At 50.3% G+C, this 1,143,823-nt stretch overlaps 22 protein-coding genes, 1 long non-coding RNA gene and 2 pseudogenes across 29 annotated transcripts; 18 read left to right on the top strand and 7 right to left on the bottom strand.

Moving 5' to 3' along the window:
• Positions 1–931: 931 nt before the first annotated feature.
• On the top strand, positions 932–3,070 carry LOC127201105 (lymphocyte antigen 6D-like). Its single transcript, XM_051159444.1, has 3 exons — positions 932–1,115; positions 1,969–2,067; positions 2,886–3,070. The coding sequence occupies exons 1-3, from the start codon at positions 1,064–1,066 to the stop codon at positions 3,068–3,070; spliced, it is 336 nt and encodes a 111-aa protein (XP_051015401.1). The 5' UTR covers positions 932–1,063.
• Positions 3,071–14,077: 11,007 nt separating this feature from the next.
• Positions 14,078–19,787, top strand: LOC127201869 (cytochrome P450 11B2, mitochondrial-like). The gene is made up of 9 exons (XM_051160564.1): positions 14,078–14,606; positions 14,993–15,148; positions 16,709–16,908; positions 17,022–17,225; positions 17,496–17,650; positions 18,568–18,734; positions 18,975–19,053; positions 19,139–19,327; positions 19,593–19,787. The coding sequence occupies exons 1-9, from the start codon at positions 14,368–14,370 to the stop codon at positions 19,704–19,706; spliced, it is 1,503 nt and encodes a 500-aa protein (XP_051016521.1). The 5' UTR covers positions 14,078–14,367; the 3' UTR covers positions 19,707–19,787.
• Positions 19,788–27,745: 7,958 nt separating this feature from the next.
• Positions 27,746–33,464, top strand: LOC127201868 (cytochrome P450 11B2, mitochondrial-like). Of its 2 annotated transcripts, XM_051160561.1 has the most exons (9): positions 27,746–28,022; positions 28,416–28,571; positions 30,248–30,447; positions 30,561–30,764; positions 31,035–31,189; positions 32,106–32,272; positions 32,513–32,591; positions 32,677–32,865; positions 33,264–33,464. In XM_051160561.1, the coding sequence occupies exons 1-9, from the start codon at positions 27,784–27,786 to the stop codon at positions 33,375–33,377; spliced, it is 1,503 nt and encodes a 500-aa protein (XP_051016518.1). In that variant the 5' UTR covers positions 27,746–27,783; the 3' UTR covers positions 33,378–33,464. The 2 variants fall into 2 exon arrangements, with proteins under 2 accessions (XP_051016518.1, XP_051016519.1); XM_051160562.1 differs by lacking the exon at positions 32,677–32,865.
• An 11,550-nt stretch (positions 33,465–45,014) lies between these two features.
• Positions 45,015–48,909, top strand: Gml (glycosylphosphatidylinositol anchored molecule like). The gene is made up of 3 exons (XM_051160528.1): positions 45,015–45,135; positions 48,615–48,666; positions 48,726–48,909. Exons 1-3 carry the CDS (start codon positions 45,015–45,017, stop codon positions 48,907–48,909), a joined length of 357 nt encoding a protein of 118 aa, XP_051016485.1.
• Positions 48,910–87,201: 38,292 nt separating this feature from the next.
• LOC127201867 (secreted Ly-6/uPAR domain-containing protein 2-like) lies at positions 87,202–94,498 on the top strand. 2 transcript variants are annotated; one of them, XM_051160559.1, is made up of 3 exons: positions 87,202–87,260; positions 90,626–90,724; positions 93,850–94,498. In XM_051160559.1, the coding sequence occupies exons 1-3, from the start codon at positions 87,206–87,208 to the stop codon at positions 94,059–94,061; spliced, it is 366 nt and encodes a 121-aa protein (XP_051016516.1). In that variant the 5' UTR covers positions 87,202–87,205; the 3' UTR covers positions 94,062–94,498. The 2 variants fall into 2 exon arrangements, with proteins under 2 accessions (XP_051016516.1, XP_051016517.1); XM_051160560.1 differs by lacking the exon at positions 90,626–90,724.
• A 10,136-nt stretch (positions 94,499–104,634) lies between these two features.
• Ly6d (lymphocyte antigen 6 family member D) lies at positions 104,635–105,535 on the top strand. Its single transcript, XM_051160558.1, has 2 exons — positions 104,635–104,989; positions 105,154–105,535. Exons 1-2 carry the CDS (start codon positions 104,785–104,787, stop codon positions 105,378–105,380), a joined length of 432 nt encoding a protein of 143 aa, XP_051016515.1. The 5' UTR covers positions 104,635–104,784; the 3' UTR covers positions 105,381–105,535.
• A 6,538-nt stretch (positions 105,536–112,073) lies between these two features.
• On the top strand, positions 112,074–112,978 carry Lynx1 (Ly6/neurotoxin 1). Its single transcript, XM_051159730.1, has 3 exons — positions 112,074–112,229; positions 112,485–112,586; positions 112,742–112,978. The coding sequence occupies exons 1-3, from the start codon at positions 112,178–112,180 to the stop codon at positions 112,936–112,938; spliced, it is 351 nt and encodes a 116-aa protein (XP_051015687.1). The 5' UTR covers positions 112,074–112,177; the 3' UTR covers positions 112,939–112,978.
• A 4,704-nt stretch (positions 112,979–117,682) lies between these two features.
• On the top strand, positions 117,683–121,708 carry Slurp2 (secreted LY6/PLAUR domain containing 2). Its single transcript, XM_051159731.1, has 3 exons — positions 117,683–117,792; positions 120,963–121,067; positions 121,329–121,708. The coding sequence occupies exons 1-3, from the start codon at positions 117,741–117,743 to the stop codon at positions 121,463–121,465; spliced, it is 294 nt and encodes a 97-aa protein (XP_051015688.1). The 5' UTR covers positions 117,683–117,740; the 3' UTR covers positions 121,466–121,708.
• An 8,108-nt stretch (positions 121,709–129,816) lies between these two features.
• Positions 129,817–132,353, top strand: Lypd2 (LY6/PLAUR domain containing 2). 2 transcript variants are annotated; one of them, XM_051160557.1, is made up of 3 exons: positions 129,817–129,965; positions 131,541–131,660; positions 132,046–132,353. In XM_051160557.1, the coding sequence occupies exons 2-3, from the start codon at positions 131,543–131,545 to the stop codon at positions 132,249–132,251; spliced, it is 324 nt and encodes a 107-aa protein (XP_051016514.1). In that variant the 5' UTR covers positions 129,817–129,965; positions 131,541–131,542; the 3' UTR covers positions 132,252–132,353. The 2 variants fall into 2 exon arrangements, with proteins under 2 accessions (XP_051016514.1, XP_051016513.1); XM_051160556.1 differs by lacking the exon at positions 129,817–129,965 and adding an exon at positions 130,298–130,452.
• Positions 132,354–138,891: 6,538 nt separating this feature from the next.
• Slurp1 (secreted LY6/PLAUR domain containing 1) lies at positions 138,892–140,369 on the top strand. The gene is made up of 3 exons (XM_051160555.1): positions 138,892–139,040; positions 139,399–139,518; positions 140,055–140,369. Exons 1-3 carry the CDS (start codon positions 138,983–138,985, stop codon positions 140,207–140,209), a joined length of 333 nt encoding a protein of 110 aa, XP_051016512.1. The 5' UTR covers positions 138,892–138,982; the 3' UTR covers positions 140,210–140,369.
• Positions 140,370–142,149: 1,780 nt separating this feature from the next.
• Positions 142,150–145,704, bottom strand: Them6 (thioesterase superfamily member 6). The gene is made up of 2 exons (XM_051159729.1): positions 145,098–145,704; positions 142,150–143,368 (listed from the first exon to the last, which is right to left on the bottom strand). The coding sequence occupies exons 1-2, from the start codon at positions 145,608–145,610 to the stop codon at positions 143,258–143,260; spliced, it is 624 nt and encodes a 207-aa protein (XP_051015686.1). The 5' UTR covers positions 145,611–145,704; the 3' UTR covers positions 142,150–143,257.
• A 3,851-nt stretch (positions 145,705–149,555) lies between these two features.
• On the bottom strand, positions 149,556–151,877 carry Psca (prostate stem cell antigen). Its single transcript, XM_051160554.1, has 3 exons — positions 151,460–151,877; positions 150,174–150,281; positions 149,556–149,808 (listed from the first exon to the last, which is right to left on the bottom strand). Exons 1-3 carry the CDS (start codon positions 151,566–151,568, stop codon positions 149,597–149,599), a joined length of 429 nt encoding a protein of 142 aa, XP_051016511.1. The 5' UTR covers positions 151,569–151,877; the 3' UTR covers positions 149,556–149,596.
• Positions 151,878–158,651: 6,774 nt separating this feature from the next.
• Positions 158,652–161,278, top strand: Jrk (Jrk helix-turn-helix protein). The gene has a single exon (XM_051159728.1). The coding sequence runs from the start codon at positions 159,207–159,209 to the stop codon at positions 160,878–160,880; it is 1,674 nt and encodes a 557-aa protein (XP_051015685.1). The 5' UTR covers positions 158,652–159,206; the 3' UTR covers positions 160,881–161,278.
• An 11,839-nt stretch (positions 161,279–173,117) lies between these two features.
• Positions 173,118–173,961, bottom strand: LOC127201280 (60S ribosomal protein L7a-like; annotated as a pseudogene).
• Positions 173,962–194,429: 20,468 nt separating this feature from the next.
• Positions 194,430–197,957, top strand: Arc (activity regulated cytoskeleton associated protein). Of its 2 annotated transcripts, none has more exons than XM_051159727.1 (3): positions 194,430–196,481; positions 196,727–196,863; positions 197,055–197,957. In XM_051159727.1, exon 1 carries the CDS (start codon positions 194,659–194,661, stop codon positions 195,847–195,849), a length of 1,191 nt encoding a protein of 396 aa, XP_051015684.1. In that variant the 5' UTR covers positions 194,430–194,658; the 3' UTR covers positions 195,850–196,481; positions 196,727–196,863; positions 197,055–197,957. The 2 variants fall into 2 exon arrangements, with proteins under 2 accessions (XP_051015684.1, XP_051015683.1); XM_051159726.1 differs by having other exon boundaries at positions 196,724–196,863.
• Positions 197,958–234,678: 36,721 nt separating this feature from the next.
• LOC127201824 (maestro heat-like repeat family member 5) lies at positions 234,679–261,340 on the top strand. Its single transcript, XM_051160527.1, has 26 exons — positions 234,679–234,781; positions 234,994–235,032; positions 236,833–236,981; positions 237,966–238,058; positions 238,264–238,380; positions 238,621–238,740; positions 239,999–240,121; positions 240,215–240,291; positions 240,812–240,947; positions 244,180–244,275; positions 245,279–245,383; positions 250,654–250,789; positions 250,982–251,076; positions 252,289–252,438; positions 252,900–253,054; positions 253,978–254,122; positions 255,313–255,497; positions 255,635–255,772; positions 255,945–256,056; positions 256,236–256,379; positions 256,929–257,105; positions 258,301–258,456; positions 259,377–259,499; positions 260,697–260,799; positions 260,996–261,070; positions 261,240–261,340. Exons 1-26 carry the CDS (start codon positions 234,679–234,681, stop codon positions 261,338–261,340), a joined length of 3,153 nt encoding a protein of 1,050 aa, XP_051016484.1.
• A 15,284-nt stretch (positions 261,341–276,624) lies between these two features.
• Positions 276,625–348,606, bottom strand: Adgrb1 (adhesion G protein-coupled receptor B1). Of its 2 annotated transcripts, XM_051159720.1 has the most exons (31): positions 348,310–348,606; positions 334,850–335,862; positions 326,237–326,398; positions 325,315–325,425; positions 324,757–324,921; positions 324,503–324,667; positions 324,047–324,211; positions 323,463–323,627; positions 323,250–323,351; positions 321,385–321,491; positions 321,038–321,232; positions 320,531–320,599; positions 319,809–319,917; positions 317,150–317,293; positions 316,549–316,624; positions 316,274–316,376; positions 314,336–314,379; positions 301,184–301,325; positions 295,928–296,031; positions 294,202–294,304; positions 293,475–293,625; positions 292,789–292,858; positions 291,420–291,486; positions 289,696–289,781; positions 284,799–284,970; positions 283,074–283,169; positions 281,651–281,690; positions 278,740–279,440; positions 278,010–278,045; positions 277,734–277,841; positions 276,625–277,391 (listed from the first exon to the last, which is right to left on the bottom strand). In XM_051159720.1, exons 2-31 carry the CDS (start codon positions 335,631–335,633, stop codon positions 277,194–277,196), a joined length of 4,740 nt encoding a protein of 1,579 aa, XP_051015677.1. In that variant the 5' UTR covers positions 335,634–335,862; positions 348,310–348,606; the 3' UTR covers positions 276,625–277,193. The 2 variants fall into 2 exon arrangements, with proteins under 2 accessions (XP_051015677.1, XP_051015676.1); XM_051159719.1 differs by lacking the exons at positions 323,463–323,627; positions 324,047–324,211; positions 324,503–324,667; ... (3 more) ...; positions 334,850–335,862; positions 348,310–348,606 and having other exon boundaries at positions 281,636–281,690; positions 323,250–323,370.
• On the bottom strand, positions 316,789–1,076,612 carry Ptp4a3 (protein tyrosine phosphatase 4A3). Of its 2 annotated transcripts, XM_051159722.1 has the most exons (6): positions 1,076,321–1,076,612; positions 1,074,106–1,074,198; positions 1,072,373–1,072,503; positions 1,071,709–1,071,783; positions 1,070,818–1,070,939; positions 316,789–316,801 (listed from the first exon to the last, which is right to left on the bottom strand). In XM_051159722.1, exons 1-5 carry the CDS (start codon positions 1,076,423–1,076,425, stop codon positions 1,070,822–1,070,824), a joined length of 522 nt encoding a protein of 173 aa, XP_051015679.1. In that variant the 5' UTR covers positions 1,076,426–1,076,612; the 3' UTR covers positions 316,789–316,801; positions 1,070,818–1,070,821. The 2 variants fall into 2 exon arrangements, with proteins under 2 accessions (XP_051015679.1, XP_051015678.1); XM_051159721.1 differs by lacking the exon at positions 316,789–316,801 and having other exon boundaries at positions 1,070,501–1,070,939.
• Positions 424,732–457,148, top strand: Tsnare1 (t-SNARE domain containing 1). Its single transcript, XM_051160526.1, is given in 12 exon segments — positions 424,732–424,762; positions 428,404–428,507; positions 429,577–429,915; positions 429,917–430,127; positions 441,864–441,941; positions 442,492–442,543; positions 449,893–449,964; positions 450,666–450,684; positions 450,747–450,826; positions 451,641–451,695; positions 456,709–456,741; positions 456,743–457,148. Coding segments are annotated over 12 exon segments (1,335 nt in total). The 3' UTR covers positions 457,004–457,148.
• Positions 595,171–595,594, top strand: LOC127201276 (60S ribosomal protein L37-like). The gene has a single exon (XM_051159723.1). It carries the CDS (start codon positions 595,301–595,303, stop codon positions 595,592–595,594), a length of 294 nt encoding a protein of 97 aa, XP_051015680.1. The 5' UTR covers positions 595,171–595,300.
• LOC127201822 (glyceraldehyde-3-phosphate dehydrogenase-like) lies at positions 723,187–724,038 on the top strand (annotated as a pseudogene).
• On the bottom strand, positions 987,486–991,126 carry C17H8orf90 (chromosome 17 C8orf90 homolog). Its single transcript, XM_051159724.1, has 2 exons — positions 991,046–991,126; positions 987,486–987,955 (listed from the first exon to the last, which is right to left on the bottom strand). Exons 1-2 carry the CDS (start codon positions 991,110–991,112, stop codon positions 987,495–987,497), a joined length of 528 nt encoding a protein of 175 aa, XP_051015681.1. The 5' UTR covers positions 991,113–991,126; the 3' UTR covers positions 987,486–987,494.
• LOC127201821 (maestro heat-like repeat family member 5) lies at positions 1,003,308–1,069,172 on the top strand. The gene is made up of 31 exons (XM_051160525.1): positions 1,003,308–1,003,366; positions 1,005,208–1,005,392; positions 1,006,359–1,006,504; positions 1,007,253–1,007,381; positions 1,023,739–1,023,898; positions 1,025,011–1,025,063; positions 1,031,968–1,032,075; positions 1,032,371–1,032,487; positions 1,033,200–1,033,319; positions 1,034,160–1,034,306; positions 1,034,948–1,035,070; positions 1,035,707–1,035,786; positions 1,036,975–1,037,146; positions 1,037,932–1,037,947; positions 1,038,772–1,038,941; positions 1,039,847–1,039,951; positions 1,041,278–1,041,413; positions 1,041,684–1,041,882; positions 1,044,296–1,044,476; positions 1,045,365–1,045,519; positions 1,054,266–1,054,425; positions 1,055,414–1,055,598; positions 1,062,721–1,062,861; positions 1,063,293–1,063,407; positions 1,064,223–1,064,366; positions 1,066,755–1,066,931; positions 1,067,481–1,067,636; positions 1,068,125–1,068,247; positions 1,068,404–1,068,506; positions 1,068,651–1,068,725; positions 1,068,970–1,069,172. The coding sequence occupies exons 1-31, from the start codon at positions 1,003,308–1,003,310 to the stop codon at positions 1,069,065–1,069,067; spliced, it is 4,038 nt and encodes a 1,345-aa protein (XP_051016482.1). The 3' UTR covers positions 1,069,068–1,069,172.
• A 10-nt stretch (positions 1,076,613–1,076,622) lies between the features above and the next one.
• Positions 1,076,623–1,080,341, bottom strand: LOC127201278 (uncharacterized). Its single transcript, XR_007832188.1, has 2 exons — positions 1,080,037–1,080,341; positions 1,076,623–1,077,256 (listed from the first exon to the last, which is right to left on the bottom strand). It is a non-coding gene; the product is annotated as an uncharacterized LOC127201278 (long non-coding RNA).
• Positions 1,080,342–1,130,121: 49,780 nt separating this feature from the next.
• Positions 1,130,122–1,131,990, top strand: Gpr20 (G protein-coupled receptor 20). Its single transcript, XM_051159717.1, has one exon. It carries the CDS (start codon positions 1,130,798–1,130,800, stop codon positions 1,131,944–1,131,946), a length of 1,149 nt encoding a protein of 382 aa, XP_051015674.1. The 5' UTR covers positions 1,130,122–1,130,797; the 3' UTR covers positions 1,131,947–1,131,990.
• The last annotated feature ends 11,833 nt before the right edge of the window (positions 1,131,991–1,143,823 follow it).

Here is a 1,143,823-nt window from a genome sequence, read left to right as displayed (position 1 = left end):
CAGTATCCCCAGCCCACTGACACACAGCATCCCCAGCCCACTGACACTCAGTATCCCCAGCCCACTGACACACAGCATCCCCAGCCCACTGACACTCAGTATCCCCAGCCCACTGACACACAGCATCCCCAGCCCACTGACACCCAGTATCCCCAGCCCACTGACACTCAGTATCCCCAGCCCACTGACACCCAGTATCCCCAGCCCACTGACACTCAGTATCCCCAGCCCACTGACACCCAACATCCCCAGCCCACTGACACTCAGTATCCCCAGCCCACTGACACACAACATCCCCAGCCCACTGACACCCAGCATCCCCAGCCCACTGACACTCAGTATCCCCAGCCCACTGACACACAACATCCCCAGCCCACTGACACACAGCATCCCTAGCTCACTGACACACAGCATTCCCAATCCACTGACATATAGCATCCCTGGCCCACTGTTCTCTATGGTGTCTCCTTTCTTTTCTGATTATGGAGTGAACATCACTATGGATTCCTTTTCTGTCCCCTGGAAGGTCATGGATTTATTGAAGGAGTCAAGGGACCAGAAGGAGCCCTCAGGACATGAGGCGGGGGCGGGAGGGGGGGGGGGGAGGCAAGAGGGAATGTCCTCTACACATCAAGGAATGGGGCTTTGAGTGGATGTTCCCTATGAGCACTGTGGTCTGGGGCTCCTTACTCCTGCACCACAAGAAGACACTTTTCTGGTGTTTCAACCATGCCTGGACCTTTTCTTAAGATTGGCAAGGAACAGACAGATGATGGCCTGGCAGGAATCATAGCAGCACAGCTGGCTGGGTTTGGGGTTGGCGACTTCTCGGGGAGCAGGAGAAAGAGAGGATGGGCATTGGGGAGAGGGGTTGGAGCGCTAGACAAAGCAATCTTGGAGTTATTTACCTTCCAACCACACACCCAGAGATGACACAGGTAGGTAGTCAGGGGTGAGAGAGGGACTAAAGCCCCACCCATCATAGCAAGAAGGACTATAAAGACAGGCTGATCCAGTGCTAGCTGGACACAGACATAAGCTCTGCTTGTCTCCATTGCTCAAGATGAGGACTTACCTGCTTTGGCTATTGCCCCTGATTCTGCTGGGATCCTCAGGTGAGCCAGGAAGTAGGTACCCCTGTCCTAGGTCACCAGAGCCCCTGAGGACTTGGGTCGCATCCTGAGGGGGGATGACCTGGCTGCACCTGCCCCCCAGATGATGTGGTCTTACTGTCCAGAGGAGGTGCTGGCTCAGGAAATAGGACTTGCTGGAGGTCCCACAGCCAGGCTGCCTGAGCTGAGAGTAGGACCACAGTCCAGCCATGGAGTCATTTCTGGGTACCTTTACTCACCTTAAAAAATTCTTTTATTTATTCTCTCTCATTCCCTCTCTCCTTCCCTCCCTCCCTCCCTCCCTCCCTCCCTCCCCCCCTCCCTCAGTGTCACAAGTGCAGTGCTGTAGGGAACTGCTACAGGCCTATCCCCTCTCTCCATGTATATGTAAAGTGTGCATGTAGAGGTCAGATGACAAGTTGTTGGAACTGATTCTCATCTACTCTGTGGGTTTTGGAGATTGAACTCAGCTCTTCAGGCTTGGCAGCCAGTTCCTCTACCCATTGAGCCATCTCATGGTTCCCTCTCACTTTTTCTATTAAGCCTAAATGCTCTACTGAACTTGCTGTCTCTTTTGCAAAGTTTTGCGGCATTAGCATCAATTGGCTGGTGACATTTTTCCCATGGCATATGACCAGCAGCATGGATTGCTGGTTGCTCAGAGCCTTGGTCTCCTGTCCCAGGACAGGGCCCTATGTCTGGTGCCTTGGTGTGGCTGCCAAGAGGCTGTCTATGTCGGAGGTTGGAGAACAGCCTGGGTTGCTTGGTGGTCATTGCGCTCCATGGAGCTGGGTCCCATGCTGTCACGTGTGGTTATGGAGTACTTCTGTCTCTGACCCCAGCTGTGTCTCTCCAGCTCAGGCGCTGCAGTGTCATGAGTGCAGTGCAGAAGGGAATTGCTACAGGCCTACATCTTGCAATGACATGACCCGCTATTGCTTGACCAGCTGGTACAGTGAGTATCTCGGTCCTAGGTGCGGGGGTTGGGGGGCAGAACCTGCATCTGGCACCTGGGAATGCCAGCATAAGACAAAGTCTTCTGGTAGAATTGGGAGAAGCTGGGAAGATATGGCCCCGAGACCCTCCTGCGTTTGTTCAGGATAGTGTTTTCAGTGCCCTGTCCTCCCTTCAAAATGGAACCAACACTGCTGCCTTAGAAAGAGTGGATGGGATATCCCAAGTTAGCTCCTGTATGACACACGCAATTGTGTGAAGCATGCACTTCTAACTGTTGTAAAAAGTTAAGGAAAAAGTGCTGTTTAGGCCGGGCTTGGTGGCACATCTCTTTAATCCCAGCACTTGGGAGGCAGAAGCAGGCAGATCGCTGTGAGTTCGAGGCCAGCTTGGTCTACAAAGTAAGTCCAGGACAGCCAAGGCTAACACAGAGGAAAAAAAAAGTGTTGTCTACTCAAAAAAGAAAGGACAGGGGCAGGGGAGAAAAATAGGGGAGTGGGTAACCCTAGTCACATACCTGAACCCTGACGCCCCAGGTCCCACATTGAGCCTTGATTCCGGTCTCTCTCTGAACCCTGATCCTGATCACGCTCTGAGCCTTGATCTTCCTGAAACTGAGCCCTGACCCTGGGCTATGTACTAAGCCCTAACCTTGGCCACATACTGAGCTCTGATCCTGGTCACAATCTGAGTTTGATCCTACTGACATCTTTCTGTCTGTCCCTTTGAACTGGAGGTTGTAGGTAACCTGGGTTTCCTGATGGAGCCAGGAGGGATCTTATAGGTCTCAGTAAATGTCCCTCTGCCCTCTGTTTCCAGCACCCCCAGGCCAGCCAATGAATGTGATAAAAACATGTGGGTACACCTGTCCCGACGTCAATCAAAACCAGACCTACACCAAGAGCTCCTGCTGCAACACAGACCTCTGCAACAGTACCATGAGCCTCCATGCCAGCTGGGGGCTGCTGACTCTCAGTATATGGTATATCTATCTCAGCCAATAGGTGCAGAGCTTCCACACAGGCTCACAAGCTGCAGAATTAGGAGCTAGGTGCTACCCTGTGACTGGAGTATTCTGTATGTAGCCCAAGGCTTGGTGCTTCTTTCACTCCAATCAGAAGGATTCAAAGAGAAGATGCCTTAGGCTGCAGAGACCCTCACCACTGTCCAGGGTGCTGCATTCAGAGCTCTGTCTGCAAGGTGGCCATCTGCTGGCCTTCAAGTGCTGGTGCCAGGAAGTCCTGGACCAGTTACTGGGGCCTGAAGTAGGCTCCTCAGTAGGCCCAAGGAGCTATTTTGGGACCTTCTTCTTTAACACATTCCATGGCTCCCTTTCTCTAACTACCTCAGAGGACTTAAGCCTGTGCATCACCACTTCAAAAGAATTGAGCTCCGCAGCACCATTACATGCTGACTCCAGGCCCCGTAGTGAAATGTGCTTCTTTAACCTGAGTCCGAAAACCCTTGGGAAATGGAAACCCAATGGAGAGACCTCCAGTCTGTCTGGGACAGATTTGCTTGAACAAGGCTTGGGTCAGCCCTGGCATCAGCAGGTTTGTTGCATGCAATGCCAGCCATGTAACCTACAGCTCCAACATAACTTGCTCCTGGGATGGACTCTGAGGATTCTATCCTGGAATGACAGCAATCTCATCAGGACTTCAGGAGCCCTCGTGAACTCCAATCTGTCTACTCTAGAGCAAAGAGAATCCAGAACTAGGAGGGTGAGGAGCAGGCTTGGCTCAGCTGTGAGTGAAGCCTGAAGCGTTTCCTGTCTTCTCTGCTTGTGGTCCAGCTCGAGGACCCCTATCAGTCAGCCCTGGTGATTGTACATCCTCCATCGAGGAGAAGCTGCGACCTTTCAGTGCACGTCTGCCTCTCTCCACACACCTGAAAGCCTGGTCAATGCCATGCCCCAGTGAAGAAGTTGGATCTGGGAACTAAATCCCAAGCTGGCAGGAGTTTTGGTGGGTGACCCCATTGGCTGGATTCTCCCTAACTTTCTAGAGCAGAGAGTGGGTTCAGGCTTGTCATTCCCTTCACACCCTGTCCTACCCGTTACAGGTTCTTTCTGTGGTGCTTTCCTAGATTGTGCCTAATGGAGACCTGATCACAAGGCCACATGGTGCCACTACCTCCTTATCGCACAAGGATGTGCTGTGAGGTGCCAGATCAGTGCAGTGGGGACTGAGAGAGGGCTGAAATCTGATGACCTTCCACAGGTCACTTCACCAGGTTCCAAAGACTTAGTGGGCTGTTAATGGGCTGTTCCTGGACATACGACTTGTCAGGAAGGACAGAGCTGGTGGATGCGCTCAGAATCTTACTTTGTGCAGGTCTCGAGGGTCCTAGAGGAAAGCAGGTGAGAGCAGGGTGTACTGTATGGAGCTGCATGAGAGGCCTTGTTGCTCCAGAAATGGAGATTTCTATGAATACCCTGGCTGGTATCTAAGTTCCCCAGGTTGGTGGGCTGCTTGTACAGAGCATCCTGTGGTTGGGGGCCTCATCAATCATACTTTTGGCAAAACCCGGGCATGCACTGGCTTCCTTTGCATGTTCTGGGGACCCACGGCTTCTGAGCTGTCCATATCCAAGGCTGATGCCACAGAGCTCCAGAGACTGGGTTAGGGGCTGGTATTCCATAGACTCCAGGGGGCCTGTATAATTTACTTTATTATAGTATCCATCCCACAAGCATCCACTAAAGGACAGTCTTCCATTCTGCCACCCACAGCCCGCTACCCACTGGTAGGACCCATCCAACCTGGGAAGGGGCCACCCCATGCTGCCACTTACTTCCATGTCCTCAGGCCCAGACTTTAATTTTTTTGGGCTTTATAATAAATCGAGAACATGAGGCTTTGTGTCAGAAACGTAGAAACAACAAATTAAGGCTCAAGGACATGGCTGAGATAGCAGAGAGCTTGCTTTGCATTCTGTGGATCTCTGGGTTCCATCCTCAGAGCTGTGTCAACAGACCTTTGTGGTGCCCACCTGTAATCCCAACACTCGAGAGGTGGAAAGCAGGAGGGTCACAAGGTCAAGGACATCTTTGGGTTCATAGGTCTTTTGAGGCCAACCTGGGCGATACGAGACTGTCTCTAAATAAAGAAATAATTAAACAAAACCAAACTATGCCACCATATAGTCTCATCATGTCTCACTCGTACACCTACGTGCTAACCTGTCACCTGTTGTTATGACAATGTTCCTTAACTTCTTTTAAGATCTCTGCAGCACCCCTTTGCAGATTTCTGGAAATGATGAGGACTAGAGGGGTTGGATCACAGAGTCAGGCTGCTTCTAGAACTGAGCGTCTCGTAGACGGTGTGTGCAGCACTGAGCACCTCTGATGAGTGCTCGCGGACTACCCTGTGTGTGCATGGTGTGCGGAGCTGCAGGTTAGTGGGTTAACCCTCTGTCTGGTGACGCTAGTCTGACACCAAAGGTCAAAGGTTTCTTGGTGCAGATGCTGATCCCAGATTGTCCAAGGAGAGGAGCCCATGTGGGCTGCTGAAGTCACCCAAGCTGGTGGCAGTCCATCACTGTTTATCTTCTGCCCAGAGCATTCGTCTCTTGTCAGCTAGTATCTATGTGAGTCGGGGCAATTGATTTCTCAGTTCTCTTGAATTTCCTGTTCCTTATCTTATCTATGATCATTTTTCTTTTCTTTCTTTTTAAAGAAACTTCTGAGGGTTCTTGAGATGAAGGTCTTCTGATTACCAAACTGACTTCGTCATTTGTTTGAAATGTTTTGTCCCATCCTCTTGAATAGACACTAAGCTGAACTTAAACTGCCACACCGATGGCCATGTCCCTTTTGTACATGTCTTGTATTATGCCATCATCTGCTGACATTCAATGGCTCTGCTAAGGCACACTTTAGGCCATTTGCCTTTGCTTTCTTTGGACTTCTAATACATTTGTTCCATTATTGGCCTTCTGTGCAGAAACTACAAGAATGCTCGCTTTTATAACACAGTTGCTCTTGGCTTTGGGCAAAACTGCCTAAACCACAGCCTTCTTTATATTGACATATTGGATTGTTCATGTCAGTTACTGAACATAGAACTAAAGAGAAGAATAGAATGTTGTGTGGAAATATTCACACTATCACAAAATCAAGACATTATAGGCCCAAATGTCATGAGTCAGGGGTGTCTGGGTATTGTGCCTGTAGGGTGTATTTGAAAAGATATAGGCAGGATACTCTCCCACACCACTATATTACCCTGTTTACGACACTGTGAGCAATAATCTGGTTGTGTGTCCACATAGAGTCATCCTTCCTGGTGTCTGGCCTACAGAATGGGTGGTGCTGTACCCTAATGAGCCCTCGTCTTACCGCAAGCAACTGCATCCTGTCTACATTTGAACACCGACAAAATAATTAGGCTCATTGTGCAAGCATACCTTTCCATAGCTAAGCTTGACAGTGTAGAGTCACCCCTGAAAGACTCCCCATTTCACTGACACATAACTTAGTGCTTGGTACAGATTATTTCCCAGCAAGTGCATGTTGGCTGGGCACATAAACAGGTGGGCTTGGCTGCTTTAGGTTTTTATAGGCAATGACACAGCTGACCAATATTCTTCAGACACCAAAGGCTGATGAGCAGCCATTCTTTATATATCTCCATATTAATTTATTCATATTACATGAGCAGCCATTCTTAAAATGGGGTCAGATTTCTACAAGGAAGGCTTGGAGGATGCTTAAAGCAAGGAGGCTTCACTCACTGAGGCAGATGCTGCCCCTGAACACCTGTCTCTCCACCGCAGCCATGGAGGCTCTCCCATGGAGACTGCGGCCAGTGCTTTTAGGGTCTTGGTGAGGCAGAGACTCAGAAAGGGCCGACAGTCTTCCCACATCTAACAATTTCAAATCTTCAAAACCATGTCAAAATGCACCTCTTTGCAGAAAGCACACAGCATCTTCTGGAGCCCACAAGGAGGAGGGATCCGGACAAGGGGTCAGGCAACACAGGAACCAGTTTAGCGAGTCTCTGGTGTGGGCACAGTTCCAACCTGTGTCTCATGGCCTAATATGTTAGGTGAATGATAAGGGGTTGAGATCGAAGTCAGGTTCAAATTTGGAACAGAAACCCCACAGACGGCCTATAGCCCTCCAGGACTGTGAATTCCTGAGAAGGCAGAGCAGCAGCATCTATCCACCACAGAGGCAGAAGGAAGCATCCTCCTTCTTAACCAGGAGTGATAGCCCACCCCTTTAATCCCATCCCTCAGGAGGCAGAGGCAGAGGCAGAGGCAGAGGCAGAGGCAGAGGCAGAGGCAGATGGATCTCTGTGAGTTCAAGGCCAGCCTGGTCTACTGAGTGAATTCCAGGACAGAGAAACCCTGTCTCGAAAAACAACAACAACAACAGAAAATCCAACTCAAGGCATCAGGACGATTAAGACCCTGCACACTGTTAGATGCATGCTGATTAGTCAGAGGAGACTCTGCAGTTTGCATAGTAGAGACAGGAGGTGAGACCTGTGAAGATTTTTGACTTTCTGTGTCTGTGTGTGTCTGTGTGTGTGTGTGTGTGTGTGTGTGTGTGTGTGATTATAGGAAACAGAAGGTTTCTCATTGTTTCTTCTAAGCCCTTGAGGTCAGAATGAAACCGTGTCATTATCTTGGGTGGCCTATTTGGGAGTAGCATACTGTAATCTCCTGCATAGGCGCTCTCTCCGGTTACTTCTGCATTGATCTTCTTTCTCTTTGAACACATTTAGGATGTAGCATATTAATATTTTCTATTCCTGGGGCATGGTAGAACACAGGCTGGTAACAGGAAGAAAAAGATCATCACCTAGGAAGTATCCCTGACCCATGTCTGGCCTGTGTGAAACTTCAGGTGAACCTACAGAGAGCAGTCTGCTACGGCAGCAGTTCCCCTCCCCCCAGCACCAGAGGCTTGTAGCACAAGGCCTCCTCAGAGGTGGGAAAAGGCCAGCAGTTCACAGCGCAGGCTGAATGGCTCTTGTACAGTTCTTCCCCCCAGCTCCTGAGCTGAACTTACAGCTGTAACTCAGTCACCCCTCTCTTACATCTGTTATACCTCTTACAACCCTTTGGATGCCTCTGTCGCTCCCTCATGCTATGAGTGTCCTGAGTCTGGGGTGTCCTGAGCTTTGTGCCACTCAGGAAGTATCTCAGCTTGACTCCAGATAGTACTAAGGGATGCAGATGTGTAAAGCCGACATCAAAGGAAATCCTTTCTGATTGTAGCCATAGTGGCCCACAGGGAGTGCAGCCCCTGAGCGCCTCTAGATGGAGACCCGGGGCAGTGTGCCCGCTGAGGCTGCCCTGGAGTGCCAGTTCTCGGGGGCAGTATGGAGCCTTAGGAACCTCTGTGCTGTCAGGGCTGATGGAGGAGTTGCCTAGTAGTTTCTGAAGAATGGAGAAGCTGATGGCATAAAGCTTGGACAGACCCTCTGAGAAATAGGTAGACCCAAAAATGTAGTCATATTTGCCAAGGCCTAACCTACCTTGTCTTCAGCCCACTGGGAGCTGTACCATTTCTAGGCAGGTGGTCCTAGGCTGTATAAAGAGGCCAGCTGAGCAAGCCAAGTAGCAAGAGCCAGTAAACAGCACTCCTTGATGCTTTCTGTTTCACTTCCTGTATTGACTTTTCTCAACAATGGATTGTGAGCTGGAAGTACAAGTGGAAATAAATATTTTTTTCTCCCGTAAGTTGTTTTGGTCAGAGTGTTTTATCACAGATAATTAGAACACTTCCTTAAAAAAAGAACCAGTTAAATAAAACCAAAGGTCATGAAGGAGGAGCTTTTCTGATAATAAAAGTTGTCATGATAAACTGTTTAGAGCCATGGGGGTGCATAACAAACGGAAACAAAACGAGGACAAAGCCTACTTGATAGTTTTAGAGAGCTTCCTAAAATACGTACATATACAATACACACATATACATACATGAAAAGAGCTTAAGTGGAGTTAGTTACCTTATAATAGGAGCACAATACTGTTGTATTAATTAATTAATAATATTTAATATTGGTTCATATAATTATTAAGACATACGACAGTTTTTCTATTAATATTAATTAAAGCTAGTTATTAATATAGCAGCAGTTATTCCTTAACCTGCTATTTTCCACATAAAAGACACAGAGGCCTGTTAGATTTAATACAAGCCTTAGAGTTCTGGGCAGATAATCAACCCTCTAGGCTTGTCCTGTCTGCTTTCCATCCCACAATGCTTGCACATGTTCCATTTGGGCTGCTTTCCTCCATCATGCCAATCTTCGGGGCAAGCTGCTCTTGGCTGTGTGCTTCTTGTGCATGCTAACCCATGGAGACCTGCTGTCTTCTCTCTTCCTTGTGGCTCTCCTGCAAACCCTCAAAGCTCATGAACCTTAGCTCTGTCTCCCTATCTTCTGCCCAGCCCAGGCAGAAGTAGGTAACTTGGTTTGCCAACCAGGCATAGTTTGGGAGGCAAAGTTCATACAACGTCATTTTGGATATGGGAGAATTTGCTCATAGGACATTAAGGATCTTTGGGAGCAAGCTAATAACATTTGAATACAGAGTAGCTCCAGATCATACCCAACATTTCCCCTTTTCTGTCTAAATAAAAAAGCTATTGTTTTTATATATAAGAAACTACATACAGTAAGAACAATTATGAAACAACCAGGAAAACTGTATGTTATGTTCACAATGCTCAGTTTATTTATATTTGGCAACCTTGAAGAAAATACTACCTACTCTGTCTTTTTTTTTTCTCTACCTACTCTGTCTTGATGAGTCTAAAGTTCTGCGTCTAGATCATTTTCTATCACATCTTGAATTTATTAACCTAAAAACATCTTTCTAGACTTTAAAACAGTTTCTTAAATCCTAAACAACTTAAGCCTAACTGGGAAACTGTAACTATCTAGACTTTAACCCCATCGGAGACTTGAGAAGAAATAAAATTATTAACTGAGTAAGCAGGAAGTGCAGGCAAGCAGCTTCCAGAACTATAGAGATGATGCAGACAGTTGACTGCCTGGAAAGTCCCATATATTTTTCTATAACATTGGAGTGTCTTCTTCAGCCTTCTGACCCGGTATATCTGACAGGCATAATTGTGAAGCAGGAACTATGAAGGACTTGCTTGCCCTATCTTGGGAGAGCTAGGCAGTAGACTTAGCCTGCATCTAACTGCCCATTTTGGACAGCATTCTGTCTGTAGTTGAAGCTAGGACATTTTCTTTGTCCAGTGACTTGCTTGCCACTAATGAAGCTATCTCCAAATGTAGATTTTTTCTTTTTCAATGCTCATGATCTTCTTTCTAGTTGAAATAAGGTGCTGCCAGGAGCTGACATGTCTCAGGTCAAGAAAGCTTTAAATTAATAAAAATATCTTTAAATGCCTTATTCTGTAGGTATCTGAGGCTTTTAAAGACCGTTATCTATCTATTTGTATCTACATAGTGTTAAATCATATCTATCTATCTATCTATCTATCTATCTATCTATCTATCATCTATCTATCTATCATAAATATGAACAGGCAAACATTGTTTATTTCTAGCCATTTATTATCTCTTCAACCTAGGATGTATATTTCTGTGATAAACTATACTAGTATTTGACATGTTCATGAGTTTGATTGAATAACTATTAACTGATATGTTTTTATTTCTGAGACAGGGTTCAGCCTTTGTAGACCAGGCTGGTCTTGAACTCACAGAAATCCACCTGCCTCTGTTCAAAATGGTAAAGGCTTGAGCCCGTGGAGGGGGCCAGGGATGCGTGGGTGCTATGGACACTCACTCTGCCTGTCAAGTGACACAATTATTTGAATGAGGATTCAGATTAGTTTTAATATATATTTTCAACTCCAAAATAATTGCTCAAAGAGAACGGGGAAAGATGTGGCTAATATGGCAAGACAGAATAAAAAGACTTATACAAAAGTAAAAATTTCAACTAAAACCAGAAATGATAGAGAGAGAGAGAGAGAGAGAGAGAGAGAGAGAGAGAGAGAGAGAGAGAGAGAGAGGCACTAAATGTAAGAGCAAATAATATAGGCAATGGATGGAAAACCAGCCATTAATATGGCAGATATTAACTCAACTATTCCAGGAATCTCTTCAAATATGAGTGGCCTAAATACACCAATCAAAGGATAGGACCTAACTGGGTGCCATCTGTAAGAAACCTGCATTAAAAATTAAAAGTAAAGAGATGAAGACAGTGAGGAAAGGGCTCAGTGGATAAAAGTGTTTATCTGATGACTTGAGTTTGATGTTTTGATGTCTTGATAACTTGACTATGGAACTAACATGGTCAAAGGAAGGAACTAATTCCTGTGGGTTGTTCTCTGACCTCTGTCCTCCACCTTCCCCAGGGGAAAGACACCCAGCGCCAACCTTTCAGAATGGCACAAATGCAAAACACTAATGTTAAACTGGTAGAGATGTTGTGCACCAAGGATCTTCATTCATTTTGGATGAGACCTCAGTTGCAGCCACTCTGGAAGACGTGTCCAAGACAGGTGACAGCCTGAAAATGTGCATCTTGGCATTTATTCTAATAAATTGCAAGTAGGAGCCACAAAAACATTGCCAGAAGCCTTATTCCTGGTTATCAAACTTGGGCGAAGTTAAGATGTTCTTTTATTGGCAAATAGACAAATAAACTGTAGCTTATACAGGGCCTGGGGTGTTACTTAATGCTAACAGGAAATGGTGGGTCCACCAAAGAAAACCCGAATTACTACAAGAAAGATGCCAATGTTACAAGGCTACAAGGTATATGACTCAACGCTGTGAGGAAAGAAGACAGTGAGAAAGGCCTGGGGTGGCTCTGCAGGTGAAGTGCTTGTCCTGCCGGCCTGAGGATCTGAGTTAAATTCTGAAGCCTGTGTTTTTAAAAAGCTCACCCTAAGGCTGGAAAGATGGCTGTGTGGTTAAGAGCACATTCACTACACACACACACACACACACACACACACACACACACACACACACACACACATACACACATACACACACATACACACACACACACACACACATACACACACACACACACACACACACACACCATACACACACATACACATACACATACACACCACCACACACACATACACATACACACACCTGCACACACAATACACACACACAATACACACCATACACACACATACACACACATACACACACATACACACACATACACACACATACACACACATACACACACATACACACACACATACACACACACATACACACACACATACACACACACAGAGAGAGAGAGAGAGAGAGAGAGAGAGAGATGAATAAGTGAGTGGGAGAGTAGAAAGGTCAGTGATTGGCAGAGATGTGTGAAGGGGGATGAGCAGGCAGAGGCAGACATCTAAGGAAAGCATCCTATATGAGACTCCTATGATGTCGCCCTACAGGTGTCAATCACACAGTGTGTGGAGTGTCAAGCCCCTGTGGAAGCTGAGGTCATGCATTTATCTACTATGAAGAGTGCTGCTGAGGCTGATGGGGGGGGGCAACATGGGGGGTATGCCTGGGGTGAGGTGTACTCATGGGAATTCTCTGTACTTTCTGGTCTTTTTCTTTTTTCTTCAATAAGCCCCAACAGTTTTTTTAAAAAGATTTATTTATTTATTATGTATACAATGCTTTGTCTGCATGTACACCTGCAGGCCAGAAGAAGGCATCAGAACACATCATAGATGGTTGTGAGCCACCATGTGGTTGCTGGGAATTGAACTCAGGACCTCTGGAAGAGCAGACAGTGTGCTCTTAACTGCTGAGCCATCTCTCCAGCCCCGCCCCAACAGTTCTTAAGGAAAGGTCTAGAAGTCACTTGTCTCATTATAGGGCTTTCATTGTGCCAAACAGAATACCCACTTTGTTGCAGGCAATCCTAGTATATGTATTTGCCTGGGACTCTAGACATTGGACACGTTCACAGGAACATTCCCAATACTTTGTGTGTACTCTGACCCACTAACCCTCAGTATTTGTTTAGCTAGTGAGAGAGCAAATGAACAGATTCTGAGTCCTGACATTCTTAAGAGAGAACCAAGGGCTGTGTTACCATGAGTCCCGAGGGTTTTCTCCAGGTGTGGGAGGTGAGGAAACTAGATTATGTCTATCCCCCTCCTCATAAAGTCCCAATGACAAGCTAAAGTACAATTCTACCAGTGTGTACCCTCCCAGGGAACCAAGGAGTTTACTGGACTTACTTACAGAGCAATGGTTGAGGGGTTTTGGGGCAGGAGCATAGATGGTCTGCACCCAGCTAGGATGCTGGCCTCCCCCATGGCTGTGTAGATGGAACCTCTCCCCTCATTTTTCCTATCATATATACTTTGGCTTCTCTCAGAGACCTGAGGCCATTTGCAGTCAGGTACAATGACATATAATGGGTTTGGGGGCGGGGTGATGTAATACCCAGGTGAGGAAGCGGGTTGGAGGGATGAACCTGGGTATCAACCCAGGTGAGGGAGTGTTGATAGTCAACAGGCTCAGATGTAAAGACCTTCTGTGATCAAGCCCAGTGGAACTCCTGAAGCTGGTGAGGTTTGACTTGGAGGACAGTCCTGTACAACGCCATTGTGCCAAGAAAGCACACACCCTGCAAACTAGAGGCTCTGACAAGTGTGAGGAGGGCAGTTGAAAGTTGAGCACAAGGCTTGTTTGCCCAGGACACAGACGGTGCAGAGGACAGTCCTGGCCCATGAGCAGACTTGCTCTCAGGATACCCTGTGCCACTCTGATATCACCACCCGGATGCTACAAGTGTTAATCTTGTTTCACATGCAGCAACCACAAAAGGGGTTCTTCCTTTTTTAAGAATCCGAATTCAAACTTGTTGTGGAAAAAAATTAGAACGCTTTCTTGTTCTTTCTAGGTCTTAGATTTATTTTCACTAAAGTCACTAAAAAAGAGATGGTCTATTAAAAGAAACCAAGGCCTTCTGACGATATCTTCAAAAGACAAAGGAGCTATCCGTCTTCCTTTTGGCACGTATAAGGAGAAGAGAGAGATCTCAGCCCCCCTCCACCTCAGTGAGCATAGTCCCCCATGTGGGCACTGTACCTCCTCTCAGTTTCCACCCACCAGAAGGCTTTGCAGGTGTTAAAGAGCTGGCCATACACTTTTACTGACAGTTGAGCCCCAGCCATGATCACAGCCCGGATCTCTCAGGAAAGTCCAGGGACAATTTCTTCCATGACGTGATCAGTTGAACAATACGGTACTCAGGCAGGATAAAAGGCTGTGAGCTGAAGAGGAGAGAAGGAGGGAACGCGGTAATGACACTTAGAGTGAAAGCAGACATGTGGCTGGCGAGACCCTGGTGGCACCTGCCCAGGACGAGGGCACTGGGCACCACAGCAGCACTGGCCCCCAAGGCACTGCAGCCCTTTGAAGCCATACCGCAGTACTCCAGAAACACATGGCTGAAGATGATACAAATCCTGAGGGAGCAGGGCCAGGAGAACCTGCACCTGGAGATGCACCAAGCCTTCCAGGATCTGGGACCCATTTTCAGGTAAGGGGCCTTCCTGACCCAGAGCTGAGCACAGACAGTTTCCTGCCTCCCTGGTTGCTCAGGCTCTGTAGGGTATGAGGTGCTACATTCCCCAGTAGGCACCAGCTGTTCCATCCTTAGCAAGACAGGGAGGGAGGACAGTAGGTCATGGGCCTGACTCATGGAGACTGTGGCTGTCCATGTGGACAGAGAAAGGCAGTGCTCACCCAGAGTGCAGGGGTGCTGAAGTGGAGAGGAGTCAGGCAGACAGTGGGAGAGCCCTCCTGTGGGGACAGCAAGGGCTAGGGGAGGGTGAGGCGAGGGAGCACCCTGACAGGGCTGGTTTTTCAGGGAGCTCAGGTGGAAGGCATTCCACCCACAGCAGAGCTCTGTTCTTCACCCCACAGGGACAAAATAGGAAGAACCCAGATAGTGTCTGTGATGTTGCCAGAGGATGCTGAGAAGGTGTACCAGGCGGAAAGCTCACACCCTCGTCGGATGCACCTAGAACCCTGGTTGGCTCACAGAGAGCACCGTGGCCTGAGTCTAGGCGTGTTCTTGCTGTGAGTGGACATTGAAAATGAGGAGGGAGGTGAGATTGGTGGCCCAGAGATAGGATATAAATCCTGTTTGGGTTGTTACTGTGCCATGTAGATCCTTAGGTCTAAGGAGGAGGGAGATGGTAGAGGAATGCCTTTTAGCCTCCAACTCCTGTTCTGAGTAGGCTTTTCCAGGGTGTGGCTCTCCTGTCTACCAGTTTCAAAGTTGGCCCAGGAAGGGGAGGGAGCCACTGGCTCAGGGCTATGGTGAGCTTCGGCCACAGCCTGATGTCCAGCAATGCAGTCTCCCATTTGCAGGGGCAGTTTCACTCACAGAGATTTGAAGTAAACTCTTCTGGGCATAAAGGGGCAGAGAACCAGAAGTTGGAGCTCCTGTGGCCTCACAATCAAACAGTCAGGTGGTAAGAGAAGGGAGAGGTCCCTTCTGCAGCTGGATGCACATCTGGAGAGCTAAGCAGAGGCTCTTGGTGCTTGGAGTGGATAGGCTGCAAAGAGGTTGCTAGTAGGTATAAGGAATTCAAAGGGAAGTCAGGCTGCATGCAGGCACCACCAGTTCATGTCAGAGGAAATTCTTTTGTTAATAAAATTCCTTTGGGAAATGGGCACATGGGTTAGGCAATTAACAAAGGGAGTCTGGCAGGGAGGGCACATGCAAATGACAGCTGTGGGCAACATGTGAGCATGTGTCTTTGAGAAAGCAAGGAGCCTGTGTGTGTGTGTGCATATGTGCATCTGTATATATTCTTGCATGTATGTGAATATGTGACCATGTGTGTTGTCTAGATATGAAAGTGTGTGTTGTCTGCATCTGTGACTCTCCCCCCCCTCTTTCTCTCTCTCTGTCTGTGTGTTTGCATCTTTGTGCGTGGCTGTTGTCTTAGTTTTGTGCACACAAGGACTTGAGGGTTTACACACATTTTGAGGTTTTGTGTGTATATGTATGTGCGTGTGCATGTGCATGTAATCACTATCAATGATTGCAGGCTTTGACACACAAAAGAACATGCTTTCTGCTTGTGTGGCTCAGTGTGCAAGCTCCTCCCTGTCATTTAGTGGAGAATCTCCACGGGAGCCCTGTTCCCTGCACCAGGTGTCCTAAGCCCTGCACCCTGTACCTTGCACCCCTTGCTCTGCGCCCCACAGGATGTTGTGAGTGGTCCTCTGCTGAGGCTCTTGCCCTAGGGAAGATGGGATCCCTTAGCTGAGATAGGCAGAGGCTGATGTCTCAGAGACCACACACTCTACAGGACTGACAGGCTGAGTGAACTCAGCTAGGGCTTATCCTCTGTGGGCTGGTGGTATAGGCAAGGTGGGCAGAGCTTGACAACAGATTCTCTCTTCTCCCTGGGTGTGGATGTGCCAAATCCACCTTAGACTTAGTGACCTCTGCCAACATATGGAGGCTGCTTTGGAAGAAAGGAGTGGGGTAAGATGTGCAGAGTCTGCCTCTGAGCCCAACATCTCTTTCCTCCAAGTTCTTTGAGGGTCAGGGAGATGGGGCACAGGGCTGGACCAGGCCTTTCTTGGGAGGTGTCTGCAGCTCTGCTCTACTCCCCTCTGCAGAAATGGGCCTGAATGGCGCTTCAACCGACTGAAGCTGAACCCAAACATCCTGTCACCGAAGGCCGTTCACAAGTTTGTCCCCATGGTGGACATGGTAGCAAGAGACTTTGTGCAGAACCTGAAGAAGAAGGTGTTTCAGAATGTTCGTGAGAGCCTTACCATCGCTATCCAGCAAGACCTCTTCAACTACACTATAGAAGGCATGTGGCCTCGGAGAGGCTCCAGCTTGAGGGAGTCAGGAAGGGATGTGTGGGAGGGAGAGATGAGGCAGTCTTGAGGCCACCTTGTCTCAAGGATACCATTCTTTCCCCAGCCAGCAACTTTGCGCTTTTTGGAGAGCGCCTGGGCCTCCTTGGCCATGACCTGCGTCCTGGCAGTTTGGAGTTCCTCCACGCCTTGCAATCCATGTTCAAGACCACCGCACAGCTCCTGTTCCTACCCAAGAGCCTGACTCGCTGGACAAGCACCCTGGCGTGGAAAGAACATTTTGATGCCTGGGATGTCATCTTTGAGTATGGTGAGAGCCACTGACCTGGCCAGTGCCATGGGAACCGGGGACAGCAGTCGGCTAATTTCTATTCACTTTTACATAGAGCTACACCGGGGCCATCTCAAATGATGGTGACTGTTGCTTCCTGTTCTTCTAACACATTCCTACCAAGCCTATTGGTTGAACTGACCCAGAGATAACGGGAGAAGAACAGGGATTGTCATTGGTCATGAGGGTGGGTTGCACAACAGGGTACTGGAAACTGCTTGTATTCAACTTTCCATCTCACATCTCCAGCCAACAGATGTATCTGGAAGGTGCACCAGGAACTCAGATTCGGCAACCCTCAGAAGTACAGTGGCATCGTGCCAGAACTAATATCTCAGGGAGTTTTGCCTCTGGACGCCATCAAAGCCAACTCTATGGAGCTCACCGCTGGCAGTATAGATACGGTCAGGCCATCCTGTGGCTATCCCTTGTGACACCCCTGTCTCTGTCCAAGCATTTCCTATGAACTGCATTCCTAGGTTGTTTCTTCTAGAAGCCTGGTGCCCTTGACTGAAGGCTGTGTGTACCCAGAGGCATGCCAGAAAGAAGGGGGGATCTTTAGATGAAGGCGCAGCAGCAGCGCAGAGAACAGAGAAATGGAACCCTTCAGGGTAGAGCCATTTGCAAGCGGCAACACAAAGCTCCTGGGGTGGTGGCTGCCTAAGGGGAGACACAGGGAGAAAGATGAGGGCAGCAAGGGTGGGGGTCCCACCAAGAAAGGCCGTGCATCAGGTCTTACGACAAGTTAGATGAACACAAAGTCTGCGTACCCAGGTGGACCATGGCGGCAGGCTTGTAACATCAGGGAGAGATTTAAGAGGCTGTTCCTGTGGGCTGCGCCATAACAAGAAGTGTTCTGGACATAAGGGCTTGGGGGCTCACCCTGGAGCTTCTCACTGAAGCAGAAGGAGGCAGGGTTGGAAACTAGGACCGATTTTAGGCCTGGGCAGTGAGGGCAGTGCTGAGGAGCCTGTGGACAGCCAATGTCAGTCAGACAGTGGGAAAAAAAAAAGTAGATATGAACATCAGAGTGTCCCCAAGTGAGACTGAAGCCCTACCACACTGGGTACCAGAGCAGGCTGTGAGCACCAGACCCTGAAGATGCAGCGATAGTGGCCAGGGCTGGGATGGAGGCTAGGTCTGTGGCCTGTCCCTCAGGACTTAGAGCAAGGATTCCGGTCAAGCATTATGGCAAAAAGTCACAGGTTCACAGGGTCCTACCCTGCTCTGGCCATACACTTCTCTCAAAGAGGGGCAACCTCATGGTAGGTGTTCCCTTTGTGAAGGACTAGAGAGAGTGAGATTGCTCTGTTCCCTGCAGACAGCAGTCCCCTTGATAATGACCCTTTTTGAGCTGGCTCGGAACCCAGGTGTCCAGCAGGCCCTTCGGGAGGAGAGCCTGGCAGCTGAGGCCAGCATCGCTGCAGATCCTCACAGGGTTACATCAGACGTGCCCCTGCTGCGGGCTGCCCTTAAAGAGACCTTGAGGTAGGTGCTGGCTGCCCCTCCCCTGCTGCTCTGTGCCCTCTCTTTTCTGAAGCCAAGGACAGCCATGTTCCCTGTCCTTCTTCCTAGGCCTGCTGGGTGCTATTGCTCTTCTGGAGGTTGCCTGCTGCTCAGCAGAGCCAGGCACCACAGATCCTCTGGAGGATCTGAGGGAGAAATGCAGATGTGGACAGGAGAAGCCCTTCAACTCTGAGGCCTCTCTCATTGCTTCCCCTTCCCCAGGCTCTACCCTGTTGGTCCCTTTCTGGAGAGAATGCTAAACTCAGATTTGGTGCTTCAGAACTACCATGTCCCTGCTGGGGTGAGTGATCCTCATATAGCCACCACTTGGCCTGTTGTCCATCATCTCAGAGGCAGCTGACCTTGCCCTTGACATTTGTCCACAGACGTTGGTCCTAATCTATCTCTACTCCATGGGCCGAAACCCTGCAGTGTTCCCGAGGCCTGAGCGCTACATGCCTCAGCGTTGGCTGGATAGGAAAAGGCAGTTCCAGCACCTGGCCTTTGGCTTTGGGGTTCGCCAGTGCTTGGGGAGGCGCCTGGCAGAGGTGGAGATGCTGCTCCTGCTGCACCATGTAAGCGTCTCTGAGTGGGGCCTGTGGGGTACGGGGTGCTGACTGGCAGTATTTGGACCAAAAGCACAAGCCTTCAGGCTCTGTCTGGATTTCCTGTGTTTGATGAGGTGTCTAGGGTGGGGATGGACCCTGAGGCCTCTACAGGAGGTCCTCTTTGCAGCATAGTGCCAGCTCTGAAGGGCTCAGCAGATGAGCCAACGCTCTGCCCGGCTGAAGAGGCCAGATAGAGACACCTCCCTCCCCTTCCCCCCACATTATGTTTCAGGTCCTGAAATCCTTCCAGATGGAGACAATAAGGCAAGAGGATATTCAGATGGTCTACCGTTTTGTTTTCATGCCCAAATCCAGCCCCCTCCTCACTTTCCGTCCTGTCAGCTAGTCACTTTTGCATCTGCATCTGGGGTCCCAGTCAGGCCACTAGCCTACCTCTATCCTGACACCCAAGGTCACACTTCTTTGCCAACAGGATTTTTTTGGGGGGCGGGTGTTGTACTGTCATCCTTCCACACCTGCACAAAGTTCACAGCTGAAGACCTCAAGGGTCTGGGACTGGCAAGGCCAGGGAAGGGACTGGGTGAATATTGGGGGCAACAAGCAGTCTCTGCTGGGTGATTTCCCTATCCTTTCCACTCGTCACTCTAGGTACCAATGACCTTCCAATTGCCTTAGAATAAAACCAGGAGCTATTCTCTTCCATTTGTTCCCCATTATTATGGCATGAGCCACAGAAACACATCCTACATTTTCACAGCACACATATGGGTTTGTGGGGGCAGAAAGATAGATGATAAATAGATTGATGATAGATAGATAGATAGATAGATAGATAGATAGATAGATAGATATCTCTGTGTTCTGGTTGAAGTGACTCGACAATGGAGTTGGAACATATGAGCTGGTGACTCTGTACAGCACATGTAAGAGTAGAGACATCTACACTTGCTAAGGACTGGGTGGGGGTGACATCAGAGATGCAGGCAGGAGGACTTGCTGGAGCCTTATAACATGTGAAGTCCCTACAGGGATGGTTGTCTGCTTTGAGGTATTGACTGACTTCTGCCAATACCCCCTTGGACAAAGCTTTAATCTCCTGAATTGTGAAAGTGGCTCACAACACAAGCATTCCGCAGGTTTCCTTTCAGCTGTAATAATTTAGGGGACAGGAGTTTTGGCCAAGAACAACTCTTTCATAGGATTTCCTGTGCTCAGTACTGAAGCGCATCTACCTGAGTTCTGTGTGCCAAACTCCAAAGTCTAGAGCCTTTGAGTATGAGCCAGTGTGAAGACAGAGCCTTTATCTAGGTAATTCATGTGAAATGAGGCTACTGGGTTGTACTTAATCCAGTCTCCCAGAGAGCTTCGCAGGAAGAGAGTGAGGTCACAGGTCCACAGAGGCAGCCTCCATGTGGAAGACAGGACCTAGTCAGTCTTCTGCAAGGCAGGAAAAGAAGTTGAGAGTTTCTTCTCTGTTAGCTCCTTCACTCAGTCTCTCACCTCCTTGGCTATGAAGAATAAACTTCTGTTGTTGAAGTCCTAGTTTGAAGTCTTTTGCCGTGATGGTCAGAGCCAAGTACTATGACCTGCTAAACAGGAAGTACCTATGGCTTAGTAGTCCCCTAACACCAAGGTAAAGGGCCCCAGCTCATGGTGCTACTGAATGGTGGTGGAATCTGATGGGATGTAGTTCAATGGAAGGAAGTCTGGGTCTCAGGGATGTGTTCTTGAAGGAATTATTAGGATCTGTGACTCGGGTCTCTCATTTCCTGGGAGTCACAGGGTGAGCTGCCTCTTCTACCTGCCCTCTGCTCGTGCCATGTTGTCACATCTAGGCCTAAAACAACTTGCCCGTGTGCTGTAATTAATTCTTCAATATTAGTATTTTTAAAATTGGTACGCAAAATATTGGTTCCATCGTGATGCTCTCACACACACATGTCCTCATAGTGGCTGATCTTGATTTTCCACTAAGAGATATGGTTCTCTATCTGGGAAAACCTAAAGACTTCACAAAGCTCTGAGCTGGCAGGAATAGTGTGCATCCACACTGAACTTGCTCAGGCAAAAATCACAAAATCTTTTCATTCACAGTCACTCAAAATACCCCTTAGCCATGAATTAGCCAAGGAAGTGAAAATTGGCAATAAAAATTACAAAAAAACCCAACTGAACAAGAACTGAGGTTAGTGATCTGCATTTAGAATTTCTCTCTGCATACTGATCTTGTTGCTTGCTGAGTTTTACTGTCTTGTGTTTTAATGTCCTTTTGGGTCAAACATTTTCTGATTTCCCAACTCCAACTTTAACTATTGGTATCCAGTTAGTATGTGTTTACCACGTTATTTGCATTTGAGAGTTTCCATTCTTGCTTGCAGCGGTTACTTCTAGTTCTTGTTTTCCTTTGTGTCTAGAAGGGACATGTCTATACTCTCATGAGATATTAGTGTTCTTGATCTTGGACTGTTTATCTTCTGGAGCTGTCATCCACAAGTGTCTAGTTTAAGTTCTCTGGCATGTTTTGAGGCAGTGTACCCAGGCTACCACACCGACTGACATGCATGTAACGTAGTGGAGGAGCAGAAGCCAAACTCAGTCCTTATTCTTCAGCTGTTGTCAGCGGAGCACCTCTCCATGGCTCCTTACACCATAATCTGTAAATAAAAATCACTTTGAGCTCTTACTTCCACGTAGCAATAGGGAAAAACAAACAAACAAACAAAAAAAAAAAAACAAAAAAAAACAGAGCTTTGGATTCATAAGCGAAAGTACAGCAAACTAGAAAAAAAAAAAAAACATATGCAATCACAAGGACCCTACTAATGGCTGTAGAGACAATCTAGAGACTGGAAGAAAAAGAGCCCCACATACCTCCCAAAGTATCACAGCCTCCAAACATAGCACCACCAACTGGGGGATCCAGGGTTCAATCAACTCAATTAGTAAGAAAACAAATGACAAGGGTTGGTAAATGGGATCTGAGCAAACAGTCTTAAAAAGAGACACCAATGATAGAGGGTACATAAATGATGCTCAACCCCACCAGTCATCCAAATTCTACCCACTGGGAGAAACACCTGATGTTTGTGAGAGTGACAGCTATGAAAAAGACAAAAGATCACAAGCACTGAGGAGGGAGGAAGGAAAGGGGAGACCTGTGCCTTGTTGGTGGGAAAGTAAATTGTCATAGCTACAGGGAAGAGAAGGGGAACCTCAGAAATCAAGCCCAGAGCCCTCACACATGCACCAAGCCCACAGTTTACACCCAAAAGAAAGAAAATCTTTATGTCAAAGGGAGCTCTACGACCACCGTAACTGTAGCATCACGTTCACAGAGCCAAGACATGCCCACAAACCAGTGAGTAAAGAAAACAGTCCAAGCAGGGCAGTAATGGTGCACGCGTTTAGTCCCAGCACTCGGGAGGCAACAGCAAGTGGATCTCCGTGAGTTCAAGGCCAGCCTGGTCTGCAAAGTGAGTTTCAGGACAAGTAAAGCTGTTACACAGAGAAAATTTATCTAAAAACAAAATAAAAGTAAAAAAAATTAAAAAGAGAAAAGGAAGAAGAAAGAAAGAAAGAAGAAAACAGTCCATACATAAGAGAACACTACTTGCCCTGAACAAAGAGGAAACTTAACATGGCATTTGCACCAACATGAAAGGACCCAGAGGATGTTAGGTAAAGCAAGCAAGGCACAGAGAGACTAAGAGTGGGCATATAAGGAGTAGGTGAGCTGAAGAAAACTACACTTACAAAATCAGAAATCTGAAAGTCAGTAGAAACCATTGGTTGGGGCACTGGGACAAGGTAACTGTTGGCCAAAGGCACATAATGTTAGTTAGCAGAGAAAATAGGTTCTAGATCTTGCACAATGTAATCACATGTTGTGTTGTACATTTACAAATTGCTAAAAGCCAGACTAAGTTCTCACCACAAACAGTTGCATGGAACTATGTATGTATATGTATCCTTAGACACTTGCTACTCTTAATCAGAAGATCTGATAAAAGCACTTAAGGGAGGGGACATTATTTAAGTTGATGGTTTGAAAACTGTTCTAGCTTCATTCCAGTTGCTGTGATAAAACAGCTACACACACACACACACACACACACACACACACACACACACACACACACACGGCATAACAGGGTTTATTTTAGCTTAGAATTCCAGGTTACAGCTCATCACTGTGGGAGGTCAAGGCAAGGTAAAAGAGAAACAAAGGTATGTCTGTTCACTTGCCTGCTTTGCTTGTGTTCACGTTGATTTCTTCACTTTTATACAGTGCAGGACTCCCTACCTAGGGAATTGCCCTGCCCACAGTGGGCTGAATCTTCCCACATCAATGAACATAATTAAGACATTCACCCATAAACATGCCCACGAACCAACCAAATGTAGACAATTCCTCACTGAGACCCTCTTTTCAGTGGGTCTAGGTCCTGCCAACTATCACAAGGGATAAAGTTTCTTGTGTTAGGGAAGACACAGGAATAGGTGACTCCATGGTGGCAAGAGCTTGAGACTTGAACTCCTTACCTCCTTATGTCTTGATGGAACAGAAAACAGAAAACACTAATAAACCACACATGGGCCAAGCTATAAATCTTAAAGCCTTTCCTCTGGATTTCCTCTTTCCCAGCTAGGACTTACTTCCCCAGTGTTCTACAACTTCCAAATCCAGAGCCATTAGCTGGGGACCAAATGTTCAGATACATGAGTCTGTGAGGATGTTTCTCAGCCAAACCATAGCACTCTGTACCTGAATCCAAATGCCCATAGCTCACAACCCAAAGTGTTTCCAGTTCACTTTAAAAGTCCCTGTGACTTGGCAGTTGCAACACTGTTCAGAAGTCCAAAGTCTCTTCTGAGACCCAAGGCTATGTCTTAACTATGATCTCTTATTAAAACAAATAAAACAGAACAAAACAAAAGCAAATCCAAAATAAGTAATGCACTTCACATACAAAGGCTCAGAGTAATGGTCTCCAGTCTAAAAGGGAGAAATAGAGCTATCCTCATTTCATTTCTGTTGCTGTGATAAAAAATAACCTGACAAAAAGCAACTTAGGAGAAAAAGAGTTTATTTGGTTTACAATTTCAAGTTATACCCTATCACTGAGGGGATGTCAAGGAAGGAAGTTCAAATGGCTAGTCACATCAAATCTACAATCAGGAGCTGAAGCTCATGCGTGACTGGTCCCTTGATTTCTTCCCAGGAAGATAGCTTAGGCTCCCTGCCTAGGGAATGATACTGCCCACAGAGGGCTGGGTATTCCCGTATCAATAAATTTAATCAAGACCTATTCACCCACAGACATGCCCACAGGCCAATCATATGTAGCTAATCCCTCATTGTGACCCTCCTCTCAGGTGGTCTTCGGTAGTGTCAAGCTGAAGCTAACCATCACTGGGACAAAGCAGATGAAATTCAGGCCAAAGTGAGACTGGAACTCAGCAGGGCAAAATTCAAGATGGCACCACCTGGCCTCAGAGGACTTGGCAAGGCCCATCTCTCTAGCTCTGACTGTAGCACGTTATCCCTATTGACCAGGCTCTAGTCAGCACATGTGGCTTTCCTTGGCCGACATCCATGTTGCTGGTATCTCCAAAATCCTGACATGTTGTAACTTAGAATTCTTCCTTATTGCTCCCTGCTAGGCCCACACAAGAGTTTCTCATTTGTCTGGCCTCAGCAGCTTTCTGGAAACTTGGCACAAGCCTCTTTCACTCTCTCACTGGTGTATGCTGCGTGCTGCATGCCAGCAAAGTCAGCATCATGTGAATGATGTCAGAGTTCTGCTGCCAGCTGGAGATATAGCCAAGGGCCCCTTCTATTACAGTTACAGTAGCCTCTGAACACCTTGCATGAAGCTGGGGAAAACCTTTTCTTGCTGGAGAAAGATGTCTTGGGAGCTCTCTGTAAAATCCCTTTCTTTTGGAATGAAAGTTTTCCACACGAGTCTGCATTCTGTCCTTAGTCTCAGAAAGGACTGCACTTTTAAGCTTTCCAAGCATGGGATCTTAGCTTCTAGATGCTGTTTCTCTTATTCAAGTGCAAGAGTGAGGATTCTCCTTAAGTGTCAATCTCTCTAATAGGCATACCTGCTTGACCAAACTAACCTTGTCTCCCCTCTGTACAACCCTCTTCTTCACCCAAACCACTATACATCTGACTAAGAGCAGTGAGCAACCTGACCCAGCCTATATGTTGTGTTATCTTGAAATTGCGTCACCAGACAACTTAGTCTATTACTTTTGATTTGGCCACATTCAAATTTCCAAGGCGTGAGTAGAATGTAGCCAGATGCTACCTAGACTATAATTCAATAGCCTCCAGTCTCAGTCACAACAGTCTTTGGTCTCCTCCAGAGACTCACAAGCAACAGGAGACAGGTTTTATATTAATATTCTGCAAAAGTGAATGTCAGGGTGGAGAAAATGCAAAAGTGGCAGGCATGAAAGAGTGCTTTTTATAGTTCCCAAACTAAGATCTATTCCTACTGTCTTCCCCCCACCACACACACACAAAGTGAGGAAAACTCCAGAGTTACAGTCTTCTCATGCTGAGTAGCATAGCCTCACAGCCCCCAAAGATCCTGTCTTCCTGGGGCTCAAGATTCCCTTCCCTCCCTCCCTCCCTCCCTCCCTCCCTCCCTCCCTCCTTCCCTCCCTCCCTCCCTTCCTCCCTCCTCTCCCTCCCTCCCTTTTTTGGACACACGCGTTCAGTCACGTGGCAGACTGTCTACAGCGCTTAGATCCTAAGATAAACAGAGAGGCACCAGCTCCTAGCTCGGGAAGACAGGAGCCTGATGTGCCCTAGTTATTTGTGATTCTCTGGTGGGCTCTAAACGAGCCTCCTCTTGAAAGCAGAGCATCAGGATTCATTTCTTATATGAGCAGAAAGAACCTGGACAGCACAGTAGTCGTGACTGGGCCTTGATGTGGGGGCTCAATTAGGAAAGGGCTAGGGGAGCGGACATGACTGGAGCTGATAGGGCCACAGAGGCTTCCTTTCAAAAGTCTGGACGATGGCTCCATTTGAAACTCAAAGTAGGAGAAATGAGAGTCAGCTGTGACACACAAAAAGGTCAAGGAAGAAGTGGGAGTCTGAAAGAGAAAGAGATCTTCAGAGATATCCCCTGAACAAAGGAAGCACCCGATTTCTAAAGCTTTTCAGAGTGGGGATAGGAAATAGCGCTCTGAACTCAGTGCCAAGGACCCAGATACTGGATAAGACCACAAATTCCTCTTGTAGCTCTGAAGGGAAGGGGCTGGGCCTGCTTTTGTCCTTTCCCAGATCTCTGTGCTCTTTCACAGCAGGGACTTGTCTGCTGCTGGGCATAGCTTGCTTTCTGGGAGCAAAGGCAGTTAGAGCATCTGTGATCTTATAGAGCTTGGTAACAAGCAACCTGGTCTACAGAGTGAGTTCTAGAACGGCCAGGGCTATACAGAGAGACCTTAAAAAAACAAAACAAAACAAACAAATAAACACAACAGAAAAGAAAAACCCTTCTTCTGCATCAGGAAGGTGTATGCAAATATATACACATGTATATGGGAGAGAGGTTTGACTGTGTGTGTGTGTGTGTGTGTGTGTGTGTGTGTATACAGGGTTTTGTACTAAACCTAGACTGTTCACATTTGACTATAGACACTCTGGCATCTTCCTTCCTTGTCTTTCCCAGCGCTGGGGTAATGCTCTCACACTGATGTGCCTCACTTTTACAAGGTTCTGAGGGATTTGAACTCGGGTTCTCAAACTTGACCCACTAAGCCATCCCCTATGATAAATATGCTTTTTATTTCCCAAGTTGAAAAAAAAATGAGAAATTTTTAAAATGCAGATGCTTAAATGTGAATCAGGACAGTTAGTAAAAACCCACCTGCCTCAGGGCTGGAGAGACGGCTTAGCTGTTCAAAGCCTGGCTCAAACCTCAGCACCCACATGGCAGCTGACAACTGTCTCTAACTCCAAGATCTGATACTCTAACACAGACACATCTGCAGGCAAAACATCAATGCATAAATAAATAAATAAAAATAAATAAACAAATAAATAAATGTTTAAAAAAAAAACCCACCCACCTTATCTGGCTAGCGATCTTCAAGTCAGGATGAATCACTCAAGGCTTCACAATAATTCAAAATATGTCCATCTGACGGCTTTCACCTTGGGAAGGAGAAAGAGGGCTTTGCCCATTAGTGGACAATTTTCTAGTGTGCATACAGAGTCTGCACTTGATCTCAGCTCCCACCCGCCAGTAGGCATTGCAGGGATAGGACTAGGCAGAAGGCCATCTCCTTCCTCTACCTCTGGCAGAGCCATCAGCTCTGAGTTGATTTCTAGGGCAAGTCCAGGGACATATCCTGCGGTGACATCGTCAGTGGGCAGTTTATGTCCTCAAGACAGGATAAAAGGCTGTGAGCTGAAGAGGAGAGAAGGAGGGAACGCGGTAATGACACTCAGAGTGAAAGCAGACATGTGGCTGGCGAGACTCTGGTGGCACCTGCCCAGGACGAGGGCACTGGGCACCACAGCAGCACTGGCCCCCAAGGCACTGCAGCCCTTTGAAGCCATACCGCAGTACTCCAGAAACACATGGCTGAAGATGATACAAATCCTGAGGGAGCAGGGCCAGGAGAACCTGCACCTGGAGATGCACCAGGCCTTCCAGGATCTGGGACCCATTTTCAGGTAAGGGGCCTTTCTGACCCAGAGCTGAGCACAGACAGTTTCCTGCCTCCCTGGTTGCTCAGGCTCTGTAGGGTATGAGGTGCTACATTCCCCAGTAGGCACCAGCTGTTCCATCCTTAGCAAGACAGGGAGGGAGGACAGTAGGTCATGGGCCTGACTCATGGAGACTGTGGCTGTCCATGTGGACAGAGAAAGGCAGTGCTCACCCAGAGTGCAGGGGCGCTGAAGTGGAGAGGAGTCAGGCAGACAGTGGGAGAGCCCTCCTGTGGGGACAGCAAGGGCTAGGGGAGGGTGAGGCGAGGGAGCACCCTGACAGGGCTGGTTTTTCAGGGAGCTCAGGTGGAAGGCATTCCACCCACAGCAGAGCTCTGTTCTTCACCCGCCCCGCCCCAGGTACAAAGTAGGAAGAACCCAGATAGTGTCTGTGATGTTGCCAGAGGATGCTGAGAAGGTGTACCAGGCATACAGTATATACCCTCACCGCACAACCTTGGAACCCTGGTTGGCCCACAGAGAGCACCGTGGCCTGAGACGAGGCGTGTTCTTGCTGTGAGTGGACATCAGGAATGAGGAGGGGGTGGGGGAGGTGAGACGGGACTCCTGAATACAGGAGAAAGAACTGGCTGGGGGAAGAATGTGAAGACCAGTCACCACCATGCATAGACTGGTGCCACGTCATGGAGCTTATGGGTCTGGGGAGGAGGGAGATGTTCAAAAAGGTGCAAGAGAAGCAGTGATTCTCCCTCTGGCAGTAGGTTTGAACAGGCTTTCCTGACAGTGGGCTACAGAGCTGTTCCAGGAAGGTCGGGTGGGAGATCCGCTGGCTCCAGGCGGCCATAGCCTGATGTCCAGCAATGCGGTGTCACTTCCCTGGGGGCGGGGCTTTGGTCTTAGAGATTTAGGGTAGAGAGTCCTGGGGACCAAGGGACAGAAAGCAGGTGGCTCTTGTGGGATCACCATCAAACACTGAATGAGGTAGTGGAGAGAGGGAGGAGTTTCTTCCTGCAGCTGAGTGCACATTTGGAGAGGCAAGCAGAGGCTTCTGGTGGCTTAGGTTGGATGATCTGCAAATGAGGTTATTCCTACTGGGGGTGAAAAGGAAATCAGTTGTGGGCAGCTCCCTGAGACCACATCAAGAGCAGTATTTTCTCAGTAATGGTTTAGAGAAACGAGTTCCTTGGAAACTTGACTGAAATCATGTAGAAACAAGGACATGCTCAGCAACAGGGCAGAGCCATGTGTAATATGTATGTGCACACCCCTTGCATCTGTATATTTGTGGTATTTGACTTGTTAGTATTTACTTGAAAATATGACCCTGTGATGTGCCCAGATAAAGGATTTGACTCTCTGAAGGCAGGTGCACTTGCCTCAGTGTGCATGGCTGTTTTCCTAGGTTTATGCACACAGGGACTAGGGTACTCACACATGTTTTGTTTTGTTTTGATTTGGTTTTTCGAGACAGGGTTTCTCTGTGTAGCCTTGGCTGTCCTAGACTCACTTTGTAGACCAGGCTGGCCTCGAACTCACAGCGATCTGCCTGCTTCTGCCTCCTGAGTTCTGGGATGAAAGGCATGAGCCACTATGCCCACCTCTCACATGTGTTTTTTGACATCTTGTGTGGGTACATGTGTGTATGTGCATGTGATTATTGCCAATGGCTGCAGGCTTTTACATACCGAATAACAGGCATTCTACATGTGTAGCTCAGTGTGCAAGCTCCTGCCTGTCATTTAGTGGAGAATCCCCATGGGAGCCCTGCGCCCTGCCTCTACCTTCGGCCCCCGGTGCCTGGGCTGTGGTTTGTGGATATTGTGAGTGGTCCTCTGCTGAGGCTCTTGCCCTAGGGAAGATGGGATCCCTTAGTTGAGATAGGCAGAGGCTGATTTCTCAGAGCCACACACTCTACAGGACTGACAGGCTGAGTGAGCTCAGCTAGGGCTTATCCTCTGTGGGCTGGTGGTATAGGCAAGGTGGGCAGAGCTTGACAACAGATTCTCTCTTCTCCCTGGGTATGGATGTGCCAAATCCACCTTAGACTTAGTGACCTCTGCCAACATATGGAGGCTGCTTTGGAAGAAAGGAGTGGGGTAGGATGTGTAGAGTCTGCCTCTGAGCCCAACATCTCTTTCCCCCAAGTTCTTTGAGGGTCAGGAGATGGGGCACAGGCCTGGGCCAACCTTTCTTGGGAGGTGTCTGCAGCTCTGCTCTGCTCCCCTCTGCAGAAATGGGCCTGAATGGCGCTTCAACCGACTGAAGCTGAACCCAAACGTGCTGTCACCAAAGGCTGTTCACAAGTTTGTCCCCATGGTGGACATGGTAGCAAGAGACTTTGTGCAGAACCTGAAGAAGAAGGTGTTTCAGAATGTTCGTGGGAGCCTTACCATCGCTGTCCAGCAAGACCTCTTCAACTACACTATAGAAGGCATGTGGCCTCGGAGAGGCTCCAGCTTGAGGGAGTCAGGAAGGGATGTGTGGGAGGGAGAGATGAGGCAGTCTTGAGGCCACCTTGTCTCAAAGATACCATTCTTTCCCCAGCCAGCAACTTTGCTCTTTTTGGAGAGCGCCTGGGCCTCCTTAGCAATGACCTGAGTCCTGGCAGTTTGGAGTTCCTCCACGCCTTGCATTCCATGTTCAAGACCACCACACAGCTCCTGTTCCTACCCAAGAGCCTGACTCGCTGGACAAGCACCCTGGCGTGGAAAGAACATTTTAATGCCTGGGATGTCATCTCTGAGTATGGTGAGAGCCACTGACCTGGCCAGTGCCATGGGAACTGGGGACAGCAGTCGGCTAATTTCTATTCACTTTTACATAGAGCTACACCGGGGCCATCTCAAATGATGGTGACTGTTGCTTCCTGTTCTTCTAACACATTCCTACCAAGCCTATTGGTTGAACTGACCCAGAGATAACGGGAGAAGAACAGGGATTGTCATTGGTCATGAGGGTGGGTTGCACAACAGGGTACTGGAAACTGCTTGTATTCAACTTTCCATCTCACATCTCCAGCCAACAGATGTATCAGGAAGGCGCACCAGGAACTCAGATTCGGCAACCCTCAGAAGTACAGTGGCATCGTGCCAGAACTAATATCTCAGGGAGTTTTGCCTCTGGACGCCATCAAAGCCAACTCTATGGAGCTCACCGCTGGCAGTATAGATACGGTCAGGCCATCCTGTGGCTATCCCTTGTGACACCCCTGTCTCTGTCCAAGCATTTCCTATGAACTGCATTCCTAGGTTGTTTCTTCTAGAAGCCTGGTGCCCTTGACTGAAGGCTGTGTGTACCCAGAGGCATGCCAGAAAGAAGGGGGGATCTTTAGATGAAGGCGCAGCAGCAGCGCAGAGAACAGAGAAATGGAACCCTTCAGGGTAGAGCCATTTGCAAGCGGCAACACAAAGCTCCTGGGGTGGTGGCTGCCTAAGGGGAGACACAGGGAGAAAGATGAGGGCAGCAAGGGTGGGGGTCCCACCAAGAAAGGCCGTGCATCAGGTCTTACGACAAGTTAGATGAACACAAAGTCTGCGTACCCAGGTGGACCATGGCGGCAGGCTTGTAACATCAGGGAGAGATTTAAGAGGCTGTTCCTGTGGGCTGCGCCATAACAAGAAGTGTTCTGGACATAAGGGCTTGGGGGCTCACCCTGGAGCTTCTCACTGAAGCAGAAGGAGGCAGGGTTGGAAACTAGGACCGATTTTAGGCCTGGGCAGTGAGGGCAGTGCTGAGGAGCCTGTGGACAGCCAGTGTCAGTCAGACAGTGGGAAAAAAAAAGTAGATATGAACATCAGAGAGTCCCCAAGTGAGACTGAAGCCCTACCACACTGGGTACCAGAGCAGGCTGTGAGCACCAGACCCTGAAGATGCAGCGATAGTGGCCAGGACTGGGATGGAGGCTAGGTCTGTGGCCCGTCCCTCAGGACTTAGAGCAAGGAATCCCGGCAAGCATTATGGCAAAAAGTCACAGGTTCACAGGGTCCTACCCTGCTCTGGCCATACACTTCTCTCAAAGAGGGGCAACCTCATGGTAGGTGTTCCCTTTGTGAAGGACTAGAGAGAGTGAGATTGCTCTGTCCCCTGCAGACAGCAACCCCATTGGTAATGACCCTTTTTGAGCTGGCTCGGAACCCAGGTGTCCAGCAGGCCCTTCGGGAGGAGAGCCTGGCAGCTGAGGCCAGCATCGCTGCAGATCCTCACAGGGTTACATCAGACGTGCCCCTGCTGCGGGCTGCCCTTAAAGAGACCTTGAGGTAGGTGCTGGCTGCCCCTCCCCTGCTGCTCTGTGCCCTCTCTTTTCTGGAGCCAAGGACAGCCATGTTCCCTGTCCTTCTTCCTAGGCCTGCTGGGTGCTATTGCTCCTCTGGAGGTTGCCTGCTGCTCAGCAGAGCCAGGCACCACAGATCCTCTGGAGGATCTGAGGGAGAAATGCAGATGTGGACAGGAGAAGCCCTTCAACTCTGAGGCCTCTCTCATTGCTTCCACTTCCCCAGGCTCTACCCTGTTGGTCCCTTTCTGGAGAGAATGCTAAACTCAGATTTGGTGCTTCAGAACTACCATGTCCCTGCTGGGGTGAGTGATCCTCATATAGCCACCACTTGGCCTGTTGTCCATCATCTCAGAGGCAGCTGACCTTGCCCTTGACATTTGTCCACAGACGTTGGTCCTAATCTATCTCTACTCCATGGGCCGAAACCCTGCAGTGTACCCGAGGCCTGAGTGCTACATGCCTCAGCGCTGGCTGGACAGGAAAAGGCAGTTCCAGCACCTGGCCTTTGGCTTTGGGGTTCGCCAGTGCTTGGGGAGGCGCCTGGCAGAGGTGGAGATGCTGCTCCTGCTGCACCATGTAAGCGTCTCTGAGTGGGGCCTGTGAGATGGGGCGGGGTGGGAGGATGCTGGAAGGTGGGTGACTAAGACAAGGCCTTCAGAGTTTATCTGAGCCTGGGGTGTCTGGTTCACCAGAGCAGGCTCCTAGGGAGGGGGGAGCCTTAAGAATAAGGTTGAATAGGATGGGACTTGCAAACTAGTATGGGCTAGCTGAACCTAGATAGGTCCTTAGTGGTAACTTGGTGGGATAGGATGGTTTCTAGAACAGGGCTAGGCTTTCAGGGCCCCACAGGGGTCCTCTTTGCAGCATAGTGGCAGCAGTGAGCAGCTCAGCAGGTGAGTGTTGAGACCAGCTGAGGAGGCCAGATGGAGTAATCTCCCACTCTACCCCACCCCACCCTCAACCTTGTGTTCCAGGTGCTAAAAACCTTCCAGGTGGAGACACAAGAGCACGAGGATGTTCAGATGGTCTACCGCTTCGTTTTGATGCCCAGCTCCAGCCCCCTCCTCACTTTCCGGCCTGTCAGCTAGTAACACAACCTTTCTTGGTGTCTCAGGAAGTCAGCTCTTCCTGTTCCCTTGATGTGCTCCCCTTCTTTTCTCCGTCGGGGTCCTATGCCTGTGGTCATGTTAGCCTCTCATTTAGAATCTGACAGGCTGTGATTAAATGCCAGGGAATGGCTCTGGTCAGGGGCAGGGTTGCTGCCCCTTCACTGTCATTTCTCAGCCTCCTACTGCGGTCATCCAAGTGAGTTTACATGCTGGCTTCTTGTCTTGGTCCCAAATGTCTTCCTGACTCTTCTAAAATTTCTTTGTATTGTTTGAGTGTTGTGCAAGAGAAACTCAACATCAGAAAGGACATCTCATGTAGGCAATTAAAGCCCATAAGATCACATTGTCACATATGACGAGAGACAGAACTGGCCACGCAACTAATGTGTGTATGCCGCACACCCCAGATGCCAGGCACAGTGGGTGCTGAGAGATCACCTTCCCAGTCCAGACTATGTGTGGACCCTGGGGATGCTGAGACAAGCCAAGGGCCTCAGGTGTGGCGAAGCAAGCTTGTAGAAATGTCCTGGTAACACAAGGGTCAGAAATTGGTTAGCTAATTTCATAATGGTTTCTGTTTGTATCTTCTCTGGTAACAAATGAACACAAGCCAGACTCACTTGAGCCATTTGGAGTGGCCTTTTGGAGTGGCAGTGTGTAATGTCTTTCAGGCCTCATGTCCCTGGTAAACACATACCACTAGCCAAAGCATAGTGCACCATTCAGGTATGAGATATGCCCTGGGTTACAAGCATACCTAGGCACACTCTCTTTGTCTCATTCTTTCTTAGTTGCCCTGATAAAATATAAACTATGTCTCCTTCTTTTAAAAAGTCTCTTATAAACAATAGAAATGTGTCTGTTTTTGCATTGGAAAAAAATCAGTCCACTCATCAATTATTCAAAACCCAACTAGTAAAAATATTCCAATTAGTAAAAAATTCTTATAACATTCAGTATAAAGGTTTTAAAGCCCTCAATATTTTTATATCACTTTAAGGGCTAGAGAGTTGGCTCAGTGGTTAAGAGTACTTGCTGCTCTTGCAAGATTTGGGTTCGGTTCCCCCACCCCCCACGCACAGCGGCTTACAACAGTCTATGACTCCAGGTCTTCAGGATATGACATCCCTTTTGAACTTCTTGGACACCTGCCATAAACATTTAGGTAAACATTAAAGAAGAAAAGTAGTTTGAGAAGGAGAGAAAACATCAAAACCCCATGGTAAAAGAGTAAAAATGCACAAACAGATAACAAACACACCTGCAAAGAAAATACAAAGTAATCTCTGGCTCTTCAGCTCTGAGTGTGCTCTCCCAGATATGAAAGCAATCTACTCACCAGAAAGCGCGCGATGAGCCCACATCCACTGATGTGCTGCAGAACACCTGAACAGAGCTTAAGGTATCAGTCATAAAGCACACAAAAGAGAACGGCCTAGGACATACACTGACCACACACCACAAGAGGTATCTTGGGTTGGACCCTAGAAGCAAAACTAATGGATGTTACTGGAAAAATTGGTGAAAATAATTGTTTTCTATGATTCAATTAATATCATTATATAAAAGAGGTGTGTATGCACACATGCATGTATGCTCATGAAGACAGAGTGGCCACTGGGTGCCTGCCTCTAGCGCTCTCCACCTTATTTATTGAGACACGGTTTCTCACTGAGACTAGAGTAAAACAATTGGTAAAACTCCCCCACCAATGAGCTCCAGGGATCCACCTACCCTGGTCTAGCTCTTATGCAGATACCGGGGGGGGGGGGGGGGGTCCAACTCAAGACCTCATGACAGCGTGCTAGGCATTTTGCCAATTGTGCCATCTCCTCAGCCCATCACAGCTAATCTTTTTTGTATCGATAAATACTCCATGATTACATGAGATATCCGCTCCAGAGCAAGTTAGGAAAATGATGGGGAAAATTCTTGGTACTTGTTACAACTCTTGGGAAATGCTAAAATGACTTCCAGTTGACTAGGAAGAGACACAGTTTAGTAATATGAGCTGCATATTTATATAAAAGAGAGTGGTGGAAAAAATGATGGTTGGTCCTCAAACGGCTGAACCTGCAGCTTTTTCTTGCAGGGAACAAGATGAGGTAGGTCAGAGACCAAAGTTTTCTTCTCACCTTTGAGTCATCTTTACATCCCTGATCCGACCATGACAGGACATGGTTTGGTTCCCAGCACTCATATGTCAGCTCAAAAATATGTATAACTCCAGTTCCAGGGAATCAATACTCTCTTTTGAACTCATATGAATCACATGCTGGTAAGCCACCTACACACATGCAGTAAAAGAAATATAGAAATAAAAATATGTATATAAAAACATACGCCCACACACATAGGTACACAGCTTGAACCCAACTGCAGGGCGCTTTATAACTGAAACAGTGCTCAGATCTTATGACACATCTTGCTGTTTATAACACGCATCAAATTCAATGACCCCCGTGTGACAATCAGACACAGCTCAGACAAAACTCCACATAGTTTTAAAAATGTAAATCTCAACTTGTCCATTTCTTCTCTTGTCATCTCAAAGTTTTTAAAATCAGATTCCGTTGGTGTTACCATGAGGAAGTTAAAATAACCTGTACTAAGCAAGCACGCTTCAGCACTTACCCCTACTGCAGGCATGAACCAGACAAGCCTGTCATTTTTAACATTCGACCCTTTTAAATTAATCTTAATGTAATGAGACTTAGTGATATTATCAACTTAACATATGAGCCAATTAAAAGAAAGTTGTACCCAAACGACAGTCATCAGAAGAGGACTACATTGACGATGTTAAATACTTTTGGGTCATAAACTATCTTGTTACCAAGAAAGGCACAGGCGCTTGTTCAATTAAAAGTTTTTGAAAACAGCTGGGCGTGATGGCGCACGCCTGTAATCCCAGCACTCCGGGGAGGCAGAGGCTCTCTGGGAGTTTGAGGCTAGTCTGGTCTACAAAGCAAGTCCAGGACAGTCAAGGCTACACATAGATACCCCGTCTCGAAAAAACCAAACTAAACCAACCAACCAACCAACCAACCAACAAACAAACAACAAAAACAACAAAAAACCTGAAAACAAGTTTTGTGAACAAAACCATTACAGTAAAAGAAAACCCCTAAGAAGTCAGTTCTGAAACACCTAAGGAACCTTTAATAGAGGTTTTATTTGTTTTTCAAGATAGGGTTTCTTTGTGTAGCCCTGGCTATCCTAGAACTCAGTCTGTGGACCAGACTGGCCATGAACTGTGAGATCTGCCCACCTCGGCCTCCCCAGTGTTGGGATTAAAGGTGTGCAACACCACCACCCAGTGGCAAGTGTATGAGTTCAGGTGTGATCATAAGTCTTATCATTCACATTAACCTTTTTAAAGATAAAACATAAATGTTAAACATGAAACAACAAAATAGGTCATATACTATGTGGTGAATGCTTGCTAGCAGAAAGAAGATAGTTGATGATAATTACTTACTTGGTAGTGTGGGCAAGAATCCAGAAAAGAAGCTGTGTAAATAAAGACTGATTAAAACTGCAGTTGGGGCTAAAGAGATGGCACAGTGGCTCAGAACAGTGACTGCTCTTCTGGAGGACCCAGGTTGAAACCCCAGCACCCACATGATGGCTCACCATGACCTTTATTTTTAGTTCCAAAGGATCGGACACCATTTGACCTCCACTGGCATGGCACACACATGGTGTATAGACATACATGAAAGCAGAACACCAATGCTCATGAAAAACAAAACAAAACAAAAATCAATACAAATACAAATAAAAATGTAAAAAACCTGCAGTGATGTGGAGAGTTTATAATGTTGCAGCTCCCGAGTCTAATTACCTATCTTTGACTAGCTTTAGTCCCCAAATAGCATATCCTTGACTACCTCTGTATCAGAATTACTATCACGTGACTAATAGACCAAAAGCTTGGCATCCATTAACTTAGCAAGTTACCAGCTTCCACAAAACCAAAGTCCAAGCGCTGATCAGATAGGATCTTGGGCCAATAGAAATGCTTCTTTCATTTGCCTGTAGCCCCCTCTTTGTAGTACTCACCAATATATTTAAGCTTCCCTTGATTCATTACTTCCTTTGTTCTATAAATCTATAAAACCTTCACAAAACTGCTTCCCTGTTGAAACATGAACCTAGTAGTAACCTAAATACATGTTCCCAGGCTGTAGTCACTAAACAAATGGCTTAGACAGAATAAATTATTTTTATTCCCTTTGAGATCAGAGCTGTGGGGAATTTTCTGTTGTTGTTGTTGGTTTTTAGCTTTTCAGGTGGTTTTTATTTTTTATTTTTTGGCACAAACAGGAGCAACCCTCTGAAGAAAGTCATGATTAAGAGTCATTATCATGGGTTGGAGAGATGGCTCAAAGGTTAAGGAAACTCACTGTTCTTCCAGAGGACCAGAGTTCAGTTTCCAGCAACCACATGGTGACTCAAAGGATCTATAATGAGTTCTGGAGCGCTCTTCTGCCACGTGGGCGTACATACAGGCAGAAGACTGTATATGTAATAAATAAATCAATAAATCTGAGAGGGGGGTTATCACGCATTTTTGGGTTCCTTTTCTGTAGATACACCCTTTTCTTCTTTCTTTTCTCTGTGATATCATCCCTCAGTCCCTTTTTATATAAACAAAAAGCTGGGAACACAAAAAATGTGATGCTGGAGTCCAGCTGCTGCCGAGGCCACAAATGCATACCCAGGGGAGCCCTGCCACTCTCACAGGTATGATGGGCGCCCTACAGACACAGTGTGTCCATGGTCCCTAGCTACAGACTTCCGGGTACCAGGATTTCTCACCTGGGAAAGTGAATTTACATGAAATCAGATATTGGTGGCTACACTTCCAAGAGGTGAAACTTGAAGACATTATGCAAGTTGAGAGAGATTATATGCATGTATATAATTATGTGTACGGTTATACATATTTATAATGTATCCTTAATAAATGTATGTATGGATGTGTATATATACATATGTGTGTGTAAATATGTATATGTATGTGTGTGTGTGTGTATATATATATATATATGTATGTATGTATGTATGTATATCATAGTGCAATGAGTTATCAAAGGCCAAGCATCATGGAAGGCCAATCGTAGGTGATGTCCAGAACATAAAAATCTATACAGACAGGAAATGCAGTAGTACAGGCTGGTTGGTTAGTGGGTAAGGACAGCCTGGACGGTTCAGGAAAAGGGTCATGAATGGTCCTGAGGTTTGTTTTAGGGAAAAGCATTTGAAAATCGACTGTGGTGGAGACTGGCATAGCCACAAACACAATATGCAAAACACCTGAATTTTATGTATGAAATGGGTGAGTTGTGCATTATGTGATTTGTATCTTACAAAGCCATCACACCTAATGCCAAATGTTGCACAAAACAGGCACGGAGCCCTCTTGTGTGTGGACCGACGTGGACGGTACTACTAAAAAAACAAACAAACAAACACAAAAACAAAAAACAGAAAACAAACTACAAAACAAAAACAAAAATAAAACCCCAAAAGCCAGACAGACATAGAGGAACACAAGATAATCAGTGCGAAAAGTGATAGTCCTTGTCCTCATCCACTTACGTGTGGTCCCTACTACGCGTGGGAGGCAGCCTCATCTGACTGCTCTGGCTATGGTGGCTTGAAAATGTGACTGACCTTACGTCCCTAGACTTCCCAAAGATGGGGGGCTTCGGTGCAGTCTGTTGAGAGCCTGGTGAGCAAAGACTGAGGGACATTCCGACGAGATTCTCCTCAGGACACTGTACCCTAGGCACTCTGTGTTTCTATCCTGTGGGTTGCAGCATTTGGACTCACGGCTGGCTGCCTTGTCAGTCCTGAGCTGAAGCCATAGCCTGACGCCCTGCCCCACCAGCTTAGATAGCCAGGCCTATCACAGCCATTTCTCTGCCTCTCTCTACCATACTCCGCAGTGCATTTGTGTGCGTGCATATGCACAATTCCCGAGCATTTTAGAGGTGGAGGCCCCCTCCCCGCTCCAAAAGAGGGCCACGTTCATGCATGTAATAAAAATTTTTAACTTAGTGGAGACTGCCAGGGGTTAACAATGGGGAAACATCCTGCCACTTCAGTGACAGCAGGTGGTGGGAAAGAGGCAAGCCAGTTCCCAAGGAATTTGTCCCACAGCACAGGGAAAACACAGGTGTGACTGTCAGGTCCAGTGGGCCAGGTGGCTCTCACTGCCAGGCAGCAGCCCTGTTCCCTTCTCCCAAGACTGAAGCCTGAAAGGATTGTGCAAGAAATTAGGTCCTCCCCGCTCAGCTGGAACCTTTCTTGGGAGCCCGTGTACTCACTGGGCTCAGAACACTTGCGAGGAGTCTGCGCAGAGAGCCCAGGCTGAGTGTGCCAGCACAGCAGGAAAACAGTGGCCAGGGGCGTTTTCAACAAACAATGTCTTTATTTCTTCCTTACAACAAGCTTAGGAACACTGTCCCTGCTTCTCGAGGAAGCAACAGAGAACCAAGTTGCTTTCAACTGTGGGAAGACGAGGACACCCCAGAGAGGGGGCTCTCAGGCCAGTATGCCGCTGGAGAGTATCGAGGCAAGGCTCAGGAGAAGGTTGAACTCCCCCAGACACACAGCCCTCTCAATCGTGGTCTCCTCAACCACCGCGTCAGGTAGCAAGTCCCTCTCTATATTAGAAGGTCCTACATTGTTGCAATTGTGGGTCACACAGCAGTGGACATAGTAGAAGCTATTGGTTTGGGTAAGCCTCCTAAACACCGGTGGAGGCTCGTGAACTTTATACACGAACGAGCAGTTCTCATTGCAGTTCTTGTAGGTGAGGAGTTCTCGAGAGTTCATACCTAGAAAGGAGGCCGTCAGGACAGTTATCTACCACCTTCATATTTTCATTGCAAACTCACCACCACAGCCGACCACAACTAGCTGGCTCCAAAACCTTATTAACTCGAGACATTGACAAGAGGGCCCGACTGCTCCGGTACCAACTTCTGCACTTACCTTTCTATGCATGCTACCTACCATCTTTACATCTGTCCCTGTCTCTCCCCAGTTGGCATCTTAGTCACAGGACATACAGATATGCAGATGACATATCCTGTTCGGTTTGGGTTCTCCTGTTACCCTAAGCGTTCCTAAGTTCTAGAACGGAACAGTGACCGGAAGCGGTGCTCCTTGAGACTCTAGAGAGGTTTTCACAGACATGCCCACAGCCACGACTCCAGAGTGAACTCCTTCCCAACCCTCTACCTGGCTTTCCAAGCTTTGGCACCTGTGGACGAAGCACAGGGGCCCCTGAGGACTGACATGTTCTCTACGACAGACAGATTCGATGGCCCATCCCAAGCAAGGCTCCATAGAGACCAAGATGCCATGGACACTGGCTTCAGCCCACTAGAGCTGTCTGGCTTGTGTGGAGGAATGCCTTGAGTGGATGTAGCAGTTGTCAATAAAGTGCTGCTTAGCCAATCAGATGGGCAGAAGGTCAGGCAGTGGAAGGCGGGGCCTCCAGGAGAGGAGGAGGAGGAGGAGCTGGGAGTTGACACTTGGGAGGGAGGGGACAGTTGGTGAAGAGAAGCTGCCTTAGGAGGATCACATTGGCAAGTGACTGGGATATAGCAGGTTGTGAGGACACAGGATTAGAGTCGTTTAGTTTAGTTTCCTAGTAGATTAGCAGTGGTTTGGATTCTGCCCAGCGTAGTGCTGGACGCTTTAAAAACGGATCAGTTATTGGTTTCCTTGGCCATACAGACATGAGCCCCACTGGCAACACCTGGCTAGGACCCCTGGGCTGAGTGAAGTCTTGAGGCCTCGCTGCTCCTTATTGGCCTCATGGTCCGCAGCTATTATTTAGCTCCTCCGCTGTGGAACTCACTCTGACTGCTTCCGCATCCACAGTCCTGAGACTTGCCCGGCGCCAAACACACAGCGGAAGGAGCTTGCGGTCATGAACCGATCGATCCATTGATCGATCCATCGATCGATCGGCCGCCTCCTCCACATAAACTCCGTGTTACTCAGCAGTTGAACTTCAGCTCTCTGTCAGGGCTCTCGACTCAGTCCTCTCTTTACCAATCGTTGAGCTCCCAATATTTCCTCCTTCCGGGGTGGCTTCCCTGTCTATTCGGGAAAGGGCCTTCCTGTGTGAAGGAGCCGACAGGCCCTACCCTCGCAGTAATGTACAGGTTTTTAGTTGTACTGTGGTGGAGAAATAACTCCATGTAGCGCCACTTGGGAGGTTTTAGTGTACTGCTGTAAAGGCTCCAGCCCTAAGTGGGATAGAAATAAGGGAAGAATGTGCTGAGAGTGGCAGGTTTAATTGTGTGAAAAGGGTCGGAACATGAAGAGAACACACCAAGAGAGGGTCGGAGCCTTTACAGCAGTACACTAAAACCGTTGGAGCTCCAGGGGTTAGAAGACGGTTTCAGAACCTTGAGAGAAGCGCACCAAGCGAGTTGGAACCCCGAAGGAGAGGTACCAATAGATAACTGGGGACACAAAGGCAGGTCCCAAGACAAAGTTAGAACGCCAAGGCAGGAGCACCAAAAGACGTCTTAAGGGAAGCGCCAGAAGAAATATTTGGAGCCCTGAGGCAAGGATCTGAAGGAAAGGTGCTAGGTACCCCGAAGGAGAAAAGGGGCATGTGTAGAGGATTAGAGCAGAGGGAAGGGAAGGCGCCAAGAGAGATGGGGGGCGGGCACAGGGGAAAAGGCACCAATACTAAGTTGGATGCTTGAGGGAGGGGCTCCAGAAGCGGTGTTAGGTACGCAAAGGAGTGCCTAAGAGAGTGGAGGCCTGAAAGAAGGGCTCCAAATAGGTTTGGAGGCCTGAAGGACACTGAGGGTTGGGGGGGGGGGGAGAGAGGGAGAGAGGGAGAGAGGGAGAGAGAGAGAGAGAGAGAGAGAGAGAGAGAGAGAGAGAGAGAGAGAGAGAGGTCTTGAGATCCTTAGTGCTAAGAGGGAGTGGGAGCGGTGTGGAGAGAGGGAGAGACATGAGGTGGGGCACCAAGGGAGTCAGATTTCTGAGGGAGGAACTTCAAGAGAGGGTCAGAGCTTTGAGAGGTTGCCAAGAGAGCTTCAGAGAGCCCTAGGGAGAGATGCTAAGAAAAGAGAGGCCAGCAGGTGGGTTTGATAGTCAGAGGTCAAAGAAAGGGCACCAAGAGATGGTTAGTACCCTTAAAAGAAATGGTGAGGGTGAGGGGAAGTCTGAAAGGTCAGGAAATGTCACCAAGAGGGTTGGAACCAAAAAAGGAAGGGCACCAAGAGATGTGTAGGGCCTTGAGAGGGGCCCCAAGATATACTGTGGGCACTGAAGGAAAGGTGCCAACAGAAAGTTGGAGCCTTGAAGGTGTGGTTCCCAGAGATTTGGGGCACTGAAGAAGAAAGAGCGCAAGAGAGTCTTGGAACCCTGGGGAAGGGAACCAAGAGAGTGAGAATACTCTTAAAAGAGCACCAAGAGAGGTTGACAGAGATAGTAGGAGCCCTGAAGTACACCAAAGAAATGACTGTAGCCTGACGAAGATACGATAAGAGAGGTGGAAACCCTGAGAGATGGAACCAAGGGTCAGTAACAAGAAAAGAGGCTTGAGTGAGATGTACCAAAAGAGGCCCGGAACATTGAGAATAGGGTACCTGAGGTTGGGGCTCTGAAGTAGAGGCACAAAGAGGGAGCAGCAGGCCTGAATGCAGGGAGGTGGAAGTCTGGAGGGAAGAGTCTCAGGAAGGGATCAGATCATGCTAAGAGAGGGCCATATGCCTTGACTGAAGTGGTCCTAGAGAGCTTCTGAGCAGTGAGGGAAGGGCGCTAAGAGAAGGTTGGAGCCCTGAAAGAGGGGGCCCCCCAAGAGGATCTTGAGAGAACTGTATGCAGAGGAGGGTCATTGGAAGAGAGGGTTGGAACCCCAGGGGAAGTGTACCAACAGAGAACTGGAATTTGAAAGAGGGGCCCCAAGAAAGCATCTGAGCACCGAGGGAAGGGTTCCAAGAGGAGTTTTGTTCACTGAAGGAGGGGCCCAAGAGAACTGGAGCCCTGGGGGAAGGCCCTGGGCCCTAGGGGAGAATTGGAGCATTGGGGAAAGGAAGGGAGCTCTGAGGGACGGGCACAAAGTGAGTGTGAGAACTTTGAGAGAAAGACATCAAGAGAGGGCAGGAGACCTCTTGGAAAGGCACCATGTGAGGTTCAAACACTGAAGGAGGGTAACAAAGAGAGAGAGAGAGAGAGAGAGAGAGAGAGAGAGAGAGAGAGAGAGAGAGAGAGAGAGAGAGAGAGAACAATGAGCGAAGAGAGCCAAGAAAAGGCCAGAGCCCCAAGGATGCCAATAGGTCGGATACTTAGAGGAAAGGGGATGAAGAGATGTTCTGAAGCTTGAGGGAAGGGTAGCAAGAGAGTGGGAAGCCTGCAGGAAGGGTATCAGGAGCTGCTTAGAGCCCTGAAGGAAGGGGTCCAAGAGAGGATCCCAGTTCAGAGGGGAGAGAGCAAGAGAGGGCCAAATTTCTGAAGGAGGGGCACCAAGAGAGGGTCAGGATCCAAGGGAAGGGTACTAAAGAGAGAGTAGGGGGAGAGACCCTCGAGGGAAGGGCACCGAGAGAGGTTTGAAGCTCTGAGGGAGTGGTGCCAAGAGTTGGTCAGACGCTTGAAAGAAGAGCGCCACTATTCAGAGGCCTGAGGAAAGGGCACCAAGAGATGGTCGGAGATGATCACAGCCTAAGAGCAGAGCTCCAATAGAAGGTAGCCCCAAAGCAGAGGCACCTAGATAGAGGCCTTGAGGGAGAAGCACAGAGAGAGAGTCTCAAGGCCTGAGTGTGTCTCAAGGCCTGAGGGGTGGCAACAATAGAAATTCAGAGCCCCGCAGGAAGAATAGCAGGTGAGAGGTTTCCATGTTGGGTGAGTCACTCAGAGTGGTGGTCAGAGTTGTGAGTGAGGAAATGGTGCTCCAGACTGTGAAGCCTGAAGGAAGGCGTAGAGGTACAGTGGCCCTTGCATGGAGAAAGTCTTCAGGGTGGTCTCCAGAGGGAGCATGTTGCCCACCTTCCTCAGAAAGGACCTTCTAGAACATTCCCACGAACACAGACAAGTCCAGTGGGGTCAACAGCTAGGAAGTACTATCAGAGCTTGAGTAACTAGCCTGGAACATTCCAGAAGGGCACATTAGATTCCAGTGAAGCAGCAAAGTTCCAGATACAAGATAAGATCTAGTCCCATGGGCCAGTTGCATAAGGAAAAGTCAGGGCACCCAGCAGGATGATTCTAGAATGGGGAAGTGGGCAGATGAGGAAAGGGTTCTAACAAGGGTAGGCTAACCAAAGCCAATGTCAGGTTGGGAGGGGAGGATGTGGGCTATGTCCATGGGAGCAAGAAAATCTAGAAGGGGGAAGATGACTGAGCCATCAGGACAGTTTCAGAAGTGGGAAACAAGATGTGCACACACAGCCGAGGAGGATGAAGCAGGCAGGACCTGAAGCTCTCCGTGGTAGGACCAATAGGACAGGCTGCTGAAGCTGTGGCTCTGTGCATTGATGCAGGGGGTGTGGACCTGCGGCAAGGAGCCTTACTGCCACTGATGGGGACATGTCTCTCTTCGCTTTCAGGTCCACCTGTCTGTTGGAAACGATGCTCCCCTTCTTCTTGTTACTTCTCCTGGGGCTCCCACGGGTGGGTACTACTGTCAACAATGCCACTGGGTTGGACAACAGTACCAGTGGCTTGAGCATTGACATCGAGCCTAGGCAAGGTAAGTATGATCCCAAGACACCCAGTGTGCTGGATGGAAGGACAATCCACCTAGAGTTGACTAGGGTTATAAGAAGGCTTGCTTGGAATTGGGCTCACCAGAACCAGGTGGCCTGAGTATTGTTGTGTTAACTTGAGACCCAAGATTCAACAGTGGATTGTTGAATGGACTGAAGGCTCCAGCAGAGAGCTGCTGAGCAGAAGACCCAAGGGAGGTCTGCCATAGCACTGCCCCAGCAGGGACAACAGGGGCCAAGTCCAGAGAAGCCCTGGAGGGGTGCCACAGATGGATGGACTTCTCTGAAGTGTTCAGTTGTTATGCATGTGACTGGTCTTTTAGGGCAAGGAAAGATCTTGGATGGGGTCGCTGCTCTCCTGGGAGCTGGTCTAGCCCTGCCTTAGACTACGCCAGGATCTGAGCTCTATAAGCCTTGGGGTGGCTTGTGTAGACAACTGCACTGGGAAACAGCCCTGAGAGAGGAAGGGCTTGGGGTGGGAGTATAATGGTAAAAAGTCTTCTTGGGGCAAAAGCCCACCACTTGTATTTCCTTCCTCAGAGGCTGAAAGACTGACATGCCACCACTGTGCAGAGATGAACACCTTCAATTGCCCAAACACTAAGCAATGCCGAGAAAATGATAAACATTGTATAGTACTTGCCGTACGTAAGTATCTGCGGTTTGGTTGCTTACAGTGACTAAGCCTACCTGCACAGTTTTAGGGCGTGGGGTCGGTCTGCTCTCTCTGGAGCTATCTCCACCCCTCATCTGGCACTCATCTGTTCACAGCCCTCTGGGCTCAGCCCTCTGACAGGGCAAGGCTCGTCAGCTCATGGAGCCAAGAGCCTGTGGTTGGTGGTAAGCCGACAGTCTAGACAGCCCAAATATCCAGGGAATGAGACTGCTGTGGCCCCTCCAGGCCTTTGTCCCTTGAGGGGGTTTCTTGCTATTCATGTAGGCAGTCAGCCAGGCTCAGCTTTTGTGAATGAATCTGTGCACACATACTGATTTCTGGTCTTGTGCAAGTCACATCTTGTGTTAGTTACTTTTCCATTGTTCTGATAAAACAGCACGACCAAGGCCATTTTTAAACTAAGACATTTAATTGGGTTTGTGTTTTCAGAAGGTCAGGGTCTATGGTGGTGGAAGCAAGGCACGATGGCACCAACAGCTGAAAACTCACACCTAGATCTGCAAGCAGGAAACAGAGAGAGCTAACTGTGAAGGTTGCTAGTCCCATGAAGCCTCAAAGCCTTCCCCCCACCCCCTGAGTGATGAGTGATGAGTGACCACAAGCCCCTGATAAGGCCACGCAGTCTAATCCTTCCCAAACCATTCCACCAACTGGGAACCAAGTATTCAAACATAGGAGCCTATGAGGGACGCTCTCATCCACACCACCGTACACCCCAGCTAGCCAAACTCAAGCACTGAGGTGCCTCAGTTCCCCAAGGTGAGGCTTGAAATCTGAGATGGAAAGGCAAGAGCTGGATTAGGGCGCCCACACAGGCAAAATAAATAACCCTTAGATGAGCAGGGATGCTTTGTGGAGGCGACAGGACGGATTGCAGTGAAGATGTAACCTTCTTCAGTGCATGTACATGGAGTAACTGTGATGAAGACAGCCACTGGGCTGGGAAGGGGGCAGCAAAAGGGACAGTGTTTCTAAAACGCAGGCAATCAGGCAGTTCTGAAGTCCCCAATTTAAACGCCCCCTGCCGTGGTGTCTAGAAGTGACAGCACGGAGGCTAAACTCACTAGGTCTCTAGATCTAGGAGGAAAGAACTTTATCTGGAAAGGATGAGACAGCAAAGGTCTTAGGCCTCGTGCCTCTTGTCCAGGAGGAAGTCGCCCTAAGACGACACATCGCTGATTTGTTCTAACAGGGGTTTGTTTCTGGAGGCAGTTGAGGGCCTGGATTTGCCCCCTCCTGAGGCTTTACTTTGCCCACATCTGCAAGGGACAATCTGACAACACTGCTAACAAGTGGGAATCCCCATAAAAGACCAAGATAAAAATGGCCACATGCTCACATTTCCCGTGACCGCACTCGTGCCAACGGGATAAATGGACGGGTGTGGTAAGGTCCTCCCAAATGGCGCTACTTGGAGTTATTTCTCCACCACAGTACAACTAAAAACCTGTACATTACTGCGAGGGTAGGGCCTGTCGGCTCCTTCACACAGGAAGGCCCTTTCCCGAATAGACAGGGAAGCCACCCCGGAGGAGGAAATATTGGGAGCTCAACGATTGGTAAAGAGAGGACTGAGTCGAGAGCCCTGACAGAGAGCTGAAGTTCAACTGCTGAGTAACACGGAGTTTATGTGGAGGAGGCGGCCGATCGATCGATGGATCGATCAATGGATCGATCGGTTCATGACCGCAAGCTCCTTCCGCTGTGTGTTTGGCGCCGGGCAAGTCTCAGGACTGTGGATGCGGAAGCAGTCAGAGTAAGTTCCACAGCGGAGGAGCTAAATAATAGCTGCGGACCATGAGGCCAATAAGGAGCAGCGAGGCCTCAAGACTTCACTCAGCCCAGGGGTCCTAGCCAGGTGTTGCCAGTGGGGCTCATGTCTGTATGGCCAAGGAAACCAATAACTGATCCGTTTTTAAAGCGTCCAGCACTACGCTGGGCAGAATCCAAACCACTGCTAATCTACTAGGAAACTAAACTAAACGACTCTAATCCTGTGTCCTCACAACCTGCTATATCCCAGTCACTTGCCAATGTGATCCTCCTAAGGCAGCTTCTCTTCACCAACTGTCCCCTCCCTCCCAAGTGTCAACTCCCAGCTCCTCCTCCTCCTCCTCTCCTGGAGGCCCCGCCTTCCACTGCCTGACCTTCTGCCCATCTGATTGGCTAAGCAGCACTTTATTGACAACTGCTACATCCACTCAAGGCATTCCTCCACACAAGCCAGACAGCTCTAGTGGGCTGAAGCCAGTGTCCATGGCATCTTGGTCTCTATGGAGCCTTGCTTGGGATGGGCCATCGAATCTGTCTGTCGTAGAGAACATGTCAGTCCTCAGGGGCCCCTGTGCTTCGTCCACAGGTGCCAAAGCTTGGAAAGCCAGGTAGAGGGTTGGGAAGGAGTTCACTCTGGAGTCGTGGCTGTGGGCATGTCTGTGAAAACCTCTCTAGAGTCTCAAGGAGCACCGCTTCCGGTCACTGTTCCGTTCTAGAACTTAGGAACGCTTAGGGTAACAGGAGAACCCAAACCGAACAGGATATGTCATCTGCATATCTGTATGTCCTGTGACTAAGATGCCAACTGGGGAGAGACAGGGACAGATGTAAAGATGGTAGGTAGCATGCATAGAAAGGTAAGTGCAGAAGTTGGTACCGGAGCAGTCGGGCCCTCTTGTCAATGTCTCGAGTTAATAAGGTTTTGGAGCCAGCTAGTTGTGGTCGGCTGTGGTGGTGAGTTTGCAATGAAAATATGAAGGTGGTAGATAACTGTCCTGACGGCCTCCTTTCTAGGTATGAACTCTCGAGAACTCCTCACCTACAAGAACTGCAATGAGAACTGCTCGTTCGTGTATAAAGTTCACGAGCCTCACCGGTGTTTAGGAGGCTTACCCAAACCAATAGCTTCTACTATGTCCACTGCTGTGTGACCCACAATTGCAACAATGTAGGACCTTCTAATATAGAGAGGGACTTGCTACCTGACGCGGTGGTTGAGGAGACCACGATTGAGAGGGCTGTGTGTCTGGGGGAGTTCAACCTTCTCCTGAGCCTTGCCTCGATACTCTCCAGCGGCATACTGGCCTGAGAGCCCCCTCTCTGGGGTGTCCTCGTCTTCCCACAGTTGAAAGCAACTTGGTTCTCTGTTGCTTCCTCGAGAAGCAGGGACAGTGTTCCTAAGCTTGTTGTAAGGAAGAAATAAAGACATTGTTTGTTGAAAACGCCCCTGGCCACTGTTTTCCTGCTGTGCTGGCACACTCAGCCTGGGCTCTCTGCGCAGACTCCTCGCAAGTGTTCTGAGCCCAGTGAGTACACGGGCTCCCAAGAAAGGTTCCAGCTGAGCGGGGAGGACCTAATTTCTTGCACAATCCTTTCAGGCTTCAGTCTTGGGAGAAGGGAACAGGGCTGCTGCCTGGCAGTGAGAGCCACCTGGCCCACTGGACCTGACAGTCACACCTGTGTTTTCCCTGTGCTGTGGGACAAATTCCTTGGGAACTGGCTTGCCTCTTTCCCACCACCTGCTGTCACTGAAGTGGCAGGATGTTTCCCCATTGTTAACCCCTGGCAGTCTCCACTAAGTTAAAAATTTTTATTACATGCATGAACGTGGCCCTCTTTTGGAGCGGGGAGGGGGCCTCCACCTCTAAAATGCTCGGGAATTGTGCATATGCACGCACACAAATGAAATGCACTGCGGAGTATGGTAGAGAGAGGCAGAGAAATGGCTGTGATAGGCCTGGCTATCTAAGCTGGTGGGGCAGGGCGTCAGGCTATGGCTTCAGCTCAGGACTGACAAGGCAGCCAGCCGTGAGTCCAAATGCTGCAACCCACAGGATAGAAACACAGAGTGCCTAGGGTACAGTGTCCTGAGGAGAATCTCGTCGGAATGTCCCTCAGTCTTTGCTCACCAGGCTCTCAACAGACTGCACCGAAGCCCCCCATCTTTGGGAAGTCTAGGGACGTAAGGTCAGTCACATTTTCAAGCCACCATAGCCAGAGCAGTCAGATGAGGCTGCCTCCCACGCGTAGTAGGGACCACACCTAAGTGGATGAGGACAAGGACTATCACTTTTCGCACTGATTATCTTGTGTTCCTCTATGTCTGTCTGGCTTTTGGGGTTTTATTTTTGTTTTTGTTTTGTAGTTTGTTTTTTGTTTTTGTGTTTGTTTGTTTGTTTTTTTAGTAGTACCGTCCACGTCGGTCCACACACAAGAGGGCTCCGTGCCTGTTTTGTGCAACATTTGGCATTAGGTGTGATGGCTTTGTAAGATACAAATCACATAATGCACAACTCACCCATTTCATACATAAAATTCAGGTGTTTTGCATATTGTGTTTGTGGCTATGCCAGTCTCCACCACAGTCGATTTTCAAATGCTTTTCCCTAAAACAAACCTCAGGACCATTCATGACCCTTTTCCTGAACCGTCCAGGCTGTCCTTACCCACTAACCAACCAGCCTGTACTACTGCATTTCCTGTCTGTATAGATTTTTATGTTCTGGACATCACCTACGATTGGCCTTCCATGATGCTTGGCCTTTGATAACTCATTGCACTATGATATACATACATACATACATATATATATATATGTATATATATATATATATATACACACACACACATACATATACATATTTACACACACATATGTATATATACACATCCATACATACATTTATTAAGGATACATTATAAATATGTATAACCGTACACATAATTATATACATGCATATAATCTCTCTCAACTTGCATAATGTCTTCAAGTTTCACCTCTTGGAAGTGTAGCCACCAATATCTGATTTCATGTAAATTCACTTTCCCAGGTGAGAAATCCTGGTACCCGGAAGTCTGTAGCTAGGGACCATGGACACACTGTGTCTGTAGGGCGCCCATCATACCTGTGAGAGTGGCAGGGCTCCCCTGGGTATGCATTTGTGGCCTCGGCAGCAGCTGGACTCCAGCATCACATTTTTTATGTTCCCAGTTTTTTGTTCATATAAAAAGGAGATGAGGCGGTGATTTCACAGGAAAAAAAAATAAAGATGTTTTTATAGAAGTTATTTTAGAGCTGGAGAAATGGCTCAGAGATTAAGAGCGTTGCCTGTTCTTCCAGAGGTCATGAGTTCGATTCCCAGCAACCACGTGGTGGCTCACAACCATCTATAATGAGATCTGGTGCCTCTTCTGGAGGCCAGGAATACACGCAGGCAAAATACTGTATGTAATAGAAAATTTTGTTTAAAAAGAATTTTATTTTATTGTGTCTCTAGAGTTTTGTTGTTTTCTTTTTTCTCTTTAATTTAGTTCTAGAAAATGTATTCTTTTTTCTTTTATTTTCTTTTTAATGCTCAGTATTGTTTTTTCTTGAACTATACTGTAATTTTTTTATATATTAGTTTGTGAGGGTTTTTATTATAAGTTTTCCTTCATTCTGAAGCATTTCATGCATTTCTACAATGAAATATAATCATATTTACCCTCTTTCCCTCCTTCAAGTACCCTCCATCTCCCCCCAACACATATATCTTCTAAATTATTTTTCCTTTATTTATTTACTTAAAGACTTTATAGCCTGATCCCAGCTTCCTTCCTCCACTTCTTCCAGTCCCAGCCTCATGCCTCCATCCCTCATCTCCTTCTCAGGGCAAAGGGGGCCCTCAGTGAGTACCAACTCACCCTGTCATCTCTACTGACAGCAGGATTAAATGCATCATTTCCCACTGAGGCCTGACAAGGCAGCTCAGCTGGGGGAAAGGGATCCAGAGGCGGGCAACAGAGTCAGAGACAGCTCCTACTCCCGTTGTTAGGGGACCCACATGATGACCAAGTTGTGCATATGCTACATATGTCTAGGGTATCTAGGTCCAGCCTGAGCATGCTTTTTGTTTAGTGTTTCAGTCTCTGTGAGCTAATGGCCAAGAAGCACTTAAAAATGTTCCACATCCTTAGTCATCAGGGAAATGCAAATCAAATTGACTCTGAGATTCTATCTTACACCAATAAGAATGGCTAAGATCAAAAACTCAAGTGAAAGCACATAGTGGTAGTGCAAACTTGTACAGACACTGTGGAAATCAATCTGGAAGTTTCACAAAAAAAAAAAAAAATGGTAATAGTTCTACCCCAAGACCCAACGATATCACTCCCGGGCACATACCTAAAAGTTGCTCCACCATACCACAAGGACACTTGCTCAACTATGTTCATAGTAGCTTCATTCATAATAGCCAGAAACCAGAAATAATGAAGGTACCCCTCATCCAAAGAGTGGATAAAGAAAATGTGGTATATTTACACAGTGGAATACTACTCAAGTATTAAAAACAAAGACATCATGAAATGTCCAGGCAAATGGATGGAGCTAGAAAAGATCATCCTGAGTGAGATAACCCAGAGCCAGAAAGACATGCATGGTGTGTACTCACTTATAAGTGGATGTTAGCCGTAAATACAGGGCAACTGTGGTACAATCCACAGACTCAAAGAAGCCAAGGAGGGCCCAGGGAAGAATACTTGAATTTCACTCAGAAGGAGAAATAAAGTAGACATTTGAAGTAGATGGAGGGAAGGAACTAAATAGGAGAGGGGGTGGGGAGGAGAACAGGGGTGAGGATCAAGTGTGGGGAAAGTGGGGGATGGGGTGGGAGAAGACAGAGAGAGACAGAAAGGATATTGGTAAAGGGGGGGGCGTTTCTGGGATGGGAAGGCTCCTGGAAGTCTACAGGAGTGAACCTCTCTGAGGCTTGTAGCAGTCGGGAGTTAAGGAGCCCGAAGTTGCCACCTCCTGTAGCCAGGTGTGACTTCTAGTGGAGGGAAGGTAATACCAAGCCACCCATGAAACCTTCCACCCAAAATTTGTCTTGCTTACAAGAAGTGTAGGGATAAAGATGGAGCAGAGATTGTGGAAATGGGCAACTAATGACTGGCCCAACATGAGACTCACCCCATGGGAAAGAGCCAGTCCCTGTCACTATTCATGATACTCAGTAGACAGGAGCCTAGCATAACTGTGTCCTAAGAGGCATCATCCAGCAGCTGATGGAAACAGATGCAGAGACTCACAGCCTAAGAAAAGGCTGAGCTCAGGGAGTTTTATAGAAGAGTGGGAGGAAGGACAGAGGGAGCCAAAGGGGTCAAGGACACCACAAGAAGACCTACAGAGTAAAATTTTCTCTTTATTCATTGTTTTACTCTTTAATCATTCAGCAATGGGTTGCTTCATCTCCATGAGTTTGTAAGTGTCTAAAGATTTCCTTTGGTGTCAGTTTTAAATTTTATTGCATGGTGGACAGATAGAGTACTTGATGTTATTTTAATCCTTTTGATTCTTAAATTTGTTTCGTTCCCCTAGATGTGGTCTGCTTTAGAGAGGCCTCCATGTGCTGCTGAGTAGAGTGCCTTTAGTGGTGTGTGTGTGTATGTGTGTGTGTGTGTGTGTGTGTGTGTGTGTGTGTGTGTGTGTAAGTTTCTGTAGATATCTGTGAGGTTCATTTGGTGCATAATGTCATTAAATTGTGGTGTTTTCTGCTTAAGTTTTGTCCAGATGCATGTTTATTGAAGAAAGTGGGGTACTGAAATCACCTCTTATTGAGTGCACTTCATATGAAATTTGGTGCACTAGAGTGTGGTGTATATATGTTTAGGATAGCAATGTCTTCTTATTTAACTGTTATCTTAATTATAATCAAGTGTCCCTCTTCATCTCTTCTGACTAGTTTTAGTTTTAAGTCTGTTTTGTCAGACAGTAGGATAGCAGTACCTTCATGCTTTCTGATCCCATTTAATTGGAGAACTCTTATCTATCTTTTCACTTTTAGGTCATACTTATTGTTAAAACTAACGTGTATTTCTTGTAGAAAACAGATTGATTTTGTTTCAAGCCTTTTAGCCAGCCTATGTCTTTTGCTTGGAAAAGGGGGACATTAATATTTAAAATTATTATTGAAAGTGAGTGTTGATTGCAATCACGGTGTTGTTGACCTTTAGTGGTAGTGGTATTTTGTGTTTCAGTAATTATAGCTTTATTGCCTTTCTACAGTCTCTTGGTTATGCTTGCTTTTCTCTCCAGCTTGAAATATTGCTTCATGTGTTCTCCTTAGGCTTGATCTTGTATATAAGTTTGTTGGCTGTTTATATCACGGAGAGCTTTTCTCTCTCCTCCTTCATTGATGGCAGATTGTTTTATTGAGTGCATTAAAATAGGTTGCCAGTCACAGTCTTTTAGGACTTGGAATTCATTGCTCCAGACTCTTCTGGCTTTCAGAATTCCATTGAGAAATCAGCTATTATTTGATGGGCTTTCCTTTATGTGTGACTATGTGATTTGTGTGTGCAGCTTCCAATAGCCTTTCTATATACTTTGTGTTTTAACTATGCTGTATTGTGGGAGTTTTCTTTTCTGGTCATGTTTAGTTGGTGTTCTGTATGCTTCTTGTTATCTGTGTGGATGTGTCATCCGTTAATTTAGAGACTTTTTTTTCTATGATATTGTTGAAGATCTGTCTATGCCCTTGACCTGGCATTCTTCTCCCTCATCTATTCCTATAATTCGAAGGTTTGGTCTTTTCTCCATGTCCCACATTTTCTGTAGGTTTTTTCTTGTCGTTTTTTTTTCATATTCTTTGCTTACTTCATCTAGATATTCTACTTTATCTTCAAGCCCTGATATTACATATTTTTATTGATTTCATTCTATGTGTAAGGATTTCCCTTGAGTTTCCCAGTTGGGTTATTGAGTTTTTTTTTAAAAAAATATGTATTCATTTCAGTTTGAGCTTTCTTCAGTGCTTTTCTTTATTGAAGTTTGTTTCAATTCCTGGCCTGTCTTTGTCATTTTTTAAAAATCAGTTTTATGTTTGTATTTTCCTGGGATTCATTCAGGTGTTCGTTCTCTGAAAGTTCATTGAGCTGTTTCTTTGTGTCTCTTTAAAACTCCTTGAAATCTTTGGTGAAGCTTATGAGTTCTCTTTCAAAGTCTGTGCCCTGGCTTTCATTTAGGTAGTTCTCATTGGCTAACATTTCCAGAAGACTGGTGGTTTTTCTGGGGAAGATACTGCCCTGATTTTTCATATTTTCTGTATTTTTACCATGAAGTTTGGACATAGGGACTTCTTTGGTCAGTTCTGTATCTGATATAGACAGAACAGGTTTGGCTAGAACACAAGACTGGTGGACCAGGTTGGGCCTTAAGCTTGGATAAAACTAAGAATGAAGCCAAGGAGACACAGGAAGCTAGACTGGTGTTTAATGTGCATCCTGATCCAAGCCTGGAGTTTTGTGGGTAAATCTGAGGATTAGGGAGGGGTCATGAAGGAGAAGGTCAGGAGGATTCACCCAGTTAGACTCTGGTACAAGATCTGCAGTATCTGAGAAGGGTTAAAATACAGTGCAAGAGGGGCCTATAGCATGAGAGTGGATGAGGTGGGTCCTGGCCCAAGCCTGGAGGCTGAGGACCATGCAAATAAGGGTGAACAAACTAGGCCAGGGCACTGGATGAGGGACCCAGGCTAGATCTGAAGGGTTAGGGAGAGTGCAGAGTTGGAAGGATCAGGTGGATTCACCTGTCTTCATTCCGGTGCAATATATGCAGGATCTGGCTGGGCAGAGAGAATGGAAAATAGGACAGTTGCGCACATTAAAAAAGTATTTTATGTGTATGGGTAATTTGGCTTTATGTATGGCTTTGTACAAGCAAATACAATGCCTAGGGAGGCTAGAGGAGGGTATCAGATCTTTTGAAATTAGAGTTATAGATGTCTGTGAGCCACTGTGTGGGGTCTGGGACTAGAACCTGATCCTTTGGAAGAGCAACCAGTGCTCTTAACTTCTGAGCCATCTTTCCAAGGTAAGCATAGACACATCCTAAGAGAAAAAAGGGGGTTTGTTGTTGTTGTTGTTGAAACACACACACACAAACACACACACACAGGGGGAGAGAGAGAGAGAGATAGAGATAGAGAGAGAGAGAGAGAGAGAGACAGAGAGAGAGAGAGAGAGAGAGAGAGAGATAGAGATAGAGAGAGAGAGAGAGAGAGACAGAGAAACAAAGAGACAGAGAGAGAGAGATTAAAATGTGCAGATAATGAATTTTAATTACAGCTTCTGTTTACAGTGTATTTGTAATAATAACTAATTTCTGTTATGTGCTATGAGCCATCATTTCTTTACGAAGAGATATAAGAATTCCAATTAGTCTGTGTATTTTTGTAAAGGAGCTTTGAGAAGTATGATACTTTTTACATAAAAGAGTTTTCATAAGAAATTTATAAAAATTGGTTATCTTAAAGTTCCAACTGAGTCCCACTTCCATGGTTCCTCTTATATTCCCAATTCCTCTTATACTGAGATATAACTGATGTTAACCCTGTTGAAACAACATTTCCTTTTTGAAGTATTGATCAGCTTTTCACAGTGTTTACAAAAATTGACTTAGAAAACCAAGAATCTTGTTTTATCTTTTCACCAAATCAGATATTTGAGACTAGAGTTTAAGCTTCTCCAACACCTACTATGTTTTCTTCTTGAGTAAACCCTCACTTGTTAAGCCAACACTGAATTGATTTACAAAGAATGATTTCCTTCTGGAGTCACTCCTACTAAATTATTTAATGATCGTGCTGAGCCGCGTCCTTCTCTCCACGCTTTTCCCAATGAAAGGGTCAACTGGAAATCATCTCCAGGTGTCTCCAATGGATTAGTATTTAGTGTTTGGTGGTCTTGTGGAGAAGCCAGTCACTGCATACGTGCTGTCTTCCTGAGGCCGGCCTTAGCAGCAAGTGTAGGAGGAGTGAAGGGGTGAGTCCAGGGAAAGCAAATGGACCATATGGGGGGAATGCTGGTATTGAGACTGGGCATGTGGTCCATGTGGGAAGTCCTACAAACTGGAAAGACCAGGGGGCCACTGTATTAGTTATCTCTGTTGCTGTTAGATAACACCAAGTCCAAGGCAACTTATGGAAGAGTTTCTTTTGACCTTACAGTTCCAGAGAGTTAGAATTCATGATGGTGGAGGGGAAGTGGCAGGTGACAGATGTCTGGAGCAGCAGATGTGATCTCACAGCTTGAGCCACAAACAGGAAGCAAGGATCACACTGGGGATAACATGAGGCTTTTGAAACCTTAAGCCCAGCCCCAGGGACACTCCTCCTCCAATAAGATGGTTCCACCAACTGGGGACCAAGTAGTCAAATGCCACAGACTATTGGGAAATATCTCATTCAAACCATCATTTACATGAATTCTACAGCTTGGCCCAACTTAGGTTAGCAGACTAAGACCCAGCGTCACTGTTCTTCCTTCCTGAAGTAAAAGGCCTGAAGCTGGAAGCACTTTGGAGTTCATTGGAAAGAGTTCGACACCCACTGAGCTGCAATCCCCTCCTTTTCTGACTTCCCTAGAATGGGTCTCCTGGGTAGGAAGACAGGGCAAGATACTTCCACATTTGCTTCAGTGACTACAAGGCAAATGACTCCTCTAGGAAAATGTCTAAATATCAGGCTACATTGAGGGCTTGGAGGAGGGGTGTTTCAGGAGCAGAGTGCCTGTTTTCTCCTGTTGCCTGTCCTTGGTGCTTTTGTGGGCTGGGCCCAGGCCAACTTGCTTCCTGGAAGGGAATCTTTCCTCAGGTCCTTGGGGACCAAGCCAAGTTCCTCTGACTGCCTCTTCTGTCTCTCTCCTCTTTCATGGTGGCCATCTGTTGGTAAGAGTTTTACCATGTTTAGGGGTCAGAGTTCAATTCTTCCATCTATTCTTTATAAGCCAATTTATAGTAAAAAGAAGAGAGAACAAGATAGATAGATGATGGATATATAGACATAGACAGACAGACAGACAGACAGACAGACAGACAGATGTGGGGATATGAAATAGGACCACATTGGGCACAGAGACAATGAATTCCATTAAACCAATCTGGTCAGTCTTCAGGGTCCCAAAGTTTAGGTTTGTGTAGAGGCTAGAATTATGCTTCTTTAAGCAGTCCCAGTCAAGATGTGGCCCTGCTCATCATTGTCTGAGTCACAGTCTCTCCGTTAATGTATTCCAACAAGTTGTCAGCACTGTGGGAAATCTCTTTTCTTATAGGCGAGTTGCTTCTTTGGTTGTCCCTAGGCTTTAGTCTTTTTTCTTCTTGCCAGCATGAGATTCGTGAGGGGAATTCCAATTTCTTGGGGTCACCTGATTCATGTGGACCAGAGACACGATATAGTAACAAAACTTTATTATAAAAAAGTGTCTAGGGAAAAAACCATTACAGTGTAATGTGACTAAAAGCAACAGATTTCTATTAAGCTGGTCAGAAAATCAAACAAGGGGTACTAAGAAAAACACCCCAAACAAACTCAGACAATTAAAAAAAAATTATTTACTAGACTGAAGATTCAAGACATCCTCAGACATACATATACAAACTTACTGTGGCTGTGGGCCAGATAAGAGCTCAAAAAAAGGACTCTTAAGGAAACAATAGTTCTGGATGCCCTCTATCAGAAATTGTTAGAACATGTGTTAACCTACCTTATGTTTTGTTACTGGAGAACTTAATGATTGATTTTGATTAAAAAAAAAAAAAAAAAAAAAAAAAAAAAAAAAAAAAAAAAAAAAAAAAAAAACTTTAACTGTAAATGTTACTTGTACACTTACAAATTGTGTTTTTGAGTAATGGCACTCAAGTTATAGTATTTCAACAGCCTTCCTTTGTTATGATCCTAGTTAATGTTTCAGGATTTTAGTATAGTGATAAGGATTTACAAGTTTTAGAGGAGCCAATGATGCTTTAAGCAGACCACAGAAAACAATAAGATTAATTATAGCTATGATTTCTGCTTTAATTAATCCTTATAGCTACCAACACCACTGCTACACTTGCTTTGTCTCAAGAAGTGCAAACTGCCTCCTATATAAATCAATTATCTAAAAATGTTACTCTGACACTTAAAACTCAAAAAAAACCATAGATGTTAGGCTAGATCATAAATTTGATGTGTTGTGTGAGATGTTACACTTTTTAAGAGATAAGGTTCTAGAAGTAAAAGTTAGAGCTCATAAGTTGGGCGTGGTGGCACACACCTTTAATCCTAGCACTCAGGAGGCAGAGACAGGTGGGTCTCTGAGTTCGAGGCCAGCCTGGCCTACAATGCAAGTCTAGGACAGACAGGGCTGTTACATAGAGAAACCCTGGCTCAAAAAAAAAAAAAAAGTTAGAGTTCATTTAAATTGTCATACAGACTATGATTGGATTTGTATTACTTCTAAAGTGTGTAATAAAAGTGTGTATAATTAGAGTTTAGTTAAAACCCACTTACAGAGAGTATGAAATAATACAAATATTTCTATAGACCTAATATGGCTGCATTAAACAATTTTAAACTTCACAAATTCTAACCCACTCAAATTTGACACAGCTTCTAAAGATATTCTACAGATTGAGGGCCACTCTTCCTTCTTGGTCATCTTTTACCTCTCTCTTAGGAGGGGTTGCAACTTTAAAAGTATGTGTTTTACTTGGCATCTGTATATTACCAATTTTGGTCAAAACAATGCCCAATTCCTTCTGGAAAGTTTGAGCTGAGGTGCACATGTCAGATTGCAAGCATTGTCATAATTCCTCTGCAGAGGCTGGTAGTCAAAGATGGGTAAGATCCATTCAAAACCTAAGACAGGGCATGAACAATGAAATTCATGTACTAATGATGGGGAAAGGTCAATACCTCAAATAGAACAACCTAAGACAGGCACAGTCATTCTGTGCCTTAGCTGAGAAAGCTACAACATTTTGTAAATAAAAAAGGGGCAACTGTTGGGAGTTGTACAAAGGCTCCCTGCTATTAGGCATTGCTTTCGTGCTCTGCTCTGGCATAAAATATAAATTGCTGAGATTGTGATAAACAAGATGTTCTGCCAAGTATACAATCAAGGTCTTCTGACTCTTGGATAAAATACACTGTGGCCTCTAGGTTGAGAGTTGATTATTCCTTGACCCAAGGAAGAAGGACCTGGGTTCTCGAGGTTGCATTGTTTTTAACCATGTGAATGTCAGCATTATATCTTGAGAGCAACCTTCTGTTTTGTTTCTCATTCCTGAGATGTGTATAAATTGCTCTGATTAATAAAGTCATCTTGGTAGTATTTGCTGACCATCCTCCTGAATCTATTTCTTGTCTCTGCTTTCTTCTTAATCCTCACTCCTCTCTCAGGTACTGCTCAACTTAGCTAGCAGGCTCGGATACCCCAACCATATAATTATTTTTGTTACCACTTCATAACTATATTTTGGCTACTGTTATTAATTGCAATATAAGTGCCCAATATGCAGGATGTATTTTCATTGTTACAAGCTGACCCAAGGGGGCCAGAACCTGCAGGTTGAGAACTGATAGTCTACTTTCATTTGTTCTTTGTTGACCAAAGGAATCTGTAAGAGAGAATTCTTTCTCGGTGTTTGTGAGTACATTAAGTTGGCAGATCCCAGAGAATTTCATAGTCAGTCCTGGATCCCAAATTTAAGCTGAGGAATGTTCATCAGGTTTCATCTGCTGCAGGATATTTGATCCCATTGTGAACTCTGAGATTGTGAACTGTAAAAACCTGTTTCTAGTTATGGAGTGGCTCAGCCATAAGACACACCTTTAACCCAAGAGCTTTCTGTTTGCTATAAACAAGTATTTTTAGTTTTGGCTCACCCTAGCTCATACCTTTAATCTAAAAACTATATAAAGCCAACTGTAGATCAAGAAGCAGAGCTTTTGGTGTTTAGCTTTTGGCTTTTTCCAATGTGAGCTGAATAAGAAGGTCAGCTGGATGCTTTCTCTGCCTCTCTGAGCTTGTAGGCTTTTACCCCTGCATCTGGCTCCTGAGTCTTCCTTGGTAAAATTCAACAGTTGGGGTTTTCTTTCTTTATAGCAGCATCCACCCTTCAAGATGGTCAGCATGGTGGTGGCATCTATATCCGACAATGGCTACCGCTTCATTGTAGGTGTCCCTCCAAACTACATACACACAGGCACACACACACTCCCCCACACATTCACACGCTCACACTCACATACACACTCTCTCACTCAAACACACTCACACACACAGGCACACACACACTCCCACTCATACTCACATACACACTCTCTCACTCAAACACACACACATACTCACACACACACAGGCACACACACACTCACACACACACACACACACACACACACACACACACACACTCACACACACACAGCCTTTGTGGTAGCATTGAGAGGTGAGAGGTGAAGTCCTTGGAGATTAGTTAGGCCATGAGGGCCCCTCTTGGGCATGGGCTCGCTGTCCTTATAAAAAGGCTGCTGGGTGTGAGTCCAACCCATCTGCCTTTCAACCATGTAACTGAATTTAGGCAGTACCATCTAAAAGCCCTCAGCAGATACCTTGATCTCGGAGCTTCCCAAGCTCCACAGCCGTGAGACATAAATTTCTGTTGTCTGTACTGTCCTTCTCCAGCATTTAGCTAGAATTGCCTAAGGAGGCTGGGACATATGCCACAAAATAAACATTCTGCTTGTTAAAAGTATTGGCAGCAAACAGGAAGTGGTGGAAAGCTTAGTTTTCATCATTAAGAACAATAACAACAAACTAATCTCAGCTTAAATAGATCAATAGGGAAATACACCACAGACATGCATAGAGGGGCTACCATAAATAAACAGATGAGTGCCTAGGTACTGATAGCCACTAGAAACAAAGATACTTGACCAACCCACTTCATTAAATGTGGAGACTAAAAATTGCACCAGGATTCTATTTGCATTGACAAGATAGTGAGAATCCAAAGGGTGAATAAGAAGTTTTTACTTAAAAAATAAAAATAGTGCATGAACTCATACATTTGTCTTTTTGGTTTGGGCTTTTGCTTGTTTGTTTGTTTTGTTTTTTTGGGTTTTCGTGACAGGGTTGCTCTGTGTACCCTTGACTGTCCTGGACTCCCTTTGTAGACCAGGCTGGCCTTGATCTGCCTGCCTCTGCCTCCACGTCACCACACCAGGCTTGTTATTCTTATTTTAAAGAAGACTGTTTAAACATGCTGCGCTAAATTCCGGATAGGGAATACATGCAATTGTGTGTGTGTGTTTGGGGAGGGGGGGGGAATTAAATAAAAAACATTACCACAGAATTGTGGGGGAGAAAGCAGGGTAAAAAGGAGGCTAGAGGGAATTGGAACGGGTTTGGCTGGAGTTCTTTATGGGACCACTCAGTGACACATCTGCTGCAGCGCTTCGTGCGCGAGGTGGAAGGTGCTGTGTTTCTTAAAACCTGTCGTTTTGGTAGCGCATACGTGCGTTTTCTTTCATGGAACTAAAAATCTAAATACAGCCAGACTCTTAACATCACATCTGCCTCAGATGGCATAAGGAAGGTCAGAGTGAGGCTGTTTGGTGTCTGGCCGCCCAGGGAAAAGGGTCTTTCTGAGTAAAGAAAGAATAGTTGCAGTGGAGGCAGGCAGAGAGAGCTGCTTGTCGGGTGTCGCTCAGACCCTGAGTCGCCCTCTCTGGGCGGGCCTCAATGAAACAGTCGGACTGGTGGGCTGGAATGTTCCAGAAGGAGCACCAGTGGCGCCCTGTAGGGGGCAGTGTAGAGAGCGCGACTCCAAACCAGTCGAGTTTCGGACCTTCCTAGTCAGATGCTGGGACTCATGGACACTCTGAGGCACGGACTGCTGAAAAAGTGAGTGTGTTTGGGGGTGTAGGCTGATTAACTTGGGCCAGAGCGACGACTATTTTGGGCAGACGGTGTGAGGAAGATTCTCTGGGGTGTGAGGGCTTGGAGAGTGGGGGCACCAGCTGAACAAGGAGAGAGTGAGGCCGGGGCTGGGGTGGGGGTGGGGGCGGGGGTGGCGGTGCGGGTGGGGGTGGGTTCGGGACCAGGAGAGGGTTCCCTGCCGTGCGGTGCAGTGCGGGATGGTGGGGGGGACTTTAGTGGGCAGTGCTAGCCACTCACTTCCATTCTTCGACAGAACCAAGCGCCGTCTGGAGATGGTGATCCTACTGGTGTTCCTCACAGTCATGGGCTTACCGTTGGTGCAGCCCTCAGGTAAGATACAACATGGTGAAGGTTAGTGGCGCCAGACAGAGTCCATTGAGGTAGTGTATGCTGAAGTACGCTGAGGTCGTGAAGGCTACACCGTGATCGAGCTTTGATTTGGAGTTTTCCCTAGGGGCAAGCATGGGTTACCCATTCCCGCGGCTCTTGGTATGTCTCTCCCACCACTCTTCCTTCTTGAGGAAGTTCTAGAAAACCAAGCCTTGTCCCGCCCCCCCCCCCGCCGCACCCCTCCCACTCCCGCACTGAGGAGAGGGAATTAGTGGGGGAAAGGTACTTCATTGTCTTCCCCAAACTGGAGCTGCCCTAGTCCTGACCCAGAAGAAATTCTAAGGTGGGACCTGGAAACCAGGAGGCTTGCTCAGGACCAAGGGTGGCTGTGGAGCCCTAGGGTTAAAAGTAAGGGCTAAGGATGGCCAATGGAAATGAATAGCCTTTGGCACCTAAACACTAGAGTGTCTGCTTGAGAATGTGGGTTCATGAAGTGTGCCCAGATGTGAAGAAACAAATGAAACACCCAGTGGAAAGGTGAGGGAGCCTCCAGACAGAAGCTGAGCTCTCGGGTGGCATGCATAGACTGTGGGCATGAGGCGAGTGGGGGCTAACTGGACTTGGCAGCCACTTGAAATAGCATGGCAGGTTTGGTACCATACTGCAAGGAATTATGGTCTCAGTTTTCTCCTTTTTTTTTTTTTTTTTTTTTTTTTTCCTTTCCAATCCCTCACTCCTGGGCTCACAGGCCTCATCTGCCACGTATGTGAGGAGGAGAACACCTTTAACTGCTCGAATCCAGAGACGTGTCCTCAGGATAAACAGTTCTGTGTGATAGCTAGCACACGTACGTGTTGGTTAATTCTGGGGTATCCCTAAGGTCCTATGGGCAGAATAACAAATGCTTTCAGGAATAGGAGCTGCCAATCAAAAGTGAACTTTAAAACAAAAAACAAAACAAAACAAAAAACCCCAAAACATTGGAGAGGAAAAGCCATGAGAGTCAAGTGCAGGCTTCAGCACAGGGAAAGTGTGAGCCAGGCAGGAAAGCATGCAAGAGCAGCCGCTGGTCAGAGGTATTAGATGGGAGAATAATATAGATTTATCTCTCTATATTTTTATTACAAAACAAAGTTCTAATGCTGACAAATGCCTTACTGAGAATAGCATCTACATTGGCTTTTGGGGGGGACTCATAGGGATAGAGTTACAGCTTAATGTATGTTCTTAGAGAAGTGGCCATTGCTTTGATGTTTGCAGACCAACAAAGTCTTCCATGACTCATTTCAGAAATTCTGGATACAAGAAGAGCTTCTCAAAGTATTCAGGCAACGCATAACATTCTACCGACAGCCGTATTTTGTTTCTTTTTGTTTTCACTTGAACATTCAAATTCAGTCACCACCACCACCACCACACACACATCCCCGGTCTTTCTGTATTCTGAGAGTTTGTGGGATGCCAAAGCAGTAGACAGGACTTGGTTCAGCCAATAGGAACTTCATTTATTAATATGAAAAAAAAAAAACACCCCACTATCTGGGCAATGCAAGATGAGGTTCAAAGACTAAGCCTCCCACCTGCATCTAAGCCAGGATAGCCAGAGGTCCTTGCCATGTGCTTCTGTCTGATTCGATCACTTGAGCCAACTCTGTGTTTAAGTGACTCCAAGACAGCCAAGGCTAACAGAGAGACTCTGTCTAGAAAAATCAAAAAATAAATAAGAAAGAAAAGTTGAAGGTCAAAGACCCTGTGTTTCCAATGGAGCCCCAAGTTCCCATAGCATGTGGAAGACCACACAGTCCACCCTGAAGCAGCCCGGCCTTCTTCCCCCTGGGTAGTGACCCTTGCGCCTGACTAATGTTCTTATTTGACAAGGCGCAAAGGGGAACAGGGAGGCTCTGGTTTCAGAGCTTTTCATAATATCTTTCTGTTTCTTTCCCATTAGGACTCTTTGAACGGTTCTTCTACACATCAAAACAGTGCACCCAAACCTGTCTGACTCCTCCAGTTTTGCCTCTGGAGGTTGACAGTGATGCTCCCTCAGAACCACTCAAGCCTAAGCATTTTGTGCTTGAAAAACCCCTGCCGTTCTTCTGGTCAAGGTGCTGTAAATGGGACTTGTGTAATTCGGATGGGCCAGCAGAAACCTTCACGATGTTCAGAGAGCAGCCTGGAAAAGCCAGTGAAAGAAGACCCAGATACACTGAGTTCTTCTTACCTGGCTTCATGGTCCTTACTGCTACTGGCTTCCCAGACCTCAGCCTGCTGTAAGCCACAGAAGGACCTGGAACATGCCTTGTGGGGCATGAGTTCTCTGTATCCTGTTGGACCCTTCTAATTAAATTTGTTTTCCTTTGTTACCTCTTGGTTTGACTTCTGAGGTCTCTGGATGGGTGGTGGCATGTCAAGCTCCATAGCTACCAGCCTCAGCAGCTCCTCAGCTTCCGTAAGAGCCAGGCTCAGGTCGTGACACTGTTTCGCTGGTCAGTGTCTCTAGAATCAAGCCTTGCCCCTCCCCTTTCTGTTCCACTGCCTCTGAGTGCCTCTGAGTTGAGGGGGGCAGGAACCCACACTTTATCCACAAAGACAACATGCACAGTGACTCAGGATCAAAGGGAAAGATGAAATAATCAGAGGTAAACATCCTGAAGGAAAAATAACTCTGAAGTGTCTAGCCCACTATCCAACACATGTGCACACATTTGCAAGTTTCCACCCATAGATTTTTCTGCCATCAGAAGCTTGGGCCAGATAGACAGCAGCAGGTGTAATGCCCTTCATGTTTTCAGTGACCTCTGCCAAACACAGTCTCCTTGCCATGGATTTTACCTAGCGTCAGGGCAGGGCTTCCTTATACACTCCATCTCTTCTCTGGCCTTAGATAGCTGGGTGGGAGAAGCGTGGTGAATCTTCTAGAAAAATCTCTGTACTGATCTGGCATCTCAGTCCTAAAAGCCAAAGGTCGATTTAGGGGACAGGGATTAGGGAGAAGCCTGAAGGGATGGACAGTGTCTTCGGGACTGGAGTTGACCTCTAATACATCTATCTGTCACAGGCTATAAGCTTACATCTTGCCTCTGACCTGCCCAGTGACAACAGCCAGGCCATTCCCACACCCCTAAGTTGAAGTTCAGGGGTACTACTTTTGTTGGGGAAGATAGTTGGAGCACTCTGAAGAAACAGGTTAGAGGGTGCTTGGTGAACACATAAGAGAAGTAATACGGTGCCCCAGTAAAGGTAGTTGGTTGGATTTGTTTTGTTGTTGTTTGTTTGTTTGTTTGTTCTTGGGGAAACTTCAACTGAGAAAATGCCTCCATCTGATTGGCCAAATGGGTAAGTGTGTGGAGACATTTTTTTTTTTTTTTTTGATTAATGGTTGGTATGGAAGGGCCCATCCCACTGTGGGTGGTGCCACCCATAGGGTCCCAGGTTGTATAAGAGCAAACTGAGGATGCCAAGGGAAGCGACCTAGGGAACAGTTCTCCTTGGTGATTTCTGCCTCAGTTCCTTTCTCTAGGCTCTTTCTTTGAGTTCCTGCCTTCCCCACATGGTGGACAACTGTAAACTGAACTCAATCTTTTCCTCCCATGTTGATTTTTAGAAATGTTTACACCCTTTTATCACAATAACAGAAAGCACATTAGGCAACATGGCAAAGTGGTGTTGGAGTTTATTTAAATGGGAATAATCTTTGGTAGAACCTAGCTTGGTAAAACTAGACATAGCTCCATCTTCAATTTGGAACTGGTGGGCCTTCAGCCACTTTAAGAAGAACCACTTCCAGCAACTTAATTGTGGTTGTGATTGTACCAGACTGACATAGGAATGAAGAACTAGAATGAAATTAGGATATGTTGCCTGCAAGTGTTATATACTCTTTCTAGAAGGGTCTCTGCAGAAGGAAGGAGATGCAGAGGTTAGAGTTTAGGGAAGTTGGCGACTAGGATGGGTACTACCTTATGCAAAAGCTCATTAAGAGCAAAGGCCTAAGAACTGCACACAGCCCCGCTGGTCCAGGGGCAAGCAGTTATGCAAGCAGGGAGGAATGGGGACACGTCTTGAGTCAGATATTATAAAAGGGCAGGGAACTCTTATATCAACCTGGCAGAGTGATAGGAAGACACAGGACATCCCCAGTACCCCCCCTTGGTGTGTGTGTGTGTGTGTGTGTGTGTGTGTGTGTGTGTGTGTGTGTGTGTGTGTGTTCAGTAGATGACATTGTTAAATTAGATGGCTGGAAAGTAGAAAGAATCGCCCTTTTGGAGACAAGGCTTCTCCTTCTATACTGCAAGTAGGCTTGGAATTTGTCATGTAGCCCAAGATAGCCTCAAACTTGTGACTCTCCTCCCTCAGCTGCCCACGTGCTAGAATTACAGGTGTGAGCCACCATACTTGAGAAACACATTTGTTTCTGACTGCCGTGCCTCTCTGGTTGTCTCAGAACAAGAGCTCAAAGGAGGCAGGTCTTTGAGTAGCATGGTATCAGCCTGGAACATTCCTTGAGGGCAAGAAATGAGGGAGGTCATGGGACTGTGAGGCAGGGAGCAGCCGTTGGGGAACCCAGCACTGTGGATGTAATTGAGTGCTGACTTTCCCTGATAGCAAGTCCATGGACACTAGTGGGGAAACAGGTGGCTGATGGTGTATCTAACTGACCACTCCATAAAGCCACTGAGTAACTGCGGTTTCCGCCGCAGTCTCAAAAGAGTAACTTCCCTCTGTTTCAAAAGAGTAGTCAAATGGACTGGGTGTGTGGGTGTGACAGCTAATGCTGTCAACTGGACAGGACCTATAATCATCCAGAAGACAGATCTCTGTGAGAGATTTTTCTAAATTAGGCTAACTGAGGTGAGAACTACCTGTGTTGGGTCCATATCTGTAACTCGCGTGTTACAGTAAAAATGTATCGGTTCAGCCTAAAATGCTAAATAAAGACACAGAGTCTGAAGCATACTTTAAAGCTGCTAGCACACACTGGGCAGAATCTAAACTGAACAAACTTATTCCTAAATCTAACATAAACAAAGCACTCTAAACCTCATATAACACTTATACCCCAAGCACTTATCACTGTAATGATCAACAGGCCATTAATTCCCCTTTGTCCACCTCCTCAGTCAACTGCCAAAATCTCCTCCTCCTCTCCAGGAGGTTCCGCCTTCCAATCCCTCATTCTGCCCAGCTCATTGGCTAAACAGTGCTTTATCGACTGTTCTTACATCCATTCACAATACCTCCGCAATTCCCCTTTTTAGTCTAATTTAAAAAATTTTTTTACCCATACATTTATATCATTACACCAATATACAATATACATACATAAGAACAACCAAAAAATAATTATATTTATGTTATACATATAATGTTTTGCTGGTTTCAACCCCATCAGAGACTTGAGAAGGGATAAAATTAATTAGCTGAGTAAATAGGAAGTGTAGGTTAACAGCTTCCAAAATAAAGAAATTACAGAGACACCTTGCTGCCTGAACAGTCACCCAAAGCTTTCTAACACATTGGAGCATCATCTTCAGCCTTCTGGCCCAATATATCTGACAGACATATTTGTGAAGCAAGGACTACTGAGGACTTGCCTACCCTGTCTTAGAAGAGTTTGGCCATCAGCTCTACCTGCATCCAAGCTTGCCTATATCAGGCAGAAATCTGTCTGTGGCAAAAAATAAGGACATTTTTGCCCAGTGGTTGGTTTGCTACACCTGAAGTTACTTCTGTAAGAAAATTCCTCAATGCTCATTACCTTCTTTGAGGTAGGCTGGGTGTTGCTAGGAGTCAATCTGTCTCATTTTCAAAGAATCCTTAAAAATAAATAAAATTTCTTTAAATGCCATATTCTGTAGGTCTATGAGGTTTTTGAAGACTTTATCTAAATATTTTACCTTATCTATTAAACCTAGGATGTATAGTCTTACGATAAAATTCAGTTGTACAATGAATTAAAAATGAACTTAATTTACATCAATATCTAATATTCTATTCAAATGAATTAAAAATAGCCTTGTGAGTAACAACTAAGGCCTTACATTGAAGAGTAGATTGAATAATCTACCTTTTGTCCTATCATTCCTATATATTTCTATATTCTCAGAGAAAAATCCCTGAGTCCAACCTCATTCTCTTCAGAATAAAATCAATAATAATACAACCAATTCCCAATGAAGATAAACATCTATAGCCCAAAACCTCACTCAATTCCCCTTTAAGGGAAATGGGACAGTGTTCTCTTTTTAAGGCTTCTTCAGGCTGATTTGGGATGAGTAATACCTATACAGGGGCCCAAATAAAACTAGGAAAATGGTTAAATAAGCTGAGATAGCATTTGTGGTCCAGTCTCTAAATGTTGAGAAATTCAGGCTTAATAAAAGTCCTGTGTGGAACGATCTGAAATGCTGGACCAGTTGGAATCAGGAGCTTTCTCCAAAGCTGTCCTGGGAGATGTTCTGTTCTGATGACAACAGCAACCAAAGCATTTGTGGATGGAACACGAGGAATGCAGGATGTCCACATCTCAGCATGCTGGAGGATGAATCCTGTTGGGTCTGATCCAGCATCAGTGTCTGGTACTTTAATTCTGAAATTATATAATTTCTCACAAGCATTATACAATTCCAAAACTATAAATACATGAGGTGTGCAGGATGCACAAGCATTATACAAACTAGGCTAGTACTGTAGTTTGAATTCATGTACATATAGACTGACTTATCAGTAGTCTCCCTTTCATCCAGGTCTGTTTTATTTTGGCCTCTTTCAAAGAGGAAGTATAATATTACCATTACCAAAGAACCTACAATCATTATTTAATTGAAATCAAAACAATATTGTATAGTTCTTAATGCCCTTCTCTGGGCTCTGTGGCACCTGATGGATAGGCCAGGCTGCTACCTGTCTCCCAAGGAAATGCACCCCGTTTTAGAGACAAGCCAGTTGCCCTGAGCAAAAGAAGAGGCTTAGCTCTAATTAAACTTATGCACACCCTAGGCATTTAGTGCCTGGGTTTTACATTTTTTGAAGGTGTTTTTGTCTCATCCCTTTTTTCCATTGAGGATGGACGCCTTCACCTTTTAAACTTTAAATAAACTCTCATTTCAGAGTTTACGTATACCCTAGGCATCTTGTACCTGGGCTTATACATTTTTGAAGGTGTTTTTGTCTCATCCCTTCTTTCCAAAAGGGATGGACACTTCCACCTTTTAAACTAAATGTCCTTTTAGGTATATAAATGTTAGCCTTTGAGTTTTTTGGATCTAAATAGGCTGACGTGTACTTTGTCACCTGTAAGTCCTCAATGTCTTTTTGCATCTGGTGTGACCGCCACCTGTCCCCCCATGAAGGTAGCTCACATTTAGAGGGATAAGCCGGCTGCCAGAGCAGTGACACTTTAACTCTGCAAACACAGGCTTTTCGATGTGGAAGGCATGCAGTTAGCATGTCTGTTAATGAAAACTTTGTTGGTTAATGAAAATTTTGTGTGTTTAAATCCTAGGCTGTTTCGCAAGTAACTTATCAGTAAGGGGGTCACACCCTGTGGAGACCAGCTGGTCTAGAACTCATAGAGATCCACCTGTCTTTTTCTCCACTGTGTTAAGATTAAGGGTGTATGTGTGATTTTCAGGAGCTCTTCCTCTATCATATCTAATTTTTATCATTTTTGATGGAACCCACAATTTCTCTTTTCCTGTATGAACATATGCAAAACCTCTACCCCATAATAACACACTTCCTGTTCTCCATTCTGAGAACAGGATGTCCTTGAAATCGACAGACTGATCTAATTCAGCAGATTTTTCTGAAATCCAGTGTCTCTCTGCAGCTGTCGTGTTTTGTTCATTAGCATTCAAGAGATTCAAAGTCAATAAAACATTATGTAATCTATCTCTTGGGGTCTTTGATACCCCTTTTTGTTTGATGAGCATTTCTTTTAAAGTACGATTGGATCTTTCAATGACTGCTTGTCCTGTGGGATTATGCAGTATACCTGTAACATGTTTTATGTTATAATACACTTTAAAATGTTTCATTTTACTGGAGACATAAGATGAAGCATTGTCAGTTTTAATTTCTTTAGGTATACCCATAATTGCCATGACTTCTAGTAAATGAGTAATAACGGAATTAGCCTTTTTAGAACTTAAAGCTGTTGCCCACTGAAATCCTGAATATGTGCCTATAGTATGGTGCACATACTTCAGTTTTCTGAACTTTATAAAATGAAATACATCCATTTGCCAAATTTCATTTCTTTGAATACCCCTAGGGTTACTTCCTGCAGGTAATGGAGTTTGGTTATATATAGAGCAAGTAGGACGTTTTTTCACAATTCCCTTAGCCTGTTGCCAAGTGATAGAAAACTCCTTTTTTGAACCTTTGCTGTTAACATGGCATTTTTTAAATGAAATTCTGAAGCTTCTAACACACTTGTGATCAATAGTTGATCAATTTCATCATTATTTTGTGCTAGAGGTCCCGGTAGACCTGTGTAAGATCTTATATGAATTATATACAATGGATGGTTTCTATTTCTGATCATTTGCTGTAATTGAATAAATAGTGAAGTTAATTCAGAATCATCCTGAATTAGGTCAGCTGTTTCTATATTCAACATAACTCTTCCAGCGTACTGAGAGTCAGTAACTATATTAAGAGAGTCTTCAAACTCTGATAACACCAGCAGAATTGCATATAATTCAGACTTTTGAATGGAATCATAAGGACTTTCAACTACCTTACTTATATTTTCTGATTTATAACCTGCTCTTTTTGATTTATTGGCATCAGTGTAAAATGTAGGAGTACCAGAAGTTGGAATCCTCTTTACTATACAAGGAAGAATCCAAGTAGTTCTTTTTATGCATTTAAATCACTTGCTTTTGGGGTTTCTGTTGTTAATTTCTCCCAAAAATCCACTACAAGCCCTCTGCCAATGTTCATTGTCTGCCCATAATGAGGCAATCTCAGCATTAGTAAAGGGTACCACCATCTCAGCTGGATCTATTCCAGCTAACTGGCAAAGTCTCATTTTTCCTTATACAATCAATTCAGAAGCCTTTTCTATGTTTTTAGTTTTTAGTTTTTTACTTTGTGTGATAAAAATATCCATCCTAAAATATAATCTTCCCTTCACATAAGAATTCCTGTGGGAGAATGAGTAGAAGGGAAGATAACTAAAATCCACGCCTTGTTTGGATCAATGTGGTTGATATATGAATCTCATAATTTCCTTTCTACCAGAGCCATTTCCTTTTCAGCTCCAGCTGGTAGCTTTCTTAAATTATTCAAGTCCTTATCACCTTGTAGGGTTTGAAATAAATTACTTAATTCTTGGGTGGTTAAACCAATTGTAGGCCACAGCCAGTTAATATCTCCCAACAACTTTTGAAAATCATTAAGAGTTCTTAATTGATCTCTCCTGATCTGTACTTTCTGTGGTCTAATTTCCTGCAGGCCTATTTTGTATCCTAGATACTCAACAGAGTTTCCTCTTTGTATGTTTTCGGGGGACAATCTGTAATCCCCAACTAGGCAAGGTTTTATTTATTTCATCAAAAAATCTGTTCTAATATACTTGCATATGAATCAGCCAATAAGATATCATCCATATAATGGTAAATTATGAATTGAGGAATTTTTTTGCGAATTATCTCTAATGGTTGTTGTACAAAATATTGATACAAAGTAGGACTGTTTAACATACCTTGTGGTAAAACTTTCCAATGATATCTCTTTATTGGGCAGCTTCTATTAAAAGTAGGCACTGAGAAGGCAAATCTCTATCATGTTTATGTAAAAAAAATTATGAAAAAGCAATCTTTTAGATCAATCACTATAATAGGCCATTCCCTAGGTAACAACGAAGACAATGGGATTCCAGATTGTAAATTCCCATTGGCTGAATAATTTTTATTAATTGCTCTGAGATCTGTTAATGTCCTCCATTTCTCAGATTTATTTTTTATGACAAATACAGGAGAATTCCAAGGGATGTTGGACTCCTCTATATGATGAGCCTCCAGCTTCTCTTGGACTAACTTTTCTAGTGCCTACAATTTTTCTTTATTCATAGGCCACTGTTCAATCCAAACAGGTTGGTCAGTGAACCATTTGAGTGACAAGGCTCTAGGTGTTTTATCAACAATGCTTTCCCAATATAATTTAGAAAAATCAGCTTGTGTTGTATCTTGTTTATGGACAGCCTGGACAGACAGACTAACTGTCTTAGATAATTTCTTTTTATAATTTTAATTTTCTTATCAGGAGTATCACCTGTTTTATCATTTGTTACTGGAATTGGAGGGATATTACTTGGGTTTTCCATTGTTGTAACAGATCTCTGCCCCATAAATTTATGGTAATATCAGCCATGAATGGCCTTAATTTTCCTGTTTGACCTTCTGGCCCTGTACATTTCAGCCATCTGACACTTTGTCTTATTTGAGATAATGTTCCAATCCCTAGGAACTGTGTAGATACCTTTTGAAGTGGCCAAATTGGATCCCAGGATTCTTGGGAAATTATACTGACATCTGCTCCAGTATCTAGTAATCCTTCAATCTCTGTGCTATTTAATTGTAATTTTAACCTTGGTCTCTTATCATTAATTATAGTTTGCCAAAATATTTGTTTTTTAGTATCTTCAGTACCTTTTTTTTTTAATCTATGCTTTTAGAATAATCCTTTTTTGGTGAACAGAAAGAGTATGGCTCATGTTGTTTTTTGATGGGCCTTGAGCTTAGCCCCTTAGTCAGTTTTCTGAATTCAGGGAATTGCCTTGGGTATCTGTGGATGATCTACATTCATGAGCCACATGACCATTTCTTCCACATCTTCTACATTTAACAGGAAATCTTCTCCCTGAATTATCATTGTAGAATAATTAATCTTTAGGAATGGTTTGTTCAGTATGATTCAAATTTTTACAATCACAGCAGTGAGCATTTTGTGTTTTGATGTCTCCTGTATTTTGTCCAGTCATAACAAAATCATGAGTATTTACTTCTATGTCTGAAGTAATTTTAATCCATTCATGAAGAGGTGCAGATCTTGCCCTCAAGAGCCTAATAGCCTTTTTACATTCAGCATTTGCATTTTCAAAAGCTAGAGATGGAAGTAGAATTTCTCTAGCATTTGGATCTGCTATGGTCTATTCAGAGCTTTAATTTATTCTCTGTAAAAATTCAGTAAAGGCTTATTTGAACCTTGGGTTATTTTTGTAAATGATTCCGTTTGTTCCTGTTGCCCAACCTTGTCCCAAGCATCCATGGCTATTGCTCAGCATTGTTCTAAAACAGCATCATCAAAGGCAACCTGTACTACTAATTCAGAATATGGGCCTTCACCTAGTAATTGATCCCTGACAATATCAATACCTCTAGTCCTACTGCACTGCTCCATAAGTGCGGACTCATCTTTCCACCATGCCAGCCATTGTAATTGGGGACCCCGCTCTAAAATGCCAGTCATTAAATCTCTCCAATCTTTTGGAATTACATGATTCCATGTAGCCCAATTATTGAGTATATGTCTAACATACGGTGAGTGTAAACTATAACTGCTTATTACCTTCTTAAACCCTTTTAATTCTTGTGCCTCTATAGGTTGCCAAGCAAAACCCTGATAACCTTGTGGATTTTCCACATCTCCTGATAATTCCCTTATAAAGGCTGGGAAAATCATTTTTGGTTTTTTAACAAATAATGACTGCTTTGTAGTCTTGTTACAAAGCCGTGTCATATGTTCTAACCTTTTTTTCTTCAGTTTCTCTCTCAGTATTGTTAGTCTTAGTCATAATCCTTTCTAACTTCTCTTCTAAGGCTTGTTTTCAAATTTCATATTTTTCATTTTGCTTTATCTCCCATACCCTAGTATTTTCTTCAGTCCAATCCATAAAATGTAGTAATTTCTTCTCTAAAACCTTTTCTTTTGAAGACTTATAGAAATCAAGAGTAAGGAAAACAAAAATCGTAGTCACGATTTCTCTCTCTCTTATGTGTAGCATAGCATTATGTAAAAGAACATTTAACAAGACCTCAAAACTTTGTGTTAGTGTGCATTCTATCTCTAAACCACCAAAGTATAATAAAGTATAACTTCTTTTTGGGAGCTATTCTCCACCAAATTATAATAAAGTAACCTTTTTCAAGGGTGTGGATACACTACATATGCTGGGAGCCAATTTGTTACAGTAAAAATGTATTGGTTCAGCCTAAAATGCTAAATAAAGACACAGAGTCTGAAGCATACTTTAAAGCTGCTAGCACACACTGGGCAGAATCTAAACTGAACAAACTTATTCCTAAATCTAACATAAACAAAGCACTCTAAACCTCATATAACACTTATACCCCAAGCACTTATCACTGTAATGATCAACAGGCCATTAATTCCCCTTTGTCCACCTCCTCAGTCAACTGCCAAAATCTCCTCCTCCTCTCCAGGAGGTTCCGCCTTCCAATCCCTCATTCTGCCCAGCTCATTGGCTAAACAGCGCTTTATTGACAGTTCTTACATCCATTCACAATACCTCCACACTCCCACTTCTGTGGGAAGGAAATCTGGAAGCCGCCAGAGCTCATTGCCTAGCCGGCTTAGCTATATCAGGGAGCTCTGGGTTTGTTAGAGACTGTGTTTTTTAAAAGTAAGGTAGAAGGACTGGAGGGATGGTTCAGTGGTTAAGAGCACTTGATACTCTTGAAGAGAGCTGGTGACTAGCATTGGGCTCCCAGTACCCTCACGATGAGAAATAGTTGTCTCTAACTTCAGTTCCGGTACCTTCTTTTGACCTCTTGAGGGTACCAGGCATACACATCCATCCAATGCTGGCAAAACCTATAAACATAAAATAAAAATAAGTTAATTTAGAAATATAAGGTGTGAAACAAAACACACACACACACACACACACACACACACACACACACACACACCGTGCACTCACGGTGTGTAGGAGAAAATGCAGGCCCGACCTGGTGGCCAGCCTACCTGGCGCACTGAGCTAAATACGAAGCATGGTGCACCGTGGCCCCAGAAGTCAGAATACCACATGCTGAAGGAGCAGTGAGTAGCCGGTAGCTGGCCAGTAGCAGACAAGTCTTCACTCTTCCCGTCTCTTTTAACATGCTCCTTCCACACAGAGATCTTGGTGGTATGAGTACTCACTGTCTGATCTGAGGTAATGGGCTAGCCAAGGAGCTAACTTCAGTTCCGGTTCACAATCAATAGGCTTCCACTATGTATGTGGTGCAATACAGCCGCTGCTGATCCTTGAAGCCATCTCTGGAGTTATCTCCTCACCTTTTACTGAGCCATGGGCATTTCAGTATTGGTTGGGGACACCCTAGGAACAATGACGAAGGTGAAGGATGTTCAAAGAACACACCTGATGCCAACCTCTGGCCTTTACATCTGCGCACCCACACATACTTGTGCACCCACCCACCCACCCACCCACATGCACACATACATGTGCACCCACTCACCCACATGCACACATACATGTGCACCCACCCACCCACATGCACACATACACGTGCACCCACCCACCCACATGCACACATACATGTGCACCCACCCACCCACATGCACACATACACGTGCACTCACCCACACAACGTACACACTCACATGCACACATGTGAGAAAGCATACACATACACACATGCACTCACTCGTGCAACATGTAACACACACACACATACACACGCATGCATATTAATAGTGCAGAAATCTACTTTCTGGGATAGCCACATTGTGGAAGCACAAAATGCTCTTCCAGAGTTGGAAACTCTTGTCCAGATCAGCAGAGAATTCACCTGAATCACAGGCTTCCCACAAGTGTCACCTGTATCACCTCAGTTCCAAAATTACCACTTTGTGACACCATTTGTGTCCTAAGAGATGGTTCCCTGTGGGTGTGACAAAACATCCGTGAGGTCTTGTGACAACCAGTCAGAGTTGTGGCTGACACACTCGGATGTTTGGATATTTCAGGTCCTTTGCGGTTATCACGCTCGGACACTTCATATGTCAGGTCCTCTGGGCAAGGAGAACTTGTAATGAATTTTATCTAAGAGGCACTCTTTTCTATTAAGAAAATATTTTGGCTTGTGACTCTTTAATTCATGATCGTGGCACTGACTTCAGGCCTGCCCTAGTGAGGCCACCTTCTGGCAGATGCTAGAGATAGCATTGGGTGCAAGAGAAAAGGGTCACCTGGCAAACAGGAAGCAGAACTGTTTGGAGCCTGGCCTTGCTCGGCTACAGCAACTCACTCTGTGAGAGCTACACAGGCTATCAGGAGAACTGCTTTCATTTCTTTTTCTTTTTTTAATTAAAAGTTATATTTACCTAATTTTTAACGTGTGTGTGTGTGTGTGTGTGTGTGTGTGTGTGTGTGTGTGTGTATTTTTCCTGCGTGTATGTCTCTGCACCACATGCATGCTTGGTGTCCCTGGGAGCCAGAAGAAGATGTGCGATGCCCTGGAATTGGAGTTACAGATGATTGTGAGCCACCATGTGGATGCTGGGGGGTCAAATGGGGGTCACATGGAAGAGCAGCCGGTCTTCTTGCTGGGCCACCTCTCCAGGCCTGCCTTAATCTGTTTTGAAGGCAGTACCCATCAGTGACCTGTCTCCAATATCTAAGAGTCTACCATCTCTTAGCATCACCACTGTAGGCTAGGCTTCCAACACATGAGGCTTTGGGGACACACTTAACCCATATTTATATCACAGCACTGTGGCTACACGTACAGAGAGAGAATCTGTCAACCACCTGGAGATCCCCTGACAATTCCTGGGATGGTCGTTGTGTATGCTGCTGTTGCTGCAACACAGACACCTTTGTGCAGACTCTGTAGGTGCTGAGTTTGGCTCCCATGGAAGCTGGCCATAAAATGAGGGTGAGAGAGCAAGTGGTTTATGCAAGGGTGGACACACATGTCCTAGGGAACCAGGGAGGAGATGGGCTGTTCAACAGGCCACCACTGTAGGCCAAGGCCTCACAGCTCTGTGGGAAGGCCAACTAGAATCACCCCTGTTGAAAGAAACAGACTGGGCAGTGTCACCATCTGGAGACTCTAAAGACATCAGTTTTCTGCTGCTCCTTCTATGCCCAGACTGGAGGAGATAGAATCCTGCTAATCACATGCCAGTGTCAGGGTGGGCAATCAGGCATGGCTCCATGGTGGCAGGCAAGTGTCCGGTGCTGTATTTTATTATCATCTCACTCAGCCAGGACCTCCAAGGCTGGCTGCAATGAACCCCCGTGGAAACCATGGAGATAAGTGGTGTCTCTGAGGCCATCCAGGGTACTCAGGAGAAGCCCTAAGAGAGCCTGGTCCTTGGATGACATTCATACGAGGCCTGTCCTAGCCTTCCAAGTGTGCTGGAGCCCATGAGATGACAACCCTCTAGCCCATGTGATGGATGAAGCTGAGGTGAGGCAGCTGAGCCTGCCCCCGTATCAGCGAATGAGAGGTATTCTTACTCAAAATGTGACTGAGACTTATGCTGACATGGGTGTGCGTGGGAACATCCGAATGAATGCATAAGTGTAAAGTGTACTTGCAAACACACACACACACATTTTGTGAACAAATACGTGTGTCATATGTACAGGAGCACGTGCTATTGTCTATGGGAATACATGTCAGCATGTGCATTATGTAAGGGTATATGTGCATGTGTGCATCTGTGTATGAAAATTGATATCGTGTCTGCATATGAATGCCTGTATAGGTGTATCCCTGTGCAAGAGTCTGAGCATGAATGTGTGAGAGCATGTGCAAGTTTATTTTTTATGTGTAGCTGAGTCCGTAGAAAACAGTCAATTGTGTATAAATAGGAGCATAGTAGTTTGTGTGTGTGTGGACTGTGCATACGTGTGTGGATGTTATTACATACATAGGAGTTTTTAAATATTTATTTTAATATGTATGCCTGTGTATCATATGTGTACCTTACCATGGAGGTCAGAACAGGTATCCAATCCCCTGAAACTGGAGATACATATGATTGTGAGCTGCCATATGGGTACTGGGAACCAATCCCAGGTTCTCTGGAAAAGAACTATGTCTCCAGTACCATGTGTGTGTGTGTGTGTGTGTGTGTGTGTGTGTGTGTGCACGTGCGCGCGTGCACACACATAAGTAATTGTGTGGGCATAGGTTAAGGGCCGAAGATGAGGTGGGCTTCTCCCTGTTGAAAGACATGGCATGTCTTTTCTGTTAGTTCACATAGAGTGACAGGATTCAGCTGTGAGAGCATTTTGGGGACATTCTTGTGAAAGATGGGAGGGTGTTGAGAGTGAGGTTTATGAGGCCAATGACACAAGGCTGATGGGTACAGGAGAGAGGCCCCTGGAGAGTGAGGCCATCTGAGGTGTTGGACAGACCCCTGACGCTCCGGCCAGATAGTTGTATGACAATCATCTCGTGAAAGTTGGGGGATGCTTTTGTTTGGATACAAGGCACTCCCCGAAAAGCTCATGTGTTAACGTCTTGGTCTGCAGGTAGTGGCAAATGGATTGGCTCATGAGGGTGCTAACTTCATCACTGATTAATCTGCTGATATGGTCACAGTTGAATAAGCTGCTACGAGGTCACAGAGGGAGCAGGTCAGGGGGCATGTGTTCCCCTACTTTTCTTGCCTTCATGAGGTGAGTGATTCTCATCCACCATGTCTTCCCACAATGATTTTATTTTGCCACAGACCTAACGCCCATGCAACCATCTGAACAGTGGCTCAAAACTGACGTCGTGAGCCAGAATAAACCTTCCCTCTCCTGAGTGCTTTGTTTTGGGTATTTTGTAACAGTGATAGAAAATCTATTAACACAGCACTTGGAGGGGCAGTAGCTGGGATCTCTGTCCACTTCACTCTCAAAGCTTGGAGGCGCCATGGTTGCCCAGTCAGGGTGCCGGTTTGCAGTCAGCCTGGGCTTAGCTCTGGCAACCCCTCTACAGGCCATGCTTCATCTTGGCCACCAGGGGGTGCTAAAGGAAATCTGGACTTTGGTGGTAACCACCCATCCCTCAGCCCTGCACTAAGCAAGAAAACCCAGAGCCCTGTCCAGAAGGTGCCAACATTTTTATCTGGTAATGGGTAAAGAAACCTGATGGGTACCACGACCTGGGAAGGGAACCGAGGTGAACTTCTTCTAAGTCACGGCCTCATTTTCCTAGTTCTCTGGCCCGGCCGATGAGTTCTGTTTTCCTTTTCTGGCCCACCTTCATGGTCCCTGGGTGAAGACTGCAGGATCCTCAGCCTGTGTATCAGTCAATAGTCAGGTCATCCCAAAGAGTGCTGGGAAGTTGGAGGGCAGGCAGAATGCCTTTGTTTACACAGCTGTCTCCTGCAAAAATACCAGCTTCTTTCCCCTCAGGAGCACCATGGCATCCTTGCACCCCAGCTCTGGCTGGACAGACAGGTCAGGACTGGTGCAGCCAGCCACCCCAGGCACCCGGAACGAATTATGTATGTATGTCCTTACCTCCCACCCCTGTCTCCCCACCAGAAGCCAGCAATGCTTAGGGAGTGAGCAGCCAGGACATGCCTGGGCAAGCAGGAGCCAACGTAGCGACTGTAGTATTGAGTGAACTGGGAACCAAGACAGGATCCCTCAGAAGGGGGTCGGGGAAGCTGGTGCCCAGCACTGCAGGAAGACAGAAGGCAGCCAAGATGCTATGCACAGGAAGGAAAGGAGAGGTGAGACAGGATTGGCCAGGAGTAAGCACCCAGATTCCCTGTCGCTGTGCTGTTCAGAACCTCATGCTCTAAACCCCACATGTCCTTTTGTCTACTGTGGGGTACTCTATACACCTTTGTTTCTTCCAAGTTCTGTTCTGAGATCTGGGATGTCTCTCAATCTCCATGACCTAGACCAGGGCTCTGTGTGACAAGGACTGTGACCAGGATAAGAACTCAGAGTCTGGCCAAGCTCAGAGCTCAGAGTGTGTAAATAGAACCAAGGCTCAGTATGCAATGAGGGCCAGTGCTCAGCTATGACCAGGATCAAGGTTCAGTGTGACAACAGCTCTGATCAAGATCAGGGCTCAGCTGTGACCAGGATAGGGGCTTAGGGTGTAAACAAGGTCAGGGCCAGTGTGACCAAGCCCTAGGTTCAAGCGGACCCAGCATTCAGGATATATACTGTGGATTAATGAGAGATGGCCTGAATTGTGGCCTTTGCTTCATTATCTCAGCATCTTATCTGCTAAAACAAACTATTTCTTTGCCTTCTTCAGGCTTCTGGAGAGATCCTGTCACTGCCTGCAAAACAAAACCACTCCTGAGGGACTGATGGGCTGCCAGGGCAGCAGCCGCTCCCACTGTGTGGATACGGGAAGGGTAGAAGCTGCCCAGTAGCTCCTTTGAGAACTCAAAACACCCCTTGAGTCCCTGGCCTTCCCTAGGCAATGCCACCTTTTAATATCACATTTCCCTTTTGTAGTAGTTGTAGACTCACAAAGAATTTGAAAACAGTATAGCTGTATGGTACCCACATTCCCCAACCCCAGCTTTCCCTACCCCCAAGTCTTAGCTTCCTGTAGTCTGTTCACTGTGGTTAATGGATCAGTATTGGTGATGTTTTTTATGCAGTTTTATTTGGTTTCCCCCAATGTCTTTTTTTTCTCCGCCAGAATTCTATTGAGGGCCCCATCTAATATAGTCACCATGACCCCTGGAAAGAGGTGACTATAGACTTGCCTTGGTTTTCAAGGATCTTGTCAGCTGCCAGTACTGGCTAACAGTAGAATGTCCCTCAGTGTGATGGTGTGGTTGGTCCAGGTGCAGGTTTTTGAGAAGATTGGAGGAAGCAAAAGAAATATGCCTTTTCTGGTGGCTCCTTATTTGCAAGACTTTTTTGTAGGCATTGGTCTTTTTAAAACCTACTTTTTTGGGGGGCTCTTTAATGCCTCTCCTTTCCTTCCAACCCATGTACCATAGATAGAGAAAGGAGGTTAATAGGAACAGGAGAAGTAGACCTTTTAAAGACTCAGTTCATTGGGAGCAATTCCACTCTTCTGGCATCAAGATGCCAGAAGACCCATTAAACAGTAAACAGCACAAGCAACTGCAACAGCAGCAGCCAGAAACCCAAAGTGTTCTCTGGAGTGTTCTCTCTAGGAGCATCTTGAAGTAGAGCGTAAACAGCCAAGTGATTGAAAGCAATGCAAAAATGATTGACCTTTGTTATTTGAACTAGATGCTCCCATAGTCCATACAGGATGTTTTGCAACTGGCAAAGACCATGCCCTCACACGAGGCAGTTCCCTTTATAGCAGAGCAAACATTCCACACCCTCTCACAAGTCTGTTTCACATCTCACACTTGCGATCAAACAAACAAACAAAAAATGTTTACATCCATTACAACTTTTCACTGTGGATGATTTGACTTAGGCCTCCAGAATACCAGCTACCTCCCAGGTGCTGTCCTTCAGTGTTCCCATGGCAAGCTCTTTGGAGCATAGTCACTGAATGAAGCCACAACTGAAATGCCACCTGGGCTCTGTCCTTTCAGAGCATGATGCCACATAGCTAAGTAACTCATGGAATTCTCATGTACAAATGAATCTCCCCTTCTGTTTGCTTTCTATTTATAATTTCATACAGTACTGAGAAATGACTCTTGGATCTTGTACATGCTAGGCAAGTGCTTTATTGATGACCTATATCCCTAGTTTAGATATAGAATCTCATGATGTATCCCAGAACCTCCCTCGTGCTGAGATTGTAGGGACAGGCCACCACACTTAGTTTTTACCATTTTCTTAACTGCTGGTCCCTCATGCCTTATTAGCTGGCTCAGTCCATGGAGGGAAGACTACTCTGTCATAAAAAGGATTGGTGTGCTGCCACATGCCACCACATGGGTGAGCCAAGGCCCATGTGTTATATGATTCCAACATATAACATCCAGAAGAGGCAATTCCTTGGGGATGTAAAGCAGACCATGGGTTTCCAGAGGCTGAGATGGAGACTGCTGATGGGACAGGATCTGTTTCTGGGCAGACATAGATGTTGGTGAGATATGAGGATACCCAAGTGACTGAAGGGGTAAATTGTGGGCATGTGACTTACATCTGAAAACAGAAGTCTGAGCAAAAGTGCCTTGGCCTTTGGCTCATCACAGTCTGCTCTGCTTCATCGGCCATTTCTCTCTCTCTCTCTCTCTCTCTCTCTCTCTCTCTCTCTCTCTCTCTCTCTCTCTCTCTCACACACACACACACACACACACACACACACACACACACCTCATTTCTCTCACTACAGAGCTGTATCGGGAGTCAAGAGTACTGGGAGGCTGTGCAGCATGTTTGACCAGAAATCAGTCTGTCTGTCCAGTTCGCAAACTCTAATTGGTGAGGCTCTCTATTTGCCATCAGGATTATTATTGATCTTGATCTTTCAGATGCCAAAAAGGGGTTGGAAAGACTCGGGACAGACATGATACCTCACAGTGTGGGTGCATATTAGCCCAGGTAGCTCTCTAGACCTGAGGAAGAGCCTAGGTCTCCTGAACTTCCTCTGACTCATCCCAATATAGGCCCTTTACCCTAAAGCTATCCTTTCCTCAGAAGAGTCCCCTGTGGGGTACCTTAACATAGGATCCAACCAAGCCCATCTTCTCAATTCCCCAATTCCAGAACCTGTCTGCTAGCTGAGGGGCCTGACTTTGAGTCCTAATTTTTTTTTCCTCATTCAGACTCAGTTTACCCTTTGTGAAGGGAGAAAGGATTTTGGGCTGACTGAGCTCCATCCAGGTCCTTCCCTAACTCGACAAAGCTATTTTTCTCAGGCGCCCACTTCCATCTTACTGGTTTGCCAGCCATGCGTGAGAGGGGTCCCTGGCAGGTCTAAGGGGTACAGAAAGGTCTGAGAGTGCGTTTGGCAGACATAAGACCTATGAGTGCACAAGAGCTTGAGGTGCTGTTTACAAAGTACAGATGCCCCTTGGTATCTGTATTCATAGGCTTCATCTCCTTGTATCCAACTCACCTAGACCAAAGCTCTTGAGTGTGTGGGGGCGGGGTGGGTGGGTGGGTGGTGGGGGATTGCATCTGCCTAAACGTCCAGACCTCCTTACCTCCTTCCTTGTGGCTATTCCCGTAACGAGAAACAACAATTTTCCTGGCATCTGCACTGGGTGGACCACTCTAAGCAACCAAGAAATGGTTTGCTGTGAATTGCTGGGCAGGCATGGATCGCATGGGTCATAACACACAAACACTGTGTTATCTTACATAAGGGATTTAAGCATTTCAAGATAAGATGTGGAATGTACCTCTGGATGGCTGTGCTGGATCTCCAGCCTTGTTCTCATCGATGGAGTTCAGACACTGTGAGCAGCACAGGTTGGAAAAGGCAAAGTGGAAGGATAGGAGGAAAACAGGGTCTCCAGACAGAGTATACAGGGGCAGACCTAGGCCCTTGGTTTACAGGGAGGTCCTGGCCTCTTGATGGGGATCCAGAATTCTTCTGAAGTGGGCTTGAGCTCCATGGAACTGGCACAGAGGGTTGGCCCATGCCAGCTTCCTTCATCTGTCCTGCACTTCCCAGGAGTGGGAGCCCTGTCCCCTGTTGGCATCTGTGAGTCGAGGCTAATGCCAGGATAGAAAGATATGCGTTAATTATGGGCAAGCTTGGAGAGTCTAAGCTATAACTAGCACCTATCCAACTGCAAGAGAGGGCAATCAGATGTTTCATTAGCTTAACAAGAGACCATCACAGACGGGCTGCAGCCTCCTCAGTGTCCGCAGCCTCCAGCCCCACCCCAGCAGGTCCTACCCCATGGCTCTCCTCTTCCCACTGGTAGACAGTGTAGCACTTTGCCCCATGGACACTATGGAACCTTTGTTCCTCTAAAGCTCTTTGGGATTGGTTGGGGTCAGTGTTCATCAGTTCGTTCTTAAAGGACACACTGCCCCTGCAGATCTCCAACTTAGCGACCCTGGTTTCAGAGCCATCCTCTGTGATCCAGCTGACATTGCCAGCACAGTGTTTTCAGAAGCCATCAGGTCCTGGCCTGTTTTCTGTGTCACACTGCCTAGCTTTCTACTTTCAAGATTCCACTCACACTTTGGAGTGCAGATGCCTTGCAGCTTCTCCAGGGAGTGCCACTGGCTCCTGGCCCGGCTGCCATCTGACCTTGATATCTTCTACTAATATGGGTCCTAGCACACATGTGCACACAGGCACCATCCCAAGCCCCTGTGCCTGCATTCTGCGTCAAGCGTTCCCAGCCTGACAGTGGCAAGTTGGATCACTGCTATGGGCAGGGGTGAGGTCAGTTTTGATACCTCTGCCTCACAAGGCCCCCCTCCCACCTTAGAGAGCCCTGTGGTTGCATGGGTATATGGAGAGAGAGAGATGCTAATATGTGGGCCCAGGTTTCAAGGAGAGGGAAGAGAGAGGTGATAGTGGTAGCTTACCTATTCCAGGAAGCAATATACCTCCTGATCTATGGGTGCCCATCTGGGGTCCACCCATAGGAAATATTAAGCCTGTGGTCACAGCCCTGGGCTTACCACTTTTCTCTGGTCTATGACCAGGGTCCATATACTGTTGGCTAGCACCAGGTTTGGCCCATCACATCACTCCTAATTGCCTGGCCAGCCAAGCAAGGAGACTCCCTGGCTTGGGAGAGAGCTTTATGGTATCTCAGGAGGTTGAGTCCCAGCTCCAGATCAGAAAGTGTGGAGGCAGTTGTGTGCAGCTGGGCCCTGTAGGAAATGCCCAGCTCAGAGGATTCACAAGCCTGTGGAGCGGGTAAGCAGGACAGTGGCTGGAGAACTCCGGGGTGGGGGTGGGGGTCACAGCTAACACCAACTCATTGGTGCGCAGCATATCAAGGCCCTTGGGACAGGGAAGTGGCCAGAGACCAGATCATCACAGCCCTCCCAGGGTCTGCTGTATGCTCCTGACAAAGGTCAGTTCCTCTGTGCCATTTGGAGGCTGAGAAAGATGGAAAGAAACATGCCCAAAACCCATGAAGGTTCTAAAGAATTGGAGAAACCATTCAAATAAGACATCAGAGCCGCCCAGAGCATGTGACGTGAGGTCAGGTTCTGACTCTACAACCCTGGTGCTGAGGCTGGGGGAGAGTGAGGGGGGGTGGAGTGGGGCAGGTTAACTACCCTCTTCGCAGGAGCAGATTCCCTCTTCTGGCCATGCAACCTCACCTCTTCCCTTTCCTTGGCCACTACCATTTCCACTCATAGCCCAGTGAAGCCTCCAGCACCTTCATTCAGCCTCAAGGGAGACAGAGGAGAGGCTCTTGAGCTTCTAGACCTCTAGAAGACATCTAGAAAGGGGTTCAGGCTCTATGTAGGTACCTCCTAGGCACAGGCTAGGGCAGGGGCTAAAACAAATGTTTTGATAAAGGTGATTTGCCTGTAGGGGTGTGCTCTAAGCACAAGGCTAGGTCTGGATGAGGGTCTTACGGTAGGAGGGAGTGGCTTGTACTAAGGGCTAAGGGAACCAGAATCTACTTGGACAGGCACACAAAGCCAGGGGAGATCAGGGGGCCCAGACAAGAGATCTGGGCAAGGGGAGACCTGGGCAGGGGCAGCCATAAGATGGGGCAGAACAGATACTAGGAAATGTGGGCTCCCATCTCTGAGCCTCAGACCTCAGCAAGACCTCATAACCAGCATAAGAACGAGTCATTTCCTATCTCTCCTGGGAACTCTGGTCCTTCCACAGCTCCCAAGGTGGAGGCCAGAGATAGGGATGGGGTGTGCCCCAGGCTGCCTAGTCTTTGCCCTGATGAGGATCCTGCTCCAGATCAGCCTCTGAGTAGGTAAAACGTCAGCCTTGACCTCCAAGTTAGAATCAGCCCTTCCACCCCGGTCCTCAGGAACTGTATGCACGTTGAGATGGAAGGGGCCAACTTCAGCCCGTAATACAGCAGTTTCACCCATTAACTTGGGTTCGGTGTCTTTCTGACTGCCCAATGTGAGGGGAGGGCAGAGGGGGAGAGACTGATGCTCAGAAGAGACAGTTTTCAGAACCCCCAGGGCAGAACCACGTACTTCTCAGACTAAAAGACAGGGATGTCACCACAGACCCTCTCTTTCCTCCCTAGTGCAGCTGGGGTCTTTTGGTAACTGCCAGAAGGGGAGGCCGAGGGGCACCTTAGAGGTGGGGCTGAGGGAGCCTGGGTGACATGAGTCAGGCCAGCCAGCTTTGCCACCCCAAGCTCATCCCCCAGCCAAATTACCAGGTTTCCCAGGCACCCAGTGCCTTATAAAGGCACCCACTCCCTGGTGGCTCCCCAGTTCCTGGTGGAAATCCATGATGAGGTCCCTCCTGGTACTGATGCTGCTGGCTGCTGTGTGTGCTTCTCTGGGTAAGGCGCTGGCTGCACTTGGTTGGAGGGGAGGCAGGCAGCCTCTGGGAAGGGTGCAGGTGTATGGGGCTAGTGGGGCTTCTGAGCTGACAGAGAGGGTACCATCTAGGGCACTAGCCTGGTAAGGAGGCTTCAGGGAGTGAGGAAGAGGCTCCTACAGTGGCTTCTGCCCAGCCAGATTGGGAAAGCTCTTCCTTTTAGATTATTATGTAGGACTTTCTTGCTCTTTGTGGGGTAAGTGAGTAAAAATTAGGGTGAGAAGGCAGACATGCAGAAAGGGGAGATACCCTGGGTACCACTTGTGAGTAGTGGGTCCTGGGATTTAGCGAGAATGGCCAACTCTGCCCCCTCTTCTCAGGATGAGGCACTCCTGGAATGCAGGACTCTTGGTACTAAAAAGGAAGGAAAGACATCAGCAAGACAGACTGCATGGGTCTCATCTCTCCATCCCGCTCTGCCCTGACCCTGATGACCTGGTTTAGGGACAGAAATGAGGCCGGGAGTGGGAGGAATGTACTTCAGCCTGTGATTATCAGTAGAATAATTATCATCTCCAGGATAATTAGCCCCATCAGCTTCCCCTGAGCATGGGGAGGGGGCGGAGGAAAAAGAAGAAGAAGAAGAAGAAGAAGAAGGAAGGGCCTTGGGACACAGCCTAGCCATCAGGTGCCCATGTAGGAGGTAGAAAAGCAGGTGGAGAGACACTGGGCAAGGGTGGAGGCTGGCCTGGAGGACAGGGAGGAGATCAGGGTCAGGTTGGGGTCATTGCTTAGCAAACATGGAGAGGAAAATACTTAGGAGCCCTCAGACCAGAGACACCCATTAAGCAGGAAACCCCCAGCCTGGGAGGCAGGAAACAGCTACAGGGCAGGAGGGTGGGAGGGCTGAGTTAGAAGGTGGGGACACTGGCTGGCTGGGACACTTTTGTCCTCAAGGCTCAGCTTTCCTGGGAGGTTGATCTTAGAGCATTCTTGGAGGACAGTGCCTTCTGGGAACTTGTTAAGGCTCTGAAGGCTTAAGGAGTGTATCCCATTAACTCTTACCAGCTTTTAGGGCAGAGGGTCTCTGGGGATTGCAATGAGGAAACTGGGGTACTGTGAGGTCCTTGTCTAGAATAACCTAGGAGTGTCTCCCCAGCCAAACAGGACTGGGGACTAGTGTGCAGAGGTTCTGCATGGGGTAGGAGATCAGAGCCAAGAGACATTCTCAATGAAGGAGGCTTTTTTTTCCTGAGAGTTCCTGAGACCCTAGCCTGGAAAATGTATATCTCTTATCCTAGAAAAGATTGCCAAGTGACATGGACACCTCCCAACTCTCAACACAGGCCCATCACAGCTTCAAAACTCATGGCCCTTATGTGGGAGGTGTAATCATCTCATTCCATGTGTAAATTTGACTAAGGTCCAAGCAGGTATGCATTGCCAAGATCGCCTGGTACCCAACACTCTTACAGGGAAAAACCCCACAGGACACTCCCCAGTAAGACACTCCTGCAGGACACACCTGCTATTCAATACCCTGAAGTGAAACTCCTACAGGACACTCCTTACAGGACACCCCTCCCAAGGTCTAGCCACAAAGACATCTTTCCCAACAGCCCAGTGTCTGCACCAGGACCCCTAGCATGTCTTGTTGCAGTTGAGGGGTCCTTGCAACCCTCCAAGCTGGCTTTGTCTCTGCAGTTCTGCACCTTTGGCCAATGCAACTGTTCTCAACCACACATAGAAATTCACTCACATGGGCAAAGATGGAGGGCTCCCCCGGTTATCCTGCCCTCTCACAAATTATTTTACTTCTCAGTGGGGGTCACCATGGAGTAATCGCTGTGCCCTCTGCCCAAGCCATCCTTACAGGAGTCTCACTGCTCAGTGAGTCAGTCATGGGTAGGCAGCCTGTGTTCTCTTGAGGGCTCTCTTGTCAGTTTTGTGGTTGGAAGCTGTGGCCAGTGTCACAGTATCTCTGTCACCTTCTCAGCTTCCTAGCACTGCTAGTCTTTTGCTGAATCCTCTGAGTTCAGCCTGGAGGTGAGGGACACCAACAGGTCTTGGAAGGAGTGGGGCAGGTCCAGGCTGGTCCTTGCCTCCGGATGAACAGCTCTAAGGACTTCATGATGCTTAGAGACACAACGTTGTTAGAGCCAGACTGCCCTGGCTAGGGAGTTGTCTCTAGGAAGGCAACTGTCCTAGCCCTGGAAGGTCCATTCGGTCTTCTTCCCAAGGAAGAAAGGGACAGGAGCCATGTGCATTATGAGCTCTGTTGTTTTATCATCTGAGAAAGCCAAGAACACCATTATTCCCACATTACAGGTGAGGGCACCATGGATCATTTTCTTCTTGATGCTCCATCCCTTCTGCCACCCACCACTACCTCTCTGGAAATTCATGCACCTACCCACCCATCCACCCATGTATTCATATATACCTCCATCTGCCCATGAACCCTTCTACCCATCCATGCGGACACCCTTTCACTACTCATCTGTTCATCATCTGCCCATTCCTCTGCTCGTCCACTCACACATGCATTCATTCACTTATCTATCCATCTAGCTATATAACCACACACTTATCTACCCATCCATTTGTCCATCCATCCATCCATCCATCCATCCATCCATCTGTCCATCCATCCATCCATCCGTCCATCCATCCATGCTTTAAATCATCTATCATTTTTCCCATCTACCTATCCACTCATCCAACCATACATACAATTCCCACCTCACCCATATTCTCTCATCCATCCATGCAGCCAGCCAGCCACCCATTAGGCATGCATGTTTTAATTCATCTACCCTTCTACCCACCTATCTATCCACTCATCCAACCATACATACTTATTCCTATCTATCTATTCATTCACCCATTCTCCCACCCATCCATCCACCCATCCATCCATCCACCCACTCTTGTGTATATACATACATACATACATACGTACATCTACCCACCCATTTGATCTCCTCCTGCTTTAGCCGATAAAGATCTCCTGCACTCACTAATGTTCTCTGTCTCCTTGACAAAGAGATAAACACAAAGCAACGAGACAGATAAGTGTGGGAGTTCATAGGTGCCAGAGAAGCTTTAGGCAGACTGCCTCTGAGTCTAACCTGAGGGTAGCATGCTACCACACCCCACACCTTCCTGCAGCTCAAGCTGACACTTGGACACTGACACACACAGGGAAGATCGTGTCATAATGACAGCCATGAAGTTCTTAGCTTTTCAGACTCTCCCAAAGGACTGGGGGAACTCCTAGAGGGGAAAGGAGGATCCCAGCCTATGACTTTGAGTGGGCCACTAGGCAGGTGGCTGGGCACTTAGCCCCAGCCCCAGCCCAGACTGATGGCCTGTGCTTCCCCCCAGCCCGGGCCCTGCACTGCCATGTGTGCTGTGGGCACGAGAACTGCGAGTCTCTCGTGGAGTGCGCCTTGACGGACAAGTACTGTGTGATCACTCGGGCCAGTGAGTACCCTGGGCCATGCAGGCCCCATCCCGCCCCACCAAGCACTACACAAGTGCTCTCCGGGACCCTTTGGCCTCTCTCCATCCTCCGCAATGGAAGCCCTCAGTAACCCCACTTCAGACCCTAGAAACATCATCATCCTCTAGTTTACAGTTTAAACTAGGCTGAAGATTAAGTGGGATAAGGGTTGGATGTAGGTTGACATATTGAAGATACTGGCATTGTAGCCTGGTATTTCAGGCTCCTCTGGATAATTTACTGCTCACCCAGATCCCTGTCTGCCATAGCCTTTGCCCCTGGGTGCTATGCCCCATGACTCTAGAATTCAATCCTGCCACTGTTGAGATTCCCTTGAACTTGCCAGGCTAGGCCCTCTCTTTTCTGCATCCCTCTGTACATCTGGTTCTCTCCTGAGCAGAGGGGCTGAGCTGGGACCTAGAGCTTGTGTATTGGGCTGTGATGGTGGCTGTGATGGGGTTCAGGCTTGGTGCTAAAGTAGCTAAGGGCACGGAGTTACTAATCTGAAGTGATCCCAGAAGAAAGTGTGGGTGTAGCAGAGAGGCCAGCAGACCTATCAGACTCTGAAGATCCAAGTGGACAGTGTCACGTATAGGTCCCAAAGGGTTTGAGGATCCTCTCTTTGATGCTGCCATTGGAGCTAAGTCATGAGGTCTTTGGCCCCAGTGAGTGGAAGTTGCTATGGTCATTAGGCAGCTTCTCCTAAGATACCATTCTGGGGAGAGGGGAAGGAAGCCAGATGGGTTCCCATTGTGGCCTTGGGATGTCCATAAGAACACACAGTTTCAGAGGTGACATGGGCCGGTCTAGCTCAGACTTGAAGTCATTTCAATTTTATGAGACAGCAGTGTCTGGTACAGCCACACAACACCCAGTCCAGACCCTACAAGAACACTCCTGCCCACACTCTGGCTGGCTCTTGTGCTGCTTGGCTTAGGAGCTCAAGGAGGAAACATTATACACTCCTCCACTGCCTCCAAGACCCTCCTCACTCTGCAGAGGAGCGTCCTGTCCAAAGGCAGCTGCCAGTAGCTATTCACAGCTGTTCTGCAAAGAGGTAAACACCTAGTGGGCTAACAGGCCCAGCGATTGCCCAAGGGCACAAGGCAAGAGCAGTGAAGATGAGATCTTTGCCCAGCAATGAGTGAGTGCCACATCAGGGGCCAAAACCCAGAAAAGACCTAAGCAAAGGGGTCCAGTTGAAGCAAAGATGGAAAACAATGAGGGCCCTGAGGGTACCCTGGAACCAGAGCTCCCCATAGTTCCATCCCTGGACAATGGCTTCTCTCAGGGACCCCAGGGCTCCTGCCCTGCCCTTGCCCCTTGCTGAGCATGTGTCTATCTGACCTGTAGCCTGTTCATCCATCTATGCAAGTGAGATATGTGAAACCATTCCTGTACTCTAAGACCTCAGAGGTCTCAGGCGAGTGGAGTTGAAAGATATCCTTTAGAAAGCAACAGAAAGTTCCCTAGAGAAGCAACATGGGCTGGGGACAAGCACTTTTGGTAGGAGAGTTCATTGTGGGCAGAAAGAGGCCCTTGTCCATTGAAGGTGAGAAGGCCAAGGGGGTGCAATGATATGAGTGGTCAGCATCAGACCCTGAGCGTCAGTCCCATGGGTTTGGGAATGCCTCTAGCTGCTGGGTTTCCAAGGAGAGAGGACAGATGGAGTACCAGCATCAAGGCCTTCTCTCTCTAAGCCCTGGGCAGGCAAGAGTGCCACAGGGACCATAAATCCTAGCAATTCTTCACACATAGCCCCTGAGGCTGCCTTTCTTCTGCTTTATCTGGGATAGTAAAGGACCCTACTTTAGAACTGGGCACTTACTGCAGGATGTGAAGTTTAGCATCCCTTTTGCCTTGGGAGAAGGCTGCATCCTCACGGTATTTCCCAGGCCTGGACAGGTAGAAGCCACTTACAGCACGTGCCAGAGGGCTTGGGTTCTGTCTTGTTGAGAAGCAGCTGCAGTCTATTCTGACCCTGTGCTGCCAAGGCCAGGAGAAGACTATTCAGAGGTGGCACCGAGCTTGGTCACTTGCCAACTAATGATTAACATGTTACCCACACTCTCCTCGTGCCAGTGTCTATCAAATTATCCACACATTTCTCATTATCATAAAAAAGGGCCAAGGCGAAGGCAGGTTCCACCTTTATTCTATGTTTTCTAGGTGGGGAAACTGAGGCACAGGAAGATCAAGCATCCTGAGATAGTTAAGCTTCCTCCATCACACAGTGTCTGGGCCAACTCCAGGCTACAGGCCATTGCTCACAGGGCTGGTGTCACTGCTCCCAGAACCTCTGAACAGTGCCACTTGAGGGAAGTAACTTATATCTCTGGGGCTAATGTGGTCTCAGGAGCCCTGCTGTCCCCATTGTGTGTGTGTATAGACACAAAGCAAATCATCCCCATTGTGCGCACACAGGAAGAGTGCAAAGTAAGTCTTGCACAGCCACCCCATGCCAACCTCTCCCTTCCCTGGGACCCTTGCAAGCCTAGCGTCTCATGGATTGTGAGACCTAGAAGCCCCTGTGTGGGCCATGGAGCTTTATGGTCATTCAGCCTGTCTAGGATGTCCTAGTCCCAAGAGGTGTGAGATCTAACTAGGGCCCAAGCCTGTCTTCTGGTATCTGAAACCCAGAGGAGAGATAGGAGAAGAGGAAGGGAGGGGAGGGAAGAGGGGAGGGGAGGGGAGGGGAGAGGAGAGGACAGGAGAGGTGGGGAAGGGAGAGGTGGGGAGAGGAGATGGAAGGGGAGAGTGGAGGGGAGGAGAGGGGAGAGGGGAGGGAAAGGAAGGGGAGGGGGGAAAGAGGAGAATCATCTGTTTCTCAGGAAAGGGAAAATAAAGGGAGTGAGGGACCCACAGACCGATGGAGAAAGGAATCTTGTCCTCAGATGTCACAAAGCCCAGTCCGTCATAAAGAGGATGCATTCTCCACAGGCACTGAGGAATGACACCCATTCATGAGGCTCTTTGGGAACACCTCCAAGTTGCCACCTCAAACACTCAGAGTCCCAGGCTGCAGGTTCCCTGAGGGTTGGCAGAGTGATGACAGCTTTGAGGACTGTAACCACAATACCCATGGCCATTCCTCCTGTTTCCACAGCCAATCCTGGAGGCATCTTGGTCATGAAGTCCTGCGCCCCAACCTGCCCCAACAGCACCGTGTCTTCAGATGGCCGTGCCCTCTCTGTCTCCTGCTGCCAGGGCAGCCAGTGCAACCGCAGTGCTGCCTCAGGTCTGACCAGCAGCCTTGGGGCTCTATGGGCCAGTGCCTCTACCAGCCTACTGTGGGCACTGCTTCGAGCTGCCTGGTGAGGGCGTGGGTGGCCTTTCCCTGTCATCAGGGATCTGTCTGCAGCCTCAGCAGTGTCCCCCTCCCATCCCTACCCAGCCCAGGCTGTTACCCTTTCTCCCCATTTCCCCTCAAGACTCATCCAGTCTTCCTGTCTGTCACAGAAAGGAAGTAACAGCACCTGTCCTAAGGTTCCTGTTCCAGAGCCCATCTCTCCTCCTGCCTCAGGAAATCCTTCAACGGGGCACAGGGACACACCTCCACCAAACCCTCACCTCTATGGGCATGCCAAACTACCCTTAGTAGGAAAAGCCCCCATTTCCCCAACTCCATACACCCTCATTTCAGGAGCTTTGAACAGACCTTAGGTTTGACAGTTGTACTACCCTCTACTCAACTGAAAGGACTCTGTATATGGCCATCTGGACCCCTGGGCTTCTTCTATGTGTGAAGGGACCCTGGTATAGGACATGACTGTAAGGTTTGGGTACTATCAAACTGAACATGAACTTTTAAAAATTTCCCTGACTTCCGTGTGTGTGTGTGTGTGTGTGTGTGTGTGTGTGTGTGTGTGTGTGTGTGTAGGGGTGATGCAGATCACCTTGGTCTTGGTGTTAGGTGATGGAATGGATGTCCATCCTCTCTGAGCATAGGGAAACTGCTTTGTCTCCCTGGCAGCACTATCTTGCCAGCCCTTCCCTATGCTGTTCTAAGAGAAGAAGAAGAAGAAGAAGAAGAAGAAGAAGAAGAAGAAGAAGAAGAAGAAGAAGAAGAAGAAGAAGAAGAAGAAGAAGAAGAAGAAGAAGAGGAGGAGGAGGAGGAGGAGGAGGAGGAGGAGGAGGAGGAGGAGGAGGAGGAGGAGGAGGGGAAGGGGAAGGGGAAGGGGAAGATGCAGCAAGTCTGCTTGGCCCAAGGCATTGGTCCTGAGGGGTTTCTGGTCCTTGGTCAACCTCACCCTCAGAGACAGGCAGGGACACCTGAGTCAGGGCCAGGTAGAATCCTTAATGAATAAGCCCAGGTGCAGGAGGGGTGCCTCTGCTTTGGGCTCAGATCTCCTGTATCTATACTGGGTCCCCTTGGCCAAAATTGAGGGAGCAGACTCCTATCACACCCCAAGTGGGATACTCACAGGGGTCCCCTGAGAGCCCTTCTGAGCTGTGATGTCCCTGATGCTGCTACCGGGGAGATGGTCACATCCTTTACAGTGCCCCCAGGTCCCTAAAACTCCATACCCCTAGTTGGTGGCACGGGAAACCCTCATCTTTCTGAATAGTCATCAGGACCCAAGAGCATATGTCCTCCAGGGCTCTTCTTCAGGGGCAAAGGCAGAGTCCCTCAACTCTGGAGAGTTTTGTTCCTTACCTCTGCTGTCTCTCCTGTCGCTGTAATAAAACATCCTGACAAAAGTGGTCAGAGAAAGAGTTTATTTTGGCTCATGATTCAAGGTCTAGTTTACCATGGTAAGGAGGTCACAGCAACCAGGGCTTTAAGTATACCATCAGACCGCATCCTAGAACAGAGCAATGCTTGCCTGCTGTGCATCAGTGTTTCCTCTGCACATGGGTCTGTGTACCACATATGTGTCTGGTACCCAGGAAGATCAGAAAAGGGTGTTAGATCCCTTGGAAGTGAAGTCACAGACAGTTGTGAGCTGCCATGCGAGTGCTGGGAACCAAACCAGGGTCCTCTGGAAGAGCAGCCAGTGCTCTTAAACACTGAGCCGTCTCTCCAGCCCCTACTCCAGTTTCCTTTCTCCACTTATACAATTCAGAGTCCCAGCCACGGTGCGTCTTCCCACCCCAGTTAATACAGTCAGCATAATCCTTCATGGACATGGACGGAGACCCATCTCCCAAGTGGTTCTGGACTCTTTCAAGTTGACATTTAACAGTGTTACACCTGCTCAGAGCACCTGTGCCTGAAGAGCCTGCTCTGCCTTGTTTGAGGAGCTCTGGAGCATGCCCAGGCCTGGAGCTTGGAGCCCTAGTTTTTCCCTGCCTCCAGGCCTGTGAGAGCTGCCTGTCAGCCTACCTATCCAGCCCCAGGGAGGCTAGAAGATATATGTCTCTTGACTGTTCCCTACTTCTTTACCAATTTACATTTGAAGATGGAGATACAGCTCAGAGGTACCGTATTTGCCTACTGTAAAATTTTGTTCCCCATATCCCTTTCCAGACAATAAGAACAAACACTCAGGACAAGTAAGTGACAGTAGGTCTCCTATCTGCCTAGCAGGGGCCTCTTCCATCACCTGGAGTTGGCTCAGAGCCTTCCCAGAAGGTGTTTTCCTCTTCTTGAAGAATGGTACTTGGCCCTCCATTCAGCCTCCCTTCCCTCACCTGCTGCAACCCTAGGCAACGGAGCCAGGACACACACACTCATTCCCTGCTTGCTACCTCCCACCTACCCACAAAGCCCCTCCACCTCCCTCTATGTCTCCCCGCACATCCCAGAAGACACCACTAGCTTCACAGGGCCACAGTCCCTTAGTGTCTAGACTCTAGTGCCCTGCCCCACATGCCCTCAAAGACTGCCCAAGTCAGGACTACACACTGGGCAACACTTTGAAACACTAGTTCCTAAGTCTTGAGAGCAGTGAGCTAGGATGGTGGCGCTGGCGCTCACCTCGGTATACTCATGCAGCTGTGAAGGACAAGAAAGGTGGGGAAGACTGAGAGCACTGAGTAAGCTAAGGGTACTGAGCAAGACCCTTAAAGCCTCGGCATACCTCAGCCCCTGAGTGGCCAGCCTACTTCTCTGGAGTTTGGGGGTGTGGGGTCTAGGGTTATGAGGCAGTCGTACAGGGACCACTGGGGCCCTCTCCTATCTGACCAATTTTCCCAAAGTCTAACCAGAAGAGCCTCGCCCTTCAGTGCAGCCATTCTGCACTGTGTGTTTGCCACACAAAGCTTGGAGGTGGCTTGAAGGGCCTGAAAGAAAGTGGAGCCCTGGGAGAGTGGGCAGTGGAAAGTGGGAGTGGCCAGCCTATGTCGGACTCATGAGCAGGGTAGGGAGACAAGGCTTGAATCAAAGAGCACTAAGTCAGCAGAGAAGGGATCCGTCCAGCAATGTTTCCGCCGGTGCCTTGGCTGTAGGAAAAAAGTGAGGTAAGGATGATGAGGATGAGGACATAGGCACAGACTCCGAGCTTGGGAGACAAGTGGTTGGCTGAGAGGCAGAGACACCCAGGTAGGAACCCCAGGGTCTGAAGAGGGAGTAGATGGAAGAGGAGGTTGATGCACACAAGGGAGTGTCACTTTGAGCCCTGTTGAGGCCCTGGTTGCCCTCCCCCCAGGTGCTCAACAGAGGCAGGTGGTGGTGGTCGGGGGCGGGGTGTGAAGAAGCAACTGGAAAGGAGCTCAGGCTGAGATTCAACTCATAGTGGAACCAGAAACGGAAGGCCAGCCCTGGGGTTACGCCCACTGTGCCAGCCAGTGGGGAGTTTTGGAGTGAAGGCAGGTGCTGCCTATGTCTTTTTCATCTGCCCAGCTGGCCATCTGACCTAGCCTCTTGCGTGATGTTTCTTCTACTGTGGGCACTGGCATGTCTGCACTCCAAGGACCTTCCCATTCCCGCCCTCCTTATATAACTTTGGGTGTGCAGAGAGTATACCTCTTGATCCCTAATCTCTTAGGATTAGCAGTGAGCTCCCTAGCAGGGCAGCTTAGGACCCTCCTTCTTGCCCCGGGCTGTGCCCACACCCAGAGGAGACTATAGCACCAGGCAAACTCCTCCTCACAACGAACACACCCTTGCCTTGGATCCAGCATCAAAGTGGGATCCTTGAGGGCAACTGCCTGATCCACGTGATCCAGGTGAGGATGAAGGAACAGAGGCCAGCTTCCTGCCCTAGTCATGTGAGGACAGTCACCAGCTCCAAGGGTAGCGCTGATGACAGACAAGTTAGTCAGGCAGCAGCGTAGTGTTTTCCCTCTAACGTAGGGCTGGAGTTGTTCTTGTCAAATCCTCTCCCATGCCCAAGTCACCTGTGTGTCACAGGCTCCTGAGCTGCCACCCTCAGCCTTGCTGACTTTGACTCTCACCCTTCATGATCTCAGCTTCCTCTTGCAGGGTGACTTCTTATTCTCCCGACAGCAGATCACATCAGGCTAGGGACAAAGGCCCAGGGGGCAGAGATGCTGCTGACCAAATAACCCTTTCCTGGGACAGGCTGAGACCTCACTTCCTTGTGGAATGCCTCTGAGAGCAAGTCTGCACTGAGTCATAGGGGAGGGGCTCGTGGGTGAGGTAGGAATTCACCCACAGGCTCTGGAAGTGTCACAGGGACCATCAAGACCTCATCCTGAGACTGAGACACAGATGAAAAAGTGGAGAGCGCTCGATGCAATCACCCTTCCTGGGGTTATGACTAAGGGACCATCCTGGAGTTATCACATTACTTACCTCACAACTGAACTCATCACCGGTCTTTCCCCATTGTTAAAAAAAAAAATCTGGCCCACTGGCTCTTCCTGGACCACTCAGTGGTCCAGCACAGCCTCCATCACTCCACCTGCCATCCTAACCTATTGGTCTTCATGAGCCTTGTTCATACTTTATGTCTTAAAATTCAGTTTGCTGACTTTACTGAATGGTGTCCTGGAAAATCTGAGCTCTGTCACATTAGGACTCTGCCTTGTGTGTATCTGTATTCCCAGGCATCCAGCATGGAGACATGAGCATGGGTGATGCTTTGCAACTCATACCTATAGGATGGATGGACAGACAGACAGATGGATAAATGGACAGATGTGTATAGAAGATGGGAGGAAAAGGGAACAGATGGAAGGGTCAGTAGGTAGCTGGACAAGTAGATGACTGGAGGATGAATGTGTCGACAAACGGGTAGTTTGGTGGGTGGGTAAAGAATGGGTAGGTGAGTGACTGTGTGGAAAGATAGATGGGAGGATACGTGAATATATATATATATATATATGGTACATGCATGGATGGATGGATTGATGGGTAGATCAGTGAGTATGTAGATAACAGGGGATGGTTGAATGATTGATAAATGGATAGATGGACTGATTGAAGGATGGAAGAGTGAGAATGGGTAGACAATGGAGGGGGCATGAATGATGGTTAGGCTGATGAGTGAACAAGTGGATGGATGGACAGGGAGAGGTAGATGGTTGATTGATGATGATTGGTGAAGTAATAGATAATAAACAGGTGATGGGAAGATGGGTGGTTGAATGAATGAGTATAGGATAGATGAATGGATCATGAATGAATGGTTGATAGGTGAATTATGGAAGGAGGTGCCTCTAGAGAACTGCTGTTGGTGGCCAGGGTCCTAGAGAGCAATTCAGGGCGCAGGAGGGCTATGCCAGGTGTTAGACAGCGGGTGAGCAATACCCATGTGCTGAAAGGTTATTAACATTTAATGTTAATTCATATAATCATTAAGGTGGCAGTTATTTCTTAACTTGCTATTTTATAAAGAAAAGACACAGAAACCTGTTAGATTTTAATAAGCTTTAATGTACTGGGGCTGGGTTGATATTAGCCCTCTAAGCTATCTTGTCTGGCTCCCTAGCCCAGATCCCCATAAATACTTGCACATTTTCCATTTGGGCTGCTTCTGCTCCATTGTGCCAATCCTCAGAGCAAGTTCCTCCTGGCCATGTGTTTCTAGTTCACACTAACCCATGGCGACCTGCTCCTGCTTCCTCTTCCCTCTCTCCTTCCTCGTGGTTTCTCTCCCACCCCCAAAAGCCCAATGACCTTGGCTCTGCTTACCTTTCTCTGTCCAGTCCAGGCTATAGGCAATTTTATTTAGCCAATAGGGATAATTTGGGAGGCAAGGTTTACCCCAAGTCATTTTGGATACATGAGAATTTGCTTGTAAGGACCTTGGGAGGCAAGCAATTAACATTTGAATACACAGCAGCTCCAGTTCAACCCCAACACCCTTGCCTAGATTTGTGTCTCCTTGTGTAAAGGTTATTTCTTGTGCCAGGAGAAAGGGTTGTGGAGAGAGAGGCCCCAGGTCCAGAGGCCTGGCCCAGCTATGGCTCCTCTTCTAGAGTGAGGCTGACCAAAGTTCTGCCTGTCTCTGTGTCATCTGTGGCTCTACCTGTGTGATTAAGGACAGAACGGGCCCCAGGGAAACACTCCTCTCTCCGCTGCCTGACTCACTGAGCATTTGCATGGCCTTGCAGAAAAAGAGATAGACTAGGGTGTGGCATGGGAAGCCAAAACTCTGGTGTCCTTGTCTAGAGCGCTCTTCACCAGCTCATGGCCACCTACCCTCAGGTCCCAGCTTAGACAGATCTACATAGGCCAGTCCTCCTATAGTGCCTCAGCCCCCTACCCCTCTAGCTGTCATTCAATATACAACGCACAGCAATGATATTTGTGTCCCTCTCTCCTACTAGTCTGGGCATAGGACTGGGCCCTGCCTCTCCCCTCCCTCAGTGTCCCTTATGCCAGTAGTGACTAAAATATAGTAGGTCTTTATAAAATATTATGAATGAATAAGTGAATGAATGAATGAACTGCATTGAAATATAGGGTGGCTTGTTGGGGGGCCCAGCTCTGGGGAGTGTCTACTTCTTATATCCTAAGGTGTTTGGACGCCTTCCACCTAGGGAGCTGACCTATCTACCGAATGCCCTCTTCAGGCCAGGAAAGGGCCTAGAACTGCACTTTCAGAAGGCTCCAGTGCTATGCTGCGCCATCCCTCACCCATACGCCTTCTCTCTGGGCCACTCACACTTTTCATGATCTCTGTGCCACAGATGTGACTGCAAGGGGGAAGGACATGAGCAGGGAGACCTCTGCTCCAGAGAGAGGTCCAGGCTTGTCCCTCAACTTCCTGGTCGGCCTGCTGAGGTCAGGGAACGGGCAAACTCGAGGGGCAGGTGACAGCGGTCTCCTGCTCTGTGTTCCTCTCTTCCCACTTCCTGGGCAATAGTCCTCTGCCAACATCTGAAAGGTAGAAATCAGGTCTCAGCCCCAGCCTCAGGAGCTGTAATCAGGTCCTCAGTCCCAACCTCAGGAGCTATGATCAGGTCTCAGCCCCAGCCCCAGGAGCTGTGATCAGGTCTCAGCCCGAGCCTCAGGAGCTGTGATCAGGTCTCAGCCCCAGCCTCAGGAGCTGTGATCAGGTCTCAGCCCGAGCCTCAGGAGCTGTGATCAGGTCTCAGCCCCAGCCTCAGGAGCTGTGATCAGGTCTCAGCCCCAGCCTCAGGAGCTATGAAGAAAGACTAGGACGACCCAGGCTGTCGACGCAGTGGCTCCGCATGAAAGAGGCGTACAAGGCAGACATGAGGCACATGATGCCCCACCCCTCCCTCCACCCACCCCCACCCATCCGTGCCTATTCCACCTTGCACTGCCTTAAAGTTCCATCCTGGCCACCTCCAACAGGACTGACTGCCCTGGTAGCCCCAAGAGCTCTTGCCACCGGGATCACCAGGATCACACACTCTCCTAAGGGCAAATTTAGAATGTGGCTGTTTGGCACCTTCTGCTGGAACCCAGATGGGGAGAGGCAGCTGGCACGTCCTCCTAGCAATCCTGCTGAGGACAAAGGCCCTTTCCACCATGCATGTGGGGCCTCACCTACGGCCTCCAGATCCAACCCCTGTGTCCATTATGGAGCCTGAGCCCCTGGGGACAAGCCAGCATGAGGATACTGCCTCCTACCCAGGGCGTGCATGTGAAGTCTGTTGTACAGTGTTCTCAGTCTCAGGCCCAGACCCCCAATTCTTTTTGTGCCCTTCACTCCCAGACCCCACAACTCCATTCTGTCCAAGGAAGAAGCTCCAAACCTGTTTTTCCAGCGCTTTCTGTACCTTTCCCAATGAGTCATCTCCTCCCCCGATTTGCCAACTCCACCGTCACCGCCCTGTCATGGAGACCTGAGTTTTGTTCTCGAGGCTTAAAAATTCCCTCCTATCTCCACCCATCCATTCTCCCTGTGTCTAATGTATTCAGGGAGGCCCTGGAGCTGGGTGGGACTTTCATTAGTTTATTTATTTATTTTTAGAAAGCAAGGATCCTGAATTTCAGGCCTTTCTGGTGACATTCCAGCTGTTGCAAGCAAGTCCCAGGGAAACCAGGCACTACCTAGCAAAACAGTGGAAGGCATGGGACAGAGATGGGTCTTCTTCACAGGCTTCTATCCAAGCCCTTCCCAGATTCCATGTCCTGCCAAGACCAAAACCCACTTCAAGAAGAACAGCATGGTGGGTCTTCTAGCAAGTGGAACAGGGACTGTCTCTGGCATGGACTCTGTTGCCTGCTTTTGAATCCCTTTCCCCTGGCTGGGCTGCCTTGTCTGGCCTCAGTGGAAGAGGATGCTCTTGGTCCTGATGTGAATTGATGTGCTGGGGTGGGTTTGAATGGGAGGGGGCCTCCCCTTTTCTGAGGAGAAGGGGAAGAGGGAAAGGATGGGAGGGTGGAACCTTGAGAAGAGAAGGGAGATAGCTGCAGTCTGGATGTAAAATGAATAAATAAATAAACTTAATAAAAGAAGAAGAGCCAAATGGAAGAAGTTCTCAAGGCACTTGCCCTCTCACCTCAGCAAGCAGTCATTGCTTTACCCCATTTGATTCAGTTCAGGAGCCAGTTAACCCAGGGAAAAGCAGAGAGGAGCACCCAGGGGTCTTGAACCCAGATCTGACTGGCCCAAAGTCTATAGAGTTTTAAGAACCTCAGCCTGGCCCAGGCCAACCTGAAGCAGGCCCTGACCTGCCACATACTTGGTACTCTCCATCTGCTATGCAGAGATATTAGTGGAACAGGCCGAGGACTGACCTCTGTCTATGCCTAGCCCTTTGTTGACTGTTTGGATGCCCAGGACAGGAGCACAAGGCAAACTCCATAAGACCTATCCACGTTACCACCAGACGGAGTAGCCAGAGCCAGCAGTTAGGAGGTAGCTACCTTTTTACCAAGAACTAGAGTCATAGGGAGAAGAATGTCTCCTATGCATGCAAAGAGAGCATAGGTGGTGTCCTGGGGCATGACAGAGCCCTAATCAGCACCTGCCTGGGGCCCTGGGCTCTGAGGTCAGCCCTGGAAGCTCTCAGAGACAGGGGAGCAAGGCAGATATGCACAGCAATAGTTATAAGGAGAAAGAAGGCAGTGTTCTCACTACCATTGTGTGAGGGATGGGGGGTGCAGACTCATTGGGAATAGGGTCTGAGGCCCAAGCAGAGGGAGAAAGTGAGGGAGTGGAGGAAAGCTCATGTCTGCCCAGCAATGAGCTGCTCCTCCGTTGATACTATCCAAACCTGTCTCTATCATTTCCTAAGATAACCAAACTACTACAGTCTGGGGTCTTTATATCCCTAACTTGGCCATACCCAGCACACACACACACACACACACACACACACACACACACACACACACACACGGACCCTTGCTTCCCTCCCGATGCCCCACAATTTACCTCCACATCATGAGCAAGGACCATTTGCTTCCCTGGGGGTTCCTTGATCCAAGGCTCCACTGGGCCTGTGCCTCTTGACCTGTGGGTATTGAGACATCTAGCCTGGGCTGTGACTGAAGGAATTTCCCAGTGGTACTTGGGTAAGGAGAGTAACAAACAGAAGTGGAGAATCAAAGACAATGTGACCCAGGAATGGGCAGGCAATCAAGAAGGAAACAGGTCCAGAGAGAGTGGCAGAGACATCAGTGGGAGAGATGAAGACTCAACAGCATCCAGGGTCTGGAGCAGGAATCAGAACAGTCTGGGGAGGCTACTGCCCACTTCCAAGCCTCCTCAGGGAAGCCGCAGGGATAAAGGGGCCAGGAACCTCAGTCCCTCCGGGTGGCAGAAGCCAGGCTTGTTCTGGGTTTCTGGGCATGGGGCCAGGAAGGGTGGGGTGGGCCCTGATTTGCATGCTGCTGTCTGGCCTGTCCCCACTCCTCCCACCATTCCTGCTCCATCTATAAAATCTGGGGGAGAGGAAGGGCCCCCACTGTTTCCAGACAATCCTTAGGATGAAGACAACTCTGCTCCTTTTTGCCTTGGTTGTGGCCACTAGCCCAGGTAAGAGGCTGTGCCTAGGGACTGGGAAGGGGTGGGTTGCTTTGTCTAGATACTGGGCAGTCAGCCCCAGGCAGGCTGGGCCTGACTGAAGGAATTTAGACTCTGAGAACAGGGATGTTTAAGGACGCTTGCCTCTTGAAATGTGAAACAAAACTAGTTTAACATCTTTTTAAAAAAAAAAAAGATTTATTTTATTTATTGTATATGAGTGCTTTATCTGCCAAAGAATGCATCAGATCACATTATAGATGGTTGTGAGCGACCATGTGGCTACTGGGAATTGAACTCAGGACTTCTGGAAGAGCAGGCAGTGCTCTTAACCACTGAGCCATCTCTCCAGCCAAGTTTAACATCTTAACTCAATGGAGTCAGAGAAACGCAATTATTTCAGAGTCATGGAATGTTAATAGGAACTCTTAGAACTGGGGCGCTTTGAGGGAGGCGAGAGCTGGAGCTATCTTAAGAGGCTTCCCCACCACCATCCTCACCTCACATCTCTCCTGGACAGCACTGGGGTGGCCGCGCCCCTCTTCTTCCAAGCTCTTCAGGAACTCAAACCTTTGGGGCTGGGGACAGCTGTGCCCTTAGCAAAGTCCAGGCACATCCTGAGGTCCTCAAAAAGTGCCCTCTCCACTCCGCACTCTCTCTGCTTCCTCACCTCTTCCCAGGGGTGGCATAGGATAGAACACCCTCTCTAGGGCTCCAAGAGACACCCTCTGAAATAAACACAAGACATGAGCTTTGTAGGGTCTAGGGCAGGAGTTGGGGTGACAAATGTCAGAGGACTCTGTCATGGCAAAGACCTTTTCTTGACTGACTCACTAACCCCTCCTCCTCCAGCCTGGGCACTCCGATGTCACGTGTGCAGCAGCGCCACCAACTGTGAGGAAATTCAGACCTGTCCAGCCAGCTCCCGCTATTGCAAAACTGTCACCACAGGTGAGTGGCAGCCCAAGTCCCTCAGGACCAAGAGAGCAGCCCTAGGCGTGATACTGGGGATGGGTCAGTCATGGTGAGGATGGTGCTTAAGAGTGGAAGATGTTCTGTGGGAGCCAGGGTGTATGGTAAGCCAGGCCTGATGCCCTTTTCTTTCCTGTGTGCAGTGCAGGCCCTGACCGGAAACCTGGTGAAGAAAGACTGTGCAGACTCGTGCACCTCCAACTACAGCCAGCAGGGCCAGGTCAGCAGTGGTTCCGAGGTCACACAATGCTGCCAGGGTGACCTGTGTAACAAGCGGCTCTACAGTGCTGCACCTGTGCCTGCCCTGCTCAGCAGCGCCACCCTGGGCCTGGCAGTGAGTCTGGGCCTCCTCGCTCTAACGGTTCTGTAATACACTGCTTGGAATTTCCCTTGCCCCTTCCCTTCTGGCTCCCAGGGTCCCCGTGGACCATCCTTGACCACGATGGAGGGAGCAGATGCTGAGGCTGGGGACTGCTCTTAAAGGCTGGGTCTGGGTCCTGGTGGGCCCCAAGAGCCGTTGACATGGCCCGGGACGGGAAGATGTGGCCTGCTCCCCAGCATGGAAGATGGGTGACAGACACAATCCATCCCCTCTGATCTTGTACTCGTTCCATTTATTTTTTTCTACTTGAACCTCTACATGGAAATAAATGATCTAAAAATACTGTATCTGTGTGGAGTGGTGAGAGGGCCAGTGGGACTTCTGCCACATGTTAGCCTAGACAAGCCTTGGCAGGAAGCAGTAATGGTTGGTACCTGGCCTGAAAGGCATCTCCATCCTGGAAGAGGCAGACTCTTGCCAAATTCCAGGTGGGGAGGAAGGACACTGCATCCAGGCCTCAACCCTGAGATTCTGGTTCCCCGGGGCTGTGAAGAGACTTAGAGTTATAAGGCCACTGCACATAGCTCCAAGGTTACCAGGACAGGCTCATTTGTTTCTTAGGAACTCATCCAGATGTGTGTGTTGGAGTGTGAGATATGGCTCAGCACAAGCTGACGAGAAGCAGGCTTCAGCAGAGCACATCCCTGGGGGCCCTGCATCTAGGCTCACTGCCTGCTTTCCCATACACTGGGTTCCTGCTGCTGCCTAGGCTCCTGTGTGCTACTTGGGTTTGGGCCGTTTCCTGAATGGGGTGAGGCCGTGAGGTTGAATGAGAGAGAGGCATTCAGCAGATACCCATACATGCAGCCTTCCTTGCTGGTAAACAGGCTAGCCCATTCCACAGCAGCCACTATCCTGCAAACCCACAGAGATGGACACAGGGTTAACGCCGTGGCAGGTGTGTGTGGCAAACCCTGCCCGTGGCAAACCCTGCCCGTGGCAGATGACAGAGGCAGGATGAGGGCCTCTCTTCCCTTTATGCATCTACACCCTGAACCGTAAGGCACACGTAACCACTCTACTTCCAAAAGAGGCTTGTGAGAGGTGTGATCCAGGCTACCTATGCCATGGAGCCTCAACGTCTAGGTAAGGAACTACTTGGTCTGGGGTGAGCCCTGTTACCTCCGCCAAGTGAGTCTCTTTTTCTGCCAGGTCCTTACTTGGAGCAAGGTGTTGGACCTGCTGAGCCTGGGATTTTTTTTTTACACAGACTCCCACACTTAATCACCACAGTAGCGGGCTAGTCGGCTATATAGCCACGACCCTGTCTACCAGACGCTGTAGGACATTCCTCCACCGTGAGCAAGAGAGATGGAGAGAAAGGCAAAGAGGAACGTGCCCCAAGCCCAGAAATTAGGAAGCTTCCTACCGGTATTACCCTTCCCTGGGTGCTGTGTAGCTGCTGTTCCCCCGGGGCTACCATTCCTGGAGCTGAGAGCCAAGCCTGATGCCGGCGCGCCACCTAGTGGCCGGTAGAGTCAGGCAGGGAATTCTTTGCCCCACTCCTCTCTGCCGGTGCCCCGAAGTATCCAGGCCACAGAAAGCCACCTGGACGTGGGAGCCAGGCAGAGAAGAGGACTAAGAGAGTTCAAACGGAAGCCCTAGCCATTTCCAAGTGTGGAAACAGTCTGGGAACCTGGATAGTGACTCCCAAGTGTCCCCCATCAGAGCAAACATAGGCAGAAAAGAATGTGGCCCTACGCCCGAAATCAGGAAGCCCAAGGAACCACGTAGCCCCAGGACAGAGGGCACAACCAGTCTCACCAGGTGGGTTTTTGATAGCTTCCCACCGTTGACATATAAAGCAAGGACAGCTGTTGTGCATACTTCTCTGGTGAGATGTGAACCTCAGATAGGGCACTGAAGGAAACACAAAACAAAACAAAATTAAAAAACAAAACAAAACAGTTCCACCCAGATCCAGTGGAGGCGGCTTATAGTCATGTGTGTGAATGGTTACTTTAAAAAGCACAGATGACTCAGAGGTAGCCATGACACTAAAAGCCCCACTCCAGCCTGGGGAACAGCTCAGGAAAGTTGCATTCTTACAGAGCCTCTAGTCTCCAGCCTGGAGAAGCTTGGGGGAGGGGCACTGATGAACCTCGTGAGCCTCAGGGGGACTTAGAGGTTTTACTTAATTTGGGGGGCGGGGCTTGTAAACTCCTTGTATGCTGGGAATCTCCGCTAGCCTCCCTCCTCCATGTTCCACTTTGTAAGGAAAAGGCTACACAGCCACCATCACAGAGTGGAGTGAAATGTGTACAGGCTCGGGGCATATGCTGGGAAAGGGGGCCAGCCTGCACATATCAGGAGCCCCAGGCTTCTTAGGGAGCACAGCACCATCTGACGCTGGCCAGAGGCCAGAGACAAGCTGAGAGCTGTCAAGTCTCCCAGCCTAGCTCTGTCTTCTAACTGGAGGCCTACAGGCATCTCAAAGCCAGCTCTCTGCCTTCTCCTGTATGATCCCACTGGACAGCTTCTCTGCTACTCCTAGACCTAACAGCACCGCCCCCCCCCCACCCCCACTGACTAGGACCCACCCGGTCACAGGCCTTGTCAGGGTCTGAAAAACGGAAGCCCTCTCCAGCTACACGCAACCCTGTGGATGTGGACAGAGTCCGGGGCCAGTGGGAAGCCAGCAGTCCTGTCCCTCATTCCTGGGGATCCCTCCTGCAGGAACCCAGGCCCAAGGCCTGCACAACAATGTGGTAAGGTGATGACAAAAGCAATAATAGGGGTAGAAGGGACCCCAGTGGTGGTCCTAGCTGGAGTCAGGAGCAGGAAGGCATTTAGCAGCTCCAGAGCCTGAGAACCCTGGGTGCCATCAGATCTGGAAAAAAACAAAACAAAACAAAACACAAAAAGGTCTGGGCGGATCTCTGACCCACCTAGGACAGAGAGAGAGAGACACTGTTCCTTTCATTTCAGCAAAAGACATGCCATGCACTCAAGCACAACTTCGAAAAAACAGGTAGAAGACTTCAAAAACACAGCTGATCATATCTTCTAAGATGGCAAGCCTACCCAGAACATCTCTTGTCCTCAGCATCTCAAAGAGTGTGACCTATAGCCTTGCTGGCAGCTCATCCTAATCGCCCATTTCTTACCGAAGACATAAAGGCCGCTCATTGCCAGTTCCTCTAGTCAGTCACCTGGGTCTGGCTTCTGACAAGCCCTTTCTCTGACCCAGCCATGAACAAAAAGGGGCTGGTACGGGGCCCCTTCTGGGCACTCTCATAGTAATGGCTTCTGACTTGGTTGGTTCTCTTAATGTGTTGACTTTTCTGTTCCATTGATTTCTTCCTTTTTTCTTTTTTTGCTTTTAGTATGTATGTATGTATGTATGTATGTATCTGTCTGTGCAAGTGTCTGAGGGTCTTCCCCTACTACTCTCTATCTTCTTTTTTTTTTTTTTTTTAACACAAGGTGTCTCGTTAAGAAGTGGCACTCACAAGTTGGCTAAACTGGCTGGCCACAGAGCCCCAGTGATGCTCCAGCCTTCACCTCCCCCAGCACTGTGGTTTCAGGCAGAAACCACCTAACGCACCTTTTATGAATTTATTTTCTGAGTAATGGGACCTGTTTTGTTTTACCAAACATGGGAGTCTGGGTGTCTCCAAACATTGGTTCATAGTAACATTTCTTGAGGCAGCCCCCTGTGTTTTAATAGTGTGTGGACACTCTGTTCCCACAGGGTTTAGCCCAGCTTCTCCGTGTGCTGGGGATATGAATGCAGGCCCTCACAGTCACACAATAAGCACTTCCCTCACCTCGAGCTCTGCTCATGTTTCGCCTTATAGTACCTCCTTCGGATTTAATTTCTGTTCTAGTTTCTGAAGGTAGAAACTCAAGTCCTCATCAGGGAACCTTTCTTTCTCCCAAAACAGAGCACTTCTGTGGCATCTCCCTCCTGTACCAGCTGTAATGGCATCAGTGGCTTGGATGGGCTGTGTCTTCCTCATCTGCCAGGAATATTTCCTGGCTTTCTGATTGATGTCACCTTTGCCCCATAGGTTACTTAGAAATGTGTTGTTACTTGGCATCTCTATGCTTGTACATTTTTTTTTTGCTCATAATTTTTAAACCTTTGTTGTTGATGATGATGGTGATATTACTATTATTTGGAGGACAGTGCAGGTGCACACATACCACAGCAGAGGAATCAGAGAATGACTTTCAGGGATTTTGTTCTATGCTTCTGTGGTGGGTCCCAGGGATCAAACTCAGGCGTCAGGCTCATGTACCAAGGGCTGTTACCCGCTGCTGGCCCCACTGCTGAGGAGTCTAATCAAAGTCCATTGCTGTCCACAGCAAGTACTGCTGGACTCTGGTCCTTGTCCGTGTATGCCTTGAGGTTTATTTGATGGCTCAGAATATGGTCTGTCTTAGTTTTTTTTATGTCTGTGACAAAACACCATGACCAAGGCAACTTATAAAAGAAAATGCTCAATTCGGCTTACAGTTTCAGAAGGTCAGAGTCCATGAGTGGAGGAGCAAAGACATGGTAGCAGGAACATCTGGAAGCTCAGCCTCGATCCAAGCAGAAGGGAGAGAGAGAGGAGAGAGAGAGAGAGAGAGAGAGAGAGAGAGAGAGAGAGAGAGAGCGCTAATTGGGAGTGGTGTAAGTCTTCTGAAACCTCAAAATCCACCTGCAGTGGCACACCTCCCTCCAACAAGAGCCTCCACAAACATCCCCACCAACTGGAGACCAAACATTTCAAACACATGAGTCTGTGGGGGCCACTGTCACCCACGCTGCCACAATGCCTCTATTGATGAAAGCTTGGGGAAACAAGTATGTTTTCTTGGGGATTAGAGTGTGTTGGTTGTTTGTCTCGGTACTTTTTCTTTTCCTTTGGTTTTTCTTTCTTTTTTTTTGTTTTGTTTTTGTTTTTTGTTTTTGAGACAGGGCTTCTCTGTGTAGCCTTAGCTGTCCTGGACTCACTTTGTAGACCAGGCTGACCTCAAACTCTCAGCAATCTGCCTGCCTCTGCCTCCAGAGTGCTGGGATTAAAGGCGTGTGCCTCTGGACCATTTGTTTCAGTTCTAAGGCTCCTTATATGTGCATGCACATGGGCTGGAAGAGTGACATATCTGCTCTTTGCTGTCACTGCACATTTCCTCATTTTCTTCCTCACATGACAGCAACAACAAAAGTAGATTTTGTGAAAACCCTATTAAAGTTTGGCTGCTTTTGAAACAGAATAAAAATAAAATACATACTAATTATTTAGTGGTGGGCTTTTGATGGTGAGATCTGCCTGTGAGTCATGGGATTCCTCTAAGGCTTGCTCGCAAGCATTGCTAGTGGATCCTATGTAAGGACAGGGGTGAAGTGAGTGCGTGCCCACCCAGAACAGTTTGGTCTGTGGGAGCAGGGCAGCAGGGGTAAGGAGAGCTTCGATGAAACTTGAGGAGAATGTCTAGGAGGTATACACTTGCCTCAGGACTGCTACTGTGTCACTGTGAATTTGCACATAAGTGGGCACATTCTGATGCCCAGGCGATGCCCAGGCTTTACTCACTAGGGCCATAACCAGAGGAGCTTCCCCTAGCGACTGAGCTTACAGAAGACAGCCTAGGGGCGGGGTTTGAGCGGCCTCGGGGGCGGAGCATGTGTCCTGCGGGGCGGGGCGGGGCGGGGCGGGGCCAGTAGTGAGCTAGCACTGCAGGTCTTTGCGGCGGCTGCGGAGCCTACCAGGCCTGGGATGCGGTACAAACGCTGCGGGAAGTGTGCACAGATGCACAGTCACAAGGCAGGAGGTGCCTGGGAGCGGCTACGGGTGAGTTTCTATGGCGACAGGGCTTGTGATGGTGAAGGGCAAGGGCGAGGTCACCCCGCACCCAACCCTCCCCGGGAGTCCTCCCTAAACGAGACTGCAATTTTTTGGGCGGAGCTCCCCAGAGGGGCCAGGAGGTGCCCGACCTGCAGGCCTGGTCTGATTCAGGACCTCAGCATTCTGGGCTGGCACCTGGGAAATGGGTCATGAAGGATGGGTTGTCTTCCAGGAGTGTATTTGGTACTTCCCAGCAGGGGCCGGCTCGAGTTTGTAGACAGCAGAGACAGTATTGGTCCACATCCCTCCAACAGTCCCAAACATCAGGCTCAGCCTTTGGAGCTCTGTCTTAGGCAAGCATCATCCGGCATGCAACTGAAGAGCCTTTAGGTAGGAGCTGATCACTCAAGTCATGGCCTCTTCCCCTGAAGCGAAGGACTCACACAGCAGGGCCTATACTTTCCTGCGGGCAGGGAGGGGACTTCACAAGGGGAGCGAATGAGAGAGGGACCCCTGCCCTAAGAAGAGACTAACCCTGGCTTCCAGTCTTATTCCGGCCAGCGTTCTGCACTTTAGGCTCTGCCAGGAAGAGACTGGTGCTCAGTTTCCTTAGTGTTCCTGAAGAAAAAAAAAAAAAAAAAAAAAAGCCCCGTGGGTGAAGTCCTCTTTGCTTTTGACATTCAAGGTCCCTGGGGCCTCCTGATTTTTAGCTCCCTCCACCCTAGCTTTTCGTTTGCTTTCGGCCTTCTGTTGGAATATTGCACATCCTACTCCTTCTCCCTCACCTCCAGATAGCTGAAAATCAGTGGCACCGGCTGAGCTGGGAGGCTTTTGTGCCTGCCCCAGTGCAGCTGTGATCACAAATCTCTGCCATTGTCTATGCAGGGTTGCTTTACCTCTAGGAGCTCAAGCGGGGCCTCTGTGCTCTGCTTCTTCCCTGGCCGGAGTTGGATCCAGGACCAGCTGCTGCCCAGCTGTTCACTCCCACGCTGTCCTCACCTCTCCATCATGGCACCCCTGCTCACGGTGTTCCTGGTGGCTCTGATGGGCTTGCCTGTGGGTAAGGTGGACAGAGGCTAGTGGGGACCCAGTTGGAACCTGAACCTGGGACAGGCAGGTGGAAAAAGGGGCAGGCTGGCTAGAGTTCTCCTGCCTTCTGGCTGTCCTAATCTGGTGCTCAGTGGGAGTGGGAGGTTGGCTGGAGACAGCTGGAGTCTGACTGACAGGACAAAAATTTCTTCCTGTTCTTTGATTCCCCACCCCACCGCCCCCCATCCCCCACTCCCACCCCCTCATCCCCCCCTCCGGCTCACAGCCCAGGCTCTGGAGTGCCACGTGTGTGCCTATAATGGAGACAACTGCTTCAAACCCATGCGCTGCCCAGACATGGCCACCTACTGTATGACCACCCGTACTTGTGAGTCTGGCATCCTAGAACATAGAGATAGGGAGAGAAGCTCCCACCTACCCTGGGGGGAGGGGCTGGGGGGGGGAGTGTAGACCTACAAGCTAAAGTTGAGCCATCCATGGTCCTGAACCTCTTACTGCAACCTTATGTCATGTCCCCTGCAGACTTCACCCCATACCGGATGAAGGTGAGGAAGTCATGTGTGCCCAGGTGCTTTGAGACCGTGTACGATGGCTACTCCAAGCATGCATCAGCCACCTCCTGTTGCCAGTACTACCTCTGCAATGGGGCTGGCTTTGCTACCCCAGTGACCTTGGGTCTGGTCCCAGCACTTCTCGTCACCTTCTGGAGTTTGCTGTAAAGCTCTGCCCCCCTTACCCCCACCCAGCAGATCCACTCACACACAAAGCTCTTAAAAGACACAGTTGCACCCTCTCACCCATTTGCTTCACCAAGCCCTCTTCCCTCTGAGACTCCTAGGCCACAAAGAGGTCCCATGGCTATCTACAAAAGGACTGATGACACCCAGATACCTCACTCCAAGGCCATATACCCTTTCATTTTCAGAAGGCATCTGGGTGTGTGGATCTAAGCCTTTGTGATGTGCCTGGCCATGGGTGAGGCAGGCTGGGCCCCTCCTCTACCCATCATCAGGGGCATCTTGGGAGAGTGCTAGAGTTTAGAGGGGTTGGCATCATTAAGTCAAGGTATACTGATTTGAAGGAATTAGTTGCCAAACCCCACCATCATGGTATCAGGACCCTGCCTTGGTTTACCCAGTAGAGGAGAGTTCTGCTAGAAGGGGACAAAAAAGATCATGAACTGCCTAGAAGCAGAGAAAGGCTCAACAGAGCTGTCTCCTACTAAGTCCAGCAGCTGCCCAGGGCAAGTGTGAGGTGGAGGCCTTGTGATTTGTTATTTCCACTTCTTCAGGCACTCTTCCAGACTGGGTGTCAGGGCAGCTCTTGGCCACGGGTAGCTAGCAACAGCTTTCTTTCCATAGGCCACTGAGAATCTTCCAGCCCCAACTCAATGGGCCTCTTGACCGCCCCTACTCCATCCCCTGAGGCTGGCAGGGACATGGGGGCAGGTGGCCCGGCTATATTTTGTCTGGCCTGTACAATGGCCAGAGCTATTCTGGGCATAGCAGGAAGGGGACAAAGGCAGGTCAGAGCAGGCTGCTAGTATGACTAAGATAGGGAAGCAGACTTCAGCCAGCTCCCCAAGTCCTGCAGGCAGCGCCTGCATCCTTCAGTCTCGGTAAATTATGGGGAGCCAGCCCAGGTCGTAGGTGACTGCCTGAGGTCAGTTGTGGCTGAGTATTGCTGGGTATCAAGACTCCAGGTCGTAGGTGACTGCCTGTGAGGTCAGTTGTGGCTGAGTATTGCTGGGTATCAAGACTCCAGGGAACCCAGCCCAGATTTGGGATATACCCATCAACCTTTTATGCAGTGTGGGTAGCCTACGGAGCCTTACCCTCCACTCTAACTAGTACCCCCCCAACTCGTGCCAGTGAGGAAGCCCCTCAAGCTGGTTCGGACCAGGGGTGAGGATGTGGATCAGTGTTCATGTTGTGGGTTTATCCATAGAGAGTCCTAATGGTCCCTGCATTCTACTGGTCACATCTTGAGTGCTTTTTTTTTTTCAGACCCTGCCCCCCCCCCCACCCGCACTGTAGGTTCTCACAACACAGAGGCCCATCTTGGAGACCTTCCTCCCTGTTCTCAGGCAGACCTGAGCTCTTTCTGCTGCTGGAACTGATGTAGTTTTCTGCCTCAGTTTCTTTCTCCCAAGACAGGCCACTGGAGGATTTAGTAGGTTGGGGAGGATCCAGACCCTCAGGAATCTGTGCAGCTTTATTACAAAGGTGAATTGGGTGGGAGATGGCCTGGACATGAGGAGACATAGATTATCCAGAGGTAAGATGAGCCTCTTGGGAAGCCAGGAAGTAGGAGGAAGGAGCACACGTGCATATGTGCACACACTGTCTACAGAAGACAGCACTGGCTGCTATGTCCCCTGAGGCCTAGGCAGGATATTGGGAGGAAGCCAGTGCTGCCCATACCTGAGCTTGCATGGGACACACACACACACACACACACACACACACACACACACACACACACACACACACAAACCACCACCACCACCACCACCAGCAAGCAGCCAGCATTGGGACTGACCTATACACGCCGCCACAGAGCACCTGCAAGGAGGGTCAGAGGCGGGCCCCTGACTCAGTGGGTGAGGCCTGGGAAACATTATCCTGTTACCCTGCTTGTGTAAGTCCACTGTCCCCAGTCAAGTGGCATCCTAGGCCAAAACTGGGAGAGGAGCCTGGGACTGGTCCTCCCTTCCACCACAAAGGGTGGGGGGGGAGGAGGCGGATGTAGAAGAGGCTTGATTACCTGCAGCCCCAAAGTGAGGCACTTGAAGGCCTCAGTGTGGGGGGCATCATCTTTCACCTGTCTCCTGACACCAACCAGATAGGCCGCACAGTGACCACACTGCCACCACCCAGCCCTACAGGGAGCACTGTGCCTAGTTAGCCCATCCTTGCTGCTTAGCACAGAGCCCCAGAAGGTGCTCAATTAATACAGGGCCGAGCCTGCTGAGCCTGCCACTGGGAGGTGCAGATTAGGGCAACAGCACCAGATGGCCTGTCCCGAATCTTGTCTGGGATTGTATAATAAACATCTGTCCAGTCCACTGCAGGTGGTTCTGCACACTCCACAGCAGCTCTGCAAGGTGTCTGGGGTAGTCATTACTGTACCCCTTTGCAGGTAAAGACACTGAGGCACAGAGGAGTGAAGCACTTAGTGGTCCTGGGCCTCCTCATCTTTCCAGTACCAAGCCATTCACCTATGGGTGTTCTTTCAGCAGCTGGGGTTCTTTGAGGCGGTCCACCCTCAAAGGTGGCAGTGGCTTCATTAACCAGAGCATTTCAGAATGTAGTGTCATAAAAGCATATGAACCTGAAACCTTAGAAGGAAAAAATAAGAGCTGAAAGTTTGGGGGGCCGGGCTGAAGGGGTAACCAGCCAGGGGTGTCCAGCCTTGTGTGTGGATACAGAGAAGAAACATGGGATGGAGGGGTGGAGTGAGGAACAAAGTAAGAGCAGACATCACACAAGCTGTCCCTGCCTTAGTCGGTGGGGGGGGGGGGAGCAGGACTAGGGCACAAGGCAGTGGGTGTTCTCACCTGGAGTGTGTAGAGGGGCTGGTGGTGGGAATCTATGGAGTCGCAATCTGGAGGCAGCTTGAAGTCACTGGAGAGGCTGCTTGGTGAGACAATGACACCGTGGAATGTGTGCGCTTCTGTGGGATTTGATGAAGCCAGGTCAACACCTGAAAGCCAAGGCACACTTCGGGACACAGTGGGGGGTCTGGTCTAGCCCACTAGAGAGGAGCCGTCGTCCGGTGAGTCATGCTCTGCCACCATCTCTGTGATCGGCTTCCCCAAACGCTGGTTAAGGAGAAGAGGGACCCAGAGCACCTGTGTCTCCATCTTCTCCAGCAAGGATACGAGCTCACATTCTGAAACTTGAGAGAGATTTCCATGAGTAGGGTGGCCCTTCGCTTCAGTACTTAATTACTTCCTGGCAAGCAATGTGGCGTCCTGCAGCACTGCGTGCCCTGGGCTCCTCAAACATGGATGGGCTCACACTCCAGCCATCTCATTGTTGAAATGACAATGACGGTACCTATTCGGATGGCTCTTGGCCTTGGGTCTGCACAGAGGAGGGCCCGAAGGATGCATGGATACAGGATGCCTGGTGCTTCCCTTGCCTGTGTCTCTGCCGACCCCAACCTCTCACCCAGAAAGGACATGAAACCCACTCTTATGCCATAGCTCCCTTCCCCCGGCCAGTCCCATGTACCCACACTTCAGAGTGGTCCTGTCAATGTCAATGTCCTCCACTGAATGAATAAACAAATGAAGAACAGGTGTCTATCTCCTGACCGTCTTCTAAGTTTGGACTTTACCCACGCAGATGGTTGATGGGTCCTCCTGATCCTGAAGTGTCCTGGCTCCTGTCCTGATATTTAAGCCAGCCAAGGCAAGAGAGGTATTAGCAGGACAGCTGGAGCATCGCTGAAAGTCACCTCCGTTCTGTGGAAAGAGGCAGACCCACCAGCTCCCATCAGGGGACTGACAAGCCCTAGGGTAGGCTGAGGGACTGGCTGGGAGAGACAGGACCCTAGGCCCTACCTGCTCCTTCTGCCTTCTTCTGGCTTTCTGACCTGATCCCAATTCCTTGCTCCTTCTCAGACAGTCTGACTCTACCAGACTCTCTCTCAGGATCTCTGGTCCTTTGCTCTTCCCAACCCCCAGGTTTGGGGGGATTCCATAAAACATGGAGGCAAGTCACAATCACCTGGACAGCCAGAGCAGACAGATGTGGCCTCCCACCTGGCCTCAGGCTCAGTCCATCAACAGAATAACCCCTGCCCTGCAATATGCCACTTTTGTCTCTTACCCCAACCTGGGAACTTTTTAACACCAAAGGCTTTGCTTCCATCACCACCCCCGCACCCCTTCCCCCCCCCCCCACTGCTGCTACTGAGCAAATACTACCGGCAGGACTCAGTTTCCTTGGTACCATGCCAGTACAATCCCGTGATAGATTAACACTCACGCCTTGGACCTAGGATCATGTGTGCAGCCATGCTTCTCCTGGCTCTCCTAATCCTGGGAGGGCCAGGTCAGGACTGAAGGCTGCTTTGGCAGATGAGGAAACTGGTCTCTCAAAAGCCTGCCCACCATACTCCATCCAGAGTGAGCTGCTGTGGAAGACACCTTGGCTTCGCCTGGCCCACGCTCCATTCACATTTTTGAGGGCATGCTGCGCCACACCCTCCACGGAGCTGCAGGGTGAGGAGGACCTCTCCTGAGCTTCTGGCCTGCACCAGGCCTCCCTTGAAAGCCTTGGGCCTGATGGTTAGCTCATCCCTACTCCATGGAGGAGGGAAGATGACTTGTGAAATTACACCAGGCTCCCCAAGGCCACACAGCAGCAAGCTCTGCCGGCTCCCGTCTAAACCAGGCCGCAAGTGACTCAGGGCTGGGAGCCAGTGACAATGGGAGACAGGGGTGGAGTGGGAGCCGCAAGCAGGTATAAGGGGTGGCCAAGGAGTAAGCCTCCTCCTTAACACAGAGAACATGAGGCTTCCCTTCTGGTTCCTCCTGGCCGTGGTCTTGAGCATGGATCTAGGTGAGTCAGGGGTGTAGCCGCCTTCCCTACCGGCCTTACTTATCACTGTCCTCTCAGCCTGGGCCACCATTGACCCTTGGGATACTCCTTTTCCTGTCGCCTCTTCTCATCCTGGACGCCAAGACCTTTCCTACCCAGCAGCCTCTGTCCTCTGCTGCTGAACTTCATGGGTTCTTCAACCCTCTTCACACCACTCAGGACTGTCCTCACGCCTACTTCTCAGTTTGAAAGCCACCCCTAAACATCTCCAGTTCCATAGCAACACTCTCTCGCACGCACACACACAAGCATGGCACAACCTCTGCCACTTTGCCCTTATCCAAGCCCCTAGAAACTCCGGCTGACCTGTTTTCTATAGCCACCCTCTAATACCCGCCTGCCTGCCTCCTTGCTTAGGTTCTCTCTGTTCTACCTTCCTAGGGCGATTGCATCCACTTGACTTTAGTGCCCTCAGACTTCTATAGCTTCCAGGCTAGTGAGTTTCATCTGATTCAGTCACAGGAGCTTTGGCCTCAGTCCCTGCTGATGGCCGCCCAGGGACATCCCCCCCCTCCCCAATATCACTGCCTATGTCTGGCGTTGACATCATTTAGTGGAGCCCACATTGTTCCTATATCCAACCCCGATCAATGCCCAAGCAAAGAAACAGTTTCCCCTGTGGCCCAACAGCAACCCATGCTCCAAACTAAGCCCCAGGTCCCAGAGGCCTCACCTAGCAAAACCTCTGTTTTCATCATGGATGGGAATGCTCCAGGACCTGTGGTCCGGCTGAGGTGTGGCATCAGAGGTCCATGAGTACATCTCTGGCTCTAGTTCGCCCTTCTTGGGCCAAGCCTCATGGGGACTCTGACCTGAGAAAGTATAAACTATTGACCCCCTAAAGTGCTACCTAGAGCTTTAGGACAGGCCAGCTCCACTTTGATGGCCCTGAGCTCAAAGTTTAGAGACCTTTTGTCACCGACAGGGCTGAGGTATCAGAGGGAGTGCTCAGCCCTGGGCCAGCTGCCCTTTCTGTCCTAGCCAATGCCCTAAGTATCTCGTGAGCATCAGTGAGCTTGAGACAACTCTCTACCCTGGAAGCTCCCCGTCCCTCCCCTCCATGGAAATCATACCTGCCCCTCAAGACAAAAGCCTGGCTGGTTAGAAGTTGGAGGGGGTTGGGCTCCATTAGCCTCTCCCAGCACACTTCACGTCCTGCATCTCTGCTGGGTTCTGGCTCTGCCACCCATGGGTCATGCCATCTCACTCTGGGGCTCAAAGCAGTCTGCGAATGGTGGATTGCATCCTAAGCTGACCCCCAGAGTCAGAAAATAAGACCAGAGGGATTCAACTGTCCCTGGCAACACTGCAGAGGGACTGGACCTAGTGGAGTCTGTTGTCCCGGGGTTTATCTCATTATCCCTCCTACCCTCTTCTCCAAAGCCCCCTCTCTCTAAGCAAACGCTGATCCTGTGGCCCAACCATTGTCCCCAAAGTCAATTTCCTTCTGGGAGCTAAACCTTCCTGGCTTCCTTGATGACAACACAAAAACCCGAAGACAGACAGTATTTTCTTTCTCTCAATGACCCAGCTCTTGCCTCAACTCCTAGTGATCATTCATTCATTTACTACTTAAACATCTCTTGAGCCTTACCAGTGCAGCAGGGTTCAGAATAATGGATGCTTTGGGGGGGGCGCTGGGGAGTGGGAAGGGATCCCCATACATCTCCAGAACCCTAGTAACCAGGTGTGAGGAGGTGGCCTTGAGCACGGACATAACAAGGTCAGCTGTGGTGGCTGCATCAAAGGACGGCCTCTGCTCCTGAGCTGAGAGGCTTTCTGGGCAGAGATGACCTATGAGCTGGAGGCTTGTGTATGATACATAGATAATGGAAAGATGAACCTGGGTAAAGGTAGGAGGATGGAGAAGAAGAGGAATGGCCGTTGGTACCAGTCCAATTCTCCCCAGCACCTTGACTGTCCTTTTGGTGTCTCAAGCTTATGCCCTTCAGTCAGCTGCTGTCTATGCCCTTTCCTGTCTGGGGAAACTAATGGTCAGTCTGTTTTTAACATCCATGGAATAGCTACAGATTTTTTTTTTTTTTTTTTTTTTTTTTTGCTTCTGTTACTTTTGTGGCTTTTGTGTCCCTGGCAGGGTCACAGGTAGGGCTTTTAGGTAAAGTTAGTAAACAGTCAAGACAAGTAGTGGGGACCTTGCTGTGGTAGAGACCTCCTGTCTGTCACCTGCTTCATAGTACATAGGATGAAAGCCTTTGAAACTGCCTGGAACTGACCAGCATACTTACAGGTGAGGTCTGGCAGAGGTATGGCTGTAGTTGGAGCCACAGGGAGGAGCTAGCCTCCTATCTCAGACACTACTCAGTGGCCCAAGTGGGATGGAACAAAGTCTCGGAGCTTCCCCCACTCAGTGTCAGCTCAGGACTGGTACAGGTACTGGACAGTACCCAGCACTGGGCATGGGGTTAGGGACTTTGTAATCTAAGGAAGGGAGCTTAAGGAAGAAAAGAAGAGAGAGAGAGAGACAGAGACAGAGACAGAGACAGAGACAGAGACAGAGAGACCAGGAAGAGTCAGGGGGGCAGATGAGGGAATCATCTGAAAGCCAGAGAGAGCAGGCATGGGCTGGACGCAAGACCTGTGATGTAGTATTTGCCAGGAAGTGGCCAACAGAAAGAACTCAGTGGGCTCCCCTTCCTTCTGCCTGGCCTTGCCCTGGGTTCCTTGCTCATGGAGTGAAAGCTCTATTATCTCAACCCATAGAACAGAGAGCCCTGGGGGTATAAATGATCCTCCTCAGGTCTCTGGAGGTAAAGGGGGGCATGCTTAAAGTATCTGGCCCCCAACCCTCCATCCCCGGTCTTCAGGAGTCTGAACCTGTACTCCCCTTCCCCAGGAGGTCTCACCTCTGCTCCCCCAGGCCTTGGAGCTCTGGGCAGAGGAGCACAGAGAAGCTCTGGTGTAATCACTTGTATCTCACACAGCGGGAGGCTGAGCACCAGGGTCTCACTTAGCCCTTCCTCCAAGGTCTCGAGGGGCCTCACACCTTGAGGAGGAGTTGGGCTACAGAGCTATGGCACTGGCCCAAGAATGGAAGCGCAGTGCTGGGTCCAAGAGTGGGTACCATCCTCTGAAGAAGTTGCTCACCTGCTGCCTCTGTCTCTGCTTGTAAGCTGTAACACAGGGCCTGCGGTGCCACCTGTGCAAGGGCTTTGGAGGCTGTTCCCGCCAGTTCACCTGCCCATGGAACTCCACCCACTGTGTCATCATTGCCACCCGTGAGTGTGGTGGGGGTGGGGTGGGCTGGACACACCCTTCCTGCACAGAGAGCTGGCTCACTGGGCAGGTGGAGCCCAGAGCCCATGCGGTGCCCATAAGATCAAGAACAGAGAAGGAAGAAGTCTGACAGCCTCTACCTGGGACAGGGACCAGTGCTTGGCGGGGTGGGGGAGTGACTCTCAGTACAGTGGCTGATAGGACAGAGGTTTGGGAAGCTTAGAGTTTCAGGACGCACCTTGGTCTCTCTTTTATCCCCCCAGGGTCTCCCATCAGCTTTAAAGAATTGCCTCTGGTGAAGAAGATGTGCTACACTGGTTGTCCTGACATCCCCAGTTTGGAATTAGGTCCTCATGTATCCCTTGTTTGCTGCCAGTCCGACCTCTGCAACAGGGACTGACCACCTTCCTCCATTACCAGCTGGCTCCACAGAACCATACCATGCCTCTCACTCACGCCTGGTTCTTGGAGATTATTCTGGTCCAAAGCCCCCCAACTCATACTTCTGCAGGAAGTTCCCAATGGAATCTTGCGTAAATCCACTGTGGAACATACTAAGACCCTATCTGTGGACCTCCCTCAGGATCAACAAATCTCCCAATAAAAACTACCTGGATCACACAGTATGAGTTGTCCTGTGGACGGAGTGCATCAGGTGCTAGGCTTGGCCACAGAAGGAATTAGATTCAGACAATTCCTTATCCCCTCCCTGTCTCTTGTCAGCCATGGCCTCCTTGGCCCAGGCTTTCTACTGTGCCTGCTACTGACCTTCTTCTCTTCTATTAAGAGCCTGCTATCTCCGGGTAGGCACAGGGCCCGAAAGGCACAGGGAGCTGCAGGTGGCTGCCTCCTCTGCTATTGAGCAGGCTGTGCGGAGTAGCTGAGTCTGCAGGCATTTGGAGAGCACCCCAACTTGAGGCTGGGGCACCTGAGTATTACCCTGACCTGGGGCTGATATGCAAAAGAGTACCCCGAACTTGGTATTCAGGCCAAGGAGCACCCAGCCTTGCAGCTTAGGGCCAGAGAGCACTCTAAACCTGGGGTTGAGAACACTTACAGAGCACCCTTGATGTGGGTTTTGACATTTGAGCAGCACCTTAATCTGGCCTTGAAAGCACAAAGGAACCCAGATGTGAGGCCAATAAGCACTTTCCCTCTGAATGAGACTCTGGAAGCCTCCTACAGGCGCACAGTGGAGCAGGTGGAGGAGGAGGCCTCGGCAGAATAAGGATGGTGTTCACTGACCACAGGCCTCTGAGGACGATCCACTTCTGTTGTTAGTAGCTGTTGGAGAAACCTGCTACCTTGTTGGCCTTGTGTCTCTGGCAACTTGTCCTGTCCTATCCTATCCACCGTGTCCTTACCTGGTTCACTTCTCCTATGTCTCCCAGAAGGCTGCCCACCTACCAAACCCTGTGTAGCCCCGAGCAGGAACTCCGCCTCCAGGTGCCCACCAGCAGTCAGCAATGGGAAAGCTGTGCCTTGGGGCAATTAGATAGAGCTGCCCAGACAGCAAATCCACTCACCTTAGTATGGACATGGGGAATTAAATGCTCAGAATTTGTGCCCAGTAAATATTTAAACTCCAGCTCCCAACCCCAGGCCTGGGGATAAGTTTCAGGCTCTTGGTTTCGGAGACACAAAAGCAAGTCATGGTTGGTACTTGCCAGGAAACACAGGGGCAGGGCCAGCCCTCAACTTGCTTGTTCTCAGCTTGGCAAGGCTCTCACCAAAATAAACACATGCAAAAGGTGACACCCATGAGGAGGACAAAGCACAGAGTAACTGACAGAAAGCGGGGGCCTCAGCCTCAGCTAATACATGGAAAAGAGGTAACATGTGCTAGCAATGCCTGAATAAGCATTGCTCAGGGTAGTGGGGAAGGACAGTTAGCTGCTATACTGGTACCCAGAAGTAAAATCGAGAAGACATGGGTCCAGACAAAGACCTTTTGTGTGTTTTGAGAACTGGTCTCACTGTATAGCCCAGGCTGGCTCCTACCTCAGCTTCCTGTGTGGATGAAAAGACAGTCTTTAAATGCTAGCCAATACAGAAGATAAAAGGCCTCAGACATGATCCTGATCTCATAAGGGATTAATCGAGTGATGTGGAAGGGGCACCCTGGACGTATACATAGAAGTAGAAACATGTCTATGGAAACAGCTACTCACAGTGGCCACAGGGTGGAAACACACACATGCCCATCACGGTGAATGAACGCATACAATATGACATATTTAGGCTATGAAAATCCTGGTCACCAATATACAGGAGGGAGGTACTGACCCACACTTCTGCAGGGCTGACCCTTGAAAACACTACAGAACACTGTGTGCTTTAGGACTCTGTCTGCAAGAAATGGTGGGAATTGAGGGCATACTGGAAACAGATAGAAAGGGTACAAAGGGCAGGAGATGACATGACGTATGCTCGGTTAATAAGTTGTAATAAAATATATTGGTTAAGAAAATCGAGCCCCATGTTGGGTGCCACTTGTAGGCTCAATTTTCTTAACCAATATATTTTATTACAACGTATTAACTGAGCATACGTCACGTATAACCCGACTAACCAAAACAATAGGAAAAGAGAATGAAAGAACACAATAACAAAACCGTAAGGATATCAGTTCCGAGGAATGATTCTCCTGGTGTAAACAGCGAGATTTCTTCTGCTGGAACCTGGAGTAACCAGAACCTGGAACCTTAGCAGGAGCTGGAGCCCTGAAGCCTTCCTTTGAGCGGTTCTCTCTAGGAGTGTCTCAAAGTAGAGCGATGAACAGCCAAAACTATCCCAAGTCTCCAAAAGCCTCGCCTCCAGTTCTGGGCTCCTTTATATAGCTCCTCCCAGAGTCTGTTCTCGGGATCTTTTCAGCTGGCAACAATTAAGCTCCTGCACGAGGTGGTTGGTCTTCTAGTGGATTAACCTCACCTGTTCTCTCACAAGACTGTTCCAATCCCACACTGGGGATCGTAAAAAACAGGTTTATCTCTCTTTCAATGACATCCAAATTATTTCCTTCTAATGCACCATTTAGCATCTCTGACCACCAAAATGCTTGTATGTTTAAAAATTCTCCAAGAACGATGTTTATTTGGGGATGACAGAGCGCTATGATGGGAATACCCCAGGGAGGCTATGGTAGGGAGAAAGGCAAATGGGGAAGTATGCCTAGGATTCTCGGGGAGCAGTCTGTTGGTCCTAGAAATGTGGGGGCAGGGCTCGGCATCTGTGGTTGGTGGAGGTGCTTCTGCTGTGATGTCCTATACACCTTGTCTGCAGTTACAGAAATCTGTGTGTCATGTGTTGGGCGTGCAAAGCACAGGGTGCGTGCAGAGCAAGGAATCTCTGGCACGGCTCCTGAGGAAATCATTGTCCCAGACAGGTGGGCAGGAACCTTCCCTTCACAACCTCTTTCCTCTGTCTAGTTTTACTGTGTCTGAAAAGAAAGTTCTCGTCCTGGGAGCATCAGCTTTCAGGGCTTTCCGTCAGCCAGCAGGCAATCCCACGGTGGCTCCAGCTGGCAACTTCTTAGGTCAACACAACCCAGACACCAACTGTGTGTACCCCACATCAGATCCAACCAGTTTAGGGCTCTGTCCCCCAAGGCCATTCATTCCTCTCTCACATCCTTCACTCTTTCTCTCTTCCCATGTGGTGTTTTGGAATCTTTGGTCATTGCCTTGATTTTTGTTTGTTTGTTTTTCAAGACAGGGTTTCTCTGTGTAGCCTTGTCTGTCCTAGACTCACTTTGTAGACCAGGCTGGCCTGGAACTCACAGCGATCCACCTGCCTCTGCCTCTCGAGTGCTGGGATTACAGGTGTGCGCCACCACACCCAGTGTGCCTTGATTTTTTTTTTTTAATGGGTAAAAGTGTCACCTGAATTTTTGGGGTCCCCCAAGGAACAACAGTCCCTCTATGCCTTTCAGGTCATGAGTAATTTCTCTTTATCTTCCTAAGAAGCCCAGAACCTTCTGTGTTAAGCAACCCAGAAGCTGAGCCTTGTCCTTTTTGGGGTTTCACGGAGGTTTCCTTGTGTGGCATGATTGGTTACATCATTGGCCACTGGAGATCAGCTCAGGTTCCAGTCCTCCTCTGCTTTCCAAGGAGACTTGGGGGTGGGGATCAAAGTCCCCACCCTCGTAATTGTGCAGGTATCTCTTAGGTGATCAGCCCCGTCCCGGAACTCCTGAGGGGCATCCCTCCACTTGTCATTCATCAACCTATAAAAGGCACTCTTATTGCTACAGAGATTCCAAGGACTTGAAGGAGCTGCGTGTCAAGAAACTTGGCTGAAGACCAACAGTGTCTGTCACAATGTCACAAGAATGGAGGGACAGTGTGATTGCTAACAGAATGGACTTCCTTTTGGAAATAATGGAGCATGTCAGCTCAGCTAGGGGGCTTTGCCAATGTCTGTGGCTATGCCAAAACTGTTGATCTCTGTAGTGTGCTCTCCTCATACCCTCTCTTCAGCATGTCACAGTGTAGCCCAGGCTGGCCTTGAACTCATGACAATCATTTCTCAGCCACACAAATACAGGGATTATAAGTAGGTACCACCGGACTCTGAAAGTGATATACTTTGAAATGTGTGAGCTGCCAGGTATGTGAGATAGTCAACAAAGCCACTGAACATTAAGAAGGAAAAATAACCAGGTGGTGGCGGCACATGCCTTCAATCCCAGAACTCAGGATTGAGCAGAGGTGGGTGGATTCCTGAGTTCAAGGCCAGCCTGGTCTACAGATTAAGTTCCAAGACTGCCAGGGAGACACAGAGAAACCATGACTAGAAAAACAAACAAGAAGAAGAGGAAAAAGATAAGCAAGATGCAAAATCCAAATTAAAAGCCACATGTTACTATATAGAAATCTGTAATATATATATGTATATATATATATTTATACATATATATGTATAAACCACAATATATTGTGTATACACAAAAGCCTCGTAGTACTAGGGAGGCTGGAACTGAAGGTTCAGGTAAGCCGGATTACATAGGGAGATCCGGGAAAGGAGACTGTTAGCCAAATTGAAAGACAAAAGACCAAGAAGGAAATATTTGTCCCATATGCCAAGAACTACACCACCCTCCATGTGTGCCCACAAGGCAGGGCCACAGGAAATGGTCAGAGAACACTTACACGAGGAAGGCAAGAAAAGAGGAGTGCTGAGGTGGAGGTGACAGGACAGAGCCTCCTCACCTTATTATCAAGGCTGTGACACAGGTACTAAGTGGTGCCCGATGAAAGATGCAGTGGGCGAGGCCTGTGGGAGGGGTGGCCTCTGGGCCTGCTCCTTGGAGGACAATCGACGGAGTCTGAAGTGGGCTGGAAACTGCTTCTGTAGATGCCTTTGTCTCCTGTCTAACCCAGTTAACTTCAGCGCATCCATGCCCCCTGCTGTATGGCCAGAGGTTTTTTTTCCTTTCTTTCTTTTTGGTTTTTTGAGACAGGGTTTCTCTCGTGGTCCTGGCTCTCTTGGACTTGCTTTGTAGACCAGGCTGGCCTCAAACTCACAGAGATCTGCCTGCCTCTGCCTCCTGTGTGCTGGGATTAAAGGCGTGCATCACCACGCACGCTCGGCCAAAAATCCGAAGTTTCAAGGCAGACTTTCAAGAAAAAGGCTGGCTAGGAGGCTGAAGTACAGTTTGGGAATCAGAGGCCAGAAGCCCGAGTGTGGAGTTATCATTAATGGTTTCTTCTTAGAGCTCCATAGGTCCTTTGGGAAGGGCTTGAATTAAACCACAATCACTTCCATGTTCCTGGAAGTCCCCAGGAAAAGTCGCACTATGGCAGTGAGGACTAGGGTGGGTTCTGACGGCAGGGACAGTAAGCCTGTGGAGGGGTGGTTCCAGTCCCCCTGGGACCAGACACTGCCCTTCTAGAAACATTCCTTCGATGTCTGGCTGCTTGGTGCAAAGGGAGGGTATGGAAAAGATATCTTCTGCCCGCCCCCCTCCACAGGATGAAACTGTGACTGTCTGTTGCTCATGGGCTCAGATGCTGCTACACAGGAGCTCATTGTGCATACCAGCATTCTTCTGGAAAGATCCTGGAGGAACAGGGCACAGTGGTCGGCTTTCCTCAATGCCCCTTTCCAGGGGACAGAAGAGTCAGGACCCAAGGGGTCCTGGCCTTCCTGGAGTCAGCAGAGCCTGGCTGCGGGGCAGAGTAGGGGTGGGTGGGGACAGGGGGCACATGGCTACCTGGGGAGGAAGGCATGTGGGTATTATTCCCACAATGGGACGGTCTGGGTTGAGGTTGAACATGGCTAACCTTTAGTGGCTGTGGGTTGGGTACAGGATTACAAGTTGCCCCGGCATGACCAGCCTTTCCCAGAGAGGCCAGGGCATCAATGCACAAAGCAAAGGTACTCACAAGGTATATAGGTGGTCCTGGGAGATGGTGTAAGAGGACAAAGGAAGAGCCACAATGTCCAGTGCGGACAGGGACTTTCCTGAACTTGAAAGAGCATCCATCCAGACCTCCCTCCATAGCTTGTCCTGGGCTCAGGCTGGTAACCAATGCTCCTTTTGCCAGGCACCCAGAGCCAAGTCTCTGTTGCTGATCTCCATCACCTTGAGAGGCAAAGGCAGGAGTAAGTGCACTCTGAGTCCATCCTGCTTGTGGGCTTCTTCCTGTCCACCACACCATGGCAGAGCCCATTTCATTAGTACCACAACCGCAGAGGGAAGGGGTCTAGACAGCTTAGGGAGAAAGTCTCCACTGCAGAGTCCTGGTGTGCCCAGAAAACCAGTAGCTGTGCAGTGTGAGGGAGGCTAAAAGGTGGAATCTGACTCCTGAGTCACAGCTGCAGTGTGACTTGTCAAGGTCAGTGGCCCCAGAAGAGAAGTCACAATGTCCTAGCATAGTACCAGTGCCATAGAAGTTCTCCATAGTCACCCTTTGAGCCCTAAGCCCAGACGCACATGAAGCCTGACCCTAGCCCTACACTGAACTGATCTGGGTTATATACTGAGTCCTGATCCTAATCACCGTGCCTTATTCCTGGTTATAATACTCTGTGATCTGATCTTGTTCATGCTCTGAGCCCTGACCATGATCACACACTGAGCCCTGAACCCTGATCCTGGTCTAAACCCTGATCCTAGTAACACTCTTGAGCCCTGATCCCCTTACACTCTGAGTCTTGATTAGGCTACGCTGTGAGCCTTGACCCTACTCAAACACTAAGCTTTGATCCAAAGGTTCCTGGAATTGAGAAGATGAGGGTGTGAGCCTCTCCGAGCAGAGGCCTCCCAGACTGAGCCAGCTCAGACCCTGGCTGGGCTACATTCCTCCTGGCACCAAAGTGGGAATTTCCCAGGTACAACCTGGGTCTCCCATTGAAGTGGGTGCAACTCTAGGAGGAACACCTAGGGGCCAGGTATACTCCAGGGGGTAAGGCAGAGGTAAAGGCCCTGCACCTAAGGCTAGGAAAGAGCCGAGCTCAGTTGGGTGTGGTGGATGACTTGGGTTTGACCTAAGGACACACATGGGTGCAAAGTGAGCGCTCTACTCCAGTTAACCTCGCCACAGCCATCCCCACAGCTGTGCAGTCACGGCCACGCATGGTGAATGGTTTGCAAAATCAGACAGGCTTGGGATGCTGCCTGGCTTGCTAGGTGACCTTGCTTTAGTCAATTAGCGTCCTGGAACCTAGTTTCTTTATCCACACTAAAATTAATTAGTGGTCTGTCCCTCCAGAACTGTCATGAGGAAAAATACAGTTGGTAGGCTGAGTCTCCGGGAAAGCCCTGGGAAGCACAGTGGTTGGCCCAGTGCTTAGGCAAATGAGGACTTCCCACACAGGGTGAAACCAGACCCCAGTGGAGCTGCTTAGCAGGAAATCCCTGGCACCATAAAAGAGCCATAATGGAGACTTCCAAAGATCAATCACTTCAACAGGAAGGGCGGGGCCGAGGCAAGAATGGACACCCCTTTATTGTGGGGCTCAGGACAGAAGTGAGGTTTGGATGCCCCACAAAGAGACTCTTGGGAGGCCTAGTAGCAGTGTGGTCTTGACCACTAGCAAAGAGTCAGGCAGGCAGCTGTGCCCCAAACCCTGCATGTCTCAGCTGGGGCTAGGGTGCTCTAGGGAGCTGCCTGTGGGTGCTGCCAGGTCATGGGGATGGCTGTCACAGCATCCTGTCTGGTGCAAGGACAACAGAGAGAGAGAGAGAGAGAGAGAGAGAGAGAGAGAGGCAAGCAGGCAGGCAGACAGACAGACAGACAGACAGACAGACAGATAGATATTTTTCCCTTCCTCCAACCCAGTGGTTCTCAACCTTCCTAAATGCTGTGACCCTTTATACAGTTCCTCATGTTGTGGTGACCCCAACCATAAGATTATTTTTGTTGCTACTTCATAATTGTAAGTTTGCTGCCGTTATGAGTCATAATGTAAATATTTTTGGAGCTGGAGGTTTACCAAAGGTGTTGTGACCCACGGGTTGAGAATCACTGCTCCAACCCCTTGGCCTTCTCAGGACGGAGGTAGGAGGAGGTAGATGGGGCCCAGGAAAGTCCTGCCTGAGATCAACCTCTGAGCCGTTTGAGACCAAGGTGTGCAAACAAGCCCAGAGCGAATAGCCCTCCAGGAAGCGTAAAATAGTGTCCCCCGCCAAAATAGTGTCCCCCGCCAAAGCAACTCTAGGTCCTCCCCACCTCACCCTTCCTCCAGAAACCTTCCTGTTGAACAAGCAAGTTTTGTGTTTGTTCCTTAGGCCTTTGAGCAAACTCTGGGCTGGTTGTCAGTGGCAATTCAGCATACCTCACCTTCCCACTGACCACTTCAGAGGAGCTGGGAGGGGCAGGATCGTCTTGGAAAGATTCCAGCCAAGAGCTGCCAGGCCAGGACTTTGCTTGCAGACAGGAGATGGCGGCCACAAGGTAAAATGTCCTTAAGATAGCTGGAAGTGAGCAGAGGCACTCAACCCTCACTGTCCCATTCTGTACAGCCTGGAGACCCCTGATCTATCCCAGATGGAGAAATCTGGAATATTCCCTGGCCTAGGAGTTGCAGGGGTGATGTGGAAGGGACTCCAGTGGGAAAAGAACGCATCCCCACCCCCATCCTGTGGGGAGAAGAGGGGTCAGGGGATGGTGGAACACAGCTTTGAGTGGTGGAACTGGAAGCACAGTCTGAGAATGCTGGATAAGGTCAGAGGGAGCCAGAGGAGTGTCCTGAAGAATGGCTGTTGGTAAAGAGGCAGGACAAGCCCTCCGGAAATCTGATCCCCCTCTAATCTGCTCAGCCAACCGGTCAGACCACCACTGTAGGCATTTCCCCACCAGCAGGCCAGAGTGAACACTGGAGCCATGCAGGGGGCCTGGATGGTGCTGTTCGCACTGGTGTTAGGCACCTTCGGGGAGCTTGGTGAGCATGGGGGAGTATGGAAGTGGTGTGGTCTATGCTCCTCAGGATTCTCTTCAGAGAGAAGAGTAGCTCATGGGGGAGTTTCAGAGAAGAAGAAGGCAGCCCTGGGCGTTGGCAGGTGGGCAAAGGCTAGCACCAAAGCCCTAAGTGCCAGCTCGGGAGTTAGCCAGTATTAGCATGTTTGCTAGTGAAAGCCTTTGAGCTGTGGAATAGGAAAGATCTGGGGTGCTGAGGCAGAGGGTCTACGACTCTGGGCAAAATGGAGATGTAGAGGGGGAAAGGAAACCCAGAAATGTCCAGAGATGGGGTGACCACTGGTTTAAGAGAACAAGTGGTGCCCACAGGATGTTGACACTCAACCAGTTACGAGCTCAGTGGTGAGGGTTCAAACCAGGTTGTTCCACACATTTGTTAGAAGAAGAGATTGGCTGGACCAGAGGAAGAGACCCTACTAGGTCACTGGGATGGGGGAGGGGAGTAGGTGATGTCCCTGTGTGTCTGGATTGCTTGGACCAGTCGGATACAATCAGGACTACAGAGGCTTCTGGGACTGGGTCTGGAATGCTGGCAAGATGAAGGACAGACAGTGCCTTTCAGCCAGGCTCTGTACCTGTACCCCTCCCCTTCAGGAGGACACCTTTGCCCAGCTGGCACCTGTGAGTTCCTAGGTGCAGCTCCCACCCAGCGATCCAAGGACCTGCTTGCCTGACCCCAGGACAGGTGGCATTTAATCAGAGAAGGCCAGTTGGTCATGAGGAAGTGGAAGGGCTCCTGCCTTAATGATGTCTCCTTAAAACTGGCCTGTGGCTGTGGTGTGTGTGTGTGTGTGTGTGTGTGTGTGTGTGTGTGTGTTGATCATTCCAAATCAGCTGTCCTCATCCTGGCCACAGGCTGAGCCCATTGATGCAGGGCCACATGCAGGGTCACGGTATCTTCCCTGAGCTTAGTTACTAGGCGTCTGGCCCCTGGCTAGTGTCCTTGTCTCTCTATACTAAGCCTCCATGGCACAGCTGGGCATTGCCTGCAGATGTTTTGGGGTTTGGGAACAGGACGACCTGCTCACTGCCCTCTCATCCCTTCTCTCCCAGCTATGGCCATACAGTGCTATACCTGTCAGGATCCTGTGACCGTGTCCAACTGTGTAACCACCACCACCTGCCACATCAATGAAACCATGTGCAAGACCACGCTCTACTCCCGGGAGATTGGTCAGTAGGTTCTGGGTGGGGCGGAACTGGGACCCCAGTGTCGTAACACCAGCTGGCCTTCCACACAGCCTGCACCATCTGCCATTTCCACCAAGACATTTTTCTATCCCGGCTGTCATCACTCCTTCTTTACCCTTCTCCCCTCATGGTGGGAGGTCCCTGCTAAGGACTGGTTGTCTTACAGCTTGGGTTTTACATTCTCCGTGACATATAATCACCCCACAGACCAGTGCATACAGTCCCTTGTATGTCACAGGTATTCAGTGACCCTGGTGAATGGGGAATCCAGGCTGGTGGGTTATTGGCCTCAATGTGGGTAGCCCTCGGGCTGGAGGCACAGAGTAAAGGCCTGGCCCTTATTATTGAAACATTCCATGTCCTACAGTGTTTCCCTTCCTGGGGGACTCCACGGTGACCAAGTCCTGCGCCAGCAAGTGTGAGCCTTCAGATGTGGATGGCATTGGGCTAACCCGGCCAGTGTCCTGCTGCAACTCTGACCTATGCAACGTGGACGGGGCAACCAGCCTGAGTAGTCTTGGTGGCCTGGTTCTTGCCCTGGCACTTACCTTTCTCTTGGATCTTCTGCTGTAAAGCCATGGCCGTCTTGCTCTGTCCCCTTGCCCCTGACAGCCCAGTTCCCTGATGCCTTGAAGAAATACCATAGCCACCTGCATCGGCCTCTTGAGTCTCCTTTTTGGGTACCGGCCTGCCTCGTGGGCGGGGAAAGGGGGCCTCCTTGCTACATCTGTGACTCCATCCTTCTCTCTGTCAGTCTCTCCTGTCTCCTAATGTTTTATGTCATAAGCAAGGAGAGTCACCGGGCCTGGACCACCCATGCAGACCAGGGTTGTTGACATCTAGGTCTTAGGGTGTGTGGGGAGCCTGCTAAGTAGGCAGAGGCTGGGTTCCAGGAGAAGCTCAGCGGGTAAGACTCCCCTCTCCTGCTGGAACCTGCTTCTCCACCCTGATCCACAGATAGCTCTGCTGCCCCCCACTGGCATCACCCCACTTACCTTCCCTGCCCTAGGCCTCTGGAGGAGTCACCCCTTCATTCAGCTGGTGGCATCTCCAGCGAGGCTGCATGAATGTCACTGTCTTGTTTCCATCATTGCCTTAGTCCTTGACGCTGGTCTTTTGGTCATGACTTCCAGGGGTAGCTCTGGTTCTAGGCTAGGGTCCCATGACCAAGTGCCATTGAAGACACCCCATACCTGGAGAAGGGGAGACTGAAGACTTGTCCCTTGAGACGTAGGAGTCCCCATCCTTGTCTCCTGTGGGGCTCTTCAGTCCTGGGCCAGCTCCTGACAACAGGGTTCCCACAGTCTAGTGAGATTCAACACAGGTTTTGATGTACAACTAATCCAAAGCGTTACTACTCTGTCTGGAGGCCTCTGAAATGAAAATAAGGTAGACTTCCAGAATGGTGATAACGTAAATCTACAATTCTTGTGCTAGCTTGTATGCCCACATCTGGGGATGTGATTCTGATATCTGACTTCGTCAACAGGGGACATGGTCCTGTCACCACATCACACTTTCTCACTTGACTTTCGTGTATAATATGAGCCTTTACAATGCACAGCCATTCCACAAGCCACCACAGAAACTGAGGGCAAGGCCCATTTGTGATGAGATATCTGGACTGTCTATGACCAGAGAGCAGGGCTCAGTCTATGACCAGAGTGCAGGGCTCAGTCTACGACCAGAGAGCAGGGCTCAGTCTATGACCAGAGAGCAGGGCTCAGTCTATGACCAGAAAACAGGGCTCAGTCTATGACCAGAGAGCAGGGATTAGTCTATAACCAGAGAGCAGGGCCCAATACCAGAGATTAAGTCCAGTTTATAACCAGGGATCAGGAAGCTATCTAAAACTAAGATCAGCCTTGTCTGTGACCAGGATCAGGACCCAGTGTATTGCCTGGAAGGGGTTAGTTTGTGGTTTTTGTCCAGGTATAGGATATATGGAACTTATACCATTCTTTGACCTCAGCCTCATGGGCTATGAGCCTCTCTTCTGGAGATTTGTCCCTGTCTTTGGACTAGCTAAACCCAAGGCTGTTAGCCAGTCCCCTCTCTAACTCACTGGTCAGAAAGTGATGTGCTTCAGCAGGGGCCCAATCTTGACCAGGGGTCTGATCCGTGTGGCTATACAGGAAAAGAAAAAGCAATTTGGGTGTACAGTGGCCCACTCTACCCCAGATCTGGTTGATATGGTAAGTTCTAACCCTCTTCTGGGGCCTGCCAGCTCCAGCACACATACCTAACACCATCCCTCTGGCCTTGAAATCATTAGTAAACAGAGCACATCTCTATGCCTCCAGCCTTGCTCTTGCCCTGAACAGAGAACAAAATGTAAGTTCCCAAGCACCATGCTCTTAGACAGATTTCTTTCAGGGAACCAGGGCAGTCCTGAAAGGAGGTGAGCTCTTCAACCCTGGGGTTTCCAGGTATGTGCTAACCGAGTTATGAAAAAGGCTAAAAGAAGGGCCATTTTTACCTTGGGGAGAGGCCAAACTTAGTTCCAGGGCCGAGTAGTCTTGGTGGCCTGGTTCTTGCCCTGGCACTTACCTTTCTGGTTGGGCTATAGATAGCATCATCTCTTCAGGAGAATCAACAAACCTACAAATTAAACTGCTCACAAACACTACCACTCATCCATCCTTTTACCCTTCTATCTACCAGCCCATCTGCAGTGACAATTCTGAAACTTTGATTTCTTAAAAAAGACACACAGATGTTGGGGTATGGGGCTGCTTCAGACTGTCTGCAGCAAACTCTAGCAGAGGCGTGGTTTTGCCAGCTGCAGATAGTTTCTGCGATTGTGTGACATTTGGAATTCTGGGAATTTTTCAGAGGGTATATAAATACTAGGGCCCTGAGAGGTGTGGTTGGTGGTTGGTGGTCCGTGGTTGTTTGGGAGTGGGGGTGTGGTGGATGAGGTTTTGCCAGCTGCAGATAATCACTGGGATTGTGTGACATTTGGAATTCTGGGAACTTTTCAGAGGGTATACAAATGCTAGGGCCCTGAGAGGTGAGGTTGGTGGTTAGTGATTGTTTGGGGGTGGTGGGGTGGTGGGGTGGTGGGGTGGTGGACGAGGTTTGCTAGTAGTCGTGCTCAAAGAAGAAACAAAAAGAAAGTCATTGTTACTCTCTCCCTCCCTCTATCCCCCTCTTATCTAGTGTTGGGGGTGAGATGTGGGGAGCAATAAAGAGAGGGAAAAAGAAAAACCCAAAGTAGTAAAGAGCAGCTAAACCCATCCATCCATCATCCATCCATCCATCATCCATCCATCCATCATCCATCCATCCAGCCAGCCAGCCAGCCAGCCATCCAGCCAATCTATTCTATTATTCGCTGATTTCCCATCCATCTTTTATCTTCTCATTTACCCATCATCCAATCTAGCTATCTATCCTTTATTCTATCCATTGTTCATCATCTTGTCTACCCACTTGTCCATACAACTAACCACAAATCCTTTCACCCATCTTTCCTATCATCTATCCATCACCCACTTACTCCATATATCCATCCGTTCTTCACCCTTCAGCTATCGCGCCTGTCATTTCATCTCCCCATCCACTGTTTTTGAGGCAGGGTTTCATGCAGACCAGGATGGTTTCAAACTCACTATGTAGCTGAAGATGACCTTGAGCTCTTGACCCTCCTACCTCCACTTTCCAAATATCATTAGCCTGATGGCTACCCATTCTTTCATCTATCCATCCATTCATTTACTTGCCCATCCCATCCACCTTTTTTTTTCCCCCTCGAGACAAGGTTTCTCTGTTACACAGAGCCCTGGCTGTCCTGGACTCTCTAGACCAGGCTGTCCTTGAACTCACAGAGCTCCATGCCTCCCAAGTGCTGGGATTAAAGGTGTGTGCCACCAATCCCTGATTTATTTATTTGTTTGTTTGTTTGTTTTAGGTCAGGTGGTGGTGACACACACCTTTTTTAAATTTAAATTTTATTAATTTATTCAGATTCCAACTCAATTGTTATCCCATCACTTGTATCCTCCCGCTCCTCTCTCCTTTCTGCTTTCACCCAATTCCCCTCCCCTAGGTCTAAGACCAAAGGAAGGGGACCTTCTCCCCCACTATGTGGTCATAGGCTATCAAGTCTCATCTTGGTACCTTTAATCCTAGCGGCCCAGGGTCTCTTCATCCCATCCATCTTCCCTACCTCATCTGTCCACCATCCACCCATCCATCCTCCTTTTCAACCATCCATCCATTCATTTACCTACCCATCACTTTATCTATCTACCTACTGTTTTCTTCACCTTCCACCCATCCATCTATCTTCTCATACCATCCATCTATTCTATGCTCTATCTATGCAGCCATCCTTTTTCCATTTCTCCCTCTCTCCTCCCTCTCAACAGTCAGCATGGCTATGTCTGGGTTGGGGGTAGGAAGGGACTTAGAACAATGGAAAACACCTACTCCTTCATTTTCAAAGCTGACGCTTCCGCAGGAGTCGGAAAGGGCGGTGAGCATCAAGTACCAAGGGGTGGGGCATTCTGTCCTGAAGGCAGTAGAAAGCCAGAGAAAGTTCCTAAGGAGAGGAGCAAGTGGTGCGATTTGCATTTTAGCCCGTGCCTTTGGAAGGTAGAGGGTATGGCTGAGGAGGAAGAGCCAGACTCCCCCAAACAGACAGGGTGATCTGGCAGACAGCTAAGGATGGACAATGGCCAGATGGATGGGAGCAAACAGGCAGAGGCCATGGCTCCAGCTTGCATAAAAGTTGGTGGTTGCCTTGGGTACCTGGCTATATCTGGAGAGGGACCTAGGGATTCCTGTCAGGACAGTTGGCAAGAGAGGGGATTTGAGGAGATCTTGTCAGAGGCTCTGCTGGCTTCTGCCTGGCCTAGGCAGGTTTAACACACATTCCCTCATTTCAGCATCTCAGCAGCCCCAAGGGCTAGGACAGCCATAGTCACTGTTCCAATTTAAAGCTTAGACTGGCTCAGACAGAAGAAATGACTGGCCCAGAGCCACAGCACAGGACCCGCAGCACACGGGTCCATGAAGAAACTCTGTCCCAGGGTCAGAGAAGTGAGCTAGCCCTCCAAGTCACGTGCTAGCACATCCTAGGCTCAAACCTGGTCTCCTGGGTCTACCCCAGGGGCCAATGGCAAGGGTGTGTGGACTCATACAAAGAAGCTGCCAAACAAGGCCATAAATTCTGCCCTGCCCAGCAGTGTCGACCCAGACATGGCGCTGTCTTCCTGACCTTACCAAACAGGGGCTAGAGGAGTGGCATGGTAGCCTCTGAGGATGCCGTGTGTCCTCTCCTGGCTGTCCCACCCAGCACCTCCCTTGGCCATCGCTGACCTGTGAAGTCATCCCTCTTTTGCAAAGGCAGGACAAGTAGCCCCTTGAGGCAACCTCAGCCTCCCATCAGTATCTCCTGTCTTCAGTATACATGCCTCCCCAACCCTGAGCTCCAAGTTCACCTGCACTGCAGTCCAAAGGGCTTTGCAGGGCCCATAAAGACCCGGTTTTGCTGAGCATGGTGCAGCAGATGCTTATGTGCTCAATTTACAGAGGAAAGAAAGGGAGATTAGAGTGAGTGCTTGGGGAACAGGCCTGGGTCACCCAGCAGCTGCTGGCCAAGGCTAGGCTCAGTCTCTTAGGCGGCAGAACCAGACATCCCGTGGCTCTTCTCCCAACCTCTGGGTGTGGTCTGTGGCCAGAGCCCCGGGGATGAATAGCCCCACTTGTAGGAACAACATTCCCTCCCTCTGTAAGCCACGCCTTCTCTTTACTTTTAGACAAATCTTGTACAACTGGTCTCACCCTACAGTGCTAGGTCTCTTCTCTCCTAGCAACCTGTAAAGAGTAAACTGAGGTCTAGAAGGGCGGGGGGGGTACCCCAAGGCCACACACAGAAAGAGCTGAAAGGCCAAGAGAGACACTCATGCCTCCTAGGCTCCTGGTCAGGAGCTCCTTCTCCATTCCCAGCCTGTCCCAAGGTCAGGCTGTAATTTTGCTGTAACAGAGTCTATAAGAGGTAGCCGGGAGTGGTGGCGCACGCCTATAATCCCAGCACTCGGGAGGCAGAGGCAGGTGGATCGCTGTGAGTTCGAGGCCAGCCTGGTCTACAAAGCGGGTCCAGGACAGCCAAGGCTACACAGAGAAACCCTGTCTCGAAAAACCAAAAAATAAATAAATAAATAAATAAATAAATAAATAAATAAATAAATAAAAAAGAGGCGGTCCACTCACCAGCACTCACCAGTCACTGACAAGAGACACAGCCGCAGGCTGCCAACCTGCCTACCTATGCAGTCACAAATCTATCATCAATTTTTAAAGCCAAGTGTTTTCCATTCACCCTGCATCTATCCAATCACCCATCCTCCACCTAGCCACCCCATCATCCATCCACCCACCTGTCCTTCTACCCTTCCGTCATCTGTTGACACCCTATTAGAACCCTGGAGAACAGAGAAAACAATGAGACCTCACCTGGGGAGGGCTATGGAGGATAAAGACCTAGATGGTCCTTATGGCACTGGTAAACAGCCTGTGTGCCCATAACGAAAGGCCCAGCACAGGAAAAGGCCTAGGAAGCCCGAAGAGACTGACTATAAGGTGAGGAGGCCAGGAGTTTGGTAGAGTCTTGTCAGAAGTAAAGGCAAGAAGTCAAGCTTGGTCTAAAAGCCATTCGTCTGTGGTCAGGGGACTGGCGGTGGAGGTGGAGGGGTCAGCCTAAAACCCGTATCTGCCTCGATCCTCACAGCACCTACACCTCATCAGGCACCCCCTTCTTTCCACACTGGCCCAGCCTCTACTTTGTGGGTACATCTGGGTACGGAGTAGATCAGTCTTAAGCACTGGGTGGGCAGACAGGGAGACAGTTCCTGTGAGGTTCCCTGCAACAGGCAGATCTAAGGAAGCCTTGCACCTGGGCCTCAGGGGTCCTCAGGACTGGGCTATCGGGCCTATCGGAGTCACTCAGACATAGCTGGGTCAAGAGGCTCATCGGAGGGTCAGCTGAGCCTGGCTGTAATAGGCTTCCTCAGTTGGAGCCATGCTGGGAAAGCTGGGCAGGGCGTCTTGTACTGGAGGTATGCCAGGAAAAGGATGACCAAGGCTCCCAGACAGGGGCTCTTGAGAAGTCCGTAGAGGGGGGCCCCACCCCGGGGTGGTAAGTGGTGAAGGCTTCCACCCACCACGCACATCCCCAGCCCTGTGCCACCCTACTGAGTCACACTGGTCCTGCCAACACCCAAGAGCCGAAGCCGGAGGCTGGCTATAAATCCTCAACATGAGGCCAGCCAGGGCTCCCAGCTCCTGAGCACTGAAGAATGACTTTTCGCTGGGCCGTGTGGCTGCTGCCCTTGGCAGCGTGGAGCATGGGCTTTGGTGAGTGGCTAGGAGTGAGGCTAGCAGGGGCACTCTGCTACGGGCCGCAGTTTACTCCATCTCCTAATGGGAGAGAAGTGCTGGGAAACTTGGTGGCCAAGGTATCCTCTGGACCCTCGGTGCGCTTCCTGGGTCTTAGAACTCAACTCTCCCCTGGGATAGGAGTCACAGCCGTGGCCTGTTCTCTAGGGAGGAAGGCTGGGACATGGATGGTGGATGTGATGTTCAAGTCTGTCCATCAGCCATACGGGTCTTGAAGAATGTCAGGTCACTTTCTCTTTCACCCACCTGGCTCCAATATGGGCCTAGAGCCAGGTGGTGAGTCTTGTCCCCCGCCCCTGCCCTCCGCCCTTGCTAGGTGAAGCCTTCAGGTGTTATACATGTGAGCAGCCCACGGCCATTAACTCATGCAAGAATATTGCTCAGTGCAAGCTGGAAGACACAGCCTGTAAGACCGTACTGGAGACGGTGGAAGCGGGTAAGGTTGGGCTCTGGCAAGGGTTGGGGATCCACCTGGGGTCAGGCTTACCTCTCCCCCCGCCCATGCTCCCTCTCTTTCCACCACTGTTCTGCTCAGCCTACGAGGCAGAGGGCTAGGAATAGTTGTATGGTGTGTGTGTGTGTGTGTGTGTGTGTGTGTGTGTGTGTGTGTGGTCAGAGGGTTGGTCTCCCACCCTAAAGATGGTGCCCACAGTTAGAGGCACAGACCCGAATTGAGGTAGTGGGATGGGAATATGAGAAAGGGGGCTGGGTAGGAGACAGCAGCTGGCTTTAACCCTAGCTCTATCAGGATATGCTACTGTGGCTTAGGCTAGAGCTCCATCTCAGGGCCAGGAAGTGCACATGCTCCATAGAGGCTAGCGCTATTATGAATGTATACGTGCCACAGCTTGGGGCTGGGCAGATCTGCGATTGGGCTGCAGGAGGGGTTTGGGAAGGCAAGGGGCTATGGGAAGGGCATGTGCAGTCAGGAGCTGCAGTGACTTTGGGCTCTGATGTCTACCCATCCTGCAGAGTTCCCCTTCCACCACAGTCCAGTGGTGACCCGCTCCTGCTCCAGTTCCTGCCTGGCCACCGACCCTGATAGCATTGGAGTTGCCCATCCTGTCTTCTGTTGCTTCCGTGACCTCTGCAATTCAGGGTTTCCAGGCTTGGTGACAGGCCTCTAGCCATGCAGGGGGCCTTGTTCCTCCTGTATCCACTCTCCTGGCAGGGCCTGGTGCCACCTGCGGTTAGCTCTGCCTGCACGGCCCTGTGAGCAGAGCTTACTGAGCCCCAGGGTACTCACTGTCTACAAAACTTGTGGGAAATAAAATAAGCTAAGGATGAAGGGGCCTCTGTCCTTGCTGGGCACTGGGGACCCAAAGAGCTGGACTGCAGGGTACACAGAAGACCAGCAACCTCTCTACCCTCGTCTCCCTGGGGTGTCCATATACACAAATCTCTCTCTCTCTCTCTCTCTCTCTCTCTCTCTCTCTCTCTCTCACACACACACACACACACACACACACACACACACACACACACCCTACCTTATAATGGCCTTGAGACAGCTGGGGGATCAAATGAGACAGCAGCCAGTGTCTACTTATCTCCAGACCCAATGCCATACTGGGCCCAGGGCCAGTGGCCAGGGCTGCTCCTGAGGGCAGAGGATGGAGGGGACAGTACCCACTCAGGCACTGACTCTCCAGCCAGGAAACCAAGCTCCTTAGGACCTAGGAGCCTCTGCCTTGTGGCTGCTGTGTCCCTCTCCCAGTATAGCTGCCCCTTCCACAGTGCTCTGTCCTCTGTGAGTTGCGTGGCAGCTTTGAGGCCTGAATTGCCCCCAGGTACTAATGCAATATCACAGAGCACTTCTTGGATTCAACTAACTGGCAACCAGGACTGCTGGGTTGGGTACTCTGAAGAAGGTGGCAGGCTGCCCAATAGGCTACAAGGGCAGAAGGGAGTAACTAGGGACAGTGGCAAGAGTACGCAGGACCTCTGAGAGGTTGTGTGAACCGCCCCCCCCCCCCCCCCCCCCCAGCGATGTATGTGAGAGACAGATTTGTGGACAGATACTTCCTGTGTTGCCAGCCTGGCCTCCTAAGTCTCACCAGTTAGAAGCATTTCTAGCATCAAATCCATACCTGCAGGTCCCCTCCTGAGGCCAACCCCCCCTTACCCCCACCCCCGCACTGCCACTGCGGGCTTATTTTCATAGAGCCTTGCTTGGCTCAGGATTTGGAGGCAAGAGGCCAGGGCTACCGGTTCTTTGTGGAGACTGAGCAGATGTCACCCCCCAGTGGAACAGCTGTGGTACTGCCTCAGTCCTCTACAGAGACCAAAGTGGGAATGGGAGAACTCTGTCAAGTCTAGTCTTGGTCTTGAGTCCATGAGGAGGCAGGAGAGTTGTGGCTCACCACCCAAGGGGCCCCACTTACAAAGCCACAAGCCTGGCTCAGCTACCTGGCTCTCAGGGACAACAGGGAACTGCAAAATCCCTTGCCCCATGGTTGACCTTGAAGCTACCTACCTATGAACACACACAGATACATGATTTCACATCTAGGTTATTAAGCAGGGAACTCTAAGTCCAGGCCTGGGGGCAGTTGCTAAATCAGACACAGAAGCTCCACCTTGCTCCCACCACTTCTATCTAGAGTCCCAGTGGGGCTGTCTGGCAGCACGCAAGATACCTGCTATGATCCACCCAGACATCCTCCAAGGACCCTCCCCTCCAGATTACCCTTGGCCTTTTACTCACTGCCCACCTTCTGCCCTCTGCTCCACTAAACCCTGAAAGAGGAAAACCTTTTCCCAAAGCCCCTGAAATTAAAAGACACCTCTGTGGGCCACCTATAGGACGGGGGATGGGAAAGGCAAAGGTGTGGGACAGGTCTTCCCAGGGGCACACTTACTGGCTGGCCGCATGACCTCTCCACCCGTGTCCCATCACGGAATGCTTATCTACATCCCCACCCCAAGTCAGACCCTCAGGTCTCTGGACTGTGCTGGGTAGAGCACAGCCCTCCTCCCAACCCCCCATAAAACACTTGCTCTAAGTCTTAAGGATCCTAGATTTCCTGCCCACAAAGGGCATGAAGCACAACCCTGTGCTGCTGCACCCCCACTTTCTTCTTGATTTCCTAGGGCCCTTCTGGGACTCTTAGGAAGGGGACAGAAAAACTGGGCCAAGTGCATGAGACTAGGGCTCCAAGTTTCATAGGCTCGGGGTAGACAAGGTAGGAAGGCCAGCTGGGGCTCTAGCCAGCTGCTCACTCTTGGCCTCAATCCTATGACTCATCAGGCTTAGCACTAAATTCATAGGCGCCCACAAGCCTGGGCACCCTATGACACTCATGTTCCTCCTGAAGACTTATCCAGGGAGTGGGTAGGTCTGTGCAGGGGTGGCAAGGCTGCAGCAATGAGAACCTCCCCAGCACACATGCCTTTAAAACTCTTTTTAATCTTGTGCTTTCTTTAAATAAAACAGACTGCAGCCTTCCCTTCGGTAGCACTAAGGCAAGCAGAGCAGCATGGGGGCCAGAGCGGTGCAGGTGAGGGTCTGAGCATCTCTGAAACTCTGGGCTCTGCCTCCAGGTGTGGTTCCCAGAGAGGTAGCATGGAGGCAGTTCCTAGCTTCAAGCAGCAGTTCTCTCCCTGAGCTGACAGGGCAGAGGCTAGGCAGGGTCATGGGACCCCCCCTACACCAGGGCTCCTGGCCTTGGTGACCTGGCTAGACAGGGTACATCAAGAATAGTGGGCATCACCAGAATCTTAGCCAAGGGCCAGCTTCCACTTGCCCTTCCCTGGGCTGGTCCTAGCCTATCTTCCCTGCTATAAGGTGACCCCCCAGAGGGCCCAATGTCCCTGAGTAAGCTGCAGGCCCCAGAGCCAGGCCATAAGGGCCCCGGCCACACCTAGGACTCCTCTTGGCCTGCTTAGCCACAAGCATCCCTGACTTCTGGTTTTGTGCTGGTCCTTCTGCTTCAGAATCCTGAGCATCTGGGCACAATACAACAGTCTTGCTATAGGGACCCAGGAGGCAGAGCTGGGCCAGGACAAGTGTCCACCCTGCCAGCTGCCCAAGATGAGGCAAGCACAGAGGAATGTCAAGCGGGTTAAAGGATCCAGGCTTGTCCAAGGCCACTCTGGCTAGGAGTGCATCCCAGGTGGCCCATTCTGTGGGACTGGCTGACAGGCAGGGCAGGGAGGGTGTGCAGAGGTGGCAGTCACTCGTCCTTTTTGTCACTGAGCCCACTCTCGGCCCGGAGCAGCTGGCTGCTGGTCTCATTGTAGGCGATCCAGTGCTTCAAGTCTTCTGGCAGCTCAGGGGGCTCCACCTGCAGGGAAGATAGGAGGCTGAAGCTCCAGAAGGCCAAACTGCTGCTGCTGCATGTTGAGGGAGAGACACTGCAAGAGAGACAACCAGCCAGGCTGCTGCCTTCCTGCTTCTGGGCCTCTGCCTATTTCATGGCCTAGTCTGTAACCTTGCAGGACCGTGGCCCCCCCGCTCCCCCCCACCTCGTTGCAACACCTGCCCAGTGCCTCTCCAATCCCAATCCCTTCGAACCTATGCCCTCCTCCCTTTTTCTTCCAACCCATCTACTTCTGCCAGGTCCCGTCAGCAGAGCCATGTCTGTCTCCAGACAAGGGTCTGTCTCCAGAACCAGTCAAAAGCCTGTGAGGTTGGCTGGTTGACAGACCACCAGCTGTCTGGGGTGGGGGTGGGGAGTGGGGGCGGGCACAGGTAGGGGAGGAAAGCAGGAAGTGGGGCAGGGCATGGGGAGGCACTCCTTCTGGAGAGTGCCAGACAAAGCTGTGTCCCAGGAGTTCCTTGCAGATAGGTTCTAAGGGCTGAGAGAGTGAGGGTAGAGGCTAGATAGATGCCCTCTTCTTGTGGTGAGTGCAGGTAGGAACTGGATCCTTTCCGGGTACAATCTACTGTCAGGGTCACTCCTTCCTGCTACATAGCCCAAGACCAGCACCTCAGCTTACGGAACCAGCCCCAGGCTCAGGCTGTCTTGAACCATATCTGCCTCTGCCTGGGACCCGACCTGGTCCAAGATATATGCCAGTAACCAGGGAAACTCCCAGCCGACCCCCTGCCTCCGCTTGATTTTGCCAGGGTACTTCAGTTCAACTTCCTCCACTCTGTCAACTGCTTGCTGTGGCTGCACTTTCAGCCCCCTCACCCCTTACACGCACTGTATCAATCATGACCAGCCAGCCCCTAGGAGTTCATGACTCAAACCCAGAAAGCCAGGGAGCCTTATCTACCACCAATCGCTGTGCAGACTGAACGAATGGCCACCATCCCTCCGTGTCCGTGTTCCCCTTCACTGATGTAATGTCATCCTTGTGCTCTAGAGGAAGCACTGGCCTAAGACCAAAAAAGGGCACAATAGGGTAGGGCATGCCCTGGCATCTTTCAGGAGCCTGCCCTAGCAACCATCACTACCCTGGCTGTCTCCAAGGTCACAGTTGCCATACTGCAGGAGCTAGCTCTGCCACCACGCTGGAGGAGTGGGCCCTAGGGAGGGGCCTTGGGTCCCTGCAGGCATAGGACTCTCCTTCCTCCAACCTTGGAAAGGCACAAGGCTTGTGGTCCCCTGGGGTCAATCCAACCCCCGGAGCCTCTCAGCTGCAAGCTGTGCAAAAGAGGCTCCTCAGGTCCACTAGAATTCCCAACAACTGCTTCTAACTGACCATCCTTTTGTTTCGTGCTCAAAACCAAAGGACCAGAGAGGGTGATGCAGCACTCTAGACCACACAGACCTAGGACTCAAACTCCTAGTGGTGAGACCTGCTCTGAGCATCTTGAGAAGGAAGGAAAAACCCTGGTGTTGGGGCCAGATTTAAAAATGGCTAAGTCTGACTGTAAAGCCTTGACTCATAGATGCTGGGAACCCTAAGAAGGGTGTCATCGTGGACACAGAGTGCAAAAGCGCAGTCCCAAAACTTCACAAAGACGTCTTTAGAAAGACCAGTCCCAGAGCTTCAAAGAGCTCTTCCTCATGGGAGGGGCCTGGAAGACGAACAGGGCCGGGGCATCGGGGTGGGGCTGCTCACCCTGCGCTTGCACAAGTGCTGTACTACGCGATCCGGCGAGGTGCCCAGCACGTGCTGCCGGAAACGCAGCAAGGCGCACACGAAGCCATCGCGAAGACTGACAAAGCGCGCCTCCAGGTAGAAGGCGCGGTCATCCCAGCCTAGCAGGCGGGTGCGCACCTCGAACGCCTCAAACAAGCGCAGCGAGCGGCGATAGCGCGCGCACGAGGCGGCCAGCACCGTGTGCGCGCTGAGGTCGCGCAGCGCCCCTAGCACACCGCAGCGGGTCAGATGTGCGGCGCGCGCTACATCGGCCTCGCGCAGGTAGCGCGCGTTGTTCATGTGCAGCAGCAGGTCCAGGTCCGAAGGCAGCACCCGGCCCGCGTACCGTTGCTCGGCCAGCAAGTCACGGACGCGCGGCTGCAGCAGGCGTGCGCGCAGAACCGCACACGGCACGCGCACCAGGTACCAGCCGTCCAGCAGCGCAAAAAAGGCAAGCGCCAGGCCTAAAGACGCCACCAACAACCCCAGCATCTTGGCAGCGGGCGCCCGCTGCCCAGAAGCCCGCTGCGCAGGTGCCGGCAGCCGGCTTGCGGGAGAGCTTGGGAGCTTCGGGGACCAGAACGTACCACCGCTTCTAGCAATCCGAGGGGGAGGCGCGCCGGAGGCAGCGGCGCCGCCTGCTGGAGTCGCACGCTCGGATCCCGGTCACCCCCACGCGCGCCTTCATTGGTCTGTCCCGGGTCCTCTTCACTAGCGGCTTTCGCTTTTCCCGGGGCGGGGCGGGGCGGGGCGCGGCAGGATTCGGGGAACGGTACAGCGCCCCCTGGCCACCACGCTCGACCCTGCAGGTTTAGGAGCGACAGGAAAGCCTGCTCCCTCTAAAGATATAGTCGCCCAGATGAGCATAGCTAAAGATTTCCAGAACTTCCCCGGAGAGTCTGAGGAACTTTGCCAGGAAAATGGGCAATGCATCGCCAAGGATGCTGCTTCTGCGAGACTGATCGCGACCCACAAGCTTGTCCAAACATTCGGCTTCCGCAAGGCTCCTGAGGCGTTCGCGGTTTGTCAGAATTAGATCTGGTCTTCTGGAAGCATTTCAGCCCCACTCTGCATCTACATTACTTTGCCCCAAGTACTCACTCCCTGTCCACCAAAAATCTTGATCACCCCAAGTGCACCCCAATAATTCCCAGCCTTTTCCGTTTTTAATGCAAGTAACATTCAAAATGGAGGGGAAGAAGTGGGGCAATGGAAATGGGGCGCGATGAATGTAAGAGACTTATCCAGCCGGCTAAAGGTGCAGCCATGGTTTGTGGAATGTGGTACAGTGAGTGCCTGAGGTTTCCTTGAATACACCGAGAGGCAAGGACTTCACTGCCTATCAGGATAGCTCCAAAGGTCTGGAAGAAGAACCTTTCCCACATACTGGTTACACTCGTACCATCCACCTTGCCCTGGTCTGCACCCTAGCATGGGGAGGGGCAGCCCTCGGGAGGAAAAGACTAATGCTCTTTGAGTCCGTTGCTCAGAGAATAGGTTTTCTGTCACCTACTCTGTCCACTGTCTCTCTCATTCATGCCTCCAGGGGAGAGACCCTTGGACTGGTAGCCAGGCCTTTTACACAGAGAAGGACGTGAAGGAACACCTACCACCAGGGCCATCTCTGCTTTGCCTACCTTGTTTCATTCCGAGCCTTTCTGCTGGCTGCACTCGGCACCAAACACTGATCACCTTGCTCCCATTTTCCTCTCCCTACCCTAGCCTGGACCACATTGGCAGGGTCCTCACGCAGGGATCTGAGCACAACTCGTTGTAGTTTCATGCATAAGCTGAACTCTGACTGGAGGGCCTGGTCGCCCTAACTGACTGCAATATCTACAAAAGAAGGCAATACGATGTCACCAATGACCCAATACTCTCTCCTTCTGCCAGCACTAGGTGTATAGGAATACTAGGTCCAGAAGCTTTCACTCAGGGACTCTCGGCTTTTCGGGGCTAATGTGTTTGCCCTAGAGGCAGGTCGGCAATTCATTTTGGCTACTGGAGAACACACAGCACAGGGGGCAGAGCAGGCCCCAGCAGGATGATGGACCCTAGACCCCGCCCCATCCTCCCCTGGCTCCGCCCCCGCTAGATGAACCCCTTTACACTCTTGGCTGAAACTATGCAAGAGTTAGAGGCACATGCCAGGTCATAGGCTTGATCTTGGCATCCAGGGCCTCCCTCCTTCTCCGGGCACCTTCTGCCTTCTACTCCCCTCACCCTAACTCTAATACTTCATTGCAATGACGCCTCCAGGGTACAGTGGTAAGGCCCTTTGTCCCTCTGCCCCTGGGTATCCTTAGCCTATAAGACCTTGTGGGCACCAGCCTCAGGGAGAAAGAGACTTGGCTAAGGGGCAGCTGCTGTGTGGTCCCTGGTGGCTGAGGATTATCATTCTGTGTGAGGCAGCTGTGCCACCCTCTTTCCTTTGCTTTCCCAGCTCATGTGTTAAGAAACTGAATATTTATTCCATAGTTTGTCATATTTTTCTGAGTCTGCTGTCCTGCAGGCTCCATGGTTCTAGGGTATCCAGGGGTGCCAAGGATAGCACACACAGATACACAGACACACACACACACGCTTGTGGCTGCTGTTGGACCCAGGTCCTGCACCATGTTCCTGGTAGACGTGATGTTCTGCTGTAAGACCTCTAGATCTTCCGTGTCTTCCTGAAAACACAGGGCCTTCTAGAGCCTGGACTTAGCTCTGGGCAAGCTAGCCTTGTATGTGGGTGAGGAAGGAGGCAGATTTGGGGAGGGCTGGGGGGGAGGGGACATTGGCATTGTCACTTGGATGACAGCCTAGAAAAGCTATACTGCCTCTACATGCTCGCTTTACCCTAAGATTGAGAAGGAGGCCTCCAACCTGAGGTCATACACAAAGGCCGAGGGCATCAGCTCCGAAGAGAGCCTAGAACCTCTGGCCAGACTCACCCTCAGCGGGACTCCTGTGGTGCTGGCCACTGGGATCCCACTACCACCACCACTGACCCCTGACCCGGCCTCTGACCCCTGGCTCAGTACACAACCGAACCCTTCACTGATCCTCTTGTCATCTGTGCCTCTTCCTCTCAGACAGCCACAGCTCAGTCTGTGCAGTCACTACTCGCTGTTCAGGAACTCAAAGCTTTATCAAAGGCCTGTGATCCCTGAGAGAGGGGTCAGAAGTCTCAGTGACTAGTCTCACCTGGAAAAAGCCCGCTGGACACTAGACTGGAGGGAGGTGCTTCCTTGACTTCCTCATGTGGCTATCTCAACAGTGATGCTGGGGTGGGGGGTGGGGGATCAGGAGTCAGCTACAGAAATAGGGGCCCCATGCAGGTCCCCACCGAGGGTGCAGACTATTCCCAGGTGTAAGACAGGCTTCCTTCAAAAGGGTTTTCCCAGGAATGGAAGGGATGGGCATGCCCTCCTGTAGGCAGCCCCTCCCCTAACTGCATGGACACAGACTCCGCAGATGTAGTTCAGGAGTGTGGGCCAGACACTCCGGGGTGGTGTGGGGGCAGCTGATTGGCCACTCGTTTTGTGCTTGTACTTCCTGTGTGTGTGCACCATGTAACAAATGATGTTTGTTTGTTTGTTTCGAGACAGGGTCTTGCTATGTAGCTCTGCCTGGCCTGGAACTGCTATGTAAACCAAGTTGGCCTCAAATCCACAGAGATGTGCCTGCCTCTGCCTCTTGAAGTGTGGGGATTAAAGGCGAGCGCTACCACGTCCAGCTAAAAAAAGTTTTGTAAAATGCTCTTTCCCGGGTATCCTCTTATCTATGGAAGTTCTGGGCACACTCTTCCACAGAGAGGGCAGGAGAAGGGCACACGGTGGGGTGGGGGTAGGGTGGGGGGTGTGAGAGCAGGCGCTCTGATAAGCTTGGCAATGTGCCTGAGTCTGTACAGCAAGTGCTGGCTGCCCTGAGCTATGCAGTTCAACATTCTGCCAGGTGCCACACCTGTCTTCCTACCAAGACCAGGGCTCTAGCTCCCAAGGTCAATAGAATGTCGGTGACCCTTGATAGACATTGCTCAGGTGGAGCCCGGGCACATCATGGACTGCTTAAAGACACTCTCTCCACTTACCCAGCAGATATTTATTACAGGGCTACTGTGTTCAAAGGCCCTATAAACATGGGGCAGGTTCTCCACCTGGCAGGCGTCTCCCAGGACTCCCAGTCGCTCACACCCACCTCCCAGCGTCACTTCTGCTCAGTCCGTCTCATTTCAGCCTTTACCAGGCCCTCCCCAGGTGCTGCTGTGCAGATTGGCTCAGGTCACGGAGAGTGGGGTGGCGAGGGAGTCCTGCAGCGGAAGTGCTTGAGCAGAACTAGTGGGGCACCGCGCTGATGGAGGTGGGGGCGGGCAAAGCGCCAGCAGAGAGGAGAAAGCCCCAGTGGGACAGGGTGAAGGGCAGCCCTGTGTGGATGTTAGGAGTGTGTGGGGGCATCCCCACACAGTAGGGGTTGTAGTGGGGTTCTCCTAGAGTCTATTGATGGCTAGAGCCCCACAGCACCAGGCTGCAGAACACAGTGAGCAGCCCCAGGGTGGTGGCTGGCTTCAGGGTGTGGGCCCCATTGACATTGCACAGGTCGGAGTAGCAGCACGTGATGTTCTTCTTGCCCACGTAGTAGTTCTCTGACGTGTCCTCGCAGTTTGAGCTGCAGCCCTTACTGATAACTCTCACGAGTCCGATGGCCCCTGGAAAGATGGGGTGACATCTGGAATAAAGCCGGGCCTTGATATTCACCTCTCTGCCCCTTTCCTGAGCGTACTAAAGGTCTGGATCCACCCCCCACCCCACCCCCCATGGAGTACCAAAAATGTTTGGCGAGTGAGTGAGCAGGGAGAGGAGGGTGTGGAGGGTAGGAAGGTGGAGATGGGTTTTTGGATGCCTAGGCAGGAGTGTGTAGATGCACGGGTAGGTGGGAGGATGGACAGAGGAAGAGCTGCAGCAAAGCCGGAGGCCTAGGTTCTTTGCTGCCTAGCTGGAGGAAGGGGGAGGAAGGCTGAAGGAGCAGGACAGTTGAGCCGCTGGGCGGGCGGCAGGGCAGTGGGGCACTCACGGACACGTGATGTCCAACAGCTGTTCTGGTCGTCGGTGCAGTTCTGCACATTCAGGCAGTCTCTGTTGCTTACCTGTGCTGTGCATGAATAGCACTGCAGGGCAGCACCTGTGGATGAGGCAGGAGGCTTGAGGCTTGAGGCTCAGAGGCTGGCCAGCTGCACTTCAAGGGAGGCCTGCCTGACACTCTCATCCCCACACAGAGTGGAGAGGGACATCCCACTCCCCTCCAGACTGCTGAAGCATAGAGGGGACAGAAGCCCAAAGTCCTCTGACACCCTTCACAGAGGGCTCTGGGCCAGCTTACCTCCCCTTGGCCACCCAAAGCCCTCAGTCTCTGCTGTTACTCACTATTCAGGAATTTAAAGCTCTATTAAGTGCCTGTCAACCCTGAGAGAGGGGGAAATAGGTCCTGGTGCCTGGTCACATCTGGAAAAAGCCGCACTGGGCACTAGGCTGGAGGGAGGCTCTTCCTTGACTCCCCCCGTGCTACTACGCACAGAGGCCTGCCTGTCTTTGCTCTCTAAGCCCAGCTTGCACTCTCAACCCCTCCAGGGCCTCCACCATGCTGTGTGGCAAAGGTAAGACCCCTGGGCCCATCCTGCTCCGTGCCTGGAGCAAGTAGTCCCAGATATCAGGATGTGTCGGTTTTCTTCTCTCTTCAAAAACGACAAAGCTAGGGTTAAAGTCACATCTGGAGGAATAGGTGCTTAACGCCTGACTTCGGTAGCTACAAACTTTGTCCTGCTTAGGTCTCTAGTGGCCTTATGGACAGTTTTTTTCTCTCTCTCTTCTTGTCTGGAAGAGGACACTGAGCCTTTAAGAGTATAGTGACCTTTCTGGGGTCCCTTGATGGGAGGGCTCAGCACACTAGATCATCACAGACTGCCCACCCCGGCAGACTCACACACTGGAAGGGAAAGTAGCCAGGGATTGACCAGTGAGTCCCCTTCCAAGACATCTGGAGTGCCCTTCCCTGTTTCTTTCCTTCCCATTCCCTCTGTGAAACTTCTCGGGTTAAGAAGTTTGGCCCCTGGGGCCTCCCTGACTAAGGCCCCATGTGTCTGTTCCTCAGTGGCCTTTCTGGAAGCCCATCGGTCCCTCCTAGCCCTCCGCCCTCTGTCTCTCTCTCTCTCTCTCTCTCTCTCTCTCTCTCTCTCTCTCTCTCTCTCTCTCTCTCTCTCTCCCTTCCTCCCTCTCTCCTTCCCTTCTCCTAGCCCATCATCCTCTTTGACATTTCTCCTTCACTCCTTCCCTAACCCTGCCTTGTGGCTGTCTGTAGCTTACCTGGATGCAGGGCCAAATAAGTGGCCAGCAGGATAAAGAGGCCAGTCTTCATGGTCACAGTGAGCAGCTGCGCGCGTGCCTCCGGAGGCTTTATATGGCTCCAGCTCATAGGGGAGGCTTGTGTTACTCACAGTCAACAGTGACAGGTTCCTTGGAGCCAGTCAAAGCCCAAGGGCCAGCCCATTCCAATCTGATCTCCCACACCACCCCTCCCAATGCCTTTGCCCTTCTTTCTGGTTCTGGAGGGCACAGCCCTCCCATGGTGGGGCTCGCTATCTCTGTAGAAGCCCTTTCTTAGCCACCCACAGAACAAGAGCTGTCAGTCCTAAGGCACCTGCACTGTGCCTGCCCTTCTCAGGGAAGTGGGGTCAGTTCTAAAACGTTACCTTCTGTTCTCTACTCTCCTAACCATTTGGCCAAGAAAAAAGTGCATCCTTAGGGCCCCTGGTGCTCTGTATCGTCTTCCAGGGGCCTGTACCCACGCCTGAGGAGACAGGCCTGGATTGAAAGGCAGGAGACATAGTACAGGTTGACTGCTATGAAAGACAATGACTAGCTGCTAGAACGTGTCACTGAATAGGGGCTCTTCTGAGGTTGCCTTCCTTAGCTATGGGACGGAAGAGCCAATGAGGAGTGTGGGTAGCCATGAGCTCATGTCCTAGAGCACTGGAGTGTGCCAGGCCCTGGACTAGGACCTAGCTTCAGTACCTTGTTTAACACCACCTCCACCACCACCACCTCAACTTGGAACTTTACCCACAAGAGAGTCAGAAAACACAGCTTCTGGGAGCTTTCCCAAGGGAAAGAGGAGTGGGGAGCCAGCCCCCCCCCCCGCAACTTTGTTCTGCTGTCTGAGCAGGTATGCCCCTGAGTCTGATATGTTCTGCTATGCCCAGATCCACTTTGCATACTGCCCTGTGGCCTGGGAGGCATTCAGCTGACCTGAACAAAGCAGGGAGGGATGGAGATCAGGCCGTGCCTCCTTGTGGCAGCCTCACTGCTGTGTTGTAGTGGTGGGTTGGCTGCCTCTCTTTAACAGAGGCCACAGATCTTATTGGTCGGTCTTCCCCAGCCAGCTTTGATCACAGATCCAGGGGCCCAGTGCTCCCTGCTGTTGCTGCTGCTGGCTTTGTTGTTGTTGTTGTTGGGTTATTTGTAGTCTTTGCTGCATGTCCTCAACCTGAGGCTCACCTACATTTACCATCCTTCTGCCAGCCTCTCTTGGGAACCCTACTGGGTACACTGTTGTTCTGGCTGGCAAGGTGCCAGTGGGTAGAAACGATAGCCATGACCACCATCCACTTGCCTACCACCAGGGACAGTGCTCTCTGACGTTCTTGTGTCCTTGCTGAGATATCCCTGATTACTCCTTCACCCCAAAGGTTCCTTGAGATCCGCCTGGCATTTAAGACACAGGAGAGTGTTAAGTGTTTCCCTCTACCCTTCAAGGAACCATCCCATGCCCCACCATGCCTGGACCACAGGCAGTAACAATGGATTGGTGCAGCCCCAGTCCCTCTGTGATCTCCCCTGTTCAACTCTCTAGCACTCCTGGCCTGGCCTCTTTTCACTGGAAAATTTCTCCTTTGGCAGTAATGAGCCTGTGGCTCGGGGGCAGGATGGGGGGAGGGGCGGGGAAGCGGGGCACGACAAGATCCTGCCCAAAGTCACACAGGGTAATGGTGCCCTCTCTAGAATGCTTCCCTGCTCTCTGCCCACCTAGACCTTCCTCTTGGAACATCCCCTCCTGCCACAGGCCTGCCAGTCCAGGGAGTGCTCTAAGTGCCCACAGCTTGGTGGTGCCTATGTATGGCTGTCTCCTTGCTCTTATCCACCAGGGTGGCTGCCGTTGGAGACCTTGCTTATCTGTCTCAGGACTGGAGCCACCGGCACCCAGCACCAGCTGGAACAGTCACTCTCCAAATATTTACAGGTGTGTAAATGTTTGTTGATTGTGTCTGATATCAAAGGAATACTCTAAAGGCAGTGGGTCTTGAATGCAGCAAGACTTCTCTTTCCATATCAATGCCCAGAGGCAGTTTTGGTTGTCTCAGCCCAGGGGCACAGGCCAAGATCTGTTCAATACCTGCAGTGCCAGCACTTAACAGGACTGCTGGGCCCCAAACACCAGAGGTGCCCAGAGTGGGAGTTCTGGCCAAAAGGTGGCTTACTAGCCTCACCTCAAATATTAAAGACCATGGCTCTGATCTCTCCTACAGCCCCACCCTTCACCACAGGCCTAACTATGACCTCAGCCCAACACTGAACACTCATTCTGGTGACTCTGATCTCCAAATTGGGCAATACTGTGGTCACACCCTGAGTCTTCGCTATGCCCATCCATGAGCCTGGTCATGACCACATGCTGAGTCCTGACCCTGGTCACACACTGAGTCTTCAGCTTGCATACATACTGAGCCCTGATCCCTCTTCCTAATCCTGGGCACACAGTGAGCTCTGTTCCTGGTTACATAATGATCCTGACCCTGGTTGCAAGCTGAGACTTGACCCTAACCACCCACACACTGAGTCTTGATCCTGGTCATACTGTGTGCCTTTACTCAAAGCACACACTGAGTGCTGACTTTACTTATACACTGAGCCCTGATTCAGCCCATACACCGAGGCTGATACTAGTTACAGTATGAGGCCTGATCTTGGTTATCCACTACACTTTGAACTTAGCCACAGGCTAACCCCTGACCCTTACTGTTCATGCTAAACGCAACCCTGTAGCCTGGACCCTGTAGCAGGGAACCCCCGGTGATACACTCCCCCCAAAAGGTCTATCACAAATGCAGTACTTCCTCCATGACTGAGAGTGGTAGAGGTGTAACCTTGACATGACTCACCCTTAGCCATGCTCCAGTGCCCGAGTCTCTAGTTTTTCTTGTTCTCTCTTTTCCTCCACTCCCCACAACACTCCCCAGAGAGCCTGCCTGTTCACATAGCGAAGAAGCTACTGTTCCTTGGGTGTGGATTCTCAAAACTATGCCTTTTTACCACACCTCTACCTCTTCTTATGGGGCCGTCACAGGGTCCCCTATTTGGACACAAATCATGGTTGGGCGGAATTGTAATTTTGTACATAGGTAGCTTTTCAAAGTAAAGTCGGCACATGGACTGCAAACACACAGCTGATTTCTGTTCATGCCACTGCAGGCCTTTGGAAGCACGGTCTCTCAGGTAGGGAGGGCTATCACACATGTGCCTCCAGGCCTCCAGGGAGCTGGGCATCCTCTCCCACTTGGGTCCCCATGTTGGGTCCTGGAAGTCAAAGCTACTCTTTGCAAGCTCTGTACGGTATGGAAACCTATGCCATATGAGAGAGTGTGGGTATAGATCAAATGTACACTATAAATGTATTGTGAGCCTAAAGATATGTACAGATATGAAGTCTGGGAGCTGGGTCCCTGGAGTTAGCCCTTGGACAGTGTGCTGGAGACCTGAAGCTCCATGGGCCCTGCTGACTCCTGGGGCACTTCCCACTTTTAATCTCTATGGTACCTGCTTACCCAGACGGAGCACTACTCATGGCTTTGTCTGCAACATTCCTTCCCACCAACTCCCAGCTGTCACCACCTAGCCTTCTGCCTTAAATCTCTGAGATGTCCCTGCTTTTCCCTATTTTTCTTCACATGACCACTCCTCCTTGGAGACAGGTCAGTGAGCTAGGGAGGCCCGAGAAATCTTGTGAGGAGGAAGCGGAAGTTTGTCAGTTCTCCACTTGAGTCAATGGCACTGCTGTAGTCCAGGCCTCCTCCTCCAGGCAAAGGCTTGCTGATCTCGGGAACAGTCTTTCAGGTATGATCTAGGGGCCTGGAAGGTGACTGAGGTAAGCCAGACCATGCATAGACAAGTGATCTGTCCAGATTGACCCTTCTCCAAGGCTGTTTTAGATAAGGTGGGAGGGCAAGTCTGGCTGGTGAGGGAGCTGTAATGGTATAAATGTGATCTCAAGTGCTTAAGTCTGTGGATTAGTGGGAGGGAGGGAAGCCCTTAGTGCCAAATCCAAGGGGACACGAGTCTTCCTCCCTTTCTGACCACTTACCCACTGTGAGAGTGAACCCAGTCTTTGAGGTAAGATGAAGGGCCCTGGAGCCACGTGCCAAGCCCTAACCTTAGAGAAGTGTGTGATCTCATGTTTACATGGTGGCAGGAGAGAGCCACATGTAGGGACAGAGCCAGCCATGCCAAGGGCGTCCAGGAAACTCGCAGAAATATTTCTAAGGGTCCTGGGTGTCATGTGCCTGGTATCCTTTGTGACTCGGTTTCCTCCCACATCGCATACATTTAACTCTATCATGCAATTCACAACCTTCAGTCATGTGCTACAAGACAACAGCCCCTGTTTGAGGACAGCTCACAGCGCAGCAGCAACAGGTGACACTGAGGTAAGGGCAGAACAACAGGAGCAAGCAGGAGGCACCAGATGACCAGGGTACTGACTACAGGTCAGGCAGATGAAGGAAAAGAGGAAATTTAAGGGAAAAAAATGGATTTATGGGGCAAGCCAATCAGAACTTGGGCTGATGGGTGTGAGCTGTGAGGGAGAGTTCAGGGTGACCCTCAGTGAGTAGGAAGGTGGAACATCTGAGAAACGTTATGGGTAGAGCCAGGCTGGTCAGGAGGCTCACTGATCTCCATTTCAGAAACACCATGTTTGAGGTGCTTGTGGACAGCTATGTCCAGGTGCTGGGCAAAAGACAGAAGTGTGGCCATCAGGGTGGAGGTTCTGGGAGGAGACGTGTATTTGGGAGGCAACCAGCCTTCCTCGGTATTAGAACTCTTATACTAGAGATCCCTAGGAAGTGCGAGTGGAGAGGGCAAAGGATCCAACAGGAGAGGGTGGGGACAGGCTGGCAGAAGGGTCCTCTGGGCTCAGGCAAGGCTGTGAATAGGGAGGAGCAAGTTTCCACAATCTGTGTTCCTATGGCGCCTCTGACTAATGACCCGAGTGTGGAGGCCCAAATCAACACTTCTGCGGGCCAAGATACTGAGATCAGGGTGTCACCAGGGTCGTAGTCCAAAAGGGGAATGTTCCCTGGCCTTTTGGAGTTCCTATAAGACACGACACTTGCACTTCTTGGCTGGTGGCCTTCCTCCGTCTTCAAAGCACTGGGCCCCCAGTCTCTGTTGCCACTTCACCATCTTCACTACAGTTTCCGCTCTCATTTGATGCTTTGACAACGAATACTGTGCTTACATGAGTCCCGTGAGACAATCAGGATAAACTTCCCACCTCAAGGTCTTAACTTAGTCACATCTGTCAAGTTTCTTTTAGCTACTAACAGTAGCCTGTACTCACAGGTACAGGGGATTAGGCATTGGGCACCCTCATGGGTCACCACACAGCTCACGACTGCACACTTTCCAGTCTCCAAAGATTCAGGTATGTTCCGTATGAAAAATGGCTCCTCTCATTTCAAGGTCTCTCAAAGCCTCCACGCTGCACTACGTTTCCAATCTCATCATCAAAATCGTCTAAATTGGGCACGTCTTTGAACTCTAAAAGGAAAGGTCACAGCGATGCAAAGGGGTCCTGGCAACTGGCGGACCTTGGGAACCTCCTACCGCAAGGTGGCGCTGTACTAAGCCGCCCGTCCGAGCTCGCTCGGCCATGGCTCCCAGGACTCCCAGGACTCCCAGGAAGCTCCGGGCTTCCGTTCCTCATGAAATGCGAGGCTCCCTCTGGCCTTCGTTGTTCTACGGGCGGGGAGCTGCCCGCCGGGCCACTTCCTTGCTCAGACGCGGTGTAGCAAGAAAGACAACACTGAGACCGAAGCCACCCAGTGGCCTAGAGCGTCTCCGGAAGTGGGTCAGGGAAGGCCGGCGAGGAGCGGACCGGTGGAGAGCTGCGTGTCCGGCATTTCCGGCCTGTATCCGGGGCTCAGGGCCCACAGGTGAGTGGGGCCGGGCTGGGGATGTCGCTGCCGCCTACGCGAACTAACTCCAGGCGCAGCCTGCTCTCCCGCCGCAGAGCCCGACGCGCGTCGCCGTTTCTGCTGCCGGGAATCGAGTCCAACTCGGAACTCACAGATCCCTTTTCAGGAGCTCTTCCCTACCGGGATCGGGACCCCTCGGCTCCTAGCGCTCCACCAGCACGCGGACCCGGCAAGCTCCGTTGCTTCCGTCCCTCCCAGGACCCTTCTTCATTCGTCTCTTGCCTTTGTTTTGAGTTTTTCTTGCAGCGCGTCCTTCCGGCTGCAGCCAGGTAGCCAGTTGTTCCGTCCTCTAGACGCCTCAGGACCGACGCGAAGAAATTTGCTTCTTCCATTAGGAGCTTCTCCCAGCTTATACTCCAGCCCGAGAAAATGGTCCTTTAAACCCCTGATCAAGTGACCCTGGGTCATCAGCACTCCTTTTGAAGTCCCAGGGTTAGAAGCCGCCTGTATTTCTGCAGCCACATTTATAGGTCCTAAGAGTGGCACAACATTCAAATGTCCCCACTTCTTATTTCTTTTCTCCCTTCCTAGCACTTAGCTGGGCAGCCCAGGTTGGCCCTGTACTCAAAGCCGTTCTTCCTCAGTGTCCCAAGTGCTAGGATATCAGGCATGGGCCACTACTACACTCAGCTTGGCAGAATTTCATTTCTGGAGTGGGTGTATTCAGCCACTCGACCCCTCTCAACATATCTGCAGACCAGGCACCAAGAAACAGTCATCATGAGCTGAGGCTCCTGGAGGCTTGTCTGGCCCTCAGGTTGCTGCAGAATTTCTCAGCTGCCTAGGTTTGGTATTAAACATCTCCCTGAAAAATAGACCGTGGCTTTGATTTTCCTCTGCTCTACAGTGATGTGCACACAGCACATGCCATGTGTACCAGTGGTATGCACCCTACCCTCACTATGCCCAGAGTGGGCAACCCTCGTAGACAGGCACCGAGTTCTGCAGGCCACGAGGCTGACTTGAGAGAGTAGGGTTACACAGCTGGCTGGTGGCAAGTTGGCTTTCCCTGGCTCTCTTTGGTGCTCTTGCACATTTGAATAAATGTCTCGTGTCTCTTAGATTGTGGTCTCGGGTGCGTTTTGGTGCTGCTTATGGAAATAACTGTGTGGCCTTCTGGCTAATTGCATGCTTGATTGGAGGGAGCAGGCGGAAGCCCTTCGGGAGGTGTTGTGACTCCCGCTTTTTCGGAACAGCTATGAAGGTTGCTGGTGGTACACACTCTCAGGGCTGCAGAGGTAGGGCTGTTAACAGACTGACTAGCAGACCCCAGGCCCAATGGCACTGATATTTGAGGTTGACGCTTTCCAGTGACTCTTAAGCACATGTTGAGTGCTCTTGGTAACTTTTCTCTTTCTTTCTCCTCTGCGTCCCAGTTGCTGGAGAGTATGGGTAAGACAACGTTGTGAATCCTGCTGAAAAGAATCCCCAGCTCCGGCCATCAAAGCTTCATCAACCTGAAAGCTGGACGCTGTTGAAGGGGAAAGTCGCCATCTATGTGGAAGCCATAGACTCCAGGCGCAGCCCAGCAGCCCAGGGTAGCTCAGCCCTGTCACCTCCCCTGAAGAGAACAGTTAACTACACTTAGGATCTGAGGCCTGAGTGTGCTGGAGTCCCGATACTAAAGGAAAACTGAGGCAAGAGACTGCAGTGGGACAAGGACAGAGCCAAGAATGAACTTGCCTTGAGCCTGGCATCCGTTCTGTGGGCAGGCAGAGGAGACGGAGAGACTGTGGCCCAGGGAGCCAGCGAGAAACATCGGCAGGGAAGGACAGGCACAGCCCAGGCTGGACCATCTCCTCATGGCCTCCAAGCAGGCTGCAGCCAAGGGCAAAGGGGAGAAGCGGAAGCGAGTGGTGCTAACTCTGAAGGAGAAGATTGACATCTGCACTCGGCTAGAGCGTGGCGAGAGCAGGAAGGCGCTGATGCAGGAATACAATGTGGGTATGTCCACTCTCTATGACATCAAAGCCCACAAGGCTCAGCTGCTCAGGTTCTTCGCCAGCTCAGACTCTCGCCAGGCGCTGGAACAGCGGCGTACCCTGCACACGCCGAAGCTGGAGCACCTGGACCGAGTGCTCTATGAGTGGTTCTTGGTAAAGCGCGCAGAGGGCATCCCTGTATCAGGACCCATGCTCATCGAAAAGGCCAAGGACTTCTACAAGCAGATGCGGCTGACAGAGCCCTGTGTGTTTTCTGGAGGGTGGCTTTGGCGCTTCAAGGCCAGGCATGGCATTAAAAAGTTAGATGCCTCTAGCGAGAAGCAGGTGGCTGACCACCAAGCTGCCGAACAGTTCTGTGGCTTTTTCAGGAGCCTCGCAGCTGAGCACGGGCTGTCTCCTGAGCAGGTGTACAGCGCTGATGAGACTGGTCTTGTCTGGCGGTGCTTGCCAAATTCTACCCCGGACGATGGGACTGTGCCCCGCTTCAAACAGGGCAAGGACAGGCTGACTGTCTTGATGTGCGCCAATGCCACAGGCTCCCACAGGATCAAGCCTTTGGCCATTGGCAAGTGTGGCGGCCCCAGAGCCTTCAGAGGCATCCAGCACCTGCCTATTGCTTACAAGGCCCAGGGTAATGCCTGGGTAGACAAGGAGATTTTCTCAGACTGGTTCCATCATATTTTTGTCCCGTCAGTGAGGGAGCACTTTCGAACCATAGGCTTACCGGAAGACAGCAAGGCTATCCTCTTGCTGGACCATTCCCGGGCCCACCCCCAGGAGTCAGAGCTGGTGTCAGAGAATGTCTTCACTATCTTCCTGCCCTCCAGCGTGACCTCCTTACTGCAGCCCACAGAGCAAGGCATTCGCAGAGCCTTCATGAGGCTCTTCATTAACCCTCCTGTGGCCTTACAGACTTTCCCCACCCGCCACAGCATGAACGATGCCATAGTGAACGTGGCCTGTGCCTGGAATGCCGTGCCTAGCCGGGTCTTCAGGCGGGCCTGGAGGAAGCTGTGGCCTACTGTCACATTCACTGAAGGCTCCTCCTCTGAGGAGGAGACCGAGTGCTGTAGCATCAAGCCTCACAAGACTTTTGCCCACATCCTCGAGCTTGTGAAAGAAGGGCCTTCCTGTTCCGGCAGCAGGCCTCAGAATAGCAGGGCTGAAGAGCGGGTTGTGGCAGGGAGGGACATGGATGAGGCCCCTGCTACTGTGGCCCCATCCCAGGCCACTGAGTATGCAGAAAAGTCAGAGAAAGATGCTGGCGAGGATGAGGAGGCAGCCTGGGAGCAGGCAGCCATATCCTTCGAGGCACTTAGGCGCTTTGCAGAGCAGCAGCCATGTTTCACCGTGCAGGAGGTGGGGCAGTTGCAGGCACTGCACACAGTGTTCAGGAGACAGCAGCAGCTGAGGCAACCCCGAGTGGCTCTCAGGGCAGTGATCAAACTTGAGGCCCTTCAGGAGCGCCCTAGTGTGTGCGTGGCCACAGGCCACTCTGCCTTGCCTTGCTCATCCACAGCAGGTGACAACTGAAGTACCTTGGTTACACCTGCTGGCCCAGTGCAGCTCTGCTGTATAGCGTGTGCCGCTGTGGGGCACAGACTGCTTGCTAGGCAGGAGGGCGTTCTCAGATGGGTGAGAGAGCAAGCACAGACTCCAGTGTTTATAGAGGGCTCGTATGTTCTGGCTAGTGGTTTTACTGTATCTCCTAGCACAAAGAATATGTCATTTGAATGTCAGGAGACCTGTGCCCTCTCTCTCAGTATTCTGGAGCCTCCCCTAGCTGCAGCTGGGTCCAGTGGGCCAGTTCTGCACCTGGTGTTGGAGGACTGAGCCACATTATCAAGTTGAAGTGCCTTGGAGGGTGCACCTCTAACCCTTAGGAGGCTCACTTTCCTCAACTGGTGGACCCCCAAGCCCAGTCCTGAGGGCACTGGCTTCAGCCTCTGACCTCACATCCCTCACTACTAGTTGCATAGGCACCATGCATCCTCTTGGCCTGCACCCACCTCAGCCATCATCAAACAAATTCAACAGCAAGACTCTGTAGTGTCCCTATCAGCAGCAGGCCCAACCTCTAGGGTCCAGGTCCCACGGAGACATGACATGCTAGTTTCAGCATTGCTCAGAGGCCAACTTGCCCAGAAGGTCAAAGCAACAGCCTTTATGTGAACAGTTTATACAAAGTCACAGAACAGCACTTGATGGCTTGGAGCACCATGACAGCTGCAGTGCCCATGACTCCTGGTGCCCTTTGTCTACAGTGATGAGCTCTGTTCTTTCGCCATGGCTTTGTCCTTGACCCCCATTCCCTGTGGGAGTGTGGCTGAATTGCCACAGTTTCCATTCCAGTGGTGGACAGCTGCTTCACCGAGACATCTTTGCCGGAACCTCTAAAAGGCAGAGGGGCTTGGGAAGTGTTGGTTCGTGTTTCTGTCTGTGTCTGTCCAAACACTGAGGATGGTCATTGTAGACAGGGCTAGTTGTGGGTGGGTGTCTTCTTACTCTCCCTGCATGTGTGAATATTATACCTAGGTTGTTTTTAGACGTCTCTGTTGTGATTCTTTGGTCCCTGTTGACTGCCATGCTTCTGTCGCCACTGTTTTCTGTGTCTGGGTGACATTTGCATGCTCACCTGCTATGGGTTCTGGCTCATGATGGGGACTGCTGTGTTACTGTTGCAGCTACTTGAGGGGAGGTCATACTTGCCTGCAGTATCAGATGATGGGCATATGAAGGGGATAGTTCCCACCGTAGGAGGATGGGGCAGGGCTTGGGGAACTCCTGGGTCCCTAAGAAGGTTTGTGCCCATCAGATCACATTTTAGGACCAGAGCTGGCTGACCTTGAGGGCCTGCTCCTGCCACCTACTGGTGAATGATATCTGTCCCCAGGGCACCTTCCAGAACAACCGTGGTGGGCAGCCCCCTTTGCCTTCATCCATGTGTTCCAGAGGAGAGATCCCTTTGCCCAGTGGCCGCTGAGACCCTCAGAAAGCCCCAAGCTCTCCAGGGCAGAATGTGCTCTGGTCCCCCTTATATGCTGTCTACTTCCTCATTATGTCCCTCAGATACCCATGTAGCTCAGGCTGGCCTAGAACTGGCAGCCCTGCTTCAGCTTCCTGGGTGCTAGCATCATAGGCCCTTCCTGCTCCCTACCACAGATCTTGTGCGTCGGAGTGTCACAGTCTCCTGGCTGCTCCTTTGCCACCATCAGAGCCCTTCTCCCTTTTGTATTTTTCAGAGGCCTTCCAAGTCATCTTTCACTTCCTGGGAGGACGCTAATTTGTCAGGTCTGGCCCCATGCTTCAGGGAAACTGGGAGGATGTCAAACCATGTGTCTCAGCAGGGCCAAGTAGGACTGCTCCTTCATTGCCTCTAGATGGCCACAAGGAGCTGGTGTCCATGGTGGCTTCTTGTCCAGTGAGAGGCGGATGTTATTTCCAGGGTATGGTTACCTGAGCCCTATGTGGCCCTTTGCAGGTGTCCAGGGACTATCATCCTGCTGGCATCTCGTTGGAAAAGGTTGTCCCTGCTTATGAGGGCCTGAGTAGGACAGTCCCCTCAGTACCTGCCACGTGATGGGAGAGCAGAAGCATCCTGTCACCGCCCTGTATGTTGTCTCCACTCAAGTACATCTACAGCAAGACAGAAAGCCACAGCCTTTGTCCTGTGGGTGGAGAATGCTGAGCAATGGGGTGGGCAAGTTGGTGGGTTAACTGGGTGAGTGGGTAGAAGAGGAGGCTGCTGCCCTGACCAGTTACCTAGGTGGAAGTCAGATTCCATTGGGAAGCAGCTCAGACCCTCCATGACCTGATGCACAGGACCTGGGTACCTGTGTTTCAGACCAGGTAAGGCCTGGGAGAGAAACTTGGGTGAGGCTGTGATGGCTGCTGTCACCTTCATTAAACCGGGCTCTGAGGTTAACTAGAAGAGGACCCTGAGGGAGGGTCCAAGTCTGGGAACTGGATCTGGGATCATTCGTTCCTTCATGAGCCTGGCCCTTAGCTAGAGGACACCCTGAACTCAGTGAGGTGCTAGCTGTGACTTGCGGGAGATGGTGGGGCTATGCAGTGGACTGCCATTGGTCCTGGCTCCAGCTCATTCACATGATGGCCTTTGGCCTGCTTGTCCTCACCTGCCACCAGTTCCCTCCCCACCCCCCACCAGAGCATTCCTTGCATCCTCAATGAGTGTCATGCTGTCCATTATCATGGGGACAATAGGTTTTTAAGTAGGGAGTTCAGGGCTCCCTATTGAGTGACAAGGCCAGGTACTGGCTGGCTGAGTATAAGGGATTAACTATTTTTTATGTTTCCAAAGATGTAGCCCCTAGCTCTCCTCACTGTTTAGCATGTGCTTAATAGCAGAGAGCCTTAGGCTCCAGGGGAGGGAAGTAAGCCAGGGTGTGGTGCCCAGTACAGGGAGCATCCTTGGGCTGGAAAGCCATTGGGAGCGCTTGTGTGGTGGGGAAAGGGTCCTGAGGTCCCTAATGGATGCTAGACCTGGGTGGGGTTGATACAGCTCCCCTTGTAGGCCTCCTAGGCCAGGGTTATCCTCTCACTAAGCCCGCCTCTTGTCCAGCACCCTGGCTGCTTCCTGTCCTTGCATCATGGATCATATCCTCAGCCTTCAGCACCAGCCCATGGAGGAGCTTGCCCAGCTGAAGGGAGCTCCCTCTGAGAGATGGAGAGCTCTGTCCACAGCTCACAAGTGACAGGAAATAGAAAAGCTAAAAGTTGCATTCTGCAGCTAGATAAGTGAATAAAAATCCTTCCATGGAACTCAAATAGAAACATCACCCAAATGGAACTGTGTCCCCACCTGCCATCTCTAGTAGTAGTAAATTCACTGTGTACTACTCAGCCACTACAACCTCCATACGTGTGTTCTTTGTGATCTCTTGAGTCAGGACAGGCATCTGGCCCTAGTGCTGAACCGACTGTCCCACCACTGGAAGCAGACATGTGCCCTGTAGTCTGGGCTTCCTAAGAAGCTGTGGCCTCTTGCAGAAGGATTCGGGGAAGGTTGGAGGAACATCAGAGCAGCACCCATGGAATCCCCAAATGGGCAGAGAAGCAGTGTGGAATGGAAGGACGGGCACTAGAGGGCTCTCTCCCTACATGCCATCTCTGTACAGACATGAAGCCAGAAAGTTTGATTGTGCCCTCTGCTGGCAGGGCGGACTTAACCTGCGATATAAGAGAGCCCTTGCTCACCTCTGCTAATATCCCATCCACAAGGCCATGTGCACAGATGTGCTAAGAGACTATTAGGATTGGTAACTACCTCCCCCCCACCCCCCCCCCACCAACTCATTCTCCTACGGGGACACCCTACATCTCACAGCCCTGTAAGGCTAGGCAGGTTTGTGCTTGCTAAAGACTGTCATCTGTTTGAGGTAGCAATTATACAAGCAAAACTGAGCATGCCAGAGACCCCCCTGAAGCCTTGGACATTCTGCAGCCAGCCACCTACCTGCCCCTCTTCCCAGGAACTGCTGCCCCGGTGTATATTTAGAAAGCGCTCCTGGCTGAAGGGCCCCCCAGCTCTTGGTGCCTGTTTACTATAGGCTCTACTTTGGCTGCCTGATCCCTATATAGTGTGTCAGCTCTGTGTCAGGCTCCACACTGTAGCTTGGCCACTGCTCCATCCAGCCACAAGGTCATACTCTGCTAAGCAGCGTCCCTCATGGTGGGGAAGCCAGGCCCTCAGCTGCCGTTCTGGTCAAGGGCTTTTGAGCCTTTCCTATTAATTGGATTTTATTTTCTGACTCTAAGTGGCACTATGGGCTGACAGGCCTAACTTCTTACTTGACAAATGGGATCAGAATGTCATTGTGAGTCCTTTAAAAGCTTTATAAAGGATGGTTATGCCTGTTACTATGCCCAGCATCTAACCTCTGGGCTAACCTCTACAGGCCTGCCATGTCCTCTCTTACCTCATCTCCCAGTGACCTGACAGCATCCAGACATCTACCAGACCTCTTCCCTACAAGCCTGAGTAGGGCTAGTACTGTTGTTTCCTCAGTAAGGCTATGGGTCATTTGCATATTGATTCCTGAACCATCTGCTTGGTGAAACAAGCTGGGCACAGGAAATTGTGTGGGGTCACCATCTATGAGGCATCTCAGAAAGACTCGATTCCCAGGACAGAAAGAGAAGTAGAGGCTGACGGGGCCTGGCAGGTGGAACGCTGGAGTTTAATGAGGCTACAAGTTCTGTTTCGGAAATCTGTAGTAATGGCTACATAACCCGTGACTACAACAGTGGCTGAAATGTTACCTCATGGTATGTGTGGTTTAACTAGCTAGACCCAAGGAGGAGGTGTTCACTCTGGAGTCTGGCATGGGGATAGGAAGCTTGAGGGGACAGGCTGGGGCCACCAGAGGCCCTAGAACATCAGGAAGCCTTCAGGGGTGAAAGAGGAGACAGTCACCCATGGGAGCTGGAACCACTGCTTGAGAATTCGCACAAGGCAGAGAGGGATGGAAGAAATGCCTGCCTGTGCTTCCACTCCTCACTTCCTGTCTCCCAGTAGCTGTGCTCCTTAGGAAGGCTTATGAGAAGCCAACAAAGCAGGTTGGGAAAGGAGTGAGAAGGAATATAACCAAGAGAAGGGAACACTGAATAAAAGTCACTCCAAAGGCTGGATGCGCATGTGCCTGCCAATGGCTACAGCATCAGAGGTGACTGGCTTTGTCTCTTTCCTTGAATTTATGGAGTACCTACTAAAGTTCATGCCTTGGAGATATCATTGTACATAAGAACATCCACTATGGCTTGGGTACCAAGTCAAAAAGCAACATGGGGAGAAAAGCCTTGACCCCTTGTGTGTTTGCCAGGGGCTCAGGGGAAGGCAGGTATCAGGTGCAGGTGTGAACAATATTTTCACGGACACATTGCCACACCCACTAGCCTAGTCACCCACCCATCTGTTCATTGATTCACTCATCACCTATACATCCACCTAACCCACTACACACTCTTCTATCTACCTGTGGATCTGTCTGTCCATCCATCTATGCAACGCATGTCCTCATCCATTCATCTATCTGCTTGCTTATCATCATCCATCCATCACGCACCCATTTACATCTGTCATCCAAACATCATCTTTCATCCATCCATCATCAGTATCTATCCATTCACATATCATCTGTTCCATTCCATTCATTTATCTATCTGCTCATCCATCATTCACTGATCCATCCATCCATCTATCCACCTATCTATTTCTCAACCATCCACCATCTCTCCACCCATTTATCCATGTCTCTGATTATTCATTTATCCATCATCTAACATCTGTGTACCATCCAGTGTAGTGGAAGTTTTGCTTTCTTTAAAAACATAGGTAAAGAACACGCATGCCTGGGAACAGCTTTGGGGGACTTGTTCAGCTTAACGGAGAGAAAAATGGGGTCTTTATGACCCTAAGTGGGTGGGCAAGGTCTCTGGAGCAAGGTTTGTATGGCCATGTAAAATTGGCCAGGACAGTGGTGATGGAAGATACTTTATCTGAATACTTGGGAGCTAGGAAGCCCGAGGCAGGGAAATCCTTATAAAGTCAAACAAGGAGTAAGGTGGGATAACTTTCAGGGTAATAAATTCTAACTAGGGGTGACAGTGGGGCAGCCAACTTTCTGGCACCAGGTTGGGAGAGGGGAGGGAGCCAACTCCTGCTATACTTACTTGTGGCATCAGGTTGACGCTGTCTCGACTCTTCCTCCATTAATCCTAGGCCATTATGGTCCCACAACCAGACCAGTGTCTGCACAGATGGAGTCACACCCAGCCTGAAGGACAGAGATAGGCAGTGGGCCTCGGGGGTGGGGTAGGGCAAAGGGCCTTTTAGTGCAGGCAAGACTAGGTCTTGGCCGTTTACTCATATAGGGTTGAACTCCTGACAATTAGCCCATCTCCGTGGACCACAATTAGAAAATGCTAGAATTGACACCCCACCCCCATAGAAGTGCTGCCCAGAGCAGGCATCAGTGGCTCCTCTGAGGTGGTCCCTGCCATCCAACCACCCCAGAGTCACCTCCTGGTAGAGAGGTCACCATGGGTCTCTACCTCCAGCTCTGCCTGCTCTCACTGGTCTGGCTCTCCTGTCACCTGTCTGCTGAGAACAAGGCAGGGCCACAGTCCCTCTTGGAGACTTGGTCATTCTCATAGGCTTTGATTCCCTCTGTTTTCTTCATTAGTATTTATTGATACTTTCTGTGTGCCATGTCCCAGTATGGGTACTGGAGCCCTTCTATTGTTCTGTGATGTGAGAAATGTAGATCTCAGGACAGCAAAGTGCATATGGAGGCTGGTGTTAATAAAACACTTGTCATGATGACTTCAAGGTCCAGGTTTCTGTCCTGGCTTCCTATCCCATTAGGTTTGGGCAAGGTGAGGCTCTTTCCTTCTGGTAGATGACAGAGTAGGGTGGACTAAGCTTTTGGGGCCTCTGTTGTTACCCATGAATTAGGATCCATAGCCAGCTTGGCTCAGACTGTCTCTGTCCACCCTTTGCTTGGGGACAGACCTGTTTGTCACACAGAAGTTGGACTGTGCCATAGGCACACATATATCATTGACTGGGGCCAGGCTTCTGGGGCTACCTCATTTTCAGAAGGAGGAATTACAGGCACTGCTGGACATGTTCTTATAAGGGGAGAGGAAATTTAACCTTGCTACCAGGCTACATGACCTTCTTGGAGGGGAGGCAAATGTGGAGGCCCAGGGCTACGTGTGCCAGGACATGCAGTCCCCGGGATGGGGGTGTGGGAGCAATTCTACTCCTGCCAATCTCAGGACAAGATTCCCAGGGGTGGACACACCCTGACCCCACTCTTCTTCCGGCTTGGCTCCCTACCCGTGTCCCATGGCTTCCTGGCCCTACATCTCCCCCTTTCATTTTATAAAGGGGGGGGGGGGATATCACCACAGTCATCCGGCTCTAGGTGAGGAGTGGTTTGGTACTGAACCAGAACCTGGTTGGTAGTGACTTCGCCAATGTTGCTCACTTGCCATTTTATTTATTTTTTATTTTTTCACTTGCCATTTTAAAGAGTAGATGAAATGGGGACCATGAGGAGGAAGGTCCCAAATGGCCTCTATGGATTGGGCATCTCAAAGGCTCCTGGTACCCTTTTGGAGAGAAATCTGTTCCAACAACTTTGTTGTGTCTATAAGAGGTTTCTCTAACCAAAACAAAACACCAAACAAAAACTCCAGTGAAAGATCTGTGCAAAGACACAAACAAAACCCCTTCCTGCTATGAGGAGAGGGTCGGGTCCTTTCCATATTCTGGTCTAAGGGATCATGCCCTCATATCAGGATGGGGGAGTTACTCCTGTCGTGTACCAGTGGAGGGAGATAGTAGGATGTTTGGATCTTTTGTAAATATTAAATGTAGTCAGAGTGGCTAGGGTCAATGTCCATTGTATGTTACAGGCGTAGGCGAGTGCCTTTTGTTTTTTAAGTTGGAGTTCGATGTGTTCTTTTTATGATTTCCTTGGCTCTGAGAATTGTAAGGAATCCCCGTGTGATGGGCAATCTCCCATTGTGAGCAGAAGGTTTTTAGTTGGGAGAGAGTACAAGCAGGGCCATTATCAGTTTATATCTGTTGAGAAATGCTCATGATGGCAAAGGTGGAGAGTGTGTGGCTAATTCATCTTTTCGAGTTTTCTCCTATTTGGGCTGCAGCCCATATGAAATGCAAGAATGTGTCAACAGTAACAAAGACATATTTTTGGCAGCTGAATTGGGAAATGTGGGTGACATCAATTTGTCAGAGAGCAGTGGTTTTGAGAGCTGGGGGTTAGTGCCCATGGATTGCAAAGCTGCGGCAGTAATAACAGGCGCACAAGAAGAGCATGTTATTATTATCCTCTGAAGTTGAGCAAGAGGGACATAAAGGAAACTGGTGTGAAGCCCTTTTATACTTGTGTGTGTGTATGAATGGATTTGGCCGGCTTGCTCGACGATGGAGGCTGTGAATGGTCCTGGAGAGGCAGTCTGATCAGCGAGGGTGGGCGTTTCCCTCAGATATCAGCCCTGGCAGGGGACTGTGAGAGCTGACTGTGAGAGGGGGAGTGGCCTCCTCCCTGTAAGAAGATGGAGACAGGGATGAGCAGAGGGGGATAGTGAGTTGCCATCTAATTTGACAAAGGTTCTTGATAGCCAGGAAAGCAAATTAGCAACATATACACTGTCTGAGGAAAGATTAAAGGACCCACTGACTTCGTAGAGGGCTAAATAAATAGTATATTAATCCTTATATTGGGGAGAGCGATGAGGCAACTCTCTGAATTGAATAATGGGGGGTTTATCCCTCGGGGAATAGTATAATATTGCCATGGATCCCCTCTTTCCTCCATCAGTAAATACTGAGGGGACCTTGGTGAGGGACTCCTTTGTAAAGATGTATAGCCACCATAACAGAGGTAGTAGAAATCTATCTTTCATTAGGGTAATGATTATCAATTTGTCCCCAGAATCCAATTAGGCTAATAGCAAGGTGGGAGTAGTTTCTGAGTAGCCTTTGAATATTGAAGAAAGAGAAAAGGGTGACAAAGATATCGAGTTCTTTCCCGAAGGTTTACATGGCTCCATCTCTGCCACTTCTAATCACAACAGCGAATGCATTAACCTCCCTTAGAATTCTAGGTGCACCGCCCACTGGAGTGTGGAGCCACTCTAGCACTCCCTGGGGCTGATACAGTACCCCACAAGAGCAGGGGAGGGGTTAAAAATAAGAAGCTGGGTCTGGAGAGATGGCTCAGAGGTTAAGAGCTTTGACTGCTTGCTCTTCCAGAGGTCCTGAGTTCAATTCCCAGAAACCACTTGGTGGCTAACAACCATCTACACTGTGATCTAATGCCCTCTTCTGGCATGCAGGTGTACATGCAGACAGAGCACTGTAATCATAATAAACAAATAAATCTTTTTAAAAAAAATAAGAAGCTGTATGGACATTGTTGGATCATGACTAGCAAGTGCCGTGTCTTTTAGGGCAGACACCTAAAGCCTTAACTGTCTTAGAAGAGAGAGCTGTCGGGGAGGAAGGGATATTTTATCTCCTCTTTGGGAGATTAAAGAGAGGTAGCAGGGCACTGGTGGAGAAGGAAAGCGATGCTTGAAGCCATGCTTTAAGCCAATTAAGGTTTCCCAGAAAGCTTTGGAGGGAGGTGAGAGTTAAGGTTTGAGGGAAGGAAAGGGGTGTCTCTAAGAGGGAAATTTCCATTTCCAAGAATTCGATGGGTGGAATAAGCTGTATTTTGCAGAGTTATTTTAACCCCTCGGGAGGATAGGAAAGGTTCGAGGGGGAGGGAAAAGAGTCTCCCCACACCAAGATACCATCTATGCCATGATAAACATGGAGACCTTTGTCTAAGCAGGGCCTTAATGCTGTGGCAAAGACCACCTGACAGATGGTGGGACTGTTTGCTGGTCCAGAGTTGTTAATGGGGGCATTGAGAACGCAAAGTATTGGCAATCCCATGGGTGGAGAGGAATAGAGAAAAAGCAGTCTTTAATGTCTATTGCATAGAGAGGGACTTTGGCAGGAATGTGAGATGAGAGGTAGCCCCGTTTGGAGGGACATCCAGACCTGGGTGCCTGGTTTTATTAATTGCCCTTAAATCTTGTAGCAGTCTCCATGCCCCTGAGCTCTTTTTTTATATCAAACACAGGAGTGTTTGATGGGCCAGGGGAGGGTGAATAGGGTGAACTGGAGTTGTTCTTCCTCTGTGTGAGTGCTTCAAGTTTCTCTCTTGATAGAGGCCATTGTTCAACCCAGATGAGCTTGTTGGAAAGCCAGTCAAGGCAGGGAGTGTTATATTTAACAGTGGTCCTTAGAATTGGGGGTAACCTGGGGGAGGACTTTTATGAATACAATTATTACCACAAGTATAATCATTTATCTATTGTAATTTTCTTTCGGCTGACCAGTAAGAGCCTCCAGGATCTCTTCCTAGAAGATTGGTGGTGATGTTGGCCACAAGAGGGCAACAGCGTCCTCTGTAGCACCTTTCTCAGGGACTGTTCTGAGTCTGAACCTCAAGAGTTCAGGACGTTTTCCCACTCTGCTTCAGAAGGAAGACACTGAGTACAATTCTCTGAGTCTAAATTATGTTAGCTGTATTTAATAGCTAAGTCCTATTGCTTCTCATCAGTATGCTTATGAATTATGAAAGACGACTTTGTCTTCTGTGCCAGTTGGGCATAAGCTTGGAGGTTCAGAATCATTATGATGAGTCTCAGCGCGTGCAGTGTTTCACTGTTGGCTAAAGGAAGGCCAGCAATAGGCTAACACATGGCTTGGAATTCATTAGTCTTCTTACTTTGGACTGACTCTTCAGTTCAAGAGTAACAATTTTTTAATTTTGCACCGTTTGATAATAGGCCCCTTGATGATTGACACCATGGTTTTCATTTAGGATTCTAATCAGTTCAAGGTTAAGAAGCAAAGTGTACACTGTTTTACTATTTCTGTGCTCATTTTTATATCAAGAACTCTCATAGCAAACAGTAAATTAAAGTAGCAAAATCCAAAGTTTTAGAAACCAAAGTTTGGGGCCTAAGAGAAACACTGTCCCAGAATTGGAGCAGGAGCTTTAGTTTTTTGAAAAACTCAGTTATGTTATGTAAACATGTTTTTGTTTTAGTACCAGGTGTGGGATATGGGGCTGTTTCAGATTGTCCACAGCAGATTATTTGCCTCATGTGGGCTCTGAAAGGGGCATGATCATCGTCAGCTTCAGATAGTTTAATTCTGGGGACTATGAGAGGGCATAAATGCCACAGCCCAGAGAAGGATGGAAGGGAAGGGGTGCACGCTCTGAAGAAGGCGGCGGCGGCTGCTGCTCCCCTCTGCTGCTGCTCCCCTCTGCTGCTGCTCCCCTCTGCTGCTGCTCCCCTCTGCTGCTGCTCCCCTCTGCTGCTGCTCCCCTCTGCTGCTGCTCCCCTCTGCTGCTGCTCCCCTCTGCTGCTCCTGGTTGCTGTTCTTTGATGAGACAAAGAAGTTGGAGACATCCCAAAATGAAGATTGGACTTGCCCCAAGGAACACAATGACCCTAAACAGCAGGAAGTGGTCTAAAGAGACTTACACTGCCCCCCCCCCCAGTGTTGTGAGGTGGGGATGGTGGAAGGGATTAGGGTGGATAAGAGTTGGAAGGAAGGAACCCCAATAAACTAGTTTTAAAAATACAAGAAGACTTAGAGCACTTTCCATCCTACCTATCAAGATAATCTAGATGGTTTGAACTGTGTTGCCCTTGACTCAACACCATTTCACCTGTTCTTTCTTTCCTCACTGAGGAACACTGTAAAAAGGTTTTAGAGTTCATAAATGTGAGTGCAATGGCAAAATGTTCTAACAAGATATCTGATGCCACTTGAAGTACTCTTATGAATTTATCATATTGGTGAATGTTTTCCCATCAGTATTAAAACAACAGATTTTTCTACCACGCACACTTTTGGAGCATGAGAATACATTAATTGCAGGGCAACTGAGTATCAGCCTAGGTAAGTCTTCTTGCAGTTTTATGTTTGATGGTCCTTCTTAGATTAAAAAAAAAGTTTGAAGTAAGAAAATTTTGATTCTCAAAGTACAATGTTAAAAAATTGTAAAAACGCTTTCAATTAAAATATGATTATATCACTTCTGTTTCCTTTCTTCACTTTAATTCCTGATAATACAGAATTAACTTTACTATCCATGTTACTACAACAAACAACTCTGGATAGAAATTATTTTTTTGAAGATAATTTCGTAATTATATTTATGTACAGAAAACTTAGCAGTGTACATTTAGCCCAGCTTAGTGGCGAGTTCTTTAGCCTTTGCCTTTTCTAGCTTGGCAATGCGAGCCACAGATTTAGGACCCAGGACGTTGCCTCCCCAGTGGCGACAGATCTCATCATATCTGTCGTTGTAATTGGTCCTGATAGCTTCCACCAGCTTAGCCAGGGCACCCTTGTCTTCGGAGTTAACCTGTGTGAAGGCAACAGTGGTGCAAGTCTTCCTGTGGACCAGCCGCCCCAGCCTGGCCTTTCCCTTGATGATGCAGTAGGGGACCCCCATCTTTCGACACAGGGCAGGCAGGAAGACCACCAGCTCAATGGGGTCCACGTTATGGGCAATCACCACCAGCTGAGCCTTCTTGTTCTCCACCAAGGTAGTGACTGTATTGACCCCTGCTCGAAGGACAGGTGGTCTCTTAGTTGGGACGTCCCCTTTCCCAGCGGCTTTCTTCTCCGCTCGGGCCAGCAGCCTTATCTTCTTCTCCTGCTTTGTCTCTGGCCTGTAATTGTGCGCCAGCTTCAGCAACTGGGTAGCTGTCTGCCGGTCCAGGGCCTGGGTGAACTGGTTAATGGCGGGAGGTACCTTGAGCCGCTTGTAGAGGATGGCCCTCTGCCGTTGCAGTCTGATGTAGCGGGGCCATTTGACTAAGCGAGTGAGATCTCTTTTGGGCTGAATGTCCTGCCCGATGCCGAAGTTCTTGGGCCGCTTGTCAAACAGAGGGTTGACCACCTTCTTGGCCTCCTGTTTCTTCACCACGGCGGGGGCCTGACCACTTTCTTCCCCTTGGCTTTCTTTCCCTTGGGCATCTTGCCGGGCTGGAGGAGAAAGCTGGATAGAAATTATTAACTGTATATCACTCATATTCAGTCTCATACTTGATTGCTTGAGCCATTAGCAAAATGAAATGAAATAGATCAATTACTGATAGAAAATGTGCTGAAAGCTTCAAATTTTCATTTAAAAGATCTTATTAATAGTAAAGCTTAAAGAAAAAAATTTCCATTACTTGGCATGGCAACAAGCTGAAGAAGTTATTTTAAAAATTGTCCTATTTGTCCTTTGTATAATCAAATTCCTTAACCTGAAGGTAGTAATCCTAAAGGTACACAAAGAAATGAAATTTGGCAAATTGGTGTATTTTATTTAGCAGAATTTAAACACACACACACACACACACACACACACACACACACACACACTATACATACATAATATATATATATATATGTATATATATATATATATACATAGATAGATAGATAGATATAGATACATGTTCTGGGTTTCAATGAGCATCTGCATGGAGTTCTGAAAAGGCTGATTCTGTAATTACACATTTATCAGAAGTAATGGCTATAATGGGGCATATTGATAAAAACTAAAACCTGTTCCTGCTTATGTTTCTAGTAAAATAAAACATTTTTTTGCAACACACATTACAAGGATACTGTACACTGAAAGCAATTGCTGAAAGATCTGTTCTCACTCTAAAAGAGATGCTTATAAAGCAAAACGGGGGTATATGAGGACTCTCAGGGATAGATTGCATAATGCTTTACTAATTAAACAATTTTTAAATGCTAATGAAGCATGGACAACAGCTGCTGAAAGGCATTGGATTGTGGGAGGGAAAACTGCTGAACTGGGTCAGCCTGTGTACTACAAGGATGTTCTGACATCAGAATGGAAGCCAGGGACGGTGTTACGATGGGGCTGAGGTCACGCTCATGTTTCTGTAGGAGACAAGAAGTTGTGGATACCATCAAATTTGATAAAAATTTGACATGACCAAGAGAATTTTCTTGAACACTTAGGCTGCCTACATGGGTGACATAACTCCGGGAAGGAAGAGCTACAGAGAGCCCTTGACGCGGATGGATGATCCACATACCTGGGGACAGTTGAAGAGATTGTCTGATAAAAGGGGAAGCAGCAGTTCAACTGGCTGGGGAACCTTTGATTAACACACCTTTGTTCCCTGCTATGGTGTCTGTGGTAACTGTACAGGTAACAGGGACCAATCACACACATTGGGCCTATATTCCCAACCCTCCAGTTAGCATAGGAGGAAGTTGGGGAGGTATGGGTTTCCCTGTGGTGGCTAATGAATCTTGGCTACCCGGTCCATATGACCACTGAGGTCTGATAAACCTATGAAAGAAGGTAAGGAAATCATGAATTATAATGCGGGAGTACAAGTAATTCCTAGTTATATGGGTAATGGAACTCAGTGTCTAAATATAACTTGTCAAGGGTGGTTATCTATAGCTAATACTACCCAGGATTTTCATAATAAGCTTTTTTTTACCCTTTACTACATCTAGTTTTAAGGGACAAGAAATGAATGTTTCTAGTTCCACAAATCTGTGTCTTGTGAAATGTGGGTTACCAAAAAAGAAATCTGACCGGATGCACTGGCAACAGTGTGAAAGTGAGAAGCCTTGGGCACTTTGTTACTGTCTCCCATGGAGAAGTCATTGATCAGACCTCTTAGGGCTTTCCTCAAAGAAAGTATTCTCACTTGGGTTCAAGATGGCAGCGGCATCATTTGAATGAAACAGCGGAACTCAGATCCATTCTTTACAAACCTGGTCAATGGCATGGAGTTGGGAGGGCAGGTCCTCCCTTGCAAGTTGGCAATTCAGTTCAGATTAAGTTGTGGAAACTGGCAAGCACTTTTTGCCATCTGAAAGCGTGGAAAGAGAGGTCAAACGTTAATGACGATAAGGTCACTTTGTGCTGTAGCTTAAATCAAAGTCAGCCCTTTGTAGATAGTTAATAATGTGGCTGATTTGAGACAAGGAATAATACTAACAGGGGCGTGGTGGCACACACCTTTAATCCCAGCACTCGGGAGGCAGAGGTAGGCGGATCTCTGTGAGTTTGAGGCCAGCCTGGCTTACAAAGAAAGTCCAGACCGACCAATGCTACACAGAGAAACCCTGACTTGAAAACAAACAAACAAACAAAAAACCAAAAAGAAATATTGAGGAAACAAATAAAATGAGATTGGAATGTTACATGCTGTTGTATTACACCTTTAAGGTTTAATGACAGCAACTATGATTGGATGAAGGTTAAAATGCATTTGATTGGGTCATCCTAATTCTTCTCAAATGATTTATGATTTAGAACAAGAAATTAACATTCTTTAAAAGACTACCTGATATGCCAGGAATGGATGTTATGGATGCCTTGCAGATATTTTAGCTTCTTGCAACTCTATGCATCATTTTGATAGATTTCTTGTTCTAGCAATCATTATCCTTGTTTTTGTAGTAATAACTCTACAGGCTTTGAAATATATTCTGGCTTATTTGTGTAAGATTGTGTGACATGATAAAGAAAAAGTATTCACTGTATGGCTACATAATCTTCAGCATAGTTATAATCCTCAGCATCATTAAATAGCTTAAACAAAAGGGGAAATGCAGTGGGAAATTGAGTAGAGCCGTTGTACCTGGCAAAAACTCTAGACTGATGCCGCACCTAGGCTTTGGAGTAATTTTGTGTGTGTGTGTGTGTGTGTGTGTGTGTGTGTGTGTGTGTGTGTGTGTGTGTGTAAGTATTCAGTGATTGTTATCTGTGATTTTTAGAGTTGTTTTTCCTGTGGGAGCTTCAGAAGCTTTGTATGACTTCAGTCACAAGACACTCCTGGCAAACCAGGAAGTCGTAATGGCTGAGAATTGCTTGGATAATGGCTCCTTCAGACAACTCCTAGATTAGACCAAAGGCTCTGGTTTGTGGAAATTGACTTGATAAACATGCCTTTTGTGGAACAATCTGTTGGAGGGCCCTGCTGCTGAAGGTTGCAGCCTCCATGACGGGACATCTCTCTGAGCTTGGCACAAGATGCAGGGCTCCCTGTTCCTAGTTGGGTTTCCTGCTCTCTGTCCTTACCTGGAGAGTGTCCCCCAGCTTGATGTCTGGCTTACTGTAGAAGTAACCTCTGAGACAGCGTTCTGCAGATAATGTGATATTAGGTAGTGTGTTCCTGCAAAGGCGATAGGATTGTGCTGTTTAATGCAAATTAAGTACACTGTGAACACCTATCTGAGTACCTCTTGGCTGCTCCCCTTTTCCTATATATTTTTCTCACCCCTGGAATAAAGTTGATCTGCCTCCCTGCAGCTGGTCCCAGATGCTATTCTGTCGTGCTCATGGCTTTCTGAATCCTGCGCCCAGCCTCTGCCCCTCCTGCCCTTGTCAACTGGTGGCCAACAGCCCCCAAGGGAAGAGGAGACCTGCAACAATAAATAGAAAACACCTCTGCAAGGTCGCTCTGGGTTCAATGTGTGAAACAGTTTACTGACAATTATGTCTTCAGATGTCTGCTTCATAAGGAGAAAGGCGGAGAGAAAAGGCAGTGTGTTTTACTGTTCTGTACCAATGGGATCATCCTGATTGTGACTCTGTACAGACTGGCAGACACTGAAAGGCAATCCCAAGAGATCATATTTCAAACGTGTAGTCAAGTCTACAGGTTTGAAAAACCTACAGGAAGCCAGGCATAGTGGCTCACGGCTTTAAGCCTAGCACTCGGTAGGCAGGAAGGCAGATCGCTGTGAGTTTGAGGCCAGCCTGATCTACCAAATGAGTCTAGGACAGCCAAGGCTACACAAAGAAACCCTGTCTCAAAAAACCAAAACAACAACACAACAAAACAAAGAAAAAAGAAAGAAGAAAGAAAGAAAGAAAAAGAGGTAAAGAAAAACCTACAGGAAAAAAAAAAATCACATGATTTTTTGCCATGAGGAATAACACTAGAGTTAAATGCTATGGATGGATGAAAATGGCCCTCTTCTTTTGTAGTAAAAGGTGAAACCAGTCTATCCATGCCTGATTTAAATTCTCTTTTTATTGTGTGTGATTAAAATCTGTGTACTAAACATTGAACCTGAAGCCACCACTACAATAAGATAGTGCTTAATTTTCAATCCATAACTGCAGGTCATCTTTTATCCTATTTTTCAGGACAGGTTCCCTACCACTCAGGCGTATTCCCAGTCTTCACTTTCTATGGGAGGATTCTTTCTCATAGGCAATACCAACAGAGCCACAGTTTTATATTAAATGAAAAACAATTTTCTATCTTATTATGGAAAGTTATTGGCACATTCTGAAAGTTACGGTGAATTAATAAGATATATATATATGCACATACCATAAGCACATATTTACATACGTGTATATAATTTCATATCAGAAAATTCATTCTACTTCTCTATATGAGCAGTGTGCAGAGTGGATACGTCTTAAGGCAGTGATCTTATCAGGGGTTATTTCCAAGGGTGGCAAAAATAGAAAGTGAGGTTCTACCTTGATTGCATTACAGATAAGAACAAGATTTGCATCCAAATCTGAGAGAGCACATCTTTGCCTAACCTGAGACGATCAGGGAGGATGGGCAGCATTGATTTCACCTTAGCTCTCTTCTTTGAGACCTTGCAAGTCTTTGTGAACGCCATTATCCTGATCAGTTTCCATCCTCCGGAGGAAAATTGAAAAGTGCAATGCTCACCGATCCTGGTTCTCTCTGATTGGTTGCTTTATCCTTAGCTGTGAAGATGCAACAGAATTACAAAACATTTATACTGTCTTCACATTGTCCCTAGTGCTATTACTCCAGAAAAATTACTCTCTTTGCTTGCTATTTCTGTTGGAGGAAGGTCCAACTGTGTTTTCAAATGCTAATCTCAGTGCCTTGAGATCTGGTTACTGCCCTGCTTTGGGCATTGCTATGAATGTTGAACTATCTCCTGTAACCATGCAATAATAAGGAATGTTCCCCAATTATCTCTGATTAGCTAAATAAAGATGCTGAAGCCTATGACTGGGGTCGAGAAAGGAGAGGAGAGAGGGAGAAAGTAGCATAGCAGCAGGAAAGGAGGAAGCCAGAGAGAGGAGTCACCATAAGGCAAGATAGCAGTGATCACATGGTTGTAAGGACAGACTGATGGAGCAGAAGCCACCAGTGGAGTCATCGGATTGGCAAGTGATTGCCTTTTAGGTGGGTTTTAAAGGTACTAGGATTAGAGCAGCTCAGATTCTTCCTAGCATAGTGTTTATAGCTTAGTAATAAATTAGTCTCTCAGCCTGTAATCCCAGCATTAGGGAGGCAGAGGCAGGCGGATTGCTTTGAGTTCAAGGCCAGCCTGGTCTACAAAGTGAGTCCAGGACAGCCAAGGCTATAGAGAGAAACCCTGTCTCAAAAAACCCAATAAAACAAAAACAAAATAACAGTGTCTCTGTGTCAGCTGATTAAAGAAAACTGTTGCCATAATAATTTGCTGCCTTATTTAATATATAAAACTCATCTTTCCACAACATAGTTGTTATAGGTACTTATTTCCATAGTGATATTACTTTCTGTCAGTCTTATACTTAGTCAGGAACACAGTCATTGTAAATGACTTCATTTTAGACATCAGATACTAATAATCTCCTACATTCTTTTATTCAACAAATCCAAATAAAGTGAAGATTTCTTAATGAGTTAATTACCTATCAATAACATAGTGATTAGTTACCCAAGAAGCTGCTTCAGTTATAAGTATTATATTTTATAGATTAATATGTCATAAAATATGTTTTACTCTTTCATCAATCACAGAAAATCATCCTGAAGACCTCTCTCTGCCAGGACATAATATAAAAAATTTTTTAAATGAATGCTAACTGGTAATTCAAACCAGGAAAAGGAAGCTAATGTTTGTTGGATGTTCTACTCTGAATAGGATTCAATATGATTCACTTACATGATATGTTTACACCAAAACACAATGTACATTAACTTTTTATATCATTGTAATTAGTGTCTTACTAGTTAAGCATCTGTCATCCAGAGAGTTTGATTATTCCAGGATCCCACAGTTAACAAGTAGCCCAGCCACGACTTAACCGTCAGCTTGCGCATTCCTATGCTCCCCTGAGTACACTGAGAGTGCCCTGAGTAGAAAGCAGATTTTACTTTTCTGTCAACTCTGACATAGCTTTTTCCTGAGATTTCTACCTACAGTTCAACAGTACATCTCAACGTCTTTTGGCAGTTGCTGTTAGTCGATGCGTGGGTACACTGTACTGCCATCAAAGGTTGGAAGGATGACCTCACTTAACCGTGTGCATAGAGTCACACTTGAAATGAGCAAGGTGAGAGGAGTCTTGGAGAGGAATTACTTCACATGAAGTGTAGAGCATTGCATGTACACAGTGAAATACTTAACGTGCTCAGCCTTTACTTCAAGGACATTATTCATTTATTCTCAGTTTTTTTTCTCTTCAAACTACTTCCTGCCCAAGTACAGGAAGTCTTTCTTTGCTTAATTGAGCTTTTTGTTTCCCCACAGCACTCATTTTCTTGTACTTTTTACTTTCTTCATGTTTCCATGTATTTTAGAATTTTTTGTTAGCCAAGTATTCCTTTTTTTCTGTAAAGAACCTTTGACTCCAAAAGCTTTGAGATTTCAAGGAATCTTGGTACACCAGGGGCACTTTGATTAGTTTTCAAGTTTGGCTCAAGATCATAGGGAAATAGTTATGTTAATGCAGCACCCAGAGCTAACAGTATTCGATGGAGGTTGAGATACCCAAGTTAGGCACAAGTGATCCTGGCATAGGAATCCAATTATCTTCGTTGCTGTCCAGTGTGTAGGTGGGTGATTTAATAAGAGAAAATAGAGTGAGTCATGTTCCAGGTGGAAGAGGATAAGAATGAAATTGAAAAAGTGAGCCCAGTGGTGGAGGACCAGAAATGAGTTAACAGAGGAAGAGCGATTTCAAAATGGAGCAATGTGGGGTTCAATGAGACTAAGGGATTGGCCTTATGACAGGTTTTATAAAGACAGTAATATTTGCTCAGCCATGTTCATAGCAGCCTTATTCATAATAGCCAGAACCTGGAAACAGCCTAAGTGTCCCTCAGTAGAAGAATGGATAAAGAAACTGTGGTACATATACACTATGGAATACTACTCAGCTATTAAAAACAAGGAATTCCCGAAATTTGTGGACAAATGATTGAACTAGAAATGATCATAATGAGTGAGTTAACCCAGAAGCAGAAAGACTCAAATGGTATATACTCACTTATATCTGTATACTAGCCCAAGGGGCATGTCCCATGAAAGTCTTCACTTACCAGGAAACTGGGACAGAGGGGAGGACATCCTACTGGGACTTTAGGTGAGAGAAGCATGGGAGAATGGGAAATAGAAGGATCCAGAGGGTTCTAGGAACCTATAAGAAGTACACTATGATGGGCAGATCTGGGCCCAGGTGTCCGGCGCAAACTATGGCACCATCCAAGGACAATATGTGCAGTGAACTTCGAACCCCTACCCAGATCTAGCCAATGGATAGGATGCTCTTTATAGTTGAGTGGAGAGTGGGGTCTGACTTTCACACGAACTCTGGTGCCCCACATTTGACCACGTCCCCTGGATGGGGAGGCCTGGTGGCACTCAGAGGAAGGACAGCAGGTTACCAAGAAGAGACTTGATACCCAATGAGCATATACAGGGGGAGGAGGTCCTTCTCAGTCACAGTCATAGGGGAGGGGAGTAAGGGGAAAATGGGAGGGAGGGAGGAATGGGAGAATATAAGGGATGGGATAACAATTTAGATGTAATATGAATAAATTAACAAAATATATTTTTAAAAAGACAATAAAGGATGTGGGGTATTAAAACCATTTAGGGTTAAAATAGAGTCTGTGATCTGTGCCTATAATTCAGCATTCATGGTGCGCGTACTGAGGTGGACCCCTGGCTGCAAGCCCAGCACTCATGGAGCATGAACTGTGAGCCTCGTGCTTATAACCCACACTTTCACTATCCCTCAGAGAGGGTGATAGGATCTCCTTATATTCAGAGTAAATGGGTTCTGGGTTATGCAAAGTGGAACCAGGCGGGAGGTCACAGTTGGGAGATATAGGCTACGCTCCCACAGATCCAGGAACCCTTCTGCATCTTACCAGGTAGATGCACAGTTAGCACAGTAGCCGCACAAGTGGCACTCAGGCCAGACCCACAACCCTGACACTCCCCAACGGTTTCCTGTGAAGACTGGAGTGTGGCTCAGTGGTATAGCATTTGCCTCACATTTAGGAATCTCTATTCAATTCCCCAGTTCGTTCTCTTTCCCTCCCCGTCCCCCCTCACACACACACACCACTGAGAAGAGAGATTGGAGGCAAGGCACTCTTCACACCTTCAGTGGAGGCTGCTTGTGCCGGCCTAAGAGCACCTCGATTCTTGGACGTCCTCCCGCTGGAGAGGAGAAGCCCAGCTCCCCACGGGTTGTGTGAATGCAGTCTGGCTAATGAACAGACTGATGGAAGAGTGTCCTTTGGGGACTGTGACTTCTTGTTTGTCCTCTTACTCCATGTCTCTCTTTCTTCCCTACCCTTTCTCCCCACCATGAGTGGAGCAGCACAGCCAGCAAGCAGCACAGCCAGCTCTGGGCACGTGACCAGTGTAATTCAGGACCTAAGCCCACCAACTCTTTCAACTGGGCCTAAAGGTGAGCCTCGCTCAGGAGAGGCTCAGAGAATGGTTCAGCAGGCTGGGGAGAGCGGGTGATCCCTTATCTGGATTGCAACAGGAACAAGGATACAGTGAGTTCATGTAGTGGTCCAGCCTGAGGTCCCTGCAGCTCTGGGTACCAGTACTGGTCTAGAGTAACAGGGTACCACTGAGGCAGCTCTGGTTGGGCAGAAGCTCAATCTATGGACCCCACTGCTCTCTCAGGGCTCAGCTTCTAACTTTCTTTCCCTGGGGTATTTGGCTGGTTTCTGGCAGCTACCTTTCTCTGGTGCCCATCCCAGGGCATCTGCCACTCCCATTCCCTAGGCTTCTGCAGCACTCAGAACTTCCTGATAAGGGAAGAGTCGCCTATGAACAAAGATCTGACAAGTTACCTCGGGGATTCCCCCAATAAGCAGTCATGGAAGGAAAACATTGATGGAGAGCTACTAAACAGAGCCAGGCCTGGTGGCTCGTGTTTGTAATCCCAGCAGAAGCAGGTGGATCTCTTTGAGTTCAAGGCTGGCCTGGTCTACAAAAGCAGTCCAGGTTACACAGAGAAACCTGGTCTTGAAAAACAAGAAAGAGGAGGAAGAAGAGGACGAGGAAGAGGAGGAGGAGGAGGAGGAAGAGAAGGTACTAAAGGAAAAACCAAAAGCTATCACTCAGTGGGAGACATGTTAACAGCACAGCTGGAGTGGGGCCTGGCTGGAGCATATGGCGCCACCCCCATCTTGCTCCTAGTGCTGTGTCTTTCTGGCCTCCCCACCTACTCGGAGAGGACCATGGTCAGGTTGCCCAGGCAGGTATCCTCACTTGGTAAGACTCTCACTGCTTGCCTAGTCTCATTAGCTCTGCAGGGCCAGGCCATAAAACCAAAGTAGCACATAGCCCAGCTTCTAAGTTAAGGTCTGAGCATACTCTGGGAGCCATTATGGAGTGTTATCCCAGAGATCTGTACACACTAAGTCTAGTGGGGTCTGAGTGCTGTCCTAACCACCCTGTGTTTGACAGGAGGGTGAGTGAGGGGCAGAGGCTGTGTGGGAGCTGGCTGACTAAAGAGTGGAAGGTTAGGGTAGAGGTGAAGAAGAAAGGTGGATGGGGAATGGCTGTCTTGAAGGTGGGGTTGTCACTAGACAGATGAAGTGATGAGGGTAAGGCTGTAGCTATGATAATAAAAATGCCCTCAATGAAGCCGGGTGGTGGTGGCGCACGCCTTTAATCCTAGCATTCGGGAGGCAGAGGCAGGCGAATCTCTGAGTTCGAGGCCAGCCTGGTATACAGAGTGAGTTTCAGGACAGCCAGGGCTAAACAGAGAAACCCTGCCTCAAACACCCCACCCCCACAAATGCCCATAATGGCAATAGGTCAGCATTAATGAAGATGATATGACGATAGTGGTGATGATAATCTAGACAATTGTGACATTGTGAAGGCACCATTGTGGCAATGGTGACAGCAACAGAGTAATGAAATAATGGGGGAAAGGATGGTAATGGTGATGATTATGACAGTAGTATTGAGGGAGTTAAGGCTGATCGCCCTGTTAGTGATAGTGACAACCCTGATGACAATGTTGATGAAGATGGTAGCAATGATGATGGTGGTTATAAGGATCAGGATGGTAAGTGAGGATAGTGGGCACGGAGAGACCAAGGATGGTGATGATGGCAATGCTGGTGATAGTGGCGATGGTGCTGATGATAACCATAGTAGTGGTGATGGTGACAGTGTTGATGTGATGATGATGATGATGATGATGATGATGATGATAATGGCAGATGTCTTAATCAGTGATAATGGTAAAGTCTCTGATGGTGACAATGGTGGTAATAGTCATGGTGTATTCAGGGTGCTGGTGCTGGTGGTGGTGGTAGCCGTGGTGACATTGACAATGGTCAATGAGGTGGTGCTGTTGATGGTGGTGAGGCTAATGACGGAAATTGCATGGAAATATCACAGGTGTTTTGGGGTGACGTTGAGTGTTAGCATCGATGTCAGGTTGGTGATGGCGACATTTTGTTTTGATAGAGGTAGTATGTTGGCTGGCCAGTGAGGGTGATGAAGATTGTCAGGCTCAGAGGTCCTGAGTGGAGTGGTTACTTCTCCTAGCTCTGGTGCCACATATGAGATGTCAGGAGAAACCAGTTCGTATATGGTAGAAGTTGTCCCTGATGGGTGCTATAGCCTGGCTTGGCCACTCCTCTTTTCACCTGAAGGATGATGAGGAGTTACAAAGGTGCTACAGTTTAGCACTCCAAAGGCCACTGAAGAAACCTGAGTTGGGGGAGGGGGCATGAGTAGGCCAAGCCCAAAACTGGGTCGCTGCCTTGGGATGATTGTAAGCCCTCCTGTGTGGTGGGCTCTCCCTGGATGGGTGTCAATTCCTGGGCACTGGGTCCAGCTCTGGCCACATTCCCCATGAGCTGTGGTCCTGTTCTCTGGGGCTTCCCTAGCAGAGCAGGGAGATGTGGGAAGCCCACACACATTTCTTTTCTTCTCTCAGTCCATGAAAGGTAGATAAGGAGGGTGGGAGGAAGGGAGGAATGGGAGGGGGATTGGTTCACTTGGGAAACAGCTTGAGCTTCCAAGCCATTGTGCTGTGAGAATGAGTCTCCAAGCCAGGCTCCAGCAGCGTGGGAATCTGCTCCCCCTCTCGTTTTATTAATAAAGCTGGGCAGCAGTGTCACTTGGCTCTCCTCATAAACGTGTCACTCCACTGACTAATTCCTTTTTTAATTAGAAACAAGAAAACAAAAGGATTCATCCTTGAAGGCTGGACAACATGGGTTTCACAAGGCTAAACTGTTGTGCCCACCCACTGTCCTGGCATCCCTGCTCCCTTCATCTTCCTGGAGGTCGGGCCCAGCCAAGGGGCCAGGGCAGCAGCAGGTCAAGTCAAGTGGCCTTGCAATCCACTTTGGACAAAGACACTACAGCAGCCACAGCCTCTGGGTGGGTGCGGGTAGCTATGATGGCACCTCTGGTGGAGGCCATAGGTCTACCAACTGTACTCCCTAAACATGGCCCTGGCACTAGTCATATCGGAAGGACAGGCAAGGACCCCATAGCATGATAATTATCTGAGAGACACTGGCATTATCCAGGGACCAGGGTGGGAAACATCTCTGGAATCAGGGATCCTGTGCATGCGGATGGATGAAGCACCCCAAGGGAAAAAAAAGCATGGGCCACAGATCCCCCAAATGACCCTCATTTCCTCACCCTCCCATCAGCTTGCCCATGCTATGTGTCTGCCTGGGGCTGGGGAGGCTTGGTGGCCTGGAACTTTCTCAACAGAAGTCAAGCCTGATCCAGCACAAAGCTGCCTGAGTAACAGCTGAGGTGGCACACACAGAGAAAGGTGTTTCGCGTGTGCATCCTCCCTGCCCTCCTCAGTGCCCGCTGCCACGGCGGTCAAGCCCCACAGTGCTGCAAGCTCTGAGTCATCACAGTGCTACTTCACGGCTGAGGTGAAGCCAACTGGCACACGGGAGCTGGCCTACCCCGTCTCTCTCAATGCTGACAGCAGGGAAGCCCCCTGGACCTAAGGGTCACGACTACAAAGGTGGTGGCGGGTGGCATTGGCAGTACAGATATTGACAGTGGGAGCACTGGTAGGGGGAACAGTGATGGTGTTGTTGGAATTGGCAGTATGGAGCTCAGGGTGGGGGTGAAACTAGGGATGTCAGTGTTGGAGTCAAAGTGGAGGGGGGTGAAGCGGGGACCTGCTTGTGGTCATGGGTGATGCTTGGAGCTGTGGGGACAATAATGGTGAGGTGGTGGCTGGGATGTGGTAGCAGTTGGGGTGGTCACACCATCAGTGAAGGAGGTCACGACTGAGAAGTGCTTGTGAAGGTCATCTGCAATGTCTGCCCAATTTCTAAAAAGTCCCTACGACAGTGGGCTCCTCCCCTATCCTTAGACAGAGAAAGGGCTAGCTAGGTATGGCGGGCTGTTGCTCAACTGGGCCGTTTGGGGCAGACCCTGAACTCAAGGCCAACCTTTCCAGTGAGTTCAAGGATCAAGGATCACCCTTGGTGCCTGAGACCCATCAAAGGGAGAGACCGGCTTGCCTTGCTAGGAAACTACAGGAAGCAGAGAGTCAGTCGACCTGGGAAACTACAGGAAGTGGGGGGCTGGCGGGGGTCAACCTGGCCATCCAGGTGGTCTGCAGCTACACAGCTACCCTGGCTGTGAGTGGTCCACCAGTTTCAAAGCCCAGGACAGAGGCTTGAGAACTCAGCCCAGGTGGCCTGTGGAGGCAGACAGGTTGTCTCAGGAGGAAACATCAGAGGAGGAGGCATCAAAGAAAGATACGGGTTCAGATCCAGTCAGCGCCACCCCTCCTCACCCTACCCCCACCCCTGCACCAGAGAAGGAAAACGGGGGATTCACCATCCAGAAGAGGATAACCATGATTGAAGACCATTAGGGAGGCAGGAGAGAGTGGAGAGGGACACGGCACAGGCTTCCCCTGCCCACCCTGGGCTCTTCTCTGCCAGGCCACCGTCCTCCTCCAGGAAGTCCTTCTGATTTTTGAAATCCCTTGTCTCAGTTTGGACTCTTCCAGAGCACTGTGCTTTGTCCCTATTGGTTCCCCTCTCCCCTTTGTGACAGAATGAGAAAAGTCAGGCACATGCACTGCAGTCATCCTTAGGTATCCTTGGGCGTTAGTCCATGCCCAGATTCAAAGCTCAGACCGTTAAGCCTGTACACAGTCCTTAGGGATTTAAGGGGCTTAGGAACTACTGCCCAGGGCCAGGACCATCGGCTTTTTCTGGGTACAAGTAAACAAATACTTGATACAAGGTCTAATTTGTGCAGGTCTAGGTTTGTTAGAGTCACAAACCTACCAGCGGTAGGGGCAATGTGACCAGTCTCCGGCCTCTCCCCCAGGGCAGGGGCAGAGGAGGTTCAGGTCAGGGTGGGCCCTGGGTGGCGGCAGGCTCAGCGCAGAGCTGCGGTGCTGCTGCGCATAGAGCCTTCCTGCGTGGGGAAGCTCCTTGCTGCGTCATGGCTCAGCTATTCTCAGCCTCTCTCCTTTTATGGTGCCGGAAGCAAGGCGGATGCTGCTGGGCTGGCTCTGGGGAGGTATTTAAATGCAATTACAGGGAACAGCAGGAAAAACGGCAGCCGCCAGGGTGGGGGTGGCAACCTTGGATGCCAACCTCTAACTGGCATGGGCATCTGAACTCTCAGCTCTGGGGGTGTCTGCATGGGCCAGCTGGCAGCAAGCCCCCCAAAACCTGATGGAGGGCTGGTCCTGCATGATCCGTCCCAGTGGGCACACAGGGAGTTGGTGGGTGGGCGTTCAGTCTGGCTAGGGCCCCAGTGGAGCAAAGATGGAGGGGGGTGGCTGCCAGCCTCCCACCTCAGCCCAGCCTTTCACGGCTCCTGCTGATTCTTGGTCCCTACCTCTGCCCCTGCTTCCCAGGTCAGCACAGGATATCTGGATGTAGGGGACCCTGTTAGCCTTTATTCCTGCCCCTCTTGGCAGCCCTAGTTCCTGGGCCTTTTCTCCACACAACAGGAACACCAAACTCGAATCATTTCCTCGTATCCTGGTCCCTTCCCACCCTCTCTATCCTCCTTGTCCTCCTTAGGTGGAAGAGGTCTTGGTCACACTAGGCCCTGGCTGGAGGCTGCTATATTGGCCAGAGTGAGGGAAACCCCGACTTGCCCTGAAACCTGGTTTCTGCTACCCTCCATGTTGTGGCCCCAGTGGACAGAACCCACTTGGGCCACATTGCTGCCCTTGACTCAAAGTATCGCCCCCCCCCATTCATCCAGCAGTCCCTCCTTATCTCTGACTCTTGACTCCTGCATACTTAGAGACCCTGAGCACCTCTGCCCAGGCTGGCAGGCAGCAAAAGGGTGCTATGACTGTGACATATATGGTTACACACAAAACACATTCCCAGACCTGCATGGACACTAAGATTGGCCACTCATGCTCAGGGACTCTGTGGGGACACACACAGGATGGGCCAAGGCTCAGGACTCAACATCTGCTGTCCCTGGGGACCCTTCCTATCGGCACAGAATACAGAATACAGCAGTAGGAAGCCACGTCTTTCTCATTTTTAACACTGAGTTGGTATTTTGTCAACTGAACAAGTGAGTGGAAGCCTCATCGCCACAGGTCCAACCAGCTCTTCCTCACCCTTCACCTTGAAGAAGGGCCCTAGTGGCCACTTAGTACAGATTGCTGGGTTGTGTGAATAAGTGGCATGAAGTCACACAGAGCCTCCAGGAGATGCAAAAGGAGGGTTCCTGCCCACCTCTTTCTAGAGTCTTAGCCGGGCTCCGGCAGGCTATCTGACACAGACCTGAAGGGGCTTCCCCAGGCCTAGCCTGTGCCCCATTTCTACACTCAAACTTGCCTCCTAGCATGCAAGTCCCAAAATCCGTACCTACATTACCCACATGGCGTCTCCTCCCTTGTTCTAGACTGTTCTAGCTTAAACAATAACCATTAGAGGGGCTAACCTGCTTCCTGCAATATGAATCCCTAGGGAGGAAATGCTGAGTGTTCTTTGCTAAGTTCTGAGGCTCTGAGCAAGGCCGCCCACTGCTGTTGACAAGTTGCAGAGGACGGAAGCACAAGCTAGAATCACAGCAGAGGACCACCAGTGGGGAAACTGAGGCCAGGGAAGAGGTAGGGCCTTAGGGAGACATACTCACCTTCACATAGCACAAGGACTACATGTTTTACATAACGACTCTAGGAGCCTAGAGCTCTCCCTCAGACCTCCCTCTATCCCCGTTCCTTCCCTGCCTCTATCCTTATGTGGCTTGGGTAGGTTTCTGGCCCTCTCTGTACCTCTGTCTCCCTTATGAATAATGGTTGGGCTCAGTGAGGAGTACAGGTCTCTTGAGGACAGACTCCCACAAACCTGTGTCCTTGTCCACTGCCAGGTGGGCAGTGGGAAATGCCTGGGGCACAGGTAGCGTCAAGACCTTGCAGAGTCTGTGGAAAAATACCAGGTTTCCTTAGAGGCTGGACTGGAGGAGCTGAGGCAGGAGGCAGGAGGGAGAAGGGAGGAGGGAGGAGGGAAGAGAGAAGAGGGAGGAGGGTCTGGTGTGTGGGGGCCCTGAACGAAGAACAGGCTGCCTTGCCTGTTCCAGGGACAAGGATGTAGCACACAGCCTGCTAGACGGAAGAGGAAGGAAGGAAGGAAGGGGGGTGGGGAGGGGCAGAGAGAACATGTTCTTGTGGCTCAGGAAGGAAGGCTGCTGGAAAGGGAGCGGAGCTCTGGGCCCTGGGGAGAACACCTCAGTCTCTCAGGGCCGCAGGCTCTGGCTCCAGTTCTTCCCCCATGCCCTAGCCTGCCTCTGTTACTGGCTAGCTCAGTGGTCTGAGGCAGATCCCTCACCTTCCAGAGACCCATGTGGACACTAAGTGAGAATGCCTTTGTGGGAAAATTAACAGCAGCCCTATCTTTCCCAGCTTCCCCACCATCTCCTTCACTCTCAGCCCCCAAACCACTGTGTGTCCTTGTTTCCTCAGTGGGAGGTTGAGACCCTCAACTCTCAGCTCCTGAAGCTGTCATCACCAGCCACGATGGTGTCCAGAGACTGGCTATGGGGGTGACCGGAAGTCATTCAGCCAGCAGAAGGCTGGTGGGAGGGCCAGGTGTCCTCCCTCCTGCTGGTGGCTCATTCATATGTCAGCTCAGCTTGAGCTTACTGGGCCTTAAGACTCAGTAGGCAGTGGCTTTAGGAACCCCACAGAGCCTCCAGGGGTCCCTTCTCCCTTCTCCTGTCCCATGCTGACACCAACAGCCTTAGGCTTGGTGGAGCTTTGTTCCCCCCACTGCCACAGAGGCAAAGGTGAGGCCAGGTGATTAGAAGGGGAGGTGGAAAGGCTCCCCCCTTTCTCTTTCTTAGATACATGTCAGATGACTGCTCTGGGCCCTTATTTTCAGGTGCAGACCTGGATGGAGTTGGACAGGGTACCAGGACATCAGCCAGGAGCCAGGAGCCAGGACCTCTGGTCTAAACAGCAAAGGACATCTGTGCAAAGTGGGTGGCAGGAGGCACCTGGGCCTGGGGCTAGGTAGGAGTTCCTTCAGCTAAGCCAATCAGAGGGCAGAAGCCTATAACCTCACCAGTGCCACACAGATGAGAGGTCTGTGGGCAACCAATCAGACAGCCTGCTATGTCTGTCTTTGCTGCCCTGACTTCTGGCTCCATAAGGAAGGAGGTCCCATATCCTATAAGGGGGGGGGGCGGGGGGGGGGGGATGATCAAGGTGTGTGTGTGTGTGTGTGTGTGTGTGTGTGTGTGTGTGTGTGTGTATGTGTGTTTTCACGGGTACAGACATGCGCTGGTATGATCACAATATACCTTTGTGTGCAGATACAGGGATGGCTCTAAGCTCTGTCCTTGAAGGAGCTACCCTCTTACCCTCATTACTAATGGATGTCAACTGTCCAGCCTTAGAGAAAACATCTGCTGGGAAGACCCCCTGGCCAGACAGAGACAGCTGTGCCCTACAGCAGCCATGAAGAGACTTCAAAGATATCCTATGAGGGACAAGGAGGAGACTTACTGGATCCTAATTCCTGCCAGGAATCTCCGGTGGGGTGGGGGTGGGGCAGAGGGGAGTAGAACAGTGCTAGAGGCTGCAGAGAGAGAGGCAGGATAGGAGGCTAAAGGACACTCCCTGGATACATATCAGGACATACTCTCACTGACATATCGGGATGAGAGCCTCATCCTGGACCAGGCAGCTTAGCATGACAGCATCACAAAGTGAAGACTGTGAGGGCAGAGTCCAGGGTATCTGGAGTCCTGGGGAGCAAAAGGCGGGACCAATGGGGGTTGGGGCTGGGGGTTGGGGCTCCAGAACCAAGGTCACCTGGATCTTAGCACTCTAAGGATTCACCCAGGCCCACCCCCACCCCCCTTCCCCGAGGTCTCCTGCTTTTCATCAGGCAGCTTGGCTTTGATAAACGCCAGGTCCTTTCCTAGCACAGGCCCAGCACCCAGCCTCCCTAGATCCGTCCCCAACCTTCAAGGGGGCTGTGGGTGGCACCGATAGGCCCTCTTGTGGGCAGGATCAGTGTGAGGGAAGGACTAACTGGAGGAGTGTGGGTTAGAAGTCCCCCTCCCTGGAGGCAGGGAGCCAGCCTGGCCGCTGTTCCAGCAGCAGATTGTAGCCCCAAGGCTGCAGCGGGGGCGTTGCTGAGGGTTTCTGGAGTGATAATTGGGCAGCGATTAGGTGTTCCCAGAGGAGCAGTGGCTGTAGCCTGTTCCTGTCACCTGTCACTGGGCTCCTGTGATCACAGCTTCTGAAGACCTTGAAGGAAGAAGCAGGGCTCCATGTGCCCCGTCACCCCACTGGGGCTCAGAGTAGCGTCTTAGGGACAGTGTCCTGAATGGACTGCCCTCTATGGGAATGGGGGGTGAGGTGGCCGGATGGGCCATAGAACCTCAGCATTGGAAACTTCCACACTACTTGGACCCAATTCCCTCACAAATAGAGGATGGAGGATATGGGTTGTTAGGCTACAGTGCAGCTCATGGTGTCTGCCAGCCTTGCTACCACCAGGCTGTTTGCTCATCCCCAGCCTCACCACTTCAGGGGGCTGCCCACTAGCTTCTGCTGTGGGTGCCTAGAGGCTGACTCTGCCCACCAAAGGGCTGCCGCTGCTGGCACACTTACATGTGTGCAGACAGCATGGGGTCCAGCTGACTCCTCAGCCTGACCCCATGGCACAGGACCTTGGCCAGTTACTTCCAGACTCAGCTTCCAGTCCCCAGGAATCCTCCATAGGGAGACCCTAGCTGGTCCCTATTCTAGCAATTTCTCTGCCTGGTTCCTCTCCCTGCGGTGGTGCCCCTCTGCCTGCCTTCTGCGTCCGCCTACTCACCTCTAATTAGAAATGCCAGGAGAGCCATTTTGGGAGAGGTTTTTTTCCCCCCAGAAAGACATTCCCCTCAGGGATGGAAGCCCCATGGGGGGAAGGAAGAGACAGTTTGACTCTAAGAGAGGCAGGGCACCCCAAGACTTCCTGAGAGCAGGGGAGGGGCTCTGAAGGGTACAAACTTAAGGGGTTTCTGTAGGTGAACAAGAGTGGGATGGGGGGTTGAGGTATCAGTATGTGTGGATTACAAGTGGGGGCCACTAGTGTGTGTGGAAGGCTGTGAGTGGGGGGCATGAGCGTACATAGAAGGCTGTGAGTGGGGGGCATGAGTGTACATGGAAGGCTGTGAGTGGGGGGTCTGAGTCTGCATGAAGGGCTGTGAGTGGGGGTACTAGTGTTCACATAGGGATGTGATTGGGAGCATGAGACTCCATAGAGGGCTGCGAGTGGGGGGGGCATGAGTGTATATAGAGGGCTGTGAGTGGGGGGGCATGAGTGTACATGGAAGGCTGTGAGTAGGCTAAATGTTGAGGGGGCTATGAGTGTTGAGTGTATATGCACAAATGTGAGAGAGGGGGAGCTGGCGGAGAGGGAAGAGTATTCTTGCTGGCGCCACATGTCTGTGGGCTCCTGCAGGCTTCTGCAGTGGGCAGTGATACGTCCCCAGGTAACATCAGAGGACGGGAGACCCAGACCCGTGTATGTAGCTTGGAGTAAGCGAAGAAGGATGACCTCCCCCACTGCAGCACAGCGCTGTTGCCAGGGAATCGGAAAGGCCTCCCTCTAGAGGGAATCTCAGCTTCCGGAGCCCCACTCCTTATATGGTATCTTGCTTTTTCTCTGCCAGCTCCTTCTCCTCTTCCCCTCTTCCCCCTCCTCCCTCCCTCCTTCCTCCAGTCTAACCTCTTAGAAGTCTTGAAGCTCTTGGTCCAGTTCTAGCTGTGTCCTGGGGGGCTTCAGAGCTCAGCAATGTTGTCTGCACCTCCTGCTACCTACCGCCTATGCCATAGCCCAGTGTCCACACAGCTACCTACCCCCTATGCCATAGCCCACAGTGTCCACGCAGCTACCTACCCCCTATGCCATAGCCCAGTGTCCACGCAGCTACCTACCCCCTATGCCATAGCCCACAGTGTCCATGCAGCTACCTACCCCCTATGCCATAGCCCAGTGTCCACACAGCTACCTACCCCCTATGCCATAGCCCACAGTGTCCACGCAGCTTCCAGGGTTATATCTGCTTCAGGGCACTGCAGTCCTGTTCAGCCACTGACACATAGACAGGGTCACTCAGTCTCCATAAACACACCAATGCAGGGGCCCAGAAAACTTGCCTCAGTGGAGCTCCCTAGGTTGGGAAGGAGGTGTGTGTGTGTGTGTGTGTGTGTGTGTGTGTGTGTGTGTGTGTGTGTGTGTGTGTGTATGTGTGTGTGTCTGAAGTGAGAGGTTCCCACCAGGCTCTTCTGAGGTTGTATTCTGTGTAGTCAAATTGGGCAGGGGTCAGGGATATAGTATCCAGCTGCCCCCTAAGGAAAGAGATCATGAGACCCTGGGGGCAAACATCAGGTAATAACCTGCCTTAGCCTCATCTTTGCTTCCCAAGACTAGGTAGAGGAGGGTGTCTCTGGTCCCCATGATCCCTCTAGTCCCCCAGCTCCCGGTGGGAGGCGCGCAGCAGAGCACATTAGTCACTCGGGGCTATGAAGGGGCGGGTCCTTGCGGGCATCCGCGGGAGAGAAGCGAGTAGGCGCGAGGGAGGCGGGGCCTGCGGCAGGAGAAAGCGCGGGCGGGCGCTGGCGCGGAGCCTCGGCGCGGCCAATGAGAGCCAGGGCTCGGCGAGCTGCCGCCCACGGGACCCCCGCGCTGCATAAAGAGCCGCAGCCGCCGGCTCCAGCGCAGTGCTCCGGTGAGTAGTCCTCAGGCGATCACAGTCTCAGGGCCTCACGAGCCTCAGCGGCGGAGCGCCTGCCACACTCGCTAAGCTCCGCGGACCACCCCACCGCGCACCTGCTACTGCCGCTTTGCGCCCGCTGCGGCCGCCGGCTCTGCTCCCTTCCCGCTTCTGCCTCGGAGGAGTTCTTAACCGGTCCGGAGCCGCAGCACAGGCGAGGAGATGGAGCTGGACCATATGACGACCGGCGGCCTCCACGCCTACCCTGCCCAGAGGGGTGGGCCGGCCGCCAAGCCCAATGTGATTCTGCAGATTGGTAAGTGCAGAGCTGAGATGCTGGAGCACGTGCGGAGGACCCACCGGCACCTGCTGACCGAAGTGTCCAAGCAGGTGGAGCGAGAGCTGAAAGGGTTGCACAGGTCGGTGGGCAAGCTGGAGACCAACTTGGACGGCTACGTGCCCACTGGAGACTCCCAGCGCTGGAAAAAGTCCATCAAGGCCTGTCTGTGCCGCTGCCAGGAGACCATCGCCAACCTGGAGCGCTGGGTCAAGCGTGAGATGCACGTGTGGAGGGAGGTCTTCTACCGTCTGGAGAGGTGGGCCGACCGCCTGGAGTCCATGGGCGGCAAGTACCCTGTGGGCAGCGAGCCGGCCCGCCACACTGTCTCTGTTGGTGTGGGGGGTCCAGAGCCCTACTGCCAGGAAGCTGATGGCTATGACTACACTGTCAGCCCCTATGCCATCACCCCGCCACCTGCCGCGGGAGAGCTGCCTGAACAGGAGTCAGTGGAGGCCCAGCAGTACCAGTCTTGGGGGCCAGGTGAGGATGGGCAACCAAGCCCTGGCGTGGATACACAGATCTTCGAGGACCCACGGGAGTTCCTGAGCCACCTAGAAGAGTACCTGCGGCAGGTGGGTGGCTCCGAAGAATACTGGCTGTCCCAGATCCAGAACCACATGAATGGGCCAGCCAAGAAGTGGTGGGAGTTCAAGCAGGGCTCGGTGAAGAACTGGGTGGAGTTCAAGAAGGAGTTTCTGCAGTACAGCGAGGGCACGCTCTCCCGTGAAGCCATCCAGAGGGAGCTGGACCTGCCACAGAAGCAGGGTGAGCCACTTGACCAGTTCCTGTGGCGCAAGCGGGACCTGTACCAGACACTGTATGTGGACGCTGAGGAGGAGGAGATCATCCAGTATGTGGTGGGCACCCTGCAGCCCAAGCTCAAGCGCTTTCTGCGCCACCCACTCCCCAAGACACTGGAGCAGCTCATCCAGAGGGGCATGGAAGTGCAGGACGGCCTGGAGCAGGCAGCTGAGCCTTCGGGCACCCCGCTGCCCACAGAGGATGAGACCGAAGCCCTCACACCTGCTCTTACCAACGAGTCAGTAGCCAGTGACAGGACCCAGCCTGAATAGAGGGGGCCAGCCCAGGGTCCCCAGCCTGCCTGCCACACCCAGCTTGTGGCTTTTGCCAACTAGGACTTGAGCTGGGGCTGACTCCCAAAGGGACGTCCAGCCAGACATCTACCCTCCCACTGGCCTGACTCACAAGACAACTGCTACACAGCCATGCTACTTGGACCGAACATCAAGAAACCCCTCTCCCATAGGGTTCTCACCTGCCACCTACCCCTCACCTGTCTGCAATGGCCCTGGCCCCAGCCCCACTGGTCTCACTCACCCTCTACACTCTCAGAACCATCCCAGAACACCTTGGGCTTCCTCATTCTGCTCCAGTGCCCAGGGGCCCCTTTCGGTAATCTAATCAGGAAACCCAAGTGTCTGGGCGCAAAGAACAGTAGGCACCACACCCAGGAACATCCCAGGGCAGACGCTAAAGCAGAATCCACGGTGCTGAAGGAACCTTAACTTCCCCGGGGGTGCAGCCCACTCCTACAGACACAGCAGCAGATCCAGCTGGTACGCTAGCTACCTCCCAGAGCAACTGGCCAGACTTGGGCAGCATAGCTCCCCTCCCGTGGGTGAGCTGAAGCCGCAGATGCAGCTGAAGTAGCAGACCTGACATCCCAGCACCTCCTGGCCTCCAGGTGAGTCCTGCCCCATGTGTCTTAAGAGTTTGGGGACAGAACCAGACCCACTTTCCAAGAAGCCTTGCAAGGCTTCCTTAGCAGATTAGCTGCAGGGATGGAGTGCAGTGGCATCGGGGTGGGTGGGCGCTGTTGGAGGTAGGCACTGGTACTCCACGGACTAACGAGAGGGCTGAGGTGGGGGCAGTACTGGGGGAATTTGCAAAGCCAGCTCACAGGGACCCTGTCATTTCTCACCCCAGCAGTGATTCATACCAGCGAAGAGAAGCAGAGCTCAGTTCCATGACTCAGCCATGACAGGCAGAGGGTCCCAGAGGGGCCAAGTCCTCACACCCAGCTGAGGCAGCAGCTGGAACCGGCAGAGCCAGGAGAATGACACCAGGTAAGGCAGTCCTGCCTCCTGTCCTGACCAAGCCCCAGATCCCAGCCACTCTCCAGATCTCTGGGTTTTATCTGAGAAGTCCTGTCAGGTCCCAGGGGGGTACCAGCTGGGAGCAGGGTAACCTACTGTCCCTCCCAGATCTAGGGATGAGCAGTTCTCTAATCCATCTTGCTGCTTCCTGTCTCCTCCAGGTCTCAAGGCTGCGGCGAAGTCTTTGCTGCCATGTCTGCAATGGGTACCACCACGGCACCAGCACCATCCCCTCCTCCCTCGAAGCTGCCTACACAGAAGCTCCAAGATGCTCTCAAGGCAGAGAAAACATGATTACAGAGAGGAGGCCCCTGGCAGAGGGCAGCACCCCAGCTCAGCCTGAGAGCAGGAGATGAAGTCGTCCAGCGTGGAACCAGGGTCTGCCATGATACCCATGCCGCTGGCTACTAGCTGCCCGCCGGGAGCCACTGCAGCTTGAGCAGGGTCTGTACCCCTGGCCCTTTTAGGCCAGAGCCCAGCTCGCTGCGTGGCCATTGGCCCCCTGCCAGAACCTTGCAGGAGCCTTAAGGCTTGGGCCCCCAGCCCAGCCTGCCCTTCCCTGCTGTGCCCTGCCGGTTGGTCCAAGCCCAGTCCCAGGAGATCCCAGGCCTTCGCTCCTGGGCTGTTCCAGGCACTTCCCTATCCTGCTCTGCTATTGCCAGGCCAAACCCCATCCATGCTCCAGCACCAACTGCCTTGTGCTGGTAGATGCTTGTGTCTGCAGTCCGAGTAGGCCTTGTTGGAGTTCCTCCGTCTGCCTGCTACACTGGTGTGTTCTGAGACAACTTCCACTGATGTTCCGACAGATCCTCTGCCCTGTGCCCCTGCCATTCCCCCACAGGTTTATTTTTGCACATAAGCCATGGCCCATATTCATTTGACTGGCACCAGGTGCAGGGAGGTCCTGGGGACTAGGGCAACCCTGGAGATCTCAAGAGAGTGTGGCCTATTCCCACCAAGCCTTGACTATCCAGCCAGACCATTTGCCCATGCCATCTTACCTCGAAGACAGATATATAAGATTTTGTTAATAAAACTATGAAACTTCTTGGAGTATGTGCCATTTCTCTAGGGTGTGGGCTGGGCTGAAGAAGGACCTCAGAGGCAGTTCACCTGGAGGTGACTGCTCAAGGAGGTGGAGGAACACTGCCTATGGACCCAAGAGAAACTTCTTAAGTCTGCAGTCCTTGGCCCAAGAGGCTCTCAGGGTCCCCAGAGGCTTACTCCATGGCCTTGAAGCCTGGGTCAGCCCTGGCTCCTGACCAGGAGGGTTTGTTAACCCTGAACAAGAGACAGGCCCTTGAATCCCCCCTGCTGTAAGGGATCTCTCCTGCAGAGTTGGGCTCACCCAGCCTGCTCAGCCTGGGGGCTGGGGACAGGGTCACTGCCCTGTCTAAAGGGTAGCACGTGCCATCTCTCTGGCCTTCCATTTTATCTGCAGAGTGATAAACCTATCTCTTAACTGTATCCAGACCTGGGCTCAAGACCTTGGAAATAACTTGTTCAAGGTCACTGTCTGTGGACAGTGCCAGGTTACTGAGAGGGGGAGGAGGTGGACTTCAAGGGGTTCAAACCCCGTACCAGGCAGACCACAGTGAGTAGGGTCAGCAGGAGACAGGGAGAAAATGGTGGATAGGAACTATCTGATTGACAGGCCATACTATCCTAGTCTAATTAAGTCCATAGACAGCTGGAACTCTAGTGTCCATGGGAGAGCACTTCTTACTAGACTGGAGGCCTTAGCTTTGCCATTGGCTTTTCAGATCACACACACACGCACACACGCACACGTACACACAATCCCTAGCTTTCAATATGCCTGTGGGACACCTTTGGAACACCCCAGAATTAGAATTTGAATGATCAGTGGGCCAATAGGTTGTCACAAGTGTCATGGTCATCTGCAGATGCCCACTGCCCCATCTGCTGGGGTTCTGCTTCCTGGAGCCCTGGGCAGGGTAGCCGGGCTAGGCAGGAATGGCATCAGCCTAGCCCAGCCCGGCCCAGCCCAGCCCGGCCCAGCCTGGGAAAAGCTGCACCTGCTGGTGCCTGGAAGCAGCACAGCACCTGCCCAGGGGAAGGATAAAGCCTGCCAGACTCAGAGCAGAGGCCTGGGAGGCAGGTTACAGATGGAAAGGAGGGAGCCACCTGCTGCCAGGAAGTGTCGTCACCCTCTGCGGGGCCAGCAGGAGCCGCCAGTGCCAGGGAAAATGAAAGACTGCCTCTGCCCTTTCTCTCCTCTGTTTCTTTTAAATACTGAAACTGCTGACAAGAGGGAGGGACCTTGGCAGAGGCAGAGGCGGGTGCCACCACAGAGAAAGGTCGCTTTCTCTTGCTCCCACACTATTGCTCCCAGGAACCTGGGACCAGACATGGCTTTCCTTTTAATAAGTTGCCACTGTGATTGACAGGTTCTCTAAACACAAGCAATTTGAGACACAGTTCTGTGTTTCTGTACCCAAGGAAACAGGCAAAAGGCCCCACATAGGGTGTGGCAAGGGGGTGGAAGGTCCCAGCCCATTCTCTCTTTCTCATCTCCCCCGCACTGTGTACTTCACCAGCCCTGGCTGTACTAACCCACTGGGGATCATGGGTCACTTAGTCCTCTAACAGTAGGGCAGGGAAACTGAGGCAGAGAGGGCTGTGCGTGCCTCGGCTTTGGAACTGAGCTAGACCAGTCACAGGGGCTCCAGGATGCTCCTTGGCCTTATCCTGTACATCCAGTTCAACAGGACTCTTGGTCATATCCCAAGGTCAGGGCCTTTCTCTGGTATCAAGTCTGGCTCACCCCATGCTGGAACAGAAGATGGCTTTAGTGAGTAAGGCCTGTGACAGGAGCAGGTATGAGGCCTCTGCCTCCTGTAGATGCTGAAGAATGTGGAAGAGATGAAGGACACCGTTTCAAATGGACAAGGAAGGCAAAAAGAGGCCAGCTTTGGGCATGGAGAGAGTGAGCCCAGCCTCCTTGGAGTCAGGGCTTAGTCCCAGCTAGGAAGGAGACAGGAAGCCATCCCAAGAGGCAAGGTACACACTGTAGGCTCAACTTTCTTAACAAATATATTTTATTATAAATTTATGAACAGAGCATACCTCACTTACAACCCGACTAACCCAAACAATAGGAAAAGGAGATTAAAGAACACAATGATGAAACCTTAAGGATATCAGTTCCAAGGAACGATTCTCCTGGTGTAGTCAGCAGGCCCTCAGCAAACCCGCAGTTCAACCAAGGTTGCTGCTGGAACCTGGAACAGCAGCTGAGGTCCAGAGCCTCAGCCGGAGCCCAAAGCCTTGAAGCTTTCCCTGGAGCAGTTCTCTCTAGGAGCATCTCTCGAAGTGCAGGGATGAACAGCCAAAACAACCCCAAGTCCTCTCTCTCAAGCCTCTTATTTTGGGTATATATATATATCTTTCTTGTTTTGTTTTTTGTTTTTTGAGACAGGGTTTCTCTGTGTAGCCTTGACTATTCTGGACTCGCTTTGTAGACCAGGCTGGCCTCGAACTCACAGCAATCCGCCTGCCTCTGCCTCCCGAGTGCTATATATATCTCCTCTCAGAGTCTCTACTAGGATATTTTCAGCTGGCAGCCTCCAAGCTCCCCCACGAAGTGGTTCAACGTCTAAGGGGACAAGAATCCTGCTCTCACTAGTCTGTTCTCCATCCCACACTTGTGATCAACACAGAAACATGTTAATCTCTCCTACAGCACCCCTGACCCTGTCCAACCTAGCCCCTCCCCCCCTCGTCTTACTCTCTCTCTCCATGGAGCAAGGAGCCTGACTGCAGATGACCTACATCCTGCCCTCGAGGTATAGACTGCATTTGAGGCTAAGTTTCAGTGGCCTGGCCCAGTCCCCATTCCCCTTTCCAAGCCACAGAGTCTTGGAGTGCTTCTTTCTCAGTAGTTATAGTGGCTTTTTTTTTTTTTTTTTTTTTTTTGGTATTAGCACAAGGTAGATGGCCACATAGGGCTTAAGGTGAGAAAGATAGGAAAGAAGGGAGGGCCAAGCAGCCTGAGAATGGGAGAGGAGGGGGAAAGCGGGGAGGTCTAGGCTCCAGGCTGAGGGATTTGTCTGGGGCCAACAGCAGGCATGCTTTCCTTTTGTCCCCACTCTGCTGGAGCCTCTCAGGATACCCTGCCAGGTGTTCCTATCCTCAGAATGAGCCCAGGACAACCCCACTTAAGACTGTCTACGTGCCTTTCAAGCAGAGCCAAGGGACACTCAGAGACCAACCTCGGGGCTGGTCATAATGGACACCACAAGCCAGTGGAGGAGAATTAGCAGCTGTGCCACTGTGACCAGCCCTCCCTCTCGTTCCCCCCCCCCCCAGGCCTCAGGAAACCCACTAGTCACTGTGGAGGAGGAGGCTCCATCACCAGTCACCTCCAGGTGCCCAGGATGACTCCCACACCTGTTTCCATAGTCAGTAGTCAGTGAGTTCCTATAGCACCCCCACCTCCCTCACCCCCCCTGTGCACACAAAGCGACACCTATTTCTTCTTCTGAGTTTCAACAGCCATGATTATTTTCAGGGTTAGGCAAGTTCCATTTGCCCTGTGCTTGGAAAGTGAATGGAAAACATTTTCTGAGAAAATGAGTGACCAGTACTAGCCAAACCTGGGCTTGTACACTGTCATATGACTTTCCCACTTCCTCTTCTCACTTCCTTCTTCCCTGGGGAACTAAGGCTGGATTCCCTGACACAGGATGAGATCAGCAGAGCCCCCAAAACAGGAAGATGTATCAGAAGAACCCCAGTTACACTGCCCTGGCCTGTGACTGGGACCCAGATCTGGACCACAGGCTCCAGGCTTTTACAGCCAGCCTAGAGGGACCTGTTAAAAACCCACCTTGTCTCCAGCAGGGGTGTGGCAGACACTCAGTGTCATGGGAGGCATCACAGCCAGCAGCTAAAGGTTTCCTCTTGCCTCAAGAAGTTAACTCCAAGGTACCCTCTGTGCCAGGAACCTGTCTCGGAGGAGCCACGGCCTTGCCTTCTTGCTGCATCGATTCCTCTCTCTCTCAGGTGGCCCTGGCCTGGGCTCTGCTTTCCAAAAATCTCAGAGAGCCCAAGGCAGGAAGCAGTGAATCTAGACTGGCACCATCTCTCTCCCAGGCCAGCATCTTCCCACACAGACAGTCTCCTGTCCTTCCACCATGGAGACCTACCTTCCTCAAGGGCAAGACACTTCTTGTCATTGCACACATGGCGATTTGGTACCCACTGGCCCCTTCAGCGAGGACATGTGTGCGAGCTTGCTGCGGCTACCCCACCAGGGGCTCCTCCCACTGCTCCACATGTCCACACGAAGCTGGCGACAGGTCTCACCCCAACTGCAGTGTGGTCAGTTGCTGTCCTACTTCTGATGTCATGTCCAAGACACATTCAGAATGCCAAGCTTGTTGGGTCCCTGCTACTGAAGTCTTGTTGTCTGGCCATACCTCCCAAGCTTCCCTGTGTGTACCCTTATAAACTTGACTTCATGTGTGGGACACGGCAAAAGTCAGGGGCTGAGCTTGCAGTGGTTCCGCCGAGTCAGAACTGTTCAGATAGGCCAAAGACAGGGCTGTCCCTGAGGTAACCTGCCCACTCCCACTGACCCTTGGCCTCCAGCCACCTACGGAGCCCATCCATGGGCTACCTGCTCATGACTCCCACTTCTACCTGGCTATTTTCTACCTCTGACAGGAAGAGATGAGGACTCTCAGCTGCCTCTTCTCTTCCGGTTTGTCTCTATCTCCTCTTCAGGGGCTCTCCCACGCCTGCCAGAGCTCCCCACTTGTGCCCTAGTTTCAAAGGCACTGGGTGGCATACATTAGCCTGCTTCCTTTGGGAAGAAGGCCAGGCATACACTTGGGTATTGAGGGCCCCTATGTGGGGGAAGCAGGCATCCTCTGGCCAGAAGTCCCCCGCATCTGTCTGGAGTGACTCCCAGAGCTGAAATGTCCACGCCTTCTGTGGATGGGGAAACTGAGGCCAAAGAGAGATGAGGAGTTGACAGGTGAACCACAGGGCATCCTCCTGTCTGTCCTTCCTTGGGCCCTACCTCCTGGGCCCATACAGTCCAAACCAACAGCCCTTCTGGACCTACTTCAGAATGACCCCCATCCAGACCACCACAGGAAACCCTAGTGCCAAGCCACTCCCGACTCCAGGACCTTAATAGGAAGAGCCTGGCCTTTGCTGAATGTTGGCAGACTCATTATGGCCATCCTACAAGCTGGCTGGCCTACACCATCATGGGCACCCAGTCTGCATAGTTGGGCTTGCTTTCACCACACACCAGCTCTTAAGAGCTCCATAGTCTGCTTCCAAAGCCTCCTCACTCTCCCTGATGCTCTGCAGTCATAAACGCCCGGGTACTTCTGTCTCCGTCATCTGCTCGTTGGGGTGAGAACAGTGGCCTCAGACTGTACCTTCCTCGGGGTACTTGTCCATGAAGCAAGGCTCAGACTTGAGTCTCTCCACTTTAAGGGCTGGGACCACATCTTGCTGACAACAGTAAACAGCCTCCATCTGCCAGCGTGTTAGGAAACACAAACCGATCAACTATTTATGCCCCCAAAGAATTGCACCTGTGCAGGTGGTACAGGATTTTATCTGAAACACGAGGTTGGCAACCACAGAAGAGGAAACCTTCTCTCCCTGCGCTATAAAGGATCCCAAGACTAAGACATGGTGGGCACCTGGCCTCTCACCAGGCACTTCTCAGGAGTCCCTCCGAGCATGGGTAACAGTTTATCACCTGTGTGACCTTGGCTACTGCCTCTACCGACCTCTGTGACAGCTGTTCTTACAGTCCAGGAATGACAACTTCCCCCAGGACCTGGTGGTGTCTAATTATCCTGACTGCACACAGCAGAGGACTGTGGCTCCATCCCATTCTACCACAGATTAGAACTTTTGCTCTGAATTTGAAATTTCCTTCTGCCCCCTCCCCCGGGCCCTTCCACGCCCACACTCCCGTGTGCACTGGATTGTGTCAGATGCAGGGCTCTATGGGACCACTCAGACACAGCATTGTCCTCTAGGCAAGACAAGATGACTCAACGTAAATGTCAGTTAATCCACCTCTGAGGCTCAAGAGAAACAAGGACTCACATCAGGTAAACCACACAGCCTTCTCATGACTCTTTCCTCAACCTGTCCACCATGCCTCTAGGTGGCCTCCTTTTCTCCAGGATCCAGACAGCAGGGAGACCTGGATAAAGAACTGGGGACCGGTCTGGTCCCCACTGTCACACGTGTACAGTGTCCTTTCTACTCCTCCCTCCTTCCTCCTCTGTCTCCTGTCCCTGTGTCCGTCTCCCTGGGTATCCCCACCTCTCATCTCTCCATCTCTCTCTCTGCCTATGTCTGTCTCCATTTCTGATTTCTTGTCTGTCTCCCCATTTCTTTGTCTCTGTCTCCCTCTTCCCCTCTCCTTCTCTCACCGTCTCCCTTGTCACTCCTTGTCTCTGCCTCTGTCTCTATGTTCCCGCCTCTTTCTTCTCTTTGTGCTTCTTCTCCTGGCTCCATCTCTCTCAACTTGATCTCCATTTCTTCCCCTTCCCCCCCCCCCCAACTTCTCCCCCAGACTCCTAGGTCCTCTGCCCTCACAAAGGTTGGGTAAATGTCACCCTCATTCCACAAGGGAGCCATCCTACTCCCCAATGCTGCTTGGCTCTCACCAGTTGCTTTATGATGGTCATCTCTGCCCAGTGACTCACCATCAGTGCGCCTTTTCCTTGACCGGCCCTCTAACTGGAGGCACAGGCCTGAGAAGTGTGGGCCAGGTGGTAGGTGACTATGCCCTCCAGAAGCTGCTTCTGTATCCTTCTCCAAGCCCTAGCCTTGTGCAAAAAATGCCTTAGGACAGTAGTGGGTTGGGTAAGTACCAAGAGAGGCAAGTCTTGCCTGGCAACCAGCCACCAAGGACAGCAGCCACTGGAGGAGGAGATGACCTCGCTTCCTCAAAGGTGTGTGCTTCTGCTAGGATGGCTCAGAGAATTCTTCAGCGTGTAGGTAGGGCCCAGCAGGGACCCTGTGAGATCTCTGTATGTAAACTCCTGCACACCCTCCTTGAGCCCTGCCCCCTACATCTCTCCATGGGCACCCACTACATCACAAGGTCTCTCTGAGCTGTGACATAGGCATCCCTTCTGTCTTGGTACTTGTCTGCTGTTCCCCGAGGACAGAATCCCCTGTACATCAGGCCCAAGACCACCCCCTCCCTGGCCAACAGCCCTCAAAAGTGGATTGGGCCACAGGTGAACCTTCCTTCAGAACTCTAAGCCCAGGCTCAGGCTCACGGCAGTCTGGCGTCTTCCCTGCCAGGAGCACGCCTGTAAAGGATGCTATTTTTAGTTTCTGTTAGGCCCTGTAATTATCTTGTCTGCTTGGCCCTGGCACCTAGTCCAGTCCCTCTGGAAAATGCCAGTTGTCTCTTAACACTCAGGCCAACTGGGGACGAGGGGATGGTGCCCTTGTGAGGCAGAGTCGGGGACAGTGACAGTGGTCAAGGGCATCTTCCATTTTTATCTTTTCCCTCCTCCCAGAGGCTCTGTTCTATCCACTCCACATTGCCATCACTTGACATAGGCCAGCAGATCCTCCCTCTGACACCGTCTGGCAAGGGAATTTGGAGGCTTTGGAAGGTAGTTGGTCCCCTTTTCCTTAGTCATAGCCATGGCAATAAAATTGGCCTCTGGAAGCCAAACACTGATTCTGGAATGAGACAAGAGGCTGGTGGCTCACCCAGATCTTTGCTTGTCATGGAGTAGTTGCATACCATGGTAAGAAGCTTCGTGGCTCTCACTATACCCAGCACCTGTGAGGCTGCCTCATTGGGATTTACAGGCTCCAGCCGCCTTGGGTGAGCCCCTTGCTGCATGGGGCTTCCCTGTAAGAATGGATGGGGTGTCGGCTGGGGAGTCTGTGTGCCTTCCTAGAGCTGCTAGTAGGCATTTGTAGGAAGAGGACTTGGGATGACCAACTTTCTCAGCCAGAGAAGGGAAGTGATTTGCCCGAGGCCAGCTGCCACCTGTGGCTCTGGGCCATGAGACCACCCCTCACGTCTGCCTTGTCTGTCTCGTGAGGTTGGTGGGCCTCAGACTCCCCTGCTCTAGAGCCTATCACTGATTGGCCCCTCTGGGAGGCAGCTGGTGTGATTCTTCCTTTGGTACCTGACACCTTGGGCTGGGACCTCAGCAGCCATGCTCAGTCATGCCTTGCTTTACCAATCTCCCCCCCCCCCCGCCCCGGCCTCTGTCCAATCCTGTCCTCTACAGATTTGGTGCAGGCTCCTGTCTCCAGAAGGCCTTTCCACGGCCCAGGCAAGCCTTCATTGTCACAGGCCACAGCAGGGCTCTGACCCCAGCCTACTTTCCCATTGAGGGCCAGATCAATCAACCAAACCTGTGGCCACAGGTACCTACCTACACGACCTTGCCCCTGAGACCTTTGCCTTTCCTACACGTGGTGAGGCTCCTGGTCCACCAATCACCCCCGTGGTGGGCACAGAAACCTTTATGTTAGATCACTCAGCATAGGCCAAGAAACAGAAGCCCTGCTGTTAATCTTGAGGTGAAGGTGGGTCTAGTGTTATCACAAGGTGCCAACGTGCCAAGGAAGGCAGAGGAAATGCCGAGAAGATGCTAGGGCCATACCAGAATGATTCAAGCAAGGACTCACTGCTTCAGAGGCCAGAAATATGTCAAGAGCCCTGAGCTGTGGTATTCCCAGAGCCTGCCCAAGGCTCCCCCCGCCCCAGCACACTCTAAAGAACGGCTGTGACGCCCCAGGGGTGAGCTCTGGCCCATAGAACTGTGAGACAAGTATTATTTTCTGCCTCAGCCTCAATAGAGTAGAGCACCTGTCCCTCTCTTCTCTGAGACCTCAGTGCCCCTCAGTATCCTTACCTGTCAATAAGGCCATGATGGTGTCAGCTCCTGCTGGGCTGGTATACAAGTCAGAGGAGGCATCGTACACGGGGACAGTGCTTTGTGCACTGCCATGGGGAGATGTCATTGAGTGATGGCTGTGGTTGCTCCTCACACACTGGACAGCAAGGCCACCACTTGTGTCCCAATTACAGTGAGCCCCAGGACATAGCTAGGATGTCAGAGACTGTTCACATGCCCCAGACCTGGGGCCTGGGTCTGCAAGAGCAACATGTGAGCCTTTAATAAGAAGAAGACAGAATGGAGCTGCTTATCAGACTGCAGCCTGGGTGGCGGGAGCTGATCTCTTGGCTGCTCCCAGCTGTTCAGTTTTGAAGCTGTTGTTCTTTATTTACCTTCTCTGTGTTTCCACCTCTGCCCCCTCCCCCTCCCTCTAGACATTGCTATGGGAACCAAGCTAGGGTAACCACAAGCATCCCTGTTGGATAGGTCTCAGACCCCAGCAGGTGTGTGTGTGTGTGTGTGTGTGTGTGTGTGTGTGTGTGTGTGTGTGTGTACACATGTGCGGGCACTTGTACATAGATGGGGGAAGGGAGTATGGGTTGAAAAAAGGTCCCTGGGAGATCTGTGATTAGAATCAGAGAGAGAGAGGGTTTAGAAACCATCTTCTTGTCATACATGCATCACCCCCAGCTAGGATACAACGCCTCACCGTCACTCTCCCTTTCTTCTCAGTCACTCCTCCTCACCATCATGAATCCTGGTCACAGAGCCCTCAGCTTCCTTCCTCTACATTGTCTGCTCTTTGATAGCCCTTGAATCCAGCAGTAAACCAGCAAAGCAGCAGGCAGTGCACATGACCTGACTCGGGGACACAAGGGTGGCTCCTGTGAATCCTTGATGTGGGGTCCCTTCTTCCTGCCTTGTGTTCCCCATCTCACAATGTTTGCTCTTGCCCCCTCCCCTCTCCCTCTCCAGTCTGTGGCCACCTGCGGGTGAGTGTAGGGGACCTGGACAGCCAGCACTCTGTGTACAGCCTGGAGCGATTCTCCCTTCTCCCACTAACAGCAGCCTACGCCTGTCACTGCTTCCGCCCACAGGGAGCTGGGGAGCTCCATGCCTGGAGTCCCACAGAGCTGTGTAGGCAGGAGGAGAGCCTCAGGGCTGGGCTTTAAGGTTGCAATCTTCCTTCCTCTGCCTCCCCCAGCTTGGACAGTGAGAGGCTGTAGGTGACAACAGAGTGGAGGAAGGTCCCTTCTACGTGGGAGTCCTGAGCCAGGCTAGACCAGGCTCCCAGGGCCAAGCCCAACTTCCACCTCAGACAGAGCCCCAGGCCAGGTAAGCTGAGAGAGCCAACAGACATCCCTTACCGTCCCTCTCTTCTCTCACTGGCCACAGGACTTATCTGGTTAATCTCCCAAATACTTCATGCATTGGGAGATATTTTGGATCTGCTGGGTGGGATGAAATATCTAAGTACAATTAATTTCACCATTCTCATTTTGCCCGTAGCTAACAGAAAATGCTATGTCATGTGGGTAACTCACTGTGCAGCTCTGTCCATGGTTCTGACCAGGGCAGTGCCCACATCCAGAAAGCAAACAGGAAACTGAACTTGGGGCGGGAGTCGGGACTCAGTGGGCATAAAGGCTGGCTTTCTTGCCCAATACAAGGGTTGGAACTAACATAGGCAAACCTCAAGGGGTGAGGCTGAGGCTGAGGCTGAGGCTACACTTCTAGACCCCCTGGGGGTCTCCAGGGAGTCTCCTGAGTGGCCCCAGGCAGACTGAGTGCCTCTTATCATGAACCTGTTTTGCCAGAAACATATATGGACACATTTATATTGGTCGACAAAGTAGAATTTATTGAATAACATTTAATTTGAAGGCTATGTTTGTTTTGCTAGCTGCAATTTGCCAAGTAGTCCTGATTTCCTTTGATGGCTGGTGGAGGCAAACAGGATCTTTTATTCCTATTATTATTAACTCTCAGGTCACACATCAGAGTGAAACACACACACATACATGCACACACACATGCATGCACACATGCTACAGAACGACAATAAAGTTTTTTTTTAAAGTCTGTGGCAAGGTTTAAGGAGTTTAAGGATACTCTGCCGGACAGGAGAAAGCTGATGGAGGTACAGTTGTTAATCCCAAAGACGGGAGGAGAAAGACCACTGGCCCAAATTATTGTGGCCGAATTAATTAAAGCTAACAATTAATTAAAGCAAGCCTTTTAATTTACATACATGGGCTACCTCTCTAAAGCATGATTCAAGAGGTCAATCTTGGACTTGAGGAAGACAAAGTTTTATAGCTCAGGAGCAGGGCAGTTTCCAAATGGTGGACTTTGTGGGCAAAACAGGCCAGATCACAGGAGCAGAACCTTAGCATAACAAGTTAGCCATCATGACCTCCAGAAACAGAGACATGATTGCAAGGCTGTTATGACAATAGATAGTCATAACAAGGCAGCACAACAACCCTTTTGAAACAAAGACATGGTTACAAGATGGTTATTAACTTTTGAGACAAAGACATGATTGGCATTCCTGGAACGGGCAGTAGAGAACAATTGTAGTTAAGGCTGCAGGTGGGGCATAGACCAATCCTTGAGGAACAGAGGTTTAATCAAACAGGAATGAACCTAGTTTGTCTTTATTATAAGATGGCGTTCAAGCCTAAGATGGAGGTAGACTGGTTCTTCAAAGTCTCTCTGGTGAGTTAGGAAAGATGTTAGGAACCCAGCTGGAGAGCTACTGAGAACTCAGAGCCAAGTAGCAGGACCAGGTCGCAGCAGAGCGTTAAAGTTCAGGGCTGTAGAAATGAGGACTTGAGGCACAGGACCAGGTCTGGGTGGATAGACAGCAAGCGGAGAGAGTATTGTCAAGCAGTGAGCTGAGATAAGGTCCTGGGACTAGCCCAGAGTTCCTATCTGTTGATCTCTTGAGGTACATACTCGATGGCCAGGTGATAGTTTAGTGGAGGCTATTGCCATCACAATGTTAGGTGTTCTCTCCTCCTGGGATTTGAAGCTCTCAAGGTTGGTAATACCTGACTGAAAATTACAACAGGATTCAGGGATGACCATGATCGGATCTGGTGCCCCAGGCAACCTCACAAAATGAGAGGATACCCCCCCCCCTCCTCACAATTAGTACATCTGACTCCTTCAGTCTGTTCCCCTTTGTTTACTTTGGGGACTAGGAAGAGTAAGGGAATACTCTTTGGAGAATAAAGGCTCTGACCTCATACAACTAAACCCAAGAGTTGAGTCGTTTAAACCACCGGCAAGGTCGTACCACCACACCTAAGAGTCGAGTCATTGTTTGATGTCATTAAAAAAAAAGGCCACACATCCATGCCCCAGGGGGAGAACTTTTATCCTAATCCCCAAATGTCCATGAGACAAGATCCTGGACAAGATCCATGAGAGATGTAGACCCCTTAGTTGAACATCTTCTAGTACCGTGTCTAGACCCCTTGACTACTCCACTCTGTTGTTCCCCTTTCTCTTGGTATATTCACTCAGCCATCACCTGATTTACCAGCCTTGTTCCTTTTCAATGCCAAATGAATTAAGGCTTAGGGAGGATATTGTCCTTAGTGTAGCTGATTGTGTTCTAGCGATTATTCGTCAGATCTGCCAGGGCCCCATTATGTCTGATGGTTTTGGAAATAAGGGCATCTGTCTAGTTTGCTTTTCCTCTTTTTCTCCTCCTCCTCTTCCTCTACCTCCCTTCTCTTTCTTCTTGTTTGTTTTTTTGTTGTTGTTTTTTGTTTTTTTGTTTTTATGAGACAGGGTCTCTCTGTGTAGCCCTGACTATCCTGGAACCCACTCTGTAGACCAGGGTGGCCTCAAACTTAGCAATCTTCCTGCCTCAGCCTCCCAAGTGCTGGGATTAAAAAGTGTGCCCCACCACTCCTGGTCTAGCTTGTTTTCTATGGCTATGATAAACACCATGGCAAAAAACACCTTAGGAGGGAGGAGAGGGTTTGTTTTACCTTTATAGCTTAACAGTTCATCACTGGGGGAAAGCCAAGGAGAGGAACTTGGAGATAGGAGCCCAGAGGCCATGGAGAAATGCTTCTTACTTAAGGCTTGTTCCTGTGGTGGCTTATTCAGTTCACTTTTCGTACAACACAGGACCACTTGCCCAGAGATGGCACTGCCCACAGTAGGCCAGGCCCTCCCACATCAGCCATCAGCCATGCCCCATAGATTTGCCCTATGGGCTAATGTCACGGAGGCACTTCCTCAATCCAGGCTCCCTTTTCCCCATACAACTCTAGCTTGACAATTGAAACTAACCAGTGCAGCATTTCTTTTCCTAAACTGATATTTTTCAGTCAAGCTCTTGAAAACTTAGGGGTAATCAGATTCTCTTGCCTCTCGGAGCCCTTCCTCCAAGCAAAGCTTTTGTTTTGAGGCATGGCACTATTGGAGATATTTGAGGAACTATAGGAAAGTAGGGACCTGAGCCCTGCAGGAAAGAGTCTCATGGGTAGAAAAAGGAGGAAATCAGATGGAAGTCACGGATAGCTGTAGAAGCCCTATTACTTGGCGTGGCCTTTCTCTGGACAGACTAGACTGCACTAATTGTTCCCTGTTGTAGGCTAGAGCTGCCATTCCAGATAGGCTAGGAATGTGGGTGGGGACAGGGCAGTCTCTATCATAGACTTCTCTGTCTTTACTTCTCCATCACTGCAGATGAGAAGGAACTAATCCCAATATTCCTCAGAGATTTCCACTGAGCTGCTTTCTCAAGCCGTGAGAAGCATGAGATACCCCTGAACCTGAAGCAAAGGAGTCTTCTGGCTTTGTTGCTGTTGTCATCTTGTTTTGTCAAGGAGCCTGGTATCAAGGCACCCTGGGGGACAATGAGAAATAGCCAGTGTTTTTTAATTGGGGTTTCTATTGCTGTGATTAAACCTCATGACTATAAACAACTCGAGGAGGAAAGTATTTATTTCGGTTTACAACTTCCAGGTCACACTCCATTGTTGAGGAAAGTCAGGACGGGAACTCAAACAGGAACCCAAAAGCAGGATCTGAAGTAGAGGCTATGGAGGAGTGCTTCTTATTAGCTTGTGCCTCTTGGCTTGTTTAGCATCCATTCTAATAGCACCCAGGACCAACAGCCCAGGGGTGGCACTGCAGACAGTGAATAAGGTCCTCCCATATCAACTATAAACAAGCAAAAAATAATAAAAATAAAAAATAAAAATAAAAAAGTACTACAGATCTGCCTTCAGACCAATCTGGTAGATGAATTTTCAACTGAGATTCCCTCTTCCCAAATGACTCTAGATGGTGTCAAGTTGACTTAAAAACTATGCAGCACATCACTCCAGGAGAGCTCTAATTATAATACCACCCTCCAATTACAAAAGAAAAAGAAAACAGTTGCAGGTGCCTTATACACAATTGACCTCTTACCCCAAAGCACCCTAAATTAGTTGGGAAATTCCAATCAGACATGCTATGCTGGCTGTGGTCCACAGGATGAGCCTTTCTTCTTTAAAGGTCAAGGGTCCTTTTCTATATCATCCCTGGTTCCTACCTCAGTCCCCTCCTTTTTTCTAAATGCTCCTGAACCCTCATATCCCATCTCACCTCCTTTATAGATGTGTCCTTCATGTCTTAGGGGACCTCTAGGGCTCATCCATAGTCTCCTAGACCCCATCTTGAGGTACCAAGGATACTCTCTGTATAGGAGTTTAGAACAGGAGTGTAAGGCCCCAACTTTGTCTTAGGGCTTTCTTTCAGAACTGAAAATGTCAAAAAAGATACTAGGTGCTTTTCTGAATATCCAGACCAGTATTTACAGGCTTTCCAGCAAAGAAACAACCTCTATTACTTAACTTGGAGAGATGTAATGCTAATTCTAGACTGGAGACTAAGCTCAGTAGAGAAAGAAAGGAATAGGGAAGCTAATTCACATGGGATGACTTCCACATATCCCACGGCATTGATGATAGTATACTAAAGCCTCAAGGTATACAAGTAGTACTCTTAGCATACTAAAGATCAGGTGAAAGCCCAGTGTAGGAAGCAATTATCTATTTCACAATAGAAATGATAAGATGAAAGAAGGATAAAGTCTTTCAGCTACTCCATGCTGGCTGTGGTCTGTTACAGGGAGAAGGAACCTCCTGTTACTTTCCCCCAGGGATTTAAGGAGATAATCAGGAAAAACACTAGCATGGTCACAGGGCCTTGAAAGGAGGAGGTTCTTCTGAGAGACAAACTCCCAACCCAATTGGTCCCGGATATCTGCAGAAAACAGATATCATTTCAAATTAGACCTGGAAGCAAAGGAAAAGGAAAACAGACCTATTGGTCATCATGAGAGTCACCCAAGGAAGGGGCATCCCCAAAGGCTGTTCTTGGGGATGTTTTCTCTGTGGATAGCTGGTCTACTTATGGAAGGAATGCCCCCCAAAAGGAGAGGAGCATAAAGGAAATATTCCGACCCTTGCCCAGACCTGTTTTAATTGCAGAGGCAATTGCTGGAAAGATCCCGAGAACTCCAAAGGTCCAAGAACACGTGCATCATTTGAACACTGGAAGGGACCAAGGCATCTTCTCTAAGTTCCCATCACACTAGCCCCTCACAACCCTATAAGCAGGACAGTGTATGGTCAACTTTTTTGTACATATGGGAGCCAGATTCTTCATATTATTTTATCTCCTAGATCAAGGTCTAACCTCATCCCAATCATCTGGGGAGTATCTGACCAACTCCAAAAATGCTATTTTGCACAACCTCTTGCCTGATAATGGGAATGGGCCCTTCTTTTCCAATATTCTTTTTTCATAGTGCCTGAGACTGCTCTCTCTATTGGGCATGCATATCCTCTCTTGATGCCAAGTATGCATGGTTCTTCTCATAAAGGGAAACTCATGTTTCCTTCTGGTAGAGAATAGTAATGGATAGATTGGCAAACTATAGGCTAGGCCACAACTGCTTCACCAGTCCCGATACATTTTAAGGATGTTGTGTATTTTCCAAGTCAAAAGCAGTACCCACTCAAACCAGACACAAAAAGGGGACTAAAGCCTATTGTTCTGGTCCTTAAAAGAAGATTCTTAAGAAAACATTTCATCCCACAAAACTCCCCTATGTGGGGACTTCAGAGGAATCTGTGATGGTTTGAATAAGAATGGCCCGTATAGACTTATATATTTAAATACTTGATCCCCAGTGAATGGAACTATTTGGGAAGGATTAGAGGGTGGGGCATTTTTGGAAGAGGTGTGTCACTGGTGGCAAGCTATGCCATTCCCAGTTAGCTCTCTCTGTTTTGTGCTTGTGAATCAAATGTAAGCTCTCAGCTACTGCTCCAGCTCCATGGCTTGATTGGCTGTTGCCATGCCATCTGCAATGATGGTCACGGACTCTAACCTTTCGCAACTCAAGTTAAATGAGTTCCTTTTATACATCGCTTTTGTCATGCTATTTTGTTACAGCCATTGCAAAGTAAGACAGAAGTTGGTACCAAGAAGTAGGCCATTGTTACACAGACATGACCATGCTGTGCTTTAGAAGAATGTGGAAGACTTTGGGAGTTGGGATAATGCTCTAAATGGGGCTTAATGGGTCATCCCAGTAGGGTCTTGGAAGATAATAGGGCTGAGAGCAACATGGAGTATGGGAGGCCCAGCTCAAGAGGTTTCAGAGAGGGAATAATATTAGTAACTGGGCTAGAATCCATTCTTGTGATATTTTGGCAAAGAATATGGCTGCTCTTTGCTTTTGCCCTAAGAATCTACCCGAGGCTAAACTGAAATGGTTTGGAATAATTTTCTTGGCAGAGGAGATTTTAAGACAGGCTAATGCTGACTTTGTTGCTTTGTTATTAAAGATCACCCTTATGCAGGTCTATGATGAAAAAGAGAAAGCAGGACAAAAAGAAATTCAGAATGTGCAGTTTGATGAGAAAAAGAGCACCTTGTAAATGTTATTTTTCCCCTTAGATGATGGGAATGAGATGAGAGCTGTACCCAAGCTTCACAACTACATTGCTTGGGCTAAGCCAGAACGTTTCTGTGTACCTATCTCTTCACCTAGTCCTAGAAAGCTTCTAACCTCTTACCATGTAATCTTCCTCAAGTCTGGACCTTGAAGGCTTCAGCTTCCAGCCTCCATCTGCTGATCTAGGCTTACAATGTTTTCAGCCTCCCAGACTTACTGCTGAATAAGCTCACCCTTTCTAGTTCTTTCTGAACTCTGGCTGACTGGTTCAGCTCAGCTGCTCTGGCTCAAAACTCCTCTCCAATCTGACTAATTCAAACTGATTTCTTTCTGAATTGCTCTGCTTGGGAAAACTGCTTCTGAGTTCCATGAATTCAACTGCACTCAACTGAACTGAACCAAACTGCACCAAACTGTACTGTAATCCTGAACTCTACTGTATGATCTCCACAAACTCTCCTATTCCTGTACTGTACTCTTGAAATCTATTGTACTGTCCCCATGAACTCTCTTACTCATTCTCTGCACTGCTTTTAAGTAGCTTCTCTTTCCTGTCTGTTCTCATGAGGGTTGGCCGTATGCCATCTTTGACTCATTCTGTCAAATCTTTCTCTGATTCATCATTTTGTCTGTCAGTTAGACATCATTGTTTCAGATTAAAGGTATATAATAAAAGCATGTATGTATTCTAGCCAGATTACACAGACCTAAGTCTTTGGATGTGATTCCTCACCAGAGTAGCCATGTTGCTGGATTAAGATTTCTCTACAGCACCATGATGCCAAAAGGCCTGAAGCAAAATAGAATAAAGGTGCCTTCAAAACAAACTCCCATCCATCTAATCCTGCAACTTGTAAAGGGAAAAGCCTAAGGAAATTTCTGTTTCTAATAAGCAATAACAAATCAAAGTGTTTGAAAATGTAATTCAAGGAAGAAATAGGTTCCATCCCAGCCAGGCAGCAAAACATTGGATCTTTGGCCATAGGGTTCTGCCCTTAGAGTCAAGAAAAATCCATGACTAAAGGGATTGTTGAATATTTCTCTGTAGTTAAGAAAAGCCACTGAGGCCAGGCATGTGGCAAGGCAGGCCCTACATGGAGGTTTGCAAAAGCCATTTTGTAAAACTGTGAAAGTGAAGCATGAATTGCATTAGAGATCTCAAGATGGTGGAGATGCCAAAGCTGGGAAATGTCTGCCAAAGAGAGCTGTAGACAGGCCGTGTAATCAACGAGAGAGAGAGAGAGAGAGAGAGAGAGAGAGAGAGAGAGAGAGAGAGAGAGAGAGAGAGAGCACGTTGCAGTCATGAGAGAACCATTTAAGCCATTTGACATTAAATATGCACCAAGAGGACTTGGAGTTTGCCTTGGCTCAGTTTTTCCTCACTATCCACTCTTTCTTTTTTTTTTCGAATGGTAATGTATAATGTGTGCCATTGTATGGTGAATATGTCATTTAAAAATTATGCAGGGGGTTACAATTGCTTTGAGTTTCAGAAGAGACTTTAAACAGCATTGAGACTATAAAAGAAGGGGTACTTTTGAGGCTGGACTGAATGCATTTTGCATTGTAATATAGCTATGAGTCTTTGGAAGCCAGGGAGCAGGGAGTGTTGTAGTTTGAGCGAGAATGGTCTCCACAAGCTTTTGACTACTTGATCGCCTGCTGGTGGAAGCGCTTGAGAAGGATTAGGAGGTGTGGCCTTGTTGGAGGAGCGGTGGAGGTGTGTCACTGAGGAGAACTTTTGAGATCCTGACCTAAGGCCAATCTAAATAAGTGGTGACTGCCTCTCTGAATCCCTGGGATAGGACCATCCATGTAACTTCTTTTGCCTTATGAGTCAGATCTTTGAAGGCAAATAAGGGCCATCTGTTGGGATACAGAGAATACAAAAGAAGATGTCCTTCAAATTAAAAACAGAACCATATGTTGTCCAAGGCAGAATCTGGGTCAGGAATAGTTGGGGAGCACAGGTCAAGGGGAGTCATAGCCTCATTGATTAGCTGGAGGTCTTGTCCTAACTTCCATTGTATTCAATCCAGTCTCAGTTATGACTTTTGTTTTTGTTTTTCTTTTTCGAGACACAGTTTCTCTGTGTAGTTCTGGCTGTCCTAGAACTTGGTTTGTAGACTTAACTCTTCTCAAATTTAGAAATCCACCTGCCTCTGCCTCTCGAATGCTAGGAATAAAGATGTGTGACACTGTGCCCAACTTTCTTAGTTACTTTGTAATTGGTGTAACAAAGAACGACCAAGGCAGCTTAGAAAGTATTGGATTTGGACCTATGATTCCAGAGGGTAAGAATGCATGGCCATCATAGCGGGGTATATGGTAGCAGGCAGTCAGGCACCACACTGGAGTGTTAGCTGAGAGTGCACATCTCCATCCACAAGCACAAGAGAGAGAGAACTATCTTATACCTTCACTTAGCTGTTAAGGGAAATTTCCTCAGGATAACAGGCTTCTGTAGGATCTGGATTTCTGGATTTGTTGGCTAGGTTCCTTAGTCACCAATTTATGGAGACATAGAAATGTCCCCAGGTCCCCTGGTATGGGAGCCTGAAGACCATCATTCTTTCCAGCAAGTCAAAGAGGAGTTTACTTGGGCCCTGCCTACTTCATCACCGGCCATTTTGGAGACACCTATCAAACAGTTTAAATTAAAATATACTTCTGAGCTAGAGGAGACCCCAGGGCAGTGTTGCAGCCTGGATCATTGTACACAATCCTTTATGGTTGTCTCAGACCCTATACTGGAAGACTTTGCACTAAATCCACCACCCAGGAGGAAGACTCTATTCTAGTTAAGAGAAAACAAAGTATAGGACAATCCGAGTTCAATTCCCAGCACACACATGGCAGCTCACAGCTATCTGTAACTTCAGTTCCAGGGGATCTAACACCCTCACACAGACATACATGTGGGCAAAACACCAATTAACATAAAAATTAATTACATATTAAAAATAATAAAATTTCTATACAATTATTTTTATTTCACATATATGGATATTTTCCCTGCATGTATGTATGTCTGTGCATCACATGCATGCAGTACCCAAAGAGGCCAGAAAGAGGCATTAGACCACTGGGACTAGAATTGCAGAATGCTGCCATGTTGTTGCTGGGAATCAAACCATTGTCTTAACTGTGGGACCATCTCTCCAGTCCATAGTCTTAAATTTTTAAAGTCAAAGTCCAGTATGCTGGTGTCAAACTTGTTTACATTAGTGGAGTTATTGGTCTGCTCCTCTTAACCATTGTAGGGACTTGATTACATGAAAATGTATGTCTGATCAAAGTTTAAGTGTTTGAGGTTTTGTTTCTAAACAAGCCTTATCCAAATATTACATGGTAGTTAAAAGTACCAGACTGGTATGACTGGCCTTCTGGGTGGTGTTCAATAACCATACCTGGAGGCTGCATTAATGTGGACAAAGAGATAGAGACACTATTTTGCCCCCTGCCCTCCAAGGTCAACTAGGTCCAAGGGGAACATGGACCATCTCTTAAAATGTTCTGTAAGTGTGGGAAGCCATCTGGTCTCTTGTTCAAAGAGGCCACAGGGACTTCACTGGGGGGCGGGGGGTGGGTGGGATCTGTAACCAGTGCCCAGTCTACAAAGCGTAGGACCAACACAGATGGAACATTCCATCCATATGTTCAAGACAAGTCAAGGACAAGCAAGACCTTTGACTTATTCTCACACAGTTGAAACAAGCGGTAAAAGGAAAAACAAAGAAGCTAGCCCTGCCAGTCCACATTTTCTTAACCACCTCAAAGCAAAGTATAACCAAATGATTTTCAAGGGACTGTTAAAGCTCTTGAACAGTAGGAAGGGGGTTAATAACATCTTATTAACCATATGAGATGTTTACTTATTTGACACTAATGATTTTCTTCTTGATAAGGAAAATGCTGCCCAAATGTGAGACCTCATTGTTACCTTGGCTCAATTCAACTCTACAGTGTCTATCTGGAGCTGAGAAAAACAGACCCATGCCCACCTTCTTAAGGTTGAGGCTAAAAGTAAGAATGCATTTACCAACTATAGGAGACTATCTCTAGGAGACTGATTTTCACAGACGTAAACAGGTACTTTCTGCACCCTTAGCACACATGTTTTCTGATTAAAGGAGGCTACCACAGATATTCTTTTGACAACCTCACAGACTTGGGGTAAGTCATTCAGGATACTAGAATGTGCCCGTGGGAAATCACAAGTCAATCTTACAAGACCCAGTGGGATTGTATTTCTCTCTCGGATTATCAGTTAGATACCTGGTTGCACTTTCAACAAGAGCAGCATCCAGATTTCGTCCAGGTTTGACCCATGGAGTTGACCTCCACCAGGCATTACACCTGGTACATGGATCGGGGCATCAGGTGCTGAAAGGTCACTGCCCATGAGACTGTTACTTTAATGGCCCACACTTAACAACATTTCCTTGAATTCACTTCACTATGCAGGAGTCTGCTATACAAGCTGATTGCACTGCTACATCTCAGTCTGTCAAAACCAGAGGGCCATTTCTCTGACGGTCTCCATCCTCAGGGCTTTGGTGTGTGGTTCAGTCTGTTGTGTGGTTAAATGAGACGTATGAACTCTCCTGAGTTCATTAACCTCGTCTCCCAGTGTTCCTCATGAGGTGGTGACAGGAAAGCCACCATGGTTGACCTCTGAACTTGAGGTGGTTGATGAGCTCAAGGCCTCCTCTTCAGTGTCCACCTCCCAATGGACTAAGACCTTGAGTAAATCAACAGCCTCAATGATGCTCTGGTAAAGCTTGTGGGGGGCTTTTGGGAAGGTTTTCTTCCCCTTTCTCCTCCCCTAATAAGTGCAAAGCTGATCTGTTTTGAATCCCATTTTCAATAGTGGTCATGGTTATTCTGAATTTTATCTCTTATATATTACAGGTGTTGCCTCGCTTGCATAACTGAAGAACAGACACTGTCATCAGTTAGCTATCCTTCACTCTGACTCTCTATGACTGACGGGCTCTGTTGAAGCCCTCTGGATCAGGCCTAGAGACCCATCCACTGAGGGACTCCTTTCTCTTCTCTGCACCAGAAAATACTACCTACCTCAGCAGGAACCCAGTGGAAGTCGTGTGATTGAGAAAGAAGAGACAGACCCCTTTAAGAGGGATTTCTTTATGTTCCCGAGGTTGTCGCACTTCAATTCCTACCCTAGGAGGCTGTCAGTTTTGTTGTCTCTAATTGGTTCTTTGTCCATCCTATAGAATGCACTTGCTGGCACCCCTTACGTGGCCACCTCACCCAGATCCTTGAAACAGCTGGAGGCGCTTGTCCAGGATTTGAAGACAACCCTTCAACCCCAAGGATTTGAAGACCTCCACTTAAGGTCACCATGACTGATTGGAAAACATGACAGAGACCACCTCTGACCACATGAGCACAGTTGACACCCCTAGTCACTTTCACTGTGCAGGTCTTCCTTGCAAAATGTACAGTTCTTTGTCTACCCCACAGAATAAACTTGGTAGTACCCCAACAACCTCCCTCATCCCAGGCCCCCACAACAAGATAAATTCTCAAGTACAGCTTTTCTGTTCCAGTTTCAATAAGCCCTTGTATGACACCCATGCGCCCCCATCTTCTTTGGTGTGTTTATATCTGGTAATATTTTACTTTAGAGGCCAGTCATTCATCAGTCTCTATCACGTGGGTGGTACTGGACAGCTGTGTACACAATGGGGAGTAGAGTCATTCTGAGCTACACGAGCACTCAAAAGAGTCCAAGTGCTCCTTGTAAAATGGAGTCACCTAGTGCAAGGCTAAGCCAGAAAGCCACTGATCACACAGGATGAAGTGACTTAGAGCAGGTCACAGCCTGATATCCATATTCTTTGTGTTGAAAAGGGCTCTACTGAGGCCCGAGATGTCCAAGATGGCAGCAGAGATGCCATTGCTGTTAGCTCCACAGGTCTAAGCAGCTGTGGTCTGAGCCAATGGCTCCACCCTAGAAGGTCATGGTTTTACTTGCTTTCCAGAGCTTGCCATGGGGAGCCCACATCTGCACATAAACAAATGTGGTCTTCCCTCCACTGGACTAATATCTCAGGACAGCATTACCCCTCCCTGGCATAGCAGTCAAGGGCTAGACAAGATGCCAATGACAGAGAGAGAGGGATGGTATGTGGCTAAACCTCACTAAGTTAAGCCTGAAATCCCAGGGGTCTCTGGACCCTACAGGACAGTGGCTACTCTGGAGAGAGAAGGCCATGCCAGAGTCCTAGAGCAGCACAAGGCCAGAGCCTTTTACTTTTACTTTGCCTTCTTTGGGAACCTGCCTGAAAAGTCACATGAGGAAGACAGAAGTCTTGATGGCCTCTTGGCTCCAGAGGTTCAGCAGTAACTCACACCTTCCTCCCTGAAGGGTGTTAAGTAGTCACTGTTACAGATCAGCTTCAGTTTCCAGGCCAGGGAGAGGCACATGGTCCTGCCACCACACTTGAGGTGTGGCCAGGAGCCCTCAGCAGGAGAGAGATCTGTGGCTGCTGTCCCTCTGCCTAGCTCTCATCAGAGAGGCCTTCCAGGAGGCATTAGGAAGAACTTTCCAGGAGGTAGGTGCCAGGCCCATGGGTGCCCTGCACTTGGTACCCTAAGACAAGTTTCCTTGGAGGTGAAAAATAGAAACAAGATCTCACCCATATCCTTCTCATACCTGGGCAGACTAACCTGCCCCATCCCGCCCCCATGGGCCTCCCCATTTTTGGGAAAGAACCTGTCAAAACACCCAGCACTCCTGCCATCCAGGCTGCCCTGTGGCTTCTGCAGCTGGGAGGAAGAGTGGATGTCCACCTGGGTAAGGTATTGGGCATAGGAAATGGCAGGTGAGGGTGTGGTCACAGCTGAGAAGCCTGTCTGGCCTAAGAAGCAGCAGCTTCTTTCCGAGGCCTATAGGCCCTCATGCCTGCTCCACGCCATCCGCACCTCAGCCAGGAACCCCTGCTCCTAGACTCTCTGATCACACAGGCCAGAATCACACAAGGCCTCTGGCTTTGCTGGCTGAAGAAGAGATATTTGGGAAAAAAAAAAAAAAAAAAAAAAAAAAAAAAGGTTTCAAAGTTAGAATTGATTCATTCAAGGATCACGTGAATGTGTATCAAGGTTTTTTTATTTACTTCATGCATGCACCAGGAAACCAATTAGATGAAAGTGGCTCTGAATTTAGAGATCTCCTCCGCGCCCGAAAGAGCTCTGCTAGAGGCTCCCCTCCCCATGTCTAGAAGGCCACACTAGCTTTGTGATCTGCTCCAGAAGCAGGAGATGACACCTCACTTCCTTTATGAAGTGGGTTTTATCCTAATACCTGAACCAGAGACAGTATGAAAGATAAGGTCACCCTAAAACTTGCCTGGGGCTAAAAGACACTAGAATTTGATTACTTATGGCCGGTGCTTACTGGACAGCTGTATGACAGAGGTTAACTAGCTTGATGCAGGGAAAGATGCACAAAGAGAATAAGACAGAAAACACAGAAATTTATGTCCATTCCTACCTGCTTAGAGAAAGACAACTGGTGACTGGCTGCTGGGAGCCCCATGACTCCATTGCGCCCCTAGTGGCCCTAGCTGTATGCCCTGGAGGCTGATGGCAAGGGTAGGCAGCCTATTCATGCGGGGAGGTGGGCCCCTGAATGGCAAGGGTTGTTGAAGCTGTGGGTGGGTCTTACTCCTTGCTGTTGCTGCTCTTAGTTCTGAAGAGTCCCACCCCCTGTCCACCTCTATGGGTGAGCCTGGCCCATACTGGTCATCTCGGCCTCTGCTGCACACTGAGGTCCCTTCTTCTCTGATACTCATGAGGCTGCCAATGTCCACCCCAGCTCCTCTCAGACAATGTCCAGGAAAGGTTCCCTTCTATACCTGTCTGTCCCCAGCAAAATATGCTGCAGCTTAAGCCCCGAAAGGATGCCTATCCTCAGCTGGTACACCATTAGTTCCTATGGGCCCTGTACCTCCTTATCTGTCTATACCATCTTTCATCAATCACTACCACACTAAATGTAGAGCATCACAAAGTGTCCGAGAAGTTAGGCAAGATCATTGTTTGTCAGGGGTCTAAGACTTATTGAGTGACAGGCTAGTATTGGGCAAGGGCCTACAGCTCCTGCGCAGAAGGAAACAGGCCACTTGTCTCCTTCAGCAAGAGATGTCAAGGAAAGGGGGCCAAATCATTTGCCTTTCATCTGTCTGGTGTTCTGGAAACCTTACGTGTTGTGACCAGGCCTCATAGGTACTTTCTCTACACAACATTAATCCTTCAACAGACATGAGCTGAGGGACTATGGGGCCCAGAGGTCACCTCTGCTGTAGCCTGTTAAGAACACTGAATCCGTGTGGGTAGGGAGGGCCTCTGAGAAGGGAGAGCTTGGGTGGGTGGGTGTGACAGTGGGTCAGGCCTGCTTCATACCCCATTCTCCTCGGCTTCCAGATTGACCCTCAGCGGATGAAGTCTAGTGTAAGAATAGACTAGGAGAGAATAAGTGGGGTCTCAACACCCCACCCCCCTCCCCAGCTTCTCCTGGAGCATTGGGAAGGCATTCTGTGCTGGAAGACATCTTAGAGGCCATCCACAGCAGGCTTCCTCCTCAACCCAGCCAGGCTCCAGCCCTACCCAATTTGAGCCGTGGAGACCACTAAGCCCTGACTGTGTGTGACACGGCCTTTATCTGTGTCCTTTGAGGTTTACAGTCAGATAAAGGCTGTACTTCACTTACTCTGCTGTCCACTGTACTCTTCCAAGCCAGTGCCTGGACTGATGCCATATGTCAGATGGACAGGGTGGCAGGAGTGTGGGGTAGAAGGCATCTACAGAGTGTCCTTGAATCATCTGTGCCTCCCCCAACCCTCCTGGCCACTCCTTGGTCACGGATGCTACCCTCCCAGGCCTCTTCCCCATTCTCTATGCCACCTCCATTTCTCCAGGACACCCCATTTCCTGAGTCACTTAGCCAGGAGGGGATGCACTGCCTTCTACCCCGACAGCCCCATCTACCCAGGCACAATCCAATCTGCATTATGCTCCCATCAACATGACACCAATGGTGCAACGCATTTGGAGACCGGCTCTGCCCCAAACCCACCAAAGCACCTATCAGCCTTCATCACAGCCTCATGGAGTAGGCACTGCAGAGCCAAAGCATCTCAGAGTTCTTTCCAGAGCTGATCGGGGAGGGGATGGGGTTCCTAGTCTCTCCCGGATACAGCTTGCTTGCTGGAGTAACGGCCAGATGTTGATGCCCACCCACTTGCAAGCGCCTACTGGACCACCCAGTCATCCCCTACCAAATGGAAGCCCGGACACTGCCACGCCCACTCCAGGCTATCTTGGGCTTGAGTTTATCACCATCTCATTGTGGAAGACACCCACCATCTCCATAACAGATTCAACCAAATCAGGGAAGGAAGGAGGTAGCGCCTGGTCCCTGAAGTTTCCTCTTGACAATAGCAGACAGTGTGTACACACCACACCCTCACAACCCTCTTCTAGAAAAATCTTCAGGCATCAGGGCTTCCAGGGAAGCAGAAGCGGCTTTCTAGAGGTGACACCTCCCACCTAATTCACTGTTCACGGATGCAATTCCCCGCTGGTTCTCAGGGCCCCAGAGTACTTGCCATTGGGTGCTGAGGAGAAAGAGGACCTGCAGGTTCAGTAACAAGACCACATAGCACTAGTGAAGACATGGGGCTTCCACAGGAGCTTGGAGTATAGGCACCTACCTCCAGCCCAGCCCAATGGGCTTAGGGGAGAGGCTGCTGTTGCTGGTGTGGAAGCTGTGTTCAGGAGAGTCCGACCAAGGTGTCTCCTGAACTCTCACCTCACCTCAGACCACCACCAGGGTTTCCCTCCTCACGGGTCTGCCCCGAACTCCAGTTCCCATGTGGGACTCAGATTCAAAGGTGAAGTACACTCTCTTGGGACATCAAAGAAGGAAGTAATGGAAGTTTCTCAGATATTTTATCTCATCTCCCTGCCGCTGCCCAAAGATTGAAGTCCGGACAAATCATGTGACTGGGTGATCCCACTCCCATTCTGGGCCCCTGGACATTGACTGGTCTCTGCTGAGTGACAGCTTCAGTCGAGCAGAAGGAAATAGGGAGGCTACCTCCTCAGGGGGCCTTTCCTCTTGAAAGGGCCCAGAGATGTCACCCACTGTGAGTCCCTCTGCTTGTTTCCTGCTTCTGTGAGGCCGTTTCCCTCCCAACCAGCCAGAACATGTCTATATATGCCTCAAGCCCCAGATCTTATCCCTCTTTCCTTGGTGAGGCCTGCACCCCTCCTCTAAGCAGAAGCGTCCCTTCCTCCTGCTCACTTGCTCTCTTGCATGACTGTGCTTGTGAAAGTCTCCCCTGCTGGCTTTTAGGTTTTGCCTCCTTTTCCCATGTGACAGGGGACAGGACATCCTGGGTGCTCAATTATTCTAGGCAGAATAATGAAAAAGAAGCACAAGGGATAGCCTGGTGGACAGCCGTGGCCACAGTGGATTGGGAGGCCAAGAAGAGCCCCCTCACTCCTGTGTCTCTCTGCAAGCATAGGAGCCACCTGGCAGCACTGTCTTACACTGACCCATCCTTTTCCCTGGTGCCCCAGTTCCCTCCTGTCCCACCTCTATAGGCAATGGAGACAAACACAAGTGAACAAAACAGTACAATATAAAGCCACTGGCAAAGCAACCCCCACCTCGGGTTCCTGTGCTCTTAAGGGAAGGAAACAGTCTCAAGTGTCCCCCATGCTTTACACAGCTCAGGCGTTGGGTCAGACAGGGCTTTTTTTTTCTTCAGGTCCCTGTTAGGGTGAGAGTGACCCCGTGTGGTTTGGATGTGAAGTGTCCTCAAAAGGCTGAAAGTCTTCGTGTCCAACAGGTGGATCCAGTCATTGAGAGGTGACTTGGACTATGACCTCACCAATGGATTAATCCATTGATGGAGCCATAATTTGGTGGCTCTTAGTACATGGGCGTCTCGTTCAAAGTGGTTCATTGGGGGAATAGCGTTCTGCTTCCTGGCCATTAGGGAGTAAGTAAGTAGTTTCCTCTGTCTCCTACACTAAGCGACAGATCAAGTGACCCACAGGATAAAACAACTGAATCTACAAGCCAAAATAAACATTTTCTCCCTTGTTTGGTTGAGTATTTGTCACAGCGACAAAATATGTCTTCACCTGTACCTTTCTTTCGGAAGCAGAATAGATTCTTAAGACTCTGCCCCAAGGGGTGACATCGAGGGACTTGGCAGCCAGTACAAGACCTTTAGGGGGGCTCCCACTGCAGCCTCTTAGCTGCTTTGTGGGCTGAGAAAACATGGCGCAGACTGTGTGCTCTTTCAGTGTGAAGCCCAGGATGCACAGTTTTCTAACAAATCTCCTTGGAGCTGTCAGCAGTGATGGCCCATGAGCTATCAGGGGCATGCTCCAGCCACTGAAGAGTGAACTTCATTCAAACAATGAAATCTCCAGCTAGAGAGAAGCTGATACCTCAGTTTCATAACATGGCAAGTACAGAGAAGCAGGTGGTTAGGTGGCACCCTCGAAGGACCGTTCTACCTCTGGGGATCCTGTCACCCCTCCTTTCCTGAACACCCATCTCCTGAGGCAATAATCTTTGCACAACATCTGCTCTCATTGTTCTATTCTTAATCTGCATTAAGAAACAGTCGCATTGAATCCCTATTACAAAGTACTGGTGGCCCAGATGGAACCTTTCATCTGAATTCACAGGCCTTTCCCTGTCTGAGAGCTGGTGTTGACACCTGCCCACTGCTGGTCCCATCAGAGAAGCACAGAGACCAGACTCAGCTTTTGTTCAGGGATTCCTGTAAGGCAAGAAGTAATGTCATGTCAATGACATAGTTTTGAGATAGATTCAGCTTGTCATATGAAATATGCCTCTACCAGGCACAGTCTGGGGAGGCTACAGGACTCTGCCACAGTGTGTTTTCTGGTCTGGCCTAATGAAAGTGCCTGGAACTTGGTCAACACACTGATCTTGTTCAAATCTCTTTGTCTGTCTGTCTGTCTGTCTGTCTCCCTTATCTGTTAACTGGAAGCCTTGCATCCTTGCTCTCACAACTTTCAAGCCTGTTTCCCTTTCAAGTATGATCTATATGATCGGTTGATTGGTCAGATTCAAAGATACCTACTTTCTTGTATTTCAGTTTTGAAAAAAAAAAAAAAAAAAAAGACACGTTCCAGGAATAAGGAACTCCAGCTATTAGAGTCTAGAAGTTTAGAAAAAAAGATCCCTTTGGTTTTGTCTGCTTGCTACATTAACCATGGCACTCCCTCCTGCCTAACCTTGGAGCCTATGCAGGGTATGGTGAACCCTACCCCCACCCCCACCCCCGGGGGCCAAAGATCTAACTATGAAAGTTTGGCTCAGACTGCTTTGCTGACTCCTGGTCTCTGAAGGAACAGATGTTTCCTGTCTCCATGGTGGTCCCATGAACTCAGACTTTGGTATGGATATATTAATAGCTTCAATAATTGCCAGCTTTGATAAATTATTAGCTTCAATGAATAATAATAGCTTCAGTAAGGCCTTTTTAGTAGAACCATGCATGTCTCAGGTTGTCATTACAGCCTATCAGAGGTTTGGACAGCAGTGGGCTCACACGGACTCCGGCTTGAGAAGACACAAAAAGAAATAAAAGGCCAAGGCAGGAGGGATCTAAAAGGCAAAGAAAGGCCTGAGTCTTCCCTAGCAAATGCACATAGCACACAGCCATTCCTGGTTGCTCAAAACAATAAAAATAAACAGCTGTCCAGGGCCCTGGCCTCAAACAGAACCTCCACAGACCTGGGCCTAGGCCAGTCTTTATGTTCTGGATGGCGCGGGGCTTAAAAGAGTATGGGGACGCTCTGTGATAGACAAGCAATGTTTTAAGTCCAAGGGAATCTGTGGACTGTGGGTGCCTGGGAAGAGGCCGTCCAGATCCCCAAGCTACATGCGTGCTCAATGACACCATGGCTGTAAGGTTGTGTCAATATAAGTTCTCAAAAGCAAAGGAGGAGAGAGGTTGAAATGGGGGTGGAGGGGACGGGGCAGTGACCAATAGTCTAGTGGGACTTTTGCTTGCCCTAACAGGAGGAATATTCCAAACACAACCACTGCTCAAAAGGTTGCAGCCATTGTCACTGTCGCATAGATAAAATGAGATTCCATTTCAAACTACTCCCCAAATCCCGGCTCTTCTGCAGCCGTGGCCAGAATTTCTGGCTTGCCCCATCACATTTTGCAGAGTAGGGAAGGGTAGTATGCTAGAAAATATATCATGATTTTTTTTTTAATGCTGGTACGTCAGGTTGAATCCCAGACTCACACCATCAAAACTTTGTAGGAGGCAACTTGGATCAATGATATAGAAGACTCCACTCCCCACACAGGTTTGGGACAGTTCAAAAAAATCTCTCCCAAATTCAACCAACCTGGTTTCAACCAGGGCTATGAGGCCTTTGGTAGCTATCGTAACAATTCTGCTATAGACCTTGGATCCTTGACCGCCTGAGACTGACATGTCCCCTAAAGATCCTTAAGACTTATCTCAAGCTAGCCACTTAACATGTCTAATAGTGATCCCTGAACAATCCCCTTACTCCACAGGAAGTGGGCTTAGAAGGAAGGTCTACACCACAAAGTCCCTCAGGAATGAGAGGACAAAATGTCTCAGTGAGTTCGGAGTAGTGACAGCGTCCAGGGCTTTTCTGGAGAGGAAAGAGAACTCTCGAGAGGACCTGAGGCAGCCACAGCAGCTGCCCTGAGGTTTCCCATTCAGGGGTTTTCTGGAGACCTGACACCGGCTCCAATTCCTAGAGCCTGAGTCTTCTCGGAGGGACCTTCTCTCTAGACAACATATGGATGTCCCTGGGTTATCCATGGTGGCAGCTCTTCTCGGAAGCTTCCTCTATGGGTCAGCCTGACCTGCTTTGGCTGAGAAGGGCCTGGCTCTTGTTCTCCTAGGAGTAGCTTTGCATCCAGGGAGACCCTTCCTGCCTTACAAAGGCTTCCACCTGCTGACTTTTCTCTGCCTCAACTTACAGAGAGTCACACCACTCGTCAGGGTTCCCTCAAAAGTCCCCAAAGCCTGGCTGTGAACAAGCCCTGACTTCCAGAAGCCCAGTCAAGGGGACTCAGTATCTCTCACTAAAGAAACTAAAAATAAGCAATAGAAAGCCTCGTCACGGATGGGTCACCACGCCTATTTAAACAGGCTTTTGGGCATGAGCCCTGCACTGAAGCCAGCTGAATTCCAGATCAGGGCTTCTTCCCGAGGCCCAGTGCGAGCAGTGCCAGGGGACTCAAGGGGCTGTGTGTTTCTCTACGACAGCTAACCTTTCTACCTCCAGCCTACACAGCTGTTGCCTTGTCTGTCACCCTGGGGTGGGGGTTACTGGCAGTCTTTAAGATCTGCGGGTGGCAGTTGGCTTAGCCACACCCCTTCCAACTGTCATTCTGAGGGGCATTGCAAAGCCTAGTGCAAATGCTCTGGGGTAGCCTAGGTGAGTCCACAGGACTGTGTATGTCCTGAGACCATCCAGACAATGTTCATTGCTTGGCCATCAAGTCATCAGTCAGACTTGGAACCTAGTGGGGACCATCACAAGCCAGATGCAGAGCTGCATATATCACAGGAGCCCTAGGGAGGGTCCTGACCACTTGTCCCAGCCCATCCAAGTCATGAAACTGACTTTGCCAAGCAGCTGCACATAGCATGCAAGCCTCCTAGGAGACAAAAGTATCTTCCTGGGACCTTCAAATGGCCAGCAAAGGTTTTATAAAAAGGAGTTCCTCCTTAGAGCTCTGATAGGCTATTCCCAGCAGCCCTGGGGTTTTTCAGATGACACAAGAGCCTGATTGCCACAGGGTTGGGTAATACATCTGTCTCTGGGCATTGCTCCTCAACCGCCCTCAGTGTCAGTTGAGTCAGAATCCTCGAGTGAGGTTTCCTCCTGCCTTCCAGGCAGTGGCTGTTGGGAACTTGTCATTCAAGGCCTCTGGGGCTTCTGGTTGGATTTCTCATGACACAGTCCCCACTAAGCCTTGGGGATAATAACTCAAACACAGGTCTGTCTATTGGGGAGGCATTCCCCCTTAGTGAAGCCCCATAGTTGACCTAACTGACGACTAGTCTAGTTTTTGTCATCTCAGAGTACCTTTAAAGGCTGTCCCCTGCCTAGGAGAACCAAATCCCAGGGCGAGGGATTGCGGTTTCCTTTAGACTTCTCAACAGGAGATGACAGATGGACTCCTGGGTGCCACATGCGCACACTCTAAACAACGAGAAGCACCCTCTCCCTGATTCCTCTCTGTTAGCAAGTTTGGCATGCCTGCCCTGTTTTTTTTTTTTTTTTTTTTTTTTTTACATTCTTCTGCTTTCTCTCCCCAGCTGAGAGCCCTCTCTGGACAGCCAAGTGACTACAGAGAATCTCAATATTAACTTCTCCTCAGGAATGGGGTGGGGGGAGGGGAGCCACACTTAGTGGGGGCTGGTCACCATCCCCCTACGAAGCCTGCCCCCATTTCAGGAAGCTGTCAGAAGTCCCAAGGCAGCTTCTCCACTCTTGGCTATGGTTAGTCTCATTTCTCTCTTCCTTGAATCTTGACGCAAGCAGAGCCCAAGTCTACAAGTTTACCCATGCCTAGATGCAAACACCCCGTAGTCACACAGCCTCCCTTTTTCTCCTCAGGCTGCTCAAGGCCACCAGGCCCAAGACTTCAGGTGCTAGCAGAACCCTGGACTAGTCCCTGCCTCTCAGTTTCCCTCCCCACAGCCAGAGGTATGATTTTACAGACTGTCTTCTGCTTGCCTTTCAGACACACACACATACACCACCACCTCACAGCCTTTTGAGTTTTTTTTTTTTTTTTTTTGAGACAGGGTTTCTCTGTGTAGCCTTGGCCATCCTGGACTCACTTTGTAGACCAGGCTGGCCTCGAACTCACAGCGATCCACCTGCCTCTGCCTCCTGAGTGCTGGGATTAAAGACGTGCGCCACCACGCCCGACTAGCCTTTTGAGTTTTAAGTAGCATTTTGTTTTGTTTTTCTGACAATAGTAAACTATGTTCCTTTTCAACCCCCCACCCCACCCCCCACCCCCCGCCTAGAAATTTTAAAAGAGGATTCAGAAAATAAAATCTATAATCACAATGTCTGGGGAAAGTGGATCTTAAATTAAAACTCTGAGTTTTGCCCCTGAGCAAGACAAGGTCCATGTTGTTAGTCAGTATCTTGAGAACTGGTTTCCAGCACTGCCCACTAGGCATCTCTTTTTGACCTCTGTGCCTATTGAAGGCCTGGAAAGAATCATTAAATAGCGACTTTTTAGGTATTTCTAGTTCCCCAGTCCCTCGGACTAAATTCCTAAATGTGGAATCCAAGAACAAGCAGGCCATGCCCCCAGATACAGGAGTCTTTGATGACAAATGACCTATGCAGGTGCAGGTGACCAGTGACCATTCTCAGCATGTCTTGGTGCTAGCTGTCCTCTGAGTTACCATCCAAGCCACCCATGTGCATGTGTGAGCAACAGCTCTTTTCCATGTGTTTCTTTGCTTAGCCTGGAGGAAGTCACCTCTAAGCTGCCTTCCAGCACACAGAAGAGTCTTCAGCAGAAGCTGCAGCGTGCACAGGCTGGGCACTGACCTCTTGGTGGCTCTCAGAAGTTCACTACCCAAAGGAACACAGCACTAACCCAGAGGAGGAGTATACGGGTACGGCTGGAGAGCTCAGGTGAGAGAGGCCACAGCAGAGGGATGGAAGGGTGACAAAGGAGTGAGGGGCGTATAGGCAGTCAAGAAAGAAACAGTCCAGGTAATAAGACAGTTTATACAAAGCTGGTGATGGGTTCCTTGCTTCTCCCTTCAAAGAACTAGAGAGGATGGTGGCTTCTTGAGGTTAGGGGGCTGTGGCTGAGTGGACCAGGCTACGGAAGATGTGTAGGGGCTAGAGGGACTGTGGGGCTGGGGACTGGAGGGTTGAGAGAATGAGGAGCTGAGAGTCCCTGGAGGCAGTAGAACCTAGAAGGATCTGAAACGCTGATTTCTAGATTCTTTGGATGGCCTGGCTAGGTGCAAGCTGATTGCACTAGGTTGAAGAGGAAGGGAAGTTTGCATTGGGGAAGCTAGCACAAGCAAGGAATCGGAGGGCAGGGCTGGGTAGAACAGATAGTGATGGCTCCTCTATTCTCTGAAGCCTCTTGTACAGACCTTATCTGCTATATGTAGCCACACTTGAATCCCTCTGGGCTTAGTGGCTCCCTCACCTCGGGTTATTGTTTGATCCCTTTCTTTGGTTTCCTTGTCATGTCTAATCTCCATGCGGCCTTCTAGACTCTGTTTCCCTTTCCTTCTACCACAGGCTTGGGGACAGTCTAAGAGCCTAAGAATGGCTCTTGTGGCTTCCATGAAGAGATTGTAAGGAGACAATTTGCAAACTAGAGGTTCAACTTCCCTGGAGCTTTTTCGAGATCTGTGCAGACCTCACTTGATGAGCTTTAAGTGGTGGAAAGAATTCAGGATGGGACAGCCTGAAGCTGCCAAGGCTAGACATGATCTCCAGACATTGGCATGACCATTGTGGCTTGGAAATCAAGAGCCAGCTCCAGCTGGGGTGGACAATAACTAAAAGCAGATGGGAGGGGCTCTAGCCAGGGTCTCTTACACAGCTGTCAATAGGTCCCTTGTGTCTTTATTCAAAGAACTAAAGAGGATGGTGGCTTCATGAGGGCAGGGGGCTGTGGCTGACCATAAGAGACTTGGCAGGGAACTTTAGGGCCAGGCACTTTGTTATCAGATAGGACCTTGAGGCCTCAGATGATCAACAGACTTCTCGAAATGGTGCAGTGTTAAATGCCACCAACACTGCCTGGGCCCAAGTCAACCTCTGGCACTGGGAAGGATAGGGCACAGAACATGGCAAATGGTCTTGAACCCCACCTGATGCTCTCCCCTCAGCTAGGAGCCCTCTCCTTATTTTTCCCCATTCATGGCCATGCTTGCTCGACCAGTCACTCATTCTTATAATCCTCACTTGCTCATTCGCTCTCTAGCTCTCTCACCTATAGCCACACATTGCTTATCTCATAGTGTCTGGTCCTTCCTGGTACAGTGGGCACCCACAGTACCAGGCCTGCTGAGCGTATAGGTCTGAAGGTAAACAGAACTTTACTCTCAGGAGAGGTAGGTCTCCAGTGCCATCGTTAATGGGAGAGAGCATGCGGAAGCTTAGAACAACAGTCATAAGGAAGCCAGCCCCAGGCAGGCCTGAGCCATCAGAACTTGCAAAGAGCTACAGAGAGGTAGATAGGGTGGGGGAGAGTGTTCAGAACAAGGAGCCACAGGTTGTGAGGAAGTAGGCTCTATGTTAATTGCTTGACTAGTACTTGACAGAAGCAAAGGAGGAAAGGTAATTTTGGCTCACAGCTTCGGAGGTCTCAATCTACCACAGCAAGGAAAGCATGGCAGAAAAGAACAGCTCAAATCCTAGGAGGCCAGGGCACTGGAGAATGTTGGCTCTCCACCCACTTTCCACTTTCCCCCTTTTATTCCATCTGAGACCCCAGCTTATGAAATGATGCCACCCAACATTTGGTCAGGTCTCCTCTTGACTGATCACTTCTGGAAGCATCCTCACAGACATACTCAGAGGTGTGCTTGGCCAATCTCCTGGGTGCTTCTAAATCCACTTAGGTTAACAATGAAAGTCAGGTAGGGAACCTGAGGTCAAAGTTTTGCAATAGAATTGCAAGTCAGAGGGGGAAATGCTAGGGAGTGGACCTCGGGCAGTTGCAAGAGTCCTGTACTGAACAAGGTTGTGAATGTGAGATGAGCTAACTGGGGAAACTGGCTAGCCTGCTGCCTAGGGTTTTGGTGTACACCCTAAATGGGAAAGGCTGGGCCGATGGGACATTTGCTCAGGGTTCTGGGGAGATGTCCCAAGTATGGGGTGAATCTGTTGCCAACATCTGAGACCAGGTAGGTAATCTTAACTGCAGGCTTCCAGGTGGCCTTGTTGACACATAGGGTCCCCAGATCTCAGTATCATAAGGTGCATTTTTTTAACAAATCCAAGGACAACCTCTGACACCTATGTGTGAGTGGGATGGCTGATCCATGAAGAAGAAGGGACCAGAGCCAAGTTTTGGGGATGCCAGAAGAAAGGATTGTCAGGGTGAAGGTGGCAGAGTGGGCTCAGAGTCACCATCACACTCATGTTAAGTAGCTGTCTTAGTCAGTATTTTATTGCTGAGAAGAGACACCAGGACCAAGACAAGTCTTATAGAGGAAAGCATTTGATTGGGGGCTTGCTTACAGTTTCAGAAGTTTAGCCCCTTATCAGCATGGCTGCATGCAGGCAGGCTCTGGAGCAGTAGCTGAGGACTTCATCCTGATCTAGAGAGAGAGAGAGAGAGAGAGAGAGAGAGAGAGAGAGAGAGAGAGAGAGAGAGAGAGAGAGAGGTAGACATCGGTCCTGGCTTGGGCTTTTGAAAATGTAAAGCCCACCCCCAGTGACACACTTCCTCCAACAAGGTCACACCTACTTTAACAAGACCACACCCCCTAATCCTTCTCAAATAGTGTTCCTCCCTAATGGCTAACTGCTCAAATGCATGAGCCTATGGAGACCATTCTTATTCAAACCACCACAGTAGCTGAGCAGGAAAGACTGGACCATGGCCTTCTGGACCTCACACTGTCTACAGGACCAACTGTGTTGTCTCTGGAGTGAATAAGAGAGGCCAAGGAGATGCGTGAATTGACCAAGGGAGGAGGGAACAGAAAAGCTTGGGGAGGTTGAGTCCCTGTGGCCTTGCTCTGTCTCCAGGTAGGTAAGAGACATGCATGTCTTGTCCTTGTCAGGTCCTGCCCTCCAAAAAAAATCACTGGTTCCATTTTGGCTATGGTTGGCAATGGCTCCCGTCGGTCCACACGTAGATCCATGCCTTCTTCCCATGGGAAGGCCAACCACCCACTGCCCAGGCAGGAGCAAGAGTTGGAGCTTAGTAAGTGGGGTACACAACAAGTGGGACTTAGGGGGTTGGCACGCTGCTGAGGGAAGCCAAGGACCCTTGAAATGAGCAGGGGCTGAGGTTGGATGTTCACATCTATACAGCATATGGGTTGGGGTTCATTCAGACTCTGACTTCCTGAAGCAGGGCACTGGGCAGACAGGGCCTTTGGCAGAGCCCACTCACCCCCATGTCTCCACCCCCAGGAAGGACAGCTGAAATGGTGCCTATATCCAAGAAGTCAGGTGGGGCAGACTTGGTACCATTGACACCCCACTGAGCAGGGACCTCACAGCTACTTTTGTGTCATTCTTAGGGCTCTGGGACTATAAGGGGTGGCCTGGATCATCCAAGGACTGTTAAGAAATAGCTATGCTTACTGGGGTGGGGTATTAGTGCCTGACCAGTAGATAGGCAAAGCTTTTTACTGCATGTTCAAATATGTGTAAGAATGAATGAATGAATGAATGAATGGTTTCTAGTGGGTTGTGCAGTGTCCTGGCTACCAGCACAAGATAAGGTGAGTGATACCTTCAGATGCTAACAGCAGGATTCTTTCTGCCAGAACTGCACAGGGCTGAGACCAAGGCTTAGGTGAGGACCCTGTTTAGCCTTTCTGGTACCAGATCCTATAGGGCATAGTTTGCTAAGGTTGAGTCTGACAAGAGCCCTGTGGTGAGGGAGCCTATGTGTATGAATCAGAGTTGGATTTTATTTGTACTTCATCACAACTGGCTTTGCAGCCATTCAGAACTTTGTCTGTGTATCATAATACAGACATGATAAAATCTCTGGGGTTTCCCCACTGGTGAGAAAGTGACTCTTTATATATGTATATGTTAGCTCTTTATGGTGATAACAATATACCTGGAGTAAGCAAAGGAGGAAAGATGCTTTAGGGTTCATTGCGAGTATTCAGTGCATGATGGGCTACTTTTGTGGCCATGGGCCTACACTAAGCAGAACAGTGTCAAGGTAGAAGGACCAATGGGCAAATCTCACCAGATGGTGGTCTGGGAGCAGGGAAACAGGAAGGGGCCAAGAAGAAGACATCCCTCCAGGCACCCCAGTGGCCTACTTGCTCTATCCAGGCCACATCTCCCAATAACACCATCAATGCTGACCCCATCAGCAACGGATAAGGCCACGGAGTGGATCAGAGCCCTCATGATGTTGTCATCTGTGCGGACCAAGACTTCAGCCCACAAGCCTTTTGGGGAGGAGCACATGGAATCCATAATGGTGTGACTCTAGCCATGCCTTCCTGTTTGCCCTTGCAAACTAAGGGATTTTTCAGAGAAAGACTCCCTTTCCAGCCACATGCCTGTAGGATGCAACTATCTTTCCTCACACATCCACACACTCTTGTCTTTGTCTCACAAGTAGATGGCAAATTATAGCTCCAGGGACCACCTTTCCACTCCATTGATAGTGAGCACCGCTCTTTTGGGTGTGTTTATGGTAGTGGGGGCCCTGACTGGCTAGTTAGGTAGAAGCCTCCATGTGTCCACATACCTCCTGCCATAGATGCATGCAACTCCTTTCCAGCTCTTCCTCACTGTGTGGATGGCCAAGTCCCAGGATGTTTACATCTGCTCACTGGGGAAGTGTCTGCCCCTTGGAGTGCCGCTTAGGCTTGGAGATGACAAATCCCATGGTGGCTTATGGAGGCTTGCTTTCAGCTTTGTGATTTAAACAAGGGAGGTGGCTACCATGACAGCATGTTGCTCCAAAGGACCAGCAGCTGTGGCCATATCCTTGGCCTCTGTGTAGTCTCTGTCCCCAAGCCAACTGGCTGAACCCTGATCTGATGCTGAGCTGGCTGCCAGGCCTCCTTGATGTGTCTGTGTTGATGGAAGCAAGTGTGCCTCCAGAGTCTGTGCCTTCAGTGTGCCAAGCAGGGACCTGGTGCTGGGTGGACCTGCAATCTCCAGCAGCATTCTCCTCCTCCTTCGCACCCAGCCCAGGAAGGTTATTGGTCCTTAGGTCTTGAGGGACTGGTGGGTGGGGCTTGTACTGCCCCTTTGCTTCTGGAATCGTTACAGATAACTTGCATTTGGGGCTCCTGGGAGAGCACTTGAATATCCACCCATCCTTGGAGGACACGGTAGCCAATAAGATCAAGAACATGATGTTCACAGAGCAGGGCCTGGCACTAAACACCATCTGCCATTTCCTAGAGAAGCACAGCAAGGTAGGATCAAAGAGATTGATGCTCCCCACTGTGTGGGAGATTTGTGGGGCAAGGGAGAAAGTCAAGACACCCTCTAGGACCTGTCCCAAGTCATTATGTCAAATTCACCAACCTATCACCCCTGCACTCCTAGAGGTCTTGACCATCACTGAAGCTCATAACCGTCTATGGGAAGGTATTGGAGGGCTTCAGAGAGTTGGGGTAGATGTCTTACTTCCCACCTACTGGAGGGAAGGGGGCGTGTACTCAGGGTCTCTTCCTGTCAGGGTTGGCCAACGTATCTCCAGGCCCATGAAGGCTCTGAAAGCCCTCATGGCAGAGTGCTGCCGGACTGTCTACCTGGAAGTTCCCATGTCCTCTAATGCCAGAGTGGAGGCCAGAGAAAACACCAGGAGTGACTGAGGTCTTGGGATATATAGGACTATTCCTGGTTCCTCACCACCAAATTAGTTTTCAATGACTAACCTCTCACAGCTGTTGTCCAGCTGCGTCAAGCAGAGTGAAGCCTTCTTTGAGGGCTACAGCAGGACTGTGTGCTTACAGAGGGAGGCTAGGGAGGCTAGCCAAACACTCACAGCTGGGCATTGGGACTGGGAACCTAAGCTCAGGTAGGGAGGGGAAACCATCCAGTCAGAACAGAACGGGCAAAGGCCCAGCAAGGCCAACACAGAGGCACGATAAGCTGGGAGCATGTCAGAGGACTACAGGACTGACTGTGTCTGCTAAGAATGTCGGTCTCTGTCATAAGGGTCTCAGGGCTACAGCAGAGGCGAGCGTGGCCAGATTTACTGAGACCCTAGCCCCTGGAGCATCCTTACCTTTGGCTTTTTTCTCACATGTTTGAGAACAGGCTGTCCTCCATCCTCTCAGGGCCCTGGTAGGGCTACATCTGTCCTGTTGGTTCTAGCAAGCAGTATAAGACTGCGTCTTACCCTGGTGATTGGGTAGGGACAGGCGGGGCCTGAGTGCCAGTTTTCCCCACAGCTCTGGGGAAAGCAGGAGGTGTCGTATGGGGATGCTTCTGTGCAAAAGCTCCTCGAGTTCCTCAGCCTGGACCCCTGGAGGGTTGCTGATAAGGTGAGCAGCCCACAGGCAGCCTGCAGCTGCTTTGGCCTGGTGGAAATGCTTCTGGAGGGTGACCTCCGGATGCCTTGTCCCACACAGAGGGAGGGAAAGGACTCCCTCTTGGGGAGGGAGTGACTCTGATCACACAGCCCAGCTGTGCTCAGACAAGTGGGTTTCTGACCGGTGTTAGCCTGCTTTCCACTCTGTCCTGCCCTAGGCCTTCCTCTTCTACCTCTACGGGCTGATCCTGCGTGAGTGCCTCAGCGTGGAGCAGGTGCAGTGCCACCTGGCCAGCCTCCTGGAGCTGTCCCATGAGCACTCCAGCCAGCGGGAGGTGGGTCAGCACCCTCAGGATATTGCCTGGTGCCTTCCTGTGAGTTCCCGGCCCTCAAGCTCCATTCATCATCACTGTGGTCTTGTGTGACTCTCGCTGCATGGGACACTTTGTCAACTTTGTCAGCTTTCCACCAGCCCAGTCCCTGGGAGGCAGCCCTGGTGGAAGAACAGGCACCAGAAAGCTAGAGGGCTTGCACTCTCCCTTGTGGGCTGCCTCACAGGGTCCTCTGGTCCGCAGGGCATTGCACTGGCTGTGGGCCTGGCCTCCACCAAGCACTTTGAGGAGGTATGGGCCCTGTTGGAGCACCTGGGCCGCACCAAGTTTCTGCGTTCATCTGTCATGTCTGAAGACAGCCAGGTAGGGAGGGAGCATTCAAACAGGGCAGCACTGGACAGAGAGGGAACCAGCCTCCACATGCCCATTGGTGACACCAGGACTCTTGCCTTCCCTTAGGGCCTGGTGGCCGGGGGGGGGGGGGGCACACAGGAGGAATGAAGTACATATTGTGTGCCCAGGCTTCATAGGTGTCCCCTCCGTAGGACCTCAGGAATGGAAACTGTTGAACTAAGGATCTTGGGCCAGGGAGCCCCTAAGACTTTTGAGTGCTATGCCGGGCCTTAGCCTCAAATTCTCACCTGTCCTCTGGATCGAGTAAATACCCTGAGCAGCTCCACTTTCCTGGCCAGTTCCAAGCCCAGTAGTTGTGCTGGGCAGTCATCAAAAGAATCCCAAAGGAGGAGGCTTGCCTGGGGAACCAATCAGAGGGACTTCCTAGATAGGAGGGCTAGTGGCGGCCCTAGGCCTGGCCCTGCGAAGGAGGGATGCTTCTGGCTACCACCCTATGTCACTACAGGAGCTTCAACTTTCTCCTTGGCAGGAGGGAGTAGGTGGGGGATGGGAGGGCTGAGAGCTTGACACCCCCCAGCCTAGCTGTCACCCTGCCCACAGCCATCAGACAGCCTTCGATGGAAGTGGGTCAGCAGCACCTCCCTGCTCTGCTATGGGCAGATAGCCAAACACGCCAAGGAACAGATCCTACCCTGGGTGGACAACATCGCCTCGAGGATGGTGTACTACTACTCCTGCGGCCCCTGTGTGAGGCCTGCCCCCACCTCCCCGCAGAAAGGCAGGGTGGGCCGGGCAACTGGGTTAACTCACCGTAGCACCCCTGTATGCATTCACAGGACATCCCTGGTGTCTCAGGAACAGAGCCCACTCGGGGTCTGCTCCCTACACTCTGGGGTCCAGTGCTCTGGCTACAGGTCGCTGGGATAGGGCTGTGTCAGTCCAAGGGTAGGGAAGCTGACCCAAGGAGAAGGGAGCCTTGTACTTGGTTTCTTCACCTCACAGAGAAAATGTATGTTTGTCTGAGTAAGATTGCTGCATGTATGCAATAGCTCTGTGTCCTGAGTATGAGGTGTGTTGTGTATTTTGTATGTATTTGTGTGTGTGTGTGTGTGTGTGTGTGTGTGTGTGTGTGTGTAGGGGAGGTGTCTATGTGTTTGTTGTGTGTGCAAGGTACACACCTTGCTGGCCCCCTGATCAAGGTGACAGGATACTAGGGGAGTGTGGGAGTGTGCCCTGACTTGGTCTCTGGCTCACCTGTCGGGGACAGGATGAGATCCTGAAGTCAAGTTTCCTCTCTGCGGCCATCCTGCTCACAAGATCACTCCAGGAAGAGTATGGCTCCCAGAGGTACAAGTTCACTCAGATCCCAGAGCTCATCCAATGCCTCTTGGTGAGTGACATTGGGGTCCACTGTGGGTGTTCCCAGGGATCAGAGTGGCCAGCCAGAGGCTGTTGCCACACTTGTCCTTCTTCTGCCCTCCAGGGCATCCTCCTGAAGGAACCCAACTCCTTAACCACCTTCTTCCGGCAGAAGGTCATACTGGTCATCTCAGGCCTGAGGTAACTCTGCCAGGGTACGGGGAAGGAAGACAGGCAAGGTCCTGGGTTTGTGGTGGCAGGCAGTGTGTGAGGGGGTGGGGCCTAAGGGGGGACCAGAATATTAGATATGCTGAGGCCCTTCATATTGTGCCTAACAGATTAAGTGTACTTTCTTCCATGGCCAAGATAGATTAATACTGGCAAAAGCTGAGCTCTGGCCACAGGCACACACTGAGCATAGACTGGGCCCTAACCTGGGTCATTGATTCACAAAGCCTACCTTTTCACCTTTAGACCCCGGATCTCACCTGGGGAGACCTGACCTGACCTCTGACCCTAGAAAGTGTCTAAGTTTCCCCCAAGCAAGTGCCAGTGAATTAGAACAGCTCCGCACAGCCCCTGTCATGTTAGCTCTTCTCATTCCACTGGACCCAGACAGGGCCTGTTTTCATATTCTAACTGTGCTAACATGTCTTTGCTGGGTGCTGGGAGCCCCTTGGCCCAGCCTTGCACCCCAGACTGTCACTTTCTTCTCTTGTAGTCACCTGCCGCCCAGACTCAAACCCATGCTCAAGTCCCAGGTCCTGCAGACCTGTCTGCAGAGCATGTACATGCTTCCCTCTCCTGAGGCTTTGAAGAGTGGCTCACCTTCTTTGGAGCAAGCCCCAGATGTCATGGTGAGGCCCTGGGCTTAGCGTGTCTCCCTCCCAGCGGTATGGGTTCCTGGTGCTAAGCCAGGGGGTTAGCCTTGTCTGGTGATTGGCAGAAGGAGGAGCTTTGTGTGGGTTTACAGGCATCTTGCCTGGGTGCACAGACTTGTTCCAATCTTAGGAAGTCTAGGTAGGATCTTGGAGGTTTTCTGTTCAAACAGACCCTGGCCTCACTCAGTGCTTCTCTGCTTTGGCAGCATTCTCGGAAGCGTGCCTTCCTGTACCTTGTACTCATTGACTTCTAGTGAGCTGACAACCCTCAAAATGCTGTGATGCATCCTAGTCCTTGGCTGTGCAGGTCTACCCTGCTGTCTCAGGGAAAGTTGAAACAGGGACAGGGATGGCTGTCGCTCACATGCCTCTCGTCACCCTCGCTGGCACTCAGCTAAGCCATGTACCATTTCAGGCTATACCCAAGGTGGGTTGGACCACTTCTGTCCACAGCAAGTGAAGAGAGGGTGCCATGTTGCTGGGAGGAGGCCTGCTCTGGGAAAAAGCCATCTGGCTTCTGAGGGTGGCTAAGCTTTGCTCAGCAGAATAAGCAAGGAAAGAGACAAAACCTCTAGAGGCAGTTTGTTTCCTGGCCCTGGAACCAGGGTCCTTAGAGAGGCCCGGTGGATGTGGGGAGCTGAACTGTGGCCTTGGGTTAGGCTCCCGAACACACATGAGACATGGCCTTGTGGATGGTCTAGGTTCATGCTAAGAAAGCCCAGAGAAGTGAGAAAGATGGAGGCGTCTCTCTCAAGGTGAACTTCCATTCACCTCCGTGTGGTCACAAAGGAGGTGGCAGCCATTCCTGTGTGGAATTCAACTGGGACCATCTGCTACTGGGTCAGCTGATGACTGGCAGCTGGCCATAGCTTTGATTCACTGTTACCTTCATTCTGGCTCCTGGGATGAGCACCTTGCCATGAGCTCAGCTTTGGTGAAATGTATACTCAGCTCTCACAATTAACTTTGAAATAGGATACTATGTAGGATTTTTTTTTTTAAGACTAAGTTTTTAAGACTGTGTGTGTGTGTGTCTGTAGTCTGTCTGTCTGTATGTCTGAGTCTGTGTGTCTGTATGTCTGTCTGTCTATCTGTGTGTCTGTCTGCTTCTCTCTCTGAGTCTGTATGTATGAATGTGTGTGTGTGTGTGTGTCTGGTGTACAGTGACACACAGGTGGAGATCAGAGGAGAGCTTGTGGAAATTGTTTCTCTCCTTCCACCATGTGGGTCCTAGGGATCTAAGTCAGGTCTCCTGGTTGAACAGCAAGGGCCTTTACTCCCAGGAGACATCTTGCCAGCTCTACTATGTAGTTTCTAAGGCTCCTCTTGTACTCTAGATGTAAGCCTGTAGTTGGCATTTGAAAATCTTTTTCTCAAGTTTGGGATTTGTTATATTTTCTGGGCTGTGACTTCTGAAGGAAAATTGCTACTGGTTGGAAAAATGCTGTTGTATTCTTTTATGGCCTGGGCTTAGGTAATGATGTCTCAGAAGTTTGCTTACCCCAGGGACACAAAGGATGCCTGGGTTTTCTGTTGGAAGTTTTGTAGCTTGAGGGTTCAGCTGTATTTTGTGGGGGCAGCTGAAAGGAAGCACCATAGCTATAAAGAACAGAACACTGCTTCCCACAGGCCTGGAGGCTGCGGGCGTCCTCCACAAGCCCATGTGTCTGAATTCTCTGTCTCCAGATGGTGGTGCTGTTTTGGAGCTGGGGGTGGGGAGGCGGTTAGATGGAGGAGGTGGGTCGCTGGGGTGAGACTGGCCCTACTTCCAGTCTGAGCTTTCTCTTTTCTCTGAGTCATGTGAGAAAGTCTGCTGCAAGCTCCTGCCACCACAGCCCAAGTAGCTAGCTACGGTCACCATGCCTTGCTGTCAGAATGCACTATCTGGGCTGAGCTGTGGGCTCAAACAAAGCTTGAAATCGCTTCTGTTGGATATTTGGGCACAATAACGATGCTCTAGCTGGTCAATGCAAGTTGGGGTTGGGTCGATAGGTCCACAGGTCCATGCTGCTGCCTTCAGAGGCCTGAGGAATTCCTTTCAGGAACACATATTCAAGGAAAGCCAAGGTTCTTGACTGTGAGCAAAACAATAATTTCAAGACGACCCAGTCTGATAGAGTGAAATGATGGGTTGCTGGGGCCACATGAGGGGGCTAAGCCATATCTTTCACTGGGAGTGGGTTCTCCTCTCTTGCCTGTGAGACTCCTAGAACACTGTAAGTTTCCAATTTGGGAAAGGAGTAAGGCCGTCCTCAGGTCTGCCCAGCCTTAAGCATGCTCATTGCTATTTTAACTTTGTTGTTGGTTGGTTGGTTTTGGTTTCTTGGATTTTTTTTTTTAGACAAGGTTTCTCTGTGTAGCCCATGTTCTGGAATTTACTATGTTGCATTCTTGTTTGAAATATCTCTACAAAAAGAACATTGCCTCCATGTCAGTAGCCGTCACAGTGGATGGTATTGGCTGTGCCAGAATTCTCGACTCCTTTTAATGACCTGCTTGGGCCTTCTGGATGTGTTTGTTCCATCTTGGTTTTATTTCCATCTTGGACCCATCCTTCACCTTGAGAGAAAATTATCATCTAAAAAAACCTTTTCAGCCAGACTATTTCCTTTCTCTTTTAACCTTTATCAAGAATATGGGGGTGGAGGGAGCCTGGCCACGGTGGTACTCACCTTTAATCCCAACACTTGGGAGGCAGAGGCAGGAGAATCTCTGACTTTGAGGCCAGTTTGGTCTATAGAGAGAGATGCAGGACAGCCCAGGCTAAGAGAAACCCTGTGTTGAAAAAAAAAAAACTAACAACTAACTAAACAAACAAACACAGTGTTTCATTTGTATCTGCTATGTTTTCAATGGCTGAGACATCAGCCAAAAATCCTTCTTGGGAAGACAGGTGAGCAGGAAAGAAAGCAGAACAGCAGGCATTATCAGTGGCTGCAGGAAATAGGCGAGCAGAGCTGGGAGGGATATGCCTGAGCAGCTAAAAGGACCTGTATGCTCACACCACACTCCTCTTAAAAATACCCCCCACCTCACAAACAAAACAAACTAGTCTGGAGGCAGGTCTCACTTTGCCAGCCATTGCCAACTGGGTGGTCTGGCCTCACCTGTCAGTGAGTAGATACCTCTCAGCCCGCGGGGAGGAGCTGGAGAGACCAAGAGGTGACCTGATGGTCATGTGATGCGAACTGACCCTGTCCTTTGCCAGGTGGTGTACAAGAAGACAGAGCGTGCCCTTGATCTGCTTCTCCAGAACTTCATCACTGAGAACCCGAGCATGGATGAGATTTGCTTCCTCCTGCAGGTGAGGCCTGTGTACTGGCAAGTAGGGATTCCAGCCCCAAGCAGGGCTACTGCAGAGAGGGTGTGTGTGTGTGTGTGTGTGTGTGTGTGTGTGTGTGTGTGTGTGTAGTACTAGGTAGAGACTGAACCCAGGCCCTCATACATGGATTTTCAATATGCTAGATAAGTGCTCTAACCCTGAGCCATACCCCCAGCCCTCCTGTGACAGGCTTTATGAAAAGTGAAGGGAGTTCAGAAGAAATGGGCACATAGGTGTTTCCTCTCTCTATGATGTGGTATCCCTTAATGCCTTAGGCCTCTGTCACCAAGAAGGCCATCACCACTCTAAGACCCCCAGAGTCATGCGCCAATATAAACAAGCTTCTTTGAGCCGGGTGTAGTGGTGCACGCCTTTAATCCCAGCACTTGGGAGGCAGAGGCAGGTGGATCGCTGTGAGTTCAGAGACCAGGCTAGTCTACAAAGCGAGTCCAAGACAGCTAATGCTACATAGAGAGACCCTGTCTCGAAAAACCAACCAAACAAAAAATAACAACAACAAAACAAGCTTCTTTGTAAAGCTGTCTGCTTTGAGTAATTTTTTATAGTAAGGAAAGGTGGACTAACATTTATAGTGGGTTGGACTGAAACACGAGCCACAGCTGGGGCTTGCGACTGGCTCCAGGATCAGAGAGGTGGCCATTAACCTGTGGGTTCTGACATGACTTCCAGGTAGATGGTATTGGAGTTCAGTTGAGTTAGAGGATGTCCCACTCCTGTCTACCGTGGGATTGTTTGGATAGTTAGAATAATCATGTTGGCTGTGTGAGAATAGGAAGGGTTCTTGAGCTTTCTCTGTATCTCAGATGGCCCAAACCTGTGAGGCACCCCAGAGCTGAAGGAGTGAGTAGTGTGATGAACAGCAGCCAATGATGTGGCTGGGTGGCTGTCACCCTGCTCTGGGCTCAGGTTGAGCTGGGTGTGATGGGGTCTGTGAGGCCAGGTTCTCATGCTCTACATGTCCCAGCACACAGAGAACTGGCTGAAATCTGACAAGAGCCACGAGCGCAGTCGGGCAGTACACTCCATCTTCCTGCTTCTGCAGTATGTGGCAGACTCGTTGAAGCTCGCTGTGAGTTCCCTATACCCCAAAGCCTCAGGGAGCACCTGATTGGGGGTGGGGTGGGGGAGTGGGGGGGGGTGGAGGTTAGCATCCAGGTACAGGGTGGAGTCTTGTCATAGACACTCTCTGAGCCCTCAGGCCAGGGACTGTGGCTAGAGCTCAGCATGATGGCCTGACTAAATCCCTAAGCCAAGGGCCCAACCAACAGAGGGCAGAGACTGGAGGAGTAAGACGCATAGGGGTTTTGAGGAAATAGCCTGGGTCTGACCAAGAAAGCTGCAGTGTAGAGGACCCACGTCTCACACAGTCCTGAAAACAGCTAGTCTGAATGCTGGGAGTGGAGAAGCTGAGAGGAAGGGAGTCACCTTGTCCCTGTGCTCTCACACTCCAGCTGCTTCACTTGGAGGCATCAGGCTTCAACAGGGAGGACTGAGGTAAGGCAAGTTCCTGAGGCGATGGGCCTCAGCCACCACCCTACACCTCAGGAAAACTGTAAGCAGGCTTCTCACAGGCCAGGTGTGGCTAGTTTAGCATTCAAGAAGAAAGGCAGGAAAATCGTATGAGACTAGCATGAACTATATAATAAAACCCTGTCATGAAGGGGCGGGGATGGGAAAGACAAGAGAAGGAGAAAATAAAAAGGACGAAGAGGATAAGGTTGACTAAATAAAAGCTGAGAGCCTCCAGGTCCCTAGAAGAAGACAGACCCTTCTCATAAAGGAAAGGCAGGGCAGCATTCAGGAAGTAGTAGGGTATAAAGAAGATAAAACAGACCGGGACCATATATAGCTCACTTGGTAGAATGCTCACTCAGCACACAGCAGGTCCTAGGTTGGATCCCCAGCACCACATGAAACAGGTGTGATGGTGTGTGCCTCTAGAACTTGGGAAGCGGAGACAGGAAGCTCAGAGGGTCAGGGTTATCCTTGGCTACATATTGCGTTTAAGACCCCTCATCTCAAAAACAAACTTGATAAAATTGACCTCATCAGAATGAGGAACTTCTGTGCACCCACCAGACACAGGACACAGAGGGGCAAGAAACGTCTGCAGTATGTGCATCTCACAGAGGACTTGTGCCCGGGAAATGGGATCAACTGTAACTCAGTGAAAAGCTAACCAGCCTTTAAAATGGGCAACAGATGAAAAGAGACATTGCAGAGCCCATGAAAATAAATGTGCCCCCGCATAACTGGTCATAAAGGAAATGCAAATAAAACCACCACGAGGCACTGCCATCCACCCACTGGAAGGGTTAAATTAAAGACTGGGAACAGCAAGTGTTGGCCAAGGTGTGGAGTCCCGGAAACGTCTCCTCTAAGCACTGGCAGTGTAGGATGTTCAAACTGCCTGCCAGAACTTCCGGCAGTTTCTTTGAAAGTCAAACACATATTTCTCTAACCACATAGGTCTGCTCCTAGGTATTTACCAAAGAAGAATGAAACTGCATATCCATTAAAAGCTTTATGCAAGAACAGCTGTATGGTTTTATTCATCCAGGAGCCGAGCTGGGAGCCCTGTAGATGTCCAGCAATAATTACAGGCAAGCGGCTGCGGCAACACCCATGCAGCCATGCACAGGGGAGAACGGAAGAGACACAGCAGGGGAGCTGGGTGTGGGGTGTCGTGCTTGAACTGTGGAGATTAGTAAAGATGTTGGGAGGTCCGTCAGAGGGAATCATGGCTTTAGCTGACAACTGGAGTCTCAGGAGTGGGTTAGCTCCTGAGAGAATGAAAGGCTCATTTGTCATCCATGTGCTGTTCTGACATGCACTCCTGCCATGTGCCATCCGACACCCAGTGATGCGGTGAAAGGCCTTCTCCAGAAGCCACTACCCGATGCTAAGTGAACGGCTCTATCACTTACCCAGGCCCAGACACTGTCACAGCAGCAGAAAGAGGATGCAGACACGAGAATCTATTCAAATTGCCAAAACTATTGAATTTTGCACTTAATATTTGTAACCTCTCTATAACTGTAATATTAAATAAAAATGACCATAAAAGCTGCTAACAATTTCTGTAGTTTGTTTGTTTTTTTTTTTTAACAGTTATGCAGTAATATGCTGGCATGAAACTTTATTCTGTACATTATTCTACATTTTCTGAATTTTTAAAAACTTATACATGACAGAAGTATGGAGGGTCTGGATGCAGAGGTCTCCTGCAGACAGACAAGGACCTCCATCAGAGAGAAAAGGAACGGGGCTCTGTGCTAGAGTTGGAGCCAATCACTTGAGTCTCTTAATACATGTGGTCACCTACATATGTTTGTGTATGTAGCGATTTCAGCATGTATCAGGCTTTGTGTGTTTGTAAGGTGTGTGAGGAGTGGTGTGTGTGTGTGTGTGTGTGTGTGTGTGTGTGTGTGTGTGTGTAGTATGACTGCATTGAGACAACTGATGAAGTTTGGCTATAGACTGTGGATTTGATAATGATATTGATGTTGAACTCAACTTTTGTGACCATGACTGTTCACTTGTCACTAAGTGTCCTCATTCTTATGAAACAGACAGTGCAATGTTTGAGTCAGAAATCTCCAGTTAGAAGAAGGGGTGAGGGGGTGGGACAGAGGGAACCAAACAGAGCAAAGAGGAACTCAGGGAAGACACTGGCTAGAGGACACAGGGGAATTCTGAGCTATTCTTCCACATGTTTGAAGTCAAATCAAAGTTAAAGCTACAATATTGAAAATAAAATGGCTAGTAAGGTCCTCATAGAGCAGTTAGCCCTGACAGAGGTTTGAGGTGGGTGAGAGGGCTTTAGCGGAAACTCTGAGTTGGGTCTTGTGAAGCTGGCTTTGGAGATCCAAGCTGGGCCTGGCTGGGGCAGTGAGGCCCATTCAGCCAGTTCCACTCAGAACCTAAGGACTGTCGCTTAGAGAGGAGTAAGAGGTACACTGTTCTGTGCTCAGGGTCACACTCAGGCCCCTAGAGGAAAAGTGTCAATCAGGGGAAGTAGAAATGGCCCTGCGCAGGAGCCAGGCTGAAGACGACTTGAGTGAGGCTTGGTTGGCAGAGATGTGTCATTAGACACTGGGTGTTACACAAGTAGAGGTCACAGGTGGTCCTGAGTAAGCATTAATCTGGATACCTGTCACTGAGATGGTGACTGGTGAGTCAGGACTGGGATGTGTGCTTCCAGGTGGGGAGGGCTAGCCAGGTGGTGTGTGCTTCCAGGTGAGGAGGGCTAGCCAGGTGGTGTGTGCTTCCAGGTGGGGTGGGCTAGCCAGGTGTGTGCTTCCGGGGGTGGGGTGGGCTAGCCAGGTGTGTGCTTCCAGGTGGGGAGGGCTAGCCAGGTGTGTGCTTCTAGGTGGAATGGGCTAGCCAGGTGTGTGCTTCCAGGTGGGGAGGGCTAGCCAGGTGTGTGCTTCCAGGTGGGGAGGGCTAGCCAGGTGTGTGCTTCCAGGTGGGGAGGGCTAGCCAGGTGTGTGCTTCTAGGTGGGATGGGCTAGCCAGGTGTGTGCTTCCAGGTGAGGAGGGCTAGCCAGGAGTGTGCTCCCAGGTGGGGGGGGGGCTAGCCAGGTGTGTGCTTCTAGGTGGGATGGGCTAGCCAGGTGTGTGCTTCCAGGTGAGGAGGGCTAGCCAGGTGTGTGCTTCCAGGTGAGGAGGGCTAGCCAGGTGTGTGCTTCCAGGTGGGGAGGGCTAGCCAGGTATGTGCTTCTAGGTGGGATGGGCTAGCCAGGTGTGTGCTTCCAGGTGGGGAGGGCTAGCTAGGTGTGTGCTTCCAGGTGGAGTGGGCTAGCCAGGTGTGTGCTTCCAGGTGGGGAGGGCTAGCCAGGTGCTTCCCTCCAGGTGGGGAGAGCTAACTAGATGTATGGTGGCTGCTGCACACTCAGACCACAGTGCTAATCTGGGTGTTGGAATGTGGCAGGAGCAGAGACTTCAGAAAAAGCATCCGAAATGGGCTTCACAGGGCAATGGATTCACAAATGATACAAAAGGCCCCAAGCTGACAGTGAGGGAATAGGGTGTCTGGTCTGTTTTCCCCCAAGCCTGGAGCAGAAGCTTCACTCTGAGAGGACAGGAGTATGGACCGCAGAGGAAGAAAAGACCACTACAGATCAGGGCTGTCCCCAACCAAGGTCCTTGTCCCCCATGCTTCACACTCCTCATCAGACCACTTTCCAAACCACAGAGTCACTGCTAGTGTAGAGCGGCCCAGCCTGGCATGGTTTCTGTTTGGGTCCAACCTAGCACAGTGGTGCACGCCTTTAATCCTGCCCAGCACTCGGGAGGCAAAGGCAGTCGGATCTCTGTGAGTTCAAGGCCAGCCTGGTCTACATAGTGAGTCCAGGACAGCCAGGACTATTCAGAGAAACCCTGTCTCAAAAAACAAAAAACAAAAAACAAACAAAAAAACCCATGGTAACCATAAGAAAGAGACTGGACTGCAAACAAAACGCGACCTGAAATGAAAAGCCGCTGGTTCCTTTCACTAGCAGCTCAGCTCCCTCAGAAGAAAGCAACCTTGGAGCCGAGACAATTTGGTACGAGGACAAAAGAACCTATCAAGACCAATGGGAAAGAAATCCCCTAGGAAAACCAGAAGAGCCCACTGGGTGTGGAACAATATGCAATGGATACAGAATCCCAGGAGAAGTGAGATGACACTGTCATGGTGGAAACTGCTCACACCGGCTGAAAAAACCACACACTTATAGATAGGACTATCAAGAAATCCCAAACAGGGCACACACAAAGGAAAACACAGGGGAATACACCACAGCACGAATTGTTAAAGACCAGTGAGAGACAGGAAAGTTCTAAAGCAGCCAAGATGAATGGATCACACACACACACACACACACACACACACACACACATACACACACACACATGCCCATATGTGTGGATATATACTGGCACACACACATATTCGGGCATGCGTGTACACACGTGTGCATTCACAGGCAGACACATATCCACACAGTCGTACATGTGTACACACCGCCACACATTCATGCACATATACATACACTGGCATGCATGCATGACTACACACACACACATGCACACAAGCATGCAGGCACATAAACTTATCCACAGGGACACCTGCCTGAAGGAAGTGAGAGGTGTACCCAGCCTTTTATTGTTAAAAACAGAAATGCCTTTTCCCAACGGATAGGTCAGAGAGGTGAAGGGCTTCCCAAGGTGGGACGAGAGCGCCTCTCAAACCCTAGCTTGTGTGTCTCCCAGAGACCCCGGGGACAGGAGTGGCAGGAAGAAGTGGCACAAGGAAGCTAGACCTGCCTCTTCTCACCGCCCCACTCTCCTCAGAAAGAGGCTGTGCCTTCTGTGCTGGGCCACCAGATAGGCCTACTGACTCTGCTGTGGCGGGACAAAGATGAATACATACAACAGCATTCTCTCCGCTGTGTCTTCCTCCTCATGCAGCTTCTGTTCCAGCAGAAGGGTGAGTGCAGCAGGGTCAGGGGGTGGGGGTGGGGGGGGGGGGTTGTGGGGCCAGCACATGATGGCCAGCGGGGCAGGGGAGAGCACCAGTGGCTCAGGGTAGGCTCTCCTTTGGCGTCACTGTGAGTGGAGACAGCAGTGCTGGAGAGAGGAGGCCGCACAGGACAGCCCTCCTGAGCATAGCCATACACAGGGAAGTTGGTGGAGTCCACAGAATGGAGTAATATGAAGCCCTTTGAAAGCAACGCGCCTAGAGAGTGGGAGATAAGCCTCTACTATATGGTGAAGGTGAGGCTGCTCAGGCTGTGTCCTGGGCCTCTGATAGCCCCGGAACACAGTGGTTATAGGGTCCCACCTCCCCACTCCCAGCCAAAGGGTCCTAGACATCTGTGCAGGCAAGTAGGTTGGGAAGGACCAGGATGGGATGGAGTCCTGCTCGTTCCGGGAACGTTCTGTCTCTGTACCTCCCCTTCCAGCCTCTGCATGGGTAGGACCTTTGAACCCATGGGCCAAACATTCTCCCTCTGGGGACAAGGGAGACCAGCCTATCTTGCTTTTCTGGGGGATATTCTCTTCTTAAGCACCGGCCCTCCACCCTAGGTAAGCTTGAGAGACGCCCCCTCTCTGGCCTTTCATGACACAGCCTTTCCCATATTCTTGAGGCCTGGCTTGCCCATTACATTAAAATAGAGAAGAAAGGGGCTGGGTTTGTGTTGAGGCTCCATGACTGGGTGACGTTGAGTCAGTCATTCCATCTTCCTGGCCCATCTTATTACCTTCCAAGTGAGTGTCACTTGAGTATGGATCCAGCTGCTCCTAAGACAGGCTAGGTCAGAAGCAGTGACACCTCCCAGCATCTGGCATCTCCTGGGCCATGCACTAGGCTGAGTCTATTTTCCTAGTGGTCCCTCCTGAGAGAAAGTGGATGACAATTTTGGTCCCATAGTTCCGAGGCAGTGGCAGAGGAACGCTAGAGCTGGTCATCATTCGGATCCAGTAGGAACTGGATGCTGTGACTCTTTTTTTTGTTTTTTTCGAGACAGGGTTTCTCTGTGTAGCCTTGGCTGTCCTAGACTTACTTTGTAGACCAGGTTGGCCTCAAACTCACAATGATCCATCTGCCTCTGCCTCCCGAGTGCTGCGACATCTGGCTGCGACATCTGTCACCCCATTGATCATCAGGGTTGAAGCTGTGACTCTTTCCAAGGCTGTTTACCACGTTGTTCCCAGGGAAACTCTTTGGACAAGAAGCAGCTAGGAGCTTATGGCAGGCATGCTTGTAGCTACCCAGTAATGGCTCCAAGCTGGGGAACTACAGTTCATCACAGCCTGGGACAAGGGCAGGATGGGCCCTTTGGGAACTTGCAAGTCTTTGACCATAGCACTTATGTAACTGTGTATGTGACCTTTCTTCCTTCTCTGGTAAGAGGCTGGACACTGCCTGGCCCGAGCCACTACTGACCAGAGATTCCCCACTCCCCAACCTTTGCCTCTACACAGACCTTCAAGGACAACCTGACAGTGGCACAGCACACACAACTGACCCTCACACTGGTGCACAGTCTAGGCAGCTCTAATTACCTCCGCTGTGACCTTGCTGCCCAGCTCACACTGATGATCTGTGAGGAGCCTGGCTTTAGAAGGGAGCAGGTGAGGCTGGGTGGGTGTGGCTGACCTCCCTTCTCCCTGTCTGTACAGACAGGCTCATGAGAGCATTCACCTCACCCATTCCTTCACGTGTAACCACAGTGACAAAGGGCGATGAGCCTTGTAGCCTTTGAGTGGGATCCCATTGTACCTGTGGCCAGCTGCCTTTGTCCAGCAGGTTCCTGGCCCACCGTCTGCTGCTTTATAGGTATAGCCCGTGGGAAAGAGCAGATCTAACTTGCCCTGCAGTTTGGCTTGCCCAACTAAGTTAAAAATCCACCCTTGCAGACTTCCAGGCCCCATCCAATTGGGTGCTTGTACAGGGTCAACCATGGCACTCCTCTTGGCTTGTTTACCCTACCTTCCTTAAGACAGGCATGGAGAGGGTGAGCAAGCTGTAAAGCCAAGTCCTACCAGGAACTCAGAGGGCTTTGCCCTGTCTGAAGCTGCCTTCCACCTTGCAGGTGGCTGAGATCTTGCAAGGCCTGTTCCAGGAGCTGCCGTATATCCACTCCAAGAGTGTCCAGCAGACCATAAGTCATGCCACCATGGCTCTGGGGACCCAGCATACTCAGGAGGTGGTGGAGGTGGTCTTGTCCTTATGTCAGCCCTCAGAGAGGTAGGTCTTCCCTTGACCCAGGCACCCCAATATGGTTATCATCCAGGCATGTGGTGGTCTTCCTTCCCCAGGCCATAATTAATTACTTAACACACTAGGCAAGAATAGGCATTTGAGGGGTCTGTCTCCTTCCTGACTCCAGACTATGGCCAGAGGGGTTCTGAAGATGCTTTAGCAGTCCCTGTGTAGAAACAATCTCAGATTCATAGTCACCAGAGGTCAACCTGTAAGCAGAGTCACAGACCAGTCAGAGGCTGTGAAAACACACAGTGACATCCCTCCACCTATCCACAGGCACTCCCATTGTGGTCCCAGAGCCCCAGTGGGTCTTGATTCCAGCTGCTACACTTGATAGTCTTTCAAGCGGCATTCTGCTGACAATGAAGCCTTACTAATTCAGAACATGCATGTGGGGCTGGCAATAGCAGCAGAGCCATAAGCCTGCCAGGAACTCATAAGCCTGTGGCCAGCCATGTTCTAAGCATCTCATGAATACACACACACACACACACACACACACACACACACACACACACACACACACACACAGTTGGCAGTGAGAGAGATGCCAGGGACACTAGCTGATCTCAGAGCACATACCCTTTGACAGGGAGGCAAGTGCAACTGGGACATTATGAGCTCTGTCTGGATTGGTTCCTGACTATGCTGCCTTCCTTCTTCTCTTCAGACCATCTGAGGGGCTTGCTCCCACTTCCCAAGAGAAAAGACAGGCTATTTGCTTGGGGTCCTGGAGAGAGGGACTGCAAGACTGGGACTCATGCAGAGATAAACAAAGTATCAGACTCTGACCTCAGGGCCCCTCACCTGCTGCTCCCGAGCGCTCCCTTTCTCACATCTCTCTAATGGCCAGCATTCATAAGAGGCCTCTCTGTAGTGATGTGGACTGGACCCTGTCCCATCAGGTGGATCCTACTGCTGTGGAAGGCCCTGGCCACCAACTACCGTGTGGCTCGTGATGCTATAACCCTGCTCTACACAAAGCTGAAATTGCGGCCACCCAAGGGGCTTCTCCAGTCCACGTATCAGGCCCGGCTGGTCTCCCTGATGGTGAGCAGCATCCTGTCCTAGACCACCAGCCTGGTCCCCTCAGTGGCAGCAGCAGTATCCAGAATCTCAGTGGGCTCCCAGGGGGACCCTGTGCTGCCTCCAAGGACACCACTTTCAGGCCTTTATCAATGGTTTGTGGTCACTTGTGGAGGTGGACAATACATTTCACCTGCTCCAAATGACTCTTCCGCCCTGCATGCATGCCCCTCCCCTCCCCAGTGTCTGAGGTACTCACCGATGGACCAGCCAACTAGCTGCTGCCATTAGCACTTGTTTCCTCATGTGGATGCCCCATTATAGGCCACAACAGCACTAAAAATCCCATGAGAGCTTAGCAAGTGGTCCCTAGACACAGTGCGAAGTAGGAGAAAGTCTGGCCTCCCCTGACAAGACTCAGAGACACAGTGACCATGCACTGGGCTGTGGTTGGCTGTGGGGACAAGAACAGTGAATAGAGATGGAGGAGTGATGAGAAGGCTCCAGAAGGATCTAAGGAAGACAGAGGGATTTCTAACAGAGAAAGCAAGGCAGGGGTCTGAGGTGAAGGTGGCCAGCACTGATTGGAAGCTAAGGCTAGCACCTGGACTTCCCCCAAGCTTTGGAAGAGCCCGACTTAGCAGTGACCCACTTGTTATCTCTGCCCCTTGAAAAGAGACCTTTGTGTTCAGGAGAGGACCAGGTAGAGCAGTGGATATGGCACCATAGGACGGGCTAGGGGATGATTCAGGGAAAAAGCCAGGAAATATTATGGCCAAACACAGCCCAAGCCCAAAGAAATAGGGCTGGTTGGGGATAGCCACCAGAAACTCAGGGCCAGGGACAAAAAGACAATGGGACCAGGAGAGCTATTCATGCAGGGAGGCCTAAGAAGGACCTCCTCATAAGATGGGCATGAGGAGAGATCCATCTCCTCAGAAGGTGGAGCAAGAAAAGTGCAGCCAACAGCATGGAAGGCAGGCTGAGCAAAGCCTGGAGGTCAGGGCCCAGCCCCAGGGAGTACAAGGGGTCCTGGTGGAGCTTCAGGGTTACTGCAAGAATCTTCAGGGATTTACCCAAGAGGGGTCTTGATGGTGAGCCCAAGGGGGCCAGACGAAGGCAGTGAGGACTGGATTAGAGTGGCTTTGTAGATGCTGTCTCCACTCTTCTGCTCAGGGCTCCCTCTCCAGGCTTAGCTCTGTCACCCACTGCAGGCTCTGGGTACCATTTATGAGCTGCTCTACACCCTGGAGTACAGGGAGACAGTCCGCTGGGCTTTCGCAGGGATCCTCATGGGCCTCCTCACAGAACTCTACTACCTGCTGGAGGTGGGCTTGGTGGAGAGCATCTTTGACTACCAGGAAGACAATCTGGCCTCTAAGCCCCTCGGGCCCTGCAGGTGAGCCAAGATAACTTGCTGCGGGCCCCTCCCTTATGGCCACTGAGCCATGCTGGTTCTGTGGACCCACGAAGGAAAGGATTTTGAATAGAGTAGGAAAACTCCATCAGGTACTTGCTTGATTCCTCCATGCCTAGGACCTGCCTGGAAGCACTCAAGGGCCTCTTTTGGACCAACAAGTACTGGGAAGTGTTTGCTGATATGAAGCTGATCCAGGGCTGGGAGCTCTTGGGGCAGTTGGAAACTTTCACAAAGGGAGTGACCCTTTTGGCCAGGTGAGTCCTCAGCTTGGGCACCCTCACCCTGGGAGGGCCTAGAATGGAAACCCCAGCCCATTCTCCCTACACTGGACCCTGCACTCCAGACCCAGAAATCTGGCCAGTGCTGAGGCCTCACTGGCAGGACGGAGTCCTCTGGGACTCTGTGCATGCCTCTTGCACGTGCTAGGATCATGACTCACTATAACTGCGAGATCAAGGCTGTCTTGGGGCAGGCTCTTGTATCCCTGAGGAGCTCTGAAGAGCGAGACAACATCGTGGGCATCTGCATCATATCTGAGGTCAGCCTCTCCCCAGCTGCCCCAGTGGACTTCCCTTGTAGGCACCTGCGTCAGGTGTCAGCTGTGCTCGCTGCTGGACTTGCGTCTTTAGATCTCATTCCATTGTTACGACATGGGGCAGACTAAGTCCTTGCCAGCTGTGGTTAACAGGTGGACTGATGGTGCCAACCCCTACCCAGTTTCTCAACAGCCCAGATGTCTCCCAGCATGTGTCCCGGAAGGCCATGGACAAATCCCTGAACCTGGGCCTTTCCAACCGCAACCAGATGGTGCAGGCTATGAGCCTGAAGGGGCTGGGCAGCACCCTGATAGTCCCTAAGAAGGTGAGCGGGGTAGGAGCTTGAGAGAGATGCCCTCTGCCATCCCAGGAGGATGACAGGGAGGTCTGAGCACAAAGGGAAGTGTCCTAAAGGGTATTTTCTTGCAAGGGGTGGTAGAGAGCCCAGGAGGCCTGGTTGACCCCGTTTAATTGTTTCGGATGGTACTCCTTCTAGGTAGGAGTCCTTCATATGATAACCCCCTGGCAGGTACCCAATATCCTACCTTTTTGAACCTTTCAGAGCAGAGCTAGTCTGAGATAGACCTCATGATAGGACTGGGATGAAGCTGCAGATTTGGCCTAGCCCAGATACATGGTGTGGTTTTGTCTGCTTTTCCATCCAGCCTGTAGGGGAGATAGGGAGTAGACCCTGGAACAGCCAGCTTCATCACTCAGACCTCTTCCCCACCTGTACTGACTCAGAGATGGGTTGATAACACCTTCTGAGAAGGCCAGGAGCCCCAGTAGCTGCCCAGGGCTATGACCTGTCTCACTGGGGCAGCTGGGAGAAACTGGTCAAGGGTCCCACTGGAAGGTGGTGGTCTCTCTGCAGGTAACTCTGTTGAAAAGTAAGTTGATGGAGCTGTTGGAAAACTTCCTAGAGCCTGAGTTCAAGGACCCGGTGGGCCTGATGGAGATCATGAACCACCTCCTGCAGTGTCTAGGCATCCAGGGCATTGGAATCGCCAGCCTCAAGATCGCTCAGCGCCTTCTTGGCCTGTTCAGAGATGTGAGCTGAGCACAGGGAGGGGTGGGTGGCAGGACAGGGCAAGGCAGGGCTGGAGATAGCAATCAAAAAACTAGTACCTGCAGCCGGGCATGGTGGTGCATGCCCTTAATCCCAGCACTCGGGAGACAGAGGCAGGCAGACCATTGTGTGTTTGAGGCCAGCCTGGTCTACAAAGCGAGTCCAGGACAGCCAAGGCTATACAGAGAAACCTGTCTCAAAAGCAAAAACAAAACCAAAACGAAACAAAAAACAAAACAAACAAACAAACAAACAAACAAACCTATTACCTGCTCTCTGTACCATCCCCAGAATCCACCTGAGTGTAAAGACTCTGGAGACAGGCACTAGTTGAAGTTTGTGAGGGTGCCAAGTCCTGGTCTCAGGATTCTGCCTCCCAGGCTCCCAGGCAACATGAACTCTTCCTGCTATGGAACAGGGCCAGTTGATTTCAGGGGGTTGAGGTTGGGAACGAGGAAGGCTTGAGCTTGGCATGGACAGGCCCAGGAAGACCACCACAAGGTGCCTCTGAGATGCATTAGAGCCAGGGAGATGAGAGCTAGGAGGAGCCCCAGTTGGGGGTAGGTAGGCAGTCAGCAGCCACTGCACATCTGGGATTGAGGAGCAGGCAGTGATCCAGTTTAGGGCGGAAGGTGGTTCTGCCTTCCACGGAGAGGAGCTGAGTCCTGATTGGGGGGGGCGGGTAGTAGAAGGAGAAATGATGGCATTAGCAGGCACTCTCTTAGAGGCTGGGTTCTGCACTCCCCTCAACCCAAGGACAAAGATGCTGTCGTTAGAAAAAATGGAACAGAATACATGGAAGGAACCTCACTCGGGGTCCTGAAGGCAGATCAATAGTCAGGTCTGCGTAAGTGTGGAGGTATGGCTGCTGTGACCCCAGAGACTTGCAGAAAAGCCCAGAGATGAGAGGCCAGGAAGAGTGACTAAACCAAAGGAGGCTGCCAAAGGATGAAGGAAGGCGAGGAGATGGAGCCAGTGAGAAGACCACGTGACAGAAGGAGTCAGGGGCTGAGTGGTCACTGGCTCCTGGGGTTAGAGACAATGAAAGCAGGTCCTGAGCAGCACAGGGCCAACGTGAGGCAACCAGAAGCCATTGTGGGAAGAGAGAGAGGAGGGAAAGTTGGCCTGTTGCATGCCTGAGCATAAGACCAATCTCCCCACCCCCGCCCCACCCCAGGAAAGGGCTGAGGTTCGGGAAGGTGCCATCTTCCTGTTCGGAAGTGTCATCTACTATGGTGGCAAGAAGTTTCGGCTGATCCTCAAGAACATGGCTTTCCAGGCTGCAGTGCCCCTCCTCTTCCATATAGCTGACCCCTGTCCAGAAGTGGCCATGGTGAGTGTGCTCCAGCTCAGCTGGGGGCAGCAAGGAGAACCAGGCTGACGGAGGACCCAGGTAGAGACCAGAGTGAGGCTCGCATTCAGGAGGAGCCACACAGGCAACAGAGAGGGCTGGGGTTTTTTTTTTTTTTTTTTTTTTTTTTTTTTTTGGTACCCAGCAGCCACAGAAGAGGAGTGGGATCCATCTTGGTGGTATTCCTCAGCCTCCAGCTTCAGATTCCTAACTCCCATCCACCAGGCCCTTGGGTAGCCTCTTCTGGCTGAAGAACTCTGCTCCACCATCTAAAATGAGCTGCAGACACCTGCCGTGCAGGACCCTTCTTCCTTTACTTTCCCCTCGCCAGCCAGCGATGTGACCATGTGCTGCACTGGAGCACCTGCTTGTACCCTGCCCACCTAGTGCCATGACCCCAACCCAGAGGAACTTTGTGCTACCCTTCAGGGTGGCCATGAAACACTTGGCCATGTCATGAATGCCTTGTGTTTTGTAGGCCATGCCTTTGCAAGGCACCTTGATCTTCTGGAACTATCCTTTATCTCTGCTTCTGCCTAGAGCTAGCCTAGCTTATACACACTGCCCACAGGCCAAGCTTAGTCTCTTCAGGCCCTGGGAATAAGCTCTCCCAGGATTCTGAGAGTAAGGCCTCGTGCTTAACAAGCCAAACCTGGCCCAGGCCCATGTCCAACGTGGGAGTCCTTAGAAGGAGGCCTAGGCAGCTTTTCTGGCAGCTCTATGTGCATCAGAGCAGGACACCCTAGGCTTGGGGAGTGGGTTACCTCTTCTTCTGGTGCGTGTCCAGGGCCCTAGGAGTCCAGAGATGGGACCAGTGCCGAAACCTCCACCCCTTGGAGTCTGTCTGGAATGGGCAGGGTGGTGGTGGGTGGAGGCAGAGACACTCTGTTTTCTGCCTACAGAAAGCCAAGTTCACCTTGCTGCGCTGTGCCATCTTGCTAAAGTGGGAGTTCCGGAAGGAGTTGTTCGGCAAGCTGGCATGGGGCCAAGGGCTGGGCGCTGAAAATGACATTTTTGTCTACCTGGTAAGGTGTGGGCCCCTTTACAGGGGAAGGCTTGGGGCCCGAGAGTTGGTGGCTCTGTGCTCACCCGTGACCTCTCTGAGGACAGGGGATGAGGACAGATGAGGAACATTTTCCCTTTGTAACAGAGCTCAGATTCTCTGAAGTGGACTGTCCAGGAGGGGTGGGAGAGTCTCCACCATGTGCCTAGGATGTGCCCAAGGCCACCATAGTAAGGCCTCTGAGGAAACAGCGCCCCCTGGTGTTCCAGTGCAGATTGAAGGCAGACACACCTGATTGCCTGAGCCTATACATTGCAGGGCCCAGGAGTGGAAGACCAGCAGTAAATGCCACCCCTTGCTGCCTAGCAATCAGTTTAATCTTTGGCCTTACTGGGTCTAGGCTGTCAGGGATATAATCCTAGACTCTTGAACAAGACCAAAGTCACATGAGCAAGGCAGGTCATGCCTAGAACTGTGGCTGCAAAGAGCTCAAGGTGTTTGGATATGGTGGGGCTACTGAGCTCTCGGCCTGCTTACCCACCCATGCAGTGCACCATGTGGCACCTTGATGACTGTGACAGTAGAATCATGGCCCTTGAGAGACCCAGGGTTGCAGCCACTAGCTGTCTCACGCAGTCCTAACTTGGTGCCATTAGAGCTCACGAAACAGGGAAAGCTTAAAGACTGAAGGGAGGACACGGAGCAGCAGAGCCCACATATGACACAGGCTCTTGTGCCATGTCTGTGATGCATGAGAGACACTAAGGTGAGTGCTCAGAGGACCTCCCCTCCCACCTCAAAGGCAGCTTTGCTCTTCCAACAGCAGAGAAGCAGCAGGGTACAGAAGCTGCCAGCAACGGGGTGGGTGGGGGTGCGGGTGGGGGTGACATAAACTTTTGGTTTGTGGAGGGATAGCAACCAGGCAGGGATGGACAGAGGCATGTTGGCGGGTCTCCAGAGTGATGTTGGGAAGGGCTACAAATGTGGGTGATCCCAGATCCTTGTCATGGGCTCCCCTCATTGGACCAAATGAAGGAACTGAGCCGTCACCACCAGCTACACTTCCCCATCCTCTGTGGGACTCGGATGCCCACCCTCCTCTCCTCCAGGCTTTGGAAGTGGACTTTAGTGCTTGGAGTCCCTCAGGAAAGCCATGTCCCTGAATTGAGTTGCCACACAGATCCTCGATATGGCTACAGGCTCTCTCTTCTCTCCTCAGATAGAAAGCAACATTGGCAGCTACCAGCAGTTTCTCAGTCAGGCCTTGGTGTATCTGGACAGCCCCCACAAGACCCTGAGGCTGGCAGCCATGAAGTTCATCGGTAGGTACTGGCTAAGCAGCTTCAACCCCCACCTCACTGCCTGGGCTTCCATGATGGATGGTCAGGTTCACATGTCTGGGGTCTACTGCAGGGGTGGTAGTAGACCTAGGCCAGTGAGGAGACAAGATGTCCTTGCTGGCCAATGCTCTCAGTGGACAAGGCTTGCCACTGCTAACTACTTCCTTGACTGACCCAGGGGGATTGCTTCAGGACTATTTCACTGACCTCTGCTACCACTTGAAGAAAGACGATGTGACCATCCTTAAGAACTGTGAGCAAGCCTTTGTACCCTCGGGTGGCTGAAGCCTGTCTTCCCTGGCCCTTGAGGGAGATTTCTGGTGGGGAGATGCTTCTCCGGTAGTCTCCCCTCCAGACTGTGGGTTCACTGGGCCCCTCAGCTCTACAGTAAGCTGGTTGGGACATGTGGTCTCTTGCTGCAGATTTGGAGGCCCTCAGCTATGACACAGACTCCAGGGCCCGGAAGTTCTACCTGAACTATTGGAATGATGTCATAGAGCTGTCTCATTACGTGACTAGCTGAGCCCGCACTTGTTCTCATTCTTGTCTCTGCTGAGTTCTATCTTTATTAAATGCCACAGAGTACTCCTGGCCTCTTCCCAGACATGTGTGCATCAGGCCAGGCCAGCTCTCTACCTAAAGCTTCATGACTCAGAGCTCCAGAAGGTGCCATAGTATTACATTGGCTGCAAGAGCTAGGGACTTCAGAACAGATGTTCCCACACCCAAGACTCCAGGAGCCACCCTCAGCAGCCCCCTTCCCCAACCATCATTTGTCCTCAGCCAGGCAAGGCTCTCCCGCATGCCCACTTGGCCTATTGCCTACCCTATTCATCTGCCAGTCCGTATCAATTCTGCTCTCAGGTAGATCTTATGCAGCCCTGCTACGCACCTACCTCCCTCTCGTGTCCACTGAACCTCTCACACTTGCCCAGGACTTTCACTTAGCTGATATCCAGGCCTTGGTGGGACTTCCAGACTTCTTGAGACAGCCTTCCCACACTTAGCTTGGCTGCTTCTCTGCTGTTGTGTGGTTCCCTGTGGATACCCATTCTCTCTGGAGAAGGCACCGTTCTCCAAGCCCATCCAGGGCCTTCAGTTATGCCCAGTGCCCTTGATTCTCACAGCGGCATTAGTACACTGTGGAGGCTACCAAGGTAGACGCAGGGTGTTCTTGGGCCACAGCCACCAGACAGTGATAAGATTGTAGATACAGCCAGTGCCCAGGGTGTGTGGCTCAAGGGCACGTAACCTCGTAAGAGATGCTCAAATATACTGAGGGGTACTGTTTCAGGGTAGAGGTGCTGAGTCACATCAGATGCTCAGAAAATACTGGAAACACCCATCTGCCAGCCACATCCCCTGAAGAGGAGGCGGGTGGATAAGGTGGGGCCTGAATTAAGGGGAATCAACAGGACTGAGGAGGAATCAGAATCAGGAAGGAGCGGAAGAGGCTCCAGATGACCCCCTGGGACCAGAAGTTCTTAGTCAGCCCTAAATTCAGAGAAGGTCCATCTAGCTCCTGATCCTTCCCAGTGGGTGGAGCCCAGGGCCAGAGTCCTATCCACCACGGTGAGCATCACGGTTACAAACCGTGGTGTAGCTAGAACGGAATGGCCCTATAGACAACACACAGGATAAGTGGCCAGAGCAAGAAGAGGAAGCTGGAGACTACGTGGGCCATGGGGGGCAGGAGCAGAGACGACACAAGAAGGGCAGTCCACTGCTAGCTGGGCTGCCCACAAGAGGCTATGCTGAAGAAAGGGACTGCCATGTCCCTCCAGAGCGCTAGGGGACAACCTGTTGGGAGGGGGCAGCTTTTGCAGTGTTCTACCAAAATACAACAGCATGCCTCCATCTTGGACACATCACAGTAACTATTTTTATGTGTTGCTGGAAAATTCCAAAGGCTTATAAAAAGAGCTAAGATTCCCCCAAGCAGTGGGCTGATGCAGCAGTGGTGAGGGAAGGCACTGGACAATCCAGGCCCACTGAGGACTGATGAGGGCATGGGGCCAAGGTTAGAAGAAAGGCCCTGGGGGAGGGTGCTGAGCCCAGGCTACACTAGACCATGACTCTAAAGGGTCCTCAGGATAGTAGCACCCACCCTTCCCAAGAGGCAGGGACAGAGCTGCCCTGCAGTGAGGTGTTCCTACCGTGTAGTCCTCTCTTCATGTAGACACCTGGGTCAAACCACACATGGAACCTGTGACAGTTGCTTAGAGACAGAAGGTCAAAAGCCTTGCCATGGGAGCCAAGAGAGAGGTCTCAGCAGATTTCAGCTCCCAGGAACTCGAGATGGCCACAAGGAACAGTGTAGCAGCAGTCAAAAAGACCCATGCATGCCAGGCGTGGTGGCACACCCCTTTAATCTCAGCACTCAAGAGGCAGAGGCAGGCGGATCACTGTGAGTTTGAGGCCAGCTTGGTCTACAAAGCAAGTCCAGGACAGCCAAGGCTACACCGAGAAACCTTGTCTCAAAAAAACACAAAAAACAAAAAAGACCCATGCACAAATCATTAGATAGGACAGAAGGGCTAAAGAGAATGAGATGAAATTTTGAGAAATTCTCCAAAATAGAAGAAACATACACAAATCCATAATCATAAGGAGAGTGATATTTACCCAGTAACAGAAAACAATGTAAAGAACTCAAAGTCTTGAAAATGGCTAGGAAGGAAGTGATACTCCCACGCTTGGGAATAGCAGCTTTTGAGCAGTGGTGGTGTCGCTGAAAGTACAGTGACACCTCTCAACTGCTGCCCCGGAATATAAACACTAGCTTCCAAGCAGAAAAGCACAAACAACGGAGGCAGGAAGATTTCCGTGTCCCTTTAGAAAGGGATCGAATGGCTGGCCATACACACAGAGCGCCTAACTGGCTTTTTCTCTGGGTTGCTACTCTAAAGCCAACACCTGGATATGATAGGCTGCACGGAGAACAGCTTCCAAGGTAGCAGGCTTTGGGAGTGAAGATGTCACCTGTGGGCAAAAAAGAACATACGGATCAAACTTCAAATGTGCAAAGTATTCTTAGCACTTAGGAGGTTGAGGCAAGAGGATCACAAGTTTCAGGCAACCAAAAATAAGATGGAGAGTGATATGGCAAGTGTCAAAACAAAAATCAAAACCAAAAACACACAAAAACAAAACCCAAACCAAAATAAAGCAAAACCCCTGAACCCAACATCCTGAGAAGCATCACCACTACTGGATGTGCTCTTACAGACAGGTGGATGAAGTGAAGAAGCAGCTGCAATAGCTGTGATGCTGCGATGGCTCGCCACTGATGATGTTACCATGGAAACACATCTGGGTGTGTCTGTGTGGATGAAGCCAGAAAGGCCTAATAGAGGAGGAAAGACCTACCCTGAATAGGGGTCTGTCCTGAGGACTGGGGTCCCAGACAGGATAAGGAGACAGATGGCACACCCAGCACCAGCACTCTGCTGCCTTGCTGTAGCCGGCAAGGTGACTGGCTAGCCACATCACACTGGACCACAGGGCCTTTTCTGCAATAGTGAACTGTATCCCTTGAGCTGTGAGACATACTAATCCCTTCCTTCCTCAAGCTGCTTTTGTCAGAGAAGTAACTAATGCAGGAGGGTTACAGGATATACAAACAGGGCAAGGACAAGCAGCAACTCCAGCAGAGTAATGGGTCAAGAACACAGTGGGAAGTTCACAGAAGACTCAGGGCCAACAAACACAGGGGAAGAAACAAGACACTCAGGAATAATGAGAGGCAATGTGCCTGGAACAAAGGCCCAAATCCATCCATATTGCTTTGGTATGTCAGACAGTCAGCTAATGCCTGGTGTGGGTGAGGTGGTGGCACACCACTTCAGGGTGCAACTGGAGCACAGCCTGGGGTCAGGTGACCTGATGAAGACCACAGAGCACAGTTGGCCGGTGCTCCATCTCTTGAGCTCTCACATCAGGCTACAGAAAGCCTGTGTGGGGACGTGTCCAGCAGGAATGCTGGTGGGATAGTGTTTGAAGTAGAGAAAGCTTGGGGAGTGCATGCACAAAGCACTGTGAGGCAGCGAAGGGACTGGGCCTGATAGAGTGAAACATCCCTCCTGCAAGATGCAGTCATATTTCACAGACTGCGCAACTGCAAAGTGCCCTGGGCTGGTCTCAGGTCTCACTTTTTCCTCTGGCATTTCCTAGCCAGTACTCAAAGGCTATCTAAAACCTAGACATAGTCAGCAGGTGCAGATAGATAAAGCTCCAGGAGAAACCACTTGTTTGTGGTCCAAGAGGTAGAGATGGCTCCTATAAGGGAGTGAATGTCCTTCTGCCTCCCGTGTGCTTCTGTCTGATGCTCCAGTCTTGGGTAATCTTGAAGTGAGCAGTACCAGTGCAAAAGACACAAACCTCAGAGGCAGGAGTGGGGACCAAGAGAACAAGGATATGCTTGCTTTTCTGTTTTCTCTTTGCTCCCTTGGGCCCTGACCTACAAGATGACCAGTTGTACAGATGCTTTATAGAGCCAAGAATCTAAAGCGCCCATTTGGAAATCCAGTTTTGCAATCCAAAATTAAATGACCTATAAGGAATCAGGAAACCCTCAACAACTGCAGGGGAAAGGACATGTGACAGACACCAGGCACGACAGGGTCTTGAGGGAGAATTTTCAAAAACTATAAGCATCATTTGTTACCTTGCTCTGAGAAGTATTGTGGTGAACAGAGCAGAGACCTTGCAACAGGCATCAGAGGGACAGAGGAAGAGCAGAAGGGTCACGCAGAAGAACAAGACAGAAAACAAGAACCAAACAGAAAAACAAGACAAGAATAGAAAAATCAGGACACAGGAAAAAAAATCTAATAGAAGGATGAGGCAGAGAGAGAACAGAATAAACAAACAGATAAACAGGGCAAAAATAAAGCCCAAATCAGCAGTGTTGATCGGAGACAAGCTGGTGGGTAGAGCCAACGAAAGGCCAGGAAAAGCCTTGTGTGCAGTTACCCGAGCTGGAACCAAGGGACACAGACAACACAGCGCAGCACGGATGCTCTTAGCTTCCTTCTTGCACAGACGGCATCAAAATTGGGGGGAATGGCTGGAACGGCTCACGGGTTAAGCGCACTTGTTGCTTTCTCGGGGGACCCAGGTTTGCTTCCCGGCACACACATGTGGCTCACAGTCATCTCTGACTTTGGTTCAAGGGGACCCAACACCCTCTTCTGAAATTTGTGGGCACTGCATGGACATACATGCAAGCAAGACACCCCCCATACATAAAGTAAAAATAAAGGTGGAATTGTAGGAGGTTGACTGTGTAGGGATAGTGGCTCACACCTGAATGACTGAGCCAGGAGGGGTGCCATTAGACGCAGGCAAGCCTGGACGATATACTGTGTTCCAGGCCAAACTAGACCAAAGAAATTAGATGCAAAGCTAAACACTCCTAGAAAATAGGGGAAAACCCGTAATGACCTTGAATTTATCAATGAATCCTTACAGTCAACGCAAGAACGACACCCAGGCTTTTTAAAAAAAAGTGTTTGATGTCTTCACAGAACATTCTGCTTTGCAAAAGACATTGCTTGGAGAGTGAAGAGGTTGGTCCTGGGCTGGAAAACTGTAGTGGAAGCAGCAAGCTAAGTCAGTAATAGGCACTGTGTGTGTGTGTGTGTGTGTGTGTGTGTGTGTGTGTGTGTGTGTGTGTGTGTAGCAAGATGGCTGAAAACCACTACAACAAAACTCAGAGCATGACACCAACAACTGCTGGTGAGTGACGGCAGGTGCAATGGTGGCTGAGGAAGACGAAGTACAGCAGTGCCCTTCTTGGTCTATGCATCACAGTCCAAGGTATTCACCAGAAGGAGGTGAAAACTTATGACCACATGGGGAGAAAAGATTTTGAAAACAGAGTCATAACTTCCCCAACATAGACACAATCAAGAGATGGCTCAGAGGTTAAGAGCACTGTCTGGTCTTCTAGAGGTCCCGAGTTCAATTCCCAGCAACCATATGGTAGCTCACAGCCATCTATAATGAGATCTATAATGAGATGGGTTCTGGTGTGCAGGTGTACATGCAGATAAAGCAATCATATACATGAAATCTTTTTTTTTTTTTAAAGATACCTCTCAGTGGCAGAGTGGATTAGCTATGATGTGTTCAAACAATGGGCCATTGTTTGCTAAAACATGAGACATGCTAAGCCATGGCAGGAGCCTTACACACAGATTCCAAAGTAAAAAACAAAAAACAAAAAACCAGCCTAGAGTTAGGGAGATGGTGTAATGGGTAAAGGGGTGGGACAGGGTTGAGTTTAAATCCAGCACTCATGTGAAAGCCAGGCATGGCCATACCCATCTGCAACCCCAGGGTTGTGAAGTGCAGCCAGGCTGATCCCAGAGCTCCCTGGCTAGGCAAACAGTGGGTTTAGATTTACCAAAAGACTCTAATGGTGGCAACACACACACACACACACACACACACACACACACACACACAGTGGAGAGCAATAAAAGAAGGCACTCAGTGTCCTCTAGCCTCTACATGCATGTACAGGTGCACCAATGCATATGTGCACATAAGCCTGAAAAGGCTGCTAATTGGCAAGTCCAGAGACTAGAAGGCTGAGGCTAGAGGATCACTTATCCCAGGCCAACCTGGGAAGCTTTCAGAGATCCTGACTAGAGGTTGAAACAGCAAGTAGGGGATGTATGGCTCAGTGAGAGCATGTTCACCCACAATGCATGAGGCCCTGGCTTCAACCACAGTGTTGAAGATTTAAGAAAAAACAGGCCTGGGTTCCATGGGAGGACTTGATGAGGAAAAAGGTTGGAGGTTTGGGACACTATTCCGTGTCTTGCCCATGACTACTCACAGAGCTATGGAGCAGACAAGCACACACTTGACAAAGCTCATTGAACACTCCAAATGCACAGTTTAGTGTACATATATAAATGGCGTCCTGCTACACTTGAATGAAACTGTGAAATCCAAGATCCTATGGCCGTGCTCATCAGCATGTGCAGAGAAAGCTGTTGAGTATAGCTTTGTGTTATTTGAGCTATATACTTGGCTATATATTTTTTTTAATTAAAATAACCCATGTTGAGAAAGGAAGAGAGGAAAAAGTAACAGATCGGATGCACACGTAACAACCAGATGGGTGGTTTTTAAAAATGTGCTTAGTGGAAAATTTTAAGATATGGGTTAAGATATAGAGCGATATTGAAATGAGTTGGTGCTTTGATCACTGGGCCCTAGTTATGCAAGTTGCTAGTGGGAGGAGAAGCTATCGAATGGGCCGCCAAACTCACCACACTCTCTTCGTGCCTTTCTCTAAGCCTGCAACGGTCACAACAATTGCAAAGAAGCCTTTAAACAGGAGTCATACACATCAACTAAATCGAGCAGTTTCTTACAGGCTTGGGCAGGGTTATGGGGGCACACGTAAAGCCTGGGGCTTCCCCGGGTCAGTGGTAGAAGATGCCAATGGGTGGATGAGGTGAACTCAGTCTTTAACAGCAGGGAGGCTGACTGAAGGAGGGAGGGACGAGGGAGGGAGGAAGGGAGGGAGGGAAATCAATAACAACCCAATAGCTACCTACTGCAGGGTTGAAAGCTTACCTCCCATGAGGCCAGCCTAAGACCTCAGCCAGCGCACCCAGATGAAGCCCACGCATAGGCAGCACCTCACACTGCCTACAGAAATAAGACAACAGTGTCCCACTTGCAGGGTTATCACATCAGAGTCCCTGGGTGAGTCCAGGGACCCAGAGCAAGGTTCTGAGTTTTTTGTGCTGTTGGTAGAGGTATGTGTGCCTCCTTGACACATCTTGGATCTTCTGGCCAGTAGGATGCAGAGGAACTAACAAGATGGAAGAGAAAGAGCCCCTGGGCTCCCCACACCAGTACAAGATGAGAGTGTGTCTACAAGATCCACTTAGTACATAAAATCAAGAAAGGGGGGGGGGACTTCATAAAGCTACCACAAAAAGACAGGCAGATCCAGACAGCTGAGATAAAGGAGAAAAACCAAAAGATATAAGTCCAGCAAGTGTAGGAAGAGATTTTTGTAGCCAGTGTAACTGAATTCTAAGAGAGGACTACCCTGGAAACCCCAACAAAGGGCAGAGGGGCTCCAATGCTAGCTTCAGACAGGGTAGCCTTAAAAGTCAGAGCAACAACCCTGTCTGAGAGATGGCTGCTTCAGAGTGTGACCCAGAACCTCTGCTCCAGAAACACACAGCTGTCCTCAACTTGCATTCCTCAAAACATATAAAGAGGCAGTTGACAAGGACTGCAGGGAATTTTCCACTGCGACAGTGGGAATTTTCCACACGTCTTTTGCAGTTACTGAACGGATGAGCAGATACAAAATACCGAAAGGTTATGAGAAAAAAACAGCAGGAAGGAGTGTCCTGGCTGACTAGTCACTTCCGCCACCAGAGGAGCAGAGGCTGTGTCCTCAGTGGCCCCGTGCCCTTCATTTCAATTCCACCCCACACCTTGCACCTGGACAAAGTGTCAGACCCCCACAGGCTGAAGACCCCATCCCCCAAGATACCCAGATGTAGACTGTCCTCTGGGGCTTCTGAGCACCCGGATCTCATGCGCCATTGCAGGCTCCCAGACCCTTCTTAAGCACAATACTTAGGGGACTCCATGGTCAGGCACTTGGCAGCTTCCTGAACTCAGTCCTTTGGGGTTTTCGTGGGGTTGTCAGTATGTAGGCATGGTTAATAAACCACCAACCAGAGCAGAGGGAAGATCTCAAGGACACAGGAAGATGGGCCATGGGCCAAGAAGAGAGGGCTCAGGAGAAGCCAGCCCCACCCACACCTTCATCCTGAACTTCAGCCTCCAGAACTCTGAGAAACGCACTCATCCCAAATAATTGCTTGGCCACTGGTGGCAGATTTAACCTTCACCTTTAGTCCTTCCCTGCCCTACCCCCAAACCCCAACCCCCACCCCCCAGCCCTGCCCCCAACTTCCTGGATGTTTGAGGAGATGGGCAGTCTCCACCCCCTAGCCCTACCCTGGGCTTCCCAGTAAGTAGCCCCTTCCTCAGGCTGTGGAAGAGCTCCCAGCTAACAGCCTTTTCATTAGCTTATCAAAGACACTCATCACCCTGAGACTCCGCAAGTCTCAGGAGCCAAGTGCGTGTCAAAAAAGCAAAGGCAGGAACCGGATTTTATAAGATCACAGAAGTGTAGATTTAAGCCACAAAACTGAGCATCTTGACTTAATGAACATGTGAGTGACTCTGCTCTGGGTTGAGAAAGATGTGTGTTGAATATTTATGAGAGTGGCCACATCTTATGTAAGAGAGCATTTGTCATACAGACTACATTCTACCAGCATGGTAGTTAAATTAGAAATCGCAAGTGGGGGTGTACGCCTCTGATCCTAGCACTTGAAAGGGGGGGGGGGAGACAGGATGATTGAAAGTTCCCACCTAGCCCCGGGTACCTAAGAAGAAAGACCCTGTCAGAGAAAAAAAATCATAAATTGAAAGATTTGTTTTTCAAAATACTACAGTTCAGAAGTCTTAAAGCATGTATAAAATAACTTGTCTATCCCAGGAAGTATTCTTGATAAAATTAGAGAAATAATTACAACTGGATGATAAAAATAACGTGTATGGGAACCTGTAGGATGGAACTCGAGTGACATGCTGAGAGAAACTGGGTGGCCTAAAATGCTTCTGTTAGGCGCTAAGAAAGGCCAGCAACTACTGTGGGTGGAATCCGAGTTGAGCTGGTGGTTGGTATTCATTGCTGCACTCAGGCAAAGAAGCAATTAGCAAAGGGGCCCAGAGGGGCACACAGCTGCTTCCTGAGCAAGGTGACCCAGAGAAAGCACAGTTCCCATGCTGGGGATGACAAGAGGGACCCGACATGTCAGCAGTTCTGAGACTAATGAGAGGTTATTAAGTGCACTGCAAGGCAACGTGGCCGAGGTAGATTCTTCTTGAAAAAAAAAAAAAAATCAGATGAACTAAAAGTCACTTTCAAAAAGCCCCAAAGCAAGCTATAATTAATCACTGAGAAATATTTAGTTAAGTGGGAGGGGGGCTCGTGGAAGAGTATGGGGTGGGGACAGCAGTGGGTGAAGGGTCCAGTGGGGGACTCTAGGATGGGTAGTCAGGCAGGGGTCTGAACCCAACAGAAGCAGGAAGTGGGCCAGCCAGCGGGAGTGCTGGGACGCGTGCGGCTTTGGGAGGAAGATTAAGTTCTACCTGGCCCTGGGTTGAGCCACCCTGACTCAGACACACTGGGTGCTGGAAGCTGTTTAAAATGTTTGCCCTCACCATCCTCCTCGGTTCAGCACAAGGCGACAGACGTGGGAAGACTTGTTCCTCATTGACCGCTTCTTGACAGTCTCCACTGGGAGCCGCCATTAGGACGCGCCTGTCTGTCCTCTGCTCCAGGGTCCCTCTCAGCCGCCACACAGTCCAAAGCTTCCATTTGAGCACATCTTTCTGTGTGCATGGTTCAAGGTCCACGAGAAGCAGCCTGATATGAGGTATATGGTGAGTTTAAATAGAGCAGGGGTGAAGCAGAGCTGGGGCCAGGCCATGCCAGGACGCCGAGAGGGAGGTCTTACCAAAGTTTGGGGCTACTTGCTTGTTGCAGATACAGGCCGACTGAGGGAAAGTCCTGATGTATTCACTCCAGCCCATGTCCTTCCTCCCTTTCTCCCATTCTGGTCTTTGTCCCTTGCGGGGACAAAGCCTGACCTAGCAGGGGAGCCTTTTTAGAGAATCTTTGACCCTCAGCAGAGGCTGGGCTGTGCCAGCAGATACAGAGGACGGGGGTGGGGGGGTGGGGGGGAGAACATGCAGGTGCTAGCCAGTGAAAAATGTCCTCAGCCCTGTGTTCATTGTGAACTCAGAAGGCACAGCCACAGAAGCCACTCAGCACTCGGAAGTCCTGGCTTGCAGCTCTATACTCCTGTCAGGAACTCCAGGGAGAGATAACGAGAGGATGCTAATGGGGATGCTGCCTCTAGCCTCCCCCATTCTTGAGTGAGGTACATATGGTGTTCCCAGGAAGCCATAAGGAGCCCAGCAACACCTCCTCTGCTTGGGGACAGCTGTGTGTCACTGTCCCGCCCCATGTCAGCCTCCTTATACCCATCTGGTCCCATTTCCCAGCGAGACCATGGTAGTGGTGAGGGGTAGCCCCTGGACCTCCATGGTATTTAAGTAAGCCCACAGAATGTCCACTAAGATTGGGAAGGGGTGATTGTCCTAAGATTCCATCCCTCTAAGTTCATGACCCCAGCTAGCAGCTTCTAAGGTCCCCAAATTAACCTTACAAGTCCCAGGACCCAAGAGCAGACTGCTTTAATGAATTTCCCAATAAGCTTTAGGCACCCTGAATGAGCTAGCCTCCCAGGCCCCTGAGTCACACGGGCTCTGGGGAGACTCTGAGGTGCAGGGAGGGAAGGTTCTGGAATCCACGTCAGTGGTGATGAGCTTGGGTGCTGTCTTCCGCTTCGCCTAGGCCTTATTTGGAGGTGCTTCCGCTGCGTGGGGGTGCTGGCTGGCACATTCGCTAGCTAGTCAGAGTTCCTCCTGCCTGGTTATTTTTAGGGCCTGACAAAGGGGAGCCCGAAGCTTCTCAACTACTCAAGAAGATCTGAGTTTAAAATCAGGGGCCCTGGGAGTCCCCAGGAACTCATGGCCCCAGTAGGGAACCTTAGACCCAGAGGGGGCATGTGAGGCATGGTGAAGAGTGGACTTGACCTTCTTTCCCTGGTCAGCCCCAGGTCGCCAGTGAGGCCACGCTTCTTTCTTTCTTTCTTTCTTTCTTTCTTTCTTTCTTTCTTTCTTTCTTTCTTTCTTTTTATGGTTTTTCGAGACAGGGTTTCTGTGTAGCCTTGGCTGTCCTGGACTTGCATTGTAGACCAGGCTGGCCTCGAACTCACAGGGATCCACCTGCCTCTGCCTCCTGAGTGCAAGTGAGGCCACACTTAACAAGGTTGCTCTACACAAACCCAGCTTAAACCCTTCATGGGTAGGTGCTCTGAAGCCAACTCTGTTATGCCTCTAGAGTCCTGACCTCCTCCTCAGGAGGCCAATTCCTTAGGACCAAGGCACTAGCAAGCATCCGAGGGCAGAACAAACCAGGATCACAGGATTTACCATCTAAGGGGGCTACCTGGCCCCGTCTGCCCACGCAGAAAGCCAAGGGGTGGTTGAGCCTGGGTGGGAGTGGCAGCTCCTGGTCCTTTGGTGAGTTATTGGCCACCTCATAACCTCCTGACCATTCAGGAAGCCAGGAGGAGCTGGCATCTCTTCAGCCCTCACCCTCCAACACAGCCCCCAAGGCCATCACAGGGAGATGACCACAGGCTAAAGAAGGGAAATTCTAGCTGGGTGTGGTAGCCCACACCTTTAATCCAAGCACTCAGGAGGCAAAGGCAGGTGAATTGTTGTGAGTTCGAGGTCAGCCTGGTTTACAGAGTGAGTCTCAGACTGCCAGGGTGACACAGAGAAACCCAGTCTTGAAAACAACAAAACAAAACAAGGAAATTCTATCTAACAGAAGATTCTGGAACAAGTCCTAGAGCCAGTATGATCTTGTCCCTTTATTCTTCGCTGAGGTCTGCCCTTGGGAAGCAGGGCCTGGGGAGGAGAATGGGGAAAAGGGGAAAATTAAGGATAGACTTTTCAGGGCAGCGGGATCCTTCATATGCTGGAGCACAAGGCCAACTGGTTAGATGTGAAGGACTTGCTCATAGTAAGTCTTTTTTGCTGAGTTGGGGCCAGAAAGTGGAAGAGAGGTCACTGTAGAGCCTTGCCACAGGGTCTCCATCCTGCCTAGAGGCAAAGCATTATGGGAAGGGCTGGAGCACCTCTAAGGTGGCTTCCGGTGGTGGCATTCATATTAATCACAGGGGGGAGTGAGCCGACTGACCAGGTAAGGAGGGCCATCCTCCAGATGGCAGGGGTGTGGATGTTGATAAGAGCTCAATACTTGCTGGCAGCTGTTCCTGTTGGCTGCATTCACAGTTGACGCAGCAACCTACTGTTGTCAAGTGTCCTCCTTTCTTCACATTGCCCAGTCCATAGGAGCCAGAAACAAGTGAACTGTAAGACCCAGGTTATAATCTCATCCGTACCATTACCATCCATAGAGAGCACTGTAGCTCCCATCTTCAGTACTACCAGGAGCGATACCTCCTATGGCTGTGACTACCTGCAGATGTTTCACTATTGCTGTTATTAACCTTATTATCATTTCACCATCACCACCACCACCACCACCATCATCATCACCTCCATCACCAACACCATCATCACAATTATCACCAGCCTCCCCACCACTATTTCTCTCACTATCTCCATTAATATCATCACCATCCCCAGCCTTACAACTACCACTAACATCATTGCCACTACGATCATGATGCCACCATTATTATTATTGTCAACCTTACATCACCATCATTACTTTCACCAGCACCAGCGCCATCATCCTCTATCACAATTATCACCACCACCACCCTCACTACCAGTAAAATCTCCACTTCTGTGTCTGCCGACAAGACTTTCACCACTAGCAGTGTTCCAGTCATAATGGCGACCACCATCATTCCAAGGTCCCACATCTAAGGATGGCAGGTGGAGGGTGATAGAGAGTACTATCAGGTTGCTAAAAAGGGTGGCCTGGGTTGGGTAGCAAGGAGCTAAGGACAGCGAAGTCATGTAAGGAGGGCCCAGGAAGATCTCTCTAGAGGGCCAACCATTTGGGGCTCCCAAGGAGAGGAGTGACTTGTGGTGGTAGCAACAGCTAAGGATGGTGTTGGTGCTCTCAAGAAAGACAGCCATTGGGGGGAGGGGGAAACATCCAGGAACAGGTCCCAGGAAAGCCGAGTTCCATGCGACACCCTTCCTGGCCTGTAGGATACCAGCAGCAACTTCTAATCACCCCAAGCCTGGGTCTTCACTATAGGTGGGATCATGGCCTTGCTTGCCAGGTGTTAGAAGCACAGCACTCCAAAAAGCTGAAGAAGAGCAAAAAGACCTGAAAGAGGTCCATGGCAAGGCCTCTGTCCCCACAAGGGTTCTGGGCCAAGGCGACACTCAGTAAGTACAGCATTCCCTTTGGAATGTAACAGGGAGCCTCCTGGAGTGGGGCCCTCTGGAACAAGGCCCAAGGGGCCCATGAAGTAGAGCATACACCAGCCAACTTCCTATGCCAGACATAGATCATAATTTCTGTTATGAGTCACTCTAGGAGGAGGTGGTAGAACCCTGGGCAGCCATGAGTCCTAGGCATCTTTTAGCACAAATATCCCTCCGGAGGGAGGGCCTGCATGGGAGGAGAGTGGTGCCTCTGGATACGCAGTGCATCTTGACAGAAAATTTGATTCCAACAGTCTGAGTCTCTCCTTTCATATGGAGGGAGTGAGGGGCTGGGTGCTCCTTTGCATTTTGTTGTGGGTGGTGCTGGATAGGCAGGGACAGGGAGGTTAGGGGGCTGGCTAAGGGTGCTCAGTCACCCCATGAGAACAATGGTGAGTCTGAGCAGAGTCCTGCCCTCCAGACCCAGACCTGGCCCATATGCCTATGCTGCCTGCATAGGCAGAGTGCTGGGACCTCAGGGCTTCCTGCACCCATAGGCCCTCCCAGCTTCTTTTATTCTATAATATCCAGGGGTGAGGAGGAGATCATGGCCACTCAACTCACAGGAAACTCTCCAGTCCTGGAATGTAGGGCCTCTGTGCAGTGTGTTGTGAGAGTGATATCCAAGTATCCTGCAGGGGGCGCTGTGATAAGGCTCAGAAGCCTTCCTTTGCAGAAGATAAGCACTGGTGCACACAGTTCACATTAACCATGATATGGTCAAGGCTGGATTATATTTGGCCAAATCCCACCAAAACATTGGTAGTTTTTTTTCCCCTTTGTTGTTGTTGTTTGTGGTCTGTAGCTGGGGTCTATGCTGGGTTCTACATGGCCTTCCCTGGGCATCTGTGGACATGTCACTCCTCACTATTTACCCATCCATGTTTGTGCACCCAAGGGGTGTGCATGGCCATCACAATTACCCGAGCTCACTGTGGTCACTCTACCAACAAGCACTATCCCTATCCTGTCTCTGCCTGCTATAAAGGATGTTTGGGAAGTGGGAGTGTGTCAAAGACATACCACAGTGAAGGAATGAAGGGAGAAGATTCAGGCGAGGGTCTAAAAGGGACCCATCCCAGGTACTACTCCTCTTCTAGCTCCTAGTACTTTCTTTGGCGTGCTAGGGGCTCCACATGCCCCTCAGGCCAACGGCCTGCATCGGGGTGCCAGCTCACATTGTGATCTGAAGGGTCTGTCAGTGGAGGTCCAGGTTTGTGCAGTCCCAGGATTCCAGGGGAAAGGAGGAGACCTCCTGGCTTCCCAGCCAGACTCCTTGAGTGGCCTAGGCTGCCCCCTGCTGGAAACTGTGGGAAATGTAAGAATGCTGAAGCTGGAATGACATCCTCAGTACTGGGCTGTTAATCAAAGCAGTGGGGCAGGCGTACCCAAGATGGGCGCAGGGAAATTGCACGTGGGAGGGGAGCACTGGAGTCCAGCTACACCCCATATTTTGTTTTCTTTTCTTTCACCACTTCAAGTTGTTTTAAAAATTGCTACATGTTAATTCTGCCCTTCCCAGGTCACTCAGGGGGCCAGGGAGTCTAGTGTTCCTGAGGTGGAGAATGGACCTAAGTCCACTCTCATAGGACCATGTAGAGGGCAGACACCCTGGGCAGCACAGGACAGGAGCTGCCCACCTACCACTGAAGTAGGGCCAGGCTGCTACAGAGAAAAAATATGAGTACAAAGTTGGGTTTTTAATTCTTTTTATTGAAGAAAAGAAAAGGAGAGAAAAAATAGATTCCCCACCCCGCTTCTTTCCAGAGTGGTCTCAGTCCTGCCCCTGGGGGTCCGGGCCAGGACCATGCTCTCTGCCTGGGTCTGGGAGGGGCCCAGGGTCCTGGAAGGGAGTGGGGGGTCTGGCTGCTTCCCAAGGGGTAGGGGTGTCTAAAAATCGGAGCCAGGCTGGTGGGCCACAGGCAGTCCTCTGCAGTGGTGGCTGAGGTGGGCATCCTGGGGACGCTGGCCACACCAGGCCTGTCCGTGTCCACAGCTGCCCGCTTGCCTGCCCGGGCTTGCCCAAGGAGGGCAGAGTCTGAGGCACCATCTGGCCTCTGGAGCCCTGTACCCGCGGGCCATGCCACCTCCTGTCCTGTGTCTGGCTCTGGTCCCAGCACCGCGGGCCTTCTGCCTGGCCGCCTCTGAGCGCCGAGGCCGGGGCTGGACCCGGCCATCACCTCGAGCGCATCTGTGCCCGTCCTGTGGCGGAACGGGCAGAGCAGCATCCCACCTCCTGGCCCGGTGCGGGGCCACGGCCCGCCCGCTCAGACCTCGGTCTGGAGGTCAATGATGTCCTGGCCAACCAGTGGGATGGTGGCGCCCGCCTTCTCCCACTCCACACTCCGCATCTCCAGTGGAGAAGGGGGCAGTGGCTCCAGCTCCTTCTTCACCCAGGCGGGTGTCCCGTGGGGCTTGCGGAGGCTCTCCCAGGCCCTCTTGTTGGGAGTCTGCTGCTTCTCTGGCTACTCAAGGCCAGCGGTGTAGGCAGGGCAGAGGCGAATGGGAGTGGTGCAGGGGAGGAGGGAGAAGAGAGAGAATGGTTCTTAGGCCGGGATTCCCAGAGAGAGAGAGCAGCAATCCATGCATCTCACAGCCCAGGCCTGTGATGGGGTCAGCACTGTGAGGGAGGACAGTCTGGATCCTACCAGGCAGAGCCAGGCTTAGGATCCTTCCGTCCTGCCCTTTGCATGTCTGAGATGGGACAGACAGCACAGGGAATGGCCAAACAAAGAATCCAGTGAGTGGGGGTGTGAAGGAAGTGGGCAGAAGCCCATGGTGGCCGGAGCAGAGCCCACCCTCCTGACCTTGCTGTCTGCGCCTGGCACCTCCTTCTCCTTCTCAGCCGCATGCTGCAGCTTCCGGTTCAGGTCCTGGAACATGTCCTGGTGTCGCTTCCGCGTGTGCATGATCTTCTGTAGGTTGGGGGCCACGAGTCCTGAGCCAGGATGGGCATCCACAGCCACCCCTTTGTCCCACCTGCTGTTGGCCCCACCCCAGGCTTGAGCCCCTCCCCAGCTTCTACTTGCTGAAATGGCCCTAGCACCCAGCCTGTCTGTCCAGAGAGAGGCGCCTGCACTTACCTCAAAGTCCAGTTCTGCATACCGTGATTTCCGCCGCTGCAGGAGAAAGGAGTTATGTGCACAGGCAATGTGTTCCCTAAAACTGCCCAGACTACAAGTCCAAGCCCTCTGGCCTGACAATTGGGGAGATACCAACCTGACTTTAGGGGACACACAGAGGTCCTGTTCCCTAGGGACATGGCCCACCTCGGTTTGGAGGGTCTGCTGAGGCCAGAGGGAAACCCCTGACAATGATGAAACATGGATGGGGTCTCAGAGGCCTTACCAAGGCTATCTTAAGTTCTCTATGAGCAGTGAGGCTTCCCCTCCCTCCTTTAGGCCTCTTTGCCCCTGCCTTCCCTCTGCGTCTAGCTCAGCCAGGCCATACAAGTCAAGGGGATCGGGTCTTGTAACCCTATGCTTGGACAGTAAACTCAGGGTGCCAGCTGCACCTAAGAGGTTGAAGGCTATATTGGCAGCACATCCTAGGGCAGGGCAGAGGGTTCCTAAGGGTCCCATCCTGTCCTCAGTCCCATGTCCTAAAGGCTAAACAAGGCATAGGGGAATATAAAAAGTAGGTTAACCACAGACTATTGGTCTGCTCTATCAACCATGAGATGGGCTGAACCGAATAAAGATCCTGTACCCGGGCCAGTCCTAACCACTTCTGACATGCCCAGAGCCTACAGGGCAGGGAAGTACCAGCCCTTGGTACCCATCTTTGCCTCTGCAGACTCCAAATTACCCTCACCTCCAGTGAGCTCACTGATAAGGTGGCCACGTTCTCATTCTTGGTCCCAACACCTGAACTGGGTCCTGGGTGGGCCGCAGGCTCCCCTGTGTCCCCCAGGCTGGGAGGTGCAGGCTCCAGGGTGGGTGGTGGGGGTAGGGGCTGCTGGGGTGGAGGGGGTGGTGGAGGTGGAGGTGGGGGAGGCTGGACAGGGGGAATCTCAGGGGGTGCACCACCTGGGGGCTCACGGGCAGGTGGGCTGCGGGTGGGGAAGCTGGCGTCAGGCGCCATGCTAAGGTGGATGAGGCGAGTTTGGGGCATCTGGTCAATGTTGATGCTGTATTTGGGTTCCTCCTTGGGTTTGGGCCGGAGTGTGGCCGTGGCCGTGGGCAGGATCACGTAGCTCGTGTCCAGAGCCTTCTCCTGGGCCCGGCTCAGCTCTGAGTCCAGTTTCTTGAAGATGTCCCCATCGCCAATAAAAGAGGACTTGGGGGCCTTGTCCTTTTTGAGGGTGAGTGAGTGGTTGGGGAAGTCAGGCAGTGGCCCACCAGGGTAGCGGGGTGAGCCGTGCAGGTGCAGCTTGGACACGTTAGCCGGCAGGCTGTTGAAGGTGGTGGGTGGGCCCTTGGCCAGTTTCAGCTTCTCCTCTTCTGGCAGTGATGGCCGCTTGAAGGTGCCTGTGATAGTGGCTGTGCGGCAGGCTGCAATGTCTTTGTTCAGTACTAATGGGGGGCATCGGAAAAAGACAGCAGATAGGAAGAGGGGGTCAGAGTGGTGAGGGTGGTATGTAGCAGCAGGGCCTCAGCTTAGGCAACACTGCTGCCACCCTGGCCTCTGCCCACACCAGCCACTCCAGACCCACTTGGATAGCCAAAGTTCCTTTGCCTTTTCTAATGAGGCTGGCCTGCGGGGCATCTCTGTCTGCCTCCCAAGACAACTAAAGATTACCACTCACGTGGCCTACCATGGCAAGTCGGAAAGGCAAGTGAGGGTGCCCTCTGCTGGAAGCACAGGACAAGGTACCTCCAGGTGCAAAGAATAGTCTCTTCTAAGGAGCGCTCCCGCCCCCTAGCCCCCCGCCCTAGTATTTCTGGTCCACACAAGCCCTTGCAGGAGGGTGTGCGTGGCCTATGCACATTAGCCCCAAGGACCATGAGACCTAGCACATGAGCCCAACACCTTTGAAGAACCCCCCTGCCTTGACTGCCCCTGAGCCCTGATAAAGTCCCTTTTCCTGAAGTTTCCCCTCTGCCACCTCTCTTGGGTTAACCATCTCAGGTTGTCCAGCATCTGGCCTGAGTGCTGGCTCACCATACATCTCACTTGCCCATCAACCCCACTGGCCAGGAGAGTACTAGACTAGCACTGCCTCAAGGCCACGGTCATCCACACTGCTCCTCCTGGGTGCTCTCTCCAGGTGCATCCCCTCCTTAGGAAGCCTGGGCCAGGTCTGCATACTGCCAGTTCTGGTCACACCTAGCCCACCAAGCCTTGGGGACCACCAGCAACTCTTATCATTTTACCAACGGTGGTCACCCACAACATTATAGCTTCCCAGGCCAAAGGTCTCTCACCCTCCCAGCTCACCTCCAATGACAACCTTTGGCTCCTCCATACTATCACCCAGTATGGTGGTTTGAATAAGAGTGACCCACATAAGCTCACAGATTTGAATTCTTAGTCTTCAGGGAGTGATATTATTTGAAAATGACTAGGAGGTGTGGTCTTGGAGGAAGTACATCACTAGGGATAGGCTTTGAGGTTTCATAAGTCCATCCAAGGCCCAAGGTCTCTTTGCCTATGGACCATAAGGTAGCAGTAGCAGTGCCTGCTTGCATGCCGCAAAGCTCCCCACCATGATGATGAACTAAGACAGAAACTAAGCAAGCTCCCGACTAATGCTTTCTTTCTAAGAGCTGCCTTGGTCATAGTGTCTCTTCACAGCAACAATACAGTGCCTAAGACACTTGGCATTGTCTTCCAGCCATCCACCAACACCCCAGCAGTGGCCTAGCCATCTTTCCTATCAATTTGTATGCCCCTCTCCAAGGGTCAATATCATCTCAAGGACCTCCTTGGCCTGCTCACATTCCAACTTTTCCAAGCAGGGACTCTGCTCCACCATGGACATCATCCACAGACACCCACGGTGTGGCCACCAGCCACATTCAGCCCACAGCACCAAGTGCTCTATGCAGTACAGCTGGGCACAGGGTCATCTCTTGGGTAGGCTGTGGCACTGGATCCTTGAAGACCAAGGAAGGATCTTGCTGCCCCATCCCAAAGTCACCTCATCTAGGAATCCCACCCAGGAAGCAGTTGACATTCTCCACTTGGGAACCAGATGGAGCAAAGCCAGATGTCCCCTCCACAGCCAGAGATGGTCTGCCATGGCCCTAGCCCTTGGCCCACATGGAACACGGGGGAGGCACTGAGTCCCCTCTTGACTTTGTGTCCAGGAAGCTCAGCGTTAGCTGAGCACCACAGTAGCAGTTCCTGACCCCTTGTTTTCTTCCTGCCCACACAGAGGTTCCCCCAGTTCTCAAAGTGCAGCCTGCCCTTCCCCTACCCCAGGTTAACAATGAAGGAACGAAGACAACACAGAAGGTGGGTGCTTGAGGGAGGGCAGGCAGGAGGCAGGTGACAGTGAGTGTCCACGCAGAGGCAAGAGCAGGGTGAGTCTCACACAGAACTAGCCCATCTGCTCTGCCCTATGAGGGGAGAGAGGAGAGACAGACAGGTGAAGGGGTACCAAAGATGGTCCCAGCCCAGCATGGGCTCCACAACAGGCCCTTGAGGAGAAGGGGGCCCGGGCTGGGCCATGAGGTGGCAGGTGTGGGATGGGGACAGGTAAGGCACACGGATGCTGGGAGTAAAGAAAGAAGCAGATAGGCCAACTGGCCACCATGGCTCTCACCTGTCAGGCGCTCACCTGATCTACAGGCCAGATCCACATCCTTCTCAAAGTCGGTCTGCAAGACAGAGACCGAGGGCAAGATGAAGGCAGGGCTAGGAGCAGGTGGGGCTGCAAGCTGCAGGCTGGTAGGATGGGGGCCACCAAAGCCACACCCACACCTCAGAGGTCACAGATATGCTGATATTGTCACCAAGAACCCCAGCCCACGTTATTAGTCCATGGGCCACATGGTATGGCCATGCATCTTTACGCTTGTCTGTGCAAGCATGGGTGTGTCTGTCAGCATTCACATGCATGTGTGAGCTCTGTCTCTGTGTGTTTGTGGTGCTTCTGCCTCTGTGAATGCAGAGGAGCATACTGTGTGAGCATGAACATATATGTTGAGAGGAGCACTGTATGGCTCACACATGAGTCAGTTTACATGTATGCATTTACATGAAGGAGCATATGCACATCTCCATGCATGTGTTTGTGTCTGTCTGCGTGGGCGTGCGGCCAACCATGCGTGCTGTCCCTTCAAGGCATCATGGAGCAGCCGGCTTCTGCCCCTCTGGCCATGCTCCCCCAAAGCCATGCAGCCACGAGGGCTTCCAGAGCCTCTGCCATTCCATCCAAGACAGACAGCAGGGGACAGACACAGACCTGGGCCAGCACCAGCCTCCCCTAGAGCAGAGACATGGTCCCCCCTGCATCTCTGAGGACAGCAGCTGGGGAGGCCAGAGTGGTGACCCAGGACCACCTTAGGAGCTTGGGTCTACAAGACCCATCCAGAGGCCACAGGGCTCCAGGGGAATCAGTCTGGCCTTTAATCTCAAACTGGAGGTCTTTCCCTGAAATGCAGGAGCCAAGATGCTGGGAAGGTGGCCGTCTTCCCCTGAGGTCAGAGGTCGGGCCAGGAGAAACATCAAGAGGAGGGAAACAGTGTCCCCAGATGACAAAGTACCCGTCCAGCTGACACTTGTTCCCTCTAGATGGTGGCACTGAGGCCTAGAGGGTTGGCCCTGTGTAGACACCACCCGGAGATGCTCCCTAGTGCCTCACCCCTAGGGGTGCTAAACACTTGGGACAACATATGGGTGATGCCAGAGGGGCCAGAGGCTGGCCAACAGAGCCAGAGCTCTGCTGAGAGGCTACTGTGCCTAGGTCCCATAGTTGAAGCAATCTGCATGAGTTAACTCACAGTTGGCTTGTGCACAGTCTGGAAGGGCCAGCTTTAAGGGAGGCAAGAACGCACACCAGCCCCCACCCAACTCACCAACAGCCTGTCCCAGCTCAAAACCCTCGATCAAGGAGTTCAACTTGGCCTCAGTTTCCCCAACTACAAACCGAGGTCAGAATTCATCTAATAGGGTTGCCAGGGCACAGCAGAACTCTGGGAACAGGGAGGACCTAGAGGTCCCTCGTGGGACATCTTATGTCTCCAGGCGATCAGTCCTACCATGAGCTGAGCGTGGCCATTCTGGAAGGAGCCCCCTGAGTCCCCGTTGCCCTCCTCTTGGCGGTCTACTACACGGCACTTCACAGCATCCTGGACCTGAAGGAGGGAAAGCACGTCAGCAGGGAGCCACGGCCCTACACAGCACCTCGGCAAGAAGCCTCCTGGTAGCACAGTAGCACTCCTCGTGCTAGGAGGAGAAAGGATGTAAGGTGAGGACGTTCGGAGCTCCTGATGCCGAGAAGGAGCTGTAGACCCTGCTGGCTGGAGGCCACTGTTAAGAACATTAGCCTGAAGCAGTCACCTAGCTGCAGCCTGCACCCCCAAAAACCTATACCGACTGCAGGTGATGAGTCTGATCCTTGCGGCAGGCTGTATGGGCAAGGCTAAGGCCGGCATAAATCTTGGCAAGTAGAACCAAGAGAAGCGGCCGATCACCCAGAATAATCAGCGTGAGGAAGGACACGAATCAAACATTATCCTAAAGCCCAGCCTCTGAAGACAGCAGTGAAGTGCTGGGCATGCTTCGAGAGCCACACACAAGGGCTGCTGCTGACTTCGCATGCTCACTGTGTGCGCCCTTTCGCTGTTGGTCCGTCTCAGCTTCCTGACCTCAAGGCTTTCTGCAGGTTCTACTCCTAGGGCCAGATCTTAGTGGGATGTTCTGCTATTCTGCGGACATCCATCCTGCTACCTTCCTGGAGCTGCCTACTTTGAGCCAGCTGGTCCTGCAGACCCCTCCTTCCGGCTGATCTTGCAATCTTTCTTCCTATTTTATATGCTGGGCAGGGGAAGCCTCACTCTCCCTGGCTGAGCTCTGAAATTGCTGTTCCGGAGTTAGGAATGCTCAAGGGAGGAGCAGAGAGCAAGAGTGTGACTTCAGAGTATTTCAGTAGCCTTAGAGGCCAGACTTCACCTGCCTGCGGGATGAAAGTCATGGTACCTGGGGGAGGGGCTTTCGAGGATTGTTGGTGAGGTGCTTTAGGTGGCCAGGGCAAGCAGACTCAGAGTCTCTTCTCTCCCTGTGAGCCTCCAGTGGTGCTTGGTGGCTTCTCACAGTAGCTTCCCAGAGCTAAGTGGCACAAGACTAGCACAGGGAGGCAGACAGGGGTGGCGGGAGGTATCTTTGTGGGGACATTTTTGCAACTTCAGGCAGCCCTCTTTCTGTGCTCCTCCAGCAGCATCTGGATGCCTCACTGCCCTGCTGGCCTGGCCTCTTCTGTCACCTGAGGTTCCCTACCCTGATTCCGTGGCTACAATGGATTATGTCTTCTTCATACCTGCTGCCTTTAAAGTCCCTGGGCAGCATTCTAGGAGGTTCTGAAGACAATGGAGGCAGCAGGCTCTAGGCCCTACCCATGCCCTGGCTCCATCTGGGGCAGAAGTTGGTCTACTGAGGTAAGATACACTTCTATCCACAAGGCAGCCTCTCTGAGGCCACGACAGCCGGTTAGTCTCATTACTGCCCCCTGCTGGTGGCCATCAGGACATAGTTAGATAGGAACCTCATGTTCTCATCTTCCAAAAGGTTCAGAAAATACTTGAAGCATCTAGAGCCGCCTCTCCGACTCTGCCCTGTCAGCTGCAGACGTCCCATAGCTGATGAGGTAGGTATCCTGGGAAATAAGCTATCTTCCAAAAGGGGGTCATTCCTAACAACCCTGGCTACATGCTGGGCACAAGTCCACCTTGAGGGACACAGGTGGACCCTAGGCCCAGGACGCCCACCTCTCTGCGCAGGATGCAGTGCACCATCACGATGACGAAGCCCTCCAGTGAGTCAAAGACAGCAAAGAGGATCTGGAAGAGGGCGGAGCGGCGGTCGGTGACGGCAAGCACGGCAGACATCCAGGTCAACGCCAGCAGCGGCAGCACCACGCAGGAGCTCCACAGGGAGGCCCTGGGGATGGAGGGCATCAGGGCGGCCCCATGGGCACGCCAGCTCTCCTGAGGACGCCCCTTTCCCCCATCCCCATGCCTGAGGGCTTGGAAGGGACCCAGCAAAATAGAAGAGCTCTTTGGGAGAAAATTTGGGCCCTGTCCAGGAGGTAACAGAAGGGAGACAGACAGGAAGGGCAGCGGGACAGGAGAGATGCACGGAGCAAGGCAGCCCGACTCCATCTTCCAGGCCCTGAGCCCTGGGCCCAGAGATTCAGGGCCCCAACTGCAATACAAGATGGCTGTGAGGGACAGGAGTCAGGCAAGATACTGAGAGAAGGAGAGAGAGAAACTGTGAGGGAGAGACAGGACAGACAGTGGACAGTTGGACAAGGCCAGAGGGTCAAAGGAGAGACCAAGACAGACAGAACAGACAAGAAGGGTGTTCTTCCTCTTCGGAGGCTGCAGGTACCCTCCCAAGGCTCAGCGCCGTCCTGTGGCCCCGACCTGAGCCACCCCTGCCTTCAGCCCTAGGTCTCTTCTTGGAACAACTGGCTGGCACAGGGAGTCTAGCAGCCCAACCTCGGTACCTGGCCTGCACGCCTGCCTCCAAGCTTGTCTCTATGCTAAGGTGCCAACATGGTGCTGCCTTAAGGCTGGGGGATATGTGAGTGCTTAAGAATTGTACCTTGACACCAACCTCAACACTGCTATGGCTCCCAGGAGCCACTGTGGCCTGTCTGTAGCCCTTGTCATTGCCAGGAGACAGGGTCATTTTTCCCTTCTCCCTTGGGTGGGTGGGTGGGGTTATCCTGCTGCCCCTCCCAAAGATGGGAGAAGGGGACTCAGGGCTGATGGGAGAGGCTAGAGGATCTGAGGGCCCAGTTAGGCAGAGGATCCCCCAAACTCCCACCAAACCAAAGAGTACAGCCCTGGCAAGGGTCCTATGTGGGGTCTGGCCTTGCAAGGACACAGCCATCCTCAACACCTCCCTGGCCTCTGAGGCCATGTAGCTGGCTACTGTAGCCCTTTACTGGGGCCTCTTCCAGGCCTACCTTTGTGCCTTCTGTAGCCATGCTATGCTGACCCCAGGGACCTTCTTACCTCCAGCCACAGCTATCACCACTTGGTGAGCATAGCCTTCTGTAGCCAGGACACTCAGGACTGGCTCTCTTAGCCCTGCTCGGCTCACCTTCCCCACCTCAGGCCCAAGCCAGGAATGAACTTGATGACCCACCCTTCCCTCAGTGCCCTGAAATATGGGCTCCTAAACTGTACCTCATATAGGCCCCCGCTTCCAGTCAGCTATACAATCCATCAACCCCTCCTTAGATGGGGACCCATGTGAGGCACAAAGCCCCAGGTCCTGGGTCCTTGCTGACCCCACCCTGACTTCTGGACCAAGGATGGAGTAGAGCGCTACCCCCCCACACACAGTGCCAGCTACTCGGCCTCCCTCTGCTGTGGCTACAGAAGCCAGCAACACCCCCACCCCACCTCCGGCTGTGAGCTCATCTGTCCCTGAAGCTAGAACAGGACAATGGCAGGCTGGCCCACCAGTAAATTACTTCCTGTCACCGGCAGAACATTCTCGGGGCTCTAGATTTGTTCCCACCACCACAGCTCTGGGCCCAGTGACGTCTCCCCTCTACTTCAAAACAGACATTCTTTGAGCCAGGACATCACCCACGTCTGGCGTAAGAACAGAGCTCCCCATCAGCAGAAACCCCTTGGCTTCCCCCAAGGGCAGATCTGCCATTTCTCTATCTCCTCCAGGCCACCAGTTTCCAAATCACTTCCCCAGGAGCCCTGAGGAAGAAGAGGCACAAGCTCCCCAGGGACTCAGATATCCCAGGCAGAAGAGCTCCGCTGAGGCCTGGGTATTATGATCTCTAGCAGCTGTCTGACCTTTGGAACCCTGACCCCTCAGTTGGTTGGCTCAGGCTGGACCTCAGTTCTTCTGCATTCTACCCAGAAAGACTGCTGATCCAAAAGCTGGCACTGGGGCTCCCAGCAGTGTGGGCCAGCATGGGAGCAGGCTACTCTACTTGGTTGGGTCCTAAGCCATGCATATCTCCTCACCTACTCAGTCAGTCTAATATCTGTCTGAGGCACCAAGAGTCCTGGGTTCCAATGTCTGCTCAAGAGGGTTAGTGTGTGTGTGTGTGTGCGCGCGCGTGCATGCGCGCGCTATTGTTATTGCTATGACCTGAAGGAGGCAGGGGCCTGGACAAGATGACCTTTTGGGTTGGACTTTCTATGTTGAACTCCACTCACCCAAAACACAGCTATGTTGTCACAGCCAAGTCAGGGGATCAATACCCCTTGGGCTTAGTACCCTGTTCCCATAGTTGTATCTTCCTGAGTACCCACACAGACACACAGCACATACACCCGCAGAGTATAACACATTTCAGTTATATATGCATCTATACACATTTGCCCACACCCAGTTACATTCTTACAGCTATATGTTTATAGGTACATATCACACACACACACACACACAGCCTGCTCACCATTCATTTGTTTACAAGTTCACACTTGCATACTTTTTCCTTATGTCTGCACATACCAATCATTCTTACTGTTATGTGCAGCAAGCACACTGTCCATATACCCAGCCACTCTCACATATAGAACCTCAATGCACACCTGCATACTATAAGCATACCCACTCCCACACATAGGTACCATCCCTATGCACACTGGCACATATATACTGTATACATATCCAACCACTCTTACATATGAGCAGTGCAAACAGGCTCATACTCTCCTAAACACTCATATATACACACTCATATGGATCCAGCTGCTACCCACTTGTCTTGTGGAGATGGGGGTTGAGGGCCAGGCTATGGGACAGCATTGTTGAGGGGACTTGGGGAACATCAGGAAGCAGTGCAAGCGTACCCCAACTGTCCCTGGATTCAGTCCCATTCTACTTAGCTGACCCACTCCTTGCCTCCCAAGTGTCTTATATGCTGCATAGCAAGCACGTCTTGAACCGGGAAAGACAAGCCTGCAGGCAGAGGGTGGGTGAGAGGGCAGAGCTGCCTTGGAAACCCAGAGGGGACTGCAGAAGTGAAAGAAATGAAAGAAAAACATAAAAACAAATAAATGTGAGTCAGGAGAGAGCAGAGCCAATGCAGGGCTGCTCCAAGGTGGTGACAAGGCACTAACATGGCATTACTGGTAGCGTCGGAGGTGGCTTCGGCCGCAGAGAGGACTCCGCACTCAGCACACGTGAGGGCACGCCCGTGGGGGGGCGAGGGCAGCTGACTGCAAGTGAAATCAAAGGCTGAAACAAAAGCAAACAGGTTCCCTCGAAACCGCGAGGCAAGGAGCAGAGACGGCAGCCTGAGGCTCTCAGACATCTAAGGGACCCAAGCCTAGGGCAGGGAGTAGGATGGACAGGGCCATAGCTGCCGGCATCTGCTGGCTGACAGCACGCCTCAGCCTCCATGTGTGAGAACAGCGAGATCTGCAGAGGCTATCCTTCCTCCTCCCCACATAGGCACACTAGATGTTGTCACATGGGCTGACCTCAGAAGGAGATCAGAAATAGACAGGCTGCGCTGCATGGGAGCCCTGCCCATGCGTGTCCGAGGATGTGTGAGGATGCTATGCATGCACACAGAGTGGGTAGGTGCCTCCCCTTGTAGGCATTGGCCCAGGCCACCCATACCTGGGGTCTGATTCTAGCTCCCCCAGCTTTCTCCATTTCCTAAACACTCTGTTTGCTCTGATATGAGGGGATACAGACATGGAAGCTTGCCCTGTGGCTATCCTAAGAGCAAATCAAGCAGGTCACTGTTAGAGAGTCCAGGGAGACCTCCACACCTACAATGCCAGCCATACTTAAACCTACATGTGTGTGGGGGGGGGGCTTGGACTCTGATGTTGGCCCACTGTTCTGGAGCTGACAGCTAAGAACTCAGGCCCAAGCCCTCCGACACAAAGGTACTCTCAGCACAGTGACAGAGCACCCTAGCCCACTCAAGAGTTCTAACAGGGCCAGAGCCCACCAGGCACCCAGGGAAGTCACTGGGCAGAGAAGGAGGAGCCAGAAAAAGAGAGACAGTGAGAGACAGAGAAAGACACCAAGCAAGACAGGCACAGGGGGGAGGGGCAGGGGCAGGACCCCCACAAAGACACCAGCACACCAGCTGCAGGATTGTAGAAGGCTGGACAGGGAGGACTCTGGGCAGGGCAAGGCTACCACCCCAGTTTCCTGTGACACCCCCCTCCTGCATGTCCCTGAGGCTGAGGCGACAGTGACCCCCATGTCATCCCTCACTCCCAGGACAAGCCACAAAGTAGGTGCCTGAGCAATGTGGGAGGAGCCCTGTTCCATCTGTCCCTAGCTGTCCTCCAGTGATGAAGGCACCAGATAGGCAAGGCCTCTTGTGGAATTCAGGGAACAGGAAGAGGCGCTCCCAGCCTTGGGCCTGGGGTGCCCTCCCACCATCCTGAGCCCAGCAGAGGGACTCTCTTTGAGAAATGAACATTACTGTTTCTGAAGATTCTGCAGGATCCCACCTTGTTACAGGTCAGATAGAGAAACTGAGGCACAGAGCAAGGCAGAGAGCGAGGGGGAAAAAAAGCCTTTGTACTCTCTGCCCCAGTTTCCCAACCTGCTTTAGGACACCTGAATTTTCAGATTGGATTTGGGACTTAATAGTGGGTGGGCTCTGGGTCTTTCCAGCCAAGAAGGGCAAGGTGCCAGGGCCACAGGGCCTACCCTGCCCGCTCCTTCAGCTTCTTGTCCGTGATGCCGTCCTTGGACACGAGCTTGTTGAACACCAGGATCCCGATCACCATGTTCACCTGCCGGGCAGAGGCAGGAGTGGGCCAGAGCCCATGGGTGCCCAGATCAGCAGCGGCCATGCCCAGAATGTCCACAGTCCTCCAATTCAGACCCTAGTGCTGGCCAGGCGGATCCATCCAGAGCCCTGTCCTCAATGTGCCCCACACCACCAGCACCACTCCCCTGGCTCCTGATGATGGTGAGCCCAGGGCCAATGATGGCTTCACCAGCTGACACCAGGCACGCCTTGTTCCTGATCTCCTCCAACTCCTCAACCCCACTAACAATTTCCATTGGGTACCTTCTGGGGGCTTCTTAGGGCCTCAGGCGCATCTTCCAAGTGACTAACCAATTTACTACTTAAGATAAGAATCATTCCTAAACCCGCTGCCAGAGCCTCCATGCCCTGGGGACCCTGGCACCTCGCCTCTCTTTGGTTGTCTCTGCCAGGGTGTGGGGCAAGAAGTAAGGTCTTGCTCAGATCTCACTTCTCACCTCCACTTTGAGAGAATTCCTGAGGGCCTCTAAGCAATTCTCTTTTTGTAGAAAGGCTGCCAGACCCCCAAGGCCTTGGCCTGGCCCTAAGGGGCAAAGGTCAAGGTGGAGAGATGCTCTGGACTCTTGTGCCAGGGACCAGGCCCAGAGGCCCAGGGGCTGACAGTTTCCATGGCTCTGCATAGTCAGGATTCCACACACAGGGCTCTGCTTCCTGGTATAGCCCTGCCTCAAAGCTCGCTGACCACACAGCTGGGCTGCAGGTATTCTAGGCTTGGCTATGCTCCTGCAACAGGCTCTGCTTGGCTGTCGTGAGATGAGTGGTCAGGGCACAGGACCCTATGATGCAGCCGCTGGAGCCTGCTCTTAAAGGACACTGTCTAGCTGGCCCGGCAGCTACCCTCAGAGGCACTGACCAGTTATATCCACCTGGCCTTCCGTTTGGGTGCCTTTGAGGAACAAGGAGCAGGAATTCTGGCCGCCACCCAACTGTCTCTACCCACCTACACACTCACCCCAGACTCGCTACTCACACTCTGAAGGGTCGGTTACTCAACTGTGCCACTGGTTACTCCTGTGCCACCTGCCTACCGTACTGACTTGAGCCAAGCTCCCTGACCACCCCTCCCCCACAGAAAGGAAGATGGGAGGCAAGGACTAGAGAGAGACAGCATCTACTCCCATGCTGAGCCACGCCAGTCCTGGCTCTGGGCCAGTCCCCAGCTATAGTTTGGACTGCTTTCCAAGTGGGCATGCCAACCAAAGGACCAGGAAAAAGCAAGGTCCCTCTGACACCACAAAACCAGCAGCCTCAGCTCTTGGCACTCTGGGTGCTGACAGCTGTGGTGGACATGCATGACCTGAGCCAAGTCTGCTCCAACCCTGCAGCTTCAGCTGTCCATCTGTCCATCTGTCCCCACCTCCCCGTTACTCACCAAGCCTGCAAAGGCCTCCTGGCAGGTTCATAATCAATGTCCAATACCCAGGCAAGCCATGCTCATGGAGATAAGAGGATGACAAATGCACCACACTGAGTGACTGGAGTCAGGGGAGGGAGCTGCCACTGCTGCTAACCAGATCCCCATAGGCCAGCCAAGGGGCAGGTAAGGACCCAGGGGTCCTGGGGGGGGGCGGGTAGAGGAGGAGAGGGGCTGGGTAAGTACCAGCACAACTGCAGCCGCTGGTCCCACGAAGGCATACAGAAGTCCCCCCTCCAGGGAGAGCCAGCAGCTGGGGAAAAAACAAGCTGTCAGTACTCAGCCCCATGCCCAGGGAGAGTAGGCCACCAGTGTGTCAGGAAAGAAGAGTGTGAACTGGGTGGCCATGAAAAGAATAGGGAGATTTACACACACATTGAGGTGGGTGGCAACGCAGCCACTGTCACCTCTACTTACAAGTGGAGGTGTGGCCCAGTGCAGAGAATAGGGGCATGCCTCCTAAGAAGCCCTTCGTCCTCTGCGAGGAGCGGGGGCATTTCTGACTCTTCCCGCAGACTCTCTAGCAGACCCTGCTTGGCTTGAGGTTCCTGGCCTAGGTCACTAGCCTTATGCTCACTTGCCTAGATCTTCACAGCCCATCCCACCATCAGCCCCTGGACACCATCCATGACACCAATAAGAGCTCAAACCCGTAGAGCGGTGCTTCTCAACTTTCCTCGTGCTACGACCCTTCAACACATGCTCCTCATGCTGTGGTGACCCCCCCCCCAAAGCACAAAAAAAAGTGTGTTGCTACTTCACAACTGTAAATTTTGCTACTGTTATGAATCATAATGTAAACTTCTAATATGCAGGATATCTGATATGTGACCCTGGTGTAAGGATTGTTCAACATCCCCCCAGGGGGTTGAGACCCACAGATTGAGGCCCACGGCCATACAGGCTATTTAACACACTGCACACTTGCCCCCAGCTGTGGCCCAGGGCATTCTAACCGATGCTGCTCAACACACTCCTCTTCGTTGTTCAGGATCCCACCAGTGTCTCCAACATGGCTCAGATACAAGGGCTCCACAGCCCTACCACCCCCTTCCTGGGGCTTCAGAGGAAGACAGGTTTCCTCCGACCCCCACACCCTGCTGGTTTTAGCCACCCAGCTCCCAACTAGTGCAAGCCAACCCCTCAGGCCTCCGTCCCCCTTTCTAGCCCCATCCTGAGTCTGGGGTCCTGCCTCTGCCTCCTATGGAGCCCACACTGCTTTAGGCCAGCTGTTGAGGCCCCAGGGGCTTCATCTGTGAAACTGACTTATCCCTATCCTGTCCACGGGGAAGGTGCCTCTGCTGTCCTCTGGGTTACCCTCAACATTTGCACATGGAGATGATGACTCCAGAGGCTCACGGCCATCAGGGTCACCCACTGAGGAGGCAGGAAGCTCTGAAGGCTCTGGGCTTTCTTCTCATCTCCCTGACCACAGGCTAGACAGGGCCTAACGGCCTGATGGCCCTCCCTCCTAAGCCTGGTGATACAATGCCAGTGAGGTGGGGCACCTCTTGGGTCTGCAGAACAGTAGTCTGTCCCCGCCTTCCCGACTCACTAGTTCATGGTGCTGTACCCCTTGGCCTTGGTGAATCCCACGGAAATGGCCACCACCAGTGCAGGGAGCCCTAGAAGAGGACCAGAAGAAAGGGGGATCAGTTCTGAAATCCCTTCCCACCTTGCTCGAGGGACAGGATGCATGAGGGGATCCCCAAATGAGGGCAGTACTACAAGGAAGAGGTGCACAGGGGCAGGATGCCGAGGGCTAGGAGAATGCTGCAGAACTGCAGATCAGAGGGCGAGACGTGGCCTGCTACCAGCCAGCCTTATAGAAAGAGGGTGAGGGTATCATTTTTAGAGCACGCGTCCAAAGTCTGTGGAAGATACAGTATATTGTTACTGTCATCTGAATGCTAATGGGGCTGTTCGGGCTGCGTTTTCCTTATAAAGGAATGGAAGCTCAAAGGGGGAAGCCAGGGTGACAAATGGAGACTCTAGTAGTGGTAGGAACAAGCAGAGGGCCGGGACAAGAACGTCAAGAATAGAGATAGCCCATCGTCTTACCCAGGCTGCCCATCCCCTGAGGCTCTGCTTACCTCAACCCACTGCACACCAGCTGTGTGCCCTCATTCCCAGCCACTCACCCCAGCCTACTGCCCACCCTCACTCCCAGCTGCTGATTTATAGCACAACAGCCTTAGCTGCAGTCCACCCTCACCTCCCGACCTCAGCTGCCCTGCTCACCCCAGCCCAGGCAGAGAAAGCGCTTGCGGACGAGCCGGCTCCGGAGGCGGCCAGTCACGGCCATGTAGGACTGCCAGGCCTCGGTGAGCACCCAGCAGAAGGAGGACAGGAAGAAGAAGTGCAGGAAGGCAGCCACCAGCGTGCACACAACCTAGGCAGGCAGGGGCCAAGGGGACTGGGCAAGGTGCTCAATGGCTCTCACCCATCACATATGTGCATGTGGCAACAGATGAGAAAAACCTAGCACCCAATGACTTTGACACCAGCCTGGCAAGGAGCAACCTGGTCCTCACCCTGAGATGGACCACCGAAGCCCAAAGCCTGGGATGGATGCTCATCTTTCTCCCCCAGCTGTGAGCAAAATGGGCCCAGCAGCACACTGAGAAGCTCCAGTCCACTCTATCCTTCAGCGGGGCTGAACCTGAGGCCCAGGGGTCGGGGGGAAACCACACTGTAAGACCCGCATCAAGTCACAGGCAATCCCGCTGTGACTGTGACTTTCTGCCATGGAATACAGCAGCGTCTGGGGCTAGGACCTTCTCTCTGTCTCCAACACACTAGGGTGGCCCATGAAGACCCGCCTCCCAAAGCCTAGCCTCTGGGTTTACATTTGGCAAGACAGAGAAGGAGCGAGGAAGGGGTCCTAGGGAAAGGCGAACGGAGGGTCCCCACACCGAGCTTCCCAGAAAAGACAAGGCTATGCAGGGCAGGACAGGAGGCTGCCTACCTTGTTGCGGGTCTGAGTCTGCCCGATGAGGATGAGAGCATTAGAGGAGATGATGGACAGGCAGAAGTTGATGAGGATGACGGACCGCTCTGAGCGAATGTACCTGTGAGAGGGGTCAGGGCCTGAGGTCAGCACCTAACAAGGTCATGTGGCCTGCCCAAGAACCAGAGCTCCGTTTCCTCCCTGAACATACTGCCTGTATCCTTACCATCATCACCATCGCCAGCACCACCATCATTATCATCACTACCCCCATCACTACCACCATCACCACCACTGTTACCACCCCAATCACCACCATCATCTCCACCACCACTACCATAACCATCACCCATCATAACCCTCATCACCACCACTCCCATCAGCACTACCACGGTTGCCATTATTACCGCCAACACCATCATCACCACAGCACTGCCACCGCCACTACAATCAACCCCACTACTGTCATCAACACCACCACCATCATCACTGTGGATATCATAGCCATGGCCACCATCACTGCCATCATCATCATCAATCATCGTCACCATGAACCACCACCATGAGACCCACCCGTAGAGAGCAGAGGGCCCTCAGCTAAGCCTTGGGACTTGACGTGCTTCACATCGGCATGGCCCTTATTTCATTTGTCCCTGACTCTCTAACTGCTATCAGAACAGTCCCTGTCTGCAGCTCATGGGGGCACAGTGGTGCCGGCGATGCTCGATGAGAAAGGTGCTTTAGAACACCAAGTCGCCTCCTCTCCAGGTTAGAGTTGAACTCAGCCTCTGAGCTCCGGGATCCAGATGCTCTGAGACCCTGAGTGGCTGGTGAGAGGGAATCTTATGGAAAACATTCTGGATGTCCTGCCTTTGGGAAGAACACAGAGGGCACGTGATGCTCGAAGCTGCGTGGACTGTCCCTCTTCCAGTAGTCACATCGATCTCCTGCTGCCTGACTGCAGGCAGTGACTGGGCACATCAGTTTCCATTATTGGCTGCCACCACACGGGGTAGAGACTGGAACAGCCAGTCACAGGGGTCAGCCATCACACGAGGAGCCCCTAGAATAGCTCTGTGTACAATGACCTTGAACATACCTCAATATAAACTACTGGGTGTGGCTGGATGCTGGTGAGCAGGGAGAAGGACACCCTACTGGCATATGCCCATGGTTACATATACCTACTGGCAGGGGCATGTACAGAGACACATCTGTGACCCGAGTGGACTCCTAATGCTTTAGTCTAAAGATCACTCACAATGCAAGCCTTCCATGCCTACATTTGCCTGGGATTTAGCCTCCGCGTGGGCAGATAGGGCCTCAGTGGACATGAGGGTCCCTGCTGATCCTCGTGGCCTTGGGATCCTGGGGCAGGAAAAGTTATTCCTGACCCCAGGGAGTTTGCAGGTCCACATATGAGAGCACACAGGAATTCTGGGTAGCCACAGGAACCCAAATAAGCAAAGGATAACTGTTCTATGTGTCCAGCTGGGGCCTGGGCTCAGAACTGGTGTCTGTCAAAGGATGTAGTCAGGTGACAGTAGGCTTGAGGACCTGTATATTCAACATGTCCCCCATTCTGCTCTGTGACCACCCCCACCCCCTGAAGAGACACAGCAATCAGAAACCTAGAATGGAAACGGAGGCATCGTGGGGCAAAAGGGTCATCATGGTCCAGAGTAGATGGTACGAGGGAGAGAAAGGGAGGGCTGGGTCTCTGGATTCTGGAGCAGGAACCTACCTCCACACAGACACGTAGATGATGACCAGCATGAGTAGGGTGAGGGAAGACACGCCACAGCCCACGATGAGCGTCACAGATGGCACGGTCACCTTATCCATGGTCTGGGGAGCGGGAGGAAACAAGGAGTGAGACATGACCCATGGCAAGTGAACAGAGGTCTGGCCAAGGCCCCATGTAGCCCCAGGAGTCTTGTGCCCTTCCAGGCCAGTTCTCTGTCTTTCTCTGCTGTGAAGTCCCTAAGGGCAGGTTTTTTTGTCCCTTGTTGAGGACAAACCCTCACCAGTAGAATGACAGTTACAGGCCATGCCTGACAATACTCTTCACCTCCTTCATGTCACAGCCCCCCAACTCCAGGAGGGTTCACCCCATATCACAGGTATGGTGAGGGAGGCACAAACTCAGCCTTGCCCCCACAGTCATCTCCTGGGCTGTGACTCTGCACTGCCAGGGCCCCAGGATAGTGTCCACTCCCAACTCCCACTATATCTAATTGGGCAGCCAGCCAACACTCCTAACTCCATGGCTACCCACCCCAAAATGAAAAGAGACCTAAGGTGGCCTAACTAGGCTCTACCCACAGGGTGACACAGACTCTGTGTGTGTGTGTGTGTGTGTGTGTGTGTGTGTGTGTGTGTGTGTGTGTGTGTGTACCCCTAGCATAAGCAGGCAGACCTGTGCTCTGGCCCTAACACCAAGCCTGCTCTTCATGCATGCTGGGTACCTATGCTCCAACCAAACCTACTCTGGAAAAAGGCTCAACTCCTGCTATATGAAGCAGCAGGCTCCTATAATTACCCTAGGCCTCTGAGCCTTGCAGGTGACCTGGGTGGCCATCCCTGTGTCTCTGCAACCACGAAAGTCTCTAGCCATAATTGCAAAGGGCAAGTGGCGACATCACTGCATCTCCTACAATGAAGTGCTAGGCATCGTTCCCCAGGCATGGGCCCCTCTAGGGTCACAGCCCTATCAGACTTTTCCTTTACCAGTGAAGAACCTGGGTCCAAGCTGAGAGGAGGCCAGGTAACATGGACAGGTGGGGGTTATGGCCAGCAAATATTCCAAGGCTCTGGGAAAGTCACAGTCAATTGAGCAAGTGGCTCACACCCATGCCATGACTGACTCCACTTTCGACCTCTATGGCCATCTGCCTTGTCTGCCCTCATTATATCTGGCAGCCGCCAGACACCCCAGCCCATTGGCTTCTCCCCATTGGCTCAGGGTCATTCAAGAAAGCCTTAGCTCTGCGTGCTCTGGGGGCTGGGGGACAGCAGTAATCTATGAAACAGGAGTTTCAAGAGAATGCTAGGCCTTATTAGGAGGGTCAGACTGGAGACCCCCAAGGACAAGAAACAGGCCCCAAATCCTAGGGGAGGAGACAGGACCAGGCTGGCCCACTGTGGGAGATCAGCTCCAGTGCCAAGCTCAGCATGCCCCAGGGCCTTTGCACAGGCTGCTCCCATCACCCATCACTGCCCCTCTGACCTTTATATGTCTGGCTCTTCCCTCAGCTAAGAAGTTACCACCTTCTGGAGACCATCAGAACATTCCATCTGAACCAGCCTCTGGTTCTCTGCCTGTCTCTTTCCCTCAAGCACTCTGAGAAGTGATCTCCCAACTCACCAACGGCCTGCCTTGGTTGCGCTTTACGCAGTTGCTGCTGATGTGTACAACATAAATTTCCCCCACTGAGTCTCCACACATTACCTCCTAGAGAGTAGCTTCTATCCCGCAATGCCAGATCCCTCCTGTTCCTTTCCTGCTTTATCTACAGCTCCTAAGTGCCCACAACTTAAACACATCTCGGAGACTAACACCCAACTCCATCACACGTACCCCCATCAACCCTCACCAACAACACATACTAAGTCTTGGTCCCAGTCATGTTCCCGCTCTGCATCTTGATCTGGAGCACATTCTGAGTACCGATACCAGCTAAACATTGATCCTTGTCATAGGCTGAGCTCTGGCCACAGTCACATAACTGAGTCCTGACCCTGGTCACAAGTTGAATTCTCACCAATGCACACACTAAGCCCTGATTCTGGTCACAGGCTGAGCCACAATCCTGGCCATACAAAGAGCCCTGATCCTGGTTACACTCTTGAGCCCTGGTCCTGCCACTCCTGGGCCCTGACCCTACTCATACACCTGCCCTCGTCCTGGTTACATGCTGATCCCTGATCCTGGTGACACACTGAGGCCTGACTCAAGTTGCATGCTGATATCAAGCCTAGTAACACACACACACACACACACACACACACACACACACACACACACACACACACATACACATACACGGCTATGGCCTGGTCCACTACCGGCTATGTCTGAGGCATGTCCCAGAAGCAATGACACCAGCGGCTGGCCTCACATTCTGTTTACTATGGCCAGGCTGTGTTGGGCACCATAAACACACCGCCTAGTCCATCCACACAGCTCAGGCAGGTGGTACATCCCACTCACAGGTGTGACTCAGAGCAGTTACTCACCTCCCGCAGCCGCAGCCCAGCAGCAGCTGCGCCCACACCCTGGCTCGCGGCCAGCTCCCAGCTCCTAGGTCTGTCTCCCTCATAGCTTGCCTTGACCAGTTTGCAACCCCAGCTTTGGGTGCCACACACTCTACCTCCACCCCAGGCCCTTTAGACAAGAGTCCCCTGAGTCAATGTGTCTGGTATAGCATCTCTGCCTGTGCTGAGGCAGCTTCCAACTATCTGATCCAGCCCTGTCAGCCAGGGAGACGAACACCTGTCTCTCTCTTCGGCCACCTAACTCAGCTGTGGCTACCTCTCTGCAGCTAGCCAGATTGTTCTTTGCTTGTTCCTGCTAGGGTCCCACGTCTCCCCTGCTGGTCTCTACTCTGTCTTTCCTTCCCTTGGTATGGAGCTGAGCCCTCCCTCTCACCCTGCCCACCTTTTCTCTCCTGTCCTGTACCCCTCCTCTCTCACAATCCCTACATCCCTGGGCGCTCTGTGCCTTTCTCACCTAAATGGGATGACTGTTACCCACTATCCCACGCTAGGCTAGGGAATGCCTGTGCACCCCCCAGTACCTCACTCCTAAATGCTGCCCAGGAGGAGGCTGCTGCCTGCTTCCAGGCACCCCCCCCCCCCCCCGCTGCCTCCCTGGAGGACACCACCAGGGTTTTCCTAAGGCCCCAGCCCTGGGCATTCAAATGTCAGCAGAGGCCAAGTAAAACAGTTAGGGGTCAAGAGCACCTTAATAGGAGCACTTTCTGGTCCCTCCCTCCCCGCCTCAGCATCTTAAGTGAGCTCTCACCTCTAGGGCAGCCAGTATGGGTAAGATAGGAGGGCAAGGTGGAAAGGAGAGAAAGAACAAAAGGGGTTCTGGTGGGAAGTAAGCAGATGCCACACCCACAGTGGTCACCCACCCCACCCCCCAATGCCTTGCTCTAGCTCCAAACTCAACACAGGCTGTTTTGGGGGAGTCCTGCAGTTAGGAAGGTCCGATGACTATCCTATCACACAAGCCGGGAGAAAGGCTCCAGGAGGTACCACCTGGCTCTGAACTTAAGCTTCAGCTGCCTTGTCTGGGCTACAGAGCGGGGGGGGGGGGGGGGGCTCTGAAATGACACCCTGCAGGGACACTGTTTAAGCCTCCAAGGTATCCATGGAGGCCTGCCACACAAAGCAGAGACAGGGCAGTCCACCTTCTCCTCCCCCTTCAGGGTGGCCTCATTCTCCTCATCCCAGGCTCTACCTGTGAATGCCCTGCACCCAAACCCTCTGCTCACTCCCACCATCGGGAGAATCACACCAGCTATGGCTGCTCCAGGGGTCCAGCTCATGGAGAACAGTGCTGCACCCTAAGAGCAAAGGGCCTCCTCCCTTTTCCAAGGGAGGCTGAGACCCTAAGAGACAGAAGGCCAACCCCGGGATAATGCTGTGTATAAGGAGCAAGCCCATTAGTCCAGTTTACAGTCTCCTACAGCCTGATCTTGGGCTGGGAGAAAGGAAGGGGGGCCCACCTTCTGCCATTTGCCCTGTTCTGGTCCTGCTTCCCTGTCCTAAGGTACAGCAGCACAGGAGCCCAGGCTAGACCTATGTTGCCCAGGTCAGCCTCTAGAAGCCCTGAAACGGACACGCAGTGACCATCTACCCAGAAGCTACATCTTGTAGGGACTTTCCAGGGTGGCCCCAGCCACTGCCTTTGTCTCATCCACAGACCTGCCAACATAGGCAGTCCCACTCAAGGATCTGCCCAGTTGGAGAGCACAGGGGGCCCAGACTCACCACAGGACCCAGGGCTGGCCCTTCTTGGCCTCAGTTTTCCATGACTGCTAAGGAGAAGTTTGGTAGCAACTGCTGAGATCCCTCTGCTTCTGACACCCCACCCCACCCCACCCCACCCCATGAGACCTCCTTGCTTTCCAGAGACTAAGGGGGTGGCCAAGTATCTACGTGGAGTTTGGGCTCTTAGAAGGACAAGATCTGTCTGCCCACATTGTTGTTGACAGCCAAATCCTCTCCTCAGAGTCCTCCATTCCAGCCCCAGGCACCTTCCACAAGAGAGCTGGGCTGGGCTGGGGGCCAGAGCTCAGACCCTGGCTCCTTCCCTTCTTGGGCCAGTCTGGCCCAGGAACTCTACAGTTCCAGCCCCTACCCCCACTCTCCTGGCCTTCCTTTGCCTAGAGGACAGGAAAGCCCACCAGTCTAGAGGGCTGGGCCAGCACCCAGAGCCCCAGGCAGCAAGCTGGCCTGAGATGCAGTCACCATAGAAACCAGCAGCCCCCACAAGAATCACAGGAACAAAAAAAAAAGGAGGCCCCTGAGACCGTGGGGCCTGTCTAGGGACTTGGGCCAGGCCCAGAAGCCTCAGCCACCCCCAGAACCCTGCCTGGGGACACAGCCACCTCCGCAGCCCAAGCTCCACTGGGGCGGGGGCAGGCAGGAGCGCTGTGAAAAGGAGCTCCTCTTCCCCTGTTCTCTGGCAAGCCAAGCGAAGGGGTCCCCAGGCTCGCCTCCCCAGTCCCAGTTCTAAGGTCTCCAAGGCCCCAGGCCTCCAAGAGAGTGGAGACAGGACCCACCTGGCAGTCACTTCCTGGGGGTCTCTAAACTCCACAGTGCCGCCACCAGCCTCCCACTCACCCTTTCCAGGACTTCAGTGGGACACTGTGACTGCCGGGCTCTGGGACCCCTTGGGGGCCCAGTCGGGCCCTGCGCCTCCCGCCCACCCGCGCTCTCGTCCCCGCCCGCGTCCCGCGCCCCGAGCCCCCCGCCGCCCGGGTCTCACCGCGTCGGCGCTGAGCTGGGCTAAGATGGCGAAGGTGGAGAGCCGGTCACACAGGCAGCGCGTCCGGAGGGCGTCGAGGGGCACCGTGCGGCAGCCGCGCCACGACCAGGGCCCGAGCTGCGGGGGGGCGGAGGAGGAGGGTCTGCGGGCGGCGGGACGGGAGACAGCGTCAGCGGCGGCGCGCGGGCCCCGCGCCCGCCCGGCCCGGCCCGGCCCGCACCTGCGCCCGCCGCGCGACCGCCCCGCCGCCAGGACCCGCCGCCCCGGCGCCCATGGCCGCGCTCTGCACCGCCCGCCGCGCGCTGGAGACGCGGAGCGCGGCCCGCGGGAGCGCGGGCCGCGGGAGCGGCGGGAGGGAGGCGGGAGCTGGCCCGGGGCCCGGCCGCCCCGCCCGTCAGCTTGCCGGGCCGCGAGCCCGCGCGAGCCCGAGGCCATGGCGCGGGAGCGCGCGAGGGGCTGCCCAGGAGTACCCCAGCCCCACAGCCCAGGGCCTTTCCGAGCTGGTGACCTTGGGATGGCTCCATTCCCCGCGGCCGCGTGGCCGCATCCTCTAGGCTAGGCTGTGCCAGGGTATCTGCGGCTCCAAGTCCCAGACTAGCACAGCCCTCCCTGCAGGGAGCTGGCCAGCAGCTGGAAACTTCCCTCTGCGTGCTGACCCTGGCCCCTCCTGCTGCCTCCGCTGGCCCTATTTTAGTTAAGCAAAAGTGCTAGCTATGTTCTGAGTGCACCAGGGTATGAACTATTCCAGCAAATACCCACTCCTCCCCTTTTTTACCCCCACACCCCATGAGGCCTACCAGGCAGCTCTCTGAACACAAAGTTGCCAGCTTCCATCCTTCACCCTCTGGCCTTGGGACTGAGCTTGCCTGGCAGGAAATGCCAGAGGGCACCTTTCTGGGACTCAGTTCTGTTCCTGTCCCAGAAGCACCCCAGGATTTGGGCTTACAAGCATCCCCAGGTGGGAGTGGTCTCATAAACCCAAGACCAGGAAGGCTTCACCCCTTCCCAGGTCAAGGCTTTGGGGGGGGGGGGCAGCCAGAGGTCCTCTCTGTGCACCCAGGAAGCCTCCAAGATGTAGCTTCAATGTTCAACCAGAATGGTGGTCTCTTCCAGGCCACCTCCACGGTGCCAGTGAAGACTGTAAAGTCCACAGACAAGAATGGGCCTGCCTGTCTGTCTACACTGTAGGTGGGTTCTTTGGCTGCTTTCCCTGGTGGCATTGGAGATCTTCCTGTGCACAGCACTGACCAAACACATAGCTCTGACTGCACATATATATTGAAAACAGAAAGACTAGGCAGACACCTAGGTTTCACCAATACCTCAGCTGCTTCCTAGAAGCACAGTTACTTTCAGCCCCTTGCCTCAGTTTTCTTGTCTCTAAAGAGGGAGTGGACCCTAACCCAGCACAGGGCTGTAAAACTGTGTTTGGCTGAAACGCATGCTGGCAGCCAACAGCAGCTCCAGCTGTCAGGAGCCTGAGCCCTCCCTTAACTCCTAGTGACTCCTTCCTTCCTTCCTCCTCTTCTCAGAGCCCAGTGAGTCAGGCCCAGGGAAACAGGACCCGTAGCATCTGTATCTCCCTCAGGGTCCCTCTGCCCCTCAAAAAGAATTACCCCACAGAAGCCTGACTTAGGCTAGGGACTAGTGTGGGGGCCGCAGCATTACTCTGAGCTGTGCAAACGAACTCCTCTCCGTCCCCTATGCTCACTCTGAGGTGCAGTACAAGTCAAGCTACCAGGTCCCTGGCCCATGAATGCCAGGCTTTGAGGCCCATGGTTCTACCCAAGTGCCCTCTTTTTCCACAGAAAGAGAAAGACTACAACGTGGACACAGGCTAAGGAAAGGCCCTCCTCTTGCATGATCTTTGCCTCTGAGCCCTGAGCCCCTGTTCCATCAGAACTTTGCAGATCCCCAGAGGTCAGCCACAGTACCAACTCCGGGGAACCAAGAAGACTGCTACTCAAATAGCCTTTCCCCAAGCCAGCTGCCCTGCGTACCCAGCACTATGCATCCCTGATTATGGCCCAGGACAAAAACACATCTTCCTCACTAAAGAAGAACACAGGTCCTACTGGGAAGGGGACAGGGAAGGGAATGTGGGTTCCCCAAAAGCTCCTTGCTCTGAACAGTACCCCAGATTCTGCCCCGTCCACACAAACTTCCCAAGCTCACCCTTGTGTGCCAGACATGCCTCTGGCTACCTCTCTCCATACCCACCCTTCAGGTCGGGAGCCACGGAGTCCTGGTTGACTGTGCCCTCTCTCAAGTTTAGGGATGGCATAGGGACAGTCCCATGCCGCTGACACTGAAGGCCAGCACAGACTGACAAATGTCATGAGCATGCACTTTCCAAGAAAGCCCTGTGTGCTGGGCCAGCATGCCACCACTGGCCTGTCCATGTTGTTGGCCAAGTGGCAGCTCTTTAGAACAGGACATTGAGCTCTCAGCTATCCTACCTGCCTGCCTGTTGCTGGAAAGACTTCAGGGGACAGCACCCTGAGACAGTGTGATGGGAACTGGGCTGGCAGCCTGGCAGTCTCCCAGAAGCCCTGTCAGGTCCACAGGGCGCCAGGCCGACAGCTGCTGGCCACCACCTGGGAGACTGCCAGCCTGAGAGCCAGTGCTGCCCAGAACCTCTGCTATGGCACCAATTAGCTTAGCCTCCCAGGGGCAGGAGAGTGGCTGCTACCTTACCCAGCTGAGGGTCACCAGGGCCAGACTCTCCAGTCCGAGGCTGTGGAGAGCAGAGAAAGGTACCTGTGTGGGCCCGGAGAACCAGCCAGCCGTCTAGGCTGGCAGGATAAGAGGGCAGAACTAGCCTCTGTAAGCTGCCCAGACTGCCATATGGGCCCGCCTCTGCCTGCCTACCCCTCTAGTCAAGTGCCACGTGTGTTAGGAGTATCGTGGGCACCCCACGTGCAGCCTGGGGACAAGTCCTCCCCTCCCCTCCCTCCGCAGCTTCCGTTCTGCTCTGAGGTACCTGTGTGTTTCATCTTCCACTCTCTACCACAGCTTCAGGTCAGCTTTGTAGACACTAAAAGGAAGCTGTGCGGGTGCCGCTGACCACACAGCAAGATGGCAACGGGGCCTAGATTCCAGCTTCTCTCAACTGCTGCCCCCAGCTGTCCCCACCTGAACCCTGGCTGAATGTAGAGCTCACCAGCCCCCTTCAGCAACCCAGAATCCTGATGGGGCCCCAAGCCAGGAGGAACGCTCTGTCTGAGAAGCCATGGAGCCATTCCTGAAGCCCTGAGCCACAGCCATTGCAAGTGTGGAGGTTGCCCTGGTGGGTGGACTTCTGTACTTTTGACACCCCACCTGTTGAAGGTGGGGGGAAAACCCCATGCCTCCTTGTGTAAGATTTTAGCAAGATATCTTCTTATACCCGGGTCCTGACTCCTAACATCTGGAAGTTTGTCCCCAAGCCTGACTGAAAAACCATCCAGCTGCTGGGACGTCTATTTTCAGCTGCAGCACACGGGGGCATCGCTTGCTTGCTTGCTTGCTTGCTTGTTTGCTTGCTTGCTAGCTGCTCCCGCAGTGGAGGCTGTTGTCACCTCTCCCCTTGGCCCCAGAAACGTGATCTGGGCCACCACCCAGCCAGGTCCCTATCCTGCCTGGACCAGAACTAATGAATCTGGGTCAGTCATACCTGCATGCCCCCACCCCCACCCCATGTCCTGGCAACAGATCCGAGACTAGAGAAAGAGCTGGGTCAATGACACCTTCCTGGACCCAGAATATCAAGGGTCTGGGATCGAAACAAGGAACCCCTTCCTGTATAAGTGGAGGCCTGCAACCCTTAGACAGGGCTCAGGGAAGGCCCTCCTGTCCCAGGGCCCCAGGATGGGTCTGGATACTAATGACCTTTCCCCATCATGGAAATTCTATTTGGCTCCTACCACGATCCCCAGTGATATACACGTGGCCCTGGGGACAAGTCTCTGTCCCATCACTCCACTTCTAATGATCCCCTGGTCTGATCCAATTCCCTCTACACCTCAAGCACTGACAGGTCAGTCAGCTCCTGCCTTGCAGGCATATCTGTAGGGCATCCAGTGCAGACCCCAGGCAAGTAAGGCAGAAAGGAAAGATGAAAAGCCAGTAATGCTCTGTGGATACTACTCACTTATACTATCCACCAGAAATGTGTCCACTCCCCACCTCCCCAGCACCTGCACCTGTTGTAGATTATCTGCCCCAGCAGCCTCCATCAGGGTCCTTGCCTCACGTTGGCCTGACACTCCAAAGGAACCTGCTGGGATCTGCCACCACCTGGCTTCAGCATCCCAGCTCAGCCTCGGCCCTGCTCTCCACATGCCATCCTGCACCATTCATCTTCTGCCCAAAGGACATCTCAGGCTCACACAAATCCAAGGCCATACTGCTCCCCAGAGTCCTACAGGACCCCTGGGAACTGGCCACACTGCCTAAGAACCTTAGCTCCATGTAGCTTTCCCTAAACCTGGGAGAAGCCACAACTCCCACTGTAGCCCCAGAGCCAGTGTAGCCCCCTACTTCATCTCATCCTCAGCTCTAAGAGCAGGGTCACAAGCCTACCCCCAGGTCCCAGGGACAATGGTACAAGAAAGGCATTACCAGTTGACTGCCTAGCATCTCCCTACCGGCACTTCCAGTAGTGTCCAAAAGAGGTGGACCCAAGAAGTTTGGAAGACCCTGAGAGGATAGCCCTGTGGCTGGCCACACAACTCAGCTCTGGTTCTACTCCCCTGGTACCTGCCAGCCTAGGCCAGCCCTAGAAGGGAGAAGTGAACAGAGAGTCCTGACCCTATCCAACTCGGAGCTCAGCTGCCTGCTAGGCAGTGGGTATTGGGGTATGCAGTAACCTGTATTTGTTCATAGAATAATAGATTCTGCAGGGCCCGGGTGCTCGAGGAACAGGAGGGAACGGTATGCAGAGAGAGCATGGAGCCCACCTCCCACACACTAAGCAAGGGCCCTTACTGCATCGTGATGCCTCCCGCCAGCCCACAAGCAGGTGCTATTCTAGGACTGTGCCTGTCGGGGTCCCCTTGGATCTGATGGGCTAATTCACACCCCAGTATGAATGACTCATAGGGTGTCCACCCACAGGGTATAAAACAGCCAGGAGTGGGCACAGTGCACCCCAGTGGGGGATCTTAGGTTTTGGGCAGGAGAGGGACTGAAGCCTCTGTAGTTGAGGGGTTTTCAACTGGGCCTTCGAGGTCCTTCATGACCCAGCTTCCACCTGTACCCCAGAAATCAACTCCAGGATCCATCCCATCCCAGGCCCTAGCCTGTTTAGCCACACCTTCTCCATCAGGAATGCCCATTTCCCAGACCCATCTACTGACTTCTCACTACACATCAACATGAGTGCTGCTGCCTCCAGAAGGCGTACTCAAGCACCCAAGCTCTCAGTCTTTTCTTCCTGTGAGGGCTGGACCACTGTGCCCAGCCTCTGGGCCACCCCATCCTTCTGCTGAGTTGGCACCTCTCCTGTGCTGTTTCTGAGATTCTAATCCCGGCCTGGGTTTCTGATATTCAAACACTGGTAATCTCGTGCTCTTAACTATGAGAGATGGGGTCACATGAGCCCCTCTTTGCATCTCAGGTCTGTTCAGGGCTTTTGGGGCTTCTTCTGTTCCCACCACCCAGACTCTAATCTCTTCTTCTCCCCTACCTGGCGCCAGACACTCTGCACTGGGCCTTCTGGCCTCAGACTGTCCCCCTCTATGGCTAGTGGCTCCTCTCAGGTTACCCAGGCAGAACACATAGGTCATGGCTGTCTGTGGGACAGAGTAGGGAACCTGAGGACAGTGAACACTGGCTCCACAGTCTGGCAAAATGACCTGCTGACTGCACCTGGTTCAGGAAGGTGCTTGATGCCTGCCCTAAGCCCCTGCCCCTCTCTTAGGCTCCTGTCTATGGTGCCTAAGGGAACATCCACCTGGCCTGTCACCCTCCTGCCAGTCAAGAGTCTACTGCCCAGCCTCCACAGCCCTCATATTCTATCTTTTTGATGCCAACTGAGCTAGAACCTTACTGGGCACTGGGCATGCCTGGTATCCCCTAACTCAGGCTGATCCACGCCCACCCTAGCCAACCCAACCTCATCTCCAAGACATCTTCCCAGACGTCCACTTGTCAGCCTACTTGTCCTATCACATCCATATGGTTACTGTGGCCTGACTCCCTGTGCCATGGGAGAAGGAATCTGATGTCCACAGGGGGCCTGCAAATCTTTCCAGAGCCAGCCCTCTTCCATAATACCTATGCCCACAACCTGCACCCTCAGAACCACTACCAAAACATTGAATAAGCCAAGTCTAACAGTGTCTATGGTCAGTTAAGTATTTATACCTCCACCACCTCTACTGCTGCTTCCATGTTACCAAAACCACCTCTGTGGCTACCATTATATCACTACTGCCATGTCACCACCACCACCACCACCACCACCACCACCTCTATGGCCACCACCACCATCATTGCCACCTCCATAGCCTCTGTCGCATCATCATCACCACCATGGCCACTGTGGTCACTACAGCCACCACTACCTCCACCACCACGACTGCCTCACCAACACCCCGTACATCTCTGATACCCCCTCCACACCTGCTGCCTCATCACCAATACCACCCCACCTCCATAACTACTGCCACATTATGACATCGCCTCCACAGTCGCTACTGCATCACCCATACTTCTGAAGCACATCCTCCCCCATGGCCACCACCATCTAACAGTCATCAGCTCCATGGCAAGCCCCACAATGCCAGCATGTCTCTTACATTGTCCGTACCATCACCATTGCCATCATCCCTATCACATCATCAGCACCAGCAGCTGTCATCGCCAATGCTATCATCAACAGAATCATGCTTGCCATCATCACATCCATTATGCCATCAACACATCCCTCCATACCACCACCATCACTCCCATCCACAACAACACTATCATGAATGATGGTGCAGCACTCACCACCAGCAGCACCCCAGATTCGCCAGCAGCAGCATCACAGACCACAGAGCCATAAGCACCCCGTCATCAGCACCTCTCTCACCACCCTTTCCCCACTGCACCCACTCAGTGCACTGACCCCAGCAGTCCTATTCAGTCCCTATCACCTTCCTTCTCCATCATCACCACATCCTCAGGCCAGCATCAGCATCGCCTACACCAGCACCGACATCATCTCCATGTCCACAAGTGCAGTCAGCCGCGTGTACCGCCGATGCTGAGATCATTTGCACCAGTCAAAGCTCCATAGCATGGCTGTACCGCCTTGTCCATTGTGCTTTCCTTCACAGGTACCAGTGACCACCTGCTTGCCATGAGCGTGGTGCTGCCCTGCCAGCAACATCAGCCTGTCTTGATGGACACTGTCTCCAGAATTCCACAGTCTTCTTCAGCTTGACATGCCCAGCACAGTGCTGGTACATTCTCTCTCAGGAGCCTCAACAGGCTCCCTGACAGCCCAGGGCAGTAGGAGCAGACAGACAGACAGACAGACAGACAGACAGACAGCCTGCACTATCGCCTTTACCCCTACAACCCTCCTTGCGGCACCTCACTGCTCACCTGATCCAGCAGACATGGCCACTTCCATCATGCCACCGTTTCCAGGCTGGGCTCCCACACCACTCAAGCCTCCCAGCTAACTGGAAATTCCTTCCCTTGTGACTTCCTTTCCATGTGCTCTGCGATCTGAGAACAGGATCCACACCAGTTCTACCTCTGCTAAGTCATTTCTGAGGCCAGAGGGTCTAGTCTCTACATCTAAAAAGATGTATGGTGATTTTAGCCAGGGACCCCCAGGCCTGGGCAGCCACTTCCCTACCCTGTGTGTTCTCTGCCCTCCCTCCTCTTGCAGCTCCACCAACTCCAGTTGCACTCTGCTGAGCTTCTGTGCACCCTGTGCTGTGGCCTTGGGCTTCCACACCCTCCTGCCAGGGTGTACTGCAGCCAGCATGGCCCTCCGGCCTGTGAGATGACACTGTGTCTATGTGGCTTGCTGCTGTCCTCTGCTGACACTCAGCACACCATCAACCACGACAACAGGCCATTTCCTAGGTGTATAAACCAAGGCTCTGCATGATGGGAGCCTGCCTGTGTAACCAAGTGGTCAGACAAAGACCTCTGTATGGGTACGGGACAGGGTTCTCTTGTATTGAGCATTATGAGTTTACACGTCCCATGGGCTCAGGATTGGGCGTGAATGGGAACATGGCTAACAAAGGCCTAGCAGTCTGGGTCAAGGTGGGAACCCTAAGAGCAAGTGGCTCCCTGGAGTGGCAAAGGAAGGTGGGAAAGGCCCTCAGTTATGCCCCAAGTCCATCCACACTGAAGCCCCACCTCAGCCATGTAAAAGGGCAGCCAAGAACCAAGGTAATGCTGAGACAGAAGAATTGCTGTGAGTTCTGGGCCACCTGGCTTAATGAGTGTGTTCCTACCTCAAAAAGGGAGGGAAGAAAAGAGAGGCTAAAAGACAAAGGTGTACGGGGGGGGGGGGGGAGGAAAAAGGCAAGTCAGACAGGGGCAGCGTGGTGTGGACAGTAGCACCTCCCTAGCCTGAAGGCCCCACATAGTCCTGGAAATGCGTCCCTACCCTTTCTGTCCCGTCACAGAGTTGGGGAACTGAAGCCTGGGCTTGCATGCTCTGTAGCTAGAAGAGATTATGGTACCCCAAAGACCAGCAGCCCTCAGGACAGGACTCAGCTGGCACTTAGGGGCATCCTGCTGAGTGTGTTCACAGGTGGGTGAGTGGGGCTGTGTGTCGCGGAGATGGCTACAGGCTTTGTCCTGTGTTCAAGGAGTAAATGACAGAGTGACTGAATGAGTTACCACTCTCCCCAGGAGGAAGATAGCAGCATTAAGACGGGGCACACTTGATTCCTGGACATCTGTTTCAAGGTCACTGTGTGCCTTACAGTCAGGACCCTGTGTATAAGATCCAGTGCCTACCCAAGGGGGCAACACCGGAGACAAACTGCATCACTGCTGGAAAGATGGGGACCAGAAGATGGGAGCATGTAGAAAAGTGGGTTCAGGGCTACAGATGCTTCAGCGCACCCCAAATTCTAGATGTGACTTCATGACCCCATGCACCACCCCCAGCTCTCTAACCCAGAGGTTCCTATATGAAGCCACCTTAAACTCACTCTGCCCTGCTCACTTCTGCTTCATCTGCCCCAAGAGGCACAAGCCCCATGGTGAGTGACAGACCCAAGTGGCCCTGTCAAATCAGCCTGCCGCTCTTACTTCTTGGCATTCTTACATCTCCAAGGAGATGAACTGTTGAAGAGGCCAACACACCTTTACTACCAGAACTTAGGAGACAGAGGCAGGAATATCTCTGAGTTCGAGGCCAGCCTAGTCCACAGCGTGAGTTCTAGGACAGTCGAGGCTACACACAGAGAGAAAACCTGTCTCAAACAGACAAACAAACAAAAAGAAGGGAAGACTCTTCAGATATGTTTTTGTCAGCATTCCAGAGAGGGTCCCTGAAAGTAGTATTGAGGGAGCTTCAAGCCGACAATCAGGCTCTTTGATTGGGAACCCAGCTGACAAAGGACAGTGGGGCAGGAAGCTCTCTGAGGGAAATGGGTGGACTTAATGCTACTTGGTAGATCCACCCATGACGGGATCAAGAGTTTGAATGTGGAGAGGGACAGCCCTGTCAATGCCTGAGGTCAGGATGCCGGCCTTCTTTCACTTACAAGGGCCCACTTCCTATGACATCTGGCTCTCTCTCCTCAGACACCTGCTTGTCCTCTGGATCTCATCCTCCATCCAGTCATTCACCCGGTACCCTCACAGTCCACAACCCACTCCTGAGCCGCCTCCCTTGCTCACTCCTTGCCCAGCACAGACTACCATGACCTGTTCACCCATCTAGCCCTGAAGCTCACTCACAAATCACTTCTTTCATCCTAACAGGTGGCAGGAGACTCCGGGAATATACATGTGACTGTCACTGTTCCCCTCAGTGGAGACACACAAAACTGGGGCTCTCTGGGGGACGCAGCATGGTCAGCATATTCCAGCAAGGGTGTCCTTCCTCCTTACTTCTTACCCAGGTGCTCTCTCACATTCAGTGGTCATGCTTCTATAGCGGTGTCAAGAGACAGAGCTCTTGAACCTGTTGCCAACCTAGAGTTCAAGACCCAGATCCAGGGACATAGATGACAGACATTACCTGAAGGACTAAGGTTACATCAGAGGCTCCAAACAAATATGTAAGATGTCTAAACAGACATCTCCAATATGGACACTACCAGAGTCTGTGCAGATAGGTGGCTTCCTGGAGGAAAGGCAGGAAGAGGAGCTACACTGCAGGTGGGAGCCTCTGGTCCATTCTCTACATGAAGGTAGAGAACATATCAACTGTCACATGTGACTGGAAGAGAGGGTGCTTCTCTAAGTATGCGGCATACATGGCACGAGTGTAAACAGGCACAATTGGTTCCAACAGGCACAAGGAGCAGCGCTCACCCTGGGACCAAGATCAGAGCTCAGTATGTGATGAGGGTCAGCATGCAGTGTGTGACCAGGGCCGGAACTCGGTATGTGACCAAGATCAGGGCTCAGAGTGAGTCCAGAGTTGAATCTCAGTGGGGGACCAAGATCAGGACTCAGTGTGTGATGAGGGTCAGCATGCAGTGTGTGACCAGGGTCTGAGCTCAGTGTGTGACCAGGATCAGGGCTCAGAGTGAGCCCAGAGTCAGGTCTCAGTGAGGGATCAGGATCAGAGTTCAGTGTGTGAGCCAGATCAAGGCTCAGTTTATGTCCAGAATTAGGTATAAATGTGTAACTGGGGTCAGGGCTGAGTTTGTGGTGAGAGTTAACGTTTAGTGTCTGAACAGGGGCTCAGTGTGTGATCAGAGTTAAAGCTTAACCTGTGACCATGATGAGCATTTGACCAAGATTGGGGTTCAACGTCTCACTTAGGGTCAGGACTCAGGGTACAACCAGTGATGGGTCAGCCCACTTCCAATTAGGGATCTGGATTCTGCCCTAGATTAGGATGGTTTGGTTATGGGTCACCAACTACAGTACAAAATGGTCATTCTCTGACAGTCACAGGAGGCTGTCCTCTTCCCCCTAGTGGTCAGGCTATTCCCTGTTCTCTGCCAAGCATGGGCAAGCACAGGCCACAGCAGGCAGGTCAGGCACACTGGTGCAAGTAGGCCAGTGCTCTGCCACTCATCCCCCTCTGGGCCAATAAGAAAACACTCGCATTCACAAGTCACAGTAGAAATAATGGCCACACGCTGTGGCAGAGAGCAGAATGGTGACTAGGGCACGGGGAAGTTACATAAGCTAGCCTGTCCACCATCCCTCCTCTAGCCCCAGTTTAGGGGTCTAGATGCCTGTTTTGAGAAGTCTGTCTACTCAATAACCATTGGGATTCTGGCTTGTAGCTTCTGGAGGCCTTGTAACCTGCAAATGGTGGTGGAGGGGTGGTCTCGGGATGAACTTGCATCTCTGCTTAGGTGCGGGCCACTCGATTAAATAGGTACCATCCTGCTGTCCTGGATGGGGCCTGACCTTCCATAATCCAGCTCTCTGGGGCTGGGACAGAACACTGAGGCCAAGGTCATTGCCCATAGCTGGAAGAGGAGGGCAGATGGATGGATGCCACAGTAACTTAGACTATCTGAGGGTTCACCGTGCCCCTTTAGCTGCCCTGATCCCATCCGATATCAGGCAGCTGCCAGCTCCAAGGATAACCTCAACTCAAGGGGCATCTTATGGGCTATATCCTGGTGAGGGACAGTGTCCTCAACTCATTTGGGAAGTCAGAACCATTGGTGGGGCTGTCCCCACCAGAAGGCTAGTCTTTACATTACTAGGAAGAGGGAGGGCTATGCAGGGTACCAGTATGGACTAAGGGAGTGAACAGGCTGGCTGCTCCTCAGGCAACCACCACACAACATAGACACACAAAGGCCACTATGCCCCTGCTCAGGAGGGTACCCCACAATGTGCTTCAGAGCCTCTTGAACTCCTCGTGGTATAGGTCAGGACCTGACACTAATTTGGACCACTTTTTTCCCCTGTGCACTATTCTCCTTCCCTGGGATGGAGGAAATGAGGGCTGGGACCTCAGCGCGGTCGTCAGTGGTCATAGCGACCAGAAGATGGATGGTAGATAACTATACCCCACAGGACAGCTAAGCGTTTGCCACCATTTGCCCTCTGCCCATGCTTCCCCAGCCTCCTTGCATCCTCCAAACCTTCCTGCTGGTGCCTTGCTTGCACCTCTCTTGGAACCTTCGTCTTCTCCCAGGCCAGTCACTGGAGAGACCTTCCCTGATACCTAGGACACGCCCATAACAATACATCCCACTGCATCTAAGCTTGCTACATACAACTGCCAGTACCTGGGACTGCTTGCACTCCCATGCCACCCAGCCTTGGGAAGGGAACAAGGTCTCTGTACTTAACTTCCAACCAGACCATCCTGAACACATGCCAAGGCCCAAGGGCACAGTGCTATCACTAGGCCTCCAGTTTGAAAACCTTCACCCCAAGCCTCCCTGGCTTCCGTGAACACTATTCCAGCTGCCATATCCTTCCTTCTCCTTCAGGAGATCCCGCCCCATTTCCCTCTTCACTTCACCTGGGACCCTTATGCCAGCCAGGATGCTCCACTTGGTGACCGTGGGGCCCTGGAGCAGGCTAGTGATTGCTTGCTATGTGCTTGACAGGGTCTGAGCCCAGGGCCTAGAGTCATATGATGCTGCTAGGATTACCCAGAGCCCTCACCCCAACTGACTATTTGGAGTTTCAGGGTCCTTAACTCTGAAGCTGTCTTAGTCCACACAGCCACATTCCCCATTCTTTGTGCTTGACACCCCATATGCAACACCAGGGCAGAAGAACCTGGTTGCCCCCTTTCAGCGCCTAGTTAAGACATATCTCTTTCACCTTCCTCCCCTGAGCCACGGGCTTCCCTAGGAGAATAAGGAGGGCAGGCCAATTGTCTCTGAAGCCAGACCTGGTCAGGGAGAAAGGGAGGACCATGCAGATGTACCAGTGGCGAGAGAGAACAGTGGCTCCACCACTTCAAACCTGCCCTCCACTACCCAAGCATGCTGCAAGCTTTTCCCACCACCCCAGGGCGCCAGAGCTAACAAGCTCAAAAGAACTTACCCATCAGTCTCATCCCACAGGATACAGGTCTGGTTGGTGGTACCCTAAGAGATAAGGGAGGGGGGTCAGGGCCGCTGCCACCTTTAGGCCTAACCTGGGTCACTGAACCTACTCATTGGGGCATTATACATGCTGCTGGTGACATTCCCCAAAAGACTGCAGAGAGAGAGAGAGAGAGAGAGAGAGAGAATGTGTGTGTGCATGTGCGCATGCTTTTACCCATATGTAGCAGATGTACAGAATAGCCATCATGTGGGTTCCCTAACAACAGGACTAGGGACTATCCCTGACTGTTGCCTGCCTTTGGATCCCTTTCCCCTAGCTGGGCTGCCTTGTCTGGCCTCAGTAGAAGAACATGCACTTAGTTCTGTGCTGCAACTTGAGGTGCCAGGGTAGGTCTGTACTCCTTAGGGGGCCTCCTCTTCTCTGAGAAGGAGAGGAGGGAGTGGGGTGGGGCTGTGAGGGCGGACCAGGAGGTGAGGAGGGTGGAGGTTGGGATCAGGCTGTAAAGTGATTAAATAAACAACATTTTAAAAATTAAAAACAAAAACAGTGCCTTTAATCCCAGTACTCAGGGAGGGAGAGGCAAGCAGACTGCTGACCAGCTTGGTCTACAAAGTGAGTCCAGGACAGCCAAGGCTACACACAGAAACCCTGGAAAAAAACCAAACCAACCCAAACCAAACAAAACCCTGACGTTCAGCACAGAGAGGAGTGCTTCTGTGTCATCAGTTAGGCCTGGCTTGATCCTTCCCTCCTGCCTCCAGCGCCCAACACAGGGCTCTAGACAGTTTCTGCCCCCTCTCTGGTCCAGACCCCATGATAGCACCTGGTTAGAGGACAAAGCTATGCCTTATAGGGTAGAGGTAGATGCTCCTATAGGTGAGCTGCCCTGTTGCTGTCCTTGGTCCTGGAAGCAGGACCAAGCTGAGCAATGCAGGCCACCATCCCTGTGAGGGCTACTGGGCTCAGCACTGGAGAGATGGGTGCAGTCACATTGGGGTTTATGCTCACAGTAGCTACATGCCCTGAACATTCATGGGAATTACTTGTTTCAGTTTGATAAGGGAAAGAAAATAAGGCATCGAGAAGGTAATCAACTCCCCCAAGGTCACACGTGAGAAAAGGGCAGGTTTGAGTTCTTCCTGAGAATTTCCCACACCCCTAGCCTAAAGACTAGGGCCTGGGCACTACTATATCCTGGCTGGGTGATGCAGTTGACTTACCCCCTTGGGGTTCTTACTCAACCCAACCAGAAGCAGAGACGGGGGCGGGGGGCAGCCAAAGCTTCAGCTCTAGTGTCTGAAAAGCCGTACAAGGGGACTGACAGCCACCAAGGTCTCCTCATGCCCGTCAAGGTCTCCAGGCATCCCTGGAGCTGGGAGCCTGCCCAGGGTCGCACAGAAGTAGTGGCCCGGAGTCCTAGGGAGTTTTGGAAGGACGCTCTTGGCACTGTCATCCCAGAGGTCCTGCATGATGTGGCCTGGTGGTCAGCCCTGACTCTGGTAGAAGGTGGTTTTCACATGTTCCCAGCAACCTGGACAGGGAAGGGAGCAACTTCTAGGGGTTTGGAGACCTGGTTTGAGGTAGATGGCCTGTCATACAGCTCCCCCAGGATGCTGGGCCATGGGCACAGGAATTAGTAAGCAGATCCCCCTCCAGGGAGCAGGGTCTGGAGTGGAGGCCTAGAGGATGGGAATTCAGGTCGGGGGGGGGGAGGGGTAGGTCATAAAAGGGCTGAATGTCACCATCCACATCAGTCTTCTGTGTGGCCCTGGGTGAGTCCCTAACTCTAAGACTTAGTTTCCTCACTTGAAATTCAGGTGGGAGTCACTCTGGCCCGTGACCCTCAGAGCTCCTGCCTGAGAGGACTGTGCAAGGATGCACTTCAGAACTGAGGAAGGTGCCCGCACATCCACGCATGTGGGAAACACTCACATTGTACATGTGGGCAAACTCGATCTCCAGAGGCGTGAGCAGGGATCGAGGCGGGGGCTTCACGGTCACGGAGATGACCTTAGAGTTGAGGACAGTTGTGTTCCTGGGGACATCAAAGAAGCAGAGGCTGTCAGAGGTATGGGGTGGCACGGAGCCAGCCTTGTAGCCCAGCCCCAGCCCTAGCCCCATGCCACCAGCCACCACCATGCCCAGCCTACCAGCCTCTTGCTGGCCTCCTGTAGGAGCTCAGGCTATCCCTTTCCCTAGTCACGCACCTCTGCAGGGCCAGGAAGCTGCCCAAGTTTCGGTAGAGCACAGTACCGACCACGAACACAGACGAGTCATCAGCCTCTGGAAGACAGCATGCATTACCCCAACCCTGCTACTTCCCACTAGCCTGGACCTTCCTTGACCTTTGGATTCCACTGCCTCATCTATTGGGTCATGTCCAAGGTCCTGACAATTGAAGGCTTATCCTACCACAGATGTTGAGGTGCTGCTGAGATCTGAGGCACCGGCCGGGACCTACATGGGAAGAGGGGACTTAGCTCATCTCCTCAAGTGACTCCCACAAGAGATATGGGCAAGCAGGATACACTTCTCTCCCTGGGAACCTGTGTTCTTGTTGCTGTGTGAGCCACTTATCCCCTTCCACTCTGCTTAGCCTTCTGGTTGAGGTTGGTCCCCAGGCACTCTCCCATGAAGGGAAAGGAGAGCTTTCAGTGAGGAGATGACCCCAGGGATAGCAAGGAGTACCAGGGATGCACCTGTCACTGGAGACAATGTACTGAATCCTACAAAAAGTATCTCAGGAAGATGAGATCAAGGTTCTAGGACCTTGGATCTTAGTATGCCCATCCCACTCCCAAGCCTCACCTGCCAGCCCTGTGGAAAATACACTCTTGGACACAGTGACCCTGTCCTCTGGCACCTTGGCCCAGTCTCCTGTGGCACGCCAGCCCTTCATAGGGAAGCTGATGTCGGTGGCCCCGCTGGCCGGAAGCTTGTGGATGCTGAGCACTGAGGCAAGGTAGAGGCAACACAAACAGAACATCACTCACCTGGAATATCAGTGGGGACTCAGGCAGTGGGTTTCCTGAGGCTAGGGGTAAGCAGGGCCCATGTGGCCAGGCTTCTGTCAGGCATGAGCACCAAGCACTCACTAGGTTCTCCATAAGCCCTCACTCTCAGATGAGCAAAATCCCCAGAGCCTAGGCCTGGCTGGTGGGGACTGTGAGATAGCAGGCCAGAATCCCTATAGGAGGTCTTCTTCTTGGGGATCCAGACCTGACCAGGCACTGTCCATCCTGGTACTGAGGCTCAAACTCAGTCACTGAGGTCAGGAAGAACTCAAAGGTGGATTCTGTAGGCACGGAAAGATCTACAGGAGCTAGGCATCCATCTTGGTTCCTACCATCTCCTCACCTTGCTGGAGTCATGGGTCAGCTCTGAGACCCATTCTCCAGCCTACGGTCTCATTATCAAAAGAGGCTAGGGGAATCAGGAAAGTGAGAGAGAGAGTGAGAATGAGGTGACTTAGCTTGAGGCATAGGGTCTCTCTATTTGAACGGGAGGTCTTGGTGAGGGAGGGGCAGCAGGTATGGAGGGAGAATTGAGGGTAGTGTAGTCAGGTAGGATGTTGCTCTTCTGCAGCCCATCTTGGCAAGACTCTACCAGGGGAATCAGTCCCTGGAGCTCCCATTTCACTCAAAACCAGGCCTAGCACCAACCTCAGCAAGATGATCCCTTCTCTATATCAGGGGAAATTCTAGAGGACTTCCCTGCCTGCCACCCCATCTTCCTCCAGCACATGCACACTGGCCCAGTGTCCCCATGGGGACAAGGCAGGGAGACAGAGAGGGTCTTTGTAAGAGAGGTGGCTTTTCCAGCCCCCTTCCATGCCCTGTAACCCACTCTAGGTATACACTCCACCTTTCAGCCAGTGCCATAGCCCCCAGGCATGCTGCCTGTCCTGTCTACCTTTGCTCTGCCACACCTACCCTGCTTGGCCAGGCCCAGCAGCTCCCCAGATGCCACACACACACACACACACACACACACACACACACACACACACACCTGGCCTTGCCCTCCTGGGATTATAAGGCCTTGGGAATTTGAGAGTTCTCTCTCAGTGTTCCATAAGGTATCTGCCTTGCCAGAGGCCAAAGCGACAAGCCTTGCACTGAGTGTCAGCAACCAGCTGGCCCTTGGTGCTGAGAGCTGCCCAGGAAAATAGGCACAACGTCTCATTTGGCACATGTTCTGAGTCTGCACGCAGGGCCATGACAGGTGCTGGCTCAGAGGATATGTGGGCAGCAGTTCCCTCTGGAATGGGGACAAGGCCTGTCAGTGGTGGCAACAAAGAGGGGGGGGATGATGTCTCCATACAGAGTAGCCAGGGTGCCCCCTACAGAAGTAACTCATCATAAACCTTGGAAGATAGGAAAAAGAAGGACATAGCCCAGGGAGAGAAGAATGGAGGAAAGAGCCTAGAAGTGGCAGAGAGCAGGGGGTGAGATCAGAGTGTGATAGTGACCCTCTGAAAGATGGCCCTGTGAGTGGAAGGCAGGGAGGCGCAAAGGCAGAAGCACATGACCCCTAGGTCCCGTGAAGAGGAGCAGAATCAGGGGGGCCCAGACTTGGGATGGCAGGGCAGAGCATCTCTAGACCTAGGAAGGCAGGCTCAGCTGGACATTGGAGGCTTTTTGGCTCAACTGGCTTGCAGGCCTTGACAGGATGAGAGGGTCACGGGCATATATAGCTTGGAAAGGCATTATCACTAAAAGGCCCATGGAGCTTGAGGCCGTGGCTGGAGGATCAGGTAAGCAAGAGGCGTAGTGAGGAAGAACGGCATATTTAACCTGTGGTTCAGAGGGCCAGTTTGACTGGCGGAAGTAGAGGAGGAATGAGGGCAGAGACAGTTGTCAGTCTGGGGTGGAGTGGGAAGCCAGAAAACAGCAGCCTCGCACTGGAAGAGTGGGCAGTAGCGAATGAGTTGGAGACAGAGCCAGTGGAAGAGTAAAGCTAAGGGCTCGGGGGGAACTTAGAGTGGGAGGCTGGGGTCACATTGTTAGAGGGGGGGCCAAGGGGTGAGGCCTAGATAGGAGAATATCTCGAGCACTGGTATGTATTTGTGAGGACAGCTACCCTCAGGTCCATTGACCAGTCTCCATCATCACTCTTATAGGAAGGAGGAAAAGGGCAGCCAGGCAAACGCCAGCCTCCTGCCTCACTGCACCTAGGCTTTGTAGAACTGGAGGGCAGAGAAACAGCAGCTGCAGAGGTGGCTCTGGGGTGACAGGATGAAGTGGGCCTCACAGGTGCCTGGGGTCTTGCATGTGTCCCTGGAATGAGATCTCCAGACCTGTGCCTGGGTCTGAGGTCCCACCAGGCTCCTGATACCAAACCTCTGGACTCAACCTAAGACTCACGCTAATATGTGCCTGCAGATGGGCGTGGTCATTAGTTCCTTATAGGAAACAAGGCAGAGAGTCTGCCAAGAGTCACAGGACTAGGCCACGGAGGGGCTTACCCAGATTGTCTGTCACCTGGTAGGCATCCCTCAGATCCTTCATGCGGAAGCCGATGACATCCACAAAGTCCTCCACCAGCCGGAAGAGCTCCTTGGCATTGGGGCCCATCTGGGATGGAGAAAGGAAGGCAGGCTCAAGCCAGGGAAGGTGTCTGTGCCCTCCCTTGTCCTCTTGCTGCCTTCCGGCCTCTGCTACCTCTTTTTCTGGCCCCCATGGGTCATTCCCTTGCATAGTGGGGGTAGCAGGATTCTGACCTTTGCGTGCCCACTTGCATTTTAGGGACACATCAGAGAAGCTGCTGTGCACACCACAGGGGTCCCTAAGCTGGAAGAAGGGAAGTATCCCAAACACTCCCCATGAGGGTTACCAGCCTGGGGTTAGTGTGACAGCAGGTTTGAGGTCAGATGGAAGGCAGAGAGCAGATGGGGAAGACTCACCACACCCCATCCTCTGACATACCCAGTGACCTTAACATAATTTCCAGCTCTCCTTATGCAGCCCCAGGGAAAAGCCAATGGCGGAGGGGGAAAAAACCCCACGAGTTTAAGTGGCCTTTTCAACGTCATGCAATCAACAGGAAGCAGTGTTGAGATTCATACGGAAGACCCAACAAGCCCCCACCATGCCTGGTCTGGGGTGTAGAAGACCCAGAGCTGCCTGCTCCTATCCTGGTCCCATGGCTAGCTCTGAGGGCTCCAGACCTCCACACACACACACATACCAGCTGCGCCTCCTCCCATTTGTCCCGGTTCTCCTCTGCCAGCAGGTTGCTGATGATCTGGACAAAGTTCTGGAAATGAGAGCCAGTGAACGGGAACGGGGAGTCAATGTGTGATGGACGATGACAACTCAGCCTATGGCTAGGATAAGGGCTCAGTTTATATAGTAGGACCAGGACTCGATGGATGACCAAGAGCAGGACTCAGTCAGTGACCAGGATCAGAGAACGGAATGGAGCCAGAAATCAGATGAAGGCTTAGTGTGTGATCAGGGTCAGGGCTTACATGTGACCAAGACAAGGATCAGGACTCAGTATATGACCTAGAACAGAAATCATCCTATGACCAGGTCAGGATTCAGCATGTTTAAGGCTCATTATTACAGTGGGGGTCACAGCCCTGCCCACACTCAGCACTGGGGGCTTAATGTCTGACTAGGGTCTGGGTTGGTTCCTCTGACACTTTCTCAAGCATCCTCCTCCTCCCCTGGGGCTGTCCTTGGGAGCCACCTGCACATCCCCAGGGGTGGGGCTGTAATAAGCCCTGCGGAAGATCTCTGTCATGTTCCTCAGCACATCGATGGTGGAGAGCAGGTCGCCGCTGTAGCTGGTTCCATCCTGCGAGATTTCCAGCAGCGTCTGGATGACCTCTGAGACCCCTTCCCCTGGCAGCCCGCGCTGAGCCTTGGCCAGGTGCTCTCGGGTCTGGGGAGATGGAAAGGGCTGGATGCTGTCACCACTGCAGGTCACAGTCAGATGATGGCCAGAGACCTCCGATGCCTGAAGGCCCCTACAGCCCCCAACTTCACGTCCAAAGAGAGGGGATCGTTTTCTGGAGCCCCTGGGGACAACCTCACCATCATTTGGATGTTCCGGTAGTCGATGGAGACACAGCGGATGTAGGTGGGGGGCTCCCAGTAGGCGATGCCCTCCTCGTCCAGCTCACAGCGGCGAAGGATGAGACCTGGGGAAACCTCCTTTCCTCACATGACTGCTCATCAAGAAGCTCTGGGGTCCCACCCACAACCCTCAGGCCAGGGTGTCCTATTTGGGACCCTAGAGACCTAGAAGCAAGCCACGCTGGCTTTGCTCCTGTATGGCACACACTTCAGCTCTATTCCAGGTCCTGGGGGCCCTAACAAGAATCTTCAGGAACCTAGCTGTGTGAGGGTGAGGTCCTCAGCTAAGCAGAGGCTTCTGGGTTCAGCCAGAGCCACTCTTGGTGTTCCTTGCAATCTAGAGACCCAGGGACAGCTGTCTTCTAGCCCCTTGTCACATTCTGGCACATTCACAGGGCTTCAGGAGACTTTCTGGCCACTGGCCACTGGTAGAGCCTTTAGGGGCCATTTGGTACCAAAACTCAACAGCTTGAAACACAAGCTCACTCTCAGACAAAAGAATCCCCCCCAGGAAGACTTCTGAGCAGGGACAGCACAGGAGATAAATACATGGTGGCAGCCACACAGAGTGTTTCAAGCCCTGTTACAAGACAGGAGCCATAGAGTGGCCTGATGCAGAAAACCTGGGCAAATCCAGAGGGGGTAAAAAGCAAAACAAAAGGGCTGGAGAGATGGCTCAGTGGTTAAGAGCACTGCCTGCTCTTCCAAAGGACCAGGGTTCAATTCCCAGCAACCACATGGCAGCTCACAACTGTCTGTAACTCCAAGATCTGACACCCTCACACCAATGCACATAAATTAAAAAAAAAAAAAAAAGCAAAACAAAACACTGAGGAAAATGCAGTGTGACTGTGAATGTAGGAAAAGGCCAGCGAAGGACACTGTGAGGGATGAACGTTGTTTTTATTCTGTGTCTCTGGGTTTTCAATATGGGAGCCAGAAGGCATAACTAAGGGCAGGGACAGCAAGCAGGGTTCAGCACCCACTGCCTCCCCTGCCACGTGGGCCAATTCCCCCACTGCCACAGCAGCCGAAGGTGAAGGGTCACCGGAAGTCCTCTTTTTTTTTTTTTTTTTTTTTTTTTTTTTTTGGTTTTTTCAAGGCAGGGTTTCTCTGTGTAGCCTTGGCCATCCTGGACTCGCTTTGTAGACCAGGCTGGCCTCGAACTCACAGCGATCCACCTGCCTCTGCCTCCTGAGTGCTGGGATTAAAGGCGTGCACCACCACGCCCGGCGGAAGTCCTCATTTTATAGAAGAGAAAACTGGAGCCCAGAGAAACTAAGTCAAAGTTCCAAAAGCAACATAGCAAACAAGGGCAGAGTCAGGGTCCATGAGCCGTGCTCCCAACCCCCCTCCCTGAGGCCTGCCAGCTACAGAAACTACACAAGGAACTTTCAAAGTGAAGAAGACCAATGCATATGGGCGGGCCTCTTTCCTATGGAGCCCACCCTGTTTTACATATCCTTGGAAAGTACCCCGGCTTTGAACTACTGGCATTCAAAGGCAACTACCTTATAGACGGCAAACCCAGGGTAGATACGTTAATTGCCCTTCGTCCGCTTCCCAGCTATGCAGGGGCAGTGGTATGTTCAATGGTATAAAGTCTATGCTCAAAGGGACCTCTGAAGCAGAGGGGTTGTTGGCATGTGCTCCGCCCCTTATGAACTCTGGACACAACGGCTGCTGTTATGTCCTTACTCTTCCTATGTGGTGCCACCTGGCCTGAGAACACACAGAAGCTGCATTAACGTCGGGTCTCAGACAAGGCCTAAGTGGACAACTGTACAAAGACAGGGCAGGGACTCTCAGACCACCACTCTTACCTGTGGCATTGCGGGGACACCGGACTGCAGCCACCTCTCCAGCTGGCGTCTCCTTCCAGACCACAGTTCCAAAGTTGTCCTCATCACAAATCTCATGGGGCTCTGTAAGGGGCCAGACAGAGAGGTGGGCAGGTTTTGGGATGAAGGGTTATGATCCTCAGCGCCCCCCCCCACAAGTCCACTTAAACTAAAACACAGTGGGAAAGGGCTCACCAGGACATCGTTGGGCACCACACTGTCGATACTCATCCTGGGGTCCCTGGCAGGCTGTTCCCCCAAAGAAAGGCCCAGCGCAGACACGCTCCCGCCGCTGGCTTCCACCTCCACACGTGACGCTGCAGCCGCCCCATGATGCCCAGGCCTGCCACTTGCCATCCACTGCAAGAGTGGCCCAAAATAGGGCACAGATGGCAGGAAGAGAAAGTAGGGCCCAGGATCAGTAGGGAAGTAGGGCCAGGGGGACATGGAAGACAAAAGAAACAGGAGTGTTGACACAAGAGCCAGAAGGAGACAGAAAATTGAGATCCATTGAGGAGAGGTCTGAAATCAGCTTGACTCAGACAAGAAGCCAGATCTCATAATGCAGCCGAGCTCTGTCACCTGACCTTGACCCCACTGCTCTGTCCTGAACCCCATTAACACTTCACCCAACCCCACCACTCTAAACTGCACCCACCCAATGGGTTCATCCTGACACCCTAACTGCACTGCACGTCTCCCCTATACCTACTCCCACAGCCATGCCTGCCCCGTGGGCTCCACCCTTTCCCCTGAGCCCCGAGAGAGTGCATCCTGACCTGGGCACTGCTGCACGAAGCAATCTCTTGTCTCCACCCAGTGGCCCTGGCACTCAGCGCCTCCATAGGAAGGACCGTTGCACTCTCGTGTCCGCTGCTGGCGGCCTTGGGAGCAACTGGCAGAGCAGGTGCTCCAGCTGGACCATTCATTCCAGTTTCCATCCACTGCCCGGCCCGGGGGAAGAAGAGAACGTGACACTGGTGTGAATACCCAGCACCCCCAGAGCCTGGTCTGGGACGCACAAGAACACACCCCAGGGGCACCATGCAATAACTCACTTGGGATTAGGGAAGGAACACCACAAGGTCACACCTCAAACTAGCAGTGGTCTGAGGTTTTTAACCTCTGAGCACCCTGAGGTGAACCTGACCATGGGTCACACTGGGTTCCTGAACTGACAAGTGGCTTGCTGGGTCCATTCCTCCACGCCCGGCCACTCCCTCCCTCTCACCTACCAGGGCACAGAGCAATGTTGCAGAACTTGGTTTGCTTCTCAGGACCCTCACAAGGGTTGCCTCCAAACTGAGGAGGCCTGCAGGTGCGAGTGCGGTCGCGGAAGCCGCGGCCACAGGTACTGGAGCAGAGGCTCCAGGGTGACCACTCATCCCAGGCCCCATGCACTGGGGAGAGACAGGAAGCCACAGCTGTCGCTTTGCCCAGAGGCCCCACCCACCACCCCAAGCCCCACCCTGAGCTCCGCCCCTCCCACCTGGACACACAGCCGAATTGTTGCAGAGGCGCTGTTCCCTCAGAGGTCCGCTGCACTGAGTACTGTAGGAGGATGACACGCAGAAACGGGTGCGGGTCTGCCAGCCTTCACCGCAGGTGCTGGAGCATACGCTCCATGGGGACCACTCCTCAGCTGCTGGGTCACCTGTGGGTCCAGTCCTGCCGCATCACGGACCTGCCATGCCCCTTCCCACAGGACGGAGCCAGATTCCGAGGCCCACTGGGGGAGGCAGAACCTTGCTGCGGGGCAACAGGCCAGAGGCTGGGGATCTGTAGGTCTCAAGATGACCTACTCCCGCCACTGGCTGGGTTCCCCAAAGTCCGGATCTGATTTCTACTCTCCTATCAGCTCCCCTAAGCCAGTCTGGCCAGAGCAGGAGTCTGGCACCAACTAGATGAGATGAATTATAGCAATAAGTTATTGGAATCACGACTGGCACCTAGCAGCCATTACTAACCCGGTCCCAGAAGCCAGCACTCTCTCCCCTCCCTGCCTTGGGCTGGGTGTAGGCTAGCCCTACCCGCCCTGCCAGCTCACCAGTCTGGGGGGATGGGAACCCAAACTGCTGCAGCTCATCCCCAAGCTCCTCACGTCTCCGGGCATCCGTAGACCTCAGGGACTGGCTCCGTGAGCTGGTGCGCCCAGTGGCTGCGGGATGAGCTCAGGTTAGCACCCCCGTGTGATTCCCTCTGTCTTTGGTCACAGCTGAACACCTACTGTCACCAGAGCAGTCTAATGCCGATGAACAACTGATAGGCCCCACCCACCAGAGCACTTTCCCTGGCACCAGTCACTATGGGTCCCTCTATAGGCCCCTGCCTGCCCTCTTTCTCAGCCTCCTGGACTGCAGGCAAGTGGTGACCCTGCAGGACAACTCTAACTGCTGCCCCTTCCTCCCCAACAAGCCATCCTTTCCTCCCTGTGAGATGCACAGGGGCCTCCCCAGGCTCTCCTTGGGAAAGAGCATCCAAAAAACAAACAAACAAACAAAAAAACCCAAACAACAACAAAACAAAACACCCAAAACAAAAACAAACAAACAACAACAAAAAACGAAACCTGAAGAATGACAGCCTCATTAGAACTTGATTTAGCTTTATGGGAGCAGCTAAAAAATGCATGAGGTCATTAGAAAGCCTTATTAAAGAAATACATCCCGAAGGCCTATCCTGCTGGAGCTGACTGGCTTAGCTGCAGCTTGCTTGTGGGGCAGCTTGAAGAATCCCAACCCACAACTAGCTGTCTCCAGGGTCCTGCCTAGTCTGGGTCAGGCAGAGCCTTTCAAGGCTCCACCTCTAAGCACCCCTATCCCTAACCAAGTTCATCTCATTAAACACCCCCCCCCCCACACCACCTTCTTTCCATTGAAGAAGCCCTACCCTGCCCCTTTCAGGCCCTGACTCCTCCCCTACTTGGTCCCACCCACCACTTCAGCCCCACTCTTGCCCCGCCCACTTACGGCCGCAGGCCTTTCGATTGCAGAGGCGCCCTTCTTCCAGAACGCCCTCACAGCCTCCGCCCTCCATGCCAAGGGTGGGCAAGCAGGTGCGGGTTCGAGTTTGCAGGCCTCCCCCGCAGTCCCGCGTACATTCGCCCCACAAGGACCACAGTTTCCAGCCACCTGGGGGAACAAGAGAAAGGTTCAGGGTCCTGCCATCTTTGGGGTCCAGTGGAGGCCAGAAAGGGTAGCTGTGGGCTTTGAAGCCAAGGGGAGGAAGACAGCCAGGTATGGCAAAGGCATGGGGAGCTTTGTCCCCAGGTCCTGACACCCTCTAGAGAGCTGGCGTCAGCTGTGAGCCAGGAGGTCCTAGGTAGGCCGGAGACAAGAACACACTATGGCCCCAGGCTGACTTGCTGAGTAAACATTCACCTCGCGCCCACTATACTGCCTTATAGTGTGAGGCCTGGTTGTGGGCCACCATTCATAAATACCTGGATCCAGCCTCCCCGTGGGCCCTCAAACCCTCAAGATTCTTTCCTGGCATTCTTGTCCAGGTGAGGTCACTGCCAAGGCCTCCACATCTACACTCCAGAGCTGGGCGGGGGGAGTAGGAAATAGCCATTTTCATAACTAGCAGCCCAGAAACCTCCCCTAGACTGTAGATGTGCCCACCCTCTGAGCAAGGCCAGGCCACTCAAGGCTACACCTGAGTGGTGGTGGGACAAGGCTCCATTTCCTGATCCGATACTCAGAGATGGTAGGCCCCAGAGTGTGAGCAGTCCCGCCCCGATGGCCCCATGGACCTTCTCCTTGGCCTTATGGTCTCCCTGAGGAGAGAGCCAACTTCTACGGTTTGGAAAACCCAGCCAGAGCCAGCCCATGGCCCATTGCTTGTGCTCAGCTGGGCCAGCAGGGGGCGCTGGGATTCCAAGGAGCGACTGGGGGGGGGTGGGCAACTGCACTCTTTTGAGGTTGGTAGGATAGGAAGGGCCATCTTCCATGTTCCTATGCCTGTTGTAGAGCCCCCAGTCCCACCCCACCCCCGCAACCTCTGCTGAGGTGCCAAGCCAGGGAGTCAGAGCTGCACAAGCTGAGTAATAGCAGGAAGTACAGAGACTGCTGTCTCAATATCATCTTCACCTTCACCAGGAGGGTCCCGGGGGTGAGAATAAGGGCACCACAAGGGTACAGGAGAAGGTAAGCAGTGATACCCACAACAAGACAAAGTTGAAAGCAGAGGGCAGAGAGTCTCCAGCACAGCCCCACACATAAACATACTAGGTAGGACAGGACAGCATCTGGTCACAGACGGGGTCCAGGTGGCTGCTCTGAGGCTGCTGGTCACGGTCACATGCTCTAACTCAGGACAAGCAGGAGCAGCTCTCAACCAGGTCAAACTCCAGGTCTTGAACCAAATCTGATGCCAGGTCTCTGCCCCACCAACCAGCCCCAGGAAGGCCACCTGCCAGGATTAACCGTGGCCCAGCTTTCTGTCCTCAGGAGTCTCACCTGCCGCAGCCATTCTGGTCCCATGATTCCAGACAAAGGAGCCAGGAGTCTTTGAGGCAGGCCTAGGGTGGGGTCAGGGTTCTGAATCCTGCCTGCGCCCCCCCCACCTCACTGCTCCAGCCCAGCCCCCCACAAGGAAGCCTGAGTGATGTGAAAACTGGCAGTGGGTGGGAGAGAGGGTGTCCAAGCTGGGCTAATCGGAGGATGCCACTCAGTTCCCATGGCAACTACTGCAGCACACAGCCTTTCAGGATAGACCCAGGTTAGGCCTCAGCTGCCAAAACACCCACTATTTTGGGGCTGGTTACCTTGGTGACCCAGGTGGTGAGGATGTGGGAGAGGGAGGGGAGAGAAGAGGTGGGGCATATCAGAAGCTGAGGGAGGGGGGACCCTATGTCTGAGGATGGATCCCCTCTTCTGGCCCAGCCCTGACTGTGGTCCCACTGAACCCTGATCTAAGCCACACAGAGATTCCTAGCCCTATTCATACACTGAGTCCTGACTCTGATTGTATACTAAGCCCTGATCCTAGATATATATACCGATTCTTTGTCCTGGTCACAGACCAATATCTGGCCGTAGCAACACTTGTCCCTGATCCTTATCATAGACCTTAGATGCCAGGCATAGGATCCCTGATCCTCCATTGCGTACTGGGCCCTGATCTCAGCCACAGACTGATTCCCCAACATTGGCCACCCTCCTTCCCCTAATGAATGTTCAGAAAATGATAACTGCTGTTTTTATTATCATTTTCATTTTTAATGTGTGTCCTCACACACAGCTGACTTGATAAATGTTTGCCCAGACTGAACGCATCCATGCCAGAGGGAGCATTATGAAGGAAGAGGTCCTGGGGCCAAAATGAAGGGCACCGGGGGACACAGAGGTGTGCGTGCGTCAGGGCTGGGTGGGCACAAGGGGGCAGCGAAGGAGCAGGCAGGACTCAGGGGTGGGCTGCCCCTCCAGGCCCGGAAAGAAGCTGTCATTCTTCCTTGCTCAATGCTTCCTCTGTCTGGCGACCTCATTTCCATCTCATTACAGGCATGAATAGAGCCAATTATCGGCCAGGCAGGCCGGCCACCCAGGAGGGAGGGTACCAGTGAAGAAGCTCTGGTACCCTTCCCACCCTAATGCCCTCGTTTAAGGGTGGTGGGTTCCCTTGATCCTGCACCCCAACTGGGTTGAAATGGACAAGGGAAGGAGATCCCCCTCCCCCAGGCAGTCTCTTCCCAGTTCTTGGGATCCCCTTTGGAGGAGGGGAACCATGCACTTCCATCTTCTACCAGCAGGGGGAGCCCTACTCCCGCAGGTTGGGCAGCAGATCATTCCTGCACATTGCCACTCAGCTCTCCAGACACTCATGGCAGGTCCAGGGACAGTCCCGGCCCAGGAGGCTAGCAAGACCCCTGCCTCCCAAGGACCCAGCTGCAGCAGGACTGCTATGAAGTAATTAGACACTGGAACCAACAGCTGGGTCTGGAAGTCCTGGACCAGGAACAAGGAAGATACTAAGGGGCTGCAGAGGAACCTGCCCTCACAGCTCCTCCACAGCCCTTCTCCAGGCAGATCCTGACTCAGCCAGATGCAAGCTACCAGCAACTGTCAGAGCTGGCAATGAAGGGCACTCAGATCCTGGGCTAGATTAGGAGGCCAAGTCCACTGTCCACTGTGGAGCACTGGACTCCCTGATCCCATACCACGCAGCCTCCTTCAGGCCTTAGGCAGATTCTATAAATGAGTATCATCCCAACCTCAGATCAGGAAAGGGGGACAGAGGAGGGGACAAGGCACTAGAAGAGCGAGCAAGCCACATCTGTAGTAAATTCTTGCTGCCAGGTGTTCCCTGTCCCGAGAAGCTGTCCTATTTAAAGGCCCAAAACATTTAGTTCACACTGGAGAACTTAGACAAGTGGCCTCTGTCCTCGGTTAGCAGAGTGGGCGGTAGAGGCTGCTGACCCTCCTCCCATCGTCGTGGGAAGCATGACCCAAGCTCAGGTCACAAGGACTTCTTGCCACTGGCCAAGCAGATGCAGCTCTGGCACAGAGCTGAGGCAGGTGACACGGCAGGAGCTAGGGCACATGGGAATTTCCCCGTGGATGATGGTACCCACATTTAGCACTTCCACGGTGCCCTGTCCTGTTCTTTCCTTCTAGGAGTGTTGTCTGTGATGTGCAGCAAAGCCTGTTTTCTAGATTTTTCTAAAATCTCTCTCTCTCTCTCTCTCTCTCTCTCTCTCTCTCCCACCCTCCCTCCCCCCCCCCCCCCCTCTCTCTCACACACACACACACATACACACACACTCAGGGGTGGTGGGAGAAACTCACACTTCCAAGATGGCACCTGCCTCTCTATTACCCTGATTACTCTCACAACTCCACTGCACCCCAAACCACACCCCGAGGTTCTCTCCAGGCCCAGCCTCTGCTTCTACACCTTTTGGGTGTCTCTGGGGACTGAGCCTCAGAGACTGGGGGAATCCCTGACCAAGTAGGACGAGGGCTGTAGGCACAGTGAGGGGATCAGCTCTAGTCTGTTAGCTAGTCATAAGCCTCCAAGCACTCCAGGACCCCAGGCAAAGTAGCAAGTGTACATACCCTAACATGGAGACTCTACCCAGGCTTCCATTTCAGGCATGTACACACAGACACAGATGGCACATTTAGCATATACACAGGGATGCATATATGTGGTGGAATACACGCCCACAGCAACACGCACAGGGACACACCCACAGGACTCACACACAAGGACTCACACACAGAAACACACAGGGACGAACTTACAGGGGCATTCAAGGGTTCCTGGGCCACACTCACAGGGACTCACGGTACACACATGGCAACACACTCATGACGACACACGGACACACACAGGAACACACAGAAACACACTCGCAGGTACACACGCTCACAGGATCTCACAGGCCTGCAACCCCAGACTCTTGCTTTTTTTCATTATCTTACAGGTCATTTCTGCAATAATATTCTTTAATTAAAACATGAATATTTAAAGCAACCCTTGAGAAAAATGATCCATCTCACAGAGGCAGAGACAGGAGAGAGATGGAGGAGGAAACAGAGAGAGAAGGGATTGGAGACTGTGCAAGGTACGGGTGAGTGCCGGGGCCTGGCAGCCTGAGAAAGACCAGGCAGCAGGGCCAGTTGCCCTAGCCTGAAATCCAATGTGTGACAAGGCCACGTGGCATTTGGACAGGCCTTGTGTGTGGGGGGGGGGGGCGAGTGGAGTAGGGCTGAAAGTGGGCCACACCCTCAGTGGGATGTCTGTTGATTCCCCACCTCAGCGATACATTGCCTGTCTCAGGAGAGGATGGGTCCCCAAGCTTGACTGCTCCCAGAAGACAGTGAGGGCAAAGGCCCTGGTAAGACCAGGGCGTCAGCTGCACATCCTGGCACAGCTTCCTCTCTGCTGAAGTGTTGCCCCAACTTGTGTCCTTAACCACCCCTAACACCCGAAGTAGAGCTCAGTGCACACAACGGCACCTGCTAGTCTATTGTCAGTCTATCTCTTGCACGCTTGTGTGGCCTGACCTACCTTGACATCTCTGGGCCTGATTTTTATAAGCATGTACAGAGTGACTGCTTTGGGCCTGGTTCTGGCCTCCACTCTAGGCACACATCGGTGATTAGGGCGCATGCCCCATCATCTTAACACAGACAGTGAATAAGAGGCCCGCTGGAAGGGCTGCCAGGGAAGACAGAAAGGGGTAAAGTACCTCTCTGGGAGATGACACACATAAGCAGGGCTCCAAGGAAGAGGCCTAGGGGGGGTACTAAGGAGGCGGTCCTGGGGAGGCAGCGCCCCTGTAAAGGTATGAACAAGACAGGGACAGCCTCTGCTGGAGCCTGACTCATGGCCCTGTGGAGGGGGGGGGACTCATCCGTATGTGATGCTTCCAGAACAAAGTTGGCACTCAGTGGCCAGCCATTGCTCCCATGACCAGGAAGTGGCAGAGCCTTCTGGACGCAGGGCACAGGCACCTGAGCTGAGCTGAGTGACCATGGGTTACCCTACTCACAAGAACTCGCATTCCCTGCCTGGGGTTTTGTGCTCTCCAAACCATCGCCTACTAGCCTAAGCAAGTCAGACAGATAGACCCCCACCCTGGATACAAATATACACACATACACACTCACCATGCACACGTGAACATATATGCTCAGTGCATGGTACATATAGACCATATATATATCATATATATATATATATATATACACAATATATAGCTCTACAAACACACATATAGTCACAGTGTGCTACATGAACACCCATATGTTCATACATGGATGCATACAATTTTTTCATGTGTTTAAGCATGAACATGGTGTGTTACATGTGCACATGCACCCATGCATACACATGCCTTAGCAATAAACACATGGGCTCACACAATGCTGACACTTACATCCATGAGAGTAGACAAGTATATGCAAAAAGCTGCCGACATAATAATCAAATCAGTTATACTCACTAGGTGTTCATGTGTCATACATGAACACATGTGCAAAACACAGTCCACATATGTATATATACATGGTGCACTCACCATACACATATGCATGAGTGTGTATGTGCATACACAAACAGTGCACTGTACCTATGCACATATGCGTATAATTCATGCATGTACACTCATGCGCTCACGCCTCCCACTTGCCTTTGAGTACCACTCCCTGACACTGTCAGAATCCATGCATACACCTCAAACTGCCCAAGCTCAATCTGTACACATCCCTTGCCTCTGTCTGCCTCTGCTCCTAGGCCCCAGGAGTCTGCCTAGCAATGAACAACAACACTGACTCTTCATCATTGGCAGTTTCACTCCACTTCTTATCCTCGTGGAGACAGAAGAAGGCCCTCTCAGGCCTCCAGAGATGAGAAATGAGGGGCTGGCCTAGAAACACAGGTGAGCCAGGCTCAGACCCAAGACTCCAGCTGGGGTTCCAAGGCCATTGCTCCAACCTGGGCCTGTAACCATTCACCATGTAACTCCTCGACCTATGTCCTACATAACCTCAAGTTCCATTCTGAGCGACCTCAGACGTGTCCTCAAGTTGCGTCTTACAGTCCTGCTTCCTCTGTCCCACATGGATGTCCTCATTTCTGACAGGATTCTGGGGGCCAGGCTTGCTCTTCTGCATTCACACCCACACCCTTTCATCCCGAGTCCATCCGGGCCGGCGGCACCAAAGGCTCTCCTCATCCCCCACCCCCACCCCCCACCCGCTTCCCCACTGCACCCTGACCAGGCCAACATCTGCCACCTCCCCATCTGGGCCCCTGCAAGGAGCTCAGGAACATCACTCCTTTGCACTGAGGCCTCCCAGAGTCCCTCTGTTCTCAAGGTCATGTAAACACTCCACAGAGAGGCCTGGCCACTTCATAGCTCCTTCAGCAAGGGGCTCACATAGCCATTCCTCGGGAAATAAAAAAGAGCTACACACTTCCTCCAACCAACTCCATACCACACAAGCACTTCCATTTGGTGCCCCCAGCCTCTCTCATGCCAGCCCTGGAGCACCTTGGCTACAGGCAGCTATGCCAAGGTGTTTGGAGCAGCATTCAGCAGCTCCCTGGCACAGTAGTTGCCCCAATATGCCACTGAGGCCAGGCTCCTGCACAGGGGGGTATGATGTGGCCTCCCAACCAGAAACAAATAAAATCAATGTGATGGTGCAACCCCGAGAAGCATTTTGCAGATGTAGGAACCCAGGCTCACACAGTTAAATGCTGGGGAGAGGTAGAGCAGGGCACACGGCCAGATCGGCTGGTGACAGCTGGCTCTGCCATCCTGTGTCTTCCCACCCCATTTCTCTAGTCCCCCAGTAAGCATTCCATTCCTCCAGGGTTCCCCCATGGGCCCACTCCCATTCCTGCCACACAAAGAAACCTGCCCTTGTCAAGGTCACAATGACCTCCAGCTTACCCAGTAGGAGGGCTGGTCCTCTGCCCTTCTTTTCATCACAATGACATGTACAGAACTTCCTCTGAGGACCCTGGAGAGGTCAGCTCAGCCTCAGTTTCACAGAGGTCCTGACCTGGGATCTGCCACAGGGTCTTGACCAGAAATGTGCTCGGGGTTGGAAACATTCTATGCAGACTGTACGGCTTCATGGTCTCAGAAATGCTAAGGTAGCTGATGCTCTAAGGCATCAGCATCCTACTCTGGTCCTCCTTGGCATCAAGTCCTCAGCCAAGCCTCTCCCTGGCCCTGCTCACCAGGCAGGGAACAGACTTGAGCTCTCATATCCCAGTGTCCCCTTGATGCTAACTCAGCTCATATTTCCAGATCAAATCCAGGATGCCCTTACCACTTCTTTCCCCCCAGGTCACAGAAAGCAGGTCCCACCTTCTGTTACAGGCAGGACACTCATAAAGATACATTGATAGCTCCATGACTTATCCCAAACAGGCCTGGGCCCTGCTGTCTTTCCCCTAAGGCCACTGTCCTCAGGTGTCCAGCCCATGAGACCTCTTTAGCTTAGATTTAAGACAGTAGTTCCCTCAACACTGGGCTTCTGGGTGTCTTTGACACCCTGGTCCTGTTTGCGATGGGTACATATTGTTGGGTGGTAGCCTTCCTCCTACTTGTGACCACTGGACCAGGATGGCATTTTTGTCCCTGCTCTCATTAACCACACCCCAGTGGCAGCTGCTGTAGACATGCTACACTGAACCCCAAAACCTCACCTCCTAACAATAGCCTTCTGAGTACTCTGCCTCTGCACTCTCCTATGCTCCACCCTGGAGTGTCACTGACCTTCACTTTAGTCCCTAGACACCAGGTACTGCAGCCTAGGAAAGGTTCAAAATGTCATTGCTGAAGATAAGTAGTGTTCTCCTACTGTGGAAGATTTAAACTGGCTTGTGAGGAAACTAGCTACTGATCCTTTCTTCCCTCATTCACCCACATGCCACCCTATTGGACAAGGCTTTCTATACTGGGCACCATTGATAAACTTAAGAATTCTATACATGGTCTCTCAACCCAGATGACAAAAGTGATGCTGGACAGACGCCAGCCTTGGGAACTGCACTTTCCCCCGTGGCCTCACTCCATCTGTTGCAGCACCATACAGGGTCCTTTTTCTGCCACTCACCTGCTGAGCCATGCCCACCCCGGTCCTGGGTCAGGCTGGTGAGGCAGTTCTCAGGGCCACCAGCTACGCCGTCCCTCAAGCAGACGTCCCCACGGGGGACCAAGGGGCTGGAAGCAGGGTCTCCAGCATCTCCACCAAGGCAGGCACAGGGAGTCTGCATAATGCCACAGGGGTGTGAGCTTCGGCTGCCCGCTAGACAGGCAGCCAGCCAGCGGCACAGCATCTGACAGGCAGCATGGCTGGGGTTGCGATTGCCGACCACTAGGTACTCCACAGAGAAGTCGTCACCAGAGCTGGGGAACTCGCCCTGGGGACCGGGGTTCCCTTCTTGGGGTGGCTGTTGGCGCTGCATCTGTAGGAACTGCTTGCTGGCCTGCAGGAATGCTAGGGGTGCAGAGGGATCGCAGAGCTGCAGAACTTCGTCAAAGCTCTCCACACCCAGGTAGGTACGCGTGGACTCCAAGAAGGAGTCGAACTGGTAGGTACGGACACGGCCAGGGCCCAGGCAGGGTGCTGGAGCCTTGGCCACCTTCATGTAGAGCGTGTAGCGACGAGGGTCCGGGTTGCGAAGGGTCCAAGAGCAGCGTGAGGCGTTGGCTGGAAACACAGCGGCTGCCGAGAAGTAGCCGAAGAACTTGCCCTGCACCAATGTGGTGCACTGCTCCGTCCCAGGCCCTATGTCTGCCCCAGAGGCAGCACGTGCCCGGCGCCCCAGTAACAATAGCAGTAGCAGGAGTGGAGCAAGGATCCAGATGGGGCCCGGGGCAGCAGCCTGGCTCCTCATCCTAGCTCGCGGGGCCGCTGGGGTTCCGCGGGCTGGGCAGGCAAGTGCAGGCCAGGCCTTGACATGCCAGGGTCCGGCTGCAGGCAGGGCCGTCCAGGGCAGTAGACCAGAGGCAGGGCCTGGGTGAAGGCAAGGTGGGGAACAGGGGCACTGTTTCAGGAGACAGTGAGAGCTGTGATGACTCCTAAAGTCCAGGCTCCTGGTATTTGCTTGTGGCTTCCAATGGTAGCTGGGGGGAAAAAAAGGCATGGTCTCAGGACTTGAAGAGTCAGGAACTCAGTAGGTCTAGTGAGGCTTTGGGCAATACAATATATGGCCCTGGTGTCTTCCCAGGCACTCACTCTGTCCACTTGTTCCTCTGTCTCCACCATAGTCTGACCCACGGCTCCCCTCTCCCCTTTCCTGAGTGAGGAAGACAAGCTATACTCCTCAGGCCTTTCCTCTCATGCCTTGTTAATCATTGGCCATGGGTGTGCTCACACCCTCTGGACCCCCAAGAGTAGAAACCTGGCTCCCTCAGACCCTCTCTTCACTTCCTTCAGAGGCCTCTTCCTCTTCCTGAAATATCAGCCAATCAAACAGGCATGGTAGCAGGCAGGAGGAAAGAGGAAAGAGGTGACCATGGCCTCTCCAGGGCTCCCAACAGACCTCATACCTTTCCATAAACCTGGACCGGGTATGGACCACCATAAAAGGAAGATCCGGTGCAAGCTTGGGGATGAAGGGACTCAGATATGGCCCTGCTATGACAGCACCCGCCCCCTGCTTCCTATGCATGGCAGCCCCCTGCCCCATGCATTCCCAGCTGGGGATTCCCTTCCTCACTCTCCTACCTGCCTCTTGTGCCCTCACCTTGCCTCTAGCTTGGTGGCTATGCTACCTACATTCATGATGAGGAAGATGAGGCACAGAAAATATGTGGCTTCCTCAAGGTCACAGAAAGTTGGTAAGAGAAGCCCACCCAAACCCTGGAGTGAGCTAGTGCCTCTGGGAACACCTTCCATCTGTGGTGGGGCAGGGGGGAGGGCACTAGGCAATTCCTTATGCACCTCTAAGGGTAAAACTTGAGAGCTAGTCTGGGTTCCACATGCTGTGTAACACCCAGCTCAGCCCTGCCTTGTTGGAGACATCAGTTCCCCTACTGTCCCTCTGCAGCTGAGCCAGTAGGGAAAGAAGGGTGGTCACAGCCAAGCCCCTCCTTCCTTGGCCTCTCAGCCTCTGGGTGCAGACCCAATGGCTCTGCTGACACTGTGTATACAGCAGCTTGTCCCCACCCCAGGGACTCTCCATGCCGTGCAGCCTGGGCCCAACTGACCAGTGACTCAAGGTCAGTCCCAGCTCTGCATTCCACCCTGGCGTCCTTCCTGGACTGCCTCCTGGGCAGGCAGCAGCCTCCAGGCCAGTGCCCAGCCTGGGTAGAGGTTCTGAGAAGATGGAAGCCAGGATGCCTGAGGCTGGACAGTCCTCGCGGAGCCTCAGGCTTTGTGCCTCTGTACAATGAACAGGACCCCCATTTCCCAACTGCTCCCAGAAGGAGGGTCAAAGCACACACATACCCTCCCGCGCCCATCCTGGTCTTTAAAAAGTCCAAACCTGTATTGCTAACTTCTAACCCTGGCATCCCCAGGCCCCCTGGAAAGCACTCTCCGTGTCTCCCTCCTCTACTTCTGCCAGCTCCGAGATAAGCTGTTTTAGGGGTGACCCTTGATGTAACCTCACCAAGCCTTCATGACTACCCAAAGAAGCCATGGCCTGAATCCCACAGTCCACCCCTCACTCTATTGTTCTTGATACCAGTCTGTCAGCAGAGGCCTACCCAGGGCTATACACTCCCTCTATGAAAAGCAGAGGTCAATATCAGGCCCAGGGTAATGTTGGTAAGATCTGGAGGAAACGTTCATCCAATAACCTCCCATGTTATTGCTACTCTACCCTGGAGCCAACGACTTCGCCCTGCCCAGCCAACTCATGCACCCAGGAAGCCCAGGCCATCTTGTGAGACACACCTCATAGCTGAGATCATCCCCATATCCACTACCTTTTACCAAGGGGCCTACATAGCTTGAAAGGACCACCGACTCCCAGGAAGACATTGACTCTGGAGCCCCCACCTCCAAATCTGAGATCAGATATAAGCACCCACCACCAGGCTCTTGCATCCATTTGGAAAATGGGCATGGCCTGGGGTATATTCTGCACTCACAACCTAGCCAGGCAGTATGTGTGTGTGTGTGAGGGGGGGTTATCGGTGGTGTCCATAAAGCCATGTGGACGGTGGCACTGTCCTCCACGGGTCAGCTAGGTGAGAAACACAGGCAAGCTCATCTGAGTTCTTGGAAGGACAGTGCATAATGATGCACATCACCCTATGCCTGCCTATACTCTGTCGCTACAGCAGAGAGCCTAAGGGATCCACGTCACAGATGGCCAGAAGGTCCGCAGAGAACCCTTACCTTGCCCTTACTTGCCACCATCCCAGGACCCCAGGGCGCTAGCTAAGCACAGGCCCTTCTAGTGTCCCTGCTAGCTAGATTCTTGTCACTGGCCAACAACTGTAAGATAGTCAGTTATTCCTGGAGTACTGGCCAGGTACATAGGTTCCCAGTGTCTGTTCCAGGGGAGGTGGCCATGGTGGCCAGTGGCAGCATAGCCACAGAACTGTCCCTTAAATGAGCCACCACTTGTAGGCTGGGGGCCACAAGAGGCTATGGAGGAAGCAGGAAGAAGGGCCTAGAGCCAGGGCCAACTAAGGTAGGGGACCAAGGGGAACATTTCTGGACTGGGTGTTAAGGGTGTAGAAGGTCATAGTGAGAGAGATGGGAGAAAGGGCAGCTGAGAGCAATGACCAACATCCTCTCAGGCAACCGCACCCCTGAAAACCCCTAAGGCCTTCAACAAACACCACCCATGGGGTTCTCAAACAGGGCACCTAAAACTCCTGTAGGGGTTACAGGGTCTCCAAGGGAGGTGCTGAGGCTCAGGCCTCTCCCAGATGTCCTGGCATCTTCTAAAGCAGTGGTTCTCAACTGTCCTAATGCTGCAACCCTTTAATACAGTCCCTCATGTTATGGTGACCCCCCCCAACCATAAAATTACTTCATTGCTAGTTCATAACTATAATTTTTCTACTGTTATGAATCATAATGTAAATGTCTGACACGCAGGGTATCTGATACGTGACACCCCGCCTCAAAAGGATCACAACCCACAGGTTGAGGAGCACTGTTCTAAGGCATCTTAGATTTGAGCTTGCCTCATCCTCATCTTTGGAAAAGGCACGGCTGGCCCAAAGGCATCACAGCCAACACAAGAGAGAGGCCTGGCAGGGCCTGGCTGTACTCTGTTATGAGGCAGGTATAGGAAAAAGTCTGGGTGTCACTACCTGAGGCCCCTGCCCATTCTCCAGCCTGTCCCCAGCTGCCTTCTGCAGAAGCCTCTTCATCCACCTGTCTGGCTCCTCCCACAAGTCCTCTCTCATCCTTCTCAGCCCAAGCAAACCCGCTAGTCGAGAATGCTGAGTGGGTGAGTGGGACACAACAGGGATTGGCTCCCTGCTGGCAGGAGCACCTTACAGTTGACCTCTTGAAGGCAGAGCCCAAGTGGGGTTGTGAGAGCAAGTTGTGATTCAGGCCTCATTTGATCTTCATTAGAGGCATCTGTGGCTTCAGGGGACACTGTGGTTGGACAGGGTAGGGCGGGGTGGGGCAGAAAGAGAGAGAGAGAGAGAGAGAGAGAGAGAGAGAGAGAGAGGCTTTTTATCAGTGGAGATAGAAGGTTCCAGAAGGACAGCTGTGTTGGGGAGGTGGAGCAGACATGTGTGCCTTGCATTTACATGTGTCTGTGTAAGCCCTGTCTACACATGTGTGCATGTATATGAACACAGGCAAGGTGTGTTTAGACTATGGGTTGGAGAGCCCAGCCTCAGAAGTACAGCCTCTGGGGCTGAGCCAGTCAGGCTAAGAACAAAGGACTCACCTGGGCAGCAAGTCTCAGAAAGCCTTGGTGGCCAGGAGCTAGAGTAAGAGGCCATCTGAGTCACATACTCTCCCCATGAAGAGTGGCCCTGAAGCCACTGTAGCATGCACAGAGACCCTCCACCATATGTAGCCTGTGTCCCTCCCCCCTCCCTGCTACAGCAAGTACATAGGCTGCTCCTTGAGAGGGTACCTGGATTCCCCAGGGCTGGACCAGGCTCCCTAAGTTCCGCACCTCCTAAGGCCACACTCTGTACTTCCCTGGTGAAAGTCTGGCATCCCTTGCAGGAGCTTGCAGCCTCGCTCCCCAGAGATGCCCCAAGCATCCGCCAGGAACCCTGAAAGGAGCTGCAGCCTGGCCTGCCATAGGCACCCCCACAGAATTTGAGAGCCTACAAGCTTTGACAGGCTAGAGATGGTTCCTATCTCCTATCCCAAGTGTTAAAAGACTCTCAGGCTAAATGTTCCCAACTTAATATGAGGCTGCCACTGGCCCTCTCTCCAGGAAAAGGAGTGCCTGCCTTGGCCTCCAAAATCACGGGTCACCTCTCTGGTAGAGAGTACCCATCTCCAGGTCCGAGTAACACTGGGCAGTATATATGCCTTCTACTCAATCTGGTTCCCAGAGAAAGAGTTCAGTTTGTACCCAGTCCTGGGCAGACCTCTCTTTTTCCCAACTTTTCCCAACTGTTCTACTTCCAGGAAGCTCTTCCTGGTGTCTAGCCATCATTGTTCTGCAAAGAAGGCTGGCCTGCCTCTACAGGACAAGGCTCTTCTAGGGCATCCAGAGAAACCTCAGGGGGGTAGGAGGTGGTATTAGGGTGTCAATGGGAGGTCCCACTGATGGAATTCATAGATGCCTCAGCAGTTGGAGTGAAGAACAGGAATCAGGAAAGGGGAAAAGGGAACTGGTGACTTGGCTCCCTGAGTGCCACCTGCAGGCAAGAATAAGCATAGCACCTCATGACCCTAGATTCAAGTCTTTGGCGCCCTGGGGGAGTGAGGGTGGGGTGGGGTGGAGGTAGCTAAGTGCCCCAGGCCATACCCAAGGGCCACAGATTCCCACCTAGATCCACCCTAGCCTAGGAAGCAACCACTCCAGTGCAAAATCAAACAACACACACACAGAGCAGTCAGGCCCAGTAACTTGGTCTCCACATCATGTTCCGGGGTTATGGATGGGATGCTGTCAGAGGGCCTTCTCCAGCCTTAGGGCGTCCATTTCTTCTCAAGGCCCTGTGCTAGCCCATATCAACAGACCAAGCAAGGGCCTGGGCTCAGTGCTCCCTCCCCACCCCAGGCTGCCCATGGCATCCTAGACACCAGCCACAAAAGCCACTCTGTAGTCCTGCGGCATCCAAACAGTGCCCGCCTGTGTACTGGATGAGGCTGCAATGGGGGAGGGGCAGGCGCCCCGGGCACTGAGGACTGCCCAGGAGAGGAGGGTGGGGGTGGGAGCTGGGGGGGGGGGTGTCCTTCTTGCTCACAGTGCTCTCCCTACCCCCACTCCTGTGGGCCTCCCAAGCCTGGGTCGCTAGTTGCAGAGGTGGTCCTGCCACCTGCCTCTGGGGCCCTAGTGGGGCCTCTGATGTAGGCTCAAGGCAACCTGTGTGACTCCCACAGGACTTAGGGCCAGAGGGAGCCAAGAATCTGTGAAAGGCCTTCCAGGGGGCACAAAGACAAAGAGGGGGCATCTGCACGACTTACTCCCCAACCATGGTCTCAGGCTCACCTATCAGGTGCAGAGGGAGCCAGCAAGGCCTCTTGAAGCTCCACCCATAGGAGAGAGGTGGGGTGGCCCATGCATCAATCCCACAGGAGACATGGGACAGAAGACCATGAAACAGAACTAGGAGCCTCCAATTCATCAGACCCAGCAAGCCACCGCTCTCCACGACACAGGAGCCACTCAGGGATGTGGCTGGGAATCGTGCTGAACTGCCAGGAGGAAAGATCTGATAGAACGAGGGGCTACTCCGGCAGTGTCTAGAGGGGCTCTGCCCGTGCCCAGCTATTCTCTAAGCCAGTGTATAATCTGCCTTGGCTTAGACCACCCAGACTCCCCACCACCATGGGGAAGCTGAGCAATAGCCTCAGGTCCCCTGGGAAGAAAAAGACTGTCATCTTCTACCCCATCCCACCCCACTGCCCATTGCACCTTGACCCCTGTGTTATTGCGCTCCTTCCTGTCTTGTTGCCATCACTCCAACCTGCCTGGCACTAAAGGAACTCCATATGCCCCACTCCCTTGGCCTGTGCCCATACCATGCCTCCTTCCTGCTGCTCAGGCCCAAGAAATCCAGGGCAGGTCTGAGGCCATGGCAGACAGGCAGGGCTCCTGCTGCCAGAGCTCAGGTGCTAGGAAGAGGGAAAAGGGGAGGACGTTTTGGCAAGTCTCCTAAATGGCCAGCTGCAACAGGCCTTACCTCAAGCCAGTGCTCAGACGGGGGATCTAGGGGGAGGCTATGGTCTGGAGAGCAGGCCCCACCCCAGTCGCTACCAAGACCAACTAGGAGCAGCTAGCCTGGGAAGGCAAGGCTGGGGAAGACAGGGCAAGGCTGCGAGTGGGCAACTAAGCACTGAAGGTCTTAGTCAGTGTATGCCTGGGCTGACCACTTCTGGGGGCGGGGGGCTGACTTTCTGTAGGGCCTTTGGAGATTCTCCAGGCCATTTGAGGGTAGCCTGGGCTCTTGTGGCTGACCTTGGCAAGCTTGGATGTGAGGATACTGAGGGAAAGTCACGAAGCTCCAGGCCTACCCACTGACATCCATGCATCCATACCCATAGTAGGCCAGAAGCTGCAGAATGGAGACCTCAGCACGGTTGCTGGCACTGTAACTTTAGACCAACAACTGTCCTGCCCTGGTGGGTGGGTAGAGGTTGGCCAAAGTGAGACTGCTAAGCAGAGGCATGCAGGGTATACCCCAAAGTAGGGGTATCGGACCAAGCCTCTTGCAGAATCCAAGTGGTAAAGAATATGGTTTCAGTGCTGGGGAGATAGATGGCCCCCTGAGCCTGTGCCCTGCCTCTATTCCATATGCTCCTGCCACCCAGCATAGCCTCCAACCCACATGCAGACCAGGTTATCATGGCTCTGGCAGCAGCATCCCGTGACCATAGCAAACTGACCCCCATGATCACAACCTTACCCCAATATGCCATGTACATGTTCTCCTTGTACCTGTGCACTGGCCATTCACTCATGTACTGTGCAGCATACTGTGCTTGCACACTTGGAGTTGCATACAATGCTGTGTGCATACCACACTGCACACTCACAATACCACATGGACACTGCACACACAACACTCTAAAGTGAGCAGCCTCACACACTTATAACTCAGGGAGCACACACACACTGTCCATACAAGTATACATGTACACACATTCTCATATATACTGTGGGTGTACTGACATACTCAGAACTGTGTGTCTCATACCCTACCTGCGCGCGCACACGTACACATGCACGCATGCACCCACGGCTCTCACTTCCTTGAAGAACAACCTTCAGCTGCTGATTTTCTGAACCCACTGGTCATTCCAGGGACAAGTGACATTCTGACTCAGCCAGGTGGATTCTAGAGAACTGAGCTGCAGGGTTGGACCATAAGAAGTACCCAGGCAAGATGTAAGGACATCCCACTGGGACTCTAGGTAAGACAAATACAGGAGATGTGGGAATAGAAGGACCCAGAGGGTCCTAGAAACCTACAAGAAGAACATCGTGACAGGTGGATCGGGGCCCAGGGTGGTCTGCTCAAACTATTGCACTAACCAAGGACAATACAAGTAGTAAACTTCGAACCTCTACTCTGATCTAGCCAATGGACAGGACATTCTCCACAGTTATGTGGAGAGCAGGAACTCACTCTGACATGAACTCTGGTGCTCCACATTTGATCACCTCCTCTGGGTGGAGAGGCCTGAGGGAACTCAAAGAAAGAATAAGCAGGCTACCAAGATGAGACTCAATAGCCTATGCCCATACAGAGGGAAAGGAGGTCCCATTCGGTCATAGACCTAGGGGAGGGGAATAGGGTGAAAGCGGGAGGGAGGGAGGAACGGGAAGATACAAGTGATGGGATAACAATTGAGTTGTAATCTGAATAAATTAAAAAAAAAAAAAGTGCCCAGGCAGAAGATGGCTTCAAGGAAGAAGCGGTAGCTATAGGTCCTATAGTAGCAAAGATTAGGGGCCCACAGCACTCTTGACCTGGCATGGACCCATAGTCCTCCTGGGAGTGGGAAGATAGGTGGTAGACAACTTGGGGGGCCTCAAACAGTTCTGAGGAAGGGGTTTGGGTGGTGATGGTGTAGGACAATGATGGGCACTTGTGCGTGGGCATGAGATGGTAGGGGTGATGGGTGGGGTGAGACGAACCCCAGAACCCAACATGATGCCAGCTAATGATGGTAAGGAGGAAGGGAAGAGAGCAAAGGGGTGAGTGTATATGGATTGTGGAGTGGAAATAGCCACGGCCTGTCTGGCAGAGGTTGCAGGAGGCCACAGGCATGCTCCTCCTCAGCCTGGATACTCTTGGAGCAGGTGACACAGACCTTCCCAACTACCAGTGTATCCCCTGAAGCCTGTAGCACATCCCCACACACCCTTGTGCACATGTGTGGACACACACGGGCACGTGTGAAATATGTTCTGCTTGCTCTGCGCTTGCGCTGACTAGAGTCCTGGTGAGGCCACAGTAGGCACGGGATTTGGGCAGTGGTGAGCTCTCTGTGTGTCTCTCTGTGGGATATTTATATGTCTGTTGCACACTGGCACATGGGCTACCTTGGGTCACATCAGCCTGGGTACTCTCCTATGTGGCAAATTTACCTATACCTTCTGTGCCATGCAGCCAAGGGGTATGGCAGCCCCATACAACAGAGCATACATTTTGTCTCCTGATTGGTACCTCTGAGACCCACTACCCATCATGGCAAGTCTATCAGTCCAAGTGACCAGTCCAGTCTATGGCCCTGAGAGGCCTCCCAGCTTCCAGAGTACAGGCCAAAGCCCTGAGGTCCTTCACCTTCCTCTCCTGAGTCTGTACTTTTACATCTGTACTTATTCTCCCAGGGCCTTTGGACAGGTATTCCTCACCTTAATATTTTTTTCTGATCTTATCACTGCCTTACTTTTTGGCCCTCCTGGGTACCTACACCTCTGGGCTACCTCAGCCCCTGGGAGCTTGTCAGGCCCCTATCCTATGCTCCTATTAACACAAGAATTTGGTGGGGGACACTTTGGCCTCCCCTATACTCCCAACATGTTTGCACAATGTCGTGCAACACTTCCTCTGTGTGTATTTGGGCTGTACACGGGGGCCCACAAGCCCCGTGTTTTCCCAGAATTCACAGTTCTAAGCCTTGGTACAGCTGCACCCCCAGGGCAGTACAAGGGCCATGAAGAGTGAACTTTCAGGCATTGTAGGGTTTACAGAAACCTTCAAGGTCCAGACTTGCTCGGGGAGGGAGGGTGCTAGGGCCCCTCCCATTAAGAGGGAGTATATGCACATATGTGGGAGGCTGCATGCTTGCACACACATGTTTGGAGCCTGCAGATTATCCCATAAGCACGTGCATCCGTTGGCGCGTAGGTACACGTGCCCACAAACACACAGTCACACTTGTGCATTGCACATCCAGGCAAGGAGAGTTTGGGAGAGAGTGATGCAGGCTCAGTCTGAGACACCAGATGCGTCATTGGCTCTGGCTACAGGAGCCAAGGGACAAGAGAGGGCGGCAAGGGGTTGCCCAAGATGGGGCCTGGAGCGCGGGTCCGCGGCAGAGGAGACGGAAGGGGCGGGCAGGGCCAGCGCAGCGCGGTGCGGGCGCCCTCTCTTGGTCGTCCGCAACAGCGCGCCGGGCCGGCCCTCCCGCCCTCCACCACCGCAGCCCGGCGCCGGCCGCTTGGGCCTGGAGCCCGCGGCATCCCCTGGGGACTGACTCTGCGTCCCCAGACCCGCTCTGGGAGGCAGAACTGGGCCAGGCGGGCAGCCAGGAGACCAGGGCGCCATGAGAAGCTGCTCAGGTCCCTGCCGCTCACAGGGCCCTGCCTGGGGCCCGCTGCTCCCTGGCCTAACCGCTGTGTCCGCAGGCGCAGAGCCGCCTCGGAACCCAGGCGGCCTGGGCGCCGCAGGCCCAACACACTGCGGACCCGGAACGTCGGGATCTCCGGATATGCTCGAGGGGTCGGGGCTGCAAAGGTTCCAAGAACATAATGCGCATTCCCATTTCGCGGTCTCAGCTACCGAGGCCCAAGAGCCTATGAGCAAAGGAAGGGTCTTGGAGGGCTCAGCAACTTGGCGGCGGCCCCTCTGCGGCTCAAGGTCCATAGGAGTGCGGTATGAAGCCAAAGGCGACAAAATCGCCTTCTCTCCGCCCCCGCGCGGGATCGAGGCAGGGACAAGCGTCCTTCTCTCAGATCCGAGGCAGCAAACTCCCTGCACGCGCTTCAGCGCATCGCGCATCCGCGGGCCCTGGCACATCCTTTGGCCTTGGGGCCCTGCCCCGGCCTCTTGGGCTATGGAGCTACCCCGCCGGTTTCCAGTCCCCCGATTGAGGCGCAACAAGTCTGAAGGCAGTGCCGAACAGCTGCGATCAAGGGGAGCGGGAGGGCGTAGGGCCCCGTGCGGGGCGAGAGGCGCTCCGGGATCCCCGAACTCATGCTATGTCCATTTCTCAGGACCGGGAGCCAGCAGGCAGGCTCGCGGGACTGACTACGAGCAACCCACACCCCCTTCGAAGGCCCCAAATCTGCGCGCGCGGGGACGCGCCCAGGATCCCCTGCCCCTTTCTCTGCCTGCTTGACCTTGCTTGGGTACTCAAAGCCAGACCCAACGGCACCCCGGCGGCGTCCGAAAGCAGAGTTTTGTGGCCACCCGCGGTCGAGAAGGGAGCAGCTACCTCCTCGACCTCCCTTGCTGCTGTCGCTGCAAGGGTCTGTGAGAAATGGAAGGCTTGAAGGTTCTGGGAGATGTTATATTCGCTTTCTCGGATCCGAAAATACGGGATACCGCCTCTCAGACAGTGAAAAAGGACCCCAGCTTCTCTCCCCACGCCTCCGCCCGCTGTTTGTGCCCCTGCAGTAGCTTTCACGAGGAGGGGCGTGTGTTTGTGGCTACAGAGCGGGGACACGGAGGGTCTCTTTGGGCCCCCATGATGCAGACGCGCAGACCTCCCAACCCCCTCCCCAACACATATGCCAAGCGGCTCCTCTGGGGCGGGAGTGCGCGCCCCGTGCCCACCCACGCGCCTTCGCCTTCATGCCTTTCAACTCCCTCGGAGTTGCCGCCTCAGACCCAGGGGAGAGGAACGTGATGGGGACTTGAGGGAGGGAAGGGGCGCTGAAGGAGCGGATTAGGGCTGGTCTAGTCCTAGCCCGGTCTGCGCGCTCTGAGAAACTTGGAAGCCCAGAATAAAAGTGGAAAGGGTAGGGGTGCCCAACAGGCCCGAGAGGGTGCCAGGCTGGTGCAGCCCTTTGGGTTCCCTGGGAGTGACCAAGCAGGAGCCACCGCAGCCAGGCAGAGGGATCCGAGCACAGAGCCGCAGCCTCAGACCAGCCCTCGATCCACCTAGCTTCGCCGCGGTTCTCGGTTCCGCCGCCCACCTCCGGGGCCAGGGACGTTTTCTGTTCTGCTTAGGCTGCGCAAAGGACCAGGGGAAAGGGCTCCCGACCGGATCCCAAGCCCTCAGACTTTCAGGAGGGGGCGGGGGCCGTGCTCATTCCTCGAGGCAGTGGCACGCAGCTCGGAAAGAGCGCAGCGGCCGCGGAGGCTGGTGGCCTCTGCCCACTGGAGAAACGCAGCCGAGAGTGCTCAGTGCCCAAACCCGCTGCTTCAGGCGGAGAGGGCAGCGGGCCGACCTAAAGTTCAGGGCACCTATCTGCGCCGCCTGTCTAAGCGAAGAGAAAAGAACACCAGGAAGGAACGAGCTAGGGCGTTTGCGCGTGTCAGTTGTGATGGTGGGGGCACTAGGATAGCCCTTTCCCGAATCTGGAGACAAGCCTCGGGGGTCTCCGCTGCCATTGTCGGGTGTGTAAGGTGAGAGCTGTGAGAAGTCTGGGGGCTTCTTTGCCCGCCTCCAGCTCTGTGCGTGGGGGGGGGGGGATAATGCAGCCGGGCCCTATAATATATGTAACGGGCTTTGGGTAAGATCAGGGAATAGGGGACACATCGGGTTGTCTCTCCTTATCCTCCTTGGGCCGGCATAGGGAGCCAGGCGGGGCTCCCTTAGACCCCTGCCAGCATCTATGTGTCGAAGCACCACGGGAACGCCTTCCCCAGCGCGCCTTGGGTCTGTGCTGGCGATAGAGCAGGGGGTCCTTCCCCGCCTCAGCCTGCCAGATTGGCCTGGCTCTGCCTGATGAGGATGAGGGGGAGGTGAAGAGCACCAAGAAGCTACTCCCACGTCCAGGGCGCCCCCTCCTCAGCCCGCCCAATGCGGGAGCGCAGGGACCTGCCAGATTCCGTTACCGCCGCTGGAGGAGGAAGGGGGCTGGGGGAATTGGGCTGGTGTGTGTGTGTGTGTGTCGAGGTGGGGGGGTGTTCAAACTCCCAAGCTCGGAGCCTAATCCTGGGAGCTGCGAAGCCCAAACGGCGAAGTTGGTTAGTCCGGGAGGCCACCCCTCCTCCGACCCCCTCCCAGCACGAGACGCCCCCTTTCGCCGTGCCCCCACCCCGCTCCGGAGCCTTTCTTACCTTCCCCAGAAGCAGAGGCCCCGCGGGCGAGCAAAGACTTGATCCAGCGACTTGCAAAGCCCCCGGAGCGCACCGCGTCGCCAGCGGCGGAGCCGCGCGCCCGATCCGAGCTGGGGCTACTGTCGCTGCCGCCCCCGACACGCTTTGGGCCCCGCCGAGACGTTCCCAAGAGCGCACCCGCGGGCGCTCTCAGACTCCTCCCCACCCCCTGCTTGGCGGAGCCCCCCGGGCGCCAGGAGGGTCCGGATGCCCGGGCTGCGGGCTATGCTAGGCGCGCGGGCCCGGAGCCGAGCCAGGACGCGGTCCGCCCGTTCACCCGCTCAGCTCGCTCTGCCGGGGCTGCCGCCAACGCCGCGCCCGCCGCCGCCGCCGCCGCCGCCGCCTGCGCCCGCCGCTCCCTCTCCGGCCGCGCCGCCGCTCCGGTCCTCTCGCCTGCCGGGCTCTTCTCGCCTTTTTTCCCTTCCTGGGGGGGGGGGGGGGGGGGGGAGCGGAGCCGGGGGCGGGGCGGCGCGGGCAGAAGGAGGAGGCGGAGGACGCGGGGAAGGAGGAGGAGAGAGGCAAGCTGCTCCCCCGCCCGGCTGCCGGCGCTCCCCAATCTCTCGCTCTCTGAAACTGGATCCCGAATCGGGAGCCAGAGACTGCATTACGGATTACATCAGGCTTTATAGAGCTTCCAGATCACACATTAGAGGGGGAGCGCGAGCGGGGGGCGGGTTTGGGGGAGGGGAGCGGGATCACGGAGAAGGGGTGCGACGCACAGGCGCGCGCACCTAAGACAGCCGGCTCCTGCCCCACGCCAGAAAGCCAAGAGTTGGGACTGTGCTCTCTTCCAGGAGCAGGGGAGTGGCTGCATCTGGGTGACAGGTGATGGACCAACAAAACGAATGGATGGAGATGAGGGGTTGAGGGCTGTGCACAGACGCACAGACCTAGAGGTGTGTGGGAGGAGGAGGCAGGTGAATGTAGGTAGAGGCGGGAGGGTGGATGGACGGACAGACAGGTGGCCATTAGGGTCAGGGTCGGTGGAATTGTGAAGGCAGGTGAGGGTGAGCAGGACTGGGGGAGAGTGGATTTGGTGGGTGGCCCTAGGGAGAGGGCTACGTAGATGGGTGGGCCATGCAGATGGAAGGATGATGCATACATAGGTGGAGGATGAGTGGGTGGGTGGGTCGGATGAGTGATGGGCAAAGAGATGGAATCAGAGGCAGGGACTGGAGCTCTTCCAAGAAGGGCACGGGTGGGGCACTGAACTGTTTTCAGCTGGGTCGATGGGTCTAGACTTACCTAGCAGAGGACCTCCTGTCCTGTGATGCTGGGGTGGGGGAGGGTGAGAATGCCAGGGACAGAGTCAAAACGAAGTGGGCTTAAAGTGACCCTGCATGCCAGTTTCCGTCCATGGGTGGAGAGAGGCCTCTTCAGCTGATTTGTCCTCCATCGTAAGACTTCTGGTTCCTTCTCTGTTAGGTGCCTAAAGGGGTCTCTCTACCAGACATGTTCATTAAGCAGCTCACCAGCCTCCACACATCCCAGGATGTATGAGTGAATGTGACTCCACACATTGGTAGATCCCAATGTCATGTTCCAATGTCAAAAGGTTGGACACTCCTGGGTCTAGACGGACAAGAAGAGTCCTGGAACTCTGAGCTCAGGGAAGTCGCCTTGTGTCCTTCTCCAGCAGGACGCTTCTGCATCCAATCCTCTTTCACAACTTGCCATCCACCCTGAATTCAAGACCCTTTGTACAGAATCCACTACTCTCCACACTTGAGCAGACCACTGGTACCAATGCTACCCAAGAACACATCTGGTCCAGCTGTTTGCATCTCTCCTCAGGCCCACTGTTAACAACAATACAAACTCAAAACCACTATCAACATTCTCCCCCTGGGTGTCAGCACCCGCAGTGCTGCCCTGTAGCCCCCACCAAAACCTCTGATCAGTGCCCTCCATCAACATCACAGTCAGCACTCTTCCTGCATCTCTCTGTGTCAGGGGAGCACGTCGAGCCAGTTAGGCACCCAGGCCCTAAACATGTCACTCTGCACACCAGTTACTCCTCCTGCAAGACCTCAACTTGTAGGGTGTCCTTGAGGGACTCACAGGACCACACTGAAGTCCACAAGGTCCTCACCAGGCCATCCTACTTATCAGTACCATATTCACCTAGCCTTTTTGAGGAATGGCCTTCTACCCAAGGTATTTGGAATCACAAAAAGGAGACGGTATCCCTGGAGGCCTCTCGGAGCCATCATCATCATCATTGCTGGGCATCTTAAACTTTCCAGTCCCTGGAGTTAGGCCTGCTTTAGCGTCCTTGCTGCAGTAACAGCCTTTGGTCACCAGGGGGCCTCTGATATCAGACCAAGAGGCAGCTGAGCAGCCGCAAGGCTATGAGTCAGGATCTAAGCGGTTTCCACACTTGTTTCTTGCTGATGTGGGAGGGCAGCACAACTCTCTGGCAGGGATTTGGAATCCGGCCTGGAGGCTTTTGGGGAACCGCTAAGACCCCCTTGAACTGGGCCATCACAACAAAGTGGTCTTGCCTCCCAGACTGGGGCTTCTAGGGACAAAGGCCTAACCCTCCTCCCTTTCTGAGAATTCATTCTTGCCCCATTGCTTTCATCAGTTTTCCCTCACCCAAGTTTTTGATCCAGAGTCCAGACGGTGGAAGGTAAGACCTCAACAAGGCACCGTCACACCTTTGCAGACGTGTGGAATGTCAGAGGCAGGGAATGCCACCCTGAAGTAGCAACATGCCAACTCAGTTGCCGCCTCAGTTGTCCTCATCTCTGTTACTCCCTCCCCCAGACACAAGTAACTTTAAATAATCCCTCCAACCAAATCGCTTCAGGGTCCTACAACTCTAAACCAGGGGATTTGCCACCAGGTTACAAGCAAGTAGCTCCACTTCCCCCAATTCCTACACCATCCCATACCCAAATCTGTTTCCTTCCAAAGGTAAGCCCTGAGTGATCTCCTATTGGGCAAACCCCATGTTGCTGGACCCCTACCAGGAGTCTCTTCATAGCCAGAGAGACAGAGACTCTTGGTATCTCCGGCCCCCCAACAGGGTTTCTCTGTGTAGCCCTGGCTGTCCTGTAATTCACTCTGTAGACCAGGCCTGGCCTCAAACTCACAGAGATCCACCTGCCTCTGCCTCCCAGGGTGCTGGGATTATAGGCGCGTGCCACCATGTCCAGTCTCTTAGTATCTTCTAAGCACCATCCATAGCCAGAAAACAGACTATAACCACAGTTAGACTCAACCATGACATTGACACCACTGTCAAAATCTACTCACAGCCTGAACTCTGACCTCGATCATGCACTGAGCCCTTAACACAGTCACAGACTGGCTCTTGATTCTGGCTGCAGAGAGCCCTTATCCTGTTCATAAGCCAATCTGACCCTAGTCAGCCTGAGCCATGATCCTACAACATACTGAGTGTTGATCCCATTATGCACCAGACAATAATAATTAATGCATTGTGTAAGTTTTCCAGTCAGGGCACAGAGTGCTGCCATTCTACAATGCAGCAAGTGCAAGCACCCCTCCTTACCAGCTCGGCACTGCCCCCTACCCCCCAATACCCTAACCTGCACATCGCTCAGCCTTAAAACCACCATACTGTGAAAATTTCAAGATGGAGTGTCAGAGGAACTGATGCTATTGAGCAGGTTTTCCATAGCTCCCTCATCAACAAGGCTCTGCATTCTGAAACTCTCTTTCTAGGAGGCCCCAGGGGTTTCACGGGTTCTTCTGTCTCAGCCTAGTTACTAGCCAAGTCAGATTCTGCAATCTCCTTGATCCCCCTGCCCAAGGGCCTCTGCTCCTGCCTGGGCCCAGAGAAAAAATGTGATAGGCCTTCCAGAAAATGCTCTGTACCTTGAGGCCAGCCAGTTAGGGTTAATGGCAGCCAAGGCACCCCAAGGGACTCCAGGAGCAATCGCCCAACTCCTTTGTTTCTGTGATGTACATCAGAGTTTCCCCTCATCTCTAGTGTCACCAACCCAGGCCAGGGACGGACTAGGGCATCAGGAGTGCTCTCTGGATGCCATCCCTACTGAGGGCCAGTACAGGTAAGAGTAGTTCTCAGGAGGTGAGAACCACCATCCCAGGGCTCTGGTCCAGAAGTGGGAAGACAGGAGTCTGGCTTTGTAGCCCTACCTTTCCAGAGACCCTGCCTCCTTCCCAAGTTCCCCACTTAGATTCCAGGGTGACAAAGGGAAGAGAAGGCTTGGCCTTGGGTCCCAGCACTAAGGGACGCATCCTCCTCTAGCTAGACAAAGTCTTAATGTGACGATGGCAGAGCCCACTTTCCACTCTGTCTGGATGCCCCATGTGCCACAGTGGCTACAAACTAGAAATGTTGCTTGTGGCCTGAGGATAGAAATTCACTTTTCTGACTTTCAGTTCATTTAAATTTCAACAACCTCAGGTATCACAGAGATGGCACCTGCTATAGTGGACTGGTGTTCTGGCTGGGGCTGGCCCTACCAGACCCCTTCCTCACAGACTTCAGTGCAGCATGTCCAACATTTGTCCTATGGTCTCAGGTGGCTGAGCAAGAGCAGCCCCAAGTCTTTTCTCTTTCCTATCAGGACCACCAGGTAGGGTGTGACATCTTCCTGAGTACCACAGCCAGCCGGGCTGTGTCCTGGATTCTCTGTTTTCCAGACCTAGCATTCAGAAAAATTTCCCAAGTTCTCTGTACTCTATCTGCCTCGTCTGCAAACACGGACAGTAGTGGTGCCTTCCTGTGTGATCCTTGACAGGACCAAGTGAACATGTGGGTTCTCTGACCTAAGTGTGTGTGTGGTTGGGGGGTGGGGAGTGAGAGTGGGGGGTGGGGGGGTGGGGAGGAGCTGCTCCAGATACCTGCAAGTCTCTGCTTAGTGCGTGATGCCTTCCTGTACATCAACAAGGTTCCGAATTCTGAGATGCTCCTTCTAGGAAACCTCGGTCTCCTAATGTTCCCTGAGCATTTCACAGGCACCTCTGTCTCAGCCAAGCCACCAGCCAAGTAAGATTCTGCGACCTTCTTGGTCCTCCTGCCCAAGGGCCTCTACCGAATCAGTGCAGTCTGCAGAGCTGGACCCTTTTGCCTGGCCCTCTGAGCAGCAGACATAACTGTAGCCAATGTCCTTAGTCTACTAGCTCTTCTAGCCCCACCCCTACCCACCTCCAGAACTTGGGAACTGTGACTGCTCTCCTGGTTAATGCCCGACCCCGTGGTGGGCCACCACCACCTTGGGAGACTGGAACAGCTGTCTGGATGACCCCTAAACAGGGAAGTGAGCAAAGAACACCTGGGGCCCCAACTTTCTGTGTCCCTGGCCCTTAAGAGTGGATCCTGCATGGTCTAAGTGCCCTCCTGCAGCCTTGCATGGATAATGCCTTCATGGCTCCGCCTCCTCTGTGTAAGACTCAAGAGAAGCCAGATCTGCCTGCCCCCAGTCCTGCAGCCACTGCCTGCCCTTGTGGATAGAGTATTCAGGGCTCATACACGGTACCAAGCCTGGAAAGATTCAGTCAGGATATTTGCTTCCAAAGGTGCCTTGGCTGGGTCACTCAACCAGTGGTTTGCTGGAAGTAGGGCACAGAAAACTGTGTTTGAGCTTATAGGGAGCATGGCTAGTACTGACCAGGACCCCATCCAGTCCATATATGGTCACTGGCTAGCTGCCCTTGTCAAGTTGAGGCAAGTGACATTTACATTGGAAAAAGTTCAGGGAGGGGAAGGTCCTGGCCTGAGACCCACAGTGAGTTCCTGTTGGTCAGGACTCTGGCAGGCTGGGAAAAGACAAGGAAAGAGACAGTGTACCAGACACTTGTTGGAGGCAGGGGGGAGGGGGCCAGGTGCTTTGAGTCATATCTTTCTTGGTCACTGGCAAAATCTTTAAAGCTAACTTCCTTTTCAACAGGTCCTGCCCAGACCAGGGGTCCCCAGGGAATAGACCCCTTTCCAAGTGACCAGTGTTGCTATCTGTAGCAGTATATATACTTAACCTGCAGTGTTCCCCGCCCATGCCTCAGGCCTGCTCTACCCACCCCGAGGAGCTCAAGCTATTTCCAACCACTCCTTGTCACAGCTCTCAGAGTGCAAACCAGGTGTGATCAGCGGGTTTTCCCAACACCCCTCAAGGCCCAGGCACATGGAATACAGGTCAGGCAGAGGCAAGGTGGCACCAGCCAGGCTGTGTGGGTGGCAAAGCCCTCAGCCTCCTGAGGTGGAGGTGGTCCCCTGAGGCCATAAAGGCCCTTGCAGATGGTGAGGCCTAGACATATATTCTGGAAGGTTCCTCAGCAGCTTCGTAGGCCTCTGGCTTGTTCTCTACCTCCCACTGTCCTCATACAGCTAGAAGAGGTGGCAGGGCAGGGCCCCCATCCAAAGCGGGTAGAACTGCAGCTGAAGAGGGGATGACTGCCCAAGGTCACACAGCCAGGGTCTAGGACAGACTCCAGGGCCTGAGTCATGGACTTGTGCTTTGAAGGAGGTCTTCGAGACCGGCAGGGAAGAAAGGAAAGGAGGGGAAATGTTCTAGAGAAAGTATGAGGCACTTCTGAGGGCCGTTCCCAGTTTGTGCCTCTGCCAGAGTGCTGAGCCTTTTCCTATAAAGAAAGCGCTCTCCCTCTCTCTCTCTCTCTCTCTCTCTCTCTCTCTCTCTCTCTGCATGTGAGTGTGCACATGTGTGTGCACGTGTGTGCATGTGTGTGTGCATATGAGTGGGCATATTTGCACATGAGTGTGCATGTGTGTGCATGTGAGTGTGCATGTGTGCACATGAGTGTGCATGTGTGTGCACGTGTGTGCATGTGAGTGTGCATGTGTGCATGTGTGTGCATATGAGTGTGGGTGTGTGCACGTGCGTGCATGTGAGTGTGTGTGTGTGTGTGTTGCTAAGAATAGAACCCAGGGCTTCATGCCTGCTGGGCAGGTGCTTTGCCACTGAGCCACATCTCCGGATCCCTAGAGAGAGCTCTGACCTTGTCATCCTCTGCTCGTGGGAACTGGTCACATACTTATCTCTGGTTATTTACTGATCCCTGTTAATAGATCAGGCTCCCCAGTCCACTCTGGGGGCAAACTGGCCCCTGCTCTTACACTGAGCCCTAACTTCTCAGTACTGATTGAGATGTCTCTGAATACATACTGATCCCAGACCACTGATTAGATACTCGTCCTTGATTTCTAAATCTGGACACAAATTTAGAATAATTAATTAAGTCCTGAATCTAGGTTATTCACTGGCCCAGGATCTAGAATCATAGACTGAGCCCTGGTCCTCATCTCACTGGTGCCTAAAGATGGGCACCAATGGCCATCACACAGTTTAGCAAGCCTCTCTTTTGGGCTTGGCATCTTGCCCACACTAGCCAACCTTCTGCCTTAGTTCCTAGAGCCGAGACTTATAGGTTTCAAGACTTCTGCAAACAGTTGCCCCAGATGCCCCACCAGGCCTCATATCTGGACTTAGTGAGCCCCCAGGAATACAGCATGCCAAGCCAGCTCTCATCGGAAGGAGTTTAGGCGTTTAATAAACAGCACAGTGAAAAATCAATACAGGCAGGCAGAGAGCTGGGAGCCAACGGGAGCAGGCTGGAGGTGGGCCTGGCTGGCTCTGTGTGCTCACCTGTTCATCCTTGGCATTGCATGGGCTCCTAGTCAGCCTCTCTTGGGCACAGGCCATGCCTTATCTTTCATGCCTGCAGCCTTTTCAGACCCCCATTGGCACAGCTGTGTAATCTTTACCTACACAGTGACCTAAGTTGTCATCAGAAGATTATCAATACTACTGGGCAGCCATTTTGTTTCCCACACCCTAGGCGGCATCCTAGCCTTACAGTTCACCAAGATGGCATGTTGTCTTCGGCTGTCTTAGATGGTAACTGGTCTGGGCATCTCAGATCCTAATACAGCCTGAGTGACAGGCAAACAGACAGAGATAGGCACTATTTCTACCTCAGGGCTTTTCAGAGAAAAGCCTCAGACATAAGGCTTGGGGATATGACATTGCCAAGCTGCGGCCCCAGAGTCGTCTGTGAAAGGGTGGGTATAGGGCAGTGCCTAGGTCAGAAAAGTGCCCCTCCACCTCAGCCTTTGCTGCCAGTCCTTTCCTTCAGCATACCTGTGGCTATCTGTTCCCATCTACACCCCTCCTCCCAACTAAGCTGGCCTGTGTTGAGGCAGCCTGGGTCCTCACCAGGGTCCCTCCATGTATCGATGATCCTGACACTGCAGCACCCATGATATATAAATAGCAGCCCCATAGGGCCTCTCATTTGTCCCTGTGAGAGGGAGAAAAATTCAGACTAGGTTGTGATAGGAAATCTGAGGCTAGGTTAGGGGAAGAGCTTTAAGTGCTGGGGTTGGATCTTGAACCTCTGCCTCTCCTGTACCCCCCTTTCTCTCCTCCCCACATTTACCATGCAGACCTCTCCTCCAACTGGACTTAAAGTGGTGTGAGCAAACATATCTGCAGGACACCTTGGGGCAGAGAGAACCCATTAAGGCCCAGGACAACTGGGATACCTTCCTGCAAAGGCAGGGCTTGGGTGAGCTTCCTCTATAAGGATCAGAACCCAACTCTCAGACTCCGATCCTTTCCCTTGCTGGCAACCCTCTATGCTCTTCTGTTTGTTAGATGTAGGGTGTATGTGTCTGAGGGGCTAAGATTCAGGGTGTGTGTGTGTGTGTGTGTGTGTGTGTGTGTCTAAGATTCAAATAACTGACATTTCTAACCGGTGCCTCCCATGTGGGGTCCCTCCATCTGGCCCTCTTCCCCTCCTTGGTGTTGTACGTTTTTCCGGGTAGTTGTATGGCAGTGGCATCTCACTTTCCCACCACCACCTCTAGGGCACAGGAAGGGAGGTGGAGGGTTTCTGTGCGCACAGCTCTTGCTTCTCAGGCACAGAGCCAGAAGAGTCTAGACCCTGGAAGAACAGGCCTGCAGCAGGCAGGTGAGGAGAGGTGATGGGCCGAACTTCACATGTGCAGGCGCCCAAGGATGTGTGTGACCTTACTTCGAAATGGGGTGGTGAGATGAGTTTGTTCTGATGGAACAAACACTCAACTGGGGTATTCCCCCAAGCCGAGGCTCACTAAGGGTTAGTAGGAGGGAGCAGTGTGTGGAGCAGGCTCTTCCCTACAGCCCAGCAGCACACAGAACCGTGACCTTGGACGTCCCACCCAAACAATGGGGTTCTAAGGTTTGAGTCCTCCAATATGTGAGTCTGTTACCCTGGAGATTAGCATAGAGCTTCCACCTGACAATCTCATTGGCTGTAAGTGGGCACGTGACCACAGGTGGCTCATCTCGTGGTGAGAGAGTTACACCTTTGATTTGATCAAACAGGACTCATCCTTAGCATTGTGGCTGAACGGTCAACCAGGTGTGAGGTACCCCTTGTTTCAGGAGGCCAGAGGGCCCAGAAATACCTCCCCACTCTAGAACAAGAAGGTGCTTGACAATAGGGCCGAGCTGCCGGATGTTGTGGGTATCTGGAAATATAAATTGAGTCTTCCTAAAATGATGCTGACTCGACTCGCAGTAGGCAGAAGTGACTTGGACAGCTATTGTTTGGCAACTTTGTGTCACCGTGTCAGAATGCCCTCAGAATGTCAGAACCCATCGTGAAGCAGGAAAAGTTTGCTTGGCTAATGGTTTCAGAGATTCCAGTCCTTGGCTGGCCAGCCCCAGAGCTTTGATGGCAAGGTTTGACACAGAGCATCATGCACTGTGGGGAAGGTGGTCCCTGGTGGCAGCAGAGAGCAGGAAAACCCAAGAGCATCATGCCAAGGACACACATGTTTAATCTAGTGACCTGTTTGTACCTAAGCTCAACCTCCTGCAGGGCCTACCATTTCCCAGAATCCCATTCACTCACCAACCCAGTTGTGACAGTGAACACTGATCTTCAACTTGATTGGATTGAGAGGCACCTAGGAGATAGTCGAGTGCACCCTGGATATTGGTGGTACTCTGCCACTGCCTCCTGGCCACTATGACGCAGGCTGCCTTTCTCCACTATGCCATCCCCACCCTGATAGTATGAGCCACAAGCCAGAATGAATCTGCTTCTCTCTTAAATTGTGTCTAGGATACAGTCAGTGATTAATCCACAGTTGAGGTCAGACTCTTCACTATCCAATCACTTCTCTGAAGCCACACCTCTGAACACCACTGTCCACACATAATAAGCCCAAAGGGGCCACTTTAAAGTCAAATTTCAATAATGGTGTGGGTACTGTAGCTCCACTCACATCCTAGAGCGCTCACTTTCAGAGGCCCTATCATGCAGCAGGCGTGGTGGTGCACCTCTTTAATCCAAGCACCCAAGAGACAGAGGTAAGTGGATCTCTATGAGTTCAAGGCCAACATAGTCTACATAGTGAATTCCAGGACAGCCAGGGCTACAAAGAGAAATCCTGTTTCAAAAAGGAAATGAAGTAAACAAACAAACATAGAAAAACAGAGGCTCAGAGCAGCCAGGTGAAGATGTGAACTCTCAAGTTTGGAGACAGCACTTCCTGCCCAGGAGTCCAGCTGCCCAGGCAGCGACAACAATTGACGAATGGGACATCGTGACGTTAAAACTTTTCTGCACAGCAAAGGAAACTAGATAAGGAAACATCCTATAAAGTGAGAGAAGATCTTTGCTAGTTGCACATCTGCCTAAGGATTAATATCTAGAATATATGAAGAACTCAAAAACCTAAACGCTAAAAATCCAAAGAATAAATGTTCTAATGAGATGAGACGATGTTTCTCAAAAGATGAAATACAAATGTCCAATAAATATATGAAAAATAAAAGTTTGGCCTCAACAGCCATCAGGGAAATGCAGATTAAAACTGCATTGAGAGTCAATCTCACTCCAGTCAAAATGGCAGGCATCAAGAAAACAAATAATGCTGGGTGGTGGTGGCGCACGCCTTTAGTCCCAGCACTGGGAAGGCAGAGGTAGTAGGATCGCTGTGAGTTCAAGGCCAGCCTGGTCTACAAAATGAGTCCAGGTCAGTCAAGGCTACACAGAGAAACCCTGTCTCGAAAAACCAGAAAAAAAAAAAAAAAAAAAAAAAAAAAGAATGAAAGAAAGAAAGAAAAGAAAACAAAATAACAGCAAATGCTGGCACATATTTGAACAAAAGGGAAGCCTTATATATGGTTGGTGGGAAAGCAAAATATTCAAACTACTATGGAGAGCAGCTTGGAGCTAGTCACAACAGCCAAATTATAGAGCCAGCCTAGCCATTGGTCAGCAGAGGAGTAGACTAAAACTGGGGTCCATGCGCATGCGTGAGGGACTCCATTTCAGCCCCAGAGGAAAAGGAAGTCATGCTGTTTGCAGGAAACGAGGTGCAGCTGGAGACGACAATAGCAAATGAACCAAGTCAGTCTCAGGCACCTGTGTCTCCTCTCATTACTGGCCATTACTCTACAGATTCCCAAAATCATGTATGTGTGGGTGCCGTGAAAACAGAAGCAAAATTGGGGAACAAAGAGTCCTAAATGGAAGGGGGGGGGTGTACACAGGGGATGGTAGCAGGCTACTGGAGAAATAGGCTCAGAGTTCATTATATGGCTGCATGAAAATAGTCTTATGTAACCCAGAATAATCAAATCAAATAAATTGTAAAAGATGAAACACTTTTTTTTTTTTTTTTTTGCAAAAGGCACAGAGTTAAGAGAGTATGAAGAGAGTCACTGAATCGGGAGGAAAAGGCATCTTTGGTAAGATCTGCTGGACACATAAGGATGACACAGCCAACTCAAACTCAAGAGTAAGAAAACAATTTCAAAATGAGCAGGAAGGCAGAGGTGCACCACACCAAAAAGACATACGGTGGGGGAAATAGGCAAAACAAACAAACAGCAACAAAAGCAGCAACAACAGAAGAAGATGTGAGAGGGGCTCGGTGCTGCCCCAGCACTAGGAAGGCAGGCTCAGGAGGATCACCATGAGTTCTAAGAACAGCCTGGTCTACACAGCAAGTGGAAGGTCAGTGGAAGGTACTTGGAGATGTGGCCTTTAAGAGGGTGGAGGGTGTCACTGTCCTTGGGAAATGCAAACTGAAGTAGAAGCAGGAAATACTATGAACCTATGAGGAAGTCCACTTTTGGGAACCAGTGTCATCAAGTGTCGTCCAGGACGTTGGTCACTGAGAACCTCAGCTGTTACTGGTGACAGTGCAGAACTGGAAAAACCCTACTATGAAGAGCTGGCAGTTTGCTACAGAACTGAACCTTCATGCTATCCAGCAACTGTGCTCCTTAGTATATAGCCACAGGACTTGGAAACTTGCACTCACACTGACCTGAACATGCATGTTTATAGTGGTCTTAGCCATAACGGCTCAAACTTGGAAGCTACCAAGATGTCCTACAGTAGGCAAGGGAGCAGATGCTGCTGCAGCACTGAGAAGGGACTATGAAGCCAGGAGAAGGCCTGAGAGAACCTTACATGCATGCTGCTAAGTGAAAGAAGCCAGTGCGAGCTTAACCCTTCATTCAACATTACCGAGGAGGGCGAACTATAAAGATCAGTGGCTGACACGGGATGGGGCAGGCAAGGATGATTAGGGGAGCATAGTGGGCTACTGGGACCACTCCACATGACAGTATCATGGTTTATACAAGTCCTTGAATATGTGTCCAAACTTAGAAGACCCCAGTATCCAGTGTGAGCCCTGGTCCAGCTAGCAAATGAATTACCCAAACACAAGATGTAAATAATAGGGGAACTTGGGGCTGGAGAGATGGCTCAGGAGCTAAGAGCACTTCCTGCCATTTCAGAGAACCCAGGTTCAATCCCCAGAGCCCACATGGCAGCTTACAACCACCTTGAACTCCAGTTCCAGGGAATCTGATGCTTTTTCTTGACTTCTGTAAGTACTGAACACACATCGTACACATACACTCAGCACATACAAATACACATACACATAAGATAAAATAATAAATCTTTACAAATGGGAGAACACAAATTTAAAATATAGGGGAAATGAAGGGCAAGAGACAAAGCGGGCAGGTTAGACCGTGTCCTGCCAGATCAAAATTTCTGGAGTTAAAATTGCTCTACAGAAAGATTATTAAAAGCAAAACAAAACATAAGGGACTGGAGAGATGGCTCAGCAGTTAAGAGTGCTTACTGCTTTTGTAGTGAGTCCATGTCAAGAAGCTCATAGCTACCTGGATTTCCAGCAGATCCAATGCTCTCTTCTGGCCTTTATGGGCTCTGCACACACATATACACCCACCCACACATTTCATATGTACATCCATCCATACATACATACATGAATGATCCAGGTGTGTTGGCACAGGCCTGCAAGCCCTGGACTTGAGAGGCTGAGGCAGGATCACAAGGTCAAGCCCTGGCTACACAGAGACCTATTTTTATAAAGAAGAAAAAGAAACCTGAAAGGTATTTTATCCTGAGCTCTGAGTGTTAGGAGAAAGTGCAAGCCCCAGAGAAGCCCCAGGCCCCCCAGTCATGGCCCAGCTAAAAATCTTCCCTATCATGTGTTCCTCCAGGGCAAGTCTCCCTCCTCCCATGCCCTCCATGTCCTGGCATGTCACCCTTGTGCGGAGTGTGCTCTCGGCCTCTATCTCCATGACTTTGAAGTTGCCTCACTTTTCCCCAGCACAGCTTCCCCTGGCATGGATAATACAAGACCTCTGAGGACATTGGTGAGAGAAGCGAATGGGAGGGGCGAGAAAAGAGGCAGAAGCGGGTGAGAAGAGAGGTGGGAGGAGAGGAGAAGAGGAGGAGGAGGGCACACTAGAGACAATGAAGAGCAGCTTGGACATCTGTGAAGACAGCTGATGGGCCAAGTACCGAGGTTTCAAAGCCCTGTATTTCCTCCTACGACATCCCCCAACCCAGTCCCTCACATACATTCTACCAGAGGCGGGGCAGCCCGTTCCAAAGGACTGTGCCGATCTCTCAGAGGACTACAGAGAATTTGCCTGTTCATTTGCATACTGTTTGCATTCCAGTCAAAGGCAGAATCAATCTTCCAATTCTGTGGTTGATTCCTAGAACCACATCCACCTAAGACCCACAACTGTGTGGCTGCTAGGAGGGGCCGAGAAAGGGCGTGGCTGGGAGCGGTGAAGCCCCAGAGCCTTGGCATGACACTTCAGAACTCACAGAACACATTCAGACAATCCAGTTACTCCACTCTCAGAACACGGGCAGTAGAGAGGTTGGAGAGCATAATTTCCTCTTAGAAGTGGGGAAACTGAGGTTCAGAAGTAACAAATTAGTGTACAAGGTCACATAGGAACCAACTAGCCTGGCAGCCTTCTCACGACCTTCTAGACCAGTGGTTCTCAACTCACTGGTCCTGACCCCCACAGAAGTCAAATATCAGATGTTTACGTCATAATTCATAATGGTAGCAAAAGCACAAGTATGAAGTGGCATGAAATAATTTTATGGTTGGGTCTCACCACAATACAAGGAACTGTATTAAAAAGTGGCAGCATTAGGAAAGTTGAGATTCACTGTTCAAGACCAAGCTGCCAAGCAGGGATACAGACCTTCCCAGGGACTCTGTACAGTTCTCCGTTCATAGTTTTCTGGGGAACACAGTGGCAGTGGTGGCGGTAGCAGTAATGGTGATCATGGTGGTAGAAGTGGTGATGTTAGTGGTGGTAGTGAGGATGGTGATAGGGATAATGGTGATGGTGGTGAGAGCGTGGTGATGAAGGTGGTGGTCATGGTGATGGTGTGAGGAGGATGGTAGTTGTGCTGATCGTGGTGGTGGTAGTTTTGATTGTGATAGTGGTAATAAGTGGTAGTTATAGTCATGGTAATAGTGGTGTTGGTGATAGTTGTAGGGATGATGACATTGGTTTTGAAAATGTTAAAACAATGGGCCCCTCCTGCTTCGAATCACCCAGGAGTCTGATGATCTTCTCTATTGTCTACAGAGATATTTTCTTAATGTCTTTGTCATTCTGCTTGTGACCTCTCAGGGTACCTGTGGTAATTTGGATAGGAATAGCTCCATAGACTCATGTGTTTGAATGTTTGGCCCCATAGGGAGACTATTAGGAGGTGTGGTTTTGTTGGAGTAGGTGTGGTCTTGTTGGAGGTGTGGCCTTGTTGAAAGAGGTGTGGTCTTCTTGAAGGAGGTGTATTACTGAGTACCTCAGGCTCAATGACACACAGTTCTTTTCCTGCTACATATGGATCAAGATGTAGAACTCTCAGCTCCTTCTCCAGCACCATGTCTGCCTGTGTGCTCCCATGCTTCCCATCATGATGACAATGGACTAAACCTCTAAAACTGTAAGCCAGCCCCAAATAAATGTTTTCCATTGTAAGAGTTGCCATGGTCATAGTGTCTCTTCACAGCAATAGAAACTCGAACTAAGACCATATTCTTCCCCAGTCTGATGGCCCCTGCTCAGTGGGCTATGCACACATGGGTTATGCCCACATGCCCTTTGGCAGTCCCCTAGCTGGTCATGAATGCCCTTACTTCTGCATTTATCACAGCCCTTAGCACAGAGCTGGTCCAGGGCATCTGATTTAGCAACTGTCGAGAAGCTGGAACATGAATAAGAACAGATATATAAGCAGACCAAGGCCAGACACTCCAACCCAAGCCCTTAGACTCCTCCATTGCTCTACGGCCATCTCCCACTGTCCCACAGCGAGGGTCCAGATCCAGGGCTTCCCTTTCCTCTCCATCCTCAACTAAAACTGAGCCCAAGCAGCTGAGCTGGGTTCCACAGGTCCTCAGAGACTCTGGATATCTGCCTGTACTTGGCCCACTCTGAGCTGAAAGCCCCACAGCCTAGAGTCAGGGATGCCCATGTGTACAAGCCATGCAAAGGTGCACATTGACAGCTCATCCGTACATTCATACATGCACACACATGCACATGCAGGTGAGGTCTGGATCATACAGGTCCTCTCCTGCCTACAGGGTCCTTCTCACTCACCATACCTCACGTGTCTTGAATGCTTTGCATCTCTGAAGGGCCCAGGTGGGGGCTGCCTTAGCCTATGACTCCCAGAGAGGGAGCTCTGCTTGCAGCAGGATCTTGTTGAGACTGAGACACCCAAGTTCTGTGATCAGTCAGAGGCTCATGGGAGTGGGAACAAGGCTGTTGTCCTTTCAAGGGGCTGGGATGGAGAGATGAGATGTCACTGGGCACCATCTGCCTGAGTCATTTGCACCAAGCCCAGGAAGATGTCCTTCCAGATTCCCTACTACTGGGTGGTAAGATTAGGATCCAAGGAGCCTCTTTCTCTTCAGGGCAACCTACATTATGTCCACTCGCCAAGGCTCGGGAGTGTGCTGGGTGTTACAGCATGCAGCCCTCCAGGCGAAACAGCTGCCATCTCCACCAGATTGTGACGATGTACCTGCTTGCCGAAGGTCCATTCCCATCAGGCTTATTTGACTGCTGACATTCTCTCACAGAAGAAGGCACGGTCATTGGACCCTCATCTCAAATTCCAGTTGTTCTTCTGAGCTATTTGTATGCAATTCTTCCTTAACTGCCATTGGCCTGAGTCTGTGGAGGTTTTAGGGTATAGAGGCCAGGCCAGGGTAATTGAGAAGGGGTTCTATCTATGTGGCTCTGGAGAAGCCATCATCCATGCTCTCTTTCCAGAGCGACTGTCTTAGCATCACCCATGAAGCTCCCAGTATCCTCTTACCCTTACTTTGTGAGTGAGCCCAATAACTCAAGAGTAAATTTGGACGGAATAGGTTTTTAGCTTGTTGGAATATTATGAGGAGGGAGTGGATATTTGTGTCTCCCCAGGGAAGAAATGCTCATAACTCTGGATCTCTGAGTACGAATTTTTCTTTGGAAGTTTACATAATATTTCAACTCTACTGAAAAGCAAGTGGGTTGCGCAGGCCACCTCCCACTTTTCAGCCCAGCTTCAGGACTTACAGGGTTCAGGTCTCTCTTCCCGCTGCCTTTGACGAAGGCTCTGGAGCATCCCTTGCCTCCTTCCTTGAATCTTCCTTAAGCTGCATCTCAGTCTGCATAGCACAAGGAGAAGTCCTCAGGCTCCTAAGGATCACTGTTACAGGCATGTGGGCCAACAATCCTTCCACAAGGTGCTTTTGTAGTATTCTGCTTCATAGGAAAATATATTGCCAGCAAAGTTCTTACTCATTCTTGTGGCTGGATGGGAATCCACTGCGAGAATGGATACTGCCGCTTTCACCGAGCTCAGCCCCTGAATGCCATCCTTACATAGTCAACTTCACCCATTCCTCCACAAACACAGTAAATCATCATATGTGGTACACTGAAAGTGGATGAATCTGTGTCACCAGGTTCCACATCTGCCTCTCTCCCTAGAGCTCACAGCACTGCCACTCAGGCATAATAGGAGTTCTTTAGCATAAGAAACTGCTGGGGGCATAAGGATTTGTGCAACTTGAATTTGTAGAGATTGCCAACACTTCATCTAGAGGGCACATGACACGTGGCAATCGCTGTACCCCATGTTAGCCAACCCTGTCAGGGGGTGTGGACATGCCTCGTGCTGCCCTTCCGTCATTTCATGCCCATCTCATATTCCCATTGGTTTCAGAAGCCAAGAGGGACAGGAAGCAGGCTCAGGTAAGCAGACTCTAATGTCCATGCTGTGAAAAAAAGACACACATAGTAAGGTCAGGGCCTGGCCTAGGTGTAACCTAATGTTTGATATACCGATGCACGTCAGTTGAGGCACATCCCTGTTTATTCAGAGGGTAGGGAGCCCTTGGGAGCTGGACATGTTAGATGACTGCCATGCTCCACGTTTCGTTTCTGATCTTCCAAGGCACCTCTCACTTGGCCAGGGATACCCAGAGAAAGTAAATGAACTGGCCAAATGGGGAGCACAAGAAAGAAAAGGCCAGTCATCAGAGACTTCACTTCAAGGTGAGCCTTCACCTAGCTGGAGGTTCATGTCATCCATTAGGTAAGGTGGATGACTGCAGGCGTGTGGCAGGTGGAGTCTGAAGTCTCCCCTAGAAAAGCCCTTTCAGGTTTTCAGAACCAGGCTTGACCAGGTGACACAGGATGTGAGCTTCTGCTTTCCTGTCTGTACAGGTATCTTAGTCCTTAATTAGGCTGGTTGGCAGGCCTGGAACTTTAATTCCCCAGCCTGTGTATTGGAGCTCATGTCTGGTCCAAGGATGGTGTGGTGTGATGTGTGTGTGTGTGTGTGTGTGTGTGTGTGTGTGTGTGTGTGCGCGTGCGTGCGCGCACACCTGCACACACATGTCTGTCAATCTGTTTGCCTATGGCAGGAGGGACATGATCTCTAAGGAAGATGTGGCTATTAGCAGTGACCCCCGGATAGCATGAGGAACAGTTCCCTGCATCCACCCTGTTTGGGAAACCAAGGAGGTTAGGAACACATTCTATTACCCGAACAGTCTGAGTCTGGTCCACTCTACTGCAGAGCTATGGTATATTCGTGGAAAGTGCTTTATGCCTACCCAAACCAGAGCCTAGATATAGGAAGGAGAGAGAGAACAGACAAACCAGGGCCCAGGGTTCAGGCTAGAAACCATCTGCCTCAGGCCTATAGTCTCAGACCTCTCTCTGCCTGTGTCCACTGACAGAACAGCAGAAACAGAGTGGGTGCTGCAACTCACACCCAGAGGGGCTTGTTGGAGAGTGGGGACCACTGTCTGCCAGATTGAATTAGGTGCCTTGAAATTAAAAATACATATTTATTTTAACAGGTTGGGATGTTTGGAGGAAGAAGAAAGGAAGGGTAGATGGAATATTACAAATTAGATAATTAAGCAGCAGAGTAGAGCCGAAATGGGAGCTGGGGGGTGGGGTGGGGCTCGAATTATGAATTCCCCACACCGTGCCAAATTAGAGGGGAGAAAAAGAAATTCGAAGCAAAAAGGAGAAAACAAACAAACAGTCCACAAAGCCTACTCAGGCAGCCTGAGCAGCTCCCATTACTATTTATTTAGAGAATTAGCAAGGAGGAGCTAGATGCTGATGAGCCAGCCTGTATAGCCTGTACAGCCTGGGGTGGGGACTGCATGCCTGTTTGCATGCCTGGAGCTGGGAGGCCACGCTCCACCTAGGCAGGGCCATCACAGGCCCCAAGAGCTTCAAGACCAGCTGTAAGCAGATGAGTTTGAGCGCATGCAGGGGTAAGGCTGATGATGCTCTTGGAGACCATGAGGGAGACATGGGGGAGAGGGGACAATGGGCGGGCTGTGCTCTGGTTCTGGTGCTTGAAGATAACAGAAATAAAGACTTTGAGTGCTGGTCTTCCCTGATTCCAGCTGGGCAGTTAAAAAAGAAAAGTGAAGGTGGCTGGGATGTTGGGAAGTGTCTAGCCGTGGTGAGGAAGTTAGAGTGTTCATCCAAGGCACGCTGCTGTGGGAAGGACCAGTACACCATGCTATCTGGCCAAGGTCAGAGGCCAGGCTGATCCCCACAATTCTCTGGGCATCTCTACCTTTAAGATCTCACACTCAGTCCCATTCAGGGATGAATACAAGGATCTGTGGGTGGTGGGGTCATGGCAGGCTGACTCAGTGGGGAGGTTAGATGAGGGGTTGTATAGGAGTTTAGGGGGAACCAAAGAGGGTGATGTGAGGAGGATGTGGGGATTTGTGTTGTGCCTAGGGCACCAGGAACCTAGTAGGAAGGATAAAGTCTCTAAGGACTAAGGCCAGGGCATGTACGCCTGTGTACAAACGCATAGTCTCCCACACCCACACATGCCCTGGAGCCCAGCATCACACCCTGTCTGCGTGCACTCCCTGCAGAACCTGGAGGGGACAGGGAGGAAATGTGGGTCAGGAATTGGGGCTCAGCTTGTATAACTGGGCCCCCCTGGGCTGACCTCCTTAGTGCCTGTAGTGGTGGAGACCTGTGGGCCCCAGATTTAGATGGCGTGAAAAACAACGGCTCTCCAGCCCTTAGAAGGTGGGAAAGGCCACTGTCTACAAAGAAAAGGCAAGCAGGACATGAGGCTGGATTCACCCATTTTCATCCCCTGGCTATGGCCATGGAAGAAAGGCAGCCATGAGGACCTGAACATTCTGTTCTCTTAGGCTGAACTGAGGCTACTTGGCTTAACCCTCACTCCCCATTCAGCACAACTGATGTCCCTTAAATGTCAGGTGACTTGAGTAGTGAAGGTGCTGGAAAATGACTTGACCAATGGGAGTCTGGCTTTCATTAAAGAGGTCTTTTTACAGAGACCCACACTTGAGCAATGAGGTTCCCTTGGGCTCTGGAAGGAGCCCTCTGGTCTCTTTTAGAGTCAGATAAGTAATCAAGATCCTGAGTCTCCAGGACTTTGACAAGAGATTTAGGCTATTGTGAGGACCCAGGCATGCCTGAGGTCTAGCCCACTCTTGACACAGCAACTCAGGGCTTTGGATGTCTTGGGTCAGAATCAAACACAGGGGTAGGGCAACTCCCTAGAGGTAGGTGGGATGAGGGCTGGACAGCACTCTGAAATGAGGACACACCTCTAATCCCCCTCACCAACCCCAGTGACCCCTAAGTCTTCCTAGACCTGAGAGGGAGGCAGAAGAAAAGTTGAGATAGTATGGTGGCTGGAGGACGAGGCAGGATCCAGGGCCTCTGATGCTGGCCTTAAAAGCTCCTCTTTCTCTCCGTTCAGCTAGTCTCTGATGAATTTGTAGAGAAGAAGGTTGTACTGCCAGGTGGCTTCATATGTACCCTGTGTGTATGTGTGTATCACATGTACATGGGGTTCACATATGCACATCCATAATTATGTGCCAGGCATGAATGTACACTATTGTATATGAGCACATAAATGTGTCTGTGTATACCACATGGGCATGCACACATGTCTGTGTAAACACATGTAACACAGCCATAGTTTACACGTGGGTCATACCCAAGCACATGCATATGTATTATGTGTCATGGGTCTGTGTACCCTTTGTGCATGAACTTAGCATGTGTATATCTAGAGAGGCAGGATGAGCAGGCCTAAGGATTATAAGGGCCACACTGTGTCACAGCTCTAGGGTAGGAGCAAGGAAGCTGCCACCTGAGAATATTAAATTGGGCAAAATGGGACACTGGTGCTGCACATGCTCAGTCATGTTCCAAGCAGTACAATCACACCAGACCCCACTGGGATTGAGAACAAGCCCACGACCTGCCTAACCAAGCCTTGCCCCAATGACACAGAGACCCCTCCCCCTGCCCTGCTCTCCCTCCCACTGTCATCCACTTGGCATATCTCCCCTGTAGAGTCACCCCCTTGTGCCCAGGCTTTTTTCCTTCCCAGGATCCCTCACATGATGACAGGACCACAGAACAAGGCATACTTCACAGAACACATGTTTTTGCCTTAGACTTCATGCAACACATGCTGGGTCTCTGACTCTGTTGCTTGGTGTCTCTCCTGGCTCTGCATCATCTTCATGTTTTGACTTGTCTTCATGATGGCTCTCTTCCTGGACCACAATGGCTTCCTTCAGTAACCTTGTCTTTTCCCAGCAGGCCATGGCTTTGAGTCATCCTGTGTCTTGTGCCTCATGATTCAAGAAAATTCCTGGAGCTCCAGCTGTCCAGTTTCTCCCTTGACCACCAGAAAGCAGCAGGGACTAGAAAAGGCTCATGCAGTTCTTGGAGTTTACTCCCCATTTTCACTGGTCAGATGCAAGGCAGGCTGGGAGGCAATGTATTCATTCTAGAAGTTTCTTACCCAAGTTCTAACCCTGACAAGGAGGCCTCCAGGTAGTGAGCATGAACAGTTTTTGCTGCAAGACTAGGAGGCCTTAGTGGAGATCTTCAACCTTCAGTTGGGTCTCGGCACCCCACTCTAGTATCTGCTAAGAGTGGCAGATTCTGGGGGAACCCAAACACCTTCCATCTATGTCAACCCAGTCTGGTTGGATCTAGAGCAGAGGGCAGTGAGAAGCTCAGAGTCATGGGATGTGGGACTAATTCTGAGGATGCTAATGGGGTCATGGTGGATGCTTAGGGTCACTGTGGACAGACACTCAGAATCACTGAAAAAGCTCAAGGTCACTGTGGATGTTTGGAATTGTTATGGACACTTGAGTTCACTGCAGATACTTGAAGTTGGAGTCATTGCAGGAGGTCATGGGCACAGTGGATGCTTAGGGTCACTGAGGAAGCATAGGGTTGATGTCACTGTAGGTCATGGCCACTGAGGACTCTCTGAGTCACTGTAGATGCTCATGGTTAGGGCAGATGCTCTGGACATGGATGGTAGGCAGTGAGCACCAGGATAGGAACCATCTGTGTTTGGTCCAGGCTGTGCCTAGCAGATCTGTCAGCTGACCTTCAATTGTGGTGCAAGGCAGATTCTTCAGAGGAGGGGACAGTGACCTGCAGCAAATAGGGAGCACAAAGCATACAGGGATGGCCCAGCTGCCTGCCAGGTGGCCATGAAGTCAACAGGAAGGGGTAGGAACAGTACCTCCCCTTCCCCATCATATGGGTCATCCATACTGCTGACTCCTGCCCTCTGTCCTCAGCCTTGGTACCCACACTGCAAACTTCTGCTCTCTGTCTTGCCCTAGATCCCTGGGTGCTTGCCCTAGATCCCTGGAAGTAGCAGGGCCATTCACACTCACTGGCCACAAAGGGTTGTGCTGAAGTGTCATTAACCAATTAGCAAGTCTCCGACTGTAGCACCTGAGGGATTTTAGCACAACCTAGTTAGCCTTCTACGCATGGCCACTGGCAGACAGGAGCTTGCACGTGAACAAAAAGCTACCCCCCAGCATCCTATGCCAAAGGGATCCCTGCCTTGGTTTCTAGCTCCTGCCAGTCTGATTGACCCTTCTCCAGCCCTCTGTGAGCTCCTACAGTGACCCCCAAGCCCAAGTGTCTACAGCAACCCCAAGCTTCCTCAGCATCTACAGTGCCCTGATATGGTCAGAGCAGATGGTGGATGGAGGACTGGTCTCGGAGAGAAGAGACAGATACATCATGATAGATGAGGCTGATACTGGATTCAAACACCAGTCAGCTGCTGCCATACAATCCCATCCTCTGGCTGAGCCCCCTCCCCAAGCTCCATTAGTGAGGCCTGGTGACATTCACCTCAAGGCTTGTGTAGGTCAGAATCCTTGGTCTCATGACCAGAGGGGAAACAGAGGAACCTGGGGAGGGTGCAGAGGTAAAGGCTGAGAGTAAGACAGTAGGGAGCAAGTGGTGTCAACACCTATGGTGTCATAACAATAAGAACCCCAGGGCTCCCTCAACATCCCTAGGAATGCTTTGGGACTCTCCCTGGGCTTCCCTGGTCTGGGGCCATCAACTCTGGCACTTGAACAATTTGATTCCCCTGTGGGCCTTGCTCTAAGTTTTTCATAGCTGTAACCAATTGCCTTAGAAAACAACTTATGGAGGCTTCAGTGTGTGTTGCTTCCATGGCACAGCATCGTGATGATGATGATGATGATGATGGTGTGTGTGTGTGCGCGCGCATGCGCCTCAGAGTAGGCAGGAGGTGGGTGTCAGGCAAGGTAGACAGATGCAGACAGACAGGAAGGGGCTATGGACAAAATGTATTCCTCAAAGGCATGGCCCCTTAATGGTCCTCCTAATGTTTCATTCAGCTCCGAGTTTGCAACTGGCGTGATAGAAAGGAAAGATATTCTGGCTTTGTTTTGAGACAAGGTCTGTCTCTGTCTCTGTCTCTGTCTCTCCATGACTGGCCACAAACGCACAGTGATCACCTCCCTGTGCCTCTGCCTCTGCCTTGTCTCCCAAGTGCTAGGGTTAAAGGTGTGTGTCACTATGCCCAGCTTATTAGAAATGGAGATATCTGAAAGAGACACTTGTGTCTCTCAATTGGACTATCAGACTATTGAAGCAATGGACCTCAAAGAAATGGTTATATTTCCCTCAGGAATCTCTGCTGAGAAGGGAAGAGTGCCAGTCGGACAGGAACTTGTTTCCTGGAAAGTGATCTAATTGTTCTAACAACTTGCCAGACCACCTGAAAGGATGAGGCTGAAGCTTGGGAGATGATGGGTCAGCGGTGGACAGGACCACACCTTGACCCGGACTGCTTAGATGTGCACATCCTTTGTTCTCTATCTGAACTCTGACCTTACTTCAGGACGCAGAAGATGGACTTGGGGTGTCCGCTGGATCTCTTTGTCCCTCTTCCCGATGCGGCCATGTTCACTACATCTCCCTTTTCCTGCATTCCACCTTGAATTTGGCTCTTTTAATTTGCTACTGAGGAAGGTGGCTGGGCGTGACTTGGGACACAGGTGGTGACCCACTCCCAAGTTAGATAACAAGTTTTCTGATGTGTTAACCCCTTGCTACAGCCACCTTTCAACACCACTACCGACTGGGGACCAAACCACCAACACATGAACCTTTCTGAGTATTCTCAGAACCGTTCTCATATTCAAACTCTAACATGAGGGTCTATGGGGTTCCTCGTACTTGTACACATAACGATGGGTACGGTCAGCCCAACCTTCCCTGCCGCCACTCGCTTCCCAGCCCTGCCTGGCAGCTACTTCTTTGTTCTTCTGGGCTAGGTTCATTACTCTGAGACTATGAGATGAAAGGATGGTGCAGAGGGCCACGCCATTCTATTGAAAGCCACCACTGCTGGTGCTGCACTGTCACTGATGTACTTCTACACCGGTGCATGGAATGGATGTGCTGACATCTGCTCAACCACCCACCTGCATAAAGGTGCTGGCAATTCTGAGCTCAAGCTATTGCAGATGACGACACTGTGAAGGTCCTTGTGTGTGTTATTGTGAACACAGATGTCATTTCATGCAGAAAAGCACCTCAGATGGGATTCCTGGGCACTGCCGTCTAACTGGGTGAGAAACCACCAAGACACCCAGAGTGGCTGGGCCATTTTGCTTTCTCATGGGAATGCGGGAGCCTACAGCTTAGCTGTTTTCATTTTAGCTTTTCTAAATGTGTTCGATGGTTTCTGATTGTGGCTGAAATCTACAGGCCTTAATGACTGTCGATGCCAAATATCTCCCAAGATTCCCTTTGGTAAAGTGTCCGTCTATGACCTTTGCTCTCCTTTTCTTCTTATTTCAAAGTTAGGATTGTCTTATGGAAAATTGCAAAAACAGGAGTGCTCTCTCTCATTGTGTGTGGGAAGGGGCACGTGTACCAAGGGCCTGGCTGGAGGTCAGAGGACAACTTTAGGAAGCCAATTCTCTTTGTCCAGATTTATATGGCTCCCAAGGATTGAACTCAGGTTGTTAGCCAGTATCTTTATACTGGCATTGTATTGCTTACCTGAGTAGTGAGATCTCTTGGCAGCCTGACCAGGTTAGGGAGCATCAGGAAGAACCCAGCAAAGGGCCCAGTGTGGAAAAGGGGGCAAGTGCTGAGGGTACAGTTTACTGGTTGCTCATTGGGAATGCTGGAAAGGCAGAGGGAGACACTAAAAGGCTAGTTCTGGGATCCTGAGGTCTCTGTGAACCTGAGAGGATCCTGGGAACCTGGGACAGCTCTCTAGTCTGGAGTCTCCTGGGACAGGCTGTCCTGGAGTGGAACTGTCCTGTGGATGGCATGCAGGTTCCTTTCATCATGGGTCAGATCCAGCGAGGAACCCACTGGGACTGTGAGCTGGGAACACTTGCGGCTGCTGGGAAGAGGTGCCTCAGCCTGATGCGGGATCGGTGGTCTCTATGAAGATACCTTAAACTCCGAGGCCAAGGAGGGGACAGGATTAGGGCTGGAAGCAGGGGGTTCTGAGCTCTTCCAGGAAGCAGCTTTAGTAGAGAGGTTCAGCTTATCTTAGCTGGATCCACTGGGCAGCAGAGTTCCAGACACAGAAAGAGAGCAGGGCTATCTGGGAGAAACACGGCAGCAAAGCCTATCAGGGTAAGGCACATGCCATGATGGCACAGCATTTTTGGCAGTGCACTAATTCCTTCTAATAACCTGGTGACATGAAAGACTAGGCACTCTGTGAGGATGTCTGAAAGGGATAGATACTTCAAGGCTAGGCAGGTTCTGAGAGCAGAACCCAAGGAGCCATCCTACATGGAGCCCAGTGTGTAGCAGTGTCTCATGGACCGACCTAAGCCTTGACCCTGGCCACACACTGAGACCTGGTCCTCATCATTCACTGAGCCCTAACCCTGGCTGGTTGCATTAAGTACTGACCTGGTTCATTTACTCAATACTATCTTGTGGGTGCTTCCCTCCGACACAGGCCTTGAGTCTGAGAAGCAGAAGTTGTGGTTGTGGGGAACCTGGCTCTGGGCTTGATGGGGGTGCTTGCTATAGGCACCCAAGGAACATATCACTGCCAAGATGTAACAGCAGGTCCCCTTTTCCTGTGCTCTTGCACATCCTGGCCAAGGCTCAGCATCAGGGAAAAAAAAAAAAAAAAAAAAAAAGCAGAGACCACACTGCGAATGCTGCTGTGACTCAGCGGGCTCCTCCTCACTTTATTTTTATCTCCTCCAAACCCTATAAATACAGCAACGATCGCCCAATACCGTCAATACTCCCAACGCCTCCTGCCCTGGTGCTGGCCCACTGTCATGGGGGCGGTGTGGAGGGAGGCTGCTGAGCAGACCTGAGGCAGACAGAAATCATGGGGGTGTTAGGTCCTCAGCCTTGGTCCCTGTGCTTTCCCTGGTGGGCAGTCTACACCTGTTTTTTGCCATCTATTATGGAGGAAAACAAAACAGCCTTTTTTTGGGGGGGGGTTGTTTTGTTGTTGTTTGGTCCTACAGATTAAGCATCCCAGTTCTTTTGCCGTGAGACACAGAGGGTGCATGCCTGCATGTGTGCAACACAGCCCTCATTGCTGCGTCCACTTGAAGAGAGGTTAGGGTTTCAACGGTGGCTGGTAGACACCTGACAAGTGAGTGAGTGGACAGCTGGACTGGAGCCTGGTGCTACAGGGCAAAATGGGAAGGGATGTGGAGGTGATGCCATCAGGCTGCCTGGAGACTTTCTGCTGTCATCCAGGATGAGACACAGAGGGCCCTAGCCCACCTTGTGAATGGAAAGGCCCCACTCTGCCATCATGGCATGGATAGGAGATTGACCCTCAGGAAACCCAAAGACCTGTGAAACAGTGCAAAGAGACCCAGGGTGAGGATAGGGGTGGGGGTGGGGGATGGGGCTCATGAAGCCTGACAACCAACCCTGTATGCCACTTACCACTCTGCCAGACTCCTTGGAAGCATCTCCCCAAGATGCTTGCAGGTGTGTGCTTCTCCTGTATGGAGCAAACTTCCGATAGTTGCACAGCAAGACAAAACAAGAGTGGCCAGTGTTCACTTCTGGCTAGGCTGGGCTGGGCAGGGCAGCTGGACCAACTGCCAAGACTTTTTTTTTTGGAGACAGGGTTTCTCTGTGTAGCCTTGGCTTTCCTGGACTCGCTTTGTAGACCAGGCTGGCTTCAAACTCACAGCGATCCGCCTGCCTCTGCCTCCCAAGTGTTGGGATTAAAGGCGTGCGCCACCATGCCTGGCAACTGGCAAGACTTAATAGGCCACTTACCTGTCATGATGACTAGATTGTGGCTGGGTTCATTCTTAAGTCTCTGTCCATGAGGCTCCTCAGCCTCTTTCTTGCCACCCCAAGCTCTCTTCACAATGTTGGGTGGGAAGTTGAGGATACAGGCTCCAGTTGGAGGACTCCAATGCCAAAGGGAGGAGTTTCTAAAGTGGCCCTCTTGTCCTGAAGGCTACCAGTTCCCGGCAGCTCTGGTAGGGTAGCCAGTCTGCAGCACACCTGAGGTCTGCTCTCTGGCCTCCAAGACAAAGCCATCAACAGCAGGTTCTTCCTTGATTCCAATGAAGGACTGACTGTGCTGGTAACTTCCCTTTCCCCTGTATGTCTGCGATACTCTTGTAGGCATATACATGTGGGAGATTAGATGGCACCTGAAGAGTTTTGCAAATACTGAAGAGATGCCCTGGGTCAGGGAGAGGATGCTGAGAATGAAATAGAGGTGTAAAGGAGTAGAGGGCCCAGCGATGTGGTTTGGGGAGAAATCTTGGCCCTCCTATATGGGCTCCCTGAACAGAGACAGGCTTAGACTCCTTACAGCTTTTTCAGGTTGGTTCTGGGAGTTCCGTGCCACTGCCCTCTCTCTTGGGGTCTTGCCTGAAGGCTCTGCCCCTCATCCTGCCTACAGCTTAAGTATTATAAGTGTGGGGGCCTACTCGGAAGCCTCCTGCCTTTTCAAAGGCAGGATCACAGGAGGTGGAAGCCACCAGGCTTTAGATGTACAGTGTATGGACCTTTCCTTGGGAGCCTCGAGTGGGGCCTGCAGGAGTGAGCAAGGGCTCTGCAAAGGGACCAGGGAACAGCCAGGGTAGCCTCCTCAGCCCTTCCCACCAAGGAACAGGATAAAGACCCAAGTTCTCTCCCTTGACGGGGAGGAATGTGAGGCTACCCTTGTCTAGGATCCAAGGCTACTTCGTGTTCTAGGCTAAGCCTCCCACCTTCTGACTTGTCACCAAACATCAGCAGGGCCTGACTTTTCTAGGGTAGGAAACAGAATCACCGTAGTGGCTGTGAGGCCCCAGGCCATGGTCTAGCTGCCCATTACTGACCCATCTGTCCTGGCTCCCCACCCTCTGCTAACCTGCGTGTCGTCGTCCATTGTCTCTTTCTTCTTTTTCTTCTTCTTCTCTTCCTCCCTCCTCCTCCTCTCCCTCATCTTCCTCCTCCTCTTCCCTTCTTCTCTCTCCCTCCCCCCTTTTTTGAGACAGGGTTTCTCTGTGTAGTCTTGGATATCCTGGACTCACTTTGTAGACCAGGTTGGCCTCAAACTCAGAGATCCACCTGCCTCTGCCTTCCTGAGTACTGGGATTACAGGAGTGTGCCACTGTGCCGGTCTTCCTGTGGTTTCTTGTGGCCACAGAGCAGAGCCCCATGGCTGGTGATATCACCAATACCAGGACAGCCTCCTAGCATACCTGCCACTGTGGGCCTTTGAGACCCTCGGAGTTCCTCATAAAGGGTACAGGGAAACAGCCAGTTGAAGTCTAGCCTGGGTTACCTTCTTCTTACTACACTTGAGGAACCTGAGATACCTGATGGTTCTGTTTGTGTGCACATCCTGGTCTCCCCACAGGTCTCATGGAACTGGTAAGATGAGGGTGCTTGGGCCTCAGGACCATGCCCCAGTGCTGTCAGCCCTTGCTGAGATGCCCACTCAGGAGGCACCCTACCTGGGTGGTTGAGAGGATGGAGTTCTGTGGCCTTTGAGCCCTTTCCCTACTTCTAGCCTGTTTTCTCTAGAATATTCTGGGTGTTCTCCAACCTTCCCGGTCAGATTATTCATGAAAAATAATCACATACCAGTGGCCACCAAACAGGAGCTTCACTTTGGGGTAGGGAGGCATAGGGTTGATGCTATGTTAAAGGGGGGTAGGCACTTATGTAACTTGGAGGGGGCAAGGAAGGCTGCCTGGGCTGGTACCTGAGTAGGAGGTACTTTCAGGCAGAAGGTCCAGGCTGGAAGTCGGGACAAGATGTTGGCTGAGTCTGATGAGGTGCTGGCCTTATCCCATGGCCCTAACCCGTGGCTACTCAACGCTTGGCAGGATGACTGAGGTGGTTACATTTCAGGCCTGAAGAGAGAAAGAGGCAGTGAGGTGGGCTCGTCAGCTACCTTTATCCTTCTGAAGGGTTTGAAGACTATCTCCCCTGGCTGTCACTCCTGGCCATGACTGAGTCACACAGCCAGCTGAGTTGAGCACCTGTCAGAACAGAGGAAAAAATGTGGTTCTAATGATTAGGGTCTAAGGGGACCTGTGGTGAATGATTTGAGTGATTAAAGGCTGTTGAGGGACCAGAATGGGAGGCTCAGACACCTCATGCTGTAGGGGAATGGAGCATGTTGAAGGAAGTAGGAGGTGAGACAGTAGGAGTCCTGCTGGCTTTGGAGATGCAGTCTAATCCAGGGCCACCTATGTGGCTTCTGGGGTTGGGGTGGGGTGGAGTCCTCATGAGCCTCTCAGGCTGCTGAAGTTGCTGAGCCCAGCATCCCTTCAAAGGTCTTGGAACTATCCTAATCTGTTGTTCTCAACCCAAGGTGCCAGAAGCCAACCCTGGCTCCCAAATGTCAGAGTCCACCCTGCAGAGGCCAGCCTCAAGACACTCGCTCTGTGGTGTCTGTGGTCTGAGGGAAAATAATTCAGATCTGCTGGAGACCTTGGGCCAACTCTGCCCAAGGGAGAACTGATCCTGGGTCTATTCCCTGAGCCTGGAGCAGGCTGCCTCCCTCCTCACTGATCCCTTCTCTGCTATGCTATGTTTGGGCTGTAGGAATGAGCACTCTGCCTCTCTGTAGGAGGCAGGATGGCCTTACCTCAGACTTGAGAGGAGGCAATGAGCCCTTCTTTGGTAGCTCTTGCTCAAGGGAGACTCTTTCACAGCCCCCAGAAACTATATAACCCAAAAAGTGTGGGAGGAAGCCATTCAGAGGGATCACCTAATGGAAAGCACACTTCCTTTTCTTCTTTTTCTGTGATATTGGGAATGGAACCCAGGACTAGACCACCAAAGCACACACCAAGCCCTCACACAGGCGTTGGTCTTCTGTGGTCTTTCCTCCCAAATGCCTGAGTCTAGCCCAGCACAGGCAGAGTTGAGCATGTGTACACTTGGCCCACCCAGTCTCCCCTGTCCTCTTCATGAACAATGGTTCCCATGCATGTGCCTGGACACACATTTATGCCAATGTGTGCTGAAATCCACATTTATACCCAGTGCAGGCAGGGACACCCATTTCTTTGTGTGCAGGTTCATGCCCTCCTGCCATTGTCACAATGTCTGCTCACACATTCTTTCATGTTGCGCGCGCACACACACTCGTGTCTCCGTGTTCGGAACATATGCTGGAATCTGGGGTTCCTATGCAAAGCACTCTTTCCCACACCTCACAAAGTACACACTTGGGTTCACAAGCCACTTGGTGCATCAGGAGCCAGAAGCTGTTCTAGAAATCTCAGCTGACAAAGAATCAACAGACTGATGCCCAGATGCACACAGACCCTTTAACAGGAAGTTTTGGTGTGTGGTCATAGTCCTGGTTCTACTCATCCAAGGAATTCCCTATGTCATCTGGGGTTGCAGAGGGTGTGCTCAGGGCATGGGAGTTCAGCAGCCTGTGCAAGTCGTGCCAGCAGGTGTTTGACCCTGCTGCAGAATGGGCTTAAAGAAGAATCCACTAGGTAGGACCACGTGATTAGCAAGGGCCAGGGCAAGTCCTATCCTTCTGCTGCCCGGGGTATGATCTGGGCTCATCAGTATAGGACTGAGACGTGATCAGCAGATGACACACCCTGACCCACGCGCCTTCCCGGTCTGGCACTTCCTCCCGTGTATCTACTGGAGAATGAAAAGGAACCTTCAGGAAGCCCAGTGCCAGGCCGAGACTGAATATTCAGGTAGGATCCACAAAGGGGTACCCCGAGTCAAGACGCAGTTCCCAGGCATGGTCCTTGCTAGGGGACTTCAACTGCACTCATCCTTAGATTTCCGGTCTGTATCACGCGGGAAGTTCATGCCCAAGCTCCAGGTAACCAAGCCTTCCTGGTTAGCCGCGCCTGAGGCCGGGTTCAGCTTCCTTTTATCACTTCACCTACAGGGTAGTTGGACTTGGGGCAGAATGCATCTTAGCTGGTGTCTTTTGGCCGCTTCATTCCCCGTCACGAGATTTTTTTTCCCCTCGTGGAGCATGCTGGGACTTGCAGTCCGCCGGCCAGCGTGCAGAAGGCCCCTCACCATTGGCCGGTTTCCTCGTCACGTGATGTTTGGATGGTTAGCTTGAGGCTTGCCGCCCTCCCTCTGCGATTGTTGGAGCACACCCCAGAGGTGGGGCAGGTGAAGCAGGTGAGGTGGCGGGAGCCCCCGGAAGCGCTGCCGCGGCCTTAGCAGCTCGGGCAGGCGCACGGGGCGGATCCTGAAGGCCCGGAGTGGGCGGGGCCGGTTGCACGACCTGCGTGCGGTACATGGGATGGGGACTCGCATCCCGGTTGCGGCACTAGGGTGCGTGGCTTGGGCACTGCGTGGGTGAGGGCGGTCCTTGGGGCAGAGTGGCTCCGGGTCTGGCTAGTGTCCTTGCTACCCACCCATGAGGACTGCGCTGTACCTGGAACGCCCGCGAACTCACTTGTTAGCTGCAAGAGGCATCCCTGAGGCTCTGAGGGAGGATCATCAGACCTTGAGCCCTTGCAGGTGATCATGATCTTATGTGCCTCCCCTTATTCCAGTCTTCAACTTGTACACCTTGCCTCACCGGAATCCCTTTGGGGCTTCCAGATGGTACGGATCTGCAGTATCCCCGCGGAATCTCCCACCCGGGGCCACCTGTTGTTGGCAGACTCCTGGCTCTCCCTTCTCTTCACCCAGAAGCTTTGTGTCAGCTGTCCAGGGTGACAGTCATCAGTAACTAAATTAGCCTCGAAGCCACTTCTGCAGGTTGGACAGCACAGGTAGGGACCTTTGCAGTCTTCCCTGGAAGTTCCCTGGGCCAGGGTGCAGCTACTCTACCCCTCATCCTGCCATGTACCTTTCCATTCACACCGTGGCACCCCTTTCTTCCACCCCCAGGGTGCCTGCCTGCCTGCCTTTCTCATAGGCCCTGGCCCTGAGCCAGCTGCCTTAAAGGCACTTCTTCCCCTCTCTCTGGGTATTTCCTGGCCCCTCCTTTTGTTCTTGGTACCTGATACTTGCACACGGTCATTGCTTTCTCTCTGTGTTATCTACCTTTCATGTCCACAATCCAGGGATTGAATTTGCTGCATTGCATGTACTTGTGGTGGCTGTACCCATAGGGGCAGATAAAATCTGTTAGTGGGAAAGGTCCAGGGGCAACACTGTACTTTCCAGTGACACAGCTTCATCCACTGTGAGCTTGTGGTGGGAATCTCATGCACCAGGTGCTGGGACCCAGGAGGTGAGAGGTCAAAAACAAGTTGTGACTGCAGCCTGCTGGGGGAGGCCTATAAAAGGCCAGGAGGGTTCCTACAGGAGGTTGAGTTTTGCTGGGTGACTTGCCAAATAGCTGCTGGCATTCACATCCTCAGACTTTGCCCAGTGGAGTTTACCTTGGCTACTTCTGTGTATGGCCATATGCAGATCCTGGGACGACAGCCTGGGCCCCAGCGCTGTGTCTGGGGACTCATGTGCAGGCAGATGTCATTATATCTCTTCCATAGCTCCCTGTTTGCAAGTTGACACTCTGCATATGGTTTGAATCTAGGGCTCTAATCAGTACTTTTGGTTCTTGCTTCATGCCCATAGGCCCTTGGTTCTTGCACACCCTGTGCTTTAACTCTCCAGTATGCACATGGCGAGTCTCTTGCTTGGGGTGCCCTTCACTCCCTCCTGTTCTTTTAAGAGTCTATGGTGTAGGTGCCTCTGCCTGCCTGTCCCTCAGCACCCAGCACAGCATCGAAAGCCGAGTGGGCACTGTTGTTTGGATAAAGAAGTAGACTGTAGAAGAAGGCATGGGGGCGGGGGTGCGTAACAGATGTTGAAGCGTGCAATTTTGGAAGTTCCAAGTAGGAAGTTGAGGACTGATCTATGACCTGAGGTGTAGCTGATCATTTACAGACGTGTGCTGAGAGCCCTGAAGGGGCATCTTCCCACGGAGTGAGTGGGATTTGAGTTGGGTCAGGTGGTTGTTGGAGAGATGGCAGCATTCTGCAGGAGTAACATGGATCATACTAGCTACACCCACCCTCCAGGTCGGGCTAAGCTCTGCTATGTGTCTTCAGTGACTCCAGGGAGAGGGCCCGCTGTGATTTCACCCCAACGGTGGAGAGCCTGGGTCCCAGGAAGAGGATGTGGGCGAGTCCCCTACTGTGAAGTTCTAAGGTGCTTTTCACTGGATCGCAGACACACATAGCCCTGAGGTGGTTGGGCATTTTATAATTCTGCAGTGTTGGGGAAGCGTGTGTTGCTGTGTAAGGCGTAGGCTTCCGTTGGTTTTCTTTCCAGGCCACATGTGGTGGGTGGGCTTGGGCCTAGGGAGTCTATTTTGGTCTTATGAGTGGAATTTTGCCTGTGTCTCATTATGTTGAGTTCTGACTCGGTGCTGATCAGTAACAGTGAACTTCTTAGTATAGGTAGACACCCAGTTCACATGTGTGCCAGTATGCTCAGCATTGCTTGGCTCCTGAGTGGCCGCTGCCTCTGTGAATGGGGGACTGGGTGACAGGAAGACTGCCCGAGCAGAAAGGCAGGAGGTATGGTCACTGCAGTCTCTTCAGGATGTGCTGCCCCCACTTGCTTACTGTTAACTCTGTGTGGCTTTTCACTCTGTACACGGAATCTTCCAGTGCACCAAGGCAGGTAGGGAGGAGAGAGAGACTTGCATCCTGACTCAAGTTGCTGGCAGCCAACTGCAGTCACTCTGCCTCCCTGCCTGCCACCCCACTCACAGCCAGCTGTAGCCCCAGGGTAGGGAATCTATGGGTTCCTGCTCAAGTTTGCTGAAGAAGCAGAGGCTGTGATAGAGCTAACCCTGAACTCGAACTGTTTTTACTTCTCTGTGCTGCCTGTCAGTGCTGCATGAACTCTCTTCTGCAGAGTTGTCTTGGCTGGGTTGTCCAGCATAGAAGGTGGTACCTGTCAACACACCAGGTGTCTTGAGAAATTTCCCAAAGGTTTTCATGTCTAGAGTACCTCACTTGGGTAGTTGAGGCCAGTCCTGAGGCAGTTCAAGGTGCCCTGGCGGATATCTAGGGCTGCCCTCTGGTGCCTGTCACTTCAGGCTGCCTTGCTTCTTCGCAGCCTTCAGACTTTCCCATCAGCTCTGAGGGTTTCTGAGTTGAGGGTGGGTGGAGATGTGCTTTGCGTGGCTTCAGACCCAGAGCACAGGGAGGAGGGGCGAGGCATGGGCGCAGTCTATTAGGACTTGAGTCAACTTGGTGGCTGTTGCAGGCTGGCAGGTCGTTTGCAGAGGTGGATCGCCACCCTAGACTGGGACCAAGAACAAGGCCTTTACCGTGGACTCTCTAGTCAGAGCCCTTGTCTCAGAAGAGTAGTGCTCTGTGGGGCTATGCAGTGGTCAGGCCTTTGTAGGAGGCTCAGGACATGGTGTCCAAGAGAAAGGGGCTGCCTTCAGGCTGCGTTCCTCACAGAGTACATGGGGAGTGACCCTGGAAGCTTGGGCCGGAAGGGAGTTGTGGACTTGGCAGTAACTGTTGGTGCTTTTCAAGAAACGCTTGTTCAGTCTTGTTGAGATTTTCTTTGGAGGGGTAGGAGGGGGGCTGGACAAGGTCTCATGGCCAGTGCTGGACGGTCTAGGTTGGTCGGCTCCAGGGCTCCATGCTGTGTGGCTGGACCCTCCTTGGTGCAGAGGCACTGTGTACCTTTTAGTGGATCTGGGACAGCTAGGTCCTTCCTGTACTCGTGGCAGGGGCCGTTCATTATCTTGGCAACCCTGGGCTCTGCTCTGACTCCTGGAAACAGCGGCCCTTCCTGACTGGAAATGAGCAAGCAGGGCCAAGCGGTCACGCTGGCCCTGAGAGACCCTGGCCAAATGCTCTGGCCCAATAAACCTTTATGATTTTCCTCCACTGGATCGATGAAAGATTGTCTTGTTTTCTGACTCTGATTTCCCCTGAGACAAGGATGGATCCCAGGCCCGACTTATTCCGCATTCTGGTGTGAGGCCAGCATTTCAGCTCCTCAGCTGTGGGTGGTTAACCATGCCACTTTCCAGGGTTCCCAAGCCTTGCCCTCTTATACTGTTGACATGATCACAGCTTCCAGGGGTTCAGCAAGTCCATCGCAGAGATGCAGAGGCTCCAGCCTTTTGAGAGTCAGAAGAGAGTTCTGAAGTATGAAGAAGGGGCTGTGTGGCGGCAGGGGAGTGCGGTCCTCAGGTGGTGGAGCAGGATTATTCTGAACTGCCCCACTTTCTCTTTCCCGCTTCAGACAGCCTGCTGTCTTTTGTCCGGTTGGCTAAGGGCATGGCCGGCTTTTAAGTGGATTACATCACCACTGTGGTCATTAAGTGGTTATCATCACTGTCTTCTGCTTCTTCATCGTCTGATGTCTCCTGTCTGTTAGCCACTGGGCATCTGCCTGGATCTGCTGGCTTCCTTAAACATGGTCCATTTGCATATTTCCTGTGTCTGAGTAAGTTATCACACTCTCACAGGGCTGTAATGACTGTAACTTTCTGAACTCCAGCATGCTGATTCTGGAGGCAAGCCTGCTAAAGTGCTCTGCCCCCCCCCCACCTCCCCCACTCCCCAGACTGCCTAGCATCCTCCTTAGCTTTTTGGGAAGTCCAAATAGGAAGGCCGGAAGAAGCCCACGAACTAGAGATGGTGTTGATAACAGCAGTGGCGATACAGTGACTTTGAGGAGGACATTCTCAGGGTGACTGTGGTGTAAGTTTGATGGCCATTTAAGAGGTATGTGCTGCTTTTCAAACGGAGAAGGGAGGCTAGGGCTGAACTCAAGTTTCTTGTTCCCAGGAATGAGCTGACTGGCATGGCGGCTGGTGTCAGGGAAGGGTGTCATTGCAGGGTCATGCATCACCAGAGGTTGTGGGCAGATGCCATGCTTAGGGAATATGCCTAAGCCTGTGCGGGGTGTGCCTGTGTCTTTATTTTGCACCTGTGGAAATCCTGGGTCCAGTCTGAGGGATGCAGGTGAGCCTGTACCAGTGGGATGTGGTACATGCTTAGGATGTGGTATGAGGGTATTCCAAGCGAGCTAGGGGTTCAGAGCTATGCTTAGGGACTCAGAGGAGTCAGGGACTACAGGGGCTCTGTGCTGGAAAGCTCTGATGAGCAGGAGAAGGTGCCTCACCTGCCCAAGCCTGCTTTGACTGCACACTACTTCATTGTCCATTCTTTGGAGAAGGACACATTTTTTTCAGTTGGAAACCCAGAGTTTGTCTCCCAACATTAACAAACACACAGCCAGCAGCCCCTTCCTGGCCTGGCCACCCACTCAGCACGCACTTGTAGAGGCACCAACTAATGAGGACTTGGGTTCATTTCTGAGTCTGGCCTTTTTTTTTTTTTTCTCCTTCCTGGGTTGCCTCCCCAACAGCCAGCCAGGGTGCTAATGAGCACAGAGTCTGGCGGTGGTGGCCACAGAGGATGGTAATTCTGTTTTTCCTGGTCTGGGGTCTAGACGTGCTCCAGCTGTGGTCTGCGGCCTCCAGCCTGGCCTTACTGGGGCTGACTCATCTGGCCACAGTGTGGCTCTGGCCCATTGGCTGTAGCTAGGAGTCATTGTAGGTACCTTGTCATTGCCATAGAAAGACTGGCTTTCACTTGGCCTTCTGGCCTTAGGCACCCTGGGCCCACTCCTGATGGCGATCCTAACCTGTTTCTGAGTGTCTTTCTTCAGGCTACCTCTTCGGTTGCAATGTCCCCATCTGGAGACCCCTCCCTGACTTTCTAAGCATGGCACCATGCTGTTGTGAGCAAATGCCTCACCTTGCTTCTGCCACTTGATTCTGTGTGTGTGTGTGTGTGTGTGTGTGTGTGTGTGTGTGTGTGTGTGTGTAGAGATATAGATAGAGATTACCAAGGTGCCAATAAGATGTCTGTCTAGGTGTTTTGTCTGTCTCCCTGGGCTCTGTATAATAAAATGCATGGTTAGGCACCCAGTGGCACTTTGATTTGACATGAGCTGACCGCTGGGAAGAGCATGCATCTTTGCAGTTCAACTTCTGATGCCCCCTGGCACCCACTCCTCCTCATGGCAGGAGGTAGTGGGGACCAGTGACAGCAGACACTCCAAAAAACAGGCCCTCCCCCGTACCTTACAGAAGGGAGGCCGTGCCTTGTGAGGGTGCTGATTGGAGTGAGGAAGCTCACCTTCAGGCTCCTGCTGCCCTTTGTGTACCTTGACATTGCCAGGATATGATCACAACCTGGATGCCATGAACACTGGCAGACAAGCCACACTGGTAGGTAGGTTGTGACAGTGCTATAGGCTGGGAGGAGCATGCCACAGCCCAAAATGGTGCCAGAGGAGAGCAGAGCAGTGGGGGTTGTTTCCTCTCAGAACCAGGAGGTGACATATTCTTTTGAGACCTCAAAGCAGATTGAAACTGGGAGTAGCATCCAGTTGGGTCTAACCGTTATGTCTACTGTCTGTTTTCCCACACTGTCCCCCTGGAGTTGAAGCTCTGGATGAGGTATTGCTTTTAGGTAGAAAGTGGGTTTGAGTTGTTCCCTAGGTTCTGTCAGTCTCCAAGCACCCCTGCTGCCAGCACCAACCCCTTCTAATACCAAGGCAACTCTGATTGATCTGTTTATTTGTTCATCTTTTAGGATGAGCAGTTGTGGAGCTCAGAATCTGTCTGTAACTGACTACACACCATCTTTCTGACAGGATATCAGAGGCCAGAGCGATTATCCCTTCTGTTGTGGGTTGTAGCCTAGTCTTTCCTCCTTGGGCCTGACAGGATTCTTGTGCCTCTGTTCTTTGTATGTGCCACCTGCGCAATGACCTGTGTAAGAGAGTGTGTAGGTGAGGACAGTTGTGTTGGTGTTTGGGCCCACAAAAGCCAGAGGGGCTGGCTCGGTTGGCAAGGAGTAAAGTCAGGAGCCAGATGGGGGTCACGCTACAGCATCAGTTATTGAAAGCAGGTAATATTCATAGCAGATGGTGGTCCATGAGTTTCCACAGCCAGAAAGCAAAGGTCTATGTTGGTGACTAACAGCCAGAAACAGTTACACGGCTCTACCCTCTGGAGGACAGATGGAGCACTGAGCCACACTTCCCCTGAGGGAGGAGAGCTGAGGTCTTGGGCGATAACCATGCCAGCCATCTGGCTACACAGGGTTGAATTTTAGACAGGCTCCTTGCTCCTGAGCGTTCTCTTCTTCTCCCTTTGGGGACCCCGTGTGTACATGTATAGGCTTTTCCCTGTGATAGTTGCTTGTCTTCTGGTCTCGATCTACAAGGCTGGACATGGCTCTGCTCTTTGTCAATGTGAAGCCTTGGCAGGGATATTTTTGCCTGACATTTCGGTCCTTTTTTAAAAAATTAATTAATTAATTAATTCATTAATTAATGTCTTCTCTCACATATTACACCCCTCCACTTCCCCTGCTCACCTCTCTTTTCCTGCAGCCCCCTCCTCCCCTCAGAAAAGAGCAGGCCTCCGAGGGACATCAACCAAACATGGCAGAACAAGCTACAGTAAGACTAAGGCACATACTGTCTATCACATCGAGGCTGGACAAGGCAACCCAGTAGATGGAAAGGGGACCCACAAGTAGGCAAAAGAGTCAGGGACAGACTCCGCTTTTAGTGACAATTTTGTAATCTTGGTTTCTTTAAAAACACACAGAAATAATATAAGAATGTATTTTCATTTTAATTCCAGGTGTGGAGATATGGGGCTGCTCAGACTGTCTGCAGCAGCTGACCATGATTTGCCTCATGCTCTAGTAGTTTCTGCGATTGTGTGATGTTTGGAATTCTGGGAACTTTTCAGAGGGTACATAAATGTGAGAGCCCCGATAAGTGGCATTGGTGGTTGGTGATTGTTCAGGGAGTTGGTTGTGGTTTGTTAGTAGTTGCTCAAAGAAGAAACCAAAAGAAAGAAATTAGATTCAGGTATCTGTCTCTCTGTCTCTGTCTCTCTCTCTCTCGTTTCTCTTTTATCTAGTGTTAGGGGGTGAAACTGGGGTCCAGGGATAAAGGGAGAGAAAAAGAAGAACCCATAGAGTAGCAAAGACCATCGACATCCTCTTCCACTGCTAGGATTTTCACAAGAACACCAAGCTACTTAGCCATAACACGTGTGGAAGACCTAGGTCAGACCCCTACAGGTTCCCTGATCTCTCACGTTCCCGCGAGGCCTGGTCAGTTGATTCCCTGGGTCGAGTTCTCCTGGTGTGTCCCTGACCCCTCTGGTTCCTCTAGTCTTCCTCCCCCTCCTCATCAGTACTCTCCGAGCTCTGCCTTAAGTTTGGCTATGGGACCCTGCATCTGCTCACATTAGTTGCTGGATAAAGCCTCTCTGGTCTCTTTGATAACGATTCTGCTAGGCTGGTCCTAGCACATTCTATAGGCAGGACAAACTGTAGGTGGAAGGTTTTGTGGCTGGGTTGGTGTCCCAATCCCTCCCCTTGAGGCCTTCCTCCCATTTAGGCTCTGTTTCCCCCATTGCTAGGAATTTTTGTTACGGTTACTCTCATAGATTCTATGGAGCGTCAATTGCATTAGGTTTCCACCTGCCGTGGATATGCCTCCCAATCCCAGTCGTTTCTCCCAGTATTTTCCTCCTTCTCTCTCATCCACTTGATTCCTCCTGTTCCCAATCCCACTCACCTCAAGTCCATCTGCAAAATCTGTCCTATTTCCCCTTCCTGGGGAGATTGCATCCCCGCTTAAGCCTTCCTTGTTACTCAGCCTCTCTGAGTCTGTGGACTGCAGCATGATTGTCTTTTGCTTGACAGCTAAAATCCACTTACAAGTGAGTACACGCCATGTGTGCCTTTCTGGGTCTGGGTTACCTCACTCAGGATGACTTTTTTTCTAGTTCTATCCAGTTGCCTTCAAATTTCATGATGTTATTGTTTTTTGGGAGCTGAATAGTATTCTATTGTGTAAATGTACCACATTTTCTTTATCCATTCTTTGGTTGAGGGACATCTATGTTGTTTCCAGATTCCGGCTATTAGGAATAAAGCTGCCATGAACATAATTGAGCAAGTATATTTTGACAGGATGGAGTGTCATTTGGATCTATGTCCAGGAGTGGTATAGCTGGGTCTTGAGGTAGATCTATTTCCAATTTTCTGAGAAACCATCATATTGACTTCCAAAGTGGCTGTACAAGTTTGCACCCCCACTAGCAATGGAGAAATGGTCCCCTTTCTCCATATCATCGCCAGCATGTGCTCTGTCATTTGTGTTTTTGGTCTTAGCCATCCTGACTTGTATAAGATGGAATCTCAAAATTGGTTTGATTTAAATTTCCCTGATGCCTACAGATGTTGAACATTTCTTTAAGTGCTTCTTGGCTACTTGAGATTCCTCTGTTGAGAATTCTCTGTTTAGATCTGTTAGGTCCCAGTTTTTAATTGGATTATTTATTTTGCTGACGTCTTCATTTCTTGCGGACATATGGAGTTGGTAAAGATCTTTTCCCATTCTGTGGGCTGCCATTTTGTCCTATTGACAGTACCCTTTGCCATACAGAAGCTTTTCAGTTTCACGAGGTCCCATTTATTAATTGTTGATTTTAGCACCTGTGCTCTTGGTGTTCTGTTCAGGAAGTTGTCACTGTTCCACTGAGTTCAAGGCTATTCCCTAGGTTCAGTGTATCTGGTTTTATATTGAGGTCTTTGATCCACTTGGATTTTTGTGTAGGGTGATAGGTATGGGTCTATTTGCATTCTTCTACATTGTGGCATTCAGTTAGACCAGAACTATCTGTTGAAGATGCTTTTTTTTTTTTTTTAATTGTAAATTTTTGGCTTCTTTAGCAAGAATCAGCTGTCCAATTTAAACTTTCTATTATCGGCAGGTGGTGAATTCATGTCCAGTTATAAGAAGAGACAGAACTGGTACCTGTTCCTCTATTCCCCCAGGGATAGCTTCTTGCAGAACCAATAGTATAGTCAGGAGAGCAGCTGCTGTAGCCAGGACCCTCTATCACAGAGAAGTGGTACCCTTTAGCATCATTGCCTTTGCTTCTTGTCCTTCTCTTCTTGTGTGTCCAGGAGCCTCTGTCTGCTCCCTGCTCCCAGGAGCCTTTGGGCCAGGCACTGTTACTTCTTTTCTGTGACAGAAGGGAAGACTGAGTGTGCCTTGGGGGGAAATGGGGAGAAAGAGTAACAGCCTGGGTTGAGGCGGAGGCTAGGCTGCTGCTGAGGCTGCAGACAGATCCCTGATGACAGGGAAAGGGTACCCAGGCCCTCACCAGGCAGCTCGAAGCAGCGCCCACAGTAGGCTGGTAGAGAAGCTGGTAGACACACTGACCCATAGAGCCCCAAGGCTGCTGGTCAGACCTGAGGCAGCACTGCGGTTGCACTGGCTACCGTAGCAGCAGGAGACAGAGGGGGCACCACCATCTGAAGATACGATGTTGTTGGGGCAGGTTGGGGCTCAGGACTTCATGACCAGGATGGCACCAGGGTTGGTTGTGGAAACAGGAGGAATGGCCATGGGTATTGTGGCCACAGTCTCTGCACCTGTCACCACCCAGCTAGCCCTTAGGGAACCTGAAGCCATCATAAGATAACCTGAGACATCTAAGAGTTAGTTCTGTGGCATGGTCTCAAGTAGTCTGTGGCTTTTCTGCTTCCCCATAGTTCACTGGAGAGTTCCAGAAGTAGCTGTGACTCTCGAGTCCTGTTTCACAGCATGAGTGGTCTGCACCTGATGTTGCCTTATTTTAAGATTCACGTAGTTTATTCAGTCCAATAGCAATGTGAGAGGGAGCTGCAGTGGGCAGTGCAGTGTCTATCACCTGCTGGGGAGACTTGCTGCCCCATTCGTCTGGTTCTCCATGAAGTTCCTCAGGCAAATGCCAACATATATCTTCACGCTTCCCTTTGTTTTACAAGACCCCACCTGATAGATGGACCCGATGCCGCCCCCTCTGCCCTGGGATGTGAGTGCTACTGTGAGGAGGAAGGAAGGGGCTCTGCAGTTAGTACTGTTTTTTCTCTGACAGCTTCTGAGTGCTCTGTGATGTGCCCTGCCATGCTGTGTCATCAGCCATCTGTTGTAGACAATATTCTTGCTTAGTAGTTCTTGTTGAGAATGATGACCTTGCCCTAGACCCCCTTGTTAGCCTCTCAGGGCAGCTTATGAGGACAAGCAAGGGTTGGATCCCAGGTGTGTGCCTATGAAGCTGTGACATGCATTGTTAGATCACCTTCCTGAGTGCATGTGGGGGTCAGTGGTGGTATTAGCTAATTTAGTCTTGTGTCTCAGGGGGGCACACCTGTATTTCCCTACAGGAACAAGCTTGGAAGATATTTAGGTAACCAGTGTTTCCTTTTCTACGATGCATTGGTGACCTGCTCACTTGTAAACACCTGTGGCCGGTCATCTTGCTGCAGTGTGTCTGCGAGCCTGTGGGTGGTCCTAGCTTTGTGCTTCTCTGCCTCACATCTTGTTTTTCTGCAGTGTGTTCACGACTTGGGTCTGCTGGTGTTAATGCGGGGTCTTGAGCTTCTGAGTCACACTTGGGAAGGATCTCAAGTTCAAAATGGACGCCCCCACCTCCCCCCCTGCCTGTGCAGCTTCTATCCTACCTTTACTGGTTTTCTCTCACATCCTAGTCTGGTCTGGCTTCCCTATTGCTTCCTCTACTGCTGGGTAATCTTGTCTCCTGCTGGCTTTGGTTTCCAGCGTGCTGTACTGCATTCTCCTTGGGACCTGATGCAGTTCTCAGAAGCCAGACCTTTCCCAGTGTAATTATCAAGGCTTCATGCTGTACTTCCTGTAACAAAGACTCATTGTTGTTGCTTGTTGGTAGGATTTTTTTTCCTGTGCCCGTTGTAGATTAGTTTTACACATGAGCTTTTAATTTACATTTTATAACCGAACCCTCTCACCATATATGTGTACATAGACACAAAGTAACCCCCAAATCTGGTTTGCTTTTGCTTGAAGTTTGACCACGTTTACAAACTAATTATAATTATATATAGTTAATTTAATAGCTTATTATTAAATTATAAAATTAAAATAATCAAATAGCTAATTATAATTATATATAATTACATTAGTAAATTATAATTACTTTGTAAGGGTGTTGGGAAGCAACACCCGAGTGATGCTGATCTTTCATTTTCAGAACATGGCACATCTTTCTGGCTGTTGAATCTCAATCTCATGGGCTATTTATAACTTTTAAGAACAGTGGTAATTTTTAAAAGCTCATAATGTAGGGTGGTTTTGACTTTACTATCCTGCTCTTGAGATGCTGGGAGTACTGTCATGCCACCATGCCAAGTTAACATTTTCCTTTTTTTCCTGGGTCCTAGTGCCTTGCCCATGCTAGGAAAACCCTACAACCACTGAGCTACAGTCATTCCTTAACTCCGTTTTAACTGACAAGTTGTGGATCTTGATGGTGTGCATCATGTGTGGGGGACTGGATGGGCAGAGGTGAACAGTGGGCATACCTTACAGACTGACATTTTTATGGTGACAACATTTCAAGCCTGTCTCTTACTGATTACCCACATGACCTGTATCACGTATGTCCTGAGCCCTTACTTCTGCTGTTTCTCCTGGGACTGGCATTTGCTTTCTACCCCCAGATCACCATCCCATAGTTCTACTCTGCTTCTACTTCAATCTTTGAATTCCACACGGGGTGGAGTCATGCCACGTTTGCCTTCCTGTGTATGCCTGGCTTGTTGCACTTAACATAATGCCTTCTGGGGCCACCCATGTTGTTGCACATGGCAAAATTTCCTCCCTTTTGAAAGCTGAGTAGTGTTGTTATGCTGCTTTTTATTTGTTCATCTCTTGATAGACACAGCTTGATTCTGTTTCTTGGATGCTGGGATCAGTGCTGCTCTGAACCCAGGGCATAGATGCCTCTAGACTCCTTTGGTTTCCCTTGGCTGTGTGCTCAGCACTGGGGATTGCTGGATCTTATGGCATCCTGTGCTTAACTGTCGGTGGGGGGGACCACTATACCATGTATACAAGATTGCCCCATCCTCATCTATACAAAGATTCTTTTTTGTTTATACCCTTGCCAGCCCTGGCCATCTCTCATCATCTTGGTAGGAGCTGCTCTAACAAGCTCACAGAGAGCAACTCACAATGGGCTAGCTCATTGTGAGTTGCATTTATAGTTTTCTGGTTGACAGTGGTGTTGGGTGTTTCCATGTGTTGGCCACTTTCACTGGTTTTGAGAAACATCTCTTTGAGTCCTTTGCCCATCTTACAATAACGTTTTTCGTGTTCTCTCTACTAAGTGGTTGTTTCCTATAGATGTGATTTTTTTTTTTTTTTAAAAACTTCGATGATGTATGGGTTTTTCTCCCATTCTTCCTCCTCTGTTTATTGTTTCCTTTACTGTGCCTAGTGTTTTAATTTGATATGATCTCATGTCCACGTTCCTCCCCTGGTTTTACAGTTTCACGCCTACTCTTTCAGCCTTTTCTGCATTGGAGCTGATTTTCATGTGTGACATGAGATCAGGGCTCCGTCTCTTCCGTAGGTGCAGTATCCCCAGCAGTAGCTTTGGGGTGACTGTCCCTTCCCATTAGAGAGCTTGGCAGGCTGTCTAAAGCCATGTGACTCTTAACACATTGGTTTAGTTCTGGGCTGTATTCTTTTCCTCGGTCTGTGCTTTTTTTCCCCCTGGGGGCACTGTCCTGCTTTGGATGTAGTAGTTTCTCTGGCATGGACTCACAGTTTAGTCTCAAGGTTTTGTTCTTTTGCTGTTATGAGGATTTGGGGCTGAATATTCTTTTGTATTTTTCAGTGTGACTATGTTTGGTTTCTTTTGACACTAGTCTTGTCTCTTGTTACTTGGCGGTTTTCTTGGGTTTTCTGGGTATGGAGTCCTATTAGCATCAGAAAGTAGTGGTTAGAGCCCCCTCCCCCACTCTAGTTCTTACAGACAGAGATCTCCAGCAGGGATCTTTATTATCCTGTTGGTGATGGTGTGCTGTTACCCAACTAAGCAACATGTGCCTTTGGATTGAGGTAGCTATGTTAAGGTGTACCAGCTAGGGACAAAGTGTTCATACGCATGAACAATGGGGGACATTTCACACTCAAATGACAGTGCCCAACATATTATATCCCTTTCCTAAGTGTTTGAAAGCATTCTGCGTTTAAGCCTGAGTCTTCTATTAGGAGTTCCCCTAGGCATGGTTTCTTTGAACAGCCCCCAGCATCATGCAGTCTGAGTTTTCCCCCTTTTGGTCCATTGGCTGTGGAGGTTTCTGAGTGCAGGGTTTGGTTTGGTTTCTAGCTTGTGACACTGTTCCGGATTTAATAGCATACAGCTGAGCCTGTTGGCTATTCTCGCTGCACATTTGGCTCTCAGGAGGTTCCCTTGTGGCCCATTGTGGAGTCTGTTTCCTTGAGGTCCTGCCAGGGCTCGAAAGGGAGGTGGTGCTCAAATCTGTCTGGCAAAGGCTGGATATGCATAGCCACTCAGACCCCTCCTTTACCTGTAAGCTATGTGTGCCCTTCTGCCCCTGTTCCAGAAGAGAGGGTTCGTCTGCACCACCTGTCTTGCTTTCTGGTCTCTGAGAAAGAGGCCTGCAGTGTTATTGGGAGACAGGTGTTTAAGGCACCTCACAGTGTCCGTTGTCTGTCTTCATGTCTGGCCGAGGAGGACATGACTGTAATTCCCTGAGTGAGGTGTGGTGGGAACACTTTGACTGACCCTTGCAAGCCATCCCCCCTCCCTTTCTCCCCTCCCCCCCTCCAGTCACGGAGGAGAGGAGAGAAGGCCTGGCTCTAGTCCCAGAGCTTAAAGGAGGAGCGCAGCCCAGTGACCCAGCGGATTTGGTGTTTCAAGCTGCTGAGTTTGTGGTAATTGTGGTATGGCAGCAGCAGGAAGCCGGCACACCTTCTGTGGGTGATTATCACATTAGCCCGCTTTCCTTTTTCCTCCCAGCACTCAGTCGGTTCTAGTCAACAGTAGTACTTTGTCTGTCTTTGCCTTTGTACTGTTACATTGCTAGTGAACTGTCAGCTTTAAATACATCCTCCGACTCCCGTCCTTGATGATGAGCCAGTGAGCTAACGGCTCTTTCTTTCCCTTGCTCATGTTTTCCCGGTTTTTATTAGTTGCTACTCTTTATAGGGCACTTCCTTATCTGTGTCCTACTCCGTTGCTATAACCCTGCCTTTGTGCGAGGCTCGAGTCTCCAAGTAACCATTCCCAGCTCTCCTTGATGACCCTTTCAGAGCGTTTCTTAGGTAGGGCTCATGGGACCTGGGGTCTCCAAGTGCTGCAACTTCCAAGGGGCTGCAGAGGGACAGTGTGGCTGGCTTGGAGTCCTCAGCTGCTGCTCATCCTGTAGGTGTCACTTGATGTCATCTGACCTTAGAGATTGCTCTGGAGATGCCTGAGAAATCAACCTGGCTCGCTTCCCTGCCTAAGTGGTTTGATTTCTTTCTTTTCACCTCATTTTCTTTACTCACCTCATATTTGTAATACTTTTAAAAATAGGATTTATTTTTTTCTTGGTTTAGTTTAAATCAGTATATTCCGTGTAGTCAGCTCTCAAGGGTACATCTTTGCAGACGTTTCTTCCTGCGTGGGGAGCTGCCTCTTCCCTGTTGATAATGTGCTTTGATGCACACACATTCTTAGTTTTAACAGAGCTCCATCTGTCTATTTTTCTTTTGCTTTCTGTGCTTTTGATGTCATAGTTAAGAAATCATTGCCAAATCCAATGTCATGAAGTTCCCCCAGTGTTGCCTTATAATTTTAGCATGTACATTTAGTTCTGTGACACATTTTGTGCTAATTTCTGCAGTGGTTTAAGGTAAGGGCCCGGTGGTGTTCTGTGTGTGGATGTGTGCTTTTCCAACACCATCTGTCCATTCCTTGTGGGATGGCTTTGACACCCTTGTTGATGATCACATGGCCATCCTCATGAGAGTTCACTCTTGGCCTCTCTGTTTTAGTCTTTTGGTCTTTATGTCTGTCTTTAGGGCACGATCACACTGTTTTGATGACCAGAGCTTTGGGAAAGTTTTAAAACCTGGAAGTCCAAAGTCTTGTTAGCTATAACTCTTTTGTTTTCAAGATTGTTTTGGATTTCTGCATTTACTGTTTATTGTGGAATGAATTGCTTGTTTTTTTGTTCTTCAGGGTCACTCTTTGTAAGAGGCCCAGTCTCCTTCCGGAGCAGTGGGGACATGGCTGGCAGCTCTGCCAAGGCCCTTTCTGGGTGCTGCTCAGGCCTAGTGACTTCTCAGGCGGCTTTGCTATTACATATATACCCAGATCCTGTTGGGTTGGTGTTTCAGAGAGAGGTAGAGGGTGCCAGAGCGAGGTGGTGGAGGGACAGGCTATCCTTCTGCCCAGGTGTCGCCCTCCTCCTGCCCTGCAGCTTTCCATTGTGCCTCTATGGTCCTGCCATGTTCCTCCACCTTCATCTCACCCCCGAGGCCCTGCATCATCTCCACGCCCCTGTGGTCCTGCTGCCCCCTGTTACCCCAAACCCCACCCTTGAGGCCCTGGCATTTCCCCACAGGCATGCCCCTCTCCACACCATGGCAGGGCTCTGTCCTCCCTCCTACTCTGGTGTAAGTTCTCATCTGACATGGGGCCTGCAGATTTTGTTTCCTGTTTTCTATAAACATGAAGTTTAGAACTGTAAACCTTTTCTTTGTTAGTTCAGGGATTGCCTCCTTATTGTTTTAGCCTGGCTTCTAGAGAGAAATGGGGAAAGACATGCTAATGTATAGAGGGGTTTATACTTATCATCAGTGTCTCTTTAATGATGTAGTGCCTTTTAGAGTCCATGTGCCTGTTGTGGAGGCTGTACACGGGACGCGCTTAACAAAGACTCACCTATACTCTTGTCCCCTTGTGGGATGGCTGTGGGGATGGGAGAAGCTGAACTTGAGCCTGAGCTAGAGGTGACAGTAGTCAGGATGCAAAAGCAACAAGACCATTGTGGGCCAGGGCAGCACACTGTTCCCGGCTTGATGGTCTCAGAACCTTGGATAGCGACCGGCTGGGGTGAGTGCCATCTTTGCTCAGTGGGTGGTACCTGCAGCTGGTTACCACTAGTCAGATCTCCCTGACACCTCCTTCCTGAAGGTCACTGGATGAATGATGGAGGCACCGAGCTGTCCTAATGCCTCATCCTTTGTCCTGTCCTACTGCTTAGTACCTGCTGGTTGGGGGGGCATGCATTCAGGATGGGGAAAGTACTGGGGAGTTGTTGATGGGCAGTAGGAGATGGGAGAGGAGACAAGAAAGAGAGAGAGGTGACAGCCTCACTGTGTGGGGAGCAGGCATTATATGGGTGATGATATAGCAGGTTCTCCAGTGCTGTTGCCTCATCCAGAGGGGCCAGAATGGGCCTGCTGTTTGCCTTTTATGGAAGTGCCCTGGCAAGTTAAGGGGGGCAGTGTAGGTTCTCAAAGGCAAAAGGTGCATGCCTTACTCAATGCTTATGTATGGGCTTTTGTGGCATATTGTTGGTTCTGAGCCTGCCTCTAGAACTGTTTCTGTCCAAATGTTTCCCTGGCGAATGCATTATCCTGTCTTCCCAATGGTGTGTCCTCCAGCCTAAGGGAGAGCAGTGTCTCCTCGAGTGGAGAGCCTCTGAAATTCTTCAGATTGTTCTTATTTTCACGTCTTTTGTCTAGGCTCCTGGTGGAGTGTGGCACCAGGGCTCTGGCACTGGCCAAACTCTTCCCTCCTGCATCCAGTGGGTTGGCCTTGTGAGCCTCCTGTGGACTGCCAGGCTGGCCTCCTATCCCGGTGTCTCCCCGGCCTAACATTTCCCTCATGAAGCTTCAGGACCTGGCTGAGTTTGCTGAGAAGATTCTGGCTTCGAGCTGATGTCTCTGTAGGCAGTAACCGTGGTCAGGGTTGGTTCATTTCTCGCCAGCCTGGCTGCTCAGTCTGGCACCTGGTTGGGACCTCCTCTGAGCCTCATGCAGATGGCACACTGCCTCTCTCAGGAGTCCCACTCCAGACACTGAGAGTGGCTTTGGGCATGGAAAGTACACGGCAGCTTTCCCATCAGGCCATAGCTTACCAAGTTGAACTTGTGCCCAGCTTCGCTGACCTCATGGGGGTCTGGATCGGGCACATGCAGGCACAGGCATTTGTTCTATAGTCTTGCAGTTTCCCGGCTTCATGGCCATGGCTGCTTCCAGACTTGGCCAAAGCCTGTCTAGTGCCAGTGCGGTTGGCAGGAGAAGGACCCGGGGTCTGAATTCCATCTTGGCTTCTCACCAGCTAGATGACCCAAGTCAGGCTTGGACCTCTATGAGGCTCAGCTTGTAGGCTGGGATGTGGCAACATAGATTCTCCATCCACTCAGGCCTGAGGTTTACATAGTGATTTTCAGCATATAGTTCAATGGGTTGTTTCCTGGTAGACGGGGCCACCTGGTTGAAGGAATGGGTTTTTCCTATAAATGGGATGTGCCAAAGGGAATGAGGGCCACACCTCCCTCTTGCCTATGGTCCTTTCACCCCTAGCCAGACCTTCTTGCTTACTAGATGTGCTGGTGGGGCTCTCTCTCTACCTGGGCCTTTGTGACATCGGTACTGTTTGTTAATTCTCGGCAACTGCCACCCTAGGGAGAAGGGACTCATTGCTGGGGCAGGCAGCTGGGCTGTGGGCAGAGCTGGAACAGATGCCTGGCCTCTTGTGGTGCTCCTGAGGCTAAGGGAGGGTAGGGGAGGGTAGGGAGGGAAGCTGTGATGAAGACAGCCTTGGCAGGTGGAGTTGGGGCAAGGGCCACACACTGCTGGCATTTTGACCGTCCTTTCAGGGTGGTAGTGGTCCAGTGTCTCTGCTGCTGATTCTAGGCATCATTCTGCAAGGTGCCTGGGGTTGCCTGGCTGCATTCTGTTTGACGCAGAGTTGAAGTTGCTATAACAACACTGATTCATGTAATTGTAGATCCCTTATCAGGGCCCTTCTCTGGCTCCTCGTTGCACACACAGGCAAACATGCTTGTACACGCACACAATCAGGAGACTGTAGAGGGCCAGGGGCTGGGTGTGGGTAAGCGTCCCTTCCCACCACAGTGCTGTGCCTCAGAGTGTGCGGCCTTTGTTTGGGGGATATCAGGTACCAGAGGAGTGGGGCATGGTCTGCTCCCCAGCTGGAGGACTCCACATCCAAGATGGGGTGCTAGTGTGAGCTGCGCTCTGACTCAGTGTCTCCTGTGGGCAGCAGGAGCATCAGGTACCAGGGTGTTGGCAGCTCTCAGGCTGGGCCTGAACAGCCCTGACTGCGTTAGGTCATCCAAGATTTCAGTGCTTGGATATGAGGCAGAGCCAGGTCCCAGGTGCCAGCTGGTGTGTGTGTGTGTGTGTATGTGTGTGTGTGTGTATGTGTGTGTGTGTGTGTGCGCGTGCGCGCGCGTGCGCACGCACACACGTGTGATATGATATTGGGAAGGAAGCACATTGGAAAGCTTTGACACATTTTCATCTTTTACTTTCAGTAGAGAGGACTGGGAAGAGAACTGAGTTGGTAAAGTGCTGGCTCTGCAGACATGAGCTCCTGCGGTGGATCTCCAGAACCTACCTATGTAAAACAAGCTGGGCATGACAGTGGGCGTCTGTAATTCCAGGGCTAAGGAGGAAATGAGGCAGGAAGAACCTTGGGGCTTGCTGGCTAGCCATTGTAGCCTTCCTGATGAGCTCCAGGCCAGACCCTGTCTCAAAGCAACAACAACAACAACAACACAAGCCAGGTGAATTCTGAGGAATGCCACCCCAGATTGTCCTCTGGACTCTACATGCCTACATACATCCATGTATGTTCACCCGTATGCAGATTGTACCCACATGGATTCATGTGCACCCCTCCATATACACACATACAACAAAAGAGAGGACTTTAATTCCTGCCGGGTAGAAATTCTTCCTTATAGAGCACTCATACGTGACTGAAGGAGGTATCCCCCACGTCCTCATTTCCTGGTGGCAATCACTCATGCCGGCCTGTTGTGTGTAGCTTGTTGCAAACAGCTTGCTGTTTCTCCACAAAGTAGGCAGGCCCTTCTTATGTGGGGGAACCAGACATAGCACTGAGCAGAGGTGAGAGCCTGTGAGACGGCCACCTTCTCTAGTGGGGCTAGCCTGGCTTGGGAGAGCAGAGGGGCTTCTGGGTGTAGATGTGTAGCACAGGGTGTGGACTTGTTTGTGCTGATGTCTGGGAGGAGGCACATGGCCTAAGGTTGTCTTCTTAATCGCTTCTAGAACCGCTTGGCAGCACGGGTCTCGGTGACACGTCATGTGAAGCCCAGGCCCATAAGCATCCTTAAGAGTTCCACCTCCACCCTTACATCCCATTGTGTGACCTCTCTGGCTGCAGCCTCCACTTTCCGCATGGTTTGCTTGAGAGCCAGACTGGACTACACTGCTGATATCCTGGGGCCTTGGGCCTGTTGTTTCATCTCTGTACCTCATTTTCTGTATCTCTGTGGAAGTGTGTTAGCGTGTCTCATTTTCTCATCTGTCGAGCTTGTGGGAATTTGTTACTGTGTGGACAAGTATGTTCATGCTTCTGAGTACTATGAAGAACACTTGGCATCAGGTAAGTGTGCCACCAAGGCTGGAAGGTGGAGTATCGTCTCTTGTCATCTTCAGCATGTCCCTCTTCATCATTGTCCCTGGGATCTAGAAGCTTCCAGTGTGGAGTGGATAGGAGTAGGCGGATGGAACACTGAGTTTCCTCTCCACTGGGCAGTCCCATGGGGGATGCTCAAGCCTGGGAGCGCAGGAGTGGGCAGCCCCTCCTCTCCCAAGGACCACATGGTTCTGCTTGCGGCTCCTGCACGGCTTCCTTTTTCAGTAGATCTTGTTGGGTCAGAGTGAGTATCCTCAGAGGCTGACTGCAGCTGTTGACCTGCTCCTGGGGGACACCCTAGCGTGGGGAAGCAGGTTGCTAAATGAAGCCCATGGTGACCGTGGCACTGGGGGCCTCGATACTGCCTTGTCTACTCTTCTCTTGGGCCAGGGGTGGCTGCTCCCATGTCCCCCTGTTGGAGAAAGAGGCTTTAAAAGGTTTGGAGGTACCTGTTATATGCTGAGCCTAGAGGGCAGTCTTGGGTGTGTCTTTTTGCCATAGGGATCCTGGAGGGAGTTGTGTGGATACACTCATTTAGGAGGTATCAGCTACTTTTCCTTTGCTTATTTCCCTGACCCGTGTGCTCCATGGTGACTTATCCTCCTTGACACATGCCTCCCCAACCAGTGGCTTGCAGCATGACCATGTCACATGTGGATGCTTAAGATGCTGTTCCCAGCTACGAAGAGCTGAGTGGGACCTTCAGGGCTTGGAGGAGGCATTGTGGACAGTGGCAAGAGAATTGACCTAGGCTATAGTCACGGGGACACTCACTCTCTAGCATGATGCTGGTTCTGAGTTTGATGTGTGCTCAAGCCCATTGCACAGGTGAGAGGAGGTTCTTTGGGTGAAGTTCTGGCCCTGCACAGGAAGCCTTTATCTGGTCTGCAGGTACATGATGGAGTCACCATGCCACAGAACCATGTGGCAGCCTCTAATAAGGACCATCTGCCCTGCCAGGTCTACTGGCATTTAACAAGAGACATTGGAAATATGTCCTATGAATTCTTCTCATGTTCAGAGCAGCCTTGACACAACTACCCATCCCAAATATCCACAGGAGAAGAGACAGACTACAGAGGGAGTTTACTGCTCCCCACCACCACACACGGGTCTCATGAGTGCATTGAAGCAACAGGACAGAGCAAAGGATGTCTACCATGCTGGACATATAAAGAAATTGATGGACTCTGTGATGTGAATTGCAGGAAAAGGCCAAGACAGGTCAACTCCATGTCAGGACAGTCTGGTAGGGGCACAGAGATGTTTTAGGGATCTGCTCATGTCAGAGAGCCAAGTGTCTTCTCACTGCACTGGCATTGTGAAAACTGTGCACTGCCCGAGACAACCAGAAGGAAGTGTGTTCCGGTGCCAACGAGGAGCCGACAGACACCATATTGGAGCCTTACACAGAAATCAGGGTACAAAGCCAGGCCCAAAGGATGCTGGGAAGCTGCATTCTCTTTATAGCTGCTCAGAATGGGCAAGGCCACAGGGTAAGCACAGCTGCCAGGCTCATCAGAAGTCGGAATAGAGCGTAAATGCTTGTGGACAAAGGGTTTCACGTTGGGTCGATGGGAGTGCTCTGGAGTTAGAAGGTATTGATGGCTGCCCATCTTAGAGTACTAAAACACTGAAACAGACACAGTGAGAGGAATCTGACTACTGTGTAAATGAGATCTCAGAGCTCTGGCACACCAGCCAGAGTGGCTGGGGTGTACAGTAAGCAGGGGAAAGACATTGGCTACAAGAGGATGCTTCTTTGGAACACCGCCGCTCACTCAGAACCCTGCCCTTCAAGAGGTACCCAGATGTTCCTCCTGAGGTGCTCCAAGCCTCTCTGCCAGCTGCAGACGTTACTGTCTGCAGTCAGGAATTGGGTGGGGGTAAACTCAAACACCGGCTAGGCTGTTGTTATGTCCCCAGAGCCTGAAACATGCAACAGCAGCACACAGCAGGTGGCAGTTGTCTCTCTGCAGAACAAATGACTACAGAGGCCAACACACATGCACGCACGCACGCACACACGCACCACTCCATGCTCTCCCTACTCCCTCCCTCCATGCTCGCCTCAGCCGACACACTCAGAGCTCACCAGTTTACTTCCAAACCAATCTGTTCATTTCCACTGGCTGGAGCATGGGCTGTCAGGGCCCACACATGATGCCGAGGCTTCACCTACCCCAGTCAGCTGGTAAAGCCCTGGAGCCCAAGGCCCTGGAGCAAGTCACAGATGAGCCCATCAGAAGGCAGCCTAAGCCCTGGAAAACTCCTAGATTCTAAGGCCTCTGACCTTGGTCCCCTACCTGCGGAGCCTGTTAGCAATACCTTCAGCTGGTATCGTGTCCTCCTCAGGTCTGTCCCATGACTGTCCAAGCCTGAGCTGTCCACAGCCCGAGGCAGCCCCAGTCTCTCCAGACCAATGCCCAGCCTGGTCTCTGAAGCTTATTACTAGCTTCTCGTCTTCTCCTTTTAACTACGTTGCCTAGGCTGACCTGGAATTCTACGTCATACCAAGGCTGGACTCAAACTCTTCTTTTAGTATTTTTCTTTATTTAATCATTTTACAGCCTGATCCCAACCCCCTCCCTCCTCTCGTCCCAGTCCTGCCCTCATGCTGCCCCCTCCTGCAATTCTCCCTCTCCTCAGAGAAGTGGAGGACCCTACAGGGTACCAGTCCACACTGGCACCTCAAGTCACAGCAGGACTAAGGTCATCTTCTCCCACTGAGGCCAGACAAGGCAGCCCAGCTAGGGGAAAAGGATCCAAACGCAGGCAATGGAGTCAGAGGCAGCCCCTACTCCTGTTGTTAGGGGTACTCCTGTGGCATGATGGGGTCACCATGCCACAGACCCATGTGGCAGCTTCTAATAAAGAGCATCTGCTGTGCCAAGTACACTAGCCTATGACGACCATGTTACACATCTGCTACATATATGTAGGGGATCTAGGTCTGGTGCCTGCAGGGTTAGGTGCCACGCCACTGGCTTCAGTGACATCTGTGTCCTACATGGTAGAGGCATAGAGAAGCAAGCTGTGTGTCTGTCAAAGGGTACCAGTCCCGCCATGGCAACATCTTCTAGATCCAGTCACTTCTCAGGGCTCCAGCTCCTTATACCATTGCCCTGTTTGTGAACTTGGGGCCAGAGCTACTGGGCACTGTGTTGTGCTCTGAGTCCTGGTTGCCTTGATGGGACAGGAGACAAGGTGCCTGTGTCCATCTGTGGAAGGTGTGTCATGCCTTCTTCCGGGAACTGCACAGGGTGTGGTTGGTGTGTGGGGGAGACTCAGAGATATGAGGGGGCTTTCTTAAGGTTGCCTGCTAGTCAAGACAGACTGTGAGCTCACACCTGGCTGTCTCTGCATCCTCAATCTCTCCTGACTCCATTTTGACCAGCATATGCCATGTGTGTCACAGCCTTCCCTGAGCACTCTGCATAGCCACCTGCTGTACTTATAGCCCGGAAGGATAAGCCATGGTGGGACCCACCCTCCTGCTACTGCCTACCTCTCAGACATCTCAGCCACCCATTTCCTCTTTCCTCCTGCCTTCTTTGTCGCCTGCTCTGGGATGCTTGCTAGGGCTAGATGAGAAACCAGTGGCATGGGCAGGAAGCAAGCTTTTGTGGGCTCTTGGCTGTTTTCCCTGGGCGTCTCTGTATGGTGAGACTGACTTGTAGGTGGGTGCTGGTGGAGTTGCAAGTTCTGTGTTTCTGTTGAGTGACATGGCTTGCTAGTTTAGGGTCAAGAGAACAGTCCATGTACAGTGTGACTTAACCAGGAAGTGCTCTGATAACTACCTAGTAAGTTGAACCATGTGGGGCCTGGGCCTGACTTGTCCTTTGCCAATCTAGCTTCTGCCTATGTAAGCTTGGGGTTATGCCTCTTTCTGCTCTTGGGTACCCTTGTCCTGTCCTCATCTGTGAGGACGTGGATGCCCACATGTCCACAAGCCACCTTTGGTGGGAGACATATCTCTGCTGTGACTGTGAGGCGTGGCACTGCTAAATTTGGGCATCCTCTTTTCAGATAGCTTATGATCTCATCAAAGGAAAAGGTACAGGGACAATTGGTGTTCAGGAGCCTTGCCTGAGAGCCACTGGGTTTTGCCAAATGTAGGTTAGCCCAGCAGTAGCATTGGTGCGAGTGTGTGTGCATGCGCTCACGCACGCATGTGTGTGTGTGTGTGTGTGTGTGTGTGTGTGTGTGTGTGTGTGTGTGTGTATGTGTTGACATACAAAGGCCTCTAGGAATACCTAGACCTCAATGCCTAGGAATTCCTTTTGTTTTGGCCCTGTTACCTTTCAGTTCCTGTTCCCATGCAGGACTCTTCAGGAGCCTCCAATTGATGGACTTTCCTCTTCCTCTGCTCCCCCTCCCCCTTCTTCCCAAGGCAGGGTTTCTCTGTGTAGCCCTGGCTATGCTGGAACTCACTCTGTAGAACTCAAACTCAGAGATGCACCTGCCTCTGCCTCCTGAGTGCCACCGCTGCCCAGCATGGATTCTTCACTTCTAAATCGGTTTTCTTCAGTCAAGCCCTCTGAGTCTTTAGCCTTCTGGTTTCACCCCTGACTTTTAGCAGGAGTTTCAGCGTGTGAATTTGGGACAGAGTCTTTAAGCTCTGGAGTTGCTCTCAGGTGCCAGGCCTCCCTCTGAGGGAAAGCAGGAACTCATGGAGACCAGCCTCCCTGACTCAGCAGTGCTGACTGCAGGCCAGATACCTTTCCCCAGTTACGGTCTTGTGGGTGTGCCCCCTCTATCCTTTCTTAGATAACTTGGGGGTTGGAGGTGGGGTCTAGCTGTTATTTTGGATCCTAGAATCAGACAGTGTGGTGAAGCCAACTCCTGCCTTGGCCCAGGCTTTTATCTTCCAGCCCCTGGCCAGATTTTGGTGCCAGGTCCCTTCTTGGGCTGAGTACTGCTTCCTGGTCAGTCTTCATCCAAGTGGTGTTGTGGTGATGGGGATCTGGGCGTGTGGTCACTTTGGAGTGCAGGGCTAGTGTTTGTTGTTAGGACAGTGTGTAGTAGTGACTTCACATGCTGGGCTACTGTTTTTTTGGGGGGGAGTAACTGTACCTGACGTCTGCTCTCAGGGCACCCACCAGTCTAGTCTGTGTGCATGCTCTGCCTGGGGAGGTGTGCAGGCTTCAGTCAGGAGACCAGGGAGGGCTGTGGTGAGTAGAAGGCAGGAGTCCCCGCAAGAGAGCAGCCAGCCGCTCCTTGTTCTGCCCAGTGGTTTGAGAGCCTGGGCCCTGGTTTCCTGAGCCAAGTGGAGGTCAATGGCACATTGAGAAAGTCTGTCCCACTACTTCCTTCCTAGTCGATGAGGCCCAGCTGGGCTAGGTTCTGGCCTCACGAGCCTTTAAGACCATCCCAGTTGTCCTTTGAAGGTGGCCAGGCCTAAGCCAGCTCCTATGACCTCAGCCCAGGTCTATGCCCTGTGGTGTCTTCAGAGACCAGATGGTTTGCTTCCCAAGGAATTTGGGCTCCCACTGGGCTAGGATCATGTCCTCATTGGCCAGCCCTAAGAGCTGCGCCACTCTTCTGTCTTCCCAAGTCCAAGAGAATCTTTGGAAACAGGATGCAGAGGCATCTGATAGGGGAGGATCCAGAGGGAGAGAGAGGAGGACACAGACAGGACCTGACAGGAGCCCAGAGGGAGTGTGTGGAGCAAATGGTCCCCTCACCTGCCTGTTGAAGGGTGTCCCGCTGCCCTCTTGGCTTTTTCCCCCCTCTCTTTCCTGAGACTCACCATTGTTTCCCTTATCCACTCAACAGACAGTTGTTGCAGAGGAAACCCCGGCTCTGGCTCCAGGTGCTCAATGCCGGCAGCTAAGGCTGCAGTGAGCTGCTGCGGAGCTTCCTCCTGGCCACCTGCTGCCCCTTCTGCCCAGCATCTGTGCTCTAGAGGCACTGCTGGCATCCAGCCTGCTGAGTGTCTGTCAGTGTGGACTGATCTCTGAGCTCCAGCTCTGCATTTCCAGTGAGATGGTTTCCCAGCGTTCACAGTTAGCCCATCCAGAACCCATCCCTCTCCCCACAACCTTTCTCCCCCCCCCCCACATCCCCCTTCAGCACTGTGATGAACCCAGTGCCTTGTACTGGGTTAGCACGCTACCATTAAACTACATCCCCAGCCTCGCTCTTGTCATCTTGATGGTAACACTGCCAGTGAGGAAACTGCAGTACCTGTGTGCCATCACAGGTAAGGCTATTGACGTGAAATAGACATAGCAAAATCACTCTCCTAAGTGCCAGTGACTGTTAGACTGTTAGTCTGGCAGGACAGGACTGTTTGCCCTCTTGTTCTTGCTTGGGTACTCTTGATCTGCTGTCTTACAAGGGATGTGTTGACTTTGTCTAAGTTGGTAGATGGACAGGTAGAAACACAGCTAGAGTATTTGTGATTGTTAACACCATTGTCACATCATCCTTTGGGTATCCCTAGATCCTAACAGTGTTGTCTTATGTGCTCTCTGGGAGCAGCAGCATTCCACTGTGGCTCCATTTTGTGCCTGACACTTGAGAACGCTTTTCTGGAAGTGCTTAGTCAACACTTTTGTTCCCCTTGGCTTCATTGGAATGTCAATGCGTGGAATAGGGTTCTGGCCTGGTATCCGTGTCTCACTTCCTTAGAGAGGCCACTCCACTGGCTAATGGTTCCTGGGGAAAATCAGTTGTCACTCCCACTGTGTTCCTGGTACAAGGCCATGAGGTCTTCTTCTCTGTCAACTATAGGCCTAGGCCTTTACAATTTTTTTATTGTTTTACGTTTATTTACCTGTCTAGTTATTTCTTTTTTTTTTTTTTTTTTAAATATTTATTTATTACATATGCAGTGCTTTGCCTGCATGCCAGAAGAGGGCACCAGATCTCATTACAGATGGTTGTGAGCCACCATGTGGTTGCTGGGAATTGAACTCAGGACCTTTGGAAAAGCAGACAGTGCTCTTATCCTCTGAGCCATCTCTCCAGCCCCTAGTTGTTATTTCTTACATGGCTCTCCCTTTCCTCACTTCTGTTACTCATGTAAGTGCTACTGGGCCCCTGTGGTCTGAGAGCTCTAGAGGCAGTCTGTCTGCCTGGTCACCTTCTCTTTGTCCACTGTGCTTCTCTGTGGGGGATCTAGCACCTTGTCTCCTGGCCATGTCAACTTGCTGACCAGCTCTTCGCAGGCACCCTTCATTTCTGCTGTTGGTGTTTGTTACTTTCAGCACCCATGATTCTCGTACATCTCTGTGAAGTTTTCCATGGTTCTAGCATGTGTTCTGCTCCTGAGGAGTTGATGATGTGTCAACAGTCATTTTAGGGCCTTGGTCTGGGATTGGCATCTGGTTGGCCTCATGCTCTTGAGTGGTATAGGATCATGAGTTCCTGGATGGCAGAGGTCAGCAGCACTCATGGGCAGAGATAGGCACACCCTGTTCGCTGGGCCTGTTGCGTGAGAGGGAGTCCTGCTTTGTCTTGCTGCTGATGTGGCTATCCTCAGCCTTCCTCATATTCGTAACCTTCTGCAGTTACCTTGTGCTTGGGGAGGGCATGTTGGTGATAGCTTTTCTGGGGGCCTGAGCCTTAGAGGTAGGTAGTCTCTTCCCACACGCTCACCCTGTCTCTAGTCTCTGCTCTGCATGGCTATCCCTGCTCATAATCCTGCTGGTCCCATTGCAGCCTCAGTCATGGCAGGCATAGTCTTGAAGTGGGCTTTCTAGGACCCCTTCCCCTGTGGTGTGTCTCTTGCTGGTGTTGTGGGGCAATCCCTTCCCACCACCCACGAAGACCTCCTGCTTCCTTTCCATAGGCAGAGGGCCATTTCTTGCTCTTGTTGCTTGGTGTCCATGGACATCCTGCTTGTCCAGGGATCAGCATCTGATGCCTCTGGACCACTACCCTGGCCTTGGTGCCTTAGGGGAGAGGGAACCCCTACCCCAGCAGGGCTGCGACATTCCTTGTCCCTGTTCCCTAGGGGTTCTGCCCCATCTGTTTATGCAGAGGAGGGTGGAGTGGCTGTGGTACCCAGGCTGTTCCGCTGTCTGAGAATGGGTTCTGAAGATGTTTAGAAAATGACAGCAGTGCAGCTTTGCAGCTTTTGTCTTGTTGGGTTGTGGCCAGCACGGGTGGAGCCCTCTCTTAACTCTGAACTGTGCATCTCCACTTCAAAACGATGTGAACTTTTGGTCACGTCCTAAGCCTCAGTTTTGTGTAACACCTGTGAACATTCTTTGTGTCTTTTACCCCGCCCCCCCCCCCATTTAAAAAACAAAAGACAAAACCCCGTTATTCCTATTTTCCCAGTATCAGTGAGCTCTCACATCGCAGCTGCTGTTTCCCTTCGCTGGTGACTTATGTGGCTCATAGTTTCCGTCCAGAGCACTGCCCACTGTGCCTAGACTGTGCTAGATGCCTGTGCTGTGAGCTGCCCCACTCACCTCTCCCCTGGTGGCCTCTTCCCTAGCAGACTTCCCCTCTCCCGCAGGAATATTTTCTTTTTGTGCTTGTACATTCGTTGTTTCGCCTTTTACAGTGACAGCCATGATCTGTTTGGAAGATACTCCTTCTTATTATGTGAGGCATGAGTCGGTTTTTGTTTTTCCACATGGCTGGCCAGATGTCCCAGAGTCACTCAGGGAAAACTCGTCTTTGATCCTGGGTGCTTCCTTTATCTCACACTGCATTTCCATAGTTGCAGGGACCTATTTTTAGAGGCCCCCCCCCCCCATTCCCTGGTCTGTGTGTGTTTTCATGCATAGCATTTTAATTACAAGGGCTTTCTAGCATTTTTAATAACAGCTCTATTGTCATGTCATCCACATACCAAATGCTCACCCTGTTTCAAATGTACAATTCAGTGGGTTTGTTCACAGAGTTCTGTACCCATGTTACTACGGAAATCTAGAACATTCTCCATCCTTGTTGGCAGCCCCTCCCTGCTCCCCTCCAGCTGCTTGCTGTGTCTTGGGTTTGCATGCTGTGGACACTTCACACAGGCAGAACTGTACAGCGCGAGGCTGCCGGTGCCTCTCTGTGGAATGCGTTCAGGATCCACCCACGTTGTGGCATGTGCCAGTACTTTGCTCTAAGATCTGCTCAAGCCTGCCAGTTCTAGGCCTTTCTGTTTGTTTGGTGTCTTCCTGTATGTTCTCATGCATTTGTTTTCCCACATGAACTTCCCTGTCAATTCGTCTAGCTCCATGAAGATGCTGCTGGCGCGCTCCCTCTGTGTGGTGGGAGAATCAGTGTCTTTGGGAAACAGAGCTGTTGCATCCAGAGACTAGAGTGTGTCTCTGCAGAGCTGCGTTTGGGGCTCCCTCCTAGGCCGTTTTCCTGTCTCACACTCTACTTCCTCTCTGGTCCATTGCTGTGTTGCTGCTGGAGTTGGAATTCTCCGTTCTCTCCTTAACCTGGCAATTTGTGTATGAAGGCTGTTGGTTTCTTTTCCTCTTTATTTTTATATTTGTGCACGCCTGTGCATCTGTGTGAATATAGACAGGTCCTGATGGGGGCCAAAAGAGGACTTTTAATTCCATGGAGCTGGATTATTGGGTGGTTGTGAGATGTGCAACGTGGAGGCTGGGAGCTGAGCTCCAATCCAATGTTCCTACCACTGAGTCATCCCTCAAGTCCCAGTCGTTGGTTTCTGTGTATTGATGCTTCATCCTGGTGTTGGGATGTTAACTTACATCTCTAGGGTTTTACTCAAACTGTGCTACTACTTAAAGCAGAGACCGAGTTTCATTTTGGCTTTGTGACTCCTCTCTTCTTCATCTCAGTGGCTCTAGCTGACCCACCCAGAGGATGTTGGACCTTACAGAGAAAAAAATCTGTATATCTTGCCAAGCTTTGGGAGCAGTGCGTGGCATGTCCTGGTTAAATGAGATGCTTGTTTAAGGGTGGACAGGTATTTATCACCAAAGATGGCTTCTTGAGCCATTTACTAGGAACGGGTGCTGAGTTTTGTGTGCATATTTGTAGCATCCGTGGAGAACCCATGCACACTGTTTTGTAGGTCCATTAATAAAGGGTTCCATGTAATGGCTTTCCAGGTGCTAAACCGGATGTGCATCCCTAAGAAAAAAGTGTCAGCCAACAAGGCCTTTGAGTCTTGTTTCTTAGTGGTTAGCTTACTGTTTTCTAGTTGATACTGATACTGACTTGTGGTTTCCTTTTGGTTTAGGACTGTTCACCATGTTTGAACATCACTGTTTCATGTGTGTCATAAAAACAATTAGAACCAGGGCCAGTGAGATGGTCCAGTGGGCAAAGGTACTTGCTGCCCACCCTGATGACCTGTTTGGTCTCTGGGGCAGGGCTGACTCTTGTAAATCACCTTCTGTGTACTGTTGTATGTTTGATATACTCACTTACACCCTCCCCCAAACACACAAAAACAACAACAACAACAACAAATGTTTCATAGAATTCCAAAAAAGTAGTTAACAAAATGCCAAGGAATCAGAATTTTCCTTTTTGTTTCTAGTGGTCCGCATCCGTTTTCCAAGCAGGGAGAAGCTGGCAGTGTCTCAGCAGCATTGTCCCAGAGCTCCTCGGGGCAAGTTTTAACTGTTTTCTTATCCTTTCCCTAGCAAAAGCTTTGTTCTTCTGTAGGTCCCCAGGTAAACATCGCTGGTGGGTGCATTCCCATTCCTTATGACCCTTGTTTGCCCAAGTTCAGGGGTGGGAGGTCTCCTGACTCCATATCCTGTGCTGAGTTCTCTCTCTGCTTCTATGTGGCATGTTTGTGTTTCAGGTTTCTTTGCATTTTGAGACAGGGTCTTAGGCAGCCCAGGCTGGCCTTGAACTTGCTGCATAGCTAAGAGTGATCTTTTGTTTTTTTGTTTTTCGAGACAGGGTCTCTCTGTCTAGCCCCGGCTGTCCTGGACTAGCTTTGTAGACCAGGCTGGCCTTGAACTCATAGTGATCCACCTGCCTCTGCTTCCCAAGTGCTGGGATTAAAGTGTGTGCCACCATACCTGGTCCTAAGAGTGACCTTGAACTCCTGATTCTTTGGCTTTTATCTCCCGAGTGCTGGGACTATAGATGTCGGCCCTCAAACTCAGTTTATCATAGTTCTGGGGGTCAAACTCTGGCCCTTGCGCATGCTGAAGAAGCATGCTACCAAGTGAGACACATCTCAGCCTCTCCCAGTTTTCTTGATTAAGTTAGTTGTTGGATGTCTATCTAATTTTTTTTTCAGAAACAGCATTTTGATTTATTAATTAGGTCTCATGTTTTCTATTTTCTGCCTCATTGGTTTTTGCTTTTATTTGCATTATTTCTTTCCTTGTGGCTATTTTTGAATTATTTTGTTCTTTTTTTTTTAACCTTACGAGCTAAAAACTAGTTCATCTGTTCTCACATTTTCATAAAACGTTGTTTAGACGTAGCCGTTTCCTCTTATTCCCTCTTTTAAATGCGTCTTACTGATTTCTAACCGCAGTCGTTTCGCTGTCAGTATTTTAGTTTCTTCCCGTCTGTGTTGTGGAGTGGAATCCCCCACCCCTCCTCCCACAAAGGCTTTCCACCCCCTTTCCAGGGGCTCAAGGGGCCTTCTCTGCTCTCCCTAACACCTGCTGGTACCCTGCAAGTCTCAGGCTGTGCACGAGTCAGCAGTTGTCCTCAGACCACTTGCTTGACCTTGGTGCCTTAGTGGGAGGGGGTACCTCTCTGTCTTCTGTTTGTGTTGTTCCTTCCTCCAAGAGTTGTTTAGTAGACGGCTTTTGTGTGGAGGGTGGCGGGGTTCCAGATGATGTTGTCACCATATCGGTAGAAGACTCCATAGATGGATCCATACTTGGATGGCATTATTAGGACGTGGAAGAAGGATGAGCAGAGGTGGGGGCTTGGTTACTGGGTCCACTGGAGGGTGTTTTACACCCCCAGCCTCTTTCTCAGCCTTCTTTCAACTTCTACTGTGAGGTGAGCAGCTTTGCTCCTGTACATCCTCTTCCCAAGAAGTAACACCACCAAGCCACCATGTACTGGGCACCTGGGAAACCGTGAGTGGAAAGAAATCCTGTGTTTTTCAGTTTGGTTCTCTCAGGCATTTGTGTCACAGTTGTGGAAAGCCAGTATGTCACCATCACCTATTTTCATATTACCTGTCCTGGCTGATTGTGTCCTCATGTCCTCCTGAGGTGGCCTGATCTTGTCTGAGCCTGCTCCTCATGCTCCTGTGTGGGAAGCATGGACTTGTCATTCCCCTTTCTACTGCTGCCCCCCCCCCCCCAGGATCAACCACTTCTCTCAGGAGTCTCGTCTCCTCTTATTATTTTATTGAAAAACAGTGTTTAGGAGCTAAGATGGACGTGATGGTCAAAGTCTTGGAAGTGGGTGTGGTGACACAACTGTACAGACGTGTGTGTGGGACTGTGTAGCTCCCACAGCCTATGCCTGTGTTCCTCTGTGTACATTAAAAATAATGACTACATGCCAGTCCCTTGAGATGCTGAGCTCCTCAAGTGAAAACAAGCAAGGGCTTGGCCAGAGGGATGTGGCAAGGGAGAGGACGCTGTCCTCTTTCCCTGTAGCTTCTGGGCCAGATGGGAGGCCACTGTGTGGTACACTGGGGACCTTCATGTCTGGTGTAGAGATGCACTGATGTGGGTCACACGGAGTGGAGGAGGCACTGCATCCTGTGCCACTGTGTGGTACACTGGGACCCTGTTCCATGTCCCTTCTATCTCTGTGACTCTGCACTTTTCTTTTTTAGATCCACTTTGCTTACCTGAAATACTGGGCTTTGAACTTCTTCGGAGAATCCCTAGTGTGGGCGCCTCTGCTCCTGCACTTGGCCCATGGGGGACGTTTGTTGTCACTCATGGCTCCTTTTGACTTTAGAGCAGACTGCAATGCAGTCTCAGGAGTAAGAACAAGTGGACTCAAGTTTGAGCCTGGGGCTGAGTTGGAACTTACTATGGCAGGTCGCCTAGACTAGTGTGAGATTGTGGTCTTTTTATAAGGTCTCTCTGGGTGGCTTCGTGTCCTCAAAGGTGCATTCATATGGCTGAGGAGGCAGTGGCCAGTGGAGGGAGGTGGTGTTCCAGATGGCATTAAGGCACAGCTTGGAGGTTCTAGCATGGGTTAAGTCATGACATCCTACCTGAAAGTTAGGGAGACCATCCTAGGAGGGGCCGGGCATCCATGCCTCCCAACACTGCCTTCACTGGGGAAACAATACAGCCAGGGGCCTCATGCCTCCCTTCCTGCACCATTGCATGCCGCACTGGCTCTACACTGTCAGCAGGCCCATGGGGAGGTGGTGACACCAGCCCAAGGTGGCAGCTAGGAGATTGGTTTGTTAGTTTGAATTGTGAGCCACTTGGGACCAGGAGCCCTTTTTATGGATCAGAGTTGGGTAGCGGGTAGCCAGTGTCTGGAGCTCCTGTCTGGAGACAGACTGCAGCTCATACTTTATCTCGTTGGTGAGCGTTTCTACCCTGTGATAGCCCCTCTGACTACCCTCTTGCAAAAAGGGAACAGGGGCTGTTGGGTTGATTGAGACACTATCTGTTAGAGTCCAAGTGGGAACCTGACCCAAGTTTCTACCACTAGGCTGGAACTTTTCCTCTGCCTTCAGCTGAGCCCAGGGCAGGCACTGTGTGGAGAAGTCCATGGAAGCATATTGGGCAGTGCAAGCTCCATGGCATTATTAGCAAGCTTCATGGAGGCCACAGAAAAGTCAGGTTTTGCTTAAATTGGCAGAGTTCCCCACTGTGTAGTTGTCTGTTCCCTCCTACAATGAACTGGAGGGTCATGTGTGCAGCATAGGGTGGTCTGTGGTAGCAAATAGAGAGCTGTGCCAGTGAGCCTTGGCATAGCTGCCTGTGGAGGTGCCCTGCACAGCCAGCCTCTGAGCTATAGATGTTGAGGCTCTGACAAACCTCATTAAGTTTTTCTTCTTTATCTTTTAGTTTCATTTTGCCTAGAAAATAATTTACCCTGCCAGGAAAGGCTTTGGGAGGAAGATTTTCTGTGCCTTGGATGCACTGTGTGTCTTCTCTATGCGTAAGGCAGGACCTAGGGGTGCAGGTCATAGGCAGCAATGGCTGCGTTGACCCAGCTGCTAATAGTGGCCTTGATGCTCACCTGGTCCCATTTTTTGCATTTTGTTTTCTTTTGCCTTGGCAGTGTCTTTGGAACGCCTCATGAGGCAGTTAGGATGAGTGTGAAGGTACAGGTGTGTTCCTGCAGGCTAGCCAAGCCGAGCTTCTAGGAGACTGAATGTTACACTAGGCCACCATTTGTGCCTGAAGTACGAGAGGGGAGGACAGGTACCAGGAAGGCAATAGATGTGAACTGCTCTGCCTGGCTTGTGCCAGGAACAGCATGTTGAAGGACAGGACCTATGGCAGGCCCATACATAGATCCTTTGGAAATTCAGAGTCGTATCCACAGAGTCCTGATGTGGGATTAGTACGGGGTCCTGCCAGGGGTCCCCTGATGACCCATGGCTTGAATTCTCAGGGCCATCTGTCCTTAGCTATCTCTTCCCTATGTGACTTTTGAAAATTAATTACTTTATTTGTTCACTTTACATCCTGATCGTAGCCCCCCTCCATCTTCTCTCCATCCCACTCTCCCTCTTCCCCCTCCCCTATCCCTCAGAAAAGGGGAGCCCCCAGCCCATCACATCTTATCAGGACTGAGCACATCCTCTTCCCCTGTGGCCTGGCGAGGCAGCCCCAACAGGGAGAAGTGATCAAAAGGCAGGCAATGGAGTCCATGTCAGAGACAGCCCCTGCTCCCCTTATTAGGGGACCCACATGAAGCCTGAGCTGCCTATCTGCTACATCTGTGTAGGGGCCCTAGGTCCAGTCTATTCATGGTCTTTGGTTGGTTCTTCAGCTAGCAGCAGCCCATCTTTTTTTCATCTGTGTGACAACTGGACTGCCATTCTCTGCTTGTCCCTGAATATGAGATTCCCCCCAAGGGGAGGGCATGCCAGGCTGACCTTTTCTGCTGTGAACTCTCCCCACCCCAGTGAGAGTGACTCCTTCCTTCAGACCTAGAAGGGAGGCCGCTGCTCATTGACAAGTGACAAAACCTAGGACTGGAGATATGGCATCCTCTCCAGGGACGTGGCAAGCCCCATGTACTAGGGAGCCTCTCAGCTCAGTGAAGAGGTAGGGCCCATTCTGGGGAGCCCGATGTTAGGGGTTATGATTTCTTGTCAGCTGCTGAGAATGGTGGCCCCAGCTTGGGGGTTCTCCATGGAAATGGGTCCTGGAAGGGCTGGAAGCCAGGGCATGGAAACTGATGTCAGAGCCTGGTCTGGGGTCCAGGCCCTGGGACCCTAGCCTGGTACTATGGGTGGGAGTGTTGGCAGGTCTCGCTGTCCCTGGGCCTGGGTGCTTTGTCTTAGATTAGGGCTTAGCTACTGGGGCAGCAGCAGGCCTGAGGTAGGCGTTCCCTGGCACCCCCACTTCCTCTGGCACCCTGTAAACAGGATCTAGACAGTGCAAGGACAGATGGCTCCCTTCAGGCTGGCAGGGGTTTGGGGTCCCTGGGAAGAGGTGGCGCCAGCCTGGAGAGCCCAAGGCCAGAGGGGATGGTAGCTGGCTTTGGCAGCAGTCACGGAAGCTGCATGGTTGGAGGCCTCCTTGGGAGGAAGTGAACACTGTCTCCGTGGTTTTTCTTCAGCATCAGTGGGGCAGCCTCAGGGTTTGGGCCATTCTTGGGCACAACAGCCTAGCTGTTTCCGCCCACCCCTCTAGCCAGGCCCTGCTGCCAACTTCCGCCTGCCTGAGCTGTGAACGGCTCTATAGCCTCTGCTCAGCTTCTTTTCCAGTTCACTGTTGCCCACTCTGACCTTACCACACGCCCCTAGGGCCTCCTGGATGCCCACATGCCTGGCCCACCCCTTCCTGCCCCATCCTCAGCCCCTTTGTCCTTCACTCTTGATTCCTACTAGATGCCCTGCTGGTGTGTAGTCCCCACTTCTGGCCTGCCTTCTTCTGCAGGTCTTAGGCACACTGCAAGGCCCTGGACACCTAGCACTCTGAGCCACCAAATGGATCATGGTACTTGGGGAAAAGAGGCAGGTCTCAGTGAGACCCAGAGCCAGCCCTGGGGCCTAGGTCCTTCGCTCCCTTAACTGAGTGCCTGGTCCCATGGAGGCTGTGGTCCCCCACTGCTCTCTGCCTTCAGGCGCTTATGCCACTGGGCTTCACTTCATTTGATGTGACTTCAGGAGACTCCTATGGCTCAAGTCCTGCTGGAGCTTGCAAGAGCAGGAAGTGCAGACTCATCCTCCTGGAGGTCACAGTGCCTATGATGGGCAGAGTGCTTGCTTGCATACTGCAGTGAGTCTGATGGCCTCCTGATGTGTCCCAAACTCAATACTGGACAAGTTGAGCCTCAGCTTCCCTTTCTTTATGTAGAGCTTGTGTGTCTTGCAATGAAGCTGTGAGAATTAAGATATAGGTGAGGTCACTCATCAGAGCAGGAGCAAATGAGCCCCATGGGTTTTGACCTCCAGCCCTATCTCCTGAGGTGTGGAGCCAAGTGCATCTTATCTGCCTCTTGGCTTTCCTGGTTCCTCTGTCAATAGGACTCATGAGAGCACTGGCCTTGTAGAGTTTGAGGGTGTCCTGTAATATGAACTGTGCCCTGAGGCCACTGCTTTTACCTTATTTCTGAACCCCTATGTTCCCCTCAGTAAAGAATCAGGCATGACTTTTTGATGGACAAGCAAGCATTGGAGTGTCCTTGACCTGTGGCAGAGGTGGTCCCCAGGGACCAGGTCACTCAGGGTGGTTAGCTGTGGCACTTGAATGGGGCTGACTCCAGATGGCACCCAGTTTCCCCACAGAGAGCAGTGTCCTGTTCAGCAGCAGGAAGCAAATTTCAGAGTGCATGGATGCCTGGTAGGTGTGGGCCTGCGTGGGATTCTGAGGCGAGGCCTGGCACAGTGCAGGCTGGCTGGTTGAGAAGCTGGGGTAAGAGCTAGTTGCAGGATATGGGCAGAGACAGAGAGGAAGATGGGGACACAGTGTGGGCAAAGGCACTGGGGTGCAAGACAGCTTTGGTGCTGATGAGTGGGATCCCAGAAAGCAGGCTAAGGTTGAGGAAGCACTGAGGCTTCCTCAGTGACCCTGCTTCCACAGGCCAATGAGGGCACTGGTGCCTGCAAACCATCAGTGAGAGGCCCTGGGCTGGTCAGGACTATAGACCTGGACCACAATGGTTAACTTGTGGAGGGCTGGTGTGGTGGAGGGCTCAAGTTTTGTACCGAGGCTGTAAGGTGCCTGCGGCTTTGCTTGGTGCAGCAGACAGAGTACCTATGGATCTTGCTGTCTCCCAGAGATGAACATGTCTGCTGGATCTCAGCATCCACCTGGAGCCTGGAATGGCTGGCTTGGAGGTAGAGGACACACACGGGTATTTCCTGTTCTTAGACCTCAGCTCTTTGTGTTTCTATCAATGGCTTGCCTTCCTCTCAGCTTCTGAGTGAACACGTTCAGTATGCAGTAAAATGGAATTGCAAGCCTGGGCTGCAGATCTTGCCCTTTTCTGTCACGGCCTCTATGCATGCCTTAGCCTGCACCCATGTGGACATACTGTGCTTCTCTCAGGTCCTCGAGATGCTTCCCCTCGTCCTTTTACAGATATCCCACTGTATTCGGGCCACAGAGGCCCTAGCTTTGGCACAGAAAGCCTATCTTAAGGCCCAGACACCTTCCCACCTCCCTGCAAAGTGTCACCTGCTTCTCATGGGCCCTGTCAGCTCACTTTCCTCCTCAGGAAGCTGTCAGACTGCTCTGCCCTCTGCAGTCTTGCAGAGTGACCATTCCTGCTGCTCCAGGCTTTTTCTGTCTAGACCTGGCTTTGTTCATTACTCTCTTCTGTAGCTTCTCCCATAGGTGATTTCTCTGACTGTCCCTGCTGTGCATCCGGTCAGCTGTCTTCTCTGTGCGCATGGCTGTTCGCTTTCAGGTGTGGGGTGGTCACGGCCCTGTCTACCTGCTTTCTTAGTAAGAGTCTGTGACTGGTCCTCTAGCCTTCCTGCTGACAGCATGTTCCCTGGGTCCCCTTTACTCTTGCAGCCCTCAGCCCCGCTCTCTCTGAGACAGTGGATATTGTTAACATGGTTCCTGGTGCACAGTGGATGTGCTGGGCCAGTGTGTGGGATGGGCCCTGGTTTCCCACCTGGCTCCTGTCTGCTCAGGTTCTTGCAGCAGCCTCCGCTGTTTCCAGACACATTTGTCTGACTGATGTTTTGTTGGACTCTTACACACGCAAGCTTAATACTTTAAAGTTATACATGCAGAGAGTTTAGGGAGTAAACGAGCTCTACAAGATTAATTAAGAACATCGTAATCCCCAGTGCCTCTCCACTGCCTTCCCAGAGGAGCGCCTTTCAGTAGATTCCTTTGATATTTATCTTTTCTCTAAATGATGTACTGTATTGCTACTTGATTTAAAAAAAATCGTTTAGGCATTATTTATTGATTTGCAAGATGAGAACTCCAGTTTCTATGCCTCTCACAGGCATGCGCACACCCACGCATTCAGAAGCGTGTTCTCACACAGTGCACATGTGCATGCACACATAGCACACAGCATGCAGAGGCACAGGCACCTATCTTACTCCAGCTCCTGCCTTACTTCTGGTCCTTCCCGAAACTTGTAATGGCCTCTGTGTGTGTAGGTTTTATGGCCTTCTCAGTCACTTACCGGAGTCCTTCCTCGAGTTCTTTCTGTCTTATGTTCTTGCAGCTCAAAGGTGCAGCCTTCCTTTCATCTTCCCGATGTCCCTCCAGAAGCTTCTGCAGGACCTGGTCAGCAAGGGTCCACTTTGCCTAGTCACAGTCTTTACCCTGGTTTCCCTTCATCTCTCTGTGGATTCTGGCAGCCTTTCATTAGCCACTGGATGAAACCTGCCACTAAGTCCCATCTGGTTAAAGGGCCCTGGTGCATTTCTCTGGGGCCTGACACACTAGGACTAGGTACAACAGCCAGACCCCCTGGACCTGTCCCTTTCTCTGATGTGACTTAGTAGCGTGACACTCTGGTGCAGGGCCAGAATGCCTGGACCCAGAATCTTTCTCTGCCAGTTTCCAGATGTGTGGCTGTGGGCAGGTCGTTTCTCCTGTCAGCTTCTGTGTCTCAATCTGCTAGGTCAGAGCTGAGAGGCTGAGCCTGTGAGCGGCCAACTCAGATGCCCGCATGTGCAGTGTGCACTGGCTGCTAACTTCTTCGTGTTACCTGCTTTCTCTAGTGAGCTAGTCTCTGCTCCACTTCCGGGACCCCATGTCAGGGGTTTCTCCCAATGCAGTCCTGCCATAGAGATCACTCTGCTCCGTAGGTCTTACTTCTTACCTTGACTGACATTTATAACTGTTGGGCTCTCTGGACCTTTGTCCCTCACATCAGCAAACATCTATTACCATCTTCCATTGAGGTTGTTTTCTGTCACTTCCGCAGAAGCATCTAGAAAGCAAAGTGGGGGAGAAAACAAAGATGGGGGCAGCCACTGGCACCTGTCTCAGATCTCTGAGGAGCCTGAGAGGTCCATGGAGGCTTCCAAGGGTAATGAGGCGATGGAAGAGCAGTCTGCAGAGTCTGTAACAGTCCTGGAACAACTCCAAAAAAGGGCAAGTCTTATGGGAAGATGCTTTTTTAAAAGTGGATTTCACAAAAGATGACAGATCTACCTTTCGCTGCTGCATCTCAGCCAATAGGCTACAAGCACAAAGGTCATGCCTGATGAGCTATGGGGCAGCCAGCACTGATGACAGGGAGATGTGCAGTGGCCTGGAGCTCCTGCAGAAGCAGGTTAATACTAAATAGAGCCAGCCCTAGGCTTGCTGGCTACCCCCTTTCCCCCAGCGTGGAGCTGTTGCAGCTACAGCCTGTGCTGCTTGCCCTGCTGCCTACAAGCACAAAAGCTGAACCCGGCAAGCCTGGGGTGGCAGACATTGAGGGTAGGGAGGTGTGTGGCAGCTATAAACTCATACAGAACCTGACCCCAGATGTCCTGCCCAGCTGCAACATCACTCTGATGCTGAGCAACAGCAGGATATCAGAGACTCTGTAATGATCTAATATGTGTAGTGCTTCAGAAACCAAAAGCCTTGAACTAGACCAACAATCAGAATAATGAGTCATTATGATTAATATTTGCATGGAAAGCTTTTGGAGCAAACACACACACACACACACACACACACACACACACACACACACACACACACACACACTACACACACACACACATACACACACACATTGTGTGACATACTGCAGTTCCCAATACCACTACAAGGAACAAATATGCGATGGAGACATGAGAAAGATGGAGGAGCAGAGCGGTGAGTGTGTGGTGGAGAGACGTGGGACTAGAGATGCGTGCAGCAGCAGTGGCAGGTGTGGGAGAAGACCGAAGTGGACAGGGAGGAATATGTTGTTGCTCTGTAGGACTGAGAGGATGGTGTGCAGCAGCCTGGAGCTTGTGCTCAGCGCCCCCAGAGCACTGGCCAACTGCAAGACTGTCCCGGTTCTGAACAATGACGAGATGTTCTAGATGAATAATGGTTCATCTTCTGGATTGCACCTCTTTGAAAGACCTCTGTGGTCTGTGCTGGCCCTGGAGGCCATGTTGGTATCCGTAGTCCACTGTCCCAGGTTATACTGATGCCAAAGGTTCTTGTGAGTGTCTATGCTCTGGGATGCCACTGGAGGCCATGTTGATCTCTGTTGTCTATGCTGCTGCAGAGGGCCATGTCTGGGTCCATAGTCCTGCTGCAGGCAGAGGTTGTGCTGATGTTCATGGTCTGTGCTGCTGCAGAAAGCCATGTTGATGTCTGTGGGCAGGGCTGCCTGTGGGGACCATACTGGTGTCCTCATCCCGTGTTGCCTCAGAGGCTTTGTTGATGCCCTTGGCCTTTGCTGCCACCAAGGGCTATGAATCTGTGGCCCGTGCTGCAGAAGAGGTCTGTGTCGATGTCCGTGGTCTGTACTACCACCAGAGACCATGCTGAGGTTAGTGGCACATGCTGACGTCAGAGGCCATGTGGATGATCGTGGGCTATGCTGTGACCAGAGACCACGTGGAAGCCCGTGGTCCATGCTCCTGCTGACTGTACAGGGAAAGGAAGCCACTTTTGTAGTGGTATCAATGACCACAGACTCCCAGTTGAGAAAAAGGGACATAGAAAATTTCTATGACAACCCTTACACCACCCTGCAAAGTAATAGCCTAGACAGGAAGCCACTGAAGAGAACTCTCAAAAATTGCGAAGAGGATGCTGAAGCGTAGCTCTACACAGCTGATGGCTTCTGGCAGGGGTGTGGGTGGGCAAGGACTCAGTTTTCTTTAACTGGCTGGCCACTGGGGGTTTGACCATGTTCCAGTGAATATATGGGCAATACAAACTGGACTTCTTCCTCTTCTTCCTCCTCTTCTTCCTCTTCTTTCTCTTCCTCCTCCTGCTGCTCCTCTTCCTCCTTCTCCTCTTTCATCTCCTCCTCCTCCTCTTCTTCTTGGAGAGGGGAGGACACAAGGATGGGGGACAGGCCTGGGATAGCTTCATGAGTGTGATGGGGTGCATGATGTGAAATTCCCAAATAATCAATAAAAATGTTATGTTGAGAAAAAAAAAAATAGAAAGTGAAGAAAGGCCTAATGACAATTTCGTATAGATCCCAGGACACAAAGCCTAAGGGGTCCATAGGGAGAGAGGAGTCTGGGATGTTTTCAGGGGTCCCGTAGGCCCTTCCTCTGCCAACTGCCTCCCTCTGTGGGTAGGCCTGGCTTTCTTCCTGGGCTGCAGCCAGAGCAGTGCAGCCTGCCCCGGAAGCAGTTGTGAGTGTCTGCTTATCCTGCTGCTGTTGCCACGAGGTGCTGTGTTTCAGAAGATGTATGCTATATATGTTAACAGTGACAGGCTTATTGTTATTACTTCAGAATAAACTAATAGGCAGTTGAAAAGAAGTCTTGAACAGAGTAAATTCCATTGATCGAATGGCATAAACCAGAGCTTCCAGAGTTTCTGATTCTCAGCACTGTCATGGGGCCCAGAAACCAAAATGGTTGGAGCCTCTGCTGTGCACTTGCCTTGCTAGGCTGAGCACAGGCCCATGTATGTGGGAGATATAGTGGGGGAGCCTGTGGAGACCCAATGATACAAATTATGGGCTGGGAGGGCCTGCATGGGTAAGGAGCAAGGAGAGCGGGGCTCCCAGTGTGGATAATAGTGTGTGTGTGTGTGTGTGTGTGTGTGTGTGTGTGTGTGTTTACAGTTATTTCTTTTGTATATGTGGGGGGGGGGGGTTGAGACACAGAGCTCATGTGGAAGTCAGAAGACAGCTTGAAGGGGTTGGTTCTTTCCTTCTACTCAGTTCATCCCAATGTTTTTAATGGTGTGTATATGTGTTTGTACAAGCAGTGCAGAACCCATGGAGGACAGAGGGCACTGGATCCCCTGAGCTGGAGTTACAGACAGTTGTGAGCCACCTGGTATGAGTCCCTGGTACTGGATTTGGGTCCTCTGGAAGAGTAGCAAGCCCCCTTAGCTGCTGAACCATCTCTCTAGCCCCTTCCCTCCGTGACCTTTCTAGAGGTAGCCAGAGAGCTTCTTCCCAGAGTTCTTGAGAGAGGAAACAGGGCACACCCTCTTCTTGGCCCTATTTCACGGTTCCCATTGCTCACAGGTAGAACAAATGGCCATATACAGTGGTCATGTAGTGGGGGAGGGGTCAGAGCTCTGGGGCTGTTGAGAAGCCTGAGGTGGCCCTGGGAATGGGTGCAGAGGAGCCAGGTGGGCCTGAGTGGGCCTGTGCGGGCCTGTGCTCTGAGCCTGGAACCTGAACGCCATTTCTTCCTCCTTCCCCTCCCCATCCCTCTGGGATTTTGTGTTTTTCCAGTTCATCAAGGAGGTTTACTGCCTGCCCAGCCCACCAGAAGATGTCCTATGAGTCCATCACTAGCAGAAGTGGCTTAGGGAGCCTTACCTCTTTTAAGGGACCCTCATGAAAAGGCTGCCAGGCCCTAAGTAATGGCATAGCAGACACCCGGAGGTGGGAAGGTGGTAGCAGTGTGTGGTCTTCATCAGGTTATACTCCTCTGAGGAGTGACAGGCACCCGTGACTGCTGAGGCCAGGGTGGGTACTCTGGAGAGGAAGAGTGGGGCTTCTCTGCGTGGGGGCATTGAAGAGCTGTCATTTCTATGAGGCACGGTTCAGGTGGGTGTTCCCCTGCCACAGTCCTAGAATGTTCTAGGTGTTTGGGGGTGTGACTGAGGGACAGGGTTGTGCCTCCTGACAGCACTGGAGCAAGTTGTGTTTTGCACAGCATAAAGCTGGGGACACCGAGGCTCTTGGGTGGTAGGCTCTTCTCAGTGTTGCATATCTGCAGAGGTAGGATTTACCTATAGATATCTGACTTTGTGATTCAGGGTCCCGTGCCTTTTCTGCCATTTTCCTCTGTTGAGGGGCTGGCTTGGAAGCTACCCTGCTCCATTTGGGCCTATGACAGGCTATGTTATGGCTGCAGTTCTCATCTGGCCCAGCCTCTGCTTAGAGGAAGCTTCCTGTCTTGGAGTAGGGAGGACATTGAATTTGGGGTCTGCTTGGGCTCAGCCTAGTTAGCTGCTGCAAGTTAGAGGTTCTCCCTCTGTGTTGGGCCTGGCTCCATTGAGCTCAGAGTTCTCCTGAGTTGAGTGATCAGCTCTCCTCAGCTCTCCTAGGTTCTGCAGCTAAGTGAGGACCACCCCCCTCCCACTGAGCAAGTCTATTTCCTTCTTTGTGGCCCCTAGCTGAGAGTGGCTGGTATCTACCTTGGCTGTGATGAGGTGTGCACTGTGTCAGGGAGTATATCAGTTGCACGTTCCCTCTTCATGGTGCTAATACCATGTAGAGCCTCCTCAACTGGGATGAAGTGCTGTCCAGGCCCTGTCCACCCCACGCCTTCTTTCTCACAGGGTTACAGGATGCTTGGCCTCCTCCCACCTGGATGCCTTTTCTTTCTCTCTGCTGGTTTCATCCACATCCCAGGCTGGACCCTGGGTGCTGGGTCCCGAGTAGAGGAAACAGATGAATCCTGGACCCAGGGGCTATCTTGTTGGGTGATTTTCTGAGATGGCATCACATGCGTGTTGAGAACAGAGACAAAGGCTGAGCTGGCTGGCTGGGAGGGGGCAGAAGCTAGGAGGGGGCAGCCATGGGGAGACTTGAGTAGAGAGACGCAGGGCCAGCATGGAGTCCCACGCTTTCCTCCAGGGAGCAGGTGAGGGCATAAGTGGGATACAGGAGAGCTGGATTCCAGCGGTGTTAGGTTACCGTGTTCTTGGGATGCTGAATGTGTAAAGGGAACGCACGTAGATGCAGTGTGTGCCCCTTCGATGCTCACAGTTCGCGTTCATGGTTTAAAGACATGCATACCCTATCACTCGCCTTTCCAGCCCAGCTCCTGAATTCCTGGTCCTGAATCCTGTTTCTCTCTGCTTGCTTTTTTTTTTTTTTTAAGTTTGATTTCCCTATGTTTGTTTCCTCAACGGTTCCCTGCTGGGTTTAGCATGCTTTGGGGCTTTATCGAATGGGCTTGGCTACCACGGGCTCTGATTCGCTGCCTTCATTCATCTTCTGATGCCTGTTGGTGTGACGCAGTGCTGTCCTGCCTTAACTATCCCTGCCCTCTGTCCTGCTGTGGGCGTGCTAGGGCCACTCAGCTCGCTCCACACCCCTGGGATGTTAGGTGGCTTTCTGGCCCCTGCCACTACAGCTGTAACAGTTGCGGAGCCCCACAAAGGCGCCCAGAGCTAGTTTGGGCGTGGAGAAGGGCTGCTTCCTGAAGTCTCCTCAGGCCGTTGGTGGTCTGACTGGGATTGTATGTCCACTGGGTGAACAGGGGGGCAATCAATGTTCTTGTCACTCTGTCTTCAATCTTTGTATTGGCCGTCTTCTGTCCCATCCTTCAATAAAGCCCTGTGCAGTTTTCCATAAAGATCTTATACATAATTTCTTAATTAAAAAAAAAATCACAAAAGCATTTTTTTTGCTGTTATCAGTGGCAGGGTTCTGAATAATAAGTTTTTCTGAGTGTTTGCTGTTAGTATGCACACATATTTAGTTTGTGCGTGTGTGTGAAAAGCAAAATCTGGAAGTCTTTCTTAATTTAATGTTTTGTTTCTTAACTTTATAAATAGGGTAACTTTCACATATACAAAAGAGACATAGTGATGTAGCAGCCGCCGAGTGTCCCCCTTTGTCCCTTGTCACTGCCTGCTCCCGATTAGTTGGTCAGGTCTCATTTGAACCCTTTTCTGTCCTTTGTCTCATCTGCTAACATCCCCACATGTCTCTGTGAGGTCAGTGCCACCCAGTGCTGCTCAGAAGCCGCTTGCCGAGGCGGGCTCTGGGCTCTCAGGATTACTGTGGGAGGCGTGCCTGGCAGACCACACGTCTTGAGCCTTCTGCGTCCTTCCCCATCTCCACGCTCAACTCCATCTTTTTTTCCTTTTGCCCTTGAGGTTTATTTGTTGAAGGAACCAGCTTTTCCTGTGGAGTGTAATTGAGTTCATACCCAGCCATTTTGCTGAAGTCTTTTTTATGAATTGCAGTAATTTGTCTGTGAGATCTTTTGAGTTTGCTCTGAGGATGTCTGCGAGCAGTGCAGTTTTCTCTTCTCTTCCAGCAGTTTCATCTGTTAATGTTTTCCACTCTTCCTGAGCTGGCTGGGGACTGGCTTAGGATGTTGGACAGACATGGGGGACCTCTCGTGCCCTTCCATAAGCCAGTAAGACACAGTGAGCGAACAATGATTAGTCTCATTGTGCCTTGCAGTGTAGCTGGAGGTGTGCTGAGTCGTCACTGGATAGTAGATCGTGACGAGGCTGTCTAAAACAGTGCAAGCTGCCCTCTGCACACATAGCATGTGTAAACATGGTGGAATGCGAAGCTACAGACATTGGCCCCGCCAGTTCCCCTGCTGAGGCATGCTGGGAGCTACTCACTGTGTACCCTTAGGGGATTGTGCCACACATTACCAGCCCAGAAAAGCTCCCAAGTGCACAAGTAAAGCTCCACCATGGATCTGTGTTTCAGCTGTCATGCCAGGCCACCATGAGACATGTCATCTTACCACTGTTGTAGTGTAAACACCTGTTGGGGGCCGTCTCTCCTCTGGATTCATGGAGAGGCTATGTGCTCCTTGAATCTTCCTGAGATTTTACTGCATAACCGTTTTGTATATAGAAGCATTTTGACTTAAGTCAATGTTCCAAACTGTGAAAAGCCATTCGTGTATTTTGTTCCTTCTTGCAGTATTTCACTGAGACATTCAGATTTATTGAAATAAAGTTGTATACTGTGCCTCACCTTGCCAGTTTCAAGGGGCCAGCACTGTGGATAGCACCTTGCTGTGATCCCAGTCTCCATGCTGCGCCTCTTCCTAACGATGGGACCAGACAGACAGACCCCTTCCCCGAGCCTTGTAGGGGTTGGGTAAATTGCTCCCCACCAAGCACTAGCAGCCAGGACTGCAGAGAATGGGTCCACTGCTGGCATTTTGTTCCTGTTGGAACATGGTCCACACAAGGTTTCATCCTCTTTCCTCTCACCACTGGGGCTGTGTGCTTGTTACTGTTGGCTTCCTTCTTGAGGTAGAGTGGAAGTTTTGTTGGTCTCTGCTTACATTTCTTACTTTCCCTCCTCCTGCCTGTTGCTTTTTGACTCCCAGATTGGATGTTTACCTTACGAATAGTCAATGCTTGCCTTTCATTCTTCACTAATAAAAGCATTTAAAGTCATAAATTTCCAAAGGCTCGCTGCTTTAGTTGAATACCACACATTTTAAAAACATGTAACGTTTTACATCTTTGTTCAGTAATAAATATTTCCTGATCCCCATTGTGATGTTTTTCTTTGACCCAGGAATTATTTTGAAGTGGATTTTCATCTTTTCCAAGAGTGTTTGTCTCCTCAGCTGTCTTTTAAACATGTTTTTAAAAAGTAGCTAGCATGGCTGCGATTCCTTCAGCAAGGAGCTGCCATGCAGAGAGCGTCTGTGTGGGGGGTTGTTGGGGATGTCTGGTAGGTACACCCGGGTCTGCCTTCTTTTGCTGCCTTCTGGGCTGGCCCTAGAGCTGAGGAGGCCTTCCAGAGAGGAAGGCAGGAACATGTACGTGACTCTGGGAGGAAGGGAGGTCTATTCACTGCTGGCATTGCGGTCGCTTCATGCACAGATATTCATGCATCCCCTCAGAGTCCTCTCTCCATCGGCCCCCGTTTCTCATGTGGAGCACCTTCAGACAGCAGGCTACAGACAGGTGCTTGTTGTCTCCACTAAGCGGCCTTGTTCAAGCACACACCTCCCCTGTGTTCTCAGCTGTGGTGGGCTGAAAAGGCAGGTCTCTGCTTTAGAGAAGGCAAATGTAAGTATACCTGAGGACCCAAGACTGCTAGTGCCTGTGTCCATGAATGTCGTTCCAGTGAGCGAAAATCAAGACACGTTCCCTGTAGTGTCCGCATCTGTGTTGGGCCTACTGGGACTGGGGCTGGGGAGAGCTGCCACTCCTCTGCACAGAGGACGTTTCACCCCTGCTGTTGGAAAAGTGAGGTTTTAGAGCACGATTCTGTAGAATGTGTGAGTCTGTGCTGGGGTGGTGTGGTGACGCTTGTTGCTGTTAGATACACTTCTCAGTTTTTGTACTTCTGTCAGACTGGTGACAGCCATCCAGGGCTTTGTCCCTGGGCCAAACCTGAGGGTCTCAATCTAAAGGTTTTGTCTAGCTCGGAGCCAACTTTCAGAAGAACCGTGGTTTGGACAATAGTCTCGAACATGTGACATTCTGAACCTGATGAGGATGGGAGGCGGGTGGTCAAGGAGAGCTTCCTGTAGGAGGTGGGGCTGTCCCCTGTCATCCACAGAGTGTGCTAGAGGTTGGACTGAATAGGGAATGGATCATGTTTCTCTGCCTGCTCCAGAGAGCACCCCATGGGAGGCCTGTGCAGGGAAGGATGCGGAAGACGATGTGGGGCCTTGAGCATGCCCTGAAGTCTGAGGGGCAGGAAGGCAGGTACTTCCACACAGATGACAGCTGTGGAATAGTCCTGGGAAGGCTACCAGAGAAGTGATTAGAGGAGGGAGGTCCCTGCTGTCATGGCCAAGTCAGCTTGGCAGCATTGTCCATAGGTAGGAGACTGGGACAGGGATTATGACCCATCTGCCTTCACCCAAGGACATCAGATACCGGGACAGGATTGGGCTGAAATCTATGTGATGGCTGTTGGTCCAAGTAAGGTCCCACCTGGCAGGGCCAAGAGAGAAGTATGCTTCTTCTAGATGCTTAGGCTGGTGTCCTGGCTCTTTGACTCCAGAATGAGGGGACTTGGGCTTGTTAGTGTGTGGTTGAGGAGGCACAGATGCACTAAGACCTATAGAGATAGTCTTGAGAGCATCCATTTATAGAGAGGCCCCTTTAGGTGCCCCAGGGAGGTTGGCCCACAGGAAGGGCAGTCTTAGAATATTTCTTCCTGGTGGGGCTCCAAGATACCTCTGGTGTACTCAAGGATCTTTCCATGTTGTACATGGGAGGGCTCTGCTCCTGCCATTGGGAAACCTTTGTCCCCACTGAGCCATCCCCTGGTAACAGATTCCGTGTCTCCAGGAAGACATGGTGTAGTTAGGGAGGAAGATACTGTGGGGGCAACAGGAAGTCCAGCTGGACCCCTGTTCTGTGAGTGGGCAGGCTATGGGTCCTGAGTGGCAGTGAGCTGTGGTGTACTGCTGACCACATTGCCTCCAAGCTGTCTGCCATGCACCCAAGAGCCACAACACTGCCCACCAAATGCTTGACATTTAGCCGGCAGGCCTGTTAGGACAGTAGGCCTGTTCCTGCCTGTCTACTCTGATGGTAACTATGAAGGGCAGGCCGGGACAGTAGCAATGCACCACCATGGTTTGGAAGTAAAGTGTCTCGCTGTCACCTAGCTAGAAGGGCTTGCACCCAGGTCTCTAGACAGGGGTGGGGAGGGGCAGCAGTGTCCTGACCTGGGAGCTGCCAAAGAGGCTCTCCAGGAAACCCCCCCCCCACTGCCCAGGCCACAAACACCCACCTTTTTGGTGCCTTTCCAGTGCCAGGGGTCTCCCCTGAACATAGCCAGACACCAGAGTCCATCTTGCCTTTCATGGGTCCAAGGAAAGACTCTGCCACTGGGCTACATGGCTGGATGGCAGGACCTAGCACCACTCGTGCAAAAAAGAGGAAGCCCAACTTCTGCCTTCAGGAGACTGAGGTGCTGGTGTCCAAGGTCAGCAAGCAGCACCAGCTGCTGTTTGACTTGGAGCTGCTGGAGGCTGATCCCTCCCACAGGTACCACGTATGGAGCCAGATCCCATAGGTGATGAACGCATTGGGCTACTGACACCAAGATATGGTAGGACCTGAAACACAAATGGCTGGACCTGCGTGTCGTTGCGTGGCACAAACTGGGCGAACTCCAGAAGGTGCTTCTTGGACAAGGCTCTGGCCTTAGCTCTGCCTCTGGCAAGCTGCAAGCCCTGGCACACATACCCATGGAACAGGTGGTAGCCAAGATGTTCTGATGCCAGGCTCTGCTCCCTGAAGTTTTCCACCTAGAGCTGCCCACAGGTGAGTCCTCAGGCAGCTCAACTGCCGGGCCACCACTCTGGACTCTAGAAAGGTGGTCCTGCCTTAGCTGCCCAGCTTGTACCTTCCTTCTAGGTGGCCCGGTCTTGCTTTTTCTCCTGAGTGCCCTCACCACCAGGGATGTTCTTATTCAGCTCCGTTCACTCTCTTACTTGTCCTTCCATCTGCTCCTGGCACTTTCAAGATGGTTGACACTTCGTGAATAAATTGTGATGGCCTGGCTAGCTTTTCATCTCTTCCTTACCCAGTCCTGGACAGAGCTGAGTTGAGACAGAGTTCCCTCCCTATGGTCATCTCCAGTCTCTTGGGCGATGATAGAAGGTACGTGTTGGCGCACAGCTGAGACACAGTGCTTCAAACAGTGCTTGTTCATGCTAGCCCCGTCTTAGGTGCCCATACTGTCCTGATCTGTCCTTACCATACAGAATGCTCAACGACTTGCTGATTTGTCCTCCTGATCTGGCCTCAGAGCTCTGGTGAGAAACGTGTGTTGTGGCTTATTTTTGTCTTTATTTTGTTTTGTTTTGTTTTTTGAGACAGGGTTTCTTTGTGTAACCTTGGCTGTCCTGGGCTCACATTGTAGACCAGGCTGGCTTCGAACTCACAGAGATCCACCTGCCTCTGCCTCCTGAATGCTGGGATTAAAGGTGTGCACCACTACCGCCTGGTGGCTTACTTTTTTTTTTTTTTTAAGAGATGGAGCCTCACTGTGTGGTGCAGACTAGCTCAAACTCCTGGGCTCAGGTGACCCTCTCCATGCAGCCATCCAGGAGTGGGAGAGACAGTGTGAGAAATACTCTTCTGGTTCTGAATGCTTTTCATTCCCAGCAGAGATGTTCCTCCTGGAAGGTCCAGTTGCTAGGGTGTTGGGCAAGTGCAAGTTGGGACCTGGAAGGTACAGTTTACTTGGAGCCAATCTTCGTCCTTTAGGCTGGGGGCTGTCTTGGCATCTGACAGGTTGATGAAGCCAGCAGAGGTCAGTGCAGACCCTGGAGCATCTCAAGTGTGGGGCCCAGGCTGATGTGTGGACATGGATAATGCCAGGCCTGTGGCAGCAGCAGATGAGCTGGACAGGAGGTCCCTGTGCGGGATTCTGGCTGCATGGGGGTGTGTGGCAGCTCTCCGGAGAGGTCACAGCACTGGGGCTAGACTGGTTCCTAAAGCTCAGGGCCAGCTTGGAATGCCTGCCCAGATTTACCCTCCCACCTCCTGTCCAAGTGAGAGCACAGAGAGAACTGACATACCATATGCCTTTGGTTGCAACAAAAGTGACAGCACTGGAAAGAGGGCCAGGGCAGAGCTTGAGCCTGGTCTTTTTTCAGGTACTATAAAGGTCTATTTTATTATTCTCTCCTCCCTCTCTCCCTCCCTCTCTCCGTCCCTCCCTCCCTCTCTCTCTCCCTTCCTTCTCTCCTCCCTCCCTTCTTCCATCCCTCCCTTCTTCCATCCCTTCCTTCTTCCATCCCTTCATTCCTCCCCTTTCTCTGTGTATGTATGTTTATTCGTGTGTGTGTGTGTGTGTGTGTGTGTGTGTGTGTGTGTGTGTGTTCATGTGTGTGTGAGGTATCATTTCTCAAGACCCAACCACCTTGTTTTTTAGACAGGGTCTCTCATTTGGCCTGGAGCTTGCTGATTAGGCAGGCTGGCTGGTCAGTGAGCCCAAGGACCCATCTGTCTCAACTTCCTTAGTGCTGGGATCACAAATGGCCAGTAATGCCTGGCTTTTTATGTGTGTTTGGGGATAGAGCTCAGAGTCCTTGTGCTTGCACAGTAAGTGCTTTGCCCATGGAGCTGCTTCTCTAGTCCCTTATAGCATTCCTTTATTGAGATACTATTCATGTATTGAAATTTGACATTTTATCCCTCCCTCCCTACTGGCCTGTGCACACTAGGCACAGTGCTGTAGCCCTGGGCTACACCTCTGGCCCTTGCCCCCTTTCCAAATAGACATTTGATGATTTTCAGCATTTTCTTTACTTTGTGTGTCTGTTACACTCTCTAACCCGAGTGTAGCACTGTCATCTCCAAGGCAGAATGTACTTTTGGTAGCTTGAAGTAGTCCCTTTCTCTGCTCTAGCCCTTGACAGCCTGTGGCCTGTCTGCCTTGTCTTGTCTTCCAGTCGTTCCTCTAAGTAGTACCTTTCTGTCCTGGGCATGCCTGTCTTCTTTGCAGCCTGGAGCTTTTCTCTTTGATGGAATGAAGGCTTGTCTACTGTGCTCTCGGGAAGCAGGATGCCACAAGCTCTGTGGCGGTGACTTCCTCACTCTGACTCGACTCATGCCTTCTAGATTATAAGGCTCACTTGATCTACATGTTATTCCTGCACTCCGACCTTCATGGCCACATCTTCCCCAATACTCGTCTGCTTCCCTGGGGTGCTTGTGCCATGAGTCTGGCCACATGCTTGGGCCCTGTGCTGGTCACATGCCCTGGCATTCCTGTGGCATAAGCTGACTTATGCTGCTTTTCCAGCCTCGTTGTCTACTCCACTTGGTAAGCCGTTCCCTATCCTTCTTTGGTCCAGTATGCGTTGGGGGGCTAGGCTCTCTTTGTGTCCGCTAAGGACATAAATGTTTGGCAACAGGGTGCAAAGGTTTGCTAGGTCACAGGGCGGAGCAGAGCTGGTAAAGATGTGGCTGTGGTGCTTCTGGCTAATGAGGTGCTCAGCTTCATGCCAGTGCATGAGTCCATATAGCGTGAGGCCCTGCCCTATGGCATTCTTATCTTTGGCTTTTCTTTGTTAGCAGATCCCTCTGGGAACTCACTTCCCGATTCCATAAGGCTGACAGGCATAAGAGTGTCATGGCACAGACAGCTCCTGAGTCTTTAGAGCACTACCCTCCCTCCTCAGGGGTCCATAAGCATCTTCTCACCCTGAAGACCATTGCCTGCCATGCATGTACTTGAGGCTTCTCAGTTAGCCTCAGACCAGGAATCTTTCCTTATGTTGCTTGCATAGATAGCCCTGTGCACAGAGCCCATGCCAGCAGTCCTGGGCAAGTACCTCTGGGAGCCAGTGACATCATTTGGTGCCACTCCTTGGAGAAGTTGCTCATGCCTTTTGAGTTTGTCATCTGCCTCCGGAGAGCCTCCCACAGCTGGTCACTAAGGCCTCGGGTTTGCCTTGGAACATAGACAGGGGAAGAGCTGCACACCGCAGCAGGTGGGGGACAGTCACCACATGTTATTAATCTACATCCCTTCCTTGCTGCAAGCAGGCAGACCATGACGTGTGCTGTTGCAAGACATGTGAGGGTGTGCTGGATAGTTTTATGCCAACTTGACATAAACTAAAGTCATCTGAGAGGAGGGAGTCTCAATTAAGAAAAAAAAAGACAACCCTGTAGGGTATTTTCTTAATTAGTGAATGGTGGGGGAGGGCTGAGCCCATTGTGGGTGGAGCCATCCCTGGGCTGGTGGTTCCTGGGTTCTATAAGAAAGCAGGCTGAGCAAACCAGAGGAAACAAGCCAGTAAGCAGCCTCTGCATCAGCCACTGCCTCCAGGTTCCTGCACTCCTTGAGTGCCTGTCCTAACGTCCTTCAGTGATGAACAGTGGTAAGGAAGCATGAGACAAACAATCTCTCTCCTCCCCAAGTTGCTTTGGTCGTGCTGTTTCATCACAGCAGCGATCACCTTAGCTAGGATGGAAGGGACACAGGTTAGGCGCTCCTCCTTCCTCCTAGTGCTCAGGATGTTGATTGTTCCTGTCACAGCAAAAACCAGAGCAGAACATTTCATTTTATATTTTTACTGAGGGTGGGAGTCAGTGCTTAGGTGGTGTGAAGGTGGCATACCTAAGTCCAAGCTTCCTTTTCCTCTGGGAAGAACTGAGACACAGGGTCCTCCTCTCTGGTCCTCCCTGGAGGGTGAGGCAGAGTTGTGGTATGGTTCCCTTCTGGCTCTGTGAAAGCCAGGCCTCCTGGACAATGGCTGCCCCCAAAGAGTTCATGTGTTGATCTCCATATGCTATCTGAAGCCATGCTGTACCTTGTGTTTCCATTATTTTTCAGGAATCCAACAGGGGCCTGATGGGGTGGGATGAGACAATGTAGGGTACATGTGCTGTATTTTAGCTGGGTGGCCATGCCCCAGGAGTGTGGGGGCTGTGTGGAGCCACATGGCCAGGTATTCACGGCGACTGGTGTCCTGGGGTGTATCCCGAGTTGTGAGTTTATGCTGATGTCAGTGGTCATCTCTGGGGCTGAGTGGGCAGAGCTGTCCTCTCTTACATGTAGGGAGATGGTATTTGGAGGGCAGAGCTTTGTCCTACTGGGCTTGTTAGGCTAGGTGGGTCTGGGGCTGAGCAGCTGGGCATGGGAAGTCGGGGCAGGCTAGAAGTGGGCATGGAGGCTGTGGTGGGGACTAGAGGTGCCTTGCACTGCATATGTTGTATCTCATCTATTTGTTCATTGATGCGTAGACACACACAGTACATGTCCTCATGTCAGCTCTGTGATGTCCGCCAGTCGCCCATGTCACATCCACCCAATGGAGGGAGAGGGCTTTCCACTGTGTAAAACTAACTTTGGCTTCTCCCTGGCCTCTCTGAATCCAAGACCTGGCTACTCCTTACTTTTGCCATTTAGTCTGTAGTTCCTCACTCCTGGCTGTAGCCCCACAGAGCCTCTCCTGTTCAGCAGGGGCACACTTTTGGGTTGGCTTCATCTCTGCATCCCATCTTCTTGATGTACGGTGTTTGTTTCCAGCATCATTGTGAAAACTTTGTATGGCAAAGGTTTCTACCTTTTTAAATGTTATTCTTTTTATTTTTGCTTTTTTGTTAATTCTTTGTGAATGTCACACTATGTACCCCAGTCCCACTCATCTCTCTGTTCTTTCGTATCTTCCCTCTGCCCTTGCAACCTCCCCCTCAAAAGAAAATGAAATAAGATGGAATTAAAAAAAAAATCTTGTCTGTAATGTGTCAGTGTGTCATCACACAGTATACCCTTTTGTCCACACATCTTTACTTGCAAATGTTTATTGCAATGAGTCATTGGTCTGTTTTTGAAGCCTCTGGCTTCTGCTACACTATCAGTCCTGGATCCTCATGGAGAAACCCTGTTGTTGCTCTGTGTTGTGGAGATCCCGCAGCTTTGGATCCCCAGGATTGGCCCTTCCATGCACTCTAGCAGATCATAGATGAGGTAGATGTTGGGGTGGGCCAACTCAAAGCCCTGGATTTGGGCCTGGGAGGTAGCTGAGTTGGTCAGCCTGCCAGTTCTCCAGTGCTCGCACCACCTGGGCAAGTTCTCCAGGACTTCCTTGATTAGCCAACTCTCCAGTGCTTATGCCCTTGGGGCCAGCTCACCCTCACCCCTGCCTGCCACCAGAGTCAGCTGTACTGTGCTGCCCAGGTGAGGTGCAGGGTCTGCTTTCCTGAGTGCTGTAGCTGGTGAGGGTCAGGGACAGTTCTCCAGCTCTCCTGCCTGCTCCAGACATCAAGAGGCCAGGGCGGGGAGAGTATCGCTCCTTTATCCAAGTCACCCCATGGCAAGCTAGGACTCCTTCAGTCATGAGGACATGTACTGCATGTGTCTATGCATTGGTGAGCAAATAGGTGAGATACAACATATGCAGTGCAAGGCACCTCTAGTCCCCATCACAGCCTCCATGCCCACTTCTAGCCTGCCCAGATGTCCCATGCCCAACTGCTTAGCTCCCGACCAACCTAACCTAACAAGCCCAGTAGGATGTTTTTATGTTCTCAGGTGGCAGCGCAGGCCACTCAGATCAGCATGTCCCCCCTCAGCAGCACGGCCCTCATCTATTCACAGGGTCTCCAGTGGCAGCCCAGACCGCGGACAGACACTTAGCCTTTGGTGTTAACTTGGGCCACAGACATGGACATAGACTCCAGCTGCAGCAGGACCATGGACCCAGACATGATCCCTTGGTGACAGCCTGGGTCAGGACCTCACCATGGCCTCCTCATATCTGCCTGTTTCTCATAGCCAGTTCCACACTTCTCCACAGCGTACAAACCCTCCAGCTTTGCTTTCTCTTCACTTATCTCTCTACTGCATACTCCATCTTTCCCATCTCTCCATCACATATTTGTCCATCAGAGTGGCGCCTACCGCAGGTACTTGGGTGTCCGGGTGTCTTTCTTCTGGCCTCCCAGTGCTGGCAGACTAGTAATTGGTTGTTTTTTCTTCCTTTCTTCCAGCTGCCTAGGCTGGCATGTGGTACTTTTTTTTTTTTTTCCCCGGGAGTGTCGATGCCCAGGAGAGGAGTTGTTGGCTATGTGGTTGGTTATGTGGTGACTTTTAAAGCCTCTTGTGAACAACAGGTGCTCATTGGTTCTCCACCCTCCCAGGGCCATGCTGGGTGCTCATGCTTAGTCATTCCACGTTGGCTTTTGATTTGCACTTGCCTGTGACTGAGCACTCATGAGCATTGGTCATTTGCACTCTTTCCATGCGTGTCTACTCAGAAGCATCATCAGTGGATCCGGACACTGTGCGTCTTCCGGACACAAGGCCTTTGTCAGATGCCTGTAACCGAATATTTTCTTGTAGACTATGGCTTGTTTAACTTTTCTTAACTATGGCTAATTAGGCGGTTCCTTTGGTGGCTTTTCTGTTTGTATTCTGCCTGAGAAGACTCTGAAGAAGGTTTGAAGACTGGCGCAAGGTTACAAAGTGTTGTTCTCCTACTTTAGTTCAGATGTTGAAGCTCCAACCATGTCTGTCTGTGATGCATGCTGCTATCTGTGTTTGGGAAGTTAAAGTGCCCATGGTGTCTGCTGCTTCTCAAGTGACCTGGTTGAAGGCCTCACCTATTTCAAGTAAACTGTCAGAACAGTGAGGTCACAGTGTCCTCTTGTCTGTAGGATCTGCAGCGATGTCTTCTCCTCCATGGCTGCTGCTGCTGGTCTGTATTCTCTCTCTCTTTCCCTCTCCTTCTCCCTCTCCCTCCCTCCCTCCCTCCCCCCCTCCTCCTCCTCCTCCTCCTCCTCCTCCTCCTCCTCCTCCTCCTCCTTCTTCTTCTTCTTCTTCTTCTTCTTCTTCTTCTTCTTCTCTCTCTCTCTCTCTCTCTCTCTCTCTCTCTCTCTCTCTCTCTCTCTCTCTCTCTCTCTCTCTCTCTCTCTGTAGGGTCTGGCTGTATAGTTTTGGCTGACATCTAGCTTGTTCTGTAGAACATGCTGACTTGGTGATCCTTGTCCCTCTGACTCCCCTAGTGCTGGAATTCCAGGATTCCAGGTGTGCACCACCACACCCAGGCTTACTCTTCTGTTTTGATTGTCTGGTATAACTTTACTGTTTTAGATAATCTAAGACAGAATTGGAGTTATTGCAACTAATGTAAAGTTATCAATTTAATGTTTCAAAGAAGCAGCTTCTGATTACATTGATTTTTTTTCTCTAATGTTGGTTTTTTTCCCCTGACTTTCATTACTTTTCCCCTTCTGCTTCCTTTGGGTCAAACTTGTTTTTGTTTTTGTCATCAGCTGAGACTATTCTTCTTTTCTGATAGGAGGTTGTTGATATAAATTTCACTCTGTGTGTTGTTTTATTTATATAAATTAAACATATCATTTCCAGTTTATGTAGTTAATATTTTGGGATTTCCCTTGTAATCCCATATTTTACTTTTTAAAAGAGTGTGCTGCTTAATTTCAAGGAGCTACGTATATTCGCAGGCACCTATGAGCTCTTGATTTCTAGTCCCCTTCTGTTCAGAGAATGTGCTTTTGTATAGCAACTGATTTTATAAACATATAGAGACTTGCTTCGTGGTCTGGAACATGACATATCCTAATGAGTATCCTCACGCTGTCAGGAGCATGTGCTCGACCCCTGTGGCGTGGCATTGCCTGGTGCTGTGTTCAAGTCTCTGCCTACTTGCTGTTCTCTGCTATGACTTATTTCTGGTTGTGACATCCCAGCCTTGTTATCTTGTCTTCACCTATTTTCAAGCTGTGTTATTAGGTACATTGGTGTTTACCGTCCAACCTCTTGTAAATGTCCTTCCCCCGTCCCCAGTTGTATTGGCTCTAAGCTCTGCCGTCTGATGTTGGTTCGCCCGTGGTGTGTTTCCCATTCCTTTTACCCAGCCATATCTGTTCTGTAGGAGTAGAGTTATGCATATGCTGTGTGAATTCCTGCTTCTCATCCTCTCATTTGGCAGCCTCTGCTCCGTGACTGAGTCGGTGTTGCTGGATAGAGCCTGTGCAAACTGGAGAGCTTCGTGTTCCACCTTCTCTACTATGGAGTAGTGCAGGAACACTGAAAATGTGGCTGAGAAGCCGAAGAAATGAATCATTTTATTTAGTTTCAGTTCATTACAGTTTACAGTCAGATTCCACCCTGCCTAGGGGTTGCTAGCTAGCCACCTCCTGTCCAGCCTTTCATCTGCGCTGCAAATGTCAGGTGTTCGTGCTGCTCTCTCCTCCTGGTGCTTGCTTTCCAGCGTGTGGTTGGCGCAGGCGCTCAGCTTTTATTTGTAGGAAATAAATATCTACTCCACATCTGTTTTTTGAAACATATTTCCAGTAGTTCCCTCCTGTCCTTTTACTTTTCCTGACCCTCTCTTTCTTGGAGCAATTAATTGATCAGTGTCTATTATTTTTACCATTGTTAAGGCTTACTAGCAATGTCTTTGTATTATCTTAGTGGTTGCTCCCTAGATCACAGTATTTGTCTTTACCTCTTAAGCATCCATCCCTCTGCCTGCATGGCTCTTACTGCTCTCATTTATTCATAATTATTTTGGGTGTCCCGCCCCCACACCCCCACCCAGTCTGTTAACATCCATCATGGCATATTAGGACTGATTTTGCTTTATCAGTCACTTGTCCTTTGAGAAGATGCCTGTTTAGAGTTTTCTCCTTCTGTACCATCCTCGCTTTCTTCAGCTCTTTATTTAAACTGAGATTTCCTTTGCTCGGTGCTTCTGACCTGAATAACTTACTTCGACACATTCTGTGGTGCACATTTGGTTGGAACAAGCCTCTCAGCTTATTTGTAGAAGATAAATACCTACTCCACATCTATTTTTGAAATATATTTCCAGTGGGTAAAGTTTTTTTTTCTTTCTGCATTTAAAGGTGCCACACTGCACTGTCTCCCCACACCCACCACATGCCTGTGTGCTATGCGGGTCCTTCTCTGTCCTTGGAAGCTGTCTGCTTTCCAGTGGCTTCCTGCCTGGGAGTGTAGGTGTGCTTAATACTCAGCTTGGGGCTGACTGACGCTCGGTTGCTGCAGCTTATAGTCTCGTAGTATTTGGATGCTTTGGGTCATTATCTTTAAACATCTTTTTTGATTGCTTGCTTGCTTATGTATCCCTCTTCACATGTGCACCATGGGCTTTGGGGTGTGGCCAGGGACCCTGGACCTCCTTTTACTCGTCTTGGCCTTTTTCTTTTGGTTTAGTTTCTCAAACTGTTCTTTTTCAAGCCCACTGGCCTCTTTATTCTACTTCATGACTACTCCCTGGCTGTGGGCAGTTGCTTCTGGTATTCCTGCGGCCTCATTTCTTCCCCTGGTGCTGAGGGTTGGACTCAGGGCTTTGCCCATGTTCAGCAGGCCAGGCACCACTGAGCTGCATTCTCTTCGTCTATATTTAAGCCTCTGTGGGCTTGCGGCTCCCTGTGCTCCTTACTTCCTTGAAGTTGTTCTGTCCTTGGCTCCGTAGGGCTTTGGTTTGTATAGGCACAAATCTGTGCCCGGCTGGAACCCTGGACAGAGTGCCTCATCCGAGCCCCTCTCACTCACTGTTCTGTCCCCACCTACAGCAGCTATGTCCTACCATGCCTAGGGTTGAGTTTGTAAACCTCCCAGTTTACAAAGCAGTTGGGTCTTCCCAGGGTCCCTCCTTGCTCAGCAGACTCATTTGAGCAGCTCATTTTTCTCTCACTCTCAGAATTACCGTACTGCACTGTATTGTCACTGGTCAGAGAGTCCCTTCTGGTGTTGGATGAGGTTCCAGCAATAGGAGGGGACTCAGGCCAGTCCTTTGAGGCAGACACAGCTCCAGGCTGTGCATCGGAACGGTAGGGTTTTGCTTAGTTTTTGCCACAGTCTCTATGTAGCCTGGGCTAGTGGTAAACTCTCCGTCCTACTGCATCAGCTTCTGAGGGCTGCAGACATGTGGCTACTGCAGCTGACAGCCACAAAGGACAAGCTCAAGGCCCCTCCCTTCCCCAATGCTCAGCGGCGATTCTGCCTTCCTGGCATCCTGTGGTTGGCAGAGGGCACCAGGTGCCCCTCTCTGCATTCTGTTGCCTCACAGGTAGGGGGCATACTGGCCCTACAGAGACTCTGCTGCCTCCCCTCAGTTCAGCCTGGGCTTGCCATTTGCCTGTGCTGGTGCAGTGCTGGCCATGGGATATGCAAGCTGGTTAGGAGACATCAGATGCAGTGCACCAGAGCATAGCGATGAGGGATGCTGGGATTTTTCAGGGTTCTGGAAGGGGAAACCCTGGCAGTTTCTGGAGGCTGAAAGTAGAGGAACTAGTTTGACCCAGGCTGTTATGGTGAGAACTGCCTGTATAGTTTCCCCTTGCAGAAGGCGGGGCCTCCCTGAGCCCCTGCAGCCTCCTTTCCCTGCCAGAGAAAGCCCTGCCTTCTCTAGGTGGGCCACGGCACAGGCTTTTACCACAAGATTAGGCAAAGAAGACTGGGTGGGCCTTGGCTTGGCACATAGAGAAGATGGGTTGGGGAGGACAAGGCAGAAGGAGGCAGCCTATGAACAGTTAATTGGTGTCTCAGCAACAGGTCAAACAAACCCTGAGACTCTTCAGCAGTTTAGTGTCAATAATGAAGGTAAGGCAGTCTTACCCTCTGAGAGGACCAGGCTGTGGCACGGCAGTCAGCCATGTGTAGCAGCCCCACCCTGGCTCTAGTTCTCAATCACACTCCAGTTCCAGTTCAGCTCCTTTGTCTGAGCACTGTCCTTGCAACAGGTATTTGTCACTTGGCTGCGGTACCTTCCCTTGGGCCTGTAGGCAGAGTGGGGGACAGGGCGCAGTCTGAGTGAGGCCTGGCAGTTACTATGCAGCTTAATGGCTGGCAGCAGTGCCACAGGTGGCCTGGAGTGCTCTGCAGGTGGGGTGGGGTGGGGGTGGGGGACTTGTTGTTTCTGAGTAGTAACACTGCTCCCTGCATCGTTGGGCCTCTAGGGGCCATGGCGAAGCAGGTGTCCACACTGGGTTGGTCTTTCCAGGAGATGGTTCCATGTATGGAGGTGTGACGTGCCTCCACCAGAAGCTTAAGTCCCTGTGAGAACACATACTAGTGTTTCACTTACTCCTGCCTGGGCACTACCAACAGGTCAGTGTGGGCTTGGAGCTCGTTTGTTTTCATGGTTGTACAGCTGGTCAGTCTGCTCCTGGCAGGGGCGGGGCAGCCTCACATGACTAGATGGTGGTGTTTTCTAAAGCCCAGGTGCCTTGAGTATGACCCAGCTCCCTGCCAACCTGTGAACCTTTCTCCCTCAAGTTGCTTTTGTCTGAGTATTTTATCGCAACACAGAAAATGAACGAGGACAGAGCCCCCTTTCCTTTGCAGCCTGAGTGGTAAAAGGGCAGGTGTGGGTGTCAGTCCCTGACTTTGTCTGACTCTGCATGCTGAACTGGAAGGCGGTGGTAGGGTACAGAGCACCCGTCCCTGCCCCTACATCCACCCCCGCAGTGAGAACAACTCAAGCATCTGGAGGTAGTGATCCGCAGGAGGCACCACCAGCTGTCTGGTCTCACTCCTTCCTCTAGCCACCCAGGGTGATGCTCTTGACCTCCAGGAGTTGTGCCAGGACACACTGGCCAATGTCTTTCCAATCAACTCCCATGGTGAGTCCTGACCTGGGCCCATTCTCCATCCTGCTGCCTTGGGCCACTGAGGGGACACTGGAGGCCTTGCTGGTATGTGGCCTTTCTCATCCTGCACCGCCGTGCAGTCCAACCCCCAGCTTTGCAGGTGTCCCTTTTCCAGCATGAGGCAGGCTCCTTGGCTACCTCGACCCCATTAGCAGCTACTCGTGGCTGCCTTTCCCAGACTCCTCCTCTCTTCTAGTTCCCCCTTCCTCCTCAGTGTGAGTATATGACATGGCTATGGAAGCAGTGTATTCTAGGTTCCCTTGGATGTACAGGACAGGCAGCACACGGATGAGAGCCAAACTCCATATGCTCAGGGAAAGGGGAGAAGCCTTTCCTACACTTATGGTATGTGGGCCTGGGGCCTGTCCAGGTAGGCCTATGCTGGGCGGGAGTGGGCTGAGCCTGGTGCTCAGGGTACATAAGTGATCTGCACTCTGCCCCATTTCTGCCATACTGACTGCACACTGAGGGTGCACCCGTGGGTGGAACAGTCCTTTTGCTTACCCTGACCCTCTTCTCTTAGGCAATGACCTCCTGGGGACACTAAGTGAAACACAGGAGCTTCAGGACAGCCTGTGAGTGTGGCCACTACACCTCTGCACTTGTGCATGGTGCCACATGCATACTTGCATACCTGACCTGTCCATGATTACACATGCATACCTATGGTTGAGCCAAGACAGCCCTGTGCCTCACCTCTTGATGGCACACACAATTGTACATTCTCCCTCATTTTAGGGGTCCAGGTACACCTGTGGCCTCCTGCTGAGACACATGTGTGGATGCACTAAGGGCAGGTGTATGCCACCTTATTATGTCCCACCAGTGTGCTCAACCGTGGCTCTGTTCTACCCCAGACTCAATGGCAGACGCACATAGTGAGGATGTCTCAGTGGTCACAGGCTGGTGTAGAGAAAGCTTGCGGGTTCGTTGCTGCCCTATGGGATTCCAGTCCTTTATGATGGTCCCGCTGACCTGTTCTGAGTTGGAATGGGCTGAGGTCTAGGCCCCAAGCAAGAAGTCCTTTCTGTGAAGCTAAGGCCTAGGGGTTGGGAGGAGAAAAGGTACCTTTGTGAGGAGTGTAGACCTGCCTCTCGGCAGCATGGCATCAGATGTGGGCATGCAGGCATTGGGAGGTCTGGTCCACCCAGGCTGTGCTGCAGGCATAGCTCCGTTCCCTGCCGAGCTTCTTCGGGCATTGGTGACCTGAAGACTTACTAACCCCAGGCTGTTGGCCTCTCGCTGGCCACAGTGTTTGAGGTGCTTTGTTCTTATGTCCTCCCTTTCTATCTTCCCTGTGTCCTCACTCTAGCCCTGTTCCTGGCATCCTTGCTAGCTTCCTAGTCTTGGTACACAGAGCACATTGCAATCCCTCCTCAGTTCTGTTTCTTGTTTAGAACTCTGAGCGTACACCCTCACACGCCTGTCTGAGTTTAGGGAGTCTGGACACATAAACTTTCTGGAATTTACTATTTACATGTGGTGTCTCTGTGGTGTCTCAGTTTCCACAACTCCATCTCCTCTGTGCAGCTCCTCAGCATACTTTCAGATGGCTCTCAGCTGAGGACCTTCCTTACTGGCTGTGTGTGGTCATGGTGGTGCCAGGGTTAGGGCCTTAGAGTTCTGCGTGGTTTAGTGACAGTCTGTTGTCTATCTTGGTGTCACTCCTTCTTTGGGGGCTCAGTGATCAGGCAAGTGGGCATTTAAAGGACCTTGGCCACTTGTCTTGGAGAGTAGAAGGTTCCATGCAGAGTTGTGGAGAGGCCTCAGATACAGGGTCTGGCCTGCAGTGGCCGTTGCACTCAGCTCTGGTCCGAGAATGAGGGCCCAGCAGCAGCCTCCCAGCCCCTCTCATGCTTCCTGACATTCCCTGTATGCTAGGAGGCCGGATCTGCTCGTCATGGCTTTCCGCGGTTATCTGATCCCATCTGATGAGTGCACATCATACAAATGTCATTAGCATTTAACGTTTTGAGAGAAGCATAGGATTGCCACATCCTAATTTTCTCTGTGTTGACAGAACTGCCTGCTTTATAATAATAATGATAATAATTAGCATTAATTTTAATTATTGATGTGTATGTGTGTGCAGCGTGTATGTGTGTGTGTGTGCGCGCGCGCGTGCATGCGTACGTGCGTGCGTGCCAGAGGACATTTGTGAAGGTCAGAGGACAGTTTTGTATAGTTGGTCACTTAACCTATACAGGATTCTTGGGCTCTAACTCAGCTCCCCAGGCCTGTGAAGTGGGCACCTTTTCCCACAGAGCAATCGTGCTGGCCGTGCCAGGGCCTGTTTCCTTCTGTATAAGCTGAGTGAGCACAGCATCTCCTATGCACTTCAAGGGGGGAAATGGTGTTTCAGTCCTGCAATGGCAGAGGTGACCTCTGAGGAGCACACTGAGTAGATCAGATTGTCCTGGCTCACAGATGCCTAGCCTTTCAGCCTCATCCTGTATCAGGCCGTGCTTTGTGATCTGTCGCACAGGGTCCAGCATAGGCCTCCATGGCATAGGTCCCCAAATTTGATCACGAGTGTTCTGTCAGCAATTTCATGGCTTAGTGGTGGCAGGGGCAATGTTTGTCTAGCTGTGGGTGGCCTAGTGTCATCCCAGGGTGCTGTTGGAGTCCTAGGTCCTTGACCAGGTGAACGGGCTGTGATTCTAGAACCACATATCACAGTGTTTGCCTGGTGCCGCGGGTCAGGTGCTGCTCTCTGTGTCTGTAGGTGTCTGACATTGCCTGGACTGGATCCACACCAGGGTCTGGGTCAGCCTGAGTCAAGGTATAAGGCGGCGGGGGGGGGGGGGGGGGGGCGGGTCTCTCTCTGGCTCTCTGGGCAGTGGAAAAATTCCTCTGTGTCAGGCTCATGTGTGGCCAGGTGGCTTAGTTCGGGTTTCTGTCACTGTGATAAAACACCATGACCAAAACCAAGCTGGGGTGGAAAGGGTTTATTTGTCTTACACTTCCGTGTCATAGTCCATCACTGAAGGAAGTCAAGACAGGAACTCAAACAGGACAGGCACCTGGAGGCAGGAGCTGACGCAGAGGCCATGGATGGGTGCTGCTTACTGGCTTGTTTCTCATGGCTTGCTCAGCCTGCTTTCTTATAGAACCCAGGACCACCAGCCCAAGGATGGCTCCACCACAGTGGGTTGGGCCCTCCTTAATCCATCACTAATCAGTAGCACAGAGTCTGAGAGTGTCATAGCCCAACAAGCTGAGCATGCCAGGACACAGAACCCTGACAGCTCAGGTGCAGGAGCGAGCTGCCCCTCTCCAGTGCTGCTGGAAGTGGTCTGAAGTTGATTTTAGCTGTGGCTGTGGGAAGATACAGGCTGATTTTTGGAGGCACTGTGGGGACCACAGGTATAGGCAGGGCCTCTCACTCCACATGGAAGACCAAAGCCCTGAGGGAGGACTTGTCCTGGAGCTACAGAATGAGAACAGAGGCAGTAATAGAGCTTCTTTATGGCAGGGATAACATCTTTGTGTTTTCTCAGGCTTGGAAGACACTGTGTACAAAAACCAGGGCTGCTGTAAATGCTTCACCCCCATCCCCTTGCCCTCTGATCTCAGCCCTGTGCCTTAGTCTGTGAAGATACTTGTTTCAGAGGTGTGTCAGTTTAGGGTGTCAAGCCCTACCCTACCCCAGTAGAGTAACCCTGGGTCTTGTCATTCCTCCTCAGGCACTTTTGGTGTCAGGACTTCTCTACAGGAGTCAGAGGGCCTCTCCAGATGAGCCTACCATACCCCAGGGCGCCTTGCCTATGCTGAAGTGTGAGGGTATACCTGGCCCTGCTTGTCCTTTTTAGTCCTGGGATGCTGTCTGTGACAGGAAGAGCTCTGTCAGCCTGTCCACTCTGTCACTGGTGTGTGTGTGTGTGTGTGTGTGTGTGTGTGTGTGTGTGTGTGTGTGTAAGTCAGCTCCATTGATAAACCTGCTATTAGTTAGCACGCATTCAGTAAGCCTGATACCGTGTGTGCCCTGGAGTCACTCTGGGGAAATGCCGAGTATTTAATTTTTTTCAGAAGCTCTCTCTGGTTCCTTCCTGCTTGCTACCTACTGTTCAGTTCGTAGTCTGTTGAATGGGGGTTGTTTGTTTATTCAATTCCTCGTTTCACCCATGGTGACCATGCTGAGTCCTTTCCTCGGCAGTGAGGCTTTAGCACTATCTTTTTACCCAGCCCTTTCTGAGGGATCCGGGCCTGATTCAGGTTAGTGCTAAGGCTGTGCTGTCTCCACAGGTTTTTGCGTGTTTCCACTTCTGGGTGTGTTGCCTGAAGCAAAAACATAGAGCAAACAATGAGGCGTGTGTTAAATCTAGGTGAATCCATTCAGCTTTCCAAAGCTGCACTGTTTATGGGACTCTGATCCAGAGCCTGCTGTGGGCAGCTGTGGGCAGCTATGGCTTCAGTGTGGCCACTGTGTGCTGTGTTCTCCTCTGGGTGCCTGTCATTACGTGTTCTTGTCTTGTGAGTGTGCGGTTGTTACAGCTCCATGTTCCTAATGCAAGTTGAGGAGATTCTCCTACCCCAGGCTTGTCTTTCATCAGAGTGTCTTATTTCTAACGCTGTTGAAGTTTCCTGAGTGTTCCATCCACTCTGGGATGTGCCTTACCCTTCCCTCCCTCAGGTACCATTAGGAAGGTGGGTCTTCAGTCCAGCCTTGGTGAATGGAGAGGCCTTTGGGAGATGCTTAAATAGAGACTCCTGAGAGAATTCAGGCAGTCTACGAAAGGAGACTGGAGAAGCATGCATGAGCTTCAGCCATGGAGCCTAGAAGGCCCTCATGAGGGACTGTGCCATGTTGTCGAGATTTCTTTTCTTTATTATGTAGCCTGCCTCAGGCACTTCGTTACAGTAATGGTGCTGATGTATTAATGGCTCCTGTATTTGCAGTCTTATGGTTTTCATATTTTCAGCTCTCACATTTGGGCCTGACACAAATTGAATTTATTTTTGTGTATGCAGTGAGGCTGAGCTCATTAAAACAAAACAAAACAAAACAACATAAAAAACAAGGTATTCCATTATTTTTTTTAAAAAGTCTTTTCCTGTTGACTGTGTTGGCACCCTTCTGCAGAGCTGCCTGAGCCTATCGGTGTGGCACATCCTGGGCCTATGAGACTTGAACTCAGGCGTGAGCGCTCAGCTCCTGGTCCTTCTGCAGTTTTTCTGGATGCCCAGACCTTTTTGTGTTTCAGTTGAATTCAGCATCAACTTGTTAAGTTCTATTTAAAAAGTTTTATGATTTTGGTTGTAATTGCTTTAAAGAACGAACATCTCAGCAATATTGTCTTCCAATCCATAAAGCCACTTTTTCTTTCATTTGTTTTTTTTTTCCTTCGGGCAATTCCTTGTAGTTATCAGTGACATGCCTTGTTAATGTTGTAACATATGTCCAATTCATCTGAGTGTTTTCGTGATTTCTATACTGTCACAAATGGTATTGTTTAAATTTCACACTCCAGTTTTGGCCACGGTTCAGAAACATGGCTGGTGTTTATACACTGCTGCCCTGTGGCACCTGGGTCTTCTTCGTTTATTCTTGGAGGTTTCCTTTGACTTCCTCAGAGCTCTCTGCAGATGGCAGACACAGTCCTGATGTGGATTCTCAGAGGGGACCCATTTTGCCTTCCTGTCTTTTCTGTTAGCAGAGCTCCAAGTAGTGATGTGTGGTTTGTGCTGTCCCAGCTGCGCTGTGATTCTCTTGGCTGCATATTCTTGTGCCCCTGCTTTCTGCTTCTGATGGGGTTGCAGACAGGGTGAACAGATCAGCCAAGCCACAGCTGTCCATAGTCTCTGGGTGGGGCTTATCAATACTGTGAGTGTCCTTGAAGATGCGGAATCTGCCAATGCTTTCTCTGGCTGCTGTGATTAATGGTGGCCGACACACCCTTTCTCTGCATTCTGTTCTGTGGGTTCACTGGCTGTGTAGCCGCTGTCTGCCAAGGCCATGGCCGAGTGATGTAATGCTCGAGGGATGCCAGGCTGGGGAAAGAGCCTGGCTTGCTTTTCCGTCATGAGACAAGCAGCCTGTGAGATGGAGAGGGGACACATCCTGGAAGGGACACAGAAGTAGACTGCCTTCAACCCAGCACTGATGGTTCCAGAAAGATGAAAGCTACACCAGCAGCCCCTCTGCTATGGTTTGGGACAGAATCTGAGGAGGAGTAGAGGGTTCCATACAGGAAGTGTGGCTCCTGCTGTTTTCACAGGGGCTTTGCCCACTGTTCTCTGTCTGAAGCATGGGACATCGGATGGCATCTGGGCAACTAGCAGCCCTTCCCCAGCATCCAGGGGCTGTAGAGAAGTGTCCTTGGCAGTGCTGGAGCATAGTTAGGGATCTAGCTTTATTTGGAATGAAACATGGAATTCCTGTTATGTGCTGAGGCTGGGAGGGACATGAACTGTGACCTCTCAGGGGCATGCCTCAAACTGTCCTGCCTGCGATGGCATGAGAGGTAGTGGCAGGAGATGGCCAGAAGGCACTACAACAGTCTGGAGACATGGGCACAGGGGTGAAGGAAGTGTTGGTGTAGGCATTCCCCTAAACCCATTGCAGCAGTGCTGGCTGATGCACCATGAAGTGGGCTGGATGGATCAGGGCTTTGCTGCAGGGATTAGAAGCATGGGGCTTGCAGAGGCGGGGGTGGGAAAAGGTGGCCAATGTGTACCTGGCTAGTGCTGCCAATAGGCTGCCCTAGAGGCTAGCTTGGAGTCCAGGGCCTACTGGGAGCAGAATGTAGGCTGGTGGCATTCAGATGACACCAGATCCTGGGGGTCATGAGGTGGTTGTCATAGGGAGTGGCTGGTGACACGGTCCTGGGGAACCTCTGCATTCTGACATTTTGAGGTTGGCCAGGTAAGCAGACGGCCTCAGGGCATGGCAGGGATGTCGGTGACATGTGACAGGAAAGCCTCTGCTATACCCCTCCCCCCTTAAACTGTGCAACAACATCCTTATGCCATGCTTGTCAACACTTACATTCCTGTTTGTTTCCCTTTCCCGTACAGGCTGCCATGACTGTCCCCTGGGCCTCATTTGCTGGCTCTGCAGTGATCAATGGTATCTGGCTGGCTGCTCTGTGGTAGGTGGCCTTTGAGGACCCAGGGCTGTTATATTTATTACACATGCTGACCACTGCGGTGAAGGGATTCTGACTTGATGCCTGTAAGGTGGGGCTTCGGGGAAACATCTGAATTGAGGGTTTCTGTGGTTCCTGCCAGGTCAGACTTCCTCCTCTGTTGGGTTATGTGTGTGTTGGGGCCAGGCTGGAACAGGGTTGCCCTGGGTGGCACTGTGGTCATCCCTAAGCAGTTGACTCATAATGTTTGGAGGGGTGTGTGTCACATGGCATTGTAGGGAAGTCTTTTGTGCTGGAAGGACCTGAGTCCCCTTCTGGAAGAGGACCCTATTCTGCCTAGGTTTAGGTTATCACAAGGCAGAGAGAGTGGTATAGTGGGCCTCTCTGTGTGATAGGTGCTGGCCTCAGTGGGACCAGAAAGTCTAGCCATTTGTCTAGGAAGGAGTTGGGGCCATGGTGGTTGATGGTTTTCACCTTCCACAGCTGACGGTGTGCTTCTCTTCCTCTGTTCTGCTTACCCTTATCCATCCACCCCACCCTCCCTGGTCTTTGCGTGCTTTCTCTGCCTGTTCCTCTAGATCCCTGTCCTTGCATCTGTCTACCTTACTGTCCTTCAGTGGTGTATTAACCACTCACCCTATACTAGCCCTCACCTCTATGTCTTGCTGTCCTGCTCCCGACTGTCTGTGGCTCCTCAGACCCTTCACCTGCATATCTCCGTGCACCCTGTCTGCCCATTCCCATCTCCCTTCCTCAACTTTCCTGCTCTTCTCTCCTACTCTGGGCTCTCCCAGAGCTTCCTGCCCACCACTCTGCTTCCAGCCTCTCTACTCCAGGCATGAAGGTCAGCAGGACACCAATAAAACCATTGCTGCCAGCTCCAGTGCCACGAAGCAGGGGTCAGAGCTGTGGGGGCTTCTGTGTTCCCCCAGGGACTTGAGGCTTGGAAGAAGTAGGGGCTGGGGGAAAGAGGAAAGGGTAGTCTGGTGCCTGTGGTGGGGTGCACACATGACAGGGGCCAGGCACTAGACTGATCTGTGCAGACGCTCGGGCTCAGTCTGGGCTCAGCATACTTACTGAGAGGCCCTGCTTTTCTGGGGCCCATGGTACAGTGGGCATGAGGGCAGCCTAGTCTTCATGGAGAAGGACACCCTGAACACCCTGCCATCAGCTTCATAGTCCTTGCTTCTGCTGCTTATATCCTGTCACTGTGCCCTGCTTCCTGTTCCTACCCTTCTACCGATAGCCATACTTTCTATACTATGCCCCCACGTGTACCCTCTCAGTTATACCAACATTGCTCTGGATACATGATGGTTCTCACAGACCGCTGCCACACACCGATCCAGTGGCTGCTACCCCTTCCAGAACCATCCATCCTTGCATGTCCGTTCATTCTATTTTTTAGCCACACCCTTTGTGAGCTCCCATAGACTTGAGAGTGCTCAGGACACACAAGTAACTGTTGTAAGCCTGCAGTCTGTTGAGCAATAGCCTGCTGCCTGCCAGCCCCTGCCCGCCCCACGGGGCTTACCATGCTCAGTCTCACTGGCTGGTTCCACTGTCCTCTGCTGCTGGATATCTGTATCAGGCTTCCTGCAAAGCCTAGAATACCAAACACCTGCCCTTGACAGAAAAGGTATGCCACCCTGTTCTGTCAAGCTATGAGTGGTGTGGCCTGCACTTGCAGGGACTGTCAGCAGCAGTCCTAGGGGGTGAAATGAGAAGACCTGCCTATGAGGGGAGTGGCTCAGTCAGCGCAAGTATGAAGTAAGGATGGAGCCTGCACATGTGGGTATGTTCCTGGGAGAACGTCCAGATAGTATGGGTCATGGAGACAGTGCATACTGGAGAGAGCGCCTGTGGTTTTGATGCCCACAGAGATGCTGATCGAAGATATAAACTACTATGGGCTTAGCACTTGGGCGGAGGGTGCGAGGACACGTGTGAGGTGTAACCCTGTGGGGGATGAAGTGGGCACAGGGATCCCTGGGGGACCAAAACCCTGGGCTTGGGCAGGCCGGTCAAGTGTGCTCTAAGACCACCCTGTTTGCATCAGGAGCACTGTCAGTCGGACTGGCTGAAAACCCAGCTCTCAGAAGCCATTCAGCTATGGAGTGGTGCAGAAGGTGAGGGCGTGATAGGGGTGGCGTCCAGCCAGCTCCTGCTCCTTTTTTTGAATACCCCTCACTAGATGACTTGTCCTCTGTTTGTTTGATGTAGCCTCACCACCAGGGCAGAAGAATAAATATTCCCCTAACATTTGTACAGGGCCCAGGATCCCATTGGTACATCTTCAGGGCGCGTTCTAGGAAGGATTTACTCTCAGAAGTGCTTCCCGGAGGTAACCTCCCAGCACCTCCTAGAAGTCTGGAAGAGCAGGGAGTATCAGGGATGGGCATCAGGGAAACCGAGACCCAGGAGATGATGTGGATTAGTGGAGGCCGCCCAGCAGGTCCCTAAGAGGCAGCCTGCTATCGGGAATAAGCAGCCTAAGTGTATATTAGTGGCAGCCTGGTGCCAGATCATCTTTTTCTCTACATTCTCCCACAGTCCCCATTTTCTACTTTTTTTTTCCCAACAGGATTGCAGAAAAGTCCAGAGCACTGCTTCGCAGGGTGCATCGGGCTGACAAGCAGGTAAGTACCAAGTTTTGACTCTATATGGAGCCTTGGGGACAACCCAGAATCTGCTGTTGTTTATGCCATGGGAAAAGAGCAGGAAGGGCTGAAGAAGGAGCTCCATGGCGGAGCTCAGAGGAGTTTGGAGCCCAGGCCAGTTTGGAGCCCAGGCCAGCTTGTCGCCTGGGCCAGTTACTTTGTATCTGTGAGCATATTTGCGTGCGTGCGTGTGTGTGTATGTGTACACATGTGTACATGGAAGAGACACAGTTTTCAGAACCAAGAAGCTTGTTCTTACCATAGACACCAGCCAAACTGGTGGTATGGAGTCTGTGAGGTGCACAGGTTAGTGTGGGATGGTCCAAATGCAGCCTAGGGGTGTGTTGGCTGGCGAGTGGGTGGTGGAGGTGGCCTGAGGAGGTGGTTGCCCTGCAGGAACTTGATGCATACTCCGGGTTTGATGCCAGCTTAGTCGAATCTGAACTAGAGACAAAGATCCTTTATGCGTAGAAACATTTCCTCTGAAACCCCAGCTGTCATGGGAGAGGCAAAGCAGAGACACTCCCAGAAGCAGGAAGTACTTTCCAGCTGCACAGTGGTAGGACACTGACGACAGGATGAAGACTGAGGAAGTTATCAAACTGAATACACCAGTCAGAGAGTAGAAGCTGCCCAGAGTGAGGGACTTCTGCACGGTGGGATTCTGGAAAGTACTCCACCAACATTCATGAAGAGCTCTTGCAAATCAGTGTGGAGGTGCTCCCAAAGAGGATTTCCAAACGAATAATGAGCAGTGAGCGTGTGCCTAACCAGAGTGGCTACTGGAAAAACTAAAGGTAGCTGGGTGTGGCAGCACATGCCTGTAATCTTAGCACTCAGGAGCCTGAGGCAGCGAGATTGCCATGAGTTCAAGACCAGTATAGTTTATATAGTTTTAGGCCAGCCTGGACTACCGAGTGATGTTCTTTCTCAAATTTTTTAAAAAAGGAAAGGACTGTCATTGTGTTGGTCACTTCACCATACCCCATACCCCAAATAATTACTTGAACAAGAACTTGAATAAAAATACCAGAGCCTAGGATGGTGGATACAGAGGGCGGCAGTGGGGAACAGGGTGTGAATTTGTACCCTGACCTGGAGTGCTAGGACGGTCCGCTGAGGTTGAACTTTGTTTACTGTGGCCCCACACTTCTGACCCCGAGGAAAAGTATGTGTGTATTCACTGAAAGTCATGGTATGATTATGGTGATACCACATGTGGCTGGGTACTGCCCACCTCTAGTGAGGCAGTGAAGTTATCCATGCTGGGTTCAGACAATGTGAAGTCCTGAGGATGAACTGTGGCTGCTGGGATCCCCGTGCAGTCTCAGACAGTGAGTGGCTCCTGGCTGGTCGGACAGTCTGGCCCCAGGCAGAGCTGATGGTTTGGTATTGGGGGCAAGCCTCGGGAATCATGCTGTCTGTCTTTGTACCACAACTGGCTGACAGCAGAATGGTTGTTTTCCTTCCTTCCTTCCTTTCTTTCTTTCTTTCTTTCTTTCTTTCTGTGTGTCTGTGTGTGTGTGTGTCTGTGTGTGTCTCTGTGTGTGTCTGTGTGTGTGCCTGTGTCTCTGTGTATGTCTGTGTGTGTGTCTGTGTGTGTGCCTGTGTCTCTGTGTGTGTCTGTGTGTGTGTCTGTGTCTCCGTGTGTGTGTGTGTGTGTGTGTCTGTGTGTGTCTGTGTGTGTGCCTGTGTCTCTGTGTGTGTCTGTGTCTCTGTGTGTGTCTGTGTGTGTGTGTGTCTCTGTGTGTGTCTGTGTGTGTGCCTGCCTAGACTACAGGAGTCATTCACCTTCATTTCCACAGGCTAGCTAGAAGTCATTTTTCATGCTACCATATTTGGGGCACAGGGCAAAAGAGCCTTTGTCTCTTGGCCCATGCCATTTGGAGAAGTTGAAAACCAGATAGAGGCTGCCTTTCCCAAGTGAGAAAGTGGCAACGCCTGATCCCTGCTCTTAGCTGGGATTGGAGTGCGTGAGAAAATGGTCAGTTTCTCAGAGCCTGAGCCCCAGGCATTGCCTAGGTCTGAATCTCCTAGCTCTTTCTCCCTTGGAAGGAGGAGGGCAGGGTCAGCCAGTATCATTGTCCCCAGCGATGCCCATCCCAACTTTGTGTCTTCTCATGGGAAACCAAGCCCTTTCTCCAGTGGTCCCACGGCAGGATTTGTCTATTCCCAAGTCTGTGTGTTCAAGCCATGGCTAGGGGTGAGAAAGCTGCCTTTGTCAGCCTTTCTCTAGCTGGAAAGTCATCACAGGCCTGCTCTGCACCCCAGCACCTGGCAAAGAAATCCTTAATCTGGGCATCAGAGCTAAAGATGCAAATTGTGCCTTTGTAGGCAGCATAAAGAAGAGCTTTGTCTCCCTTTCAGGAGGCTGGGAGACCCGCTAAACTGTTTCTTCAGTCCTGTCCTTTGTCGTGTGCTAGGGAAGGTGGATGCGAAAGGAGGTGAAGGAGATCCCTACAGCGTCCTCCCTGCCATGACTAACCCCCGTCCCTCCCCCTCCACAGACTCAGATCCACATCCCCTCTGTTCCCTCAGTGGGGCAGCCCATCAAAGGCACTGGTTCCTTGCAGCATACATGGGTAGTCTGGTCCCCTCTGCCCTCAGCCTGCAGGGGGCTTGTCCTTTGAGACCCAACCTCCAGGTTTTATTCCACTGAGTGTTCCCTAGCTTTCTTTTCCCAGCAGGTCTGACTTGATGCTGACTGGGTCCATGGCATCTGGTCATGAGATTGGACCCAGTTTTTTTCAGCTCTATCTTCTGGGCTGGGCCAGCTGTTGGAACAGCTGCAGGTTATATACAGGCTCTTGAGGAAGTGCCGTAAGCCTGGCAAACCGTGTCAGGCCAGGGACACAGAGGCAGATGGACCATGCCCCTCCATGGCTGTTTTCAGGGTCTGGTATTCTACTGATGTCCCGTGGCTTACAAAGAACCAGTCTTTATAGAGTCCTCTCTTGGAATTGGTAGTGATATTTCTCAGCCTGGGGTCTTTGCTATGCAGTGGCCCTTGACTGTGCATCTTGTTTCCGAGGGGCAAGTAGCAGCTCCATGTCACTGAAACTATCTGGTCACACAATAGGAAGCCTCTTCTTGGGCATGCATGTCCTCTGGGAAAATTGCAAGATACAGGTCCCAGTGCTCTACACTTAGGTAGGACTATAGAGTGATGGTGCAGTACATACAGCAGGGTTCCCAGTTGACAGATGTGTACACTGAGGCCCAGAGAATGTGGGTGCCAGGCTTGCATCTCACAGGAGGTGCTGTGCTGGGGCAGGACCCTGCTGTAGTTCTTTCCACGAGCCTGAGCCTGGAAGCCCCGAAGACTGCAGAGCAGGAGGCATTGGGGCGGGGGTGCCGGGAGGGTAGAGTGAGGCCTGGCACAGGGCCAGAGCCTCCCCCACCCTCAGGCCCTGCTCACTTCCTCCCACCCACAGGGAAGGGAGGCGATAATTACTGCCTTGGGTGAGAGCACTTGTCAACAGATTTTTAGATCTTTTATTTTACATTCATCTATCCACATATTTGTTTATTTAAAGGCCTCTGCTGACTTCCTGTGTTCCCATGAGGCGTGGGAAGGACGTTGGCTTAGGAAGGAGACCTGAGTTGAGGGTGGCTTCACCGTCACTCGAAGTGACACTGGCTGTGCTTACTTTGTGCGGGTCCTAGAAGAAGCACCTGACCACTTGCCTTCTCCCTCAAAACGAGGTGTCTAGCTCCATCTCACCAACTCTCTTAGGCAGAGCCATGGGACCCCAGTGTCCGTCCCTAGATGTAGTTGGAGGAGCACACAGCTGCCCTGGCTTCATGTGCCTACCCAGGATAGACACGAACTGGGCCCGGCTGGAGTCCAGCGGTCCTCAGACTCTCCCCCTGCCCATCTCGTCGAGCTCATAGCCTTTCATTGCTGTACCTCTCTGTTCCTTAGACGCTGGAGACAAGATCCAGCCATCTTTCAAGCCAAGTCCCAGAGAAACTAGCCATGTTCCAACCATACTACTGCCTGAGGGTTCTGGGGCTAAGGGAGAGGTACAGGCTGCCTGGGCCATGCATTTTAAAGAGGAGGCTCCCAGAGCTGGAGAGAGAGCCTTGACCAAGCCTTCTGTAGAGAACTAGGGAGGCTGGGTCCCTGAAGATGATGGTGGTGCCGGGGCTGAGCTGCATCTTGGTGTTAGAATGGAGTCCCTCACTCTGAAGCCCCTCCCAGCCTGACCAGTGCTTGGGGACCAGATGGATGCTCCGTGACTGTCTCTCTGGAGCCCCTGTCACAGAAGACTCTGGAAATGTGCCCAGATTGTCCCATCAGAGAGCAAATGGGGTTAATTGGAGGAATATAATTTATTGTATTAAAACATTTGGCGAATTAAAGAAATCAAGGAAGAGTTAAATTGAAAGTTCCCCACCCCCCAGGTTCCCCACCCTCAGTTTCTTCAGCAGGGGCAGGCTCCCTGGGGTGGAGTTTGGGCCTTGACTTTATGGTATCTGGTGGCTAATTATTTCTCTTGGACTCTGGCTTCACGGATTCTGCTTGTAGCTGGGCCTGTGGTGTGTCTGCAGCCTTCAGTGAGACAGTGGGCTTTGGTTCCGTTTATAGGCATTACCTGCAAAGGACTCAGAAAGAGGCCCCTAAAAGCCAGACACAAAGAATATGTGCTCCTGGGGGTCAGGGATGTACCTCTAGGCTTTTTGTGGTCCAGCACATGGCAACTTTGTACACAAGCATGGAGTGCAAGCCTGCTGTACTCTCCTCAGGCCTGGGAAGGGGCTATGTACACACCATAGGACAGGTGACCAGGGACCACTAACCCTCACTCTTACCTACCTTACACAACAACCTATGGCATCTCTTCCCTGGAGCATGCTCTCTTGGGCCAAGAGCTGAGCACATGTCAACTCCCAGGCTTTCAACATCCCAGGGCAAGGTTCTAGGACAGAGGTGGCCTGACTGGGACTAGGGAAGAAGACCTCCATGGTGTGGGATGATAGTAACCTGAGGCCTTATTCGCAGGCCTGGCTGATCGCCAGAAGAACCTTTAATGCACGTGACAGCATGTGGCAGGGCCAGGGGCAGGTACTGCTTCTATACATGACTACGGAGGACCTGGAAGCCATCTGTCTGCACAAGGAGGCCATCTTGCAGATGGTGGTGAGATCTGCATGTGATGACTCTCAGCACTCCACCATGGCAGCTACCAAGAACTTGAGGGCTCAAGGAGTCAGCCTGTTGCAGGCTCTCACCCTTTCCCTGGAGGCTGGAGTTTCATCTGGCCTTGCAGTGCTTGCTGATTGACTCTCCTGGGAGTCTTGGGATCCTGGTGGTAGGACAGGGTGCTCTGCTCAACCTGGGCCTCTAAGGAAGTAATTCAGTTCTTTCCCTTGCTGCCTAGAGGAGACTGAGTGCCTGGCATGATTACTCCTTCCCAGTGGTGCTCAGGACTGACCCTGCAATTTGATGGTGCTGCCAGCAGGTGGCAGAGGAGCTGTCTGTTCCTGCTGTGGGTATGCTTATGTGTGGTGCCTGCTGGCAGGCTGTCTCTGCAGAGCCCACAGAAACTCTGTGCCCCTGCTGAGCATGTGACCTTCTGAGAGGCATGCGGTGTGGGTGTGTGAGCATAAGCGTGCCCCTCCCCATGAGGAAGTGTAGAACACAGTAGCTGTGTTGGTGGAAACTTGACTCTGTTGGCTATAGCTCTGAGACCTCCCTCCCTCTGGGCCATCTCTGCTATAGGAATGTTGGAACATGTTCAGGAGCACCCAGGGCCTGCCAGGAGTGATCCTTGAAGAAAACGGACACAGACAACTCACGCAAGCCTACAAGGCCCCAGCTGAGGACCATCATGGTCTTTCCCAGGCAGGGCCAGGCTCCAGCCTCTCTATCTTGTGCCCTTTCGGGCTCACCTGTGTTTTGCCTCTGCTGCGTCTCCTACTTAAGCTTGGTAGAGAAATTCTTAGGACCTCCACTCAGTGCTCTCTGAACCCCTTTAGGAACTGTCCCTCTCCTCGTCTGAAGATCCTAAGATGCTCACCCACCAGGCTTGCCCTCAGGTGGAAGCTGAGGTACCGCGCAGGGGATGCGGAGAACAAAAGAGCAAGCACACATAGGCTTTTTGGTCTGTGTGTTGGCACAGCAGAGTGGTTTCCCAGAGCAACCCATGTGGGTCTAGGATCCCATTAGACCAGAGAGGCAAACCAGAGGACAGCTGACCGAGAACAGCCCTGGGAAGCTCTGCTTGGGCTGCCTGTAGCAGTATAGCAAGGTATTCACAGCAGATCTATGCAGACAGGTCCAGCTAGGGAACTTAGAACGGAAGCTCATGCTGCCAACAGGATTGCATTTATCTCCAAGAAGTGTGGTCCAGGCTGCTTGGCATGAGCAGAACCTGACCCGTACCTCATAGGATGTGGTCCTACAGGTGCAGGTCTGGACAGTCTGCATTTTCAGTCTCTCCTTGGCAGACTCCTCATGGGCAGTGTGGGGCTGTGCACTACTCTCTGGTTCTGTATGGTGCAAATGGCAGAGTCGGAGGCTTTTCTAGATATTATTGCCATAGCCCAGTGAGAGGGGTATAACCTTGTGTTGTGATAGAATCTGGCTTGTAGATCTGGCTGCAGACCAGGAAACCAGGCTCATGCTCATCTGAGCTCAGCCCACTCAGGACTCTAAGTTCTGAGGCTTAGTGTGGTCCTCAAGTGGGCTGTGGTTAGCTCTTCTTTTCCAGCATGGGCTTCTTATCTGAGGTGGCCCTGCACAAGACACAGAATCTTACGCCAGCACTTACCAGGTGCCAGGTAGAAGGTCAGTGGGACAGGAGCTGTCATTCTTGGAAACATCTGCGGTGCCCCTTTAGTTGTCTCCCATGGCTCAGGCTTGCTCACACCTTGAACCCGGCTGCTCAGAACTGCAAGACTCCAAAGCCCACAGTGCTGTGTCCTTCTGTTTTGTTGGTACAGCAACCACAACTTCCCTGATTGACAGGGTGGGCCTTAGGCCCAGCAGCAAGCCTGCGAGGAACCCGGGGCATGCTCAGAGGCACCTGAGAACCTTGGCAGAAGCGGTACCTGTGCTGAGTCCAGTGGCATCCTCATCATCATTTGTAGGAACTCCAGGATGTATTGCTGTCGAGGGGTCTTGATGGGGTTTGTTTTCTCTGCTAATGAAAGAATTAAAAGGCAGGAAAAAAGCTCAAGCGTGACACTGAGAAATCGATAATACAGCAGACAGGACTAGACAAATCAGCATGTGCACTCGCGTCTGCACACACACATACACACACACACACACACACACACACACGCGCACACACACACACACACACCAGACACACATGGACACACACATACCAGACACACAGTGAAGGAGCCTCCACAAAACAGAGGTGGAGAACTCAGACTTGGGAGCCCACAAATTATCCTCATCTTGAGGACTAAGGTTTTTAATCCTTTGAAGGGTCTCCCTTCCCTAATTTAGGGTTGTTTGAAGGAAGTTAGGATGGTCGATTGGCCCACAGCTATTGTGTAACATGTCCTGAGCCACCCTGAACTCCTTGCTGGGCCTTTAGCAGTGGGAGGTCCTATTGGTGGAGGGAAAAAGCCCTTTAGGTCTTTGTTTTCAGCTACCAGGCCATTGTTTTAGATCAGGAGGGACAGAGAGGAAGAGGCTGGCCATCTTAGAAGTTTTCCACCATTATGACCTAGCTGTAGCCTCTCGCCTTACCTATCTGCCACTGGGCAGTCTGCCCAACTCCTAGTCCTTCAGTTGGTCAGAGATACAGCAGGGCGAATCCAAGATGGCCTCTGTGCCATGAAACCCTGAAGTCTTGCTTTGTTGGCCTCTTTGGGTTCCTGCTGGCTCTTGGCTGAGGCAGAACAACACATGTGTGGTTGGTCCCAAGGCTGGGTCCTAAGCCAGGTAAGACTGTGCTCTAGCATTGCAGGTCACACAGTATCTCTGCCAGGTTATTTTAGTGCAAGCCCAAGAGAGGGGCTATGTTCTCCTTGTGAGAAGGCTGTCCATGTCATATGGAGGAAGAGCATCCTGTGGACTGGCCTGGCCTCTGGAGGATGCAGAGGCCCTCTTTTCCCCCCTCTTTCCCTCCCTCCTTTCCTCCCTTCTGCAGTCATCACCTCCTCACAGTCTATACTTGCCCAACCACATTCCTGTGGCCTTGCTGTACCATCCTGGAGCAGCATGTTCCCTGCCTCTCCAGGGACTCTCACTCCAGACAGTCCCTCCTGTGCCTTCTCTGGCATCCAGTTTAATACCTTCCTACTATTCACACCCCATCCCCCTACACTAGAATGTGTGTGGCAGGCAGCTGGAGGCAGTGGTGTGGTCTGTGCTTGCTATTGTCACATTCCTGTCACTGTGGTTAGCCATTGAGCATGAGTGGAGGTAGGAAGGTGGCTTTGTGCAGAGGGGCTCCTGGAGATGCTTTAGTAAAGGGCTTTGCAGCCAGTGTTTCTGTGTACCTCGGCCCACACCGGGACCTCAAAAGAGTAAGCACTCAGGGTGTTGAGATTCTTAGGATGAGAGAGAAATGCCCTATTGCCCAGCCCAGGTCACAATCTCAAGTGATGAGGCTCAGGGTCCAGCCCAGGCTGCCCAACTTCAGGATAGGACTGTCCCAAATGAGAAGTTCTCAGAGTTTCTTTGTTAGTCCAGTCTCAGAGGAGGATCACTTCAGAGCCAGGATGCTAAGAACTGTCCTACAAAGCTCCATCTCGGGAAGGTGCATCCTGATCAGTGAGAGATCACATGGGCAGACCCTTGAGCTGCTGCCAGTGTGCTCCTGCACACTGCAGGGTGGATAGCTGGAGTGGGTCCTTCTTTACTGCTGCCATCTGCTGTGTGTGCCGGGCTCCCCGCATCAAGCTCTCACCTGATGGAGGTCCCCAATAGTTGTCACCTGACCTAGGTGCAGGCTCTGAGAATACTAGCTGCTCTGTTGCCATGGCTACATGATAGGCCTGGGAGGGCTGAGGACTGAATGAGAAAATACAAGAAGGGAAAGACCTTGGGGCCCCCAGATGCAGCATCTGCCACCCTTCCCTGTACTTGGCATGCACAGACAGCCCTGCACAGGGTAAGGCTGATCCTGCCTGTGCTAACTACAAATAAACAGATAAACACATGACTACATAGAAGTTGGTATTCTGTAAGCTGGAGCAGTTGCCTTTGCAGGTAGACAGTTGCCAAGCTCCTAATTAGGAGAGGAGTTCTGTGACAGAGAAAAATGTGGTAAAATTTTTCCTTCTTTTTAAAGTGAATACATTGCATGTACACAGACACAGACACACACAGACACACACACACACACACACACACACACACACACACACGAGAGAGAGAGAGAGAGAGAGAGAGAGAGAGAAAGAGGGGGAGGGAGAATGGGGAGAGGGAGAGAGGGAAGGGAGAGGGAAGGAGAGAATGAGGGGGAGGGAGGGAGGGGCGGGAGGGTAGAGGGGAGGAGAGAGGGAGGGGGAAGAAGGGAGGGGAGGGAGGGAGGGGGGAGACACAGACACAGACATACACATTGAGAAAGAGAGATTTTATTATGTGAAGTGGTGCCATGATGCCAGAAAAAGAAGGTTATGTGAGCTTATAATGAGTTCTAGCTTTAGAAGCAATCAAAGGAATAATTGTACAACTTAAACATTGACTAAGTTAGGGTGTTTCCCAGTGTCCCTTGCTTCTACTCTCTGTGGCTCATACCAGGGGTTGGAAGCTGTGCTGTCTGCAACCTTTTAGCACACTGGCTGCGGCTGTTCTGTCCTAGGTAGCCAGCATCTGGGTAGAGGGCCCCAGGACTTGTAGACTCCTTCCCCGGCCCATGCCTTGCCTTTATCGTTCACCAAAGGACAGTAGGTCAACTTCTGCCTGGAATTGGCTGCTTGGCCTAGCTCCAACAGAGGTGGAGAGTGAGGTCTAGATCTCTGGCATATATCCCAGTGTGTCTGGGAGTCAGATCCTAACAGAAACTGAGTCCTGCCCAGTAGCCAGTGATAGGCCAGCTACCTGCCCCAGAGCTCCAGCCTTCCATTGTCAGCAATAGGCCCAGCAGGATGTCCCAGCCCTGCTGCACCTGCCCAGTCCTGCCACTGTGAGGTTGCTTCCTGCTCTGCACCCTTCTTCCACCAATGGTGCTTGTCAAATAAGGATGCAAAGATGCAGTTGTCGCCACTCCTTTCACAGCAACTCCTGTAGAATGCATGGGGCTGCCTGTCAGACTGGTCCATCTCTTAGTGCCCAGTATCACCAAGGCAATCTTCAGAGAAAAGGTTCCCACCCAGTCCCCAGTTATCTGGTCTTTGACGTAGCCTGGCTTTTATGGAGCAGGCACTTTTCTCTGAACAGCACTGGGAAGGCCTTTGACCACAAGAGAGGAAGGGGTCATGGTTTGTGTTGGGATGGGTTTGCTCTGTCCACACTCCTGGAGGGCATAGGGTCTGTGGGAAGGATGGTCATCTGCAGTGAACTACCTCCTCCCCCAATATCAGGTCTGGGGTTGCTTTTGTTCAAGCTGTGGTTTCTCTTTATCCAAAATGGGTGCCTCCCATTTGTCAGTGAGGCCTGAAGAGATACCATCAGGCAGACAGGGATCAGAGCCAAGGCCAGAAGACATAGGGCTTGAGTTTTTCCAGTACCCGCAGCCAACCCATATGCCAGGTGGTGCTGTGGGGTCACTGGTATGAGCCAGATGTTATAGAGACATCTAGAAAAGAGAAGTGTCTGCACAAAATCTGGTCAAATTCCAAGAGCCAGAGAGTGAGATTGCATCTGCATACATGCTATAGCTCCAGCCTCTGTTTTGCCAAGTGTGGGCTCTGACCCCTGTTAAGAAAGTTCCGCCTTTTTTGCAATGGCCTCGCTGCACAGAGACCCTGGAAGCCTGAGTCCTTCACATTATCCATGGTGTGAATTTACTTGCCGTGTGTCTAAGCTCATCCCATTGATACACCACTGTTTCTGGTGCTGGGTTCAGCATAAGCTGACTGAGCCAGTTGTCTCACCACCTAGGACAGCTCTCCCTGGCTCCTCTGTCCTTGTGGTTCTAACAGACACTGCTGCATAATGGGCTGGGATATCGGAAGTTAAATATGGTACTTGCAGCCCATGATGGGTAGCCACACCCAGCCTAGCCACAGTTAGAGGGATCCAGGACCCAGGCTTTCTGTGAAACCCCTCTGAGGCCATGGTTGTACTGCAGTGAGTTTAGAATCCCTCAGCCACTGTATGTCGAAAATGTCTCACCCAAAACCTAGAATGGAAGTCACCCATTCTTCATTGATATATTTTGACCTGGAAATTGTGTGTGTGTGTGTGTGTGTGTGTGTGTGTGTGTGTGTGTGTATGTGTGTGTATGTATGTATGTATGTATGTATGTATGTATGTATGTATGTATGTAAAATAGTGTTTATATATAACAAACTTAGTAATAGCACTCAGCACTGCCCCAAGCTGAGGATTCCCATGCAGTAAATACCCTTTGTACAGGCAATGCACTAAGCTGTAGGGATACATAGTGTCCATGGGGCCTTGCAACCTGGACCCCTGGACTAAGGGATCAGCAGATTCTTGGTCATGTCAGTCTTTTGCCTTCCTGTCATCTTGCTAAGGCTGTGATAGAGTGTTCTATCCATCAAGACGACACAGACATCAGTGTCTTTGCTGCTAGATCAGCAGGAAGTGATCTAGCAGTGTCCATGCCTGATCTATCCATGCAGCAGCCCCCCTGGGTCTCTATCCTAGGGGAGACCACTGTCCTTGGGTGATGGCCAGCTCCATTGTGGGTAGTGACTGGGGGTGCAGTTAGCCTCAACTTGGGTTTGGGCGCTGGCTTTAAGTGCATAGCTTCATATGTTTTCACAATCTCTACTGTGTAATCCTGGTGCGTGAGCGGCACAGTATAAGGAGATGAGTGAGTCCCTGGGTAAAATGTGCTGGCACTGGGCTCACAGCAGCAGGGCCAAGGTTGGTGTGGAGAGTCAGAGCCTGGTCTCTGACAGGGTTAGAACCAGTAACCTTGGAGTCTGTGGAGTTAGAACCTGGTCTGTGGCCAGCTGAGCTAAGAGTAATCGGCTCATGACAACACTGATCTGGGATCCCACTCCGGGGGCACACAGATGTTGAGAAGGACTTGGAAGCTGACCAGCCAGCACCCCATTGTCCCATCTACTGTTGTCCCCAACTGATACCATGGACAAATTGGAGCTGACCAGAGCTGAGACCCTAAGCTTCTCTCTACCTTCCTGTCCATGGCTGGTTTCTCGCCCTGAGCAGCCACCCGCCCTGAACCGTATTTAAGCCCAGTAATTGAATTGCAATTGATAGTACATGCTGGTTTAAGATCATGCTAATTGCTTCATTTCCCAGAACACTCCTAAAAAGAAAATGAATTTCCCTGTAATATTTGCGGTGGGGTGAAATGACCCTTGTGGAAATCAATCCTTGCTTCATGATGAGCTATGAGTGCTGGGGCAGGGGCCACCTGCACTCCTCCTCGCCTGCCTCAGCAGGTATAAGGGAGGGTCCCTGGCCTGGGCTTATGCCAAACGTGATCCATGTAAGGGAGCAGACATGACTCCCAGGAGACCGACTTGTTCAGGGTCACACAGCGCCAGTGTGGCACTAGGGAGAGGTAGGCAGCCAGGTAATAGGAACAGGCATGCTCCACGCTTCCCGTCCCTGAAAGGCTGGAGAGGTCGCAGGACTGTCCTACCGCTTCAGGAGCAGAGGTGGCAGTGTGTGCCTGGCCATCAGCCTGGCCCCTGGTGCAGTCCTTGGCAGTGTGGCCATATCCCCACATGGATATCTTGGTTACTTCCGTGGACAAAGAGTTAAGATAAGAGGAAGGAGGAGGATGGGAGAGACCAGGTGGCAGGCTGGCATGAGGAACCCAGAATCTTCTCCTTGGCACAGGGTCCTTACATGGTTCTCCAACCTCATAGAACCACCCTGTGTGCCTGGGTAGGAGGGGGGCTACTACCCCCAACCCACTCACCCACTCTTTAGCCATTCACACACCCACTTCCTCCCTCACCTGCTCCCACAGACTTAACCTGCTCATACTCCCTACCAATGCACCCCTGCCTGCTGGCTACTCACCCTGCCACCCATCACACACCTTCCTGTCCCCTCTCTCTTGGATCTGCTCAGCAGCACCAGTAGGACCTATATTTATACCCAGGGAGAAGTCAGAGCCTTCCGTCCGGGAGCTCCTAGCAAAAGGGGATGGGCTTTCACTGGCGTGGTGACTCTATAGGTAACATGGATATGCTGTGCCATCGATAGCCTCTGGCCTCCATGACATGCCACCACCCAGGTGCAGGGAAAACGTGTGTGCTCTAAACTGTGCCTGGGCTGTGTAGGCCCCCGGGGTTTCTGCGTGCATAGCAGGAGCTTGTGGTTCTGAGTGAATACCAGAACTGAGGAAACTCCAGGTCTCTGGGTCTCTGGAGGCCCCTCGTGAATTAACTTGCAGGCCCACAGTGCTCACAAGTCTTCCTTCCTCAGGTGAGGAATGGTCATTTTCACCACACTAGAGCAGTGGCTGTGGGAGGCGAGGAGAGCTGAGAATGCTGGGTGCCTGTCCTCACCGAGGTTCTCTAGACAGGACACCGAAGATGTCAGGCTTTAGCAGTCTGTCCTGCCCAGCTTGACACAGCACAGGCAAGCCTCAGGTTCCATCTCAACTTCTGCCATGCCACATCTAGGGTAACCATCTGACTCCGGCTTAGCGCCCTCATGGATGTACTTGACATGCAGAGCATGGGCTGTGATTAGACTACCCCACTTGAAGAACTGCAGGTCACAGCAGAGAAAAGTAACTCCCTGTTTTGAGTGTGAGGCCAGGTAGCCTTGGAGTTTGGCCATTGGAGGAAGGCCTTTCTCCACTCTCTTCTTCCCTCCCTCTTCCTGTAGGCTGAACCCAGACCTGGAGAGTGGGTGTTTGGGTGAAGCTGCCTTGGAGAGGTAGGCCACCTAGTGTCCCTCCTGTGTCTTCTGCTACAGGAAGCCTACGGGCCATTCCTCACTGCCGTGGAGGTGGGTGGATCCAGGAGGGAGCTCAAGCTTCCCTGCCCACGCCCACCCCTTTCTCAAGCTCAGATTGAGGTGGGAGCTGTGACTACCCCTATTCCATAGTGTCTTCCCAGGCTGATGCTTAGGACTTGAAGCTGTCATGTGCTATCCTCCACTGCCTTTCCTGACACCTGTGGGGATGGTTTGTGTTCTTGGCTGGGTCTCTTTACTCCACAGTGTTCTGGTCCACTTAGGATGCTGGCTTGTGTCTGTGCCGCCTCCTTTCCCCACCACCCTCTTCAGAGCCAATCCTGATGCACTGTCCTATCCCAGGAAGCTGCTGGGAGGAGGTCGAGGTCAAGCCCTAGGAAGAGGGCCAGCTCCTTTCTGACCTCCCACAAACCAAAGGGCAGCCTTAGCTCTCCAGCAAGCAGCTCTGGCCGTAGCACTGCAGTGTTTCTCTTCCATGGTGCCTGCTGCTATTGCACATGGGTGCAGGAGACACATGGCTCTAGGACAGGCCTCAGACCCTGCCTGCAAGCTCTCTACCTAGGAGGGAAGCAAGAACTTACGAGAGTCCCCCATCTCCTGGTGTGAGGCCTAACCCAGGCTTCCCTGACTCCCAGTAGATTAGCTCACTCCCAAGCCCTAACAACCCTTCGCTCACCTCCCTTGGGCAACATGATTGACACTGGTGGTCTCTGATGCCCTGAGCTCACCTCCCTCAGGGGACATAACAAACTGGTGGTCCTGACACTCTGGGATCCTCATGAGAGTGGTCTACATATTGCTGATAGCTTTCTGAATTTGTTGACTTACTAAGAGTCGGAAGCAGGAAGGAAGTAGTTCTGGAGCTCTGTGACAGGATGGGGCATTGCATTGGAGGCCCAGATACCCTGTGCCAACCATACCCCTCAAGATTAGCACCAGCTTGGATATTGGCAGAATGATGCTTTAAGAGCAGAAGACCAAGGCTCTGAGCTGGCAGAAAGACTGGGTCTCCTGGGATACCTGGTCCTTGAGGTGGCCAAGCAGAGCACCTGCTGTCTTCTTGTGTCTGACGAGGGCAGGACCCGTGACCTAAGTGATCAAGTATGTCTCTCAGAACCACGAGGCACCAATGGCCAGGGGTGAGGGTGACTCTGAGGCCTTTAAAGGCAGCGAGCGTGTGCCTGGGATGGGTGTGCCTGGTTGACCAGCTGCATGACTATCTCCCAGTCATGTCCCCATACAGATCCAGGACATGTACTCACTCCTCTTGCTCACCTGAGCATTGCCATTGGGGCAGGTAGGGCATGCACACCAGTGCCCTCTAGGACTGCATGGGAGGCTGCTGGCTGTAGAGTGGGGTCTCTGGATGTCTGATAAACCCAGGAAATACTGAGTTTGAATGTGAGGTGTGCCATAGCCAACTGAACTTACCCATCTTCCTGTGGCCCGCAGCCTGTGTGCAAAGCCCTTGGAGCACTGTTTTTGTCTGTTTGTTTGTTTTTTCTTTTCTGAGTAGGAACTCCCAGCCTCAGATCCCCTGGCATGGAAATGGAGCTGTATGAGATGATTAGAAAAGCCACCCCTTTTCCCTCCTGCCTTAGCAAGTAATGTACAGGTCAGCTCAGGGCCATGTCTTGGTGTGGGAGGATGCCTACAGCACAGACAGGATAGCAGGTAGATCAGTGGACTAGGTGGGCGGACAAAAGGCGGCTGACTAGATGATGAATCCAAGGTGTTGGATGATGTTGGAGGGGCTGTGGTCTGGTCCTGGTATGAAAGAAAACATTTCACCCATAGAATCTTTGTCTACTCAGCCCCTAATGGCTGCAGTGCCAAGCTTCTTTGCATAAGGGTGCCACTGGGATTTTCCCAATAGTGGCCGGCATAGCCTGATGTTTCTGTCTCCTTCTGTTAGCCAGCCAGGAGGATGAGGCCTCCACCAGCCTATGGATGGGCCAATCTGAACCCGAGCCCTTGGACTTCTGTGCAGTCTTCCATGCATCCGTGTCCTTGTTCTCCTCACCTGCATTTCCAACCTCAGCATCCTCTGCAGCCACATGCTTGGAGACCTTTGGCCCCTCCCTGTCCTTGATGCCAACACCTGTACTTCCTTTGCCCTCTCCAGAAGGACCCCGGAAACAGCAGCTGAACCCTACACCTTTGGGCAACAGCTGTTGGACTTGCACGGGCAGCAGGACACCCTCCTGGCCAGCTGGTCCCAGCAACAGAACACACTGAAGGCCTGGCACAGCCAGCTGCTGTAGCAGCTGAGGAAGCAAAGCCAGTGGCTGGCTGCTGGTGTCAAGGCTCTCAACTGAACCCTTGAGCACTTGCTGGCAGGATGCCTAGCTGAGGGAGCCACATCCTCGGTCCCATACAATGTCCGAGCTGATAGAACAGCACAGGGACCCACCTGATGCCCCTGGAGTACCTACCTTGTCTTCTCGGGAATGGTTCTAAAGGTGGAAGAGGAGATGTAGGTTGAGAGATGGGCTTCAGTCCATCCTCAGCACCTGGCTGGGAAAAAAAAGATGCCATGACCAGACCCCTAGGGAACCAGGACAGCTGGGATCCCAGAGGCTGGGAGTTGATAGAAGACACTTCCCCATGCATGCTGCCCTCCTCCCCTGGTCTTTCCCCCACACTCTACAGGAAAGAGGCTTAGCACAAGCCTGCAATGCCAGGATATACTCAGGGACAACCCTAATGGAGGAAGCAGGGCAGTAAACCTGGCCTCCCATTGTTACAGTGAGCCAGTGCCAATGGCCTGAGCCACTGTAGGGCATTTCTCAACAGACCTCAGTGGATGTGAAATGGGTCTCCTTAAAGCCTTCACCCCAATATTCAGGTGAGCCAGGGGTCCTGGATACTTGTTCCAACAGTTCTAGAGCTTTCCCTTCAGCGTCACCTCTGTGGTTATAGATGCCTGTGTGTACTGCATTAAGCCCTGCGTGCTGTGGGCTACCATTTTGCACTGACATGTCCTGAAAACAATAATATTCTTATATGATCACAAAACAATGGGCAGAAGCTGCAGCAGTGCTGTCAGTACACGAGTTCCTAGAAACTAGTCCCTACCCTGGTGCATGGTGAATGGCGCTTCTTCTAGTCTTCCAGCAGGGCAGCTAGGTAGTCTGGTCTCAGACTTTCCTCTGTTTTCCCCAGGCTTCATGCTTCTGGTTCCAGTTGGCAGGGCACAGGCCATCGCATCACAGGCTAGGCTAGGGAGCCAGGTCTGGCCACCAGAGGCCATGGTTTGCCAGGATCCCCAGTCTGACCCCTATGGAGGAGGTCAGAAGCCATACTGGCCTGGGTGGTATAGCATCTTGAAGTAGATGGAAGCTTTCTCTTGACTTACACATCGCATGGGTGAGCAGTGCCCATGAGTTTTGTCTAGGAAAAAAAAATCTAGACTTTATGGCCACACATTCTGCTGTCCTTGACACTGTGCCTGGCTCTCCTGCCTCACACCCCTGCCCTGGAGTATGTGATGCTGTTCCTTCTGTAATTGCAGTCCCTTCTCAGGAAGGCCAGCCTGCTCTCCTGTTCTGTAAATCCCAGAGGTCCATCTCAGTATCACTAGCTCTGAGAAGTCTTTGGGAGGGGGGTGTCTCTATTTTAAGTTCTGGTTTACTGAAAATACCAGTGTGGCTAACATTTGCCCCTCATTAGAGAACACTTTCTGGTGTTAGGGATTTAACTAGTGTTTAGCTCTACTCTAGTTCAAGATGAGCCCTAATACCATCAGTGCTCACAAATAGAGATCCCACCATAAGTTACACACCAAGCTGTGGTTCCAGCTAGACAGTGAGCCCCAAGCCTGTTCATATACTGATCAAACAGTTCCAGTTCTATTCATATTCAACTCGGGTCCTGGTCATGCAAAGCCCTGGCCTTGAACACACGGAGCCCACACTCAGCGGCGTTATTACTGTTGTTGTTGTGGTTGTTTTTCAGAGAATCTCCTGTGCTGTGTCATGTATTAGGTGTTGAGGACTCAGGTGACCAGAGCAGACCAACACTCCACCCCAACCCCAGAGTTCATAGTATGTTACAGAAAAGGAATTCTAAGCAAAGCAAGTGCATATATGGTAAATACTCTGTTTAGCCAGTAAAACAGGCAGCTGCTTCAGACAGAAACTTCAGTCTTGTCTCAAATCTGGCATGATGGCCTACACGTGAAATAAACGTGAAGGTTGAGAGTCACAGCTGGCAGTAAGCCTGAGGTCCAGGTGGCTTCAGCTACCCCATCCACTGTGGTCCTTATTAGCTCAAGATATCTGCAGGACCGTCACCATCACACTGATGTCCTGAGCAGCTGGAGCTATGGGTGGCATGAAGAAGAAGAAGAAGAAGAAGACATACCCATTCCAGAAGGATGTCTGTTTGCTTCTCGATCCAATTGGCTGGGAAGTGGATGCTCACACTTAGCTGCCATAGAACTGGGAAATAGTTCATATTTTTAGCCCCTAGTAGGGATTTTGTTACTAAAGGGAAAAAGACATGCTGGGCTAGGTGCCCAGCAATCTGCCAAACTTGGGAGAGCTGGGGCCCATGTGGTCTAGAGGGTTGGGTATGCCTCCCTCAAGAAAAGATGGTTCAGCAAGGCCGGAACAGGAATTTTGGAGAAATATCTGTGAGTCCTGCAGATGACAGGGAAGGAGGAGTCAGAGGCAACCTGAGTTGAGGGGAGTGCTGGGAGTGGGGCTCTTCCTATATGTGCTAGTGCTGGGGAGCAGGGCTCTTCCTGTGTGTGCCAGTGCTGGGGAGCAGGGCTCTGAGCAGAGGCAGGATGGCTATTATGTCTGCCTGTCCTATGGGCCAGTACTCCTTTCAGTAGCTGCTGAGAGACCTGACAGCACCAGGGGGAACAGGCATTGGCTTGACCTCCAGCTTAGGGGCTTTTGTGGGAGAAGACCAAGTGGGTGTAGGGATTACTGTCCTAAGACTCAGGCCTGGACTGGATACTGCTTTCCTGGGAGTGGGCAGGGCTGGCCCAGACTTGCTGGGAAGGAGAAAGTGTGTGTGTGTGTGTGTGTGTGTGTGTGTGTGTGTGTGTGTGTGTGTCTAGAGTCACCAGCCTGAGTTGTTCTCAGGGACCATGAGATAGAATATTTTAGCTGGCTGATGGAGCTCCAGCTCTTAACTGTCTTAGAGAGGCCAGGTAAGCATATGTCACAGATTAAGAGGGTCTTCCCAGCCTGCAGCTTACTGTAGACTTCTTGGGACTGGGCTCTGAGGAGGGAGAATGTAGGCAGAGCACTGAACACCTGCCAGCTAACACAGAACTTAGGAGGGACAAACAAAGACCCTAACGATGAAGGCAGGAGGGACAGGAGGTGTACCCTAAAGGCATCCAGAATCTAATCGGAGGCTTTCTAGAGAGTTTCTGTCAGCCTCGGGTACATTGGGAAGGCCTCAGTGAAGCAAAACCAGAAAGGATCCTGTCTTTGGATAGCTAGAGGGGACAGTGATCATGTCAGGTGGTGGCACTTTCTGGACAGTCTGCATAGAGCCTAACAAGGTCTGCAGTGTGTTTCAGAAGAGGGTGTCTGGGAGGGTTTCCTTCAGAGCCAGGAGATCCCCATCACCTCACCAAGCATCCCTCTTGACAGAACAGAGCGGTGAAGTGGCATCTAAAATAGGGAGAGCTTTGATTTCTGGGTCCCAAGCCCACACTTGGCCCTATGCTGTCTGGTCAGGCATGTGAGGCGTTTCCTACAGACCTCATCCTTCTGACTCCAGCGAGCAGACTCTCCACTCGCCTGCCCTTTGTTCCAGGTTGTCAGGAAGGAGGAACCTGGGTGATCTGGCCTGCTGCTGCGTGGCATCAGAAGGCCTGAAGGGCCACACAGCAAACTGCGGAACACCCACAATACAGCGCTCAAGCATTCGCAGCTGGCACTGACCTTACCCTCATCCTTTCCTCTTTCCCTGTCAGAAGTGCTGGTGGGAAGGAAGCTTATGGAAGTAGATGCAGGTAGGTGTGCAGGGGATTCTGTGATCCCCAGGTGACCCCCACGACGGGCCAGGCCATTGGGTGTAAATAGAACAGGGCCTGACTACAGAAACAAATGACTGTTCAATCCTAGATTCTAGCCCTTGGTGGCTAATCAAACACAGTAACAGTTCTGTGAAATATTTTCAAAACATAAATAAAAAATAAATCACAGCAATTGAGCAGTCGGTGATGACAGCAGTAGCTAGGCATGTCCAGAAAGCCAGCTTTGCTTTGATCTGAATGGGTGGGGTGTGAAGGATGTGGGATGGCTTGCTATTGATGTACCAGGATGTCTATTACAAACAGATCTGGTTATCCTGTGGCTCTGGGTCTCTGTGAAGGTAGCATATCATAGCAGAACACGTGACAGCAATGCCACTTGCTTCATTAGCCAGGAAGCCAAGAGGAAGAAGAGGGATAACCGTCCTTTGGGAGCACATTTCTAGAATATCTAAGGATCTTCCACTTGTCCCCAGATCCTGAACACTCCACTGAAGCACCGTCCTAGGGACCAGGTTTTGAACATGAATTTTTTGCGGACGTTCTCTAGACTAACACCATAGCAAGTGGGCTAAGCTATGTATGAATGAGCAAGAAGCCAGTGGGATGGGGCCTAAAGAACTTACAGAAGCTAGGGCTGTGATCCAGGCCTATAAGCTCATCTCCTGGGGGAGGTAAGAGGCTTGCAAGTTCAAAGCCAGTCTTGGCTATAGAGAGAGGCCCTACCTCGAAAAGTAAACCAGGCTGTTGATGTGGCCTCACATTAGACCACTTGTCCAACGCACACAGTGTTCTAGGTTAGAACCCCAGAAAGGGGTGGAGGTGGGGGTGAGGGATCTGGGACAGAAGCTGACAGAGATGGAGGATGTGGGAGTGAGTTAGGAACCTGTCATCTTCCTAATGACGGTCCTCAAAGAAGAGAGTAAGTTGGATGGAGGAAAACCAATAAGTGGAGATGGAGTGTCAGATGTGATCCAGAACTGCAGAGACCAGGTCGCCCCAATGATCCCGAGCCCCCAAAGGATGAAAAGGATGAGCAATGATGAGAGCCAGGAAGACGCTGCTTTACAGGAGCACTAACAGAAATCCTGTCAACAGTTAAGTTGCAACCCCAAACTCATCTCCAAGGACAAAGACAAAACAGAAATTCCAAAGAGAAAACTGAACACTTACCATCAAGAGACACTTTGGAAGGCCTTCCCAAATACGGACTTTGGCATGAACAGAGGTTCACCAAGGGGAAGCATTCAGGTGTGGAGGAGAGTACCCAGGGGTCTGTGTGAGATGGCTCATGTACCAAACCCTGAAAAGCTGGTGATGACAAGAATGCCTGTGTGTGGGATTACAGTTTAAGGACAGAGTAACCACAGAACCGTGGTGGAATATTAATTGAGAAGAATTTTAAATACTCCAAGCTCCATGGATTTGAAGAAAAATTAAATATTGATTAATATTAGCCTTCATTAATAAACTTGCAAGATTAAAAGAAGAAAGCTTCCAAGGTTCCTTTTTCAGAATTCAGAACTATGAGAGCCAACTAAAAGGATGAAAAGAGAGGCCACTGACTTGGGGGTTTTGTTGTTGTTGTTAAATGTACAAATCACACACCTGGCAAAGAACTTGAGCCTAAATATGTAAAGAGTTCTCGAGATTCAATGGTAAGATAAACAAACAAGCAAGCAAAACCAACAGAATATAGACAAAAGCCTCGATCAAGTACTTCACCTAAGAAGACAGGCAGAGCTGGTCAGCACTGCCAGCCAGCTGGAGACACAAAGAAAAGCTACAGGGCTGTGGAGAGATGGGGGGATGGGGCATTCTTGGGGGACAAGATGGCAAAGCACTTTGCAAAGCTGGATGTTAGTTCCACAGAAAGCCTGCTGTGTTTGACTCAAAAGGGCAATTAAACTGTAGAGGCAAGCCAGCTGCTTGCTACATTTGGGAGGTGGGGTGTAGAAGGTTGTGGAGGGGCTGCAGGAAGGTGCCTCTGGTGCTTATGGGCACATCTGTATCTTGGTCATCATTACAGAGGTTTATGTAGGAGACAGAATGTCATCGAAGCACACACGAGAAAGAGTATGGGGAAAGCAGATTGAAAAAAAACTTAAGGCAAAGCCAGATGCTGAAATAATGTCGGAACCCAGAACTCCCAAGACAGTAGAGATGGAATCAGTACGATGAAGGAAGCAAGAGTCTTGGCTGAATTAAAAAAAAACACAGAATAAAAGGAGAGGCAAGACTTAAAAAATGGCAGGGTGGGGGCGGGGGCGAGGGACGACAAATAGAGAATAAGCCTTTGTGGTAGGTAAGCTATCAGAGCTGTCCAGACAGCAAACTCAGGGGAGGGGGTTGGGGTTTTTTTTGGTTGTTTTTTTTTTTTTTTCTTTTTGTTTTTTTAAATCCAAGCCGACAGCTAAGAATTGTGAAACCTGAGAGGAAAGTACGGCTTTGCTGTTTGTAACTGGTAGGTGCAACACGAAAAGAACGGGAGAAGTTGAGAGTGAAAAAGTGAGAACAGATGTGCAGGCCCGATGCCAGGTGAAGAAAGGAAAGCCTGGGTGCGGTATTGGCTTCAAGCAAGCAAGGCCTGAAGAGCCTGCAAAGTGAGCATGCTGCCAGCACTCCAGAAGTTACAGTGTTTGGGGCGTGGTGGATTTGAGATTTTCAAATTAGGGAGGCTCAGTCTGTTTGCATAGCAAAAATGTCCAGGGCACCTCAGAGTAAGTGGATCACCGTAAGCACTTGTGCCACAGAAAAGCTGAGAATGAGTGTGCTAAGGCTGAGAAGACAGCTTTACATGTGAAAGGACGGACAATCGAGGGAACCCAAGGGAACCGGGAGCTTCTAAAGAGGGGCCAACTCCAGTTTCGCTTTATTCAAGTTGACATAGGCTGTGTCCAGATAAATTTTTTCTTTGCAAAGACCACTAAAAGGCAAATGACCAGAAAGATGGATCCAAGAGACTCCAGAGCATACTCTCTAAGATAGTAAGTGAATCCTAAGAATAATCATACCAACAGATTGAGAAACTGAGGAAGAAATAGACAAGGTCCTTTAAAAATGCAGCTTACCAACATTGCCTCGAGGCTAAGTGGCCCCAGTAGTTGTGAACTCATTAAAGAAGTTCAGCCAGTAGGAAACGTGTCACCTACCATGAGGGCCTTGAATCCGATGATCTCAAAAGCGCATGCTTGACTTTCAAGTGAGAACTGCCAACTCTGAGAACATTTTTTTAGAACATGGGAAAAGAGTGTTTAGTGCATAGCAGGAAGTCAGAGTCGACAGCAATCACATGAGAAAGGAAACTTAAAAGCCAGCTTGTTGCATGAACCCAAGGGAGGCATCCGTGAACTGAAACACAGCGGTGTCAGACAGCATCCTGTGTGGACTGTGTACCAGACGGATTCACACCATGGCAACCTAACACTGGTCAATACAGAACTCATGAACCTAATTCCCCCCCTACACACTGACAGGATAAACTTGGGGAGTCCATGACACATTGAAAATAAAGATGTGAGGGAGCAAAGAAGTCGGGATTGTGTTTACCAATAAGATTGATGTATCAGAGCCGAGCAGTAGTTAGCACCGTCGCCAAGCTGAGGTGTTGGGGGGTATTGAAGACAAAGACTACGAAGGGTCCTTATTCACGGAATCCCAGGGGCAGGAGTCATAGGCATGCTTGGTAGGATGGCTCAAGACCTGGAGAGGACAAGATGTTAGTAAAGGCTGTTTAGAAGGTGGGCACATGTATAACATCCTCACAACCGTGGAGGCAGCACTGTTAGCTCTCCTCAGATCCATATATGGGCTCAACACAATCCCAAACAAGAGTCCAACGGTGTTTTTGAGGGAGTTTGGCAAGCGTAACATTGAGGAGTGAATGAAAGCTTAAAACAGCATGGCGGGCACATTGGAAAAGAAGTGAAGGGTGGAGCACATGCCTCCTTAGCCTTAGCCTTTCACCTGCCAGTAGGGTGAGAGCTGTCACTGTCACCTCTGTAGAGCTGTGGAGAGCGCTGGTGCTGCCTGGCCTTGCAGACTTTAACCAGTTTTGGCCTGAGACAGCATAGCTCTGAACGTGATGCCTGGCCTCAGGAGTCTGGGACCCTAGCCTGCAGGCTGTGGAGGTCCCCTGCTATCCTGAGCCGGCTGATCAGATGACTGGCCTTGTGTCCTGGAATGGGCTGAGTCATGAGGGTTTCTGGGAGTGAAGGAATGGCCACCAGAGATGCCCTGTCTGTCTGATGGCAGTTTTGAGTAGCTTTGTCCAGCAGAAGTGGTAGCGAGTAGGATCCTTTCAAGTCTGTCCTGCAAGGCCATGAGCTTCCAAGGGCAGATCTGAAGAATGAGATAATGCTAAGCTAGGCACAGGAGGGAGGCTGGGTACTGAACTTGGGGCTGTGTGAGCGGGCTCGGCAGATACGGGAGTGCTGCGTACTGAGCATGGTAGTGTTTGAGGTGACCATTGGATACTGAGCTGGGTGCTGTTTGTTTGAGGAGGCTGTAGCCTGAGTCATGATTCCCTGACCTTTGACCTTGCAGGAGGATGCAAACAGCTATCGTTACCTTTGTGTAGCTATGGAGAACACTGTGTGCTGCGTGGCCTTGCAGGTTTTAGCCAGTTCTGGCGTCACGTTCTGTCCACTCAGAGCACGTCATTCTACAGTTATTACCTCACTTTGCCCAGTTTCCTCTCCCCCCAAATCAGGTAAAACAAGCCCAAGATGCCTCATACCTTTGTTGGATGCCATTCAGCATGGGGCCCTGAGTTCATGGCAGCAGAGGCCCAAGGGGGGAGGTTTCCATTGGCTCTGGGAACCAGGAAGGTTTCTTGGAGGAAGGGGCAACCCTCATCTGTACTTAAGTGGCAAGGCCTGGGGAGGAAGGAGCCTGCGTGCATCTGGAAAACTTCAGGTGCCCTGAAGGTTCTGTGGAGCCAGAGCTGCTCTGGTGAGGGTGCCTGGGCTGTTGCTTAGGAAGGCTGCTGGGCTTTGGAGTCCATGGATCCCCAGGGACACTTTGGTTGGAGGGTGCAGGGGGAGACGTCCTTCTTCCTGGCTCCTTTCATGGCACTCTTGAGCACTCCCGTGTTGTAACTCCCGGGATCCAGGAGTGGCAGTTGGTGGCATCCCAGGTGGATTGCAGGCTGCAAGGATTGGGAGCTGAGTAGGAGCCTACATGGGGTAGGGTGGGAAGATATGTATGGGGGGGGGCTGATTGAGATTGCCTTTTCATTTGGAGGCTGCACAGGTTAAATAAACAGCAATTGAATCTTGCTGAGGCTGGGCGGTGTGTGGTGCCCCTGGGTAGAAAAGAACACTGCAGAGTCTCATTTTGGTGATCAGATTACTATAGATCCTCTCCCAGACTGCTGAGAAATGTAAATGCGAATTGTGTTTCCAGGCGCTGCAGAAGACAGCTTGTGTGGGGGGGTAGGTGTGAGGTTCAGGGAGGTGACCTGTCTGAATACAGCCTGCTTAGGCTGGGGCCCTTTCCTGTCTTGAAGAGGGCCCCAGGCAATACCCACTGATGTGCCCTTCCTGAGAGAATGCTGAGCAGAAAAATAGCCACAGGCAAAGACTTGAACCAATCATCCTGTATTTAATAACATTAAAGTCCCAGTGCCAGGGAAGAGAGTGTTGCTCCGTCCCAGTGGGCTCTGCTTCCAGGGTCCCTCACTTCGGACTATATGTGACAAGGCTCATGCTTGTGCTCTGCCCTGCCCACCTCACCCCAGAGTTCTCTTGGCCTATTCAGAGTTCCTTCAGAGTGGTGCAGATCTGGCTATGAGGCTGGCTGCTGTGCTCCGTGTCACTAGGGCTAGATGATGGGTTCGTGAGTGTGTCTGCACCACAGGCAGAGAGGGCCTGGCAAAGTTGCTCCTGAAGCTGAGGTGTCAGCAGATTGGTTTGCCCCCGCTATGCTGAGCCTGCAGCCCTTGCCTAAGCTTGTTGTCTAGGCTTCTGACTGGTCGGGGAGCCAGAGAGTGAGTGACACTGATGTGGAAGTCTGTCCGGGTCTCAACCCCAAAATACTTCCGCTCAGTGAGGATGGCTGGAAAGCCTGCTTGTTCCCACCTCCTGTGTTCTGAGCTGTAGGAATAGGATCAGGAGTGTGTCCTTGTGGCCTACCCTAGAAGCCACTACAGAGTGGCTAAATGGATGCTTGGCTTGTGAGCAGAAGAATGGAGGATAAGGCAATATAGTCTAATCAATTTGCAAAGGCCTCCAGGGTGGCAAGGTGAAGGTAGGCTCATATCTCCTCCCTAAAGCCTGAGGGCAGCCACCACCCATGTCAGAGCCAGCATTGGTGAGTGTCACTGTCACCCTGTTCTGTCCCCATGGGGAAGGACCCTGACACCAGAGAGATAGAGGGTGGATCTGAGACAATGAATGCTCATCAGCATCCCTCACCTCCTGGGAAACAGGTGCAGGTTGCACTTAGGAAGGCAGCCCGGCTTATGTGTGCCCCAGTGTGGGGACCTGTGTATACAACCATGTGTGTATCATGCGCGCCTGTGTGTGTTTCCACGAACGTTCACATGTGCTTGTGGGCACGCTGCAGCCAAATGTCTTTATGTATGCACTATGCATATAAGAATATGGGTGTTGTATGTGGACATGTGTGTTTACAGACTTGTGTATGCTTGTGAATGGGCTCTTTTCACCCACAGGGTAGGATTTAGGCACACATAAGCAGGGCCAACCAGGAGGGCAGAAGGTTTCTCTAGGAGATGGGTCCTCAGAAATGGCTGAGTTGTTAAAAAAGTAGAAAGGGTATTTTGGGCAAGAAAGTGGAATGCCTGAGGGCTAGACCTCCAGCTCCTGAGCCATGCCTAAAACACATCAGATTAGCCTCCTCTGGGGTCCCTACCTGGAGACTAGCCTTTTTAGCCTCCTCTTGTGTGATGGTCCAACACCCTGCCACAGTGCAGGAGCTGCCTAGCTCCTGAGCAGAAAAGTGGGATGGGTGCATGGAAGGGGTGAGCTGGGAGACTACTGAGGAGGATGGCAGACCTGAGGAAGAGAGAGGGCACCCAGAAGCTCCCTGGCTGTTAAGATGCACTTCAGAGCTAGCTGTCCTGGTAGGTCCAGGCTGGTGGAGCGCTTTGCCCAGCCCTCACGTTGACTATGTTCCCATGACCTTAGTCAAAGACTGCCCTGGGTGGGAAGGCTGTAGCCCAACCAGAGCAGGATTGCTGTTCAAGGTGAACCTTGGGGTTGGGGGCTGAGCCAGGAATGGGAATTGCTTTCTTCAAAGAGGTGATGCAGGGAATTGGGGACATGGCCCCAGTCAGGGTCTCGGCACCAGCACAAGGGAGACTGGGGGGATGGGTGTGTGTAGGATGGTCCTTTTTAAGACTGAGACAATGCACTTCTGAAGTGGTGGGGAGTCTGGCTTATTTCGGCAGCTGTATGCAAATTGATGCAAATGACTCTTTTCTTGCCAGTACCTGCATCTCAGTGCAATAGCGAGAGTCCCAGAGGCAAGCCCAGCACATTGCCCTCCTTCAGTGAGCAGAACCAGCGGCTGACCCTATGTGAGGACTCCAGAAGAGACCTAGCTTATGGTGACTCAGGATGGCTTAGCACTGGGGACATGGCATTCTCACTCAGAAATCTGAGGGAGTCTGGGCAGCAGTTGATGCTTACTTAATAAGTGAGCACTGTCCTGAATTACAGGACTGTGACCTAACTCCAGCTAAGCCAGGGGCTCTTGAGCACACTGCTTAACCCCTCTTCATCTCATGACCCTCTGTTAGGAAATAGAACACCACAGAGGCCTTGGGCTACTGATGGGGCACTGCAAACTCCTGTTGGTGCTGGTAGTGAGCCTGGTAGAATGGACCTGCTGACGGCGCTTCTGGTATGTGTGGTAATGCATAAAGTGGTGATGGTGGTGATGGAGGCGACTGTCAGAATGGAAGTGGTAGTGGCTGGTGATGGTGGTTTTTATTGGTCGTGGTGATTGTGATGGTAGTGATGACGGTTAGCTGATAATGGTGGTCTTGTGGTAGTAGATGGTCCCCATGCTAAGCACTGTACAGTGCACTTGGATGACTAGAAACAGTAAGTTCTTTTTGAACTGCTCATGTCTTATTCAAAGGCTCTCCAAGGTGGGAACAAGATTCCCAGTGTGTCTCATTACCCAGCAGCCACTGGGGGCCTCTCTGCAGGATCCCTCAGGCTCCTCACACAAACTGTTCTCAGCTTTGCTTGGGTCTGCCCCCACCTCCACCCGCAAACTCATAAGCGTGGGCCCAGGCCAGTCTCTCTGTCATCTCAGCACAGGGCTGAGCTTGGACGCTGTGCCCAGGACCCTTCACAGGGGCTGGTTTGGCCTCAGAGCTTTTCTTGGGAAAGGGCCAGACAATGGAGGGTATGAGGCACAGTTTCAGTGCTGTGAGCACAGACAGGCCTTTGCTCCCTTGACTTGTGTTTGAATGGCACGGGTCTGTGCATGTACCCTGAAGCTTGGGAGAGTCTGGGACTTAGCCGCTTGTACAGCTGTCTAGAGGTAGAGCCAGTGTTTGAGACCACCTCTTCCTGAGGCCCACACTTTCCCCAAAGGCTTTTGCTCTTTTTATAAAGTTAGGAAGTCCTAGAAGGCTAGCTAGAGGGGAGGAGCCAGAAGAAGGACAGCCCAGGGAAATTCTAGAGCTGAAACAACGCAACCCCACTCCCCCAAGCTAGCTGTGCACGGAGGGATTGGAGCCCTATGGACATATTTCTCTGTGTGGGGCAGCCAGGTTATAGACTAGGTGGCTGCTCCAGGCTGCACAGTGAGGCAATGGCAGGATGCTGGGGTGGGGCTACTGCCTGGAATCTCAGCCTACAAGGCTCTGGGGAAGCCAACTGCTGCTTCCAGTGCCTGGAAAACCCAGCAGAGTTCAGCCACAAAGACCCTGCCTGCCATGTACAGATATGGATCGTTCTCATTAAAAGGCCTTTGCATCAGCCAGATTTCTGCCTTCCTGTCTCTTTGGCTGGTGGCTGGAGCCTGTAACCCCAGCTCTGTCTGCCAAAAAAAGCCTAAAACTAGGAACCTGCATGGAAGTGACCAAGTCTTCTGGAAAAGGCACAGTACTGTCCCTCCAGTCAACTTTCCATTCTCAACTTGTGTCTGGAGGGGGTCTGAGGCAATTGAGGGGGCTGCTTGAGACCCCTTTGCCATCCCTGAAATCTGTGACCACAGTGATACAGCACCACACACAGCCATGTTCTAAGTCCTGGCAGCAGGCAGCAGCTTCCCAGTCCCCAGGAGAGTCCTGGCTGTGAGTCAGGGAGGCCATCATTGCTGTTGGTTAGCAAGTCACTTATGCCCATAGCATCGAGGGTGGTCACAATAATGCTACAGTGATTCTGGATGGAGCCTGCCTGGAGTGCACAGGTTGTCACAGAGCCAAGAGAAAGGATGGCAGCTTCCAGCCAGGACAGCCATGGCCATGTGTCCCCACATTGTTGCCATTCTCAGCAGACGGGTGAGCTAGCAACCTCTGTCCTCTAATGCCTGGGCTTAAGGCGTGGTCTTCACTATCCCCACTTTTGTAATCTTTTGCTACCAATATCCTTGTAGCCACTCTACAGGAGTTGTCACCCTCTGGTGCTGGTGGGCTGGCATGTGGCCTCAGAACTCTTTATGGTCAACAGTGAGCCTGGTGTCTGCTGAGTTCAACTGCCTGCCCAGTTCCTCCTCATCGCTACTCTGTCCTAGTTTGCTTTCTGTTGCTGTGACAAACACTAACCACAACCATGATTTGCAGTTAAAGAAACTTATGTGATTCTAGCCCTCCCAAGACCTTGGGAAATTCAGGTTTCTTGAAGGAACCATGGCCAGTTCCAGGAGCAGTCTCTGGGGCCTGACTAGTTCTCCTAGAAGGTAGAATTTCTTTGCAGTGCAAGGCAGTGGGCAGGTAAGTACCACCCCCTATTGGAGGCAGGGTTGTCAGACCTTATGCCCTCAGGGTCACTGTTCCCAGCAAACACAGGTAAGTCAGTGTAAGCAGGACCACACTCCCTACCTTTTTCTATCTACCTGTGCGTCCTCAGCATCAACAAGAGCCAATTCTTCTTCCATGATCATCTTCTGTTTGCAGCCCTAGCTGAGGGAAGTCCCAGTCTCAGAGAGAGGTCATGGTTATGGGGTTCAGGAGGCAGCATCTGGCTCTGCTCAAGGAAGGTGAGGGGGTGTGGAAGGACCTCTCTTCAACTGCAGCATCACTGGATTTCTATGAGGCTCTGAGCAGTAGCATTCTTCTGCATCAAGTGTCCCTTGACTCCTGCGGGCTGTAGAATGTCTCCTGCCTGGATGTTAGCACTGTGAAGAGCTCCTGTCTGAGGCTGTTGGCCTGGGGGCCTGAGGGTCTGTTTTTCTAGTTTAGACCTCGGGCTTAAATACAACATCATTCTCTTTCCTCAAGGAAGTAGGACTGACACTGTGTGTGTGTGTGTGTGTGTGTGTGTGTGTGTGTGTTGGAGGAAGGAGTGTAATGCTGTTCCCTAGACTGTTGGTGGCCTCCAGACATTGCTCTGCAGGCACCCTAGCTTTGTGTGGAGAAACTGAGCTGGCCTAGCTGTCACTTCCATGCACGTTTTTATGGTATCCTTCCTAGGTATGTAAGTTTCCCGGACTGTGTCTTGGTATTTTCTGACCTATCTTGTTGCCTGCTCTGGTGACCAATGGCCATTGTCAGGAGTGTGGATAGAGGTGTTGAAGGAAAAGCGGATACAGAGGACGTCTGAGTAGGGGTGGTCAGGCTTCCATGAAGCTTCACCCTGGAGCCCTGTCAGCCTGTACCGTATGGTGCTTCTGAGAGTTCTTCACAGACCAGAGCCATATAGCACTCTGGGCTTGAAACCTCAGCACTCCCAAGGAACCCAGGCTAGTGGCTGTTTCTGAGAAAAACCTTTCTAGGATAGTACATCTGGTGGCAAGGTGTCCTATATCCTCCATCTGCAGTTTCCTCCATAAACTCTTGCTGCTGCAGGAAGATAGATGCAGAGATGGGCGTGACCAAGCATGTCTGGCTGTCTGTGGGTTTTGTTAGTTCGGGTCTCCTTGAATGATGACTTTAGCACACTCCATGAGATACTAGGCTCTGCACTAGAGATCTCGTGTGTTGCCACCCACTTTGTGGCCGGGAGGGTTGTGAGGAAAAGACCCAGACACATTGGGGTTTGCCTGAGATCAGCACCCAGCATCATTTCCTTTCAATGGTGTTCACTCCATTCTCCATGCCAGCCCAGGTTATTTTGCTGTAGTGGCTGATGACCACTTTTGGATTACTGTGTTGAGTTCGTAGCAAGTTTGGCATGACTCTCCTGTGCCTCTTTACTTTGAGACTCAGACGGCAAGAGCTGTGTTCTCTAACTCCACAGGGACTTGACAGGAGAGTGGTGGAGGAGCCTTGTGTAGCCTGGAAGTGCCAGATGCTACATCTGTTCCCTGGTATTAGCCAAAGCAAGCTATTACTAGCTGTTTCTGATGCCCATGAAGGTCACCAGCCACCATCCCAAGGGAGAGAGTTGAAGGACAGCCCATGAGAAGAACAGTGGGGCCTGGTGATTGTGATTCAACTCACTATACCACAGAATTGTTCCTCCATTCCCTAGGGCCACCCTCTTCTGCCTCCTTATATCTTCTCCAGCCCTAGACTGGCCTAGACCAGTCTTCCTTGGGAGTCTGGAAATCTCCATGCCTTCTTCAACTCTCCAAGTACAGTTCTGTCCCTCTTCCTTGTCACAGCCTCTGAGTTAGGTTAGATTCTTGCCCTCTCTGACCACAGTGGGAGATCCCTGGACCTGCCCTGCTCCTCTCCTTTTGCTCAGTTGACCCTGTCCTGCCTCCGCTGCTCTGTTGCATATTTCTCTCTCCCATGGCACAGCCTGGCATGGCATGGAAAGGGTAGCAGGTGGGGGTGTGGGCACTGCAGTGCTTGCCTAGCTGGCTTGAGCCTCCCTTTCTCAAGAGTCACCCAGCTGGTAGTGGTTTATGCTGATGGTCAGGCTCAGGGCGTCAGCCTGCCATGTACTCAGGGGAGCAGACGCCGGTGCCTTGATGATGGTGAATGAATTGAGGAAGCCAAGACTGTGCTCAGAAGGGGAGCAGGCAGCACACTGCAGGGCACACTAGAAGTTTGGCAGCTGACTGCTCAGATGTGGAGAGGTGGGACAGGAGGTCAGGGAGATCTAGCAGCTGAGCTTATCAGCAATCCCGCTCAGGGGGAGGGACCCCACGTGGTGTGAGCATAGGGCAAGACCCATGAGCAGAGCTCAGAGATTGTGCTGGGCCACTCAGAGGGAAGCCAGCTTTGGTAGTAGTGGAGACCGATGTACTCTTCAGGCCCTTCTGGGTAAGCCTTTGGGACCCAGGGATAGGAAGGCTTCTCTGTGATGTGTGAATCCTCATCTTTTCTCTTGTGCTGTGTATCCTGGGCTGACTGGAATGGTGCTACTTGCAAGTAAGAACCCTCCACATCGTGGTTAGTCTTTGTTTGTTTGTTTTTATTAATTTATTCTTATTACATCTAAATTGTTATCCCATCCCTTATATCCTCCCATTCCTCCCTCTCTCCCATTTTCCCCTTACTCCCCTCCCCTATGAGGGGGACCTCTTCCCCTGTATATGCTCATAGGGTATCAAGTCTCTTCTTGGTAGCCTGCTATCCTTCCTCTGAGTGCCACCAGGCCTCCTCATCCAGGGGACGTGGTCAAATATGGGGACTGACTTTCACACGAACTCTGGTGTGTCATGTTTGTTTGTTTTTGATGCAGGCTGGAGGCATATGGGAAGAGGAACCTGTCTTGAAAAGGTGCCTCCATCATACTGGCCCATAGGCAAGTCTGCAGGGGCATTTCTTTATTAATGATTGGTGTGGGAAGGCACACAGCTCAAAGTGGGTGGTGCCACCCCTGTGTGCAGGTGGTCCTGAGTGCCATAATAAAGCAGGCTGAGCAAGCCATGGGGATCAAGCTGTTTATCCATCAGCATCATTTAGCCGTGGTCTCTGCATCAGTTTCTGCCTCCAGATTCCAGCCTTGGGCTTTTGTCCCCACTTCCCTTCATAATGAGCTATACACTTTAAGATAAAATAAAGCCTCCTCACATTGCTTTTGGCTATGGTACTATCACAGTGGCGGGAAGCAAATTAGGATCCTTGGAGTTTGGAATTACAACTGGCACATTCAGACTGAAGGCCACTGTGTGGCTAGGGGTAGCATGCATGTCCCCTGCCAGGAAGTGCTGGAAGCCGGTATTGTTTGCTTCTGTATTCCATTTGACATGTTTGTGAGGTTGTGCATGACATATATTTAAGATATGACACGTAAGGATGTTCTGGAACCTTCTGTTAACCACATCCTGACCCAAGAACTGGAGTGTTTGGCACCCATGACTGTGAACAGCCAGCCCCACCTTGCTTCCTGTCGCTTCTGTTTCATGTCTATCATCCCTTTGTTTTCATGTGTCTTTAACTAGTTTTGCATCACTTTGCACAGACAATGTTGGTAGAATGTGTTTACTGCAAAACAATATATTGTTTAGCATTGCTTCATGCCACAATATTTGCGTCTCCTGAGACTGGGTTTCTCAGATCCAGCTTTGTTTCCGGGCTTCAGCCATGTGCTGCGCGCAGCTAGCTTCGGATTCTCACCAGGCTTGGCATTACATAGCATGAGTGTTTCCTAATTTGGACAGGAGTTTCACTGCTGTGAACAGCCCTGCCATAGGCTCCCTGGATGGCTGCTGGTGGGGCCAGGGGTCAGGGCCTCTGTAGCTATGTCCTCTCCTGTGACCTGGGTCTTGAGTGTGTGGGTGGAGGTTGGATGTTTCCAAGGTGGTCAGAGTTACTCACCCACTCCACCCCCCTCCCCAATCACACACAGTGTATGAGCTCATGATTCTGACCGGCTCCCACTCCTCCAATATTCCATATTGTCAGACGCCTTAATTTTTGCCAATCTGCTGGGTGTAAAATAGTATCTAATTGTAGTCTTAATTTGCATTTCTCTGATTACTAACGAGGCTAGAATTTTCATGTGTTTATATTTGTGTTTCCTTTGCTGTGGAAAGTCTGTTCATGCCTTTTGCCCATCTTTACAATCGGGTTGTTGGGTTTTTATGCCTTAATGGCTGAGCGATGTCTACACACACATGGCAGGCCCCATCTAGGTACACATCTCCATGGGTTGACACAGGCTGGGAGGACCACTTTCCTTTTGCCCTGCCTCAGAGTTCTGCGGGTGATCTGGGATCCCTCTTCATTTGCAAGCTCCCCACATCTAGCGCCTGAGAGCCTCCCACCTTAATTTTTTTTGAAAGACTTAATATTCTCTTAATATCCAGTTCCTGACATCTTTTTCTTTCCCTCAGGCTCCTCCTGTGATGGGGCGTCTCCCAGCTACAACACTCCAAGGTCCCTTACTCTTCTGTGACACACAGGCTACTGTAGACCAATGCTGAGTTCCATGTTTGCAGTTTCACTGTGGTGATGCTGGGCATGCACTGTGGAGTGGTTGAGTTAAGATAACTAGTGCCCCCACCCCACCCTCACCCAGCTGACTGTGTGGCCTTTATAAGGTGGACTTCACAGTGCACTCTTTACCACTTGTTCTCTTGCTGTGACAGAATACCTGAGAAAGGCAAGTTCAGGGAGGAAGGTTTATATCTGGCTCACTATTCCGAGGTTCAGAGCATCACTGGGAGGAGGTATGGTGGCAGGAGTGTGAGGTCACTTTATGTTCACAGTCAGGAAGCATAGAGGAGAGAGAGGCGTGGGTGGGGTGGGGAGCTGGTGCTCTGCTTGCTTTGCCTTTTTATCTAGTCTGGACCATCATCAGCCTATGGAATGTGACACCCCCCCCCCAATCAAGGTTTACTTTTGTTTGTGTCTTCTCTTCTCAGGTAAACCTTTCTGGAAACACCCTCGCCGACATGTGCAGAGATGTGTTTCCATGGTGATCCTCATCTAGTCAAGTTGGCAATGAGGATGAACAATCCCATGGGCATCAACTTTCAACTGAACTCTGGCATCTATTTCTCCTGTCCAATCAAAATATCCCTCTCCTTGGCCCACCAGCCCCATCCTCCTTAGTCCCTAGTGGCCACTCATCTGCTCTGTTTCTGCCAGGTCAGTGGCTCCAGGGTCCACACACAAGGGATCCTTCCCTTTTTGTGCTTGGCTTATCTTTCTGAACATGGTGCCTTACTGAGCATCTTCCTGACCATGATGGGGTCTCCTTCCCTCTGGAAGCTGAAGGCATTACACTGTGTATACATAGCAGGGTTTCCTCATAACGTGGTTGACGGACACACACTTTGATTCTGGTTGGGACGAGTGGGAATAAGAACAGGAGAGACATGGGGTGTGGGTGCTGTTCATTTGCTCTGTACCCAGTAGCAGCTTTACTGAACGTATGGTAATTTCATTTAAAGTATTTTGAGTGAATCTGCATTTTCCATTATATCTGCACGGATTTAATTTCCACCCAACGCCCATGAATCTCCTTTCCTTGCATGCTCTTTTGCTTTTGTCTTTTCTGCAGCAGCTATTCCAACTTGGGTGACATGATATCCCACTGTCACTTTGATCCACATTTTGTCCAGGGCTAGGATGAAGTGCAAAGGCTGACACAACGCTCCATGGTAGCTCTGCCACTGAGCCACACCACCATCCTGGACTTATAATTTGCTGATTGCCACTGAACACTTCTCCAGGTGCCATTGGCTGTTTGTGTGCTTCTTCCTTTGAGAAAGGTCTGTTGGGATAATTTCCCCCATATATTAACCCCTCACTGAATGGCTAGGTGATGGGTGCTTTCTCATAACCCTTTTTCTTTTCCTTTGCTGAGTGTTTCTTATGTGTGGAAGCTTTTCTCTTTTGTCTGCTGTGGGGGTCTGAACAAGAATGGCCCCCATAGGCTCACAGATTTGAATGCCTAGTCATCAGGGAGAAGTCCTACTTAGAAGGATTGGGAGGTGTGGCCTTGTTGAAGTAGGTGTGGCCTTGTTGGAGTAGATGTGGCCTTATTGGAGTAGATGTGGCCTTGTTGAAGTAGATCTGGCCTTATTGGAGTAGATGTGGCCTTGTTGGAGTAGATCTGGCCTTATTGGAGTAGATGTGGCCTTGTTGAAGTAGGTGTGGCCTTGTTGAAGTGGGTGTGGCCTTGTTGAGTAGGTGTGGCCTTGGAGTAGGTGTGGCCTTGTTGGCTGAAAGATGTCACTGGAGGTAGCCCAGTGCCTCTCTCTCTCTCTTCCTGAGGCCTGTGGATCCTGATGTAGAACTCGCACTTTCATCAGCACTGTGTCTGCTTGTGTGCCACCATGAAGAGTTGCTGTGGTCATAGTATCTCTTAACAGCAGTTAGGACATGGATAAAGACATTTGCTTTTGTTCTCTGAGCTTTTGAAGTACTAAATATACCTGTTCCCATGTCCTGCATCATTATCCAACCTTCCTACATTTTTGTTTGGTTTTTGTTTTTGAGACTGAGAACTGTGTAGCCCAGAATGTCCCAGAACTTGGATGTAGTCGAGGCTGGCCTTAAAGTCCAAATCTTCCTGCCACCAATTCCCAAGTGCTCAGATCAGAGATGTAAGACCCCCTCTCTCTTCCTCCCCCCCCTCCTTCCCTCTCTCATTCATATTTTCTTTCTGTAGTTTCATAATTTTAAGTTGTGCTATTAAGTCTATAGGCCATTTTGAATTTATTTTTATTTTTTTGAAAATTTCATACATGTATATAATGTCTTGTGTTTATTCACTCTCATTGCCTTCTCCTATCCTCTCACTCCTGATGAAGTCCCCTTCTTCCCAGATAATCCCCCTTCACCCCCTGTCATGCCTTTACACACACAGACACATAGACACACAGAGACAGAGAGAGATAGACAGTGACACAGAGAGGTGAGGATACAGAGAGAGGGAGAGAGAGACACAGAGATACACAGAGACAGAGAGAAACAGATGGGGAGAGATAGAGGGACAGAGTGAAAACAGTGAGACACAGACACATACAGACATAAGGGAGGGAGGGAGAGAGAGAGGGAGGAAAAGAGAGGGGAAGGGAGAGGGAATGAATGAATGAACGAATGAATGAATGAATTTGGGTTTGTGTTTTATTCTTTAGCATATGCACAGTGATATTACGCAGCAGAGACTATACACCTCCTCTAAATATCCATGCCATCTTTACCAAAGGCCAGTTTGTGATGTGTGTGTCGGTTTAGTGCTGAGGTTTCTGTTCTTTGCCATAGACCTATATGTTTGTTCTTATGTTAGTGCCATGATGATTTGATTATTATAGCTTTGTTTGTGATATGTCTCTGTACCATGTGTGAGTAGGGCCAGCTAAGACCAGAAGAGGGTGTTGGATCCGTAGAAACAGAAGTTACAGATGCTTATGAGCCACCATGTAGATGCTGGGAATTGAACCCAGGTCGTCTGCAAGAGCAGTCAGTGCTCTTAACCTCTAAGTCATCTCTCTAGTACACCTTACTTTCTTTTAAAGGTAGTATGTCACTGAACATGGAGTGTATCAGTTTGGCTAGGTGGGCCAGCTGGCCAGTGGACCCCAGGGTTCCTCCTGTCTCCACTCTTGGCAATATTGGTTACAGATGCACACTTTGTCCTCTTTGTATTTCTAAGGACCCAGCTTGGGGGGTGCTTCCTTTCATATTTGTGTTGATTTGTTGTTGTTTCTTATGACTCTCTGTCTCTTCTCTTTCTGTCTTTTGGTGTGTTCTGTAGTTTTAGTCTCTGATTTCTAAAGATGGCTGCTTAGCACATGAACTTTGAATTCTTTTTGGTGGGGAAAGGATTTGAGACAAAGTCTCATGTATCCCAGGCCACCATCAAACTTGGTATGTAGCCGAGGAAGACCTTGAACTCCAAATCCCCCTGCCTACCTGTCCCAAGTGTTAGAAAGACAGTACCACACCTGACTCAAGCCTTGCTGTTTTCTAGAAAATATTTGTGTTCATAAATTCCCCTCCAAAAGTCTGTTTTTGTTGCATCTTTCAAGTTGCGAAAATATACAGTATTTTCATTACTGCTCAATGTAGAAATGTTATCTGTCATGATTTTCTTTGATCTGTTTTAATTAAGAAGTAAGTTATGAAATTTCTAATTGCACAGGGATTTTCAATTTATTCTTTTTTGTCGTGTTCTTATGGATTCATTTTGTTCAGAGAATTTCTTTGCTGTGATAAGGATTCTTTGAAACTGTAAGACTTGCCTTATGTAAACGCACTTGAGAGAAGCACATATTGTTTAATTGCCTCATGGAAAGTATTGCTGTGCATTAAATTCTACCTCTTAGCTTTTTGTTCCAATCTCTGAAACTCTGCCCTTGTTTGGTCTGCTTAGCCTGACACAAACAAGAGTGGGTTTGGACATTTCTCCCTCCAGCTCTATGAATGTTTGCTTTATATATTTTAGAGTACTTTTATAGGTTGCGTACAAGTTGAGCATTGGTGAGTTGCAACCTTCTATTGTGATGGCCAGACTTCCATGCAAAGACCCCCTCCACTGTGGGACTTCACTGCTGGTGGTAAACAGCGGAACACTCCACAGAGGCTCCCACCAGGCCCAGCTCAAGTTTTCTGGTTCTTCCAGTACATTCTTTGTCAGGCCAGGATAGAATCCATCTTCACTGAGATATTTAGCTTTAGGGTCCCTTGAGTCAATCATGTCTTTGAGATTTTGGTTATTTCTTGCTGTATTTTAAAATCTACTTGCACACATTAGCCTTTTCTCTTGATATTTCGCCAGGATTCTCTAGAAACCAAGGCTGTGAATGCATGAACCAAAGCATGCTAGGTCACATCAGCATTACTGTTGTCGATTGGTGGTCCTGGGGATCGAACCCATGGCCTCAGGCATCCTAAGCAAGTGCTCTGCTACGAAACCACACCCCTAGGCCTTCACCAAGCTGCTCAGGCAGGCTTTGAACATGTGATCCTCCTTCCACAGCTTCCATAGGGCTGGGAGGAGGCCCAGCTCTTGAGCATTATGTCTGACACCCTAGCTGGCTCTGTCTCAGCTTTACCCCATGTGGCTCTTCTCAGGAGAAGATGCAAAGTGGCCTGCAAAATGGAGCCAGCAGGGCTGCCATGGATGCTCCAGAAGACCTTAAAATCTGCCTATGTCTACTTCCCCTGAGCCCATAGCATCCCCACAAGCCTTTACCTCCTTCTCTTTTGTGTAGCATTCCTGGAGGAGCCTCTTCCTGCCCCACTGGTGAGCATAGAGTTGTTGTTGTTGTTTTGGATGCTGTGGCACCTGTGAGGGGCAATTTGCAGAGATCTTATCCTGGTTCTTTTATGGCCAGGGAGCAGGGGGCCTGGGAGGCCCCAGAGGAGACACCAATTGAATTCAGGTATGAATGAGCAGGTATGCACCAGGTGAAGGACAGAGAAGGCATGATGCACAGGTGCACAGGTCGGGAGATGGGGAAGGCCAACAGAGAACGCTGGCTCTGGCAGATGTGTTCCGCCACAGTTAAGACAGTCCGCAAGCAGCTCTGGAGGCAGGTGTACTAGGCAGGTGATACTAACCACAGATGGTCAGTGCCACCTCCTGTCTCGGGAGGTCTCATTTGTCATCGTATTTTTCTGTCTGGACTGTGAAACAGGGTGGGCACAGACATGCAGAAGGGGACAGCTTTGTCTGCATATAAGAAGGTGTTGATATTATGGGGAGATAGGACCAAGATCACATCTGTGAGGACTGTATGCCATAGACTGTATGGTATCTCAGGGAGACTTTATTCATTTGTTCAATGTTGGTTGTTGGTTGGTTGGTTGGTTCATTCATTCATTCATTCATTCATTCATTCATATAAATGCTCTTGGGCCTCTTGATCAAAGAGGACCAGGTGGTGTCGGGAGGACATCGGGCCCCCGAGGAGAGATGGGAAGTTCTGTGCAGGGGTGCATCACTCCATCTGGGAATCCCAAGGGCTTCTGCTGGGTGAAAAATGGGGCTAGGATAGATTCAGCATGTGCAAAGGCCCTGGGACAGGGAGGTACATATTGGGAAATGGAGAGTGTCTGGCAAAGGTGGGTGTCAGTGCACTTTTGAGGGTTGCAGTGAACTGAGAATCAAGACCCACCCAATCCTGACTGAATCTGAGTTGTTTTGCACAGCAGAGTCAGCGAGAATACTAACTCCCTGACGTCCATGGAGTGCTCCCTGCTTTCCAGTCTCTGTTCACCTGCATCCTCTCCCTCTTTTGGAGCCATAGTCATGCTTTGGGGGAGGAAGCTGAGGCTCATGGTGAGTAGAGCTCCTTGTCCCAGCTCACCTATGTCATGGCCCCTGGGGAGAAGTGAGTTGCCACATGTGGCCGTCGAGTCAGGCCGTCCTGCTCTCACCTCCACTGTCCCTGTCCCCAGCACCTGAACTCCTCGATTCCAAGACCAGCCAACCTGTCCTTGGTGGTGCTGAGCCCTGTTCCTTGGGATACGGTTTCCAATGCTCGTGTCCCTGTTCTGGATGTTCTCAAGGGACATGCCCATCTCAGTAATTACAATGTTGGGAACCCACTTAGAAACAGGGCATTTGGGGCATTTTTGACGTGAATACTTAAGAAACAATTTGTTCCATATCCATCCATCTAAATGGCTCCAATTTTGAATAATTCTTTTGAAATGGAATCTAAATTTATATAAATAGATGTTCCTGAAGTGTCATGTGATCCAAATGTGTTTGTACGTCATGCCATCTGAATACATTTGCACAGGGAAACAACTCCTGGGGGCATAGAAAGCTGGGTGGGGACAGTGGGCAAAGAGGCCGGTTGGCTCTCAGGAGGGCATTGGGCCAGCATCTAGAGTCCAGTGCCCATGTTACCACCTGGCCCCAGCTTGGGGTGCTTTGGAGAGTCTTCGTTGAGGTGTCTCCCATCCTGGACTAAAGAGACTAGCTATCGAGACTCTAGATGGACAGATGTCCCTGCAGATGGAAGGCCTTGGTTCCATTCAACTCTTGGTTCAAGCCCATCCTCAAAATCCCTACTCTATCCGTAGATATCTCTGTGTGTTGTAACCCTTTTCCATCCCTGTGTTCCTGTGTCCTTAAGTTTTCTGTCTCTTGAGTTTCTTCTTGGGTGTTTTCTGTCTTGTGTTGTGGAGGTTCTTCCACTGCCCAGGGCTCAGCTGCCTGCTGCGTTAGAACTGGCACTGGACTGGTTGGAGGTGGTGGTGGAGAGGGCCTTCACTTGTGAGGGGTAACTTCCTCGGCTGTCTGGCCACTTGCCAGGCTTGCCTGTTTCCTGCACACTGTAGACCTATACATTGCCAGACAGGGACTAAGAAGGTGGTCATTGATAACAGCCCTGTATCTGTCCTTCCTCACCTGACAGGAGTCTGCTGAGGTCTGAGGGCCTGTCCCAACAGTAGGCAGGGCAGGCCAATGTCTGGATGGGGCCAGTGACAGACAGGGAGTCCCTCTCCACCAACACCCTGAGTCTGGGATCATCCTCTCTACAAGAGCCCCTTGGAAAAGCCTCATCCCCTTCTTTCACAGTCTCCTGATGGAGGAAGCGAGCTGGAGGGGAGCAACAGAAATCTGCAGAGTATATTCTAGCTGGGAACGCTAATGGCTCCACAATCCAAAGCATGTCTGGAGGAAGGGAGGGCTTTGAAGATGAGCAGGAACCTTCCAGTAGGGAGCAAAGCAGGAGGACACAAGAGCTGGCCCTAACAGTCTCCCCCAAATCTCTGACCATGCCCCCCAAAGCCCTGACCATGTCCCCAAAGACTCTCTCATGTCCCCTCCAAGGCCTTGACCATGGTCCCCTCACAAGGTCCTGACAAGGCACCTGGGCTTTGGAGCTAGGCATAGAGACAAGGAGCAGACAAGGCAGGGGACCACCTCTTTTTTGGAGGTGATTACAAGCAACCCTGTGTCTCTAGGATGGTCTCAGAGCTCTCTCCAGCCAGAGAGTTAACTACATAGTGATTGCACCATGACTCCTGACTCTACAGATGACACTAATTGTCTCTAATCAAGAGAGTAGTTGAGGCTAACTGGATCCCTGCTGCCAGCACCCTCCAGCCCCTCCTATGGGCTCTCATCTAGGAGTAACTAACTGCAGGCTCTAGGGGTTCACATCTGGAGAGACAGGACACTCAAGGTGCTAGGAGCTCCTTCCTTCCAGGGGTGGTGATGGCTAAAGGAGTCTACCTACTTCTGTGCCCCTTAAGGATCCTGGATGCTCCCTCCTGTGCTTTCAAAAGTTGCCTCAATCAGCACCATGACTGGTCTCTGACTCAGTCTGGGAATCAATGAAAATCCTTTTCTCCATCCTTCGGCTCCTCTGCCCCAGCGCCCAGGGGTGACTTCATACTCAGCTTCCTTCTGCCTGCCTTGTCCCCTCCTAGCACTGATTCTTTGCTGTTCCTGCTGGCCACTGGACAGTTTGCAATGTGCTGGGCCATAGGATGTGAGGTGTGCTCTGAGTCTTGATATTGGTATAACAGGAATGGGTGTGATATGGCCTATGTCATGAAGGTGGTGGTCAGCTAGACACGGCACACACCTGTGGCTCCCAACACAGTGTGGCCAAAGCAGGGACCTATGTTGTCTGAACAGAATTTGCGTGTTGTCCCTGGAGAACTTGTGCTGGTTGGGCAGCAGTGTGACCACAGGGAAGTCTCTAGGATGTGAGGTGGACAAGGCAACTTCTCCAACAAGTGGGTCTCATGCTGTGGCTTCTCTGGCTCTCCCCAGCACCTCACGTGCCTGGCTCCGGGGCTTCTCCCATTCCCTTAGAGACTTAACCCCATCAAAGGCACACTTGGTCCTCAGTCCCTTGCACTGTGTCCCCAGGTGCTGCTAGACTTGGTGGAATTTCGGAGGACCTTGTGTCTCACCCCCCCATCCCCCGCAAGCAAGCTTTCTTCAACTCTCCTGAGATTAGGAATGTGGTTTGTTCCTTTCCAGCAGGGAGCTGAAAATATCAGCCTTTCACACAGCTGTGTGTCAGGGCTGTGGTCTCTGGTCTGCGGGGTGTGGGTGGTTGCAGTGAGGAACAGCGGGTGGTGCCTCACCCAATCTGGTCTCGCGGTGGGAGGCATCGGTGTGGGCATAGGTCAGCTGCGGGAGTTCAGATCCTCTTGGTGGGCAACTCCTATCCTGCTGTGGTGGCTGGAGGGGCCAGTGTGGCTGGCGCAGTGAGGTGGGGGCTGCAGAGATCACATCAAAGGCCTACCTCTGCTCTGCCATATGTTCGAGCCTGTGCGTCTGGCACCCCTGGGTCCTGCTGTCACCATGGAGCCCGCCTCTTCCCTTGAAGTTGGTGGGAAAGACTCCAGTGTTTGTGGATGCGCTGGAGAGGAGGCTGTGCAGTGGGCTGGGCATGGCAGAGGATGCTACAGGAGGGTTATCTGTGGCTCTGCTACTTTGTAACACATTCTCAGCTCCAGCCTGGGGCCCTTCAGCTGTCCCGGTGGTGTAGGATATCTTTCCTGCCCCCATGGGACACCCTCACCCACCCAGTGAAACCCAAGGAGGTGGGAAGTTACTGCAGGCATAGAACAGCAGAGGACAGCCTGCTGTGGAGTGACAGATTGAAGCCCTTGCTGACTTTCCAGAAAGGTCGAGCGTGCCAGATTAGGCAAGACATGGCATGCACATACACACTGACCAGCTGACAAAGAGCATGAAAGCAAGGCAGCTACTGCCTGGGCTTTGGAGCTGGGCATAGAGACATCAAGTTGCAGCTGGATGCATACCTTTTAGTTTCTGAGCACTGGTTCCTCAGAGCCCAGAAGTGCACACACTCAAGGTCACAGAGAAGAACAGTGATGACAGGCAGGAATTTCCTGTTTTCCCAAAATGCTAAGGGTAACCCTGCACAACTAGAAGATCCATGCAGTGTCTCTCTGGCTGCCATCTCAGTCTAGGGAAACCAATATTGGGGAGACCCATGCACCTCTGTGGGCATATCCAGCTTAATTGTGCCATCTCTCTGTAAGGGGTAGGAAGCCACGTTCTGGCCCTGTTGCCCGGAGTGATGGGTTTAGCTCTCAGATTGACACAAACAGGAACCATGTAGGATGAGGATTTCGATGAGAGATTGCTTGGATTGGATCGGCATTTGGACATGCCTGTGGGGCATTGTCTTAAGTTAATTGATGTAGAAAGACTCAGCCCACCATGGGCTCCTCATCCCCTACGCAGGGTGTCCCAAACTGTGCAAGTGGAAAGTGGAGCTGAGTATAAGGAAGCATGCATGCACGCATTTATTTCTCTCTGCTCTTGACTGTGAATGTGGCAAGCTGGTTCATGTTCCACCAATGTTACCTCTATTGTGCTGGATTGCAACCTGGGATTGTAAGCTATATAAATCCTTTCTCCCCCTAAATGGCTTTTGGTTAAGGTGTTTTATCACAGCAACAGAAATGAAACTAGGTTGCCAGGCTCCTGGTGCAGTCTGGCTCTATAATCCCCCAGGTGGTGATTTGGGCCACATCATCTCTCTAAACCATCACTTCATCTGCCAATGTGATGTGACAGGACCCTCCTCCCACATATGCTTAGTCAGTATCTGAGAAAAGGTGCTGTACTGCTTATGCTATCAAGGGCAGTGAGCCAACATCATGGAGCTGGCCATGGATACCATCCTGATATGGAACCTGCTCTTACCAAGACATCTGGGATTCAGGGGTTCCCTCATCAGCTGAGAGCTTGTCCAAGACTGTCTGATGTGCTGTCTCCACCTGAAGGTGCCCTATCTGGACCAGTATACCTTCACATCACCAAAGGACAGAGAGTCACAGTAGCTGTGACACCTGCACACAGGTCCTGCCTCTCTGAGCTCCAGTATGTGGCCCTGGAACACAGGTGAGCAAGGTAATACTTAGACTATAAACAGGACTGATGTGGGGGCTGGAGAACAGGTGCAAAGATATTGGCTCAGGTTGAGGACACTTATCTGGTCATTGGTTTTCCTCCCAGGTTCATTGTGGACACCATTCCCAACTCCAGACCAGTCCCATCTTCCCTAAGAGGACCTCCCAACTCCTCCGTCTCCACAACTGAATGGCTGCCCATCTCTCCCAGCCTGTCTTAGTAATAATCACATGCAGAGGCAGGTAGAGAGAAGACTGGCAGGATGGAGAGAAGCATGGGTGGAGAAATGTGAATGGAGGAATGGAGACATAAGCGATGGATAGTTAAATTCAAGGACTAATGGATGATTGAATTAATAGAAGAATGAATGGATGTTGGATATTGGGATGTTAGGTGGATGGATGCATAGATGGGTGGATGGGTACATAAACTGGTGCATGGGTGTGTACATGTATAGATAGGTAGGTGAGTGGATACATGGATGGATTACTGCACGGATGGGGATAGGTGTGTGTACCTGGGTGATGACTGGTGAGTAGGTAGATGGACTGGTGCATAGACGGATGGCCGATGAGTGGATGGATGAGTGGGCAAGTATGTGCATGAGTGGGTGGATGAGGGATTGGATATCATTGGACTGGTAGTGTGTGGATGGGTAGGTGACGAGTTTCTGCTGTGACTTGTGGCTTTAGGGATTAACCTGACTGGAGCGGTGATGAGGAGATTAAGAAAGGAAAACATACCGGCCAGAAAAGCCAGGATTGGTTGGGCCATGTGCTCTGGTGGAGACTAATAACAGCAGGCCAGACATCTGACTGCAGACTCTGCCTTCCTTGGCTTGATTTAAGCATCAGCTGTCCCCGTGGAGTCCAGGGCATCATCTTCTGCTTTAACAAAGACCCAAGGTGCTAAGAAGGGTTGTGCCCAAGATCCTCAGCTTGAGGGAGGAAGCTGGGTGTCCCGCATACCCAGCCGACTCCTGCTTCTTCACTCTGGACTTGGCTCCAGGTCCTGTCCAGAATGGTCTCTAAACACACACACACACACACACACACACACACACACACACACACACACGCGTGTGCATGCGCGCGCGATAGTTTTGGGCATGACTTTAAGGGGTGCTCTGTCTAAGACCGGCCTCCAGTTAGGCCATCCTTGACGTGTTGCAGCATGTGAGCCTGGTGGGGGTGGGGGCTCTCACCCTCAGGACCTCTGTTCACACAGCCCTTTGTTGGTGTTTGATGGCCTGCAATTCCTATGAGGTACAGGACCCAGAGACAGCATCCTGACACTGAAGGATTGGCCTGGCTCAGCCCACTCAGGGCCCATGAGTGTATGGTGGGAGTGAGGGGCGTGGAACGAGCCACTCCATCTATAGGCCCTGTCTCCCCATGAGAGTTTCCAGGCTGGGCTACAATAAATAGAAAATTACAGTATCCGGGCAGTGATCAATGAAGTATTTTTCACAAGCACAAAAATGTAAAGGGCTAAATTGAGGTGCATAGCAAATCATATTTTTAATGTTTTCTGAAAGCCGTGAAGTATCGACCCCATAGCCATCGATTTCTATTTGAGAAGCCTGCAATAGGAATCTTGGTCTTTGTAAGCCCCACATGCTGCAGTGTGTACACGTACCTGTATGTGTGTGTTTACGCACCTGTGTGGGCTGCCTGAAGCTGGCAGACCTATCCAGTCTCATCTATCTGCTTGATTCCCCAGTGTAGGGCCTTGGTGTCTACTGTCAATCAGGGAGCTGGCCATGAGTCAGCCGCTGTAGCCAGAATTCTGTTCATGATGTGTTTAGAAGATGTTCCTCACCAGGCACGGAAATGGGTGTTGTGCCCTCACATTTGGTGAGGAAGTCACTCTGAGTGGAGCTGAAGGGCTTGCTGAGGAGATGGGCGGTATACAGAGGCAGGATAGTACCCAGGCTGGTCTCTGTGTAGAATGCAGGATCCTCCATCTCAGCCTTGTGAGACCCTCTGTCATGGGGCTGTCATGAACACTGTGGTTTGTGGTTTGAATGTAAGTGTCTGGCTTGCAGACCATGGCTTGCAGGTGCTAGACCAGTCCAGGATTTCAATATGCAGCCAAGCATCCTGGGTTGGGCCACGGTGCTAAATAAGCATCAGTATGCTTTCATTGGCCAGGCAGTCCCCATCTTTGAGGTCTGATCTCTGTAGGCAGGTACTGGCCCAGGGTCACACCTGGGTCCTGTGTGCACTTCTTAGAGCTCCTGGACCAGAGAGTTTGTACAGAGGGATACCCATGAGAGCAGAAACAGGTGGGAGACTGTGCATTCCTGAGCCTGGAAGGTCTATAACCCTGTGGCTTCCTCTAGCCGAGCCTCAAGTTCTTCATTGGTAAAGTGGGAAAATGATGGGTCCCCTCTGTCTTGGAGAAGAAAACCGTGTTTGTCTGCCCCTTGTTCCCACCTGGCCTCTGTCATACAGATCATGTCACAGGCTTCAGGTTTCATGGTTGCTAAGTGTGGGTCTTGGTGGAAGAACTGGCCCAAGCGACAGCACAGAGGTGCCATGGAGTAAGCACTGGCTGGGCACTGAAGGGCACCATGGGATGTGTCCAGGAGAAGAAGCTATTGTGCCTGTGGGCCGGGAGGAGCCAGCATCAGGCTGGGGAACCTGTCAACTAAGAACACCCTTGCTGGGTGAGTGGGCATCCAGAAAGAGATGAGGACAAAGGACAGGTAAACCAGGCTTGAAGGGGCTCTGAGCAGTGGAACCTGCAGCATCCTTCCAAGCCTAGCTTGCTCAGAGCTGTAGTGTATTGGTGAAACCCTGGTGGATGAGGTCATAGAGCCTGGCGATACAGTTGGGCATAAGTGTACCTTTCCTCCCAGACTGGACTTGACCTTTCTTTTCTCCTCACAGTTCTGAGAACTGTACAAGGCTGGCCAGTGACCTGCATCCCCACCCAGAAGCAGACCCCAGTCCCTCTGCCGACTACCAAGTCCTTGGCATCAAACCTGAACCACCCCTATCCTGACCTCTGCCCTCTTCCCTATTCTATTTTCTGCTCTGAATCCTCAGGCAAGGTAGGAGCCATACCCACCCCTCGGCCCCATTCTCAGCACACACTGCAGATGGGACAGCACCCAGCCACATAGCAGCTGTGGGCTGGCTGTCTTGCTGGTACTGTGCTTTGGGGTAACCAGGAAGATAGCTCACAGTCAAGCTGCCTGATGGCCTTAAAGCCAAATGGCGAGGGTAGAAGTAGAGTACCACTTCTTCCTCTTCTTGGCATGGTCCCAGTCCCCAAGGCCATCCAACCTGCTTGTGCCCGCTCCATGATCTTTGCACTCCTCCAGGAAATGATCAGACATGAAAAAAATGTGGGAATCTGGGATAGGGCCCTAGCTCCAAGCTCAGGGCAGATCTTCTCTGTGCTAGGTGGTGGCTCTGGGCTCACCCACAGCCACGTAGGTAACAGGGACACTTTGATGATCTCTAGAGAGCATTGGTGTCAGAATCTGTCAATTGAGCCTGCTCCTTCCTTAGGGCAAGGAGATGAGGACATGGGACACAGCTCAGAGGTCCTGTCTTGTCCTCCCTGCCCCTCTCCCCTCTACCACCTCTTCCTCATTCCCCCTTTTTGTTTCTCTGGGTAGTTTGAAAATGATGCAGAAGGGAGGGATAGGGCCTTGTCTTCAGGGTCCCCCATAGATGCCAGGAAGAAACCCTCAGAAAGCAGGAATAACATTAGTGTTTTCTGACAGGGGAGGGGGAAGGCTTTTTTTATTTTTTATTTTTTTTTTAAACTGCAGCAACAGAGACTTCAGAGGGACACAAGGAGGAATCCCTGAGGTGAAGGATGCAAAATGAATGTTCTGAAAATTGGGATGTACTCGGCAAGATTACCCCCTCCCCTTCCCCAACTCTCTCCTCCGTTCAAAGCAAGCAATTTTGCTTCCGGGTGCTTCTCAGTAATTGCAATAATAAATTGAATAATTAAGCTAAATCCACAGAAGAGAATTAAATATTAATTTCTAATAAGCTCTTTGGAGGGTGTTGATAGCAGAATGAGAATGTGTTCACTCTCCTCTTTGCAGACTCAGTGTCTTCCCTCACCAATGGTGAGGAGCAAAACTGAGCCACACCAGGAGGGAGGCAGTCAGGCACACTAGTCCGGAGCCTGGAAGACTGCTAGTCTCACCCAAACTCACATAAGGCCCTGTCAACAAAAATGGGTATCTGCCCATCTGAATACGTCTCTCTGGTGGCTGAGGCTGCCTAGTAGGCTGGGTACCCAGTGCTGCCTGACAGCATGATGGGTGAGATAAGACAGTGCTGTACTGGAAGAAGAAAGACATTAACCCATGGAACACTGGGCCCCAGAGACTCTTGACAAGCCAGGCTCAAGTTCTGAGTGGCATCTGTGATTTAAGAAGATCATGAACCCTGGTGGGGCAGCCCAGGGAGCCCATGGACGGGCTCATCCCTACACATGGAGAACCCACGAGCAAACACTGAGTGTGACGTGAGCACCTGTGACCCCTGACCCTAGCTATACACTGAACCTTGGCTCATCTCACACACTGAGCCTGATCCTGGTTACTCAATCCTGAGCTTTTATGTGGCTGTGGGTTAGTCCTGACCCTTCATGTGAGAGGTCAGAAGGCTCAGAAAAGCCCTGTGTTCTCCAGATGGTGAGGTGGGTGAAGGGCAGGCTCTCCCTCTGGAGAGGAGAGGCCCTGAGGGTGTATAGGGAGCTAGGCACCATCTCTGCAGTGAGAGTGGAACCCTTTTATGAGAGCCACAAGGGCTGGGGCCAGAGCAGGAAAGGACGGATGGGCCCTGCAGATCCAGAGATGGGTGACAGATCCTCAGATGGCTCTGCTGGGTCCTACACAGTCTGTGCTAGAATCTAGGAAGGACCCTGACTTGGCACCTGGCTGTCTCATGGCTTCTGGCTATTCTCTATGAATCAGCCCTTGTATTCAGTGTGGATGCCTCATTATGCTGGTGTGCTGGGACAGAGGTGTGGGTTCTAAGAAACACTGGGCGGAGCCTGCCCTTTGCGAGTCATTGCTTTGGGATTGAGCCCCACACAACATGTCCAGTGATTTTTTGATTTGAGAGAGAGAGAGAGAGAGAGAGAGAGAGAGAGAGAGAGAGAGAGAGAGAGAGAGGGAGAGGGAGAGAGAGAGAGAGAGATATGGAGAGAGAACAAGTCTTCTAGCATAGCCCCATGGAAACACTCAGGGGTGTCTTAATAGTCAATCAATGGCTCCTTGGTTATCAAAGTTTAGCCTGTTGTCTTTTATTCTGGGGGCTGCACCTAATGTATGCTTTCCTGGCAGCCCTCTTTTTGAGGGTCCCCCACGCCACAGCCGACTCTCCCCTGGGATTTGAAGATATGAAGGAGCCTGGGAACAAAGAAGGGACAGCTGGCATCGCCACAGAGACCTCCTCTAGCCAGAGCAGCAGAAGCTTGAGAGACTCATCCTTATGCAAACGAGAGAGAAAAGAATGCAGGTGGCCTGTTTTCTGAGCTCTGACCTCAGCTTGCTGGGGAAACCCAGGTAAGTCTCTGGGACCTCTCTGAGTCCACTTACTCCGGAGAAAAGAGGACACTTGGGCTATATGTCTCTCCTTCATCACCATTCATTCATTCATTCATTCAATTATATATGCATTTCGTAGGCACATAAAACACTGATAATCACAGACACTGTCCTAGATGTAGAATCACCCCATATGGCAGACTCCATAGTTCCAAGGTCCCCACCGTGCATCACTGGGCAGTTACAGCTGACGTGTGGCTGGTTCATTGGTATCTTGCTCACTTTTGATGCCCCTGCACAAATATACCTGCCATTGCTTTGGTACCCACAGGTCCCATTCATACTTTTGTGCACCATGGATAATGTCAGCACTGTTCCCAGGGGCAGGAATTCACACAAGGACCCTTTCTTCAGACTTCATCTCCCCAGTGCAGAGACAGCATCTTTGGCCACCTTAAGATCTACTGTCTAGCTGGTGTATGCTGCAGACACTGAGAAGAGACGCTCTGATGTGGAAGGGATGAACGCCTGGGCCCTGGTCAGGGCCCTTAGAAGCTGTAGCCCAAACACCCAAGCCTCACCTTTTTGTCTCCCTGAGCTATGCCCTGACCTTTCTTCTGTGTGTCCTGCAAGAATGGGCCCATCTGTTCCCATCCAGAGGTCGTGTCAGCAGCCCTCTAAGTGCCATATGGCTGAGGCTCAGCTTGCAGAGGAAAGATCAGGCCATAGAGCTCCTGGGGCTGGGGGATGTGGTGATGAGGCCAGAGGTTGCTCTTCCTCCAAGATGGTGAGGCGATCTAGTCAGGAGTCAGCCCAGGGGCTGGAGAAACTGGAATCAGCAGTGACTGGAAGTGGGAAAAGGGCATAGCTGGGTCTGAAGGATGTGAGAGAGCCTTCTTTCTCCCCTCAAGCCATTTGCCATGGCAGGCAGAGGGTGGGTGCTTTGCACAGGACCCATGGGAGAATTTAGCTCCATGTCCCTAGCCAGGGCCTGGCACAGCCACCAGGGACAGGCTGCTGAATCATACAGAATTTTCTGGTATTACAAATCTAGTTTGGAGGTGTGAGCTGAGCACTGATCATGTACCATGGAGGATGGTGAGGCTCAGGGCTAGTCTGCCCTTGGTAAGAGGGTTGGGGGCAGATGAAGAGCTAGCTCTCAGACCAGGCTTCCCTGGTGTGTTGGTTTGAATAAGAGATAGCCTATGGCCATATAGTGGGGGAGGAAGTCCCCCTCAGTCTTAGACCTAGGGAAGAGGAATAGGGTGAAAGCAGGAGGGAGGGAGGAATGGGAGGCTACAAGGGATGGCATAACAATTGAGTTGTAATATGAATAAATTAAATAAATAAAAAAAAGAATGGCCCCCTTAGACTCAGAGAGTTAAATGTTTAGGGAGTAGCACTATTTGAAAGGATTAGGAGGTGTGGCCTTGTTGGAGGAAGTATGTCCAAGTGGAGGTGGGCTTTGAGGTTTCAAAAGCCCAAACCAGGCCCATTGGCTCTCTCTTCCTGCTCCTCGGATCCAGATGGAGAACTCTCAGCTTCTTCTCCAGCACCTTGTCTTCCCTGGGCCACCATGCTAGTGATGAACTAAACCTTGAAACTGCAAGGAAACGCCAATTAAATGCTCACCTTTATGAGAGTTGCTGTGGTCATGCCTAAGACACTGGGGCTACTCCCCGCTCTTGCTTGGAAGTTCCAGTGTGTGGAGGGGGTATCAGGTGGCAGGTAGGTAACCGAGTACCAGGGAAGTTCAGTTTGATGTAGGAGCAGAAGAGGAGGGATGGTGCTCGAATGGCTGAGAAGAAGTGGGAAGGGTCTGAGGGTCTCTAAGTTCAGGGCTAAGTCTGAAGGGAGTGATGCAATGAAGCAAAAGGACAATGTCGATCCCTGACCTTGTAAGGGGTGAGTCAAGAATGACCCAGAGTAGATCCGTATCACATGATCAAGGCGCTGCAGGACTGACTGCCACCACCTAGTCTCCTGACCCTTTCTGATTCCTATCTGTTGTCATCACAACATGTGTTCATGGGCCTCACTGGCCATCGCGATCCTCAGGCATCCTACTCCCTGGGCCATCCTCATTAAAAAGTGGGGGAGGGTCCCTGAGTGCAGCTGAATTCCTGATCACCTCCTACCAGGCTGCCCAGCCAGCCACCCCACAGTCACACAGTTACTTCTATAGTAATAGTTGCTCAGAGCTAGTCTATACCAGGCCTGGCCAGGGCCTAGGAATACATAAGCCAGCCACATAATCTTCACTTTAAAAATGGTATCTGTCTGACCTGGTGAGGCCGGCACCCACTATGAGGCACAGTGGGTGAGTCAGGACCTAGCTTAGGACCAAAGTGAGTCTCCATTAGCTCTGGTTGTAACAACAAAAGGCCATGGACTTGAGAGCTTAGAAACCCAGATAGTTACTGGGTGTCGCTCACCTGAAGTGAGACCAGGTGATGTAGGGCAGGGTCTGCTGAGGGCTGCTTCCCCTTGTTTCTACGCGACAGGAAGAGGTGGGGAGCTCTCTGGACATAGCGCACCACCTGACCCATAAGCTGTCCAGGCCCTGCCGCTGATATCCTCTCCTTGGGGCTTAGGGTTCATTTTGGAATTGGGGGGGGGGGGATACACATCTGTTCAAAGCCCAGCAAGGAGAGGAGTGAGGTGGGCTGGTGTTGAACAGAGGCCCTGAGGGCCTCATTAAGAAGGAAATAGGTTTTAGAGAATATCCTAGAGTCTGTGGGGATCAGAAAAACAAACATAGCAGACAGAGGAAATCCAGCTGCCGAGGCTCAGAAGAGAGACTTGATGTGACAGAGCCCCACAGAGGGACCCTGGGTTGGGGCTGAGGCCAGATGATGGGAGAGTCTCCTATGGAGACTGAGTTTTGAGGACAACTGGGGACTAGTCCATGGAGGGGACAGCATCCAATGGGAGTGGCTTAGATGGGAGGATTGACAAGAGTGATGTGCTGAAGAATCCCAGATTCAACCTCGGTTGGGCCGAGGAAGGGCTTAGGTAACTCTGTGCTTCAGGGTGGAGCTGGTGGGAGGCCTCTGCATGGAATATGGGGGCCTCCCACTGCTAGAGTCCTTCCCTTGTCCTCCCTCACAAGATGGTTCCCAGACAGGGACAGTTGTAGAGGTGAGGGCAGGTGGCCCCTCTTGACCCTTCGTTGTCCTCACAATGAACATCTGGGTCCCTGGCACCCTCACATCCTGGTGTGACACCCCTCCCCATGCTGCTAGCCAGAGGCACCCCCTCTGTTACCCCTCCAGGGGCACAGCTATTTTCAAGCTGGCAGCATAGGGAGCTGTTTCTTTGAGGGCTAACACTGGCTACTCCAACCCCACAGTGTCAGTGTAGGTAGCTGGGCTGGCTTAACTCGCAGTACCTGGCCCTCAGTGTCCAGCTCCCTTCTGTCATCCTTTCTTATCATCTGACCTCAGCCCCAACCCAGAGTCCTCTGTAAGGCTCTGTTACCTCTTCTGGGTTTCCTCTGGTTGGTATGTCTGTTTCTCTGATTTCCACAAACCCTTGTCCTTTTACTTTCTGTAGTGTTTGGGGCTCCAGGAACCGGCTACTGGGTGAATCACCAACTCCTTTGGACTCCGTCCTCCTCCAAAGACCCAGGGAGGCTTCTTGGCCTTAGGGAATTGTTGCTCACTGTCCTCTCTAGCCATCTCTGACCACAGTTAGCTAGTGAATGGCATTTTATGTCCACTGGCCTTTTATTGAGGATTGAGGGGACATTAATGGTTGGGGCAGACATGGTGTATTCACTGCAAAAGGACAAAGTAAGCATGGCAAAGAGCAGAGAGGGACCACACACACTCTAGCAAGGATTGCAGGGTTGGGGGACATGGCCAGGGCTAAATGGGTGACCCCTGCAGTCCCAGACAGGTGTGTGCTGAGGGCCTTAGCAGCCAGCTGGACAGGACAGGAACTGCAAGAAGGGTATGGGTGGCAGACCCCACAGACCCTTTCCAGGACTGACACAGAAGACCTGAAAAAGGGCAGATGAGGCCAGGCATGGTAGCACACACCTTTAATCCCAGCATTCAGGAGGCAGAGGCAGGTGGATCGCTATGAGTTCAAGGCCAGCCTGGTCTACAAAGTGAGTCCAGGACAGCCAGGGCTACACAGAGAAATTCTGTCTCGAAAACCAAAAAAAAAAAAAAAAAAAAAAAAGCAGATGAGAGATGTGATAGGCCACTTAGGCCACTCCTCACAGGGCCTGCTCCCTGGCTATCATGATGCCCTTAGGGTAGAGAGAAGTTAGGCCCCACTGTCTCTCTCCCTTGGGGCAATCTCTAACACCAGGAAAACAGCAGGACTGAGCTGTTTCCTAGGAACTCAGTTTTGGGACCAGAGAGTGGCACTATATAGGGGTTGAGTGAGTGTGCATGGGTGATAATGCTAGAGCAGTGTGTGTGTGTGTGTGTGTGTGTGTGTGTGTGTGTGTGTGTGTGTTGGTGTATCTCCTGGCATGGCTGTTCTGGAGCAGGAGACCAGCCTACCTGCAATGTGACACGTGGCCTGGACAGCTATGTTTTTCTCATACCATGACTAGCCCCCCATGGGGGAGAACAGTCTTTATGTCCTATTGCTCCAAGGGTCCACTGGCTTTGATGGGTGGGTCCATCCTGAGGATTCAGGAGAAGCCCAGTCTCACCAGGGCAATCTATAGAGGTTGGGCCCAGCTCTCACACCTTATTGCCCTGAGGTGACCTTGGGGATCGGTAGAAGTGGGTTAAAGGACTGGAAAAGGACAGTAGAGGCGTTTGGACCTGTTGTGTTCCCACAGCTGCTTGAGGCTCTGTGGTACAGCGGAGAGCCTACTGCCTGTCCTAGGTGTCAGCTGTGGCCCTCCAAGGACTTCCTAGACAGGCCTACACGGTGCTGCTCAAGCTGAAGAAGAGTGGGTGTCTCATCCTTTAGCTCTCACACCCCTTCCCTCTGCTGAGAGGATCTAACACCCCAGTCCAGCCAGCTTTCCTCAGTTCTGGGCTTTGGAATTTCGAAGCTTTGTAATGCTGCATCTCTAGGCTGCTTCTGTCCCAAAGGTCCTGAGAAACTTGACAGTATGAGGTAGGGGACAGGTGGGCAAAGGGAAGACACCCCCAGGCCTGAGCTGTTGGCCACCTTCCCAGCTTGGTAGCAGCAGAAACACAGGCCCTAGGGTGTCCTGTGGAGGTGTCAGGAGCAAATTGGATTTTACACCTCCTGGTTGCAGGTGTGAGGAGGAGCTGGCTGGGGCAGTGAGGGCGGCTAGAGGACATGCCAGCCTTTGATGCTGAGAGGAGCAGCTGTGGGCAGGCTTGTGATGCTCCTTGGAGGGAGGGGCAGGGCCAGCTCAGACTGGACCTGCAGGGCAAAGTGACCATTGTCAGCTCTCTTTTCTGTGGCTGTCTGTGTCCTAGGTCTCTAAGTGGAGGTTGCTGCGCTGGAACTTTATCCACAGGGAGGTACAGGGAAGGGCATGGCACACTGAAGGCAGGCATGCCAGCAGGGAGTGGCTGTGAGCCTGGCTGATGGGAGCAAGATGGATATGGCTCTGCCTTTGCCCAAGTGATTTTTGAGACCCTTAAGGGTCTGGGTTCATGATAGGATGATTGGTGTACCCCAGTATGCATATCCGTACTGAGGCTGGCTTCTCTGAGCCCCTGCACTGTCAGCACTTCTGACTAGACCTGAAGGAGCAGGTTTGCCAGGTGAGAAGTTCAGGAGAAGGCCAGCAGGAGGGCAGGGCAGGACAGTGCTGACAAGCACAGCTGCTAGTGCCACATTAAACCCAGCACCCCTCCCCCTCCAGCCTAAAGTGCCAGGAGTGTCAGGATGACCTTCAGCCCCCCCTTTCTGGAGCAGCATGAGGCCCAGAGCCATGTGGTTGTCTAGGTATATAGGAGAGCACCTAACCTGGGGTACCCATCTGGTATGCAGACAGTTCAGGCCCAGGCTGGCACAAGCAGTGACCACAGAGGTTACCCCAAGGAATCATCAAGTCAGTCAGGATTCTGGCCGCAACCTCACTCTTCTTGGAGGATGAGAACTAATGTGAATTGGGCTTTCCTGGTATGGCCAAGAGTTCCGGGGGGGGGGGGCGCACTTCCCCATGTTGTACACGCTGGGTCCAGAACTGTCAGGCCAGGCAAGTTTGGTGGTAGAAACCAAGAATGAGTTGTGCATTTCTTTGGGAAGTATGGGTTCAGGGGAGTGGGGTGTGTGTGCATGTGTATGTGCACGTGCACAACCATTTGTACATGTGTGTTGTGGGGAGAGGGAGAAGGAGTGTTGTGATGGAAGACAGGAGGAGGAGGACGGAGATGGGCAGTGCATGGGGTGGTACCCAGCAGGTTCATCAGAGATGCTCCCCTAGTGGGAATCCCTCTCCAGGGCACGCAGGTCTATGCAGCCTCCTCTTTGCTTTCTCTCCTCTCCATAGACTCTCCCGCCCTCCTGGCTGGCTGGCTATGGGTGGTGTAGGGTTGCACAGTCCTACTCCAGCCTGCCCACCTCTCCTCACCAAGCCTTGGTTCCTTGCCTGTGAGGTGACAGGTACCAGTGGGAGTGTTGTGACATGGACCCGCAGAAATACAGCTCAGAGTCTGTCACCTGGCTGGCTGGGCCTTGCATCCTTTATGCAACAGCCGTCACAAGGATTCTGCCACAGGACTCACCATCTAGAAGTTCCATGACTTCCTTGACTCACCTCAGTACTTGTAGAGCCAATGCCTCATCTGTAGTGGCCCCAGCTGAGCCACCTGGGGCAAGGACCAAGCCAGAAAAGTCCTGTCATGTCAGTGGCAGCCGTAGGACTTGTACATCCCCATGGGCTAAGGTGACCACAAGGGAACCATGCAGCCAGGTTCTCCTCTCCGAGCTTACCCACCACACACTTCATGTTCACCTCAGCCAGCCAGCCAGGTTCTGGAAGGATCGCTACAGCGTGCATCTGCCCTGTCCTGTCCCCAAGCAGTGGTGGGGCGAGGGCCAGGCGGATGATCTTGGATCTTGGATGAGTCCTTTCTGCTCAGGGAGGTAGAAGCTGGCTCGATGGGAGTTTGGGCCTCGTGGAAGTAGATGGGTGTTTCAAGCCTGGCTTCCTTCCCTAGAGAGGTCTCCATGTGCTCAGAGTTCTCCCTAGAGATACTACCTGAGAAGCCCCATCCTGCTGGGGCAGACTGAATGTGGGGGTACCATGCTGGGCAGAGCCATGGCTGGTGCCACTGGGGTACAGGGCAGGCCTCTATCCATTGTTTGTTCTCACCTCAAGAGCCACCTACCTTGACTCAGTTACTGTCTCTATAACTGCCACTGGGAAGCTTGAGTGTCTCTCTTGAAATCTCTGGGAGGGTCCAGTTTCCTCCTACATCTAGGCTCATCGGTATTCCTCTCTTCCACATCCTCTGTGATGACGTCATCCTGGAACCCCTGTCAGGGCCTGGGGGTGACTATGCCGCTTCTTCCCCTGCAGAAGCCCTTTCATGGATTCTGTCTCAATCATTCCATCTCTTCCCTCTGTCTGTGTTCTGCCCTATCCAGGCCTTCACTCTCTTGCCTACCCAACCTTCTGCTCACCAGCCTCCTGCTCCAACAGCTGAGGGGAACCCTACTCTCCTCCCCCTTTAACTCGTCCAGCTGACCATACCAGCCTCTTCTACCCTAACCCACTCACTTGACCATCTGGCCCTCTACATGCCCAGCTGACTGACCTGTGGTCATTCTAGAGGCAGACTCTTCACCCTGGGCTCAGTCTTTCAAAGCAAAGAACCCACTGGTATAAGTGGCAGAAGTCAGCTCCCAACAACCCCAGTGAGGAAAAATCCTGGGGTTGTGGAAGAGCTCCCAGAAGAAGCCATACTGAGCCCCAAAGACTCACAAGCTGGTGGGAAGTCTGCTGGACCTGGCTCCCTGAGGACGTCAGGAGACCTCAGGTACTGTGTGTGTGTCCTCCTATGTGTTGTGTTCACATCACTGATGATTCTCATGCCCCTCACCTAACATGGTACAACTCAGGCTAGTGACCAAATACAAGGACTGCACTGCACACACTCTCCCCAAAGGAAGGAGGTCTCATGCCTTCCTCTCACTCCTGCACCCTTGCTCCATATCACCAACCATAAGGTTGAGTATCAGTAGTAGCCTGATGCTGCCATCACCTGAGTTATGTTGAGGATAGGGAATGGAGAAATGACAGAAACGTTATTCTATAGCTGAGAGACTTGTTCCTGTTCTAGTCAGTGTGGTGCATAACAAATAGTCTCGATAAAGTGGGTCCATTTTGTTCACTTGCTGTGTATTTCAGCACTGCTGTATGGGACAGCTGACTTCTGTTTCTCCTAGCACTGGTTAGGGTGACTCAAAGGCTGGGCTCATCTGAGAGTTCCACGCCTCCTGCCTGAGGCAGGCTGCCAGCTGGGGCCTGTGGATAGTCTCTCTGCAAGTGGCTTCTCCATGTGGGCCAGGCCTCCTCACATCCTGGTGGCTGGAGAACTGGAGGATGCATTCCAGGAAGGGAGCCCTGCTAACTCTGCCTGCTTCGTGTGGCCTTGGCTCAGAAGCCTGGTGTTAGCCCCTCATACTTTTCTTGACTGAAGCAGTTGCAAGTCTTCTAGGTTCCGGGGAGAGGACGTACACTCCATCTCTGTGTGGGAGAGAGTATAATGAGAAAGTCTGAGCCCCAAGTTCTGTCCTCGCATTCCCAGTGTGGTGGGATGTTGCTTTTAAATTACCAGAATTATTAGTATTATCAGTATGCCCAGCTAACAATCAACTAAGACACTGGCACTTGTTATAATTTAAAACAGTCTTAGTTAACCTGGGGCAGGGTAGATATTAATCTTCCAAAATACTTCCTATAGTGGGGCAAGTATCACATACCCCAGTGCCATGCCATGTGCTTCTAATAACTTCTATTAAGCTACCTCCCATCCATAATCCCTAATACTTGCTAATGTTCTTCATCTGGGCCAAATCTCCATCCACGCCTGTCACGTGTTTCTCTTTCATCTAACCCATGGCGGCCTTCTTCTTTCTCCTCTTGGGACTCTCTCCTCGTCTTCTTTCTCCTTTCTTCTTCCCAGGATTCCTCTCTCTCTCCCTAAGCCCAGGAACGTTAGCCCCACCTATCTCTTTTGCTCTGCCTAGGTGAGATGGCTTTTTATTAATCAAAAGGTGGGTCACAGAGATAGCAAGCAGGAATTAGCATCAAAATACATTAGACCATCCTCCAACAGTGGGAGCTATTTGAATGGCCCTTAGAATTCCAGCCACAGTACACTGGAGCTGGCCCACGAGACCCTCTGGGTTCCATTTATTTAGGTCCCATGGTTAGGCTTTTTGCTCTCATAGTCAGAGCTGTATACCTGACCACTGCCTGCCAGGCTGTCGACCTCTTCTCTTGGGTGGCAGAGCCGTTACTGTGAACTTGAGTGGAAACACTTCTTTCCTCTATACTGTCTCTGCCAGCCTCTGAGATGGAGACTGAGGGGATGAGAGGCAGAGGGGAGCGGTCTGTGTGGAGAGGGAGCTCCTGCTGGCCTGCAGGGGTAGCACCTGGACTTGAGAGCTCTTTCTCAGCAGAGAGAACATCCCTGTGCTCAGGAGACCCAAGATCTGCAGGCATCCACATCACTTTACCTTCCTGGCTTTAAGTGGTTTCTTAGTTGGAACTTAAGGAAGGTTCTGGAATTGCAGGCCCAGGAGTTTCTGCAGATGAGATATGGCTACTTGCTGATAGCAGCTCAGAAAATACCCATCAGCCTTGACAACCTTTCATGTGTCTGTCTTTCCATTCATCCATCTACCTCAACCCCACCTCGGTCTGTCTGTCTGTCTGTCTGTCTGTCTGTTTGTCCTTCTTCCTGCTCATGCTTTTATTTATCCACCACCCTCTTGCCCTCCATCTCATTATCTATTCTGTCTTCCCTTATCCCTCCACCTTCCTTTCCTTACTTTATCCTTTTCTTTATTTCTCTATCCATCCATCCATCCACCCACCCACCATCTCTCTATCTCTCCATCCTCTTTCCATATATTCCTTCATCATCTCTTTATATCTTCCTCCTTGCCTCCCTCCATCATCTCTTCATCTATTTCTCCCTCCCTCCCTTTATCCCTTCATCTCTTCCTCTATCCACCTCTCCACTCCTTCACCATCTCCCCAAATATATATCCTCTATCTCTATCTCTTCTTCCTCCTTCCTCTCCTATAGCCCTCCATCTATCTCTCTATCCTTCATCCATTTCCCCACTCTTCCCTCTAGCTCTTTCCTCCACTGTTTAGAGTCCCATCACACTTGTGAATGTGGCTCAGGAAGTAAAACAGAACCCCTGCCATTGATGTTCCAGTGCTGGGACACACACATGGGAACGGAGAAGCCAAGTCTGATGTGGGAGATGCAGTACAGAAGGAGAGATAGGCAAGTCAGCTGGGTCAGGAGGCCATGCTTCTGACTGGGGTCTATGAAGACTTCTAGATGGAGCACCCAGCTGCTGGGCAGGAGGCAGGAGCTTCCTGCAGCTGAGGAGCAGCTGGGGCCTGTGCCAACCTTGAGTATGATGCTTCCAGTTCTTCAGCCAGCTCCGCCTCCTTCCCCCTCAAATTGCCAATTTAAATACCTAAATTGTTTACTCGCTGAAATCAATCGACAAGGGACCAGCTTGTATTTGCGATTCAATTGACTATGATACACTGTATTACAGTTGAAGCTCCAATGGATTTCTTTTTAATTTATTTTTCTCTTACCGTTCTCCTCCACCAGTAATTCTGAGACTAATTGTCCTCGTGCTCGCCCTCATCAGTTTTGAGAAGGATAACGGATTGCCATAGCTTGGGGATGCCATGCTTGGGAACTGCCAGGCACTTGCCAGCCCCACAGCTTCTACTTCCCTCTGTCCTTCCCCCAGAATGGCCAGTTCTATGCACCCGAGGCCCCAGAAAGCTCCTGATACAAGTGTGGGATCTGGTGGGCTCAGGATGAACAGAATAAATAAGGAGACAGGAGGTCCTGTTTGTGGCTGCGAGGAGACTCCCACTCAGAAGACCAGCTGTATCCTCTGTGAGCTCTGTCTAAGTGGTGCCACTGAACAAACTCTTATCTATGGGCCTCAGTTTCCCTGCCTGTGAGTTGTGACATTCTGATCTGCTTAAAGTATGCGAAGGGCTGTGGCCAAAGTTGGACTGTCACTTCTCTATTCTTAAAAAAAAAATTCAAAAATTAATTTTTGTGTCTGTGTATGTGCACCCATACATCTATGGCTTGATAGAGGAGGTCAGAGGACAATTTGTGGTAATCGGTTCTCTCCTTCCACCATGTGGGCCTTGGGGGTTGGACTCAGGTTGTCAGGTTTGCTGGCAGGTGCTACCATCTCGCCAGCCTTTAACGTGCATCCCCACAGATTAAATCAATGTTGTAATAATTTCAAAAAGATTACAGCCTGACCAGTCTTTATTGATGGCCAGATGCCTGTCCTCACATAAATGAACTCCCGTTGACAGATAAGGGACACTGAGGCACAGGGACACCTCACTTGCCCAGGGTTAGCTGCTGCTTGATCGACCCCAGCATCCTGATCTCTGAGTCCTAGAGGCCATACTTCCTTCTATCCTGTCCTGATAAGAGGACATACTGCTTTCCAGGCCCTAAACCTATTTATGTGTCAGCCTCAAGAATAGATACATGTCTGTGTGAAATGCATGTGGCCCCGATACCTCCATCTCAGCCTGAAAAAAGAAAAAAAAAAAAAAACTTCTTGCACAATGAGCATTTTTTTTCCTATTTTGGGAAATAGATCCTCAGGAGGCTGAGGTGCCACCTCCATTACTGGGTGTCACATTTGTGATCAGAATCAATAGCAGGGTGAGAAGGGATGGGACTGAGTGAGGGAGCTTGAGGGGGCCCCGAGCACCAAGGCTTTGCTCTAGGCTTCCAGAGCAGAGGAATGGGGGGGGGGTGAGGGAGTACCCAGCCTGCAGGACTGCCTCACACAGCCACCCCAAGTCAGATGGCTAGGACGTTGAGCCACAGGAACCTGGAGGGGATGAAAGAACCCCCATCCACAGCCACAGTGACATTGGGACAGGTTCTTACCCATTTGTTTCCTGTCCCTCAAATATGACAGCTATCAGAGACAGCACCCTTGCTTGCTAGACTTGAGGCCAACTGTGCAGCTTTGCCCTGATGTGTACCTCCACCCTCTCCTTCCCTTGCTTGCCTGGCATCCGTGTAGACCAGTTCATACCAGGCAGATCCAAAACTGCCATTCTATTCCCTTTAAGGTCCAGCTTGGTGTCTTGCTGGAGGGTCAACCAGGGGAAGGGACTTCAGGTTCCTGTCTTATCAAACAGGATAAGGAAGTCCTTCTGGGCTTGGAGCAGATAGCAGGGTAATTCCTGCAGGTGCCTGAGGACCATGGCTCTCTGGGCCTTTCTATCATGTTGACTGTAACGAGCTGGTTGGGTCACCCATGGGCCAGAAGCACTGCCCTGGGGGACATGTGCAATGGTGGGATTCCATGCTGGCCAGCCCAGGACATTGGCAGAGCCAGAAAGGCAGGGACCAAGTGACCAGCCCACTTGGACTTGCTGAGACCCCTCCCCAACTGTACCTCTGGGCTGCTTCTACCCGCAGCTGAGGAGGGTGAATGGCTCCCCAGGGTCCCACAGCACCGTGAGATGCCAGGGAGCGGGAACCCAATTACACATAGGTGTTATGTATGTGGCGTCCTCCGGATGCATTGATCCCTCTGGGTGACAGATCTGTTATGAATTGGGTAATAGACCAGCTTGTAAATGAAATATATCGGATTTTCAGGCTCTTGGCTTGTATTGGCTTGAGGGGAATGGGGCAGATTTATGAACCTAGGTAGGTGGCTGTGGCTTTAGCCCTTTACCATGTGGGTCACAGTGTGGTCTTATTCCCAGACCCTAAGAGCTGAGAATGGGAAAGTGACCTAGGAGGGATATAAGGACACAAAGTGGGTTTGGGAACAAGATGCCGGAAGGAAATGTGGGGAATCCTGGGGCTAGGAGCAGAGGCGGGGGTTTGCTGTAAGGGCTGGGACCTGCCACTGATGACCTGGGCACTCTCCAGTGACCTTCCCTAACCCTGAGTCAGCACTTCATCATCTTCCTGCAGTCAGGATAAACCCAGCTTGGAAGTTAAACAACTTTCCTTGTGGGTCTGTTACTTGTCTATTTGCTGTGACAAAATGCCTGATGGAGGGAGAGAGGAGGGTTTATTTTGTTTCAAGGTTTGATTGTGTAGTCCATCATGATGGAGAAGGCTGGCGGCAGGGGAGGCAGCTGGTTACATTATAGCCACTGTCAGGAGGCAGCGAGAGATGAATGTTGGTGGTTTATAAGTCTGAGACCCTAGACAATGGAGTTGTGCTAACATGTCTGCCACATTAAGGGTGGGTCCTCCCAGCTCAGTTTACCCACTCTAGAAATCCTTCACAGTTATCTGCTGAGGGTTGTCTCTTCAGGGATACTAAACCCTGTCAGGTTGACAGTCACCATTCACCATGATCACACCTCATGTCACCCAGCCAAGGAGGAGATATGGGCTGCCCAGCCAGCCAGGCTGACTTCACAACCTTGTCTTCCTATGACACCCAGAGTGAACCTCTTGCAGGGCTCTGCTTCACACACACAGGTATACAACAGCTTCTACATGTACCAGTGTGGGACAGGATCTAAAGAGTGTATATGTGTGTGTGTGTGTGTGTGTGTGTGTGTGTGTGTGTGTGTGTGTATTGGGGGGCGGGGTGAGGGCCCTGACCTGTCAGGACGCAGTGCCAAAGCCAAGGCCTCTAGTACCAGAGGATGGCTGTTGTTGACTTTTGGTTTTTGAGATAGGGTTTCTCCGTGTAGTCTTGGCTGTCCTGGACTCTCTTTGCAGACTCACACTCACTTTGAACTCACAGTGATCCGCCTACCTCTGCCTCCCTGCTGGGATTAAAGGCGTGCACCACCATGCCTGGCAGCAGAGGATGGCTGTAAGACTGCACCGCACTTAACAAGGGTGTGCTGTGGATGCACAGAGCCCATCAGGCCAAGCCCATAACCACTCAGTAGGCCTGGGCCAGATTGCATTGGGGATTTCTCCCTCCCAAGATCAAGACCTAAATGAGAACAGGTAGAGGTTCAGTGTTCAGCCTGGGGCTGAGGCCTAGGTTTAATGTGTGTTACTAGGGTCAGGGACAAAACTGTGAAAAGGAGGGCTCAATTTGGGGATAGGACTGTGACCTAGCTTTTGTATAGGTTGAAGAGAGGACAACAGGGACAAGGATTTAGCATATGATCAGAGTAAAGGCTCAATGTGTGAGCAGGAGCAGGGCTCAGTATGTGAAGTAGGGGCAGGGCTCAGTGTGTGCCAGGAGCAGGACTCAGTGTGTGGGCAGGGGCGGGGCTCAGTGTGTGGAATGGGCAGGGCTCAGTGTGGGGGCAAGAGGCAGGGCTCAGTGTGTGAGCAGAGACGGGGCTCAGTGTGTGAGCAGGTGTATGGGGTAAACTGCCCTGGCCATAGGAACTTACTGTTTTCCTTTGTTCCTTTTCCACTCACAAGCTATTCTGCAGCCAAGACTCTGGAGTGAGGTGCAGAAGCTCCTGGACCTGCCAGGTCCTGTGAGAGGATACTTGTCCTTGCTGAGGGCCTCTGGCTAAGAGGCTGTAAGCATCTCTGATGAACTGGGCAACGGGGCAATTTCTCTCCATCCCTCACCACACACCAGATTCTTGAGGTCTGCACAGGGCTTGGCTGTTACCGTGGCAGATGCACTTTCAACCATTCTCAGTGTCCCAATATATCTGCCGTGCAAAACATCTTTAATATTTGGCGTGAAATATGTCATCACCACCAGCAACTGGGCTAGGACGCTGCTAGAGAGCTACATGTGGTTCTGGGGTGGGGTCACTCTTGGGTGTAGCCCAGGCTAGTGTTCTTCCTTCCCCTTCCTCCATGAGGCCTTGAGGAGAAGGCTGAGCTACTGCACTAATGTTCTCTTTTCTGCTTGACAAATGGCCAAAATTGCCCACCAACATCCCAACCTCACATAGCGCATATTCATTTCTCCTGGTTCTTGGGCTCCAAGAGATACAACATGGTCATTCAGGGCCTAAGACGGCCTGGGTAGGGCTGGATGCCTCCCAAGGCCAGGGGAGGTTCTTCCTGCTTCTCCGGCTTCTGAGGATGTCTTCAGACTGGTTTGTGGCTGTGACCCCATTGTCCCGCCTCTCATTCTAGACACATCCAGGGTCCCCCATCTCTCCCTGGAGGGCTCTGGTAATGTTATCAAGGGGTGCCAAGGGCAGGGTGATGACAGTGGCCATCCCAAGATGCCTTCTGCTGGAGGAAACATGCTAGCAGCACTCACCAAAAGAGCAAGGGTTAGCAGGAGTGGACCAACGAGGTCCTGCTTCCTTGCCTGCCATGGATATTACTATTGTCCCTTCCTCAGCAACGATGTGCAGTTCCGCCCCCTCTTTGGACACTGGGAAGTGCTTTGCAAACACTCTCAGGGCATTCCTAGAAACAAGACACATTTTAAGGGACTCACCATATCTGCCTACACTCCTGCTGTGATGCCGAGTGCCGATTGAATCTTTACAAGGTCTAGAACCACCTTCGTGACAAGCATCTGGGTGTGTTTATGAGGGAGGGTCTAGCCTGGTAAACTGAGGTGGGAAGACTCACCCACTGTGCTGGGATCCCAGACTGAGTAAAAGGGACAAAGCAAGCATTATCTTTCCTTCTTCTGTCTCTGCTCTCTGAGTGAGGATGCCATGTGGCCAGCTGGCTTATCCTTCTACCACCACATCTTCTGAGCCAGGATGGAGTGTACCCTCAAACTGTGAGCCCCCCTAACTCCTTCTTGCCCAAGTTATTATTATTACTACTGCTGCTGCTGCTGCTGCTGTTGCTGCTGCTGCCGCCGCCGCCATCATCATCATCATCATCATCATCATCATCATCATCATCATCATTATTATTATTATTATTATTATTATTATTTTGGTCAAGGGTTTGGTTATAGCAATGAAAAAAGCAAGTAGTATACTTCTTAAGGTTCTTTAGCCACTCAGCAAACACCTACTCAGATCCAGGAGCACAGAGGAGGGTCCAACCCCAGCATGCTTCACTGACAGTGAAGAAGTTTTGCTAAGATTTGCGAATTGCTTCCCATGAATCTGGAAGCATAAGGCGAGGGTCAACCCTAGCTTCCTCCAGCCACCCTTCTTTATCCCACGCTGGGCTAGAGCTTGATCAGAAGTGGGAAAGGACAGGCTGACAGGGCAGAAGGCTAAGGCCATCAGGGAAGGGGATGGGTTTCGCAAGGGATATGGAGAGCCTACTGGGATGAGAACTGTAGAGATCTCTGGTGACCTGGGAACCTGGATGAGTGCCCCACAAACCACTTTTGGAAGACCACAGGTAAGGAATGGTTAGGAGTAACGGAAGAGCATGGTGACCAAAGGCCCTTTGGGTCTCTTGTACACATCTGGTTGTGACAGTTCCCAGCCATGTCCCACTATGTGCATCTCCTGCTTCAGCCCTCACTGAATGACCATGAAATTCCCCTTTCCCGTGATCAGCTGGAGCCTTGAGTCCCTACCGTGCAGTTGTCTGGTCATTTCTGGGCACCTGTACCATGTCCGGCTGACTCCTCTGCAGAGGATGAGTATCTATGCCCAAGATACTCCTGCCCTGGAAGTCTACTCTCAGCATCTAAGGGATGACTTCCAGGGTCAACTCCCTGCTGGTACTTAGCTAAGTACAGCGATAAGACAGGTAACTGAGATGCTCAGTCCTTTGAGTCTCTGAGAACTTGTGGATTTGTACTGACCTCTGCTTAGGGGGTGGAGCCAGAGGCCACTCAGCGAAATAGATGGTGCCAGCCATCCCATCTGAGGGTCCATGCCTGCCCTCCCATGCCATCATCCTGCTGAGTGTCAGAGGCATCTGTCTGTTGGAACTCATTTCCAACTCCCTACCCAGATGCTTCTTCTGCCAACAGTGCCTGGGCTGGTCCATGGACCTGTGCCTCTTCCTTGTCCCTCAGACCCTGCTTCACAAACCCCTTCCATGAATGCTTTGGAGGGAGACACTATCCATACCTCGTGCTCTAAGATTTTTGTCCTTAGTATCAAGTCTTGGCATCCAGTGAATCTGTAGCCATGGCCAGCCAGGGCCCCAGGAACATCTGCAGTAGGATCAGGTATGAGGGTGAGACAGAGTAAGGGAGTATGACTCTGGATGTTGGGGTGGTGCCTGGGACACTGAGGAACTGCCGTGACAGCCAGACACAGCTTGCTCTCAAATATCAATAATGGTAGGTTGGTGGTACATGATTCTCCTGGTGGGACAACAGCCACACAGTGGGGAGGGTGCACTGGGGACGGAAGAGACTCAAGAGTCCTAAGTGAATGTCTGTGGTGGTTTGAGTAAGAATGATATAGGCTCATATATCTGAATGCTTAGGGCGTGGCACTATTTGAAAGGGTTAGGGGGTGTAGCCTTGTTGGTAGAAATAGTCACTGGGGGTGGGTGGGTTCGGGCTTTGAGGTTTCAAAAGCCCAAGCTAGGCCCAGTGACTCTCTCTTTCTGCTTCCTGCAGATCTGATGTAGATCTCTCAGTTCCTTCTTCAGCACGGTGTCTGCCTGCATGCTACCATGCTTCCTGCCATGTCAATAATGGGCCAAACCTCAGGCACTGTAAGCAAACCTCAATTAAATGCTTTCCTTCATAAGAGCTGCTGTGATCATGATGTTTCTTCAAAGCAATAGAACACTGAGTAAGACAGTGTCTTTAGGTGAATGCATACATAAAGTTGTACCTATTAGACCACTGTCATCCACTAACCAGGCCCTTCATAGGGGATGACCCCCAAAAGGCCTCACTGCTAGGCCAATAGCTTATCTTTGTGCTATGGGATCCTGCAATGTGAGTTAAGCCTGCAGCGATAGGAAGCCAGGCACTTTAGCGTGAACTCTCTGACCTCAGGGTGACAGTGGTCATAGGATCCCTACGATGAGAAGTGAGAGAGACCTGGGCAAGTATGGGAACAGGGAACAGGGTACCTGATTTGAAACTGATGGACATCTGCCTATGCACAGAGACCAACATTTCACCTTCTGTAGCAGGCCTGAGAACTCCGAGGACAGGGTAAATAGGAGGGTTCCTGCTTATCGCTACCCTTTGACCCCTGGCCTCTGACTGTGACATTTCATCTGGCCTCCTTCCCCAGCCAAAAAGTTAAGTTAAAACAAAAAACATAGAGACAAGTTCCCATCCCTATCGGGCCTTCTTTCTCTAAATAGACCGAAACATGATGATTTCATGAACAAATCCAGCCATGCATTATACATTTTGAATTCTTAAGCTAACAAAGTGACTTTGGATCTATAAAAGGTGCCAGAAATAAGTATCCCATTTATTTTTGCCTTTGGAACATTCTTCTGTCCCTGTCTGCCCCCCAAGGCCCTGGCTCATTTAGGCAGGCCTAGCCCAGCGTGCAGTAGAGTTAAGGCACCCTCAGAACTGCAGCCCCACAGAACTTCCCACAGCCCCTCAGATGGGTACGTGCGGCTGAGTCCTGATGTTGGCACATCCATGTCTACCTCCCATGCTGGCCATTTCCAGGTGCCTCGTTGATTTCTGGATGGGAGCAGAATGGTAAGAGAACATGACAGGAAGCACCCCCAGGAATTCTGCCAGGATCTATCCAGGCTCACGCCCAGGGTCCACCAGGATTGGGGCATAAATGGGTTGGTTTGAAGCCCAGAGTCTAGATGGAATATGGTAGAGACTGAGGACCAATGCTTTGTCCCTTCTCTCCCTTCCACTGCCCTCCTGTGGCTCAAGCTAAGCCACAGATGCTTCCTTACTACAGTGGAAGAAGATGAGCTTCCAAGGGGCCTCTGGTGTTTTGTCCCCAGCATGACAGGGACGGCCCCTCATGCCGTGGAGTGGGAAGGGCAGGGTCTGTGTTCCCCGGTGGACAATGGAAGGGTTGTTCATCTCCACATCTGACTTCTCCTTAGGAAGGGGTTTTATTAGGCCCCCCACATTAGGGAGAGATCCTTACCTCTCCAGCAAGAGACTTTGTCTCCTATCTGACTGGAGTTGGGGGCAGTGAAGACATGAGCCCAAGGGATAAATGTTGATTTGTGGCCTCCAGGGATATGTATGTGTGTGTGTGTGTGTGTGTGTGTGTGTGTGTGTGTGTGTGTGTGTGCGCGCGTGTGTGTGTGTGTGCGCGCGCACGTGTGCTTCAGAACCTGTCTGGAATGGAGCAGAGCCTAAGGAAAAGGGTCTTAGGGGCTACTGGATGCAGCAGTCTACCCACATGCACAGTTTCCTGACAGTAGCTCGAGTGAGGTGAATGACTAAAGAAAGGATTGGGCGCCATGGACTTAGTAGTGTGGGACACCTTGACTGGTGAGCAGGTCATGGGTGCATGGCACAAGTGAATACATGGCACGTGTATGTGCTCATGGGAAACAGACACTACCTGTCTGCTTGGGGTTGAAGTGGCCATCCCAGCTCTTCCCATCCTCTTACTCGCAGCTCCTGAGAGGCTGCTCACTGTCAACCACTTTCTGGGTAGCCAGCCTGGCCGCTCCATCCTCAGCTCAGTTTTCCCTGTACACATGATGTGCCTTGTTTATATAGAGCACTCCTTCCGTCTACCTCCAGAGTTCTGGCTACAGAGACCTGACCAAGGCCCTGGGAGACAGAGAGGCAGATGGAAGCTGGCTAGCAGAATGTGGATGAAAGAACCCAAGGGGACAAAAGCCTCATGGGCCTTAGGCTAACCCATGTGGCAGACCATTTAGCAAGCACAGCAAATGTCCTACAGCTCAGCTTCCTGTCCTGTTTGAATCTCTCTCGTTGTGGCCCAGAAGGCCTGGGAACTGCCCTAATGAGGGCCTCCACTGTGCAGGCAACCTGCTGTGTTAGTCCTCTTCCTTGAGACATTGCCTTCTCCTGGTATATTGGGCTTTGGGAGCTTTGAGTCTCCCTCCAGAAGTTTCCCTCAAGGTCCTACGCCCTAGAGGCCCCATGAAGGTAAGGCCATCTGGACCTTTCCCACAATCACGTGCCTCTGGGAGCCAATGCTGTCCCCAGGAGAACTATAGAGTCTCTCTGCTCCTTGTATGAATCGCACACAGCTTGTTATTCCTAGGTTCTCTCTGGCACGTGCTTCAGAGGGAGAGTTGCGCTCTTGGCAGCTTAGGGAGCTGTGGGGCCAGTGTGTGTGAGAACCATTGTAATAGGCAGGGGCAGAAGGCTGCCTTCCATGGCACTTCAACCCTTGGACCCAGGAGCCCAGTGTCTCCATATTTAAAAGCAGATAAACAACGGCAATGGATCTTGCTATAGCCTTGAGTAGATCAGTCTCCATCCAGATCTGGGCACCCAGACCTGGACCCCGAAGGTGACTATGGAAGTGCTTTTTCGTTTATTCATTTATTCATTTGAGAGTTTTTTTACTGAGAACCATCTCTTTGCCACATCATTGTAGACCTCAGCGACTTTCCTCTCCTGAGAAGGGAACGAGGGAGGAGGGGATCGAGACAGCAAAGCATAGACAGTGACATCGAGAACACAGTAGGGTTGCAGGTGACTAAGAGGGAGCACTGCTGGTGGAGTGCCTCTCTGAGGAGTCAGAGACCTGAAACCAGGCCTGTGAAGACCTAATAGGCCAGGGATCTACAGGATCAGTGAACAGCTGAGGTGGGAATGATGGCTGTGAGGTGGTGACGGTGAACATGGTGGTAATAGGATGGTTAGAAATCATGGTTATGGGGGACAGTGCTGGCTACTAGTGTGAGAACGAGGGTAAAAGTCATGATGGTGATAGTAATAATGGGAACAGAAAAGTGATGATAATGAAGACTGATAGTAGCTGTGGTTGTGGTGAGGGCGATATTAGGAATAGTAGTGGTGGTAGTGATGGCGATGATGATGGTAATGGTTGTGATGGTTGTAGTGTTTTTGTTGGTAGTGATGGCGCTAGTGGTCATGATGGCAGCAATGAGGATTATGGTAATAGTGGTGCTGATGAGGCCATGGTGGTGTGTGGCAACGGTGATAGTCGTTGGTGGTGGTGGTAATGATGGTGGATGTTAGTGATAGTGATGATGGATGCTGGTGCTGCTGCTGCTGCTAGTGTCAGTGGTGAGATGCTGGTGGTGATGGGGTACTGGTGATGGGAGTGGTAATTCTGGTGATGGTGGTAGCGATGACAGTGATGATAGTGACGGTGGTGACTGTGATATTTGTGATGATGGTGATGATAGTGAGAGGACAGTGGTGTCTGCTAGTGTTAATGTGTTGGTGGTGGGGGTACTGCCAACTGTGAGGTGGTGGTGGTGGTGATAATAGGCCTCCTGCTGGATGGAAGCTGGTGCTTACTCACCTTACCAAGTGGGAGACAATGGAGAACTGAAATGGGCCATCACTTGTTATTTACCGATTTGTGCTGGAGTCAATTTGGACACAGGGGAACCTTACCTCCAAATGCCTGCTCCTGCCTAAAGCTTCTGGTGAAAACAGGATTCCCTTGCCTAAATGTGCCGTGCCCCACAATGCCTACCAGTAGCAGCTAGCCTGGACTGTCCTCACACACCTGCAGAGGCATGAGCACCTTAGTCAGGTTTGCACTTCATCTGACATCAGAATTAACCTCGACATTAATTTGTTAATGTAGTGTGTGCAGTGGGTCATGTAGCCTGAGCACTTGGGATGAGCTGAAACATCTCCAAGGGGATTACTGGAATGTGCGAAACGGAAGGCTTAAAGGTTACTTGTTCCCCGTGCAATCCATGAACTGTTCTATGAAAAATCATGACAGACATAATTGAAGTGTCAGGAAGTGCGGGAAGAGAAAGGATAAGAAATCCAATCAACAATTATCTTATCATTCACTATCATCCTGGTTTTATTTGGTACTCTGAAAAGATGCCTATATTCAAGTATGGTTCTGGAAAGATAGAGGAGGGAAGGGGAGGGATTCACAGAACCACAGATGTCACAGCTGGGGCCTCCGTAAAACAGGCTCATCCCACTTTTGTGGATTCTCTGCAGAAAGTGAGCCGTCCACTGCCAGGACCATTCCAGCACCTCACAGGGCCTCCTGTGCCAGCACAGCCGGGAGGACTGAGGTGCTGGGAGCCTCCAGCATTCATTTTCGAGTCTTCAGAACTTAGCTGTGATTCAGAGAAGCAGAGTCACTTCCCTATAGCCACCCAGCAAAGGTAAAGTGGAGTCAGCCTTGGAACATCTGGTGTAGGCTCTCCAGGGACTGATTTTCAGGGAGAGAACACGGGAAAGACTGAGGCTGGTAGGCTGGGGCCAGATGTGGTACATAGAAGGAATTTGTCATCCTCATGTCTACAGGACAGCCAGGTGTGTGTTTCTGTCTGAGAGCTGGGTAGAAAGAGATATGGAAACCATAGAGCTGAATAGCATATAGAAGGGTCACCAAATGGCATCAGTGCGGGTACAACCTGCACTGGAGCCCAGAGTCTATGGCTGGCATGGCCTGGTCATGAGGTTGGATTTGGGCAGAGGTTAAATAGCCCAGGAGTGATGATGAGAGCTGCTAATTCTGACAGCCCCTTCAGTTCCCAGATCCCTTCCAAGGGTCTCACCCAGTAGCCTCTGGGATGTGGATGGCTGTGACTAAGCACTATCCTCTGTGGCTTTCTGGGGAGACTTTTCGGACTTCAGATGCCAAAGCTACTGAGGGAGGACCTTGCTAGCTTGCTATTGGGGTCCTGTGTCCCCAGCCCTGCCAATGACTGGCCATTCTGGGCTGGATGGAGGACCAACAAGTGTCATACTTTCCTCATTGTTTTCCTGGGAGAGCTCTAAAGCCCTGGGTGCTGAGATGCTGCACCCCTCCCGGGAGCTTTCTTGGTACTAGATTTATCGTGGGATTGTCACAAGAGTAGGGGAATGAGGTTTGTGTTCAAATTGCCGGTGTCTCTTCGTGGTCTGTGTTTCTCCCTCTGTCTGGCTTCCATTGGCAAGTGTTTGTGAGGTTTGGGTTTAAACAGTACTACACACCACAACCCATCCCTCAGACCAGGTCTGTGAGCTCCAGGCTTGCCTGGGAAGGTTTGGAGAGTGTGTACAGCAAGGAGTCTACCCATTGGCACTTCAGGCCACCCCTCTCTCACTTAGCCTTTTCTTCATTATAGATGTTCCAGTGCTTGCACTGTCTTTATACACTTTTGTTTTGCCTGGAATGCTGTTTGTGTCCTGGCTACTAGTTGGGAAGTCCTTGACTTTTTTCTTGCCATAAATAATAGGAAACAATGAAAGTGAACCTAGGAGATTAGCTACTGTGCTTCTTGCTGGCCTGGATTGGCCTCCACAACCTTCAGTCAAAGCCTGGAGGATCCTCTGAAAAGACCAGGGTAAATGAGATAAGAGTCCTCTGCAGGGTGATCTGGGACCATTGAAAATGCCCAGTTACCTGAAGCAGGGCTTGGGGACTCTACCCTGAAGCTTCTACATGAGCAAACCTTCTTGAGCTACCAAATTCCAACTTAGAACAATAAATTAGGGTTGGCAGCAGTGCAGGGAAGGGGCTGCATGGCTGGTGGAGGCAGGGTTGCTGGGCTCCTCATCTGATGTACAGCCTGCCTGGCAAGGGCTGGTCCTGTCCCTTTCTTTTAGCTCCAGATCTGTGTGCTATGCAGAGCCAGCGGGTCTCTGCTTACATTGGGCTGAGCCATATCTTGATTTCCCTGCGTCTGAAGCGAGGCAGCTAGCCGGGGCAGCTGACTAACAACTGGACCCAGGGACAGTGTGTTAACTCAGCAAGTACAGATCCTGCCCACATTCTTGCAGGAACCCAGGCCCCTGTGTGGGTTTTGCAGCTGAAGGTTCATTCAAAGGCATGACTGGGTCAGGGATTTGTACCCCCAAATCACTCATGGGTCTTGGCAGGCTCAGTCTTTGTCTTTTTGGCCTCTCCATAAAGCTGCTTTGGACACCCAGCTGGTTTTCTAGGATACAGGAAAGAATGAGAAAGACAGGCAGGTCCCAGGCTGGAAACAGGCTTGGAGACATCACAGAGACTCTGTCCATCCCCCAGCCCATCTCAAGGAAAGGGACAGGCATAGCGTTATATGTACAGTCTCAGAGGTGCCCACTATTCTGGCAGCACCTGCCTGGCAGAACAGTTGTAAGGATAAGAGAGACTGTCTCCACGCCTTGGCCTGCTGTGCTCAGCAGGTGTGAGCCATCCCCCCCCCCTCCTGCCTGCAGCTTCTTGCTACATCACAGCTCAATCTATTAGCACCACTGCCTGTGCCATCCTAGGCTCTCTCTGGGTGTCAGGGGCACGTTGATGAATGAGATGGAGCTTCTGCTGACCCCAAGGATCCCACAATTAAAATGAGGGTGTGGACCTGCTTGGATGGTCAGGAGGCAGCAAGAGAGAGAGTGCAGAAGCAGCCATGGGAAGAGCTCTGGAACCTGTGCCTGCATCCCCAGGAGGCAGGGACTCCTGGCCAAGCCCCTCCCCCTGCTCCCCCCCCCCCCAGCAGCTTGGCCAGACTCAATCCGCCGATTAACCTCGTGTTCAGAACCACTGAGCCATGAATCGCGTGGGCAGGCGGGTGTGTGTTGCCTTTAAACGAGGCTTATGTAACGAGGCTGTTGGGAACAGCGGACTCCAGCACAAGTCCTTCTTTTAAAATAGATCGCTTGTCTTTATATAGCCGAATGAGTCTTTGAGTCTTTCTTCTGGTTCTGCCGTCTTACAGAGGCGCTGATGTAGGTCAGATATTGCTTGGTTAGAATTAATTAATCTATAATTGTATCGAAGTAAAGCGAGGGGAAAAACAAGCAAGCGCTCTGTCTATCCGTGGGGCCTAGGAGTAAGCGTTCCAGGCAGGGTTTGGGGAGGACTGGAGGCTTGCCTCACTCCGCCTGGTTCCTGCTGTCCATCCTCACTGACCCCACCTCTACCAACAGCCCTTAGCCCTTTACAAAGTGCTGGCTTTGGAATTAGAGCTCGGCTCCTATCCCGATTCTGGAGTGTCCCCAGTACCTCTGGTCCCTAATCCTGCAACTCAGCCATAGTGTGTGGTAACCACCCCAATGTTCTAGGTCAACTGTGACCCGAGGCCTGGCTCCTCTGCTCCCAGGGAGCTTCTTTTGTCCCCTCTCTCTTGCTATCTGGCTTGATGTGCTGTCTGTGGAACGCCACTCCCACACCTCTTCACGCTTTTCACACCCTAGGTCATTCCCCACTTGGGTTTTCTGTTTGCAGTGTCATTTTGATCCCCAGCAGAGCTGGAAGAAAGTCCCAGTGTCTACCCTTCCAGCTCCTGTGGAGTTGGGACCCATGCTAATAGTTCTGGCCCCTGAGGCTTGTCCTATGGTGTTGATCACAGCCTAGTGTCCCTCTGGAGGCTGAGGTCCTGCAAGTCATTGCTGCCCAACTGTTGGGGACACTGGCTCTGAAAGTTTTCTGTGCAACGGTCCTGTGGTTGTTGCTCTGCTTGTTAATGATGCCATACCCAAAGTGTCCACAGTCAGAGACATAGTCTAAAGCCCTCTTCCCCACCTCTCACCCAAGGGTCACTTTTCCAGAAGCATGTCAGTGGGCATGGGCTTCAAGTGCCTATTGGCTTCACAGAGGATCTAGAACATTCTAGACTTACTCAAAATGCAGGTGGATCTGAGTGGGGCATAAGGATCTCTGCAGCAAAAAGAGGAAACAGATACTGTAAGCATCCTAGGTCTGAGTCTGTGTTTCTGGCCCGCCATCCACCACTGCTCAAGCTACCCAGGCCCTTAAGGCTACCACCGGGTCCACCCAGGTCTTCTCTGCTGTGGGAAACTAGGGTGAGAATACCAAGCCCTGTTGTAATTATGGGGCTCCTGGGAATAGAAGGGCTGGTTTTTCTTTTGAGTACACAATCCGTTTCTTGTAGCTTGACCTTATCAGTGCCTGCTTTGTGACCATATCTATCTCAGTGTCCCTGAGGGGTCTGCACATAATACTTCAAAGACATGTGGATACCCACCACAGCTGGGAGGAGGGTTGATCTGTTAATAGCCAACCCCGGCCCTGAACGAGTGGACTGTAGACACCTAGAAAGGCCTTCCCTCCCTCCTTGCTTCCCTCGTCGCCTTGATCCCAGCTGGACAAGAGCAAGGGTCGAACTCTCTGTGCATCCACCCTTAAGAGGTTTAGGACAGAGATGCTTTCCTTGTACATCTTTTCAGTTTGAGCTTGGCTGTGGATATGAATCTGTGCCTTTAGAGCTAGACTCCTGTCAGCAACATAAGCCCTCTGTCTGGGTGCTAGTAGGGTATGGCTGCACACGGGCCATGGGAGGCTGACTGAGAGCTTCATGGGGTTGGCTTCAGCCCAAAGCATCACCATACACTCACATCTGTGGAAGGGTGGTTCCAAGAACCCATGTACCCTTGCTCTGCAACCTTGGTACCCCAAAACCAGAGGTCAAGGCCTTGCTGTCTGGGGCCCTGGGAGTCCTGGGCAGGACTTTCTCATTCCTGCCTAGCTTAGCTTCTCACAAAAATGTACACTCTAAGACAACAAGTAGGGAAACTGAGGCCGGGGAGGCAGTGTGGTCCCATGACCATACAGTTGGAACCTGAGGTTCTGGGTCCCCATGTATAAAGGACCAAAGCTTTCCTTGGGGAGTTTTAGCCTGAGACCTCTGGCCTTGGTGGCTTAGGTGGGTCTCAGGTGAGCCAAGGGGCCAGCTCTGTGGGAAAATATGGGGGAACACCAAATTGGGGTGCCCCCTTTTGTGTTTTGTGGGCAAGTCTATTAGGCACACATCCCAATAAGGGCAAATAGCTGTCAGCTGTGTGCCCAGTCACCTCACCCATCAGAGTCTCAGGTTTCCATTTCATAAAATGGAGTCACTGGGAGGGCCAGAAAAGGCCAGGGTGAGAGTTGTTGGCATGGTTGCCAGCAGGATACACCACATCGACATGTCCTCCCTCCCACAGCAGTAGGTCTCCTCAGGTCCTGCTCTTTTCCTCAACAGCTTCCCCCCTGCCTCCCAGGAGCCTGCAAGACTCTGGGTTTGCTCGCTCCTGGCTGTTTTGTTCCTGTTCTCCGTCATACAAATGTCAGGAAAGAATTTAAATGAGGGGAAACTGCCTCAAAGGTTGTGTTTCTGGCAAGGTTTCAGATCCTGGTGATGAGGGGCCGTCGAGGGCCTTCCTCAACAACAGCATGGCAATTTGTGCATGTATGCTGGTGTGGGAGCCTGGGAACACCTCTTGTTTTCTGGTTCTCACTGTAGCCTGAGATGTGTCACAGCAGCTACTGCACACCCAAGACAAAGAAGTGGGGTCTAACCCAGAACCCCCAGATCCTTTTCTGTCTCTGACCCCCTCCAAATCCTTCTTGGGGCCCCTTTAGATAACCTTGTGTGTTTCCAACCAATCCACTGGTCCCTACTAATGCTGAATTGTCTCATGGGTCCCCCAGTTCTGTCTTGATCCAGCAAGCTGCACCCATTGCTTGTTATCCCCAGTCTACACTGAAAGCTCCAGTTTGCTAAGGGTCAGGGTCAGTGGTCCAGATGTTTTACCAGAAACACTTGCCTAGTGATCTGAGGGGTTCAAAGCCAGACACAGGAAGAGACTGACTTTTATCTTGAGGGCTCAGGCAGGCCCTGAGGAACGTATTCTGGCTTCAGATAGCTCTTTCATGGACTGCAGTGATGTTTTTGGGTGTAGGAATACAAGGCAGTAAACAGAGGATAACCAATATTGATGGCAAAGGTACCCCAGAACCAATGGAGTGGGGTCCTGGCAGGAGGGGACCCTAGAGTGGAATCATAGGAATTGGACAGTAGTTAGGTAGGGGAACACTGGGAGGAGCCACGCCGACAATATGGAGGCAAGGAGTCTGTGCAAGGAGTAACCCCTAATTCTCTGTCCACGGTCATGGGAATCCAGATTTGTACTCAAGAGTTCCCCAGGATGGAGTGGAGGTCCTGAGCTTGGGAGGGACATGCCTAGATTAGGGTAGATTTGACCTAAGTGGTCTCTGGGCTCCTGCCCCAGGGCTTACCCTCATGAAAAGCAATGGGACTGAAGACAGCTTAGCTTGAACAAAAAGCACATAGCACACACCTTTCCAGCTGCCTTCAGCTCCGTTGGGGAGAATGGGAGAGCAAGGGGTGGCAGTCGCATGAGTGGAGCGTGTGGAGGTAATTAATCACTTTTCAATTAGCATTCAGGAGCTGCTGTCTGAGAACTCAGAGTAGGCTGGCTCTGCATTGCTGTGCCAGGCTCCGGATGCAATTTTATAAACGCTGTGAGCTGAAATAGCAGTGTGAAGCTGAGCAGGCATCCCAACCAGCGAGATGTCGACCACAACAAGAAAGGAGGTAATGAAGTCTATGCGTGGAACAGAAGCCTGGGCTGCCCTGCTGCTGGAAGGACTAGTTCAAAGGCATGGGAAGGCTCTGGCATACAGCTGGCACTCCATAAGTGCTCCTGGTATGGCAGATATTAACCAGGTGGGGATGTGGTTATTCTCAGAGCTGGCGAGGATTTTGTTAAGTGTTCCAAGAGGTGGGCCCTGCTCCCTCCTGACCCTTGCTTGTTGGCTAAGTATCATGTGAGTCTTCACTGACTGCCATTTTTTGCCATAGCCCAGGGAACGGGCTGTGCTGGCCACTTTACAGATGATGGCTCACAGCAGAAGCACAGTAGGAATCATCACGGACAGTAGTCTGATTGCGGAGGGCTGCCTGCAGTTGATCACCACTCACATTTCAATGCATCCTTATTTTGACCCTTGGCCTCTTGACCTGTCCAGAAATGGGGCAAGACCTCCCATCGGCGGGGGCGGGGTGGGGGGAGCAGTGGAGATCAAGCTGATATCCTCCTGAAGGCACAAGTTAGAGAGACGGCTCCTTGTATGGCCTCATACCTCTCCTTGTCTTGAGAGGGGGTCCCACAGTTGGCAGGTGCCACTGTTGAGGGCCGTGGCATTTGGGGTTGGGCCATGGCCCAAGAAGCTCCTTTTCAGGCAGTGAGCAAAAGATAGACCAGTGGATAAACACCAAAGGGCCTGGGTCAGGCATCTGATCCTCTAACAACTTGACCTTTGACTCCTGCCTCCAGACAGCTCACTTCTGTTGTGCTGGCTCAAGAGGCCAAGGCAATATGGAAGTAGACATGGCTTCACAGACAGGAAGAAGCAGCTGGTGGAGGGCGTCTGGGTTCAGGCCCCGTTGTTGAAAACTTAGTCCCCACTGAAAATCTAAGCTAGCCAGCCAGAGGGATGGGGGGAAGGGACCTTGGGAGAGATAACAGGGTGAAAGACCTGGTGGTTAGGTAAGACAAGGGTCAGATCAGAAGAGATACATGCTTAGGAGCTGGTACAAAGCTTCTGCAAGTCAGGACTTATATAATACTGTAGTCCTGGATCTAGGCTCAGGCTGAGCTTGGTGGCACAGTAAGGAGAAGACAACTGGTATGCCACTGGGTCCCCAGAACTCAGTTTCTACTTTCAGGAGGTGAGGCTCCCACAGCGAGCACCTATTGACTACCCATCTCTAAGATACATGTTATTTGTGTATTCCTATGGTACGGGTTGGTCTTTGGGTCTAATAACTTGTCTCATTTGGCTGCCATTCCCAACATACCAACCAGTGACCAATGCTCCATGGTTTTCATTAGGATGGGACATCAAGCCAGATGCCTCTTCCTCCAATTCCTGTCTCCAGCTCCAGTCTGACTTTCCAAGCTAATTTCCTCATTACAAGGAATTAGTTTGCAAATAGCAGAGGGAACCTCAAGGTCTGTCTTCCTAAGGAGGCTCATCAGGCCCCATAGAAATTCAGATCAGAAGCCACAGTGTCCCTGCTGCTCAACAGGCTCCCACATTCACGTGTCACTATTAATTCTTTTATAAATAACTTGATCTTCATCAGGCACATATTATTTATAATAACTGTTGTATTATTTAGGTGCCAGCAGCATCATGTTAATTACAGCTGCTGGGGTTGTCAGTGGCACAGAGGTTCAAGGTGATATGGGGGACCATGACTCTTCATCTTCCTGTCCTCCTTTTCCTGTTCTGAGTGAGCCAGGGATGGACAGCCACCGACATATACAGTAGGCAGTGGATGTTCCAAGAGCCCTTGTCTGTGGCCAGGGCCTGACCTGAGGGCTTGGACATTCTGAATCCTAAGGTGATAGAACCTGAAACCATGTTAGGAGGCTAGGAGATAGCCAGTGCTTGCAGGTGGGAGAGAGAGAGGGAGGGGAGGGAGGGAGGGAGGGAGGGAGTGGGAGGGAGGGAGGGGAGAGAGAGAGAGAGAGAGAGAGAGAGAGAGAGAGAGAGAGAGAGAGAGAGAGAGAGAGAGAGAGAAGAACATGCGTGCGTACATACATGTAGTATCCATCACAGACCCTCTGGGTGTCCTTTCACCTGCCATTGTCACAGTGAGGTCCCTCTAGACCCTTGCTCCAGCCCTAAACAGTTACTGGAGACCTGGCTATCCTAAAGCTATATTGTCCAGGTGTCAGCCGTAAGCCATGTATTTTCTTTAACTTAACTCATTTTCTAGTTAGGAACCAGCAGTAGGGTGGACCAGTGTTTGGGTGTGGGCTCTGTGCCTCTCACCATACTCTCACCTTATGCCTGCCCTAACGCCTGGTTTCCCTGTAGCTGCCTTCTTTAATGGAAGCCAGAGTGCTGTGGAGCCAGTCACTCACCGTGGGAGTCATGACACATGGCCCGCATCTCACATAACACAAGCTTCTCAGTCCAGGCTGGAGCTTGAGATCATAACATGGGCAGGTTGGTTCCTCAGAAGCCGTGCTTTCTGCTGTGTAGATAGTGTGATCCCCCTGCATCCTCACATGGGTGTCCATATGTGTGTGTTTATGCCCTGGTCTCCTTTCTTATAAGATCATTAGTCATATTTCCTCTTAAACACTCTGACTAAAAACACGGTCCCACTCTGTGGTCCTGGAATCAGAACTTTAATGTAAGACAGTGGAGCCCAGTCCTGGCAACTCCCCAACAAGTCAGGTTGCCTGCTTTATAGCCACAGAGCAGCTATAGGGAAACCCAAGATGAGTTCTGATAAGTTATTATGGGGGACTCACACCCGCCAACACTTGGGGAATTGCTGTTGGCCTCTGAGCCCCAGTTTCCCCACTATGCTGGGAGTCTCCCAGCTTGCTCTAGAGACAAAGAGGTGACTATCATCTGATAATGGGCGTCTGTCATTGAGTGGTGTGTGCAGGTGTCTCCAGTTATCGCCCCTTAAAGCTGCTCAGTTATTCAGATCACTGGGGTGAAAAGCCAGTGTGGGTAGATGAGGTGTGGACAGGACAGCTCCCTTGTTCTGGAGGACTCGGGCAGGAAGCAGCGATGGACTTCTTGGAGGAGGTACCTTTATGGCAATGTTGGAAATACATCCAAAACCCAGGCTTCCATCTGAGGAGGAGGCCACTCCCTGGATTCAGTCAGCCCAACCAGGGCATGAGGGAGGCCTGAGAGGAGGTGCATGGGTCTGCCTCACCCTGCTCTGTGAAGTCTGATTCTTTGTGGTGCCCGCTATGCCGAATGCTTTCTCTTAAAAGGGTCTGCAGTAGCAGCTAGTGGTCTGTCCCACACCAAGCCTCGCCCTCCCTCCTCTCTTCTCTGGAGAAGCCTCACTTCACTGTCTCTAAAGTAATTTGCATAGATTTGCATACATTGTTTCCTGGAGCCTTATTTGTTTCTGAGGAGGCATTTTTAATCATAAATTACTTCCTTGGTCTTTTCTCTGCTGCCTTTGTCCTGACCCAGCCTACCCCCTTGTTGGGTTTCTTCTAGTTTCTCATAACTGTGCCTCTGAGGAAGATGGCCTTCTATTTTTACTTTTCATTTCTCACTTAGCAGCTTTCTTCTGTGGGAAGCTTGAAGCTTGGGGCTTGCCGGGGCCTTTGATTGTCACAGAGAACAGACTAGGGACGGTGACACCTGGATGTCCCCACTGCTATCAGGCATCTGTCACCCAGTAGGCAAGATGGCTGCACTGGATTTTCTTGGCATTCGGTAGGGAAGAGGCTATGAAGGCCATGGGGAATGAAAGCCGGTGTGTTGCTTTTTGTCCTTGGTTTTAAGGGACTGGTGAGGAGATATAGGGTTAGACACTCCAAATGACCAAGTAGGATGCTGCCCAGGTCCAGGTCCAGCTCTGGTTTGGGAGACACCAGGGAGACATCAGGGAGCTGCCATCAGCAAAGGGAAGGGGGTTTATCTGCTCCCACTGAGGCTCCATGAGGCTGTGGCTGGCTCATGGATCTGAGGCTACTTTCCCACCAAGTTGCAGCTCATAGACACTAGTACCAGCTGGAGCTACTCCTCCAGGCAGTCTCCTAGTAAAACCTGGCTTCCCTAGATCCATCACACTCAGGCCAGGCCTGCAGGGCTAACTGTAGAACACCTAGTGAAACTGGACACCCCTGCCCTGTGCTTCTGTGTCCTCCAGGCTCAACCAGGGCTCCGGGCTGTGCTTAAGATACCAAGATCTTCTAGGGAGGCAGAAAGGGGAGGGAAAGAAGCCTTGTTCTGCTGCAAGGGAGGTCAAGGAAACATCTGGAAAGGAGAGGAGCCACTCAGAGTCCAGGGATACTGGTGGAGTAGAGGGAGAAAGTGGAAAGCTGCTTCGCCAGAGGTGAGAGGGCTGGACCCTGCTGCTCCCGGCACAGGGACTGCAGGATTCTTGCCTTGTGCTCACGCAAAAACAAATACCCAGGAGCTGAGTGTGAAAAGCACAATTTATCTTTGGGAGGCTTGTGGCCACTAGGGCTTGACCGCTCAGTGAGCATACCCAGAGGCAGTGTTATTCTGGGCTGCTGTTTCTGTTCCTGATGAGTCGTGATGAGAGCTCCCAGGTTCCTGTGCATGGACAAGAGGCCGGAAGCCACGTCATTCATTTGGAAGTCACTGGTTGGCAGCCGCCACGACAGGACTTGCGTTATATTGTCTCCATGTGGCACTCCCTGCAGGCTCCCCCACCTGTTTACCTTGCCTGTACCTTGGACTTTCGAAGGAGGCTTGATGGGGTGGGAATCTCTCTTCCCAAGTTGACATCTGGCCACTGAGACAGACCCTTGGGTAACAGCAAGCCCTTGCTCGCTGCTCTCCTCCTTGATGCATGGCTCCCCTGTTCCTACTTGACCTGCTGTCCTTGGCTGTTTGGCTAGTGTGAGAGCATTTCAGACTAAAGTTGGTGGGAAAATCCTCTCTTTAAATGAGGAATGTCCAACCAACCATTTGGCGCTACAATATGGTGCTGCATCTACTCATTAAGAGCCAAGAGCCATGAGATCAAGTTCCAAACTAAATTTTGCAAAAAAAAAATTATCATGTGTCTGTATGTATGTGGTATGCACATGCGTGTATTTGCATGTGTTTGGTAATGTGTATGTGTATGGGTACAAATGCACATGTCAGCACATGTATATAGAGGCCAGAGGTTGATACCCAGTGTCTTCTTTGATAACTCGCCACTTTACATATTCAAGTGGGGTTTCTCCCTGAACAGGAGCTTGCCAATCCTTCCAGTCTTGCTAGCCAGCTTGTTCCAGGGGTCTCCTGTCTTGGCTGACCAAGTGCTGGGATTACAAATAGGCTGTCACCTTCACCCAACAATTATGTGGGTGCTAGGGATCCAAACTCTGGTCCTCACATTTGTGATCACCCCAGTCCCCTACATGGTACTTTAAGTAAACTTACAGGTTGTCTTTGTTTTGTTGTGTTGTTTTTTTTTTTTGTCGGGCTGCATAGCTATCCTCAGCCTCATGTGATGTTTAAAATGTGTTGAAATGCATATCCTGAGCATGGATGGGACACACCAATGCCAGAACTTGGGGAGCCAAGGCAGGAGGATTAGTTAAAGGTCAGCTGGGGCTACCTAGTGAGAGGAACATGTCTCAACAAAACAAAAAAGGGAAACCCAGAACGAAGCAAAATTCACTCAGGTGCACAGCCTCCGTTCACCGTACTGATGTTTCTAAGCACACAGTTCAGGGTGCTCATGCTGTTGCTCACCATTGCCACTGCCACACACTTGCCAAGACAGAAACTCTTCCTCCCCCACATGCTGCCCCTCTGTCTTCCCAGCCCTCTTTCCCACTTTCTGCCACTGTGGACTTCCTGCTGTAGGGACACCATGAAAGGAATACCCGTGGGAGAGGACTTGCCATGAGAGAGGAATCACACAGCACTTGATTTTTCTTGGTTGTTATTTCACCAAGCATAATGTCCTCTGGGCTCACCCTGTGGGCGTCCTCTTGCAGGCCAGCAGCACTCCATTCAGTGTGCCTTGTCCCTGTTCCTCCTCCACACACTGTCCACACAGCGTGGCAGCTTATGTGTTGGCTGTTGTGAGCACTGTTGTATGCATGGTGGACACGCATCTGTGTGAAGCCCTGATTTCAGTTATGTTGGGTGAACAGATAGGGCAGAAGTTGGGTTGTTGGGACGATGGTAGTTCTAGGATTAATTTTTCACAAAGCCACCAGGTCATTTTCCACACCCACTGGCTACACCACTTTACACCCCACTGGCAGAGCATCGGGTTCCATTTTCCCATGTCCTCGCTGACTCTGGCCACTTTAGGAGCTGTCCCCATGGGTGGGTGGGTGTCTCAACATGATCTGATTTGTCTTTCCTTATTGATTGGTGACTGTCTTTTCACAGGCTGGTGGCCGCTTGTACCTTCTTTGTAGAACAGCTGCTCAAGTCACTTCCCCATCTTTAAATTGGTTGTGTATCCTGTTGTTAAGTGCCATGGCTGCTTCTTGGCTCACTTTCAAAGCAAGCCAAGGTTGCATGGGCATGGGGACCCTACCAGGTGACCGTGGGCATGGTGGGCATGAGAAGCCAATGCCTGTGACAGGGACATGATGCTGTGAGCTTAGGGACGGAAGAGGTGACTTGAATGGCATTGGTGATGTTACTGAGAGAATGATGCTGGTGACACCATGGACCAGATTGTGCTCTGCTCCATTGGACAGAGTTCTCTGGACTCCTGGCTCCGCAGGGCCTTGGTTTGTGAGTGGAGGAAGGATTAAGGGCGCTGCAGCTGTCACCAAGTCTGGGGACAGGATGACAGGTTGGGAGGAAGTGTTTATTGAGGACAGGCTTTAGGAGCTGATCCCTCTGGCTTGGAGGAAATTACAAGCTAGCCTATCAAACACAGTACCAACCAAGTCTTCAGCCGCATCTGACATTCATCCGCCTGCATTTTGACATTAAGAAACAATCCTGCAGTTGAGATTTGCATAAATCTTCAGAGGGCATAGGCTGGGGGGGGGGAATGAGGATTGAGCACTAGAGGGGGGCTCTGGGGGAGGGGACAGCTGTTTTAAACCGCTGCTGGTGTCAGAGGGTGGGGAGGCCTCCTTCTAAGTGGTGCCACTGTCATTTGAAACAGCACAGCTGGCTAGGGCAGAGCTCTCTATGAGGCGGTGGGGATTGGGAGGAGTTCCCCAGATGGTAGGAACCAGGACTGAGATCTCGACTGTCTTATTCTCATTGTGAAGGTGACAGGTGGGCCACTCACTGTCCCAAGTGGGGAGGCAAGAAGACCCCTGGTACACTTGGAGCTTGTGGTCTGTGGGAAAGGCACCTGTGAGTAGTGTCACTAGGATGGCGTTTTCCTCCACACTTAGCCTAGCAAGGTTTGGTCCTGAGCAGGGCTCCTGACAAGATGGCGGAGCAGGAAAACCTAGAGTGAGCTCAGAGGTAGGTAGGGTTTTCTCCTACCTACTGCCCTGACTCCTAGGTTTCTGCAACCCCTACCCTGGCCCTAGAGGTCCCCCATTTATGCCTCCTTTCTTGATAAACATGTCCCCCTTGCCTGTGTGTCTCACAGATCTTTCTAGGCCCTCTTCTTAAGGGACCTACTTCTATTTTCCAGTCCTAAAGAGTAGGTCCTAGTCCAGGCCTTGGTCTGCTCTGCTATGTGCCCACTACGATAGCACATCTGGGGGCCATCTGACATCCTCAGTATGAAAACTGGCCCTAGTAGAGCCCAGAAGACTCAATAGTCTGCTGAAGCAGTTCATAATCCCCCTTTCCAGTGTTAATGAGGAGAGAAAGATGCGGCTCCTGAGTTGGGAGATGAAGTAGGGCAGATCAGAGAGACACTGGGCAGTCAGAGCAAGCTAGGACCAGACATTCAGGCCTCTCTGGTTTGCACAATATTGAAGAGGCAGTCAGAGCCCTCCTGGATTCTGGTGCTGGCTCACCCACAGCTGTTAGCAGCATACATCTTCGGTTTCAGAAACTGGCCAGGCCGGGACTCTCAGAGTATGTGTGTCAGATCGGGAGTGTATCCTTGAGGGGCACAGCTGGCCAGAGTGTACCTTGGTTATGTGGTGACTCTGTTCTAAGACAAAGCATGGGCAGAGCTCTATTCCTCTCATCATGGAGGGATCCAGGTGAGTGGGCCAGAGGAGAGGCATTAGCATCTCTGCTCCACCAGTGGGGGAGCCCTGACTGCTTGCATTGTGTCATCCAAGTGCCGTCTATAGGCTCCATGCCCTCTCTGCTTTTCCTGCTGTTCTGAGCAGCATAGTGCTACCACTTAATAAGCCGTAGGTGGAGGCCATTATTGATCCGAAGGTCCTGGCTGCTCACAGCACAAAAAAGTCAATTTTCCCTGTGAGCACCAAGGTTAGCTATTGAAGGTCCACTAAGAGCCTGTGTTGGAGGGCCTCACCCAGTGGGTGGTAGACTGTGCTGGGGAAACCTAGGACATCTGTCTGTATTCTTCACGTACTGTCCATTTTATAGGGACACATTGAGCTGGTGGCCTGGGGACTTTATCTCATCCAGGCTTTATACATGTCTCATGAGACTTTGGGAGTTTATGGAATTTGCTTAAGGACTCATCCACTTTTCTCAACCCAAGAGCCCAGCCATGCTTGTGAGATGCTTGTGTCCTGTTGACACAAGGCCACATTGAAAGGCACGTGTGGGATCAAGGGCCCTTGCTTTCTCCATGGCAACAGCATCCCTGGTGTAGGCTTGGATGGACTAGGCTCAGTTCATTGACTTTGTCCATGTGCTTATGTGCTTGCCTCACACCTGGTGGCGCACCATTTCCTTGTGAGGAGCCTGGCACCTTCGTGGTCATGGCCAAGAAGAGGTGAAACCGAGAGCTGGGTGAACCAGCTCATATCAGGCAGTTGACTTCTCTGGGACTCAGAATAGGGTTCATGTCTGTATTGACAGAATGTGGTATCCCTGGATTGCTGTGAAGTTTAGGGCGGAACAAGAGTAGGAGAGCCTGCTTTCTCCTCTTTGCTGTCCGTGTAACCCAGAGCCCATGCCCCCTGCACACTGCCTGTGCCCTGGTGCCCAAGGCTTCCCCTGAGGAGGACATTCCATTGGGAAAGATAGGCCGCAGCCACAGGCAGTGTTCTAAGGTTATTTCTATTAGCTTTTCACTGGGGACACCGGGCTTGTGCAAAGATCTGGTAGGACTCTGCATGGAGTCAGGTCCCTTAGGTCACTGAAGCTGTAAAGGGTTGAGATCTTTCTTTTGAGAGCAGGAATTCAGAGGTGACCTGTGTGCACAGTTCTGCCTTTTGGGTGCACTTGCTTTCCAGGACCTCAGAGGCCCTGGAACACAAAGGCCTCTTAAGGATAAGAGTCCAGTGGATCATACAAGGCTGGCCTGGGGGAGTCCTGTGGTGGGTGGGGAGGGGGAAATGACTCCTCCACTGCCAGTTCTCCTCACTGTCTCCTCCACATGACACAGAATTTCCACCTACTGTTTATCTCTCATCCCTCCAGATACCTCCACTCTTCATCCTTCCATTCCTTTCTCTTCCTGTCCACTCATCCAGCCCTTCAGCTATCCCCTCTCCCTCAGTCCCTCCGTTCATCTATTTATTTATCCATTCACACCACCATCTATCCATGCATTTATTTTCATCCCTCCAGCTGTACCTATCTTCCCCATCCTTCAATTCCTCCCTCTATCTAGCTAATTACCCATCTATCCATCCCTCCAGATACACCCATCTCCTCCAATTCCTCCATTCTTCCATCTGTCCATCTATCCATCTGTCTATTCTTACATTCATTCATCCATCCCTCCAGCTATCTCTCTCCTACCTGTCTCTTCTTCCATCTCTCTCTCCTTCAATGCTTCCATTTCTCCCCGTCCATCCGTCCATCCATCCATCCATCCATCCATCCATCCATCCATCCATCCTCTGTTATTCCTCTCTCTTCCCAGTCCTCCATTTCTTTCTTTACTCATCTATTCATACTATCATCCATCCATCTGTCCATGTATTCATTAATCCATCATCCATTCAGCTAGCCATCCAGCCACCTAGTCATTCTTACTTTTTCTGTTTACTGATACATCTACCACCAATTCTTCATGACTAAGTGCTCATGCCTAAAATAGCAGGGCATCCATGTAAGTCAGTATCTCATGATTGTCAGGTAGGAGACAGACAGAGAAGGGGAAGGATGCACCCACAATCAAAGTGACCAAGGTTATCAATTTCTCTGTACTTGCACTTGTGCCTGGGAGGAGAAGGCAGCGGGGCTTAGGGCAGAGGCTGGCTGCTGGACATGCTTTGCTGGCTAACAGGTATGGACAGAGTGCTGTAGCTGTGGGAGTGACCTAGAAACCTGATTCTGGGTCAGTATCAGGGAATGAAGTCTTGCCCTGGGTTGCTCTGGTCTAAAGGCTGCTTTAAGGTCAGAAAGAGCATGGTTGAGTCTGGCACAGAAGATTAGGCATCGAGCAACAAATTCCTAGTGTCCTTAAGGCCTCTGTTTCCCTCTGAGTTCCAGTTCATCTCCTGTCACACCTCCTGTCCCTCAGTCTTTTTGTGGTTCCCTAGCCGGTGGTCCTATGAGCTTCAACCTTACCACCTTGCTCACTCACAGAAACTTGACTGTAACCATCACTTGTTTGAAAGACATCACTGTCACCACTCTGCTATCACTGTCCCCGAGCCTCTGGGGTGCTGGGCTCACAGAAGCACACTGCTGCCTGAGGACTGGGGGATTAGAGAACCACCACAGCAGACCACCAGGCTTGGATCACAGGGAGGGTCCCTAAGAAAATTTTCAGGGGTGGGCCACTGTGATGACAAGGGTGGCCTGGAGCAGCATTGGCACATCATACAAGGAGACCTAGTTACATTTTCATTCCAGTCAAGCAGCAAGTAACTTTTTAGTGTCAGTACATGGCGGTCCCCAAGTGTCTGCACATTAAGTTTAGTGGTCACTCTGTGTCAATATGAAATCTCTGGCTGTGGGGAAATTGGCTAGAGATCCCTGAGTCACTGGCAGGTGATACTGTAGCCTGGACCAGAGAGATGAGGCTGAGAGAAGGTTCCTGACCTCAGGGATGCTCCCATACCTTCCCCCATTGCTGGCCTTGTTTTGGTGCTGGCCGTATGGGTGTGACCTATGTGGTAACTGGCTCAGATGTTGGAAGGGTCCCAGAGGTGGACACTTTGAAGCCTTGAACCCGGGTATTATTAATGAAATTCTGGGGTCACAATCTGCATGTTTCATTTTTTAAAAAAAATTGTGTAAGGCAATTTAAACTGAATAATAGATAACCAGAAAAAGAAAGAGGCCCATTAGGACCCTGAGGACCCACCACCAGCAGTGATCTCTTAGGCGAGTGTCACAGACTTAGGGTAGAGGATACCATGTGATACCTACTGTCCGAAGTAGGCCTAGAGTCTCAAGAAAATAGCCACACAATCCACAGTATTTCAGCTAGGTAGAAGCTTTACTTCTGCAGAAGGATGAGATAAACCAAAGAGGCAAGCACACCCAGCAGAGGGCCTCCTGGGTTTTTATTCTTAGCACAAAGGGTCCCATGGTGAGAACTTGCCTTGCATTCTTCCATAGTTGGCCAACTCAGGATGGCCCAGGTGATAAGCAAACAGGGCTTATGAAAATGGGACACGTTTGTATTCAGTTGTGTGGATGCTGGGGGACTTTGAGTTTCGGTCAAGTGGCTTCTTTACAGTGTTTTTTTTTTTTTTTTTAAATGGAGTTTGTCTTAATTTTTTGTTTATTTGTTTTCAAGACAGGGTTTTTTCTCGTTGGAGCCCTGGCTGCCCAGGAACTAGCTCTGTAGTCCAGGCTGGACTTGAACACAGAGATCTGCCTGTCTCTGCTTCCCATGAGCTGGAATTAAAGGTGTGTGTGTGTGTGTGTGTGTGTGTGTGTGTGTGTGTGTGTGTGTGTGTGTGTGTAACCACCACCCAGATTAACTTTTTGATATGAAAAGATAAGTATTTTGTTTACATTTCCCATACACACTGTCAGGTGGGGTCATATGGGGTTATCACTCAGCACATGTGCAAGCATACTGGGGTGCACCGCCATTTAACTGGGTGTTGCCTTGCATAGTCACTTCACAGAGATGCCAAGACTCTGAAGACTGCTACACTGAATGTCTGACGTGAGGCTCTTCCGGGAAAAGATGGCCCTAGTGTGGGCATCTGTGGCCAACAACAGCTCTGACTGGTGTAGATTCTTCCTGTGAGAGGCAGAGACCCAGAGGTCTTACTGCAGCATGTAATCTCTTATTTCTTGTATTGTCTATCCTTCTTCTGTGTAGATGTATGTGTGTGAGTGTACTGTATGCACACATGTGCCTGTGAGTGTGTGCCAGGTATGTGGCTTTGTGTACACAGGCCAGAGGAGGATGTCAGGTGTTACACAACTCTCTATTTTGAGATAAAGTCTCAGGGAACCTGGAGGTAGGCTGGTAGCAATGCCCCAATGATCTGGTCATCTTATATCTGACTCTCACAATGCTAGGGTTATGAGTGTGTGAGTGTATAGCCCCACTCAGCTGTTTTTTTTTAATATGAGTAATCTGAACTGAGGTCCTCAGGTCAGTGCAGCAAAAGTCCTATGGAGTCATATTTCCGGGCCCAGTAATTTTTTTGTTTTCCTAAAGAAAACAGTAAGCCAGCCATGGTGGCACACATCTGTAATCCTAGCACTTGAGAAAGACACATTCTACAGAATGAGGACAAGAGGGTCAGGAGTTCAAGGCCAGCCTGGACTACATGAGCATCTATTGGAAGGAAGGAAGAAAGGAAGGAAGGAAGGAAGGAAGGAAGGAAGGAAGGAAAGAAAAACAAAATTAGGCAGCCTGAGAGGAGTTCAAGGTCATCTGTAGCCTTAGGTTTGAACCTAGACTAAGGTGTGTGTGTGTGTGTGTGAGAGAGAGAGAGAGAGAAAGAGAGAGAGAGAGAGAGAGAGAGAGAGAGAGAGAGAGAGAGAGAGAGAGAGAGAGAGAGAGAGAGACAGGGGTGGGGGGGAGAAGGGGCTTGGAGACCAGACTAGGATGGCATAATATTGCCACTTGATAATCTATGACAGTGGCATTTCATAATGCCACAGTGTGCCTCTTTGGGTGTCACATGACTTTCCGGTCTTATTTAGATATTTTATAGGACATTTAAACTGTACTGTTCCCCTTCTCCCATCCTATCTGACCATGCCCCCATGCATCTTGGCTTGGGCATTCTGCTCTGCAGAATGAGGTCAAACTGTCCCCGAGCATCTCTGAAGGTCTTTGCTACTCTCTGGCTGTGGTGGACCTGTCCCAGCCCTGAGCTGCAGATATTCTGGGATGGGATGTCCCTCCTGTTCTGATAGGCTGGGGTATTGGTACACGTTAGAGATAGAGGTGCCAAGGCTGACCAAAAAAAAAAAAAAAAAAAAAAAAAAAGAACATCAGAGGAATTTGAATTTCAGATAAAGAGCCTACATATTTTTGTTTTTGTTTTGTTTTAAAGAATGGCCCATGTAGTATTTGGGACACAAATATACTGGACTAGTGTCTGTCATTTGGACAGTCAAGGGTTAATCTGACCCAAAAGAAAAGCTTGTCTCTTGGTAAACCCACCTTTTTTTGCCCTTGGTTTGTCCAGCCTGATAAATGCCTAATTCCTGGAGAACTGTGCTTGGCTGTAGCTCAAGAGACTGAGTGGAAACCAAGGTCAGCTCCAAGTAGGTGGCTGGCCCTCAGGAAGCAGGCCGCACCCCGAGTCTTAGGGATTCTCCAGCTGCCTGTGATCCATGGCCATCATCACAGGCTGTTAGTGGGGCAATGGAGCACTATCACCATGTGTCTTCAGAGAGTTCAGGGATGTTCCTCATATCTGTCCACGCTGGCCAGCATCACCTAGGTAAACCACGGCTGTAAGCATTAAGGCCGTGCTGAATTCTGGGAGCCCCTCCAGGGAGGCGCTGAACTAGAAGTGGTCCTGAAGACGCTGAACTTGCAGTTGGCATCAGAAGAGGGACCTTCTTGGGCATCCCTGAGCCTCCTGTGTGTTGGGCAATTGTGTTTCGATTCTGTTGCATTTGCCTGAGAAATAGCATCTGGAAACAGCTCCCTGCCCTACTTAGCTGGCCCTGTCCCCCTTGCTTGGTTGCTTGGAACTGATCCCAGCCTTCTCTCTCTCTCTCTCTCTCTCTCTCTCTCTCTCTCTCTCTCTCTCTCTCTCTCTCTCTCTCCCCCCCCCCCACCCCACTTCCTCATCTCTTCTGTAGCTGGAGTAAGGTATATGAGCCACATCTACCCTCCAGGGCAGCGTTGTGTACTTCCCTTCCAAGGTGCCATGGCAGTCAATCGCCTCTGGCTCAAGTCTCCTCCCCAGGGAACGGCTTGCTGCCTCCCAAGGTCACCTCTGGTTTCAACAACTTATTCCTGTGTCCTGACTGGAGGTGACTCTGTGTGCAGAGCATTGTCAGCCTCTGAGAGAAGGGGAGCTGAGGAGCAAAGCATGATGTCATAGGGAAATGAGGGGCAAAAGTTCATTTGTGGAGAATGGCAGGAACCCTAACACTCATGCTGGCCGAGTGGTGCATGCCCTGTCTATATGTCTGCCATCTGAACACACCTCAGTTCTCCTTTCTCCATAAAACACGAGGTTTCCACCAAGTCTCAGGAACCTGTCATTAGGTATGATTTTGTGAACCGCGGTGCACCCTTTTGAGGGATACCAGTCAGCAGTAGGGGATGGGATGGGGTGACTCCAGGGTTGAGAGGAGGAAGCTGCAGCAGTGATGAGGGATCTTGGGGTTCAGAAGAGCCAGTGAGGCTAGACTATGGCTCAAATACCTGCTCAAACCACTTGCCCTGAGAGGAAGCCTGCAGGGTGGGCAACAATTAGGCTCCCTCTGCCTTCCACAGTTGTCTACAGGGGTTAGGTTAGTTCTGGGAGAGGGAGGATGGCCAAGGATAGCCATTGTTAGTCCTTGACAGCACCTCCCACCCCCTCCCCACGCTGTGATGAGAGGTCAGAAACACTGAAGAGAAAAGAGGGGGCATGGAGGAAAAAGGACAACCTCTTAGGGCACACAGACACCCTTAAACATCACAGGCTGTCGTGAGGATGGAGGAATAGCCTGCTATGAAAGAGAGGCAGGGATGGGAAGGGAAGGCCTTGTGCAGAGCTACAGGGAACCACACACAGTGATGGACGGTCAAGATACAGGCCAGAGCGCTCGCCCACCACAGGCAGGGTGTTGTCACTAGCTGAGGAGGTGCATGGGCTTCCGGCAGAGATCAAAAGAGAACAATCTGATGCTGGTGGCTTGGCACTTCTGACTGTGAGGGATGCTCCAAGTACCAGGGAGTAACCCTGAGAAGACGCACATGTGCTGATCTGGAAAGGAGCTGGTGGTAAATCTTGCCTGGCTTGAGGCACACCATGGAGATTTGTAAAGCAGGCCTCTGGGGTGTCTGTGAGGGCATTTCCCGAGCCGATTAGATCCTAAGGCCTTGGCTCCATCAGTGGTTTAGACATCAAAAGATGAAAATCTAGATGGACTGTTGGGGAGTGGTGGAACTGTAGAAGGTGGCGGGTGGGGTAAGCTTGGAGGAGCTGTGTCATCCAAAGGGTCTCTCTGAAGAATGTCACTTGATGCTGGCCCTTTCCTGTTACTCCTTCTCTACTTCCTGTTTTCCATGAGGCGAGCAGCCTCTGACATACACTCTGCCTCCATGATGCTCTCATCACCACAGCCCCAGGAATCAACAGAGCCACACACTGTGTGAGCCAAAGATACCGTTCTTCCCCAAGTTTTTTTTTCTCAATAGAAATTTGGTCACAGTCACTAAAAGCAAGCTCAATGAAGAACCAAACTTCCTGGTGTTCTGGAAAGATCTTCAGAAAGATTCCAGTAATTATACAAGTAGAAAAATTGAAAGCCAAGCACATGTTTCTCAGCCAGCAAGCTTGTCCTCCACCAGTTGCTCCTCCATGAAACAGAACAGCATCAGGAGTGAGATGGAGGGCTGTGGTGTTGGGTGAACAGACTGTGTCTGGGTCTAACACTGAATCCATATGGAGTGTGGAGGAGGGCTGTGTCCTTGAGCCTGCCTGTACCTGAAGACCTTCTTCCCACTCTTCAGTAGGGACTAAAAGGCTGGACACACTCAAAGAGCCAGGTCACAGATGGCTGTCCAGTTTCTAGGTTTATAGTGACATTGTGGTAGGAGGAACTGGTGGGTCTCAACTGGGTAACATATCTGGAAGAGACTCAACTCCACTCAACTGGGTGTGTGTCTTGGGGACAAAGCCTGGCAAAAAGTTTTACGGTGAGGGCCTGGCTTCAAGGTGATCTTATTAATGGCAGAGTATTGCAGAAAGACCTACTCTTAGGAAGAGTGTGCCAAGGGGCGGTTCTTCAGACAGTTGCATCACAAACCTTTTAAACAGAGAAAGCTAAGCGTAGTTAAGAGTACTAATCTGCCATGTACCACCCTTGGGCAGTGGATGGTGAATGGGTCCTGCCTGCACCTGTGTGCTATACTGTCCTCCTCGCTGCCACTGAGAGTTTTACTTTCAACACAAAAGACAGCAAGACAAGAATATTACTCATTCCATTGTCCTTAATGTATTAATTCATTAGACACCTGGTGACCTCTTTCCTCCTTCCTGCACACTGTAGAATATAAAACAGGGCTGTGGTTTGCATGTTTGAGGAAAGACGGTAGAGCAGACAGGATGAGGTGAGGTGGGCTCCGAGAGTAGGATGGAGTGGGGGTGGACTCAGAAGGGGGGCATCCCCTGATGAGGCTGGGCAGAAAGTGCCCTGGGGCCTGATCCTCCTCCACTATGGGGGTGGGGTGGGGGTGGGTGGGGGTGGAGGGATGGGCAGGTGCTCTGAGTCCATATAGTTTTCCTCTGAGGCAAGGATGCAGCTTGCTGAGGTGATAGCCAGGTGAGAAGGGCAGAGAGGCTTTGTCACCTGTCAAGCACTGCTCCAGGCCTAGCCCTGCCTTCTGTGGTGAAGAGCCTGGCCCAGTTCCTAAGAAGGGTCTGTGGCAGCCATCTGGACACACTAGGCTTACATACAGTTCCTTAGAGATGCAATGGGAACCTGGGCTGGATGGCACAAGAGGAGAGAGTAGCATCCATGGGCCCAGGAAACCTGAGTCTTCATTCACCCTCATATATTGAACCATTTCTTTTTGGTGATGGGATCGGTGCCGGGTAGTGGGCAGCCAGATGCGTGAAGTAAACCTGCTTCCTACCCAGGGCTCCCAGCCTCTGTGACTGAGAATAGGCTTCAGACTCCGTCTTTTCCACAGCTCTGGCCCTACCTTTCCAAGCACCCAGTGGAGTTTTCTTAGAGTTTCAGGCTTTGCAATCTTGTCCAGGCCGCATGTGCACCCTAGAGCTGGTGTGTGATTCTTGCCCTGGCTGCTCATCCACCCTAGAGCTGGTGTGTGGTGTGTGCAGTGCTCCTGTGCCCACAGGCAGGGCCTATGGGGATGCTCTCATATCCCAACAGACCCTTGGCCTTTCTACACCTGTAGCCTCACCACACTTGTGTTGTGTGGCTGGTGCCTATTGGGGAGGGTGGTTGTTGCTGGCTGGGTATGAGCAAGATTGACTATGGGTGTCTAATGGGCTTAGCTCATCGATTGGGTCTCCTGTAGACTTGGGGAGCTATAGAAGGGAGAAGCCAGGTGTGATGGCCTCCTCTTCTGTGTCCCTGCTCTGCTGTGGGCTTGTCCTGATCTGACTTCTGACTCCTGTATTTTCACAATGCTTGGTTCACACAGGAACAAGGGATTGGGAACAGTATTTGCTGTGGACTGGAGAAGCCAGACGCATGACAGTTGTCACACTATTGCCAACAGTTGAATGGAGAACATGAAGCCCTGGGGTAAGCAGGGCTAAGAATCCAACCTCCTTCGCCCACTGTAGCACTGGGTGTGTGCTCCTCCTCTTTCCCCCATAGAAATCAGGAGACCTTAGGACTAATTCCTGCTGGAGACAACAGGGTGTGTGTTCCCACTGGCTGGGTAGAGAAGGAACTGACCTCAGTCTGACAGGCCTGGGCTAGGATTTCATCTGACAACTCCTGCCTTGTGCATCCAATGGCTTCAAAGGGCTTCAGGACGTGGCCCTGTTAGGATCTTGCTTGGAGACAAGTGGGGACTGATGTGCAGCTCCTCACAGAATGGGCTTCGGAGAACCCGTGGGAGCTGCTGGGTCCCGTAAAGTCACTGCTGCCCACTGCTGTCTACACACACTAGGCAGAAGGAGGGACTAGCTAACACCACGGTCAGGCTGAGCTGGGCTGGTTGCCTTGGGAATGCATGGTGGGGGTGAGATTCTCTTTGTCTCCCAGGGGGGTGCTTTGGCTATGGGGATTTAGATCCATGGGGACCTGGTCCACCCAGCTCTGATGAACAGTGTCTCTCCATGGTGGTGCCTTTTGGTAGATTAGGACAGACTGGAGAGATTTACAGAGTTCAAAAGGCATAGGTTTGGAGGCAGGATTGTGACACCAGATACGTTGGGGAAGGGTTGCTCAGAGACATTCTGGAGGCATAAGAGATCAACAACACCAGCACTGAAATGCTGGTCAATATTGAGGGTCCCAAAAGGCAGTGGGAAGATCTAGAGTGATGAGGAAACCCTGTGTGTGTGTGTGTGTGTGTGTGTGTGTGTGTGTGTGTGTGTGTGTGTGTGTGTGAGACGAAAAGCCTTGCTGTCCTTTGGAGGAAATATAAGAAGGATATCTAGGGTCCATGGCCAAGGTGGCACTTGCAGTGACCCCAGATGAGCTGGAAGGCGCTGGCCAAGGGCCTTGGCCTATCTGGCTGGGCATCTTCAAAGATGTAGCATCTCCTTCTGTTCTCATTGTACAGTTGCCTGGACTACTGCTTCTAGCTGACCTTCCCTTGCAGGGACTGGTAGGAATGGAATAGGTTGATAGGTTCTCAGAACCTGGATTTAAAATCTATTGGGATCCATTTTTTCTGCCTATCATGGACCAACCTGTCTTACCCATCTACCCACCCACCAATCCTTCCTTCTCTTTTTTGTATTCATTCTTTGAGGCTCTCAAGTTTTTCACAGTGTATTATATTCACCAGCCACGCAGCTCTTCCCAGATCCACCACACCCTTTCCCTACTCACTCAACTCTGTGTTCTTTTTTTTAACCTTCAAGACCAATTCATGCTGCCCGGTTATTCTTGTGTGGTCTCCCCTTAGAATGTGGTCAACCTATCAGGAAAACTGTCTTCCTATCTTAAAAGCTAACACTCACCATCTGTCCCATGGCTGGGGATGGGATTGTGTGCTCAGCCCCCCTTTCCACGGTGGGATTGGTCTGACTATAGCTTGCACAAGCTTTATACATGCTGTAATAAACTGCTGTGAGTTTATATGTGCAACTCCCTTGCCGAGTCCAGAAGATGTTTCCTTGTAGCCATCCACTGCTTCTGGCTCACTCTTTCTGCCCCCACTGTTTCCACTAATACATCTGCCCACCTATTTATTCATCTACCAGTGCAACCATCCTTCTACTTACCTGCCCTCCTACATACCCACACAGTAATCCATCTATTCATTTGTCAGTCGTCAGTCCATCCATCCATCCATCCATCCATCCATCCACCAAATCCCTATCCTTCCTTCTTTCCTTTTCTTCTTTCCATTAATACATTGATCCACCCATTTGTCCACCTGTCAACCCATTCATCCATCTTCCCACCCACCCATCTACCAACTTACTCATCTATCCATCCCTCCATCCCTTCATCTAGCCACTCTCACCCATCACTTTTTCCACTAAGTATCTATTGTATGCTAGACAATAGGCCTTTCTGACATAGACCAAGATGGAAAGATGGGGGAGAGAGGACATTTCACCAAGATCAACAAAAATTCCAGTCTCCACTGTTGAGAATCCCCAACTGTCTTTGTGACCTGTTTCTGAGCGAGAACCCACGATCCTGCAAGGAAACAGGTGATCAATGTGGAGAGGGCATTTGTGGCCGTGAATTCGTGTGTGGGAAGTCACTGCCTAGTGTTTGCTCAGGATTGGCTCTCTCTGGTCCAGCTGACTCTAACTCCAAGCCATTTTTAACTTTCCTCCCAACTCTCAACTCATGGTATCTTTTCTTAGATCTTGGCTCACATTTCTAAGCCCTTCCCTTCAACCTTATCATGAGGGTTATCATTCACAACAATACACTGGGAGTAAACTCTATTAGGTCCACTAGCTGCTTGTGGGCACTCGTGTATGAATCTACACCCCCCCCACACACACTCCATCCAGGGCAGCTACCAGAGCTTGGAAAGCTGGACATGTCCCTGTCTGGGCTCAGTCCTATACAGGTCACCATGTGGTTGGCTTCTATTGGTTCCAACAGAGCCAAATCCCCATAGGGTTCTGGACACTTTCCATAGGCTGCTGCCCAGTGAAGCTTCTGCAACCACAACAGCCCAACCTCATTTGAACTCATCCCCAGATCCTGAGTATTGGAGTCTATTCTGTTTTCCTCCTGAGCTAAGCCAGGACTCAGTTTTCCAGAGAAGGTCACCAGCCCTGTCCTAGTGAGCACAGTGGATGAGAGACACATGTGACATAACTGTGGGAATGGATCACAGCAAGAGTTTTTTGGTCCCCTGTAGAGATGTGGCTGCAGCACAGACAGCAAGTCTTCTAGATGCTCTGTCTGCCCAGGGCGCCATGGCACTGGGACAGGCTGGAGCTGGGGATAGGCTGGCAGGGCAGAATAGGTCCTGGGCCATCTGACCCTGTGTGTTCTGCACTCTTTTAGTCTGGTTTGATCTGGAGGGCATACTCTCAGGGGAGTGAGGCCAGAGCCCTGTGCTGCAGCCTGTGTCCTCTCCGTGCCCCAAGGATCTATTAAGCAGAAAGGGCCTCTCACCCAGGGGATTTAAAGTGCTTTTAACAGGCGATTATTCAGAGTTTCGTAATTTCTGCTTCCTAAGTGCTCCCCTCTCTCACCCTGACCTACAGGGACTCATTTCCGTATTCTCCATCGGAAATCGGCCCTACCCTCACAGGACTCAGGGACCTCAGCCTACCCTTCAGGCTCCAGGCTGGGGGCCCTAGACTCTGGACAGTTGCAGCACCTCCTGCTTGCTGAGGAGGAACCACCGCTAGGTTAACCCTTTCTTTACAGTACAGTAGGTGCTGGAGGTCCTTGGAGGAACTCTAGTCCCTGGCTCGATGAGCTCCACTCCCTTAACCAACGCCACCTGGCATGACCCCATGAGTGGCTTCTTCAGAGTTCCCAAGGTGGAGGCCTCTGAGACTCCAGGAGAGAGGCCCTTAGCTTTCTTGTGGGCAGAGTGGAAAGGGTGTGGGTGAGTAGGTGCTCTGGTGTGGCACAGTCCCCCTCAGCACCTTGCTTCAGTGCACCCTGGCATCTCCCCATTTTCTCAGGTCCAGACCTGAGGGGGTAGAAGAGCTAGAGGTTAACAGTCAAGGATCAGTAGCCTCTCAGCGGGGCCCTGGAGAGTTTCTCTCCCGCCCCTGTTCTCTAGTCTCACAGGACATGGGCCCCCAACTACCTATAATGGTAAGTGACTATCACCAGACCTTTACTGGCTGCTGTCTCCAAACAAGCCAGTGTCTGCTTAAGGCCTTCCCTACCTCCCCACCCCACTGTTCAGCTGTAAAGGTGCAGCAGCCAGCCAGAGCTAGGTGGGGAATCCATGGATGCCACGAGTATTCTGAGGCTGTAGGACACACTGTTTAGTATGGCTGTCATGGCCAGGAGTGCACCATCCAAGGCCTTGAACACCAGGTTTGGGACCTGGGGCCCAAGGATGCATTTATATGGGAGGATAGCTTATGGTCTTTGACTTAGGGACGGCTCTGGGGCTACTGTTGCAGGGATGGCCCTGGCCACAGTTAGTCACAGGAATTGGACGCCAGACTTTCTAGCAAGAAAGACCTTATGGCTAGGGCTTCCTAAAGTCACAGCCTGTATCTTGCAAGGGCTGTGAGGCCTTTTATCACATCTGTATAACCTGGAGAACCAGCAAGAAGGCAGGCGAGGAGGGACAGTAACTTAGTACCACCTGACATGGCCCTCTGTGTTGGCCACCAGATAGGCTTCCTTCTCAGCCTGTAGTCATGGTAGGTGGCCAGCAGCTCCTGGCTGTCCCTCAGAGTGTCAGTGGCCATGCAGCTAACCCATAGTGAGCCAGATCATAAAGGTTATAGGAGGACCTATAAGGGTCAAGTGTGGATCTAGGGTCACTGCTGGGACTGTCACTAGGAAGGAGAGAAGGTTGCTGTATTTGGCCACTTGGGGTAAGGGATGGATGGCAAGGTGTTCCAAAGTCACCTGGGTTAGAATAATGTGCTCATTTTCAGAGAAAATGGAGGCTCAGAGATAAGTGACCTTAGGAGGTTCTTCCTGTCTAGAGCTTATGTCCTGGGTTCTGTCTACCGTGAGGCACAGACGTCATGGGTTACTGAGAGCTTGCCAGTTAGGTTGGCTTTTGTGACCAAATACTTGACAGAGGCTTTCTAAAGGAAAAGTTTTAAGTTTTAGCTTATAGTTTCAGAGGTGCCAAGGCATTGTGGTGGGAAAGGCATTGTGGTGGGAAAGGCATTGTGGTGGAGCAGAAGGGGGGTGGAGAGACAATATGGTAAGAAAGCATGGTGGAGCAGAAAGGGGGTACAGAGAGAAGCTGTCTTTTTACTCATTCTCTTCTCTGTTCCTTCCATTCCATCTGGGTACCAGTCCACAGATGGCACGCCCTCCACCCCTCACATTTAGGGAAAACCTTTTCCCCTCAATGATCCTTCTAGAACCCCCTCACAGACTAATCCAGAAATGTACTAAATCCAGTCAAGTTGACTGCGGAGACGAGCTATCAACATGTGCCCCCACCTATGCATTTGCCTCCGCAGCCACCATCCACACAGCCAGGCCAAGGTTCGGGTGTCTCATCCCAGGAAAGCTTCCTGTCCCTCCTGGGCCACTGGACTTCATGTCTCTCAGCCAGAGTTCTAGCCATGAAACCTGCCCACCCCGCCAGGTGTGGTGGCGTATGCCTTTAATCCCAGCACTCGGGAGGCAGAGGCAGGCAGATTGCTGTGAGTTCAAGGCCAGCCTGGTCTACAAAATGAGTTCAGGACAGCCAAGGCTACACAGAGAAACCCTGTCTCAAAACCAAAACAACAACAACATCAACAACAACAAAAATGAAAACAGAAACAAAAAACAAACAAACAAAAAACCTGACCACCTTAGATGTGATGTGCGCAGGATGATCCCTGCTGCTAGGGGCAATCAGAAGGGAAGGAAACCTGTAGATCTTCCCAGTTCCCCTGGGGATCTCCTTAGCAGCAAATGACCCTGGTTCCATGTGATCTCTTTGTAGCTTAGTTATTTGCTCCTGGGACCTTGATCCAGAGTCCTGCACAAATCCTTGGCCTCAGTCTGCCTCAGGCCCAGTGTCAGCACAGGGCTCATGTTTTCCAGGTGACTGGACAAAGGCTGATGAGTAACTTTCAGGAAAGTGAGGGCTGCTGATAGGGCCAAGGAGAGGGCAGAGGGGGGCCACCTGAGTCTGGAGCATGGCTGCAGTGAGCATCACTCTGAGACTGGAGCATGCCCGCAGTGAGCATCATCCTGTCGTAATTCATAGCTCCCGATGGGCAGTCAGGGTATCTTTTTAATATATGGGGGAGACTGGGACTCTGATTGTGGAGACTCCCATAGGGTCACTGTGCCTTAGTCCATCTTGCCCTGTTGCTATGTAACATCCAAGTCCCGGGAACGCTAGGCCCCCTCTGCTCACATGGCTGACCTTTCCCTCAGGACTTGAGGGGGTATCTGCCCCCTGTCCCCTAAGTGCCCACATGCAACAGTAAACACTGTTTGGATCCAGAGAAAATTGGCTCTAATTAACCAGCCTCCAGATTATAGCTTGGAGAGCCAGTGAAAAGGATGGTTTGGGGAGGGAGTGGGGCAGTCATTAGCATGGCAAGGCGCAGGCCATCTTTTCCCTAGACTGGTGCTTCTCTGGGCTCCTCCTGCTGGTTGCCTGCTGGAAGTGTCTACAGTGGACAGAGGTGGGTATCTAGTCTGTGGGAGTTCTTTTTTTAAATCTCTCTCTCCCTCCCTCCCTCCCTCCCTTCCTCCCTCCCTCCCTTTCCCTCTCTCGCTCTCTCTCTCTCTCTCTCTCTCTCTCTCTCTCTCTCTCTCTCTCTCTCTCTCTCTGGTGTGCACGCGTGCATGTGTGCACATACATGTTCATGTGTGTGAGGGCAGGCATGCTGGCCATTTCTTTTCACCTTGTTTGAGATAGGATCTTTTATTTTTCACCACAGCATAAAACAGGCTCACTGGCTCAAGAGCTCACAAGGAGTCTCCTGTCTTTGCCTCCCATCTCCCCACAGAAACACCGGGAGTGCAGCAATGCCCTATTTTGTCTGTCTTCACACAGGTCCTGAGAATCTGAATTTAGGTCCCCATGCAGCACAGCCGAGCGCTTTACCTGGAGAGCCATCTCCAGCCCAAGTGTGAAAGCTTGTGTGACGACATCATGCACCAGACTGAATGAAGTCTGTCCCAAAGAGACGTTTTGAGTTTTGAGTGACTTAGAGCAGCCGTTGGGTATCAGGCCTGATGACCTCTGAGGATGGGAAAGTTCATAGCTAGTCATGGTTGAGGAATGGAAGGAAACAGTACCCAATCACAATAAAAAAAAAAAAAATACTAGCACAGGAGTACTGTGTTACCATCATTACCATAACTGCCACTACCACGGCATCAACTTGGTTACTGCCCACCACATGACTGACCATGATAACCATTTTCACTGTCACCACGATTACCACCACCCACCTGACCATAGTTACATTGCCACTACTATCATCACCACTCCAATCACCATAGTTAGCAAGAACAGCATGGTCATTGTTACCATGGCTACCATCCCCCACACAAACATAAATATCATTAACACTGTCGCCATCACTGTGACTGCTCCTGCCATAATCCCATCACTATAGTTACCATCGTCATCACCACCACCACCACCACCACTGCGACCATCACTATGGCCAATTATCTCCTCCATCCCTGGTAGCATGGCTAGTTATTACCACCTATCCCTTGGCCTTTGGGTCCACTCTCATGATTCCATGTCTATGGAGACTGACCACTATGAGATGCTCCAGTGAGCTGCTTCAGTTTGTGAGAGGGAACCCTAAGAGCGGATGGGAAAAAGCAAGGTGAGGTTGACCCTTGACTCCTCTGCTTATGAGGAAACTATCTTTCTAGGTTGCCCCCTCTAGGAACACCTCCCTAACTGTTACATGGCTGTGCCTGTGACCACTGTCCCTTCTGAACCTTCTTAACCTGCCTGTCCTCTACAAAGTTTTTCTATTACAGTTCTCTGCATGAGCCTGCTTGAGGAGCCTGCTTCTTTCGGGGCCTGGTCAAGGAACCCTTCGCCACGAGTAAGGCTCTGTTTTGAGGTCCCCATCACTTCATAGAGCACAATGGACTTTCCGTGGGGTCTCCTTTTGGAGACTTAGCCGGTCTTCCTCTTCTGGTGGGCTTTCTAGTTGGTAGAAGTTGAAATAAGGCACTGCAGCCTTGTCGCTTTTGCATGAAAACATCATGTGAGAGACAAGGCTTGGTGGCACTTGTGTAATCTTGGGTCCAGCCTGCCCTGACACCTATGTCCGTGGTCCTACCAGATCCTTGGACCAGTCCAAGGAGTCTGGATTATACCAGCTATTTGGGCTTACTTGTTTCAGCAGGTCCCAGGACAGCAGCTGTCTGGTGAAGTCTAGAGGGGACAAATGAGGTCTCATCTATGAGGGCCTGAGGGCTGGCTGTGGGTGCTGGAGTCTCGCCTTCCCTAAGTTGATTGAAGTCTGGTCAGGATGCTTCATCTCTGTAGCTATAGTCTCAGGACTGAGGGAAAATGCCTATGTTTGCTCAGAGGCCAAACCCATGATGGGACCACCATTAGCAGGAAGAAAGAGCTGCTGCAGGAGCAGAAGCTGTGCGATGTGAGCATGTCCCAGACACTTTGTACACTGTTGGCAGAGCTTCAAGGTTGCACGCTGGTGGGTCTCAACCCACGTAACAGGATGTCACTCTCAGTTCAGATGGAAGACTAGAGATAATGGCTCCAGTTGTCCCTGTGCCTGTCTCCGAAGAGGAATGCCACTCCCAGTGGAAGTGGGCAGAAGGATAATGGCCGGGCATCTGTTGATGGTCTCCAGATATTGGGTTTTCAGTATAGAGAATCCCACAGGGTTGTTGCTGTCTTGGTGATCATTAGGGAAGGGCCCCGCCCCACCCCCCACCCCACCCCTGCCCCAGCCCCAATTTCTATTCCTCATCCGGAGTGGCGCAGACAGCTGAGATTTTTCTCTCTGTGATTTCTGCAAGGAGTCCACTTACTGAGGTTGGGCACCTAGTGCTCACAGCAGCCCGGCTTGCTTTATTCTGGTGGTGCCATGCATAAACATGCTGAATCTTATTGGCTATGCATGAGCGTGTCCCAGGGAAGCGAATACTAGACATGATGGGGGCTAAGCTGCTGGCTTCACACCGCTCCGGAGTTTCAAATCGCTTTCACGGTTGGCAGCGGCTGTCTTCCTGCAACTGTGCTCAGCAAGCTCCTCCCAGACAGAGCAGCCTGCAGATCCAGCTCTGAGAAGAAGCCCAAGTGTCCCCTGCACCAGTTCTGAGACCTTGGCTTTGAACTTCCTGTCTCAATAAGAGGTGGTTGTGAGGTTGCCTCCCCTACTTGACCTAGGCTCAGGGGTCCACTCCTTGTTGGCACACTGCATGCTGCTCACACCTCCATGTCCCTGGGTCCTAGAAAGTGAGGTCAGGCCTTCTCTATCTTGTCTGGACCTGCTGCAAACAGGCAATGTGATCCAGGGTGTGTTTTGCACTTCCCCAAGGAAGGGCCATTCAAGCTGAGCCTTTCTAGGCTTAGGGAGCTTCTCATTGGCAGAGAGATGAACAGCAGATCACCCCTAGGGATGGTCACTTGCTCCGAGGCCAGCCTGTCCCAAGTCCTCCCGTGGAGAGTTTAGCATGGTCACTGCCATCATTGCTACTGCTGCTCAGCATGCAGGAAAGAAAGCAGGCTTAACTTGCTTTCTGAATTTGCTCTGTGAGGGGAGTAGCTGGACTTAGGCAGTACCAATGCGCAGCCATTCCAGAGTGTTGGATGTGATGATGATGATGATGACGACGACGACAACTACAATAGGCCCACCTGGCAGAAAGGAATAGAGTCTGCCTTAGGAAGCTGAGGGGAATACACTGAAGGACATTTGAATCTAGCCTAAAATAATGAGGAAGAGTGAGCCATGCAGAGTTCTGGGGAAAGACTCCCAAACTAGAACAGTGGGTGCAAAGGTCCTGGGGTGGAGGCATAATTGTGCTTATACAAGAGAGCGCCAATGGGGTCCAAACTATAGAAAAAGGCACTACACCAGGGGAGCCCTGACACAAAATGATTGGCACTTGTTCCCAGGCTCCTGGAGTTCACTGTGTGGCTATGATCGTTTCTAATTCCAAGAGAGTGCTGTGTGGGACGCATGGCCTGTTACAGGAGTTGAGACGTTCCTAGGCAGGTTGCAAACACATACAGGGAAGGGTATATGGGCTACCCCAAGTCAGATAGCACCAGCCGTGGTCTATCTGGCCAAAGGCCAGCCCTGCCCTGGCCTTAGACGTTGAAAGACCCAGTGGGTAAAGGATAGAGGAAACAAGAGATCCATGGGCAAGGTGATGCCAGGCCCAGGATAGCAGTAGGATAGCAGTGTGCTGGGCCCTGCTGGGGACCAAGTTCCCTCCTCTTCCAACTCCTGCACTCCAACTATGTGGGCTGTTGCCTCTCCCAGCTCAGACTAGTGACTCCCAGGTTCTATAGCTCCCCCTTGGGGTTCCTCAGGATGTCTGAGATTGTCCCACAGTGAGCATCCAACATCCAAGGTTTTTATGCATATGTTGTATGTACACCTGTATGCATAAGAACATTTGAGTACACAGTGCATCCTTTCACACATGCATGCATGTTGCTCACGCCTGTTTTCCATGCTGCTGCTTTTGCAAGCCCCTCAGTGTAGCTTCTTGTGCTGTTCAAGCTCCAGTTACCACATGTTGTTAATTATGCAGAACTGTCAGCAATTTGTTTTTATGGAGTCAGGAAGCCCAGCGCCTCCAGCCACATTCGGCCCTCCTCTGTCATCTGCAGTAAAAATGCTCTTGCTAGGATCCTGGGATTTCTGCTCACCTTGGCCAGAGCTAGTCAATTACCAGCCTATCAGCACTTGCCAACTCAGGTGCCATATTGAGAGCTTGTGGGAGGATATGGAAGGCTGGCGGCCAAGGGCCCAGTAGTCAGTCCGGACCTTTGTGGCCATCACAACTGTGCCCAGCCATGTGACTGCCTCTAGCTCAGGGACACTTGCCTTGGATGCTGCTGAGTGGGGCTGTCTGTTTCCTGGACCCGGCCACAGCCTTTGGTGGCCATGCTTGCTTTCCCTGCTCTGTCATTGCTCCCTACACTAATTTCTTTTCGCTGTGGGTGGTCCCCTCCCTGGCTGACCATCAACATCATGGATGAGGACTGGTTTGTTTGTTGTGAGATTGTGCACAATGGCAGGCCGTAGGGGCTGTACATCAAGAACTTCTATGTGTGAGTGGGGATGACCGCACAGGACAGTGAATCATAGCTGCCCGAGGTGGGAATGCCATTTCAGAGCTTGCCGGAAGCGATGTACTCAACTTAAGACCAATTCCATCCTACCAGTAACAGTCCCTCAGCCCTCATGGCTGGCCTGATGGTCTCCGGGGAGTGTCAATTTATAAAAATTAACTTTTATGACTGCCCAGAATAGATAAGTGACAGCAAATTAGGACCCAAGCCTTTTCATGCTAGAGGCACCTCTGAAGGCTGAGGGTATAGGTGGCTAAGGAGATCGTTGCCAAGCAGGCATCGGCTTGTTCGAAACCTACAGATGTGGCTCGGAGACCCCATGAAGCTAGGTACCATAACCCAGACCCCCAGCTTGACCCTAACTCCAGGAGGGCCTTAGGCCCAGGGGACAGGCAGAGAGCAGAAACTCTCAAGCCTTAAGACTGTTTTCCAGCAAAGCTGAGGGGTCGGCCCTATCTTTAAGTCTGTTTTTTTTTTTTTTAAATACATGTTTTATTTTTAAAATGTGTGTATGTGCCATGGGTGCCTTCAGAAGCCGGTGCTGCAGTTACAGGTGGCTGTGAGCAACCTGTGGAATGGATGCCAGGGTCTGAATTCGAGTCTTCTGCAAAAGCATCAAGCACTCTCAACCCCTGAGCACATCCCCAGCATGAGATCTGCCATTTAGAAGTGGCTGATGTGACTTCATTCTTCCAGCCCCCGTCAGCTCCGTTTCTTACTAAGTGCCACCTCTTGTGTTGTCTCCATCCTAGCTTAGAGGACAGTCTCCTTCCCAAGGCTTTGGCCAGTGTCCCCCAGACCCCATTAGTATCACCTTGCTAATGTCACACAGCAGGCCTCAGGCCAGTCCTACCAGACACCCATGAACCTGCCTCATACTCACCTTCCTGTCCCTCAGCCCACCCCACCTCTGCCATCAGTAACACGTGCTTCCTGCATATGAGTACACCTATGAGGAAACCAGCAGATACCCCATCCTGCCACAGTGAGCATCTCAGCATCTTTGCTCTCTGTGACCACAGGGCTCATTGAAAGTGTTGTCATAATCACTTTCACAGATTATGGCCATCCGTGCCAGGACTGTGGTCCCTCAACTTACTCTGCCAGAGCAGGCTACCACTGCCCTTTGCTCTCTTGACTCTGCAGCTTCAGGTTGGCCATCTCTATGTCTACAAGATACTGGGGTGGGTCCCCTCTCACCAGATGGGGAGCTCTGTGGGGCTGAGGTTGCTTCCAAATCTTGTTGCCACGGCTGCTCCATCCAGCTGTCCCAGCTGCCGCATGGTGGGAGTTACCTCTCCAACGTTGAGTGACTTATATGATATGTCAACACAGTACCTAGGAGAACACAGAAACACCAGTAACGCCACTTTAATTACTCTTCTCAGATGAGGTAATGATCGCTAATGTGTATCGGGTCCCATTAATTAACTCTCTGACTTTAATTAACTTCTTGCCTATTTCACCTGACATAATATATTATCACAAATGTCAACCTTGCAGAACATTTCCCTCTTGCAACAAAACAAGATGCACCCCAGAAACATTGCATTTTTTGACAACATACAGGAAGGAAGTCCTCTCCAGGAAGTGGACACACTGCTGGTGGGATGCAAACGTGTCTGGCTGGATTATGGAGCTTTCTAAGTATCTACTAAGAATTCATAATCATAATCAAATTTGTTCCTAATCACACTGCTGTGACTTCTCATAGCATTTAGACACATCGCTAATGATAAATACAGCCAAGGCACACTTCATGCGGCAGAGCGAGGGCTTAGAAATATGATACTCACTGGAGGACTCCCTTAAGCAATCTGGGCATGAGTGACGGAGGGCGGGGCTCTTAGGGGCTTCACCTAGATGCTGTAGGTGTGTGGAGCCTACACAAGGTGGATATGCCAACTGCTGCTGCCTCAGCTTACCTGGGGCCTCAGCACTGTCCTAAGAGCATTGTCACTTTGAGCTAGGGAAGCTGGTCTTTATGGTAGTGGCTGGAGACACTCAGCACCCCCAAGTCCACTATTGTGGCTCCCCCTGCATGGCTGACTCGTGCCCAAGGTCTCTCTCTCTGGCTGTCCTTGTCACCCTTCATCAGTCCTACATTTCCAGCTCATCCATTGCTGCAGCAGGCACTTCTCTGTTCGTCCCTGCCTGTGGCTTCCTGCTGTCCCTGATGCCATGGTTATGGAGGACGAGATCAAGGGTTGTGCGCCCCTAGAGTGAGAATAAGAGTTCTACTCTCATGTCTGAAGGCATGTATCACATATATGAAGGACTGAGGGTGGATTTGGGTCCTATGGTATTGGCTGTGGTCAACACAGGGAACTCCCTCGCCAGGCTGGCTGAAGGCCATTGGAAGGATAGCAGAGGTCTTTAGCAACAGGTTCCACTTTCTTTGGGGCCAGTGGTTAGAAACAAATGAGTCTTTGACCCTACAGTTGGAAGTGACTTTTAGCTGAACCTCATACCTCAGTAGGCATCCCAGGATATGGACCCACCAGGTCCAGCCTTCCTTTGTTAAAGCCCCAGCCCAACAATTCTTCAGCCTGTGGTTTTGGGAAGTCAAGGACTCTCCAGAACTAACCCTCTGTGTGCTTTAGGGGAATCCTCGCAGAGGGGTTCCATACTCTGCTTGTGACTGCACACTTAGACACACCTACACCTATGTGCTCTCATGTACACATGAAACCCAAGCATGTGTATATGCACAAACCACACCCACATTCATGAACCTACTGTGCACACAACCCCCTCCATACTTATGAACAGACACATATAGACATCTTTGCATACATAGAAACCCATACCCATGCATGTATATATACCACATGTGTGCCTAAGAACAAACTACAAAATGCACTCTCCATTGCATGCACACACACACATACTCACACGTGACTGCACACAGAAACTCATACATACATGAGTACACATGCAGACACATGTGCATACACATGAAGTATGGGAGAATAGTCAGAAACATCAGGCAGGAGTCATGTAGTAGGAGGCAGGAGTCTAGTTTCTAGGCCCAGCTTCCTCACCTGTGCTTTCCTTACCTCATCTTTCTAAACCTGTATGTAAAATATCTCCTGGCGTTGAATGCACTTGGGTACATGGAAGCTTCTGTCCTCAGCACCTCACTCCCTCACCCACCATGGGCACAGTGGGAAGTGATGCTCTCAGTTTGGGATATCACTGGACTGGATTGGAGGGTGGCCTGGCCTGAGGTCAGGGACACTGGAGGACAGTGAGGACCTTTTGTACCATGGAGGGTATTGAGACACTGATCCTAGCATTGCATCCATCACATACACACTTGGTTGACAGGCATTTCCTGGGTTGTGAGGCAGAGTTCCAGTCTTAGCCCCTCTTGGCCCAGGAGATATTTGGATCAGAGAAAAATGGGTTCATTCTGCAGCTTACCATTGTGAATATGGGGCTATGCTTCCAGGGATGGGCAGGCTCTAGCCCCAATGCCCCCACCCCTGCCCCAACACACACACTCTGTTTCCACTGTATCAGCTTCTGTCCATGTTTCTTGTGTGAGATGGGGAGACGGAAGCTGGCCTGGATTGCTAATGCAGGGACAGCCTGACCCCACTGTGAGCAGAGAGGGATGCAGAGGTGTCATCAGATGCACTTGTCAGAGGAGCCCAGAGCAAGACCCAGCCTCCCTGAAGGAGGGGACACATGAAAAAAAAGAACCCCTATAAGTCCCCAAGTGGGGAGGTTCGCTTGTTGCAAATCACCCCCAGAGAACAGGCTTGACTGAGATCAGTCCTTTACCCCTCTGAGCAGATGTTATAGCCTTCCTGAGTCAGGCTGCCTCCTGTGCAAAGCCTCACGCAAGAAAGCAATTCCCGCATTCATCAGTCGCCTGGGATTGACCTTGCCCCCACATTCTTTGAGACGCCCCTCCCCCACTGTTACTCCCAGCCAAGAGTTCACGAGACTTTCCATCCCATGAGCCCCCTGTATCACAATGATGCTCCTGGGAGGTGGAGGCATAGAGATAGTAAGCACTGGGCAAGGTCATGAGGCTCATTGGTGACAGTGGCGGTCTCATCCCAACAGCTCTAGATGAAAGTCTGTGTTTCACCCTACCCCGACATCCTCCCTTCTCTGCTAGCCTGTGTCTATCAAAGATGTGAGTGGGTCGGGCGGAGAGCTGTGACATGGTCAGGTGGAATTCCCAGTGGTGTGAATGGGAGACTGAATCTGTCATGTGGCTCCTGCCTGCAGCTGAAGGTGGCTTGCAGGCTCTGGGATGATGAGGGGGTGCTGTGTCCAGTAAGGGAGTGGCCAATGTGTGGCTCCAGATGGACACGAGATGGCAGGGATGGAGTGTCACGCACAAAGCGGTAGCCCCTCCTGAAATCCTCCCTCTGCTACTGGTGTGTTTCTCCCCCTCAGGTCATCCCAATCCAGGAACGGGGCAACCGAATCTGGGGCTTGTCAGGTTGATGGATGACTTGAATGGACTGGCATTTTGGCCAGGGTCCAGGGTGGGGAGGGGCCTCTCATGTCAGTGGGCTCTGTGGACTTGTTTATTTGCTTTCTGCCTCTTGGCTGTCCATTTGGCACTGTTTGGAACAGACATGGGCTCTGTCCTTGGAGGTTTGTGCCTGGTAGGAAAACAGACAGCGGCCACTTGTGGGAAGGGACCTGCCCAGGCTCTGCAAGCTGGCGGGGTGGAGATGCTCCCACCCATAGGTGCCTGCTTCAGGTGACAGTTGGGCATGCCAGGCCTGGGTGGGTGTCCTGAAAATGCTGAGACCCTTGGTAGGACCAGGGGTCTTGAGTCAACTTTCCTTCAACAACAAGGACTGCAGATGCCTGGCCATAAGGAGAAAGTCCCTGTTGATGACAGCCTGTTTGCCCTGGGCCCTGTTTGGGGATGATGTCTTTCTCCTAGATCCATGGGGAGCCCCTAAGATAACAAGGTCGGTGAAAGGGTGGAATGGACCAGGCCTAGGGCCACCTCTGCACAGCATTAGGGCACAGCCATGCATGTGTGTCTGACATCATCCGTCACTGCTTCAGCCTATGGCCTAAGTGCCACCTTAGTCCTTCACATGGCGAAACTGCTGCTGTGGTTGTCAGAGGGCCTTTGGGAGGCTCTGCCCTCTAGGAAAGGGCTTGATCCTCATAAAGGAGCTGCAGAGAACTTGCTAGACCAGCAGCTACCGCATCCCTTGTGCTAACTTCTGCAGAGTGAGGGAAGCTGCAGTTTGCTGTCTATACTGTATGCTTAGGACAGAGTTCTTTCATACAGGGAGTTCCAGGGGCTGGAACTTGCTCAGGTTGTAGACCCCTCATCATTAGGCTGTGAAGTGCATTCATTTAAAGTGTCCCAGTGTTTGTGCAGGGCGACCACAAGTTATGTCCCACAAAACAGCATCCCCACTTGTTGAGCTGGGGAACTGAGACTCAGTTGATACCACCTGGCAAGCAGTCTGGGAACCAGGCTTTGTGCTCAGGTCTGTGTGACATGGCCCCATCTGCCCCAAAGGCTCCTTCTCCTGGCTCCCTCTCCATCCTGCCACCTCTCACCCTCTCTGCTATGTTGTCCATGGTAGGTCATGGGAGCATGTGCTAAGAAGAGCTGGCATGTGCCAGGCCTTCTGTGAGGTAGGGACAGGAGCTGAACCCACTGCTGTAGAGAGGAGGGAAGCCAGGTCATCGCATAGAATCAGGAAAGCCTCCTGATGGAGGTGGTACCCACAGTTGAGCAGGCATCCAGGTGGGAGGGGATAAGAGAGGGCACAGCATAGGCACTAAGGAGCAGCAAGGACCTGGTGACAACTGGCAGAAATTCAGATGGTGATGGGAAGAACAGCAGGAGGCTGGGATGATGGAGCCACTTAGGAGAGGCCTTGGCATCAGGCGTGGCGGTTTAAATCTGACTTAGAAACTGATGGCAAGAGGTTCAGAGAGTAGGCCTTTCTTTTCCTCTCCCCCTATTATCCTCCTCTTCCCCCCTCCTCCTCCACATTCTTCTCCTTTTTCTCCTCTTCTTTCTTCTTCCTCCTATCCTCTGTCTGATGCATGTGCAAGTGGGTGGGCCCATGCACCTACATGTGAAGGCCAGAGGAAGACACCACGGCTCTGTCTCTGTTATCATCCACATCAGTTTTAGGGTCTTTCACTGTGCCGGGAAGCTTTCTGTCTTGGCTTAAAAGCATGCATAGCCATGCTGGGCCTTTATATAGATGCTGAAGATCTGAATGTACCTTCCCCCACTGAACCATTTCCACAGCCACAGGGTGACTTCTTAACGCCTGTGACCTAATACAGCCTCTCAGACACACCAGGAGCTCAAACTAATATCCATTTAATGGGTGGATGGGTGACTGGATGATGGGTGGATAGGAGACTGATGGTGAAGGCAGCTGAGAGCTGGGGGATGGATGGACCCATGGGTGATGGATGGAAATGTGGGATAGGTGGTTAGAACGAAAGTTGATGGACAGGGTGGGAGGGAGGGTGTATGGGCAGTGGATGGTGGATGGGTGGATTCTGAAGTATGACAAGCTAGTGTACTGTAATAGGTCAGGGAGTTCACAGAGCCATGTGCCAGAGGGCAGGGCAGTTCTTTCCTGGTTGTGCCCTTTCTTACAGGGAGCTCCAGGTTTTTACCCCTCATCACTATGTTGTGAAGTGCATTCGTTTAAAGTGTCCCAGTGGTAGTTACTTATGGCTTTTGACAGAGACAGGGGTGGTGGTGGGTGGGGAGAAGGTGGAGGAGGAGGAAAAGAAGAAGGATGAGGAGGAAGTGAAGAAGAGGAGGTGTGGAGTTTGGGCAGGATAGCCCCACATCGTGGCTGGGCTCTGGTTGAAGAATTGCCTAGTGGTAGCCAGGTCTGCGGCCGGCTCCTGCTCCACTTGCCAGCTCTGGCCCAGCCATGGGCATGGCTCTTCTAGAAGCCCTATCCCAGTGCTGTTCCAGGGCTTAAGCCAGCCAGATTGGCTCCCTCTCCTGAGAGTCTGCTGTTTACATAAAACATACCTGTAGTCTAGCCCAGGGACAGGTGCTCAGCGTCCCCCAGTCACAGGAAGGCAGAATGAGGTTACCGCCATTCTTGCAGAAGAGAAATATAGCTGCGGTGTTGGTATTAAAGGTCCTTGGAAGAAGGAAAGCACAGGGGGGTTGTCTGTAGGTGTGGCCCTGCTGAAGTGCTGGGAGCCATGGGGTGTCGGTCTGCTCTCAAGGCTCCTGAAGCCTATGATTAGACATACCCACAGCTGATGATGTCTCTGGCTACTCACTGTGGCTGCAGCAAAGGTAGTGAGACTGTTGGTAGCTGGAGCCCAAGTGGAAGCTCTGTGACACACTATCCTCTCCCACTTTTGTCCTGGGGCCAACAGGACCTCTGCCACCAAGCCACACCTGTCATCAAGGCCGCCATCACCTCCCTGCGCCTCTCTCAGGGCATCCCTACCCGAGGGACGTGCTGGCATTCTGTGGCTCACACAATCTTTACACAGTCCCCAAGGGGCTCTGTGCCCATCATTTCCTATCATCACTGCCCCTGAGAGTCATGTAGCCCTGGCTAAAGGGCCACATAGAGTTCTCCTTGGCCTCCTGGCCTGTCTACCTGCCCTTTCTCTCTGGTCTGGATAGTATTAAAAGTACACTTTGGCTGCATCTGTGTGGGCACTGGACACTGAAGGGGGCTCTGCAGGGAGATGGCATCCCCTTTGTCCAGTCAATTGTTCCCTGTGTTCAAAAAGATGATACATACCCAGATGTGACAGAACAGCACAATCTCTCTCTCCCTCCCTCCCTCTCTCTCTCCCTCCTCCTCTTCTCTCTCTCTCTTCCCTCTCTCTCAAGGGCTTGCACGGATCCCCAGATAAGCTGCGGATTGCAGCTCCTGCCGGCTCTCTATCTGACTTTATTTTGCCATAATAGAGGGGACGATGCAGCTGGTAATGACCCGTGACAGCTGCTATACTGATATTCACAGTCCTGTGGAGAGAGGGGGAGGGGGGAAGAAATAAACTCTTGATAAAAGTCTGATTGAAGATTAGTAGTTGTCAGCTGACAGTTCACAATGAGCCGGCTGCAGAGTCCAGCTGCTGAGCTGGTACCCAGGAGGGGTCACAAAGTTCACGCAGGGTCGTGGGAGAGCCCGGTGATACAGTGACTGTTATGGGCACCTATGCAGGGGTGCTCAAGGATTTCTGGTGTAGTGGAAGCAGATGGAAATTGTTTTGGGTCTATTTATTTATTTATATGCCACCATGTTCCAGGACGGATTTTAAAAGGCTTAGAAATTGCTTTGTGTAGAAGCCTGGATAATCCCCGGGTTGGTTCCAGGTGGGTGTAGTGTCTACAGCTGCTGCACGGTGGGAGGGGCCGGGAGGCTGAGCAAGGGGTCAGATCTTCACTGTCTCTGGATAACCAGGAACCCGAGTTCACTGAGTTTCAGTGATTAGCCCCATGTTGGGTGGTAGGTGGGAGGCGGAGCCAGGACTGATGGTCATTCGTTCGTTCATTCATTCATTCATTCATCGTTTTTATTTGTTTGATCATGTTGAGTCACACATCTTGTCGGAGCTTCTGTTTACCAGAAGAAAATAAGGCCAGTTTGAACCTGGGAGAAGTTATCTTAAACACAGGCAGCATAGTTTGTGTCCAGTGTCTGCGTGGCCAGCTTCACCCAGCTACCCTGAGGACTGAGGACAGAGGACACCCAGGAAGCTGTGCCAGGAAGAGACACGATCCACAGTGGTAGGAGCTGCTGGACCACAGAAGATGGACCACATCTATTTAGCCTGTGAAAATGCCTCTGAGTGGAAAGTGAGACGACCTTGGCAGGGGCTTGCAGTGGCAGCCCTGTGTGATGACTGCGTGGGACATCCTGGGGGGCCTGTGAGTCCTATTATAGTGTGTAAACAGCAGAGTCAGCGCAGTGGTTCCCTGTGGCTGCCCTGACAAATGATCACAAAGCTAGTGGCTAAAGGAACAGGAACACCGGCTCACATCACCCTGGAGGCTGGAAGTCTGAACTCAAGGTGTCCGTGGTCCAAACTTCTGTGTGGCTCCACCTGTCTCTCTAGCTCCGAGCACCCCTCCAGCCTCTGCTCCCACTGGGTTGTGGTACTGAGGGCTGCTCTTAATTCAGGGCTCTCAATTTAGGTCTTTAATTACACCCAGGCAAGCCAAGGCTACGTAGGGAGACCAGGTCTCAAACCAAACTATCCAACCAAACAAGAATAAGCTACAAAACTTAGGTTGCTGTGTCCTTAGGCTGTCTTCCTAGTGGGGCTTGGGGCTGTGTGAAGGAGTGACATATTTCTGGAAGGGGGGCCTCATGCCAATCACAGAGTGGAGACTAGCCATCAGCAAGAGGCCCAAGGCCAGTCTGCAGGTTCCTACATGGAGACTTTCTGCCACAATATGTGTATGCGGTCTCCATGGCTAGGTCCCTACCTTGGATATTCATTCTCTGTCTCTTTCTCTCTCTGTCTCTCTCCTCCTCCTCCTTCTCCTCCCCTCCCTTCCCTCTCTCCCTCCCTCCCTCCTCACCTCTCTATGTGCATGCACATATGCACACATGCACATATGCACACATGCACACCAAATTATTCATAACCCCGAAGACAGAAGTTCAGATTCTCAGTGCAGTGAAAGAAGTTCACAGGGAAAGATGGAGCTTCCTCAGCAGTAGGCTAGGAAGCTGAGACCCAGAGAGATTGGATGAGGCCCCTAAGTGATCCTGTGGCACCGAGCACCCGCACCCGGGAGGCTGTCGCTGCTGCCTCTGGCTACAGGCAGGCCTTGCTGCTGTGCCCTCTCTGTCTCCTGCATCTTTAGACTCCCCGCTGCTTCTCACTGCTGTTTCTTTGTTCTGTTTTATGTATCTTCATAAGCTGCCTTAAATCCTTTCTGAACAAGGCAGGACATAAATAGATAAATAAATAAAACCTCCATGCTGCAAATTTCAAAGCGTCTTTCCCAGAGCCTGGCTCATTCCAGGAGAGAGCCATTCATAACCACTGACAACTCCCTGTCCAGGCCTGGGTGCTTCTGGGCTCAGAAAAATGAGCTTGTTTGGGAGCCGGCTTCATTGACATTTACGATGCGATGCGACTTCCAGGTCCTCCCACAATGCTGCCAGAAAGCAGGCTGCCCCAACCCTGTCCCTGTCCTACAGTGAATCCACAGACCAAAGTGAGGAAGGGCAGCCTGGCTTGTGCCTCCAGCAGAGCCTGAGGAAAGTTGCAAGGGCTAGGAAAGCAACCAGCCACAGGGTGGGCTCCCACATGCAGGTCAGAGGACCCAAGTGTGCCCAGCCAAGCACAACCAGTGACTCTTAAGGACCTGCTGTATCACAGTGCCCAAAATGCGTGCAGAGAGCTTTTGTCTTAGCTGTGTATTGCTCAAAAGCTGTCACCTGCCTTACCTGAGGAGAAGGGATTCAGTGCTGCTTATGTGCTGGGCACACACATGCTCTGTGCTGCATGCTGGCGAGATTCCCAAGGCAGAGAAGGCATCAGCAAGTGTTCACTATTGACTGAGCAGTGGAGAGAGTCACACTGTAGAGTAGAGGCTGGACTCAAAGGTGAGAAGTCTATTTCCTCATCAATAGATGAGAGTTGTGTTGTCTCTGTGCAACGGTGCCGATGTGTGTGTGTGGGTGTATGTGTGTGTCTGTACATATGCATGTGTGTAGTCTATATACACATGTGCCTTAGTGTATATATGTACACATGTGTTCTCTGTGTACATGTGTGTTCTGGTATGGTACTTATGCATATATATGCTTATGTGGTATCCACAAATGTGCACATCTACATTGGTGTGCATGAGTGTGGTACACACACATGTATATGATGTGTGTGTGTGTGATAGGAAGGTGTGTGTGCGTGTTGTATATGGACTGTGTTACTTGGTATGCACTGGGGTACATAAGCATGTATTCTGGATGCGTACTGTGTTCATGTGTGAGCCTGTGTGCTTCTGTAAAAGCACATGTGCTGTGGGTTTTGGAGTGTCATCTGAGCTGAATCCTTTGGGCCCTTAACTGGATGTTGTTGTCACTCCAAACATAAAACATTTGCTAGCCCTGAGCCTGACTGTGTGAATGGGTGTGTGACCTGAGGGTGACACACATACTGTATCATTGCAGTTCTCCTGTTATTATGGACAATATGCCCATCTTTTCTGGCCCACTCAGGCCTGGTGGGCTGTATTTCAGAGGCAGGAGAATCCTCAAATAAATTGTGTGTCCAGGGCCACCGATGACGAACATGGAGCGGTCCTGATGTCAGAAGTGGGACATGTTCATCTTGGATGAGAGATATAGATCAGGGTGTAGGTACAGCAGGCTTGGCCACTGTATTTCATGTTAACTTCACAATTTATTTCCGGGAGCACCCATGCTTCAGCAGCAAGGGCTTCTACCTCGTAGCTCAGAGTCATGTGGCTGCCATGTCACGCCTGGAGCACTGGGCTTGAAGGGATCAGGTTCTTAAACACATAAGGCACATGGGGTGGATGAGAGCCATTGATTGGAGGAATTGGGGAGATGGGTGGGTGTTGGCAGATGTGGGGTTGTGGCCAGTCAGCTGCCATAGACTTGATCTGGATGAGGAAATTCTTGGTATGCAGACAGAGCTCTGGGCTTGGCCCATTCTGGTGTTTTGCCAATGTCCCTGTCCCTCGGTTTCCTTACCTACAACATGGGGTCATAGCGGTGGCTCCCATCCAGCTAACCTCATGATAGTTCAGCAAGCACAACCCACACAGAAGTGACTGAAAGATCACCATCTCTCTCCAGTGTCATTTTATGCAGAATGAAGGCGGTAACTTTATTCATTCTAGTCTTACAGGAAATCGGTGGAGGACTCAGCAGGTAGCTGAAGTAGGTTCTGTTTCCTGACCTGATTGATGGTTGAATGGGAAGACCTGTGGCCTTGCCTCTTACCGGGAAGTGAGAGGTTCTGGTTAGCAGCCTAGCATGGATCTATCATCTAGGGTTCCTTATACAGGAGAAGTTTGCATTCTTCAGTCAAATATAAAACCCTGGGAACCTCAGAAGGCCTCTGTCCAGCCTCATCCTCAGCTTTTCCTCCACTGCCACGCTCAGGCCACAGCTAGCTTCTCGCCTGGAAACTTGTGGTGTCCTTAGGCATGATGACGTGCTTGTAAGAACTATGCATGATGTAACAATGCTGCCAGCATGGGACCTGCGGTGGAGAGAGCTGCTGTTGAGTTTCTTCTGACCCTCTGCACCAGCAGATGCCTCTGGCAAGCCTGCTGAGCTTGTGAGTGGCATTACCCTGAGACTGAGGAAGAGGAGGATGTGGTGGGCCAGGTGTGGCCACTACTGCCTTGCACAGCCTTGGTTCTCTTGGATGGCAGTATGGCACCTTCCTCATACTGTGCACATATTATTGTCAATAGAATCTGCAGATGCAATTATTCCAGAGAGGCAATACTGCCCCCCCCCCATTCCGGCCATTGATGTTCCTCTTAGGTGGAAACATGGACTCAGAAACCTTGGGAATATGGAAAGGTTGTATGAAGACGCTGCTGAGGCTGTGAGTCTGCCGACCAAGCAACTCCAAGGTGGCTAGTGTCCCCAGAAACAAAGAAAGAGGAGGATGGATTCACCTTGGCATCTCTTGAAGGAGCTGTTGTCTACCCCTCAGGCTGGAGGTCTGCTTCCAGGTAGGAGAAATAACAACCACTGGTAAGCCGTGGTCAGCGGTTCTGTTACACAGCCCTGGGTAAGCACAGGGCACTGAGGCCTGGCCTCCTGGTGTTTCCAGGAGAGAGACAAGATGAGGCAGATAGGGAGCCCCTGGTCCCAATGCTACAAACTCTGATCCAAGCACAGGAGGGTTGTAGCAGAGGGATCCAGTAGTGCATCCTACCTTGGCTACTGCAGAGCACCTCTGGTTCTGTAGGGCCTGTCACTTTGGAGGTACGGGCACTCTGATTTCCCTTCCCAAGGGCCACTCTCCATGAGACTGACAGAGGGTATTGCCCCTCCTCTCCTTCTTCTAATGTGTCCCACAGGCATTTGTCCGTGGCATTTGGCCATGGTTGATCATTCAATCACTCACAAGTTTGATGTAGGTTAGATTTAATACAGGAACAAGTGGAAAAGAGAGCTGCTGGCCGCTCGCAGTCTAGTGGGGTCGTGGAAATGAAAGCAGGTGACCTTTTATAAAGTGGCAAGTGCAGAACATGAAATACTCATGAGATTGGACGGAGGAGGAGGGGCAGAGGGGTTGAGCAGTAGGCAGCTTCCTGGGGGAGGGGACAGCGGGCCACCAGGACAGGAGAACCAGCCTCTCATGGAGGGGGTGACAGCAGTTAGGGATTCAGGGGTTCTGTACTCAGAGCACCTGCCCTAAGAATGGGCAGCAGAGATGGAGGCAGGTGGCAGGGACAGGGGTACATAGCAAGAATCAGTGCATATGATGGGGTGGGGGTGGGATGTTGCCCTCGCCACTGAGACAAGTCAGCTAGCAGTGCCCAGCACCAGAACCGGCAGGAGCTGTGATGCTAGTGGGTTCCAGGCCTGCCCAGAACACTATCTTACAAGGTGACTCTCTGACCACCACCCTAGTGAGAAGCTTCTCAGCGTCTCACACAGGGGTCGCCGAGACCTGGGTATGGCTTCACTTGCATTTTAGGGAGAAACATCAGGACTGTTAGAAAAGGCACAGGAGACAAAAGGGAGGTGGTAGCTCCGCCCGGAGGATGGCACCACTGACCTGGGGAGGAGAGTGGACAGACCCTCTCCTCAGGCTGTGAGCAGGGAGGAAGCTGACGTTGTCTGGGCTGTTCACATGTACATGCCAGGGACATGACATGAAGCAGATGCCCAGCTACATTTGTGAGTGAACATTGTGTGTTCTCCCTCCTCTTTCTCCTCTTTTTTTAAAGATGGGATCTTACCATTGTAGCCCACACAAGCCTTACATTGGAGATCCTCCTGCCTCTGTCTCCCAAGCGCTGTAACTACAGGCACCCCCATGTCCAGCTCTCTAGGGTCTCTTCAGGGCTTGGTTGGACACCTCAGCTTCTGCCTTTGCTGTCCCGTACCCTGCTTTCATTCTGCGCTTCCCAGCTCCCTCTTCCAAAGATCCTGCTTGTCATAGCCAGCCTTTCCTCCTTTAAGGTGGAGCCAACTTGCTTCTTACAGGCTTTGCTTTCTACCTTCCAGATTCTAGTTGCACCCCCATTTTGTGACAGTCCGAATGCTCCATTCTGGTGTTGAAACCTAGGTCAGCACCAGAGGTTGTCAGCTGCCTGTCACTAATGGGCAGGGCCTGTCCTTGTTGCACCCCCAGACCAGGAACTAATAGGGACATAAGTAACATCCCTGGCCCTGGAATATCCTTCTGACAATATGGGTAGTTCCAAATGACACTGGCTGTGCCTCACTCCTTCCCAAAGCCTGAAATGGGCTGGGTGAAGAACTTGGACTTTTCAGGATGTTTTTAATTCTATCACAGTATCACAGCTCCTATAATGCAACTTAACTTCCTGCCCTGCCCTTAAACCAGCAGACCTAGACGTGAGCAAATCTGGAACAGTATTTGTGGATGAGAGCTGCACCCCTGAGTGACCCTTGGCCCATTTTAACTTTAAACTTTGCCACCTTCTGCAAGGACTCAAGTGTGCTTGGCTGGGAGAAGAGGCTCTGGAGAAGGGACCTGCTGACAAGATGTCCTGGTAATTGTGTGGGGGAGCCTAGAAACATCCCCTAATAACCAAGGGCCCCCACTCCCAGAAGTCTGAACCCCCTGGGTGCAACAGAGACACAATGAAGGCATCCCTCCTTCCAGGAAAAAGCTCTTGGGAAGCAGGTGGGAGCTCCTGCTAGGAGCAGACTCGGGATTCTCAAGTGCTGGGGTGACATTAGCAGGTTTGGGAGAACCGCCTTGGGGGATTCTTTTTCAGTCCCCTAAGCAGAAGGTAACATTTACTCATTGAATTTGGGTTAAATTACCATATTAATTATTCAACAAACTTAATGCCATCAAACCAGAACCTGGGTACCGGATCCAAGGGGAACCAGAAACAAAATCAATGGGTCCGAAGACATTGGCTCCTGATGAATAATTGACTCTCCAACCTTGAAGTCTGACAGTACAAGAGAAAGAAAGAGCAAACAGCTTGTAAGATATCCAGAGGACACAACGGGGAGATAGATAGACATGCAGATGGAGAGAGATAGAGAGGGGGGAAAAAAGGCACAGATGGACTGATGGACAGACAGATAAATAAGCAGACAGAGGGACAGGCACATGGACACAGATGCATGTAGATGACTCGATAGATGGGCAGGCAGATAGGGTCTGGATTATTCTAGTTATGCTTGTGTCCTGAGACCCCGCCCCCCTCTGTTATGACCACCATCCTGTGCCCAGAGCCACAGCACTAATCTTATTTAAAATGGCTACGATTTCACGCGTCTTTCAGCATGACCTGTGGGAGGGCTGGCCCCAGTGTACCCAGCACAGGTTTTAAGTTGCCTATTTATATCCAAATCAATTCTAAGTGGGTTGCAAGCCTGGCTTAATCGAATCTGTCGTCCTTCATACACAAAGATGAGACACACCTGACCCCTCTCCTTGGAAGAGGCAGGGTCTCCCGAGGGAGTCCAATGCCTTCTGCTCCTGGTCGAGGGAGTCTAATGCATTCTGCTCCTGGTCAAGGAGCTGAAGGGAGCATGGTGGACCGCATGGCTTGGAGCAGCTAAGGAAGCATGCTGAGTCCTCTGCCCTTCCCTCACCACTGGCATGCTTGTGAATTGACCAGAGTGTCGAAGGCCAGTCTGTCCTGAGTGTCCCAGGTCCTGCGGTGTGATACCTAATGTCCCTTACCTTTGGTAGACAGACCACCTTTGTAAAATAGTGAGACACACCTCCCCTGCCGCCACACACACACAACAGCCCTGGGAGGGAGGAACATCTGCTGCAGTGCAGGCTCAATGAACATCGCTGGCTTATCTAAGAGTGTGTTTGTCTCCCAGATGCTAGGCAGCCCTGACCTACTGGCCAGCTGGGGAAGCCTCTTGGGGACTCTGTGCTCTGGGGTCTCAGAAGCCCCAGGGAATCCATCTGCATCCCTCCTCCTCTGGTTCCCCAGCTTTCTGAGGTCTTGCTTATGTTGAAAGGCAGGCATTTTGCCAGAGGGGAAAACTTCCCCTACCAGAACCATGACCTGGTAGATGGCATCTCAGCCTGGAGACGAAAGCCTGGCTCATGCATACTTGTGGTGGCATCCCTCCCTCTCCACACAGACCTCCCACGTGCTGCAGTAAGAAGAGGCAGTGGCGACCTGTCCAGCCCTTGAGATCACAGAGGACTTTTCAGGCCCCTTCTGCTGCAGATTGGCCTCACCCAGCTCTCCTTTATCCTGGGGACCTGGCCTCGATCTTTTCAAGTTCTTTCTCATCTTTCCTGTCCTCTTCTGACAAAGCTCTCTGACTTTGTGTCAAGCCTAGAGCTGGTCTCTAGGGGACAAGGTGTGACCGTCAGTGAAGCTCTGACCTAGGACCTAGGACTGCTTGGCATTATAGGGCCTAGACTCATGGCCAGGCTGTGGAAGAGGCTGTGAGCCTCCAGTCTTGGTCTCTACTCTTTCCACCTCTCCCCTCATTACTTCTCCTTCAGGCCATCCTGAAGAACCACCCTCTGTCCTAATGGGTATAGAGACCTTTGCAGCTTCTGGATGAGACAACAGGTAGTACGTGCTTGGGATCCACAGTCTTTGGTTCAAATCTCGTGCCTGCCAGAACTCTACATAGCCTCCTAACAGACCTCTCTTACATACCTCCTACCTGTAAAGCGAGGGAAGCTAGCAGCCAACAATTGCCTGGACTCCAGAGAACTGTGAGGGTCAACTGATGTCAGTAATGATAATGAGAAAAGCTACAGGTGGCACTTACTCTAGCAGCAGGGCTCCACAAAGCTGAGGAGTGCTAGCCCTGCTTCTCACCAAGAGGGTGTGGCTCAGGTGAACCTCAGCATCTATAGGGCACAGTAGACCTGACATGTGTCCTGTGACAGCTTCACATCAGCACCTTAGCAGCAGGAGGCGATGGGCAGATCTGAAGATCCAGGAGGAGCCCCCCTCTCCCCGGCCCACTGTGCCCGAGCAGCGGCTTACTGGGTCTGCAGGCTTCAAAGCTGTTGTGTCATCACCTCCTATGATCATGCGGCTGCCAGACACCCTGGTCCATCTCCATAGAGCAACCATGATGGAACCATGTGTAAGCTGTGCACATGGAAGGGGCACAGAGTAGGATGGGAGAGACGCTGGCTGGAAGTTGGGGAGATAGCCTAGGAGCTTGAATCTGTTCTGTGAGAGAGTTTGCCCTATCCCACCAGAAGGATTGAATGGGCAGCTGTGTTTCCAGTTTCAGGGACCCAGCAGTTTGCAGAGACAGGAGGCCTGGAGTACCACCTGCCTCCCAGGTCAGTATCGGTGTCAGCTGCAGTTGGCAGAACACTGCCCAACTCTTATTCTCCTCATCCCTTCTTATAATATAACTCTTGCAGGGGAGCCTCTGGAGTATGAGCAGCCTGCTCTTGCCCCAGCTGCAGGATAACAGGGAGAGCAGTGAGCAGCAGCAGAGGATGCTGCGAGTGTATAGAGCCCTGAGAGGAAGCAGGAAGCAGTGAGACAGGGAGCTTGAACTGTATGGCCCCAGGAGGAAGGTTGTGGTTTCCCCAACCTGCTTGAGACACATAAACTCCTGGAAGTTACACTTTGACTACTGTCTGAGGACAGTGCTTTTGAGGAGCCCTGACCCAAGTCCCTTGACTCAGGATGGGTTCATACATGCAAGGACATCTGCAATCTTTCCTCTCTCCTCAGCCCAAGCCCTAGCAGCCAGCCAGAGATCCTGGGCATCCCAGCCCCCAACCATCTGCCCTCCCTCCTGGGTATGCTCGGAGTCACACCACTGACCTTTTATTGCAGGTGTGGGCAGGTGAGGAGCTGGGAGGAACTGAAGTTGAGCAAGGCAGGAGTCCCTCTTGGTCAGGCCAGAGGCTGTGTCTGGCCGACCCCCTGCTCAGTGAGGGTATAGACGAGGATCTGGGCAGTAGATCCACAGGAGGGGGGCACCTGGATCCTGCATGAGCCACGCCCCCCGAAAGCTGCAGCTGGCCTTCGAGGGAAATCACTCCCACCATGCTGAGCTGCTGACAACTGGGAGCCACCACAATGCACGCCAGCAGCCGGGTTTCCTGCTCTAGCTAGATTCTGCACAGACCCAATCCTACCTTGGACACAAGAAGAGGATAATGTAGATCAGTCAGGCTGTGCTGCTCACAGCCCCAGGAGGGGCAAGGTCTGCAGTTAGCTCAGCCATAGGCTGGATGGAAAAAGATCAAGGTCATTCTGAGCCTTAGCTCACCCATCGCAGGACTAGCTTTTTCCTTGGAGTTGTACTGGGGGCCCATGTGATGATGTCTATAGTTACAGTACATTGCGTAGCACAAAGTGGCTCTCTCCAGCTTCTGGCTCTCTTCCCTCCTCCCTGCCCCTGATGTTTCCGGACACCTGGGCCAGTTGGGCCTTGGTCTGGGGGCAGTGGCTTAAAGACAATCAATGGCTCCAGTAATTGCTACTTCCCAGCCAGGGCAGTGATGAATGGAGCCAGCACCTTGCAGTTCTGGAATCAATATCGTAATATCTTCATATGCAGGAGGATGGTGAGGGAGGAAGCAGGTTCCTGCGGATGTCCCTGGAAGTCCATCTAGGCTTGGCTACAGGGTTACTGGCTGTGTTGAACTCAGCTGAGCCAGGCTATCGATTGGAAGGGGAGTTTTCTTATGGGCCTTGGGATCCTGGGGAGCAGAGGGCATGAGAAGACATACACACTGGTACTTACAGTCTACAGATCCCATGGACTGCTCCCAGACTGCCTTGCTTGCCAGCCAATGGTGTGCTCTTCCTCTTGTTACCCACATGGAATTGAGGACAGCCCACCATCTATCTTATGGAAGGACAGTCCCTGATCTAGGATACTGTAATGGCTGTTCTTGCTTGTCAACTTGACTGCATCTGGAATTAACTAAAACCCAGGCAGCTGGTACACCTGTGAGGGACTTTCTTCTTCATGACATCACTTAAAATTGGAGAGCCATTTTTCATCCAGATCTTCCGAGGTGGGATGATTTACCTTTGATCCGGGCCACAGAGGGCACCAGCACATTTGAAGAGCTTCCTTGTCACACTTTACCTTAGGGTTGGAGGTGCTGCTGTTCAGATGAATGAATTAAGTGCAGTGGGTTTAATTGGGTCCCAAAGTAGCAGGGGGCCAGGTGGTAGCACTGAATCACCAAAGGCAAGGTGATCGCAGTTATTGTAATGGGCAGCGCCGACAAAACAATGTCCATAATGGCCTGACCCATAATGGGCAGCACAGGCAAAGTGATTTTTATGGTGGTGTGGTTTCTATGGACCTTTGGTACTGGCTAATCCATCATGGTGTTTCCAGACACGAAATAGATAAGAAGCCTACTGAATTTTTGTTCGATTTGTATACTCGGAAAAATTCTCAAGCAAATGAAGGAAAAGCTACACTGGATCATGGCAAAAGGAAGTTTTGTTCCAAGAAGCAATGTCCACACTTGAGCTACTTTGCAGACCCAGAACCTCTTAAATTGAACGGATGACCAGGTACGCCTAAGAAAGGACCTTGCTAAAACACCCAAGAATTTCACTGTTAGCCTTTCTCCCATCCTTTCCTATGGACCAAGGACTTCTCAAGGGATAACTGACACTGAGAAAGGAAACAATCAGACTCGCCAGGGTCTATTGAATACTGGTTCTGAATTGGTGCTGATTCCGTGAGACCTCCCCCCAAGGCACACAGTGGCCCTCCAGTTAAATAAAGTAGGGGGCCCTCGGAGGTCGGGTGATTAATGGAGCTTTGGTCGAAGTCTGAGAACTTACAGCAGGTCCAGTGGGTCCTCAGACTCACTGTGTAGTTGCTTCCCCACTCCTGGAATTCATAATTGGGATAGATATACTTAGAAGTATATCGGAGCTCTCACATTGGTTCCCTGACCTGTGGAGCGAGGGCTGTGATGGTTGGAAAGGTCCTTAAGCCAACAGGCTAAAAAAGGAATAACAGTGTTAGGAGGGGTGATTGATTCAGATTACTGAGGGGAAATTGAATTGCTCCTCTACAGTGGAGGTGAGAGAGATTATGTTTCGAGTGCAGGAGATCCCTTTAGGGCATCTTTTGGTGCTACCCGTGTCCTGTGATTAAAGTCAATGGGAGACTACAACAGCCTAATCCAGGCAGGATGACAGAGGGCACGAGCTCTTCAGGAATGAAGGGATGGGTTACTCTTCCAGGAAAAGAGATGAGACCTGCTGAGGTGCTTGCCGAGGATGGAGAAAATACAGAACGGATAGTAGAGGAAGGTAGCTATAAATACCAGCCAAGGCCACGTGACCAGTTGTAGAACTGAGGACATAATTAATGTGAGTGTTTCTGTCCTGCTTTGTTAAGACTGTGGTTACTCCCGTGTGTTCAGGCCTTGTAGCAGGGTCCAGAACTCTCTACCTTCTTCCTTCTGTCACCTACAGCATGCTACGCAGTCTAAAGGGAGAGAAGCTGGGTGGGCCCCCAGGGAGTGAAAACGCTCTTGTTTGTTTAGTATGTGAGGTCTCCTGGTCCTAATGGGAGCCCCACTAGGGCACAGACATGCAGATGGAGAATTGAATGCTTATTGGAAAGGATGCTGGAACCATTCCTGTTCCAGCTCTGTTGCTGGCCGCCAGGGTCCACAGCAGGTGTGCCCCTTTGCCCCCAGCCCAGAAGCTGTACTGTGTCGTAGTGCGGTCCTGGAAGCCCCGCCTGGCACTGAGTCAGCACATGGCACGTGTTGGAGAGTGTTGTGCCTACTGCATGGTCTTCCCGGAAGGGTCCTGCGGCCCATTTGTTAATCTAATTTCAGAGTGCCCCTGTAATTAGGGCGGGCCTATTGAAAATTGCTCACAACAGAAGAGCAGCATTCCAAAATCAAGTGGGAGATTCCCATGGAAGCAGCTTTGGTTCCCACAAATGGCAGGCTGTTGCTCAGATTTGTTTGGGAAAACCTCTCTAGTTCCACCTGCATGCCTAGGAAGGCCTCCCCATCTGCCTCCTCCCCCAAGTAATCTCATCCCAGGGGTGCCTGCTCACTGCATCACTGTTGAGCGCTCACTGTGTAGCTAGGCCAGCGCTCTTTGCTTTATACAGAAGTCCCTGCCATGGGGCCTAGAGGGACAGGATTGACCCTTTTCTTAGTCAAGGTACACATTGGGAGGTGCTGGGTAAAATCAAACCAAAGGCCTTCATGTCTGACTCTAGCTGCTGCCTCTGGGCAAGGTCAGGTGATAGAGTCCCTGGCTTCTTAGGTGAGAGGGAGTCAGTGCTGTCTTGGTCATTTCAAGACCTAAGTTCCAAAGAGCTGCCAATAATGGCAATCTCACTGCCCAAGGAAGCTCTCCCATCAAGAGTGTGGATTCTAGGAAGGGCTTTGGGGGTGGGGGTGGGGGATGAGACAGGGCATCGCTTTCCTGTGGCCCCAGTCACTATGTTCCATGATCTGGGAAATGTAGGCTATAAGACAGAGAGACAACCCTTGTCCCAGAGGTGCAGTATCCTCAGATGCTCTGGTAGATAGATGATGCCCATTGCTCATGGCCCCTTAGATGGCATGGGGCTTATCCATTTCATTTCCATGTGTGTGCTAAATGAGGCCATGACATCCTGGGCGTGCCAGGGAGACATATGGCCCTGGATGGCTCCTATAGAAAGACACTTGCAGCTCTAAAGCCCTCCCACTTCCAGTGTTGATTAGCCCTACTATGCGCCAGCCCCACTCTGTACCAAGGGTCTTGATACAGCTCCCTAGGTTCCCTCAGGGATGACCAGCAGCCTTGAGAATGAGGACCAACACATCCCCAACTGAGAAGAGCCCCTGCTTGCCCATCACCACAGCAGCCTGGGTAGGGGAGCTCTGCTTCTCCCCCCTCCCCCCAGCACTTTCTGGAAATTGTCACACAGGCATCCAGACACTGATGGCGTTGTAGAACTCAGCTGACTCCTCTCCCTGCTGAATAAAGGTCATCAAGTGGGTTACCAGGGCTTTGAGGGGAGGAGCTAAGGCTCAGGTGGGCTGAGTGACCTGCCTGAAGTCACAGTTGGCAAACCCTTAAGCCAGACTTGAACCCAAGTCAGCCAGCCAGGCATAGAACCTGGCCTCCTGCCATCTGTCTGCACTGCCTCTCCCAGGCCCAAGATGGGTATGTCATCCACAATCCTTTGTCTTTTTTTAAGTGCTTGAACCACTCAGCTTCTGAAAGGGTTGATATCACCTGTTCCTAGACAAACCTTGACAGGGAACACACTGACATTTCCGCAGCAAAACATGAGGGTACCGGAAACCTTTTCCCAGGCCAGGGCAGAGTTTGTCTCCACGTGAGTGGAGCAGTAGACACCTTTGATTTTTAGAGACACATGTGAGGCTGGACCTACCCTTTAGGGGCTAAAGGGCATACAAGTCGTATGAGTCCCAGGACAGCTAGTGGACCCATCTGTGGCCACAAGACTCAAGGCCTGGTCTGTGTTTCTGTGTCACTTAGATTTTGTACCAAATGTACTTTACTGTGTAAAAATGGAAATATTTTTTTTAAGTGCTCAATTCATTGGAGTGAGCATCTGGCCCTGGTGGGGCTGGGACATAGGGTTGTAACTGGATCCATTTCTGATTACCCACCTGCTCCATGAGAGAGCCACAGTCTTCAGCAGTGCCGTGACATGATCCTGTGTTAGTGTACAGGTGTGTAGGTATGTAGTATGAATGGCATGTGGATGCACACATGTATGTCTTGCAAGTGTGTGTGGGTGGGGTGAGGGACGTGCAAGTATGTAAGTGTACAGATGTGTGTAGATATGCATACACATCTGTATGCGGGTGGGCAGATATGTGTGGGGTGTACGTATGTGCATTGTGCAGGTGTGCACACTTTGAGGGTTACAGGAATGTAATGTGTAGACGTAAGTGTGTGCAGGAGTGGGCATGTGTCCCGGCTTTGCTGTACCTCAGTTTCCTTATCTGAGAATCAACATCAGCCCATGGCTGTGGAGAGGCAGGTGCATGATAATGTCAGCTCAGCTGTACCAGGCCATCTTGTCTCCATCCTCCATAGGCAGGGAGGGGCTGGTGACCTGGGTCTGGCTGGGGCTCTGGTGAACCTGAGTCCTGCCTCCTACGAGCTTGTTTTTCCTCCGAGGAAGCCATCTTCCCTGGAACCCATCACCTACCCCTTGCCCTGTGACTGAGACAGGTGGATCTTGGGAGTCTGGGGACAGTTGATTTGTCCCCTGCCTGGGCCTATGATAGCTATAGAGGCCTGTTGAGTTGTGTGTCTCTGAGAAAGGTTTTGCCTAGATGAAGCTGGACAATTATTCCTGTTTTATTAAGTGCCACTTAATTATTAAAAAATTAACGATCCTTTTCAACTGTGTGAGACACATCTGATTACATAGACACTTGAAGTCAATAAATATCTTTAGAGAGCCAATTACTGCCTAATTAAGGGCCTGCACTGATGACAGGCAGCCGCTCCTCATGAATCAGATGCCAGAGACGTCCTGGTGGCAGGCCGGAACCTGGGCAGCTTGTGGGCATTGGTGATAATCCCTCCATGGGATGTGGGACACCCTGGGGAAACCCCCCCCCCCCCCCCCCCCGCCTCCTCATTCCGGCTTCATCACTTCTGAGAAACCTTTGCTGGTCAAAGGGCTCCATCCTCTACCCCCCCCCCCCCACTCTGTCTTCTGCCCTGTGGGTAGTCATCACATTCCTGGTTTGACCTGTACTGGTCTCAGCTACCATTTTTCCTCCAGTGGCAATATATCCCTATATAGCTGAGATGTCTGGCACCAGGCCTTGTCTCTGGGTTCTCAGACCACTTGTGTCCCACTCTCTGGGACAGAGCGGTCACTTAGAAGGATCTGAGAGGTTAGAGAGGCAGAGTGCCTTGCCCCTCCCCCACAACTGGGTACTGACTGGTCACCTGCACAATGGCAGTGTGTAGTCAGGGGGCCTGGCAAGCTTGTGTGGCAGGAGACTTGGCATGTGAGATTGCTGGCTCTGACGCTTATTTCTTCTTCTCTTTCAGAAGAGCTTGGAGCATGTCAGGCACCCTCCAGTTCTTCCCTTGAAGGATGGTGGGTCTGGGCAGGCTGAGGTAGGAAGAGACTTGTCCTCTCCCCTCCTCCAGGAAGCCCCCCCCAAACCACTCCCACTTTTTCCATGGTGGCCACTGGCAGCTGCCAGAATTTCGCTCTTTTGGCCCCTCTTGTCCCCCCATGCACAGGATGAAGCATGGGTGCAAATCCAGACCATGTTTACTGCTGTGTGACTGTGAGAAGGGGCCCCTCCTTTCTGAACCTTCCTGTCTGCAGAGGGAGGAGAGAACTTTTGGGGGCTCTGCTCAGCTTCTCCTCTCATGGAAAAGGCAAGGCTGACAGGAGAGTGGAGTCTGGAGTGGACCTAGACATGGCTGTCTAGGCAGAGGCCCTGGTTTGCAGTGTTTGTGGATGGGTGCTATGAACCTACCTGCTAATGGATTTTGACCCATGGAGGTAAAGTCTTGTTAGAAAATTTCAAGATTCCTGGGACTCTCCCCAAGGCAGCAATGATTGCCAGGGAGAGGAGACTCCAGGGGGAGGTCCTGCCAAACTGGCAGCCTGTGAGCTCCCGGGATCCTCCTGCCTTTGCCTCATAGCACTGTGGTCACCGGCATGCATAGTCATGGGTGCTGGAGATTGGAACACAGTGTACCACATTTGCTCAGCAAGCATGCCTTCCCACTCAGCTGTTGCTCCAGCCCTGGATATACTGGAGCATTCCGGTTCTTTGATATGAGTGTGTTACAGTGTGTGCAGAGGTCAGAGGGCAGCTCTGTGGAGTCTGTTCTCACTTACTCTGATGTAGGAGACTGAGCTCAGGTTCCCAAGTGTGGGTGACAAGTGCCTATTGGCCAAGCCACCTCCTCAGCCCTATTTTATTTATTTATTTAAACTACTAATGATCACCCTAAGATCAACAGTGTACATTATAGTCCGATTCTGTGTGCAGCAATGCTAAGCCACTCCACAGGCAGGATGCTAATGACTTAATAGCTTTGACAAAATGCCCAAACAAAAGCAAGCTAAGGAAAGAAGGGTTTATTTTGGCTCACAGTTTGAGGGTGCAGTCCATTATCCATAGAGCTGTGGTGGGAAGAACAGTTCTAGCTGTGGTGGCTGGAGTGTGAGGCAGCTGGTCACATGGCAGCCACAGTCAGGACAGAGACAAATGAATGCTGGTACTCTGCTGGCTTTTTTTTTTTTTTCTTTTTATTCATTCTGGGACCCCACATTCAAGATGTCATCCTCCCCATTTAAACCTCTCTGGAAATGCACCACACAGACACACCCACTGGGGCATTTCTATGGTGATTCAAATCCAGTTAAATTGATAATGTGGAGTCACTGTCACAGACAGCCCAGGGTGGTCTGGTGACAGACTGTGGTTTGCCTTTACACGCACCATTACACCTTATTTCCTCTTGGTTATCTTTCAGAGCAAGGGTCAGTAAACCACCAACAACAGGCTGTTTTTGTAAATAAAGCTTTATTGGCACATGGCCATGCCATTTGTTGATATGTTCAATATGGCGACTTTCACACAGTGCTGAGAGTGGGGTGGGTACTGTAGCATACCATCTGGCCTGTGAAACTCAAAATATCTACTCTGCCACGTCGAGAAAAACGCTTGCTGACCCCTATTCTAGATCAACTGAAGCTAGGGAAAATGCATGTTGTTTTACCTGCATCCATTTTGTGCAGGTCTTCCAAAGAGCTGCACTAAGGTCTCAGAGTCTGTCAACAACAGGGTTCCCCCTGGTTGGTTTGTCTGAGAGTCTGTTTTCACATACTCTTCATTTTCATAATAAAAGCCTTCATTTCTGATACAGTGACTTGCTCCCTCAACCCCCAAACATTAACAATGATCAGCTCTGGGCCCATCTGTGATTCACTTACATACCTTCACTCCATCTCTCAAATTATGCACCTTCCATAACTTTAAATACGTATGCCTGTAGAAGCTAACGGCCACATAAAAACCCAGGACAATTTGCAGCATCATGAGTGAAAAGTGGATCATATTCCTTCAGCAATACAAAGGCCCAGGCAGGACCAGCCTTCCCAGCTACTGACTAAGGGTCCCCCCACCCCGTGAAGGCTGTTTCCAAGAACTTGGTCCACAGTTTTCCGTTTTCAGCATGTCAGACATCCACTCCATCAACCCCTTGTCCAGATGGCTCCCATGGGAAGCCGGCTGCGTTTTAGTCTTTGTTCTTTGATAAGTGTTTTTCCTCTGGCTATTTTCAAGATTTCTAGTCTCTTTTCTGATAGTCAGGATTTCAGGCAAGCAGTAGTTTGAGTATTTGAAGCGGGAGAGGGCCAGGTTGGCTAGCTTATCTAGCGTCTGCAACATTGGAAAAGCAAGGCCTGGCTGTTATTTTCCCAGGTCTTGCGTGCTCTGTCATATCTCACCCCACATTATCTCTGTGGTTTTTTTTTTTTTTTTTTTTTTTTTTTTTTTTTTTTTGAGGCATTGCAGACATATTTCTAGGCTCATTGACTACCTCAACTGAGGAGTCCTGGTCACAGGGCAGATACGAGTTTTACAACGAGATTTTGATTTGCTTTCAGTGAAGACTTTCTTGAACTTATTTTGGGATAACCTTGGGTTTAGAGAGAAACTCCAGAGGGAGTGTCTGCATGGCCTTCTCCACTTCTCCGCTGTCTCCAGTTTTTCCACTGTCAGGTGCTGGCGGACTTGTCATGTACGTACCTGATGATGAGTGCTTATGTTATGAACTGGACTTCAGCCCTGGCCACCAATGCGGAAGGACATCCACAGATGATGTGAGTATCAGGCCAGGGACCACAAAAACAAAACTATCCACACAAACAGACCAGGCAGGACTCTGCCATTCCATCCCAATGTGATCATCTCACCATATCAGGTGAGTGTGATGACCATTTACACTATGGAAATGCCAGATTATATCACATAGCCATGAATGTTGTAAAATCTAGATGTGCCACATCAGATTCAGCTGGATGCTGAGTTCCCATGTGTATCCTCTGTCCGGTCTGTTCACAACTCTGACCAGGGCCCTAAGTGGCCCTTAGCTGTCCTTTCTGCCTGGCATCTCCACCTTTGACACCACAGAGGTCCACCTGCATCAAGTGGTTAGGGCAGGGGGACATGATGGACAGACTCGAGTATCATGCCCTGAAAGAATCACACAATTAATAGATATTGGGGGAGAGATACTCTGAGTCTATGCAAATATCTCACACCTCCCAAGTCTGCCCGATAATTCCACCATCTCCAGTTGATCTCACAGGAAACCATGCTGTGTACCTGTGCTTTTCCTTCTGTGTCTATACTTTCACATTCTTTTGTAAGAAAGAATTGCTCCTTCTCCTTCACATCGGTATTTATCCAGCCTTATACCTATGTCAGTATAGACTCAGGGACAGGCCATTTTGCATACCGGGCTTTAATCATGGACTATGTTTATTACATGTCTTGCTACTTAAATTATTCCAGTTTTGGCAGCCTACAGCCCTTCCAGATGGATTGCATTTGTCAGCCACTTGGCATGGTTCACTGTCATTTATCTTTCATCTTTCACCATTGATTTATCTAAACAGTATCTATATTTCTGCCTATCTATAATCTATCCTCTATGTATCTATTGTATATCATCTATCTATCTATCTATCTATCTATCTATCTATCAATAGCTATCTATCTTCATCATCATCTTCATCATCATCCATCTATCTTCTGTGTATGCACCTATCATCTGTCTAGTTCTTGATCTATCATCTATCACTAAATAATACCACCATATAACTGTGTCAGTTAGTTAGTGTTAGTCTAGAATCATCTGAGAGATGAGCCTCTGGGTATGCCTATGGGGATTATTTTGATTATGTTAATGGAGGTGGGAGACCTTCCCACTGTGGATGGCACCACTTCCTGTCTGGGATCATAGAGTGCATAAACGGAGAAAGGGAGCTGAGCAGTGGCATCCATTCATTACTCTCTCCTTCCTGGTTGTGGAAATGATGAGATCAGCTGCTTCAGCCTGCTGCCACTGTGACTCCCTGCCGTGATAGACCACACCTTGGAAGTGTGAGCTAAGATAAGCCAGAGTATTTTTATCACAGCATCATGAGAAGAAATTAGGTTAGGACATCCATCATCCATCAATCTATCTGTCTGTCTGTCTATCTATCTATCCATTATCTATCTATTTATTATCTATCTGTCAGTTTATATATTTACCTGCCTAGAACTCTGGGTTCCTTATATAGTTCCTCTTCTCAACTCAGGCATCATTAGGGAAGCCAAGATCTGGGCATTGTGTGAGTTTGTCCTGCAGTGCCCTTCCTTGCTTCTAAGGTTTTTCAAGGACAGTATTAGGAGTTTAATGCATATATAATAACCTATCCATTGCCACATCACTTCCTTCAGTCCTGTGTGAAACTCTGTTTGTGAATGACAAGGAACAGGCTGCCATACTTTTTCTTTGAGAGCAACTGCTCCCCATATTGGTAATCCTTTCCCTTCTTGGTGGTAAGTGATCACTAGCTGTGAGGACCCTGCCTCCAGTTTCTTTCTCTCTCTGTCTGTCTCTCTCTTTGTCTCTGTCTCTCTGTCTCTGTCCCCCCGTCTCTGTCTGTCTGTCTGTCTGTCTGTCTCTCTCTCTCTCTCACCTCACACACACACACACACACACACACACACACACAACCTTGTTTGAGCACTAGTGCTACTTCCCATGAGGCACAATGCACCTGCCAGCGAGTCTTGTTGATGATTGTTTTTTCCATCTCGAGCCTCGCTGGAGCATCACTCACTCTTTTCCCCAGGGACACTGGCTCACTTCCTTCCACCTGCTCTGTCAGGAGGTCATGCCACATGCTTGTCACCCTGTTAGAGTCACCTGTCACTTGAGGCTTTCCATCCTGGAGCATTTGACACCCTGGCTGGTGTTTTCAAAGACAGATAGGGTGAGGTTTCCTCTCTGTGATGGACCGCTCTCCGGATTGCTAAGAGCTGTCATGCATGAACCGTCGTCGCTGTGTGTCCTCAGCATCACCATCACCAGCCTTCCACTGCCTGGATGGTAGCTTAGTAAACCCTCTTCTCCACATCAGGCCCTGGTAGAAATGAGACCGTATGGCAAAGCCTTTGGGGTCTGACCTTTTTCTCTTAGCAGCAGACATTTCCAGTCCATCTGTCTTTCAGCCAAAGCAGAGGGCAGCTTCCCTCGTTGCTCTATCAATCATCAAGGCTGTTTTGGTTTTTGTTTTTGTTTTTTTTTCTTTCGTTTTTGTTTTTTAACTTCAACCATTTTAACAGGTGTGTGGTGTTTTGTCTGTCTTTTTTCCATTACATTTCTTGTTACTGTGACCAAATGCTGGAGAGAAGCAACTTAAGACAGAAAGGCTTTATCTTGGCTCACAGTTCCAGAGTACTCAGCCCAGATGGCAGGAGCAGCTCTGTCTATCATGGTGGGGAAGGCTCGGGACAGCAAGAGCAGCTCCATCCTTGTTGGTGGATATGTGAGGCAGCTGGTCACATGTTGGTGGCAGACAGGAAGCAGAGAAGGGGACAGAAGCAAGCATGATGTTAACCCTCAAATTTCCTCCTCCAGTGACCTTCCTCCACCAGACCAGCTCCATCAGCTGGGGACACAGATGTCCAGACACAGGCATATGCTGGGGACATTTCAGATTCAAATCAAAGAAGTTTCTATTCATGTTTTTGTGCGTTTTCCATGCTGGAATTTTTTTCCCCATCTCACTGGTTTAGTGAGTTCATTACCAACTCCTATACTAGTCTCCTACTGGATGCATGATTTCTCACGTTGTTTTGGTTTGTAGGCTGTCATTGAGTCTTCTTAATGATGCCTTTTGGAGAGTAGGAGTTTATAACTTAACAGTTTATCAGCCACTTAGACCCATTCCTTTTTTGGCTGAGTTTAAGGTTTGCTGAGTGCTGCGAGGCTTTGCCTGGCTGGTTGGGCCCACTACCTCTTCTGCTCAGGCCGAACCCAGGATCCGTTCCTCTCTGATGCTCTCAGGAGGCTCTCGTAGGTCTGGCCCTTGTAGATCTCTTGACCTGCACACACAGTGCTGTGTGCTATGGGTGCCTTCCCATCTGGAGTTCTACCTGTCCTGTTTGCTTCTTGGTCTCTCCCAGGCTCTGTCTCCCCAGCGCAGGAGTTTACCTGGTTCAACCTGTGCCTTTGCACTTACTTCTACATCTCAGTCTGGAGGCTTGCTGTAGACAGTGGGCTGAGCCCTTTGCATGGTGCTTCTTTGACACTTCATCTCCCAGGGATTGTGGGTGCAAGTCCTTAGCAGTCCAAGGCTCCAATAGCCATATTTTGTTTGCTTATGCTCTTTTCGGTAAAATGGTAAGATCATGGTCATCACTGTACCCTGGCCAGTTCTGGGCACAAGTCAGTGTGACACTTGTACTTTAAAAACTGTCCACACTTGCTAAGCCCACTTAACTAGTACAACAACCCAGTTGCAAGCTATTTGGTGAGGAGAAGGGGTACTTGCCTAGGTTCAGGGGGCAGAGTTCATAGCCTTGATGGGATGGGTCTGGGGCCAGGCCCTTGGCTTCTGACTTATAGGGTCAGTGATGCCTTTACAGTGAACCACACTGGCCGTGCACAGGGAGGAGGTGATAGAAGGACCATGAGCAGGAGTAATCGGTTCACATGACTGTGGGTGGCACTCAGGATGGTGGCCAGGTGGAGGGAAGTAGCATACATGTGCTCATAGAGACCCTGCTTGTTGAGTGAGCATCCATTGCTGCTGCGCCGCCTGCTAACGTCAGACTCCGGCCTCTTTGCCCTTCTGTGTGCCCTTCTGTGTAACTCTTAGGGCATTGTCTGGGCCTCCTGAACTTGTGACTGTTGAGATATCCAGCTTCTTGGAATGAGCACCTGCCTCTCCAGTGTGCATACAGCCATTGTTGGATTATTACCCGGCCCCTATCACAGAAGTCTGTCCAATAAGCCCTTTATAACGTTGTTATATACTCAGTTCTGTTCTAGAGACCTCCTTCTAATGCTCACATAAACTCATGATTCTTGGGATCGAAGACTGTTGGCCACAAAGTTGGTGGATCTAAGGTGTCACCTTATCATCAGGTTCAGGTCTCCCTCCCACCGTGGACTAGATGGGCAAACTGAGTCCTGGATAATGACTGGCAAGACTGGGGAAGGACTCTACTTCTCCTCCTGTCATACCCACAGCCATGGGAAAAAAATCTCTTTTTGCCTTTCTTTAATTTTGCCTGACATGCCCTCAGCATGCACAGTTTGAGGCTATTAATATACAATTAGACACGGGTTTCTCCCTTTATCTCCAGGGCACGTGTTTATTTTAGACTCAAGATGGCAAATAGAATGGGAATGTTTGAACTGTAGAGACGATCTAAGCCCTTAGCCATGGGGGTGATGAGTCTGTTGAGTATAAAATGAAGTGATGAAAATTGAAACATGCATTTCTGTGGTGCGTAGGCGATTGCAGGACTGCATCCAGGCTGGGTGTCCCTAGGCCTTGGACTCTTCATGGCTTTGATCCTGAAGAGTCATCACAGATCTTTAGTGGCTGTGATCCTGGTGTCTCCACCTTTGCTCCACCCAGTGTCTCCTTTTTCTGTGTCCCAACATAATCATAACACACTGTGAGTGTGGTTTTTCTTAGAAAAGGCTGGCATGGAATGAGACAGTACCATTCAACCAGCTGCAAGAAAGAGGGTACTGTCCTGCTTGGTTGGTTCCTGCTAAGATATAGACAGCCAAAGTCTGCAGAGAATCAAGCCAAGAGTGGGGTCCCCAGCGAGAAAAGGGGGGCAGTCTATAATGCTACTTGAAACTTGCTTTATACAGAGCCATAACAGAAGCCCCCAGGCATCCATCCTCATCCTTGCTTCCAGCTCCATCTGGCCTGGGGAAGCATCCTTCCAGGTGACCTTGAACTCAGTTCAAAACAGGATGGAGGCCACGGAGGACTCTGTACATCATCTCCATGTAACATTTGGTGATGGTTACTATTGATGGTCAACTCGACAGGGTCTAGAATCACTGAGGTCCTGGCACATCTGTGAGGGATCTCTCTATTAGGCTAACCAACCGGCAGCACCACCGCACGGGCTTGGGTCCTGAGCGTCATTAAAAGGGAGAAATTGCTGAGCACCAGCATTCGTCTCTCTCCACATCCTGACTACAGCCGAAGTGTGACCAGCTGCCTCACACTTCCGCTGTACTACCTTTCTCGCAACGATAAACTGCGCCCTGGAACAGTGGGCCAAGATAATCCCTTCCTTCTTTTCTCAAGTGGCGTTTGCCAGTGTCTTTTATTACAGCAACAAGAAAAGTGACTGGCACGATTTTACACAATCACAGTGTTTTTTCATTGCAAACAAGCAGTGTCATGGTGAGTGCTAGCGGAAGAAAACTCTGCTTTGTTCAGTGGCTCTCCCTTGTCCTGAGCAACAGAAATCAAGGCGCCTTACTTAGGGTATGGGAGCGTGATGCCTGCATCAGAAGCCTTCGGCTGCAGGTCCCTTTTTGTCTCCTTACTACTTGTGAGCGAGCGAGGTGCAATGGGGCCATATCTCCATAAGTCCATCACAACCCTCTGTGCCTCTTAGCCCAGTGGCACAGCACTCCCTTGACTCTCTCTCCCTTGGCTCCTTCTTGCTCTGTTCTTCTGACCGTGGAAGAGTGGCGCCTGCTGTGTGTATGCGGCTCCTTTCCTATGTGCAGGGAGTCTAAGTTGCATTTCCCCCAAGTCAGGGATCCTGTGTATATTCTAGCCACATGGGCCCTTATGCACACCAGTGTATCCTGGTGTAATTTGGGGTGAACTTTTCCAGTCAGATAGAGTAAGCCTGGAAGGAGTCTGAGTCCTCAGACTCCTTTTAGCTCTGTAAGGTGAGTACTGGGCCTCTCACCCTTGCTCATGCTGATGAGACCCTGTCCTCACTAGCTGATGTCACTGGCCCTGTAGGTTCTGTTCATGTCATGGGTGTTGAAGGCCTGCTGGTAGTTTAATTTCATTTCCTAGCTGATGGAGTCGACTGGACCAGTTCACTGTGTACTGTCATTTACTTTTCTTCGGCTGGGAATGCTGTTATCTCATCTTCTTATCTCTGCTTCAGTGTTATTGGCCCTTCTGTTCTTCTGACCTTACTATGCTTCAGGCAGTGTTGCATCTACTCCAGGCCGTAAGCTTGTGTCCTTCCTTCATGGGGCTTTCGTGTAGATGTTTTAATTTTAACGTAGTCTGAGTACCTCTCCTTTGAAGGCCATAGGCTTTCTAGAGCTTGTGTAACTTTGACTTATCCCTTCTTATCTCGAGTTTGTGAAGACATGTCGGTCAGCCATTTTCTTCTGAAAGCTTTGCCCTTGGCTTCTGGAATGAGACTTATGTGTGTGTGCCTTTCACAAAGGAAGGGCCAAATAGTGGGAGGCGTTTGCCACAGCACCCGTTGAAGAGTGCCTGGAATGCCCCACTCACTGTCACACTTCCTGTGTGCAAACGGAACAATTTCTGAGCCAGTCTTGCCCACTAGGGTCATCTGAACCCCAAGAGCTCATGGGCCGGTCATTGTCACCTCTTCAGTGTCAACTTCTGCCAGGACACATCCTTCTCCACTTCTGACACCTCACCACTTTCTGGGCCTCCGTTCCCCTCTCTCACCTTGTGATTAGCTAGCAGGTACAGTGTGAGCACTTGAGACTTTGGGAGGAGTTGGCATGTTAGGGTCTCAAGTCTTCCTTGCATGGGCCTAACTACCACCTGTGGTCCTTCCTGGGGGTGCACCGGTATCCTGGTCTCTTCTACTGTCCCATTTCTTGCCCTTGGGGATGCTGAGCCTCCACCAACCGTTGGGGCTTAACAGTGGCCCTGTTGTCTGTATCATCCACAAACTGTATGGGCAGTGTGTGCAGGAGACAGCCTGTCCCCAGCCTGCTGAGACCAGGCCTAAAACAGTTTAGTTCACATTGTTCATGTAAAACCTCTCAGGTAGGAATGGTCTCACCTGTGAATCTGCAAGGGCGGCCTCACTCCCCTATGAAAGCATGTCTTTTTTTTTTTTTTCTTTAATGTAATGTAGCTTTTATTAGGAAATTAGTGCACGCTTGTTGTGTGAAATTCAAGGAAGGCAAGAAGTGTGTGATCCTGCTCTCCAGAGGTGGCTCTGTTCATAGATCATTGCATGTTGCTTGGCGCATCTTTTCAAAATTTACTGAGGTGTCATTGAGTACCAAGGCTGTGCATGGCTAATGTGCTCAATTTGATGAGTTTGCAGGTAAGTGTGCACCAGAGGAAACCATTGCTATGGCACACCCACAAACCCATCACCCCCAGGCTTCTTCCTTTATGCTTATTTTTATTGCCTTTTTTATGATAAGAACACTTAATCTGATCTATTTATCCTCTTAGTGAAATTCAAAGCATACAGCATAGTGTAGTGTCGTCAGCTGGATGCGTTGTGCTATGCCCTGATCTCTAGGACTTCTTAAATTATATAATGAAAACTTTCTTTTGACCAACACTTTTATTCCCTCTCCCCAGCACCCCAGTGCCTGCCATCCTACTTTCTGCTTCTCAGGGTCTGACTCTTACAGATTTATCACAGGAGTGAATCTAACACTATTTACCTTCCCAGACCCAGCTTTGCACTTGACCTTCCAGCTTCATCCATGCTGGAGCAAGTGGGAGGACTGCGCCCTGTTCATGGCTGCATAGTGGCCCACGGTACCTGTGACCCAGACCTTCTGTTGGTTCAGCCCCTTGCCTCATCCGTCATACTGTCAGGGGTGCTGCTGTTGACACTGGGGGTGTCCTCTCTTCCTGATGATGATTTCGTTTTCTTTGGATGTGCATCCCAGGTTGGGTTGTTGGGTGACTTGGCGATTCCAATAGCTGTTCTCCCCTGTGGCTGCACCACTTCCACCTGCACCCAAGATGTGACTAGTGTCCCCATTTCCATGTGCTATTGGGGCCTTTTGAGACTCGCCATTGCGACAGGTATGCAAGGACATCTCCCTGATGCTTAGTGACATACGCTCCTTTCATGCTGTGGCACCTTTCTGCCCTCTTTGGGAAATTATTTAGGTTCCATACTCATGTAAAAGTCAAGTTATTAGCTCTAGCTTGGAGGAGACCCGTGCATAGCTTGCTGGTTTTCTGACCTTTATCCCTTTAGCAGAAGTCTGGTAGGGTCTGTCTACGGGCCTTTTCTTCCAGTGCATGGGGCTCTTAAACGGTTGCCTGTTTTCTGGCTGCAGCAAAGTATTTTCATTTGCTGTGGTCCTGCCTTTTTAGATTAGCTTTTGTCTGTGCTTTTGAGGCCGTATTTGATAAGTCATGACCCAGAGCCATGTCATAGAGCTCCTCATCATGTACGAGCTTAGATTTCAGTGCCTGTTATGGGCATTCTTCTTTGCCACTCAGGCTGGAAGGACAGAGTGGCAGAGACCTGGGGCAGAGGTGCAGCACGCAGCAGGTAGCTGGGAGGTGGGACCTTGTGGGCCCACAGCCTCCCTAGAGGCTTCTGTCACACAGGAGTCCCCACAGCAGCAACAGCAGAGACTGGCTTTCAGCAAGTGTTGCAATGATTGGCTTGTTTCAGAATGGATGAGACTTGGCCACTTTCTTTTCCACCAAAATGTCAAAAATCCGCTTCCCAGAAGCCTCTGCATTCAGGAAGGAGAGACTCGGGCAAAGCTCACCTCCAGTGGCACATGACTACAGGGTGTGCACACAGCCAGTGCTCAGTCTGTGCTGCTTTCTCTTTGGACTCGTGTACTGTCACCAATCTTAGCCACTGCCACCACCACGCACTTGGGCTTGTGGACACCTCCGTTGATGGATGGTCTCTTCCTTCTTCTCCATCCCTCTCTTCCTATAACATTTAAAATACCTATATAGCTCTTCCAGGCTCTTTGGCCTCTGTGGCAGAAGCAAGATGACAAAAGGAACGGCCTCCTTTGGAAAGTGTCGCAGTAAGACGCACACGCTGTACCATCGCTGTGGCTCTAAGGCCCACCACCTTCAGAAGTCCACCTGTGGCAAATGGGGCTGCCCTGCCAAGTGCAAGAGAAAGTATAACTGGAATGCCAAGGCTAAGAGACTAAACACATCCGGGACTGGGAGGATGAGACACCTAAAAATTGTCTACTGCAGATTCAGCCATGAATTTCGTGAAGGAACAACACCTAAACCCAAGAGGGCAGCTGTTGTAGCATCCAGTTTATCTTGAGGATGTCAATCAGTCATAAAGTAATTGTTCTGGTTTAAAAAAAAACCATATGTGAACTTTTTAAAAACCATCCACAAAGGGTGTCACCAATACACCAAACTTTCCAAGTCCAGGCAGGAACACGGTGCTTCTATGACTGTTTTGTTTTAGGAACATAATGATATTTTTAGGGTTGTTATTTAAAATCTGGTTCCTACTTTTCTTGGTGATTATTATAACATAAGAAAATATTGATTTTATATTTCTCACATAAGTATTCTAAGGAATTACAAGCATTCTGGAACACGTGAGTTATAATGCGTTTAACACTTCTGTTTAACAAACAAATTATTTCTGTCGTTTCTGGAATACATATTGCTTCTCTGAACTCTGTAGATCCACTAACTCTAAGGAATCATTATTTTCAGAATAGATTGCTATAAATAGAATTAATGAGTCTGATGATGTATTATGCATTTAAAATCCCTTTTTGATTCTCAAGTGCTTTTCAGTATAATTTTTTAAGACTTTGTATTGTGGTAAAATAGAAACAATACAAGACTTACTGCTTATATTAGCTCCCTTTTTCTTTCCTGTGACCAACTATCCAACAATAAAGAGCTTACCTGAGAAATAACTCATTTTGGCTCATAGTCTGAAGTGCTACAGTTTGTCATGGTCGGAGAGGCATGGCGATGGCTGGTTTTCTGGCAGTGGGACCATGATACTGCTTGTTAGCAGCTCAGTAGACCAGGAATGAGAGACACGACAGAGACTAGGGCAGAGTTATAAATCTCCAAGCTCATTCCTACTGACCTGTGTCCTTCAGCTAGCCCTCACCTCTCACAGGTTCCACACTCTCTAAAATGGTGCCACTAGCTGGGGACTGAGTGTATAGTCATGTGATCCTGTGGGGTACATTTTACATGCAATCCCTAATACTGCCTCAGCCATCTGAAGCATATGCTTTAGTGTCATCAAACACACTGACATGTTTGAACCAACATTGCCCTCATCCATCCCACAGATTTCCTCTGTCGTCCATTAGTTGCTAACTGCCCATCTCCTGCCTCACACCTTATTGCCATATTCAAGTATTTCAGTGAGTTTGCTTACTCATTCTCTTATGCAATACCAAAAGTTAAGACTTCCAGGAAAGATGGAGAGATGGGAAGTCATGTGTAGGATGAACTGTGCTGTGCAGAGGGGTGCTGCTCCAGCCTGGATGCCTGGCAGAAAATCTAAGATGGACGCTATCAAGTGTAGCTGGTGGGCGAAGCTTAAAGTACCCCCTTCTCTCTTTCTCTCTCTCTCTCTCTCTCTCTCTCTCTCTCTCTCTCTCTCTCTCTCTCTCTCTCTCTCTCTCTCTCTCTCTCTCTCTCTCTCTCTCTCTCTCTCTCTGTGTGTGTGTGTGTGTGTGCGTGTGTATGTAGCCCCTTACACTTACAGGCATAAGAGCTATGGGTTAGGGTAGTCTCTGGAGAAGGGAGGGTAGCCATGAGGATAGGGCTTTCATCTAGAACTTGGCCAAGAAGAGCCTGTGCACCAACTAGGAAGGGAGCTACACTCTGAAGGAGTGGGGATCTGTGGGAGTTCTTAGGCAATGCTGTCCATCTGCACACCGAGTGTCCATGAATTCGGTATAGCAGAGCGATGTGTACTCATTATTCAGTTACTGGGTGTCTTACACACACACACACACACACATACACGCGCGCGCACACACACACACACACACACACACACACACACAGAGGCACGTATTTCTCACAGTTCTGGTAGCTGGGAGGTGGAGATTGAGTGGCCACGGGGATCTGTTCATCCCAGTTGTTTTCCTTCTGGGTCCTCACATAGTCAGAAACAGTTGAGCTTCTCAGGCCTTCTGTACCATGTGGGCATCACTCCCACTCCAAGCACCGCATCCTGGGGCCAATGCCTTCTAACACTATCACCTTGGAAACAGCTTTGTCTTCATCCATTGATGGATGACTGGGTCCTCTGCTGGGACTCATGGGCCTTTCCTCAGTTGAAGACTTCACTGGGGAGAATCTACTTCATGATTCCTTAGGTTGTTGGTAAATGGGTCTGTGATCATAGAACCAGTCAGTTCTCAAAGGCTGCTACCCAGAGCTGTACATAGTGTGTTACTATGTGCATTCCACATGTCCATTCAAACCACTTACTCAGCAAGAAGACTGCTTAGAGCAATGGTTCTCAACCTGTGGGCTGCAGCCCCCTTGGGAGACCTCTGTCCCCACAATATTTGCATTATGAGTCATATCAGTAGCAAAATTATGAGGTAGCAGTGAAATAGTTTTGTCGTTGGCAGTTGCCACAACATGAGGAAGTGTATTAAAGGGTCTCAGCATTAGGAAGGTTGAAAACCACTGGTTTAGAGTAAGCACATTCTCAATGCAAGGCCCCATCTATGCAGTGTGACATCCTCTGTGCTGTGCTCTGTGGTCACACGGGGATTTTTTTTTTTTTGATGTAATGTGACATGAGTGACATCTGTACTATTTTTAGACCCTTCTGATGTGCTGAAACAAGTGACACCCCCTCCCCTCATTCTTTGGGTTAAAAGCAAATGAATTTATCTTGAGGGAAAACAGAGAAGACATGCATTTTCTGGTTTCCCTGACTATATACAACTGATATTGTATACAAAATAAAACAAAGGACACTATAAAAAGGGGAGCAGAGAGGACAGGATAGAAAGACCGTGGCACCTAGGGCAGGCCACACCAGTGGCTTCAGTGGGTTTCCTCAGTCAGCTTCATGTATTCCAATCTTAGCCCTGAAAAGCCCATAAGCTAAGAAGAGCAAGGTGACAGACCAAGCAAACCCAACAAAGTGACCACCTTCGGCCAAACCATCAGAAAAAGGCAGCCTTGTAAGACAGCGCGCCACTAAATAACAGTAGTTCTACACTCCAGCCAAGTACCAAGGAAAACCGTGGCCTTAGCCTTAGCATATCACACTGAGCAAGGAACCTGGTCGTCTACCTATGACAGATGGCATGAAACCTCTGACACCTAGTGGGTGAGGTCACACAGCCATGTGGGAAGAGTAAACCACTGACTTACTCCCGTGGCTGGCCATGAGTCCTAACCTGTCAAGGCTGGAATTACACAACCACGTAGAAATGACAAGGTGCCTCTCACTCTCCCCACTGAGGTGGTGTTCTAGGGGGCCTGGAGAATCAGGATGTTCACCAACACTCAACGACTAGGCTGTTCCCACTGTGGTCACAGGAGATCTAGTGAAATGCTGTATTTCTCTCCCTGTTCTAGCAGAAACAGGAGCATCGCCTCTCAGGAGCCATAAGAAACACTGGGGCACTGGAAATGAAAAGATAAAAAGTGACACCTCAAAGAGCAAGCAACAGAGTCCATGGCAGGGAGGACCCTGCTCCCCTTATTAGGGGACCCCTATGGAGCCTGAGCTGACTATTGACTGCATCTGATCAGGGGGCATGGGTCCTTTTTTGGTGCGTCAGTTACCCTCACCCCCGCCCCCAGGCCCATTATTTATTTGTCAGCTCTGTTGGTCTTCTTGTAGAGCTCCTGTCCCTTCTGGGTTCCTTTATCCATGACTCTTCCATAAGACTCCCTCCCCTCTGCCCTAAGTTTGCCTGTGACTCCCAGCTTCTACCTCAATTTCCTGCTGAGTGGAGTTTTCAATCACTTCCCCCTGGTGAGGTGCTTTACCAAGCCACAGAGGAAGAACATACAATCAGTCCTAATGAGACTTGGTAGGCTTGGGTAAGTTGATAGGGGAGTGAGGGTTCCCCATCTCTGAAGACTAGGGAAAGGGAATATGGGGGTAGAAGGAGCAAGGGTGGGACCGGGAGGAGGTGAGGCAGGGGTGCTACCATTGGGATGTAAAGTGAATACAATTTTAAAAATAAATTTAAATTTAAAAAGTGATACGTCATCCCAACTAACCACAAGAAAGCCAATCAGATGCATGGCTCCCAGGTAAAGTAAGCCTTATTTTAAATAGATTTAACCAGGATGGAGAGGGACAGCATGATATGATAAAAGGTGCAACCACAAAGTTGTAGCAATTCTTAACTTCTATGCACCAAGCAACACAGTAGCAGTGGGTGTGTGGGGTAAAGCAAAACCTGACAGTGCTAACAGACAAATCAACAGAACCATCATAGTCACTGAGGAATTCAATATCCCTTCTCAACTGTCGGTAGAACCACCAGATGTGACATGAACAAGGATGGAGAATGCAGCAGCAGCAGCAGCAGCAGCAGCAGCAGCAGCAGCAGCAGCAGCAGGTGGGTTGAATCATTCTTTGCAGAACCTGCCAGCAGATCAGGCAGAAGGTGAGCTCAGTTTAAGTGCCATAAACACATACTTTCATTGACTGTGTTCTCAGCACATAACAGACCTCACTAACCTTAAACGACTCTAAGTCACAGAGTATGGCATCCACAATGTGGAGGTAACCTAGAAGTCACCGTCAGGAAGATGACTGGGGACTCTCTAGACTGTGGGAAACTTTTGTCAGGGAAGGAATGCTAGAGGACATTAGAAATAATGAAAGAATTGAATGAGAATGCAATGTTCTGAAATGTTCTGTCCAGATAAATACCTAGAGGATGAAAAGCAAAATGCACCAAAAGCAAACAAAAGGAGATCGAGACAAAGACAAAAACCCAAATCTGTGCTGTTTGAAATAGAAAAACAGAGAAGAAATAGCTGGCTCCTTGGAAAGATTAGTAAAACTGACAAAACTATAAAAGAATAGCAGAATTAAAGAGAACCCACATCACCAAAACCACAAGACACAGTGCAGACATCAGAAGGAGGGTAGGAGGCTGTGGGAACAACTCTACACGCAGACGTCTGACAATTCAGGTGAAAGGTTCGGTGCCTTGAAAAACATCAATGGCCAGAACTCACCCTTTCTGGCACAGATCATTTGAATAATCTTATGACCATTAGAGAAATTGAATTCATAACTTAAACACTTCCCCCAAAGAAATATACAGACTCTGATGGTTTCAGCGGAGAATTCTACCAAATGCTTAAAATAGAATTAATGCCAATAGCCCATAATCTCTTCCAGAAAACAGCACAGGTGGGAATACTTGCTAGTTCATTTTATGAAGCTATTATTACCCAAACCAGAAACATAACACAAAAAGAAAACCATAGGCTGTTGTTCCTCGTGACTGTAGATATGAAATTCCTTATGAAATACAAATCTAACAGAATTAAGCAGAACATAAAAAGAATTATAAACCATGACCTATGGGGTTTTAATGCTCGGATGTTAGGTCAAATTAATATTTTAAAAAGCAAGCAATAAAGTCCACGATATTAACATGTTAAGGAAGAAAAGGTGAGATAATGCCAACAGATGTGGAGTCATTTGCCAAAATCCAGTCTTCATGCATGATTTTTAAAAAATCCTCTTGGAGCAGGGGCAGAGGAGAACTTTTCAACTTGAGAAAAAATATTAGCATGCATCATTACCATTGAGTCAATAGTGAAAATAAAATACTCCCCCCCCAATCTAACAAAGTAGGGATTTCTATTTTTATAACTTTTATTCAACACAGTAATAAGAATTTTAGCTAGTGCAATAAGGCAAAAAAAAAAATACAGATTAGAAAAGAAAAATATAAAACTATGCACAGTGGGTTGTACCTCTCACATCAGTATTAATCAAGAAAACGACTCTCAGGCGTGCCTACAGGCCAATCTGATGGAGACATCTTCTCCGTTGAGGTCCTTTCTTCCTAGATGACTCTAGTTTGTGTCATGTTGACAAAAAACTAACCAGTTCTACTCCTCATGTTGAGATGGCCACAAACATATCCTGCCTCTGTTTTGTCTTGTTATTTCTAGGCAGGTACTTTGACACATAGAGATAACATGTCATGCTAGTCAGGTGGTGGCCGGGTGCTCCCAATTTGGGTGCAGAAGCCCTTGTACAAGTGTGTCCAGACAGGTTTCCACCCCTGCTTGCTGTCTTCTTACTGCAGGTATCACTCAGGACCTGAGGATAAATCTGATGTGCTCCCAGCTTCATGCAGGCCCAACCAACTTGCTTATATGATGCTCTGAGCCTAGCCTCCTGCAGGACCAGTTGAGGAAGTAGGAAGTCATCATTCAGTGTGGTCTTGGAGTCATGGTTCTCAGAATCAGGCATGTGGAACAAAATACTGGGATGAGAACATGAAATGGAGATTGTTCAGGTAGGGCAGGGACCCCAAAGCAGCAGCTCTGATGATGTTCTTCTGGAGGCCAGGGACACCAGGAGAGAGTTCCTGTTTCTGATTCCTCGTTGTCTCTCACCCCTTCCTGATAGTTGTATGGGAGAATGACACCAAAACCAGGAGGAGGCACCTGGACATGATTGGACCAACTGGGCTGACCAGTTCTTCCTTTTTCTCATGTCTCACCCCAGTTTTGGCCATCACTCTTTGAAAAAAATCCCCCAGACTAGCAGCCTGATGGTATCTCATTCCTGGGGACCCCTCTGCTTAAACATCTCTGCCCTCTGTCTCTCTTAACTCTAACTATGAATTTTTAAATGAACCTACAATAAATTTGTTTCTAGATCTCATCCCCTTTGTTATCTTTCTCATTGGTAAAACAAGAACCTGGAAGCCGGAAATGTGTGACAAGGAGTATCCAGTGCTGCTCCCTCCAACCCTAGCTCCTGAATTTAATCCCACCTGAGGCCTTCATCTAACTTAAACATGACTCACCTTTCATGTGTGAACTGTTAGCCAGCCAGGTCACCTGCCTCTCTCTGGCACAGTTGATGGAGGAGGAAGGGGATGCTCAAAGCTGTTTCCTCTTGCCCAGCCCACTGCCCTCCTGGACCATAGGTGCTTCCTGGGTCCTGCTCTAGAGGACAGGTATGTTGTCCCTCTGTCTCTTTCACCATCTCCCAGTCCCCTAAGAATAGCTATAAACACACTGACCACCCTGGGCCATTCCTATTCCTGGAACCTGATGGATCCCACTGGGCCTCATCTTGCGGTGTCAGGTGGAGTAAGTCTGAGTCGGCCTCGGCTCCTGGCCTCTTCCCTTCACCTGGAAGTAGGGGTGTTCTAACCTTGGGGGCTGTTGCAGGTGCAAGGGGCTGTGCATTCCCACCCTTCTGCCCAGCATACTTCCCCACCCCACCCCCAGGCATCCATCCTGAACTTCCTGGCACTGCCTATGCCTATGTAAGTGGTTGAAGAGCACAACATATGTTATCCAGAGAATGTGACGACCATCTCTGGGGTGTACAGCACAACAGAATGGAGAGATACTTGTGTTGGTAGCAGAGTGAGCAGAGCTGGAGGGAGAGGGATCAGGGCCAAATTTTTGAACTTTCCAGAAGGTTGTGGCTCAGCTCAGGCTAGCTGCCTTGAGTCTTCAGAAGGACATAGCCGCTAGACATAAACCACCCCAAACTACACAAACTGCCCCGAAATATAAAGGCCAGTGAGGCCCTTGGCATCACTGAGTCCCACGTTCAACACTGACTACACCTTATCTCAGAGCCCCCCCACTGCCCATACTGTGACTGGCCCATGTGACCAGCCTGAGGATTTATACCTTTGGCTGATCCAGGCTTGTAACTATGGTTTGAGGATTGTCCAGAAGCTTAGAAGGCTGTAGTTGTTGAATCATTCAGGTCAGGAAAGAGGCGACAGAGGTACACCTTGATCCATGCTGGTCTCATTCATCTGCCTTCAGCTGTACTGCTGAGAAGACCAGCAGTGACACTGTGTCCCCTGAGCTCCTTAGGGGCATTCATTGTCAACCATTGGAAGCCTCATCACCCTCAGAGCCCACTAATATTTATGGAGGGGTACCAAGAACAAGAGTAGCCAAGTGGCTGGTGTCCACTCCCAGTAAGGAAAGAGTAGCTAGGGTGTGAGCCAGGTATTAACTTCAGAGCTGAGGCATGCACACCCAACAGGGAGCTTGTAGCCTTGGGAGGAGGTCGACTCTAACAACTGTCCCTTGAGATGATCTGGATCATCCATCATGTGGACTTGAATCATCACTTCCAAGTAGGAAGTGGACAACAGCCATCAAATTAGGGCTCCATGAAGGGATTAATCCAGAGCCTTCAGGATCCATTCCTGCCCAAGCTCCCTCGCTCAACACTGCAGTTTTGGGAATCAGGCTGTCAACAGACACCTCACAGGCTTTGTGGAGGGCACCTCAAATCTTAACAGTATGTAAGCAATCACACATGACTGAGAGGTGATGGAAACTTCTAGATGTGGGGCCTGGTTATAGGAAGCACGTCATTGAAGATGTGTCCTGGAAAGATGTACCTTACCCTAGCTCCCTTGAGCCTGTCTTCACTGGGTCCAAGCATCTGAGTTGGCTGACTGTGCCAAAATCACTGAACCATGAGCCAAAATTAATCTGTGCCCCCTTTGCTTTTCCCAGGTGTCACAGTGAAGAGAGTCCAACACATGTCCTTGCCACACCTCCGTGAGGCCTGATCTGCCTGTTCTGTGAGTGGGTGTATATTTTCTATTCTTGTCTGTGTGTTTAAGTCAGGCCTTGAGTGATTGCAGGTCTTTGCTTGCAAATCGACTTTACTTTAAGCCTGGTATCCTTGACCTATGACACCTGTGCAGCTGTGGGTTCCGTCCCAGGACAGGATCTTTAGAATTAATAGTTTTAATTGTACAGTTACATGAAAATAATTGTGTGGAAATACAGCTATGAAAATTCTAGGAACCAAATTTCTGTTACAGGCACAACTTAGGTGATCTTTATCAGCATAACACAGTCCAGTGTAATTACTCCTGTTTTGTGATATTTCCGGAAATCTGTGCTGTGTCCAGGCAGCAAAGCCACCTGAGTCAAGCTGGTCTCCTGCTTATACCTGCTCATATTTAAAGAAACCTATTTCTGTTGGATTCATGAAAAGAAAACTGTGTTCTCCCTACTGGACAAGGACTAGGAGCCTTGAGGCTGCTGTTTCAATGCAGGTGATGAATTCTGACCCTGAATTAAAGTCTGCACTGACCTTTCTAAGGTGACTTGACCTGGCAGTGGCTATGCCCTCCAGCATCTCATGAGAATTCTGCCTCATCTGTCAGATCACCCCTGATAGCTGACCAGGTCCCCCCTCCTTCACAGTCCCCCAGAGGACTTCTGAGTATAATGATCTTCATTGAGAGGCAGGTTGGGGCAGTGAATCCAGAAAACTTACAGCCCAATGCTCCCTCTAGTCTGTCACCATCTGCCCACCACCCCACTCCTGCTCCTGCACTGTAAACCTGTCTCCTGTATCTGGATGGAACTGAGCGTGGCCACTTTCTGTCATATAAGTGTAAGCCAGGCTGGGAAGGGCCAGGTCTAAGCCTGTCATAAGGGAGGCTTTAGCCCAGGAAGGCACCAGATTAACAGCCCAGGTAGCCTCCAAACTCCCTTGTAGAGCAGGGGTATGGCTTAAGCCCAGAGTGATGGGGAGGGCCTCAGAGTATTCTGGACCAGGTTGCCCTCCATCATCATTGATGGAGGCCAATAGCTAGCAAATTCATTGAACGCTTGCCATGCTCCTGATGGGACAGACTCACAATGTGCCTTAGTGGGTAATCAGTATGGACCCTTGAGACCAGATCTCCCTGGATGAGACACCTTGCTTAGTAGATACCAGCAGGGAAAGTTCCTGCTTGTTTCATGGGGCTGCTAGGACTAAGGTTGGATACAGGGCCTACTGGCTGCAGAGGGCTGGAGAGAGAAGAGGTGGGTTGAATGGACCAGGAAGCTTTAGCATGCAAATGACATGCTAATCACAAGCAACTGACATCTGTTTGTCAAAGCAGCTCAGGGAAGACATCTCCCTGATGGAGCTGGCCTCTGGGAAACCTTTCAGACACTTGACACCTGCATTAGGCTCAGGGGCTCTAGAAAACGACCATCGCTCAATTGATCAACTCCTGGCAAAGACTCCCAAGGGACAGAGGAGGTGGGTGGGGTGGAGGAGTGGCCACCTCCACCTGCCAGCCTTCTTTACTTCCCCTGGACTTAAAAAGCTTCTAGGCCATGTGAAAATAAGAACAGTGAAGGGGCACCAGATGGGGAGACCTGGTGGCACTCAGAGGAAGGATAGCTAGTTACCAAGAAGAGACTTGATATTCTGAGAGCATGTATAGGGGGAGGAGGTCTCCCTAGGTCACGGACATAGGGGAGGGGAGAAGGGGAGAAATGGGAGGGAGGGAGGAATGGGAGGAGACGGGGGAGGGGCTAACAATCGAGATGTAATATGAATAAATTAATAAAAAAAACAACAAAATAAAAAGCAGCTATCACTACTACTTTAAAAAAAAAAAATAAGAACAGTGAAGGATAGCCACCCCGAAGCTCTGAGAGGCCAAGTAACAGTGAGCAGCTCTGCAGCTCCAGAAGGAGCAGAGGGCCTTGGCAGTGATGTATGGCATAGCCCGAGGACTCTAGACACCGTAGGAGGAATGGCTTGAAGAAAGAGAGCCAAGTAAATTCTGCTCCTTGGGTCTCAAGGAAGTGTCACCTGCTGCTCAGAGTTACTGCCTGGGATTCTGTGAAGGTGGATCCTATATTCAGGAGGTACCTTGGACTGAGTGGTGTTCCCCAGTCTTATGGTAAAACCCTAGGCCCTTGGCTGGTTTTGGAGATGGGTCATTGTGTAGTACCAGAGGTTACTGCACTCTGCCTATTCTGAAGAAGAAGCGAGGTCTAAGCCTTGCCCCTAAGCATCTGGCTGGGATGGCTGGATAACCTCGCTGGGTCCTGTGGACAGGTCAGATAGAGAGTCCTGTATATTGGTGAGACTCAGGGAGCCTGCCACCATGCCCAAACCCTGGCTGTCCTGGCCAAGCCTCCTGTTTAGGGCTTTTCTGCATGAAATGCGGAGGCTGAGGCTGCCCTAAATGGGTTCGTTCTTCCAGGTCATATTGATAAACAGCACTCATACGGAGACAAATCCAGGGATGAGAAATGTCACTCACCAGCAGGGTTTGTTTCAAATCCATTGGCCAAGGAGAAAGAGCTGATAGATTTTGAGTTCCTCCCACTATATTCACTTTGCACCTAAATGATGCAAATCTCTGTCACTCTGCCTCTCTGTGTCTGTATCTCTGTCTCTCTCTGTCCCTGTCTCTCTATGTCTCTGTCTTTCTCTGTCTCTGTCTCTCTCTGTCTCTGTCTCTCTGTCTTTCTGTGTCTCTGTCTCTGTCTCTCCCTCTCTCTCCCTCTCTCTCTCTCCCACTCTCTTGTTCTCCTTCTCCCTCCCTTGTTCTCCCCAGATTAAAGCAGAGTTTATAGTTGTGCATCTGCCTTTACATTGATAGGTCCAAATGCAATGTACAATTTAGCCATATGTTCCCTGTAGTGTATGTGCACGCATGCACACACACACATACACACACACACCTGTAGTTACAAATGAGCACACATGGATATCCACCCAAACACATACACACAAGTATGGTTCCTTATAATGAGTAAATATAAACACCCATACTGAACAACACATAGAAAGGCATGCACATAGAACCCGTTCTGTGCCCATGTGAACACACCAGGTCACATAGGCGGGCATTCAGGCTATGCACTCCGCTGCAGAGATGCGCTCAGCCTGTGCACGCATAAGCTTTCACTCACAAGGGCAGACAAAGCATGCCCTGAGCAGAGAGTCCCCAGTGGTTAAGAGTCAGACATTAAAAGCATTAATAAAAGACGCTGCCAGAAGTTCAGTTGCAACATTGATTTCCTGGTTGTCAGAGCTGAGTAAATAAACCCCAAGTGGCATTTAATACCCGGTCTTCTCACAAAAGAGCAGCTCTGGGGAACAGCAGAGCCAGTAAACACTGACGACCTTCTTCAAAGCGGAGCGGACCACGGTGGGCTGCGACACCAGGACCCTTCCTCCTCGGGCAGCTTCCGGGTCTCTCAGACCTGTCTATTGACTTGTTTACCTTACGCTGTCAGTGGTTGGGAACCAGGGCCAAGGTCATTGGGCAGCTTAACTCTCAGTGGAGGTCCCTTGAGACCTCGCAGGTGTTCCAGGTCCTTTCCTGAGTGACTAGAATGTTTTTTCCCTCCTGGGCCATCCAAACCTAAGATGGTCTGAGCTCCCTGTGAGATTGCCTTCTGTACCTGTTACCTCTGAGGTGGGCTGAATCGCCCACCTTGGAAATGTCTAGGTTGAGGTCCTAACCCCTGTGCTCAGAGAAACACAGACACACAGAGGGACAGCCCTGGGAAACGTAAGGAGAGTCTGGTGTCTACAGGCCCACTAGAGAGCCCTTAGGTGGAGCGAGTCCCACATCCATGCCAGACTTCAGCCTCCAGACTAGAGGCTTTAGTTCTTGCCCTTTGACCCTCATGGGCTGCAGCATAGTGTCATGATGGCCTTGGAGAATGCCATACCTAGAAAGCCCCATGGTATCTCTGACTGATCCTATTTGGCCTTGTGTGGCCCACTAAACACTGGCACTAGGATAGCTCTGAGTGACCTTGGCCCTGCCTTTAACACTAAGTGACCATGGTCCAGCAACAGCCCTAAGTGCTGGCCCTGGGCCCAGGCCCCAGCCTGCTGTACATGGCCATGCCATAGAGCTTTCATGTTCATTCATCTCAGTATCATTTACCCTATATGACCTGGCTCTTCCAAGGCCCATATGCTAAAGACTTGGTCCCCAGCTCTGCAGCACTATGAAATGGTGGCCCTTCGTGTCTGGCTACTGAAGAAGCCTGTAGCTTATGAAAGGCAATTTTGACTTTTTCTTTTTAGGTTTTTCAAGACAGGGTCTCTCTGTGTAGTCCTGGCTGTCCTAGCCTCATTTTGTAGACCAGGCTGGCCTCGAACTCATAGACTGCCTCTGCCTCCCAAGTGCTGGGATTAAAAGCGTGTGCCACCATGCCCAGCTGCAATTTTGACTTTCAAGTTGGCAGATCCTCTTGTCTTTTTGGTCCTTGGAAGGTTGTGGCTTCCCTGATCGTCTTTGCTACATTGTTTCTTATGAGCATTCAGCAGTCACTCTTGCCTCCAGCCATGTGAAATATATCCTTTTTTTTTTTTTTTAATTCTTTTGTCTTTGTCACTGGCATTGAGCAATTTGATGGTGCATTGGCGTGATTTTATTCCTGCTTGAGTTTGTGTGTCTTTTTAAGTTTTTTCTTTTTAATTTATCAAAATTTATTCAGGTTACATCTTATGTTATCCCCTTGCTTGTATCTTCCCATTCACACCCCCTCCCTCTTTCACCGTATTCCCCCTCCCCTAGGCCTGTGACAGAAGGGGACCTCTTCCTCCACCATATGACCACAGCCTATCTGGTCTCATCTGGATAGCCTGCTTCCCCTTCCTCTGTGTGCCGCCGGGCATCTCCACCAAGGGGAAGTGATCAAATCAGGGGGCACCAGAGCTCATGTCAGAGGCAGTCCCGGCTCTCCCCACAACCATGAAGAATTAGCTGTCAATTGGCTAGATCTGAATAGGGGCTTTAGGGTTACTGCATGCGTTGGTACAACAGTTTGTGCAGGCACCCCTGGATTAAGACCTGCTATTCTTGATGGTCTCCTGAGCCCTTTTAACGTTTTTCTATCTCACGGACTACATTTCTATTTGGAAACTTTGGAACATTCTCTCTGCTCAGATATTCAAATTAGGCAAATGTTTATTCCCTTTCAATAATATTCCACTAAATTTTTAAATTAAATATTTTTCTCTTTGTAGTTTCTTCTGCGGTGTCCACTCTGCCATCCAGCCCCATCCTCTATGATTTCATCTTAGACTTGAGAGTTCCCACATCTAGACGTTTTGTTTAGTGTCTTATTTTCTATGCCCCCCTTTCAGAATGTTTCTGTTTCTCTGCTACTTTGGCCATATGAAAGGCAGTTTTAATGAGTGCTTTAGTGCCTGCTAATCCTGTTACCCTTGTCACTTCCTGGTCTGCTTTGGCTCCTCATCTTCCTGCTTCTTTTCATGCCTGGTCATTTTTTTTTAGTGGATTTTAGACACTGTACATTTTATCCCGTTGCTTGGTGGATATTTTTGTGTTCCAATAAATCTTCTTAAGGCTTGTTTTAGAAAGGCCTTACTGTTTTAAGTCCTGTTTTGGAGAGTTGACAGGTATGACTAGACCAGTGTTCAGGTCAGGGTGAACTGAGGCAAGCCGGGGCAGTGGACTGTGTCCTGTGGGTGGGAGGCTATGCTGGCAAGGTGGTGGGACAGCCCTTCTCCTGGCCCTGGGTAAGCTCTGGTTACTGTTCCCGCTGATCCTGCTGGGCTCTGCTATGTGTAGCTTTCAGTAATCCGTTGAAGACCAAACTCTCTTGTAGGTCTCAGGTCTCAGAGTTCTCTGTACCTCTCTCTCACATGTGTTCTTCTAGCCTGTGAGTAACACTCTTGGTCTCCTAGACCCTCTGATCCACGTCTTTAATTCAGGGAGTTGGCAGAGATCAGCTTTGACAGCCCCTCTGTCAGCACCTGAAAATGACCTCAAAGCAGCAACTCGTGTGATTTTAGGGCTCTTCTTTTTTTTCCCCATCTCTCCTAAGCACTGTTTTCCATTGCCTGATACTAATGTCCCCCCAAACCATTGTTTTATGTCTTTTGCTCATTTTTTACTTGCTGTGTCTCATATGTCACTTCAAAGACTCTGAATGGACCAGAGTGGACAGACTGGCTAGGGCCATGTTACAGTCCTGGAAGCGGGTTTTTTTATTTCTTGCCACAAAATCTCCAATGTTCACCTCTTAGTGAACGTGTGTACATGCAGATTTGTGCATGTGTGTGTGCGTGTGCGTGTGTGTGTGTGTGTGTGTGTGTGTGTGTGTGTGTGTGTGTGCGCGCATGTGTGTATGACACTTTTAGCTCTAGGAAGATGAGATGAAAGACACCCTCTTCTGACAGATGTAGCATAGGCAGCAGTTTTGGAGACTTCTCAGATGGTCCTCCATGGCTTGCTCCTCACCTGGTTCTTGACTTCCCTGATGAAGCCTCACAGTGTTGGAATCCTTATTTTCTGAAGCTCTACCCTGGTTCCAAGGTAGCGTGTGTCCCACTGGGAGTCTGGCAGGAGGGATGAGGGTGCTATGGATCTGCCACTTGCCATGGTTGTGTCACTTTCCCGAGGTTCGTGGACCACATGTTAGCAATGTCTTCTGATGTCCTGGTCCCTGCTGCCTGTTGCCGCTTAGCTCAAAGGCCAGGACCTGCAGGCTGTGCTAGGACCTGCAGGCTGTGCTAGGACCTGCAAACTGTGCTAGGACAGGCAGGCTGTGATGGTATACGCAGGCATTATTTTTTTTATGATTTTCTTTTCTTTTTAAAATTAATTTATTCATATTACATCTAAATTGTCATCCTATCCCTTGTATCCTCCCATTCCTCCCTCCCTCCTGCTTCCCTACTACTCCCCTCCCCTATGTCTGTGACTCAGGGGGACCTCCTCCCCCTGTATATACTCATAGGGTATCAGGTCTCTTCTTGGTAGCCTGCTATCCTTCCTCTGAGTGTCACCAGGCCTCCCCATCAAGGGGACGTGGTCAAATATGGGGCACCAGAGTTTGTGTGAAAGTTAGTCCCTGCTCTCCACTCAACTGTGGAGAATGTCCTGTCCATTGGCTAGATCTAAGATTCCATCTTACACCCATCAGAATGGCTAAGATCAAAAATTCATGTGACACCACATGCTGGCAAGGATATGGAGAAAGAGGAACACTCCTTCATTGCTGGTGGGAATGCAAACCTGTACAACCGCTTTGGAAATCTATCTGGCACTATCTCAGAAAACTGGGAATAGGGTCTCCTCAAGACCCAGCTACTCCACTCCTTGGAATATACCCAGAAGATGCTCCAGCACACAACAAGGTCATATGCTCAACCATGCTCGTAGCGGGCATTCTTGCCTGTGCAAAAGTTGCCTCTGTGCTTTGAGTCAGTGATGTCCACTCACTCCATATTCTGCTTGGCACTTCATTCCTGGATGACCCTGTGCTCCACACCAGAAGGAGTGGCCAGAACCCTGCCCAGGGTTGCACGGTTGGCACAGAAGAATGAGCATAGGGCAGGAGGCTCCAGGTGGTCAGTACCATCCCTCTGCCTGGCCTGTGTGGTCGGGGCACATACAGAGCCAGGGACCACGGCAAGCACCACTTCTGTGGATCCAGGTGAGATGCAGGTGTTGAGAAACCCTTCTCCCTCTGCTCCCCCCGCCCAATCTCACCCCTCCCACAGTGTCCTGGGTGTGTTTTCCTTCTTCTAGAGATTTATTTTATTTTTAATTAACACATAATAATTGTAGCAATTTAAGAGATGCGATGTGATGTTTTGGTGTATGTGTACATTGTGCAATTATCAGATCAGGATAATTAACACGTCCATCATCTCTAAAGCCTGTCATTTCTTTGTAGGGAGATGGTAACATCTGCTCTTCTGGCTATTTTGGGACTTAACCTTAACGCCAATTATGGCTTCCATTTGGCCACACCTTCCTGCCTAACCCTGTGCCCACTGACCAGCCTTCTCTACTAACCTCCCAGGCTCCTCCCTAGCATCTGGTCATCACTGTGCCCTCAACCTCTACATGAGCTTGTCTGGTGTCCACATGTGAATGAGGCCACATGGGGTTAGTTTCTCTGCGTCTGCCTTATTTCATTGAACACAATGTCCTTCAGCTCCATCTGCCCCCTCAAATGTGACAGGATTTCTTTCTTTCTTTTCTTGTCTTTCTTTCTTTCTTTTTTTTTTTTAAGATGGCAGAACAGCCATCCATTGTGCAGGCACAGAACATTTTCTTTGTCCATTCATCTGCTGATGAACAAACACTTAGCTAGCAATTCCACTCCTGGGCGTTTATGTAATCAGACATCAGAGAGATGTCTGGACTTCCTTGTTGATTGTGGCAACCACTCAAAGAGCCAAGATGGGGTTTTTTTCTGTTTTAAGATCAGGCCTGCAGAGCTTCCGGAGAGATCGGGAGTCAATATCAATGAGGGAGAAAGAAGAACTGTGGCTGCTCTGAGAACTAAGAAGCCCAAGGCTGCTGGCCTAGGAAGAACATCAGGGGTGACGTTTTGGATACTCAGGGCTTATCAAATTTGTTCAGAAATTGCTGGGAGCTGAGACACTGTTCATGGACTCTGACAGGAGACCCTGGATAGCCCCCTTATTACCCTGTGGATGCACATGTGCATATGAGTTTAGAGTCCAAAAATGATGGTGCAATGCAGGGGCCTCCAAAGTTGACCAGTTAGGAGTAGCCTGACTTCTTTGGCCAGTGTCTTTCTCCTCGTGCAACAGGGACAATCCCACACCTTCCTTTGGAAGATGGGAGGCCCAAGTCATGCTGTTCGTAGCCAATATGTCTCTGCAACCCATTCTTCACTTGTCAGTGATGAGGCCATGATATCGTGTCTGGGTGGCGGTGCTGGTCAGGATGCACAAGGCTGAGGGTCCTAGGCAGAACGCAGCAGAGTTCTCAGACCACCTGATCAACCCAGCCAGACTCTGCAGTAACTTCTCTGGCTTACAGGTAGGATGCAGATAGAAAGCAGTCCTGGCCATGCCCCCCCCCAATAGGCCCTCCCCTGCCCTGCTGTCTCCAGGGTTACTAGCCAGCACCCACTTTCACCTTCCTTGTTTAAACAGCTGCTTCTAACTTCATCTCTTTTAAATCAAGCCCTGTCCTTTGAGATCCTATGTCTGTAGGTGGCAGACCTGCCCTGTCTCCTCTCCAGAACTGGGTTCCCAGAATTCTATTCTCCATCCTCTACCTGTCTACAAGTCCCCTGAGTGATGGGGGAATATTCCCGACTCCAATTCTCACTTATAATAGGTAACACGAGCTAGGGTCTCTCCATGTTCATATGCTGCAGGTTCAGAACTTACACAGGGTACCTAACCAGTCCCCCAGGCTCCTGTTAACCCTTCACTGATAAGCCATGACAGAAATAGCAGGATGAGCAACAGGGAAATGGGAGGCAGTGCTACCTCAGCCCTGCCCAGCATATCTGTGGCTACTACCTTCATGTGTAGAAGACAGATGCTGCCTGTCTGGCTACTACAGACACGTATATGTCTTGCTGTGTTGGTGGGTGGAGTCTTAGTCATGGCTAGACAGAAGACTTGCTGGGCAGAGCTAAGTGTATCATAGCTCTCTGCATAGGGCCCCTCCCATGAGTTTTCTATGAATTCACAGACAAGGGGGCACTGAGGCTTCTGGCCTACGTGGAGGTCTGGGGGCCAAAAGAAGAGGTGAATATGGATGTGGAGGCTCTGACTGACCCCTTCCCACTGGAGAAAGCTTCTTCTTAGGAGTTGCTCAGGCCTTGAACCCTTGCCCCACTCTGATAGAAGGTGGGAGACCCCATCTCTGGTACCATCCCTGGAGTATTAGTGAGTGTCCACCATGTCCTGTTCCTCCTAGAGCCCAACTTCCATCCTGTTTTCTGAGGCTGATCCTAGCCACTTGCTTGATCACATTAATTGAGCTCCTACTATGTTCTCCAGGAAACCATCTGCATGGCCCTCATGCCTCAGTAGATAGACAGACAGGTAGACACTGGATAACATAGTTTCAAAGAATGGTCCTGCAAGGAGCAGAGTGGGTACTGGGAATAGTTGGCGAGAATGTCTAAGTGACAGTGGAGAATAAAGGCCTGAGTAATAAAGGGGCCACTGAGGAGAGTATTGGCTAGGTGGTTGAGGACAGCCTGACCTCTGGGGTTGCCTTGTCTATCACTTAGGGGCAAAGAATTCTACTACAGGTTTGACAACCTGACTTTGGGGTCCAAGCTGGCTGAATTCATTGCAGCTGAGCTGCTAGAAGCAGTCTCCTGAACAGCTATGACCTAAAGACTCTCATTATTCCCATTTCTGAGCCAACATCTCAAAGGGCTTCTAATTACCTCCTATGGGCCACAAGTACCTGCCGGAGAACATTGCTAGACAAGTCCCTTTCACTTGTCCTGGGGTATTGACTGTTGGAGGCTTCTGAAAAGCTTAGCCAAGCCTCTGGACCCAGCCTTGTTGGTACACCAAGCTCAGAGTGCCTCTAAGGAGGCTCGCCTCTTCAAACCTGCCGCTGACAGAGCCTGCCAGAGACACATGACTTGGGTGTGCAGTTGGCAGGATTTCTGAGAGCCTGAAGGTATAGCTAGGGACTTTGGCCTTGCTCCTGTTGTGTGGCACTCTTGAGGCAGTTGAACAGGTAACAGCATACATGGGGGCCTGGGGTCCATCCACTCTTGTCAGCTGTAGCTCTGTCACACCTCATGGGGTCAAGCTGTGACCTTAAACCTTCACATGGAGCTCTGGGAAGTAACTGTCATTTCCAGGCCCCAGGCCTCTGACAGACACTAGCAGACACACCACACACACTGGCCTTGCTGGAACACTGTGACCAGGAGCTGAAGATGGTTGAGTTGACAGTTGGGATCCTCAGAGAGGGGAATGGCAGAAGATGCTGCTTCCAAAGGGTAGGGCATGAAGGAGGGGCTGGGGGGAACACTGTGATTTAGGTGAACAGCCACTTGAGCATAGCTGGAGGAGGCTTCTGAGCAGGAGGCTGGAATCTGTCTAGGAGGAAGAAAAAGGAGAGGAACTCGAAGAAAGAGCAGGATCTTGGGGAGGACTGTGTGTTTGCTGTCTGTCCTCAGGTGGCCAGCCTATCTGTTGTGTATCCCTTCACTGTACGGAGGCTCAAGATGCCTGTTCAATATCCATATCATCTTGCTGCTACTCTGTGCTCACCCTGTGCCCCACCTTAATGCTAGTCTTAATGTTCTCTACACCTGGACTTCTATGGGAGCCATCCCGCATCTCTAATAACCCCCATACCGTGGCTTACATGTCCCTTTCTCAAAGAACTTCCTCCTAAGAGGTCTCATCTGTGTGGCTGTCACAGTCATTCCTTTCTTCAGCACACAGACCCCTTTGGACCATCCTCATCTGCTTACTGGTTAAGCATCTCCTTCTTCCCCTGGACTCTGAGCACTGGGAGTAAAGGGGACCAGCAATTGTCAGGATAGGGATTGTCCCACTGCCCGTGCATCTGGACACTGGCTCATCTCAGCTCTGGTGGACTTCCCCTAGGTTGCCCTTCCCCCTACCCAGCTCTGCTGAGTCCCTGTGACATTCATGCCTAAGCCTTCTGCTCCACTCTATCTCCACAGTAAGGGCACTGCCTCTTTTAAGCTTTCTTGAGTACAACCCATGTCCTACCTGGTCCTGCTTCCCTGAGAGGCACAGGATATCACTGTGGGTCAATGGGAAATGGAGATGCCTAAGACCACATGAGGAGTCGCCCTGATTATTGTGGCTGAGGTGGGGAGGTGGTCGCAGAAGGCAGACTTCAGATCATGGAGCAACCAGAATGTGGCTGCTGTGGAGTCTTGGATGGCAGTGACCCTACCTCACACGCTTCATAGACATGTGCAGTGGTGTGAATAGCCACAGGCACATCTGCACACTCCTGTACACATATACGAACACACACACAGATGTATACACCCATATGCATTTGCATAACGATACGCTCATGCACATATGTGTACAGGTACACACACACCCACACACCCACACACATACCTCATAGACAAGTGCAATGATGTGCATAGACACAAGCACATCTGCACACTGATGTATACATAGGCAAACACACACAGATACATATACCTGACAATGACACACTCATGCACATACGTGTACATGTACACATGTACACACACACACACACACACACACACACACCACTCATGATGGCCCAGACCTCAGTGTGTATCTAGAGTAACGCAGCCACTCCACTCTCTACCTTGGAAGCCACCTGTGAGACTAGTGTGTGACTGTTGATGGTTGCTCCAGATGTGGTCCCACCAGATGACGCTGACTTAGGTCACAGTGACGGTTAACAGCATTAACATTTCCCTTCTGCTTAATTGAAGACCAAATTGATGCCAGTGGTCTCATTCCGTACCATGCTGGATGAAGGCGTTATGGTGGCATGCTCATAGAAAGCCTTGAGCAAGGAGTCGAGGCCACGTGGAGAGGCTCCCTGTGCTCTGAAGAAATGACACGTAGGACTCGATCACACGTGGTGAGCACACTTTTGATCCTCAGCCAGGAGATCATGACCTCTGCATCAGAGAAGGACAGAAAGGAGGGACAAACCGGGACGAAGCGCATGGCCAAATGTTTCTTTGTTTTGATCAAAGCTACACCTCTGCCTCCTATTTGAGCGATGGTGGTTTAATGGTCACCTTGGCCTTGAGCCCTCACCAGGGAGGGCATAAGTCAGTTCATGCAGCCTACAAGGAGGGAAGAGGAGGTTGCACCTTGCTGCCTGGCCTGAGGTGGAAGGGCATTTCTGCACAGACGGCCAGACCCTGCAACAGAACAAGCTGCTGGGGTTCGTGACTGCAAAGGGTTAGCATGTTAGGAGGTGGGCCTCCCCTCTGGAGACCTTTTCAGCAGGACTTGAGTGAGGTGAGGGACTAAACTTCCATCCCTGGAGTCTTACTGTGGCTGTGCTCAGTGGGGTGATTGGCCTGGTGCCTGGGACCTTCCAGGTCATGTGCACACTTGGCCAAGGTGGGATACATTCCTTAGGAGGCAGGCCTGGGTAAACTTCCAGGCAGAGAGAGGAAGAGACCAGGTAGCATCCCCAGTAAGTAGCAGGAGTGCAGCAAGTCAACGGCCCAAACTCTGTCTGGACATGCTCCTAAAGTGCACCCCAGATAACTGAAGAGATGGGGGTTCTGAGCTATACCCTGAGGCTTCAGATCTTGACCAGGAGGCAGCTGGGCTGGAGTGGGAAGAAACATCCTTGAGAGAGAGGCCCCTCAAACACAGAATTTGCATCTCAAAGAGATAAAGGAAGCCCAGCTGGCAACAGATGCTGGCACCAAGAAGAACTGTTGGTCCCAGAGGAGGGGCAGAAAGCAACAGACACAAGTTTCAGATGCTGGGCAGAGAGTGCAGTGACATACACATGTTTGGATGGGTGTCTGCAGCTTGCGGGCATGCTTTTGGGCTGTCGCAGCCCATAGATAAGCCCACCATGCATCCGCACCTGTCTGTTCTCCTCCCCAGGTGCAGATGGACACCCTCTGTGGGTACCTCTTCATCAGGACAGAGTGAGGCAAGTGCCTAGAATGGCTGCAGCCACCTCCACCCCCTGGAGTCTTTCTGTGGTACTGCTCCGTGGAGGCTTGGCCTGGGGCCTGGGACCTTCCGGGTCATGTGCGTGCTTGGCCATGAGAGTATGTAAGTTTGTGTAAAGTTGGCTGATAGGTTGATGGCCTCTAGGACCACGCAGTGACAGGTGCCCATGGGAAGCACAGGATTTGCCATGTACCTGGTGCAGTGCAGGGCCTGTAGCACACACCTGTGAAGACCTCTGCCCTCAGAAAGGGACAGTCAGGGAACAAATGACCAGTGTTGAGGATATCACAAGGTGCAGCACGGGTGATAAGGGCTGCGCTGGTTAGAGCAGAGTGGGTGTAGGGGTGCAAGGTTCCAAGGGTGGGCAGATTGCAGCACACAGAAGGATGTTCAGGTCAGCATCTGAAAACAGTGATGAAGTCTCAGGTTTCATTTGACCTCGTGTTTTACTGAGGGAGAAGAACTCAGACAGGCCGTAGCAGCAGAGAGCCAGCAGTCAAGGGCTTCATTAGGGCAAGCAAGGGTGCAGAAGAATCCTTTCTTTAGAAAAATGAAATGGGTGGAGCTGAGGGCTGCAGCGTGGACCTTGGCAGGCCTGAGGCTTGTAGTTTTCTTCTCCTGTCCCCTCCTCTCTGCCTCTCCTAGGTTAGCCGTTTCTAAAAAAAGGGGGTATGCGTCTCTCAGAAGCCCATTTTATCCAGAACTCAGCTTGTTATAACTAGATGTACATAGGTTAAGAACGTGCATGGGGATTTTAAATACCACTGAAGTTAGAAAATGAACTAGGAAAAAGGGCAACAGCACTTGGAACATGTTTCCCTTGAGAGGAAGTCTTAAAGTTGCTATAATCTGCTTTAACAGGCCTTGAGCTGGCTCAACAGGAGTTGGCCACTGCCGCTACCTGAATATCTGGACCACCAGTTGCCCAGCACTGTTGACTTTATTCTCTATTTCAGACTTTGAGCTGGGCCTGTCTCCCCTTTCAATTCATTATGCTTTATCTTTGGGGACCTGCTAACCAGTTGCTCCTGGAGCTAGAACCCAGGATCTTGATGTCCCCTATAGCTGTGGGACTGGGGACCACAGAGCACAAGGAGAAAAGAGCTCTACATAGCTCATGATCTCCAGGAGTCTGGAGACTCAGCCTGGACCTTTGAGAAGAGGTTGTTGGTTGGACGTGGGCATGGGGTTGCACCTGAGGCTAAATGAGCAGGCTCCGCTTGGAGGTTTGCCTACTCACTGGGGGTGCGATTGCCCAAAGCCACCCCTATCCAAGAGCATCATTTTCTCACTGACCTTTGTCAAGCAGCCCCCCTCCCCTTTTAACTGTAGAGTGGTCAGGCTCTGCCTTCATGAAACAAAGCTTGCTAGGGGATCTGCATAGCTAGGCTGCCACAGGTCCTTGTGTCTCTACTTGATTGCCTGCTCCACCAAAGCCAACACAAGGAAGCCACTGATCACGTGGTGACATTGCATCTCCTGTGTCCAGTTGTGGGTTAGTGGCAGATCACTGGGTAACCTCACTCAAGAGTCAGGTTCTCAAGGCAGAACTTAGCATGGGCCATCCTGAAGTCTATCTCTGGCAGATGTGTTCCTGAAGAGAACCTAAGGCCAAGGTCGAGGTGGGCTAGCTTATTTAAATAACTGACCCCAGAGATGTGGGGTCCCAGCCTGGGACTGGCACAGTCGAGCAGAAGGAGGCAGAACTCAACCATACCAGGAAGTATCTCTATGCTGACCATTGTAGGGGTGAGGGTCTCAGCCAGATGTCCTGTTGGGAGCTATGGAGATGAGTCTCAGATGTAGAGTGGTCTGGATATGCCTCCGTGAAAGCTTTTTGGACCTCTGCATGGCCAGGATACCGTATGTTCTGCTTCCACAAAAACATACAGCCTTTATGGATTGTAGAAAGCGTGAACAAAGGCAGGGAGGGAAGGCCTGCAGGGAGAAACCTAGGGCAGGCTAATTCAGCTCTCTATCCATAGGTTCCTAAGCCATTATGTGGACTGAATTTTTGTGACTCCCCAGGTTCATGTGCTGAAGTGGCTGTATTCTGAGAAGGGGTCTCCAAGGAAGCAGACAGGATAAATGAGGTCCTGGTTCACGGGCTAATCTGATATCTGAGTGTCCTTTAAGAAGATCTCCTGGGCAATACTCTTTACATACTCCATTCAGGCTAAAGAAAGCTCTCTCAAGGATGCAGGGAGCAGGCTCTTGCCGGAAGCTTGAGGAAAGACACAGACCTCAGTCCTCTTAACACCTACCAGCCAGGAGAAGGAAATGTGTTAAGTTGCCGCCTGTGGCACTGTGCTAACCCAGCCAAGTTGACTGCTCCAGAGAAAAGACTTAGGAGAAGGGGCCCCTTCTACCTGGATATATGTATGGGAATGGAAGACACAGGCCATCTTGAGTGTAGGCTGCCTGCCGATGCGAACGGGATCAGAATCTGAGGAAATTCTTACTACCTAGTGTGAGCCCCAGCAGTGGAAGGAGAGCCATGAGGTCAGCATGCTGTGTGTCAGTCAGAAGAGGTTGTGAGATCACTGGTTTCAACTTCGTCAGTTGAAGAGGAAGTGATGCAGAGAAAGGACGCTTACGCATGCTCTGAGCAAAATGCTGGCGGGGTTGACCCCAGGGTTTGCTGCCCTACTTCCTCCATGGTCAGAGAGGCCAGGGGGAGTAGGGGCAAAAAAGCCCAGACTTAGGGTATATGCCGGGGATGCTGGGCAAGAAGCAGGATGCAGTCGGGCTTCAGGGCTTGTTTGGGATCCTGAAGTCCCTGGTTGGCAGGATGTGAGCTGTGCGAGTGAGTGAGCAAGCAAGCGTGCGTGCGTATGCCTGCACAGTGAGAGGCAGCTGTCAGCTGTCCAGAGAGCTGGCAAAGCTGGACTGGGGGCTGGAAGTCTCAGCCAGTTGCCATTTATGCATTGGCAATTAGAGACACCGTCAGTGCCAAAGTCCTACAGCAAAGGGGAGGTAGTGGGGGGTGGGGGGAGCAATAACTACCTCCCAGGAGCCTGGGAGACGAGCACTCTTGGGCTTGCCGCAGCTGGGACAGCTCTTCTATTGCTGTGTGCACACCCTCCTCATTTGTGTGGGATGTGGGATGTTCTGGGACTGGGCTCTATGGCAGCAAGTGTGATCTGGAAGGTTGAGGTACTGGGATTCAGACGGATGCACAGGGGCCAGGTGTGGGAAGGACTGTTGATGTGGGCTCAGAGCCCAGGGCGCTGAGAGTGTGGAGCACTGGTGCAACCTGACTGCTTCAAGTAGCTCGAGCATCAGAGGCACAATTCCATCCCTGCATCAGACCCTGGAGCTCCTGAAAGACCATTCTGAGCCCAGCTGTGCTCCCCTCCTCCTAGGCATACTTGCCTCCCCCAGGCCTGTTCATATGCATGGCTTCCTTATCCACAGCCTGATTGATCCCAGCCCTGGCTTTGGAGGCTAACAACCCCTGCCCAGGGCACTGGGCTCATCTGCAGTTGGCACTCTGGAGACTTGGGATAAAGGGTTGCCTAGTGTCCAAGGTCAGGCTGTCTTCGCAACTGGCCTCTTAGGAAGCCATGACCAAGCATTGTGCTTCCTTCAGTTAATCCTTTGCTTGCTCACTCATTAGTTCCATGAGCAGAACCATGCCTGGCCCTCTACTGGGGCTGAGCTATACCAGGGCAAGCCTTAACTCCATTCCTGTCAGGGAGGCTGACCTATTGGAATGGACAAAAGGAAACAGGTCGGAGAGTCCAAGCCACAGGCCAAGGAAGTAGGGCAGGCACCCAGTGAGGACCAGAAGAGGTGTGTGTGTGTGTGTGTGTGTGTGTGTGTGTGTGTGTGTGTGTGTGTGTGTGAGTTTCTTGGGTCCTTAAGATGGGGATATCCTTGCCGGGTGGTGGTGGTGACACACGCCTTTAATCCCAGCACTCAGGAGACAGAGGCAGGCAGATCTCTGTGAGTTCGAGGCCAGCCTGGTCTAGGACAGCCAAGGCTACACAGAGAAACCCTGTCTTGGAAAAAAAAAAGAGGAGGGATATCCTGAGAGTGAGCAAGGGTCTGGAGGGAAGGCTGGCCTGAGAGGAGGCTGCAGGGAGGAAATGTGGGACACAGATGCTTGTGTCAAGGTGAGTTGGACCAGGGACAACACTAGGCCTTGAGGGCACTCTGAGACTCCAAAGCCAGGGCAGGGCTTTACCTAGTGCTCAGCATCTCTCCATCCCTCTGCCAGGTCCTTTTCAGGCAGAAGCTGTTTTTTTTTTTGTTTGTTTGTTTGTTTGTTTTTTTGCTTGCTTGTTTTCTGTATTTGTTGAGAAGAAAGACAATGAAAATATTTGGCCAACGATGCGATTTAGTCAAGAATGTTTTCAGGAAGATTGCCCTGGGATATAGGAGTGTGACCCAGAAGCCATCACAGGGTCCTCGAGAGCAGGAGGCAGATGGGGTCCACAGAGATACAGAGGAGAAGCCAAGGAAACAGAAGCAGAGCAGAGACTTGGAAGAGAGGGGGGCCGGGGAGAAAAGGCAGGGGAGACATGGAGAGGAGTAAAATGGAGAACAGGCAAGATGGAGATGTATATATGAAGGAGAGGGGCAGAGGAGAGACGCCAATGAAAGACATATGGGGGAGAGGCACAGAGGAGACATATGAAAGATGTGGAGGCGAGCAGAGGTGGAGCACAGACGGGTGGAAAAGGTGCAGCGGTTGCTGAAGGAACTGAGCAGAGCGACACAGCCCCAGCCCGAGGCATGCCAGCAGCATGAGCAGGAGGCTAAGCGGTGCCCTTCACAGTCGGCTAAGGGAGCAAGGCCAGGCCAACACCTGGAGCCTGACTTCTGTCTCCAAAAGTGTGAACGTTCATTCACTTTCTGCTTATTTGTGCTAGCAGCCACAGGAAGCTGGTGCTGTCTTGGAGAGAAAAGGTCAGGGAAGAGACTGGGAGCCCAAGAGTTGACTCAGGCCCTGCCTTAGCTTTCTGGTGGCAGAAGAGGATACCTTGGGGCTCAAGGGCCAGGTAATACAAGCATACCTCCAGTGGAATGGGGAGTCAGAATCAATTCAGGGGCTCCCAGAACAAAGGAACTCGGTGTTCCTCGTGCGTCCTGGTTCAGCCTTGTACCCTGGTGGTCCTGGATCCTAAACGGGATATTCAGAAGTTTGACAAGACACTTAGGACATTGGGGCAAGGGCTGGAGGTGGCGGAAATCTTAGGGTTTTTTTTTCTTTTTTTGGAGGCTAGAGGAAAGTGTCAATACTCACAGCATAGAGGTGGCGTCTACTGTCACATAGTGTCATCTGCTGAGGACATCAGCCACACCCTTAGCTGGTGACAGTGGTGACGCTGTTGATGGCAGTGCTTGTGATGATGGTGATGTTGGTGTTAGTGATGGTACCCACATGCCAAGTCTTTTGCTAGATACTTGGCACCTAGCTCATCAGACCAGCTTCCTCAAGCCCTTAGCTAGGGAACAGTTTCTTCTCTGGTCTCAGGATACACAGTCCCTCTCCTTGGACTGCCTTACTACAATATCTCTGGAGATTGTATACTTGTTTTGTTAAAACTTCTGCTTAAACCATTTATGACTCAGGTTAAATTCTTTCCTTGAAAGGTTAGCATCAAGGTGGAGCCTTTACCTGGCAATGTCTCTCCCAGATTTCTTCTCTTCCTCCACATCCAGAGCCATGTACTTGGCCTGTCTTGTGGTTTTGCTTTAGCTCCCTTGGATCCCCCTCTGGGTGGTACCTGGTCTGTACTCCTCATAGCACCCTACCTTAGTTTGCAAATTGTACAGGCCACCAAGCTCTGATAAAGGAGCCCTGGAGGCACTGAGAAGCAGCTCCGCAGGCATGATGTCACAGATACACACAGGGAAGATTCTGCTCAGCCTAGGTCTGAGAGTCCTGGGGTGATCAGAGCCCCTTGCTGCTATCTTCTGCTTCAGACAACCTTTGACCTTCATGAGCCTTACAGATGTTCTCCCTTCCCTCCCTGGCATGGGAATGACTGGTGATCACAGACAAGCCCTCACTGTGGACAACCTGCCTCAAAGTTCTGTTATCTTTCCCTTCTTACAGATGAGAAAACTGAGGCACAGAGATGCCAGGCAATTGGTCGGACCCTGTGACAGTAGAAGGCGGACCTGGGTCTCCCACATTCCTGAGACCATCAGGTTTTTGTTGCACACAGCAGGTACCTGATAGAGTTGGCTGAGCCTGGCATAGCAGGGTGGCCATAGGCTCCCTACCCTTGAGCATGTGGCACTTGGGAGCACGTGGTTCCGTTTGTAGACTGAATCACACACTTTCCCCCTATGTTTGCTCAGATCCTAGAGCTTACAGATGTTAGGCAAGTGCTTTCCTAGTTGTATTTCCCAGCCCACATGGCTTCAAGTGAAACTCTCAAATTCATCCCATGATTCAGTTCTTCAGCTGGGAAGAAGCTCAGAGGTAAAAACAAAATGATTTAACCTTTCTCATTGAGATACTGACTGCACCAACGTCTCTTGGACTCAGAGCTCATCTGTGTCACAATAAGAACAGAGGTTGAAATTACTGTCTCCTAGCTCACCAATGGCAAGCAACTGTATGACCCCTGGGATGGACCAAGGGGACACACTTCTTCATTGAGGTATTCTCAGAAGGAGCAGAATAGAGAGCGGAGAAAAGAGAAGAGATGAGGGTGCTGATATCTGCTGTTCCCACAGTTGTGACCTAAACCATGTGTTTTCCCAAAACTCTGGAATAAGAGCAAGTATCTGAGTGTGTGTGTGTGTGTGTGTGTGTGTGTGTGTGTGTGTGTGTGTGTGTGTGTGTGTGTGTAGAGCAGAATTGGAGCTAGGTTCAGGAGGATATGAGGTGGCCTCTATCAGCAGAGAAAAGTGCTAAGGTGCTGGGGAACCTGCAGCCTGGAGGATGTATCAAGGCACCTGCTGGAGACAGAGAATAGACATGTGTCTAGCTCCACTGGCCCTGTGACTGACCATGCCCTGGCTCCTCTTCCACTGGCCTCATTGCCACACCTGGAAGATGTGGAGATAACACAGGCATCAAGATATCCTGAAAGAAGGGTCAGAGAACCAGGGAGACCTGGGGCTGGCTTGCACCATCTAGGGCGCTTGTGGTGTGTGATCTGAGCCTCTCATGTGGTCTGGAATGCTGGAGACAGGTTAGCAGGTGTAGTAGACACAAGGCAGGGGCTTCTATTGGGAACACCGTGAGGACACCATGGAAGGAAGGAGGCTGGAAATGGAGATTTTCAGTAGAGTGGGCACTAGGGATGGACAGGAGGTGGAAATGACCCAGGACAGGTGATGCTGACAGCAGGCTGTGTGAAGGGTACGTGCCGGTTTTAAGTTGATGTCCACAGTGAACCTGAGCTGTGGGGTTTAGGGGGAGAGATAATGAATTGGGCTTTGGCATGAGCTGGGATGTGAACAATTAATCCAGGGAGAGGGAGGGCAGTAGCTTGCTGGCTGTACCTGGCAGCTTGCTGGAAAGCTTCTCTAATCGGCTTAGAGATTTATGCAAATCCGGGTGTGGGGCGCTTTGATTGGCTTGTGGGAATTGTCCAGCCACCAGCCCTAATTTTCTCCCAGCACCCTGGCTCTGAGCATGGCTCCCTGATGAGATACCTCAGCCAGGACAGGATTTTAAACACAATTAGGACCAGAGCCAAAGGAGATTTCCACAGGACAAAGTGCCTAGGGCTGGGCCACCCTGCCCTAGCAGCAGGGTGTGTGGGCTGCTCTAAAGGAACACTTAGGACACAGGAAACTGAGACCTGAGCCCAGGGTGCAGGCACAGCCCTGACATCAAGCACACACTGACTTCTTACCTTGCTCCAGAGCTACTCACAATCCTCCACATAGAATGAAAGATGACCCTCATGGCAGTCTAAGCCCTGATCCTGTACAAACACGAAACTATGGTCCTGTCAGATGCTGAGTCCTGACACTCTGCTCATGCACTAAGCTCTGGCTCTGGTCACACCCTGAGTCTCTGCTCTCATGCTGAGCCCTGGCTTTGGTCATACATTGAGCCTTGAACCCTTATCACACACCAGTCCTGATGCTGTCACACACTGAGCCTTGACCCTGTCCGTACTCTTAGCACTGCCCCCAACTCTGATCATACAGTTGAGCCTTCATCCCAGTGATGTATTGAGTCTTGATTTTTATGAGCCCCTACCTACCCTGGTTACACTGAACCCTGATCTTGGTTTCACTGAACCCTGATCCTGCTCTCTCATGGCCTGGTACGCTGGACTCAGATACCATTGCACAGGCGATTACAGGCTGAAGCTGACTCCTGTGTCTAGGGCTGATAAATGCTTCAGGCTAAGCTCATGCCCTGTCTCAGGTGGAGTCTCATCCCCCAAATGAGAGCGTATTATGGATGCCCAAATGCTCCTGGGTTAACCATTCTGTCAGTGTCAGGTTTGGTGACTAGGACACTCCTGTGGAAGTGGATGAGCCTGATATACCCAGATATGGCAGCCATAGGTTGTGCATTCCGTGACTTTTGTATCCATCTTCCCTGTTCAGCAATGAGCCAGAGGTCAGATCCTCATCTGCCTTCTCCTAGACGTCTTGGTCTTCCTTTCATTGCCTGGCATGGGAGGCTTATGACCAATACAAGCTGATTGCTCATAGGTCTTGGCAGCCAAGGCCTGGAGTCCACAGATGCTGTCAGGAGAGGCTTGTTTCCTAGGTAGTGAACAGTGACATCTCATACCATGTCCCCAAGTTGTGAAAAGTAAAGCATGTCTTGGGTCTCTTAATAAAGTCTTTTATTCCACTCATGGAGGCCTCGCCCTCATGGTCTACTCACCAGAGGACCTACCTCTTTATAAGTTTCTGAGGCAACACACACATTCAAGCCACAGCACTAGCCAGACCCAATGGTATATTCTTGTCAATGGAGGATTTGGAAAAATACCAGTCTGTAAATGAACACTGGTTTTGTTTGTTTGGTTGTTTGGTTGTTGGTTGGTTGGTTTGGTTTTTCGAGGCAGGGTTTCTCTGTGTAGCCTTGGCTATACTGGCCTCACTTTGTAGACCAGGCTGGCCTCAAACTCACAGCAATCTGACTGCCTCTGCCTCCTCCCAAGTGCTGGGATTAAAGGCGTGTGCCACCACCTCCGGGCTCATGAACACTGATTTTAAAAAATGCAATGAGAGAGAACTCTGTGGGAAGTGGCTACGGTCTCTGGACCCTGTTTAAGCATCTATCAGGGAAGCACTGGGGCCTTACCGATCAGCTCTCCCCAGCCTACGCCACACAGCAGATGAGGAGGGAGAATACACTTAATGCAGGTTCTTCACCACCTTATCCTTTATCCTCTGTAGAGCCCCATCTTCCCAAACAGGGCCCCTCCAGTCTACCCCTGCTCTCTAGCCCTCTGTGGCTCCCCAGTGTGGTGCTGGAACGGAGGCTCCAAAGCGGAACACTTACACCCTAGGATGACTAATTGTCTACAGGAAGAAAGCACTAAAAATGTTTGTTTTTCTTTTCTTTCTTTCTATCCTTTCAACATTCTAGTAAGTGTGTGCTCCACAGTGTACAATGTGGAGCTAATACAGTGTTGTGAGCAGCCTGTTCGGGGCTCTGGGCCGAACTTCCTGGAGCAGAAGAAAGGGGGAGGGCTCATGTGACTGATTAGCAGGGACTGAAGACCGGGATGGAAGTTTGGAGAGGACGAGCAGGAAGGGGGTTCTAGAAAGCACAGGGCTACAGGGCACTGGCTCAATCTTCTGCAGTCTCTGGGGGCAGTAGGAGGTTTGTCCTGGGTAGTTTTGTTCAATTAAGAACCAAGACTGAGTGCTGGTGGCCCTTCATCTATCAGATCCTCAAAGACTGATAAAAGAAGAGGTGACTTACAGTCCTTCCAGTCTGAGAAAGCACTGCATCCAACAGAAATGTGGGCACAAGTATGAGGGGAGCCCTTCCAGTATGGGGGTGTGGGCCAAGCATGATGGAGAGCATCCATTTTAGGCTTCTGCAAAGATGGGTGTGTGATATTCAGGCTCCCAGCCATCATCCCTACCTGTACGCCTGGATTTGTCCCATCTGAGCCATGACCCCAGATATGGACAGGCTATTGTTCTCAGAACATACCTGTTCTCTTGTCACAGTGGACAGGTTGGTGAGGCAGTGCAGAGACATGTGACCCAGGGCAAACTGCAAACTGTTGTTAGGAAACAAGAGAGGCGTACGCAGCAGGGACACAGAGCATGCTAGGAGCTTCAAGTTCCCACACTTGCCTCTGACCTTAAAGCTCGGCCAAATGGCTATTAAGATGTTGGGAGGACTTTGTTCAGCATCTCGAGCATCTTGCAGCTGATTCAGGTCCCTTGGGCACCTTCTTGCTCACTGACCTGATCACTGTCTCTAACCAGAGCATAGACACTGGGCACTGAGCTTGGAGATGAGCTGCAAACTGACAGGGCCTCGGCATTCACCATATGACCACTTTGACACCTGTAACAACCCAGGTGCTCTTGTCACCTGCTGGTCCCACACTGTATATCCCTTGGCCTTGGAGTGAGGTTGCTATGCTTGGCTGAGATCATTGTGTATGCATGTAAGTATGTATGCATGTGTGTATGAGGCCTGGGTTTTCCTCATAGTGTTTTTGTTCCTTTAGACAATAGGATGCTGAGTGTGGAGGAAAGGACACAGATACAGACCTCAGAGGCCCAGGGATTCCCTATAGCTTCCTGTGGGTTTTGAGGGCCTCCTGTCCTCTGCACATGCTCCTCTCTGTCCCACGGACCATCAGAGGGTTGTCCACAAAGAAACTTCTAGAAGCCACATCAGTACCCAGCCCTTGCTCAGCCTTGCTGTTTCCAGCATAGTCCTTGGGTGGCTCTAAGCAGAAGGAAGTCTGTTTGACCTTCAGTGTCAGATGGTACAGGGCCTAAAGGGGTCAGCCACAAAGAGGCCAAGGACAGAAGCAACAGAAGCTGGAGCCATGAACTTCCGTTCCAATCTTGGCCCTAGTCTTATTAGCTGTGTGAGCCAAGCAAGCAAATTAACCTCTCTGAGCCTATTTCCTTAGCTGCAAATTGGGGATAATAGCAGGAACCTGTCCCAGAATAAGGATTACATGCAATAATTCATCTGGCTGAGGGCCTAGCTAAACAATGGAAACCACTGTTATCCTGAAGATGCCTGAAAGATGGCAGTGTCTCATCCAAGCCCCTCAGCGTGGGACTTGCATCCTTCTGGATGGGGCCTGGATCATCCACAGCGCCACCACAGTCTGTGGCACACTGAGACCCAGACAGGTGAGTTTGCCTCATCTGCATTGCTATGTCTCACCCAGTCAGCGTGCCTTCAGGTTTTTGCCCTGACCTCCAATCTCCAAAACCAAACCATCCCCACGCCCCTTCCCTGTTCTTGGCTTGGGCTGTTCCCTTGGTGCACAGTGCACTAATGAAAGAGCAGAAGACCCAGTGGCTAAGCCACCTGCTAGCACACAGCCACATTGCCTGAAAGTCAGCTGTTTGTCAGGAATGTAGAGGAGAGATCTATGAAGGGAGAGAGAGTGGGTCTGGGGCTGCAAGCCACCTGTGGCCTCCCTGAGGAGGTCACTCACAACAGAGCTACCCTAATCTCTCTGAGCAAAGCACATGGAAGTGCAGGTGTTATGATTAATAAAAAGAAAATAAGATGATAAGATAATAAGATGCCAGGCAACAGATATTATGTTGTACGAAGTTTATTAAATGAGCATGGGGGGGGGGGGAGAAGGAAACGGGAGGGGCACCCCAGAGAGAGACAGAGACAGGAAGAATGAGAAGAGAGAGGGGGAAAGGAAGAGGGGTAAGAGAGGGGTCCACTTGGGCAGTTTGTCCTTTTATATGGCCCTGGGCAGGGCCATGCCCCTGTGGCAGGTAAGCAATGGCATCACAAGTAGGCGGGCTGAAGCAGAATCCTAACAGCAGGTGCTTGGCTCTCAGAGACAACCTGACCCTAGGCTCCTCTTTCCTCTCATGGATGATGCCTCCTGGGTCACTTTCCAGAAAAACAGTGGATTCCATCTGCCAGCTGTTTGTCCCAGAGGTGGAGGAGGGCTGTGTCCCCTGCTGCTCTGTTCACAGGCTAGCACTGCCTTGATGGAGCTCATGCCCAGCCTTAGGCACAAATAACCAGGCAGTGGGGAAGTGCAAAAGCCATTGTTTCTAGCCTGAGGGAGTCGGAGCTCTGGCCCCAGTGGGCAGCCCCAGGCACAGGCTTTGTGCTTTGACATTCAGAACTTGGGGGAGAGCAAGACCCTAAGGCAGCCTGTGGCCCAGTAACCCCAAAGCAGGCATCCCCAGTAACTTGGCAGACATCCATTGCCTTCTTGTAGCTAGACAACAGAGCTGAGGCCTGCCAGGTCCACAGAGCTCTGTGGTCAGACAGCAGTTCTTCCTCCCAGCACCCTGCTAGTTATCCTATCTCAGTAAACCCATGGAAGCATCTGGGAGAACAAAATGATCAGGAGGAATGCATAGCAGGACCTCTCTGAGGGAACTTTGTCCATCAGCAAGGGTAGCCCATGAGGTGATGGTTTGGAAAAAAAAAAGGCATTCTTTAGATGGGTCTTTCTTATCAGACCCCTCTGTAAGACTGGAACATGAAATCATAGCCCCAGAAAGAGCAAGGGAGATGAGTGGTAAACGTGTCCAGTCCTGTGGGCTAAGCTAACCCAGAGATGGTACCACTGACATCGTGCCCGATGCCCTGCATCTGGGGACAGATAAATAGCCACACTGGGCCTTAAGAAGTTGTTTGCTAAGTTCTGAGTTCCTTGCCCTTTCCCACAACACAACACAACACAACACATGAGTGGTTCCACGGTTCATCAGACGTTGGGAGATGCTGGGCGCACTGCTGTGCTTTCATTTGTTCTATCTATCTTTGCTGATGACTGGGGAGCTGTCAGGCATGCAGCTGTGACTGGGTAGATGCAGGCTGTCCTTGGAGAGCACAGTAGCAGGAGCAGGAAATGGGAGGGCAGTGGGGCTGCTGTCCCTGCTGCTGGTGGCCCCATAGCAGTAAACAGTCACTTCTCTGCTCCCTCTTCTGTCCTGGAGGCACTTAGAAATGTGCACCTGCCTAAGGGGGACTGAAAGGGATGGCTGCTGTGGCACATATAGATTGTGACAGGAAAGATCAAGCCCCAGTCAGGTGCCCAGTCCTGGGAAAGTGGCTGCTTCCCCCACAGAACAACCAGGAGAATTGTAGCAGGAGATCTCAGGGAACCAGGGTCTCCCAAGGGGACACTAGAGACCACTGTCTTGGCCTTATCTCCACACTATAAGCTAAATTCACCTCTATCCTTGGGGACAACTAAGGGAGGTGAGCTCTGTTTGAGGCTCTGCAGTGCATTGGGGATGCCCTGGCACCCTGGTCCACTGTTCGGGAGATCACCACTGACCCTTACAGCTTGGGTTTCTGTCAGGCGCTGCATGCATACTCTGAGATAAGCATCCTTGATCCTGCTTCGGCTTTTTCCTGCCCTTTTGGCGCACCATGCTCGAGGGCCTGCACGTCTGTCATCTTCTAGTTGTGTGCACGGTCCCACAGACACAGGCACAGGAAGTCAGTGGGTCATGAAGCAGGTGGTCCAAGCCCACTCCTCCCACTCTTGGGCCCTTCTATCTTTCCTTACTTGGCAGCTGTACTTCACAGACCCAGGGTACCCTTACCAAAGCAGTCTGAACACCGAGCTTGTTAATCTCCCACCCTGGTTAGCTCTACTCTCCAACACTCAGACAGGAGCTCCATCTGAGAGGCCAAAGGTCTTGCGCAAGACTGAGAGAGGACCAGCAGCAAGTGTGCTTGGATGCAGGGCATGCCCGGTGCTCTGGCCCACCTAGAGCAAGAGCCTTTGGCAGATCAGTGAGTAGAAGATGCCATAAGAGTCAGGCTGGGAAACCGGAGGAGCCAAGTGTCCCGTGACGTGTGACTTCCTGCTGAGCGGGCTGACGCAGGTGCAGGGATTCTGCTGTGATAGATGGGCCCAGTGGGTGCTGTAGAGAGTTGCTGAGCTCACAGGTGCCAGGGGCTCTGAACACATCTCTAGTCTTGCCAGCTGGGTGGCAGCCATGACAACCTGGCCCATGGTCTCTCACAGATGGTCTCTGTGAACAAAGGGTGGCGAGACAGCAGGTGATGTGCGTGAGCTGGGTGACGGGGGGGGGGGGGGGGGGGGGGGGCAGACAGAGCTTCTAGAGACCCTCCCACAATCAGGCAGAGGGGTTAGTGTGAAAGATGTGGGCACTCATATGGTTCCTGGGATCTCAGGGCCCTACTCTGTACTATAGGAGACTGTCTCCGAGGGGCTCTGCTTCTGCCATCAGACTGTCCCAAGACCTTTGTCTCCAACTTGCCACCTACTGTGGAATTCTTCACACTTCAGAACATGCCAGCACAGGCCTGGAAGGAGTGAGTCTTTCTGGATGTTTGTTTGCAGCCTTAAGCAGAGCTCAGAGCAGTGACTGGGTTGAGGAGCATGGGCCCTTTCTCCCAGTTCATAGTCACCTAGATCCTCAAATTGTGACCTTGAGTGGAGAGAGGGTCTTTGCGAATGGAATGAGTTAGACTGGCCTCACAGTGGATTTGGGCAGGTCCTAAAGGCAATCAATTTCTGGTGTCTTTACAAAGAGGGCAGGGCACAGGGAGACATTTTGCCCTTGAAGCTGAGAGAGGCCTGGACAGAGACGCCTCAAGCCTACAGAAGAAGCCATGGCAGCCATAGTTCCATTCCAAACACAGCTTCCTGACTTGCCAGGGAACACATGTGGCCTATATTAGGCCACCAAGCTATGGGATTTTGTCTGGCCCTTGGAGCCAAGCTCAGAGATAAGGAGGATCTAAGGCTCTCTCCACAGGGAAGCTGGCCTACTTTGTCAGAACTGGCTGAGGGGAGGTGAATGATGACCAACCATGCATGCCTCCATAGCATAAAGCCACAAGGAACAGGTCTCGTATATCCAGGAGATAGCAAAGTCCTTCACTCACAACAGTACCTAGAGACAGACCACTGCTGGCTCCTTAGCCACATGCCTAATACCCTGCTTGTTCTGGCTGAGGGAGGAGTATGTTCTGTCCTTACAACTTACCCTACCACTCTGCACCTAGGACACATATCACCCCTCACCTGCCACATGGCTCCATCCAACCAAGAGAGGTGAGAAGGGCAGGTCTCCTCTAAAGGCGAGGGGCCAAGCACTAATGTTTATTTCAGTCACCGAGAACAAACTACCTCCCTGACGTCAGGACCTTTCAATCTCCACTCACTTTAATATACCACACCTAGTGCTTCCCTGGGCAGGGCTGTGAAAATGCATGATGCCAGAACCAGATCGCTTGATTTCTAATCCCAGATCTGTCACACAGTTTGCTTCAGCCCATGAAGAGTGCTAAAGATATCAGAGAAGATTAGAAAAATGGGGAGATAACGTATATGTGTATGTATAAGTGGATATGCAGATGACAGATGATAGGTTGATAGATGGTGGAGTAAAAGAAAGGGTAGATGGATGGATGGATGGATGGATGGACGGATGGTCAACATACAGACAAATGGATAAATGGTAGACATATGGATGGGTGGAGGGTGGACAGTTAAATGTGTAAGAGTGCATGGATGGGTGGCTGATGCAGAGTGGAGGTAGACTGCGATGGATGGATGGGGGTAGATGTCTACCTCACCGCTGCGGTGAGAGCTGCACCGCATGGCAGTTAGAGAACAGGCAGAAGGGTACCGGACGGACATGGGGATGGCTGAATAGTTGGTTGAATGTGTGGATGATGGATAGATTGATTCATTAATTGCTTGCTGTGTGCCAGATGTTTCTGTGAATCACAGAATTGAATCCTGTGTCGTTGTGTTCTATGATGCAGTCTGTAATTTACAACCAAGGAGGCTGGTCTCAGATATCTACTTGAGGTATTCCCGAGGCCATACGCAAGTGGAAAGTGATAGAGGTAGGTCTCTGTGTGGCTAGAGGTGGGGTTTGCTAGCCAGGCTTCCCAAGTCTGCCCCTCAGCTCCATTGCTAGGGAGCTGTGGAATCTTGGCGGGGGGGGGGGGGCGGTGATTTGATCCTGCAGCTTTCAGTTTACAGACATTCCAATCTGCAAACCATATACCCCTTAGAAGAATGTATGAGTATTAAATGATCGTTTTTATGATCCCACTTTCCCATGGGACATTTGATGGAAAAGGAAAGTGGAAGTGGTAAGAGGAAATTGGTGGATGGTAGGAGACTGAGACAGACCCCATGTGAGCCACAGATATGCTCTGAGGGGCTTCAGCATGGGATAGGGGGAGACATGGTAGCCTGGCTAGTGTACTGGCCCTGACCTGTTGTCTAAGGAGGCCTGGATAAGGGCACGGTGACCTTTCTATGTGAGGCTCCTATGACTACTATGAGGCGTTTTGTCCTTTCAGGGAACAATAACAGAGAACTGAGGTCACTCGGCAGGATTGTAGCATGCTGCCTTAGATTCTACTAGGGTGAGGGGGGTGAGCTAGATCCCAGATCAGTGCAACGTGAGGGGGCGGGTTGGGACCAAGTCTGTTGGCAGGAGCTTAGGCAGTCGGATGGGATTCTTTAGCTCCCACGCAGCCAAGGCCCGGCTGAAGCTCTCGTGGGTGAATTGGGAAAAGCTCATCTAAGAAGGCTACAGACTAGGCTTCCAAGTCCATGGCCTTCTCAAGGCTCAGCAAGGCAGGATGGTCAGGTGTGATGGGGAAAAGGAGGGGGAAGTGCTGAGGACTTCCCGGGCTGCTTGGCACAAGGCTCCAAAACCAACAGTGCTTGTGTGGGCTGCAGGCTTGCGGTGTTGACAGACCTATGCCAGGGTGAGAGATGTTGGCATGTGGCCTACTATATGTGAGTATCATGGAATCTGGGGGAACACTGGACTTTCTGATTCTTCTTTTTTTTCTGCTGTGAGGAAAGCCTTGTTTGTTCTTAATCCTGATATACATGTGATACAGTCTGAGGATGAAGCCTTAGCTCCTCAGCCAGGACTGGGCGTGGGAACAGTTCTTGGTACCAGACTTCTCCAATGGTCATTTCAGCTCATCACGTCTTGCTTTAGAGATGGTGACACTGTGGCCCAGAGAAGGAACAGAAGATCCTTCAAAGTTCTGATCTCCGACTCAGGACTCTCCTGTGTCCTCTGTAGTCTCAGAGCAGCGCCTCCTCTGCTCAGGCATCCTGGCCTGGAGAGCGGTGACCCAGTCATGGCCCAGCAGGACTGACTGAGCCATGTCAAAGGAATCAAGAATCCTGGAACAGAGAGGAGTTTAGGGTGAAGGCAGGGCAGATCTGGGTACTGGAGGTCCCTGTAAAAAGCCTGGGCAAGAAGTTGGCCATGGTCCATGCTGTGGATCTGGCTGTGGGAACACAAGGTATGAGGGAAATGAGGGCCAGAGCCTCTATAGATGGAGGGAGGTATGACGTGGAGGTGTCTCACACTGGAAAGGCAGGAAGTAGAGATGCCCCAGGTAGATGGAAGTAGGAGCCACAGGCAGTGAAGCTGCCTTCAGGGGAGAGAGGCCAAAGAGGACAGGAACTCTAGGCAGCTATTTCTAGGGTTCTTCTGGGTGCTGGTTTCTGGTCTGAGCCAGTGGGGTGGGGGGCATTTCTTGAAAGGGGTTACTATGGGGCCGGAGGTTGGGAGGAAAGCAGAGCAGGGCTAGTGCCCACCTAAGAGCTCACCCTGGCCCCCCATGGCCTTCTCCATCATCTCCCAGCAAGCTGCCCTGTCTGAAGACTCATGTGGGGTCTCCAGGATAGTACTTTAAGAAGGTCTCTGGAACAGACTACAGTTCAATTTTCTATGCTTTTGCTTTGGGGGGGGACGGGCTCCAATTTAAATGGAGATCGTGTATAGCATCTAGTGACTTTACTGAAAAATTGAAGGAGCATCAGCGAAAGGGTTCTGATAAAATGGAAGTCCCTTGTCCTTGTAGCCAAAGGGCCAAGGGATAGTGAGTGAACAAAGGAACTGCAAGCTGACAGAGCAGGCCCTGGACTCCCCTGCTTTCATGAGCCATGGGTGGTTGCTGGAGAGTGACAAGCCAGGGCCTCTTACTTTTTTTTTTTTTTTTTTTTTAATGCTTCATGAACACTGTTCTGGCTATCAGAGTAGAAGGAAGAACTGTGTTTGGGGAGCTGTGGGGTAGTGGAGAGATTGGGAGAGTGTAACTCCATGATGGACAGGGTAAGGACTGGGCCAGCATGCGTTGTGTGTACAGACTTCAGGTGAGGAGGGAGGGCTGCTCCAGAGAAACTGAAGCAGTGAGGACCACCATGTCCCAAACCCTACAGTGAATGTCCATGGGCATCCAAAGCCCCGATTACCCATGTGGCACCAGGGACAGAAGAAGACAAGTCCTCCCAGGACTGCGCGATCCTCTAACTGCTTTAAAGAGTCCTTTCCAGGGGCCCTGCACTGAAAGGAGGCTAGATACTCAAGAAGCCACACACGGAGGCAGCTCCACAACACCAGGAAAGCTCAGGAGCACAGTCTCATGTTGACAGCTCTCGTCCTACTCAGGGTCTTTGTTTGACCAAAGCCTACTTCTTCTGATTCCATTCTTTGTCTACAATGAGGAAGTATTGCAGAAGACCCAAAGCCACAGCGGCTCGCCTCCGAGTCATTTCGCAGTCCAGTTATCTAAATTATTGCTTTGCCCTAGCACAAAAGGAGGAGGCTCGATTGAGAAGTCGCTGGAAGATAAGTGCTTGGTGGCCTCCCCTGTCAACAATGCATAATAATTTTGATCAGGCGCTCATCACGTTCTGATAGCAGCCACAGTGGCTGTGACTGTGTCTCCGGGGACTTTATTTTTAGCTCCAAAAATAACAAAGGAGGAGCCAGGAGGAGACTTCACGTAAGGCAGCCTGGGCTTTTGAATGCTGCCTCCACAGGATAGCCAAAAATTGGGTTTGGCTTCCGAGAAAGCAGAGAGGTAACTGGGCGTGAGAGTGGGAGGTTCCCACAGCTCGAACAGGGGCAGCCTGGAAGAGGCACCACAATATCTTGTGGGGAATAAGCGTCTCTCCTGGAGATGTTAGCTCTGCCTCCAGTCCTGGCAAGGATGGGAGAAGGGACAATTATTTCCAGTTGAGCAGCCCAAGCCTGCAAGAGAAAGCAAGCAAGCTAACAGTCTGGAGGTGAGAGGGCCTCTGAGAAGAGGCAGCCACTGGGCTGAGCCGGGCCAAGCTTCGATGGTCACAGATGGAGTGGGCAGGAAGGAAGTGTGTTCTGGGTGGGCGCAACTGTAAACGTTTTAAGGCCTGGGTAGGCTGACAGAGTGGGGGAGGAATGGGCCTGGTACAGAAAGAAAGGAGAGGAGCGGGCCGAAGAGGAGATGGATGAAAGTGTAGATCTGTGGGAGAGGACATGGTTCAGCTGCCTATGGAAGCAAAGAGCTGTGGAAGGTGTGTGAGCCTATGAAGGGTCAGCTGGTGATGACGTTGATCAAAGGCACCCTTTCAAGGACAGTGTGTGGATTTGTGGCCAAGGGGCAGTGGAGACAGAGGTTGGTTGGCCTTTTTCTTTTCTGGTCAAGGCCTTCCCTTAGAGGGAGAAAGAAGGTCCTCAGACTCAGCTAGAGCTGATTTTCCTGAAAGGGCACTTGGAAGCTCACAAAATGGCATGGAAGGCTGAGACCTGGTAGAAAACACGCGAGCCAAGTCTTAGGCCCTGAGGGCAGCTGAAGTCCTTGACAGAATGCAATGTGATCCTGGTGTGGCTTGCCTAGGCTACCCACTCTCCTGAGTGGTGACTTTATTTTATTTTATTTGTATCTTGGTCTCCTAGGACACTGGCCTGGTTGACTGAATCGGGCTTAACCTTGTTGTAGTAGCCATGGGGGTCATGGGGTGGGGGCTGAGAGGGTATAGGAAGTAGTGCTGGATCTCCCAACTCCGTGTTGCAGAGGGACTCGGAGCCACATGCTGACAGCTGGAGATCCTGGCAGAGGTTGCCTACACTTCTGCAGTGGAGACACTTTTACCCTAGGCAAGAAATCACTCAGGATCCCACTACAGTGGGGAACATTTTTTTTTTTAAGAAGAACTTTGAAATAGGTTGTATTCAGATGCAGAAACTGAGATGGCAGCTGGCTGTTCTCTGCAGCAGGCTGCAGGGATCCAGGGCATGTAAATGGGGAAGGACAAAGGGCACCTGCCTGCCTGGTGAGGACTCTTAAAGCATGGGTGAGGTGGGTGCAGGACTGTAGCTGGCTACTCTGAAGAATGTTAGTGGGCTCTGGGCTGCTGGGGTGGTCCTTGGCTGACCTGTGATGGCCAGGCAACTTAGAAAGAGGGCTAGGTCCCAATGCAGGCACTGGTGGCACAGAGTCTCAGAGTTGGAAGCCTGTACCAACTCTGGGATCAGGAGACCTGGGTGACAGTTCTCCTGGGTCAGATGTCAAGCATTACCAAACATGAAAAACTAACATTAGGAGGCCCAGGTCCCCTCACCATCCCTTTGTCGGCCACTGGTTGGGTGGCAGAGGACACAAGGCTCGTACTGGCCACCCCTGTCTTCCTGGGTTACTGGGGAACTGCAGATCTGATCCTGGAGCCCAGGCCGAAGACTCATTGATTGGCCTGTTTCCTAGCCCTGCCTGGGTTCTGCCTCTGCCTAGAACCCAGTGACGTCTCCAAACACTCTGTCTTGCTGTGGCCTATTGGTCCTAGTTTCTACGCCTGGTGTTTCTATATCTTCTTTGTGATGACATGGCAGGCTTTGGCCTGACCCCCTGATAGGCAAACAGTAAGTCCCCAGAACTGTGGGGACAGTGTATCACTGCCCTTGCATCCAGGGAGTAGAGGCAGGAACCAGACCCAATTAATAGAGGAAGGCCAAGGGCAGAGAGGGAAGGTGACAAAGTTGTAGCGGCCCTGAGGTCAGTCTGGCTTTGGTGATCACCTTCATTGGGAGGATGATCGTGAACTTCTGGATACATGGATCCCATCACTCCCGTGCTCCCAAACAAAGCCTGGATGTAGAAGTCTGCCTCTGGTCAGTGTACCACCTGACTCCTTCTAGACCTCAGCCTTTTGGGTGTCAAATGGGAGATGATCCCCACCTCTCCAGGTAGGGTGGAAGCCTGAGGTCAGGAGGAGGACGGTGGCCCAGCTGGACAACAAATTCTGATCCTGAACATAGAGCCAGATAGTCTTGGCTTGTGATTCAGTGGCATTACAGCTACCCAGTTCCAGCTGAGCAAAGCCTATCCCTCCCCCAACCCCTGTTCCCAGAGGACAGATCCACAGGGCAGCAGGAGGGCCTTGAGGAAGAAACCCAGGGCATTCCTCTCCCTGTGGGCAGATGCATAATGCGGACACTACCTCGGTAAGCCCACCTTCCCATCATGGCTGACTACTGGACACACACACACACACACACACACACACACACCCTCCACTGATCCCTCCCTTCCTGGTTTCCCTCCTGTGCTTCCATATGAGACCCTGCCTGCATGTTTGTGTAGTGATTTAGTTGTGTGTTATGTCCTTTGAGTGCAACCACCCCACCCTTGGGAGTCCAAATTGGTTGCTTACCCCTCCCCTCCTCCCTCCCCCCTCTTTCTTTTTTTCATGTGTATGTGTGCCCAGGCTTTTGTGCGTGCGCCTATATGAGACCTTGGGTGTCATTTCTCAGGTGCTGTCACCATGTTTTTGGAAACTCGGTCTCTCACTGACCTGGAGTTTATTGAGTGGGCTAAGCTGACCCTAGTGATTGCCAGGGATCTGCCTGTCTCCAGCTCCCCAGCACTGAGATTACAAATTCACCATCTTGGTTGTTTAGCTGGACAATAAGGTTAAACTAACGGTCACACTTTCTCAGGCAGGGCTTTATTCTGAATTTTTAAATTCGGGGGATATGTTACCAAACTTGGGGGGGGGGTCACAACTTGTGCCCCGAGTCAGATATGGCCACCTTTCCTCAATAAACCCATTGAAAGACTTGAATTAAACATAGAAAGCAGAAAAAAAGGAGACTTACTCAATATGCTCACATTGGGAAGAGGGACGACAGCATTCAGTGAAGTTCTCATGTCAGTCTTTGGTGTTCTAAGAATGAGATTAAAGTTTAAATGGAAAGCCAGTCCCAGTGACAGTGTGCCTCCCACTGTCATCTGCCCTCCCCCTGCCCCCCCCCCCCACCAAATGACCCATTCTTGCCTGGACTTCAGTCTCTTCCTGTCAAGTGGTCCTGACAGGTTGTTAGAACTGTATGGTATCTCTACAGGGGAGACAGTTTCCCCCCCTCCCTGGTGCCCTTTTTCTTCCCCCGGTGTGCGATTCCTGAGGGAAATTCCCATTTCTTTGAGGTCCATTGTTTTGATAGTCATCAGACTATTAGTCAGATTGAGAGGCACGGTTGTCTCCTTAGAGCATCTTCATGCCTGCCAGGCCAGTTATAATGGTTTTGTAAGTCCTGTCACCTCAGCTGACAAACGTGCCTCATGGGGCAAATTAGGCCTAATGTTGCATTTTAAGAGACACTGAACAAGGAGGAGTCTCCTGGCTGGCTCTTGATGTAAGGCTAGTGGGGAAAGGCTTGCCTCCTTTGACAGTGTTTACAAGTCAAGAACCAATGGGTGTTGGGTGGGAGTAAGTGAAGAACAGGCCTAGGACCTTGGCCATGATCTGGGACCTTGGCACCTTCCATGGCCCCTGCTCTGGAGCGACTCCAGGCCGGGGAACACATGATACAGATGTCCTGGCTAGAGACTGGGCCCATGCAGCTTCCGTGGTCCCTGCCCTTTGAGGGGACCTGGGAACAGTTTCCCACTAATCACACTGTTTATCTTGACTTACCAGGCCCAGGGGTGAGGCCGTGAGTACAGCCCAGTGAGCTAGATGCCGCCTCTGAGTTTCTTAGTGTGTGGATTGGGACATGTCCACACCATTCTTGTCTCTTTGGTGCATGATGGACAGGAGAGCTGCTCTTGGACACAGACATTGTGAGTTTACGGGGAGCACAATGCCCTGAATTGCAGCTACAACCTCATCTGCCCTAACCTGCAGCTTCAAGAGGGGCCCAGTACCAACAAGAAGCACTCAGACTCACAAAAGAGGCCAGCAGCTCCGTTCCTGATACTCTGCAGGCCACAGGGCTGTGACCTTGAATTGTGTTGCTGGGTCTCAGGGCCCTTGCAGGTCTCTAGCCCCACTGGCAAGGAGAGGTGAATGGTGGTACCTTCCTACTGGCCTTAGGTGCTTTTGTGGGTGATCTCACCAGGGCTTGGGGGAAGGGCAGGCAGAACTCACAAACAAGGCTAAGACAAGTGAGAGCCTTGCATTTGGTGAGACCATCACAGTGCCAGCATCAGAAAGCTGTTAGCGTGAGCACCCAGAAGGAGACCTCTGCCTCCATCTACTGAGCTCCCAGCCTCTTTTCTTTGATTGAAAGGAACAGCTGTCCTACATCAAGGCCTAGTCTGAGGGGTTTCATGCTGAAGCAGGGAATAAACACCTTGAAAGTGATCAAAGGTCACTGCTATTATAGCCAGCATCATAATCTCTGTAAGCCCAGAGAGTAAATTATAAGGACCATATGTGCCTGCAGCCCATGATTAGTACATGTGAGACATGGATACTTATATTTGGAAGTAAATGACAGCAACAAGTCAGAGCTGACCACAGCACAGCAAATGCCTGAGTGCATATCTGCCTGCTCCCTGGGTTCTCAGCCTCCACTGCACATACAAACCCATGCCCATAACCACAAGATTCTATCCTTCCTGTGTGTCCAGAACTGAAGGCCAGGGATGCTTGGGCATTGGGCGGTGATATGGGTTAGAGCAGCATCCTATGTCACCCCAGGGACAGAGAGCCAAAAATATTGTGAACAGCTGAACTGCAGAGGAAGCCCAGGTTTTGCTGCCTTGGGGTTGCATCTGTGGCTTCCTAGCTGTGTGCCTCAGCTGGGTACTTTCTCGCCAGTTCTGTATAGCTGTGAGCATCACAAAAGAATGGGATGCATCTCATTAAACCAAGGCATGCATGGGTGATGCTGAAACATCCCATGACTTGAGGTACCACTAAGAAGAATGAAAGACTGCTGGTGGGTTCTAGGATGCTGTGTCCACTAAAATGTGTCCCGTCTCAATCTCAACTTCGTTCCCCTGGGAACAGATATGACTGTCATCAGGCTAGCAGATACCTACCATGCATAATTGTTTGGGGGACTGCTAGGAAGACCTGTTTTGTGTGGTTCCCAAAGCCAGGGACATGACCAGAGGCATGGGGGATGGGGTCACAGCAGCTCAAGGGAGCAGACTCTGTAGCATCAAACATGGTGGGCTTGTAATTGAGGCCCAGAATGCTGAACTTAAGGCTCAGTAGGGTCTAAGGAGGAGGGAGCTACCCCTCCTCCATTTCTAGAGATGAGATGACCTACACAGAAGGGAGGTGGGTAGAGCAGCTGCTTCAGAGTCCTGCTCAGCTTCAAGCCCTTCAGCTGAGAGCTGAGTAGGGATCTGCCCTAGGCATCCTTTGTCCTGTTCCTGCCTGGTAATTGACATAGTGAATGGTCGCTAATGAAGAACAGAGTGGGACTTCCTGGGAAGTGACTGAGACAGCCAGAAAGACAACTGCTAATTACCAGTGCCAGCTGGTGGCCCTGGGAGACCATGCTGGCAGAAAAGATGAGAGGCTGAGAGGACCAGGCAGAGAGAAACTTCAGGATGGCCACTCACTCTAGGGCCTTCTGCACCTGTGGGCACTGGCTTGCTGGAGGATGGATCAAGAGGTCAAGACCACCACCACCCCTGATCTCTCCCCGGGTCAAATGTGAGGAGGAGCTATTTGACCACCAGCATAATTCCGCTAGTGTCCTCCAAATGGCCTCCGCAGTTGGGCTGGGCTAGCTTTCTTTCCCTCTTAGACACTCCCAGTACTGATTCACCTTTCTGCTGCTCATCCCCAATTCTGACCCTGTCTGCACTGTTGGCATCTTGCCTCACCATCCCCTGGGACATGCTGTAAGTAGTATCCCTACCCCACACCGGCCCTGGGCAAGTAAATCAGGATACCAGGAGCTTGTCAGTGGCCCTCACTTACACCATCATGAAGGGAAGGGGGCAGTGATCACGTAGAAGAGGGAGCTGTCTTAATGAGATCTTTCAGTGATGCAGTCAGTCATTAGGCACTGCAAAAGCCTGGTAAAGGGCAGGCTGCCTCTCCACGGGCCACTGGAGTGTCTGTTAGCTGCCTTCTTTGGTGTTACTGCCTCACAACTCATCCTTCTCCAGTCTGGAGCTGTCTCTCCCCACACTAATGAGGTCTCAGTGTCACACACCTGGTGCCCCTGATCCCCACCTGTCCTCTTTCAGAACTACTGTCCCTCCCCCTAACCTCCGGGCCACACTCTGGCTCCTGGTCCTTTAAGGCCAAGGATCCTGCTGGATTGAGATTCTGACCACATGTACCTGCCCTAACTAACTACACCTGCTGTGAGGGGCCCAACACCTCGTTCCTCTCTTTCATCTGGGCCCTGTCACAGGTGTGCACTGCGGTAGACCAGAGAAGATGTCAGTGGCCAGAGTGGCTCCCCTGAATCTCAACTGTCCCTTAACCTTAGAGACACTAAAAATCCTTAGCTGAAGTGGCAGCAGGAGATCTCCAAGTTCACCGCCCTTTTTCTCCTGTATTGTCTGCTGGAGCCATATACACGGGAAGGTTGTAGCTTCGATGGTTGGCAGCACTGGAGGCCTCAAGGCTATAGCCCAGGTGTGGGCAGCTAGCTCCTCCTGCAGGTATCAAAGGAGGCGGTTCCTGCACTCCATGCCACCATGGCAGTCTGCCCTGTCTCCCCATAGATTTCTTACCTGTGTCTCGGTCTTTTCTTCTTTCTAGAAGGACACTAGCCATGTGTCAAGGACACCCTAACCTGATGTGGCCTTACTTTGACCTATCTCACAGGCTCTCTCCCACACAGGTTGTGTTCTGAAGTTCTGGACATGGGTGGTGAAAGTAGGCTTGCAGCTCAGCATACTCCACGGTGAGATGGGAAATTGCTGCTCCCCCTCTCCCCTAGAGCTTGCCCTGTGATCTGCAGCAAGACCCTGTGACCTGAGCTGCTTTTCTCCAGAGCCCCAAGACCAGGTAGGTGCCCTCCTCACAGCAGAAACCATGCTCTGTCCCTCAGGGCCTAGGCTTCTGTGACAGTGGCTCTCCCTCTCTAGCTGTAGAGAGGAGAGTGGAACAGAGTCAAGGCCCCTGAAAGCCAGCGTGTGCTGCGTCACATCTGCTTTGCTCTGTGAGCATGAGCAGGCCTCTGACCCCAGAGAGACATTGCCCGTACACACGTCTGCACACATGCACATACGTGCCCACATGTGATCTGTGCTCTGTGCAGCCCTGTGCTGAGTTTTTCTGCTTCGCCTCAGAGGAAGCTGAAGACTGAGGCGAGGAAATGAGATGGGGAATCCGCGCTTCTCGGGCGATTACCCACACCTCGTATAGTCTAATGAGCCGTTGAGGGGCCCGGATGGAGCATTTAGGGGGGTTATTGAATGTTTCCTCACAGTTTACCCAGTTGCAGGAATTAATTGATTTATGGACTGGAAGAGCATGTGTGTCTCTGAGCGAGAGTGGGTGCCTTTTTAAATGTGGCTTTCTCTCTGTGTGAACTTGGGGCAGCCTGGCTATAGGCCTACGCTCCCTGGCTTTGGCATCTGGGATCCACAGTTGGCTCTTCCTCTGCCTACACTTGCTGACAAGGATCCACTGAGGATGCAGCTTCATACCAAGGCACAGGCCTGTGACCATGCATGGCTTAGGACCGAGAGTCCCCTTGCCTTGCCCCCTCTGGGTTCCATCCTCCCTCCACTCCCTTAGTCTTCCAAGATGGGGAGCCCTTCTTGACCCCAGCCTGTCAAGTCTCATCAGGACTGCCTGCCTCCTCTTCCTCTGTGGCATTGTAAGGCACCCTGCCAAGGGGAAGTGATCAAAATGCAGGCAACAGAGTCCATGGCAGGGATAGTCCCTGCCCCCCTTAATAAGGTACCCATATGGGAACTGAGCTCCTATCGGCTACATCTGAGTGTGGGGCCTAGGTTTTCTCCATTCATGGTCATCTATGCAGCCCAGGTTGTCCATAAACTGGTAATTCTCCTGCTTTTCTTGCCCGATGGCTGCCACGACACCAGGCTGCTTCGATTTCCTAAGATACACTAAAAGAATCCTGTACCTGGTCACTCCAAAGTATTCTTGTCACCTACCAACTGGTCACATGGCATAGCCTCCCTGAGAAGTCCAGACATTTTGGAGAGGGGAGCAATGGGATGCAGGGAAGAGGCTCTGCCCTACCTTGCCCACTTCATTTTCTATAGGCCCCATCCATGTCAGGTTGGCCCTGGGCAGTGCCTGCAGTGCACACACCCCATTCCAGACTGCTGAGGCATTGCGGGTCCACCCCCATTTAGGAGGAACAGGAGCAGCAGACAGAAGCTCTCCCTTCCTCCATCTTGTCCTGTGTGTGAAGCGCTGGGATGCTCTCAGACTACCAGGACACCAGGCCTGCCTTTCCTTCTTAATTCCTCTCAGGGTGAGCAGGATTTGGCCCTCTACAATGGCAGGACAGCCAGGGTATGGGATGGCTCTGGGAACACAGTGCAAGTAGCCTCCTCCTCAGCTGTGCTCTGCCTCACCCTGCTGCCTACCTTCTCCAAGTTTGATTCCTTTCCTAGATGCCACTGCTAGAGGATGTGGGTTGCTCCTCCTATTGGTGTGACAGGCTCCCAAGAGGCAGTGCTCTGGTTGCCTTTGCTCTCCAGGGAACCCCCCTTCTCCTGTGGGACTTAGCTCTGAACACTAACCCAGGGATGGAGCCTCTCTTAATCTGGCTTGTGCCTGGTGGCCTCTTCCCTGACTCACCTCAGCACGAAGGCCAGCGGCCTCTGCAGCCAGAGCAGCAATGCAATTCTTGTCACTTGGTTTCCACTCTGGCTAGTTCTGTGGTCCCTGCTTTTAGCTGGCAGATTAGAGAAAGAGAGATTTGCATAGCAATAAAAAAGTAATTAAAATCACCAACACATGAAAAGCCCATTATAAGATTCCCTGGGAAAGACGCCTCCCCTGGTCAGGAAAGATACAGTGAGCGGGTGGGGGTGGCGAACCAATTAACCAACCCTGTTAGCTGTCCATTATCAGCACTGGGTGCTGCACATGTAAATATTAATTGCAGCAGGGCCAACTTGCTAACAGCCAACCAGACTCATAAATATCCTGAGCACAATTAATGGTGACGAAGTGTGTGTGTCTCCGATGGTGGGGCTTGGTGAGGCACCGAGGGAGGACTCTGAACAGGAAGCTACGTGCTGCTGCCACAAATCTGTACCCCCCGTTCATCCATTTCAGATGTGACCGCACTTCCCTCAAGTATCTGATTGCTTTCTGGGGCCTGAGTTATGATGTGTCAGTTTATTCGTTTATTCATTATATACAGCCACTTAGGAGGGATGCGTAGGCGTCCATGTGCCTCTGTTATGTGCACGCTTGTGGACTGGTGCCCCATCAAATCACCCATGAGTTGCTGATTGAATTAGAGCTGTCTGACTTTTACAGATAACAGGAAGCCCGTCATCCTTGGGAGGGGAGAGCATTCTGAGTAGTCACTTCAAGGAATGGCACCCATCAGGCATGGGCACTGAGGGGAACTCAGAATCAGGGGTCCCAGGCTTCTTGCTGACGTCATTGTGATCTCAGGAATCTCATAGAGGTGCGCTGCCCCTCATCCCTCTGTAATCTATCTACCCTGAAAAACAAATGGAGAAATTGCAAAGACTTTAACTTCAGTAGCGGTCCCAATCACAGGGTTGTGACAGGTTATAAAGCAGAGCCTCTTCACTCTTACCCCAAACCTGCCTTCAGGGACAACTGGTTGACCTCTCCCAACCAAATGTCAGCCCATGGTTCAGAGTCCTTGAACCTCATAGAGTCTTGGCTGTGCTAGGAGAACATGATCTTGAAAGGGCCCCAAAGCAGGACCCACCCACTCTGGCAGCTGTCATTCTGCTCCTTAGTAATCTGCCAGGAGAAACAGCAGCTGTGGAGAGCAGGGTGAATTGGAAGCAAAAGGCACAGACTTCCAGAACAAAGCAGAGACGGGGCATGGTCTGTGGCATGATTATCCCTATCCCTCCTGCACCCTGTCCACACAATATGGGTGCTTCAGAACAGGGAACAAGGTTGGGGGCATGTGTCAAAGACCAAAAGAACCATTGCAGAGGGCAAGCAGGTGAGACACCTCCTGAGGTGACCATTGAACTGAGAGCTGAAGGCTGAGAAGGCTGAAGGTCATTGGGGAAGAGTCATCTCTGCCATCAGAGGGCAGCAAGGGGGGCCCTGGATGGGTACAGGGCATCAAGAGGAGATGCGATCCTGAGAGAAAAGGCTTTTCAGGAAGTTCTAAGGGCTCGGGCTACATTTTTAGAGAGGTGGAGGACAGTGCAGAGTGTGAACAGAGAAGAGGCACTGGCCAGTTTGCCAGCACTGGCTTGAAGCAGACTATGGAGATGAAGGAGAAAAGAGGAATGGAGGTAAGAGAGAGAAAGGGGGAAAAAGAGAGATGGAAATAGAAGGAAGAAGGAAGAGGAGGGAGGAAGAGAGGTGAATAGAGGCAGATGGAGAAAGTGAGAGGGTGCTAATGAAACAGAGGGAGATAGCGTGATAGACAGAAATGGAGAATAGAGAAAAAGACAAAGAGAGACAGAGAGAGGGAGGGGAACCAGAAAGAGAAGGAGAAAGAAGATGGAAAAACAGAGGCAGAGACAAAGACACAGAGAAGGAAACGGAGACATACAGAGAAAGGGAGAGACAGCATATAAGGAGCCAGGAGGATTTGGGGATAGAGAGGGCTGGAGAGCAGAGAGACAATATGGGGTGAGTAGAGAGGACTATGGCAATGTGAGACAGCGGCAGATGGACCCAAGGGGCCAGCAGTAGGGGGTGAGAGGCAGGTGGGCATCTTAGTTTATTCTGAAAGCTTTTCTTTTCTTGAATTGAATGTAGTTGGTGTGTTGTGGAGGAAGGAGACAGAGTATCTCCAAGGCTTCCAACACAAGAAACCATTGAAAAGATCCATCCTGCATGGGTATGGAGATGAGATGGGGAGAGCAGGTGTCTGAGAAGGCAGGGGATTGGGCTGGATTGTTAGGCTTGTCACATCTTTTAGACCCCTGAATGTAGTTTGGGTTCACTACTTGGAATCTGAAGATTAGGGGGAAAATGTAGGCCCAGACACTTACCCTATGTAGGAAGTGAGTTAAGAGAAATGATTGCCTGATGACAATTCCCAGGGACCTGCAGAGTTATGGCATGGTGACGGAGAACCAAGAGTATAAGGTGTCCTTGGAACAGAGGTGGGTGCAGTGGGTCATCTTGCCAAATACTGGCAACAGCTTGAATGGAATGAGGCATGAGAAATGGACCATCATGGCTGGCCACAGGGAGCTGCTGACAAATGCTGTCACAGACTAGTGTTATGGGGAGGGTAGTAACAGGAACATGAGGTCACATTTTGTGTGCACGTGCATGTACATATGTGTGCAAGCATATACATAACATGCTTGTTCAGCAGATGATCATATGTATTTCTGTATGTTCAGGTATGTGTTTATGTGAGCATATGTGTGCAATGCATGTGAGTGCATGTGCATCTGAAAGCCATAGGTCAACTTAAGCGGTTAGTCCTAAGTAGCCATCCATTTTTTTTTTTTTTTTTATGAGACAGGAACTCTCAGTGGGGTTTGGGATTCACTGACCAAGTTAGGCTGTCAAGCCAATGAGTCCTAGAGATCCACTTTTCTCTGCCTCCCTGTGCCGGGATTATAAATATGTACCACCATACCTGGCTTGCACAGATGTTGAGAATTGAACTTAGCCAACCCACCCATAAAACCTTCAACCCAAAATTTGTCTTTCCTACAAAAGGTGAAGGGATAAATATGGAGCAGAGATTGAGGGAATGGCAAATCAATGACTGGCCCAACTTGAGACCCACCCCATGGGAGAGAGCCAACACCTGACACTATTAATGACACTCTGCTATGCTTGCGGACAGGAGCCTAGCATTACTGTCTTCTGAGAGGCTTCATCCAGCAGCTAATAGAAACAGATGAAGAGACCCACAGCCAAACAATAGGTCCCGAGAATGGAATAATGCAAGATCCTAGTTTCTTTCGTCCCAGGACCTTCAGCTGTAGCCTGCTCTGCAAGTGATATTATCTGTAGTTCTGAATTCAATTTTCAGTTAAGATTACCCTGGGAGCACAGAGAAGGTGCTCAATTTATGCAATTTATGGCTTGGTGTGTGGCTACATCCACCTGTATGTTTAATTGCTATTTTATCACCCATTAAATCACAAGCATTACATAATCTTCTGGATTCCATCTGTGCAGCAGGGCGGGGTCTAGAAGGGAGGGGCTGGGGAGAAGGGAAGAGGCTGGTTGTGTACACAGAACACTGACGGCCAGCTTCCAAGGCTCTCATAGGACCAGATGGAGACCGCAGTTGCTTCTATTCAGAGTGGTTCAGGCAGGTCAGTGTACCAGACTGTTAACAGTAATGTCAGGATCTGGCACAGCAGTTTGCCAATTATGCTCACACACCCTTGTGCACTTGTAAGGACCTAACCTCCCACAAGACATATTTCTTTTCTTCCTTTTTACCTCCACTACCAGGGTTTCCAAGAGATCCATGGCTTCAAGATGAGGACAGAGGACAATGGCCTGGCTGAATGGATGTGGGGCAAGCTTGTGTTGTGTGTAGACCACTACCTAGATATTCCACAAAATAATATGTTTGAGGGAGGGGGAGAGGGAGACTGAACCACTGAACAGAGATAACTCCTTGAGATACCTTCCGTTTAGGACATAGTGCATAGCCTGTAGTAGCCAGGAGAATGTTCTCAGAATAGACAAGATAGTATCTTTGAAGATGTACCCTACTTGCTGCTCATACCTGTAGCTTTGGGGTGCAGGGTCAACTGAACCCCAGAGCTACCCCCACTGTGTTCCTCTCAAGTGCCTCCAGTCTCTTCCCTCCTTTTTCTTCAATGTGCTGAAGGCTGCACTCCCCCATTTATCTCCTCCACTTTATTCTCAGCATCCTTAGTAGCTCCAAACTAGCTGAGGCAGAAGAAGCTTTAGGTGTCTGCTAACCACAGGGCACTGTCATGAAGGCCACACTCAGTGCCCCATTTCCTCCACATCTGTGTGCTCTGGTCCACAGTCTTTTGTTTGTTTGTTTTTGTTTTTGTTTTTTTCAAGACAGGCTTTCACCACCTAGCTCTGGCTATCCTGTCCTGGAACTCATAGAGATCTGCCTGTCTCTGCCTCCCAAGCTTCTCAAGTTCTGGGGCTAAAGGGGTGTACTACTATGCCTGGCTGGTCTGCAGAGCTTGAGAGCTGTCTTTGAGATGGGGTTCTTGTACTATCTACATGGTGACGTGTTTTGGTTTTAGTGTAGCATAGCTACAATTCATTTTTCTTTTATATTGTAATTAGAGTCAGTCTCCTACCTAGAAAGATAGGACCTGTCTATCTTATCATCTGTCTATCCTCTACCTATTAGCTATATATCTATCATGTTTGTTTATCTCATATACCTAGCATGTCTATTTTTTTCTGTCACACCTGCCTATCCTATCTACCCATCACCTATCTACCTAATCATCTATCATCTGTGTGTCTATCACTTATCATATCTATCATCTATATCTGTTTATCTGCAATCTATCAACTATTTGATCCTCTGTTTATCATCCATCATCCTTCACTTTTAATATCTATCACATCTATCTATTATCTGTATGTCCATAATATACCTATCTTTTATCTATCTAATCATCTCTTTATCATTGGCTTATATCTATCCACCATCTGCTTATTTCTATCTAGCATCTATCTAATCATCTATTTAACATCTAGTTATCTATTATCTATCATTGGTCTATATCCAACCATCTGCCTTCTATCCGTTCATCATGCACTTGTTTATATCATCGGCCTCTATGTATCTATCTGCTAATCTCTATGTCTATCATCTGTCATACACCTGGTGTCTGTATCACCTGCACATACATAGAAGAGAGTGTCTTGGGTCAGAAAGAACGACAGCTGTAGTTCTCTGATACAGGCCTGTGCCCATGCTATTTCCTGGTCCTGAATTTGCTCAGCTTTGCAATATGGGAGAGGGAAGGTTTCAGTTTCCCATAAAGTCGAACCCTCTTTTCTCTTAGTGTCAGGGAGACTCATTACTCCCAGGATGGGATCCCTCTCAGCTTTGAGGTTTTTGTTTGGATGATGAGGCCAGCCATCACATTTTGCAGGCTTGCCAGAAGAACCTAGGGAGGCATGCATTTGCTCTTCCTGATCTCTGATCGGAATGCCTCCTAGTCCCGTGTAAAGCAGTAGTGAGTCTTGGGTGACATCTACCATGTTCCTGCTACATGGTGACCTTGGCTTTGCCAGGCAGAGCCACATCAGTGTGGCTCTCTCAAGCCTAGTGACTTTACTAAGCCTTTATCAAGCAGCCGAGTTATCTCTGATGTGCCATGATTCTCAGAGGCGTGTCCCCCTGCCCTCCTGGGCCCTAGCATCCTAGTCAGAAGGACCTGCTGATGGCCCTCCCTTCCAATTAGCTCCAAGTGTCAGACTGCAAATTGACAAAACTGTCAGACAAGCAACAACAGAAAAAAAAAAGGTTTTAATTAGTTCTTCATGAAGATCAGGAAACATGGTAAGAGAAAATGCCTGAATCTGCGCGAGGTTCTTTGAACTATAATTAGAATATGGGATTTAAAAGCCGTGCGGGCCCATTAGCTCTCTGCTTACTGTTCAGAAACTGGATGGAAGGGGAGTGTGGGGGAAGTTGGTGATGGTCATGTCAGCGTAAAGACACGTGTTTTCTCAGCTAAATGCCTAAGATTTCCCTTTTCATCTGTGCTCCTGAGAGTCCTGGAAGGGGGATACAAACCTAGAACATGGATACAGTATCTGCTCACAAAGCATCGCATCTAAGCTGGGCACTGGATTCTTCAGCAACAGAACCTGGGCAAAGATGGGACAGTGAGCACAGAGTATTCTGGGGTGACTGGGGAGCAGAGCAGCAGCAACCTGGCCCCTCCCATCTCAGACAGTTGCTACCTGGCCCCTCCCATCTCAGACAATTGCAACCTGGCCCCTCCCATCTCAGACAGTTGCAACCTGGCCCCTCCCATCTCAGACAATTGCAACCTGGCCCCTCCCATCTCAGACAGTTGCAACCTGGCTCCTCCCATCTCAGACAATTGCAACCTGGCCCCTCCCATCTCAGACAGTTGCAACCTGGCCCCTCCCATCTCAGACAACAAACTGGCTCCTCCCATCTTAGGCTGAAGCAATCTGACCCTGTCCATTTCAGATCCACCCAGAACCTGGAAGGGGACCCTCCCTCTGGGCTGCCAGCACTTTGATTTTCTTGACAGAGAGTCCTACTTAGACACAGTGGAAGGGAAACAAAGGAGGAAGCCCCAGTTCACCTGAATGAAGATGTCTCAACCCTCATCCTCCTGAGGCCACCTGAGGTCCCCCTTATCTCACAGTCTTCCCACAGCTTGCCACCTACAGGATTTCCTTCCCCAAGCTCTAATTAGAATAATTACCAACACGGAGATGGCACGTTTTGTGTGCTTTCTAAGTCTTAACTGGGGGAATTCTCACATCATTAGGTGCATTTCATAGATGAAGAAGCAGAGAACAGAGTGTTGAGTGACTTCCAAGGTCAGGCAGCTGCAGGCATAGGGCTTAGATTCCACTCTAGGCAGCTGGAGCTAGAGCCGTCACGCTCAGCTGAGACCCAGCCTCACTACTGGCTTTTGCTTTCCTCTTTCTTAGACTGTTGTATAGATCAGATGTTGACTTAGTGCATTGATTCTGTTGTCCTGAGGCTGGAAGATGAGGCCATTGTAGTGGAGGAAGGCGAAATGCTTTACTGTTGGGTTAGGGCCAGCTGGCTGCCCGGTCTGGATTTGAACTCAGAGCTCTCTTTGTGAGGCAGCCATGTTGCACGGTTCAGATCTTGTTCTTGCCTAGCTCATATGCTGTTCACATTTTATTTAAACGGAATAAACATTCTTACAGATGTCAAACTCCTAAATGAACATACAGGTGACAAGACATCACAGTGAACTTCCAGCTAAAACGAAAGGAGGAGAGGAATTGAGTGACAGCAGGACCCGGGAGCCTCCATGCCTCCTGCTCATTGGACCCATCTCCTAGCCTTGAACATCCAGAGCTCAGCTCTGTTTTTTTAGTGCATTGCCCATGCCCTCTTGTGTCTCCTTTCTTCTACAATGACGACAGAAGTAGCTGCTTTTTTGTGACTGCATAGTGTGCCATGTGAACACATGAATTTTATGTCTCTCTCTACAGGCAGTGTGACTGGCACTACTTTTCTGGCTATTACACAACAGCAGCTAGGAACTTTTCTGTATCTATCTCTTGGTTAAAAAAAAAAAAGGTAAAATTAAAAAGTAGTGTTCTTGTCAGCTGCTCATACGTCAGCTTGAAGGACTAAGTCCTGAAATACCATGTGCTCCACAGTGTTCTGAGTTCAAATCCAGGAACCTCATCTGCTGAATCCTAGCCCGGGAGAGCACATTTAGCCTTGCTCAGCTATTGCAGTCCCCTCTTGCAGCCCCAGGGAAGGGTTGTTGGAGACAAAATAGACGATAATTCTATTGCTATCATAAAACACTATGACCACAAACAGCTTGGGAAGGAAATGGTTTATTTCAGCTTACAACTTTTAGGTCAAACTATTGCAGAGAGAAGTGAGAAATGAGGGCAGGAACTCCAATAGGGCAGGAACCTGGAGGCAGGAGCCAATGCAGAGACCATGGAGGAGGAGAGCTTCCTCCTCATGGCTCCCTCAGTGTTTTCCTATACACCATCCAGCTTTACCTGCCCATGGTGGCACCACATCAGTCATTAATCAAGACAGGACCCCCACAGACTTGCCTACAGACCAATCTCTCTTATTTTCTCCATTAAGATTTTCTCTTCCCAGTTATGTCTAGGGCTGTAGCATGCTGATGCTACAACAAACAATAAACAAACAAACAAAAAATCCAGAACTAATGCAATTGAGGTGCTTAAGTCAACTGATTCCACACATGTGATCTACCGAGAAGACCATCTTTCTCCTCTGGATGTGCGTTTCAGCCACAGCACATCTTTGCCGTTCCATCTGGGGATGTGGCTCAGTGATGCAAAACCTGCTCAGCATTTTAAGGCTGTAGGGTTTGGTCTCCAGCACTACAAAATAAATAAAAAGGCTTTAAGGGCAGCTGGAGAGATAGGTCAGTTAGTAAAATGCTTGCTATGTGAGCATAAAGACCTGAGTTGGAGTAATAACTGGGGGAAAAAAAAGCCACATGTGGTGATGTAGACCTGCAATCCCAGCGCTGGGGTCAGGGAGACATGAGACCCTTGGGGTTTGTGGGGTAGCCAGCCAAATCTGATATGAGAACCCCAGGTACCACAACAGTCTTTGTTTAAAAATCCAAGCTGGACAGTCTCCAAAGAACACCACCAAGGGTGACCTCTGGTCTCTATGCACACTCTTGTGAATGTGTGCATATATACTTGTGCTTACACTCCAAGTATTGAAACACTAATTAGCCATTGCAGGTATAACACCGGCCTGTAATCTTGGGGTTTTTTGTTGTTGTTCTTGTTGTCGTTCGTTTTTGTTTTATTTGTTTTTCAAGACAGGATTTCTCTGTGTAGACTTGGTTGTCCTGGTCTCGCTTTGTAGACCAGGCTGGTCTCAAACTCACAGAGATCCACCTGCCTCTGCCTCTGAGTGCTGGGATTAAAGGCGTGCGCCACCACTGCTCAGCTGTTCTGTGATCATAATGTGTGAGTTTCTGATAACTTATGGAGGCAGCACTCTGCTATCTGGTTTGTTGCTGCTCCCGTGACACGCCCTGCCAAGAAGCCATTTGCCATCCTTTAAAAGATGGCTCGCCTAGCTTAACAGAAGTTTTCTTTAAAATATAAATAAGCCTTTTGAGCAACATAAGAGGTAGATTCGAATAGAATACATTGTATGAGTTTCTTCCTCCTTAACAATACCGTCAAGGTCACAAAGACAGTGGACTGCTACCCTAGAAACCTCACTGTCTAAATTTTCCCATTTAGGATTAAAATCTGGAGCTGGAGTCCCAGCATGGGTTTTAAATCGCCTTCAGGCAGTGTGAGGGAAGGAGCATTTAGTTTCCCCCTGTCTGGTATTTGATTAAGCCTCGATGGTCTTTGGGAAGGTGTATCTCCCACTACTTCATCCAGAGTGAGGGAGTTCTTTGTGGAACGAGCCATAGGGCAAGCCTGGCTTCTTTCAGTGGGTAAAAGGTCGTTTCCTAAGGAGACTCTGGTTGTTTGTATATTTAAGTGATCCATGGGGTTTTTTTTTCCCCTGTCAACGTTATTGGAATCGGATTCACAATATTTCCTGGATGTCTCCTCAGTGTCAGGATACCGAGTACTGACGTCATCTTTCTGGCCTCTGACATTTACAGTTCACTGCTGCTTTCTTTCCAACTGATCTGGTTATGGGCTGAAATGGTCTCAAAACCATCAGCTGTGGCTTCATTGATCCCTTTGCTGTTTTTCTGCTCTCTGTCCCATCGATCCCCTTCCTTTGTTTCCTCATTTCTGCTTGATTTCAGCTTAATTCTCTCTCATTCAACTACTCCATTAAGGGAGAGCGGAGGGTTCTGATTTGGCACCTTCCTCTCTGACCGCGATCTTTCTCTGACTTTCTCCACCTCCTGTTCAGTGTTCCTCCCACATCTGATATGGCTTGCCTTCATTCCTGTTCTTTTCAGTACACTATTAAATTTCTCTCTGGATTTCTTCTTTGAGGCGTGAGTTATTTACCAATATGTTGTTCATATTTAAAATATTGAAGACCTTTCTAGGGGATCATGTTGCTATTGGTTTCTGATTTAAAGTCCATCGCAGTTACTAAACACATGGAGAATCACATCTTTGTCCACTGATGCAGCCAGAACAAAAGACCTGAGACTGGGTAGTGCTTAAGGAATTCATCTCTCACAGCTCTGGAGGTTGTAAGGCCCATTGGTGGAGACTAAATCCTCCTGAGGAGAGAGACACCAGCCTCATGTAGTGAGGACCATTCTGCAAATGGTCTTGTGCCTTCATTGCACAGAAGTGTGGTCCTCACTGTCTCAACCAGCAGTTCTCAACCTGTGGGTTGAAACCCCTTTTGGGGGGAGTCAAATGACCCTTTCACAGGGGGTCTCATATCAGACATCCTGTATATTGGATGTTATAAGTCATAACAGCAGCAAAAGTACAGTTCTGAAGTAGCAACAATAATGATTCTGTTGCTGGGGGTCACCACAACATGGGGAGCTTGTATTAAAGGGTCACAGCATTAGGAAGGCTGAGAGACACTGCTCCAGACCCTTTCAAGGCCCCACCTTCAGTGCTGTGCTCTGAGCCTGATGTTTCTAGGCAGGCGTGTTCAAGCCATCACAGATGACTATGTCAAGGTCAGGTTTCAATGGCCCAGAAGGAAGTCTATGATGTCACTGCTCCATACGCATGCCACAGGGATGTGCTGTGTCAATGACATGTGCCAATCAGGTTCTTCTACATCCTTGCCGTCCCTCCACTTGCTCTGAGAGCTACCAGGGCAGCGTTTCCCACTGGCCTATCCTTTTGTTTCTGGCAGCTTTGCTTCACACACTGTGGTTTCTGTGAGATGCAGACGCATCGAGGACTGTCAAGCCTTCTTCATGAGGCCACCCTTTATCCCTTTAGAAATCATCTCTAAGCACCTGGTGCCATTCTCTGCTCTGGAAGCCACCTTGTCTACTTCTGACGCAGCAGTGGCCTCTTCTTGGTGGAATGCGAGCCTGGGACACTGTCCCCTAAGGTTTCTCTGTTCCACATGCATCTTGTAGGCAGTGTATAGTAGGGCCTTTCCCCTCTAAACTCCAGTCTGGAGAGCAGATGTCTTCTCTTTGAGATGTGGACGAGATTTAAATTAAAGGTAACTAGGGCTGGTGAGATGGCTCAGTGTGCAGGGGCATGTGCCATGCAAGCCTGATGACCTAAGGCTGATTTCCTGGAACCCATAGTGCTGTGGTTCTCAACCTCCTCAACGCTGTGACCCTTTAATATAGTTCCTCATGTTGTGGTGACCCTACAACCAAAAAAAAAATCATTTTCATTGCTACTTCATAACTGTAATTTTTGCTACTGCTACTAATCATAATATAAGTGTCTGTGTTTTCCAGTGGTTTTAGGGGATGCTTGTAGAAGGGTCATTTGACCCTTCAGAGGGGAATTACCTCAGGTCCTCACACATGTGTCATTGCTCTGCCTCATCAGCTTTTTTTTTTTTTTTTTTTTTTTTGCCTTGGCATGAATGCAGTCACACCATCTCATGTCTTTGCATGCATGCTGCTAACATCTGTGCCAGCGCTGTGCTTCCAGTCTCTGAGCTTGTCTGCCCCATCACCTTGGTCATGCCTTCTGGTTTGTCGTTATTTGTTTTTTGCTTTTGTTTGGTTTGCATGCATGAATTTCGGTTGGAATAAAGCGACTTCCATTTATCCGATAGTAGGGATGTTGGGTTTTCTACAGACGTCCTTGAGCTTGGCTATGGGACCTACCCAGGATATTTGGATATTGTATTTGGATACTGTTATTTGGGTACAGTAACGTCATCTCTGAAGTCTGGTGAGTCGAGGCCACCATGAGTCTAGAGAAAGTGAAACACTGCTCCAAGGCAAGAGGAGGCCCTCTGGACCCTTCAGACCTTGGCATTTGAAGTCTCACTGTGGAGACAGTCTTCCTGCAGGAGTCTGAGGGGGTCAAGCTGTGGTCCTTAGGGCCCTGTCAATTTCCTCGGCATGTCCAGTCACAGGCCTTTTATTGCATGTATATCAGAACCCTTGCGGTAGTTGGTGTTGTCAACCTGACAGAGTCTACATCTGGGAGCCAGGCTTCTGGGCGTGGCTCAGGAGAATTATCCTGTTTATGTTAACTGAGGTAGGAAGATTCTCTCACTGTAGGTGGCACTATTCCATGGCTGGGGTCCTGGACTTTGCCAATGGAGAACTGCATTCATGGTTGTGCATGTGATATGAGCAGCCGCTTCGGGCTTCTGCCTTGACTTTCCTGCCCTTCAAGGACTGTGCCTTGAACTGTGAGCAGAAATAAACTTTTCACCATCAAAAAGAAACTAATTATAACAACAGGAAAAGAAATTAAGATAACTCATACTGAATTGTTATTCATGCTTTAAAGTATCACGTTATTTTAAAATATCATATTGTAGAATAAAATGCATACAGAAAATCACGTAAAACAAATGTGTGGTTAACACATTTTTTTCCCCCTCCAGCAAACATGAATCCAAGAAAGCTTGCTCACACAGGAATAAGCTCTGCTGCAACAACCCACTTCACTCTCATGCAAGTATAAGCCTGACCCCCAGTATCTAAAAGGCTGGTTTTATCATTTAAATGTGAATTCCTGGACACAACAGCTTAGTCCTGCATGGTTTTTTGAAGATCTGACATGTCTTTTCAGTTGCCTCCACCCTCCAAATTCTCTTCCTATTTCTTTCCTCACACAGCCATTATCTCCAGGGGAGCCTGACGCCTCCAACTCTTAGCCTCCCTCCAGGCTGGATGTTGCAGATAGCATTTTCTACACCTGCCTCTGTCCTTTATGCCTTCCTGCACATTGGTGTCTGAGCCAGGGACTGGGTCAGGCCAAGGCTTAAGCCCTCTGTAAAGTCGTCATTTGGTGTCTGGCCAGAAGTTGACTGTATCTCATTTTGCCATAGAAATAGCCCCGAGCTGTCAATGCCTGCAGCCTCTCCTTCCCTCAGAGTTACAAGGGATGCCTTTCCATTCTGTGCTACTACTGCTCCTTTTTTTTTTTCCTCTCTCTCTCCTTTCTATTTGTCAACTGGCTTTTCAAGAATTTAAGGGGAAAGTGACTGCTTGCCTGCCATTTAGCTCTCTGAGAAGCATCTCTCATTTCTCCTTTGGTGGAAAGAATTTTATCTTTCCTTCCAGTGTGGGAATCCAGAGAGTGAATTATCTGTTCTCATGTTTATGAAAACATTTTTATTTGACCCTCGATTTTTAAAGGCATTGTGCCTGGGTACAGATGTCTAGGCTGAGATTTAAAATGGCTCATCTCATTGTCTCCTGGCCTCATTGTTCCTGGCAACAAATCAGCTATGACTTTTGTTTTTGCCTTCTGTGGAAAACACTCACCTCCCTCCCCTTTAACTAGGATGTTTAAGGGTTTTACCCTTCATTTTATTGAATTTCTCTTAGTTTTAAATTTTTTTTGCCTATTATTAATATATATATGTGTCTGATGTGTGTGTGTGGTCACACATGTGTAGAGGTCAAAGAACAGCTTTAGGGAGTTTATTCTCTCTTTCCATCATGTGGGTTTCCAGGATGCTACTTGGGTCATCAGGCATCTTTGTGCACCGAGTCATCTCACTGGCCTCATTTTATTGGATTTCTTGGATTAAAAGATTATCATTTTTGACACAGTTGGGAGGTTTCTGCTACCCTGCATTAAAGATGGTTTTTCTGCATCCTTTCCTTTGTCTTGTTCAGCTGTGTGTGAGTTAGGGGATGCTTGTAGAAGGGTCATTTGACCCTGTTGCACTGTGACACCCATCCGTGTTGATTCACACGTATGCTTTACTCCTCAGCCACACACCACCTTGACCGTGCCCGAGCCCATCCGCCCGGCACCACTGTCCGTTTTAAAGTCTAGCAGCCTTTCTGAGTTTGGCTTTCTCACTCATTTCCAGCCACTCTGGTTGTGTAAGGCGTCCCACCTCTTTCCTCCTTACACACATGCATTTCCCTCTTGATGCCTAACACCATCGTCGATACAGTAAAGTTATCTTCACCTATCCAACATCTGCACCCTAGCTTTGTTTCTACTTTTGATTTCTTCTTTTGATTTGGGGGTGGCAGATTTCACCTGTGTCTGGGACCACACGGGTATGGACTTATGGGGCCTTTGGTTTCTTCCCTTGTTTCCTGAGGGCACTGAGTTATGTTCTGAAGGAGATTCAAGGATTCTTTTTGATGGCTAACTAGTCTGGGTTGAGTCATGGGTAGAAGACCCATAAAGCACACCCATGGGTATGTCTATGAGCAGGTTTCCAGTGATGAACTGAGGCAGGGAAACACTTGCCTGGCATGTGTGTGTTGGGGGCGGGGCTAGATGGGGTGAGGGAGGAACCAGGCGCTAGCTGACTGCACTGCTTTCTCTGTCTCCCTGCCACCATGAGGTGAGCAGCTTGGCTCACCCACATGTTTCTCATTTTGAAGCTCTCTACCTCACTACAGCCCAGAGACAAGGGAGCCATTCGGCTAGGCCGTGGAAACCTCGGAGAATATGAGCTAAAATTAACTTCTCCTCCTTGCAAGTTGTTCCGTCAGGCATTTTGTCCCAGTGATGGAAAGTCTGGCACATCCTGTTGATCTTGAAGTTTGGTGGGCTATTAGGTAGATTCAGTTTTAGGGTGTAGTTTTTTTCAGGGGTTTGTTGTTGTTCTTGCTGTTGTTTTGTTTTTTGCTTTGGTGGGGTTTTTTGTTTGTTTTTGTTTGGGGGGTTGTTTGTTTGTTTTTTGTTTTGGTTTTTTTGGATCCAGGGTTTCTCTGTGTAACACTGGCCCTGGGTCTCACTCTGTAAAACAGGCTGGCCTTGGACTCAGAGATGCACTTGCCCCTGCTGGGATTAAAGAAAGGCTTGCACCTCCACACCTGGCCCTAGTGGGTAGTTCTTAATCCTAAACGTCTTCTGCAGCGGGCACAGTGTTTATTAAGGTCATAAGATGCAGTGAAACTTGGACCCTACACTCTGTCTCTCTGCAGTAGTCAGCTGTGGGAGTCTCTGCTCTATCCCTTAGACCTTTGGTGTTTTGTCTCTCACTGTGGGTGTGGGTGTGGGTGTGCGTGCATGCATGCAATAATGCAATAACACACACACAATAATGCAAGGCCTACAGTGTGACCTCTTTCACTACAGGAGGGTTTTTTTGTTTGTTTGTTTGTTTGTTTGTTTTTGTCACCTCCAGCATCCTGTAGTTCTGAACATACCTCCTGACTCCTCAGCCACGCCAGCCTGCCGCCACCTAGTTCACACCTGCTGTGGGCTGTGACTGGGGATTCCCCTGGGAGAAAGGCCAGACAAATGCAGCGTCTGCCCAAATTAAGTCCCTGATCTCTGGGGCGGCATTGCCTCCAGCTTCTGCCTGCTTTAGTCACTCTCGGGTGCCTTCCAACAGTCGTTTTAATCCTTCCCCGGAGTTTATAATTGCTTTTGGCAAGAAGGTTAGTCTAATATAAGCCACTTCCCCTTCTGGGAGCTGGGAGCTTCTCGTGTATTTCTGTTTTACATGTGTGTGCAGCCTGCCAGTTCTCAGCATCGTTACCCACACTCACCCTTCCCCTCACTTCTCCTTTCCCAGTGAGTCACCAGGCTTCCCTGACAAGAGCAGAACACAGCACGCCCCTCCTGAGACGGTCTCATCACCCGACTCTGCAGGCACTAACCTACTGCACCATGGCCTTGTGGCTTCTGGGATCCTTTTTCACCTAGGGGTGGCCTTGCACCTTCTTCAGTGAGGCTGAACCTGGGGCCCCAGGGTCTCCTACTCCCGACACCCTCCTTGACCATGTTATGTGGCCTTGCTAGAGGAGAGCCACCCCTGAAGTTTTTGTCCCTGTCTTCTGAGTGACCTTTTTTTTTTTTTAATAGATATATAATTCTGTAGCCTTCTGTTATCAGGTCATTGTTCCATTAAAGCTCCTTTGTGAGTGATTGTGATCTCCTAGCCCGGTCCCTGGTACTCACACAGCCCGTCTCTTCAGTTATTATGTTTCTCAGCAGATGCGCTTACTGTTTTTTTTTTTTTTTTTTTTGATAAAATTCTCAATTTAGCCATGCATTTTCTTGAATGCCTTTAATGAAAGTGATTTTAAAATCTGTGTCGGCAAACTTCAAAATCTAGATTCTGTGCAGGCCTCTTTCCATTGTCTTGTTTTTCTTTCCAAGTCATTTCACGCCTGATATGTTTTGATCGACTGTTGAACATCGTGCCCGAATGAACGGCTCCTCATGAGGTCGCCTTCTCTAGGCATCGGTAATCTCAGGCCCGCAGGGTGGAGTGGAGGAAGATGTTGGTCACGGCAGGGGCTGAGACGTTTTGAAGCTAGTTCTGGATGCTAACTCCTCATCTTCGTTCTGGCCCACAGGGCTCTAGCACAACCTTCTGGGAGCAGGTACTCCCTTGTCCCTCACTCCCCCCTCCCCCCCACCCCAAGTATCCTCTTCCAGGTTTTGCAAGCCTCTCACCAGAGCTCTTTATGTCTTCCTAACTCTGTACAGTGGCTTCCTGTTTGATTTCTAAACCTCTGCGACTCTTTAAGGCTTGGGACGTGGCAGAAGCATCCCAGGTAGCCCTAAGTTTCTCTTTGGTCTTCTCAGCATGAGCAACGTAGCTTTTTGCCTGGGCCCTTGGGGATGTCTTGATTTCCCCCTCTGTGTGCCCTGTTTTGGGGGACCACATTGGTGCCCTCAGGGAGCATCTTCGCTGGTACTTCCCAGCTCTCTGGCTGTCTGCTGTGTTGGGCTGGGCTGGTACACAACACCCTTGCTGCGGTGGGCATCTGTTTCACGCAATTAGCTTTCCCACAAGCAGGCTGAGTGCTCCTGTCCTCTGTTTTCCTCTGAATTTTCAATTTCACACAACCTAATTTGGTCCTGAGTACACTCTGGGGGTCTGGCAAACATGATTTTTATGCTTTAAAAAAAATTTGAACTGAAGCAATTACTTGGATTATTTCAGTAAAGTCATCTTTGGTCCTAATTTGTCCAGGCTGCTTGTACAAAGTCCAGTCAAAATGAGGAATAATTTGGTGGTGCTTTGGAGTACAGACAACACAAACATTTGGATTTCTTAAATAAATATTAGTTGAGTTCTACCATAGCCAACGCTGTTACTCATATGAGCTCAGCGCCACCTGGACTTGTTTTTCCAGGGCAGATAACATAGCCTCGATGTGACCACCACAGCCTCTCTAAGTCTCACTGCTTCTGTGCCACAAGGCCTTAGAGATTTGAGCACAGATTTGGGCACAAGCATGGTTTCCAATTATAATCTCACCTCCAAAGGAAAGCCAACATGTGACATGATAGACCTATCCTTCTGGAAGCATCCATGGCCATCACTTATTACTTTGGAGGTGAGACTGACCCTGGTTGGAGTTCTACTTCTAAGCTGAGGGTCCAGTGAAAGTTACGGACTTTGACCATTTCCTGGCTATTCAATAACTAAGGGAGAATGTAGTCTGTCTCCAGAATTTGTTGTGAAAATTAGAAGAGCCAGATGGCGTGGTGTGTGTAAGCACTGAGAGAACTGTCATATCTGCTACTCTTGTATCTCCTAAGCCAGGTTCCTCCCTGATCCCACAGGAAGCCCCCCGGCCCCCCCCTCCACAGGAAGCCCCGCCCTCCCATCCTCTGACCCTGAATCTCATTAGAGTCCTGAGCTCCACCTGATTGAGTCTGGCAGAATGGGATTCTTTCCAGTGCTGTGGAGGGAAAGTGGAGTTTCCTTCCATGCATGATCTAGCTGCATTCTGCACACACCTGCTCTGGGCTAGAACTTGGGGTTACAGAAAAGAGGAAACCCCATGAGTCCTCCACAGGGGGGTGGGGGGGGGTAAGTGGTTGCCATGGAAACATGGAAGCAGGTGTTCTGAGAGTGGGACTTCTGGGCTTGTGGGGAGAGAGTCCTGTGGGGAGAGAGTCTTCCACATCCAGGTGGAAAGAGGCAGCGGTGATCTGCTACGGGTGCAGGTGGGGAAGACTCAGAGTGTGGTTGGAGTAGAAAGGGAAGGGCCCTGGCTTTTCCCAAACCGAGGTAGAGGTTGGGGTGTTCAGGAGTTGTGGCTGCCAGAGCTATGCCATTCCTGGCAGCTTCGGCAGCTTCACGGTCAGATAGTTTTGGTAAGATTCAATGGGAGGCAAATCTACCTTGAAGCCCAAGGAACATGGGGCACCAACTTCATCACCAACCAGATGTGCTCAGAAACATGACCAAAGGGAGGCCCAGGGCTCTCCTGTCTGCTGTGCAGTGTGGCCTTGAGACTGTCAGAGGTGATGCGATCCTGAGTGTCAGGATTTACTTCTGACCTTGTTTCCTCCATGAAATAATGGGGGAGGGGGACGATTATCCCACAGACTAGGCAGAGCTATTAAAGGCGGTGTGCTCAGCACCTTCTGAATTTTTATTAACCTTGTTCATTTTGTTAGTAGCAGCTCTGGGAAACCCTTGCCTTCCTCTCCCGGCCACTAGCTTTGTGCAAAGCCAGAGCCTGGCCGGTTCCTTGTCATGTGACTTCTCCTAGAGAGGGAGGAAGGAGCAAGGCCAAAGAAAGAATTCTGCTCAAATCCAGCCCGGTGAACGGATGAGTTTATTAGGGTTACTTAGAGGTGTATGGGCCACTCAAAGGCAACTTTATTGCCAGGGAAGTCTCCGGGGCAAGTTACAGGCAGCTATGTCACTGAAGAATCCCAAAACCCCATACATGGAGGACTGCAGTGCTGAAGAGAGTCCTCTGACTACTTACGGGAAGCCATGCTACCCAAGACTCCCACCAAGCAGCTATTTACCTCTTGTGCAACCGGGGGCCCTCAGCACGGGATCCCCCAGCATGCCTTGCTGATACTTTCTTTGGAAGAGATGGACAGGAATGGAGCCTGTGATATGAGAACACAGCAGATAGGAACCTGGATGCTGCCTGTGGGTCTTGGGAGGGGCCTCTTCTCTACTCCTCCCCTTCACTTCTGCTTTGAACCTGATACTGGATTCCCATGGAAACCACAGCCAGTTGTTCCTGGTGTGCTCAGCATAGACGTCCTCTTCCCTCTTCCCAGGTGAGTACCTCCCTCACCTTGTCTCTGTTCTCTGCCCATTCCCATCTGAACACCCCATCAGGGAGTTTAGGGGCACACAACCTAGGAGTTCCCTAGACAGAATGGCCACCAGAGCACACTGGGGCATGGCTTTACCATCTGCGTCAGCAAGGACCCGTGGAGGCTGCATGCAGGGGAGAAAAGGCTTGGTGAGGGGCCCTTCCTTGTGCTGCTGGACATGGAAGCGTACTTTAGGAGCCACGTTTATCATCACCTGAAAATTTCAGAGTCCAGGCCTGCCATGCCTGGGCCAGCTCTCTCCACAGCCTAGGCTTCACTGCCAAGGGCAGCTCAGGAGCCCAGATGGAGCCATTCCCTCCTGGGAAACTCCACAGGGAGAAACATGCTGCTTTGGCTCGAGCTGAGACCATTTCTCTGTGTTCTGGACACCAGCTCCTGGGTTGACATTTGTAGCCAGGCTAAAGAAGGTGGCTCCTTCTGTTCTATTATTTCCTATAGATGCAAGGACACAGTGGACTTCTTTGCATTCCATGTCCCCAAATGCTCATATAAGCATGCATATACGTGTACACATCCACTCATGGGCCCTGCATTACGCGCCCTCTTTAAACACCCTGATGATGTTTCCCTGCGAGCAGGTTTCCAATCCCACCTCCATAGATCTCACGGATTCTAAATCTGTGGCACGTTGCAGGCTTGGAACAAGACATGACATCATCAGGTATCCAGAGATCACATGGGACACACTAGGAACACACTATGGACACACACACACACACACACACACACACACACACACACACACACACAGAGCTGACAAACTGAGTGCCAGTGTTACCTCTGAGCTCTTTCTGAGGCTCAAGTTCTACCCTCAGCAGTTCACACAGTGTTCCTCTGAGCCATGCAGATGGAGGTCAGGAACCCTGTTTTCATCTGCCCCAGTGTGGAGCCAGTAAGCAGGTGCTGGCCAGGAGGAGGGAGCCGGGTCCACATCATAGCCCTTGAAACCACCTGGAAGAGTCTAAGGAACAGTGGGAAAGAAATGGATAAGGAAGATTCATTCCTTTGCACCAGAGATAGACTAACGTTTTTAAGGCTCCATTCCTCTCTCAGGGTGTTAGGTACCCTGTCTCCTCCCAAGGGATATGGGAGATCCCAGGCTTATGATCCAGTTGCTTCCTGTTTGAGTTGGTGTGGGTCTTGCCCACTTGTCCACTTCGGCTGACGAAAGGTGCCAGGCGCAGGGCGAGTGAGGTCCTCAGCAACGTATTTACTATACTTGAGTTCTCTAGTGCTCTCTTGGTTACCACAGAGCCTGTCCCGGCCAGGCTGCTGACCCAGAAGAAGCCAGGACACGGGAAGCAGCCTTTCATTCGGTTGATGGCCAGGCTCACAGCCATGTTGCTTGCTGCTGTGAATCTCTGGGGTGGGGTGGGGGTGTCTTGTTACACACCATTAGCCCAGCAAGTGCTGACTGGTACAGCCGTGTCAGACCCAGGCAACCATTATGCGAAGGTGTCAGTCAACCTCTCCTGGGCTTAGTGAAGCTCAGCGTTATCTGATCAAACTCTCAGTCAGCATTTTTAGAACTGGAAAAACAGATTCCAATGTATGCGTGGAAAAATAAGCTCCACGAATAGCTTAGAACATTTTGAAATAAAGATGAGCAAAATTTGGGGAGAGGGATGGAGAAAGCTCACTTGCTGGACTTCAGAAAGGAAGGAGAAGCCACGGGCACTGGGCATGCAAGTCTGTCAAGGAAAGTAGACAGACGAGGAGAAAAGAGAACCCGGAGAAGTGACCATAACATGGGCAGAGAGGGTAAGTTGTTCATTAAAGAGGGTTGGGAAATGCTGGACAAATGTGGAGAAAAATAAAACATATTATCCCTTATGCCATGCTAATTAAACTCCAGAGGAACCCTTACACCCTTACACCAGCCAGAAAGATAACCAATAAAGGTAACATTTATAATTCGGAAAATACCTTTGTGACCTTGGGGTGCAGTGAAAGGCATTCCTCTCCCTCTCTCTCTCTCTCTCTCTCTCTCTTTCTCTCTCTCTCTCTCTCTCTCTCTCTCTCTCTCCTTGAAATGGTCTTATTCTGTAGCCTAGCCAGGGCTAGACTGGAACTCATGAATCCTAAAATGGCCTTGAATTTGATCCTGAGAGAATCATCCTACCTCAGTTTTCCTAGTGACTGGCATAGGTGTGAGCCACTTTTCTCTTTTAAGACTTCACTGTTGGCCAGAAGGCAAGAAGTGGCCACAGAATCGATCAGTGAAGGTGACCTTTTATTCTCAAGGGGAGGACACCAGATGCCATGGGGACAGACTGAGTGAGTGACCACAATTTGCTATATGTGGGACCTCAGGCAGGATCTCCAGCAAGGACAGTCATGATGTCCCACCCATGCAGAAGAAGGTAGGACAGCCATCTGACTGTGAGCAGCACTTAGGAAGAGGGCTCTCTCAGAGTGAAGGCCCTGTGGTCATATGATGTACAAACCTGTTCAATGTTCCTAATGCCAGAAACAGTCCTTTCCACGGACTACACTTGTGCTCTTTAAAGTAGTTTCTGGTGTAGGTAGAAATGAGGAGAACTCTGCCACCCATCAGAGGGCAGAAGGGACAAGGCCCGAAAGGTCAACTCGCTGCATGGGTTGGATGCCAATAACAAATATCCTCAGGGACAGACTGACTCAGGGACCTGAGAACATTTCAAAGGAGAATTGTCCACAGGAAAGTGGCTTTGTGAAGAGGATTGGGGGACTTGGACCCACAGGCTCACTGAGAGCCCTCAGGTTTGGCTGTGGTTAGGGTCAGTCAAGTTCTCTGGGGCCTCCCTAGGACCCAGATTGACCTTGGAGGTCAGTGGAGAGGGATAGGGACATCAGCGTTGCAAGTGTACCCAATTCAACTATCTAACTGATGTATACCTGAGCCCTGCCCCTGCTGTGCTGGTCTTGACTTTTGCCTTCGTTTGCTCGCTGTGTCCTCTGAACCCTGTCTATCCGGAACTGTTGATCACCGTGCTGAGGCTGAGATCCTGTGGCATCTGCTCCACTGACACCTGCCTGCCTCACTCTTAGTGCCACCTTCACGGGCCTCCTTGTGCCTTCCTAGCAATGGAGTCTTTTATTGTTCTTGTTTTGGGAACAGGGAATAAAAAAGAGCATGTGCCGGCCTTGAACTCTGTATGTAGCCAAGGATGATCCTGAACTCTTGATCCTCCTGACTTTACCTCCCAAATGCTGGGATCCCAGGTGTGCCGCACCACACCCAGCTGTAGCAGGGTCACTTGTCTTCTAAGGCCAGCCTGAGCACAGAACCAGTTCATGGCCACACCCTCTTCATATACGTTGCTCCTTGGGAAATCCTCACGGGCTAACAACCCTGGCTCCAGTCTCCAGCCCCACCAGCCTGACCCTGGTTTTCCTCAGCCTGGCACCATCTGTGTCTGGGCTCCCAGGGAGACGCTTTAGCACCCAGAACAGCAGGTTGAACCTGGTGCCAGCAATTGGGCACCTCTGATGTGCAGCCATCAGCTCGGTCCCCAGGATATCAGTGAGTGTCTGTCAACGGAAATGCAACATGATGTCCAGCCTGATCAGTGGCATGTGACACATTGCAGACAAGAGTTTCTTAGGCACAGATCCTGCCCTTCTGTTTCTCCAGATGGTGCGGTTTGGGGGCTCCGAGCAGATGTTTAGCCTAGGCTGTGAGGCTGGAGCCTCACCTCATCCAGCCTAGCAAGAGAGACATGGGGTGTGAAACTGCCATTTTGCTCCCCTGGAAGCTAGCACTGGTGCTCCACAGGCACCTATTGGGTCTCAGGCAACTGAACTCTGCCCTGTTGCTGCCCAAAGGCTGGGTGATAGCCTCAAAGTCAGCAAGTGAGGCTCAAAGTGAAATTTCTGAGAGGCCATTAGTCTTGAGGGCATGGGCCCAGACTGCTGACCACACGTGGACTCCTAATGTTGGAAGGTGGAGTGAGGCAGAGTTCTAACTGTACTGAAGCAGAGATTTGCTTGGCTTCCCAGCTATTCTTTGAGCCAGAACCCCTTTCTCCCTCTCTCCTCTTTCCTCCATTCGCCACCCACCCCCCGTATGTATGTGTGTTTGAGTTATGCATGTTAATTTAGCTTCTTTTACAGTAGACAGCCCTGGGCTATACAACTGGGCAATGCATGCTTGTCTCCAGGCTCCATGACCTCAGGAGACTTCTATGAGAGGCCTTAGTTAGACCTCTTCCCTGTGGTCAAATATTTCCTGGCCATTTCATGTTCCAGGACCCCTCTTGGGTCCAGGCAGCCTCCGGTGGTTTTTCCCTCACTATCTGGTAAGGCATGGGAGGGGCAGATAGGGGGCATTTTGGCGCAAGGCTTGCTCCACAGAGGGACTTTTGGAAGGCAAGGTCCCCAGAGAGGCTTCAGTCTGGTCCCTGGAGGAATCCTTACGGAGACAGTGGGGAGTGGGCGTGGAGTGGGAAAGTCAAGATGGCCTCTATGCCTGCAGTACTTGTATAAATTGGATTTGCTTAACATAGTGGTATTTTTCTTTCTTTCTTTTTTTCTGTGCACAGATGAAGTTCCAATGGCCGGAATATGTCAAAATTGGATGGCTGGCAGCCATGGCAGACCTGAGGGTCCCTGCTCAGAGCTGACATTTTCTAAAATGCTGATGTGGCTGAAAGTGTGCATGTGTGGCTGGCGGCAGCTAGCTACTCACAACGGACAGATGGCTCTGGCCAGGCTTGGGCTCTTGCCCGAGGCCCCAGGCTCCTTTGTGCCATCTGCTTTGAGGATCTCTTAGCGCCGCTGAAATCAGGGTCAGGGCCTGGTGTAGTGGTGCACAGGAGTGAGGCAGATGAGAGTGGCACCAATCATCAGCTTATATCTATGAGCAATGTGCTGAGTAGCTCAAGGGAGTGGATTTTGCTTTTCCTACACAAGCATATTGTTTCCAAGAGGACAGATGACATAAGGAGAAACAGGGGGCCCAGGCGGCAATCCAGAACTTCCAAAACCTGAAAAGCCTTCTGTTTTTGGTGTCCCTAAGCTCCCGCTCATATCACCCAGGGCAGCTACTGGAAGGGGTGTTCTACTTATGGGGTGGGGGGTGGGGTCTTGAGTATGGGAGCTGAGCTTGGGGAGGGGGGGTGGCCTTAGCAGCTTGGATGTCAAGGTCAAGAGAATGGGAACAGCTGGTGAACCGTGGACCAGGGGGAGATGAATGTGTCTAAGGGACAAACGACGTGTACATGTGCATCAGCATGCTTCATCTCTCCGGAGGCCTGTGCTTAGCAGGGCATGGAGGGGAGGGAGGGCAGGAAGGAAAGAAGTACAGAAGGAATGAGCAGTGAGAGATGGAGGGGCCTGAAAGGTACCCCAGTGCCAACTACACCAGGCCCTGGCATGATATCCTGTTAAGTTCATCCCATCTATGCCAATAAGAAGGCTTCCCATACCTCACCCCGGGGCTCACATGGACTTGACTAAAAGTCCCTGGCAGCTCTTTCTCAGCCCCTTCACTTTGGTATCTCAGACACACTCTCAGTGCCTTTCCTCTGGTTATTTGCTCTAGGCCCCACCCAGTGCTTGACACTCACATAGGTTTCTGTTCAACCACTAGTGCTGCTCCCAAATGTGAGGGAATAATACCTAGGACCCAGGGGAGGCTATATCACATACCTGGGGTCCAAGATGCTATCCTCCTCTGTGCTAGCTACTCCAGCTCCCTGCTGCTCACTTTGTGCCTTGTTCCAGAAATGGTAGTCAGTCAGAGGAAACCGAAGTACCCCAACTTCTGTTCCTGTCACATCTCTTTTGTCCCAGCTGTTTAACTTGCTCACCTGTCTGTTCTGGGATGATCTCTCTGATGCTCAGCCCATTTCACCAAAGCAGCCCCCTCTTCAAACCCTTCCTTACCTAGGATGTGCACCTGCTCAAGCAGTGACCGTTGGGTGGCCAGGGTAGCAACTGTCAACAGCAGTGAGGCTGGGTCAGAGACACAGCCCCAGACTGCCATCCACAGCAGTCAGAGGTCTTTTCCGAGATCCTGCCTCAGGTGAAGACAGGCTTCTTTGCCAGAGAAGAGTTTAAGGACGTGCCAGTATGAAGCAGAGTCGGCATTCATTGAGGAGTTCTAACAGATTTCAGCATGGGGTCAGAGAGAGGAGGACATAGGAGTCCCAAGAGCATCACAAGTCATGAGTCGCATTGCTCTTTACAATAGTCCCATGAGCAATTTTGGTGACTTCTATACTTCATCTCACAGGACTGTCACTAAGGAGCCTAAATGAAATCATAGGGAGGTTCCTAAGGTGCACTACGTGAGATTATAAGGCTGAAACCCTAAATTGAAGGTGAAGTTGGGGTGTTTTGTTTTTTTGGTTTTTTGTTTGTTTGGTTGGTTGGTTTTGTTTTTGTTTTTTCTGCCGTAAATAAAAGTTTATGGTCTTGTTTGTAAGACTTCAAGAACTCTACATCTGGGGAAAGACACAGCTGTATTTGCCAGTCATATACCCTTAAGCCTTAAGCATGGTTCACTGCTATGTTAAGAGTTCCTTATAAAAACATCTCTGTGCTAAAGAAATGTCGTCTCCATGTTGACACCTTTCATGGCAAATGTTATTTGTGTTGGAATTCATGACTCTCAGCTGGCGAGAGGTTGACTTGACTCTGCGGTGAGAGCTCCTTTATCTTCTGTGTATTCATCTTTCCCCCCATCTTTCTACCCTACCCATCTCCTCTTGGATTTGGACCTCTGGGGTAGGTAGGTCATCGAGACGGTGCCCCTCCCCATTGCTGGTGGGTGTGTTGCCTATGTTCAGAGGGGGATTCCAATCTCACTGAACTGAGCCGTCAGTCTGATGTGAAGCCGGGCAGTAGTGTTGTCACTCCTGAATGGTACAGTGGGGCTGGAGCCTAGGCTTTCTGGGGGACACGGACCCACTCACCAGGGTTGAATGCTAGGTTCATACCGCACTGCCCTGCTCTATGTCTGGGGGTGATGGCCCAGCAAGATGGTGGTTATAATATGAATGTGACCTGCAACAACTTGCTAGGGTGGCTTCTGAGGAGGGAACACACATGACGACAGTGCACTCTGTGCCAGAACCCCAGGGCTGATTGGCATCTGTGAGATTCATAGGTGGAGAGAAGTATGCATGGTGTTCCGAGGATTTCTCAGGTTATATCCCACCCCAACCCCGAGCCCCCGAGGCCAGCACAGTGGCCTGGGAGCAGAGGGCCAGGAACAGCTTGATTTTCTACTCACAGCTTTCCTGTCAGTCCTGAAGCCTCAGCCACCTCACCCAAACAGGGAGCTCAGTGGTACCTCCCTGCACCAAGGCTGCACACAGCCATGTGGGACTGCAATCCAGTAGCTATTCTGCAGAGGGTTTGGAATCAGATAGCCCTTTGCAACTTTACTGGATGATTTATGAGCCATGTGACCTTGGCTTGTCCCTAGAGTGCTCAGTGTCTCGGAGTCTCATTATTGATCTGGGGTGGGGGGGAGGGTGGTGTGGCTGATCCATGGCTACCTAGAAGAGTAGGCCATGGGTTGAAGGAGCTGAGATCTGTAGGAGGCTATGTCAAAGCTCAGTCAGTGCCAGTGGTTACTTCATAGGTCCCCATCCTGGGGTTCACATCCTGCTGAAGAGGTGGGTGTGTTTGGATGTCAGCACAGGAGGACATGTCTGGATAGAAGACTGAGCCTAAGTGAGTAGGGTGGAGAGTTCTTCAGTGGAGGGCATCCTGATGGAAAAACCTCATGGCAGCCTTGGCCGAGGGGCTGTGTAGGGAGAATTTAGAACTCAAAACTCCCAGACTATCCCTCCTCAGGGCACAGCCAGCACAGTCAGAGGAAAGGCCTGGTCACAAACTACTTCCCTTCTCCAGTGCATGTGACCAAAGCACCTCACGGTCAATGGGCTCCAAAGAGTGCAGGCTAAGATGAAGATGATGACCAGGCTACTGACTGCCTGTGTCAGAGCTTGGTGAGATGCTGGGCCAGCTCTGCAGAGGGACAGGGACCTTGGTGACTTGCAAGATTAAAAAGGCTTCAGGTCAGGCTCCTCTTACCTCCCGCTCTGTCATTTTCCGGCACAACTGAGGACAGTGTAGGTCGTGTCCCCAGAAAGTCCCAGGTAAGGCACATTCAGGTTCCTGAGAGGTATATGGGGCTCCAGCAATGGTCAGTAAAACCCACTGTGTGGTGCTAAACAACTTGTCCACTTCTGACAAGACGAACCATGTCCACTTCCCAGGGTCAGTGTGGTAAAGAGAGTGGTGAGGCCATAGCAGGCCTCAGACAGTCTCTAGGATGAAACTCTGATCTGTGACTACAGTCCTAGGGACACCTAGGCCAGAGAGGGTGGGATTCAGGTTTCTGAGGGAGGCAGAGTAAGCAGTGCATCTCAGCATTGCCTCAGTTTCTCCATAACTCATGAACAAGTTGGAGGAGATTGCTTGCCAGCTTGCTGCAGAGTAAGGTTGCACTTCACCTTCTTTTTATTTTGTTACTTTATTTTATGTGTTCACTTTACATCCTTGTCATAGCCCCATCCCTCCTCTCCTTCCAGTCCTACCCTCCTTTCCTCTTCCTCATCCCCTCCCCAATTCTTCAGAAAAGGGGAACCCCCCTTCCCATCCACCCCAGCTCATCAAGTCACATCAGGATTGAGCTTGTCCTTTTTCCCTGTGGCCTGGCAAGACAGTCCTGCCAGGAGAAGAGATCAAAAAACTGTCACCAGAGTCCATATCAGAAACAGCCTCTGTTCCTCTTACTAGAGGAACTGCATAAAGCCTGAGCTGCCCATTGGCTACATCTGTTTAGAGGACCTAAGTTAATTCCATGGTCCTTGGTTGGTGCTTCAGTCTCAGCAAGGCCCTCTGGGCCCTGCTCAGTTACCTCTGTTGATCTTCTTGTGGAGCTCCAGCCACCTCCATGTCCTTTTCTTCTTCCTCCAACTTTTCCACAAGATTCCCCATGCATCGCCCAATGTTTGGCTGTGAGTCTCAGGATCTGTTTCAAGGCATGGCTGGGTGGAGCCTCTCAGAGGATAACTCTGCTAGGCTTCTTTCTGCAAGCATAACAGAGTATCATTAATAGTGTCAGGGGATGGCTCTCTTCTATGGGGTGGGTCTTGGGTTGAGGTAGGCATTGGCTGGACATTCCCTCAATTTCTTCTCTACCTGCTCTATCTTTATCCCTGCACATCTTGTAGGCAGGGCAAATTTTGGGTTGAAGATTTTGTGGGTGGGTTGGTATTCCCCTCCCTCTACTAGGGGTCTTGTTTAGTTAGAGAGTGTCCTCTTCAGTCACTATAGCCCCTGCTACTAGGAGTCTCCGCTAGAGTCCCCTTGTTTCACCTTCTTACATGGTAGAAGCAGCCTGAGGGCTGAACTGGCTTTTAGAGGCCCTAGGGTGTTTTTGCAAAGTGAGACTTGGCAGGATTGATGGGGCCAACAGGGGTAGCTTGGAGTCTGGCAGATCTGCGTGCAGGCAGGCCCATGCTGCTGCAGGGCCTTTTAAATTTTGTTTCCATTGTGACACCCTGGTAGCAAGTGACAGCTGTAATTGGATCTGATGACACAGTTGTCAGCTGTCAGGGAAGACAGCATGGGAGATGACTATGTGGCTTATGACATCCATGTGGCATGTGACAGCCATCAGGAGGATGCAGGAGGCAAGTACCATTGGTGGGGCTGAGGAATGGGTGCCTGTACAGGCTCTGGGGAGGCAGGAGGGGACATCCAAGACTGTCATCAGCAGCCTTGGTCCCATCCTTCTCCTAGGCCTGTTGCTGATTTGCCATTAGGAAACCACAGGAGAGTGTAATGGGAGATGTTAGAAAATAGAATAGGGGGGGAGAACTCCTTCCTGTCACAGTGTACCCTAGGACTCAGCACCCTTCCTAAACATGACGGTCCTCAGGGGCACATTCAGAAAATGAGGACAGAGAAAATCCAGCTTACCATTCCTGCTTTGATATGTGTGTCCCACCATGAAGACACCATGCCACTCTTAACCAGATCTTCATGACAAAGCAGTCTATCCGTCTATTCAAGTAGGCGCACTGGCAAGAGCTAAACCATGTCCCCAAATTCAGATGTAGAAAGCCCAGCTCCAGTACCTGGGAGCTGATTGTGGAGACAGGCCCTTCTCCAAGATCATTCAGAGGTAAATAGGCCCTTAATCCCATGGGATATCAGGACCCAGAAGCATAGAGGAGTGACCTTTTGAGGAGTCAAGGCAAAGATAGTGGGCACAGCCAAGGGCAGAAGCCTCAGAAGGAACTTCCCTTGCCAACCTTCATATTGGACTTCAGCCTCCAGATTCCTGAGATTCAGCTGTCTTCTGTATAACCCACTCATTATGGCAAATTGTCACAGTGGCTGTAGTAGGCACCCTATTCAAAAATCCCAGGTCAGGCCAGTACTGTCCTCGGTGAGTAAACCCTCATTCAGTTCCCCTCCTTGTGGAAGGTTTTAAGCACTCAGGGATCCCTGATGGATGTAAGATGCTGTCATAAAGTTGAAGAGAAGACGTATAGGTAGGGGACAGCACCTAAAAGGAAATTTTCCTTTCATCTGATCCCGTAGTCCAGACACACATGTACACACACACACACACACACACACACACACACACACACACACACACACACACACACACACACATCTTGTTGAGGTGACCGAGCTGAGCAAGGCCTACCCTCCCTGGAAGCTCACTGCCCAGCAGCGATAAAGATGTGAGCAGGGCCTGGCAAAATGCTATTATGCAGCTATTAAAATGGATGAGGCCCAGCGTGGTGCGCTGACCCGAATGATGGCCTCTGCAGATTATTACGTGAGCCAAGAATCTCTGGGGACAGAGGCCATGGGATTCCATTCTGGTTAAAAAAAAAAAAAAAAAAAAGGCTGCACATTTACACATCTAAATATACATACATACATCACACACACACACACACACACACACACACACACATGCGCGAGCGCGTGCACATGCACACTTGCACTGCCCTGTGTTTGTATGAGATTAAAGAAAAACAAGCCAATGGGATAGGTACTGTTTCATCTCTGCAGTGACCTTGGTGGAGCAATTTAGAGAGCATGGGGGCTTGCTTCTTTTCTGTACACAATCTGATATTCTTGGGAATGCTGAGTGAGGTGGCATTTGTCATAGAATAAGTGCACAAAGAGAAGCTGAAAGGACTGCAAGGAGTGAGCAGAGGCAGCCACGCTAGGGCAGCTCAGGCCTGGCATGAGGAAGCAGCCCAGGGGATGGGCTTTGGGGCTTCAGGGGACACTTTCTGGCTGGTGTGTGAGGTGATGAGAGACCCTAATCTTGCACCGCTCAGGTTGTGTGGAGAGGCCCAAGGTAATGGTGCTCAGAATTTAACTGATAAGGTTGCCTGGAAGGATTTCCACAGGGCCTCATAGAAATGGGAGCCTAGCACAGGACACACAGGACACAGAGGACGATGGGTCTCCAGGAAGTAGCCTCTACTCCCAGGCCTCCAGTGTGTGATGGCCAGGGTGTCAGAAGGACCCAGACTCCAAATACAGGGACCTCTGACTTTGCCCAGTAGCCAGGGCCGCTATTACTGGAAGGTCCTTCCCCGATAGTAGACCCCTGTCCATTCCGACTTTACTGCCTGGTTCTCTATTCAGCCTTGAGGGTACTAGAGGAATGACTCCTGCTAGTAGCTGCCCTGGTGTCCAGCTGCCGGGATTCCTCAAAGCACCTTCTCCTTTCCAACATCCATTCTTATGCTCGGCTAATGTCTTCTTCCTCCTCTTCTTCCTGCCCCATCTCCTCCTGACCCCAGGCTCATCTGATTCTTAGAGACACTTGCTTCCCACTAGAGCCTTCCTGGATGCCTATGCTAGCTACCCTTTCTGAATCAGGTGACCATAGCACATTCCATAGAGCTGTGGCCTGGCTTTGTCAGGCCTTGTGGCCAGTTGGGAAGGGAAGTGCTGGCCTGCCTTTCCTCCACTTCAGAAAGCACACTAAAGGCCACTGCGTGTTCTGAAGCCAGTGAGCAGGAGTGCCTTCTGGGTCACAGTCAAGGTTACTAAAGCCCAAGTCACCCAGGGACCTTCATGAATACCTGCCGAGCCTGGTGGCCAGGTTGGTGGTGGACAAAGGCTGGCGGGTGCCACTGTTCAGATCTGACCTATCTCTAGGAACAGTAAGACCTGGACATAAGCAATATCTTCTGTCTTGCTTTGGTCCTCGGTTTCCCTGTGTACAAGAACAAACTGGTTGGATAGACGCTGTGTGTGGTTCATTTTAAGTCCCTTATAGCCCACATGTCCAGCCAAACACAGAGATCAAGGTTAGGTGGTTCTTTGTTGTCAAAGGTGCCTTGTATGATAGAGTGTGGACCAATAGTCCTGACCTGCACCCAAGAGATGTCACAGCTATGTCTCTCTTTAACAATGCCACTAGACATTGCTACATGGCCCTGGAGGCAGAATTGTCCCCTAAATTCGCTTGTGATCTTGATTTAGTAGGCAAACCCAGACTTAGGGGGTCGCTGAACTCCTGGATGTACGTTTAGAACATTGCACATGTGAACTTGTGGAAAAGAGATCTCAGGGGTTAGGAACCCTGAAGGGGCATGTGCACCCCAAATTGAGAATTGCCCGCGACTTGTGTGCCTGCTCCAGCATACATGCATATAAAAGCCAGGTGACAGGCTTGTTCCTGGAAAGCTGCGCTTTCTCTCAGTCTCTGTCACATTTCTTGACCCTTGTCATCCCTTGCCTTCCCCTTCCCTCCACCATCCCTCAGTCTCTTTAGAAAAATCTCTTCTACAAATTGCTCCTTTATCTGAAGTATTCCTACCGGGTTTCTAAAGCCAGTTGATGGAGGAGAGCTATTACATATGCGATCGCCTGCATTTATTTACATATCAGCAGCAAAAGGGGGGCCGATTTTTCATCTGGGTGACACAGCTGTGCTTGTAAAAAGGGCGTCTATTAAAAAGGCCGTCGCTGGGTACAAGCTGCAGAGTCTAATTGGCTTCTTGGGGACATTTTTTTTATTATTATTATTTGCTGGGGGAACTGTTCATTTGAGCAAACTATATTAAATGACTATTGTCTCAGTCTTTAAGGAATTACCAGCTGAAAAGCAGCGCAGCGATGTCAGCCGTCGCGTAACAAAGGCTGGCCGCGTGCAGGCCTGTCTGTGCTGATCGATAATAAGCTGGTTTCAATGGTGACGCCTCGAACTCTACTTCTGCAGAACCTACAATTAGCTGGCACGGGGGGTTTCTCTTCTTCTTTTACGACTGCCATAAGAAACAGTGGGATCCGGCAGAGAAGGGGGCTCCCAGGATTGCTTGTTGGATTGTGTAAAGGTGGCCTTTATACACGGTGGCCTCATGGTAACATTGCAGCCACGACAGACCTGACCCTTCAAGGGAGTCTCTCGAGCCTTCCCAGCGCTGACAAATGATAAAGCAGAACTGAGAACGAGGCCCATACAGCCAAACACTTGAAATTCTGTCGCATACCAAAATTACTCCTGCTTTGGGTTTTTGTGCATGTAAAGGGGAGATGACAGTAATTCCCACCTCGTAGGCTGCTGTGAGTGTTGCAGGAACGAATGAGTGCGACAGCTCGCGACAGGCTGTGGGACCACGTGTTTGCTATTGTTACTCAGGGCTCGCTCCTAGGGGTTTGCAGAAATGTGCGTTACTACAGTAAAAATGAGCCTAGGCCAGGGTTCTCAGTGACAAGATTTTACCCACAGGGCACTAGCCGGATTTAGGGGCACTTGGCTAAACTTCAAATCAGGTGGGAACAAAGGCTTCAGTGCGTGGGGGGTCAGGACTGTTGCTGGACGCGAGCAACTTATGTGTCAGTACGCTGTTCCACCCACTGTGAAGTCAACAGTGGCCAGGTTGAGCAACCTGGATGGAAGACAGCAGATGGGAGTGGATGGAAAGAAAGTGTTCAGAGGCAGGAGTGAAAGAGAAGGGGGCCTTAGAAGCCAGGCCCCTTCTCTGTAGTCTCTCGGGGTCACATGTGTGAAGACCCATGGCTACAGAAGCTTTCCTATCCCTCCTTCACCCCCCGCCCCCCCCAGATCCTGACCAGGTCTGAGAACCTAGCTCTCCAGGCTTTGGAGAGATAATACGGCTCAGGGTCCATTCTGAGCGTCCCCCATGTTGACTCTTGTCCATTTCCTTCTGCCACTGTGGGGGCTCCATCTGAGCCCCTAGTGTGGACTTTGAGCCTGTGGCCTCTGTGGGGGTGAGGAACAAGAACGGGGACCGCTTGAATGGAGCAGGCTAGGCCAAGACAGGAGCTCAGGAGAAGTGGGGGGGGGGGGCGTCACTGAGCTGCACCAAACCTCCACAACCACCGCGTCATAATGAGGCAAATCACTGTTCTTCCTCTAGGCAGCTGCACCTTCTGTAAGTCTGGGGCTCCTGCCAGCCTGGTGCCTCTAAGACAGATGATTAGTCTTCGAGTTACCACCTCATTTTATCCTACCTGCTTTGCAAACCAGTACAGCTCACCCTGGGCTGAGAGGCCAACGGAAGGGCTGCTGAACCACCACACTCCCCACTTCTGTCTTGTCACCATCACCATGGGAGAAGCCAGCCACAGTGACCAAGGTATGCAGTCCCAAGGGACCATCCTGGGTAGTGCCTACACCAGGGCTGTGAGGTGAGGTGAGCTTCCTGTGGAGGTGAAGACAGCCAGGCCAGGGAGTCAGAGCGCCTGTGGGCAGATCCAGGGGCTGGGCCTCCACGGAGCTCATGTTCTCAGGGCTGTTTCCTATGAGCAAGGAGCCCATGACTCTTCCCTGCCCACTCTGGCCTCCCTGGTACCATCGCTAGGGCTGTCAGCGGGGCTCTAATTAGGATCAGTGATGACACACAGAGAGTTGCTGTGACTTCCCCACCACCGACTCCTTTGTGCAGCTCACGAAAAGCCCTGAGGTAGTTCTCATCACGCCCCTGGAGATGCCTCTGGGGAGAAAACTTGATACATAGGATGCACTGATGAGAGGCAGGTTTGGGGCCTTGAGGACTCATAAACAGTCCTGGAAGGAGGTGGAAGTGAAATGGAAGCCAGCCATCAGCCTGTAGCTTACCTGTCATCACCTGTGTCCCACTCCCACCCCAAGAGCTCAGGGCAGAGCCCCTGCCTTGAGAAACTTCCAGAGTCATCCACAGGTACACTGAAGTTGGCTGAGAAAATTCTGAAGCTCCAGGGAGAATGACCCTGAAGTGAGCTTTCCAGGATAAAGACATAAGCTTTCATCAGACCAATATGCCATTGCATGGATTTTAACTGCAGGGCTTAAAATAACCACTGCTCTGATGACTATGAATCTGTATGGACAAGAAAAGATGTGCCTGAGCCTCATATGGAATCTGGAATGGAGCCAAGGTCGTGGCCCCTGGTGACAAGCTTTCTTTAGCCACAGTTCTTGACTTGTGGGACTCGATCCCTTTGGGGGTTGAACGACCCTTTCGTGGGAGTTGCCTAAGACCATTGGAAAACATAAATATTTACACTACGATTCATAACAGTAACAAAATTACAGTTATGAGTAAGTTTATGGTTGGGGGTCATTACAACATGGAAAGCTGTATTGAAGGGTCACAGCATTAGGAAAGGTAAGAACCACTGTACTGGATAGTTGCTGAGCCTCCTGAGAGAACACTGCTATTGTAACCCTCTGTTGGGCAAAGCATGTCCAGCCAAGAACCCACTGGCCAAGAACCCACTGTTGTGACTCAGTGGTAGTGCTCTTACTTGGTATGTGTGAGGGCCTGAACTTGAGCCCCAGCACCACATGAAAACCTGATATTGATGCCTCAGGAATTGTATGTGGATCTATCTTTTTCAACCCAGTGTGGTGAAGCCCCTGTCTCACTGGGCCACCAGAGAGGACATGGGACAAATCTATGGTATGTTGGCCATCAATGTCCTGAAGACAGAAATAGCTTAGGGTCCAGATGAATCTCCATTGCTGAGGTCTATTTGGAACTTCTCCTGGTTGATCTGGTGGAAGGTACCCAGAACTTTTGGTGGGGGCAGAAAGACCATATGCTTACCCCAACAGGGACATTAGGTGTAGCCAGGGTGATGTCTGCCCCAAGCACCCTCCAGAGCACCAGCTTCTTTCAAGCTATTGTCCTACTCAACACTGGCAAGGACCTCAGCAATGCCCATGGAAACTCTTGCTGGTTCACAGTGGCTTCGAGAGGTTTGTCTACTTGTTCCATATGGTGGATGAGGTTCCTTTCTGGCCCTTCCCTGGTGTGCAATGCCCACAGGCAGGCTGTGAACAGTGTATGGTTGGGGTAGTAGAGGTTGGTGTCTCTCAGTCCTGGATGTGTTCCAATCACTGGGTAGGGCAGGTCTCTGTGGAGTCCTGTGTAATAATCATGGTCAAGGGTTTAGAACACACGGTAGAGTTTTGGCTAACATAGCTCCAGTACTCCTCCATATGCACTCCATGGTCCCTTTGCCTTGTGATGATTAAGCTAGTCCCCTTCCACCACTGAGAGGCACGGGTTATTTCTATGTTGGTTCCAGGCTGGCCCTGACACACAGAATTCAGTAGAAGGACGCAGGTCCTGAGGGTTTTTGCAGCTTTGCTCTGGCCTCTGCAGACTCATCCTCAGGAAGGAGGCCCCATGAGGCTGAGAAGGCTCAGCCCACAGCCAGTACCAAGTGCTCCTACAGGAGAAAGGCCCTGTTGCACCATGGAGGATGGCAAGAAAGATCTATCCCTGGATCCTGGGGGCATTTGTTAGGTCATGGTGGTTAGCAGTGCATCTCTGATGCACTGTCTCCATCTTGTCTGTCTTTGGCTAGCTTCCAGCTCAGACACTCATGTTTATAGAGGTCATTCCGAGCTCAGCCCAAAGAGAGAGAGAGAGAGAGAGAGAGAGAGAGAGAGAGAGAGAGAGAGAGAGAGAGAGAGAGCAGCCTAGGAGTGTGTGCGTTGAGTCCATATAGCTGACACTGCTGCTGTTCTCAGACTAAAAGGGCCTTGAGACTCCACTGGTCCTGCCTGTTGCTTAGAAACCAAATTCTATTCATGCCTAGGGGTAGAGACCCAGCTAGGCATCCTCTGGACTCTTCTGAGATGGGCCTCTCTTCTGAGCAGTTGTCTGGGGGGCCTGGGCAGGTGGGCAGGCCCAGGGAAGAGTCAAATTCCCACACTCCCCTCTCTTCCTGATTGGAGATGAAACTCCTGCCAATGGGATATTGGGTCAAGCAAGGGAAGTGAACAGTAAGAGAGAAAGAACTGCAGCCAGAGCAATGTCTGAGACAGTTATCTAGGCAGCTAGGCCATTCCTTTTTAACTCTGTGCTTGGAAACAAACAGTATTTAAAGGCCTTTCCTTTGCAGGACATTGTGCCACAGGGCCACTGCAAGGTCCATGGGCTCTGTCTTGACATCTCACATAATGAGGAGAGACCAGATTTATAGAGGTGTCCCACACTAGGTGGCCTTCCACATGCTGTGCTGGAACCCCCTTGGCGCCTGCGCATAGCCACACTATGAGATGAGGACAGGTGGGAACCCCCAAGCTTTAACCTTTTGTCACTTGGAAGCAGGCCAAAAGCCCTACAATGTGCTAAGTGCCATTTGCAGGCCTCGCTCTACTTTAGGCAGTAGCAGGAGGCAGTCTGCAGCTCTGGCTACCTTCCAGGCTTCCCGGGATATGCCGGGAGGGCCCAGGGGAACCATTTCTTCCTGCAGAGCCCCCTTGCTTTTGGTGGAGTGCACACTGAGCCCCGTTCTGCCTTCCCGCAGGGTCCCCCAGAGCATCAAACAAGGTTAGGCAGGTGGAAGGCAGTGCGGCTGCAGAGCCCTGCACACACGGCACGGCATAAATCATCATTTAGAGCAGAAAGCCGCATCCCGTCTGGGGTTAGGAGGGAAGGCAGTGCAAGGGAGACGCGCAAAGCATGAGGCAAAAAATAAGACTGCGTCAGCTCAGGCATGGGCTCACATTTATGCAAAAAACATGCAGAGGTGGCTATTTGTATAGAGAAATTAAATAACGGTTTAAAATACATTAATTAAGCATCTTAAAGGTTCTATAGAAGCAAGACATTTGGGCGAGTCCTGAGTCTAAGATGTATGTGCTAAAATAAGAGGGAGAGGGGTGGGAATCCTTAACAATATTCTGACATTTGATTCTGTACCTTGGGGCGATAGGTGCTGGTATCAATAACATCTGAAAGGAAGAACGCAGCTCATTACAATGCTGTTTGTTATTTTATTCCTATTTCGCTGCATTACATTTAATAAAGCGTCATGCTTTACAGCTCTAGATTGTCCACTTATCTGAGTCACCCTGACTTACACAATATCTACATCTTGACATATGTCACCGAGGAGTGCCCGGATGGCAGAAGGAGGGCCCCACCATGGCCTCTCCCTATGCTTGCCCTGGCTCCTTCCCAGGAGCAGGCTCTTCCCCTCCAGGCATCTGCCCTGAGGTGCGGCTGCTGCAGGGAGCTCCTGGGGTTCCCTCTTGCTCTCTCTGCCTATTAAGGATCCTTGAATTAGCTCGCGAGTGACCAATGGCCACCTCTGCCATCTCCCTGTCTGATGCACAGACCGGCAAAGAGCCTGTGTGCGTTCACACTCAGCCTTCCATTCTGACCTTTAAAATATGTAAATGTTCCTATCACTGCAATGGCAGATGGAAGTGGTGATTCCCAGAAGGGAGCAGGGAGCGCCAGTGCTCCCTGTTCCCGGGGGCCGTTCCTATAGCCTCGCATGGGAAGGGGTGCCATGGCTTCGTCCTGCAGCTAATCAGCTCACAGGCGTGGCTCACTGGAATCTTCAATATGGCTCAGAGGCAAAGAGCTTTAATTGTTCCCTGGGGAAAGCGGGTTCCCCTCCCTACCTCCACCCTGTACAGGGCAGAAGAAAAACACAATAAACCTTAAGCGAAACATCATCAATCTATCAGCCTGCCGGTGAAGCCTCTGAAGGAGCTTGGTGCCAGGAAATTATTAACTGTGGAATGACGAGTTCAAATTAATTGGTTCAGCTTTGACCTCTGGTCCCTGGGAAAGGTTGGGAGTGCTGACGACACAGGGTAGAAAAATTCATCCAGGCAAGACACAATAATTGATAGCTAGTAGAGGGCCAGCCGGGTGGTCTGTGAGTAGCACTTTCCTGCCTGGTTCCTATCCTCCAAGAAGTCTATGCTGCTGCCAATATGGAGCAGGGTGGGAAACCAGCCTAGAAGGAGGGAGCCAGGGAGGGCAGGTCTGAGCCACCAAGAGGCAGATGGGTGGTGCCATGGAGAAATGAGTCAGAGCCACAGGGTGTCAGATGGAAGGCACAGAGAACAGGTGGGAGGTATGGCAGGGAGATGGGAGTCATAGGATCTAGGTGGAATCCACTGTTGGTGTGACCTACAGATACTGATCACAAGTGCCTGGAACCTGCTAAGGAAAGCACTGTGCCTGACTATAGGCTCCCCCTCCCCCAGACACAGCTACCATTGGCGCCTTGGGTCCTACACACACAGCTATTGGCCTGCCCACCATGGGCCCCAGATCTACTTTTGCTATGCCCAGCCTAGATCCTGTCCCATTCTTTCCTGCTCCTTTCTGGTGTCTCTCAGTTCTCTGACATGCCTCTGTACCTCCATGTCATCACAGTCCCCCTCTGGTCTTCACCCTCCATCTCTGGGCACTTATGAGCATGCGCACAGCCTCAGTCACCATCCATTTGTTTATAGTTCCCAGGCTGTGACACACTTTGATCCAGTCCTTCCTTCCCTAGGTTAATTTGAAGTTGTCTTCTTTCATCCATCTCCCACGGAGACCTTTCTGGATGCACAAGCTGGACGGACTCCCCCTTGGATAGCCGCACACCTGGCTCTGACTTGTCTGGCATTTCCTGCTATGGATGAGAAGTCAGAGACCTGCGTTATTTTTGTGCCTCTGTAGTATAATTCTTCTCCCTGACAGTGCTGGAAGATGATATATTCCTTCTTGGAATCTCAGAAATAGAGCAGTAACTGGCAGGCCTCTGGCACTCCTCTGATGACACTGGGGAAGGACAGGTCCTTTGACCTTCCCGCTCTGTTCTCTTTCTGTCCGGTAATGTTATTTCAGCCACGTTCTTCGTAATTGTTCGAGGCTTCCAGGCATCCTCAGAAGCATCTCCACACACAGAGCTCTCATTGCTGTTCTCCGTCCATGCTAGGAAAAAAAAAAAAAAAAAAAAAAAAAGATGCTTTCCACTTAAGATTCGGGAGGATGCAGCTTAAGGTTGCTGCTGACTTGAGTTTCCAGCAAATCCCACTTCCCCGGGTGCCTCCGTGTGCATTTAACCCACAACAGCATTCTGCCTTTGCAGGCAGCCTCTGCTTCTCTCCTCGTGGCTATCTTTTTTCTCTTGGCTCACCTTCCTAGTGTTCGGGCACCTGCTTTTAGAGAATGAGTGGTGATATGCATGAGCTAGGGAATCTGGCTTTCTAGAAAGTTCTGGTTTGCATGCATTTCCTTCCCAGTGTTTGAGGAGGTGCTGTTCATCGAGCAGTGTAACAACAGTTTGAAACGCGCCAGATGCCCAGAGCAGGTATGATACGCCCACCCTAGTGTCCACTACATTTCTAGGGGACTAGAAGACAGGAGCGTTTCTTTAGCCTCAGGCTTAGACAATTCTCTCCTGTGTCCCTGGCATAGGTCATTATTTTTTTCCCCCTGTGTCCTTTATTCTCTCTCCATATAACTTAGGATGCTGTTGAATCTTGCTTGGATTATAGCTTCATAGGAGCAGAAGCAGCTGTGTGTGTGTCCTTTGAGGGAGTTTCTTTTTGCCCCTCAGCATTATGTTGAAGAGGTCAGGACGAATGCAGCCACAGCCAAGTTACTCTAAATCCAACTGGAATTCATCATCAAGGATCTAATTAAGGGATTTGGGGTGTCATCGGTACTTTAGCATACGTGTGCAACATCACAGGGACCATTCACAGCTGTCCTTGTCAAACGAGGACACGAGGCCAGTCCACTGCCCCTTGCAGACTCTGATAGTCTTCTCATTACATCTCATAGCTACAGTTTTATCCCCTGGTCATCCCCACTCATTGGGCGGCCCTCTCCACTGGCCTTGGCCTTCTCTGGTTGTCTGCACATATGTCTCATCATGACTGACATTCTCATTTTATTAAAACATCTTTCTGGAAATTTTATTTTTACCTTATGTGTATGGGTATTTCGCCCATGTGTATGAAGTGCCCTCAGAGGCCAGAAGAGGGCATCAGACCTGGAGACTGGCATTAAAGATGCTTGTGAGCACTCTGCTGGCAATTAAACTCTGGTCACCTGGAAGAGAAGCCCTTGCTCTTAACCTCTGAGCCATCTCTACAGCCCCAACATTTTCATTTTAATGAATGTTTTTCAAAGGCCAGCTTTGCCCTTTTATCTGTTGGTCTCCCATTTCATTAATTTATTTTCTCTTTATTATTAATTTTGCAACTTTATGAATCTGTGCTGGGTTTAATGTGGAAGGGTTTCCCTCCTAACTTTCAATGATGGATGTTTTCACCATGAACTATGGTCTGTCTTTTATCCTCATGGTGGAGTCAAGGCCATCATTTTCTTCACTCTATTGCTTTGGCTTCGGCAGGCTGAGAGCATGTTCATTTTTAGCCCATCCCCACTATTTCCCTATTATTACTATGGCTTTATATTTGGCTCCTGGTTTGTCCTCCAGAGGGCCTTGGACCTATTCTTTGGGGTCTTAGAACTCTGTCAGTCCCTTAAATTGAGTTATTGCCTTGATGCTTTTCAGAGCACACAGTGGGTGTGAATTCAGGCTCCAGGCCCACATCAGGACTGGCTCCTGCTTGGATTTTCTCTGCTGGTGCCTGGGTCTGAGTCAGCTAGGGCAGGGTGTGGGTGGGCAACTGGTTCTTAGGACATGGAGCCCAAGGCCCTGTTCAGGAATGGCTTGTTGGTGGAAGGGCCTAGACTATCCCACCTACTGGGTAAATCTGAACACCCTTTCCTTCCAGAGACCTTGAGGGCTGAGTTTAAGGTCATCTGTTGTTAAGTCTTCAAGTGTTGTTGCCTGTCCTTGGTGCTGAAGTTCCTTCCAGCTGTCTGGATAATGGATGCTATTGAAAAGACTTCTGTGTGTGAGAGCTGGCACCCACCTATGGGAGACCTCAACTAACAACAGAGCCATGCTTTTTGGAGATAAGGGTCACTGATTTTCTGAACACCATGTCACGTAGTCACTTTACATCCTGTTGACTCAGCCTCTTTGTAGAGGGATCTGTCTCTTTGCTGCTGCATCTAAAAGTTGAGATGGCTCAGTAGATCAGAGTTGTTGCTGCCCTTCCAGAGGACCCAGATTCAGTTCCCAGTGCCCACTTCAGGTGCCTCATACCTGGCCATAACAAAGTCTCAAGGTGCATACACCATCTCTGACCTCTATGGGCACCCATACTCACCTCCACAAGTATACATATAATTTAAAATAAAATATTTTTGAAATGTCTGCTCTCTTCGATGTTTTCTGTATCTGTATTCAACAAGCCCAGATCTTTCTCACATAAGAAACAAACCCATAACTTTGACTTCAGCTTGCTCCCCCCGTTCCTATCTAGCCAAGGCCTTTACCACACGGTCCTTTCTCCCTGACAGCTACCTAGAATGCTTCACAGTAAAGGTTCATTTTGCACAGGACCAGGGAAGCTTGGGGAGTGGTGGGATACCAGGTAACTTCTTGCCAGCTCCTACAAACCTCTCGCAGCCTCATTCTCCCTTCTGGGCAGCACTTGCCCCCTTTAAGTACCTCCAACAGATACTATGCGCCCCTTCCCCTATGACCTCTGACCCTCCCAACTCCTCTGCTGGGCTTCACATGGGTTACAGCCCTCATGAGCCACCATTCTTCAAACCTTGCAGTGTGTCCACTGCTCTACCCCACCTCTGGGCTAGTGCCTTCGATTCTCCACTTGACCTAGCCCTTTGTCTGTGCCTCATCCCTAAGCAGTCAAGGTTCCCACGTGATCACTACAGGCTTGTCCTGACCTGTCCAGCTGGGGCCTGCTCTTGTCTTATGAAGAACAGTATGCCATTCTAGCTGAGCCCTCACTTCACTCTCTACCCTCATGGTGGGCATTATTACTCTTGTGAAACCCTCTGACCAGCCACAGCTCCCTGTTCATCCCTAATGTAAAGCCCTTAGGTGCAAACTTCATCTCCGTGGACAACTGTCACTATGGCATTTCAGGATCATTTGCTCTGGGCCTCCAGACATCAGGCCATAACTACCTCACGGTGGGGTTTCCAGTCCTGCAGAATGAAGATGGCCTCATTTCCCTCACTCCTAACCCTACCCTGAACTGCACCTTCCAGGAGCTTCCTGGTTTTTTCAAGGGGCAGCTTCCAGTCCCTGCACTTTCTGCCTTACTTCCCCCTGTTTTGTTTTCTGTTTCTCCAATTTCCTCCCTCTTTAGAGAATCCTTGGTCATAACATCACCTTGAACAAAACCAAAGATGGCCCCGAGATCTGCATATGTGCCCTCCCATATCTTGGAAAGTGGAGTCTAGGTCCTTTCCTTCGCCAGGGCAGAATGGTGCTTGTGGCCTGTGGCAGGTGTTTAGTAGCTGCCATGTGGGAGGCTGGATGACCCAGTAAAGCTGAGAGGCAGGCGGTAGCTTCCATCTAACCTTTCACTCCAGTGGCCAGGCTATCTGCCTCATACTTTAGGTTTCACATCTTCTTCATTATTTACCAACAGCAAGAGAAGAGTTTTTATCACTCCCAGTTAGGCCTAAAACTCAACACAAAGGCCATTATACACAGCGACTCAATCATTTAACAGCACCAAGACCCTCTAATCCGCCACCAAAGGGCAAGTAGCCATTGCCTGTGGTCTCATACATGAGCTATTCTTTCTTTTTTAAAAGATATTTATACAGTGTTCTGCCTGTGTGTAAGCCTGCAGGCCAGAAGAGGGCACCAGATCTCATTATAGATGGTTGTGAGCCTCCATGTGGTTGCTGGGAATTGAACTCAGGACCTTTGGAAGAGCAGCCAGTGTTCTTAATCTCTGAGCCATCTCTCCAGTCTATCATGAGCTATTCTGATGCCCTGGACAGAAGGGTGATGAGTGGGGCAGACAGAGGTGGATCACACCTGACAGGCCCTTCCCAGCTGTCTGCTGAGGCAAATGGTTTTTTATTTGCTTGTCTCTGAGCTCCTTATTCCCAACACAGAGACCTTCTATCCAGGGGACACTGCCGCAACCCTCTCCTGAGAAAACTCAATTAATGGGTCTCAGAAATAGAAGGAACGGGCCAAAAAATAGAAGGAGCATGAATGGCATGGTTGCTGCAGATCAAAGTGCCTGTGGCTAAGACTCAGCAATTCCTGGGGTGTAGGCCCTTAAAGACCTAGAGAAGCACCAGCATTAACATGGGGACAACCTATTCTTGTCATCCCCATCAGCCATGTTTCAGAGTCCCAGGGACCCAGGAGAAAGGAAAGGAGAGAAAACCCTTGGGACAACTAACAGCCAATCCCCTCCCCCTGCATCTGCCTTCAGGGACTCTGGGATGGGGCTAACACATATGTAATACATGGGCATTTTCTATGTCTAGAAAACATGATGCCCCTGGGAGCCACTACCCACCTTTATCATTCTTAGGGATGTGACTGTGTGTAGGCGAGCTGCCTCTGAGGATCCTGAGCTAGTTTGCGTGATGCTCTTTTAGGAATTGGGATGGATGAACCTGAAGGGAGCGAGATGGCAGGGTCCAGTTCTCTGAAATATTTCCTGGTGCTTAATCGAACCTGTGGAAACTACCAAACCTTGTCTCTGGGGATTCTGGCCAGTGAAGTAACTATCTATGTCTAGTGAGGAAGATGGGTTTTAAAGTCAAAAGTGGCATAAGATGTCTGCAGTTTGTGAATCCATTCTTTGTAATATTGCTATCCCAGTATACCCACATCCCTTTAAGAAACTGTGATCTAATAGGAAAGAAGATACCCGAGATGTCCTTGCTCCAATACTAGTGTTTTGAGGTTCTTGGGTAACAACAGATGCTGACCTCGCTGGAGAACTCCCATATCTGGGGGCCAGGTGAATTGAGATGTGGTTGAAAGAACATGTTGGATATGACCGAAATGGGTAGAGCCATGGAGAGGGCTGAGGCATCAAGGAGCCTGGGGTCCAGAACATTCTTCAGGGGTTACTGACATCTGTTCTAGTCTCATGGATATCATATTGACTGGCAGTCAACTGTACTTCTCAGCGAGAGCACTGACCTGATCAGCTGACATGTTGCAGGTGCGTGGAAAGCTCTACTTCCTTTTCCCCATCCCTGCCTCTGATCTCAGCACAGCCTCAATACTTGACACCCCTCCCCCATGTCCCACCGAACAGTGCCCAAAGCAAGAGGCCCTGCAAGAAGACTGTTCCGCTGGACATGGTGGTGCACGCCTGTAATCCCAGCACTTGGGAGGCAGAGGCAGGTGGAACGCTGTGAGTTCGAGGCCAGCCTGGTCTACAGGTAAGTCCAGGACAGTCAAGGCTACACAGAGAAGAAGACTGTCCAGAAAGAGATGCTGAGGACAAAGATAACCCAGGCAGAGCTGCTGGCTTACAGTGAGTTCTCAGACAGGTAGGTGACCTTGAGGAGTTGGGCTGGCTATCAGGTCCTGCCTCAAGGATGCTCCTGGCTCAAGCCCTTGCCCATAGACAGGACCTTTGCCCTCACAGGGTTGCAGAAGAGACACTAAGACACTGCCTATTAGGGCTGACCTCTTTTATAGTCTCTGTCCCTAGAGCTATTGACACTGGCCATGACCTCATGCCTGTCAGTCTTGAGCTTCTGATCCTCTTGGCTCTCATGGCTCTGTGCTGATGTCACTCCACTGGTCAGTAAGCACCAAGCTATGGTGCCTGGCCACAGAGCTCCAGCAGCCTTCTAGCTCATTACTGGCGGCTGCCTTATTCTACTGTCCCCACTGTTCTTCCATGCAGGCACTCCACACTTGTGAATCAGTTCTGAGCCTTCTTGCACTGACTGGCACCCACACTGACCCGTCCCTTGCTCTGCAGAAACCTCTTCTCTGGCCCTTCTGATTCTTCCTGTCCTTAGCCCACCCTCGAATCCCTCCATCTTTCCTGAGACCATTCCCCGGGGCGCACCCTACTGAGATCTAGGGAGAGATTAGAGAGGAGGGCAGAGAAAGGCACAGCTTCGGCCCTCTTCCTTTAACCTGGCTTCCTTTTGTTCATATCTGAGGAGAAATAGGGCCAAGGCACTCTTGGTGTGCTGGCCACAGGTACCCATCTCCCAGAACAGAGCTGTGGCAGCAGAGCCAAGAGGAGACCCAGCCCACTCTGCTTTCTCTACTTTCTGGATCACCACCCTGTGACTAACTTCCTCCTTTCTGCAGTTTCAATTCTCTGAATAAGCCCGATCCATCACCTTCCTTCCATTTCCCTTACTGCCTGGCCCCTACACCTGACTAAATTTTAAATTGGGAGCCTGGGTGAATGAGTCCGGCCTTCTTAGTCCCTTCCCTAGTGGACAGCTCAGTGTGTCCACACTCAGTGCCTTTTCTTGGTAGCACAGCCCTGTCCCTACCTTCCCAGTACTTCCTCTGCCCCCTGCACCACTCCTGCCCTTCGGCCCACCCCTCCATGCTGCTGTCCCTCCACCATCTCTCCTTGGGAAATCTCCGATACCTGTAGCACTAATGTATGTATTTATGCTAATGACTATCCAATTTATGTCCCCTGTGCCTCGCCACAGAGCAGGTTCCACCAAGAAACAGATGGCGTGCTCACACGGGACGCCTAGCAAGGACTGTTTACAAGCACGAGGGCTCTTTTAGGGAAGCCAGAAGAATTAGTGCTGTAGGGAGCCAAGCACACTGCAAAACTGGAGGTGCAAAGGAAGGAAGGGGGTGCAGAATTCTCCAGAGAAACGAAATTGTGGTCAATGCAAGGGATCTGGACCAACATGGCAAGTGGGGCTAGGGTACCAATATCCCAGTTCACTCTTCTCCCACCTGCAAGGGTCCCAGAAATCAAGCTGACCAGAAAGGGAGGGTGCTAGCCTCTAACAGGAAGCAGGGTCTCGATCTCAGATCAGACTAGGAAGGGATGGAGCATAGACCACCAGGACCATGGTCCTCTCACATCACCTTTCATTACCTGCGTGGTCTTGACTGCCCTTTGCCTCAGTCTACTTCTGAACTGTGAGGGTGCGAGTATATGGTTTTTGGAATAATTACATGGGTGATACATGTGACTCTCCTTGAAAGGTGTCTGGTGCACAGTGATATTTAACAAACGATAGGGTGGGCTGGGCTGTGGTGACGCACACCTTTAATCCCAGCACTCGGGAGGCAGAGGCAGGTGGATCGATGTGAGCTCAAGGCCAGCCTGGTCTACAAAGTGAGTCCAGGACAGCCAAGGCTACACAGAGAAACTCTGCTTTGAAAAAACCAAAAGTAAAACAAACAAACAAACAAACAGGGTGATAGCTTGATCTCTCTGTCAGTTAACTCTGGCGCATCCTATCTGTGACTTGTCTAAAGCTGACTGCTCCTATTTTACTCCAGCCCCTAGGAACATCAGTGGCTGGCATCTACTGGCTTGCCTGGATAACGTTGCTCCCTCATCCGGGCTCTGCCTCATCTCAGCCCCAGTGAGTCTATTGTCTGCACAAATCTGGCTTGTTTGTGGCTCTCCAATTCAATTCACGGCTAAGGCTTTTGCGAGAGAAGGGATCTCCTCTAAGTGTGGGGAACACACCCACATCATTTTCAGGCTTCACCAGTCTATATGGGGGTCAGTCGACCAGGCCTGAACAAGCCTGTGACCCTGGGAAAAGTTACTCTCATCACTGGACATCAACTTTTTATATTTGTCCCTGGAACCAGTGCATATCTGTTTGAGCCCAGTCTTGCCAAGCTACCAAGCCTGATGCTAGAGGAGGGCTGCTGTGCTGGGCAAGAAGCTCTGCCATCGATGCCCACTCTGCTTAAGACAATACAGACTTCTTATTTTATGTGTATGAGTCTTTAACCTGCATGTACAATTATGTGCACCACACCCATGCAGTACCCATAGAGGCCAGAAAAGGGCATCAAATTCTCTGTGACAGGAGTTACAGACAATGATGAGTCACCATGTGGATGCTGGGAATCAAATCCTGGTTATTTTAGAAGAGTAGCCAGTGCTCTCAACCACTGAGCCATCTCTCCAGCCTCTAGAACACAGAGTTTTTGAGAGAAGGGGGGGTGTCGTTTGGTGACTAAGTATCTGCCAAAGCAGCCTAAAAGAGGAAGATAATCTATTGGCTCACACTTCAAGGATATAGTCCTGGTTAGGGTTAGGAAGCAGGGTGTGAGGCCACTGGTCATGTTGCAGCCACAGGCAGGAAGCAGAGGAAGATGAACGCCATGCCCAGGTGCCACTCTCCCTTATATTTAGCCAGAGACACCAGCTCATGGAATGGTACCACTCACCATTAAGGTGATTCTCGATGCCTCAAGATGTACCCAGAGGCCTGTCTTCCGAACCATTCTTGATCCCATCACATTGACAGTATTAGCCAAGTGATAGGGAAACTACACAGTCACAAGGCCACCCTGCCCAAAGCGGAGTAAATCCAGTGTACTGTGCTGCACACACCTGTGTCCGTTCCCACTGCCAGCTAGGCGGAGGCAGCTCACTGTGCTGTGTTGAGGGTGTGTCATTTAACAAGAATCATAAACCAAGATACAGTAGACAAAAAAAGGAAGCCACCAGTTTGTGATTAAAAACAGCTACACTCTACTGTCCCCTGTCTTCATCCCTTTTTAAACATGTGTTCCCCGAATCTTCTAGTGACTGTCTTAATAGTTCAAGTGGCATTGCCATGTTGCCATTATAAATTGTGTTTGCATCTGACAGCAACCGACAGCCAATAGTTACCACTGAGTTCACAAACTGTCCCCCCCAAAACTCTTTTATGTTGCCTTTTCAGGTGCAGACGTCTCCACTGACTCCCACCTCATCTAATGAGGACACTGGCACCCAGGTCTAGTCCAGTCTACAGATACATTGCTGCTAGAATTAACATTCACATCTATACTAAAGCCCACATGGTGACATCTTTATCCTCAGGTGATGCTGCCAGAAGACAGAAGTTTTTAGGGTGTGTGTGGGTGACTAGGCTTGGAGGATGGAGGCATAAGGTGAGATCGGTGTCCCTCTAAGATGAGGCCGGTGTGGCAGCCATTCTCTTGGTATCCTAGGTATGAGGGCATATGTCAAGGAGGTGGGAGAATGCCCTCACCAGACACAGGACCTGCCTTGCTCTGAGGCTCAGCCTCTGGAACTGGGAGTGATGGCTCCAGTCTTGGATGGGTGGCTCTCCAGTCTCTGCTGTTCTGTTATGGCAGCCAGCTCAGTCAGTCCCTCCCTGTGAGCACACCACTTTCAAGATGCAGGGCCCCGCCTCGATGTCCAAGACAGGCTCCTCCCTAGGCAGTGTCTGCCCACTGCTACTCTGTTCCTAAATCGCTTTGTGTCCCGCTGGGTGAGCACAAAGGTGAGTGACAGCATTTTGCTCTTCATTTCCAAGAACTGGTAGACAATGAATACGCAGGCAGGCAGCAAAACTGACAAGGCGACTATCCCTGGTAGGTTCGTCTGTAATTAAAAATCACCCAATTTGAATTTTGCCCATTGCAGCTGCCTCCTCCCTGAAACTTTTTTACAAAGCTCGGTGTGCTAATGAGGATGCTGGCTAATTACTTGCGAGATGATTAAGAAATCACACTGGGACAATTGATGGTTCTCTGCAGGGGGCCGTCAAGCACTGCTCAGGCCTCCCATCCCCGTAAGGATGCTTCCAGCAGCCTGGAGCTGAAGTTCTGCAGCGAAGCCCCAAGGTCAGGGTAGAGGTGGCCTCCCTGACAGCAAGGGCAGCAGGCCCCTGTGGGTCTGTTTATCTCCCCTGCCCTACAGAAACTTCAGATCCCCTGGAGCATCCCTAGTCCCTTAGCTTGTTCCCTAGCTGGCCTAGAACCCTGCCAGTCTGGCAGACGCCCACATAGCTGATGGCTGGGTGATGTTCCACTACTGACTGGCATGTGAGACAGGTTCCAATACAGGGATGGGGGTTGGGTTGGAGGAGGCCCAGTGGGCAGGACAGGAACTAGGTCCAGGGTCTGAACAGCCCAAAGGGGTGAGAGAAAGAGAAAGGGAGAGAGAGAGAGAGAGAGAGAGAGAGGAACTCCATAGTTGTCTGTCCAGGCCCCCTAGGTCAACAATGGGTAAGTGTCCACTGCATTTGAGCTGCCCAAGGCAGGGTAGGAGAACAAAGGGGAGGCAACTGGCAGCTGTAAACTAAAGATAGTGACTTTGCAAATGGTCTTGAGAGTTTGCTTGGGTTAGTCTGGGTCACAGAGAAGGAACTCAAGGCCCTTTCCTGTCACTTTCTGGGTACCCTGGACCTCTCTGGCTGAGAGAGGGTCTTGTGATCAGCAGCTGTCTGGATACTTTCTACCTTCTGGCAGGGCCTTTATTACTCTGAGCCAATGGAGAACTTCGGTTTCCACCGACTTTCCCCTTAGGAGGATGGAGAAAGGCCTAACCTTGACCTTGCTCAGTCAATCATTACTGAATATGGATATGCAGCCGCAAGATGGTCACAGGAGAGTCCACAGAAGCCAGAAAGATGCTGAGCTCAGAGAGGGTGGGGAATATTTACAGGAAAATTAAAACCATGCAGAGGTGTGCTCGAGAAACACACACACACACACACACACACACACACCACACACACACACACACACACACCACACACACCACCTGCACACACATCCCTGTTTAATCATGATCTCCAGACAAGGCCTGGCATTAGATGATTTAAAAATAGGCTTGTTTGAAGCCATCACTGGGCTGGGGCCTTTCTTTGATTTTGCTTCTAATTATGAAAGCTCTCAGAGGGAGGCCTCCAGCTGTCCAGCTTGCCCGCCCTCTCTGCTCTTTGGAAGGCTGTAGCTGTCACCAGCCTCCTACTTATGTCTGCCATTTCTGAGGCCCTGAGAACCCCTGGGAGGTGGGGTGCCTACCTCACCTCCTTGGTGAAGATCCCCTGCAGATAGGAGAAATGACGTCTCCCACATGTCCTCCCATCCAATTTTCCAAGCGGCCATCCATTCACTCTCTGCAAAGGCCGAGTCAGCATCCAGGACCCAGGAAAACAGCACAGTCCCATGATGTCCTTGGGAGCTCAGGAGCCAGTGAGGAAACACCTGGTCTCCCAGTATTCCGCCTGTATTAACTACTTTTTTTCATTTTTATGACTAAACACCTGACAAAAACCAACGGAAAGGATGAAGGTTTGTTTTAGCTCACAGTTTAAGGGGATACAGTCAGTCATGGGAGGGAGGGTATGGATCCTGCCTATGGCTGCAGGGGGTGTGCTGCTCACTCACATCTTGGTGGATTAGGCAGTGGAATGTTGCATCCAGCAGCTTTCTCCTTTTCTCTTTTCAATTCAATCTGAGACCACGGCCCATGGGATAGTGTCACCACATCCAAGGTGAGTGTTCCCCACTCAGTTACTCCTCTCCAGAAAGTAGTCATAGACACATCCAGAAATGTGCCACATTACCACCCCAAGCATTTCTCAGCCCAATCAAGCTGAGAGTGGGAATTAACCACCACAACACCTTTTCAATTTGCGAAGTGTCTGACGCCTGTCACCAGCCTTGGTTCTTACCACCTTCATTCTACTCCATAGACAGGACCCGGGAGGCACACTGAGAAATCACTAGATTGTTAGTGACCCCAAGTTTCTAGCTCTAGCATGGAGGCTCCTCCCCAGCCTATGGTAAGCTACATAAAAAAGACCTGATCCCCGAACTCCTGCCCAGAGCCGTTGTGGCTCTGGAGAAGGTATAAAAAACAGCCACATCTTTGGGGCATATAAATCTGTTTTTAGTGTGTCTTTTAACTTCTGAAATCATCACTTTCAAACTTTTTATTTTAAAATAACAGGAGGTCACAGACAGGGCCCTGAGGTCCACTGTCCCTTCTACCCAGATCCGTGGCAGTCACTCCGGACACACTTTGTGCAGTTTAATAGAGTCAATAGCTTACTGTCCTGACCAGGAGTCTGACAGGAAACTAGATGTATTGATCTCTCTGACACCTCATGGTACATAACGTTTTGTGTGATAGAGATAGAGCCACTTCTTCCAACAGAGACCCTCCTGTCACCCTTCACAGTCACCCTTGCCCCGGAACTATGTTCCATCAATGATTTTGCCATCTTAAGAACGTATGCTCCTGAGACGATACAGCACAAGGCCTTCAGGGCTTGGCTGGTTTGGGCTCAATATTGCTGCTTCACTCTTGAGTACTCCTGGGTGGGGTTCCTGGGTGATCTTCTTGGTCAGTGCTTCTGGGCAGACCTTCTGACCAGGCCTCCTGGGTAATGCTCAGGCTGTATGCCACATTGTGGGGGGTTATTTGGATTGTCTGTGGCTCTGGCTGCTGGAAGGTGGACTGCTATAGACATTCTTGTGTACAGGTGGACAGAGGCTCTCATTTTTTTTCTGGGAGGAATGCCCAAGAGTGTAGTTGCTGCACCATATGGTAAATATTTAATTTTTTAAAAAGAAACTGCCTGATCATATTCTGAACTACCTTTACTATTTTACCTTCCTACCAGAAATCCTTGGATTCTCGGGTTTCTCTATACCTCTGCCGTTTCTCACCTTTATTTGCACACATAACAATTTTAGCATTTCTGTTTGCTTCCTCGCTGTTTGTCATGTGATCCCTCCCAAATGGGCCTTCTATCGCCACGGGTCACCAACATATTCCCCAGAGTCTCTCTGTCTGTATGTTCCCCTCAGTAGATGGTCCTCAGTCCTTCTGTGTCCTCAGTGGGTGGCTCTTAGTCCTTCTGTGTCCATGTGTCCTCAGTGGGTGGCCCTCAGTCCTCATGTATCCTCAGTGGATGGTCCTCAGTCCTTCTGTGTCCATGTGTCCTCAGTGGGTGGCCCTCAGTCCTTCTGTGTCCATGTGTCCTCAGTGGGTGGCCCTCAGTCCTTCTGTGTCCATGTGTCCTCAGTGGGTGGCCCTCAGTCCTTCTGTGTCCATGTGTCCTCAGTGGGTGGCCCTCAGTCCTTCTGTGTCCATGTGTTCTCAGTGGGTGGCCCTCAGTCCTTCTGTATCCATGTGTCCTCAGTGGGTGGCCTTCAGTCCTTCTGTGTCCATGTGTCCTCAGTGGATGGCCTTTAGTCCTTCTGTGTCCATGTCCTCAGTGGATGGCCCTCGGTCCTTCTGTGTCCATGTGTCCTCAGTGGGTGGCCCTCAGTCCTTCTGTGTCCATGTGTCCTCAGTAGGTGGCCCTCAGCCCTTTTTGTCCACTTTCTAATTTGGATTTTGTTTCTATAGCAATTAAAGCTTGAGAACTTTTGATATATTTTAGTTATGAGTCCTTTACATGTGTGGATTTCACATACATTTCCTAGCCCATGGGCTGTATTTTTTTTTTTTTTATCTTAACAGACATTTTTATACAATAAAACCTTTTAATTTCATGGAGATCTAATTTATCTTTTTTTTTTTTTAATGGATCTTGCTTTTGATGTCAGATCTAAGAACCATTCATCAAGATTTTCTCTTCTGTGATATTTTTTAAACTTTATAGCTACATTTAAATCTGTGGTCCATTCTGAGTTAATTTTTATATAAAGTTTAATCTTCAGACTGGGCTACTTACCCTTTCTCTTCAAACTGGGTTTCTTTTCTGTTCTCTTTTCCTGGCCTTCTCCTCCTCCTTCTGTCTGAGCTTCTGTAATACATTTGCCTTTCTATATGAACTTTAAGATAATCTTAACTATGTCTACAGAAAAGCACACTAGACTATCACCTGGAACCCATTTAAGTCTGTGTGTCAATTTGGAAAAAAAATCAATGACATCATCATTATGCTATGTCTTGCCATTGATAACCATGTTACATGTCTCTTTGTGGATTTAGGACTTCTTTGATTTCTTTCATTGGTGGAATATATCTTTTCAGACAGTAAAATAGTATATTTTTATAGCTACACAGTTGATTTGGGGGATTGATTAAAAATAGTCTCTGAGAGTTTGTTTTCTCAATATTCTTTTAAAGTGTTTAGGAAGACAATTCATCTTTGTGTGTTGGTCTTGTATCTGGAAACCTTGATTAACACACCCTCTGATTCTAGGAGATGTGTGTGTATGTTTTGTAGACTCCCAGACACTTTCTGTGTAGATTATGTCCTCAGTCAATACTTGGTTTCATGTCTTTCTTTATGACTTGCCCGTCCCTTATTTCCTTTTCTTGTCTTATTCCACTAGCTAGGCCCTCTAGCTAAACTGCTGCAGTAGGAGTGGGTGTTTTTGCCTGTCATCAGGGCAGTAGCACCCATTTCCACTCTCTGTGTTATTTAAAATTCTGGCTGGTGTTTTAGTGTCAAGTATAAATTTTGTAGACTTTTTTTTTACTAAGCGGAAGCAGTTCCTCCCTGCTTCGTTCTCTAAGTGTTTCTAACCATAAGTTAATGTTGGAGTTGTTAAAGTGACACACTCAGGTTATATTGTGAGAGAAGACATGAAAACTGATGACAAGAAGGTAAGTGAGTGACCCTGCTGGGCCTGAAAATGAAGAAGATGCCTACATTTGACTCAATGAAGGAGAAAAAAATAGACTGAATTTTAGTGAGGTAGCACTTTGACCATGACACTGAGACTCTGCCAATACTGGTCTCTGGTAGCTGGTAATGGATACATCGCAGGGCAAACAGGGAACAGGAAGGAGGTGCAGGACCCAGTGCAGTGCAAGGATGGGAAAGGCTCAAAAGGAGGCTGGACAGGACAGCCAGGACCAGAGATTCTGCCACCATTGGAAACCACCAGAGCTTCAGCCTGTCCAGTGGCAAGTAGGTGAAGATGGGAAGGGCAGAAGGGGAGAGATGAGAAGAGCAGGAGTCATTGCCACTGACGTCAGCAATGATGACTGTGAAGGCAAGAGTCGAGAATAAAGTAAAACCCATAGGACAATTGATGGTCTGGACATCAGAGTGACAGACAGCTGGGGGGGGGGGGTCCCTGTTCCCAGGAAGGCAGCATATATGAGTTCAAGCAAATGTACCAGGGGTGCTCATTGCTTCATTCCCCTGGTATCAGATGCTTAGTGGGCATAGCATGGAGGGAGTTTCCCAGCCCTGCCACCTTAGGATGCTCTTCTCAGAGCTCTGTGGTGACCAGCAGCACTGGCCTTGGCATTTCAGCAATGCGGGGTTTGTGGCCAGCTGCCCGCTTTGCTCCTGTCCCCATTCTGAACAGCTTCTATTGAGTGGGGCCTTTCAGGTCTTCCTGTGTCTTCTTGCTTGTCTCACTTGGCCCTGCATATCCTTCCCTCTTGCCCTTCAGCGGGATCTTGCCTCAGCTTTATAGGCCCAGACGACTCCCTTGGGTCTTCCAGTTGGAGGCTTCAGAAGGAGGCACTGTTCTTGAGTTCCACGTGGCAGCCCCTCCTTCCCACACACTGTTGGTGCCTTCTCCTGGCTGCTGCTCACTTTCATGCCATGCCCATTGCAGCCTCAGCTTCTTTGTGTGCTCCCATCGACCTTGCACTGTAGCTTTCCCCCAGGCAGGTGTGTTTTCATTAAATTGAACCCCTACACACTACAGAGAACAGCTCTATGGAGCCCAAGTTTATCTCACAAGGCAGACGCAGGTGGATCGCTGTGAGTTCGAGGCCAGCCTGGTCTACAAAGTGAGTCCAGAACAGCCAAGGCTACACAGAGAAACCCTGTCTCAGGGGAAAAAAAGTACCCACAGTAAATTAAAAACATGTGCCTTCATGTACCCATCCAAATATGTCTGATTTTGCTTCAGAGGTTTGTAACATAAAGAAATGAACAATCCTCCAAAATGTTGAAGTTGTTTTGTTTTCGTTTTTCCTAGGGCCCAGAAAAATTACTTTCCTACCTGTGGAGATAGTCTTTCTGGAGCTTGCATGTCTTATTGTCGTGACCTGTTTCAGTGACCAGTATGTGTACTGGCCTTGGGGAGTTCTCCTTATAAAGGTATAGATCAATACCTGTGATGAAGTGATGGCTATATGTCCTTGTGCTGTGTGCCTTCCACAGCCCATCGCTTTTACCTGGGTCACATTTGGAATTGGGCCACAACATTCACCCCCAACCCCAGGGACCACCAGCATCAGCAGCCTGCATCAGAACCTGTGCAAACAAATAGACCCATGACTTGTGGATTTCCAACATTCGCAATTCTAAGTGCTGAAACGAACGCCCTGCAGAGGTGATCTTTTCACCATTCGTGTTAGATTCCTGTCAGGCGTTGCAACCCTCTAGATGCCAGCTTCATAAACTGCAGGCCGTGACCTCATGGGGTGCATAACTGAACGTGGGGTCATGAAAAAAAATACCACAACATCTCATGAGCTCTGAATGTGCAATGCCCAAAGTTTAACTCAAAATCAACGTGTAATGAATCTGAGGTGTTACTGTAAGGGATGGCCTGTGTTGTATCTCAGGACCTCACTGCAGCTTTGCTTCTGGACACTGTGTGCCCTTTGTAATGTAAATACACCATGCTGTATGCCACTCTATGCAACACCACCAAAAGCCACCCGATACACCTCATCTCAGACAGAGCCTCTGTTATGACTACAGTGGTTTTTTTTTTCCTGTACAAACTATTCTGCTCTTACAGAAATATAACAACTATGCAAAACAAAGACTTTTGATATTTTTGTGCTGTCATTGCTCAGTGTGTAAGTATCAAATTAGTGTATCTTTGGATTGTGTTGGGTTAGAATGTCTGATTTTAAAAATCGCTGTTTGATCTGGAAACCTACTCTTTTGTAAGCCAATTAAAATTATGAGTAGGAGAAAGAAAGAGTTGGAAGGGTAATATCCTGCATGGCTTGATGCTGCTGTTCCTGGAAGGCATAGTTTTTAAACAGAAATCTCCCTGCTAGGTGTGGGCTACATCCTTATAAAATGTGATTGGCCAGGCAGGCCACAGAGGCTCCCAAACAATACAGGCACATGCTCTTCCTCATGGTTGCGCTCAGATGATAAAATTCCTTTTGCTGAAGACACCACATACCTTGGTTGTAAGATACAAGCTAGAACTCAGCAGGAAACTTCCTCCCTGGTGGCCAGCCTTCATTTTGCCAGAAGGAGTTTACCAGGAGAGAAAAAGCACCAGTGTTCTTGCCCAGCTGTGAACTCAGTGAACTATAATACAAACTGCCAGGCAAGACATGCCTATGGTGGCAGCGGTGGCACAAGTGTTATGAGGCAACTATCCCACGATGTAGCTGAGCATTTCTCAGTATGGTCTGGCTTCCAATAGCACGGCCCCACATTCCTATGGTGGTCAAGCACTCTGTGATATGACTGGGCATCTAACCGTGTGGCCCCACATTCCATGGTAAGGCACTGAGTCTCTTGATGTGTGGTCCAGAATTCCATTTGGCCATTTCTGAATTTGACCATTTCAGAATAATTATGAGGTCAATGTGTTAGTCTTTGCAGGCTGTTTCGCCTGTTTCAATAGCATAGTCTTGAGATTTGGTCTGTTTTCTTGAGGAGGTGTGTGTGTATGTGAGTGTGTGTGTGTGTGTGTGTGTGTGTGTGTGTGTGTGTGTGTGTGTGTGTGTGTGTGTGTGTGTGTGTGTAGATACTTAAAAATGTAAAAATCAATAGCAGCTCTTTTAAAAACAGGCCCTTGGCTGCATTTTGGATCATGGACCATAGTCGATTCCTAGTCTTTCTCAAGGTCACAGAAAGTTTCTCTTATGCTTTCTTCTAGAAGCTTCAGACTCTCACACTTCACTCCTGGAACTATAGTCCACCCTGAGCTCATTTCTATGCATCTCAGCAACTGGGCATCAAGATGCAACTTTGCACACAGATGTCCGTTGTTTCAGCACTAATTGTGGAAAATCCAGTTCCTCCTTCATCAAAGAAGCACCTGCTATGACATCTCAGATGAAGTCCCTTGACTAGATTTGTGTCTCAGCCACAGACCCTCTTCTGCTCCATTGCTCAATGCTTTTAGAGCTTGCTTAGCAATTTCAGTCAGGTTTAGATGATCCCCAGCCCTGCCACCACATCAACACCCACAATTATAAGAAGCAGAAGTGTCCGGAGTTTACTTTAATGGCTGTTTGGCATTCTGGCACACATGGTTACTACACATATTTCTCATCATAAGTACCACTCTAGACCTCTTCACTCATAGCTCCCTGGGAGGTTGCAGGGCGCTGGTACATAGTGGACATTGCTGTCCATTGTCCAAATACCAGCACCTGCTTATAGGAGTGATGATAATGCTGGTGTAATAGAGATGAGCTCCCAGGGGTGCTAGACATCCTGATGGATGGGCATGCTTAGGAAGAATCAGCCTGTGCCATTTAAAATATTGAGGACTCCATCTGAGTATTTATGTAGGTAAACTTCTACTCAAGCTGACATGCTGGGATGGTTAAGATGCAGTCTGACCTCAAGAGGTTCACATGCTGGAGGCTTTGGTCCTCAATCTGGTGGTGAAAGCACTAAGACACAGGGCCTAGTGGGAAGGGCTATACTGTGGTTTCTCCCTCACCATCAATGAATCAGTGACACCCTACGGGAGCACGTCGTGTCTCAAGGACTGGGTTAGTGCTCCCAACACTGGGCTACTATACAACAAGGCTCCCACATGTGAGTCCTTCTGGATGCATCTGATTCCCTTCCCTCTTCCTCACTATGTTGCGGTGAGATGGAAGCCTTCACCAAATGCCGATGCCAAGCTGTTTGGACCATCCAGCTATCAGGATCATGAGCCAAATAACCTCTTCTTTATCAGGTACTCAGTGTCCAATACTTTTGAAATAGCTAGCACAAAATGGATTAAGACTCTTAGATGTAAAGATACTTCTTTTTTTTTAAGTAGATATAATGCAAACTAAACATACATGCTGTAGCTCCTCTGCAGAGCACAGACTGAACCTCACTTCGCTCAGAACTTTATAAAAGAGGCTTATTGTCCCACAAGTTGTGTCACTGATAGGTACTGTTCTCAGAGTCTGGGCGGTGACAATGTGGCATACCATGTGTTTCCTGCTCTTTGATGTCAATGCCACCAGTCAGAATAGCCCCAGCTTAACATTCACCCTGGCTGGATAGACACTATCTGTAGTATTGAAGCTAGCTGTGGAGAGGGTGCCTCTTGCATTGTGGCTGCCTCTTGTGAGTCCTCACGAGCTGTTGGCATCTTGGCACGCATTAGTTTTGCTTCTGTGGTGGCGGGAAGCGGTGTGTGCTGCTAACCTCACATTGACCTGGTGCCTGCTGACTCTACACAGTTTTCTTTCCCTGTCATTGGACGGTCACCTGGGAACCTCCTTTGGTGGCTTGAAATCTATATCCTTTGCCCATTTTTTCTGTTACATTACTTGGTTTTTTTTTCCCCACTGGTTGCTGGAGGACACCAGTACCCCTTGGCCTCTCAGCCTCTCAACCGCCAATTGCTCATCACTTGTAGTCACATTTCTTGAGCATATGGGGCTTTTCTGCAGGGGGTAGTGGTGAAGTTTTTTATTTGTTGTTTTTACTTTCTTTCTCATTAGACATTGTTCATTGTCTAGTAAATCATTTTTTATTTTTAGGTCATCATGAAGATATCCTATAATTCTAAGAAATGTTAAAGCTGCTTTAAAATCCTTAGGTTTTTAATTTTTTTGTCTTTAGTCGTGAAATTCATTATGCTGAACATAGTAAAAAGAGAAAAATCTAATTACTTTTTTTTTCCTGGTAGAAAGTCCCCATATGAAGCCATCCATCTCCTCTTCACTGCCTCCCAGCGCCACCTCTGTAATCCATCAGATGCTCAAGCATGTCATCCTGGTGCAGGCTGGTCTGTGTGTTGTTGTGTTCCATCGATCCACCTATGATTCCCGTACTAGGGCAGCTCAGGGTATTTACTCTGTCTCCGTAAAGCTTCCTGGCTTGTGTGCACGTGCCTTCTCCTGAAACCTAGTGCCTCCAAAATCATTCTATTCGTTGCCTCTCCACACACATTCTGGAATAGATTTGTCAATTTCCACTAACAAGACTATTGAGATCTTGATTGAGGTGCCGTCATGTTTGTTAATTAGTTTGGGGGCTGGCGTCACTTTTGTGATGTGGTGTACCTACTCATCCATGAAATGTGTTCCATTCTTTTCATATCTTTGTATCCATTAATAAATCTCATAATGTCTTCTCCCTTCCTTCCCTCTTCATTCTTTCGGTACTAGGGATCAAACCCAGGTTTCTGCGCATGGTAGGTGAGTGTTTTTGTTGCATTCTGTTGCTGTGATTAAAAAACCTCTTGACAAAAAAACGCAACTTAGAGGAGGAAAGGGCTTCTTTGGCTTACGCTTGCAGGTCACATACAACTGCTCACTGAGGGAAGTTGAGGCAGGAACTCAGTGTAGGAGCTTGAAGCAGAAACCACGGAGGGATGTTGCTTTCTGGTTTGCTCCTACTCTGGTGATAAGCTAGCTTTCTTTATAACCTGGACCGACTTGCCCACAGATGGTGCTACCCACAGTGGGCTGGGTCCTCCTGCATCAAGTGCCAGCCAAGACAATCTCTCACAGACGTAGCTACAGGCCATCTAGCCTGGTACATCTGTCAGTTGAGACTCTGTTGGATGATTCTAGGCTGTATCAAGTTCATTACACATCTAAGTAGGACAGTAGGTGTGCCATCATGGAGCCATTTCCTCAGCCATCTTTTCACGTTATCATGAGACAGTGCAATGGTTAGTTTTCATTGTCCACTTGACACAATCTAGTATCACATGGGACAAGAGTGTCAATGAGAGACTGTCTGGATTAGGTTAGCCTGTGCCCACTGTGGGTGGCACCATTCCCTGGGCAAAGGGATCCTAGGTTGTATAAGAGTGAGAAAATGATATGTAAGCATGGGCACGGGTGTATTAATTAATTGTTTTCTGCTCTTGACCTTGGCTGTAGTGTGATTGGTTTTCAAGTTCCTGTTGCCTTGACTTACCTACCATCACCGGGAATTGAGAGCTGAAAAACTCCTTTTCCTCTAAGCTGCTTGTATCAAGTATTTTATCGCAGCAACAGAAAATGAGACTAAGACAGACAAGCTTTCACTGAGTTACCTAGGCAAGCCTTGATCCCTGCAGTCATTTTTTTTCCTCAGCCTCCCAACTAACTGGACTTGCAAGCTGCATCGCTAGGCACAGATAGCAATTTTCTTCATAAAAATTCACATCCTCTCTCACTACTTCTATTTCTCGACAGTGCGTAATTGGTGTTGCCTATGTGAACGGGATTTTTTTCTCTATTATGCTTCTTATTTGCTCCTTGATGGTGCATGGGAACACCATTGATTTTTTTTGAAGTGATAGTTCTATCATTTTCCTGTGTTGGTCACTGCACCAGGAATGCTGCCAGACAACTTTTCCTCATCCCTAATAGCCTGCCCACATTTTCCTGTATTTTCTAAGTAGACAATCATGTAATTTGCAAATAGTCACATGGAGCCCTTCCCCGTCTGGACTTCCCCTCGCTTGCACACACAGCAGGTTACACTGAAGTGCCTGAGTAGGACACCTCACAGCCTTCAGCCCTTTTCTGATTCAAGTGCAACTTCTCCAAGCCAAGTGTTCTAGAATCAGGCTCGCCTGCCGTGAATACCGATAGAATTGCAGTACTATAATTAGCAATCTCGGCTTTTGTCTTAACCTTTCCATGAATTTCACATACATTCCCATTGTAGAATCTGTTTTTTCTTTTCTTTCTTTCTTTCTTTTTTTCTTTTCTTTCTTTTTTTTTTTTTTTTTAGCACTTATGCACTTATTTAAATTCAACGTTATTATACTAAAATTGCCTCCTTTGGTTTTTTTTTTTTCCTTTCCCCCTTTCCTTTCCATCCCCTGTCTTAGTCTAGTTGAACTATCATTATAAATGCCCTGGGTGTGTGGCTCACATAAACCTTTATCCCCCGTGGTTGGGATACCTGATGTCAAGGCTTGGCAGATGGGCACTTCCTTGAGCCCTCATGTGGTGGGAATCCAGGGGAACGCATGCTCGACCTGCCTTTGTTTACAAGTGTACTACCTGAATTGGGAAAGCTCTATCTTCATGACCTAGTCTCCTGTTACAATGCCCCCCCCCTCCGCTACTACCATCTTACGGAGCTACAGGTTTCTCCATATCAATGTGGAGAACATACATCTGGATCCCTCCTCCAGTACTGGCTCCTGTTGTACCTTGCAGTAGGTCCAGAGGAGAAGAATTCTACTGCAAGTGTGTCAGTGGTTACCTAAAACCACACAGGGCATAGTTGCTTCAGCACTTCAAGAAGAATGGAATTGTTCAGACTCCCCATTTTTCTGATCAAACCCACCCTCCCACCATTAGGTATTTGCCTTTTCTGCTTCTGATCTTATTTTACACAAAGCCTCATGTGGCCCCAGATCAGCCTTGAATGTGCTATGTGTGAAAAATGACCTTGAGTTTCTGCTTCTCACATATCCAGCTCCTGAGTGCTGAAATGACAGGCATACGGCGCCATACAGTGGTGGGGGAGGAGCCCAGGCCTTCAAGCACCATACCAACTCAGCTGGAGCCCTAGACCATCCTGCATCTGTGCATTGGTGGCACGTCACATAGTTCTGCGGCAGCTTGGCTGGCCACAGAATCCCAGGCTAGGCACCACTTTTCTTGGTGATTTGATTTTATCAAAACCTTGCTTTCTTGTCTCTAGCATTCCCTGTGGAGGTCAGAACTAATGTCTCCTGCCTGAGAACTTTGTGTCTTTCTTTGCTTCGGGGGGGAGGGGAGGGGGGCTCTTCATTGGGTTCTCCACGTGTCTCTCCACTTTCCAGCTCACTCTGTCCCTCCAAAGACACATTAGCTAGTGTCCCTTCCCAGTTCATCCACTTGGCCTCTACGTCTGTTGCATATTTTGTGCATATCTCTCCTCCCTCCCTCTCTCTCTCTCTCTCTCTCTCTCTCTCTCTCTCTCTCTCTCTCTCATTTAAAAATAATATTTATTTTATTTATTGGTGTATGTGTGTGTGTGTGTGTGTGTGTGTGTGTGTGTGTGGTGTGTGCGTTGGGAGGCTTGTATGTGGAAGTCAAGGGAAAGCTTTATAGAGTCAAATCTCTCCTTCAACCTTTATATGGGCTGTAGGGACCAAACTCAGCTAGCCAGGCTTTAACAACAAGCACCGTTACACACTGAGCCATCTTACCAGCCCTATGTGTGTCTCTTTAAAGTACGTGTGGCTTTTAAGCTTTTCTACTTACTTAGGACCATTGAGGCTTACAGTTTTAATCAGCATCATATGCTTTTCCCCACAGGGCTTAGGCCACTGCTCTTGCACCTCCATTCTTCATCTGTGCATCCATTGCCTGCCAACCAGCTGTTTTCCCCCAGCCATCATTTCATCCATTGTGAATGGCGGGGCTGAACACTAGTAAGCGTTAATCCAGTTCTTTCTTCGCTAAGGAGGTCTTCACTGCGGCAGGAGCCATCGTTGTAACAGCAGTGGGTATGACTGCAGCAGTGCTGGAGGTGGTGTGCAGTAGTCACAGTGGTGTTGCAGTAACGATTGTGACAGCGGTGGGAGTGACAGCAGCCGTAGCGGTGGCAGTAACAGGGGAAGACAATAACAGTAGTTACACATCAGAACCAACGGAAACAATTACGGTAGTAAGAGGTGCAGTGGCAGCAAAAACTGGTGGTGGTCACAGGGGTATCGCTGATCGTAGGGCTATGGTGTCCACAGTGGCAGCAGCTCCAGCTCACTTTAAATGACTAGTTCCAAAGGCTGCAGTGTAGTATGTCATCTATAAGCGTGCCCCTGTCTGCCTCTGTCAAAAGCTTCACCGTGTTCACTTCTCACAGTGGCCTGAGTGGGTGACGACGTCAACCTTCCCCTTCTGACAATGACAGTCTGAATGGAGAGTGTCTGAGTGACCAAAGTCACATAGACGGGATCCCGGCCGAAAGCTAAAGAGCCTTGACTGTGGAGCACCCCAGGTTAGAAGTAAAGAGCTATGGTTGGCATCCTGTGCTGGCCAGAACTCTCAAGCAAGCTGAGCAGCATTTGGCATAGAGCTTTGAGAGCTCCTGTAGGAGTCAACAGTGAGAGTCCCTGGTGCTGAGTCCTGGACATGAACCACTCACCTAAGGAGTGCTAGGTCTAGGTGCCTCAGCTCCACTGCAGGTAGTGGGAGATGGCATCTTCAGATGGACTGGTACAGGCTGATGTACAACTGGAGGTCAGAGAGAGACACAGAGACACACACACATAGAGAGGGGGGGTGGAGAGAGAGAGAGAGAGAGAGAGAGAGAGAGAGAGAGAGAGAGAGAGAGGAGAGATGTGGCCAAGACCTCAGAAGAGGGAGGAGAGCAGATTCCAGAGAAACCAGTACTCTAGCCTTGGACAGGAAGCTTTCAACGCCATGACATTTTCTTGTTAGCTAGTGCCTAGGGAGACTTTGAGAACTTTGGGACCACTGAAAGTCCTCAAATGAACATTTCAGGTTCAGAAGGCTCCCTTACCACTCACATGAACATCTTCACATCTGAACTTGCTCCTTCTGCACTGGTGTATCTCTTGGAGGGGCATGATGGGTCATTTGTGGGTTTTGGTCACATCCTGAGTCACACAGAGGGGAGATAAAGAAACATCAGTGGTCGTGGCCCTTGCTGTGTGAATGGAAACAGTGTGAATAAAAGACTTGATTTAAACAGTACTGTGTCTGTGATTTAATTTCAAACACTGGATTAATGAGTTTCCCCTAATTTCAACCTTGGGTGCACCGCATTCAGCTGCTCTGGCATTGGTGGGTCTGTCGACGCCCGCCAATCGCTTCATCCTTAATGATGTTTATTCCTAAATAGACCAGGGACTGCGGAAGGCCAGCGTGCACTCTGCCAGGCAGGACTGTGCCTCCTGTCAGGATGCTGCACAACCTTGTTTCTTCCACAGGGCTCAACTTAGGATTGGTTCTAAGTTCACTGGAAAAACCTCTGGCCTGACTACTATGGCATATGAAGAAGGGCCAGACATGTTCTGGTTACAGGAACCCCATTAAATAAATGGGGAGACCACAGGCCTGTGACAATAAATGACATCGAATAACTTAAAAGCCCCACAATTGAAGACACAAGCACAGGTCCCCATAGAAGGCTAAGGGCATGCCAGGGAGGCATCAGGACGATGTTCCAGGTTGATACACATGTGCTATGTGGTCTGGAGGAGGCAGCATCATGTCTCTGTGCCTTTAAAGTAAAGTTCGAAGCCATGGCTTCCAAAGAGGGGGTTTCAGGGAGATGTAATGAGGCCATCACGCTCTGCAGGATACTATTCTAACTGCTTAACGATGCAGAGCTCCGTAATGAAGAGAGAGTCTACCAGACCCAATATAATCTGAAATTAAAGAAAAATGGAATGTATTAAAAAATGTATTGCAGCACTAATGGAAGATGTCAGCTCGACAGCCCTGAACTCCGCATGTCACCTCCGACTGCAGCAGGCATGCTCTGCGCTGTCAGCTTGAACCTTGGACCTCGCCCTGATCTGCCCAATGGGTTCGAAATGCCAAGAGGATAGAAATCACAAAGGGGCTGAGTGCCAGCCACCTACAGATTGCCAGGCTCCGTTGCCTAGATTCTGCCCCTCAACTCGTGTCAGCCTGGATTGCTTTTTTACGCTGTACTTGTGGCTCTCATCCCCCTCGAGAGATATCCTCTGTGCTTTTGAGCACATGTGGCTTCACCCTGAGCTCTGCTTCCTGACTTGTTTTCAGTCGGCACAGATTCCTCTGTTCCGTGGAGGTGAGTTCAAGCCCAAGGGCTTCTGTACACTAGACCCTGCCACTGAGCCACACCTTAGACACTCACCCCGCCCCCACTCATCTCTCTTCCTTGTTTTGTTAAGACACAATCTTCTTAGGTAGCCTTACCTGCCTTTCAACTCACAGCAATCCTCCTGTCTCAGCCTCCTGATTGCCTACATTGCTACTTGAGGCTTCATATTCATTTCTTGAAGGACCTCCGTTTGAACTTTCAGAGAGAAATTATCAGGTTCACAGGACAGATGTTATTACCTGGATAAACCTTCCCGAGGCCGAGTCCCTTGGGTAGCATGCGTGTGCTCCTGTCTAGCTGTGCAAGGCCCATTCATTAGCGATGTACGGCAGTGCTGCCCGCAGAGACTGCAGATCAGCAGGAGAGGCTGGTGCTTCCCAATTCTCTCAGCTCTCCTTCTGTGACACCCTCCCCAGCCAAATCTTGCTGTAGAATCTACCCCCTCCCCATGCCATGATGCCATGTGACTTTAGTAACCCTCAGACACAGAGGCAAGCAGGTAACACACGCCTGCACTTTGGAACTACAGTGGCGTCAGCAATGAGCATGTGACCAAGCTGCTCCCACCAATGAATCTGGGAGTAGCTAAGTAAGCTTAGAGTCAATTATGCTCCTTCTCCGAGGCTGTTTTGGCAGGTTGGAAGGCTGTAGCCATACTACAACTGTGGGGACCCTGAGGAAGAACTGAAAGACGCAGAGAAAATGAGTTCTCAGGCATTGCTGGTACACTGGATTTAACAATACCTGAAGTGAGAACTGTCCCTGGAACTTTCTATTGCATGATGGTTACACACACCATCACACGCGCGTGCGCGCACATACACACACACACACACACACACACACACACAGAGAGAGAGAGAGAGAGAGAGAGAGAGAGAGAGAGAGAGAGAGACAGAGTGTGTAGTTTCTTCCTTCTCTTTGAATCATGCACCCGCCTACACACCTCTGTTATTCTCCCAACGCTAAGATTCTTGCTAATGAATGAGGCCAAAGGGTCCCAATCACCCCACACAAATAGGACACTCAGGTCCAGGCGGCTCCACAGCACAGTAACAGGAGGAAAGGCAGTGGGAGGCACCCTGGCACTCAGGTAAAGAGAGAGAAAGAAGCAGACGAAGCAGAACAGACGGCCTAGGATGGCTCCCACTTGTTGCAAACCGCAGCAGGTAGAGCAGGGACCGCACCAGTGGAGGCAATGAAAGGCAACCCCTGGAGTAAGTGTGCCCTCACCCACAGTGAGACCAAAACCCTAAGTCTACCCACAGCACAAGCCCTCAATGCCCGTGCCCGCTTTGGCACCCCCACCTCCCAAAGAGCGGACCTCGCTCCCTTCAACGTCAGTGTGCACACAACTCTTTGATATCCCACATCCAAAGGCCCCACCCACCCTTACCCTCATGCCTGCCAACCTGGCATGAGGTGGAGGGAACCCTTTAATTCTAACAGGTGGAAGGAAGCCGAAGTGAGAGTTTGCAAGTCAAGCCTGAATACCAGATGGAGGCGCCTCTTCTCCCCTTCCTGCCCACTCTCTTTACTGTGCCCATTGAGTGAGAAAACTCAAGTGATCAACGTGAGGAGGTGAAGCCTCACATCCAGAGGGAGGGGGAATCATGCCACAGGCAGGTGCGCCTTATGGGGCATGCTGTGCTGTGCTGGCCACCTTGTACTGTCATGGCCTCCCCTGCTGAACTGGCTGCATCCTCAGGATGGCTTAGACTTACAAGCTTGACCTTTCTGAAATATTTGATTTTTTGAGACAGGGTTTCTCTGTGTAGCAGAGCCCTGGCTGTCCTGAACTTGCTTTGTAGACCAGGCTGGCTTTGAACTCACAGGGATCCACCTGCCTCTGTCTCTGCCTCCCTGGAGCTGGGATTAAAGGTGTGCACCACCACCACTACCAGCAGCAGCTAGGCCTTTCTGAATTCTTAAACTCAAACTGTGAGAGCCCAGAGACTCTCGTTGCAAGAGTCTTGGAGGTCAGAATGAGACATAGAGCTTGGAGCTGGGCCACCACCAGCCACCTGGCTGACTACCCTGGATTTACTCTCTCAGCATGTGTGCAAGAGGTGAAAATATCAATTCCGCAGCACTGCCGAATGGGCAAGGAGAAAGAAACCCTTGGCAAGCCTCCCCAAGGTTCCTGTAGCAGTGAGAGTCAGTGACTCATTAGTGCCAAGACCCTGGAAGCCTCACCGTGTGTTTGCAACCAGTGACTCTAGCCACAGCAAAGGCAACTGCTATTAAGCCTGCTGGGATGGACCAGAGGGAAGTGCACAGCATCACAAGAGCACAGGGGCTAGCCTGGATGCCAGATGCAGATACTGGGAGGCCTTGGGCAAGGCCTACCACCTCCTGATCTTATTGGAAAAGGAGCTGGCATAGGGCACTGTGGCTCCTCGTGAGGAACTAATGGCTGTATGTGTCTCTGCAGCACCTAGCAAGGATCAGGGGAGGGAGTGGCATATGGGTATAACGGGAAAACTCGTGGGTGCCAGGGGAGTGAGATTAGGCATCGCCAGGTGCGGTGTAGGGAACCGCAGGCTTGGGGTTGCTGTGGGAGCCTAGAGCTCACCCTAGGGAGGCTGATATGGATGCAGGGTAGGATAGATGGAGATAGACTTGAGGCTGTAAGTATAACAGTAGCCTATAGGGCTGGGTTGCTTGTTCGAGTCCCAGTCTCCAGCAGCAGCAGCAGCAGCAGCAGCAGCAGCAGCAGCAGCAGCAGCAGCAGCAAGTGCTGCTTCCCTTGACCAAACTGAGACAACCTTTTCTTTTTTTCTTATCTTTCTGTCTTCTGGCCAATTAGTGTATTTCAGGCCGGGAAAACAGTCAGGAGGGCACCGGGAAGGCTCCAGGCGGGGACTTCAGTGCAAGCAGGCATTTTGCCAAACATGTTTCCTACCTGTTCTTCCGGGCTCATTACCTGCTCTTTCTCCTGTGTTACTGTAATTCTAGTCACCAGAACCTTCACTGTAGCTGGGAGGGAAGCCACTACAGAGCCAGCGGGAGACCGAGCATCTAATACCACATCTGCTGTTCACACAGCTACCTTGTAAGGGCGCCTTGTTCTTAGTTCCAGGAGGGTCCAGGAGCCATGCTAGGTTCTGGGAGCCCAGGTATGATCCAGACCAGATCTAAGGAGGGGAGGAGACTCTCTGTAGCCACATGACAGTGAGATGAGTCAGACTCTCTGTCCCGGTGTCCTTTTATCTGATGGCGGCCAGCAGATGTCATTTTAAGAGGTGAGAGCCAAGGATGAGAAATCAAAGACGGCGTGTGTGGTGAGGTGAGTGGCAGGCATCAGACAGGGCAACGAAAGGTGTGAGGAACACTATCTTAGGACACGTAGGGAGCATGAAATTTGAAGGGAGCTTCGGATGGTTGCCACATTTGTGTCCCCATCCTTTGTCATGGAGGTGTACGGTGCAGGATTTTAGGAGGACTAAGAATCTGTGGCATACATGGGAAGGAAGGATTAGTAGGGGCCCTGAGTGGAGAAGGTGAGAGTGAGATGGGGGGATGATGGGCTGAGCTTGATCTTCTGCCAGCACAAAGAAGGCTCTTCCTGGCCATGGGAGGGCAAAGGAGCACAGGGTACCCAAGCAGAGTTTGGGAGAGATGATGACCTGCTCCTCCGGGACATCAGGACTTGGTGAGGACTACGTTCATCCCTCTCGCTACCATCCAGCTCCATTAGCTTCCCCAGTCAAGCCCACCTGCCCTGCCACAGACTCTGGACTGCACTGACAGCTAGCAGGTAGCCAGAAAGGGACCACCTGAGTGCAGCCACACCCGGTCTCTTCCAGTGGCTTGGGAGTCACTCAGCGTGCCCAGCAGCCTTCTCATTTACAATTCTGTTCTTCGGGCACTGCATTTTGAGCGTGTTTTCCCCTCTCTCAGCTCCTCCCAGATCCTATCCACCTTCGCACATAACAGTCATGTTCTGTGTCTCAACCAACCAACCAACAAACAAACAAACAAAACCAGACAAACCCCCAGCACAACAAAAAGAAATGCCAAAACACAATAAGACAAAACAAAAGGCCCACAAACAAAAGACTCTTAGTAGACTATAGAGTCTAGTATTCTTCCTGCTATCTGCTTGTTACATGGGGCTTACCCTGGAGTGTGGTTGATAGAAACAGTGACACTCTGTTACAGAAAATAGGTTTTTCCCCCCTTATGCAGACTGGTAGGGGTGGGACCCCCATGTCCACTTCCTTCTCTCTGTCCTGGGACCCCACCATCTGGTTTGAACTTGCGCAGGTCTTGTGCCTGCTACCCCAGTCTATGAGTTCACATGTGCATCAGTCCTTTTGTGTCTGGAAGCACTTCTTTCTTGGTGTCATCCATCACCTCTGGCTCTTTCTTTCTTTTTTTTAATTAAATTAATTTATTCAGATTACATCTAAATTTTTATCCCATCACTTGTATCCTCTCATTCCCCCCTCCCTCCCGCTTTCACCATATTCCCCTCCCCTAGATCTATGACCGAGGGGGACCTCCTCCTCCACTATAGGGTATCAAGTCTCATCTTGGTAGCCTGCTTATTCTTTCTCTGAGTACCACCAGGCTTCCCCACCAAGGGGAGGTGGACCTCTGGCTCTTTCCATCTTTCTCCCTCCTTTTCTGCATAGTTCTCTGAGCTTTAAGGGGAAGGATTTGATGAAGATCTGTCTCTGTCTCTCTGTCTCTGTCTCTCTCTGTGTGTCTGTCTGTCTGTCTGTCTGTCTGTCTATCTGTCTGTGTCTGTCTCTCTCTCTTTCTCCCTCCACAATGCTCAGTTGTGGGTCACTGTGTTAATTCTCATCTATTGCAAGAAAATGCTTATTTAATAAGATCTGTGGGCATACCAGTACATCATTAGGAGTCATTTTGCTGCTATTTGTTTATTACTCATTACAAAGGTTGCTATTTATTTATTACTATTTATTCTTTTAGAAGAACAGTAGTAGTAGGTTTTCCCCTAGGCCCATGATCTGTATAATTTCATGTTCTTGGCCAGGTATTTGGCAGCCTCAGTCACCAGGAGGTCGCACAGACTGATGACCCAGGACACTTGGATAGCCTGCCATTGTCGGCCTGGAAAAGTACAGCCAGCCAAGAGCTACCTGACCCCAATGGCAGACTGGATGACTCTCCTAGTCCAGCAAAGCCCTTTTCAAGGTCATACCTCTGCCTTCCAGGCTCAGCTGGATGGCACACACATGCTTGCCCGTCTCTCCCAGGATAGATCACACACTCAGAGAGTTAACAATAGCTGTCTGCATGCCTCTCGCCCTCCATGGCTGTCTTTTGTCCTCTGTGACAGCTCTTCATTTTCAGGCATGTAGGTCATACTGTGAGAACCTTCAGGAGATGCCACAGGTCCCTGCTCAGCTGTAGCCTTCGGCTCTTCTTTTCCTGGGTGTAGAGTCAAAGGCAAGTTGCCCAAGGCTCTTGCCAGCTGCGTTTGAAGACAAAGTTCTGTCTGGAAGAAGCCCGTACTCACCTGCCACCTGCGCTCAGGAGCAGTCTTACAACGCCTCTGGGCTTCACTTGCTAAAACCACTACATGGCATTCCTTTTGTCATAGAACGAGACAAACCAGAGCTGTGGGGTCTGGTTTCCCTGTTCAATCCCCGCAGTTCATTGAGACTTACGGCTGTTGCTGCATGTGGAAGGCTCAGAAGCTTCTCTGCACCACAGCCTGTTATTGACAGCACAGGATGCTACACACGTTCCTGTTGCAGGAGGCCAATGTGGGCACTGTGCTAGAAGCTGGCCATTTGCACCCCTGCTAAGGCACCTTCAGGTAGTAACTTGACCTAGTGTTTTCTTTCTTTCTTTCTTTCTTTCTTTCTTTCTTTCTTTCTTTCTTTCTTCTTTCTTTTTGGTGTGAGAGGGTGATGTCATAGTAGAAGCAGCTCTGGTCCTTGCATTGTCTCCCCCATTTTAACACAGAGCGCTACTTTCATTAAGTAGAAACACTCTGGTGTGTGTGTGTGTGTGTGTGTGTGTGTGTGTGTGTTTGTGTGCAATTTTAGATGAATTGAACAAATCTCCCCATCCTATTGGGGTACCATGCTCCTGATAAAGGAATAGAAAGACTTAATAAATGATGAATGTGGTATTGGCCATCAGTCTGGTGAGCTAGAGGGAAGGGAGTGCTTCCTATAAAAGTGCTCTCCACAAAGACATCCTCAACAAATCTCCTAAGCATGTGAATGTGGCTTCACTTGGAAAAGGGTCTCTATAGATGTGACCAAGCCCAGGCTTTTGAGGTGAGGAGATCAAAATGGTTATGTAAGGGGCCTCCATGCTGTGACAAATGTATATACAGAAGGGAGGCAGAGGGGGCTTTCCAGGCAGCAAGGAAGGGAGCCTGTGGGTCCTGGGCTTGGGATGGGGAAGTACAGCCATCAACATCTGGAGACCCTACAGCTGGAAGGGACAGAAAGAAACTTCCCCTGCGGTGCCCAGGCTTCCGTGGCCTACAAGCATCTTGGTGTTTAAGTCCCTGGGGCTGTAGTATTTCGTACTGGCAGTTGCAAATCACTAACCTGGAGATTGACACCTAGAAACCTTAAGGCCTGAAACTCTGGTCTGTACCCATTTTCTGTGCAAGCTTGCTCAGTCTCTGGTGTCTTCTCAACCCTCACCATCCCCTGAGCACCAGCCAGCTCCTGGAAAACCTCATCTAGCTCCCACACAGGGTGTTCTGGCAGGTGGCCAGTCCTTCCTGGGGAGACTGGCCACACCATGGGAGTTCATCCCCAACCAGGTCTCTTACATCCTCTTCTACGGGGCTTGCGTTCCTCCTGGGCTTTTTGTTAGAAAAGGCATGCATGCTGTTGCTGCTGCTGAGGACATGTGGAAAACACTCCCACTGAGAAGCTCTCTGCTGCCTCCTGGGAGCCCTGTCCCCTCCCTGTTTCTGGACTCACTCTCGTTCCTTCTACCTTCCCTCACACACAGGCTGACCATGATTGGTATACATGGTTACACGGCTGTAATTCTTTCCTAAAATGTGACTGAGTGTGGGAGCAGGCTCCCTGTCAGAAAGTGGGTTTGCCTCCTTCCTGTCCACCTGTCCACGGCCTTAAGGTGTGGAGCCAGTGTCATGGCACACTTTGCACATAGACAGTTTTTGATCTTCACAAATAGTGCCATTGCAAAAGTATATGTCCACACATGTGTATGCAGACATGCATATGCGTGCACACAGAGAGAGAGATACACACACACAACTTCATGACAGGAGCTGATGGCCAGTTTCATCTGACAGGTTCAACATACTATCTTTTAAGAGGGATCCTGAAGTGCAGTTTCCACACAGACATGGTGTTCTCCTATGGCATACCTCAGCTGGTACTTGGTAACCTCTGGTTTTCATGTGTCCCTGGCTGTCCCTGGTTATCTGTCTGTTGCTGATGGCACACAGTCTCTCTAATTCCATATGAGAGTCTGAGTCTTTCTGCCCAGAACTGACCCTTCTGCAACCCGCCAGTGTATGGATGGTTTTTATGTGTTATGGGTACTTGTCCTTCTTGTTTAAATACTCAAAAATATTCTTTTTTTCTGTATTATTATCATCTATTGAAAAAAGATTCATTTTATTTTATACACATGAATGTTTTACCTATATGTATGTATGTTCACCATATTCATGCCTGGTGCCTATAGAGGATAAAAGAGGGCATTGGATCCCTGGAGCTAGAGTGCAGATGGTTGTGAGCCACCATGTACACTCTGGAAACTAAGCTAGGGTCTTCTTAAAAAGCAGAAAGTGCTCTGGACCACTGAGCCATCTCTCCAGCCCTGTGTTGCCGTCTTTTTTTACATTGACTATCGGTGTCTTGTTTCATTTGTTTGCTCGCTTTAGGATGGACTTATTGTATACACGGCCTCAAATGCGTGATTCTCTTGTCTCTGCCTCCCAAGTACTGAGTTTCCAGGCATGTGCCAGTATACCTGTCTTGTTTTTGGTATCTTTTAACACATAGATTTGTTTGTTTGTTTGTTTTGTGCTCTTATTGACCTGGAGCATCTTCCGGGCTACTGCAGTGCTTATGCTTCTTTTCCTGTTTCCATGACAAAACATCCCAGGGCAAAACAACTTAATGGAGAAGGGGTTCACTCAGCTCATAGCTCCAGGGTTCAGTCCATCACCATGGGAAAGTCAAGAAAGCAAACACACAAAGCCTACAGGGACAGTCTCACCATAGCCACAGTCAGGAGCAGAGAGCCGTGTGTGCTAGCTGAAGGCTCCCTTCCTCCTTTTCAGTCAAGCCGGTGGGGTTGGGGGCAGACATGAGATACTGCTGCCCATCCTTGGGTTGGCTTCTCCTGCCTCAGTTGGTCAAATTCAATGGATTCCTCTGATAGCCCCAGAGTCCCTTTGAAGTACATCCAGGCTCTCAAATTTACAGTCAGCACCGGCCACCGGAGCTCTTCTTTACTCACATTGCCGATAAAACTTATAAAATACCTGGCCAGTTCCTTCTTTCCTCTGCAGGTGTTACCTCCAGCCATGCACTGGCAGCTGTATGCGTGGAGACCTGGATATGGGCTCTGTGCCACCTCCGTGGGTGACTTGGGAGCTGACCTTCCTCAGCGGTGAGACTCCTTGCCCGTTCTTTTCACCTCACCTTTTCTTGGGTCTCTCAGCCTTCCCAGTTTTTCCCAGAGCTAGTCCCATCACACATTCCTTGGGAGGTGGGTGCTGTGTGAGACCCTCAGGCCACCGTCTTTGGCAACACCAGTAGATTCTGGATGTGGGTTCTTAGGCAAGAAGTACCTCTTTTCTGCTTGGGGGAATGGTTTTCTGTATCAGTTTTATTCTCTATAAACAGGGCTCCAAAAGAGTAGGCTACATGTCAAATGCACTGTCCTAAAGTCTCATGCCACATGGGACATGGTGTTGTTGGAGCCAGGATTCAGGTATCCCCTTGAGATGCTGTGGTATTTCCAGCCTGGGCTCATTCTCTTGGGCCTGAAGGTACCCTGCCTAAATGCTTTCTGTAGTTCACTTATCTGTTTGATAGCTTCAGTTTTCCAGAGGAGAAAGCCAAGGATCAGAGGTGTCTACAGCCCTTCCACAGGCTGGGGTTGGGGGGTGAGGGTTCCAACTAGAACATAAGATGCTCTGATTCAGTGCATATCTCAGGCACTTGAGGTTGGCTCTCAGTCGTGACGCAAGGGGTCCATCTGCGCTGAAGGAAATGCCCAGCCAGGTCCAGACCAGGTGTAGGGAGTTGTCAAGGTCTTTGCAAAGGAGCAGAGCCTCTTTTCCACCTGGTGGCCTTCTACTTCATCCATAGGCTTTGTATAGTCTTGGGCCAGCAGCACAATCTGCTCTCCCAAGTTGGAAAGCACCCGCCCCTGCCACCACCACCCCCAGAGCTAGGGAAAGCTGCCCTCAAACAAAGTCACACACTGGGCTTTAGACATGTTGGGGCATACATGTGAATGGTGACCAAAGAGTAGTGTTTGCTGACAGAGGGAGCCTACACCCTTCTGTCTCACACCTGGTGGCAACCTGGCACACCGTACAGGGCTGGAAGACAGGCCTGCCGGGAGGCACCTCCCTCTCCTCTGTGGGCTCATTGCAGCTCAGGGATGACAGTGTGCAGGACGCCTCCAGGCAAAATCCAATGCAAAGCCCATTTCCTCCCTGCCAGAGACGATTCCTCACTCCTGCCCGAGTGAGGTGTCTGTTCACGAAATCAATTTCTCGGCTCCTGCACAGCCCCAAGCAGAAGCGACAGGAGTTGTATTGATCCACGCCCTCAGCAACATGCTTGCTGGGTAAGTAGAAGCCAGGCAGCATCCCTGTCTTCCTCCTCCTACCCTACAAGTACCTATGTCCACACATCCAGCAAGCTTGTACCAGAAGGCAGGGGCTACAAACAATATGAGAATTCAGGATACCAGGTTCTTTCTGCTGACCAAGAGGTACCAAATACAAGGTTACCCAGCTCATTTGTTTGTTTGTTTGTTTGTTTAGAGACAGCCTGGCCTTGAACTGACTATGTGAGTGAGGATGGCCCTGAGCTTCTGTTCTTTCAGCTTCACCTCCCAGAGTGCTGGGATTACAAGCATATGCTACCACACTCTGTTTATGCGATGCTAAGATCACACTCAGGGCTCTGTGTGTGCTAGTCAAGTACTCTACCAACTGAGCTACATCTCAGCTCCATGGTGCTCAAGTTCTCATTATTGCCAGTGTGTCCAGCATCTGCTCTGAGGGCCTCACCGCACCTCACCTGTCACTGTGCCTACCATGACCTGCGCATGACCTTGGAGTACTGTAACCCTTCTTTACCTTTAGTTCAGTTCTAACCCCACCTGCTTTGTCTAACTATTGTGATCTGATCTGGCATTGTTTTATTAGACTCATTACCCTGAAAATGGGTAAACAAATGCACATTGTATTCGAACAATGACTTGGCTCTGTAGACAAATAAATCGGGTGTCTTCAACAATAATGAATTCCTGAATGTGTTGAGAGGAAAGATCAGACTCAGAGGCACCCTGTTGTGTGACTCTATTCACTAGTAGTTCTAGAACAATCTTAACTAACCAATGTATGATGTCAGAAATACAGGAGCAGGTGCTTCTGGGTGGGAGGGGCCATGCTAATATAGTGAGTGCCTAGGTGCTGAGAATATTTTGGATACCGCAGTCACACCTCGTTAAACAGGACTCCCAAGTTCTTACATGACATTTGGCACATGCTCCATCTCAGAGGTCTCTTATGTCTGACACAATGAAGCTAGAGATGTTGACGGACCACACTTCTTCAGGAGCCTCAAACTAGCACAAGCAGAGGAAGCCAGACTTTTCCACAGCAGGTGACAGAGAGCAAATCTACCATGGCGAAGAGGAACCATGAGCACTCAACAGTCCCTGTAGAGACATTTCCCAGGCAGGCACTGAGAGCTGGCTCTGGGCAGAGCATCATGACCCCTCTAAGATGAGGGATACACTGGTCTTTGGGGGCTCTGGGGACAGCTGGTGCCAAGTGTTGCAGTTCAGGCAAAGGCCAGCGTGGAGTAGGGCTCACTATAGCTAGAAAAGTGGATACCGAGCCCCAGATGAGAAACCCAGGTGGCAGGCAGCATCTGTACACCCCAGGGCAGCGAGGCCAGGGAGATGGCCAAGCTCTGTCCCACAGCACAGACACCAGGCACCACAGGACCAGCCTGGAGTACATTGCCTGCTACAGGAAAAGCAGAAAACATCAGAGAAAGCACAGTCCAGAGCCTCCTGGTCTGGGCTGGAGTCCAGCCAAAAGACACTCCGTAGAACAGATGTTAATTCACAGCCTAGAAAAGCGCCTCAGTGGAGGAGCACAGACCTGACATGGCCCTCTGCCTACAGGAAAGGGTTCCCAGCAGGGGTCACAAGTTTCCCCTGGGAATCAATGACGTAAAGCCAATGAGGTCCTAGGGGTGGTGATCAGAAACACAACCCTTGCTGGGAAGTGGAAATCACGAGGAGAGACAGAATGAGCATTCTCGCTTCATGTTGACTTGTATTGGCTGTATGTGTCTGAGGTGGCCCGTTAGCAGTGGGTTAATGTGTCAGCCCCATAGCAGCATGTTCTGTACTGATGTAAGCACGTAGGTGCAGCTATCACAAGGTTTCTTTACTTGGGGTATGCCCAAATAAAATGCCCTATTTTGAGGTTAACAGTAGGTTGCCATTAACTACACCTTCTCAGCTAGAACTCTTTCCACCTGTCCATCTGCATCTGGGTACACACTGTGCACTTCTTGGTACCTCCCATCCCCCTCCGCCTTCCTCCCTCTCTTTTTACTTCTGCGAAACGAAGTAAGCTTTTAGCTTCCACTTCAGAAGGAACACAGGGTGCTTGCCTTTGTGTGCCTGATGTATTTCATTCAGGCAGTGTCCTCCAGGCCCATCCACTTTGCTACAGATGATAGGATTTTGCTCTTTTCTATGGCTGGGTAATATTCCATTGTGGGTCGAGTACACATTTTCATCCTCCATTCATCCATCTTGGTGGATTCCATATCTTGGCTCTGTGAAGAGTGGTGCATTAAATGCATAGGATGTCTCCAGGTGAAAGATACAATGCTTGAAATGAAGAATTCACTGAAAGAGTTTGTCAAAGATTGGGGCTGGCAGAAGAGTAAGTGAACTTGAGGATCGATCAATAGAAATTATCCAATCTGGAGAATGGAGGGGAAAAGACTAAAGAAAAATGAACATAGCCCAGGGGACAGATACAATAGTATCAAATGGAAATAAGTATTTGAAGAAACAACAGCTGTAAACTTCTAAAATTCGATGAAACTATCATGATACTAAAAAATTTTAAAAAGTGGCCATCTAAAAACCATTGGGAAGCCAAGGATAAAAGCACACCGATGGTCAGCTCCCCTCTGTTCCAGAGACAGCCTCATCTTCTTGTGAAAAGCCAGCCTTGTCCCGTAGGCATGATGGTGAAATGAGAGTGAACAAATTAGGCCGTCTTGGGTGCCTGGTTACCAGAGCTGCCTGCTTATTTGGCAAAGTGGATATCATTGCCATCAGTGACCCACCTCATTGATTTCAACTACTTGGTCTGCATGTTCCAGTATGACTCCACTCATGCCAAGTTCAATGGCACAGTCAAGGCTGAGAACAGGAAGCTTGTCGTCAATGGGAAGGTCATCACCATCTTCCAGGAGTGGGCTCCCACTAACATCCAATGGGATGATGTTGGTGCAGAGTATACTGTAAAGTCTACTTGTGTGTTCACCACCAGGGAGAAGGCTACAGCCCACTTGAAGGGTGGAGCCAAAAGGGTCATCATCTCCGCCCCTTCTACCGATGCCCTCATGTTTGTGATGGACGTGAACCACGAAAAGTATGACAAGTCATTCAAGATTGTCAGCAATGCTTCCTGCACCACCAACTGCTTAGAGCCCCTGGCCAAGGTCATCCACGACAACTTTAGCATCATGGAAGGACTCATGACCACAGTCTATGCCGTCACTGCCACCCAGGAGACCGTAGATGGCCCTCTGGAAAGCTGTGGTGTGATGGCCGGGGAGCCACCCAGAACATCATTCCTGCATCCACTAGTGCTGCCAAGGCTGTAGGCAAGGTCATCCCAGAGCTGAACAGGAGGCTCATCTTCTTTCACGTTCCTACCCCCGATGTGTCTGCCATAGATCTGATGTGCCAACTGGTGAAAGCCACCAAGTATGATGACATTAAGAAGGTGGTAAAGCAGGCATCAGAGGGCCTTGTAAAGGGAATTGTGGGTTACACTGAGGACCAGGTTGTCTCCTGTGACTTTAACAGTGACCCCTAGTCTTCCACCTTTGATGCTGGGGCTGACATTTCTCTTAATGACAACTCATTTCCTGGTATGACAATGAATATGGCTACTGAAACAGGGTGGTAGACCTCATGGCCTCCATGGCCTCCAAGGAGTAAAAGTCCCTGGACCACCCACCCCAAAAGGACATGAGAGCAAGAGAAAGATGCTCCGCTGCTGAGGAGTCCCTGTCCCAACTTGCTCCTTGAGAGAGCATCTCCCTCACAGACCCCCAGAATAATGGGAGGGACCTAGGGAGGCCATCAATAAAGTTCATTGCACCCACAAAGAAAGCGCACTGATGCTCACTGCCAAATCTTAGCTTCTGATACATTTAGCAGGCATATGGATATTATAAAAATGGTTAATTTCTTAGTTCAAGGGGCTAAAAAAAGAACAATCACAAAACAACATAAATTGTCAAAATGGAAAAAAAGGAGAATAATAAAGGGTGGAATCAGACATTCAAAAATAGAGCACAAAGCAGCCACATCAGCCTTAATTTGGATTTTGTTTGTAGCTTTTTTTGGTGACAGATGACAAGATAGACTGACCCCTGACAAGCAGAATGAAGAAAAGAAAGCAAGCAGAAATAAGCATTCTAGAATGCTAAGGGGGAGATACTGTGAGCAATCTCACACAAACAAACAGAAATGCTGCAGGCTTGAGTAAGCCACTCTGTGCAGGGAGTACAGTGAAGGCACACAACAGTTTAGCAGCTATGATGCACAGACAAAGGCAACAGCCAGTTCTGAGTGATCTAGAAGGCATGTGGTCATGCTGAACATGCAGCCCGTGCAGCCCAGAGTCCTGTATCTAAATAAATAGGGCGAAACCTCACACTCGTGTCCAACATTGTCTGCTGCCTCCAAATGTGAGATGGAAAAGATCTAACATTAAGGACCAGTGTGAGACTGAGCAGAGGGATGCCTGCTTTTCAGTTAGACACCGTGGCAGGGCTGGATGAAGGATGCAATGAAAAAAAAATCTCCAAATGGTAGAAGGCAGCAGCATACCGGCAAATACAGCATGATGCTCTTTGGGTGAGGGTCAATGCCTTCAGGCCAGTCATACTCTCAGTTTATGTCTGTGTGTTGGCAGGATCAGAGGATGGGGATGTAAGCGAGGAAGGCTGGCTCCTGATGACATCTGCTGATGCCAGGAGGAGGAACGTGAACAGATGAAGGGCACAGGCCATAAGCAGGGAGGTCGGTGTGAAAAGTGATGTTGCAGGCGTGGGGACCAATGTGCCCCTTACTTTGCTCTTTGTGTATTTGAAGTATTTCAATTCAAGGTCAGATTAAAAAACCAAAATGAAAACAAAACAAAAAACAACTCCCCCCAAAAAACCAACCAACCAACCAACCAAACATAAAACAGCCCCGTGGTTTCTGGGGGTGGAGTTTGGAGGCAGTGGAGTCAGGAAGCCAGTCTTTCTCATGGGGAGGACTCTCCCAGAGAGGAGTTCTCACTCAATCTGGAAATACAGAGACTACATGCCACGTGGCACCTACAGTGGATTTTGGAACAGAAAAGAATATTAGAAAAGACTGAGGGATCCCAGGCAGAGCGTATGCTTCCATCATTAAGTGTGCATCAACACTGGTACTTTAACTGCAGACAATGAGCCTTCACAGTGTGACAAACTAATAGAACACTTACCAGGTGGGTGTGTGGAAGTCCCCACCAGCATCTGTGAACCCTAAACTAATATGAAGTAAAAAAAAGAAAGAAAGAAAGATTTATTAAGTAAACAAAAGCCTGTGTCCTCCGATGTCTCATGACTCTCCTTCACACTGGGAATGAATCTGTCTGACTGACCAGGCCCAATACGCAATGGTTAATCTTGGCTGCCAACATGACTTAATCCACAGCCCTAGGAAGTTAATGAAATGGGTGGTCTCAGGGAGCTTAGATGGTGACGCTCTACCAGGCGAGCTGGTCAGAGGAAGGAAGAGCATTTCCTAGGAGGGTCACATCTCTTGACGGCCACTTCCTGGTACTGCACCAATGGTGCTTCCTGTCGTCTGGGATGAGAGCTGCTCTGCTCTCTGCTTCCCATCTGCCACGAGGTGAACAGCCTCCCACCATAATGATGCTCTAATATGGTGGAAGATGAGGAAGTGTCGCACTCGCTCCCCAACCTTGCATCCATGCCTGTTTTTAGGTGTGTCATCTTTGCTTCTTGATAGTCAGTCCCTTCCTCCAGGGATCCTGAAGTACCGGTGTCAGGAGCCTTTCTTTGGGTTTTCTGTCTCCTAAGGTCTTCTCTGCCCCAGGTCCTCTGTCCTTCCAAGTCTTCTGTGTTTCAGGTCCTCTGTGCCCCCCCAAACTGTCTGATTGGTGGTACCTTTCCCTGGGATGGAGGAGGTAATGTGACCTTGGAGAACCTGCCCTCTCTCAAGGTCGCCAGTGGAGTAGCAGGGAAGGAAAGAAACTCTTGCCTCCTTCCAGCTACTCTTTAGCTACCAGCCCAGGGCCTGGAGCTCCTGCCTGTGGCAAGGCCTCTGAAAGTCTTAATGAACACTAGACAAACCATTTGTATTCTTTGCAAGGCTTGAAATTTTTATCTTGGAGGTTTCTCCCCCCTCTGGGAAAGACACTTTAACTGACTAATATTTTTGAGATTCGCTATGAATGTCTGTTTAAAAATCGAGTTCTGTCCCTTGTCACAAGTGTGAGTCAAGGTAGAAAGAGGCTGTGTGACTCAGCACACAAGACACGTGACCACACTCCAGTTCTAGAGGGGGACAGGAAACCTGACCTTGTGAGGATGACTTTGAAGGTGTACAAGCCCAGACCTTCCCCTGGCTACTGCTACTTCCGGGGAGGTGGGGAGCTTCGTGAAGCCTGGATTCAGCTCTACCCAACTGCGTACTGGAGACGATGTCTGGGTATCCCTCTGATGCTTGTGCTCCAGCAGGAATAATCAAGATGACAGGTAAGGACCGTGTCCACTCATTCTCACCACTCCTACCCAGGCCAGGCCCCTTCAGCCCTCCCTATGCCTTCCTGTTCAGGCAACTACCCTGCTGTCATTGCTCCCTAATAATGGGGGGGGGGGGGCTCAGCCGGCAGTGACTCACAGCAGGTATACCTAAAGACAACTGGATAAGCAGAGGCCTCCCACATCAGAAGTTACTGTCCTGGGTCTCCTTTGCCAACAGCTCATGTGCCCTAACACCATAGTCATGTGTCTCTGCAGGAGGCTTGTGGGACAGATCCAGAGCCTGTACCCACTGTCAATACCAAGGTGTCCCTCCCTTGGTTTGTCACTATTTCCTCTTAGGGCTCCTGTCTGCAGTCCGGGAGGCTGTGGCAGGGAACACCGGGGTGAGAGCAATGGCCAGGTTGGGTACCTCCTGTTGGACATGTTGTGACTTTGATAACTCATACTTGTCTCCCTACTTTGCTGGCTACCAAGTCTGAAAACTCTTGTCTGAGGTTCTTGAAAAATACAGCTGGCAAAACTCGTAACATTGCCTGACTTGGGCTCTGTGCTAGCCCGAACAGGAGGCTAGTGTAGGTGAAGGACATGGCATTCCTGCCTGAGGCCTGCAGTTCTCAGTGGCCTTGGGCTTGGTGGCTCAGTACCTAGAGATGCAAATTTTTCAGTGTGTAGCTCAGTAGCAACTACTAACCCAGACCAGCTGAAGTCAACTCAGACCTGGGGCTTGCTGTAACCTTATGCAATGTCTCATATGGGGTCTTAAGCCCCATCCTTGCATACGTGTACATGTGCATATGCATACATGCACATAACAGTTTGCTGGATTGCTGCTGTTCCTGGCCCAATAATCAATCCAGAAACATCAAGGACAGGAGATGGCTTTCCGAGTAGGTTGCACTAGGTGTCCTGTGTCCCCTACTGTGTCACCTTTGTCCTGAAGTTGTATGGTGTCTCAAGTGTCTATGGTTTTCTGGAGTCAGTCTGACATAGCTGATCTTGTGTCATGTAGATAGGTGGTGGTGGTGGTGGTGATGGTGATGGTTGTGGTGGTGGTGATGGTGGTGGTGGTGATGGTGGTGGTGATGGTTGTGGTGGTGGTGATGGTTGTGGAGGTGATGGTTGTGGTGGTGGTGGTGGTGTACCTGCCTCCAGGAGCCTTCACAGGCTTTGCTTAGCTCCTCATTGGTCCTGAAATGTGTAGGTTTCTTGCTTCATTTCCTCCTTCTACCCCCTCTCTTGGCTTTTATCTATCTGTTTATTTTCATTGATGAAACTAGGTCAGAGCTCTCAGTGAGCTGACCTTACTCCGTTTTGAAACCCAAGTGGCCCCAGTGAGTCACCGAACCACTCTGACCTTCAGGCTTTTCCTCTGATATCTGCACAGGTAAGAGCTGTAACGGATATGGTGAGCTGTGTGAGGTGGGGGCCCAGTGAGGGTAGAAGACCTAGTGTGGTATGGGGGCCCAGAGGATTTGGAGATCCCTAGTAGGGGTACCTTGCATAGCAGTTGAATTGCTACTTAGGCTTTACCCTATCCTGACTTTGGGGTTTCAGCTGGGCTTATAGGGTGGGCCCTTTCTGGCATCTGACTTCCTGGGATATAGGTTGGGACCTCACAGTGAACAATCTAGGGCAGGGCATACCTGGGGATGATGGGTGGCTTGGGGGTGGCTGTGGTCTAGTTTGCATAGGCTGTGTGGGCAATTTCAATTCCCAGGGCTCCCCATGATACCCTTGTGGCTGCTTGCACAGTGTTTATCCCATAAACCAAGGGCGGCGTGGAGGTCACCACAGGCACGTGACCTTGAGAAGGTCATAGTGGGGACTTGTAACTGCTACCTCCTCAGAGGCCATCTCGGGTGGAAATACGACTCTTTCAGATAGGCCCATTTTCCTCCCCTCCCTCTCTACAGCATCATAAAGATATAGCCATTCCTCAGCCTCAGCACAAGCGGGTCACTACTGCAGCCACTGCTATCTGCTCAGAGGCCTAAATTACCGGCAAAGGGAGATAGATGGCCGCCCTTCCCAGCTCAAATTGATTCTCACCCGGGGCTCCTGGCCCCTCTTCCCAGTGATCACTGGAAAAGCTTCCCCCTCCTACACATAATGGCCCCTCATGAGCGCCTGATAGGAACAAAGATGAATATCCAATTGCACCGTGATGGGGTGAGCCAGGCACAGATGCAGGGGTGGGGTGCATTTCAAGGCTCTTCTACTCCCACAGACCTAGCGGCTTTCCAGGAAGATGCTGGATCATCAGAGCCCGGGATGCTCTGAGCGATGGTGGCCCTGAGAGACTCCAGGCTCTCTCTGCTTCTTTCAGAAGAAAATCAGGGTGCCAAAGAGCTAACGAGCATACACTGAGGCCTATCCTGCTCTGGGCAAAGTGGAGTCCTGGAGGCACAGAAAGGCTAGGAACTTTCCCTAAGCCAGCAAGCTTGGGTGATTGGACCCTGCCTTGGCCCCCACACTCTCTCTCTAACCCCATCCTTCCTTTGCTCATCCCTCTACTCCAACCATGCTGTGACCCCATCCCCTGCTGCTGTGACCTCAGCTTCCCTTCATCTCCACCCCTCGGGATCTCATGAAGGCTGACCACAACAATTGCCTGGGGAACACAGTACACTCTGCAGGGCACTGTCTCCTTCCTGACTTCACTGAGTCGGAGACAGAGGTGCAAGGAATAGCAATTTGCAAGTGGTTTTGACAGCTACAGTGGTTGAAGTCCACCTTTGGTATCCACAAGTAATGCCACACTACTGCTGTGTGACACTGACTGGACATGTCATGTGGCCCCTTTTTTCCTTCTTCTTGGGACAATCTGAATGCAGAGAGGCCCTATGTCCAGATGGTCCTAGCTGATTCAAGTGTCTCCTCACTCTGTGTCAGAGAACAGCAGTGTTGCTAATAACATTGATGGTAATAGGGAAGACATGATAACCAAGATTGTTGTGGCATAGATGTGGCATCAACAGTATTCACAGCGACAGTCATGCCATTATAGTAGTGATAGTGATGACAGTTAGGATGAAAACAAGGGTATATTGATGGTGATGACAGGATGACATCAATAGTGGTCACATCAACAGTAATAGTGATGGGGATAGTGAGAGTGCTGCTGTTGGTGTCCTCAACAATGGAGATAGTGATGATGAGGTTGGTGATGATGGTGGTGATGGTAGCAATAGTGGTGATGGTGCCAATATGATGAAAGTGATGATAATAATCATGAGAATAATGATGATGACAGTGATGGTGATTGTGAGGATAATAGTGATGATGATGGTGGTGGTGACAGGATAATAATTGCATCAATAGTGTAATGGCAATTCTAAGGGTATTGAGAGTGATGCGGATAACTATAGCATTGGCAGGGGTACTATATTGATGATGGTGTTGAAAGGATGGTGCTGACAGTTATGACACTGGCAGGGGGAGATGTTCATAGTGGTGGTATTAATATTGCTGAGAGTATGTTAGAGTGACATTGATGGTAGTTTTGGTGTCAACATTGCAATGATGGTAGCAATAGTGTTGCAGTTCATGGTGATAGTGTTGATGCTGGTACCCATGAAAGTGATGGTGACAGTGGTAAGGATGTTGATGACAACGAGTTGTACTTAGGACAACAGTATCCACTGAGCTCATAAGCCAGGCAGTCTGCTGAGTGACCACCGTTTCCACCGGGTCTCCACAGCTTTCCCATGAAGTTCTTGCCATCAGTAGCCCCATAGTATGATAAGAATACAAACACAGAGTTGTCTGGGGCCACGAGCAAAGCACAGGATTCACACCCCCCTTCTTTCCAATCCCCAGAGTCTCCTTCCTATCGGGCCCCCATTTCCTCCTCCAGGGCCCACCTGCCTCTAACTAACTCCCTTACAAGCTGACAACCAATCTACTAATCTCCAATGGGTTTGGCGCCTTCCATTGTCGCGCTGGCAGCCAGTGTCACACATCTGCTAATTACATGTTTTATTGTCTCATTTGCTGTTAAATATTGCCTGAGCCTATCGTTAAGCAAACCTACCTCCTCTGTGGATTTATCCTCTTCTGAACTCCCACGTACAGTGCTTTGGGGATTACTGGGAACACATCCCTTGGTGATGACCCTCTTTTCTGTCCTCCAGACATGGCCTTTAACAATGCCATTGTCCCCAAGTTACCCATCCTTCCTCCTACCCACTGTACAGTGATGTCCTTAAGCAAAAGACTCCCCACAGCCCACATATGGATAGCTCCCTTGGGGCACATATAGGGTGGACATGTGGCTTCATTCTTATTGTGGCTTTCAGCCTTTTTCTGCAGGCTGACCTGACATGGGGTTTCTATCTGTGTAGCCTTCCCCCTCTAGGCCAGCAGCTGGCTTACTGCTCTTCCCATTCTCTCTCTCTCCCAGAGCTCCTAGGCTCCCCTGTTACCTGCAGGGGCCACCCTAGGTCAGCTTCTTCCCTAGAACACTTCTCATCAAGCCATGGCCATCTCTTCCCCTGTTCATGCCTGCTCACAAGGCTTTCTAACTGGCCTCCAGGACTTCCGCACAGTATGAGAAGCATCCAGGTCTCCAAACACTGCCTTCTGGCCTTAGTTTCACTTTTGAACCCCCGTTACCCTGTGTAGCTTCAATACTCAACCAGGGTAGACATCATGCCCCTCTTTCTATTCCGTTATCACCCTCATTTCTTAGTAGCCATCACCTTCTGCTGTGGCTGTCCCTGCTCCTCCTGCAAACCCACCCAGGCTACCCGTGCCTGCCATTTCATGCAGTGAGCTATGCCAAGAGGACAGAACAAAGATCAGCTCCAAGGGACACATCCCCAGTTCTAGATGTTATGCTTCCCCGGGGTGTAATTTTGATGGGGTGGCAGCTCCCATTCTCCGGGAGCCTTGAATGCTCCCTGTCTCTCATCTCACTCCAACCCAATTTTCCTATCATATCACTTATTCTTCTTCCTGGAGAAAAATAGGTTCTGGCCAGAAGTGCACACTTGATCACCCTTAAGGTCCTACTGAGACACTGCAATGAAAATACTTCTCAATATAGCGGGAGCCCCTAACCAAGTCTATGAAGGAGACATTTATTATACAGAAGCAGCATCGGTGCTGCTTCAGGCCTCTGTCCCAGCCACCACTCTCAGGAAGATGAGACCAGTCCACAGGCATCTAGCCTTGCCTGGCTTTTCTCACCCCACAACCAGGTGCCAGAGGTTCATATTAGCCAGTGCTTTCTCTTCTCATCCTCAGCCCTGAGTGTGGCCTGGATGCCCTTGTCTCTCTGCCAGCCTTTTCAAGGGTCCCCTTGTGCCTCACTTTAGACTCCAAGGCTTTCCCCCTCCTCCATGTGCACATCTGGCCAGATGCCATTTTCTCTAGGAAGAGGAATAAATGATACTGGTTGCAAGTCTAGGATGGAAGCTTCTGGAATGCTGCCATCTTATAGGGATTGGAGACCACCAGTATGATAGGAAAATAGGGATGAAGGCGAAAGGAGAGCCAGGGAACATACAAGGTTCCTTGAGAGCAGGAGCTTCTGAGGACCATCTTGGGGCTGGTCGGAGCCCTTTGGGCCTCTTCGGGCAGCTACTTATGTATCCCAAAGGCTATTTTGATCATCAGAATATCACTAAATTATTAACAAACCCAACACTTGCATAAGGTCACACAGCTGGTGTAAGGAGGCAGAGGCTTACCGTCTCCAGAAAAAAAGTCCAGATCCTTTGAGGTGAGGATAGCCCATGTTTTTCCACAGCCGGGCTCCAGAATGGCCAAAGATGCTGACGCTCTACTCCAGCTTGCCTTGCCCTGCCCTGTTCTAGGTGATCCCTTGAGAGACCACTTCTCACCCTTCCCTGTGGTAACACCCACATCCCTCAGGGGTCATGGCTAACAGATTCTCTGGTGAGCATTCCAACTGTGCTAGCACACTGTAGTAAGGCCTGTGTATCCCAGAATACTGGCCATGTCATGAGGTATGTCTCACCTTAGCACCTGCACTATAGATCCAATATGTGAGTGCATGTTATGTCCCAGGACACCTGAGCCTTCCTTGACACCTGTCTACCACAGCCCCGAGAAACAGGTGCAGTGTACCCGACTACTGAAAGAGAGACAGCAGCTTTGAGTCACCCCAAGGTCTGGGTGGTTCAGAAGGGGTGGGAGCTTGCTCATCCTCACCAGATCTACCTGTCTCACTGCTCACCTCTGCGCCTGGTGTGCATGGGGCTAGACAAGAAAGGCAGTGTGTGTGTGTGTGTGTGTGTGTGTGTGTGTGTGTGTGTGTGTGTGTGTATAGTTGAGTGTGCACTGCAAGGATGTGTGATGATGGGCAAAACAGTAGTTTGTGTGTGTGTGTGTGTGTGTGTGTGTGTGTGTGCACAATTTAGTATGCATTGCAAGGCTGGGTGACGATGGACAACTCTGTATTGTGTGTGCACAGTTGAGTATGTATTGCAAGGCTGTGTGATGGTACACACTGTGGTGTGTGTGTGTGTGTGTGTGTGTGTGTGTACGTGTGTGTGTGTGAAATGGTGGGCAGTCTGACCATCAGCCTTTGAGCGAAACCCTGCAGGGTCTGCACAGCTGCTGGACAGCTGTGGCAGAGCTGCCCACCTGCAGGAGACCTGGGCAGCCAGCTGATGGATCCAACAAGACAGAAGCAAGGAGGCTTTGTAAGCCACTTTTATCTTCTTCATAATACATTTCTTTAGATTACACGGTCAATATTTGTTCAATGCAGAACCCGGGAAACAAACAATGGAAGGAGAAGATTGTCTGTAATTACAGAGACAAACGTTGGCGCTTTGAGGGTGTGCTGTCTTCTCCCCCCTTCCTTTGCTCCTCTTTCTTCTCACATATATCAAAAGTACATGCTGTGGTTGATCTTGTCTGCTTCCAGAGGTCAAGCGGAGGACATCTTATCCAACCATGGCTGCTCACCACACTCCCACCTGCAATGACTTGTCCTGTGCCTTCCCTCTGGGTCTCTGCTTCTGTGGAAGCTGACATCATCTGCCCCTGTCTCCAAGAACCTCCCTTCCTGTCCACCTCTGCACAGGATGGTGGCTTCATTCCTGCAAAGGCCTCCCAGGACACAGAGGACAAAGTCTAGTTCTTGGATGGATTGAGAATGTCATGGTATCCCTGGCCATAGCTTAGCCTTCCTCTACCCACTTCGCCAAGTGTCAGCCTGCTCTCACTCAGATATGCCCACCCACTAGGTGCATCTCTCTAAAGGGCCTCACCCTCACTCCCACTGTCTGCATGTTCTCTGTATGCTCTCAGAGACAGCTGAGTCCTCCAGACTCTGCAAGAGACCATACTGACTTCCACTTGTCACTCCATCATGCATGTTCAGCCTAATTCATGCCATACAGTTGGTGTGGTGGCAGGTGAACAAATGAGAAGCAGATTTGTGTCCCTTTAACGCTCATCTCTGTATACACATTTCCACACACAGCCCTGGCCGTCTCTCCAGGACAATCTTGTCAGAAGGGCACTGTATTTCATCACCTGCCCACTTCTGCCTGGTCACAGGGAACCTGTCACATGGACTTCCGTATTTCACATTGAGCCATGGCTGCTACCATGTGTGGTGCTTTTGAGAGTAAATCTCCTTGCTCCCACTCACATTGACAGCTATTCCATAATTAACTGTAGGCAATTTCTCATTTATGTGCTGACCACTTGTATAACTCCTCTTGGCCACTTTCTGCCTTGTGTTTGTACTTCTACCCTGTGTCTGTATGTCATAGGTGTTTTTCTTTTTAAGATTATGTCTTTTGATTATTAACTTTTTGTCTAAACACATCATGAACTATTCCCCCCAGCACCGTGTTCAGGTGGCATTTGGACAGGGAAACACAGACATGTATGTTGCCACATTTGCTCCCCAGTGTGAGTCTTGGTGAGTTTCATTTTTTTGCCTCCTAACTCGGTCTCCATAACAGGGCTGACATGACATGAGCACTATCTGTGCTAGGTCACAATGGTCGGTCCATTCTTAACCCAGCCAGTCTTAGGCGAACTGAGTTTATCTAGCTTTATAATGCTTCCCAAATAGTACAAACACTTTCCCTTCTAATTTTAGTTTAGTTGTTTCCCCCCACCCTTGGAACAGCCACAAGGCAGATATTTCCAATTCATTAAACCTCCCACATGTGTTTTAAATTTCATTTCCAAGATAAAAATCCCAAAGACAACACAGAAGATGAGAACACACATTCATTAAAATGCAGTTGCCTCCCACGCCCTTCTCCAACTCCCTAGGTCGTTCCTGCCCTATATCAGAACCTTCTGGGAACATCTCTCTGTCTCTAAGCCATATGTAGCTTGGGCCACAGGCCATGAGTTCAGTTTCCACACCCCGCAGCTCACATCCATCTGTAACTCCAGATCTAGAGAGATCTGGTGTCATCTTTTGTCCCCCCACCCCCAGAGGCACCTCACACACATGACACACATACACACATAAATAAAGATAAAAATAAAGAAACTCCTAACGGTATGTCCAGCCTGCAGCGTATGTGTTCTTCCCTAAGTCTTCCACTCTGCTTTTCTGGCCAGGTCTGCACTCTCCTCTTTAGAGTGGTGTCCTCCATTGTTTCCCCAAAGAACAGTCTTAAGTTGCTTCCTAAAAGACAAACAAGATGGTCCTTATTCACTGTCCCGCTGTGAGCATGGTTCATGGGACACCAGGGGCCAGGGTGAGTCTTTGCTCCAGATTGGCTGTGAGTGCAGTCCACCAAAGTACAGCTTCTTAGGAGAGAACAGCTACCACTGTGCTTCACTTCCTTGCAAATGGCTCTTCCCGCTCTTGGAAGTCCTATCCCTGCTGGTGGTGGGTTTTGTTGTTGTTGTTGTTGTTGTTTTGTTTTTTTGTTTTGCCTGGTGTTGGGCAACTTTTTGACACTATCTTGCTGGAGTCCCGATCTGTCCCACCTGACACAGCATGGGCTCTTCCTCTTCAAGGCTGTGTTTCTCTCAGCCTTGAAAGCATCAAGGTTCATAAAATCTATGCTAGCTCATCACCCTCTCCTCCCTGACCCCTGCCTGGCTCTTAGACTCCTGGAGGCATTGGAGTGTCCCTTATCTATTTGCTCACAATGCCATCTCTGCATCCCTGAGCTCTGTGGTCCTAAGTGGTCTTCACCAGAGTCCCACCCTGCAGCGCTGTGACAGGGGCCGCAACATATTCCAGAGCTCAGTGCTGCACTGAGAGGGGTGCCTAATACTAGCTAGGTTCTTCTGGATGCCCTATCCTGTGGCTCCTCTGAGCTAGCTTCCTCTGACCGTAGGTGCTTCTGGATATTTGCCTCCATCTTTTGAACTCCTGGCCCCTTGGGTGCTCTGGTAATCTATTTGCACTGGAAATAGATAAGGGTGATGGTGGGTGTCTCCTGTTTACAGCTCCTCTGAACTGGGTTTTGGCTCAGCTGGATACCGACTCATGCCGATTCAACCAGGGCCAAAAAGACAGAAGGGTGCTGTAAGGGTCTGTGGGAAGTGAAGGCCTTGTGCTCACTGGCAATATGAAAAGGTCTTCTCTCCAGGATTTGCCTAGCTCTGGCTGCCATGAGGGATGGCTGCCTGAGTCACGCACGCACGGCTTCCGTGCCTGCTGCAGTGCGCCTGCGGGATGCTTGGCTTCTGTTGTAAACCCTCCAGATTGTGTGCATACCTGGGATCTGGTAGGAAGCCCCTGGAGAACTGTCCAGGGAGGTTGCCCCATATGTACCTCAGTGACAACCCCTGTGTCTGTCTTGGCACTTACCAAAATCTGCCACTCCTGCTTCCTGTGTGCCTCTTGCCTTCCTTGGATTCCAGGAATAGATTTATTGCCATAGGTTCTGGCCTGGGCTTCAGCTTCCTCCTGGGTTTTTTTGTTTGTTTGTTTGTTTGTTTTTAGATCAGATCCCACACACCCTCTACTCTCTGCCTCCCAGAAATTCATTTAAACCTCTTAGTCATTGTCCTGAGGATTAAAATGTAATTATGTATGCAAAGCACAGGACCGCTGACCTGCCACAGAGGCCTGAAGACTGGCCATTATCACCCAAATAAGCGATGGCCTCGAGACCCAAGCCCTTCTTCAAGGAGGATGTGTTAGGAAGGCACCTGCAGATCCCAGCATCTAGCACAGTCATCATCCCTCTGTGAGGTGATGCCACACAGCTGGTCCTGTGTTGGACGCATCACTTGTGGGAGAATGCTCCCACTGAGGGCACCAGCCTCTCCAGATCCTGGGCACTGACATGTTGGCAGAGGGCTTCTGGGCACATCTTCCTGGTTTCCCATCATTCAACTCTCTGTCCTTGTTGCTGGCACATACCACTTAGCTGGGCTTCCAAGAAGGGATGAAGGAAAGGCAGGCAGCTATAGACATCTGTGGAGAACACAACTCATTCCCATGTAGGTAACTCATGAAGGACTCCTGTAGGGCAGGCGAATGAGGGAGGGGCCTGTGCAGGGATGGTTGAGCATGAGGTTCTTGACTAGGACTTCCTGTGGCTGTCTTGGGAGCTGAAGTCCTGCTGGCATTGAGGAGATATTTCTGATTCTGGGGAGGGGGGTCTCCTTTCTCTATGTACCATGATTCTCTGCCTTAGCCACTGCCCTCCCCAGCAGAGTGTAGAATGACAACTAGCTTCTTGTCATCTAACAGAACAAAGGTGACAAATGGCTTTCTATTGTAATGTCACATTGAGCGTGACTGCCAGCTGCCCCTCACCAGCTCACTAATGTCACAACTGTGTGGACTGTCACAAACTTCCGGATGCTACAGGTGGCATTTAGGCACCGTAATAGACTCAGGGCATCGTCCAGCAAGAAGCCCAGGCCACACAAAGTTGGGGCAATGCATTCTGCCCACTTCTTGAGGGGCGAGCTCTCGTTCCACAGAGCTGTGTATAAGAGCTCAGCTGAGCCAGAAGCTTAACTGCAGCCTAGAGGCCCCAGAAGAAGCTGTAGCAGTGCAGCTTGCCCTCATGCTCCTCCTCTGCCCCTGCATGACCATGTCTCTGCGTATGGCTTTCAGTTGTTTGAGGTATAGCCATGACCCTGCCCTAGACACTAGCCGTGATGACTTGCAAGGTTAGAACGGGTGCCACATTGCTTGTGGGACTGCTGCCATTGTCGCCTGGCTCTTCGGTGTTTAAATCTCTTCATCAGCTTGGCAATGGCCCAGATGGAAGCCAGGAACTCAGTGAATTTTTCAGAGCACTGTCTGTCCGATGGTCCCAGAGGCCCCTGTTCTCAACCCACGTAGAAAAGACCTGAGAGCTCTTAGAGCTGATACAAACGAGCCAGAGATAAATGACTTAGTTCTGCCCTGTTGTTCTCCTAGAACAGGTGGCTGAGGTCTGTTCCCACTGACCACTCACCCACTGGGCTGGCTGGGATTAACTGTGAAGTCTGACATTTACGGAGTCACAGGCTACATATTCATCATGAGAAAGCACATGTATTAGGAACCTGTCTAGATCTCGCCACAGCCATACGTGGGTGGGACTCTTGGCAGGCGTGTGTCCCTGGTGGGGAGAGAAAGCATGAGGAAGTTCAGGAGACGCCTCAAGGCTGCACAGCTGGAAACAGTGGAGCCAGGGCAGATGCCTATGAGATGCTTAATCTTAATTGTCAGTTCGCTTGGATTTCAAATCACCATGGAAACTCACTCCTGGGTATCTCTGTGAGGGTATTTTCAGAATAGTTTAAACTGAAAAGGTTAGACCCAATTGTAATGTGGGTGGCACCGTCCCCTGGGCTGTGGTCCTTTACTGCATAAAAAGGAGAAACTGACCTGAGCACCAGCTTTATTTCTCTGTTTTTGGCTGTGAACACAATGTGACCAGTTGCCATGTGCTCCTGCCATCATGTCTTCCCTGCCAAGACAGAGTCTGTACATCTCTTCTCAAACCCTGAGCCAGAATAAACCCTTTCTCCTTTAAGTTACTTCGGCACCAATTTTGTCAAAGCAGTGAGAAAAGTCACCAATTCATGTACAGACTGAGCTGTATTCCCTCCAGCCAGGGACCACCAGAGCTGAATCAATACCAGCATGTGACCATCCGTGCATTTCTACCCATGCTGAGCCTCCATGCTTATTCAAAACTCAGGCTCTGCTATCCAGATTCCCATTTCATGTGGTTATTACTGCAACAATATGGCACCTGTATGGCCTCCACTAGGGTCACATGTTACTAAAGGAGCTGCCCCATGTGCCTGGAGGATGTGTCTTTTCCCCAGGATGGAGAATAGCTTCTCCTCAAAGGAACTCTAGCAGTAGGTAGGCAAAAAAAAAAAAAAAAAGAAAAAAAAAAAAAAAAAAAAAGAGCCACTCAGAGTTAGTCAGCCAGCTTGGTATCCAGGCCTCTGCAGTCTAGAAAAAGAGGGCTAAACTCAAAGATTCCACTGAGCCATCCTTCTACTGCCATTGCCACCATTGACAACCTTTGGCTAGATCACTTACACAAGACACTGTGTCTAGGTGCATAGACCAATCCTTACCCAAGAAACTCTGTTCTTGGTGGTCTTGCCCATGAACCTGTCTGAGGAGGAAATATGAACATCAGGGACCCTGAGTGACTTTGAAAGACACTGGAAACGTCTCTCAGTTAGACATCATGAAATTATCTGGACAATGCTAGCACTTTCTGGGAAAGCAGACACCCCATACCATCCCTGTGCTGAGAGGGTCAGACAGACACTCGCCCACACGTGCCACATGCTAGATGTCACCAGCTTCTCTGTCCTCATGGAAGCATGCTACTGTGTGCAGGGCCCGTTGTTTTGCAGTGAAGGAAGCTGAGGCTGGAAAAACCCATGGAATTACCCAAGGTCATACTGATGAAGGACTGTCTTTCTACAGATTCAAAGAGCCATAAATTTGGGGGGGGTACTGATAAGGATCAAAGCTACGTAAATGAGATGAGTCATGGCCTTTTATCTTTCTCAGCTACTTGCCTGGAGCAAAACCTGCTTTTCAGAGTTTTTGTGGAAATTCTATGATCCATCAAATGAGAATGTGCCTAGCACATGTAGGACCATGCAATAGAGACTTAGCTGGTGTTTAGGCACCAAAGTCTAATGAGGACTGATTTAAGGCAATTTTAGGGCAATAAAAAGGAATATGGCCATTTTAGCTGAGGAGCAGGGATCAAGAGTTTATGGAGCAGAGAACTGAAATGGGACTTAGTGGAGGAGTAGAGTGGAGTGGCCTGAAGGCTCAGAACGCAGTGTTTTCTAGAATAATGAGATTCACTGGACTGGGGAGTGCTTTGAGGAGAGAGGGCTGAATACCTTGGACTCCCTGCTGCAGAAAGCCACACTGGGAAATCCAAAGTGAGAATCCATGGAGTTGACAGGTTGAGACTGCCATTTTCTGAGACTAGCCACTGGAAGATCAATGGACTTGGCAATTTTCTCAAAACCGTGAACAGCTAGTTTCTTGCATACCACCATAGCTGGTCTCTCGGGAATCAGGATGTATTATTATGACTGACTCCAACAGACCAGGGCTAATGCTACTCGTGCCAGTATCTCTCACTGCAAAGATCTCAGAGGTCACTGCGAACAAAAGGGAGGGTCAGTGATCAAGAGGCAAAGTTATGAGGAAACAACATCATGGCTTGGGATTACTCATCTACTACCAAAGACAAAAAAACAAAACAAAACAAAACAAAAACCCCAGAGGTCTACAGAAGTCTGAAAAGCAGGCATCTGTAGATGCAGCTGGAAGGAGCTCGGAACCTTTATCCTCATCCAGGAGGAAGACAATCCAGTGACACAGATTTGGAGGACTCCAAATCAGGGAAACGGAGAGATTGTTAAAAAGTGGGACTCACAGGTTTTTTCATGTACAGAAGTGAAATACCGAAACCACAGGAGGGAAATGGATGGCAGAAAGTGCCATATATAACAGCTAGGTATCAACAATGTAGTTAAGATGTAACACAAAACCTACCAGGTAGAACTAACAATAGGTCGAACCAATAAAAGCAGAAAGAGCAAAACCTGTCTATCTGCTATTTATGAGACTCCAATTTTGAATACAAAGTCGCATGTAACGAGACAGAAGGAAAAACTATCTAGTAAGCCTGCAGACACAGCAAACTGTATGATCCAAATACAATAAAGTATGAAATCTGAAGGCCGTTTCTGTGACCTGTGGGATCATATCAGCTGCCCAGAAGCTGATAATTGTGATTATAGAACATGAGTGTGTTAGGCAGAAACCTGGGGAGCAGGCTGGAGGGATTGATGGCAAGCTCTGGCAATTAAAAAAAACCTCACACACCCAACATTATTTTAAAAATCGGGCAGGAAATACATATATTACATCACTTCCCTCACCACCATTGACATCACAATTATCACTACCACCAACACTTCCATCCCCATCACCACTATCCCCCTCACCACACCACCATCACTGCCACCATCATCATCACAGACACCATCACCATGACCATCACCACCATCACCATCACCATCACCATCACCACCATCACCATCACCATGACCATCACCACCATCACCATCACCATCACCACCATCACCATCACCGTCACCATTTTCACCATCACCTTTGGATCTACCATTGCCATCATTAGGACACAAGTAAAGGGATTTTTTAATTAGTTGAAAAGGTGTGACAAAAATCAAAGATAAGAATAATCACAAATCCTTGTCATAATTTATGCAAGCTAGAAGACAACAGAATGGTACTTTTAAGTGTGAAAAAAAAAGAGTGAAAAAAAAACCTCTTCTGTCAATCTAGAAATCTATATGCAGTGAAAACCTTTCAGAAACAAAATCACCATGCAATTCTGTAGACAAACAAAAGCTTCTGAGAGGGGACATTGCCAGAACAATGATACTTTAAAAATTGCTACAGGAAGTCCTGAGGACAGAGGGAAGCTGACACCAGATGGAAACTTCAGTCTGAACAGGGAGAGGAATGCTGTAAACTGAAATGGGGGCCATAAAATGTTCTCTAAAATTATGTCAAAGCTAATTCACTACTTAAAGTGAAAGTCATGATGCAATGTGAGGCCATAACACAGAGATGTCAACTGTGGCCAAGAAGATAGAAGCACTGGAGGGGCTTCTGTATCACACATAGCGTGATGTTACCTGAAGGTGAGTTTTGGTAAAGGAGAAACAAGCATGACAGACACCAGGTCAACAGAGAGCAAAAGAGAAGGTCTTCGGAGGGTGACAATGCCGTCCTGAGAATATTCAACAGAAAAAGAGGCAGATAAGCCATACCAAACAAACAGCCTCTGTAGTTCATCAACTTGCATGGGAATTGGATTACACCTAAGAGGTAAAAGGCAGGCATTGTCAGGCCAAACAGAAAGAGCAAAAAGTGGCTATCTGCTATTTATGAGAATCCAACTTTGAATATAAAGTCTCATATGATTATAAAATAAAAATACCTGTGTCACCCAGACACTGATTTAAAAAAGAGGGGGGGGGGATGTTATAATGGCCACAGGAGTACTAGAACAGTAGACACCAAAAAGAATTAGTAAAAAAGTGGGTCAGATATAATAATACAGTAAGATCTGTCTATAATGCCACAGACGGGAGGTTGTCATGACGAGAAGATTGTTCAAATGTGTAGGCACCATACAATAGGGAGGAAAAGATGGCTTGAGACTTAAGGGGAAATCCACATATATCTATTTAAAAATTTCAATGCTCAACTGCACTAATTGACAGGACAGATGGAAAGTTATGGACATTGTAGAAACTCAACGGTACTATCTAGTAGAGTTGACCAGTGGGCCTTTACGGAAGGCACCAGGAAAGTGGCCGGGGGGCCACAAGTCACCATACAGGGTTGCAGAGATGGCTTGCTAAAGTGCTTGCCACTCAAGAGTGAAGACCTGAGCTCAGATTCCCAGTACAAGTGTGGAAAGCCAGGCATAAGGTCACATGTCTGTGATCCCCTTGCTGGGGAAGAAGAGAGAGTCAGGTCCCTGGAGCTCATTGGCAAGTCAATGTAGTGATCAGCTGAGGGGTTGGCACTGACCTCCACAAACATATATGCAAACTCATATGAACACATGCACGCCACACACATGTGTGTACACACACAAGTTCACCATGGTCTGGTTATAAACAGGACAAACCATCTTTAAAAACTGGACCCAAACAGTGTTCTCTGACTGATAAAAGGATTAAATCAGAAGAAAAAAAATTAATTGACCATCGTATCTAGAAAAGAGCCAAATATTTGGAATTTAAAGTATACTTCACGATAGAGCTGGAAAGGCCATACAAATTGGAGGGAATTTAAACAGCCACGGCCCCAAGCATGGGGATGCAGTGCAATTGGTGCCCAGAGGAAAGCGTGAACATCGAGTGCTTGCTTTAGTAAAGAAACAAATCAATGAGCTGAGCTCCTAGACTCAGAGACCCTGGAGGGAACAAAATAAGTCCCCGGTGGACACACCGAGTTGCTGTAAAGAAAGGAGGAGATGAAACACAAAGTGGGGGTGGGGGCGGAGGCAATTAGCACAAGAATGAAACAAAAATGGTTTGTTTAGAAAATCAATAGCACTGGAATGCTAGGGTGTCCTAAACGGAGGGAAGCCATGAGTTTCCAAAGGAGAGAAGAAAAGTCCCCTCCCCCCACAACCCCGGTCAGACTCCACAGACATGGGAGGAGGTGAATGACCAGACACAGCCCTGTTCATGACAGTCTGGTGTACAACGGGCAATTCCATGGGAAGACAAGAATCAATGAAAAGGTAGAGGAAGGACTAGCGAGTCTGGATGACCCTGTGTCTGTGAGAGAGGATCTGAGTCGGGAGGGAGTCTCTGGATGGAACCCTGGTACGGGTGGCTTCCTTGCAGAGTCTACCAAATACTTATGTCTGTCTCAGATGGAGTTCGTAGGAAACAGAAGAGGGTCAAATGTGGACACTTTTGTTGACCAGACCAGCATCTCTGCAATGCTGTAAGCAAAGGGGACCAAGCTCCTTGTGAACACAGACACGCATCTTTACAAGACCACCAGTCGTACTACAAGCATACGCCTGTAACCCCAGCCCTCTGGATATAGAGACAGAAGGATCAAGTCCAAGGGCAGCCTCCATTACATACTAAGTAATGGAGCTGAGCTTGGGTTACATGAGACCTTGCCTTAAAAAAAAAAAAAAAAGGAACATCAAATTGTAGCACATACAAAGGAAGCTAACGTGGCAACACTAGGTGAGGTGGGTTCCAGAGTTCTGAGTGTGATCCAATACATAAAGAGTTAACACGTGAAAGAGCGATGCACCATGTTACAAGGAGAGGAGACGCAGTTTGTCCTGGTAGATACAGAAAAAGCATATGATGGAACTAAGTGGTTGATAGAAACCATCTGAAGGAAGTGTTCTCCACTTAGTAAGGGTGTACAGGGAGAAACGACTGCAGCTAGTGTCACCTCTTGAAGTTTGTGCTGAGTGCCCACCAGCCGCCTGCTATCTGGGATCCTACTGGAACCTCTGGTCAGTGCTACACACAGTGAAGAAAACGCACGCTTAAAAAAAAAGAAATGAAAGTTCTAGTGGTGAATTACTTCCTATTAACAGAAGAGGCAGGAAAGGGTGGTGAGATGGCTCAGTGGGTAAAGATACCTGACACCTGTCACTAAGCCTGGTGACTTAAAAAGAGCCAGAAGAATTCTTCAAAAAGCTTTGGAAACCCACGAATGACCGACATAATACCAGATACAAGGCTACTACACAAAAATCCATTTTATTTCTGTGTTTCAGCCACTATTGTGTGAACTTTGCACAAATGCTCAGAGCACACTGACCACTCAAAGCAACCAGGGAGAGCAAAGCCGAAGAGGAACATTGTCTAATTTGCATAAAGCCTAATCAAGAGAAGGTGATGTCCCTGTGACAATTGACATTTATTCTAAACAGAATGGAAGGCCTAAAAATAGACTCACTACGAGCTCTACCAGCTTTTATACTGATACTCAGTTAATTCAACTTAAAAGAACATATTTTTCTTCTTCTTCTTCTTCAAGAGATAGTACTGGAACGTGTGGATATATGTGGAAAAATGAACCTTGACCCCCAGCTTGAAGCTATTAGCAAATATTGAAATAAATGACACAATTAAATGTAAACCTCAAACCTTAAAAGTTCTAGTTAAGAATCAAAGGGTACCACCTTGATCATCTGTTCAGGACTGAACTAGAGAAAGCAAGGATTTCAGTGGTAGCTTCCAAGGAGGCAAAAAGACATATTAGCAAATTAGACTTCAATTTATGCAGAAATGAAGACCTTTTGTACCACAAGGATACCATTAAGAAAATAAAAAGGAAAGACACACAAAAGGCAGGAGATGTTTTTAACACACATACCTGGGGGAGTTCTTAAAATCAGGGCACACAATGCTCCTAAAGCTTTAGAAGGAATCCAGGCACTAAGAAATACTTCAAACGTCTGGACATTGCAGAGAAGGAAAAGACAGTCTGATAGCCAGCAGAGACATGGAGACTCGTGACTACTGCACGCCAGGAAGTCACACACGGGAAAACCATAGTCGGGGCCAGGCCTCCTGGGAGTGGTGAAACAGAGGCCTCTGTGAGGGGCCTCAGCCAGCACTGCAGAAGGCAGGGCGTGAAGTGTGTAAGAGCCAGAAGGAGTGGATGGCAACAATGAAATAATGTTCCCCAGATCCCACGGGTCAGTTCTTATACGGACCCACAGAGGTTGTGACAGTATGCACAGGATCTGTACAAGATCAAGCCACACAAAATCCCAGCAGAGGGGAGGTAGACACAAAACCCCACCCTTAATTCAGGAGTTATTGACAGATGATAGCTCTGGGAGAGGACAGTCCTGGCTTGCTCTAAGACTACAGCCCCTGCTAGGCTGACCATGTTCCAGTGGAAAGTTATGCACCCAGTAGTATGCGAGCAGCACAAATTGGAGTAGATGGGTTTAAAAAGAGGACGTGTAGCTGGGTAGTCAGAGAAGGTGGAGTGCATCTGCCAGGAATTTTGGGGGTGAATATGATCAAACCACCTGGTTTGAAATTCTCAATGGACTAATAAAGAAACTAACGTTAAAAAGCCCAACAACCTGGAACTCTCTTGGGAAAAGCTAGCAGTTTCTTGCTTAAATATTAACCTACTGGGCAATCCAGAAATATTAGCAGTCACAAATGCGCACACACACACACACACACACACACACACAAACACACACACACGGAAATGCATCCTTAATGTTCATCACAGCTCCACTCAAAATAGCCTCAAACTGGAAACGACCCAAACGCTCATCAGGAGGTGAATGAAATAGCAACCAAAGAAAATATTAGCTAAATTGGGCTTCATCAAAATTTTAAATGCTTGTGCTTCAAAGGACACCATCAAAACATTGAAAAAAAAAAGCCCACAGAAAGTGAGACAATTTTTGCAAATCACGTATCTGATAGGACCGTGTTTTCAGAATATACTAAAAAAAACTTTCACAACTCAACCTTAAGGGGAAACAAAGCAATTAAAATGTGGACAAAGGACTCAATTAGATATTTATTCTGGGATCTGACAAATGGCCAGTAAGTGCATGAGAAGATACCCAGACTAGTTACTAGGGAAATAAAGGAAAAACATGAGTTATTCCTTCACGCACACACACAGAACCAGGGTGGTGAAGTCTACAGAGACAGTGAACGCCAATGGTTTTTGGTTGTATGAACTGCATCAACTGGTTTCTCATCACTGTGTCAAAATATTTGACATACACAGCTCCCTCCACCCCCAAAAACAAAATCCAGACATGGTGAACATCAGCAACCAGCCAACCAACCATTCTCACTTTCTGGTGACCTCCAGAATCAATGGGATACCTTGTCTTAAAAAATAGGTTTGAGAGAAATTGAGGAAAACACCTGGTATAAACCTTTGTCCTCTGTATACAAGGAAGTGAACACACAGGAATAGATCACATGTATATACCACATACACAGAAAAAGAAAGAAAGAAAAACTGAAAGGAGGAAGGTTAGTTTGGCCTCATTGCTTTAGAAGTTTTGGTCAGAAGTTGTCTGACTCCATTGTTTCTGGGCTGCCATGAGATTGAGTGTCATGGTGGTGTCAACAAGTGCATCTCACAGCAGACAGGAAGCAAAGAGAGACAGGCAGGAGAGGGCAAGATGTCTTTCAGAGACACCCCGCCCTCCAGTGACCTACTTCCTCCAAGCAGGCACTCCTTTCACAGGGCCTCAATCTCCTGTGGCCCATTGTGTTGGATTCACCAGTGGGTTGGTTGAGCCATGGATGAAGGCAGAGCATTCATGGTCCAGTTCTCAAGGCCCCAGTTTTGAATATTGCTCACACTGAGGGTCAAGCCTTAAACATACAAGCCTTTGGGGGAGATACTTGTTGTTCAAACCACACCACAGGCACTTTGGAAAACATTAGACAGTTCATAGAAAAGTTATACAGGGACATTTGACCACAGAATTCCAATCCTTAGGTTTATACTCAAAAAGATTGTGCACATGTTGGGGTGGGAGTGGCCACAAAAAATCTACACACTATCTCCATTATTCATAAAACCCCCAAAGTGGAAAATGACCCAAACATCAGATACAATGTGACAACTCTATAGAATAGAATATTATTATGCTGTGACAAGGAATTAAGTCTTGACACATGCTGCATTGTGGGTGACATGGAAATACAAAGCAAAAAACCGAGCTGATCATAAGAAACCAATTATTGTGTGATTCCCATTCATATAAAATTTTCTATAATGGGCCAATTATGAGTCAGCATGTAGGCTAGGGAGAGTCAGGGCATGGGGAGGAACTGGAGATGACCTCCAGTAGGTCCATGCTTTCTTTGGAGACTGATGAAACTGTCCAAGCTTAGATTACGAGACTGGTGGTTGGACTCTGATGGCACTAAAACTGCTGAACTGCATGCATTCCATGTGAACGGATTCCATGGCATGTGAGCTACAGCTCAACAAAGTTGTTACTGAAGTGGAAAGGGAGCCTAGAGAGATGGTGGTTGGAAGCACTTACTGATTTTTCTAAGAGGACCCAAGTTTACAGTTCAGTTCCCAGCACCCATGTAGGGCAGGTCATAACCACCTGCAACTCCAGCTCCAGGATATCTGACTCCCTTTTCTGGTCTCCATGGGAAACTACACACATGTACACACACACACACACACACACACACACACACACACTATATATATATGTGTGTGTATATATATATATATATATCATAATGTAGAATGGAAAAGGAAAAGTGAGCTGTAAGATATCTGCACACACATTATGGCAAGGAAGAAGGTACTCTGTAGGGGTGCATTTGTGTGACTCTGCAGAACACAGACTTAGAGTGTGGGGAAGCCAGATAGTGTTTTCTTGGTAGAGGGTTAAGCCTGCCTGGAAAAGAAAAGGAGGGTGCCTCACAGTGGATAGAGGTTCTCTTCACAATGACGATGGTCACTCTAGTCTACATACCCTCAAAGGCATTACATGTACACTTAAAACACCTGCATTTTGCTATCTGCCACCCTGTGGTGCGATTGGTTTTATCATCTGTAAGTAAACCATTGCAGTTTATTGAGACACCAAGAAGCCTGTAAACTCATAATTAACACACTCATTGCAGTGACACTCTGTGTGGCTCTCATTTGAAATCTGCTTTTATCCTGCTAGGAAAGTCGTAATGTTCACACAGTGAACCTTTGTTCATGGCACAGCTGCCATGGCACATCAGACAGGGAACCAGGTGTCTCTGTGCTGACCCTGCGTGAAGCCAGATAGAGAAATAATGTTTAAATAATGAACCGTAAGGTAGCATTTAGAAAAGCCCTCAAGGAAAACAAAGGGTCATCACTCACTGAGATAGCAGGCAGAGGCCCTGGTTGGAGTCTCCAAGGAGCTCTGGGAAGACAAGGTTTTGAAGGAACAGTTCAAATGTTGATGTTTCAGATGGGGAACGGGGCAGTAAAGGAGTGTGGCAGGATGCTGGTGCTACTCTGGTAAGCAGGCTTCTCTGCCCTGGCCACTTTTTCACCCTGTTCTTGTTCGTTAGTCAAGATTGTACACAAGTCAGTCAGAGCTAGTCTGTTCAGTGTTGACAAATAAGCCCCATGTGGTTCACACATCAGCATCTCTCATCCTCCACAGACAGGAAGAACCAACAGCTGTTCTCTGCAGCTATGCCCCAAGCCTAGCCCATTTTATCTCTCCACTCTCTTTTCTGGGGCCAGGATGTCAGGCCCCTGGGTGACTGTATGCCATCATGACAAATGTGTTTAGTCACACCCACTAGTGTTTCCCATCATATCTACCCACCTCTACTGACCTGGATTCTGGTTCATGGCACCCACCCGGCTACAGGAGAAGGGATCAGTGATGTCTACACTGGGGAACCAGGTGATGGGTACAGACCGGATGTTGTCTGTGTATATGGCGTGAGTCACTGGAAACTCTTTAACTTCCTTTCTACTTCTTCACGGCCTTCCTCCCGACTTCAGTTTATCAGCCCGCCCAACACATGCCATACACTTCACGTCACCTCAGTGCCTTCCTGAAGTGGGCCTCTAAAGGCAGTTTCAGTGAAGGTAAAATGGCAATGAGCATTTTCAAACACAGAGTTTTGTGACCTGTGATGTTCGGATCCCTCAACCTGCCCCAAGGAGCATTCCTGACCAAGGGGCTGCAGCAAAAGTTCTGGGGTTAGAAATACAGGATTCAGCCAGGCACAGTGATGCACGCCTGTAATCTCAGCACTCAGGGAGGCAGAGGCAGGTGGATCTCTGTGAGTTCGAGGCCAGTATGATCTACAAAGCAAGTCCAGGCCAGCCAAGGATACACAGAGAAACCCTGTCTTAGAAACATCCATTGTGTAGGTGCTTGTACCAATAGCAATGATGGGTAACAACAGTTTTCAACTCCACATCTGGCTATTCCTCCCACCATGGTGTACCTCAAAACTCACCTATTACAAGCTTTCCTCAATGGACGTATTGGGTGGGGTTGAGGTGGTAGGTGGGGCCTTTGATAGTACTGGTGACATTTTAAGATGAGACAAGACAGAGTCCTGCATTGGCTCTTGCTCCTTCCACTAGGAGAAGACATGATGAGAAAATGGTCACCTGCATCCTTATGCATTGTCGCTGATCTTGGCTTCCGGCCTCCAAAGCCGTAAATATACCTGCCCACTGCAATACAGCCCAGTCAGTCCTGCCCCCATCACATGCATGGGCGGTGGAGGCCGAGGTGTTGTATATTGTGCTACACTCCTAGGGCACTGCCAACTTCACCTTGCCTGGTGGGTATCATCACCGTGATCCAGTTCCCTCCCGGGAAAGGTCATGGCCTTCTGCAGGCCCAGCTCCGCTCTTAAGTTTCCCCTCGGCCCACTCAGCTTGAACGCATACTTCCCGCCCTGCTCTTAATGAGGGAAATAGAAGCTAATGAGCTTACAAACGAGCATGGGGCAGTGTCTGGGGGAGACCCCAGCACAGTGTGCGAGGAGCTACAAAGCTGCGTGGATAATGGAGAAGATTAACTGGAAGCATGTGAGTCTGTGTGCTTGCCTCTCACCAAAGCTGTAAAAGAGATTGTCCTTAAGCTGGAACTCCCACCCCCGCCCCTATCTCCAGCTATTAAATGTCTCCCAGGAAATTGCACCGAAGGAAGGTGTTTAGCTCCACTTCCACGTAGAGCACACAAGTGGGCTCTTGAGAGGTGGTTCTCTCTGCAGAGAGCCTGCTCATGATGTCAAATCCTGGGCCTTAGCACACCTCTTTTCCTTCCCATCTTCCCCTCTGGTAAGGTGACCCACAGGTCTGTGTATTGGACCCTTGAATAAAGTAGGTAATACGGGAAAAAGAGGCATTTGCTGTATTCCTTTTACACACAGAGTCCTCTTACACATAGCATCCAGCCCCCAAAGACAATTCGCAAGGAGGCATTATGACCACTTTGTAGATAAGAAAACCAGTCCCATAGGTTAAGAACTAGACCAGGATGAGCCTCCAAGCTCGTGATGATTGATATATGTTCTGCTTCCCCCAAAGCAAAGAGTGGAACACAACACAGGTCCCAGGGACCAGTGGACAGACGGATCTGCACTTGTTTGCCTCATGATGTAGGCTTGATGGTGGGGAGCTTAGGAGGCATAATTTAGGGTTCAATTCAACTTAGCAAATATTAACGACATCTTGCCAAGGGCTAAGGGGAAGGAGGAGACTTTTGAGAGCTGTGGACTTGGCCTTCAAGGAGCTCTTGATTTAATTGGAGAGTGTAGGACCAATAAACATCAGCAAACACCCCCTAGCTGGTCCCAGTGGGATGAGAGAATGTGTCATTTTTGTTTCTTCGTGTCTTCCTATTTGCTATTTTGTTCTGTTTCCTGGAATTTTCCTTTTACTATACCTCTAAAAACTAGTCTATAAGATTAAAAAGGTCTTTCTCCACTCTTCAGTTCATGAGAGCACTTTGTGCTGTGGATCCCTTGTTTAGCACATTGCAGAGATGCAGGGAGGCCACACGCCCTCTACTTTGCCCCTCAACATCCAGCCATGGTGCCAAGATGTTCTGCGGGTGGCTTGAGGAGACTCTTAAGAATCACGAATAGCACAGGCCCATCACTCCAGATACTCTAGAAGTTGAAGCAGAAGGATTACAAGTTCAGGGCCAGCTTGGGCAACTTATTAAGACCCCGCTCAAAAATAAAAAGCAAAAAGAGAGCCAGAGAGTTGATTTAGGGGCTAAAATTATGATGGCTGAGTTCAGTCTCCGAAGTTCATCATGGAAGGAGAGAACTGACTCCTGAAAGTTGCCCTCTGACTTCCACACGTGTCGGGGACCATACATGCCCTCATGTACACAGAATAATAACAATAATAAAGTTTACATTATTTATTTGCATATATATATATATGCATGCTGTGGTGTGTGTGTTGTGTTCAGAGGACAACTTGTGGGAGTCAATTTTCTCCTTCCACCATGTGGGTTTGAGGATCTCACCCAGATTTTCAGACTTCACAGCGAGCACCCTTACCCACTCAGCCACTTGATGTCCCTAATAAGATATAATTTTGTTGCTTCTCCCTTCCCTTTCCTCTCTCAACCCCTTCCATGTCTCTTCCACTCCCTCTCAAATTGATGGCCTCTTATTCTTTGATTATTATTACTACTACTACATATATATACAAAATATGGAAATACAACCTGCTATATCTGATTTTATTACTTGTGTGTACATGGCTTCAGGGCTGGCCACTTTGTATTGGATGACTAATTAGGGGACTTATCCCGGGGAGAGACTAATTATTGCTCTCTCACCAGTCATTAGTTGTCTATAGCTCTTTGTCTGGGGATAGAGCCCTTGAATTTCTCCCTTCCAAGTTAGCATGTCTATTTATATTTTCATGGTTCAGGTCTTGTTTAGGCAGACATATTATTGAAGTATCATGGATGTAGCTTTGTGTTATTTCTAGGATGTACAATCTCACAACAGATAATCATCTGTTTCTCTGGCTCTTAAAATCTTTCCACCTCCTCTTCCATAATATTCCTTAAGCCTTTAGGTGCAAGATTTGTGATGTAAATATACCCATTGGGACTGGGATCCCCAAAATTCACTGACTTCTGCGTTGTGTCCAATGTAGTTTTCTGTAATGATCTCTGTTTGCTGTACTGAAAAGCTTATTTGACTAGGGGAGAGAGTTTCACTTATCTGTGGTATATGGATAAGTGTTTAGAATGCAGATAGAAATCATGCTGGTCTTGGAGAGTTGCAACAATAGGTTTTCTTCTAAGATCTATGTCCTCTCTAGCCCCAGGTATTTGGCTAATCAGGTATGATTTCCCTCTTGCTGACCGAGCCTTAAGTCTAATTAGAAAGCTGTTGGTAACCACCAAGATGTGAGTGCCACTATTGTACCTTTAGGGACCACTTGCCATGTTGGTCAGTGTGATTCACAGGGATTACTTTCCTCTCTTCGTCGCTTGCATAGTGCTTTATGCTACTATGAAAGTGAGATCCAGCTCAAAACTTTCAAGCCCTGTGTTCAAGGTCTTTCTTACCTTTAATCTCTGGGAGGTAACCAACAGCCACAACAGTAGCCTGTATTGTTTAGGAGTCACTTGGACTATCCTGACCAACAAACTGAATAAAATACCTGTCCCTAGTACTGAGGTTTTTGTTAGATAGTCTATGGCTCTCGTGGGGGGCATTGTCAACCCAAGTGGCATAACTTCATTTAAGATACATATTAAGTGTATAGCTTACTGATACATATATCATATATGTCTTAATGATACTGAGATATCTTAATATATAAATGGACATATATGTACATGTTATACACATATGAGACCTTGTTGTATTCGTATAACATATGTATATATAATATATTATATGCATATAATATAAAACATGTACATATAAAGTGTATAATTTTAGATAGATAAGCAATAATGTGATTCTTTGAGGCTTTTATCAAGCATCCTTGATGTTATTTTTCACTCCCCCTCCATCTCCTTCTTTATTGACATTCTTCCACTTCCCTGTTTTTTTTTTCTCCAATTTCCTCTTTATATCACCTGTATATTCTCTTGTCTGGCCTGCCCGCCTCCACACTCCCTTTTTACTTTCCTGATTTCTGTAGTTACTCCAGTTACATGCACATGCCTACAGATCTGTAGCTAGGAACCAGAGATGAGAGAGAATATGAGAGAGAGAACGGCTTTTTCTCTCTAGGTCTAGGTTACATCACTCAGTATAATATTTCCTAGTCCTATCCTTTTGCCTTCAAAAGTCATGACTTCAATTCTCTTGACAGCTGAGTAGGATTCCATTGTGCATTCGTGCCACTCTTCCATTGTCCATTCGCTGGTTGTAGAACGTTTAGGTTGTTTCTGTTTTCTGCCTGTTGTTAATATATCAAGTGGTAATGAGCATGGCTGAGCAGTTATCTGTGGAGCAGGACGTCCTTTGGACATGTGCCAAGGAGTGGTATAGATGGGCCATACTGTAGATTTATTTTTAGTTGTTTGAGTGTTCTCCATATTAATTTCCAAAGTGGCTGGCCCAGTTTGCATTCTCGCCAATTGTGAACGAGGGTTCTGATTTTGCCACAACCTCGCCAGCATTTGTTATCCATTGTTTTTTGTTTATCTTAGCCATTCTGGCTGGGGTGAGATGAATCTCAAAATTGGTTTAATTTGCATTTAATTGCTAAAAATGTTGAACAATTTTTGAGATGTTTCCTAGCCATTGTTATTTCTTCTATTAAGAACTCTCTGCCCAGATCCATAACTTATTTTTTACTTGAGTCATTTGTTTTCTTGACCCTGTTTTTTTAGTTAGTTTGTTTTTGTTTTAGTTGTTGTTGTTTTGTATATTCTGGATACTAATCCTCTGTCATATGTATAGTTGGCAAAGATTATTTTCTGTTCTGTAGGTTTTTTATTCATTGGGCTGATTGCTTTTTTGGTTTTTTAGTTTAATTGGGTCCCACTTGTCAATTGTTGAATTTAATTCCTGGACAAGCTGAGTCCTTCTCTGAAAGTCCTTTCCTACATCTTCAGCTTGTAGGGCACCGCCTGTGTCTTCTTCTAGCAGTTTTAGTGTTTGAGGTTTTAAACTGAGATATTTGATCCACTTGGAGTTAATTTTTTGTGCAGGGGCATAGATGGATGTTGTCCACTGAGCAATCTCACCAGTCCCTAGTAAAATATTTTTAAATATAAAGAAAGGCCAGTGATGTGGTTAACCCAGTGATGGAGCATTTGCCTTTCATACATAAGGCCATCACCAATACAGAGAAAGGGAAAGAGCAAAGAGGCCAAAACCAACCCACCAACACAAATCAAATGAACTGAAGACAACAGAAGGAGGAAAAACAACTTTAAGACCATATGGTTAGCAAAGTAGGGGGGTGTGGACTTCCTGTGTCGATGCAATGTTACAGCCAGGCAATCCACAGCACAAAGTGTTCTCATGAAGTGCAGAATAGCGAAAGATCTTTTTAATCCTATAGACTATTTTAGAGGTACAGTAAAAAGAAATTTCCAGGAAGCAGAACAAAATAGCAAAAAAAAAAAAAAAAAAAAAAAAAAAGACACTAAGAAATAACAATGTAGCTGGTGACCAACTTGAAGCATCCAAGACCCAATAAAGACATTTTTTGAAAAGAGAACAGAAAAGAAAGAGCTGGGAAAATAAGCCAAGAAAAAACCCTCAAACTCAAGAAAGCTGGCTTCTAGCTAAACAGGAGGTCACTAGTGAGGCAGTAAGGGTAGCATGGATGTCAAGAATACCATGAGGGATTTTAGTCAAGAAATATCTTTTAAAAATAAATAGAACCATCTTCAAAAATAGACAAAAATCAAAATATAGAAAATAGAATTTCTATTAAAAACAAAAAACCCCACTAAAAACAAAAAACAAAATTGAGACAAGTTCTCACTATGCAGCCCTACCTATCCTTGAGCTCACTATGTAGACCAGGCTGACCTCAAACTCATAGAAATCTGCATGCTTAGGGTATACATATGTGCACAGTGCCCTGAGAGGTCAGAAGAGGGTGCAATATCCCCTGAGAGTGAAATTACAGGTAGTTGTGAGCCACCATGTGAGGGCATTGAACCATCTCTCAAGGCCTTCTAAATAATTTAAAGTAAAACAAATTTTAAAAGTGAGTCATAGGCCTGCAAAAACCTATTCATGATGATTAAAGTTTACATTAGAGTCAAGTTCCTTCCTCTCACTTGTTCTCAAGAATCTTCTAGAAAAAACAATTCTTATAGATGATAGAAGAGGGAGAATGGTTCCAGGAATAAGTGATCTATGCAGAAAACAGGCAGAACTTCCAGGAAGGAGATGAGTTAGGGATGCTACAGGTTCAGGAGTGGGTCTGGAGAGCATCCTTCTTCATAGTGGCCTGGAGTTAGTCAGGCCTGCTGAGGAGCACAGGCTCCTGGAGTAGCCATCATGGTGGCTGAGTGGTGGGGAGACCTCACTCCCACACCAGAGTCTGATCCAGCATAGGCACCTAAGCAAATTCAGTAACTAGTTGATTAACTCTAGGAAAACCAGAATGCATGAGGCTAGGAAAGAACTCCATGAATTCAGGACTCTGCTGCTGCAGCCATTTCTGGGAGGGAGGACAAGGACAAAGAGGGGCAGGACTCATGAAGTGTGAATACCAAGACAGTCACAGACTCACTTCCCCTGTGGGAGAAAGATGGGCCATCATCAAATGAGGCAATGGCTGCAGAGACCAGCTTGGGATGGGAAGGGCAGAGTGAGGAGACTCTTCCTCCTGGCCTGGAGAGCTCAGAACTGTTCTCCCATCTAAAACCAGGAGCAAGAAGTTTCAGGGAAAAGGCTTGCTTTCATCAGAAGCATTGTCAAGTTGTGTAGCAGGATTATCTTACTAAGAATAAGGATTGGTGAAAGTGGGGCTGGGAAGATGGCTCCATCAGTAAACATGAAAACCCAAGTTGGAATTCCTAGAACTAATATAAAGTCTGAGTACAGTAGTGCAGACCTGTAATCTCAGAACCAAGAAGGAAGAAGCAGGAGGATTTGGAGGTCTCTTTAGTCAGTCAATCTTGTCAAATTAATCATTTCCAGGTTTCTGACTGAAATAAGAGACTTAGTCTCAAAGAGTAAGCTGGAAGGTGATTAGAAAGACATTCAGCTTTAACCCCTGTCCTCCAGGCATGGACACACACACACACACACACACACACACACACACACACACACACACGGATACCTTACCTCCTCCTACAAAATAAGTATTGGTTTGGAGAACAGATTTCAAGATGGAGGAAAACTGAATCTGATCCTAGGGACAAGAATTCTTCAAGCCTTTGGTTGCGAGATTCAGAAGACCATAGTTATCCACAGTACATAAGCATGGGTTGAGAAGTCCTAGGGTGGTAACAAGAAGACTTGAGATGGCTCTGGAGGATCTAAAATCAATCCAGAGAGTGGTGCCTGCTGGGAAGGCAGGGGAGGATGGAACTTATCCTCTATCCTGAGTGGACCTTGGGATCACACGGGTCATAGTCAGATTGAGGTTTTAGAGCATATATATTTCCCAGCACTATAGAGGCTCGAAGGTCCACAGGTGGAAGGCAGATGGCAGAGGAGGAGGGTGTGGTACTCCTCCAGGTGTGAGGATAATTCGTTCTCCACAGCAGCAGCAGGCTTAGTCAGTGATCACAGCTGCCACGGAGCCTGGGAACAGCAGAACGGAATTGTCCATCCTGAGCAGCATATGCTGAAGGCAGCTTGATGCCAAACAATGTCTCTGTCCCCTACCATGCAAGCAAGAGCAAGAAATGTCTTTTCATATGGTCCATAAAGCCACGTGGGCCCAGAATTAAGACCCTGAATACTGTGTGGGCAACGCTGAAGGTGTAGGAGGGCACGGTCTATCTTGCATCACTGGAGGTTTTCTCCTGGCAACAGGCACATGAAGACCACATAAAAATATTTATTGACATGAAAATTCCCTTGGGAAGAACTAGGAATTGGGCATGTATGTCAAAGCTTTGAGGAGAAAGTAAGCTTTGGGTCAATCTTGAAGAAGAGCTCGGGACAACATTAGGCCGAATGGTTGGAACAATGTGGAGACGGGGGAATGGAAAACCTGTAAGGAACAAGACAAACATCCAGGACTCAGGGAAGCAAAATATAAGACAAAGTATGGAAACAAGCTGAGGATACAGAAGACATCTAAGGAGAACTGGGAAGGCCTTTAAATCCTAGCATAAAGAGCTGCAGATTTGTCCTTATGCAGAGTGACTGGGAGATTTGACGTAGTGGAAGATACAGAGACTTGCAATGTATAAAATGTAGTCAGGAAGCAAAGTGGAGGTTGGATGAAAGGTGATGAGCTGGGCAGATGGGAACTATTTGGGATACTTCAGTGATCCAGGTGAGTAACTGGCTAGATTCTGCCAGTAGCCTTGCTGTGAGACAGGAAGGTTGGCAGGAGTGACAGAGAGGTGAGCATCAGAAATGAATGGGGCTGTCCTGTGTCAAGATGAAATCTAAGGAATGGTGGTCGATGTGTGTGTGTGTGTGTGTGTGTGTGTGTGTGTGTGTGTGTGTGTGTGTGTGTGGCCACTTAAGAATGAGGAGTTGTGAGATGCAGGATAGAACAAGAAAAAGAAGCAAGAGGCTCAGGGTTGATGCTAGGATTATTGCAGCTCCTATTTTAAAAGGCTTGTCCATCTGAGAACACGTAAAGAATTATTTTTATTTCTCTCCTGCTGCACAGGGCACCAATGGGACTGCTCTCTTGTGTTCCACAGCCCTGCAACAGTGACGACAGATAATCTCTGGAGGGTTCATCACCACCCAACACCTTCAGTGGACAGAGACTCCAGCCTAGACAACTGCCCTGCCTAATAAATTAATTGTCTAAAATAAATTAAATCTTGATGCAGTGATTTTTTCCCCTCAGCCTCATGTCTTCTTAAAAGTTGTAGCAATAAGAAGAAACACTCATCAGCCTGGAAGAAGCCACTGTCAAAAAGAAAAGGAACATGATTGTCAAGTTCTTTGTGCCAGCCATGGCTCTGTGCCTAGGCAGAGCATTAATTCTCCCATAGAATGTTATTTCTGGGACTTGAAGAGGGCACACGTAACCAGATATTTACTTGAATAAGGTCAGTTCTCCTAGGAAACAAGTAGTGAACCAGGAAAAATGTGCAAATAAATACTGATGGAATTAATACAAGGGCAGGGAGTGCATCATTAACTCACTCATTTGCAAAAGTAGAGCAAGGATAAATGCCTCAAGAACACCCATTGAAGCCAGGCCCAAGAGGTACCTCACCAACATCCACAGAGATGCAGTTTGCTGTCCCTATCTTACCTAAAAGGAAGTTGAGACAAAGGACTTTAAATGGCTTGTTCAGAATTAAAACTACTGATCTGCTGAGTTGGAATTCACCTGAGTGTGTTTTGGGGCTAGAAACCTCAGGGTAGAAATGTCCTAATGGTGCAGAACACAGTGAGGTAAAGGCTGAGCAAAGGGAGACTAGAACAGGAAGTGTTTCCAGAATAAAAACATGTTTCCCATTGTAATTGGTCTTGGAGAGCAGTTTGGGGATGGCTGGGGCACTGAAAAGGGTGCGGGATATAAAACTAGAGACTTTTCAAGACTAACTTTATAGTTTCCATCTATTCCTGACTTCATTTAAGTCTGAAGCATTACTGGCAACATAGTCAGAGCCAAAGCCGGTGCCCCTCCCTCCTCCTTGAGCACTGGCTCGTAAAGATTCCGGGCAGCAGCTGCAGCCATTGAAACGGTTTTCATTTCCTTCCTTTGTGTGAGCTGCAAGGAAGCACAGAACGAGAGAGTGGGGGGGGGGGAGGTGGGTCTGATAAATGATTCACTGGGAAGGCAACTTCATAAATGGTTTGGAATTAAAATACAAGATGCTCGAAGCCCTCCTACTCGCTCATGGTTAATGCCGAAGTGCGCTGGGGCCTTGGCTTTATTCACTTGACTCTGACGGCTTCGCTTATGAGTTGTAAATCTGCTGGGAGAAAGTGAGTTTGGAGCAACAGACGGCTGCAGTGCTTTCTCTAGTTGATGTGCTTAGAAATGGAGTGTTCCTGCCAGTTGGGCTCAGCAAATTCTCCTTGAGTGTATAGGGAGAAGACAATATGGGGTTCAGAACCATGGACAGCGCCCAGCCTTGCGAGTCTGTTCTGGCTAGCAGGGCCATTTCAGAACCTTGGACAGAACCTTTCTCAGCTGCTAGGGATCTAACCTGAAGTCCCAGGGAAGGGGGAAGAGTCTCCAGTCTTAGCCTGAGGGAGCCTGGCACAAATGACAGAATGAGTTAACGACAGATGGTACAAAGGGCTGCATTTCATGAAACAAAAACGGTAATTTCTCACACCTACAAGGCCGAGTGCAATGGACAATGCTGTATACAGCTTCTGCCACCAGTTCCTAACAATACACCGTAAGGTAGGCTTGACCCATTTCTGAATTTGGAGGTAAACTCAAGCTCACATCCCTGAAAAGGTCACTTAATGAATCAGGGTAAGGGCCAGAGTCACAGTGCGCCTTCTCAGGAGATGAGGACCAAACTCCCCCCTACCCCACCCCCGCCCCATCTCTCAAACACATATTGCATCATGTCACTTTGTCCAGTTTTAAACCCTTTAAGGGCTCCCTATGGCCACAGGAGAAAGTGAAAGCCCTTTAAAAGATAGTCAAAGCCTTTCTAAGCCTGACTCTAGCCTGCTTTGCCAGCACCGGGGTTAGACGCTCCTTCTCAAGCACCTCAGCTTCCAGGGCCAGGGTAGTAAGTGGTACCAGAGAATTTGGTCCAGTGGCTGGTTACATGCACCATTCTTGCCTGCAGGAATCTCCTACCCCTACCCAGCTGAAGGTGGGTAATGAACAGACTCTGTCTCTTAGCCAAAATTCACCACCGACATCTCAGCCTCTATGATGCTTATACCAGCCCAACGGGCAGAGCTTAACGTTCTGTTCTGTGTTTTCACATGGCTTTGTTTTTACCTCAATTATCACATTTATCACACTATACTCTAATTATTTGGGGCACATTGCTTTCTTCCCAACTAAGCTGTGAGAACCTCCAGGGCAGGGACTCCTGCAGATTTCTCTCTGTTTACCCTGCCAATACCGAGATGCAAATGCTCACAGGGTGGGCTTGTAAAGAGAACCTGAGACCAGAAGAGATAGCTTGCAAAAGCAAGATGATGACAGAGGCCATTGCTCCTTAATGAGGTACCTCTCAAATGCCTGAGGAGCTTGGAATGAGTGGACCCAAAACCATCCACATCCTACTGGACCCATCAGCTACTGGGGTGTCCTAAACCACCCCAGAGCACAGATCATGGGGGTCTGGAGCCTGCTTATAATAAAGTGAGTACTGCAACCTGGAGTGGTGGATCTAGTGACTCGATCCTCTGTCCCGATGCTCTCACTGGTGGTGGGGAGGGAGCTCTTGGGTGTGCTGCCCTGTTGATTCATCTTGTGATGGACAAAGCAACACTTGTTTTGGATCTTAGGTTATAATGGTTAACGTTCATCATCCTACAGTTCATCAAATCTTTACGGAATACTTGCCAAGACCTGTACTCTATGCCAGAATGCTGAGAAAACTAGAACTGAGAGACAATTATGAATAATCACAGCCAGGGGAAGGCAGGTCTAGTATAAGGAGGCTGGCTGGAAAATGCCTCCATGTGGGAATAACATACATATCTTCCATATCCTTGGCCCCATATCTTCAGAGTCAACCAACTATGGTTGGATTGAGACTGGCTTTTTTTAAGGCATCATGCTGAACATGCACAGATTTTTTTCTTCTAATAATCCTCTAAACAATACTATATAACCATTATGGAGGCAGAATTTACATGGCATTAGCTGTTGCAAGTCATCTATGGCTGATTTAAAGTACACAGGGGGCGAGTTCCTAGCTTAGATACAGATATGATGGCATTTTGTACAAGGATATGAGCATGTGCAGGTTTTAGTATTCATGGGAGGTCCCCAGACCATTCCCTGGGGTACACTGAAGGACATTTGTGCATCCTGAGACTGAAGTGGGGCTAACGTAGGGAATGGTGGATGCAGACTTCATGTGGCAGCTCTCATTTGAAGGCTTTGGATTCCTAGAAGATCCTCTAGCTGAGGATGCAGCCTTTGGACCAGTTCTCCTAAATCTGTAGCTCTAAGCAACCAAGAAGCCTCTCATTTTAAAGGCAGCACTTGGATGAGGTCATGGACAAAGGGAGGGCTAAGTTCCGTCTACCCCATCAAGCCAGCCCCCTCTGCCCTAGGGGCTGCTCTAGTGCCACTTCTTCCAGGATGTTATGCCTTCACACCTCCTTCACCGATAGGCTCAGCTGCTAACGGGTGTGTAATTTGGGGGATATTGCAAAATCTGTTAACAATTAGTGCTCAGGGTGTTCTACCACAAAAAAAGAGTGCTCTGGGACTGGGGTGCAAAGCTGCTGCATGGCATCCCTCCTGCCCTCAAAAAGTATAAAAGTCACTTCAGTATGTACATTAGTCCCATTGCTTGGTAGGGGGCTTAGCTCTTCAAAATACCATTTAGTGTGCGCTTTTTCCTCTCTTTTCCCCCTGAATCCAGCCCTCACAAAGTCATCTTAGGTGATCAGGGTAGTGATGTGTTGTTACTTCTGATTCATGAGTGGTGCAATAGAGACCTAGCTAGAGAGAGTAGCTTGGCCAGATTGAGGGGGTTGGACAGGTTTACCTTTATGAGATTCAAGCCACTCCTCTCTAGAGTCAGTTTCTGGGCTGCTTCTAACTTCATGCCCGTGTCTCTGTGGAATAACGGACTGGATGACTCTAAGGTTTGCCTGTATCCCTAAGCACCCAGCAGGTGGGCTGGACCCAGCAAGCTATCTCATGTACCTGCCAATGAGTGGTGCTCTGTCTACAGACAGAACTCACCCAATCCGTGTGCCTGCGAATGAAGTCCAAGGCTGTGTGCTTCAGTTGCCCCATCCACAGAATATGGATGCTGGGTGAAAAGACTCACAGAAGCACCTCCCACTTTAGAACACCTGGATTTCATTTTTTTTTTTTTTCCTTCCATGGTGATTGCCGAGAGAGGGTTCTTAACACCATCAAGCTGCAGACTCCATCTGAACAAGACAGGATGAAGGTGTCTTTCCTCTTCAACTGAGAGGTTTCAGCAACATAAGACAATCCCTGAAAGTTGCTTAAAACAGTGCCCGGCTAGCTGAAGTGCTGGGCAAATTCTAGCTACTTGGAGCCCTTGACAAGCTCACAGGGAAGGGGTTCCAAGACCTGTCTCAATGATGCTCCACAGTTTCAATCTGTTATTCAATTCTCAGTTACCTACTGTGTGCTGGCACTCAGAGGACATGGAGATAAATGAGTCCCCCAGCCTGCCACAGGTCGACGAGGACTGATAAGCAACAGTCACAACAGCCTCATCCTTCTTTCATTTGGCTCCTCAACCAAGCAACTGAACTGCAGAGATTGGAAGAAAAAAAATGGGCATGGAGGGGGATACAAGGCCATATCAGCTTTGCAAAAGAGGATGATTCAAGTGGAATACAGTGCTAATTTAAATCCCAAAATGACTGATGTATTTTCCATGGTATTTTATTAATCAGCCCCAGACGGAGCACAATTTGCAAATTTCATGTGGCAGCTATTAAACATTTTCTCCTGCGTAAGTAAATGAGAGGGATTTACTAATTCCAGAAGACACTTTGTGAATGGCTGATGGGAGCATGCGCCTCGATACAGGCAGACTCTGAAGATGCTCAAGAGGAGAAGCCATGCTCAGATTCCTGTACTGAAACTCCACACACGCTTGGAGCCCTGGAATACTTGATGAGCACTGATACAGTTGTTAAGGGTGGTGGTTGTTAGGCGAAGATTCTAGATGGAGTAAGAACTGTCCTGTAGGGAAACATGGGGAAATAAAGCTGTTTGATAATGCCCTGGGACTGTTGGCTGCCTTTGGCTACCATAACCCACTCTGCCCTGTGCATTCTGGGATGCTCAGGCAGGTCTCTTGATAGGCAGAGGAAGTATAGGTCTCTGGCTGTTCCTCTGTTCTCTCTCAAGATAGCCATTGAGAAGAATCCTACACTAGGGGTTACTTTTTGGTGCCAAATGTCCTTTGTACCTTACACTTTGCAAAGATCTAACTGATTTACCATTGGCCACACTCAGTGATATCCACCAATGAGTGTTAATTAACTTCATTTCGTGTGGGAGAATTTGGAAGTATAAAGAATAAAATGTGCCGGGCCATAGGGTGTGGCAGATATGGGACAGGTGGCAAGACCTGAGACACTGAGTCAAGTGACATTCCTGCTGATAGAACCTGGGAGCCCCAAGAAAGAGATAACCTGACATCCTACCGGTCCAGCTCTCGAGTAGCATCCCTCTCTGAGCCTCGACTTATCTGTAAAAACGAGCACCTTTGAATTAGGTCCACTTTGACAAGAAGACTGTAAACTATGATTGTCTTCTCCTCAGGGGGAATGTTTTGCTAGAAAGGAAAGTGAAGCATCAAGAAGATGGGGCTAGTTGGCGATACCAGATAGGTCCCTGACAGTTGTGGGCAGAGAGTCTGCCCTCCTATTAAATCAGCCTTATGCCCAGAGAAGGGGCACACCCCCATTAATCACCACTTAAGAAAATGCATTACAGTCTTGCCTAAGCCGATCTTATGAAGACATTTTTCCCAGTTGAAGTTCCTCTTCTCAGATCACCATAGCTTATGTCAAGTTGATATAAAACTACACAGGACACGGAGTGATCGATTGAGGAATTTAAAACAACCATGGTCAGCTCAAGGCTGTCATGGAAAAGGAAGACCACATGGAAGAACAGATACTAGCCATGAGCTGAAAGGAGGATATGTTAGGAAAGAACTAACGTGCTAAAGAGGAAAAAATATTGACAGAATGAAGGATGTCTTGGACAGTTTTGTGGTCGGCCAAGTAACGAATTAGAGAGCTTGAGTATCGGTCAATAGAAACTCCCCAAATAGAAATAAAATAGGGAAAAATAAATTTTAAAAAACAGAGTGGAAAGAGAGGGGGGGGCAGGGAGAGAGGGAGAGGGAGAGAGAGAGAATATGAATTAAAATAAGCAGCATATCAGGAACTGTAGACAGCTAGGCATTTAGGAGGCTGTGACAGGAGGATCACACATGTCATTTTAACCCAGGCTGCATAATGAGTGTCGTGCTAAGATGAACTGTATAGGTAGACTCTGATGTAACATGCGTGTCACTGGGCAACAAGACGAAAATGAAAGAGCAGAGCAGGAGAAGCATCTGATGTGATAGTGACGGTGTCCCTCATGCTGCTTGAAAAAGACAAAGTGTGAGGTCCCAGCAGCTCGGGTTTGGGTGCAGGCAGAGGAGACTGAAGAAGCTCCAACAGTGGTGCCAACGTGCTGGGCCTGCATCCCATGGCCATTGTAGACTATCTGAATGCTACCCCACCCGAATGGACTTGGCATGGGAGTACCTGCTGAGAACCTCTCAGGACCAGGGTGCCTGGTGGCAACAACAGAAACTTGAGGCTGAGAGTTCGGTTCACAAGCTACAGCTGCTTGTGCACCAGACCGGTTCGTCCAGCAGATTTGGGGCCCCTCCGTGACTTTCTTGTCTCCAGGATGGAAGGCGAAGAACTGAGCAAGAAATAAGAACTGTACAGCCAGAACAAGAGTTCCAAACTGTGCATCACATCCCTGCAGGAGGTTCCTGCTGCCTCTGCCCTCACCCTAGAGTCCACTGGGTGTCACGTATTCATATCCCATCATCCATGTCATCAGAGAAAGATTGGTGTCTGGGTCTCATTAGCTTTGTTATTGGAGAACAGTATCTATCCTCCAGACTTCTGAAGTGGGATTCTCCAGATACGATGACAGGCTCCCATGTCTGGTACCCAGCATTACACCTTCCCCGAAGAGCTCTAAGGAGAGCCTCACTCTCAGCTCACTTGGGAACATCTACAAGTCTTTGTGAAACATGAATCTACACAAAAGGGAAAGATGCCTCAGGTCCAAGTTTAAACTCAAGGTTCACAGCATTCCTTGAAATGCACCCTTTGGGCATGCTCGCTGTGGAGAACTGGTGTGAGAATGCTCACATTGTCTTCACCATCAGCCAGGGAAGGTGTTGCATGACTGCTGTCACCTCACAGAGTTAGCCTTGGAGGCAGGTGCAGCCTGGAAAGCCTGTAACAGAGCATGGCTCGTCCTAGCGGTCCTAGCTTTCTGGTGAGGTTGGGTTGCGCTGAGGAAGGACAGCTGCAGACACAAGGCCACGCCTTTGAGATGCAGTTCCCTGTTTGTTTGTTTGTTTGTTTTAACTTTATCGGGTGTCGAATTTTGCAGAAAGAGAACTCTGTGCCAAACACGATTCAGATTCATGCATTATTTACCAGCTAATATCACAAATGCTGTGTATACAAACCAAGCTTCTCCCACCCTTGCCCTGAGTGCTCAAAAGAGCCAAGAGAATACCAGCTCCACTTGCTCTGCACAATGGGGTCAGGCTCATCACCCCTGTCACCCTCACCCCCTCCCCCCCGGGTCATCCTCCTGTGGCCAAGACAGGGTCATGTCAGAGGAACATAAACTGGCTGGTCCAGTTACAATGAACAATAAACTGTGAGTAGATCCTTTCTACTTGCTAGACTGAAGATAGTCTTCTGCTTTCCAAAGCCTCTCTCCCCGAGTCATGCTACTGTTAGCTTCTGCTTTTGGGAAGTGAGTGTCAGCAGATTTGCTCAGAGTCCCCAGCTCATTCCTGAACCCCTCCCTGCAGCCCTCCCTTAACCCCCTCTTGCATCCCTCCCTGAAACCCTCCTTGTAGCCATCACTGTCTCCCTCTGTGCAGCTTTACCTGAAATCCTCCCTTTGTCTCTCCCTCTATCCTTCCTCCTATCTCTCTGCAGCCCTCCCTTCATCCCTCACTGCATGTCCTGACCACTCTTGTCTCTTCCCACCTGTTAGCATCTGACATCCTCCATTATGGCTTCTGCTGCGTGCCATCTGACCTTTTTCTACAGATGCCTTTCTCTGGCAGGAAGCCCTGGAAAGAGTTGAGGAGAGGCCAGGCCTCCGTGTATCAAGCTTGGAAAGCTGGTCCAGAGGAGCAGCATACAGTGGAGGTGGAGAGAGAACAGTGTGTTGTCCCATGTATTAAAGTATTGCGCCTGTCATGTGTGAAATCTATTAGATACTGACAGAGTTGGGAAGTCCAAAGGGGCATCTTATTTAGGACATGTGCAGCTGATGTGAGAACTCGGGAGACGTTCAGAGAGATAGGTAAAAAGAAGTGTGTATACATGGGACTCATGTGGGTGGAGACGTGGGGGGAGCACTGCAACATGGGACCCAGAAATGTGAAGAGAAGTTACAGAAGGGACTCATCCCTCTGCATGTGCTGATCTGATCCAAGGAAGTCAGGAGCCAGAGGGAATGGAAGTGTCCCTGAATGACAAGCCCTCCAGGTCACCAGAAGCCACTTTTCTCGTTCTCCAAATGGAAGTCATAAAACCTGCCTGCTGGCAGAGTCTTGGCGGATGCACTCTGGCAGAGGCCAGGGAGGCGCATCATTGCAGGGTCCTGGGGAGGCAGCCGCATTATTCACAAAAGGCATTACCATATGCCTCTGTGAGGACTCAATTCCCCTTCCTCCTCGGGGAATCCACTAGGCAACCCATTTGTGCCTGATTGCTGAGGCCGCTGCTGATAGACTGGTGCATAAGAGAGTCTATTGGGTGCTGCTAAGTCACTGAAGTCTGATGTACCCTATTTCCTCTGTCCTGGTCACTCCACTGGACCCTGCAGAGGGCACCACGTGGTTCATCGGCTGGGGAGATCATTCCCCACGATTAGTCGCCTATGGTAGACAACAGCATCATCTCATTGGCTCAATCCTCTATGCTGTAGCCTGGAAAATGCTGGGAGCGCTGCCTTCCAGGGGCTTGCTTAGAAGAGGAAAGAGGAGACAAGGGGGAGAGAATCCATCCTGCCTCTTCTTCCTGCAGAGCCAGCAGCCAGGACTTGAGCTCCACCAAGTCGCCTCTGATGCCCTTTTGCTTAAAGCCCTTCTACAGTACTGCTAACCACGGTGGCCTCAGCCAGTGACACAGGAAGCAAGTCAAACAAGGCTTCTAGATTCGCATGTCAGCTCTGCTCTAGACACTAAGGGCCTAAGAGTCCCATTGCTAGTTCAAGGCTCTGCCTCTTCCTCACAGTCATGCCAGCTGCGTCCTGCTCTGCCACTGCACCATCACCCTGGATCACTGGGTGTGACATCACCATTCTTCATTACCCCTGCTCTCTCTCTCTCTCTCTCTCTCTCTCTCTCTCTCTCTCTCTCTCTCTCTCTCTCTCTCTCTCTCTCTCTGATGAAGCTCTGTCCATGGGGAATCTGCTGCTCCCCTCCCTCCTGTCTCCCAAAGCACCTCAGTCATTCAAATTTCCCAGAATTCCTGAGGTGAGTTAGCTGGCAGAGTGTTCCATATGGTGCCAACAGGGCTGTCACAGGCAGCCGCCAGTCTGCTCAGGGTTCTCTGGAAAGCCCTATTCCAGAGTCCTTGGAGACCCCTGCAGGAGGGGGAGGTGCCTTGGGTAGTGATGGTCTTCTTCCAGATGGGTCACCAAATTATCCTGATGTGGACGCAGGGAGCGAACCAACTACAAACAGTTCTGTCCTCTCCTACCCTAAGCTTCCTCTCATACACCATGAATTCAGCTTCTGGGCTCTCAAAACCCCCAGACAAAGGAGAATGGCTTGTTGGGAAATACCATGCTATGAAAGCAGCACTCCTGAATTAAGGGGAATTAGACAAGGCCCAGCTGTGCCCAAATGGCTCCCTCCTCACATCTGCACGTTTGTTGCAGTGCCAAGCTCTGAGGCTGATGAGGGCATGTGACAAGCTGAGCATTAGGAGAGGATTGACAGCAAAGGCCTGCGGCTACCTCAGGAGGGTAATCTGCAATGACCAGCTGAGTAGCTGTGAAAATGCATACTATGGCCATTGTCACTGTACCCTCTGCTTCTCATGACTCTGCAGATGTGACCCATAGCCAAGAGGCTCCCCAGACTGGGGAAGGCTGCCTGATGTTGGCTAATGAGGCCTGAGGCAAAGGTGACTTTGTAGAGAACAGGGTGATGGGGCCAGACCTATGGAAACAGTCTGAGTTGCCCCCAAGGCATTGCTTCCTCATCCTCTCTCACACTGTTCACTGCATGTAAACTGCTTGGCTTCCTGCCTCTGTTAGACTGCGCACTCCTGTTCCACTGGCGTTAAGAACTGGGCTGTGCCCATAGGGTATCAAGTCTCTTCTTGGTAGCCTGCTATACTTCCTCTGAGTGCCACCAGGCCTCCCCATCCAGGGGACGTGGTCAAATGGGAAGATACAAGGGATGGGATAACAATTTAGATGTAATATGAATAAATTAATAAAATACATATATATATATATATATATATATATATATATATATATATATATATATATATATATATATATATAAAGAACTGGACTGTGTCTCTGAAATTCTCAATAGGAGGGTATAGCCCCAGTACTTATGTTATGAGTTTTCTCAGTTGTCAACTTCACTATAACGCCTGGAATTAACTAAAACCCAAGCAGCTGAGTACACCTGTAAGGAATTTTTCTTAACTAAATCATTTGCAGTGAGAACCTCCATCTTTAATCTGGACTACATCTTCTGCTGGCAGCCTATACAAGGGGTATGGAAAAGGGAAGCTTTCTCTCTTTGCCTCTTGATCTTGCTGACAAGTTTTCCTTCACTGGCACTGCAACCTACCTCTTCAGGAGTCCAGCATATACTGAAGACCAGCAGAGACATCCAGCCTCACAGAGTGCACATCTATTAGCTTTTTGGATTTTCTGTTGGTAAGACAGCCATTATTGGATTAGCTGGACCATAGCCTGTAAGTCATTCTAATAAATCCCATATATATTCAGATATAGTTTATTTGCTCATATAAGATTGGGCATTATCTCAGAAGAGACATATCTTCAACACCTGATCACGCCTTCTGGTCTTCAGGGCCTATAGCACAGTAGGTATCCAACGCTTAAGCTGTCCAGTGTGTGTTACTTCCTTATGCCAGCTCCAGAACACCTGTACTCTTAGACATGGACATCATGGAGAGTCCCAGAAAGCCCTGGAAGAAGCTTCTGGAAGATCAGAAAGGTTCCCCGACAGGACAGCCAGAGCTAAGGAGAGTGGGGCCAGCATGTGTAGACACACTCCTCTCCTTTCCTATGAGGTCACTCTAAGGCTCAGCACACCGTATTTGCCCTGGATCCCTGTCCTTAGAGCTCCGGCCACCACCTTGATGAGCCACTTCACAATGCCCCAATACGGGTGTGCCCTGTATCTGGCCCTCTCTGCTCAATGCCCTTGCTCCTGAGGATGCCTCAGAAAACTGTACTCCTTCCATGAGCCTAGTGCACTCTGCCACTCTTGGACCCAGCATCCTGAGAAAATATAGTTCAGACCTGTACCCTTCAGAGGAGAGGGAGCCTGTGGTGGCTATGTGGGCTGAAGGACACAGAACCTCACTGCCAGCTGCTCTAGGGGACTTTAGTCTCAGGAAGCACAGCTGTGTTTTTGTCTGTTGTGGCTAGGGAAAGGTCATGACGTGTACTTTCATGTCTCAACAAAAGGAAGGCTCCCAGGAAACAGCAGCCAGGAGATATGTGGGGCTGTGGGATAATAGAGCCTCATTCACGCTACGAATATGAAGGAAATCCTTTCTTCCTATCCAAGGTCTGTATTAAACCCCTAGTGGGGATGTGAAGAAATCAGACAGTATATACTGCCACAACCTGGGGGTATGGAGAAATAGAGAGGGTATACTTGTACAATTTAAGGTGACTCTGAGGCTCAGGGGTAGGAGAAGATTGGCTGTGTTGATTTTGTGATTGAATTTGATGCATCTTTATATTGTCAAAACATGTTATTCTGACTCTTATATAGACAAGATTATGAGATGTACCTTTGATTTAATGATGGTTCATCAAGGGAAAAGGGGGCACTGGAAGCTAAATACACACCTCGAATGTTTTACTGCAGGAGCCCACCTCTACCCTCACTGCTGCTAGAGTCTTGGCATCTTCGTAGCCCCTTCTGGCCAAGGGATGCTGCTCACTGAATCAACCTTCTGTGGGCATAACAGCACACATGAAGGAAGACTGAAGTTGTCCTCCACCATGCCCCATATGGTTACGCTTAAGTCTTCTTCCTCCTCCGTAAAGAAGAGCAGGGGCCCAGGGAAATGGTTGACTGGGCAAAGCACATGGCACAGAAGCTTGGCAACCTGAATTCAATCCCTGGAATCTACATAAAGGTGGAAGGAGAGAAATGGCTCCATACGGTTGTTCTCTGACCTCCACATATGTGCTACAACACCATCACCCCACACAAATCCCCCCATCACACACACATACACACACACACACACACACACACACACACACACACACAGAGTAAATTAATGAAAGCAATTTTTAAAAGAAAAGGTAAAAATCGCTGCCTTTGTGGTCAGCGACTAAGTGGCAGTCCCAGAAGGCAGAGGCTGCTGAGGAGCTTGGGCTTCTTCGTGCTTGTTATCTGCCTCCCATAGCAAGTGCCCGCAACACCATTGCCTAACTGCACAGATATGCTATGCCTCTGTTCCCCTGGGCAAGAGTACTGGCCGGAGTGGCCAGCTGGTCCACTTGGGCATCACAGGCTGTGCACCTGTGGTCTTGGCTGGAATCTAGGTCCTCTCTCAAGTTCATTCACTTTGAGATAATTCAGTGCCTTGTGACTGAAGGGCTGGGAGTCCCCTTCAGTACCTCCAGAGGCAGTTCACAGCAGGGATGATGCCCTTTCTCTAGCTGGCTGGAAAGGCTCTACAACTGAGGATTACATAGCACCATGTGGCCATGCACCTTTGCCATGTGACATAACCCATTAAGGAACTTGATGGATGATGGCATTGCATCCTTGGCCCCACTGGCAACTATGGAAGATTCATCACAGACAAGCAATGGAGAAGCTAAAATATTCCATGTTACCATGGAGTAGAGTAGCAGATACAGACACATGCATGGGTGAGTGCACACTCACTTCGTAGACCTAAATGTGTACACACACACACACACACACACACACACACACGCACACGCACACACACACACACACACAGTCTTGGACCTGTGGTTTGGAGTATCCAGTGGCAACAGTACCCCAGCTGCAGTTAGGGGCGGAGCATCCAGAGCTTGGCTTCTAGAACCATTTCTGTAAGAAGTAGGACATTTTGCCAGACAATGTAGGTACAGGGACAGAGAAGGAGATACGCAAGACAAGCCTAAGGCAGGATGTTTTGAGAACAGAGGGAGAATCCTGATGAAGGTCCCACACAGAGCCTTCCAGACTACAGTGATCAGTGGAAGAAGTTGCCTGTGACAGAGCCAGTGCAGTCTGAGGAGCTGTAAGTAAATGGTGTTAGCATGAATGTGACTCAAGTCTGACAGAGACATTCATGCTCTGTGTAGTGTCATAACTTGAATAAGAAAACTCAAAGAAGCGGAGTCTCTACGCCCGAGAATTCCACGTGCCTCCACGCATTTCCTGCAGCCCTTCCATTCAAGCAGGTGAAACGTGACCTGCTCCTCAAGTGGGGACTGCACTGTGACTTCTGCCCCAAAAGTAAAGAAAGGGAGGGGACAGGGATTTACAGTGATAAACTCCACAACTCAAAGACCAACGTCAGCTCCAACAGCCATAGGCTTGGTGAGAGTGTGTGGCTTGAATGTGTGTTTCCAAATTTATATGCTGATTCTCAGGCCTCCAAGGACACAATCATTCCTTTGATTCTCTTAATTTTGAGGGCTGATAGCTACTTCACCAAAATTCAAGTGCACGAAGTCATACTTGAAACCTTTACCTCAACTCGTGTCACAGAAAGCAAAGAATAAATGATCTGAAAGATAAAATTAGATGTCTATCTCATAGCAAACACAGAAATAAATTCCAGATGGATGGAAAACTTGTATGTGAAATGCAAAACTGTAAAGCATTTTTTAAAAAAGCATGGGAGAATGTTTTCAACACATCTCAGTAGGGGCATGACAATAGATACACATATTTCAAAAGCTAAGTAAGGGTGGACGAGGGACAGGATGGAGCAGGTGGTCCCCAGGTGAGAAATGGACTGGTCCACATGGGCAGTCAGAAACAGAGTGAAACAAAACTGCAGCATCCATCACTTCCATCCACTGACAAGTGCTGAGGAAGTGATAACACTGACCATTGGCATGAGAAACAGGACCTCAGCCACAGTTGGTGGGCAGGCAGATCTCTATGACTACCAAGAGAGAGACTTGGCAATCCTTACACACCCTGGCCTCTAATCATGGTGGCTATTAATACTTCCGGGCGAGTCCCTGCAATCATTCAATACTCTCCTGTGTTCAAGCTACAAGTTATGATTTGCCATAGCAGAAATTCCAGCCAAGAAAGGGCACTATCTGGGGAAAGAGGTAAACACAGGTTTTTATCCACAATGGGATCCTCTAGCTAAACTAGAAGTGACTTTGGTGTGTTATCTAGGGCAAGCCTCCGAAACAATGGTGAGAAGAGGAAATGAGGGCCAAAGCTGTGTGAGGATGGTTCCAGATGTGCACGTTTTTTAGGTGCACAGAATATTGTTATTTTTACTTCTTTTATTTTTTAAGATCATAATGTAGTTATATCATTTCCCCATTTCGTTTTCTCCTTCCAAGCCCTCCCATATACCCTTTTTTCCTTTCTTTAAAATTCATGCAAAGATAAAGAAACTGTGGTACATTTACACTATGGAGTACTACTCAGCTATTAAAAACAAGAAAATCTTGAAATTTTCTGGCAAATGAATGGAACTAGAAATGATCATCCTAAGTGAGTTAACCCAGACTCAGAAAGATACACATGGTATATACTCACTTATAAGTGGATACTAGCGCAACATGGATGTCCTTTGAGAGTCTTCACTCTGCGGGGGATTGGCACAGATGCTGAGTCTTGCTATTGAGACTCCAGGTGAGAAAAGTATGGAAGAATGGGGAGACAGAATGACCCAGAGGGTCCTGGAACCCTACAAGAAGACCATCAAGGCTGGTGGATCTGGACCCAGGAGGCCTGCACAAACTACTGTACTAACCAAGGACAACACCCTCAAGAATACCCCTACTCAGATCTAGCCAATGGACATTGCATTCTCCACAGTTGTGTGGAGAGTGGGGACTGACTCTCACATGAACTCTGGTTCCTCCTATTTGGCCACTTCCCCTTGGTGGGGAGGCCTGGCGGCACTCAGAGGAAGCAGGCTACCCAGATAAGACCTGATAGGCTGTGATCATATGGTGGGAAAGGAGGTTCCCTTCTGTCACAGGCCTAGGGGAGGGAAATAGGGTGAAAGAGGGAGGGAGAGAGGAACGGGAAGATACAAGTGAGAGGATAACAGTCAAGATGTAATCTGAATAAATTATTTAAATAAAAGAAGAAAATAAAAAAAAAGAAAAAATAGTCTTCATATAAAAGAAAAATTTGTTACCTTTTAAATAATTAATTGTTGATACATTCATATATATGCATATATATCTATATCTGCTCAGTCTGTGTAATGTTATTCATAATTATATTTTCAGAGATGACCATTTGGTATTGGTTAACAACTTGCTCCTCACTGGGGAAGACTATTTCTCCCATTCTTGGTGTTCCTTAGTTACCTGCAGTTCTTTTGTGGGCCAGAAACCTTGTGGTCTTTCCCCCATCCAGGTTAGTATATCCAGCATCGTCTTTGTTGTGATCATGTTTAGGCAGTCACATTGGTGAGGCTTGGCGGATGTAGCTTCTGACATTACTAGGAGGCACAGGCTTACAGCAAACTCCCTGATCCTCTGGCTCTTACCATCTTTCCACCCCACCACCTGCAATGTCCCCTGAGCCTTAGGTAGTGAAGTTGTTTTATAGCTGTATCTATTGGGACTGGGCTCCATAACTGTGTATTTTGATTAGCCGTGATTTCTGTAATGGTCTCTGTCTATTGCAAAGAGAAGGTTATCCGGTGAGGGTGAGTATTGTTAGTTTTGCTCATGTATAAACACTGGCTTGTAGGCACTCTCTGCCTGGAGAACAGAGGCAGGCTGGTGGCAGGGAGGTCAGATCCTCATTCTATGCTGGCCTCTCTCTGTCACTCTAATCTACACTGGCCTCTCTCTGTCACTCTAAGAGACAGCAAGCTAATATAGTTGACTGCTAACACCTGTTTATTTGGGGTGACATTTATTTAAATGTCAATTCTACTATATTATATATTTCTCTGCAGCTTAGAAAAAAAACATGATGGCTCAACAGCAGGCTTCTCTCCTCTGCCCCCAGTGGAGTGTTCCACACAGCCAGGACATGGCGTTACCAGAGCCCAGGCAGGCCAGGCTGACCAAGGAGGGCTGGCTTGAGAAGGAGGCTGGCCATGGAGATGAACCCATCCTGCTGGGGGACCAATGAGGGCCCATCTGGCCACTGGCATCACCATCTATCCCAAGCTGGGCCTAGGGCCAGAAAGAAGCAGAAAACGGGACCAGCGCCATTTCGCCCAGCTCTCTTGCCAACTCCCAGATCTCACTCTATCTCTGCTGCTGGCCCGCATCTTTTGAAGGAATTTCTATCACCAGATTACAGTAAGTGTCCTGAAGGAAACAAAGAAGGCACCATGGAAGTAGCCAGGATTGGTCTCTCTGAAGACATAACATCCCAGTACAGAACTGAAAGCAATAGAAATCTGGGAATTGTATATTCTTGAGTTAGAAAAGGATTTGGGGAATAGTTATGGGACACAAAGAACTCCACTGGGATCTGACAGAATCTAAGAGGCTGGAGAACAAGTGAAAGGCTGAGCTCTGGTTTAGATCACTGACTGAGCCCCAGTCCTTCGCAGACTGGTCCCTGATCCCCGTCGCAGGCTGAGCCTTGATCACCGGGACACTAAGTCTCACATAGAACCATGATCTAGCTCTCAGTTTGAGCTGTGGGCCTGGTCACTGTGAACTTTGAACATGATGTCACATGGAGCCCTAGCCCGGATTTCATTCTGAGGTCTGATTATTTATATTCCAATATTTAATCATGATTATAGATTTAGCCTTGATCTCGATAATAAAACAAACTGATCCATGATCCTGATCTCCTGTCAGAGTGTCTCTTTATCTTCAGGTATGGACTGAACCTTGATTCCTGGCCAAAGAGGAACTCTAATTTCTGGTCATTAGTAGTGGGTTTCCACCTAGATCTTGAACAGTTACCAAACCTGCTCCAAAATATTGCCTTTTCCCCCCAAAAAACTACTGCCTTGAAGGATGAAAGATGCAAAAGATGACTCTAAGTTGTTCTGGAGTGGGAAGTTCTACCTGTGCCCCCCAAGCTCTGGCCGTGGTAGAAAGGCCTGCCATGCACAGGACACAGTGTGAGCATGAGTCATGGAGGAGGGTCAGGCAAGCCACATGAGGCAGCTGCTTCTGCATGAAGCTGAGACACCATCATTTGGCCCATGATGTGATGTTAATTGCTCTCCGTGGTGCCTGGTGCTTTGTTAAAAAAATTTTTTTAATGTTGATTTTTATTGAAAAACAGAAATAGCACAGCATATGCTTCAAGCATCTACGGCGCTAAATGGCACCTTGTCTGGGCCCCCTTTGCAGTCCCTCTAGAGAGCCTGCGGGGGCTGTCAGCAGCCTGTGTTGCTGGAGCTGCTAGCTCCCCTGCTGTGTCCTGGGGGACTCCTCTGAAGTGGCGGCAGGAGCAGGGGCCTTTGCCTGAAGAGTCTATGATCACATTTCTTGGCACTGGAATGGTTCAGGGCAAAAATGGACTAGGGGTGCTTTCTCCTGGAGCCTGGAGCACTCAATCTCTATGTCTGCTCAGCACATCATGATGGCAGTGGCTTGAAATGACACATGGAGGATGGGAAGAGGGTGGTGAGACAACAGGAGAGTGCTTGGTCGTGGAAGAGTGTCAGGCAGACCACGCTGGGGCTCTCGGGCACAGACCACCACAGTCTTGACAATGGGAGGGTCACCTAGTCTTGTGTGGACCATGGGTTGGAGGAACAATGCTTTCAGTGACTTTCACTGCTACTCACCTGTGACTATGACAGCTGTGTTCAAACTCGTGTGTGTGTGTGTGTGTGTGTGTGTGTGTGTGTGTGTGTGTGTGTCTCCATGGGGACCTTGTTTGGATGGGGCTGGGGCCTCTGGGCCGAGCTGAGGGGTGGAGAGTGTTGGGCATAGTTGCTACCTATGCTCTGCACCACAATCTTGACACATGACTCCCCGACTCCTTTACTCTGCCTACGGAGCTTTAGTCGGCCCCAAGCTTCAGGCTGTGGTCCCCAGGGATCTTTTCTTTGTCTGTAGTCCATGATCTTTAAGCAATCCTGGGACATGGTCCTGGTCTGGCCCCATCTACCCACTCTGCTTGCATCTTTGCCTCCATCCCCAGATTCCCTGTTCACAGAGTGGCTCCTCCCAGGACCTCATTTTGGTATTTCAGCCTTGCAGTATCCCAGTTTGCCCAACCCTGTGGCACTCAAACATATCCCTGCTTCTTCCCCTTCCCAATGGTCCCTTTGCCCTCTCCCCTTCTGCTTTCCAGAGGTCCCCTGTACAGCCTGGGCTGACCAAGCCAACCAGAACAGGCCAGGTGATTTTTGTTAGCCAGGCCTCTTCCTGTCATCTGACTGGTGTTCAGAGGCCTCAGGGTAGCCCTGTTTGTTTAGTGAAATCCAAGAATCAAATCAAAAGTCTTCTCTTGATATTCACAGCTTTTTGTAATCTGCCTACACCACCCCCACTAATTCCTCTCAAGGTGGATGCTGTTCAGAGTAACAGTCACCTGTGCTGCTCCTCCCAGCCAGCCTTCAAGAAAGCCCATGACCCGACTCCCTCCCTGTGCCCCTCTCTCTTGCATGTCTAGAGCAATGCAAAAGGCTCAAGGCTGATCCCATCACTCAAAGCCTTCAAAACTGTTCCTCTGGCTGTTCAGCTCCCTGCTTGCTTACTGTGCTGTGGTGCACATGTTCCTGTGCTACCACCTCTCTTCCCTAGCTGCCCAGGGAGGATGATGGTGCCTAAGTCTGACTTCCCAGCTGGAGACCACACATGGCTTGTTCCTGCCCCCTCCCTCTCTTTCTCTCTCTCTCTTTCTCTCCCTCTCTTGCTCTGTGTGTGTGTGTGTCTGTCTCTCTTTGCCTCTGTCTCTCTGTCTCTGTCTCTCTCTATTACTCTGTCTCTCTGTCTTTGTCTCTATCACTCTGTCTCTTTGTGTCTGTCAGTCTCTCTCTCTCTCTTTCTCTCTGTGTGTGTGTCTGTCTGTCTGTCTGTCTCTGCCTCTGTCTCTTTGTCTCTGTATCTCTCCATTACTCTCTCTCTCTGTCTTTGTCTCTATCACTCTGTCTCTCTGTGTCTGTCTGTTTGTCTCTCTCTTTCCCTCCCTCCTTCCCTCCGTCCCTCCCTCCCCCCCCCCCTCTCTTTCTCTCTCCCTCTCCCAATGCTACTTGATGCTTTGTTTGGCTCAGTTAACCTTTGAGAAATGAGTGATTAGTTGAGTGTGCAGATTGACACTCATGATGCTCTCACTGCCGTGTGATGAGCACTTGGGAGAGGAGTCACTGCCAGGAAACCTCTCTATCTTACATGGCCACATGTGGGCACCCTCTGAGGATGGCATCTACTCCACCCCCAACCTCACCAAGCAATGCAGACTCAGTTTTCCAGAGTGCTGGGGATTCAGCCTTGGGGAAGTGCAGGCATCTGTGTTTCCCAAATACTCCTTTTCAGCGATCCTTCACATAAATGTCAACCTCATACTAGACTGCCCACCAAGGGGATGGAACACTTGCCCAGTGCCTGCTTAGTCCACACACAATTATATTTCAGTAGCTGGCACCCTCAGGCCAGGTGAGCTGTGCAAGGTACCTCATTCTCTGGATGACCTTCCTCCTGTTTCTGAAAAACAAATTCCAGTGCCTCCCTCTGAAGGCACCTGCAGCTCTGGCAGGCACCAGGTACCACCCTTGGCTCTATGCACCTTTTTTTCCTTCACCACTCACAGTGGAAGGTGCTAATTCTGATGGGCCTGACAGCTGAGCCGGGAAACGGAGCCTGCAAGGGTTGTAAATATGCCAAGCTGATCCCCGCGCTGTACAGAGCCCTGTTACTGCCTCCTTTCTTCAAACCCTTCCTGGGGCCAGATGCAGCCATAAAACATCAGCCCACAGGAGAGCTGAGAGCCAGGCTCATTTGCATCTCAACCTTTTGGGGGTGACCGTGACCTAGGAAGCATGGCTGGCCATTACCACCCAGTGTCTTTGGCATGCAGAAGAGGACCAGCTGGGGAGCTCCAGTTGGGGACTTGGAGAGAGGAAAGCCCAGGAGTGCCTTGGCAAGACAGGAAAATGCAACTTCAGCACAAGAGCCAGCCTGCCTGGGGATGCCCCTCTCGGAGCGGGTGGAGGAGCCGAGTTCACGGCCAATGAATGAGCCTGCAGAGTCCCACACCGAGTTACAGCCCAGGGAGAGATTGAAGGGCTTCATTTAATTGGAAACACCTGCTCTTCCATCGCTGCCTGCCTCAGAGAGGGAATTAGAGAGCCTAGCGCCAGGGTACATCTTAAGCAGCAGGCAGTTCCCTGGAGCTAGAGTCCTCCAAGCTACTTCCCAGACAAGGCCTGTCACCTGGAGGGGATAAGAGGAAGGGACAGCCCTTCAGTCTCTGAAGGGCTCTTCTGTTCACAAAGGGCATCTTCCCTACAGTGAGGTCCAGTCTTGAGCAAAATCTACCCGCAGCAGGATATCTGGAGGCAGGAGGCCCAGGTTGGGGACCAACCCAGCAGAAGGCTGTGTGCCTCCCATCTCTAGCACCCAAAGGTCATGAGCTAGAGCTTGGTGTGACACCGACTTCCTTCGTCCTGGCAAGGGTGGGTGCAAAGTGGTAGCCAAAGCCTTCCCACACTCACCCCAACTAGCAGACCTAAGTAAGACAGCTCCTCTGTCCAAGCCATTACCCTCACACAAGTCCAGGCTGGAGTGAGTACTTGACCCCCTCCCCACAATGCTTACCTCACTCACAAGTACTCTGTTTTCCCCTTGACCTAATGAGGTGCTAATAGGAAAGGTCATGACCTTTAGGGTAGGCCTGACTACTCTTACAGGCAGAGCCTGGGTCTAGTTCTGAGTCTCAGGTCTGCTGTCAGCCCCACAACCAGGACCCCACAGAATGCACACATCTTATTCTCATCTCTCAAGGGCAGTGTAGGACTAGCAGGTAGCATTGATATCTTTGGCTAGACTTAGCCTCTTCTCAAAGCTGCCCATCCCAGAAAGTACAATCCTTCAGGTTGAACATTCAGGCTCCAGCTGAGGGCATGAGAGCTGCCTGATGGCCCTCTGCAATCTTCTGTGGGGTCTATGACCTTTCACCACCATCCTACACCATGAGCTAAGGGCCATGTAGCTATATTCCCAGAGGGTCTCAACATCATCCAGGACAAGTCCCCCCAGTCCGTTCACACACTGCTCTTTCTGACTGGCCTAATAATAGAAGGGTCTAGAGTCAGACACAGTGGGCCTGGCTTTGCCTTCCCTTCCAGAAATAGCTTCAGACTCAGACGAGGGTGGGTATGGTAGGGCGATAGCTTCCCCATTTCCAATGCCAGGAGGCATTTTGGAAATGTCCATTTACCTCTGGAAAATTGGTGCCTGCAAGGGACATGGGAACAACCAGGCCTGAGGGACACCATAAGTAAGTAGGCTGGGTCTAGGCCAGTAGGGTGTGAGCACAAGGTACAATGTGAACTTTGTCACCAGACACAAGAAGTCTGAGTCAGTAGCATGAAATTGGAGCCCTAGCTAGACCTCTGGTCTCCAGGAGTACCAGGAGCCACCAAGATGGGAGGTTCCCAGGACTAAGAGCTGGCAGAGGCTGAGGGCTGCAGGCCTTCTGGGAACACATGCAAAAGTCAAATACACAGTCATAAGTTTGGTGACAACTGCCAGAAAAGGGTTTCCACGTGCCATCCAGCAGCTATTGGTGGCCAGGACGGGTATAGATATTCCCAACACAAGGTCACTAGGGCACAGGCTTTGACTCTGAGACGCTCCAAGGACATTTCTGAATCTCTGAGCCCTTCTCCACTGGTCTAGGCTTCAGCTCTAGGAAAGAGCTCCAGAGATGTGATAGGGAGTCTCATCGGGAAGCCTGGCCTCCATCCACTGCTTCCTTCCCTTCTACAGTTAACTAAGGCAAGCTCCCAGCATAATGGTGCCACATGAGTTCAGGAGCCCAGCACCTGACACTGGCCACCAAACAGAATCACCTTCCCTTGCCCCCACACCCTGACTTCACACAGATGCAACTGAATACCCGGAGGATGTTTAGTATCTCAGTACTAATCCAGTCCCTGCCTTGGACTGGTACTAAATGAATGAATGATTTCAGGGATGAATAAATGAGTGTATACCTTGCTAAGTCAATGAGTATTGAATAAATGAGTACATGAATAAATGGTCGTATGCATGAAGAAATATGTGCATGCCCTTGCAGGAAGTGAGCACATGCATGCATGCATACTTGTATATATGTATGCATGCATGAGTGAATGCATGATTGCAGTTCACAAGTGAATTAGTAGCTGCATGCATGGTAGCTCCTGCCACCAACCTAGCTCTGACATTCTGCTCAAGTCTCAGTGTAGAAAACAGGGTTTGCCCCATCTGGAAGAGGTTTCCTCAGCTTGTGCCCCCATGTCCCTTGCCCATGTCTGCCCTCCTTGGGGGAAGGACACAGACTTGTCTCCACAAGTCCTGGCTAGGATGCAGATGACAGGAGAGTGCTGAGAAAATTGTACCACTAGGGCTGGTTGGCCAGCCTGGCAGACTGTCACGATGAGACTTGAGGTTTATTCCCGAGGAATGAGTGCCAAGGGAGAGTGGCCTGAGACACACAGAGGACGTAGAAGTGGACCTGTGTGCTGTCAGAGGCAACGCTGGCCTTTCCAGCCAGAGTGCTCATGTCTGTCCACATGCTGTGGCGCTCACACCTCACTTTGTGGGTGCCTTGTCTCCTCCTTCAGATCCTAATCACCCCAGGAGCAGCTGCTGCCAGCTCCTCTGAGCCCCAAATCCCCAGCGCTCAGCAAAATTCCCCTCTGATTGAAGCAGCTGCGCTCAGAAGCCAGTCTGCCCAGAGCTCATCAAAGCCCCTCAAAGGAAAGATTAGCTGCCAACCCATCAGCCTGGGCATTGTCCCTCCCAAGCCGCTTTGCTCCTCCACCCACCTCACAGAGACACAGAATTAGAGAGCTAGGACTCTAGGAGGCACGGCTTTCTGCAGTGTGCCGCTGTCTCGTATCTCAACTCAGCTTCGGTGGCCGAATTTAGGAAGACACTCTTATTCGGACTAAGCTTGTAGTAAAATACATAAACCTAGTCTTTCACACTGTCTTAGGAGTCCAGAATCTCCGATTATCAAAAGCCAAGAATTTCAACATCTGGAGCAACAGAGCTGATTTGTGGGGCATCAGAGGGAGCTAGGACCTGGCCTTGAGACCTCTCCTCTCGAGGAAGAAGTTCTGAGAGCAGGCCGACCCTGTTGCCCCTGCCTGATGGTGGCACATTATCTTGGGGATCACTGATTCTTCCCTCACTCCTTTGGGCCCCCAAGCTATCTACCTGCTTGGCCAACAGTGCACAGCTTGAGAAAACCCCTTCAAATCCTTATATACCTGCTGCATCAGTGTCAGAGCCAATAGAAGGGGCACGCTCACACTGCCTCCTGGGTCACCCAGAAGACCTCACCCTTAGCACTCAGATAAGATTTGTCTAGGAACCGTTGGGCCCAAGAAAGCTCCGAATTCACAATAGGCCATGTAGAAGCAATGGGATGGGATACTGAAGTCTCACTGGCATCCACCACCCTATACGCCACCACTGTAACTCCCATGGAGTTAACACTGTGCATGCCACGCCTACCATGGCCTGGACTGTCCGGGTAGCACAGTAGAAAAACATGACTGTGTGCCACTCGATCTCAGAACCAACACTGCCTGTAAGCACTGTGCATTCCACTACAGACTGCGGGTCCAGGGAGGCATGCACCCTGGAGAACAAGCCTCGGCACCTAAGCAACCCTGATTTGTCACAGTGCCCTTCTTTCTCTTTTAGTCTATTTTCTCATTCATAAAATGGGTTCACCAGGCCCCTCCCCAGGATCAACACAAGCAGGCTGAGTACCCATCAAAATATCTAAATACAGCAGGAGCAGGCAGTGTTCGGAGAGCCTGGACATCTAGGCACGGTCTGTGCAGCAGGAAGGCAAGGGTACAGTGTGGTTCTCACTGGGAGCTGGTAGAGAACGTCACAGAATGGCATGCCTCCGCTGACCCTCATCCACAGGTCCAGGAAGAGGACACAGCTCCAGAGAGCAGGACGTCCCCCAGCCCCATGCCCTACCAGTCTCCAGTGTTATCTCCCTCCCAGAAGCCCGCAGAGATTTACTAGGACTGGCCGGGCTGGGACAACTTTTCAGGTAAGTGGGATAAAGGGAGCTCTGTCAATCTGTCTTTCACTATCACTCCAGGATATACAGCCCAGCATAGAAGGTCTGTTGTAGTTAGAGTGTTTCTAACTACAAGCAGAGACACCAGGACCTGGGGGACATCTGAGGCTCCTCAGAAAGTTCTCACGCACTCCCTTTCCTTCTCGCTGACCCCTCACATGCACCCACAGCTAAGCCTTACCCAGTAGTTTTTCCCTGGCACCCTCCTGCTGTGGGCCACCTGGTCTCAGAACCTAGTTGCAAAAACAGAGTGCGGATATAGTGTCCTCATGAAGGGGACATAGGAAAAGACAGTTCTCATTCCTGCAGCCTCTGCTCTTGTGCTGGGCCTATGCCTCCTCCCTACCACACCCTGTTCAACCTACTGGTCCAATGCTCTTGAATACCTATAAATCAGATTTTGATTCCAGGCCTGGGCATTCAAGGCTACAATTGAGTGGCCAGATATATGGGCACCTCCTGCACCATCCGGGATCTTTCTGCAGCCACACCCAGTGTCTCAGGCAACTCAGGCAAGGCCACACAGGTTATGCCTGTTCTTTGAGGCTCTGCAGTCAGTGTGGGTTTAAAGAAGATGAGATAAGCTGACACTCTCACGGAGAGAACAGGATTGGAGTTAAATTAAATGGGATTGGGCTGTTGCTCAACCCACTGCACGTGCTATCCCATGGATGCAGAGGCAGCAATGGAGCAGGCTGGGATTGGAACCTCTGTCTGTTCTACACTAGGGTAAAGAAGACAGCTCATCCCACCCCCTGCTCTCCCTGTCTGTGTGTTGTGTGAATGGGCACAGGCTTCCATTTGCTGATGACACTCGAGCTGCCAATCATCTTTGTCAATTGACACAGTTTTTAACTTAAAGAACCACCCTCGGCGCACACCTGGAAGTGCTGTGATTCTCACCACTTGTGATGTGTGGATGCTGAAGACACAACTTGTAAAGTACAGGTGCCCACACTGGCACGAGGACCCCGGAAGGAGGATCTGCCTCAGTTGCATTTCTCAGCAGAGACCTGGAGACTTGAGGAGGTATCTCCAGGGGTGCTACTCGAAGCTGGGGTGTCCCAGTCTTCAGCACTCATCTACCCTTGTCGTGTCTGTCCCCTTCTGACAGTGGCACCCAGCGCACTCCACCCACCTCAGCTCCTATCCTCCGCCTAGGAATTATCTCTGCTATGGGATGCTTCTGGAGTGTCTGGGAAGAGGAAATCTTTGCTTTGGGGTGGGGCCCTCAGAACTTGTGCAGAACTCTAAAGCTGCTTGGCCTGTGAGAGAAAGGCTTACTCACTGTGAGTGATAAGGAAGGACATGACACTCGTGTCATGGGAGTCCCTATATTCCCTCTTTGGCCTGGCCAATGGCGATATCCTATTCCATGAGACTATTCACCAAATCCTGTGACCTCTGCAGGCTCCAAGCAGTAAAGGAGATTCAGGAAGCTGAGACAAGAGCAGGCTGGATCCAGAAAGAGCCTGCTCCAGGATTGGGCCGGGAGAGGTTGTAAAGTAGACACAGAAGGAAGATCCAGAAGGAACCAGTCAGACAGAGGAAGACAGTCTGGGAGCAGGAGGTAGGATATGGATTGTGCTCTGTATGTACTGGCCTGTGGCCCTCATACTCTGATCCCAGAGAAAACATAGTGAGCCACACACCCCAAACTCCATCCCGCACCTGCCGAAGCCTGGAGCACACTACAGCACAGATGTGTCCAGCTGTGCAGATGGGTGCCTTACAGCCCCCACTTTGCTGCTAATGAGAAACAGATGTTCTATGGGCAGGAGGCATCTCCACGTCATGCTTAGGAACACGCAGGGGGCTGGGGGGGCCCCGTCCTCCTGCCAGGCCTGTCGTCCATTATCAGCCCATTATGGGTGAGCCCAGTTTAGTGAGTCAGCCTCCCAGGGCTCAGCACCAAAATGAGCTCCATGCTGGGGAGGAGGTGACAGGGCAGCTGTGGGCTGAGTCAGCCTCAGATGGATTTCAGTTCTGTGTCAGCCATCCTCTGCAGGGAAGGAGAAGGGAAGCAAGAAGAGAAGGGAGAGAGGAAGCAGACCACAGCTCCTGTGGGTTATGGCACTGGAGTCTGTGAACCAGGGTAAGCCTTTCCCATACAGACCTCTCCACTTACTTAGAGGTGATGGGCCTTAACAGGGTGTCCAGAAAATATGCCCAAATGGCCCACATGGTAGGTGAGATTGCCAACTTCACAGAACTTCAACATTTTAGCCTAAGGATAATGCCAGACCTGAACTCACAGTCTGGGTGAGGCTGGCTACCTCCATCCTAAGCCAGCTCTCTAGCCAGCATGGGTTCTGAGCTCTATGCTGCTGTCCTACCAGCCTTGACCTTGGGCAAATCTCTCCATCTGTCCTACGCTTGGGGCTCCTGACTTCAGAGCAGATGGACGTAGGGGTAAAGAGCTGGCCATGGGCATGGTAAGCCCTCTCCCTATCATCCACTCTCCCTACTCTTGCCACCCGCCTCCTCTGTTCTCTGTCTACCCACTCGCTGGGTCACCCAGGCTGTGAGAGTTGATCTGGAAGCACATGGTCCAATTAGAAGGAGTCTGTTCCCAGCTCCGAAGCTGCCCCCTTCCCTCCACCAAAGATGACTCAAAACCCTGAACTCCAAGTTGCTATGGAGAACCAGCAGAGGTAAGGCTGGCCACAGTGGATGACCCCAGATCCTTTGGGAATCACAGAGCCAGCTGAATACAAACTATTTGCAAGCCAAAGGCCCATGTGTGACCACCCTCTGTCTTTTCTTCTAGCTTTGGAGAGGACCCTGACCCAAAAAACCAGAATATACGAAGGGGGAAGGACAGCCACAGAGAAACACTGGGGACAGAGAGAGCCTTTGGTGGAGTGCTCAGAAAGCTGGCCAGGATGTCTCCTGCTTTCCTCTAGAGCAGTGGTTTTCAACCTGTGGGCCATGACCCCTTTGGGGTTGAACCGCCTTTTCACAGAGGTTGCATGTCAGATTTTTACATTATGATTCATAACAGTAGCAAGATTACAGTTATGAAGTAGCAATGAAAATAGTGCTATGGTTTGGAGTCACCACAACATGAGGAACTGTATTAAAGGGTCACAGCATTAGGATGGTCTCATGAGACCCCCCCTGTGCTAGAGCCTGCTCTCCTGCCTCAGGCAATGTCACCCACCCATAAGAGTTTTTAACAAACACATTGCTTTGATATGTCACAATGGCTTCTGTGGGCATTGTGGTAAGAGTTCTGTCGGGTGATAGAAGAGGGAACAGAAAGAGCCCTGAGCCTCACACTCCCTACTTGGTACACAGTTTCTGTGCCCTGTCACTGCTGGTGCCATCCCTAGAATCACTTCTTCTTGGAGCTTCCACCTGTCCTTTGACCACCAGAGGGACAGAGCCCAGGACTGAGGTCTCAATACTGTCTCCATATGTCACAACTCAGAAAAGAAATGTGGAGTGGCTTTGGAGGCCAGAGGGCTTTGAGAGTGGGCAAGCAGCTCAATACCCCAAGGACCCATTTAACCACTACACTCTTGGCTGTATTGTGTGACCTGGCGGCCAAGACCTCCCTTCCCACTTGAATTTGCCTCAAAGTCCCCAGCTGTGGGGTCTGCTTCTCACTTCAGCTATAGAAGCAATTGTAAGGCTCTATACTGACCCTGTCCCCAAAGAGAGGCCACATATCCAAGAACCAAAATACAGAGCACCCCCACTGAATCAGAATTGCAACTAAACAATGATTTGGGAGAGGTGTGTGTGTGTGTGTGTGTGTGTGTGTGTGTGTGTGTGTGTGTGTGTAGGTGTGTGTAAAATGCTAAAAAGGCTTAACATTTGGGTGAAATTCAAGTTTTCCTAGTACCCTAGATGACCTACTTGAATCTGGCGGCTGGCCTTCTCATACCCTGGCACCATGGGTACCCTGAGAATCTGGACCTGTGCTCAGAGTATAAACTGAAAGCCTGATCAGCTTGAGTCCACAGGACTTGGGGATATGGTCCTTGCCTCTCACCAATAATAGTATGTCTCCAGGTCCTGTGGACCCATGTGTGAGGTCCAGCAGTCCAAAAGTGCCCAGTGTCTCCACAGCTTCCTCTAATCAGTGTCTTGTTGACCTGAGTCAGCAAGACAGAGTGACAGCAACAGAAACACCAGCTTCCACAGTGCCACTGCTAGCACCAGCCACCACTCTTCTTTGTCTGCCCATGCTATGTCCAGCACGCAGGACTTACCTCGGTCCTTAAAAGACAGTGTAAGGAGCTTCTGGGTGCTCATTTTACAGGTCAAGAAGGTGAGGCCTGAAAAGGTCCAGGCCATAGACTTTTGTCCTGGGCTACACCCACTACCTGTCATCTCTAGGTCTGGTCTCCTTTGAAGCTCTTCAACAGCCCTTGCCCAGTATTGGGCTGCTCCAGAACCATCCAGTCAACTGCAGTCACAATACTTAAAGGTCCTCTAGGCCACAGCATGGAAGTGGTATCAAGAGATGGGAAAGTGATGAACCCACCTCTGAGGAGGAGAAATGCAAACACTACATACTAGCCTCTCGGAGTTAGAAGGCCCCAGAACCTTCAATTGTGTTATAAAGGTCAAACACAGAGCCCCCATGGGTGAAAATTGAGTGCCTGGGGTGCATCCTACTCCCTAAAGGTTTTGGGAAGCCTGGTCCACAGACACAGTAGGGCAGAGCACTAAAGAAGCTGTGTTATGCCCACAGCTAACAAACTGACACTCCTAGGAGCCTGGGGAGGATAGGTGGATAGGTAGGGGAGCAATTGGAGTCTTGACCCATGAGATGGTCAATTCAACATCAGATTAAATCAATAGTGCCTAGAGGATTGCCTGGAGGAAAATTTTAAAACAGATAAATTAAAAATCTAAATATAATAACCAAACCTTTAAAGCTATTAAAGCTTAGAAAATATTTAATGACCTCTCAGTAGTGATGACTTAAAAAAAAAAAAAAAAAAAAAAACATGAGGACATGCAAAGAGAAAACTAACCAATGGATACAACTCTGAAAGCTCCTGTGTGGCAAAGGACCCTATAAATGCTTAAAGATAAATAACAAAGCTCAGCAGCTAGAGAGATGGCTCAGTGGTTGAGAGCACATATTGCTTTCACAGAGGACCTGGGCTCAGTACCCAGCACCCATGCCAGGAAACTCACAAGTGCTTATAACTCCAGGTCCAGAGGGACCCAACACTTATGATCTCTGAGAGGACCTGCACTTGTGTCCATATACCCACAGACAGACCCATAATTAAAGCCATGTCTTCTAAAAAAATGAAAAAGTGAGACAGACTTTTGCAACAGACAAGCAAACAATGCATCGATATGCAGTATGCATAAAGAAAATTCACAAATCAAGAAGACAGAGCTGAGTGGGGAAGCAGCTGGACCATGTGAGCAGACATTCTTCAGAGGAACTATCCACTGTGGGTGTCCCTTAGGACAAGCACATTCTCAAACGGTGAATGGTTTCACATGCACATCAATAATGGAGCATCTTCCCGAATTCAGTGGCATCCAATCAGTTCAAAGCAGCAAGCCTAAGACCTGCGCTTTTCCCATGAGCATGTGTTGAAGATATCAAGGACTGTGAGGGCCAGCACCATAGCCTAGGAGGGCTGGGCAGGTCCACCTAAGGTGATGGCTTAACCCTGGGAGGACTGTGCATTCTCCACCATCGCCGTGCTCACTTCCCTGAGCAGTAGAACAGGCACCTTCCCTTCAAGCGTCCTGTGCATAGTCTGTGAGAAGACACAACTACAATCACTTGCCTCCCACATGGGGAGCAATATGCTCAATAGACAGCAGATAATCTTGTTGGGACTTAATTTGTGACAGGAAACACTGGTCACTCGCCAAGTGCCCATCAGTTCGGAATGCAAATGCATGCCGAGATGTCCACGTGACGGGTGCACTGAAGCACTTAGCAAACACGGGGAACAGACCTGTGCCGTGGGCACGAGTGCCTCTTAAATGGAAAGGAGCAAAGAGAGGAATTATAGAGCAGCACTCATGCCACAATCCCATTTACATAAATGCTTAAGCACATAAAACAATAGAACATATTGTCTACGGTGCTGTTGAAGGAGAGGTATAAACATGGACTAAGTGCTTCCTGATTCATGGAGGCCGCCTGTTTCCAGAAAGAGAGTCTTCTGGCTTGGTGGCTGGGATACAAGGATTTGTGATAAAAATTATTTCTGGGGTATGCTGTCAATAGTCTTGTTCACATGGTCTAGCCTTGAGTACCCCACATTCTCTGTCCCCTCAGGGTTTTCCCACCTACCATTCCCTCTCCCACAGGTTTCTTCTGGAGTCTTCTCAGACCAGGTCTAAGCTCAGCTCCCGGAGAGACCCCAGGCCATTCATTTTCTCCAGCCACTCTGTCCTATCCTGATTTCTGGGCTCTGTGTTGATCTCAGTGTCACCTTTCCAGGTAGCTTTGTCATTATGTTTCACTGATTACTTATGTCACTCACTTCAGAGACCACAGGCCCTGAAGGAGCCTGAATTATAAACAAATCTCTCACTCAGGGTGGAGGGGTGCTCTGAAGAACGGATGGATGAAGGGACAGAAGAGCTTGGAGAGGGCTGGGGATGAGGCCGAGATAGCCAATCTGCCTGTCAAAATGATGATGACAGTCCAGGAGGCATTTGGTGGCTGCTGGTACTATTGGGCAAGTGGCATAGTGCACAGAGAACAGCCTACCCTCATTATACCCATCTGGTCACCTGACTCATGACACTACCCAGGCCACTCAGGAAAACCTGACAGGGACTGCTTTCTTAGATGACCACACCACAACAGCAATGGGCCCTGGTTCTCTCCCAGAAAATAAAATCCACACCCCCAAGTACTACAGCAGATAAAATTTCTACTTGATTCCCAGGCTTCTCCCTTGGCACCCTATAGCTCTGCAGCTAAAAGAGACTCATAACAGGCTCCCAAGAAATAAAAATTAAGAGAGAGAGAGAGAGAGAGAGAGAGAGAGAGAGAGAGAGAGAGAGAGAGAGAGAGAGAGAGAGAGAGAAACTGTCACAGCTTTAGCCCCAGCATCTTAGCTTGACCCTTGCCTGTGTTCTGGGCCCCAGGCATTGCAGACCACCATGTAAGTCCTATTCCTTGTATGTTGATTGGCCCTCTACCATCACACCCAACTTCATTCATAACCTCACCCTGCTCAGAGAGACATTGACCCTGCCTCCAGCTCGTGGGTGCCACTCCACCCACTCCTGAATTAGTGGCCTCGTTAGAGGCCCAATTTAGCAGAACAGAAGGAGGCACCAGATAATCACAGAGCCCCCCCAGGAGGTCCTTGTCAAAGGAGAGGAAGAGTCTACAAAGCAATTAGTAGATAAGGGTTTCTGCCCACCCACTCTCTCAGCTCTGTCCCTCGCTGATGCCATCAAATAGCTGACCTCTCAGGAAATGAAAAATCACTGCAGCAAAATATGGTGTGGGATATAGGCAAGGATCTCAAAGAAGTCCAAGGACCTCTCAGCATCTGATACATGTGTGGCATTGACACCGTCACCTTCACCCCCATCATTATCACCACTAGTACTGTCATCACCATACCTACCATCACCATCATATCAGCCGCACCACTGCCACCATTGTAACCATCGCCACCTCTAAACAATGTAGCACCATCACCACCATTAATCACCATCACCACCATTAATCACCATCATCACTATCATCAGAAGCACCATAACTGTCACCACCACCATCACTACTGCTATTGTCACCACCACCCCCATAACCATTATTTTCATTGTCACAGTCACCAGAATTACCACCATCATTGTCACTACCACCATCACCACCACTGCCACCACCTACACCGCTACTACCAATTTCATCATCTTCACCATCACCATAGGCATACCACTACCACTATTACTATCACCACCATCATCTCCATCATCAGTATCTCTATCATCAACAGTGTCACCACTATCATCTGTTATCTCAATTATCACCACTACTATCTCCACCGTCACTACAGCCATCATCAGCAATGTCACCAACAACTGAACTACCATCACTATTACCACCGTCATCTCTACCATCTCAGCAATCAATACTGCTCACATCACTTGCCATCAGGCCATCACTTCAGCATGACTTCATCTATCACTTCAGCTACCACGGTACCCCAGGACTTGATGCTGTTCCTGCTTAGCCCATACTCTCAGCAAATGGTTGAATAAATGATCTGCTACCATTTCCATCAGCATTCTCCAGACAGCTGGTCATTGTTTTACTGGCCTCAGAACCCTCTACTACCAGGGAGATGCTCATATTCAGACACTGGTTACCTCAGGCTAGGTGAACAATGTTCGATCCTTGAGTGTTCAAACACTCCTGGAATATGGCGTGAAGAATGCTAGAATGCTCTGCAAATACTTCTGACACTTCTGTGGCAGTGCACTAGGTCGGCACTCCCCAACACACTTTATCACTGTGCACCCATCACCTGGGTATCAGACTAGAGGAGCTTCAACCACTGTGCTCCAAGCAGGACCACTAACCTTTCTTCTGTGCCATGAGGCTCCATAAGGGTTTCCAACCCTGCCATATGGTGCTACTCTGTTCTCCCAGCCCCTGAGATGGTAATAGGTTTTCCTCAGATTGAATGTCTTAGGTTGAGCTCCCAGAAAGCCTGGGAGATGAATAATTATGCAGCGATTACTGCAGGGTATGCTCTGTGCTGTGCCCTCAAGAAAGTGGGGGGGGGGGAGGGGAAATAAGTCTTGGTAGAAGCAGCTGTGTCCTGGAACATTTGCATGTGCCTGGTTGGTGGGGGCTCCAAGGCTGTGCTGGCCCTACAGAGTCACCAAAGAGAGACAAGATCTTTTGTTCTTGAGCCAGGCGTTGGATGACCTGCCCAGGTGTGGCTGAGGGCAGAGCCCACCAAGATACTGTGATTGCCTGGTGGTGGGCACCTTTGCTGGTGTTGACTGCAGCTGGACAATAGGTTCCTGCAGGGTCGTGGACATCCATTAGAGGAGGACCTAGGGCCTCCACATGCCTGTCAGCCACAAGTAAAATAAAAAAGGGAGACTCTAAAGAGGCTAGATCAGACCACAGAGCATCAAGGACCTCCACTACTGACCTCTGACCTCTAGTGGTCAGCAGCTGAGGTAGTGGACAGCCTTCCTAACCCTCTCCTCATCCCTGTCTTTTTCCTGCCAGATGTCCCATCCTGACTTCTCAGACCTTCCTTCCCCTTAGTCCCTCCTTCCATGGGCCCTGCATAGCTTGCTCCATTTGCCAGGTAAGAGGGACCCTGGGAAAAGCCACTCTCAATTCTTATTAGGCCACCAGCCTTGGGCAGCAGAGGAAACCCAAGAAACCAAGGCCCAGGTAGCTTTCTTCATTACCACAAGCTTATGTCAGTACTGCTTAATGACTCCATGGCCCAACCTCTCCTTCTGATTGGATGGGGAAGGAGTGTTTCAGGCATGCCATGGCCCCAGCTGTGAGGGCCGCCCTCCATGTCTCCTGACATAGCAGGCCCCTTGGGAAATGCCCACACTATTGTCATTTTTAAGTGGCATCTTGCAACTGTGCAGTCACCCTGGAGCCTGATGCAAACTGACAGCATCTCCAGAAAGAAGAAAAGTCATTCATCCTCAATTTTCCACAAGCGCATATCCTCAAGAGACCAGTCGAGCAGGCGATAAGCTGGCTGGCTCCCTTCTGAGCACCCTGTGCTGGGACCAGGTACCCAGGATGTGCACCTAGCACTCAGCCTCGTCTGTACAACCCTGACAAGCCCTTTACGCTCTGATTTCTGACTTTCCAAGAGAGTGTGACTTGGTCCCATGCCAGAACCCAGGACACTGTGAGGGCCACATTACCTTCAAGGAAAGCTTCCCAGACACAGTAGCTACCTGTCTTCCACCAGACCTGCTCTGAGTACAGCCAACACACAAATAACACTAACAATTGTACATAACAGCAGCACACCAACACCAGGGCACCATCACTAACATGGACATCACCATCAATAGCACTGACACCAGCACTAGCATTGTCATAAACAACATCACCAGCATAAGCACCATGATGCTGACACCAGCACTACAAGGCATCAATTCCAGAAACACTAACACCATCAGCAGCACTGCCATCAACACCAGTGACACCAATACTGAAATCAACTACAGTGCTGACACTAACCCTCGCACAATAGTAGTGTAGACAACAGCACTACAAACGCTGTGGCCATCAATAATAGCAACCAACTTCACCCATGGCATTTAGCAGTGGCTCCTGTGACAACACAAACAACAACACTGACAACTGTGCTACCCTGATAACAGAGGAAACACTTGCAACAGCAATCCTACCACTAACTACCCCAACCTTTACCATGACAAGGCAACTAACTGGTCCAGGGTAGTCAGCCACCCCTCTAAGTTCATACCATACTGACATAGCCAATTTCACTATTCAGCAGGTAGCTTCGACAAGCACTGCACCAGATGTGTCACACTCTCCACCCTGGGCCTCATGAGTCTTAGGCACTGAGTCTACGTTCATTCCACTTCATGACTAGGAGCCCAAGGTTCAGAGCAGACATGGCCAAGGTCATAGTGAAGAGCTGGGGCAGCTGGCAAGATCCTAGTCCTTCTCCGTGTCTGCTCATTGCTCAGAGGCCTCCTCCTCTAGACCTCTCTTCTCTGACTCAGGAGGAAGAGATCCCTCCTGGAGACTCCACCTGAGGGGCATGCATACCCTAGGATAACCGAGTTGTCAGAGGAGAGTGACACAGATTGAGCATAGACTGTGTTGAAATGTGGTGCCCGAGGGCTCTTTATTCTCATCCTTGCAGCCTTCACCTCTGCTCCTGGCTGCCACAGGAACCCCCAGGGCATGGGCAGGTGTGGCTCCCCAGGAGAGTTGCATTCTTCCTTCCACGGACGTGCCAGAAAACTGTACCATGTAGAAGAGCACCCCAACTTGCTGCATCATTTTAAAGTCCTAAGCAGGTTTAACTCCTCCCAGCCTCCAGCAGCAGTGATCACTCAGCATGCAGGACTGTCCTCTCTAGACATCCTTGGTGAATCCAGGTGGGGCTACCATCCACTAAGAGCATAAGGGTGACTCTCAGGGAAGTAAATGTGATTGCGCTCTCTCAGAGATGTCACCCTCCCGGCACTGTCCTCGGCTCCTCAAATGACACAGGAAGAAGGATGCGGGATGCGAGGCCAGGGAAAACCATTTCTCATTTTAGAAACTCCAGGAAAGCAATTTCTTCTCTCAGATCTCATTTTCTTGCTCATTTACTCCAACATGCAAATACCTTGTTGGGCAGCCCGCTGCAGGAAGCTTGGCAGACAGACTTTCACCTACCTTGAGGGCTTTCCTTGCTAGCCAGGTGACCTCAGGCCCTGGATAGACTTGAGTCTGCTTCTGCGCTGGCCTCTATTGGTCCTCTCAGAGGTGGTGGCTGTGGGGTCTTGCTGACCCATGGTAGAGCCTGGAACAACAAAGGGGTAAGCAAAGATAAAAAAAAAAAAATGGGATGACCCTTGAGAATAAAGAGCCCCATGGCACCACATTTCGATCTGTGACGCATGTCCAGAAAGCCCTGTGCCCACCATTTGATGGAAGATGTAGATGTGCTTTCCTAGCACAGAGAGCAGTCAGAGAACAGCCCATCAACCCCAGGGGTAAACAAGATGCTAGTAGGAAATCAGAGGTGGAGAAGGAGCCCAATAGTCTGTCACCACCATCCTCCCAGGACAGTTAGCTCCCCAACCCTATAACCTGGCCGCTCTATCACCATGGACCATGTCTGGGTTGATGTCTTCTTTTTTTAATTATAATTTATTCAGATTACATCCCAATTGTTATCCCCCGTGACTTGTATCTTCTTGGTCCCCACCTCCCTCCCTTTTTTGCCCTATTTCCCTAGACCTCTGACAAGCTGGGCATGGTGGCACATGCTTTTAATCCTAGCAATCAGGAGGCAGAGGCAGGCAGATCTCTGTGATTTCGAGGCCAGCCTAGTCTACAAAGTGAGTCCAGGACAGCCAAGGCTACACAGAGAAACCCTGTCTCGAAAAACCAAAAACAAACAAAAACAAAAACCTCTGACAGACCTCTAAACCCTAACCAGGTTTGACTTCTCCCAACCTTTGTTCACTGCACATCCTCTATGTGCACTCCTGGTCTCTCCAATCACCCCTGAAAGACAAAGAAATAGACACTGACCTCAAAGGGATTTTAAACAGAATTTTTCTCTCACATTCTCAGACATCTGACCAAGAGAAAAAGGACATATGATGATCAAGAACATATTTTGTGCCTTGCTTTGTGCATTGTACGTGATGCCAAATAATTTGGTGTACAAGATGACCCTTCCCACTTCCTGCCTTCCACCCTCTCTCCTGTTGCCTGTACCTGCTGATAGACTAGCAATCTGAGCTCCAGATGGAGGGCACTAGCCAATCACAGACCTGGCTTTTGAGGATCAAAGTTACACCCAGTGTTGAGACCTACAGTGTCAGCCTGTGTCTTGTGGGCTCTGGAGCAGTAGGACGGCCATGTGGGTGTGACCCTCACCTGGAAGAGGACAGGGAAGGTGTGTGTGACACAATAGGGCTGCCACCACCCAGTGCATGAAGGTAGCCAGAGCTGAGTCTGTGGAAAGCAGAGATCACCCTTCCCCCCCACCCCCCATGGTTCAGTCTCTTGGAGGGTCTTTCTTGCCTTGAACCTTTTCAGGGAAGCCGGAGTTGGGGCCATGGAGAGTTGTGACCCTTCATCTTGGATAGGGTTCTAAACAAACACACATTCGCTTGACTCTTCAAAGTGAAATTGAGTTTTATATGTCAGCGTTTGGCCAGGAAGGAAAAATAAATGCCACTGAAGGCCAAGTTGTCATGTCCACGTCACAATCGTTTACCAGAGCTTAAACACAGCAGTTAACACACAGCGAGAGGAAGCAGGCCCGGGAAGAGATAAGACTCAGGAGTGAAGCGGGTGTTCACAGTTGCCGAGCAGCTTGGGACAGGCATGGCAAGAGGATCGTCGTTTTGCTTGGCAGTAAAATGAGCTTTCCCCACCCAGATTCATACACTACACCAGCACCTGCTGAGCCCTGAGATGGTCTGGGACACCCTTCCTGCTGGGCTGGTGCCTTCTCTGTGCAGTGTCTTCCAATGTTGCCTTGGCCAATGACCAAGGCTCTTCTTCTTCCTCTAGGGAACTTCCACATCGCCTACTGCTGGCCAGAGCTGGGAATCCCAGCACATCTGCTGATCTGTTCCTTTTCTGTTCTCCATGAAGACATTTCCCCAGACCTTCACCCTATGGTCCTCCTCTGGTCGCCTTTAGAAATGATTATATTGCCTGTCCCTAAACATGAGAGTCATGTGGATGAAAAGGCACTTGTCCCTGGAAAGTTCTGGCATTCAAGCCTCAATGCACAAATCCTACTTTGGTGAGCTAGCTGCACAGAGGCTCAAGGAGTCTCCCCAACTGGATTTGGTTAAAGGAAATGGGGCTCCCCTGGTTCCTCCCCAGCTTGGCCTCATGCTAGTCCTCAACATAGCTGTCCTCCATGACTTACAGACAATCACCCCCAGATCTTCCCTCCGTTCTCCAGCCCCACCATGGCAGGTGGGTCTTCACCCCACAGCTCTCACTGGCCTCTGGCTAGGCCTTAAACACTCTTGGACCACTTAATCATTTTATCTAGTGAGTTAAAGGCATCCTTCAGTCTCCATTCACTTCCTGTACTTGTTTGCTAACCTGTCCTGCTGGTCCCTCTCACCAGCATGTCCAAATTACAACAGTGGTAATACCTTCCATCGGTGCCTCTCAGTGTCTAGTTCCCAAGCTCCGAGGCACCCTCAATTAATATACATACATACTTTGGCTCACACCTGAGCTCCTGGCTTCTCCAGAATTGGCTGGGTATTTGCATGGATCCCCAGGGACCTAGGCAGGCCTCTCTAAGGCTCTTTATACCCCAGGCTGTCACAGGATGAGCTCAACAATCCTTCCCCAGGGGCTTTCTGTCTAGGTTAGCTTCCTCTAGGCAGCCTGATTCCTTTTGCCACCTTCCTGTGCTGGCCTGTATATTTTTTGTCACTTTCTCTAGAATAATCGTGGATATCAGAGAATCACAGAAAACCCATCCAAAACAATTATGTTATATAATGTTGCAAATCAGTCTTGCCAGCAGATCTCAACTTTGGCTTTGATAAACTGCATTGCTGTGTTGAAGAGGCCCAGGCAACAAGGCAGCCTTTGGCCAAAAAATTAACATGACCTTCAAGCCCCTGGCTTACAGCCCACATAGACCCAAATTTAGGCCGCCAGGTGAGCTTGAAGCAGGACTTCCTTAGCCAGACCTCAAGCGGACATCAGTGCAGGCCGATGCTTTAACTATGTCTGAGATGCCTGAACAATAGACACAGCCTGCCCATCTCTGCCTCTCAGAGAGCCTGTGCACACTCATAGGGACTTGTTAAACAGTAGAAGAACCTGACACATAAGTGCCTGCTATAGGCTGTGCACAGGCCTCAATGGTCAAGGGCATCACACTGTTTCCAGTTCGAATTTCTCCATCAGTCAGAACATAGGCTGGTATGCAGGAAGTGCTGGAGTAGACGGGACACTCACGCAGCCAGAGTTTGGGGTGAGACCTGGATGAGACTCTTGTCTTGCATGTGGAGAAGCCCCTGCTAGGGCCGGGGTCAGAGGTTTGCTCATCTCTTCTTCTGGGGAGAGATAGAAGAAGCTGAGCAATTGGTCACAGCAAGAAGGCAGCGTCCACCAGGTGGTCTGAGGCAGAGAGGTGCCCTTGTTCCCTGCAGGAACTCTGGAGCGCCAGGCAGGAGGAGCCTGGGTGAGGGCTCTGCCCCCAGGAGGCTGAGTGTAGGCCTCTTCGCCAGTCACTGAAGCTCAGGCTGCCTCACCTCCTAGGCCCTTCATCTGGGATTTGGAGAATGAGCTGTGAGTTGTGCTGATGGAGAAGTCATTTTTCTCCCTCCCTGGAGAAATTAAAGGTATGAAGCTGATGGCTGGAACCACACCAAGTGGCTCAACATAAAAACACCAAGAGCAAAGCCTTGCGGACGTGTTCTGGAATAGGCAAAGCTAGGAGACTTCCTGGCACGGTGAGATACGGTCAGGCACAGATACTGGGGCACCCCAGTGACCTTCCAGGGTGTCAGGCTCAGTCTTTTTCAGGATCTCTGCCTCCCTCCCTCCAGTCTTCCTTTGGTCACAAGAGGATGAAATGGTTGCCTACTGGAGTGTGGAAAAAATAGACATGAAACATTCGGAAAAGCATTGAGTAAATAGTCTATTTCCAGATGCCATTGTTAAAATAATTATACATATTTTAATAGACTTCATGTTTCAGAGCAGTTTTATCTTTTAGGAATTGTGCACAAAAAAATTCTGAAGGTATTTTAACAGATGATTAAACAGCAATTGTCTTAGGAGAACAGGGAAGCAGGGCCCTGGCCAGCATACCTCTGAGGGCTCAGACCCAGCGAACCCCCAGGCTCTGTGTCTGTAGGAGATGATGTGGAGTACTGATGACACAGAGTCCCAGGATCCTGCTACACCCCAACCAAAGAGGGCAGCCTTGTTGCTTAGAAGTACAGAGAGATGCCCTATAAGCACCTATCTGCAGCCACAACTTGAGATGGGGGGCAGGGAGAGAAAGAAGTTTGGTGTTATCCAGGAAGCAAAACCTGACATTGATCTTTGCGACCCCAAACACATGGCCGAGACCTCCAGAAGGGGCTCATGGTACTCTGTGCCCTCACTCATTCTCTGAGTGTTTCCCTAAATGAACCCCCCCCCCACCCACACACACTCCTCTGACATATATGCTATAGACACAGAGCCTGGAGAACAAAATAATAACCCCATGAGTCAGCATTGTCAGTGGGACCTCCTCAGAGTCCGGAGCACTCCCAGTGAGATTATGACTTTGACAGATGATGGGAGAAGAGCTTAGGGGTAGGTGCTGATGGCAGAGGTGGGGAATTCACAGCCCATTGACAGAAACTCCAGGAACCAAACAAGGGAGGCAAGGGAATAGCTACGAAGTCACTCAAGTGACCCCAGAGGCAGGACTTCCGCATGCTCAGACTGCATCCCTGAGGCCTCATGCTGAAGTTTTCCCCAGAGCCTGAATGAGACTGTGTTTGGAGACAGGGCCATCAAAGGGGAGATTGGGAGGGCATTAGGGTAGCCTGATCCAATCTGACAATGGTCCTAAGGGGACAGAGAAGAACCCAGCCACACAACAGAGGACCAACCATATGAGGAAGAAGATGATGTCTAGAAGCCAAGGAGAAAGGCCTGAGGAGGAACTTTGAACCATAGCTCCACTCACTGACCACTGAGAGGAGAGGCCTGTGTTGAAGCCACCCTATCTGCCTTACCTGGCATAGGCACCAAAGCAGATCCATTGAGGCACGGAGTTCCCAACTCAGAAGAACAAGCAGCAGATGCAGTGCAAGGACATGTCAAGGCACATAATTAAAAAGTCTTGAAATACAGGGAACAAAGAGGAAATCTGACCCACATCCAGAGATGGAGAAACCAAAGACGAGAACAAACACACTTCACATGAAGAATCAAGAATCCAAACATTATTGTTCCCAACAGCCACACTGGATGTGGCAGACAAGGGCCAGAGACTAACCATTCACAGAGAAGTGAGGTGCTCGGGACTTGGGGACACTCACCACCATGGGGCAGGGGCAGAAGGAATCTGCAGAGCTTCTGGCTCATGCTCCCAAGCGAATCTACTCACAAGGGTGAGAAAAAAAATCAGAAAGAGGGATAGTCAATTCAGGGGTCCAGAGATGGGCCCGAGGGACGACCCCAAAGGACTGCTGACAGCAACCTCAAGACAGGCCAGCCAGGTGAGCACTTTGCTCAGAGATGGAGTCACTGGACACTGTTGTTTTATGGTGTCATGATGGTTTTTTTTTTTTTTTCATTACTGGGGATACCGTGTAAAACAGAATCAGCATTAAGTGTACAGAAAATGAATCAAATGAAAAAAACCAAGATCATTATTAACTCCAGGGGGAAACGCGGTAATGCAGAAGGGACTGAAATATCGTACTGACTGAGTTCTGAGCACTGAGGGGCACTTACAACATCGTCTCTCAGAAATAGGATCATTATTATTCCGGAAGGTGGGCTTCTGGAGGGACGTGAGAAAAAATATTCAGTCCATCCTCTTTTGTGGAAGCCAGAGACAGGTCCTCAAACTGGTAAATGATACACCCCGATGAGACACCATTGGAGACACAGAGGTAAACACCACGATGGTTGGAAGATGAAATGCCAGCTTCTGGAAGCCAGGGATGCTGTGAAGGATACAAGCATAAAAGACTCCAATGGTGAGGACCTTGACAGTTAACCTGTGTGCATGCCAGCTGCCATCTCCCTGCAGTTGCCATTAACAAGTGATACAGAAACTAGGTAGCTTAAGATAATGCAAATGTATTTTTTTTTCTCTGGCCTGGAGTTGGAAGTCAAGTGTGGCTGTGCCTTTTCCAGCAGGGGGTCCTAGAAGGGCCCGCCTGCCTCTTCTAACTCCAAGGGCTCCTGGTGCCCTTCCTAACTTGACTCCATATTCACTAGTACTCCTTTCTCTCTGCATAAGAGCCCATGTCACTAGACTGCAGATAGTCCAGTTCAGTCTTGTCTCAAAATCTTCCACTAAATGGAGTCTGTAAGGATCTTTTCCAAAAGGCCATGCTGCTGGTCTGGTCTTAGGCTGTGGACTAAGAGAGTGAGGGGCACCACCATTCAGCCTACTGCATAAGCATCCATGAGAAAGGAAAACATAAAGTTCAGATTCCTACACAGCACTCCTGTCCACCGCTTTTCTTTCCATGCAAATTCCTCTGGAGATAGTAGGACCTCGCTCTGCTCCACTTCGCTTGCTTTGTGTTGAGGTTCGTTCATGCTGGACCTCACTTAGCAGCTCCACGTCAGTGCCTGATGCCTCACAGCCATCAGGAGGCACACATGATGTTACCTGTGTCTACAAGCAGGCACATGTATTGACTGTGGTGGGTGCATGGGGGAGGGGCCAGCTGAGCTCCTTGAAGGCAGGGTTTTCTGGAGTATGTTTGCCTGTAGGATGGATCCTAGGAAGGGCATAGAGTTGGATGCATACCTCTGCCCTGTCCTGACCCACAGATCTCCAGTGGGCAGCTGTGCCTGAGTGGGGAAAAGCCCCGGCTATGAGAAAGAATGCATATGCAGTGTACGTGTAGAATACTGGCAGGGTAGATGCCACAGGTTCATCCCTAGCAGAGAGAAACGCCAATCCCTTGGCTAGCTCTAAAGATTTCTCAGTCTTCACTGCGAAGAATAGTGGCCTGTAGGGCACACACCATCTTCTCACACACATTGATTTTTCTTTCTTTTTCTCGATATTTTTCCCTTTTCAACAATTAGCCATGAAGAGGCTGGTGTTAAATAAAGGAGATGAGACAACAGGATTCAAGTAGGCTAACAAACAGGACCAAAACCTGCAGTTGTGTCAGTCACCCACCCTCTGTGAGTTTAGCAGGGAACATGCTCAAAGCCCAGGGTGGAGGGAAGACAGGATCCTGGAGACAGGGTTCTCTTTACTGCTTCCCTACTCTCTGTGTTGGCCAAGGGGTGTGATGTAAGGTCCCAAACTAGGGAAGAAGAATTGGGGCTCAGAGCCTTGGGGTCAGGATTCAAGCAGAAGCCCCAAGACAATGAAAAGTCAGAACTGGGAACATCAATCCATATAATGCAAGTGGGAAAGAAAAAAGGCGGGAGCAGCTCGTGATAATGTAGCCCTGGGATGACTGTGAAGCAATCTGAGTTAACCACACATGTTTGTTGAGTTCACTGGAATCTTTCTACAAAGGCACACAGTGTGCACTGATCAAATCCAGTGCCTTCACACCCTCCCCTCCCATCCTCTGGTAGCCTTATTCTACCCTCAGGTCAACAAGTTTTTGGCTTCCATGACACACAGTGCTCATCCTTCTGTGCCTGGCTTATTTCACTTAACACAGCGCCTTCCCCCAACCTACCCATTCTGTTGTGAATAACAAGATCTCACGTGTGTGTGTGTGTGTGTGTGTGTGTGTGTGTGTGTGTGTAGAGGAATGCATGTATGTGTACACATGCATACATAAGCGCATTTACTCATCGTGCATGTGTGGAGGGCAGAGGTCTACATTTGATGTTCCTCATTGCCTACCTTAATTTTTGAGGCAGCGTCTCTCACTGAATCTGAAATCCACCATTCTGACTAGACTGGTTACCAGACAAACCCCTGGGATCCATCTGTGTCTGTCCTACCAATGTTGAAGTCACAGGCACACACCATCATACCTGGCTCTAAAATGGCTACTGGAGACCCAATCTTAGGTCCTCATGCTTGGACAGAAAAGCATTTTAATACACCTAGCCGGATCAGGATCTCATTGATTCAGATGAATAATGATTCATCGTGGGTATTGTGGTGGTTAGTGTTAATTATCAGCTTGACAATAGAAGCACCTGGGAGACAGGCCTCTGGGCACTCTAGTGGGATTATCTTGATTGTATTAATTGAGATGGGAGACCTTCCCACTGTGAGTGGTATCATTCCTTAGGCAGGGAGTCCTGGGCTGTATGAAAGTGGAGAAAATGAGCTAAGCACAAGTGTGCACAATTAATTCCTCTTTTATTCCAACTGTGAATAATATGTGGCCAGTTCTCTCAAGCTCTTACCACTGTTACTTCCCAGGTATGAGGTACCTTGAGCTAGAATAAACCCGTTCTCCCTTACATTGTTTCTGTCTGAGTATTTTTTTTTTAATCATAGCAATAGGAAAAGAATATACCACTTTTTTCCCTCAATTCACATACTGATTTATGGGCATATAGGTTGAGTCTATATCTTGAATGTTGTGAACAGGACAGAAACAAGCACGGGTGAGGAAGCTGGTGTCTCTTTGCTCCTCCATAAGCTCTCTCAGCTTCACCCTCCTGCCTCCCAGCAGGTACACACAGTGGAAGATATGTCCCTCCAGGCCAGGTCACAACAGTCTTTGTTCCCCTGCCTCTCAGCTTTAGCTCTCCAAACTCTACTCACAACCACTCACCTACCACAAAGCCTCCAGAAAAGTCCAATTGTGAAGAGCCAAAGCCTCTTGCCTATGCTTGTAAGGAATTGTCCTGGTGGCAAGTCTTTGGTCCCACCTTCTGGGAGTGAAAGCCTATCCGGTGGCTTGAAAGTCATTTGAAGGAAGACAAGTCAGAGACCCAGAGACAGTGCTCCTGGAGACAGTGAGTCATGACCATCTGCTGCTTTGAGGTTTGAGCTCATTTGTAATAGGTACCTGTAGAGGAGGACCCTGAGGGGACACCAAAAGACAGGCAAGTCACCTCCTCTCAATGTACTGATTACATCTAGTGCCCAGTGCCCAGTATCCAGATCACCTCTGAATTCAGGGAGATGTGGCAAGCCCTCTCTAACTGAAACTGTGGGTTTCAGTTGTGGTGGAGTCAGAGACACTGAAACAGACAAAGAGGAAGAGAGATGGAGAGTGATACAAGACAGAGACAGAGAAAGATAGATGAATGGAGACAGAGTGCAGAGGTGGGAGAGTCAGAGATGGACCTTGGTGATGCCTGGCCAGCTTGTGTTTCTCAGGTAGAGTATTGGAGTCGAGGGTAGCCTGACACTCTGTGTACAAACAAGGACTCTCCTCCATCCAGAAGTTGAGCTTGCCCGACCACACCAGAGAGATCTGCCCCTGCCTGTTCTACCTCCAAACTCAGCACTTCCTAACTCTGCTGGATGATCCAAGGACTTGCTCAGTAGAGTAGAAACCCTGCATATGAGGTGCCTTTGAGAAGGGAGGAGCCCATAAATGCAGGTTCCAGCCAGGTGGCTCTCCAGCCCTTCTCCTGCGTGTCCACCCACGGAACTGCATTTCCTGTGGGACAAGAATAAAGGAAGCTTTAGCAGCCCCCACAGGCTTCCTGGGTAGAGTGTGAAGGACTGAAGAAGTACTATAAAAAAGCACCGACTCTCTCAGAGTGTTGCCTATGCTCATGATAAGGCTGCATATTTATCCAGAATGTGTGCTGCCCCCAAGAGAGTATCTTCTTTGCATAATCCATTTAGTCTTCACCCCAGCCCAATACCTTAGGCAGTGCTGCAGAGACAAGGGAAGAGAGGCATCAGGATGTTATTCCACAGATCCCGAACTACAGACAACAGGGAGCCGGGACAATATGGAACCGACCATTGTCACATGTGAGCCACGTGATCATGCATTACAGCTTGCTCCAGGGAAACTGCTCTATCCTGCTTGTCATAGGGCCCCATGTCCAGAACAGGGCCTGAAGACTGTTCTACCTGGAACAAATACGTGCTGGATAAATGGGTAAGCGGATGATGGATGGATGGATGGATGGATGGATGGATGGATGAATGGATGGATGGTAGATGAGTAGAAGATGGAGAGGTGGATACATGGCTGAATGGGTGGAAGAGAAATAAATGGGTAGGAAAATAAATGGATGTGTGGAGAGAGAGAGAGAGAGAGAGAGAGAGAGAGAGAGAGAGAGAGAGAGAGAGGTGATAGATGGAAGAGAAATGGGTAGATGAATGGATGAAAGTGGTATACTTTGGTGAGGGATAGATGGATAGAGATAGATGGATGGATGGGAGAATAAGGGGATAAACAGATAGGTGCTCACCTAGCTGCCCTGTTTCTGACTGTTGCCAGGTCCCCAGAACCATGAATGAAAGCCTGTTTCCTCTCCACCCTCTCCAGACAAAGCCAGGTGGCCCCTATGGTAGTGTGTTTAGTACATCTGCCGCCACAGAAGAAGCCCAGCCCATAACACAGGAGCAAGCGTTTCATTTTTCAGTTTGGCTGTGGCAGACCGATGCCCCTCCCCACTCTGCCCCTGCATCCTCTTATCTGTAGCTATACAAATCTGAAGGCAGATTTGCTGTGCAGTGGGGGGATGTGTGGCTGGGACTGGGATTTAATCCTTGCTTTTACCATGCTGGGAGGAGGTGATGCCCTTGAGTTGATGTCACAATTTTCCTCTTTCCCCTAATTAAACAGAAAGCACAGACAGTGAAGGGGAGGGGCAGAAACTAAGAATTAAAGACGTTTGCCTACAGAAGTCCAGCGGTTCGAAGCTTTCCATTTGTGTCTAAAAGCTTCTGCACACATCTGCTGTGCAGAGATAGGAACCGTGAAGCAAATGGCAATTTAGCCCCCACTCCTGCTTTCCCTGTGTGTGGGGGGAGGGAAGCCGCATCAAGAGAAGGCAAGAATGCTCCTCAAAGGCCTGGAGAGGCCAGGAAGGCTGAGAGCTGTCCAGAAAACAGCTGGGAAAATAAATGCATAACTAATTCTTGATCTTACAGCCTTTTCCCTCATGGGTGGAATCACCTGGACTGACCTGGACTGTGGTAATGGTAAAATCTGGGGTTCCGGGGAGACTTGGAGTACAGCTGAGCGTATTCCTTCTAAGCAACCCCAGCCTGGATGCTGCTGAGGACTTGAAGGGACCTGCAGAGCCTTGTGGAAACAAACTGTCTTGGGGCAGGATCTGGCTTGTCCGAAAATGTCCCTGCTTCCTCTAGGATCTCCTACAGTCCTGGGAGGCGCTGCTGTTAGACAGACATTACACACAGAAATAGATCACTCCCTTCTGGATGTGGGCTGAGTAGGGAACCCAGAGCAGATTTGGACACACGGTAGGTGGCCCCTTAGACCCTCAGTGCCCCCAGAAAAGAAGGCAAAGACATGATGATTGAGCAGCCTAGGACATCCTTGGACTTGTCTCTACAAATCTCCCCAGAGGACCAAGTAGTATGGCAGCAGGGAACTGGGGAGAACCTAGCAACAGGCTCATGACCAGATTACCTGCTGGCCTCCAGCCAGCCCCTCTCTGTAAAACCAGCTTCTCCCAAGGGACAACAGGAGGTGATCATGACAGTGGCCAATAGCTGAGCATACACCCTCCCCTGTTACAGTTGGAGATGTTTCTGGAGGACTCTGACACTCAGCTCCACAGCATGGACCATCACCTTGTGAGTGCCTGAAGGACTTCATTTCACCTGATGTCACTGGCCTCTGGCTGGTGTTGATTCAGATTTCACTGCAGCTCTGGATTCTCTGAGCCGAAGGCTGACATGTGTGTCTTCAGCAGTGGGGCAGACAGAACACTCTTCCATTCACAACACAACGCCATGCCCCACTGCAGTGCTCTGCAGCCATCAGGGCCCTGTAGACCTGCAGCAAGGATTTGTGACAATGCCAGCTGACCCCTGCAGAATGGGGGCCAGCCTCTGTTTGGAGACGCTAACACCTGGGCTCCGCACTCCTAAAGGAGCCTTAGCACAGCAGTGCTGCTCCATGAAGCAGCAGCTGAGCCCCTTGTTTTCCCCTCAATGGCATCCCTCCGCCCTCTACCTCATGTTTATGTACAGAGACAACCTACATTTCTTGTACAGCCCCACCCTACCCCCTGAATCCACAAGTGCCTCTCTGTACAGGTGCTGTACCAGAGCCATCGCTACCCATTCCGAAAACCTACACTCCATGCCTTCTTGAGCCTCTCATATGTAGAACTGGCCCTCAATAAAAGAGACTGGAACATGTCTGCCAATATCTGAGTGGCTTCTTCTCAGCTCAAAGGGTCATACACACAGTTGAGATATATACCCTAGAGTTAGAAGGAACAAGCCACAGAAATGAATGAATGAATGAATGAATGAATGAATGAATGAACTATACCTAGAGTTAGAAGGAACAAGCCACAGAAAAGGATGGATGGATGGATGGATGGATGGATGGATGGATGGATGGATGGATGACTCCCTCTAAACTACTTTTCTCAGATCCTGGAACTGCTTGTTAAGAATTTCCCCATCTCTGATGGGATTTTAAATGACTAGGAAATCTCGGGTTTCCCGAAGAAGCTGGGTAGCACCCATGGCCCCATGAAAAAAGTGGAGGTGACCAGGTGGTGATCTGTCCTGTCAGGTTAGCGAATGCAAAATGAGCCTGGGGTACTTCTCAAATGGCCATGTGTGGGAAAACTTTGAACTGGCTCTAGTGCCCAGGTAGAAGCTGGCATCTGGTGAGTCTGGGTGGGCATCAGAGATGGGCAGGCTGGGTTGGGTAGACAGCACTATGGATAGGTATCACTAAGTAAAGGATGCTGGGAGCAGGCCATGATGGGCATGAGGCAGCATCAGTGAACATGCTGGGATGCACAAAGGGTGCTAAGGAGAGGCAAGGCTGGGTGGACCTCAGCTAAGGAGGCTACGTAGGGGAGAAGGGAAGGGAAGAAGCAGGCATGAGTGTGTTATTTGCCTTGACCTTTCTCGGGCTTCACAGGGATACACTCTCTCTCTACAGACTTGCCAGGAATCTAGCATTATTATCCAACTTAGTGGAGGAGGTTGCAGACCTGCTGCCTGGCCTCAACCTTCCTGTAAGAGGCAAAGCAGGCCCTGTGGCTCCATGCCTTTCTCTTTCTTAAATGATGGTTGCCTGTAGCTGGGCCTGGAAGCAACTATCCTGCTATTGCCTGTCACTGGCCTCTCAACGAGGCCACCAGGGTGCTTGTATGAGCCAGGCATCCTCAGAACCCCACTCTGCTGATGAAGCTGTCCATTGGCTGTGACCATGGCCTGAGTAACCACGGTAACATTGACCTGTGCCCCGGGAATTTCCCAGGGGGACAAATGGGGCAGGACCTGGATGGTAGAGCTGCCCAGAGTCTCGGCATGCCATCCAAATGCCAAGCGCTTATTAATCTCTCAGCACGGGGCTCTGAAGTTATTACCCCCACCCCTGGCCCCTTTGTCTGGGACATAATTGTCTGGCCTGCCTCTCCAATTCTGTGATTAATTGCTTTGGGGGACACAGCGCTTCTTAACTCATTCCCTTCTGTGTTCACTTCCAAAGACAGCAGCTGCTGCTGCAGCACCTGACCTTAACTAAGCCAAGACCCTGGTCCCACAGCCTCATTCACCTCATGCACTAGCTGCCAGCCTCAGTTTCCCCCGTTCTGAAATGCAGAGGAGCCCCTGCCCTGCCCCCAGTTTACTTATTTGCTCTAATCCAGCTCCGGTCTCTTGACAAGGATTAGACACGTTCAAGCATGTCTATCACACTAGTCAGCTGGTGGCAGGGCCTGCTCAGGAGAGAACAAACCAGAGGAGGAAGCCTAGGAGGGTGGGAGGGAGCATTTCCCTATGGGAGCCATGTGACAAGAGCCATCCAGGGCTGGAGGACTGGGCACCACAGGAGAGGGACATAGAAGGAACAGCAAGCAGCAAGGCCCGTGTACAAAGCAGTGTTCCAAGCTCAGGCCGGGGCACTGTGGCAAGGAGGTCATCTGGCACCTGGAGTGACAGGGGGCAAGACAGGATCGCTGTACAGAGGTAGCTGTGTTTTACAAACACCCTTGAGGGGAATTCCTGCTTTGACGGGGCTGAACAATTTCCCCCTCCTGTTTCTTGTGACTGTGTGGGTCTAATGTAGCTGTTCACAGAAGAGGATATTTTCTGTCTCTGTCCTGAAGAGCTCGTCCAGAAGCCAGAAGGCCCCTGGCCATCTCTAAACCACTTACCCTATACATTTCTATGAGCCAGAGGGCCAAGCAAGGAGGCTGTGGATAACATCCTATCCAGATAAGAGCGCTGAGGCTGGCTGGCAGCTTAGCTCTGCCAACCTGATGGCGGAGAAGGGAGCTCTTAGACCACGTGGCTGAGTGCTCGGGTCGCCTCGTAGGAAGACAGGAAGCTTAAAGAGACTGAGCTGTGCACAGGGGATGTGTGGGTGGAGGCAGTCTACAGGGCCATTGAGCTATGGGTCAATGGGACGTGGAGCACAGAGCCTCAGCCAGGTTACTGGGTCTTGCTAGTACTCAGCCAGGGCTCTCCTCAAGCCCAGCGAGCAAGTAAGCATAGAGGTCTTAGAAAAAACTAGTCATCCAGGGCCAGCCAGGCCCAGGACAGGCTGCCGAGCCTCTTGACTGCCGCAACCTTCCTAATGCTGCTACCCTATAGTACAGTTCCTCAGGTTGTGGTTACCCTCACCCATAAAGTTATTTTTGTTGCCACTTCCTAACAGTAATTGCTACTGTTATGGATTGTAATGTAAGTAGCTAATATGCAGGATATCGGATACATGACTCCCATGAAAGCACAGGTTGAAAATGGCTGACCTATCATCTGTCTGCATTCTATCATCTTTCCATCTTCTATCTACCATCTATTTAGCTATCTATCTCCCATCTATTATCTATGTCACTTATGTATCTATCATATATGCCAAGCTGTCATTTATCTGCTTACATCTTTTTTTTTCCACTCATGGGATCAAACCTAGCACCTCACACGTGCCAGGCAAGTCCTGTACCACAGATCCACATCCTCCAGCCCAAGAAACGGTATTTTAATGAAGTGTTTCTGATGTGGGAGGAACTAAATAGCAGCTTTGTACATTTCATTTTTAACTTATTCTTTCTGCCATATAAGAAGCATACCTCTCATTGTGCAGAGCTGGCTGTTCTGAAGTGGCTCTGTGCTGTGGAAGGCTAGCACCTGCACTTGGGCATCACACAGCTTTTTCTGGGCAGAACGCTCATAATTACTCTTTGCCATTCTCAGGAACTCAGTACTGGATCTCCAGTGACCAGAGCATCCCGCCCCTGCATACAACGCAGTGGCCCTGCTGCCTTTTTTGGGGGGGGGTATATCTGGTTGCTGTCTTTATTTTAAAATTTGTGATTTGGGGCTTTAGAAATATTCTTTTTAATTCTCTCAGGTTTCTAAATTGTGTCATTGAAACATCCTTGCTCTTGATTATAGTCTTATCTTGTTCTGCACTTCCCCAGGCCCTTATCCCCTCCCGCATCACAACTAGCCTGAGATGTAAAACCAAGGCCAGGACATCCAAACACACTGCTCTCCCAAGAATGCCATTATCCATAGATGCCAGCCCCACACCCCTGTCCCCCCCCCCCCGAGAAGCCACGAATGTGAAGACCCGACCCACACTGAGCCCCGAGCATTTTCTTTCCAGAGCCGTGGGTAGTCGAGTGGCAAGTTCACCTGCCCCTTGAGGATTGTGGGGCTGAGGAGCTTTGGGAACTGGCAAGGTTGTCAGAGAAGATGGGGAAATGGGTCTGTTCCTCTTCACCTGACCTTGAGCAGGAGGCAGCGTGCCAGTCTCCTGACCTGGGAAACGGGAACAGAAGGAGAATAAGAGCAAGGTTCCCCCTCGAGGCTCACAGAGCATGCACACTCAGAAGCCCGCTGCCTGGGCTGAATGCTACTACGAACCTGGACTTGGGCAAGGAGCCAAGCCAACTCCACTTGTCGCCTGAAAAGTAGGGAAACAGTGGTGCTTGGGTGTTGGGGTTGATGCGAAGATCAAACATTAAGTAATGCATGCTGAATGCCACACTGCCTGCACTCAAGGAGTGCCTGGTAAGCAGGGGAGAGTGAGTGATCTTGGAGCATGAGACGGTTGCCACCCACACAGTTGCTGTTTGTCACCAGTTCGCAAACTGTCATGAGGCCAGGTCATGCCAGGTATACCAGATGATACTGGTAGGGGTGTTATCTTCCCACGTGGTTATGTCCAGGTCTATCACCCTCATGGGTAGGCAGAAGGGAGAGTGGCGCCGAGTGGTATTCATTCCTCCTATGCTTTCCTTTGCATCTAGAAAGCAGCTGGTCTCACGCCCACCATCAGTTAATGATAAGTGAATTTCCTTTGTTTGCTTTGCTGAAGTCTAACTTGCAGGATTTGCAATAATATATTGCCTGGGTAGATAGCACCCTCAGTGACATCTCAATAGGAACACACTGGAAATCTGGCCTTTCTACCAGCTTCAGCTGACCAGGGGCTAGAAAAAAGGGTTACTGTCAACCATACTTCAGTTCTGCCAGAGAAGGATGCAAGGCATGTTCTGAGATTGCAACACACACACACACACACACACACACACACACACACACACACACACAAAGGAACAATAGCAAGAAAAGGACAAAGGGATAGAGCTCAGTGTCCAGATTGAGTTCTGCATGCGTTGATGCGTGATGCTGTCACACGCCACATTGGTAATTCTAACACTTGGGAGGTGTAGGGGGAAGAATAGCAAGTTCAAAGCCAGCCTGATCTAAATAGAGAGAGACATGTCTCAAATATAAAGCAACACTAGTAAAAGAGGATTCTGATAGCGATGGGGACAATGCTGGCCCAGGCACTCAGAGCCTATGCTGGCATGGGAGGTGCACCCTGCAGGTGAATACTTAGCAGCCCGAGTCCTGGCAAAGGTCACATAGGACCTCCCAAGAAGACCTACAAGCCATGGAGGTCGCCTTTCACAAAGGCATGTACCAGCCAGATGTGTGCAGGGGTCACTCTTTGCTTCTCTGTTACCAAATCACTAGCACCCGCAGAATGACAGCACATAGTCAATGAGGGGCACGAAGGGTTAGCTGGGCTGGACAAGGCCTGATGGGCCAGCGAAGCTGGCTGGTGTACACAGGACCTGCTGAGCACTGCCCTGGGCTGGGAAAACTGGACAAACTGATTCTGACTCACATGTCCTTCATTTTCCTCCTGGGGTGAGCAGGCTATCTGGATATGTCTGCTTGCTGGACCGCCAGAATGCCCCAGTACATGAATTCTTGTGCCAAACCCTTGCTACAGCCCAGAGATGGAGAAAGAAAGCAAGACCCAGCCTCTCTGCCACTTTCTCGTTAATTTCTGTCCCCACCCCTTCCAGAGAGAGCCAAGCCACATTGGATTGTGCTCTCCTTTCCCCCATGAACAATACGCAATGTTCTCCTGTGGGATTTTAAACCTCACCCAGTAGCATGCACTCTGCACCCCACACACAGCTACGTGTCCACATTTGGATTTACCGGCCTGCTGAGTGGCGTTCTAGTCCAAGTGTTTAATGCTGGCCTTTGGTTAAGCTCACAGCAGTGGGCTGCCCATCACACTGTTGATGGACAGAAGTGTTGTTTCCAACATTCGCCAGGAAAAGGATACCAGAGCAAGCATTCCTCAACCCTTCTCCTTAGAGCCTGAGGAATTTTCTAGAAGTGATGTTTGCTGAGACTTAAGCCATAAGAACAGTGAGGCTTATTTTCCAGAGACAGGGCTTCTATGTGTCACACATAGTTCAAACCAACCACATTGCATTGGCTATCTACCACCATCTAACTCTTTCCATTCTGAAGATGGGCATAAAATTTCTTGGACTAAATTGCATTTCTCCCCAGCGCTGATTAGCTGATTAGCATGTGATACTGCTTCTCTCTCTCTTCTCTCTCTCTCTCTCTCTCTCTCTCTCTCTCTCTCTCTTTCGCTCTCTCTCTCTCTCTGAGTGAGTGTGTGTGTGCTTGCCATTTTGCTTTCTTTTTGCAGTGATACAAATGTTTTTCCCTTTTTTTTTTTTTTTTTTTGGTATTTTTCTTGTTGATTGACTCAGAGATGTTCTTGGCAGCTGTGCACTTGAACACCATTGTCTTTTGTCAGAGAGTAGAAGATCTCTGTCCTCCATCTGGCCTTTCCCATTTATGCCATCCCCTTTCATATTCGTTGAACTTGTAATGTGGATCTATAGCTTGTTCCTTTTTACAGCCAAGTGGTATTCCACTGGCCTGGATGGAGTCAAAACTGCTGTCACCATCATGGGCAAGCTTTGATAGCATACTTGACAAACGTAATTTGCAGCATGGAGGGGTTATTTTGGCTTAGAGTTAGATGCGAAACTGTCCATCACGGTGGACATGGCATGGTGACAGACTGTCCCATGGTGCCAGGAATGTGCAGCAAGTACTTATTTCCTTACGGCTCCAAAACCAGGAGACAGGCAGGACAGGAAGTGGGGCCAGGCTCCAAACCTCTATCTCTCTCTCTCTCTCTCTCTCTCTCTCTCTCTCTCTCTCTCTCTCTCTTCCCCCTCTTTCTCTAAGAACCACTCCCTCCGGCTATGCCTCACCTCCCAAAGGAGTTGCCACCAGCTAGGGACCAAGTATTAAAACACATGAGGTCATGAGGGACATTTCACATACAGCACATTAAGAGCATACAGTTAGTTTGTAAGAAACAAGTAAATGTTTTCCAAAGCCATTGTACTGTGAGCACTAGTCCCAGTTCTCCTCATGTGCCCTAACACTGTGTGGCTCATCTCCCTGGCTGTGACGTCCCGCAGGTGGACATGTTCCCCAGTGTGGCTTCTTCACTTCCTCCCAATGACTAACAGTGTCCAGCGTCCTTTCCTACACCTATTTGCTATCCATGGCTCTTTCTAGGAGAGTCTGTTAAGTCTTTTCCTGTTTCTCTTTTTATTAAGTGGTTGCATTTGGAGAGCTCCCTACGCATACATTGTAGAATATTTTCTTCCATCTTGTATTAGTTACTTGTTGCTGTGACAATACCTGACAAAAGCTACTTAAAGAAGGAAGCGTTTGCTTTGGCTCATGGTTTGAGGCACAGTGCATCATGGTGACAGGAGCTTGAGGCAGCTGGTCACACTGAGTCAACAGCAAGGAAGCAGAGAGAGAGAGAGAGAGAGAGAGAGAGAGAGAGAGAGAGAGAGAGAGAGAGAGAGAGAGAGAGAGAGAGAGAGAGAGAGAGAAAGGCTGGTGCTCAGCTCCTTTTCTCCTTTTTCGGTCTAGGACCTCACTTCCTGTAATGGTGGTACCCACATCTACGGTGGGTCTTCCATCCACAGCTACTGTCACAGACACACCCATAGATGCGTTTCCTTGATAAATCTACATCCGGTCACGTTGACAATGGAGGAAAATTATCAAACACCCTCTGGTCTCTCCGTATGCTGTTTGCACCATCTTCCAAGGAACAGGTAGCACCTCGAGGAAGTCCAGTTTGCTCTTTTCATATCTGTCTGGTGTCCTGTGGTGAATATTAGCCTGACCCATGATGAAAAGGCATCCCTTCATGTTTTCCCCTAGAAGTCTTATAGTTTTGCATTTCATATTTAGGTCTCCGATCCATTTTAAGTCACTTTTACATATGGTGCCTCCCTGGGGGTGTGTGGAATGCATCATTGTTCGACTGTTTGTGGGAAAGCTGGTCCTTTCTCCTACACTGCTTTGGCACCTTTTGTGAAAATCACTTGTCCATATGTGAGCTAGACTATTTTAAGCTTCGTATTCTTTTCCATTGATGCGTCTGTCTGTCTTGTGCCAGGGCTGCACTGTCAGTTCACAGTGTGTTTCTAACTCCTGAAGTCACATGGTCTTTGTCATCCATTTTCTGATGGTGTCTGTGTGTGTGTGTGTGTGTGTGTGTGTGTGTGTGTGTGTGTGTAAATTCTTTTACTCTTTCCAGACCTTTATAATTACCTCTGAGATTTCAAACTAGCTGATCAATTTCCTGAAAAGGAATTGCTTCTGTGATGACTGAAGTCACATCATATCTAGAGATCAATTTGGAGTCTTCTGACATAGTCAGGATAGATACCTCTGTTTTGTTGATGTTTCAGATTTGTGCTGGCTGGCTTTTTTTTTTTTTTAATCAACTTGACACAAGCTAGAGTCCTCTGAGAAGAGGCACCTCAGTACAGTAAATGCTCCCATTAGACTAGCCTGTAGACAAGCCTGTGGGGGGAGGGGCATTTTCTTGACTAAAAATCAATGTGGGAGGGCCCAGTTCACTGTGGGTGGTACCACCCTTGGAAAAGTGGTCAAACTGAGCAAGCCATGAGGAACAATCCAGTAAGCAGCATTCCTTCATACCTTCTGCTTCAGTTCCTGCCTAGACGCTCCTCATCAGTTACGGAATGTGCCGTGAGAGCTGTACATCACCTCCTACCTATGTTGCTTGTGGTCATGGTGTTTTATCACAGTGATGGAAAGCCTCACTCGGGCACTACTTCAGCGAGGTTTTGTGCTTTCTCTTTTTTTCAATGTGCAGGTCTGTCATATATATTTTTGTCTCTGTATGCTGATGATGTCTCTAGATTGGTCTTCGATTTGATTCCTGGTTGCTTTCTCTTTGTAGAATGTCATGTCCCCTATGTCCTGTAACATCTCTGATCCCAGGTGTTGATTCTGGCAAGGAGAGGGGCTTTTCAAACTTTGTCCAGTTCCAACGAAAACAGCCATGGTTGTCTGTGAATGAAGGCCGCATTTCTGCTTCAGGCCCATTGGACTGACTGCAACTTCCAACGTGGATGGAAATGGCAGGACTTCCTTCTGCTGGTCCCAACCAGAGGGACAACACAGTCAGTCTGCATTACTATTACAAGGGTGTTGGAACAAGCATTTTGTAGTACAAAGCTGTCATCAGTTTGACAAACTTCCCAGTCCCCCATTTACTAGTTGGAGGTAGACCTGATGGTACAGACCTATAATTCCAGAACCTCAGGAGACTGAGGCTATAGCTCACTGGTAGACCACTTGCCTAGCATATGAGTGAGGCTTTCTATTTGATCTCCAGCACTACATAAATAAATAAACAAACTAGAGATTGCCAGATGCTTTTTGAAACCCAGGAAGAAGAAAAGCTTACAATTTCTTTCTTTTAGTTTGTGTAACAAAATTATATTGATCAGCCTTTAGTAAGTGTTAAACCAACCTTGCATTCCTGGTGATCACGCTCATGATGCATGGCCGTATGTCTGATTTCATTTGAAGCAATCAGACTTCACAACTGACGTCTCTATGTATGTTAGCAGTATTGACCTGTGATTTTTTTTCCTTGACTCTCTTTGTTTGGGGATGAGGGTCATACTGGGCTCATAGCATGAAGTGAGGAGGCGTCCCTCTTGTTCAGTTTTCGGGAAGAGTATGTGTGGAGCTAATATAATTTCATCCATGAGTACTCAGCTTAATTCGCCACAAAGACATTTAAGGCTTGCTTCTTCTGGGGAAACTTTCAACTACAATCTCTCAGATAACAGGATTATGTGGGTGACCTATTCTACTCCTGCTCCCAGAAATGAGGAACAAATCCAAGGCCTTGGCCTTGCTAGGCAAGTATCTACCACTGACTATCAAAGCTGCCAGATAGATTGGCAGAAGTTATTTCATGCTGTCCTTTCCTTATTCTTCCCACATCTGTAGAATCTGTGTGTGCTGAGGTCTCTTCTCTCTATTTACGGTGGGAATATGTCTTCTTAAAATTAATCTTGTATGATGAGCCTAGTTAGAGGTTTGTAAATTTTATCTATTTCGAATAATTGCCTTTTGGGGGGAGCTGGAGTTGGTTTTTGTTTTATTCTCTCTTATGACAGGGTTTCATGTAGCCCAGGATAACATTGAACTCTGTGTGGCTGAGAATTACCTTGAACTCCCCTCCCAATCCTTCTGCCTCCACTTCCAAAGTGATGGGATGCATCACCACGCTGAGCCGAGGATTATTTTTTAATCAGTTTTCTCTATTGTGTTCATGTTTTCAGTCTCGTTGTCTCTTGATATGTTGATTATACTTCCTCTGGATTTAATTTGTTTTGCTTTCAGGTTTCTTAAGATAAAATGTAAAGGTATTGACTTTGAATGTTATTTTTTAATTCATGCAAATATTATTAAACACACACACACAACGATGATGCCACTCCCAATGTCATATTTTCATGGTTATTGACTAAGAATACTTTCTAATTTCCCCTTAAATTTTTTCTTTTGACTCATGCATGCATGCAATTTTCAAGCACCTGGAGATACTTCAGATGGCTTTCTGTTATTAATTCCCTTTCTCCTTCCATGGTGGTCAAAGCATATATTACATATGGATTGACTCCTTTTAAATTTGCTGAGTGGTCTCATGGTTCCCAAAGGCAGTCCATCTTAAATATTTAAAAATAATGTGTATTCTGCTGGTGGTGCCAGTCGCTTTTTAAATGTCAGTCAGATCAAGTCAATAGTCAACGTCGCTCAACTTCTACGCTACTGGAGTCTTCCTGTTAGGTTGGATTGGCTCTGGAGAGAGTGGGTTGGGTTCGCCAGCATCACTGCACACACTTCCATCTCTCTTCAGACTCCTCATGGATTTTAAGGCTGCTATTAAATGTGAGAACATTGGATTTCATCCTCTTGACAACCCAACTCCTTTATCATAAAATAATATCATATCATGAGATCATAAAATGAAATCACTTTTGTTCATGGCAATCTTCTTCACTTTCAAGTCCAGAGACCAGATAAGAACAGTAACCACTCTCGTTTTCTATTTGAAATTCATTGAGCAGTTTGATAGAAAACTTGAGCACTGAGAGAACACAGGTCCCCTCTCAGCAGCTCACCTGGGAACACCGCCTTGGCCAATGACATAAATGCGCCGGTTGAAAACACGGTCTTGTTAACGAAGAGCCATTGAGAACAACAGGGTTATGCTGTACACAGCTACCCCAGTTACGTGGATCTGGACCTGCGTGTGATGGCAAGTATCCATCGACACACCACACATTGACTTCACTGCCCCATCCTCTATGACTCCATCTAAGCTCCCCCACACCAAGGGTCATTGACTACATAGCTAACTCTAACCCTGACCCCTTGTCATTTTGTTTTCCAATTGCACGTTTTATTCATTTTTAAAATCTGCTTCTACTTTGATGATATTAACTGGACAATTCTGGGCTCTGTTCCACAGCCTTTGTTTTGTGATTCTAGGGGATGTGATGGGGCTTCTAGAATGCATGTTTAACCTTTACGCTGCACCTTCAAGTGAGACTTCGCTGCTGAAATACAGACTACATATCTTGCTGCAGCAAGCTCCATTGGATCATGGGAAGTTCGCCCTGCTGCGTGTCTGTGTTTAGGTCTCTTACACACCTCACATATCTGAATAGCTGGGTGTGGCGGTCCTGCTGTTACTTTATATAAACATTCATTTTTCCCCCTTCAAAGATGTTTAACAATGAGAGCAAGAGTCCTGTGTGTTTCTAGTTTGGCGTGGCTCCATTGTCACCCTACCTGCATAATTTATACAGGAAAGTCAGCTGCCACCCTGATTCTTCTATCTGCATGCTTTCTGCCTCCCACCTCCTCTCCTCTGCTGACTTCTGCCCCATGCTTCCCGGTTCCACCCACCTCACACTTCTCAGTTCCTGCCTCTGCCAGGACCTGGAGCCATCCATTATTCCCTCCCCTCATTGGCTTCAAGCAGGTTGATTATTGTGTGCTTGGGCATAGGTCTCTTTATGGTTCTAAGCTTAAAGCTGACGGACAGTCTGGGGTCCTGAAATCATTTTCCCACCGACTTTGAATTCTTTCATCAGTATTTGTTCTAGTGTTTTTCCACACCACTCTCCCTTATACAGCTTTATTACACAGGTATCAGGCCATTGAAATTGCCCACTGATTTTGTTTTCATATTTTTTATTTGAAAGTGTTTTTCATATTATATATTTTGCTCAAATTCTTTACCCTCCTCCAACTCCTCCCAGATCCTCCCATCCTTCCTCCCTACCCAACTTCATGCTCTTCTTCTCAATTCCAAAACCAAAATCAAACAAACAAGCAAGCAAGAAATACAATGACGAAAAACACAAAAACAAGCCAGGCATGGTGGCGCATGCCTTTAATCCCAGCACTCGGGAGGCAGAGGCAGGCGGATCGCTGTGAGTTCGAGGCCAGCCTGGTCTACAAAGTGAGTCCAGGATGGCCAAGGCTACACAGAGAAACCCTGTCTCAAAAAACAAACAAACAAATTAAATTAAATTAAATTAAACATCCCATCCAAACATGGGGTGTCAAACAAAACAAAACAAAAACAAAAACAAAAACTAAAAGTGTATTGGAAAAATGGAATTTATTTTGTGTTGGTCAGATACTCCTGGGCATAGGGCTTGCCCTGGAGTATGGTTTATACACCCAGTGACACTCCTTGGGGAATATTGATTTTTTCCCCTTTACCATCAGGTATCAATTGCAAATAGCTTCTTGGTTGGGGTGAGACTGTGTCCACTTCCTCATTTCAGTAGTGAGATCCTGTCTGGCTTGAACCTGTGTAAGTCTTGTGGTGCTGCCACAGTCTCTTTGAGCTCATGTATGCATCATTTCTATTGTAACTAGAAGGCCCTTTTTCTTGGAGTCATCCACCACGTCTGATCCCTACAATCTTTTCACCTCTTTTCCCACATACAACCCTCAGTCTTGAGGGGAGGGATTTGATAAAGACATCTCACTTAGGGCTAGATGCTCCAAAGTCTATCACTCTGCATATTTTCCAGATGTGGCTTTATATGTTGACTACAGTCCACTGCAAGAAGAAGAAGAAGCTTCTCTGATGAGGGTTGGGGGATGCTCGGGTGTACAGGCATAACAATATGTTAATAGGAATCATTTTATTGCTACGTTCCTTTAACAGAACAATAACATTATGCTCTTCCTTAGGGCCCATTTCCTATCTAGTGTCAGGTTCTTGGCCACTTTAGCAATGTCAGATATGGGTTCCATTTCATGGAGTGAGTCTTAAATCCAGTTGAAAAGTGGTTGGTTATTCCTTAGCACTTGTACCACTACTGAGCCAGTATATATTGCAGTCAGGTCATTGTTGTAGGTCAAAGTTTGTAACTGGGAGATTCTGTTGATTGCTTTTCTATTCCAGTAATGTACATAATATCTTCCAGAACAAAAAAATTAGTAAGTAGTGGTGAATCTTCTAGTTGGGCACTAGCTCAATTTCTTCTGTTTAGTGGCATGAGTACTTTAGTCAGTGTTCTATTACTGTGAAGAGACACCATGACTATAGCAACTCTTATAAAAGAAACCATTTACTTGGGGATTGCTCAGTTTCAGAGGTTTAGTCCATTTTCACCATGTTGGGGAGCATGGAAGCATGCAGACAGACAGGGTGCTGGGGACTCACGTAGCAGGAAGAGAAAGTCTCTGGGCTTAGAATGGGATCTTTGAACCCTCAAAGCCCAACTCTAATGACAAACCTCCTCCAAAAGGCCACACCCCCTAATCCTTTCAAATAGTGCCATTTGATGGTGACCGAGTATCCAAATCTATGTGCTTCTTGGGGCAGGGGGAGGGGGGTAGGTCACTCTCATTCAAGCCACCACAACAAGTAAGTGATGTCTTCAGAAATAGAACCTTACCGTCAAGTTATAGAGAGCATCCAATAGCCTTAGCAGTAGTCTGTGATGTTTGGGTGCTTCTATGGAAGCCTTGGTCAATGACCCCAAGATGTAACCCATTCCTGACACTGGAGGTTTTACTTGGTGGCATACAATGTCTAACTGGGACATTGTCTTCTGAGTTATATGGCAACTCCACTTAAACCCTCTTCATATAGATGTATATTTTAAGAATATTACAGTACTTGGCTTCCATGTGGTTTTTTCCAAAGGGGTTTTAGAGCTAATTTTCCTTCTCGTATTCTCTCTTTATCCCACTCTCTCATTCCCCTTCCCGACTTAGTCCTGTTATTCTAGTTTCCCTTCCTCTCTTTAAAAAAACTCTATTTTATTTCCTGTTTTTATATATTTAAAAGCATTTATCATTTTCAGGTAGGACAATTTGGATGAATCTTTAAGCTCTTTAAGTTAAAGAATCTTTAAGTTGTTCCTTCTGTGATGTCAGCTTTGCTGTGAGACCCACCTTCCATATTTCGCACCCCACATATTTACGTTTTCATGTTTAGAGATTTCTTTTCTATAATACCATTTAATGTCCTTGTTTGATCCATTAAAACTTATATTCATTCCTTTTGTTTCTGCTATTTTATACTTTCTAAGTTAGGCCTCAGATTTGTACCCCTCCCGCCTCCACCCCTTAAATACTATGACTATATGCATGCACCATCACACCCAACTTATTTTAACTTAATATTTGATATGCATAGTCATGTCCTGACATCTGTGTTTTGGATTTATTTCAATTTATTCTTTTCTCTGCATTAAGCATCATATTGTCCTATATTGTTTGTGCCTATAAAGCATTGTAAATTTTTTTCTGATTGCAAGATCCTTTTGTATGAGTGTTTTTGAGCTGTCTGGGATACAGTTAAGCTCCTTGGAAGCAGCCTTATGCTTTCATGCCTCCGCTGTGTTTCACCGTTCTCCTTCCTTTATAGCAAGACCCTGTGTCTACTCTCGGTACCACCCCCCAGCCCAAGAAACTAGGTTTCCAGGCTAGCTGGCAGGACAGTTACTACTATTCCTGATTATGGCCCCTATTACCTAATCTTTCCAGGTGGCTCTCTCCTTGGCCCAGTGATCTTTTCATACAGATGGTCAGCATCTGGATGAACAATGAAGGGGCCCATTGCATCTTTTCATGTTTCCTTCTCCAAGAGCCACACGCTCTTCGTTCTTGGAAAGCCTCAGTTCCATCCCATCTGAATTACCTCATTCTTATTCCTTCCACTGGATGGCACTCCACCCATATCTACCCACTCCATGGATCACTTCTGTGATTTTGGTGGGGGTGGTAGTGGTGGTGGTGGTGGGTGGTATATGTGACTTTTTCTGGGGAGTAGTGAACAAACATCTATTCACCTTAATGGGCAGACTAAAGAAATGGCTCCACCGAGGTCTAGCTTCATGAACCAGTGAAATGACTGTTGTTACTTATAGGAGCATGGATGACTCAAAAGCATTTGCATCATTGGTAAGCCCACTCTAGCATGGGTGCTGACTCATGAAAGATGCATTCCTGGAACTCCCTACAGGGCTTGCTGCAACTCTGCTGGTCAGAGTTTCCTCTCCCCCAGAAGGCGTTACCATATCTATAACCTTAGAGAGGGGACTTGCGAGTCATTTAAGTTTCAGGAACTTCCTAAAAGTTATGAGTTGTTGGTCTCCTCACTCTTAACAAGCCTTCCTCCTGGAAGGAGTGATTCAATTAAGAGAAAATTGCTATACAACATGTATGTGCGCTGTGTGTAGAGTACATGTGTGTATATGGAAGCCAGAAGTGAAAATCGGATGACTTCCTCAGCCAACTTCCATCTTATTTTTCAGACACTAAACTTGGAGCTCCCTGACTGACTGGCTAGGCTAGCTGGCCAGCAAGCCCCTGGATCCTCCTGTCTCTGTTTCTTCTGGGCTGATATTACAGGCTCATGCCACAAAGCCTAGCTTTTATGCGGGTGATGGAGATCTTTTTAATGGAAACAAAAACCACTGGAAGGTGGTAAAGGGCAACCAGTAACTCTCTCAGTCCCACTCATGTCCCTCTATCAGGACAGAGTCAGGAATAAGACAGAAGACCCCTCACAAAAGTGTCAATCAAATCATGTCTCCCTAGTCAACCAGCCCTGACTTGGTGTCCTCTCCTCAACACCCTGGACCCTGGAGTCAGCATGAGCCTTGTTTCCCATCACTGCTTCGTGACGCCTGTGGTTGGGCCTCAGCCTTAGTCTCTGTTCCCTCTCCTCCAACCTACTATCAGTGACCCTTATCCTAGCTACCCTGGCCCCTGGATGCTTTCTGGTATTATGGTCTGCTAATGCACAGACTCACAGAAGACAGTGCCCAGATTCTGTTTCCTTTCCTCTTCCTCCTCTCTCTGCTCCAATGTGCACCTCTCTAATCCCTGCAAACCATCTAGACTATGGAGCCAGGCCTTGTCTCTCAGGCCAGGCTAAGGATTGCTCCCCCCCCCCCAGCCTCCCCCAGCCCTCCCTCCTCCATCTCTCTCTCTCTCTCTCTCTCTCTCTCTCTCTCTCTCTCTCTCTCTCTCCATTTACTTAACCCCCTCAGCCCATTTCAGGCCAAGTTTGATCCTGATCTTATGTTCCCTCATTGCTGCCTTGAGCAAAGACAGACAGCCTGGCACTGAGCCAGGAGGCTGGCCCCAGGCCAATGTCCTGCTGGGCTTTTAGTACCATTTACCAACAGGAACCAAGTATCTAGCTCCTGCTGTTGGCTCTGTGCCCACAGCTCAGGTCACCTGTGGCTTCAGCTCTGTTTCCTGAGCCACGCCCCTTTCCCTTTTACTCCCGCCCCCACTCTTTTCCCAGCTCCCTTTACTCAGCCCCTCCCTCTCTGAAGCCTTTGTTTCTGTTCTTGCTAGGAGCCTCCTCCCTATGCCTGCCTTTCTTCATCTTTGAAACTGTTTGGGGTGGGGTGTCATCTTCTCAGGGACGTCACCTCCTGGCTCTCTCCTTGACCTACCCTACACTGTGAGACACTGTTTCATCAGTCCCTGTCTTCCACATCTCCCTCTAAGGCTTGATGCTACTATGGTGGGCAGTCAGGCCCTGGTCCCTGGCTCTGGCATGGTCTCGTGCAGAGGAGACGGAGCTTTGTAAGTTTCACAATATGAATAAATGCATCCTGATCTCCTGTTTCCTGTTGGCGGAGCCTTGGGAACTTCTAGTCTCAGCCTCATCTCTGGATCCCCAGTTTCAGCTCTGCAGATCTGATGCTCCTAAAGGTGCCCGACCCCGGTCCCTGCTAGACATGGCTTAACCCCCACCACTTCTAGAAGGGACCGTATAAGATAGCAGCCCCCTGAGCCATTCTGCCTGGTGGGGTTCTAGAACATCATGCCACATGGCAGCAAGAAGAAAGAGGTTCTCCCTGAATTCAACCACAACAGTGTTGAGTTAATAGAAAGCATCTTCCAGAGACCAAAAGGCTGTGCACAGTGCCCACCCCACCCCCCTCCGGGTATCCTGCGTGTCCTTTTGGGAGAGAATATGCACTACACCAAGGACTGCTCAGCTAGAAAAAGCTGGAGACAGGCGCCAGACCCATCAGACACTCAAGAAAGGATGAAGAAGTGCAGACATTTGGGGAGTAGTAAGGAGGAGTTGGAGATACCCAGGGCCATGGCCTCTGGAAAGGTGATTCCTGTCCTGTGACATTCAACAGGAAGAAGATATAGGCTAATGTGGGGTGGCAGCACCCCACGGGCCACAGATGGCTCCAGGATGGGCGTGTAGGAGAGGAAAACTCAAGGTAGCTGGAACCTTGTCACAGTCACAGTTGGGACCTAGGCCTAAGTCCAGAATTCATTCTGGGAGCTATGGCCGTGCCTCTGCTCTTGGGTGGGACATATCTAGTCATAGCTTTACAGGAGAGCTTTACACAGGGGTGGTAATCTGGCTCTGGGTGCTGTTGAAGGACAGAGACCTGTCTCAGAGCATGATGGTCTCCAGGCCCATGAAGAACCATGTCACAGGGAAGTGCAGGGAGGACTCTGCCTTGGTGGGGGTACCCCTCACAGGATAGCTGCAGGCCGAAGTGTTGAGTGAAGTGGGCAGCTGAACAAGGACAAGGACATTGCCACACTGGAGCCACCCTGGGCCCAGTCTGGGTGCATAGGGAACTATTAGGACAGTGAGGTCCCATGTGTGAGCTGGTCATGAGGCAGGAGCAGAGGGTGGGAGATATGGAGTGCATGGCAAAACTTGCTACTATGCGCCATGGTGGTATTTGGTTCTGTGGTTGGTTTTCTTTGGGTTTTGGTGCTGGGCATAAAACCCAGAGCCTTGCTGATGCTAAGCAAGTACTTTATCCCTATTTCTAAAGGAAGTATGCCACAGGAGACCCCAGTGGGGTACAGGAGGTCCTTGCTAGTGAAAAGACTCAGGCATCATGGGATCTGTTGGGAGCAGAAGAACCCCCACCCCACCCCCACTACCACCATGAGCATCCTCTTCCTCCTCCTCCTCCTCCTCCTCCTCCTCCTCCAAGTCTGCACTGAGCCCCTGCCATGTCTTTACACAGGCCACCTCTGGGCCCAGGGGAGCCAGCCATACACAACAAGACTCCGACCACCATTGAACTGCGCAATTGCCAGCCCTTGCAAGCTCTTTAGTAACTGCGATTGATTCCCAGGCTGGGGTCTAATTGCTGGTCTGTTGCTGTGATCTCAGAAAAAGGCTGCCACCATGGGGGAGCTGGAGTGCAGGCTCACCGCCTTCCCTAGATAAAATGAAGGAGGTTTTCTCTTTCCTCTTTTGAATGGCTGGCGGGCAGGAAACTGGCGATTATGCATCAAAGCGCAGCATTTGTGCTGCAGGACTGATGGGAGAGGACTTACTTGCAAGCACAGTCCCTGCAGCAGTGTTCCAGGAGCCTGGGGTCATCTGGCCAGCCCTTCTCTCACCAGCTTCAGAAAGAACCTGAGCTGTTTGCCTGGAGTCACAGAGCAAAGGGAGTGGCTGTGCATTGCAGAGCCCCCAGGACTCCTAGAATCCAGAAGAGGGAGCAAGGGTCATTCTAACCAGCTTTGCCAAGCTACCTAGAGTGTGAGGGTCTCCTAGTGGAGATCTGAGGGTACAGTGCAATTTAGGTAGGTGACGATCCCCCAAAGAGTGGTCCACAATGCGGTGGTGGTCAGGCAGATAGGGAGTACAGAGGATGGGGCTGAAGTCAGTGGGCATTATGTAGCCTGTTCCCCAACCTGCCATGCTGCACGGGGCCACCAGCCAACCCTCTCCCTCCAGAACCAATGTCTCCCCACAACCCTCTGTGGAGGCAGCATTGTGCAGAGTCAATAGCATCAATACCCCTGAATTTGCTGCCTCCCATCTTGGACCACAGTCTGAGAGAAAAGGATGAGTGTAGTGGGGTGCAAGTGAGTTGTGAGTGGGCTTGCCTCCATCTGTAGTATCAGACTTTCCCTCCAGAACCTGGGGGAAACAGTCGGCCTGGCCTGGGAGTTCTTTCTGCACAGGGCACTGAGTGCTAAGCAGAGCTAAGAACCCCAGGCAGACATGGCAACATCTCAGGGCCTTTTGATGTTCTTCCTACCCTTCATCTACTGCTGATCCCTCCTAGATACTGTCTGGTGATGGTTTAACCTCCTGTTACCATTTGGGGATAGGCTCCCCCAAGTCCCATATGCTAAGTCTTGGACCATGGTGTGGTGTTCATGGGAGATGGTAACGTCTATAAGAGGTGAGGTTTGGTGGTCTTTGGGTCATGGGGGCTGTCCTCCAAAGGATTGCGGAACCCTAGTTTCTCCTCACTCTTTTGCTACCCAGACAGGAGGCGATTGCTTTTGGCTCCACCACATTCATCCTTCTTTCATACTACTTTGTCACAGACCCCAGAGCCACAGGGTCAACTGATTTTAGTCTGGAACTTCCAAAGATGTCATCCATGATAAATTTTCCATCCTCTCTATAAGCTGTTTGCCTCTGGCATTTGTGACACTAACAGAAAGATAGGTGGCTCACCTCCCTATTGTCCCACCAGACTCCAACTCCCACCTTCACTGTGATGCCAACCCCAGCTCTAAAGCTGGGCCAGGTCTCTGAGACCTTGCCATTGATCTGTATAGATGCTTCTCCCAGCACCCTGGGGCAACCCAATCACCTTCCTGCCAGCTACTGTCAATGTGGTCCCCGTGCACATACATGCGTGTCCCAGGAAACAGGAGACTTGGAGGCAGACACCTTGCAACTCCTTGACTCCCACTTCCAGATACTGCGGCCTAAGAGAGAGTAGACACATCCCTTGACCCAGATATCTCCTGCATCCATTGCCACCACTTGTGCTTAATACCACCTTTCACGACAAAGTGTGTGTGTGTGTGTGTGTGTGTGTGTGTGTGTGTGTGTGCAACATGCACACAGCTGTGAGGCCACTCCTACTTCCACTGTGGACAATGAGGATTCAACCAGAATGGATAGAGCCATGGCTAAGGCAGTCCGGCAACCTTGAAGCCAGGCTTTTGGTCATCAGTCAGAGAGTGCAAGGACACGGGGGCCTCCCAGTGCCAGGCTTGTAGTCCACAGCCAGGCCTTCTCGTTTGTTTGTTCATTCTCAGATTAACTGCGGACATTCTGTAACCTCCCAACATGTGCCAAAAAGCCCCATGTCCTAGCTGAGTGGCCATTGTGTAAGCCTGGCTTTCCTGTAGCAAAGTGGGGATTAGCCCTCATGGGGTCACTTTGAACATTTGTTAAAGAGTACGTGTGTGAAACACCTAATAACTGTATAACTAGCTATCATGGCCAGCTGCTGAGGAGTAGCTGAGCCCCAGGCTCGTGCACAGATCTATGATGATCCTGAGGGCACCAGGATGGCTGTCCATCCACAGCAACAGAGACCATAGTCAGAGAAGATATGAAGGAGCCCAGAGCCATTCCACAGGGGGAATAGACCTCTGTGCTGAAGTGGTTCTGAGAGAGACCAAACATTTCCACTCAGCCATTTGGTCACGTGCTCATTGGCCTTCTTTCCTAACCACTGTGCATCCAGCTTGTGGCCCAACAACAGATAGTACCTCAGAAATGAGCTGGTCTCAGGCTGAGATGAGCAAGGCTAGTTGCAGAGCTGAACTTCTTTATGGGCTGTAGTGCATAGAAAACAAACACTTGGGGCAGGGGCCGGGACAGCGCCACACATAACCAGGTCCTGAGAGCTCTTGGGACTGTCTCCCTTCGTCTCAGCATCACAGTTGGCTCACGGTTTCTAGACTCTTTCATGTGCTTGCCAGGAGTTGGAAGGCTCGCTCCTAGGAGTCTGCTTGTCTAAGCATTGGCTCTGCAGAGCTGACTAGATACTGTGTTATAAAAAAAAAAAAAAGAGCACCCATTACCATGTCCAGCCCTTCAGACATTAAAATGGATTCTTTGGGGACTATGGTAGGCTGGAAGATGAAACCAAGTTTCTGGGACCAACAGCTCAGGGCCACTGAAGGGCTCAGTGGGCACCGGAAAGTGCCGTATAGACAAGAACCAAGACAGCCTCCAAGAACCACTGAGATAGGAGTCAAGCAAGTAAGGTTCCCAAAGGGAATACAGGACTTTTTATTATATCTGTACTGAGATCTTTTCTCTTGTTCTCATCATCCTCCCTGGCTCACTCCTGTTGGATTGGTCACCACTAAGGTGAGAGTGGAGGTGGAAGAGGGTGACATGAGTCAAGGAAAGCCAAACGGTCTTCAAGGTTTCCCCCACAGGGTCATCAATTCTCCAGGAGTTCAATTAAACTATGAAGCCAGGAGCCCGAGCCTAGTGCCCCCTGCCTTCTGTCTAGCTTAAGGCCCGACACGGCGCTGTCCAAAGTACTGTGGTGCTGAACTGAGTGGGAAGGATGTGGATCTTGCTGGTGGGGAAATAACAGCAGTGGTAATGGTACCACTTGTGGCCCAGGGGAGACTCACTACTTCAAATTGTGAGATGGGGCAGATAGTGGAGTCTAGAACACAGTTCCTCTACCATCACCATGCCACGGGGTGAGGCTCATGCTGATCTGCGCCTTGGCAACATCTCAGATCTGTAGATTAACACATTAAAAATAGAGATGGGTTGGGAAAGTCCATGCCCTGTAGCAAAGCCCGTGGACAGATGGTGCAGTCTCTGACGGGCAGGGCCTCTGGCTCCTCCAAGCCCCAGCCCAGCAAGATGCATTTTTTCCTGGCACTACTTTAAAGGTTATTTTTAGTATTCTTGGAAAGCCCTCAGTCCAGACATCAAGAGCAAGCAGACCTGATTGCTTTTGCTCTGTCTCTAGCTCTACGTGGCCCACACAGAAGCCACTAGCCACAGGTGGTTATGTAGGGGGTAAAATAACTTTTGAGCATGGGGCTCTCATTTCATAGGACCCATTCAAGGCTGTGTAGCCAGCTATGGGCAGTGGAGCTGGTGGGTAACTCAGATGTGGCCCATCTCCACCATAGAAATCTCCACTAGATAGGGTTTAGCCAGACATATCAGCTCAGCCACAGAGACCCCAGACCTCCTGGAGGCTGGAGTAAAGCATAGTCACCAGCCTCTTGTCCTCCAAGACCCCAGTCTCCACCTGATACCAAAACGCCGTGGTCAATCTTTGCCAGGCCTCTAGTAATTAGAGCTACTCTTAGGGCTACGATTTGGTTTATGAGTAGGGTTCCTGTTGAAGTTTGGAAAGTACAAGTGCATCCACATGATTTAGGCATGACACAGACATTTTTGCACTCCTCGACTGAAGCCGTGTTCCCTCCTGGCTGCTGTGCATCTTTAACAAGCATCCCTGTGGTGGCTGGCTTATGTACAACTGGTGATCACAAATCAATTGTGAGCGACACCATCACTGCCTGTATGAGACAAACTTTCACTTCACCAGTGGCTGTGGGTTAGGAGCAAGTTATCGGCCTTGTCTTCCCAAGGGGAAGGTTTCATACAAAGACATGAATACCATGGAGGTCATCCTTGGCTTTGTGCTAGTAGCCGGTCACCACACAAGTATCCTTACTGAGGCTAAGGGCATTCCCATCATCACTCAGCCATTCCTTGCAGATGTGGGGATAGGTTAACCCCAGGCCTGCACTGGTTGTCCTCTCTAAACTCCCAGGAGGACAAATGGAAGTTTGAGCTGTCAGTCTGAGAGCCCAGACCCCAGCTTAAAATATGATGTGACATTCCTTAGTACACAGGGACTTGGGTGAAATTAAAATGATCTCATAAATATGTAAATCATCCCGTTTTGCTTCCCCAAGGAGACTGTCCAACACCACCTCCCCTACCTGGCCTCTTCACCATCCCTCAGCACATGTCTCAGCAAGATCCACAGCAGGCTTGTTAATGAGGTTAGAATTGAATGAGGACCAGAATGCAACTGATGTAGGGAAGGATGCTGCATCTCTCCTCTCTGGGTAAGGGTGACACAACTGCTCACAGCAGCATGACCCTTGTCCATGGAGCCTTGGGAATTTGCCTCAGCTCTGAGCTCCCTGACAGGGCAGGGAGTGGCCCTAGAAGGCTGGGAAGGCATTGGACAAGGTTCTTAGGTGAACTGATGGGAAACTGATCCCCAAAGTAGTGGCCTGACTGAGCTAGGCCCAAAGCAGAGAAGCGAGAAGTGGAAAAGATTCTGGCTCCATGTTTAAGGCCAGTTTCCCACAGAGACACCCAAATCTCCTCAGCTGAGCCATGGTCTCCAGGAGGCCAGGCTGCAGCCACACACAGTCTGGTGGCGTGCCTCTAATTCATGCTGCATCTTCCCCCTGCCCCAACATGCATGCGAATGAACACAGGCCACGTGGTTGCTGTACCCAGTGCTTGAAAGTCAAGACTGCCTGGACAGCAAAGGCAGTGTTCTCCAGACTCCAACCATGCCCTCAATGGCCTTGACCTTGTCAAGGCTTTCCCTACCTCCAAGCCTACCCCAGAGATCCTTTCCATCATGGTGGCCTGTCTGCCCACCCTCAGAGGACCTTGTGCTTCCTACCTTCTGCCCTACCAGGCTCTTTTCAGCGGAAAGGCTTGCTTCTCATCTTCAGCACACCAACAGTCCTGGCCAGTGCTTGGCCTCCTCTCTCTGGCTGACCCACCTTCTCCCCATACATTCAGCCTTCCTGCAGCCACTCTGCCTAGAACTGGCCAATGGCTCACCTGCCTGTCCCCACACTAAGTTGAGTGGAACAGGAGAGGAGGCACTGTGGTGGTCTGAGTGCCAGGCCTCATACTGTGGCTTCCTGTAAACAGATGGGTTCTAAGATGGCACATGGAACTTCTCACACACCAGAGGCTGAAATAATGAAGAGTCCACCGCGCACTGGGATCTGAGACCGGCAGGTGAGCCTCTCCTCAGGCAGAGAGGGAATCCAGAGCACCAGGGTTTGGGGGAAGTTCTCCAAGATGCTAAGGCGCAGCATCCTTTCAGGAGGCCCCCAGATCCCACCGTAGTTATGTTAAATGGAGGATGGATGGTGTCAGATCATCCAAACCAGAGTCAAACATTTAGCACGCCCCTTTAATTCTTGCTATTAGCTTTCAGCACTCACTGATTCCTGAGCAACACTATGCTTGGGCTTCTGGAGGCTGGAAAGGAAGAGATTGGCACAAGCCACCTAGCCAGCCAAGGCCACACAGCTGTGGCCACAGCTGCCCTCTTCACGGAACCACCCTGGCGCATGCGGAGGCCTGGAGGAAGAGGCTCAGTCCATGAAGCCGCTTTACCCACCAGCAGTTGCAGTACCCATAGACTGCCAAGAGAAGTGTAGAACTGCCTTATCTTTTGGTTTTGAGTTCCAGGGCCCCACACAGGATATGAACCTGAGCTGTGCTTGCGATCTGACAGATCCAGGCCTATAGAACTGAAAGGAAATGTACCCTGAACATCATTGAGGGCCTTAAATGATATAATGGATCAATGAAGTTGCTGCTGTGTGGCCGCAGACACTGAACTGTCGATGGCAAGAACAAAATCTTTTCTGCCTGTTTCCTGGTTAGGGGAGTAGAGGGGCTACACTCTTGCTTTGCACAAGTACTGAGAAGCCAAGGGAGCTGTAGCCTAAAACCCACAGAAAGGAACCATCCTCCTCGTCCCCCTCAGACCTAGCAACGCCCCTTCCCAATCATTGGCTGTCCCTGGGTCATGTGCACCTCCCTCAACCAATCCCCATGGATGTTAGAATGTGATGCTGTGATTGGCTGAATCTTGGATCACATGTCCTCGATGGTTTAATATCTTCTGGTCTCCAGAGCTGGAGGGAGGAGGGGAGCCAGTGGGCATCAATCACCGAATAGCACTCACACTGACCAGGCCATGAAGGAACAGAGCCACCTCTACAGGGCTCCACTCCCTGTCCATACCACGAGGAAAGGGTGTGTGGTAGGAAGAAAGGGCTTCCGGGAGTTTTCCAGTTTTGGCCTGGAGCATCTTGCTCAAGAAGTGAAGGATGCAGGAAAGAAACAATGCCAGTCTAAGGTCAAGCTGAAAGTGAGGCTCGGGAAAGGAAATTAGAATCTCTCCGAGGACCCAGTGAAAGCCACACATCTAGAAGGGCCAGGAGCAGGCAGGGCTGCAGAAAGGAACGTGCTGCCCACGGGGGAACCACCCACTGCCTGCCACAGCCCAAGGCCTCTGAAGGCTGAAATCTGCTCCAGCTCGACCCCTGTCAATAAAGGTTTGGGAAGCTGGTGGTGCAGGTGGGAGGCAAGTGTGTGAGTCATTCCCGAAGGAAACAGAGGAAACGCAGAGCCTGAAACTGGAGGAGGAGTAGAGGAAGGAAGGGGAGGAGGAAGGAAGAAAAGCAAGGAGAGGAAGAGGGAAGGGAGGGGGGCGGGTGCACAGGACAAAGAGGTTAAATGCCACCTGTGATGTTGCCTAGGCTGGAAGATGGGAGTGTCTGCTTCAAGGTCACATGTGGGGTCCCTCATCCCCTGAGACTGAGACAAGCAAAGGACTGTGTAGGCCTTTGTCCCCAGGTAGGTAAAGGACAAACAGAGCAGAAAAATGGAGAATGCCTGCCAGGACATCTGTGCCCCCCCCCCCCCTTCACAGCTTGGAAGACTCAGGCCCAAGCCTGGGGGTGCTGGCACTCTGTAAAGACGCCACATATGAATGTGAGTTCTCAAGTCTCAGTTCCTGGGTAACTCAGCTCCTGAGCCTGACTCCCACACAGGGAGTCACCTTGAAAGCTATCTGTTTGCCACAAGGTGGTGGTGGGGGTGGGGGGTGTTTCAGGCCAGAGACTCCTATGGGTAACTCATACTGTGTGAGTTTGGGCACTGCTCTGGTAGAGAGAGCTACGGTGATGGGCAGGGCAGTGAGGGCAGGCAAGCCTGTGACTTCTGAAGGGACTTTGGATGTGAAGAGGGGGTCCTGAGGCTCACTTTATCACCCTGAAACCGTCACTCTGATTGCTACTCAAAGTGGGGGCTTGAGCTCCCAAAGAATAAAACTCGCCCCCTGAACGTGCTGAGGCCTGCTGAGTGAAGGGTACACAGGGTGACTGCAGAGCTGTTGGCTTGAGGTGGCATAGGCCATAATCTCTGTCCTGTTATCACCCCACCTAGCCCTTGCTCGGACTCTTGGAAGTCAGTACTGACCAGTGTCCAAGGACTGAAGGGGCATGAGATCACATGGCTATCCGTCCCTCCAGGAGAGCAGAGCACCTCAGGATTTGTTCCCCTACCCACCCACCTGGTTCCCTCTGGCACTGCCTCAGCCTTGTCCTCCTGTCTTCAGCCCCTCTCCCCCAGGGATCCTAAGGAAGCTAGGAAATACAGATCAGAGTCTCTCGTGGAAGCTGAGTACCAGCCTGCTCACCATCTTCCTGTAGCACTGGCCCTGTTCACTCCCACTTGGGGCACCATACACAAATCCCCCTTTTAAGGAGGCTTGTTTCCGGTACCCTGCCCTAGATCCAGTGTTTGGTCCTTGCTGGCCAGCCTGATCCAGATAATGAACCCTGGGCACCGAATTCTGCCAGCATCCTGGACCCTTCAGTGTGTCCCTTCCCCCTGGTCCTGACGGAAGACACAGCTTCACTCCTCTCTTCCCACTTGCTCCCCCACAATCTCTGCTTGAGGACTCCTCCCTCCCAGCTGGAGACCCTGCCAAAATGCCAACTCATTCCATCAGCCAGCAAGTGAGTAACGAGACCAACCACATCATGGCACGAGAGCAATGGGGCAGGCAGGTGGACCAGGTACATCTGGTCGGGTGTAGGGACACACCACAGGTCTTTCAACAATGCAAGGGAGTGTCTACCTTGATCTTTGTTCTAAAGAATGAGCCGTCCACAGCCAGAAATTGAATCAGAGGCAGAGTGGGCAGGAAGTCCAAGAGGGAGGGTGGCTGCTGTTCTCAGGAAGAAACAGAGAGCGGAGGTTCAAGGAGGCTGGGCTGGCAGCTGCTTAAGGATTGAGACCACTCCGTGTGTACATGACGAACCTCAGTGATGGCTGAGCTAGGAAGAAGGTGACAGGAGTGGCAGGGTAAAGCCTTGAGGACTGTACCTAGGTGGAAGACTGAAGAAATAGCTAGACAGAGCCCAGATTACCAGAAGCTCTATTGTGAATATGGGAGAGAGACCGGACAACTCCAGAAAGCCTCTGCCTTTAAAATAGAGGCCAAGGGAAGCCTACCCCAAGATGCAGGCCCAGAAGCTCACCTTGTGCACAGTGACCATTTGTTTCTACATATTGTGTTGGGCAGCCCAGCAGACCGAGTTCCAGGATTTCACCCAGCCTGACATTTACATGCAACCCTGCAGGAGTTTTTTCCTCAACCAATTTCCTCAGTGTACCCAGAGACCTGAGGCAGAGCCCAGTGCCCCCAACCTGTTTCCCACACGCCTACACCCAGACCTGGCACAGCCCTCCGTAGACCAAGAGCCAGGAAGATGGTTGCCAAGGACACAAGCGGGTCTTGGAACAGGACCAGAGCTACCAGCAACCTAGTGGCCACTGATTCCTCACCCCTGTACTGCCCCTGGGGTGCAGATTGCTCCTACGGGAGCTGAGTAGGAAATCAGACTGTCTCTGACTTCAAAAACACTTTGAAAACTGAAAATTACTGCCAGGCTATTAATACAGTTTATCTGGAGGCGCCCGTGTTGTAGAGAAAGCGCTTTGACCTTCCCGGTACCCTGGAAAGGAAGCATGGTAAGCCATTTCAATGCCAAAATCTGAGTTCCCCAAACACCCAATCTTATTTCCAAGGTCAAATGAGAGGAGAGGCAAGGCTGCCCCAGGACACCCCCTAGGCCTACTGGGGTCCCTGGGACCCCATCCACCCACTGACACCCTCAGGTCCTCCGAGGAAGGATCACACCCATCGCTGGACTGAGCCCACACCTTCCTGGCTTCTCTTTCACAGCCTGGGTAATTGGCACAAGAAGCACAAATACTTTGTTCAAATGCTGGGAAGTGGAAAATTTTCTAATCTGTCAGGCTAAAATCTCCCTTTCTCCTGCTTTTTTTTCTCCCGACAGGAAAAGGCTGCATTTGGAGCCCTTCAGATGCAGATGTGTGAAGACTTTGGAAGCGACAACTGGGGGACTGAGCGGCTTCTATTGATTGGAAAAACACACAGCCCGGGCCCTTTGCATATCACAAGAAGCATTTTTCAGGGTTTGATCCAGTGGAAAGCCAGCCGTGGGCCCTCAGCGCCCCCTATGAGCTAGAGACAGTATTGCAGGTGGGCAGGGACAAGCAGAGGCTGGTGTGGCAAGCCAGAAGAGGCAGCACCCTAAGGAACAGGCAACAGTAGGTACATCCACCTGCCTGTCATCAATCAGAGCCTTTGGGAGAATCAACTCACATTCTCTGTCTTCAACTTATGGTGACTCAAGCCTTTCTCCTGACCAGGAAACACCCCCAACCTCCCAGAGCCAATTAGGAAATAAGATTGACACTAAAATTAGGATACACTCTTGTACCCCCAAGAGCCTCATAAACAAGCTGTGTGACTTGAAGTCCAGGGGCTTCTTGGTGCACCACCCTGCCACTCCCACTGCACCTCATGGCAGGCACTAGAACATAAGTGAGGAGCCAATCACAGAACATCTATGTTGGGCTGGGTTTTTTTAATCTGTATTTGATGGGTGCATTTGATGGGTGGACAGAGTCCCTCCTTGGTGCCTTCTGAGTCCCACCAGTGACAGAAAAGGCCACACAACACTGAGGACAAAGGGATGTCCCTCATGTGCACATGTGTGGCCCCTCCCATCTCCTAGGCTATTTGACCAGGGTCCTTGGATGTGAGGCCCTACTTTTGCAGCTAAACTCTGCTACAATGCCCTCTTCCCATTTTCATATGTAGACAAACAAGAATAGAATCCAAGTATGCCAATCTCTGGGATAAAAAAAAAAGAGTCTCTGCAATGGTGCATCCCCCAGGTGATGCAGGAATTGGAGGTGGGAGTTCAGGAGCAGAGCAGGTGATAGGAAAAACACACAACCATGCCAAAGAGGGGCTGATCCCTGCTGTCTGGATGTAGGGCCCATCCAGCCCCATTTGGCTCCTCAATGACTCACCCCCACTCCCACCCATATATAGAGCCACCAGTGGCCAAGAACAGACTCAAAGTGGTCCCTCTTGACATACTGTGGGGTCCTGGGCCAGTCAGCTGTTCTTTTGGAGGACTAAGCCTCTGGTGCTATAAAGTGGGGCTAACATCAGTATGTGCATGCTGGAAATTAGAATAACCTGCACATGCCAGCTCTGCAAGAGCAAGCATTGATGTGCCTTTCTACATATTCCTGAGGCATCCCCTGGCTGCCCCATAGAGAAGTAGGCTCAGAGAGGCCACCAGATGCAGGGTTGACACAAGGTGACTGGACTGTCATGACGGTCTGCCTCCCTTCCTTCCAAGGGGTATTCAAAAATATTCCCGGTTCTTTTTGTCCTCCTGAGTGGCTTCTCACAAAACAAACAACCAAGGACATCTCCAGGCTTCTGCTTGCTCACACAGAACAGGCCTGAGGTCACAGACATTATGATCAGAGTGAAGTCCCAGATGGATGAGGAGTGCCCAGTTATCCTGTGGGTGACATCTGTGAGCAAGGCCAAGGACACCACAACATCAGAAGGCAGGACATGTATGGGTCTCGGGTGGACAAAACTAACGTCGTCTCTCTACGCTGAGCCTGGTGGGTTAATCTGACCCAGGCTGGGGTTGGAGGGTACGTCACTCTAAAGGCCATTAAGCATGAGGTCCTAGGAGGAGACCTCGGGGAAGCAGAAGCTCCCATCTGAGTGGCTAGACGGAGGCTGCAGAGAGGCCCACATGGAAAGCAGAAGGGGCAAGAGCTTAGGTTCCCAGCAGATGCAGCTGCTCCCTGGGCTGTGGCTCTGTGGGAGAAGAGGCATAAGAGGTAAATCCAGTGAGGCAGCATAAGCAGATGGACTCCCAGCTGGCCAGGCCCATCTGGGAGGGATAGCTGTGCTGCTCTAGGGGTCTCTAAGGGTCAGTAGGGACCTCCAAGCATGCCTGGGAGGCCAGCTTTAATATAGAGAGGAAACATTTGAACTATTCCCCAGTGCTCAGGTGGTGGAAGGTGGACTCTCTTGGGTCCTACAACCCTAGTATCCCAGAGGATACCACTGGCATTCGTGGGATAGGAAAGGATGACCTGGAGAGCCCCCCACACCTGGGATAAAGTCCACTTTTGCCTTTGATTAATGGATTATCTATAGGGAAATGATAGATGATGAAGATGAAGGCAGAGCTACCTTGACCCTTGACCCTGCTAGATCTTCACAGCAGTTAAGCAGATTAGTCTGGGAGGATGAAAATGTGCCAATGTTACAGGCTGATGGCCAGATTTAAGAGGCCTCGATGGTCAATGAAGTCACAGCAGGGCCCCAGGGCTCCAGCCACAGGAAGACAGCAGGAAAACTGAGGCAGAAAGCTGGGCAGCTCCAGTGCTCTTGCATTCACGGTTTAAAAAAAAAAAAAAAAAAAAAAAAAAACCCTAACCACAACTCCACGTCCTTTTATTTGGAACTCAAGTGAGCTTCACATAGAGGGCACAGAGACCTAAGTACTCTGTCTAACAGAACCAGTGCCAGGAATACATCCTGAGGTCAAGGGCAAATCCCAGCTGCCAGGTAAAACATCATTCTGGCTGCCCTAGACCTACCACCCCATGGTGCCAGCTACATCGAGCACCCAAGAAACCAGAGCTCAGACCTCAGCTCCAGAAATGACCCAAAGCAACTAATCATCCTCTGTGTAAGAAGCCACCAGCTCCAAGAAACCAGTTTTCCCTTTTGCAGGCAGTGGCTGTGATCCAGGCCCAGAACAAAGCAATGTGGGACACCACCAGCTCCCCTGAGTTTGCAATGCCACCCACCATCTTGGCTACCAGGACTTCTAGAAAGAGCCATCTGCATGGCTGCCTTCTACTCTCTCCTGGCCTCTAGAAAGCCAGAATATGGCCTTACAGGAAGAAGGTGACAGAGTCCCATCCTGACCCTGGACTCCAGCAACTTACATGAAGAAAGTCCTGTCAAGGAAAGAAAGATGGACAGAATGCTGCATCCTACAGTACAGATACTGTGAGGGGAACCTATGCCCAGGTGGGGCAGAGGAAGGGGGCAGGTTTGAAATCTTTTTAGTTGGAGGAAACTGAGTCCCAGAGAATCAACATAACTTGTTCAGAGCTATGTAACTTCCTTCCCATGCCTCACACTGAGCCTCTTCTCGCTGTGCCTTTGACTTCATGGCATGCTGGGGTAGCTTTCTGGGTACCCAGCATCCCCTGAGGTCTGCTTTAGCGGTAAGGGTAAAATACCTGGGCCCTTCAGATCTCATCTTCTGCCTGTCATGTGATTTCACCGTTCTCTTCAGGCTGGGGATGAGATGAGGCTGTTCCAAGGTTTGGCGACCAGCTCACACCAGACGATGTAGGTTTTGTCAATCTCCACCATCCTTGCCACCTATCTGGAGGAATGGGTCCTTCATCGACTGAGAAAACTCTCTTACTCGAAGGGCGTAGCGAAGATGTGTGGTTAATTTGTGGGATAAATGGGGCCAGAGGCACGCACCTCCCCAAGCCCTCTTCTTATTAAATTGTTGGAGAACTAATAAATGACAGTATGACATGCCGTTCCAGAGAGCTTTAATATCCGTGCTGACATTTGGAGAGAAACAGCTGCCCTTGGCAACCAGGACTCCAGAACCACAGTGTCACGGGGACCGGGGTCACCAAGCAGCTGATCCCTCTTCAATTTGCAGGTGGGGAGGTCTAGACAAGACCATGACTTATTCAGAGCACAGAGACATACACTGAATGTGCACACGTCCAACACCCAGCAAAACATGTCCCACCAGGTGACAGAGCAATTGGCCCATTTTTTTAAAGTGAGATTTTCCCTTCATCCTTCAATATCCTCCATCCCATAGCAGGGGTGGATGGGGCAGCTTAGAGCATCCATTGAGTAGCTAGCCACGCCTCTTCCAAGGAACACCAGAGACACCACTAAGGGCAGAGCATCATCGGGCAGGGGTCTCCCTGTCTGGCCAACAAGCTGCTGGAGGGAGAAGAAAGGACGAGCTGGGAGCTTACTTGGCTCAGGGCCTTACGGATCCCCTAGATCCTAGTGGGTCACAAGCAACAGTTAGCTAGCAGGAGTGAGATGACCTCTGGATTACTATATCTGAAGTAGAGGAAGAGACTGGGGCTTAAAAGGGATGGTCAGTGAGCCAGGTAGGTTCAAGGGTTGGCCTTAACCCCTTTCCCCCCACACCCCCTCACCACCACAAACTCTCACACTAGTGCATTAGTCCTGACTTGTCAGCATTCCTCCTGGGAGCCCTACTGGGACCTGGATAATTAGGTTGGAAATCATGTAGTAGGAAGAGGTCAGATTCGTCTCCCTGGACCTGGGCTCCAGGGATGCAGGAGAGTGTCCATCTGTCATGCTGTCATGCTCACCGTGAAAGCTCCATGCCCAGTACACTTCAAATCAGAGGATGTCCTCAGTAACAGTGCTGACTTGGGCTCCAGACACATGATAGAGCAGAAGCAGACTGCCTTGCAAACAAGCAGAGTTCCCAAGGAACTGGGTTATGGTTGCACTCAGTCTGCACCCTGGACATGCATGTACAAGGCATGTTTTCAAATCCACATGACACACATATACAGATATATATGAACATGCTTGAATTCTAGTGACAGGATTTTTGAGAACTTCAGGCCAGTCTTGGTCATTATGAAAGGTCAAAGTACAGGTGGCAACTAGCCCTTGACAAGCTTAGGGTCCATGTCCTAGCCGGCCTATCCACCCTCAGAAAAGATCCACACGTGGTCTCTGGACTGTGGCTTGGGCCAGCTTTCCTGAGTCACCTTATTCCCACTGTGCCTCTGAGGTCCCTTCTAGGTGATCCTAATGTCTCAGGCACTCCTAGTCCCTTGGTGAGGTAGCTGGGGGAGAGTTGTGAGTACCGGGGAAGATTTTAAGTGCTTCTGGAACATCCGTGAGCTCACACACCAGATGTTAGTTGTTCTCCCGGTGATCTCAGAGCCTCAAAGGTGCATGGGTATTTCAAAGAATAGCAGTCTCCCAAGCCATCTGCAGAATCCCCAGCATCATTCAGGGAAGACCCCATTCTTCCTGGAGGCTGGAGGAGGAGGGGCAGTACTGGCACAGTCTCCATGGGAACGCCTGGGCTGGGAGACCTGAGCATTTCCTTTCCATTCTGTGCAGTTATTGGGTGACTTCCATGGTCCCCACTGTACAAGAAGGACCTATCTTTGGGTGCTTGGATGGGATATGGGGTGAGAGGGACCTGCTTTTCACCCTGAAAGAGCCCCTGACCTACAGAACATCACAGACATTTCAGCAATGTGGACTTGGCCTCTGAGACCTGCATACAGCACCGGTAAGAATGGGTATGCATGTGATCATGTTAACACACAGTGATAGGGCCCATCTCCTTCCCTCATGGGCAGCCTCACTAGCTGAGGAGGGTCAGACACGCCAAGCTTGGCATCTGGCTCAGTGATTGCACTTGTGATCCTAAGAAGACTCTTTTCTAGAACCATCCAGACCTTCATGTGTAGAGGAGAGACAGGCATAGAAGTGAAGCAACTGTCTTACTAAGGCAGGAATGAAGGAGGAGACAGGACCTGCCCTGGGATGCAGGGCAGTCTCACCTGGTCTCTCCTTCCTTCTTGTGCTAGCCCTTTAACCTTTCTGAGACCATGACTACATTGTATTCCCATCTTGCTTCTGGGCTCAGCTTCTGTTCTCTGTTCATGATCATCTATGCTAGTTCTTCCATGGCTATGACACCAAAAAACCCATCAAGAGAGGAGAAGCCTCATGGGCTGTCTGCTGCCCATCCCAACATCCATGCCTGCTGTGTGCCAAACACAGTTCTAGACTGGGCTATCCCATGGCGGAATTTCCCACCCTGAGGGATACCTCTCTCAGTAACAGGCAGCTCAGGCTGTTCAGGGGATGGAAGAGGAGAGTCTTTCCAGAAGGAGGGTGCAGGGAGCCTACAGTGGTTAGAAGGCCTTGTATGAGGCATCAACCCCTAAGCAGAAGCTGTAGAGGACAGTTGGAGGCAAGTAGCTCCCCAAGTAAGGCCTTTGGTGGAGGGACCTAGGGGGAGATACAGGGAAAAACAGGTGCCTGGAACTGACACATGGAAACATAGCCTTGGCCACCACCACTGAACCCATTGCCATACTGCCTAGACCCCCCCCACCCACCCCACTCCCGTCGAGTCAAGAAGTGACTAGGAATTTGGGCAGCAGAAAGATGATACATAGAACCTAAGTCTTCACAGGGCTTTGGGGAAGGATGGGAGAGCCAAAGCCATAGATGGCCACATGAGCGGGGAATCTGAGGACCATGAGGCACGACTTGTATGCAGGTGAAACCCTACAAGACAGGCCCTGAGCCGCTGTACACAGGGTAGCTAAAACATGCCTGAGGGTTGAGCATGGAAGAGATACAAGATGAGATCACTAGAAACATATCAGCTGGCTGGACAAGCAAGGGAGGTCTCCATTGGAAGGCTGCCCTCCTCTGGGGCTTTAACAAATACATAACAGCCTCTTCCAGCATCCTTTTTAGACATTGCTCCGGGGTTGAGGAGCAACCCTGAGTAAGCAATGCATTACCTGGACTCTAGGGGTTGAGCAGTTCTCTAGGAGGCCACCTAGAGGATCTGCCAACACACTTTACCCAAGGGACCCGTGATGACAGGGTCCTATGTCACCAGGTAGATGAGGCTTTCTCTGCCAAGGATTTCCTCAGGACATGTGAATCCTGGGTCTTCAGTCAGGGGCTGTATTTCTGATCAGATCAACCCCCAGCAGAGATTCACAGCATACTTACGGTCAAGCCACCTCACTGATGGGGTCCTAGGAGATTGAGGATGCTGAGATACTGAAGAAGCTGATCCTTGCCACTGCCCCAAGCCAGCCTGCCACAGCAGAGCACTGAGTGTCATGGCGGATGTGACTATGCTCACGAAAGACATGCTGAAGGCAGTGAGCAGTAGCTAGGACTATGGAGTGGGACATAGGGCTGGGGATGTGTTCCAGCATATTCTGCATGGTCATTCTTGGGAAGGGTACCCTTCTGCTGTGTCTACAGAGACAAGCTAGGACTCACCACAGGGTCAGAGAAGTGTTCCATGACTGTAGAATAGCAATAGAAGGCTTCTGACCTAGAGGGCCAGAAGAGGATCAGGAAGAGTCACAGCCTGGGAGCTACTTCAGACCCCTATTGCTCCCTGCCAGCTCTCATGACTCGGTATCCAGGCCAGTTCTATCCTCTCCTAGAGCCACAATCACAGAATACCCTGTGCTATTAGGAAGATGGTATCCTTGGTATATACAGGCACCTTGGTGGGTGGCCAGCTCTCCTAGCCTTGCCTCTGATTCTGGACTCTTGTTATCTTGGCTCCCCTAGAACCAGCTGCTATTCACATGAGTCCTTGCGTGTTATCCTTGAACAGGCAGGTCACACTCAAGAACTCTCCTTACCATATACACGCACTTGCAGGATCCTTGCTATTCACAGTATCTCCCAACCTTGGGTATAGTCCCTGCCCTGTCTCTGGAGACCAGTGGACAAGGTTAGCCTGTGGTGCAGAGGGCATGCATAGCACTGGAGACCACTTACACACAACATCCAAAGGCCATGGTGCAGCAGACAGTCTAGGAACTTGGCTCCCTGGTTCCAAGACCACAGGGCCATGGAGAAGAAATGATGGCAGGGAGTTCCCTAGCTTCTCAGAGCACAGATGTCAGTGCAAGTGATGTCATCCAGGTCCTAAGATGGCCCTCCAGCCACTTTCCCCAGAAGGGATGCCACAGGGAGTGACATAAGCCAGAGGACAGACATAAAGAAGTTAGAACCAGACCTTGAGGGGAGCTGTTAGCATGCCTGGCCCAAAGATTTTTTTCCCTACGAAAGTCACAAGTCCCCATATGAGTAAGAATAAGGGTTGCATCCTTGCCTTTGGCTCCTGCAGGGCTTCCACCATCAGCTATTGCTCTCCTGGGCTTGATCTCATGGACTGAATGTCCACACACTGATCACCTCCAGCCTCTTTATCTCACAGAGCCTGTGGGGAGAGAGAGAGAAAAGAAGGAGTCACCTGGGCTTCCTCCTCAGGGCCCAAGCCCCACCTCTCCTGGCTGACAGATGAGAACTGATGGCCCAAAGACAGTTGCCTACTCTTCCTGCTAGTTACTGGACATATTCACAATCCGTTATGAGTGAGTGGCCCAGGCAGCCTCCCGTTGCCCTAGTGGATTCATATTATTGGTGAGAATGTGGAAGAAGTTTCATGTGAGATAGTGGATAGTGGTTAACAGGATGCAGCTGTGGGCAGTGGGGGTGAGAGGGGGCAGACAGCACACCCTGTGTAGGACACAGACCCTGCTCTGCCCAGTTCCCCTAGCCAAGTAAGGCAGCCTATTGATGCCTCACAGTGATGATACCTGCTCTTACTTGGGGCTCTTCCCAATGGCCCTTCCTTGCTTGCCGGCCCCTCATTGTTGTGTGGGTGTTGGTGTCCTCCCTGTCCTCAGTCTACTATCATGAGGCTGTCACATGGCCTGTCACTTCTATGTGCCTGCTGCCTGCTGTCTACAGAGCCCTATACCCATGCCCACCCTTATTCCACATCTGCAAGACTCTGCTAGATCAGCCCTGGGCCTTCCATGTCTCGCCATAGCTGCCATGGACTCACTCCCAACTGTCTCAGTTTTAACTTATTTGATTTTTATGCTCCTTTACGTCTGCCACATTCCCAGACTACAGAGCCTTTGCACAGACCATTCTCTACTCTGTGTGTCTCTCCTTTGCTACTTAAGTCTACGGCTCTTCATATAAGTTTTTGGGACATGCCCTGTCACTCTGCCACAAAGCCGCAAGGGCTGGCTTATGTGTGCTTTTCCCCTCACGTCACCCCTCCTAGCTCACTCTTGGCTCAAGTTCCATAAAAACACATTAACTGGCTACACAGATGACAGGAGGTGCCCCCACCACCACCCTTGTCAGAGAGAACTCTGTCTCTGTGCCAGATGGCACAACTCAAAGAGACAGACCTGCATCCATGCTCCTGAGGGCGCTGTCTCCCCTCATGGAGGCTGCCCCCTGGCAGACCTCATAGCCTGCATCTCAGACGCTAGACTGCTCATTCCTGTGACAGTGCTGACTGCCTATGTATGAAGGACTCTGGTCCTGGTCTGGTGGATCCAGCATTATGGACACTGCTTTCTTGGCTCTGTGACTCCCCTGGGCCCCATGTGGAGAAGCAGTGGGGACTTAGGGCACAGTGAGAATTCACACCACAGCCAATCCCTTGCTCTTGAGCTCCTCGGGGCTATGTGCATGGAGCGTGATGACAAGGTCTCATTTTCCAAACACGTGTGCTGCTTCCCAGGGCTCACAAAGACCCCACAACATCTGGGGAAGGCAGAGGAAGGGAGGACAAGGCATCCAAGGCACAATCAGTGGCTTATTAACATTTTGATTGCAGCACAGCTCCCCTGGCGCCTTGGCCTGGACACACACATTCAATCTGGAAAAGAAGATTGAGCTGGGGAGAGGAGCATAGAAAGGAGCAAAGCAGACTTATTTTAATAAGACTAAAAATAGCCGTGTCAATATCCCCTCTGTTTGGGGAGTCATGCTGGTTCTCAGAGCACCTTCACAGCTTGGCTGTCCAGGACTGGGTGAGAACCCAAGGGAACGAGTTCTCCCAGGCCACCCACAGGCTCCTGGGTGAGTCAAGGGCTGCACAGGGCCCTCAGAACTCTGTGCCTGGGCCTCAGTCAACTTCTAAGAACATCCAGCCCATGGGGAGTCCATGAGCCTGTGGTGGGGGCAGGGTAGGACTTTGATAGAGTAGCCCAGGATGGCTGAAGGTGAGTGAAGAGCTCAGCATTGGGCCAAGGGTGCTCTATCCAGGCCTTAGCCAATCGGACTGGAGACCATACTCCCAGCAACCACCAAGGAGCACTTCTGGGCAGGCAATATAGCTAGTCCACTGAGGTAACAGACCTACCTGGTGCAGTGTGCCTGTCAGATCTGAGAGGGTCACCATCTCTTCTCACCTACCTTTCTGTACCACCCCTACAGGGACTGTACCCTGAACTTAAAGCTTCTGGCTGTACCCCGATTCTATCATGTGGCATGATCATGGCCTCTCTCCACTCAGATGACTGATAAGTTTGTCCAGGCTACATGCTGACTCCTACTGGACCCACCCATAAGGCTGGCCCCTTTTCAGGAAGCTCCTCAGACCTCTGTGATATGTGACCATCCACTAACACTTCCTGGACATGTGCCATGCCCCATATAAGCCCCTAAATTAAATACTATGCCAATATTCTAGAGCAAATGGGGCCTTGCCTAACTCCTAGCCTGGTGACATGGAGCCCTGGGGTCTAAATCCTAAGGATAGTCACATGTAACACTGGCTTCCAGAGCTCTGGTAAAGGATCCTGTAGTTTTCCAGAATTACACCAACTGCTAACCATGCCAAATGACTAGTCCTTCCACCATCACCATTACCACTACCATCACTACTCCACACCACAGTTATCACCATGAGACAAGACCACCATCATCATGACGCCATCACCATCAACACCACCATACCACTATTATCACCATCAACCCCATAATGCTCATCACCACCATCATCAACATCAGCATCACTTCACCACCACAGTGACCTGGATTTGGCAGCATCATCAGCATCATCACCATCACTGTCACTCCACCATCATCATCACTATTACTTCATCCTGCTCACTACAATAATCATATCATCATCATCACTCCACCACCATCATCACCACTTCCATCATCAATACCATCCTCTTCAACATTACCATAATCACCATTGCTCCCCAACCATCATCACCATCACCAATACCTTCACCATTAGCATCATCACCCACTGCAATAGCATTTTCTCACTGGCTTTCCATACTCCTTGCAGGTGAGTACATTCATTAGTCATCATTGTCCCCCGCCCCAGAAATGTGACCTGGCCCACAGCAAATGCTTATGGATGTTGGATGATAAAATAGCTGGGTAGGTAGGTACAGGAATAAGTGCATTAAAAAAAGGGACAGGTAGATAGTTGAATGAATGAATCTCTGGCTCTGTGTGTGTATGTGTGTGTGTGTGTGTGTGTGTGTGTGTGTGTGTGTGTGTGTTAAAGAGGGAGGAATGGATGAATGAGTCAGTGAATGAGTGAGTGTGCTGCGTAAGGAAGGGCAGATGGACGGGTGAGTCGGTTCCTCCCACACCCACACTGCAGATGCTGGGCCTCTTAGCAACGGCAGACTCCGTAGCGTCCCCATGGAGGCATGATATTAAAGTCCCTGAGTGCTGCGCTATCAATTTCCGGGGGAGACTATCTCCTGAGCCATCAGCAGCAGGAGGGAGCCTCCCATCCTCAGTCCTCCACCCTGCTGGAACAGCGACATCCATTCTTAAGCTTTCATAGGAACAAACAAAAACCACAGGAGCTAGTAGATTCCAGCAGACTAGGCTGGGCAGCCCAGGAGAGGCCCACCATGCATGAGGCGCAGGACAGTGTGCACCCCCTTCTCCATACTCTGCACTGCCCTCCCTCTCACCACCTGTCACAACCCCACCCAGCACACCTGGACAGGAGACCAGGAGATGTTCCTTCCTTCTCCACAGGCCAGCCCTACCCATCTAACAGGGCCCTCCACTGAGCCATCCAGAACTCCTGCCTCACCAAGAAATATCCATCCATCCATCTCCAGGGGAAACTAGCTCACCAAAGGGGACACAGCCACCTACAGTCACAATCAGCAACACACAGCCCTCCCTGCTCCCACAAAACCCTACATTTGCAATGCAATACTGACAACAACAGAAATGAAATAGGAAACTTTTTAAACTTTTTAAAAAATGGCTCCATCATGTTAATATATAAACTATAGTTTTTAAAAAAAAGCATTGCTTTCTGAAACCAAAAGAAAGGCAGCTGAGCTGGCTGCAAACCACAAGAAGCTCATCCTCTCACACCTGCTTCTAGGTCCGCCTCCTGTAGTGTGTCACTTTGCTTGCTATTGCTGAAGAGATTCCAAGGCCTGCAGGTCTTCTGAGGGGTATTGGGACTGCCTCACCCCGAGAACCTATGGCTTAGGCAAAGCAGAGCTTGTAGCTGTCTACTTACAGTCTTTCCCAGGAAGCAGCCTCAGCTCCATCCCCAGCCATTATTGGGAGCCAGGGGTGGCATGTTGTGTCCAGACCTCCAGAATCCAATAACCAGGTGCCTCTCCCCTCTAAGGAGTCTGGCTCATCCACGCAGTTAGGAACTGGGAACTGGACAACACAGTATAGACTTCTTCTCCCGACCATGCCTGGTTCCTGAGATGGACACAGAAGGACCATGGTGCTGTTAGCACTGCTCTTGTGCCTCCCCATATCCCATGCACTGGCAAGGTCCACACCTGCCCCCCTCCATGCAGCCTTCCTAGATTGCCTCTCCTTCTTCCTCCTGCACTTGGCTGAATGTGTCCTCATCTGGTGACCCACAAGAGATAGGACTGGGTTCTGCCTACCTGAAAATGTACTGGGTCTTTCCACAAGGAGCCCAGCTCCATGTTTGAGAAGCCTGAATTCTATGAGTTCCATGATACTTGGTAGTTTTCTCTATCATGTGGGCTTAAGAGGATCTCTGATGAGACATCATAAGTAAGCTACCCTCTTTCCCCATTGTGAATTCCTGCTATGGGCCAGCAGCTGGGGAACTTACTCACTTACCCCACAGTGAACACCTGACTAGGGCCAAAAAATCCAAGGGGCCAGTTTCCCTACTTCATGGAGTCCACCAAATTAGGGAGGCAGATAATAGGTTAACAGCTAGCATGCGGAACAGAGGTGAGAGCAAAATGCCAGCCCAGGGAATGTCCAGGAAAGCCTCGGGGCTGTTTGGAGATCTGGAAGTCCGGAAGCCCTAGGAGGGAGGAAGACCAGAGAGACCCCAGGAAGGCTTTCTCACTGGCCTGAAGTAGTAGGCAAGCTCTAAGCCAAAAGGGCTAAGGAATGCATGGGGTAAGCCCCAACAGGAGCTGAGGGAACAGCAGAGGATATAGGAGAGGTGGGTTTTAAGGTTCAGTCAGGTGCAAACCATAGCATGGTAGGAGGAGGAAACTGGAGTCTGAGGCCTGCGCTGTGAGCTGTGGGCCAGGACACTCCTTGCTGAGATCCCAGTGCACGCAGACACAGGACAGGGTGCTCCACATACATATGGAGGGAAGAAATGAGACTCTTAGAAAAAGACACAATGGCCCAGGCAGCCATTAGTGCTGAGCAGATGTGCTTAGCCATTCTTGTTTAATAAAGAGAAATTCACAGCATCCTTTACAGGCAGATGGGGTTTGGCTGGCATCCTCCAGGACTATCCCAAGCTAGAACTGGTCCCCAGGCTGTATCTCTGAAGATCCTGCCCATAGTGCCTGTGCCTGGTCTCCTGGTCAGGCCTCTGCCCCTGAGCCACTGGTGTGTCACTCTGTGCTTACAGTGCTTTTCACAGGGCGTGGCTGGGGAATCCATTGTGAGAGGCCTGTATTTTTTGTCAGTTTTATGTGGCTATGACAAAATACCTGAGATAAAGAACAAAAAGGGAGAAAAGTTTTGGCTCACAGTTTCAGAAATTCCAGTCAGTGGTCACCAGACCCTATTGCTTTGGGTCTATAGCAACATAGTGTGTCATGGTGGCAGAGAAGGCCTGTTCACCTTGTAAGAGCAGGGAAGCTGAGACAAGGGGTAGGTTCCCCATACTTCCTTCAAGGGGGCACCAATAACCTAACTTCCTTCCATGAAGCCCCGCCTTCTAAATGTTCCACCTTCCTAATGCCACTGCCTATGACTAAGTTAGCATATGGAACTTTGGGGAACATTCCAGACACAGCTTAAGGGATGGAGCCCAGGGGGCAGACACCTCTGCCCTTTGTAGGCTGGAAAGATGAAGTGGGACCACCCCTTGCAGACTTGTTCATGAGACTATCTGTGTGAATGCAAGCTGTGTGTTTGTTTGTTTGTTTGTTAGCACCCTTAAGTGTGCCTTTATGAAGGAAGCCACAGAGGCAGGTGGTGACCTCAAACCAATGACCTAGACTCATCCTATTCTTGGACAGTCCTTTCCTGGAGTTCATGTGCAGGTAAGATGACCTCAGGACCTTTCCCACTACAAGGCTGGGACAATCTTGGCTGAGTGTAAAATCATGTCATCCTTTTACAGAAGACTTAAGTTGAGACCCACTTTGTTCCAGGCCTGGGGCCAGCCAGCCAAGGGTCTGAGGAGATGGCAGGGACCTTGACCTCCACGTTCAGCCTCCACTTTTTGCCTCTGCCTCATTCTCCATCCTTTGGCCATATTAGCTGGTCCAATCCATCAAGTCTTTTGCCCCCAGCCATGATCTCCACAGAAGACCAAGGAAACATTTTCCTTGAGAAAACTCCTCTATAATCATAATCCCCTTAAGACCAGAACAGAAACTCCCCTGTAGCTCCCCAGAAAGAACTATCCACCGTGAGCCCGTGTTTAGTAATAGACACCCAACATAAAGTCATCGCCCACTTCCCTCCAGCCCAGTAGCCTCAGAGGCATCCAGGAATGGGGCCTGGAGAACTCCCAGCCATCTCCTGCCCTGCTTTCTACCTAGCCATGTTCATGAGCACACTGCTCCACAATGACACCTAGCATGATTGCTCTGAGGCAAAAAAAAAAAAAAAAAAAAAAAAAACCCTATGGTGAGCTATGTGCGCCCCAGCCTGGCACATAGTAGGTACCCAACAAAGGAAGGTAGAGAGGAGGGCAGAGCAGAGGAAGGTAGAGGTGAAAGGTCTCCAGTGGTTTTTCTCAGAGGCAGCCTTCCCTTCCTCTCCCCTCCCCTCTATCACCCCCACCCGCTATTGGCTGGGCTCCCTTGTCCTGAGTCAGCATGCCTTGTGCATGCGCCCGCCTGAGTGGCTGTGGGTGGTGGCAGTGGGCTGGGACATTCTCATGCCAAGCAGGCGCTTCGCGCTGTCCTCACCGCCTGCACAGTTCCCGCTGCTGCGTCTGAAAATGTCAACTTCTTATCTCGCCAGAATTTTTCCTGACTTGGAGAATTCAATAAAGCAGCTGAGTAACACTTAAAATAATAATGAAGCCCCGGTGTTTCTGCAACTCCCGGCTGGCTCCGCGGCCAGGCTGCCTTTCCGCCACGATCAATCTTCATTTTCACACCAGGCCAGACAGCTCTGCAGGGTGGGGCTGGCCCGGAAGCCCTGGGGGGGAATTGGCAGGCCACCAGGATACCCAAGCACTCACCTGCTGCTCTGAGCAGAGTGGGAGGGGGACTCGCAGGCCACACTAAACCTAAACCCCCTCCCACATCAAGCCACTCCACAATCCAGACCCCATCCATTTCCTACACCTGCTTCCCTGTGCCGGGCTCAGTGCTAATCCATCAACCCAGCACTCTCATCAAGAAAACGCCTATCTACTCCTCAAAACCCAGCCCAGGCCTCACTAGCTCCCCAGCCTTTGGACAAAGCCTTCGTTTAGAGGGGTTTGTGGGTGAAACCCCCTCAACCACATTCCTCTGCTATGCTGCCACTTGCTAACTAGCTATGCATACTGCATTAGGTGTGCAGAGGCAAGAGGCTCACCCGGGGTCCAGTGCTGCAGCAGCTGAATCAAGACCAGGTGGGTCTGTCTGCTAATACCCAGAAGCCCTTTTGGCTTCCTTATGATGAAACCCTACACTGGGGGCTCCTAGCTGATGGATGAGAAGACTAGAAAGCAGAAAAGAGAGGCCTGGATGCTGACAGAGGCATCCCTGAACTAGAAGGGCCCAGTTACCACTCTGGGTATGAGGCAAGTGAGCTCTCGGTCCTGGCTGCCATGCCCCTACTTGGTCAAGTTCACTGACACTGAAGGAGCCCCACTGTGTTCATCTGTGAGATCAGACCAGAGTTGTTCAATCAGCAGGGGGTGTGGGGTGAGTGGACCAAGCAGGTTCATGTCCACAAGGGAGACTTATGTGAGATCCAACCACCCATGAGCCCCAGCTCATCTCTCACTGCTCTCCAGATCTTACTCGGTCCCTTAAGAGCCTCTCTGTTTGGTTTGAATCTACTCCAATTTGTCAACAGCTTTCTTTACAGGGGCTCTTACCGGATGTCTGCAAATTGACTTGTAGGCTAATGAGAACCAACTAACCCTTTCTCCTCCCTCCTCCTTCCTCCCTCCACCCTCCTACCTCCTCTCTCCTCCCTCCTCCATTCACCCCTGGCCAGCATCAATATAGCCCATCTCTCACCGGCCCATTCTCTAGGCACAGAACAAGGCAGGACAAAAAGGTTCAGCCTAGAGCAGCCACGAGCCTGGAGCGGGATGAGAGCTGTGTGGAAGACCCTAGACCCCACCCATAGCAGCTTCTGCCATCCCAAGAAGAAACACAGGCCCCAACTGATACCTCAAAGATTCTTTGATGTTTGGATGGATGCTGAAAGCCTTTCAGTGGGTAGGAGAGCCTCAGAGATGGTCTGTATGAGAGGAGGTCCTGCCTGTGCAGACTGGGACAGAATCTCACTGAGAAAGCAGTGGGAAGGGGCTGGGAAGGTTTATTTGTTTAGCATTTGCAAAGCACTGGGTTTCATCCCCAACACTCCATAAAGCAGACTTGGTGGCACATACCTGTAATCCTAACACTTGGGTGGTGGAGGTAGGCTGAGGAGTAAGGTCATTCTTGAATACACAGCAAGTACAAGGCCAGCCTGGGCTACATGAGAGCAGGAGTCAGCAAATGACTCATCCAATATTCACTAAATGGCTGCGTAATTCTGGGTCACTGGAACCATCTTACATATGCAGCACTATGGAGCCAGGATGTCTAGGGAGCTAGGACAGCTGGGTCTTCTCCGTGAAGCCCAGAATCCTTCCTGTCTGCTATGCTGCAGAGATACACTAGATTAGAGGGTGACTGAGGCAGAGAGAGAGAGAGAGAGAGAGAGAGAGAGAGAGAGAGAGAGAGAGAGGCCATTCTATGTAGATCATCACAGCCAAGGCCATCCCACCAACCTGAGGCTCTCGGGATACTGGGCCATGCTGGCTATGTCCACTCCTCCAGCTGGGGATTGTGCCTGCCTCAGGGTATGTAGCCTATTGGCTTCCATGTGGCAGCATGGTGACTATCCATCCAAGCCTGGACACTGGGGGCAGTAGCCTCCCATTTTCCCAGGGTTGTGGCTGTACTCAACCTTTTCTGTTTACAGAGCTCCAAGCCTCCTCCAGAGCTGAATCTTGGGGCCTGGTGTCTGGCAGGGTAAACCTTACTGAGCTATACCCCAGGCAAGGTTCCAGTATCTCCTAGATCTGACGTGGTATCCAAAAAGGATAGATAGTACTAAAGTAAGCTGTGGGGAACAAGAGACCCACACGAGCCATCAGCATTCCTCTCCCAGACTTAGGAACAAATGCAGACACTAGGGTCTGACCCAGCCCCGTTCACTACAAGTCCTGGAGTTTCAGAGGACTCCTAGGAGGAACTGGGGATGACAACGGCTGGCCTTAAAGTCCCAGGGAGACTTCATGAGAAAGTGGGAAGAATAGGAATGGTACATAAGAAAAGAAATTGAAGCTGGTAACCAGGGGGACTCAGTCTCCAGTCAGCTTACACCAGGCATCAGCACAGAGAAGCTAAGGCAGCCAGACCCTCAGCCATAGGAATCTCAGGTTTGTAGTTGGGGGCGGGGGGGGGGTCGTGTAGACATTGACCACATGACCCTTCTACTCATGTGGATACAGGTAAGAAGTGACTGTGATGGTGGTGGTAGAAGGTGAAAGGAGGACTGTGGTTCCTGGCCTGCAGGGTCCTGGGTATGTCTTACCTGATAAAGGAGAGGACAAAGTGGATATTACTGGCCTGGACTGCCAGGTGGGTCAGAGAGTTTCAATAAGGGATGATTGGTAAATGTGCAGTGAAGTTGAGGCACAAAGCCCAGAGCAGGGTCAGGAACAAAAGGGCCAAGGAATACAGATATGAGCCTGTATGCTGCAACATGGATATGGGTAATTACAGCCAGGGACAGATCTGACCAATGGCATGATAGACACATGCCTGGCTTCTTGGGGAGACCCATGGGACCTTCTGTTAAAAACTCAGATGATGCAGAGAAAGATATAGAGGCAAGGAAGGTTGGATTGCACATACCAGCCAACCAAGCATCACCAACAAAAAGCATGACTCAGAAGCCACGGTGCCAGTGTCACTGGAAGTTGGTATCTGACTCACAAGTGGTCCCCCAAAAGGCCTGAAATAGAGAAGAATGTACCGCTTCTCCTCCCTCCACACCCAGCGCTGCCCCATCATGCACCCTTTATCTCCAAGCAATCTTACCAATGATTATGTGCGTGGCGGTCATAGACACCAGTTATTGCTGCCTAATTGGGTCATAATTTTGACAGATGTGTCATTCTGGAGATCCTGACTGCAGAAAGATCCAGCAGCCTGGAGGGAGAACAACCTCCCCCTCTCGGGCTTTCCTTCTGGCTCTTCTGCTTTTGTTACCATCTTCCAAGTAGAAGTATCGGGACCCATGGGACCCATCAACCCATCTGCCTTGCTGGGGGTGCTGAAGATACTTGATCAGTGACTGTGTGGAGATGAGGGGCTGTGGCCAGAGAGGGGAGGAGGGTTCAGAGCTGAGTGGATGAATATGGGGCCTCAGAAGGAGTTTGATGGGAAGAGGAGGGTTCCAACCAAGGGTATTCAAGACCATCCAGACCTTCTGCATGAACAAGCCACCCATTATGAAGTCAAAGAACGGCAGGTCCATGCAACAGCCTGTGATGCTCCAGTCTGCCAACCTGGCCACAGCTGGAGAAGTGGTTGCCAAAGAGAAGGGACATACAAAAGAATGATCACGAGGAGCCACCCTGCCCCCACCCCACCCCACAGGATCCCTGTCAGGTTCCTATGGGCAGCCTGAGCATCCTCATTACTGCCAAGGAAGGCAAGGGGCTGGAAATTTTGGTCAGTTTATAATAGATACTGAAGTCCCCAGGGAACCTGACATAATGGACCACAACAGTTCCCAGTCCTCACTGCCTAGTGATATCATTATTGCTATGGTTGCCACCACCAGCATCATTAGGATGTAATCTGGGAGAGCTCCGCATAGAAGAAACTTCTGTCTAGACAAAAGTAAAGCAGTGGCTGTGCCTTTGTGTCACAGGAAGATTGCAAGTTCGAGGCCACTGTGGAAAACTTAGTGAAATCCTGTCTCAAAATTAGGGTTAAGAGCTTGGCTTGTTTCTTGGTGTAGGCACTTGCCTATCAGGTGCCAGGGTCTAAGTTCACATGTCAATTACTTCCAGGAAAATAAACAACCAATGTCTCGACAGATGACTCCAGTGTGCCAAAGCCCTGGGAGACCCTGCCCAAGACATGCACCTTTCAAACTCCTTTGGTGTTACTCTGTAGTCAGGGACAATGGGGCCACTATCAAAGCCTTTGGTGCCCTGTCCAGGGTCCTGAAAAGCCATCCCTCTCTGGACATCATGGCCAACTTTGTCTTCTTCACTGAAGGGTATATTGGCTTCAGGGCAGGAGGCTGTGACAATCGAGACAATCGCAACTACATGGTCAAAAGACAGGGCTCTCCAATTTTCTGGGTCTAAGGACTAGGTTCTGGAGTTAGAAAAGTCCAGGGCTGCATCCTGACCCTACCTTCATGACAAGAAGCCCTCTGTAGTCATGTGTCCCTGGTAGAGTGGAATGAGGCACTCTGAGTGCCTGGGAGAATACAGTGGGTGGCGCTGCATCGAGGAAGCATGCAGAGAGGAGCCTGGTCATCCACACACCTCGTTCCTACAATGAGAAACAGAGGGAAAGTTGTTCTAAAAATACCGCTGTGTCGCAGGCTGTGTGGGTAGCTGGCTGCCTCTACATCGTCTACATTTAAGGCTGGCTCTACTCCAGAGGCCCAGAGGGATGTCAGAGAAGAGAAAGTTCAGTGCTTCTATTGTCAGCAAATGCTCTCCCACCTACAGCGATGTCAGGGCCTTCTCATCTCGAATCCACCATGGCTAAGGTTAACCTCCTCGGGCCAAAAGCCACGCTCCAGGAGTAGCCTCTGCAATCTGTTAACAAAAACTTGTTGAACAGCCAGGAAAGGACAACCCCAAATGCATGAAAAGGGGCTATGGGTGTGACCAACATCATAGGCTGAGGATGATAATGGCTAAAGAAGATTCCTGGGGAAAGACAGGATATCTTGGGCTACCCAGGAGCCAGGAGCCAGGGTCAGTCTCTTGGACAGGAAGGGTGTTCCTAAGAAAATACAGGCAGGGAGTGAACATCCCTGTCCAAGGCTCATTCTGGTTCACCCTAAATGTCAACTTCATGTCAGTGCCCAGTTCCAGCCCACACCAGCCACCCACCCACCCCTAAAGTCACAGCGACTACTGAGTGGCCCACCATGCCTCCGAGCCCAGCATTCTTCTGTTTCCTGGATGATGAGCAACTATTGATCTCTACGATACCAAAGGGTGGCCCATCTTTGCCAGCCTCAGGAGCCAGGCAGGTGGCAAGTTCTGGTGGGCCAGCAACAAGGAGATGCTGATATGTCTTTGGACTCAAAGATCATGTTCTAGGTGAGATTTTATAAGAGGACCAGGAAGAATAAATTCTGTTACAGGATTCTATTTCGCAGTTTCCCCTGAGTTGAATAGCAACTGCCGATGTAAGGCTGGTGTTATAAATAGAAGAGCTTTCAGGGCTGGGAGGCCTAGGGACTGCCTGCCACCCCCTCACTTTGCAGGTGGATTTCCTTTGTCACCCTGAGCTGCTGCTGTATGAGGCTGAGAGGGAGGCAGAGCATAAATGCCATGCCCCTAGACCAGTGGCACCTAGCTACAGGGTGCTGTCAGTGTCAGAAAGCCCTGCCTCTTAAGAACACCCCCTAAAGACAACCCTCTTTTCTTTTGCAAATACTACCAGAACATGTCAGGCAATATAAGGGTGAGGGGGGAGAGAAGGGTGGAGGAAAAGAGGGGGGGAGAATGAAGGAGAAGAGAGGAAATTGCTAGAATATGGCAGGCAATATAAAGGGGAGGAGAGAGAAGGAAAAAGTGGAAAATGGAGGGGAGAGAGACTAAAAAAAGGAGATGGGTGGAGGATGAAGAGAGGGATTCAGGGAGGGGGGAAGAAGAAAGAGGAAGAGGGGACCCCTGTTGTCAGGGGACTTAACAGGGGAAGCTAAGGATATTACCGTGGTTCTGGGCACCATAATGTAGGTCTGGAGTAGCTGGACTGAAGCAAAGTGCAAACCCTCTTGGAATACCAAGACAAAGGACCTAGAGAGCCAGAGGACAGAGCAAGCAGTGGCTCTTGGCTGCGAGAGCTCCTGTAGGAGTAGAGGGCCTGATCACAAAGGCAAGAGGTGGGAGGTCACAGGGGACTTTCCTGTGTAATTCAAGGAACTCAGAGCAGTGCTCAGAGCCCTGTGGAGGGGCAGCCGTGCCATAGAGACGTTTTAGAAGAGTGGTGTAGGCCCTCTGGGAAGTAAAAGAAAGTGGGCCATAAGCAAGCTGAGACATGGGAGTAAATCAGAAATAGCCTTAAAGTATCTGCCAGCAACAGAAACAGAAATGGCCCATGTTTTTTGGGAAATACACATCGCCTAGTGTGTCAGAAGCCATGTTTTCCCCTAGTCTAGATAATTGCTTTGCACTGCCTCTCAAGGCCCACAAGAACACACCATCCTATTGAATGGGGTCCTAGATCAGGCCCAGAGCAGACATAGAAGCAGTGTTTGGGACTCTGGTTCTTTCTAGCATTACATTGTTAGGTGCTAAGCCTCAAGATGGGATTCAGAATGTCCCACACGTACCCAGTGGGCCAGCAACACTGAAAATAGATAATCTCTGGGCCGGTGCAGGAAACCAGGCTGAGTACTAGCTCTTCCTTGGAACCTCAAATGGGTCAAGAACTTGTGTTCCAGGAACAGCCCTTTGCCACAGACCCTGTGGCTGCTTTTACATCCTGCAGTAGCTCTTGCTTTTGCTGAGGGATCCAGTGCCGACCGTCTGCCCCATGATGGTGTCTTTGGTCCATCTGGAGCAAAGGCTGGTCCCTCACTGCCTCTTTGCCCTAAGTGGAGTATGGAGGAGGGTCCTCTGGGATGGATCAGGCTGCCTGAAGTCCTGGCAGTGATTCAGGCTCCTTCTCCACATGAAGGACAAGGTAGCCTGCGAAGGGCAAGCCATGGGGTAGGATGTCACAGCAGCCAGTGTTTCCTTGCCAATCTTGAGTGCCCAGAAACCCCCTCAGGGGTGTATGGGTGTGTAGGTCTCTGCATATCTTGAGATAGGCTCTGGGGAGAGGGGTTTGTATGAAGGGGGACATACCTCCAGCTGGGAAGGAGCCTGCTCCACCCTTCCCTGAAGCCCTAGGCTAGCCTGCCTCTCTGCTGCTGTCCAGCATCTACCCGCCGCCCTCCCTCCCTCCCCTCCCTCTCCCTCTCCCTCTCCCTCTCTCTCTCCTCTCCTCTCTCTCTCTCTCTCTCTCTCTCTCTCTCTCGTCTCTCCCTCCTCTCTCTCCTCTCTCTCTCCTCTCTCACTCTTCTCTCTCCTCTCTCTCTCTCTCTCTCTCTCTCTCTCTCCACTACCCCCACCCTTTTCTTCCTCTTCTCCCTCTCCTTTTCAGTCTCTCTACTTGCAGTGGTGAGAAAAGAATGAGCCCCCAAAATGTCCCTGCCATCTACCTTGGGCAGGTATGTGCCCTGGTGAGAAGGGGATTTCCAGCCCTGGTTTGACCACCCTCCATACTCACCCCTCCCCCGACTTCCTGGTCTGGAGCAGAAACTAACCATGAGCCTGACCAGCAAGGAGATCTCTGTGCTACCTAGAACTCCGAGATGGCCTTCTTCATGCCTTTTTAGGACATTCCTTTCTGCTGTCTCCCTTTGTGTGGGTGGTACCCACAGGGTTGGGAGCCTGAGAGAGAGAAAGACAACAATTTCACAGATGCTTAATGCCCAGCCAATGTGACTTTGAGCAGAGCTAAAGGGTCCTTCTTAGAAGGGCTGCCTCTTCTGAACTCAGAGCACCTTTCTTGGGAAGCAAAACCCTCCACACCACTTCACTGCAGCCGCACATCTGAACAGAGGCCCAGCCCAGCCCTACCAGCTCCTGGCTGTGGGAATGACCAAGTGACAACTGCTAGTGCACTGGGTGGCATTTCTCATGCTCCTCGACCTCTGATACCCTCTTTTTCTGTGACATGGCTCTGCTACATTCACAGCCTCCCTAAGTGACCACACCACCTGGTTCATTCAGTGAGTATAAAAGCTCATGGAAGCAGTGGCCTCCACCTCCCCCTCCCCACCGAGGCCTGGCCATGAGACCCTCCTACACAAGTATAACTGGATGAAGTGTGCCACTCAGATGTCATCCGAGGGACACGTGTTCCCTGAAAACATTTGTCTCAAGCAAGTGGTACATAGGATTGTGGGACCAGCAAGTCTGAGATCGGCTAGGCAAATCAGGCAGGTGGGTTCCAATGCTGTAGTGGGAAGACAGGGTCACACAGTCCTCAGAGAAACCCATCCTGCTCATATGGCCTTCCACTAATTGAATGAGGACCCACCCACAGGCATGAACAACCTCCTTGGCTTCCAGTGAGCTGGTTGCAAGCATGAAACATACTCCTAAGACATCATGGCCACACCGTTGTTCAAGTTTAATCCTGTAGCTGAGGACAATGCAGAACTGAGTTAACATAGAAGGAAGTTTTTCCAGTGGAGGTAGCCTGGCTTCCTGAGTCACACATGGAACAGGAAGCCTGGAGAAGCGCTGTGGGTTTCTCACTACCTGAACATGTGTTTCCATTGTAGACCAGCAGCCAACCTGCTACAGCAAAGACAGGAGCCTCTGAAGCTCCCTGGATATCTCTCCCCAATATATATATCCAGGATTTTTTTACTCAAAGCTCCTATGAGCCATGGCATCATGGGCTAGGAAAGGAGGACAACAAAAGGGGAAAAAAATTCTGTGCTAGCTAGGCTATAGCCTTGTCCATGGTCCTCAGTCTCCATAACAAATCCCTAGTCACAAGTCAACCTCAGCAGTTCCTCATTTGGACCCTGGCAAAGCTGCCTCCACCTCAGAGTTGCTGCAAGCCCTGGGTACCCCAACACTTGCAGCCAGCAGCTGAGTCCCACAGTCTGAGCAAGGAGGGCCCACTATAGACAGGGACCATCTGAAGGGAGGGGGGTCGAGGCTCAGCTGTGGCTGTTCCAGCTACACAGCTTTGTCCTTGAACAGATAGTAGGACACCCTACAAGAACTACAGGCAACTAAGGAATGCTAGTGTGGGAGCAGCCTTTCCCAGAGAAGAGTTGGTTATATAATACCAAATGGTCATCCCTAAAAACACACATAAGAGTAACATCAGAGTCTACAACTGTGTAGACTGGGCAGGTTGTGTTTATGTATTTAGAAATCTGCATGTATATATATGCAATTATATATGCATATGCATGCATATGCATGTAACAACAATTACTGAAAAAGAGACCATGAATCTGAAAAAGAAAAAAAGAAAAAAAGCAAAGAGGTGTATATGGGAAGGTTTGTAGGGAGGAAAAGGAAGGGGGGAAATGATGTAAGTATATTTTAATCTCGAAAAATAAAATAAATAACTTTTTTAAGATATAAGAAAAGATGATAGGAAGTAATAATAGGAGGCGAGGAGGTAGCCAAGGCAGGTGGCTCTCTGGCCCAGAAAACAGACTCAGAGGTGAGGTGTGCAATTGCTCTCTATGCCCTGGAAAGGGCTCCTGCTTTAGGCATGAGTGAGCCGCTCCCCTGGAGCTTTTGTGCCTCGCGATCCCTGGTAATCCACTCTAACTTCAGAATCCTCGTGACTGCCCAGGGTGTTGAGACTGTGATCCCATTGGAAAGGGCAGCATTTAAGGTTCCAGCAAGTGGGATGCTTACTTAAGGCCATGCAGCTACTACATAGTAGGTGGGACCGAGCCTTGCTTAGAGCTTCTGATGCTTTAATGTGGTGTTTGATCTCCGGATGGGTAAGGCAGGAATGACCACTGGTGCTGCACCCTCAGTGGGCTTAGAGCTTTCCAGGTGCTGAGGGACTCCCAGGTTCCTGTGCCTGCCACCCCTACCATTTAAATCCACCCACCCTGGAGGGAAAAGCAGAGAGAGAGCATCATCCTGTTCTGCATAGATGACCACAGCTTCCATAAGATTTGTCAAGACTGCAGACAACCATTTTGAGTAGAGGACCTGCCACCATGGTAGTGTTGGACCATGCAAGTCACGCCTACTCCCAAAGCAAGTGACTTTCTGTAGAAGACTCAGCTACCACCAGGACATTCCCCATGAGGACATGGGATCATAACAAGGAAACAGCCAAGGAGGAAGTTTAGGGGAAATGGATATTTTATGGTCCAGAATCGGGGCTATCTATGAGAGCTTGAATCTGGAATGTCCCCGGTATAAGTGCACATGTTGACAGCTCACGGAACTTTGATGGTGGTTGGATTTAGAATGAGGGGGTTCTGACCTCAATGTTTCAACTTCTTGGTGACTACACTTTTTGGGCGACATTATTGAGAAAGGGATGGCAGTAACTATGAGGTGGGGCCTGGTGGGAAGCTGTAGCTCACCGGGATGTGCCCTAGAATGGTGTCTTGTTCCTGGTCCCTAGTCTCTCATGAAGTAAAGATACTTCGTGGCTGAACATTTTTCCTTAGCTATACTCTCCCTTCACCATGGCACTCCACTGTACCATGCCAGGTGACTATGGACTGAAGCCATAAGCCAAAATTAAGTCCTCCTTCCTGGTGATTTGCTCAAATAGTTTGTCTCAGAGACAAAAAAAATCAACATCACACAATCACACACACACACACATACACACACACACACACACACACACACACACACACACACACACACACACACACACACACCGTGTGACTGGCTGCCTCAGCATCCCCCAACCATTGGCAGTTGGGAGGCTGCAGTATGGCCGTATGCAACCAGCTCAGAAGGGCTAGCTGGGTATGACCAAGCAGCAGAAGCCATGCTCCTGCCCAAGCCATGTGCGTGAGGTTGCTGTCAAGAACTTAGCTTCTAGTAGACCATGATCCACATATGAGGAGGGGTGGCTTGCGAAGCAGCCATTTTGAGGAGCCTTGGCATGTCCCATGGCCTCCTGCTGGCCCTCAAATTGTCCAAGAAGTCCACAACAGCCCATGCTCTTCTAAGTAGCCATGGGTCCTTCCTAGACCCTGAGTGCCAAGTGGAAGAGTCAGGCACACCTGAGGCCAGCCACCATGGAGCGCAGGAATACTTCAGAAAGCAGAGAGGACAGGGCCACCCTGTGACTTCTCACCCAAACCAGGACATGATCAGTAATTAATCTGGGACCAGAGGCACAAAGGGGACATCTAATGACCCTGCGTATGTGACAGTCAGAGACTAAAGCTCAGAATAGCTGCTGTGTTGTTAATGTGAAATCTAGCTCTACCCCGGGCTGGTTCCCCGGAGAGATGCCTTCACACGAGGATCTATCAAACTTGCAATATGTGTCTGCAGTTCAGCACGTGCCCCTGTGAATGCAACCAGGGTCCCTGGTGGCCAACACCTTCTTGTCTACATGAATTTATTAGGCACGTTCACACCTACCTTCAACCACATACCTGACGAGGGGTCCCCGGGCTGGGAGAACACAAAGACGGGGTGCTGTCTGCAAACCTGACTTCTCCTCTGTCATTTATTTTTCACAGCTTACTAATCGTGGTGTAGTCTAGGGTCATGCGCCAATCATTCGCTACAAACCATTTCTCCTGTGCTTCCTGAGGCTTTTGCAAAAAATATTTCTGTCTGGCAATGCAAAGCAATCCAGGTATGGAGAAATGTGGAAAATAAGAGTAAATAAAACAAAGAAAGCTATGTCTACACCCACCAGGCAAAGACAGCCGAGGCCAATGCTGAAGGCAGGGCCTTCCATTATTTTTAATGCACTTTGTTTCATTGCTTTTTTTTTAATATGGTGTGATGTCTTTATTCTGCATGGCTGGAATTGGATCATATTATATTACCTATTAGGACCCTGCTTTTCACTCCCTAGGAGCATTCCTTTGCACACTCCTCGCAAACGTTACTTTTTAATGGCTGTAATATTCTCTCAAGTGGGTAGACCACCGTTTACTTAAACATCCCCCCATGTTCAAACACTTAGGTTGGTTCTAATTATTTTTGCTACAAATATATATTTTTGTATTTCAGATTGCTTTCTTGAGACAGCATCCTTGCAATTATCTCACTGGCCTCCGGGAGCGTCTCCGAAAGTGTGACGTGGGTTTACAATTGTCTGCTTGCCCCTGGGGGTCCCTGCCCTCCCCCAATGCCATCGTGAGCAAACAGCTCACAGCCCCACCACACACTTCAGCCATTGCCACACTTTAATGCCTCTTCCCCCATGTGCCTGAGATCGGTGCTTTGTCCAAATGTGTACCTTTATTGCCAGTGAGGGAAGGCACTTCTCCACGTTAGTTTCCTAATTACATTTGTGGTTCCTGTGGGCTGGGTTGCCATGTACTTGCGCCAGTAATCTATTTGGAGTTGTGGGTGTTACCTGAGACTCCTTATAAACTCGCCTCACACTAAAGCTATCAAGCCCCAGAATGCCTTTGCTGGCTTTTCTCTCCTTGTGAGAATTGCTCGTCATGTGCCTCCTTCTCTGGACTGCAGGAGTTCCTGAATGTCTGTTATCCATTCCCTTTGTAATGTTGTCTGGATGTAAAATGCCCTTTTCTTCCAATTTTTAATACATTTAAATCTATTTGCTGTATGTGTATGTAGGGATGGGGGCACATGTGCCATTATGCACATGGGGAGGGCTGAGGACAACTTACAGAAGCCAATTCTCTTTTCTTCTCCGTGAATTCTGGAGTTCAAACCCATGCCATCAGGCTTGGCAGCAAGTACCTTTACCTGCTGGGCCATCTCACTGGCCTCTCTCTTTTCCCTGTAAGTCTTGATGCTCCGATTCCTTTGGTTCCAGGTTTCCACGTCCTGGGATGGGTCTTGACAATACCAAATCAGGGATCCATGCGAGAAGTGCTGTGACCTGGGACACCTCTGCCATCGGCAGAGGGTTGGAGAGCTCCTGGGACGGAACCTGGGAAGTAGAATGACTGTCCCTAGGGACCTTGCTTCTGCAGACATCTTTCCTCCATTTCTTTGCTTTAAATCAGAGGTTTCTAAGCAAGGGCTACTTGCCAACCCCAAGGCATTGGCAACTTTTGTCACAAGTAGAAGGAAGGGTGTGTTTTGCCCCATGGTTTGGCAGGACAGCCCATTACAATGGGAAGTCATGGAGATCGGCAGCATAGTCCTCAGAAGTGGAAGACTGAGCCACAACCCACATCTCTGTATCAGAAGCAGAGCCAGTCTTTAATCCTGAAGTCCCAGCCCCAGGGGCGTTCCCCCAATCAGACTCTACTTCCTAGAGGTTCCATGGCCAATAAAAACAGTGCTAGCAGCTAAGAATCACGTGTTCCAACACATGGCATTCATATTTAACTCACAACAGCATCCTTCACTCCACAAAATGCAAGGTCCTTACCACCCTAGGACATAGAATCAGCTCAAAGCGCCAGCAGTATTTTCCATTTGTCTGGTGTTTGGTTTGGTTTGGGTTTTCATTTTATTATTGGCTTGAGACACAGTCTTGGCTATCTCAGGCAGACCTCAGACTCCCTTTATAGTCAGAAATGACCTTGAACTTCTGATCCTCCTGTCTCTGCCTCTCAAGTGCTGGGACTACAGGAGTGAGGGCCTGGGGATGGAGCCCAGAGCTTTGCACACATTAGGCAAGTACTCTACCAACTAAAACCACATGCTACTTCCAGTCACCGAGATTAAGAAATGCAGCTTTAATCTAAGCAGAAGCTCCCTGGTAAAACTTCAAAAACGATGCAGGACTGGTAAGATGCTGGTGAGTCTGAGGTGTACAGTTTTCCTCTGATCACCAGCCTTCCTTGCAAACATAGCCTAGCAGGAGCACACGCTGTCATTGACGATATGCACCACCTTCCCTTGCATAGGTATCGCCAGGTGATGAATGATTCTGGCCAATGATTTGTAAGCAACTATGGAGAATCAGTTTAGGGGACCCAACAAGCAGTCAGCTGGCACCCTCCCACGTCTCTGTCCCCCTGTGATCCAGGAGGTCTGTGCTAGGGCTGCAGCAGCCATCCTGCTCTGTGAAGAGGCTTTGGGAAATGGAAGCCATGCTTGGTGCACCAGAGCCAAAGGAGCTGAGAGGTCCTGCAGCCCCTGTGCTGCAGAACCACCAAGCCAGATCGGTCCAGTGGGCACAGGCCCTTTAAGAAGGAAGAAGGGTCTTCCCTTCATTTATGCCTCTTCTGATTTGAGTCTGTGCCCTGTCACTGAATCTAGCTGCTTTAAGATGAGAAACAGGAAATATTTACAAAGTTTCCATACACACACACACACACACACACACACACACACACACACACTATATATATATATATATATATATATATATATATATATATATATATATATATATTATATACCAACGTGACATTAGAAGGTTTAAAAAGAGTAAAAATTGCAAATTGCCTACCTGATCATGATACACAGCAGGCAGGCAGCAGTGAACTCACAGAGCCATTGTGAACCCTGCCCTGTGGCAGGCACCGTGGCACGCAGCTTGCACCCCATGTTCCAGTCTCTTCTCAGGGAACTGCTCCACGACTCCTGTTAGGAACATGGCAAACAGCATGCAGGCACTGTCCGCCACATGTACAGTGACACAGCTGGCGCACAACAGGCATGGTCTCTGTATTGTTCCTACACCTAACAGATGCCAATGGCCCCACATTTTTGGAAAGGTTTAGAGTTTTTCAGCCACAGACAGAATTCCCGTCTATGGTAGTTTGCTTGCTTTATCCCAAGCCATGAACTTTTTGTTGTAGTTCAGTATGGTTGCTCCATCTATCATATCTCCATTCTAGAATGCATCTCTAACCTTGACGGATGTTTGTTGTGGTACCTGGGTTTCCATAGGGAGCCTGAGACATAAAGAAGCCAAATGACCTCTCCAGCATCACACCTAGAGGCAAAGCTAGGGCTCAAACCTGGAGGACGGACTATGCATTTCTAAGCCAAACTGGCCCCCACAACCGATGCCACTCATGAAAGTTGGGACAGAGGGAATACCTATTACAGTCATGTACTGAGACACAGTCAAACCCACGCCAACTCTGGTTGTACATTTAAGGAGACAGATGCTCTAAGGTCTGAAAACCTGCCCAAAGCCACCAGCCAGGCAAATGTTGGGAACAGATTGTGAAACAGTGAACCCCTCCTGCCACATCTTATGCTCTATTGTCACTGCAGTCTTGCCCTCAAATTGCCCCAGCTGTCACCTTGACCCTAATTAACATGATGCTTGGATATTTAGCTGGGTCCATGTAGAAACCAAATGACTTCTGGTCATTGTGGGATCCTCCCACCACAAGACGCCTGAATGGTTACCCTGTGTCTGCTGAAAAAAAAAATAAGATAAACTCATTTTTCCCTTGCTGGTACTCAGGAATATAGGATAACTCTCTTCCCAGGGCTGACAGAGATGTAATGGTTCGTCTGCATTGTCAGTGTGACTGGAATTAAACAGCCTAGGAAACACTTTTTAGTGTGTCTATGCGTACCATTTCAGAGATTAGCTGAGGAGAGAGTGGGCCATCCTAAATAAGGGTAGAGCCATCATACCAGATGGGATCCCAGGCTGAAACAGGGAGGAAACCAGCTGAGGACCAGCATTCATCTCCTTCTACCCCTGACCCTCCCAGATGCGAGCTAGTACTCTTGCGTTCCTGTGGCCACAGCTGAGAACCTTCCCCATCATGGTGAAAAGTATCCCCTGAATGGTGAGCTAAAATACAATTTCCCTCCCTGAAGTCGCTTCTCCACAGTATTTGGTCACACTGAGGAGAGAAGTCACTGATACAGAGGGCTTCCTGGAGGAGGTGAGGTCTGACTCCTGCCTGCAGGGACAGTATGTTAAGACTGCAAAGCTCTAGTCTCAGTCCTGGGATCCTAGGCTTCCTGGATGAGGTAGGCCTGGCCCTGGGACTGACCTGAGGGCTGATTCAGGTGGGTATACGCCATCACTTCAAGTGCTTATTGGGGTCGTTAACTCCTAAGGAGGGCATAAAAGTGACTTATGAGCTGAAATCAGGTGTTCAGACATAAACACGCCATTGCCTATGATTGATCTGACTGGGTAAATAGCTTTTATAATTGGTATGTTTTTTATTAAATTTTAAAGGCTGCATATTTATGTGTGTAGGGGGGAACCGATGCATGCTGAGACCAGCATGTTGGCACCCTACAGCCATCCCTGGCTCCCTGCTGGCTGAGACCCAGGACTATAAAATACCTTGTTTGCTGGATGGGCCTCTGGAACCTGGAGGACCCAGAAGAAGACTGGAAAGGATCATGGCTGCTCAATTGCACGTGATGCTAAGGTCCATCCTAGACACTAAGGTGGCCCTCAGGATGCTTACGGGGAGCAAAGGGAAGGCAGAAGGGTTTCTTTTCCCTGGTGGACACCTAAGCCAGCCAGATCTACAGGAGAAGAGAAAGGCATGACTTCCCTTTCTTATTACGCACATACAATGTCAGGCCTGGATGGGGAGCATCACCAGGTCACAGGAGCTTTGGCAGAGGCCTAAGTGCAGAGATCCCTGAAACGTCTGGCCTCTCTTTAGGAGCCAACTGAATGGTGAACACTGGTGGTCCACAGTCATCCCCACCTACATCCTAAACATCAATTTATGGCCTCAGGTTCTCTATCTATAACGTAGGTCAGTGGTCTGCCTCTTAGGATGTCAGGTCCATGGATGAAAGGCTCTGGAGAGGAAGTCAAGTCCTCAGCCTCCTCAGCTGCCTGCTTCAGTATCCTTTTTCCAGCCAGCAACCTGAACTGGAGTGTATAGATCAATCCCGTGTGCAAGGAGTTCATTCTCCCACAGAAAGTGTGACCTGGGTCCCAAAGACAAAGAAAGGCAACTTAGCTGCATGTAGAGTTTTGGGGCTGGAGAGGCTGGAGCTGACCAGGTTCAGAGTTCCCTGTGCTCAGTGTGTGAGCAAGGGCAGGGATCAGTGTGTGACTAGAAACAGGGATCACAGTGTGCTCAGAATGTAAGCATGGCTGAGCTCAGTGTGTAGCCAGAATCAGGGTCAGGTTGTGACCATGGTCAGGGCTCAGTATACAACCAGGGTTGGACTCACTTAGCGATCAGAGTTGAGGCTCAATATTAAAATGTGGTGTTTTGAATGAGACTGGTCCCATAGGTTCATGTGTTTGAATGTTAGGAGGTGTGGCTGTGCTGGAGGAAATGTGTCATTGGGGGTGGGCTTTGAGAAGTTTAAAAAATTTAAGCTATTCTCTCTCTCTCTCTCTCTCTCTCTCTCTCTCTCTCTCTCTCTCTCTCTCTCTCTCTCTCTCTCTCTCTCTTTCCATGCCAAGGACTCTAACACTCTGAAATTGCAAACCCAATTAAACGCTTTCTTTTATAACTTGCTGTGCTGGCTAGTTTTATGTCAACCTGACACATGATATAGTCATCTGAGAGTAGAGAATCTCAGATGAGAAAGTGCCTTCGTAAGAGCCAGCTACAGGCATGCCTATAGGCATCCTCTTAACTCGTGGTTGATGTGGGAGGGCCCAGCCCATTGTCTGTGGGACCACTTCTGAGCTGGTGGTCCTGGGTTCTATAACAAAGCAGACAAGGCAAGCTTTGATGAGCAAGTCAGTAAGTTGCGCTCTTGCATGGCCTCTGCATCAACTTATCCCTCCAAGTTCCTGCCCTGACTTTTAGTGATGGACTATGATATGGAAATGTAGGCCAAATAAGCCCATTCCTCTCTATCATCGAAATAGCAACACTAGCTAGGACTGGGTTTTGTTTTGTTTTGTTTTATTTTGTTTTGTTTGGGCCTTGATGTTTTATCACAGAAACAGAAAAGTAACTAAGACAATAACCAGGGTCAGGAATTAGCTTGTGGTACATCTCAAGATCAAGTCCACAGAGTGCCCAGGCTCAAGACCAGGATCAGGACTTAGTGTGGAACAGGATCAAGGGTCTGTGCATGACAAGGATCAGGGCTCCGTTCATAAACCTGTGGGGTACTTGATACCCTATAAGCATATACAGGGGGAGGAGGACCCCCTCAGTCACAGTCATAGGGGAGGGGAGTAAGGGGAAAATGGGAGGGAGGGAGAGAGGACTGGGAGGATACAAAGGATAGGATAACAATTGAAATGTAATATGAATAAATCAATAAAATATATTTTAAAATTCAAATAACAAATAAATAATAAATAAATAGATAAACAACAAACAAACAAACCTGTGGGGCTCCATTCCCTGCATGTATCTCTTTGTTCCCTTGGGACATTTGAGGGACAATGTTGGGAGACCGGTTCCTGTTTGAGCCACTTAGCAAGAGACTGGTCACCTCCCGCCCAGAGCAGGTGACTGAGGCCAGGCCCCGTTGTGCTGACACTTAAGCAGAGCTGCACAGATAGACCTGGCTCTCCCAGTTCCTCTTTATCTAGCTCCTGTCTAAGCTTCAGCAAATTCCTCTAAGCTAGTCCTGAGCCTTTGCTGCTCATGGGAGCTTTCCTTCTGAAGTTGCAGCTGAGGCTCGGCCTGGCTCCCACCCTCCTCCCTTAAACAGTCGTTCTTCCCTCCTCACCGGCCAGCAGGCCATGGCTGGAGGAGATGGACATCAGCTGCCCCAGCCTGGCCTAGAGAAGGGAGGGGAGGTGAAAACAGTTGGTGCTCTGAACCTTCAGTGTGTGTTTGTGCATTTGATGGCCATCTGCTAAGTTCTGTGGGCCCCGTGGGCCTGGCTATAATTAATCTCTGGTGGTCCCCTATAGTCAGATCTTCCACTGTCCCTGTAGGTAAAGAGAGACAGTGGGCTCAGCGGTGCCATAACACTGCTCCGTGCTGTCCCTGTAGGTAAAGAGAGACAGTGGGCTCAGTGGTGCCATAACACTGCTCCGTGCTTCAAAAATAGCAAATAGAAGCTGGACCATGAATTCTGAGACTGTTTTCTTGGAGTCCAGACAGAGGAAAGAAACCTGGCAGTGGGTTTTATGGGTCTGTCCAACCCTGAAGTCCTCCAAGGAGTGTAGATGTCAAACCAAGATCTCGGGGCTTGGGGAGGATAGGGATGGGCCAAGCTGTAGCCAGTCTTAACTAGATAAGCTCTGGCTAACATCTTTCCCCACCCCCTCCCTGCTGGACAACACCTCCCATCCTCACCCTTGAGCTGCAGCCCTGGCCAGCTGATTGGCTACACACAGCCACCCTGACGCCCACCCTTGATCAGGAGCTGACCTTCTCCTAAGATCCTTTCCAAGATGTCTTTGAACAAACGGTTCTGATCAGGGGCACTGCACTTTCTTTGCATAAATGTCACTGAATGTTTTTATCGTCTGTCACCAAGTTCTGTGCCTTCACACGGAGCCAGAAATGAGGGCACTGTCCACATGGAGGGTAGCTGTTTCTCTACCAGATGGCATCTGGCCCAAGGCTTTTGGGAGGTCACAGGGAGAAATAGTCAGGTGTGCCTGTGGTGACTTGAATAAGAATAGACCCCATAGACTCATATCTTTCAAGGTGTTGGCACGAGGGAGTGGAGCTACCTGTTAGGGATTAAGAGGTGTGGTTTTATTGGAGAAACTATGTCACTGCCACTGGGGGTGGGCCTTGGAGTTTCAAATGCTCAAACCAGTACCAGTGACTTCCTCCTTTCCTGCTGCCTGCAGATCCGGACGTAGAACTCTCAGCTACCCCTCCAGCACCATGTCTACCTGTGTGATGCCATGCTTCCCTTCAACAACGATAACAGCCTAAACCTCTGAAACTGTAAGCCGGTCTGAATTAAACGTTTTCCTTTATAAGAGTTTCTCTGGTTGGGGGCTGGAGATATGGCTCAGAGATTAAGAGAACTGGCTGTTCTTCCAAAGGACCCCAGTTCAATTACCAGCACCCACGTGGCAGCTAACAACTGTCTGTAATGCCAGTTCCAGAGGATCTGACACAGATACATGCAGGCAGAACACCAATGTACATAAAATAAAAATAAATAATGTTTTTAAAGTTTGTGGTCATAGTGTCCCTTCACAGAAATAGAACATTGGCTAAGACAATACCCAAGGTCTGCCCTCAGATAGAGGAGGCTAGCCCTACACTCCAGAACAGCCTAGTAAATGAAACGGGAGTAGTTCCCCATGCCAGGGCTGAGAGCTTCCCACTGGGCCTGGCAATGGGCTTGCAGGGGCTGAAGAGGATATAGAGTCTGGCAAAAGAGCTCTCCAGAGGCAACCACCGTGGCCTAAACTCCACCCTGAGGTAAGGGGGTTCTCTGCAGGTCAGAGTCTCTAGAAAAGGAACTCCAAGGATGCAGAGAGGTGAAGGCAGATTGGGAGTGCTTGAAGTAACGGTAGACTGTGGTCCAAATGGAGAGATGAGACATTATATTGCTCTAAATATCCCCTTCTACAGAGCAATGGAACACACTGAAGGGAAGTTATAGTGAGAGTGCTTTCACTGTAGCCCCCTTCAACTCCATGCCCTCCAGCAGGCTGCAGCCTTTTGTAAAGGGGGATTAGCCAAAGAAAGATGGTGCTGGTTTGGGATCTGTACCAGGCTCACCAGAGAGATAGGGGTATTCTGGGCCCAGAGTGCAGCATGGCTCTGCCGGGGCTCTGCCCTCAGACCCCAGAGATGTGACTGTCACAGAACCCCATTCTGGCATCACTAGCAACCCACCCAGGCCACATAGTGCTTCTCCCAACCTGAGAAAGACCACCACCTCATGAGACAACTGGGAGTGGTGTCCTGCATCTTCATCTTCAGTTCTTTCTATCAAGCACATACATAGTTGCATGCATACACTCTCCCCAGCAGAGACATTTCTCTGCTGCCCACCCACCTCTCTCTCTCTCTCTCTCTCTCTCTCTCTCTCTCTCTCTCTCTCTGAATCCCACCAAAACAAGTCAGACTTCTACTGTGGTATATACAAATCCAAAAAGTGTCAAAAACGATACAAAAGAGAATTCTGTCACCTGGTGTCCTCCAAGGTCTCTCCAATCTCAGCATACGACAAACCCTAACCCACCACAGTACAGATGACCACAGGCCCCTATGCCTTTCAGCAGGTGTGGGTGTGTGTGTGTGTGTGTGTGTGTGTGTGTACTTGTTTATATGTCTGTGTATATCTGTGCATATGTGTGCTTCTGTGTATGTATATGCCTATGAGGGTCTGTCTAGGTATACATATATTTATGTACATTTGTATCTGTATACACATGTGCCTGTATGTGTACACAGATGCCTATTTGTCTATGTGTGTCTGTATACATATGAGCCTCTTGTATGTTTGTATCTGTGTATCTATGTGTATATGTGTATGTGTCTCTGTGTATGTCAATGTACCTGTGCCAGTATACATAATCTCTATGTATGTATCTATATTCTTATTATATATGTGCATATACATGTGTTAATATGCCTAATGTGTGTGTATTTAGTGTGTGTCTATATGCATAGTGTATGTATGCAACTATGTATGTGCTGTATATACAGTATATATATGTCTATGTTATCTATATATAGCATTTATCTGTGCATGTCTTCATGTATATTGCCTATGTCTATACATTTAGCATGAATTATATATACCTATATGAATAGTATATGTGTGTATCTATGTATTAGTCTATATGCATAGTGTCTTGTATGTCTAGATGTATAGCATATATCCATGTGTGTCTATATGTACAGTGTATTTGTGTGTCTATGTGTGCCTGTATGCCTAGTTTCTATGTGCCTATGCTCTGTGTGCATGCACTTCTATGTATCTCCTCCCACATACTCTGTGAGCCACCATCATAGTGAGTAGCATAACCACAAGGAAAGCCTGGCAGGCTTAGATGCTGCCCTCCACATTTATGCCCAGCTCATCCAGTCTCACCCCTACCGCCACTTGTCTGCCCTCATCTACATAATTTCATCATCCAAGCAACAGCTCTCAGCTCCCTCAGTGTCAAGGGCCATGGCAATGGCCTTGAGTGCAGGCCAGAGCCCAGGACTCTAGAAGGAAGCCATAGTCATAGTTAGAGATCCCTTTAATAGGGCTGGATGGGAATTCACAGGACCCTGGAGTCTTGGCGCCTCCTGGTCTTAGCCCACAGGGGCAGTGTGATGCCATATGTGGCTCTGGGTCAGGCCATGTTGGGAGGTGGCTAACCATAGCATGAGCATCCTCAACATCCAGGAAGCTCTGATTTTCACCAGCACTGCCACCTCTGCTCCATGTACATCACCAAACTCACAAAGGCTTTACATCAAACAAGCCAGGACCCCACTCTGCAGAAGCAGGGAAAAGGACAGATCAGTGGTGAGACCTGGAGGCAGGAGGTCACAGAAGGGCCGAGCAGGGGAGAGAACTCCCCAAGTATGGTGAGACAGGAGCAAGCTGGAGAGAAAAGCTGAGAGTGTGGACCATGAAAAGGTGGGGCTGGAGTCACCTAGGTGTTTTCATGCTGTTCTTCCTTGTCCTGTTTTGGAAGTGGGTGTGATAAAGAGGACACAGTGAGCATAGATAAGACAAATTAAAGCATGACCTGAAGGATGGCAGGAGGCAATGGGGTGTGGCCAGTCACAGAGAAGAGAGTATGGCTTGACAGGGAGGATCTAAAGCAGGACAGCCAGAAAGAGGCAGCCATGGCCATAGCACTCAAACAGACTGGGGTCTGCAGTGGGGGAGAGGTCTGGGGCTCTTTACATGCATGAATCAAACTAAAGCTTGGGCAGTGGGGGAGGGGGAGGAGGGAGACCTTAGAAGAGCCTCCTAGGCCCCAAACCAACACCAACCTTCTTCTTTCTGGGCCTCAGTTTCCCCAATTAAACAATGAGGGGAGAATATTGAAAAAACAAAACTCACTGGTATGTGTTGAGGGAGAACACTATCTACCCTTACCCTGGTGACAGTGTGGGAGAAAGAGGTGCTATGAAACCAGGACCCCTAAAGTCAAGAGGGACACTGCAGTACTAAGGGTGAGAGAAACAGTTGACTCTTCCACTCCTCCACCTTATAGGTCCCCTTTCCACAATAGTCCCATTCCTGCCTCTGACTGTGAACCAGCATTTCCTGGGGACAGTCTCAGTCCTCACTCTTGAATGCAGGTACCCATATACCAACGGTGATGGAAGGGCCAGGAGCAGCATGTCAGGAGTCCAGTGTGTCCCCCTGGTGCTTGCAAGCATCCTCACACCCATGAGTAGGAAAGGAGCCAGCCCCCTTCCAAAGAGGAGAGCCACTACCCCCCCCTCCAGCTTCAGCCCAGCTTTGGTAACACAGCAGGACACCATGAGCTTCAGCACTCTGCCACTGAGCATGTGGGCTGTATGTACCTGTAGTGAGAGCCAGACAATAACCCAAGGCTGACCTCCACGGATGTCCGAGGCTCCCCATTTGTTTGTTCAACACGGAAACCTGGCAGGCACTTTTTCTCTGGCTTCAACCCCCTTTAAAACCAGATTTAGTCTTTATTTTGGCAGGGGAGAAAAAAATGTTAATTTCTAATTTAAAAATTTAAAAACCCACCATCCTCATCAACATTGATCAGGCTCCGATGGTGTTTGGGAAATTATGGCCATCACAGGTTGGCAAGAGGGATGGGCTCTCTTGCCTGAACATGCCACTCTGTCTGCTCTAACTTACCTTGTGCTGAGAGCCCCAGGGACTGTGAGATGGGTGTGGTGGAAGGTGATGGATGCTGGAAAAGAAGGACAAGGAATAGATCTCCAGCTCCTCAACACACACACACACACACACACACACACACACACACACACACACACACACACACAAAACCTGTCCAGCCCAACCTTGTTGGCTGACAGGTAACAATCAAAAGACACAGCGCTCTCTGACCTCAGATAGGGCCAGCACTGTGACTGACTCCCTGAAGCCACAGGATGGGTGGGGTGAGGTTACAAAAGGCCCCAAGCTAGAGGAACAGATCAAGGAAGGTTTGCCCCAGGTAGACCCCATACCTGCTGGACCACTCAAGGAGGCACAGACCCTTCCTTGTTCTCCAGTACCCAGCTCTGCATGTCTGCAAAAATCTTGACTTCTTAAAGCCATCCTGAGGCATGCAGGCAGTTTGAGTGCCTTGAACTTCCATCAGAGTTCGCCCTGGCAAGCTCCTGGGGGTGGGGGTGGGGTGTCTCTGTTCACATCTTGTGCTTTGAGCGGAAAGATCAGTCAGTTTGTTAGAGATGCTACTTGTGGGAGACAAGCCTGACCTCTGCGAGTATGCACTTCCCAGCTGGAAAGATAGATAAGATAGATGCTAAGAGAGACAAATGCATTCCCCTGATCTGTGTGTGTGTGTGTGTGTGTGTGTGTTGGAAAGACCCACATTCCAGGGCTGTGATTCTCTTCCACTCCATAATGAGCCTTAGGAGATTCAGCTTCCCACAGTGTGATAAGGGGCTGCCAAGCACCAAGTTCTGGCTTCCATCTCCCAGTTTGCAGGTGGAAACAAGATGCGGAGGGGCAAAAGGACTAATGCAGGCCAGAGATGTCCCTGTTATTCAGGACTCCTCATTAAGCAGGAGAAAGAAAAAAAAAAAAAAAACACAGACTGAGATAAAGAGTGCTTACAGAGCTGCCAGCAGCCACCTTCTCCATTGAGCCAGCCCGTAGAAAGGTTCTGATGACTGAGTGTGTGTAAGGTGTGTGCATGTGAGGACTGGCTGTGTACGAGGTGCGTGCAGTGTGAGGTCAGAGTGTCTGTGTGGTGTGCGCAGTGTGAGAACGGAGTAAGCCGTCTGCAGTGTGAGCACTGGGTGTGCATTGAGTGAGCAGTGCCCTCAGTGTCACTAACAGAGATGACCAAGGCTAGAGGTGAACAACTGGGAAGTCCAAAGGTGTCTGAGGAGATGACTCAGCGGTAAAGAGCACTGGCTGCTGATCCAAGCTCAATTCTTAGCACCACATGGCAGCTCACAATCATTTACAGAAATCCTAGTTTCAGAGAATCCAGTTTCTTCTTCTGGCATCTGTGGGCACAAGACACATATGTGGTGCACAGAAGTGAATGAATATAAAATACCTATACACTAAAATTAAAAATAAAGGTAAGAAAAGAAAAGGTAAGGAAGTACCAGAGTGGTGAGCATCCAGGCAATGGGAGAATGTGGATATGAAGGGGATATTTGACATTGAACATATCGTCTCTGCTCTTTAAGAAGGGTATTTAGGCTCCATGAAGAATTATCTTATACCTGGGCATGGTGGCGCACATCTTTAATCCCAGCACTCAGGAGGCAGAGGCATGGTGGATCGCTGTGAGTTTGAGGCCAGCCTGGTCTACAAAGTAAGTCCAGGACAGCCAAGACTACACAGAGAAATCCTGTCTTGAAAAACCAAAAAAGAAAAAATGAAGAATTATCTTAGCTCAAACTCGATTTTTCCCTCTGACCCCTAAGCTTCAGCCTTTCTTCTCTGTCTACTGAGAAGAAAAGGTGCCTGGATCTCATACTGGAGGGAAAATAAAAGTCCATAGTTAGAGCTTTGTGACTAGTATTCTTGGGAGAGACTTTGGTCCAGGCTGGAGTGAGTGAATCTCCTCACCAATGAGCAATAAGCAATGTACAGGGTCAAGCAAGGGACAGCCACGCATATGACAGGAACATGATTATAGAAGGAAGAGCAAGGCATCTCTCATCAGTACCAGGATTCGAGCACAGGCCTTACATCCTCCTTCTCACCTACAGCATCCCTGGGAGTAGGCGCTCAGCATTCTCTTACATCCTGCTCAGTCCCAAGATTTCCTTGCCTTCCTCAACCCTCAAGACTCCATCTCTGCTCTTACCTGAGTATTGACCTCAGTGTTGCCCCAGGCATCAGGATCCCTGACTCCCAAACCATGAGCATCAGCTGACTCTATGACCCAGCAGCTGCATTCACTCTGAAAGAATCCTAAAGGTGGCAAAAAAAAAAAAAAAAAAAAAAAGGCCTTGATCAAGTTCCAACTTTATAGGAGCTTCAACTTCTTACCTTCAAGTTCAGAACCCTAGTGTTGTTGCATGGAACTTAGCATGTGTCTTTCAGACATGCAGGACATGATACTGCTGCTGGCCCATAGCTAAGCAAATGATATATTAATTCCTGTGTCTGAGCAGATGCTGAGAGCCCTAGGCCCTGGGCACTGTCCATGGAAAGCAGATGCTGAAGTCCAGCTTGGGCTTGCAATGGGGTAGGTGGGTGGTAGGGCTGAGGGCCCTCTGGCATGCAGATACTGTAAACAGCTGCAGTGTTAACACAGACACATCATAATTCTCACCCTCTTCACCAAAGAACCCAGGAGGCAAGTGTCTCAGGGGCTGGAGAAAGACCTTTTGGCCCAGTCTTTCTCAGAACTGCTTGTTTCATGCAGATCTTCATAAGGGAGAAAAGACACCACCCACCCCTCCTAGTCTGTGGATAAGCCCTCCAGGTGGCAGCTACTTATGCACCTTGTGAGTCAACGCATCCCATGGAAATGGAAGTTTCTGCAGCGCCATCTTTAAACCCAGCACAGAAAGCAGCCACACACCAATGATCTCAAGTCCAGGAAGAAAACTCAGTGGGTAATCCAGAGACATTATCACTCAAACACAATGAGCACAGCAGGCCAGGAGCAGCCTTGGTACAACAGCTCTTGGGTTATTTCAAAACGGTTCCTGTTTCTCTCTGAGACCCTCTATTACCCTCTGCGTGTGTGTTCATTCTTGCAAGAAAAGATGCCAGCCTTAGTCATACGCCAGTGACACCCTCTACCCCTTCGTGTCTTGTCATGGCCAAAATCTCACTGCAAATCCCCCATTCCTTGAGTCAAATATCTCCTCATTAGAGCTCAGTCTCACCACATAAACATAGCCAATGCCAAATTTGGGTAGATGTCAAACTGGGGTCTCCTTCCCAGATTTATCACTAAGGTGAGCTTTATGAGACCGCACCTTTCTCTCATCTGGTTCACACATTGGGTGTTGGGGTAAGACTGTAACACCTTGCTCTTTGTTGATCACCTGAAAACAGTGCTCCATCACCTCCCAAGACATATCATGTAACAACTAAGGACCTGGGGTCCTGGTAACATTGAGTTCTGTCTGTATCCCAGGAGGGACTCTGCGTATATGCCACTTCTTAGGAGGGAGTTGACTGCACCAGGCCAGATTAATCAACATGTAGATGGGTCCTTAGGACTTATAAATAGGGCAGCTGAGTTACAGGGTAGGAAGACAACCAAGCCTTCCAGGTGCTGAAGTCCCAAGTGTTCCATTCTGGGACAGAGACTAGGCCAAATAGCTTGGTGGATAGGAAGTAAACCATCAAGAGATCTTAGTTAGCAATGTGCTTGCTATTGCAAGCATTAGAACCTGAACCATATTAAAAAGCAGACATGGCACCATCTGCTTGTAATCACAACACTGGGGAGGTAGAGGCAGACAGATCCCTGGGACTTACTGGCTTAACAGCTTAGCCTTCTTAGAGAGCTTCGGGCCACTGTGAGATTCTGTTTCAAAACAGAAGATGGATGGTGCCTGTTTAACAACACTCAAGGTTGACCTCTGATCTGCCCATCACATGAACATATGTACAAGTGCATTGGCATACCCACATATACCATATGAATATATACACCAATGTACAAAAAGAAAGGGGTGGTCATATAGACTCATCTTGTTTCTGCTCTGAGTTCATGTCTTCTGTAAGAAAATTAGATGTTCTCAAACTCTCTGGCTACCTAGTCCTCTGATTTGCATTGCTCTAATTTCACTTGTATTTATCCTCTACTGGGCACTAAGCTTTTGCTCCCACTTCTTGGATTATCCTCTTAGCCTAGTTGTCAAAGCCCTGCTGCTTCTGGAAGGCCACAGTTCCTCTGAGGAAGCAAAAAATGCAATGGTGAGCACAGGCAGGTCCAGCACAGGACAACTCAAGGAACCAGAAGGACTAGGAGGCTATCTCTATGGTAGCTAGAGAAATGGCACCCGGCCAGATGTTACCTACCAATTGGGCCATGATGTAACAAGAAGGGAGGGGATAGAGGATAATCACTGTAGCTATGTCTGCAACTGAAATGGTGGTGTACCGCGTCACTGCTGTCCACAGAAAACATAGGCAAGAGTATGATGCTTCAAGCTGAGCAAGTACCAAGCACCTAACCCTAGATGAGGGTCCATCTTTGATGCATGGTGGAGGCAGCATCTCACTCACTAGCCTCACCCAGTGCTTTCCTGTGCAGGCATGCTGTTGCCCTACCCCAACACCTCTCAACAGCCACATTGGTCATGTGACACATGCCACCTTCTACACTGATTCCCCTCACCCCTAAGCCTCAGGACATACTCACAACATAAGATTGCTAAACAACATTTTCAGATGATGATATTTTTTTGAGTAAATGTCAAACAAGAGCTCTGCCATCAATAGCTCAAGTTCAAGGCGTGCACCTGTTCCCAGTAAGTCTCCATCATGGTTCAGACTTTGTCTGTTTCCTTTGTCTGCCATGGAAGTAGTGACCATGGCACAGATAGCTCTTTCTCTCCTGGCACTGTCCTGAAGAACAGGAAGTGACAGATGTGCATAGCTTTGCCACGGCCAGTATATGTGTAAACAGTGGTTTTTTTCCCTCAAAGAATGCTGCTTCGAGTCAAGGAGAATGTAGCCCTGTGGGGTGCAGAACGGGGATCAGAATGAGATCACGGTGCTACAGTGGGGATATCAAGATGCTGGCCCAGTGGGGGGGGGGGGCTAAGTCAGCTTGGATAGAAGAGAAATTTTTTAGTACCAAGCCTTGGAAAAAGAGGAACCCATCCTTCTTTCCTCTGTTGGCACCCTGAGAGTCATAGTGAGAACCTTGCTCTGACAGGATGTCAGGCTGTGGGATATGGGATCTGAATCTCCTCTGTTCCTTGGTTTTCCTCATCTTTAGAATGGAGCCAGTGGTGGCTCCTTTAGAGAACCACCTCCCTAGCCAAGGGAGTCACTTTTTTTTCCTCTCATTGACAACTACTATGGTCCTCCCTGGCTGCATAGTGATCAGTTTCCAAATCTTTCCCAAGATACTGGGGCTTGTAGAATCTGATTTAAATAGATTTGGCCATCTCCTAGAGGCCGGTGACCCCAGTACCACTATCATGTTGGGCCATCGGGATCCGCAGTTCCTCCTTACACCTCTCCAGCAATCTCTGCTTCTCTAGAGGTGCTCTGAATCCCAGCAGCTGAATCACTTCCAAACCTTTTCAGGTGCCTATGTCCCTTCACCTGGCAGCAACTGAAGCCCTCCTCCTGGGCTTGGCACCACAGACAGGCCTCTTGTGATCCTGGACACAGATGGCACCACCCTACCCACTACTGATCCCCATGCTCTGCCCACTTTCTCGATTTCTCCAAACCTACAGCCAAAGACAGGCTGAGGTGCCACCATGAAGCTCAAGGCAGTGTACTCTGAAATCAGGGCACCCATTTCACCAACATGGTGCTCTCTCCTGGGACTTTCATCTCCTATGCTGATTCTGTTGGAAGTCTTTCAAGGACTTCAGGTAGTTTGTGTAAGGACAGGTCTCCTCAGCAACCTAACAATGTTGAGAATTTGTTTGGGGCAGCACACGCCATCCAAGGAAGATGTGCCAGCTGCCTCTGAAGTGCTTTTGTCTTTTTTGTTATTCTCCCCAACTTATGTTGAGTTCAAGGATGCTTCCTCAATCAGTCCAAGAACATCTCAGACTCATTTTCATATCACAAACACAGACAACTTCAAATGTGGCTCCTCTTGCCTCTGAGTAAAGTCATCTCAGCTAGCCATGTTGCCTTCCAGATTCCTGTCATCATTGTTGTTTTTCTGTTTTACGGCAAAGAGAAAATAAAGGAACGGGCACCAGGGTGCACTGCCCTTCCTGAGTGATGAAAGTTCCCTTGGCCTCTCCACCCACACTCAGGGCTGGTCCAGGCAACAGTGGAGCATGGAGTGCCAGGGACCAAAGCTTGATATGAACACATCAGAACCACCCAAATTACCTGATATCCTGCCTTTAACCTTAACCCTGTTGAGCTTCTGTTTTCTTATCTTTTGGGGGAAGTGGTGGGGGATTAAGTCAGAGTTTCTCTGTGTAATAGCCCTGGCTGTCCTGGACTTACTTTGCAGATCAGGCTGGCTTTGAACTCACAGAGATTCACCCGCCTCTGCCTGGTTTTCTTATCTTTAAAATGAGAATAGTAGCAAATGCTGCCATGGGAAGGGAGGCAGTCAGCACATTGGTTATATGAGCAGATACATAGGAACTGCATGTGCACAGCCTGGGATGGCCATTGCAGTTAGGGTGGCAATAATAATAAGTCACAGATACTGGTGAACTAATACCACTTATATTTTTCTTTTTTTTTTTTAAGTGAAACATACTCCCCGAAGAACATCTACATTAAAAAAAATAAAACACTACTGAGGCTAGTGAAATGGTTCAGTGGTTAAGAACACTGGCTGCTCTTCCAGAGAATGGAGGTTTAATTCTCAGGACCTACATGGCATCTCACAACTGTCTGTAGCTCAAATTCCAGGGGACACAACACAGTCTTTTGACCTCCACAGGCACCAAGCACATACATGTTACATTGATATGTATGCATCCAAAACACCGTACGCATTTTAAAAATAGTAATAATAATACTTTAAAAATAATTAATAAGTAAATTAATGAGTGAATGAATGAGTGAATGAATGAATGAATGACAAAGCACTGTTAGCCCTGTCACCCCAAAGCTCTGCCTGTCTCAGGGGACTGGTGAGGCGCTTCCCTTAGTGACCTTCCTCTCTTAAAAACAGTCAGAATTTCACAGCATTGTGTGCTCTCCCACACCCTCAGAGAAAGTCGAGAAGCTCGCTCTTTAATAAAGAAATTAAGCCTCGCCTGTCACACTTGCTGCAGATGTCTTTTCCGGGCTGCGCAGCCAGGGCCTTTGGCTTTGGCAGTTTCATCTGACATACAGAAGATTTTCATTCCGACGCAGCCGAGCCTGTCCATATTTTTTCTCCTGATTCCTTGTATTAGTTCTAAACTTAGGAAAGCCGCTCTCTCCCTAGGCGGGATGAATATTAAATTCTACTTAATTCTCACTTTTCTGGGTCCCTATTTTTTTTAATATGCTTAACGCTAATCCAGATGGAATTCAGTTCCACGGTGGGCGTGGGAGGGTTGCGGTGGGCTGAGTACTGGCAGGAGAGGGGCAGCCTCCTCATACCCACCATGTGGGTGCCACCCACCCAGCAGGGAGCCTGAACCCACACCCAACCCCTGCTGGAGATAGGATGCCTCTGTTTACACCCTGTCCAGGCTGAAGAGGAAGCACCTCCATCCATAGTCTCAGCTGGACAGAGCAAGAGGCTCAAGCACCTGATAATTAGAGGCCCCAAGTGCAAGGCTAGAAGTGCTGGGAGTCGGCCTTGCATTTTAAGGACAAGCCTCTCACATGACCAGGGCTAAAGCTGAACTCCCCAAGAGCAGAGGCAATGAACAAGAACCCACGTCCCACCGTACATACCCTCTAGTGCTCAGGCTTCTGGCAGCAAGAAACCCAGAGCTGAAACTGATACCATTGTGATGCCCAGGTCCAGGCCTGGTGATGCAATAAGTGGGCCCCAAAGCCAGTTTCTGGCTTCTGGTATGCATCTCAGCCACCGGAGAAGGCTTTCTATAAAGGTCCATAGGCCTTGGGCAGCTGATGGATGGGGGCGGGGCCAAATTGTTGCTCAGCACTTAGACTCCAGCACATTTATGGGATTTCAAGAAGCTCACCAAGTGCAGAGGGAGTTGTGGCCTGTTAATTCCCTAGTTAATCATGCAGAACGTTTGGAAACCACAGTTCTTGTCATCCCATCCATGGCCAGCCCTGGACTGAGCTGTAACACTCTTGACAGCATCGGCGGATACAGAAGCTGCTGTCGAAGGCTCTTTGCTGGGGGCCTGCCACCACAACCCTTGCCTCTTAAGTCCCATCATTCAGGAAGTAAGGACCCTCCCCCAACACAGTGGAGCTTAGGTCACTTCTTGGGGTCTGTCCCTTAGGCAGCATGGTGCCCTGGGAGGTCAGAGTCCTAGCCACCTGCAGCCTGACTCCTGCCCTCCAGAGATGTTGCTCTGTGAGGTGTAGGCTCCCGCATCAGAGGGTGGCTGTCTAGCAGGGAAAGACACAGTTACACAGTTCTAGGAAACTTCATTGCATCTTTCTGTTGGCACTTCCAGGAGGGTATTTCTGAAAGTTCCCTTTCTGCCACTTCTTGCTGACTGTGTGCTTCTTAGGATGACTCTGCATCTGGAGACAGATGTCCTGTGCGTGGATGCCTAGAGACAGGAGCCTTGCACTGGCTAGGGAGGAGCCCCTGCCTCCCCGGGGAAGAACACTCCTGGGTGCCTATGAAGAATACCATGTGGATGCAGATATGGATGTGGGTGTGGGAGGACAGGCGGGGTGCAACAGCTCTCAGTACTTCACCTTCCAGCCTACATGTACAGGTCCCAGAGCCACCCACCTCGGCACACACCAAAGTCCTTGGTCTTTAAGATGGTGCCCTCAATCAGTGTTCACCTTGACCCCGTGGCTTAGATCCCATGCTTTAATCTACAGGAACGGGATTGGCCTTGGAGCGGCTATCTAAAGGGTCTTTCCAGGGCAGACTACCCAGGAAGCAGAAGAAGCCAGGCTGTGAAAATGAGCTAGCGCTTCTTCATTCTCATGTGACAAGCCGGACAGACCAGTGAACACAGAGGATTTGCCATGTTTAAAAAAAAAAAAAAAAAAAAAAAAGCACCAGGCTATGTTCAAGAAACATAGGCCTGTGCCCTGGATCCAAGCAATGACCTGCCACACAGGCCTGAAGGTAGCATCTCAAGGGCAAAAGATGGCACCTGATTTGGGAGCCCCATAGCCTGGTGGAGAGAATGGTGCAGGTCAGCAAGAATAAGGGCACAGCGGTGAAAGTGCCACAGAGGCAGGAAAAGGGGCTTCTCCTGCATAACGCAATGGTCATATGGATTCAGCGATACAATACGGCTATTGGTAGTTGCCGAGTGTCTGTGAGTGGCTGTGTGGGTGTTTAGATGATCTCTAGGCCATGAACCCCAGAGCAGCAGGTCTTGCTCTTAAATGTGACCCTGTTAGGAAATGGCCTAATACTATGGTGTGCTGGGCAATTCACTTCCTGAATGAATGGATAAACAGCCAGCAGATGCGTCCTGGAACACTGGCTCTGACAGTACAGAAGTCTACTGGAATGTGTACCTTGGGTGCGACTATTCCCTGGAGTCAGGTGAACCATTTCTATGAGTGGGGCCACTTGGAGCTCATGCCTAGGCTCATCTCCCATAGTGCTATTCTCTTTGCTTCTCTGATGTGTCCAGCTTTTGAGTCTGTAGCAAGTGTCACAACTCCACAAGAACACACACACACACACACACACACACACACACACACACACACACATACAATGGCCCTGGAGGCTCTAGTCCACACACAACACAGGTGGCTAGAGTAGCCCTGGTGGGCTACGCTTCATCAATGAGTCATGTTTTTCCTATGCAAATGTCCTGAATGCAGCTTATAGCACCATGAAGCTTCCCTCGTCCTCAGAGCTTCAGCCTCCTCTGCACCCATAAAGGCCAGTGAGTATGGGAGAACAAAGAGCCAGCAGACAGCTGCAGCCTGAAGCATCTTTATGGGTGTTGGCAGAAGGACCTAGAGACAGGGTCAACGCAGAGACCCTCTTTCTTCTCTGTGTTTCAACTGTAACATCAGCAATTTTGCCCCTCTGCAATAAAGATGCCTTCCAGCTAATTCAACACAACAGCTCCTGTTTAAAGACCTGGATCCAGCCCAGAGGCCCCAGGGAGCTCCTGTGTGCTTTCCATCTCTAAGTTGAGGATGCTTGCAGCCAGAAGTTGCTTCATCTGCTTCCCCAATGAGTATCAAACTCCAGCCCTCAGAGGTGTCAGGGAGGGAGGTGGGGATGGGTCAGCAGGGTCTAGGGCCAGACTGCAAAGGGCATGAAAGGGAAGAGCAGAAGGCTGGCTCGAAGCAGGCATGGGACCCCTGAGCTGAGATGACTGGCCACAGGAAGAGGCAGCAGGAACAGAGACCCTGAGGCACGAAGAGCTTGGGGAAATTTTCTGGTCAGATCTGGATGGCATGAAGTCTCATGGGTGGGGTCACTACAACTACATACAACCAACCTTCTGCCAGGACTGCTGCACTTTATAACATCCAGCACAGCTGTTAAGCTTTTCACCTCTCCTTTTTCCCCAAGTCATTTGTCTGAGTGTGAGCCTTCTCTGCCCAAAGCCCCTCCCTGGTTCCCATGGACTCAGCTGAGTTATTTATTGAACAGGCTTTGCAGCGACCCTCCCCAACATCCCACCCATACAGTCCCTGTCCTTCCTCTTCAGGACCTATGCCTAGGTATGTCCTCAGCCTGGCTCACCTTTCTCTCATTTCCTTTCTTTTTTGTTTTTTCTTTTTCTCTGTATGTACATGTTAGTGTGTGTGTGTGTGTGTGTATACAGATGTGTGGGGGTGTATGTGCACATGTGTATATGTGACAATGAAGGCCAGAGGTAATCTCGGTTGTCTTCCTAGATACTGCCTGCCTTCCCTTTTTGAGACAGGGTCTCTGACTGGCTTGAAACTCACAGGTTAGGTATCCTAGACTGGCCTGCCAGTGAGCCCCATGGGTCCACCTGCCTCTTCTGGGAACAGTGCTAGGATTTCAAGCCCGAGTTTTTTTTTTTTAATATGGGTTCTGAGGATCTGAGTCATGTCCCCATGCTTGCACAGCAAACATTTAACCAACTCAGCTATGTCCCTGGTCCTTTTCTCTCACCCAGATCATCACCCAAGCCTACTTCCCCTGAAAAGACTCATCTGCCATCCCAGTCAGCTCAGACACTGTCACAAGATCCGTAAATGGCCTTCCCATTCTCAAAGGATCACCCTCCCCCATGAGACACCCCGTGCAGTTGTCTCCACACCCCCTGGGCTGGGAGCTCCTGAAGGAATATCGCCCACCACTTCTGCTCATGGAGTCATAGAGCCTGTCCTGACGGCTCTGCAGCAGGCACAGTACTCTTGATGAGCTGTGGGAAGAATGCTCACAGTAAGCGAATGTCATTTAACAAGCAAGATGAGGCCGACTCAGGGTTCAGTCCGGGATAGGCAAGTGGAAGATGAATGTCTACCCAGAAACCTAGAGAGGAGCCCCTGGGAGCTGAGATGCTGGGTGATTCAAACCACTTCCATGTTCTTCCCTTTACTCCCCAGGCTTTGAACTAAACAGACCATGATCAAATACCCACCACAGCAAGCAAAAAGTGCTGACTTAAGTACTTCTGAGGCAAATAGAATCTGGAGGCAAAAGGCAAGGGGAACTGGGCATAAGCATCAGCCCCAGCTGGCACAGCACTGCCGCTGTGCAGGTGGGTCAGCCACACCACTGTTCCTGCACATGCCTCAGAGCTGACCCATGGGATGAAGAGCTGTGGAGCTGCCTACTGGTGAGGGAGGTCAGAGACAAAGAATGAGAAGTAGGAAAATTCCATGTGGTAATGGACTGAGATGGAGGGACCTCAGATGGACATGGTGAGAAAAATATAGATGTGTACACATCCCTCTCCAGGACCAGTGGGTTGGAGCATCCAACAGCAGTGCCATCTCAGCCTCGGTGAGCTGTCCAGAAGCACCCAAGTCTTATTTTCCAGAACCATCTCCAATGAAAGGCAGTAAAGCCCCTTGGGATGTGGCTGAGATGAAGTGAGATAAGATGGACCTGAGGTATCACATAGGTGGAACACAGGAGAGAGGTGAGTGCAGCTGAGCCCACCCAGGGCTCACAGAGGCCGCTGGAAGAGGCTCCCTGAGCCAGAATCTGAATGGTCTGAGTGGCTTGTAAATGTACGGGAGTGGTCATTGTCTAACTCCCAAAGAGAAGTATGGAGTCCACAGTGATAAAAATGCACGGCTGACTGCATGAATGCATGGATGGATGGCAAGAAATATGGATGGAAAAAAGGATGGATGGATGGATGGATGGATGGATAGATAGATGAGTGTGTAGATAGAGTAATTTTGTTCTAGAAAATTTTAGATCTTTCATATAGGTCTTCTCTCTTTTATGACATGATGTATACCTCCCATTCCTCAAGTATGGACCATGAATATGATGTCTTTACAACACACAATGCAGAAAATGGACGAAGAGAATGCCTCAGCAAAGACACCTGATAATCATCATCTGAGCCTGGTGACTGAAGTCAGTATCCCCAGGGATAGGTCACACCAACAGGAGGATGTTATGAGCCCCTTACTATGCCTCCAAGAGACACACCTGACATCTTGAAGTTCCACAAGAGACCTGATGACTGGGTAAGAAGGGTAGAAGAATGACCTCACCAAGAAGAGGCCTCCCTGAGACCCAGCAGGAATTCAGTGCAAGCAAAGACAATAGAATCGAAGATGAAGGTAGTTGATGGGCAGTGTGTCAATGATTCACAATTCCAGCATATGCACCGTGGCCATACACAGAGAGAAAATGGGAAGGCTTCTGGGGGCACTGTGCTGTCTTCAAAGCTTCTATTTCTATCTAGAACTGCTACCAGAAGCATTTGTTTTAACTCATAATGAATTCTATCAACTAAGTAAGAAAAAGTGTCAAGCCAGAACCTGACATTCAGAGATGCCTGACACCCACAGCGCAGAAGCCCTGGGAACAGGTCCAGTGGCTCCAGCTGACAAGTTTGTGTGGTTGTTCAAGAGCCTCTCTAGCAGGTGTTAGCAACAGCCCAGAGACCAGAAACTGAGAAGAGATACACACCTTCACACACTGGCTCATCAAATGGCTCCCAGCACATAGAGTTGTGAGACTAAGCATTTTAATACAAGTTCTGCTTTCCAGAACAGGCTCTCTTCCTTTTCTTTCTGGACTGCCACTATCCCTGCCTGTCCCCTCTGTAGATGACAGGTGTGCGTGGGGCCATTTGGCTCTGGTGTCAAGAAACCCAAGTGTGTCTGGAGAGAGAGCTCTTCTATTGTAAATGTGTCCGGTGTCACTGACAATAGACCAAGGCACAACGTCTAGCCCATGTACGTCTGGACCTTCACACCCAGCCCAGGCTAGACCTGGAAGGTGTGCAGACAGAAGGATGATGAGCAAGTGACTGGCTGACCCAGTGAGAGAGAGTAGATGAGTGAGTGAGTGAGTGAGTGAGTGAGTGAGTGAGTGAGTGAATCAATGGCTAAGCTAATGAGTTTGTAACTGAGTGTGTGATTGCATGAGGCACTAAGTGAATGAAAGTGGGTGAATGAATGGGCCCCTCAGACCCCAATCCGGTCTGCCCCGTGTTCTTGTTTGGGCTGTCTTGTCATTTCTAGCTGTCTCCAGGCTTCTCTGGTTCTGGTTTCCCACATATGACCAAGGAGGAACAGGTGCCACTAGACATTCTAGGGTGTCAGAACATCTGTAACAGATCCCCACTGACACCCAGGAGGTCCACAAACCCCAGGGGGAGGCAAAGCAACCTGAAATTTTCAGAGCAAGCTGAAAATGTGCTGCTTGAGGGGTAAGATGGCCCTTGGGGGAAAAAATAACCACTTGGGTTGGGGAGCAGACTTCAGTTGTGCTTTTGGCTGGATCTCCGACAGCTGTGACATCAGCACTACCTTCTTGCTGTGGGCCTCAATGTCCAGATCTGTGAGTGGACTATTGCCAACCCCAAATTCATCCTCTGATGGTCACAGCAATGTCTCCTCCATCTGCTCCTCCCACTAGCATCTCAAGGCTGAGGCTGAAAGTGCCACATGCTCTTACTTCCCTGCTTGTCCCTAGCTTGTCCCTGCCTGTCTTCATCCTGCTGAGGGTCACACTTAAGAGCTGATATGCACTGGACAGAGCTCTCGGTTCCACCAGCTCTAAGACTCTGGTTGGACACAGTGTGCAGTTTGAATCCAGAATTCCTGGCTGAGATTGGTGGTCAGTTCGGGCCCTGAGTCAATAACTGACCACAGCACGCACTTTGGGCCAAAAGGCCCTAGCGGAGCTTGGTGCGTAGTCCCAGCCCAAAAATTCTGGCTGGACCCTGTGTGCATTTTGGGCCCAAAATCCCTAGCTGAGCTTGGCAGACGGTTCAGGCCCTGAGAATCTAGCTGAGTTCTGCCCGTGGTTCGGTCCCAGTGCTCCTGGCTGGACTTGGCAGGGAACACAGAGGCTGTGGATACCTTGGCCTGACCCAACGCTCATTCAGAGACCCAGAACAATTGCAGGATCCACAGCAGAGGGGGGCTGAGGATCACTGGCTGTGAGAGACCAGAAAAACAGGGCTAACCTCCTAACATCCACACCAGTGAAGCTTTGAGCTCGCAGCCTAGGGAAATCGTGAGAAAACAAGTGAATCTATCGTCAGACACCCTCCATTCAACTCTGGAAGCTACCCAACAAAAACAAAGACGGCAAGATGTCTAAAGGACAACGAAAAAGCATACGCAAAAAACCCCAAAACAACATGGCGTCTCCAGTTTCCAGCTATCCCAAAGAAAACAACCCAGAGAACTCAAATACAACGGAAATACAAGAAAATGACCTCAAATCCTTAGTAATGAGGATGATAATGGAGGAAACAAATAAAATTCGTAATCAAATGCAGGAAGACGCAGACAAACAGGTGAGAGACATAAAAGAAGCACATAGAGTGGAACTGGAAAAATTGCAGGAAAATGCAAACAACCAGATGAAAGAAATAAATAAAACGGTTCAAGCTCTGAAGACCTATAAAGAGGCAATGGAAGAAACTCAGGAATATACAAAAAATCAGATGAAAGAAATCAAAAAATCAGTTCAAGATCTGAAAATGAAAATGGATTCAATGATAAACACACAGACAGAAGAAAAACGAGAACGTGAGACCTCAGAGAAGAAGGCGAGCAACACAGAGGTGAGCTTTTCTAACAGAATCCAAGAGATGGAAGAACGAATCTCAGGGCTAGAAGATACAATCACAGATATTGAATCAACCATTAAAGAAAATGCCAAATCTGGAAAACTCCTGACACAAAACATCCAAGAAATTAAGGACACCATGAAAAGAAGAAATCTGCGGATAATAGGCATTAAAGAAAGAGAAGACATCAGACTCCGGGGCCCAGAAACTATTCTCAACAAAATCATAGAAGAAAATTTCCCCAATCTAAAGAAAGAGATGCCTATAAACATACAAGAGGCCTACAGAACACCAAATAGAATTGACCAGAAAAGAAAAACTGCCCGCCACATAATAATCAAAACACAAAACATGCAGAACAAAGAAAAAATATTAAAAGCTGCAAGGGAAAAGGGCCAAATAACATTTAATGGTAAACCTATCAGAATTACACCCGACTTCTCAGCAGAGACCATAAAAGCCAGAAGGGCCTGGACAGAGATCCTGCAAACCCTAAGAGAACACAGATGCCAGGCCAGACTACTTTACCCAGCAAAATTATCAATAACCATTGATGGAGAAAACAAAATATTCCATGACAAAAACAAATTCAAACAGTACCTATCCACAAACCCAGCTTTACAGAAGGTACTAGAAGGAAAACTCCATCCCAAAGGGTCAAGCTACAACCAAAACTACCCAGGAAATAGATAGCTATCCCAGGGCAAAAACACAACTACACAAACGCTCGACTGGAAACAACATCAAAATTAAGACTCTTAACAGTCACTGGTCATTAATATCTCTCAACATCAATGGCCTCAATTCTCCAATAAAAAGACATAGACTAACTGAATGGGTACATAAACAAGATCCAACATTCTTCTGCATCCAAGAAACACATCTCACCCATAATGAAAGGCATTACCTCAGGGTAAAAGGTTGGAAAAAAATATTCCAAGCAAATGGTCACAAGAAGCAAGCAGGCGTAGCCATTTTAGTATCCAACAAAATAGACTTTCAACCAAAATTAATCAAAAGGGATGAGGAAGGACACTTCATACTCATCAAAGGTAAAGTCAACCAAGATGACATCACAATTCTGAACATCTATGCTCCCAATACAAGGGCACCCACATTTGTAAAAGATCTCCTAAAAAAGCTTAAACCACACATCGATCCCCACACAATAATAGTGGGAGACTTCAACACCCCACTCTCACTGAAGGATAAGTCATTGAAACAGAAACTAAGCCGAGAAATAACATCATTAACCAATGCCATGGGTCAAATGGATCTAACAGATATCTATAGAACCTTTCACCCAAGCAAGAAAGAATACACCTTCTTCTCTGCACCCCATGGAACCTTCTCCAAAATTGATCACATCGTAGGTCACAAAGCAAGCCTCAATAGATACAAGAGGATTGAAATAATACCTTGTATCCTATCAGATCACCATGCTCTTAGGCTGCAATTCAACAACAACAGAAATAACAAAAAGCCTACACGTACGTGGAAACTAAACAACTCTCTGCTAAATGACACCTGGGTCAGGGAAGAAATAAAGAAAGAAATCAAGGAGTTTCTGAAATTCAATGAAAATGAAGAAACAACATACCCAAATTTGTGGGATACATTGAAAGCAGTGCTAAGAGGAAAATTCATAGCACTAAGTGCCTTTAAAAAGAAATTGGAAACATCGCACATAAGCATCTTAACAACACAACTGGAAGCCCTAGAAAAAAAAGAAGCAGAAACACCCAAGAGGAGTAGACGCCTGGAAATAATCAAACTCAGGGCTGAAATTAACAAATTAGAAACTAAGAAAACAGTCCAAAGAATCAACAAAACCAAAAGCTGGTTCTTTGAGAAAATCAACAAGATAGACAGACCATTAGCCAAACTAACTAAAAGGCAGAGAGACAGCATTGAAATCAACAAAATCAGAAATGAAAAGGGAGACATAACAACAGACACTGAAGAAATTCAAAGAATCATAAGATCCTACTTTGAAGGCATATACGCCACAAAATTTGAAAATCTAAGGGAGATGGACGATTTTCTTGAACAATTTCACTTGCCAAAGTTGAATGAAGAACAGATAAACAAGCTAAATAGTCCCATTTCCCCTACAGAAATAGAAGCAATCATCGATGGTCTCCCAACCAAAAAAAGCCCAGGGCCAGATGGTTTCAGTGCAGAATTCTACCAGACCTTTAAGGGCGAGCTAATACCGATACTCTTCAAGCTACTTCAAAAGATAGAAATGGATGGAAAATTACCAAATTCATTCTATGAGGCCATAGTCTCATTGATACCTAAACCTCACAAAGACTCAACAAAGAAAGAGAATTTCAGACCAATTTCTCTTATGAACATAGATGCAAAAATACTAAATAAAATACTTGCAAAACGAATACAGGAGCACATCAAAGATATCATTCATCATGACCAAGTAGGCTTCATTCCAGGCATGCAGGGATGGTTTAATATACGGAAATCCATCAATGTAATCCACCATATAAACAAACTGAAAATAAAAAACCACATGATCATCTCCTTGGATGCAGAGAAAGCATTTGATAAAATTCAACACCCATTCATGTTTAAAGTTTTAGAGAGATCGGGGATACAAGGCACTTTCCTCAACATAATAAAGGCTATATACAGCAAGCCAATAGCCAAAATCAAAGTAAATGGTGAGATACTCAAGGAAATTCCTCTAAAATCGGGAACAAGGCAAGGCTGCCCACTCTCTCCATATCTCTTCAATATAGTACTCGAAGTTCTAGCTAGAGCAATAAGACAACAAAAGGAGATCAAGGGTATCCAAATGGGAAAGGAGGAAGTCAAATTATCCCTCTTTGCAGATGATATGATAGTGTACATAAGTGACCCTCAAAACTCCACCAGAGAACTCCTAAAGCTGATAAACACCTTCAGCAAATTGGCTGGATACAAAATTAACTCAAAAAAGTCTGTAGCCTTCCTATACACAAATGACAAGCTTGCAGAGGAAGAAATTAGGAAAACCACACCCTTCACATTAGCCACAAGCAATATAAAATATCTAGGAGTTACCCTAACTAAGCAAGTGAAGGACTTGTATGAAAAAAATTTCAAAACTCTGAAGAAAGAGATTGAAGATGACCTGAGAAGATGGCATGATCTTCCTTGCTCATGGATCGGGAGAATTAACATAGTAAAAATGGCCATCCTACCAAAAGCAATCTACAGATTCAATGCAATCCCTATCAAAATAACTACACAATTTTTTAAAGACATTGAAAGTTCAATTCTGAACTTCATATGGAAAAACAAAAAACCCAGAATAGCTAAAACAATCTTGTACAATAAAAGGTGCTCCGGAGGAATCTCCATACCTGATCTCAAACTGTACTATAAAGCAATAGTAATTAAAACAGCATGGTACTGGCACAGCAACAGGCTGGTTGATCAGTGGAATCGAATCGAAGACCCAGATATGAATCCACACACATATGGTCACTTGATTTTTGACAAAGAAGCCAAATCCATTCAATGGAAAAAGGATAGCATCTTCAACAAATGGTGCTGGTCTAACTGGAGGTCTATGTGTAAAAAAATGAAACTGGACCCATATTTGTCACCTTGCACAAAACTCAAATCCAAGTGGATTAAAGACCTCAACATAAAACCAGAGACACTAAGCCACTTAGAAGAAAAAGTGGGAAAGAGCCTGGAACATATTGGCACAGGAGACAACTTCCTGAACAGAACACCAACGGCCCAGGCCTTAATGTCAACCATTAATAAATGGGACCTCATGAGGCTGAGAAGCTTCTGTAAGGCAGGAGACACTGTCAAGAGAACAAAGCGACAGCCTACAGACTGGGAAAAAATCTTCACCAACCCTACATCTGACAAAGGTCTAATATCCAAAATATATAAAGAACTCAAGAAATTAAACACCACCAAACCAAATAACCCAATTGAGAAATGGGGCTTGGAACTACACAGAGAATTCTCAACAGAGGAGTATCAAATGGCTGAGAAACACTTAAAGAAATGCTCAACCTCCTTAGTCATCAGGGAAATGCAAATCAAAACAACTCTGAGATTCCATCTTACACCCATCAGAATGGCTAAGATCAAAAATTCAAGCGACACCACATGCTGGAGAGGATGTGGGGAGAGAGGAACACTCCTTCATTGCTGGTGGGAATGCAAACTAGTACAGCCACTTTGGAAATCTATCTGGTGCTATCTCAGAAAAATGGGAATAGGGCTTCCTCAAGACCCAGCTATTCCACTCCTTGGAATATACCCAGAAGATGCTCCAGCACACAACAAGAAACTTTGCTCAACCATGTTCATAGCAGCCTTATTCATAATAGCCAGAACATGGAAACAGCCTAAGTGTCCCTCAGTAGAAGAGTGGATAAAGAAACTGTGGTACATATACACTATGGAATACTACTCAGCTATTAAAAACAAGGAATTCCCGAAATTTGTGGATAAATGGATTGAGCTAGAAATGATCATAATGAGTGAGTTAACCCAGAAGCAGAAAGAATCAAATGGTATATACTCACTTATATCTGCATACTAGCCCAAGGGGCATGTCCCACAAAAGCCTTCACTTACCAGGAAACTGGGACAGAGGGGAAGGCATCCTATTGGGAATCTAAATGAGAGACGCATGGGAGAACAGCAAAATAAAAGGATCCAGAGGGTCCTAGAAATCTACAAGTAGAACAATATGATAGGCAGATTTGGGGCCAGGGGTACCGCTCAAACTAAGGCACCAGCCAAGGACAATACAGGAGGTAAACTTTAAACCCCTTCCCAGATCTAGCCAATGGTCAGAATATTCTCCACAGTTGAGTGGAGAGTGTGATATGACTTTCTCACGTACTCTGGTGCCTCACATTTGACCATGTCCCCTGGAGGGGGAGACCTGGTGGCACTCAGAGGAAGGACAGCAAGTAGCCAAGAAGAGACTTGATACCCTATGAGAATATATAGGGGGACGTAATCCCCCTCAGGAACAGTCATAGGGGAGGGGAATAATGGGAAAATGGGGGGGGGGGAATGGGAGGATACAAGGGATGGGATAAACATTGAGATGTAACAAGAATAAATTAATAATAAAAAAAAAGAGCTGATATGCTCTCACAATGTCCCTCCAGAATAAGGACACCCTCAGGACAATACAGCCCTGAGGCAAGAGAGCCAGATCGCAGTGACCACAGGAGTTGCACCAGGAAAAGGAAGGGAAAGGCCAGAATGGGCCCAGGACCCTATACTCACCACTGGACATGAGCTGAGGCCAATGCTCCCCCAACCTGGACTCCCATCCCTTTAACAGTAATGCAGAGGGGAAGTCTGTCTCTCTGCCCAACAGTTTCGCAGTTCCCATGGATGGACAGAAGACGACTCCATGTCTGCATCTTGGGCAGTGGAATCATGCTGAGGCCAAGCAGGTCACAGCTCTGAAGAGCCCAGCCTGCCAGAGCAATTTATCAGAACCCTCCAAACCCATTGTCCCCAACCTTCCTCGTGCTGTGACCCTTTAACACAGTTCCTTGTCCTGTGGTGACTCCCAACCATAAAGTTACTTTTGTTGCTACTTTGGAACTATAATTTTGCCACTGCTATGAATCATTACATAACTGTTTGGTGTGCAGGGTATCTGATGTGTAACCCCTGTGAAAGGATCGTTTGACATCTCTGCCTCTCCCTAAAAAGGTCATGACCCAAAGGTTGAGAAGCATTGCTCTAGGGAAACCTTGGTCACTCTTAGTGCACAGCTCTGGTCTCCAGACAGGAAGGACAGACCCAGCTGATTTCCTCACTGGTCTCAGGCAGGGCAGGGTCATGGACCACCCATTGGCTCCTCATTTTGCTAGGACCCCTCTGACCATAGGGCAGCTACTCTCCAGAGGAGGAAGCAAGAGATTCTGTGTGTGTCATATGTCACCAGAAACTTGTAGTGAGCAAGGTCCCCCAGATCCGTATCCATTCAGAATCACAGAAGATGAGCCTTTTTGGGGAATGAGTTATTTGCATAGAATAGATAAAGATGCTAAAACAAAGTCATCTTGGGTCTAGGGAGTACCTGAATCCAATGACTGATACCCTTGTAAGTGAAATCACGTGGCACTCAGGCTCAGCGACACAGGCAAACCAAGGGAAGTCAAATACAGAAGCCAAGGTTGGGCTCAGTGGTGGAGCATTTATCTGGCAAGCCTAGCCCCTGGCTTGATCTCCAGTATCACAAAAACAGGGGGACTGTTGGAAGCAGCCATCTGAAAGTGCAACTCTCTACATGAACACACCCAACTGGGTGACTAACAACTGCTCAAGAAATGTCATAGACAATCTTCCTTCCTGCAGGGTGAGTCGGGGGCGGTCTGGAGATGAGGTACCGCCTTCAGTATGGAGTGCAGAAGAACCGCTTTAAAAAATGTAAAAATAACACTTTTATGATTATTAAGGTAATAAGCACTGACTGCAGAAAACATCAAATAAAGAACAAAGATGATGCCTAAAGGACTGAGGACGTGAAGGAAAACTGCTGACGAGCTTGTCCACTGGAGCCATTAGCGTACTGGTAAACAGGATGTTAAGATGCGAGTTATTCTCGCTCAGAGCTGGCAACCCAGTGTTGAGAAGTTTCACAGAATGGCCCCGTTTGGACTCACAGCCCAGGGTCTGCGTTCCTGTGCAATAATGTGCTCTGCAGGCATCTTTCTATGCCAGTAAATGCAATCCACCTGCCCCACTGCTACCAAAATTCATCGGGTCACCTGCTGCATGGACAGGGCACCATCCCAGCTTCGTGCTAGGCTGCAGCAAGGGAAGGAGGTCACTCATGATTTAACATGTACCCCTAAACCCAACATGCACCTGTAGGGTGATTGACAGGGATGTGGGCTCTGAGTCACAAATGGTGCATGGAAAGAAACAAGAGAAGGCTGGAGAAACACAGGTAAGAGATAGGGCATGGCCCGATTAGAGAGCACTGGCCTACCACCCCCCAGCATACAGAAGACAGCTGTACAAAACCTACACAAGACTGAGTCCATAAGCAGTCACCATGGATTCACTCCTAGCTGAAGAAGTGTTGGCAGTTAGTGGCCTCTGGGAAAGCAGATGTCATTGTCTTCAAAGGCATAGTCACTGGTAAGTTGGCCCTGCTCCTGTAAATAGTCGCACTCCCATGCTCACATATGCCGCCCCAATTAAAACTCAGGGGTCTCTCTCTTAAAAAGACATGAAAGTGGGAGGGGGACTTATTGGAGGGGATGGGAGGAGACAAGAGAGGATAAAGGATAGAGCTTTGATATTCAGTCAATGCCCAGCCCACAGCTGTGAGGGGACACGGAGGACAGGAATGGTGAGGGAGCGATGTGGGCTAATGAATAGAGGCGCAGTCCCTTTCTGAAGAAACCAGACCAATGTCAGCCTGCATCACAGTTCCCAATGAAACATCTTTCAGCGGTCAACACACAGCCAAGTATGATCTGACCCAAAGGTTAACCCTGTGAAGGGACAGACATGCTGGAAAGACAGACAGTGAGCATGCTCACCTGTTAGCTGCAGGCTAAATAAAACCCAGCATTTTCAGCAATGGTAGCTCCAGGTCCATGCAGAGTCACCCAGGCAACTGATACTACAACTCACAGGGGAGAAAGTGGTGGAAGCTTCATACTGTACTGCCCAGGTAGGACTTCTCATCTTAGAGATCTGTAAGTCACTTAAGAGTAAGTGAAGCTAAGTTTATTTAACTTTTTCCCCCCTAGTAAACTAGGGCAAAACTACAGCAGCTAGAAATTCAAAGCTCAGTGCATGGCTGCACAGCAGGGTGAGGAGACAAGAGAGGATGCTCTGAAGTTAGAGACGCAACAGTATCTCAACTTGGCAGTAGATAGAGTAGCTCACCCACCTGTGTAACAGAGTGGAGCTTGCTAGGGGGAAAATGAGCAGAGTATCAGGAACTAGTGGTCTTAAGCCAAGTGTTCTATCCTCAGAGTCCCTGAAGGAGGGCAAGATGAAGTGAGAGAAGGAAGGATGCAAAGACAGAGGAAGAGAGGGACAGAAGAAGGGAGGGAGGGGTACCAGAATGTATTTTAAGAAATAGTGGCGGAACACTTCCTAAATGTGGTAATACATGGGTTCATAAACATACAGATTCAAGACAGCATATGAGCACCAAGCAGGGGGGCGTCCAAAGAACTACACACAAAGACAGATCACAGCCAAGCTCCTGAAAGCAAAGCGTGGAGGGAGAGGGGGCAGGGGAGAGCAGAACATTATCTACCAATAGAAACAAGCAGGACAACAGGGGCTCTCTCATCACAAATCTCAGATACTGTTAGAAGGAAGGGACAATATTTTTCAAGTACTGAAAAAAAAAAGTGTCTGTCACCTAGCATCATATATCTTGAAGAGAAGGAAAAAAAAAAGATGAAGACATTCTCAGAAGAAGGAAAGTGAAGAGAATTTGTCACCGGTGACCCTACCCTTGAGGAATGACTAAAAGAATCTGTCTAACCAGAAGGAAAGAGAGGGGCCAGGGGATGGCTCAGTGGGTAAAGACACTTGTGACTAAGCCTGAGAGTTTGAGTACAATCCCTGAGACCCACATGGTAGAACGAGAAGACCCATTCCTCAAGTCGTCCTCTGATGTCCATGCATGTGCGTAGCATGCACACGCTCACACGTGTGCATCCATGTGCACACACACACACACACACACATACACACATCAAGAAGGAAAAACAGGAGGGAAATGTCACCTGAGTCAACAGGTTTTTCTTCCTGTGTTTCCTGTGTGCAGTAACACAATCCTGTTGATGTGCTAGATGGGTGCACAGAAATATTTAACCTATTACAGTAAGGAAAAGGCTGATTAACAGAAAGGGAGCTTCCTTCTAATCACTCAAGCCAATAATAGTGGCATCAACAGACTACGAAAAGCTACATGTGTGCAATGCTTAGTTTAAGTTCTAAAATCGAGTCACAGTCAAAATCACCTAGATAGACCAAAAGAGGAGATCTCTGCATGGAAAGCTCAGTGGGCTCCCGGGAAGACCAGAATAAGAGAGAAGAGGACACAGAGTGAATGAACAGAACACAAAACCAACATGGCAGTCCCGACATAACCAAAATTACATTAGCCCAGCCAGGTGGCACATACCTGCGATTACAGCGCTTGAAGCAGAGGAGGTCATGAGTCTGTAGCCAACCTGGGCTATGCTGTGAGACTTTGCCTCAAAATTAAAATTGATTTTTGGTGTTAACTTCCTAAAAACAGCAGGTGAAATACAAGACTGCATAATGGACGAAGCAAAAGGGTTTAGCCAAGAGCGGGTACAGGAGCGCCACCTCAGACATGACGATGTGGGTGAGTTGAAAGTAAAAATATTTTTAAAACATGAAACACGAATCTGCAGAAAGCACAGTTGTTTATATTCACCTCTGATAAAGTACAACAGAGAGAGAGAGAGAAAGAGGGAATGTGACTATAATGATAAAATGTCAACCTTTCCAAAAGATAAAACATTCTAAATGTGTACAGACCAACCAACACAGACACAAAACACTTAAAATACAGAAGTGACAATGAAACAGTGGAATCCATAACTATGGTTGGACCCTTCTGTGTTAGTCTATCAACAATAAAATAATAGTCAAAATCAGCACAGTTATGAAACATCGGCAACACCAAAGCCCTAGTAGTTCATGATAGTCACAGTGGTCCTCCATGCTATGACAGCAAAGCCCACATTCCTTGTGAAAACCCACTGAAAACAAAATACCACACAAAACATGTTCTGGGTCAGGAAGGAAATCTCATGAAATGAAAGATCGCCAGCATCAGAGTGTTCTCAGTCCAATCAACTCCGGCTGGAGGTTGATAACTAAAAGGCAACAGAAAAACCTCCAAACACTTGGAAACTACTTAACCCATCAGCCAAAAAGGAAGTCTCGGGGGATTTTTAAAACTACACTGAGCCAAATAAAAATGAAGATGTGGCACACCAAAGTGTGTGGGACAGTTAAGAGATGCTCAGAGGGACTCTTCCAGCACTGAATGCCTGCCTTAGGTAAGCAGAAGCAACTCAAGTCAATAATCAAACTTCCTACATCGAGATCCTGAAAGACGAGGCACCAGACACCCATAGTGAGCAGAAGAGGAAGAAACAAAAGCTGAAATCGATGGCATTGGAAACAGAAAGCGATGGAAATCGATGAAACAAAAAGCTGGCTCTTTGCAAATGATCAATAAAATTGATAATTCCTCATGCGCTGAGGCACTCTGAGCCTTGCCCTCCACCTCTCCAGCTCGTCCCACTCTTTCAGAGGATCCAGCCCTCAGCAACACAACAAACCTCAGAAGGACACCACCCCACTGTGGACAGAGGCTGCAGGCATGGAAGCTGGGGGCAAAAGTGTGCTCTGCGCCAGACCAAACTGCGGTGGGAGGCAAAGTGATGGTGGAAGAGCAGGTTGCTTGATCCCTGGCCCCACACTCAGCAGATGTGGGGCTGATGCAGGGCATGAGGCTTTGTGTTCTCTTCCAGGAAGCCCTGTCCCCTGGAGAACGAATGGGTACACACCTTGGTGAGACCTGGAGTGGGAGGGAGATCATGGTTATTGGCAGCTGGTTGACTCCTCAAGCATTCATCCATTATGCTGGCTATGTACACAGAAATGAGATGTATGGGAAACCCTGACAATGTGTAACATGAAGGACCAGAGCTGTCCCAGATTCCAGACAGCAAAGGAGCAACCATCGACCTCAGCAACACACAGCAGTAGGGATTCACTGGGTCTGTCTGCTCTATCTTGTACTCAGGCTTTTGGCACAGGCCAAGAGTGATGGCAAGTTTCCCTGCATCGCTGGGTAGATTGTCTAGGAGCAGACAGAGATGTCAGTGAGGCCATCTGTGAAGAAGAAGTGACCACCATCATGATCTCATGTAACAGACCCATCCCCAACTAAAGCTATGAGCGGCGTTCATGACAGCTCTGCATAGGCCATGGAGGGCCTCTTGGCTTAGAATGACTTCTGTGTCACCCAAGGCATTTGTAGGTTTCTCTTGTCATTAGCTGCTCCTCCTAGACTGTGTGAAGTGACCTTCATGTCCATCTTTGCTCTCTCTTTCTTTCCTTGGGCACATAAAACACATAGCTGTGGTACTGTGTGTATGTGTGTGTGTGTGTGTGTATGTGTGTGTGTGTGTGTCTGTGTGTCTGTGTATCTGTTTATCTATGTGTTTGTGCATAAGTGTCTGTGTGTGTTTCTATGTGTGTCTATGTATCTGTGTGTATCTGTCACACCATGTCACATAGTGTGGGGACATCGATCAATAAAGAGCCATGCAGACATGCCATGCACATTCTATCAGCTCCGACCAAGTTCCAGTCCATGCCTGAGCAACCTGGGGCAGGTGCATCCTAGCGATCTCCCCCACCACAGTTAATCATGCTACTCCGACCCTATAAAAGCTTCTGAACTTCAGGCAACTAAGGATTGCAAAAGTTATTGTCACAAAATTGGTGAAATGAGCCAATTAAAGATATGGGCAGTGGTCCTGGGCCGGGCTGTGAGCAGGTAACAAAAAGTGAACAGGGCCATAGTGAAGACACCCCTGGCCGAGCTCTGAGGCACCCCCACACTCCTGAGTCCCAGAACAAACAGTATCGGCCTCTTTTCTTTTCCCCTGGGCAAGTATGTAACTCAAATGGCTTTTTTTAAAGTCCAGCAGGCTGGGGCTGCCAGCTCTGCGTGGAGGGTCAGAGGAGTGACAACGTGAGGTCTATCTGACTTGGGCATCCCTGGGGGTGACAGGCCGGAGGTGAATAAGCACTTGGGCTTGAAAGCCTTCTGTGGGTGGATAAAAGAGGAAGGAGGGAGGAGAGGGAGGAGAGAGAGAGGAGAGGGAGGAAAAAGAGGAGAGAGAGGAGAGGGAGGAGGGAGAGGAGAGGGAGGAAAAAGAGGAGAGAGAGGAGGGAGGCAAGAGCTACAGCACTGACAGACCAGATAAAACAGAAGAATGTGACAGCTCTCGGGAATGCTTGCAAAGCCCCCAGAATGACAAATCGGGATCTGCGATCCCAGCAGGCTCCCAGAGGGGCGGAGGCCACCCCAGGGGACACTTTGTAACGTCTGGAAGTGTTCTGGTTGGAAGAACATGGACGGAGGGTACTACTGGCATCTAGTGGGCAGAGGCTGGGCATGGAGCTCCCGCGGTGCACAGCACGGCCCTCAGGAAAGGAGTCCTGACCCTAGGCAGCCATTGAGTGGACAATATCAGGCAAGAAAGCAAAAAGAAGGACAGCAGGGACAGCTTTCTGGGGACAGGAGGAGGAAGACCTGCCCACTACGTGAACCCATGCCCATCACAGGGGTGTACCAGAGCCCAGAAGACAGTACACCCGAGTCCAAGAGGCCCTGCCTCCCAAGCCCCCTAGGACCAGCCACCCCAAGCCTGTGAGGAAGCTGCTTGCTATTCTGCCCCAGACCCCAGCACAGCTGGCTCCCAGCCCCCGGGGGGGGGGGGCGGGTGGAGGGCCACCCTAATTACGCTAATGGCTTGTAATCAGGCGTAATGGGGGTGTTTGTACACACCAGCAAGCGAGCTGCAGGTGTGGAAGATGGGCGAGTCCCATGGGGCTCCCCAGAGGCTCCGCTGTGTGCCAGCTGACAGGCCAGGGGGGCCTGTAGGCAACTTTGTTTACCCCAGAATGCTTGAACCTCCAGTGGGCACCCCAGCTGCATGAGAAAAGCTTGTTCTCTGCCGACCATTTTCATTGGCACCCAGAGTTCTCAGCTGCAGCTCCAATTGCCATTGCTTACTGGCCCCTCATGCTGACGATGTAGAGAGTAAGCGGAACCACAACCGTGGCATCCCTGTTCCCCAGGTCACAGTGGAGAGCAAGGCATTCACCACTGCCCCAAGGTGCCCTGGTCCAGGGCAGCGCTGTAACAGTAGTCACAGTTGTTACTGCTCCTATCACCACCGACCTCCCCTGAGCAAGCATTCCTCAAGCATGATGAGTCCGTTCCACAGTCATGTCACCTCCACAGGGCAGTCTTCCTCTCACTCTCATTTCTCACAGATTAAGGGTACCAGAAGCTCAAGGAAACTGATCCAACCTATGAACCCTGTAGCTACTTAGAAGCACAGGCTGGACCTCAGTCAGAGTCTCTGTTCTGGAAACTGACAGTGGCCACGCTGAGGCAGAAGAGGGTCAAGAGGGCCTGGAGAGGAGGCACTGACTAAGCAGGGCTTTGTAGGGTGCGTACGAGTTTTCAGGTGAGGATTCAGGATGCTGCTCTTACAGAGATTCTAGTGCCTCTACCGTCCTGATGAACACTGAGTTCTAAGGAGTATGTGAAGGAGACATCAAAGGTAACTGAGGCTAGAATTGTGTGTCAAGGGTCGAATTGTGAAGTCTTTACCTGGGCCTACATTCTAAAGAGGAGGTGTGTCCCTGGTGGCTCAGGTGAGGATACCTGGATAGTCAGGAAATCTGTGATCAGACTGCCATGCTCTCCCAAGCTCAGAGGACCAGAAAAAAAAAAAAAAAAAAACCAGAGGGCATCATCAGTCACAAAGCTTGGCTCTACCAGAAACATGCTGTGTGACCTTGGGCAGAGCTCTTTCCTTCTCTGTGCTGCAGCCCACTCATGGGATGTTCCCTAGGAGACCAGTTTGAGGGAAAGAGAGGCCAATACTGAACCCTAGCTTCCTACCCTGTGCCTAGAACCCCATCTACCTGCCTTCCAGTATCACCCCAAACCTCTGCCGTGCCCCTATGGTGCCCTTCATGGGGTCTGTAGCTCTGGTTGTCAGCTGGGGAGCTAAATATTGACCTTCTTGCCCGCTGAGGCACAAGCAATGACCAACTCCACCCTGTGAGCTCCACAAACAGTCCACGGAGAGGAGAGAGAATCAGAGGGAGATGGGGGCGGCGCATGCTGTGGGCTCTCCAGTCAGTACAGACCTCATTTTGAGAACAATTCAGCAAAGTAATATGTGCTAGGATCAGACAAATTGGAGGCCACAGGTGATACCAAGGAAGTGTCATTCTTCCTCAGGGACAGCAGGACAGGAGGAGTGGTTGTACATTTTTAAGAGCCCTTATCTTTCAGGGATACTCTCCGAAGTGTTTATGGATAAAAAATGAGCAGCTCCCTGTGCACTGATGTGGAAAATGCTCATAATTTATAACTTTAAGTGAGCTCAGTGTAGTGCAGATCAGCACATCCAAGGGGTCCAATTTGTTTTAGAAAGGATCTGAGCTATATGTCTGTGTGCCATCGCGCACTTTGCTCACGCTAAAGAAAGATCTGGAAGGGCCATGGGAACTGCTGCACCGGGTAGCTCCGAAAGGGAGGACGAGTAAGGGTGGCTTGCAGCTCTCAGTTTCTCACAGTAAACTGCCTTGGTAGAGAACACAATGGTAGCAACAACAGGCAAGCCCTAGTGAGCACATATGTACCGATACCAGCCACCATTATCTGTGACAACCTGTGGAGCTCCCGCTGTGAGAACCCAACATCTATCCATGCTGGAGTCCTAAGGCACAGCCACCAGCTCAGGAGATGGAAGCAAAGGGTCCTGTTGGGGAAGATCAGACAGTAGGCACTGAGTGTCACTGAGGTTCCAGGACACTCGCTGAACAGAGAAAACGCTGAGTGGGAGCCCAAGAACAGTAGATGAATGCGAATGTCTGAGACCCAAGCTATGAGCCCACAGGATGGGGACACTGGGCCCCATGCTCTTTCAGGATGCTTACAAGCCACTTTAAAACTTTTTATGGTCTAGTGCATGGATGCATACAGAGATGGACAGACATAGACACGCTAAAGCCTGAGATTTTCCTGAATGCTGACTGGTGGGACAGGATGCAACGTCTTGGCACAGGGGGTTAAAGACAGGCCACAAGCAGCTTTGGCCAGCATGGTTACCGGAGTAAGGTACACTGTACAGGGTTTTTTTTCTGCTTTATTCTATGTTGGGATGGTCCCCCGTGAACATTAAAATTATTATATTAAGTAGTACCAATGAATCAATCGTGTCTGAAAATGGTCCAGTGGGAGATGTTCAAGATAACAGGGTACCATTTCCACATCAGAGCAGAAACCGCAGAACAGAGTCCACCTAGGAGGTTAGCAGGAAATTTAGGGAAGGCATTCAGTCACTCAGCAACCTGCGGTCTTATCCTCAAAATGAAGGAAACAACATCCACCAAGGATGGTATGCATGAGGGTGGGCCATGGAGGGATACTTCCAGAAAATTCCAGAACACTTGAATACAATGAAATTTGACTCTGGGGGGTGAGGTTCAGGGGCCTCTTGTTGGCATCTTCCATAAACAAGGAAGCCAGTTAGCACTGCCAGTGCAACCAAGAGGGAACATCCAGCCCTCAGCCCTTTCTAAGACCAGACAGGTTTGTCCTATACTAAGACATCTGCCACTTGCAGACATCCCAAAGTCATCTCAAGTCCATGCCTCACTTTCTCTCTAAGGCATGACAGGACAGGACACAACTTGCCACTGGACACTGGTCAGCAGGAGCACTGGAGGCACGAGCAGAGGAAGATGTGAGTTTTTCCACATGGAGAAAGTGGCATGGTTCACATTACCTGACACACCGTGGGTGGGGAAACCCATCCTTTGCACCCGTGAGATCTGGTGCAGATCAGGGGATTAAAGGGTTGTCTTTGTGAGGATACCTCCTATGATGATAGAAGCCTCTGCTCTGGCTCCAACTCTGGGAAAACATGGGCTAACCTCTGTGACCTGTTAAAGACCTGAGGCTCAGAGGGACCAGGATTGCCAAGGTCACATGCAGACCACGGCAGATGCTCCACCTCCGTTCTCTTCTACCCAGCCACCCAAGCCAGGCCCTGGCTCCTGCAGATGAACCTCTGTTCCCCCTTTCCCTCCAGAGTCTTCCTGTAAGTCTGGCTAAAAGATGCCAGCACTGACCGTGCCACAGCCTGAACGTTGCATCATCCTGAAACTTTCTCTGCCAGATAAATTAGTCCATTCCTTTTGAATTCAACTTCACTCAGATTTTCAGGACACAGATACAATATAGCTGGGTTCTTTGCCAGAACGTAGCATGTGTGGCTTATAGACCAAGCCCCAGTATATGTCTGGCTCTCCTGACACCCCATAAGCAATCTTTTCTATCTATATTTCCACTATTATCCTGGTCTTCTGAGTGCTCATCATTCTGAGAACTCATACACTCTCTCAGGTCCCAGGGCCTCTTGAGCACAAGTCTCCAAACATCAGTATCCCTTCCTCGATCCAGTTGTGAAGGCATAAGAGCCACGTGGTCAAGCCCATCTGATATCAACCTTCCATACCAATTGCCTGGCACCAGTGTGAACAAAACCACTGGCAGAGACGGCTTAAGGCAGGACATGTTTGCCTTAGTTCACAGCTTCAGAGGAATCTCAATTTGGCCTGGTGGTCAGGAATGAGTCTAACAGTGGCCATGGGAGCATTCAGTGGCTGTCCATGTGGCAGTAGACAGGAAGCAGAGATTCCTGGTGAGGACCAAGGATGAGCACAACCTTCAAACCCCTGTGACCCATTTCCACAAGCCAGACCTTACCTCCTAAAGGCTCAGAGCCTTCACAATAACATAGCAATGTGGGCTCCACGTTCAAGGCACGGGCTCTATGGGGCTGTTTCAAGCCATGATACCTCAGAACCCTTAGGAACACAGCCAGGTTTTAGTGTATGGAGCCTTGCTCAGCAGGCTGAAGCTGGCAAGTGACTGTGCTTGCTGGCCTAGCTAGCACATGTGTTCTTTTCTATCAGCCCACCTCTCCCCACTGTGACCCCACTGCCACTAGCCACATGTCTCCTTTTTCTGGCCCTGTCTTTGCACCAAAACATGCCCTGCACTCCACCCCACATTGGAGAGTTCCTGACTTGAGGCTCATTTGTAAAAGGCCCTCCATCCCCAGTTGAATTCTCAAGTCCTGGTCCTCAAGCTCAGGGACTATCACTAGGCTTGGAAAGACTGATTCATAGCCCTTGTGCACAGCACTCTGAAATAACTGCCCCAAAGTGAAGCAGAATTGAACCACAGGCATTTATTGTTTGACTGGAGAAGGTTAAGGCAATGGTTGCTGACTCGGTACAGGCACCACTCCTCCCTCAGACCCTTCCTTGGTGTGTCTTTAGACTGGGTGGTGCCTTGGTTCTAATCCTCAAGGACACAAGTGACCTGGGAGTTGGGGCACATAAGGACAAAGTTGAGACTCTAGCCCTTGGGCTCAACCCTATCCTCCTCTGTGGGCCTTGTGCTTCATTATGGGTGCTCCCCCAAATCTCTCTGGGCCTCAGTTTCTCCATCTGCAAAGTGGGCCTGGGAGTCCTTTCCTCTGTGCTTGCTTCTATCTTCCTCTAAGTTTGGAGCATTCAGGCTGTGGCAACAAAACCCAAACTTCCCTTGGCTGCCAGCAGCTCCTCAGCTCAGCTCTGCTCAGCCACAGGAGGAGACCTGAAAGGAGGGGTGGGCTGTGCGTCCTACCTCACAGGCTTTGCCGCCTGAAAGGCTGTCATGTTCTCTGCAAAGGACAAGATCTGCTGGTTATTAAGCACGCATGCAGCCCTGCTGACTGTGGCCAGGAGATAAGGGAGTCTCCCGTGCCTGGAAATGGAGGGTTTTGTCCTGATGTTTTTAGTGGGTTTTTTCCTTCCTTTCTTTTTCAGTCCTTTCCTTCTTGCCTCTACTGTAGTATATTTGAGCTTAGAAGTAAATGCTGTAATCAGATAAGAAAGCAGTGGTGGGAGGCAGAGCTGTACTCAGAAAATGGAAAGCTAAAGAGGAAAACACACACACACACACACACACACACACACACACACACACAGCGGGTAGAGGATGCATTCTACAGACATGGAAATGCATAGCAGGATTGGACAGAGTTGTCAGAGACCAAGCGTCTACTAGCCAGAATTTCAGAGGACAACACCTGGCCTTTGCAGGATCCATCTTAGAGGCAGGAAAGCCACAAAATGACTTCAGAGGCATAACCACACTTGGAATTCTCCAGACACTCAGCCCACGTCTCAGCACCTGCTGATGACTGCCCTTCTAATACCACGTATCCGCACCTACCAGGACTGTCACCTGCCAGGACTGATAAGCCCTGTGAGGGTGAACAGGGACTCACACATTCCCTTCTGTCCAAGTACTCTGAGTCCTCATCCCCACAGCCTCCCTGGTCTCCAAGAAGTCTGCCTTTATATCCCATGTCACTGTCCTTTTGATACCTCAAGTGAAGGTCCCAGCAATGCCATGGCCCCTGGAGATGTTAGCTTACACCCAGCCTCAACCTCCAAGTGGAGGTAGATCCAAAGGATGAAGACCACATTGCAAAAACACTGCCAGATGTGACCATGTTCTCACTCTCCCCAGGAAATCGTCTCCAGCCTCCGGCACATGATTAGTCTCTCCTCCAAGTCTTCCCATCTTGGTGTCCACCTCCAGGTGGTCCTCCCAAGCTACACTATGCATGCGTCTCATCTCAAGACCTCTTGTTTCCTCGGGTCTATCTGCCCTTCCTCAAGTGACTCACATAGCCATCCATAAGGGCATGTGTCGGTCTCTTGTTACTAGGTCCCGGCCACAGTAGGAGTCACAAACACATAGGACAAACAAGCAAGGAACTGCTGGGGTCTGCGCCCCTCCAATCATATACCTGTGGGCCAGGAGCCCATCGGACACCTGGCTGAGCCTCCCTCATGCGCCATGTCAAAGTCTATATAAGATGTCCTGAGTGGGAGGAGCTTCTCAATACCTGTTGCCTCCCTCCTTGGACCCTGGGCACAGTGCCCACCGTGAGGGTGATAACCACAGCTGTATCATTGACACTCACCCCACCATGGGCAGAGTCTGCAGACACCCAGGAAAATCAGGCTAACTGTCATTGCTGGAGAGGCAATATGGGAGTCCAGAGCCTGATGGCCTGGAAGTGTCTACCCTTACTGTCTTAGAGGCCAGTGCCATGCAGAGAAGGGACAGGCTCTTAATCATCCTCCTTCATACCCTGTGCCCTGCCCAGGCAAGAGCTCTAACGGGGCTCAGGGAGGGTAGTTTTCAGTGTCAGATATGCAGAGACCAATGCATATTGACACACAGGATGGCAGCAGGCAGCTGCAAGCCACCTGACATTTTTTTATCAGAGTCACAGGGTCCTATGACACCTTTGTACTGTAGACAACAGCACTTGCACCTTCAGGGGTTTGATTTCTTGATGGATTCTGGGGGACAGAGAGCAGCAAGTATCTGTTCTGAGTGGCTCTCATCATATCTCATCCTTTAAACACGTGTATCGTCCCTTGTGAATGAGACAGGTAGAGGTTTCTGGGAACCAAGGGTCTCCATCAGTCTCTTGACTTATTTCTTAGCATCAGCTATGGTAGGAGCCAACCAAACCCCTGTCTTAGCCATGGGTTCTGAAAATGGGCCCAGGTTGCCTGCAATGCCAGGGAACAGAGCTTGTTAATCTTGATATCAACCCAGTTTCCTGCGTACTTTATACCAAGGACCCTAGCCCCTGAGACCCACACCCCAGCAAGAACATCCGGGGAACCCTTCAACCACTCTGACCCTGCTGCCCCATCCTTGGCACCTGCCCACTCTGCTGCAGGCTCAGCCTCTGACTTGTTTCCCTGGTCCTCTTGTCAGCCTGATCCAGCTGAATCACACGTCCCACTGCCCAAAGAGGATTGTGCCAATGGCTTGCCATGACTTGAGGTCTTACACCCTTGTTTTTCATCTACTCATGGCTGCCTCTTAAGGAATGCAACTTTTCAAGCCAGGGCCATACTTAGAAGGCTTAGCATCATCATTGGCCTAGACCTACAGGGTGCCAACACCACCGTCCAACCCACTGGTGACACTAAAACATGTCCCATGACATCGATGGCTGTCACATGTATGGACAGTTGGTCCTGGAAGTCAATGCCACCCTTAGCTCAAAGCTGATTCTACTTCATACCATCTACTCTGGTCACAGTTAGACTGGCATTTTTCTAGGCATCTGGATCCTTTGATCCAGTGACTAGGCACCTGCTGTCCCCTCAATTACCCACCGTGATTTTAGGTCTTACACCTTGCTTTGCATTCAGCCATGCTACCTCTTAGGGAAGTCAGCTTTCCACAGCAAGAGCCATCACATACAGTGGAATTGCCCATATCCCCTGACACTGAGCATGATGTGAGCTGGTTCCCACCATTGACCCTGAGTCCCCACCCCACCTTGGAAACTGTACACCAAGGGGCTACAGGAACTCAGGACATGCTCAGTATGGAATATTCCCAAAGTGTTACTCAGTCTGCTGCCCTCCCCAGTATATTCACCATCTTTGATGTTGACTCAACCACTGCCAGGCCCTCTCCAATCCCCAGCACTGCTGTGTCTTACCATTATTGTCCCTTGCAACCAAAAGTAGTTCCTTGTCAGCCTAACCCATCAGGGTCACACTTCTCAACATTACCCAGGAGTGGTGTGCCATGCTCAGGCAGCAGAGGGATGCAGAGACCCGGGTGGGGGTATTCAACCAACTCTGAAGTGGACTGGGGCTAGGCACTAAGTCCCCAGACAGAGCAGATCATGAGGCCATAGACAGCTGAGGTGTGCGACTGGGACTTGGTGAATGGCAGCAGTTGAGAGGCTGGCTGCCCTTGCCCCACCATCCTGCCACTCCTCAGCCTGCATAGTGCACACTTCCTATACCAGGCAGCTGGGCCTTAGGAGCTGAGCCTGGGGCATCGCCCTGGCTGCAAAGAGGAAGCTGGGCCACCACTGCCCCCCAGAGGCTGGCTGCTAGCCAAGTTGCCCAGCACAATGACAATCTTAAAAAGAAAAACCAGCTCAGTCAGTCAAGCCAAAAACAGGGAACATGCTTACCAGAGCCCAGCTACTCCCTCTGAAGCCTGGGAGCTCTAAGAGCAGACCTGGCTGCCTGGGAAAAGCAGAGTCACCCAAGGATCCAGCCAATGGGGAGTGTGGCCCGGGAGCCTCTGCCCACTTCCCTAAGCTGACAGTGTTCCTTGAACTCACGAGGAAAAACTGAGGTTCCTCATGTTTCCTTACGCAAGGCGAGCACTACTGGGGTCTTGAAGGCTCCTCTCCTATATGGGGTTACTAACTCTGTCCCAGGACAGAAATCCCTGAAACTCCAGGCAGAGCTAGCTGATGCAGGGCAGAAGCTGGCATACTGAGATATGCAGGCAGCGGACACCTCAGCTGTTCAGGTTCTTATGAGTGGCCTCCCACATAGCCTGAACTCATCAGAGGCCCCCCAACTCCCCAGTATACACTCACTTGTTCACCAACTCTCCTCAGACCTCTGGATGGGGCTACACACCTCAATCACAGCCCAGCTGTGACTGCTGCTGCAAATCTCAGCTGAGCCTCCAGGTTAAAGCCAAGCCCATACATAGCCTCCAGCCATGACTGTCCATACAGTCGTCTCCACTTTACAGAACCAGACTCTAAGCTCCAGAAGGGGTAAGGAGCTCAAAGTGTCCAAATTAGAGACAGGATTCCACATGTGGCTGAGAGAGGCCACCACAGACAGTCCCCAGGACAAGCCACATCATCACTGCCCTCCAAATATCTGTGCCCAGCCAGGTGTCACACAAATGCAGCTTCCTTGCCCAGGACCTAGGGCACACTTCCTTCCCACAGAGCCTCAGCCTTAGCAGGGGCTACTCAGTGGTTGTCACTGTGCACAGCATACTTTGTGACTTGAACAAAGTGCCTAGGACCATGAGCCCTAAATGAACTAAGGACCCAGTACACAGTGCTTGGCAGAGAAGATGGGCAGAGCACAGGGCTTCCTTCCTGTGGGGCTCAATTTGGAAGCCAGGGCAGAAAGGGCCAGAAAAGCTTGCTGATGCAGGTCCTTCAACATGTGCTTACCAACAGAGAATCATGGTCCAAACAGGGAGACCGGAAGTCAGATACATTGGTCTCCCATCTATGATGGTTCACACTGCGCTGGGGTCCAAGGCCAAGGAACAACAGGAGCCCCCCAGGCAGGGATGGGTCATGGTACCCCACCAGGATCTATACTGACCATGGGAAGAGGCAAGGGTCTCCTGGTCAAAACAGACAAGGGTTTCAACCAACAGTCACATGTTGGGCACTATGTCCTGCTTTGGAAGGTGCCTTTCTTTCCACCCTGCAAGCTGTCTTAGAGGCAGGTCATGGCCTCTCTGGTCACACATGGGAACATCAACCTTCAGTAAGAAGAGCCAAGGAGGGACTCCTAGCCAGAAGAGTGAGGATCACTGCAATGCCCACTTCAGAACTTCTGAAAACCACTGGCGCTGTCCTGCGGTCACTGTAGAAGCAATGTTGGCCTCCCCCCTCCCTTTTCTTGCTGTTCAGGGACATCTGCCATTCAACTCCTCTCCTGCCTATTGATGGGATGGTTGGGGTAACATCCTACAGAGTTGCCTGATGGATAGTGGCACTTTGTTCCCAAAAATAATATCGACAGTGCCAACGTTAGCATACCCCTGACCACACTGCCAGGTAGCATCTGCCTTGGGTCAGGGAGGTGACTGTGTCCTCATCTGGGGAGGTCACAAAGGCAGACAACCCCTTACAGTGCTGAAGTGACAGCTTGAGACCTAGCTGGCACCTATCCAGGAGGCTGGCACAGACAAGTCCCATCCAGAAGGTACCACAGCAGGCCACCTGCCAGTCTTTCAGCCGTGGTCAGCTGAGAAACCATCCCCTGAGAAAGTCCTGTGACAGAAGTGTACCAGAGATGAGAAAGTGGCTCTTGCCCAAGAGGAGGGAAGACAGGCAGAAGACGCCAGCACTTCACCCGAGCAAAGACATAAGAGGTCAGTGACTAGCCCACTTTGCTTTGTAAATGAGAAACTGAAGGTCGGGGGAGGGGGGGTGGGATTGAGGGAGGAGAAAAGCAACATGCCAGAGATCACAGTGGTAGGTGGAATCTAAGCTCAGGTCTTCTATCACGCTCTTGTAATGAGGAGTGTTCCAGCAGTGGCATTACTAGAAAGGTCACGCCCATGCATCTACTCACCCAAGGCCCATTTACTCACCTATCTGCCCATTATGCATCTATGCTTGTCTTACCGCTGGTCCGCTCACTCACTCATCTATCATTGGGCTCTCCTATACACCCAACCACCCTTTCCTCCTCCGTGCCGTCAATTCATTCCTGTTTTATTTACCCGTCTGCACTTCCATCTCTCCTATTCATATTCATCCACCCATCCATCCCCCATTCACCCTTCTACTACTCATCCGTTCACACACCACCTGCCTGTCCATCTTCACATCTCCTCCATTCATTCACCTGTCTAACGGTCCTTACGCTAGCCACCTATTCACCCCTGCATCCACATTCCACCTATCTAATCCACACACCATCTACCCATCCACAGACCCATCAATACATCAGCCTGTCCACCAACCAGATGCTACCTACTCACTCACCCATCCACCCAACTAACTGTCTACCTACTTAGCCATCCATCCATCCATCTACCTGTCTCCTCACCACCCATTCCTTACTTCCCCATCCATCCATTTCTGTACCACCCATACAACTACAACTGGAGAAGACATCTTGCTCAATACTGGCCACTATGATAATGGGGAGCCAGTTTGGGAAGGAGAATGAGGAGGGTGAAAATCATCCTTAGAAATACCTGCCACTCTTCCACACTCCCCAGAGGCCACACATCTCACCTTCGCCATTTCCTTACCAGGATGTGGGTACCATTCCTTTGACTTTTCCTTCCTCTCTGTCCCTAAGCTGTAAACAAAATGACCCTGAGATCCACCCTCACACTGACATGACCCTGGATAGGAGGTAGAGGGTATGGTGGTTTGAATGATAAATGTGCCCCCGTTCTCTCTCTACTCCTAGTTCACGCTCTCTGCTTTGTGCTTTCATTTGAGGAAGTGAGCTCTCTGCCTTCTTCCTGCTCTGGCCACCATGCCTGCTGCTCGCTGCTTTGCTTTTCTGCCATGATGAGCCCTTCTGTCTTTAGAACCATACGCACAAATGAACTCCTCCTCTAAGCTACTTTTTGTCGTGGTATTTGATCATATCAACAAGAGGGTGCAAGCACCTACATCATAGCACTGTCGTGATCTTCTCTAGACCTTAGTCTGTACATCTCTGTGCCATAAGACAGTGTGGCCAGAGAGTCCCCAGGGCTCAGAACTCCCTGCTTCATAGATCTAAACAGCCCAGAAGAAGAGTGAGGTCTGGATATGTGCCGTGAGCACAGGGGGTGGGTCCCTGCGAGGCCTGCCTCTTCCCTGGTGAGGTATGCTGTGAGTTAACAGGCTCCAAACCTACAAGCCCTGCCACCCTCCTTCCCCATGACTCACCTGTCAACGCTTGATGAGTCAGTGCTGTAAATGGGGCATGGCTCCAACCACCCCCATATCCACCAAGGACTGAAGCTCTGGTGGGAGGTGCCCAGAGTTGGGGAGACTATTCAGGGGAGGCCCATTCTCTGGCCCATTTCTCTAGCCCACTAAGGTCATCAAGGTCCAGAAAGGTGACCTACCTTGTGCAAACCACACAGATAGATAAGACCGGCAAGCCTCCCCCAGGAGAGAGTCCTGGCTCAGACTTCAGCAAGGCCCTCAACTGGGTAGGGAAGGCCCCAAACTAGCTTCCTGTATTCTCGTCCCTTAACCTTGCTCTCCTCCTCCCCTTTGTCTGCTTTGGAGAGAATGGGGATGGCTGGACTGGTCCATGAAGGGTCTCTGCGTCCTCCAGGCTCAGGGCTAGCTTCAAAACTTGAAGGAGTTCCTAGCCCTGGATACGGAAGACTAGGCTATATGAGCTATGGTCCTGTTTTAGCTCATGGATTGGCAAGCAACCTGGAGATCCTGAAGTGGGGTCTGCCTGGTGCACAGCCAGGGTATATTCAACACAATAGAAGGTATGGCTCAGCTGAGGAGCTGCATAGGCCCAGATCCAAGGGTACTTACTTACACTCCATATGGAGGGAGTGGAGACCTTAGTAATCATCAGTCTGCTTCATGCCTCCACTCATTTGCTCCCTCACTCCTTCGCAGCAGATGCATCTGCTGAGCATGTACAGGGACTTAACACTATATCTGCCCTTTCTGCCCTGGATTCCTGGATGAGGCCTGCAAGGGTGTGCTGGCTGATTTAATGTCAACTTGTCACAAGCTAGAACTATCTGAAAAGGAAGGAACCTCAAATGAGGAAGTGTTTCCATAAGATCCAGCTGTAGGGCATTTTCTTAATTAAGGATTGATGGAGAAGGGCCCAGCTCATTGTGGGTGGTGCCACCTGGGCTGGTTGTCCGGAGTTCTAGAAGAAACGGGCTGAGCCAGGTGTGGTGGCGCACACCTGTAATCCCAGCACTCAGGGAGGCAGAAGCAGGGGGATCTCTGTGGGTCTGAGGCCAGCCTGGTCTATAAAGCAAGTCCAGGACAGCCAAGGCTACATAAGAAAAACCCTGTCTCAAAAAAACAAAACAAAACAAAATGAACAGCAACAACAAAAGTAGGCTGGGCAAACCATGAAAACCAAGCCCATGAGCAGCACCCCTCCATGGCCTCCGCCTGAGCTCTGGCCCTGCTTGCGTTCTCGCCCTCACTGCGTTTGAACTGTTATATGGAAATATAAGTGAAATAAATCCTTCCCTCCCCAAGTTGCTTTTGGTCATGGTGTTTCATCACAGCAATAGTAGAGCCAAACAAAGACACTCTGCTCCTCCACCAGACTCCACATGGCTTGGACCCTTTGTCTATTCAGGACTCACAGCCCCGGGCCCTTTGCTTTAGCCAATAGAGTATAGTGTGTGCAGTGAAAACAGTAGAGTGGTTTCCCCTGACATGTACAAGACAGTATTCCAAGTGCTCTGTGAATGGATACTGGCCACAGAGGGTCTCCATGGATTGGGGGACGCAGACAAAGGCCAGAGCCAGAGAGCAGGATCCAGTATCTGTCCTGGTCATAGATTCTAGAAACCTAGTAGGAGCCACAGCAGGACAGTAGCACTCTGAAGCAGGGAAACTGGCCAGAGGTGGCAGAGGCCACAGAGGGAGGTCACCTGTAGTACCTCCTCTTGGACAATACCTTGTTAACTAACCACAGGTGTTTGGAGGGCAGTGGTGTGGCCAGAGCCTCCACATTGCACTCTTCACTCAATTGTCTGCAGCATCCAGGCTGTGGTGGGACCACTGTTCACCCTCCTGCAGGTGCCCTCTAGGACCGCACCTACCCATACCTCCTTTGCCTGGTATAGGACCAGGCCCACAGTCAAGGACCACTCAGAGTGTGTTAAGCACATCATGAGTGACATGAAGATGAGAGCCCACCTACCATGTCACAAAAGCCTACTTGGGCTTGGCAGGCAAAGCTATGCTCTGAGCTGGGGATTCTGAGCAATGTCCTATGAAAACTGGCATGGAGGCTTCCTCAGCAGAGACCATAGAGGAGAGAGAGTGCCCCACATTCTCCAGGACACTATCCATCTCCCGCTGCCCTGTGGTTCATTCTACTCTCTCCTGCTTCCCTTAATGGTTTTTATTATCTGATTCACAGGATCACTATTTTAATACCTAAAGTGGATTTGAATTAGTATAACTGGCCCTAAGTGAAAATAAATGAGTGTTAGCTCATAAGATGTTTCTCCAGACAATTAGAAACCAAACCAAATGAAATTAATACCTCCCACCCTCTCGGCCACCCTCTCAGAGGCCTGGCTTCCAGATGGCATGGGTGGCAGGTGGAGATGGATCCTGGTGGTCCCGAACAGAGAGGAAGATGTTCCAACATCTGCATCAGAGAGGAAAGCTTTCCAGCATCACTTCTGCTCACAGCTTCATAGAGATGCTGGGCTGGGAGACGGAGGGGAAAACTGATCAGCTATTGGCCACCTGAGGGTGGGGGACAGCTGAGCAGGCAGAGGATGACTTCAGAATGGCTCCCTCTCCTCAACAAAACCCCAGAGTGGCCAGGATGAACTGCTGTTACGGCTTCATCCTGCCTCAGACCCTTGCGGGGAGGCAGAAGCTACGGGCCAGGTACTTGCCTAAACGTTTCCAGCAACTCCAAATTGTATCTGAAAAACAGACCTAGCTGGGCTCAAGACGGTTGGGAAAGGCCAACGGAGGCAGACCTCCCACCAGAAGAGAGTCTCCTCATCTGTGACTATAGACAAGCCTTAAAAAGGGACTCTAAGACCCCTGTGAGGGCAAAAGACCTTCTACCTAGTCAGCAGTCTGGAACCCTAGCCCTCAAGGGTCTTGTGCCTAAAGAGCTGCCAACAGAGGCTTTGGGATGGTCCTTGGCTTGAGCCACGGTGGATGAGCACTATGGTCAGGCTGTGGTTCCCTGAAGAGTCAGCAGCAGATGTGAAGATACAGCCACACTTGGGTCCCCAGTCAGAGGAATGGAGGTAGAGGATCCACCAGGGCCTATAAGGACCTCCAGAGCTACCTGCTTCTTCCATGGCTTTGAGTCACCTGAGGTCATTAAACCCCCTCCATACCTGCTGCTTGGGGTGCCAGGAGCTGAATGCCAAGCCCCCCACCCAGAAGCCTCTCTTCCACCCTGCCCTTCCTCCATGCCTCCCATCCCCACCGGCATCTTGGCAGTAGGACAGTTTGTCTCAGAGATGGATCGGTTTGCTCAAGGTCAAATAGGGCTGGCTCTCTGCGGTCTCCTGGCCCTTCCTGCACACCCTCCAGTTCCTTGGTGGAAGATGTTCCTACTCCCAGTGAGGAACGAAGGACCAGAATGACAGATGTGTCATGGTGGGGAGGTGTATCTTTGTTCCAAGGACTGCCTGAGGCATTAGTACAACTCCTTAGAATCCTCTCTGTTTCCCAGACCAAAAAACCCAGCTCCCAGAGGGGGCCCCAATAAGTGTCACCCCAGGAGGACATAAGTCCCCTACCCTGCAGGCAGCTGTTCCCAGGACTCCCCTGGAATGAATCAACTCTCCTGGCAACCATGACGAATACCACCCACCCGCGGCTGCCAGCCTCACACCCTGTGCCCTTGCCATCAGCAATTCTCTCAAAGATATTCAGGTTTTTCTTTTTCCTTTTTTTTTTTTTTTTTTTTTTTCTGTGGGCGTTGAGGAGAGATGACAACACCGTCGCCTGGGATGACTTCTACCAGAGATAGCATCATCAACAGGTCCACTCAGCAACCCCCTCAGGTGACCTGTCCTCTGTCACCTCTGACTACCCCTTAGATGCTGCTTTTGGTCCCTCTGTGGTTCCATAGCAACTGCCAAGGTGGCCCTGACCCTCTCCCTTGTGACGTGACAACCACAAACGTTTCAGCCTCTCACCACACAGGCTGGGCAGCCAGCGGTTTTACAGAGCACTCTCCAGTGTTTACTGGAGACTGATGTACTGCCCTGAAACCCAGAAGGCTCCATCAAACCTGTCCCCAATTCCCCATTTCCTAGCTCTACCCAGATTTTAACAGGTGGATTCAATCCAGATTCTCAGAAAGCCTGTGCCCCATCCCAGGTGCCCCAAACAAAATCATATTCACAACTATGAAGCAGGGAAGCCACTCATACCTGGGGACAGAGCCATTCATTTCTCTCTTAGAGGGGGCCTGACATGTTGCTCCAGGATTCACACCAAATGTGGATGAGGTGCCTGAAACCCAAAGAGGCCAAGATCTCCCTCTCTCTCTCTCTCTCTCTCTCTCTCTCTCTCTCTCTCTCTCTCTCTCTCTCTCTCTCTCTCTCTCTCTCTCCCTCTCTCTCTCCAGTGAGAGAAGAGTCCTGGGGCTGCAGGGAAGGCTCAGCAGTCGTTGTGGATAGGGCTACACATGGCCCCTTTGTTCATCTCTTGTTACTCAGATGCTCATTCTATAAGCTTGACCCTGGAGATGAGGGGATGGTCAGTGCGGGGCTGGCAGGAGGAGTCCAGGTCTATGTAAGGAGCACAGCACTGAGGACCAGGAAGGCAGAGTCACCATACCCCCATGTTGAGAGCCACAGAGGAGCATAGGGAAGAGTCTCTTGGAATCTGGCCTAGGCCTGCAGGACAAGGCAAGTACAGCGCTTTGAAGAGTTCAGCAAACCTCCAATGGCAATAAGGGCAAGGAGGAAAAGTGGATGGAGACCAAAAAAAAAAAAAAAAAAAAAATACACACCTGAGCACAACACAGCCGGAACACGCTGTGAGCACTCCATGGGGGAGAAATGGTTCGGTCAGTAAAGTGCTCGCTGTGTCAGCACAAGGACCTGAGTGCTGGTCCCCGCCATCCATGTAAAAAGGTGTGGGTACAGCAGCGTATGTCTATGATTCCAGTATTCTAGGAAGCAAAACCAGGCAGATTTCTCTGGAGCGTAGAAGCCAGCCAGTCTTACTGAATCCATGAGCTCAGCCTCCAAAAATAAAGTGGTAAGCAAGAGAGGGTGACTCCTGGGCTTGACCTCTGGTCTCCACGTGAATAAGCACTTATAGACACACACACACACAAACACACACATACACACACACACACACACACATACACACAAATGCACGCACTCATATATACGTCAAAGGGGGGAGCTAATAATGCCAAGGTATTTTTACTGAACTCATTGCTAAACCCCACCTCACCTCAACCCTGGTCTACCCTGCAGGTGAACCATACCTGCAGTGCAGCTTTCAGAGGACGGATGTGAGGGCAGGGCAAGGGGTGTGTGGAAAGGTCACCACTCAGCAGAATGTTGGTGTAAACTTGGTTGCAAGAGACAGAGAACCTGGCCCACAGGGGGTCTGAGTGCTGTGCGTGTGGGTGTGTGACTCAGGCACTGTCAGTGTGAACATGTGACTCAGGCATGGTTAATGTGGGCTCGTGACTCAGGCACAGCTGGAGTCAGGGGTCCAGTGGTGCCTCTGCTCACCTCCGCACTGGCCCCTTTCCTAGGCTCTGTGTGGCAGCAACAAAGCCCTGCCAGCTCCAGCCCACATCATGCCCGGCCCAAGTTCAGAAGCAGCAAGCGTTCAGCATAGATGGCACTCATGACCACGTGAGCTATGCACCACATGGCCTGGATGCTTGCAGCCATAATGCCCCACACTGGGAACCACTTGGAAGGTTCCAAGGAAGATTCTGCAAGGATGCTTTCCTTGGCAGAAAGGGAAAAAAGAAGATACCAGATCTCTTTAGCCTAGGCCACACTAAGGAATACCAGGACCCCAGACTGCAGATTTGCAGGCAGATCAAGTCCAAAATCCCTGAGAGGTCCCTCCTCTGAGGAAGGAGGGAAAGGTGATGATGGCTGGAGGTCCTCACTTTTTCACTTTCAGGAGTGGAGTGCTTTGGTCAAAAGGAACACATGGCCTAGGCTGCCTGGGAGAGCAGCTGGACTCAGGGTGTGGCGCGGTAAGAATGAGAGACTCCCTATTCTTTCAAATTGCCAAAGCCAGAAGGTTGAGGGGCCCTCAGGGTATCTTCCTGGGGTTCTTTCCACAGAGCTTCTGCTTGGACAGTCTGAGAAGCCCCTGAATAGCTCTGTGCAATACCTCATTCCTCATGGGGTTCATGGCAAGATTTCCATCCAGGAGGTGGTTTGTGCTGCTCATTTAGAAAAAGCATGGATCTGGATACAGAGGGGGATTAAAAAAGACAAGAGGACAAAGTCACGAGAGATGGCAGGGACCACAGACACTGGCATGGTGTCCTGGGAGAAAGGTGGCCATGGTGACAGGTTACAGCAGGAAGGAGTCTGTGAACATCATGGCACTATTCAAGTGTGTGGTCTCCATCATGTGAGCCCAGGAGCGCTTGTAAGCCAAGAGCAGGGGTGAGGGTGGGCAGTCACTGTGAGGCCACAGTGCCCACAGAAGCACAGAGGCTGGGAGAAGGTCTTCAGGTGTGTGGTACAACTTTGCAGCAGGAGGAAAGTGGTCAAGGGCCCAGGGTGTGGCCTCACCGTGACAACCTGAGGAGGTGGAACACTGTCATATGGCCAAGTGACACAGAAAGCCAAGGAACCGGGATGTGACATCTAGCCATTGCCAGAATGAGAGTCAACACAACCTCCTGCCAATCTCTCTAGGTTCCCACTCTGCAGAGTGAGGAGAGAGAGAGAGAGTCTCATCATGTTCCTGTCACCTGAGCCACCCTGGCCACATGTTTCCTAAATGGTAAAGCCAGTCCCCTCATAGAAGCTATGAATCCGGCTACATATTCTTCCATCCATCAACCCGAGTCAAAGGTGTATGCGCACTAAGCGTAGCTCTGTGTGTCTGTTGATGCAGGGCTCTGCCACTTGAAATATTTTCTAATTCTAGGCCATGTGTGGGTTTTCAAGGAGGCAGGGTGGAAGGGCATGGTTTCATGTTTCCCAAGCTGGCCTAGAACTTGCTATGTAACTGAGGATGACCTTGAATCTGTGATCCTCCTTTCTCTACCTCCCTAGTTATGGGATTTCCATGTGCACCACTGCACATGGTTTATGTGGTGCTGTAGATGGAAGCCATGCCCTCACACACGCCAAGTAAGCACTCTTCCAATGAGCTACAGTCCTAGCCTTTATTTTCCACTTCTTTTCTGTGGTTTTGTCCATCAGGGGTGACTACACCAGTGGCATTTGATTGCAGAATGAGCTACCATCCCCCTGTTGCTTTCCCAGCCTGTGTTTGCATTGAGGTGCGAGTTCCACATCAAAACCTCCTGCTTGCTGTGGATCAAGGAGGGCGGAACAGGAGCCCATAGTCTGTACGTCCCTGCCGTGTCACATATGGTGGGAGATAAGGATAAAGCAGGTAAAGAGCCAGCCAAGGCCTCTGGCACGCCTGGCGATGACCAGTCTGACTGTCCTGAGAAGCATCCAGTGTGAACGCCATGCTCTGGCTCCAGTCAGGCCCTTTCCAGAGTCAGGCTGTCCTGCTGAAGGTGACAGACTTCCAGAAGAGGCCAGTAGCAACAAACAGCTTCATGTACATGACAATGCTTCAGGCTAGGAAGAGGCCCTTGGGGCCTATTGCTAGGTCCTTGACCTCACATGGGAGAACAGGGCAGTTCTAGGCAGCAAGTGGCATTTATACTTGGCCTTCCTGGGAACACCCTCTGGACTGAGAGGCTTAGTGGCATGGCTGGGTGTCCAGCTCTCTCTTGCACATCCATCCAGGTATCTAAGCATCCTATAGCAAGCTCCTCAAACCAGAACCCTCCGTCTTCACACCACCCAGTGCAGGCAGTAGTTTCCTGTGGCTACAGACAGAATCATCCAGTCCTGGATGCCTGTCATCTTCCATGGACATGGGAAGAACCTATGGGAAGAGCTGTCTAGTGTGCTGTCCATGGAGGGTGTGAAGCTGTGAAAACTAAGCGTGGTTGCAGTGGAGACCCCAAGATGTTGGTGATGCCAGAGCTGTGGGATGTCTGTCAAGGAGAGCTGTATACAAGAAATGGAACCAACCCAAGGGAGAGGGGTATGGTTCAAGCAGCAAAGCTGGAACGGCAGAGCCACCTAAGCCATCTGACATCAGACCCGGAGCTCAGGATTTGGTCTTTGCTAAGTTCTGGTCTTGCTTTGGTCCACTATTTGTCACTAGGACCCCCCTTCCTCCTCTTTAGGATGATAATGCATCTTCTGAGTCATTAACTGTTGGAACTATGTACTTTGATTTTTTTTTCTTAATTTTATTTTATAGAAGGTTACAGCTAAGAAATTGCCTTAAGACTCAAAAGGAACTTTGGGCTTATGAACAGGGTTGGTGGCGAGTATGTGATGGACTCTGGGGACTTTTAAAGTTGAACTAAATGCATTTTGCATTATGATATGGCCATGAGACTATGGAAGCCACAGAGAGGAACGTGGCAGGTTGGATGAGAATGGCCCTCATAGGCTTGGGTATTGAGTTCAACACTGGGTTTCTGGTTGATATTGCAGTTTCAGAGGGGTTTTGTACAGCCTTGCTGGAGGAAGTATGTCACTGGGGCAGCCTTTGAGATTACATAGCCTTGCATACTCTCAGCTCACTCTCCGCTACCTGCTTACACTGGGCTTCCTACTCCTGCAGCCATGCCTGCTTCGTGTTGCCTCGCCTCCCTGCTATGATGGACTCTTATCCCTCTGGAACTAAAGCCAAAATAGACTTTATACATTGACTTGTCTATGGTTTTTATCACAGCAGCAGAAAAGGAATCAACATACTGGCTTACATAATCTGTCCATTTGATGTCTCCATATGATAATTCTCAGCCCTTTAGTCCTCTGCCCAAGCCTGAGGAGCAAGACCTTGATCTCTCTGCCACCCTGGCCTTACCCTTCACCTCCAAGGCATCCCTTGGGCCCAGGACATTGGGAGAGTCACTCAGCTTCTGGGATGCCTGCTGGGACTGTCCTGTGAAGGCAGGTGTCCTTTATCCTATGAAGGCAGGTGACAGGGTCCTGTAGGCCATGAAGTCAGAACACTGACTAGAAGGATCTTTGAATGATCAGTTCTCCAGGGCAAGGAGGGGACAAGTGTCCCAGAGTCCTGAGGAGAAAAGAGATGGCAGCCAGAGGCTGGTAAACCTCAGCACCAAGGATTCTTGAGTATGTGACAGCTGAGGCCTTTAATCCCAGCTCCTGGCTTCTAAAGGGCCAGACTCTGCCCATTGAAGGAAGGAGGAAGATGAGGCCACAATCTCATCTGGACTTTCCAGGACTGAGACCAGTAGAGACCAGCATCCAGGACCCTTTCGAGTTCTACTCACACCTTAACTTTAGAAACATGGTGAACCCCTTCCATGTTTAAAATTCACAATGACATGCATTTGCCCTGAGTTAGTGAATGGATTGAAAACAAGGTCCCTTTACACTGGAAGCCTGGGCACACTACTGCAGTGCCAATAAGCACAAGACACATGACACTGTCACTCACACAAATACCTTAACTTCCTATTTAATCCTTCATAGAGTCTAACATGCCTCCGGCCATCACGCTAAAGAAAAGGATCCCAGAAACACAGGCACCTTAGCAACCCCAAGCAACTTCCCAGAAGTGTTACATCCTGGGGCCCTGCCCTAAAATCACGCCCTCGCCAGGCTCTCAGCTTTGACGTATAAAACGCAAGAGGAACCAACAGGATTCACATTGTAAAACAGAGTTCTCCTTGGCATCAGCTCAACTCCATGGTCACAGCTAACAGGCTGGTCACACTTGTCCCTCACCATTGAGAGCTGAAGGAACAAGAACTGGTGACAAAGGGTGATAAGGACAGGCCACACGTTCTGTCCACAAGAAGGCCTCAAGAAGACCAGCAAGGCCCGAACCACCAGAGAGTTCACTCTTCGCTCCTTGTGGCCCCATAACCCTCAGCATCCACTCTGTTGTCTGCTCCCTCCCAGCCTGCTCCTTCTCTGGTCCCGCAGTCTTCTCTTACTCTTCTTTAGGGGTTCTGGTGAACTGAGATGCAGGGTTGACAATGCCATGATAGGGAAGCAGAGGGGCGAGTGACGACAGTTCACATTAACTTGACATCCAGCTTTACCCGGAAGCATAGGACCACAGACAGTCCAAGATAAAGCTGAAAAGTAGAGGGTCTGGAGGATGAAGGCCTGGAAGGTGGGGTCCAGTGGGCATGGTCTGATGAGCCGATGTTTGGTGGATGGATGGGCACCCTGCAGTATTGAGCTCCAGGTGGCAAAGGTAGAAACCCTGAGGTGGGCAGAACAAAAGTGGCTCCTGGGACCAAAGACACACAAGACCTTCCTCTGAACACATCTGAAAGTGTTTTTTGACATATTACTGGCCAGAAAGGAGATGGGTTGGTGGGACAAGTCAGGTAGCCCGTTTATTCACAGCCAACCAGTGGGCAGTATACTTGGAGGGGCGGAATGTCCCTCTCTCTGTTAGGAATACTGTTGCAAAACAGCAAAAGGGCCTGTGGTCTCTGTGGATCGGCCAGTAGCCTGAAGGACAACAGGCACTGGGGCCAGAACATTAGGCCTACAGGACCATAATGCCAGTCTAGAGGGCCAGCTCTGGATTCTATGAAGGTTTGAGAACGACAGCAACACACACACACACACACACACACACACACACACACACACACACACACACACACACACACACACACACAAAGCCCAGAGAGGAGTCAAGCGTTGGCATAATGTTTCTGTGGTCTGTGTACAGTTCAAATGCTGATTCCTCTACCTCACTATCTACTGTCAATCTGGACATTGCATTGTGATGTCTATTCTAAGAATCTTCTGTCTCAAGATGGTATAAACATGTCCACCTCTTACTCTCTATTGTGCCAATTAAATACACCAGCCAGCCAGTGCTGAGCAGTACAGAGAATAGGGTGGGACATATGGGTTCAGCTAGGGGAGGAGAAAATAAGAGGAAGTAGGAAATGGAGCCACGAGGAGAGGATCGGGAGACATCAAGAGAAATGAACCAGACCAAGAAGATGATTAAAAAGCAAGTATAATGTGGGAAATCTGAATGGGAGGAAGCTCTACTAGCTTGGGGGTTTAAGACGGAGTGATTATTGCTTAGTATTGTGCTCTAGCCTAATTAAATAAATCCTAATCCCTCTGGGTGGTTATTTGGGTAAATAGCTGGTTAAAGAGTAACCACTGCATTACTAATAATATCAATCAATATTAATTATTAGCAATATTTCAACAGTCAAGGACAGACAAAAGCAGGGTTGTTAGAGCCCAGAAGCTGTGGACCAGGCCCACACTGTACGGTTGAGGTAGTGTATCCTACAGAAAGGGCTGAGTGCTTCCCTCCCTCCCTCAGCTCTTCATCATATACTGACCCCAACAGAAACTCTGTGCACATGCAACCAGATGTCAGAGAGGCCAAGGGAACTCAAGCCTTGGCTAGCAGACCCAAGCTCATCTTTGGGCAACCATCATCAGAGCCTCATCAGTCCAGACACCAGCATCAGCATCAGCATCAGCATCAGCATCAGCATCAGCATCCAAACAGGGCAATCCTGAAGACCTCCTAGGAAGGAGTGCAATAGAAGATGCTCAGCATCAGGCTTGCTGGAGATCCACCCATCTACAGAGACACCCCAGAATGTGAAGTGACACAGATATCCCCACCCACATGGCTGGCGGGGCCGGCCAATGCCTGGGTTTCATCATCTCAGCCTATAGCCTGGTAGTCATCTGCCACTTGGCCAAGTGCTGTCAGTGGTGATAGAGACCACCATGATGACACCTAGTGGCTTCCCCTTCTCAGGACAGATGTCATAGAAGAGACAGCTGGGATCACAGAGAGCAGAGGTGAGCAGGAGTCAGAGCAACACGCAGCCCTTATCTGCTCATATCCTGGTGGGCCTTCCCAGGCCAAGTACCCACGGGTATGTGGTATTGTCCTACACTGCATAGATACTTCTTCACAAATCACTACAATGCCAGACACTCCTCCTGCTGGCATTCCTCACCTTCAGGGACCTTCCCCATCTGTGCTGGCTAGTTTATGTCAACTTGACATAAGCTAGAGTTATTTTGGAAGAGGAAACTTCAGTTGAGAAAATGCCCCCCTCACCAGACTGGCCTGTGGCCAAGTCTGTGGTACATTTTCTTGATGGGTGATTGATGTGAGAGGGCCCAGCTCCCTGTGGGTGGTGTCCCACCCCTGTGCTGTTGGTCCTAGGTGCTATAAGAAAAGTAGGCTGAGCAAGCCAGTAAGCAGCATCCCTCTGTGGCCTCTTCAGCAGCTCCTGCATCCAGGTTCCTTTCCTGTCTTCTCTCAGTGGTGGAGTGGGATACAGAACTGTAAGTTGAAGTAAGCCCTTTCCCAAGTTGCTTTTGGTCATGGTGTTTTATCACAGTAATAGGAACCCTAACTAAGACACCCTAAGTGCCTGCCCCCAAGGCTCCAGGGACAAGGGTGGTCACGTGCATTAAAGAGTGGCCCCCTCGGAGTGGGAAGGTGGTGCCGACCTGCCACTTGAGTTCCTGGTGGATTGGATAGAGAAACCTAAGTAAGACACGATCATCTCCATCTGTTTAGAGGACACTCATGGTCAGTGGTGGTTACAGTGCTCACTAGCCTCCCCTCCCACAAACAGCCCAGCAACAGGTGCCCTGAAAAGCAGGAAAGTGGAAGAGCACAGTGTTAACCCTGGTCACCTCTTCGGCCTTTGGACAGCGGACATGGAGACCAGCCCTGAAGTCTCTATAGGTGTGGGGTGAGGGAGAAGTAAATAAATTATAGAACCCTAATGTTATCCTTCAAAAGACACTCTTGAGACTCAACCCACAGCTCAGGGTTGACAGTGGTGTCCCTAGGCCTTGGAGAGAAGATATCGGGACCACAGGCATCTCCAGGAATACAGAATAGCATCCAGATAGCCAACATGCTTGGGTCCTCAGCCGTTCAGGACCCACGGGCCTGCAGGCTGATCCCTCTAAATTCCGATGCCTCTAAATTCGAAATTCTGGTGTCTATTCAGGTTACTGTCCCTGAGAGGCAGCCTGTAGTGACAAGCAACAGGAATGCATTGCTCACAGCTCTAGGGGCCTGGGAGTTCAAGACCAGGTGCATATTGACTCTGTGCCTGCTGGGAGACACCTTTGGGCTCATAGCCAGACCTCTGGCCTTGTCCTCAGGCAGTGAGAGTGAGTCCAAGGGCCATTATGCAGTCTCCCTTAGAGGGTTCTCAGCTCAGCTCCACCCTCACCTGTCCAAAGAGCCTCCTCACATTTATCATCTAACGGTTGAAACTTCAGTATATGGGCTTGGGCACCCATTCAGGTAGCACTCTACCATTGCCTGACCCAACTGGCTTTCCAGATCATCTTTCCCATTTATGGGTTGCATGTGAACTCTCCAAGGGCCCTTGTGTTTGAACTCACAGTGACCAACAGATGGCGCTGTTTGAGGAAGTTGTGACCCCTTTAGAGCAGTGATTCTCAATCTTCCTGATGCTATAACCCTTTGGTACAGTTCCCCACATTATAGGGACCACCACCACCACCACTCTCTGCCAACCATAAAAAATATTTTCATTGCTACCTTATAACTGTAATTTTGCTACTGATATGAATTGCAATGTAAAGATCTGTGTTTTCTGATGGCCTTAGGTGACTCCCGTGAAAGGATCCTTTGACCCCCAAAAAGGTCGCAACCCACAGGTTGAGAAGCGTTACTTTAGAAGGTGGTACCTTGCTGTTGGATTGTAGAACTGTGGAGGCAAGACTAGAGTTTCATAAGCCAGCCCCACACTTGACCCAGATTCTCTGCTGAGATGTGAGCAAGCAGCCACAGAGCCTTGCCATCGTGGCTGTGAATGTCTCTCACTGCCACATCCTCACCACAGTAGACTGTTCTGTCAAACTATAAGCCAAAAATCACACTTCCCTCTCTTAAATTGTCATATAGGCATTCTGTTGTTGAAAGGAATATCTAATATATTCCCTCAAGGCCTGAGAATTTTACCAAGGTTTCCAGAGAACCTCAGAGCCCCTTGGGCATGGAGCAGGTACTACCAGTGGGAGGAGGAGGAAGAGGAAGGGCCTCAGTAAAGGGAAACAGGGTGACCACTTGGCTGGATGACATGGGCCCTCACTCATCACAGAAGCAGAGCATAAATCACAGCAGGCTTGTGAGACAGTCACAACCATTTTCCCAGCATTCCATTTACACAGAAAGCCTTGGTGGGGGTTGCAGACAGAGTCGTGAGGAGGAGGAGGTACCTGACTAGCCTGGGGAATAGCTCCTGAGAGCCTTGTTTTTAAGGAGAATATATGAAGAGCCATGTCAATTTCCACTTAAATCCCAAGCCTGGGACGCTTTCGCCTAGAATTCTATTTTAAAACGTTGAAAGCACTATTTCAGAGCAGAAATCAATAAAATACACCAAAAAAGAGAAAGAAAAAAAGGAAAGGGGGTACTAAGCAAAGCATCTCACGGCTCCTACTAAATGCTATTTTTTGAAAACATCAATAGCTGCAGCTTTTAACTTAATTCTCGAGTATGCAGTTGGTTCACTTCGAGATTTTTATGGGGAGGCAATCCTGCTCTCTGGTCTCAACTAAAGTAGGCAGATGGAAGCCCACCAGGATCACCAGCTGCCTCCTGCTCCCCTTCAGAATTGGGACCTTGGCCACCTGTAGACCACAGATTCACAGACCCCCGACCCCTCTCAAATGGGTGCACGATGCTTACACTCCCTCAGAAAGATAGGCGTGGCTTACAGAAATGGGCAACCCAATTCCTCCTCCGCAAGTTGGACCATTCTGTGGCCTCATGGGGACAGGAGCAGACAGAGAAGGACGGAATGTGGCCAAGTGGCTCAAGCTAGCCCTCACCCTGCTGATCCTGGCCCACTGGGATGCAGGAGGCCAAAGCACACACCTCTCCAAGCACATCCCTTGAGCCAGGAACTCCCACAGTTTGTGGAGTTTCCCTCTTTGTCTTTCCCATGAACTGGCAGCTTGACAACTGTCTCTGAACCTCAGTGTTGGGGTGGCAGCTATGGTCCACTGCCACAGATAGATATATTTGTGACAGCCTTGGAAAGGGGCTATAACTTTGTCAGGTAGATGCACGGATGACTTGGCAGGAAGTGGAGAGGAGGGGCTGGACCACGGGTTTCATGTCGTCCTTGTCTCTGCCTGGCTAGGAGACAAAGCTGCCTCCCTCTCCTCTCTGAGTCCCAGTCTTCCTGAGCCAAAGTGTCTGCTTGACAGACATGAAGTTGGACCAGATAATCTCCCAGGCCCCTCTTCAATTCTGGGGTTCAGTCAGGTGCTGGGAGGCTAGAGATATGTGCAGTGTCTGCATCACCTGTCTCTGCCTCGGCTTTCCTCGGAGCCACTTAGCCTAGACAGGGAGGGAGGAAGACTCAGGGTCAGGCCCAGGAGGACACCTGTCACACTCAACCTGAGAGAGGCCCAAGGCCAAGTACCTGAGGTCACCTGCGACTACATCTCTCAGAGACAAGCATCAGCAAACACAACCCTGGAAGATTCTGGAGTGTCCAGTGAGGACATCTCTGCCCATTCTTGCCATGATGCTGACAACCTCCCAGCAGGAAGTCAATGAACATTAAAATTAAGAGACATCTAGAAAAACCAACAAATGTGCCTTTGCCTAGCTCCTACCATCTTGCAGTGGAGGCACAGCCGATGAAGAGCAACCACCAGGGATGGGGGCTAGGACAGAAGCTGATCCTGGCCATCCTAGCCTTCTCACCCGGTGCCAGAAAAGAGCCAAGGTGACACAGGAAGGCAGGTCTAGAGGCCAATCTGTAATCTATCTCAGATTGGAGCCCTGTTACAGTTGCCATGATAAAAGGACAAAGAGATGGTGTCTTCCCAAGGCTGGCAGGGTATCTCTGGGCTTCGGGTCAGCTGCAACCACTACAGTGAAGCCAGATGAGCAGACATGTGTTCCAGGTGAGCTTCCAGCTCATCAGCTGCAAGACAAAGGAGGGAACAGGGATAGGACAGGCCACCCCACCCTCTACCCCACAGAAGCAGGCCTGACACACCTCCTTGCTCACCTCCAGACTTTCTACATCCAGTTCAAAGATCCCAGAACCAGTGTGCCTTCCTTGGCCCCCAAAGCTACCTTAACACTGCCTTCCACAGAGCCTTGCTTCTCCACCAGTGTTCTGGATGCCTGATGGGAACACTCCCTGTGCTTCCCTGGTACAGGTGCTTACCACCAGGCCAGGTCCACTGGCTCCCTGGGGCCCTGGGTTCTGGCAGCCCTGAGTTTCTTCTCCATCCATTGCGCCCTCTAGAGGCAGAGTCCCTGCCTATACAGCATCTGTATCTTCCATTGAGCCTTACTCATGGTGAGACCCCTTGCTTCTCACTGTCTGCACACTGCAATGCCAGTTCTGTCTTGTCACCAGAGCACAAGGGGCCATCCAGGCCCAACATCCTGTGTCTTCTGAGGCTACTTCCTGAGATGGGCTAGGCATAGCTCAAGAGATCCTTTTCTCTCCCTTCCAAGGCTCCCCATTGGCCTGCCCCTCCCAAACAGGACTCTACAGACTCTTTCCATATGGAAGACAACATTTTTGGCAGCAAGGTCATACTCTCTCTTTGTCTGGGGACCAGAACAGGAATGGGACTTTCTGTAGTGTCCCACAGTCTCCATGGCATTGGTGACGGCCACAGCTCTCACCCTCCATGCTTGGCCACTCACCTTCAGCTTCCTGGAACAAGACAGGAACAAATACTAGAAATAGTAAAATAAGTAAATAAGTAAATAAATAAATAAATAAATGTGGATGGGCTATGGCCAGCTGTAGTAGACTTCATGGCCTTCTATTACTCTTTTATAAGGAATTGCTGTGCAGTGTGTGCCTGAGGTAGCTGCTCAAAGACCCAATCACCCTGCCCTTCCCTTCCCCTCAGCCATTCTCCCTGCTATCCCTTTTGGGCTGCAGCCCACACAGTTTCTTCTCCAGGCCCTGCCTAGCCCAGAGTCTCCACACAGCCTCAGAACACAGATCACCCCCAACACAAGCCCTGACGCCTAGGCTTCCTCACTATTCACCATTATAGGAAGGAGAGAAGGTGTGATCAAAGCTTGTATTCCTTTGGCCTGAGGGATGGACAGTGCCTCTGACAGCCTGTGTCCCTGAAACTGCATGAAACCTAATTAAAGATGCTGTTAACTGGAGGTTTTGCTGGGTTACCCGGGGGAGTGCTTCCAACGACATCTATCCCCAATTCATAGGAAAAAAAAAATAGAGGGAGACTTGAGAAATGAGAGGGTATGTGAAGACAGAGACGGAGACTGGAGGGACACAACCACAATCACAAAATGCCAGAGGTATGAAGAAATGGTCTTTACTGCATCTGCAGAAAGCTTGGGATGTGGTAGCCCATGACTTCAGGTAGAAAGCATCTGAGGGGTCCATTTTTCCTTGTTAACTTTGACCACCTACAGTAACCAATAGCCCTCCTTTCAAGAAAGGGAGCTCTGTCATGAAGAAATGACATGCAAGGCCCGTCAATCACCCTGTGGCTGCCAACAGAGGACCAGTGCACGATAGACCATTCTCTGAACACCAACACTTGCTGGCTCAGTGACCCAGGCATCCAATCCTGTGTATCGGGCAGATCAAAGAGTCAGGAGTTAGCCAGCAGTTTGGGTTCAGCTCCCAACTCCCAGGAGCCTCCACTTCCTTTGTGGCCAATATACACTGACCAGCAATGGCCCTGCTCTATGGTGTATGTGCCACAAGCTGAGGCAGGGCCCCTTTGTTTGGCATTCTTACTCATGGGTATAACTCCCTAGCCAGCCCCCCCTCCTCCATCATTCCACACCATCCAGCATCTTGTGTGGCTGCCCCTCTTCTGCCCCCCCCCCGAGGTGCCATAAATCATCTCAAGTTCCTTTCACTTCAAACCAAACCCACCACAGGCACCAGGATGGTCCAAAGGCACCCACAGGAAGCAGCACTTTCTGCATAATTATAATACCTCCCTCCCCTGGAGCAGCCACCATTGAATGCTTCTGCCCAGACTCTGAGAATCAGACCACACTCAGCTTCCCCTGGGCAAGTGTCCAGGACAAGCCCTCAATGGGCACCAGTGCTAGTGGGGAACAGGGGCTGATTGGTGAGGAGGGGAGAGGAGGTAACAGGGACCAAGTCAGAATCAGGGCCAGAAAATTGACATGCCCTCTGCGCTGTGTGTTCTAAGGGGACCAGAGCTCTGTAGCCACACCCATTCACTGCAAGACCTGGAGGGCTGTGCACAGTGTGTCCTCACCTTGGGAGAGGAAAGGACAGGAAGACACGGGCCAAGGCTTGGGCTGCAGGCTGTGTAGGTGGGGATTAAAGAGATCCTCCCAGATCAGTGGGGCAAGGATGCCCAGGATGTGACAGCCCATAGCCAGGATTTAAAGTAAACTGCATCAGTTCAGGGTAGGAGGGAACACCAGCAACTCACTTGGCTCCTCACAGTGCCAGCCTAGCAAGAGAAGGCCCTGGGGACCAAGGAAGCATATTGGTTGTCTCCAACCCCAGAAAAATAAAGTAAGGACGGGAGGACTTATTCTGTCACAGTCGTGGATAGGACTGTCCTTTATGATGGGGAAGGAATGACAGTAGAATCAATTGATCACTTTGGCTTCAGTCGGGGAGCAGAGAGAGGTGCACCCTGGCGCTCAGTCCACATCTCCCTTTTATTCCGTCCTGGACTGCAGCCCGGGAAGTTGTGCCAGCCACAGTGAACCTTTCATCCTCCAGTAGTGTTTCACTTCAGTTATTTGTTTTGTTACAGCCACGGAACGCTGACTAACACAAAAGTAAAACTCCATCACACCAGCAGCTAGCATGGGTCTGGCATGTCTCCAGAAGCCATGTGTAGAGGGCTGGGTCCCCCAGCTTGGTGCTGTTGGAGATAGGCCCTTTGAGAGATAGACCCAGTAGGGGTGTGTTCTTTCTCTTTTGTGTCTTAACAAGCTATGAGGTGGGTGGTTTTGCTCCACCGTGAGGTGTGGCCTCGTTATGAGTGCAGAGACATGAGACCTTGCAAATTCAGAAAGTGACCCAAAATAACCTGCTATCTTTATAAACTGATTGTCTTGGGTATTTTTGCTACAGTCACAGAAAGCTACCTGATGCACCTGTGAGTCTCCTCATTGCAAACAAATCATAAACATCCTGGACCAGGCAAACTCTCACAATTTAAAGACCCATATGACCTCTTCCCTCAACCAATGGGAAAATGGGTGGTGGTTGGACTGTTGATCAGTTGCCTGTAAGGGGGAGTCAGAAAGAGGGAAGGAAGTGTGGCCAGCACAGGTACTTGTTAGGGAACATTTTATATGTCCTGCAGCTTTAACTGTCTCGATACCTTGCCGTCTTTATTCTAGTGGATAAAATATCTGGGGTTCAGAGAGGTTGATACACTTGCCCAAGGACATACAGTTCACAAGGAGAGAATCAAGGTTAAAATCCATCATGGGAGTTAGATGTCAAAGGTCTTGGTGTCATGGGACCATGCTGAAGGCTCCAGAAGAGGCTCCTTCCTTCTCCCACAGTTCCCGGTGCCTCAAAGGTTCTTTGCTTATGGCTGCATCCTTTCAACCTCGGCTCTGTCTACACAGATCCTCTCCACTGTGTGTCTGTGCTTCTTTCTTACATGGCTAGCAGCTGTTGGCCTTGGTGTCATGATAATCCAGATCTGCCTGTCCTCAGGATCCCTGCTGTAATAAAAGCTTTCCCTGTGAAGTCCAGGTGGGCATGCCTCCAGAGTGTGGGAAAGGCACTGCAAGGAGAGAGGACAGCCATGTCAGGGCTCTCTGTTGCTTTGGGGGACCTGGCCAAGAGTGGCAGGGGGCCCATTGGTAGACGTCAGCTCAGGGGTCCTGCAAGCCCAAAGCCTCACTCTCTCCCTTGCTACTTGGACAAGCACAGCTGACCAGCAAGGCCTTCCCAGACAAATCTGTGGTCTTGCTGGAGGCTTGGACAAGTGCCCTGGGCTCCATGCAAGGCTCCCAGCACTTTCAGAAGGTTTGTATGAATGACAAGGGACAGTCCCTTCCCCCTTCCGGACCACGCCCACCTTTCTCTCATAAACTGTTTAACAGTGACACAGGACCTGTTCGTGACAGAGTCGTCTACCTGCATCCCTCACACCTGCCTGGCATTCTGAGCCTGCATCTGCACACAGCCTATGTACTGGGGAGAGGAAGTAGGGAAGGTAACTGCCTCTTCCAGTCTACCTAGCTGTGCCACACACACACGCACACACACACACCCATCCTTCCTACCTAACAGAGATGTGATGGACCCACAGGTGTGTCCTGTGAGCAGCTAGGTAAGACCAATGACAGACAAGAGAAACATACAGAAGGTACTTGGGTGACCAAGGAAAGCTATTGTGGCTGAGGCATTCAAAGCCCAGAGACGGTGAACAAACTGCTCAAGAGACACACAGGCCTGGGTTGCAGAGGCAAGTCTTGATGACACGCCCGTCGTGTGTATCTGAGACCACCATCCAGCTGGATGACCACCACCCTCCCCTCCTGCCTCACCTCTGCCTTCCCAAGCTATTTCTTCCAGGGGAGCCTGCTTGCTCTGCACTACCCCTCCAATCACAAGCCCTCAGAACAACAGCGTGCCCTCCCAGGCAGGTATGTGTCTCCCTGCTACCAGCATCTGTTTATTTGATATTAATGTTCAATCCAGCGCTGAACCCCTCCATGGGCTCCACCACGTTCAGAGGGAATTGCCAGCTGGCGCAGAACAAGATAAGATATGTTAGGCCTAACTTGCTGTGACCTTTCCTTTCTCTCTGAAAACCACTTGCTTAAGGAAAATCTCAACCGTCATAAATCACCATGACTCAGAAGCACATGGGCCAGAGCCGAGAACACAGGGGGCATTCATCACAGTTTGGGGACTTAGACAGCCATTCACTATGGAGTTTACAAATGGCAGCCCTTCCCCTCTGCCACTACCCTTCCCTTAGTATGAAAATCTCCACTGGTCCCTCCTCCACCCGCCTCCAGATAGCACCCAAATTTCAAGGCTCTGCAGACATGCCTTCTCCAGGAAGCCCTGACCTGCCTGGCCCAGTGCTAAGTTTGCACATGAAAAGAAGCTATTTCTAACTGGGCAAGGTGACCTGGTGGGCAAGAGGTTCATCTCTTCAGACCTGGAGAACTATAGAGGAGTCTCCCAAGAGGAGCAGCAGACTGCAGCCTGTGAGTTGAACATGGCCCATAGCTTGCTTTATAAATAAAGTTTTATTGAAATAGCCACACTGTTCATATGTGCACTGGGGAACTGTTGTCAACTGACTGACCTTGAACGCACAGTATAAGAACAGACTGAGGGGTGACTGCAGGGATCCCACTACCACAAAGCTCTGTGCCTGCCACCCTGCCTGTGTCCTGGATTCCAGCTCTTTTTATTGGTGGATGCTCTTTCTACTGGCTGGTGCAGTAAGAGACACTCTCAAAGCCAGACAGCCATGAGTCCTGAGTCTTGATGAGTGAGACTGGAATTCCAACTTCTCCCTGTGACCTCCTGGAGGATCTGCACATTGGACAATGGCAGCAGGAACGAGGGCAACATCCAGAAGAAGCAGCAGTATGAGCATTCCCACAGAGCACACAGTAGTATCTGAGCCCATCCCAAACTGAAGCTGCCTCTCCTAAGCCCCAACCTGGAGACCAGCTGCTCAGAAGGCCCTGGAGCCAGGTCTCCCCAACCACCTTGCCCAGAGGTGCTTCCCTGACCCAGGAAGGCGCAGGATCCCTTTTAGATCCAGCTTGGAGTCACCAAGGAAGGGACATGTAATAATAGCTGGGTGGGCTGGAGAGTGGCAGACTCAAGGAGACATCACTGAGCTGCCCTTGCTCCCAGATTCCTTCCTGTCTCCTGATCACCCTCTTCTCAGGCTGGATGTGCCCCTTCCTTCGCTTTCTCCAAGCCTATGAAAGCAACCATCCCCATGATGAGCAGGCAAAGTGCATCCACTGTAGTCATTTCCCATCTCAGTGTGGGATTTGGGGCTGGCTCTTCTACATCCTCCGCCCACAGGGACCACACTGAAATGGGACCATCCTGATCCCTGAGGCTGGAGGGCCCAAAAGTCAGAAAAGTACATCATCATTCATTCACTCAGGAATCATGTGCTTTGTGCCCTGAGGAGTGCCTACTCTTTGGGGGCGATGAGGATGAAGTGAAGCTGGGTTCTGGCAGCATAGGGACAGTGTGAGGAAACCCATTGCTGACAACATCTCTAATGGGTCTGGTCCACATATATGGAAGAACTAGTTGGAATAGCATACCAGCCAGTGAGAACAGAGGATGTAAAGGGAGGAACCAGGCTGCAGATGGATCATGGGTGCTAGACAGCCCTGTTTCAAGGGTACTAGGACTGACAAGAAAAGTCTCTCCCCTAAGGCCAGAGGAAGCCACTCGGGGCCTGCAGTTGGAGAATGAGATACATTAGAGGGCATGGTCAGCTTAATATGAAATGTGAGAGGTATTTGGAGGTCCTAAGATGAGGTGGTAGAGGCAGTACAGGTGGCTAGCTCCTGGGATCCAGGCTTAGCTGGGACCTTGAAGGAGGGCAGATCCAGTGGGCAGTTTTACCCTGCATGAAAGGCCTATCTTTCACTCTCATAGGTACCCAGAAGAGGCTTGCCCAGACAGGGTGCACCAAGAAACTTGATCTGGGTCCCAGGAGCCCCCTTTTTCCTGGAACACTAGGCACCCCTTTGAAATACAGCAGTCTGTGCCCAGCAAGGGTCCATGACCACTGCCTTAACCTTCCTGATGCTGCAAGGAGACCCAGGTGGGAAAATGGAGGACACAGCTTGCAGGACAGTGCTTGGCAGAGCCACCTCAGGTCCAGGACAATCACAGGCGCACTGCCCAGATCTGTCTGTCGGAATTTTCTTAAATGCCTGGAGCTAGAGTCTTGTGAAATCTGCATACATATTCATGCAAATCATATGCAAATAACACCTCCCCCAGATCAGCTGCAGGAAGGCAAGGCGGTTGCCTGTCCTTCCTCTCCAGGGTCAGCTTCACCCACACAGTTATGAAGACACTGGGCCAGGGATCCTGTGTCACCTGCCCTTGCAGGGTGTACAAGTGAAGAAACTGAGGCAGGAGAGGGGAGGATGGATGGGTGGACTTGCTCATGAGCCTCCCATGTCCAGAAGTGGACAGAAAATTCTAAGGCCCTGAACGACTCTTCCAGGCCAGCAACTGTCTCCTTACAGGGCGGAGAAAGGCTGCATCCTGGCAAAGAGCCAGGCACACATGCCCAGTACTCTTCTGGACAGGGTGAACATCTGTGCAGGGCCACCCCGCGCCTTCTCAAGAAACAGTGACATTTATTCTTAAATCCTCTCCCAGAGGACTCCACGAGCAATCCCTCCCCAATCAAAGGTAACTCCAAAAATAAAGCCTCTGCCAGGCCTGCATGGATTAAATGTCACCAGACAGTGGAGGAATGATGAATCTAGATTATTGGAGCCAGGGGAGCAAGCTGATGCCTCTGAGGGATTGCCCACAGTCTCAGATAACCATGGGAGCCCCACTGCGCTTGGAGCTATGAGCACCTGGCCCCTGTGCCTAAGTGGAGAAACTGAGGTGTGAGAATAAGGTTTGGGGATGAGTAAAGGCTGATGTTAGAGTCAGGTCTTGGGTCCCCTGGTGTCTAGGACACTGTGCAGAAGCCCCAGCCTCCCTCTTGAAGTAAGGAACTATTGTGGGAGCTATTTTTAATTCTATTTTGTTTGAGATTCCTTAAGCCTCTACCTCCCTTCCAAGCCCCTGACCCTAGGTCGGAGAGAAAGAAGGTTAGAAGGGACAGGGGAGGTAGTCCTCTTTAGACTTAGTTCCAGCTGATTGGGATCATTGGGTTCTTTGGGAAAACACCAATCTCAGTTGTCGAGATATCTAGCAGTCCGACAGTGGCAAACACAGGAAGACAAACAAGCAGTCTTCTTCCTCCTCTGCCGGTCTCCTCTCCTGGAAACCCCCACCCCTTTTCTCTCTGGGCTATCATATTTATACTTTCTCTGCGTCCTCAAAATTACACTAACTGCAACTGGCAAAGACCACACCCCTCTCTGAGCCACATGAGGAAATTATCAGCTGTAGATAAACCAAGGAAGTCCCATATCCTATATTTGGGATTAAAACAAAAGCATATTTGCATAATATAACTGAGTTTTTAAAGACACCAAAACTTTCTACTACAGATGTGGCTCCTCTCCCCTGCAGCCTGAGACCCTATGAGCCACACAAGCCCAGGCCACTGGAGATACCCCAAGTTTCCACATGGTCCCCTCTTACACTTCATTCTTACTTCTGCCCAAGTCTCCCATTGGACCCCTCCTGAAATTTTCACTTGATACCCAGTTCTATATCCCCCACAGTCTCATCAACTTGGTACCCAGCTCTGTATCCCCCACAGTCTCATCCACTGTGCGTCTCTCCCACTCCAGCTTCCCCTAGAAGGCAACAATGAAGAGAGTTGTTCATGGTCATGCACTGCAGTGGGTTTGAATAAGATAGCCCATAATACTGAGGATTTGAACACGTGATCCCCAGTGGTGGTGCTATTTGGGGTGCTTAGGGGCTGTGTTTTTGCTTGGGGAAGTATGTTACTGGTAGCAGGCTTTGAGAGTCTAAGGTCTCTCTGTACTTCCAATTCATTCTTTTTGCTTTCATGCCTGTGGCTCCTAGATCTCAGCTTGCTATTCCAGCCACTGTGCCTTCCTGCACATCTGATTCTCTGCCATGTTGGAACTAAAGGCTCAAATGAACTCTTTCTTCTATAAAGTGCCTTAGCTGTGGTGGTTTATCATGGAAGTAGAAAAGTAGCTAATACACACACATTCAGGATGTAAGCTCCACAGGGCAGGGTATCTTACTCACTTGTCTCTACTGCCTTCAGGGTCTTGCCCTGCAGTAAACAGGCTCCCTGTGTACTGCTGGAAGTACCCTGTGGCTGAAGCCCTGGACTTTGCAGTGGTACCCTCTCCCACTGTACTGAATTGCCACAAGTTCCTGCCAGGCAGCTGGGATGGAAGAGTGCTGTCCTCAGCATGCAGCTCATCCCTGGACTGCCCTTTCTCACCAGGACCTCAGAATTGAATGTCTTTCTAGGATCCAGCGGGGCCACCCTACTAACTGTGGGTTCCTTGTGATCCAGGCTGGATAAACAAGGACCCTGAGTCAATGCCTGCAACCAATAGCACCCTGCCTACTCCTTGGCAACAGGCACAAGCTATAACATTCATGCCCCACATCCCCCCACAAGCATGGCCACTGTCAGCCTGGCCCATCCCCAGCAGAAGAACAAAGGCACCTCTTGGTTGAGCCAGTTAACTTCATAGCCAGTGCACAGGACTCTGAAGGGGCTATCCATGGGCCGGGACAGGGGCTTTGGTGAAATAGTGAGGAGATCAGGATTTATAAACCAGCAGGAAGACACTGGAGCAGGAGCTGCCCAGACATGAGTCCCAGAGTATCGCCTGGCTCCCATGATGAAAGCCGCTCAGCTCAGACGAACAGCACCAGGGAACCACAGGACAAGGGAGGCCAAGCTGCTCGCACATAGCCCACACTTCATCTCAAAACGCAGAACACTGAGGCTCCAAGCAAGGATTAGACCAATGAGGATTCTGAGAGGTGAATGGTAAAGACAGATCTGGTTTGCCCAGGCTCTGAGTCAGTACAGCCAGGTGCCCAAAAGCGAGAAGAGCAGCATCTAGCTATTATGTTGTTGTGGTCATACTGAACCTAAGGCTGTCTTGCTTGCCTGAGTTTAGGATAAGAGACATGACAAGCGAGTACAAAGTTGGGGTGGGGGAGTCAGCATGAAGCTGGGGTTTGTCTTAGTGAGTATTCTATTGCTGTGAAGAGACACCATGACCAAGGCAACTCTTACAAAAAAAAAAAAAAAAAAAAAAAAAAAAAAAAAAAAAGCAGCATTTAATTGGGGCTTGCCTTCAGATTCAGAAGTTTAGTTCATTATTGTGGTGGGACGCATAGTGGCACATGGCAGACGTGGTGCTAGAGAAGTAACTGAGAGTTCTGTATCTGGATCCACAGGCAACAGGAAGAGAAAGCCACTGGGACTGGCTTGGGCTTTTGAAACCTCAAAGTCCCCCCCCACCGCCCCCCCCCCCCCAGTGATACAGTTCCTCCAATAAGGCCACACCTACTCCAACAAGGCCACACCTCCTAATCCTTCTTTTTTTTTTTTTTTTTTTTTTGCCACTCCCTCATGACAGGACATTCAAATGCATGAGCCTATAGAGGCTGTTCTTATTCAAAGCATCACAGGGTTGAAGGACAGAAGAGGGCCTCTAGTACCTACTGCCCATCCGTGACCCTCGGTACTGCGCTGCATACCACACTGCAGCTGGCAGGCTTCTGAGGTCCTACTCTGAAGACTCACTGAGACCAGAAAGAGAGAGATGAATAAGAACACACCACACAAGTGAGGTGGACACTGTCATGAGGAGGATGGTACCAGGAACACTGAGGCAAACAGCAGCATTTCCGAGGCTTGGAAGTCCAAGGGCTGACTCGCTCCACCCCAGCTCTTCCAGAAGAAGCCCATTGCCATGTGTAGTCAGAACACAGAGAAAGCCCACCTACAGGCATATGGGTATCTGGTGGGCCCTTTGCCAAGTGGACATAGGCTAGGGCCCACTTAGAAACTGAGCCCTGCAAGGCCTACTCTACAGGTAGCCAGAATGGGGCCTTAGACTCCCAAGAATATGCATGGTCTGACTTTATACACAATACATGGAATATCTACGGTCTCCAGTTAAATAGCTCCTGTCCCTGGAGAAAGGGTAGAGCCTTGAATCAGTGTCCTCTGCCCTGGGGACCCCACCACATCTCACCTAGACGCGCTCTGGGTCTAAGAATCAGTGACTATCTAGTTGGCTGCCCAGTTATTCTGCCTTGAAGATGAGGTGTTCAGGGTGTGGCCACCACCCTACCTGGCCATATGTAACAAGAGTCCTCACTTCATTCCTACAGAGAGGCACAATCCCAGCTGCTGTATCCTGTAATGCATACTCTCTTTCCCCAGGTGCCTCAGTTCTGTGGTGGTGCTTATTGGCACCTCTCCCTGTGCCGGCGAACCACCACGATCCTCCATTCTACCGGGATCGTCCTTGGCCCCTAATGAGCAAGCTGATGGATGGCCTGTCCTAGGCAATGGCACCATGATAGCCAGCTCATTCCTCAGCCTCTTGATGCCATCTTCTTGAGGTTATTTTGTGTTCTAGCATCTCCCCTGCATTGAACCAGAAGCTTCTGAAGCTGACCCAGGATCCAGGAGCTCATCCTGCCAGTTCCTGGGCAAGAGTTCCTCCAGCTGCAGGAGACAGCACCTCCAAGTGGACAATGCCTCATTCTCCCACACTGGGCCTTCTACCACCAGGCTGTGCGCCACACCTTCCACCCACAGGTGTCAATTAGTGTAGCTGCCAGGCAGGTCTCCACTTCTGCATCCTCAGCAGAGGGCAGAGCTGAGGCCCACTGTTGTGAGTTCCGCCCTGCTGAGCAGCTGGAAGATGCCTTGGCTGGTGGCAGAGACCCATCTTAAGAAATCGAGCTTAGGGATTTCAGTGCCTCCAGTCACAGGGCCCACCCTCTCCCTACAGGCCCCACTTGTGACATGGACAAAGTGCTCCCTGAGGACCTGCCTGCCAGCAACACCAACTCTGGTTCAGTCCTGCTCATCTGCAGAAAATAGGTTTCTCTCTCAGAGCCCCAAGGGCTCCAGTCCCTGGAGATGTACTTGAAATCATGGCTCATGGGTCTGAGCCTGTCATTTTCTCTCTCTCCGTGTATCCATGGCTCTTTGCAGCCACCACCTGATTACCATGCTCCAGGCTATGAAACCTCCCAGACCCATCAAAGCAGAGATGAACAGCAGCTGCAGTGTCTCCTACCACCAGCCTCGTGTTTCCCCTCTCACCTGCCCCGAGATTAATCACCTGTTTCCCTCTCTCTTGCCACACCTCCAGATCACTCATCTGCATCCCTCCCTCCTGCCCCCAGCTCTACCATCACCACTACCCCAGGCTTACCCAGTAGCAGTACCGTTACATTAGCACCCACCTTACCCAGGGAAGGGACAGGAAGGCAACAGAGCCACCACTCCCAACTATACTTTCCTTCATTCCAATTGCCGGGGAAATCTGTCATATAGGGTGTCATAGGTGCATTTCCTAAAGATGACTACTCCTACCCAGAGATAGGGATAGCTTGGGGAGAAGACGTTTAAAAAGACAAAGGATGGGACAGGGATAAGAGCTACAGCCCCATTGCTGCCCGGCCCACAGGAGCCAGGATCTGGCCAGTGTAGGTCTCTGATGTCCACTGAGTCCAGAAGTCAAGGTCACAAGTATCCTGGTGAGTGAGGGGGGGCGGGGAGCGGGGGATGTCCTCCTATGGAACAGGCTGTTAGGCTGGGGCAGATCTCCACTGGAGGAAGAGAAAGTAGGCAGGGTTACTTGCCCATGCACCCTGAGGGAATGGAGCTTGGTGGGCTATGACTCTGAGGGATGCGTGATGTCACTTACAGAATGTGGGTCAGAACCGCTTTGGAAACTCCAGCCAATGCTCTCCTGGGCACTGCTCTCAGTAACCAGAGAGGAGAGGACTAGAGACAAAAGAGGTAATGCTATGTTGGGGGGCGGATAATGTCTGCAGTAGGAGCCAGTGGGCCCCAGAGAAAAGCTTGGGCTCCTGATAGATAGCTCCAACAAAAGCAGCTCATGATGAGCATCTTAGGCCACTCAGCCTGTCTCCCCTTCCTCTGCCCGGCCAGGCCCGATCACCTCCCCCATAAAGGTCTAATAGTTTTCCTGGGGCTGAAGACTGCATGGTTCCCAGCAAAAAGGGGGAGAACTATGGGGCAGAGGAGGGGATGCAGAGGTAAAGAGACAGCACCCTGAACTTTGCCTTCTCCCAAGACCTTCAGTACAGGGTTGCCAGAGCCCTCCAGAGCTATCCCAAGCCATTCCTTTACTCTCCCTGCCCCAGCTTCCCAGCCCTTCTCCAAAGACCCTGAGAATCATCATTGACTTGTGGAGGATAACAGCTGGATAGGGTGCCAGGATCAGAGAGTAAAATAACAGAATCACAGAGTGCATCACAGTCAAACCCATCCAAGCCACCCAGAATAGCTTCGTGGCACTGAAGCCTAACCACAGAAATGAGTCACAAGCCATCATGTAACAGGCACAAGAGGCTAAGGGGTAGGTGTGGTAGGTTCAGGAACCACCAGGCCAGCCTCCATCCATCTGGATTAAAAAAAAAAATGAAAGCAGAGTCCCAATCTCAGAGTGTAGGCAGTTATAGGGCCTCCGCAGGAGTGGATCCAGCCTGCTGGAGCTGTGCTCAGTTCAGCTCAACAAACAAGCTCTGGATGGCCTACATAGGAAGGAATGGCATCCTGAGGACACAGGCCCATAAGTAAGGGAGGGAGAGACAACAAAGCTGGAGTCTGCTCTCAGGAGAGGTACGTCATGGCACCTCACACAGGAACACAAGTTTGCTGAGTGCATAACCAAGCCACCAGGGGAAAAAACCATGAGAACAACACATCTTCCTTGTCTACATTCATGTCCCCAGAACTCAGCCTGTCTCCCTTCCCCCTGTCCAGGCAGGCCTGAGCACCTCCTCTCCTAAAAATCTAATAGTTTTTGGGGGGCTGAAACCTGTAGAGGAAAACTATGTGGCTGGTGAAAATTACAATTTTTGTTAATGAGGCAAAAAAAAAAAAAAAAAAAAAAAAAAAAACCTGGGCATGATCTGTAACCTCAGCAGTAGAGGGCAGAGACAGGTGAGTCTGAAGAGCAAACTAACCAGCCTAGCTGCACTGCAAGTCCCTCTCAGTGAAAGATTCTGGCTACAAAGCAATAGATGAAAACATCACATGCCACACTCTGGCCTCTGCATGTATATATGCACCAACATGCCGACCCACAAACTCACACATTCATGTAATACACACACACACACACACACACACACACACACACTGGTTGATGATTTTTGTCAGCTGAATACAAACCTAGACACATCCTGGAAAGGAAAAATCTTAATTGAGGAAGTGATAGCCAGTGAGCTGGCCCTGTCCCTAAGCCAGCTGCAGTGCAGCACTTGGGAGAGAGGGCCCACCCCTCACTGGGACAGTGCTGAAGATCTGGCCCTGGTGGAAAGTGCAAGAGAGCTGGCTCCATGGCGTGAGCATGAGAGAGCCAGTTCTGCCCCTCGCTAGCTGCTGCAGGCAGGAGAGCTTGCCCTGGCCCTTGCCTGGGCAAAGAGGGAAAGCCAGCAGGCTGATCAACTCAGCTACCACCCAGGCCAGATCCAGGGCTTTGAGTTTGCCCACCACCAACATCTACCCCATCTATGAACTGTTGGATCACATGAAAAGGCCGGTCCTGTAGAACCAAAGCTGCAGGATCTTCATGATCCAGGGCAGCAGCAGGGTATCTGAGAGGAGTCCTGGTGAGGACCCACTATGGATGGTGCAGCAGAAGGCAGAGGTCTCGACCCAGACCAATGACGCACTGCAATGAACATTTGCAAGCAAAGCTGTGTGTGACACACCATGACATTCCACAGCTTCCACAGGGAGATCTTTTTGTTTTGTTTTGTTTTTCTTCCTTATTTTGCTTTCTTTTGCAGGGAGGTTGCAAGGGCAGAGGTCAGATATAGAGGAATGGACAGATGAGTGGGAGTGGCCTATAGGCAAGTCTTTGGGGGCACTTCCTTTATCAATGATCAAGATGGGGAGCCTCAGCATAGGCACGCCCCACAGAAGAGGTTGGCCCACGGAGCCTTCTCACACTGACATCATCCGAGTCTCAGGCTCGCTGCACCCACACTCACACAGCTAGCCCCCAACGAAGCTGTATGTTCTTTCTGACCCCCCAAGGAGGGTCTCAGCACTGTGAGGCCATCACAGATTGTCCTGAATACATGGCCCTCATTGAGTTCCGGCTTAGTCCCTGAGTAGCCCAGTCTGGGGTTAAAGAATGATCTGGAATGCAGCGAGTTCTTCAGGATAGTGGGGGTGATAAGTAAGATCAAGACTCAGCCTATGACTAGTGACAGAGTTCAATCAGTGGCCAGGATCAGGGTTCAGCATATGACCAAGATCAGGACTCCATATGTGACCAGGATCAAGGCTCAGCACGTGGTCAAGAGCAGCAATTGGTCAGTGGCTAAAGTCATGCCTCAGCCCATAGGCAGGATCAAGGCTTGACATGTGACCAGTGTAGGTGCTGAGTGTAGGAGGGGATCACAGATGACCAGGGTTTAGTGTGTGAGCAAAATCGGGCTCAGAGTGTGATGATGATCAGAAGTTGGTGCCCACCGCTCTTCCTAGGTGTCTGTGAAGCTGGAAGACTCAACAGGGCCTGTCAGCACCCTCTGCCTCACAGACTTTCTGAGCTCACTTCCTTGAAGACAGATGAGGACAGTGGGAGCTGCTTTGTGAGACACATAAGAAATAAAAGTGGCCAGAGACCATGTCCCCTTGATGGGGAGGCCCGATGGCACTCAGAGGAAGGATAGCAGACTACCAAGAAGAAACTTGATACCCTAGCATCATATTCAAGGGGAGGAGGTCCCCATCAGTCATAGGGAAGGGGAATGGGGTGAAAGTGGGAGGGAAGGAGAAATGGGAGGATGCACAGGATGGGATAGCAATTGAGATGTAATATGAATGATTTTTTTCAATAAAAAAATATTAAACAAAATTTAAAAAATAAAGTTTAAAAATTAAACAAAAAATATTTTTTAAAAACCCAAAAACAAAAACAAAAACAAAAAAAAGTGGCCAGAGAAACACTGGGAGTACAGTGGAGCTCTTAAAAACGATGACTCCATTGTCCAGTGGTCATGCTGGATTCCATTCTGGGCCATACAGTCTGCTCAAGGGTATTTTGGCCCTTGAAGCTTCAAAGGGGTCAACCCCCAGTCCCACAGATCCAGTGGCATTGTGGTTTTGAAAGGACACTTCCAGTGTAATAAGGCTTTCCAGGAAAGATGCTAGAAGAAAGAGATATCAGCCATGTCCTTGAACCACCCCTGAGGCTCCTGGAGAGGAGACTATGGACCAGCTGAACAGGGAACAGGACAGGAAGAGATGGACTTTCTACAGAGGCACAAGAAGGTGGTGGGGGTAGGGGAAGTCAGACCTGATCGAAGTTAGGGAGGTGAGATACTTGGACATTCTGAGGCTAAGCAGTATATGCCCACCAAGAATCCAGGCTATGTTGCCATGGGTGATTGGAGTTTAGGGCCCCCTTAGTCCTGTTCCTTATTGGACAGATCCCTAGATCTCCACACTCTGTCCTTACATCCCCTCCTTTACTCCTCTGCTGCAGCTCACCTCACACTTCCTCCTTAGTGTGGTCTCAGCTCAGAGGCCACCTCCTCCAAGATGACCACCACCCTGGAAGACACAGGCCAGTTCAAAACATGCTAGCTGCAACCTGTGGCAGGGCTTCCTCTGCCAACCTGGTGCTCATTGATCCAGGGGCCAAAGCCTTGTGTGTGTCTTACCAGCTTCCCACGCCCAGGCTGGGGACCAGGGAGATGAAGGCAAACCATCACTACACAACCACCTATCCTGTGTGCCCCTGGGTGAGTCATGTGCCCTCGCACATGCAGCTTCTGTGCCTACAAACCAGTGCCCTCACGCTCCCTCAGAGAGGAGTCACCAGCATGATCATGTTTGCCATGTCTTCTGTAGGCGTACACCTGCAAGGTACATGGCACCCTACCACCTGAAGTGTGGACCACCCTCAGCTTGGATGTGGTAGAAGCTGCAGGTGTCTGGCTCTTGTGCACTGCTAAATCCAAGCCCGCCATTGCCCCTGGCTCACTAAGCTCTCAGAAATAACTCCTGAATGAACAGACAAGCTCTGGCTCTCAGAATCCCGGAGTAGCCAAACCATTATCACACTAGGCTGAGCCTGCCAGACAACTGCTGTGAGCAAGGGACACTGCCTACCCAGGGCTCCCACAGAAGGTAGACAGTGGACAGTAAGCTGCAGGCTCTTTGTGGTGAGGGCCTAGGCCTGTGGGCCTGAACCCTGCAGCACCATCCAGAACCTTCTGCAGATGAGAATGCCTACCCTCCTCTCTGCACATGCAGCCTGGTGTGCTTAAGTAACGGGCCTCAAGCTGTTTCAGATGACGTCTGCTAAAAAGTAATCGCACCCTAATTTATTCAGCTTGTCAGCTTCCATCTGCCACCCACAACTCCGGGCAAGTGTGTCGGGCTTGGGAGCCAGCGTGAGCCAGTCTCCTCTCATGGGGCTGCCTCCTGGAGGGAGCCCAGCACCACTGTTCTTCTCCAAAGAGAGCACAGTTCCTGCAGGCACTTGGGGTCAACACTGGCAGAAGCAGAGATGAAGCCCAAGGCGCAGAGCTGCCTGTGGCTGGAAAGACAGGCTGCTGCTGCTTGGCATAGACCCCAATGAACACATAGGCTAGTCAGTCACTTGAAATAGGAAAAATTAGGCCAGGGTTGGTGAAGCTTCAGACTCCACATAAGAGCCTACAGTACTCCAGGATGGGGACCGTAACACCTGTCCCAAAACAGTGTGGCATCTTCTGCCAGCATCCCAGGTTCAGGTCCCTCATGACACTGTTCAGTCAGTCCAGCACCTTCATTAAGTCCTATGATCCTGTTGAGGCACAGTTTTTGATGGTGAGGTCCATGGGGACATTCCCTACAGGCAGGACAGCTGGGCAAAACAGGTTACCCAGGTGCAGGTACCAATGTCCTGAACACACCGAGGCCCACTGATATCACCTGTCATAGCATCACATGCGCACTGTATAAGCTAGACAGGGGTGCCACCTGTGTCCCTATGAGGTAGGCACCTGCCATAGTCAGACCCAGATCTGAATGCCTGAGCTGAACCGAGGTCTTGGAAGGAGACTTCAGAGTCTAAGGGACAAGGACAGATGCAGGAGGCCTGTACCAGTGTCATCTTCTGCCTAGATACAAAGGCAAGACCTTGGAAACACCATGGTGTCAGCTAGGGAAAGGGGGGGTTGATGGAGCTGAGGGTGAGGGTGGGGCAAGAGCACACAGAGCAGAGCCAACACCTCCAGGCTTCCTATACTTCAAGGCCATTTGCTGCCCTCTAATGGATGACACTTCCTTTCTCTGGACTCAGCATGCCTCCTGGGTTAGTTCAGCCCACAGCACTGGTTGGTACCTCACTGATGTTGTACAGATTGTTTGCTATGACCTACATACACTTCTGTTCCCAACAAAATCCTCAATACCCCACTGCAAGGTCATCTTCACATTGTCTGCCCTCTAGGCTCCCATGAACCCAAAAGGGACACATACCCCATCACAGGACACCCCCATGCTGGCCGAGGCCACCCCCCCTCTCTATACAGGACAGGACATGTCCCAGGCTTTCTGCCCTCTGTTAATCCTTGCATGCAGAAATAGATGCTATGTGTACAGATGAAGGGGTGGGACTTGTAACGTTCTACTTCCTTGAGCCTAGACATCACCAAAATGTAGAGCCTGCTGCTCCGGCCTTCCAGAGGCTACCGGGGGCAAGAATTTCTTATCACAAAGCTGTCTGGTCCCCCTGGTCAGGACTCATCTCTGACCCTAGCAGTTGTGTTACAGAAGATGATGAGCACTGGTCCGTGGAAGAATAAGGTCAGCAGAAACAGCTAGGGCAGGGGACTGGAAACTAGTAACAAAGAAAAGAGGGGAGTCTGCGAGGGTTCTCTTAGGAAGAACAACACAGTGACCACCTATTGTGTGTCCTACTGAGGACCTAGTCTCTGGTGCTTACAATTATGTGACCGGCAGTCACTCTATTGTGTGTCCTACTGAGGACCTAGTCTCTGGTGCTTACAACTATGTGACCGGCAGTCACTCTGTAAGTCTGCGATGCCTCAGTTTCCCCATCTGTAAATGAGAAAAGGCACGGCCCCAATGTGGCTGAGGTGAGTCATTGGTGGGGTACAGCATGCCTAGTATGTGCCGTGGTCTTCTCTTCTGAGCTGCTAGATTTGATCATCACATCTGTTAGGGCTTCTCTGGGGCCATGAGGAACCAACCACCTCTCTTTCTTTGCTCAGGTTCCTGTGGGTCTGTGGGAGCTCAGAATGACCATTCAGATTTAGGCCAGAGCTCAGCCCACTTCTGCCAGCATACCCTGACCAGCTCAGGATGGTCCTGACCATCCTCAGGTGAGGCACGGCTAACAGATGTCCTAGGCACACAGCCTGTCCTGAGGTATTAAATGGTTAGGAAAGCTTAATACTAAAAGCACGTTCTCAGTTGATTAAAATTTATGAGCAGTGCAGGCCCCATAGCCACAAGGTTTCTGTGTCCCAGCCTACCCCCACTTCTACCTCTTGCCCCACCCCCACCAAACACCAAAGAATCTCTGGAAGTTTCCAGAAGGCAAGCCCAGAGATTGGTGCAGGTCTCAATCACTGTGCCCCGAGAGACTTTTGTGTATGCACTGACCACTCCCCAGGCATATGAAGAGGAAGCCTGGACCCTGTCAGGAAAGCTAGGCTCTCCAAGCAGGGCTGCCTTTCTGACAAAGTCCTGAGTGGTCCTGAGCAATCCATTTCCTCTGGCAGCAAAGCTACTCTCTCTGTGGAGGGGCCTGGGCTCCCAGCCACCCACTAACTGAACCAGACCTGAGGCAGGCACTGGTGGATGTGTGCACAGACCTATCAGTTCCCTGAGCAAGTCCCAGGCCAGCCAGCATGGCAGATTTAGACATCAAAACAGCACAGAGAAAGTCACCTGGTGTCCTCTCCGTCCCCAGATTCAACGGCTGCAGACAGCCCTTGGCTTGTAGCTACGTCACTCGCAGCACTTCTCAGTGTTGTGTGGCTGTCTATATCAGGCACTTATGTCCTGGCCCTGGGATAGGGTCCCACAGCTCCCCAGTGCTGAGCCACAACCAGCAGGCAGCACCTGTCAATCCTCAATCTTTCAAACATGAGGTCTGTGGAGTCTGTGTGGGCAGCACAGCACACAGTAGGCCTTCAACCGGACACCCATCTCTGGCCCCCACCTCTCCCAGAACATAAGGTCTACAACACAGTGCAGCTGTACACCTGCCCTGTGTGGAGCTGCTACCAGCACTCACGAGACTGGTATTTTATTTATATTTATAACCAGGCCTGTGCCGTGATTTCTAATTTAGACCAGAGTATATTGAGGAGCAAATTCTGGCCCCCATCCCAGCTCCCCACACGCCTATGGGGTCTAAGGGATATTGTATTATTTTGATTCTGGGCCTCTACCCTGTTCATATTTGGCCTGAATCCTATGGATGAGATTGATACACAGCTACCTCAAATGGTCCTGGGGGCCCTGAATGGGCTCCTCAACCACCTCATATCCCCTGTCTCTCCACAACCTTTAAGATCTTTGAAGGTACGTGGTCTCGTCATCCAGTGAGTCTGAACATACTTTCTACACATGTAAGGAAGCATAATTAGCTGAAGGTCTCTGCTGGCCCATGACCCAGATGTCATAGCTGTATCTTGGCCTAGTGCCAGTTTTCTCACCAACGTGAAGCCCATAGCCCTCCTTCCCTGACCAAGAAAGCCTCAAGGTCACCATTTCCCCACCCACCCCACTCCACCCCTACTATGAACACTCTGGGGAAATGACTAAGCCAGATAAGGCAGCCTGGGGCTGGGAAAGAATTGCAGGTAGGCTGGAAACCTAGCCAGTGAGAAATGAAAGCCAGACACCTCTACCCGGTTGCATCTTTTCTGGAGGCTGCGCTCCAGGGAGCATCCCACCCATCAGGACTGGAGCCTTGCTGCTGTTCTCAGGAGCAAGAGGCTGGGAGTAGCCAGACTGTCTGCCTCTACTCCCTGCAAAGTGGAGTGAGGCCCTCATGGACAGGCTTATAGTAGGGTCTGGGCAGACCACTTCCTCCTAAGTATCCTGATCCAGCAATCCCATGCAGGCTAGGATATAAACATCTGATTCACTTCTTCCTCCACCTGACAAGCAGAATTCAAAGTATTCTACTTAAGGCCCCCTTTTGTCTCTCAAGGGATCCAGGCCTTGGAGCCCTCTACTTGCCTGCTTTGTCATGTCTGAGCATTTCAGTGGCTTTGCTTAGGGTCAAGGCCTTGTGCTTGCCTGCACTGGATCTTCCAGGGGCCCTCCTGGACCCACAAAGGTAACAAAGTGACCATCACACAGGACAGAGGACACGTTCCTTGGGGAAGCCAGATGATGAATCTCACAGCTGCCTTCCTGGCATGGCAGTCTTCAACTCCAAGCTCCTAGAAAGTGGAATCATCCTAGACTGGATCATAAAGACAAGAGGAATGGCCTTGGCAGCCACAGCCCACCTTGGAGCAAACATACTACACTGTCATGTCAAAGGCATGAAATAGCAGTCGCTACTTCACCACCGCTGCAGGTTCCCAGAGTCTCCACACTGCAGGTGACACCATCTCCCAGGACACCCGTGCAGTGGGACCCCTACAACTCCTACCAGGAAGATGCCAGGGGAGAATAGGAAGGTCTGTGTGCTCGCTCGAGGCAGAGAGAGAGTCTGAGAGAGGTACACAGCTGCAGGGTGAGCTCCTTTCTATCTGGGGCTCCCAGAATTCTAGGATCCAGCCAGCCCAAGAAAAAGAGTAGTTATCCCTTCTCAAGGTCTGTCCTATACCTGGCCACATCAGCCAAGCCGTTTGTTCCTCTGGGCCTCCCTACAGCCCCTCCTTACATCAGCACCAAGCCAACTGCCATGCCTTCCTAGCCAGACTTTGGCTGGCTCTGCCACCCTTAAGGTTACTGACACATTTCTGTGAGAGTCACCACCACTGTGCCCATGGGCCTCAAGAACACAGAAGAATCACTCCTTCCAAAGGTGACTTGGAGGGCATGCTGGTCCCCAGGTTCTGTTGGGAATGGGGGGGAGAGAATTACGACCTCTTCTTTATTAGTAGTTATAAACGTCCTGTGTGTTTGATGCCCCTAGCTCCCGCCACATGGTTGTTAAGAAAGAGGACCATATTTCTCTGTCTTCCCATGGGTCTCATTCTTGCCAAAGCTGCCAAGTCATCCAACCAATCTGCCCTCCAAGATACTTCCTGTATGCAGGCCTGCTGGGACCCATGCTCTCCACAACCAACATCCACAATGGAGCAAATACAGGACCACAGTTGGAGGCCAGGAAAAGGGAGAACAGGCAAGGACCTTATGTCCCTCCTTTCTCAGTCTCAACCACCAATAGTTACTCTCAATGCTTGAATAAGCAGTCTATTGTAGGGCATTTATGTTGTTGTTATGATATTAGTAGCATTTAGGGGGATGTATCCATTGCCAGTAACTAGAGAAGAAAGCTATGGTTCAGGTTGTACCTGACCCAAGCCACCCAGCAGAGGGCAGCAGAAGGACCAGGTCCTCCTGGTGGTGTTGGGGAATCCAGGCTGGGTCCCCCCCCCACTCCCCCCCCCCCCCCGCCAGACAGTGCACGCTGAGAAAAACAATGTCTTGGTCTCATGCTCAGCCTTCTCTCCATACCGAGTCTGATTTTCTGTCTTGTTGAATGTGCTTGATTTTCAGCAAAGCTCAGGACATGGGGCTTCTTGACTGCACAGAAGCAGATCTGGGAGTCAGAGAGGCAAAAGGTGACCAAGGCTTCCAGCAGGGCTTCCTAGGCTGTGAGTCCAGCTGACTTGCCTGGAGGAGAAAACTGAACAAGTTCAGGTGAGGTGCACTGGGACACAGAGCCTGGGGTCTCTGTTTGTGGGAGTGTAACTGGGACCAAACCAGGTGTATCTCCACAGAAATGGAAGGAACCTTGAACCTAGGGGTAGCTCCATCTACCCTTCTACTCCTATGCATGTTGCTATGGATATTCCATCACTTCCTCAAGTCTAGGCAGAGACATGATGGTGAAAAGAGTTGGGTGGCGAGGTCAAGAGATACCTTTGAGAAGCCTCATGGTTCTCTCTCTCTCTCTCTCTCTCTCTCTCTCTCTCTCTCTCTCTCTCTCTCTCTCTCTCTCTCCCTCCCTCCCTCCCTCCCTCCCTCCCTCCCTCCCTCCCCCCCCCACCTCTCTCTGCCCTCCCTAGGGCATCTTCAGGCCACCCGTGGTGTTCACCTCTGCCACTCTATCCCCTCCTAATTCTGCAGGGAGTGTGGCTGGGGACAGAGGCTCACCTGGTCATGGTGCTGAATAGCAGAGCCCTCGCCTACAAAGCAGCTAACCTGAGAAGAGGCCTGCCCCACTTCACTCCTAGAGCTCAAGGTTTGGACCAGTTGTTCTCATGATCACTGGACCTCTTACCAGAGTCTGGTTCCTTCACAGGGATGAAAGGGACAAGCTGAAACACAACACTGATGACCGGGCCAGCTTTTATCTCCCAGGGGTGTGAGTTGAGGAGAGGCTCCCCACACCTGTCTGCATCTCTGAAATCAATATCCTTTTGAGATGGTGTCAGAGTTTCACTGTTTGATCTTACAAAGCCTTGTTCTTCGGCAGAGGGACAGGCAGGTCGCATTTACTTTCAGATCCCCAAAGAGGAGTCCAGGATCCCAGCTTTTAGAAGAACAAGGCAGACCCCAGGCCTGGCCTCAGTGCTCAACCACAGCAAGCTCAGAAAGAGGGTGCCAGATCCTAAACCGGTTCATTGAGGCAAATGCCAGAGCTTGACAGAGGTAATATTCCTAACACATGTGAGTGAGCTGTCAATCCCATTAGACATAGAGATTCCCCAGTGCATAGGGAGAGAATTTGAGGCATAGGGAGAAACTCTCCTGAGGTCACACAGTCATGAGTGTAGGGCACAGCACTTGAACTCAGATCTCAGGTTCTAAGATCTTGTCTTATGCTGAGAATGAACACCAGCAGTAAATTCAAGCTCTGCAGCGGTACCCAGCAAGCCAGTGACACAACCAGCACCAACAGCCCTTGTGCTCCCTCAAGGATAGAATCCAGGCTGAGATAGAAAGAGGTCTTCTCAAGCCAAGAGATACCTCACTAGCATTCAGGGTCCAGAAGTATTCCAAAACTGAGGACAGTGAGGTTCCAAGACCCGTATGGTGCTGTAAGAAATCTTGGTTCAGAAATAGATTTTACTTTGGATGGAGATCTCTAAACTGAAGTTTGCTGGTGTGAGGCGTGGTTTCCTAGTCTGCAGAGCACACATTTACATGTCATGTCTTGGAGAAGGGAGACACACCATTACTAGTGTTTTTCTCCTGCCAGTAGGTCTACCCATCTCAGATCCAAATCCGGCCATTATAACTTGAACCTGAAATGCCTCCTACAGGCTCACTTGTTCAATGTTGGGTCCCCAGTGAGTGGTGCTATTTTGAAAGATTCTGGAAATTTTAGGAGGTGGAGCCTAGCTGAGAGAAGTAGGTCACTGGTGGCAGTAGTTGAAAGCTATATCCAGTGCCCTGCCCCAGGTTCTGTCCTCTTTCAACTTCCCTGTCTTCATGGCACAAACAGCCTCTGCCACATGTGCGCTTCCATGATGGCTCTGAGATCCTGAGCCAAATAAATCTTCCCTCCCTTGAATTGCTCCTGTCAGCCATTCTTGTCACAGCAGTGCTGTAGCTAAAACACTGCCTTTTCTCCTCCCTGAGGATGAGTTCAAGATAACTTACAGTCTCTGGTAACCTTGACCTTCATGCCATTTCCCCTTTCAGGTTCTACTCCAGTTCCCTAGGGACTATCTCCTGCACCCCCGACTACTCCGTCAGTGTTGGGTTTCAGGGACTTATATTTAGCTCAGTTGGCCCATGTGGAAGCAAAGGACATATTCCAAACCTGGTGTTCAAAAAAAAAGTGCAGAAACTATAGCAGGCTACATGTTTTGGGATCCATGATTAGGAGAGCTTGGCCCATTGTCTGTCCCCAGAAGATCTCTGAGTGTATCCTTTATGGTGAACGTCCTCCAACCTTGTTTCCTTAAGTAGATTTGGCTGGGGTGAGACAGACCCTCCAATCAAACTGGAATATTTTAAATGTAAAGGATAAATTTAGAAGTTACATGTGTGTCTCATGCTAACATAGCATGCTCTCACAATATGCCCAGCACCATTTTAAATACTTGACTTGAGTTAACTCTTTCAATGCCCCACTGCAATTCTGGGAGAGAAGGTATCATGACTATCACAGAGATTGCTGGTTTGTCCAAGCAATCAGTATATCCGGCCTTCTTCCCAGACAGAAGTCATCTTATTTATCTAGTCCCTTTGCTTTCATTGCCCCCCCACACACACACACCTCAGCTGGCTGCAGCACAGAGCCATAGAATGGGAGAGAGCATAGCCTTCAGCATAAGGCCATGGGAACTATTTATTCCTGACCTCAGAGTTGGCACAATGTGTTAACATGATGAATATTTACTAAAGGGATGAGATTTTGGTGACTGGGCAATCTGATTAGGGGATGGACAGATTGAGGAATGAACTGACAGACGGATGAAGTAGATAGATGAATGGGTAGGTTTGTAGAATGGCAAATGAATGGACAGATGGACGTTTAGGTGAATACATGGTGGATTTCATGAACAGACAGGTGATTGAGAAATGGATAGATGCATGGGTGATGGACTGATGAATGATGGCTGTATGGGTGGATAATGAGTGGATAGGTGGGCGAATAGGAAGATGATATATGGATGAGTGCTTGAAGATGAATGGATAGATAGATAGATAGATAGATAGATAGATAGATAGATAGATAGATTTGTAGGTAAGTGAATAATAAGTGGATGGATGGATGGGTGGATGATAGGTTGATGGGTAGGCATGTGGGTGGATGGACAGGTAGAGAGATAGATGGATAGATGATGGTGGGTGGAAGGGTGGAGGAATGGGATGTTGAGTGGGTGGATGAGAGATGGATAGTTCGATCAATCAGTGGGTGAGCAGATGAGTAGATAATTGATTGATTATTTGAATGGTGAGTGGGAGGATAATGAGTGGGTGATGGATGGGTGAATGGATGGATTGGTGAATGGATGATGGATAGATTATGGAAGGATGAATGGATGATAGAAGAGTGCATATGTGTATTTCAGAATGTGTTGACAGCTGTAGACAAATTTGTCCATGGGTGGATAGTGGATGGATGGGTAGAAGAATGGATGGATGGATGGATGGTTGGATGGATGGATGGATGGATGGATGGATGGATGGATGGACAGATGGATGGATGGATGGATGGATGGATGTTTAGGATAAAGAATCTGATTGGACTGAGGTAGAGTGACAGTTAGGTATAGCTGGTGACTGACACACCATGGTGCACATTATCTGTTATGTGTGTGTGTGTGTGTGTGTTTATGAAATGGCAATATTCAGGAATTAGTCACAGTTTGGGCCCCTTGTGAATCATCTGCAGGTTAATTTGCTCCTGTGTTTCCCATACATGGCCATCATTTCTGTACTTACCAACAGCATCAGTAACCATTGTTATACAGACATGTTATATAGACATTGCTATATAGACATGTCTCCCAGTAAGCAACAGCCAGGTCTCCTACTGGACCTCACTGCAGTCCTGATGTTGGACTATCATGGATCTCCTCACAGAAATGAGGACACTGAGGGCAGAGAGGGACAGTGCCACAGCTTCCCAGTAAGAAATATCTGAGTCTGAGTCACTGTCTGATACTACACGCATCTGTATGTACACATGTGCCAGTACACACAGGCAGGCAGCTTCATATGTATGTGGTATGTGCAGTTGTGAGGCAAAATTCTCTAGGCAGTGGTTGGCTTAATACCCTCTTGAAATCACGTTTTACTGTAGGCTTCCAGACTCCACAGCTGATTCTGACCACGATGGCTATAATCAGGGTACCCAGGCGGTACCCACCTGCTCTGCACTATGACATCATGGGGCATCAGTATCTCCCTTTCTTCACAGGAGAAATACGCACAGCACTTTGTGGATGACTAGTCACAGACCCTTGGCACCCTGCCAAGCCTGGCATGACACAGGCTTTGGACAGGCACCAACTCTGCTTGCCACCCTCTCCTCCAGCCTGGCTCCTCTATGGCAGGAAAGGACTGTCCGGGGATAACGGATAGTGCCATTAGGAAGTGGAGCAGCCCATCTTTCCAGGAGAGAGAAATGAGGCTGTCAGTTGGTGGGGGCCCCAGGCCTCCAGGCGTGATTAACGGGATCAGGCGACCCGCACGCTGCGGCAGAAGGTGCCAGGAGATGATTGCTTACAAAATGTACCAATTACCTTCGTGCCTTCCCGCCCACTATGCCGCCAGGCAAATAAACATATCAGCTGCCAGCCTGCACTTGCCTGGGCTTGGAGAGGGCCCAGCGTCCAGGGCCGTGGGAAGGGCACCCAGGCAGAAGCAGGAGGACCAGCCCTATAAGTTCTTCACAGCCAATGAGACAGGCAATGGTATAAGAGGTGGTATCTTTGCCAAGGGAGATGTTTAATGTTTAAGCAAAGGTGCGGAAATAGGCCAGAGGTACTCAAGAAGAGTTGCTGTAAAGGGCTCCCTGCCCTGCTAGAAGATAGAGCACTCGCTGCATGTGAGTGACCAGTAACCTCTGGCCATTCCAGGCCCATCAGCCATGGCCCACCCAGAGGTATGTGAATCTTTGTTTGCATGTGTGTCTGCATGCACCTGCATGTGTGCATCAGAGTTTCAATGCTGCATATGTATGCACCTGTGTGTGAGTCTGGGTCCATGTATATGATCCTGTCTGTGTGCTGTGTGTGCATGTGTGTGCATGTATATGCTTGCATGCATGTACCTCCATGCCGATATGCAGATATGTGTGTCACATTTGAGTACCTGTGTTCATATGTATCAGAGTCCACGTGGTGTGCATGTGTACCTACATTTGGGTGTATCTCCTCTGTGTGTTGCGCGTCTGTGCATTGTGCACCTGTGTCCAGGTATGCCCTAGCATCTGTGTGTGTGGTTAGTGTGTTGTGTGGACATGTACTTGCACCTGTGTGGGTATAGTGCATGCACATGTAACCATGCATGAGTGTAATGTGCACATCTGTGTATGTGTTTCCAGGCCTGCAGGGCAAAGGAAGGTCCTGATGATGACAGGAGATTCCTGGAGGACACCTTTCAACCGAGCCAATCAACTCTGGATAAAGGTGACCAAAACAAGACCAGGAAGCTGGATGCCCCATGAGGAGGGGGACACAGGACAGACAGGCAGTCATCAGGGAGCTGCTGTGGGGTACAGGGTGGAATGGCTCAGTTCAAAAAGAGCTTGTGTCACATTCTCCTATATGTAGGGGTCACTGTGGCTTCTGTGAGTTCTTGAGGATGAGCACGAGTAAGTAATCTCTCCCTCCTGGGAGTCTGCCATTCAGATCAGAAAGTGGCTCCTCCTAGTGGGGAATGGGTCACAGAGGAAACTGGAAAAGGAGAGGATCAAGAAAGTGGGGAGCAGAGTTATACACGCATGCCAACATGTATGTACATGGCCAAGCATGAGCATAATCGGCCCCATCCTCCAGAACCGACTCCATGTTTTTCTTTACAGTCATACGCGGGTACAATTTCTGAGTCACCCTGCTTTCCACAGTGTCAGGGACCTCACTCTCCTTGACGGGAATGGAGCAAGGAAGAATGTTTTTGAGGATGTGCCAATTTCAGTCCCACCATCTCTGATGTGGCTGTGACTGCAAGCTAGTCAACCCACGTCTCTGAACTCGGTTTCCTCACTTGGAAATGAGTTGTGGAGTAGACAGTCCTTGGTGGAAAGGCAATGAATGCACGGGCTTCTACTAGTCTCCAGTCAGAGCTGGACATAGACACAGACTTTGAGGATACATCTGCCATCATCATGGGTCACTCATAAGGGACCTCCTTCCAGTCTTCTCCCTCTCTCCAACCCCATTCAGGCTCCCTCCTGAGGGAGGACCAACCAGACCTGAGAGAGAATTATGCCCAGAGCATAGACCTAGCACAGGCTGTGACAGCAAAGGTCTTCTGTGTCCACCCCAAGCAGCCTGTTCTAGTTCAAGATTCTCAACTACAAAACCCTTCCATCCTTCATACAGCCAGAGCTCATAAAACCCTCCCCTTCCGTCAACCTCTCTGCTGGCATTTCCAAATAGGGCATGATGGGAGGCCTGTAAGGACAAGGCATCAGTAGCCAGTCACCAAGTAGTCTAGCCTTTGCGGCCTGTTCACATAGTGGCCGACACTGCTACAGGAGGACAAGAGGCTGCTGGGGTTTGGCCTCGAATGCTTGTGATGCCCGTGTGTTGAAGGCTTGGTCCCCAGCTGGTGGGACAATAGGAGATGCGGGAAACATTCAAATAAGGGCCTGATGGGAAGAAGTAGTTGCTGGGGCATGCCCATGGAAGCTTAGCCCTGTTTCTCTCTGCCTCCTGGCTGCCATGAGGAGCGCAGCTCCTACACTCCCTGCCCCCATGATGGTGCTTTGTTTTACCTCGGGCCCAAAGCAACAGAGCCATGTACAGAGCAAGCCCTGCTGGGCCCAGCCAAACTCCCTCCTTTAAGCTGTTTATCTCAGTGACTGAAAGTTACTAACATGAGCCCAGTGGGAGTTGAGTGGATCTGGCAGTCCCAGTAAAGCTGGTCTCCCACAGGCAGACCAGGAAACGAGCTTCACATATAGAAGTCTCAGGTTACTGAGACTACAGACATGTGTCGTGGGAGCCCCAGTTCCTCAAGGATGTACTGGGTTCACCATGAACTGAGTGTACATGGACAACTCCAGGCAAGAAGGTGGGTATGGCAGGGAGTCAGGGCTGAAAGGACAGAGAGCCAGCTCTTGGGGAGTGGAGTCCTAAGGATGAGTGCTAGCCATGTCCCCTCCTATTAAATGACTGTGATAAGGAAGCCATCCTCTCTGAGCCTGGGATTTCTCTGTGTGGAACTGGATGCAAAAGAATTGCTGGAAGGACTTGCTGGCTTGGGGTAGAGCTGTGGGCCTGTGAGCGTGTCCTTGTGTCCTCTCTGCTCAGGAGTGGCCTCTTGCCATCTCTCAGCCCAGATAAGCCTATACTTCTTAAGACTCAGGTCAGAGGCACCCACTCCCAGGAAGCCCTCCCTGATTGCCTTCCCATGTCACCTTTCCTGATGACTGCAAAGGCTACAGCCAGAGCAGAAGCTACTGCCTTTGTTCCACCCTTGTCTGCCTGCTGTCCATTTCTCTGTCTGTCCACCTGCAATCTGTCCCTCTGTATGCTCACCTGCCATCCATCCCTCTGTATGCTCACCTGCCATCCATCCCTCTGTATGCTCACCTGCCATCCATCCCTCTGTATGCTCACCTGCCATCCATCCCTCTGTATGCTCACCTGCCATCTGTCCCTCTGTGTGCTCACCTGCCATCCATCCCTCTCTCTGTCCACCTGCATCTATCCCTCTGTATGCTCACCTGCCATCCATCCCTCTGTATGCTCACCTGCCATATCCCTCTGTATGCTCACCTGCCATCCATCCCTCTGTATGCTCACCTGCCATCCATCCCTCTGTATGCTCACCTGCCATCCATCCCTCTGTATGCTCACCTGCCATATCCCTCTGTATGCTCACCTGCCATATCCCTCTGTATGCTCACCTGCCGTCCATCCCTCTGTATGCTCACCTGCCGTCCATCCCTCTGTATGCTCACCTGCCATCCATCCCTCTGTATGCTCATCTGCCATCCATCCCTCTGTATGCTCACCTGCCATCCATCCTTCTGTATGCCCGTCCATCCCTCTGTCTGTTCCCTTGACATCTAGCCCTCTAGTCACCTATTATCTGTCTTTTTCTCTCATGTCTCTCAGTCCATTTGTCCACTGTCTTCTCTTTATGCATCTATCATTGTCTCCCTATGTGTGTATCTAACATCAATCTCTCTATCCATCCATCTCTCATCTTCCTCCCAATCATCCTTACCTGTCTCTCTGTTCATCTATCACCTCCCATTTCTACCCATCCATCTATCTGTCATCTATCTATCTGTCTATACATCCATTTGCCTGTTCATCTGGAGACCATGAAAAATTCACAACCTACTGGCAAGAAGAGGTTCCAAGATCAACAGTGACCACATGCAAACAGTATTAACAGGGACATGGGAAACACACTGAACCACCAAGCCATTTGTTCATGGCATGAGCTATCTTCAGTCTGAGGCTAAAAGCATCGTCTGCCCAGGGTGTCATAGCTATGTGTGGCAGAGTCAGTCAGAACACCATGGGCATCTACTGCCAAAGCCCAGCCTCCTAGGGCCCAGGGCTCATTGGCAAAGCACAATCACATCTGGTTTCTGGGTTTTATCTGCCTCCTGCAGCGTATGGCCCTTGTTCCAATATGGGATGAATTTAGCAGCACCCCCATACGCACTACAGGCACCTAGACAGTGGCTGGGAGATTGGGTTGAAGTTGCAGCAAAGAGAAGCTAGCAGCCTGTGGGTCGTGCATGGGGATGGGACATTTATCTTGTTTGACTGTTCTTGGAATGCCAACAATAAATGCCAATATGAACGATGCATAAAACATAGTTCCTAAGACAGCAAGAGAGCTGATCGCCTTAGGCAGTCCCAGGGAGGGTCTTGGAGGAGCAGGGACTGGGTAGGGAAGCTCTCAGCCAGGAAGCCTCTCTCCTAGGATGACAGGATCCCAGGGATGAGACAAAGAGTCTCTCATAGGTAAGAAGGTGATAGTAGCAAAGAGAAGGGGTCTGGGAACTCTCCCAGTGCTCTCGCACTACTTGCCTGCCATGCGCCTCTCATCCACACACAGGAGGAGGTGCCAGGAATGGTTTCCTCCAGCAACAGAGCAGCCAATGGATACTGTCCCTGCTTGCACTGGCCCCAGAGAACCATGGGGCTTAAGACCTGCGGCTGTGCATGGCATCTGCCAACTTGCCACTTTGTGGGCCTCCCCGCACCAGGCAGAAAGATGTGTTGTATTAGTCAGAGTTTATGAATGTCACCTGACTTTAGACGTAGAGTCTCTAGATTGCGCCAAGGTCGTGAGCTGGGGCTAGCTCTCATTCTGAACAAGGGTGGAGAATGTGACAAGTGTCCTCAAAGGGAAAGAGATATGGACATAGAAAGGAAGGGAGGAGGGCCAGGTGAGAAGAACTGAACGCGGGAGGAAGCATCACATGCCAGGGGCTAAGGGCTGGCAGGGCTGGAGGAGGCAGAAAGGACCTTCCACACACCAGTGATGCCTGATCACTCTCTAGTGCGACCTGGGGGTGGGAGATCAGGTAGCTGTTGCTTTTGGATATGGTTAGACGCACAAGCCCACTCACCTGCTCCCTTCTACCTGGCTGTGGCCAACAGGGCTTTGCAGGCCAATGGCCTTGACCCATGTTTCTTATCTGTTGGAAGGACCCTGCTGTTTGAGGTTGCAGTCTTCCCAGTCCAGGTAGCCATTCTGAGCACAGTGTTAGATGCAGGACTCCCTCTCCCCAGCACGGCCTCCAGCTCTCTTCCTGACTCCATCTGGAGAGTGTCTTTAGACATAGATACCCTAAGCACATTTGATATATGGCCCTTGATACAGCTCCAACTAACTCTCCCTTCCCTGAGTCTATAGGATAACTAGGTACTGTGCTCCCATCCATATGACAGGAGCGTGCTGCCAAATGCAAATCAAGCATCGTTAAAGCGCCAAGTTTCAGCCAATTATGTACACTTATCCTGGAAGTCCCCCACCCACTCCCAAAGAACGATATAGCTTTTGTTCTCCCTGAGTAAATATGAACTGGATCCCTGAGTGCTGCCTGGAATGTTCAATCTCCATCCTGCCCGCGGCCTTCCAAGCTCTACACCTTGCCTTCTGCTCCTCCTGCCTTGGTGGGCTGGTGGCTAACAGCCCTCCAGGGAGAAGAACCTTCACGCTTACCTGGGACCCTTCTGTGCTCATAGCTCCAAATTGCGTGGGCCAACTCTCACGCACACATTCACATACATGCTGTATACTGTTTGGAGGCACTGGGGTTAATGTGTGTACCACAGAAGTCTCAGGCATTGAAAGCTCAATTGCTCTTAATGCAGTGTTGGGAGGTAAGCCTGGAGAGAGACTTGGCTTTGGGGGCAGTGGGAGTGGGAGCAGGCCACTCTTCTCCTCCCAGCCCACCCACCTTTCTGCTCCCTGCCCTGAGCTGCAGCAGCTACACCAGACCCCTATGCCCCTTCCCCCACACCACCACCCCCCCCCCCCACACACACACACCATCCGTGATGAAGCAACCTGACTTTGACCTTCCTGGATCCTTGAACAAATTCTCTTCCTTCTTAGCTACCCAGGCGCAGGTATTTTGTCTCAGCAGTAGAAAATAAAGCTGGGACAGGGTGAGGAGGTCACGAGGACTACAGCCTTATTGGTGTGGTTGCTACTGGGAACAGTTTTTTTGTTGTTGGTTTTTTTTTTTTTTTTTTTTTTTTTTTTTAATTTCTAACAAGGATGCTGAGACTAGGCCTGTGAACCCATGTCAGGTCAAGCCAGGCTAAGCAAGTGCAAGCACAGGAAGCTGAAGCCACTGAAAGGACACAGTACCTCAGAGGAAGGGAAGTGTTTATTGAATGGCCAGAGTGACTAAGTCTCTGCAGGAGCTGCCACTCCACCCACTGCACAAACCTCTAAGTCCCAAGGACCTTCTGAAGGATCCCCCCCCCCATGGATAGTTCCGGGGCATTGTGGTCTGAGCCTATGTCCCTTCTGTCCCTGAGGAACTGTCACAGGAACAGTGGTCGGGGAGGAAAGCTGTAGCGCCAGGGTATGCAGCAGGGAGGAGGAGGACGTGGGAGTAGAAGGGTGCCTTGTTAGCCGTGCTCTTTGCCTCCTGCCGTCCATTTGTTCTGAGTAATTGTGTGCAGGGTTGGCCTGGAGCAAAGCAAACACATGAAGGCAATTCTGTGTCCTGATCAAAATGAGATGAGGTTAAGCAGGAGACCAAGTCCATGGGAAATTCAACTCGGCAACCCACTTAGTCCACTTCGGCATTGAGGAGGAATGAGCAGGGAAGCAGAGACAGAGAGTCCAGCCAGGGTGCGTAGGACAGGACTCCAATTCCAGGGAAGCAGGCAGCTGGATGCAGGAGGAGCCCTGGTTCAGGCAAAAAGGGGGTGGAATGGGTACCATGCAGCATCTCCATTGGTCTGGATGCGCCCAGCACATGTGTCATACATATGTATGTGCTGCACATGTACTGCATGTGGCCTTGCTCAGACCTGCGCAGAAATAGAAAGTCCCCAGAGCTCTCAGCATCTGCTGTGCAGGGTTCCCCGCTCTGAGTGCTAGCCCTCACCCTTGCGCTCTCTCTCTCTCTCTCTCTCTCTCTCTCTCTCTCTCTCTCTCTCTCTCTCTCTCTCTCTCTCTCTTTGGGCCATGCACACCATTTGCTTCCCACTAACTTGCCTCCTAACTATGGCGTTCTCCTGCAGACTCTAGAGCTAAGCCATGCAGGCTTTGGGATAAGAAGGCTGACCCACATAGAGTGCCAGGAAGGACAGGATGCCCAGCTTCATGGCACTACTCAGTGGTTGTACAAAGGACAGAGACTCCATAGACACACACGCATGCACACATGTGCGCGCACACACACACACACACACACACACACACACACTGCTTGACTACCCTGGGTACCAGAAGCTAGGTTTTGCCTATCCAGATAAGCCAATATGAAAAGGCATAATGAAGTGACCACAGGCTGTCTAGACCTCTGGATCTACGGAAGAAGCTGCCTTCATGGAGTCCTTGGTTCTGTGACCAGCATTCTACTATGGCTGAGGCTTCAGTAAAACCAGCGCAAACTGGAAGTCAGCCTACAACCCAGATGAGGAAGCTTTCCAGGGGACCATAGCCCAGCCTGACCTCAGAAAGGCATGAGGGACACATGGCATAAGGAGGGAATGCCCAGGAAGGTGGGATCTGTCCCCAGCTCACAGGGACTCAGCCCATGAGGAAAGAAAGCACGGACAGCTCAGCCTCCTAAGGCTGGTGCAGGGAGAGCAACAGAGGCCTCTGCCCCATACCTGTCCTCGATCCCAGCTGCATCCACTAGAAGGAAAGAGGCAGGTAGAGCAGGTGAGGCCTGACCCACTCCTCAGTCTGTGCCTCTGGGGATGGCCTGCAGGACTTTCCCCATGGCCAAGGAAGATGGAATTATGGAAATCTTTCCACACAGATCCTTGATTTCCACCATATACTGCTCCATGCATCACCCCTGATTTACTGAGCCTTGGAGGGATAAGCGTCTGCCCAACACACTGGGCCTGGAGGGTGTCTTGTTCTACCCAGTGATGATCACAGGACCAGCTCTGAGGCCCCTGTGGGTTGGGGTACCACTCACCACACTGTAACTAGCAACAGAAGGTGCTAAGCATCCTGGCCCTCCCATTGGGGAGACAACAGTCTCACATAAACAATTTCTGATATCTATGGGTACCATCCCGGACAAAAAACAACACTAACCCCTAGAGCCGTGGAAGTGCTGGGGAAAAGAAAGTGGGCTCTCTGCATGTCTAAGTTCTCACTCGGCTTCTATGGAGATTCAGTGTGGACCACTCCTGTGGACTCCAAAGGGATAGCCTGGGTGTGGAGCAGGATATAAAGTTATGCCGATCAGCACATGGAAGAGTCAGAGTGTCATGTGGGAAGATGGGGGACACTGCCAGGGAAAAGAATTGGGGGTATCAACCCTGAGCCAGAATCTATAGACAGCTTCAGGGTACCATGAGGGAGGGAGAGTGAGATCCCTCACCCCGATCCCACCCCACCCCGACCCCCAGCCTCATACTCTTCTCATCTCTCATTCCCCCTGAATGCCCAATGGGGCCTCTGCTTAGGAAGAGAGGATGGCACCTTATCAGTGTTAACTCAGCAGCTGTATTTAGCTCTGAAATCCTGCCTGCACATCCCACACCAACCTGTGCCAGGTGGCATGTCACTGCAAATGCAGCTACTACTGCCCCTGGGAACACTCGCCGTGACACTCAAAATGCTAAGTGAGCTCCAGGCCGCCTCCTTCAAATGTCACTTTCTGAAGATAATGGTGGCTGTGCTCTGGGGGGTCCCACCCACTTCCATCCTCACATTCCCTACTCTGGGACACAAGCAAGCAACAGAACATGCCCACCCCTATTCTCCCAGCACATTGTGACATAGACATTCAGTGGAGGCCCCCAAAGATCAGTTAGCTGAGTCTGCCATGCCATGCCTCTTTATTTTCTGAGGTCCATCAGCATCTAGAATTAGGCTCTCTACTGTTCATTGTTCCCCAGCCAAACAATTCTGCAAAGTAGAGCTCCTGCGTCAACATGTCCCCACCCTGTAGCATCTCGTGTGAACAGGAAGTAGATGCTAACTGTGCACACTGAGATGAGGGCTAACATGGCATTAAGGTGCCTTCCACAGACTGATCAGGTGAGGCTGGGTCAGAACAGGCTCTGAAGACCTGGCTGGTCCATAGGGTCCATCAGGAAACAGCATGACTGTAAGGTCTGATTCTTGGCTCTCTCCTGCTCATCTGTCCTCAGCAGCCCATGGTCCCATGGTGGACACCAGCACTGCCCAACACAAAATGGAGAGGAAGGCCTGTTCTGAAGCTGAAAACTCCTCTGAGTAATTTTTGGCACCTAAAATACCGTGTCTGGAATGGAGAACCTACATACCCTTTCACAGGTCATGGCATCACCCAAGGGTCAGAAAGCAGTCATCAGTGGGTCTTAGACGTCTAGCCTCCAGCACTCGGGAACAAATGTCTGTTGTTTTTGGAGCTCTTGGTCTGTGGTACTTTGTCAAAATGCCAAATAGGCTGATATACCAGCTTATAACCCACTTTGCTTGAACAAGAGACCTGTGTTGTGCTATCTCTAAGGCTAGGCATGTTTGTTTCTGCAGCCTGACCTCATCTCACTGACTGCTACACCTGTAACTCAGGCTGGGTATAAAAGAGCTGAGCTAGTAGCCTAGGGCAGAGACAGGACAATTGAGATGTCTACTGGGGTTTCACTTTCCCCATGCTTTAGAAGAGCCTCACCCATGGCACAGATCCACATTTGAAGGATCAGACACTGTGTGCCAGCCTCATCCATGCCCCGAAGCCACTCAATCCTTACTTCCACAGTCACAACACCTTCACACAAAAGAAGAGGCTTTCTTAAGGTTCAGAGGTAGGCATCTGGCCAGCTAGTCACTGTCAAACAAATGCTGGCTGCTCCAGGCCCTGTCCTAAGTGAACACATAGGCATGAGCCAAAGGCTGGAAGGCCTCAGCATAAAACCATGGCGAGTCTTATCCTGAAAGTTCTCTCCTCGCCAGGTCTCCACCCATAATCCCCATAAACCTAGTGTTTTCTGTTTCATGCCTGTTACGTAGACGGTTAGGTTTGTGAGGAGGGAGTTCATAACCGTTAAACCACCTCACAGCTTTCTGGATTTGAGTGGCAGGTCAAAGTGTTGGTCACCCTCAGGGAGATACAGAGGAGGGCATAGCTGGGGCCAGAGGTGGGACACAGAACACTTTGGGGGGGTTCAGACAGCCTCCTCACATTCTGCTGCTTAAGCCAGCCCCATTACCATTGGTCTGCTTATTTTGTGGGTGAAGAGACAGATAGTCTATGGACACAATTTTTTCTTTACTCACAGGGGGCTAAAAAAAGCAGTTGGGGGAGGGAAGGGGGAGGGTGGGTAAGAAGGAGGCGGGTCTCTGCAGCCTGTGTTAGCTGTCTATGCTGTGTAACAAACATGTAACCCCATACTTTCAAACATCTACACTTACACTAGGCATGAGTGTTCTCTGCCACTGCAGCAGCTGAAATGGGTGATGGAAGGGCCTCAAATTCAAGGCCAGCCTGGGCTGCATAGTAAGATCCTGTCTAAATACATAAATCTCTGTTTCGTGAACCTCAGGTTTTCTCCAGAGGCCAGTGCGGCCTGGCTAGCCCCTGCCTTAATTGCACAGTCAGAAGCCATGATTGTCCTGTCAGCTTCCAGCATTCTTGCGGGAAGAATTTGGGACCGAGGCTGCAAGGACCAAGGCTGGTATGCAGCTGTGTGATCCAGGACTACTGTTTACAGCCCTGCTTTACATGGCAGAACTGTGAGCAGTTTTAGCACTGTGAGGACTCTGCTCTGGGCTCCCCTGAGCACCCCGGCTCAGTCCTTGCAGTCTCCATCATGAGACACACTAAGTAAGGTACGGAAGACAGACAGACTTTATCCCAAGGTGTTGTGGAACATTCTCAAGGGTGAAAGTGGGCAGTGGCCAAGGGGGCTACTGCAGAAGAAACACTCTCAAAGATGGTACCAGCAGGACCACTGTGCCAGCTTACATGTTTACAAAAGCTTTGTACTATTTCCTTGAAGTCTCTAGGCTCTGAGGCAGCTGCTGCCGGAAGAGTATTCTCCCACCCCTGGTGATTGACAAGCCCATTTGGATTAACTCTGAAGGGAGGGGGACATCAGTCTTTATCAGAAAGCCTCTGCTGGATGGCAATCTTATGATCTCTTGGACAATTTAAAATATCCTATCTCCACACAAGGCCAGATATTCAACTCAGACCCCTTGTAATCAAAGTTCTGCAGCTCCTGGTTTTAGGTATTTCAGATTATGACAGGGGGCTGGGTGGGGGTGGGGAGGTCCGTCCTCAGTGACCTTCAGGCCCGCTGATATCTGAGTAACAGCCTAACATCGGGACAAAAGTCCCAGCTCTGACTGGCCCCAAAGGCCATCAATCCAATGGTGTCAATGAAAGAAGTGAGTGGTGGTGAGAGGCGAGACGTCAAATAATAGGAAAAGGAACAAAGGGGTTTAGGGAATACAACCGTTCTTCAGGGTGTTGACATGAGGTTTGGGTTTAAAGAGAGGAGGAATTGAGGGGTGTGTGAGGTGAGAGACCTGAGTCATTAGGCAGTCCAAGTCAAAGGACGCTCCATGGCCATTGGATTGCGATTCTACTACATGACAGGGAGAAGTTCTTGTTGCTTGAGGAAATCAGGTGCTTCCTGTTAGATGATCTGCCCCAGAGGTGCAAACCTCTCCATCATCAATAAATACTGAGCTCTACAACTCTGATGGTGCCCTGGAATCTGGAACACAGAAGCCATGTCACCCAACAACACAAGGACAGCACCAATGCCATCGCTCTGCCTGGTCCACAGGTAGGGAGACAAGACTCCAAGGACACATGCCTCACCCTCACAAGGCACAGGCAAACCTGTGTGGACACAGAAACCCTGAGGCCACCTTGACACACCCCACCCCACCCCTGCAGAGGCCCAAGAGCTAGAAGAAGGCAGAGCTTGGGTCTCTGGTCTTCCCCAGGCACTCACAGCATGGTGAGCTATATGGAAAGGCAGCTTCAGGGGGCTGTGGCCATGGGCTAGGGGTGGAGAGAAGGTTCCAGGTTTGCTTCCTTTGTTTCTATGATCAACACAATGACCAAAAGCAACTTGGTGAGGAGGAGGTTCACTTGTCTCATCTTACATATCACAGTCCATCTTGGAGGGAAGCCATGGCAAGAACAGGGCAGAAAGAAATCTGGTGATGGCGGCAGAAGCAAAGGAAGCAGAGGTGGAAGAAGTTTCAGCTTGTACTCATGGTTTGTTCAGCTAACCTGCCCAGGGATGATACTGCCAACAGTGGGGTTGGCCCTATTGCATCAATCAATAATCAAGAAAATGTCCCACAGACATATTCCCATGCCAATCCAGAAGGAGGTTACCCAACAGAGAGGCCCTCTACCAAGCTGTGTCTAGATTTGTGTCGAGATGACAAGAACTGTGGCAGTTGATTCTGCATAGCATAACCTTGACCCTTTTCCTCTCATCTTTTGGATAGAATTCTGCCAAATGCTTCCAGAGCACTGAGGTAGGTTGGGTTTGGTGTGGTGTGAGGAGGGCGCCACCCTATCTCCTAAGGCAAGGGGCAGCCTCTGTTCAGGGCAGGACCAAAGAACACAGTTAATGTGAAGTCTCAGCCTGAAAAACACAAGTGCCACAGCGATGCTGCCACCTAAAAAGAAAAGACCTGGGAGGAAGGAAACTCGTGCTCAATGCCTAGCTTCCTTCCGCCCCCAAAGTGGGAGCTTCCCACTCACAATTCCCGTAGCTTTGAAGAAGGGAAGCCCATACACAGCACAAGACTTCGAGGGATTTCCACAGAGCGAGCTGTGCTCCGAGGCTTGGGTTTCCACAGGCCCTGGGGCCAAGGGGCTGAGGGATATAAGTGCACCTGAGCAGGCCTAGTTGCTACACTCCTCAGACCCAGCCATCCAGGCCTGACACAGGGTGCCAAAGACAGTGCCCTTCGCTGGGCAGGAAAACTCCAGAACAGACTGGGGCCAGGAGACAGGCACTTCCTGCCTGATTCTCATTTCTTTCCCTTTCATGGCAGATTTCTGCCTCAATTTTGGTAATTACTCTCTACTCAGCCTCATTCTTCCCTTCATTCAAGAAGGGGGAAACACACTAGAGTCTCTTTGGAGGAGGAAACTCTTTGAGATGGTGCATCTGTTCCCTTCATGGGGGCGGCAGGTTGGGGGTAGTGCCTCAGAATCCCACTCTCTGTTCTTGTCCCTTCTCCACATGGCTTCTAGCCTACTACCCAGGCATCCTTATGGCAGCCTCCAGAGCTGTGGGTCCAAAGGTGGTATGGTGTGGCCATTTCAGGCTGGCAGGCAGAATGGGTCATCTCCTCTGGCAGAAGATGAAGAGAATAGGGTAAGAGAGGCCACAGGTAACCAGCCCCCCACCCCCCGCTCCTATCTCTGAGGTGCGAGAACTTAACCCCAGGTGTTGGAAACTGAAGCTTCAGAGCTGCGTTCAACATTCAGATGACCCAGGGTGCTCTTGTGCTCACCATGGGGCAAAGGAGGTCAGGTCAAACATCCTCAAGTTTGGCCAAGGTCAAACATCCTCAAGTTTGTGGGGAGCAGACTGGGGACACTGTCATGGAGGCTCTTGAGGAACATATGGTCCGGCAGGGGAAGAAGACAGAAATCACAGCCACACCCCAGGAAAAGGTGGCATCACATAACAGGGACTACAGGACCCAGGCACAAAGCTAGGAAAAGATCTCAAAAGTAGATGGCATTTACACAGGCCAGGGACATCTTGGCACAGAACACTCAAGGCAGCCCCTCAAGGCACCACACCTCACCTCCCACAGAGACTCAGAAACCCGACACTGCTAAATGCAAGAGCACTTAGTATGATTCATTAATCTGCCAGGAGCTTTCTGAGATCTTAATGTGGTGTTTAGAATCTATTTAACTGGGCAACAAAAACCGCCAACACCAGGCAAAACTAGAGCACGTACACTGAGCCTTCCAGGCCTTGGCTGCCACTCCCCCTTTGTATGCTCCATGGCCCTCATTTAAAACAAGTGTCCAGTGCATCAAAGAAGGCGACACTGTGGGCTGGGGAGGGAGCATAAAGGGCCCTGTACATCTGTGATTAGGATGCAGGAGGGATGGTCAAGGTAATTAATTGTTTTTAACTTTAAAAAAAAAAAAAAATTAAGTCTCCCATCTTCTCCTGCATGCCTTCCTGAATCCTATCTGCTTATGTAAATAATGCTAACAGTGATAACATTAATTAGCAGAATAAGGCTTGTGCTCGCTCAGCTGCAGATAGCAGGTAGTTGGGGAGAGGATTAATTTCTATTTTTAATTAGAAATGTATGGTTTTGGCAGCTTGGCCTCCAGCACTGAACAGTGTCCATGGCCAGGGACAAACTCTGATTCCTTCCAAGTGTGATGACTTCCTAAAGGATACTGGGAGACATTTGCTTCCAGATGGCATCCCTTGCAAGCATAGAGCTGGCTAATGACAAAAAAAAAAGGAGCAGGATAAAGGCAGGACCAGCTCCTCACCTGGTCAGCCTACACTAGCCCTCCTGCAGCAGTTCCCCCAGGTTGCTAAGAGGACTGTGGTGCAGCCAGTCCTGTGGTACCATTATGGAAGAGGAGCAGCAAGGATATGAAGGGTTACCAACCTTAAGGTGGGGACATTTGCTTCTAGTGCACCTAACACTAAAAGGAGCCATGGAACAGATAGCTGCATAGAAGCCCTGCCCTAGAGGGTATAGGGTCAGACCTGCTCCACTGTGTCCCTTGTCTTGTGACCATATGAAGAGGGGATCAAGTGACTGCCACATGCTATGTGTCTGCAGCACTGCTGGACTGTGGCTTCGTATCAGTGTGACAGGAATGGGTGGTGAGCCTGGAGTGTGCGGGTGCATGGGAGGGGTCAGGCTTGCTTGTGTTTGAGTCTGCAGCCATACAAAAGGTTAAAGGACACTAGCTAATGGACAGTGGTGGTCAGGAAGAGAGTTTCTCTGCCCTGCCCACCTCCTAGGGGAAGCTTAAGCAAGCAGGTCCCCAAACCTAGAGAGGAGGAACTGCACACTAAACTGTGTGCATCAGTTTCCCATTCTGGACCCTGAACAGCTGGACCCTTAGGCTGGAACTCAATTTTGAAGCTAAGCTTTAAGGTGGTGACAGAGGCAGTATGAGGCTATTGGACTCCTGTCTGTGACATGTGTCACACAGCCTAACAAACCACACTAGAATGGGCATCTGCCATTCACAGACCAAAGAAAACTAAGGTGCCATGCAGCAGGAAGTGGGTCCCAGCCTAGGCTTCCCACTCCGCCCCAATGCAGAAGAACAGAGGCTGGCTGGCAGTAGGGGAGCTGACCTTGGAACAGGACTGGTTGCCAAGATCTAGGCATCCACAGGGACGCTCTTGCACAGTCTGCCCTGGAGCTTGCTACTCCCTCCCTGTAGCGATGAATCTCCAACAGTGCAGGGAACCATTGAGTCAGTGAGTCCCTGGGCCTAGTTAGACCCTTTGATCATTGTCTCTCACAAGGTGGGCAGCCAGGAAGAAGACATCCTGGGCCTACTGCCAGGCACACTTAGGCTTTCAGCGATTCATGTAGGTATGTGCAGCCAAGTGTATGTTTGTGTGGTATTTGTATGTGTGTCTGAGTAGGTGTGTGAGAGGTGTGTCAGTATGTGTTGGTGTCTGTTCATTTTGTACCTCCAATGCCTCCTAAGCCCCAGAAGCTTCCAGAATCCAACCTCCTGCTCTCAAATGGCCTCTAGAGCCTAAGAAAGCCCTCAGGAGCTGTCTAGGAGGGAGCCACCCAAGCTTCTGAGGCCAGCTTAGACCTAGGAATACAGACCAGCATCCTGGCTGAGAATAAGGAAGAGCTCTTAGAAGCCTGGGGTTGTCTAGGGGTGTCTGGATGCCACCAATTTCTTCTCATGGGGCTGTAACAGCAAGACAGTGAGGGAGTGATGGCACTGTCCCTATCCCACTCTAAAGGACAAGGTAAAGCCTGGCCAGAGCAGCCTCAGTTGTGGCAGCAGCTGCTTCTTACTCCTCCCCAGCTCAGCACTGCACCTTGGCAGGAGGCAAGAACACTGTCCCTCCAAGTGGGTGACTGAATGGAAGCCCCTCTTACAGCTCTCTCAACCAATCAGGTTCTAGAGGAGGCTGGTGGATACCACAGCATGTGGTATCACAGGGTGAGTGAGAGGAAGGACAGCCCAGTCCCCAGAGGGGACCTCAGAAGCAGGAAGGGGTGACTGATTAGAGCCTAAAGTATGCCTCCAACCCTGCTCAGGTCACCCAGACACTGATCATCCAGCCCTGAATGCCTAGACTAACCAGGACACTGGCCTCACACCACTAGACCTGAGGTTCAGAAGATGGAGATTTACCACAGCCTCCCTGGGTTCAGCCCAACGTGGTACCCAGAAGATTCCGACCATGATAATATACCCTATCCCTGGGACTCCCATGTGCCAGCCTCTCTTGTCCCCAGAGTGTTAGCTCCATGGCCTCCTTTCATTTAACCCTTTACTGATATGAGACTTATCATCCTCCTACTTTACAGATGGGGAAACTGAGTCACAGATAGGTTGGCTTGATGGAGTCAAGAGCCATCTGAGCTTTCTAGGTCCATGTCAGGCTGCCTGTGTTGGGAGTAGGCAGGGAAGGAAGGAGAAAAACATGAGAGAGTGGCCTTATTTATTAGTCTCTGTTCCAAGCAGCCCCACCTATGACAAACATCCAGGCTGAGGAACTGGGCAGCCACGTGTGTGAGCCAGCTAAGCTTAAAAGGAGCCTTTGGGAGAGGCCCACTGACTGAAATCCCTCCATTTCACACAAGAGCAAATTGAGTTCCTGAAATGGACTTAGCTTATAGCCTCCCAGTATCCAATAAGCCAGACCAAATATAGGTGAAACTTCAGCCCCCAGTAAAGTAAGCAATGAAATAAATGAATAAATGAATGGATGCTTCTGTCCCCCACGCTATCAAGAGCCCTTACCCCTACCGTACTTCAGGCAGCCCAGTCCCATCCTGTCTTACCTTCCATGGGACATGTTGAACTCTTGATCTTACTCCCCAGGTTTCCTTACCTAAGGAAAGGACCATACACCTGCCAGGCAAGCCCTTTGGAATACTCTAGGGACAATGGTGCAGCAGCTGGCACAGGTTAGTGACTCCCAGCCTCAGGCCCCATCCTCCCTCCTACTATCTGAATCAGTGACATGGCCAGCAGTACTCAGGCCCACAGCGCTCAGGCCTGAAGCTAGAGGAAGCCAGCAAACAGGCCAGCCCCTCCCACTGCTGGCTGCCTGCCGCCCCCTTGAGGCAGCATCTGCTCCCAGCAGGGATGGAGCTGGCACCCAGCTGCTATTTTTGTGCACGTTTGGGCGGCTGAGTGCGCTTTGTCTAGACAGCTCCAGGCACACGGGGTGAGCCCTGTCCTGCCTGCCCTGTCCCATCCTGGCAGGAGGAAGGGGCATCCTCAAAGCCAGATTCCCACTCCAGAGCCATCTTGAATACCCAGGCAGTAAAAGGGAATCGAGGATACAAGCTCATTCTGCAGGTCACAGGAAGAGCTGGGAAAAGAACCCAGAGAGCACAAGATTCTACCATGCCACCCTCAGTCACAGCCCTTCCTATCCAGGCAGGCAGTCCCCCCTCCAGCATCATGCTGCAGTGAGAAAATAGGTCACATGATGACCAGGTTGCCATCCCCAGATGGGTGTCACTCCACATGTTTCTCTGCAGAGGACTGAGCTGCAGTTGCTTATTATATGGCCCTGGAGGAGTCAGACCCTCCTGAAAAACAAAAGATCTCTTTCTTAAGGTCTACAGGAAGACTGTCACCCAGCACGCACTGATATCCAACACTCTACATATACCTGGGCCCAGAGAAATTTTGCCAGCAATATGGCAATAGAGCCCCAATGGTCATGGGGCCTCTTGGATACAGTGTTACCAGACTCTGGTCCATCATTTTAGGACCCAGGAGAGCTCATGGTAGGGGACAGAGTCATGAAGAAGCAGTGTGCAGGACAATCCCTAGTCCTCCCAGGAAAAGACCTCGGCTGATGCTTGTCGCTCAAACAAGCATACAAGAGCTCTCTTGAAGACCTTTGCCCTCATGGGACACAACAAAGCATCCTTGTGCTTCAGGAAGCTGGAGACAGGGCTGAAATGTGTCTACACATTGAGCACATATGGGATGGTCCTAAGGAGAGGACCCTGCCTTGAGATAGAAAATTGCCCCACAGATGCAGGCTCAAGGTCAAGATTTTGTAAAATGGATTTTTTTCTCTCCCCATGCATCTTCAAAAGTATATGTTTGTAAGTGTGAGTGGCTAAGGATGTGCTACCTGCCTGAGGCACTACCCCAGGCCACCACTTTGATCTCAGGAACTTCTTCTGCCCTTGCTCCAGCTTACACTACTGGGCAGGTGGCACACAGCACGGACACAGAGAAGGGCAGGTGCAGGGGAGCCTACAGCATGCACATAGAAGCTGCCATGACACCAGGGCTGGCACTCAAACCATGTTGTGTGCACACAAGGCAGAGAAAAATGGCCTCACAAGGTCCTGGGATGTACAGTATGAGCATTACATGCCAGAGCTAACCAGAACTTGGTGTGAGGAGACTTGCATGGTGCAGTTCCCATGGACACTAAGTAGAAAGAGAGGTAGCTGTTCCCAAGGTATAAAGATGGAATGGCCCTGGTACTGTGTCTGTCCTGAGGCCCAAAAGTTACCAGGAGCCTTCAGGTGAAGACAGGAGAAAGGTGTTCCTGGCAGAGGGGAGAGTACAAACCTCAAAGAGGGAAGGGTGGGATGGAGGGAGATGTCTCAAGTGTAGGTTCAGTTTTCTTAGCCAATATATTTTATTACGAACTTATTAACCGAGTGTACATCCCTTATAACCCGACTAACTGAAACAAAAGGAAAAGAAGATTAAAGAATAACAAAACCGTAAGGATATCAGTTCCGTGGAATGATTCTCCTGGTGTTGCCAGCAGGATTTCTTCTGCTGGAACCTGGAGTAACCAGAACCCAGAACTTCAGCAGGAGCCGGAGCCCCGAAGCCTTCCCTCGAGTGGTTCTCTCTAGGAGCATCTCGAAGTGAGCGATGAACAGCCAAAACTATCCCAAGTCTCCAAAGGCCACGCCTCCAGTTTTTGGGCTCATTTATATATCCCCCCCCCCCAGAGTCTGTTCACGGGATCTTTTCAGCTGGCAACAATCAAGCTCCCACACGAGGTAGTTTGTCTTCTAGTGGATTAACCTCACCTGCTCTCACAAGACCATTCCAATCCCACACTTGGGATCAAAACAAAAATGGGTTTCTTTCTCCTTCACTCAAGTCCTGCACTATAAAGTGGAAGGATCGTGGAAGATGTGGTGAGCCCCCTCTCCAACAATGTGATTGCATGAACCCAAGGATCTTCAGGCTGCCAGAATCTCACATTAGCATGCTACAGAGATGTTCGAGTTAACCGCCATTCACTCATGCATTCGTCCAACAGTTATCAAGCACCCCATCAGAGCAAGACTCCCCGGAGAATGGAAGGAGACACGTGGACATTGAGGAGGCTGGAGGAAGAACCCAGAAGCCCAGATGGCAGCACTAGCTTCCTCCTCTGAATCCTGCAAACCAATGACGTTTCCTGAGCAAAGGAGAACCACAGCAACTTCACGGTGTGAAGTCAGGAGGCCTGCCAGAAGGCCAGCACCATGGGGGACACGGCTGGGCAGGTCACCTGAGAGTCAGCTCTGCCATGCCCTGCTGCCGACTCAGGTGCCTGGGGGGAGCAAGTCCAGGAAAACCCTTGGGATTCCATCTGAGTCTCTCCTCTGAAAAGTATCACTTTTTGAAAAATGTGAAAAGAGGACTTGTTAAAGAGTCAATTGCGCCAATTAAAGCAGCTTTTCTTTGGGCAAAAAAAAAAAAAAAAAAAACCTTCATAAATATGACACTAAAATATGTAATTTGCATAATGTTTTCATTAATTCAGTGTTTTCATTATTGCCACAAAATAAAAGTGACAGATCCCAACAGTGGAGACCCTCTGCTAGCACCCAGCTGAGCACCGTGCCTGCAGTGACCATCCACCAGGACCGAGTGTCTGCAGTCATTGTTGGCTGGAACCAGGCCAGACAAGGTCACTGCAGTGATGCTTTCCTGGTGACAGATAGTCCCATGCTTCTTTCTGGTCACCCACTAGGTAAGGCAGCAAGCCATGGGGCTGTGAACAGCGGTGGATTAAATAGGGGAAGGGTCATCAACACATCTCACATAGTGGCTTGAGTGACACCCACCAGGGATCCCAGCCCAGCCACCTGCCCACATTATCATTCCAGAGCCAGAAGGTCTTCACTGAATGTTCCCTGAATGTCCCACCCACCATGTGTGTCTGCATGAGAGGCACTAGCAGAGGCCACTGAGGCCTTGGTACATATCTGATGTGACCGATGTTCTATTCCCCTGAGGTCAGAGCTCAGACCATGACCAGCAACTAGACTGTGTTTGCAAGCAAGACTCAGGTTTAGTTAGTACCCGGGATCAGCTCTCTATGGCTGACATCACGGCTCAGCCTAAGACCAGGCTCTGTGCTCAGTAGGTTACAGAGAACAAGGCTCAGCCTATAAGCAGGGATTAGGGCTCAGTACATGGCCAAGATTGGGTTCAATGTGCAGAGCCAGCGCTCATGCAGTAGCTAGGAAATGCTTCTTAACACGAGGGAGCTACCTCACCCTAGCCTAGCACTTAGCTCCAGACCTGTGCCATCAACGCAACATCTGAGGAGACCCAAAGGAGCTGACTACACTTCTAATGGCCAACCACACTGTTGTCTGGTTGTCTCTCTCCCTTTCCGCAGCCCAGCCCAGCCAGGCAGCAGGAGAAGGTGTAATTAAAAATCAGGTTTGTTAACACGAATACAACGTACATAATATTTAAAACATCCGAGCGCCTTTAACTCGCTACCAACGTGTGCTCGCTCATTAAGCAGGCATTTTTTTACGGCAGCAACACTGCAAATAGCTCTTATTAAAATGCTCAAAACACCATCTGGTCCTTCACTGAGACTCCGAAGCTGGTGGAGGTGGCCCAGCACGCTTGGAGACACAGAGATTCCTGGCTTTATCTGCTCCTGACCCCAACCAGCTGTTCTGGGTTCTCATCTGCAACCTCACCCTCCCGCCCACCACATCCTCACAGCACCCTGCTTTACAGGTCAGGATACAAGGCTAGCTGGGGAGGTGTTTACCCTAGTCACTGACTGGGAAAGGATGTACAGGTCTGAGCCTGGGTCCTACTGACCTTGGTCCAGGCTCTCTCCAGAAGTATATGAGGTAGTGAAGAGGAAGGAGATGGGAGCCTCACCAGTCTATGCAGCCAGAAATAAAGATGGCTCTGTCCCCTCCGAATGCCAATCACAGAGACTTGCAGATATAAGGTGGAGGCCCACGTCTAGTCAGAAGGCCAAGCAGACACATGCGGAAGTATTTTTTCAAACTCTATGATAAGCACAAGGGCTCCAGATAGGGCCAAAGGGACTCTAGCCCTGTTCCTGGAAATGGGGTCATAATCTGGAGGGTATTAGGAGGAGTTGGATCTGGCCCCGAGTGCTGACCTGAGTGCTGGACCTCAGCAGTGGAAGAGGTGGGTAAGGTCACTCTGGAGGTGGATCTACAGGAAGGAAAGAGAGACCTGACAGGACCCAAGAGCTCATGAGACTAGAAGAGTCTTAGAGTGCCGTGTCCTGCCTGCTGACTGCTCTGCAGCCTGGCAACTCTGTGCCTCTGTGTGAAATGCAGGTCAGGGCCAAAACCCAGAGATCCCAGGCTACATCCTTCTGGGCCAGGTCTCAATACAGAGACCCGGCCAGTCCTCTGGACACTGTCTCAGTCTCTCTTCATCATAAAGTTTACAGAGCTACAGTGACAGAATAAAAGACAGCTTGGGGGATCTAGCACCACAGGAGTCTCCTTGTATGCATGGGATCCCAGAAACATGAGCACACATGCATGTGTCACACACGTGTATATGCACTGATTCCTGTGCACTTATGCATACACAAGCAAAACCATGTGTATACACATAGAAGCACACATGCACACATGCAGGTTAATGATATGGCGCGATGTACACACAACACGAAAGGTACTTGCACACATGTGCATATGTATACACGCTCATGACACAAGCAAATAAGCAGCAACGCACATGCACGTCAGCAAAACCACATGCATAGACATGCATGCATACACAGGCACACATGTGTTCAGATTCATGGCATAAGCGAACACAGCCGCACATAGAGCAGCATTATGCACACACATGGGTGCAGAGTGCTTGAGGTCCATATGTGTGTTATGCTCATGTCTCATGTTCTCCACGTGTATGGCTTCAGTCAGTACTGAATGACATCAGGCATGATACTCTGTAAGAAAATAGCAGCCAAAATTCCAGTTTAAAAAAAAAATCCTGATTTGAGACATGCTCCAATGAAAAGTAAGTATAGGAAAGGTCTTTAAAAGGACAACATGAAGAGTACCCTTCCCCCCCATCTGTTCTCTGGATCGCTCAGGAGGAGGAGGAGGCCTCGAAGCCCACAGGATAAAACTCCCATGTAAAACCAGCCCTATGCCACTCCACTGTTCCTACTGACCACTTAGAAATCCCATGACCCTGGCCACCAGCTCTAGAGACCCCAAAGATAGAGTAGATCTTGCCTAGAGGAGGCAAATCTGGGACCATGGACTGGCAAGCGTAGGCCCCTTTCCCGCACCAGTCCCTAGCAATAAGCAGAAAGTGTCAACTTATTCCCAGCTGTTGCTGCCAAAAAAAGAAAAGAAGAAAAAAAAAAGCCCTCAGGGTTTCAAGGAAACTCACAACAACTTTAGAAAATGTGAGAGCAAGATGGATGCTCTGTTTCTCTGCGCATTCAGCCAAAGCCAGGAGCCTGAGTTTGTCACATGCACTTTGGAAACCCCTGGAAGTGGGCTGGGCCAGGGGACCTCCTTCAGGCCTGGCATTGTTCCTCCTCAGACCAAGCTGCCTTCCTGAAAGGAGACATCTTTTATTTTTCTTTATTCCCAGGAATAATGGTTCGTGACAAGAACGACTCCCACTAGCAATTAGCCATGATTAATGTAGAAGTCCACACTGCAGCCTGGAGGAAGCTCTACAGGAGGGGTGGGCGATGCTGGCATAGTCACTGCCTTGGCACAGGTGCTGAGCCCCAGCAGGGGCGGCGTGGGGACTCCCTGGCTCTCACCAGTGCTCTGGGCCTGGGACTGGGCAGAAGGCATGATGAAATGGCAGGCTGAGGTCAGAGGTCACCATGGCTCCTCCTGTCACAGACACACACACTCAACCCACAGGCAGATCCAAGCCCTGCATGGCTGGTGAGTCTGTCAGTCCTTGGAGCAAGTCAGGCAGTCCTTCCATCGGCACGATGCTCATTCCACTTCCCAGAGAGAATACAACCTAGAGACTCATTTGCCCAGGGCTTTGGGACCCCAAGTTTGGTGCCAGACATTCTTTTTGCCTTTGCTGCATGCCTCAGTTTCCACAACTGGGACAGAGGGTTGACACCATGAGGCCTAGGGCTGGGCATCGTGTCAGACCCTGCTGTCACTCTAGGTCAATCCATGCATCCCTGTCTCCTGGGGCCTTTCACAGCTGTGCATACCTGACCCCCGAATGTCTGGAAATCCATCTCACCTGCCCCACCCTCCCGAGGTTCTAACTTCTCTACCAAAGCTCGGAGAAAAAGGACACAGGGTTGTCTGCTCTTTCTCTTAATTGAATTTTGGGGCTCATTAATACTCAGTAATTAGGGGGGCAGAGAGCACTCGTCACCCCAGCAACAGCCCAGCTATTTGGGTTTGAATTGGCCAAACTGTAAGGAACAGCCCTGAAGAGAAGAGCCACACAGAGACCACTGTTTGCCAGTCCATTTCCCTGATGAGAAACCCAGGGCTTGCCAACAGTAGGGATCTGAGGACAGTTATCCTGGGGCCTTTCAGCTCTCAGCCACCTGTGCAGTCCTTCCTCACAGGGCTCAGATTCCCCTCCCCCCCCCAGCTTACCCTAGAAGGCCTCCAAAGCTGAGCTTGGGCTGCTCCCCCAGCCTTAGCCTCCCGACCCCATCCTCCACGGAGCCTGGCATCAGGACAACATCCCTGAGGCAACCATTCTTGCCTTCAGGTAACCCCTGCTGGCCCCAGATCCCTCCCGGACCTGATGTGACAATCCAGAGCAGCTCCTGCCCCACCAGCTCACTAAAGTGACTCACCCAATTCCCCTCACTCCCCGGCCTATTCCCCCAGTCTGGCCTTGCCCTCAGCATAGAGAAATCCTTCCAGTTTCTAGATATGCAGATCCCAACCTTACATTCACCTCCACTGCCCCACCTCACAAGCCTGCTAGCTTATTGCCCCTACAAAAACTGAGGTCACTGACTCTGTGTCTGTGTGTTGTATGGCTGTGTCTGTGTGATATGTTTGTGTGTGTGTGTATGTGTGTGTCTGTGTCTATGTCTGTGTTTGTGTGTTGTTGTTGTGGCTATGTTTGTTTGTGTATGTTGCTGTGGCTGTGTGCTTGTGGCTATATGTCTGTGTGCCTGTGTCTGTGTGTCTGGGTCTGTTTGTGCGTCTGTCTCCATGTGTGTCTAGATCTGTGTGTCTCTGTGTGTGTATGTGTCTGTGTGTATGTATGTGTCTGTGTTTGTGTGTGTTGCTGTGGCTGTGTGGCTATGTTTGTTTGTGTATGTGGCTGAGGCTATGTGTTTGTGGCTATGTGTTTGTAGCTATGTGTCTGTGTTGTGTGTGTGTCTGTGTCTGTGTATGTGTATGTCTGTATGTCTGTGTGTGTCTGTATGTCTGTGTGTGTCTGTATGTCTATGTGTGTGTCTGTGTATGTCTGTGTGTGTGTCTGTATGTCTGTGTGTGCCTGTGTCTGTGTGTGTGTGTGTGCCTGTGTGTGTGTGTCTGTGTGTGTGTGTGCCTGTGTGTGTGTGTCTGTGTGCACTGTACACAGAGTTTGATATCTTCAGCTCCCAAGATTTCAGTGCTCCCTTAGGCTTGGGACACCCTCAACCTTAGGAACAGTTCATGTCATTGCCAGGTTCCATGCCCATTCTCCAGGCTTGAGTGCCTCAATCAAACTCCTTGGAGAGTACACATCTTACTCCCACTCACCATCTCTTGATCTCACTGGCCAGCAGCCATCACCTTGCCATTCCTTCCTGTGTTTCCTCTCCTGTAGCAGACCTGGACCTGTCCTCCCGACTGCTCAGATCTCCACCCACTAGAGCCTGTGACTGACTTCACTGAGATAGAGCCTCCTCCAGGAGGATCCTGGCTTCTCCCTGAGGAGCAGGACAGGTTAAAACTTGGGCTTAGGAAAAAGCATCCTGGGATTCTGTTCCATGTGGCTATATATTGCCTGCTCATGTCCTTCCATCCCCAGATTTACAGGTGAGGAAATTGAGGCACAGAGAAAGTCATTTTTAAAAAGTTTCCAAATGATCCTAGCCATGTGTCAGGGCAGCCTGGCTGTCACATGGAGTTCCAGCCCAGAAGCTGCTTTGATGAGCCCTGTAGACAGAGTGTCCTTGCTCCATATGCCATACTGCTAAGAAACAACCTCACATCTCAGAAGTTTATTTCCTGGTCTCTCTACAGGGCTCTAACCCCAGTCAGCCTCCAGGACCCAGAATATGGGCAACCTGAGTGCAAGCACCCTCAGTCACCAAGACAGAAAAGAAAGGGGTTTCCACATGCCCACTCTGGCCATGATGCCTTGGCCCCCTAGTGAGAAGGTCATGGTACCCAAATTTCCGTGGTTGTCAACGGTTGCCTACTAACCTCACCTGCCTTATAGCTCAGGAGCAACAGCCACACCCAGAAGTGTCAGTAGATTTAAACAAGCCACTTATTAGCCTGCAAAAGTGAGCCCATAGAGCCCAACTGACTGTTCATGATAGATCCTCACAACCATCAGTCTCCCTTGGTGTTGAGGTCTTTATCCAGGCATTAGTGTCTCGCTCCACCCCGCGCTCTCGTTGCCAACCCAACTCCCCTGCCTTTGCTGAACACAGGCTTTATCTACAGGGGAGGAACATAAAATAGGTCCTCACAGCAACTCAATTACGCCTCCATTGGAAAGTCTAACACAATCAATTCAGGGAGCCGGCCGACATCATAACACAGTAATTAGGAACAACTTCCAACTCAGGGCTTCCTTTGAAGATTGTAATTGCAATTAATTAAACATCCTCACTACTCCTCAGAATCTGTTCCTGAGGAAACCTGGGGAGATGGGTCCCACCTCTATTCCTAACAGCCTGGGACTCAAAGCCTGTCTCCTTTGAATATAGCAAGGTATCGAGTTACCTGGAGCAGGTGTGAGGTGGGAAGGTCACGCCTCTTGATTCTGTATCAGTACCCTGGACTCCTCCCTCCTCCCTTTTTCTGCCATTCCCAGAATGGAAAGAGCCCTGTGGTGCCCTGCCTTGGCTCGGAAAGGTGATGTCCCAGATCATATGACTGCTCAGGATACTAACTGAGCACCTGCTGTTTGCAGTTCTACACCAGGACAGAAATCTCACCATGGCAAGATGGGTGCTTCATCCAGGAGTCAGATCCCCACCCCATTAGGTAAGTGCATCCTGAGGCTGAACCAGATAAACAGCTCAGGCTCCCAAGAGGATGAGGGACCCTGGGAGACACTGCTACACTTGGCACAGAAGACTGGCTAGCCCTTAAGATATGATAGCATACAAGGAACAGCTTATAAATCCCAACGTAGGTCTTGGCTCAGCACCCTAGTTCCTTGAAAGATGGGAGTGAAGTGTTACCACCCAAGGTGACCCTAGAAGAAATTGTTTCCCTCCAATGTCTGAACATAATTTAAGATTTATTTCATTTGGTTTGGTTTGGTTTGGTTTGGTTGGTTTGGTTTTTTTGGTTTTTGGGTTTTTTTTTTTTTTTTAGGTGTTTACTGTTTTTGTTTGTTTGAGACGGTTATCACTATGCAGCCATAGCTGGCCTAGAACTCACTATGTAAACCTGGCTAACCTTGTCCTCACAGAACTCAGCCACATCTGTCTTCTAAGTGCTGGAATTAAAGGCATACATCCCTATACCTGGCCTCGTTTGAGGCCTTATGATGGTTAGCTTTGCCAACTTGACACAACCTAAAATATCACCTGAGAAAGGGGGTCTCAATTGACAAGTAGTCTACATTGTATTGGCCTGTGATTTGTCTGGCATATGGATACATTGTCTAAGTTAAGCTCTTTGATGTGGGAAGACCCATCCCACTTCAGGCAGCTCCATTCCCTAGGCAGGGGGCATGACTGTATAAGAGGACTGTATAAGAGTGGAGGAGCTGCCCTGTTGTGGTGGCTCACACCTTTAATCCCAGCACTCAGGAGGCAGAGGCAGGCGGATCGCTGAGAGTTCAATACCAGCCTGGTCTACAAAGTTAGTCCAGGACAGCCAAGGCTACACAGAGAAACTCTCTCTCAAAAAAAAAAAAAAAAAAAAAAGAGTGGAGGAGCTGAGCACAAGCAAGCAAGCAGTCTTAATGCCCTTAACAGTGGATTGGATGTGACTAGTTGTTTTAAGTTCCTGCTTTGACTTCCCACAAAGACGGACTGCAACCTAGAATTGTTCTCTAAATAAACCCTTTCTCCCCTAAGTTGCTTTGGGTTTTTGGGGGGATGAGAGGGAGGTTGGGGTATTTTATCCCAGCAGCAGAAATTAAACTAGGACATGCCTCATATATTTATAATCCAGATAGCATGAGACTTGGAAGGCAGACAGCTGGAGGCAGCATCAGTGATAGAGAAGAGGGGCCAAGAGTCTCAGATGATGACGCACAAGGGAGTTATGACAGTGGCCAGAGCAAAAGCAGCTCTATGAGTACTTCCCCTGTGTGATGAGGAGAACGGAGGAAGCTGAGGTCAGGAAGAGTTGCCTCAGGCCTTCCCACCTCCACGCCCCCATGCCCTCTGAGAGCTCCTAGAGGCAGAATCTACCTTCATGGCGGCAACACCAGTCAGCCCACAAAGTCTGGCCAGGATTTACACAAATGGTACAGACCTCAGTCTGTAGCTGTTTGGGACAGAATGCTTCCATGGGAGTATAGAGGAAGTTGGGAGATTTAACAGGAACTGGCTCTGGGCTCACACCCTTGAACTTCTTGTCTACATTTCAGCTCCTGCTCCAAGGCATGCCCAGTATTTCCATACCTTCCTGCCACATTGACTCGGGTGGTGCAGACCAATGTCAGCTGGGGTGTGGCACTCTCTGGGACATGGGAATGCATTTACCATTGGCCACATTCGAGTTCCTGCAGCTTCTATATACGGGGCTGATCTTCCTGAAACAGCTCGCAGAAGCCAATGGGCTGTGGCCAGGGAGATGGTGAAGGTTGATGGTATGTCAGTCGAACTAGCCTGGTGGAGAGACCAACCTAAGGGCACAGTCAGGGCAAGCTGTGAGGCAGGGCTTCCATGACAACCTTCAGCCCGGGAAGCAAAACTTCCCTGAAGCTTGTGTTACTGGGCATTCCAATTGCCTGATCCCCCAACTTGTTCTGTGGTCAAAGCTAGCCTGAGCTTGGTCTCTTTAGCCTGGCAGAACTCCTGCTGGGGCCCTTGACCCCCTGGGATTGCCTAGCCTTTGTCTACACTGTCCACTCTGCCTTCAGCACCCTTTCCCTACCTACAAGGCAGGCTCCTCCTCACTCTTTCATTCTTCGCTAAAATGCCACCCCCTTCCAAGAGTCACATCCTGCTTAAAATAGAGTCTGAACCATTATTTCGCATGTCACTCCTGCATCTCCTTGTGATGTTTAATTTCCTGTTTGATAACTCATTTGGGAGGCAGGGGTCTTGGTGCCCTGCATTCTCAGATTGGACCAACGCTCTGTCTCTGAGCTCTCAGCCACATGCTTCTAAAAGCTACTTTGAAAATAAATTTCTAGAAAGTGAGGTTAAAAACATAAAAGGCACAGCCCCCAAATTGTCATTATTATACCAAAGTCACAGAATGACTCCTTCACTTCTGTGAGAGGAGGTGGTGTGTGCTCCATCCCCGCAGGACAAGCTGACCTGGGGGACTTACTGGCCTAGAGGACTCCTCGTGATGACATAAAGGCAGTGATTACATGTTTGGGCTTCCTCTCCCCGGGAGCATGGATTTTTCAGGGTTTTGTTTCTTTGTAGTTTTGTTTGTTTTATTTGTAGGGGCCCTAGAGGACCGCCCTCCAGTTGCCTCCAATGTGATCTGCTTTCCATCCATCTCCTTCCCTTGCCTGGTTAGTTTCCTTGGTACCCTTGCCTGTGTTTGGAGGAGGACCTCCATCCATATCTAGGGCTGCTTTTAAGGAGCCTACCGTACACTAGCACACAGTCGAGATAGATGCTGCCTTATTAGGAATCAAATGCTGGATAGTGTTACAGTGATGCAGTTGGACATCTCTGTAGAGTCGAAGAGATGCCCAAGGTGAGAAGGCGCCTAGAGCAGAGGCTGGAGTTTGGCCCAGTGTAGTGGAGCAGGAGGAAGGAAGAGATCCCTTCCTCCATAGCACCAAGCTGTCTTTAGTGCTGTGCTGCGTCCTCCTCCTCTTCCTTCTCCTCCTCCTCCTTCTCCTCCCCCTCCTCCTCCTCTTCCTCTTCCTCCTCCATCTCTTGTCCCTGCTTCTCCCCCAGATTCCCTAAAAGTGAACATTCCGTCTAAGTTGTTCTGCCAGGACTTGGGAAATGTTTTCTTCTCAGAACTGGGAAATTATAAATAACTCCTCGATAAGAAGAAACAAACTAAAGCAGAAGCAAAAATCTCTGAGTCCAGATGCTCTTGGGTGGGAATGGGGTCTCCAGCCCACCAGGGACTCAAAGCCCCCAAGCAGAAAGGAATCCTTTCACTAAAGGCCGCTCATCCTTACTGCTTGCTATCCCACCAAGTAGAGAAGCCACCAGCGCTAGCCAATCCTCCCTTGCAGCCCACCTACTAAGTGACACAGACCCCTGTCTGAAATTTGCAAACTAGAAAGGGACATGCTGGAAGCTCAGGTCACGTGTGTCACAATCCAAGAAATCCTCTCAGATTTTTCAAGGGAGAAGTGAACAGCACCCTTCTGGGAGGGGACAGGGAGAAAGGCAGGCTGGAGACTGTCAGAACTCCTTCCTGAAACTGCCTCCCACATACTTTGCACACTTTACACTCTACCCCTGTGCATCCCTAGCGGCTGTCATTGAAATCAGAGACTCTGTGGCACTTGGAGTGAGGCACCAGGACAACCAGCATCCAGCTTACTCCTTGGAGGCCAGGCTATCCTTGTCTTCCTACCTGCCAGGTGAGGCTAACTTCCCAATCTGGTGCTGCTGCACAAGAGAGCCGGCAACAGGGTGGAGACCTGACCTCTCAAGTTCCCTGGATCTTCTCCTTCTCCCAGCCTGCCTAGATTACCTTTTCCATCTGGCTCTCAGACTCTATAGACTGCTGAGTTCGTACAGGCATCGTGTCCCGCGCCCCCTCCCCGGCTTCCCTGGCGCACGGTGCAGGGCTAAGCCCAGACGCAACGCAGGCACCGGAGAGACAGAGGCTTTATTCGCTGTCGCGGGAGAGGGCGCGCCATGCAGGACAGCTAGCATCAGGAGGAAAGGCGGCGGCCGCGGGCGCCAACAGCACCAAGCCCGGTGGCCGGCCCGCGCCGGCGTAGCTCAGCGCCATGCGCTCCAGGCGCCGCTTGCGCTCGGCCGCCTGCGCCGTGGCATGCAAGGGTCTCAGCAGCGCGGGGGGCGGCGCGCCAGGGCCGCGCAGCAGGAAATCGAAGCCCGCGCGATCCCGCGGGTCGTAGAAGAGGGGCCCGGTAGCCGAGTCGGGGCCCGGCGGCCAGGCGAACGGGAAGGGCAGCGTGAAGTCTTCAGTGAGCACGCGGATAGCGAAGTCGTCCTCTTTACCCAAAACGCGGTAGGCGCGCCGGATGCCACGAAAATGCGCCTCCCAGAGCTGCGCATCGCCGCCATAGATGTCGGGGAAGCGCGGCGCAGGGGGCGCGGAGGGACCTGCAGCGGGTGCGACAGTCAGAGGTGGGGGGGGGGGGACACGCATATCCCCTCCCCCTCCCGCACGAGGAGGCTGGGGGAGACTTGGAAGGAGAGGCCACTCTGACAGAAGAACCAAGTGAGGGCCACTCGGGAGTGAGACCTGAGCCCCCTCTCAATACCAAAGACAGAGCCTAAGTGGCTGAGCTGACTTGACCTCTCAAACCCAGATGGAGCCTGCTTCCATCCCAGACCCCTCTATCTCCAAAGGGGAAGTTGTCCACTTTGCTGAGGGACAACACCAACAGACTGTGGAGGCCTGAAAGATTCTGAGAGTATGAAAAAGTCAAGACTCTGGGCAGAAAGTTCAAGATGGGGTGGAGGCTAGTTTAACCAGGAAGCCCAGGATGGTAAGATTCAGCCAGCAGGTGGTGGCAAATAGCAATTAGGACAGGAGGTATCTGAGTCACTCACTACAAACCACCCTGACTATTATGGGTCTTCAGCTTCATTCGGTGAGGAGGAAGTAAGGGTAAAAAGTAGAGAGCACTCAGCCGGAGATAAGGAGTACAGGAATCTGGAGTAACAGCAGACGCTGTGTCCCCAGGATAGGAACCAATCCCAGGAGTTGGAGGGCTCACACTGGAAAGTGCGTGGGTTTCCACAACACAATGGGGAGGGTCAACATTCCATTTTTGCTACAGGCAAAGGACTAAGAACAGGGAAGTCACGAGGGAGGGCTGCAATAAACCCCCCACAGTGCCACACCCATGCCCAGGAGCCTCTTGGTTATAATTCTTACTTAGTGCACTTACTGAGCACCTGCTGTATGCAGTCGGGCTCTGAGCGAGGCACTGTCTGCAGCCGTGAGCCTGACAACAAAGCCCACTCTTCCATCTTCGTAGATAAGCATATGCCTTCTTGAGTCAGAATCTTGGGCAGCAGGAAGGGTGTTACGTCAGGAGGAGATATGAAATGGAGGTGACCCACTTTGCCCAATGAGGAGAGCAGGCCCACAGATGGCTTGAGATGTGCAGGCAGGACCTGCAAGGCCGCACCCTCAGTCTACAGCTCTGAGGACCAGTGATATCCCTGCCTCCATCTCTGCAGCCTACCCTATCTCTCTGGAAGCCTTCTGAAGTCCCTATCTTGGTGTTCAGTACCAAGGTGAGGTGCAGCCACAGAAGGGGCCATGGGAATTCCTCTGAGATGTTGGTAGAGAAAAGCTTTGGAGAAGAGAGGAGAGCTGCAGGTGGGTCCTGAGAGAGGAGACCCTAGGCATGGACAGGGTGGTTTTATCAGACTGCTATTGTTCCGGGTAAGTATAGCTTATAGAGGTAGGGATGACGACGACAGCCATAGCAGGGATCCAGTGAGGCAGCAGTCTCTGCTCTAGGTGAAGGCAGCTGGGACCAGGACAGCAGGGAGAAGAGCCCTGATTCTGAAGATGTCCTGAAGCTTGTCGGAGTGGAGATGTGGAGTGAGAGCCCTACAGAAGATGTAAACCACAGGCACCATTGGCCTGAGGACAGGAACGCTGAAAGAGAAGCCTCTGAGCCTGGGAAATAGAAAGTCTGATTTGGGACAGGTTGGGTCGAAGCCTTGAGATGGGCCTGTGGAAAAGACAGATGTGGAGAAACGGTTTTAGGGCCAAAAGAGTGGATGAAATCACCAGGGGGCGGAGGGAGGTGGGGAGGGAGGGAGAGAAAAACATGGGGAAAAGGAAGGGAAGGGAGGGGAGGGGAGGGGAGGGGAGAGGAGATCCAGAGCCAAGCCTGGGGCCATCTGTCCTAGCCAGGTCAGTGAGAGGAGGACCAAGGAGCAGCAGCGGTGTGGGAGTCTGGAAGCCAGAGAGGGGCTGGGTCACGTGCTGCCTGCGAGTGGGTCACATCAAATGAGGCCTGAGAGCTGACCTCAGATTTAGCATCATGGAGGTCATCAGTGACCTTGACCTGACTTGCTTCAGGGAAGCACAGAAATTAAGCCTGATTAGAGCAGGTTCAAGAGCAAATGGGAGAGGGAGGTCTGGAGGCAGCAAGGATAAGTAACCTTCTGGCAGAGTTTTGTTACAAATGAGCAGCAGAGAAACAGGACAGACAGTCGCTAGAAGGGATGTGAGGTTGAGAGAGAGAGAACAGAGAGCCACTGCCTCTGTGGTCATGGCATAGGGTGGCTTGGGTGTGGCTGAGTTAAGAGAGAGACGGGTGGGCAGCTGGCCTTGGCTGGAAGTGGAGGTGAGCTCTCAGTTGTGTCGGGGCAAGTACCTAAGTCCTCCTATGATGGCTTCCGTGTGATGGGGAAAGAAGTCCGTGGCCAGCAGCCCTGCTGAGGAGAGGCACACAGAAAGAAGGCATCTGGCTGTTGCTAGGAGAAAGAGACCCGGCAACCAAGTGAGTAGTCAGGGGCCTGACTTGGTGGAGGCACCCTGCAGGCAGCTGTTAGAAAAAGAGGGTGAAGACTTGATTCTTCCAGCTGAATGGACACAGACTGGGGTAGGGTAGCACTGGGAAGGGGCGGGGCTTGCCAAGCAAGGACGGGAGAAAGAGAAGGCTGGCTGGGTGGGAGGTGAGACAAAGCTGGCAGTGCAGGGAGATGACTAAAAACAAAGGGAGCTTCCTGGGGGCAGAGGGTGGGGGGGGAGGGCGGGGGGAGCAGAACAGAGAAGAATCCGAAGATGGATATAGGGGAGCTATAGTGTGCATGCTGACCGGGCCTTGACCAAGCTGTAGGAATGGGCTGCTTGGAGCAGATGAATCCAGAGGCCTGAGCCAGGGGAAGGCAAGAAGCCAGAGGGATGATGGGAGAAATCAGTGAACAGAGAGGGTGATGTCCCTACTGGGATAAAGGGCTCAGGGCCTGGGACCCTGGAGGGCTTCAAGGAAGTGTGGCCAAAATAAAGAAGGCCCTGTCTGCCCTTCCCCCACCAGGGATCTTAGGGCAAAGCAGAGAGGGGGAGCAGGAAGGAACTCAGAGAAAAGGACTGATGCCTTCAGCTGGCTGGGCCCATCCCCACTTTATGGAAGATATCCGGACTGCTGCTCCTTGTCCCCCATTCTCAGATGCGCCCCCCCCCCGCCTCTGCTCATCATTCATCACTCCCACTTGTCTCACCTGGAGTGGTGACAGGGGGTGGGGGCAGACCAGTAGGGCTAAGGTCCCCAGAACAAGGGGAAGCCATGCCAGAAGCTAGGGTCCCACTTCTGTTTACTTGGCTGCCCAGGAGACTGGGAGGAGCCTTCTGGAAGACAGAACGCTGCATTTAAAGGGGCCCCATCTGGGAGGGGGCTGGGGCCAAGGAGCAGAGTTCATGAGAGCCAGAAGGTTCCTACATTCCTGCCTTGGGTCAGATTACTGTAGTATTCACATCGCAGTCTGTGCCCACAGGGCTGCCGAGAACTTGACTCCCCTCAGCCACACCAACCTGCCATGGGCACCGCAGGAGTGTTGCCAGAGCACAGGAGCCCAAACATCAGCTCCCCCATCCTCAGCAACTCTAATAGAGCCAGACTTGAGCCAGACTAAGTCTCCTGCTTCAAGACGCCGTCCTGGACTTGTGCCCCACCACCACTGCCACCTCACAGCAGTAGACACAGCACCAGTAGAAGGATCAAGGACGTGGGACTGAAAAGGTAAGACTCTCCAGCAGGCACCGCTGTGGGTGGCAGGGCTCCCTGAGGTCAGGAGCACTGAACACTGTGGTATAGCCTCCCTGTGCTGCCACCCTAGCATTCATGGTCTGGGAACTAGCCATAATCCCTGAAAGATGCTGAGAGGTTTCACTCCCCCTACATACATGCCTGCAGGCTAGAAGAAGGCTCAGAAACCAAGGCTATTTCAGAAGAAGTAAGACCCAGAAGAAGTAGCTGGGTCTTGAGCCTGAAGGAGAAACGATCCAATCTCCAGCCATCATGTGAGCAAGCTCATTGTCAGGGGCCGTTTGTTACATGGCCACACTGACTGATACAACAGCACTGCAGTGGGAGAATGAGGCCAGCTCCGTGGAAGAGCAGCCTACCCTTCATCTCCCACCACCACCACTACCACCCACATCTTCATTGTCACATCTCCTGCAGTGCCTTGCCATCCTCTACAGGGAAAGCACACACTGGTCCTTCAGGTACCACCTTCTGCCCCCTTCTGAGAAGCCCATCTAGTCTGCTCTGTATCTCCAAGCCCACAAAGACTTCAAGAGAAGTCACCAGTCTGAATTAGTCCCTCTCTTGACTTCTGTGGCCACATGCATCATGGTAAAGAGTGTATCCAGCTCTGGGCAGTCCATACTAAGACCACTCTCTCTCCTCCATTCAGCCATAGTGAGAGGGATGAAGCCCCCACCCCCACCCCAGTCCCCAAACAGCCGCAGCAAGAGGTAGAATGCAAGTTGCTCCCATGACTTCCCTGACTCTTAGGGAATACTGGTCCCTGACTGCCCATGGCACTCCACCCTAACAGATTCTGTGCCCCATGCACACGAGCCCCACACACATAAGCTTACACCTTTCGTGCCACATCAGTGTACTACCCTGTTCACCTTCCAAAGCCTTGGGCTGGTAGTCCCTCATCCTTCCTCAGCCCTGGCAGCCACCCACCCCCCATTGCTGGGAGTCAACTGACTTTGGATACGTTGTAGGGATGAGAGCAGCCATATTGCATGCTGTGGTAGCTCTTTTCACTTAACACAGTGCCTTCAGGGGCGGCCACACATCCAAGATATCAGCTTTCCTCCTTAGGTAAAGCTGGATGGTACTCCCCTGAGTGCCTAATCATGTGCCCCCCCCCCATCCATTCATTCTAGACGGACGCAGGCCTCTCCCACACCTTAGCCTTGTGGCAGCTGCTGCGAGCAAGGAGTGATACCTCCTGAGATCCTAATCTTGATGTTTTTGGATGTGTGCCCAGAAGGGCGATTACTAGATCATATGGCAATGCTATTTTTAATTTTCTGAGAAACCTCCATACTGTTTTCTTTCCTGGCTGCGCCATGTCACATTTCACCCACAAGGCCGGAGCATTCCCCTCCGCCCCACCCACCCCCCACCCCCAACCCAATCCCTTCATCTTGCTTCTTGTCAGTCTGTCCTGATAGGTGAGGACTGACAGCTCAGGTGGCTCTGATGGCACTGCCTAGGTTTCTGGTGATGGAGGCACCTGTTCATGTGCTTGCTGGTCTGGGTGTCGGTCCATGCTAGAGAATATGTCACCCCTGCTTCTGCCCTACCCTTCCGCTGGAATTTTCTCTGTCTGTTTATGAGTTGAGCAATTTTCTTTTACTGTTTGGCCACAACACCTTACAGGGGTGTGCCTTGTGGGGAGGGTTCGGGACAGAGGCGGGGGGGGGGGGGCACTGCCTTTTTCTTTTGCTGTTTCCTGTACTTTATCGAAGTGTTTTGCTCACACATGCCATCTCCCCCACCTTTTTCACCTGTGCTTTTGGTTTCACATCCAGGGAGACCAATGTCAAACCACCTGCCCCACCCCTGTATTTTCTTCTAAAGGTCTTGAAGTACCCAAACTGAGGTTGTTGACTCTGGAGGGTGTGAGTTGGTCAAAGGGACCACACTGCGCTGCTGAGAAGAAGGGTGCAGACACACAGACACATGCCTGGCCCCTCCATTAGCAATGCAGCTCCTCCATCCTGCTACCACTGGGATCAGCACAGGTCAAGGATCTGTAGCCCTAGAACTCAGAGAAACCAAGACTGACTTCCAAGAGGCCATGAAGACATAGGAAAGTGCATGGTGTTTCCTTAGGAAGGGAGCAAATTCCAGGGTGCCTGAGTTGCAGGAGGTGAAAACCTGCATGGCAGGAACACTGAGGCCTGAGAAAGGCAGAAGATGGGCCTGAGAGCAGCCAGGGGCTACCATGACATGGGTCAGGTTCCTCTGCTAGGGGAGCTGGTATGCAAGGATTTCATAGTGCAGCCCAAGACAAAACCACCCCAAGTCTACCCTGAGGAGGTAAGATGCTGGACTCCCTGTACCATCCAACTGCTGGTCCTGGGATGGAGGAAGGTGCTATAGGAAAGCTGCTTGCAAAGGGGCACCAGGACTGGAAGGCTCACATCCCTTCCTCAAACTCCCCCTCACCACAGCCCTCTGATCACAGTCCTCTCTGTGACCACAGCGCCACCTACTGGCTGCATGGGGAGCCAGGTAGATGCGACAGGAGGTAAGACTAACCCTGGAAAGAGGGTACCAAGTGGCCATGAGGACTCATCCCCACACCAGATTGGTTTGGTGGCCTGATTTTGCATCCTGCTTCTGCCAGTGACAGCTGTGCAACCTTAGCCAATTTATGGCCCCCTCTGAATTTCATCCCAGACCGAGACAGTAGGCATATCTGACTAGACAGGAAACCTCTGTCTGGCAAAAGTTGGTGGTACTCACAGGCCGACTAAAACACACATGGCATAACCAGGAGCACGGCTGAGTTCAGGTTATCATGTACATAGTAGATGCTTCTGACTCATGCAAAGTCACCATTACAGCTTCCCACCCGCACAGGTATAGTGTACAGTAACGAGCTTAGCATAGAGAACAGTAGCACAGCCACAAACCCAGGAAGGGATAGGCGTGGGGACTTGAGATAATCTGTTTAAGCTTCCTGTGGCTTTATTTAGCAACTGAGACACAAATTTCCTGAAAACTCAGGACTCACAAAGCCTGTTGAGCTGGCTCCCGCACACCCTTGGTCAAGGACCCCAGACAAATGATTATCAGGGCCCTAGGAGCCGCCACACGCAGAAGCCACAAAACCAGCTGACCTGTGAGCTCCCTTGTGAATGGGTAGGTAAGGAGGTGTGAGTCTACTTAAATAGACCTAGGGTCACAACTCTGCCACTGAGACAGAACACATGGTCTGGGGCTCGTATGCATCAGAAAGTCTGAAGTGACAAGATCAAGGTATCACGCTACTCCAAATCAGCTAAGAGTCTCTTTCTGGTTGCAGACAGTAGCTTCTCAGGGTGTCCTTGCATGGCAAGAGCCCTTGGGTCTCATTCATCCCTTCCAGACTTTCCTTCTAGGCAGGGAAACTAAGCTAGAGCACTCATGGGATCTTCAGGTCAGAGTCAGAGCCTCCTGTACCAGACTGAAGCAAAAGTGGCCAGTCCTTAGTCCCTAGGGACTTCACCCAGACCACTGGCCTTTGCAGACATTGCCCATACGGTCTCATATGATGTCGGGCTTGGATTCAGCTCTGTGGTGACCCAGATGCCTGATGGGTCACACCTGGCTTTTTCTCTCCACCTTCATCAGGTGCCCCAGCCACCAGATCTGTCTTGACAGTTCCACCTCAACCCTCATGCTGTCTATACACACTGACCCACAGTACTTCCTAGGTCCTCGGCCTGACATCCCCAATTTACAGGGCAGCTGCACGGCCTCCCTTGAGGCCTGGCTTCCTGCTTTGCATGCCATATTTTGTGGGTGAGGATGAGCCCCAGGGACCCCTGAGGCTGAGCACTATGACACCCAGCACCATCAGCCAGGTCTGGCATTGTTGCCATCTCTTGCAAACTATTGTTGGAGTGGGATGATGGCCTTTTGTCACCAGAACCAGGACGCCTCTAGCCTGCCCAGGTGCTGTACTGAAGTACTTTGTCCTCTCACTGAGCCTCAGAGCAGCCTAGGAGCTTGGCAGATTTGCTCCCATTTCACGGTGGGGATACTGAGGCACAGAGAGATCAAATGCTAACAGTGAGCCATAGTGGGAAGGCTGAGTTTGATGTGGGGCGGTTTTCCCCACCCTGTGCCTGGAACCTCAGGTTGGCCTTACATTAGGAGCTGTGTCCATGAGAGGATTGGGGGGAGGGGTATCTGTGCAGTAGCATTCAGACAGGAGAGCATAGTATCTCATGTGTTCAGTTGGAGCCCTCAAAGCAGTCACAGCCCCAGCCTAGGCCCTATATACTGCATGGTCCTAAACCCACAAGTCACAGGGAAGATCGGAGGTCTGAGGAACCGAGAGACGGGCACAAGACCTCATTAGGGATCTATATCCTCAGTGCATGTGTAGACCCCAGCACACATCCACAACCTACCATCCTCAGACAGGGCTGGCCCTACAACACTGTCCCTAGAAGGGTGCTGTGGACACTGGAGCCATTGTGACCTCAGGGTGAGGTCAGGGCCAGTCAGGGCACCAGAGAAGAGACAATGCCCAGGACAGAGCTAGCCTTTCAGTGAGGATAGAGCTGGCAACTAGGACCTGTGGGTCTCCTGCTCTGAACCTCAACATGGATGGGCAGCATTTTGACAGGTCAAACAGCTGCAGCTCAACTGATGGGATCTCTTCACCCACGTCCCACAACCCCAGGTCAGTTCAGCCCTAGGTGACATGAGAGAGGCAGAGGGCACCCAGACCACAGGCTTTTTCACATTCCAGAGCAGCAACCCCAGAGGGTGCATCCTGGGCTGTCTGTGCCAACACAGCATCTAAGGGGTCTCACCTCCAAGAGCAGGCCAGGAAGAGGCAACAGAGTGGGTCCCCTGATGCTGCTGTCTTCAGTGTGATGGGAGGAGGGGTAGATCTGGACCACAAGCTCTATCCTTACAAAGAGAGGAGAGGACATAAACTGCTCATGAGGATCAGAGATGAAGATGGGCAAGGGTCACAACACAGACAGCTGGACAGACAGGGACAGGCTGCTGCCTGCTTTGGTGTCAGCGTCTTTATGGAGAAGTGGGGGAAGGGCATAACAGCTTGTGTTCTTACAGACTTGACCGTAGGGAGAGGAAAGAGACACTGCTATTCACTGTACACACACACACACACACACACACACACACACGCACACATACCCATACATATATACACACAAATATATATGTACACTCATGTATATATACACACACACATACATTTACATAAACACGTACACATAGACACACAAGTATATATATATGGCTATGCACACAGGTACACATGTATATATACACATATGTGTGTGCACATGTATATACCCACACATATACATACATACACATGTATACACACACAACTACATACTCACACAGGTGCACACAATGAGGTACCCATAGGGTAGCTTTGCCCACAGGCCGCAGCCTGCGTTTGAGTGGACTTCTTCCTCTGCCATATTGTCCCTCATAACTTTGTCCAATCAACAGTGTCCACAGCTCCCTTCTTTGGCCACTTCCCTGGGCATCCCACTTCACTGCAACGCAATCCCCATGAGGGGAAGTTGAGAGTCCTAGTTGCTGACCAACTTTGATCTGTGCGCAGGGAGGGGACAGCTCCCAGATGCCACCTCAGTGAGGACTCCATCCATTCTTGTATAATGGCAGCTCACCAAAGACTGGGCATCTCCTACCACACTTGTCTCCCACAGTTTCAGGGCAGAAGTTCAAAGTGTGACAGCTCCTGATGAGTGCCAGCTCCTGGCTCACTGACAGCCACCCTCCAGCTGAGTGCTCGCATGGGAGAAAGAGATGGCTTCCTAGAACTTCCTCCCACTAACCCTGTGCTTGGGCCCCATCCTCAGGACCCACCTTAATGTCAATCATTTGGATGGTCCAACCTCCGAGGACACATAGTGCAGTGAAGCTTCCATCTAAGCCCTGATGCAAGGGCTCCACAGCCAGGGCCCCCCCCCCTCCGGCCAGGTGCCTGCCCACTCTCTGCCCCAACTTTATCATAGTTTCTCCTTCAGCTTGTCCTCAGGACCAGGGAGACAGACCCATCCAAGAGCATTCTGCCAGGTCCGGAGGGAAAAGTGGGAGGCATACAAGCCCAAGGGTGCCTCCTGAGATACTACTCTAAAGGCTATTACGGAGCTCTAGATGAAGATTTGGAGGGTCTGGGGTTGCCTTGGAGATGAAAACACTTGTCAGTTACACCATCTTACGGGCTGAGACACGGTGGAAGAAACTGGAAAGACAAGGTGTTAGAAGGAGGGTCAGGCTGATGATTCTGACAAGTTCATCAAGATGACAGCTAAGTAAGACTTGAAATAACTGGGAGCCAGAGAGAGGGCTCAGCACGGAAGAGGGTATGCAAGGGCCCGAGTCTGGTGCTCAAGCACCTACGTCAAGGGGCCTCACCGCTTCTGTAACTGACACCCTTTCCAGGCCTCTGCAGGCACATGTACACACACACACGCACACACACGCACACACCCACACACACACACTAAGTAATTTAAATAAAAAAAAAAAAAAAAAAAAAGAAGTGAGGGACTGGGAGAGCAGTGATGGGGTGGGGTAATCTCCAGATAGAAGGAGAGTGCAAATGTCCTGAGGTTGCGGCTTGCCTGGTGGTTTAGAAACAGCCCGAGCTCAATGCACTGGGGCGGAGTGAGCAGGAAGCAGGGGGAAATGAGATCCGACAGGGTGATCTCCTTTCTGCTATCCTGGGTTTTTTGTTTCTGTGTTTCTATTTCCTGTAGCGTCTGACTTAGATATGACAGAATTCACTGGTTTGAGTGTGTCCTAGACCAACAGTTCAGCCTCCAAACACTTCCCTTCATAGCCTGGTAGTGAGTGAGCCCTTAACCACATTGAGCCCAGGGGTCACTAACCAGTGACAAGCAAATAGGCACATGTTACCTTTTCCATAATGTCAGGGAAAAAAAAGAATAACATGGAGTGTGGCCTTGGGGTCTGGCTTCCTTCATATATCATACTGTGTTTTCTGATGTCTAATGTCGGATTTCTAGGGGTGTGCAATGACATGTTTAGAAAGCACATTCACATACTTTGCATTTTTAGCTGGTGTAAGTCAGGCACCATTAAACATTGGATTAAACTATTAAACACTGAATTCACATATGCCTATAAGTCACTGCGTGAACGCACAGGGCTGGCTGCCTAAGTCATGGGCTCACTCTGAGTTCAACTTCACCCAACTTTTTTTCCTCAAGTGTGAAGGAGTGACATCCCTACCCCAGCACTGCAGGGACTTCCTGCTTCCACACTCCCAGAGCTTTCAATGTCTTCCGTTTTCCTGATTTTATTATTTTAGGGATGCGTAGTGCTCTCCTGCTATGGCTTTGGATTTGTTTCTGTCCTTCAAGAGGAACAGCAGGGCCCCAGTCATCTGTTGCTCTGCCATCTGTTTCTCTCCACAGGTGGCTGTCCCATCAACTCTTTTGCCTGTGTTTTGTTCAGTTGTCTGTATTCAGCTTTGGTTCAGAGTTCTTAGTGTATCTGGGATTCATCTCTCTTTTACCTGTATGATCTGCAAGGATTGCTTCCGGGCCTGCCACTTGTCTTTCCTTCTGGATACTGTTCATAAGTTTTATTTCTGTTAAATAAAATATATGTGTGTGCAATACACACACACACACACACACACACACACACACACACACACACACACACACACACACATATTTCTTTTGTGGGTAATTGCTTTTGGTGTCACATCTAAGAATTCTTTGTCACTCAAGGTCATGAAGATTTTATTTTGTTTTCTTCTAGAATTTTCAAGAGTTTAGCCTTTCTTTTAACTCAATGCTGTTTTGAGGTTTGGTTTTGGTTTGGTTTTGATTTTTTGTTTTTGCATGTGTTTGAAATATGGATAGGGGTTGCATTATGAACGTGTGTCCGAGTGAATGTTTCAGTGTGGTACACTGTCAAATCCAGCCTGCTTTTCCTGTTGGAATTGCTTCTGCATACTTGTCAAAAAAATAAGTTGCCCTGGTCTAGGGAGGTTGCTCAATGGTTGGAGCACTTACCCAGGAAGCGTGAGAACTAGAATTTGAATCTTCAGAAACCCATAGATATACTGGGTAGTCATGGCAACCTGCCTGTAGTTCCAGCCTCAGAAGGACTGTCTTTGTTGAGAAATTGTCTTGACTAGTAACTGGCTCTGCCCACTGTGGGCAGCGTCATTCCCACAGTGCAGTGTGTACTGGAGTGACCAGAGCAGATGGCCTTGCCTCATCTTAATTGGGAGGGGAAGAGTCTGTCTCTCATGGTTAAATGTGATATGAGCTGGGGGCGGGGAGGGGGGCCGGTTATGTTCTCTCTGTCCATTTGAGGGGGCCCCTCTAATTGCCATTTCTATTGTAATTTAGTGGTTGTCCTTTTCAAATGTGTCCTCTCTTGTGATTTTCTTCTTTGGTCTGTTGATACGGAAAGTTGCATTGATTTCCTTGCATTCTCAAGAGAAGCCCCGCTTGGCAATGGCAGATGAGGAGTTCTCTATTTTTTTTTTTTTTTTTTAAGGAAAGCTTGTGTCTAGATGAAGCATGCGAGGCTATCCTTTCCTTTTTCTGAAGCTCATTGATGGCCCAGGTGTGGTGGCGTGCACCTTTAATCCCAACACTCAAGAAGCAGAGGCAGGTGGATCTTGTGAGTTCCAAGCCCCAGGCCAGCCAGGGCTACACACTGAGACCCTATCAGAAAGAGGAGATGAAGGATACTTGAGTAACTCGCAGAATGAGTTGGACTGTGTTCTTCTGTTTTCTAGATGGATGTCAGTGTTATTTCTCCCCCCAAAAAGCTCCGTAAAAAGTAAGAAGCTAGTAAGCCTGAAGTGTTCACTGTAGGAAGTTTCAATATAAAATAAGTTTTATCACACATGCACTTTCTTTGTTATTTGCCTCTTGAATGAGTGTTAGCATTTTATGTCCTTAAGGGATTTGTTCAATCTATTTAAGTTGTCATGATAGCTTGAGTAAAGTTATTCAAGTTATGTGGTATTTCCTTATCATCCTACAAGCGCCTGTAGGATCTATAGTTATGTAACACTCTATTGTAAATTCATTCTTTGTAGCTTCTCCTCTTTGCTTTTTTTGCTCCAATAATCTCATAAGGAATTTGGCAATTAATTTGAATTTTCAGAGAAGCAGTATCAGGATCCTTTGGTTTTCTCTATTTGTGTAGGAAGAAGGAGTTTGCTTTTTATTTTGATTTTTTCATATAGCATATTTTGATAATATTCTTTCCTCTATCCTATCTCATTTGAGACCCTCCCCCACCTTGATTTGCTACTATTTCTTTATTTCACTTGTTTCCACTTTGCTTTTCATGATCAATTCTCTCCTTTCATCATGTGGGTCTCAGGGACTGATCTCAGATCATGCGGCCTGACGGAAATGTCCTCACTGCTCAGCCCCTCACCAACCCTCCATTTCTCACTGTTTTCTTTCCATGCGTTTAATGTTCTGTTATATTTTTACAGGTAGAATCCCAGTCCCTACATATTTAATTTATGTATATGAGTGTTTTGTCTGTGCACTGCATACATGCCTGGTACCCATAGAGTTCAAAAGAGGGTGTCAAGGACCCCTGAAGCTGGAGTTATAGACAGTTGTAGGCCGCCATGTCAGTGCTAGGAGTCCAACCTGGCTCTTCTTCAAGAACCACAAATGCTCTTAAATGTCTGAGATGTCTCTCCAGCACCTGTTTTGTTTATTTTTTAAATAGGATCTCACTATGTAGGCCAGACTAACCTTGAACTCATAATCGCCCTACCTGAGTCTTGTGAGTACAGATTACAGCTGAGCCTTGCCACTCTGGACACAGTTCATATAGGAAACAGACTTGAGTCTTGCTTTCGAACTTCCCTTTGTCAGTCTCCACTGCTAGACTGCAGTGTTTGATTTACTTACATTTGGTGTGACTGTTGATATGACTTGGTCTTCCTGACCTATATCCTTTACTGTCCTTTTGCAGTTTTGATTTTGTGTGCATATCCTTGTTAGTCACTGCTTAGATATTTATAGTACACAATGCAGCCTTAGTACCTCCTCCCTTTGAGTTGTGTCACACCACTTTACGGTGCCAGAACTGTCAGCTCATCTTTGCAACTTTCCCCTGATCTTACCCTGGTGTTAAATATTTTAATTCTACATTTGTTATTAACCCACAATTTCACATTAAATTTTTAAAACTAGCCAAGACCTTTTCTACTTCGCTACATATTCAGCCTCTCTGGTGTTGTTTGTTCTGTCGTTTCAGTACATCTATCAGCCAGTCTCCTGCCTTGGAGGGCTCTTTTAACCCTATCTGTGGTCTGGGGCGGGAGGGTTGCAGGTATGAAAAGCTGTGTCTCGCCTGAAAGTTTCAGAGATATTTTTGGAGCAGAGCCTTCTGCAAAGCTGGGATCCCCGACCTACACTTTCTGGTTTTCTGTTTTGCTGTCCTTGTTTCCTCTTGTGCATCTTTTTTTGCCCTTTGTGGGCTGTTTTGTTTTGTTTTTGCTTTACTTTTTCTTGTCTTCAGTTTTAGGTGGCATTTCCTTGATGTCATTTGGTATGTTCCTTGTGTTTCTTTCCTTGAGGCTCATCGAGTGTCCTAATGTGTGGACCTGTAGTTTTTATCCAACCTGGAACATGTACAAAACACTTGTAAATTGTTCCACAGCTTGAAAACTCCATTCCATCTTGTCCAGTCTGTTTGTGTTTCCATTTCTGGACCTTTTCTGTTTGCCAGTTTCACCTTCCAGGGTGCCTAGTCTCCTGTTTAACTCATCCACTGGAGTCTCAACCTGAAACATGACTTTCTCCCTTTTTATTTCTTCCCTGTCTCTCCTCAGCATCCCCATGTCTCACTCTGTCATGTTGAGCACAAGACGCCCTTGTCTACTGATTTTGTGTTTCCTGTGTTGGCATTGCATCTGCTTGTTTGTGACAGGATTTCACAATTTGGCCCTGGCTAGCCCAGAACTTACAAGGTAGACCAAACTTGCTGAGATTCCCTCCCCCAACCCCACCTCAGCCTCCCTAATGCTGGATGTACCTCATATTTGGCCCTCTGTATTGATTGTGGTCCATTAATTTTCTCTTTTTTCAGGGGGATTGATTTTTTTTTGTTTCTCTGTGTAGCCTTGACTATCCTAGGTTTGCTTTGTAGACCAGGCTGGCCTCAAATTCACAGCGATCAGCCTGCTTCTGCCTCCCAAGTGCTGGGATTAAAGGTGTACACCACCACCACCTGGCCTTAATTTCCTCTTTGAGGATTATTTTCTTGCTATGTTGCATGCCTGGGAAGTTTGAGTGACTGCCAGACACCATGAACTAGACCTTGCTCTGGGTTTGTTGCTGTTGCCAAGCACATAAACATCCTTCGTCTCTGTCTGGAACACAGGCTGTTAAAACATCTCTTTGAGCCTTGTTTTTTAGAGCTCGGACAGGGAGAGCAAGAGCATCCTTCATGGACTATGTGCAGATAAAGATGAGATTGGAAGGGACTCTCTAGACCTTCAGAGTTCCTCCTGGGCCTCTTCTCAAACCCTGACCACTGAGGTCTCCCCACACTGTCACCTCCAGCTCGGCAGCTCACCAAGGCCACAGACTTTCCTGGTCCCCACTGGGAATTGACTGGATTGTGTCTCAGCAACCAGCTGTCACAGCCTGAAGCTCACCCTGTAGGTTTCCCATTTCTTAGGGAATCACTGTCCTGCACGGATGGTGTCTACTGATGACTATGATCTTGTATATCTTGTGGCAATTTCTGATGTCATCAGGCAAGAAAGAAGTATGGTCCTGGTTGTTCCATCATGGATGCACAGGTGGCAGGAAACAGAAACATAGCATGACAAGTGTCACATGTGAAACAACAAATAGTGAATAAATAAAGCATTACAGACCGCTACCTTCTAGTATAACCATGATGGCTGCTTTATAATATGCCTCGTGATCTTGTTTAGTTCAGTCCGGAGGCATGTTTATCCTCCTCACCTAGGGACCCAAGGAGCATCCTAGAACAGGCCTTCCCCCATGGGAAGTGTGTGGAACTGAGAATTACACATGAACAAGCAGATGGGGGTCTTGAAGCCAGGGACAGAAGCCAAGATGGAGTCGTGGAAGAACTAGACTTGTGAAACACCCAGAGCAAGAGTGCTTTTTCTTCTGACCCTTCATGGCAGCTGCCAGTCTAGGGAAAATATGTTCCATCCTTTTGCAAACCATAAAGCCCTTACCAGTACTGCTCCTACCAATCTGCCCACATATAGACCCCTCAAGGGACATCTGTGTAGACAGGATATCACCTATGAAAAGCCTTGCTATCCAAGTTAACATGAGACATAGGGCTGAGATGAGACACTCTGAGCCCTTCTGGTCTCCTAGCTCAGCCAGGCTGCCTACTCCAGAGCTGCAACTTCTCTGCTTATAAGAATCTTTTGCCTAAGTTGAAGGATCCAGAGGATCCTAGAAACCAAAACCTACAAGAACAACATTATGATAGGCAGATTTGGGCCTAGGGGTCCCGCTCAAACTATGGCACCAGCCAAGGACAATACAGGCTGTAAACTTCAAACCCCTACCCAGATCTAGCCAATGGACAGGACATTCTCCACAGTTGAGTGGAGAGTGGGGTCTGATTTTCACACGTACTCTGGTGCCTCGTATTTGACCATGTCCCCTGAATGGGGAGACCTGGTGGTACTCAGAGGAAGGATAGCAGGCTACCAAGAAGAGACTTGATACCCTATGAGCATATACAGGGGGAGGAAGGCCCCCTCAGTCACAGTCATAGGGGAGGGGAGTAAGGAGAAAATGGAAGGGAGGGAGGGATGAATGGGAGGATACAAGGGAAGGGATAACCATTTAGATGTAATATAAATAAATTAATAAAATAAAATTTAAAAAAAGAATCTTTTGCCTAAGAAACTCTTATGAGACCCTGGGGATACAGATTTATACAATAAGCACATAAAGCAAACATCCCTCCTAGATGGGCATATACAACAGGCATGCAAGCCGAACACTAGCTGATCATAAGCCATAAAACAATTTATCTTAATCAATTATTTGGTATGTAGGATCTTACCATTTATTAAAGATGAAAGCAAATTAGTTACTAATGAGGTGGATGTGCTTGTTTGTCAAACACAATACAATCCAAAGTTGCGCTAATTTGATATTCCCATGCTGAGTAATGCTGGCAAGGAAGTCTTCGATGTCTTTGTTTTCTGTGATACTATGTGTGGGTGACAGGTATGTTCAGGGCCTAGGCTGTAGTGAAGTCACACAGTGCAGCACAGGCAAATATTTTCAGAAACACCTCCAGTTTATAGTGTGTTTGATTTTTGAGTTTGTTTTTGTTGTTGCATGTTCAAAAACATTTTACTGTTATTAAAACTTTTGAGGCTCCAACATGCAGTTACATGACCCTGTGTGGGGTCAGAGCCAGTTTAAGAAGCTTTGGCTTATTCAACAATGTCCTGGAGCCTCAAGGACACAGAAGGGCAGACACGTGGAAGGACATTTCAGATCCTAGGCTGGAGCAAGTTGTGCCCCCTGCACTTGAACACACACACACAGGTGCACATGACATTTACACACAGAACTTTCTCCATTTCAGAATCGTCTCCCACTCCCACCCTGTTTCTACGAAGGAGTCAGGGTGCACCCAGGAACCTCAAGACTATGCCTCCCGAGACAGACAGTCCCACCCTGCTACCGTCCTGCTGTGCACATCCGAGAGCAGCCAGACATCTCTGGTGCCAAAAAACCACCAGATGTTTACGGAAGAGGCCTACAATTCAGGTGAGGCTGGCTCGGAGTGATGCAGCCAGGATGACAGGTCCCATCAAGTGCCTCCACCAGAAGCAGTCCTGAGGGTGAGGCATAGAGAAGGACCCTCTCCAAGACTCTGCGGTTTACAAAGGCTGCGGACATGCGCGGCTGTCTGTGAGCCCCCTGGCTTGTTCTTGGCTCCTGAGGCACCAACAAAATCAATAATCTATACCCTTTTCTCTTCCTCTCCACCATTTCATGGGCCAGCCCTTCAGCCTAGACCTGGACTCCTCATTCTGGAATGCTCTCCCCTTTATTCTGGTGCCAAGGAGTGTCAGATGACTAGATGACAGTGGGGGAAAAAATCCAAATCGGAGTATGTAAGGATAAAGAGATGGTTTTTTTGAGTGAATTCATAACTATATGGATGGATACATACATTGCAAAATGGATCAAAATATGTTTTAATAGATAGTAGCTTGCTAGGTGTATGAATGGGCTTGGTCAGTCAGTGGATTTGAGAGTGCCCAAGTAAATCAGTGGTTAAACAAATATGAAATGGGGACACAGGGAATGAAGAGCTAGTAAGTGGAGGGGAATATGAATGAGTAGAGAACAAGAATATGCAGATGAAAGCCAGGCAGCGGTGGCGCACACCTTTAATTCCGGCACACGGGAGGCAGAGGCAGGCGGATCACTGGGAGTTCTAGGCCAGCCTGGTCTACAAAATGAGTCCAGGACAGTCAAGGCTACACAGAGAAACACTGTCTCGAAAATCCAAAAAGAAAAAAAAGAATATGCAGATTAAGCATGCATTCTTGTTTTGTCCCATTTTAAACTCCATGAGGGACCAGCTATCAGAATAACAGACGACTTCCCAATGTGTCTAGCTCTTGCTTTCGCTATATGCTTTGTCCCTCCTTCCCCACCCAATCCTCGGCTACAATATGACCTCCCAAAGGCCCACCATCCTCACGCCCTTCTTGTCATCCTTAGCCATCTGCTTCAAGATGCTCCAGGACATAGGCACCTCAGACTCTCTCCAACTCAAGTCCATCACCAAGAAGATAAAGAAGATGGCTCAGAGGTCCCCCAACCTGGTGATGGAAACCATCCATGACTACTTCAAAGACAACCCACAGGTGGTGTTTCTTAGGCCCCTGGAGCAGGCATGGGAGCATAGGGGAGCACTGGACCCCAAGGGGCCTCAAACTTCTGAATCCTACATCAGGAAGGCATATCATTCTGGCAAAATCACAATCTCATTGTGTGCCAATAGGCTAAGTAGGGAGGAAGGAAATGTCCCCACTCACCATGCTCAGAGCACTCTTGTGATGTAGAGGTTATGACTCTCTAAGATAAGCTATAAGCTTAGAAAAGAGGGAGGATTTGCTTAAGGTCACAGAACCAGTAAATGGTGGAAACTGATGGGTGAATGTGTGGTTGGATGAGAGGTGAAAAAATGGACAGATGATGGATTGATGGGTGGATGGATGGATACAGGCCTGGGTGGATAGACTGGTAGGCAGATGGATATAGTGATTGATGGAGAAGTGGGATGATACAGGGAGGGGAGGAAGGGTATGTAGGTGGTGAGTAAATATGGGGATGGATGCATTCGTTTATGAATGCTTGGATGCATAAATGCATTCATGCATGAATGAGGAAAACCTGCCAAGTGTTGATGAAGAGATGGGCTCACTTTGGAGGCGGAGTTTTTAAATCCACAGCAGTTTCCTGAGGGTCTGTAGGCCAGGCTCAAGGTCAGCACAAGACAGGTGTCTACATGTGCTCCCTCCAGCCTCCTTTCATATTCTCCCACCAGCGTTCTCCTTGGCATCCACCTATTGTCAGACACCATGGTCTCCACATAACCTCTGTCTTCCACAGATCTCCAGCAGGCACAGATTCCGGCTGTTCCAGGTCATAAAGGCTGTGATTAGAGCCCAAGATGTCTTGGAGGAGACCTGGCAGAAGTATTTCCTGCAGCTGGCCCTGGAGCACATGACTAAGTCCACGGTAGGCCTCCCTCCCATAGCACACAGACTGGCTCCCCAAGAGCTTTTGGGTTCAGTCAGTTGCCTGGGGGTCCAAACCATGTGGGTGCAAAGTTCCTGAGCTGTCCCAGGTGCTTTCTATATGTCTGTGGCCTTGAAATGGCCTCTTCAAGCAGAACTGTCTCCTGGAGGGCCCTCCTAGACTTATATGCAGGAACCAACCATTTGGCTGCAGCCCCACACTCTCTAAGTGTTTCTTCCTCACCACCCTTTCCCTGATGCCCACTCACCAGCATCTGGATGGCCTGTTGCCAGTCTCACCCACTCCTCAGGCCCAAATCCAGCTGCAGCTCCTGCCTCTCGGTTTCTTCCTTGATGGAGACGGGCAAGCTTGGGACTTACCTGCCCTGGCCCACCAACCAAACCACATGTGAACCCAGAGATATCAGTGCTGCACCACCACCCTGTAGGCCATAATGGGCTCCAGGGACCTGAGACAGATGACTTTCTCCAGATCCACTGGCCCTGGGAAGCCCCGTGTTGAATTACTCTACATACACTGCACAAGGATGCTCAGAGAACAGTGCCCTATACCGAGGTGTGCCACAGTCCGAGCTCTAGCCCTCTACAAGCCTGAAACCAGGCTTATTTCTCTATCACACTAAATAGCTCAGAAGGCCAATGTTGTGGGGAGAAAGTTTGTAACGCTATCCCCTCTCTGCTCTATCAAAACCATCCCCAGCACAGTGCTATACAGGGCTGTGGAAGCTAGTCCCACACAAGGGCAGGAGACAAAGGGAAGTTCTGAAAGACTATAGGTAAGTAATTAAATGGAGTGGCCCTCGGGCCACTGATGAGACACAGGTTGGCCAGGGCCCATGGTTACAGAATTACACAATCTGCTATGCAAAGCTCACACACCCAACAAGATGTAAAGAACTTTGGCTCCTTGCGTGTTCTGCTCAGCCCTGTGCTCAGCCCAGCTCACCTGGTGGTTTTTATTACAGGAAGAAGTGCATCTGCTCCCACCAACAGATTCTTTAGAAAGAGGGATGGGGTTCACAGAAGCAGTGGGACTTTTTGTCAACCCAAGTAGTAGAAAGCAAACTTGATGCCTGCCTTACAGGAATGTCTGAACAGCCTTGATGCAGACTGCAGAGGAAAGGAGAGGAGCAAAGGCTGTGTCCAGCTCACTCCTTTTTTCAAGTATTTTTTTTTTAATTGTTCACCACTGTGAAGTATATTAGATTCATTGGAGAACTACACAGCAAAGCTAAGTCTGACAGTGAATGCCTGTCATACCAGCACAGGAGAAGCTGAGGTAGGAAGATCTTCATGAATTTGAGGCCAACCTAGACCACACAGTGTGTTACAGACCATCCTGGGCTACAGAGTAAGGCCTTGTCTCAAGATATTGAAAGACAACAAGCAAAAAAAAAAAAAAAAGTAACACGCATGGATGCACTCACAGGTGTGTTGCAGTAATGCTCTTTGGGCAGGGAACACAGCTAAATGTGAGAGGAGCAGGCTCCAGGTCTGCCTGAAGAGGTATGGTCTGGCAGCATCTCCCTGGAGTGGGCAAGGTCCCTCGTGACATGAGCCTGGGTTTGGCAAGCTAGATATGGGGGTGAAAGGGGGCAGGGCTGCCCAGCATTTTCTGCCTCAGAATACATCCAGATGTGCCTCCACCTTTGTACCAGGACTGTTCCAGGACAGTCAGTTTCAGGGCTTATCATAGTGGCTCATACTATCCAAGCAGAAATAGTCTTCAGCCAGTCCAAAGCTCAGGATGCACACATTCCCTGGCAGTTTCCTCACCAAGAACATTTGGAAGGTGCAATTTTGAGTTGTCAGTTTCTAGGAATCTCCCCATTCTCCAGCACCATGGACTAGAAATCACCATCCCCTCGTCTTTGTACCCTCAATGTGGCTGTTAAAATTCAGAGCCATCTGAACCTGGGTCCTTCATACGTCCTGTTTTCCCTCCAAGAGTGTAATGTGGCTTTGCCTTGCATGCTCCAGACTTCTACCCTGAGTCTGGTCACAGAGCCATGCTCATGGCCACGTGCCCTACATCTGTCATCAGTATCCTTCGATTCCAGAAAACTGCTCAGCACCCTGTACTGATGACACCGTCCCTCTGCTCCATGTCAGTGCTGATCTCCAGAACTCTCTCCCCAAGCTTCTCGCCTCTTCTCCTCTCCTAGCCCATCTCTCTGCACTGAAAGTTCATGACATTTCAAACATTTCACCAAGCATTGTAGTGTTGCACCTAGAACTTTTGGGAGAAAACAATTCTATTTTCTTAGGATATATAATTGTTGGACACAACATCAGATCTTGCTATGACACATAGAAACGCATGCATTGTGCATTTGCTTTTATTTATCCTTGCTATTCTTTCCTGCCCAACTGCCACTGATCATCTTCCTCTCCCCCACATAGTTGTCTGTTCATGTTCATGTCTTTTTATGTATTTTTAAATCTAGATACCAGGTAGAAGATGAAACAGGTGATATTCATCTTTTTCCTTCTGGTTTATTTTACTTGATCTTCTATTCCCTCCATTTCCCTGGGGAAAAAATGAAAAATGGAAAATTCATCCTTTGTATGTCTGAGTAAAATTCCATTGTGTATTTGTGCTGCATCTTCTTTATCCATTCACCTTCTGATGGATGAGGAGGCAAAGCCCATACCTTGGCTATTGCAAGCAATGCCGTGTAAACATGAATGTGCACATGTCTCTGTGGTATGTTGACTTAAGACCCAGGAATGGTAATGGTGGATCACGTTGCACATCTACTCTTAGTTCTTTGAGGAATGACCATACTTATTTCCACAGATGCTGCACAAGTATACATCCACCAACCAGCAGTGTATAAGTCCCACCCCCTCCTCCCACCATCCTTGCCAGGACCTGTTTATTTTCTTTATGGTGCCCCCTGTACTCCTTAGGTTTTTACTGTCAGCTTGACATAAGCTAGAATCAAATGGAAAAAGAAAATTCCTGAGAGCCTATTTGTGGGGCATTGACTTGACCGCTGATTGATGTATGAGGGCCAGCCCACTGTGGGCAGTACCATCCCTAGGCAGAAAGACAGCTGAGCATCAGCCAGTGAATGGAGCAACATGGTTTCTGCTTCAGTTCCTGCTTGAGCACCTGCCCTGATTTCCCGGAGTATAAGCCAAATAAACCCTTCCCTACTATAAATTGATTTCAATCAGTGAGTGTTTCCTCACAGCAACAGAAAAGAAAACTATAGCACAGCCATTCTTACTTAGTAGGATTAAAGGGAATCTCAATGTAGTTCTGACTTGGACTGCCCAGATGACTAAAGATGTTGAACCTTTTTTCTTTTTTTTTTTTCCGGAGGCTTATCGACCATTTGTACTGCTTCTTTTGAGAACTGCCTGCTCAATTCATTATTGGATGATTTGTCTCTTGGTGTTAAATTTTCTTAGTTCCTTAAATGCTCCCGATATTAATCCCCTGTCAGATGAATAGCTACCAATGATTTTCCCCCCATCCTGTGGGCTGACTTTTCCACCCCGGTAATTGTTTCGTTTGCTGTGCCAAAGCTTTTTAATTTCATGCAATCCCATTTGTCAATTCTTGCAGTTGTTTCCTGAGCTGTTAGAATCCTTTTCAGAAAGTCCTTGCCATGCCTGTGTGAACCAGGATTCCTGGAAAGAAGCTGTGTCTGCAAAGGCTGATGAACCAAGACTTCAGCCGTGTGGACAGGATGGGATACCAAAGACCCAAAGCCAAACTGCAGTTTATCTTGGGCTATCTTTAGCCTACTAAAAATATCCATTTCTGGCCCTCTGCATCAGAACAAATACTGCATCACTGACAGATAAAGCCAGACTGAATAAGGTGTTATCAGATAGCATCTAAGGCGTGAAGCAGAATTCCATCTTGCTGTAGTTCACCTTTTTGCTCTACCCACCAACTTATTTGGGAAACACCTTGACTATGACTTTCGGTTTTTTTTTCTGTCGCTATAGAAAGTTCATAGAAATGCTACCTCATTGGGACAGAGAATTTGTTATAAACTAAATCTATGTTGTGGAGCCATAGTCACTCAGACTTGACTCCAAAATAAATTCTCTCTTATCCTCTTTGTGATGAGAGCTCTGTTTTAGTGTCAACACCTATATCTTAATGTGTTTCTGGGGTTTTTTTTTTCTAGCAGTTTTAAGCTTTCAGGTCTTACATGAAGGTCTTGATTCTTATACATGGTGAGAGATAGTGATCTAGTTTCAGATTTCAACATGTAGATGACTTGTTTGTTTCCAACACCCCTTGTTGAAACCTATCTTTTCTCAAACATATATTTTTGGCAAATTTGTTGTAAATTAAGAAGCTATAGTGGGTTTATTTCTGGAGTCCCTATTCTATTCCACTGGTTTGTTCATCTATGTTTTGTATCAGCACAATGCTGGTTTCATCACTGTGGCCATGTAATATAATTTGAGATACTTACCAGCATTGCTGTCACTGCTTAGGGTTACTTTGGTATTCAGCATATTTTGTGATTCCATATTAAAGGATGTTTTCTCTTTCTGTGAAGAACATCATTAAATTTTTATACAGACCTCTGTGAGTTCGAGGCTAGACCTACAAAGCAAGACCAGGACAACCAAGATTACACAGAGAAACTCAATCTCAAAAACCAAGAAAAAAAGCCAGGTGCCTGTAATCCCAGTACTCAGGGAGGCAGAGGCAGGCAGATCAATGTGAGTTCTAGGCCAGCCTGGTCTACAAAGTGAGTCCAGGACATCCAAGGCTACACAGAGAAAACTTATCTCAAAAAAAAAAAATGATAGGGGCTATACTGAATCTGTAGACTGTTCTTGATAATATAGCCATTTTCATAATATTAATCTATTAACAGTGAAAGGTCTGTCTCCTAGTCCTTTCTTTAAATTGTTTTTTTTTTTTTAGATTTATTTATTATTATGTGCACAGAACCCTGCCTGCATGTACAGCTGCAGGCCAGAAAAGGGCATCTGATCACATTATAAATGGTTGTGAGCCACCATATGGTTGCTGGGAATTGAACTCAGGATCTCTGGAAGAGCAGTCAATGCTCTTAACCTCTGAGCCATCTCTCCAGCCCCTCCTGTTTTAAATTCTTTATGCAGTGTCTTAAAGTTTTGATACTATAAGTCTCTTGCTTCCTTTGTAGGTTTATGTTTGGCTTTTACTGTTTTTGAGGCTACTGTGAATAAGATGTTTTCCATCATAAGCTGCTAACCTGCACTTGCTGTCTACTCAGATAATTAATTTTATTCCTTCTCAAGTCTCTGATGGGATTGAAGACCAGATAGTTTAGTCTTGCAATTCAGCTTAGTTATTTGGGGGGTTAAGATGTTTTTAGGTGTGGATAGATATTTTAAGTTGATAGAGATGAGATGTGATGGATATTGATTCACATTCATAATTTTAAACTCACCAAGATAGGAACGATGAACTCTTCAATGTTGCCAAATACAAATAGCCAAAGCACTATAAGTGTAGCATTTATATAATTCCTGATTGTTTTCCTGGCTCTTCTTGCTGTAGGTAGTTTATTGTATATACGTGTGTGATGATGATATAAATGTATATGTAAAAAAAAGAAAAAAAAAGTTTTGTTTCCTTGGTTTCTTTCTTAGCATGTGAATTGTTGATATATAGAAAACTGCTGGGCTTGTCTGTTGATTTTTGTATCCTGCTACTTAAAGGATTTAAAGTTTGTCAGACCTAAGAGTTTTCCAGCGTAGTCTTTACAGTCTTTAGTGTAGGGCGGTGGTCCTCAACCTATGGGTTGCAACTCCGTTGGGGGTCAAACGACCATTTCACAGGGGTCGCACATCAGGTGCCTTGCATATCAGGTAGTTACATTACAATTTGTAACAGTACCAAAATTAAAGCCATTAAGTAGCAATGATAATAATGTAATAGCTGGGGCCACCACAGCATGAGGAACTGTATTAAAGGGCCGTGGCATTAGGAAGGCTGAGACCCACTGCAGTAGAGAATCAGGTCATCTGCAAATAGGATGGAGATAATTTGAGTTCTTAATTTCCCCTTTGTGTCACTTGTTTATCTTGTCTTTGTACACTAGCAAGTAATTCAAGCCGTATATTGGATACAAGTGTAAAGAGCAGACATGTTTATCTTGTTCCTGATTTTAGTGGAAATGCTCTCAGTTGTCTTCATTTATTGAATGGTAGCTGGATGTTTTGAATATATAGCCTGTGTTATATTTTGTCCTAGCTACTTCAGAGCTTTTATTATGGGGGGATATGAACGTTATCAATTGCCTTTTCTGCATGTGTTCATACGATCATGTAATTTCCATCCCTGATTCTTTTTATATCCTATAGACACTTTATTGATTTCCCATATATTAAACTACCCTTGCATCCCTGAAGTGAAACCAACTTCATTATGGTGTATGATTTTCTTGTTTACTGTTCTATTGTTGTGAAGAGACACCATGACCAAGGCAACTCCTATAAAAGAAAGCATTAATTGGAAGACTGCTTACAGTTTCAGGGAGTTAGCATGTTATCATCATGACAGGAACATGTGGCAGGAAGGCAGAAATGGTGCTGGAGAAGTAGCTGAGCACTTTGCATCCTGAGCCTTACGCAGCAGGGAGAGAGAGAGAGAGAGAGAGGAGAAAGAGGAGAGAGAGGAGAGAGACTGGCTCTGGAATGGGCTTTTGAAGCCTCAAAGCCCACCCCCAGGCACATATCTCAGCCAATAAGGACACACCCTCTAATCCTTCCCAGGAGTCCACCGAGTAGAACCAAGCACGCAAATATATGAACCTATGGGAGCCAATCCCACCCAAACCACCGCATTCCACTCCTTGGCTCCCATAGACTCATAGTCTTATCATAATGCAAAATGTGTTCAGTCCAACTTCAAAAGTCTCCATAGTCTACCACAGTCTCAACACTGTTTAAAAATCCAAAGTCTTTTCTGAGACTCAAAGGATTCTTTTAACTATAACTCCCTATAAAATAAAAATAAAAAAGACCACATACCTCAAACATGTAATGGCACAGAATATGCATTACCATTCCAAAAGGGAGGAAAGGGAACATAGTGAGGAAGTACAAGACCAAAGCAAATCCGAAACGCAGCTGGGCACACTCCACACTCTGCATCTCCATGTCCAATGTCAAAGCACTCTTCACATCTCCAACCCCTTCCAGCATCATTGGCTGCAACAGTTTTCTCCCCTGAGATGTTTCCACACTCCATTCCTTAGCTCTCCTCAGCATGTACCCCATGGCATCTCCAACATCTTGAGGTCTCCCACACTTCACCAGGCCTCACCTTCACAGCTTCACACAATGGCCCCACCAGGTATCCACGCAGGACCTCCCCCAACACACGCCTGGCTCCAGCAGCTTTCCTTAACCAGAGAGGAAAATTCCACAACCCCTTTCGTATAGTCTTTACACTAAAGTCAGAACCACATGGTGAAAGTTGCCAAGTTCTCCCACTTGCTTTGGGGCTGAAACCTGAGCCTCTCCTTGAGTAGCATTTGCATCGGCTTTTCTTTGTTGGTGGTTTCCTTTGCTCCTTAAGCTTTCCTTCAATTCCTTCTCAACTTCATATGGAAAAACAAACAAACAAACCAGAGTGGCTAAAACAATCCTGTACAATAACAGATCTTCTGGAGGTATCTCCATCCCTGATCTCAAGCTGTATTATAGAGCAACAGTAATAAAAATGGCATGGTACTGGCAAAAAACAGACTGGTGGATCAATGGAATTAAGTCAAGGACACAGAAATAAGCCCACACCAACAGCTCAGGCTCTAAAACACCAATTAATAAATGGGACCTCATGAAACTGGGAAACTTGTGTAAAGCAAAGGACACTGTCAATTAAAAAATGACAGCATACAGACTGGGAAAAGATTTTCACCAACCGTACATCCAACAGAGCGTTAATATCCAATATATATAAATAACTCAAGAAATTAAACACCAACAAACCAAATAATCCAATTAAAAATGGAGTACAGAGCTAAACAGAATTCTCAATGGAGGACTATCAAATGGCTGAGAAACACTTAAAGAAATGTTCAACGTCCTTAGTCATCAGAGAAATGCAAATCAAAACAACTCTGAGTTTCCATCTTACAACCATCAGAATGGCTAAGATCAAGAACTCAAGTGACAGCACATGCTGGAGAGGATGTAGAGAAAGGGGAACACTCCTCCGTTACTGGTAAGCGTGCAAACGTGTACAACCACTTTGGAAATCAAGTCGGTGCTTTCTCAGAAAACTGGGAACAGCTCTACCTCAAGACTCAGCTGTATCACACTTGCACCTTCATCTGATTTAGGTATTGTTGTGGTTTGAGTGTGAAATGTCCCTCAGAGCTTCATGTGTTTGAACAGCTGGTCCCTTGATGGTGGTTCTATTTTGGGAGGATATGGGGCCTTTATCAGGTGGGGCCTTGTTACAGAAAAGGGCCATTGGAGAGCAGGCCTTGAAAAGGATGGACTTGACCTGTAATAGCTCAGGTTTTCTTTGCTGTCGAATACACCAAGATGCTAGGAATCCCTCGCACATGTTGTCATGCTCTTCTCACCGTGAGGGACTATGCTGTCCCAAGTGGAACCAGAGTCAATCATTCTTCCCTTGAATTACTTATTGATACTTTGTCACAGGAGTGTGGAAAGTAACTAACTCAGGCACCAGGATAATGTTGGCTTCATAGAATGAGGCTGATGCCGTAGTCTCCCTCTCTCTGTGGAGTGTACAATTTGAGGAGCCCTGAGGTTAACTATTTAAAGATCTGTCCAGCTCTGGGATCTCTTTATTAGGAGGTGCCTCACTACTGCCTCACCCTCATGACTTACTACTATACATCTATTTAGGTTGTTTCTGGCCACTTGATTTAATTTGGTCAGGTCATACATGTCTAGGAATTTGTCCAGGTCTTCTAAAGTATTCTCTAGTGATCTTCTGGATTTCACTGGAGTCTGGTGTAATGCCGCCTCCTCCTGCACCAGCACCCCCCCCCCCACTTCATCTTTAATTCTTTGTCTTCTCTCCTTCTTTTGGTTAGTTTTGCTAAGAGTTGAAAGAGTCTCTGCAACCTTCGTAGCAGCAGAGTAATGAGCTGTGGGAGGCAGCAAGGCAGTTCAGCTCAACACGACTCAGTATCTGGTGTTCACTTCCAGCGTCAGAAGCCTGACTCCCGAGTGCTTTATTTTGGGGCTTATTTAAACACAGCACAATCTGGCGAAAAACTATTTTTGTGATAATCAACGAAATTCCACGCGAACAACAAAGCTTACCTAAATCTCTCTGAGGAACAAAGCAAGACAAGTACAAATCCATGTGACTCCTCGGAAACTCTTTGAAAAGCACCTGTGACATCTTCCATAAAGATAGGTTCCATAGATTGCCTGAGGAAAACAAGATCGTGAGACGGGTCTGGAGGAGGGTCTGGTGCCAGAAAGTCTCCTGCCACACAGATTGCGCAAAGGTCACCAGACTAGAAAGCAGATCTGTTCCAGACTTCTAGGCCGACAACAAGTTTTCCGTTCTTTTCCTTGAAGGAACAACACTGTGTGCATAGCATTCCAGGTTCCCCTAGTAGTGTCTGTAAGCACAGAGACAGACGTCTGTGCCCACTACAAAGAGTTTGTAATACTGTTTGTCTTTACAAAAATCCAGCTCATCGATTCACTGGTCCTTTCTGTTGTGTTCATAGCCTCCATTTCACTTATTTCTTCCCCAGTCTTTATTACTCATTTCCATCCCTTTGCTCTTGTTCTCCAAGACCTTGAGATGCACTGTTGAGTTTTTTATTTGAGCTGTTTCTCTGTCTGGTTGTTGTTGCTTTCATATAAGCACTCACCCATGAACTGCCTTTGCTGCATTCTGGGAAGCTATGTTTTCATTTTCATTTTATTTTTAGAAATTTTTAAATTTCCTCCACAATTTCTTCAGCAACTCGTGTCAAGGGTGTACCATTTAGCCACCATGTGTTTGTATAATTTCTGTAGTTTCTCTTGATATTTATTTCTGGTTTTATTTTTATTATGATGTGATAAGGTGTAATCCATTTATTTCAGGTTTTTAAATAGGTATGTACTGACTTGCTTTATAAACTATAAATGGTATTTGTTTTGGAGAAAGCCTTGTGGGTGTTCAGTAGACAGTTATAGCTGCTCCTGTTTGCTTTAGGTTTCTGTTGCTTGGCATATTAACCTCTGCCCTTTCACTTTTAGTCAGTGTATGTGTTGGCCAGTGAGTGTTTTCTTTTTCCTTTTTCCTTTTTTTTTTTCCAACAGGGCTGCTTTCTTTAGTAGATTGTTTGCTTAGGTTTTATGAATCTCAGAGTTACTAAACTTAACTTTTCAAAATATCATAAATTAACTTGTCAGAATGATCCAAACCATAAAATGTTGGCATTATTTATAGAACTGTTTGTTGTGCTCCTGTTTTGCATACATGTATCTATTGGAGAAAACATACAGCTCTAGTGTGGGCCAGCCAACACTATATTTTTTTCTGTTTTTCCTCACTGATTATGAAATTAAATCTTTTGAACTCTTTAACAGTGAATTAGTTTAAAACTGAATGGAATTGCTCTTCTCATTGTGGCTACATTGAATAAATGTCCCTTTTCTGGTTTTTACTTTTTAAAAAAATTAATGGATAAATTTATTATTTCCTAAAGTAGATATATATATAATATATGTGTGTGTGTGTTCATTATCAAAGGAAAGTGAACAACTCTGGCAGGTTCTGCCAGGATTGAATTAGCCATAATGTGAACTCTAAACTCTTGTCAGTGTTCTCAACAGCCTGCATTGTCTTTAGGAAGAGTATGTGTCTTTTGGCAACAAATCATTCTTGTTTGTAAATCCAATCAGTGAGTCTGTATCTTTTAATTGGAGAATTGAGACCATTTATATTTAGTTCATCATTGAGAGATAGTTGCTGATTTCTACAATTTGGTTTTTGTCTTCATATTTTATTTAAACAGTGTTCTTCTCCTTTATTCATGTCAGCTTTGCTTGTTTACTGATTTGGGCATGTTTGATCATTTCCTACTTCTCATTTGATTATCTATTTCTCTAATGAAGCTCACTCTTTTCTGAGTTTCTGGATCTGTGATGATCTTTATTTTCCTTTAAGTATCTCCTGAAACATTGCCTAGTAGTCACAAATTCCTTTGGTTTGCATTTATGTTGGAAAGTCTTTATTATTAAAGGTAAGAATAATGGGTTTGGTAATCTTGGTTGGCAGCTATTTACTCTCAGAGCTATTTTTTTTTTATTCATTTTACATCCTGATCATAGCCCCCTCCCTCCTCTCCTCTTGGTCTCACCTTCCCCCTCTCTATCCCCTATCCTCCATCCCCTACTCCTCAGAAGAGTGGAACCACCACCACCACCACCACCACCACCAATCCACCCTCTGTCACATCAGGACTGAAGGAATCCTCTTCCACTGAGGCCAGGCAAGGCAGCCCTGCCAGAAGAAAGTGATCAAAATACAGGCAACAGAGTCCATTTCAGAAACAGCCCATGCTCTCCTTATTAGGGGGCCCACACGAGGAAGGACTAAGCTGCCTATCAGCTACATATGAGTAGGGGGCCTAGGTACAGTCCATGCACAGTTCTTCATTGGTGCTTCAGTCTCCATCTACCCACCTGTGCCATGGTTTGTCGACTCTGCTGGTCTTCTTATAGAGTTCCTGTCTCCTCCGGGTCCTTCTATCCTTCCCTGCACTTTTCCACAAGGCTCCTGCTTTGCCTAATGTTTGACTGAGAGTCTCCATTGCTTGATGAAGCCTCTCAGAGGAAAACTATGCTAGGCTCCCATCTGCAAGCATAGCAGAATACGATTAGTAGTGTCAGGGGTTGACTCCCTCCCATGGGATGAGTCTCAGGTTGGACCAGGCAATGGTTGGACATTCCCTCAATCTCTGCTCTAACTTTATCCCTGCACATCTTGTAGTCAGGGTAAATTTTGGGTTTTTGTGGGTGCTTTGGTGTTCCTCTCTGTCCATTAGAAATCCTGTCTGAGGCCAGGTGTGGTGGCACACGCCTTTAATGCCAGCACTTGGGAGGCAAAGGCAGATAGACCAGCCTGGTCTATAAAGCAAGTCTAGGACAGCCAAGGCTATACAGTGAACCTTGACTTTATTTTGGACTCTTCCTAGTCTTTCTCTTTGAGGATTTAATCCCAAGTACCACTCAGATAAGAGAAAACAAACTACTATAACAGCAACAACACCAAACCAAACCAGATAAAGAAGAATAGTTAAAATCAGTTAAATCTAGCTGCCATGTCACCAATAACTGTAGAAAAGTAAATGGCAAAAACAGTGTAGAGAAAATTGTGTAGGTGCAATGATTCAGGTAAGCAATCAAGTAATGCATATAATAACAATAATGAATGAAATAAAGGAGACAGGAAAGGGAAAAGGAAGAAGGAATCTTAAATAAAAGCCAACAAGAGAAAGGTAAAGAAGGTGAGGAAAAGGGAGGGAGCAAGAGATGAAAATCTGAACATGAAAGAACAATTTGTAAATAATATTAGATAAAGGTAAGAGGGAGATGAAACATACAAAAGCTTTTAAAAGTAAGATAAAATAGGCAAACCTGGACTGATGTGAACCTAGAGAGATCTGAGTTTTATTCCTGGAACCTACATAGAGGAGAAATAGAGAGCCAGCTCCACAAAGCTCCCCTCTGACCTCCACACGCATACCTTGGCACATGTGCTCACATATACAGGCACATGCACACTAATGATGTTTTAAAATTTGTTGTTGGTTTTTTTTTTTGGTTTTTGGGTTTTGTTTTTTGTTTTGTTTTGCTTTGCTTTGCTTTTTCGAGGCAGGGTTTCCCTATTTAGCTTTGGCTGTCCTGGACTCACTTTTGTAGACCAGGCTGGCCTCGAACTTACAGAGATCCACCTGCCTCTGCTTCCCAAGTGCTGGGATTAAAGGCGTGCACCATCACACCCTGCTTGTTTTAGTTTTTTTAATGATGTGTCTATTGTGTGTATGTGTATGTGAGTGCGGGTGCAGGTGTGCAAAGAGGCCAGAAGAGGGCGTTAGATCCCTAAAGCTAGGTGGCTGAGAGCTGCCCAACATGAATGCTGGGAACTGAACTTGGGTCCTCTGCAAGAGCAGAGGGCTTAACTGCTGAGCCACCTCCCCAGCCTCCAATACCCCTCCCCCTGCCTTTTTGTCAAATTTTGTAACATATGTAAATGAGGCTTTGTCCTCACAGCACCCTACCCCAGTCTGGGGAGGAGCTGAGGCTAGGGCTTAGGCCCATCCTTGTCCCCTGTGCAGCTTGTCTTTCTCTGTCCTCTTTCAGGAGGAGCCCAGCAGCTTTTCTCTCTTCCTCTTTGGAATAAAATCCCTCCCTCCATTACTGTGACACTTCTCCTTCACAGGAGTCACACACAGGCGGCTTCTAACGTGACACCTTACTTGGAAGTCTCATTTTCAAGAGATCTCGATTTTGTTCACAGAATCGTTGGTTAGGGAAAACCAACATCTCGCCTTCACTGTCCCACTTCAGTCACTGCAGAAGCCTGTGTGACCTTGGAGGTCACACCATGCAGCTCTGAGGCTGTAGGTGCCAGCAGGGCATCCCCTAAGCCAAGGAAGCTCTCTACTGTTTGTGGTGGCCTCTATTTCCACAGGCTGTGCTCAGTCCCCAGGCTGCCTGTCCCCTTTAGATACTGTCACAGCCCCAGCCTGGTCCCCTGACCAACAGTCACAGATCGGGATTCCCACAACCACCTCCACATCTTCACTTAATTTTCTCAAGCAGCTAAGGCAACTGGGGGGGGGGGGGCAGGGGCAGGGGAGCGGGGGCAGGGGAGCGGGGCTGGAATTCTCTCAAGCATATTCACTTGTTAGGAAAGAAATTACAAAGCATTCAGATGAAAAGGTGTGTGGAGAGAGGTGTGGGGAAGGAAGGAAGCATCCCTGCCCTCTCCAGGTACTCTCAATTTCCAGAAACTTCTCTGGGTTGAGCTGTCAAGGAATCTGTGAACTCTGACCTCTCTGGTTCCTATTTCACCTGCGATGACCTGGCTTGGGGAGAAATCAAGGCCTGCTCAGGTGCTTGTTGCTGTTGTGTGCAGCATTCCTCCCTTCAGGGCATTCACTGGGCACTAACTCTCTGGCATAAGGAGGTCACATGACCCATCATGGGACAAGGCAGGCCTGAGGGTATCTGTGACCTGCTACAGGACAAAAAGTAGAGAAAGACAAGGGTCTCGACAGCCTGCTTTGGGGAATGTGGTGCTTCGTCCTCACAGTTAACCTGACATGCCTGGGAACAGGGAACCTCAGTGGAGGGCCTGCTTCCATTGGACTGGCCTATGGGCATGACTATGGGCATTTTCTTGTTTGCTGATTGCTGTAGGAGATGCCTAGCCCACTTTGGGCAGTACCATACCTATGCCGGTGGGGCCGGCCTGTATAAATAAGGTAGCTGACTGTGAGCCTAGGAGCAAGCCAATAAACAGTATTCCTCCATGGTTTCTTCTCCAAGCTCCTACCTTGAGTTCCTGCTCTGGCTTCCCTACATGGCTGACTGTGACCTATAAAGTGAAAATAAACCTTTTCCTACCCCCAAATACTTTGGTCACAGTATTTATCATAGCAGCAGAAAGGAAAATAGGACATGGAAAGGTAACTCTAGATATCTGCCCTACCTTGGGAAAGGGCCTATGAGCAAGGAACCATGGGTAAGAACAAAAGGTGTGTGTCACACTATGCACCTGCCTGTAGCATCCAGGGATGTTATCTCTTTTATGTTCTGATGGTATCAACCAGTTTTCACGTTTTGTTCAGCGTGAGTACATGTTCCTGCGTTTGCAGGTACCCATGTGTGTGCACACATGTACCCACGCACATGGAGGCCACAGGTCAACCTCAGGTGATATTCTTCAGGAGGACACTGTTTCTTGAGACACCATCTCTCACTGGGACCTGGAGCTCTGACTAGAATCAGTCTGGAGAGACTGACTGACCAGCCCAATCCTAGGGGTCCATCCCTCCCTGCCTCCCCAGCACTAGGATCACAAGCATGCAGCACCGTGCCCTCCTCCTTTGTGGGCACCATGAGTTGAACTTGGGGCCTTGCACTTTCCACAGTGAGTGCTTTAACCAACTGGGCAGACTCCCTCACCCTTCGAGTTTTACCCAATGTTTTGTCTATGTTCAGCATCTAGTCTCATCAGTCAGGTGCTTCTGGGTCGTGCTGGGCAGCAGGTTGGGTGGTTTTCCTCCTCTCGTGCCCAGAGCTCTGCCCAGTGTGGCCTGTCTTCCAGCCCCTTCCCTGTGACCCCAGTTCCAAAGGTTAGGGAGCCAAGACCCCCACCCCTTGCCTCCAAACAGAGGGGATGGTGCCGAGGGAGAAGGACCCGATTCCCATCTCCCTCCTTGCTGCTGGGATAGCTCTAGGTTTTCAGTTCCACTGTCCTTCAGTTCCCAGCTTTCAGAACATGATTGCTGTTGCTCCTTCTTTTTAATCTCCTAAATATAGTTTTAGATGAGGGACTTCTGGGTGGTTTTTTTTTCTTTTAATCGCAAAATCATATTCAATCCAGTGTGTTAACAAGAGGCCCTCACAGCCATGCCTATAATAAGCTGTAAGTGGTATATTGATTTCATAGGACAATTTCCTGCATCACAGGGAGAGTGGGAGGGGGGCCCTCAGACACCTACCCCTACAGATGCTGCCAAACCATCCAATGCAGGCAGGCAGCTGGACCCTGCTGGATCTACCTCTTTCCAACCCCACCCAGCAGCACCCTGAGTGGGTAGAAGCAGGTTGGGCAAAAAAAACAGCACACTTGCTGAGAAGAGCATGCTGGGTAGCACCCAGCTGAGCTTCAGGCACTGGGTTCCTAGCTGTCTGGGGATGGCCCTCATGCTGCAGACAGGGAGCCCATTGGCAGGACTCTGCTAGGAAGCTTTCCAAACATTGGCTGTCCAGCTGAAGGGGATGATTGATGCCCTACGCTGCCTGGGCACCATGGGAAAGGTGACTTTAGCCAGATAGCCCTGTGAGCAAGAGTCCTGAAAACAGGCTTGGGGTGGGTTTACAAAGAAATATAGATGAATAGAACATGTGGGATTGGGGCTCCAGGAGAGGGCAGAGTGTTAGCAAAGGCTAGGGAGCAAAAACGGTGCTTGTGTTCTTGGGGCTCAGGAGAACGCAGCATCAGGAGACAGCCCATCCCTTAGCCTGTGCTCTATCCAAAAGATGGCTAGGGAAAGGCAATACATATGGAATTGCCCAGCTCGATGATGCCACTGTTCCTCTCCTACTCCACCCACCACCACCCCTCCTCTCTGACCCAGGAACTGGATGACACATATCAAGACGCAGCCAGTGATGTGTTACTGGCCCTCTGCCGGCATTCGTGGCCAGCAGTGGCCAAGCACTTGGAGACGGAGCTCCTGACAGGCGTCTTCCCGCACCGCAGCCTGTTGTATGTGATGGGCATCCTGTCTTCTCAAGGTACATGTTGCCATAGGACAGATCAAGGCCAAGGCAGAGAAAGAGGCCATGAAGGGCCTCTGCCACCACCCCCTCTCTCCATGCCTATGGCTGCACATGGGTCATGCACCTAAGCTTCTGCAGTGCAAGCAACCCTCTGCAGCTCTGAGCTCCATGCCCCACAAGGCCTGAGTAACCCTGGCCATTCTAGGGACCTCCACACCACTGTCTGATAGACCAACAGTGCTGTTGGTCCAGGAGTTGGCCCAGACTCTGTAAGATTGTTACTCTGCCCTGATAACCTCTATATACTGGTTGTTTCATTGGTCTCCCTTGGCCACACAAGGCAGATGAGAATCCCAGCTCAAAAGAGTAGTTTTGATGGTCAGGGTCACCCAGGTTGCCTCACCTCAAACCCTGACCTTCGGCCTGCTTCACCCCATTCACTCTTTTCACAAGCATATGCTATCCTTAAAAATGCCCAGTTGGGAAGGTTCTGGCCACAATGAAGCCAGCTTCCCAGAAGGTCACTGGAGAGGGCTTCCAGTAGGAGACAACCAGTGTGGGCCCCATCTAGCCAGGCCTTGGAAGCAGCAAGTCAGCAATAGACAAGGTCAGGCAGGGAGGAGAAAAGGAGAGGTGTCTCCAGAGATATTCTGGGGAGCTTGTGTTCAAGCCTGGATCTGGCTTAGCTCCGCCTGCCCTTCTCCAAATTAGCAAGCTGATTGGAGGCTCTTCCGGTACAGAGGGATCCCCAAAGCAAGCCCTCCTTAATATCATAGAGTTTCCAAATGTTCTTATTGAAGGCCTTCCAAACCCATAAAGTGTCCCTTCCTAGCCTTACTTAAAGGCACCACAGCACATCCCCCAAAGGCCATGCTTCAAAGGGCCTCACCATTTACCAGTGGAAAACAAGGTCTGAAGAAGACAGACAGCCTGCTTGGACACAGCACGCAGGCAGTGCCAGGATTCCAGCCCAGCTCTCTGGGCCCTGATCCCCCTTCCAGCTCATGTGCTTCCTACTGGAGGCTGTCCTACCCTCCCCCTTCCCTGTGGCTCCCACTGCGCCGGAGCAGGCTAGTGTCTGAGGGATGTGCAAGACCTGGCCTTTAGCCTACCCTCTTTTGCCACAGAGGAGCTTCTCAAGAAAGAAGACAGAGAGAGCTGGAAAGATCTGCTTTTCAAGGTAGGGAGGGAGCCTACCACCCCAGATCTTCTGAGGGACATCAGCAAGTTCACATGGGAGGAAGAGAAGAAAGGGAGAGGTGGGGAGAATGAAGGAGTGGAAAGGAGGAAGGGGAACTAGAGACAGCAGTGGGCAGACAGAATCTCCACTGACAGATAAGCACACAGCATAGAGGCAGGAGGTGGCTTTACCAAGGTCACTGGGGGAGCCAGGATTTGAATCTTGATCTCTAGACACTTGGCACAGAGTCGATGCTCAACACAGACAAGCTAGTGGCCACTCACATTTGGGGGACTAGAAAAGACAAAAGGGCCAGAGTTAAGACTTGGAGAAAATGGAGACAGGCTGGGGTTTACTGAATATGTGACAGTCTCAGAAGCCATGTCGGGGCAGGCCCATCTCTGGACCCTCTCCCAAGTGGAGGGGCTTGTACTGAGTTTGAGTCGAAGCTCAACTACTCACAAGTGTGGCCCAGGCTGACTTCCTTTGCCTCTCTCTGTTGCTTAGTTTGCTCATCTGCGAAATGGGGCTAGAGGTGGTTGTGAGGGTCTCATCCAGTGCAGAACACAAGGGGTCCTGCTCAGTGTTGGTTGTCAGCACTGGGACAGGTAGAGAAACAGGAGTGGGTTGGAAAGGGGGAGCAGAACATCAAGAAGTAAGTCACTGAGGACTAGAAGACCAGAGACATCACTAGTCACATTGATCTGATTGGCAATCCTCGATGCTATGAATAGGACTTGCCTCTCTCAACAATCCAATACATTTAAAGGGGCTAAAACCAAACCGAAGACTTCTAGGACCAAAACTTAAACTAGAGGTCAGTGCTAAAAATATATCAGAAGACATTCCAAATGCTTCAGGATTAAACAACTCACCTCTTAGTAAATGTAGAGAAAGACATCTGAAGGAAAATCAGAAAATATATTTAAATGAGTGTTAATGAGAACATATTTGGACATACTGAGGTACAAAAAGTTTTTTATATTAGAAAGGGTATAAAACTTCATTGCTAGAAGCTACCTAGGGAGAACAAACTAAACCCAAAGTAAAAAAAAAAAAAGAGGGAAAATCCACTCAGAATGCAGAGGCAGGAGGAGTGCCTTAACTTTGAGGCTAGCCTGGTCTACATAGCAAGTACAAAGAAAGAAAAGCAAGTTCATAAAAAAAAAATCACTATACTGATTAAGAGGGAAATTTTTCACTTTCAGCACAGAATAATTAACAATTACACAAACACTTTAGGTATTAAAGGATTCCCTGCAAAACACAGATCATCAAAACTGAAACAAGAAGAACCAGAAGGTTGCAGTAGTCCTGTGTCTATTAAAGAAATGAGAATAACAGTGTGAAATCATCCTGTTCTGAGCCAAGCCTTTTCCCCAGCTATACAGCATGCATGCCAGTCTCTTGAATGGCATGTTTGCACGAGTAAAGAATTTATTCGTTAGCTGCCTAGCAAATTGACACAAGAAAGCAGGTCTGAAATCCACCTCCAAGCCTGGGGAGAGGTGACTGGAGGTGTCGCCACAGTCAGCTAAGGTCTGGACGGCCTATTCAGGACCCCAGCTGGCTTGTTCAGGTTCTTCCCTGAGTTTTGCTTCCATTTAAAAAAAAAAAAAAAAACCTCCCAGTTCTACCTGAAGGAATCTTTAGACCCAGAGGAATCCCATGGAGTTGTTCTGTGGACCCTGAGGAATCCTGTGTAGTTGTTCTGTGGACCCTGAGGAACCCCGTGGAGTTGTTCTGTGGACCCTGAGGAACCCCATGGAGCTGTTCTGTGGACCCTGAGGAATCCTGTGGAGTTGTTCTGTGGACCCTGAGGAATCCCGTGGAGTTGTTCTGTGGACCCTGAGGAGCCCCGTGGAGTTGTTCTGTGGACCCTGAGGAACCCTGTAGAGTTGTTCTGTGGACCCTGAGGAATCCCGTGGAGTTGTTCTGTGGACCCTGAGGAATCCCGTGGAGTTGTTCTGTGGACCCTGAGGAACCCCGTGGAGTTGTTCTGTGGACCCTGAGGAACCCCGTGGAGTTGTTCTGTGGACCCCGAGGAACCCTGTAGAGTTGTTCTGTGGACCCTGAGGAACCCCGTGGAGTTGTTCTGTGGACCCCGAGGAATCCCGTGGAGTCATTCTGTGGACCCCGAGGAACCCCGTGGAGTCATTCTGTGGACCCCGAGGAACCCCGTGGAGTCATTCTGTGGACCCTGCACACTACTACAAAAAGTGCACAGCAGCCATCCTTGCTCTAGCCTCAAACTGGAGACATGTAGGGCTGAGCAGAGCAATGACTCTAGCTGGAGGTCTGAACCCATGACCCAGTGTCCACCTTAGGAAGCCAGACAAAGGGAAGCCTCCTGGGCCCAAACTAATTAAAAATAACCAAGTTTTAAGTTAAGAAATAAAATGGAACCAGGCGTGGTGCCGCATGCCTTTAATCCCAGCACTTGGGAGGCAGAGGCAGGCAGGTCACTGTGAATCTGAGGCCAGCCTGGTCTACAGGGTGGGTCCAGGACAGCCAAGACTACACAGAGAGACCCTGTTTCGAAAAAAAAAAAAAAAAACCAAAAAAAAAAAAAAAAAAAAGGGAAAAAAAAGAAATAAAATGGAGTTTGATGCGAACAGCAGCACGGATGGATCTCAGAAGTACTTAGTGACGAAACATCAGACACACAAAAGCACACACTGAAGGACTCTAGGTACCCACAAATCCAGAAAGGTTGACACTAATTTATAATCAGAAAGAGTCGTGATAGAGGTGAGTCTCGGGAGCTCTGTGCAGATGTCAGCAGCTGATGGCTCATGGATCTCACAGTTCTAGCATGCATGCAGACCTCTTGCGCTGTGCACTGTGAATTTCGCTGTAGGCTAACTAACTATGCCTGAATGTTTTAAATGATGAGGAACCTCCATGAGTAAAGGTGCTTGCACCAAACCCTGGTGACCTGAGTCTCATCTCCAGGGCCTCTGTGAAGGTAGAACTGACTCCTGCAAGATGTCAGCTGACCACACATATACGGTCACATGTGTACACAGAGAGATAATAGTACTAATAGTAATAATAATGGTAAATTAAATGTATTCTTATTTTACATCTATGGGTGTTCTGCCTTCCTGTACGTCTGTGCACCATGTATGTGCAGTACTTGCAGGAAAGGGCAATGGATTCCCCGAAACTGAAGTTACAAATGACTGTGAAACCACCATGTGGGTGCTGGGAACTGAACTCAGTTCCTCTAGAAGAGCAGCCAGTGCTCTTAACCATTAAGCCATCTCTCTGGCGTGTGTGTGTGTGTGTGTGTGTGTGTGTGTGTGTGTGTGTGTGTGTGTGTGTTATACATATGTTACATACATGTATATGCATATGTAACATATAGTATACACATATATAATACAATCTATATATATTGGTAATATATAGGCTTTGAAGTTTCAAATATTTAGATATCTTCTAAGTAAAATGGTGCCTGCCCTATATAATCCCTGGATGCTCTGGACAGAGTGTACAGCACACACAGACAGAAACACTAACAATGCCTCTGCTGTGAGACATTTAGGAGTGCACAATTCCTATAACACATGCCGCAGCATCTTGGGTCAGATGGGGCCACACACTGAGGAAACTGCAGAGCTATCAGGAGGAAAATGTTTAATTTTCTGAGTTTTGAAATTTGCGTTGCAACCAAGAGACTCTGGAACATAGCACAGTGAGTAGACAGAAGGGAGCGGGTGAAAAGACAGGAACACACACACACACACACACACACACACACACACCTGCTTCTGGGTAACCCAGAGGCTTCCCAGGGGCCACAGTTCTCTGGGATCAACTTGGCATCTGTTCTGTATCCTAGAACACAGGGAGGGGACCAAGAGCTAGACATAGCCCAGACAAGCAAGCTTTTCTCAGGCTCCACCATCTGTGGAGAGGAATTTCCATCTCAGGCAAGGAAGAAAAGACTAGAGATGACAGACACAGTCCTCCCTACAGGGGGCGCTCTAAGATGGTCTTCTGCCCTGCAAGACACTCCCCGTTATGTTCACAGTGTCTCTAATTTAGGACTTCTTTAGGATAAATCCCTAAAAGTTTAGTTGCTTAGACAAACAAATTTTGGGTTTTAATTGATGTCAATATTGTTTTTTACTTGCTGTTGCCAAAACGTTCACAGATACACACACACAAAAAAAAGCTGTCAATTCAATCACCCTGCCACCAGAGAACACTTCTTTTTAGTTACAGATCTGTTGGGCATTTTCAGTGCTGTGCAAACAGGGCCTTGATGAAAGTAAGAAATGGCGCTCACACACTGTATGGGGCTGCTGCCAGCTGACACTGTTGTACAGCGAGGTGTTTTTGTTTTGGTTTGGTTTTTTATAAGCAGGAAGTATACTCAAATAATGATCAAAGGAGGAATAGATGCATATGCCAGCAACAGAGCCATTTATCATGATCAAGGAGTATATTGCCATATCATAATTGTGTGTGTCGGGTTTGACAGGACTGGTGGCGCTTAGGCCTGTTCCCTCCAGCATCACCACTTTACCATGAGAGAGAGAAAGAGAGAGAGAGAGAGCAAGGACACTATGACAGCTGCAATAGCAATCTCCCAGCCCCATTTTAACTTAATAGAAAATTGCCTGTGGCCCACGGTTGATGGAAATGACATTATGCCTCCAGTCTTTATGCAGTCTTGACCTAAGTTATATATTACCTTAATTTCCATTTCTTTTTCAATATTCATTATCTATTTATTTGGGGCAGATTGTGGAGCATTATGTGGGTGTGTCTGTGCACACACCCATCTGAACATTGGGCGTCTCTTTCTGCCTTACTGACTTGAGGGTCTCCAACTGAGCCTGAAGCTCACCATTTAGGCAAGGCTGGCTGACTAGCAAGCTCCCAGAATCCACCTGCTTTCACTCCCCAACCCCCAGTGCTCAAATACCAGTCACACACAATATTGCCTGACTTGTTTGTTGTTGTTGTTGTTGGGTTGGGTTGGGGTTTCTGTGAAGAGACACTATGACCAAGGCAATTTATAAAAGAAAGCATGTAATTAGGGGTTTGCTTGCAGTTTCAGAAGGTCCATGACCATTGTGGCAGGGCACATGGTAGCAAGCAGGCAGGCATTGCACTGGAGCAGTAGGTGAGAGCTTAATCTGATCCACAAACAGGAGATACACATAGAGGGGAGAGGAAGGAGAGGAAAAGGAGGAGAGAGAGAGGGAGAGAGGGATGGAGAGAGGGAGGGAGAGGAAGGAAAGGGACAGAGGAGGAGGAGGGGAGAGAGAAAGAGAAGAGGCAGGGAGGAAGGGAGAGAGGGAAAGAGGGGGAGAGGGAGAGAGAAAGAGGAGAGGCAGGGAGGGGGAGGGAGGGAGGGAGGGATGACGAGAGGAGGGGAGAGGAGAGGAGAGGAGAGGAGAGGAGAGGAGAGGAGAGAGCAAACTGGAAATATTGTGGGCTTTTGAAACCTCAAAGCCTACCCTCATGGACACACCTCCAAAAAAAATCCTTCCTAAAATAGTTCCACCAACTAGGGACCAAGCATTCAAATACATGAGCTGTGAGGGGCATTATCACCGAAACTACCACATTCCATTCTCGGTCCCCACAGGCTTGCAGCCATATCATAACACAAAATGCATTTATGCCAACTCCAGAAGTCTCCATAGCTATTCACAGTCCCAACACTGTTGAAAAGTCCAAAGTTCAAAGCCTCTTTCGGGACTCAAGGCAATCTCTTAATTGTAACCTGTAAAATCAAAAAATCAAATTACGTACATCCAACCTGCAATGGCACAGAATATACATTACAGTTCCAAAAGACAGGAAAGGGAGCCTCTCACTCTCAACTGTATTTTGCAACTCAATTTATATTGTTTAAACACACTTCTTTGAACATTTATCAATATTTGCTAAGATTTGGGGGGCCAAGAGGGGTGTCCCTAACACCAAAAGAGTGTTGGGAACAAAAAAAGCTCAGTCTCGTTGATGTGTGGCATCTTGGGACATTAGAAATGAAGAGCTCATGGCTGTCATTGCAGCCATCCTGTTGAGTTAAGGGTCAGTGGAACACGCTTGTAATCCCAAAACTCAGGGAAGCACAGGCAGGTGGATCATTGTGAGTTCAAAGCCTGACTAGTGTATAAAGTGAGTCCAGGACAGCCAAAGCTACACAGAGAAACCCTGTTTCAAAGGGAGAGAGGCGCGGAGGTGGAGGGGGTGAGATACAGGAGAGAGAGAGACAGGAGAGAGGAGAGAGAGGGGAAGGAGAGAGGAAAAGGAAAGAAAAAGAAAAAAGAAAGGTCACTGCATTCATTCACTTCATCATGCATTTCTTTTTTTTAATTTTATTTTATTAATTTATTCATATTATATCTCAATGGTTATCCCCTCCCTTGTATCCTCCCATTCCTCCCTCCCATTTTCCCCTTACTCTCCTCCCCTATGACTGTTCCTGAGGGGGACCTCCTCCCCCTGTATATGCTCATAGGGTATCAAGTCTCTTCTTGGTAGCCTGCTGTCCTTCCTCTGAGTGCCACCAGGTCTCCCCATCCAGGAGACGTGGTCACGCATTTCATTAGGAAACTTTGGAGCACCTACCACAGGTTGACTCCACACCAGGCACTAGAAAACAGACTGAGCCTGGCCTGTGGTGCCCACCCTGTCTCAAAGCCACTTTTGTTGACAACAAGCATGTCTGGGCTGTGGCTAGATGCCACACTGCAGTCCCCCAGGCTTGTGGATACCCCAAAAATATCTGGGGTACCTTGAGAAATGTGTTCCCCATCTCAGAGATCCACTCAACTGGCAATCGTGTTGAGTCCTAGACACCTAGGGTCAGGGGATAACAGAGCCTGGGCTCTCAGGCTGGGGAAAGACCAGCCCTGCTCGTCCCACCTACTCACAGATGGCCAGAAAGTCGGTGCCATTCCTGAACATAGACGTGTGGTCCAAGGAGTTGCTGTGGACCCTCACCAAGTCCGGCCGGATGCAGCAAGAATACACCCCAGAGAAGGTAGGACCCTCTGTCCCCAAGGGCCCCAGCCCACTCACCACACAGGCCCATGGGCTCTATCATAGGACAGACAGGGCCCTTGAACAATAGGGCTCTTGGTGGGCCGAAAGGGAGCAAGAACTAGGCCTGGGCAGCTGGACTAGAAGTGTCTCCCTTCCTCACCCCAGGCCGGGCTTTAGGCCACCCTGGGACAAGATGGGAAGGGTGGCCTCAGGGTGAAGGAAGCCTGGGAAGTTGCTCAAAGGAGCTCAGGTCAAGTAGGGCCTGCTCAGGACATGGATGTTGAACCCACCAGGACTTCCTGTTCACCTACTATGGGCTAATCCTTCAAGCTGAGGAGAACAGCACCACCATAAGGACACACCTCAGAACCCTTTTGGAAACATCTCACCAATGGCCTAAGCAAAGGGAGGTGAGGACCCAAGCAGGGGAGGTGAGGACCTAGTCTCTTTTGATCCTATAACTGCCTAGCTCAAACCACAGATTTGATCATGGTCACATACTGAGCCCTAATCCTAGTCATAAACTGGATTGTGCTGGTCACCTACTGATCCCTGATTTCCATCACACAGTGGCTCTTGCTTCTGTCACACATTGCCTTGACCCTGGTCATTCACATACTTAGCCCCCATCCTGGTCACTCACGAAGACTTTATCTAATTCTCATACAATGGGCTGTCATTTTAATCATCCTGGCTATATGCTAAGGCCCTGATCTTGGTTGCATACTGAGCCCCAGTGCTGCTCACAAGCTGAGACCTGGCCATGAGCACACACTGAGGCCTGATCCTTGCCTTAGACTAATCCCTGGTCCTGGTCATGTCCTGAACCCAGACCACAGCATGAACTCGGTCACAAACTAAACCATAACCTCATCTCCCTCTTCCCTTACGTCACTCCATTGCTACTCCTGAGCCTGTCTGCTCAGAGCTGCCATGAGAGACAACCAACCCCAAACCCCTGTTTACCTCTTTCCTCCCCAACTCTACCCACCAGACTCCACAAGAGACACCTCCTAAGAGTCTGAGCTGCAGGTCCTAAAGTGTGTGTGAGTTCCTGCCCCCTAGTGGTGGACTGGGGAGGCACTGAGTCCAGGTGACAGACCCAGGGGACTCTGTTCACAGGGCATTGCTCTCACAGTGGGGCTGGTCGCAGTACGCCACTTGGATGATGCCTGGGCCATCCTAGAGCAGTTTGGAAGGAGCACACCCGTTAAATGGAGCCTTCAGAACTTCTCCCTGAAGGTATCAACTCAGCGCTCCTTAGGGTTGCAGGGTGGGGGTGGGGGAATAGGGGGATGTCACCGAGGCAAGGATTTATCGGGAAAGCGGGACACTTGGCCAGAGAACTGCTTATGAATACTGGAGGGGGCTCCACTCCTAAGCCACCTTACTGCACCCTACATGACTTCCCCCTGGAAGACAGTGCCTTGGGGCGGGGACTCTCCATGGGGATCCCTTGCTTGGGGAGGCCTTTGAATGCTCTCACAGGTCTTCTCGTGGTTAACCCTGCAACCTAGAGAAGGCCAGTGGCCTCTGGTGGGTCTGCACATCAGGCAAGTGGCAGAATTGCAGCACATGCCTCGGACTCTCAGTGGGTACCTGGCACTGTTATGTAATATCACCATGTACCCTGGTGACATCTGAGAAGAGGAGTGACTCTAGGCCACACCCAAGCAAGAAATTCCACTTTGCCCAAATCCTGGCTGTCTGGATAGGAGCATGATCTTTCCAGGCTCCCAGCAGCCCACAAGTGTATGATGTGCCCGACTCCGGTCTCATCCAGCAAGAAAAGGGGTGCTAGGCTATGGGGAAAGGGCTATCACAGGAGAGGCCCCAATTCTTCCAGTTGTATTAGAGCCAAGCACCTGCACATAGTCCTTGGTGTCCCATTTCTAATCACCCTGACTCCCTAAAAAATCCAATTATTCCACTTCTGCTCTTCTCATTTGGTGAACAAAGACCCTCTAGACACCCCCTCCTCCCACCTTGCTGGGATCAGGGTACCCCCTTCTCACCACTCCCCAAGTAGACTGTGGGCAAGGCCTGACACCAAATCCACTCCTACCCGGCCCCCACGGCCAGAGCCTCGAGGACCTTCGGTGGAAGTGGGCTGGCAGCACCATCCTCCTCTCCTACGGCCAGATGGCAGCCAAGGCCAAGAGCCACATTCTGCCATGGGTGGACAACATCTTGTCCAGGATGACCTTCTACTTCCGCTTCAGCTCCTGGGTACAGGTCACCTTATTCAGAATCCACCCTCCCCTCCAGCCCTCCCCCTCCCCCTTCAGCCCTCCCCCAGGACAAAGCCAGGGCTCCACCTCAGCTCTGCCCCAATTGCAGAGTCATAGAGGCCCATGGCCATCACTGGCCTGTGCCCAATTCCCCACTGCCCTTCCCTCCTGAGGAGGGGCGAAAAAAATAGGCCTAGCCTCCCGTGCATTGCCCTGATGCCTTCATTATCCTAGGAAAGGTCTCTGGTCTTTCATGAGGACATCATCCCTCACTTCTTACAAAGCAAATGCTGGATTTTTGCTTGGAATAGGGGGTATATCCGCCCCCCCCCTAGAGGCCCAGCAGGATGCCTGCCTCTAAGGAGCACTGTACCCTGTGTGTTGTTGAAAGGCTGTTGCCACCACACCCCAGAAACCCTCAGAGGCCCCTCTCAGGTTTTGCCCAGGCTTACAGAACGCATGCGCCCCTTCCTAAAGAAAGCCCCGCCCACGAGCTCCCAGCCTAGTAAGTCCCTGCCACACCCTTCCGCCCTGACCCTACTGTGCCTGGAGATGGTGGTCTTGGCCTCGCTTCCTGCTCTCTCCCACAAGCTCCTGGGCTCTCAGCCTGATCTTTGCCCTGGGGCCTGACCTACACAGGACGAGACGCTGAAACAAAGCTTCCTAACCGCCATCATGATGCTGGTAGGGGCCATCAGCCGGAGCGAGGGTGCCCACAGCTACCAGTTCTACCAGACTAGAGAGCTCCTCGAGTGTCTGACGGTGCGTGCCAGGCCCTGGGCACAGGAAGTCCCCCTCCCTCAGACCTGGGGAAGGGCAAGGACTGCCCCGAGCCCCATCTGGAAATACTCCATGTACCATGTACCAAGGTTACTTGGGTCTTGCTGGGATCCTCTGAGCGGACCAGATACACCCACATTATAGGCAAGGCCACCAAGGCTCAGAAAAGCCAGTGCGTCCATTCTGTATGCTTTCTTGGCTCAGACCCCAGACCAATTTCTTTGGATTTTGGTTTCCTAGATAGATTCTTTGGGATAGTAGGAAATATGCAAGGAACCGGGCAGTAGTGTCAGGAGCAAAGGGTGACAAGACAGTGTGGCTCCTGTCCCCTGCCTGAGACCTGACAGCAAAGTAAACTAATTTCTAAAGAAGCAAGAGTCACAGCAACCTGGAATAGTCCAGGGGTAGGCAACCAGGTCTAGGTAGCCAGAATTCAGACCTGGCCTATCTTACCCCCGAAGCCATGCTAGCTCTCTAAGGTTCGACTAGGCCTCACTACCAGGTGGATAAAGACAGGCAGCAACGTCCCCCAAGTTCCGTGAAGTGGGGATAAGAGTTGGTGTCAGAGGTGAGGTAAGGCAGGCCTGAACCTCCGCCCCTTCTCGTGTGGATTTGCAGATACTGGTGGAGAAAGAGCCGCAAGACACACTGTTCACCAACATCCGCCAGCAGGCCATCCATATCGTCTCCAGCCTCTGGTAGGTTACAGTCTGTCAGGTCTGCCTTGGCCCAAACACCAGCTCTCTGCCAGGCTGCTAGCAGGACGAGTTGGGGGGGGGGGGGGGATGTAGTCAGACAGCAAGGCCCTGCTGGGTAGAGAGCTTGGTGCTGAGGCACAGCAGGTCACTTGGGGTGGTGAGGGGGTCTGAGCACAGCCACTCCACACAGTGACCTGATTCCCTTCCGCCCCCCCCCCCCCGCCCCGGGCCAGGAAACTCTAGAAGGCAGCCAAACGGAAACTGCATCTAAACCCCACCCCAAACCCCAGGGAAAGGGAGTGAAGCTGGGTCCAGAGAGTCCAGAGGCCCTGGAGCCTGGGATGCAGGAGCCTGCTTATCTCTTCTTTGCCCAGGAATCAGGGAGGAGGTTAGACCAGGGGCCTCAGAGCTGCCTGCTCTCAGACCATAGCAGTCAATCCACATGGCCCTTGGCAGAGTGGTGGGTGGGGCTGGGTGAGTATCCACTCCCATGGCATTTCTCAGGTGCTTCGCCTCTGCCAGCGCCTCACTTCCTATTCACCCACTGCACAGTCATTGTTGATCTCTGAGGGCTGGGCACTATCTGGTCTCTGGGGGACACAGCTGGAGGCCAGCAGTGAACACCCCTGTCCTCCAAACACGCCCCTGGAGGTGCTGAGAGAGACTGAAACAGGAAGTGAGACAGGGGAGAGTGTAGCATCTTCATGGGGCTGGGAAGTATCGGAGCCCCAGCACTGGGTCAAGGAAGCTGATTGACAGCTGGTGGTAGAGCATTGACTCCCTGAGCAGTCCTGTAAGCCCGGTGCTCTGGAGTCCAGAGCATGGCCTGAGGCTGACTTCGGGTGGCTCAAAGGACTGTTAAGCAAAGTCCTCCATGGATGAGTCGGTGAGCCCAGCAGCAACAGCACCTTCAAAGGCCCTTAGCTAGCATGTGCTCCTGTTGATAAGTGAGTAGGAGACTGGGGAGGCTGATGTGTGCACGGACCCTTTAATAAGCAAGGGGTTCTAAGGTGTGCATTGTCAAACAGATGCAAAGGGATTCCTGAGCCCTGACCACCACCACCACCAAATCCACTCCCACGTGCGCGCGCGCGCGCGCATACACACACACACACACACACACACACACACACACACACACACACACACACACTCCCAGACCCTCAGGATCCTTTACCCTCCCAACAGTGCGCTGAGGCCCCCCATGGATATGGACAGGAAATCCCGGCTCCTATCCACCTGCTTCCGCAGCATCTTTACCCTGCCTCTGCTGGATGTCCTGGAGAAGCACACCTGCCTCTTCCTGGAACCACCCAACATCCAGGTGCAGCCTGCACTTAAGGCCAGGGCATCAGGCTCAGTCTGCTCTGTGTGGTGGGGGGGGGGGGGGGCAGGGGGAGGGGAAAGAGAGAGAGGTCGGGGAGTATAGGCTGGCCACTGTGGAGGCCCTGGGTAGTTGCCTAAAGGCTCCGGGTCTCTATTTGCCCGCCTGGGACATGATGATAGGATCATAGGATCATAGGATCATCATTTCGGCCATGATTACTAATGGTATGCACGGCCTCCTTGCTGACCCACCCACCCCAGGTAAACTAGGCAGAGTCTCCACTGTGTTTTCTTCCCTCCAAGCACCATGGCAACACAGGAAATTCACAGAAGAGAGGAGATGGCCTTCTCAAAGGGATGAGTTCCCTGATGTTTCAGGGAATAATCCAATTACACGAAAGTGACTTAGGAAGTCACCGTCCCTGCAGGGTAGGCTCCATTTTTTCCACACCTGCTGCCTGAGTCTCACCTGATTCACCTGGTTCAATATTAGCAGGCCCCTCCGCAGGGTTTTAAAAAAAAAGGGGGGGCTGTCATGTCTCATGGTTACCACCAGAGGGCACATGAGATTGCCAGGCATAGTCCTAGCCCTGCATGTCAATAGCAAAGGGCAGGACAGCTTTGTGAAGAGACCTCCACCTGTGCCAGGCAGTCTGTGGCCCATTCCCACCTTCCCACAGTGACATGGGGACATGGGGTACACAGTTCAGAAGAATAAAGTTGACATTGAGGATCCCAAGATCTGAACCCTTCCCAAGGGCCCTTCTTGTATTATATACATCTATGAAGCTCTGTTCAGGCTCTATCTGGATAAATGAGCACTGTGGGACAGGTAGTGACAGAGGGAGAATTAGCATCTGCCACAACATCTTACAGAGCACCTGGTGACCAGAAGACTCCTTGACCCTGCAGAAAATGCAACCAAGGACTGGGTGTCCACACTGGGAGCCAGTGGCATCCTGTTTGATACCACTCCATATGTCTCCTGTCCTATCACATGGGGCTGGCTGCCCATCACCCCTGTGTATATCCAGGTCCTTAAAAAAAAAAACTTTTTCCAGGTGTGATGGCAGAGGCAGGCAGATCTCTGTGAGTTCGAGGCCAGCCTCGTCTACAAAGTGAGTCCAGGACAGCCAAGGATACACAGAGAAACCCTATCTCTGAAAGAAAAAAAGAGAAAGAAAAAGAAAACACCTCTTAAGAGGACCAATGAAATGGCTATTGGGTAAAACTGCTTGCCACTCAAACTTAATGACCTGAGTTTGGTCTCAGAATCCATAGTAAGAGAGAACAAACTCCTGAAAGTCGTCTCTGATCTCCACATACATGCTACAGCATGCATGCATGCATGCGCACACATATATGTACAGTAAATAAATAATAAAATTAAAAATTGCTCAGACCTTAAGGATGAATAATGCAGAGAATTATTTTTATTAATTTTATCCATTTTACCCTGGGCTTCTGGGGGCAAGACAGCCCTGGTCACATGTCTACATGTGGAGAGAGCCCCCCCCCCCGGACTGAAATATTTGGGCCTGAGGGTGGGTTCCCAAGGCCTTTCTAGCTACTATCCATACCCGTGTGGCAAGCCCCCCTTGCAAATGCAGTAATGAGCTCTGTCCATTGTGGGAGCCTGGCCTGGACACATGGCGAAAGTGGGTGCCACTGGGCATTGTGCCAACCTTGGGCATCTTCCCCACAGAACCTGGCTGACCTCCTCTCTCCCACAGGGACTATACTGCCAAACCATGGAGGCACTGGACCACATGCTGCAGAGCTTCATAGTGCAGAGCCCCACAGCCAATGAGCTGTACTTCCTGCTGTCGGTGAGGGCTTCTGGCAGCTGGGGGGTGGGGCAGGGATACACGGCTCTGGCCGGAGAGCCCCAAAAAGGACACTCCACAGGAAGCAAGACCTGGCCAGTAGGCTTCCCATGTCTAGAGGTTTAGAGCATCTAGAGGGTTCAGAGACCACTCGGGCCTAGGAGCAGGGCATAGGCCCAGAGGACAGGCCAGCTGCACCCAGGCCAGAGGTCAGGACCAATTGATGTTCACTAAAGAGCCCTGAATGAAAGCCATAGCCACCCCTGAGATGAGAAGGACCACAAGAGTAGCCTAGGCCAGGAAGAGGCAGGAGGAGGCTCACCCACTGAAACCTGAAAGATAAGGAGTGATGATGAGACTCAGCCCAGCAGGGGCGGGGCCTCATGAAGAAGCCAGGAGAAGCAGGGGTTCCAAGCCCTGAGTTGCACGGGTGGAAGTCAGGAGGGAGAACACAGGCAAGGGAACCCCCAAGCTACAAGGCAATGTGCCACTCTGGGAATGTGACCACGTGGAAAGTCTTAATGGTTTCCCCACCCATTCCTGGGCCACTCTACCTCCAAATACCCTGTGTCTAGATCAGCTGACCACGCAGCCCCTCACTCATGCAGTGATCTAAAATCAGTGCCCACCCATTACCAGAGGCAACCGTGTCCCTGTTTGTATGCATGGCAGAAGGTTCTAGGAAGGGCCACATAGCACACAGCAGGCTGAGAGCTTATGGGAAAAGGAATGTGTCCGCTGCACAGGAAATAAGCAGTCCTGAAGGGTAGCTCTAGGGACAGAAAATGACAAGAGAGCAGGAAAAGCTGAACCTAGAAGTGGTGAAAATCAAGGAGCCTTGCTGAGGGGTGGGCAAGGACAGCCATTTCTGGGGTTCTGGGAAAGCACCTATGGCATCCACCCTGCAGCACCTGTATGTCTGGCTGACATCAGAGAAGACTCACGAGCGACAACGAGCTGTGCACAGATGCACAGTGCTCTTCAAATTCCTGAACTATAAACGCTGCCTAAATGTAAGCATTACCTCCACAGCCCGTCACCTCCCCAGATCCTCACCTCCACAGCCCCTCATTTCCCCCAGATCCTCACCCCCACAGCCTCTCACCTTCACAGCCCCTCACCTCCCCAGATCCTCACCTCCACAGCCCCTCACCTCCCCAGATCCTCACCCCCACAGCCCCTCACCTCCCCAGATCCTCACCCCCACAGCCCCTCACCTCCCCAGATCCTCACCTCCACAGCCCCTCACCGCCCCAGATCCTCCGCTCCACAGCCCCTCACCTCCACAGTCCTTCACCTCCCAAGATCCTCTGCTCCACAGCCCCTCACCTCCACAGTCCTTCACCTCCCCAGATCCTCACCTCCACAGCCCCTCACCTCCTCACCTCATATATCTTCAAGGGTGGGGCATCCTGCTCAAACGAACACTTCTGCCTCTTCCTCCAGACCAGGGTGGACCCTGAACACCTTGCTACCTGATTGGGCTCCATGGCAGAGGACTCTAAACAATATGCCACTTTTGTTCTTTTATTTTTAATAGAGTAAATAACTTTTAATTTTAATTTTCTGGGGTTTAGAAAAAAACCCTCCATAATGAAGATATACTGCATTTTAATATGATCAGATGTGACTATGGGGTCTGGAGGAAATGGCTCCTCAGTCAAAAGTACTGGCTGCTCTTGCAAAGGACCTGGATCAGTTCCCAGCATCCACATGGCAGCTTACAATCCTTCATAACTCCAGTTCCATGGGATGCGGCACACCAGCACCAGGCATGCACATGGCATACAAATATACATGCAAAGTATTCATGCACATAAAATAAAGATAAATCTTAGACAGGGCTTCTCTGTGTATCCTTGGCTATCCTGGAACTCACTCTGTAGACCCGGCTGGCCTCAGAGATCCGCCTGCCTCTGCTTACCTAGTGCTGGGATTAAAGGCACCACTGCCCTTTGGTAAATTTTTTTTTAATGTGACTATGGTCCAGAGAGGCCACTTATTTTGTAAATAGTTTTATTGGCTTCATAGCTGAGATCAGAATAAGAATTTAGATAATGTCCTACAAGTTCACGGTTGGATCCTGTCCTAAAACCTCAGCACTCTAGTCATCTGGGAGTCTTCTGCATTTGTTTTAAGTTTTTAAAAAATTATTATTATTACACTACCTCATTCTTTCCTTTTGATTATCAAGTTTTGGAGTCAAGTCCTTATATTTTGCCTAACCCTACCACACAATCCAGGAGCCCCTCAGGTGGAGGCCATTCTGGGAAGCCTGAGTAGCTAGCCAGTGGGATGCTGTAGGTAAGCCCACCACCAATGCCATGCTCTCCACATAGACCAAGGAAAACTTCAGAAGGATCGGGCAGCTGGTGGCCATGCTGGGGATCCTGTGCCAGGACTCTGACAGGACCATCCAGTGCTTCAGTCTAGAAGCCATGGGCCATCTCAGTCAGCTCCTGGTGCACCAGAAAGGTAAGTATTCTCAGCAGCACTGCACAGCTGGCCCCTCCTCACCTCAGCTTGCATGAACTCACACTTGCACCCCTGAACCCCACCTTTCTCCCAAATCCACCTTCAGCCCAGCCTGGACTTCAGCCATACCGTTCTAGTAACACCACCCCCAAACCCAAATAGACACAGGCCTGTGGCCAGTTACTAATGGCCCCAGATGGACTCCTGCCCTGTCCCATAAACCCCAGCGCACTCTCCCCTGCCCATACCCCTGCCTTCCCTGACCAGCAGGAGACGCTCCAGAAGTGGAGATGGAGACCCCTCGGGAATTCCTCCAGCCTGGTGCAATTGGAGCCACCCTGTGGAGCAGTGGAGACCAGAGGGGCACTCTTCTGATCCCCCAAGAGATGGCATCCAAAAACGACAGCATCTCCTACATGGGCAGCAACCACGCTATCAAGGTCAAAGCCTTTACAATCTTTCTGGCTGGGTGGGTGCATAGCCAGAGCATCTGTGGGTGGTGATATACTCACTCTTTTCTCAACTGTTGAAGGGGAACCAAGCAGACTGGAGGGACAGCAGCACACATTAGACTGTGTGTACCTTGCAGGAGAACCTTCACGGTTTTTACAAATCCCTTTCTCAAGTTTTTCCGATCTTCTCGAGACTGTTTTCTCATTTACAGTTCTCCTACCCTTTTCACACCTGTTGATTCAATCAGGTTGAAGCCACAACTGGAGGCTATGAGCTAGATACTGGCCTTACCTTAGCTGGATGCCTCTTGCCATAGTAGCATAAGGCCTGTGAGATCAGGAAGTCTGTGAGGTGTGAGCTCCCGTTTGCTCAGGTTGGGTTGAACTTTGGCTATGAGTGATCCCTGTGATAGGCACACTTGTCAGTCCTTGTCAGACCCTAGTCTTCCACTTCTCAACAGAGTCCAAGTGGGGCCTGGTGGTTAAACTGCCCTTCAGTAAGCACCCATGACATGCTATCCAGACATATGATGGAAAAGTGGAGTACATGGCCAGTAAGTGCCCCAGCAAGACTTGGTCTGATCCCATGGACTCCAGAACTCAGCGGCTGCAGTAAACTGAGTGATGGAGCTCCTTAGAAGTTTAGTACAGAAGCTCTGAACCCCCTGGGGGCAGCACCCCAATGGGCCTGCCTATAATGAAGAAAACCTAGCTTAGACAGAGAACCTGGGCTGGGGCCAGAGGCAAAGCAAGAAGGGATGTGTTCCACTGGCTGCCAGCCCAGCAGGTGCCAGTGGGAAGGTGAGCCACTGGGAAGTATCGTTGTCCAGGGTCTGGAGAAAGGAAGCCAGCTCTGTCTACCTCTTGAGGGAAAGGCAGAGGTAGACTGGGTGAGAACGTAGGAGGAGCAAGCCTAGGAGACTATGCTAATTGCCAGACACAGACCTCGGAAAATTCCAAAGAAGAAGGAGATATACTAGACCTCATTTCTAGTCCCAAATTTTGGTACAGACTCCTCATGAAGTATCGAAATACACTGCACTTTTATTGTGGTCACCATCGTCAATCATCATCATCATCACCTTCTACCACCACTGTTATCACTACCACCATCATCACCATTTTCATCGTTGCTATCATTATCATCCCAGTATCATCACTACCCGTACCATCAGTTCTGTCACACCATCACCATCATCACTAATACCTCCAGCATCACCAAAACCACCAACACTCACTATCACCACTACCAGTGTTAACCACTGTCATCACCATAACTTCCATCACCATTATCATCACTCCTGCACCAGCATCACTATCCCTACTGTCATCATCACCATCACCACTACCATTTTATTACCATTACCTCCCTTGTCACCACCATCACCACCACCACACAATGGTCGTAATCACCATCACCTTTAAACATCACCTTTGCCATCACCACAATCACTACCACACCACCTCACATTCATTCATGGCCTTGATTAAAGCTCAGCATCACTGGAATCTTTACCATCCCTGTGCCTGTGGTACTCTGGATTCTAAGGATCCCACCATCATTCTAATTTGAACTTTCCATAAGGTTGAACATGATCTACATCTGTGCTGACCAAAGGAGCCACTGGCCACATGGAGCTCCTGAGCTCCTAAGTTCCTGAAATAAATACAGGGCTACCAAAGAACAAATTAAATGTTAATAGATTTAAGTCTATCATAGATTTAAACTACCATGAGTGATGAGGCTGTTATATTGAACAGTCAGAGTCAAATTCTTTCTAGAAGGTTCTGTCTGTGTGTTGATTTATCCCAGCTCTACTCCCGAGGGCATTAGGTGAGGAGGACTTAGACCACCTTGCATTTATTCCCTCAAGTATCCTTTCCACCCCCACTCCCACCTCACCCCACCCCCGAGCATAGCTGTAGGCTCAAAAGGCTTTACATGGGACAGTAGTCCTGAGTTCTACATCAGCCTGGCCCCACATAGTCCCACCCTGTTCCGTGGCACCTCTCTAGGACTAGAGGTCAGACCAAGTGGCCTGGAAGATCCTTGACACCTCTGAAGTTCAATTCTCTCTCATTAAATCCCTCATAAGGAGGTCTGGGGCCTGACCATGGGCAATAAATATTACTCTGGAGCTAGGGTAACATGTGGATGACCTGGGGCTAAGAGGAGGGGATGACATGAAGCTTCCAGGGCCACCAGCATCCAAAGGCAACACTGATGGGGGGGAAGAGCCCTGTGCCTGCCAAGTGGTGGGCATCATACTCTCCCTTCCTGTCCCTAGGCATTGGCTTGGACAGAGAGCTGTAGACGCAATTATGTACTGAACCCACATAGAGAGCCTAGAGGAGTGGATGGCCAGAGATTTAGGGAGTCTGAAAAAGGAGAAGGGTAAAGGGAGATGGGGCAGCAACAGGGGTTTGAAGTGATAAGGTGACAGGCTTTCCACTTTTACAGGAGACTGTGAGTCATCTTGCAATGGCCGAACTGACAGACCTCATCTGGACAGCCATCGATGGCTTGGGTTCTACCAGCTCTTCCTGGGTGCAGGCGGCTGCCAATTTGCTTTTCCTTGTCATCCAGGAGTATGGGGACAACCTAGAGACTGTGAGGGTTTGGGCCCCATCCAGGGCCAGGGAGGAGAGGGGGCAAAGTTGGGGTAGGCAGCAAGAAGCATCTACTACTACAGGCAGCAGACAATCCCATTAATGGATAGATGGTGGGTGGCTGGATAAGTGGGTGGGTGGATAGATAGATGGGTGGGGGGTGAATGGGTCGGTAGATAGAAGGATGGGTAGGTGGTTGAGTGGGTAGTTGGATAGATGGGTGGATGGGTGGTTAAGTGGTTAGGTGGATGGATGGGTGGGTGAGTGGGTAAGTGGTTGGGTGGATAAATGGATGGATGGGTAGATAAATGGATGTGTGTGAGGTGAGTGGATGAGTAGATAGACAGATGGGTGGGTGGGTGAGTGGATGGGTGGGTGGATTGATGGATGGGTGGGTGGGTTGATAGATGGTGAGTGGGTGGGTGAGTAGGTAGATGGATGGGTGGGTGGGTGGGTGAATGGATGAGTGAGTGGGTAGGTGTGTGAATAGATGGATGAATAGATGGGAGAGTGGGTGTGTAGATGGATGGATGGCTAGTGGATAGGTAGCCCTATTGGCCCTGATGACAACTGCAGGGTCATGGGGTTTGTGAGGTAAATGTACATTGGTTAAGTGCAGCTATGGAACATAGAGAAATGAGATGACAAAGGAAAAACCAGACCAGAACTTGTAAAGCTTGTGGTCTGATGGAGTAACAGAATATAGACAGAGGTGCACAGAATGGTCCAGCGGGTGCAAAGAGAGATTAATGAGCCCTATAGGATGAGAAGGGTGCCGCAGAAGGAGACAGCAGATGCCAGCTTTTCCATATGCCTCAGTCTGCTTCAGGCCTGGTGTGCAGAGCAGGTGGGATCCCCATCAGACACCTCCCACTACTCCCTACCCCAGGTTGGTAAAATGGGCCAGGCCATCCACCACCACCTCTGTGCCATCCAAATACCCCAAGCCAAGGACAATGCCCTGCGTGTCATCACCCTACTGGCCCGGAACCACATCCCAGAGCTGGTGGCTGTCTTCCTAGACTTTTCCACACCCCTGGACAGGTACCTAGCCACACCCCGACCCCTAGTCACTGACCCTACTACCTACCTACCATCCTCCCCCAGGCCAGGGTCACAGCTTCTGGCCTGTGTCTGTCCATCACAGCCCACAGGGAACCCAGAATGCTTAGTGTAGGGAAGGAGCAAGCACCCCTGTTCACTTAGGGTTGCCTCCTGTCGGTATTCCACATGAAACATCTGCCCCAGCCTCCACAACCCATCCCAAATGGTCTGTAATTCCAGAGTGTTCCAGGTGGGACACCGGCCAACCACAAAGCCTCACCATCCATCAGTGTAGCCTCTCCCTCTGACTTGCATTGCTCTTCATTCTCTTCTTCTTCCTCTTCAAGGGGCCTCCTGCAGCCACCTCTGCCCTCTCAGATGTACCTGGTCTCTCTCCCATGCTTCTGGGGCTAGGCCAGGTTCTCAGTGCCTCCTCCCTAAAATCCCTCCTCCATCCGCAACACATTTCAATCATCCACCGCACCTGGCCTAAATCACCCTCATTTCTCGATAGTGTAACACCTGCTCAAAGATAGACTGCTTTCTCTCCTTTCCAAACTAGAATTCCACTGTCTCTCACGCAGACTTCTGCATGATCTCTTACTCCCTCCAGGACCCAACAAGCTCCTAGGTGATGGGACCAGGATGCTGCTGTCCTGCCTACCTTCTCGCCCTCCCCGGGTCCTTTCCTAGTCCCTCCCCTCCAGGGTTCTAGCCCTGGGTGCAAACTCTGCTCCACACTGCTCTGGGAATGCTGGGAATCTACAGAGAGCTCTCCCAGAGCCTAGAGTCTTCTCCAGGGAGAATTCTCAACCTCAGCAGGGACACATCCTGTTTCCATTGACAACGTGAACTTCCATTGTGTTCAGATTCAAATGCGGTTGTCACATCTCTGGACTTTCTGGATCCTTTACGCTGTTTTTGTGAATGCTGCCTAGGTCTTCAAGAAAAAGAATATCTACCAAGTTTGTGTTGCTTTTAAAAAAAACTTATATTTTATTTTGTGGAAATCAGAGGACAACTTGTAGGTGTCCTAGAGCTAGAACGCCTCAGGCTTGTGTACAAGCACCTTTACCTGCTAAGCTATGTGGATGGCTCAGGTTTTACCTTGTAAGTTACTTGGTCATGTTGCCTGGACGATATGGTTTTTTTTTTCCCCTCTGTCTCTGAAATCTAGGTCTTACTAGGTGAGGTACTCCAGACTAATTTTCCCAGGTACCTGATGCATCTTCAATTATGTAATTAAGTCTTTTTGTTCTCCTTTCTGGGAAGTGTGCCTGGCTATGCTTAAACGTAGTCTGCCTGAGTCATTGTGTGCTCCAACGCTGTTTCTCTTCCACCTCCTCCTTCCTCAGCTCTGCTTCACACCCTCTGATGCTCCTGGCTTTCCCCTAAACCGACTGTCCTCTTCATGTCACTCTATGCCTTTCCTAAATGCCCCTTAGTAGGTTATCTCCACAGAGAGATGAGGCAATTCAAGCCAAATTAGAGTATATAAATGCAGGCTTATTGGGGGAAGCTCTTGGGCAGGTTCCCTGGTCCCAAGGAATGGGGCCAGAGAAGTCGCCATGCAGAGGGAGACAGAAAAGTTGCAGGGTTGGGGAGGCAGGGAAGAGAGAGAGAGAGAGAGAGAGAGAGAGAGAGAGAGAGAGAGAGAGAGAGAGAGAGAGAGAGGAGCCAGGTGGTGGCGGTGCACACCTGTAATCCCAGCACTCAGGAGGCAGAGGCAGGTGGATCACTGTGAGTTCGAGGCTAGCCTGGTCTATAAAGTGAGTCCAGGACAGCCAAGGCTACACAGAGAAACCCTGTCTTGAAAAAAAAAAGAAAGAGAGAGGAGAAAATGCAAAGAAAAGAGAGAGAAGAAGACCACAATGTCTGAATTATATAGTGAAGAGCCCATTGGGGAGAGGAAGCCCCACCCCTCGGCTGGATAGGGACTGAGGGATGCTGGGAGAACCTAGAGACAAGGTCTCCTTTGGTTAAGGACACCTCAGCTGCTTATCCCAGCTCTGAATCTCATCACCCCATATTAAATATTCTTTTGAGTCTTCCCTCACTTGAACACCCTTTCATTTTTTCCCTATTTCCAAGATTTCTTAAAGATTTATTTATTCATTATTTATTTATTTATTTATTTATTTATTTATTTATTTATTATTCTGGCCTGCAGGCCAGAAGAGGGCACCAGATCCCATTATAGATGGTTGTGAGCCACCATGTGGTTGCTGGGAATTGAACTCAGGACCTTTGGAAGAACAGACAGTGCTCTTAACCTCTGAGCCATCTCTCCAGCCCCTCCAAGATATTTTTTTAATGTGTGTATTGCACGCGTGTGTATGTGCTTGTGGAGGCCAGACGTTGGCACTGAGTCTTCCTCGGTCTCTCTCCACCTTTACACTGAGGCAGGCTCTCACAGTTGAAACCACGACTCACTGACATAGCTAGTCTGTTTAGCTTACTCTGGGTATCCCCGCCTCTGCCTCCCAAGCATTGGAACTACAGATGGGCTGCCACCGACCTGGCATTCGTGTGGCTTCTCGGTATATGAACTCTGGTCTATATGCTTGCAAAGCAGGCTCTTTAAACTGCTGATTGGCTTGAACGTCTGTTTGTTTTTGTTTGGAGACAGGCCTTGCCAGCCTGGCCCTGAGCTTATCCTCTGAATCAGCTCTTGAGTTCTAGAACAACCTAACTAAAGTCAGTGCTTTATTCCTGCTATTTCTTCCCTGAGTTCGGTCAGTTCGTTTCAGACCATACTGAAGATCTGTCCTTTCTTGAGCATATTCAAATGCTTGATTCCCTAAGCCCTTGTTCATTGTGGAGTGAGTCAGTCAAAAAAGTCCTCTGTATGAAGTACTACCACTCTCAGGGCATCTTCACTTCATTGGCTTATTTCTTCTAGTTTCTGAAATAACCATAGAGCTGTTTGTCTTAGCCAGTGTTCTATTGCTGTGAAGAGAAACCATGACCAAGGCAACTCTTATAAAAGAAAACATTTCATTGGGGGCTCGCATACAGCCACAAAGGGATAGTCCATTATCATCATGGCAAGCGAGAGCTTGGTGGCAGGCAAGTGGGGTGCTGGAGAAGGATCCGAGAGCTGCATCCTGATCCATAGGTCAAGAGAGAGACTGACACAGGGCCTGGCTCAGGCTTTTGAAACCCCATAGCCCCACCTCCAGTGACACACACTTCCTCCAACAAGGCCACACCTCCTAATCCTTCTCAAGCAGTGCCACTCTCTGATGACTAAACATTTAAATAGAAGAGCCTACGGGGGTGGTCACTCTGATTCAAACCACCACCCTGTCCATTTAGTTGCTACTGTTGAAGCCGTAGGATTCTGCACCAATGGAGTCTCCCTCCTCCTCTTTCTTTTTCTTCCATCTTTCTTCCTGCTCCTCCCTCTTCCCCTTTTTTCTTTCTTCTCCCAATGCCATTTGAAGATGGCAAACTGTTTAACTCCCTCCCCTGTGGCCGGTGCTCTGACCTCCCAGAGTTTTCTCTCCTCTGGTGTATTTTAAGACTTCAAGTGAATTCATCTCACTGAAGGTGGTTTTTGATCCACTCCAAGCTGTCTCTTGCCCTGTGTTCAGTTTCCAGAAGTTTCTCTCATCTGCCTCTGTCTGTCACAGATCCTTGAGGTTTGGGGGTGGAGTTTGCCCATTAGGCCTGATGGTTTTCCCTCTTTACTCCCAGTGAAGAGGCCACAGTTGCACGGTTCCCTCGCCAGGCTCTGTGCTGTCTTTCAAGGAATCTAGGAAAGTGCAGATCTCTGCAAGCAAGTGCAGACCAATGCCGAGCAGTTTATGGTTCCATTCGCCAGTGAAATTTATGTCTTTCTTCCTCGGTTCCAAGCACCATCCCCATGATAACATTTATAGAGCCTGAGCGCTTCGCACCAATGGAGTCTTATGGCTAGATTTATCTGGATTTACATCGGCTTCTACCAGTCACCCGGGCATGGTCATTTGTGATGGCTTTAAACATAAAAGTCCCAGCCGGGCAGTTTGGGGCCGCAATGGTGATGAAAATGTGGACATCAAAATAGGCTTTAATGGATCAGATTCCCAGAACAGCACCCTCCTCCCAGCCAGGGTGCTGAAGCAGGGAGGATCCCTCACTCTCTTTCCTGACAGAGCAGAGATTTGTTGCTTCGCTGTTCTCTTCCCTAAACTATGCATATAACTCTATGGAGAGATCACCTATTGGATGCCCATCATGGGCAATCTGTCTTTTAAAAACACAAAAAAAACACTTCATGCCCTAGTAAGATATGGTGGGGAACACTTAGAATCCCAAGACTCAAGAGGCTGAGGCAGGAGGATTACAACTTTAAGGAGAATCTATGTACAAAAAGTCTCGTAAAAGAAACAAATTGCCATCTTGGCTTAGGGGGTGAGAGGAATGCCAGAAGAGGTGAGACAGGAGTTCCCTCCTCCTCCAAGTTCAAAGACAGCCACATCTACATAGCAAGTTCCAGACCAGCCACAGAGAGACAAGAAAGACTCTGTCTCAAAAAAAAACAAACAAACAAAAAAAAACAAAAAACCATACCCATCTCAGTGGTGCAATAGGCTCTGAACGTGTAAACAGAGCCATGCTATCTGGTCTCTTCCAGTGTCTTTCTTCTTGTCTGGCTTTGTTTCTCTCTGACTTCATGTTTAAACTTTATGGTGTCTTACTGCGGCTCCCTCGTCTTTGTTGCTCTGTGGGACTAATGTTGTGAACACCGAGGGTCCTCTCCACTGTAGGTAAACACTTAGTTATTTCTCACTAGAGGCCATGATGAACAGTGCATCTGTTAACTTGCTTGTGTGTGTTCTGACATAATGGAGAACTGGATTTCCTCGTGTGTGTGTGTGTGTGTGTGTGTGTGTGTGTGTGTGTGTGTGTGCGCGCGCGCGCGCGCATGTGTTTGTAGAGATGGTGTTCCTGGAAGAGAAAACTATGCTGTGTCCCACCTCCATGGAGGGTGCAAGGCACTTCCCAATATGCTCTTGTGGGGTTACATTGCAAACAGAATGCTGTCCTCTGAGCATCCCTTCTGCTCTGCACCTTCACTGATGATCAGCACCTGCCTTTTAGTCACTCACCCAAGTTTTAGCCAATCTGGCGGGTGCTGGCCACCTTCTAATATTCATCATTACTTCCATGATTGAGTTTGACTTAACGTCTTCTCGTTCCCTTCATATTTCATTGTGTATGTGTGTTCAGACGTGCATGTGCATGTTTGTATGTCCATGGGCATATGTGTGTAGATGGGTATAAATGTGAAGATTGAGGTTGAAGTCAGGGATCACCTTCAATCTCTCTTCCTCCTTATTCATTGAAGCTGGGATCTCACTCTCACAGCTAATCTCATTAGCAGCTTACTCCGGGATCCTCTTGGGAGGCGAGGATTGCTGATGAATCACCACACCCACCTGGCATCTCTGTGGTTTCTGGGGATCAAAATCCTGGTCCTCAAAGTTGCCTCACAAGTGCTTAACCACTGAGCCACCTCCCCTGCTTCCATTTCTCCTTGCCATTTGGCAGTGAGACTATGCAAAGGTCTTGCCTGCCTTTCCACTGGCTGTTCCAGTTATAATAGATCATAAGGCTCTTTTCTGAAAGCTGGACACAGTGCCTTCTTGCCTGCACTGTTAGGAATATCTTCTCCCATGCAGCAGCTGCTTTCCCAGTCCCACCCCCACATCCTCTCATGAGCAGATGCCAATGCACTGTCTTCATGCACTGCCTTCTAAGGATCTCTCTCTTATTGGCCGTCAGAGATTATCTTTCCAGCCCATCGGGAATGACGCAAATATGGTCCCAGAATCACTGACCCATCCCTTTCCCTGCTCAACTTCCCTCAGAAATCAAGCACTTCCTACCCTTTGAGGGGAGGCTTTACCCCAGGCCAACATGCAGGGTTCTAATGTTGTGGCAGCTCTGTAGCAACTGACCTCACCTGTACAGAGCAACCCCTCCCCCACCCCTGCTCTCTGATTTTCCAAGAATGCCCTCTCTACTCTTGGCCTTTCTCCACTCTTGGCCCTTTGCATTTCAGGTGTGTGAAGTGCCTTTCTTCTCTTCTGCCTTTGATACCTGCTTTTACTTGAGTGCTCAGAGGCATTGCCTGGGGGGCCAAAGGGATGACTTGGTGCTTATGAGAATTTAGTGTTCTTTTGGAGGACCACAGTTTGGCAACCAGCACCAGTGTTGGGTGGCTCACAACCACCTGTAACCACAGCTCCAAGAGATCTGACACCTTCTTGTGGCTCTCCTTGTCCACTCAATAGCATGTACACAAACACAAACACATACACTCACACCCTGATTCAGAGGCCACATCTGCCTAGGCCTTAAACTGTTCGAACCATAGGCTAGCCACACCAGTTCCCTATGGTAGTATTGCACCTTTGAGTTTTAATATCTCCATATTTTTTGTTTCAAGCTTGTCTTTCTTTAGTTTTATTTATATTTGTGTGTGTGTGTGTGTGAATATGTGCACACACGGATGCCTGGGAATCCAGGAGAGGGCTTTCCATCACTGAAGCTGGAGTTCAGGGTGGTTATGAGTGGACCAGTGTAGGTGCTAAGGACACAACTCAGGTCCTCTGCAAGAGCAAGCAAGGACCCTTAACTGTGGAACCATCTCACTAGCACCCAGGCCCATCTACTGTAGACAGAATTTTGTCAAGCTTAGTATAGCCAGTCATTGTCTTTGGTTGGAATACATGTTCAATTTGCATGTACTATAATTGTTAATGGGTTTGGGATTGACTTTGCTATTTTTACTCTTTCCCAACAAGAAAAGAACCTTCAAAGTCCTTGAGTGAACCGATATGGCCTTGTTAATGCCTGCACTCTCCCCTAGGGAGAGAATCTTGCACCTTCCATGTTCCTCTACACTAAAACATGTGCCATAACTTCATCCCCCTGGCTGGGCAGTGTTTTACTGTGTGTACTCTGTGATGTGTGTGTATATATCACTGTGTGTCTGGGCTGCGTTCTGTACATCAGTTCACCTGCTGATGGACATCTAGGTAGCCTACACCTTTTCTTTGCATGAGTAATCTGCAGTCAACATTGGTGTACATGATTTCTGCCCTCTACATCCTCAGCTCACACATCTATGGAGTCAGAACATTCCAGAAACACCACGCCTATGCTCACACAGGCTCCTCATTACTACCTAAGCAATGCAACGTAATGACTGCTTTCATGGAATCTGCCTCATATTAGGTAGTTCATATAGTGGGGGTGGGGGCGGAAGGATACATGAAAAGGGGGTGCGTGTAGGGTATGTGCAAAGAGTGCACCGTGTTATACTAGAGACTTGTGCAGGGTTTGTTTCGGTTTGTATTGGATTTGGGGGACAAGATCTCACTGTAGTCTACACTGATCTAGAACTCACTGTTCATCCCAGACTATACGCAAACCCTTGCAATCCTCTTGTATCAACCTCCAAGTTCTGAAATGACAGACATAAACCACCACGCCTGGCTAGAGCATACACAGATTTTCATACCCAAGAGAACTCTGAAGCCAACCCCCTGCTGACACCGCAGGACAACTACATAAGTTTAATCTGTTCTATGGGTTTTTGGGGGGTACGTGCATTTAGTGACGGTACAAGGCTGCATGGCAATATTACATCAAACCCCTGAAAGCACTGCTACGACTTTCCAAAGCGGTTCTGCTCTTTCCACTCCACCAAGAACAAATGGATTCTGGTTTCTATGCATCCTCCTCAAGGTGTGTGCTGTCCATTCCTTGGACCATGCAGTGGGCGTCAAGTAACACGCGCCAGTTCCCGCAGGGCTCCACGTCTTCCGTGTGCTGCTTCCTTGGACGTGCATCCCTCCTTTTGAGAGGTGTCTATGTGATTCCGTTGGCTCGTGGATTGGGACTGTGTTTCCTCTCTCTACTCACTGCTCCCATCCCTCCCAAGCCTGCTTAGGTCTAACTTCCCACTGCAACCGACCGTGAGGCTGTTCTTATCGGCAGCTTCACCCTGTTGGGACCATCCCCGCCTTGGTTATCTGTCAGCAGTCAGTTCATCCAGCATATATTCCTGTCCCATTGGCTCCTAAGTTTCTCCCCTCCTTTCTCCACCCCCCCCCCTCACTTCATTCTTGCCCTCAGCACGTAGCATCCAACATGTCTGTGTTCCCCACTAGGCTGTCACTCCTAAGACACCGAGGATTTTTGCCAGTTCTGTATGTCTTGCTCCCCGTGAAATTTGCCTTCAAAGGCTGGTGCCTAACAGAAAGGTGCAGCTGGAAGCCCCAGGGAGCAGACTGAAAGTCTCACCCTCCAGCTTCTCAGACTCAGGGAGGGCTCACTCACTCTGGCCTCTTGATGCAGCCATCCTGGAGCCACACTGTCAAAGACTCCTGAGATCTTTTCTGCCCACTTTTCAAGTGTCAACTGGGTTTCCACAGGGCCTTAAGGGTGTCCCCCCTCAGGTCAGCCTTGACATTTATGAGACGAGACCGCTGAACTATGTCCTTCCTGGTCTTGCCCTCTACAGCCCCTTCCATCCAACATTCAAGCCCAAAGAACACCAAACCAAGGCTCTGAAGACATCATGCTTCCCTCCCAAGACAACCCTTATCTGTTCTCCCTGCCCTGGGCCTCAGACAGCTGCAGGGCTAGTGCCCAGATAAGAGACAGGGCTATTATCTGAGCAAGCCTCTGTCTGCAGGCCTCAGCATCCACCTCCCTGCAAAATAAAAACAAACCCCTCTATCCACAGCCATGCCTTTCGCCTGTGGAGGGCCCTGGGAGCTGAACAGCCTGCAAGCCACTTGGTTCTGACTGTGCTGCTAGCTTGGCTGCAGAAGAGGCCTCTGCCCCCTAGCGGCGACCACAGCAGCTCCTGTCCCAATGAGAAGCCCTACTTGCGTTCACTGGCTGTGAGTCTCTGACCCCATCCCTGGGACGCAGCTGTGTAAGCACATGGGTCCGTGTACTAGACTTCAGGGACGGGGACCGATACCCAGTCCACTCCCTATCTGGAGGAGAAGGGCACAGTGCAAACCAGCCCATAGACTGACTTCACAGTCCTTGTCCCCAGGCTCAGTTCCCAATGGCCTGGCTCAGGATTCTGAGCCCTCAGCAAGAAAGTCAGGAGGGTCTGCCCATAGGACTGCTAAGGAGACTATATGAGGGAGCACAGGAGGGGGAGGGGTCTCTCTCTCTCTCTGGCACTGTATCAACAGAAGCCTAGAGTTTGGGCCTCAAAGCCATGCCCCATATTGGGGTCATAGATTCTGGAGGAGCCATACTGTTGACAGCACACTGTCCCCATAGGACCTCTCTCTGATTTTCTCCATTAGCCCACACCATACTTGCACACCCAGGAACAGGGGACACATGTTTGCTAAGGTGGCCATGTCTCACCAGTCTCCTTTGGCTAGACTCTTACAAGGCAGTAACTCTGCCAGGCTCCCATGTGGAATTTTCTTAGACAGAGTCCTGGCCCTAAAGGCCCATGAGTGATAGCCCAGAACACACAGCTGCCTCTCCACACCCAAATCCTCCCTAGACAGGCAACCACCTACAGATATGGTGCTGACAGTGCCGAGAATGCCAAGAACAGAGGAGATGCTTAGGCTGCAGCACAGTTTGGGGAGCATGGACTGGGGGAGCACATCAGCTAAAGAGCACAGGCCAGGGAACACCACTTGAGGAGCACCAGAGCAGCAGGTCCAGATGCTCTAGTAGAGACTGCATAGGTGGCACAAGCTGGCACCAGTCAAAGGGCATCGCCTAGACACTTAGACTTGGTCCTTGAGCCGTCAGAACAGAGAGGGGAGATTGTGTTAAAGTGTGAGTTTTGGCTAAACTTCCCGGGCCTGGAATCCCCAGCACTTCAGATCTTTGCTCTCCCAACTCCCACAGGCCATGAACACGATTCACGAACTCCAGTTCGCCAGAGAGTTCAAGAAAGCCATGCGGGATGTCTTTGCCCAACTGTTCCTGGCCCTTCTGGCCCAAATGCACTATATCCTGGAGTTGAACCAACCCACAGAGCCTGAGCAGGAGCAGGAAGCCCAGGAAGAAGCCATGCCAAGCCCCCAAAGGTGAGCTCAAGGCCTCAGAGGCAGCAAGCTGCCAGCCAGGCCTTACACACACCTGTGGGAATGGCTAGGCCAAAGTTAGCTTCCTGACCAAGGAATAGGTGTGCATGGGGGAGGGGGAATTTAGCAAGATATCATTGTTCAGTTAAGGGGTCAGAAGTAAATAATCAGAGGGTCTGCAGGCTTGCCCTTTATTACTGTCCCCAGAATGTGGTGGTAGGCGGTAGCCTGAAGCTGCACGGCTTTAATCTCAGTTTCCACCATCCCACAGTACTGCCCTCTGCCGGAGTCTAAATGCCCACTTTTTCTGTTTGATTTTGTTTTTGTTTCTCAAGACAGGCTTTCTCTGTGTAGCCCTGGCTGTCCCGGACTCGGTCTGTAGACCAGGCTAGCCTCAAACTCACAGAGATTCGCCTGCCTCTGCCTCCCAAGTGCTGGGATTATGGGTGTGTGCCACTGCCTTGCCTAAGGCCCACTTATAAGGACACCAAGTAGTGAGTTTGGGCCACACTTACTCTCCATCGCATGGTTGTGGGGGTGGTATCTCTAGCACATCTTTTGGGGGGGGCAGTGGTGACAAAATCTTTTTTTCTTTTGGGTTTTTCTTTCTTTCTTTCTTTCTTTTTTTTTTTTTTTTTTTTTTTTTTTTTTTTCCTATCTTTTCTCTTTTTTGAGACAGGGTTTCTCTGTGTAGCCTTGGCTGTCCTGGACTAGCTTTGTGGACCAGGCTGGCCTTGAACTCATAGCAATCATCTTATCTCTGACTCCCGAGTGCTGGCATTAAAGGCTTGCGCCACCACACCCTGCAAAACGTCTTTGTTTTTATGTGTTAGATATTATTTGACATATATGTTCATTTTTCATAATACATTCACATTTCAAATTAGATACAGCACACCCTTTTTGGTGATAAGAGAATTAAGTCTCAAGAGAGTTAAATAATTTTGCCAAATCCCTGTAATACATTTCAGATCTAAAGTGTAGACTCAAAGGCAGATTGAGCCAGTTCTTCCTGAAAGACTATGATTCCACTTACTATAAAATATCCTTAGGAGTCAGGACACAGCCTGGCTTGGAGCTTGAGCTGCATGGGTGACTCTGAAATAACATACTTTATAAATCACACAGTTTATCAGTGCTCCCAACAGTCCAGCCCATCTTTTTAAAGAGGACAATGTCATAGTTAGGGTCTCTATTGCTGTGACAAAAACATCATGACCAAAAAGCAAGTTGGAGAGGAAAGGGTTTATTCAACTTACGCTTTCATATCCTAGTCCATCGCTAGAGGAAGTCAGGACAGGAACTCAAGCAGGGCAGGAACCTGGAGGCAGGGGCTGATGCAAAGCCCATGGAGGGATATTGCCTACTGGCTTGCTTCCCATAGCGTGCTCAGCCTGCTTTCTTATAGAATCCAGGGCTACCAGCCCAGAGATGGCACCGCCCACAGTGGGCTGGACCCTACCCCATCAATCACTAGTTGATTAAACGCCTTACAGCTGGGTCTCAGGGAGCCATTTCCTCAGCGGAGGCTCCTTCCTCTCTGATGACTCTAGCTGACGCACAAAACCGGTCAGTACAGACAATTATTTCATAAGTCATGATCCCAAATGCCACTCGTGGCCAGGATAGCAGGCATCACACACTGTCCCAAAGAGAGGTGGGTATCTTCTTTCTTTGCCCCCCTAGGAGGGTACCTGGTCACACAGACATATTTCAAGGGGCCACTAAACACAGCTACCCAGTTATGAGACGCAGCATATTTTTTTCTTTTTTATTTCTTTTTGTTGTCTGTTTGTTTGTTTTTGGGTTTTTTTTTTTCAAGACAGGGTTTCTCTGTGTAGCCCTGGCTGTCCTAAAACTCACTCTGTAGACCAAGCTGGCCTCTAACTTAGAGACCCATATGCCTGTGCCTCCCAAGTTCTGGGAGTAAAGGCGTGTACCATCATCACCCAACAGGGCACCTCGTCTTGATCCGCATGCTCCTTGCAATGGGTCTAGGACATAGCCATCCCTCCCATGGGACAGCAAGAGTTCAGGGTGGTCCTGACACTTATCTAGCCAAGAGGTACTGAGCTGGATCATAGGTGACCATCCAGCCCTCACTCATCATTGCCGATGCTGTGGCTACCTGAGTGGACCATGGTCTGTCTCTGTAATGTCATGGAAAGTAATGCCCCACCCCTCAACCCACCTGACAAGGATTTGGGGGACACTCCATCCTAAAACAGTAGCCTCCCCATGGGTTTCCCTTTGCATTTGGCCATATTTCCCAAAATCCAATAAGCACATCTTTAAAAAAAAAAAAAAAAAAAAAAAAAAAAAAAAGACTGGGGCTCGCTCTTTTCATTTGTTTGTGTGATGATGAGCATCACACAATTTGTCAGTTTTAACAGCTCTCCCCCGGGGCACATCACAGGGAAAAAAAAAAATGTCACTTCTCAGATTGCCTCTGAATTCCAATATGCACAAAATCTCTTCTTTATTCCCATCAACCATGCAAAATGCATGAATCTTCCCTAATAAGCTAATAAAACATTCTCCTCTGTGCAAAGACGGCTGCCTCCTCCCTTCTGCTCCTCCACCCTACTCTTCCCCCCTCCCCACCTGCGCCCTCTGGGCTCTGCTTACCTGAGAGTCTCCTGTCAAGGCCTCCTACAGCCTCCCCTAGGAACAGCAATACTTCCCTTAGCCCCTCCCCCACCCTGCACCAGGCCCTCAACATCTAGCAACTACTATCTCTTCTCCTTTCCTGGTTTGTTGTCTCCACCCTATAGATGGAAGGTTCTAGAAGGCAGGGATGTCTGTATCCACACCCCAGGAAGGTACCACACACCTGGGCTCATGGATGGTTTTCTCTGTGGAGGGAAAACCCAAGGTGCATCCCTCTCAACCTCAGCTCCCCGTTCCTCACTGGCCATCCTGGAGACAGGCCCTAGGGATGGTCCCAGCAGCCAAAGGCCCTGAAACATACCCTGGGCAGAGTCCATGAGCTCTAGTTTGCCCATATTCAGACTATTACACACCCTTGAGCCAGTGGGAACATTCCAGGTTCTGCCTCAAGCTGAGTGAGACTTGGGCCTCTCTCCCCAGAGGAAAGCAGCCTGGCTGGGACCAACAGAAAAGGCCCACACATAGGCAGGCCACCCCACAGGCACATAAACAGGGGTGACAAAGGGGAGTCAGGGAAGCTGGCTGGCACTCCTTAGGCCTCAAAAGGTTGCTGGCATCAGTGAGATATATCACACAGCCTAGGGCCTGACACCTTGTGTCAGGTTGACTGGCATTGTGGATAGAAAAAATGGGGGTGCTGAAGAGGAGATATGTGAACCCACTGCTGAGGGTATCACTGGCTGTAGGTGTCCCACTGGGTGGTGGCCCCAAACACTGGATAGCAGAGAAGGTGAACCTTGACCCCAGAGACTCCTGATGTCCTGATCAGTTGGGCGGGACCCCAAACCCAGGAGTGGAGTGGGGCTTTAGGTAGAGCATGCCTTCACCAGGTGTGGGACCACCCTGCTCTGGAGACTTCCTTCGCCCAGGCCATGTGTCCATCCTCTGCCTCTTGGAGGGCTGACCACTTACTCACTACCCAACTCATGGGATATGCTATTTCTGTATTTCCAACTCACTCTCATGCTGGCCTCAATGTTGACCTTTGCCCTGCTGAGCCAAGGGACAAAGACCAGTGATAGAAGAAGAAGAGAAGCGAGTGTGGGGGCACACTAATCTCAGCACCCAGCTCCACACCTCACTCAGGAGGATCCTGAGTTTGAGGCCAGCCTCATAGAGTTTGAGGCTAGCCTGAGCTACATAGTAAGGTCTTATAAGAGGCGGGGGGAAAAAAGTAAATGGAGGAGGAAGAATCTCACACTCGTCAGGGTGCTTGGCAAAACAAGACGATGTGAAGGAACAAAGCCCTGCATGGTGACAGTGAGATGTGGGATGGAGCAGCAGTATGGACCTCAAAAAAGCCCACTCTAGCTTGAGGTGCAGTGGCATGTGCTTGTCATATAAACAGATAATTCAGAGGCTGAGGTAGAAGGATCATGAGTTCGAGGCCAGCCTGGGACATACAGAGAATGTATCCCCAGGAGGAAAAATATCCCACTTTTCTGAGTTTATACCTGAAAAACAAAAACAAAAACAAACAAAAAACCTGAAAACTGAGACTGAGGGGAGTCTAGGAAACTTACAGAGACACGATTCACAGTGGCCAAAACTGGAAATGTGCCAAGAGTCAGGAAAGGATGGATGGATGCATGCATGCATGGATGCATGAATGGTCAGAATATGGTCCATCCAGACACTACTTTTCTCAGTACCTGGAAAGCAACTTAAAGGAAGGAATTCTTTACTTTGGCCCATGCACTCAGGCAGAGAACTTCACGGCAGCAGGAATATGTGGCTGGGGCTGTTTTCCACTTCTTGGTGGACAAGAAACAGAGAAGGGCGGTATAGCAGAAGGAACCATGGCACCTAGAGGCATGGGCTAATATTCCAAGGTGCTTATAAATCCAACCAAGATGACCCATCACCGACAGTGCTCAGAATTAAAGGGAGATCCTGGCACGTGGAACATCACAGATGGACCTGGAGGACATTACTCTGAGTGACATGAGCCAGCCATCACATGGAGAGCAGTTGAGCAATGTGGCATGCCACTGTGGACCCAGCCACTACAGAGGAAGCTCAAAGCTAGTCCAGGATGCATAAGATCCTATCTCAGGAAAAAAAAAAAACAACAAAAGAAAAAAGACAAGTGGCCTGGTGGTGGTTGCACACTCCTTTAATCCCAGCACTTGGGAGGCAGAGGCAGGCGGATCACTGTGAGTTTGAGGCCAGCCTGGTCTACAATGCTACACAGAGAAACAACAACAACAACAACAACAACAACAACCAAAAAAAAGAAAGAAAAAGAAAAAAGACAAGTTGAAAGATTCTACTCATGTGAGGTCCCTAGAGAAGTCAAAGGCAGAAAATAGAATGATGGAGCCAGGGCTAGGGTTGGGGCAGGGGTGTGTGTGACAGGAGTCAAGGTTTAATGGGAGTTTCCATCTGGGAAGATGGGTGGTAGTAAAGGTTATTATGGCTGCGCTTACTGCCACTGGCTCATGCCTAATTAAAATTAACTATAATGTCAAACACTGTAATGTGAACTGCACTTAACCTCGATTTAAAAAATAAGAATAAGGGACCAGGAGAAAAAAATGGCTCATTGGGTAAAGAACTTGCTGAACAAGTATAAGGACCTCGGTTCGAATCCCCACTACTGGACACAATAACTCGGATCCGTAGCTGGGAGCTCCTACAGCAAGACTGAAACAGAATTCCTGGGAGCTCACAGGCCAGCTGGCCTGACACACACAGCAGTGGACCTCTCTCAAGGTGGAAGATGGGAGATGAGCACTGGGGACTGGCACCCTATGGTTGTCTCTGACCATACACATTGTAGCATACTCACACCCACATGCACATAGACATGTACGCAGGCACATTGCATGAGTGCACTCACATGCAAAAACACACACCACCACCACCACCACTACCATCACCATATGCATAATATATTAAACAAATAAATAATAATAAAACAAAGTAAAACCAGAAAAGAAGACAATCAGGCCTGCGGAAGTGTATACTGGTGTCTGGCTGGCCCACGGGGAGCACACAGACATTGCCTGCTCTTTCTGAGGAGCCTCGGTCCTCTGAGGACCACAGCAGGTAAAGAGTGGCATTACAGCATCACTAGGATCCTGGAGGATGGAGATTGTGACGAAGAGATAGTGTTATCTCCTGGATGGTCAGGGGGACTGCTCTATGGCAGGTGTCTCCTCCAGGGACTCCTCCTCACTGCTTTCAAGGATGTATATGAGCTTCATATGGTACACTGCTGATGGGCAGTTTGGGACTTGGGGAGCGAGAACTGTAACTATCTCCAGAGACTGGTATTCTCCTGGAACCAGGCAGAACTTCCCAACTGCACTTGATGCTCATCTTCCTGAAGCCCTGCTGTGGCTACAAGGACAAATCAGCCACAAAGAATAAGCCATCCCCATGGGCCCAAGGTGCCCCAAGACTAGAAGATTCCAGAATGTCACAAAATGAACAAAGTACCCTCTCACCTCTTTCTCTTCTGAAAGCCATCATCTCTCTGTGGGTGTGACCAGTGATATAGACATCGCTTCTTTTCAGTGCCGGCCTTTGATGAGAGCTCAGCCTCCTAGCCCTTAAGATGGCATTATCGGGGTACTTCAGAATGGAATTTTATCCTCTGGCACTTGGCTTTGCAAATCTTTCCTGAAATGGTGCTGATCTACCAGACAGCCTTGTGGCACAGCAAGCCCACACTTCAGGGTCCTGCACTTGCAGCCACCAGGCCAGGGCTGCAAGGAACAGCCAAAGGGTCAAAAGCCAGGCTACCCTGGGCTTCTGTGTTCAGTACAACACTGGACACTGAGGCCCCTCCCAAGTGCCCTGCAACTGGCAAAGATCAGGGGGGTTTGTTTTTCTATGTTTGCATATAAGTCAAAGCAGCCTCGGACTCTGCCTGCTCCAGAAGCAAGATTCGTCTCCTACTGCAGTGATTTGCACTCAGACATTTGAAATGTTTGGTCCCCAGTTGGTGGGACTATATGGGAAAGTTTAGGAGGTGTGGCCTTGTTGGAGGAGGTGTGTCACTGAGGTTGGGCTTTGAGGTTTCAAAATCTCAGGCTCTTCCCAGTTAGCGCTCGCTCTCTCTCTCTCTCTCTCTCTCTCTCTCTCTCTCTCTCTCTCTCTCTCTCTCTCTCTCTCTCTCTCTCTCTTTCTCTCTCTCTCATTCTTGTGGGCCAGATGTTAGCTCTCAGCTACTGCTCCAGCACCAGGCCTGCCTGTCTGTCACCATGCTCCCCACCACAATAGCCATGGACTCAGTTCTAACTCCATGGAACTCCATGCTTTCTTTTATAAGCAGGACCTAGCGATGAAGGTGCTCAGCTGTGCCCTATGCCCAGCAGAACCCTTCGCACCTGAGCCTTCACAGGAGGCAGGTTCCAGGCCTGAGAGAGCCCGGGACCCCATCCCAAGAGCAGGAGGAGACCTAGGTGGCATTTGCAACTCTGGATAGAGCCTGGCCCCTCTGCTTGGCTACAGCACGGCGTTGGAGGCATTGAAGAGTTTACTGTCCACCACGGGACACTGGCGTGACTTTGCTCACCTGGAACTGCAGAGTGCCTGGGAATACTTCACCTCCATCCACACCTATCCAAAGGCTGTGGGCCTCCTTGCCAGGTATTCATGGGGCAAGGGAAGGGGAGGTTAGGTACATGGACCACAGTTATCCATACCACTGAGCTTTGCGAATCACTTGAGGCCACCCAGGGAAGCCTAAAAGCAGCACCCTTTGGACCTACTGTGTGCTTACAGCACTCTGGAGCCCAAGAGACACGTGCTACACTCAGTATGTGCAGATTCAGATTCCTCCTCCTCCTCCTCCTCCTCCACCCCCACTCTCCAGGCCCATCCTGGGACCTCAGGAACAAAGGCTAGCTCTGCCTTCTCCCATGCATAGCCCAGGCCTGGCGCATGGGAGAGGAATACACAGAGACACAGGCCTACTCCCAACGCATTGGCACGTACCAGGCTACCCAACCCGGCCAGCCTGGGAAGTAGTGGAAGTATACTCTTGTGCAGTGACCACAAAACCAGGCCCTGCCCCCCAGGGCCATGGTGCAGAACCACTGCAGTCAGATCCAGGCAGTTCTCAGCTACTTGTTGCCCAGCCTGGAGAGCCAGCAGGAGCGAGAAAGGAAGACAGCCATCTTGCTCTTCATTGAGGTAGGACAGGGAGGGGGCAGTGGGCCCCACATAGCCTATGTCCCACCCCCCCCAACCCCCATCCTCCTCAACCCCAGACAAGATGGCCACCTGACTCACCAGACAGCTGCCCAGACTGACTCCTTCCAGCTCTGTAGGGACTTCTGCCTCTCAGGACTATCAGTCTATAGCCTTGGGGTGGGGGTGGGGGGTGGGGGGGGGCAGCTGTTTCTCCATCTTTCCCTGCCCACAATGACCCTGGAAGAGTAAGTAAATGAGCCCTGCGTATGGGCTCATCAGATCATAGTCAAGTGTGGCATTGTTCTGCTCACAGGTAACTCAGGGCCCCACCCACTCCCACCCAAGAGCCTTGAGCTACAAGGGTAATGGTTTGACAAGGGAAGGTGGCTACTTCACCACTTGAGGGCTCTGGCAGAGGCAGAGCTTTCAAGGAGAGGCCACTTCCATAACTGGTACCAGCTACCTGGTCTCTAAGCCAAGCAAGGAGTCTTGTGCCCCCTTTCCCCCCCCCCCCCACAGAAGGATTTGTAAGCTGCTCTTCCTGGGACCCTGTTTCCATGTGTCCCTAGCATGAGTGGAAGTTGGCTCCAGACTGGCTAAATAGCCACTCTAGGCCTCAGTTTCACCAGCCATACATAGGAGGGTTTAGCCATTGAAAAGTTGCAAATGCTTGTTAACCCTGGTACCCTGAGGATGCTGGTCAACCGTCCTCCCCCAAGCTCAGCACAAACCCAAGCCTCAGAGACCCCAACAAAGACACAGGCTGCTCGGGAGAGGGTGCCAAGCCTGAGCCGCCTGCTCTCTGGGGCCCCCAGTTCCTCTATAGCCCTGTCCTGTTGGAGGTGCTTTCTAAACAGGCTGCCCTGACTGTACTGGCTCAAAGCCTCCAGGATACCAGCTCTGAGATCCGTGTGGCCAGTCTGCAGGGCCTTGGAAACATCCTCTTCCATCCGGAGAAGGTGAGGCCCAGGTGGCATGCAGCCACAGGCACCAAGGGTGGACAAGGTCCAATGGGTTGGAACCCCAGCTCTGTCACCTGGACACTGACTTTCCCTCTCTGGGCCTCAGCTTCCTCATCTTCAGAAATGGACATATCTTAGGAGCAGACACTTCTGTTTTCCAGGAATATGTCTCCTTGCTGTGAGAAGGGACGAACTCTCCCTGCACAAAGCCAGAGGCTTTGGAGCTTGGCAGACAGAACCCTTCACTTGGCACACAGAGTTCCCTTGAGAATCATGTGTCCCTTATCCCTCAATTCTCCATTCCCAACCAAGTTCCCTATGCCATCACTATAGCCCATATGGACAGCTGTGGCAAGAAAGACTGCAGTGCTGCCTTTAAGAGACCTGCCTTTCCATCATTCTGGCTCCCCAGCTCAGGCCCTAGTACCCCTAATACCTTCCTCACTGAGGCGCCCTGTCATGAGCAAGACCTGAGGCCCTGGATAAACCCCTTCTCAGGCTCTAATGAGCAGGCCTGTTCGGTACTCAACATTCACATCTGTATAATGGGACGGAAACTGGACCTGCTTTGTGTAATAGGCAGATCATATCATGCTGACCATGGTCAGCCCCCAAGCCACTGCCATCATAAGCAGCAGCAGCACCCTCCTAGAGCCAGGACCCTGTGGGCTAGTCAGTGGACTTCAACGGCATTATAAGCAGAGAAGTGTCCACTCATCCACCCTAGGTAGTGACAGATGCACTGCCCACTCTGTTGCTGCCGCAGGAGGCTGTTGTCAACCTAAGAGCTTTCAGATAAAGTGTGATCATGAGAATGCCACGAGAATGACATTCTAACAAGGCCCCCAGACCACCTTGACCATCAGCCTGTTTCACTCCAATTCCATTAAACTTATACCTCCCCGTATGATTAAGGCAGGTCCAACCATTAGAGTCACCATCGTCAGTAAAGCCCTTTGCAGTGCATGTAGCACAGAAAGTGCTATTTAATGGGAGGAAGGGAGGCAATGTAGCACTCGCTCATCACCTGTTAACCCATCCACCTATCCACCTGCCTTCCATCCATCCATCCATCTGTCCATACATGGAGCCATCCATCTACTCATCCCATTCATCTACCCATCCATCTACCCATCCACAAACCACACCCATCCATCTGTCCACCCATCCACCATTCACCCATCTGTCCATGCACTGAGCCAGCCATCTACCCATAGACCCACCTCATTCATCCACCCATCCATCTACCCACCCACAAACCACACCCATCCATCTATCCACCTATCCACCCATTCACCCATCTGTCCATGCACCAAGCCAGCCACCTACCCATCCATTTGTTCCTAGGGCCCTTTGTCTGACTCAACCTTTCTTCGCATGTTCATTCTGTTTACTCGGCCACTCACTCCGTTATACATGTGTCCCCTCATGCATCCATTCACTCATTTCGTGGTCTGTTATCTCTGCACTTGCTCCAGCTGATCTCCCACAGTCAGCACACAGGCAGTCACCTTGTACCCTCTGTGTGCCCTGCATGGAGGAGGAGTCTATAGGGAACGGGAGGGGCAGACAGGACACTTTCTAGACCAGGAGGACTGGGTCAAGGAAAGGGAGCAGGTCCCTGCCCCAAATCAGGTAAGGGCAGCTGTCACAACAGGACCAGATGGAAAGGGTAGGTTTATGAGCATTCCCAGTGTCAGGTGCGCTGGGGTGGAGGAAGGAAGGACTGACCGGAGTGAGACAGAGCAAGCCACTTGCTTCCAACCAGCAGGCACACCATGCTGCGCATGCCCAGTTTCTCTCTTGGCTCTTTCTATCAGAACCCCATCCTACCAGACTAGACCCCAGATCTCAGCACACTGACCATACCTAAAAGTGCCCAGGCGTGCACTGCCATCAAACAACTCTGTGAAAATGAATTTAATGTTTCAAACCAAACAGAGCTTAGGAGACAAAGGTTGCTTAAAATGTGTTTAGAAGTTGAGAGGAAAGCCACTCTGATAAAAGGTAGAAATGGCCTAGTGTTCTCTGGCCATTTGTCTGGAGTTCGGGACACACAGCCAAAAAGTGGGGCAGGCAGAAGGGGCTGGAAAAACAATGAAAGTATGAAAATGGCTTACAGAGGTCTCTTCTGACACAAACATTCTGGAGACCCACATTGGTAAATACAACCTGGCCTTTTCTGGTCCAGTTGACCCCACCTGACCTGCGGGGAGCCAGATATGGGAGTAAAACCCACACAGGGTTCAGAGGAAGGGAAAAGTGGCCCCAGGCCCAAGAATGATAAGGAGCCGGAAGCCAAGGGCAAGACAGAGACAAAGACTGAAGCCAGGTGAAGCGGGCAGACCTGTGCCTTCCACTCACCGCCCACTGCCTTCCCTATAGGGAACCCTGCTCCAGGGGCAACTGCCAGCCTTCCTTGATGGCCTCTCCCAAAACAACGAGGCAGTGGTGATAGGCATCATGGGCACAGTGTCGGATGTACTGCACCGCCTGGGCACAGAGGGCGCAGGCGCACAGAGCCTCAGCATTGCTATCAACGCCCGCTACTACTTTGATGACGTGAGCATAGAGACAGGCCTGACCAGGCCTGTTCCCCTGGGCCCTTCCCACACCTCCCTGTGCTTCAGGACCCCTTCTGCCCTCTCACTGCACCTGACACCAAATCCAAGAGAACTGCCTAGCTGTGAGCCCACAGGTGCACCAGGTCTGGCCAAGCATCCACCAGGTAGTGCTCAACCCCTCCTCGTTGGCTGAAGGGAGCCAAGTGTAACTTGTCCAACCCTTCTGCGTCCTGGGCTACTTACTACACAGCACTCAAAAGCCGGGTCCAAAACAAGTGCCACCACTGCCGCCACCCCCCATAGAAAATTGGGAATAAGTCACCCAGCTGTATTCACGGTCCAGGCTGACCGTGGTCACCAGAGGTTAGGGTGATTCCATGTGAGGACGGCCTGAGGCCTTGTCTGAGAGAAGGGCTGGCCCTCTTCTGAATCTAAGGAAGAAGAGTCAACCTTACCCTGGGTCCCTAAACCTGACTGAGGGAGTCCAAGGAAATAGGGGGCCCCAAGCTGGGAAACACTAGAACCTCTCTACGGTCCCACTTCACAGGAACAGGACAACATCCGAGCAGCAGCTATGGCACTGTTTGGGGATCTGGTGGCAACGATGACAGGCAGTGTGCTGAGTGGCCTGCGGACCCAAGTGTGCCAGAGTATGGTGCCTTTGCTCCTGCACCTGAAAGACCAGTGTCCAGCTGTTGTCACGGTCAGTGCCAACCTGCAAGCCTTTCACCTTGGGCAAAGGGACAGGGCAGCCAGCTCAGGTTGCCTAAGGGTGGGATAGAGGATAGTGGCGGCAGAGTCTGGCCACCCGCAGGGCTCTCCACATTACTGTCCCCTTCCATGCCCTTCCTGTACTTGGCCAGCCAGACCTGTGGGTCTACCATCCACAGCAGAGCATGGTGGAATACAGACACACAGTGTACCCGCTGATAACACTGGCAGTGCCTTCTTTACCCTGCTCTACTCTCTGGACATAATGTCCATTCCCTGTCATAGCAGGAGGAGGCAATAGCAGCCAGATAAGAGAGAGCTGGGTACCTCCCTGTCTTCCACAGGGCACTGTGACCCTAAGGTAGGAACAACTTCCCAGACTCCAGCACAGCAGGCTACTGAGGTGTTCATTGCAGCTGTGGTCTTGGGGAGTGGACACCCCCAGGCACTGGGTGACCCCACCTATGGCTGTCTCCGCAGCAGGCCAAGTTCACTTTCTACCGCTGTGCTGTGTTGCTCCGTTGGCAGCCACGGCACACCCTGTTCTGCACGCTGGCCTGGGAGACCGGCCTCAGCGCCCGCCATTTCCTCTGGACCTGCCTGGTGAGAGACCAGGGTACAGGGTCAGTAGTGGGGGGGGGGGGCTGAGATAGCTGAACCCCCATAGACTGCCCTTACCAGGGAAGTAAGGTTGGCAGGGGTCGAGGTCAACAGTCTCTGAGGCCCTTGGCAGTGACATGCAAACTCTCCTCTGGCCAGATGACCCACAGCCAAGAAGAGTTCAGCATCCACTTGTCACAGGCCATCAACTATCTGCACAGCCATGACCACCACATCAAGACGTGGGCAGCTCTTTTTATAGGTGGGCAGCCTGAGCCAGGCTTGGAGTCTTTACTCACCCCTGCCCACCCACCAGCAAAGAAAAATGGGGGGGTGAGAAGGAGGGCCTGGGGCTGAACAGCCTCCATGCAGCACCCGTGGCTCTCTCTCTCTCTATCTTGCACAGGGTACACCACCTGCTACCAACCCAGGGCCGTGTCACAGATGGTAAATGACACAGACAGCAAGCTGCTATTCTCCAGTAAGCATCCCATACCCTGGCCCTGTCTCTATACCCGCCCCCCCCCCCCCAGCTCCCTGCAGCACGGTGGCACAGACAGGAACCCAGGCCCTCTGAGCAGACCCCACCCCACCAGGGCACTCCATGCTGGCCAACGGATGGAAAGCACCCTCTTAGCCTCCTACCTAGTTGGAACTGGAGTGGCGGGCTGGAGGGGTTGCTCCCAGGCCAGGGTCACCTCTGACTTGTCCTTTCTCTCCTGAAGCTTTTAAAGACCTCAAAAAAGACCCAGAACCCGGCATCCGGGAATTTGCCACCAGACAGCTGTCATTCCTTCGGGAGGTGTCAGCCAGACCCAAGTAGTGACTTTGAGCCATCCTCCCTACCTCTACCCTCCCCAAAACAGCCCTGCCCCTAACCCTATCCACAGAGCTTGGTTGTATAACATTTTTCCATTTGAAAGAAAAATCTAGACTCAACAGAAAAGTGTGAGAGCTGTTTGCTTCCTGCCTGCCACCTGAGGGCCCTCTCCTGTGGCCAAGCCAAGCCCTTAGACTTGGGGACACATACGGGGACAGACAAGGAGGGGCAGGGCAGAGACAAAATGCAAGACCTCTGGTAGACTCCACAAATGACAGCTCAGGAACAGGATCAACTGCAAGCAGCCAGTTGTCATAGGGTCCAGGCCACAGTGCCCACAGCTGAGCAAGCCTTGCAGTGGGAGTTGGGGCCCAAGAATAAAGTCACCAGCATCCCTAGGTGAGAGGTCTGCAGGGGCTGTGGAGCAGGTGGTCAGGGCATCTCTACTCTAGGGCACAGTCCTCCTCCAGCAGGGCCCACCAGCCAGACCCAGATGAAGCCCAGTGGTAGGCCCCTCAAATGTGCAAGAGTTCAGAAGAGGGTACCTGACTTGTTGAGAGCATCCCCCGCCCAAACCCTTCTAAGGCAAAGCCCTTCCCCCTGAGCTTCAGTGACTATTTAAGAAATGGCAGACAGGACCCGTGGGTACAGTGTAGGGAACCACACCACAGCCTGCATTTCTCAGGATCCACGAAACCTACCAGCTTCACCAAAGCACCCCCTAGCTAGCCCTCCCACGCAAGACCCTTCACACTATACCCCCCTGGCTTTACTGAGTCTGTGCTGGTGTAGACCCTGCACGCCCTTACAGGGTCTGCAAGGGCCTGAGGATCATGTCCATAATTGGTGTCAGTGCCATAAGATAGATGCCACATCTACACTGACACATACAGCCAGCCCTGTCCCTTATGGTCTCCTTTCCTCAGCTAAGGGAAGAGTCAGCCCACTGCTCAGAACCTGTGAGCTGGATGATGTCACCCAAGCCTACCTACACTCTCAGACCTACCTATACCTCACACCACTCTGCTGCCCTGACCCTGTCCTCCTCCTCTGAGCAGTGGAGGTCATTTCCTAGGCCAGTGGCCACTGTGGCCAAAACTCGGCACCCCCCTCATTTGTTGCATGGGGATTTGAGGGTGGAGGGCACTGAAAGTTCCAAGTGACCCCCGCTCTGTCCCACAGAGGTGACTCAGCCTCATCTTCTAACGTCCGAACCCCCAAACTGTCACCAGTCCAAGTTGTCGCTAGCAGGCACTGTGTGTGAAGAACTTGCAGAAACAAGGCAGGGCGCAAAGCACTACATGGCCACCAGAGGGCAATAGGGAAGCACACAGCGGCAGCAGCAACAACAATACACAGAACAGAAGAGGCGGGGACCACAGCCTGCCAGGATCCACACCCCATTTCGCGGCTCTGCACCACTCTTCACACATATCCACAGCTCCTGATTTATTGCCTTGAGAGTCCAGAGCACCTGGTAACAAAGGTGCTGAAAAAAGGTTAGGGTGAGGGCAGCGCCCGCTGAGGCACTGGGCCCAGTGGTTAAAAACACCCACCTGCAATACACAGGCCAGGGAGAAGGCCTGGGCAGGGGGTGGAAGGGTCAGACGGGACTGGCAGAAGGTCCAGGGACAGCCTCAAGAAGACAGTCGTGGGCACAGACAGGGACAGAGCTGGAACACACACAGCCATTGGACTCCTTAGACACAGATGCCAAGAGGCACAGGAGTACAGGGTGTACAGGGCCAGGACCTAAGCTACATGACGCAGCATCTGGTCTTGTGCGTGTGTGGGTCTTTGAACCGCAGTCTCTGCTTAGGCCGGTACTTCTCCAGGTAGGTGAGCTGCTTGCTGTTGATAGCCCCACGGCGCTTCCTGCAGACAAGGACAGGCAGAGAGGGTCAGAAAGCCTGGCTTGGACACCTTGCCTGCCTCAGGGTGCTCCAGACCCTGGAGGCCAGTATGGCTGAAGCAAGCCCTTTCTTGTCTTTATCTGTGTTGCCTTGAGTGGACGGACTCACAGGAGGTAGGCTAAGCTGGGCCTCTGGGAGAAACCTGGGAGGCCTGGGCTGCGTGAAGGCTGGGGGTGGGGTGCATCTCACCCTAGCCAACCAGCACCTCCTCAGCGCTATCCCAAGGTACAGAGAAACCGCATGCATGTGTGTTTCCTGTAGCTCTATCAATCTAAATACCCCAGGCTCCCCTGAGGACACCTGCAGGCTAATAGACCCCACATCACTATGGCCATACAGGACCTGCCCCAGGGAGAAAAGAGATGATCATGCCTATTTCAGGTAGCACAAAGGTGTCCACATATCCACAGTGGCTATGTCAATGTCACACACGCGCGCGCACTCACACACCACAGGCTAGGGGTGCAGCATTAATTGTGTAGTCCTTGCCCAGAAGATGCGGAAGATGGGGGTCGTGCAGGAAGGGTTACTGTACCATAAGGCAAGACTGCCCTGGGAGCATCCAGGGAGGGCAGAAAGAGAGGGGAACTTCACAAGGAACCACTACATAAGTGAAAGGTGAGGGACAAGGAGAGGCTGTGAGGGACAAGGAATGACAGCCTAGGCCCCACCCAGCTGCCAAGACCCACCACAGACCCCTAAGCGCCTGCCCACACACGCTGGCCACTCACTGTCGGATGAACTGGATAGCATCCTCATATTTCATCCCGCTCTCGATGAGGGCGAGCGCCACAAGCACGGGAGCCCTGTGGGAACAAGCAGACCTGAGGTTATCTGAGACCCTGCGACCCCTTTCTTATCCCTCCCTCGTGCTACCTTACAGAGACACGGGGCATGAGGGACTGACCACCCTCACCACCACCACCACCCCAACTCCCTCAGCTGCCCATGGAGGGGCACAGACTCCAGAAAGCCTGTCTGCTCTAGTCTGGCTCCCTCTGCCCCCTCCTGTGCAACCTGAGGGGATACAGATGACCTCTCTGTGCCTAAGCAGCTAGAAAAAACGAGCCGATGAGCATACTAGCTGCTGAGTCCGCCCTCTAGCCCTCCTGCAATGAGGCAGGGGTGCTCCCCTGACTGGCCCATTCCCATCTATGTCAAGCCAGGATCAGACCTGGACAACCAGCATGTCTTTGTGGCAGCTCTTTTTCTGCATGAGGCGCAGTGACCGGATCAGAGCGGGAAGCCCTCCCTGCCAGGCTGTGAAAGTCCTTGCCTGAGAAAACCCCTGGTTGCCCCACATCCAAACGCACAAAGCAATAAAGTTAGACCATAGGAACACAAGCTGAGCTCCCAGCCACCACAGGGCTGTGAGCCCCACCAAGCGTCACTTACCTTCCCAGGCCTGCCACACAGTGCACAGCCACGCAGCTGCCTGGGTCATTGTAGAACTTGGCCTTCAGCAGGCTCAGCCAGTCCTCCACCACCTTTCCAGGAGGGGGTGCCCCGTCATCAAAGGGCCAGTCCTGCAGAGAAAGAGGCCTGAGGAGCTGCCCTGGAGGTGGTAGCTTTCCTTCCCCCTGGCTCTTGGAGCTCTCGGTGGGAGGGCGAGGCTAGCCCACATGGAGAAGGCTCCAACCTAGGGCATGGTGTTGGGAAGACAGAGATGGGACCCAAGTTCTTCCTTCCTCTACAAACTGCCAGGCAGTGGGTATGTGTTGGAGGGTGGTCTGATGTATTTTGATGTTAATTACTGCTTTCAGTCTGTGACCCACCTTTTACTTAATAAAAAGCCATCCCACTTGGGCAGGGCAGAGGAGATAGGTGGAGCTAGGAGAGAGGAATTCTGGGAAGAAGAAGGACCGCCACGAGAGAGGAGGAAGGAGACCTGAGGAGAGGAGAGGAAGGCTGCTATGGGTTAGATGGAGAAGACATGGCCGGTGTGGATGGAGAATCCGGCTCAGATGAGAAATGTTGACAAGTGTTTGAGATTATAGATGGGAGGTAACTTGATAAAAAGTTATTAGAAACAGGTGACATAGGATTGAGGCAGGGATCCCATGCCTGCCCTACTATGGGAGGTAGTTTAAAGGATTGATATCTGCCCTGCTCCAGGTTAACTAAGGCTATTTTAAAATATAACACAGGTCTGTGTCTTGATTGATTAATCACCGAGCCTACTGATAATACATGTAACTTATAAACAATAGATATGAGACCCCATCGGCACAGGGGTCGTTGCCTAGGGTCACTCTGGTACTGAGGACAGGGCACTGGGGCCTCAGGGCAGTCAGCCAGGTCTGCTCTGCACTGGGAAGAAAGGCCTTGTTCCAGGAAACTGCAACAGGCCAGGCTAGAGGTGGCCCCCTGTGGCTGGCTCTCCTCTGACCCTCTGGAGCACTATGACCAAGCTGTCCCTTAGCTGAGAACCCCCAGGGTTGAGAAGCCAAGGAAACAGCAGCTAGGATCCCTACCCATGGCCTCTGCACGGGGTCTCCTGGGACCTGCTGCTGCCAGGAGACAGGCTCCCACACGACGGGCCACAAGAAGCTGAGGAGAGGCCCTGGGAGCCCTGGAGGAGCCAGGCAGGCACCTTCTGAGCCCCACCTCTTCTCTCCAAGAGGGTCTCCATGGGCCGTCATGGTCTCCAGGGCTGCCAGGGCTCAAGCCTCAACCCACAGTGCCAAATACAGCAAGTGGGGAATCGGCACAGCTAGGGGAATGCCAGTCGCCAGGTGAGCCCTCCTGCCTCTTGCTGTGGCCTCAGAGAATGCCTGACTCTCATCAATTGCTCCAAAAAGGAACCACACTGAGGCTACAAGCTGCAGATGGACTTGGAGCACCTGGTAGGACCCACATGCCCCAACAAAGACAAGCCAAATGCTTAGATGCTATGACCAAAAGCACCAAGTGTGTGCAACCTCACCTCAGGGCTAGTCTGAAGAAATGGGTACAGTGGAGATGACTATTTTCAGTGTCATCTGTCCTACACACCAATGTAGGCACAGGTAGCCCAGGGTGTATCAGGTGACAGCAGAGGCCCCAGCTTCCCAGGGAAGAGGGCCAAATCTACTGCCCAGACCTTGCTTGTGGTAGCCATAGTGCCCAGAGCCACACACGCCCCTCACCACAACAGTGATGCCATCCTTCTCCAGGGGGGTCTTGTCATAGGTCACTTCGCACACACGTACCACAGTGGTAGCCCCGTACTTCTTCAGGTCCTGGGATGGGCGGAGGGAAAGACAGCGTAGTTCAGAAGGCAGAAGTGGGCTCCAGCCCAGGGTTCTGCCCATGCCTGAGTCGCCACAGGTCTGCCCCTCTGGAACTCCTAAACAGAATGGTGTCCCCTCAAGCTGCCTCCCCTGAGACAAGTGGGCTTCATAAGTCAGCAAATGGCCTTGGATGCTTAGTGGCTAGCAGGGTAGCTTCTACTGGTGCTCCAGGTAGCCTGTCCCTGTCCCACCTCTGTGACTCAACCCCCCCCCACCTATCCCTCACACCCCTGCAGCATCGAGAACAAAGGGTCTGAGCAGCCAAACCTGGCAAAGCCACTCAGTCCCCAGCAGGGGGACCTAGGCCTCAGCTTCCTTGCCTGTGCACAGCCCTCCCTTCCTGGGCTGCATGGGTGGGTTCCACAAAGTTCCTTGGGAGTCTCCAGCAAGCAGACCTCAGGAGTTGGAACCTGAGTCAGCTGAGTGGCACCTCTCAAACACCACCAGGGGAAGCCCCAGAGAAAAGTTCACTCAGCTACCAGCCAACATGGAGTATTTATACTCACAGTCACGGGCAGGCACAACCCCCACCTACCTGCTCCCAGAGGGTATTTTGGGAATTGTGAGGAATGACTGGGCCTTGCTGGCCATGTGATGGGAGCGCCAGACACAGCAAGACCAAGACCCAACTATTCTGTGAGTGCAAGAAAAATGAGGGCGTGTCCACCTCAGAGACCACAGGGTCCTTGCTGAGTCTACCAAGGAGAACGCCACCATTAGCTCAGGACTCAGTGTCCCAACCATGCTCACACTCTGATCTCTCACCCTAGTTGTATACTAAGCCTTAATTTTGGTCATGAAGCCTTCACCCTGGTCACAAGCTGAGCTCTCATTCTGGTCATACACTGAGCCCTGATCCTCCTCATACCCTGACTCTTTTTTTTTTTTTTTTTTGGTTTTTTGGTTTTTTGAGACAGGGTCTCTCTGTCTTAGCCTTGGCTGTCCTGGACTCACTTTGTAGACCAGGCTGGCCTTGAACTCACAGCGATCTGCCTGCCTCTGCCTCCCAAGTTTCGTTTTGGTTTTTTTTATTTGTTTTGTTTTTGGATTTTTGAGACAGGGTTTCTCTGTGTAGCCTTGGCTGTCCTGGACTCGCTTTGTAGACCAGGCTGGCCTTGAATTCACAGCAATCCGCCTGCCTCTGCCTCCTGAGTGCTGGGATTAAAGGTGTGCACCATTGCGCCCGCATCATACCCTGACTCTTACTAAGCCCTAACCCTCCTCACACCTTGGCCTTCATCTTGATCCTGGTCACTAAGCCCCTCACCCTGGTCACTCACTGAGCCCTTGTCCTGGTCACTCACAGTACTTTTATTTTCTAGTCTCTCATCAGGCCCTGCTGTCATCTCAAAGTTCTCAGCTGTGAGAGGGGCACGCTTCCCTGGCAGAACACCCAGCTATGTGTCCAGGGCCCAGGTTCCCTGACTTAGGGTGCCTGTTGCCTTCATGCAGTCTTTCCTGTTTTGATGCCCACACACCCATGGGACTTAGCTCATGCCACAGAGAAGAGGAGTAAGAACCTACAGCCACCAAACACTGTTCCACGAACTGCCCGGCACACAGCTGCAGGCTCTGCAAGCAGCTCCAGGTCTGCAGCAAGGATCCCTGCACAGGATCCCCACTGAGGCCAGGCTGACAGCACCCCAGCTCTATTCACCACACAGGCTCTGGGAAAAAATAAATACCTGGGTGGGGGTGTAAAGAGGTTGGCTACAGACATCTGGAGATTCTCTGTATGTCACCTCTCCAGACTGCAGTGGTCACTCTCCTTTCCCTAATGCTTCCTGGCACCTGAGCTTGTGGGCTGGACTAGCCATGAGGTAGCTCTCTGGCCCATCTTCCATCTGCCTGTCTCCAAGCCATTTCCCCACAAGTCCTTGCCTCATCAGCCACTTTCTTGCTCAGTCTGCAGAGGCCAAGGTCACCCAGGTCTGGACAATCAAAGCCCAGGCAATGTCCAGTGTCCACAAGTCTGAATGCCACCAGCCCTCCAGGAAAGCCAGCAGGCCATCAGCATCCATCACACCCTGAGCCACGCAGGACACCCACCGTGACTTGAAGACCCACTCACCTCGATGAAAGTGTTGAGGGTGGCATTGCTGGGGTTGTGTGTGATGAGGAAGCGCATGTTTCGGTAGCTCACCTCCACAGGCGCGGGCCTGTTCATGCGGGCCATGCCTCCTCCAGGGGCCCAGAGAGGACCAGCCAGCAGGGGCTGCACGGGGGGTCCCCCAGCCCCCCACACCAAGTCCAGTGAGATCCCCGTGCTTGTCCAGAAAAAGAAAAAAAAAAGACTTCTTAAAACCTCGCCCCCACACCCCGCACAAATATTGTGCAAATACTTGGGGGAAGCGAGAGGAAGCTGCCTGGTAGTGGTGGTGGTGGTGGACAACTCCAAAAACACCCAATTCTAAAAAAGAAAAGGAAAAGAAACAAACACCTCCTCTTCTAGCAAGATGGGTAGCTCCAAAGTCCTGTCCCTCAGAGTGGACTAGTTACAGGGAGGCAAAAAATAAAAATAACAACAACCAAAAAAAAAAAAAACTGAGCAAAGAGAACTTCAAGTTGGTGACTCTGGCCACGGAGCAGTGTCCTCTATGGGGCCGTCGCTGTGGACACCCTGTCTGCATGGATGAAGAGAGGAGAGTCCCCTTTTTGCTCAGAGCTGGGCCCCAGCACTCAGGACCAAAGGGGAAATGAACTTGGACTCAAAGCAACTCTGGCGGCCCTGGGCCGTGGTGGGCAGGCAGCCTCTGATCTGGGCGTCTGTCACGTTACCCCATCAGGGAACGGCAAGTCCTGGAGAGGGGCAGCGGGCTCAGGCAGCAGTGCTGGCCTCTGGCCGGGCAGCAGAGGCCATTGGGAGACAAGGGCAATGGTGAGGGCCAGAGGGGCACGGGCCTCCTCAGGTCAGCGGCAGCACCCACGATGTTGGGAACGGCAGTAGTCAGAGCTGCCCTCCTGGGGCTCCTCCATCAATCGCACACTGGTCTTCAGAAGGCACAGTCTACGGGAGGGAAGAAAGAAACGGGAAGTCCTCCTCGGGCCTCAGATTCTCCCTGGGAGAACACAGAAGAACAGACTGCTCCTGCCAGGGCTGCCCCAGGCCCCTGAGGTGACAGGAGAGCTACGCTCAGCCACCAAGATAGGGTGACGAGGGTATCAGGGCTCACCCCAGAAGCATGTACGCACACCCCACAAATAGAGTACATCTACAGCAACGGAAGCCAAGTCACGGAGCCTGGTCCGCCATCTCACCATGAAGAGCAGTGGTCCTTCTCTTGGGACTGCTGGCCACCACACAAAATAAAGCTCAGATCGTTCTGCAAGGGCAGGTTTCAGGGACAATGGGTACTGCCAGGGGGACAGGGGGCAAGTGGCCTCAATTGCTGCCCACCTCCCTTCCTGGCTTCCTGAAAAACTCCACCCACAACCACCACTGACCGGGGCTTGCCAGGCACTAGAGGTAAACAAGATATTCTGCCTTGCAAAAGACCACAGGCCAAAGGGCCAGCTGCCAGGCTCATGCCAAGGAGGTGACAGCACAGGTGGCCAGGAAGGGGGTCACACCCTGGGGAAGGACACTACTGGAGGGCATCAGCCTCAGTCCTTTCATACCATTTTCTCCTCTCCAAATCTACTACCTGCAAGGGACCAAAAGAACAGCTAGCTCCCTGCCACCCCCTGGAGGGCCTGGGAGAACTTAACTTGGGCATATTCACTGGCCTCTCTGGACCTGGTTCCCACCTATACAGCAACGGTTAAACAAGATGTCACCACAGTGCCTTGGGCTATGACCCAGTGGTTAGCAGAGCCTGAGCCCCCCACTCCCTGAGCCCAGGACTCAGCCCATACCTCACCCAGCATTCCTCTTTCCAAAGGAAGGCCCCTCCTCAACCCCATCTGGAAGAGTTCTGCCCATACCTCTTACCTCCCTGCCTCTGCCCCAGCTGCCCCACTTCTCCCAGCTGCCCCACTTCTCCCAGCTGCCCACCAAGCAAACCAAGCCCCTGGAGCCTCAGCCTGGCTGCAGGGAGGCCCCAGCATAGGACCCCTGGACTCCGGTCGCCCTGTTCAAGGCTCAGCTGTGCCAGGCAGCGCCAAGTCCTCACTCACCACCTTCTAATACCTGGGAACAGCTCACCACTCTACCCCGAGTCAGTGTCACAGCTCGCAGCTAGTCCTTGCCACCATTCTGGCAAGGGCAAGATGGAGGGGAACCTTGGAGCGGGGGTGGAGGGATCCAAAAGGAGTCCTGTGCCCGCTTTAGTAGGCCAGGGTCTCAACCCCTGTGTGTGCAGAGCCCAGTGTGAGCAAGGAGAGCCTTCCCTCGTGCTATGACACAAACAGCTGGGTCTCCTGGGAGAGCCATCCCATGTGTGCGCACTGCAATGCCCTCGTGTGCATACAGAAGAAAGGAAGAAAAGGCTCCAGGAAGCCAGAAGACACCGGTGGACTCCTGCAGAGCCTGCTGCACCTATCGGCTACAGCAGGAGGAGGAGGGGTGCTATAAGACTCTGGGGGCAACAGGCATGGCCTAGTTCTGCTCCCCATAGTTACAGACCCGCTGTCTGATCAAAGGAAGCTTGAACCACCTATAGCGCTCCCCCCAGGCCTGTGGGGATGGAGGCCAGGGGTCCAGGTGTAGGTGTCACCAGGCTGGACGGCATAATACCTGCACAGTCCACTGTAATCTGGGCCACACTCCTAAGAGAGGAGAGAGGAGCATGCCCACAGCATGCCTCAGTCACCTTTACCCAGGCTCAACCACATGGTGGCTGCCCTCCCCCCACCCCGTCCTGCCCCAAAAGGAGAGTTTCTCTGTGTAACAGCCCTGACTCCTGAATCTCACTCTGTAGACCAGGCTGGACTTGAACTCACAGAGATCCACCAGCCTCTGCCCCCCAGTGCTAGGATTAAAGGCATGAGCCACAATGTCCAGCTTGACACAACACTTCTGTGGGACTGAGAAGCCCAGGGAAAAAGGGGTGTCCACCAGAGCTCTACCTCAAAGGTCCCTACTGCAGTCTAGCACGCCTGACCCGAGGCTTGTGGGCCTATCAGACACCTACACCCCTATCCCGGAAGCTCTAGGTGTGAGCAGAAGCAGAGCTCACCTTGCCTCATCATTGTGGGTCCGGGAACTCGGTCAAGCCACCATGTCCTCACCACCCCTCATGCTTACAGACCCTACTAAGACCTGTACCCTTCCTCTAGCTGGCCCTTCTCCCAGCCTCCTCTAGAACTTATCCTAAGCTCTCAGCTGCTCCCAGAACCCACATGTTTTTCAAGACCCATTTTTGTCCCTGTTTGCCAGATGAGGACATGGGCCAAAGGGGCGTGGAAGGTCCTTCTCTGGACTTTGGCCAACCACGGCCGTCCAGCGACGCAGGTTTTCTCAACAATCGAGCCTAATAACCGGGAACACTTGAACCCCAGGGAAAAAGAAGACACAGAGGTTCACAGAGGCCCCACCCTTGAGTGATGGAGTGGGAGTGCATCTAGTTTCAGAAAGGACCTAAATGGGACCCTGTGTAACACGCAGAACCAGAGGTCGCAATTCAGAACTCTGTGCTGTCAAGACAGGTATGGCTGTCTTGTGGATGGGCTGGGGACCTCCAAGGACTCCTGGTGAGGTGTGGTGAGGGTGCACAGCTCCCCGACCTCAGCGGGGTTTCCCACCCAGCCCGCCAGGGAACCGCCATCCCGTGCAGGGCCCATCTCAGTAGGGTTAGGGTTCGGGATTGTCCTCAAGGCCGGGTCCCCGCCGCCCGCAGCCCGGCTCACCCGCGCCCGCAGGCGTGCGGCTGCCTCCAAGCGCCGGCCGGCCGGGCCGGGACCCGCGCGCGCGCGCCGCCCTCCGCAGCGGCGCCGGCTCCGGGCGGATGCAGGGCGCCGGCGGCCCGTCTATTTATAGCGCCCAGCGTCACGTGGGGGGCGGTGACCGGAGGGCGACCCGACTCACAGTGGCTCCCGCACCTGCTGCCTAAAGATAGCGCGCGGGCAGAGCAAACAAAGGCGCGGCCAGCAGAGGAAGAGGAAGGAGGAAGGGGGAGGACCACAGCGAACCCGCCAGCCATCCCCTCTGCATCCTGCCGGGCAGGAGACTTCCCTCTGCAGAAGGGCCACCGGACTGGAGGAAACCTCCCCCCCCCCCACCAGCTCTCCAGTTTCGTATGCATTTACTGAGCAGCTACTGTGTGCCGGGTACCACTAGCCCTCACTTCACCTTAAGAGCCACCACTCCTAGCCTACAGCTGAGGATACTAAGGTACTGAAATTTGGCACACTCGAGCCACACAGGAGCCGGGAGCTTATCTCTAACGCAACTGACACCTACCCAGCTCTCCTGAAGCCTTCCAGGGCACTCCCTAAGAGAATCTTCTTCTGGGCTCCACTGCCCTGCCGGGACAGAGTCCTGGCTCTGTCCTGGGATAGCCCAGGCAGGAGCCCTATGCTCTCCAGCCCAAGAACGGAAGCAGACGTCAATCCACACCTGCCCCAGTGGCTGCATCGCCCTGGGAGCCTTCTGGAAGCAGGGCTTGTTGAGCTCCGGCTCACAGAGTCCCCAGAGGCCTTGCCTTGCTGGGAACCCAGCTTCAAGCCTGGCTCCCAGACAGAGGGCTGGCCCTGCAATCAGTGGTTGGTGCTGGGGAGAGAAATGGGCCCTGAAAGCTGGACTTGGTCCAGTAGAGGGCATGGCCCACCCCATACTCCCAGAAAGCAATCCCATTAAGCCAGCCTTGCACAGCAGAGCCTGCCACCCAGTACTCTTGCCTGGCCCAGGTAAGTAAGGCTGATAATGTCCAGACTAGAGGGTCCCATTGGAGCCCCATCCTGGCTAACCCCAGAAAGCCAGGCAGCCATATGAGATCCCCAGAATATATCACCCTTATTTTTGTTTGTTTTTTGTTTTGTTTTGTTTTTTTGAGACAGGATTTCTCTGTGTAGCCTTGACTGTTCCAGACTCTCTTTGTAAACCAGGCTAGTCTCGAACTCAGAGAGATCTACCTGCCTTTGCCTCCCAGAGTGCTAGGATTACAGGTGTGCACCACCACACCCAGCTATATGCCACCCTTATACGCCTGGCACAATAACTGCCCTGATGCTGCCTGCCAGTCCTGTGATCTCACCCGTCCCATCCTGAACACAGACCCTGTACCCTCTCTCCAAGGCACCAGCATCCAGCAACTCAGAGAAACTGAGTAGATTGTCCAAGTCACCCAGCCAGGAAGCTGGATCATGCTTGGAGATTTGGCCACCCCCAGAGATTCTGCTGGTCCCAGGTGGCTAGGAGAAGGCGCATCAAAACAAGAGTTTGTTAGTGACAGTCCCAGCGATTTCTGAGATGCTATACCAGCCAGGGCTGCAAACAAGGCTCCAAGTGGCCCCACTCCTGTGCTCACTGGAGCCTCTAGTTAGGCCTGGGGGCACCTGCTAAAGCTGGCAGGTCCCCAAGCCTTTCAGAGAAATCTATATATAACACATCCAGAGCTTTCTTGGCACCCTCCCAGAGCGCCCATATCTGGGGCCAGGAGGGGAGACCCTAGCAGGCTCCACCCACACCAGTCCCTAGGAAGCTTTCCAAAGCTCTTGTATCCCTGTGCCCCACAGTTCCAAGGATGCAACCCTTCACAAAACAGGTCTCCTAACCCCATGCTGCCTCTACCCCCACCCCCTTGGCCATGTACCAATTCCCAGGGAAGGTATCCCTAATGGGAGAGGGAGCCTAGCACTCTGATACACACACACACACACACACCTCCCACCCGGGCCTGGCACCAAGAAGCTCCCACTTGTTTATGGAAGGAACAAATGACCCGGCGTTCTAGGCAGAGGTCCAGATTGGGGAGCTATCCAGAACCTATCACGAGACCTCAGCCCTCGAGGTCTGGGAGAGCCTCAGAGGAGGGGACACCCAGAGGAACTGCATGCCTTCCCAGAGGGAGCCGCTATGTCACCTGCCCCTTTGCCTCCTGCTTTGGGGGGTTTCCCCAATTCAGTCCCCAAAGGGCTGTGTGGAACCATGCACAGGATGGGGACCACAGGAGAGCCTTGGGTAACAGGCGCTCTGGATGGCAGGGTGGGCAGGGAAGGGGTCCCAGAGGAGGTGACCCAAGAAAGAAGTGGACACATTCCTGGTGCCTGCATTGACCATTTGCTCTGATGCCCCGTGCCACCTGGGACCAGTGCTGGCCCCTGCTGAGCCTAAGGCCACCTCTATAAATGGACTCACTGCTAGAGAGGCAAGCCACCTTCCAAGCTGGTGCCAGCACCCTGCATGTCATGGGCTGTGACCTGGAAACAGACCTGTGCAGAGCAGACCTGGGTTTCCAGAGGGCAGACATTTGTTGTTCCCAGCAAGGCTCAGTCTGAATAGTGCCCTGTGATCTGGCGACCCAGGCTCCTGTTCTCTGAGGTCACCCTCATGCCAGGCACCAGCTCCACCTGCAGCACTGAAGACCAAAGGCTACTGTCACTTCTGCAGGCTGGCAGCACACAGTGGGTCCAGGTAATCGTGCATGTGGTCCACCAGATATCATAGGTTTTGAAACTTGCAACCTTTGACCCCTAGACGTCCTCTCTGAGCTCCATGCTTTCTAAGGGCATCAAGTGGACCTGCCTCCCAGGAGTTACCTCAGTTATGGCTGGCAGGACACCCCTTTCCTCCTTCATGGCTCGTATGTCTTCTGCCTTCTACAGCCTATGACCTCCCCTACACTAACCCAGACCTTGGGATGCCTTCCCAGGAGCAAAGGAAACTGAGCATTCATTCATTCATTCATTCATTCATTCATTAATCTATTCTTCATTCATTCATTCATTCATTCATTCATTCATTTCACCCTCACTCAGTGTGACAAGCATGCTGAGCACCTCCTGGTGCCAGTCACAGAGCTGTGCAGAACAGACAGGGCAGATGGAGAGAGAGCAGCTGGGTTGCCAGTGCTGTGGGCAGGCATCACTACTGACTCAGGGTGCCTCAGTTTCCCAGGGTGCCACAGACAGAGTTAGGTGGTGATTTCTCTCACTGGGCTGTCTGCTCACAGGTGAGGCACGCTGGACCAGCGCACCCTGCCTTCCTCTCTGCAGTTCTTCCCATCTATGTCCTCTACCCCAGAGCCATGGCTCCTGGATCTTTTCCTCCTGCTCCTATCTTCAAGGTGAACTCTCCTACAGAGTAACCCCTTGCAGGAACTCTGTGCCTCTGTTTCCTCACCTGTAAATTGGGATGAAGGCAGCAACTCAATTCCCTTTCAGAGTCACCAGAACAAGCACACTCCAAGCTGTGCCCACATCCAGAGCACAGCACAGCCTCCTCCCCGACTCCTACCTGCATCCAGTATGTAGAGAACCACTTGGGCCTGAACATCCCCCAAGGCTGCATGCCCCCAATGCCATCCTTTGTTTGGGCCTGGGTCTCAGGACTTCTCGCCTTTATTATTTGGCCCCTCCCTCCCAACATCCAAGCGCCCGCAGGAGGCTTAGGATTCTGCCCAGAGACCCAGCTGCCTCAAAAGACAACGGCCATGGTTTCTGCCCCTGCCAACGAAGAAGGCTTAAGGGATTCCCCAGGTGTCCACAGGCCTCCCCACTTCATCAGGGACTCCTCCACACCAAGACAGATATTAAGTGGGTAACAGACATGTGTGTCCATCTGGAAGAGCAGCTTGGTGCCTCACCTCCAACACAGATTAGCACACAGGACTGAGAACCCCTTCATCTGTCAAGCCACCCAGCAAGCCACCGTGACTGTCCTCAAAGTTTGGCTCAAACTGCAGACTGAATGGTGGCTCCCACCTGCCACAGCTCACATGCCCTCCATTGGCTCCTGGTGCCTACAAAACTCACAGTCCTTTGGCTGAAGAATGAAGGAGTCACACCTCCAGGTTCTTTTCTCTCCCACTGAATGCCTCAGACACCCCCAAAGCCAGGGCCTTGCCCTCCAGGAAGCTACCAATAACCCTCAGTGTCCCAAGCTTCCAGTTACATGTTTACCTGCCAAACACTTCTGGGCTCCACGCCTCCTTGTTGCACTGGACTAGGGCTGGGGAAGCAAATGTCATAATCGACTCCCAGAGATCACAGAGATAGGGGAGGTGTGGAGAGCACGAGATACCAGGCTGGCAGTTACAGCACGGGGAAACATGGGCTGGGCAGCGTCGCCATGGAGAAGAGGATTGGGAAGGCAGCATTCAGGCAGACTCAGTCTCCAGGGCAGGAACCAACCATATCCTCCAACAGCAGCAAGCACCAGTGTATACCTGGATGGCAGCTCGCCATCTGACCCATGTCTTTCTCCCAAATATATATACAAACCCCACCTGAGACCCAGGACTGAGAATCCCTATTTTACATACAGCCAGATAGATAGACAAAGAGGAGCAAGGCTGCCTACATCCTGCTTGCCTCGTTCTAGCCCAGGCCTCCTTCCCGTCTCTTGTTGTGTGAATTATACAGTCTTCGAAGCTTCACACCCACAGAGCAACCAAAGGAAATGGCAGGAGGCCCACTCTACTCCAGTCATCCGTGGCACCTCCAGAGCCCCCCAGCCACCCATCAGAGCCCAGGGACTACTGGTTTGTATATATCTGGAGAAATGACTCTCCAGAACCTTATAGGGGCCTTGAGGCTGAAGGTGGTAACAGATGACAAGGCAGGCTGCCATATGTTAGCACTGGAAATTAAAGGTGACATCTGCCACTTACAGGGGACCTACAGCCAGCCAGCCAGCCAGATCCTATGGCTGAGGGGATGGGGGAGGCTCTGGACCTCTCTGGTCCTTCTATGCTGCAGGTTCAAGAGGGTGCCTGTGGCTGTGCTACACCAGGGCTATGCCGCCACCACATCGCCACCTACAGTGGTCCTGGCCCACTTTCTGATGATGTGGCTGGCGTGGAAGTAACAGAAGACAGTGTAGGATCTGCCTACACTGAAACTGGGGTACCTCAGTAGGAAGGGCCAGGTACCCCACAATAGACAGAGAACTGAGAGGAAGGCCGAACTTGGGCCCTGCCAGAAGATGCCACTCTGGCCACAAGAGTGACACCCTTCCCCAATTGCCCTAGAAAGTACTGTGACACCCTTCCCTCTGTAAGGACTCACAGCTAGTGACACTCACCACCTGGGTCCCCTTCACTGGCAGCTAGTTTTATTCCATCACCTCCCTCCATGCCAGAGGTGGAGGCAGGAGCCCTGAGATACATATATATATATCAATCAGCCCCAGGATTAAGCTCAGGGGCAGCACCAACAGGGTAGTGACACAGGGTCCAAAGTCTCAGACTGGTACAGTTCTCCCTGCTGAGCAGGGGGCAGTGGGCAGGCAGTCTTCCAGGGGCCTGTGATAGCAAGAACGAGGGAGGGTGGATGTCAGGTCATCATAGCCCCAATAGGGTGGGTGACCTGCCTGGTTCACCCCTTCCTTCAAGTAAGCAGCCCCAGACCCAAACCACTGGCCAGAGACCCCATCCCTGGCAGGCAGTGGCCTTGGGACCTATGTCCCATCAGTTCCTGCTGGGGTCCACACTTCCTCTAGTACCTTCTTAATGCTGCAAAGTTTTAATACAGATCCTCATGTTGTGCTGACCCCTCCAACCATAAAATCATTTTCATTGCTACTTCATAATTGCAATTTTGCTATTATGAATTGTAATGTAAATGTCTGTGTTTTCCAATGGTCTTAGGTGGCCCTGGTCAAAGGATCCTTCAACCCCTAAAGGGGTCACCACACAGAGTTTGAGAACTGCGGCTCTAATAGGAAGTGGGAGGGGAAAGTCAGGCCTACACACCCAGCCCACCCAGGCCCAGCACAAACCCCAACTCCCATACATTCCCCAGGAAACGGAAACTCCATAAACAGGGCAGGGCAGTTCCTGACTCCCAGGACCCTTGCCCCTCCTCCGCCAGGATACCGTTCCAACCATAGTAATGTACGGAAAGCTGTACACACAGCTCCACACATGGGCATGCACATGCAGAGACATGCCCCAAGTGGGGATGTACCACACACATGCACACACAGACACGTGTACATACAGGTATGTACCCACATGCCACCACACAAAGACGTGCACACTCAAGGACCTGCACACCTGGGACATACAACAGGCAAAATTCTGGGGGAAAGTGATCAATTAGATGCCTGGGCATCCCTGCTCAGTTCCACATGCCACACTGGACTTAGAGGTCTCCATTGTGCCATCCACGTACACAGACTCCCAGTGCATTTGAGCATGAGGATAACCTGCATTCACACTTGTGGCCGACTGTGTGGGCAGGTGGGAACCCAACCCGGTTCTGCAGCCCTAGAACGGTGACACTGCCCTGTCTGGGAAGCCCAGAGCTCTACCAATGAGACACTGGCTACTGAAAGCCTGTGATTCTGGCGGACCAGATGCTGAGACAGGAATTCTGCAGGTCCGTTGGGAGGAGTCAAGTTGGAAAGCCCACCGCAGGCTCAGCATAAGACCCATTCCCTCAATCTTGGCATTTCCCTCCTAGGAATCATCCAGGCTGACACCAACTCCTGGCACAGCTCCACGCAAGCTGCAAAGCCCCCAAAGCCTAGGGCCGATGAGCGGAATGGCATCCCTAAGGGCACAGACTTTCTTGGACCCACTTGGTGGTAACAGTCCCTGAAGGAGGGAAGGCCACACTCTCACCAAAAGCCCCCACCAGGAACAGAAAAAAAAGGTCTGGCCCAGAGTCCACCAGGTGACTCCTACCCCTCCGGGTCACACAAGGAACCATCCAGTGGATTTCTTTTCTTTTTTTTTTTTTTCCTTGATTAATATTTATTTTTATTTTATATGCATTGGTGTTTTGCCAGTATGTATGTCTGTGTGAGAGTGTCAGATCCTCTGAAACTGGAGTTCCGGGTTGGTGTGAGCTGCGATGTGGGTGCTGGGAGTTGAACCTGGGTCCTCTGAAATGGCGGTCAAGTTTTTACTACTGAGCCAGCCACCTCTCCAGCCCAAGTCTCATGGCTTTCAACAGGCACAACCCCTAGGAGGAGACAAAAGCTGCAAGCTGGGGTCTCAGAGAGCTGAGTGGGTCCCTGGGGCTAAGGATACCTCTTGTTAGTCTTGGCTAGCTACCAGATAAGTGCGTACAGGTGTCAGAGGTCCCAGGGAGACACAGAGACCTGCTCTGAGACGTGCCCAACACCGTCCCCACCTGATGTTCACCAGGCATCAAGAATGCCTGTGGAATCGGGCCCACCTCCAAATGAGACATAAACCTAATGTAGTGTAGACAGAATTGTCGCAGTGGCCAGAAGACACATGATACAAGTAAGTATGAACTGCACCAAGGCTGCACCTGCCTGCAAGGTGCCAAGAAGCCACAGCCCCTCTGCACAAGGGACACAACCTCCAGCTACTGCTTGGAATCCTCCTCCAGGAGTCCAAATCCCAGGATCATCAGCATGCAGCTAGCAACCAGCCAGCTGTGTGGACCTTCCCTCATGCCCAACCCCCAACACTGAGAACAGCTGCTAGCCCACTCAGCATCCTCACACACAGATGGAGAGGTCTGCTCTTAAGTGGGGATCCGATGTCCACCCCAACCCCACTTGGGAAATGGGAAGTTAGGCTGGCCTGGCCCTCTAGAGGAAGACCAATGAGTAGGCTACCCAGGAAGCTGTGTTCCTCCAGGATGGCAAGACATCAAGGAATCCTGAGTCTGTGGTGACCACTACAGGAAACACAGTAGAAGCCTCTGGCAGGCAACAAATACATATACACCCAGGCCACAGAGTAAGAGGCTGCGGCCCAGCAGGAACTCAAGTATCTAAGTAGTTCATGGTTGAAGGCAGGATTAACCACGGACCAACTCAGAAGCAGGATCTACCCATGCCGCCTCCTCTCTGGGCCCACTATCCACATCTATATGATGAGAGAACCCCAAAGCCTCTCTGTGTGGCAGTCATATGCACCACACCAAATCTCAGGACAGTCCTGGAAGGCACTCATCACCCCATTTTCTGGATGAGGAACCTGAGGCACACACAGAGCCAGCTTAGAGTATCACTTCCTGTGTGTTTTCTCCTTGTAGTAGGCAAGCCCACTAGTGCATGGCAGGCTCAAGCTATCCGTCCCTCACCCACAATCTGTCTCATGGGGATTCCTCCTCAGTACTACCCAGAACCCAGGACTCTGGGGCCAGACGGGCAGGGAGGGTGGGGGCTGGAGATCACGTAGGGAGCCAGGGCTGCATGCCAAGGCCCCGGGATGCACGTCAGAGGGGCCCAAGGAGCCGCGGGAAAGAGCTCTGACCTGGCCTCAAGAGGCCATGTCCAAAATAGCTGGCCTTCACGGTGAGACGACTTGGCCTGGTGCACGTAGGCCTCTGTTCTCTAGCATTGCCAGGCTGGCCACAGAGGTCACAGCTATTTCTGGTGGTAAGACACAGTCCTGATACCCCCAAAGGGTTAGTGTGTGAGGGACAGCAGAGGTCTAGCTAAGCAAAAGCCCCAGGACACAGGTAGAAAAGACCAGCTCACCACTATCCTTGACGTGCCAAGAGACTGTTGGGGGGGGGGGCTCAGTCCCTCAAGTCTCCCTGTCTACAAGACCTCAGAATATCACCCACTGGCTTCACAGGACAAGCATATGCCAGGCAAATGGGTGACAAGGCAGCGGGGCCTCCTCCCTGAGACAATGAAATGACCACTTCATGTGGCTCTCATGGCTGTCCCCAGATGCTGTGAACCTGAGCTCACATCGTCCCGCACATGCAGAGTCAACTAAGAGACCCTGCCTCAAAGAACAAGGCGAAGATAAACTGAGGAAAACTTCTGATGTCATTCTGGATCTGCACACACACACACACACACACACACACACACACACATGCACACACACACAAAACTGAGGAAAACTTCTGATGTCATTCTGGATCTGCACACACACACACACACACACACAAAACTGAGGAAAACTTCTGATGTCATTCTGGATCTGCACACACACACAAACACACACACATAAAACTGAGGAAAACTTCTGATGTCATTCTGGATCTGCACACACACACAAACACTCTCTCTCTCTCTCTCTCTCTCTCTCTCTCTCTCTCTCTCTCTCTCTCTCTCTCTCTCTCTCTCCTGGAGGCCACACTTTGGCAAAGCCAGCGCTGGCCCCTGAGTGTACAGTTTTTGCTGGGCCCTACTCATCCCCAAATCACTTCCTTCCCATTAGCCTGGCCAGCCCCTGCAACATCATAAGACACCTGGAGAAACTGAGGCAGCTCAGAAAGACTTGACACTCACCCTCTAGGCACCCAGACCCAACAAAACTTCAGCTCCCTGGGGTTGCAAAGCAAGCAAGCTCCCTGGGGTTGCAGGCAAGGGGACTTACTCAGTTGGTGGCTGCCTTGACCCCCCACTTCTGGCTGCAGAACCCACTCCTCACAGACAATGACCAGCTTGGACCTCGGGCTGGTTCCCTGCTACCTATCTCTTTTATGAGCTGTGTGACATTGAGTGACATCCTCTACCTCTCTGTGCCCTGTCCATCTGTGAGGTGAGTATTCTGAAAGCCTGGCATTGATGGAGCTGTCATCAGTGTCCAGGATCTAAGAGACACACACACCTCTTTCCTAAAGCCCTGTGAGGTGACTCTAGGCCAGGTCCCCACTGGGGCTGAGGACCCATACTCAGGTTGGTACTCCTGGGTTCTTCAGGAAAAGGTCTAAGTAACTTCTTTCCTATAAGACTTCCCAGAGACCACATTCTAGACATAGGGACCTCAAGGGACAGACAGCCAATAGGCTTTTCCAGAATGTGTCTGATATAAGGTGGCCCATGCAGCAGCATCAGATTTGACACCCAGCAAGAAGGCACCAGCCACGGCTCACTGCTGCCCATGCCACTGCTTGGTCACCCTGCCCAAGCCAACAGGGCCAACTTCCCATACACATAAGAATGGGTCGCTCAGCAAGCCCTAGGAGGTGGATATGAACACTGAGCATGCGGGGGAGCCCAGACAGCCTACATAGCCTGCATAAGCACCTCCCCAGCTCACAGGATTGAAGCAAAACTCCTCCCAGCATCTAGGGACCAAGTGCAGGCGGCTGGGTTTGCTGGGAGGGACCTGAAGGCATTCCATGAAGCGCCGACATCCTTTGGACTGCCCTCTCTTCCATGGGTCCCATGGAGGCACCAATACCAGGTTTGAGGCAGATAGGGAGCCATGCATAGAGGAGATTCCCAGTCCAGGATGCAGGGGACCACTGGTCAGGAGGGACCCAGTGCCCTGAGAATGGCTCTCAGGGTAAACCAGCACCTTTGCTCTATTTGGCATCACTGCATCTGGGCCACTCACGTGTCAACCAGACTCAGAGGCTCCCAGGGATCCAGGACAAAGCCAGGCAAGGACTTGTAGAGGCAACACTGTTGGCACCTTGGGGACCAGGAGCTAGGGACAAGAGCCCTAGCTGCTCTTGTCATGACTAGACTCTGGGGACACACAGGGCAGCACACAGAAGCAATTACCTGCTATACTGGTCACAAGGACAAAGAAGAGGGACCCCTCATGGTCTCTGGCTTCCCACTGTGCTCAATCAGAGCTCCTAAGGTAGGAGGAGGGCAGCAATCTAGGCCCAGCAGCCCAGCAACTAGCACCAAACCTGAGCAATCAGTGACCTATCACAACCACCAGGCAAAGCCAAGGGCACCTCGGTCCTTTCACAAACCTCAGAACGCATGCTCAGCAAGCCCCTAGGCAAGGCTGTTTCAACTTTATCCTCTGATAAAATCTAGTAACATGAAAGTCACCACGATATTTTATTATTTTTTGAGGCAAGTCTTGCTAGCATAGGCTAGTCTCCACCTCCCTGTGAAGCTGAGGCGGACCTTGAATTATCTCCTGCCTCCAGCTCACAGGTTCTGGGATCCCAGGAGCACACCACCACATCTGACTCCTGCCGGGCATGGTGATGGGTGTCTATAATCTCAGCAGTTGGGAAGCTGAGGCAGGAAGATTTTCATGAGTATGAGGCAAATCTGGGCTACACCGTAAATGTTAAATCAACCTAACCCATAGCACAAGATGCTGTAGATGATGATGGTGGTGGTGGAGGAGGAGGAGGAGGAGGAGGTGGTGGTGAGAGAGGCCGGGAAGATAGTTCAACTAGAAAAGTGCTTGATACAAGCATGAAGACCTGAGTTCAATCCCCAGGCCCCAATTAAAAGTGTGGTGGCATGAGCATATGTTCCTAGCACTTGGAAGACTGAGATAAGCAGATCCTGGGGCCACAGGCCAGCCTAGCCTAATTGAGGAGCACCAGGCCAGGGGTCCCTGCCTCAGAAAACAAGGTGGATGATGGCTCCAGAAAGACTAACTATACCCAAAGCTCTCAGGCCTCTACACACACACACACACACACACACAGACACACACACACACACACACACACACACACACACACACACACACCTACATACTTACACAATACAGAAAGTGTGCAGCACCGTGGCTATTAGTATACTCTTTGTGTTAATTAGTCATCACCACTTCTCAGTTCCAAAACACCTTCATAACTACAGAGACTCCACAGCCAAGTGTGGTGGATACACCTGTAATGCCAGCACTCAGGGGGCCAGCAAGAGGGCTCAGCAGGTACAGGTGCTTGCTGCAAAACCTGATGACCTGAGTTCAATCCCTGGGACCCACGTGGTGGAAGAAGAAACCAACTCCTGCAAGTTTTAATTAACCAATCAATCAATGATTGAATAAATAAATTGAACTAAAAAAATTAAGGGGACTTTTTCTTTTAATCCTAACACTGGGGCAGCTGAGACAAGAGGACTGTTGCCAGTTCAAGGCTGGTCTCAGGTACATAGCAAGACTGTCTCCAACTTTAAAACTTAGAAGTCTTGGGACTGTAGCCCAGTAGCAAAGTGCTGGTAGGGCATGTGTGAGGCTCTGGGTACCTCCACTCTGCACAGAGAACAACCATACGCAGTCCCCTCTTCCCCTGGCCCCCATCTGTGGTTCCCTATTTGGGCTTTTTGGTATAAAAGGGACATAACACGGAAATGATGTGAGGTCTTTTCTGACACAACGATGTCTTCAATGATCTCTCTTCCAGCATGTCAGCGCTTCACCCCTTTTATTAGCTGAATATTAGCTCCACTGTAGGAGCACGCCATGTTTTATCTATCCTCAGGCGAGAGGCACTTAGATCATTTGGAGCCCAAGCTGGGGACAGTGCTGAGCACTGCAAGTGTAGGGGAGGTAGGGCATGTCCCCATTAGTTCTGTGAGTGCTGGGGTCCAAGAGCACTGACACCCTGAGAGGGACCAAGAAGCCTAGGGCTAAATGCAGGCTACCCGGGGCAGGATAACAGAATCTAGCCCACATCTGGGGCCATCTACTCAGCCCCTTCCTAGGTCTGGTGGAATTGTGGCTGGATGCAAGGGGAGTGGGCTGCTGCCCCTGAAGAGGTGCCAGGTAAACTGAGAGGAGGGCAGGCAGGAGGGCCGGAAGGGCCACGGAGCAATAGGGACCTCAGGAGAGCCCAGCAGTGCACTCCCCCTGAGGACAGGAAATGTTTGTCTACACTTTTAAAAAGCTGCAACACACTCTGACCAAAAAACAAAAAGCAACAACAACAACAACAAAAAAGCCCCGGGGTTGTATACTGAGCTACTGAGCTCATTTGAACAGAACCAGTAGCAGGCAATGCTGGCTCCTAGGGGAATTTGGCAGCTGAGTGTTTCTCGCTGGTGGACCCTGAGCACTGGGTTAGGAGGGGAAAGAAGAGACTTGCCAGCCACCACTGTCATACAGGATGGGATGGTCACTGTCTATTTACATAGGCCTTCTTCCTAGAGTCCACCCAACTGTGTCGTGAGGTAAACACCCCCAGGTCTGGCTTATAGTGGGACTGTCAGATACGCAGGACAATGAGGGACACGCCATCCACGCTTTTGTTAATGGAAGAGTGAAGGGTAGGTGTCCACGGGAGGACCCAGCGGGAGCAAAGGCAACAACCAGTGGCCACTGTGAGATGAGTTAAGAGAGGCACCTACAGTAAGAGCCAGCTGGGTCAGCACCCAGCCCTCATAGTCATCATGGGCACCAACAGTTCTCAGGTCTTCATCGAAGCCTGTTCCCAAGTCCAGAACAAGATGAGGACACAGTCCCTATAGCCTAGACCGAGTTCCTGAGCCCCCTACCTGAGGGCCAGGCTTCCTGGAGGAGAGCATCCTGGAGTCTGGCAACCCCCGCTGGGCATGTCGGGTCCTCAATCTTTCCCAACACACCTCAGTCAGACCATGACCTCCTCCGCTCAGTCCTCCACCTGCCCTCACAACCCATGAGAAATGCCCTAGAACTCATGACTGTCCTCTAACCCTCCTTTGCACCTGTGCCCCCCCCCCACGCCAGCTGTGTCTGCAAACCACAAAGCACAGTGCTGCCTCCAGGACTCTGCCTGCACCTCACTGCTCAGTGGCCCTTCCTGCTTCTCTGGGTCTCCCCCTCATCACTTGGACCTCAGATCTGTGGACTTCCGCACCATCACCCAGTCCATCAGCACAGCCTGCCCAGGGATCACCATTCTTACCTGTCAGTCTGTCTCCCCACTGAGCAAGAGCACCCACTGCGTGGAGGTGTTGTGTTTGTCTCCCTGATTCTGAACACTGTGCCCAGTAGGTGCTCAATAGCTGTGCACATGCAGAAAGTGCCCAAAGAGATCTAAGCAGGGTAAGGACGACACACCCAGTACTCCAGGAACCTGGAACAAAGATAGGGAGAATCTAAAAGCACCCCTTGAGACTCCCCTGGGAGAGGGACACCCTCAACAAGACCGCCCACGGTGCCCCCCCAGGAAGACAGTACATGCCAAGAAAGAACCATAACCACCTATGCCTGGGAACGCAAGCAAGGAAGCTGAGTGCACAGGACTGAGCAATCCGGGGGTCCGCACGCAGCTGGGAGAACTAGAGTACCAGGCTTGGGCAGCAGCAGGGACCACTCAGGTTTCCCAGGCTCTCCCCCTTCCCTAACTGCTGGGCTGTGAGCACCAGCTGGGGCAGCCTATAGCTGCAGCTGGCTCCTTAGAGAAAGGAGTGTCCTGTCCAGCATTTTTCTCTTACTGCCTAGAGACCCTTCGGTCTAGCCAGGGCTCAGTGAGGACTGTCATTGGTGGGAGATAAACACTGACCTGTACTTCTGAATACAGCATGGTCCTACCTGGCAAAGGGGAGCTGAAAGGCATGGGAAATGGTGGGCTTTTTGTGCATGACTATTCTGGCCACCTCTCCTCTGGAGGCCCTCCAGGGTCCTTAAGGATGCAGGCCCACCCTAGCAAAGACTTCCTGAATGATGTCTCTGGACTCTCTAGGAGGCACACTGGTTAACAGACCTGCTGAGCTATTGGTCAGGAACCACACACACACTCTCCAGCCTTTCCTGGCCTGAATGGCCTCTTGTTATCCATGTCTATATCTAGAATCTTTGAGGACCAGGACCCATCCTTCCATTGCCATGCTCATCATAAGGCTTACATGGACCCAGCCTTCCATTGCCATGCTCATCATAAGGCTTACATGGACCCAGCCTTCCATTGCCATGCTCATAAGGCTTACATGGATTATCCTGTGGAGTCTCTGAGTGTTGCCTCCCTGCCCTGCACACATGCCTAGGACCCCCAAATTCGCCTGTCTCTGTACACCCAAATGCCCTTTTCTTGGCAGTCAAAGGGAGGAGCAGAGAGAAGAGTCGTGGTATCAGTAAGGTGTCCTAGGCCTCTGAAAAGCATCACAGCTAAAATGGCCCTGCCATAGCCAGGCTGAGGCAAAACAGGGTCAGCCTTTACCCTAGGCTCCAGACTCTTAGCTCAGTGGCCAATATCTAGCCCACTGTGCTTGGTGCCCATGCTCCTTGGCCACACTTGGGAGTTGGCTGTGGTTTCGATACTACAACCCTTTCCGCTGGGACTTCTACTCCACCTCAGATTCACTCAGTATCTCGTGGGAAGGCAAAATTAATGAGCTGAGCCAGGGTTGACCCCACTCTGAATGTCTGGCCTCATAGAGACAACCGATCCTCTTCCAACCCTGGCCGAGCCTCTGAGGTGGGGTACTCTCATCCCAGGGCTTCGTGAGGCTGGATCAGAGGACGGCATGTCATCAGCGTATACAGCAAATGCTTTGGACCTGCCCCTAGCCCTCCTGGGACAGTCAATGGCCACCACAATGGCCCAGGGACAGACTCCATCCCCACCCAGACTGGCCAGGTCTCCCAGTTCTAAAGTTTACTTCCTTCAGCACAAGGCAGGGACTTGGACATTTGTCTGGGAAACCCCAGCATATTTAGGCCTTTGACCAGGGTCTTAAGCCACAGCCTCTAGAACTGGGAGGAGAAGAAGGGGAGGGGACAAACTGAGGATGGGGAGGCTATACCTTGACCTCCCCATAGCTGGCTGGGGCAGGGCTGTGTGACCTCCCAGGGCCCACCCAACTCCCCAAGGCAGAAGAGAAGCCAGGGCAGGCACAAGGCTGCCAAGAACCCAGGCCACAGGTCCCACAGGGTTCGAGGTCCCTCCTGGGGCAGGGCAGGCCCAGCTGGCAGTGTCCGTGGGAACAGTCCCCAGGCCCTGTCAATCACACTTAGGCCAGCCACTGGACAGTAGACTGCTACAAATGCCAGGGCAGCGGGACATGCATGGGGCAGAAGCCCAGGCCCCTAAGCCTAAACAGCCAGGCTAAAGAGCTGATAGAGAGTTCTGAGAGGACTTGGTCTGAGGAAGGGGCAAAGAGGGGTCTTCGGGGTCAGAACCACCAGGACTGGTGTCATTTGCCCCATGATCTGTCTGCTTCTCTCTCCTCTGCCCCCAGCCCTGTGTCTGAGAAGTCAACTTTCCACCCCCAAGGGCCCCTACCCTCCCAAGGCCACATCCTCTTCTTGTACCCTCTTTCCAGCTTCCTGCCCCTCGACCTCCCCTCCCCCATCCAGCTTCCACCTGGTGGTTTATGCAATGTTAAGTGTCACCTCCTGTTCCCAAGATCCCACACACATCCCACAGACCACCCTGGGCTGGAGCCCAAGTGGCTTTGCCTGTGTCCTGTTATGTCTCAAGAGCAGGGCTACTGGGCCTCCTCTGGGTAGGGGAGGGGTGGATGGAGACTGGACAGACAGACGGACGGATGCCTCCTGAAGGACTGTCTCAACCGCACTCCAACCCACATACCCAGCTCCCAGCCCTGCCTAGCTCTGTTCTCCTGGCTCCCTGCCCCCCCTCCTTGCTCCACCAGGGGGACTCCACATCACAGACCCTAAGCCACTGGCTGTCCTCACAGGCCTGAAGGGGCCCCAGGGGACGGCTCTTCCGGTGACTTCCTGCAAGGGAGGTTGGGGGAGGGTAAATAAGCCCTCCAGATGGCTTCCTGCACTGGGCAGTCGTGGGAACTGTGGCTAGTGGGAGGAGACAGGGTTTGGGAGGTGGGGTGCTGGGGGGGCGGTGGGGAAGACAAGGAGGCCTGGCCATGTCCCCAAACAGAGGCGTCACACCTACTGACAGGGGAGGAAACTGAGGCCCTGACAGTCAAATGACAGCAGAGGTCAGCCGCAGGACCTCCTAGGAGCTAATGACATCCCTGTCACTGAGGGAACAGGAGCCACAGCTGTGCTGGGTTCCTCCCACACACACCTGGAGGCCCCCTTCTCCGGCTCATCACAAACTCAGGGTTAGGGTTAGGGTTACGGGACTAAGAGCTGGGTCAGACCGCACTGCAAGGGCATACCAACAGCCTGACTTCCATTTTTTGCAGGCTGCCACTTCCCAACTGTGTCACCTGCAGGAGGCCAGCGACAGATAGCAGCTTCCTGCCTGACAAATAGGAGGATAGGGTGGTAAGAGCAGCCACTCCCCAGATTACCTGGAGGATTAAAGAGGTACCCTGGAGCCAAGCGTGGTAGTGCACAAGTTCGAGGCCAGCTTGGTCTACAAAGCGAGTCTAGGACAGCCAAGGCTACACAGAGAAACCTTGTCTCAAAAAACCAGGGGAAAAAAAAAAAAAGAGGTAGCCTGGACCAATGGCCACCAACCCAAAAGGGCTCAGCAAAGACCTGTCCAGGTGGCCAGGTGTGGTGTCACACGCCTTTAATCCTAGCACTCAGGAGGTAGAGGCAGGCAGATCACTGTGAGTTCAAGGCCAGCCTGGGTTACAAAGCGAGTCCAGGATAGCCAAGGCTACACAGAGAAAACCCTGTCTTGAAAGAGAGAGAGAGAAAAAAAAAAAAAAGACCTGTCCAGGTGATATGGGCTGTACCCCCCCCTTCCTCCATACCTTGATGTCACCATCTCCCAGAAGCCCACCTGACTCCCTGGCAACGGGGGATTCTGGAGATTCGTTGCTACCACACAGCCTCTAGCTCACAGAGCTGCATGCTCCAGGAAGGTGATTATCCACCCCTGTCACCCTGGTCAGTTTGTGTGAGTCCCTCTAGCACAGGACCACCCCTCTCTACTTTTCTACCCCCATGAAGCTAATGCAGACCAAGACAGCTCCCAGGAGGCCTGGGAAGGCAGAACAAGGCCAAAGCAGTAGCCTGTGTCCTCATCCTCCATACAGGAGCCAGGACAGTGGCAGCAGGGTGATGTGGGCTCAGGGCCAGCAGACGGGACTAAAAGATTCACACAGTACCCAAACGCACGTCCCCCTAGCTGTCCAGAACTTCCATTATAAATGGGGGTAGGGAGGCAGGCAATAAACAACAGTCCTTCTAGACCCAGGGACCCGGAGGCCCACAGTCAAGGCCATGGGAAAGTCCAAGTGCAGTGTTGGCATCCTGTTCCTGTAGAGCTGAGCATAAAATGGAAGGCCAGCATACAAGGAAGCTCTTTCTTAGGCTGTTTACAACAAACATGCCCCAATCTACAAGCTGACCAATGAACAATGTTTAACTAGTACCTCTTCTGTGTGAGCTCTGAAGCCAAAGCAGGTCCATGCCAGCCCCAAGAGCATCACCTGACAGAATGGGAAATGGAGACACCATCAGACAGCACCTCCACAGGTCACAGGCCTGAGAGAAATCAGTGTGAGGGGTGTGCCTGCTAACACATCCAGTTCAGGTGCAGCAGCCCCACTCACAGCTTTGTACTGATGTGCCACCAGTCTACTGGTTGGGGGGTAGGGGGGGGGGGCGGGGGGAGGCCCATATGAAAACGGAGGCCAGAATGTGCAGGGCAAGCCAAGATCCATCCAAGGTCAGTATATCCAGAGCCATGCGTATGTTCCCCAAGGCCAGTGGAGGGGGCAGGGAGATCACTGCTGAGGGACAACTGGGAATCCTGGACACCTCTAAGCCCTGAGCAGCAATTCCCAGCACATGTTGGGCCTCTGGGCAGCCAGCCAGAGGGAAGCTGACCCTGGAGGAGGGGCCTCCTTGCTGCCCTGACCGGGAGATTAGAGGGAACTGCTTGCCTTGGCAGAGTTTCAGGGCAAGTAGGCATTGCCAGAGAGGGCACCCAGGAAGAAAAGGCATCCTCTCTGGGGCACAGGCAGCAGTGACCAGCAAGGGACACCGTAAGCCACTGCAGAAGCCCTGATGGATGGGCCAGGAGGGCATGGTCCTGGGTGGACCAGGGGATCCTCCAAACACAGCTGAACTTCTTCTAGGAGTCCTAAGTCACAGGAAGGCTCCGGCAGAGTGGAGTGGGAGTCCTGGTCCCATGGGAAAGAGACGGGACAGGCCTGCCTGCTGTGGTTGGCATATCTCCTCTTCTGGGCCAGGCCTGGCTCTGGGTGTGTCTGGTGACCCTAAGGCCTTGGGAACAGGCTTCCACAGGAACCCACAGATCCCAGGAGGGGGCAGAGATAGAGAAGATAAGGAAAGATGCTCTACAAGACACTACAGAGGGGAACCCAAGGCTTGACAGGAGCCCTCTGGCTAAGATGTGACCATCTTTCATGCCACTCAGACCTGAAGGCAATGAGAAGGCTGGCCAGCGAGACCTGGAGTAACCTTACTCTGGTTTCCTAGATCAGTCCTTTGTTCATTTGAGCCTTTCTTCCGATGCCTCACTCCCAAGGGCCTAAAAAATCTGCTGCCTACATACTGGGCTCCAGCCCACTAACACTGCTAGAGTACTCTGTAGCTCTTGTTGATCCCAAGGAGAAACCGAGGAACGGAAACAACCCTCTGAGAGCCAGGGAAGCCAATTCCCCACCTGATGCCACCTGTAGGAGGATATTAGCCTCCCGGGGCGGGGGGGTGTACATCTCAAACCGTAAGATCAATCAGGAATGTGTCCTGATCCACAGCCATCGGTCTGGGCCAGCCTTTGATCTTCAGGGCAAGAAAGGGGACCATTGCCGGGCGGTGGTGATGCACGCCTTTAATCTCAGCACTCCGGAGGCAGAGGCCAGTGGATCGCTGTGAGTTCAAGGCAAGCCTGGTCTACAAAGCAAGGCCAGGACAGTCAAGGCTACACAGAGAAACCCTGTCTCAATAAATAAATAAATAAATAAATAAGAGAAGAAAAGAAAAGAAAGGGGACCATTAAACTGATCTTTACCTGAAGGCCACTCACTAGGGAACTTGGGCCTTCCCACATCTCCTAGACCCTGACCACTGACCCACCCAGCTCCTTGTACCTGCTAGAACTCAATAAGCTCTGCCTGTGTCTCAACCTGGGCCCAACCAGGGGCTCCAGGCCAGCATGTCCAGGCAGGCCTCCTCCCTTTCTACCCAGACTGCATGGACTAACACAGGGCCAGGAAGAACAAGCAACAAAGGACAGGGCAGCAGGACAGGCCACGTCTAACTTCCTGTTGTTTCCTGAACCATCTCTTCCTAGACTCCTTCTGGCCCCGGTAGCAGAGTAGCTCTACTACCCACAAAGGTCACTGCCTTTACTTTACAATCAGCACTAACCGCACCTTGGGTAGACCTCATTGGCTGTGATACTGCCACTATGAAAAAAATGGCCACTTCCTTTAGAAGGGTAAATGGCAGTGTGGGAAGACTGGACAGGTCACCCCACTATGATGCTTGGGCCTAAACACCCACTCCTGGCCTCATTGCACCCACACCAACACCCTCAGGCCTGTCCCTGTGTGTCCCTCACCAATCCCCCACCCACCCCCCCAGAGATCCAGGTCATGGGATCCAAAAGCCATCACCACCAGGAGCCATTTGGCCTCAGGATATGATAGCTTCACTGACCACTCCCTCTCACCCCTCTTTCCCCCCACCCCCACCCCAGCTCTGCAGCAGGTGGGGGATGGGTCCTCCTGTGGCAGACACCACCCAGGACCCAAGAAGACACCCTGTTGGCACTCCATACACTCCGGCTAACATAATCTCAGAACTTCTTTGCAAAGTGGCTACCATGCCTGCCTCCCCAGATGACAGTGGCCCAAGACATTCATGCTGACCCTGAGGGAAAGTGCCAACAGGGACACTGTACACAATGGCTCACTCAACTGGGAAAGGCAGAGCTCAGAGACAGCCCACCACTGGGCACCAGCCTCACCCAGTAAACACCTGGCTTTCCAGCTGTGTCTGCTAGAACCTCAGTCCTCTCAAGACAAGAGTCAGGCGCCTGGTTCAGTCCCTAACTCATCCCACCAGCTGCGCAGTTGCTGTAACATGTAACTGAAAAGACACTGAAGTGTATGCCCAAACTGGTCCAGCCAAGCTCCTCCCACTTGAGGGTGGGCACCTCCCGCACTACTTCTGACCCAACCCTGCTGGCCACTCTTTAGCATTCGTGACCTTTAGCCTCCACACATGTGCCCCCAGCACACCAGGGATAACTGCACCATGGGCACCCACACTCTGCTAGAGCCACGAGAAAGGAGAACCAGACTGGCTGCTGGGAATTCAACTGTACACACCCGGTAACCTCAGAGCAGCCTGCTCCTGAGGTCCCCACCCAGACAATGAGAGCCCATATTCTTCCACTAACCCATCCCCTAGAAAGAAGGACAGCACCACAGTAGTAGCCCCAGGCTCTAGGCTTTGCTGGCAATGTCTAAACCCATCCTCAATCAGCAGGACTCCCCAGGGTACCTCTAGGTCCCACACAGCTGTAGGACAGGACGACAGCCTCACAACCTGGGTGAAAACATGAAGAAAGATGTCCAAAGGACCTTGTGGTCAGTCACCACTAATGTCACCAGACATTACTAATGAGCCCCCACCTTTACTGGCACCTTTCCCAGCACCTGGCAATGCATGGGCTGGAGCTTCTAAACGAGGGCCGTCTGCTCACTCTGAGCAGTACAGAAGGGATCTACAAAGGCCAAGTCAGAACGGCATGTGGTCTGCAGTAAGGCCCACACAGTGTCATGCTGACTCTTCTAGAAGACTCCACATCTGGGACAGACATCTGGGAGGCACCAGGGCCTCTTGTGGGTGACAGGCAGGTGGGCTAGGGGGTGGGGTGTCTCTGAACTTCAGGGAAGGGTGGATCTTCCCAGGGAAGACGACTGTGTTCGTACACACACACACACACACCTCATCCTAGTGTCCCTTTCAAGGAGTCTAGAAAAAAGACCTGCTGAGCTCCATGCCACATGGATAGCAGCTGGCAGGCAGAGCTCCTGAGTCTAGTTCTGTCATTACGATGACAGCAGAGATTCCCTCACAGCCACCATCTTCACTAGGCTAGCAGCCTGCTCCTTGTCTGAACTGTCCCCTGGCCCAACAGCCTTGGCCCAACTCAAAGTGATTATGATGAGATTTTGGAATGCTGGGATGAGGTACCCCTCCATAGGAGACACACAACCCCCACCAGGTAAGCTCCTCTGGAGCCTTCAGACCCCGACAACCCCATCTCTCCCTTAGCTCCTCAACTATGCTACAGTATCTTTTCACTGTGATATAACATGGCTCGGGGCCTCAGCAGTCCCCTCTGTGCCCCACCCCTGGCAGCCTGTCCGAATGGAGGGTATGGGACAGGCCCTTTACATGTATACTGCCAACCTAAGACCAGCTCAGTCCATGGCACACCATACCACACCACCACACCACACCCTTGTCCCAAATGCAAGGCCTTCTCTGGATCCCAGAGCGCCTACTGGGTGGCACCTGAATAACAGGGTCATGTGTGTTCCCTATTGACTGACCCTAATACCCATCTTCCCACCAAATACATTGTACCCCACTTTTACAGAAGCCAAAACTTCAGGACTGGATCAATCAGAAACTAGGAAGCCTAAGGATGGGCGACGGCGGCACACGGCTAGGCAAGTGGATCTCTGAGTTTGAAGCCAGACTGGTCTACAGCACGAGTTCCAGGGCAGCCAAAGATACACAGAAAAAAAAACCCTGTCTGGAAAAACCAAAAGAGGGGGGAAAAAAAGAAAGAAAGAAGCCAGATCTGGTGGGCCGGCCACCCATAGCTGCTGCACATGCAGATGCTGACGAAGTCACTGTTGACAGGGAATATGCATGGACCAGAAGGAGGAGAAATAGTAAAGGTGGCTAGGGTGGAGGTGGGTGGGCCGGAAAAGATTCTTGTAGGAAGCAACAGGTGAGAAGGGCAGGCCAGACAAAGGGTGCTCGTGGGCTTCCATTGTGAGAACCACTGCTCACCACCCCATGCCAGCTATCAGGTTCAGAGAGCAAAACAAAGCCAGGGGCTTGGGGAAATAATCAGCTCTCTGCCAGCTCCAGCCCCAGTGGCTCCTGGCTCTGCCCCCAGACAAACGCAATGGAGCACCACTTCACCCTCCTAGTGAGGTGCCTCCTGAAGCATCGCCGTCACCGATGGGACATCAAGAGGCTTGTGCCACCACCCCTGAGGCCGGGTCTGTGCGCTGTATCCCAACGCCATGGTAGTGAGGTCAGGCAGGCAACTTGGCAACGCTCACAACCCAGGAACTAGCCAAGAGTCTGAGTCAGTAAGTGCCCAACTTCCACCACCAACAGTCCTTTCACCATTTTCAGCCCACCACCATCCAAGCTGCCGGACCAACCAACTACACCGGCTGGCCACCGTCAGCCAAGCCATGCGCTGGCAGAAGCCAGCGGGGGGGAAAAGTCCTCCCTAATTGGTGAGAAAGACATCCTGGTGGGTTCCTGCCTCAACATTCACAATGACCATCTGTCCAGCCTGCTTACCTCTGTCCTAGGCCAGCCACGAGCACCTCCAAGTCAAGAGCCAGGCCTGGCCAAGAAAGGACAGTGGATAAACATCTGTGGCTAGGCAGTTTTCTCAAGGGGATATTTGGGAACATTCTCGTGGCATTAGGTGCCTCCCATCCTTAGGCCCACAGTAAGAGTGCAGGGGCAGATGGAAGGGGCCCCACGGTCCTATGTGTTGTCCACCCTCTCCTCATTGCAACCCACCAGATAGAAGGACATGGCATTGATAAGGCCCACAGTCTTAAGGGCTAGACCTGACTGCATTTCTCCAGTGCCTGTCTCATCTGGGAATGGTGGTTAATAACCTTATAGGAGGATCTGAGGCCATGGGCACTATGTGCAGTGACTTATACCTGGTCAGTACCACCCAAGAAGTCCACACTACACTACCCTCAGCACCAAGAATTCTGGGTAGTTTCCTCCAGAGCATGCGAGTAGGAGGTGCATCATTGTACCCATGGGACATAGCACACGGTGACAACCAGCCTGGAGTCCACTCTGGCCCTCATTGATGGGGTCACAGGGATGGTCATTCTGCCTGCCCTGGGGTTAAGCATGACATCCAGTCCAACCATGCCTGCAGCTCCCTGCCAGACCTCAGGCCCATCAGGAGTCACCTGCTTAACAGGCTGCAGCAGCACCCCTGTTCCTGCAGCAGCACCCATAAATAGTGAGGCACTGTTCCACCTGGCCTGGCCCAGAATGCTTGGATCCCTAGGGGCCCAAGACCTGGTGGCCAGCCTCCAACAGTGACCCACTGACATCCATGCGGGCAGCAGGGAAGGCTATGGGGTCTTATGCCCCAAGCCATGCAGAGAAAGAAACTGAGGTGAGCCAAATCCTGGATAGGGACCTTGGGAAAGAATGAGCAGATGTTGGGGTAATCTTCCGCACCCTAGAACTAGGAGCAAAGTCACCCCTTTCACCCATCAGGTCTGGTTGCCACACCGAAAAAACAGCTGGCTGAGTCCCCATGCCTGGCCTCCCTGCGGCTCCGGCCCTGCACGTGGCAGCTACCGGCCGGGTTCACTCAAAGGCTACAGCGGGGTGCGGCCCCCGCCGGGAGCAAACACACAGACCGGCGCGCGCTCCCGCCTGCGCGGCCCCGAGGCGGCGCCCCCGCCGACGGCCCCCTGCGCGCCCCCGCCCGAGAGGCGCGGTGGAGACTGACCTGGCGGTCCGGGTGCCGGCGGCGGCACGACACGGAGGGCTCGGCACGCGCGCGCACACACAGGGGCGCGGCCTCGGCGCCGCCAAGACGTGCGCGCGCGAGGGCGCGGCCTCGGCGTCTCCGCCTTGGGGCGCGCACCGGGTCACGTGGGGCACGACCCAATGGGAGCGCCCCTGTACACGTTGTCGCTCGCGTGCGCGCGGGTCTAAGGGACCCACTAGGGATCGACCTGGTCGACAGCTTATACCCCATAACTAGGCACCCCGGGCCCAGAGGCTCCTTGGAGCTTTTGGAGCCCTCTGTTTTCCCATAGGTCTCGTAAAGCAAAGTCCCTCGCCCAAGGGAGAGTTGACTGGCTCATGGACCAGATAGCAGTAACCATAGGGAAATGAGGACCTATGGTCGTCACCACTTGTGCTAAGCGGATTCTGGAGGAGGGGTGCCTCCTAGAACAGGCTGGGAGACTAGCTCCCCTGGGGAGATTGTCTTCTGTCCCTGGACTAAATGTCCTGCCCACCCGGCAGAATCTTCAAGATGAGCCCTTCAAAGTACCACACCCACCCAGCCTGTGCCCCTGTGCCAAAGCCAGCATCAATCCAACAAATCAAACGTCCAGATAGTTGTCTTCCCTACCCCAAAGATGCTCGTGCACCCACCCTTCTTCCGTGCCAGAAGAGACACCAAAAAACTAAAGTGAGGATTCTCTGCAACATCCTGCAAGGATACCACAAAGCTGGTGAAGGCCAGAGACACCCCCCCCCACCTTGTCCCCAGGCCATCTAACTGGGTCCTTACCTGCTGTTACCTCACACTCCCCAAAAGCTCTTCCCCTTCACATCTCAGGGTATTTCATCAAAGATGCACAGAAAGGTCAAGGCAAAAGGGGGCACATCCCAGTCTGAAGAGAAAGGTCACATTCCCAGCTCTTCTATAAACCCAGTACCTGCCTCAGCAGCTCATGGCCCATCTCATCGTAGGGCTGTGTGTCTGTCTGAGTTGCTAATTTTTTAAACTGTTTGATTTGCTCTCACCTGTACAGCACCTTCCACCTTACCTTTCCCCTGCTCTTTTCTTCCTCTCCTACCAAAACCTCAGGGGGGGGGGCAGTGGGGGTGGTTATCCCAGCAACTCTGCTGGGGACAGTAGGTTTGCCTTCAACTCTGTCCTCCGGAAGCCTAGAATCTCCATCTCACCCAGGCCCGGGCAGCCAGTGGCCAGGAGATGACACCAACCTGACGGATTCCAGCCAGTGCTCCAGACGCTTGCTTGTAGGTGCCAGACCGTGCGCTTGATCAAATCCAGAGTTCCAAAAGTTCACCTCTTCCCACCGAGGATGCTCTGCAGCCCTGTTCTACAGACTCCCTGGCAGAGGCTCAGGGGACACAGAGTGGAGAGCCAAACCCAGGCCAAGCAAGCCAGAACCAGCCACCTGCACCTAGTGGATTGGAAGGTGCTGAGGTCTGGGTGGGGCTGGGAACGGAGTCCTGAGGTTTGCTGTAGGGAAGGGAAGCTCAGGCTGGCTTATTCTGTACAGGGAATGGTGAGATGGGGGACTGGGCAAGGAGAAGGTAGCTGTTGAGACAGAGCTACCCTTCCGGGATCTGTAGATGTAGGCATAGCCCCCCTGAAAGCACCCTGCCCCTCTGCGGTACACGTATGTGGAGCAGAAGGGCCCAGATCTACCTGCCCTTCCCCACTCCCTGCCCCTGGGGGACAACAGGATCAGCAGATTAGCTCAGAGGACTCGAATGAGGTCAATGCTAAGTGGATTTCCAGGAAGCTACCTCCCCTCTGGCCACTAGGCCTGGCCCCAGGTCAGCAAGGCTACCAAGGAGGGGCCCAGGCTGGGGGAAACGCAGAGCTCGCTACGATTCATAGGGGTAGTGTAACACCACAGAAGTGACTTTTGAGCCCCCAACGTGGGCTGCATAATGTAACCTATGACTTGTCTCAGTTTCCCCATCCATGGAGAGAGTGGTGGTAACAATTATAGAGTCATAGAGAAGACTGAGCAAGACAGCATTGATCATACTTGCTTGGTTTGCCAGCCCATGCTGAGGACAGGCATGAGCAAAAAAGACATAGAGCTTGTGGTTTAAAAAAAAAAAAAAAGGTAGAGAGCATCTAAATAGAATGAGGAGCCACCATGGGGTCCAGTTCTGAGCCACATCACATATCCTAATTAGCCTTAGTGGCTATGGCCATTCCGGAGACCACAGCTTTCCCCTCACTGACAGAGCCTAGCGCGCGCGCGCGCGCGCGCGCACACACACACACACACACACACCTTATAGCATCAAGCCCTGAAGTACAGAGGAGTGACCCCAGGCCAGCCTGAAGGAGAGAAACCTGTTCTTTAGGATCCCAAGTGTGGGATCGAACAGTCTAGTGAGAGAACAGGTGATGTTAATTCACTAGAAGAGCAACCACCTCATGTAGGAGCTTAATTGTTACCAGATGAAAAAGATCCTGTGAACAGACTCTGGGAGGAGATATATAAATGAGCCCAGAACTGGCGGCTGCGTGGATTGAAGACTTGGGATAGATTTGGCTGTTCATCGCTGCCCTTCAAAACGCTCCTAGAGAAAACCACTTGAGAGAAGGCTTCAGAGCTCCGGCTCCTGCTGAGGCTCTGGGGTCTGGTTACCCCCAGTTCCAGTGGAAGAATTCCTGCGGCTCTTGACCGGAGAATCATTCCTCGGGACTGATATCCTTAAGGTTTTGTTGTGTCAATTAATCCTCATTTCCTACTGTTTGGTTTAATCGGGTTATAACTGACATAGGCTCGGTCAATAAGTTGTTAATAAAATATTTTGGTTAAGAAAATTGTGACTACACCAGCCCCCAAACAGCAGGGATGCCAGAAGTATTAACACACTGCAAGCATCTTGTCCTGCTACCCTGGGGTTTCCCCAGTCTCCTGTTCTGCTGCCCTGCTGTACTTGAACATGTGCCCCGGGAGTTTTATAACCAGTGAACCCTCGGGAGCATACTTATGTGCTGGCTTCCTCACTTCAGAGCCAGGCTCTGCTGAGCAACAGTGTCCCTGATAAGAGACAGAGGCAGTTGGAGGGAAGCAAGGCTTTGGGGCAGCATGAAGGAAGAACTGTAGGGACCCTGCTTGTGTGGCTCATTTCTGGGTCTCCTGTTGTCTGGCGATGGTGCAGTTATCCGCCACAAAGATATGCAGTGATTATTCACGATGCCAAATAAACAACATCCAAGTGGCCTGAAACAGCCACACTGTTGTTAGCTGGAAGTCTGTGGCCAAACAGATCAGCTCTGGTCTAGAACCTCATGATAAGGGCATAGCCAGTCAGAAGTGCAGTGGACTGTCTGTGGAAAGCTGAACTGGGGATCAGCCTCCGAGGTGCAGTCTCAAAGCCCCCTGGGAAATTCCTTCCAGGGTTTCATGAGTGTTCTCAGCATTTAGGGACCAATGTGCCCTGTAAAGTGAAGCGGAGACTAGGCAAGAAGCTGGGATGCCCATGCATCATCTAGCATCAAGAAACAGTGTCTTCTTTTGATCACGCTGGTATGGAAGGAAGCATGGAACCCACACAGGCTGAGACTGAGAAAGTGCTGTAGCAACACAGCTAGTTCCCGTGGGGCACTAAGATGCTTTCCTTTCCAAGAAGGGCATCTAATGGAAGGCAACTAGTGTTCACATGGAGCTCCTGAGACTACCAGAGGAGGCATCAGTGAGTGAAAGGCATCAGACCTTGCATCCTTTCATGGAGAGTTACAGAAGTGGCACCCTTTGCAAGCTTAGTACCTGCTGGCTCCCGACACATCTGCTGAACATTGTGCTGGGCTGTCGAGTTCAGGGTATAGATGGGCGCCAGAGAGCCTGCTCGGATAGCTCAGGCGCAGCAATCAGGAGCACATAGGGCCTAGGCCTCAGAGTGGACCAGTCCAGGTGTCTCGTCTAGAGCAGAGGCCTGGCCAGCCAGTAGGTAAGCAAGAAAGGCTGCCTGAATGCAAAGGCCAGCCTCTCAGGAAGGAAGATGACACTCAGCAGGCGGAGAGCAGAGAATCTCCAGAGAGGCCTCTGTGGTCAGAGCACTTGGGGGGGGGGCGGGTAATGTGGAGTATCTTATAGGAACAATAGAACTTCCTTGAGGGGAAGGGGCAGATGTGTCTCTACATCCAACCTCCCGGTCCCTTGGCCTCATCTGGCACCTGCCACTGTCTTTGGTGACTCCAGCATCCAGAAGCACCCTTTGAAGAGAGCTCTGTCCATGAAGATGCCAAGACACCTAGCTGCCTGCCTGTCCTCAATGGTGCCTCCTTCCAAGGTTAGCGTCAGACACGACAAGTTAGCACCCCCTTGTGATAGTTCTACCCAGGGTTGATCATGTGGACCACCTCTGCTCTGGCTTTTACTGCCCTTCAGTTCCTGCCCACGAAGGCAGCAGTTCTGTGATTCTGACCCAAAATCTTGTGGCTTTAAGATCCCTGGAAGAGTAGAGCAGTGGTTCTCAGCCTTCCTAATGCTGTGGCCCTTTAACACAGTTCCTCATGTTGTGGTGACCCCCAACCATAAAATTATTTTCATTGCTACTTCATAACTGTAATTTTGCTTCTGTTATGAATCATAATGTAAATGTCTGTGTTTTTCTGATGATCTTAGATGACCCCCGTGAAAAGGTCGCTCAACCCTCAAAAAGGGTCATGACCCACAGGTTGCTCAGCTGTCTTGCCTGAAGGCCACTTGCAGCCTGCCTCCTGGGCTGATGAGGACAATGACAGGCAATATGGCAGTGCAAGGTCCCTACCAACACCCACTCAGGACAGGAAGCCAAGGTGCAGGGAGGTACAGCCACAGACCACTTTGTCCACAGGGCATGTCACCGCTGCAAGCACCCACTGAGACCCCAGTCATTGACCCTCTGCCGAACCTCAGGCTACCTCTCACCCAGTCCCCTAAGGCTGAGCAGTGGAGAGGCTTAACCAGGAATTATAAATACTGCGTGGCCAAAAGAAGGCAGTGAAATGTTAGAAAGTCTTTACCCCTGCCCCAGGGCTCCTCAGGCACCATGGAGTTCTCTGAAGTCCAGGCTCCAGCGTGGAGCCAGCCAGTGGTAGAGAGAGAGACAAAGACAGAGCCCAGTAAGGTCTTAGGATTCCAGTGTCAGAGTAGCAGTAACCCACACCTCATGCTGACGAGAAGCTCTGGCCTGGATGGAGACCTAACAGTTCAGTTGGGCCGGACCAATACTATAATCCAGCCCTAGGAAGGCAGGCTCCCTTTAGACAATGCTAAACAGATGCGCAGAATGACTTCACTTAATGAGTCAATGCACTTTTCCTTCCCGGAATCCCGTCCCCAATGCACAGCTCACCAGGCTACAACCGTGCAGCTTTGGAAGTCGGCCGCTGGTCATAGTTTCTCCTCTCTTTCTGCCTCCTTTCCAAGCACACTTTCCCAACACTCTGAGCTCTTCCCCAACATCTTGGGCTCTCTTACTCTCTCTCTCTCTCTCTCTCTCTAAAGCCTCCCTCCTCCCCCTTGAAGTGGCTCAGCCATCCTATGTCTGACCTCCATGGGGCTCTAACTGCATGGCTCAGCCCTTTCCTCCATTTCCTTGCTCTGAGTAGCTGCTAAGATCCACAGCCAGCTCGCCTGTCGTGGCTTTTGATTGGTTGGTTGGTTTGACTTGGTTTGGTTTTTTAACAGAGTTTCAATATGCAGCCCTGGCTGTCCTGGAACTCACAGAGATCCACCAGCCTCTGCCTCCCAAGTGCTGGAGTAAAGAAGCACACCACCGCTGCCTGCCTGTTTTGTTTGAACTCTAATAAATTTGTTCTCGAGCTTCCGTTTGAGTTTTTCTCACTTTATTTTATGAATGACATTAAGAATCCTAAGAGGGACACCCCCCCCCCCATTTTCCCTGTAATACTGGGATCTCCCCATGGCAGTCTCAGACGCTGGCAAGTATGAGGGAATTGGCCAGCCCCATCCCTGCATCCCCACCCACAGGGACCAAAACCCTGTCTGGAGCTCCTAGGTATCAGAGCCCCAGATGTCAGCCAGAAACCCTGTTCATTCACCTTCACCCTCTTACCAAGTGACACCCACCACCTGTCCAACCACTGAAGCCAGAGCACTGTCAACAGCCCCACCCCCGTGCTGTCCATGCGTGGCTTTGGTCGGAACACTGAACCCTCATGGGTGTTGGGGGGGAGGGAGGTGAACAGAGGGAAACTACAATTACACTGGGCTCTGCCTGTGAATGGGGTCAGGTCTGTCTTGGATGGAAGCAAGAGGGCTCAGCCTGCTCCACCAGCAAACTGACAGGATCAGAGGGGTCCTACAGTAGGGTCCTCCAAGGAGTCTGCAGAGGGTAACCTTAAAGACTCAAGGAAGCCGGCTGCAGTGGCACACACCTGTAATCCCAGCATTCAGGGAGGCAGAGGCAAGCGGATCGCTGTGAGTTCGAGGCCAGCCTGGTCTACAAAGTGAGACCAGGACAGCCAAGGCTACACAGGGAAACCCTGTCTGGGTAGAAAACGAACAAAGAAAGAAACAACGAATCAGGGACTTAGTGGCTAAGATGGAAGCAGCCCAGCCTTCCACAAGGCCTGCTCGCCTCACCACCTTGGCTCAGAACCCTCTGCCCTCCTATCCTTCAACCGTCCAAGAGCACACCACTACTCCCCATGTTTTAGGTCCCAGCCATGTGACTTCGGACAGGCTCCCTGCCTCCCTGACCTACATTTTTTTTCCTCTTCTACAAATGGCATATCTTGAGCGTATACACAGAGAAATATGAGTCAGCACACCACAGAAGCACCTGCTCATCCGTGTTTACTGTCCGTTGGCTGTAATAACTTAGTCACAGCTGAATGGATAAAGAAGTGTGGCATTTATACACAGCAGAGTTGTATTCAGCCATGACAAAGAACAAATGTGTCCTTTGCAGGAAAGCGGGGGCCATCTTGTTAGGAGAAATAAGCCAGGTGTGGGGCGGGAGGGGGTGATGAAAGTAGAAGCTGGGCTATTAGAGAATAGGAAGGGGACCTCCCTGAGGAAAGGGACAAATGTGGGTGATTGGAAGACAAGATACAATCAAAGTAGCTTAGACGCATGCGTATAAAAGACATAAGGAAACACGCTACTCTGTGAATTAATAACCACTAATATAGACGGGAGGGTAAAAAAAATAAAATAAAACAAATGGTCTCTGCAACTTCACAGAGCCACTGCCTGCAGTCCCTGATGTGTCCCGCCCTCAGGCATGGCAGCCCAGGCTGAGCTTGTGGCCTCAGGAAGTGTCATAGACTTGTCCTTGCTTGGTGGTGAGTGGGAGGCAATCTGAAGCAGGCCTGCTGTCAGCCCACAGCGGCTCCGTGTGGCTGACTGAGGGAAAGCCTACACAGACTGGGGGGTAGAGCAGCAAGCTGCAGGGATTGGAGTGGCACAGAATGCCTCAAACATCTACATCAGACTCCACAGAGGGCAGAAGGACAGATGACCAGAAGTCCATTGATCCACGATTAAGGAGGCCTGTAGTATCAACAATCAGGCTATCTGATGGCTGTGCCTACAGGGTGTGGGCAACCCCTGGAGGAGCCCTGTGGGAAACCGGTGGTCAGCCTCAGGGAACAGTGAACCCCACAGTGAGATCAGGGGACTTCAGCACTGCTGCTGCCCCGGACATGGAGATCCAGGCTAACGACAGCTGAAATTGTCCCTGGGACAGGGCCACAAGAATCTAGAAGAAGATGAAACTCAACCTCTGGCCTCTGGAGCCTGAAATGCTTCCCCATGCCCAAGCATGAGATGGACTCCCTGATCCCATCTCCTGAGTCTCCAGCAGTGGGCACTACAGGACAGGAGCTGAGGCCAGATGTGCAGTAGAGAGCCTCAAGCCATGAGCCCTCTGCACCTGGAAGCACTTACCACCAGGGGGCAGCATGACTCTCCACAGCTGCGAAGTCGAGAAGGGACCCCACTGATGTCACACCACTGTCCCCAACAGAGCAGCTGATCTTCCATCCTGCCATTTTAGGGGAGCCTGGGCCCTTGTTTCCATGCTCTACCTATCTTAACCTCTTGATAACTATGATTGCCCCTGGGCTAGCAATCAGAAGGTTCAAACTGCCGGGTGGTGGTGGTGCACGCCTTTAATCCCAGCACTCGGGGAGGCAGAGGCAGGCAGATCACTGTGAGTTCGAGGCCAGCCTGGTCTACAAAATTAGTCCAGGACAGCCAAGGCTACACAGAGAAATCCTGTCTCAAAAAAAAAAAAAAAACAAAGAAGAAAGAGGAGGAGGAGGAGGTGGAGGAGGAGGTGGTGAATGTGGTGGTTCAAATTGACCTCCCCTTTGATCTGTTAGCTTACAAGACTGGACCATAAAACACTGTTCACCAAGAGTACCCATGCAGTCATTGGTTTAGAGAAGGGGTCACCACCAGAGCTGGGGCACAAGCACCCCTGATCATCCAGTATCATCTAAGGAGGGTCTCAAGAGTTGACAGGCCATGGACTATGTCCCCCAAGGTGACAGGCTCACAGAACTGGGTGACAGTAGCTCGGAACTCACAGGAGGCTTCAGGCCACTGAAGGTGGGAAGGACTGCCCCGGGAACAGCACCCGTAAGGTACAGAGGCATGAAGGAGGTGTACTGGCATCTAGGCATTGTAGAGCTGGTCAGGACCAGGCAGTTGGCACCCTAGCAAGATACCTACATGGCACAGGGCTTCATGTGTATCAGACCGAACAAAAAAAGAAATAGTAGGCGTAGTGGCACATGCCTTTAATCCCAGCACTTGGGAGGCACAGGCAGGTAGATCTCTGTGAGTTCAAGGCCAACCTGGTCTACAAAAGTAAGTCCAGGACAGCCAAGGCTCTGTGTAACAGAGAAACCTTGTCTCAAAAAAGCAAAAAAAAAAAAAGAAAAAAGAAATAAAGAAGGAAGGACATGACTGCTCCGAGTTATGGTGGAGGAGAAGGTTTATCAGAGATAAAAGGGAGAGTATAGTCAGGGGCAGAGACATTTGGAAGACTCCATAGTGAATATGACCCTGCTGAGCTGGGCCATGTGAGAAGATGGGGGAGGGGAGAGCCAGGAGGGTAAAGAGTAGACACAATAGGCATCTGGGGGGAGTGCAACCCAGCCCCTGGGCTGGAGAAGTTTAGGGTAGGGGGTATGCAAGCCCCACCTTGTAAAAGGTAGAAACTGAGGAATGCTGGGAGAACTCAGCAGCCAGATCTGCTTCGATATGTTAAAAAGGCACCTAAATTATCCCTTTGTCCCAGTCTTGAGACCTAACTGTGACTACGTGCCTTGCTTGGTTTTCCCCAGAATACGGGAAAACCTTCAGGGGCTGGGAAGCAGTGTGTTAGTCAAGGACCTAAATTTATAGCTGGCATCTGCTGAGGGTCCATCGTGTGCCAGGCTCAGGGCCAGCTGTGTGCCCTGCCTCACCTTTCCTCTCTCCTGACAGAACAAGAAACATCTATGCAAAACCAATGTCTGCACTCCTCCAATGCCACCCAAGTCCCCCACTGTCTGCCCTGTATGACACTGCGAGAAGGGCCCTAGCAGAGCAGAGGCCAGGGACCCAGGGAGTCTCAGGTTAGGCCACTGTGTTCTCAGACACAGAGGAAGCAGATGAAATCAGATTCCAGAAGTTGGCACCGGAGGAGTCCCTGAGCACTCTGTCCTGAGACGTCACCAAGCTCCAGCAGAGAGACTCACTAGGTAGCCAAAGCCAGAGATTCATTCCCTTGCTGGAAGCCCGATTGGCCTGCTTACCTGGTGATTAAAGCATCAAAAATCTTTCCTCAGGGCCAGTTTGAAGTACAACAGGGACACAACTTGGCTCAAGGTGGCCTCATCTAGCATCCAGCCTGCTGCAGACAGAATTCTGTTGGATTATCACTGGGGGCCCTTGCCCCCAGAATGGCTAAGGAGGCCTAGTGTGAATTTCTTGTCTTAGCATATTTTCTCTTGCAACCCATCCCTGTGGGATCAACACACTGCAGCTACTCCTGGAGAGATGAGGAAGCAGAGAGACAAAGGGAGTTAGGTAATATGCCCAAGACCAAACAGCCTAGAGCTGGGGAATGGGGATGGCACGGCGTGTATCCTACATTCAAGGTTACACTCACCAAACCAAAGCAAATCAAACCAGTACACATTTGTTTTCTGTCCAAAGCTGGAAAACGCCTGCTGTCCCATACCCACTGGCTTATACCTCAGTCTTCACAGACAACCAATCCATGCCTCCTCCTTCAAAAAGCCTTCCTGGGCTCTCTCCTTTTAACAAACACATCTTAATTCTGCTCCTGCCCTTCATTGCTCCTACCTCCGCCCCAGACTTTCTTTGTGAGCCAGAGACAGGTCTGGATAAACCCCAAGATCCTCGTGTCCAGGATGAGGGGGGGAGGAGGGTGAAGGAGGAGAGGACTGCCTTGTCCACCTCCTTCCTGCCTTTGGATTTCCTAGGACAGAGCGCAGTGCCCGTGTAAACACCCAGAGCGACAGGAGAGGAGTCGTCAGCGGACTGTAAACCAACACGCCGCAGAGATGAGGTACAGGCAAGCTATCTGGACAGGGTTGAAGCCCTGCGGAGTTTACAGTGGGAAAAAGAATTATCCACAAGGATGGAGAAACTGTAACGATGTTTGTTGATGGACGAGCGAGTGCATGGATGAGATGGATGAGGTACACCTGAAGAATGCTCACAGCTGCTGCGAGCTGACATCTGGGAGGGAAGAGCAACATCTCAGCGCTCGCCCTTCCCCAACCTCTGTCTGCATGTCAGAGTCACTCTGGGGCTTCTAAAACACTAGCATCTAGTGTTTCGCCACTTGGGACCTGTGCTGGACCAAGGTGCCTAAAGGGATATGATACCCCTCCAGCTGCAGTTACACAGCCTAGGGGACCCAGTGCAGAGCATCCAGCAGCTCAGTCACTCCTCGTGCAACCCCCAGATGCTGCTGACTTCATCCTGCTGGGGGCAACTGAGGCTAAGTGACTTGCTTCTGCCATTCCCACATGTGCCTGTAACCCAGTCCCTTTCTTGTTATCTACTCCATCAGACTGGAGTCTTGGGGACAGAGACTGTCACCGTCAAACTGGAAAACCTTAATAAGGATGGTTTCTTCCGCTCCCTGCACCTGCTGTACTTTGTGTGCTGTGAGAAAGGGCCTGCGTGTAGGACCCAGGGCCTGGCTTTCGGTGCAGACCACTGGGTCTGGTAGCTCCCAAGTATATGGTCTGGGTCCTGCAGCCCTTGGGTGTCTCACCAAACAGGAAGATGCAGCAAGTAAGTGGTTCCACAGATGCTCCCAGGGGCTGTCTCTACTGCCTGCCCCCCATGCCCAGACTAGCAGCCCCAATCCTGAGGCTACACTGCCTGCTGTCCTAGTCTACCCACCTGCCACCTGAGGGCCATGAGGAGATCTCTGTAGACTGGATAGAAACAAGAGCCTAATAAATTTGTGATGCTAGCCAGGGCCAACCAGGGGTGCTAACTTTCCTGGGTTTAGGGGCCCTGGTTACCTCATCACATGATGAGAATGAAAGTTTTCATTAAATCTGGAAGGTGGTGGTGCACGCCTTTAATCCAGCACTCGGGAGGCAGAGGTGGGCAGATCTTTGAGTGTGAGGCCAGCCTGGTCTACAGTAAGTTCCAGGACAGCCAGGACTATACATAAACTTTAAACTTTGTCTCATAAAGTCAGGGGGAGAGAGAGAGGGAGAGAGAGAGAGAGAGAGAGAGAGAGAGAGAGAGAGAGAGAGAGAGAGAGAGAGAGAGAACAGGACATTCTGTATCTTGTCACGGAGGGTTCATGTTCATCTTTGGCTTCAAACAAAGCCATATTGCAAGGTTGTAGCATCTCTTCAGGGTCCTGGAGGAAGACAGGTGGATAAGGATAGGGTGGCAGGGCACACAATAGGAGGCTGGATGGCTGGTGAGTTAAGCCAGGCCTGCTCCTGGACCCCTCATAGCCTTAGCTTGGTTCATCTTAGATAGGGCTCTCTCTTACTGTAGCCAATATATTCCTAGCCCCTGTGGGGTCTTTGAGAAAGCCACACTGCTGTGGCTGACATCAGTATAGTTGTCCCCTATGTTTCTGGGCTGCTGTCCAGTTCCCACCACACGCCCAGCTTGCACATCCCACAGAGAGGGACCTGAGTGACAGGGTCCAGGATGAGTGCTCAGTGTGGATACAAGGCTCTTTCCCAAAAGGGGAGGGGCCTGTGCAAAGCCACCCTCAAAGGTCAGCTCACCATTCTGTGTGACCTTCACCATAAACAGGCCCAGGGCCACTGCTTTCCTTAGGTCACCTGGGGAACTAGAAGCTTGTTAGGTGTCACAGGCCACTTGCTGGCCACTGGCACAAACGTCAGCCATGGGAGGTTTTCTGATAGACTGGCCATAGGCCTTCTTGCTTCCTTACTCCTTCTCAGGCACAACCCCTCCACCACCTCGGTCCAAACGCCTTCTAGGCCTGGTCTCTGTCCTTCTGATAGGCCTGAGTGGGCTCTGGATATGCAAAACAGGACACCAGCTCTGTTGGTGGCAGGGAGGAAATATCTAGGACCTCCCTCCTTCCTCAGAAGTAAAAAACAGGGGAGGGAGTCCTGTGCTGGAGAGATGGCTCAGAGACTAAGAGCATGGCCTGCTCTTCCGGAGGTCCTGAGTTCAATTCCCAGCAACCACATGATGGCTCACAACCATCTATAATGAGATCTGGTGCCCTCTACTGGTGTGCAGGCGTACATTCAAGCAGAATACTGTATATGTAGTAAGTAAATCTTTAAAAAAATAAAAATAAAAAAGAAAGGTGTTTCCATACCACCCGTGTGTAGCCCAACATGAGGCAATTCCTAGGCCTTCTGTGCCCTCCCCTGTTTTTTTTTTTTTTTTTTTTTTTTTTTTAAGATTTATTTATTTATTATATATACACGGTATTTTGCCTGCGTGTACACCAGAAGAGGGCGCCAGATCTCATTATAGATGGTTGTGAGCTACCATGTGCTTGCTGGGAATTAAACTCAGGACCTCTAGAAGAGCAGACAGTGCTCTTAACCACTGAGCCATCTCTCCAGCCCCCAGTAACACCTTTCTTAAGAAGTATCAGAGTTAGGTGACACTGGCCTACCTTTGGTGGCAGGTCATACTGCTTTTCTTTAAAAAAAAAACAAAAACTTTTCAATTCCTGTGTGTGTGTGTGTGTGTGTGTGTGTGTGTGTGTGTGTGTGTGTGTGTGTACACGAACTCACACAACCACAGTATGTGAGTAGAAGTCAGAGGATAACTTACAAAGACTGACTTTCCTTCCATCATGTGGGTCCGAGAACTGGAACTCAGTCAGGTTTGGTGGCAGTCACCTTTACTACTGAGCCATTTTTATGACCCAGCCCCTTTTTGAGACAAGGTCTTGTTGTGTCATCTTGCCTAGCCTGAAAATCTGTGTACACTGGGGCTGGCCTTGAATTTGCAACAATCCTTCCAACCCCTAGCTTAGCAGTAACCAGCTAAACTATGAGCCATGCTCCTGGCCACAGGCTAAGATCTGACCTTTGTCACACACTGAGCACAGATCCTGTTCACAATCTGAGCCCTAATCTTGATTATGCCCAGAGTCCTAAGCCTATTCACGTACTGAGCCTTGCTCTTATTTACACACTGAGCCTAGCTCATGTTCATACATTGAGCCTTGGTCCTGGTCATACACTGAGCTCCTGTCTGGATAGTATTCTGAGCCCCAATCTTGATTATGCTCTGAGCCTTGACTGTTCAAACTCTGATGAGGATCATAGCCTGAGTCATGATCCTGGTCATGCAATTAACACCTGTCACAGGTTGTGCTATGACTCTCTACATGGCCTCTGAAGGTCACCAGGGAAGAGACAGTCCTTATTCTCTTTTCCAGTGAGCAAGACAAGGCTCTACAGCTGGGGCTTGAGCCCTGGTCTTGGACCATCTTCCATCAGAGCCTCATGGAAGAGAAGGGAAGGGGTGGGGAGTAAGAGACTGGTTCACCTGGAAAGGGAATAAGGACCCTGACACACAGGCTGGCCCTTGTGGGGCTAGGCTTAAGGCTGGAAGCTGTGGGGAGACTAGATAGAGCCAAGGCTACTGATAGGACCAACCTCCAAAGGACATCGGAGAGATGAGCGGCCCTGGGCACCCTCATTTTCGAGGCCTTACTGTGGGAAAACCAATAGCCTGCCCTGTAAGCAAGGCTTTGTGTCCTGGTCTAGTGAAAGAAGACAGAGGGCTTCCCCTGGAGGCCACTTCTCCAAGGCTTGCTACTTGTCGGTAAAAGTGAGAGGTGCGTCAGCAGTGAAGAGCACCCACTGTCCTTTAAGAGGCTCAAGCTCCATCCCTAGCACCCATACCAGGCAGCTCACAAGCTCCCTGTGGCCTCTGAAACCACCTGCACTTACGTGCACATATCTCCCCCACAGACAGACAGATACACACACACACAAACACACACACACACACACACCACATACACCACACACAGACACACACATTCACCATACCACATACACACATACCACACATACACCATACACAGACACACACACACACATACATCACACACTCACACCACACACACATCAAACACACACACATACCACACACCATACCACACATACACCAAACACACACACACACACACACCACCAAATACACATACACCACACACTCTCACATACACACATACCACATACTCACACCACACATACAGAGCAAACACACACCATACACTCACCAACAGCATCCCTTCTCCCAGTCACACCACTCCCCCTAGTGCCCCTCAAGGATGGCACCAGGGCAATGCATGGCTTCCCTGTTCTGCACATCATCCATTGGAGGCAGTGAGGGCCAGAGGGCAGCTCCAGCTGTGCCACTGGGGCCCACTGTGTAGTCCCACGCAGACTCAGCTGCCCTGTTCCCATGGGACCATCAGAAGCCAGACAGGTCCAAAATAGAAAGCAAGTCCAGGCCCTGCGGGGGATCTGGCCAACTCTTGACCCTGGTTTTGCTCTACCAAGAGAGCAGAAGCCCAGCCAACTCAGGGTGGTACAGGGCCCCCAGGACCAGTCTGCTGGGAGAGACAGAAGTCCACGCTTTGCCCAGGTACTAGGCCTGGAGCTGTTGCTGAAGCTTCCATGTAGAAAGCAGGCTGGGCTTTGGCCCCATGTGTGACTGGCATCTTGATAGAAGGGATAAACTCTAGGCCTGGCTCCCCTTTTTCTAACCATGTACCCTTGGGCAGGAGACTTTACCTCACTGAATTGTCTTCCCTGAGAATGAAACCAAGCAGCTCCATAGAAGGCTTGAAGGGAGCCAGGTGTGGTGACATAGGCCTTTAATCCCAGCATTTGGAAGGCAGAGGCAGGTGGGCCTCTGTGAAGCCAGCCTGGTCTACAAAAAAGCGAGTCCAAGACAGCCAGGGCTACACAGAGAAACTCTGTCGTAAAAAAAAAAAAAACAAACAAACAAACAAAAAACCAGAAGAGGAGGAAGAAGAAGAAGAAGAAGAAGAAGAAGAAGAAGAAGAAGAAGAAGAAGAAGAAGAAGAAGAAGGCTTGAAGATTGAAACCCAGCAACCAGCCCATGCTTGACTGATCTCACCATGGGTGCCCCATTCTGCATTTGTTTATTTATTTGTTTATTTTGTTTTATTTTATTTTTTGGAGATGCAGTTTCTCTGTGCAGCCCTGGCTGTCCTAGAACTCACTCTGTAGACCAGGCTGGCCTTGAACTCAGAGATCTGCCTGCCTCTGCCTCCTGAGTGCTGGGACTAAAGGGGTGCGTGCCACCACCCAGCTTCACCCTGTGTTTTTTGCTGAATGATGAACTCTGAGACTATGTTTCTAGACGACAAATCACAACCCAGCAGCTGAGTCTCTCAGCTGCTCCTGTTGGGTGCTCCCGTACCTAGCTAAAGGCAGCACCAGAGCTTGAGGTGCTGTCTCTCAGATCACCTTGCTCAGGACCTGATTATTGCGGCGCCCCTTGAGGCCTCCTTTAGAGACCCCACTCAACCCCCAGGGGCCTTCCTGTAACCGTTCTGTTGTCCCAGGTTCACAGCAGTGCCCTAGGGTTTGGTCACACCTCAGAGAGCCATCTCCAGCTCAGTCTCTAGCTGTACCTACCCATGCACCTGGCTTGTCACCTATGACCCAATCGCACCTATGTCACCCCTCAGACAAGGTTCAGGAAGTACGGCAACAGCCAAGAGCTCTGCTGAGGTTGCAGACCTCTGCCTCTGGGCTGTCCTAGGCCCAAGCCTCAGCATCACCCTTTTCCTCAGGTTTGTACAACCTGGCAAATGTTAGGACAGGACTCGCCCAGGTGCTTCCTGGCTGTGGAAGGGCACTAAGGAGGAAAGGCCAGCACACCCCTTCCTGTGTTGTTCTGATGTGAGACAGGGCAGGAACTATGGGGCCAGGCTCTAGCTGGGTATCCCAGGCACAGAACCTCAGACACTGGCTTGGATACCCAAGTGTAGAAGGAACAGGTGGGCATTGACCCCTAGGAAAGGATCCTGGCTTTCTGGGCTCACCTCTGGCCAGCCTGTGAAATATGAGCTCCTACAGCCCTTTTCTTGCCTGCGGGTCAGGGCCCTGCCCACAGAAGTCACATTGACTCCCCACCCTTCAGCCCTGCAGAAGCCTGAAACCTTCCTTCCATGACCAGAAGTGAGTGCTGACCTAGGGCAGGCGGTCTGGCAAGCCATGGACTCCTGCACTCCTTGGCTCTCAGTTTACCCATGTGGGACAGATCTAGTGAAATGCTAAGACTACTGTGATGGGTGTAGGCTAAGGCTGGGGGATTGATTATACCCCTCTTCTAGAACCTTTTGTTCCCTTAGGACCAAAGCCACCCCTGGGGCCCGTAAGGGCTGGTGAGACTCAGTGTGAAAGTGTCTGCTTCCTCCCAGCTTCATCAGGCTCTCCAGGTCTCTGCTCTACAGACCTCTACTGTGAAGCTGCATCTGCCGTTTGGATGGCTTTTCTTCTCTGTACCCATCCAGGAAGGCCCCTCCTGTTACACCTCCTTCTGGCCACTCCAGAGCCCTGCCCTCGCTCCTCTCCAGGGCCGGCTGGATCTGCCTCTAGGCACCGGCTTCTTCCTGGAGTCTCTATAACACCCAGTGTGAACTGAGGGGAGGGGGGAGCTCCTGTGCACAGCAGTCCTGGGTCATCAGTGTTGGAATGGCTGCCAAGTGGGTGCTCAGGGAAGCACAGTGCTAGGACTGAAGTGGATGGTCCACATGAGGAGCTGAAGACTAGACAGAGCTCCTGACAGCCCTCCACAGCCTCAACCCCAGAGAGATTCAGCCTCAGCCCTGCCCAGAGACCATCCTCTGCCAGCAGTCTGTGGTTGCACCTGCCTGGATGCCCTTAGCCCCTGGCTGCTAGGACAGGACCCACCCAGCAGATCTCTCTTCTCTCAGAAACTGGCCAAGCTGTTCTAAGACAACCCACAGCCTCGGGCCAGAAGCCAACCCTGCCCCCCCCCCTCCTCTTCCTGGTCTGAAACAGCTGCAGGCTCACCCCTCTGTCTAGAGGAGGTGTGGTATCTATCTCTGACCCCTCAGGCTCCCTCTGGTCCCAGCTTCTCCAAGCTGCCAGCAGGGGTGGGGAGGGAGACCGCTCCACCCCCCACCCCACCCACCCCTCTGTCTGTGTCCAAAAGCAGCTGGCTAGCTGACGTCAGGCCCTGAGAAGGCACTGTCCCTTGTAGAGCTTCAGAGCCCAGTGGGCTCAGCGCAGAGGAAGGCACGGCAAGAGCCGGTGAGTTCCCCAGGCACTGCTGCCTCCTGCACCCCCAGGCAGGCAGCACGGATCAGGGTATCCTCATTGTCCAGTCGGGTGACTTAGGAAGAAGGAAAGGGAAGGGAAGGGAAGGGAAGGGAAGGGAACTGAAGGGAACGGAAGGGAAGGGAAGGGAAGGGAAGGGGGGAAACTGTGTGAGGAAGCAAGCCCAGTTCATAGCCCTCTGCCACAGAGGCAATCGCAAGGATGGAAAGATTGAGTTGCAGAGGGAGAGGGGGCAGAAGTGGAACCTTCACCCACATTATCCACTCTGGATTTCATTCATGAAATCGATCGCTCATTCGGTCAACACTTTCATATCTGTTCCTGAGTCCAAAGCCAAGGCTTGGTTTTCTCTCCTGTCAAGGCAGTGGCAAGGATGGTCCATCAGACAGGGTTTGGGTGCAAAGAACGACCCAAGCAATACTGGATGAGCTCTCGGTCCCTAACCACTAGCACCAGGAGGTGACAAGGCTTAGGGCAGCATCTACTCTGCAGGGGACTACTTCTGTCTACTGGTGGCTCAAGGCCTGTGCTCTAGCCCAGGTCCTTCCTCTACCTTTTTAGGAGTGGGGAAACTGAGGCCTGTTGCTGGATTTTCTGCTCAGCCCACAACAGGACTTCAGAGTTTGCCCTAGCGTAGCTGCCCTGTGAGAAGGCAGTAGAGCAGGGTCCCGAGGGGGCTGGATGGATGGGAACTGGCTGGTGGCCAGAGTGCCTGGCGGGGCAGACACGAAGCAGCTGGGTAGCCTCAGGCAGAATTGAGACAGAGGCTGGTGGAGGGAAGTCCATAGCCTGAAGGGTACCTGCCACTGCCTGCCTCCCTGTGCTGCCCTCAGCAATAGGCTGCGAGGGGCTTCCCTCCCAGGGTTGCCTGGGAGCGGGTCACCCTGCCAGCACAGTCAGAGTGAAGGGAGCTGGGCTTTCTATGGAGAGCCTTCAAGGGACTTCTTCAATCCTGCACAAACTAGTGTGAGATGGGGGTTGGTGATCAATAACCCCAGAAGGCCAAAGGAGTCTTTTCTATTTGTTGTTTTGACACAAGGCCTCCCTCATTCTATATCCCAGGCTGTCCTGAAACTCTTTATATAGCTTAGGTTGACCTTAAAGTTGCAGTGACCCTCCTGCCTCAGCTTCCAGTGCTAGTTTTAGAGATGTGTTTGTCAGACCCAGTTCCAGTGTTTTGTTTTGTTTTATGCAGGGGTGGGGTGGATGGGTTTGGTTTGTAGTTCTTGGTTGTTTAGTTGATTGATTTTAGTTTTTGAGACAGGGTCTCATATCACCCAGGCTCACTGTGTTGCTCAGACCTCAAACTCACAGTGATTCCCCACCCCACCCCCACCCCACACCGCTTCTACCTCTTAAATTCTGGGATTGCATGTATGTGCCTCCCTCCACGCCCAACTCCAGAAGGACCTTTCAGAAACACTCATTTGCAGTGTCCACAGCTGTCCTGACACAATGCTGAGGCACCTAGGTCACACCCTCACTAGTTCCAGTCCAGCCAGATGCCACGCAAATAAAAGCAGGAAGGCTGGGGAACATTTCACTACTCAGCCATAGGACTGCTGCACAGAGCATGACCAAGGAGAGGCAGGTGCTCCAGCCATGCTCCCTGAGGAGGTGAAGTAAGCCCAAAGATGTCTAGGGAAGACTCCTTCCATAGGTCTAGTCAAAGCCGAGGCCACCGTGTAGGTAGGCTGCCCTGGCCTCCCACAGTGGCAACCTCGGGACTTTGTGTCTGTCCAGACTTCCCCTACACTGTTCCCTTAGATAGGTCTCCTGGCCTTGCTTCCACTCCAGCTGTGAGCTGTATGAGGATGGATGACCTCAGCCTAAATCCCTTAAGACACCAGTGCTAGAGTTTGAACAGGATGTACCATATTTTTTGGACCATAAGACGCACCTGACCATAAGACGCACCCAGGTTTTGGAGCAATAAAACAAGAAAAACAGTAAAAAACAGCAATAGGACCATAAGGCGTACTCTAATTTCCTCCCCACTTTTGGGGATGGAAGTGTGTCTTATGATCCAGAAAATACGGTAGTGCCTGCAAAGCTCCCTCCCAGCTCTATTTGCAGCCTGCAGAGGACAAGAGGCAGCTGAAGAGGACCAGTGCAAGGCAGGCAACAAGCCTGAACAGAGCATGTACGTGAGGTAATTGGATGGTGCAGAGTTCAAACCTAGCACTTCTGCCCCTGTAATGTGAGACTGAGCATCAGAACAAACCTCCTTAGGCCCCAGGCTCCTCACAACCAAAATGGGGTCAGCAGCACTGACCTGGAGCTCCCTTGGGAGGTGTTAGTGCAATTCTTGGAAGTATCCTCACAGAGACCAAAGAATTACGGGATTATAGCTCTTTTCCCCAGGGAGGGGTGTCCAAGGTACCAGTGTTTTAAGGGAGCTCAAGGAGAGATGTGTGGGGTAGGTGATGGTGAGTATTAAGAGCTTATGCCAGGTGACCTAGGCACAGAATGGTCAAAGACTACAGTACAGAATGTGCAAAGATCCTACCAGGAAACCCAGGCACAGAGAATTGCATGCCTGGGATGGAGAATAGCAGCTACACAAACCGTGTGACCCAGACTAAAGGTCCACACTTAGAAGAATTAAGTAGATGCAGGTACATCCCAGCAGCCCCTAGGAAGGCTGAATTGGTAAACAGGGTGTCAGGGGCTGATGACTCTGTACTTATCCAGGCTAGAGGTGAGCAAGGAACCATCGTGGTAGGGAGACATGCCCAGGAATGTCAGGACCCCCCAAGTGTGGCCAGGTGTGATTCTCAGGTGAGAGGCATTCTCAGAAGTCTCTCTCACTCGCAAGGTCCCAGCTAAAGGCTCTCAGATGATGACTATGAGAAAGTCACAAGATACAACCAGGGCACTATTGTCAACCATGTTCACTCCATTCCCAGAGAGACTGGGATAAGGGGGTCTTACTGTCCTAACAGTGCCTCGGAGAGCCACCAGGTGACTCCAGGAAAGTCTGATCTTTATGCATGACTGAATGAGGGGAAACAAAAGGGCGGTTCAGGCCAACTGAACACAGTTGATATAAAGAGGATCTAAAGAGAATGCTCCTGAGCCAGCCCTTGGGTAGCTAAGACAGGAGGATGGCTGTGAGTTCAAGGCTAGCTTATGTTTACACAGTAGGTTCCGGTCCAGCCTGGACTCTGTCTCAAAAAACCATGACTAGTATTAAAAATGCAGGTGCTTCCCTAGTCTTGGCTCTCTTGACCTTAGAAGGCTATGTGGGTCTCACAGACTTGTACTTGTGACTCCAGAGGCTCCAAGAACCTCCCAGTTGCTGCAACTAGCCCTCAGCCCCAATCCCCCTAACCCCCAACCCCTGTTCCCTGAGTGCCTCTTGGTTCCACCCAACACACATTAGGTCCTCAGGGCCATGGTGTCTATGCTGTGTGACCCTGGGAAGATGGCTTGCCTCTCCTATGAAAGCTGCTGCTGAAGTGTGACTGTGGAATGCTCATACTCACTCCCAGCCCATGCCTAAAGCACCTCAGCGCCTGCCCCTCCCAAGCCTGGCACAGGAAGTCAGGTGGAACAGGATCCAGAGCCACCCTTTAGCTTCCTGGTCCCAGGTGGAGCCAGGCAGGGCAGGCAGCCTACAGAAGAGCAATTGTGGGGCCACTAGGCAGCCAAGAGGCCATATGCAAACATCAGGGTCAGTTTGGGCAGAGCCTAAGGAAAAAGCAAGAAAAGCCACTCCCCACTTCACAGGTTGAGGAGTGAAGTAGCCATGGCCCCTGGTGCTCAATTCTACACTCCATGGTCGTGAACTCAGAGCTGTGAGGAGACAGAAGCAACCACTCCCATTAGTGTTCTGGGCATGGTATATCAACATGGTCTAAAAGGAGGGAACGGAGGTGGGTGACTTGAGAAGAGGTTCCTTCTGTCTCTGGGAGCTTCCTGAGATCTCTGGGAAATCCAGGGCTGGCTGACATGGCCACTCAGGATCCTTTAGCATGCTCACTGTAGTGATACAGCTCTCGTGTAGGTATTGTGGGCATTTCCTACCAAGCCACAGAACACCTCCAGGCCTTTCTGCAGGATTCCCTTCGTTTATATAGGTCCCCAGAGCCTTGACTCTACAAGATGGAGTGACTTGTAAGGGTTTAGGTGGAAGCAGAGAAAATTTAAAGCAGACAATTCTGTGGTGTGTGGTGATGTGGTGGGGTGGGGACAAATCCAGCAATGTGGGTGACTGTGAAGGGCTTCTTGCCAGAGTTGTCAGCCTTGCTCTGCTCACCTAGTGGACAGAGAGGGTACAGCTGGCGGCAAAAAAAAAAAAAAAAAAAAAACATTAACAGGCCCCCAGCTCCACCCTTAGTGGAACACTGAGGGGTCTGGGAAAGTGAGCAGTGAGTCAGGCAATGAATGTTAGAGCAAGAAGCCAGCCTTACCCTGCAAGCCTTGGCAGGAAAGCTATTCTGTTCTGGGTTCTGACAGCCCACAGCCCCTAAGATGCTCAGACTGGTTGGGGAGGAGGGCGGGTAGAGCATACAACATTATAGGAATAGCTAAGCCATTGAGTAAGGAGCAGAAGACCAAGCTGAGGGGACACCCAGAGTCTGGGCAGAGATCATGCCTGCGAGAGGGAGGTTGTCTCTCTGGCAGGCAAGAACTCTGGTAGCAGAGGAACGCCCCAACCCTGTTCAAAACCCAGCCTCGGTACCCTGGGGGAAAGGGGCTGCACAGCCCCCTCTGAAGGCTGTTTGCGTGTAATCTGGGGGACCTGGCCCATGATAGCCTGTCCCCGGAAAAGCCTCAACTGGCCTATAACATGTGAGCTTTGACAACCTGAAGGAAGAAGAGAAGTTGGCAGAGGCCCGAGCAGCCTCCACCACATATGCTCACTCTTTGCAGAGGCCCACAGCAGACTTTTCTGGCCCCTAAAGTAGTGCATTCTGGGAGGGAGGAACCCAATAGAAGCCTCCTCCTTCCTGGGGGAAAGTGTGGCTGTGAGACTCAAACAGCTTCCCTCTTCCTCAATGGCCAGGTTGGTGCCTCTCCTTCCAGGTGTCCCCTGGGATACACACGCTCTCCACCGGCATAGGGGAGTCTGCATGTGGTCACTTAATGATGCTGTGAGGACTGCACTGTGAGGGGAAGTTGGGACTAGGGGAGTACTTTAGGGAGTATCAGGAGTGGAAATCATAATGGGTACAGAGGAACCTGATTCAGCAGAGGGAGAAAGGAGGCAGAGGCCACACGTCCAGTGTGAGGCCCTGGCTGTGAACAAACCAGAGCTCTAGATCTTAGAGGGGGCACAGGATCACTATGTAAGCGGAATCAGGGATCAGGGACCAGTATGCAACTCTGCCCTGGACCAGGATCCAAGTGATCAGGGTTCTGTCTTTGTATCCAAGTACAACGGAGGTGTATCGCTAAAATGAAGGGACCATAACATGCAGGATCAGGGTTCAGGATGTAACTAGGTCAAGGTGTGACGGGGATTGTGACAGGCCTTATTGTGGTTATGGGCTTGGGGATCTGTGTACATCAGGTCCAAAAGAGATTCGGGACAAATGGCTATCTGTGGTGCCTATTGACATACCAAAGTACATGCTGGCCTCCGGGCTCTCTTAGAATCACAAGTACCTGTGACAGAATCCATGCTAGCACCCTGATTCTTCTTACTCCCTTCCCCCTACGTGTCTCCAGCTCGTGGTCTTTCTTCCCCCAGCTTCTCGTTCATGCATAGCCCTACCATTTTGACGATACCCTCTCTCTTTTGTCTTCCTCTCTTGGGCCCCTCTCTCTTGCTCTCCTTTGTCCATACTCTCTTTATCTTTACCCAACATTCTCTCCCTTGTCTCCTTTCATGGTGTGGTCCATTCTGCTGACCGTTTTTAGTGTACTACTTTTTCTCTCTGCTTCAGACTCTTCCAGATGCCCCTGGCTGTACTTTCCTTCATAGCTACAATTAAAACAAACAAACAAAAAAACAAAACAATCAAACAAACAAACAAACAAAAAAACTTATCCTCAATCATACCTTGGGACAGTCATGCTCTCGGTGTATACATCTGGTGCTGAGGAAACCCTCAGTTTACACAGTACATAATTAGGATCGGGGCTCATTCTCTCTCTGGGATCAAGTTTCAGTATGTAATCAGGATCCAGGCTCAGAGAAGGCTCAGAGCCCTTACAACACAACAACAAAACAAAGAAACAAAAGTCAGGGTCTCATTATGTATCTCTGGGCTGGCCTGGAACTCACTGTGTAGACCCGGCTGGCCTCCATCTCACAGAGATATGCCCGCCTTTACCTCCTGAGTGCCAGAATAAAGGTGTGCACCACCACACCCAGTAGAGCTCAATGTTTGACTAAGGCCGGACCTACAATGTAACATGAATGGAACTTTTTTTGTGTTACTGAGATCAGGGCTCAGTGTCTGACAAGGATCAGGGCTCAGTGCACTAGTAGGCTCCAGTCTCAGAGTGTGACAGAAACCAAGGCTCATTGATTTTTCCGACACCATGGCTTGGTGAACAAGTTTTAGAATTGGCTGTGGTACTCAGACCAGGGTACAGCTTTATTCAAAGCGAGGAGGGCTTAGATTCTTGGAGCAGAGCATCAATATGTGTGCCTCCCTCTTTCAGCATCCAACTGGACTCTGGGAAATTCTGACCATGGCTCCTGGCTCTCTCACAGCTCAGGATACCCCCCAGAGCCCCACCACAGTGCTGTTGTGTCCCCAGTATCTCAATAGCATTTCTGGTGATCACAGATGGCCCTGGGGTGTTTCTGGGGAGGCAAGACCCTGAGACTCATTCCCAGAGAAAATGCTGTAATGTTTATTGCAAGTCTCTGATTGTGACACCCACCCAAATCCAGAGCAGACAGGGCATGGGGGAGAATCCATAGAGGATAGTCTGTCCTTGCTATCCTCAAGGTCTTTTCTTCCGGCACATTCTTAGGTACAAAACAGGAATCCATCAAGCAACACCCTTCTCCTTCCTGGAACCTTCTGTGTCTTTGATCCTAAGGTATAGCCCATAGCCCTGAGATGCTGGCCCTACCCCCACGTTCCCTCTCAGCCATAGAATACCTTTCCTGTTCCCTGCCTGGTACCTTGGAACCATAGGGTCACAGAAAGGCCATACAGCTTACTTACCAAACACTTGTGCCTAGAGTAAGGACCCTGTGTCCTGGGCAGCACAGAGTTTCTCCTAGAAGCCTCAGGGTGGTAGATGACCAGGGTACAGGTGTCTGGGACAAAAGACATTCTGAATAGCCTAAGCAGGCACTGACCTCTCTGAGACTAGAGACAAGGGTAGCCAGCAGCCCTGCCAGACTCCACCTTTCAAAGTCAAGGTTGAATCTATCTTCTAGGATAAACATTGGACTCTCATCTTCCATCTCCTGGGAGGCAAGACTTGGTGGCTTGCAACCAGGAGGAACCTGTTGCCTGAAGGCCATAAGGCCAGGCCCTGAAGGTGGACGATTCTTGGGCTCTTTACAGCAGCCAGCCAACAAAAGGAACTCAGGGAGGCAGCCTATGGGTGGAGAGGGTCTTGTTGTATCCTGCAAGGGGCAGCGGGGTACAGTGGGCACCAGAAATGTGTCATGTCCTGATCTCCTCCCTGCTGCTTCCCAGAAACTCCTTTCTCCTGAAAAACTCCAGAAAAATGTCCATATTTGGAGGGTCAGCCAGCTGGAGTAGGGGGTGGGGTCCTGTTAACCCTTCCTCTTTAAATAAAGGGATAAATCAGATCAGAGTTAAACACTATGACAGGCACATAAACAGCGGGTGGCTCCAGCCCAGCCCCCTGACTGCCCCACAGCACCCTACACGGAGTCCAGTGTTTATTTGACTCACACCAGAGACCAGGCAGCTAGGCAGCTTCTGCTGTGACCTGCCTTCTGGCTCCAGCTCTTTAGGCAGCCATATAGCCCGTTGAGCACCCACACTTCAGGAAAGGTCTAGAGTGGGGATCTCGAGCTGACCTGAGAGGAGGTAAGAACAGACCAGGGCGCAGAGGCTGGGGCCTTGACAATGGGTGTGGGGCAAGGGCGTGGCCAGCAGCTTCTAGTCCCCACGTGGGCTAGCTAGACTTTGTCCCAGCAGAACTGGTTCATCATCCACCAGCTATGTCTGCAATGCTCCCAGAGGCAATGGGATTCCAGTGGCATAGAGTAGAAAAGACGGCACAGTAGTTAAAGGACCTGCCTGAGGAGATGCAGCTAGCAGGTGAGCGCTAGCCCTAAACTCACATCGCAGCCCTGTGTGTTGTCTTTTCTCTGGAATCTGAGGACGGTCCTCCAGGCAGTTTTGTCTGTCTGGCAAGGTTGGTCTCAGTAACTTTAACATCTCAGTACAGTGTCTGGGTGGAACGGGAGAGAGCTGGCCCAAACAAAAGTACGGTTTGGGGAATGCCGAATACCTGGGATGACTCATCTGCTTGCTTCTAGGCTGGGGGTGCACTGACCACTGCCATGCCCTCTGCATTCTCCATGAGGCCCTGGGATGCTGTGCTCCCCAATGCCACTGCAGCAGCATGGACCAATGGAAGTATGCCAGAGACGCCCCTGTTCCACCTATTTGCCCGGCTGGATGAGGAGCTGCACACAGCCTTCCCCAGCCTGTGGCTGGCACTAATGGTCGTGCATGGCACCATCTTCCTCGCCGGGCTGGTGCTCAATGGACTGGCGCTGTATGTCTTCTGCTGCCGCACGCGGGCCAAGACACCCTCGGTCACCTATACCATCAACCTGGTGGTGACTGACCTGCTAGTGGGCCTGTCTCTGCCCACACGCTTTGCTGTCTTCTATGGTGCCCGCGGCTGCCTGCGCTGTGCCTTCCCTCATGTCCTGGGCTACTTCCTCAACATGCATTGTTCCATCCTCTTCCTCACCTGCATCTGTGTGGACCGCTACCTGGCCATCGTGCAACCCGAGGGTTCCCGCCGCTGGCGACAACCGGCCTGCGCCAAGGGTGTGTGCATCTTCGTGTGGCTGGCAGCGGGAGTCGTGACCCTGTCGGTACTGGGTGTCAAGTCTGGTGGGCGATCCTGCTGCCGTATCTTTGCGCTGACTGTTCTGGAGTTCCTGCTGCCGCTGCTGGTCATCAGTGTATTCACTGGCCGCATAATGTGTGCGCTGTCTCGGCCAGGCCTGCTGCGCCAGGGCCGTCAGCGCCGTGTGAGGGCCATGCAGCTGCTGCTCACTGTGCTAGTCATCTTCCTGGTCTGCTTCACACCCTTCCATGCTCGCCAGGTGGCTGTGGCCCTGTGGCCCAATGTGCCTCACCACACAAGTCTCGTGGCTTACCATGTGGCGGTCACCCTCAGCAGCCTCAACAGCTGCATGGACCCCATTGTCTACTGTTTCATCACCAGTGGCTTCCAGGCCACTGTCCGAGGCCTCTTCCACCAGCATGGAGAAGAATTCAAGCCCTGCAGTATGGACGTGGTCAGCATGCATAAGAGCACCAAGGGCTCAGGCCCCCATCACATCCTCAGCGCTGGCTCTCACACCCTCACCCGGGCTCTGACCAATGGCTCTGAGCCACAGGCAGCAGTGCTCTGCCAAGAACCAAAGGTCACGGCTCTGGGAGGTTACCAGCCAGACACCTCTTGGGCCTGACCAGCGAGTTGATTTCCTAGTGATCCATTGGCCAGGGCTACCCAGTGTGTGTTGTGTTGACAAACTGAGCCCACTGTGCGGTGATTGATTAGCAATGTCTGCCAAGGGCTCCAGATAGGGTATAATGGTGTGAATGCTGGATGCTTGCCTGCCTTTCCTATGGTTGGGTAGTGTTCAGTGAACACTCAGCGAGGTAGCCTGGCCAGGAGCTGCTTCTAGCCTCTGTTAGTTTGTTCCCTGAAGAAGCTCCTCCAGGGAAAGCACAAAGATTAATGTTCTGAGGACTCACGGGAGGGTTAAACACAACCAGAAGAGTCTCCACCACAGGCAGATGGAGAAACAAGAGTAGAAGGTAAACCTTCTGGAAGAAGAGTGTTTTCTGCAGGGAGTAGACACCCTAGGTCAATGTGAACTATACCACAGGCCAGCATAGCAATACAAGATGGCTCTCTGTGCCAGGACTTGGGTATCTGATTGACACTTGAACCACCACAACACCCAAAGAAAGAGCTTTGTTTTTGTTTTATCCTCTGTGTGTGTGTTCCTCTGTGCATGCGCGCGCACACACACACAGAGAAAGAAAGGGAAGTGACACAGATACCACCATTGGACAAGGGTGGGCTCAAAGCCAAGACTCAATCTCACAGCCTCCAGCATCCCAGATCCTGCCTCCATGGCTACCTCCCAGACTCCAAAGACCCTGCCCAGGAATGGTCCTGAACCCACTGGTTCCTGCCCCAGACTCTGTGAGGCTGCAGCCCCACCCAGTGGTTGAAGACAGTAGAAATAAAGATACAAAACCACTCAAACTGAGGACCACCAACCCAAGGCCTCTGTGTCTCCTAGGCTTTACCCTCTGGGGGTCAAATCTCTCATGGGGGTGGTCCTTTGATTAAATTGGACCCCAGGACGACTCCTGCTTGCCCCTGTCTAGTTCTAGGTCCCTGGTGTTTAGGGGAACGGTCTGCAGGGGAGGAGCAGGCGCTGGGTCACGGTCCTCAGTAGAGGCTTCTGTTGTACCTCATACTGGGGTCCCTCTCCAAACACTAGGTCATACGGGGTCAGAGATCCACCAGACTTCATCCTAAAGCTCTCTCACATTCCTATAGGCTACTTACAGCCTTACTCCCCCAGTGCCCCCAAGCCTGTGCCCCTATAACCTGAGGCATGAGGCTCCCCCTTCTCACCATGATTCCTTTTTGTGCTATGAGATCCACAGAGGTGGGAGACTGCAGGCAGTGGAAAGGAGACCAAGGCAGGACGCCGGCCTTCTTAGAAATTACGTCCAAGCCTGCCCTTCTGGGAGCCAGAGATAGACGGGGCACTAGACCAACCCCCTTAGCACCATAAAAACATCACTTTAGCCTTCCTCTCTTGCTCATGCCCCAGCTTCCTGCCCCAGTCCTTGTGATCCATGCCATATCAACCAATCTGTTCCCTTTGTCCTTTTTCATCCTTGCCAGAGCTTCCTCATCCTGGTTCCCTGTTGTTGTTGCTGCAATTCACACTAAAGAGTGACTAAGTAGGCTTGGTGGTAACGAGGTTGCAGTTATTTATTCCGGGCCTGTCCTTTCTAGAAGAAAGGGACCTCTAAAGAGGATGAGTAGATTCCCATCCAAGCCCCAGGTCTAAAACAACACCATCCACCCTGAGTTCCTCGGGGCCTTGGCAGCTTCTCAGAACCTAAGAGCTTTTACTGAAGGATTGTGAGAGTCTAGGCAGGAGCTTGCCACCATTCAAGCCAAGAGGACTGGCTGCTATCTCAGGGGGTCAAGTGCCAGGGCTTGGGACCCATCCTCCCACCTCTGAGAACTCGGAGGACCTCTCTTGCAGAGCTGTGGGGCTTCAGCTTTCTCACACCCTGCTCCTTTTGCCTCTCCTTGAAGATGGAGAGCAGATTTTCAGGACAAGGCATCCTGGCAGGATTCCCTGGTCTGGGGAGGTCAAGTATATCACCCCACTACAGAGAGATTGCCGCTAGGAGTGGTTTTCTCCAGGAAGGCTCTGCTCAGGCCCCCTGGGTGCCCAGGCTACGAGGTCTCCGTGACCAATCTGTCTTCCCTCCCGGGTTTTCAAAACACCAAGTGACGTGAAATGTGTATTTATATCCGATGTAAACACCATTCTTCGCTGGAAGTCCTCGCCCCAAATTAACACTGTTTATTTTCTCTGTGCTCAGCTCGGCTCCCAGATGGCAGGTCGGGGCTGGTAGGGGCACCCAGCCTAAAGGGACCTGTATGCCCCTCCCTCTCCTCTCATGGTCCAATGGGACACCCAAGGAGGGACTACAGAGATTAAATGAGCAGCTAGATGGCCATAGAGTCTCAGCAGATGCTCAAGGTGTGACCTATCTGCAGGGCGAGCATTGGCCCATCTGTGGGCCTATTAAGTGCCCAGAAGCCATTCTCTCTGCACTGAAAGGTGAGGGTACCCTCCTCACTCCATTAATGGGGACACTGTGTCTGAGAGTCAGCCTGGGAAGGTTCTGCTTGGTCCTCTGGTACCCAGCTTTAGTCTCTCAAAGCAGCCTGTCTGGCCTTGGCCCAGGGAGGCTCAAAGGAGACAGGGGTGCAGGGAGGGACTTTGGCTGTACACTGCTCATCATTCTTCCTGTCTGGCACCCTGGAGCAGCCGGAGGCGTCTAGAGGTAAATATTAGGAACTGTTTAGATTAACCTCCATTAATAGCAGGAAATGTCACCTCGGGTGTCTGTCCTGGCTTCCTGTAGTCCTGAGGCGCAGCTAGTCCGGCTCAAGCTGATGGCCAGCAGAGGTTTGCTGGAGAATGAGTTCCAGCCTCACGCCCTCCACACCCATGCTCCCATGCCTTGAGCTCCCATGCCTGCCACAGCCCCCTGAACCTCACTCTCATCTCCTTGGAGGATCCCAGAAGCAGGGGTGCAAACACAAAGGAAGGAGACACAGACTGAATGATTGTAGCTACCTCCGCCACATACCCTCTGGAGCTTGGCTCCCAGTTCTCAGAGGAGAAAAATGAGGCTGGAAAAACAAGGAGACAAAGCAATGTCACCCAAAGACAGGACTTGAACTCCCCGAACAGACCATGTCCCAGCCTGGACCCACATACAGAGGAGCCATTGAAAATGTGGGCCTGAGGGGCTGGAGAGATGGCTCAGTGGTTAAGAGCACTGTCTGCTCTTTCAAAGGACCCGAGTTCAATCCCCAGCCACCACATGGCAGCTCACAACTGTCTGTAATTCTGGTTCCAATGGCTCTGATACCCTCACTCTAAAGTAAAATTAAATAAATTATTAAAAAAAAAAAAAAAAAGAAGCTGGGCGTGGTGGTGCACGCCTTTAATCCCAGCACTCGGGAGGCAGAGGCAGGCGGATCGCTGTGAGTTCGAGGCCGGCCTGGTCTACAAAATGAGTCCAGGATGGCCAAGGCTACACAGAGAAACCCTGTCTCGAAAAAAAAAGAAAGAAAGAAAGAAAGAAAATGTAGACCTGAGCTAGGCATGGTGGTGCGTGCCTTTAATCCCAGCACTCGGGAGCAGGAGGCAGAGGCAGGTGGATTACTGTGAGTTTGAGGCCAGCCTGGTCTACAAAGTGAGTTCAGGACAGCCAAGGCTACACAGAGAAACTCTGTCTCAAACCTCCCCCCCCCCCCACAAAACAGAAAAGAAAAGAAAATGTGGACCTGGCCAAGAAGCGAAAAGATAGCCCCCTGAGTGCCAGCACGGGTCACTTGACCTCAGAGCAAGGGATGGGACCAGGGCAAAAAAGGAGGAAAGGCTCCCCCTAGCCCCAATATGCATGTACGTAAATGTACATATGAATAGCATGTGTGAATCTGTGTGTGCATAGTTTTAAGTTTGTATGTGTGTCTGTGTGTGCATGTGTATATATGTCTGTCTGTATGACATGTAAGTCTGTATATACATGGATGTTAATCTGCATATGTGTCTGTATGTGCATATATATATATATATGTATGTATGCACATGTGAGTCTGCATAAACACAGGTGTAAGTCTATATATGTGTGTATCGATGGGTATGTATGCATATGTGTAATTTGGTGTGTGCATGGGTGTAAGTTTTTGCATATGTGTCTGTGTGCATGTGTATGCATGTGATGGTGACCTGAAAAGATATGGATCCACCTGGGTTCCGTTTTCAAAGAGGTTTCATTGAGGAGGGAGGTCCACCCTCCGAGCGGGTGCCACCTTCCTACAGCTATACAGGTAGGCCAGGTATAAAGAGGCCTGAGGAAAAGGCAGAGATGTTCACCTTCGCGTCTTTCTGAGTGGGTTTAAAGTTGCACCATTAGAAAAAAAAAAACTTCCCTACACTCTCGTTGGATTGACAGGAAGGGTCTCTTGAGGGCCAGCCCCCACTTTTGGCAGCAATTTTCTGTTAGATACTTTCTTTGTTGCCATGACTTGATACCTGACAAGAAACAACTTAAGGGGCCTGATAAGGTGGCTCAGCAGGTGCAAGCCAGCGTGATGGACCTGAGGTCCAGCCCCGCATCCCACAAGGTAACAGGAGAGAACTGAATCCCGTGAGTTATCCTCTGACCTCCGCATGCATGCTGTGCCATGCTCACACCCGCACTGTCACATACACAATAAACAATGATAAGTAAAAAATATTTTAAAAGAAGAAACTAAAGGGCTTGTTTAAGGCTTTAGTTGAAGAAGGGTCCTGTCCATCACAGAGGGGAGGCATGGTGGCAGGATCATGAGGTGGCTAGTCACATTGTGTCTGTTGTCACACTGCCTGTGTGTAAATGCATCCTGTGTGTGATACGTGTATATGTACAAGTCTGTGAATATATATGCATGTGTGTCAGCATATATGAAGCAGTTTATATATATATATATGCATGTGTGCATACGTATGAGTCTGAATATGTATGCATGTATGTGTCAGCATATACGAGGGAGTATGTGTATACATGTGCACATACATGTGAGTCCGTGTGTCACTCCTTGCTATTCAGAACTTAATAATAATTAGTGATTCATCTGAGCTACCAAAGAAGACAGGGCTATCTCCCGGAAAGCCCAGCACATTCACTCCTTCATTCAGCCCTTATCCCTTCCCTATGCCTCATATAACATGAGCTCTCTCTCCCAGCAACACACACACACACAGAGTAGTCACAGTGATACAGTCCTCAGCTGACATTCCTCCTGCACTTCAGACATGATCAGAAATAAAAGAGCACTTCCTGGGTCCCAGGCTAGGTGCAAGATTGCTGAGTTTTCATCGTGATGTGAAATGGATCTTGAATGAGGTCAGCTAGCTTGTAGCGTTGGTGATGTCATTTGCACCAGGGTATCTGAGACCTGAGACCACCAGGTGGCGCTTGCTGGCCGGGATCAGGTGTCAGAAGTCCTGACAGCCATTTGGAGAAGCTGTGGCTTCCCACCTGAGTGACCAGGAACACCAAGTCAAGAAGACAGAGGTCCTTGCATTCAGCCAACTACAGGGCAAGAGTTCCCCTGTAGGGGACAAGTGCAGGCAAAGGGCAGACCCTTCACCATGGGGAGCAGATGGGCATTCCTCTCTGAATGTGCCCTTCCCTGGGGAAGGATGCCAAGGCTGAGCTCAGCATGGGTAGAAGGCTGCTCCAAGTGTGCCTCCAAGAAGGCTTCTATCATAAGACTCTATCGGAGGAGCATCCAAAGATCACCACTTGAAGAGCAAGGGGACCAGCACAGCAAGCAGATGCATAGAGACAGAGGCAGAGGGGACGGTTTGGCTTTTGATGAAGGGCTGGGGGCTACACTGGGGAATAAAGTGAGGATTGAGCAGGGTACAGGCTCTCAGAGCCTGACCTCTGACCCTGGCCCGAGTTGTCGTCATCCTGATGCTCTTGCCAGCCTGTTGTCTGGCATGTAAATATGCAGTGCCTGAGAGAGGAGAGAGCAGACCTGCCGTACAGTCAGGGATGCCATCATTGGCCAGGCCCTGTGGCAGGGCAGGCCTGCAACCTTGACCTTAGCTTCTCCTGATGCCGTACATGAGTAAACTGTGCTGCATGCTCAGAGGCATCCCTGCCTGTAAACTGTGTACAGCGTCAGCCAAGAAACCAGTTGCCTGTAAGCACTTAAACCCTGGCGCCAGCCAGGAACCAAAGAGATCAGCTGACCCTGGCCTCAGAGCCTGACAGCCCAACCCCACGGTGTGCACGCTGTGCCCTACTCCCAGCATAAAGCTAGCACACTGCAGAGCCACTCTCCTGCCCAGCCAGCCAAGCAAATATTGTCTTCCCTATATGACAATAAGGAGATAAAGATGAAGGGACAGCAAGTAACTGGCCTGGAGTCACTCCAGGAGCAGTGGTGGGGTTGGACAGGAAGCAACTCCCTTCCCTCCCTTGGGCCATGCCTCCAGGCCCTCAGGCCTCCTGCTTCTATAGCTGGTGGGCTCGGTGGCCAGAGTCACACCACCCTCCTTCCAGATGCCAAACTGCCATTGCAAGTGATTTGTGGGATCAGAAAGCACCCCAAGGTCACCCGTGGTCCCTTGTTTTAAGTATTCTATTCAGAGCTGAAGAGATGGCTCGGTGGTTAAGAGCACTGGCTACTTTTGCAAGAGACTCGGATTTAGTACCCGGCATTCACATGGCATCTCATAACTATTTGTAACTCCAGTTCCTAGGGGTCCATCACCCTCTTCTGACCTCCACGGTCACCAGGCACATGAGTGATGCACATGCGTACATGCATGTGAACACTTATACATAGAAAGTCAAAATAAATAAACCTCAGGGGAAAAATAATTCTATTCACAATCCACACATGGTGACGGCATGCCCATATTCCTAGCAGGCTGGAGGCTGAGACAGGAAAATCAAAAGTTCCAGGCGATCCTGGGCTACATAGAAAGACTATAAACAAACATGGAGAGCAAACAAACAAACATAATTCCCTCTATATACTATTTGAGAGCCCAGAAAGGTACCTCCCCTGAGTCATGGGGTCTGGCTTGCAACCGAGCCCACTGTGTGGGCAGGAGAAACAGGTCTGAGGATAAGGGTGGACCAACAAATAGCATTTCACATATCCATCCAACTTCCCGAGTGCTGGCAACTGCCCTAAGCTAGGCAGTAAAGAAGCAGCAGGCAGACTGTTGGAAAGATGACAGGGAGAAAATGGCAGCCCCAGGCCTTTGACATCAAACAGAGAGGCAATGGGCCTTAGGGACCGGTAGGCCTTGTCCCAACAGCCATAGCTGTGACACTGTCATAACCTGGCTGCGGAGGGTAGCATGCAACGACAGGCCATTATAAGACAATCGGCTGCCTCCATCAGGGTTTCTGGCCTGCCACAGGGCTTCTGGAGTCTAGGACCATCTGGAGTTCAGCCACAGCAAGAGCTTGTGACAGGCAAGGTGTCTACCACCTCTCTTATCAGATTGTAATTCCCCACCCTTCCTTCTGCTGCCCACAGCCTGTCACCATTCACAGAACATGCCCATCGCCTGCCTCACTACCAGGGGCTCTTTGTTGGATCAAAGGTAGCAATGAAGGTGAAGGTGGGAGTGGGGGCGGGTTGGGGGTGGCTCAAAGCTTGGGCTCTTCACAAATGAATCAGAAATCTTTTCTTCCTGCTCCAAAGACTTCCTCAAACCTCCTACCCACGACTGTGGCTTTTGGGCATGCCCCTGGACCCTTATGGGGGCATGAGAAGTGGGAATGGCCTGCGGATAAGAAGGAATGTGGGTCACAGGTCATTCCCAAGCTAGACAGTCCTGCTGGTTGGTTGGGTCTGGCGTTAGCCGAGGATAGGATCCTGCTGAGATGGACTCAGGTCCTCACCCCCGGTAGCCTGTGACTCTCACCAAGTTCTTATAGGGTCCTGTGAGAGCAGCCCAGTCCTGTAGAGGGGGCCTGGGGTATAAGAACATTGCAATGAAAGCTGTGGCAGGCAGGAAAAGAAAAAAAATGAGGCACCAGGTGTCACCTAAGCTCAGGTCTGGCTTCAAGGTGGGGGTCCCCCAAGAAATCCATGTGGCTGGAGGACTGGGATGGAAGTGACACCCCCAACTCTTGCCTGATGTTACCTTTTGTCAAGTGATTTTTTTTTCCTCTCTGATCTGCTGTTTTCTAATTTCTATGATGGTCACGATGACCCTCATTCCTCAGGTCACTATGCAAGGGAGCTTTGGCATGACACAGGGTAGGAGTTGGGGCACACAGCAATGAGTGAGGCACACTCCATATCCTCAAGGAACCCCCAGCCCCTATTCAGTGTGAACCCCAGCTACCTGCCAGCCAGAGAGTTGAGGAAGACTGCAGAGATGTGGCATTTAAGTAGACTTTGCTTTTTTTCTCTCTCTCTCTCTTTCCTTCCTTCCTTCCTTCCTTCCTTCTTCCTTTCTTTTCATTTTCTTGAGACAGGGTCAGGGTCACATGTTGTAGACTACACTCACTCAAATTCACTCTTGGCAGTCCTCCTGCCTCAGCCTCCCAAGTGCTGAGATTTCAAGTATAAACCACTATACCTGGTTTTGTTGGGCTTTGAAGGATGCATAGGAGATTTTCTTTTCTTGCTTTGTTTTGTTTGAGACAGAGTTTTCCTGTGTATCCCCGGCTGTCCTGGAACTTGCTCTGTAAACCAGAGCTGGCCTTGAACTCAGAGCTCTGCCTGCCTCTGTCTCCCAAGTGCTGGGATTAAAGGCATGCACCACCATGGCCCAGTGTGTAAGAGTTTTTCTATGGGAGAAATTAATAAAGATGTCTCGAGCTACAAGCACAATGAAGGAAGATACAGAACGTGAACCATGTCATAGGACACGCAGGTAAGCAACTAGCAGACTGATCTCCCACCTCTGGGCCTTGGGGACCTTGCCTATGAATGAGAATAGAAAAGCCCATCTCCCAACGAAGCTCACGGCTGTAGATGATGCTGGGCTTGTACGCAGACTTCCCACTTAAATTTCCATGTGTGTTGTGAAAGCCAAGGCTATTTTTGTCCGCACTTGACTATTTGTGGGTCAGAGCCTGTCCTTTCCCACAGAGGACAGAGCTGAGCTGCCACAGCCACTCTGCCCACTCCCAGGCTACGGTGGGAGGGGAGGCAAATGGAACAGGAACTGCATCATGAGGGGGAGATGAAGGAGGGACTGAATAGCCACCCTAGGAGGTCCAAGGCTCCTCTGGGAATCCAGTTTGAGAACCCCTGGGGCAGACAAGTAATCCAAGCCTAGCCAGTTAATTAGTTGGTTGGTTAGCTAGTTAGAATTTATATTGTGAGTATGGTGTTTAGCCAGTGTGTCTCTGTGTGCCATGTGTGTTCCTCGTGTTCACAGAAGTCAGGAAAGGACATTAGATTCCCCTAGTGTCATGTGGATACTGGGGACCGAACCCAGGTCTTCTGAAAGAGCAACCATTGCTACACTGACTCCGGCCCATAGTTATTTTTTAAATGTATTTTAATGTGCATCGATATTTTGCCTGCATGTGTGTTTGTGTGAGGGTATCAGACCCCTGGAACCAGAGTTACACACAGTTGTGAGCTGTCATATGAGTGCTGGGAATTGAACTCAGGTCCTCTAGAAGTGTACTCAGTGCTCTTAACCACTGAGCCATCTCTCCATCTCTCCAGCCCCCAGTTTTTTGTGGGGATTTTTTTGGTGGTTGTTGTTGTTGTTTTGTTTTGTTTTTCGAGACAGGGTCTCCGTGTTAGCTTTGGCTGTCCTGGATTCATTTTGTAGACCAGGCTGGCCTTGAACTCACAACGATCCACCTGCCTTTGCCTCCCAAGTGCTGGGATTAAAGGCGTGTGCCACCACACCTGGTTAGGTTTTTTGTTTTCTAAAGATTTTATTTATTTATTATTATGTATTATGTATACAGAGCTCTGCCTGCATGTACCCCTGTAGGCCAGAGGAGGATATCAGATCACATTATAGATGGTTGTGAGCCACCATGTGGTTGCTGGAAATTGAACTCATGACCTCTGGAAGAGCAGTCAGTGCTCTTAACCACTGAACCATCTCTCCAGCCCCTTGTTTTTGCTTTTTTAAAGCAGAGCCTCATGCTATACCCCTAGATTGCCTAGAACTCCCTATAGAAATCAGGCTGCTCTCAAACTATTGTGCTCAAGCATACCTAGAAAGCCTCTTTTTACAGATGAGGTGGGGCCAGGGCCAGTGTCTAGGAAGGAGGTCAGGCACTTTCCCTGGCACAATGTGTTCCTCCCTTATGATCAGACGAAAAACTACGTATTGCCTGCCTGGTGGCGGCCCCTCCGGGTTCCCTAGCAACCTCCCACTTACTTTTCTGTCCAGAATAGTAGCCCAGAGGTTTTGAATCTTGGGAAAAAACTGGAGAGGGAAGAGTCTGCCTTTTCTATAACCCAAGCTGTCTTCCGTGTAAACCCGGATGAACAGCCCAGGGACAGGGCAGTGGGTCACTGCTTCCAGTCAGCTCCTTACCTCTAGCCGAGAAACTCAGACACCCTGGGCTGCTTTCTGCAAAGCTCCTTAACCCCTACTATCTCTCTCTCTCTCCCACCCCAAACCTCTGGTTAGCAGGACTGGCCTTTCCTGGCAGGCACAGTGGGTGCTGCTCCTGTGTGGTGAGACACAGCATTGTAGGCAGGATGGGAAAGTAGTCCCTGGAGTTGCAGGCTTAGGCAGATGAAAGAGATTATGCCTTGGGTAAGGCATGATATCAAAGGGTAAAAACAAAACAAAACAAAACAAAAAAACAAAAAAACCAAGAACAGCCAAAGACAGTTCAGTGGAAACCAACTTCAGAGCAAGGCTGGCTTGAGCCATAGAGGTTGATGCCCCCAATCAAGAGCTGAAGCCTGCTGTGGGGTGGGAATGGGTGGGGGGGAGCATCAGGAAAGAATGACAATCACTAACAAACCTGTGCACATTCCATCCAATCCTGTGAGCCCAACTCTCACAATCTCCTAGGATACAGGGATGTTCACATTAAGAACCTTCTGGCCTTCTGGCCTAAGGGCTAGGGACCTGTGGGCACATCAAAGATGTCTAGAGGAACAGCAGTTCTAACTGGTCCATTCCCAAAACACAGCCAGTAAAGCATCCAGAGCCATCTTCCCTTTTCTGCTCAGTCATCTGCTATCCAGCCTACAACCTTCAGCACCTCTTCTTGGATACCAGGTCTGATAAGATCCAGGCTACAACCAATCTCCTCCTCCAGCAGGCCTGCCTTCTTCCAGGCTTCCAGCCCAAATTCTCAGGAAGCTGCTGCTTCCCTTGGGTAGGCTGAGGGACCAAGGACTTGAGATGTAAGGGGTCATGTAGCCATGTGTAAGGATGTAGCCATGACCCTAGCCCCAAGCCCAGGGCCTAGGTAGGACTGCCCTGATCAACAGCCTTTCCTGACCAATAGACCACTGCTACAAGTCAGAAGGCAGAGACAACATGAATATGCACCAAAGGGTGGTCACATAGACATCCTGCAGCGGCTATTACTTGGCTACAAAAAGGGAGCACTGTGTGTGTGTGTGTGTGTGTGTGTGTGTGTGTGTGTGTGTGTGTGTGTGCGCGTGTTGTGGTACAGTGTGGATGAGACTTGAGTGACAGCTTAATGGTTAAGAGCACCGGCTTCTTTTGTTTTTGTTTGTTTGTTTGTTTGTTTTTGGTTTTTAGAGACAGGGTTTCTCTGTGCAGCCTTGGCTGTCCTGGACTCACTTTGTAGACCAGGCTGGCCTCAGACTCACAGTGATCCACCTGTCTCTGCCTCCTGAATGCTGGGATTAAAGGTCTGTGCCACCATGCCCCATGAGCACCGGCTTCTTGCAGAGAACCCAGGTTCTGATCCCAGCACCCATATGGTAGTTCATACCCATCAGTGACTCCAATTTTAAGGGATCTAATGTCCTCTGACCTGTGAGGACACCAGGCACACATGCATAAATATAT

The sequence above is a fragment of the Acomys russatus genome, chromosome 17, assembly GCF_903995435.1.
Source record: "Acomys russatus chromosome 17, mAcoRus1.1, whole genome shotgun sequence".
Classification (NCBI taxonomy): domain Eukaryota; kingdom Metazoa; phylum Chordata; class Mammalia; order Rodentia; family Muridae; genus Acomys; species Acomys russatus.
The sequence above is the reverse complement of the archived record's forward strand: the minus strand, read 5'-3'. Positions and strand labels throughout refer to the sequence as shown.

Bases quoted from the DNA above. Each gene is read 5' to 3' on its own strand.
- LOC127201105 (XM_051159444.1), top strand. From the start codon at position 1,064: ATGAGGACTTACCTGCTTTGGCTATTGCCCCTGATTCTGCTGGGATCC. The intron at 1,116-1,968 runs GTGAGCCAGGAA...GTGTCTCTCCAG, and splicing joins GATTCTGCTGGGATCCTCAG to CTCAGGCGCTGCAGTGTCAT. The intron at 2,068-2,885 runs GTGAGTATCTCG...CTCTGTTTCCAG, and splicing joins TTGCTTGACCAGCTGGTACA to CACCCCCAGGCCAGCCAATG.
- LOC127201869 (XM_051160564.1), top strand. From the start codon at position 14,368: ATGACACTTAGAGTGAAAGCAGACATGTGGCTGGCGAGACCCTGGTGG. The intron at 17,651-18,567 runs GTCAGGCCATCC...TGTTCCCTGCAG, and splicing joins CCGCTGGCAGTATAGATACG to ACAGCAGTCCCCTTGATAAT. The intron at 19,054-19,138 runs GTGAGTGATCCT...ATTTGTCCACAG, and splicing joins ACTACCATGTCCCTGCTGGG to ACGTTGGTCCTAATCTATCT.
- LOC127201868 (XM_051160561.1), top strand. From the start codon at position 27,784: ATGACACTCAGAGTGAAAGCAGACATGTGGCTGGCGAGACTCTGGTGG. The intron at 30,448-30,560 runs GCATGTGGCCTC...TTCTTTCCCCAG, and splicing joins CTTCAACTACACTATAGAAG to CCAGCAACTTTGCTCTTTTT. The intron at 32,866-33,263 runs GTAAGCGTCTCT...CTTGTGTTCCAG, and splicing joins TGCTGCTCCTGCTGCACCAT to GTGCTAAAAACCTTCCAGGT.
- Gml (XM_051160528.1), top strand. From the start codon at position 45,015: ATGCTCCCCTTCTTCTTGTTACTTCTCCTGGGGCTCCCACGGGTGGGT. The intron at 45,136-48,614 runs GTAAGTATGATC...CCTCCTTTCTAG, and splicing joins TGACATCGAGCCTAGGCAAG to GTATGAACTCTCGAGAACTC. The intron at 48,667-48,725 runs GTTCGTGTATAA...CCAAACCAATAG, and splicing joins AACTGCAATGAGAACTGCTC to CTTCTACTATGTCCACTGCT.
- LOC127201867 (XM_051160559.1), top strand. From the start codon at position 87,206: ATGATGAGGTCCCTCCTGGTACTGATGCTGCTGGCTGCTGTGTGTGCT. The intron at 87,261-90,625 runs GTAAGGCGCTGG...GCTTCCCCCCAG, and splicing joins TGCTGTGTGTGCTTCTCTGG to CCCGGGCCCTGCACTGCCAT. The intron at 90,725-93,849 runs GTGAGTACCCTG...CTGTTTCCACAG, and splicing joins CTGTGTGATCACTCGGGCCA to CCAATCCTGGAGGCATCTTG.
- Ly6d (XM_051160558.1), top strand. From the start codon at position 104,785: ATGAGCTTTGTAGGGTCTAGGGCAGGAGTTGGGGTGACAAATGTCAGA. The intron at 104,990-105,153 runs GTGAGTGGCAGC...TCCTGTGTGCAG, and splicing joins TTGCAAAACTGTCACCACAG to TGCAGGCCCTGACCGGAAAC.
- Lynx1 (XM_051159730.1), top strand. From the start codon at position 112,178: ATGGCACCCCTGCTCACGGTGTTCCTGGTGGCTCTGATGGGCTTGCCT. The intron at 112,230-112,484 runs GTAAGGTGGACA...TCCGGCTCACAG, and splicing joins TCTGATGGGCTTGCCTGTGG to CCCAGGCTCTGGAGTGCCAC. The intron at 112,587-112,741 runs GTGAGTCTGGCA...TGTCCCCTGCAG, and splicing joins CTGTATGACCACCCGTACTT to ACTTCACCCCATACCGGATG.
- Slurp2 (XM_051159731.1), top strand. From the start codon at position 117,741: ATGAGGCTTCCCTTCTGGTTCCTCCTGGCCGTGGTCTTGAGCATGGAT. The intron at 117,793-120,962 runs GTGAGTCAGGGG...TCTGCTTGTAAG, and splicing joins GGTCTTGAGCATGGATCTAG to CTGTAACACAGGGCCTGCGG. The intron at 121,068-121,328 runs GTGAGTGTGGTG...TTATCCCCCCAG, and splicing joins CTGTGTCATCATTGCCACCC to GGTCTCCCATCAGCTTTAAA.
- Lypd2 (XM_051160556.1), top strand. From the start codon at position 130,395: ATGCAGGGGGCCTGGATGGTGCTGTTCGCACTGGTGTTAGGCACCTTC. The intron at 130,453-131,540 runs GTGAGCATGGGG...CTTCTCTCCCAG, and splicing joins AGGCACCTTCGGGGAGCTTG to CTATGGCCATACAGTGCTAT. The intron at 131,661-132,045 runs GTCAGTAGGTTC...CATGTCCTACAG, and splicing joins GCTCTACTCCCGGGAGATTG to TGTTTCCCTTCCTGGGGGAC.
- Slurp1 (XM_051160555.1), top strand. From the start codon at position 138,983: ATGACTTTTCGCTGGGCCGTGTGGCTGCTGCCCTTGGCAGCGTGGAGC. The intron at 139,041-139,398 runs GTGAGTGGCTAG...CGCCCTTGCTAG, and splicing joins AGCGTGGAGCATGGGCTTTG to GTGAAGCCTTCAGGTGTTAT. The intron at 139,519-140,054 runs GTAAGGTTGGGC...CCCATCCTGCAG, and splicing joins ACTGGAGACGGTGGAAGCGG to AGTTCCCCTTCCACCACAGT.
- Them6 (XM_051159729.1), bottom strand. From the start codon at position 145,610: ATGCTGGGGTTGTTGGTGGCGTCTTTAGGCCTGGCGCTTGCCTTTTTT. The intron at 143,369-145,097 runs GTGAGCAGCCCC...TCTTCCCTGCAG, and splicing joins AGCACTTGTGCAAGCGCAGG to GTGGAGCCCCCTGAGCTGCC.
- Psca (XM_051160554.1), bottom strand. From the start codon at position 151,568: ATGAGCTGGAGCCATATAAAGCCTCCGGAGGCACGCGCGCAGCTGCTC. The intron at 150,282-151,459 runs GTAAGCTACAGA...CCTCATCCACAG, and splicing joins TTATTTGGCCCTGCATCCAG to GTGCTGCCCTGCAGTGCTAT. The intron at 149,809-150,173 runs GTGAGTGCCCCA...CCATCTTTCCAG, and splicing joins CTGTTGGACATCACGTGTCC to GGGCCATCGGACTCGTGAGA.
- Jrk (XM_051159728.1), top strand. From the start codon at position 159,207: ATGGCCTCCAAGCAGGCTGCAGCCAAGGGCAAAGGGGAGAAGCGGAAG.
- Arc (XM_051159727.1), top strand. From the start codon at position 194,659: ATGGAGCTGGACCATATGACGACCGGCGGCCTCCACGCCTACCCTGCC.
- LOC127201824 (XM_051160527.1), top strand. From the start codon at position 234,679: ATGGTTGGCAATGGCTCCCGTCGGTCCACACGTAGATCCATGCCTTCT. The intron at 235,033-236,832 runs GTGGGGCAGACT...GAATCGTTACAG, and splicing joins GCCTATATCCAAGAAGTCAG to ATAACTTGCATTTGGGGCTC. The intron at 245,384-250,653 runs GTGAGTTCCCTA...CACTCTCCTCAG, and splicing joins CAGACTCGTTGAAGCTCGCT to AAAGAGGCTGTGCCTTCTGT.
- Adgrb1 (XM_051159720.1), bottom strand. From the start codon at position 335,633: ATGAGGAGCCAGGCTGCTGCCCCGGGCCCCATCTGGATCCTTGCTCCA. The intron at 323,352-323,462 runs GTGAGCCCTTTC...GGCCCCTTACAG, and splicing joins TGGTGCCCAACGATGTCCTG to AGCCCCATGAGATTTGTGAT. The intron at 284,971-289,695 runs GTAGGCCCTGTG...CTCCATCCCCAG, and splicing joins AAGCTGAAGGAGCGGGCAGG to GGCCTCCCTGTGGAGCTCCT.
- LOC127201276 (XM_051159723.1), top strand. From the start codon at position 595,301: ATGACAAAAGGAACGGCCTCCTTTGGAAAGTGTCGCAGTAAGACGCAC.
- C17H8orf90 (XM_051159724.1), bottom strand. From the start codon at position 991,112: ATGGCTTCCCCTTGTTCTGGGGACCTTAGCCCTACTGGTCTGCCCCCA. The intron at 987,956-991,045 runs GTGAGACAAGTG...CACCCGCTGCAG, and splicing joins ACCCCCTGTCACCACTCCAG to GTCCCTCCGCGCCCCCTGCG.
- LOC127201821 (XM_051160525.1), top strand. From the start codon at position 1,003,308: ATGGTGTCTACTGATGACTATGATCTTGTATATCTTGTGGCAATTTCT. The intron at 1,006,505-1,007,252 runs GTGGTGTTTCTT...TGTCTTCCACAG, and splicing joins ACTTCAAAGACAACCCACAG to ATCTCCAGCAGGCACAGATT. The intron at 1,032,076-1,032,370 runs GTAGGACCCTCT...TGAACCCACCAG, and splicing joins AAGAATACACCCCAGAGAAG to GACTTCCTGTTCACCTACTA.
- Ptp4a3 (XM_051159722.1), bottom strand. From the start codon at position 1,076,425: ATGGCCCGCATGAACAGGCCCGCGCCTGTGGAGGTGAGCTACCGAAAC. The intron at 1,072,504-1,074,105 runs GTGAGGGGCGTG...CTTTCTCTGCAG, and splicing joins AGGATGGCATCACTGTTGTG to GACTGGCCCTTTGATGACGG. The intron at 1,071,784-1,072,372 runs GTAAGTGACGCT...TTGTTCCCACAG, and splicing joins TGTGTGGCAGGCCTGGGAAG to GGCTCCCGTGCTTGTGGCGC.
- Gpr20 (XM_051159717.1), top strand. From the start codon at position 1,130,798: ATGCCCTCTGCATTCTCCATGAGGCCCTGGGATGCTGTGCTCCCCAAT.